At 38.8% G+C, this 975,175-nt stretch overlaps 4 protein-coding genes and 5 pseudogenes across 16 annotated transcripts; 5 read left to right on the top strand and 4 right to left on the bottom strand.

The window, feature by feature from the left end:
- Positions 1 to 100,922: 100,922 nt before the first annotated feature.
- Positions 100,923 to 213,345, bottom strand: CNOT6L (CCR4-NOT transcription complex subunit 6 like). Of its 6 annotated transcripts, none has more exons than XM_074396327.1 (13): positions 212,384 to 212,591; positions 208,893 to 208,993; positions 159,847 to 159,968; positions 158,104 to 158,290; positions 156,398 to 156,483; positions 139,992 to 140,081; positions 131,922 to 131,990; positions 128,403 to 128,560; positions 125,854 to 126,008; positions 115,455 to 115,606; positions 112,927 to 113,154; positions 110,116 to 110,318; positions 100,923 to 104,654 (listed from the first exon to the last, which is right to left on the bottom strand). In XM_074396327.1, the coding sequence occupies exons 3-13, from the start codon at positions 159,956 to 159,958 to the stop codon at positions 104,442 to 104,444; spliced, it is 1,653 nt and encodes a 550-aa protein (XP_074252428.1). In that variant the 5' UTR covers positions 159,959 to 159,968; positions 208,893 to 208,993; positions 212,384 to 212,591; the 3' UTR covers positions 100,923 to 104,441. The 6 variants fall into 6 exon arrangements, with proteins under 6 accessions (XP_074252428.1, XP_074252426.1, XP_039324328.1 ...); XM_074396325.1 differs by having other exon boundaries at positions 194,136 to 208,993; XM_039468394.2 differs by lacking the exons at positions 208,893 to 208,993; positions 212,384 to 212,591 and adding an exon at positions 212,737 to 213,345.
- Positions 213,346 to 266,787: 53,442 nt separating this feature from the next.
- MRPL1 (mitochondrial ribosomal protein L1) lies at positions 266,788 to 363,235 on the top strand. Its single transcript, XM_003923932.4, has 9 exons — positions 266,788 to 266,886; positions 277,558 to 277,669; positions 290,975 to 291,233; positions 295,911 to 295,994; positions 297,839 to 297,910; positions 303,147 to 303,258; positions 320,205 to 320,311; positions 358,727 to 358,808; positions 362,935 to 363,235. The coding sequence occupies exons 1-9, from the start codon at positions 266,856 to 266,858 to the stop codon at positions 363,051 to 363,053; spliced, it is 978 nt and encodes a 325-aa protein (XP_003923981.1). The 5' UTR covers positions 266,788 to 266,855; the 3' UTR covers positions 363,054 to 363,235.
- Positions 291,240 to 295,898, top strand: LOC141584010 (heterogeneous nuclear ribonucleoprotein A1-like; annotated as a pseudogene).
- Positions 359,083 to 359,944, bottom strand: LOC104650715 (G-protein-signaling modulator 3 pseudogene; annotated as a pseudogene).
- Positions 363,236 to 368,661: 5,426 nt separating the features above from the next.
- On the bottom strand, positions 368,662 to 369,513 carry LOC101035335 (uncharacterized; annotated as a pseudogene).
- Positions 369,514 to 447,608: 78,095 nt separating this feature from the next.
- On the top strand, positions 447,609 to 908,011 carry FRAS1 (Fraser extracellular matrix complex subunit 1). 7 transcript variants are annotated; one of them, XM_074396330.1, is made up of 74 exons: positions 447,609 to 448,709; positions 455,995 to 456,026; positions 616,634 to 616,741; positions 624,502 to 624,594; positions 638,139 to 638,298; positions 639,984 to 640,117; positions 647,337 to 647,420; positions 649,153 to 649,254; positions 649,560 to 649,751; positions 654,773 to 654,862; positions 657,539 to 657,574; positions 659,054 to 659,201; positions 660,633 to 660,776; positions 662,476 to 662,610; positions 678,551 to 678,694; positions 686,063 to 686,200; positions 688,162 to 688,302; positions 689,664 to 689,840; positions 703,331 to 703,471; positions 708,000 to 708,143; positions 728,729 to 728,881; positions 729,112 to 729,258; positions 735,419 to 735,565; positions 738,228 to 738,368; positions 739,263 to 739,403; positions 740,972 to 741,112; positions 744,937 to 745,207; positions 749,888 to 749,972; positions 751,658 to 751,984; positions 766,376 to 766,529; positions 771,623 to 771,801; positions 776,854 to 776,970; positions 782,816 to 782,930; positions 785,696 to 785,833; positions 788,215 to 788,247; positions 793,478 to 793,609; positions 794,660 to 794,791; positions 796,726 to 796,973; positions 802,861 to 803,009; positions 803,193 to 803,355; positions 805,099 to 805,234; positions 810,557 to 810,747; positions 811,761 to 811,914; positions 813,086 to 813,349; positions 815,222 to 815,410; positions 817,477 to 817,596; positions 817,879 to 818,058; positions 829,615 to 829,739; positions 830,036 to 830,176; positions 831,781 to 832,008; positions 835,528 to 835,641; positions 837,799 to 837,949; positions 839,071 to 839,230; positions 841,100 to 841,268; positions 844,090 to 844,336; positions 845,682 to 846,026; positions 848,163 to 848,323; positions 848,739 to 848,886; positions 856,086 to 856,291; positions 864,311 to 864,467; positions 866,946 to 867,146; positions 868,725 to 868,912; positions 870,046 to 870,321; positions 872,571 to 872,803; positions 874,705 to 874,865; positions 877,099 to 877,313; positions 880,570 to 880,720; positions 882,781 to 882,888; positions 883,890 to 884,049; positions 888,150 to 888,266; positions 898,601 to 898,767; positions 901,065 to 901,270; positions 903,044 to 903,190; positions 904,284 to 908,011. In XM_074396330.1, exons 1-74 carry the CDS (start codon positions 448,634 to 448,636, stop codon positions 904,875 to 904,877), a joined length of 12,042 nt encoding a protein of 4,013 aa, XP_074252431.1. In that variant the 5' UTR covers positions 447,609 to 448,633; the 3' UTR covers positions 904,878 to 908,011. The 7 variants fall into 7 exon arrangements, with proteins under 7 accessions (XP_074252431.1, XP_074252432.1, XP_074252434.1 ...); XM_074396331.1 differs by lacking the exon at positions 817,477 to 817,596; XM_074396333.1 differs by lacking the exon at positions 708,000 to 708,143.
- On the bottom strand, positions 542,156 to 542,235 carry LOC120363679 (small nucleolar RNA U3; annotated as a pseudogene).
- LOC141584011 (52 kDa repressor of the inhibitor of the protein kinase-like) lies at positions 694,611 to 703,236 on the top strand (annotated as a pseudogene).
- Positions 908,012 to 914,821: 6,810 nt separating the features above from the next.
- On the top strand, positions 914,822 to 974,580 carry ANXA3 (annexin A3). 2 transcript variants are annotated; one of them, XM_039468132.2, is made up of 13 exons: positions 914,822 to 914,971; positions 917,563 to 917,615; positions 937,004 to 937,091; positions 943,222 to 943,316; positions 946,714 to 946,827; positions 950,755 to 950,845; positions 955,683 to 955,762; positions 959,771 to 959,827; positions 960,189 to 960,282; positions 961,716 to 961,811; positions 965,542 to 965,600; positions 967,990 to 968,112; positions 971,488 to 974,185. In XM_039468132.2, the coding sequence occupies exons 2-13, from the start codon at positions 917,601 to 917,603 to the stop codon at positions 971,587 to 971,589; spliced, it is 1,014 nt and encodes a 337-aa protein (XP_039324066.1). In that variant the 5' UTR covers positions 914,822 to 914,971; positions 917,563 to 917,600; the 3' UTR covers positions 971,590 to 974,185. The 2 variants fall into 2 exon arrangements, with proteins under 2 accessions (XP_039324066.1, XP_003923983.1); XM_003923934.4 differs by lacking the exon at positions 971,488 to 974,185 and adding an exon at positions 974,192 to 974,580 and having other exon boundaries at positions 914,832 to 914,971.
- The last annotated feature ends 595 nt before the right edge of the window (positions 974,581 to 975,175 follow it).

A 975,175-nucleotide genomic window follows, 5' to 3' on the forward strand; every position in this document is an offset into this window, starting at 1 on the left:
TTGCTCATGAGACCCCGCCTCTACAAAAAACAGAAAACAAAAAACGACAACCAAAAAAAACCTAGCTAGACATGGTCGTGTGCACCTATACTCCCAGCTACTCAGGAGGCTGAGGAGGGAGGCTTGCTTAAGCCCAGGAGGTTGTGGCTGCAGCGACTAAATGACAGGCCAGCATTAAAATCCAGGCAGTGTGGCACCAGAATCCATGTGTCTAACTACTGTACCGTGCTGACCCCATAGGAGGTTGGGATCATCAGTAGAAACTGAGGCAAGTACTTGCCCCAAATCATATAACTAGCAAAAGGCAAATCAGAATTCAAACTCAGGGCCATCTGACTCCTAAGCAAATGCTCCTCATCACCTCACTAGACTGCCTAAAACTTTATCTTCCCTAAATGTATTTCTTACTTAAACCTCTTTGGCTCCGCTCGTGTTCAGGGCCAATCAGAACCAGGGGAAGAGTGGGGGCTCCAGGACGTTGAGGCCTTTGCTGGGTTGACACGTTCATCCTGTATTGTCCAATCCCAGGGGGGTCTGGGCAGCCGATGGGTGGCGTGAAGGCAGTGGGCCAATGTGGAAAGTGAGAGAAAAGCGGGGCAAGTGAGGGTTTCAAAACTCGCTTTTCTTACCGCACCAGCACCCATTCCTCAAAAGTCAGAGTGGATTTGGGGATATTCAGCCTGATCTGGGACAGGGAGCTGAACTTACAGATGCAGAAAACTTGTGGAGCCAATTCCTGGAGTGTCTGGGGAAAGGTGGGCTTTTGCAGATCTGAGTGGGTATGGCTCTGTAAAGAAAGACTTGTGAAACAGTAAGGCAGAATTCAGGTGATAAATGACTACACACACACACACACACACACACACAAACACACACACAAATTAATCAAAACTCAAAGTAAAATTGAGTTGAAGGGAAAATTCAAGGTAATGTTGACCTAAACAGGATGTTCAACGCTGAGAAATGGAATGAAGGAGCTACACAGGCCAGGTAGCACAAGGATCTCCTAGAAGCAGAATGCAGGGAACCTGTAACAAACCCATCAACAGTGCTGCTCAAACCCGTCCACCAAACCAGCAGAGGCCCAGGAGGAAAAGATTCTGCTTCTCCAACAGGAGGCCTCAGCCCTGGCCTTACTTTGAGGGGAGAAACAAACACCAAAATAACAATACAACAGTTAAAAAAATATACATTCTAAAAATATAGTATAACAACCATTTACATAGAATTCATATTGTAATTTAAAGATGATTAAAGTACAGCATACAGCGGAGTGTGCATAGGTCATATGCAAATACTGTTCTTTCATACAAGGGACTTGAGCATTCTCAAATTTTGGAGTCCACTGGGCTTCTCAGGGAGGGGCTGGAACCAATCCCCTGAGGAAACCAAGAGATGACTGTAAGGGGGAAACCCCGAAAGAGCTGAGGCAAGGACCTGAAGCCTCATCATGTTCTCATATAAACTTAGAATTAGAAAATAATTAGAAATATAGTTACATAGTTATTCCTACATATAATCATATGTAATCACATAGCTATTCATATGTAATCACAAATATATACACATATATAATCATAGAATATTTAATCTTACTAATTAGTCTCAGGTTAAGAAGTATGGGACTGAAGTGGCATTGGAAAAGAGGTGGCCCTAAGGTGAGATGCTCTAAGTCCTCTGTCACGCCCGCAGAAGGGCTGCTGGAGGATGCCTTGGCTGTGTGACAATGTCAGCGCTGTGAAAACGCCTGCTGTTTAGCCAGCTAGGGAAGCACACATCCAAGATGGCCGAGACGTCTCCTTCCCTGGAGGAGTAAGGAGAAAACTCCACTTTCCCAAGCTCTTGTGGCAAGCCTGACAGCTGTCAGGGACACCCACAGACATCCAGGGGCTTAATTGTCTCTGTGTGGTGCTGTGCTTCAGCGGTCACGCTCCATGTCTACTTTCCAGTTCTGCTTCTGCACCCGGTTCCTCTTTTCCTTAGAAGCTAAGAATTAGTAATGGTAACCTAAATCATAGTGACCTTGTTATTTCTTGACAAGTATGAAAAAGTGCTGATGCCTTAGGTTTTCTCCTCGCCTGGGCTTCTTCAAAGTCTTGGGCCCCCATCTCCAAGACAAGTGATTTACCTGATCCTACCACTGACAACCATTACCTCATCCTACCTGCCTTTCCCCCTGCGTTTTGTACTCAATAAAAGTCAGAGTGTCCAGGCACTCCGGGCCACTGCTGGTCTCTGAGCTTTGGGTAGCAGTGGACCCCTGGGCCCAAACTCTCTTTTCTCTATCTCGGTGTATATTGTGTCTTTACTTCTAATTTCTTGTCACCACGATAGCATGGAGAGACTCACTAGACCCTATGGGACTGGACCCTACAGATGGCTATATTTGATCTTTGCCCTAGGTTCCTAGTGCAGAGCTCCTAAAACCCTTGGAATTCTGAGTGATGTGAGTGTCTCGTTATTCACAATGAGCCCCTTTCAACCATATCTGAGTTTGTGCCTCAGATAGGCAATGAGGTGACAATTGGCAGCCCTAGGATAGCTTTAGGATGGGGACTGGCAGGAGAAGAACCAACCATGTGATTAGAGGGTTAAAACTTTTGGCTAACTCTCCCCACCACCTCTAGAGAGAGGAAAGGGCCTAGAGATTGAGTTTATTACCAATGGGCAATGATTTATTCAATCATGGCTATGTAATGAAAACTGATACAAAAACCCCAAAACAATGAAGTTCAGAGAACTTCCAGGTTGGGGAACACATCGAGGTCCAGGGACGACGGTGCACTGGAGCAGACATTGAAGCTCTGTGCCCTCCCCTCACCCTGCACTGTCAGCTCTTCCACTTGACTGCTCCTGGGTTGTATCTTTATAATACCCTAGAAATAGTAAGTACTTTCCTGAGTTCTGTGAGTCATTCCAGCAAATTATCAAACCTGAGGGGGGGTGACCTAAGAACCCTTAAGTTTGTGGTTGGCAGGGCAGAAAGGAAGGTAGCCTGGGCACCCCATGGGTAGCTGGCATCTGAAGTATGGGCAGTCCTGTGAGACTGAGTCTTTAAACTGTGGGGTCTCCACTAAGTACAGATAATATTAGAACTGAATTGAATTGATGGACACCCAGTTGGTGTAAGAGAATCACAGAATTAGAGATGTGGTTGGTGTCAGTAAACACCTAAGGAAAAAAAAAAGTAAAAACCTCTCCCAAAACCTCCAGGTGATTTCAGTGTTCTAAAGTTTGAACACATTGTTCAGCCTGCACAGAACATTAGAGTCACCAAGGGAACTCGGTTTTCTTCTGTCAGGTTAATTAAGTTATAATTTACAGACAGTAAAATTGACCCTGTCTAAGTGTTCGGTTCAGTGAGTTAGCAGGAACAGCCCCAGCCCCTGTTCATTCCTATAGTCTTGCCTTTTCCATCCTGACATATAAATGGTACAGACTTTTGTCTGGCTACTTTCACTTTGCATAATGGTTTTGAGATTCATCATCTTGTTGAATGTATTACTAGCTTCTTCCTTGTTGTTACTATTATTTCATCATATGGATACCACAACTTGTTTATTCATTTGCCAGTTGATGGACCTTTGAGTTGTTTCCAGTTTGGGGATATTATGATTGATTAAAACTGCTGTTAACATTTACTACAAGTCTTTGTGGGAACATATGTTTTGGGTTTTCTTGGATTAGTACCTACAAGTGGACATGCTGGGTTGTGTGGTAGGTGGATGTTTAACTTAATAAGAAGCTGCTAAACTGCTTTCCAAAGTAAATGTACCATTTTGCAGTCCCATCAGCAATATGTGAGAGTTCCAGTTGCTTCACATCTTCACCAGCATTTGGTATTATTGGTCTTTTTTTACATTTTAGCCATCTTAATAGGTGTTTTATCTGTATTTCTCTAATGACTAATGATGCTGAACAATTTTCATGTGCATGTTTAAGATCTGTCTATCTACATTAGAAATCTGCCTTACTTGCCCCCACCTCCTGGGTGGGTGGGGAGGTGCTTTATCCATCCAAATGACTCTGCTATATTTCCACACTGAATTTTGCAAAGGTACCTCCAATTCAAGGTCAAGGACCAAAATTCATGATCCAGTTCCAATCTGGTCCAATTTCAACATTTCCTATATTTGTGAAACCTCCACAATTTGTCTCATTATGCAAGATGGAAAACTAGGACTTGTTTCAAAATTTATTTTCTATCACCACCAGTTTGGTATCCAATCCATAGCAAAACATCGTTGATCCATTTCCCTAAACATCTTCCTAATTCATCCACAATTCTCCATCTTTATTGCCCCCCTGTGCCAACCAAGATGCCATCAAGTCTCAGCTGGACTGATTAAATAGCTTAAAAACTAGCTACCCTCCCCCACCCCTTCTGACATCCCTCCATAAAGCAGCTAAGGTGATCCTTTCAAAATGCAAGTCTGACAATGTCACACCTCTTCCAGTCCCAAGCTCAGTGGTCCCTTCCTCAGGACAGCCTTAGGTGCCTCTCCAACCTAGGTTAATCTCCTTGTGATAAGCTGTCATGTAACTGTTTCTTTTCCTTGAGAGCACCTACCTCAGTCACTAATTATACCAGGCGTCCCCAAACTTTTTACACAGGGGGCCAGTTCACTGTCCCTCAGACCGTTGGAGGGCCGCCACATACTGTGCCCCTCTCACTGGCCACCAATGAAAGAGGTGCCCCTTCCTGAAGTGTGGCGGGGGGGCCGGATAAATGGCCTCAGGGGGCCGCATGCGGCCCTCGGGCCATAGTTTGGGGACGCCTGAATTATACCATTGTTAGTGTGACTATCGGTGGTCTGTCTCCAATTAGGCTGTTAACTTCATGAGGACCAGAACTGTGTCTGGTTTGCTCACCTCGGATCCTTAGTATTGATTACGGCCTGGCACGTGGTGGGAGTTCAAGTCTTTTTTGGATAAATGTATGAGTGAAAAAATGAATATCTTATAACTGTCTCATTTACTACCATTTAAGATACTACAAGAAAGAACTTTTCACATTTGCCTTATTTTCCTAACAGGATTGCAAATTTCTTGGAGACATAAGTCAGACTTTTATTTCTTTGCAACCCACAGGTGTCCCACCTATTCAATAAGCAACTCTTGTGCAAAATGAAAAGCACCTTGTACAGCATGTAATTTGTTTGGAATATTTGGGAATTTTTTTTTACTATATTATCTAAAATACATGACTAGGAAAGAGTAGGGCCTAACCACATTTTTATAACTATTACTGTGCATCTGAGCATGCTGACAGGATTGAATTAATTAATAATTGTCATTGAAATTTAACGTAACATTGAGATCTCCAAGCTAAACTCCACTAACAGTGTGTCATGACATTAGGACACTAGCATGTATTACTGGAAAAATGCTAAATCTATATGAATTCATTCTCACCATAAATTTAAAGTGACTAATATTTATGAAATTCTTGTATGCCAATATCGTTTAGGGTACCAATGGAAAATAGAAGGCACATGCGTAACTGGAGCTTTGAAGAGAATGCAATGAAGGAAACCATTTCAAAGGTGTGGGCAGGGTTAATGGAATATTGAGGTACCTGGGGACCAGTAGCCACTCTGAGGCTTGAAGAAGAAAGGGGAGGAAATGGCTTATAGAAGGCTGTTGGAGACCTGCAGTTTGGAAGCTAGATTGCCTGACAGGAACCATAGTTATTGAATGAGTCATCAGCCAAGATGCCATCAAGTCTCACCTGGACTGATTAAATAGCTTAAACACTATTATAGCATGTAATTTGTTTGGAATATTTAGGAAATACCTTTTTACTATATTATCTAGAATACATGACTAGGAGAAAGCAGGACCTAACCACATTTTTATAACACTATTGTGCGTCTGAGAGTGCTGAAATTATTAAATTCATTATTAGATTGAGCAAGTCATCAGCCGTGACCAGAACTGAGTGTGAACAGGGATCGGAGGAAATAAGTGTCTCTACCTCTATGTCCTCCCACCTTGCAATTTCCTATTCATGCTTTCCATCCCCCTGACCCCCATCATTGGCCAAATCCATTCAGAAGCGGTTAGATGAGGAAACTAAGGTTCAGAGAGGTAAAGGAATTTGCCCAGGATCACCCAGCTAATGAATGTCAGTTCTGATATTTGAATCCTACAGAAGGACTCCAAATACCATGATCTCATTCATTCGTTTACATGTACAACTAATGGCTATGCCAAATACAAATTGTTATAATTTTTAATAGAAGTTAATGAAGGCTAAAGCTATGTATTTTTATCACATATTCTGCTATTGAAAAAAATTGCTTATCTTATGGCAGGCAATCAATGTTATTTTCAAGCATTTAAAAAAAATCTGGATAACAGCCTCTCCATTTGAAATCTAAAGATCAAATACATTTCTAATTATATCCGTTAACTTTAGTGGGGCTGGAAGCTTCAGGGGAAAATCCCTGTTCTAGCCCTTTCTCTCTATTAAGTGGACAACATCCTTAAGTATACTAACACCCTTTGCCCTCAAAGACGGGAGAGAGGAATGAAGATGTCAAATCATGCCTCCTTGGCCTGATTCTTGGGCTTATCTCCCGGTGGTGGTCCCAGTGGAGGCTCCCCTCTGTCTCTAACACATCCTCTGGTCTTGGGGCCCTTCTGTTCCTCATCCACTCCTGAACAAACTGTCCTCCCCACAAACCCCAAGGCCAGCCCAGGACAGGTCTTGTGGGAATAGTCTGGTAACCTCACAGGGCTGGGCTGTGTTTTCAAAGAGGTTCTTTAGTACCCTCTGGTGGCTACTGCAAGAAATACCATGTTCAAATTGAGGGCAGTGAGGGCTGTGACATTAAGGCTCGGACAGGATCCCCTCCTTGCTTTTCCGTTCAGTCAGACCCTGAAGAGTGTCTCCCAGGAAGTGAAGACGAGGAAATCAGGTGACTCTTTTCTATTGGTGCCCAAACTCGGAACTCCGCGGTCTTGCCTCTTAAAGTATGGCCTCTAACCAGCAACATTTGAGAATCGGAATCAGAACCTATATTTCAACAAGATTCCCAGATGATTCATATGCAACTAACACTGAGAAGCTTTTTTGCCAGATATTTTGTGTTTTACATTTCTCCCTACCTCCTCACTGCCAAAAGATAATATATAATCAATTTTCACAGGCAAGCCCTCATTCTTCAAGTGAGGTCTGCCACCAAGCTAAGGAGAAGAAAAAGAAGTAGAAGTTAGAAGACTTTGAACCAAAATTTGATTCTGCTATAATTCATTAACATATTTTTAAAATCTCTGAGTCTCATTTCTAAATATTCAGATGAAAATAACATCTAGCTTTTAGGAAACTAAGGATAAGAACATTTTCAAAGCAACTAACTTAGAGTCATTACTGGGATTCATAAATGCCAGGAAATTAGGATTATTGTTCAATTTCTGATGCCATTCCACTGGCCTTCTAGAATGGTCATGTTCAACCCTTTGACTTTAAGCCACAGTGCTCTACTGGCATCCAACAGTGAATGGTATAATGTGGAAACATCAAATATGGTAATGCAGTATATCCTAGAACTGACCCAGGAAGATGAAACCTAAAACCAGCAAACACAGTTCATCATATGACCTCCAGAAGAGATCAGAGAGGAATCAAAGAAATGTGGCTACCAGCCCAGTGTCAGCTGAAACTAGCAGCAGATAGAGATTTAATTGTTCTGAGCAAGACAATCTATACCAGTTCATTATCAGCTGCCAGGTGCCAAGCTAAAGAAATGTGTGCTGGATTTTCTTTTATGCGTCATCTCAAATTAGATGTAAAAATAATTGCGGAGAGTTCAGTCATGCTGAGACTCATTATTCAGTAATAAAATTAACATTTCTAAAGTACTTTATCACAAATGGCAGGTTAGTTCACTCAGCGTGCTTGCCTGAATCATGCGCCCCAGCTTTGTGTCTTTCTATTTGCTTTATTTGCATGTTCTGCCCTTTCTACTTCCCACCTCCTAGAAAGTAAAAATACCAGTAAGCAAAGAAAGGCACAGTGACTCTTGCTTTCAAAAAAGAAGCTATTTCACGTGCAGTAGTCACTCTGTATCCTTGTAGAATGGTGGATGTCCCTGATAAGCAATCATGGTGTCCATAAGGACAAAGGACATTTTAAATTTTGCTTGACATATGCTTAGTTTTGGAAATGCTTGTATGTTTTATCATTAATTTCAATTTATAAATTCCCTGCCTAGGAGCAACTTCATCAATGAATTCCAGTTTGGAAATATCCAGCAGGTAGTTTTTTCTTTTTAATGAAAGCATCTCCCCACATTCGCCCGCCTAAGATAACTCAAAGGCAGATGTACTTTTCACTGAAGTTAATGAGAATCTGAAAACTGAAATTGCGATGAAGTTGCAAACTGGGGTGAGCAGGAGTCATGTTGCCACAATTCATCTAACCTAGATTTAAGTCTCTGGAGTTATTATTTTTTCCCTCTTTGTTAAAAGCAAACATTTTTACAACTTCCTTATTTATGTCCTGTTTTTATTATCCCACCACCCTTATGAAATTAATTAAAGAGCCGCCGGGCGCGGTGGCTCAAGCCTGTAATCCCAGCACTTTGGGAGACTGAGGCGGGTGGATCACGAGGTCAAGAGATCGAGACCATCCTGGTCAACATGGTGAAACCCTGTCTCTACTAAAAATACAAAAAAATTAGCTAGGCATGGTGGTGCGTGCCTGTAATCCCAGCTACTCAGGAGGCTGAGGCAGGAGAATTGCCTGAACCCAGGAGGCGGAGGTTGCAGTGAGCCGAGATCGCGCCATTGCACTCCAGCCTGGGTAACAAGAGCAAAACTCTGTCTCAAAAAAAAAAAAAAAAAAAAAAAAAAAAAAAAAAAAAAAAAAAAAGAGGCAGATGTGGTGGCTCATGCCTATAATCCCAGCACTTTGGGAGGCCGAGGCGGGCAGATCATGAGGTCAGGAGTTCAAGATCAGCCTGACCAACATAGTGAAACCTCGTCACTACTAAAAATACAAAAATTAGCTGGGCAAGGTGGCATGCACCTGTAATCCCAGCTACTTGGGAGGCTGAGGCAGGAGAATTGCTTGAAGCCAGGAGGCGGAGGTTGCAGTGAGCTGAGATCATGCCACTGCACTCCAGCCTGGGCAACAGAGTGAGACTCTGTCTCAAAAAAAAAAAAAAAAGAAAGAAAAAGAAATTAATGAAAGAGAGATTTTTTTTTTTTTTCCTAAGTACTTCTTACAGAGACTCTTGAATGTGGACCTGCTGATTCCTCAGGGCGCCCACCTGGCAGCTTGGGCTGTGTCCGCCCTGACGTGTGAAAGGCAGGTAGGACAGTTCCACTTTCTACCAAGGCCTGTGATTCCTGGAAACCCTGACCAATTCTAAATCCCACTGACTGGAAGGGAGCTTGAAGTCTCCTCCAAGTCTCTTTTGTCACAAAATAAAGAACGAAGGTATTTTCCTAGCAAAAGCTAAAATTCCAAGGAAGATTAAAAATGAGGAAGTCTCCCAACTCTTTGTTGGCGCCCTCCATTGTCCACACGCTCTGGCTTTGCACGCTGGAGTTTCCTCGAAACAGAACTGCAAACGCAGTGTGGACCTGGGACTAATACAATCATCCAGCCCATTTAACATAAGACATGTGTGTCACTGGGAAATCTTGGCCAAAATCTGAGGGGGTTTTTGGCAATGCAAAAGGCAACATCAATTAATGACAAAAATGCTTCCTTGTGTCCTGCCACCTTGGACAAGCTGTACAATTCTGACATCTGGCCCTGGAAGTTGATGGTGTGCTGGGGTGGCATCTTACTAAAGGCAAAATGATGACTTGTTTGTTGTTCATATTCTGTACCTGCTTGATTTATAAGCTTAGGGTTTTTTTGTTTGTTTGTTTGTTTTTTGAGTTCTTTTCTTGTATCATCTCAGGTTGCAAGCAAAATCTGGAAGCAGTTTTTTTCATTTGTGTTTTCGATTTACTTTTCAGTGTTCCAGTACTGACACATTTCTATTTGTGTTTCCTGTTTGTTTTTTTTTTGTGTTCTAGGACTGGCGAGACAAGAATGATGCCTAGCAGGATCACACTTCATCCTGTCCATTTTTGAGACAGAAATACTAAAAGGAGGTGAATCTAGGAGAAGTGTGGAGTCACTCTCTAGCTATGTGACATCAAAGAAGCTTACTTTATTAAAGGCTTCTTACTGAAAAAGAAATCATGCAATTTCTGCCTCTCAATTCCCTTGTCTTTGGGTGAGAAATGATATGAACAATTGCTAGACATTATCCGGTCCTAAAATTCACATCCTTACCCTTCCCACATCCTTCCCTCCCCTAAATACTCCCTCTCCAGGCAAATTTTGGTGTTACTATCCATTAAAATGAAGCTGTATTGTCATCCTTGACCCCCCCACCCCCACCCCCACCCCCACCACCGCCAACCTCCCACTTTAAATGATTTACCAAGAGTGATTTCCCCACCTCCTTAATATGGGATTCATCCACTTTATTTCCACCACTGTATCTGACCAAGTAAATGACCTCTCCTTATTTGGGGAAGTGACTTTACAAGCCAAGGTCGTTCAGAATTAAATTTACAGATAATGGAATCAGTCAAATCCATGTATTTATAAAGCATAAAAGAAGCTGATCTCTCAGGAAAACATGACTTCAGTTTGAAATGTATAGCTAATTTAACTGTGAGTTTAAACATAAAAATTTAATATAAATTGTAAGCATATTGAAATATTTAAGAAAACTCAATATGAAAAATGCATAATTTTATGTATTTGATTAACAAGATTTTCTTACATGGTCAGGAAGACTTGTTAGGGTTGTAATTTTGTCTTGCTTAAGCATTTGAAATACCTAGCAAAAAAATGTAATAAAGTATTTATTCTAAAATCTTGAAAAAATATATTCAACCAAATTTGTAAATTAGTTTGATTGTTTAAAGAGAGTTTCATTTGTTGGGGTGGAGATGATTTAACATAGATTAAACAGCATGTAAAAGTGATTACTAATATTTATATAAACATTAGAGTAAGATTTGTAGGTTGAACCTGATGAAAATGTAAAACTGAAAAACCTGAACTTTAAAACTGAACATTAATTCTAAACACAAGCAAATATTAACAGTCCCTTCTATACTCACATTCCCCTCAGACCTTAAATTCACTGACAATTATAAAAAGAGCTGTTTGGATCAATGAAATGCTCGTGTTTAGGGACTTGGTCTGGAACATCTTAACATGTGTCTCCTGTCTCTTAATTAAATATGCAAGTGCCAAGTCAAACCAAGTTCTAGAGCATTCCAAATCTTTGATTCCAGTCTAACTTCTTATGATTAATGAAGAGAAAAACCACATGATACCTCTTAGGGTTTGGCTGAAATGCTGTAGGCCAAATGTATTCCCAAAACAGGAAAATGTTTTAGCAACCTGATGTTCTCCAAACTATGATCTAGTCTTTGCTAAAAATTTGTCTCTTGTTCTATGTAACTAGATCTACAGGTACATAACTACATAGCTACATCTTAGCACCCTTTTTATCTGGCTGGGATTTGTTACTGGTTGGGTGGTCTTCCCTGAAACACAGACTTTACAGATTGATACAATCTATAAATATAAACTAAACTACCCTATAAGAAGGAAAATTGCCAGGTCTCAGAGCAGGATAGAGGCTTCTCTGCACTCACTTTGCCGTCTTCACTCTCACCATCAATGTTTATTGTCCTTTTCAATTAATGTGCTTTATTATTTTAAACTCAAATTAAATAAGCAGTGAGAACTGAACAAAGGACTCTTCTACTTTACAGATTATCTCTTCCTTTGCCTTAAGAAATTTTGGAAGAAATACAGTTTGCTACATTCTGACTGATAGCCGTGCATAAGCTTATGGAGTGGGGAAAGTTCGTGGGAAGAGCCAGGTGGTCTTCGTAATGTCCTCTAATTATGTGTAGAACGGAGTATGGAAAAACTAAGCATGTGTTTTGTCCACATAGATAGGCATCCACAATTTGAATTATCTCTAGTTCCTTTTTCTCTTCACATAACCTCCCTCAATAGGTGATTTTATGTACCTATAATGTTTTTCCTTTACAGGAGATGGAAAGTGGAAAGACTCAAGGAATAGCCTCCTGTGGTTTTCCAACAGGACACTATTGGCATTTTTATCCCTGGCATTTGACTCTCCTGCACATTAGAGGATACTTCTCACATCTTTAAGCCAGAGCCACCAAATGCCATCACTCATTGGAAATTTGTGGGGGCATTTTCTTTGTTACTAACATCCCACCTGTGTGGGCAACTCCCTTATCTTCTGCAAAGTTCGCAGGACCTCAGAAGAACAGGGAAGGCAGCTACCACTGTTAACCCCTTAACCTCAGCATAGGGGCCCAGCTCTTCACCAGGTCTCTGCTTTAGTAGAATGAGTGGCCTTTTCAATAACTAGAGCAGCAAAGCTAATCTTTACAAATATTTCCTACCCCATTCTTTGCCAATAGGTGGAAAGCCCCGGGAGCAATAGGAGGTAGGATCTTAGGTTGTAATTTAGGTTTGAACAGAAAAGGAGATTGTAGAACAATATTTGAGTTGGAAGATATCTTCATAGTTGTCTAATCAAACACCCTCAGTTTAGAGGTAAAGAAAATGAGGGTGTGAATCACTACCTGTAAAACACACTGCAAATGTTACCTATCACTGTGAAGATTAGTAATTATTACACTTATTGCCATTACACTTGTCTACTTTAAAATTGCTTAGCCTCCTGGGAGGGTGTTTTAGTTCAGGCTCCTCTAGAAACCAACTTTGATCTAAGGATCTGGGTGAAAGCACTTTATGCTAGAGGTGATCCAGGCAGCACAGTGAAGGTGTGGGGAAGTGATGCAGTGTGATGGAGGCTGTGCTGAGCCATCGGATCCACCTTCAGGAATTAAGCACTTTTCTTTCATCTGCGAAGGCACGAAGCTGGCAGCAGCTGTGGAGCTCTGAAAATTGCCTTCACTCAAGGTTATGTACCCTTCCTGGGAGCAGCCGGCATACAAAGCTGGCTGATGCAAGGGTATAAATATTCTATCCCACCTTCTCACCTCAGGCCAAATCTGACAGCCATCCCAGCTTAAGAACTTCCTGCAGGCTCACTGAAACCTTTGCCGTGGCTGTGCTCAACTTCTCCCTCTGCTTAATCCTGCTTCCTTCCCTTTACCGACAGGTATTAATCCTACAAACACTCCCAGATTGACTTTCTGTTTGCTCATCTCCCTATCAGTATGCTTACAAGGCCTGCAATAGAAGTTGTTCAAGAAAGCAGATAAAAGGGATTCTGAAGCGGAATCACCTGCCAGACAGCTGGCAACGAGAACCACGTTACTGGTCCTACGAGGAGCACACGGAGGCCCTGACACGGGCAGCAGTGCAATTGTTATTATTTTCACCTGTTGTGAACTGGGGTGGATAGTAAATTGGTAAAAGGAAATGTACTCATAGGTGCAATGTATCAGGCATTTGAGAAATACGGGGGAATTGTAATTCTAAAAAAATAGAATTGGAAGACTGCTGCTGGAGGAGCTAGAGAATTTAGAAAAAGATAATAAAAGGCACAAAATAACTAATTAGTCATTGAAGACTAGGCGTGTTATACTCTGAATGTTTGTATCCCCTCAAAATTCCTATGTTGAAATCCTAATCCCCAAGGTGATGGTATTAGCAGGTGAGGCCTTTGGGAGGTGATTAGGTCATGAGGGCAGAACCCTGGTGAAGCAAATTAGTGCTCTTATAAAAGATCCCAGAGAGCACATTGGTCCCTTCCACTCCGTGAAGTTTTGGTGAAAAGACGGCTGTTTATGAGGAAGTGGACACTCTCCAGACACTGAAACTGCGGGTACCTTGCTCATGGATTTCCGAGCCTCCAGAACTGTAAGAAATACTTTTTGTTTGTTTGTTTATAAGCCATTCAGTCTATGGTAGTTTGCTATTGCAGCCTGAAGAGACTAAGACAAAGTGTGAATCCAGGGGTCTCCTTGAGCTTGTTAAGAGAAACTTCTCTCCTGCTGGCAAACAGCAGGGACATCTGACGACAGATTCAGGACTTAATCATAATAATAACATGGCTCCAGAGTAGGTTGGATTTTCAACCTACCCAGGTCCACAGAGCAAGTTTGGGGTCCTGAATCGAAAAGATTGGGATCCTGAAAATTGGGATGGGTCCATCTACGTTAATACCCTTAAATAATGGATCCTCAGACCCTGGAGCCCCTGACCCTGCAGAAGCGAATAGCACTGTTGGAGGCAGCACTCACCCTAGCCTTGCAAGAGAACACATTCCTTTGGGCTCTGCCCCAGCTCTCCTCTTAGACAGGAGATCAGTAAGAAGAGTGAGCTCATGATACAAATGCTGGGCCTACCAAGGGGGGAAAGGGACTGTACCCCAAAGGACGCGCAGAACCTAGTTAACTTGTGCCAGCAAGCCTAGGAGAGAACATGTGAAAGAAAACGCTAAGATTGCCAAATCAAGGGGGCGGCAGGACATAATGGGAAATACGGCAGAGTTTGTTAATATGGGAACACTCCCTTGGAATACAGCGTTTAACAACATGGCTAACATCGCAAGACTAACACATTTCTGGCATGGCTTTCAGTCTGGGCCATCACTTTCTCCAACCTGCTTTTGGTTTTATTTTCATTGATAAATAATAATTATATATATATATGGGATACACTGATGTTTCATTACATGTATACATTGTGGATGAGCAAATCAGGTGATTAGCCTATTCTGTTACCTCAAATACTTAACATTTCTTTTTGGTGAAAACATTTAAAAATTCACTCTTTGAGCAATTTTGAACTATACAATGCATTATTGTTAATAGTCACCTTGCTGGGCAAGAGATCACCAGAACTTTTTCCTCCTGATTGAAACTTTGTACCCTTTGACTAGCCTCTCCCCTTTCCCCACCCACTCTACCCCCTACCTCACCTCTGGTAACCACCATTCTATTCTCTACTTCTATGAGTTCAAATTTTTAGATTTCACAGATAATGAAATATTTGTGTTTCTACGGGTGATTTATTTCACTTAGCTTAATGTCCTCTAAATTCATCCACGTATTATAAATGACAGAATTTCGTTGCCTTTTAAGGCTTAGTATTCTATTGTGTATATATATCACATTTTTTAATCTACTCATCTATTGATAGGCACTTAGGTTATTTCCAAATCTTGGCTATTATGAATAATGCTGAAATAAACATGGGTGTGCAGACATCTCTTCAATATACAGATTTCAATTACTTCGGTTATATACCCAGAAGTGGAATTGTTGGATCATATGGAAATTCTATTTTTAGTTTTTTGAGGAACCTTCATACTGTTTTCCAAAATAGCTGTACTAATTTACATTCCCACCAACAATAAACAAGGGTTCCTTTTCTTCCACATTCTCACCAATACTTGTTATCTTTTACCTATTTGATAAGAGCCATCCTAACAGGTGTTATGTATCTCATTGCGGTTTTAATGTGTATTTCCCTGATGATTAGTAATGTTGAGCGTTTTTTCATGTAGCTGCTGGCCTTTTGTGTATCTTCTTTTGAAAAAGGATCTATTCATGTCCTTTGCCCCCTCCCCACCTTTTTTTGAGACAAGGTCTGCTCTGTCACACAGGTTGGTGTTACAGAGCAGTGATGTGATCATAGCTCACTGCAGCCTCAACCTCCTAGGCTCAAAACATCCTTCTGCTTCAGCATCCCAACTAGCATGAACTACAGGTGTGTGCCACCACACCTACCAACTTTTTTGTTGTTGTTTTTTGTAGAGACAGGGTCTTACTTCATTGTCCAGGCTGTTCTCAAACTCCTAGCCTAAAGCCATCCTCCAACCTCAGCCTCCCAAACTGTTGGGATTACAGACACAAGCCACTATGCCCAGTGTTTGCCCATTTTTTAATAGAGTTATTTGTTTTTTTGTTATTGAGTAGTTGGAGTTCCTTATATGTTTTTGATATGAAACCTTTATCTGAGGCCAGATGCGGTGGCTCACACCTGTAATCTCAGCACTTCAGGAGGCCAAGGTGGGAGTATCACCTGAGGGCAGGAGTTCGAGAACAGTCTGACTAACATGGTGAAACCCCATTTCTACTAAAAAATACAAAAAATTACCCAGGTATGGTGGTGCATGCCTGTAATCCCAGCTACTTGGAAAGCTGAGGCAGAAGAATTGCTTGAACCTGGGAGGTGGAGGTTTCGGTCAGCCAAGATTGCACCATTGCATTCCATCTTGGGAAATAAGAGCGAAACTCTGACTCAAAAAAAAAAAAAAGAAAAGAAAAGAAAAGAAAATTTTATCTGATGTATGGTTTGCAAATGTTTTCTCCCAGTTCATGGGTTGTCTCTTCACTCTGTTTTTTGTTTTTTTTTTTTTCCCTTTGCTGTGCAAAAGCTTTTTAGTTTGATGTAATCCCATTTTTAAAATTTTGCTTTTGTTGCCTGTGCTTTTGGGGTCATATGCAAGAAATGATTGCACATACCAATGTTGTATAGTTTTTACCCATGAGTTCTAGTAATTTTACAGAATTCTTACATTTAAGTCTTTAAGCTATTTTTAGTTGATTATTGTATAAGGAGTAAGAGTCCAATTTCAATCTTCTGCATGTGATATTATGATTTGCAAACATTGTATATTGAAGATATTGTCTTATCCTCATTGTGGTGGATTCTTGGCCCCTTTGTGGAAATCCATTGATGAAGATGTGTGGGTTTATTATAGGGCTTTCTGTCATGTTCTATTGGTTCGTGTGTCTGTCTTTATACCACTATCATGCTGTTTTAATTGCTATAGCTTTGTAACATACAGGCATATGCCAGAGATACTGCAAGTTTGGTAGACCACTGCAAAAAGGCAAATATTACAATAAAGTCAGTCACATAATTTTTTTTTGTTTCCTGGTGCATATAAAAGATATGTCTGTGTATATGTCTTAAAAAACAATGTACCTACCTTATTTTAAAAATGCTGATAATCATCTGAGCCTTCCTCAAGTCATAATCTTTTTGCAGATGTAGGGTCTTGCTTGCCTCAATGTTTATGGCTGCTAACTGATTAGGGTGGTGGTTGCTGAAAGCTGGGAGGCTGTGGCAATTTCTTAAAATAAGTCAACCATGAAGATGTCATTGTTGTAATGTGGCAACAATGACGTTGCTGCATCTATTGACCCTTCCTTTCACGAAAGATTTCTCTGTATCCTATGATACTGCATGATAACATTTTACCCAGAGTAGAACTTTCAAAATTGGAGTGAGCTCTCTCATACACTGCTGCTGCTTTATCAACTAAGTTTATGAAATATTCTAAATTCTTTGTTGTCATTTCAACAGTGTTCACAGCATTTTCACCAAGAGTACATTTGTCTCAAGAAACCACTTTCTTTGCTCATTCATAAGAAGCAACTCTTCACCCATTTAAGTTTTACCAGATTACAGCAATTCAGTCACCACTTCAGACTGCATTTCTAGTTCTAACTCTGCAGTTACTTTCTCCACTGAAGTTTTGAACCCTGCAAAGACATCCTTGAGGGTTAGAGTCAACTTCTTCCAAACTCCTGTAAATGCTGATATTTTGGCCTTCTCCCATGAATCACAAATGGTCTTACTGGCATCCAGAATGCTGTAACCTTACCAGAAGATTTCAATATACTTTGCCCACATCCATCAGAAGAATCACTATCTATGATTTCTGTAGCCTTACAAAATATATTTCTTAAATGATAAGACTTAAAGTCAATTTCTCCTTAATCCATGGACTACAGGATAGATGTATTAACAGGCATAAAAACAACTTTAATCTCCTTGTAAACCTCCATCAGAGCTTTTGGGTGACTAGGTGCACTGTCAATCGGCAGTAATATGTTGAAAAGATTCTTTTTTTTTTTTCTTGAGCTGTACATCAACAGTGGGCTTAAAATATTTGATGAATTATGCTGTAAAGAGATGTGCTGTCATCCAGGCATTTCTAGAGAACAGAAAGAGCAGACTTAGTGTAATTCTAAGGGCCCCAGAATTTCCAGAATCATTTCCAAATAAGCATTGGCTGCAACTTAAAGTCTCCAGCTGCGTTAGTCCCTAACAAGGAGGTCAGCCTGTCCTTTGATGCTTTGAAGACAGGTATTGATTTACCCTCTCTAGCTATGAAAGTCCTAGATGACATCTCCTCCCAATAGGAGACTGTTTTGTCTAGCTTGAAAATCTGCTGTTTAGTGTAGCCACCTTCACTGATTATCTTAGCTAGATCTTCTGGAAAACTTGTTGTAGCTTTTATATCAGCACTTGCTGCTTCACTGTGCACCTTGTGTGTTCCAGAGAAGCCTTCTTAAACCTCATGAACCAACCTCTGCTAGCTTCCAAGTTCTGCTGCTTCCTTACCTCTTTCAGCTATCACAGAATTGAAGAGAGTTGGGACCTTTCTCTGGATTCGGCTTTGGTTTAAGGGACTGTTGTAGCTGATCTTCTATCCAGACCACTAATACTTTCTCCACTTCAATAAGGAAGTTTCCGTTTCTTTTTAGTCATATGTTCATTGGAGTAGCACTTTAAATATCCTTTGAGGTCTTTTTCTTTGCATTCACAGTTTGGCTGTTTGGTGCAAGAGGCCTAGCTTTTGGCCTGTCTTAGCTTTTGACATGTGTTCTTCACTAAGCTTAATAATCATTTCTAGCTTTTGAGTTAAAGTGAGAAAAGTGTGATTCTCCCTTTCAGTTAAACACTTAGAGGCCATTGTAGGGTTATTACTTGGCCTAATTTCAATATTGTTGTGTCTCAGGCAATAGAGATGCCCAAAGAGGGGAGAGATGGGGGAACAGTTGGTCATTGGGACAATCAGAACACACACAACATTTATCTATTAAGCTTTCCATCTTATATGGGTACAGTTTGTGGCACCACAAAGCATTACAATAGTAACATCAAAAATCACTGATCAGAGACCACTATAACAGATAGTGTTTTTGTCATAATAATGACAAAAATGGAAATATTGCAAGAATTACCAAAATGTGACCAAGACATAAAGTGAGGACAAAATGGCACCAATAGGCTTGCTCAACACAGGGTTCCACAAACTTTTAATTTATTTTTGTTTTTGTTTTTAAAAAAATCTGCAAAGTCAAATAAAGCAAATGACAGATTCATGCCCCAGCTGAGGTCCCAGGGGAGTGGGTACATGGGGGAGGGGGGCAGAGAGCTGGAAGAACACTCCAGAGATAGCAGGTAGATAAGACATGGCTTTATTCAGCAGCTTTTTCACAATGTCAGTATTACATTTACACACCTCACAAATGACAGTGGCTGAGAGCCAGGTGATAAGCTTCTCTATGTTATGGCTACATAGCTGTGATTATATAAGGCACAGGATTGTGTGCCTGCACTCCAATCCTGCTGAGTCATGCAGGATGTTTACCTCAGCCTGTGCCTGCCTGGCTGCAGCACAGCCATGTTTCTTACACTCCACCCCCTAGGTTAAGGGGATCCTCTTAGTGGGAACCCATGCACATAGGGTACCACCCTGGACCCTTAAGACACAGCAACAAGACAGAGAGCAACAACCTACGACTAATATTCCTGCTATGCTACCTGTGATTATGAGAGCCCAACATAGGCCAGAGTCCAGAAACGCCCAACATCTCTGTAGAAGGGCATCAGTAAAGTACTCAATCGCCTAAATCTCCTGTGACATGACACACCCTGCAAAGCTGACGTTATGTTCTGGTGGTCGTCAGGGATGAATGTGCAACATTGTATCCCGACATAGGCACAGGTGCCGCCTTGAGCAGCTGTGACTATGTCTAAGGCTATTTGTTTTTGCATCACCACCTTCCTGATCCAATCAACATCATCAGTTAACAAAAGGAGGGCAACTCAGGTGTAATTTAGGACCAATCTGTGTGCTCTGCAAGAGCTGTAACCTGCATTTCTGCAGTGATGACACATGCTAAGGGGTGGAACCACCAGGGAGCTGCTGCACTCACAAAACCAGGAACATAGTGCCTCCTGGTTATGTGGGTGACTAAGCAATGTGGGAAGCACAGTGGCAGGCACAGAAGCCCACCCCCAAGTACAACGTCCAGTCCAATTGGCTGTCAGATATGGCCATCCTGTGTCCCACAGACCCATAAACTCCCAGAGAGCATAAAGTCCATGGAGGCCCAGCCTCAGTAAGGCGCTTGTTCCACCACACCCATGGTGTGGTAGCATGTGTTATGTTTGCACAGACCTCAGTGGTCAACCATCCCATAGTGACCTTACCCCAATGTGGCTCTCTACATCGTGGTGCCTGCAATGGGACCACCAAGTGTTCTCCCATTAGGCAGCCCCATTCATCATGGATGCTACAAGTCAGCCAGGGGGCAGGCTTGCTATGGGTTTTGCAAAGCCCCTGTCCAAAGCTTACCATGTTGCATCCCACCCATTGTTTGTGGGACCCCGAATTTCTAGCTATGTCCAGTTCTTCACAGAAGCTGAATGCACATACCAAGGCAAGTCGTCTGCAGCTGCTGCTGGAAGGGTGGTGCAGATCCAACAGTTGGAGACATTGGTCACCTCAGCGTAGGCGTGTCGTGATGCTGTTGGAGCATGCCAACCTATGGCCAAAACAACAAAGCAGGCACAGATACTAACAGGGATGGATCATGTCCCTCAGGCAGAATACAAGCTAACTTTTCATTCCTAGATAACAATGCAGCTGCCAAGAGCTAATGGTACCACACCTTCTCAGCTCCCCATGATTCTTTTGCGTCTTGTACCCACACCAAAGTCACAGGGGAGGTTATAATAGGCCACACAGACAGTGTTTATGTCCCCTAGAGAAGGGTCCCTTCCCTGGCCATTCCCCTATGAACAGTCAGTTTGGAGGCACACATTAAATATCCAAGGAGTAACATGTAAGTTATACTGCAGACCCTCCCTGCAGGGGGCTGTGATAGCCAATCATCTGCAGTGGGGGGCTTGGAGGGTTCATGGCTAATGTCAGGTTTTCTGCTCCCCTGCCTTCAGGAGTAGTGGGGCTGGCAACAATAGATTATCATTTGTCCCTATAGCTAGTCAGAGGAGTCATCCTTGGTGTGTATCTGTAGCCAGATGGGGGCAGTAGCCCAGTGTAACTGTGCCTCCACCAGGGCCCATCCACGTTTCTGTGGCTGCTTATTCAAGATTTGAAGCACCAGGTCCAACCTGGAACTCCAGCCCTGCAAAGATGGGGGAGTAACATGCAAACGTAACCCATTCTTCAGGAATCCATTATATTGCTCAATCATGCCAGCAGCTTGTGGGTTATGAGGAACATGGAACCCCCAATGTATGTCCATTGGCTGTGCCCACTGTTGTACCTGATGTCCAGTAAAATATGTTCCACTATCACTTTCAATAGCCAGGAGATGGCCATGTAAGTGTTGCAGGTTTCAAATGGTGTGTTACTGGTCAGCCACCTTACAAGGGTAGGTGAACAATAAGCCAGTGGCTGTGCCTACTGCCATCAGTGTACATGTGTAGCCCTGCGATTTTGGCAGTGGCCAAATGTGATCTAATGCCATCTGGTCAAGGGCATCTGCCCTACTCTCACTTGTTGTGTTATACTGGGCAGTTGTCTCTGTCTGGGGTACGCCTGAGAACATGCTGGGCACTTCTGGCAAGTCTCCAAAATGTCCTTCAAGGACAAACACAGACCCCAGAGCTTATGACCTGTTGCATCAGTATACCCCCTGCAAGTCCCAGTTCCTGGTGTAACCACAAGGCCACATCTCATGTAGGTGTCAACTCTAACCATTGGACCTTGGCAAAGGTGTTTGCCTCATAATTACTGGGGTGGCCAAAGGCATATAGCCTTACATATGACAGATAGTTACATCTTTCTCAGAGGTCTTGCCTCATGGTTTGGCCCCAAACGGGCTGATGATATATAAGTGAATTCTGTAACTTCCAGGTAGTCAACCACAAAGTTAAACCTCGATAGACTCCCCAGCTATTGGTGCAAAGTACCATAGGTGAATCCTTCTGGTTATCACCATCCATACCACTCTGAGTTCAGCCCATTGGCTGCTTTGTCCACGCCCAGTCTCAAACCATATGGTGTCAGTGCTGGGCTGGACTGCTACAGTAGTCCAGGCAGCAGTGGCATCCTGGATGGACCCATCTGTATACCATACCCCATCAGGAATGGGAGAAAACCTTTTTTTGAATGGTGATGGCTCAAGATCTGGGGTGCCTCAGGCCCCATGGCCTTATCTTGCATTAGGACTACAGGTCCCAAGACTTCTTGTAATTCTGCTGCTAATGGATTGTACTATGCTGCTTTAAGTAGGCACCCCACTTCGCTAATGTAAATGTCTATCATCCTAGTCCAGGGGGTCATTACCTATGAACGTACCCACCCCATTATTGGGTAAGTCGTCCACACAGTGACTGTAGCCCAACCCATCATGCTCTCACAGGCCTGAAGAACAGCATATGCAGCAGCTAATTGCTTCTCTATTAATTAATACTGGAACTCAGCTCCCAAAAATCTACTGGTGTTCTAAAGTGCTCCGTGCACTGCCATAGGCCCCAACCAAAACCATCTGTGGTTCCATGTACGTCAAGTTCAAATGGATGCCCCGATCAATTATTTGTAAGGCCTGTGGTTGCCAAATGGCCCACTTGTGGTCAGAAAGTGTGTTTCAGCCTCCTCATCCCAATCCCCTTTTTTGTTAACCTGTACAGTGGTTTTATTTGAGTCAAAAGGGGCATGAATGCCTGCCAATACCCCGAGAGGCCCACAGAAGTCTGCAGCTACCTCACTGTGGTGGGTCGGAGGTATGCCTGGATGTTATCAATGACGGCCTCTGAGATGGCCTTTGTCTTACCTGACCAAATAACTTGCAAGAATTTGGCAGACAATTCAGGCTTGGAACTTGGATTCATTGATGGCCCAACTGCAGGCTGCCAAATGCTGCCACAAGAGGGGCACCGCCATGTCTAAATCTGTAAGAGAATTAGAGGTTAACATATCATCAATGTAATGAAACAGACAGACCCCTTTCGGGCATTTCCAGGCAGCTAAATCCATGGCAACAAGACCAAGACAAATGGTAGGGCTGTGCTAACATAGCCCTGTGGTAGCGCAGTGAAAGCCCATTGTCGCCCTTCCCATGTGAAGGTGAACTGTCCCTGGCTCTCTGGAGCAATGTCAATGGAGACTGCATTAGCTAAGTCCACCACAAAGTGCTACTGTCCCAGTTCTGTCGTCAAGCAGTCCATCAAATCCGTGATGGAGGGTACAGCTGCATGCAGAGGCAGTGTTACTTTATTTAGTTCCCAATAATCCACTGTCATCCACCAAGTCCCATTAAGCTTTCTGACTGGCCATACTGGTAAAGTATAGGGACTAAGGATGTCACTCACTATTTGCACCTCCCCTAACTTCTTAATAGGCTCAGTTATCTCTACATGTTCCCCTGGCAAACAGTATTGAGTGGAGGTAACCGGTTGGGGTTGTGGCAGAACTTGGGGCTGGTGATGCCCCAAGTGAAGCCATGCAGCATCGGCTTTACTATACAGACTCGAGGTCTGAATTCTCTGGCCGTGGTGTGTAAGTCCAGACCATGCAATATGTCTGCTCCCAGAATATATTCAGGTATAGGAGAGACATACACAGAGTACAGACGGGGAGCCAAGTGGCCAATGCCAAGATGCAGAGAAACAGGTTTCACCTTCACTGACTGGCCCCCATAACCATCAATGAATGCAGCTTTGCCTGGAAACTTCCTAGGTTCCTATAAACTAGACTGCAACCTGCACCAGTATCTACCAGTGCTAGGACCTGCTGTACATTAGTGGGGGACCAATAGATTGCCAGCTCCGCATATGGCCTTTCATTGTCCACTCCCACTTGCTCCCAAGCAAGTTCCCTTAATCCAACAAGAAAGGCTCCGTATCTCTGCCCTTCTGCAAATAGTCCTTGAGCTGCAGCAACTGGACAGGATTAGATTGAACAACACTGTTTTGCCCCCTCTTGGGCATTTTCCAGAATTTTTGCTCTGGGGACAATTGCCTCCACAGAGTCAAGAGCATTCCATTGGTTTGACTGTCCGTTTTCTCTTGAGCAACCCCAGCTGAAAGTAAATCAAACCACACCTGCTTGCGGGTCACCCACTGGGGCCCCTTGTTATCTTGTGGAGTGGTTACCTGAGGAGGGGGCACCTTCCCCTTTTTTATGGCACAGACCCCCCAGTCCCGCCGATGACCTTCTGCCTCCCTCAGGGCTGCCATAGCAATAGTCACTTCATGTGTGTGGTACCCCACATATGCGGTGAGGACAGCAGCCAGGGAGGCAAAAGCATTTGGGGGTGCTGAGCCCAGCACAAGATCCCTTATGTGGGAAGCAAAGTGTTCATCCTCTGGCCTCCGGGTATTCAGCTCAAACAGCCTTCCGCATACCCATCTCCCGGAGTATCTGCACCAAATTAGTATGTGATTGCTATTTACTCAGTTTCTGATATTTCTCCAGCATCATTCCAGTCTGTATGGCTGCCATCAACCACTCAATTAAAATGTGCTCATCTTGCCCCTCTACTAACCACTGGCACAGCTGCAGCCACTGATGAAGGGAGGGGTGAGTGGTGATAGAAGCCAGCTTCTCCATCTCTGAGGTAGAGCGGGAATGTCAACTCCTTCGTCCCAAAGATGGAGTAACCAGGCAGGGAGGGCCTCCCCCAGACACTGCCAGCACTGTTTACCTAACTCTTGCAACTCATTGGGGGTATAAGCGCTATAAAAGGTGTGTTCCGCCACTGTGAGGGGTCCCTGGGCTCTTCCCCTGAGTCCCATTAGCTGCTCATATTTGACCTTCTGACGAGATCACGGGATGCGCTTGCAGCAGAGAAGCCTCTTCTTCCTCAGCATCAGACTGAATGGAAGTGTCCGGCCAGGAGGATGGGCTCAAGGTTGTGCTGACAGCTGTTGCTAACTCCTTTTCCAGGCTGTTTTTCTGGGCCTCTTTAAGTGTCCAACTTGTACCTGGAGGTCCTTCTTACCTCCAGGTTTTGCTCCAGGCTGTGCATTTGGGCCCCCAGGTGCTCAGCCTGTGCCTGGAGGTCTTTTAACTGCATGTGCCCTGCAAGGACTGAGCACGTACTTCATACAGTGCAGTCAGAAACACCCATCTGACTCTGCCAGCAAAGGTGCATTCCTTCTTGGTGCTGTGTGCCTCCAGCTGCTTCAGTGCCTTCTCCACGCTCACAGAAGACCCATCCACTGCCTCCCATGTTTCCATTGGAGCCCATCCAAACAGCACCTCTGCCACCAGGTACCACTGCCCATGGTGCAGCCACATAGTCAACCTGGGAGCCTCAGAGGCTGAAAATCCACTCACCTCATCTTGACGACTACACCAGTTGTCAGGTTCAAGCCCTAGCTGAGGTCAAAGGGGAGTGGGTGGACAGGGGGCAGGGAGCTAGAAGAACACTCAAGAGACAGCAGACAGAGGAGACATGGCTTTATTCAGCAGCTCTTTCACAGTGTCAGTGTTACATTTATACATCTCACAATTGTGGCTGAGAGCCAGGTGATGAGCTTCTCTATGTTATATCTGTATAGCGATGATTATATAAGGCACTGTGCTCCAATCCTGCCTCTTCATGCAGGATGTTTACTTTAGCCTATGTCTGCCTGGCTGCAGTGCAGCCATGTTCCTTATAGCAAAACACAATAAAATGAAGTACGCCTGTGGTTTGAAGTCAGATGATATGCCCTCATTTTTGTTCTCTTTGCTCAAGATTGCTTTAGTTATTAGGAGTCTTTTGTGGTTTCATATAAATTTTAGGAGCGTTTTTTCTTTTTTGTGAAAAATGACGTTATAATTTTCGTAGGGATTGCATTGACTCTGTAGATGTCTTTGGTTAATATGAACATTTTAACAATATGAAGTCTTTCGATTTATGAACAGGAAATATTTTTCCATTTAGTTGTGTCTTTAATTTCTATCATCAGTGTTTTATAGTTTTCAGTATACAGATCATTCACCTCCTTGGTTAAATTTACTCCTGAGTATTTTTAAATTCTACTGTAAATGTGATTATTTTCTCAATTTCTTTTTCAGATAGTTTATTATTAGTGTATACAAATGCTACAGATTTTTGTGTGTTGATTTTGTAACCTGCAACTTTACTGAATTCATCAATTCTGGAAGGTTTTTTGGTGGGGTCTTTAGGGTTTTCTATATATAAGATCATATCAGCAAACAATTTCACTTGTGCATTTGAGAACAGTATATGCTTTTTCTGTTGAATGCAATGATCTACATATGTCTGTTAACCAGTTTGGTCTAAAGTATTCAAGTCTAATGTTTCCTTATTGATTTTTCTGTCTGGATGATCTATTGTTAAATGGGGGGCAATACTCCCTACCATTATTATATTGCACTCTATTTCTCTTTTCTGATCTTTTAATGTTTGCTTCAGTTAGGGGCTCCAAAGTTAGGTTCATATATACTTAAAATTGTTATACTCTCTTAATGAATTGACACCTTTACCATTTTATACTGACTTTCATCAGCTCTTTTTACAGTTTTTGAGTTAGTTATTTTGTTTGATGTAAGTTTACTCATGCTTTCTTTTGGTTTTTATTTGCATAAATTATTTTTTTCATTTATTTACTTTCAGTCTATGCATATTCTTTAAAGTGAAGTAAATGTTTTGTAGCCAATATATAGTTGGAATTTTTGGTGTTTTCTTTTTTTTTTTTTTTAATCCATTCAGCCACTCCATGCCTTTTGATTGGAGAATTTAACCAATTACATTCAAAGTAATGATTGATAAGGACTAATGCCATTTTGTTCATTGTTTTCTGATTATTTTGTAGGTTATTTATTCTTTTCTTCCTTTCTTTTTTCCATTTGTGGCATAATGTATTCTGAAGCAATATACTTTGAAGCTTCTCTTTTTTATCTTTTATCTACTTTATAGGCTTTGGTTCTTTATAGGGTTTTGCTTTGTGGTTATCTTCATGCTTACATAAAACACTACATACTTATAACAGGCTATAAGTTGACAGCAATATAATTTTGATTGCATACACAACATTCTACTCTTTTGCTTCCCCTCTCCCCCCATATTTTATGCTTTAGATAGCACAATTTATGTTTTTTGATTATTTGTATTGTTTGTATGGACAGGAAATATTTTTTATTTTTTTATTTCAGTAGTTTTTGGAAACCGATGATTTTTTGTTACATGGATAAGCAATGGTGATTTCTGAGATTTTGGTGCACATAACCCAAGTAGGGTACACTATATCCAATGTGTAGTCTTTTATTCCTCACCCTCTTCCTATCCTTCCCCCAAGTCCCCAAAGTATTTGTATTTCTTAATAAGTTTTTGTAACTATGGTTTTTCTAGGTTTGTCTTTTAGCCTTTATACTAGAGATATCCTTAATTTTCCCACCAACATTACATTATTAGAGTGTTTTTGAATTTTACAATGTAGTTGTTTTTACTAGTGAGTTTTAAATTTTCCTGTGTTTTCATGTTACTAATTAGCATTCTTTTCCTTCATCTTGAAGGAACTCCCCTTAGCATATCTTGCAAAGCTGATTTAGTGGTGGAAAACTCCCTCAGTTTTTGTTTGTCTGAGACAGTCTTTATCTCCTCTTCATTTTTGAAATACTGGATAACTGGACATAGTATTCTTGGTTTGCAGGTTTTTATGCTTTCAGGATTTTGACTGTATCATTCCATTCCCATTTGGTCTACAAGATTTCTGCTGAAAAATCTGTGATCATTTCATGGGGGTTCCCTTGTATATAACAATTCACTCATCCCTAGCTGCTTTTAAAATTCTATCTTTAACAATCTGAGACAAGTCTTGGAGTAGGTCTCATTGTATTAATCTCATTTAGTGTCCTTTGGGCTTCCTGGATCTGGATTCCCATTTCCTTCCCCAGGGTTGGGATATTTTCTACTGTTCTTTGAATACGTTTTTTTTTTTTTTTTCCCTCCCGCCTCCTTCTAGCACATTATAATGTGTATATTGTTCAATTTGATGGTCTCTCATGAGTCCCTTAAGCCATCTTCACCGTTTTACACTCATTTTTCTTTTTGGTCCTCAGAACTGATTATTTCAAGTGACTTGTCTTTAGGTTCACTGATTTTTTTTTTTCCTTTTGCTTGCTCCAATCTGCTGTTCAACCCCTCGATTGCATTTTCCAGTTCAGTTCTTCAACTCTATGATTTGTTTGGTACATTTTTGTACTTTCTGTATCTTTGTTGAAATTCTCAGTTTGTTCTTTAGTTATTCTCTTGACCTTGGTGAGCATATTTATGATCTTTAAAAATGTTCTCTATGGGGTAAATAACATTTCTATTTCACTAGGATTGGTTTCTAGGTATTTATCCTGTTCTTTTATTTGGAACATATTTCCCTGTTTCTTCTTTTTTTTTTTTGACTATCTGCTCTGGTTTCTGAGCATTAGATACAGCTTTCTCTTTCAGTGTTGTCAAGACTGGTCTTGTATCAGAGAAGAATCTCACCAACCTAATTGGCCAGAATGTCTAAGGCACCTTTCAGATCTTTGTGTTTGACCAAACTACTATACGTTTTTGTTGGCCACCAGGAAATTAGGATGAGTCATGTCCTATTGGTAACCTCAAAGTAGGTAAAATAGTAGATGTACCCTATAGATAAATCTGGAAATGTTGGGGTGTTACACGCATGTTCCAATCCCTTCTGTCTTCATGCTGTAGCCGAGGGTGGATGTTTATCTTTCACTCTTTCTGCACTAAGCCAAGGAGAGAATCTGAGGCAAGTGTCTTCAGTCACATACAGGGTGCACCTTCTGACCCTGGGGGAGGATGGCCACTGGCAGTGGGTCCATTGTGTGTTCACCTGATCGTTTTCTGTGGTCTATGGAGATTCCTAAATGCAGAGCCCTAACAACTCCTAGAACTAGGCAGTTAAGGAGGCAGTCTCATGGTGGGAGCTATAGAAGTTGTAACACTAGCTCATGGAAAAATTCATTCTGTAAAGAATTAGTAGATCTGGACTTATCACTGGGTAACCAGCAGGGGAATCCTCAGGAGGTGCTGAGCTCCTGTTCAGGCTTTTAGAGGTCTACTGTTTGTCTGCCCCTTTAACTCCCTGATACACATTAGTTAAAAGCCACTCTGTCAGGTAGCTCCCAGCAGGGTGTACAGAAAAATCCTTTCCAGAGAAAAATAGCTGACCTTTTAATGCCTTCTTTGTGCTGCTTGTAGGAGGTATAGCTCCTGGAAATGGTTGCAAACCCATTTAAAATCACCTCTTTGTTCTGTGCTCTAGGAAGACTTGCATATATTCAGTCCTCTCTGCTCCCAGAGTCAGGAAGTCTAGATTGCCATTCCTTGGGTAAGGGCTACAAAAGCTGGGATGACCAAGGCAAACTGCCCTGAGGAGGAGTTGGTGGGCCTGGAGTTAATCCTGGGACAAGTGGGAGAAGTCTTGGCAAGTGCCAAACCCCTGCTCAGACTGCTTGCAGTCTGCTACTTGCCTGTTCCTTTAACTCTCAATGCCAATTTATTAGAAACCAAGCCATTAGGTAGCCTTAGGAAGAGTGTGTAGGGAAATACCTTCCAGGGGAAAACAGAAAACATCCTGCAACATCAAAAGAGGTGTATTTGAAAATAACTCACCCAGATCTACTTCAATCAGATGTAAAGCCATTTACTAGGGAAACTATACCCTGGGGAAAGAAGAATACCCACATATTTTGAGGACTGTTGGATATAGGGACAAATTTGGTGCTGATATCTAGGAATGTAAAACATGATCATGGCTCAGATCTGGCTCATAGTGAGTGCTGTTATTTCACAGACCTACCCAGTGGTTATATTCCCAGTCACTAAATGTGTAATTAAAATGAACATACTGAGAAATTGGTAAAAGCACCACATTGGTTCCTTGGCCTGTGAGATAAGAGCAATGACCACATGGGAGACAAAGGATAAACCTCTGAAGCTGTTTTCCCTCCTCCAACCAGTAAGTCAAAAAGAATATTATATCATGAGGAAAATTGCAAAGAATCATGCCACCCTCAAATACTTAAAGGATGAAGTGGTGCTGGACTTTATTATATCTCTATTTAATTCACCAACATGGCTTATACAAAAATCCAGATGGATCCTGAAAATAACCTATTGCAAACCTAACCAATTATTTGTACTAATTTTATCATTGGAGCAGGTGTGGCATCTTTGATAGAGCAGTGGTATACAGTTAATAACCTGGTGAATATGTTCCTTTCCAATCCCATCAAAAAGGAAGATCAGAAACAGTTTGCATTCACTTGGAACTGACTACAGCATGCTACAAATATTATATTTATAGTGTTGTTCCAGAAGTAGGTTTACTTGCTTGTTCTCTGTTACAATCCAAGATACCCTTAGAATTTCACATTGGTCCACCATATTGATGATATTATGCTAATCTAACTTGATGAGCAACAAGTGGCAAGTATGTTCATGACCTTAGGAAAACACGTGCTCCAGAAGGGGTAAAATAAAAGCTATGAAGATTCAGGTGTCAGCCCTACCCAGGAGCTTTTTTATGATCCAGTGGGATGGAACATGTCAGATCATCCCCTTCAAAGTAAAGGTTAAATGATTGCATTATGCACTTCCTACTATGAAGAAGGAAGCACAATAACTGGTGGACCTCTCAGGTTTCTGGAATAAGAATATACCTATCTGTGAATACAGCTCAGTCAATATATCCAAGTGAATGCAAGGATATAAGCTTAGCATGAGCTTACCTTTAGGTTATGGCAACCCCTGGGAACTTTGGATAGTCATTCCACAGAACAAGCAATCAATGAGTCACTATCTTTGTAGATCATCAAGGGGGAGTCATACTGCCTTTACACATGCAAAATTGTATATAACAACACATTTGGCACCCAAGAAATTTGCTTATGTATATCTTGGCATTCCCTTGCCAATTTTGCCTATAAATGAACAAGTGCAGCAGTCCAAGGTTGACCAGGCTGGGAGGCAGCCCTGAAGAGTGACATAAGCCACCAAGATCAGCAGAAGTGCTAGCTGAGAGTGAGGGAAATCCACAATGGATAGCAAATGAGGCAGATAATGGGTATCAGTTATACCCTTGAGATTAGCACTAGCTCTATACTAGTGCTATACTATAGTTCATCTCTCTGTCTTTCCTTTTATAAGTTTACCACAGGAGAGGAGACCCATCAGAATTCTAGAGCAACTTCTCCAAAACTCAGATGAAGTGAATCTGAATGGAGCAAGGAGTGGACTTCGGTGGATGCCTTTGATGCACTGCCTAGATCCCTCTTTGTGAAGGAGGGTTTATTCTCAAGCTACGGGAGTGTTGGCCAGCACTCATTAGTTGTTGGCCCTCTCCAAAATTTTCCCTCAGCTGAAGAGAACCACCTCACAAGTCTACTCCTTTTCCTGGAGACAGACTGAATATAAAAATCTGAAAATAACTTGTCAATGCAGGCCCATTGTGGCCTGTCCCCTTTACCACAATTCAGACAACTTTAAAGGGCCATCCTAGCTTTGGATCTCCCTACGGAGTCAACTGATGCTTCAAACATTGATACATTCAAACTTCTTTCTCATCCCAACCCTGCTTTCTTCCTTTTCCTGTGCAGGGATTAATCCTGAGAGCACTTTCCAGTAAATGTCTTGAATACTAATGTCCTTCTCAGAGTCAGCTGCCTGGGGATCCTAGACTTCAACAATTAGGCAAGAAAAGGAAGCCAATAAAAATTCCACTGATTTAAATGTTACTACTCTGGACATCTGGGGCTCGATGCTCCTGGAACCCTCTCAAACATGTCTCAGAACTTTCCTACTGGGGGTTGAAGTCAGAGTGTTTATCCACCAATTTCTACACCTTCTTTGGCTGAGCAGTCCCTCTGGGGGTTTTAACATTCTGGCACTTTCTTCCTGCTCTGTATATGGGATGAGGAACCTCCTGAGGATAGAGAACACCATCAAGTAGAAAGACTTAGGAAGCCATTATCAACCTATATGGGGACTGTCCCCAAGGTGAGTATAGGAATTACAAGAGGAACACTGACATCATCTGCAACTGGGGTCATATGGTACCATGTGGTATATTTCCACTGAGAAGGGAAAAAAGCTGAATTAGTTTTGGGGATGATAATAGGAATAGATTCAAGATGATTGCTGTAATAAAGTAGCTTAAGTTAGAGGCTATGCAGAGGATAAACATCTAATGATGCTCTGTTATCACGTATTTTCCACATGGAGTATAAGAGACAGCACTGAGAGTGTGGATGGGTGTGGTAGGGTTGCTCTGGGGGAAAGATACATCATGATCGTATTTTACAAACCAACAAGCATTTCACTGGTTCCTGTCTTGAAGGAAAGGTGAAGCTTTGAGGGCAGGAACTATCTAACTCATTTTTGATGTTGTGGAGTTTCATGGGGTTGGGGTCATTCTGTGTCCCATGCAAGGTGTCGTGATTGAGGTGATAGAAAAATAGGCTCAGATATCAGCTTTGCCATCCACTAAGGTTTTTGCTATATTATTAAAACTCTTTAAATCTCAGTTTCCTTACTTATAAAATGGGGATAATAATACATGTTAAATAAAATTGTTAAGAGAAGTCAAAGGATGCAAAACACCTAGTACAACATCTTGTTGAGCAGTGCTCAACAGATGTCATTGCTACTTCCTCAAAAAAATTGGAGGATGTATGAATTAATATATCTAGACTTACTTGAAAATTTCGGTAATACTACAGAAGTCCAAAAGTTGTTATGGAGTTCATGATTATATTGTTAGAAGCCAAAATAGTGTAATAAGTTTTGATTTCAGTGATGTCATCAGAGAAGGCTTCTCAAAGGCTCCAACACATTCAGTATTTAAATTTGGTTACTACAGTATGTTTGAATGGAAACAAAGTGACAGCCACAATGGTGATTGATTAGATCATTTGAAATCTGTTTATTTTTAATGTGTTTTAAATGCCTTTTTGGACCAATACCATGGTACTCCACTTGATAATTATACAGCAGATTGGGATTTAAGAATATGATCATTTCTCCAGTGCTGTTTAACTTTTAAAAATGTACTATATATCCAGAGTTGGAGAATAAAAAACACTTAGTACTTAATTCCACTAATTTATTTCTTGTTGAGTATTATCCATCTTCCCAACCATTTCCCATAAATTTTACCCACTTGCTGAAATGTGGTGTTGTAAAGAATAAAATTACTTATTCAAGTTTACTTGGTGAGAGAGCTTCAGGATCAGTTTTCACGATTTCCATACATCTTCCTAAAACATTAAATTCCTCCAGCTGTAGGCCATACCTCAAGTCCCTGAATCAGTCATCACCAGATTTTTTTAGGAAGTTATTAAATGGCCTCATGCTTTAAGGCTTGAAAAAAAAATAGTCTCAACAGAGGGAAAGCTTAAGGAAGTTACACGCACATCAAAAGAAATAGAGCCAATCAAGGAAGTCTGTGAGCAGAAAAGGACAAAGGCAAGTAAATGCTATTCAAGGTGAGAAGTACAGGAGGTAGGACTTGGGCTTTGTACTCTGCTAAACACTGTTGCAACTTAATTCTCAGTCAAAGTGGCCCAAAGTCATTCCAATTTATCTTCAGTTGGTAAGAAATAATAATGATAAAAATAATAGCTAATATTTACTAAGTGCCTACTGTGTATTAAACTAGTCTTATTTCCAATTATTCCTTACTCCTACCCAATGAGATAGTTTTTTTAATGACCCTTATTTTACAATAAATAAGAAAAATAGGAATTGCAGAGGTAGGTATCATCAGGGTTCTCGCAGGAAAAATAGTGGCCCCTCAGAGACTTTAAATACAGTGCTTAATGAAGGATCCCTTTAGCTCCCTTTATACAATTGTTGGAAGGGCTAGAAGGAACCAACAAGGGAGCCAGCAAGAGCTGATGCCATGGAAGAGCATCTGTTGCCAAAATCGTGGCCCTGCAGGGAATAATTGAGGACCAATGTCTGCCTTCAGATCGCCTGCCAGTTCCTCCATTGGCTAAGCCATCCAGATACCAGAGGGAAAGGGAGCCTAGTTGCTGCATTTGGTGGAGGTAAGCCTTCCAGGGCACAGAGCAGGGTGAAGAAGAATGGAGAAGGGTTCCAAAAGGACAAATGGAGAATAACTGTATTATATGGCTACATGGCTTGCTGATGATCACTTGATGAGAATGACTCAAAAGCTCATGCTGTGGGGAATATTATAGGTCCAAGGTAAACTGCTTCATTGTTTTTCCCAATACAAGTCCTCAAAATAAAGTAGAATTTCTTACCCATAGTCTATCTATAACAAGTTCGACTTTCATCCTTCTGAGCCTTAAGAAAAAGAGGAGACTAGTGATGGGCAGAGCTAGGAAAGCAGTTCCAGGAGAGCAATTCCAGGAGAGCAGTTCCAGAGCTCTCCCTAGAATACTGGTAGTAGTCTAGCAGCAGACTTCTCTGTGGAAATCTTACAAGCCAGGTTTCCATTGAGAAATAAAATGACATATTTAAAGTGCTGAAGAAAAAAAATAACTTTTACCCTAGAATAGTATTTCTGGCAAAAATATCCTTCAAACATGAGGACAAATAAATATTTTCCCAGACAAACAAAAGCTGAGAAATTTCATCAATACCTGACCTGTCCCATAAGAAATCCAAAGGGAGTATTTCAATCAAAAAGAAAAGGACATTAATGAGCAATAAATAACCACCTGAAGGTACAACTTAGTGGTAATAATAATTACACAGGAAAACACAGAAATTATCAAAAATAGTAACTGCAACTTTTCAAAACATAGTACAGTAAGATAGAAACAGCAAAAAGTTAAAAAGTGGGGTGACAAGGTGTAGAATTTTTATTTGTTTCCTTTTTGCTTGTTTGTTTATGTAAATAGTGTTATCAGATTAAAATAATGGGTAATAAGATAGTATTTGCAAGCTTTGTGGTAACCTCAAACCAAAAAAAAAAAAAAAAAAAAAATACAATGGATACACAAAAAAAATAGAAACAAAATTTGGTGAAGGTAAGCCTTCCAGAGCACAGAAAATCACCTTCACTAGAAGAAGACAGGAAGGAAAGAAAGAAGAAAGAGAAGACCCCCCAAAAAAATAACAAAATGGCAGGAATAAATCCTTACTTATCAATAATAACACTGAATGTAAATGGGCAAAACTCTCCAATCAAAGACCAAGACTAGCTGAATGGATAAAAAAAAATAAGACCCATTGATCTGTTGCTTATGAGAAACATATTTCACATTTCACCTACAAAGACACATATAAACTGAAAATATCAGGGTAGAAAAAGATATTCCATGCCAATGGAAACCAGAAAAGAGCAGGAGTCACTATATTTGTAACAGACAAAATTGATTTCAAGACAAAAACCATGAGTCAATGTCACTATGTAACTATCAAGGAATCAACTTAGCAAGGAGATAGAACAATTTTAAATATATACGCACCCGATACTGGATGATTCATATATATAAAGAAAATATTATTAGAGCTCTAAAGAGAGAGGCCCCAATACAATAATAGCTGGAGATATCAACACTCCACTTTCAGCATTGGACAGATATTCCAGGCAGAAAATCAGCAAAGGAACATCAGACTCCATCTCTACTATAAACTAAATGAAACTAGTATTTACAGAACATTTCATCCCAGAACTGCAGAATATACATTCTTTTCCTCAGCACATGGATCTTTCTCAAGGATAGATCATTTGTTAGATCACAAAACTAGTCTTAACATTCAAAAAAAAAAAAAAAAAATCAAGCATCTTCTCTGATCACAATGGAATAAAACTGGAAATTGATAATGAGGAATTTTGGAAACTATAAAAATACACAGAAATTAATATGCTTTGGAATGACCAGTGGGTCAATGAATAAGAAGAAAATTGAAAATTTTCTTGAAACAAGTGATAATGGAAACACAACATACCACAACCTATGGAATCCAGCAAAAGCAGTACTAAGAGGGAAATTTATAGCTATAAGTGCCTACATCAAAGAAGAGGAAAAACTTCCAGTGAACAATCTAACAATGCTTAAAGAACTAGAAAGGCAAGAGAAACCAAACCCAAAATTTGTAGAAGAAAAGAAATAATAAAGATCAGAGCAGAAATAAATGAAATTGGAATTTTTGAAAAATGCAAAAGATCAATAAAACAAAATGTTGGGTTTTTTGAAAGGTTAAACAAAATTGACAAACTTTTAGTCAGACTAAGAAAAAAGAAAAGATTTGAATAAATAAAATCAGAGATCAAAAAGGAGACAATACAACTAAGACAATACAACTAAGACAATACAACTAAGAAATTCAAAGGATCATTACTGGCTACTATGGGCAACTATATGACAATAATTTGAAAAAAATCTAGAAGAAGGACAAATTCATAGATACATACAATCTACCAAGATTGAACCAGTAAGAAATCCAAAACCTGAACAGCCCAATAACAAGTAATGAGATTGAAGCCGTAATAAGATGTCTCCCAGTAAAGAAAAACCTGGGACCTGATTGGTTCACTGCTGAATTTCACCAAACATTTAAAGAACGAATGCTAATTCGATTCAAACCACTTCAAAAAATAGAGGAGGAAGGAATACTACCAAACTCATTCTACAAGGCCAGTATTATCCTGATACCAAAACCAGACACATCGAAAAAAATAAGACAGGCCAATGTCTCTGATGAATATTAATACAAAAATCCTCAGCAAAATACTAGCAAATTAAATTCAACAATACATTAGAAATAACATTCATTATGACCAAGTGGGATTTATTCCTGAGATGCAAGGATGGTTCAACATATACAAATCAATTAATATGATACATCATATCAACAAAGTGAAGGATAAAAACCATATGATCATTTCAATTGATGCTAGAAAAACATTTGATAAAATTCAACATTGCTTCATGATAAAAACAATTAAAAAAAAACTGGGGATAGAAGGAACACACCTCAACATAATAAAAGCCATATATAATAGACCCACAGTTAGTATCACCCTAAATGGGGAAAAACTGAAAGCCTCTCCTCTAAGATCTGGAACATGACAAGAATGACTACTGTCACCACTGTTATTCAACATATTGCTGGAAGTTCTAGCTAGAGCATTCAGACAAGAGAAAGATATAAAGGGCATCCAAATTGGAAAGGAAGGAGTCAAATTATCCTTGTTTGCAGATGATAAGATCTTATATTTGGAAAAACCTAAAGGCTCCACAAGAAAACTATTAGAACTGATAAACAAATTCAGTAAAGTTGCAGGATACCAAATCAAAATACAAAAATCAGTAGCATTTCTACATGCCAACAGTGAACAATCTGAAAAAGAAATTTAGAAGGTAATTTCATTTACAATAGCCACACAAAATTACCTAGAAATTAACCAAAGAAGTGAAAGATTTCTATAATGAAAGCTATAAAACACTAATGAAATAAACTGAAGCAGATATCAAAAAATGACAAAATATTTCATGTTCATTGATTGGAAGATTAATATTGCTAAAATGTTCATATAGCCTAAAGCAATCCCTATCAAAATACCAATGACATTCTTCACAGAAATAGGAAAGACAACTCTAAAATTTATATGAAGCCACAAATGACCCAGAACAGCCAAACTTATCCTAAGCAAAAAGAACAAAACTGGAGGAATCACATTACCTGACTTCAAATTATACAACAGAGCTATAGTAACCAAAACAGTATGGCACTGGCATAAAAACAGACACGTAGACCAATGAACAGAATCAAGAACCCAGAAACAAATCCATACACCTATAGTGAATTCATTTTTGACAAAGACGCCAAGAACATACACTGGAGAAAAGACAGTCTCTTCAATAAGTGGTGCTGGGAAAACTGGATATCATATGTAGAAGAATGAAACTAGACTCCTATCATCATATACAAAAATCAAATCAAAACAGATTAAAATACTTAAATAGAAGAGATCAAACTATGAAACTATTATAAGAAGACATTAGGGAATATCTCCAGGACATTGGTCTGGGCAAGAAATTGCTGAGCAATACTCTTACAAGCACAGGCAACCAAAGCAAAAAATGGATAAATAGGATCACATCAAGTGTAAAAGCTTCTGCACAGCAAAGTATACAATCAACAAAGTGGAGAAACAATCCATGGAACAGGAGAAAATATTTGCAAACTACCCATCTGACAAAGGATTAATAATCAGAACATATAAGGAGCTCAAACAATTCTGCAGGGAAAAAAATCTAATAATCTGATCGAAAGGGGGCAAAAGATTTGAACGGATTTCTCAAGAGAAGACATACAAATGGCAAACAGAAGTATGAAAAGGAGCTCAACATCATTGATCATCAGAAAAAGGCAAATCAAAACTATAATGAGATGTCATTTCACTCAGGTTAAAATGGTTTATATCCAAGAGACGGGCAATAACTCTGGCGAGGATGTGGAGGAAAGGGAACCCTTCTACACTATTGGTAGGAGTATAAATTAGTACATCCACTAATTGAACAGTTAGGAGGTTCCTCAAAAAAAAAAAAAAAAAACTAACAACTGAGCTGTAGCAGGACACGCTGCAGACAAAACCTCTCAGACACCAGGTTTATGAAGGAAGTGGCTTTTTGTTCAGCCAGGAGTCATGGCAGACGCGTGTTTAAAAACTGAGCTTCCAGCTAGAAAATCCTGGCCTCTTTTAAAGGCTCACAATCTTAGAGGGTACATGTGAGAGGGTTGTGATTGATGAGGTAAGTGAAGGTCTAATCGTGATTAAGCAAGAACAATGCCTTCTGGGGAAGATTCCTCCATACCATGCCTGTGATCTATAGACAGGATAGGAACTAGGGTGGGGAGTTTGATCTTTAACCTCCAGGTCCAGCTAGTGGCACTGGTTTTGTCTCTCCCACTGACCTTGTGCCTTCTATTTTCAATTTTTACTTCTCCTTTTGAAATGCGATGTAGAAGGCTAAAGGTAAGTGGTCTTAGAAGCATAAGAGGAAGGGGTCTCCTTCCTTAGAGCTACCATATGATCCAGCAATGCTACTGCTGGGTATATATGCAAAAGAAAGGAAATCCGTATATCAAAGAGATATCTGCACTCCAGTGTTGGTTGGAGCACTGATTTGGAAGCAACTTAAGGGTCCATCAACAGACGAATGGATGAAGAAAATGTGGTCCATATACACAAGGGAGTACTTACTATTCAGCCGTAAAAAAAGAATAAGATCCAGTTATTTGCAACAACATGGATGGAAATGAAATGTTAATGAAATAAGCCAGGCACAGAAAGACACACATTTCATGTTCTCACTTATTTGTGGGATCTAAAAATCAAAACAATTTAACTTATGGACATAGAAGATAGAAGGATGGTTAACAGAGGCTGGGAAGCATCGTAGAGGGATGTGGGGGATGTGGGGATATTTCATGGGTACCAAAATATATAGTTAGAAAGAATGGACAAGACTTAGTATTTGATAGCACAATAGGGTAACTATAATCAAAAACTACTTAATTATACATTTTAAAATAACTTAGAGTATTTAATTGGATTGTTTGTAACTCAAATGATAAATGCTTAAAGGGATGGATATCCCTTTCTCCATAATGTACTTATTTCACATTGCATACCTGTATCAAAACAACTCATGTACCTCATAAATATATATACATATTATGTACCCACAAAAATTTAAAAAATAAGAGGCTGGGTGCAGTGGCTCACACCTGAAACCCCAGCACTTTGGGAGGCCAAGGCGGGTGGATCACTTGAGGTCAGGGGTTCAAGACCAGCCTGGGCGACATGGTGAAACCTCATCTCTACTAAAAATATTTTTAAAAAAAATTAGCCAGGTATGTTGGCACGTGCTTGTAATCCCATCTACACAGAAGGCTGAAGCAGGAGAATCCCTTGAACCCAAGAGGCAAAGCTTGCAGTGAGCTGAGATCATGCCACTGCACTCTAGCCTGAGCAACAGGGTGAGACTGCATCTCAAGTAAATAAATAAGAATAATAATAGTAAATAGGAAGATCTGGCCTTCTTTAGGGGCTATGACTTTAGAAGCTTGAGAAACTTTCTGCACAAAATAGAAGCAACTACTTCCCTGCTTTTGCTCAAGGCAGTGATACTTCAGTTTCAGTAGATAAGACAGAGTCATTGCAGTAGTTTCATCACTAGTTTAAACCATACTAGTTTAAACTTAGATGCCTCTTGCACTCTCAACACAGATACTGAAGGTAAGGGATGCATATGATTGCTAGCAGGTCCTTTGCACTTGGAAAGTATATTTTGATGATAACATTAAATTTCAGCTAGGCAAAGATTAATGTAACTTTCCTCAACAAACTTTTAAAGCAGTCCTGTAAAGTGGGCAAGACAGATATGATAGGCCCCATTTATAGGTAGTTTTTAAGTGGCAAAGATGGAGTAAGACCTATAAAATCATTGATTATATTACCTGTGATTCTAATACTCATTAAATGTTAAAATCCCCTCTATTCTATCTCTCCAAAATGGCTGCTAGCCTGTAGGTGAATACCATCAGTGTTAGGGAACCCACTATGAGAAAGAGAGGTATATTGAGGGCCCAATCTCAGAACAGTGCTTAAGCTGTATAAATCAACGTTCTTCAAAGAAACACAAACAATAGTGTCTGTCTGTCTGTCTGTCTGTCTCTCTCTCTCTCTCTCAATCTCAATGATATATATATCACTTAGTGATATGGATATATATATATATATATCACTAAGATATTGTGAGGAACTGACTTACATGATAACGGAGGCTGAGAAGTCTCACGATTTCCATCTGTAAGCTAAAGACCCAGGAAAGCTAGTGATGTAATTTCAGTCCAAATCCAAAGGCCTAAATCCCTGTGTCCTCTGGCTTTTTGTTCTATTCAGGTCCCTCAGTGGATTTGACGATGCCCACCCACTTTGGGGAGGGCAAGCTACTTGACTGAGTTAACCAATTTAAATGCTAATCTCATCCAGAAATATCTTCCCATGCATACCCAGAAACAATGTTTAATATGGGCACCACACGGAGCAGTTAAGTTGATACATAAAATTAGCCATCACAGAAGCCATCTCAACTTTAGAACCCCATGGGGTTTCTAGGCCTTTGTTATGACTGCATCCCAGCCTGACTTCTCCCTTAACCTCAAGGCTATATGAAAGACTTTTAGCAATTCATCTGGAGTTACCAGGGTACTGTGAATGCCTATCCCACCCTCTTAGTGGGAGTGAGTGTGATGATTAGTTTTACGTGCCAATATGGCTAGGCCATGGTACCCGATTATTCCATTAAACACCAATCTGGATGTTACTGTGAAGATATTTTGTGGATGTGATTAACATCTATCAGTTGACCTTAAGTAAATAACAAAGATACTATCTTCAATAATCTGGGTGGCCCAGATTAAACCCAATCCGCTGAAAGGCCTTATGAGCAAAATTGAGGTTTCTCTGAGGAAGAAGATATTTAGCTTATGGACTACAGCATCAGCTCCTGCCTAAGAGTTTCAGGCCTGCTACCCTGCTCTACAGATTACAGACCTGTCAGTTCCCACAATCATATAAGCCAATTTCTTGAAATCAATCTCTTTATCATCTCGAAATAAACATAGTGGTGTGGTGGTAGGGCCAGATTGACAGGGTTGAAGAATGAAAGATAATAAGAAAATGGAAACAGAGGACAGAAGTTCACCTTTAAAAAAGTTTTAAATTGACTTTTGAGGGGTTTGGTTGTGATGGTAAGAGATTGGGGGTCAGCTGGAGATGCATGTGAGATCAAGAGAGTTGGAGTATGTGTGTGTGCGTGTGTGTGTGTGTGTGTGTGTGTGTAAGACTAATGGAATGCTATTGAAATGAACTAATGGAGAGGAAAAGGTTGAAGACAGAAAGTAAAAGAGACAAGACATGGCATAAAGTTCTAAAACGGGGAGGGAGGTCCTGAGCATGGGGGAGATATTGGCCTTGGATGCAGAGGGAGGGCAGTTACTCAATAAGAAGAAAACTAGGAAGGAGGAAAGAATGAATATAAATCTGACAGGGAATGGAAATCTGGAAATGGGAAAGTAAAATGGGTTTTCTAGAACAGCTGCAATTTTCTTTATGAAATTAGAAATAATAGTAGAAAATAAAATGATGACTTCTTTTCTCATTGATTAGCTTGCACAGTAACTAGTTGCAGCATATATTTGAGAATCCAATAAAGGAATGAATTTTGACCTTTGTTGTGTTTTTATAATGGTTGATAATGTTTTTAGTAAAATTGCTGAAAAGGTTTTAAAAATTCCAAATGATCACTTCCAGCTAGCTTTAGGGCCACCTATAAATAAATCATTTCACAGCTGCTAAAGTGGAGTTTGGAAATCCCCTACTCAAGTGTAAACAGAACACTCTCCCAATGTACTTTTCCTTTTTTTTTTTAACCTCAGTCAGCAAGACTCAAAACTTCCTTCACTCTCTGTGAAAATTAAAGAGAAGCAGTGACTTTGTGTGGTCTCCATAGATGGAAACCATTTTGCATTTATGGTCTCTAATCGTGACTGAGCCCATAACACTGTTCTCAATCTTTTATCTTTGAAAGGAAAAACATAGGGATACAAAAGACACAGAGATTAAAATAATAAATTCCTATTTGCCCAGCTCCAGAATCCACAAATACCAGCCTTTAGTCATATTTACTTAAAATCTTTTTTCTTTCTACTAAAAGGCATGAAATGTAACCAGTAAAGCTGAAAATTTCTTGAGTGTGGAAAAGTCAATAGAAAAATCTTGGTGACAGGGCATGGTGGCTCACGCCTGTAATTCTAGCACTTTGGGAGGCCAAGACTGGAAGGTCACTTGAGGTCAGGATTTCAAAACCAGCCTGGCCAACATGGTGAAACCACATCTTAACTAAAAATACAAAAATTAGCCGGGTGTGTTTGTGCATGCCCGTAATCCCAGCTACTTGGGAGGCTGAGGCAGGAGAATCACTTGAACCCAGGAGGTGCAGGCTGCAGTGAGCTGAGATCACACCATTTCACTCCAGCCTGGGTAACAAGAACGAAACTCCACCTCAAAAAGAAAGAGCTTGATGATACAGGAGATAGTCAGCTGACCAAGGTCTTTAACCTTCTAAAAGGTTAAATCACCTTCGATTGGTGGTTCACGACAGTTCTGAGAAGAAAAGTATGACAGAATACTGGGGAAAAGATTAGCCTAGGAGAGAGAAGAGGCCTCCTCTTCTCCTAGCAGGAGGGAAGGAGGTAGGTTCTGGCTCAGTAAATTACTTCCTCTGGGACTTTAGTCAAATCTGAATTTCCTCTGCTGCAGTATCTTCTGTCAAAGCATAGAATTTCAACAAATGGTGTCTAAGGTCTTTTCAGGATGTGAATCATAGGGCCTAACTTCAAGTTAACCCAAACCATTGGAAAGCCTTCTCCCAGAATTCTCATTTTAAGAGTGTTTCAAGGCAGGGCCAACCTTTATAATGTGATTCTATTTGATGGGCTGGGAAGCTGGCTGGCTGAAAAATTTCAGTGTATTTCCCTCGTTGTGAGTTGTGACACAGCTCCTCTGTTTTAAAGATGGCACTTTGCCAGGATTAACTAACTGCATTGTTCATGGTAGTTTTGAGGAGGAAATGGTGACAAGCAGTCCAAAGTCTTGAGTACTTTATGCCATGCCAAAATGCTATAAAATCATCAAATATCACCACTTAAAAGAATTTTAGCAATAATTTCATTCAAACACTCACCCAGAACAGGGGGTCACTTAGAAAGAACATTGCACAAATAGCATTGACTGATTTTATTTTCCATCCTCTGTGACTTTGGGGCACAGTATTATGTTCTTGTTCTATGCCAAAATAAACTTTACTATGACAAGTATAAGCTACCAGGAATATTGCGACAGCACAGACACTGTAGTGACATTGTCAGAATGATAGCAGGCAGACTGTTTAGATGCACCTTAGTCCTCATGAACTCCGTTAGCGGCAGCAACGGTAGGAAAAAAGCTGCCTTGACTTTTGCTGGTCCTGCTCCAGCTACCTCTTGGTTAGCTGAAGTTTGCCCTCCAATAGATTTCTTAAGAAGGGGCCTTGGGAGCAGTAATTCATTTGCAAAATTTTCTGTTGCCTTTAACCTTGAATAGCAGTTTGTCTAGACTATCCCTAGAACAAGTGACTAGTCGTAGCTCTCTATCCTTTCCCCGTTGCATCCTTGCTTGCTTTCAAGGAAGGTGCATGACCAATTTTTTGTAAAAATAGTCAGTATTACTTGAAGGGCTATGAGAGTTTTTTAAGTTACCATTCAGTGCAATTATGCTATTTATCCTTTACATTTATGCCTTTGGGGAAAAGGGATGTCTGTTATCTGAGAAATGGTTATGTTAAAGCAGAAGCAAAATGGTCTTGTATTAGAGTTGGCTGGAAATTACATTTCTAACATTTGTTGCCTGTTTAATAAACAAGCTACTCTGAAAAGATTTGATCACTACATATTTGGTGAGTGTTCAACAGTAATTATTAACACTCCACTTCTACTTGCCAATGAGTATTGACTGTATTGTCCTTATGGAGAGTAAAAGAAATCTCAGAAGTCCTCTCTTTGCCATAGAGTGACTTACATGACAATATAGTAATGTTCTCTGTTACTGAGACTGTGGTAATATAGCTTTCTAATCAACCACCTGGGACTTTTTCCTTTAAGTTTCAACATAAGCTAAATGAGCAGCTAACATTTTTGGTTTAAGATAAGGATCTCTTTTACTGGAACCTTATACAGAACAGAATAATGAGAGTAAACAAAACCAGTATGCTCAGAGATATGGACTTCGAACATGCTATTGTCATTGGTCTTGGGCTCACCTTATTCTCAGGAATGTTTTCTTCCCCTTATTAACTTTTCTCATTAGAAATTGAAATATATCTAATCTTAAGTGAGGTGAAGAGAAACACTGCTTCACCTGAGTACAACTCTGAGATCATGAATTCTGAGTTGAAAAAGACAGCAGAAGTCACCTAACCAATTACCTAATTGTCCAAATGAGGAAAAAGTAATCTAAGTTGACTAATAGCATTGCCAAGGTCACACAACTAGTAGACCTAACAGTAAAGCCAGAGCCAAAATGGCTTATACTTCCTCATCCAATGTTCTTTTTGTCACTCAATCCTAATCTTGATATAGAAAAAAAGAAAAAGACAGAACTCCAGAACTAATTGTATTAACAGAATTACAATTTTCAAAGCAAAATGAATTGAGTCAAAGACATATACAAATGAAACATTCCCCTATTCAAAGACATTCTTGACTTCCTGTAGTTTCAAAGTCTATTTGAAATCTTTGACCCCTGCCCTTCACACCATTCCAATAGGTTGGAGACTCATGTCAAGATTTCAAATCCAAAACAAAATGGCAAAGAAAAGCAATTTGGTCTGATTTTTCATACTGAAGTCAATTAAATCTGTGGTCTCCTATAGGAAAACAAGTAGTTTCTTAGATGATCATCATGGAATAAATAAGCTTTGGACTCAAGTCTTTGTAGTGTCTCCATCATTCTTTTGCCCATTGGGATTCTGTTTATTACAAGAGTCATCAAAAGAGACGTTCCAGAAAGCTTAATCCAAAAAACAAACATGAGAATCAATACAGAGAAAATTACATATTTCAGACACTACAGTGAGTACACTCATTGCTAGGAGGCAGGAAAGTTATGAAATTTTTTTTGCATCCCACTTTACTGAATTTTAGAATTAAGTGTCTAAAAAGCTAAACCCTGCAGCATATGCTTGGCACAGTCTAAAGAAAGACCCCAGTCCTCTGACTATCAGCTGTGCCATCTTAGGCAAGTCTCTTAACCTCTCTGTACCTCAGCTTTCTAATCTGTAAAATGAGAGTGATAAGAGTACCACCTTATAAAAACTAAAAGAGCAGATACATACATTCAAAAATAGATCTGTAATCCTAACACTTTGGGAGCTGAGGCAGGAGGATCACTTGAGGCCAGCAGTTCAAGTCCAGCTTGGAAAACAAAGCAACACTCTATCTCTTAATAAAAATAATTATTAAAAAAAATTAGCCAGGCAAGTGTCTGTAGTCCCAGCCACTTGGGAGGCTGAGGCAGGAGGATCACTCCAAGAATTGGAGGCTGCAGTGAGCTATGATCACACCACTGCACTCCAGCCTGGGTAACTGAGTGAGACCATCTCAAAAAACAAAAACAGTGTGTGGTGCACAGTGAAATTAAATAGTTATTTTCTACTCTTCTTAATGTGTCTGAAAAGGTTTATCCAACTTAACTCAATTTGGGGAATGAAAGCATGAAGAGGAAGTCTGAATTACTAATGGAATTAGGAAAAAAATTTCCCCCGTAGTACGGAATTGCACAATTAAGTGGGTCTGAAAGTAGAAAGAGGCTAAGGGAGAAAGACTGGAGTGTGGTTGCAGAGAGGTTGAGGACGCAAACTTTGTCTCCCAAGAGCAATCATCCCAGGCACTAATACTTCCAAGTGATACTACCACCATTTCCTACATGTTGGCCAAGCTGCAACTGAAATTCCTGGGGTGCTAGTTCCACACTGGGCAAATGAACATATTGAACAAGATGCAATCTGAGGTCTCCTCATCTGAATTCTGTGTGAATTACACACTTTATGAGACTTGCCTGAAGCCACACAGCTGATTAGTTTTAATCCAGGGTTAAAACTCATGTTTCCCAACTCGGTCTCTTTTCACATCTTCCCTATTCTTGCTCCTATTACACAATTGTTTTTCATTTCTACTGAGTCACTCTTTTCTCTTTTTAAAATTAAATTTTATTAGATTGGATAATTGTTTTAGACTAGTTCAAAAAAATCCATGCATTCAATTTCAGTCATTTACCTCATCAGTATTTGAGAGGCAACAGGCACTGAACTAAGGGTTAGACCAAGTTCAGATTCTAGTTCTGTCATTTAAGAGTCAAGTGGCTTTGGGCCAGCCGTTATGTTTGCCATTCCTCAGTTTCGTCATCTAGAAAATGGAATAAATAATACCTACTTCTGGGATTTGGAGGACTCAGGATTTTTAGTGGACCTGACACTCTGCATCTTTTCCCTTGTGCTAGTTAATACTCTTAGTTATAAGTAATAAAACTTTCTTAGCTTATAGAAGGAATTTTATTTGTGTCATGTAACTTAAGGATGGAAGGCAAAGGTGCGTGGTACAAGTGGAAGCAAGGCACTGTCAGATCGCTCCTGTGTGAGCTCAGTTGGAGGTCAGGCAGAACCAGAACCAAGCAGACAAGTGAGATTGAGAGGCTCTGAAATGGTGCTTATGAGGTGTGTGATCCAGGTGGTTTCCTAGAGAGATGTTGTATAAACAACATGTGTTCACTCTTTCCTTATTGCAGACCAGCATCATGAGCACTGAGCTGACTTGCGTCACGGGCATCTTGTTGTTAATATTTATCTTAGACTAGGTGTGCAGTATCCAAATCCTAGTTCACTAAAGTAATGGATATTTCCAGTACTATGCTATACCACATCGATGGTCATCATCCTAGACTTCTACTTGACTAGATATAGGCTGCTTCACTCATCTCCAACCGTTCTTCCCTTGTTCAGTATTTTCTGTGTTTCTTCATTGATACGGAGTTCCATTTTGGTGATATAAACTATTTTATCTTGCCTCCAAAGTTTCATTGGCATAAAAAATGTAATTTCTCAGAGTTTTCACACGTTTCTTTTTCACATATAGTTTTCACAACTATATTTACACATAAACCTTTCTGTAATCTTAATAAATCCTCAAAAAACATATCCCATCATTTGGTTGAAGCACATGAAAGTAGCTATAAAAAGTATATTGTTTCTGTGCACTTAAAGCTCAGAGTAGAAGACACATGTTCCGTTTAAGCCGGGCCCTGTAGGCAAACCTCAGGCAACACACCTGAACCTAGCTCCACCCGCTCTCTGTTTCAGATTCACTTTACTCTTCCATTTACACTTAGAACAATTTTAAAAATTCTCACCTGGAAAAAAAAAAATATTGTCACCTGGTCCTGCCCTGGGAAGCTGTGCTTGCATTTGAGGCTTCTTCAAATCTGTGTCTATTCCAAGTGGCTTATCAAAAAAAAATCTACACTAAAGTGCTCTTTATGAAAGATTCCATGTAATTTGTTCCACTTCATTCCAAAGCACTTTCAAATTAACAGAAAAATATAAAGTGTAAAGCTTTATCTTCCAGGTATTGAATATTAATATTTTATTATCAGATACAAATCTATAATGTTAGGCCTTGACAAGAGATGTAGGAAAACTTTCCTCGAAAAATCACACCACTGAGTGAGTAAATTCTGCCTTGATGTAATTACTGTTGGTCCAGAAGTTCCCCTTTATTGTTCTTTTCCTCAGTGCAATGACTTAGCTTTGTCCTGAGTTTCAGATGATGATATTGTTAGAAAGTAAAATATATCTAATACTGAAAAGGTATAATGGTGAGTCAGAAATCTTTCAGGGTTTCATAGTTCCACTGGGGCTGGGATTGAAAATTGGGCAATTTGATGTAATAGGGATGTGTGGTTTAAGCAGACTTAGCTTCCCCTTGACTTCTTCCAACCTTCAACATCTCTGCTTCTTCCAAGGTTTTGAAGGCATTATGCCCACATGTTTGAAGGCACCCAGCCTATTTTTCCTGCCATCTTTCCCCATTAAGGTGTAGAGAGCAAATCTGACTCACCTATACAGAGGCAGCTGAGAGTACATCCCTGGGGATTTGAGAAAGACAGCAAATCACACTCAGGTCTAATACAGAGTTGCCTCAGCACACTGATAGTTTCATCTGAAATCAATGACCTTGGAAATCATATCCAAGCATTACTGAGCTCCTACTTCACTGTAGAGAAGCCAAAAATCAATAAAACACAGTCCCTAGTCATAAACTGATTATCATCTCACTAGGAAGTAATTACAATGCCAGGCAAAATGTATCAAGAACTGTGACACCAGGATTGAGAGGAGGGCTCAACTCTTACTAGGTGGAGAGGGGAATACCTGCTGTGCTTTAAAGATTAAGTCATGTCCATAACTGTAAAATAAGGGAAAATGGCATTTCAAATAGAGAAAAGAACTTGAGCAAAAGCATGAAAATGTGTTGTGTAGAGATAAAGCCCAGAGAGGAGAAAAGCTTGGGATATAATGGGAACTCTCCTACGTAACATGTATATTATACAGCCACAAAATAGGCTTGGTCCCTGTTCATTTCTTCCATGCACTTATCACAATCGGTAACTACATATTTATTCATTGGATTATTATCTAATTCTTTAGAAGTATATGGATTTCTAACATAATTTACATATGTGCTTATGGAAATACATACATATATACATATACCCAAAAACAAACTGTGTGCTGTTGCCATCCCAGGCACCTGCTGTTCACACTGTCATTTCTAGTAAGCAATTCTAGCAATTCTTATATTCGGTATCAGAGGAGACAAGTATTTTAACTGTCATTACTAAAATTTTAGTTGCATATCATGCTTTCCAGTTTTTCTATCTTAATACTTGAAATTACTGTCTTGAATATAATTGTTGCTGGTGAATCAATTCCCTCCAGCTCCCATCTTACCCCTCTCAGAGCTTTTCAGCCAGTGAGCAGAGGACTTCTCACTGATTTCGCTTGTGCAGGGCAAACGGAGTCCACTCATCTTTGCTCATAATATCATAATAAACAGGGGAAGTTGTACTTTTTTACTTTTTTTCTTTTTCTTTTTTTTTTTTTTTTAGACAGAGTCTCACTCTGTCACCCAGACTGGAGTACAGAAGCACTATCCCTGCTAACTGCAACCTCCACCTCCCAGGTTCAAAATATTCTCATGCCTCAGCTATCTAAGTAGCTAGGATTACAGGTGTGCACCACCATGCCTGGAAAATCTTTTGTATTTTTAGTAGAGACAGGGTTTCACCATATTGGCCAGGCTGGCCTTAAACTCCTGACTTCAGGTGATCCACCCAACTTGGCCTCCCAAAGTGCTGGGATTTCAGGCATGAGCCACCACGCCCAGCTGAAGCTGTGTTCTTTGCTGTGAATTTCTTAGAAGTGGCAGAGCAGGAATGATTCAATTCAGGACCATATGAGGCATTTATAAATTTAGTTAAAAATAAATTTCTTTCAAGTTTTTTTTTAATTTCAAAAGAATTTTTTTTTTTTTTGTCCCCAGAGTTGTATGAGTCTGATTTAGTGACTGTACAATGGCATTGCATTTAGGCTTTTCTGCCTTGACTTAAACCTCTAAAATTGGAGCCTTTTGTCCCTGCCTCTTTATCTGTGAAATGAGGTCTATAATGCTGACCTCATGGAAAAATGGTTTAATGACTTGATTGAAATAGTGGCACAGAGAAAACATTTAGTACTCTGTCTCCTGAACTGAAGAAATATACTACCCATGGTAAAATGGGCAATTTTCTAAAAGACCCCTTTCCTAAGAAGAGGTGGAATTATCACCTCAGATACCTATTATTTATCTGTCCTGAACAGTTTTGAACTTCTCAGTATGTGGAAAATCACATCATCATTGAATAACATATGCACATTCAATAAATTATGTGATTAATTATATAATATAAACAATTTTTTTGGATTGCTTCTAAGTATTCAGTTAAGAGTGAAGTTCTCTAAGGAAATTACTGATTATGCCTCCCTCTGTGTGGCTTTTCAAAGTTGGACACAAGTATGCAAGACCTGAAAGTGTCCACTCAAAGAATGAACAAATACTTTATATCATGAAAACATTTTCTACAATGTTAAGTAGGACAGAGGGAGGTTACTTAGTGCCAAGAAAGTCTGATATTTCCAGATTTGAGCAGCAAATAGCCCAGGCAGTCTGAAAGAAATGCAGATGAAGAATTCCGGCTAGTGGGCACCTCTAGCTAAGAGGATGAAGAACCACATGTGGAGAGATGAGTTCGGGCAGAGAGTGGATAGGCAGGGAGGGAAGTCAAGAAGATCAGCAGAGGCCCAGGGATCCAGACCAGGAAACTCATAACAAAGAGACCCAAACCCAGACAAAGGGTCTTAGCTACTAGAATCAAGAGTCAGCCAGGGTTTGAGTCACAGGCACAGAGCCCTGCCAACTGGATGCCAAAATGTCTTGTCAACTATAGTACCAGTTCTCCAGCTTTGCCTAAAACTTGACATCTTTCAAGTTTTTTTTTGGTTGAACAGCAAACTCCCATGGTACCCCTAAATGTATGTAGCATAGGATTCCAGTGAATGCTCTTCTTTCTTTAACAACGGGATGTGACATAGAAAATCCTTCCAGTCTCTACTCCTGCAGCCATGGATCATGAGCACTGGATTCAGGACTAGGCAACTGGATACTCTGCCCAGGACTGTGAATCTCATGAAAGACATGAAGATGAAGAGATACTGACAATTGAGTGTTGGCATAGCCCTGTAGCAGCAGTGGTGACTTCCTGGCCAGTTTTTTTAATACAATATCTCATACTTCCTACTTCCAGTACCTCTATAGCTTCTTTGGCTGCTGCCTCTCCTCTGACTCTTGTTCCCTACACTCCTATAGATTCTGCAAACCACCAAGGTTATGTTAGTAAGTTCCTTATTGGTTTAAGAAAGACCCTGCATCTACTGCTTTCAGCCAAGAACTCCATCTGTTATTCCCGGTAAAAGCCTATTCCAGATCTCAGTTGCACTGACTTTCCACAGCCAATTAGTCCTCGGTTCTCGTATCTGCTCCCCAAGTTCTCATATCTGTACCTGTTCTTCCATTTCTACCACAACTGCCATATCGCTTCTCACTGAAATGACTGCAAGATGACAGGAGACAAATGATACAGCCATAATCTCTACCAGACATTGGAAGACTCTTCTCTTCTCTACACTGGGCTTCTGCTGAGAAGGCTGTGGAAGACAACATTCCAAACTTTCCAGAGGCCATATTACTTGAGATCTGTGAAACGCATCCTTCCTCTCTTTAAAGGGTTCTTTGTAAACCAAATAATTATCTAGTCCTTTGATCTTTCTGAAGTCTTAACAAAATGTTGTACAATGACTTCCTTGGCTTTTTTCTAGACCACCTATTCTTTCTTTTCTTCTTCTTTTTTTTTTTTTTGAGACTAAATTTTGCTCTTGTTGCCCAGGCTGAAGTGCAATGGCATGATTGCGGCTCACTGCAAACTCTGCCTCCCGGGTTCAAGCAATTCTTCTGCCTCAGACTCCTGAGTAGCTGGAATTATAGGCATGTGCCACCATGCCTTGTATTTTTAGTAGAGACAGGGTTTCTCCATGTTGGTCAGGCTGGTCTTAAACTCCTGACCTCAGGTGATCCAGCTGCCTCGGCCTTCCAAAATACTGGGATTACAGGCATGAGCTACCACACCCGGACTTTTTTTTTTTCCTTCGAGACAAGGTCTCTCTCTTCACCCAGAGTGAAGAGAGTGCAGTGGCATGACCTCGGCTCACTGCAACCTTCACCTCTGAGGTTCAAGAAATTCTTCTGCCTCAGCCTCCTGAGTAGCTGGGACTACAGGCACATGCCACACACCTAGACTAATTTTTGTATTTTTAGTAGTTACAGGGTTTCACCATGTTGGCCAGGCTGGTCTCAAACTCCTGGCCTCAAGTGATCCACCCACCTCAGCATCCCAAAGTACCGGGATCATAGGCATGAACCACCATGCCCAGCCTGGACCACCTATTCTTGACAGTACTTGGGAACCATTTTTTAAGCTTCTTTTTTTTTTTTTACTGTCTGGAGAGGATGAGAATTTTTATAATCATCAAGTTCTGGCTGCTTTTTGTTTAACAATTATTCCTTCAATTTATGTCTATTGTGTTTTTATAAGAAGGAAAAATAATCTAGGTAGCACCTTCAACATTCTTCTTAGAGATCATCTTAGCTAGATTGCCAAGTTCATCAGGTACATTTTCTGCTTTCCACACAAGTGCAGATGACAGTAGTCTCTTGATATAGAACAAGGATTCCATTTCCTCCCATTTTCAGTAACATTTTTTTCACCTCCTTTGTGTAAAAATTGTGGTGAAATATACATAACATATATCATCTTAATCATGTTTAAGTGTACAATTCATTGGTATTAAATACACATTCTGAATGTTTTTGCGACCATCACCACCATCCATCTCCACAACCCTTTTCATCTTGTAAAACTGGAACTCTGTATCACTTTATAAATAACTCGGCACAGCCCCCATCCCCAACCCGTGGTAGCCATCATTCTACTTCCCATCTCTGACTGTGACTATTCTAAGTACCTCATATAAGTGAAATCATACAGTATTTGTCTTTTTGTGACCGACTTATTTCACTTAGCATAAGTCCTCAAGTTTTATCCGTGTTTTAGTATATATCAAAATTTCCTTTAAAAAGAAAGGAAAAAACGGCTAATTAACATTTCATTTTATGCATATGTCTTGCTTATCTAGTCATCTCTTGATGGACACTGGGTTGCTTCTATGTTTCAGCTATTGTGAATAATGCTGCTATGAATGTGAGTGTACAAATATTTCTTCAAGACTCCGCTTTTAGTTATTTTGCATGTATACCCAGTCTCACTTCCTTTTGAGCTCTCAGAGGTAGCATTCTCAAGGTCCAGAATTCTACTAACAGTTTTTTGAGGCAATTTAGGCTTTCTTTATTATGTTCCTTAAATTTTTTATAGTGTCCCATGTCCTAAAGGAGCTCCAAAAGTTTTAGGTATTTGTTACAATAGCACCCAATTACTGGTACTAACATATGTATTAGTTATATATTACTATATAATAAATTATTCAAAATGTAGTCAATTAAAATAACATGTCATAGTTTCTGTGGGACAGAAATCCACATGTGACTTAGCTGGATCCTCTGGCCTAGGGGCTCTCACAAGCTCTAATCAAGGTGTCAGAAGGGGCTGCAATCATCTTAAGGCTTGATAGGGAAAAGTCCTCTTTCAAGCTCACTTACGTGATTGTTGGCAGGATTCCGTTCCTTGCAGGCTGTTGGACCGGAGGCTCAGACTGGAGGCCAAGAGAACACCCATAGTTTCTTGCCATTGATACATGAGATAGAAAAAAAGTATTTAGGCACATAGTAGCAGCAACAGAGTCCTCAGCAAAATTTCCCTTTTAATAAAAAGCAGCCCCCAACTTATTTCTTTTCTAACAAAAAGCAGCCTGAAAAATTGAGCTACAAACATAGATAATCAAGTTGGAAGCTTTCACAGGCGAATGCGAGCAGCTGTGTCACTAGAAAAGGGCTACCTAGGAGCCAGGCATGTTCAATATGAAGGCTCCATCTTCCCTTTTCTTTGTCACCAAGTGTACAGTAAAGCAGGCAACATGGCGCCAGCCAGGTAAAGAACCTATCTGCAAAATATAAAAAAAATAGGGTGGAGCCACCAGCATTTTTGCCTGGTATGCAAATGAACACCTGGTCCAACCAATCTCTCATGCCCTCTGTAAATCAGACACTGCCTCCTCAAGCTCATCTATAAAACCTTCTGCATTTCACTGCAGAAGTGACAACCCATTTCTCTGGGACCCCTCTCTGTAGAAGAGAGCTTTTCTCTTTTTTTCACCTATTAAACCTATGCTCTTAACCTCACTTTGGTGTGTCCACATCCTAGTTTTCCATGGCTGTGTATTTACCCAGCCATGAAAATAACGAATCTCGGGCATTTACCCAGACAACAATATCATTTCACCATGGCAAGGAACCCTCTCCAAGGAGCCCTCTTCATAGTAGCTCACAATATGGCCCCTCGCTTTATCAGAGAGCAAGCAAAAAGAGAGAGTACAAGCAAGATGGAAGTCACCATTTTCATAATCCAATCTCGGGAGGGACATCCTGTCACTTTTTCCATAAGCTATTAATTACAAGCAAGTGTTTAGGTCCAGCTCACACTAAGGAAACAAGATTAGACAAAGGTGTAAATACAAAGTGGCAGGAATCACTGGGTCCCATTTTAGAAGCTGCTTACTCCAGCAAGTAATCACTGGAATTTTGTGAAAATGCATGAGTGTGCAACTGTTCAAGTTAATATTTATTCAAAGCTTAACAATGTGCCACTCTATTCTAAGTGCTTTGCATATATTAACTCATTTGATTTCCATAACAATGCAAAGAGGAAAGTACTATTATCATCCCTATTTTACATATGAGTAAGATTACAGACGTGAGCCACTGCACCCAGCCTAGAGCTTGAACTCTTGACCATCCAAATATATAATAAAAAGATAGGATGCTAGGAAGTGTGGTGGCATCTGGACATTGTGGAGTGTCCATTAAGTAAAAAAACTTTATAGCAACTTGCCTCCTTCTGAACTTTTCATGATGATGTTATAAAAGAGGATGATAAATATCTCTACACTGACTTTAAATTTTCATAGACATTATTTTTCATGGGAAAAGTTAAGATTGAAGAGATTTGAGAGACTTAAGTCCCTAGACTGTATGCTGCTTTTTTGATATTATATCATAAATATTTTCTCATATCATTCATCATTCTTTAAAAATAAAATTAATGCCTGTATTTCTTGAGCATGAATTCAATACTCACATCACATTGCTTCATTGACTGAAGTACTTTAAAAGCTAGTTATTTTTATTTTTTCAAGATCAGAAGGTCACAGAGCCATTCTGAATGCTTGAAACATCTGGGTTATGTCCACATAAGTCGCAGTGTGTTGCTATGTGAAATTAGAAATTCTGGAATAAAAATAACATTTTAAAGCACACTGATTGTCAGGCAATGTGGCAGCTAGACACTCGTCTCTTCCACTTTCTTTGAAACCCCCATTGAAATGGAGGAAGGACTTAGTATAAAATTAGAGGAACATAGCAAAAGCTCTGGAACTACTGTTCACATATGAATCTTTGAGGAATTGTTATTAGATACAATAAAATTAAAATGGATTTTTATAGCATTGATTATCTTTTTTAAATAATTATGTAATAACAGTGAAAGTTTACAGGAAAAAGTACTTACTACCAGAATAACCTCTTAAAGATTTACCCATATTTTGGCACAGATACATGGTTTATTTTTTATCGTTGACTGCTATTTAACTAAACGTATAAATCACAATTTGTTTATCTAGTCACCCTGTAGATAGACATGTGTTTCTAGTTCTTAGCTATTAGAAATAATGCTGCTATGAACATTAGTATACAAATCATTTTGTGGACATAGTTTTTATTGCTGCTGGATTAATAGAAACCCAGGAATAGATTCCTAGTCATATGGTAAATGTATATTCAACTTTATAGGACACTGCCAAATTGTTTTTTCAAAGTTTTACATTTACATTCCAACCAGCCATATTTTGAGAGTTCCAGTTTTCCACATCCCAACTCCCCGACTCCTTGGCTTTATCAGTCTTCTTAGTTTTAGCCATTCTAGTGAGTCTGAAATAGTATCCCAATGTGATTTTAACTTGCATTTCTCTGACAAATAATACTAAGTGGTTTTTTTTTCACATGAATATTGGCCATTGTACATCTTTTTTTGCGAAGTTTTTTGAGAAATGTATTACTGTTTTTGAGAAATTTCTAAATAATTTAAAGACATCAGTACACTTTATACTAAGTACTTCTACATGCATAAAATTAAGTAGCATTTACTATTTTTTAACTTCTTTTTTGTTTGTTCTGGGTATTGATAGATGATAGATATGTGGCAAAGCAAGTATAGTAAAATATTAATAGTAGCATCTACATGGTGAGTATACACATATATATTCATTGAAAAACTATTTAACGTCTTAGATGTCCAGAGAGAGATAGTTGCTGCTTATGTAGCAGCTTAATGTTAATCAAAGATTCAGGCTTCTTCCGGCTTCTTCTTTGCCATCTCTAAGCTATTGCCCTCATTCTCATAATCAAATATAGGAACAAATCTGCAGCCAATAGATCCACGTTCCCAACATCAGGAAAGAAGAAAGGGAAAAAAGCATTTGAACACCTTTCAGGTGACTTACCAGAAATTCCATACAACATTTGCATTTACATCTCATAGGCTGGATTTTAGTCATTTCATCACACCTAGCTGCAAATGAATGTTATAGGTAAGTTGCTAAGTGATCAACTAAAAGTTGGGGCTCTATTGAGAAGGAAGGGCGGGTGTGTATGGGAAGTACTTAGTACTCTCCTCAATAGTTCACAACACTGAGCCACTTTTGGAAAAGTGTCTAATCCATCATATCAATTCAACCAGAAATACTTTAATATATGCCACCAACACATAAGGGTATCTTTAGCATAACCGCAAGACCCAACAAATCATACCAAATGAAATTAACAACTCCATAATATACATACAGGTCATGTTCGGTTTTTCTAGATTGTCTCCTAAAATGTTTTCTTACACCTCATTTGTAAAAATCTATATCTAACAAAAATCCAAACACTGTATTTAGTTGGTAGGCCTAGGAGCACTTTTAGTGACAGAGCAATCAATCCTCACACACTGGAGATTGCCATTCCTAGTGTGGTCTTTAATACATTAATCAAAATATGCTCCTATTGGAAGAGTAGACTGAGAGGCAAAGGAGATGGAACCAAAGTGTGGACCTAGTTTAGATCTGAATCCAAATAGACCAGATGTAAAAAGATGTTTGTGAGACAATTGTGTAAATTTAACTAGAGTCTAAATACCAAGAAATTGTTCATTTTATTGGGTGTGATGATCATCCTGTAAGATGTCCCCACTGTTTAGAACTATAGAATGAAATAAGGGTACAATGACTGGATGTCTGGGATGTGTTTAAAAATACTTCAGTGAGGGAAGAAAAATAGATGAAACAAATGGGACAAAATGTTGATAATTATTAAATCTGGGTGACAACTTTGGGAGGTTTGTTTTAGGGAGGTTTAAACCTTTTTCTAAAAATGTTGAAAACTTTTTAAAACTTTTATATTAAAAGAAGTGCCCAACTTTAAATGAAATGTCCCATAAACTTTTCTTCCTGGGAAAGAAATCACATTTGTTTTTCTTCAGTTTTCAATTAATATTTTCTGCTATGTAAAGTCGATTAGAACAAAAGGTCATTTTCCTTATTTGGACATTACTTCTGTCTTTCCTCAGCGAATTAGAAGAAGCTTTAGAAAAAGTTTGACAACTAAACAGCCCTGTGTAGAGAGATGCTATTTATTTAATACACACAAAGAAATGACCCCAGTAAGACCTGAATCTAGGAAAAAAGGCATCTGGGATAATTTTCTATTCTCAATTTTCCCTAAAATAGAGTTTCACAAAATCTTGGAGGAATTAATACCTTGAAGTTATATCGTACTCTAAAGAATATTATAATACATAAATCTTCCTTATTTCACTTTGCTGGGGCGGCTTCTTTTCTTCTTGGACTCTAGAAAACTATTTTAGAATCTCAGCTGCTACTTAAAACTGTTGTCAAAATGATCATAAAAACAACCTGTGGCTGACCAAGTGCAGTGGATCACTCCTGTAATCCCAGCATGTTGGGAGGCTGAGGCGAGCAGATGACCTGTGCTCAGGAGTTTGAGACCAGCCTCTGCACAACATAGTAAAACCCTCTCTCTACTAAAATATAAAAAAAATAGCCAGGAATGGTGGCATGTGCCTGTAGTACTAGCTACTCAGGACACTGAGGCAGGAGAATTTCTTGAACCTGGGAGGCAGAGGTTGCAATGAGCCAAGATCACACCACTGCACTCCAGCCTGGATGATAGATCAAGACTGTGTCTCAAAAAACAAAAACAAAACACCTATGGCAGAGACAGTAATGCTTAGCAAATAATGTTTTAAAGCAAGTGCAGAATGTTAGTTTATTTTTGAAGTGGAAAAATGTACCTGAAAGTCTATTAAAAATGGTAATCAAGTTTTAAAGCTTTACTTTTCTTTATTTGTGAACTCAATAAAATAATGAGAAAGATAAAGGGGACTCTTAAGTGGAAATTATATAAAAATAAAAATTACATAGATAGAATTTGGCAGTGTAGGATATTTGTGTTGTGTAATACCCTGTATAATCAACAGTTTATTCTTTTGTATTCCATGAAGCTAATCCTTCTTCAGGTGAAGCACAGCCATCCAAGTATAGTCAATCTCCAGGTTGTAACTCTGCTAACAACCTTTCATGAAAATTGGCAAGATTTATACCCATTTAGTTCAGTGTCATCATTGACCTAATTCTTGCAGCCAGTAGAGGTCATTCTTTAAATTTTATAATCTTATTACATATGTGTATACACACACACACACACACACACACACACACACACCGAGCAACTTTTATTCAGTTTGTGGTTTGTCTATTCTATTTACATTGTTTTCTCAGTCATTTCTACTGCAGTTGCTTCTTATTATCACAATAACTTAGATCTTTTTTGGATCTTAGTACACAGTTGAGTGATTTTACTTCCCAGTTCATGGTACACAATCATTATGAGCCCCTGAAAGGACTACCTCTTGTTTAATTTTCTAGATCACTTTTCTCCTTGAAAACAAAAAAAAATTGCTCCATTCTCAATTTCTTTCCCTATAGTCACACTCTTTACTTTTAAAATATATTTTATAATGAGACATTTGTACAAAAGAACATATGCTAATATTCTATATGTTTGTGTGTTTTAAAATTGCATAATTGGCATTGTATTATAGGTCTCACTCAGCTCCATTCTTTGTTTTATCCTCATTTGAGACAGTGTCTTGCTGTGTTGCCCAGGGTGGAGTGCAGTGGCATGACCACAGCTCACTGCAGCCTTGACCTGCCAGGCTCAAGTGATCCTCCCACTTCAGCCTTCCAAGTAGATGGGACCATAGGTGTGTGCCATCATGCCTGATTAATGTTTTAATTTTTTTGTAGAGAGAGGGTCCTGCTATATTGCTAGGGCTAGTCTCGAACTTCTGGGCTCAAGCAATCCTCCCACCTCAGCCTTCCAAACTGCTGGGATTACAGACATGAGCCACCACACCTGGCCCCTCTGTTTCTTTTTCACTCAGTTTGGTTTTCAAGATCTACCTATGTAGCCATATACATATATACACATATATACATATACGTATATGTGATATATATATGTCTGTGAATCAAATATTCAATTCACATGGAATTTGATTCACATATATATGTATATATGTCTGTGTGTATATATATACATACACACATATATGTGTATATACATATATATCTAGATAAATAAGTATATGTATGGCTACATAGGTAGATCATAAAAACCAAATTGGGTATGTATGTGTGTGTGTGTAGATATATAGGTAGATATATAGGTGGATATAGCTACGTAGATAGATATATACTTTATCATTTTTAACTGCTACCTCATATTTTTAGTATGCATCACTTAATTTCACCTCTCCATTCTTCATTCATTCTACAAAATGGACATGCACGTTGACTCTAATTCCCTGTATCATGGACAATTCTATAATAAACATTCTATATATATCCCCTTATGGAGCTATGCAAGAGTTTCTCTTGGGTATATCTAAGACCAGAATGTAGATCATTATGCATATTTAATCTCACTAAGAACTGCCAGAATGTTCTGTACTACTTTATATTCCCACAGGGAGCAAGTACCTAAAAGTTCGTTTCTCCACATTGTCATCAACATTTGATGTCATTCTGTTTTCTACTTTTTGCAAATGTAATGGTTATAAAGTGATATCTCATTGTTGAATTCGCATTTTTCTGATCACTAGTGAGGTTGTCTCTTCATTTACTTGTAGGGGATTTCAGAAAAGGAAAAAAACCCAAATGGCTGTTCAAACCCTCTCCCTATTTTCTGTTTGGATTTCTTGTCTTTGTTTTCTTAATTTTCAGGAATTCTTACATGTTTAGATATTAACTCCTTGATGGTTTTGGATATTACAAATATCTTCACCCAATCAGTTGTCTATTAACTTTGTGATGTCCTTCACAGAACAGTTGATAAGTTCAGTTCTATCGACGTTTACCCTACAGTTTGTTTCTGAGCTCCTGTATTAAAAGACCTCTATTCCAAAAATTACAAAAATATTATGCTATGCTTTCAACTATTAGTTCTGCATCAGGACTCAGCTACCTTTATTATTCTATCTTAATTTCTCAACTTCATTGACTTCCCTTCTACTTCTGTAGCTTTTCTGGGGCTGGATTTCAATAAGGAGGCAACTTTTCTAGTTATTTTGCTATCTTTGTTGAAATGGAAAGGGAAAGTCTTTTCTAAGTTTAAATGCAGAATAAAAGCTATTTTATAGATCTGAATCTGGCAAAATTTTGTCAGTATTCCTTGGGAATGGGCTGGTTATCAGACATAAGTCCAGACACAAAGAGTCCTGTTAACACTATTTGCAAAAATAAAGCTACCTTCGAGGACATTCAATATAAGTAGGAATGTTGCCACTAATAGATAAAGCAAACCCATTACTAAAAATGCTCTTCTATAAAGTCTCATAAGAAAACCTTTTTGAATAAATATTAGAAGAGGCTCCCCCTATAACCCTCCATGAAGAGCAAGAGAAACAAGGGAACTGGAGCTTCTGGGTTACACAGTTTCCCCATGTGGTGCAGTGTAGATAGCAGATGGGAGCTGAATTCTGGTTAGTCATTAGCTGGAAGGTGGATCAAAAAAGAGTGAGAGTGAAGAAGAAACTGAACAGGGCTGAGCAGCAAGATGGAGCAAAACATGGATATATAATAGAGCAGGAGAGAGATTTTAGTGACTGAGCAGATGCAGACTTTCAGAGAATGGAAAGAATATTTAGAGAGGCAAAGTGGAAGTCCTCTATTTGGTACATATAAATCCCACAATAAAGGTCTATATTATTCCTCAAGACACTTGTAGTCATATTTGTGTTTTCATTTCCTATGACTCTGTGCAGAGGCTAGGCCACTGTGCCTTGGCTTTTATTCAGAACATGGGTAAATAAATTCTCTGTCCAGATGCAAATTAGTTTTATTCTCTCTGCTTCTCCTACTTATTGAGTCCTGGGTATCTCATGTGTATCTTTTAACACAGCATTTGTAAAAGTGGGGTTAGCAATGATAAGGGTGTTCTATAGTCAAATAGGTTTGGGATATGCAGGATTGTACAGTTTTGTTTTTTCTTTGGTTTTTAAAATTATACTTTAAGCTCTGGGATACATGTGCAGAACATGAAGGTTTGTTACATAGGATTGTACAGTATTAACATGAGTTCTTTGCAGGATTTCTTGGAGCCTTTAATATGCAAGTGTGTGCTATAATTCCCCAAGAAACAGACATGATATTTTCACCAGTGGCAAATCTGCATGTGCCTGCAGCAACTGGATCCTTGCCTCCTTGGGGGAAAGAATTTGGCCGAGGGGCAGAAGTTGGTTTAAGGCAGAGGGGAGAGACTGAGGCAAGTTTTAGAGCAGGAGTAAATGTTTATTAAGTTTTAGAACAGGAACAAAAGGCAACAAAGTACACTTGGAAGAAGATCAAGTGGGTAACTTGAGAGATCCAAGTGCCTTTGACTTGAGGTTTTTTTTATATACATTGGCATGGTTTCTAGGTTTCCGTTTCTCCTCCCTTGATTTTTCCCTTGGGAAGGGCTGTCTGCATGTGCAGTGGCCTGCCAGCTCTTGGGAGGGGCCGCATGCGCAGTGTGTTTACTGAAGTTGTGCACATGCTCACTTGAGGCATTCACCTTACCAGCGGGGCATTCCTAGAGGAAGGTCATATACTGGTTAAACTCTGCCATTTTGACTCAGTGCGCATGCTTGAACCTGCTCGCCCAACTCCTGAGATCTGATCATGAAGCGGCTGATCACCAGCTTCAGGTGTTTTCTATCTATTGGGAGAGGGCCTTTCCCTGGATCCGGCTGCAACCAATTATTATTTTAGAGAGACTGTTAACAACCTCCTGACCATCACCTGATGGTCGCCTGACATTCCTGATGTGGGGGCCCTCTTCTGCTCTGCTCCTGTCTGCCTAACTACCTACTCTAACAGTATGTTACACTTCTCAAATTTGACCACACAATCCTTTTACTTGGGGCATCTCAGGATGCTAATGTTCCAGGGTGCAAACTCTAGGAAATATGCTGATGGATTGCCTAGGTTTGTTTGAGTTAGAATGGAACTTAACAAATATGATCAAGGACAATATTTTTGCAGCTTTTCTGAAACAGCATCTTACAATATGCATTCTTTATAATACAGCAACTGCTTTAACCACGAATGTTATCTGTCATTTCTGTCAATATGCATGAGTATATCCAACTAAGGAGTTTATTCTAAAACCTCTTGAATTGTTCTCTCTTTGTAACAACACTTCACGTGGTTAGTCTTGTTTTCCTAAGAGCATGTATTCTCCACAGGGTAAGAATCATGCTTATACCTTTCCTGAATAATGCCACAACGCATGGTACACTGCTATATCCGAAATCAAGATCCGATAAGTGCCACTTGATTGGAAAAACACAGCAGAAGCAGACTTTTATAAACTTCCCTTTATATTTGAATGTACTTGATAACATCTAAGTATTTTTATGCTTTAATTATCACCCTGTACTCCTTTTTTTTTTCTTTTCTTTTTTAGTACTAAGCATTCCCTGAAGGGAAAATACATCTAAGCAAAGCAGCCCTGAAAAATTTTTAATTTGTTCCAATTTTAAGGATAGGTCATCAACTAATGACTTAAAACTATGTCAACTAGTCTTTTGCTTGATTTCCACCCAGTTTATTCATTAGTTGATCAACATTTTTGCTCCTACTCTTCCATGGCTGTGTTTTTCTTAAAGTACTTTTTTAGAACTCTTCTTTCCTTTTCAAGTGAGGAAAAATTTCCCTACCATCTCATTCCAAAAGCACTTGGCAGGTAAACTCTGTTATAACCTTATGTATGAAGGTCCTTATCTTAGTATAATGGTATTTTGCCAAGTAAACAATTTACAGTCTATTATTTCCACTGGAAAGCCCCTCTTCAAATTGAAGAATTTCACAACTGAAAAAAAGACCACTGGTTAGAGAACCCCCAAGTTCTTCTTAGCATTGGTATTTGGGGTTTGCATCCTAATGGGGTTGCATTCATTTGGTCAGGTTGATACCAGCACACCAAATTTACAATAGAAATTTTAAGACAAAGTAGTTCTGTCAACAGTGCCATTGTTCCCACTTCTCCTCTCTGCCTGCTCCCTCCCAATCGCCTTCATCTCTAAAATTATTGGCCCCTCTGCATGGACCTCTCCAGACCCTACCCTTGTTATTCTCTTAGCTTTATCCACACACCTGAACTTTTATCATTGCTTCTTCTTATCAGCACTGCTTGCTGGTTTCTTTCATGATTTCTTTCCAAACTCCATTAACTGCCACATACTTCTTTCTTCACAAATCTCTCCATTAGTGGATTTCCCTTCTCCCACTGCAACCTAAAACCAAGCCAAGAGATGTGGTTGGCATACTTCTCACTGAAGCTCCCAGACCTTAGCTCCGATGCATCTTAACAAGAAACCCATTTTCTTGGCCCATAAAGGATTCTCCCAACATTCCTACAGTTGCCATCCATTAGCCTTCAGGGCTATTCCTGACCTCCTAAGTGTCAAGCTCACTGTTTTCATTTCGTCGCATTCCCTACCACTCTGTTGATGGAGCACAATTCCAAAGCTGGCCATCCATCCAACATCCTGGCCAGCTTCAGATCTTCCCTCTTCTCTGCTTGCTAAACCACTTCCCCTGAATGCCTTCCCACCACACACACACACACACACACAGTCATGCCTTACAAGATCTTAGACCTATTCGACCCTCAATATAAAGCTATGTGTTTGTATTTTTGATTTGCCTTACCCCCAGTGATATTTATGTTGTCCATATTGAGTGCTTATCCTATGTTGAGTGTTGAATAGGTCTAAGATCTTGTAATGATCAATCAGAAAAACTGGACTCAGTAGTAGTAACACTATAAACTGGCTTAATGTTTAGTTTCATACAACTGCCTTTGACACCATTGAACTTGTTCAGTCTTCCCCAACCATGAATGAAATTTCAGGCAGTTCTCATGGTTTTTGTAATTAATATCAGGTGTTAATGAGTATTTAGCTTTGATTTTGCAAAAATTTACTTATATTAAAACTTCACCATCTCAGTCCATTCAAGCATTCTCTTCCTCCACAGTTTGGGTTACTTCTCACTACCTCCTCTCCTGTTACTGGCTAATTAGCCACTCATCCTGGCCCCCAGGGAAGGTGAAGGGGGTGGAAGGGGAAGATCCAGAGAAAAGCAGAAGTCTCATAACACTAGTGCCAGTGAAATATCTTTGTTGGATGCCCAAATTCTGGCTCTTTTTCTCTTTAGTGCTTCTGTGGATTTGTTGGGGCTCTGTCAACATTCATTTCGTGAAGTCTCCTCCTGATGGCTACACATGGCACAGCTCTCAGTCCCTGGCATCTGGTGGTCTCTGTCTGACTTTCTCACCCTTCCCAGCAGGCCTGTTTTGCAAAGTCCCTTCAAGACAACTAAAGAACAGCTACTACAACTCAACAATAAAATGATAATCCAATTTAAAAAATGGACAAAGGGATTTGAATAAATTTCTCTAAAGATTATGCATAAATGGCCAATAAGCACATGAAAAGATGTTCAACATAAACATCATTGGGGTAATGGAAATCAAAAACACCAGGTATCACTTTATATCCACGAGGATGGCTATCATTTTGAAAAGGCAGTAACAAATGTTGGCAAAGATATGGAGAACTTAGAACTGTCATATGCTGTATTCCTATTGTTGGTGGAAGTGTGTAACAGTGTGGCAGCTTTGGAAATCATCTGGCCGTTTCTCAAAAGGATAAACCTAGAGTTATGTGTGACTGTTTCATTGACCTCCAGCAATTTCACTCCCAGGTATATGCCCAAGAGAAAGGAAACAGATGTTCAAACGAAAATTTGTGACACATATGTTTATAGCAGCATTATTTATAATAGCCAGAAAGTAGAAACAATCCAAATGTCCCCTAGCTGCGTAAACAAAATGTGATATAGCCATACAATGGTATATCCAACACAACGAAATGTTATTGAGCTACAAAGAGTAGAGACACTGTTCTTGTAACATGCACAAACTTTGAAAACATTATGCTATGTGAAAGAAACCAGACCAAAAAAGGCAATATATTTTCTAATTCCATTTATATGAAATGCTCAGAATAGGCAAATCTGTTGAGATAGAAAGTAGATTAGTGGTTACATAAGGCTGAGGAGTGAAAGAAGTAGGAAATGACTAATGGGTGCAGGGTCTCTTTGTGGGAGATGAAAAACCCTACAATTAGGTAATGGTGGTAGTCACACAACTCTGAGTCTACTAAAATCCACTGAAGTATACACTTTCAAAGGGTGAATATCATGGTATAAGTTACATCTCAATAAAGCTGTGAAGAATGAGGAGGGGGAAAAAAGGCAAGGAGGAGGAGGACAGTCACAACATCAGGTCCATGTCACTGCCGCTGAGGCCCTCTCTCCCTACTCTAACCAGGCACTGCTAACGAGGCTTTATTTTTTTCAGAAACCAGTCCTTGTGTCATCCAAATATCAGAAAAGCATACAATATGAACTCAAAGGGATTCAAGTCTTTCTCACTTGACTTCAGTTTGGGGATGGGGAACACATCTCCCTACATTCCCCCATGGAGATGTACCACACTAATTCTTCAAAGGAATCCTTACTGTGTCTGAGAAATCATCGATTCTTAGCCTCCTCTTAAAAGGCTGATGATGAATTCGTAGTGGGGTAACTAGATTAGAAGCACCCTCTTTACAAATCCTTCATAGATGGCATAAAACTTGGCTGAAGCAGGGCTCAGTAAACTTTCTGTATAAAGACACAGATAGTAAAGATTTTAGTCTTTGTAATCTATATCATCTCTGCTGCATACTCGATTCTGCCATTCTAGTATGAAAGCAATCAGAGAGAAAACAAGTGAATAAGCTAGCTGTGGTCCAATAAAACTTTAATTACTAAAAATGTTGCAATTGAATTAGTCAGTGGGCCCCTTTAGCTTGCTCTCTAGAGTCACTTGGAAAAGTTTAGGTAGTGAAGGGGAGGGTAGTTGGCACCTTTCGTTTCAACTGGAAGAGTCCTTTGGACATTCTATTAGAGTATCAGGCAATGAAAATCCTCTCTCCAACCAAACTCTCATGTCCAGCACTCCCAAGGTTCTCACCAACCCTGAGCCTGCTCCTTACTCTCCTTAACCCTCCTGTTCATCTGATTGGGTAACTGCTTTAATTTTAGTCATTTCCTCACACCCTGGACCACAGCTCAGCTTGGCCATGCCTTCTTCCTAGATTCACTTACCTACTGGCCTTCCCAACAATCAGAAAATCCAAGTATATGGGATTTTTTCTGCTCCTGCACTGCCAGGAGGTACCAGGGTAATCTCACAACTATAGTAAGGTGTTTCACCATACAGTTAACCCTCAGCAGGCTTTACACATTGACTTCCTAGCCAACTTTGGCCAATTGAAAGATTTTCATATCCAATCAAGCCTCTAATTATTTTTCTGTAACTCTCAACCGGCACTCTTAACCTCTGTTTTGCAGAGATGGTAAAGACTACTTTTAACAAATTCTCCAATCTAAAAGTGGTCTATATCTTAGTCTATATTTGTACCATCTACTACCGTAGCCACCAGCTACACCTGGCTATTAAGAACTTACAAAATGTCTAGTGTTAACTGAGGAACTAAATTTTTTAATTTTTTACTTAATTTTAGTTCATTTAAATGTAAAAAGCAGAATAAAATACTTTCTGCTAAACACAACTGTTTTATTTTCATTCGATTGCTTCTTAATCATTAACAATTTATTCTCTGAATTAAGATGTGCTTTAAAAGTAAAATATGCACTGAATTTCAAAGATTTAGAGAAAAATAAAATATTTCATTAGTATTTTTATATTGGTTATCTGTCAAAATAATATTTTTAGTATATATTGAAATTTTAATAATATTTTTAATATATATTGAAATTAGTTTCACCTATTTCTTCTTTTTCATGTGGCTACTAGAAAATTTAAAATTACATGTATGGCTGACATTCTATTTCTATTGGACAGTGTTGGTCTCTACTCCCCTCAGTTCTTCCTGTATCAGAATAAGGGACCTTTTTTCTTCCTTCAATGCCAGGCAATTAGAGACCAAGAATAGAAGAGCCCATTCCCAGAGGAAAAATAGAGGAGACTCAATAGATGTGCATTAGCACCACTGCTGGTTTTACAAGTAATGTAAGGAGTTTGATCTGAAATTTAATACAGACTAGGTTCCTAAAAACAGACTAAGATGGTCTGCTAAGTTGGAATTTTGGAAATGAGGCTATGAAAGACTCACCTACTGCCATTTCAGTGAAGACAAACAACAATCCATGTTTTGAGGAGGAGGGGATTTTGCTTTCTGTTGTTGTTAATACTATTTTTTTTTGATTCTGCGTAATCGCTAACAATAAAAAGGAAAGAAGGAATTATAAGTGTGTCTCCTCCTTTAGCAAGATTGGGTGAAAGGAAAGTACGTTTCTCTCTTCCTGAGCCTTACTGGGAGCTAAACCCAGCTTCTAAGTGGAAGTAGAGCCCAATAGTTCAAATCCCTGGAATGTCCGGGAAAAACAAGAACAAAAAAATGCTAACCATTTCAGAGGCCCAGCTTGGTAACTGCAAGTTCTTTATTCCTTGACAAAGAAAGAATAGGCATGAGGAATCCATCTTTTACGATCATTATCTCCATTTTTTCAAAACAAGCACCAGCAACTTATTTCACGTCTGAGTTTCATCTTTGAGTTTCATCATTCAATGTACTTGAGTGAGGAATAATTCCTGTTTTAATCTATGGTTTCAATCTGTAATTACTGATGAACTTTTGGTAGGGGAGAGCTTATTGGTAGCCTGTGTTTAGAATTTGAGATCTCTCTGTGTAGGCCTTTCTTGGTATTCCTGAGTAGAGATGAGATGGAAAAGAGTTTGTGTGGGAACATTTGTGCATCTGTATGACTGGTGCAGAAAGTAATGCCAGAATAAAATTAAAACTCAGAATTTCAGAGTAATTTGAGGTGCTATCCAAAGTGGATGAATCTGACTTTCTTCCAGTATGGAAAAGGAGGAAAGGGGTAACTTTACAGTAAGAAACTCTGATAAGAACTCTTTGAGGCCAGTGGTCAAAGTCAACATCAGTAGTGATAAGTCATGTTCAGAGTATGTACCCATGATGTGATACGATGAAAAAGGCCCACTTTTTCTGTGATCTTCCTTCCAAAAACCCATATTCCCAGGGTAATAATGAGAAAAACTCTAAATGAGGCACATTCTAAACATGCCTAACCTTATTCCTCAAAACTGTAAAGATCGAAAACAAAGTTGGATACATTGTTACAGCCAAAAGGAGCATAAGCAGACATGACAACTAAATATAATGTGGTATCACGAATGGGACCCTGATCCAGAAAAAAGGCATTTTTTTTAAAGGAAATCTGAATACATTGTGGATTTCAGCTAATAATGATGCATCAATTTTGGTTCATCAATTATAACTAATATACTAATATAAGATATTAATAATAGGAAAACTGGGTATGGAGTATATGGGAACTCTCTGTACTGATATTCTTCTAAAATTAAAAGTTTATAAAGAATACGAATATTGCTTGTTGCTCTAGTGCAAACTCTTAATATATTATTAAAGAAAATGATGATAAATGACTTGTTATTAACCAATAATATCCTTGAGTCTATGACATGGAAGTACCTTGAGCATGAAACCCTGGGACATACTGAACTGGAACAGATAATAGCTTCCACCTGGCCCACTGTATTGCCTGTCCATTGTGACACTTGCTGAACCCACTGATATTTAATGCTGCTAACACTTGGATTTTCCTGGAAAAAAAATCTTTTAAAAAAAAATATGTATTTTATTGCACTTTAGGTCCTAGAGTACATGTGAAAAACATGCAGAATTGTTGCATAGGTATATACATAGCAGTGTGGTTTGCTGCCTCCATCCCCATCACCTATAACTGGCATTTCTGCCCATGTTATCCCTCCCCAACTCCCTACCCCCCACTGTCCCTACCCTAGTCCCCCACAACAGACCTCACTGTGTGATGTTCCCCTCCCTGTGTCCATGTGTTCTCATTGTTCAACTCCCACCTATGAATGAGAACATGCAGTGTTTGATTTTCCGTTCTTGTGTCCGTTTGCTGAGAATGATGGTTTTCAGATTCATCCATGTCCCTACAAAGGACATGAACTAATTATATTTTATGGCTGCATGGTATTCTATGGTGTATATGTGCCACATTTTCCCTGTCCAGTCTATCATCGATGGGCATTTGGGTTGGTTCCAAGTCTTTGCTATTGTAAACAGTGCTGCAGTGAACATTCGTATACATGTGTCTTTATAATAGAACGGTTTATAATCCTTTGGATATATACCCAGTAATGGGATTGCTGGGTCAAATGGAATTTCTATTTCTAGGTCCATGAGGAATCACCACACTGTCTTCCACAGTGGTTGAACTAATTTACACTCCAACCAACAGTGTAAAAGTGTTCCTATTTGTCCACATCCTCTCCAGCATCTGTTGTCTCCAGATTTTTTAATGATCGCCATTCTAACTGGCGTGAGATGGTATCTCAATGTAGTTTTGATTTGCATTTCTCTAATGACCAGTAATGATGAGCATTTTTTTATATGTTCGTTGGCCTCATATAAGTATTCTTTTCAAAAGTGTCTCTTAATGTCCTTCACTCACTTTTGAATGGGTTTGTTTGTTTGTTTTCTTGTAAATCTGTTTTAGTTCTTTGTAAATTCTGGATATAAGTCCTTTGTCAGACGAGTAGATTGCAAAAATTTTTTTCCCATCCTGTTGGTTGCCGGTTCACTCTAATGCTTGTTTCTTTTGCTGTACAGAAGCTCTAGAGTTAGATCCCATTTGTCTATTTTGGCTTTTGTTGCCATTGCTTTTGGTGTTTTAGTCATGAAGTTCTTGCTTATGCCTATGTCCTGAATGATTTTGCCTAGGTTTTCTACTAGGATTTTTATGGTGTTAGGTCTTATGCTTAAGGCTTTAATCCATCTGGAGTTAATTTTAGTGTAAGGTGTCAGGAAGGGGTCCAATTTCTGCGTTCTGCACGTGGCTTTTTCCAACACCATTTATTAAACAGGGAATCCTTTCCCAATTGCTTGTTTTTGTCAGGCGATCAGATGGTTGTAAATCTGTGACGTTGCCTCTGAGGTCTCTGTTCTGTTCCATTGGTCTATGTTTTGTTACCAGTACCATGCTGTTTTAATTACTGTAGCCTGCTAGTACAGTTTGAAGTCAGGTAGCATGATGCCTCCAGCTCTATTCTTTTTACTTAGAATTGACTTGGGTATCTGGGCTCTCTTTTGGTCCCATGTGAAGTTTATGGTGGTTTTTTTCCCGTTCTGTGAAGAGGGTCATAGGTGGCTTGATGAGGATAGCATTGAATCTATAAATTACTTTGGGGAGTATGGCCATTTTCAAAATATTGATTCTTCCTAACCATGAACATAGAATGTTTTTCCATCTGTTTGTGTCCTCTCTTATTTCGTTGAGCAGTGGTTTGTAGTTCCCCTTGAAGAGGTCCTTTACATTTTTTGTTAGTTGTATTCCTAGGTATTTTATTCTCTTTGTAGCAATTGTGAATGGCAGTTCATTCTTGATTTGGCTCTCTTTAAGTCTGTTATTAGTGTATAGGAATGCTTGCGATTTTTACACATTGATTTTGTATTCTGAGACTTTCCTGAAGTTGCTTATCAGTTTAAGGAGATTCTGGGCTGAGACAATGGGGTCTTCTAAATATGCAGTCATGTCATCTGCAAATAGAGACAGTTTGACTTCCTCCTTTCTTATTTGAATACCCTTTATTTCTTTTTCTTGCCTGATTGCTCTGGCTAGAACTTCCAATACTATATTGAATAGGAGTGGTGAGAGAGGGCATCCTTGTCTAGTGCCAGATTTAGAAGGGAATGCTTCCAGTTTTTGCCCACTCAGTATGATATTGGCTGTGGGTTTGTCATAAATAGATCTTATTATTTTGAGATACATTCCATTAATACCTACTTTGTTGAGAGTTTTTAACATAAGGGGTTGTTGAATTTTGTTGAAGGCCTTCTCTGTATCTACTGAGATAATCATGTGGCTTTTGTCTTTGTTTCTGTTTATGTGGTGAATTACATTTATAGACTTGCATATGTTGAACCAGCCTTGCATCCCTGAGATGAAGCCTACTTGATCGTGATGGATAAGCTTTTTAATGTGCTATTTCAATCCATTTGCCAGTATTTTATTGAAGATTTTTGCATCTAGGTTCAACATGGATATTGGCCTGAAGTTTTCTTTTCTTGTTGAGTCTCTGCCGGGTTTTGGTAACAGGATGATGTTGGTCTCATAAAATGATTTGGGAAGGATTTCCTCTTTTTGGATTGTTTGGAATAGTTTCAGAAGGAGTGGTACCAGCTCCTCTTTGTATGTCTGGTAGAATTTGGCTGTGAACCCATCTGGACCTGGGCTTTTGGTAGGCTATTAATTGCTACCTTAACTTCAGCCCTTGTTATTGGTCTATTCAGGGTTTCAACTTCTTCCTGGTTTAAGCTTGTGAGGATGCAAGTGTCCAGAAATTTATCTATTTCTTCCAGTTTTATCGGTTTATGTGCATAGAGTTAGTCGTTTGTAGTAATCTCTGATGGTGGTTTGTATTTCTATGGAATCTGTGGTGATATCCCCTTTATCTTTTTTTATTGCATCTATTTGATTATTCTCTCTTTTCTTTTTTATTGATTTGGCTAGTGGTCTATTTTGTTGATCTTTTCAAAAAACCAGCTCCTGGATTTATTGATTTTTTGAAGGGCTTTTTTTGTATCTCTATCTCCTTCAGTTCTGCTCTGATCTTAGTTATTTCTTGTCTTCTGCTAGCTTTTGAGTTGTTGTTGTTGTTGTTTTTTATCTTGCTCCTCTAGCTCTTTCAATTGATGATAGTGTGTCAATTTTAGATCTTTCCTTGCTTCTCATGTGGGTATTTATTACTATATATTTTCTTCTAGACACTGCTTTAAAGGTGTTCCAAAGATTCTGGTACATTGAGTGTTTGTTCTCATTGGTTTTGAAGAACATCTTTATTTCTGCTATCACTTCATTGTTTATCCAGTCAGCATTCAAGGGCCAGTTGTTCAGTTTCCATGAAGCTGTGCAGTTCTGACTTACTTTCTTAACCCTGAGTTCTAAATTGATTGTACTGTGGTCTGAGAGACTGTTCATTATGATTTCCGTTCTTTTGCATTTGCTGAGGAGTGATTTAATTCCTACTATGTGGTCAATTTTAGAGCAGGTGCGATGTGGTGCTGAGAAGAATGTATATTCAGTGTATTTGGGGTGGAGCATTTTTTTTTTTTTTTTTTTTTTTTTTTTTTTTTTTTTTTTTTTTGAGACGGAGTTTTACTCTTGTTACCCAGGCTGGAGTGCAATGGCGCGATCTCGGCTCACCGCAACCTCCGCCTCCTGGGTTCAGGCAATTCTCCTGCCTCAGCCTCCCGAGTAGCTGGGATTACAGGCACATGCCACCATGCCCAGCTAATTTTTTGTATTTTTAGTAGAGACGGGGTTTCACCATGTTGACCAGGATGGTGTCGATCTCTTGACCTCGTGATCCACCCGCCTCGGCCTCCCAAAGTGCTGGGATTACAGGCTTGAGCCACCGCGCCCGGTCTGGATGTGCTTTTTAATTTTCTGTCTTGTTGATCTGTCTAATATAGACAGTGGAGTGTTAAAGTCTCCGACTATTATTGTGTGGGAGTCTAAGTCTCTTTGTAAGTCATTAAGAACTTGCTTTATGTATCTGGGTGCTCCTGTATTGGGCACGTATATATTTAGGATTATTAGCTCTTCTTGTTACATTGATCCTTTTACCATTACATAATGCCCTTCTTTGTCTCTTTTGATCTTTGTTGGTTTAAAGTATATTTTACCGGAGACTAGGATTGCAACTCCTGCTTTTTTTTTTTTTTTTTTTTTTTTTTTTTCTCTCCATTTGCTTGGTAAATATTCCTCCAAAACTTTATTTTGAGCCTATGTGTATCCTTGCATGTGAGATGGGTTTCCTGGATACAGAACACCAATGGATTTTTCAGCCAATTTGCCAGTCTGTGTCTTTTGATTGGGGCATTTAGCCCATTTACATTTAAGGTAAATATTGTTATGTGTGAATTTGATCCTGCCATTTTGATGCTAGCTGGTTGTTTTGCCCATTAGTTTATGCAGTTTCTTCTCGTGTCAATGCTCTTTACCATTTGGTCCATTTTTGGAGTGGCTGGTACTGGTTGTTCCTTTCTGTGTTTAGTGCTTCTTTTGGGAGCTCTTATAAAGCAGGCCTGGTGGTGATAAAATCTCTGAGCAATTGCTTGTTTGTAAAGGATTTATTTCTCCTTCACTTATGAAGCTTTGTTTGGCTGGATATGAAATTCTAGGTTGAAAATTCTTTTCCTTAAGGATGTTGAATACTGCCCCCCACTCTCTTCTGGCTTGTAGGGTTTCTGCCAAGAGATCTGCTGTGAGTCTGATGGGCTTCCCTTTGTGGGTGACCTGACCTTTCTCTCTGGCTGCCCTTAGCAATTTTTTCCTTCTTTTCAAACCTGGTGAATCTGACGATTGTGTGCCTTGGGGTTGCTCTTCTTGAGGAATACCTTTGTGGTGTTCTCTGTCTTTCTTGGACTTGGCATGCCTTGCTAGGTTGGGGAAATTCTCCTGGATAATATGCTGAAGAGTATTTTCCAGCTTGGATTTATTCTCTCCGTCACATTCAGGTACACCTATGAAATGTAGATTAGGTCTTTTCACATAATCCCATATTTCTCGGAGGCTTTATTCATTTTTTTTTTACTCTTTTTTTCTAATCTTACCTTCTTGTTTTATTTCATGGAGTTGATCTTCAATCTCTGATATCCTTTCTTCTGCTAGGTCGATTTGGCTATTCAACTTGTGTATGCTTCATGAAGTTCTCGTGTTGTTTTTTTCAGCTCCATCAATTCATTTATATTCCCTCTATGCTGTTTATTCTTGTTAGCTTTCATAAAACCTTTTTTCAAGGTTCTTAGTTTCTTTGCATTGAGTTAGAACATGATCTTTTAGCTCAGAGATGTTTGTTATTACCCACCTTCTGAAGTCTGTTTCTGTCAATTCATCATACTCATTCTCCATCCAGTGTTGTTCCCTTTCTGGTGAGGAGTTGTGATCCCTTGGAGGAGGAAAGGCATTCTAGTTTTGGGTGTTTTTATCCTTTTTGTACTGGTTTCTTCCCATCTTTGTGGATTTATCTACCTGTGGTCTTTGTAGCTGGTGACTTTCAGATGGTGTCTCTGAGTGGACATCCTTTTTCTTGATGTTGAAGTTATTTCTTTCTGTTTTTTAGTTTTCCTTCTAATAGTCAGTCCCCTCTGCTGTAGGACTGCTGGAGGTCCACTCCAGACCCTGCTTTCCTGGGGATCACCTGCAGTGGCTGCAGAACAGTAGGGGTTGCTGCCAGTTTCTTCTTCTGTTATCTTTGTCCCAGAAGGATACCCGCCAGATGTCAGCCTGAGTTATCCTTTATGAGGTGCTTCTTTGGATATATGGGGTTTGGGGAGCTGCTTGAGGAGACAGTCCCTTATAGGAGGTCAAGTGCTGAGCTGTGAGCTCCGGTCTTCTGTTCAGAGCTGCTGGGCAGGTACATTTAAGTCTGCTGCAGCAGAACTCATAAACACCTTTTTTTCCCAGGTGCTCTGTCCTGGGAAATTGGGGCTTTATTTATAAGTTCCTAATGTGCTGCTGCCTTTTTTCCAGGATGCCCTGCCAGCGAGGTGGTAGCCTAGTCACAGTCTTACAGCAGAGGCGTTGCTGAGCTGCCATGGGCTCTGCCCAGCTGCCATGTGAACTTCCTTGCAGTTTTGTTCATAGAGGTATAGTTAGGTGTAGTTAGAACTGCCTTGGTAATGCAGTCTGGCCAAGCCAGGTCACCTGGCTCCCTGTTTCAGTCCCCTTTTATTCAGTTGAATGGGCGACTCTGTCTCCCCGGCATTCCAGGCACCAGTTGAAATGGTGCCCAGATTTGTGTGAGTTTTTGTGCAGAGACCTGCTGTGCCAGCTGAAACAGCCATGCTGGAGACTTGTGGCACTTTTCTGCCCAGGAATCTCCTGGTCCGTGGGCAGTAAAAATTCATTTGGAAATGTGTTGATTACTCACCCTCTGTGTTTTCACTGGAAACTGCAATCCAGAGCTGTTGCTATTTAGCCATCTTGTATTATCTCCAAAAATCTTTCTCAGTATAATGAAAATACCACAAGATCTCAAACCCTGAGTATCAATAGTCAACTCAGTAACCCAATCTGCTCCCAGTTACAAAGGGAACCCATTTGAAGAGAAGCTCGTAGACATATAAAGTGTCGGTTTAATATGTTATCCACATTTTTCTTTTCATTTTTCCCTCAATGTAGGTAATAAAGTTATAAGTTGATTAATACTAGTTTCCAATTTGAAAGTAAAATTTCTACATTTTGCTTCAATTTCTTCTTTGATTTGAAAGCTAGCTGTTTCAAAATATGTTGCAAATTGAATAATAAGTTAATATGCTTTCACAGACGATTGCCTTCAAGGAGAGTTTAATTATCAATAGGAGCTTGTGCAGTTTTTGGGTTAGAACACAAAAATGTGGTAACAAGACAAACAGATCATTCATGATACCCATTTAATAAATATGGAACTAACATGTGTTTTGTCCCAGGCCTTATGCTTAACACTGGGAATATAGTAGGTGACAAAGTAGATACAGGCTCTGTCCTCTTGATGCAAGATGACATTAATGGAGTGAATTTATGTCAGATTATGTAACCAATTTGACTGAGCAGTCTCAACAACTTGGGAATAAACAGAATTATTGTATCGTTCCAGTAAATGTTTTCGTCTCTGCTCTGTTAATCCTCCATCTCACTGGCTAGCAGGATCCCTAACGTGATCTCAGTCCTAGTCTACAACTTACTATCCCTTTCAGTTATTAAAACATAATGTCCATGCTTATTAAGACTCAGTTCTGTTTATTTTAAAACTTGAATCACTTACTTGATCAAGGCTCCCCTTTCCTCTCATGCAGTTAGACTTAGCTTAGGGGAGTATAAATGGAAAGCAGGTAGCTCTTCCACACCACGTCCTCCTTTCCTTCAGTTTTCCTCCTCCTAATTCCAACCCAGAAGGGTGACAGAAAAAGTTGTCTGGTTATGGGACAGCCCAGGCAATGCTGATGCTCCCTTTCTTGTGGTAATCGCCACTGATGAAGCCATGATAGACACATTAATAGACATAGTGTAGGGAGCACATCCCTAACCGGCTCATTAATGAGGCATTTATCCCAAGTAGCTCTCTAGGATCAGTGGTCTCTTGAGAGACTCAGCCACAACTTCCAGCTTGGTTCCTTATACCATATTCCTCTGATATGCATACCCTTTTGCCCCACACTGGAACAGCAAACCTATGACCCCAAATCTCAGCTGTGCTCTGTGGTTCCAATTCTGTATGAGCATAAGCTAAATGTATCTTCTGTACCTATTTGGAAACACACATTTCCTACCTGGTCTGGCATTGCCACACACTGTCTCAGACCCCTTTCCTAATCTTTCCCCTCCTTAGGTAAAAGCAAATCATCAAGCACAGTGGCAGCAAGTTATCCCACTGGGAAAGGAGATACTAGTCTCTAGAAACATTCTTATTTACCAGTACCTATCTTGCTCACCATGCTTCACTTCTTGGGCTTACCCCTTCTCTATAAAGAAATGAAAGGAGAGAACTAGGTTATGCTGCTGCCCTCAATGGCCACATGCTGTGTTAGCTAATTATGCACTGGCCCATTCCCCAGCCAGTGAGACGCCTGAAACTAGCAGGCCTCCAGATAGGAAACCTGGGAAATTACAGTTGAAATCCATATGAGAAATAAATCTGGATGCATAGTGTCTGTTTGGTGGGATCGATTAAAGCTGAACAATTCTATGACTCAGCAGTTCCTTTTTAAAATTGTAAATTGACAATTTATAATTGTATAAATTTATGTAATTTGTATAATATAACCGATGGAGTACAAAATGATGTTATGATTTATAAAAGTAATTAGAATAATTAAGATAGTTAAATATTTATCACCTTAAATTCTTAATATTTTTGTGGTGAGAACATTTAAAATTTACTCTTAGAAATTTCAAAATAAAAAATACTGTAATTATATTCATCATGCTGTGCAATAGATCTCAAAAAAATCATTCCTGTTGTCTGAGATTTTGTAACCTCTGACCAATATCTCCCCATTCTCCCCATGCTTCAGCCTTTGTACCACAAAAGCAAATTATCATATTCTATTCTCTGCTTCTATTAGTTCAGTTATTTTAGATTCTCCATATAAGTGAGATCATGCACATATCATTCTGTGCCTGGCTTATTTCACTTAGCATAATGGCCTAAAATTATATTCATGTTGTCACAAATCACAGAATTTCCTTCTTTTTAAAGACAATAGTGTATTCCATTATGTGTTTAGACTGCAGTTTCTTTTTTATTTTTTTCTGAGATGAGGTCTCACTCTGTTCTTCAGGCTGGAGTGCAGTGGCATGATCATAGCTCACTGCAGCTTCAAACTGCTGGGCTCAAGCAATTCTCCTGCCTTAGCCTCCCGAATAGCTGGGACTTCAGGTGCCTGCCATGGTGCTGGGCTAATTTTTGTTTTCTAAGTTTTATATAGATTGTGTCTTGTTTTGTAGCCCAGGCTGGTCTCAAACATCTGGCTTCAAGTGATTCCCCACCTTAGCCTCCCAAAGTGCTGATTACAGGCATGAGCTGCCATGCCCATCCTACCATGTTTTCTTCATTCATTCATTGATAGACATTTAGGTTGATTACAAACTTGACTATTGTGAATAGCACTGCAATGAACACTAGAGTGCAGATGTCTCTTTGGCAAACTGATTTCAAACTTTTGGAGCAAATAGTCAGAAGTGGGATTGCTGGATTATACGGTAATTTTGTTTTTAAAATGTTTTAGGAACCTCCACACTTTTTCCAAAATGGCTGTACTAATTTACATTTCCAAGAACAGTAAACAAGTGTTCCCTTTCTCCAAGTCCTTGCCAAAACTTATCTTTCATGCTTTTGATGATAGCCATGCTAGCAGAAGTGAAATAATCTTATTGTGGTTTTAATTTATATTTTCTTAATAATAATAGTGAGCACTTTTTTATGAACAGTCATTCCCAGATATACTCAGGGTATTGGTTCTAGAACCTCTTTCAATGCCAAAATGTGAGCATGCTCAAGTCACACAGTCAGCCCTGTGGAACCCACAAAATTCACATGTAAGACAGAGTATGGTGGCTCATGCCTGTAATCCCAGCACTTTGGGACACTGAAGCGGATGGATCACAAGGTCAGGAGTTTGAGACCAGCCTGGCCAATATGGTGAAACCCTGTCTCTACTAAAAATATAAAAATTAGCTGTGTATGGTGTCGCGTGCAGCTACTCAGGAGTCTGAGGTGTGAGAATTGCTTGAAACCAGGAGGCAGAGAGTGCAATGAGATTGTGCCATTGCATTGCAGCCTGGGCAACAGAGTGACTCCATCTCAAAAAAAAAAAAAAAAAAAAAAAAAAATCACATATAAGTAGACCTGCATAGTTCAAACCAGTATTGTTCAAGGGTCAATTATATCCTGTTGGCCATTTGTATGTCTTCTTTTAAGAAATGTGTGACCAAAAATTCCACTCCTAGGCATATGTTCAACAAAAATGAGTACATATGCACCCCCAAATGGTACACCAGTATTCATAACAGAATTTTTCATAATAGCCCATAACTGGAAATAAATAGTAGAAATGTAGTAGAATGGCTAAATAAATTGTGGCATTCACACAAAGGAATACTTTGTAGCAAAGAAAAGAAACAAACTCCTGTTATGTGCAACATAGGTGAATTTCACAAATATAATATTAAGGAAAAGGAGCCAGAGCAAGAAAAATACATAATGGATGATTCCATTTATATGAAGTTCAAAAGTAGGTAGTGCTACAAGATGGCGCCTGGTAGCAGGATAACAATCCCCCTTGGGGAGGAGGTGTACGTAACAGCAGGAGAATGGATGCCGTCAAATGTTCCATTTTTTGAATCAAGGTTGTTCACTGAGCTCTATACTTACAATTTATGCAGTTTTATATGAAGTAGGTTAATTACACTTCAAAAGAATGTTTACTAAGAAAAAAGACAACGTACTTCTTTCTAAAAAAAAAAAAAGGTAGTAGTTATTATATAAAGACACCATCCAAATAAGCCAATTTAAGACACACAGCTTCAGAATTTAGAGCTAATATATCCCCCAGTGAAACATGACTTTTCATTTAGAGCAAGCTTCTACATTATTTCACTCATTTTCAATTCCAAGTGCTCTTTGCATGTACAAAAATGAAGTGAGAACTGTCGACATGTTGGCTCCATTAGCAGAAGAACTTTTCAAAGTGTTAAATGATGCCACTTTTATATCGAAGTCTTCTGACGCGCCAAAGAGAAAGTCAGTTAGGTTAAGTCCAATAATAGCTCATTGTTTTCACCTGCTACAGCAAATTGAGGTTGGACGTTGACTCTGACAAAAATGAAATAGTTCTCATTATTTTGAATACCATTGTAAATTAAGTTTAAATTGTCAGTATTAAAGATACATTTACTTGGTTTTTGTAGCTATAATATTTTGACTTAATATACCTAAGCATATGACACTTTATTGCAAAGAGAACTACAAGTAGAACTCTAAGATAGTTCTATTACAGACCAATATAACAATGTTATATTGAATGTTGTTATATAGTTATATATAGAATGTTACATAATTAATACATTTGAAACATTATATAATTTTAATTATTTTAACCTTGCTCTTCCAAAGGTGTCCCAGTTAAGTTACATGTTAAATATAAGTTAAGGTATATGGTCTCCCTATCCATGACAAATAGCTGAATCACCCTTCTTTTCTCTAGCAAGCCATCCCAACACTCCTCCCTTACCCACTCCAGGCAGAATGAATCACTCAAAGCTGTATGTTATGGCAAATCTGCCTGAGGTGAGGATGATGGAAAGAACATTCAAATTTCCACAGCTTTTCTTACACGTTTTTCCATTTGAAATGTACACAGCCTATGTGTGGAACTAGTCCATCAGGTGTGCAGGATAATGAAAGGCAAAAGCGTGGGAAGGAGGTGAGGTTGGAAAGCAAAAACTTTCAAAATCTGGCCCCAACCAAAAAGTTGGAAGGTTATCCTCTAGTCAATGGAAAATGTCTAAAAAGTTTCCACCAAAGGGCACGACAAGGTCCCATTTATGCCTTTAGGAAGATCATTCTGACAACTGTAAGGGATAGATTGGCAAGGACAAAGACTAGAAGCAAGATCAGTTGGTTTAGTTCAGCAAGTGTCATCTGTGTTTCTGCAAACAATTCTTAGGAAAGGGTGGAAGGGATAAAGAATTGAGGAAGAGATAAAGAATTGGGGAAGAGATTTTTTGAGGTAGAATTAAGAGGATTTGGTGACAGATAGGTAATGGGATTAATTAAAAGCACATGTAATTCCCTTAGCTTAGGGTCCAAAGCCCATAGTAGACATTCAGAAAATATTCATTTCCCTACCTCTTAAAAGTGCATATATTTTAAAACAAGTGTGTTTTTCTGTTCCTTGGTTGATGGAATAACTGTGATTCATATTCTTATTTTAACTAAATAATACATTTTCTTCTGGGAAAAAAAAACTTAATGAAAATTGGAACACTCACTTTGGAGAATTTTTGGTAATATTTGGCAAAAATGGGCAGTTTGAGTAAAGTCAAAGATACTCAAACTCCAAGACCCTGCAAGTCCTTGTGGCTATAACCCATATTGAAACTCTCACACATATGAGAGTTTAAGCATAAGGATGCACACTGCAGCGTGGTTCATAATTACAGAAACTGGAACCAATGAAAACATCTATTAAAAGGAAAATGAATAAATGAGTTGCAGAATATTCATATAATGTCATAGTATACTGCATTTACCAGCATGGATAAATCTCGATGACATATTAAGCAACACACAAAAAAGAAGTTGCAGAAGGATATAGTATGGCACCATTTAAATAAAGTTTAAAAACCTGTTAAAATAATATCTAATAAGGGAAGAGTACATACAAGAGGGGTACACAGGACGTCTTAATTGTATGTGATGTTTAATTTCTTTTTTTCCTTATCGAAACATTTTTGTTGTATTCTCTTGTTGGAAGGGGAAGATAGATAAGAATAGAATATGACATTGACATTTAATTTCTTTGAAAAAAGAAAGGTATGGAGTAATATTAGGATTTAATAGAGGTGCATTCTCTGGTATTCATTACAAGATTATTATATATAAAACATTTTACAATAAAATAAAAAGAATAATGCAGTAGAATAGTCAGATGTCTGTTGTCTTCTATGCTTCAGAATAATATTGTGCCCAGTATTTGCTAAAGGTTTCAGGATAGACACTGGGTCATATGTTTAACCTTGAATAATCTCCATAGAAACAGCCACCACCTTGGTGCACTAGACAAAGTTCTGAGAAACAGGTGTGGTTGCTCTTTTTGGCTCTAAACTTGAGCAATTCAAAAATTGTTTTTGTAACCTTGTACAATTCATTTCACTCTTGCCCTCAACTCCCTCAAATCCAGAGATCCAGTCAATACAGCTAAGGTGACAGTGTAAATCTTACAGCAAATCTTAAAAATAATAACAGGGGTAGCAACCATGTATCACTGTTCCAGACACTCAGGTAAGCATTTTAATTAGGAGGATTAAATGAGACAATGCATTCAAGTTCTGTTATCCCTAATCTATACATTAGGAAACAGTCTTGAAGAAGTTAACTGACTTGCCAATGACATGCAGATACAGCAGGGATTTTAACCCAGATACACCTGTCACTTTCTGATTCCAAAGCCCATGCATGGTCTTAACTAGACCAGAGGACTCTTGCTAGGTCAGATATTTACCATTCGTGAGTATCCTTCTTAATGTTCTGAGTAGGATGGCCATGTAACTTATCCTGAAAACTGAGATACTTTGAGTGTAAAAGGGGGAACTAATAATAACTCTGGGACCACAGGCATAGACCAGGACTGTCCCTGGCTAACTGGAACATGTGGTCACCATAGTAATGAGACTCTGGCAGACACATTCCAGCAGGCTTTTCAGATACATCATACAAACACAATGGTTTCCTAGTAGTAAACAAGCCAATTGATTTAGATTCCCAGTCTAAGTTTCTGTTGTTCTATTAGCACCAGAAGTCCTCTTAACCCAGCTGGTGGAAACAGACGGCTCAAGGAGTGCCTCCCACAGCATCTGCACCTCGCTGTTGCCCACAGAGGAACACAGCAGCTGCTCGAAGTCCTTCCAGGGCTTAGCCCTTATCACCCTATTCACATTCAGGAGCACAGAGTTTCTATTTCCTCACTTGCTGAAGCATTTAGAAAAATCTGTCTGCAAAGAAGCATTCACTCCTGAAAAACTCTGATACAAGAATTGGATGATGTTGCCCTCTGGCGTTACCAAGGAAGTGGCAAGCAGCTACACAGACTCGGTCAGGGCAAGGATGAAGGCAAGGGAAAGCAGAACACTGGCCCTTACTAGCAAGTGTCAGAACACGTCTTCCTCCTTAATCCTTATAACAACTTTGCAAAGTCCATCCTCATATTTCCCATTTTTATGGATAAGGAAACCGCTCAGAGAGTGAGTGCTGTGTTCAAGGTCACACAGTGAGAAAAAGTACTGAAATTTGAACCTGTATCTATCTAGCATTAAAGCCCATAGTCTTTCCTTGTATCATTCTACAGGGCAATATTACAACTGGGGTCTTCAAATATTTAAAATATATATTTATTCAACACCCATTTATGCCAGAAATTGAATATGAGGGAAGGCTGACTTATTTCATAAAGAAATTTCAGAGTAGGCCAGGAGTGGTGGTTCATTCCTATAATCCCAGCTCTTTGGGAGGCCAAGGCTGGGCAGATCACTTGAGGTCAGGAGTTCAAGACCAGCCTGGTCAACATGGCAAAAATCTCTCTCTACTAAAAATACAAAAATTAGCCAGGAGTGGTGGTGTACACTTAGCAACCTAGGAAGCTGAGACATGATCATTGCGCGAACCCAGGAGGCAAAAGTTGCAGTGAGCAGAGATCATGTCACTGCACTCCAGGCCGGGTGACTCTGTCAGAGAGAAAGAGAGAGAGAGAGAGAGAGAGAGAGAGAGAGAGAGAGAGAGAGAGAGAGACCAAGAGACCTCAGAGTACTTTAAAATGAACATGTATCGGGGAGAGACCAGTCACTCAGTATCTGTGCTTGTTTGATTGCTTTCACTTGTAATGCCCTCCTACATCTTTGGTAATATTTTCCTACGTCCTTTGGAAACATTCACTGTTTTCTTCACCAGTCCTGGTCTCTCACTTGCTTTTGATTCTCCTACCACTTTCTCGGTAGCTTTCTTAGTCACCTTGTATTACAGTCATGGGCTTATCTAATTCCTCTGTCTTATATAATAAACTTCCTGAGAGCTGAGACTGTGTCTCACATTTTTAAATTTCAGACCTCCATAATACCTCTCACAGTGCTTCACTAAGAATAGACCCTCAAGGTGTTTGCAGAATTTGGACTGTATTCAATGTCAGCCACAGTCCTTGATGAGATTTTAATTCCAAGAGGGTTTTTTGTTTTTTCAACTTGGTAACATCCCACTGTGTCCTCTTATAGTGCCAACTAGCCATGTTAGTTGTCTAATAACTGGGCAGGATCAGAGCTCTCCCAACTCACGTCCCTATACTGGTGAATGCGTAAGGCAACAAACCCTGCAGCTGGGAAACGGGCTGGTGGTATGGTCCCTCTCTGCATCTCCAGAGTGGAGGCTGTAGGGACAGTGTTCTGCTATGCTTGTTTCTGTCTCCTTTCATTCCCCCATTCCCCTCTATATTTGGTAGTTATTCTGTTCTACACTAGAACTTTCTACTCTCTCATTCAACTGCTCCCTTAAATAGAACCTTTCTGCTCTTTCCTTTCCCTAAATGGCTTTCACTGATCCTGACTCTGGTGAGTCTTCTGTTTTCAGGGAAATGTGGCTAACCTCCTGACCTCTAATTCTGCTACAGAACAGCTGTCTTCCCACAGGCCATATATTAACCCTGTTTAAGCAACTCTTTAAATTCCTGACATGCTCAGTCAGCAGCAGCATTAGCAGCAGCACCATCTGCTAGGAGTTTAACCCTCTGGCTCCCTGGACTGTAATGGTGGAGGTAGATTAGAAACTCAAGCTTCCATATGTAGCTTGGCTTAAGTCACATAATACCTAAATAATCATCTGTAATTCTACTCATTCTAAACATTAGCAAAGTAAGTTTTGATATTAAAAAGGAAAAATTCTAATGCATTTGTGTATCAGTGATATACAATAGGAAAATATTAAAAACAACTTAAATATCCAATAAATACAAAACTATGCCTTATAATAGCACTACCAAATCATTTTTATCATTTTGAATGGCTTCATAATGCTCTGTGGTTTTGACACATATGTGTTAACCTGGAGAAATACTTAAGTGGGAAAAACAGAATATAAGAATGAATTTACAAGTAGTAACCATCTTGATGTACTTTTATCCAACCATTTTTCTTATATATGTATTTTTTAAAACATAGGAAAACAACTGCTATTAGTTTAGAAAGCATCTTCAGATATTTATAGTAGTAACAAGTCAATGCCAACATGATACTCTGCTCTAGGTACAGCATGTTAACAACATAAATCCACAGACAACAGGGAGCATAAGCTCTTTTATTACTTCCACCAGCTCCTGTAACTCTTTCTCCTATTAGCAATTCTTCAATATCCCCCCTCTATAAAAAATTAACCCTTTTATTTCTCTGTCTTCTGCCCTCCCTTTCTTCCCAAAGTCATCTCAGACCCTCTTCTTGGCACCTCTCTGAGTCACAGATAAGGGGAATAGAACAGCAGAATAGAGCAAATACTTCTCCCATTTTATCTTTTCACCAAGATTCTCCTCCTCATGTCCCTGAAAGGACATTAGTCACTGTCACTAAAGAAAAACTGGTGGCCCATGAGTACAGAATTCCACTGGAAGGTGACAGTCCCACCACTGTAGTTTCAGACAGGCAAGATCAAAACTTTGTATAATAATTGCCTAATTCCCAAAAAAGGGCACAAAAAATATTATTTACTTTCCAAAACCATGATGGAAGGCACTCTCAGGCCTTTGGCATATATGCTTTAAAAAATTTCTTATTTCTTTTTCTGGCATTTGTTTTCAGGATATGGTGATAGTTGCTGAAGACCCACATGACCTAACACTTGTCTCACCAGACAGCTGAGTATTTTTACTGATAGACAATGGCATCTACTTGGAGGAGCCTCTTTAATATGTATTTAGGCAGCAGTTGTTCAAGACACAGTCCAGTGTTGTTATACAAAGTCCAGTCTTGTTATACATTTCCAGTCATTCCAATTGTATTCAGAATGTAATCAGATCAAAGAATAAGTCTAGAAAATATCAGAGAAAAAAGGGAGGACAACTATAGATCCGTAACTCAGCCCATCCATTGTAGCTTGGAACTTGGGGAGGAAGAGTACAGAGGAGAAGCACAGATTCAATTAATTCATTGATAAGTTTTCCATTTTTATGAGTTCCCACACTTGATTATATATCAAAGTGTGGGAACTTTTCCCTTTATAGCACAAATACACACGTATACCACCACCTCACCATGGATTAAGTTCTTGAATATTTACAAGATAAAAGCAGTTGAAGTGGGGAAACTTGAGAGCCTAACGCATAAACAGGACTGAGAGACTGAGTTTAGTGGTGAACTTATGTAAGTTCCATAAAGTTAATAAAATTATAAAAGAGCACAGTAAATACACTGTCGATGGCCTTTTGTATAACTTAGTAATAATGGGTCTGTACTGAATAAAATGGAGATACAAAAGATAGGAGTTCTCAAGTCCTAGTAGTCTTGACTGATCTTCCTTTTCATGGCTCCTCAAACTTTAATCTTGACTGGAATCTTATACTCATCCCAACCTAAGAAACACAAGAGGAACAGGACTAATGATGAATGATTCATTTAGTTTCAAAGATAGTGAAATTAGGTGTGCCCAAGAATTTCCCAAGAGGCAGTTGGAAATAGAGAACTAAAAGAGATTAGGAATGGAGACAGACATTAGGGAGTCTACGTAGGAATAATGGATGGAAAAATGGAAAGAAAACAAATAGCGCTGATGTTTGAAATAACTGAAGACCAGTGGAGAGAGAAAATGAACAAGATAAGATATAAATTCTTTTTCTACCTCATCTTCAAATCTTGGCTCACAGAAGCCAAGAGAACAGAGATTTTCAAAAGAAATGGATGCTAATCATGGCTGAGTACTACAGAAAGGTAGAGGACAATGAGGACCAAGATCATTCATTTGGTATCTAGGAATTGACAGTCCATCTTTGGTTTCTGGATTCATTATTCCACTAAAATGCTTCTCTCCAGGTAAAGAGGGTTTAACGAGTGTATGTGTGAGGAGTGAAATGAAAGACAAGGGTAGATTCCTCCCCTACCTTCTTTATCAGACTATTTCCTTTCTTTCAAGGTGAGAGGGTAACGGAATCAAACTTTCTGCAGAATAAAGGAGGCTTAATTATGTTAAGAGTTGAGCTGTTGTTCAGTTATGCCAAATAAGTAAATTCGTCCAAATAAGAAAATTTCTTCTAGTCCCCATTTATTTATATATATCATACACATATTTGATGAAAACATTTTTTAAACATGAAAGCTTCAAAATAGAATTTCAGAAAACTTCTGTCCATTACTTTTAAACCATCACAGGCCTAACTTTTTTTTTCCTTAATACTACATTATGACCATTTTTCTTTGTCCATAAACACATATTATGCCTGTTTAGGTTTTCCAACATACAGGTATACCTTAACTTACTAAAACAGCCCTGGAGACAGGTCTGTCTCCAAATTCCGTTACATTTTAATTCGTTGATACTTAATCACTTTTGATTAATGAATACAAACATAAGTATCTGAAAAAATGAAAACTGAAGATTCTATAATTCTAAATGGCAGAGTTGGGAGACCAATTAGTGGTTATCTAGCCTGATCATTGACAGAAAACATATTTTCTCTTATTGTTGTCCAGAAGTAATACCAAAAGAAGTCTCTATGTGGTCAATTTTTAAACAATTCCAATAGTTTAGAAACGCTCCTATTTATTATTCTTTGTGACTTTAAAAGAATAAAACTACAAACAAAAAGTGGCTATTACTGAAAGACTTAATAATGCCTATCCCATATAATGATTTTTAAGTATTTGAAGGACTGTCATATTTCTCCTTTAATGAATTTAATGAACATTTATTGAGGACTCTGTGCAAAGACGAACCAAAAAAACAGCTCCATCCTCCAAAAATGAGTAGTTGGAAAACCTTTGGTATCCTCTCAACTCCCTAACTTACCCTATGCATTTCTTGATGGCTCTCTCTATATCTTTTTGCACCCCCTTCTCCCCCAGCAAGTATGCCTAGAGACTGGGCTGCATTAGGATAGTAGATGAAACATTTGTCTTTTACCTTATTCACATTTAATCTAGTATTCAGTGTCATATAGTTTATAAGGGGTGAGTTTGCAGACTCAAATGTTTGTGGTAATTAACCAAAGACATCCCCTCAGTACTAATGGAAGACATTGTCATGTCAAATGGAGAAAGTAGTCACATAGATACCGTTCAAGACTCTTCAGAAACAACTGTTCTGGAGGGTTAAAAGTAGCAGCACATTCTCTTGCTGTCTGCCCCTCTTGCAAACCTTTCTTCCTTCCACTGGGAAAAAAGTGGAAGATGTTCCAGGGATCATTGGATCAATGCCTGAATCTAACTTCCTGGCCACAGGGTAGAGAATTCACACATTCAAAATATTAAATTCTTTTTTCCCCCTTAAAGCGTGGTATAGGATGTAAAATATTCGAACTCTAACCTTCTGGATTTACCTGACTGTCCTTAGGTACGTTCACAAACTATTAAGGGAATAAGTAGAAAGCTGGGCAAGTGTATTTTTGGTTTATAATAGGATTCTTAAAGCAGAAGAAGGGAGTTTCCTCCCCCGCCACCTCCCCACCACCACAAAGAATATTTTATAGATGTGCAAATACTAAGAGATTAAAGTTTCAGCAGAAATAAATATCTCAAAGGAGGCGCCATTACTATTTCCTTTCCATATGTTTAGTACCTCATTTTCACACATCGTTTGTAGTCTCCTAAGTTTAGACAAATCATCTTGGCTATGTAGTTGCAAATCACTAAAGAGAGCCAAGCTCATAGAAGGAAAAATGTATGTTGTTCTTTGGGTTTCTGAATAAGGAAGGTACTTAGGTAGAATCTTATTTAAAAATTTCCTGTTTTAAGTAATTTCATGCGTCTCATAATATGGTATGTAAAATGATTTCACCTACATACTATATAAAAAATACGTAGCTAGCCCTAATCAGAACTAATGCTAGAATTACCCAAGATTTGTCTAGCATTCATGCTGTTAACTACTAACAACATACATAATATATATGACATGGCCATATTATTTACAAGCTTCTCTGAAGTACCATATCGCCTCTAGTACTCTATCCGCAGCACATAGTGTTTACATAACTGAGAATGGGATATGCTTCTTGTGCTGGTCATTTGCCTGCTTGTTCTCAGATTTATTCTCATCCTTCCTCAGTTCTCCTCTATCTCAAGGTCTACATTTCCCAGGCTCCTTTGACAAATGGCTTCTGAGTAGGTTTGGCAAATGGGAAGCTTTACTGGATTACTTAAGACATACCCTGGAGAAGAGAAGCAGCCAGGGTATTTATCCCTTTCTTTCTCTGTTTAGTTGCATCTCTGGAAGTGACTGTTTTTTCCATAACACCAACTCCTATGGGATAATGCTATGTATTTCCAGATCTCACAAGACTGTCACTAAGAAGTTCTAACTCCCACTAGATGGTTCAGTTTCCGAGCTCTGAGAACACTATGTCCTCCCTTCTACCCCATCAGCCAAATTCAATCTCTTATTTGGCTTCACAACTCTTGCATCACCTGTGTAACAAATCCCCTGCACTAAATGTCTTCTGTCTGCTATACCCAAGAGTGAGTTGTGGTTTTCTGAGGGGCTTCTTACTGATACTCCACATAGAAGTCTAAGATTGTGTTGTCATGTTTGATCGTGAATGCAGTGATGACCTCCTTACAGGCAAGAAATGGCATATGTAATTTGTGGCATGCAGTGATATCATACTTAAACTATAAGCTGTGGTTTCTTGAGACATAGTACAAGTTGAAAGTAACACTTCGGTGAAGTAACTATTGCATTTGACCATTACGATAGTAATTATAATTAACAAGGATTATTACATAGGATGAATGTTTCTGACTGCCTTGAAGAGTATGTACAAAGAAAAAGACAAGCCTAATGCCTTAAATTTTTAACCCAAATACCAAGCCATGTAGACACATTCTATACTTCCATCACCATAAGGCAGATGACTGAGAATCAGGCCCAAGGCTTGAAAATGTATCATCAGTTACATGTGTAGTTCTATCAGGCATTTTAGGCTAAGGTAAAGGATCTGGTTAGGAAGGAGTAGTACCCGAGATGCTGAATGGGCAGACAGGGATGAGGTTTTGAATGCTGAATTCCACTAAGCCTTCCTCTCTGGCAAAAGCAGCTCCCCTTTTGTCAGTTTTTCAATTTAACAACCGACCTGAGGCAACTAATCTTCACTTGCATAAAACCATTGCATGACTTCACTAGTGGTAGATGCCCTAGATGAGGAAGCTTATTTTCCCAGAGGCCATTCAAACTACCCTTGTTTCTAGTCTCATAACAAGAGTTTGATCCAACACAGCCCAGATGAAAGTATATGATCTGCTGCCATATGAAATATCAAATACACCAAAGCAGCTGCAAAATGTTGTTAATTTATGTTAAAAGAAATGTAGGGGGCATGTATGAGAAAATACCCTAAGACTATTCTAAAGGATGAAACAAAGATTGGATCAGGCTGAATTTATTAAGATAGATACATATACCTGGATTCAGGATTTCCTGTGTTGGCTCAAGCACCAGCAGCAGTATCAATCACCTGCTAGTTTAGTAGAATAAGGCCAATAAGATATGAAGTAGAGGCTGGGCTCATGCCTGTAATTTCAGCACTTTGGGAAGCTGAGGTGGGCGGATCACCTGAGGTTGGGAGTTCAAGACCATCCTGGCCAATATGGTGGAAACCTCATCTCTACTAAAAATACAAAAAATTAGCCAGGCATGGTGGCAGGCACCTGTAATCCCAGCTACTTGGGAGACTGAGGTGGGAGAATCATTTGAACTCGGGAGGCGGAGGTTGCAGTGAGCTGAGATTGTGCCACTGCACTCCAGCCTGGGTGAGACAGAGCAAGACTCCGTCTCAAAAAAAAAAAAAAAAAAAAAAAAAAGAAAAGAAAAGAAAAAGAAAAAGAAAAAAACATGAAGCAGAGATGGCAGAACTTGCTTGGCACACCGAAGAACACTGCTCTCAGACAGAAATAAAATATGAACCACATATGTAATTTTAAATTTTCTACTACCCACATTTTAATATATTTTTAACAATTATCTCAAGTGTTCAATAGCCACTAACCATGAGGCTAGTGGCTACGGTATTAGATAGCACAGTACAGGCAAAGGAATATAGAGAATCAGAAATCTGGAATGGATTCACAACATGCAAACTGCTTACCCACTGCCAATGATATCCTTGCTGGGAAGGCTTCAGAGGACTCTCCTTTTACCAAATTGTTAAGACATCCATTGGTGAGGGAAGCATGCTCATATAAAGGACAGTTGCATCCTGTTATATAGAAGCATTAGCTTGTGGTCATATCACAGTTTAAAACGGCTACAAGTGTGAGAGTGGATGCTGAGTAGAAAAACAGCATATGTACTAATCGTTTGCTTGCTTTTGTCTTGCATGCGTTCCACACCGTTCTTTTATTCTGAATGTGTCAAGGAAGCAACATTTTCCAGGCTTCTTTACCCATCATTTATGGTTAGGTTCAGCCAACGGGAGACCTGATGGGAAACTGGAGGGAAAGCCAGGGAATTTCTTCTTCTTTTACTTCAGGTAGTATTTCCAGCAGAGCTTGAGCCTTCTCTGATCCCAGCCCTCAAAAGACAGCCTCTCCCTTTCTAATATCACCTCCTATGGACAGCCCTTGCCATGATCCTAACTCCTGACAGGTAAACCCATTTCCTGTATCTGTTAGTGCCATCTCTTCCCATTATCTAGTGTCTTGAAGCTTATAGTGGCTTTTGGATGTTGTTAATTTCTGGCTTGCATCGACATCTATTATTTCATCTTTCCCTTGCCCATTTAACTGATTCACTGCATTATATTTATCTCGATTAACGTAAGATAGCTTCTGTTTATTCAGCTAAACTGTTTAATGCAATTCCTTATTAGAAATATCTCTAATCCATGGGAAGAGATAACAAATCCCCACAAATTGATCTACACTGATCTCTTAAATAAAGCCTACCTGTTTTTTCCTGATGTGTTTTACAGATTCAATATATCCTTACGATATACAAACATGGAACTTATATGCCAAATATTAGTTTTCTGTGGCAAGATTTTCTATAATCTGGGAGTGCTAATATTCTGCCATGCAAAACCTGTTACTTTTTACCACAAGATAGATACTCCAGGAAACAGATTTTGAAGTAGAAACTAGCATTCAAGAAGTTCTTATGACAGGATCAGACTTGGGAAGTGGAAAAAGCAGTGTAGTTACAATAAAGGCCTTTGACATTTGCATAGGGAGCTTTGGAGCTGGCATGCCCCTTCAGAATTGCCAAATATTGATGCAAGAGGCTAAGCTTTAAGAGCTCTACCTTCACCAGTCATTGGCTGCAGACAAGAATGCTCCTCCCTAATGAGGCATGACCTCGGGCAAGATAGGGCTCCCTCCTCGGGGAAGACCTCATCAGAAAGCCCCCAGCTTCCTATATTGTTGAAAAAATGAATATTTGAGTCCTGAAGAAGGCCATCAGAGCAATCACCATAGCTTTACCTTGGGCCACTCAGAGCCACTTGTTTTGTATAACAAATGTATTTCTTTTTTGAGATGGAGTCGTGCTCTGTTGCCCAGACTGGAGTGCAATGGCACGATCTTGGCTCACTGCAACCTCCACCTCCCGGGTTCAAGCAATTCTGCCTCAGCCTCCCAGGTAGCTAAGACTGCAGGCATGCACCACCATGCTCGGCTAATTTTTGTATTTGTAATAAAGATAGGGTTTCACTGTGCTGGCCAGGCTAGTCTCAAACTCCTGACCTCAGGCAATCTGCCTGCCTTGGCCTCCCAAAGTGCTGGAATCACAGGCGTGAGCTGTGGCACCCAGCCTGTAACTTTATTTCAAGAAAAACTTTTATCATTTGCAGTTAATTTTATGTATATCCCTTGGATTTGCTTCAAATGAAGTTCAGAATCCTTCACCATTATCATACCTGAAGACTAAACCTGAATATGGGAGGGAGTTAACATCTAGGCAAGAGACCTTTGACCAATGGGATATAGGAGCCACTGGATATTCTTCTCTTTTATCCCTCCAGTGGACATTCTGAGGTGCATAGCTCCTCAGAACGATCCTGCTAGGATCAAGCTTCAGTTGCCCAGAGCTGATGAGTTCAGTAACTCACCACTAAATTGGCTTTCCTTTCCTCTTTGACCCTTTCAATCCCTACTCTTGTTTCTGAAGATCATATCGCAAAATAAATTACCTACAAGGAAGATCTCTCAGGAGGAACTTAGTCTAGGACAATTAGTACCAGCAGGAGCCCAAGGAAGCAAAGGTTCTAGATGGGATTCCGGACTGTATTACTCTCTAGTCACTTCATTGTTGGTTGAAGTGACTAGAGAGTATACTAGTGCAATTTCCTTAGTAGTGAGTTTGAAGTGCAAGTGGAAAGGAAGCAGTAGCACTTAAACTGTTGGGGACGATGTCAAGGACTGTAAGATTACCTGGTTTTCAAAATGGATTTTAGATACCTTGAAAAAAGAAAATGACAGGCTCAAATTAGCTAACTATAACTCAAGACATACTGTGAAAGTCAGAATGCATCCATGCAGTGTTTACAGACTATCATTTCAGTAGTCACGGGGCAAACAGTGCCAAAGATCAGGCTCAGAATTTGCACAATAATAGCAGAGCCACGAAGAATACAGGCATCATCTTTGAGGTTGTGCAATCAAAGTGAGCCCTAAACCCTAGGCTGGGGATATTTGGGTAGAAAAGCTAGAAAAACTTGAATCCCAAGATATCCTTAGCCCTCAGGCCCCTCTTCCATGCTAGAGGAAAGAAACCTCCCATTGCCTGCATAACTCACAAAAGTTCTCACATATAGCAGGTGCCTCACAAGATAATGCTCGTCCTGCATTAGATCCACTCCTGCCTCCTCTCCTTGATTGTGACCAGTAACTAACATCACAGTACAGTCTGAGCAATGAATATAGTATCTACACCACAAGAATAAAGTGTACACACCCAAATAAGTCTAAGGTCTGGGCTAACATGACTAGGAACTGAAGAAACATGTAAAAGTAGACATTCAAAGTGTGAACCAGGACACCAGATAAGACTGCATTTTATTGACATGGTGGCACTCTCCAGTGGATCAAGCTAGGAGTCCTGGAGGCAGTCCTAATATACTGCTGGCATGTCTCCTTGGAACTCAGTGTTGCAGGTTGTATTCCCTGGGAAGCAGACTCAGATGGAGGGAACTTATCAGTGAGTGCTCTCAGAATCAAAACCTGCAAAACAGAGGAAAAAGAACTGGAATTTGACTGAGAAAAAAGTTGAGGGGGACAATGCAGTTCTAAGAAAGGTGCCCTGGGAACTTTGAAGGTGGGAAGACCCTTCAGAGTCACTGAGGTGGGCTATGACCCAGACTTTATATCCACCCACACCCAGGCATAGGAAATACATTGGCTGCCCCCAGAAAATGGTCATTTGGGGCTCACGATGCTGGTATACAGAGACTCATCAGATTGATAAGGTGAGGTTACCCCCACTATGTGAGGCAGAAAGCAGCATGTTTGAAACCCAAGATTCACTGGGCATCTCTTGGTTCTTTTATGTCCACAAAAGCAACCATCACCCAGCAAAGTGTAATATATCTTGTTGGGACAAAAGTCTGGGCACACAACCTCAGAGTAGCAACCTAGATCCACTGACAGGCTGCTGCAAAGCTGTGTAAAATCTGAAATGTGTAATAGAAGAGGTAAGATGATAATATTAGTAACGGCCTCAGAGCCAGTTGCAGCAGGGGACTATATTCTTTGTCCTACTATTCCTCATCTATATATTTTTTTAAATTGAGATTACAGCCGGCCACAACCTAGGCTGTGATGAAATGTACTTGACCCTGGGCCCAAAGAGATCTCAGTGGTATAAGGGGTTACACTGTAGCAGACTCCACTTATGCTCCACCTCACAATCTCTCAGCTCATTTCCTTATTCTATTACCTTGGCAACCAGATGCACACAGGTATAACTTGATACACTTTGCCTGAGCCACACCAAACATTCTCACTCTCTGCACCACCCACCCCCTCATCCCATTTCTCCATTATCAACAGAAGGAACTTGCTAAGTGTATTTGATACATACACAAACATGGATTGGAAAAGGAATTAACACCCATGGAGTAAACTTTGCCTCATCCCATTCCTCATGAAGACAACTTTTGGGTGCCTTCTATTCAGTTCCACAGAGGGTTCTTGGCATGTTTATGCCCCAATTGCTCACAGAAGTGATCAGCTTTATAATGTGCCCTGGACTTGGCTTTCCCTTCTTCCCAATTTCATTCTTCCTTGTCTCCCATTCATTCGTGAGATCAATTAGCCAAAGAAACTACCTCCATGCAAATGCTTGTCTTGGTCTCTGCTTTTAGGAGAGCCATTTCATGAGATTTAGTTCATCTCCACTTTATCATTGAGCATACATTTTGCCTAAGGCCACATGGTGAAAGGCAAGGACACTTGGTGAATGTCTTCAATGCCTCATCGCAAGGGTATCTTAACAAGGCAGTTATCTTGAAATCTGAACAACTTCAAGATCCACTTCATGTGAGAGTGATTCCACTTTTGGAGGATTTCCTAAAGCCTGGCCTGTTGGCTTTAGGAAATCTTGTGAAGGATTTGTGAATCCTTGTCACTGACCCTGTGAAGACAAGGTCCTCAGGGTCAGTGACAAGCTCACATTGGATCCTTGGTAAAAACAAGTCAATAGGCACTGAGCTGTCAATGTTCACAATTTGTTCCAAAATAATCTACCATTATCTTTTCCAAGCACTTAGCTGCACAGCTGCTTTTTGTTTCACTAAGAATGATCTGTTCTCTATCACATCTTATTTTAAAATAATTTTTCAGCTGAACATCTGTAAACATAGTTTGCAGAATTCCTTATTTCACTGTATGCCTTCTCTCTCCCCCTTTGCAAGATTCTGATTAAGGTATCTTTACTTTGACTAAAACACTTGAATTCATCTTCTGTGTCATAAAAAGTATTTGGTATATAAATTATCAGAGGATAGGCATTATAAAGATGTCTTTCATCTTAACATCCCCACAGCACCTTGTTCATAGAAGATGTCTAAATGTTTGTTGAATGAATTTACTTGAAATCTTAGCAAGTCCAGTTGTTTTCTTCAATACTGATAACTCAGCAGATTTGTCTGGTGGTTGTCTGTCAGATTGGGCTACATTAAGCCCTAATAACAAACCTTCATTGCATAAAGACACTGAGATTTAGCAGTTGTTTCTTACATGTCCAAAGGATAGCAGGGGAGTCCTGTTCATCACTTAAAGATCTGGAATGAGAGGTTTCATCTCAACATACGTTTCTATGATCACACAGGCAAGAAAATGTGGCAAATTAAAGACTGGCCCTTAAAGTTCCACTCAGAAGTACATATGTCCCTTTGCTCTGGTTTCTTCAGACAAAGCAAGTCATACAACTAGCTTCAGAATTTATTTTAAACAATGTACTTAGAAAAAAAAATGCAACATATATTTGTAACTACATATTTTCCCTAATATCTTGGCTCCCTACTTCATTTTAGAAGAGACATACGAACCTAAAAGCAGAAACTTTATACTGCCCAAATAAAGAGTCAAAAACCAAGACAAAGATATACAGTTGCAAAATGGCCATTTATTGCCTACAGGGGAAAGAAAGGGAGGGACAGAGGGGAAGTACACAGGTGCAAGGAAACAAGCATATATTTAGCCCTATACATCATGTGTGAGCAGTAACCAATCTCCAAAATGGAAAAAAAATATTTTGTTATCTGACATAGTAGTTAAGGTTCTTAAGCACCTCCCTTCTGAGCTGCCACAAGATTTAAAAGGCAGGACTGCTTTTTTTAGTCAATGTTCACATTAATGAAAAAATACTACCAACTGTGTCCTTTTGCACGCACACTTTGTACAGTGTCTATTGTGAAAAACATCTCAGCTGAGCAGTTTTGGTCAAGATTCAGACCTCATCAACTGTTTAACTGTAATAAATAGAAAAATAAAGCAGCTGGTGATTTTGTCAGAGAGAATGTGTTCAGTAAGAGAAGAACCACTTTCTCCAGGGATGGCAGAGAGTGTTAAATGGTTAAAACACCTACAGAACCAGTCTATTAAACATTAAACACTAGCAAGCTACAAGTACATGGCACTTCATTAAATATTCTAATTTAAAAAAAAATGCTTTTTAACTCATTACTTAAACACAGTAACAAGTTGATTTAGTGCTTGGCTTTTTCTTAGAACAAAAGCAAAGTAAATATACAACCTAAAACAGCAGAATTTGTTTTGGAATAGTATCAGTAGAAACTACCAAGTATTCAGGGAAAAAGTTAGTAAAACACCTTGCTTGGTTTTACAGTCATGTGCTTTGCTTTCCAATCATTATAATTAGATAGTTACAAAAACACTTTATAGGCCACAAAACGACTCAAACGTATGCAAAATAATGAATTCTTTAACTTAATGCCAAGTAATGAAAATAAATGAACCTTTCCCTACTCAAATGATAAATTGAGTGGAAAAGTAGATTGTCGCATGGACAATTAGTTGGCACTTGTTATATAATTGAAAAAAAATCACAATAGAAGATATAAATTAATCCATGGTGAACTTGACCAACACCCTGGCCCTTACAGAGAGAAAAGCACATAAATGCTCTCTTAATAATAATAAAAAAGCCCTCCATATTTCCCCACTCCAGAGACAACAAAGCCAAAGATGAAACATTCAACTTTCTCAAAATATTCCAAGTATTTCTATTGAATTCTGTATCTCAGCTTCTTCAAGATGAAAAAATTGTTTGCATTTGGACAACTGTACGAATGCCCATAGTGCACTTCTCAGTGCTGCTGGTGTTTAAGAAATTTGCCACTCATAACCCCAACCAATTCCAGATCCAGTGTGCAGTAACACAGCCATTCAAATCCCTCCCCGTGAGAAGTTGGCAGAGCACCGCTCGGGAATTTCACAGGTAAGGGAATATATTTTCAGCAAGTTAAGCACAGAGAAAGGACAGTACAGTTTTTAAGTAAATACAAACCCAGATACTGCATTACTTACTGCATCAAGATTAAAACAAGCAGCAGGATACTAAGTCTGTTTGGTAAGAAGCAAAGCCATTGTTTGGCATCAATGCTGAACCAATTTTGTGACTTCAGATAACTACAAATTAAATAAATGAGGTACATATAACAATTGATAGCTTGAAAGAAAATACATCAGTAATCTGAAATTAGCATGAAACTGAAATGAGCAAGAAAGGACCACTTCTGAGAGGGTTACCATGATTCTTTTGCTTTAGAGTTAAAAGTGACAGACATACAACTGGGAAATTATCGGTTCTAAAAAAAAAATAGCTAGTAATAGACACCAATGTATACCCTCTGAAAGATTCTGAAAGTTGAATGGACCATGCTACCATGCCAAAAGAGTCATATCACTTGGCATTTGTATATCCTTTTCATAATGTGATTTATTTCTGATGACATACTTCTAAATGCAGTTCAATGCTACTCAGTTTATACAATGTACCATAAAAATTTAACATTTAATAAGCACGAATGTCTTTATTTCATATGCTCTGAAAGTGAAAGCTATTTTGCTTAAAAAATATTCCATTACTTCAATGTCATGTCTGTTGAATGAAGAACTCAGCATGCTTATTTTCCTTTGGTTCCAAAAATAACCCAAGTCTAACCAAACTTAAGCCACAAGAAATTGCCAACTAGGTTAATAAAGCTTGGTATTGTCCTGGTATCACCTATTTCTTGGTGTAGGACTTGTGGTTTAATAGAGACATTTACATAAAGAATGTATTTGGTTAAAACAAGAAATAAGCATACTCTTCCTTACCACCTTCCTGGAAAGAACTGCTTTTTTATTTCTTTCTGTGAATCTCGTTCAAGACATCCTGTAGTATAGATACAGGACTGCTGCTTCTTTGTTTTTACCCTCAAACTTCTAGGTGATACTTATAAAGATGAGCACATCATTCTACAAAATGAGAGATGCTCTTGGCATTCTGTTCTTAAACGGATTAGAACTTTGGTAAATAAGCCAGATTAAAGATGGACTAAAATGTTAGAATTTAATTTTGGTGATCATGATGCTATTACAAAATTAGAATCACCCAAAGCAACCATAGCATAGAAGTTCTCCTCTGTCTACAAATTCAAAACTTTAAATTTCTGGCTTTCCGAAGCTGTCTACCTACAATTCAGACAGTTCTTCAAACATGATACAATTCAAAGGGACAGGCGTAAACGAATCTGCTACACATTAGAAAAGTGACCTTTTTCAAAGGATAGGGCAGGTTGGAAAAAGAGTATCTTACCAATGTGAGAATTCACATTTCTGTCAAAATTTAAGTATGTATGAGTGCTATTTTGAAAATGTGCCATAAAGCCTTCGCTTCCTATAAAAACCATTATTGTAGCAAAAACTGATCAGTCAGCATATTTTGCAAAGCTATTAAAATATCTCAAACTCAGAATAAAAAACGCTTAGAAGCAAATAAATACGCATTGGGACACAATCAATTCTTTTATCGTTAGAAAATCTAGCCATGTATTAGGAATGACATAAGGATATGGTTATATGTCTCTGGGTCTTCAAAGAATATATTTAGCCTATTCTTCCTTGTGCTTTCTACACTCTGCTGTTTCATACTAAAAGTATAGATGGTATTAGTGAGTTTTAGAAATGCTTGGAAATGCAAATATAAACTTAAATTTCCCCCCACTTAACAATGTAAACTTAGACAGAATTTTAAAATAGAACACTATATTTGCCCATGTTACAGTTTTAATGTGCCACATCCTCAATTCTAATATAATCTACCATAGAATCAAGTGATATGAGCCTTAGATATCTCCCTTGCTTCTCTGTGATTTAATATATAACTTTTAGACATCAAAAAAATAGGGGCAAATAAAAAACAGAGCTTTTATATTTTTGCCAACTACACTAAAACACAGTGGCTTCTTTAATACATTCACACAGGATGCTAATTAGTAAAATTAAATATTTGCCTATGAATATCAGAAAAGTAATTTGAAAAAAAGAGCTTGGAACAAGGCAAATGGGAGGGGAGGAAAAGCTGGTCTCAGAACCCATTGTGCCATACCTGACTTCAACATGTGATATTCAAACGAACGTTCACACGCCTTACATCAAAGAAACGAAACAAAAATATTCAGCTATGTTATTATACAAAATTTTTTTTTACATAAAACATCATAAATCTGGAACAGATTTACTATATCTGAATTCTAAAAAGTTGCCTATAGAATGGTGCTGGGATTCTGTTCTCTGCTTGCTTTTAGGCAGTGCTGTTGCTTAAAAGTTGACACCAGGCACAATATTTTAAAACAAAATCAACAAGCAAGGAGCAGTAGGTGGATCTGAGCCTTTCCCAGATGTCAGTCCTGAGGATGCTGCAATATTCCCCATCAAAATGTGTAAAGCTATGAGGCGGATACTGATGCCTGAGAGAGTGGGTGACTTGACATGCACTTGTATGACTGTAATAATGGCAAACAGTACAGTTTTCTCTTCCTCAAACAACACTGTTTTAGTAAATTTAAACAACATTCCAGTTCTTAGACAAACATTGAAATAATATTTAAGTTTTTAAAAAAACATGTATCACATTCTAAAAATGCCCAGATTTTCTTTTATCTTCTGATTAAAATATGCAGCAGCCCAATGTCATAAAGCTTATTAAATTATTCTGAGAACTAGAAAGTATATGCGCATATATATTTTACTTTCATTGAATATATATATATTCAATGTATATATATATATATATATTCAGTGTATATATATATATATATATACACACACACACATATATGTCATTCACCTCTTCCTTTTGGCTTCTCACTGTCAAAGTTCCAAATGGCATGCGTTTTAACAAGACAATGCTGAGGAAAGCAGCATTTCTGATCATCTGAATTGGCAGCTCAAAACAGATACCACTCCTTTTACAAAGGGAACAAAGGGTGAAGGGTGTGTGAAATTTGGGCAGTGGGCTAAAGGGAAACCGTGCACATGAAATTTGGGTTACCATGCCCCAAGAGTGTACCACCCAAAACATAATACAATTACCTACTTCAACAGAGCTACTACCAACATTTACTAAAACCACATTAAAAATACACAGGATAATGAATGGTTTGAAAGAGCGCATTTGAAGCAGAGAGAACCCAATTACACACCTTCCTGCAACAGAGTGCCTCAATCATACACAAAATAAACTTAAGCTGTTTACAATGTTTCCCAATTTTTTTTTATTTTTTCCCTCTACATTTAACTATTAAAAAAGGTTTTTTTATTAATAAATGGGCTCCTCTGTGGTTCATATACAATCATAAGTGAACTTTAAATTCCATTTTATACAAACATCTCAAAAAATACTGGGAGTGAAGTATGGTAGGAAATATTGCTCACATTGCTAATTAACATGCGCATATGAAAGGAGGAAAATGTTTTGTTAGTGCATATACCTCCAGAGTGGGAAAATCCACCCAAACAAAACATCTAAAATAAAACATACAGTAGCTGATTACAAAAAAAGGTAATGTCCACAAAATTAAGTTTTTCATGCTATTCTACTTTCCAGTACTATGCTTCATGTAATCAATTTGCATGGCTAGATGTTGGATACTTGAGGTATATAAGAAGGGGAACCTGCATGTTGAGGAAAATCTGTCATCTTAAGGGTCATTTCTTTTTGTTTATTCTGGTACTTTAACATTTTAAAAAGAATATTTACATCAAAATTCACTGAACTACGACGACATTCCAATTATAATAGATGACAACGCCTCTATCACTAGGCACTTTTAAAAGGGAGTTTAGGCTTTACAGAACCCTTCTGATGCAAGCCCATGTATGATATTACATCATCCCACCACCCTCATCCCACTAAAATTACCCTTCTGGGGAAATATTATCTTATATAGCCTGATTAATTTACTATGGAAGAAATTAGCATAAAATGACCAAAGTAAATGCATCATTTAAGACTAATAAAACAGCCTAAGATAAGTTTGAAAGAGGAGACAAATTGTGTATATTTAAAACTAATTAAATAATTTAAATTTGACCTGTACTTTATAAATTAGTGAGACACAAATATAGGCTATTTTCTTTTAAAATTTCATTCACATAATGGAAAATTTCTTGTTTATTAAAAATATCACATTTTGAGACTAGAAACAGTAAAGTGCATGAAAAGTTTAAAATATAAATTTCAGAAAACTCTTATAGCAGCAAAAAAGCAGAATAAAGAAAAACTTAAAAACACAGACACAACCTTTTCCTGTTACTGTGCCATAATTAACATCAAGCAGCCAACCAATTTTTCCCCAGAAAACAGTATTCTGTTTACTGCCTCTTGAGTCACAGATTTTCAACTGGCTCCTCCTAGGCAAAAAAAAAGATTCCAACATATCTAAAGGCATCAACAGTTGGGAATAAACCAGTAGCTCCTTAATTCAACCCTGACAGACAACAGAAACAAAGATTAAAAGCATATGATGGTCATTTGGCAGCTAGAGTCTGGAAAATGACCCAAGGCTTTCATCTACTGCCCCAAATTTGTTCTCTCTCCCCCAAATCCTTTGCACTGTCATCTCAAAAAACCAACAGCCACATAACCTACATTGGAAACACATAAAGTATCTGTATGGTTTTCACCATCTGAAACTTTGATCAAGGCCTTTTTATTCAGCAGATTTTGTTCTTCTTTTTAACGTCTGACTATAATGGCAAAAATGATATAGGTCATATCACATCTGTTTTCCCAGTACAACCAGACAGAAAGAAGGTAGAAGTGGAGTAAGAAAAAATTCATTCTGTGGGCATCCTAAATGTACTGCATTCTATTTTCAAGATGTGTGGCAATATAGAATATTTACTCTTTCTCTATAAATAAACTTGAGAGACAGGCTTAGAATTAATACTTCTAATAAGGTTATAACTAATAGAGGGGACAAAAAAAAAAAGTGATTCCTTAAAAAAACCCCAACCAACCAGCATTTGGCAACAAATTGTCACATGGTGTTACATACTTATGAAAGCATACTGTGCAACCATCTTTAATTTTTCAAAATTGTCTTATAATGCGTAGAAGCTATATCATAGTTATGTAGAGAGTAAGCAAATTTAAGTGCTCTGTTAATGTGCAAATGACTTGCGAATCCAAAAATCGGTTTGTTATAAAGAAAAAATTCAAGAAGGTTTTCCCTGGAAGGCATATCTTCAGTCAGTGTAAAACCTTATATTTATAGTTTTTAAAAAATTGCCTTTATAAAAATGGTTGGGTCACTGAAACCATCCAAAAGAAAGTATTTGTTTTGGAAAAACAAATACACTGTTGTTGGGCCTCAAATTGGTAATTTATCAATTCTGAATGCTGGCTCTTAATATAATATAAAGAAGGTCCAATTTAAAAACATGTTAAATTAAAATTTTGGAAAGAGAGTAATACTCTGGTTCCAGCCCTACTGCCAAATGATACCAATATGCACAAAAATGTACAAAGTCTTACAGCAAACACATAATGAAAGAAACCTGAAGAAGCAGCTTAAGGATGGCCATACTTCACTCCACATACTTTGATTTACAACTGTACAGGTCCATAGCAACAGATCCCCGTCTTGGCGGGGCAGTACTCCACTACCTCCGATTAGGCAAGTGAACACCATTGACAAGAGGCAGGAGTGGAGGGTGGAGTTCAAGTTGTGTTAACAGTGAGAAGTGGTCTGAAGGGATGTGAGGGTGTGGACACCCAGTGATGTTGTTCTCAACCAGCCATTGAGGATCTAAAGGCCCCAGGACACCAAGCACGTTCATATGAGTCTTGGAATAGAAAATGTAGTCAATCACGCCCTGGAAAGAGATTGGGGTAGGAAAAAAGAAAAATTCAAAATATATAAACAATAATCCATTATTTATAAAAACCAAAACACTGAATACCCTTTCTTCTGGCACCTGTTGTCTTGATAGTGGGTCAAATAAGGCTCAAATCTTCAAGGGGTATTACATGAAATAAAGGCTCAATAGGGAAACACAACACCCTATTGGAATTATAAATCCTTCCATTCCTGCGTAAGTGATAATTTGAGAAGCTAAACCCATTAAATTATGTCTAGTCATCTTTAGAATTGGCCTGCTTGGTTTAGTGATATCTAATATATCAGTATAAATACAATGGAACCTGTACTAATCCTATTGGCTAGAAGTAAAGAAGAATATTTATAAAAGCACATACAAAGTTAATAGCATTATCTTTAATTATTTGCATATCAAGATATCTAAACACACCTGACTGAACCTGTAGTAACCATGTTTATGGATTTGCTAATCCTAGTTCAGCTTTCCCAGATTTGCTACATATATACAAAACATTACACAGTTAACTATTCTAAGTTTAAAATACTCATTTTCACAAATATGTGTAAATTCTGAATTTCCTTGCAGCATAAAGATAACTGATTAAAAATCATTCAGCAGGAAGTCTTACATAGCAGTTTTATCTCTCAGAGCTAGATAATTTGATTTGTCTCATCAGTAAGTTTCAAAACCAGAGGGCTATTATTATCCCAGGTTGTGTATGCATGGTAGCAAAATCAAGTATCTTCCTATCTAGATCCTATTCGTATCAAGAGACCCTGAGCCCATGCAGGGAGAAATATTTCCACACCTGTAAAAACCTATTTACAAATACTATTGATGATTTCCAGCCAATACTTTAAATAGTATTATAATGAAATGGGCTACTTAAAAAATAAAAATTTTTAATGAAAACAGATTTTTATGTTGTGAGATTTTAGACACAATTATTTCAGTTTGTTGATTGATTTTTATTTGACCAATATCAAAATACCAAAACTGTTCCTTTGCTAAGGGAGAAGATTCAGGTACAGTTTCTCAAGCCTTTAATCCTAACCATTTGGAAGGTTGAGGTGGGAGGATGGCTTAAAGCCCAGGAGTTTGAGAACAGTGTGGTAAACATAAAGAGACCCAGGTTTTTAAAGAAATATTAAAAATTGGCTAGGCATGGTGGCATGCCCCTATAGTCCAAGCTACTTGGGAAGCTGAGGCAGGAGGCTCACTTGAGGCCAGAAGTTTGAGGCTACATTGACTTATAACTGTGCCACTGCTTTCCAGCCTACGTGACAACAAGACTCTTGTCTCCTAAAAAAAAAAAAAAAGCAGCCCATATCCAACCTTACTTTGCCACAAATTAAGGAATTTACTAGAGTCCAGGGGACTCCAAGTTCAAATAGTCAAAAAATGATAGGATCATAAGGCATTATCTTTTCATTTTGGTTATAATGCCTAGTTTTACAGTGATACTTTAGAAAATGAGTTAATAAGGATCAGGATAGTTTTATTTCTCCCTAAGAAACCATTTTTCAAAAAGTTATGAGACAACTTTTTGCTGCAACTCTAAAATAAAACAAATGAAATAATCTCAATTACTTACGGTGAAGAAAACCTCCTGTAAGGGCAGGCACAGTGGCTCATGCCTATAATCCCAGCACTTTGGGAGGCCGAGACAGGAGGGTCACTTGAGGCCAGGAGTTCATTACCAGCCTGGCCAACGTGGTGAAACTCTATCTCTACTAAAAATACAAAAATAAGCTGGGTGTGGAGTGTGCACCTGTAGTCCCAGTTCCTAGGGAGACCAAGGCACAAGAATCGCTTGAACCTGGGAGGTGGATGTTGCAGTGAACTGAGATGCGCCACCGCACTCCCGCCTGGGCAACAGAGTGAGACTCTGTTTAAACAAAACAAAACAAAGTAAATCCTCCTTTATCTTACAACTTTATTAGACTGCCATCACACACATCGGCTGCCAGAGTTCTTTGCAAAGGTAGGCTCCAAGATAAAAATATTAAACACTCCAGGAAGTAAGATGTTTTTAATTGAACGTATCACTTGTAACTATTTTCTTGGTTTGAAATACCCAGAATAAAAACTCTTATCAAAACCCTTAGCCAGGGTATGTCTGTGAATTCACCCAACATATTTGTACATATGCACAAATTAGAAGGATCCCCAACTTTGATCGTATACACAAAGGAGGTTATAGACTAATGATTTTTAACCTTTTGAGTCAGTTCTTTTTTAAAAGGTATAATACTAATGTGGGAAAATGCACTCTTTACATTAGTAAGGACTACTATTTGTGTAAGTCTATAGAACTATATTTGAGAAAAAAGTCAAAACACAATGAAAATACTGAGTTACCATTACGCTCTTTGTTTTTTAAAAGAATGCCAGAAAATTACAGTATCAATTTCATAATGTAACAGAAAAGTTTACTATTTGCTATAAAAGCTGACCTTCCTCTTTTTTTAATTAAATGATTGGGCCACACCTTCAGATTAGAGGATAAGGGTGGGGTGAGGAGCAGCAGCAGTAGGTTTGAATAAGCTGTTTATTAAACTTACCTGGTCTGAAAGTAAAGTTGAAAAAGGAGTAATTCTTCGAATTGTTTACCCTTCAGTTCATTCCAAATCAGTTTGCAATTAAATGAATCTGAACTCTAAATATCTCTTTTCTACATTTCTATCTTGGTCAAGGACCAAGAAAGTAAACAAATGCTAAGCCAAGCAAACAAAATTTCATACCTCACTGATACAGCGGCCCCTCACTAATACAATTGGTTCTGTATTTAATGCTGATCACATGGCATTTTATATTTGATGTTACCTATTCTTTTTTACTGATCGCTTTCAATATTGGGATAGCATTAATTATGTAAAATATATGTATAAAACTGAAGTTAATTCTCTGTTACTTAGACTAAGAGCTCAATTCTCTCTACTCAAGGTGTGTCCTTAGTTTAGTCTCTAGCTATCCTTCCTTCTGACACTATTCTATCCTCTCAACCCATCCATTTATTCAGCCAGCCTATTGATCTTCCCATATATGCCTCTTTCCCACCAACTTATACCTTTATCTTTCTCTCTGATCCTATCTTATACAACCAAACATCAAACACTCTGAGCCAGGCATTTCTAGTTCTTTAACCGTACTTATTTGAACAATGCAAATGGCTCAGTGGGATTTTTGATTCAATTATTAACACTTGTAAGACCTTTTGAAGGACCATCAATAAATAATTTTAAACCAATTCAGATGACTGAGGAAGGTGGATTAATGTCCCAAATTGTGTTTCTCTGATTTTTGTTTTAAGGACAAGTAAAAAGTAAGCCTTTAAAAAGTCCAGGCTGAGCACAGTGGCTCACACCTATAATCCCAGTACTTTGGGAAACCGAGGTGGATGGATTGCTTGAGCCCAGGAGTTCAAGACCAGCCTGAACAACATGGTGAAACTCTGTCTCTACCAAAAAAAAAAAAAAAAAACCCTCAAAAATACAAAAAATTAGCCAGGTATGGTGGTGCACACTTGTAGTCCCAGCTACTCAGGAGGCTGAGGTGGGAGGATCACTTGAGCCCAGGAGAGTGAAACTGCAGTAAGTCATGACTGTGCCACTCTGGATGACAGGGCAAGACTCTATCTCGAAAAAACAAAGTCTAGGCTGGTCACAGTGGCTCACACCTGTAATCGCCAACACTTTGGGAGGTCACGGCAGGCAGATGGCTTGAATCCAGGAGTTCGAGACCAGCATGGGCAACATGGCCAAACCCTGTCTCCACTAAAAATACAAAAAATTAGCTGGGCATGGTGGTGTGTGCCTATAGTCCCAGCAACCTGGGAGGCAGAGGTAGGAGGATGTCTTGAGCACAGGAGTTTGAGAGTGCAGTTAGCCAAGATCCTGCCACTGCACTCCAGCCTGGGTGGCAAACTGAGATCCTATCTCAAAAAAAAAAAAGACTGTGAAATAGAAAAAAATTTTTTTCTTTTTACCTACACACACACCTAAACAACAATAATAGTTATGGAATTACTAAACACTTATTTTCGGGAACTTTATTACAGGTTTTCTGGGTTAGGCTGCCAGACACGTATCACTATACTTACAAGGATAGGATTTAAGCTATGGTAAACAATGCATCATTAAAAGGTGTTCCTTTTAAGCTTACATAATAGCAATGATGTGCTAGAGTCAGCTAGTACTAGTTTTCTTATCACCTCTTCCCAACTCTGCCTTCAGTGGTATCATGTTGGGAGACTGGATTCTGCTGCAGTAGCAGTACTTAAACTATAGAAATTGGCAAATACCACAAATCAGAGCTTTTCCCAAAAAGCTCATTATTAAATATTTACCAGCACATCACTGCCTACAAGTGACTAGAACAAAATGAATTATCACTGGATTGAATTATCTTTTCTAATAGCAAAAATACTAAATTAGATTCAATTTCTAAGAAATTTTTCTTCACGACATGATCATGAAAGCTGATTAGTAACAACACACGAACTTCCTTTCTTCCTCCCACTATTTGTTTCTTGGAAAGGAGCTAACACACACTAAAAATAGAAAAAGGTTATTGGAGATGCAAGAGAGGCCATTTTGTAAATTTCCTTTGGTATTTTATTAATTCTCTCTAGGCTTTTTATACCAAACCACTTTCTAATACTTGCATTTTTCCAGATAGTATAAGATTCTACTATAGATGTCTGAAATGCCAGAAAGTCAAAGAGAGGTACAATAGCAGAGCTACAAGTAGATTGAGTGATCAGAAAACTAGCACTGGGAAAGAGATTATATAAAACCACCACAATCTGTCTTTCTAAAGAATAGCTGGTCCTGTAGAATCAGCCTTTCTATTTTTTTTCATATTTGTCAAAAAACATTTTTCCTTTTAGAGTGTTGCACTGCCTGGGAATATATTAGTACAAATGCATAGATATAAAATAGACCTCAAGTACAACCTTCTCTAACCCTATCCCCAAAAGAAACCTGAAAAATTTAAAGATACTAAGATATCAATGGAAGGTACAAAGAAAATATTCAGGAAATACTATATACATTATTCAAAGTGAGTTTTGCTATACTCGGTGCTTTTCTGTGGGGGGCCAGGGGACTAGTTACTGCTGAAAGGTAGGAATGGTTTGAATAGGTAAGGGTTAACTATATTAATATATCAAAGTGCTTTGACCAGTGCCTGGTACCTAGTTAGCATTTTAGAAGTTACTGTGATCAATATTATTTGAAATCTAAACAAATGAGAGAGCAAAAATAATTTAAGACAACAATAGCCACAAAACCCAATAAACCTACTTTTATATTTAGTGCATACTTAGCCTAGACATTTTAAGAATCTGAAAATTCCTGAAGATTACACAATTAATCATAAAGAATTTATACCTCTCTTGTTATATAATTGTATCTGAAATAATTTTTACACCTGCCCAAAGGCTGCCACTCACTTTGAAATCAAAGGTGTAATTGGTGTAAGGCATCAAGTTATTTTCATAGGCGCTCTTAAGTTGGAAGCCATGTGTGATTCTCCCTTCTGAGCTTCCATTCTTTCCATTGCAGCTGAAGTTCATAAGACACTCATTGTACCTTAGTTCCTTGAAGTCTTTATGGTTGTCAGCTACTCCTCCATTGCTTAAGTATTCCACAACACCTAGTAGAATAAAGAGGAAACACTTCCATTTAGCATTTAGACCTTACACAAAGCTTCACAGTCAAGTCTTGTTATCAGGTGAATCCACCAGGTTCAGAGTCGTTTTACTAGGTTGAGCCATAAAAACTGCCTTTTGTCGTTGTTTAAAAATTAAAAAATCAAATACCAGCCATTTCATATGATTCAATCAAATGAATTAAAGGGTGTTTGCCTATTTCAGAACAAAATATATCAGCAACACTCAAAAATATCCTTAGTTTTCTTAGTGGTTCTTCAGGCTAAAAATGATTTCCAGGACCCAGGAAGGCACTTGCCAGGAAAATCTTAACTCTAAATGTTTTTGGAAAATTATTCCAAACCACTATCTCTTTAGTCTTTCCCCATTCTATGCAATCAACAACTTTGCAAATATGTAAGTCGAGCATATTAATAAAAAGTCATTTACAACAAAAACAGATCTTACATCTTCATTTCAATGTCTAGTGTCAGCTAGACAATATCATTCTTTATTTTGAGCTAGAGTGAGTTTTCTCAGTCTGACACTATAGAGAACATTACATGCCAGAAGTATATCACTTGGCTAAAAACGCAAGGCTGAAGAGAAGAACAGCATTCAGAAAAGCGCACTGCTTCCACTAAATTAGCAAACATGAAAACAGTATCAAAACATTTATGATGATTAGTGAACACTGTTAGAGTCATCTATTTGTAATAAGGATTGATACTAAGATGTAATGAATATGTGATGAGCACAATATCAGTATTGTAAATAGCTCAGAAGGTTCTATCATTTCTCTAGTATTCACCACATGCCAGGCACTGTTCTAAGTGCTTTACCCATGTAAATCTCACACACAATTCTATAAAGTAGATAACATGATTATCTCCTTGTTAAAAATGAGGAACTAGGCTGGGTGCAGTGGCTCATACCTGTAAACTCACAACACTTTGAGAGGTCAAGGCAGGTGGGTCGCCTGAGGTCAGGAGTTCGAGACCAGCCTGGCCAACATGGCGAAACCCTGTCACCACTAAAAATACAAAAATTAGCCGGGAATGGTGGTGCCGCCTGTAATCCCAGCTTGGGAGGCTGAGGCAGGAGAATCACTTGAACCCAGGAGGTGGAGGTTGCAGTGAACTGAGACCACACCATTGCACTCCAACCTGGGCAACAATAGGAAACTCTGTCTCAGAGGGGGATGGGCGAAGAGGGAGGGAGAGAGGAGAGGGAGGGAGAGAGAGAGAGGAGAGGGAGGGAGAGAGGAGAGGGAGGGAGAGAGAGAGGAGAGGGAGGGAGAGAGAGAGAAGAGGGAGGGAAGAAAGAAGGGAGGGAGGAAAGGAGGGAGGGAGGAGGGGGAGAGAGGGAGAGAGAAACAGTCACAGATTGCACAGTTCATAAGTAGCAGAATCAGGATCCAAGCATGACATTCTGGCACCAGAGTCAGTTCACTATGTTGTGCTACTAGATAACAGCTAACTGGCTTTAACAAATCAAATACAGTAGGAGAAAAACTTGCACTTGAGAGCAATTCAACTTAAGAAAGGAGCATGTCGTTGAAGTGCCAATTAGGCTAGAGGTTAAAGACAAACATTTATGAACAATAATCTCAGCACTTATTTGCTAAGAAGCAAAAGATGTTTTTCAAGTTCAGTGACTTTTTTTGTGTGTTAATATTCCAAGTGTAAGCATTTAGGTTAGATTTATTGTTACTTTAAATAATTTAAAATAGTCTAGTAGTGATAATACATAAAATTTAGCATATACTTTGGTATTAGCAAAAGAGTAATACTTTTAATGTTTTCATTTGATACCTAAAATACAGAAATGATTTTTATAAAAAGTAAAATGATGTAAGTTCAGACATAAAGTAGTTTAGTGGAGCTCAAGAAGTAATATGAAACCGTAGGAGAATTTTTATCATTCTTCTGTACCTACTAATAGCATCCAAATATCATTTAATGAATTCACTTAAAAGTTGCTATTATTATTAAAAACCAGAGAGCTACCTGTAATGAGTACTTTCTGGCTGCCCCTTCAGATCGCCCTTCTCCAGTACACTCTTTGCCTCAGGAAGCTAATCTTTATTGCATCAACTACAAATCCCTCCCTCCTCTAACTTCTATTGGATTTGATCAGTGGGCAGCCTGGCAGGAGATCAGAGGACAGAAGCAGAGTAAGGTAAGAGTATATATTCCCCCTGGCTCCCTTCTTGTTGGTTTGCCAGGGATTGACTGCTTCATGCAATTCAAAGCCATCACTCCTATTATATGGCCCTTTCCTACAACTGTATTTTTTCTAAGTTCTGATGACAGCTCCCACCACTTTTCTTTTAAGTATAGGGGTGATAAAGAGATCAACTACTAAGTCCCCTAGTGGCAGAGTACTGCATCATTTATTGCTTTGTTTCCCTTAAACCAGCCAACACACCTTTGGGAATAGCTTCTTTATTAAACTCTCTTGTATTACCCTGTGTTCCAGCCATGAGATTCTTGCTGATACATTCCCTAATTTAGAAGAGAAATTATCTACTCAAAATTTAAGAGCTAGCTGGCCTCTGAACCAAGAGTAAAAGTGAAATTGAAGGCAGTGAGGAAATGATGTTATAAATACCTGAATCTGGCAATGAGTTAAGATCTGCACATAGCACCAGCGGGATGGAATTAGGATCTGCAGTTGGGCTGCCAGGCCTACTAGAGGCTTTCTCCAGAATGTTTTTAACCTCTGAGACAAACATCATGGTCTGGATGAGCTTCACATCAGAATACTCTGGGTCCCAATGCATGTGGGCATTTGCCACTATAAGCAGCTGTTTGTCTGCAGCATGAATAGGTTTCATACCTAAATTTAAACATTACAAAAAGAAGACAAAGTTATGCTTTATATTTCAAGAAATGTGGCATCCTCGGGTTTTCTCAAAATGATCCATAGCCACTTCTTTACTTTTTCCCATGAATTTATAGCTTCCCTTTTATCTCATAAAGTAATTCTTAGAAGCTAAAGGGCTGACATTCTGATAATCCTACTATAGGATTTACTCTCCTAGATCAAGTTGGCAAACTGTAGCCCATGGGCTAAGTCTGGCCCACAACATGCTTTTGTACAGCCCTTTAAATATCTGTCATTAAATAGCACAATAATGTAGTAAGGCAGGTTTTCGGTTGAGTTACCTAAACCTTAATTTAAATTCTTCCTACTGTCTACTAGTCATTCACCTTGTTTCCCAAGCACAACACAGCACAACAGTGACAGGTCAATAGTAAAAGGCAGTATGTTATATTCACCTATATAAGATAAAATAAGAAAGCGATTTGCTACCTACACAAATTCATACCATATATCAGAATTACAGAGTAGTGTGCTATAAAAGTCTGGACACTTCAGTTTTAGGCTTGCTTTTCTTACTAATTATTTCACGTAGTCTTGGGTCAGTAACTTTACCAGATTCATCTGGGGAATGAAATATTCAACTAGAATATCTCTATGTTTTTTTTTCCCCCTGTAATTCTATACAATTATGTTTTTAATTCTGTTAAAATAAACATTAACATAGTACTTTTCAAATGGTGGATAGGATAATACACTACTATTTTTGAAAATTAAACACAGTTAACATTTACTGACATATCCATAAATTATTCAAGATATAAAACTATTAATATATATACTCACATACTGTATGTTAGTAACTCTATAGAGAAATCAAGGGTTATTTCTAGAGTAGATGAGGAATCTCTCACTTTTTATTTTATATACCTTTATACTATTGAACTATCCATGAACATACAAATTTAATTTTTCTTTTAAAGTTCATATAGAAATGTCTCAAATTTTTCTACTGGAATATAAACCTTGGGGGAAAAGAGCTAATTTTCTAAGTCTACTAGTTTGGTAAAGTTTCCTTCCAGTCCTGCTAAGTTATAATTATCTTCAATGTCGAGAAAGCAAGAAACTGAAGTATCTGTTATACGTGACATAGTCACCTTTAAAGCAATTTGATCATAGTGAACTGGCCCCCTGTGTGAAAAGTCTGGGGATGCCTGTTTTAAGCTATCTTGTTTTCCTAGAAGTTTTAGAGTGTCGCTTTTAGCCACAGATTAAGTATTCACAGTATTAAAAAGTTTTCCCTTCAAAGGAGCCATAAGTACCATATAAATTACCCTTCTAGGAGTATAAGAGATAAATATTTCAGAACGTGAAAGTGTCCACTATTTAGAATTAATCATCTACTCCTTAAAAGAGGAGTAAAACTCCAAAAGAACTTCTCCACAATATTAGGAAAAAAAGCACCAAACTTTTGGGAGGAGCAAGATTGCAAAGGACATAGAAGTAGAGAAAAACGGAGAGGCTAAGAAAAGTAAACAGTTCAAATTTTCATATCAAAGATTATCTGTGATAATGGATAAATTGAAGTATGGTGAGAAAAGAAGGTTTGACATTTATCTATGGTCTGAATAATTCAAATCAATAGTCAAGGCAAAAATAGTATTTTCCACTGCAAAAAGTACAGGGGGAACAAAACCCTGATGTGGTTTCACTCCTTTTTTGCTTAAAATGTACTAGTCAACAATGAAATGCTCCAAGGCAGGCAGTAGGAGGGATTAAAAAGGTCTGTATAATATAAAGTACCTAATGACTTTCTGACTCTGAAGGAAACTATAAATAATCTAAAATGCTAAAGTACCATGTAGATAAAAGATCCTGCTCTTACCCTGACAATGACTGAGATATAACAAAGAAACTAGAGAAAATATGCCAATTCCTTAACCTTAAAGACAAAAGATTCAAACTCAAGAAGCTAAAAATACAGTTCAAAAAGAGGACCAAGTCGTCATAATTTCTAAATTAAGCCTTACCAAAACATTCCCTGTTTCAAAGAACCTTCTGGGATTAATGGCATATTAAAAAAGACTTTACAGATTATGTGGTAAGTAAAAAAGACTGTGATAGAGCACAGAATATCCCAAGAAATATATGATGCTTTACACAGCTGATGTTCTTTTCCTGCCCATCTCCCTTAGATTTCCTCAAAAGAAGATAACATTGCAATAAATCACAGTAAAATTATCTTCACTTGTTTTGAGATGCAAAAACTTGGGATGGTATTTATTCTTAGTAAGAATACTTTACATTGCACTCACCTGCTCCAAATAGTTCTTTGTGGACCTCTAATACCACAGCAACACCAATGTTATCTTTTGTCATCACTCTGTTCAGCATAGCTTCGGATCCATCTGAATTAGCCATTGCCACTTGGTTAAATTCCACTGTATGCTTTTGCACCAATGTAAATCTAAAAGGTACAATGCATTATTATAATAATTTTAGGTACCTGGACTATCATACTAAAAGATGTTAAATGAAGGAAACATGACATTATGCATTGTCTTCCTTGTCATTTTCTAGCTGCAAGAGGTCATGTGATACAGCTCTGGCCACTAAGACACAAGAAGTCTGATTACTGTAAAAAGTTTCTCAGAGACCCCACCTAGCAAAGAAAGCACATATATCGCTTTATGCTTTTAAACCTTGTCCCTTACAGCTAGTGCTTGGAGAAATAATAACCATCTTATGATCATGAATACGAAACAGGAAGGCAAAAGCCAACCTTCTAAAAATGGGGAAGCAGATGAACCAGTTCTGGACTGCCTATTTCTAGACTTCTTGTGTGAGAAAATCACCCTTCCCTCATTTGTTTAAGCTATTGCTAGAATTTTCCGGTATTTAAAGGTGCACACAATCTTAACTGAGTGAGCAAGTTAATGAGAAAAAAATAAAAATAATACAATCCACTACACTGTTTGTAGTTTTATTTCCAGCACATCAAGATTTTTTCAAGAAAATGCAGGGGCACACCTTTACCTCAGCAAAGAAGTAACTGATTTTTTCATCTGGCTTTTACTAGAAAGCTGCAATGGGGTGTAAGTGTTGTGAGAAACCAATTCTGCAAGATGAAGAAATGGCTCTCTCTGTGATTATAGCTTCTGTACTAATAGTATCTTCTTTCCTTCATTAATGCCAGATTATTACTGTAGAGTTGTAGGATTTAATACAATTAGTTTAGTGCTGACATTTAATAGCAGTGGGATCTTGGTCAAGTAATTTAACCTTTTTCAGCCTACTTTTATTAATTTTGTGGACTATTCATAAGTAATCAAAATCTACTAAGTATATTACTTGTACTAGGTGTTCAGTGGAGAGAAGAATCTTTGGTCTCATAACAAATCCCCTCCCCACTTTCCTTCAAGCTTTGAAACAGAAGCTTCTTTCTGTTTCTTCAAAAATATTGACTTCCTATGCCACAGGATGCTGTACTAAATGAAACAGTATTCCCTTCCCTGCTCCAATTCTGAATGTGTTGGATGTCCTGACAAGTGTTAAGGGTCAGTCTATGTGCCTATTTCTAACCCAGAATGCTTAAAGTGACTATATTTTCCACCCTCTACACTAAAGAGGTAATCTATAAGCTTACACATAAAAGATGAAAGTTACTAAGGTGAAGAATGGGGTTAAGAGCATCCCAGGTAGAAGATGTGGAAGGTCCTGAGACAGCAAACAGCTTTGTTAAGTTTATGTGTTAGAAAAGAATGAAAGAGTATAAAATCATACTGAAGAGGAGAGATAAAGGTTCTAAGCTACGACATGATATCATTTGATTTACATTTTTTAAGATCACCTTAGCTGCTCAATTAAAGAACTGACAACTGGGAGGCCGATTAGAAAGTCTGTGAGGTTATCTGAATGAGAAATGATGGTGGCTTGGACAAAGGCAAGAGAAATAAAGAAGAGTAAGCAGATTCAAAATATGTTCTACAGAGAGGATTGACCTTTGTCTATACTAGACTTATTCAAACAATTTTAAGCAGGAGAATACCTTTTACAGTTTCCGGTGAGATTCCCACAGATAAAACAGATAAAAACAGCATGTTAGAATAAATCAATCACTGAAAACAAGCAACCTATTTTGATGAATATAAAAATTTGAAATCAAAGGACAGAGATGATAATTATAGTCTCAGTTTCCAATTAATTTTTGTATTTTGTTTTGGTTACAGATTATTGTTAAAAATCCTGATTTACACAGATATAAGTGGTAAATAAGTGGCCTACACTCAGAAAAACCAAGCAGGCAAGAAGAAATTTGATTCAGAGGTCTGTACCAAAACAAGTTAACTGAGCAGCACTTCATGAACACGTTAATGATTTCCAAAATGTTAAAACTTGTTTTTGAAACATGTGAGTGAACATGTTATTTTCAAATTATAGCTCAATTATTCATATTTAATTTTTGAGATAGCTTCTAAATAGTCACAGAACTTCTAAGATATATATAGGAACCTAGGGTTCTGTACAAAAGTCTTAAAAATTCTGTTAATTGTAATATTTTTAGTACTGGAATAATTTTACTTCTACCAAAGCTAGGCCATTCTTTGGCGAGTAGGGGAGCACAGGACTAATGAAAAGAAATGCCTTAACTAAAATTTGCTTTCCTGTATTCTTCTCCCATTTCTTCCATTAAACCTAGATCTAATCTTTTCTTTAAAATAAATCTAATTTCTCTTTCACATGACACCACTTTAAATATTTCACAATAGATGTCGATGCTCTCCCACCCTCCATGTCTCCTCCCAAAAAGAAATGACCAGTCACTTATAAAATGTGTGATGTTGTTCATTTGAACGATTTGTTTAAATTTGCTCAACAAAATTAAATTGAACTGACAACTGGGTAAGTCTGTCTTTTTGAAAAGTTCATTTGAACAACTCAAGTTTACCCAAAGGTGCAGTACCTACAATTGGGCATAAATGAACTACAGCCTTCATTTGTTCACTATATATTTGTTAATAAAGAGTAAAACTTCACTTTGGGAACAGCCATATTAATTATAAGTCAAACAGGAATTAATATATATCTGAAACGTTTTGGTCTTTTTGCTCTTAAATCAGGTCTTGTCAGTCCTGCATGTATAGGTACTTAAAAATGTGGAAAAAAATAATTTTATTACATTAAATATGTTTGTTGCAGAGATATGAGAACAAAGGAAACTAAGTCACTTATAACCCAATACCTCCATTTAAAAGTCAATCCCCAGACTTTTCTCTACACACACACACACACACACACACACACACACACACACACACACACACTTAGATAAAACTCTTCTATCAGGGACATTCCTGTAACATTTAATATTCTTCCAAATCAGTTGTGATGACTGGATTAGTCCACTATACAGATTCACCATAATTTATTTAACCTGTGTTGGACATTTAGGTTATTTCTTACATGAGCTATTTTAACTAATGCCCTAATAAATACTGCTACATATATATTTCTGTAGTCTCAGCTGACTCTTGTCCCTCTCTCTTTTATTCCTTCCACTAATAATCTAAGAAGAGCAATCTTGTAATCTTTACCTCAGTTAAGTTTCACTTCATGAACTTCTGCTCATTAATTCACCTATTTGGAGATTAAGTGCTCTGAAACTTCATCGTTTTTAACTTTTTTACAGATATATAAGATATTTGTACATATTTATGATACAAGTAATCATTCTGTTTTTCTAACAGAGTAAATATCCCTGCCAGCTTTTGGACATTTATAAATGTTATGAGCAAGCATTCTCTCTTCTCTCAAAATAATTAAATTTCTCAATAGGACAGAATAAAAATAACAATAATAAAAGCTACTATATTGAGGCTCTACTTACGTCTCAAGATTTGTGTTAAGTACTTCACATACGTTAGTCCTAAAATTTGCACATGGAGATATACTGCTCAGATTCCTCATCAGTCTCAGGGACTGCTTCAGTTGCAGAAAGCTGCCTACACATGGTCACATACTTCTAGGAGCACCACCATCCAATTAGAAATCAAAAGCAAAAGTTAAAAGTCCAGGGATTTGGGCCCCATGTGGTTTAACTTTCACAGGCCATACAAGCTCTAAAGCTGCCTGTTGAGTCACCTGAGGGAGTCAGGTCTGCAACACTTCACTTTTTTCTGTATGTCCAATTCTGCTTCCTAAACTTTCTTTCCACAGGTGTTGATTGCTAACAAACTCCTGAACACCAAACTATCTCCGAGTCTTCTTTCTGAACCAAACTGCAGTAGAAGGAATTACTACTGCCATTGCAAAGATGAAGAAAACTGAGGCTAGGGAAGTCTGTCTTTTTGAAAAGTTTGATAGTTCATCCATCCCCCAAATCCTAAAACTTTTTCTCTACTCCAGTATTTGTAACAGATTACCTTTGCCAGTTCTCTAACCACACTTCTGTAAGATCTCCACTACCATGAGATGTAATTACCTTCATTTGGTAACCTAACTAGTTAGGGCAGTTTAGTTACTCTCTTGCCTTACCAATCTCACCTTCTTGGTTTACCAATCTCCTCTTCCCCTGGTCTTAAGTGTTTCTACTTTGAAGAAAATTCTTCTCAATAGAAATCATGAAAGTAAAACATAAATTGTATATAGTTGTTTTTTTGCTGATCATCAATTACCAATTACACAGTCTGCCGTGGGTTGATTCCTTCCTTGTTATTTACAGTGTATAATGTCAGTTAAAATATCCTCTTCATTGCCTTAGCACTTTCACCCAGCCTTCTCTTTTTCTTAAGTTTCTTGGTAATGATCATAGGTTCATAAAACTTTTTTTTAAATACATGACTGGTTATTGATTTTTCTTCATTAAAAAAACAATTCTTTAAACATAAATCTTGAACTGCATTATCAGATGCTTGCAACTACCTTTTCAACTTTCTCTCTCATTGGTATATACTGCCATACTTTTGACTTTTATAACTTCCCAACCTTTTAAAGGTATCTTTTTAGTGTCTTTGTTTTCAAAAGTCCAGAAAAGTAAAGCTAGTCTTCCTAAACAGGATGCATATCTCATTACAACTAACACTCCCTTCCACTGACACTTAGAAACTCTAGGGCACAGATTCTCACTCAAGTTTTACCATGTCAGCTTTACCAAGGGTTGAAGAACCAAAGACAGAGCTGAAAACTAGCTGAACCAAATAAAGGTCCTTCTTTCTAGTAAATAAGAGTATTCATATGTTTCGTGAACTTTAAGGCTTTCTCAGGTATTCTGTTTTTAAAAGAATGAGATTCCTAGCATTAGTGCTGATGGCTGCAATCTTCTACAATTTATCTTATTTCTCTGTTTATAACTGTTATAAATTTATAATATAGTAAGATATAATTACCTATATTCTATCCCTACTACCTTAACAATGCTACTTCTTACATTCCCTTCCCACAGAAACCAGATGCACTCTACTCTGAATCTACTTTCTGTCTCACAAATTTCCATGCAGGTACCATTCTGAAATACAGAGGTTTTCTGCCATTATTTCTATTAGATGTTTCTTCCCAATTAGACAAATTGGTTTATAGTTACTTTCCAATCATTGTTCCAAGCCAGCCAGCCTTGATAATATAGAAAATCTTAAACTTGACTCTTTTGATACATTAGTTTACTGTTCATACGCTGTGGCTGGTATACAGATGCTAAAAGCATTATTCCTGCTGATGTTTTATTCTAAGCATTCTTCTGTATATTCATGTTTTGGAAAAAAAAAAAAAAACTAGATGAAAGGTCAAATGGTTAAAAGAAACAACATATATTAATAAGGACTGCTCTGACCAAAAAAAAAAAAAAACCTTTGATGATCTGAGAAATATTATTAGGTTGATTGTTTCACATGCAAAAAGAACACGTCCAAAGCAGTCCCCCAAATAAAGACATAACTCAATTTCTTACCAACATGTGGTCTAAAAACAACTTTGTGGGCTGTGATGTAATTAATTAATGCTAGAGAGAGGACACTGACTGCCAACTATGAGATACTAAAGCAATCTATAGGATTTAAGTAATATTCCCTCCCTGAATTCATTTACAAGTAAAAAGGAACAATGTAATATACAGTCAAGATGACAGTATAATCACAACAAATAACTCTGACCCTTTCTGGATCACATACTAGCACTGTTAAAACCAAACCAAATAGAAGTTCTTAATATTCAGTATAAACTGCTATAGAATGTGTTCTTGGTCCTTTTAAGTAATCATGAGAGTGCCAGAAGATAATTAACTAGGAAAGGTAAGCTCAGAGACTAGGTTAAATAACAAAGTAGATAAATAACATCCTATTATTTGTACAGCTCTTTTAACCACTGCACATCCACATTATTTTAACCCCATAAAAAACTCTAAAGTGGAATAGTTACTATCTATATTTGAAAGGCATAGGAACTGTAACATAAAGGCATAATTTTATGACCCAGATTGAATAGAAATTAGCATTAGAAAGTAGAAATCAAAATCTCATTTTCAAAAAAATCATATATACAAATTTTAAATGCAACAACCACCTATGACACAGGAAATTAATAACTGAAAGACCACTGAGACAGAGTATCACAACAGTTATGATACTGTGGCATTTTGAAATGATACTGTAACCTCTGAAGGCCCTCATTTCAAGCACAAAACTACCTGTGATAACAGACCGGGGGAAAAGCAAGAACCTGGCCTTATCTGGTACCTCTGAGACTGGAAGCAGATTAGGAAGTACAGCAAGAATGAAGTGCAATGACAACCTAAGTTCCTAATCCTATGATAAGAGACTGCCCACAGTGCAATGACTACACTGTTTTAAATTGCTATTCTCATTTTTCCCTTTCTTGTTGACTTGAAATAAAGCATGATAAAAATGTCAGAACCTAACTTCAGGAACAGCAAGTCTAGTACGTACGTCTGCTTTCATCTTCATTTTTTCCCCCACTATTGATTTTTAGGTTGTGTATCTGGCTCCGAGACTCAATTTCTACTTAATGGTTAAGTCTACAGGACAAAACATGGCAAAAAGAAATTTAAATTATTAATCTAAAAAATTTATCCATAACTCAGTTTCTATATATACATTATATATATACAAAATACATATGTATATGTATTTTATAAAATGCTTTGGAATGTAAATGATACTTGTTAAAGGACAAAGCAAAAGCTGAGATCTGGGATTTTATTACTCAAAGTTCTATTTTCTAGTATCTCTATGCATCTAACTCCAAAAAAATGATGTTCATAGTGATGACCAACAGGTGCTGTCAAATCCTGAAGTAGATTCTGAATCCCCCAAAACTAAACTAGAATAATATGATTTACAGAATACTGTGCACTTTGGGAGGCTGAGGTGGGAGGATCACAAGGTTAGGAGTTCAAAACCAGTCTGACCAACATGGTGAAGCCCCGTCCCTACTAAAAATACAAAAATTAGCCAGTCATGGTGGCACATGCCTATAGTCCCAGCTACTCAAGAGGCTGAGGCAGGAGAATTGCTTGAACCCAGGAGACGGAGGTTGCAGTGAGCAGAGATTGCACCCGTGCATTCCAGCCTGGGCAAGCAAGACTCTGTCTCAGAAAAAAAAAATGTATTATATTCTAATTATTTGAATATCGGTAACTTGTGTCCTAGCCTTTACTAAACAAGACTCTATCCTTTCCTCATGATGGATTAGAGATTTTTATTATAGTGTTTTGCTATAAATGGTAATTATGATAGTTTCCATTTATTGTTGCCTATTCTGTACTAGTGTTTTTCATGTAGGATTAAACAGTCATCAGTGAAGATTAGGAATTATGAGATACTCTGATTATAGAAGAAAGAGACTGAGAATGAGTACAGTGTCAAAGTACTCTTCCACAGTTATCTTTGTTAGTTCTGTAACCTCTGCAAAACTCATCTTACAAGATAAAAATATACAAATGAAGAAACAGGTCCAGAAACAGTAAGTCATTCAAGATTACACAGATAAACAGAAGAAACACCTGGCTTCAAAACTCAGTCTTTTCTTTGCCCTATGTTATTTTTCCAATCTGAAGAAAGAATAAAGACAGGGTAGAATATTTTAAATTCCAAATAGTTGGCACTAGTTAGCTAATAAGACATGGATAAATATTTGGTACTGGGACAGAGGTGGTTTTATTCTACTATAGGAAGTATAGTCCTGTCATTCCAGGAAAGAAGTTGAAAAGAAGTACAATGTACAGATGTATCAGACTCAAAAAGTCTTAATCTGTTTCCAGATCCCTGTTACTATTTAGGAAAAAGGAGTTGAAGAAGAAAAAAACAAGTGACACATCTAAGTGTTTCCTATGTGCTAGTTACTTAACTAATTAAACAGCATTTTTAATAATTAAAGAATCAGTTTGCAAATACCCAGTGTTTAAAGTTTCCTAGGTAACAGTTCTAATTGTTATTTCAAAGCCTCACCTACCTCTAGTAAATTATTAAGGAATTTTAGATTTTTCCTCTCAAAACTGTGAGAATAATAAAAACTTCCATATTATCATGAAAGAAACTGTGGCAAATAGAAAAAAAGCCTGCTGTTAGGTGTCTCAAAGTTACTGGTACATTTTCTTTAACTTATGGCGTTTCAAGGAAATTTGCATATGAACATAGGTAACAAACATTGCCAGGTGCAGTGGCTCATGCTTGTAATCTCAGCACTGTGGGAGGCTGAGGCGGGTGGATTGCTTGATTCCAGGAGTTTGAGACCAGCCTAGGGCAACACAGCAGACCCCATCTCTACAAAAAACACAAAAATTAGTCAGGTGTGATGGCATGCACGTGTAGTCTCAGCTACTCAGGGGGCTGAGGTGACAGAATCACCTGAGCCTGTGGAGGTTGAGGCTGCAGTGAGCCATGATTGCGTCACTGCACTCCAGCCTGGGTGACAGAGTAAGACCCTGCCTAAAAACAAAAACAAATGTCAAATTCAGGGCAATTTTCCTAAATGAGATAATCTTATAAGAGGTATTAGTGATATCAAAAGCTCAAACAAGAAGCCTAAAGATTCAGTTTATTACAGTAGTTATGTATGGATTATGAAATCAGACTACTGCGTAACCTGAGCAAGTTACTGAACTTGTCTGTACCTTGGTTTCCTCATCTATAAAAATACGGAAATAGCTGTACAGCTACCGGTGAGGCTTGCTTTAAAAATTGAGTAAGACAATTAACACAAACAATTAGAAAAAGCCTGACATATGGTAAACACTCTGGAAGTACAGTCATATACCATATAACAAGGTTTCAGTCAAGGAGGGATTACATGCATGATGGTGGTCCCTTAAGACTATAATGGAGCCGAAAAATTCCTATTACCCAGTGATGTTGTAGCTGTCTTAACATGACAGCACAATGCATTACCTTTTCTATGTCTAGATATGTTTAGAATCAAATGCCATTTTGTTTGTCTATTTACTACAGTAACATGCTAAACAGATTTCTAGCCTGGGAACAATAGGCTATACCTCCTAGATGTATAGTAGGCTCTACCATCTAGGTTTGTGTAAGTACATTCTACGATGTTCCCATAACAAAATCACCTAATGACGCATTTCTCAGAACATATCCCCATAGTTAAGAGATACGTCATTTTAATAGAATTATTCTACAATGCATTAAAAAATTACCAAACCATTAGAAGCATTCAGTATATTCTGATCTCAAATATTACAAGGCTTTGTACTAATTATTAACCAAAATAGGAATACCTCTACTAACAAATTAATGGAAAATACAGGAAAGTAAGCATAGATAAATGGGAATTGGACCAAGTATCTTTCAAACTTACTCAATTTATTTACTTAAAGTGGCATGTCATGCTGGTAATATGCCTGTATCAATTAAAAACACTGAATGGCTTTGTTAAAATAGATTTTAAACAGGGAAATACTGGAAAATAGCCATAAGCATGGATCTACTTATCCTGTAAGTAGATGATTCCCTAATTTATCAAATCCAAATTATTAACCATGGGATTCAACCTCTATCAGACATCATGTTCCATTTTCCATTTCCCTGTCTCTCTCTACCTCGTTAAGTTCTGTGACTCTCTAGTCATCCATGTATAGCTCTATCTTATATATACCATATGATATTATAATTGTCTTATATGCCTAGTTTTCCTACTGGATTTGAGCTTTCAGTGAGATTAGGAACTATGTCTTGTCTTTGTGTCTGTTGTGTCTAGCACAGGACTTATCACAAAGCAAATGCTCAGTAAACATTTAGTGAATAAATGATTAGATAATTGTATGAAATGTTAATTGTAAAAGAGAAAAGATTGGTAAAATCAATGATTCTCAAAAAGGACCACTATTAAAGAAAAAAAAATCACAGAAAGAAACCCAGATCACTTATGGCTAACCTTAAAAGATACCACTTTCTTTTTTACAAAAAAAAAACTTCATGAAAATATGTTCTGAAATATGAGACCATTTAAATTTGTATCTCTTCAAATGTTTAGTGTTATTTGGTAATAAAAGCATAAAGAATAATACACTAAATATCCTTATTTCAAATACAAAGTCTGGGAAATGAAACATTAACAATAGTTTTAAGTTGCATAATACTTGTTTTCCAGCTTTTTCTTTATTTCATAGGGCCAAACCAAAGTCAGTTTTAAAGTGTGAGAATTTAAATAAATAAAAGTACACCACTGCACTTTGTTTACTGAACTTACTTTTCTGTTTTGAAGAATATTGCACAACCGTCTACATGCTTTCTCTCCTGCTCAGACATGATTTTGGCACGTGACTTTGGAGAAAAAAATCCATCATATCCACGCTCCTTCAATGCTGGCAGAAAGAGAGTGAAGTATTGCTCTGTTTCCACTTCCTGAGATGAAAGAAAAGTTATCATCTATATGACACAGGGAAAATGCTGATTAAGATACAAAAATGTTCAGCATTATGAGTAAGATGCAACTTAGTAAAAATAATTCACATAGCAAATATTATCTTACTATCTTACCTGACTGCTAGCAGCTGCTACGTGACAATGACAGCTTTTTAAACATAAAAGAACCAGAAAGGTGACATGATTTTCTCATGCTCAGATAGTAACAGGAGTAGGACTACATCCCAAAGTCTCTTGATTCCCACTTTACAGTTCATTCATTATACTGTATTTCCTCAAGACTGGTAATTAAACAAAGCAAGTTGGGTATATGATAGATTTCTGTGATAGGGAACAGTATATTTTATATATAAAAAGAAAAATTTTTTAAATTGCTTATCATTCTGAACTATGGTGGAAAGGAATGATACCCTGGAGTGAGAAGTGTAAAATCTACTCACAAAAAATTCTACTTTAAGAAAATTTTAAGTACCTATATAGCAATCATCCAATGGCCTCTATTAATTTGATAATTATTAATCTGTTCTATCCTTTGACCCATAAAATATTTCAACAGATCTTTCCAAATGAAATAAATATGAAGATAATTTATGTATCTAGATGTTTCTAACAGCATGAGTTTATGACAGCAAAAACCCATAAACAACTAAATGTCTAATGGCAGGGGAAAAGCTAAATCAATATACATTCATATAATTAATTAGTTTTGAAGAGTTTTAGCAACATGGAAAACCCATTAAGTATAATAAATAAGAAACAAAATGTATCTGTAAATATATTTGGTTTATTTAATGTGTAGAAGAAAAATACTCCAGAAGTTTCAACACAACTATCTTATGACATAAAATTAGGTGTTTCCTTCTGCCATGCTTTATATTTTTTCAAAATTTTCAACTTTTCTAGAATGATCTTTTTAATCCAGTGTAGTATTATAGCACTGCTTTTATAATGAGAAGACAATTTTCTCAAATTTTAATGTTTTATCCTTCAAACTGCTATATTTAGGAAGGTGTGAGGCTGTTATCACTACAAATACTAAACCAAGAGGTAGACAAGTAACTGTAACAGCCTAGTTTTGTCTGCCTCCTTTTCTCCCCAGTTCTGTCAGTCTCAATGTTTAGAATAATTGTATTTTAATAAGATTTTTACTTTTTTCCTCAAGCAACATAAAAACAAATTATCAAGCTACTCTGTTACATAAAAAAATTTCAAAATAATTTTTCCTCTCAGGCTATGATGAAAAGAATGTATGAACTTGTACCACACAACATTTTTTTTTCTTTGAGACAGAATCTCACTCTGCCACCCACATTGGAGTGCAGTGGTGTGATCTCTGCTCACTGCAACCTCTGCCTCCTGGGTTCAAGTGATTCTCATGCCTCAACCTCCCAAGTAGCTGGGATTACAGGTGCACGCCACTCCACCCAGCTAATTTTTGCATTTTTAGTAGATATGGGGTTTCACCATGTCGGCCAGGCTGGTCTTGAACTCCTGACCTCAAGTGATTCACCCACCTTGGCCTCCCAAAGTGCTGGGATTATAGGTGTGAGCCACCACACCTGGCCTGTAAGACACAACATTTTTAAACACCTTTAAGAAATACTAAGTTTTTGAGTTGATGAATATGTTAATTAGCCTCATCTGATCATTTTAAAATGTACATATGTATAAAAACATCACATTGTACCTCATAAACATATACAATTATTTGTCAATTAAAATTTAAACCTTTAAGCACTTAATATGCTTTGAAAGTTGCTAAAAATAAAAAGTTACTAAAAACTATTCATACATCTTTTTGGGTAATCATCAACTACATGTTGAAGCAATAAAACACATTTAATGAAAAGATGCTGCTTCTTTAGTAAAGTTGAATTAGTAAAATGCTATAAAACAGGAGAATCTAAATTTCAGAGATGGTTTATAAAGAAAGGTAAGGCAAATATGCATGACTTATAGCACAATATTTTTAAATACGTCTGTTTAAGAAATAGCTGTTGGCAAGCTTTTTTGTTTTTTAAACAGACTCCATTATAAGTTAAATTTTATTCCTAAAAGACTGGCAATCTTCTGTGGTTTTCTCTTTCAGCAATACCAATGATCATGAGGTAAATATTAACATGAATAATGGGTAAGATTATTTCCACTTAATAGTAAATGTAAGTAGATGGTTGTATTCAGTCAGCAAAATAGTTTCACTATGGAAATGTCTTAAATGCTTATTTAAATTGTCAATTTTTTTTAAGAGAAGGAGAGAAAACAATTCTTTTTGAACTTTGGCTTTGAACACAGGATCTTTCCCATTGGTCAGATCTTCTCTTATGTTTAAGTTCACCTTTTAAGTTAAAGACAGTTTAATTTCTATGGTGTTACCTGAAGACTAATGATATCTGCGTCACAGTTAACAATTTCTTCCATAATTCCCTTTTTCCTGTATTCCCAGTTTAATGCCCAGGATGGGCAATAGCCATATAGCTGCCGGGTAGCGTATTTATCACATAACACATTGTAACACATAACCGTGAATGATGCTAAGAAGTGGGAGAAAAAAACAACAGACAAACGGGAGAAAATTAGGCAACTTTTTCTAAAGCAATATCATGTGTACACCTGAACAAGCACACACACATACGCCACAAATCATCATTGTAAAATGCCAAGGCAAGATTAAGATTGCTAATCAACTAAAGCATCATTGGAGTCCATCATACAAAATTTATTTTACTAAGTCTAGAATTAGACTAACAGTTCGTATTTGAGAGTTTCGAGAAAATATATTTTAATAAAAAATTTAAATTTTAAATCTGCTAATTTTTTGCTTATAACTTGCTGAGAAAAGCTTCTTTAAATGAGTGGAACAAAAGTAAACTGTAGTTGGATTCTAATTAAAGAGCTCTAACCTCATTACGTTTTATCAACAAAATATTTCTGGGGGCCTCCTAGTGCTATCACTACTTTGAGGCAGAAGAGTATGGACTAACAAAATTTAGTTATAAGACAATCCTTTTTGTCAACCAAATGTTCATTTCTGAAATAAAATGTTCATTTTTAAATGTCCTTAAACTATAAAAAAACAAGTAAGATAGTTTGTATGCTTGCTACTGAAAAGCGTTCTGTGAAGATCAGCTCCATCAGTAATCAATCACCTGGGAACTTATAAATGCAGAATCTGTGGCCCCAGAAACACCTGTTTTGGACAGGATCTGCAATTTTAACAAAATCCCCAGGTGATTCATATGCATTTGTATGTTAAAGTCTGAAAAGCCCTGATTTTTATCAGTAATTCTCCATCTTTTGCCCAGTAGAATCACTTCGTAGAACTACAAAACTACTTCATAGAATCACAGTAGAACTCTAAAAGAAAAATGCTGATAGTAAGGGTCTGACTCAAAACTAATTTAGTTGGAATATTAAGAGTCTAGCTATTTGTATTTTTAAAAACCATCCCAGCTTCCCAGGTGACTATAACGAACAGACATGATTGAGAATAAAACATGAGGAATCCAAAGTGAAGTCACACTTGATTAAAGTTGGTTCTGTTTCAGATGATGGAAAAGGTATTAAGAGAAACTCAGCTCAGTCCCCTGGGAGTCTGACTGTTGACCATTTTGTACATTGGGAGCTAAATTTCAATTTGAGTTGATTTGTATTTTCTGAATATTTATGTTGAAAATGACCCAAAATCATTTGCAAGCCACTACACTGTGAAGAAAGCACCATGAATTTACCTCACTATGCTTCTCAGGATTTAAAATATCATTTGGAAGTAAGGTGAAAGAGGCAGATTGTCATTTGCTTCATTCAGTTTTTTCCTAAGACTTTGTAAAATGAGATTTCATTAAAAAGATCAGAGATTGCAATTTTTATAATATATCCAAAACTCTTTATATCCCTGCCAGTGCCTGACAATGAACCAGCAATTTTTAAACAGAAGAAAAAACTAGGTAAGTGTTATTATCACTCATCTCTTATAACTATGTGGTACCTTTTTTATTATCTAGGCTTGATTCTCAAACAGTTTATCATTATAGGGTTCTTTTTAGCAATACATCACCCTTAATCACCATAAGGTATTATATACATCCCTCTATGCATCAGAAGTAAAATGCATTTTTAACAATAACTTTTTTTTAGCACTCAGATGCTACTCAGGGAAGCACCATACCTCAAAAGAAAAATCCAAACTAGTTTTTCAGTAAGTAAAATCCAAAAACCTTGAGAATTCAGCAACTAATGAAAATTTGTTTCTACTGTTCCTTTTCTTAATGGAAATGTAGCTATGCAATATTAGAAAATCTTTTCTTCAAGATTATGTTCACTCATTCCATGAAAAATTAAAAAATGATGTTTTTAATATCAAAGGGGAATAATTAATTATTCACTAGGAAAAACCAAGTATAAAATAAATCTGTCTAGCTTTAAGTTTTGTTGAAAGCCTTAGGTATTCCTTTCACTTAAACTACCAATGTGCAACCTGATAGTAAAAATGTTATTCATAACATTGACACAGTGTCTCTTAAAACAAGCTGATATTGCAGCCCTAGAGTATGGTGGTTTTAAAATTATTACCTCTGAAAGACACAAAATGTACTGCATATTATAATATTTTGTAGTGCTATTAAAATGCAAATAGAACCATGAAGAGTCTACATAGCCACATTTCCAAATACTTTAAAAAAGATTCGTTCTGAATCCTCTTAAATTAAAAAAAGCCCAAAACTCCCAAACAAAAGGCCTTAATATTGCTCAAAATATACATAAAGTCTAATTGTGATTTGCCCTTTAACAATTAATTATTTAACTTTTTTTTTTTTTTTTTTTTTTTTTTTTTTTTTTTTTTGAGACAGGGTTTCACTCTGTCTCCTAGGTTGGAGTATAATGGCATGACCTTGGCTCACTGTATGTTACCTCTGCCTCCCAGGTTCAAGTGATTCTCATGCCTCAGCCTTCTGAGTAGCTGGGATTACAGGAGTGTGCTACCAAGACCTGGCTAATTTTTGTGTTTTTAGTAGAGATGCAGTTTCACCATGTTGGCCAAGCTGGTCTCAAACTCCTGGCTTCAAGTGATCTGCTTACCTTGGCCTCACAATGTGCTGGGATTACAGGCATGAGCCACAGTGCCCAGCCAAAATTTATTAATGTACCACTATTCTGTGACTGGGTTAATCTTCATATTGAAATGCTTAAAATTTTCATTTAATTTTAAAATGAAGTTAGATATTATGAAAATTATTACTCTTGTGATTTTAAAAAAGGCATTTGGAAAAACAGTAATTCATGACTTTTAAGTAGAATTCCCATGCCTAAAATATCAAATATGTAGTAAGAAGCTTTATAAATGTCAAACGATTATTGGTCCCCACAAACAGATAAAGGCCTATGTTTTCTACATTATTTCCGTTCTAGAAATGCTAGATTATATCCTTATATTGCTCAAATACCATGTACTATTTCTATACCCCTGAGCTGGTACTATACTTTGTTGCCAGTATAGTAAATATATGCTCAGTCTACATTATTCTTCCATAAATGTTATCTACCTATCAGGAAAGATAAAGTACTTCTCAGTAGTTTAAAATTTTTCACAAGAAAAATCATTGTTACTCATTTTTTCTTAAATTACCCAATAGTCATCTGGGAAGATGTCATTTGGAAAGCTGTACTATAGAAATAATTTTAAAACCAAGGGCTTCATTACTGTGAAAGATATAAGACAGCTATTGACAGCTCTGTCTTAATGTGAACTTTTAAAAAGTCTATCCATCAGTATTTTTAAACTCTTCTACCCATGAGAAGTAAAATGAAGTCTTATTTATTACAGATCATGAAGTCCAAATGACATTTTAAGTATTTCTGAAAAAAAATGAAGGAATAATGAGAAAGACTATTTACCTGATGGCAGAATTTGGTCTCGTTCTTTTAATGTAATCCATGGCCTCGGAGGAAGCTGCTCTGGATGAACTGAAAAAAAAAATTGTAAATACAGGTTAATTTCATGTGTTTCTGAAACTGTTATCAGTTAGTTTATAATGTCAAAACCATTTGTTTTCTATTCTGCTGTAATGGCCTGCAAAGTGACTGAAAAACCTAATGCTGAAATTTAATGAAGATTTAGAAGCCAAAGGAAATTTAAGAAAAGCTATGCAGAGATCACAGAACTAATATAAGAAAACAACATTAGGAAACTCATTAACGGCATTTTCACTTACATGATATTTATGAAAAGTACCTATTTAAAACTCTAAGTAGAATCTTAGGTCTTTAATTATATATGTAAATTGTATAGACTTAGCCTTCTGGGAAATCAAAGCCATCTGAAATTCCAACCCTGATGAATTAAAACACTCAAACATCTTTAATATAGAAAAAAGTACATACAAATGTATTAAAGTTAGTGAATTTTCTAGAGGGGCTTTCATTTCCTGATTTTATTCGCTCTCTTGTATAATGTCAACACAAAACAAGAGATAAAAGATAGAACTACATTATGCAGAAAAAAAGGAAGGCACTTGTTAAACATAAATTGCTCAGATACGGTTATCAATACTATGAAACTAACTGATGTTAACTATCAGATGTTAATATTTAACTATCCCCTTTTCTCTCCCTTTCAAAATCTTTGAAATTGCAGGACAACTTGATGTAAGTTTGCAGATTTGCCCATGGTATTAGCAACTGAGAAATGTACTTCTTTAAAACAAAAAACAATCCATTATTATCTAGCCACAGAAATTTTGACCAAAGTAGCACAGATCTTTAAAAGTGTCACTTTACTAACTAACCATTTTGGTCTTCTCAAAGTATACCTATATAGTATTCTGTTTTAGCAGCCATACTTTTCAGAGTAGAATGAATACATTCCATATATTCCACATCTTGCCAGGAAATAAAAGGAGGTTATAAGGTAACAGACAAATCATCCAGCTTGTTCAACAAACTGAATCCCAGAAAACAATCTTGCTGGCTATGTGAGTGCCATGGCAGAGTCACAGCAAGTGTCTTAAAAATGAAAAATCTAATATAAAAAAGAAAGAATAAACAAAAAAAATTCTAGCTATTGTAATCCTTATCAGCAAAATCTACCTAAGCTGACTCAGTTAAAAATTCAGAAATCAACAAACTTCTAAAATAAAACAGGTAATATATTAATATTCTGGTACTTCCAAATCTTAACTAGTACATCACAATGTAGCAGTGTAAGTAAAATGCACAGTAATCAACAATATCCAAAGAGATAACAACACAGTATGAAAGAATACTCTATCTTGCTACTAACCAGGTAAATTTAAAATATGAGATGGTGTATTTATTACCCAAGTTCATGCAAAATTTTTAAGTTCAAAAACATCCAGGACTGGTGATGGTGATAAACAGCAGTACAACTGGTAGGAATATAAATTAGCACAATTATCTTGAAAATGAACATATCCCTATGACTGAGCAAATTTCTGTTTCTAGGGGGATCAGCCCTATCTACTATCTTCTTTAGACATCCATTATGCCATTGTTTATATTCACAAAAGCAATGGTAAATGGCTAAATAATGTCCATTTTAAGAAAGTCTATGCTATAGTTTAAAAAGAAACAAGATAAATATGTGTTCAAGTGCAAACATATCCATGGAATACTGTTGAGTAAAAATAAGTAGAAAAAAATAATAAAATGTGACATTTTATTAAAAATATTTAAAAGCACACACTAAAATTAATAGTATAAAATTTCTGCGGGTTCAATTTTTGTATGTAAATGCTTACCAGAAAGTAAAAAGATATACACCCAACTTACAAGTGTGATTACTTGCATGGAAGGGACTGTGATTAAAAGTAATGATTAAAAGAAATTTTAATCATAACATGAATTTTAACATATTTTACAAAAGGATAATATATTCATGTCAGACATGCATTTAAAATCAGTTTTTAGAAGATGAAACTACATGGCCAATGATACTACAAAACAAAGAAATAAAGAGTTATACGGGTTACTATTACATAAAATAAATAAATATATTGCTGATGCAATATGTCAAATGCAACCTCTTCAACGGAGCTCAAGAGGTTGAGCTCCCTCCCCACACCTCCCTACACCTCACACTGACTGGCAGCAGTAGGCCTGATCTGCCCACAGTGCAGGTGTCAGCTGAACCTGAAGAGACAACCAAATCTACATGCTAAACCTAAATAAGGTAATTGCCTGATGAAATCAGAGATTTAAAAAGGATCAAAAGTCTCCTAACATAATATCCAAAACATCCAGGGTACAAATAAAAATCATGGGTCATATCAAGAACCAGGAAAATCACAACATAAGTGTTAAAAACCAACAGATAACAACACTGAGCTGAATCAGATTTTGAAATTATCTGATAGATTTTAGAACAGCCATCACAAAACAACAATTACAAATATCCTTGAAAAGAACAGGAAAATCCAGCAAATACAGATAAATTTTTCTTTTAAAAGTATCAAATAGATATTATCAAACTGAAAAATACAATAACCAACATTTTAAAACTCACTGGAAAGGCACAACAGAGATACAAAAAGATAAAAATCAGTGAACTTAAGAATGAATCAAGAGAACCTAGTCTGAAAACATATTGAAACAAATGAACAGAGCCTGAAAAAACTTGTGAAAATATGATTTTTAAAAAATCTAGATTTGTATTATCAGAGTTCCAGAAGGACAGGATAAAGAATGTGGAGCTTAAAAGTATTCTAAGACAGGACAGCTGAAAATGTCCAAATTTATGTGAAAGATTTATACCTAACAAATTTAAGAAGGTGAGCAAACTTCAAATACAAAGAGCACAAAGAAATCCATGCCAAGATAGATCATAACTAAACTTCTGAAAACTAAAGAAAGAACCTTAAAAACACCACATGGAAATAATGTATTACCTATAGGATACCAACTCAAATGACACTAGATTTCCTTTAAGAAACTATGAAACCCTAAGGAAGTGGTACAACATTTTTCAAGGACTGAAAGAAAAGACTGTCAACTGGAAATTCTGTATCCAGAAAACTATCCTTCAGAAATCAAGGGGAAATAATAATGTTAACAGACAAAGGAAAACACTTTAATTGCTAGCAGATATGCCCTTAAAAAATAGCTAAAAGGGGACCAAATGCAGTGGCTTCCACCTGTAATCCCAGCACCTTGGAAGGCTAAGATGGGAGGATCACCTGAGGCCAGGAGTTCAAGACCAGCCTGGCCAACATACTGAGATTCCACCTCTACAAAAATACTTAAAAATTAGCCAGGCATGGTGATGTAAGCCTGTAGTCCTAGCTATGTGGGAGGCTAAGAAAGGAGGATCACTTGATCTCAAGAGTTAGATGCTGTAGTGAGCTAGGGAAACTCTAAATATCAAGAAAAATAGAATTAGAAATGGAACATCAAAAAGGAAAGAACAAGCAATCAGTAAATTTGCAGCAAGATAAAAAGTTTGAATAACCATGAATATAAAACACATGAAAATACACCCTAAGTATATATAATTAAAAAGTTGAAATAACTACAAGAAGACAAACCAACCATTTTGACATAGCTCTACTGGTAATGAATAAAACCAAAGTAATCATTAAGTACATCTAACACATTCAAACAATATAATTAACAAACTAATATACAGGAACTGCATCTAATGAGAAGAGATATTATTTTCAAATGCATACTTAATTACAAACATTAATCATCAGCAGAGGTAATAAATAACATATTTTTAAAATTTAAATAAATCAGGGTATGTTCTCTAACCACATGGAATTAAGCTAGGAACCTATGACAAAGACAACTAGAAGAACTCCCCCGAAAATAAAGAAATGAAAATAAAGAAACAAGTTTCTACATGACTCTTAGGCCAAAGAAGAAATGATAAGGGCTATTACAAAATATACTGAACTGAATGATAATGAAAATAATACAAATTAAAGCTTGTGAGATACAGCTAAAAGCCACTTTAGAGGAATATTTATATACATAAATATATTTGAGAAAAAAGAACTGTAAATTAAGGCATGTTCACTGTAAGTTAGAAAAAGAATAGCAAATGAAATCAGAAGAAAGGAAGAAATAAAGAAATTAATGATATTAAAAATAAGCATAATAAAGAACACCAAGGAAGCTAAAAGTTGGTTCTTCTAAAGAAAATATTAATAAGTAACTGGACAAGATTCTGCATTAAGTAAACAAAGGTAACACAAATGAACTAATATCTGAAATGGAAAAAAGGCGTGACTACACATCCTAAGGCTATTAAGACATCATAAAATATTCTGAACAACTTTCAGCCAGTAAATTTGAAGATTTAGATAAAATGGGCAAATTTCCAGAAAACACAACTTTCAGAAACTCATGGAGAAATGGAAATCAGAATAGTACTATAGTTATTAAAGAAATTAAATCAGTGATTTAAAACTTCCTACAAAAAAAACAAAACAAAAACAAAACAAAAACAAAACAAACAACCTTAAATAAATTCTTCCAAACCACAGTAAATAAGGAAATACTTAAACAAATTTTACAAAGCCAGTATAACTTTAATGTCAAGTTTTCAAAGTACTGGCCAATCTGACTCATAAACACAGATGCAAAAAATCCTACACAAGCTGGACGCACTGAATCACACCTGTAATCTCAACACTTTGGGAAGCCAAGGTGGGCGGATTGCTTGAGGTCAGGAGTTTGATACCAGCCTGGCCAAAATGGTGAAACCCCATCTCTACTAAAAATGCAAAAATTAGCTAGACGTGACAGTGTGTGCCTGTAATGTCAGCTACTCAGAAGACTGAGGCAGGAGAATCACTTAAACCTGGGAAGAGGAGGTTGCAGTGAGCTGAGATTGCACCACTATACTCCAGTCTGGGTGACAGCACAACTCTGTCTCACTAAAAAAAAAAAAAAAAAAAAAACAAACTAAATAAAATATTAGCAAACTGAATCTAGGGTTATATAAAAATGATAATAATTTATCAGAACCTTGTTGGCTTTTTCTAGGAATACAAAGGTTTTTTTTGTATGTTATACATAAAAAACATACAAAAAAAACATCTATACAGGCCGGGCGCGGTGGCTCATGTCTATAATCCCAGCACTTTGGGAGGCTGAGGCGGGTGGATCACGAGGTCAAGAAATCGAGACCATCCTGGTCAACATGGTGAAACCCCGTCTCTACTAAAAATACAAAAACCAGCTGGGCATGGTGGCGCATGCCTATAGTCCCAGCTACTCGGGAGGCTGAAGCAGGAGAATCGCTTGAACCCAGGAGGCGGAAGTTGCGGTGAGCCGAGATCATGGCATTGCCCTCCAGCCTGGGTAACAAAAGCAAAACTCCGTCTCAAAAAAAAAAAAAAAGCTGTCAATATAATTACCATTTTAAAGGCTTAAAATCATGTACTCATCTTAATAAAAAGCATTTGATAGCCGGGCACGGTGGCTCAAGCCTGTAATCCCAGCACTTTGGGAGGCCGAGGCAGGTGGATCACGAGGTCAAGAGATCGAGACCATCCTGGTCAACATGGTGAAACCCCGTCTCTACTAAAAATACAAAAAATTAGCTGGGCATCGTGGCACATGCCTGTAATCCCAGCTACTCAGGAGGCTGAGGCAGGAGAATTGCCTGAACCCAGGAGGCAGAGGTTGCAGTGAGCCGAGATTGTGCCATTGCACTCCAGCCTGGGTAACAAGAGCGAAACTCTGTCTCAAAAAAAAAAAAAAAAAAAAAGCATTTGATAAAATTCAAAATCTAGTCATATTAAAAAAAAAAAAAAAAAAAAAAAAAGACTTACCTAGCAAACTAGGAATAGAAAAAGACTTCCTTCATCAGATGAAGTTTATCTATATAAAAACTACAGTGAATAGGATACTTAACGAAAAATTATGAAATTAGACGATGTCCATTATCACTACTTTAGCTAGTGTAATAAGTGCAGGTTGGCAAGAAAATCAAAAGAATTAGAAATGGAGTAATGCAACTCTCTTTACTTGCAGATGACATAATTGTATAAATTAAAATAAAAATGCATTAGCATTAAAAACTATTTAGTAAAGTGGCTGAATAAAGTTCTTCAGCAAGGCATTTATTAAGTATTTAGGAAGATGACTGAGTACCAAAAAATATACAAAACTCAACTGTATTCCATAAATCTGCCATTAAGATAGTAAGATATAGCTTTAAAATGACTATTTTTAAAGACAATTAAAAAGTCAAAATTTAGAATAAATGTAATATAATATGGGCAAGCCCACTACACAGAAACCTAAAACTCAATATTGAAAGAAATTATAAAAGGCATAACAAATAAAAGAATAGGATCCACTGTTGTAAATATCACTGATTTCCAAAGCAATATATAGATTCAATATAATCCCAAATTAAATCTCTACATTTTAGAGAGGGGAGAGAATTAAAAACCTCATTCCAAAAATTTTAATAAAAATACAAGGTAAAAGAACACAAAGGCCAGAACTAGCCAAGATTCTTTAGAATAGGTCAAGGAGGAAGACTTACTCTACTGGATTACTCTACCCAATCTCAAGACCTTTTTATAAAGCTTTCCATAATTAAACACTGTTACATTGCTATAAAGACTCACGGAACAGAGAATCCAGAAACATACCTAAACATACATTGACACCTGATTTATGACAAAGATAACATTAAAAAACAGTAGTGAAAGGACACATAATCAATAAATGGCTCAGTCAATATAAAATACATATAGAAAAGTCATAAAACCTAATTCTAAACATTATAAGTTAAAAAAAAAAAAACAGTTTGTAGACAATGACATAGGAGAATACACTCATGATCCATGGTATGAAAAAATTCTTAAAGAGGATAAAAGCAGTACCATAACAGAAAAGGTCAACAAATTGGACAGGAGTACATTAAAAATTTTCTGTTTGTCAAAAGACAAATTAAGAGAATGAAAAAGTTAATAATAGCACGTGAGCAAGTATTTGCAACATATTACCAACACAAAGCTTGTATCTAAAACATACTAAGAACTCCTTAAAAATTACACACACACACACACACACACACACACACACGAAATTATACACACACACAGCACACATATATGGCTAGATCGACTAGTTACATCTATACAGACAAAAGAGATATTTCATTTTGGTTTTTTTTTTTTGAGACGGAGTTTCGCTCTTGTTACCCAGGCTGGAGTGCAATGGTGCGATCTCGGCTCACTGCAACCTCCGCCTCCTGGGTTCAGGCAATTCTCCTGCCTCAGCCTCCGGAGAAGCTGGGACTACAGGCGTGAGCCACCATGCCCAGCTAATTTTTGTATTTTTAGTAGAGACGGGGTTTCACCATGTTGACCAGGATGGTGTCGATCTCTTGACCTCGTGATCCACCCGTCTCGGCCTCCCAAGGTGCTGGGATTACAGGCATGAGCCACCGCGCCCAGCCGAGATATTTCGTTTTAAAGTAAGTTAGAAACTGCATACATATGCGACATACATATACAACTTAAATTGCCACATATTCATAATTATTTACTAAGAAGACCTCTGTAACAAATGTGTTAATTTCCATTGATCAACTCTGAATATTTTTATTGAGACAGAGTCTCACTTTGTTGCCAGGCTGGAATGTAGTCTCGGCTGACTGCAACCTATACCTCCCAAGTTCAAGTGATTCTCCTGCCTCAGCCTCCCAAGTAGCTGGGATAACAGGCACATGCCACCACGCCCAGCTAATTTTTGTATTTTTGGTAGAGACAGAATTTCACCATGTTGGCCAGGATGGTCTCGATCTCTTGATCTTGTGATCTGCCCACCTTGGCCTCCCAAAGTGCTAGGATTACAGGCGTGAGCCACCGCACCCAGCCCCCATAAGCAATTATAAAAAACAGATGCTCTTGAGCAACATATGATATGTTAGCTGGTTAATAATACCTGTAGAATTTATTTTACAGCTTTGTCACTAACAGTTACCTGCAAGATTGTCAAGCATGAAGTTCAGTAGCTTTCGGGTTCCATCTGGGTCCTGGTATAAGTTGAGAATATCCTGTGATAAAGGATTGCCTAAAGCAGAAGACAAAAATAAAACCTATAAAACTTATAACTGCAAGACAGAAATGTATACTACAAGATAAAATACTAATTTCCTAAATTTAATTTTACTTTATTTAATCTATTATATACATTTTAAAAATGTAAATACTCTCTTTAAGATAGTCATAAAGAAAAACTTCAAAATCCTCAAACTCTAAAATTTGGGCTTATCCAAAACATATGTACACATATACATAAAAAAGCACATATATTAATGCCAGCCAATTCTGAAGTAATATCACAACCTGGCACCCTGAAGTAACCCCATAGATTCTACATTAATCTTTGAAGATCCACATTTATCTTTTCAGACCTATAGGAGAAAGAATGAGTGATATCTTATAGATGGAACTTCCAAAAGTGGTATCTTAAAGATATCACTTATTCTTTCTCCTATAGGGCTATTTGTCTTTGAGTTAGAATATGGTCTGAAAAGCAAATGTAGGTCTTCGAATATAAATATTCTAAGGGGTCTTCTTACAATATTTATGTTACATCTAGGGAAAACAAATATATTTCAAGTAAAAAGAAAATGTGTTACCAAGATATGTTAGTAAAATGTGAGAAGAAAATAACTTTGTTATATCAATAATTAGGAATGTGTGAGTATTAAGAGTACAGATTTATCATATATCAAAGAACACACTATTGGTAACAGACTATTATAGAGTCCCTTAAAAAATAAAAGAGGTATTCATTAAGACAAGCATGCAACAATAGTCTAACACTCAAATTCGAAAAAATAAAAACCATGGAACTTCCAAAAATGAAGGTTCTAACTGTTAAGTAACAAATCAACCAAACCTTCAATGCAATACATACCTACCAGCACATCTACAAATTTTTTTCAGACAGTCTCACTCTGCTGCCCAGGCTGGAGTACACTGGCACAATCTGGTCTTACTACGACCTCCACCTTCCGGATTGAAGAGATTCTCGTGCCTCAGCCTCCCAAGCAGCTGAGACTAAAAGCACTGGCCACCACACCCACTAATTTTTGTATTTTTAGTAGAGACAGGGTTTCTCCATGTTGGCTAGGCTGCTCTGGAACTCCTGGCCTCAAGTGATCCACCCACCTCAGCTTCCCAAAGTGTTGGGATTACAGGCATGAGCCACTGTGCCTGGCCTAAAAAAAAATTTTTAATGACCAACCAAGTGTTACAAAGAATGTGGAATACCTTGAACTCTTCTACTTCAATTCAATACTAGAAAATGGTATGAATACTTTGGAAGTCTGGTTGGTAGTTCCTAATTGACTGGAAAGTGGGAAGAGGAAACTTCCTGGGGTGACGGAACTATTTCATATCTTGATTTAGGTGCTGGCTATTAAGGTGTATATCTTTGTCAAAGTAAGTGAAGCTGGATTTTAAATATTTGGATATTTTACTGAATTAATTATAACACCAAGTACTGGGGAAAAAACTCTTGATGAATGAGTTAGGCAGCAGATACAGCTGAAAAGAAAATCAGACATCGAGAAAAACAGATTCCAAGAAAATTATCCAAAATGCCTCACTGAGAGTCACAAAGATGGAAAACATAAGACAGCAAAAGACGGAAGTTAGGTTAAGTTAAGAAATTGGAATTCTAGAAAGAGAGAACAAGACTTAAGTTTTGAAGATTTTAAAAGCTGTCATTCCTGTCCTCACGATTGAGGTCATAGGACAAACTGCTGTCCCAAATACAAACAAGCAGATACAGAGAATCACAATTTATGGGCAGCAGAAGTCCACAGCTAGACCTAGTATCAGTAGAACACTTTAAACTCTAATTGACAATTGACAGATTGCTGGAGGCTCCATATAGATTCACTTGAGAGTTAAAAACTCCAAGAGGGCCTACTCTTAAGGGGTTCCCATACTTTCTTAAATTTTACTTCCAGGGGTCCTACCAGGTTCTCACTATAAAAACTGGAGAAAAACCCCCTCATTCTTCCAAAAGGGGGCAGGAGAAAGTGACGTTCTCTTTAATAAGTACTATCTTCAAAGGAAACTATTTTACCAGAATCTAAGTTTTCCCAAAGTTTAACAGACCTAGAGTAAGATAAATGCCCTCTCTAGCCTTTGACATCATGTAGGGAAATACTCAACTCTGACTCACTAAGACAGACCTAATTATAGGACTATAGGACACTTCCTCTCCCTCCACACCTTATGACTACATCAACAGCTACGGCAAACAGTAAATATATCCAACTCCTAGCCAGAAAGAGAGATTAGGGAGAGACGTGAGAAAAGAAAATCTCTGAAGAGTAAAGGCTGCGAATTTTCAAAAGCCAATTTTTTAAATGAATGAACTGATACAACATGCAGAATATATACAAAGAAGTTTATGAAAGGATTTCATTTAAAAATAGATTGTAGTGCAAACTAGAAAATACCAAATGATAGAAGACTTTAAAACAAGATGGGTCAAAAGGACGATCATATCAAAAGAATGAACAGGAGAGTGACAAGTATCAACAGCAAGAACAGGGAATACAATAATATAGCATCTCCAAAGAGATACAAGAATTGTAATTGAGACTTGAAACACTCCGATGTTACTGACAGAAAAAAGTACACAAAAAAATTAGTAAGGACGAAGAACAGAACACTGTCAACAAACTTGACCTATTATTTACATAATACTCCACTCACAAACAGAAAAATATGCATTCTTTTCAAGTGCATATGAATATGCACCAAGTGACACCGTATTCTGAGCCAGAAAACAAACTGTAACAAATTAAAAAAAATAAAATCATACAAATAAACAGTCATGGCCTGACAAAATAAAACTAGATACCAACAGACAAATACCCAGAAAAATTTCCAAATATTCTGAAATTAAACATTACACTTCTAAATATTCCATAAGCTAAAAAGGATGTCACAAGGAGATTTTCAGACGTTTTAATTGGTCTGGGCATGGTGTTTTACAGCTGTAATCCCAGTGTGGGAGGACTTCATGAGGCCAAGAGTTCAGCCTAGGCAACATAGTAAGACCCCGTCTCTACAAAAAAAAAAAAAAAGAAAGAAAGAAAAAAAGAAAAAAAATTTTTTAACTGGGCATGGTGGTATGCACCTGCAGTCTCAGCTACTCACTAACAGGCTCAACAGGGGATTGCTTGCTTGGGTGCAGGAGTTAGACGCTACAGTGAGCTGTGACAAGACCATTGCAGTCTAGCCTGCGTGACAGACTGAGACCCTGTCTCAAAAAATTAAAGTATAAATGTTTTGGGTTAAAACGAAAATATGAGATTATCAAAATTTGTAGGACATGGAAAAATCAGTTTTTAGGAGGAAATTTATAGCTTCAAATGCTGATATTAGAAACAAAAAGATCTAAATTCAATGATAAGAACAAATGAAACCCAAAGCAAGCAGAAGAAACTATTAGCAGAAATCAATAAAATTTTTTAAAAAGACAAAATTACTGGCTGGGCACAGTTGCTCACGCTTATAATCCAAGCACTCTGGGAGGCCGAGGCGGGTGGATTACCTGAGTCAGGAGTTCGCAACCAGTCTAACCTCGTCTCTACTAAAAATACAGAAATCAGCCAGGCGTGGTGCTGCATGCCTGTAGTCCTAGCTACTCGGGAGGCTGGGGCAAGAGAATCCCTTGAACCCGGAGACAGAAGTTGCAGTGAGCTGAGATTGCACCACTGCATTCCAGACTGGGTGACACAGCAAGAATTCGCCTCAAAAAAAGAAAGAAAAAAAAGTACTGAATTCAAAAGGTGGCACTTTGAAAAAGAGTCAATAAAACTGATATAATTCTCTTTGACCGTAATGAAAAGACACAAATTATAAATATCAACAATGAAGGGACAGACACAGAGATAGTAAAAGGAAAAGGAAATACTAAGAAAACCATATGCCTATAAGTTCAACAACTTAGAAAAAATGGACAAATTCACTGAAAGATAGAAGCTACCAAAGCTCACTGGAAATGGATAGAAAATGTCAGCAAAAAGCCAGGCACGGTGGCTAATCCCAGCACTTTGGGAGGCCAAGGCGAGTGGATCATGAGATCAAGAGTTTGAGACCAGCCTAACAAACATGGTGAAACCCTGTCTCTACTAAAAACACAAAAATTAGCTGGGTGTGGTGGTGCATGCCTGTAATCCTAGCTACTCAGGATGCTGAGGCAGGAGAATCGTTTGAACCCAGGAGGCGTTAAGTTGCAGTGAGCCGAAATCGCGCCACTGCAGTCCAGCCTGAGCGACACAGGAAGGGAGGGAGGGAGGGAGGAAGAAAGGAAGGAAGGAAGGGAGGGAGGGAGGGAGGAAGGGAGGAAGGAAAGAAAATGTCAGCAAAAATGGCAGAGTAAAGACCTCTAAAAATTTGCTGCTCTATATAAGCAACAATGACCAAAAAATCCAACCAACCAAGCACAAATAAAACGAAAAACAGGTAAAAATTGTCAGAATCAACTATTTGAGAACTCTGAGAATTAACCAAATGATTGTAGGAGAGAGCTGACATAGCTATAGGGAAAAAAAAGAAAAGGTGGGAGGATAATCTCAATGTCCTATATCTACAAAAGAAATCAAAGTAGAAGTCAAAAATGTTTCCATAAAGAAAATTTCAAGATCATGTGGTTTTACTGGAAAATTCTACCAATCATTTAAGAAAGCAGTAATAGAAGTGTTTTGAGTTCTAAAGGCTTCTGAAAACTCTTCCTGAAAATAGAAGTATTAGCAACATCTTCCAGAGTATTTGACCATATTTAACTTGCCTTGATGATAAAAACTCTCAGCAAATGTAAGAAGGAAAAAAAATTTAACCTGAAAGGATAGCTACTGAAAAACCTACAGTTAATATTAATGGTGAAAGATAGTGCTTTCCCCCTAAAATCAAAAGCAAGGCAAAGATGTGCACCATTGTCCCTTCTATTCAATACAGTACCAGAGATCCTAACTAATGTGATAAAGCAAGAAAAAGAAAATTAAAAACATATATATTGGAAAGGAAGAAATGAAACAAACTATGTTCACAGATCAAGAGTTTATAAAATGCCCCAAGAAAAAGCGAATTTACAAACATCACAAGAGACAAGGCCAATACAATTAAAAATCAATTGTACTGAATTCTATACAACAAATAATTAAAAATTTAAAAAGCAGTAACATTTGCAACAGCATAAAAAAATCAAGTAGATATAAATTTAGCAAAATATTTACAAGATCTATATTGCTAAAAACTACAACACTTTTTAAGAAAATAAAGCAAAGAAGATCTGTGTAAATGAAGAGAAATGCTAGATATTAAGACTCAATATTAAGTTTCAAGATTAAGGTATTGATTATCCCCAAACTGATCTGTATATTCAATATATCTCACAACAAATTCCAGCAAGTTATTCTGCACAAATCATAGGTTCATTCTAAAATGTATATGAAAATGCAAAGCATCTAGAAATGTCAATGCAAGTTTGAAAACTATGAACAAAGTTGGGAAACTCATAATCCCTGCATCATAGCTGATCATAAAGCTAAAACGATCAAACAGTTTGGTATTGGCATACAACAATGGGACAGAATAGTGTGTTCAGCAGTAGATCCACACATAATTGGGCAACTGAATTTTGACAAAGTTGCAAAGAAAATGCCAAGCAGAAACTATAATCTTTTTAACACATAGTGCTAGAATGACTAGATACGCATAAGCAAAAGAATAAACCTTGTGTCATACACAAAAATTAACTCAAAACAGAGTCTCAAGACAAAATCTAAAACTATAAAATTTCAAAAAAAATTTCCTTTATTTCTATTGTTAAGTAGTATTCCATTATATGATGTACCATAGGTTTTATACACACAACATGAATGAACCTCAAATGCATTATGCCAAACCAAAGAATCCAGACTCAAAAGGCGATATACTGTATGTTCCAATATATGACATTCTGGAAAAGTAGTTGCCAAGGGCTGAGAGAAGGTTTTGACTTCAGTAGGCACAAATGAATTTTGGAGAGTGATGAAGCTGTTCTATTTCTTGATTGTGGTGCTGGTTATACAACTACATGTCTGTCAACATTCACTGAATTATACACCAAGAGGTAAGAATTTCACTACATATAAATAGCAGGTCAATTTTTAAAGTTACTTTAAAATTAATCTTTTAAAAAATATATTTAAGGCACCATTTCAAGAATAACAAGGAGTCCAAAAACAGAATATAACAATTTCAAACTAAGAGAAAGTAAACAGAATGAAAAACAAGGCAAAAAACTACTTTTAGAAAGGCAAGAAAGCAGAAAAAAAATCACACACAGAATGGAATCAAAAGTTAGAACAGCAATAACAAAAATATCAATTATTATAGGTAAGGGAACTGGTCCGAACCCACATTAAAAACAAAATAAAGAGTAGAATGGATTAAAAACAAAGTCCAGCTATATACTATTATAAGAGTTATACCTAAGTGTATGTACACAAAAAGTTGAAAGTAAATGGATGAGAGAAGATATATTAGACAAACATTAACCAAAAGAACACTGGCACAGCTAAATTAGAAATGTAGACTATAAGACAAAATCCTATTAAGGAAGAAGCTCAGTACCTAGTATTGGGTTCAATTCACCAGAAGATACTACCAGAAGACATTATCATCAGAAGATATGACAATATTAAGTGGGTACTATCTAATAAAATAAATCCAAGATATGTAAAGCAAAAGCTGACTGAACTATAAGAGAAAATGAAAAATTCCATTTTAATGGAAATTTTAACAAAAATAATTACTGAAAAAGCCAACAGGCAAAAATTTCTAGAGACAGAAAATCTGAGCAATATAACTTACAAATTGAACTAACGGAAAAATATATAATCCTGTGTCCAATAAGTAGAGAAAAATATTCTTTTCAGATACAGGTTAAACATTTACAAAAACCAATCATACACTACGCCACAGGGCAAGAATCAACAAATGTCACAGAACTGGTTCATACAGGTTACCTCATTAGTCTACAATGTAATTAAGGTTAAAGCTAACAATAAAAATAACTAAATGTAAAATCACATGCACAGAAATTTTAAGTAATATTTTAAATAACTGACAAGTCAAGGAAGATATGATAACGTATATTAAAAATACTTAGAACAAAACAGTAATGAAATACTCCATATCAAAATAGTGTATGCAACAAAAAGTACCCAAACAGGCAAAGCAGTAGCCTTAAATGCTTACATTTGAAACTATGTAAATCTATAATCCAGTATAGGTACACATTTATCTCAACTTCCAGAACCAAACAATGCATAGTTGCCACCAACATATATTGATGCCTTTAGCATAGTCAAGTTCTGCTGTCATGTTAGACCCAGAAGAAGCTCCAGGGTGAAGGAGGTATAATAATCTCCACATTTTAAGTATCACAGTCTAATACCAGCTAAAAAATTGGACTATGAATATACAGATAATTATATAGTAACTATATATGAATCACTTTACTAATATACTGCCTGTATTGGATGTCACATTCCAGAGAAAGTTAACAAAATTAGATAAAACAAGTGTGTAAATCTAAATATTAATAAATCATATGTCCAATTTAAAAAGAAAAAAGGGAAACTATCACAGATATGATCCAACAAAACTGACTCATTAACAATTAGAAATTTCTCCACTGCTCTGCCTATGGAGTAGCCATTTTATTTATTTTTTATTCCTTTACTTTCCTAATAAACTTGCTTTCTCTTTACGGTATGATTCGTCCCAAATTCTTTCTTGTATGAGATCCAGGAACTGGAATTGGGATCCCTTTCCAGTAACATCTTTCTAGCAAACCATGGAAGGGATAATATTGAAGAGACCCTTGACCCAAAGGAAAATCATCTGTGCACCAATCGGCCAACTTTAGGTATCACCTTTTGTCAGAACTTGGAGTTATGAATGGCCCTCAATATACTGATGCTTTCTGACTGAGCTCCTCTCTACCCCAAATACAAGAGACCCTAATAGTTAGAAAGGAATATCATTGCCCCTGTTCAGCATGAAGTTACAGAAATAAACTTTCATCCCTCTGAAACTCTTGGGATTAAGGCTTCTCTTATAAAAGCAAGCAGAAAATGCCAGAGGCCTTTGAACCAGAGCAACTCCATCTTGAGTAGGGGCTGGGTAAAATAAGACTGAGACCTACTGGGCTGCATTTCCAGATGGTTAGGCATTCTAAGTCACAGGATGAGACAAGGGGTCAGCACAAGATACAGGTCATAAAGACCTTGCTGGTAAAACAGGTTGCAGTAAAGAAGCTAGCTGAAACCCACCAAAACCAGGATGGCAGTAAGAGTGACCTCTGATTGTCCTCACTACTACACTCCTACCAGCTCCAGGACAATTTACAAATGCCATGGCAATATCAGGAAGTTATATGGTCTAAAAAGGGGAGGCATGAAAAACCCACCCCTTGTTTAATATATAAGCAAGAAATAGCCATAAAAATGAACAACCAGCAGCCCTAAGGGCTGCTCTGCCTATGGAGTAGCTATTCTTTTATTCCTTTACTTTCCTAATAAACTTGCTTTCCCTTAAAAAATAATTTCTCAAAAGTTCTCATACTACAAATATATTGAAATAGTAGTTAATATTTTCATCAAGGAAAACAGAAAACACCAGGCAATGACAGTTTTGCAGGACTGTTTTACCTAGATTTCAAGGAATACATTAATTCAATTTTACACACACTCTTTCAAAGAACTGAAAAATACAGAATTTTCCCCACTCCTTCTATGGTCATTATAAACCTTACATACACACACATGAAAAACATAGGTCTATTTTATTCATGAACATACACAGAAAAATCCTTGAAAAAATTCTTAGGAGAATCAGTTTACCATGGGCCTTGTGCTTCCTGCTGCATTCTTGGTTGGTATGACAGATTCCAAGGGTTATCTGTCTCTTGATACTGCATAGTTTCTGTAATTACTTATATAGGCAACTAAATAGGTCAAGGCAACCCATCATTACTATCATGTGACTTTACCCTGGGGAAGCAAGACTAGTATCTTTTTGTTATTTTGCTACAATATTTGCTGCTTCCTTAAAAAGTGCTGGATCCTGGATCCTGGACCTGGATTACCCAATTGCAATACAAACTGACTGTGTATACAGCATGCATCTGGGCCCATTTTGTAGCCTGAATAATAATGTTCTTTTTCTCTGACCCAGGAATCTCATGTCTTCTACCACCATCCAAGAAACAGTAACTGCCTAACTTATGAGCTTTTAAGTAGGGTAAAATCTCAAAGCCTTTACAGTTCTTGACAGGTATCTATCAAATTAAATCCAGTATTATATAAAAGCATATAACAACATGACCAAGTTGAGTTTATCTCAGCAATGCATATGTGTTTTAAATTGGGGGGGGAAAAAAGTGTGTGTGTGTGTGTGTGTGTGTGTGTGTGTGTATAAACATATATGTATATAATTTATCATATATTTACCTCAACTTTTGATGAGAAAAATAATATAATCATCTCTATAGGAGAAAAGTACTCAATAAAATATCTGAAAATGGACTAACAAAGCAGGAATGGAAGGAAACTTCTAAAATTTAAAAAACTTTTAAACAAAAATAGTATTATTCTTAATAAAAACTATTAGAAGCATTCCCTTTAAAACTGGAAACAACAGAAGTATGCCCAGTATTAATGCTTCTACTCAACATTATATGAAATATCCTAGGGTCAGTACATAAAAATAATAAGAAATTAAATATGTAAGAATTGGAAAAGAAAAAAAAAGCTATAATTTTTAGCACATGAAATGCTTACTGCATGTGAAACTCCAAAAAATTTGCGGACAAGGTTTCAGGAGAATACGAGTTTAGCCAAGAAGGCTTACTATAAGATTAATTTTAAAACAAACAACAAAAAAACCACAAAAAACCAAATGAATTGTATTTCTATATCTAACAGCAAATAGACAAGGGAAAACAAACAAACAAACAAACAAAAAACCAAACCTCAAAAAATAAAACAGTTGGCCAGGCACAGTGGCTCACACCTGTAATCCCAGCACTTTGGGAGGCCAAGGAGGATGGATCACTTGACGTCAGGAGTTCGAGACCAGCCTGGCCAACATGGTAAAACGCTGCCTCTACTAAAAACACAAAAATTATCGGGATACAGTGGCGGAAGCCTGTAATCCCAGCTACTCAGGAAGTTGAGGCAGGAGAATCGTTTAAACCCAGGAGGCAGTGGTTTCAGTGAGCCAAGATTGCTCCACTGCACTTCAGCCTTGGCAGCAGAGCAAAATTCCCTCTCAGAAAGAAAGAAAAAGGAAAAACAACAGTTATGGTTTACAATTAAAAAAAAAAAAAAAAAAGTATAAGGTACCTAGAAATAAGTCTAACAGATGTATTCATTGGTGTAGAAGGCTATAAAATTTTATTAGAAGACATTAAATGGAGGAAGAGCCCAAATTCATGAATAGGATGATTCAATATAATTAGAATGTCAATCCTTCTTAAACTGATCCAGACAGTTAATGCAATTCCAGAGTTCAAACAGGGTTTTTCGTGAAACTTAACAAGCTATTTCTTACGTATGAGGAAGAGCCACTATGTGCAAATTGTCAAGACACTGCTAAAGAAAAATGTGAGGGGACTTCCAAGACCAGATATAAAGTTTTAATATAAAGCCATAATAATTAAGACAGTATACCAACTGGTACAAGGTTAGATGAATTGACTACTAAAAAGGAACTGAGATTCCCAAACTAGACCTAGACATAGTTAATATATAAGAGAAGTGACTTTACTGATCAATGAGAAAAGAAAAAACTATTCACTAATCATGTTTAGACAACTGGTTACTCATAGGGGAAAAACAAAATTAAATCCCTTTCTAAATCAGACTCCAAATTAGACTAAAAATCAATTACAAGGCTGGGCACAGTGGTTCACGCCTGTAATCCCAGCATTTTGGGAGGCCAAGGTGGTAGGATAACCTGAGGTCAGCAGTTCAAGACCAGCCTGACCAAGTTGGTGAAACCCCATCTCTACTAAAAATACAAAAATTGGCCGGGCGCGGTGGCTCAAGCCTGTAATCCCAGCACTTTGGGAGGCTGAGGCGGGTGGATCACGAGGTCAAGAGATCGAGACCATCCTGGTCAACATGGTGAAACCCCGTCTCTACCAAAAATACAAAAAATTAGCTGGGCATGGTGGCGTGTGCCTGTAATCCCAGCTACTCAGGAGGCTGAGGCAGGAGAATTGCCTGAACCCAGGAGGCAGAGGTTGCGGTGAGCCGAGATCGCGCCATTGCACTCCAGCCTGGGTAACAAGAGCGAAACTCCCTCTCATAAATCTCATAAAAAAAAAAAATACAAAAATTACAAAAAAATTACAAAAAAAATACAAAGCTGGGCGTGGTGGCAGGTGCCTGTAATCCCAGCTACTCAGGAGGCTGAGGCAGGAGAATTACTTGAACCCAGGAGGCAGAGGTTGCAGTGAGCCAAGATTGCCCTATTGCACTCCAGCCTGAGTGACAGAACAAGACTTCATCTTAAACAGACAAACAAAAAAGTCAATGACAAATGAATTAAAGAATTCGCTGTGAAAAGCAAAACCTCAAAACTTTTAAAAGATGATACAAGAGAATATATTTCTAATCTGGGAAAGGCAAGATTTCTGCTGTTAACAAGACACAAAATGTACTAATTACAAGAGAAAAGATTTTTTTTTTTTTTTTTTTTTTTTTTTTTTTTTGAGACGGAGTTTCGCCCTTGTTGCCCAGGCTGGAGTGCAATGGCGCGATCTCGGCTCACCGCAACCTCCGCCTCCTGGGTTCAGGCAATTCTCCTGCCTCAGCCTCCTGAGTAGCTGGGATGACAGGCACGTGCCACCATGCCCAGCTAATTTTTTGTATTTTTAGTAGAGACGGGGTTTCACCATGTTGACCCGGATGGTCTCGATCTCTCGACCTCATGATCCACCCGCCTCGGCCTCCCAAAGTGCTGGGATTACAGGCTTGAGCCACCGCGCCCGGCAAGAGAAAAGATTTTAAAACTCATTAAAAATATCAAATCTGGCTGGGCATGGTGGCTCACACCTGTAATCCTAGCACTTTGGGAGGCTGAGAGGGGAGGATCACCTGAGATCAGGAGTTCAAGACCAGCCTGGCCAGCGTGGTGAAACCCCATCTCTACTAAAAATACAAAAATTAGCCAGGCATAGTGGTGCACACCTGTAAATCCCAGCTACTCAGGAGGCTGAGGCAGGAGAATCGCTTGAACCTAGGAGGTAGAGGTTGCAGTGGCTGAGATTGTACCACTGTATTCCAGCCTGGATGACAGAGCAAGATATATATAACAAATCTACTCATTAAAAGGATACCAGAAATAAAAAAGGAAAACCCATAGAGTGGGAGAAGACACTTAAAACACGAAGTAGAAAAAAGAACTCCTGTAATTCAACAAGAAACAATCCAAAAGAAAATAGGCAAAAAACATCAACAGTAATTTCAAAGAAGAAATATAATGGCAGACAGACACATGAAAAGATCCACGATCTTATCAGCAATTAGGAAAATCAAATTAAGAGTACAGTGAGAAACTATTTCATACTAAATAACTGGCAAAACTTAAAAATCTGACAATATTAAGTGTTAGAAGACTGAAAATGAAAACCGTATTATTTTAAGTAGTATCTTTTAGTACAACTACTTTGTAAAACAGTATGGTATTGCCTAAAAAAGCTAAAGATGAACAGACCTCTACAACCCAATTCCATTCCTATGAAGTATATCAGGAGAAATGTATGAGAATCGTCATGGCTGTACTGCTTATAGTAGCCAAAAACAAAAATGGAAGCAACCTAAATATCTACAGCAGAATGAATAAATTATAGCATCTTCACATATCAGAATACAACACAGCAGTAAAACAGAATTGTCATTAGATGTATGCATCAATATGGCTGAATCATAAAAACAACACTGAATAAAAACCACATCACAGAAAATTACATTCAGTGAGGTTCCATTCATAAAAAGGTTAAAACACCTTTAACAGATGCATATGTAACCCCAATATCTAAATTCAGGATAGTAGTAACATCTGGGGGAATGATGTAATCGTGCAAGAAAACGCAGGAAACGTAAAAGGTATAGGGAATTTATACAGACAAGGTGTGATTGTGCCTATTTCCCCATAATCTCACCAACATAGTTATTTTATTAAATTTTTCAAACTCTTTCAATCTGACAGGTGAAAAATGGTAACTGAATATAATTTCAATTTGCACTATTATTATAAGATTGATCAAGTCCAATTTTAGAGTGCTTTGTATATCATCTGGTATGAATTATTAGTATTTTCTCTACTAGGTCATTCTTTTTCTGATTTCTAGCTCACATATAATACAAAAAAAACTATTTTGTCTCCTTTATAAATGACAATTACATTTTCCCAGTGCATTTTTTTTTAAAACGGTATTTAAAATATTGACCAATGGGAGTACAGCTATTCATTTAATTATTTTCTTTAAAATGTATGTTATTACTCTTTTATATTATAAGAATAAAACAAATTTACTCAGTAAAAGAAAGTCTTCCACTGACATGGTCCATAAATGGACTAAGTAATCCTTGGAAGAAAGCCAGAAATTTTCAAAATTAGTGAGGTCCTACATATTTTTATGATCTGGGACATCAATTTTTATTGCTCAAGGACAACTTGTTAGCCCATATGTCGGATAAAGCATTGCCTTATACCTTAGGACATTAATTCTAAATTATTTAAAAATAACTGTATAAGAATTGCTTTTAATTATGCCTTTTCTTCATAAAATTAATATATTTTTATTTTTCTAAATGATTTCACAGAACACTTCCAACTTACTAGATTGGTCATGCCATATCTGTGCCTATAGTTTTAAAATCGGCCTTCTTATCCTAATTCCTCAAATAACCTCGCTCCAAAAATCTCAAAATAAAATTTCTAAAAATTAGCTTGTTGGACCAGCATGACCCAAATCATTACTAAAAAAAAATTTCAGTATCTGAATTTCAAAGGAAGAAAAGGAAATAGAGAAAAAAAAATCTTTTGGTTTTAAAATAAAATGTCTCAAAAGCAGCTCATTCTCATTGTTTCTTTTAATTATATTATAGTGCTATTTAAAATGTTCCATTCCATTTTCTCTTTTTTTGGACACGAAGTACCGTAATATGGCTAATAAGACTGATTTTGAAATTCTTTCAAATTTTACCTTCCCAAGAATATAAAACTAATATTCTTGAGTAACACTGTAGCCCTTCAATTGCTTTAAAAGCCATTCCTACTATTACCATTTAAACTTTTTTTAAAAGGAAGAGATCCGGTTTTCTGGATCACCTTGGAAAGTGGGACTGACAAAAAACTAAAGAGATTCTCAAAGAAATTTAGAGAAGGACTACATATAGGTACCCACCATATAACAAACTGAAGTTTAATAAAAAAGAATTTATCGAAAGGCATGAACAAAGCTAAATTACAGTTGGTAAAGCAGAGCCGCTGTCTGACTTGATAGATTTTAATGAATGTGAATCAGTTAGACAAAAGGCCACTAGCATTGGAGGCAAGCCAAAGACAATAGTTTGGAAAACTACCATTTTAACTAAAAAAAAAAAAAAGAAAGAAAGAAAAAAAAAAGAATGAAGGACTAAGGAGATAATATTCAAAATTACTCACTCAGTTGCTATTTAGTACAAATTTTCTGGAAACATGCTTGTATATGAGAAAATATGAAATAGAGTTATGAAACAGTAAGAAATACTAATAGCTGCTTTTTCAGGAATGTTGACTAATACAAAGGATAAGTCCACTGGGTTCAATAGTAAGTTATTCCTTTGTCATTGACATGGTTTCTATCAATATAAGGAAGAAGAAAATAGGTGCTACTGAGGAACAGATTTGCCCCTACTCCAATTCTAGCTGAATGGCTACTTCAACTACATAAGAATAAGATTGAGCATTAAGAAAATGAGGTGAAATGTCTCAACAGTACAACTTCAAATGCCTTGGGTTAATCCTCAATCCTCAGGAAAATATTTTAGATATAAGTATTCTCCTTCTCTACCTCACATGTGATTTAAAAAAATCAATAAAGTCCTACAGAGAAACTATAAACACAAGATTCAGACCATTCATATAACTATGTAATTTATGAAACAGAATAAGAAACCTAGTATCATTTCTGTTATTTTAACCAATAATATCAGCATTCTTTCTATTCTTATTCAAATTTCATTCTTAATGCTCCACTATATGAGAAGCAAATGCAGGCAGAACATTTTCATGGAGACTAAAATAGTTTTTTAAAAGAAGGAAAATAAAATCTATGAAAATGTATACAAGGCTTTGATTGGTTTATTCCTCATGAACACAGAAGAAAATATTTAATACAATATATTTGTATTTGGTCCTATTAATTCATAAACTCTTATATGCTGTGCCATGAGAGAAAATTATACAAATTTCAATGTTTCTACGATTTGAGTATGCCTTTCAACCCAGATTGAGAAAGGCAGAGAAGCATGCATTTTGGATTAACACATGCAACTTAGAATAATAAAACTTATGAGGTATAGCTAATTTTACTATTGTAATATTTTATCTCCTACAATCACATCAAAGCTATTTTATCTGCTATGTCAAAAGCTAAAGGTAAGACATTGTGGCTGAGGTTTGAATTATTATTATGTAAAGTAATCCACCTTTTTTAAAAATTTGAGACAGAATTTCCCTATTGTTGCCCAGGCTGGAGTGCAATGGCATGATCTCCGCTCACCACAACCTCCGCTTCCTGGGTTCAAGTGATTCTCTTGCCTCAGCCTCCAGAGTAGCTGGGATTACAGGCATGCACCACCACGCCTGGCTAATTTTGTATTTTTAGTAGAGACAGGGTTTCTCCATGTTGGTCAGGCTGTTCTCCAACTCCTGACCTCAATGATCCACCCACCTCGACCTCCCAAATTTCCAGGATCACAGGTGTGAGCCAGTGCACCCAGCCTAGTAATTCCCCCACACTTTTTTTAAAGTGTTAATTTAAAATCTCTTCTAAGAAATTTCAGTTTTATAGAAAATTAAAGGTAAGATACAAAAACAGCCAAAAAATTTTCCCCATACAAGTTTGTTAAAATGATGGCACATACTGAAAATCTTCAAGTTCAATTTGATAAACAAAGAACTACTTCTCTTTCAAGAGTAAGTACACATAGTCACATGCACAAAATCATACTAAAATCTGACCTTTTTAAAGAACAAAATGGTCTTTAAAAGACTCAGACATCTCAAAACTGTTTAAAAATCACTTACCTTTCAAACCTAGAGTTTGTAGCTGGAAGAGCCGACCAAGTTCATAAGGCAAAACCCGTAACAGATTGTTATTTAAAAGCAATTCCCTGTTTAAAACAAAAATTTAGTTTAATATACTAAGCTTTATTAACATCTGTATTTGCCATTCTTAAGGCTCCTTCCAACATAACATGAGTGATTGTTTATATTCAAGGCACATTTCTATGTGATCATCCAAAAACATTGTACAATATTAAAGTACTACAAAATGTGTAATTGCCACAATTGTTAACAATGTTTCTATTTCTATGATTTATTCATTCTCTAGCTCGCATTAAAGTTGGAAGTGTAGGAACTGCGTATCATTCTCAGGCTAAATCTAATCTTTTTCTTTTTTTATATATTTGTCATTTTTATCATTTAATATTGTATTTATTTTATTTTAGGTTCTGGGGTACATGTGCAGGTCATGCAGGGTTGCTGCTTAGGTGCATATTATATCCAGCATTTCTCCCCATGTTATCCCTCCCCAACCTTCCCCCACCACCCACCCCACTATACCTCCCCTAGCCCCCGCCCCAACTGCCCCAAGTGTGTGATGCTCCTCTCCCCAAGTCCACATGTTCTCATTTTTTAACTCAAAATGCCTATCAAATGCAAATGTGACCATATCCTTAGTATTTCAACAACAGATATCCTTGAACCTAGTCTTATCAATAAAGTACAAATTTTTAGACAAATTTCAGGAACAAACTGTAATTAGTAGCCAATCACCTGTATCTTTTTTTTAAGTAACTGAGTACTCTTCTAATTTTATCAAAATACTAAGAAAACAAACCAAAAAATAAAAATAAAGAGATTAATAAGGAAAAACAAGTGGAGTATATTAAAGTAAGACAAAAGAAAATGGAAAAGATAAAAAAATACTATGATGGACAATCACTGACCTGAAACATAAATATTAAAATAAAGCATAGATAGTACAGACAAGAATAGGATAGCATAAATAAGATCTAACTTTATGACTGTGAAATTTTGAGCAGACTATAGAAAAAAATAGCACCCTCATTAATGGATGACCAAAAGTAAAAAAAGCAAGTAAAGGATAGTGAAGAACAAGATTTTAAAACAATATGTTTAATTTCAAACATGTGATAGCCATTTTAAAAATTATTACTTAACAGATAAGATAGAAAACAACTCTTGTTTTCATTGGAAACATTCAGATAAGATCTTAAGATTCTTGCAAAATTTGTTTAGAATTTCTTTAGGGAATTTTTAAAGAATCCCTAAAAATTAGAAATCAAACCATTTCATTGGGCTTTAAGGTTTCCTTAAGGAGTTGTATTATGAAACATAAATATACTTTGACTTATGTAATAAAGACAAGTTCTTAGAAGTTGTACTTATCAGCAAATCATCACTGTTCAATTATTTCTGATTAGTCTTATCAGATTGAATAATGAGACTTACTATTTTAGCCCTACCCCACCTCAAGTCTGTCAAGGAAACTAGTAATAAAAGCACATTCTAATTCAGGAACCTCCAAATTTAAAGAAAGGAAAAGAAATGTTCAAACGGAGGCCAACTCAAGCACTATACTCAGAGAGTCTATATAATTCGATCATTACAATACACAGAAATCCTACTGTAAGATGACTAATATACCTTAATTTTCTTAAATTTAGAAATTTATATAGCGAGTCATGTCTGTATTACTTCCTCACCTGAGAGACACCATGTTTCCTAGTTCTGCTGGTAAACTTCTGAGTTTATTGGATGACAGATCCAGGTAAACCAGATTATGAAGCTTGGCAATATCAGGTGGAATGCGACTAAGGTAATTGTCATTTAGGTGCAGCGCTGTCAAGTGTGTCAACGACCAAAGTGATGTACTTAGGCTCCGCACTCTACCTAAAAGGTAAAATACTGAAGCATAAAACCCAGGCCCAAGATGACACCTAAACTACAAGGACTAAAAAGTGATTAAAGAGAGGCTGCAAATACACACAAATATTGTTATATCTGACATTTTAATTTTCTATTTAATGCCATTTGATTTCTTCCAAACATACCTGGCCCTCCTTTAATTTTGCCACTTTCACCTGACAACCACACTTTCTCATGAACCTTCCAAGTATTAAATGAGAAGTGGCAAAAGGTGGAAACCCTTGGAGTTTAACTGAGTAGTTCTCAACCAGAGGCAATTTTGTTTTCCCAAACGATTTTGGAACACCTGGAGACATTTTTGGTTGCCACAACTAAAGGGGTACTTCTGCTGTCTAGTGAGTAGAGGCCAGGAATGCTACGAAACATCCTACAATGCACACAGCAGCCCTGAACTACTATCTGACTCAAAGTGTCAGTAGTGCCAAGGTTAAGAAACCCTAGATTAACCTAGTAAGATCGGCTCATATTCATTCTTTTGACTACCAATTGCCCATCCACCCAGTTACCTTTTAGGTAAATGTGCAAGTAATTCTTGCCATTGACATTACAATGTGGGGTTTAACTCTTCCAAATGAATGCCTACTGGGGAAACAATGGCATTTTATATATAATCTGTATTATACCGATTCAAAAAAGAAAAATAATACTTATATTCTATTTTTAATAAACTTTTAATTTTGTAATAATTTTAGATTTACAGAAAAGTTACCAAAATAACACACAGAGTTCCTATATACCCCTCCTTCAGTTTCTCTAATATTAGAATCTTACATTACCATGCTACATTTGTCAAAACTAGGAAACCAACACTGGTGCATTACTATTAACTAAATTCTAGACCTTATTTGGATTTCACCAGTTTTTATACCTTTCTGCTTCAGATTCAACACAGGCTACCTTTTTCATTCAGTTATGTCTACTTAGTCTCCTCTGGTCTGTGACAGTTTCAGCCTTAACTTGTTTTACTCATGACAATTTTGAGTATTAATCAAGTCAGTTATGTTGCACAAGGTCCTTCAGTTTGAGTTTGTCTGATGTTTTTCTCATTATTAGACTGGAAGTATGAGTTTTTAGGAATCATATTGTATTTTACCAAATCCTAAACAAGTATTAAGGTGATGTAACGCAGTTATTATATATTTATTAGAATAAATAGATAGCTTCCAGGTTTTCTTCTTTGCCAACACTGAGATAGGAGGATGCAAAGATTTCAATTTGCAAAAATAATTACTCTGAAATAGCCTAAATAAAATCTACTATATCGAAGAACCTGGTTTTATTTAGCAACAACTCCCAATATCCTCAATTCCAGATGCCTGCTCACTGTAATTAATCTCAAAGAGTGGAAACAAAGATATTCAGTCACACATAAAATAGATAAATTAAACACTAGTATCTGAACTTCTTGTAGCTTTTCAACTAGTCCATCAAATTAAGAATGTACAACAAAAATATAGCAATAGTCAACTTTTTTATTATCACTGTTACATGCCAGATTAAATGCTTCAGATTCCACTCACCCGAGATTTCTAATTCTGCCCAGTGAGATTTTTTCCCATTGGCTACCTCCTCTGCTGACATGATGGTATAAATTCTGCGAGGATCTGGAGGATCATATTTTTCCTTTGGCATCCCTATTAGTCTGTTTAAAAAAAAAAAGGTCAACAATTATTATAGTGTTACTTTAAAAAAAGAGAAAACAGGATGGTAAACTTTTTCTCTCCCAATGCCAGTCTAATAAAGTCATTTTATACTACAAATTCTCACAGTAAAGAAAACACACACATTATATGCAGTATGCTAGGATCTTGTAGAACTCATTATCAGATGCCTAAGGGAAAATGCAAATAAGCAACATCACTGGACTCTGCAATGAACACTATGGTTGCTTCCTAACCCCTTCCCTTCGTTTAGCTGTACTGCTTTCCCACACAGCAGCTTCCTGAATGGACTCTGACTAGTCTAAGAGAATCAGGTAATTCTATCCTCCTTTCCTCAGTGACATTCAGATACCCCATGCCTAAGACAATCAGCATGTTCACATTCCCCTTGCCACAGAGATTTAGTTCAGTAGTATCTAATAATCACAAAACCTCAAAACTCATTTTCTACGTTTATGGGAAAGACAGGCTTCTCTCTCCTGCTGGTCATAAACAAAGAAGAATACAGCCCAAATTGCTGTTGGCAGCCATGGAACAACCATGAGGAAAGTCAGCCATGAAAGGAAGAGTCTGGAAAACAGAAAAACAAAGCCAGCATCCTCACTGAATCACACCTGTAGCATATCCAAACACTGGCCTTTTATGATACACAAGCCAATACAGTTCCCTTATTGTTTAAGCTAGTTTTGAGTTGTGTTTTCCGTTACTTGTAATCGAAAGTATCCTAATTAGTCTGAGTACATATCTTAGTTTGCCTGGGTCAGTCTTGGTTTATACCTGCTGTTCTGAAGAAATTATTATCATCCCTTTTCATGCTCAAAAGAGTCCAATGTAGATGAATTACATGGACACCCTAATCAAAACTAGTATAGTCATGGGTCGTTTAACAAAGATACACTTGGACGGGTGGCACGGTGGCTCACGCCTGTAATCCCAGCACTTCAGGAGGCTGAGGCAGGCGGATCGGGGGGTCAGGAGTTCGAGACCATTCTGGCCAATGTGAAACCCCATCTCTAATAAAAATTACAAAAATTAGCCAGGTGTGGCGGTGCAAGCCTATCGTCCCTGGTACTCAGGAGGCTGAGGCAGGAGAATCACTGGAACTCAGGAGGTGGAGGCTGCAGTGAGCCAAGATCATGCCACTGCACTCTAGCCTGCACAACAAAGCAAAGCTCCGCCTCAAAAAAAATAAATAAGACACACTCTGAGAAATGCATTGTTAGGCAATCCAAACGTTGTTATGCATCACATGACTATATTGTGCCATCTTCCTGCTGTAACTGCCAAAATAATTAACTGAACAATCATCAATGATGACTAGCTAGACATAAAACTCATCAAATGTGCTACATATGAAGTAGATGATAAATGTCTCTAAAAGTAACCTTACTGAAGGGGTCCAATATAAGTAGTACTACTTGGTAGTAGTCAGAAAATAAAATCTATTTCATATCTAATAAGAACAGCAAATGACACAACAGTCCTGAGCCTAAATTAAACTCCTGCGTACTTTCAATTAATTGCCACATAGTATTCATATTGGGTTCTTTGTTCATATTTTAACAAATATACACATACCCCAAAACCAAGTGTCTGAATCTGGAACTGTTTCCAAGTAAAGTTCAGAACTTATATTCCAAATGGAAGAGTTGCTTTCAGATCATCTGAAATTTCTTACATATAAAGATTAAAGAAAAAATATATTCTATCATGTATCAAGAAATCTAAAAGCTAGTTTATAAGAATACAATCAAAGTTTCCCATACTATCATTTTTTTTCACATTTCTAATAGTCATTCTTTTCCACTTACTTAAAGGAACAAAGAGAAAGTTTTCCATATCTGTTCATTTGTTAACAGTAATTAGTTTCCAAGTTTCCAGGTTAAGCTCTTCAACTCTAATCTTATCATACAATTTGGGTGATACTAAACCATATTTTATTTTCCATAAATGTCTTAGAACTTCATACAGCACAAAGAATATGACCATTTTCCACAGGAGAAAAATTAGATTTCTACCATATTCAGCCTACATGTAATACTTCTGAAAATAAAGTTTTTAGGTAACAAGGTTTTCAGAATTTCTGCTGTACACCAGAAGGCACATGTGTCTCTGTGGGTACTTTTGCATACTAATGTAAGTCTACAAAAAAATACAAGATTAAGCAAAGCCAAATCAAACTGATTCAGATCCAAAGACACAGACATACTACACGATCCTTTACCTACAATGAGAATGGGTAAAAAAAAAATCCCAAATTTGCAAAACCATAGGTTTCATTAATTTTAGTTTTTTATTATTTTATTTTATTTTTTTGAGACAAAGTCTCTCCTCATCGCCCAGGTTGGAGTACAGTGGAATAATCTCAACTCACTGCAACCTCCACCTCCAAGGTTCAAGTGATTCTCCTGGCTTAGCCTCCTGAGTAGCTGGGATTACCCTAAGCCTGGCTTTCTTTTTCTTTTCTTCCTCTCTTTCTCTCTCTCTCTCTCTCTCTCTCTCTCTCTCTCTCTCTCTCTCTCTCTCTTCTCCTTCTCTCTCTCTTTATTTTTTGTATTCTTAGTAGAGATGAGGTTTTACCATGTTGGTCAGGCTGGTCTCAAACTCCCAACCTAGTGATCCACCTGCTTTGGCCTCCCAAAGTGCTAGGATTACAAGAGTGAGCCACTGTGCCTGGTCCAATTTTAGATCATTTTTATAAAACACAGGGCATAGAATTAGAAGGTAGTTTAATTTGTTTTAATCATGGCTCCCATTAGATGGTATGTTCCATGAGGGGAGTATGTTTCTGTGTGGAGGCATATCCTTTTTATAACTCTATACAGTTCCTGCCACATAGGAAGCACTTAACATGTATTTGTGCAATGATCAATGTTCATATGCTTTGTAATCCTAAAATCTGCCACCTTCCTCCCTCCTACTCATCTCACAGCCAAGTAACACCCAATGCTTTTCTAAGAATTGATATAAAGAAACGGTAATTCATCCACATGTTCAATTTTCCCAAATAGTTTTAAAATCTAGACAAAAGATTAATAATTACCATCTTTTCTGGTGCTCCAATTCTAATCTCCAAAATAGATACCATATAGAACTGTATTTCTATTTTTTAATTAATTCTTCATGTTTCAATCTAAGTCCATTAAAATTACAAAATCTCTTCCTTAATAATAAGCTCCATAAAACGTTTACCAATACCTACAATATGTAAAAACCAAGGTAAGATTAATATTGTCATATTAGGGGTCAGAGGTCTCTTTTGGATTTGATTAGGATGCCAATAAAAATACAAGAAATTTAATTCTTCAAAATGATTGAATCTAAAACATTTCTCATTTGAGTTAACTCAGTAATTTAGCGTAGTTCTGGCCATTACTGCCCCCTAAAAATCAGGCTTTCACTGTGCTATTAAAAGCAAGCAACCTGCCTGGGCATGGTGGCTCATGCCAGTAATTCTAGCACTTTGGGAGGCCGAAGCGGGGCCTCTCTAGCACTTGAGATTAGGAGTTCCAGACCAGCCTAGCCAATATGGTGAAACCACGTTTCCACTAAAAATACAAAAATTAGCCAGGCATGGTGGCCCACGTCTGTAATCCCAGCTACTCAGGAGGCTGAAGCATGGGAATCACTTTAACCCAGGAGTTGAAGGCTGCAGTGAACCGAGATCACCTCACCGTACTCCAACCTGTCTCAATCAGTCAGTCAATCAATAACTTAGAGAACTCAATTTCAGGAAATTAGCATTATTAAATCCTTCTGTTGAGCTTTATTTTCGCCTCTCAGGTCTTGGCATCAACTTTCCACCTTGTAGGCAGACCACAAAAATCTATTTCAAAATAACTTAAAATTATGAAATAAATTACTCAAATGTAACTTAAACCTCTAAATGTGACACTGATCATGTGGTTTCAAATAATCTGATATACAAGTCAGCACAAGGCTTAAATACTGAGTGATGAACATTTTTCAACCAAGAAACAGAAATGTTTTATTTGATGAAACCTAGCGCAGCTAATTTCTTAATTTCAAACTGATGAAGAGGCAGGTTTTTGAATTAGTTTTTCCAAAAGTTTCTAATTTATATAACTTACATAGACTCTCAAAAGATCCTCCCATTACATCAACCAAATTTATATAAGGAATCCTGATTACATAACAAAGTAAACTAAAAGCCTGTTAGCAATACCTTTCCAACTTTGCAGTCTTTAACTCTATTTCGACACTATGAAAAACACTCCACTTAGTTCCCCAAATACCACAGAAGCTGTCTGAGTCTGCCATCCATTCAATATTTCTCAGCATGTCTCCTACAAAGGCCTCAGAGACTCTGAGTAAAATTTCTGAGTAACCATCAGTCCTAGATAAGGAACCAGATTTTCTCCTACTTGTTATATACTCCTTACATTAAAAAGTTTTAATCTTTATCACCAAAGGCTCATTAAACACTACCACAGACTGAAGACTTCAATAAATTTGTCTTCTGTTCTATTAAACAAAAACTTCAGGTAAGTCTGTATAATATTGACTTCATAGAAAATATGTTTCAAAACTGGGCACAGCAGTAGACTCCTGTGGTCCCACTATGTGGGAGGCTGACGTGAAGGGATTGCTTGCAGCTAGGAGTTCAAGGCCATAGTGCACAATAATCACACCTTTGAACAGCCACTGCACTCTAGCCTGAGCAAAATAGCAAGACCTGCCTCTAAAAAACATTTAAAAATATGCAGCCATAAAAAAAGAATGAGTTTGTGTCCTCTGCAGAGACATGGATGAAGCTGAAAGCCATCATTCTCAGCAAACTAACACAGGAACAGAAAACCAAACACCGCATATTCTCACTCATTAAGTTGGAGTTGAACAGTGAGAACACATGGACACAGGGAGGTGAACATAATACACCAGGACCTGTTGGGGATTGAGGGGCAAGGAGAGGAAAAACATTAGGACAAATACCTAATGCTTAAAACCTAGATGGTGAGTTGATAGGTTCAGCAAACCACCATGGTACATGCATACCTATGTAACAAACTTGCAGGTTCTGTACATGTATCCCAGAATGATACTCCTCTAGAAGAGCAACCCCAAGGCACATAATCGTCAGATTCACCAGGGTTAAAACGAAGACAAAATACTAAGGGCAGCCAGAGAGGAAGGTCGGGTCACCCACAAAGGGAAGCATATCAGACTCACAGTGGATCTTTCAGCAGAAACCTTACAAGCCAGAAGAGAGTGGGGGCCAATATTCAACATCCTTAAAGAAAAGAACTTTCAACCCAGAATTTCATATCCAGCCAAACTAAGCTTCATAAGTGAAGGAGAAATAAAATCCTTTATGGACAAGCAATTGCTGAGAGATTTTGTCACAACCAGGACTGCCCTACAAGAGCTCCTGAAGGAAGCACTAAACACAAAAACAAAAAACCAGTACCAGCCATTGCAAAAAAAAAAAAATGGTAAAGACCAATGATGCAATGAAGAAATTACACCAACCAAAGGGCAAAACAACCAACCAGTAATAAAATGGCAGGATCAAATTCACATATAACAATATTAACATTAAATGTAAATGGACTAAATGCCCCAATCAAAAGACACAGACTGACAAACTGGATAAAAAGCTAAGAACCATTGGTGTGCTGTATTCAGGAGACCCATCTCATCTCTTTGTGTGCAAAGACACACAAAGATTCAAAATAAAGGGATTGAAAAAGATTTGCCAAGCAAATGGAGAGCAAAAAAAAAAAAAAAAAAAAAAAAAAAGCAGGGGTGGCAATCCTAGTCGCTGATACAACAAACTTTAAACCAACAAAAATCAAGAGACAAGGAAGGGTATTACATAATGGTAAAAGGATCAATACAACAAGAAGAGCTAACTATTCTAAATATATATGCACCCAATACAGGAGCACCTCTACACATAAAGCAAGTCCTTAATGACCTACAAAGAGACTTAGACTCCCGCAAAATAATAGGGGTAGACTTTAACACTCCATTGTCAGTATTAGAAAGATCAATGAGACAGAAAATTAACAAGGATATCCAAGACTTGAATGCAGATAAAGTGAAATTTAAAAAAAAAAAGGATAAAAAATGTTTAATGTATTTCAGGGTTTTTTTGTATTTCAGTTTTTAAATTTATAAACAATATTACATGTAACATTAGGTCTGTGTTGCACAGAAAAGTTTAATAAGAGTTTCCAAAACTACAAATAAAATATATCTACATAATACGCTATTTCAATGAAAAGTATGTTTAAAAAATACATATGAAATACATCCAAATATACTATTGTTAACCCCAAATCTCAGGTTTTATATCTAGGACTAGGAAAATAAAGCAGCATAATTCCCCCTGAAAAAGCAAGCTGGCCAAATCAGAGCAAACTGGTAAAAGCTAGAACTAAGATTCTGTAAATACTGGTCATCTAGAGTAGCTTACAAAAAAACGAAGCCTCTATAGTATATGTAAAGATGTAAGTCTATAGTGTTAAATTACAGTTTCTGTCTTACCACCCTAAGTTTAAGGTCATTTTATCTCAGTCTGTAGTTTAGCACAATTAATAACATTTCATTTAGGATTCATACTAAAAATGTTACAAGTACCAGAGTGCTTCATAATGAATCAGACTTCTAACTCAATGAAATCTAACCCAAAATCATCTCAACAATAGTTTGCAAAATCAATCATGGACAGAGATACATATGCTGGCAGAGTTCCTAAAATTGGAAGAACACAAAATTAAGCCCATATTAGGCTTAGAGTTTAGTGTAAATATCAATAACTTCTTACATTTTATACATTCTCAGATAAATCTGATATTGGCATTTATTTCCAAAAGTTATGGAAGGGAAAATATGTTGTTTGTGTTTTATTACATACTCATCTTAATAATCTATCCTTCCCATCTGGTCTTAACCACTGTGAGCCCCCTTCCTGAGAAAATGTGTCTGTGTTTATCTTGCTTAACAAAGGAAGTAACTCTTGCACTGTGCCATTTTTGAAGTTTCTATTTCCTTATCAATACCTTTTTTGTTGTTGTTTCTAGACAGGGTCTCGCTCTGTCATCTAGGTTGGAGGACAGTGATGCAATCATAGCTCATTGCAAGCCTGAAATCCTAGGATCAAGTAATCCTCCCTCCTCAGTCTCCCTAGTAGCTGGGACTACAGGCACATGTTATCACACCCAGCTAATTTTATTTATTTTTTTTAGTAGAGATGAGGTTTCACTATATTGCCCAAGCTGGTCTTGAACTCCTGCCCCGGCCTCCCAGTGCTACTAGGATTACAGGCATCAGCCACAGCACCTGGCCTTTTTTTTTTTTTTTTTTTTTTTTTTTAAGGGACAGTATCTACCTATGTTGCTAAGGCTGTCCTCAAACTCCTGGGCTCAAGCAATCCTCCTGCCTCAGCCTCCCAAGTAGCTAGGACTACAGGTGTCACAACTACACCCAACTGTAATATTTATTTTTAACTATATACAACTATTAATTATTACAACTGTCATACTAAATTTGTACTTTACCTGAATGGGATAACCAGCTGCTATTGCAAAAACTGCCCCTAGCAAACTATACTGCATATAGTAAGATCATAATGACAAAATTAAAGACTGATTGTAATCACAAGTGCTTAAATGACACCCTGGAATAAAGAACAATTTTATTAGCAATCCCATTCCATTTCCATACCAAGGGCCTGTGGATGACATCTGTCTTTCCTTAATTATATATTCAACTAAAGTCCACAGATTATAAAACGATGCAAACATTTTTTAAAAAGACTTCGTTCCAAGTGTTCATGACATCTCCAGCTCTGTGACCATTCTAAATAAAAACAAAACTTACATTTTATAATGGCAAAGTCATTCACCATTATTGAAAAAAATACCCTTCAGACTTTCGAAGTCTAACATTAGTTTCTGACCAGTTTAACATTTATTCAAGAAATACTCATTGCATGCCTATTGCTTACTACTGACATTTATTATACCAAGCACTAGGGAGCTTCAAAAGTGAACAAGATGGACACTGTCCTTGCCCTCACGGAGCATATACTGCTTTCACAGCACTATTTGAAAACGAAAAGTTATACAGTATTTTGCTTTTCAGTAATTCTGCAAGGAATTTGGCATTTCTTGTTACTACTTCCTTTTTCTCCCTCATCAGGTAGTTGCACTGTTCTCTACCGTCACTAATCTAAATGACTAGAACAACTAAAAGGAAAATAAAACATCCTTATCACAAAGGATGACAATGATGAATAACAGATAACCTCTGGCATGGTCAAGGGTAAGTAGAGAGAATAGAGTTCCAAAGACAAGAATGGCAAGTTTCAAATGGCCTAAAATTGGAAAATGGAACCTAAGATAACAGGTTAAACACATACAAGTACATTTAACTTAAGATGATAGCAACTGATTTCCTAAATCAGTGATAATATTCTTTTCTACAATACTTGCTAGCAAACCAAAATAATTAGATAACCCAAGGAACAAGGAAATACTTGGACTCAATGTGTTTTGTTTCTAGTCAGTTTATTCTTAGGGCACTATTTATTAAATACATCTCAGGTAAAACACTAGTTACGCAAATAAAATGCATAGGCATATGTGGCAATAAAGCCCCTAGATGAAAATGAGAAAATGTTACTCGTTGTTATACATCTTTGCAAAGGTAATCCAAAGATAACTTTATGGCAATCCAGAGATAACTTACAGGAAGCTTCCGGCTCTGGAAAGCAATGAAGACATAGTCTATTTGTTAGATACAGTACTACCAGGAGGAAATAATGGAGAAATAATTAGAATACAATTTCTTTTCTGCATATTTAGAAACTTTTTCCCATATTTGGAATACAAGACAACAGCAGCAACAACATAAAACATAAATAAATACTAAAATAAAAAAACAGAGACCATACCTGGGGTTATACATGGATCAATCACTTCAAAATTTCAAAAATAATGCTACTACAGACACATTTCATTTTATTTTACTATCAACATGGACAACTTAAGCTTATGATTTTCCTCCCAGAATTCCAAATTAAGTCTTAGTCTTCATGTAACAATTACTTACATGCTTTAATGCCTTGCATTTAATGCCTCCCACTCATCTAAAGATACTGAATATGATCTAATTTTTCTTTTTTTTTTTTTTTTTTTGTTTTTGAGACTGAGTCTCACTTTTCACCCAGGCTGCAGTGCACTGTGTTGCACCTCCTGGGTTCAAGTGATCCTCCCACCTCAGCCTCCTGAGTAGCTGAGACTAGAGATACACACCACCACATCCAGCTAACTTTTGTATTTTTTTGTATACATGGGTTTTGCCATGTTGCCCAGGCTGGTCTTGAACTCCTGGGCTCAAGTCGTCTGCCTGCCTCAGACTTCCAACGTGCTCAAATTGCAGGTGTGAGCCACTGCGTCCAGACTTCTTTCGACTTTTTTTAAACTTATTTTGTTTTTTCTATCTCTTCTGATACATACATTTTCATCTTTTTCAATGGGTATCAACTTCCTATTCATCGTTTTTAGCTTAAGTCACCTTTCACCTCTTCTTCTGTATATTTCCCCCACGTAGAAATCAAGTTAATTCTAAAATTTATATGAGAAGACAAAGAATCTAAAGTAAGCTACATACTTCTGAAAAAGATATAAATATGGATGTGCACACTATCTGATTTCAAGGCTTACTAAAAGCTACAGTAATCCAGAGAGTTTGGTATTAATGAAAAAATCAGACATATACAAGATACAGTTCAATGGAACAGAACTGAGAAACCAGAAACAGACCCACATACATGGTCAATAGATGTACAACAAAAGTGCAAAGGTAACCATAGAAAAGGCACAGATTTTTCAACAAATGGTGCTAGAACAATGGTATATATGGAAAAATAAACAAACATCAATCCATACCTTGTATCACAAAGTAAACTTACAAGGACCATGAGCTTAAAAGTAAAACCAATAACTAAAAAACATCAGAAGAAAACTTAAGAGGTAAGTCTTTGTGATCTTGGATCAGGCAAAGATTTCTTAGACATAACATAAAAACCATGATCCATAAAAAAAAAAAAAAACACTGATAAATTTCAAAAAAAGTTAAGACTTCTGCTCTTTGAAAGCTGAAGGAAAAGACATGTAAGGGTTTAAGAATCAATATTTACAAAACAGATGTCTGAAGAAAGAACATTCCAGAATATATAAAAAATTCTCAAAATAATACAGCAATCTTTTTTTTTTTTTTTTTTTTTTTGAGTCAGAGTCTTGCTCTGTTGCTGGAGAGCAGTGGCATGATCTTGGCTCACTGCAACCTCTTGTCTCCCAGGTTCAAGCAATTACACTATAGATTGAAGTGTCTGTTCAAATATTTTGCCAAAGAAGATACGTGGATAGCAAATAAGTACATGAAAAGATGCACAACATTAGGCATCAGAGAAATACAACTAAAAACTATAATGAGATATCACTACACAACTATTAGGAGGATTAAATTTAATAACTGACTATCTAGTGCCAATGAAGATTTGGTCTGCATTCACACACACAAAACAAAGGGGATTAAAAGAAAACTTGTCTCAAAGTACCATAGTGTTGAAGTAGAAGAGATAATGCAAAGACCTGCAGGAGGAGGTGACACTAAGCTGAATCTTAAAGAATGAACAGGCATCAGTATTTCCCTCAAGGAAAGGGGTTGTAGGTATGGTACAGACAGACAAATCAAAAATAAAAGCATAAGCAAAGACAGGTAGATAAAAAATAACATGGCCAGGCATGGTGGCTCATGCCTGTAATCCCAGCACTTAGAAAGGCCAAAGTGGGTGATCACCCTGAGGTCAGGAGTTTGAGAGCCTGGCCAATATGGTGAAACCCCGTCTCTAATAAAAATACAAAAATTAGCTGGGCATGATGGCAGGCACCTCTAATCCCACCTACTTGGGAGGCTGAGGCAAGAAAATCATTTGAACCTGGGAGGCGGAGTTTGCAATGAGCCAAGATCGCACCATTGCACTCCAGCCTGGTCAACAGGGAGAGACACCCTCTCAAACAAAAAAAAAAAAAAAAGAAAGAAAGAAGAAATAAATAACATGAGGACGCCGAGCACAGTGGTTCACACCTATAATCCCAGCACTTTGGTGGGCCGAAGTGGGAGGATCGCACTTACGTCCAAGAGTTCAAGACCAACTTGAGTGACAGAGTGAGATGCTGTCTGTATTGCTTAAAAAAAAAAAAAAAATAGTAAATTAAAAAAATTTTTGAGACAGGGTCTTACTCTGTTACTCAGGCTGGAGTGCAGTGGCATGATCCTGGTTCACTGGAGTCTTCATCTCCTGGGTGCAAGTGATCCCCCAACTCAACCTCCCAAGTAGCTGGGACTACATGTGCATACCACCCCATGCCCAGCTAATTTTTGTATTTTTTGTAGAAACAGGGTTTCACCATGTACCCCAGGCTCATCTTGAACTCCTGGGCTCAAGTGATCCACCCACCCCAGACTCCCAAAGTACTGTGATTACAGGTGTGAGTCAAAGCCCGGCCTAAATTTTTTTTAAAAAAGAAATAACATGAGAAGAGAGGGTGATGCAACATCTACAAACAGTTCAGGGGTTGCTGAAAAATATCACCAGAGTCATGGAGAGATGGCATTCTGTAGGTAAAAACAGAAAGCTTCAAAAATCAGTTTATGTTTTACTGACTGTTTCCTATAAATCTTTTTCCTCATGTAAACAATTTGCCATCCGTAAGAGTCTAATAATAAAGGAGGATGGGCACCGTGGCTCACACCTGTAAATCCCACCACTTTGGCAGGCCAGCATAGGTGGATCACCTGAGGTCAGGAGTTCAAGACTAGCCTGGCCAAGACGGCAAAACCCCATCTCTATTAAAAACGCCAAACACCAGCCAGGCAAGGTGGCTGGAGTCTGTAATCCCAGCTACTCAGGAGGCTAAGGCAGGAGAATCACTTGAACCAAGAAGGCAGAGATTGCGGTGAGCCAAGATCGTGTCAGTATACTCCAGCCTGAACCACAAATCGAGACTCTGTCTCAAAAATAATAACAATAATAATAATAATAAACTCCACTACCACTTCTAGTTGCCTGCTTCCTTCATTCCCTTTTATTTTCCTCTACTCAACAACATTGCTTCTAGTTACACATCTTAGTGGGCCTATATTCTCTACTAATTTAGTTACCACATTCTTTTTTTTTTTTTTTTTATTGCATTTTAGGTTTTGGGGTATGTGATGAACATGCAAGATTGTTGCATAGGTACACACTTCGCAGTGTGGTTTGCTGCCTTCTGTCCCCTCACCTGTATCTGTCATTTCTCCCCATACTATCTCTTCCCACCTCCCCACCTCCCACCCCTCCCCCATTTCCCCCCAAAGGACCCCAGTGTGTAGTGCTCCCCTCACTGTGTCCATGTGTTCTCATTGTTCAACACCCACCTATGAGTGAGAATATATGGTGTTTGATTTTCTGCTCTTGTGTCAGTTTGCTGAGAATGATGGTTTCCAGGTTCATCCATGTCCCTACAAAGGACGTGAACTCATCGTTTTTGATGGCTGCGTAATATTCCATGGTGTATATGTACCACATTTTCCCTATCCAGTCTATCATCGTTGGGCATTTGGGTTGGTTCCAGGTCTTTGCTATTGTAAACAGTGCTGCAATGAACATTCGTGTGCACGTGTCCTTGTAGTAGAATGATTTATAATCCTTTGTATATATACCCAGTAATGGGATTGCTGGGTCAAATGGGATTTCTATTTTTAGGTCCTTGAGGAATCGCCACACTGTCTTCCACAATGGTTGAATTAATTTACATTCCCACCAACAGTGTAAAAGTGTTCCTATTTCTCCACATCCTCTCCAGCATCTGTTGTTTCCCGATTTTTTAATGATCGCCATTCTAATTGGTGTGAGATGGTATCTCAATGTGGTTTTGATTTGCATTTCTCTGATGACCACTGATGATGAGCATTTTTTCATATGTTTGTTGGCCTCCTGTATGTCTTCTTTTGTAAAGTATCTGTTCATATCCTTCGCCCATTTTTGAATAGGCTTGTTTGTTTTTTTCTTGTAGATCTGCTTTAGTTCTTTGTAAATTCTGGATATCAGCCCCTTGTCAGATGGGTAGGCTGCAAAAATTTTTTCCCATTCTGTTGGTTGCCGATTCACTCTACTGACTGTTTCTTTTGCCGTGCAGAAGCTGTGGAGTTTGATTAGGTCCCATTTGTCTATTTTGGCTTTTGTTGCCATTGCTTTTGGCGTTTTGGTCATGAAGTCCTTGCCTACACCTATGTCCTGAATGGTTTTGCCTAGATTTTCTTCTAAGGTTTTTATGGTATTAGGTCTGATGTTTAAGTCTTTAATCCATCTGGAGTTAATTTTGGTGTAAGGTGTCAGGAAGGGGTCCTGTTTCTGCTTTCTGCACATGGCTAGCCAGTTTTCCCAACACCATTTATTAAACAGGGAGTCCTTTCCCCATTGCTTGTTTTTGTCAGGTTTGTCGAAGATCAGATGGTTGTGGGTATGTTGTATTTCCTCTGAGACCTCTGTTCTGTTCCATTGGTCTATATCTCTGTTTTGGTACCAGTACCATGCTGTTTTGATTACTGTAGCCTTGTAGTATAGTTTGAAGTCCGGTAGTGTGATGCCTCCTGCTTTGTTCTTTTTGCTTAGAATTGACTTGGCTATGCGGGCTCTCTTTTGGTTCCATATGAAGTTTAAGGTGTTTTTTTCCAGTTCTGTGAAGAAGGTCATTGGTAGCTTGATGGGAATAGCATTGAATCTGTAAATTACTTTGGGCAGTATGGCCATTTTCACGATGTTGATTCTTCCTAACCATGAACATAGAATGCTTCTCCATCTGTTTGTATCCTCTCTTATTTCGTTGAGCAATGGTTTGTAGTTCTCCTTGAAGAGGTCCTTTACGTTCCTTGTTAGTTGTAGTCCTAGGTACTTTATTCTCTTTGTAGCAATTGTGAATGGCAGTTCGTTCTTGATTTGGCTCTCTTGAAGTCTATTACTGGTGTATAGGAATGCTTGTGATTTTTGCACGTTGATTTTGTATCCTGAGACTTTGCTGAAGTTGTTTATCAGTTTCAGGAGATTTTGGGCTGAGATGATGGGGTCTTCCAGATATACAATCATGTCATCTGCAAATAGAGACAATTTGATTTCCTCCTTTCCAATTTGGATACCCTTTATTTATTTTTCTTGCCTGATTGCTCTGGCTAGAACTTCCAGTACTATATTGAATAGGAGTGGTGAGAGAGGGCACCCTTGTCTAGTGCCAGATTTCAAAGGGAATGCTTCCAGTTTTTGCCCATTCAGTATGATATTGGCTGTTGGTTTGTCATAAATAGCTTTTATTGTTCTGAGATACATTCCATCAATACCTAGTTTATTGAGGGTTTTTAGCATAAAGCGTTGTTGAATTTTGTCAAAAGCCTTCTCTGCATCAATTGAGATAATCATGTGGTTTTTGTCTTTGGTTCTGTTTATGTGGTGAATTACGTTTATGGACTTGCGTATGCTGAACCAGCCTTGCATCCCCGGGATGAATCCTACTTGATCATGGTGGATGAGGTTTTTGATATGCTGTTGCAATCGGTTTGCCAGTATTTTATTGAAGATTTTTGCATCTATGTTCATCATGGATATTGGCCTGAAATTTTCTTTTCTTGTTGAGTCTCTGCTGGGTTTTGGTATCAGGATGATGTTTGTCTCGTAAAATGATTTGGGAAGAATTCCCTCCTTTTGGATTGTCTGGAATAGTTTCAGAAGGAATGGTATCAGCTCCTCTTTGTATGTCTGGTAGAATTCAGCTGTGAACCCATCTGGACCTGGGCTTTTTTTGGGTGGTAGGCTCTTTACTGCTGCCTCGACTTCAGACCATGTTATTGGTCTATTCAGGGTTTCGGCTTCTTCCAGGTTTAGGCTTGGGAGGATGCAGGTGTCCAGAAATTTATCCATTTCTTCCAGGTTTACTAGTTTATGTGCATAGAGTTGTTTGTAATAATCTCTGATGATGGTTTGGATTTCTGTGGAATCTGTGGTGATATCCCCTTTATCGTTTTTTTTTTTTTTTTTTTTTTTTTTTTTTGAGACGGAGTTTCGCCCTTGTTACCCAGGCTGGAGTGCAATGGCGCGATCTCGGCTCACCGCAACCTCCGCCTCCTGGGCTCAGGCAATTCTCCTGCCTCAGCCTCCTGAGTAGCTGGGATTACAGGCACGTGCCACCATGCCCAGCTAATTTTTTGCACTTTTAGTAGAGACGGGGTTTCACCATGTTGACCAGGATGGTCTCAATCTCTCGACCTCGTGATCCACCCGCCTCGGCCTCCCAAAGTGCTGGGATTACAGGCTTGAGCCACCGCGCCCGGCTCGTTTTTTTATTGCATCAATTTGGTTATTCTCTCTTTTCTTTTTTATTAATCTGGCTAGTGGTCTGTCTATTTTGTTGATCTTTTCAAAGAACCAGCTCCTGGATTTATTGATTTTTTGAAGAGTTTTTTGTGTCTCTATTTCCTTCAGTTCTGCTCTGATCTTAGTTATTTCCTGTCTTCTGCTAGGTTTTGAGTTTTTTTGATCTTGCTCCTCTAGCTCTTTCAATTTTGATGATAGGGTGTCAATTTTAGATCTCTCCTTTCTTCTCATGTGGGCACTCATTGCTATATATTGTCCTCTAGAGACTGCTTTAAATGTGTCCCAGAGATTCTGGTATGTTGTGTCTTCATTCTCATTGGTTTCGAAGAACATCTTTATTTCTGCCTTCATTTCATTGTTTATACAGTCAACATTCAAGAGCAAGTTGTTCAGTTTCCATGAAGCTGTGCGGTTCTGAGTTAGTTTCTGCATTCTGAGTTCTAACTCGATTGCATTGTGGTCTGAGAGACTGTTGGTTATGATTTCTGTTCTTTTGCATTTGCTGAGGAGTGATTTATTGCCAATTATGTGGTCAATTTTAGAGTAGGTGTGATGTGGTGCTGAGAAGAATGTATATTCTGTGGATTTGGGGTGGAGAGTTCTGTAAATGTCTATTAGGTTTGGTTGTTCCAGGTCTGTATTCAGGTCCTGGATATCCTTGTTGATTTTCTGTCTGGATGATCTGTCTAATATTGACAATGGGGTGTTAAAGTCTCCCACTATTATTGTGTGGGCGTCTAAGTCTCTTTGTAAGTCATTAAGAACTTGCCTTATGTATCTGGGTGCTCCTGTATTGGGTGCGTATATATTTAGGATCGTTAGCTCTTCTTGTTGCAGTGATCCTTTTACCATTATGTAATGTCCTTCTTTGTCTCTTTTGATCTTTGTTGCTTTAAAGTCTATTTTATCAGAGATGAGAATTGCAACTCCTGCCTTTTTTTGCTCTCCATTTGCTTGGTAGATCTTCCTCCATCCCTTTATTTGGAGCCTTTGTGTATCCTTGCATGTAAGATGGGTTTCCTGGATACAGCACACTGATGGGTTTTGGCTTTTTATCCAATTTGCCAGTCTGTGTCTTTTGATTGGGGCATTTAGTCCATTGACATTTAGGGATAGTATTGTTATGTGTGAATTTGATGCTGTCATTTTGATGCTACCTGGCTGTTTTGTTGGTTAGTTGATGCAGATTCTTGATTGTGTTGATGCTCTTTTACCATTTGGTGTGTTTTTGGAGTGGCTGGTACTGGTTGTTCCTTTATATGTGTAGAGCCTCTTTCAGGAGTTCTTGTAGAGCAGGTTTGGTGGTGATGAAATCTCTGAGTGCTTGCTTGTTCACAAAGGATTTTATTTTTCCTTCACTTATGAAGCTTAGTTTGGCTGGATAGGAGATTCTGGGTTGAAAGTTCTTTTCTTTTAGGATGTTGAATATTGGCCCCCAATCTCTTCTGGCTTGTAGGGTTTCTGCTGAGAGATCTGCTGTGAGTCTAATGGGCTTCCCTTTGTGGGTAACCCGACCTTTCTCTCTGGCTGCCCTTAGCATTTTCTCTTTCATTTCAACCCTGGTGAATCTGACGATTATGTGCCTTGGGGTTGCTCTTCTTGAGGAATATCTTTGTGGTGTTCTCTGTATTTCCTGGATTTGAATATTGGTCTGCCTTGCTAGGTTGGGGAAGTTTTCCTGGATAGTATCCTGAAGAGTATTTTCCAGCTTGGATTCATTCTCTTCATCACATTCAGGTACACCTATCAGACGTAGATTAGGTCTTTTCACATAGTCCCACATTTCTTGAAGATTTTGTTCATTCCTTTTTATGCTTTTTTCTCTGTTCTTGCCTTCTCTTTTTATTTCATTTAGTTGATCTTCGACCTCTGATATCCTTTCTTCTGCTTGGTCAATTCGGCTGTTGAAGCTTGTGCATGCTTCACGAAGTTCTCGTGTTGCATTTTTCAGCTCCATCAATTCACTTATACTCCTCTCTATGCCGTCCATTCTCGTCAGCAGTTCATCCAATCTTTTTTCAAGGTTCCTATTTTCTTTGCGCTGGGTTAGAACATGTTCTTTCAGCTCATTGTAGTTTCTTACTACCCACCTTCTGAAGTCTGATTCTGTCATTTCATCACCCTCCTTCTCCATCCGGTCTGGTTCCCTTACTGGTGAGGAGTTGTGATCCCTTTTAGGAGAAGAAGTGTTCTGGTTTCGGGAGATTTCATCCTTTTTCCGCTGGTTTCTTCCCATTTTTGTGGGTTTATCCACCTGTTGTCTGTCTCTGTCCCAGGGAGTTGGAGCTTTATGAGTTTCCGTTGCACTACTGCTTTTGATTTTTCTTTCAGGTCTGACCCGCCCAGCTAGCAGCAGGCCTAGCCACTGCCTGCCCGCAGGGGCTTTGCTGAGCTGCTGTGGGCTCCGCCCAGCTGCCCTGAGCTCTTCTCTGTAGTCCTTTTTATATGGGCGTAGTTAGAACTGTCTCGACAACGGTGGCCCTGCCTCTGTTATGGCGGATTCTCTCAGTTGTGGCAGGTTGCCTCGGCAACGGCAGCCTGCCTCCATAGGGGTGGAGAGTCTCAGTAATGGCGGAAGCCCCTCCCCCACGGAGCCGGACCGTCCCGGTTCAGCTGTGCTTGGTTTGGAGGGCTCAACCCAGAGGGTTTCCAATTACTGTTTTTGTTTTCGTTGTTGTTGGGGGTGGAGGGGTGGGACCAACTGAGCCTGATCACCTGGCTCCCTGACTCAGAGTCTTTTCTTTTAAGTTGAACGACCCCGCGTTCAGGTCGCTTGTTGAAAAGGCCCCGGGATCTCCCGTGCTGCGACTCACGGAGTCGGCTCGAACTGTGGCGCCGGCTCCTGGCGGATTTTTTGCCTAGGAATCTCCTGGCCTGACTCACTATTTCAGATGAATGGGCAACTCTGCCGTCTCAGGGCTCTGCTCGCCAGCTAAGAGGGCTCCCAGACCAGTGGCTTTTGTACGGAGAACCGCAGCAACAGGGCGTGATCACAGCAGCTGCGCGGGCGGAATCAGCCCCACAGGGGCCAAAACAGCCGCACCGGCTGGGACCGCGAAGCTGGCGACCCCTCTGCCTGGGTATCTCCTGGTCTGTGGGCAATAAGAGTTCGTCTGGAAATGCGGCATCCACTCACCCTCTGCACTTTCACTGGGAGCTGAAGTCCTGAGCTGTTCTTAGGCGGCCATCTTCCCAGCATTCCCCGACATCAGAACTTTTTTTTTTTTTTTTGAGATGGAGTCTCTCCGTTGCCCAGGCTGGAGTACAGCGGCACCATCTGGGTCACTGCAACCTCCACCTCCCGGGTTCAAGTGATTCTCCTGCCTCAGCCTCCTGAGTAGCTGGAACTACAAGTGCACACCACCACACCCGGCTAATTTTTGTATTTTTAGTAGAGATGGGGTTTCACCATATTAGCGAGGCTGGTCGCGAACTCCCATCTCAGCCTCCCAAAGTGCTGAGATTACAGGTGTGAGCCACTGCGCCTGGCCATTATCACATTCTTAAAACATTACAAATGCCTTAAAATTCCTGTATGTATATTAAATACAAAAATACTCTTATCACTGCCATCATAAAAACAAACTATAGCATGGCATTACATTACACTTACCCCCAGCTTTTCAGCATACACAATTACAATCACTAGTGTAGTGAAGAGATTCATTCAGTTAGCACAAGACTCAAATCTAAAATGTGTACTAAAACTCTTCTCTGAAACTCAGAGAATCCATTTAGAGTAGACCATACTATCTATTTCTAAATTTGGGATTTTTTTTTTTTAAGATGGAGTCTTGCTCTGTCAACCAGGCTGGAGTGCAGTGGTGCAATCTCAGCTCACTGCAACCTCCGCCTCCTGGGTTGAAGCGATTCTTCTGCCTCAGCCTCCTGAGTAGCTGGGTCCACAGGTGCGTGCCACCACACCCGGCTAATTTTTTTGTATTTTTAGTAGAGACGGGGTTTCACGGTGTTGGCCAGGATGGTCTTGATCTCTTGACCTCGTGATCCGCCCACTCTGGCCTCCCAAAGTGCTGGGATTACAGGCGTGAGCCACCACGCCCAGCCTTGGGATTCTTTAGAGGCAGCAAATGATGATGACAATAATCACCAATACTGTAACTACCAACCACTGGCTACTCATATAAGTAATTTACTTAACTTTATTTCACTTAATGCATTTCTCACAACAATCTTGTAAGCAGGTATTACTATTTCAATTCTAGCATTCAAAAAACTGTGCTATAAAGCGGTTTAACAAGCTTGCTGGCAAGCAGAAGGACCGGAATTCCAATCCAATTCTACTATGTTGATCTGCCTCAGATATATGCCTTCAATAAATTATAAATTCCTTGTCTTTAAAGTTTGAGAATCCTCAAAATGATCTCTCACACTAATATCATAAATCTGAAAATCCGTTTTCTTTGACAAAACTTATTTTTTATTCCAATATTAGTGGGAAATCTATATTCCACAAGTGGCAACAGTTATGGCAAAAAATAAGTTAAAATAGCTCCATCACATTCCAAGATTTAATAAATATATTCAAGATTTCATTTTTTTACATATTAAGGTAAAATGCAAGTGAACAGGTTTTTAAAAGCTTGGAGTACAGCTGGGCATGGTGGCTCACACCTGTAATCCCAGCACTTTGGGAGGCCCAGGTGGGCGGATCACAAGGTCAAGGGATCAGGACGATCCTGGCCAACCTGGTGAAACCTCATCTCTACTGAAAATACAAAAATTAGCTGGGCGTGATAGCACGTGCCTGTAGTCCCAGCTACTCAGGAGGCTGAGGCAGGAAAATCACTTGAACCCAGAAGGTGGAGGGTGCAGTGAGTTGAGATCGCACCACTGCACTCCAGCGTGGCGACAAAGTGAGACTCCGTCTCAAAAAATATATGTAAACAAATTGTAGGGGAAAAAAAAAAAGGAGTGGAAAAGATCTCTTTAGGCAGGAATCCAAAAACAGAAACAAAGAAAAAGATATATTTATATGATTACCTAAAAATTCAAACCTCCTCTACATTATATAGGACAAAATGACAAGTAAAATAAGATATTTATGACATGCATAAGGTTAACAGTTTTAAATACACGAAGAGATTGCATACTACCTTTTTAAATGACAGAGAACATATTATAGTAATAGGCAATTCAGCCAGGCACAGTGGCTCATGCCAGTAATCCCAGCACTTTGGGAGGCTCAGGCGGGTAAACTGCCTGAGTTTAGGAGTTCAAGACCAGTCTGGGCAACACAGTGAAATTCTATCTCTACTAAAATACAAAAAATTAGCCAGGTATGGCAGCATGCGCCTCGGAGTCCCAGCTACTCAGGAGGCTGAGACAGAACTGCTTGAACCCGAGAGGCAGAGATTGCAGTGAGCCAAGATCATGCCACTGCATTCCAGCATGGGTGACAGAGAGAGACTCCATATCCAAAATAAAAATAATAGTAATAGGCAATTCATGAAAAAAGTACAAATGTGTAATGCATATATAAAAAATTAACCTCATTCTAAATGAAAAAAAAAAAAAACCCACAAGGCAATAAAATATGATGCCACTTTCAGGAATTCAACCTAAGCCTAAAGACAAGAGTTTATTCTCAACAAGAACGAGGTAGTTAATATAGCCATATCTATATGACAGTATGTCTCCTTTCTCTCTTTTCATAAATAAATCAATTGATTTAAATTTTCTACCAACTCCCCTTCCAAGCATCAGCAGTATTTCACTACAATAAACCTAATGTTTTCAATTTTTAAATTTTAAGTAGCTACAGCATGTATGCTTGAATGGGATGGATTTTAGGCCAAAACAGAATAAGGTCAACATAGAATGATTCAGTGCAGAGTTGTCTCACAGACTGTTAAATTATTTAGCTAATCATATAGCTCTTAGTCAAACTCAGTATCAGTGAGTGATAGCAAACCCTCTAACTGCTTGTTTGCGAAGAAAAACTTAAGATATCCTACAAACTGACTATGCTGAGTACACACTCCCCACCTCCCCCGTCAATGCAAGTTTAGTCAACTCAATTTTCTCATTAACAAAATATTCAGATACAATGCAAAGAACTTCTAGCCAAAGGGGGAAAAAGTCATTTTTTTGTTTAGCACATTGGGAGGCCAAGGTGGGAAGACTATTTGAGGCAAGTATTTCAAGACCAGCCTAAGGAACATGGCAAGACCCTGTCTCTACAAAAACATAAAATTAGCTGGGGTGGTGGTATGTGCCTATAGTCCCAGCTACTCAGGAAGATTCCAGCCTGAGAGGTTGAGGCTGCAGTGATCCATGATCAAGCCCCTGCACTCTAGCCTGGGCAAGAGAGAGAAATCCAGTCTCAAAAAAAAAAGACCAGGCATGGTGGCTAATGCCTGTAATCCCAGCACTTTGGGAGACTGAGACGGGCAGATGGCTTGAGCTCCGGAATTTGAGACCAGCCTGAGCAACATGGCAAAACCCTGTCTCTACAAAAAATACAAAAATTAGCTGGGCATCATTACATGTGCCTGTGTTCTCAACTACTTGGGAAACTGAGGTGGGGGGATTGCTTGAGTCCAAGAAGTGGAAGCTGCAATGACTAGTGACTGTGCCACTGCAGCCTAAGTGACAAAGCAATATCCTGTCTCAAAAAAAAAAAAATAATTATATGTGTGTGTGTGTGATTCCCATGCTAAATACAACTACAAATTTTAAAATATAAAGCATGCCCTAAAAATCCTCTATGCTCTGCCTATTTATCATTCCCTCTCCCCCTCTTTCTGGTAATCACTCATCTTTTTGCTGTCTCCATAGTTTTGCCTTTTCCAGAGTGTCATTTAGTTGGACTCATACAGTGTGTTGTCTTTTCAGACTGGGTTCTTTCACTTGGTATTATGCATTTTAAGTTTCCTCCATGTCTTTTCATAGCTTGATAGCTCATTTCTTTTTAGCACTGAATAACACATCATTGTCTGGATATACCACAGTTTATTTAACCACCCACCTACTGAAGGCCATCTTGGTTGCTTCCAAGTTTGGACAATTATGAATAAAGCTGCTATAAAAATTCATGTGCAGGTTTTTGTGTAGACCTAAGTTTTTTATTCATTTGGGTAAATACCAAAGAGCATGATTGTGGGATCATATGGTAAAAGTATGCTTAGTTTTTTAAGAAACTGCCAAATTATCTTCCAGATTAGCTGTATTATTTTGCATTCTCACCAACAATGAATTTCCATTGCTCCACATCCTCCTCAGCATTTGGTGTTGTCAGTGTTTTGGATTTGGCCATTCTAAGAGGTACACTGCTTTCTCATTGTTGTTTACAAAGGGTTTTTTAAACTAAAAAATAAAAAGGCATTTGGCCATATTTGAAGATATGCATAAAACATTCACATTTTAAAAAATAATGTCAACCAGGTGCAGTGGCTCACACCTGTAATCTCAGCAATTTGGGAGGCTGAGGCGGGTGGATCACTTGAGGTCAAGAGTTCCAGACCAACCTGGCCAACAAAGTGAAACACCATCTATACTGAAAATACAAAAATTAGCCAGGTGTGGTGGCATACACTTGTAATCTCAGCTACTCGGGAAGCTGAGGCAGGAAAATTGTAAACCCAGGAAGTGGGGACTGCAGTGAGCCAAGATCACACCACTGCACTCCAGCCTAGGTGACAGACAGAGCGAGGCTCTGCCTCCAAAAAAAAATAGTAATAATAATCTTTGTCATATTTCTGACAGCCTAGCATGTTATCAATATTGGGAAAGTTATATATTACCTAAAGACAGCTGCAAACTATCAAGATATGTAAAAAACGTGTATGGTTAATAAAACCAAAAAGCAAAGATTAATAAAATGAGAAATAAAATACTGCCAAGTATAGGAAGAAGTTTAAGAATACTTACAGATTCACAAAATAAATGGGTATGTAAAATGTTCAGTGTCCATTTAAACATTCATATTTTCTTTGAGCAAAAGCAGAACATTTACGGTTTTTGTAAAATGCTTTGTTAATACAAGCCTAATATTAACGGCATATAATTTCTCTAAGGCTCATTCTTCTGTTGTACCGATATTTTTCTAAGTTTTTTTCATATTCTGATAGAGAAAAATTAATCTGATTTTGCTTGGTTATTATGTAAATAATAAATGGTAGGTATTTTAGACTGTAAATCACTCACATGCACATAATATTTTTAAAATCATTTGGTATTATGAAAAATATTCCAATAAGGAAAATCTTGCATCTAAAGGAAATACTGCATGTTCTTAATTTATAGATTCAAGACCATATTTTTCCCACACATAAATACACCTAAAGCATATATTCAAAAGCATGTTTAAAAACTTACTACCAAGAATACTTTGCACTGTATTTATTCAACAGCTGTTCAATAATTTTAAATTCAAAGAAAATTACCCAGAGTTACTTTAGTTTGTTTTGAAGCATGTAAAGGTCATTTACAAATGTTCATGGATAACAGATTATCCCCAAGCAGTAATATCCTGTCTTGAGACAGAAAATACTTATTTTCCCAACAACCTCTAGGCATAACATAAGAAGTAAATCATCGGTAAGCTATGTCTCTTCTTTTTGAAACCAAAGTGCAATGACATAGAAAAAAGTTTAGATTTGGTGTTGTTAATCACCAAAATTCCCTAGATGCCTACATCCATGGCACCTATTCAGGCAAAAAATGATATATTTAAAGGCATCAGTTTGAACAATTAGCAAATAAAAATTTAAAAAATTGAGATGCCCTTATTGACCAATCCCAGTGGCAGCAACTAAATCAAGTAGCTGTGCTAAACTGAAAACATGAGAAAAGCATATTAAGCAAAATTAATTGGCCAGACGTGGTAGTTCACACCTGTATTCCCTGTACTTTGCGAGGCCAAATCAAGCAGATACTTGAGGTTAGGAGTTCAAGACCAGCCTGGTCAACATGGTGAAACCCCATCTGTACTATAAATACATAAATTAGCTGGGCGTGGCATCATGCTCCTGTAATCCCAGCTACTCGGGGGACTGAGACAGGAGAAGCACTTGAACCATGGAGGCAAAGGGTGCAATGAGCCGAGATTATGCCATTGCACTGCAGCCTGGGTGACAGAGCAAGACTCCATCTCAAAATAATAATAATAATAATAATAATAATAATAATAGTGATAGTCTAAAAAGAAGTATTGATTAGGAATTTCTCCCCAAGAAATACTAAAATAACAAATCACAGTTTTCCATGGCAGCACATACTCTAAAAAAGTGACTCTCAACCAGATATGATTTTGCCCCTCAGGAGACATTTGGCAATCTTTAGAGATGGTTTTGGTCATCACAACTTGGATGGGTTGGCAAGGGTGCTACCAGCATCTAGTAGGTAAAGGTCATGGATGCTGTAAATATCTACAGTACTCAGGGCAGCCGCCACAAGAAATATCTTGCCCAGAACACCAATGATGGTAAGGTTAAGAATACCTGCACAAATATGACCTAAGCATGAGTCCAGAGTATAGTATCTGTTGAAAAAAGCATTTAGAAAATCAAGTACTACGCAAAGAAATTATGTCTGAGAGAAATGGAAACATCAAAGGTTATGAGTTTTATTTATTCCAAAATTCTTGATGAAAGATGGTGATATTCTGGCCAATCAAAATTGTCTTTAGATGCGGAGAAGCAGAAGGCAATTATACCAAAGGCTGAGCATCCCAGCGATTTCCAAATGGAGACAAATAACAGGATATAGCTATCATTCGATGCACCAAATAGGTGACAAACACTATCTATAGTGTTTTACACATTAGTAATCACAACAACTTTTAAGTTGGAGGTGTTTTAATTATCTTTATTTTAGAGAGGCATAGGGACATTCTGAAATTTGCCTTTGGTCACATGGTTAATGGGAGGCACAGTGGGGGATTTAACCCAGGCTGTCTGGCTCTACAGTCCCAGCAACAAAGACTACATCATGCTGCCCCCATCTCATACACTGAACCTGGAAAACTCTGAGGAAAGAGCAGGAGAACAAAGAAACTTGACAGGAATTCTAGGCATTTCGCTGAGTACTAAGCAGCAGCCACTGATTTCTGGGTGTTGGGTAGGGGAGCTGAGACAGGCATAGCCAACATGGCTACCACAGGATTTGCTCAAGATTAGAAGACAGATAAGCTTTCTACAGAGTAAGAGTGTGCCGGTGTATATGTTATCAATTTTACTAATATGTGTCTCATGAAACTTAAAAATTGTAAAATAAAGTATACAACACTCATCGTAAATTACATATAGCCAGCTGGGCACGGTGGCTCACACCTGTAATCCCAGTACTTTGGGAAACCGAGGCGGGTGGATCAACTGAGGTCAGGAGTTAAAGACCAGCCTGGCCAATGTGGTGAAACCTTGTCTCTACTAAAAATACAAACAATTAGCCAGGCATGGTGGCGGACACCTGTAATCCCAGTTACTTGGGAGGCTGAGGCAGGAGAGTCACTTGAACCCAGGAGGCAGAGGTTTTGTGAGCAAGAATAGCTCCATTTTACTCCAGCCTGGGCAACAAGAGCGAAACCCCGTCTCAAAAAAACAAAAAAACAAAAAAGTTCCATGTAGCCCATTGACACAAAATGTTTTAGTTGATTTGTTGCTGAATTCATTTCTGTAGACAACCTATGGTTGCAACCAATGATAGTAGTTCTAATATAAATGATGGCTGATCACTGCATTTCCATTGAAAAGACAAAATGAAGCAACACAGATTTGTCAGAACTTCACTTGCTTATCAATGACATAAGTAACTTCTTGCTGATAAAGGTTGAGTACTGCTAATCTGAAAATCTGAAATCCAAAATGCTCTAAAATCTGAAACTTTTAGATTTCAGATTTCAGAGTGTGACGCTCAAAGGAAAATGCTGATTGGAGGATTTCAGATTTTCAGATTAGAAATGCTCAACCAGTAAGTGTAACACAAATATTTCAAAATTTAAAAAAATCCAAAATCTGAAATCCAAAACACTTCTGGTCCCAGGCATTTCGAATAAAGGGTACCCAACCTGTAATGGCTTTCTAATACTTAAAGAGTATTTTCTCAACTTTTTGTGCTATTCACAACAGACTCAGAACATATTAACATTTAATTTGGATTAACATTTTCTCCATTGGTTTAAGTTTAAACAACCAACAAATTAATCTCTACATGAAGCATTTGCCCATTTCCACAGTGCAAAGACTCCCACATGCATTTAAGATGCAACATGTCCCACATGAATGGCAGATTTCAAGCTACCAAATAAATACTAATGATTGAGGAGCTAGAAAGAGATGGTAGCATAACATTATATTTTGTATGTAAATAAGCTCAAAAGCACAGATAATGATAGAATACAATGAAATAATTAGGAAGCAATCTTTTTCTAACATATTTATATAACTTTTAATAGGTTGTATTTAATAATTGGCTTGCAAAATTCCTGAAAAATTGATAACTGGACCTCTCCAGCCAGTAGAAACCAACTCTAGCACACCACTCTTAGTATATGAAATCTGACCTTTTCTTCTCCCATAGATCCTCAGTCCCTTGAAGTCAATTCTACTTCAATGAAAAATTTGAATAAAACATTAACTTGCTCTGTGCTGCATATAGCAAAACTTATTTACTTCTCCCACTCCACTTCCAAGGAGGTTAATTTACTAATAAAACCAGAAGTTGTTGTTTATGTATAATAGGATATGTACATTCTTGTATGAAAACAGATTAAAGATTTTAGAAATAGAAGAATAGAGACATTATATATAGTCTGGTAGTTCTCAACCTTGGTTAGCCGTTATGGAAGAAATAATACCACCTCCACACAAACTCTTCCATAAAGCTGAGGCAAACATTACCCTAATACCAAAATGAGACAATCAGAGTACAAGAAAACTATGTACTTCATGAACATAAATGCAAAGAAAGTTTTTTTTTTTTGAAGTTTAGCAAATCAAACCCAGCAATATAAAATGAGTGATCCATCATTATATTAAGTGGTGATTAGCCCAGGAATGGAAGCAAGGTTGATTTAAACATTCAAAACAATAATAACTATCTATTAAGAGACTTAAAAGAATAAACATCATCTTAATAGATGCAAAAAAGCATTTGAAAATCCACGAGTGATTTCTATTTAAAAAGAAAAACCCTCATTTAAAAAGTAAAAGGGAATTTACTTAGGCTGATAAATGGCATCAATGAAAAATCTAGAGCTAACATTAATGGTGAAATTCTGAATGTTTTCCTCCTAAGATCAGAAATGAGGCAAGGATGTTAGTTCTCACTTCTATTCATGTTTACACTAGACATTCTAGCCCATACAATCAAGCAAGAAATAAGATATAAAAGTCATGGAAACTGGAAAGAAGAATTAAACTCATCTTTATTCACAAACGATAAATTATAAATGTAAAAAATCCTATAGAATCTACAAAAAACTACCAGAACTAATGAATAAGTTTAACAGGTAGCAAAATACAAGATTAATATGCCCCCTCCAAAAAAAAAAAAAAAATCAAGTGTATTTATTTCCACACACAAGGAACAAGCAAAAGTAAATCTTGGAGAGGGGATGGAGTTTCGCTTTTGTTGCCCAGGCTGGTGTGCAACGGCGCGACCTTGGCTCACTGTAACCTCCACCTCCTGAGTTCAAGTGATTCTTCTGCCTCAGCCTCCTGAGTAGCAGAGATTAAGGCATGTGCCACCATGTCAGCTAATTTTGTATATTCAGTAGAGACAGGGTGTCTCCATGTTGGTCAGGCTGGTCTCCAACTCCTGACCTCAGGTGATCCACCCACTTTGGCCTCCCAAAGTGCTGGGATTACAGGCATGAGCCACCACACTGGCCAGTAAATTGCTTTAAAGTATCATTTACAATAACATTAAAAAATAGAGATTAATATTTAAAAAGATATGCAAACCAGTTGACATGGTTTGGCTCTGTGTCCTCACCCAAATTTCATGTCCAGTTGTGGTGCCCTGTGTTGGAGGAGGGGACTGGTGGGAGGTGATTGAGTCACATAGACTTCCCCCTTGCTATTCTCATGACAGAATTCTTATGAGATCTGGTTGTTTGAAAAGTGTTTAGGATGTCCCCCTTCATTCCTGTTCTCTCTCTCTCTCTGTCTCCTGCTGGCCTTGTGAGGATGTGCCTGCTTCCCCTTCACTTTCCACCACTGTAAGTCTGTACAAGGCCCACAGAAACATGAGCTGATTAAACCTCTTGTCTTTATAAATTACCCAGTCTCAGGTATGTTTTTATAGCAGTGTAAGAATGGACTAATACACCAGTACACTGGTAACTATAACACATTGCTGAGAAAAATTAAAGAACTAAATAAATGAAGACATACATTATATTCATGGGTCAGAAGAATCAATATTAAGATGTTATTCTCCCTAAACTGAGCTACAAATTTAACACAATCCCAGTGAAACACCTGAGTTTTTTTTTTTTTAATTCATTGAAAGTGATCTTTTTTCTTTTATCTTAAATAATTTCAGCTTTTATTTTAGATTCAGGGGTACACATAAAAGGTTATTACATGGGTATATTGCATAATGCTGAGGTTTAAGGTATGAAAGATCACATCATCCAGGTAGTAAGCACAGTATCTAATAGGTAGTTTTTCAGCCCTACTCCCTCCATGATGTATTTTTTATAAAAATTAACCTGCTTATTCTAAAATATATATGGAAATACAAAGGGCCTAGAAAAGCTAATACTGAAAAGGTTTGTAAAGGAAAACTAAAATTAGAGGATTTACACTACTGATATGGTCTGGTTCTTGGTCCCCACCCAAATCTCATCTCAAATTGTGATCCCCACATGTTGGGGGAGGTGCCTGGTGGGAGGTGATTGAATCATGGTAGTGGACTTCCCCCTTGATTTTTCTTGTGATACTGAATTCTCATGAGAGCTGGTAGTCTGAAGGGGATGTGTGGCACTTTCCCCTTTGCTCTCTCTTTCTCTCTCTCCTGCTCTGCCATGGTAAGACATGCTTGCTTCCCCTTCCCCTTCTGCCATGACTGTAAGTTTCCTGAGGCCTCCCAGTCATGCTTCTTGCCTGCAAAGCAAGAGTCAACTAAACCTCTTCTCTTCATAAATAACCCAGTCTCAGGTATTTCTTTACAGTAGTGTGAGAACAGACTAATACAATATCTAATTTCAAGAGTTTGTAGCTTCAGTAATCATAGCAATACAGTACTGACAAGATAAACATCAAGAGAACAGAGCCTAGAAGCAAACACAAACATATATGGTCAATTAATTTTCAACAAAACTGCCAAAGACGCCAGGTGTGGTGGCTCATGCCTGTAATCCCAGCAATTTGTGAGGCCGAGGCAGGCAGATTGCCTGAGCTCAGGAGTTCAAGACAAGCCTGGGCAACACAGCAAAACCCCATCTCTAACAGAGAAATACAAAAAATTACCTGGGCATGGAGGTGTGCCTATGGTCCTAACTACTTTGAAGTCTGGGGTGAAAGGATCACTTGAGCCTAGGAGGTCAAGGCTGCAGTGAGTTGTGATGGTGCCACTGCACTCCAGCCTGACAGAGGGAGATGCTGTCTCAAAAAAAAAAAAAAAAAAAAAAAAAAAAAAAAAAAAAAAACTGCCAAGGATATTCAAAGGAGAGGATAATCTTTAACTAATAGTGTTAGAGTGATTAGATTACCATATTTAAAACAAATGAACCTCAAACTTTACCTCACACTATATTAAAAAAATAAAATATATAGTAGACCTCCATCCCCACCCCTTATCTATAGTTTCACTGAACTTTGTAACCTGTAGCCAACTGGGTCAGAAGATATTAAATGGAAAATTCCAGAAATAAACAATTTACAAGTTTTAAATTGTGTGCCAGTCTGAGCAGTGTGATGAAATCTCATGCTGCCTCATTCAGTCCTGCTTGGACATGATTCATCCCTTTGTCCAGAATATCCACACTGTTAAGGATACCTGTCCATTAGTCAATCAGTATTTGTCTCAGTTATCAGACTGTCAGTCTCAGAGTGTGTTTAAGAAACCCTTATTTTACTTACTAATGGCCCCAAAGCACAAGGGTAGTAATGCTGGAAATTCAGATATGCTAAAGAGAAACCATAAGGCGCTTCCATTTTAAGTGAAAATTCTCAATTTAATAAGGGAAGAAAAAAATCATATAATGAGGTTGCCAAGATCTATAGTAGGAATTAATCTTCCAACCATGACATTGTGAAAAAAGGCAACAGAAATTCATGCGGTAACTGCAGTTTTAGGCATCCACTGAAGGTCCTGGAATATATATCCCCCACAAATAAGGGTGGGACTACTCTTTGTTCAACATGGATCACATGCCTAAATTTAAGAGCCAAAATTATAAAATATCTGGAAGAAAACACAGGAGAAAACCTTGGTGACTATCAGTTTGGCAAGGATTTCTTCAACACCACAAAAGTATGATCCATAAAACAAAAAACTGATAAATTAGACTTCATCAAAATCAAGAACTTTTGCTCTCTGAAAAAAATTATTAGGAAAATAGACTAGGACATGGTGGCTCCTGTCTGTAATTTCAACAGTTTGGGAGGCCAAGGAGGGAGGAGCACTTAAGACCAGGAGTTCAAGACCAGCCTAGGCAAATATACCATGACCCTATCTCTACAAAACTAACACAAAATCAGCCGGGCACCTACAGTAGTCCTGTAGCCAACTGGGTCAGAAGATATTAAATGGAAAATTTAATCTTTGTCCAGAATATCCAACCTGCTACTGTTAAAAAAAAAAAAAAAAAAAAGTCAAACTACTCAAGAGGCTGAGGCAGTAGGACTGCCTGAGCCCAGACGCTGCGGTGAGCTATGATCATGCCATTGTACTCCAGCCTGGGCAACAGAGTGAGATCTTGCCTCTAAAATAAATAAATAATTTTTTAAAAAAAGAACACACATACCAGGAAAAAATACTTAGAAATCATGTATATGATAAAGAATGTATGTCCAACATGAAGAACTGTCAAAAAACAAAAAAAATTCTAATGGGCAAAACATTTCAATAGACACTTCACCAAAGAAGATATATTGATGATAAAAAAGTACATAAGATGCTTTATGTCATTAGTCATTAGAGAAGTGAAAATTAAAACACAATAAGATTCTACTCTATGCTTCAGCCTATCAGAATGGCTAAAGTTTTTTAAAAAATCAAGCAAAAAAACAACTGGAACTTTTATACACTACAGATGAGAATGCAAAATAGTAAAACTTTGGGAAAAAGTCTGAAGATTTCTTAAAAAGGTAAACAGGCCAGGCATGGTGTCTCACACCTATAATCCCAACACGGTGGGAGGCCAAGGTGGGAGGACTGCTTGAGCCAGGAGTTCAACATGAGCCTGGGCAACATAGTAAGACCCCATCTTAATTAAAAAAAAAAAAAAAATTAGCCAGGCATGGTGGTATGTACCTGTGATCCCAGCTACTAAGGCAGCCAAGGTGGAAGGATTGCTTGTTACACTGTGCCATGACCATACATCCGCACTCCAGCCTGAGTGAAGGAGCAAGACCCTATCTCAAAAAAAAAAAAAAAAAAAAAGCTAAATATCCGGCTACCATATGACCCAGGCATTCCACTCCTAGATATTTACCAAAGAAAAATGAAAACATTCATCCACCCAAAGCTTAAACAAATGTTCTTATAGCTTTATTTATAATAGCCCGAAATTGATAACTGTTAAATAGGCCAAACACAGTGGCTCATGACTGTAATCCCAACACTTTGGGAGGCCAAGGTAAGAGGATTGTTTGAGGCCAGTAGTTCAAGACCAGCCTAGCCAACACATCAAGTCCCTGTCTCTACAAAAAAATAAAATTTGCTGGGCATGATGGCATGCACCTATAGTCCCAGCTACTCAGGAAGATCACTTGAGTCCAGGAGGTGGAGGCTGCAGTGAGCTATGATCATGCTACTGCACTTCAGCCTGCTACTGCAAAAAAAAAAAAAAAAAAAAAAAAAAGTCAAAAGTAGTATGTTCAGACCAGGTGTGATTGCTCAAACCTGTAATCTCAGCACTTCAGGAGGCCAAGGCAGGTGGATCACCTGAGTTTAAGAGTTCAAGACCTGCCTGGCCAACATGGTGAAACCCTGCTTCTACTAAAAATACAAAAATTAGCTGGGCATGGTGGTGGACTAAGACAGGAGAACTGCTTGAACGCGGGAGATGGAGGTTGCAGTGAGCTGAGATTGTGCCATTGGACTCTAGCCTGGATGAGGAGAGTGAAGCTTCGTATCAAAAAAAAAGGTGGTGGGGGAGGGGGGACATGTTCAGACCAAAATTAAGAAGTTGCGAAAGTATCTGTAAAAGGATCACATATCATCTATATAAACCAAGCATATGAGAACTCTTTCATTCAAAGTAACAAATCCTCTAGAGAAAGATTTAGTACGTGTTTAAATGTGAAAAAACTAAAGTAACAATTGAACACTTCATATAAAATCCTTCATCTTTTTCCTTTTCTACCTTGCAATTTCAGGCTCTGCCTCTCTGGTAGTATGTAACAAATCCAATAATTGAGTATTTTTTCAGAAATTTAATATCTGTTTGTTTATATAAACAATCATCTGCATATAAACTAAGAATGCTGAACTACATCAAAAAAAAAAAAAACTAATTCAAAAAATTGGTTTAGAAAACTGAACTTGATAGTATCAAAAACCGAACTAATGAATCCTTTTCACAAAGCTAATTACTTTAGCTTTTTTATTTCTTCAGGAAAGTATTTTAAATTAAGTCTTATACCAAGGCCAGGTGTTATGGCTCACACCTATAATCCCAGCACTTTGGGAGGCCAAGGTAGGAGGGCTGCTTGAGCCCAGGCATTCAAGACCAGCCTAGGCAACATAGTGAGACACTATCCCTACCAAAAAAAAAAAAAAAAAAAAAAAAAAATATATATATATATATATATATATATATACTTTTTTTTTTTTTAATTTTTAATTTTATTTTTTATTTTTTTTAAAGTAGCCAGGCACAGTGGCATGTGTCTGTGAGTGAGCACTAGCTCCACGGGAGGCTTAGGCAGGAGGATCACTTGAGCCTAGGAGGTCAACGAGCCTATAATCATGCCACTGCACTCCAGCCTGGGCGACAAAGCAAGACCCTGTCTCCAATAAAAAAAAGTCTTGTATACAAAGTTTTGAACAATATGAAAGTCTGAGAATAGCTATAACAGCCATCCCTTACTTTTGATCTGAATCAAATTATACCATATTTCAATGTTAGATAAACATAAAAGATGTGTAAAGAGGTGGTAAAACTAGTATGACTATTCTGAGAACCAGGGTTTAGAATGTGTGTAAGCCATATCTAAAATCTACAAGTCTCCATTAAAAACAGTAGAGTAAAACAGAAAAAACTTAGTAACCCAACTGTCTGAGATAAAACTTGATAAAGTATAAAGAAAAGCTCCACCCAGGAAAGGGTTCCAAGGTACCAACATCTTAATTACAAAAGGATTTAAAAGAAAGGTAAGGCCAATGCTGACTCACATTGATGCAAAACACTAGCATTAAACAAAGAGCTAACCCTTAACTTTTTGGCATGAATAAAATGCCTACAAAGGTATCCACTCTACTTATACAAATGACTGCCAAGAAGGTGGCGCTTTGTATTGAGCAGAAAGGTTAGCTCCTAAAATAGTTGATTAAAAGGATAAAGAACAAGAGAACTTACAATTGCTTTGAGTCAAGCTGGGTTCCAGGAAAAGGATACTCTGAGCCTATGTGAAAGCAAAAACCAGCCATTGAAAAATATAGACACCCAGATTTTGCCAGCAGAAGGTAGACTATTGTTCATTATTTCCCACAAAGGTAGCAGAGCCTTTAACTTTGATTCCTAAGTTATCCTGGTAAATAGATAACTCTGCAAGAGCAACAAAGCAAACTAAATATAATGCTCTTCCCAATTTCAATCCTGCAGTCACAATGCCAACTTCACAAACTCATCAGAGGTCACAGAGGAGCTCATTTCCTGTTTTGTTACTTAAAACTCATTACCTTCCTCCTGAGCTAACCAATACAGAAGAATTTCCTCCTCTTTGTTTTGAAGATGACAGAATAATGACAGTATGCATACAACGTACTAAAAAAAATTTTTTTTAGTTAGTTACTAAGAGTCAAGGAATAGAATTTGATATCATTTTCTAAAACCCAATTGAGCACAATCCATGTGTATTATTACTCCACTTGAGGAAGAGTTATTTATCTCTTAACAAATTTTAGAACCTTTATTTTGAAGTTATTTTACTAAAAGACAAAAAAGTAACAGGGCGAGAATGTAACATTTTATAAATATTTATCAAAAACCCATTATAAGTCATGTACTCTGTATGTGCCTGGAGTCCCAACTACTCACAGGCTGAGGCCACAGGACTGCTTGAAGTCAGAAGCCCGAGGCTATAGTTAATTATGGTTGCATTTGTGGATAGCCACTGTACTCCAGCCTGGGCAACACAGCAAAAACTATGTCCCCCTGCCCTAAAGACCTTATAGTACAGGAAACAAGATGAGAAAAATGTAAATAATGGCTACTAGATTTTAAACATTAATTTCCCATTTCTTTCTAAAATGTATTTAAAGTTGTTTCCACAAAAGAAATATAACGCTGTTAATAAATAACTGTAATTTAGTGAAGAATGTGTGTAAATTCTATTAAAGTCCATTAAAAAGCTACTAAGAAGATTCCAATGGAACAACAGCTCTAAATTAGGTTGATAAAAAATTGTAAGGTGTGTTACAAACATTTTAATGTGTAACTATTAATAGTAAAAATTACCTAAATTTATGTACAATTTATACAATATAAATATACGGTATGTCAGCACTCACTATCCTCTTACCAGCATCCCAGCAGTAAGAAAAAAGAGTAGAGTTACAACTATTTCTCCCAGGTATTACAAATCATGATGGATATATGTTGCATGTGCACATATCCTTTATGTATGTTATATAGGTTTTGGTTCTCTTTGTATTAAAATATGGCTATCTCTTATACTACTAAAAAATGTTTTCATTAAACATAAATGACTTCCTAATTACTAAATGAATTTTCAATCTTTTCAGCCAGTACTTATCCCACACGGCTTCTCTGGCTTTGAAAACTAAGGACAACACTATTTCTTGAAACTTTCCTCTCCCTTATCTTCCGGACCAGATTTTACATAAACTGACAGAGAAAAGAAAACATGCGCTGAATGAATATCCAGTATGTGCCCAGATGGTATGCTAGAGAGTTTATCAAAATTATAGATTCTAACTACCAACTATCATTTTACAGATGAGGAAGCTGAGAAATACAGAGAAGTTGTGCAGACATCTAACACCTCACAGCTAGTAAGTGGCTAGACTGGAATTTGAACATAGTTAAGACCAACTACAAAATCCAAGCTTCTACTAAATCACGCCAAATTTTAGACATTCCCATAAGGAAATGCAGAAAAAGTATTTTATAATCTTGGGGTACAGAAAACTTATTCTAAGTAAGGCAGAGGCCTTTTATAAAGAATGATAGGGCCAGGTGCAGTGGCACATGCTAGTAATCCCAGCACTTTGGGGGGTCCGAGGCAGCCGCATCACCTGAGGTCAGGAGTTTGAGACCAGTCTGACCAACATGGAGGAAACCCCATCTCTAACTAAAAATACAAATTAGCCGGGCATGGTGGCACATGCTTGTAATCCCAGCTACTCAGGAGGCTGAGACAGGAGAATTGCTTGAACTCCGGAGGCAGAGGTTGTGGTGAGCCAAGATTGGGCCACTGTACTCCAGCCTGGGCAACAAGAATGAAACTTTGCCTCAAAAAAAAAAAAAAATTAAAAATTAAAAAAAAAACGATAAACTGTTTTAAAAATTTAATGTCTATAAGGCAAAGAACAAAGTCATAAAGTCAAAATATAAACAAGAAACTAGAAAAAAGTCTCTTCAATACTGATGAGAAACAAGGTAATGTTTCTAATATATAAATACCTCTTAGCAAAGTAAGTAATAAGAAAAAAATAGACACCCAATAGAAAAATTTAGGGTGAAGGGCATGATCAGGCAAATCACAAAAGAATGCAGTGGCCAAGGAAAAATGTGAAAAAGAATTACCTCCACTACAGTCAAAAAATTCCAAAATCTAAAATATATATGACTTTTTGTTATCAAAATGACAAAAATTAATAAGTGAATATGAGTTTGGGAAAATAGGCATACATCACCCAATTGTTGGGAGCAAAATCTTATAAAACATTTCTAAAGGGCAATGTGGCAAGATGTATCAAATCTTAAATGTGTAATTATTTTGATTCAGCAATTCCTTTCCTAAAAATTCTTATTTTTAAAAAGTGTGCAAAGGTGTACATAGAAGTTTTTTCACTGAATTAGTATTGATAATCATCAAAAATACAGAAATAAATTGTCAATCAGCCGGGTGTGGTGGCTCATGCCCGTAATCCAAATACTTTGGGAGACCAAGGCAGTTGCATCACAAGGTCAGGAGATCGAAAACATCTTGGCCAACATGGTGAAACCCCATGTCTACTTAAAGAAAAAAAAATTAGCTGGGTGTGGTGGCACACACCTATAGTCCCAGCTACTCAGGAGGCTGAGGCAGGAGAATTGCTTGAACCCGGGAAACTGAGGTTGCGTGAGCCGAGATCACACCATTGCACTCTAGCCTGGGCAATAAGAGCAAAACGCCTTCTCTAAAAAAAAAAAAAAAAAAAAAAAAAAAAAAGCATAAGGTATGTTTCTACTGTGGAAAATCTGTCAGGTCCCCAAAAAGTTAAACACAGAAATACATAAGACCCAGCAATTCCATTCCTATGTATATACCCAAGAAAAATGAAAACATACATCCTCACAAAAACATACACATGAAGAAAAAAAGAAACATAATAATCAAGTATGTATATTGTTTACCCATAAAAAGGAATGTTACATGCTACGACATGAATCTTGAAAATATGCTAAGTAAAAAAAGCATACACAAAAGATCATATATTATATGATTCTATTTATATTAAATCCTAGAAGAAACAAATCCATAGAGAAAAAAGTAGAGTGGAAACTATCAATGGATGGGGGAACTGAAACTAACTGATATTAAGTATGAGGTTTCTTTTGTGGGTTATGGAAATGTTCTGGAATTCACTAGTAGTGGTGGTTCACAACACAGTGAATGTAGTAAAACCACTGAAATACACACTTTAAAATGGTGAACATTTGTTGTTATGTAATACATATCTCAAATTTTTATCCTAATTTTTTAAAGCATGAGGTATATCTATTAATGAAAAAAAGATCATGTTTTCAAATGAAGAAAAGCAAATTTTAAAAAAGTATATACAGTATGAATCATCTCTGTTATGTTTTTGTGGTTATGTATTGCCCAGAAACAGATAACAGTACTACTGCTGAGCCTTGAACAACATGGGTTTGAACTGCAGAGGTTCACTCATATGTGTACTTTTTTCAGCCAAACACAGATGGAAAATACAGCACTCGTGAGATGAGAAACCCACGTATGCAGAGGGCCAATTTTTCTTATGTATACGTGGTAAGACTTCAGTATTATGCATAGACTTAGGCATGCACAAGGGTCATGGAACCAATCCCCTCTATACCGAGAGACTACTGTATATATTATATTACTAACAAGCTTGATCTCCAAGAAGCCGGATAACCAGAAAACTATGTATTTTAGTATCATCTGAATTTTTTTTTTTACAAAAAGCATATATTCAAAACAGACATGATGCAATAAAAATACTACCATCTGCAAAGAAAAGTACATTACTATGACAAAAATATACAGATGAGAGTAAAACAGGAGACAATACAAGCAAAGATAATTAACATGAGTTCCATAAATCGAACCTGTGAATGTATATAGAAAAAAATTACATCACTATTTTTACTAATTTCCAAAATTTTCACACAAACCTCAACAATCTATCATAATAGTATTAACAGTACCTGTGATTTCTGTCACTAACAGAATTACATTGTCATTTCATATTATAGTTGTTACAGAAATCTCAAAATATCTATGTGTACCAGTACTCCAAAATTATGGTAATTAGACTCATTGCTAGATGTTACTTAACCATATTAACAGAGAAGCATATATATTACTGTATCACAAATTAGTTTGTTTTATATATTTTGGCATTTCAATATAACAAGTTCCTTTTAAGTCCTACTAACTTTCTTTCACTCACTTAAAATTGTTATACTACAAAGAATTCACAGCCTTCTCCAGACTGCCAAAAGGTCCACAGCACCAAAGATTAAGAATTCATGAATTAGCAGCAGAAAGGAAAACCAATCATGAGGATATTCTACTTATGCAAGCATGAAGTAAGTAGAGCCCAAATTCAGGCAACAATAGAAATCACTCCAATAAAATTCACAGCAATCAATTTAATTAACACAAAATATACAGTATCTTTCCTTGACCTGCCTCTTCCATTTTTCTTATTTGTCTCTGACTTCCTCATATTCAATCATTAATTTCACTTGAAAGCTTTTTTCCATCCCAACCAACATAGATCTATTTCTTATCACTTTATATTTTAACTTCTTTTAAAAGGCCTCCTTCTTCCCAGTCTCATCTCCCCAGCTGATTCCAAATATCTCAACTAGATTAATCTTCTTAAAAAATTAATTTCAGGCCAGGCACAGTGGCTCATGCCTGTAATCTCAGCACTTTGGGAGGCCAAGGCAGGTGGATCACTTGAGGTCGGCAGTTCAAGACCAGCCTGACCAACATGGAGAAACTCCGTCTATACTAAAAATACAAAATTAGCGAGGCGTGGTGGTGCATGACCATAATCTCAGCTACTCGGGAGGCTGAGGGAGGAGAATCGTTTGAACCCAGGAGGCAGAGGTTGCAGTGAGCCAAGATCGCACCATCGTACTCCAGCCTAGGCATAAGAGTGAAATTCCACCTCAAAAAAAAAAAAAAAAAAGATACTAATTTCAAACTGTCACCTGCCACCAACCTGCTCAAAATCATTCCATGGCCCCCAATGTCTTCTGTAGTAGTATTAATAATTATGATATTCCAGAGCTACATCTGGCAGTATCTATTAATCAAAACAATTATATAGGTAATGAATGTTCTATAAAATATCTAAAGCAATATTACAATATAAAATTTGTGCATTAATAAGAGACCTGAGGTTTTGAATTTAAAAACCACTTGCTGCTCTAGAGTTGAAATATTTGTATAAATGACTCCAGAACAAAATTAAAATTCCTTACCCAGGTATTCAAGCTCCCCTCCATGATCTTGCTTCAATTTGCCTTATTAACCTCATGTTCCCACTCAAGCCCTAGAAGTTAATGGGAAATAACTTACTTTCCCACTCACCACCCTTGAACCTGGACTCATTTTTCTGCAACTATAGATCTGTTGATATTATTTCCATGTCTGTAACGCCATTTAATTATTCATTCATTTAATAAACATTTTCCGATTCCCTACTACACGCCAAACACTGTATTAAGCCCTACTATGTATCAAACACTTAAGCTACAGAGGTGAGGCATGGATCATCTGTGCCCTTAAAAATCTCACAGTTTAAGGCTACAGTGAGAGGATCTGTTGAGCTCAGGAGTTCAAGGCCAGACTGGGCAACATAGCAAGATCTCCAACTCTTAAAAAAAAAAAAAAAAAAAAACCCCTCACAGTCTAATGCAAAGTAGAGACATAAACCAAAGTTAAACACAAGACAATGTGTAAGTGTTATGAATGAAAACGCACAGAATGCTAGAGGAGCACAGAAAAGATCATAAAGCAAAGACTGGAAGTACCAAGTAAGGTTTCCCAGAGTAGGGAGTACCAGAAGTAGATTACTAAAGAAATCAGTGAGGTCATAAAGTATAAAGTATTGTAGGCATATATAGGCTATAAGTCATTCACTACAGCTAAGCCAGGGAATACGTGAGAGAAAGATGTAACAAATATGAAAACTAGAAAAGCAAGCAAAGACAAGATCAACATGGCCCTTACATATACTAAGAAATGCTGAGTGTGGTGACTCACGTCTGTAATCCCAGCACTTTATGGGGTCAAGGTGGGAGAATCACAAGATCAGGGGTTTGAGACCAGTCTGGCCAACATAGTGAAACCTGTCTCTACTAAAAACACAAAAAATTAGCCGGGCATGGTGGCATGTGCCTGTAATCCCAGCTACTTATGAGGCTGAGGCAGGAGAATCACTTGAACCCAGGAGGCAGAGGTTGCAGTGAGCCAAGACTGTGCCTCTGTACTCCAGCCTGGGCAACAGTGCAAGACTTTGTCTCAATAATAATAATAATAATAATAATAATGCTAAGAAATTTGCATCTTATTTAAAAGTAATAGGAAGCAGCAAGATATCCTGGAAAGTACACAAGTTTGGGGATTCCAATGACCTCAATCTGTCACTTACTTGACCTTCATCAAATCTGCCTCTCTAAGCTTCAGTTTCCTCAACTGTAAAGCAGAAATTAATAACATAAATTTTACCAGGATTGTCACAGGAAGAAATGAGTTAGTTCAGGTAAATCTCTTAGCACAGGAGTCAGTCAATAAACCGCATCCAGCCTGATTTGACAGCAATGAATAGTTTTTATATTTTTAAAGAATTATTAAAAAAGAATTACAACAACAAAACATAAAGAATTGTTAAAAAAACAAAAAATTTCAGCAAAAAGAATATGCAACAGAGATAATACATGACCTAAAAAGCCAAAGTATTTACATCTGTTCCTTTACAGAAAAAAGCTCGCTAGGCCTGACATGGTGGCTCATGCCCGTAATCTCAAAAGTTTGGGAGGCCGAGGCAGGTGGATCATTTGAGGTGAGGAGTTCAAGACTAGCTTGACCAACATGGTGAAACCCCAACTCCACTAAAAATACAAAAATTAGCCAGGTGTGGTGGTGTGTGTCTGTAACCTCAGCTTCTCAGGAGCCTGAAGCAGGAGAATCACTTGAACCTGAGAGGCAGAGGTTACACCAAGATTGTACCACTGCACTCCAGCCTGAGTGACAGTGAGACTCCACCACTGAAAGAAGAGAAAAGAGAAAGAAGAGAAAAGCAGAGAAAAAAAAGAAAAAAGAAAAGAAACTTGCTGTCTCCTATCCTAGCCCATAGGTAACCAGAAAATAGAAACTGTTATTATGAAATGATTATAAGTAGAGAATTTAAGCAATGTAGGAAGAATTTTACAAGGATTTCTCTGGTGACAATGTATACAAAGGAAAAGATGTTAAAGGAGATATAATGGAAGTTGCAGACTAGCAAGATATTGAGGTAGTCTATTAATTTTTTCCCTGCCTTTCTTCTCATCATAAAGGTAAGGGCAACATCTATCTCCTCTCTTATTTTTCCCTGTAGATTAAAATCTTTATGTACTCTGTATGCTATAGCACTTAATGTTAGTCACTTGGCATATTCTACCTTCACTTGTTTACGAAATCCAGACTTAAAGGTCTGATAAGCGTAAGCATTACAGTATAAAACTAAGTCTTTTAAAGTCAAACAGATCTGGTTGTAATTTTGGGCATGTTAACTAACTTCTTTCCTAATACGAAACAGTAATAGAGTACATGCATTGTTTTTTAGGTTTTTTTTTTTATTATGAAGGTGCCAGGTAATGTTCTAAACACTTTGCAGTATTACATCATTTAATCCTCACGCAACTCTAAGAGATAAGAAATATTATCTCCCTATTATAGATGAGAAAACTGAAGCATGGAGAAGTTCAATGAGTTTCCAGAGAGCTAGAAAGTGGAGGATTCAAGGCTCATTTTTTTAACCAGCTTCAGGATAAGAATCATACTGCCTCTCTGACAGGATTTTCAGGAAGGCTAATTTAAATTACACATTTAAAGGGAAAGAGGGGAGTGGCTTTTCACATTCCTTGATACTCAGTAGTCAAATAAGTATTAGTTCCATTTCCCGATAGAAAGATTATTCTACATTTCTTTTTAATCCCCAGAACCCTGAATACAATAGTCTATAACAAATAGAAGCTTAATAAACAGTAATTAATAGGTTATACTTTTGATGATTCAGATTCTTATAGTGTTTCAAGGCTACCATTCTATACATAACTGACATTATGTTGTTTCATAAAATTATATGTAGATGTTGCAGAAGAGTGTACCAAATATGAACCTATACAAGAACATACCCTGTAAGTGATTTCTGGGTTTTGCTTTGTTAAATATAATAAACATTATGATCAGAAAGCAATGGATATATGAAATAGCAACAAAGTCTTCGTATAGAGAGACATTAAGGCTGGTATATACTAAATTTAGTTCTATTCTTTTAGCAGTATTTGTAGCTGGTATTATATAACTAATTTATGTTACTCATTCAGGAAAACTAAGTAATATGGGAAAGGGAAAAATAGAGTATACACTTTAAGATTACAGAGGTAGGTTCTCTGCAAAAGATTAATATAAGGAACATAAAGTGTTTACATCTCTATTTTGTGTCAGCAATTTCAATTGTTAATAAATGAAAACAGTATTTGAAAGCCTAAAATTGCCAGGTATTTATTCAGTACAAATGATGAGTCTCTAATAGAGCAAAACAAACTACTTACTTCTTTTAAAATAATTATAAATTTTATCTGTACCAAAATTTTAAAGTGGACTAAAAAGAATTAATGAAAACTAATAATCCTGCTACAAAAAAGAATACAAAACAAAAATTTTGTTAACAGAAATATTCTTAGCTAAACTCAAAGTTATCTTAACTTCTGAGAGAAATATGTGAAGGACAAAAATTAAAATTTTTTCAAATATTTATCTAATCAACATGTGGCTGCATGGGAACACAATTAAAATTTCTAAAAGTAAACAGAGTAATCGCCACATCAAAGTGAAACACAACTTTACCTTTCTGAACAAAGTTTCCTATGAAATTTGTTAAATTTGTTAGAAAATTATAAAGAAAACATATAGAAACAAAGCTACTGATGTGGAAATGTTTAGGGTGGGGGAACATCAACTGAGAGCTAGATTCAAAGTACATTAAACATAAAATTTTTTATTAACCACAACCCCAATATGGCAAGGGTTGTTTACTTTTTAAATTTTTAAAATTGGAACATAATTGTATATATGTATGTGGTACACAGTGATGTTTCTGCACATACAATGTATAGCGATCAGATGAAGGTAATTAACATATCAATCATCTCAAATATTTATCATTTCTTTGCATTTGGAACATTCAGTATTTTCCTTCTATCTATTTGAAACTACCTAATAATATTGTTAACTATAGTAATTCTACAGTGCTATAGAGCACTAGAACTTACTTCCCCATCTAGTTGTAATTTTGTATCCTTTAACAATCTCTCTTTCTAGCCCCCTTTCCCCCTGTCCTTCCCAGCCTCTAGAATCCTCTTTTCTACTTTTTATTTCTATGAGATCAACTTTTTTTGGCTTCTACCTGTAAGTGACAATATGTGGTGTTTTACCTTTATGTTCCCGGCTTATTCCACTTAAGACAGTGTCCTCCAGTTCCATCCAAGTTGCCAAGAATGACAGGATTTCATTTTTTTTGAAGATGGATTTAATTCTTTATGGCTGAAGTAGTCCATTGTGTTCATTTCTTTTTAAGTTCATGGTTAGCACTTCATTATGATTTGGTTTCCTCTCTGATGCCCTCCAAAGCTAGCTATCAAGCTACTCAAGAAGAAATTCTCCACACAATTTTTATTAAATACTTTTCAAAAGAAACAATACTTTCCACTGCTTAAAAAAACCTGAATCATTCAGATCATCAGTAAAAGATTAAGTCCTCTCCAAATGTGCATGTAGAGTGATGGGAAGATGATTAAAGACCAAGAAAGGAGTGGGGAAGGAAGGAAGGAAAAAAGGGAGAAAAGAGGAAGATCAGCCCCTCTTCCTCCAGCAAGTTAAACATCATTATCTGCCACTTATTAACTGACACAGCATCTTTGCTTTTCTAATCCACATTTCATACTTCCCTCAAAACTCAGTCCTAACACACACACACACACACACACACACACACACTCTCTCTCTCTCTCTCTCTCTCTCTCTCTCTCCTCTCTCTCTCTCTCTCTTTCTCTGAACAAACTAGGAAATGAACTTCCTCAACCTGATAAAGGCTATTAATGAAAAATTTACAGCTCACTACCTTCTGCACACTGACTATCTATGGGCTAGCCCTTCTCCACAAGGAGCAGTTAAAAAAACAGTAGCTAACATCATACTTAATGGTAGAAGACTGAATGTTTTCCCCCTAAGATTGGGAACAAGACAAGAATTTGCTGCAAGTCAAGTGTCTTCTCTTGACACTTATTTTCAATAATGTTCTGGAGGTTCTACCCAGGGCAATTAAGCAAGAAAATAAACTAAAATGCATCCATATTGGAAAAACAGAATTGAAAATTCATTTGTTTGCAGGTGACATGTTATCTGTATGTAGAAAATCCTATGGAATCTATTTAAATTAAATTCTTAGAACTAAGAAATTCAGCAAGGATGCAGGGTACAAGATCAACACATATAAATCAAGTGCATTTTTATACACGTGCTATGCAAAAAAAAAACCCCAATTTTTTAAAATTCCATTTACAATATCACCTAAAAGAAAAAGGCCAGGCATGGTGGCTCACATCTGTAATCCCAGCACTCCCCCTGAAGGCCGAGGCAAACAGATCACAAGGTCTGGAGTTCAAGACCAGCCTGGCCAATATGGTGAAACCCCATCTGTAATAAAAATACAAAAATCAGCTGGGTGTGGTGGCAGTCACCTGTAATCCTAGCTACTCGGGAGGATGAGGCAGGGGAATTGCTTGAACCCAGGAGGAGGAAGTTGCAGTAAGCTGAGATCACACAACTGCATTCCAGCCTGGGTGACAGAAAGAGACTATGTCTCAAAAAAATAAAGTAAGATAAAATATTTGGGAAGAAATGCAGCAACAGAAGTATGAAACTTACATTCTGAAAACTATGAAACACTGTTGACACCTGAAGATAAATAAACAGAAAAACATCCCATGTTCATGGACAGGAAGCCTTAATATTTAGATGGTAGTGGTCCCAAAACTGATGTACAGATTTAACACAATCCCTATCAAAATTCCAACGGACTTCTTTGCAGAAGCTGGTCCTAAAATTGATACGGAAATACAAGAGACTCAGCCAAAACAATCTTAAAAAAGAAAAAAAGAGTCTTTCTTTTTTTCTTCTCAAAAAGAAAAAGTTTGAGAGGTTTGAGGACTCAGACTTCTCAATTACAAAGCTACAGCAGTTAAGATCATACATATATGGATAAGGATATACATATAAATCAAGGGCATAAAATTAGAAGCCCAGAAATAAATCCTCACACTTACAGTTAATTAATATTGGACAGGGGTGATGACCCAATTCAATGGAAAAAGAATAGTTTTTTCATAAATAATACTGGGGAAACTGAATATCCACATGTAAAGAAATATTAGACCTCTACAACAGACCATATACAGAAATTAACTCAAAACGGATCAAAGTCTAAATGGAAGAGTTAAGACTATAAGACTGTCAGGACAAAACACAGAGGTAAATCTCTGTGGCCTTAGATTAGGCAATGATTTCTTAGATATGACACCAAAAGCACAGCAAAAATAATAACAATTTCACTTCATCAAGCTAAAAACATTTGTTCCTCAAATGACACCACCAGGAAAATAAAAAGATAACTTACAAAACGGGGGAAAATGTTTGCAAATTATATATAAGGGACACATCTAGAGAATATAAAAGACTCTTACAGCTCGATAATTTTAAAAACTCATTTTAAAAATGGGCAAAGAATTTGAGTCTTTTCACATATTCCTTTGCAAAGAGGATATACAAATGGCCAATAGCACATAAAAAGCATCATTAGCCATCAGTGAAATGCAAATCAAACCCAGGATCAAATCACACCCACCAGGAGAGCTAAGATCAAAAAAGGATGTAATAACAATTACTGGCATGAAGTAGATATATTAGAGCTCTCATACACTGCTGGTAGAAATGTAAAATACTGAGGCTGCTTTGGAAAAACAGTTTAGAAGTTCCTCAAAAGTTTAAACATAAAGTGGCATATGTTCCAGCAATTCCATTCTTAGGTACACACCCAAAAGAATTCAAAACATACATACATAAGAACTTGTACATGAATGTTCACAGTGGCAAGATTTATAAATAGCCGAAAAGTTGGAACAACTCAAATGTCCATCAGCTGATGAATAAATAAATGTATATTCTTACAGTGGCATACTATTCAGCCATTACAAGAATGAAGTACTTGCTATGACACGGATGAACCGTGAAAACATAGTAAGTGAAAGATGCCTACCATAAAAGACCATATTATAATAAGATTGCATTTGTACAAAATGTCCAAAATTGGCCAAATAGAGAAAGGAGATAGTAATTGCCTAGAACTATGGGCATAAGAGAATGAAGGGTGACTCTTAAAAGGATATAGGATTTATATTTTAAGTGATGAAAATGTTCTAAAATCAATTATGCTAACGGTTGCACAATTGTGAATATACTAAAAACTACTGAGTTGTATACTTTAAATGGATTACTTCTAAGGTATCTAAATTATACCTCATAAAAGTGGTCCAAAAAAAACAAGCAACTCTGTAAGTGATTCCTGACCCAACTGACATTCCATTTTGTTACTCCCTCTTAGAACGTCTATAAATTTTATATCATATTGACTTGCACTAGTTCATTTGTTTTGAAATATCTAAATTAGATGCTTTATCTCCCTTATTGACAAACTTTAAGCTTTGCTAGAGTCTCTTCTACTTCTTTTATACTTCTCTTTAGAACTGGGTACAATAATGGGTACGGAATGGGTCATCAGATTAGGTTTTTAATTTTCAAGATGCAAAATATTAGAAGTATTTACCATGGAGAAATTAACCAGACTACTCCAAAATCTTCCTTTTGGGAAATTAAGAGATTATATATAACTCCCAGAGATGCCTAACCAAACTCTTAGAATAAAAATAAATAAAGGTGACACAGAGCTGAGGTTTCACATAATAATAATGCTGGGCAATGAAAGAATAAATTGTGGACAGGCACAGTGGCTTACACCTGTAATCCCAGCACTTTGGGAGGCCAAGACAAGCGGATCGCCAGGTCAGGAGTTCAAGACCAGCCTGACCATCATGGTGAAACCTCGTCTCTATTAAAAAAATTTTTTAAATAAAGAATAAACTGTAATTCAATGAAAATTAAAGTTGTCCGGTTAAAAAATTCCATTTACTGTATTAGAGGTCCAGTGTTAGTGCAGTTAGTAAAAGAAAGTTGTAGTATTTTCATCAGGAAGCATGAGCACAAATTAATAATTAAGCTTTTGTTGTTTACTCGATGATCTTACTGTTTTCTGGTTTAAGGGTCACACATAATTAATTTTAATAACTTTAGAATTACAAAAACTGCAGCAGCAAACAAGAGAATATGGAAGGTCCACCTAAATGAGATTTCCTCAAAGTAGTAGTAGTAGTAGCAGTAGTAGTAGTAGTAATTATCATCATCATCATCATCATCATCATCATCATCTATCCCAATAGCAGAGGAAGAAAATTCAAAAAATGTGTTTCCTATGAAACTATACCCAGAAACTGAAATTCAGAGTTTTGTCCTACTGATCTGAATTGATTTCAAAACACAAAGAGAAATAACTCAAACTGCCAGAACTCATTAAACCACAATGACAATTGATAACTGGATAGTACAGGAGAGACCCACTAAAGGTTATAGAATCCAACTCTAATGTTCTCTGAAAAAATTTGCATCTATAAATAGCTACGGAAATTCACTTATCATTTAAGCCCCTCAACGATGAGAGCTTCCCTCTCCCACTCCTGTGACTCTTACTCTTTTCTCTTTTCTCCTCTCCCTACCACTCTCCACTCACACACAATTTTATTCTTTGAAGATGGAAAGCAAATCTTAAAGATCATAATTCATCTTTTGGATGTAATTTCATAAATACATGCTAACATCTAAAATAACACCATGAAATGCCCCTTGCAGCAGAGATGGCCAAGCTTTCCACCAGCCAGGGACATTTCCCACCCCCCTTGCATTCAAATGAGACTCTGTGACAAATCTTGCCAATGAAATTTAGAGGAATGTTTATCATTTAAGTCTAGAGTTTCTTTTCTTTTCTTTTTTTTTTTTTTTTGAGATGGAGTTTCACTCTTGCTACCCAGTCTGGAGTGCAATGGCACGATCTCAGCTCACCACAACCTCCGCCTCCCGGGTTCAAGCAATTCTCCTACCTCAACCTCCCGAGCAGTTGGGACTACAGGTGTGCGCCACCATGCCCAGCTAATTTTTTTGTATTTTCAGTAGAGATGGGGTTTCGCCATGCTGACGAGAATGGTCTCGATCTCTTGACCTCAGGATCCACCCACCTTGGCCTCCCAAAGTGCTGGGATTATAGGCGTGAGCCACTGCACCCGGCCTAGAGTTTCTCAAGAAATGGTCTTCTGGCAATCGGCAGGACTCCAAGGACCTAAGGAATGGTGGAGTCACAAGATATAAGTTGTATGAGTCCCCAAATTACAACATGGAGGAAAGCCACAACAAACCTGCTAACCAGTGCCACCTGCACTGGAACTGTCATGAAAGCAAGTAAACTTCTTTGTATTATGCCACTGAAATTTTGGAATGTATTTATTACTCTAATTAGCATTACCCAAAGTAATACATGCAGTAATTCCTAAGTATTCCAATTCCCCCTAATTAAAGACATTAATAACAGATACTTTGGAAAGATTGCTTAAAAGCCCATTTAAGTAACATGAAATTTTAAAACCTAAACAACGTTCCACCTTGACTTTGTTGTAACATAATTCCTTTAGTCTAAATAATAGCCTTAGTACTTGCACTTCATATCCAAATACCTTTATAGTTCAGTATCATCTGTTTTCATGATTATTACGAAGAAATGTTCTTCCTAATTCTCCCAAATAAAAAAAAAATGAACTCTTTTAAAATAATTCATAAAGTCCAATGAAAATTACAATACCAAATACGAGCAAATTCATTTCTATTTCATTGTTTCTAAGGTATTAAAAAGTATTTTTTATAAAGGTAAGAATTTTTCCATAAATATAACCACATGGAAGAAGGTTCTATTCAATGTAAATACACACTCCTACAACACACACTTTTAAAAAATCACATTTTGCATTCTAATAAGTTATTTATAAAACTTCAAGCCCCTCAATGATGAGAGCTTCCCTCTCCCGACCCTGTGACTCTTACCCTCACAGAAATTTTTATATATAAATATGCATAAAAGTTATACTAAATGTGTTGAAATTTTAGTTTGAATTTTAAAAAATAAGATTTTTTCTTATCATTATTGATACAAATAAATTACATAAGCCCTACTGGGAAACCTTGTATTTGTAAATAGGGACATGACAAATTTAAACCAATGAAACTCCCACATTCTCTTTGTCCTGTTTTTACCCAAAACAAAAAGAAGCCTTAAATTTACCTTTCTGTTGTATTTACCTTAAATTCCATACCTCTCCATAACATTTTTTGCACACATCACAGTTAAAATTTAATGAACACATTTCCTACTCCAGGCAAAATAATAAAAATGGAAAGTTATTGAAAGTTAAGTTGACAGAGGATTTTAGCTTCTATTCAGAAAAATATTCTAAGAGGTTTTATTTATCAAAATCAGTCAACATGAGCTAGCATTTTTTGTAGCATTTAACTTTGAGTATCTATATAAACTTTGGTTCCTCGATCTTTTTTAATGTTTAACTGTATGGAAACATGTATGTGTTATATAGAGGTTGATTTTTTTTTTAGGGCTACAAAGAAAAAATTATAAAGAATAATGAAACTGAGAGATGATCTATTTGAAAACATGAAAAGATTATTTTTATTTTTAACTAGGCTATTTTAATGACCATTTTTATTTCTAGAAAAAAAGGCTTCCCATATACATTAAAGTTGTTTATATATACCTTTTGTATACTGAAGGACTCTGAAAGATTTTTTAAAATCTTATAGTTACTTAACATTGCTCTAAATAATGAATCCGTATTCGTGCTTTCAAAGGCTCTTCAATGCCCATAGTCAGGGCTGGAGGAGACAGAACTAAATTTAATTAAGCATCTACTATATGCCAAACGTATGTTTTCACATTCTAGTCTCAAAACGACCTTACTATAAAGGTATTAGCGCTCTGTGACTGATAAAACTGTGGCTTACAGATAGTAGATACGTTGCTTAAGGTCAAACAGCTAAGAAAAATGACACAGCTGGGATGCTAACTTAAGTCTGTAAAACAAGTCCTTTTCTCCACTACGTGTCTTAAATGTTTTTCCAGGAGTGGTAATAAGAAAACGGCCCTTTGCCCCTCCTTCTCTTCCCTCCATTTCCCAATGAACAGCATACAGTATTTCTTTGTGAGACCAGGTGCAAAGAGCAATCTCTGGTCATGACACAGAGCACGGCCTACAAGGATAGAATCTGTATTATGATTTTATCCTTAGTAGGATTCTAACTAAATGATCTAACCACATACAAATGTAATGAGGTTGGAGTAGAAACGTACATTAGCAAATAATTATCCAAAGTCCATTTGTAATTGGTTCTGAAATGCACTGTACACCTATTGGCAGCAGGTTCATCTTTACAACTGAATTTTGCTTAGACTGTTCTCAAAATAGCTTTCCAGGAGCACATACTGAGTAGACAACAGAGGCTGCTTGATCTAGTTTTTGGAGACTGAGGAAAACGTGTTTGTCGTGCCTATCTTGATTGACAAGATAAATAGAGGCAATACGGTAAAATGTAACACCGTGCTTCCAATGTGTACAAACGGCTCAGCTAAACTCCTTGTACACAATCCACCTAAACGTTTAGTTTAAGCTCAATACCCGCCGAGTTAAGGAGGATGACAGCACCAGTAACTTCCTCTTCCTCGCCCAGCTCCTCAGCTCGGCGCGTACACGCCTTTCCCCCTAGGAGGCAGGATAAAACAACTTCAAATGCACAAAATCCATCCAATCCCACCAACACCAGAGGCCAGGGAAGCCAGTTTCCCTTTCTTCCTCGGCCCTTCCAAGAAAATGTTTGTCTAATTTAAAAACAGAAATCATACCAACGACAAAGTATTTGCAACAAAAATCCGAAATATTTACTCAGTCCTTCCACAAAGCCTTAGCGGAAAGATGAAAAGAAGGGACCTCGACACCACGGATTCCCAAGACTGACTGTTCCGATTCACTTTCCCTCGGGTCCCACAGCGGCCGGGGGAAGGCTTGCAGTCGGAAAGCCAAAATAAGCCTTCCCGTCTCCTCAGGAGACGCGGAGGCGGCCACGGCGACGGCCATCGGCGCGTCCCGCCTCCGACCCTCACCTGCCCAGGCCGGAGGCAGCGACGTGGGCTCGCGCGGGCTCGGCGTCCCGGGAGGCGTCCGGGGAGGCGGGCGGGCGCCCAGGCGGTTAGGCCGCGCTGCAGGCCGGCGCGCTTCCTGCCGCGGCCCGGGGAACGGCGGCCCCCGGAACGGCGGCGCGGCGCCGACCCGCAGCTCTCCCAGCCCCGCTGCCGTGCGTGTGCCGCACTCACTCCGCCCTCAGCGACCGGCTCCCGCCGAGCAGCTCCCACCTGCGAGGCTCGGGAGCCTCGGCCACTTGGCGGGAGGGACACGCCACTCTGGGGTCCCGGGCCGGGCCACCGTCGACACACACACACACACACACACACACACACACACCGGAACCTTCGCCCTCCTCCGAAGGGACGCGGGTCAGCCCCGCCGCCCCCTCCAGTCACCCGACACACACCCACTCGCCGCGGGTCCTCGGGCCGCCTCCCCGCCCGCCAAAGTCCCAACTCGCACACCCACACGCACATTTGTCCCTCTCCCACCTCATTTCCCCGGGGAAGCGCTCCTCTTCCCAACACTCTCGATCCTACTCCGCGGCACAAGAACACTCTACCTCATGCTCTTCCTCTGGCCCAGAAGAAGCAACAGCAGCCATTTCCCCGCGGCAGGGGAAACACACACACACAAACACGCGCGCGCGCGCGCACCAGGCCCCCACAGATGCTTCCCCTGGAGCCGCGGCCGCAGACGCAAACACAAACACTCACGGCGGGCCTCGCTCCCGCCCGCCCCGAGGGGAAGCCGCGGCGGCACACAGGGCCCGGGTCCGGGGCTCGCAGGCGGGCGCGCAGGGAACCGGGCCCGGGGTCGTGGGGGACCCGCGCCCCCTCCTCACCTGCATTCAGCGCGCCGGGGTCCGGGCGGCGGCGGCGGCGGCGGCGACGGGGCGGCTGGTGCTGGTGCTGCGGCGGCGGAGGAGGCGGCGGCGGCGGTGGCGGCGGGGCTGAGGGCAGCAAAGACATGCAGGCAGCCCGCCGGGGGGAGAGGCACCGGCCGGAGGGGATGCGGGGCGGGCGGGCCGGGCCGGGCCGCCTGACGAACCGCAGAGGCGGCGGCGCGGAGGACGGCTGAAGGGAGCGAGAAGGAGACGGACCGGGGGGCGGGAAGAGGGACTAGGGCCGCGCCGCCGGGCTTCGAGGACAGTGACCCCGGGCGCGCAGGAGAGGCCCCGCGGCCGCGGCCGCTGACGCGAAGGCCCCAGCCGAAGGAAGCTGCGCCCCCGCAGGGCCGGAGCCGCGTCTGTTGCCCCGAAAGCCACGCAGAGCCTGGCCTTGGCCTTGGCCTCCTGGCGCTGGGGCTGCCGCCGCTGCGGGGGTTGCCGCTGCGCCGGGTGCTGCTGGGGCCGAGGTTGAACAGAGACGCCTGCGTTCGGTGCCTCCGCTCTCGCTCACACACGTTCACACCCCCGAAGGCCGGGGGAAAGGCGTCCGGGCGATATCCGTATTGAGATTAATAACAAGGTGCAGAGAGTGCGAGAAGGAGGAGGGTTGATTGACGTGGTGGGGCTGGCGGGAGTCAGTCACTCCCGGGTGCGGAGGGTTGGGGTGAGAGGAAGGAGGCGGGGCGGCGGCGGGGCGGAGCTCCAGCGCCGCGCCTTGGCCCCGCCCCCCCGTGCGCCGCGTTGTGTCGCGGTGCCCGCGCGAAGGCCGGGGTCTTGCTGGTTTCCTTTACCCTTGCTGTTTTCTCACTCTTTTTCTGGCTTGAGCGAGAAGCGGGGTGAGAAGACTCGTAGGGCATCAAAAACCCACATCCACAGAGCCTTGGCGGAAGAGACGGGAAACCGCCTCACCCTGGGTTCTTGTGTGGGCGCTGTTTACTGCGCCCTCCTCGCCCGAGGCGACCGGACGGCGAAGCAGAGCGTAGGTCTAGGTGGCTGAGACGCCAGGTGAGGTGAAGTGACCGAGGGAAGTGTTTCCTGACATCTTGGGTGGATTTTTTTTTTTTTTTAACATGTAACATCTGTAAGTTGTAACGTGAAAGGTAAATAAAAGAACCTGTGACGCTCAGCGATAACCCGGTGCTTCTCCCTTCTCGCGGTAGAATTACGTTTGTTTGGTTGTTTATCCATGCCATCTACAGAATGAAGAGATCCAAATGTAAACTAGAAACAGTGCTGTTTACTTGGTGAACGTGGCTGTGATACTTTTAAGTTTCTGGGTTTTGTTTTTGTTTTTGTTTTTTGTGGGGCAGCTTCAGCTTTACTGCCAGCAGTCCAAAAAGCAAATTACACCGGCTGTAGAAGCAGAATACTGACTGCTGTTGCAGTTTTGCACAATTTTCATCTCTTTCTCAATGCATGCCCGGGCTCGTGTATTTACCAGTGTTAGTCAAGGGTATATTAGCAACGTTCAGTACTTTTTCCACTACAGGAGTGTTGTTTAGCACACTAAGCACGTTGCGTTGGTTGCAATTCATCTTAGGCTTTATTACTGAATGTAAAATGCTTTCATCTCTTTGGGGAAAAGGTGCGGTAAAAATGCAAATCATCTTTAGCTAAAACTGAACAGCTGTTACAAGAGTCCACAATTGCAGAACTATTGCACTACTTTCATCTTGGCACCAGAAAGCGTGAATGAGTGAGTGAGTGAGTGAGTGAATGAATGAAAGAAAAAGCCCCTCAGGATGCAAGACCACAGACTCTTTTCTACCTATGTTAGTTTTCCATTTCCCTCCCCAGCAACACCAGCCCCACACCATCTTCTGTAAAACATGTCAAAATGGCTTTAAGCCTGGAAGAAGTCTCACTCTTTCCCAATTAAGAGTCTAGGCTGACATATAATGAATATATCTTTTGCTTTGTAAGCGGCAAAGCCAAGCAAGTCACTTCAGGAGTCCAAATAGTGGGCCTGCCTCAATGGCATCTTGCCACAGTATTTCTCCTTGGCATACAAACGCTTTCTCCCAAGGAGAAATACTACCAAATATGGAAGGAAAGAGGAAAATAAATACCAGAAAAAATATAAATCAGATAATGTGATAGCCTCACAGATTTAAGTATCTTAAATATCGATAAATTTATATGAATTTTCTATGAGTATTCAATGAATTTTCGTTCATACACAATAAACACATGTGGGGGGCATATTATGTTCCAGACCCTATGTTTAGCATTGGAAACACACAGCCAAGCATATATAGTCCTTTTTCTTTATTATTATTTTTTTTTTTGAGACGGAGTCTTTCTCTGTTGCCAGGCTGGAGTACAGTGGCGCAATGTTGGCTCACTGCAACATTCACATCGCAGGTTCCAGCGATTCTCCTACCCCAGCCTACCAAGTGTCTGGGACTACAAACAGGCATCACCACGCCCTGCTAATTTTTGTATTTTTAGTAGAGACAGGGTTTCACCATGTTCGTCAAGCCGGTCTCGATCTCTCGACCTCGTGATCCACCCACCTGGCCTCCCAAAGTGCTGGGATTACAGGCGTGGGCCACCGGGCTGGGCCATATATTACCTTTTCTTAAGTAACTCACAATCATTGTAGGGGAAACTGACACATAAACAGGAAATTCTCACAGAATAAACCAGAAGTGAAAGCTTGAGAGGCGACAAAAATTAAGTCACAACAATAGGCAGGACAGGCAGAAAGCACTGGCATTTACACGTGAGCCATATGACATCTGCCCACTCTCACAGGCTGCCTAGCAGTAGTGACAGGTGGAGAAAAATGACAGAGTCACTGTGGATGTGAAAGAAGCACTAATAAATGGTGGATTTGGGTGGTCCTGAAGGTCAACATGGGATATTCTTTGTTGGCCTCTAAATTTTAAGTAGTAAATGCATCACAGCCTGTGGTGGGGAGGGATAATTGCAACATTCAGAATTAAAAGAGGACAGTGGATGTTGTCATAATATCATTTATTTGAATGCAGGTTAAGTTTAACATTTACTCTCAAAGATGTCCTCTTTATACCACATCAAATTGACTCACTAAAAAGCAAAGCAATACTTTCATATATTAACTATATTATCCAAAAAATATATTGTTATTTTTCTCATTTGCAATTAAATTGACTCTGGAGAAATAATAGTTTTCAGATAGTTGGCCCTATACAAACGCTAAGAAATTGTCTTCAGTGATATTAAAAAACAAACTATATTGTTCCTCATAAGATTCCAGTTCAAAAGACATTCCAGAAATGACAACAAATGAGTAGCACTTTAACCATTGTTAAGTAGTTTTATAGTGGATCAAAGTTTGCTATAGAGAGTAATCTGTTTTTGATATCTCATTTCTGAGGATTTTTCATGTTTGTTAGATACTGCAGTTTTTAAGATTAGAAATAATGCAATAAGAAAATATCTCAGCTGGGCACAGTGGCTCATGCCTGTAATACCAACATTTTGGGAGGCCGAGGCAGGCTGATCACTTGAAGTCAGGGGTTTGAGACCAGCAGGAAAACTCTTCTCTACCAAAAATACAAAAATTAGCCAGGGTTGGTGGCAGGCACTTGTAATCCCAGCCAATCAGGAGGCTGAGGCAGGAGAATTGCTTGAACCTTGGAGAAGGAGGTTGCAGTGAGCTAAGGTCGCTCCACTTCACGGCCTTTTTGATCAAATTGGTTTAATAGCAGCAGTATATAGGTACAATTTGTTCTGAAACAACAATTATGTTTACTTGTATTATTAGAGAATTGGTTCATTCTTACTCAGGTAAAGAAAAAGGTACTTCATGTTCTAGAGACCACCTGTGTCTTTTCCAAATTAGCAATTAATGTTTGATCTAAATAAATCTTTCTGTCCATGTTTTTTTTGGCAACGCAGGTAGCAGATCCTATAAGATCCTTTATAACTGTTCTTTTGTCTCTTTTCTGAAATTCTTTTGAGCAGCTTATTCAAAAGACAAAGATTTCAATTTTTTATTTAAGAAAATTAGTATTATTTGGCCAAGTGTGGTGGCTCATGGCTGTAATCCCAGCACTTGGGAGGCTGAGGCAGGTGGATCACTTGAGGTCAGGAGTTTGAGACCAGGCCAATATGGTGAAACCCTGTCTCTACTAAAAATACAAAAATTAGTCTGGTGTGGGGGTGTATGCCTTTAGTCTCATCCACTTGGGAGGCTGAGGCAGGAAAATAGCTTGAATCTGGGAGGCAGAGGTTGCAGTGAGCTGAGGACACGCCACTGCACTCCAGCCTGGGCAACAGAGTGAGATTCATCTCAAAAAAAAAAAGAAGAAAATTAATACTACTTGATAATCTATTAAATTTGATTTTATTTAATACGTACATACTTTTATGCTAATAGCCACATAACAATACAAATGTTATATTTAAGTGTATTCAGTAAGGTATAATTAATAACATATATTTTACATCATTTATTAATAAAATAACTTTAAAGCAAGTATTAAGATCATCTTGAATTTTTACTTCCTGGACCTCCTGGCAGGGCCTCCAAATTATATTTCAGTGGCATAGTCTATTACAGTCTTCTCTGTCTTCCTATGTTGGACATATTGATTCCCCTCCCTCCCTCGTTCTCTTACTCTCTCTCCCATCTCCCACTTACCCTTATATTTCTTACCGTCTACAGTGGGCATACTTGTTCAAGACACGTGGCTTTTCTCGTTGCCTCTGCCCCTTTCTGGGCTCATCAACTCTCTCCATTAATCTCCTCCTTGTTTCTTTCTCTGGAGTAGCCGTGGATGACACCAAGGATCATTCCTACTATCTTAGCTAAAGATGAACATTTTTCACCATTATTAATAGTGTGCCATTATTAATATGATACATCAGTTCTCCATAAAATGATAAAGTAAGCAGAGTTCATCTTTGAACTTTGAAGGCAGGTGTCCTACCTCTCCTTTCTACACTCCCCATCTCAAGTTCCCTGATCCCTGAATATTTAGAATCTCCACCTCAGCCTCACCGGTTAACACCACACTTTCCCATATTCCCAAAATTATTTTACCAGGCAACCACCACCACCACCACCAATAAATATCCAGTGCCTCAGTTTGTTTAGAATTTGGAGGTGTCTGGCATGCTTTTTCCAATTAATAAAATCAATTACAGTTAGCCCTCTATATCTGTGGTTTCCACATTTGTGGATTCTATGCCTTTGGTTTTAACCAGCCTAGGATCAAAAATACTCAGAGAAAAAGCAAGTGGATGGTTATGTCACTACTGAACATGTACAGATTTTTATTGTCATTACCCCATAAACAATATAGTATAACAATTCACAACGTTTACATTGGATTAGGTATTGTAAGTAATCTAGAGATGATTTAAAGTATATGGGAGGATACATAGGTTATAGGCAAATACTATGCCATTTTACATAAGGGACTTAAGGATCCATGGGATTATGGTATTAGGGGTCCAGAAACCTAGCCCCCATGTATACTGAGGGTTAACTATTTTAAAGCTATACTCCAAGCATCCTCTTGGGGTTTTCAAAGGTATGTTTAAGAAGCCACCTAGAGTACACGAAAGGAACCAGGTAAATTGGTCCTCAACAAGAAAGCCGTGTTTTATTTTTTAACATATTGACCATCTATTTGTCTGTCCAGTAACCTTCCTTTTTCTTTGAACAATGCTCTTTGTCTTTGTTAGAAATAGAAACTATTTCTACCTGCACTATGAATGCTAATTCTAGTGCAGCTACAGCTCAAAGAATTCCCCAACTTCTTGGCCACAATGGTGGACGTAGGACTCAAGTTAAAGCAAGCAGAGTTCTTCCCCAGGATATTTTCAGGTGGAACTAAGGGAAAAGGGCTATTCCACCATAGCAAAAGAGCCCAGAATGAAGTCAGAATGGCCAATGGCCTTGTGTAGAATGAAGCCACCACTCAAATGAGAAATGTAGACAACGATTCCTGGCGGTTCATCAGTCTCAGGTTCTAGTGATCCCTGAGGTCCCAGCTGCACCTTTTCACATAATGTAACTAAATTAACTGGTAAATTCTCTTCTACATCCAAACTAACTTGAGTTAGACCCCTGCAACCAAAACATCTGAATGCATTGTGTTTCTGCATGAGAGTTATTTCAAAGAAGGCTAACTGCTGCCCAATAAGTTTGAAAATCACTGAGCTAAACTAAGTTGTTATGACTGGTGAAATCATAGCCAACCAAATGTTGAAGATCACTTGGTCCTACTTCTGCATTTTCCAGATGAGGAACCTGAGGCAAAGTGACTTGCTGAATGAACATCACCCAGGCAGTCAATGGCAAAGCAGTGTTAGAAACTGGTCTCTGGATATCTAACTCATTTGTTCTATTTATTAAGCTTCTCTGTTTAATTCCTCCCAAATGTATTTTATGAGGTAATTATTTAGAAATAAACCTTAACCTAAAAGAATAAATCAGGTATCTTCCCACACTGCATAGTGGGAAGATACTTGGTGGCACGGAGGCCATAATTGACCCCTTTTCCTCTTTGAGCCCTTCAAATCATTTTTATATTGGACCCAAACAAAATATTTGAATCTTAGGTGGTCACATCTGCAAGTCTTAACTACCATCTTTGTGCTTACAGCTCCTAAATATACATCTTCAATCCAGAGTTCTCATCACACGTTTAGATCCGTATTGTCAATTTCCTCCTGGATATCTCCACCTGGACAGGCTATACATATTGTAAGATATATATGTCTAAAACTGAGCTTATTTTCTTTCCTCCAAAAATTGATTCTTGGTCTTGCATGACTTTCGCATTAAAAATGGTTCTATCATGCTAAAAATCATGTAATCATATGAATAGTCAGCTAATGTAGAATCCTAGGAGTAATTCTTTTCTCTCCCAGCCTCACCAAGATCTACCAATTCTGCCTACCTAATATTTTCATTAATCTTGCCCCTTCATCCTAATGCACTCCAGAGTTAGAAGTCAGCCTGTCACCTGAGCTTTTTGCATTTTGTCTATTGTTTTAGTATCCCAATTAAGTATAATCCCAACATCCTCCTAAAACATATCCTGTTCATATTAATTACTTTGCTCTTTAAATGACTTTACATAATTTATAAATTAAAGCCGAGCTTCACAAGCATATGTGTTCCTTAATGATTTGCCCCTGTCTTACCACAACCACCTGCAGCCACTTAACCACCAGCTTCTCTCACCCTTGCCTTTAATGAACCACCTGTCACTTCTTAAACAGGATGTGCTCTCTTAGATATCTTTGCACATGCAAAGTATAGTACTTTCCTCAGCATAGTATGCTGTTTCCCATTTTGTAAAAGAAATTGGATATAACAGTAACAAAATAAATGTTACTTTTCCCTCACCTTAGAGAAGCAGTCAATGCAAGGCTGATATGGCACATCCATGGTCAGCAAGGACCAGACTGCTTTTCTCCTTGGCTTTGCTATCTATAGAGCATGACTTTCTTTCCTGCTTCATAGTCCAATATGGCTGTCCAGGCCATCCTATACAGTTGTGCACTTTATTTACTATAAAGACACCTAACCAAGAAGTGAATGGGGGCTGTATCCTCTATCCATAGGAGGCAATTTTTCTAACTCATCTGTAAGGATGGGGAATTCTTTCTATTCTGTTCAAAGGCACCAAAAACACTAACAGAGATGCCATGACTATTGTGATTCCAGCTATCCCACTCATTTTCCTGGCAGGACAAAAATTAACCCCACCCCTAAACACGTTCCTGGAAGGCTTACCCAAAAAATTCTTGCTTAGATGTCACTGGCCAAAAGCAATGAAAGAACATGGGTAGCTGAAAGGGAAGCTGGAAAGCATAGTGTTTTGGTGAGATACACTGCCACCATAAATAAACTACTGGATAGCCTCAGTCTAAGTGCAGCACAGATATGATTCATCACTTCAACACTGAATGGTTGATGAATCCAAAGAAATAGTTAAAGCATTTTATTGAGTTTTATAACTAAGAGTTTTAACTCTAGCAAAGCAATCTTAGAATTATGTTTATCTGAATTAAAGCAAGACACTTTCAAGAAAACTTTCGTGATCTGTTTTTAGAAACTGATGATAATTTCTGTCTCTCTTCCTCTCTCTGAACGTTTGTTTTTGGTACTCCAAAGAACATCAGTATGTAAATTCTGAGATATCAAGTAGAATGATTCCATAACTTTTTATAACTTTTTAAAAGTCTCCTCTTAACAAGAGTTTTTTTTTTTTTTTTTTTTTTTTTTTTTTTTTTTTTGAGATGTCTCACTCTGTCACCCAGGCTGGAGTATAGTGGTGCAATCTTGGCTTACCGCAACATCTGCCTCCCGGGATCAAGCAATTCTCCTGCCTCAGCCTCCCAAGTAGCTGAGATTAAAGCTGCATGCCACCATGCCTGCCTAATTTGTTGTATTTTTAGTAGAGATGGCATTTCCCCATACTGGCCAGGCTGGTCTCGAACTCTTGATCTCATGATTTGCCAGCCTCGGCCTCCCAAAGTGCTGGGATTACAGGCATGAGCCACCACACATGGCCAAGAGTTATTTTTCCTATCCAAGATACCATTGAAAGTTTAGGATTGTGTTTATTATGTTTGTACCTGTGTTTCTAAGCCAATGATAACTAACAAAGCTTCTGCACTTCCTTTCTTTCAAGGATCTTTATAATCTAGATGCAAACATTCACACTAGGTCTCATCCAGACTTGTTTGCTATGCATCCCTTGACTTTCCAACTCTGTATCTTTCTTCATGTTGTCATGGGTTCCACTTCTCAACTTTCCATTTACACACCATCAACCAAGCACATCCTTCAAGCACTTACTCCCATCCTTTTTCATGAAACTGCCCATCCTTTTTCATAAAGTGCTTTGTCACCCAGGCTGGAGTGCAATGAGGTGATCTCAGCTCACTGCAACCCCCGCCTCCTGGGTTCAAGCGATTCTCCTGCTTCAGCCTCCTCAGTAACAAGGATTACAGGCATGCACCATGATGCCCAACTAATTTTTATATTTTTAGTAGAGATGAGATTTCACCATGTTGGTCAGGCTGGTCTCATACTCCTGGCCTAAAGTGATCCACCCGCCTCGGCCTCTCAAAATACTAGGATTATAAGCATGAGCCATCATGCCTGGCCAAAAATTAGTTTTCATACACCATCTTGTGCTGAAAACTGTGGCATGGAAACATACTGTATGGCAGGAAAAATAAACTAGATGTTAAAATTTTACAACAGATATTCCACCCACTAAATAATTTATATTTTGAAATTTGAGATTTATATAATCTGGAATAACTCTTTAAATGTCAAGCATAACATTTTGTTTTTTGTTTTAAACTAATACCAACTGCTGATACACCTACACAAAACAAATTCGGTAAACTTCCACCAGCTGAACTTTAAAATAACCATTAGTTGAAAGAATTATGCCTTTCTGCAACAGGAATAATTTAGTTATTTCCAAAATTATATTCTACTCTTTTGTTTAGCTTGTCTATATTGGTATTCCAATCCCAAAAATAGCTAAGAAAGAAAAACATTTCTAACATTTTAAATCTTCTAACTTCTTCCTATTTATCTTCCATGTGTAATAGTATATTCTTTCTATAACTTCCTTGTGCTATTTGTTTTTAATAAGCAACTTTTAGATTTAGCTGTCTTAAATGAATGGGCCAAATAAGCTTTATTTTTTTTTTGAATTTATGAAATAGAGCAAATCTTTTGATGTGAAGACTGTGCCTCTATTTCACTCTTTGGTTCTGAAATGACTCAAGTTTGTCAATATTTTAATTTGTGTTCTCTAGTTAACCTTTTCAGTTCCTTCTTTATGCAATACAGAACAAGGATTAGTTACGATTCCAATATATGATGTGATTTAACAGAATCACTACATGAAACTATTTTCCCCATTGCATGTTATAATGCCTGAAAATTCAGCATGGAGATTGACTCCTTTGAAAATAAAAACTTCTAGATCCAAGATGGCTGAATAGGAACAGCTCTGGAGTGCAGTTCCCAGCAAGAAGAACAGAGAGGGTGAGTTATCGCCGCATTTCCAAACGAGTTTTTACTGCCCACAGACCAGGAGATTCCCAGGCTGAAAAGCCACACAAGCTTCCAGCACAGCTGTTTCAGCTGGCGCTGTAAGTCTCCGCACAAAAACTTGCACAAATCCAGGCAGCCATTTCAACAGGCACCTGGAATACCTAGGACACAGAGCTGCCCATTCAACTGAAAAAAAAGGGGGGCTGAAACAGGGAGCCAGGTCAGAGGGTCCCACCCTCCACAAAGACCAGCAATCTGAAATGCTCTGGATTGAGAGTTTTACAGCAAGTGCAGCTGGACCCAGGACAGTCCAGCTTGGTGGGGGAAAGGGCATCAGCCATTACCAAGGCAGTCCACCACTACTGAGGCAATCTGCCGTTACCGAGGCAGTCCACCATTACCGAGGCAATCCGCCTTTACTGAGGCAGTCTGCCATTACTAAGGTAGCCCACCATTACCAAGGCAGTTCTAACAGGAAGTTCACACAGCAGCTGGGCACAGCCCACAGCAGCTCAGTAATGCCTCTGCTGGCAGACTGTGCCTAGACTACTACCTTGCTGGGCAGTGCATGTCTGAAAAAAGGCAGCAGCACATCAGGAACTTATAAATAAAGCCCCACCTTTCCAGGACACAGCACCTGGGAAAAAAGGCATTTATAAGTTCCGCTGCAGCAGATTTAAACGTACCTGCCCAGAAGCTCTGAACAGAACAAAGCTCACAGCTCAGCACTTGAGCTCCCATAAGGGACAGACTCTCTCCTCAAGCAGCTCCCTGACCCCTGTATATCCAAAGAGACACCTTGTAAAGGAGAGCTCAGGCTGACATCTGGTGAGTACCCTTCTGGGATGAAGATAACAGAAGAAACTGGCAGCAACCCTTACTGTTCTTAAGCCCCTATGGATGATCCCGAGGCAAGCAGGATCTGGAGAAGACCTCCAGCAGGCCTACAGCAGAGGGGCCTGATGGTTAGAAGGAAAACTAAAAAACAGAAAGAAATAACTTCATCATCAACAAAAAGTACGTCCACTGAGAGCCACCATCCAAAAGTAACCAACTACAAAGAACACAGGTAGATAAATTCACAAAGATGGGAAGAAACTGGTGCAAAAAGGAGTAAAACACCAAAAACCAGAATGCCTCTGCTCCTATAAGCAAGCGATCACAACTCCACACCAGGAAGGGAACAAAGCTGGATGGAAAATGAGTCTGACGAATTAACAGAAACAGACTTCAGAAGGTGGGTAATAACAAACTTCTTTGAGCTAAAAGAACGTGTTCTAACCCAATGCAAAGAAGCTAAGAACCTTGAAAAAAGGTTTGACAAAATGCTAATGAGAATAAACAGCTTAGAGAAGAATATAAATGACCTATGGAGCTGAAAAACACAGGAGAACTTCACGAAGCATACACAAGTTTCAGCAGCCAAATTGACCAAGAAGAAGAAAGGATATAAGAGACTGAAAATCAACTCAATTAAATAAAAAGAGAAGGCAATATTAGAGAAAAAAGAGTGAAAAGAAATGAACAAAGACTTCAGATATATGGGATTATGGGAAAACACCTAATCTACATTTCATAGGTGTACCTGAATGTGATGGAGAGAATGAATCCAAGCTGGAAAACACCCTTCAGGATATTATCCTGGAGAACTTCCCCAAACTAGCAAGGCAGGCTAATATTCAAGTTCAAGAAATACAGAGAACACCACAAAGATAGTCCTCAAGAAGAGCAACACCAAGTCACATAATCATCAGAATCACCAGGGTTGAAATGAAGGAAAAAATGCTAAGGGCAGCCAGAGAGAAAGGTCTGGTTACCCACAAAGGGAAGCCCATAAGACTCATAGCGGATCTCTCCACAGAGACCCTACAAGCCAGAAGAGAGTGGGGGCCAATATTCAATATCCTTAAAGAAAAGAACTTTCAACCTAGAATTGCATATCCAGCCAAACTAAGCTTCATAAGTGAAGGAGAAATAAAATGCTTTACAACAAGCAATTGCTCAGCGATTTTGTCACCACCAGGCCTGCTTTACAACAGCTCCTGAAAGAAACACTAAACATAGAAAGAAACAACCAGTACCAGCCAGTCCAAAAATATACCAAATGATAAAGAGCATTGACACAATGAAGAAACTGCATCAACTAACCGGCAAAACAACCAGCTAGCATTAAAGTGGCAGGGTCAAATTCACACATAACAATATTAACCTTAAATGTAAATGGGCTAAATGCCCCAATCAAAAGACACAGACTGGCAGATTGAATAAAAAGTGAAAACCTATCAGTGTGCTGTATTCAGGAAACCAATCTCATGTGCAAGGACACACACAGGCTCAAAATAAAGGGTTGGGGGAAGATTTACCAAGCAAACGGAGAGCCAAAAAAAAAAACAGGAGTTGCAATCCTAGTCTCTGATAAAATAGACTTTAAAGCAAAGAAGATCAAAAAAGACAAAGAAGGGCACAATGGTAAAAGGATCAATGCAACAAGAAGAGCTAATGATCCTAAATATATATGCACCAATACAGGAGCACCGAGATACATAAAGTAAGTTCTTAATGACCTACAAAGAGACTTAGACTCCCACACAATAATAATGGGAGACTTTAACACTCCATTGTCAATATTAGACAGATCAACAAGACAGAAAATTAACAAGGATATCCAGGACTTGAACTCAGATCTGGAATAAGAAACCTCATAGACATCTACAGAACTCTCCACCCCAAATCCACAGAATATACATTCTTCTCAGCACTACATTGCACCTACTCTAAAATTGACCACATAATTGGAAGTAAATCACTCCTCAGCAAATGCAAAAGAACGAAAATCATAACCAAAGTCTCTCAGACCACAGTGCAATCAAGTTAGAACTCAAGATTAAGAAACTGACTCAGAACCGCACAACTTCATGGAAACTGAACAACTGGCTCTTGAATGTTGACTGCATAAACAATGAAATGAAGGCAGAAATAAAGATGTTTTTCAAAACTAATAAGAAACAAGACACAACATACCAGAATCTCTGGGACATATTTAAAGCAGTATCTAGGGGGAAATTTACAGCAATAAATTCCCACATGAGAAGCAAGGAAAGGTCTAAAATCGACACCCTATCATCAAAATTGAAAGAGCTAGAGGGGAAAGATTAAAAAAAAAAAAAAAACAACAACAACAACTCAAAAACTAGCAGAACACCAGAAATAACTAAGATCAGAGCAGAACTAAAGGAGATAGAGACACAAAAACCCTTCAAAAATCACTAAATCCAGGAGCTGAATTTTTGAAAAGATCCACAAAATAGGCCACTAGCTAGAATAATAAAAAAGAAAAGAGAGAAGAATCAAATAGACGTCATAAAAAACAATAAAGGGGATTTCAACACTGAGTCCACAGAAATACAAACTACGATCAGAGATTACTACAAAGAACTCTATGCACATAAACTAGTAAACCTGGAAGAAATGGATAAGTTCCTGGACACTTGCACCCTCCCAAGCCTAAACCAGGAAGCAGATGAAACCCTGAATAGACCAATAACAAGGGCTGACGTTGAGGCATCAATTAATAGCCTACCAACCAAAAAAAAAAGCCCAGGTACAGATTGGTTCACATCCGAATTCTACTAGACATACAAAGAGGAGCTGATACCACTCCTTCTGAAACTATTCCAAACAATCCAAAAACAGGGAATCCTTCCCAAGTCATTTTGTGAGACCAATAGCATTCTGATACCAAAACTTGGCAGAGACTCAACAAGAAAAGAAAACTTCAGGCCAATATCCATGATGTACATAGATACAAAAATCTTCAATAAAATACTGGCAAACCGATTGTAACAGCACATCAAAAAGCTTCTCTATCACAATCAAGTAGGTTTCATCCTAGGGATGCAAGGCTGGTTCAACATACACAAGTCTATAAACATAATCCACCACATAAACAGAACCAAAGACAAAAACCACATGATCATCTCAATAGATGAAGAGAAGGCCTTTGAGAAAATTCAACAGCCCTTTTTGCTAAAAGCTCTCAATAAACTAGGTATAGATGGAACGTATCTCGAAATAATAAAAGCTATTTACAACAAACCCCCAGCCAGTATTGTACTGAATGGGCAAAAACTGGCAGCATTCCCTTTGAAATCTGGCACTAGACAAGGATGTCCTCTCTCATCACTCCATTCAATAAAGAACTGGAAGTTCTAGCCAGAGCAATCAGGCAAGAAAAAGAAATAAAGGGTATTCAATTAGGAAAGGAGGAAGTGAAATTGTCTCTATTTGCAGACGACATGATTGTGTATCTAGAAGACCCTATCATCTCAGCCCAAAAATTTCCTTAAACTGGTAAGCAACTTCAGCAAAGTCTCAGGATACAAAATCAATGTGCAGAAATCACAGGCATTTCTTTTTTTTTTTTTTTTTTTTTTTTTTTCTTTTTTTTTGAGACGGAGTTTCGCTCTTGTTACTCAGGCTGGAGTGCAATGGCGCGATCTTGGCTCACCGCAACCTCCGCCTCCTGGGTTCAGGCAATTCTCCTGCCTCAGCCTCCCGAGTAGCTGGGACTACAGGCACACGCCACCATGCCCAGCTAATTTTTTGTATTTTTAGTAGAGACAGGGTTTCACCATGTTGACCAGGATGGTCTTGATCTCTTGACCTCGTGATCCACCCGCCTCTGCCTCCCAAAGTGCTGGGATTACAGGCTTGAGCCACCGTGCCCGGCATAATCACAGGCATTTCTATACACCAATAACAGACAAACCGAGAGCCAAATCAAAAGTGAACTCCCATTCACAATTGCTACAAAGAGAATAAAATACCTATGAATACAACTAACAAAGGATGTAAAGAACCTCTTCAAGGAGAACTATGAACTACTGCTCAAGGAAATAAGAGAGGACACAAACAGATGGAAGAATATTTCATGCTCACGGTTAGGAAGAATCAGTATTGTGAAAATGGCCATACTGCCCAAAGTAATTTACAGATTCAATGCTATCCCTATGATCCTCTTCACAGAACCAGAGAAAAACCATGTTAAACTTCCTATGAAACCAAAGGAGAGCCCACATAGCCAAGACAATCCTAAGCAAAAAGAACAAAGCTGGAGGCATCACGCTACCTGACTTCAAACTACACTACAAGGCTACAGTAATCAAAACAGCATGGTACTGGTACCAAAACAGAGATATAGACCAACGGAACAGAACAGAGGCCTCAGAGGCAATGTCACACATCTACAACCATCTGATCTTTGACAAACTTGACAAAAACAAGCAATGGGGAAAGGATTCCCTGTTTAATAAATGGTGTTGGGATAACTGGCTAGCCATGTGCAGAAAGCAGAAATTGGACCCCTTCCTGACACCTTACACTAAAATTAACTCCAGATGGATTAAAGACTTAAACATAAGACCTAACACCATAAAAACGCTAGTAGAAAACCTAGGCAAAACCATTCAGGACCTAGGCATAGGCAAGGACTTCATGACTAAAACACCAAAAGCATAGGCAACAAAAGCCAAAATGTACAAATGGGATCTAATTAAACTCCAGAGCTTCTGTACAGCAAAAGAAACAATCATTAAAGTGAACCAGCAACCAATGGAATGGGAAAAAAATTTTTGGAATCTACCCATCTGACAAAGGGCTAATATCCAGAATCTACAAATAGCTAAAACAGATTTACAAGAAAAAAACAAACAAACCCATTCAAAAGTGGGTGAAGGATATGAACAGACACTTTTCAAAAGAAGACATATATGAGGCCAACAAACATATGAGAAAATGCTCATCATCACTGGTCATTAGAGAAATGCAAATCAAAACCACATTGAGATACTATCTCACACCAGTTACAATGGCGATCATTAAAAAATCAGGAAACAACAGATGCTGGAGAGGATGTGGAGAAATGCGAACACTTTTACACTGTTGGTAGGAGTGTAAATTAGTTCAACCATTGTGGAAGACAGTGTGGCGATTCCTCAAGGACCTAGAAATAGAAATTCCATTTGACCCAGCAATCTCATTACTGGGTATGTACCCAAAGGATTAAAAATAGTTCTGTTATAAAGACACATGCACACATATGTTCATTGTGGCACTGTTTACAATAGCAAAGACCTGGATCCAACCCAAATGCCCACTGATGATAGACTGAGCAAGGAAAATGTGGCACATATATACCATGGAGTACTATGCAGCCATAAAAAACGATGAATTTGTGTCCTTTGTAGGGACATGGATGAACCTGGAAACCATCATTCTCAGCAAACTGACACAAGAACAGAAAATCAAATACCATATGTCCTCACTCATAGGTGGGTGTGGAACAATGAGAACACATGGACACAGGGAGGGGAACATCACACACTGGGGTCTGTTTGGGGGGACTATGGAGGGACAGTGGCGGGTAGAGAGGTTGGAGAGGGACAACATGGGGAGAAATGCCAGGTATAGGTGACAGGGAGATGGAGGCAGCAAACCACATTGCCATGTATGTACCTATGCAACAAATCTGCTTGATCTGCACATGTACCCCATAATTTAAAGTACAATAAAAAAAAATATGAAAAAAGAGAAAAGAAAAACTTCTAAAATACCATACATCATCTTAAATTAGTGTGTTACAATACCTGCTATGTAGAACACACTTTCCCATGAGATTCTCAGGGTATGTGGAAAGGAGAGATTCTATACTCAAATAAATATAGGAAATGCTACACACTACACTTTTTCTCTTGAAAACTCATGATACTCTTAAGTTTACAAATCAGGAAATCTTACCTCAAGAACCATGTTTAACTTTAATAGTGTTTTCTGAAATATATTGTTCATAGAGCTCTACTTAATACCCATAAATGTCCTATCATACCAGTGTTCTATGGAACATGCTTTGTGAAATGCTACCTAAACCTACAATCAGGAAAACCTTGCTTCAGAATTAAATAAACATAAAGCTGGAAATCTTATGTTATTGATAATGTAGCTTAAGTCTCAAGTTTTCCAGATTTTAAAAATGCACCTATAAAAGTTAAATTATGTGGCTTAAATAATAAAGCCAGGATTAGAATTTACCTTTCATTTCCCATCTGATTCCTGGAATCAAAATGCTATAGAATTATAGTGCACATAAGAGGCCTCTTCAGTTGGGTTACTGGCTCTCTTATTTCTGTAATTTTGTAAAATGTTATGAGGGAAAAAAGAGTGAGTTATTGTGGGGTTTGTTTGTTTATAAAACGGAGCCAAGGCTGGGTGCAGTGGCTCATGCCTGTAATCCCAGCACTTTGGGAGGGCAAGGCGGGCGGATCATGAGGTCAAGAGACTGAGACCATCCTGGCCAACATGGTGAAACCCTGTCTCTACTAAAAATACAAAAATTAGCTGGGTGTGGTGGTGCATGCCTGTAATCCCAGCTACTCAGGAGGCTGAGGCAGAAGAATCGCTTGAACCTGGGAGGTAGAGATTACGGTGAGCTAAGATCGCGCCACTGCATTCCTACCTGGTGACGAGCGAGATTCTATCTGAAAATAAACAAACAAAAATGGCGCCAGGCATGGTGGCTCATGCCTGTAATCCCAACACTTTCAGAGGCCAAGATGGGCAGATCACTTGAGATCAGGAGTTCACGACCAGCCAGGGCAACATGGTGAAACCCTATGTCTACTAAAAGTCTAAAAATTAGCTGAGCCTGATGGCACATGCCTGTAATCCCAGCTACTTGGGTGGCTTAGACCCGAGAATCACTTGACCCCAGGAGGCAGAGGTTGCAGTGGGCCAAGATCACGCCACTGCATTCCAACTTGAGCTACAGAGACTCCATCTCAAAAAAAAAAAAAAAAAATCAATAGAATCATAGGTAATATGGCTTATATATTTTCTTGTTGTTACATACAATCCTAGAGCATAGTTCTCAATCCCATCAGATGCCACGCTCCCTTTAATTGCAAATATTTTGTAATGCCTTCTTTATTACTTTCATCTGGAATCCAAAGACATAAACAATTTATTTTGAAAAGCGGAATAATGCCTTGGCTATAATATTTAGGGTAACTAAAAGCAAAATAATTTATAATGAAATAATACGAAATTCTCTGGCTTGACTACATTAGAAGGCATAGTAAGGAAGTTAGGTGCTTGTGTCTATGTGTAGCTTTAATGCAAATCTTATGGCTACAAGAGCCAACTAATATATAGACGTGTTAATTTGTCAAAGGAGTGACGTGATTCTTCTAAAATGGTGAACAGCACTTGGTGAATTCCAAGCAAAACAAAGTGCATACATTGTTTTCTCTATGTGCGTAAGAGCTACATTTCTAGAAAATCCATATTAAAATTATTTCAATTTTGGGAGGCCGAGGCAGGCAGATCACCAGAGATCAGAGTCTGAGACCTGACCAACATGGAGGAACCCTGTCTCTACTAAAAATACAAAATTAGCTGGGCATGGTGGCACGCACCTGTAATCCCAGCTACTTGGGATGCTGAGGCAGGAGAATTGCTTGAACTTGGGAGGCGGAGATTGAGGCGAGCCAAGATGGCACCATTGCACTCCAGCCTGGGCAACTGGAGTGAAACTCTGTCTCAAAAAAAAAAAAAAATTAAACTCTCAAAATTCTTTATATTATCAAGAAAATTGAGTTGGTTCTAGATTATTATCAACAGGTTTTTCCTTTTGTTGAGAGGGACATTTCAAAATCATGCAGAATGCATCCTTCTATATGTAGGACTTTTCCGCAAAGTCTAGGACAGCTAGCATCCCTACTCATTCCAAATATCACTTCCTCACTCCCACCCCTGTGATTGGGATGTCCAAAAACCTTTCCTATCAACTCTCAAAATGCCCACATCCATGAGTTAAGAACCACTGTCGTAGAATATATCTTAAAAATTGCCTAGTATTCTATTGAATTCATGAGACACTAGTGGATTACCAACTATTCACTAAATTCAAGGGTACAACTCCTTAACTCACAGAATAATCTCAATAGGGACAATTTACTGAGAGCTCACAATGCCCAAGATATTTTATTTACATTTACCTGTTTAACGTTAATAACCACCGTATAATGTATTATTATTTTTCCTCATGATGCAAAAAAATGTATGTATATAAGTTCAAATTTTTTCTTGTATCTACGATGTGAATCTCATGGCTGCAAGAACAGACTGATACACAGATGTGTTGATTTGTCATAGGAGTGACAAAATGAGAAAACTGAGGCTCAAAGATGTCAAATAACTTTCTTCAGGAGAGCCAGGATCCAAACAGGTCTTTTTGATGTTTAAATCCATGTGCTCGGCCACTACAATATATTGCCAAATGTAGTTTTTATTACTGAAAGCAGCTGTTCTCTTTCTGTTCATACTTTTCATACCTTCTGATGTAGCTTCCCTTTGTAAATGCCTTTCCTTTTTGATCTTTCTGGAACAATTTTTTTTCTGGAAACATAAGAGGCTGTTCCCTACTTCTTCCCCACCCCCCACCCTTTTAAAGGGCCCTTTTAAAGTAGAGATCTGTGCTAGATTTGGATCTGCTACAATTGATTCTAATTAATGTCCCTACCCGAAGGCTGTCTTTAAATGAATGACTCAATATAACTGAGTAAATTTCATTTTTAAAGGAACTTGAGAATTTTTAACTTGAACCAACATGTCCAGGGAGTATACTGTTACATGTTCATTGCCTTTTTTTCCTCACGAGCCATTCACTTTTTAAACTACTGGATGGTTGCTTCCACTCCCACTATTGTCATCTAAAAATATTATTTCAGTGGTTATGAACAATCTCCTCATTAGTCAAGTGTTTTTCTTCTCCATTACTAGAGTGGAAGTAATTTGAGGTCAGAGAATGCATGCCCCTTTGTTTATGATACATTGTAATACTTATACATAGTAAATTCACAGTAACTCTCCATTGAGTTCATGAAGCTGAATGCAATCTAATTTAGCACAATCCATTGAGTTCATGAAGCTGAGTTCAATCTAATTTAGCGCAATAATTATAAGTAAACATGAAGACTTCTTCACTTAGATCCTTTGTGTTTTGTTTTCTACACCCATAAAATGAGCATAATTGTTCTTAAATCAGAGTTCTTCTGAAGATTCAAGGAAATGATATTTGTGAGTGTTGTGAGAATTTTATCAGCATATGGCAGACATTTTTAAAAAGAGTGGCTTTGGCCCAGCACAGTGTCTGACACATGTAATCCCAGCACTTTGGGAGGCCAAGGTGGGTGGATCACCTGAGGTCAGGAGTTTGAGACCAGCTTGACCGACATGGTGAAACCCCGTCTCTACTAAAAATACAAAAATTAGCTGGGTGAGGTGGCGGATGCCTGTAATCCCAGCTACTCGGGAGGCTGAGGCAGGAGAATTGCTTGAACCTGGGAGGCGGAGGTTGCAGTGATCTGATATCACGTCACTGCACTCCAGCCTGGGTGACAGAGCAAGAGTCTGTCTCAAAAAAAAAAAAAAAAAAAAAAAGTGTGGCATCTCTTTCCCTCTCTATCCTTTGTGTACGCAACTCCCTTCCCTTCATGGAGTACTTTGAGCTGACGTGTGGGTTCACATTTTGGACCTGTGTACACAATCTTTTTTGCCTTTCTGTATGATATGCATATGGAATTTGGTGGGCTATCTAGACAAAATCAACAACTTTTAAGTCTTAAAAAAAAAAAAAAAAACAAAACAAAAACAAAAAACAAAAAACAGGGCCGGGCATGATGGCTCATGCCTGTAATCCTCACGCCTGTAATCCCAGCAGTTTGGGAGGCGGAGGTGGGAGAATCACCTGAGGTCAGGAGTTTGAGACCAGGCTGGCCCACATGGTGAAACCCCATCTCTACTGAAAATACCAAAATTAGCTGGGTGTGGTGGCAAGTGCTTGCAATCGCAGCTAATCAGAAGGCTGAGGGGAGATAATCTCTTGAACCCTGGAAGGCGGAGGTTGCAGTGAACCGAGATTGCACCATTGCACTCCAGCCTGAGCAACAAGAGCAAAACTCCGTATCAAAATGTGTGTGTGTGTGTGTGTGTGTGTGTGTGTGTGTGTGTGTGTGTGTGCAGGTGGATATATTATATATACATTTTTTTCTATATATATTTCCCTAATTAGGACTAAAAGAAGAAATTAGGGAATAGTGCCTTCGTGGTAGGGAACTAACTTTTCCACTTATACTGTCACTGCATGTGAGTATCTTTTGGAGGGATGTTCATCTTACTATGTTGTGAAGCAATTATTCTGAAGGGTTCATAATAGTAAAGCCTCAGATCTGAGAGTACAGTCTTTTCTGAAGGACTAGGCCTTTCTTGTTGACAGTTGCCAAGGAAAGAGGCTAGCCCTTAGACAGAAACATTTTACTAAGTGAGTGGGCTCAAAATTGATGTGAGATGAGATTTAATCTCCAAAGGTCAAGGATTCATGAAGGTTTAGAAGTGTACTCTTAAGTAATTACTGTTAATGATGGCTCTCCTGATCCATCACATAGTAGCAAACAGAGAGCTAAGAAGGAAGGGCACAGATCACGTTTGGTTTTTCATCTTTTTTTCCTCCTCCAGGGTAGCACATGAGCTTTGGAGAGCAAGGAATAATTTTAACCCAGATTATCCAAATTCATACAATTATTCAGGTTTGTTGACATTTTTTAAATCCCCTAATCTATAATAAACTATTTTAATTGTACTACAGGAAACCAGAAGAGGGTCATTTGTCTATGCGTGGGCCAGATGCCAAAAGGGCTAGCCATAATCCTCCTGCCTCTGCTATGTTTGTCTTAAGGGCAATCAGTTCAATGATCCCAATGGCAAGGGAAAGCAAGGGAAAACAGTCAGGACAAAGTGGTCTGTCTCCTGATCATCTGAAAATTCTCCTTCTCATGCTAAATTTGGAGGATCAGGGTTACAGTTCTGTAAAGAAAAACAGAATCCTAACATATTCATTTCTTTATCCACAGAGCCTTCCTAGCACATGGTTCTCCCTAAGAATTTGTAGAATAAATAAATGAGCCACTACATATTTATTGAGATTTGTTTTGCTTTGTCCTTTCACTTTGTTTCATAGCTAGCCTGTAAGCTACAGTGCAGTTATCTTTTATTCATCTTCAACTCAACATCCATTGAGCACCTTCCATGAGCAAGGAACTGAGCTAGCTGCTGCAGGATACATAAGAATGAATAAGATGTGGCACCTTGCTTTACAGGGCTAAAAGTCTAGTGGCTGAGATAGATGTGGACATAAAGAACTCTCTTTAATGTGTAACCACAGGGATGTCTGAAGTTTCCTAGCTTATTACCTCTCTTTTTGTACTTATTTTTCAATTTTTCTGTCCCTTAACAACACTTGTGCATTTGTGCATCTTCCTTGCCTGACTCACTCCCTTGACACCATGCTTACATTCTTTCATATCAACTATTCTTATTACTCTAATAGCTCTTTCCTCTCTCTTTTTAAATAAGCTTTGAGTACATCCTTCTTGACTGGAGAAAAAAACTTCCCTGTAGGCTTTTCTTTGATTATCTTTCAAGTCTGGTTTATTTTCATTTTCCTTCAAGTTGACTGTTATTAACTTTTGGTAGAATAACATTCTCTAGATTTTCCCCAGAAGATATTTAGTATATCTTATTAGTAAAGTGGAAAGTCTGAGCCTAATGTGTTGGGTTTTTTATTTCCTTGAACACATAACAAATTACTGAAGCTGGTTAAAGTTCTTAATGGTGGACATAGGCACACTGTTTGTTTTTTGAGACAAGATCTCTCTCTGTTGCCGAGGCTAGAGTGCAGTGGCACATATACGGCTCACTATAACCTCAACCTCCCAGGCTCAAGCAATTCTCTCATGTTGGCCTCCCAGTTAGCTAGGGACTACAGATGCAGGCCACCATGTCGCCACTTTTTTTTCTGTTAGTGGGGGGGGGGGGTCTCACCATATTGCTCAGGCTGGTCTTGAACTCCTAGGCTCAAGCCATCCTTCCAAAGTGCTGAGATAAGGCTTGAGACACTGTGTCCAGCCTGCATGCTGTCTCCTAGACAATGTAAACAATACCATTTCATTAAAATCAGATCAGACAATAAGTATAGTTACCTGAAATCCAATGATCCAATAAAAAGAATTAAGGCCAAAAATAAATAAATAAATAAATAAATAAATAAATAAATAAATAAATAAAAGCCATTCTATACCTCTTCAACTGAAAAAAAAAAAAAAAGAATACAATAAAAGTTTGCTTTTCTTTTTTTTTTCTGTTACCCAGGGTGGAATACAGTGGCACAATCTCCACTCACTGCAACCTCGCCTCCTGGGTTCAAGCGATTCTTCTGCCTCAGCCTCCTGAGTAGCTGGGATTACAGGCATGCGCCACCACACCCAGCTACTACTTTGTTTTTTTACAAATATTTTATTATGGTATTTCTGATTTTGTATAGCACTTCACAATTTAAAAAGCTTTGTGATGTACAACAGCTCATTTGATCTTCACAATAATGTTGTGAAGAAATCAAAGTCCTATCATAACTGTCATTTTTATCAGATAAGAAATCATAGAGATGCCAAGAGATCTTCAAATTTACAAGATCTATTTGTGTTTGGCAGATCTAGGTCTCAAAAACAGGTATTCTTACCTTTAGGGCATGATCCTTCTACTTCCTCATGCTATACATTATTTCATCAGGCTATTTATAATTACAGTTAAATATAGTTTTACTTCTTTGAACTACAATTTGTATTGTAGAAACACTTTTCACTAAACCCTTGGATAGAAAATTAGTATAGATTATTACTTTGGTGATCCAATAGGACTAAACTTTTCAGCATATAAAATCCAAACCAGTGCTGGGTGCAGTGATTCATTCCTATAGTCCCACATATTAGGGAGGCTGAGACAGGAGGATTGCTGGAACCAAGAATTAAAGCCATGATTGTACCACTGTACTCTAGCCTGAGCAACAGAGCAAGACTGTCTCTGAAAGAAAAAAAAAAAAAAAAAAAGAATCAAAATCCTAGCAACTGCTAATGCAGATATTAAGTAGACTCTATAGATCCGAATCAAAGAACTCTCTATGAGTCTATTTCGAAGACTGAGGCCAGGTACAGTGGCTCACACCTATAATCCCAGCACTTTGGGAGGCTGAGGCAGGCAGATCACCTGAGGTCAGGAGTTGGAGACCAGCCTGGCCAACATAGTGAAACACTGTCTCTACTAAAAATATAAAAACGAGGCTGGGTGTGTGGCATGTGCCTGTAGTCCCAGCTACTCAGGAGGCTGTGGCAGGAGAATTGTTTGAACCCCAGGAGGTGAAGGTTGCAGTGAGCCAAGGTTTTGCCACTGTACTCCAGCCTGGGTAACAGACTGAGACTCTGTCTCAAAAACAAAAACAAAACAAAAAACAAAGACTTCATTACAGTGAGCACTTACCCAATTGTCTATGCCAATGACTTAACAGCAGATATCAAAATACTGGAGAGTTAAGGAGGCTATTATATTATTAAATGAATGTAACAGTTATCTCACTCTTGAATCAAATAAAGTTTTGTGGAATATTTGTCTCAGTGTAGCAACAGAGTGCAGTTTGACAATTTCTTGAATTCAAGGTAAATGAATATAAATCATCAGAGAGTTTTCTAACGGAAGGATTAGATGGAAAAGAAAAGCTAAAAATGAAGTAAAAATAAAAGTATATAATGCATTACCTCCAAAAGTCTTCACTAATTTCATTTATATCTAAGTTACATGAGACTAAGTCTCATAATGCACTTAGCTGAAGCCATGTTGATTAGTAAACTACAAATCAGCCAATAGAAAACTTTTTTTTTCTTTTTTGAAATAGGGTCTCACTCTGTCACCCAGGCTGGAGTGCAGTTGCGCAGTCTCAGCTCACCACAACCTCTACCTTCTGGGCTCAAGTGATCCTCCCACATCAGCTTCCCAAGTATCTGGAACTACAGGCATGCACCACCACACTCGGCTATTTTTTTATTATTATTTATTTTTTGTAGAGACAAGGTTTCACCATGTTGCCCAGACTGGTCTCAAACTCCTAAGCTTAAATAATCAGCCTGCCTTGGCCTCCTAATTTATATTAGACATGAACCACCATGCCCAGCCACAAACAAATTTTTTAAAAACCTTTTCTTTCCCATGTCTTTGACATAAAACTAGACTCCAACTACCAAAAAAGTTTTTTGTCCACAACATTCTAAGATAAAAATATAAAATATAGTATCTCAAACAGAAATACATCAGCATCTTTTTACAAAATAGGGCCTGATCCAAAATGATTAATAAATGCAACAGGCCAGGTGCGGTGGCTCAAGCCTGTAATCCCAGCACTTTGGGAGGCCGAGGTGGGTGGATCATGAGGTCAAGAGATCGAGACCATCCTGGTCAACATGGTGAAACCCCGTCTCTACTAAAAATAACGAAAAATCAGCTGGGTATGGTGGCGTGTGCCTGTAATCCCAGCTACTCAGGAGGCTGAGGCAGGAGAATTGCCTGAACCCAGGAGGCGGAGGTTGCGGTGAGCCGAGACAGGCTCTTCATGTACTTCTAGAATTTAGCACTGGGTTTTGTTCTGGCTGTTGGAAAGTCTTTTGATCTAAAACAGCTTATGAGCAGTTCACATGGAGGATATATCGTGTTTTACTCAGAAATGAAACTAAATTGTTAATCCTGCCTTTGATATTTCTTCTACATTGTTTTTCTATTTTTCTATTCTCAGTAGTAATTTATTGGAAGCCATAAAGGATTGTTAAGCACCTAATCATGTTATATTATATATATTTATCTTAAAAAATTGTCCTTTTTTTTTGTTTAATTTTTTTAAGCTGCTTCTACTTTCTAGAAGCCTCTTTCCCTGCTGTAGAGCCCTAAACCGAATATAGACCCGGTCCTTAGTTAACTCTGCTTAGCCAGTGAGCTGTGTGATTTTGGGAGAGTCTCTTCACTTTCTGGGCCTCAATTTTCTTGTTGATAACAAGGGAAGTTTGGCTTTGATGGCCTCTCAGGGCATTCATTCTTAAATATTCATTGACATAAAGCAGGTTTTCTTGAATGAATAAATATTAACCTGTTTTTTACCTGCATGTCTGGCTAGAATTATGAGGATCTCTCTGACTTCAATAGAATGAGAGGGCTGGGCCCAGTGGCTCACACCTGTAATCCTAGCACCTTGGGAGGCCAAGGTGGGCAGATCACATGTGAGCCTAGGAGTTCAAGATGAGTTTGGACAATATGGCAAAACCCCATCTTTAAAAAAAAAAAAAAACTTAAAATTAGCCAGTCACCGTGACACATGCCTATAGTCCCAGCTACTCTGGTGGCTGAGGTGGATCACCTGAGCCCAGGGAGGTTGAGGCCTTGAGGCCACTGCGCTCCAGCCTGGGCAACAGAGTGAGAAAAACTCTGTATCAAAACAAAACAAAAAAACTGTCAAAATAAACAAAATGGAATGAGAGAACTGTCTGGGAAAGGGGTCATGTTAAACACTTTTCTGCTGGAAATATTCAACACTCAGTGTGTCATAACACTTGAGTTTGAGAATTATTAACAGGATTACACAAAGCCCCATGAAGAATAGTAATGAGGCTTTAACAATTCAGTTGCCTTGAAATCTTTGACTTTTACTTTTAAGGACATCCCTAATACTAAAGAGGGAATTAAGAGATATGCTGTGTACCCAGCTTCTCATACAGCAGTGTGGCACAGAAGCACAACAGACAACTGACCAACTGGGAGAGGCATATACTGATAGCAATCTTTGGGTAACTTAAAATTGATTTAAGCTTTCATAAATTATAGCAGAGGTTTGGCTGTCAAATTTGCCTGTACTTTGGAAATTTCTACTTTCTCAGATCACATATTATAACAGTGCATAGAGAAAAAAATGTACAGATGAATAAACATGTTAACAATGGTTACTACTGAGGAGAGGGATTATGGGGTATTAGAGGAAAGACTTTCATTTTTACTTTACATTCTCCAATTATTCATATTACTTTTATTTTTTTAAAAATTAATGTGTTATATTAAAAGTCCAAAACTGAAAGTAAGCTTATTATCCAGACATTTCAGGTAATGGATATGATTGTCAGACTAAGCAAAAAGAATTATTCTCTACTAGATTTTATTAACATGGCATAAATTTATAGGCATTTAGAAGAAAATTATTTTAATTTGCTTCTATCCTTTCATGAATAATCGATTACCATATTGTGTGCACAGGTTTTGTAGTTCCTAGTTTTTTCAAAGTGTAGACTAGATTCTTGATACGTAGCACATAACCAATATGTGTTTGTTGAATGAATGAATTAAATAAATCTTCATTTTCTATTTTGAAGCCACAGTAACTTTTAGGAGAGAAGGATACCAGTTTGGTCACTGAAACAGGTTTTTTTCTGCTGTTACCTAAAAGGAGGTAACGTAAAAGATTTTACGATATTTATAAAATTCCCTATTTATTTTCTGGAATTAGTTTATATCATAAAAAATCAATCTAACAAATAAGTTGCATATGATATTTCAGTTTTGAAAGAAATTATTAAATAAAGCATTTTCTGTTAACAAAGATCTTTCACATTATTTAATTAGCTGTTCCTTACAACTACTTGTCTGGTGCTGTTACGTGCGTTCAAAGGGAATGATTAAATGAATGAATGGATGGATAATTAAATTCTTTGCTTAAGGTTCCAAAGGCAAGGAATGGCAAGCACAGATTTAGTATTTATTAATGCTGTCTCCCCAACACTGCTTCTTGGCCTCCTGCACCCTGTTGTCACCCCAAAACAAAGAGGTAGCAGTGCAATACTTTTTTCCTCATGGCAGTAAATAAGTGAATCATTTGTTCTAGTAAATGCTTGGCAGGAAGACATGAAAGACTAAGCCAGGTAAGAAATGTCTGCTTACTATAGGTATGGTTGTGTATCTTGGTTTGTAACCTATTTATAGTAAAGTTCATGATTACCATGAACAAGCCTTTGCAGTCTTTAAATGTACAAACTTACGTTTCTTCTCCAGTGCCAAAAAATAATTTCCCCCTATTATATGCCTGGAAAGGGAAAGACATACTTAGAGGGAAAAAAGTAAGATTGAGAGAATGAAATAGATAAAGAAAGAAAGAGCCATTGGGAAAGTGAGAGAAAGAGAGAGGCTGTAAGCAAAGTTTAAATGGATCTGAAATACTGAACTTTCTTGACTATATTTTATTGAGTTTTATATTTTAAAATTGATAGAACGGTCTTTACTAAAAATTATTGGTGTTGATGGATATACTTTATCCTTTGAAGAAAAAAGGGAAAATTAACTTTTTGGCAATAGATCAGCTTTTACTAAATTGATTTTCCTTTCTTTTCTTCCACTTTTTATCTTTTTATTGGATTTTTTCCTCTGGTTTTATGGAATTAAGCTAGTTGCTTTAGGGGAAAAGCTGTTTGTATGCAGAAATAAGTGTCCTGTCTGCCCGCTGCCTCTCACCCCACGCCCCAATTTACTTGATGTTCACATGCATTTTTTTTTTTTTTTTTTTTTTTTTTTGCGACAGAGTTTCGCTCTTGTTACCCAGGCTGGAGTGCAATGGCGCGATCTTGGCTCACTGCAACCTCCGTCTCCTGGGTTCAAGCAATTCTCCTGCCTCAGCCTCCCGAGTAGCTGAGACTACAGGCATGTGCCACCATGCCCAGCTTTTTTTTTTTTTTTTTTTTAGTAGAGACGGGGTTTCACCATGTTGACCAGGATGGTCTCGATCTCTTGACCTTGTGATCCACCCATCTCGATTCACATGAATTTTTAGGATTTTTTTTTTTTTTTTGGCTTTCAATATTTACCTCTTGTGTTCTGAACAGCATTTTTCCTTCCACCTATTGTACATGTGAATCAGGTGCTCACAGTTACATTTACAAACTGTTCTGGAAACTACAAGTTTCCTTTGTAGCATGGAACTCTTAGAACACAAATCAAATCATCCTTAGTAGATTGTGCTTGGTACCTCACCTAGTCTAAGCACCCAGTACAGGTGATTGGCTGATATCAGTATTGAATTACAACTTTTGACTAATAGACACAAAGTCCCTGTTGTGTCATAGTTCCTTTTAGAACATGAATGTTCTTTATTTCTGGATTTTTTTTTTTAATTCCAAACTCTTGTTCTTAGCTTTATCTGCCTATTTGTGCACAAGTATTTACCAGCGTTATGTCTCAGTATAATTACTGATAGTGCACATTATTATTGTTCTGGCTTTAATTCTCTACTAAAATTTAAATATATTGGAGGTGTTATTAGTAAGAATTTACAATGTTCTTTTGATTCTTAATATGGAACAAATTTTGCTGGATAACATTATGTAAACTGGCGATTTGATTTACTGAAAGTAAACCTAAGTAATGAAAATTCCTACCCCTTGGGTTTATGCATTATTTAAGTGTCAAAATCTGTCTAGACAAATTAACCATATTCCCTTCCCAGGTAGGTAGTTACAACTAGAAATGAAGAAAAAATTGAAGTACTCTTATTTAAATACCGTTATGAAATTAAATAAATTTGTCTTGAGTTTCTTATATAAAATGTCTAATAGAAGTCCCTCTGTAGCAAAGATACAGCCTACTATACACTTTTGTCTGGGAAAAGATAATTTAGAAATAATTGCTTTTAGTATTGTTGTACTATTAAGTTCTAGTTTTCTCATTTTTTAAAAGAATGCAGCAGGTATCACTAACTTTTTATGGATGTCAAAGGAGCATTGTGGTAAAACTATTATTGTTTCTCCCTTATTTTGATTAAAATCCTTCAATCCCCAAGGACTGCTGTGATAAGCCAAGGTCCTTAGCCTGGCAGGCAAGGGCTGCTTTTCCTGCTGGGTCTCCCACGAGTCCTCTTTGGTTTCCAAACATCTAAAAACACTTGCTTTTCCAGAACTGTCTTAGATAGTCCCTGCTTTTGTAAATGTTAAACCTTCACCCAGAATCCCCTTCCCCCTTGGCCTTCTATTACAAATTCTTTCCATTACAAACTCAGCTGTGGAGGCCTCCCAAATACCAACTTCCTTTCCACTAACTTTTGATTCCTCTAGGGCCGTGGTTCTCTAAGTGTGGTTCCTTACAGGCAGCATTAGAGTCACCTGGGAGCTTGTTAGAACTCGAAATTCTCTAGTCACACCCCAGACCTACTGAATTAGAAAGTCTAGGAGTAGACCTATTAATATGTTTTTAACAAGTCCTTACAGTGATTCTGACTCACAGCTCTAGGGCAGGGATAACATATTTATCTCAATATCCTCAGACTCTCACTTGTTTTCATAGTAGGTGCTCAATAAGACTTCCATTTGAACAAACAAAACAAAAAGTTGCCTAAAACTGGTTAACTGAAATATAACTAAAATATAAACCATTAAGTAAATAAGCTTAGACAAATTGACTTTTGTCTAAAGCTTATTTACTTAATGGTCCTGCTGTTAATAACCAATTTACCCAAAATTCAGGCTCCTTTGAGTGTTTTTTACATCCTATCAGTTTTCACACCTACATATTCCATACGCCACTAATGAAATCTCAACTCTCATTTGAAACCTGAGATTCTCCTGATCTGGGCCAGGTCATTTTATCTTCGTTCCCATGGTGAGTTAGTTACAGGTTTCTTCCATTACGTGAGTTTTTGTGAGCAAACTACTCTTATTTTTCTTGTTATGTCTTATACAATATCTTTTGTTGCAAAGTAGATATTTGACAAATGCCTGTTGATGTCATTAACACTCTAATATAATAGTTGAGAGTATGAACTAGAGCCAAAACATGTTTAAGTGCCACCTCATTTACTTACGAGTGGTATGATTTTGGGCAAGTTTTTTCTTTCTTTTTTTAAATCATCTATGCCTAATCTCCTTATCTGTAAAATGGACATAATATAATAGTACTCACCTCATTGCATTGTCATAGAATGAAATAAATATATATGTGAAGTGCCTAAAACAGTTTCAGGCATATAGTAAAATACCATAGAAGGGTTTATTATAATTATTTTCTTTAGTTTCCAAATCCTGCTTTGTTTGTTTGTTTTTTAAGACAGGGTCTTACTTTGTCATCCAAGCTGGAGTGCAGTGGTTTGATCACAGCTCACTGACACCTCAATCTCCTAGGCTCAGGTAGTCCTCCTATCAGCCTCCCAAATAGCTAGGACTACAACATGTGTTACCATGCTTGACTAATTTTTGTATTTCTTGTAAAAATGAGGTTTTGCCATGTTGCCCAGTCTCGTCTCAAATTTTGGACTCCCAAAGTCCTAGGATTACAGGTATGAGCCACCACACCTGGCCTCTTTTGTATGTATGTGTGTGAGATGGAGTCTTGCTCTGTTGTCCAGGCTGGAGTGCAGTGGCACAATCTCGGCTCACTGCAACTTGCACCTCCCGGGTTCAAGCAATTCTCCTGCTTCAGCCTCCTGAGCAGCTGGGATTACAGGTGTGTACCACCACACCTGGCTAATTTTTGTATTTTTAGTAGAGACAGGGTTTCACCATGTTGGTCAGGCTGGTCTCGAGCTTCTGACCTCATGATATACTCGCCTCAGCCTCCCAAAGTGCTGGGATTACAGGCATGAGCCACTGTACCTGGCCATTATCTCATTTTTTTAAAGATCAAAAACCTAGCAAAAATTTATGTACAAAAATCCTCATTTTAGTATTATTAACAATAGTGGAGTTATTTACATATTTTGAATACAAGTCTTTTATAAGATATGTGGCTTGCCAATGTTTTCCCCCAAAAGGTGGCTTGTCTTATCATTCTGTTTATACAGAGCAATTTTTAAAAATTTAAATAAAGTCCAGTGTATCCATTTTTTCTTTCATAGGTTTCATGACTTTGGTATTATATCTTTTTTTTTTTTATTTTAAGACAAGGTTTCACCATGTTGGTCAGGCTGGTCTTGAACTACCGACCTCGGGTGATCCACCTGCCTTGGCCTCCAAAGTGCTTGGATTACAGGCATGTAATCCATGCCTGGCCGACTTTCGTGTTATATCTAAAATCTCATTGCGAAACCCAAGGCCACCTAGATTTTCTTCCATGTTTTCTTCTAGAAGTTTTACAGTTCTCTGTTTTACATTTAAGTCTACAATTCATTTTAAATTAACTTTCTGTAAGGTGTGAAGTGTGTGTCAGGGTTAATTTTTCTGCATACAGATATCTGGTCAATTGGCCTGGCACCATTTGTTGAAAACACTATTCTGCCATTTTTAATGTTAAATTCCATCCATCCTCTCGTGAGAAAACACTCTTTTGTATGACCCAGTACTTCTCTTCATGGAGGAAAGCTCTTTATTTAACTCAATTAGAATCAGTGGTTAGTTAGTTATATAAAATGACAACTACATAACTTAAACATTTCTTTTCACTTAAAATGTATAAAACTTGTTCAGGCCGGGCACGGTGGCTCATGCCTGTAATCCCAGCACTCTGGGAGGCTGAGGCAGGTAAATCACGAGGTCAGAAGTTTGAGACCAACCTGGCCAATATGGTGAAACCCCAACTCTACTAAAAACACAAAAGTTAGCCTGGCATGGTGGCATGCACCTGTAGTGCCAGCTATTCAGGAGGCTGAGGCAGGGAGACTCTCTTGAACTCAGGAGCCGGAGGTTACAGTGAGCCAAGATTTCACCACTGCACTATAGCCTGGGTAACAAAGCAAGAATCTGTCTCAAAAAACAAAAACAAAAACAAAACAACAACAGACTTGTTCATTTGCCTAACCATTCTTTGAATATGGATATGGGGAGTCTGCTGATTGGTGTTCTGAATTGTCTTTTTTTTTTTTTTCCTGTACAACTCACCCATAATGCATTGCCTGTGGTATCCAGTGTTTTCAGCTAGAATTCAGACTTTTCAGGTTTAAAATGGGGCTCTACCACATAATTATCTGGAGGCTCTTACTTAACCTCACTAAGCTTTAATTTCCTCATCTGTAAAATGAGAATATTGATCTACCACGTAAGATAATAAAATGAGTAGGCTAAATACTTCAGATAGTCATCTGGCACACAATAAGGGCAATATAAGTATTTGCATTAAAAGTGGAAAAAGAACTGTGGGGCAATCTGAAGGAAGAATCTTTACAGATATTTGTTCTTTTTTCCATGTAATTTAGATTTATGTATATATTTTTAGAGATAGTCTCACACTGTTGCCCAGGCTGGAGTGCAGCTCACAATAACCTGCAATTCCTGGGCTCAAGCAAATCCTCCCACCTCAGCTACCCAAGTAGCTAGGACTACAGATACATGCCATCAGACTGGGCCTTTATTTATTTATGTATTTATTTATTTGACAGGGTCTCACTCTGTCACCACGGCTGGAATGTGGTGGTATGATTATGGCTTACTGCAGCCTTCATCTCCCAGACTCAAGCAATCCTCTTGCCTCAGCCTCCAGAGTAGCTGGGGCCATGCCCAGCTAAATTTTTTTAATTGTTTTTTTTGTAGAGTTGGGGTCTTACTGTGTTACATAGGCTGGTCTTGAATTCCTGGGCTCAAGCAATCCTCCTGCCTCCTCTTCCAAAATGCTGGGATTATAGGCATGAGCCACTGTGCCCAGTCTAATTTTTAATTTTGTTTGTTTGTTTGTTTTGAGACAGAGTCTCACTCTTTTGTCCAGTCTGGAGTGCAGTGGCACGATCTCAGCTCACTATAATCTCCACTACCTAGGTTCAAGCCATTCTCCTGTCTCAGCCTCCCAAGTAGCTGGGATTACAGACCACCATGCCCAGCTAGTTTTTGTATTTTTAGTAGAGATGGGGTTTCACCATTGTTGCCAGGGTGGTCTTGAACTCCTGACCTAAGGTTCACCTGCTTTGGACTCCCAAAGTGCTACCATTAAAGGTTAATGAGCCACTGTCCCTCCACCTAATTTCTTTTTTTAGAGAAAGGATCTTACTACATTGTCCAGGTAGGTCTGCAACTCCTGGCGTCAAAGGATCTTCACACTTTGGCCTTCCAAAGTGCTAGGATTACAGGTGTGAACCACCACACATGGCCCCTTTTTCCATACTTTTATAGTTGTCTTGTTACCCTAAAGTTGGCAGCAATGTTTTTTTGCACTTTGCCTTTATCAAGTCTTTTCAAAGTATTCAAATTAGTTTTCACACTAAAAAAGGCACTCTTCACATTTAAAAAATACTTTTTCTGGCCAGGCGCGGTGGCTCCCACCTGTAATCTCAGGACTTTGGGAGGACGAGGTGGCGCGTCACCTGAGGTAGGGAGTTTGAGACCAGCCTGACCAACATGTAGAAACCTCATCTCTACTACAAATACAAAATTAGTGTGGTGTGGTAGCGCATGCCTATAACCCAGCTACCTGGGAGGCTGAGGCAGGAGAATTGCTTGAAGTTGGGAGGCGGAGGTTGCACCATTACACTCTAGCCTGGGCAACAAGAATGAAACTCCGTGTCAAAACAAAAAAGAAAAGTCTTTTTCTTTCTTGTATACACATTTCATCCGAAAGCATAAACAGGTTTTAAAAATGATGAACTTTTTCATTATTATTTCATTTATTTATTTTGAGACAGGGTCTCACTCTGGTTGCCCAGGTTAGAGTGCAGTGGTGTGATCTTGGCTCTCTGCAGCTTCAGCTTCCCAGGTACAGGTGATTCTCCCACCTCAGCCTCCCCAGTAGCTGGGACTGCAGGTGCACGCCACCAAACCCAAAGAATTTTTTGTATTTTTACTAGAGACAGAGTCTCATCATGTTGCCCAGGCTGGTCTTCCCCAGGCTGGGCTCAAGTGATCTGCCCGCCTCAGCCTCCTAGAGTGCTGGGATTTAGGCGTGAGCCACTACATCCAGCTGAACTCTTAAGTATAAAATTCTACTAGTAGGAGAACTGGTCGGCAGACCGGAGAACAGATTACTAGATGAGTTCGGAGGGTACTGTGGATCAATATGTTTATTGACATGAAATTGTCCCCGCAGGGTTGACAATTGCCTGTCTGGTTCTAGACAGAAATATAGTTATATTTAAGCATTAATCTGGCTGCACATTAACCCACTTCCTTGTTACTCCAAGTCAGTAGATACTGATCATTTGCATCCGCATTGTTCCTATAGATAGGATCTCTGGCATTAGAATCACATGGCTTTTGCTTAAGCATTGCTTAAGATGTTTTTCAGATCCTGATTTCCAGAGAAACAGCTGACCCTCAGAGGGGAATGGAATCAGCATGAGAATACAGCTTATTCATTTCCTTGTCCTATGACTTCTCCCTGCACTCTTTAACCAATCAGTGATCTCCATACTTTGGCCCACTTCAAAACCGTGAAAATCCCTAGCCCCAAAGTTTTCAGTGAGATGGCTTTCAAGTCACCTCTTGTCTCTTTGTTCGGTGGCCTATACTTAAACCACTTTGTCTGATGCAACCCAGTGTCCCAGCATATTGACTTGCCTGGAGCATCAGCAACATACCTATTAAGATTACAAAGGTGCTGGAAAGGGTCAGTGAATTTGGTTAGTTTGTTACTAGAAAGGGATCCCGATCCAGACCCCAAGAGAGGGTCCTCGAACCTCACGCGAGAAGAATTCAGAGTGAGTCCATAGAGTAAAGTGAAAGCAAGTTTAATAGAGAAGTAAAGAAAGAAAAGAATGGCTACTCCATAAAGCAGTGTCATGGACTGCTCAATTGAGTTCACTTACAGTTACTTCTTGATTTTTTTAACTGCATTTTAGGTTTGGGGGTACATGTGAAGAACATGCAATATTGTTGCATAGGTACACACATGGCAGTGTGATTTGCTGCCTTCCTCCCCATCACCTATATCTGGTATTTCTTCCCATGCTATATCTCCCCAACTCCCCACCACCCGCTGTCCTTCCCCTATTTCCCCCCGAACAGACCCCAGTGTGTGATGTTCCCCTCCCTGTGTCCATGTGTTCTCATTGTTCAACTCCCACCTATGAGTGAGAACATGTGGTGTTTGATTTTCTGCTCTTGTGTCAGTTTGCTGAGAATGATGGTTTCCAGGTTCATCCATGTCCCTGCAAAGGACAGGAACTCATCGTTTTTGATGGCTGCATAGTATTCTATGGTGTATATGTGCCACATTTTCCCTGTCCAGTCTATCATCGATGGACATTTGGATTGGTTCCAGGTCTTTGCTATTGTAAACGGTGCTGCAGTGAACATTCGGGTGCATGTGTCCTTATAGTAGAACGATTTATAATCCTTTGGATATATACCCAATAATGGGATTGCTGGGTCAAATGGAATCTCTGTTTCCTTGAGGAATTGCCACACCATCTTCCACAATGGTTGAACTAATTTACACTCCAACAGTGTAAAAGTGTTTCTATTTCTCCACATCCTCTCCAGCATCCATTGTCTCCAGATTTTTTTTTTTTTTTTTTTTTTGAGACGGAGTTTCGCTCTTGTTACCCAGGCTGGAGTGCAACGGTGCAATCTCGGCTCACCGCAACCTCTGCCTCCTGGGTTCAGGCAATTCTCCTGCCCCAGCCTCTTGAGTAGCTGGGATTACAGGCACGTGCCACCATGCCCAGCTAAGTTTTTGTATTTTTAGTAGAGACGGGGTTTCACCATGTTGACCAGGATGGTGTCGATCTCTTGACCTCATGATCCACCCGCCTCAGCCTCCCAAAGTGCTGGGATTACAGGGGTGAGCCACTGTGCCCGGCCTTGTCTCCAGATTTTTTAATGATTGCCATTCTAACTGGCGTGAGATGCTATCTCAATGTAGTTTTGATTTGCATTTCTCTAATGACTAGTGATGACGAGCATTTTTTCATGTGTTTCTTGGCCTCATGTATGTCTTCTTTTGTAAAGTGTCTGTTCATATCCTTTGCCCACTTTTGAACGGGCTTGTTCTTGATTATGGGGGAAAAAAATGGGTAAATTATTCATGAGTTTTCCAGGAAATGGGTGGATATTTCCTGGAACTGAGGATTCTTCCCCTTTATGGACTACATAGTGTAACTTCCAGATCTTGCCATGCCATTTGTAAACTGTCATGGCACTGGTGGGAGTGTCTTTTAGCATGCTAATACATTATAATTTGCATATAAATAGGAGTGAACACTACCAGAGATCACTTTCATTGCCATTTGGTTTTGGTGGGTTTTGTCTGGCTTCTTTACAGCATCCTGTTTTGTTTTGTTTGAGACCAGATCTCACTGTCACCTAGGCTAAAGTGCAATGGCACATCTTGGCTCACTGCAGCCTCAAGCAATCCTTCTGCCTCAGCACCCCAAGAAGCTGGGACTACAGACACGCACCAGCACATCTGACTAATTTTTTTTTTTTTTTAAGATTGCGATGGGGTTTTGCCATGTTGGCCAGACTGGTCTCATCTGCTGAGCTCAAGTGATCCACCCACCTCAGCCTCTCAAAGTGCTGGGATTACAGGTATGAACCATCACGCTCGGCAGCCGCATCCTATTTTATCAGCAAAGTTTTATGGCCTGTATCTTGGTGGACCTCCTATCTCAGCCTGTGAGGAAGAATGCCTAACCAACTGGGAATACAGCCTAGTAGGTCTCAGCCTTATTTTACCCATCCCCTATTAAAGATGGCCTTGCAGCTGGGCGCGGTGGCTTATGCAGATAATCCTGGAACTTTGGGAGGCTGAGGTGGGAGGACAACTTGAGGTCGGGAAATCAAGACCAGCCTGGCCAACACAGTGAAACCCCGTCTCTAATAAAATTCAAAAATTAGCCAGGCATGGTCGCGCACACCTGTAATCCCAGCTACTCCAGAGGCTGAGGCAGGAGAATCGCTCAAACCCCAGGGGCAGAGAGGTTGCAGTGAGACGAGATGGCACTACTGCACTCCATGCTGGGGGACAGAGCGAGACTCCATCCTAGATAGATAGATAAATAGATAGAGAGATAGATGGCATTGGGGTTGTTCTGGTTCAAATGCCTGTTAACAAATTGATTACACTGAAGTTGATTAATAGGGTGTATACTACAATCACAATAAAACCATGTTTTCTTTATCATTTTAGAGTCAGTAGTGACTATAATATGGCTAAGTTTGAATTAACACTGTCTTTTTTTTTTTTTTTTTGATACGAAGTCTCGCTCCATTATCCAGGCTGAAGTGCAGTGGGGCACTGTCGGCTCACTGCAACATCCGTCTCCCAGGTTCAAGCAATTCTTCTGCCTCAGCTTCCTGAGTAACTGGGACTACAGGCACCCACCGCCATGCCCAGCTAATTTTTGTATTTTTAGTAGAAACAGGGTTTCACCATATTGGTCAGGCTGGTCTCGAACTCATGACCTTATGATCTGGCTGCCTCAGCCTCCCAAAGTGCTGGGATTATAGGTTTGAGCCACTTTGCCCAGCCCCCAGCCGAATGAGCACTGAGCACTATCTTAAAAGTTTCAACATTTCTAAATAAAGGTTGTTTAGGCAATGGAGATTCCATTTGGAAAATTACAATTTCAGTACAATATCAATTTAATTAAATAAAGTGTTCCATTATATTTCCAAATGTAGGAGATCAAGTTTAAATAATGGTTGAAATGGTAGTAACTTCAAACAAGAATTTTAGACTAGGGATAAGAAATGTCTGAACTAGGACTATATTACATTCTGTAGTGTATAAAACTAAAACTGGATGAAACACTGCAAGTTTCAAATGGAAAAAGCTTTTACTAATTCATTCAATTAAAAATCATGAATTAAATAGGCTGAGACTAATTTACTGAAAACTAGTTTACCTAACCCAGTTTGACCAAGGGTTTCTAATGTATTCAAATGAATATATATAAAATAGAAAAAGTCACCATCTGAATATGAAACATATCACCACTGACAAAAAGAAGCAAATCATATAAATAATTATTAAACATACAAGGTGGCAGAGCATGGTGGCTCATGCCTGTAATCCCAGCACTTTGGGAGGCCAAGGTGGGCAGATCATGAGGTCAGGAGATCAAGACCATCCTGGCCAACATGGTGAAACCCTGTCTCTACTAAAAATACAAAAAATTAGCCAGGCGTGGTCACCTGCGTCTGTAGTCCCAGCTACTCAGGAGGTTGAAGAAGGGGAATCACTTGAACCGGGAGGTGGAGGTTGCAATGAGCCAATATTGCACCATTGCACTCCGGGCCTGGCTACAGAGCAAAACTCCATCTCAAGAAAAAAAAAAAAAAAAAAGGTTCAGATGGGAAAAAAACTTACATGAATTGCTTAACATATGAAAGACAAATTGATCTTTACCTAAGAATTTAGTCAAACCCTCACAAGTGGTAATTTCAAAGCTTTGGCCTGGTGTTTTTGGCTAATAGAACAACCAATAAGAGGTTTATTCTTTAATAGTAGACCTATTTCTTATTAAACATAATTTAAAAAGGAGTGGGACTATGCTAACTGAAGTGTCTGCAGAGCTTAGGCAGATATTGTGAACGAGTAAAATGCCTACAGACGCAATGCAGTGTGATGAGGACTGTGGTACATGGGAAGTCGATCCCCCATATAAAAATTACAGCAATCCCAGCACTTTGGGAGCCCGAGGCACACAGATAACCTGAGGTCGGGAGTTCGAGACCAGCCTGACAAATGCCTCTACTAAAAATACAAGAATTAGCTGGGTGTGTTGGCACGTGCCTATAGCCTCAGTTACTTGGGAGGCTGAGACAGGAGAATGGCTTGAACCCAGGAGGCAGAGGTTGCAGTGAGCCGAGATCACACCGTTGCACTCCAGCCTGGGCAACAAGAGTGAAACTTCATCTCAAAAAAGAAAAAAAAAAATTGCAATGTCTCTTCAGCTCCAGTGGATCATAGCTATGTAGAAATGTGGCTTAATCTGATTATTTTCAAAATAAGACAGAAATATAGATCTTGAGGTTAATCATCAGCTCCATTAAAAATATTTGTAGGCCAATACTGTGTTAACAAAGTATTGTTAAGTAGCTGTCTCTGAGAATTCGTATTTTTCCTTAGGAGATGTGTGTGTGTGTGTGTGTGTGTGTGTGTGTGTGTGTGTGTATAATCTAATAGTTATCCGCTAGATAACTGAAACAACAAAGAGGCATTTTCTGCAACTCATATTAGAGGGAAAAATTAAAGAGTATTAGACTGTAGTGTCTGTGTCCTCTGGGATTGTTCTGAGTCTTGGAGAATGCTAATGAACATAAAGAATTGTCTTAGGAGTTCATTCGTCTTGACTGAACAACTCTAGATATCGAATATGCACCATGTTAGGACGGGTATAAATCATAAGTTAAGGCCATCCTTTCCATGCAGGGGAAGAGGTTTTGGTAAAGACTGGTGTAGTGTTGCATACTGTAAGTAAGATGAAGTTAGTATTCTTATTGTAAGACACACACTTCGGCATAGCATTAAGAACTAAAATTAACCATAAGAGGACATGTTGAGAATAGTTTGACTTCTTGCCTACATTTCCTATGGACTGTGAAAATTGTTATTATTAGCATAGTGTTAACATTTTTTTTTTTTTTGGCCAACGTAAGTAGTTATCATTGTTTATCCCACCCCTTCAGTTAAAATCTGATTTAGCAATATATTGACTAGGTGTCTGTGATAGCCAGAGACACAGCAGGAAACATGTGGTAGACTCCAATAATTTAACTGAAGCGAGTTTAAAAGGGGAACTATTATCAGAGGTATGGGCAGGGTTAAGGGCCCTGATAAGGAATCTAAATAAATGTGGACAGGCAAGTTTGGGAGCTACAACTGCACCTAGGACACAAGCAACAAAGGGAGACACAGTGTTACTGGAACCAGGTGAGAGCTGGAGCTGTGAAAGAGGAGCTGCCTGACAAAAGGAGTGGCCATTGAAGAATACAGCCACCTTCGGGACTATAGCCAGGCCTGAGGGAACATGGCAATAGCCTGGCTTCTCTTTCTTCCTGCGCTCTGTCTTTGCTGGTGCTTCCTAGGCCAAACCCAATGAGAAGCCAGATGGCAAGGGAGCCCTGGTGGTAGTTTAAAAGGGTCAGTATCTATGGGTACCCAGCAGGGTAGACAAGGGTGAAGAGTGGATATGGCTGGTGGCAAATGGAGTATAACCAGTACAGTGTCTTTTAAAATAAGAAATTACCAGTAATTTACCAAATTATAGCAAGAAGGAAAAAATCTGTTAGGAAAAATGAGTAAAGATAACGAAGCAGGTATAAAAGCAATATATTGCTATTACACAGCAGTATAAGCACAGAATAGTCTTATAAAAATACATAGTTACCTTCTAATCTATTAACTTATTTGCAAGAGGCAGCATTAATGACAAAGGAGGTTTATTCAATGAATGTGGTTTACTTGGATTTTGCAATGAATTCTTATAATAGTTTCTTGCAGTCTATGAATGATACTTAATTCTCATAGAATAAGAATAAGGCAAACAGTCATAGGTAACTTGATAAGATTTAGTAAAAGAGACAATAATTTCATATTAATGTAATTAATAGTCAGTTAAGATACAGGGTACAATAGACAGTGTATCTTCTTTTTTTTTTTTTTTTGAGACAGGGGTCTCACTCTGTCACCTACGCTGGGGTTCAGTGGCACCATCACAGCTCACTGCAGCCTCGATTTCCCGGGTTCAAGTGACCCTTCCACCTCAACCTCTTAAGTAACTAGGACTACAGGCATGTGCCACCATGCCCAACTAATTAATAATTTTTTTTTTTTTTCTTTTTAGAAGCAGGGTCTCACGATGTTGCCCAGGCTGGTCTTGAACTCCTGGGCTCAAGCAATCCTCCTGCCTCAGCCTCCCAAAGTGTTAAGATTACAGATGTGAGCCACTGCATCTCATTTTTTTTTTTTTTTTTGAGATGAAGTCTTACTATTATGCCAAGAGCAGTGGCTATTCATAGGTGTGATCATAGCACACTGCAGCCTCAAACTCCTGGCCTCAAGTGATTCTCCTGCCTTAGCCTTCTGATTAGCTGGGAATACAGGCACGAACCAACATGCCCAGGCTTGTGTGTTATATTTTAATTTGTAACCTGGAATTAGATATTTTTATAAAAAGGTGCATGAAAAAAACCTGTTAATCCTAGACAAAGCAAATTTAGGAAAACTAAACACTGAATAAGACCTATCAAACTTCATAATTGGGCAACATCATTATAAAAAGAAATCATACTTGCTTGTATTACTCTCAGATGGCTCTCCCCATGAAGCCAGTGTTTTGCCAACCAAGGGTGAACTAGGGTCCCTGTATTTCTTTGCCTTTGGGACCCTATCAATAATGATTGGTTCTATACCTCCCTCACAAAGGCTCTCTCGTTCTTGATGGATGTAGCAAGGGAATATCTCATTGAGTGTTCCCAAACACACTTGCTACTGCATGGCATCTGCCCTTTTTGTCCTCTTCTGCTTTTTATTGCCTTCTGTCTGCAGGACAGCTGCCAAGCCATTGAAGCTGCTGCTGTCCAAAGTGTGTCTCAGGCTGTAGCATGTTATATTCAGGAATTCGTCTCCCTGTTACCACCTGGTTCCCATAAACAAGAAGTCTCATGCTCACAGTTTCAGTGAAATGGCTCTTTTACATAGTTTTCTGTTGCCTCCCCTGCCCAGGTTCTAATACTCATCTTTGGAAGATACTGGGTAGAGGCAGGGCTCTGAGCAACACATGCAGAATTGCTTCCCTTTCATACTGGTCCTGTGCCCTTCAAACACTCTTACTGTCCTTAGGATGAACCACTCCTCAGAGCCATGCGAGACTCCCTGAAGAAGTCAGGACATTCTCTGTATATCCAACTTGTATGTGAATCTCGGGGTATACACTGCTTGCATTCAGTTAAGCCCTCCTGTTATACGGTTGCCACTTCCTGAATCCTTTCAGTGTGCAGTACACATGGTGAGTTGTGGTAATGCTGCAAAGCTCCCCACCCTCACCATAAACCACGGAAGGCGTCTGGCCTCTTCCTATAGCAGAACTTTGAGAACTTGGGCATCTTACTCTCCCTAGCCTTCTGTAGCTTTCCTTCTGGGTGGGTTCAGAAGAGCGATGCATTCTCATGTTTTTGTGAAGAATTACATGTCATATACCATTTATGATGGTACAAACTAAGAAAAGATAAGAAGTTACCAGCACATATTTTAGAACATAGATTATTAGAGTTTAAAGACATTTTATTTAGTAACTCTTTTACTCATGTACCTATGCCCAGTTGTTATTTTTTTCCTTTGACCTTTGGAAAAATCTATTTTTTTTCCTCTAAATACAATCTATTTTTCCTAATGGCCCAGGATGCTAATTACTTTTCTTCCTCTCCTTGGACCCTGTGTAGTTCTTTGATATGTTTTTTGCTTAGGCATAGGGCGCCTTCATTTCTCCCAGAGGAGCCAGAAAACCAGCTTTTATTTTTCTATTAAATGTTAACCCTTAACTGTTATTCATAGTTGTTTAGAACGAATTCTCAAGATCTCACTGAAGCTGAGGAACAACAATGAAGACTCATGTGCCACAAAAATACTGTCATACCTATTTTCAGATGGAGAAACTGAGGCACATAACTTGCTAGGGTTGACCATGCCAAGAAACCCTGACCAGAACCTCTGGCCTCCTGATTATTAAAGTCCCCTAAGCTCTGAGTCTCTATTCTCTCCATTCCCTTCCCATCCTACCTTACCCTATTTCCTCCAAGACCACTGCTACCCTACGTCTACCACTTAATAACTACAAGAAGAAGAAAAGTGCTAACCTGGAAGCAACAACAGAAACATCAGTAGATGGAATAAAATAGTTTAGGCAAGATGCAATGCTACCATGCACAGGTGAATATTGGAATATTTGAACTCAATATTGTCCAGATAAAATGACTAAGAAATAATTCCCAAGTTTCTCTGAAAATCCTGGGCTCATTTCCTGAAGCAGTCAACAAGAGATACTGAGCTAGAGAATTCCTTCTTTCTGTGGAGTTTTACCCTCTGCTCCTCTGGTCACCCTCCTGATGAATCTCTGTGATACCAGGCAGGAATGGCCTGCTAGGGGACCCAATGAGCTCCCAGGGTCTTTCTGTTGCTTCCTTTACCCCTGTATTTTGCTTGGCTCTCTATACTGGCTCAGCTCCAGAGTTCACAAGGGCAGGGGCCTTGCCTGTCTGGCCCTGTTTTGAATTCCCAGCTCCTGAATATCTGCTGAATGAACGAATGAACGAATCAAGGAGAGACCCTTTGACACTTTACTATGGTCAATAACAAGTTCACACAGATGCTCCTGCTTAGGAAGCCACTCTTCAAACATTTGCATGCCTATGGCCTAAGCTGACACCATTTTGGAGGCATCTGGAAGCCCTTCGCTGAGAGCAGTGTGGAAACATGCAGTGTCCTCTTAATCCCTGCTTTGGCACACACAGTGCCTGACTCGTAGGGAACCGCTCCATCTTGTCTGCCATATAAAAAGATGCCAGGTATTCTTGTGAGGATAATGAAACAAGCACAGAAGAGGAACTTGTTTTTAAAGCTCTTTAACTTTCCCCAGGGAGCCGGTGTCTATGTCTTTATAAAGTCCCAGAGGAAACATGCAAATCACCCTCATCGTGTCAAGTAAGTGGTCTGAAGGTTTTTGTTTTTGCAAACTTACTTAGAGGTCACAGAGACATTCACAAGGAATGATGTCCGAAGAGTTGCAAACACAAGCAACATTTTAAAAAAGAGAAAAGGAACCCCTGCAAGTTTCTGTAAAAAGTATCCGTGTTTTGCAAGGGTAACCAAAAGTTGTGGTATTTCAGCACCACCAATAGAAAGTGAGTGATTCTCACATACACATGCATGAATAGCTATAAAAAAAATCCAAGAGAAAGATGAATAAGGAAATAAATAAAATATATGAAAAACAAATATACAAAATACTACAATATATGAAAAACCATTCAACTCCATTATAAATCAGATAAACTATTTTGATATTCAAACTGGCAAACATTTTAAAAAATAATACTCAGTGCTGGCAAATATGCAGTGAAATGGCCAATTGCACAGCCGACTGCACACACTGCTAACAGAGTACACAACTGCACAACTTTCTGGAAAGCAGTTTGGATATGTGCATCCAAAATCTCAAAAATGTGCACAGTACCTTTGACTCAGTAGGTTTCTTCTAATAATTTATCAAAAAATATTCATGCATTTATTCAATAAATAATTATTGATTCCCTGCTGTATGCCATTTGCTGGGGTAGATACTAAATATTCATGGAGGAATTTAAAAAACATATTTCCTGCCCCTGTGAACTACCATTTGATCTAACAATACAACTCCTGGATATCTACCCAGAGGAAAATAAATCATTACACGAAAAAGATACTTGCGCACATATGTTTACAGCAGCACAATTCACAATTGCAAAGATATGGAGCCAGACCAAATGGCCATCAATCAACAGGTGGATAAAGAAAATGTGGCATATATATACACCATGCAATACTACTCAGCCATAAAAAGGAATGAAATAATGGCATTTGCTGCAACCTGGATGGAATTAGAGACCATTATTTTAAGTGAAGTAACTCAGGAATGGAAAACCAAACATTGTTATGTTCTCACTCACAAGTGAGAGCTTAGCTATGAGGATACAAAGGCATAAGAATGATACATTGGACTCTGGGGATTCAGGGGAAAGAGTAGGAGGTAGTTGGGGGATAAAAGACTACACATTTGGTACAGTGTACACTGCTCAGGTGATGGGTACACCAAAATCTCAGAAATCACCACTAAAGAACTTGTTCACGTAACCCAACATCACCTGTTCCCCAAAAACCTATTGAACTAAAGTGAATTATAACATTCAAAAATTATATGAGGAGACATACGATAAACAAACAAACAAATAAATAAATAAATAATTTTAAAAAGAGAAAGCTAGAGATAGAGAAAAAGCGTACTAATCTCAGAGGCTGGAACTTGGTGAGGAACTCAGGCTCAGTTTGACCTAATCTAAAAGACAGACAGGATCTGAAAAAAGTGTAAAAACAAAATGTCAAGTTCACTTCTAAGTGAGCAAAACAATAAAGCCACACAGTACAAAAGGGAGGAAGAATGTCATATCCTTCCAATTGCTTACTGCCTCCTCGTGAGTTACGCACACTCTCTATAAAAATAAGTTGTCCTCCTGAGAATTGCTTTGTCAGTATTGTTACTTTTCTCAGGTCTGCAAAGTTTTAAAAATATGTCTATCCGTATTTTATATAAATATCTCAAACAAGTTTTACCTTCTCATGCATTAGAAATAAAAAAATAACTGTAGTGTTTTGTTGGCACTTGTGATTTATATGTGTGGCTTTGCAGATCAAAAAATCGTGCAATGTACTTACATGTTACTTACTTTCTCCTGTACACTCTGATGTTATCTGGCCATTCTCTAATTAAAACATCAGCACCAAATTACTGACTGATGGCTGTATATAAGTGGAAATACCAGAGTTTCTGGGTAGCGGTGAAACAGAAGGAGGGTGCAGTGGTCAGATGCATTGGCTCTGATGTCAGAATCTAACGCCAGCTTATCAACTTTGGCAGGTCACTAATTTCTTAGGGCCTCAGTTTTTTCATCCATAACATGGGAATTAAGCACAATACGCAAAGTTACTAGCACTGTGTCCAGCATGCAATGTGTGTGATACATGTATAACAGTGGTTAAGATCCCAGACTCTTTAGGCAGGCATCCTGGGTTCAGATCCCAACCAACTACTTACGACCGGTAACTTACTTAACTTCTCCATGACACTACTCTTTCATCTGTAAATTGTAAATAATTATAGTGCCTATCTCATAGAGTTGGTGTGAAGATTTAAAGAGTTAAAATAATAAAGCCCTGGCATACAGTAAGTGTTAGCTATTATTATTCTAAAATTGTGCTGTCCAATCTGGTAGCCATATGTGGCTATTGAACTTTTGAAATGTTAGTCCCAACTTTGATGTGCTCCAAGTGTAAAATACACAACAAATTTAAATACTTAATTTAAAAAAGAATGTGAAATATTTTAATAGATATTTTATATCAATTATATGTTAAATTTGTAGATATATTGAGTTAAATAAATTACTATAATTAATTTTACTTGTTTCCATTTTAATATAGCTACTAGAAAATTAAAAAGTACATGTGGGGCTTGCATTACATTTATATTGGACAGTGCTTTTTTTTTAGAATATAGTAATCTTAAAGCAAAAAGTTCACCCAAAAGAACCTTAGCTTTTGGTTTAGTTCAAAATGTGTGATATTCATGGTACACTTTTTGTCATAAAATATTGAAGACAAACAAGGGAATTAAAAAGTAAGTGAAACCTTTAGAACTGCCAAAGAAGTTAATGCAATTTTAGGTTGCATTAATTTTTTCTAGAACCCAATGTTTTTTTCTCCTCTGGAGTGTTTTGTTCAACTGTAGGATTACATTTTAAGAGAGACACAGGTATCTAGAGTATATCCTTTGTAACTCTCCTAGTAAGATGAGAGGTTCTCATCACCACACCATGAAAGGGAGGGACTGTGAGTGGTTAAAAATAGGGACAATATTCAGCCAAGTAAGGAGAAGCCTTAAAGGGAGGCACAATAGCTATTCTCAAGCACCAGAAAAGTTGCTATGTGGAAATGGAATTTACCTGAATGGTTCAATTAGGTCCAGGTTACAGGGACTATTTGGGCTTTCAATACAAACAACTTTTTAACAATTAGAGTTGCCTCCAAATGGAATGAACTACCTTACAGAATATTCAAAACTGGCTGGGCTCAGTGGCTCACTCCTATAATCCTAGCACTTTGGGAGGCCGAGGCAGGCGGATCACGAGGTTAGGAGATGGAGATCATCCTGTTTAACCTGGTGAAATCTCATCTCTACTAAAAATACATAAAATCAGCAGAATGTGGTGGCACATGCCTGTAGTCCCAGCTACTTGTAGTCCCAGCTGCTTGGGAGGCTGAGGCAGGAGGATCTCTGGAACCCGGGAGATGGAAGTTGTGGTGAGCTGAGATTGCGCCATTTCAAAAAGAGGAAAACAATGTCTGAAAAAAAAAAAAGACTGTATCATCAGAAATTTAAATAGATAATTATAGGGAGGTAGGTAGATGGAAGACTTCCAAAAGCTTTTCAAACTCTGAGATTCCAATTCCATGATTAAGGCTTTGCTACCAATTCTGGAATAGACCTGCCAATATAACATTAAAATTGGAATAACTAGAGTCCCACAGTTTTAATTAGTTTTTTTTTTTTTTTAAAGAAAAAGAAGAAATAGGAATTCACTGGTGCTAGCTCAAGAAAGCAGGGACGTTGCAGAGATACATGTGGTAGGCAGGGATGTCACAAGAATGCAGGGAGAGGGACAATAATACATTGAAAACTGTAACAGAAACTGAGGCAGCATTTGTTATCTTCCTCTCATAGGCTGGTCTTTCTTTCTTGTGATATCTCTGCTCTTCTTGGCATCCTTATTCCATTACATTATTGCAACTCGCTAGCCTCCTGTAACTTCAGTCACTCATCATTTCTGTTCCCTGATAGTTTCAGCTTTCCTTTCAAGGGTGTTCTACCATGGAATCTATTCTATGACCCTGCCTGTAACTTCACTCACTCATCATTTCTGTTCCTTGATAGTTTCAGCTTGCCTGTCAAGGCTGTTCTAGCATGGAATCTATTCTGTGATCCTGGAGCTTGAACTCTCCCACCTGAGTATTTCAGTCTTTCATTTTCCCAACTTTGGCTTTGTGAGAGAAACAATTGATCTAGTTGTTCTTTTCAAGCCATGTCACTGGTCATGTATGGGTGGACTTTCCTTGGGTCAAACGGCTTCCACTGATGTAAATATCTTGAGCCGGGAAATTTTATTTATGTGAGAGGGGGACATTCCTACCAGAAACAGATGTGGGTGGGGCAGGAAGCTATTGGTATTTTTAGTATCTCTACTGAAAGATGCTGAAAGATGGGAGGCCATGGAGTTTACTCCCAGAAATTTGTGAATCTACTTAAACTTATTCTATTCCCTGTACTGTATTAGAAGGAGTCTATTCAAAGGGTTCTGGTTTGGGATTAATGATAGGGATGTGAGTTTTGCTCTCAAATATGCTTTAGGACATTGCTATTAAAAGGGTGGTCCATGAACCAGCAGCATCAACATCACTGCTAGGAGCCTGTTAAAAATCAGAATTGCAAGCCCCATTCCAGGCCTACCAAATCAGAATCTACATTTTAATAAGATTTCCAGGTGATCTGAATTTACATTAAAATTTAAGAAACATGGCTCTAAGATGAACTTGTTTTGTTTAGGCCTCCTAAAAGTTACTGAAGACTTATATTAGTAGTATGCTGTAGCTATGCAAGAACCAATTGATAAATTGTCAGAAATTTTGAGTTGGTTGATTTTATGTTTGGTGGCTTGAAGTCACCTACTATGGGAATATTTGCACCATAGAAATTGACAAATGGTACAATTTCATTTCTTTTATACAGGAAAACCAGTTGTTAAACTTTTACCAGCATACCACTGGACAGTTCTAAATCTCCTAAATCAATCTGGAATTAAGCAAATCTGCTAGAGGCTTTTGGACATAGTAATTGCCATGTGTGGGGGACAAGACAAAATGAGTTCCAGTCTGCCATTTACTGAACTTTCAGCGTTGTGACTAAAAGAACATTTTCCTAGATAGTTATTTCTTTATGGGAAAAAAGAAAAAGTCATTTCTGAAGGGGGAAAGGGAATCTAGGAGTTGGTAATACTTAAGACCCAGATAGGCAGACAGACAGGCATTAGAAATTTTCTCAGCTGGCAGGTGGACAATTTTGGAGTTGAAAACCAGGTGTAGAACAGCAGATTGTGTGTAGAGAGGAAGAAAGTAAGAGTGGGTGGATTCTGGCTTTGGAGAAATATGCCACAAAGAATATTTATAGCTTATATTATATTAAGCATAAAAATTTTAAACAAAACAACAGCTTCTCTGAAGTTAATGTTAGATATAAATGCAAATATTTCATGGTATTACATAGGGAGTGGTTTTCAAAGTATGGTCACTGGGCCAATAAATCAGTATCACCTGAGAATTTATTATACTCACAGGCTCTGCCTCAAACTACTGGATCAGAAGTTCTGGGGATGGGGCCCAGCAACCTAAGTTTAAAAAGCCTTCTGAGTGATTCTGATGCACCTTACTGAAATAGGAAATGTCTTGAGGTTCCTCATTTCTGTCCAATAAGAGAATCCATTTTCAACTAGAACCCCAAAGGGAAGTGACACTTTTTGCAAAGAAGTTTCCAGCTCAACTGAAAGATGGCTGAATAAGGCAGAGAACATAGATCAAGAAAGTTACAGGGCTAGACAAATATATATTAGCTTTTCCCAGGGAAATTTGCCAAGCAGGCTGGCAGCTGGCATTTTGTCAAGACTCCTGGAGAATATAAGCCTTCCTAGAAATCAAAAATTGCATTTTAATTTGAATTCTGAAGCGCATAATACTGTTTAAAGACTTTCAGCAAATACTTATAAAAGTTCTAACATAAAGAAAGTGATATCTTTGTACATATGGGAATAAGAACAGCATGGATCATGTTAAGAACTAAGCAGATATTGGAAGGAGTACTAGAACAGCCTATTTATTTTGCCTTTCTGGTTCAGAGCTCTCAATGATTCTTTAATAATGACATTTAATATTTTTTGAGTGCTTACTCTGTGCCAAGTACTTCAGTAAGCACCTCAGTAAATTATCTTTTTATTAGCCCCATATCAGGGAAACCGAGGCCAACAGAGGTATATAAATTTGCCCCAGGTCACACAACTACTAAGTGATAATACTGGAATTCAAGCCTAGGCAGTTTGGCTCCAGAGCACAGCTGCTTAACCAAAACGCTCTATTACAAGCTTATCCAACCTATGGCCTGCCAGCCACATGTGATCCAACATGGCTTTGAATATGGCCCAACACAAATTCATAAACTTTCTTAAAACATCATGAGATTTTTTTTTTTTTTGATTTTTTTCAAAGCTCATCAGCTACCATGAGTGTTAGTGTATTTTATGTGTGGCCCAAGATAATTCTTCCAATGTGGCCCAGGGAAGCCAAAAGATTGGAAAATTCCTGCTCTATTACCTCTTTTTAGTGAGAAGAAACTCATTATGTAATAAATATTTAGAGGCTTGGAGTTCCTATTTCAGAGTATGGATTTTTGTAGTTTTTATAAAGTCCTTTTCTTGTTTCTATAAAGTCTCAGGCTAAGGAATTTCTTTATGTATTGTTATATACAAAACTGGAATCTACCCAGTGCCATCAAGTTCTGGTGATCAGAGTGGGCAGCAGGTAAGCTGAAGCTGTACAGGACATTACTTTAATTAGGCTGCCACTGTAAGCATACATTATGGTATGTAAGCATACTATATTGTAATAGTTTCAATATTGGATGTTTAAACTCTTTTGTTAGAACAGTAGACATAAAGAAGTCCATAAATGGGGCCTGCTACACACCTGTAATTCCAGCACTTTGGAATTGCTTGAAGCCAGGAGTTTGAGACCAGCCTGGGCAACAAAGTAAGACACCCCACACCCTGTCTATAAATAAAAATAAAAATCTTAGCCAGGTGTGGTGGTGCATGCCTGTGGCCCTGGGTACTTGGGAGGCTGAGGCACGAGGATCACTTGAGCCTAGGAGCTGAAGGCTACAAATGAGCTATGATCTTGTCAGTGCACTCCAGCTTGGGTGACAGAGTGAGATCCTATCTTGAGAGAAAAAAACAAGTCCACAGATGGGGGGGCAACTGACCCCAACTGTGGACTGTGGAAAGGAAATGGATATAGGGTCTAAGGACCAGCACCTCTAACCTGAGTGTTTGTTTTTGGCTGAAATTAACTGGGTAAACTTGCTTCAATTCTGGTATTTACTCTCAAATTGAATTAGTTTTTTTCATGTATGCATAGTCAAGTACGCTTGACACATGGCAGACACTCATATATATATTTGTGAAAAGAAGGGAGGATGAGAGGGAGAGAGAGAAGGAAAAAGGTTACAAAGGTAGATTTAAGTTCTTTGAATTTTTTTGCTAAGTCACGAATTGTAGAATCTTTGAAGTAACTGCTTAGGTGTTGACAAGGCAATAAATTAGAAATCTTATTCTTCATGTAGATGAGTACTATGTATAAATACGACATAAGGCATCTGGGAAATGCCTTTGATCCAGTCCATCTTCCTGTGGGCAGCTTCACTGAAGCAAGATAATTTTGCAGGCTTGCCATTCTAATTGAGTCACTAATTCATGTATGCATACATTCATTTATTCAGCAAATATTTATGGAGAGCCTCCTATGGGCCCGGCACTGAAGTATGTGCTGAGGTTACAAAAATGATTAAGACGGTTTCTACCCATAAAAAGCTCAGACTGGTGGCAAGAACTGATACATTGTGGTGATGGCTGCACAACTCTTTGAGTATATTGAAAACTTAATGAATTGTACAGTTTAAATGGGTAGATTGTATGGTATGTAAATTATATCTCAAAACTGTTTAAAACAAACAAACAGCCTGAGGCGAAATCTTTAAAAAAGTTACCTAGGTGATGTGGGGTACATACAGATTCCAAGCTGAGAAGATAGAATTAACCACGTCATGTAGGTGAGAAATGTGTGTGCGTGTGTGTGTGTGTGTGTGTGTGTGTGTGTGTGTTGTGGGGAAGATAAGCTGGGAAGTGATAAAATACATAATCAGATCTGTTTTAGATAAACCGCACTGACAACTGTGACGTAATGGAAAGTACACTCATTTTTTTTTCCTATCAGAATAACCTGTGTGTGGGTCTTGGAGCTGCCGTATTTAAAACTATAAATGTTTTATAAATGTCAAGTATTATTATTCAATTGATCCTAATGGCAAGTCTACTTGCTTGCCAGCAAGGGGTAAATGTAGAGATTAATGTAAGATTTTATGTTAAGCTACAGCAGATCTTGCGCTGAGAGAAAGTTTGACAATTAAAAAAGTTGATCAATGAGTTGGACACCTCCCTTGGGTAGCTAAGAAACGCCTGGAGAATGTTTAAAGAAGTCTTTCCAAGGCCGGAAATGTGACGAAGGAAGCTAGCGGGCTTCAGGGTTTCTGTTTTTCTTTCTTTCTTTTTTTTTTTTTGAGACGGGAGTTTCGCTCTTGTTACCCAGGCACGATCTTGTTACAATGGCGCGATCTCGGCTCACCGCAACCTCCGCCTCCTGGGTGCAGGCAATTCTCCTGCCTCAGCCTCCTGAGTAGCTGGAATTACAGGCACGCACCACCATACCCAGCTAATTTTTTGTATTTTTAGTAGAGACGGGGTTTCACCATGTTGCCCAGGATGGTCTCGATCTCTTGACCTCGTGATCCACCCGCCTCAGCCTCCCAAAGTGCTGGGATTACAGGTCTGAGCCACCGCGCCCGGCCAGGGTTTCTGTTTTTCAAGATTTTACCTTGGGTAGTAAGAACTCCCACAGCCTGTTACAATTGTCCTTCTGGTGCCGGCGCGGTGGCTCACGCCTGTAACACCAGCACTTCGGGAGGCCGAGGCGGGCGCACCACGAGGTCAGGAGTTAAAGACCAGTCTGGCCAACATGGTGAAACCCTGTCTGTACTAAAAATACAAAAATTACCCAGGCGTGGTAGCGCGCCTGTAGCCCCACCTACTCGGGAGGCTGAGGAAGATGAATCGCTTGAACATGGGAGCCGGCGGTTGCAGTGAGCAGAGATCGCGCCACTGCACTCCAGCCTGGGCGACAGAGCAAGACTCCCTCTCAAAAAAAAAAAAAAAAAAAAAAAAATTGTCGCTCTGAGTACCCTTAAAGGATCAAAAAAGAAAAAGAGGAAGAAGAAAGGATTAAAATAATGACGGCATCACCAACGGGATCGCATTTTCCCGAAGGTGGTTAACCAGCCCTACCGGAACCACGAAACACAGGGTCCTGGGTAGCACGGCGGACTAACAGGAACACCGCCACGCCGGCAGCAAAACTCATTTTGGTCCCCGCCCCGTTCCTCTTGCTCCTTCTAACTCCTTCCCCCTTTGCTGATTCTAGAACGGAACCTTTTTCCAATTCGTCCCAGTAGAAAGTAGGACCAATTTCGTGAACGCAATCCGGAGTAGCCAACATGGCGGCAGCCGTAAGGTGCATGGGTAGAGGTAAGACAAGGGGTTGTCTTGCGGGGGGAAGTGGCTCTGGCACCGAGTCTCTGGTTGCAGCAGACTGCAAGGCTGATTCTGCTCTGGGTGCTGAAAATGCCCCCAGTGCTGTTTCTGGTCTCTAGGTTCTTCGAAGCGTAGGTCATTACTACTTAAAAGTGACCTTATGAAGGGGTTCAACTCCATTCTGGAGACGTCCACCCTGAGGGAGGGGGTGGGAGCAGGACGTACATCAAGCGCCCTCCAGCCTTCTATGGGGAAGGCAAGGACTGGGTTGTTGGGTGTGGCAAAGACTGGATGCTAGGGTGTGGGCTTCGGGCAGTGGATTGTGGTAAGTGAGGAGTTCTGGTAAGGGAAAGATGATGTAATTGAGTGGCTTATGTCTGCAAACCAGTTTTCAAAGTGCTTTTTGGTGCTTTCCGAATTTTATCGTTATAGGCGATTCCAGTTTTTAAACTTTCAGAGGTGCTGTAATTTGGATCAAAGTTTATGATTTGAAGGCTAATTCTGTAGTACCTCTTGGTAGCGCCTATTTTCATCTTAATAACTTCAATTTTTAGCTACGATGAAAGCCCGTTTTTTTGGTGCAGTGCTTTTTGCTTTTCTTTTGTGTTTTTGAAGTCAAGTGATGTATGTTGTTTAGGTAATTCTTTAGGTAGAAGCAGCAGGCAGCATTACCCCCGTTTTACAGAGAAAGAAACTGATCTTATTAATGTGGCCAAGTCGTATAACTAGTAAGTGGCAGAGGAAGTACTGAAGCTTGCAATCCTAGGTCAGTGATGTGTATATATTTAACAGACTGCATCACAGTTTTTTTTCTTTTTGAGTTTCTTTGCAGGAAAACTCGCAAGAGAGTTATTGCTCAAAAATTAGGGGCTACAAGAGATAACAAACCCTGATGCCTACTATATGAGCAAACCAAAATGTGTATTATTTCTAAAAGGATATTGAAGGCATTTTCTTCACGTATGACAGAAATTGTTGTATTAGACAAATTCAAAGAAACCAAAAATAATATAATTTTATCTTTTTTAAAATTTTTTTCCTGAGACAGAGTTTCACTCTTGTTGCCCAGGCTGGAGTGCAATGGCGTGATCTCAGCTGACTGCAGCCCCCACCTCCCGAGTTCAAGCGATTCTCCTGTCTCAGCCTCTCCAGTAGCTGGGATTACAGGCATGCACCGCCACGCCCTGCTAATTTTGTATTTTTAGTAGAGACGGGTTTTCTTCATGTTAGTCAGGCCGGTCTTGAACTCCCAACCTCATGCGATCTGCCTGCTTCAGCCTCTCAAAGTGCTGGGATAACAGGTGTGAGCCTCCACACCTGGCTGAATATTACAATTTTCTTGTCACATTTTCTTCTCTTGGCTTCTAGGATATCTCTCTGTTAAATTTCTTCCTATTTCATTTTCATTTTTTCTCACATTACTTGGCTGGTTCATCTTCCTCTCCCCAGTCTCTTTCCTTGGAGTGTTCTAAACGCCAGCATGCTATCCTTCATTCTCATCTCTTCTATATCTAAATTCACTCCTTGGTGAGCTCATCCAAATTCTGTGGCTTTGATTATTTATTGTCTATTTTAAAAAAAATTTTTGTTTACTTATCAAGAGAAACTGTTAGCCCACATTTATGTTTCATAGTTCAAGAACAGAGGTCAGTGACATACTTCTAGGCAATTCAACCCAAAGAAATTATTTATATTCCACAATCACTTTGTGCTCTGAAATATACCAGCCTTCCTCATCTCTTAAAAATCTTTCATGGAATCATCATTTCTGTAGAAGTCTACGTAGGCCTTCTTTCTTGGTTCAGCCACAACAAACATAGCTAAAACCCCCAGGGATACAATGAATGCTTCAACAATATGAAATTGCAAATGCTTTGGCAGAAGGCCACACGTCTGAGGTTTGTTAAAGCACTGGAAGCCACGGTAGTTACTGTCCCTGTTAGGTATGTCAGCCTCAATACTAGTGTTGTTCCTGGCTATTGGAGAAATGGATGATCGATTCTTGTCTATGTCTTTTTTTTCTTTTTTCTTTTGAGATGGAGTCTCACTCTGTCACCCAGGCTGGAGTGGTGCAGTGGCACGATCTTGGCTCACTGCAACCTCTGCCTCCCAGGTTCAAGTGGTTATCGTGCCTCAGCCTCCTGAGTAGCTGGGATTACAGGTGTGCACCGCCACGCCTGGCTAATTTTTATATTTTTATTAGAGGCAGGATTTCACCATGTTGGCCAGGCTGGTCTCGAACTCCTGACCTCAAGTAATCCACTTGCCTCTGCCTCCCAAAGTGCTGGGATTACAGGTGTGATTCACCGTTCCCAGCCGATTATTGTCTAATCTTAATGGTTATCAAATTTATATCTACGGTTGGGATAACTCTTCTGAACTTTAGATTCTTATACTCCTCTGAATATTTTACATCTCCACTTTGATAGCATATCAGCACCTTGCAGTTGTTTAAAATCAAACTAATTGTCATAGCCTGCAGTCTTTTTCTCATTTGAAGGCAATTCCATCCCTCATTTCTCCAGGCCAAAACCTCAGAATATCCTTGACTCTTTTCTTTTTTTTTGAGACAGGATCTCACTGTGTTGGCCAAGTTGGAGTGCAGTGGTCCAGTCATGGCTCACTGTTGCCTTGACCTCTGGGGCCCACTATGACCTCTGGGGCCAAGTTGTTTTTGTTCTTTTTTTGGTAGAGATGAGATCTCACTATGTTGCCCAGGCTGCTCTTGGAGCTCTTGGGCTCAGGAGCTCCTCCAACCTCAGTCTCTGAAGTGCTGGTATTACAGGCTCTGAGCCACCACACCTGGCTTACTCCTTTTGTATCTCACACTTCACGTTAAATAGTTGGCAAATCCTGTTGGCTCTATCCTCAAATAAATCCAGACTCTTGACTTCTCACACTCCACTGTAGCTACCTTGTTTCAACCTGCTACCGTCTCTCACTTGGATTTCTCTACAGTCTACTCTCAGTAAGTGGTGAAATTGGTCCTGTAAGGACAGTCATGTTACTCCTGTGCTCAGAATTCTCCGTTTTTCTAAATCCAAAGCCCTTAGAATGGCCTCCAGTTGTGCTGTTCGTTTTGTTAGCCACTATTGGGCACTTCAGATGTGGCTAATCTGAACTGAGTTTGTCAGATACACATTAGATTTTGAGGGCTTAGCATAAAGAAAAAACAAACAAAAAATAACACCATGTAAAATACCTTAGTAATTTTTTTTTCCTAGAGGGGAGTCTTGCTCTGTCACCCAGACTGAAGTGCAATGGTGCTATCTCAGCTCACGGTAACCTCCGCCTTCCAGGTTCAAGCAATTCTCTAGCTTCAGCTTCCTGAGGAGCTGGGATTATAGGTGCACGCCACTGTGCATGGCTGCTTTTTGTATTTTCAGTAGTGATGGGGTTTTGTCATGTTGGCCAGGCTGGTCTTGAACCCCTGACCTCAGGTGATCCACTTGCCTTGGCTTCCCAAAGTGCTGGGATTACAGGTGTGAGCCACCGCGCCCAGACCAATTTTTTTACATTGATAATGAAATAATACTTTGGGGTGTTAGTGATAATAAAATATTAACTTCACTGTTTCTTTTTACATTATATATTGTAGTTATTAGAAAATTTAAAATTGTGCCTGTGGCTTATGTTACTCTTCTGTTGAGTAGCACTGGTGTACAAGTCTTTCACATCACCTTGTGCTTGCCTTCTCCCACTCCCATCTCACCCAGCCAACCCTTCTGACCTCTTCTCCGACTATCCTTCCTCACACTCACTCTGCTCTAAGCAACTGGCCTTCTAGTATCTTAAACACATTAAGAACACTCTTGCCTTAGGATCTTTGGCCTAGAACACTTTTCTCGGTGTTTGCATGGCTAACTCTCCCATTTCTTTCGAGTCTTTGCTCAGATATCACCCTTTTAATGAGGCTTGTCTTAACCACTTTATTTAAAATTGCAAACCAGTTTCCCCCTGATGCAATCCCTTTTATCCTGCAATGCCTTCATCCCCCAATTATTTTATGGGTATTGTCTTCCCCCTCTACATAAAAGCTCTATGAGGATAGAGATTTTTATTTGTTTTATTCACTGATGTATCCTAAATGCTTCAAGCAGTGCTAGCACATGTTTCATTGGCATATTTGTTGAATGAATGAATGAATGAATAAATAAATGAATTATCAGAAAAATGCCCTACTTTCATTTATTGTAATGCATAATATTTAATTTGAATCCAATTTTTGCTCTCATTTGTTCACATTTCCTTCATTCAACAAATGTTTATTGAGTCTCCACTTGACAAACACGGCTAGGTGCTAGGTATACGATGCTGAACAAGCTGTATACATTTCCTGCCCATGATGCTTACCATCTGTTGAGGAGAGGCATTAATTGGATAATTCTTTCTTTTTTTTTTTTTAAGAGACAGGGTCTCACTGTGTTGCCCAGGCTGGTCTTGAACTCCTGGGCTCAAATTATCCACCCCCCTCAGCCTCCTGAAATGCTGGCATTACATGTGTGAGTGATCCACCCCCCTTGGCTTCCCAAAGTGCTGGGATTACAGGCGTGAGCAACTACACCCAGCCTTGGATAGTTATTTCTTTTCTTTTCTTTCTTTCTTTCTTTCTTTTTTTTTTTTTTTGAGATGGGATCTGACTCTGTTGCCCCGGCCAGAGTGCAGTGGCATGATCTTGGCTCACTGCAACCTCTGCTTCCCAGGTTCAAGTGATTCTCCAGCCTCAGCCTCCCAAGTAGCTGGGACTACAGGCACATGTCACCATGCCCAGCTAATTTGTGTGTGTGTGTTTCTTTGAGATGGAGTCTTGGCTCTGTTGCCTAGGCTGGAGTGCAGTGGCGCAATCTTGGCTCATTGTAACCTGTGTCTCTGGGGTTCTGGCAATTTTCCTGCCTTGGCCTTCTGGGCAATTGGGATTATAGGCGCATGCCACCACACCCAGCTAATGGTTTTTGTATTTTTATTAGAGATGGGGTTTCACCATGTTGGCCAGTCTGGTCTTGAACTCCTGACCTTGTAATCCACCTGTCTTGGCCTTCCAAAGTGCTGGGATTATAGGTGTGTGGCACTGTGCCTGGCCTAATTTTTGTGTTTTCAGTAGAGGTGGGGTTTCACCATGTTGGCCAGGCCGGTCTCGAACTCCTGACCTCAGATCCACCTGTCTCAGCCTCCCAAAGTGCTGGGATTACAGGCATGCACCACCATACTAGATCTGGATAAATATTTCTTTAGTTAAAATTGTCCTGAGCGCTGTGAAAGAAAAGTGTAAGATGCTATACAGATGTATATGAGAGTCCTAATCTATTCAAAGAAGACCATTCTGAAGAAATAATGTTAAGTAGAGTTCCTGAAAGATGTCTGTATTACTATGAACTAGTGGAGTGGAAAGCAATAAAAGAAAATGTCACAGTTGGAAGATTATGAAAATTTTTAGATGGTAAAGAACAGGGTATTTTCAAGTGACTGAAAGAAGGTGAGTGTATTTGAAGCATGGTGAACATGAGGGAGCATGATGCTAGAGAATGCTCACTAGATAGTTTAGTAGTAGCTCATGGAGTACCTTGGTAAAAATTTCCTTTGTTCAGAGAGCCAAGTGCAACCATGTGTGTTAAGGGCATGATGAGATTTTCATTATGAAATGATCCGTCTACTAGGTGAAAAAGAAATGAGAGGGCCAAGTGTAGAAGAAAGAACAGTTTAGAGTCTGTTGCAATAATCCAGATGGTAGGTGATGGTGGCCTAGCCTGTGATAGTTGTGGCAGGAAGGCAAGAATAGATGGATAAGATCCCCTAAGGAGAGTGAGGGTTAGAATTAGGTGAGAAGTCAGTTTAGGACTGACCTCAAGGGAACTCTAACCTTTCACTATCTTAAAAGAGAATAAGAAAGGAGATGGAGTTGTTTCTATCTCATTGCCAAGCAGTGGGAGAGACTTTTGAGCATGAGCACAGGATCAGGGAGACTCAGTAGTTCAGGAAGTTCTGAGGGCTGTTTTCTCTGAAGTAGCAAGTGAGGTTATATGCTAAGAGTGAGTGGAAAAGTGTGTATTAATAAAGGAGATAAAATAATACAGCTGGACAAATTGACTACAAAAGGATTGAAAATACGGATATCATGATCAAACACTGCTATTTAAAAGGCGGTATTTGGTTTCTTTTGGTCTATAGCAGTTTGGTTTCTGTTGAAAACTGTAATTTCTTGTTGTCTTGTCTGTAATTACTGATAGTAATGTTTTTGTTTGCTTGTTTTTTGTTGTTTGTTTTGTTTTGTTTTTTTGATATGGGCTTTCTGTCATCCAGGCTTGAGTGGAGTAGTGAGATTAGCGCTCACTGCAGCATCAGCCTTCCTGGCTCAAGCGATCCTGCCACCTCAAGCAATCCTCCCAACTTAGCTTCCTGAGTAGCTGGAGCTATAGCCGTGCACCACCACACCTGGCTAATTTTTTAATTTTTTGTAGAGATGGGGTCCCGCTCTATTGCTCAGGCTGGGCTTAAGCTCCTGGGCTCCAGGGTTCCTCCTGCCTCAGTCTCCCAAAGTGCTGGGCTTCCAGGCATGAGCCACCATGACTGGCCTTGATTTTTTAATATAGCAAATTGCAGTTGATGTGTTCAAGAGATTTTTTTGTTCATTTCCCCAAGATAATTACTATTTTGGGATTTCCAAGGTTGTTAGGTTCTTGTTTAGTATAGCTAGAATTGCTTGGAAGTGTTTGCCAAGCTTTGAATGGGTAATTTCCTTTTCCTTCAGTTACCATATGTGATTTTTCAAGATAACTGGCTTCTTTAAAAATGTGCAGCATCTTCTTCTAGCTGTTGCAAAACAGCATGGCCCAGTAAATTTGAGATTCTTGAGGACAGGAACTGGACCTGTTAGTCTGTTTCAATTTTTCTTCCTGGCCATTGTAGCCCTTTGTGGCTTTTCTGCTGCAAAGAGTTCTCAATGGTAAGTTGGTCTCTTACACTGCCTCAGCTGTCACTCCTATATATATGTTCACAGAATTCACAGTTTTGGTGATTATCTTGTATTTCAGCTTGGAAGATTAGAGATGAAATTGAGTTGTTAAGCATGTAGCTTTAATGACATTTGAGCTGATATTAAAAGGAGTAGGCTGGGCATGGTGGCTCATGCCTATAATCCCAACACTTTGAGAGGCCAAAGCTGGAGGAACCCTTGAACCCAGGAGTTTGGGCAATATAGTGGGACCCAGTCTCCACAAAAAACTCAAAAGTTAGTTTGGCTTGTGATGCATACCTATAGTCCTGGCTACCTAGGAGGCTGAGGCAGGAGGATTGCTTGAGCCGTGGAGGTCAAGGCTGCAGTGAGTTGTGATCGTCCTTCTGCACTTCATCCTGTGGTGAAGCAGCAATACCCTGTCTCAAAAAGGGGAAAAAAACCAAAAACAAAAACGAGGAGCAGGCCATGGAAAGATTTGGAGATAGTGCATCCTAGACAAATGTAGCATTAAATGCAAATGCCCTGCGGCAGAAATTGTTATACCTGGACAGGTTTAAGGATAAGCAAAAGGGCTCACAGTGAGCAAGTGGGAGAGTACTATTACGTGGTAGGCAGGGGCCAGCTCACATAGAGCCTTTGGACCGTAGTAAGGATTCTGTAATTATTCCGCATGCACAATACTGTACACTCGGAAACTTAACTTCCCAAAATGAATTCACTTGATACATAGACCACATCTTACAATTTCTATACCTTGAATTTTTGTAAGATTTTGTCTAATGGACTGAATTTTAAGCTAATGGAAAAGTCATTTTACATGAAAATCTAGTTGCAGAGTATTCATTTTAAATATTGAGTTCAAGCCAGTTCAACAGAAAATAAAATACAGAGGGCCAAACAGATGAAAACATACTCAGCCTAACTCATTGGAAAAATGCAAATTATGCAACTCTTTCATCTGTTAGGTTGGCAGTAAACAAAACATTTGGTAATGTATTAATACTGTGTTGCTGGGTGCAGTGGCTCACACCTGTAGTCCCAGTACCTTGGGACGCTGAGGCAGGCAGATCACTTGAGGTCAGGAGTTTGAGACCAGCCTGGCTAACATGGTAAAACCTTGTCTCTATGAAAAATGTAAAAAATTAGCCAGATATGGTGGCATGTACCTGTAATCCCAGCTACTTGGGAAGCTGAGACAGGAGAATCGCTTGAACATGGGAGGTGGAGGATGCGGTGAGCTGAGATTGTGCTACTGCACTCCAGCATAGGTGACAGAGTAAGACTCAGTCTCAAAAAAGGCATGACTGCGTGGAAACAAGTGGTCTTTTCATTGCTGGTGGGAAATGTATATAGTGCTGTTACTATAGGATCAGCATTTATCAAAATTACAGATGTTTATATTCTTTGTCAGCAAATTCACTTCTAGAATTTTTTTTTTTTCCTCAATCTCCTACTCCTGGGTTCAAACGATTCTCTTACCTCAGCCTCCTGAGTAGCTGGGATTACAGGCAGTTGCCACCATGCCTGGCTAATTTTTTTGTATTTTTAGTAGAGACAAGTTTTCGCCATGTTGGCAAGGCTGGTCTCGTACTCCTGACCTCAGGTGATCCACCTGCCCTGGCCTCCCAAAGTGCTGGGATTACAGGTATGAGCCACTGCACCTGGCCTAGAAATTCTAGAAATATGCTTGTGCAAAATGACGTTTGTATGTTACTCATATTGCACTGTTGATAATAGCAAAATATTACAGGTTGGTCACTGATTAAGTAAATTGTAATATAGCCACATGGTGGATTACTTTGCTTTTTTTTGAGGCAGGTTTTCACTGTCCTTTATGCTGGAATGCAGTGAGGCAACCACAGCTCAGCTCACTGTAGCCTCAACCACCCGGGCTCAGGTAATCCTCCCACCTCCACCTCCCAAATAGCTGGAACTACAGATGTGTGTCTCCATGCCTGGCTAATATTTTGTATTTTCTTTTTTCTTTTTTTTTTTTTTGTAGAGACAGGGTTTTACCATGATGCCCAGGCTGGTCTCAAATTCTTGGACTCAAGCAATTTGCCTGCCTTGACCTCCCAAAGTGCTGGGATTCCAGGCATGAACCGCCACACCTGGCAATAAAATCTTTATAAATGATATGCAATGGTCTCTCAAATATATGCATGTATATAAACCTTTATGAAAGGCACATATAAAATCTCTTCTACATCTTATATGTATATGTGTGTATATTTGTGAAAATAGGCTCTAATACCTTTATGTGTAAAAACAAGATGGAGTAGTGAGTAGAGTATGCTACCATTTTTATGAAAAAGGAGGGAAATATATTGATACCCATATTTTTTTTTTTGAGGTGGAGTCTTGCTCTGTTACTCAGGCCGGAGTGCAGCGGTGCGATCTCGGATCTTGGCTCATTGCAACCTCTGCCTCCCAGGTTCAAGCAATTCTCCTGCCTCAGCCTCCTGAGTAGCTGGGACTACAGGTGTGTGCCACCATGCTCAGCTAATTTTTTGTGTTTTTAGTAGAGATGGAATTTCACAGTGTTAGCCAGCATGGTCTCGATCTTTTGACCTTGTAATCTGCCCACCTTGGCCTCCCAAGGTGCTGGGATTACAGGAGTGAGCCACTGTACCTGGCTTGGTACCCATAGTTTATATAATGTTTCTAGAAAGATGTGTAAGGTATTGGTAGCATGGCAGAGAAGTTGGGGTCCAGGAGTAGGCAGAAGACTTTACTTTTGTAATCTTTAAATAAAAACATATTTCTAATATTTATACATGCAAAAGAATGTATTTAAGATACACAGAATAAGAATAGCTTGAAATTCTTAATACTTGCTATTAAGCTTAAAAAAATAGAACATTAATAATACCTTTGAAGACTTGTGTACCTTTTTCTTATTTCTGGCAGCTCAAGTGCCCAACTTTGTTTTATCTTCAGAAGTACTTGGGCAACTCTGTTAATGTCTCATCTTTTTAAAAAACAAATAAAATGTAAATTATTATTATTTATTATTACTATTTTTTGAGACAGAGTCTCACTCTGTCTCCCAGGCTGGAGTGCAGTGGCTGATCTCGGCTCACTGCTGCCCAGGTTCCGGCGATTCTCCTGCCTCAGCCTGCTGAGTAGCTGGGATTACAGGTGCCTGCCACCACACGGGGTTTCACCATCTTGGCCAGGCTGGTCTTGAGCTCCTGACCTCATGATCCACTCGCCTCGGCCTCCCAAAGTGCTGGAATTACAGGTGTGAGTCACCATGCCCGGCCATAAAATGTAAATTATTTAAAAAATTTCAGGGTTTATATACATGTTCCCTAGTAATAGAGCTAACATGCTCTGATGAATATGAAATAAATGAAGTTAAAAATAACTGAAAACCCCAGAACCTTGAGAGGCTGAGGAGAGGGGCTCAATTGAGCCCAGGAGTTCAAGGTTATAGTAAGCTATGTTTATGCCACTGCATTCCAGCCTGGGCAACAGAGTGAAACCCTGTCTGTATGTAAAAAAATAAAAAAGACCGTTCAAATATTAGGTGTATTTACCTGCTTTTAGTTTCAAGAACTATGGTTTCTATTGTTAGACTTTTAAAAGAAGGATTAAAAATTACAAAATATTGAATGTGTTTGTTTTGAAAATACTGATTTGTAAAATTAAAAAACTGTGAATATAATGATTGTTTAATGTTAATATTGTACATGTTTTTTCCTTTCAAGCATTGATACATCATCAAAGGCATAGCCTTTTCAAGGTGCTTTATCAGATATCACTTTGTCCTTGTTCGGTAAATGTTCAGGTGCCCAACAGACATTTTGCTGCTGCTGCAAAGTAAGTATTCTTTTAGTTATTATTTCATTTGCTGTCATTTATTTTTTATTTTTTTGAAAAGCATGTTTACTTCCATGAAGATTTACAAGGTCATATAGTTGTAAGTTATTTGTTTCTGCTTCATCGACCTTATAGTTCTGAAGGAAAGATAAGACATATTATAATAGTACTTAACATATATTAAACACTGACGTTCAATAACTAACTTATTCCCAACAGCAACCTAATGAGGAAACAATTGTTATTATGCACATTTTATAGAGAAGAAAATCGAGGCACTGGTAGGTTATATGACTAGCCCAGAGTCAGAGAGCTACTAAATATTAGAGCTAGGATTTGAATCCATAGAGTTATTCCAGAACCAAAGCTTTTTCTAGTATACTATCACTGCCTTTTTAGAACAGAACCCACTGTTGCAATTAATGAATTTTAATTAAGGTTCTCTCTGTGTATGTATTTCTTTCTGTTCTTTAAATTACGTTTTTTTCCTTTTAGGTGCTTTTTTTTTTTTTTTTTTTTTTTGAGATGAAGTCTTGCTCTGTTGCCCAAGCTGGAATGGAGTGCAGTGGTACGATCTCGGCTCACTGCAACCTCTGCCTCCCAAGTTCAAGCAATTCTCCTGTCTCAGCCTCCCCAGTAGCTCGGATTATGGGCTGTAATTTATACTAACCATAAAGAGTGTGATAGTTCTGAAGTCAGACAATTTAGGCTGAGATTTTTTTGCCAACACATTATAATTGTGTAACTTTGAACATATTACCTAGTATCTGGGCTTCCATTCCTTCATCTGTAAAACACTTAACAATAGTGTCTATACTTCACAGACTGTTGTGAAATTTAAATGAACTAATATATGATGTGTGCTTTGTGTAGTTCCCAGCACCAAAGGAAGCATTCTGCAAATTTTAACTATGATTATCCTAGAGCTTTTTAGCAAGAAACCAGTTCCTGCTCTTGGAAATACAAAGTTGAGAGAACAAATTTCATTCCTTTACATTTCTCCATGTTCAAACTTTACATAAAATAATATAAATTTATTTTATTTTATACTCTCTTCTCTTCTGCTGTGCTATGCTGCGCTACTCTTGGGTTCAAACCTGGGATTACAGGCTGTAATCCCAGCACTTTGGGAGGCTCAAGTGGGTGGATCACCTGAGGTCAGGAGTTTGAGACCAGCCTGGCCAACATGGTGAAACCCTGTCGCTACTAAAAATACAAAAAAAAACTAGCCAGGCATGGTGGTGCGTTCCCATAATCCCTTTTAGGTGCTTTTTATACATCATGTGTTAGAGGATTATCCGTACTATGATTACGTAGTAAGATTTCAGATTTGCATCGTATATAAGGGTATAACTTTATATTATTTTTGGCTGGGCATGGTGGCTCATGCCTATAATCCAAGCATTTTGGGAGGAGGCCGAGGCAGGCAGATCACTTGAGGTCAGGAGTTCGAGACCAGCCTAGCTAACATGCTGAAATCCCGTCTCTACCAAAAACACAAAATTAGCTGGCATGGTGGTGTGTGCCTGTAATCCCTGCTACTTGGGAGGCTGAGGTCGGAGAATCACTTGAACCTGGGAGGCAGAGGTTGCAGTGATCCAAGATCATGCCACCGTACTCCAGCCTGGACAACAGAGGAGATTGTGTACCAAAAATAAAATAAAATAAAATACATTTATTTTATGTAGAGTTTGAACATGTAGAAATGTAAAGGAATGAAATTTGTTCTCTCAACTTTGTATTTCAAGAGCAGGAACTGGTTTCTTGTTAAAAAGCTCTGGGATAATAATAGTTAAAACTTACAGAATGCTACCTTTGTGCTAGGCACTATATAAAGCACACATCATGTATTAGTTCATTTAAATTTCACAACACTGATGTATGGATACTATTCTAAGTGTTTTACAAATGAAGGAATGAAAGATAACTTTGAATATGTTCAGTTACACAACTAGAATGTGTTGGAAAAAGGATTTCAGCCTAAATTGTCTGACTTCAGAACTATCACACTCTTCATGGTTAGTATATAATAATAGAATGATTGGCTTTGGAGGATAGGATCTGTAAAGTGGAGATCCATCTACAAAAATCTTACTTTATAATGAAATTTGCTAAAATACAGCCCTTAGGTTATGTGATACCCAAAACAAAAACTAAAGGTTTGAAAGTTTTTACTGACTGTAAATTTTTGCTTAATATATTTTTATTTTTGTAAACTTAATTGAATATCAGGCAACTGTGCGTCAGTTGCCTCTTTTTTTTGTTTCTTTTTTTTGAGGTGGAGTCTTGCCCTGTCACCCAGGCTGGAGTGCAATGGAGCCACCTTGGCTCACTGCAGCCTCTGCCTCCTGTGTTCACACGATTCTCTGGCCTCAGCCTTCTGAGTAGCTGGGATTATAGGCACACACCACCACACTAGGCTTTTTGTATTTTTAGTTAAGATGGCGTTTCACTGTGTTGGCCAGACTGGTCTTGAACTGATCTTGTGATCTGCCCGCCTCGGCTTCCCAAAGTGCTGGAATTACAGGCGTGAGTCACTACGCCTCGTGCAGTTGCCTCTTATTTAGCATACTTTGTTGAGCATCTGCCATAGACCTAGCACTGCAAAATGTTGATGATACGAAGATGAACAGGGCACACATTCTGTTCCTCTGTCTTTGAGATTTTTCACAGTGAACCGACAGCAACATAAACAATTGCTTTTTGTTTTAAATGAATTAATTGAAATGAGCTGGTTAACTCTGTGAGTAGATAAAAGATAATTCATGGTAAAAGATAGAAGATATTTATGCTAAGTATACGTAGTATGTAGTGAAAAGTTGGTCTTCTTCCCATTCGGTCCTTTTGCCATTCATTTGTAATGGTCTGTGCATATGTAAGTACATGGATATATTATTTTTGTTTTACCTCTGTGGTAGTGTACTATACCTACTAATTTTGCATACTGCCTGCTTTTTAGTTAACAGTGTATCTTGGAAATAGTTTTATATAGGGCTGTCTAGTCATTTTAACTGCATTTTATTGTGTGAGATATAGTGCATGATTTATGTAACTATTACTGATGCACATTTTTCTTTCCAGTCTTTTTTTATTACAAATGATCCTGCAGTGAATAATCATGCATATAGATCCTGTCAAATACAATGAATATGCTTGTAGTGTAAACTTTGGAGAAATAGAATTGTTGGCTCAAAGGATGTTTGCATTAATAATTTTGATAGGAAATACCAAATTGTCTTCATAGAAATCTTGCAAGTATTCTTACCAGCAAGTATTATTAGAATGCCTATTTTTTCATGTGTAGTATAGTCAAGTTTTTTCATCTTTGACAATTTTATAGGTAATAGCATCATTATATTTGTCTTTTATTATCAATGAGGTTGTATACCTCTTCATGTGTTTAAGAGCCATTTATATTTTCTTTACTGTGAATTTTCTCTTCATGTCCTATTCTAATTTTTTGTTATTGATATGTAGAAGCTCTCTCTATATTATTATATTACAAATATGATATACATATATTATGAATTAACACATATCTGTGATATAACTTCTGATTGATATGACTGCTTTAACTGTCATATTAGGGGATTGGATCAAGTGCTGTGTGATCACAGATGAAATGTCAATTCTGTCTGGGGAAGATTAAAAAATGTTTTTTTCGTGGCTAGATTTGTTTTTCATCCATATCTGAATGGAGTAGAGGAGCATGTGCTAGCTTCTCTTGTCTGTTTCCTTCTGGCTCTCCCCTCTCCCCTGTGTATGTGCAAGTGCATATCCTCTATTTGCCAGTAGCAGATCCTGATTTTTAAAACACCCATTGGGTTGAGTCTGGTTTTGTTTCTCTCTTGACAGTGGGTTTATTTTCTTGCTTATGTCAGATATCTGAATGCCGTTATCTCTTGTGTAGGGACTGACGTAAATAATATTTACACCTGCAAACAGGTATGCCTCTTCATCTGTCAGAGTGTTGAGTCAATCTAGTCAGGAGTTGAGCTAGGTTTTGGTTTTGTTGTTGCCATGGTTACCACCAGCTTCAAATTTCTGTAGTTATCTTGTTCTTAGGGTGGGGGCTGGGTTGCTGGAGGGTTTTTCTGTGTTCCTGTTCCTTGCTCAGTTTTATGCCTTCCCTGTGCAGCTGTGCCTCAGTGGCAGGGGTGGGTCGGGTCACTCTTTTGCCCCCTTTCCTAGCAGTAGACTTCCATTCCCTGTGCTGGGTGGTAGGAGGGAGTCTTTTTTATAAATCCAGCCCTAATTTTTTTTTTTTTTTTTTTTTTTGAGATGGCTTCTTGCTCTGTTACACAGGCTAGAATGCAGTGGCGTGATCCTGGCTCACTGCAACCTCTGCCTCCTGGGTTCAAGCAATTCTCCTGCCTCAGCCTCTCCAGTAGCTGGGATTACAGGCACCCGCTGCTGCATCTGGCTAATTTTTGCATTTTTAGTAGAGACGGGGTTTTACCATCTTGGCCAGACTGGTCTTGAACTCGTGATCCACTTGCCTCGGCCTCCCAAAGTGCTGGGATTACAGGCATGAGGCCACTATGCCCAGCCTCAGCCCTAGTCTTAAGTAGGCCCAGTGCAGCAGGACCTTAGGGGTTAGGGTTTTCTCAGCATTTCTCTTCCTTCTCTTTATGGCACCACTTGTCTTTTGTATGTCTTATGGGGAAGTTTCCTAGCCTTTCTCTCTGGCTTGATTGGTACAGGATGCTGGGCTTAGGATAGTTCCTGCCCTACTCCCAAAGGAGAGAAGTATTGTAGGTTTCTATCTTCTTCCTCCCTTTTACCACCAGACACAGTGCATGTTTACCTGTGTCTTTTCCTGTGTGTCTGCAACCCTCTGGGAGGGCCTTCCGGTCTTCTGCTTTGCTCCAGTATTTTCTGGGAGCAGCTGGTGGGAGGTATGTGGAAAATGGCCTGTGAATTTAGTGTGAACTCCCCATGTGCCTGGGTCTCCCAGGAGATTTATACTATCACACTGGCCCTAAAATTTTAGCTGATTGTTTCTTACCTGCGTGCATTTCTCTCATGCTCTACCACAAGGAAGACTGTGGTGGGAACTGGAATGAGGGACTGACTCTCCTTGGATTTCAGGTTATTTGCATTCAATCTTGCTCTGTCATGGGTTAAGTTGTGATTTTATCGAGCTCTTTCACATTGTTAGTGGTCTTTGTAGCTTTTACATTTTAAGTGGAAGCAGAACTTCTGCATTTTGTTTAAAAGGTAATGAGTAAACCAGCATTAGAGAAGTTAATAAATGTATTTGTGTGATTACACTAAGAAATAAGAATTCCAAATATTTCCATTCCATGAATATGCCCTAGGTATTTTCTCTTTAGTTCTGTTTAGTTCATTTTAGTTTGACAGAAATTGTATGAATTTCTCCCCACTAATTTCTTAATGTAAAGGATTCTTCAGCCTTGGAAGGATTTGGATTGGTCTCTTGGGGGTTACAGATTTCCAAAGGCCTTGAGGTGAACTTTATTATAGCACTGATTTCTAAAAACCATATTTTATTGAGTATGACCATGAAATTAATGTTTTTGGAATTAGGAGACAGATGAGGCAGGGAAAAAGTTATTGCTTATGTGCAATCTTTTGTTACTCATTTAATCTGTGTGGTTTAGTTACCCAGGTAACTGTAGCTAAGTTTTGTTCTCTGTGATTCAGACTGCCAGGTGTTTGTTCTCTACCTTCTCAAAAACCTTTCTAGTACGATTTATTGTATTCTCTGAGAATCACGGTATTTAAGTGTTCCTGATAGAGCTTTACATAATTGCATGAGCAACAAGATTTTTCTGAATGTGATTATGAATAAAGATAGCCATTTTTTGGAAGGCCATGGAAAACAGGCTGCAGGTTTGTTAGATTAGTTATTCTTGAAGGAATTTGTTAAATTGAATTTCTTTTTTTAAGAATGCATTTTCCTGAGTGTCCTACTTGATCAGCGTTACAATGTTGTTATACTTTTTTTGTGTTTATGCATATTTTCATTCAGCCACTTTAAATATTTTGTGAAACAACGTCCAAAGTATAAATAAATAAATTACAATATACCCAGCTCAGGCTCTTTATGTGTCAAACCTTCATCAGGTTTTGCAAATACTTACTAATTTAAAAAGTCATATTTCAGCCTTGGGGAATGTCAGATTAATTGTAAATTAAATGCATAGGTTCAACTATGATTGAAATTTAGTGGTGAATTCTGCATTTATGTAAAGTAAGTCTGGAGGCTCCAGCTAGAACATTTTGTTTATTTTAAATAGGATAATTTATTCCTAAAACAGGCTCTCCAGAATCCTTATTCTGTTGGCTTCTCTGCTGTTTTGCTAAATATAAAGTAAAAATGTGATTTCTCCAGTTTGGAAGGTTTCAGGATTTTGTGGAGTATTTCCAAGGTAGCTATTGAGATGTGTTGTATCCATTTGCTACGACTTGTCATCAGTCCAGGAGGACACCTGTGCCCCATTAAAAATGAGCATTGTCATTATCTAATATTCTGTTGAATTGCTCATTAACTGGGAGAGTACTGTTATTAGTGATGATAGTAAGGATTTACTGAGTGCTAAAAGTGAGAATAGAATTATACATCTAATTGGGTTTTGAGGTCTTTTTAAAAAAATTATTTTACTGTCATCCATTTCTTTCACATCAGTTTTATAGGACTTCATATTCATTTTCTGCCATAACAAATTACCACAAACTTTGAGGCTTAAAACTACACACAAGTTTTTCTTTTCACAGCTTAGTAGATGAGCAGTCTGACGTGGATCTCATTGGGCTAAAATCAAGGTGTTGGCAGTTTTTTTTTTCTGGGGGCTCTGGGGGTAATCCATTTCCTTGCAATCCCCAGCTTCAAGAGGCCACCCACAATCTTTACCTCATGGCCCTCATCTTTCATCTTTAAAGCAATGGCTGGTAGCTTGAATTTCTCCAGTGTCATTTTCCCATCTCTGTGTGATACAGTTGGGAATGGGAAAAGACTCTCACTTTTTAAAAATATATATTTTTTATTTTTTTATTGCATTTTAGGTTTGGGGGTACATGTGACGAACATGCAAGATTGTTGCATAGGTACACACATGGCAGTGTGATTTGTTGCCTTCCTCCCCATCACCTATATCTGGCATTTCTCCCCATGCTATCTCTTCCCAACTCCCCACCCGCTGCTGTCCCTCCTCTGTGTCCCCCCAACAGACCCCAGTGTGTGATGCTCCCCTCCCTGTGTCCATGTGTTCTCATTGTTCCACACCCATCTATGAGTGAGAACATGCAGTGTTTAATTTTCTGTTCTTGTGTCAGTTTGCTGAGAATGATGGTCTCCAGGTTCATGTCCCTACAAAAGACATGGACTCATCGTTTTTGATGGCTGCCTAGTATTCCATGGTGTATATGTGCCACATTTTCCCTGTCCAGTTTATCAATGATGGGCATTTGGGTTGGCTCCAGGTCTTTGCTATTGTAAACTGTGCTGCAATAAACATTCGTGTTCATGTGTCCTTATAGTAGAACAATTTATAATCCTTTAGATATATACCCAGTAATGGGATCGCTGAGTCAAATGGAATTTCTATTTCTAGGTCCTTGAGGAATCGCCACACTGTCTTCCACAGTGGTTGAACTAATTTACATTCCCACCAACGGTGTAAAAGTGTTCCTATTTCTCCACATCCTCTCCAGCATCTGTTGTCTCCAGATTTTTTTTTTTTTTTTGTATTTCTAAAGCTATTTAAATGAAAACATTTTAAAGGAAAAAATTAGCAATTTTGGATTCATTAACTATGCATATCATCCCTCTTACTGGCATCAGTATGTGCAAATCCCATGATTACTGATTAACCCAGAGGAAATGAAAGAACTACATTTTTTTTTTTTGCAGTAAAAAGGTAATTTTTATATATTTATTTATTTATTTATTTATTTTGAGAAAAAGAATAATAAGAAAAAGAATAAAGAAGAGGAAGAAAGAGAAAGAGGAAGAGGGAGAGAGAATGGGGGTATTGCTTTGTTGCCCGGGCTAGAATGCAGTCTAAATATGGGTATGCCTATAATTGTCCTTAATAATGGAGACATGAAAGAAAATGAGGGAAGAGAGTAACAAACAAGGAGCCAACCAACATTTCGTTTAAACTTCTAAGTTGATATGATGTGGTACTGATAAGAGTGTATATTTTGTGTAAAGTGGAGAGTTCTATAAATGTTAATTACGTTTACTTGTTCCAGATCTGAGTTCAAGTCCTGGATATCGTTGTTAATTTTCTGTCTCATTGATCTGTCTAATATTAATGTTGAAGTCTCCCACTATTATTGTGTGGGAGTCTAAGTCTCTTTATAAGTCTTGTATGTCTGGGTATTCCTGTATTGGGTGCGTGTATATTTAGGACCTTTAACTCTTCTTGTTGTTGCATTGATTCTTTTATCATTATATAATGTCCTTCGTTGCTTCTTTTGATCTTTGTTGCTTTAAATACTATTTTATCAGAGGCAAAAATTGTAACTTCTGCTTTTTATTTATTTATTTTTGCTCTCTGGTTGGTTGGTGAGTCTCTCTCCATCCCTTGTTTTGAGTCTTTGTGTATCCTTGAATGTGAGATGGGTCTGGATGCAGCATACAGTTTTAGTTTTTTGTCCAAATTGCCTGTCTTTGAATTGAGGAATTTAGTCAATTTAAATTTAGAATTAATAATGATGTATGTGAGTTTAATACTGTCATTTATATTAGCTGGCTATTTTGCCCATTAGTTGACGTAAATTCATTATATTCATGTTCTTTACTTTTTGGTATTTTTTAGAAAGGCTAATACTGTTTGTTCCTTTCTATGTGTAGTGGTTCTTTCAGAAGCTCTTGTAAAAGAGGCCTGGTGGTGATGAATTCTCTGAGTGCTTGCTTGTTCACAAAAAACTTTATTTTTCCTTCACTTATGAAGCTTAGTTTGGCTGGATGTGAAATTCTTGGTTGAAAGTTCTTTTCTTTAAGGATGTTGAATATTGGTCCCCACTCTCTTCTGGCTTGTAGGGTTTCTGCTGAGAGATCTGCTGTAAGTCTGATAGGCTTCCCTTTGTGGGTAACCTGACCTTTCTCTCTGGCTGCCCTTAGTATTTTCTCCTTCATTTCAACCCTGGTGAATCTGACGATTATGTGCCTTGGAGTTGCTCTTCTTGAGGAATATCTTTGTGGTGTTCTCTGTATTACCTGGAGTTGAATATTATCCTGCCTTACTAAGTTGGGAAAATTTTCCTGAATAATATCCTGAAGCATATTTTCCAGCTTGGATTCATTCTCTTCGTCACATTCAGGTACACCTCTCAAGCGTAGATTAGGTCTTTTCACATAGTCCCATATTTCTTGGAGACTTTGCTCATTCCTTTTTATCCTTTTTTCTCTAATCTTGTCTTCTTGTTTTATTTCATTGAGTTGGTCTTCGACCTCTGATATCCTTTCTTCTGCTTGATCAATTCGGCTGTTAAAACTTGTGCATACTTCACGTAGTTCTCGTATTGTGTTTTTCAGTTCCATCAATTCACTTATTTTCCTCTCTAAATTTTGTATTCTTGTTGACATTTCGTCAAACCTTTTTTCAAAGTTCTTCGTTTCTTTAGATTGTGTTAGAACAAGTTCTTTTAATTCACAGAAGTTTCTTATTATCCACGTTTTGAAGTCTGCTTCTGTAATTGGAACACACTCGTTCTCCATCAAGCCTTGTTTCGTTGCTGATGAGGAACTGGGATCCCCTGCTGAGGAAGAGGCGTTTTGATCTTGGGTATTCTCAGCCTTTTTTGACTGTTTTCTTCCCTTCGTTGTAGATTTATCCATCTGTGGTCTTTATAATTACCGTCTTTGTAATTGGGTTTCTGAGTGGACGTCCAACTTATTGATTCTCAGCGCCGAAATCTGAGCAACCCACTGCGCCGACCAAATCAGCGGCGTTAAGATTGATGGTGCTTTTCTGACTCTGCACCAAGAACCGACGCTCCGAGGCACCGGCAAAACCGCCTCGCCGGTCACAAGAGTCGCACTGGCGACCCGTGGGGCTCCTCCGCTGGGAATCTCCTGGTGCGTGAGCAGCAAGAATTCATGTGAAGGTGTGGCGTCCTCTCGTTCTTTGCGTTTTCAGTGGGAGCTACAATCCCGAGCTGCTAGTGATCAGCCATCTTGGATCTCTCCCCCGTCTCCAGATTTTTTAATGACCGCCATTCGAACTGGTGTGAGATGGTATCTCGGTGTAGTTTTGATTTGCATTTCTCTAATGACTAGTGATGATGAACATTTTTTCATGTGTTTGTTGGCCTCAGTAATGTCTTCTTTTGAAAAGTGTCTGTTCATATCCTTTGCCCACTTTTGAATGGGTTTGTTTTTTTTCTCGTAAATCTGTTTTAGTTCTTTGTGGATTCTGGATATCAGCCCTTTGTCAGATGGGTAGACTGCAAAAATTTTTCCCCATTCTGTTGGTTGCCGATTCACTTTAATGACTGTTTCCTTTGCCATGCAGAAGCATGGGATTAGATTGGGCCCACATAGATAATCTAGGATAACTCTCCATCTTAACGTCTTTAACCTTATCTTGTTTGCAACGGCTTTTTTTTTTTTTTTTTTTTTGCCTTGTAAGGTAATATATTCACAAGATTTGGGAATTAGGATATGGATCTCTTTGAGGGGTCATTATTCTGCCTACCACAGATCCCAAACCTCTTTCCAGAATACTATTAATGAATTTAAAACTTTTATGGTCAAAAGAATATAGCCATGATTTGAATTCATGCTGGGAAAATTATATCACCTCTAGTTCTGTCTTTTTTCTTCAAACTCTTGTCTGCCATTACCTGTTGAATATATTTTCTTAGATATTTTTGTAAGTACCTTGTTAACTTTTGCTATGTAACAAACTGCTCTGCAGTTATTTATCATTGCCCACATATCTGAGTGTCAGCTGACATAGGCTGGGTTTGATGGATGTCTCTGATGACCTTGGCTGGACTTGTAGTGTATCTGTGAGTTTGCAAGTCAGCTGAGAATTGTCTAATGTATCCTGAGGCTCTGGGGAGGCAGCTCTGTTCTACATGTCTCTTGTTCTCCTACCTTTGAGCTAGCCTAGGCATGTTCTTCTAATGAAAATGGCAGAAATGCAAACATGAAAGTAGAAACATTTGAAACTTCTTTTGGCCTAAGCATAGAGCAAGGAAACTGTCATCTTTGCTTTATTCTGTCAGCCAAAAGTCGTCACATGGCAAAATAAAGGGGCTGGGAAATATACTCCTCCTCTTTAGTGGGAGGAACAGCAGAGTCACTTAGCAAAGGACTTGAATGGAAAGGAGGTAAAGAATTGGGACCAATGGTACTATTGACCCCATACTCAGACTTTGTATACCACAAACTGAACTAATATCTGTGACTACCTCCCTCACCAGAAACCCGTTTTGCATTCTTTATTTCTGATCTTAGTTAATGATTCTATTCTATGCTTAGTCACCCAAGCCAGATACCTAGGAAGTATTTTGGAGTCTTTGTTTTCTCTTTTTCGTATCTTCAGTATTTACTTTTTTTTTTTTTTTGAGACAGGGTCTCACTCTGTCACCTATCTGGAGTGCCCTGGCATAATCATAGCTCACTGCAGTCTCAGACTCCTGAGCTCAGATGATCTTCCCAAATTAGCCTCCTGAGTAGCTGGGACTACAAGCGTATACCATCATGCCTGGCTAATTTTTTTGGTTTGGTAGAGGAAGGGTCTTGCTATTTTGCCGAGGCTGGTTTTGAATTCCTGGCCTGACACAGTCCTCCTGCCTTGGTCTCCCAAAGTGCTGGAATTATAGGCATGAGCCCTCGTGCCTGGCCCAGTATTTAGTTTGACATTCTCTAATCTGTCATCTTTTCCAGTCTTACTACCATTGCCTCTCTGGTTCAGGTTCTCATATCTCTGAGAAGAAAGGGAGGGAGTAGACTTAATTGTTTCCAATCCTACTTTCTTCAGGTCTGTCTCTTATATTGCAGCCAGAATACACTGCCTAAAATACAGATGCCACTCCTATATACTGACTTCTTATTGCCTTTAGAGGATGTCCCCTGTGATCTGTCTTTTCTAACCTCATCTTCCACTCTTGCCTGCCTTCTCTTTTGCCATTTTAGTTCAGAAGTCAGCAAACTTTAGCGAGTGAGCCAATCTTGTTTACTGACTGAATTTGCACTACAGTGGCAGAGTTGAGTCATTGCAACAGATGGCTCACAAAGCTAAAACATTTACTCTCTGGTCCTTTATAGAAAAAGTTTGCCAGCCCTGCTTTCGTCATGTAGAACCTATAATAGCTCTCTGTGTATACCATTTTATTTTATGCCTCAGTGCTTTTTATTGTGTTTTTTCTTTACCTGGCTAAACTCTATTATTTTTTAAATAAAAGCTTTATTAAGGTATAATTACATATCATACAATTCACTTGCTTAAAGTGTACAGTTCATTGGTTTTTAGCATACTCAAAATTGTTCAGCCATCACTGTAATCAGTTTTAGAACATTTTCATTGCCTTCTCAAAAAACCCCATGCCCATGAGCATTCACTCCCTGTACCCCCAACCTTATCTTCTAGCACTGAACAGCAGATAGACTTTTCAGTCTCTATAGATTTGCCCATTCTTAATATTTCGTATAAATGGAATCATATGTGGTCTTTTGTGACTGGCTTCTTTCACTTAGCTTAATGTTTTTAGGGCTCATGCATGTTACAGCATGTATCAGTATTTCATTCTTTCATTAATTACTGATTAATATTTCATTGTGTGAACATACCACATTTTATGTATCCATTCATCAGTTGATAGACATTTAGGTTGTTTCTACTTTTTGGCTATTACGAATAATGTTGCTAATAACATTTGTGTACTAGTTTTTGTGTCGTGTGTTTTCACTTCTTTGGGGTGCTAACTCTTCCTTATCCATTAAGAATTTACTTTGGGGTCATTTCCCCCGTAAGTTTTCCCTAGCCTTCTAGGCTGGGTTAAGTGTCTTTTCTGTCAGGTTCTGATGATGCTCTCGTAATACCACAGTATATTGAAATGATCTGTTAGTATGTCTCTCTCCTCTGCTCCTCTGTAAGATAATGGAGAGCAGCATCAGCACCATAATTCAACTTATTTATAACTTCATACATTAGAAAAGTTCACTTCATGTTTGTTGAATTAGAAAAGCTGTAAAGCAGTTTATACTTTTGAATTAAAATAAAATTTATTCTTTGTTTTTTTCTCTTATGTGCATTGGCTGTGTTTAAAAAAAAAGTCTTTTAGAATATATATTGATATAACTGAACTATATTTTCTTTTAAGGCCTGCAAAGAAAACAAAAAAAGTTGCTAAAGAAAAAACACCAGATGAGAGAAAAGCTGAAATAGAAAAAATAAAGGCATATCCCTATATGGAAGGTGAACCTGAGGATGATGTCTATTTAAAACGCTTATACCCAAGGCAGATATATGAGGTGGAGAAAGCTGTTCACTTACTTAAGAAATTTCAAGTTCTTGACTTTACTCATCCAAAGCAAAGTGTTTTTCTTGACTTGACACTGGATATGACACGGGGAAAGAAGGTATGTTGATTCCATTAAAATAGGTTTATTTCTGAACAGTGACTGTAGGAATTGGTATTTATTTATTTTATTTTATTGTTGTTAACTATTTTTGAAACAGGGTCTTGCTCTGTTGCCCAGGCTGGAGTACAGTGTTATGATCTCAGCTCACTGCAAACTCCATCTTCCAGGCTCAGGTGATCCTCCCACCTCAGCCTCCTGAGTAGCTGGGACTACAGGTGTACCATGCCTAGCTAATTTTTATACTTTTAGTAGAGACAGGAGTTTCCCCATTTTGCCCAGTCTGGTTTGGAACTCTTGGACTGAAACTATCTGCCCTACTTGGCCTCCCAAAGTACTGGGATTACATGCATGAGCCACTGTGCTTGGTCTCTTAATTTTAAAAATTATTGCCTCTTATAATTTGTAGAAAAGTGCATGCTTTTTCTGTACTTTAGCATGAAAAATTTGTTTGTTCATTTAAAAATTTTCCAAATATAAAATTCGTTGAAAACACTCTAGAGAGTTAACATAGAAGAGTCACTAGTATAAATTTCAACAAAAGTAGTGTTAAAAATTAGTTGAGATATCACTGTAACTTTGAAAAGTGACTTAAACTGCTTAGGTGGTGTGTTTCTTCTCTGTAAATGAAGGCTCTCGATTAGCTCAGTGTCCTTCAGATGTGTTCCTTGGGGTCCTAGGTTGAGACTAAGTTTTCTTTCTTTTTTTTTTTTTTAATTGCATTTTAGGTTTTGGGGTACATGTGAAGAACATGCAAGATTGTTGCATAGGTACACACATGGCAGTGTGATTTGTTGCCTTCCTCCCTATCAATATCTGGCCTTTCTCCCCATGGTATCTCTCCCCAACTCCCCACCTCCCGCTGTCCCTCCCCTATTTCCCCCCAACAGACCCCAGTGTGTGATGCTCCCCTCCCTGTGTCCATGTGTTCTCATTGTTCCACACCCGCCTATGAGTGAGAACATTTGGTGTTTGATTTTCTGTTCTTGTGTCAGTTTGCTGAGAATGATGGTTTCCAGGTTCATCCGTGTCCCTTAAAGGACACGAACTCATCGTTTTTGATGGCTGCATAGTATTCCATTGTGTATATGTGCCACATTTTCCCTGTCCAGTCTATCATTGATGGACATTTGGATTGGTTCCAGGTCTTTGCTATTGTAAACAGTGCTGCAATGAACATTCGTGGAGACTAAGTTTTCATAGGTGGGATTCCAAGTTCTTCACTCTTGCTTCAACCACAGCTTCTCTGCTTTATTTGTTTATATATTGGAATTTAACAGAATACTATTGATTATAAAACTCTAAATTAGTAGCAGGAAAAGACACTAGCTTAGTATTAAGGTCTATTTTAGCCCTAAATTTTATAAGCTTCTCGCTTAAGAGTTCTGTTTTTAGAAATGACTTTAATTTTTATTCTAAGGATGTCCTTTTTTTGGACAAGCTAGAATGTATTCGTTTTTGAATGTAATTTAACAACTTCAACAACAACAATAGAGCACCTAGGAGGAGGCAATACAACACAGTGCTTAAGAGCACAGGCTCTAGAGTCCACCTACAGACTGGAAACCTGCTTCACTGCTTTTTGAGATTGGACTTCTTTGCTCCATGACTTTGGGTTTAATATTTAACCTCTTCAAATCTCACTTTTTTCATCGCTTTCTGAAAGGGAATAAAATGTTCCTGTGGTTGTGGAGGATTAAATGAGATAATGCCTCTAAAGGACTTAGTGAGTGCTTAATAATAATAGTCAACATTTACTGAAAACTGTTTACCAGCTACAATGCTAAATGCTTTGCATGTGTTTCCTTGTTTAATTCTATAATAATCTCAGAAGAGGAAACTGAGGTATCGAAAGTGAAATAACTTGCTAAAGGTCATAGAATAGGGGGCAGAGGTAAGATTTGAAGTAAGGCCTGTCTGCCTGTGGATGCCACCGAAGAAGCATTGTTGAAGTCTCTTCTCCCTGCGATTATGTCTAAATCAGAGTCTCCTAAAGAGCCAGAACAGCTGAGGATACTCTTCATTGGAGGGTTGAGCTTTGAAACAACTGATGAGAGCCTGGGGAGCCATTTTGAGCGATGGGGAACACTCACAGACAGTGTGGTAATGAGAGATTGGGTTCATCACGTATGCAACCATGGAGGAGGTGGATGCAGCCTTGAATGCAAGGCCACACAAAGTGGATGGAAGACTTGTGAAACCAAAGAGAGCTGTCTCAAGAGAAGATTCTCAAAGACCAGGTGCCCACTTAACTGTGAAAAAAATATTTGTTGGTGACATTAAAGAAGACACTGCAGAACATCACCTAAGAGATTATTTTGAACAGTATGGAAAAATTAAAGTGATTGAAATCATGACTGACCGAGGCAGTGACAAGAAAAGGGGCTTCGCCTTTGTATCCTTTGACAACCATGACTCCGTGGAGAAGATTGTCATTCAGAAATCCCATATGGTGAATGGCCATGACTGTGATGTTAGGAAAGCCCTGTCAAAGCAAGAGATGGCTAGCGCTTCATCCAGCCAAAGAGGTTGAAGTGGTTCTGGAAACTTTGGTGTTGGTCATGGAGGTGGTTTCGGTGGGAATGATAACTTTGGTCGTGGAGGAAACTTCAGTGGTCATGGTGACTTTGGTGGCAGCCGTGGTGGTGGTGGATATGGTGGCAGTGGGGATGGCTGTAATGGATTTGATAATGATAGAAGCAATTTTGGAGGTGGCGGAAGCTATAATGATTTTGGCAATTACAACAATCAGCCTTCAAATTTTGGACCCAATAAAGGGAGGAAACTTTGGAGGCAAAAGCCCTGGCCTCTAGGGTGGTGGTGGGCAATATTTTGCCAAACCATGAAACCAAGGTGGCTGTGGCGGTTCCAGTAGCAGCAGTAGCTTTGGCAGCAGCAGCAGATTTTAATAAGGAAACAAAGCTTAGCAGGATAGGAGAGCCAGAGAAGTGACAGGGAAGCTACAGGTTACAACAGATTTGTGAACTCAGCCAAGCACAGTGGTGGCAGGGCCTAGGTGCTACTAAGAAGACATGATTTAGACAAATACTCATGTGTATGGGCAAAAAACTGGAGGACTGTATTTATGACTAATTGTGTAACAGGTTATTTTAGTTTCTGTTCTGTGGAAAGTGGAAAGCATTCCAACAAAGGGTTTTAATGTAGATTTTTTCTTCTTTTTTGCACCCATGCTGTTGATTGCTAAATGTAATAGTCTGATCGTGACTCTGAATAAATGTTTTCTTTTTTAATGTGGAAAAAAAAAAAGTTTTGACCCAAGGTCTGTCTCATTTCTTAGTTCTCATTTATTAGAAACAGTTTATAACAGCTGTGTTACAGTTTTGTATTTTGTATCAGAGTGTTACTGTTCTTTTATTTTGGAAATTTTGTGCTGTTGAAGATGATCACTTTCTCTGTCAATCATTAATGTAGATGATAGTGATGTTTTGTAGCACCACAAGCTTCATTTCATATATGGAAACTGCTTGAAAACTAGTGACATTGAAAAGATACTTTTGTCTTCTTAAGGCGGTTTTTTTTTCTTCATACGGTGCTTGTACAACGAGCCAGTATTTCACAGGGGATGCTATTATTGTGACTGCTTACCACTGAGAAATTTGCTGAAACCAGTCGTGACATGTTAATGGCAAAGGAATGCCAGTCCATAAAGCTAAGCTGTATGATTGATATAAAATATTCTTAATAATTTGTCCCTTTTTGTCTGAAAAGAAACTTCCAAAGGATGATTCTACTCAAAATAGGGTTTTATTGATCTTTCAATCAGTTTTATTAGGGGAATGACCACCTTTTCTTTAAACCTTAAGGCTGTAACAAAACTTTGGAGAGCCTTGTTTCTGTGTAGTCTCCCTAAGAGATCTAGGCCTCAGGTCTTAGTATTTCCTGGTCAAAATGACTGAACAGATTAGTTTGAAGGTCCTATAAAATCTCCACTTGTATTGGCATGCCTCAAATGCATGCCATTGCTTAGTTAGGATTTTCCAATTGACTTCCTAAATAAATTTGAAAGTCGTGACGGTCTAGGTTGTTTTGAAAATGGAGTCACTCAGAAGAGCCATTTAGTCTTGGCATATTGTCTTGGGTTTAGGGTTTACAGTTCCTGATAGTTTAGAGCCAGTGATGGCAATTAGGGGTGACCTGCTGCGCAGATCAGCTAGATACTGTCTTGTTCAGTATATACAGCTGTTTTCATCTCTCCCTGATGGTGTCAGAAGATTACATGGTTTTAAAACAGTCAATTGAAGGTAGCAAACATTTATTATTCATCAGATAGAAAGCATTGTAGTAGTGCTGGGGAAGATGTCGATACGCAAACACATTTCATAATATTTGAGAGACTGATGAACGATGTAGAGATAGAAGCCAAGTGGCATGAGATTATGAACCTGGAAAAAGAGATTTTGGTTTTTATTATCAAAAAAGTATAATCTTGAAAAAGTTTCTTGAAAAAGAAATATAATATCTTGTGCTTTAAATTGTAATTGATGAATAGTAAGTAATTCATGATTAGTAATCAATGAATAGTTCTGAATAGTTAATGGGAGAATATGCAGTAGAATCAGAACACTGAAAACATGTCCATTCTTGTGTTATATAGAGTTGTGTGAGAGATAGAAAAGATAAACTTTTCATAATTATTTTTCCCTGTTGCGTATTTAGAAAGCCGTGGAGCCATTTACTAGTGTTGTTAGTTTGCCATACCCATTTGCTTCCGAAATCAAGAAAGTCGCTGTATTTACAGGGGTGAGTAACTTCCGTCAACTATTTATATTATTTAATTTTTTCTAGAGATCACTAATTAATTGTTAATTATTAATCAATGATTAGCATACTGAATAAATGGAGTTAGAGAAAATTCTAGCATTCACCTAGTCTTATTTTCCCCATTTGGAGCTCAAAACAGTTGGATGATTTATTTGAGGTTATATTATTAGCTTGAGAAAGAGCTAAATTCGAACATTAATTTCATCATTACTAGAATGCTACATTATGTTTCTCATAAGAAACTGAAGAAACGAGTGGAATTTTATCCTATTAACTCCTGCTTCCTGTTCAAACTTCCCTTCCCAAACAGCGGTAGGATTTTTTTAAAGCAATGGGGAACCATTTAGTGTTGTGGTGCCTTAGAAATCAACATTTTCTTTTGAAACAGAGTCTCATTCTGTCACTCTGACTGGAGTGCAGTGGGTGTGATCTCAACTCACTTGCAACCTCTGCCTCCCTTGTTCAAGCGATTCCCCTGCCTGAGCCTTCTGAGTAGCTGGGACTACAGATGCACACCACCATGCCCAACTAACTAATTTTTGTATTTTTAGTAGAGACGGGGTTTCACTATGTTGGTCAGGTTGGTCTTGAACTTGTGACCTTGTTATCCACCTGCTTTGGCCTCCTAAAGTGCTGAGATTACAGGCATGAGCCACTGCGCCCAGTCAGAAACCACAATTTTTAGAAGTATCTAGCTTTTATAAAAGTGTCGTATATTTATAAATGTTTGTTTATAATGTGTTTACAAATTTCTTTTTTAATCATCCACAAACTATAATTGTTCTGATTGTAATATCCCTGATGGATTTAATTGAAAATTGATGCATTCAGTTCTGTTTTGAGACAGAGTCTTGCTCCGTTGTCTAGGCTGAAAGTGATGCACAGTCACTATAGCCTCAGACTCCTGGGCTCAAGCAATTCTCTTGCCTCAGCCTCCTGAGTAACTGGAACTGTAGGTGCTGGCCACTATGGCAGGCTAATTTTTAAGATTTTTTTTTTTTTTTTTTTTGTAGAGATGAGTGTCTTACTTGCCCAGGCTGGTCTGGAACGCCTGGCTTCAAGCGATCCTCTTGACTCAGCCTCCTAAAGTGTTGGGATTACATTTTCTTTTCTTTCTTTTTTTTTTTCTTTTTGAGATCGAGTTTTGCTCTGGTTGCCCAGGCTAAAGTGCAATGGTGCCATCTCAGCTCGCTGAAACCTCCACCTCTTGGGTTCAAGCAATTCTCTTGCCTCAGTCTCCTGAGTAGCTGGGATTACAGGCATGCACCACCATGCCCGGCTAATTTTATATCTTTAGTAGAGACGGGGTTTCTCCATGTTGGTCAGGCTGGTCTCAAACTCCTGACCTCAGGGGATCCACCTGCCTTGACCTCCCAAAGTGCTGGGATTACAGGTGTGAGCCACTACACCCAGCTGCATTTTCTCTTTTTTTTTGAGATGGAGTCTCACTCTGCCACCCAGGTTGGAGTGCAGTGGCATGATCTCATCCTCCACCTCCTGGGTCCAAGTGATTCTTCTGCCTCAGCCTCCTGAGTAGCTAGGACTGCAGATGTGTGCCACCGCATCTAGCCAATTTTTGTATTTTTAGTAGAGAAAGAGTTTTGCCATCTTGGCCAGGCTAGTCTTGAACTCCTGACCTCAGGGGAACCACCCAGACTTCTGGGGTTACCAGTGTTAGCCATTGTGCCCAGTGCATTTTCAGTTAAAAATAAAAGCTACAATTTGTGCTTTGAACTGTGATATTATTTCTGACAACATACTTCAAAGCAGACTGAATATATTTAAAATTAAAGATTGATGTTCAAACTATTGTGTTTTGGTAGAATGCATCAGAGGTTGAAATAGCAGAAGAAAATGGAGCTGCATTTGCAGGAGGTACTAATCTGATACAGAAGGTACAGTGTTGTTTTTATGTTCATTAGATATAGAGATGATTCTGTTATCTTTGCCATTCAGTGATTTATTATATGTGGAACACTAGGCTTGTATCTTACAATAGTGGGGCTTTATAAGAACAGGGAAAAATTTTCCAACTTTTTTTCAGTTTCACAATCAAGCTAGGAGAGAACTATCCAGGCAGTCTGTTTTTTTGTGTGTGTGTGAGTTTTGTGTGTGTGTGTGTATGTGTGTTTGTGTGTTTTTTGAGACGGAGTCTTGCTCTGTCGCCTAGGCTGGAGTGCAGTGGCTTGATCTTGGCTCACTGCAACCTCTGCCTCCTGGGTTCAGGTGATTCTCCTGCCTCAGCTTCCCGAGTAGCTGAGACTATAGGCATGCGCCAACATGCCTGGCTAATTTTTGTCTTTTTAGTGGAGATAGGGTTTCACCATATTGGCCAGGCTGATCTTGAACTCTTGACTTCGTGATCCGCCCACCTTGGTCTCCCATTGTGCTGGGATTATACAGGCATGAGCCACCGCACTCAGCCAGTGCGTGTTTTCTTTTTTCTTTCTTTTTATTATACTTTAAGTATATACATGTACAGATCATGCAGGTTTGTTACATAGGTATACACGTGTCATGGTGGTGGTTTGCTGCATCCATCACCCCGTCATCTACATTAGATATTTCTCCCAGTGCTATCCCTCCCCAATCCCTGCCCACCACCCCCCCACCCCACCCCTGAGGTATTCCTCTCCTATTCCCCGACCCCCCAGGCCTTGGTGTGTGTGTTTTCAAGACAAGGTCTTTGTCTGTTGCCCAGACTAGAATATGGTGGTGCCGTTATGGCTCACTGCAGCCTTGAGCTCCTGAGCTCAAACAGTCCTCCTGCCTCAGCCTCCTGAGTAGCTGGGACTAAAGGTGCATGCCACTGCACTCGGCTAACTTTTTGTAGAGATGGGGTTCTCACTTGTTGCCCAGGCTAGTCTTGAACTCTTGACATCAAGCAGTCCTCCTGCCTTGGCCTCCCAAAGTACTGAGATTACAGGTATGAGCCACCACACCCAACCTCAGACAGTCTGATATTGATTATACTTGACTTATATTGTGATATTATTATTATTACTACTTTTTGCTTGCTGCTTTTTTGTCTATGAGAGTTTTATGGATAGGAAAGGGCAATGTGACTCTGGTTTTGAATGTAGGATTTAAAATGAAATCCAAAAGGTCACATGGATTTCATGGCTTCCCATGAACCCCTCTATTCATGTTTGAAGATCAAATATTTGGTTTGTGTTTTGGAGTGAAAGTGTAATTCACTTAGATTATAAAGTATGATATCTGCCCTCTATAATATAGGTGCTTTTGGTTCCTCTTAACTTTTAGCTCCCAATCCTTTCAGAGTGGCATAGGCTCAGTATGGTAGCAACAAATGATTAGGTAGCCTGCCTTTAGAAAGTAACAAAGCTTGGCTGGATGTGCTGGCTCATGCCTGTAATCCCAGTACTTTGGGAGGCTGAGGTGGGCAGATCACTTGAGGCTAGGAGTTTGAGACCAGCCTGGCCAACATGGCGAAAGCCCACCTCTACTAAAAATACAGAAATTAGCCAGGCCTGCTGGCACGTGCCTGTAATCCCACCTGCTTGGGAGGCTGACATGAGAATCCTTTGAACCCGGGAGGCAGAGTTTGCAGTGAGCCTAGATCGCCCCTGCACTCCAGCCTAGGCAACAGAGTGAGACTCTGTCTCCAAAATATGAAGAAGTAAAATAAATAAATAAGAAAATAACAGAGCTGGGGAGCCTCTTTGAAAATTAAAACCTTTTCTTTTTTTGAGACGGAGTCTCACTGTCACATAGGCTGGAGTGCAGCGACTCGATCTTGGCTCACTGCAACCTCCGCCTCCCGGGTTCAAGCGATTCTTCTGCCCCAACCTCCTGAGTAGCTGGGATTACAGGCATGTGCCACCATGCTGTATTTTTAGTAGAGACAGGGTTTCACCATGTTGGGCAGGATGGTCTTGAACTCCTGACCTCATGATTCGCCCACCTCAGCCTCCCAAAGTGCTGGGATTACAGGTGTGAGCCACTGCGCCTGGCTTTTTCTCCTTTTTAAGAGGTAGAAAGAGGCGTGGAGTTATTTCTGAAAATACAAAAGATTTTCTTAGTGTTCTCTCTAAAAGTTCCTCTTCTAAATAAAATAATTTATGTTATGGAATTTTTGGTGGGGAGGAGGAAGGATACAGGAAAAAGTGACTTAAAAATTTATCCTTTGTCCCATGTTCTAATTTTCATTTGAGGAACTTTTAACTGGGCTCATCCTTTGAGATATACAGCAGTGCTTATAGTTTTTTTTTTCCCCCTCTCCTAAAAGTACTCTAAACTTGGTGAGGATTCTGGATTCTTAAAGAGAGTCTTCAGAATGATTTTTGGGAACAGAACTAGTGGGAAGTAGGAAGAGTATGCTTTCATACAGTTTCTAGGCCAAAGAGAGTGCCACCCAGTTTCTTCTGATGTATTATTAATTTTAATTAAAAAGTTATTAAAACTTTTAATTATTAAAAAATAATCACAAATGGTTGGAAATTTGAATACAACTGGGTTTCTGGAATTAGAGAACTAATCTTGAGTTTGTGTATAGCTTTCTTTTTTCTTCTTGCAAGCACAAAAGTTATCTTGTAGGACTGGCATAGCCATTCCTCTGTTTTTTTTTGTTTTTGTTTTTGTTTTTAATTTTTTTTTTTTGAGACAGAGTCTCGTTCTATTATCCAGGCTGGAGTGCAGTGGCACTATCTCAGCTCACTGCAACCTCCACCTCCTGGGTTCAAGTGATTCTTGTGCCTCAGCCTCCCTAGTAGCTGGGATTACAGGTGCCTGCCACCATGCCCAGCTAATTTTTGTATTTTTAGTAGAGATCGGGTTTTGCCATGTTTGCCAGGCTGATCTTGAACTCCTAGCCTCAAGTGATCTGCCCACCTGGGCTCCCAAAGTGTTGGGATTACAGGTGTTAACCACTGCCCCTGGCTAAGCCACCATGACTGACCTCTGGTTCTTAAATGTTAAGCAAGAAGTTACTTTCAAAAAAGAAATGGTAACAGAGCAGGAAGTGTTGTGAAACTGTAAGTTCAGTAAATGAAACATATTTTTTAAAGTAACCCAAATAAGGAAGGCAAAGACATTTTAAAATTCTATAGTATAGAAAATATTAACAGGTACAGAATTTCTTTTTAGGGCCCCAATAGAGGATCTGTTATTAGAGGGAACATGCCACCTGTGTAAGGCATTATAACCAGGATAAGTTGGCAAGGTTCCCCATGGTGTCTTTTAAAGCTAGTCCATGTTATTTTTAGAAGGTATTCAGGTTATGAAGTAAATTCAGTACAGTTTTGTAAATAGTATTATGGCTGCAATTTTTTATACATTCCTGGATTTTTAAATCAGTTTATCATTTTACTTAGCTCTTATAAAATGCTAAGTAGGATAAATTTACTTAGTCATTTCTTAGATAACACATTCATTTATTGTTTATTTTACTTTATTTTGAAACATCACAGATATGCCTGGTTCTGAGAGATTTTAAAGGAACTTCAGATTTTTATTTGTCTCTAAGAGCGTGATTTGCAGCCACAGTTTATTATTCCAAGATACAGTCTGAAGATTATTTATAGCATAACTTCCAAATACAATTTTAATTTAAAGGAACATATCATAGGATTAGGATTGGAAAGTCTTGGAATAGAAATCTCACATACAGTTCTCTGACATTTTGAAATTGCCTCTGCTTTCCTATTTCCAGTGATGAGAGCCCTGGTTCTGGACCCACACTGCCTGCATTTCAATTTTAGCTCTGCCTTCTTAGGTACAGACTGATTTATCTTCCCTGAGCCCTCAGTTTTTTTTATCTGGAATGTGTAGTCAATATTGGTACCTGACTCAAGGTTGTGGTGAAGACCATATGTTCTAAATTATATTAACTATTTAGCAGAATGCTTGGCACATGAGAAGTACCCGTTTAATGTAAGTTGTTGTTAAGGAGAGGGGAGTATGTTATTTAAGGACTAGAGAATTTGTACAAAGAATAGTAACAGAAGGATAAAATTCCATAGTCAATTTTGTTAGAATTCAAGTTTTTAATTTACCATGCACCCCTAAATCAAGGCTTTGAATGGCATATTGTGGTAAGATTTCATATAAAGAGAATTCATTGATAAAATATTTATTGCTCAGGCAGTATCATTCTAAAAATTTGCTTCATTTTATAATCAAGTAACTTTTTTGTTGTTGTTGTTGACCAGGTTGGAGTGCAGTGGCACTGCAACCTCTGCCTTCCTCACTTAAAGCAGTCCTCCCACCTCAGCCTCCCAGTTACCTGGGACTATAAGCGTGTGCCACCACACCTGGCTAATTTTTGTATTTTTGTAGAGATGGGGTATTACCTTGTTGCCCAAGCTAATTTCAAATTCTTGAGCTCAATTAATTCTCCTGCCTTGGCCAGGATCCTAAAGTGCTGGGATTACAGGTGTGGAGTTTAAGTGGAATATATTGTATGTTTAAGTGGGGTATATTAAGTGGAGTTTTTAAGTGGAGTATATTGTAGTGTAGTAATATATTAATTATTCTGGGTGTTTGCCTGAATTAATAAAAATATTTTCTAAAAATTGAATATTAATTCCTTTGTTCTGAGAATGAATACAGAATCTGGATAATAAACTGTAAATGAACTTGTCTATGATCACTCCCTCTTCTTTTATTGTTAGTTAACAGTGGTAAGGAAAATTTTAGTTTCAGTTCTTTGTGAAAATAATTATAAATTCAGTTCTCTGATGCTCTAAATTTAGGGAGCCAGTGGTTGCTAGTGAGTTTAGCACTTAGTGGTTATTAATTTTACATGTGATGTATTGCAAAATTTTCAGCTTTTGTAGGTTTCTTCAGTTTTAATAAATATATGAATTTAACTTAGTACACATTCATTGCTTTATTCTAACTTGTAATACTTTTGCCTAACAATCCCAATGAAGAATTAAAACCATTAATTTTTTTTTAATTGATGTGGCTGTTTTTAAAGTAAAGGAAAATGTTTTGCCTCTGATGGTTTTTATAATTGCAAGTGTATTTGTATGATCCTTGTGTTTGAAGAATAGAATTGTGCTTAATGTCTATTTTCTGAATTATAAAGGAAATGACCGCATTGTACTCTTTCAGAATGATAAAGCTTTTCATGTCATCTAAGGTCACTTTTTTTTTTTTTTTTTTCAGATTTTGGATGATGAAATTATTGTAGACTTTTATGTAGCTGTTCCAGAAATAATGCCTGAACTTAGTCAATTGAAGAAGAAACTGAATAAAAGATTTCCAAAGTTTTCTCAAAGTAAGAGAATTCCTGTTATTTCGATATGCTGTCAACAACTTTCTTGTGAACTTTGCACAGTTAGGAAACAAAGTTGTTTTATGTATGTGTGTGTATATATATATATATATATATGTATATAAATAGTATGTCCTGATATTTGAGTTTGAGTTATTAGAACATATAGATTTGATTTTTTTTTCCCCTTTGGCATTAATACTGGTAATCTAATACGATTTGAAAACCTAGTTAGTTTTTCATACCAGTTTTAAAAATTTAGATCATAGTCTAGCTCCCAATTAGTGGAATGTATTACCTACTCAGTATATTATCATCATACTGTTTTATTGGCTTTTATCCCTATTTATAAATATAATATGTGTGCTCATTTATTTAAAAGTGTTCAACATATATAAATGTTGACCATGTACATGGCTCTGGAGGTAATTTCTCCTAAGAAATTGTCCCCTTATGGATATTTTTTCCTTAAGAAATCTAATAAGAAAGTTAAGGTCACTAGATAAGGAACTATGTTATAAAGTGTGAGGTATTATATAATAAATTCACAAAGTGCTAGGGGTGTTCAGTGGAGGCAGAGTTTACACATAGGTGCGGAATCAGGGAAGGCATTGTAAAAGAGGTGACATTTAAACATAAAGGAGGTAACAGTTGGATGGATTGATTGAGGAGAATATTATTTTAAGTAGAAGGAATTAAACATAGACACTAAAGTACGTCAGAAATTATAGGCCATGTACAAGAAATACTAATTAGCTCTCTTTACCTGTGGGGAATGGTACCCCTACATTGAAATAGAAGAGAATAATGGGAAATGATGTTGGAAAGGTAGATTGATGCCAGATTGAGAAGAACTTTGAATGATGGGCCAATGAGCATGAGCATCTGTATTCTGTATTCAGCAGGACTCCCTTAGAAGTTTTTGAGATGGGAGTGACATAATCTGTTCTTTAGAGCTTTAATCTGGCAAGAGATTTTAGAGAATTGAAACTAGAGTCAGGGAAACCAGTTAGGGTGCAATGGCAAGAGACTAATACATGTAATGTTTAAGCTAAGGTCTTCATAATGAGACTGGAGTGAAGTGTATAAATGTCAAAAGATATTAAGACTTAGCAATTAATTAGGAATGAACAGGTTGAGGGGAGAAAAGGAGAGTCAAATGATACTGAGGTTTTTTTTTTAAGACTAGAGTCTTAAAATAGTGCCATAATTAATGGAAACAGGGAGTGCATTTGGGAGGAAAAACAAGTTCACTAGCTGACACAGTTTGTTTTAGGTAGTGCTGGATGTCTGGTATATTATTATTTCAAATAAAATTTTGTAGTATAAACAGAACAAATATTTTTAAATTGTTTTAGTAGATTTGTCTTCAAATTTTAACTCTAGTTGTGCTAAAAAGTTCTGCTAAAATTTTTATGTATCCTAGCCATTAACACTTGTCTGAATTCTAGATCATGACCTGTAAATTCAAATGGACTCTCCAGTTCTTTGGTTGCATTCGTTTTGCTTTTTTGATTATTTATTTATTTATTTATTTTGAGACAGAGTCTTGCTCTTTTGCCCAGTCTGGAGGGCAGTGGTGTGATCTCAGCTCACTGCAACCTCCGCTTCCTGGGTTCAAGCAGTTCTCTGTCTCAGCCTCCTGAGCAGCTAAGATGACAGGCATCTGCCACCACGCCTAGGTAATTTTTGTATTTTTAGTAGAGACAGAGTTTCACCATCTTGGCCAGGCTGGTCTCAAACTCCCGACCTCGTGATCCATCTGCCTCAGCCTCCCAAAGTGCTGGGATTACACATGTGAGCCACCACACCTGGCCTTGTTTGATTACTTTTGGTAGCATGCATTAAGTCACAAATATTTGTTAGATATTGGACTGATATGTGACACTTTTTATTAGGGATTTTCCTTATAGCAATGCTTGTTATTAGGGAATCCAATTTATATTCTTTCTTAAGACCTAAAACTGAACATATTTTTAAAAAATTAAACCAGAATTACAGTTGAATATGATGAAAATATTTCTCATAATTTTTTTATTCTTAATTAAATTCAAGCTCAACTTAGAGCAAAACATTACTAAGTATAGTCAAAACTAAAAATGAATACTAATATAGTATTCATCTGGCTCCTTGCTTTGCATGGTGAACTGATTTTTAAGAGACATTTATTTTGTCACGTTTGCTACTTTAGCCGTTCTCTGTATATCCCTTTTAGCCTTTTTTTTTTTAGTTTTCAGATAACTTATTTATTCCAGATAATGAGTTTTCTAATAAAATGTTTATTTTTATTAGTGAGCTATACTTTATTTCCCGTTTCATAATGAATTACAACTTATCATGATCAACTACCTAAGTATGTTTTCCCCTCCTATTTGCTTAGACACCTTGAGAAAACACATGAACTTTTTTCCTTCTCTGACACCTTCTTTTCGCCCCAACACGATCTGTTTAACAGCACTGGCAAAACATTTGTGTTCTTTAAACATGAGGACAAATGATTAACTTGTCAAAAATGTTAGACAGAATACATCAAATGTGCATTAGAACAAATGAAGCTTCTATTATGCATTTTCAAAGCCCATTCAGATTCTTGTTTAAGAATGTTTGATTCCCCCTATATCCAACAAAAGTCTTTAGGGTAAAATAGAAATTACATTTTGAGCAAGTGGAGAAAATTAAAAAACAAACAAGCTCCTGCAGCTGAGCTCATTAGTTTCCCATTTCCAGTTTTACTAATGGGAGTGGGTGTGTGTACATTTTGCAGCATGTTTAATGCTGTAGTTTTATTTATTTTAATTGCTTACATAACTGTAGGCAAGTTCTTTATTTTTCAAATGCACATTTGGCATGTATTTTCAATATTTCTTTTTTGTTTTATTTAAAAAAATTAAAACCTGTTTTTTAAAATTTCTTGGAAGAAATTTGGTTTCATTTTGCTTATCTTGTGGCTTCCTCCTCAATAAAAGTGCCCTCTGAAATCCTTTCATCTCTAATATAGATACATTTTGTTAATTAAAACTTAAAAAACATTCTAATTTATAAATTAGCATTTGGAAATCAAAACACTAGTTTAAAAAAATGTCTTTTTTTTTTTGTTTTGAGACAAGAGACTCCCTCTGTTGCCCAGGCTGGCGTGCAGTGGCACAATCTCAGCTTGCTGCCACCTCTGCCTCCTAGGTTCAAGTGATTCTCCTGCCTCAGCTTTCCGAGTAGCTGGGATTACAGGTGCATGGCACCATTACCTGGCTAATTTTTGTATTTTTAATAGAGACAGGGTTTCACCACGTTGGCCAGGCTGGTCTGGAACTCCTGACCTCAGGTGATCTGCCCGCCTTAGCCTCCTAAAGTGCTTGACCTCCCAAAGTGTTGGGATTACAGGTGTGAGCCACCATGCCTGGCCGAAAAAGATTTTGACTTAATGGAATCAGATTTTTTTAAGCATATTTACTTGTGATAGGTATTGTGATATATATGGGAACAGTTGAGTTCTTTTATACCATACTAAATTATTGATAGGTAAGAGAGAAAGGGACATGATTAGAAAATTAGAATTATACTAATATGTATTCTTCTTAACTTCTAACTTCTTAAAATTGAACACTAGTGCTCCACTTGAAGTCTTCGCCAAAGGATATCCCAGCAGACTTGTCCAAAAGATATTCAGATCTACTGAGCAGGATACTGCTTTCTCTAAGGAAGTTGGTGTATCATACATGAGACTCATGGATACTAAAGTTCTTGAAATGTAATGTGAAGTATTTTTAACTCATAGAATAATACCTTCTACATCAGGATATTGTTTGCGTTATTGGAACAATCAGCAGTCTTTGATTCTATGAGGAAAAATACCAAAACAGATAATTTTTGCAAGGTAATAAATTTGAAGTTTTTCTAAATTTCTACCAGTTCTCATATTAGTTTAAAAACTATCTGGCTGAGCATGGTGGCTCACATCTGTAATCCCATCACTTTGAGAGGCAGAGGCAGGTGGATCACAAGGTTGGGAGTTCAAGACCAGCCTGGCCTATATGTTGAAACCACATCTCTACTAAAAATACGAAAAAATTAGCTGAGCATGGTAGTGCGTGCCTGTAGTCCCAGTTACTCGGGAGGCTGAGGCAGGAGAATCACTTGAACCTGGGAGTCAGAGCTTGCAGTGCGCTGAGATTGTGCCACTGCACGCCAGTCTTGGTGACAGGGCAAGACTCCTTTTCTATTTTTTTTTTTTTTTTTTTCTGAGACAGAGTTTCACTCTTGTTACCCAGGCTGGAGTGCAATGGTGTGATCTCGGCTCACCGCAACCTCCGCCTCCTGGGTTCAGGCAATTCTCCTGCCTCAGCCTCCTGAGTAGCTGGGATTACAGGCACACGCCACCATGCCCAGCTAATTTTTTGTATTTTTATTAGAGACGGGGTTTCACCATGTTGACCAGGATGGTCTCGATCTCCTGACCTCGTGATCCTCCCGCCTCGGCCTCCCAAAGTGCTGGGATTACAGGCTTGAGCCACCACGTCCGGCCTAAGACTCCTTTTCAAAACAAAAAAACTAAAACAAAAACCTGTCCATGTGTGAAAGAGTCCATTTGGTTCTGTTACAATTGTTATAGATGAATTGTGGGTCTATTGCAGCTGGTTCTGTTATGCTTTCCTTTGCTTCCTTTACTTCAACCTTGGTGGCCTCCTGTTGCTCTTCCTCATATACACTAAGTGCTGTCCCTCCTCAGGTCTTTGGACTTACTGTTGCATGGGTCTGCAGTGCTCTTTGCTTACTTGCCTTGCTCACTTTCTCATTCGAATATCATCTCATTCGAATATTATTCCTACTTCCTATTATCACTAATATCACTGTTATGCTTTTGTATTCATTTTAAGACATACTACTTTTAGCATCTTTTTTTTTTTTTTTTTTTCTGAATGGTGTTCAGTTCCTCTCATTAAAGCAAGGATGGTTTTGTTTTGTTCAATGCTGCATTCCCATTGCCTAGAATATAGTACCCGGAAAATAGTATGTACTCTACAAATATTTGAATGAATGAATGAATGTTTAATGCAGCATTCATTTAGTTGGTAGAAGATATAGAATTAACTTAAAAATGGGCTATACAATTTTTTTTCTTTTTTTTTTGAGATGGAGTTTCACTTTGTCACCCAGGCTGGAGTGCAATAGTGCAATCTCGGCTCACTGCAGCCTTGCCTCCTGGGTTCATACAGTTCTCCTGCTTCATCCTTCTGAGTAGCTGAGATTACAGCTGTTTGCCACCATGCCCAGCTAATTTTTATTGTATTTTTAGTAGAGAGGGGGTTTCACCATGTTGGCTAGGCTGGTCTCAAACTCCTGACCTCAAATGATCTGTCTGCCTCATCCTCCCAAAGTGCTGGGATTACATGTGTGAGCCGCTGTGCTCTGCTTGGACTATATACAATGTATAGATTTTTAAAATTAGAATAATTGTATTTATAGTAGTTGAGTATCTACTATGTGTCAAGCCTTGGGTGTGATAGCAGTGAACAAGGCAGACAAAGTTCTTACAGTCATAGAACTAACAGTTTTGTTTTCTGCAGTAGACAGACTGGTTTAACTTTAACAGTTACTTATGTTCGGATTTTTTTTTTTTTTTTTTTTTTTTTTTTTTTTTTTTTTTTTTTTTTTTTTGAGACAGTCTCACTCTGTTACCCAAGCTGGAGTGCATAGGTGCGATCTCGGCTCACTGCAACCTTTGCCTCCTGGGTTCAAGTGATTCTCCTGCCTCAGCCACCAGAGTAGCTGGGACTACAGGGGTGTGCCACCATGCCTGGCTAATTTTTTTTTTTTTTTTTTGTATTTTCAGTATAGACAGGGTTTTACCATTGTTGGCCAGGCTGGTCTTGAACTCCTGAGCCTAAGTTATCTGCCTGCTGTGGCCTCCCAAAGTGCTAGGATTACAGGCATGAGCTACTGTGCCTGGCCACTTATGCTCAGATGTTTTTAGTTAAACGAACAAAAAGCAAATCACAACCGCCCCCCCACCTTCATTTGATCAACTCTTTTCTAGCTGTGATCTTATTTTTTTTCTGTTGTTTTATATTAAATGTTTCAAATAATGGTCTTCAGCAATTGGTTTCATTTTCTTACTAAGCCTTAATCTTCCTTACAGTTTATTCTTCCATAATTTAGCTAAAATATTGCTCTCGATTATCACAGGGTTTTCTTTTGCCATATTCAAAGGTCTGTTCCTATTTTTCTCTGTTTCTTGAAACTTCTTTCAGGAGGTAACATATGCAATCCTATCTCACCTCTTTTTTCACTATTTCTTTGTTTTCCTTGATTAAAAAAAGAAAAGAGAAGATATTTTAGGAGGAAATACTTGATCATATAGTTTAGAATAGGCTGCGTTCATTATGGAAATTAAATAGAGAATTAAAGGAAAAGAAAATGAAAGGAAGAAAGAAAATGAAGAAAGATAGAAGAGCCTAAAAACACAGAGAAAAGTGAAAGTGGAGAAAGAGGAAAGCAGTTACATAGCAGTAAGGGATAGCAAAGCCCTAGAAATAGCATTGATGGGCCGGGCACGGTGGCTCAAGCCTGTAATCCCAGCACTTTGGGAGGCCGAGGCGGGTGGATCACGAGGTCAAGAGATCGAGACCATCCTGGTCAACATGGTGAAACCCCATCTCTAATAAAAATACAAAAAATTAGCTGAACATGGTGGCACGTGCCTGTAATCCCAGCTACTCAGGAGGCTGAGGCAGGAGAATTGCCTGAACCCAGGAGGCGGAGGTTGCAGTGAGCCAAGATCGCGCCATTGCACTCCAGCCTGGGTAACAAGAGCGAAACTCCGTCTCAAAAAAAAAAAAAGAAATAGCATTGATGATTTAACATTTGGTTGTATTGAAGAGCAGAGTAGAATAGTGGTTAGCATAGATCCCTCTTTGTCTTGACTTTATCACTTACTGTGACCTTGAGCAAACTTTTTAACATTTTGTGCCTTTATTCATCTAAAAAATGAGTTTCATTATAACACCCATCCCATAATGTTTTTGTGATAATGTATGAAGAGCTTAACACAAGCTGGGTACATAACATACAATGTGTGGGCCACTATGATTATTATTAGCTCTCTATCATGCCTAAGGTAGCTAGTTATTCTCCATAATTACTTAGGAAAAGTTACTCTTTTTCATGTATTTATATATTACCTTTATAACTTATTTGTTGAATAAGCAGATAATTATTTGAGTGCCTACTATGTGCTAGGCACTATACTTAGTACTGAGGATTGAAAAATAAAGTGAAAAGCTATTTTCTGTCTTTAAGAAGATAAACACTGAGAGGAGAGAGAGGATAGCAAACTGCTGCACTAAAATGCAATAAGTGTGTTGGTAGAAAATGTACAAAGCATACAGAGGAATGAGGGACTGCTTTGTAGAATGAGATTATATAAAGAAGATTGCATTTAAGAGGTTAAGAATGAATAGGCATTTGCTTTCCTAACATACATCAGACAGAGGAAATGGCCTTTTTAAATATATAAAAGTATGAGAGAGCCAGTAGTGTTCAGGAAATTATAAGCAGCTTTCTATCATTTGTTATATAAAATGTTATCAGATACCGGTGATCAGTGGGGTTAGACAGTGATAGACAGTGGGCCAGGTCACAGCGGACTTTGTGTGCTATACCATGGAGATTAGATTTTATCCTCTTTGCAAATAGGAGCCATTGAAACCTTTTGCTCAGAAGAATGACGTAAGATTTGCTTATCAGAATGAGTACCGGGAGAACTATATAAATGGTAGGGTAGCCATATGAGGATGGTGAAACTTTAGGAACAGAGACTGGGAGGAGGCGACTGCAGTAATCCAGGTAAAGGATGAAGGAAAGAGTCTGGTAGTGGTAGTGAAGACAGATGAGGAAGGATGTTGTTGGATATTAAGAATTAGAATTAACAGGAGGGAGCTATTGATTAAATGTAGTGGGTAAGGGAGAGGGAGGAATCTAGAATGATTTCCTTATTTTGGTCTTTAGTAGCCTAGTAAATATTCTTTTAAATATAAATACACAAGAAGTAAAGCAGGTTTGGATATGACAATAATATTACATGGTGAAGCGTCAAGGAGGTAGATAAGCTGGTGCAACTTTATTGTGTAGTAACATGAAGTATTAACAGTATTAATATGAAGTAGGTTGTGGTAAATATGCACATTGTACTCCCTAGAGCAAGTAAAGCGTACACACACAAACAAGTAACAGCTTAAAACTATAAATAGGGGAATAAAAATGATATGCTAAATTTTTTTTGTTGAAAGAAAAATAAGTCTGTAAAGGAGGAACCAAAGAACAAGTAAGATGAAACAAATAGGAAACACATATCAAAATAAAGAGGTAAAATCAGCCATATGAATAATTATGATAATTGGAAATGGACTACACACTCCAAAAGGCAGAGATTATACGATTTTAAAAACAACCAACTATATGCTGTCTACAGGAGATACACATTATATTCAAACACACAAAAAGTAAAATGGTGGATAAAGATATACCATAAAAACTGCAAGCATTAGAGTGTTGGATTCTATATTAATATTAGACAAAGTAGACTTTAAGACAAGGATTATTGTTACAGAAAAAGATGGATATTCTTATAAGACATACTCATCTTAAAGCTTCAAAATACATGAAGCAATAATTGAAAGGAGAAATAAACTAATCATCAAGTACAGTTGGAGATTTTAGTAATCTTCTCAGTAACTGATAGAATGTATAGACCGAAAATCAGTAAGGATATGAAAGATTTCAAGAACACTCTTAGTTATATTGGCCTAGCTGATATCTATAAAACACCCAACAACAGCAAATGTTGTTTGGTGTTGAACATTCACCAGGGTAGGCCATTTGCTGAGTTATAATGCAAGTCTTTATTAAGTCTTAAATTTGTAATTGTGAAAGAATTAAAGTCACACGCGTATGTGTTCTAATTGCAACTGAGTTAAATTAGAAATCAGTAACCATGAAAAATCTCCAAATTAAAATGAAAAAACCTACTACTAAATAACTCATTGATCAAAGAAAAATCAAAGAATGTCTTGAATGATATTGAAAACACAACATGTCAAAACTTGTGGGATGCAGCTGAAGCAGTGCTTAGAAGGAAATTTACAGTTTTAAAGGCTAAATTAGCTGAGCATAGTGGCATGTGCCTGTCATTCCAGCTACTTGGGAGACCGAGATGGGGGAGAATCCCTTGTAGCTAGGAGTTCAGGGTAGCAGTGTACTAAGATTATGCCTATGCATAGCCACTGTATTCTAGCCAGGGAAACATAGTGAGACCCCCTTTCTCAAAAAAAAAAAAAAAAAAAAGACTGAGTTAGAAAAGAATGGGTTAAGATCATTGCTCTAAGATTTTTATCTTATAAACCTAGGGAAAAAAAAAAGCAAATTAAACCAAAAGTAAGTACAAGGAAGAAAATAATGAAGAACATAGTGGAAGTCACTGAAATAGAAAAAAAAGCAATAGCAATGAAAGCAAAACTGGTTCTTTAAAAAGATCATAAAGTTGATAAAACTTTAACTGGACTGATAATTTTTTTTTTTTAAAGGGAAAACACACAAGTCATTCCTGATCAAAAGTAAGGAAAGAAGGGCTGGGCGTGGTGGCTTACGCCTGTAATCCCAGCACTTTGGGAGGCCAAGGTGGGTGGATCACAAGGTCAAGAGATTGAGATCATCCTGGCTAACCCCATCTTTACTAAAAATACAAAAAATTAGCTGGGCATGGTGACATGCACCTATAGTCCCAGCTACTTGGGAGCCTGAGGCAGGAAAATCACTTGAACCTGACAGGCGGAGGTTGCAATGAGCCGAGGTTGAGTCACTGTACTCCATCCTGGGTGACAGAGCAAGGCTCCATCTCAAAGAAAAGCATGGGAGAAGACTCAGATTATTAATATCAGGAATGAAAGGGGTGACATGCATACGTATCCCATGAACATTAAATTATAATAAAGCAATATTGAATAAATTTATGCAAATAAATTTGACAATTTATATAAATGACAAGTTCCTTGAAAGACCAAATTATCAAAAGTCTCTGGAAGACATGGAAAATCTGAGTAGATCTGTCTAAAGGAAAGAAATTGAATTAGTAATGTATAAGTTCCCTTATGAAAAGTCCCGGCCCACCTGACTCCCACTAGTGAATTCTATCCAGCAATTTAAGGAAGAAATAATACCAATTTTTCACAACCTCTTTTAGAAAATAGTGAGTAAGAAACATTTACCAACTTATTTTATGAGCTTGGGATTACCTTGGTAACAAAGGTAGACAAGGACATTACAAGAAAACTACAGGATTATTCCTCCATGAGCATAGATGTAAAAAATACTGTTAATGAAGTATTAAGTTGAATCCAGCAATATATATGTATATAAAAATAAAGATTAATATACCTTAACCAATGACATTTATTCCAGGAATTCCAAATTGGCTTAATATCTGAACGTCAATATTATATACAATGTCAATAGAATAAAAGATGAAAACCTTAGGATCATTTCAGTAGATGCAGAGAAAGTATTTTGGCAATAATAGCTCTCAGAATACTAGAAATGTAAGTGAAATTACTCAACTTCACACAGCACATCTCTGAAAAAGCAGCATTCTTAATGATGAGATCATTGAGAAGGAATGCTTTCTCCATAAGATCAGGAACAAGGCTCTCTGCTGTCAGCACTTATATTCAACATTGTACTGGAGGTCAGTGAAATAGAGGGCATACATACGGGAAAGGAAGAAATAAATTTGTTTTTATTCCCAGTTAATACTAAGCTGTTTTACTAAGTGAATTCTGATTAGTGAATTTAATGAGATTATAGGATACAAGGTCCATGCTTGAAAATCAACGGTATTTCTATGTGTAACCAATCTACAATCAAACTGAAATGTATAAAACAGTTCCATTTATGTGAGCATAAATAAATAAAAATACTTAAGGGGAAATTTAAGGGAAGCTGTGCAAGACCTATTCATAGAAAACTGTTAAGCGTTGCTGAAAGTTTAAGAAATACCCAAATAAATAGAGGGATATACCATAGTGGTTTTGGAAAGCATATTATTAAGACAGACTTATTTTTCTGTATATTTATGCAATCCCAACCAAACTCCCAGAAAGCTTAAAAAAAAAAAAAGTCGGCAAGCATATTCTCATATTTAAATAGAAATGCAGAGAACTTAGAATGGAAAAAATGATTTTACGCTGGGCATGCTCACACCTGTAATCCCAGCACTTTGGGAGGCTGAAATGGGAGGATTTCATGAGCTCAGGAATTCAACACTAGCCTGGGCAAAATAGCAAGACCAAATCTCTACTTTAAAAAAAAAAAAAAAATCAACCGTGTGTGGTGGCATGTGCCTGGAGTCCCAGCTAGTTGGGAGGCCAAGGTAGGAGAACTGCTTGAACCCAGGAGATTGAGGCTGCAGAGAGTTGAGGTTGTGTCACTGCAGTCCAACCTGTGACAAAGCAAGACCGTGTCTCAAATTAAAAAAAAAAAAAAAAAATTGGCCAGGTGTGCTGGTTCACGCCTGTAATCCCAGCACTATGGGAGGCTAAGGTGGGTGAATCACTTGAGGTTGGGAGTTCGAGACCAGCCTGGCCAACATGGTGAAACCCTATCTCTACTAAAAGTGCAAAAATTAGCTGGGTGTGATGACACATGCTTGTGATGCCAGTTGCTTGGGAGGCTGAGGCAGGAGGATCACTTGAACCTGGGAGGCAGCAGTTGCAATGAGCTAAACTCACACCACTGCACTCACTCTAGCCTGGATGATGGAGTGAGACTCTGTCTTTCAAAAAAAAAAAAAAAAAAAAAAAAAAAAATTAAGGAGAAAATGATTTTTAAAAGGAAGAACACAGTTTGAGATGTAAGACTTTACCATAGAGCTATAGTAATCAAGACATTGTGGTATAGTGTAAAGGGTAAATGACTGTGGATAAAACACTGAAGGTTCGGAAATGAACCTAAACTTATATGATCAACTGATTTTCAGCAAAGGTATCACGGTTATGTGGAAAAAGGATAATTTTTTCAATGAATTGTGCTGAAATAACTGAATAATTCTTTTCCTTACATAACACAGAAAATAATCCAAAATGGATCATAGCCCTAAATGTAAAAGATAAAGTCATGAAATTCTAGAAGAAAAATTTCTAGGAGAAAATCTTCATGGCCTTGGATTAAGTAAATATTTCTTAGGGCACAAAAAGCATGAGCTATAGAAGAAAAAATTGCTAATTTGGACTTCATCAAAATGAAAAAATTTTGCTCATGAGTGGTTACCCCTAAGAAAATGAAAAGGCAAGTCACAGATTAGGGGAAAATATTTGCCACACATAGCTTTGACCAAGAACCTGTATCCATAATATATAAAGAAGTCATAACTCAGTAAAACTGCCAACCTAATTTTTTTTTAAAGGGGGCAAAAGAGTTGAGTAGGTATTGTACAAAAGAATATATGTGGTCAGGCATGGTGGCTCATGCCTGTAATCCCAGCACTTTGGGAGGCTGAGGCAGGTGGATCACCCGAGGTCAGGAGTTTGAGATCAGCCTGGCCAACATGGTGAAACCCTGTCTCTACTAAAAATACGAAAGTTAGCTGGATGCAGTGGTGTGTTCCTGTAATCTCAGCTGTTTAGGAGGCTGAGGCAGGAGAATTACTTGAACCTAGGAGGCAGAGGTTGCAGTGAGTCGAGATCATGCCACTGCGCTTCAGCCTGGGTGACAGAACGAGACTCCATCTCAAAAAAAAAAAAAAAAAAAATGTAATTGGCCTTTAAACAGATGAATTAATACTAAACATCTTGGTTATTGGGGAGATGCAAATTAGATACAGAAGAAGGAGTATATAAGGTCAAAGGAAGGAAGTTTTATTTGTGTTTGTTTTAGGATGGAACTATCATAAAAACTAAAATCTACATCATCTTCAGTCTCTCACCTTTTCTAGTTCCTTTTTCTAACTACACAAATATATACATTTTTTGATATTCCTTCAGACCTTCACTTAAGTATTTTTTCTTTTTAAGACATAGTTTCAGTCTTGTTACCCAGGCTGGAGTGCAATGGTGTGATCTTGGCTCACTGCAACCTCCACCTCCTGGGTTCAGGCAATCCTCAGCCTCCTGAGTAGCTGGGATTATAGGTGCCTGCCACCACGCCCAGCTAATTTTTTTGTATTTTTAGTAGAGATGGTGTTTCACTGTGTTGGGCAGGCTGATCTCGAACTCTTGACCTCAGGTGATCCACCCACATCAGCCTCCCAAAGTGCTGGGATTATACTTCAGTATGTTTTAATACAGAACGATTTCTCTTTTCTTCTTGAGCCCTGTTCTTTCTCTCTTCATTACCATTACGTCGTCAGTCTGGTATCAGGATCAAAATTATGAAGTCCTTTTTCTTCCAGGAGACATTTGTCAATTTGACTACTTACCAATAACTTGCCTGCATCTAGGTGGAGATACAAAGTTGGTGGTTGGAAATCATGAGAGATTGTGGTTAGAGATATAAATTTAGCATGTATCAGTGGATAGATGGTTTTTAAATCCATGTGTCTGCATGAGGTCAGTTAGGGAGGTGTGCATGGATAGGATAAGAGAAGTCAGATGATTGATCCCTGAAGTAGTTCAGCCTTTGGAAGGCAACTAAGTGAGGGTGGGTGGCTCAGCCCTTAAAATGAGATGAAATAGCCAGTGAGAATCGTGTTTCAGAGGACAAGTCAAGATACTATAGGAAGAAGACAGATTACTCTGTGAACTGCTGCTGATAGGTCAAGTCAGAGGAACATTGAGAAATGACTACTGAATTTGCCAATGTGAAGGTTACTGAAGTAGGTATAAGAAAATAAAAGGAGAGGAAGTAGGGATGACTTTTTTTTTTTTTAAGATCTTATGTTCTTAAGAGAAATGTTGAGTGGTAATTGGAAGGCAACATAGGAGACTTGTTTATTTTATTTTGAAAAGGGAGATTTTGTAGCAAATTTGTAAGCTAATGAAGATTATCTAGGGTAGCAGGGAAAATCAACAATATAGAGGAAAGAAGGGAGGAGCAGTGTCCTTTTATGGTTGAGTAGAAATGAGGTTGATCACATAAATGAAGAGGAATGGCCTTTGTTAGGGGCATAGACAGTTCACCCATAGTGACAGGAAGGCAGGAAGTGTTGTGGGCTTAGATTTAGGTCAGTCACTGAATAATTTTTGAGCTTTTAGTATGTACAAGGTACTGTTCTTATGAAGACAAACTTTAAAAAAAATTAAGAAATTTAAATAGAGATATAGATGGTTTAACCAGCTATTTGTTTTTTGTATACCAATATTAGCATCTTACTGTTTACTAGTATACAATTTTGTCATACTGTTTAGTACTCAGTTACATCAAACTGTGATACTGAAAAAACTTTGTTTCTTTTAGTAATTATTCATTTGTACATTCATTATCTCCCAATTAGATTGTAAACTGCCCATGGGTGGTTGCTTTTACTTATAGCTATAGTGCTCCTGAGCCAACTGAACAACTCCTCAGCTACACCTAGGAATAATATATGCTGAGGGTATGCGGAGCTCTCCACGTAATGAGTTCCTCACATTGGCTCATCTAGGGAAGACTTGCTTGAGCATGGTGGGAGTGGTGTCTCTTCAGTGGCACAGTCTTCATTGTATTTCTTACCCTTTAAATAATTCACATTTTTCTGTGCCTGGAATTAAGTTTTCAAGTTAAGTTATGGCATAGTGAAATATACCATATTTTTTTTTATTAAATTTGTGTTAAAATGGTAATAGTCGACTAAGTCTTAGGAGAGTAATAGTTTATTTTTGTAGTCTCGTGTATGATCCTTTGAAGATTTTTAATTTTTATCCCTATTCCATTTTTTTCCTTACTATATTTAGTTGCATTCCTTTCTCTACCCTAATGGAGGACAAGATGACATTAGAATCCAATAAATGGTTTCAATTTTTAATTATTTTCTCATGCCAGTTTCTTCCGCTTTCCTTCCCCTTCCCTCTTCTTTCCTTTCCCTTCCTTCCCCTTCCCCCTCCCCTTCCCTTTCCCTTTCCCCTTCCTTTCCCTTCCTTCCCCTTCTCCTTCCCCTTCCCCTTGTCTTTCTCTTTTCTTTCCTTTTTTTTTTTTTTTTTTTGATGGAGTCTAGCTCTCTTTCCCAGGCTGGAGTGGAGTGGCGTGATCTTGGCTCACTACAACCTCTGCCTTCTGGATTCAAGCTATCCTTCTGCCTTAGCCACTCAAGTAGCAGGGATTACAGGCATGCATTATCACACCCAGCTAGTTTTTGTATTTTTAGTAGAGATGGGGTTTCGCCGTGTTGGCCATGTCTTGAGCACCCAACCTCAAGTAATCTGCCTGCCTGTGCCTCCCAAAGTGCTGGGATTACAGGCGTGAGCCACCATGCCTGTTCCTTTCTTTATTTTTTTTCTTTTTGAGACAGAGTCTCGCCCTGTCACCCAGGCTGGAGTGCAGTGGCTTGGTCTTGGCTCACTGCAACCTCTGTCTCCTAGGTTCAAGCAATTCTCCTGCCTCAGCCTCTTGAGTAGCTGGGATTACAGGTGCCTGCCACCATGCCTGACTAATTTTTGTATTTTTAGTAGACCGGGTTTTGCCATGTTGTCCAGGCTGATCTTCAACTCCTGATCTCAAGTGATCCACCCGCCTTGACTTCCCAAAATGCTGGTATTAACAGGCATGAGCCACCACACCCGGCCCCAAGCCACTTTTTATAACCATTTGTGTAGGAATGAGCTATCTCCAGACTGTATCATTCTGTATGATACTGTTTCCACTGTTAAATGTTTCTGCTTTCTAGTATTTTTTTTTTCCACTTATGTATGGTGGATAAAAGGTTCCTGAAAGATTTAAGACTGTACTGTCTTTTTTTTTTTTTTTTTTCACATAGTCTCACCCTGCTGCCAATGTTGGAGTACAGTGGCATGATCTCAGCTCACTGCAATCTCTGCCTCCTGGGTTCAAGTGATGCTCTTGCCTCAGCCTCCCAAGTAGCTGGGATTACAGGTGTGCGCCCCCATGCCCAGCTCATTTTTGTATTTTTAGTAGAGACGGGGTTTCACCATGTTGGCCAGGCTTGTCTTGAACTCCTGACCTCAGGTGATCTGTCCACCTTGGCCTCCCAAAGCACTGGGATTACAGGCATGAACCATTGCACCCAACCATTGTTATCTTTTGCCATAGATTATTTTATAGACTTTATATTAATATGTCATCTTTGTTTTTAAGATATACCATATATCATTATTGCATATACTTATGTATTATCCATAATGGTGCAGCAACATTACCACAAACAGTTGCTTGAAACAACACACATTTAATATCTCACCATTTCTGTGTGTCAGGACTGTATGTGTAGCTTAGTTGAGTTTTCTGCTTAATGTCTCACAAAACTCCACTCAAGGTGTTGGCCAGAGAAGTGATTTCATCTGAGACTCGATGGGTGATGGGTTCGCGTCCAGACTTACACACTTGGTAGAATTCAGTTCCTGTAGGGTACTGGACACAGAGTTTCGGTTTCTTGCTGGCTGTTAGCTTGAGACTGCTCTCAGCTTATTGTCCTGTGGCCCTCTCTATATGGCAGTTGATAGCATTGCAGCTTGTTTCTTCAAAGCCAGTAAGGAAGAGAGTCTTCTCCAAGACAGGCATTATAGCTTTATGTAATGTAATTGTGTACACATGATCATTCTATCTCTTGGTTTGAAGCAAGTTGCAACTTTTATTCACACTCAGTGGGAGGAGATCACACAAGAGAATGAATGCCAGGAAATAGAGCTCTTTGGAACTTAAGTCTGTCTGCCACAACTTATTTGCTGTATCTTCACATGAGATATGTGTTTCTTTTATTCAGTAATTTTTACTACTTATTTGGAGTGATAATTGTGGATTTTACTTTTTCTAACTAGATTCCATTGGCCGTGACATCCCCAAAATGATTGAATTTTTTAAAAATGGACTTGAAATTAAGGTAGATGAAGAAAGGGAGAACTTTCTCCAGGCCAGAATAGCAACAGTAAGTTACAATGAAAATCATCAAATAACCCTCTTTTTTTGTTGTTGTTCAAGTAATTCCTTAATAATTTATAATATAAAATACCAGTCATTTGAACTTGTTTTTGACGCTAGCATTAAGAATGGTACTAAACATACACACAGATGCTTTTTTTATTCTGAAAACTAAACTCATATATTTTAATGGTACTTGAGAATTTCTTCCAGAGTTATGTGCTACTCTCACATTTACTTACACTTTGCCTTATTATCTTTTAGGTATACATTTTTGTTTCTGTATTTGTATTTATGTATTATATTTTAAGCTTATTTGGAACACGTCTAGATTTTGTATGCCCTTTAATCAAGATTGCATAACGCTGAACACATAGTAGATGTTCAATTCTACTTTAGTGGAATTGAGTAATTTACTTTATTTTAATGACTTATGTCCAATTTTCTCTGCTAATGTTTTTAAAATTGTTTGCTTTTAGAAGATGCTGGAAATCAGTTTCCAAAGCCATTTTTAGTACACTAATATAGATATGCCACATTTCTAGGACTGTGTTTTTAAATATATTGCCATTAGAAACATTAAAGTTATTTTTACTAAGGAATCTCTAAAGTGCCTATGAAACATATGTAATTTTTTTCTTATTTACTATAGGAATAACAACAATTGATAAATTGATAGCAAAATTTAAACAGGACCTACCAAGTGTCAGGTGCTAGTCTAAACAATTTGTATGTATTCTGTCTTTTAATTGTTAGCTGTATGAGAGGTAAAATGATCACCCCTATCTTATAGATGAAGGCATGAAAACACAGAGAAGTTAAATAAGTTTTGCAAGATCTCACAACTACTGTGAGGCAGATAAGCATTTGAACCTTGGCAATTTCCTTGGGTCCAGGCTCTTTATTCCTATACCATCTTGCCTCATGACTGGAATTATTTGAATAGCAATTATTCTTTCTCTTTACCCTCCCATCTTACTCTTAAGTGGAATTCTGCATTATAGCCAATAGCTAGTGGTCCAAGCTCATTATGCTGTGCCCACTGTAGGTCATCAGAAATATAGAAATGCTGAGAGACACAGCCTGGGCAACATGGCAAAACCCCATCTCTATAAAAAATACAAAAAATTAGCTGAGCATGGTGGCGTGCACCTGTAGTTTAGCTACTTGGGAGGGTGAGGTGATTCCCGGGATCACCATGGTTACAGAGTGAGACCCTGTCTCAAACAAAACAAAACAGAAAGTAAAGAAAAAGCTGGCTGCTATTTTGCCCAGGCTGGCTTCAAACTCCTATGCTCAAATAATCATCCCTTAGCCTCTTGAGTAGATGGGACTACAGATGTATGCCACCATGCCAGTCTTCACAGCTCGTTTTTTAAAAAACAAAAACCAAAAAAAACTTGCTGTAGAAATGAAGCAAAGCAGGTTTAATCTAGTCAGAGATTGGGAAACCCCAGCTTGCCAGCATTACCATCAAAGTTTAGCTCCAGTATATTTGGCACTAAGCTCTGCTCCAGTCTAATGTTGGAATTTCCTAGTTCCCTAAAAGGCCTTTGGCAGCACTTCTTGTTCTTAGGGTTGACAACATTGTAATTGAAAACCAAACAAACGAAACTTAAAATACAAATTTTAAGAATCTATTCTGGAGTTGTAGAGACTTGAGTTTGAATACCTGTTCTGCTACTTCAGAGATGGCAGACTTAAAGCAAGTTTCTTAATGTTGTTGTGTCTCACATTTCCTCTATAAAATATGTATAATAGTGCTTATTTCACTATGTGTTTTGAAGATTACATAAAATTTTAAAATGGTAACATCTATTGTTATTGTTTTGGTTGGCCTTTTGGGACTGTGGAATATCCTTATAAGGCTCTTCAAAGCTGGATTACATCTGTCTTTTCTTAAGTAATGTTTTCAGTATATTCAGTAGTTAATAGTTTATGTAGATCTTGACTCGAAATGTAAGAAACTATGACATCACATTCATTTTTTTTTCAACAGATACCATAGTGATTAAGACATAGGTTTCAGATTAGACTACTTGGATCTTTTAGAGATATAATTTCTTAATGAAAAAAAATTATGTGTTTAAGGAGAATCTTTTTGAATACTGTTTAAGTATTACAAGATAGTAGGAGGTTGAGAGTGGGTTTTAGATTCCTACTGTCTTAATTCAAACCCTTTTTCGAGCTAGAAAGAGCTGTACCCCCTTGTTCTCTGAGCCTCAGTTTCTCCACATTTCCCATTTCTCATTTCTCCTGTATATAAAATGATGGTAATAATATGTACCTTCTAAGCTAGGAAGGAATAGATGTGATAATAACATTTAGCAGAATACTTCTGGCTAAGGTGGAATAACAGGGAACTAATTTACCCTCCAACCTAAAACAACCAGCATTAGCTTGATACCAAAACCGGACAAAGAAACTACAATGCAGTATCATTCGTGAACATAGATGTAACAATTGTAAACTAAATTTTAGCAAATAGAATCCAGCAATATATAAAAAGAGTTAACATATCATGATCAAGTAGAGTTTATTCTAGAAATGCAAGGTTAGTTTAACATTTAATAGTCAATCATTACAATTCACCGTATTAAGAAAGTAAAAAACAAAAGCCATATAAGAGTGGATACAGAGAAAGCCTTTGACAGAATCCAACATCTGTTCCTGATTAAAAAGTCTCAGTAAACTAGGGATAGAAGTCAGTATCCCTGAAAAAGAATGTCTAAGAGAAACCAAAGCTGACATCATATTTAGTGGTGAATGTTAAGTTTCTCCTAAGATCAGAAACAAGACAAGGACATCCCTCTTACCACTGCTTTTCAACATTTATCTGAGGCTTCTAGGCAGCACAATTAGGCAAGAAACAGAGATTAAAAAGTCAACTAGATTAGAAAGGAAGAAGTGAAACTGTCGTTATTCACAGGTCACATATTCTAGCTACTAGAACAAAGAAGTGAGTTAACTAAGGTTGAAGGTGCAAGCTCAATGTACAAAAATAAGTTGTTTCTGTGTAACAGCAAGGAACGATTAGAAATTGAAAAAGCAACAAATGCCATTTGTAGTAATAGCAAATATATTAAATACTTAAGGGGAAATCTGACAAAGATGTGGAAGATCTGTATGCTGAAAACTTTAAAACGTAATTAAGATAAATAAAACTGAAAACTTTAAAACGTAATTAAGATAAATAAAAAATCTTAACTAGGCTGGGTGTGCTGGCTCATGCCTACAATTCCAGCACTTTGGGAGGCCAAGGTAGGTGGATCACAAGGTCAAGAGATTGAGACCATCCTGGCCAACATGGTGAAATCCCGTTTCTACTAAAAATACAAAAAATAGCTGGACATGGTCGTACGTGCCTGTAGTCCGAGCCACGCGGGAGGCTGAGGCAGGAGAATCGCTTGAACCCAGGAGGCGGAGGTTGTAGTGAGCCGAGATTGCACCACCGCACTCTGGCCTGGTGACAGAGTAAGACTCTGCCTCAAAAAAAAAAAAAAAAAAAAGAAATCTAAATAAATGGTGATTGTATATCTTATTTATGGATCAGTAGACTCAATATTGTTAAAAATGTCAATTTTCCCCAAGGTAATCTATAGATTCATAGCATTCGCAAAGTCCCAGTCAGAATTTTTGTAGGAACTGACTAGCTGATTCTAAAATTCGTAGAAAAATTCGATTCTAAAACAGCTTTTTTGAAAAACAACAAAGTTGGAAGTCTACCTGACTTCAAGATTTATAAAGCTGCAGCAATTAAGACAATGTGGTATTGACATCAAAAGAAAACAATTAATGGAATAGAATAGAGACAAAAAAGAAGACAGAACATCCATATATGGACAACTGATTTTTCACAAGGTTAAAATGGCATTTTTGTGTGTGTGGAGAAAGGATTGTCCTTTCAACAAACAGTACTGGAACAGTTGGATATCTATATGCCTTAAAATGAACTTCAACCCATACTTCAAACCGTGTATAATAATTAAGTAAAAATGAATCAAAGACCTAAATGTAAAGCCCAAAATGATAAAACTTTGAGAAGAAAAAGTTGGATTAGGGAATGATTTCTTATATATGACACTAAAAGCATGATCCATAAAAAAAGAAATTGATAAATCACTCTATAAAAATTAAAAGCTTCTGCTCTTTAAAAGACACTGTTAAGAGAATGAAAAGGCAAATCACAGGCTAGGAAAAAAATCTGAAAATGATATCTGATAAATCAAGAATATATAAAGAACTGTCCAAACTTAATAATAAAATACTCAATTTTAAAAATCAGCAAAAGATTCTATCACACCTCACTATGGAAATATATAGATGAAAAACACATGAAAAGATGCTCAGCATCTTTAATTGATAGGAAATGTAAATGAAAACCACAATGGGATAACACATCTGTTTGGAATGAAAAAAGTCAAAAGGACTGGCCATACCAACGGTGGTAAGGATGTGGTGGGACTGGAACACTCTTATACTGTTTGTGGGTATGTTAAATGATGCAGCCTCTTTGCAAACAATTTGATAGTTTTTTATGTTGAACAGCCACCTACTATATGATCCTGCCATCCACTTTTAGATAATTGGATATCTGTATGCCATATGTGCAAAAACATATGTCCATACAAAGACTTGTAAATAAGTGTTCATATCAGATTTCTTTGTGATAGCTCCAAACTGGAAAATTTCCAAATGCTCATTGCAGGTGATATAAATATATAAAAATACTCTTCAGTGGTAAAAAGAAATAAACTTGATACATTCTACAGTATTGATGGATTTCAAAATAATAGTGCTGAGTGAAAGAAGTTAGAAGAAAGGGAGTATGTTCTGTATGATTCTACTTGTATAAAATTCTGGCAAATGCAAACTAATGTATGGTGACAGAAAACAGACCAGTGATTGCCTTGGGGACAGAGGTGGTGAAGAGGGGCAGGAAGGAGGAATTAAAAAGGCACACAGTGAATTTTGGAAGTGATTGGTATGTTATTCTGACTAGTGATTGTTGCATGTGTGTATACATAAGTCAAAGCTTAGTGAATTGTACACATTAAGAATGTACAGCACACGAATGTTCATTGCAGCACTGTTTATAATAGCAAAGACCTGGAACCAACCCAAATGCCCATCGATGATAGACCGGACAGGGAAAATGTGGTACATATACACCATGGAATACTACGCAGCCATCAAAAACGATGAGTTTGTGTCCTTTGTAGGGACATGGATGAAGCTGGAAACCATCATTCTCAGCAAACTGACACAGGAACAGAAAATCAAACACCACATGTTCTCACTCATAGACGGGTGTTGAACAATGAGAACACATGGACACGGGGAGGGGAGCACTACACACTGGGGTCCGTTGGGGGGAAATGGGGGAGGGATGGTGGGATGGGGAGTTAGGGAGAGATAGCATGGGGAGAAATGCCAGATATGGGTGATGGGGAGGAAGGCAGCAAATCACACTGCCATGTGTGTACCTATGCGACAATCTTGCATGTTCTTCACATGTACCCCAAAACCTAAAATGCAATTAAAAAAAAAAAGAATGTGCAGCATATCCAATGAAATACTATTTAGTAACAAAAAGGAATAAACTATGTATACATGTTACAACATGGATAAACCTCAAGAATATGCTCAGTGAAAGAAGCCAGACACAGAAACTACTTGTTGTGTGATACCATTTATATGAAATATTCAGAAATAGCAAAACTATAAAGACAAAAAGTAGATTAGTAGTTGCATAGGAGGGGTAGGAGGAAACAGGCATTAACTCCAAGTGTGCATGAGGGATCATATTGGGCTGATGATGTTTTCAAAGTGATTTATGGTGATGATCGCACAACTTGATCAACTTACTAAGTCATCGAATTTTACATCGGAAAATGGTGAATAATATATGCAGAGTGCCTCAATAACATTAATTAAAAATGTGCACTATGTCAAGTGTAACTCAAAATTGTTTAGCGTAGTAAAAAAACTACCATGGTATTATGCAAAATAATTATTTCATAAATCATTAGAATTATCTGCTAATTAAAAATATGAAAATGATTTCAAAGCAATTTAATGAGGTTTCCTTGAGTGATGTTATTCTTATGCAGCTGCAAATATTGAAGATGTGATATTTTTTATGAGACTGTGTGTGTGGTGTGTGTGTGTAGCCAATATGATGTGACAAATTGATTTGGAATGATTGCAGCAGATAAAAGGCCACTGACAGTATCACATGCCTATTAAGGGTCCTTATTTTGGATAAAAGGAAGATATCTAGAACAGGGGTCAATAATTGACAGCCCAGGGCCAAATCTGTTCATGGCTGTGGATGTTTTATATAGCCTGTGAGCTAACAATGGTCTTTACAGTTTTAAAGGTTGTAAAAAACAAAGAATATGCTGCAGAGATTGGATATGGCCTGCAAAGCCTGAATCATTCACTATCTGGCTCTTTACAGAAAAAAATTGCTGACTTTTGATCTAGAAAGATGTTTTTTGGGAGAGTGAAATGTATTAGGTTTGTGTGTCTACTTACCTGTACAGAAGAGACTCTCACTGTAGTTAAATCATCTTGATGTCCTGTGTTAATGATTCTGCTCTTGAAGATCCATTTCTAGTATTGATGTAATATGAAATTGATCTTGAGTAGTTTATAGTTTTCCTTCTGTATCAACATGCTAAATACAGTCAGTTGAATGATCTTTCTTAATTATTTAACTTGAGGATTAGCATCTCGGATATTAGAACTCAGCCACTAATGCCTTTCTTGTTGTTGTTGTTGAGACAGAGTCTTGCTCTGTTTCCAGGCTGGAGTACAGTGGTGCAATCTCAGCTCGCTGCAATCTCTGCCTCCCCAGTTCAAGCGATTCCCCTGTCTCAGCCTCCCAAGTAGCTGGGACTACAGGTGCACACCACCACGCCCGGCTAATTTTTTTGTACTTTAGTAGAGACAGGCTTTCAGCATGTTGGCCAGGTTGGTCTCGAACTCCTGACCTTGTGATCCACCCTCCTAAGCCTCCCAAAGTGCTGGGATTATAGGCACGAACCACCATGACTGGCCAGAACCACTAATGCCTTTGTATATTAAAACTGTGTAGACTAACCGTCTTATAGCCAGCCAGTATCTAACATTTGTCAGTAGTACTTGTAGGTAAATTGGTTATTTTTTCACTTCTTTTTTTTTTTTTTTAGACAGGGTCTTACTCTGTTGCCCAAGCTGGAGTGCAGTGGCATGATCCCATCTTCCTGCCAGGCTCAAGTGATCCTCCCATCTGAGCTCCTTCACCCAGTAGCTGGGAATACCGGCGTGTGCCATAATGCCCAGCTAATTTTTGTATTTTTTGTAGAGACAGGGTTTTGCCATGTTGCCTAGGCTGGTCCCAAACTCCTGGGCCCAAGTGATCTGCCCACCCCAGCATTGCAAGGTTATGGGATTACAGGCATGAGCCATTGTGCCTGGCCTTAGTTTTGTTCTTAGTATTTCCTACTATTTGAACCCATAACTTACATAGTTGTGAAATCGGTTATATTTTTATGCTATCAAATCAAATGCTTATATCAGTGAAAATGTCATTTTTTAAAAATTAAATTTTAGGTTTTAGGGTACATGTGAACATGTAAGATTGTTGCATGGGTACACACATGGCTGTGTGATTTGCTGCCTTCCTCCCCATCACCTGTATCTGGCATTTCTCCCCACGCTCTCTCTCCCTAATTCCCCAACCCCTCTGTCCCTCCCCTATTTCCCCACAACAGACCCCAGTGTGTGATGCTCCCCTCCCCGTCTCCATGTGTTCTTGTTTTTCAACACCCACCTATGAGTGAGAACATGCGGTGTTTGATTTTCTGTTCTTGTGTCAGTTTGCTGAGAATGATGGTTTCCAGGTTCATCCATGTCTCTACAAAGGACACGAACTCATCGTTTTTGATGGCTGTATAGTATTCCATGGTATATATGTGCCACATTTTCCCTGTCCAGTCTATAAACAACGGGCATTTGGGTTGGTTCCAGGTCTTTGCTGTTGTAAGCAGTGCTGCAATGCACACTTATGTCCATGTGTCCTTATAGTAGAATGATTTATAATCCTTTGGATATATACCCAGTAATGTGATTGCTGGGTCAAATGGAATTTCTATTTCTAGGTCCCTGAGCAATCGCCACACTGTCTTCCACAATGTTTGAACTAATTTACACTCCCACCAACAGTGTAAAAGTGTTCCTATTTCTCTGCATCCTCTTCAGCATCTGTTGTCTCCAGATTTTTTAATGATCGCCATTCTAACTGGTGTGAGATGGTATCTCAATGTAGTTTTGATTTGCATTTCTTTAATGATCAGTGATGATGAGCATTTTTTCATATGTTTGTTGGCCTCATGTAAGTCTTCTTTTGTAAAGTGTCTGTTCATATCCTTCACCCACTTTTGAATGGGCTGGTTTGTTTTCTTCTTGTAAATCTATTTTAGTTCTTTGTAAATTCTGGATATCAGCCCTTTGTCAGATGGGTAGATTCCAAAAATTTTTTCCCATTCTGTTGGTTGCTGATTCTCTCTAATGACTGTTTCATTTGCTGAGCAGAAGCTGTGGAGTTTGATTAGGTCCCATTTGTCTCTTCTGGCTTTTGTTGCCATTGCTTTTGGTGTTTTGGTCATGAAGTCCTTGCCTACGCCTATGTCCTGAATGGTTTTGCCTAGATTTTCTTCTAGTGTTTTTATGGTGTTAGGTCTTATGCTTAAGTCTTTAATCCATCTGGAGTTAATTTTAGTGTAAGGTGTCAGGAAGGGGTCCAGTTTCTGCTTTCTGCACATGGCTAGGCAGTTTTCCCAACACCATTTATTAAACAGGGAATCCTTTTCCCATTGGTTGCTTTTGTCAGGTTTGTCAAATATCAGTTGGTTGTAGATATGTGGTGTTGCCTCCAAGGCCTCTGTTCTGTTCCATTGGTCTATATCTCTGTTTTGGTACCAGTACCATCCTGTTTTGATTATTGTAGCCGTGTAGTATAGCTTGAAGTCCAGGAGTGTGATGCCTCCAGCTTTGTTCTTTTTGCTTAGAATTGACTTGGCTGTGTGGTCTCTTTTGGTTCCATATGAAGTTTAAGCTGTTTTTTTTTCCAGTTCTGTGAAGAAGGTCATTGGTAGCTTGATGGGGATAGTGTTGAATCTGTAAATTACTTTGGGCAGTATGGCCATTTTCATGATATTGATTCTTCCTAACCATGAGCATGGAATGTTTCTCCATCTGTTCGTGTCCTCTCTTATTTTGTTGAGCAGTGGTTTATAGTTCTCCTTGAAGAGGTCCTTTATGTTCCTTGTTAGTTGTATTCCTAGGTGTTTTATTCTCTTTGTAGCAATTGTGTATGGCAGTTCGTTCTTGATTTGGCTCTCTGTCTGTTATTGGTGTATAGGAATGCTTGTGATTTTGCACATTGATTTTGTATCCTGAGACATTGCTGAAGTTGCTTATCAGTTTCAGGATATTTAGAAGACAGTGGGGTCTTCTCAGTATACAATCATGTCATCTGCATATAGAGACAATTTTACTTCCTCCTTTCCTATTTGAATACCCTTTATTTCTTTTTCTTGCCTGATTGCTCTGGCTAGAACTTCCAGTACTATATTGAATAGGAGTAGTGAGAGAGGACATCCTTGTCTAGTGCCAGATTTCAAAGGGAATGCTTCCAGTTTTTACCCATTCAGTATGATGTTTGCTGCTGGTTTGTCATAAATAGCTTTTATTATTTTGAGATACATTCCATCAATACCTAGTTTATTGAGGATTTTTAGCATTAAGGGCTGTTGAATTTTGTCAAAGCCCTTCTCTGCATCAATTGAGATAATCATGTGATTTTTTTCTTTGGTTCTGTTTATGTGGTGAATTATATTTGTAGACTTGTGTATGTTGAACCAGCCTTGCATCCCCGGGATGAAGCCTACTTGATCATAGTGGGTAAACTTTTTGATGTGCTGTTGCAATCGGCTTGCCAGTATTTTATTGAAGATTTTCGCATCTATGTTCATCATGGATATTGGCCTGAAGTTTTCTTTTCTTGCTGGTTCTCTGCCGGGTTTTGGTAACAGGATGATATTGGTCTCATAAAGTGATTTGGGGAGGATTCCTGCTTTTTGGATTGTATGGAATAGTTTAAGAAAGAATGGTACCAGCTCCTTTTTATATGTCTGGTAGAATTCGGCTGTGAACCCATCTGGACCTGGCCTTTTTTTTTGGGTGGTAGGCTCTTAATTCCTGCCTCAACTCCTGCCCTTGTTATTGGTCTATTCAGGGTTTCAACTTCTTCCCAGTCTAGGCTTGGGAGGATACAAATGTCCAGGAATTTATCCATTTCTTCCAGGTTTACTAGTTTATGTGCATAGAGCTGTTTGTGATAATCTCTGATGATGGTTTGTGTTTCTGTGGAATCTGTGGTGATATCCCCTTTGTTTTTTATTGCATCTATTTGATTATTCTCTCTTTTCTTTTTTATTAATCTGGCTAGTGGTCTATTTTGTTGATCTTTTCAAAAAACCAGCTCCTGGATCTATTGATTTTTTGAAGGGTTTTTTTTGTGTCTCTATCTCCTTCAGTTCTGCTCTGATCTTACTTATTTCTTGTCTTCTGCAAGCTTTTGAGTTTTTTTGATCTTGCTCCTCTGGCTCTGTCAATTTTGATGATAGGGTATCGATTTTAGATCTTTCCTTGCTTCTCATGTGGGCATTTTTTCCTATAAATTTTTCTCTAGAGACTGCTTTAAATGTGTCCCAGAGATTCTGGTATGTTGTGTCTTCATTCTCGTTGGTTTCGAAGAACGTCTTTATTTCTGCCTTCATTTCGTTGTTTATCCAGTCAACATTCAAGAGCAAGTTGTTCAGTTTCCATAAAGTTGTGTGGTTCTGAGTTAGTTTCTTAACCTTTAGTTCTAATTTGATTGCATTGTGGTCTGAGAGACTGTTTGTTATGATTTCTGTTCTTTTGCATTTGCCGAGGAGTGATTTACTTCCAATTATGTGGTCGATTTTAGAGTAGGTATGATGTGGTGCTGAGAAGAATATATATTCTGTGGATTTGGGGTGGAAAGTTCTAGAAATGTCTATTATGTTTGCTTGGTTCAGGTCTGAGTTCAAGTCCTGGATATCCTTGTTAATTTTGTCTCATTGATGTGTCTAATGTTGACAATGGGGTGTTAAAGTCTCCCACTATTATTGTGTAGGAGTCTAAGTCTCTTTGTAAGCCATTTAGCACTTGCTTTATGTATCTGGGTGCTCCTGTATTGGGCACGTATATATTTAGGATCATTAGCTCTTCTTGTTGCATTGATCCTTTTACCATTATGTAATGTCCTTCTTTGTCTCTTTTGATCTTTGTTGGTTTAACGTCTATTTTATCAGAGACTAGGATTGCAGCTCCTGCTTTTTTTTTTTTTTTTGCTCTCCGTTTGCTTGGTACATCTTCCTCCATCCCTTTATTTTGATCCTATGTGTATCCTTGTATGTCAGATGGGTTTCCTGGATACAGAACACCGATGGGTTTTGACTTTTATCCAGTTTGCCAATCTGTGTCTTTTGATTGGGGCCATATTTAGCCCATTTACATTTAAGGTTAATATTGTTATATGTGAATTTGACCCTGCCATTTTGATGCTAGCTGGTTGTTTTGCCCATTAGTTGATGCAGTTTCTTCATTGTGTTGATGCTCTTTACCATTTGGTACATTTTTGGAGTGGCTGGTACTGGTTGTTCCTTTGTGTGTTTAATGCTTCTTTCAGGAGGTCTTGTAAAGCAGGCCTGGTGGTGATCAAATCTCTGAGCAATTGCTTGTTCATAAAGGATTTTATTTCTCCTTCGCTTATGAAGCTTAGTTTGGCTGCATATGAAATTCTAGGTTGAATGTTTTTTCTTTAAGGGTGTTGAATATTGGCCCCCACTCTCCTCTGGCTTTTAGGGTTTCTGTGGAGAGATCCCGACCTTTCTCCCTGGGTGCCCTTAGCATTTTTTCCTTCATTTCAACCCTGGTGAATCTGATGATTATGTTCCTTGGGGTTGTTCTTCTTGAGGAATATCTTTGTGGTGGTCTCTGTATTTCCTGGACTTGAATGTTGGTCTGCCATGCTAGGTTGGGGAAGTTCTCCTGGTTAATATCCTGAAGAGTGTTTTCTATCCTGGATTCATTCTCTCTGTTACATTCAGGTACACCTATCAAATATAGATTAGGTCTTTTCACATAATCCCTTATTTCTTGGAGGCTTTATTCGTTTCTTTTTACTGTTGTTTTCTCTAATCTTGCCTTCTCGTTTTATTTCATTGAGTTGATCTTCAATCTCTGATATCCTTTCTTCTGCTTGGTCAATTTGGCTATTGAAACTTGTGCATGCTTTGTGAGGTTCTTGTGTTGTATTTTTCAGCTCCATCAATTCACTTATATTCCTCTCTAAGCTGTTTATTCTCGTTAGCATTTCATCAAGCCTGTTTTCAAGGTTCTTAGTTTCTTTGCATTGGGTGAGAATGTGATCTTTTAGCTCAGAGAAGTTTGTTATTACCCACCTTCTGAAGCCTGTTTCTGTCAATTCGTCATACTCATTCTCCATCCAGCCTTGGTCCCTTGCTGGTTAGGAGTTGTGATCCCTTGAAGGAGGAGAGACGTTCTGGTTTTGGGTATTTTCATCCTTTTTGTGCTGGTTTCTTTCCGTCTTTGTGGATTTTTCTACCTGTGGTCTTTGTGGTTGGTGACTTTCAGATGGTGTCTCTGAGTGGATGTCCTTTTTGTTGCTGATGAAGTTATAGCTTTCTGGTTCTTAGTTTTCTTTCTAACAGTCAGGCCCCCTGCTGTAGGACTGCTGGAGGTCCACTCCAGACCCTGCTTGCCTGGGGATCACCTTTAGCAGCTGCAGAACAGTAAGGGTTGCTGCCAGTTTCTTCTTCTTTTATCTTTGTCCCATAGGGAAACCCGCCTGATGTCAGCCGGAGCTCTCCTTTCTGAGGTGTCTCTGGTTATACAGAGGTTGGAGAGCTGCTTGAGGAGGCAGTCTGTCCCTTATAGGGCTCAAGTGCTGAGCTGTGAGCTCTGTTCTGTTCAGAGCTGCTGGGCATGTATGTTTAAGTCTGCTGCAGCGGAACTCGTAACCACCTTTTTTCCCTATGTGCTCTCTCCTGGGAAGGTGGGGCTTTATTTATAATTTCCTGTCATTCTTTTTTTTTTTTTCCCCAGAGATGACCTGCCCAGTGAGGAGGTAGCCTAGTAACAGTCTGCCAGCAGTGGTGTTGCTAAGCTGCCGTGGCCTCTGCCAAGCTGCTGTGTGAACTTCCTTGCAGTTTTGTTTATAGGGGTATAGTTAGAACTGCCTTGGTAATGGCGGTCTGTCTCAGTAATGGCAGACTGCCTCAGTAATGGCAGACTATATCTCTGTAATGGCGGATTACCTCAGTAATGGGGGACTACCTTGGAAATGGTGACCTGCCTCAGTAATGGTGGACTACCTCGGTAATGGCAGACTGCCTTGGTAATGATGAACTGCCTCGGTAGTGGTGGACTGCCTGAGTAATCCGGACGCCCTTCCCCCCACAGAGCTGGACCATCCCAGGTCCAGCTGTGCTTGTTGTGAAACTCTCATTCCAAAGTGTTTTAGATTTCTGGTCTTTGTAGGGGTGGGACCAGCTGAGCCAGATCACCTGGCTTCCTGTTTCAGCCCCATTTTTTCAGTTGAATGGGCGATTCTGTCTCCCAGTCGTTTCAGTCGCCAGTTGAAATGGCACCTGGATTTGTGTGAGTTTTTGTGTGGAGCCCCACTGTGCTGACTGAAACAGCCATGCTGGAGAGTCATGGTGCTTTTTCGCCTGGGAATCTCCTGATCTGTGGGCAGTAAAAATTCGTTTGGAAATGCGGTGATCACTCGCCCTCTGCGTTCTTGCTGGGAACTGCAATCCAGAGCTGTTCCTTTTTGGCCATCTTCAGTCCTCCTGCCTAGTTTGATACTTCTTAGATTTTTGCATCTATAGTTATTGGTACTATCAATCAATTATGTGTGTGTTTCATGCTGTTCTTATCTGGGTTTGGTGTCAGCATTATGGAATGCAAAGCTTCCCATCTTTTTCTGTGCTCACATAAGTTTATATTACACACATAAAGTACACACATAAGTTTATACTACATGGAAATTATCTTTGTCTTTCGAGTTTGAAAAAATTAATAAAATCAACTTGTGTAAGACTTTCTTTTGGAGAAGAGTCATAATTCTTTGATAATTGCTGTTCCTTATGCCTGGACCCATCTTTCTCTAGATAGTTCTGAATCTCACCACGTCCCTTCATTCAGGACTACATTCAAATACCACACTTTAGAGAAGCCCCTCTTTGAAACCACTTCTCACATAGCAATCCTTACTCCTCTCATTCCTTCGATTACATTTATTTTTTTCATAGTACTTATTGTTACTTGGCATGTTATATATGTATATGTTTATTTATCATGTTCTCTCCTTCTTACTAGACTGTTAGCTCCATGAAGGTAAGAACATAGCCTATCATTTTTACCCATGGTCTACTCATTTTACTCTGTACATCAAGAAAAATTTATGGTAGACATTGGTACTCAGTATTTGTAGAATAAATTAATAACCTTTTAATCATTTTTATAACATTTTAATAACATTTTTATTATTATCTTTCATGACTAATAGTATGTTTTTTTCTTTTAAGTGAATTTTGATAGTTATATATTTAAGAAAACCATCCAAATTTCCTAGCATGAACTCCTGGCCTCAAGTTATCCACCTCCCTTGGCCTCCCAAAGTGTGGGATTACGGGCGTGAGCTGCTACGCTAGCCTATACTTTGTTTTCCATACTTGTTTTCAGATTTCTCTTCTATCTTCCTCTCTCTCTCCCATGTTCTCTTTCCCTTTTTTTCTTTTAATAGCTCTTTGAAGTTTTTCATTTCTGTTTTCTTCTTCCCTTTCTCTCGTTAACTTTTTCCCCCCTTTTTATACTTTCCCCTCCCTCCTTGGTCATCTACTTACATGTCAAAAAGACAGGAAAGATAGAATGAATTTTTTGAGAAATGTGAATTAGTGGGAAGTGTGTCTCACAGAATAATTTTTCAATGACATGCAACCTAATTAATTTTGATTACAGAGGTCTACTAAAAAGTTTTGCCTGGTAGATGTTGCCTGAATTAATGCTGTGTAATTAACAAATGGTTGTTTTGTATTAAAATCTTTTTTAACATACTTTGTTTGTTTTCTAAAGATGTTTAAATGTTTTCTTATAATTTTACTTGCATTATTTATGTTTTCAAAACATATTTGGTGCAGTTTCTGAATTATTATTCCAAGTTAGTGACATCACTAAGTTTATTATGAAACATTGATTCCCCCTGTGAGTGAGTAGAGTCCTACTCTATTTTTTAATATCACAGGACAGATTCCCATTAGGATACTATAAATCAAATTAAGTCAATAAAAACAAGTATTGTAAAGAAACTACATACTTAAAAATATGGATGTTACTTGTTCTGTTCCAGTTTAAAAACTATTACTATATTATTTTTCGTAATATGTAATTCAAATATAAAATCTTGACTATTTGGAATGAGGAAGAATGATAAAAATTTCATTAAATACAATTGAAATTATGAAAAACCTCTTTAAAATACATTATATAAATGCATTTATGTGATAGCCTAGGAGATTAGACATTAAGTTGTAACATTAAAGAAAAAACTATAGCCCTATTACAATCATGTAAATATCCAGATCTTGAGAACTTGTAAATGATAATGCTATTGGCAGACCAAATCTAAGCTTGTTTTCTGGAGAGAAAAAAAGAGTAGGACAACTCATATATATTTATACCAAATCATGCCAAGACCTGATTTAACAAGTATTTCTTGTCTGGGTTTCAAATATATTTGGAGCTTTGACATACTTAATATAAAAGCTGGGCCTTTGATGTGATCTTTTTTCTTCTTCTTTTTAAAGTTGTATACATGGTCCAATCATAGGTGAGTATCGTTTTGTGTGCTTGTGTAATAGGGAATAGTTTTGTGGCAAGCATATTGTCAACCTGGCAGCTGATAAAAGCTGAAGCATATTGTAACAAAAATAAACAAGTTCAGGGCAAGGGACTATAAACAATAGTAAAATCTTATGTTGAAATTAGAGAGCCTTTGGTTTTAATGAACATGTTAGAACAGGAAAAGTGAATGTGCTGGAGCTCAGCCAAACAGCAAGATGTGGATAATATAAGACATGGAAATTAAATGCTTATTTTGAAGCAACTGGGTCCATAGGTTGACAGAGTAGCTAGCCAGGAATATTGCTTAAATCTACAAACAATAACAAACAATAACTGAATAAAAGGAAGCAGCCCAGTGGCTCATGGGTCACTGCTGCTTCCCTTCCTCTTTTTCCTTTATTCCTTCTAGTTAATAATAAATTTTTCTTTTGTTGCATTATTTTTGGTGTGCTATAGTGTGCTGTGTCATGAATAAGGGAATTATGAAGAGAGGAACATAAACCATAGAATGTAAAGTAGAGGACATAGGCTGGCAATAGATCTTAGATCTCCAAGGATATGGAACTAAGAAAGAAAAGAAACTACTATTTGTCCAGAATCCATTCTGTACTAGCTCTGTCTTTGTTGTTTTATCATAAGAGAAATATATTTAGTTGGGATGAATCATCCTTGCAGTGTTTTAGATTACATTCTTTGAATTAATTTTGATCAAGAATTATTTTTTATCAAAAAATAATTTATCATTTTTAGTTTTTTTACCTATAGTATCACGAAATCAGATGTTAATTTCCCAGAACCTTTGGAAATTGAAAGTGTGACTCTCCCCTACTAACAGATTTGAATAATACCATAAGAAAAACCATACCATTTGAGAGAAATAGCTAACTTTTCTCATTAATCCATTGTATTTACAATGGATAACAGAATGACACATGACAAAAAATATAAATGTTGTATAATGTGTATAAAGGGAGTAAACTGATCTGCTTTCCTTTGCCAGTCACTTTGTTGCACAGACAGCTTTCTTTTGATGGCTTTATTTAAAAAACAGTGATAAGCTGGGCATGGTGGCTCATGCCTGTAGTCTCAGCTACTCAGGAGGATGAGCAAGACTATCTCTTGAGCTCGTGAGTTCGAGATTAATCTGGGCAACATAGCAAGACCCCACATCTCTTCAGTACAAATAAAAACAAATTCAAAACCAGTGGATAAATTTGATAGCTTTTACTGAAATACATCTTTATTCAAATGCTGGGAGAAGAAATTAAATGGATCTGATAATTCCTTATGAGTGTTATTAGTATTACATCTAAAAAAAATAACATTTACTAATACAGTATTTACAGTAAATAAGACATCTACAATACCATGTTGTGGATTATTAAATATAAATAAAAGTTAAGCATTTTTCAAACAGCTTTATTATAAATAATGATAAAAGCTGCTTTTGCCTCAGAGCACCCTTCTCCCATTACAGATTTTGGCAAATATTAATTTGTTAAAGTGATGTAAAGCATAGCTTATATCACAGCTTGTCTTTATATGATTTTCATGTATTTGTAGATAAATAATGTCTTCTGAAACAGAGGTTGGTGAACAATGGCTCTATGGTTTGTTTTTGTATGGCCTATAGGCTTAGAATCCACAGGGTTTTATTTTTAAAAAAAAGAAGAAGAAGAATATGGAACAGAAGTTGCCCTTAAATTCTACAATGTTTACCATCTGTCTCTTTACATAAAATGTTTACCAAGGTTAAAATATAAGTAGATATTGTATAAACCTGGGAGACAGCATAATCACACGACACCCTCTCTCTCCCACTGAATGCAGCTGTTATAAAACCTGGACAGAATACATGGAATAACTACTTGAGGATTCTGAAAAGTAGTTATAATAAAATAGTAGTTATAAAATAATAAATGAAATAATAAAAAAGTAGTTATAAAATAATAGCAGGTTGGGAGAGAAGATCAGGTTTTGAAGTACCATCAAACTGGTAGCAAGTTTGCCATTTGGCTCTTGTTGTCACCTGGCCTTCTCTCAACACTGTGTGAAACTAGATAGTAGACCTAAGTGTAGACAGAGAGAGCTCCAGGATAAACCTTCCAGTTGCAGGCTTGAGAAGTGGAAATCATGTCTCCTTGTAGTAACAGTAGGTATAGGGCAGGGGTCCCCAGTCCCTGGGCACTGGTAATGTTGGTGTCCTATTATGAACTGGGCCTCACAACAGACAGTGAGTGGTGGGTGAGCAAGCAAAGCTTCATCTGTATTTACAGCTGTTCCCCGTGGCTCACACTACCACCGGAACTCTGTCTCGTGTCAGATCAGTGGCAGTATTAGATTCTCATCGGAGTGCAAACCCTATTGTGAACTGTGCATACAAGGGATCTAGATTGCGTGCCCCTTATGGGAATCTAATGCCTGATGATCTGAGGTGGAGCCGAGGTAGTGATACTAGTGCTGAGGAGTGACTGCAAATACAGATTAACATTAGCAGAGAGGTTTGACTACACAGAACCCATAAATAAATCAGTTGCTGCAGTCTCATATCAGAACCCTATCAGTGAGTGGCAGGTGACAAGCTGCATCTGGTGGCAGGCTTTATAGTGACAGGTAAGTTGATGTACTTCAATTGTATAGCTGCATCTGGTGTCAAGCTTTTAAGTCAGAATCCAACACTACGTTAGTCAGTGTATGGCCCATCCATTATTGGATTTACCAGTTCCATCTGCACCTTTTCCCACACTGCACACTTATCTTAGTCACAGTTTTGGTAAGGCCACAGGCTAAACCCTAGCCAAAATGAGTAAAAAACAAATGCCACTGGAGAGCTTTGAAAAGGGGGAAAGACTCAATGATGAGACAGCAGAAGACTCTTAAGATGGCCAACAAAAAGAAAGCTGCATTTAAAAGAAATAGCAAGAGCAAGATTCCTTCTTAAATTATGGATTTGTTGCAACAGGTGATTTCACATTCTGCAAGCCCACTTTAATATGTGGCGACTGGCAATCCAGTGAAGCTATGAAACCTTCAAAACTGCTTTGTCACATAGAGGCTACGCACCCTTCACTAAAAGACAAGCCTTTGGAGTTTTCCAAAAGAAAAAAACATGAACTTGAAAAACAGAAGCAATTGTTGAAGGCCACGACTTCATCAAATGCGTCTGCACTGAGAGCATCATTCTTAGTGGCTAACCACATTGCTAAAGCTAAGAAGCCCTTTACTATTGGTGAGGGGTCGATCCTGCTTGCTGCTAAGGACGTTTGTTTTGAAGTTTTAGGAGAAACTGCATTCGAAAGGTGGCACGTGTTCCTCTGTTGGCTAGCACCTTAACTCTATGAATTGATGAAATAACAGAAGATACTGAAGCACAGTTGTTAGAGAGGATTAATGAATCACTGTGACACACAATCCAGGTTGACACATCTACTGATGTTAGCAAGGCGACAATGCTTATTTTTGTGTGATACATTTTTCAGGGGTATGTGTATGAAGATATGTTATGTGCACTTTGGTTGCCAAGCAACACCAGAGCTGCAGAACTATTCAAGTCTTTGAATGATTGCATATGAGGAAAACTGAATTAGTCATCTTGTGTTAGTATATGCACGGACAGAGCGGCTACCATGATTGGACGGCTTTCTGGTTTCACTACTTGGGTGAAAGAGGTCACTTCTGAATGTGAGTCTACGTACTGTGTCATCCATAGAGAGATGCTGGCTAGCTGAAAAACGTCACCTGAACTTAAAAACGTTTTGTAGGATGTGATCAAAATTATCAACCATGTTAAAGTACGTGCCCTTAACTCACGTCTGTTGGTGCAGCTCTGTGAGGAGGTGGATGCAGAGCATAAATGTCTTATCTTATACACAGAAGTGAGATGACTTTCTAAAGGTAGGTCACTGGCTGGAGTTTTTGAGTTATGAGAGTACTTCAGAGATTTCTTTTAAAAAAAACAGTCACACTGGCAACACATTTCGGTGACACAGATTGGGTCAGAAAACTTGCTAACTTGTGTGACATATTCAGCCTTCTCAACAAACTCAATCTGCTACTTCAGGGGAGAAGAACAACTGTGTTCAAGTAGGCAGGTAAAGGGGCTGCATTCGAAGTTAAACTGGAATTATGGGGGCTGATGCGTGAACACTGGGATTTCTAACATGTTTTAAACATTAGCGGAGATTTTGAAAGAGACTGATCCAGGGCCTCCTTTTTGCCAGCTGGTGCATGATCACCTCTCTCAGCTTTCAAAAGAGTTTGAGCATTACTTCCCAACCACAAAAGACCTCTAAACTGGGAAGGAGTAGATCCTTGGCCCATTTGTGAGATCACAAATGACGGTGGCCTTGAAAGTATGTTTGAGACAGCTTTAAATCTCCGTATGTTCTGGATTAAAGCCATTGTGGAGTATCCTGAGATTGCCACAAAAGCACTAGAAAGCCCGCTTCCATTTACAACATCCTTTTCATGAAGCAGGGTTTTCTGCAGTGACAGCAACCAAAATGAAATTACAGAGCAGGCTGGACATAAGCAACACACTTCGGGTGTCACTGCCTCCCATCCTCCCCAGACGGGACCATCTTGTTGCAGGAAAACAAGCTCAGGGCTCCCACTGATTCTACATCATGGTGAGTTATGTAATTATTTCATTACATATTATAATGTAATAATAACAGAAATAGAGTGCACAATAAATATAATGTGCTTAAATCATTCTGAACCTCCCACCCCCACTCTGTTGGAAAAACTGTCTTCCACAAATCCGGTCCCTGGTGCTAAAAAATTTGGGACCACTTGTGTAGGGTAAGGCACAGGTATCTAAAACTTCAAGAGAAGGGCACTTTCCTTTAAAAAAAAAAAATTTTTTTTTTTTTTTTTTTTTGACACAGGTCTTGCTTTGTTGTCAAGATTGGAGTGCAGTGCTGTAAGCATAGCTCACTGTAACTTCAAACTTGGAGTCAAGGGATCCTCCTTTTTTACCCTCTCAAGTAGCTAGGACTACTTGCGCTCCACCACATGTAGCTAGTTTTTATTTTATTTTTTTAGAGATGAGGTCTTGCTATGTTGCCCAGGCTGGCTTCGAACTCCTGTTCTCAAGTGATCCTCCAGCCTCAGCTGCCCAGTGTGCTGGAGTGACAGGTGTGAGCCACAATACCTAGCTAGAACTTTTCTCTGATTAGAGGAATTGTGGTCATTAGAGGGTGAGGCATGCCACCCTTGCTTTTTATCTTTGTCCTCCGAGGGCTAGCTGGCCCTCAGTAAAGAAACGTTTGGTTGCAAAAAGTGTCAGAACTGGGTAAATAAAGCTACAGCTTTCTTGGCAGAACTGAAAAGGTGAGCCCCAGGGAACCCAGAAGTACTGGGGAGATCAAGCAGAGTGTGGAACTTGGAAAAGTGACTCATAAGACTATAAACTCCTGGAGATGAAATAAATGGAGATGACAGAGGAGAGTCAGAGAACTCTAAGATCATAGAAATTTTCCAATCTGAAAAGCAGAGTCAGAAGACTGGGAAAAAATGGAGAGAGCCTTACTGTCCTGTAGGACAGTAACAAAAAAATCTAAATTTCACATTAGTGGAGTTCTGGAAGGAAAGGAGGAAGTATGGTACCAAAAATTCTTAAAGAAATAATGACAGGATTGAGGAGAAACTGCAACTCTCATACGTTTCAAGTAAGAATGCAAAATAGTACAGCTACTGTGTAAAATGGTTGTGTCTTATAAAAGCTCATCGCACATTTACCATATGTCCCAGCAATTCTACTGTGGTTTTTTTAATTCCACAGAATGAAAAATTTAAAGTGAAATGAAAACCTCCATTCACACAGATATCTGAACACAAATGTTTACAGTAACTCTATTGATAATTATCAAAAGCTGGCAAGATCCAATTGTGTTCACAAATACTTTCCTACATGTGAAAAAAGTCTCTGATGCAACATACAGTGGAATGCTACTCAGCAATTAAAAAGGTATGAGCTATTGTATAGACACATCAACTTAGAATCTCAAAAGGTTTCATACTGTAACCTAGGAGAAAGAAGCTAATCTGAAGTGATTACTTACTGACACCAAATGCACAGGCAACAAAAGAAGTAGATAAATTGGACTTCATCCAAATTTAAAACTTTTGCACATTAAAGTATGAATAGAGCACAAAGGCAACCCACTGAATGGGAGAAAATATCTAGAGATCATATATATGATATGAGACTTGAATCTAGAGTACATAAAGAACTTCTACAATTCAATAATAAAAAGATAAATGATTTTAAAATGAGCAAAGAGCCTGAATAGCTCTCCAAAGATGATATACAAATGGCCAATAAACATATAACATTATTAGCTATCAGGAAAATGCAAATTAAAATCACTCTGAGATACCCCTTCATACTCTGTAGGATGGCTATTATTTATAGAAACAAAATAACTAGTGTTGGTGAGGATATAGGGAAATTGGAACTCTTTATTTATTGCTGGTGGGAATGTAAAATACTATAGCTGCTATGAAAAACAATATGGCAGTTCCTCCAAAAATTAAACATAGAATTATATGATCCACCAAATCCACTTCTAGATACCCACAAGAATTCAAAGCTGGGACTTGAACAGATGATGGCATCATTCACAGGAACCAGAAGTACAAGCAACCCATGTGACAATTAACAGATGAATGGATAAATAAAATGCAGCACACACATGGAATGCAATATGATCAGCCTTAAAAAGGAAGGAAATTGATGCATCCTACCACATGCATGAACCTTGAGAACGTTTTGTTAAGTGAAATAAGCCAGTCACAAAAGGACAAATATTGTATGATTCCACTTGTATGAGGTACCTGTAACGGTCAAATTCATAGAGACAGAAAGTAGAATGGAGGTTACCAGGAGCTGGAGGAAGGGTGCAGTGGGAAGTTACTGTTTAATGGGTTATATACTGTTATTCTGTTTATATGGCATTTTCAAAAGGAACACTGGCAAACAAATCAGTGGTTACCAGGAGTCAGGAGTGGATGGTGTTTGTGCCTGAGAGAAATCACATAAGGGAATTTTTTGGATTCTGTATCCTGTATTGGAGTGGTCATTACTTGAATGTATGCATGAATTTAAAAAGATACACCCCCCCAAAAAGTCAATTTTACTACCTTTCAGTTTTAAAAATGTAATTTACAAATATGTAAACATATAGCAACATAATTAGATTAGGAGCTGTGGTGGTGGTTGGGCAGGGGTTTGGGTCTATGCCCCTAGATTAACAGTGAGAACAATTCTTATATTGCTTTATATCTTCATTAAGAAGTAAACTATGTCTTGCATTTTATAGCATCTTAAAGGGCTGGTTTTAATAATTTTAAATGCTAAACTAAAGCTAATTTTTTATTAAGAGGTAATAAATGCACATAATGAAATATTTAGAAAATACTGAATAGCCTAGGTAAGAATATAAAAATTAAAAATTCCTGTAATCGTTCACCATTTAAGTACTTTTTGTTACTGCTCTTTCTGTATGCACATATTTTTTCTTTATATAGTTGTTTTGCTATTATATATTAAGTTTCTTATTCTTTTCCCTTTAACACTGTATCTTGAACACTTTCCCATGTCATTAAAATCCTTGCAAAGTATCTTTTTAATAGCGGTTTCATAGCCTGTTATGTAGATACATCATAATTTATTCAACCTTATTTTTTTGGGCATTTAGATTGTTTCTAATATCTCATTATTATAAATAGCATTCTAATGAACATAAATTCAGAGCTCTCATACACATAGAATATATTCTGTGTCTATATATGAATGTGTAACTCTGTATTAAAAAATCCAAATTTAGACCAGGCACAGTGACTCATGCCTGTAATCCCAGCACTTTGGGAGGCCGAGGTGGGAGAATCGCCTGAGCCAAGGAGTTCAAGAGTATACTGGGCAGCAAGGTGAGACTCCATTTCTACGAAAAAAGTTAAAAATTAGCCAAGCATGGTGGTGCATGGCTGTGGTCCTGGCTACTTGAGAGGCTGAGATGGGAAGATTGCTTGAGGCCAGGAGGCCAGGGGTGTAGTGAGGTGTGTTTGTGTCATTGCACTCCAGTCTGAGTGACAGAACAAAATACTGTCTCAAAAAGCAAGAAGAAGAAAAGTGAACTTAGTGGGGTATAAACATGACATCGTTTTCTTCTTTTTCTTTCACCTGTGCCCTGTACTACTTTCCTTTTCTGTTAGGCGCAGGCATACTAGACAGATCTGATCGTTCCAATGGCTGTGTATAATTGAAAGTGCAGCCTGATCCAGTTCAAAACTCTAATCTCATATCTAAAGATTTCCCTTGCCTAATTTGGAGCCAGGCTTTGATGGCTTGTGTGACCTGAAGTGGGGAGTGTTTATTGCGGTATCAGCCTCCAAGGTTTGACCTTACAATACTCAGTTCTAAATACCTGGCTTCCAGTGCCTTTTCCATGCCTAACTGCTCCGGGATAGGTGCCTAAAGAGGAAATTAAGGGGGGATAACCCAAATGCCTCTGCTTCCCTACCCGTATTTGTGGTCCCTGTTTTGGGTGGCTCTTACCGGTTTGATGTCTTTCATATAGGACATGTTCAATCAGTCAGTCTCTTTCCTGCAAGTACCCTCCAGTCTTTACACATAAGCCTCTTGGAGTCTTGCCTCCTCATTTGTCTTTCTACTTCTACTTGATTTGGGTATTGATTATCATAGGACCTTTTTGGTGGCCTTAATTGTTGGCATCTTTATTTAGAATATAGGGTACTAAAAGCCTTTTTTCCTTTTAGATTTGGGTCTTCGTTGTGAATCTTGAAGAAACTTGTTTCAAGTGCATATATAAAATTTCTATCAGCTACTGAAACCATTGCTGAGCATTTTAAAAATTTTAAATGACAATGTATTTCTTAGCCAGACAACTGCATAGTAGATACATAGTAGGAAACCAGAAGTCTGTCAGCACCCAACAATGCTTTCTTTAAAAACAATACAAAACAAAACAAAAAATGCTTCTGCTCTAGCAAAAACTTATAAAACAAAAATGGTGGCTTTTACTCATTCATTTCCTCAGACATCCTTCAGTCTATCTTCTATACCAGGAATCAGCAAACTTTGAACTGTAGACCAAATGCAGCTCTCTACCTGTTTTTGTAGATAAAGTTTTGTTAGAATACAGCTGTGCTCATTTATGTATTGTCTATGATTTCTTTTGCACCAGAAGAGCCAAAATGGAAGAATTGTGACAGAGGCCATTTGGCCTGCAAAGCGTAAAATATTTACTGCCTTACCATTTACAAAGAAAGTATGCCAATTCCTGTTTCATACTCTTCTTCTAGAATTCTTTCTAAAACATAGATCAGATACACCATTTATCTGTTTAGAAACATTAAATGGCTTCTCACTGCTGACAGGGTATTTCCTAAGATCTTTACCTTTAAATCACCTTGCCACCTAGTTTCAGATCACTACCTCAGGTTCAAATTCAGTATTTCCTGCTGTTTTCAGTTGTGCAACAGGAAGACCAGTTACAAATGGCAGCTTGCAGGCTGAATTTGGCCTCTAGTCTTACTTTGTTGGACCCAATTAGTGGTGGTGGTCTGTTTTGTCTTATTGGATCAGCATTTAAAAACTGGATAGTATCACATAGAAATCCAGATTTTTAGCTGTTCCTGATAAATCAGTTCTGATGACATTGGCCCCACAGCCCTCAGTCTGTTAACCCTTGGTGTAGCAACTCTGCCACCTTGGTGTAGTTGCTCTCCACCTCTGCACAACCTGTATCACACACGTGGTATAAGCATATGCACCGAAACCCAGTCCTCCTCACTTGTACGTGTTTTCTACTTTGACCACTGTAGGCATTTGAGTTTGTAAATACCTACAAAAAAACATTTTTATTTGTTTATTTCAATATGTTTTTGACGAACAGGTGGCGTTTGGTTACATGAATAAGTTCTTTAGTGGTGATTTCTGAGATTTTGATGCACCCATCACCCAAGCAGTGTACACTGTACCCAGTGTGTAGCCTTTTATCCCTCACTCCACTCCCACCCTTTTCCCTGATTTCCCAGATTCCACTATATCATTCTTAAGCCTTTGCATCCTCATAGCTTATCTCCCTCTTATGAGTGAGAACATGCAATGTTTGTTTTTCTATTCCTGAGTTACTTCACTTAGAATAATAGTCTCCAATTCCATCCAGGTTGCTGTGAATGCCATTATTTCAATCCTTTTTATAGCTGAGTTGTATTCCATGGTGTGTGTATGTATATATGGAATATGTGTATACACACACACACACACACACACACACACACATACACACCATGGAATACAACAGAATTATGGTATATATATATAACACAATTTCTTAATCCACTTGTTGATTGATGGGCATTTGGAATGGTTCCATGTTTTTGCAATTGTGAATTGTGCTGCTATAAACATGCATGTGCAAGTATCATTTTCTTTTAATGACTCTTTTCTTCTGGCAGAAACCCAGTAGTGGAATTGCTGGATCAAATGATAGTTCTACTTTAATTTTTAAGGAATCTACACTCTGTTTTCCATAGTGGTTGTACTATTAGTGGTTTACATTCCCACCAGCAGTATAAGAGTGTTCCCTTTTCATCACGTCCATGCCAACATCTATTATTTTTTGATTTTTTTGATTATGGCTATTCTTGTAGGAGTAAGATGATAGCACATTGTGGTTTTGATTTGTGTTTTTTTGATCTTTTGTGATGTTGTTTTTTTCATATGTTTGTTAGCCATTTGTGTATCTTCTTTTGAGAATTGTCTCTCCATGTCCTTAGCCCACTTTTTGTTGGGATTGTTTGTTTTTTTCTTCCTGATTTCTTTGAGTTTCTTATAGATTCTAGATGTTAGTCCTTTGTCTGATGTATAGATTGCAAAGATTTTCTCCCACTCTGTGGGTTGTCTGTTTACTCTGCTAATTGTTTCTTCTGCTGTGCAGAAGCTTTTTATCGTTTAATTAAGTCCCATCTATTTATCTTTGTTTTTGTTGCATTTGCTTTTGGGTTTTTGGACATGAAGTCATTGCCTAAGCCAATGTCTAGAAAGGTTTTTCTGATGTCATCTTCTAGAATTTTTATAGTTTCAGGTCTTAAATTTAAGTCCTTGATCCATCTTGAGTTGATTTTTGTATAAGGTGAGAAATGAGGATCCAGTTTAATTCTCCTACATGTAGCTAGTCAATTATCCTAGCATGTTTGTTGAATTGAGTATCCTTTCCTGACTTTATGTTTTCGTTTGCTTTGTCAAAGATGAGTTGGCTATAAGTATTTGGGTTTACTTGTGGGTTCTCTATTCTGTTCTATTGGTCTATGTGCCTGTTTTTATGCCAGTTCCATGCTGTTTTGATGACTATGGCCTTATAGCATGGTTTGAAGTCAGGTAATCTGATGCCTCCAGATTTGTTCTTTTTGCTTAGGCTTGCTTTGGCTAATTGGGCTCATTTTGGTTTCATTAAAATTTTATGATTTTTTTTTCTAGTTCTGTGAAGAATGATGGTGATGTTTTGAGAGGAATTTCACTGAATTTGTATATTGCTTTTGACAGTATGGTCATTTTCACAATATTAATTCTGCCTATCCATGAGCATCGTATATGTTTCTATTTGTGTGTGTTGTCTATGATTTCTTTCAGTAGTGTTTTTTAGTTTTCCTTGTAGAGGTCTTTTACCTCCTTGGTTGGGCATATTCCTGAGTATTTTATTTTTTGCAACTATTGTAAAGGAGGTTGAGTTCTTGACTTGATTCTCAGCTTGACTGTTAGTGTATAGCAGAGGTACTGATTTGTGTACATTAATTTTGTATCTTGAAACCTTGCTGAATTCATTTATCAGTTCTAGGAGCATTTTAGAGGAGTCTTCAGGGTTTTTAAGGTATATGATCCTATCATTAGCAAATGGTGACAATTTGATTTCCTCTTTATTGATTTCAATGCCCTTTATTTCTTTCTCTTGTCTGATTGCTCTGGCTAGGACATCCAGTACAATGTTGAATAAAAGTGGTGAGAGTGCACATCCCTGTCTTGTTCCAGTTCTTAGGGGAAATGCTTTCAGCTTTTCCCCATTCAGTGTTATCTTGGCTGTGGGTTTGTCATCATGGTTTTTATCACATTAAGGTATATCTCATCTATGCTGATTTTGCTAAGGATTTTAGTCATTAAGTGATGCTGGCTTTTGTCAGAAGGTTTTTGCATCTATTGAAATGATCAAGTGATTTTTGTTTTTAATTCTGTTTATGTGGTATATCACATTTGACTTGCGTATGTTAAATCATCCCCACATCCTGGTATGAAACCCACTTGATCATAGTGGATTATCTTTTTGATATATTTGGTTAGCTGGTATTTTGTGAAGGATTTTTGCATCTATAGGCTGGGAGCGATGGCTCATACCTATAATCCCAGCACTTTGGGAGGCCGAGGTGGGTGGATCACCTGAGGTCAGGAGTTCAAGACCAGCCTGACCAACATAGTGAAACCCCCGTGTCTACTAAAAATACAAAATTAGCTGGGCATGGTGGCACATACCTGTAATCCCAGCTACTTGGGAGGCTGAGGCAGGAGAATCGCTTGAACCCAGGAGGCAGAGGTTGCAGTGAGCTGAGATTGTGCCATTGCACTCCAGCCTGGGCAAAAAGAGCAAAACTCTGTCTCAAAAAAATTTTTTTTGCATCAATATTTATCAGAAATATTGATCTGTAGTTTTCTTTTTGTGTTATGTTCTTTCCTGGTTTTGGTATTAGGGTGATATTGGCTTCATAGAACAATTTAGGGGAAGAGTTCCTATTTCTCTATCTTGTAGAATAGTGTCAGCAGGATTGGTACCAGTTCTTCTTTGAATGTCTGATAGAATTCAGCTGTGAATTCATCATCTTGTTCTGGTATTTTTTGTTGGCAGAGTTTTTTTTTTTTTAAATCATTTCAATATCACTGCTTGTTATTGGTCTGTTCAGAGTTTCTGTGTCTTCCTGGTTTAATCTAGGAGGGTTGTATATTTCCAGGAATTTATCCATTTCCTCTAGGTTTTCTATGTGTGTAAAGGTGTCAGAGTAGCCCTGAATGATCTTTTATATTTCTGTGGTATCAGTTGTAATATCTCCCATTTCATTTCTAATTGAGCTTATTTGGATTTTTTTCCTTTCTTTCCTTGGTTAATCTCACTAATAGTCTATCAATTTTATTTATCTTTTCAAAGAGCCAGCCTTTTGTTTCATTTATCTTTTGTATTTTTGTTTGTTTCCACTGCATTTAGTTCGGCTCTGATCGATCATTTCTTTTCTTCTGCTGGGTTTGGGTTTGGTTTCTTCTTGTTTCTCTAGTTCTTTGAGGTATGACCTTAGATTGTCTGTGCTCTTTAAGATTTTTTCAGTGTAGACATTTAAGGCTACGAACCTTTTCTTAGCACTGCCTTTGCTGAACCCCAGAGGTTTTGATAGGTTTTGTCACTATTATCATTCAGTTCAAAGAATTTTTTAATTTTAATCTTGATTTTATATTAGCCCAATGATCATTGAGGAGCACGTTGTTTAATTTCCATGGTTTTGAGGGTTCTTTTTGGAGTTGACTTCCACTTTTATTCCACTGTGATCTGAGAGAGTATTTGATATAATTTCAGTTTTCTTAAATTTATTGAGACGTGCTTTGTGGCCTGTCACATGGTTTATCTTGGAGAATGTTCCATGTGCTGATGAATGGAGTGTATATTCTGCAGTTGTTGAGTAGAATGTTGTGTAAATATCTGTTAAGTTCATTTGATACAGGGTATATTTAAAATCCATTGTTTCTTTGTTGACTTTCTATCTTGATGACCTGTCTAATGCTGTCAGTGGAGTATTGAAATCTCCCACTATTATTATGTCGCTGTCTACCTTATTTCTTAGGTTTAGTAGTAATTGTTTTATCAATTTGGGAGCTCTAGCGTTGGTGCATATGTATTTAGGATTATAATATTTTCCTGTTGGACAAGTTTTTTTTGTCATTTTGTAATGTCAAAATATAATATCTTTTTTTAAAACTGCTTTTGCTTTAAAGTTTGTTTTGCCTGATATAAGAATAGCTACTCCTGTTCACTTTTGGTGTCCATTGCATGGAATATTTTTTTCCCACCCCTTTACTTAAGTTGACTTGAGTCCTTGTGTGTTAGTTAGTCTCTTGAAGATGGTAGATACTTGGTTGGTTAATCCTTAACCATTCTGCTATTCCATATCTTTTAAGCATTTAGGCCACTTACATTCAACATTGGTATTGAGATGTGAGGTACTGTTCTATTCATTGTGTTGACAGATACTTTTTGAAAAATTTATTTTTTTTAAATTGCATTTTAGGTTTTGGGGTACATGTGAAGAACATGCGAGATTGTTACATAGGTACACATGTGGCAGTGTGATTTGCTGCCTTCCTCCCCTTCACCTATATCTGGCATTTCTCCCGCTGCTATCCCTCCCCAACTCCCCACCCCCAACCGTCCTTCCCCTGTTTCCCCCCCACAGACCCCAGTGTGTAGTGCTCCCCTCCCTGTGTCCATGTGTTCTCATTGCTCAACACCCACCTATGAGTGAGAACATGCAGTGTTTGATTTTCTGCTCTTGCGTCAGTTTCCTGAGAATGATGGTTTCCAGATTCATCCATGTCTCTACAGAGGACACAAATGCATCGTTTTTGATGGCTGCATAATATTCCATGGTGTATATGTGCCACATTTTCGCTGTCCAGTCTATCATCGATGGGCATTTGGGTTGGTTCCAGGTCTTTGCTATTGTAAACAGTGCTGCAGTGAGCATTTGTGTGCATGTGTCTTTATAGTAGAACAATTTATAATCTTTTGGATATATATCCAGTAATGGTATTGCTGGGTCAAAAGGAATTTCTATTTCTAGGTCCTTGAGGAATCACCACACTGTCTTCCACAATGGTTGAACTAATTTACACTCCTACCAATAGTGTAAAAGTGTTCCTATTTCTCCGCATCCTCTCCAGCATCTGTTGTCTCCAGATTTTTTAATGATCGCCATTCTAACTGGTGTGAGATGGTATCTCAATGTAGTTTTGATTTGCATTTCTCTGATGACCAGTGATGATGAGTATTTTTTCATGTGTTTGTTTGCCTCATGTATGTCTTCTTTTGTAAAGTGTCTGTTATATCCTTCACCCACTTTTGAATGGGCTTGTTTTTTCTTGTAAATTTCTTTTAGTTCTTTGTAGATTCTGGATATCAGCCCTTTGTCAGATGGGTAGATTCCAAAAATTTTTTCCCATTCTGTTGGTTGCTGATTCACTCTAATGACTGTTTGTTTTGCCATGCAGAAGCTGTGAAGTTTGATTAGGTCCCATTTGTCTCTTTTGGCTTTTGTCGCCAGTGCTTTTGGTGTTTTGGTCATGAAATCCTTGCCTACACCTATGTCCTGAATGGTTTTGCCTAGATTTTCTTCTAGGATTTTTATGGTGTTAGGTCTTATGTTTATGTCTTTAATCCATCTGGAGTTAATTTTAGTGTAAGGTGTCAGGAAGGGGTCCAGTTTCTGCCCTCTGCACGTGGCTAGCCAGTTTTCCCAACACCATTTATTAAACAGGGAATCCTTTCCCCATTGCTTGTTTTTGTCAGGCCAGATGGTTGTAGATATGTTCTGTTGCCTTTGAGGGCTCTGTTCTGTTCCATTGGTCTATATCTCTGTTTTGGTATCAGTACTATGCTGTTTTGATTACTGTAGCCTTGTAGTATAGTTTGAAGTCCGGTAGTGTGATGCCTCCTGCTTTGTTTTTTTTTGCTTAGAATTGACCTGGTTATGTGGGCTCTCTTTCGGTTCCATATGAAGTTTAAGGTGTTTTGTTTCGAGTTCTGTGAAGAAGGTCATTGGTAGCTTGATGAGGATAGTGTTGAATCTGTAAATTACTTTGGGCAGTAGGGCCATTTTCATGATATTGATTCTTCCTAACCATGAGCATGGAATGTTTCTCCATCTGTTCGTGTCCTCTCTTATTTTGTTGAGTAGTGGTTTATAGTTCTCCTTGAAGAGGTCCTTTATGTTCCTTGTTAGTTGTATTCCTAGGTGTTTTATTCTCTTTGTAGCAATTGTGAATGGCAGTTCGTTCTTGATTTGGCTCTCTTTAAGTCTGTTATTGGTGTATAGGAATGTTCCTAGTTGGCCATCTTTGATCATCCCATGTTTTTGTTTTATAGGTCCGGTGAGATTTATGTTTTAAGGTAGTTCTGTTTTGGTGTATTTCAAGGATTTGTTTCAAGATTTAGAGCTCTTTTTAGCAGTTCTTCTAGTGCTGGTTTGGTGGTGGCAAATTTTGTCAGCATTTGTCTGAAAAAGACTGTATCTTTCCTTCATTTATAAGAAGCTTAGTTTCACTGGATACAAAATTATTGACCTATTTTTTTTTTTTTTTTTTAAGGAGGCTGAAGATGGGGCCCTAATCTCTTCTAGCTTGTAGGGTTTCTGCAGAGAAATCTGCTGTTAATCTGATAGATTTTCCTTTATAGGTTACCTGAGCTTTTTCTTCACAGCTTTTAAGATCCTTTCATCTTGACTTTGGATAACCTGTGACTGTGTGCCTAGGCAATGATCTTTTTGTGATAAATTTCACAGACGTTCTTTGAGCTGCTTTGTATTTATATCTCTAGCAAAGCTGGTAAGTTTTCCTCGATTATTCCCTCAAATATGTTTTTCAAAATTTCAGATTTCTCTTCTTCCTCAGGAATACCAATTACTCTTAATTTTAATGATTTAACATAATCCCAACTTCTTGGAGGCTTTATTTATTTTGATTCTCTTTTCTTTATATTTGTGGATTGAGTTAATTCAAAAATCTTCTCTTCAAACTGTGAAGTTCTTTATTCTGCTTGTTTGATTCTGTTGTTGAGACTTTCCAGTACATTTTGCATTTCTCAAAGTGTGTCTTTTATTTCCAGAAGCTGTGATGATTTTATTTATGCTGCCTAGTTCACTGAAGATTTGTCCCTTCATATCTTCTATTACTGTTTTGATTTCATTAAGTTAGACTTCACCTTTCTCTGGTGCCTCCCTTGATTAGCTTAATAATCAACCTTCTGAATTCTTTTTCTGGCAATTCAGGGATTTCTTCTTGATTTAGATTCATTGTAGTCCTTTGCTGATAAGCTGTGTGTGATCTTTTGGGAGCTGTTTAAGAACCTTCATTTTGTCATATTACCACAGTTGTTTTTCTGGTTCCTTCTTATTTGGGCAGAGTGTGTCAGAGACATGTTCTGAAGCTCAAGCACTGCTGTTCAGATTTTTTGTACCACTGGGCGCTCCCTCGATGTAGTGCTCTCCTCCATCCCCTAGGGATGGGACTTCCTGAGATCCAAACTGTAGTGATTATTATTTCTCTTCTGGATCTGGCCACCCAGCAGAGTTACCAGGCTCCGGGCTGATACTGGGGCATGTCTGCATAGAGTACTCTGATGCGAACTGTCTTCAGGTCTCTCAGCCATGGATAGCAGCAGTTTTTCAGCTGTCTCTGGGGACTGCCAGAGCAATCCACTTCCTTCAAAGGGTCTGTGGGTTTTCCTGATCCACCTTTGTCTCATTACCTGATGCTGGTCCCTCTGCCTAGAAGATCCTCTTTGTCCTTTGAAATTCTTCATCCTTTAAGACTCAGCTTAGATATCACCTTCTTTGGTATAAGTAAAGCCTTCCTTATCAATCAGTTGTGTTTTAGTGTCTAGCTTGTAATCTCCTTAAGGGCAAAGTTTGTACCTTATTCATCTTTCTGTTCCTGGTTCCCTGTGTTGCTTGACAGAGTGGGGCTTAGTAAATGTTGCTAAATTGTATGTGTTAACATCTAAAAATTAGGAAGGTAATAAAGGATTCATTAGGCAGAGAGAAAAATTCTTATTTTTCCCTCTTAAATATATACTCTTTTAGTGTTTCACTTAAGTTTCCCTTTTTTTCTCCCCTTAGTATACAACATGCTCATTTGTGTTTTTCAGACAACTGATACTTCTTTTTCCTTATATAAAGATGAGCAACTTCACTTTGGGAGGCCGAGGTGGGCGGATCACCTGAGGTCAGGAGTTCAAGACCAGCCTGGCCAACATGGTGAAACCCTGTCTCTACTAAAAATACAAAAATTAGCTGGGCATGGTGGCGGGTACTGCAATCCCAGCCACTTGGGAGGCTGAGGCAAGAGAATCTCTTGAATTCAGGTGGCAGAGGTTGCAGTGAGCTGAGATTGTGCCATTTTACTCCAGCCTGGGTGACAACAGAGTAAGACTCTGTCTCAAAGCAAAAAAAATCACCAACTTGTAATAGCTTTGTCCAGAGTCATAAGCTAGTAAGGTGGTGGAAGTGGGGTTTGTTTGTCTTAAGTGCTCAGACATAGTTACTGGGCCACTCCTTACCATGTGTATGCCCATGAATAAGTTACAGAGTTTTCTGAGTCTCAGTTTATAAGTGTAAATAAAGGATAATAATAGCACCTATCTCATAAGGTCTTGGGAGAAATGAATAAGAATATCTGTGTGAACACTTAGAGCCTGGCGCAGAGTAAGTACCCAATAAACAGAGCTACACCATCAATTATTGTCATTATTATTACTACTACTTTATGTTGCATAGGAGACATATAGATAATCATTCTTTTCTTGGTTTAGACTGTTTGGAGTCATGGAAATTATGAGTTTTGGCCCATCTTCAAAAGCCCTTTGCCAAGTCACACTTTATATAGTCTTAGAATATTACATTTGGAAGGGATTTTGGAAGACAAGTGGTCTAACTATTGCTTATTCAAAGCTGCGGTCCTCTCTGCAGTTTTCATTCAAAGGTGATTAGTCATCTAGAGACTGTTGGAACATTTCTAGTAATAGAAGCTGCCACTTTAGAAGGAACATGTGATTGTATAAAAATCATGTATGTGTACTTTGCTTTTTTTTTTTTTTCAGTTCTGTCTTCTGTAAGATTGTAAAAGTCCTTTATTTACACTGTAATTCTTAGTCCTCCAAAATATTTTGAACAGACTAACTTCTGTATTAGTGGTTCTCAAAGTGTGGCCCAGGGATCCTTTTTAACTCAGACACTTTGCCCAGGAATCTTTCTTCTTTTATCCCCTTTCTTTTAAATCAGAGAATCTGTGAAGACCCTAGTAGTACAGACTAAGTTCTTTATGTGCATTTTTTTCTGTAGCAAGATTCAATGACCTAAAAATGTTTAAGAATTACTGGCTTGGACATGCTTGTGATTACATTTTGTCCTGAGATGAATTATGACATGTACCTCTCAAGGGGACAGGAAAAAAAAGGGGGGAGAATTAAGAACCACTGATTTTTAGTTTTCTCATAATGATAAGAAAGTTATTGAATAAAAAGATTAGGAATTACACAAAAAGGGGAATATGTCAGTTAAACAGAGTTAGAGACATAAAGTTTACCTGGATCCACTGAGCCATTACCCTGACATCTTTTGTAGAAGTCTTCCACCTAGTCTGCTTAGGGAATCGTTTCCGATATAATAAGGGATGTTAAGCAGAAAGTAGGATTCAATAAAGTGATGTTATTTGTTTTTTGTTTGTTTGTTTTAAAACATGTATGCTCCAGGATAAGGAATAACTGTTTTGTCTTACAGTAGATATTCACTTTAGTTAAATATAGATAGTATTGTGACTGTTACATATTCAAATACACACAAGTGCACTAGCACAAATATGGTGCTTAACATAGTCCTGTCTCCCCTTCAAGATCAACCCCATCCCTGTTTTTTTTCCCCTTGCTGTGCCAAGTCATATGCTGTGCTATTGGTAATCTAATGGATAATAGTCTCTCCTCAAAATAGTCATCCTGCTTCCTTATGTTAAATAAAATGTGGTTGCATGGGAAAGTACTATCAGAAGTGCAGACTGAGGAGGAGGCAGCAAACCTTGCAAGTGTTGCTTTCCTGAGCTCTCTAGATCATTATCAGCCCAAATGAATTTCCTTTGTGAGTTTTGATACAACTGAGGCACACTTACATTTTATTTTTGTACACAGCTATCTATCTTGTCATCGCTAGCCAATTAAATAATCACAGTAATGCCTATGAGATATGTAACATTTTCATAATTTTGTACAGTATCTAAAATAAAAAGTATTATGGCTATACATATATTTTAAAATTCAGTAGAGGGCACAGTACCATATAATAAAGATTCTAAAATTTGGGCAAAAGCATAAACTATGTTTATATTTATTTATTTATTTTTTTTGAAATGAAATCTCACTCTGTTACCCAGGCTGGAGTGCAGTGGTGCAATCTTGGCTCACTGCAACCTTCACCTCCCAGGTTAAAGAGATTCTCTTGCCTCAGCCTCCTGAGTAGCTGGGATTACAGGTGCCCACCACCACACCCAGCTAAATTTTGTATTTTGGGTAGAGATGGGGTTTCACTGTGTTGGCTAGGCTGGTCTCTATCTTCTGATCTCGTGATCTGCCTGTCTCAGCCTCCCAAAATGCTGGGATTACAGGTGTGAGCCACCGCACCTGGCCTTAAACTGTGTTTTAAAACATTTGTGTGTGTGTGTGTTTTTTTTAAACTTAAATTGATAAAATCATTGAGGGCATCCTAATAATGAAAGTTGCAGGGAACGTAATTGTTTTATATTTTTGAAACATACATTGTCATTTTAGCTTACTATAGGAATGGCAACATAAAGCTGCAGGAGTATAGTTACAAAAATCTGAGAAGTTTAATGTATATAATATATCAATATAGCTCGTAACTGTTTAAAAAGATAGGTTGGAAACCTTGCTTTTCCTTTATCTCTTTTCCAAATTTAAAGTAGGAATAGGTCTTTAGCAAGGGGTGTAGAACTCATTAGAGCTGTGATGGTTACTTCAGTTTATAATAGAAAGAAGGACAATTTGAGGTAAAGTGGAGAATTAAGAGGGAGTTGAAGGCAGGGACACATGCTGATGCCTTTAGCCTTTTCTTTTTAATTTTTCAACATAAAACATTTAAGGTACCTTCTCTGCCAGTGAGCTACTTGCTTCAATGCAAATTAAAGTCTGTATGGTCTATGGACTTAAGGTAGACTATGCATTGCTTTCATTTTACTTCCTTTCAGAACTTCTACTTACGGATTGGCGTAAAGTGAGAATTCCTCCAGTAATGAGAGGAATTCCTAAATGAGAATTCAGCCTTTCTCATTTAGGATTTGGTACTGCATGATGCCCAAGTGGGTGTTGAATCAATGCTGTTTGAGGTTGCTAAAATAATTTTTTTTAGGAGGAATTCTCTTTATGCTTATGTGGGGCACATTTCTCACAGTGCTCTCAGAGACTTTGGAAAACAGAAATCTTGTTTGACTTCAACTGTTGTACTATATGATTTTTGCCCACTAAGCTACTATAATTGTGTGTGTGTGTGTGTGTGTGTGTGTGTGTGTGTGTTTAGACAGAATTTTGCTCTTGTCACTCAGGCTGGAGTGCAGTAGTGGGATCTCAGCTCACTGTAACCTCTGCTTCCTGCGTTGAAATGATTCTTCTGTCTCAGCCTCCCAGCTAGCTTGGATTACAGTCATCCACCACCACAGCTGGCTAATTTATATATTTTTAGTAGAGACGGTGTTTCACCATGTTGTCCAGGCTGGTCTCAAACTCCTGACCTCAGGTGATCCTCCCACCTCCGTCTCCCAAAGTGCTGGAATTAAAGGTGTGAGCCACCGTGCCCGGCCATGAATTTTAAGAAACTGATTAATTTGGCACAGTGCAAAATCTTGTAAACATTTGAATGTAATATAGCAGATTTTAACTGGAATATTTAGGAAAAATAAGAGTCATTGTATTTGAATAATAAGCACAAAGACTTTTCAAGAGTATAAGTTGGGTTTAGGAGTTTTATGAATACGACTCATTCATTGTATATTTACTTACTATTTAATGACAAGGTAATCATTATTACATAGACTGTTTGAAAAATTACAGTGTTAGACAGTATCTTGAAATTGTCTCATGTGAGATGTATTGTCTGAATGCGTGTAGCAAGCAATTTTATTTTGGACTCATGAAAACATTAATTTCTAAACATTTTCTTACTTTCCTTTAAACTGACAGACTTCAAGGGAAAATATCATTGTTTCCTTTGGGGGGTGGGTGTAGGGAATGATGTATTCTGCTCCAAGATATGCTTTGGGGAAATTACTTGGAAGTCAAGGACTCTAAAGTGGAAAATCTTCCACTTCAATTTGTTGTAATGTGTTCCATAAGTCTATTAAATCTTGACATGTGAAGACATGTAAATGTGGCATTTGAAACAAAGAACTATAGAGGTTTTTCCCTTTCACAGTAGGGTCACTTAATGGATAATTTGCATTGGTTGAGTATTTGAGAAATAGTCTAGAATAACTGTATTATCTTCTCGCTTTCTAATCATTAATGTTACATGTATTCTTTTCTTTCAGTTGGATATGTCAAGTGACCAGATAGCTGCCAATCTGCAAGCAGTTATTAATGAAGTTTGTAGGCACAGACCGCTGAGTTTCGGTAAGTGGTTTGCTGAGGGTAGACTTCCCTATGACCCTATGATACTTTTTTTTTTTTTCCAGAGGGGAATTACATTTATTCACGCAATCAAAACATCAGACAGACTCAGAGCAGCAGTGGGGAGGGAGGGTGGGCAGGGCTAAAGGTCCATTCACAGCCTGTAAACCCCTCAGTCTCAGGGATGGGGGCTGCTGGTGGTGGGACTGGGAGAATAGTCTTAATAGGCTTCATCTCTCAGGTGCCCATCTACCTTCCATTCTTACTAAGGGGGAGGGTGGAACTGTCTCTCAGGTTATAACCTCTCAGGTGGAGGCCTGAACCCTCAGACCTTGCCTAGTAGCTTGACAAATAGGTGGTGTCACCACAAGTCAGGGAAGACTCCCAGCCACTCCTTGAGATAGGTGCCTGGGGTCGCCCTTCCTGCCTCAAGCTCCCAAGGACTTGGGGAGGGAGTTAAAATCACCATTCCACCTTGCCTGTTCCCAGAGTTTGAGGACTTTCACCCAGTCTAGTTCCCAGGGAAGGTAATGTGGGCGATGAATATTGAGATTTGTGCTGGGTCTTTCAGTCTCTGGTACCCCTGCCACGTAAGAATTGAGGGCATGTAATGGTCTGCCCAGCTTTGAGCCCCGGGTGAGGAAGGGCTGGCTGGGACTCAAGTCTCAGCAGGTGTGTGTCGGGGGCTGGGACCTTTGCTCCTCCATTCGACCCCCACCCTGAACTCTCAGCAGCAACTCCAGGAGCTCCTGCCCCCCTGGGGGGAGGGGAGGCTCTGACCACTGGGCTTCCATCCGCTGGCACTGGTGACTCAGGATGGTGCTGTAGAGCTGTTCTCTGTCCTCAAGAGGACGGGGTGGGGCAGGGGCTAGGATTGGGGGGTCTTGGGGGGCGTGGAGGGTGGCCCTCTGCTCCTCTAGGCGGCGGGACTGGGCTTCAGCTACCGGGTCCAGAAGGAGCTCAGTCTGTGTTATGGGTCCGTGGAGGAGGAGGGGATGGAGGAGCAGATCGCCAAGGCCGAGTGGTGGAATTTGGAGGGGGCCAGCCTTGCTCATCCTGAGGGGGGTCCTTCTCACCATCCTCTTCTTCCTGTGGTCTCTCAGCCTCCATTCCCTGGAGGGGAGAAACTCCTCTTCTGCTCTGTCAACACAGGAACTAGCTACCGACCCTATGATACTTTAAAAAATGTGAAATATGAAGAAAATAATCAAGTTAACATGCAAGTATAATAGCAAAATGTAAAATATTAAATAAAACATCAAGTTAACATGCATGTTTTATATTTCCAGGGATTACATAAATAAAATAAAATTTAATTATCCAAAGGATTTCTCTAGCATTAATAAGAAATGCACCCTGAAACCTTTGTAGATTCCTACATTATTACTACTAACAAATGTAACAAAGTTTGAAAGAAAACTGTAACTGCTTTAAACTTACAGTGATGTTAGGGACCAGAATTATTTCTAAAATGGCATTTTGAAGCCAGATCATTCACTTTGTCATTGGCACTAGCAATTGGTTTTCTTAATCTTATTTATTACAGGAAAGAAAGAAGATCATTTTATTGTGTCATGAGAGTCACTTATAAATGAGTAGATTCATAGAGAATCACTCAACTCAATCGAGGTTCGGAAGTTTTGTAGTAGGCTAGAACACCAGCTGGTCCAGTTCCTTTATCATTGCATTGTGTGTTCTTCAGGTTCCTTCCGCAGACAAATTTCACGTGTGGATGGTTGAAGCCAAGCAAGGGTCCATTATACTCAATTGACTGTTCATTTGTAGGCTTACCATAATAAGAATTTATCAGGTTTAGTTTGATAACCAAGTTTATAATTAAAGCACAATCTTAAGCTATTTTTCACTTTCTTTGAGAGTTAACCATATTGATGAATAAATACCACACTTGTTAATTCTCTTGTCCTAAATATGGCCATACTTCTAAATAATTGTATATGTATGGATTTTCTTTCTTTCTTTTCTTTCTTTCTTTCTTTTTCTTTCTTTCTTTCTTTCTTTCTTTCTTTCTTTCTTTCTTTCTTTCTTTCTTTCTTTTCTTTCTTTCTTTCTTTTTCTTTCTCTTTGTCTCTCTCTCTGTCTCTCTCTCTCTCTCTCTCGCTCTTTCTCTTTCTCTTCTTTCTTTCATTATACTTCAAGTTCTGGGGTACATGTACAGAACATGCAGGTTTGTTACATAGGTATACACGTGCCATGGTGATTTGCTGCATCCATCCCCCTGTCATCTATATTAGGTATTTCTCCTAATGTTAGCCCTCCTTAATCTCCCATGTATGGATTCTTACATTCCACAGAGAACTTTGATTTTAGTACAACATCCTCCAAGACAATAGTAGGAGTAGATGATGGGCAGCAAATCCTCAAAATGTTGTTATTCTCTTTTTGCTATTTCAAATAAAGCCCCTTAGCATGTTTAAATATTTGGATTCTCTTTTTGCCATTTTATTTTATTTTTTTGAGATGGAGTCTTGCTCTGTCACCCACGCTGGAATGCAGTGGTGTGATGTTAGCTCACTGCAACCTCCACCTCCCAGGTTCAAGTGATTCTCCTGCCTCAGCTTCCTGAGTAGCTGGGATTACAGGTGTCTGCCACCATGCTGGCTAATTTTTGTATTTTTAGTAGAGATGGGGTCTTACCATGTTGGCCAGGGTGGTGACAAACTCTGACCTCAGGTGATCCACCCACCTTGGCCTCCCAAAGTGCTGGGATTACAGGCATGAACCACTGTGCCCGGCTGTGTTTTTGCTGTTTTAAATGAAGCCCCTCAATGTTGTTCTTAAGAAAAGCATTTTAGTTTTTAGGAAATTTTATCAACTGTGTGGTAACATAAAGGTAGCATCTGTGCTGACAGTTTTAAATAAATTATTTATAATATTTTCATCAGATGTAAATATCACCACTTGCTCCCTTCACTGTTGACTTTGCAATAAAATAAATTCTAGGTGATCATCTTTTTGAAGAGAAATGAATTATTAGTGAGTATGTTTCGTTCCAAGGATAAATCTCTAATATTCTAGAGTACAACTAGTTTGTCTTCTATTCTAGAAATGAGACTGTCTTCCCCTTTTAATTCAAAATATTAGTTCAGTAATACAGTACTTTTCATGTGAAAATATGACATGAATTCTACAAGTTTTCCTGTTGTATATTTGTACAGCAGGTCTTTGAATAGCATCCGTTTTTTCAGTGTCATTTCATTATAACATTGATTAAAAAAAAAAAAATAGATTCCTGGCCAGAGCCTCTGTCTGTGTGGAGTGTGCATGTTCTCCTCATGTCTGCATGGGTTCTCCGGGTACCTCAATTTCCACTCACATCCCAAAGATGGGCATGTTAGGCTAATTGGTGTGTCTCTATGGTCCCGGTGTGCGTGTGGGAGGTATGTACGTGTGCCCTGCAGTGAGATGCTGTCTTATCCAGAGATGGTTCCCACCTATGCTCTGACCTGCAGGGATAGGCTCTGGCCACCACAACCCTCAACTGGAATAAGGGAATTGGAAGATGAATGAATGAAAATAAACTGTTGTAAAATAAAAATGTGTCAACTATATGATAATTACACAAATGCAGGATAATGGATGATGTGGTATCAAAGTACTCCGTGGACCAACCGTATTTGTTAGTTTGTTTTTGAACTGCATGGTGGGTGGCAGGAGGTGCTTCTTACAGTTTCACTTTACAAACACTTGTTCTTTGATTTAAGTCGTATTCTTTGACTTAAAGAATAAGTGTTGGCAAAGTGAAAACTGTAGCTATGTTTTTACTATGACTCCTGTTACTTTGATTCACTCAAGTTGGGTAAGTAATTATCTTACTTGTTTTTATTAATCTTAAATGTATGTATAGTTCACATTTATTTCAATGGTTAATATTAGAAGTGTTTGAGGTCTTTATTTAGAAGCTTGGTGATATTTTTGTGACTAGACATATGCTGTAGAAACTTAACTTTATTAATTAGCCTGTGGTAAAACTGGTTTCTTTATAAGTTGTTTTGCTCGAAGTTGCAGTTTCCAAGAACCTAGTTAGAATATTAAGTGAGGACTTACTATATTTGCTCATGCAGTGGTTTTGTGGAATAAAATCAAAGTTGATTCTTGTTTTTGTTTCCAGGTCCCTTTGTGATACGTGCTTTCCTTCGTACTTCAACAAGTGAAGGTTTATTACTGAAGATTGATCCATTGTTGCCTAAAGAAGAAAAAAATGAAGAAAATGAAGAAGAAGATGCCTAAATGTGTTGAACTGTGAAATTATTTTCAGTGGTTTAAGAAGCAATGGAGGAAATTAGAAAACTGCATAATTTTTACATTTGGTATCTCATTATTTCTTGATCGTACTTCAAAGTGAACTTTATCATTGAAAATTCTTACAACCATTTCAAGAATAAGAAAATAAATTTTTCTCTTTGCCTGAATCTGCCTTTTAGACCCTGTGACATTTTATTTTTTAGAATCCAGAGTATACTTACTGGTTATTATAGCAGCAATTTCTAGCTTAATAACTTTCCCTTGGGAGTCATAACCACCTGAGGGAATGGTAACATCCTCAGTTCCCATAAAGCAGAACATGGCAGAATCCTGAACTACATCACAAATATAACTATTTCTTTTTTTAAAAAAGAAGGAAAATGGGGATTCTTAAGAATTCTGAAAACTATTTGATAGCATGAACGTAGAAAATTACTAAGCCACTAAAACATGTGTTGGGTAATCTCTTTTTAGGAATCTGTAAATATATATATATATATATATATATATATATATATATGTATAATTTATATGTGTATGTTATATATATTACATATATAATTATATATATAATTACATATTGATTATATATAAGTAATATATATGTATATGTAATATATATTATATAATTATATATGTAATAATATATATTTGTAATAATACCATATATTTTAATGATGCTTGGCAATCTACAAGGCACTGTGTATAGTGTTTTCATATACTTGACCTCATTTGCTCCTGAATTCTTTTAATAGCATAATAAGTGTTTGGTTAGTATTTGTTGAATGAACATTCCCATGAAGTAGCTAGAACAAATTCATTCATGTAAAGCATCTTGTATTAATTACCAGTTTGTAGACTGATGTTAATCCTTAAATGCTTACTGATTTTTAACAAAATGAAAAAAATAAGGGTAATTTTGGCATGCAATTGTCAACTATCCTTTTTTGGGAATGATGACTTGAAGTATCTTCCACTTTTTTAGAGAGTATTCAAATGAGTTTTCTTTTATGAAATAATAGTGATGGTAAATTTGCTGGTGGGGTTTAAATACCTACTTTGTTTTTGTTTTGTTTTGTTTTGTTTTCATTAATGCGTCTCTCATTTTATTTTAGTTTTGGTGTTGACTTGCTAGCTCTAGCCTTTCAAGGTAAAATCTTTTCTGAAAAAGAGCTGGGTAACACAATTCTCACAAAAATTTATGATTTTAAAACAATTGGATTTCTAATAACACAAATTATTTTGGTTCATTTTGCATTGTTCTCCTCGGGAACCATAAATCTGCCTAGGGCACACGGAGTCTCCACACTCAAATTGGCCAAGGAATAGTCATGTTTCAAGATGAAGTTCATCACTACCCATGAAGTATTTATTCTTGCCAAGGCTGTTCTGCTTAAATCTAATCAAACTTATAGACTACATCTCAGTTTACAGAAGATATAGGAGATGGAGGGACAAATCAGCTGACCTCAAGTGGGAATAATTGGACCAATTTAGAATGTGGGATGTTATGCAGTTCAACCCTCCCAGCCTCCTAGAAACAAGCAGAAGGAGAAACCGTTAAAGAGAATTCAGACATAGCAATTGACTATAAGGTGGGTTAGTGATTATAGTTTGAAAGCATCAGCTATACAAGACATTTGAGGGAAAATTGATTAATACCTACTTTGTAAAGAAAATTTTGACAGCTCCGTATAGGACTCCCAAATTCTTTTTGAAGTTTTAGTGATCTGAGATGTCCAAATAACTGAATAGTCATAGTACCCCACTAGGCTTTTTTTTCCCCCACAGGAAAATTAAAACTTGGAGGTTATTTACCCAAAACAGCAATAACATCACGAGAAAACAGTAATAGCCATTACCTTTTATTGAGTGCTGCTATGGTTTGAATGTGTCCCTCAGAAAGTATGTGTTGGAAACTTAATCCCCAATGCAACAGTGTTGAGAGATGAGGCCTTAATGGGAGACCTTATAAAGCCTTTATGAATGGATTAATGCTGAGTATAGTCATTGGAGACTCAGAAGAGAGGGAGGGTGAGAGGAGGATGATGAGGGTTGAGAGATTACTTAATGAGTACAATGTATACTGTTTGGGTGATGGTTACATGAAAAGGCCCAGGCCACCACTAAGCACTATATCCATGTAAGAGAATTGTACATGTACCCCTTAAATTTACACAAATTGTGAAAAAGTAATAATAAAAGGGCTTAAGACTGCAAGGATCTCTTGGGCACACCCTTGCATGCTTGCTTGCTCTCTCTCCCTTCTTGACTCACCTCCTCTTGCCCTCCCTTGCCCTTCTGCCATGGGCTGACCACAGCATGAAGGTTATCACTAGAAGCCAGCCCCTCAATCATGGTTCTTCAGCCTCCAGACTGCAAGAAATTAATCTCTGTGCTTTATTAATTACCTTCTTGGGGCCAGGCACGGTGGCTCATGCCTGTAATCCCAGCACTTTGGGAGGCCGAACAAGTTCAGAAGTTCAGGATCAGCCTGGCCAACATGGAGAAACCCCATCTCTACTAAAAATACAAAAATTAGCCAGGCATGGTGGTGGGCACCTGTAATCCCAGCAACTCGGGAGGCTGAGGCAGGAGAATCGCTTGAACCCAGGAGACAGAGGTTGCCATTGCACTCCATCCTGGACGACAAGAGCAAGACTTTGTCTCAAAAAAAAAAAAAAAAAAAAATTGCTTCTCAGGTATTCTGCTATAACAACACAAAACAGACTAAGACAAATGCCTACCACCATCTTAGGCCTTAGATGCATCCTCTCATTTCAAACTCACAGCAATTCACTGAGCAGAGTGGTACTCCTATTTCACAGATAAGGAAAGTGCAGCTTGTGTGAGGTCTCGTAAGTGGCAAACTAAGATTCAAACCCACAGCTTATTTTAAAGTTCGGAGGCCCTTTTAACCATTGGGCTATTTTACCTCTTTTTAAACAATATATATTCTAACAACCAGTTAATTGGAACAGTTTAAAAATTTTAAACTATTGAATAATCGCCTTCAGTTTCTTGGTATTTCTAGTTAATGAATTATGGCTGGGCTGATGTGAAGAAAGAAGAGTTAGAGTGGGGTGAAAAAAGAGTAATGCAAGATGGAGAGGAAAAGATACTACTTGTTTCCCACAGTTACCATCTTTTAAGAGCTTACTGATGAATCATTATTTGAAAATCCCAATTTGCAAAGTAGAAGCTCTACTATTTGAAGATTTTCTTTTAATTAATGGAGTAAGTATAGTCATTGAAAAATTTTAAAATACTGATTAGATATTTTAAAAGTCACTCATGCTCTACTACTTAAGGATAACCAGCATTAATATTTTAGTGCTTTGTTTTCAATTGTGGGTATGCATCTGTGTGTGCACATTTTATAAAGTAAGCATTTCCCATATTTGAAATGCCGGATGAAAAGCATCATTTTAATGTTGAACAATGTTCCATCCTGTTGATGTTCTGTTTTGTGGAATAATTCCTCAGTTGTTGTACATTTGACTAACTCCAGGATCCCATTCCCCTCATTATTTTCAGTGCTTTGGAGAAAATCTTGGAGCGTTATTTGTTTTCGAATTTTAGAAGTGGCATTCCTGGGTCATAAGGTCCGATGTGGCTAAAAGGCCTTATAATGTCGTAGAAAGGTAACTTACTGAGCAGAACAAGCCAGAATAAGGAAATGTGGTTGGAAAATTTGCTCTGGGCAGGAACATTCCAGGGTCTTATTAACTGTCCTATGAATAAATTACTCTCTACTCTTCCATTAGAGTGTTTTTCTTATTGGCTAACTAGAGCTTTGTTGAATATATACTTCTGGAAAAAGAGTAAAATTACACTATATTACTCAATTTAAATGTCTATTTTATCTTTTTTTAATAACTGAATCAAATCTTTTTTTCATTTTATTTTTATTATAGCAAAATAAAGGGAAAAATTTTCCTTCATAAAATAATAAAATGTTTTACTATTTCTGTTTGCTTAATTTACAAGCAGAAAATAAGCTAGGTCTGCTTTGATCCAAATATTGATGTCTTAGAGGTTGTACACAATATTTGTTTAAGAGAACTATAAAATGCCCTTGGAAGCTTTTATAATAAAGGAAATACAAAGTTTAGCCCTACAACTTTCCTCTCTGTTGGAACTGCAAACTACTGCTACAGTTTTAAATAGACTTTGTTGTTTATATATCCAGGAAAATCTAAAAAAAAAAAAAGTAAAGAGAAATGCATGTAAGTGATTGCATAGCAGAACAGAACATGAACTGTGAACACTAAAGAAATAAAATAAATATTATTAAATATACAAAGGTCCTACAATCCCTTAAACACATTTCACAAATAATATTTAAAAATCATTGTTTTGTTCTCTACAGACAAAGCCTAGATTACTAAAAACAATTGAAATAAGTAATCCTCTTAAAGGAATTGCTTCTCCATAATTCTTACTTACATCTGCAAGCAAGCAATCTGAGATTTTAAAAGATGCTAACTTTTTATCCAAAATGAGATTGGACATGTTAAGTCACTTTTGTGCCCAAAACAATCTTTCAGAGAAATACTAGAAATTATAAATGGTAAAGGGTAATTATTTCTTTATTTCTAGTCAGATACTACACTGATAGTCAAAAATTCAAAAGATATGACTCTTGCTTAAAATTGACTAATCCTTTTTCCAAAATTGTTTTAAATTTCATGGCACTACAGAGTCACCTAGAATGAGTGTGTTGTTTTTGAACTTGTCTCACATTAAATAAACTGAGGTGCGAAGAGCAAGCCTCCCACATAAAGAAACAGGCAAATTTTGATACACATGCATAGTCCAAGTGCTGTAAGCATCAACATTTCAGTTCTTTCACACTCTACACACACACATACACACAAAGCCTACTTTGAAACAATTCACTTGCTTCTAATTGCAGTAAGAAAATTAAGCAATATTATGGTCAACAGTACTTAAATTTTAGAATAGCTACGTAAGAACATTCTTTTCCCTTCACAATTGTTTCTGACATTATTGACCTCAAATTTTAAGGTGAGTTTTTCTGATGTTGTCTATGTTCCAAATCTGTAGAAACAACAACAACAAAAGCAGTAAAGACTCTGTGTTTCAGTCAAAAACTTAATGTTCCCGAAAATACTACGTAACAGTTGGCATTATTCCCCAAGACAGTGGAATTAACAAAAGAACAATTTGCATCATAAATTATTATCAAGGGCCTAGACATCTTGATAAGACATAAAAGGTCTGCCCTGAACCTAAATGTGTCTGAGTGGTCAGTGTTGTACAGTGGCTACAACTTCACTTTTGTATCATTCTATCTTATTTCTAGGTTAACAGTTCTACCAAATAGGAATATGAAAGTTTATTTTTAGTAAGACAATGTTGCAAATTATGGTCAACCAACATCTTTTCACCAAATACTTCAAGCATAAAAGATGAAAATCTTTACAAAAATATACAGAGACACAAATTGGTAGCTGTTCATAACATTAAACAAACTGGACTCTTAAGAGTGGCTTCTCAAACAGCATGTCATTTTAATATAACCAATCTATAAGCAAATGAATGATACATGCCTAAAAATGATCATAGTTCATACTGTCAGTGGCCACTGGATTTAGGACTAGTCCAAGATCTTGATCTAGATTTTGACCTAGACCTAGACTATGATCTTAACTGGGATTTGGAGCAAGGTGGTTCCCTTTTCCTTGATTCCTTTTTATGTCTTGAGAAAGACTTGTGTTTTGGAATCCGTTTTAGAGGTGCCTCTAGTTTTGGTATGAGATGCAGACCTAGAACGTGATTTAGCCTTCATTTCTTTCTTGGGCTGGGACTTGGACTGTGATCTTGAATTGGATTTAGATCTTGAAAAACACATATCAGTGATTGATTATCATTGTTGGAATGGCTTCTGCTACCCTGTGGTCTTTCAGTCCATCCACTATTTCTAGGACTACAAGGTCTTTTATAGATGTAAGCAAAATACTGACTTCTTGATCTTCTTTCATAACTTTGGCTTCTAGAATATCTGTGTCTGTCATAATCATAGTGCGAAGAACTGTACAAATTCCTCCCTTCCTTTGCTTTCATCTGATTTGTTGTCTTCCAGTCCCCCTGTGCAAACTATTTCAGTTTGACATCCGCAAATCCACTTTCTGTCCAAATTATGTAAAGCATCTTCAGCATCGCTAACATCCTCAAATTGAACATAAGCAACTCCTCTTGGACAGTGAGTGTAGAAATCAAGTGGAACATACACATCAACTAGAGGGTCACAACGACCAAATTCACACCATAAATCGTTGGGCCTGCTGTTCTTGGCGCCATTCCTGATGGGGTACCTTGGGGGATGCAGGTAGCTGGATGTGACTGCTGTGTGAGTCTTAGTGCCAGGGGACACGGGCTCAGCAAACCATCTAGCCCCTGGTGGCCAGTCCTCAGACATGCACAGCCAGAGGACTCTACTACAGCTAAATTAATTCTTGTATATAAGACTAGGAATTTACCAGGTTTGTAGTAAATAATAGTGATTCTCAAACTTTAGCTTGTATCCAAATCACTTGAAGGGCTTGCTAAACGCAAGTTACAACCTCCCACCCAGTGCCCTGGGGCGGACCTTGAACATTTGCATTTCTAACCAGGTGATGATGATGATGATGATGCTTGTCCAGGGACCACACTTTGAGAAACACTGGTATCTACTAATAGTTCTTTTAACTCTGGCTGGATGTAAACATTTCTGGCTTTGGTGCTAGCTTTATTTTAAAAATTCCAAAAGTCATTCTGATGCACTAGAGTGGAGAATCACTGGTGTGTGCAATTAGCCAAGTTATAAAAGATATAAAATTTGCAATATAAGTCAAGATTTTAAAAGACAAATGAAGAAAAGATAATGCACTGAACTTAAGAGCCAGGACTACTCTCTAACTTTCTGGACTATCCCTGTGTGCAAATAATTTAAATTCTGGGTTCTAACCCTATGGGCAAACAATTCAAATTCTGTGACCTTCTGTAAAACAACGACATCATAGGATGATCATCAATGTACTTTCAAACCAAAATTTTATAATATACCTTTTTAGCATGGGCATTTCACACTAGCAGGGGGCATTTCACACTAAGAAGTGATGTAACATAACATTAATTAGCATTACTAATATAAAAATAAATAAAATTGTAAATTTGATGATTTTATTTATACTATTTTGTTAACTAGATGCTTAAGGTGGGATGGGGAACCTATTAAATACTGATTGTTGGTTTTAATTTCTTATAGCAAGTAGTCAACAACAGTGTCCAGTAGGTGGCGATAATAGCCTTTCATACAACTTTAAAATAATTGTGTACTTTCTGGTCAATAATTGTTTTCTCACTTGCCTGTACAAATAGAATAGCACAAAATACTTTGAAGGCCACCTGGAGCTTTATTTCAGAGTGAATCTTTTGTTTGTTTATTTTGTTCTATTTTGGAGCTATAACAAATGTTGCTTTAAGTTTCTGTGATCATGCATATTTAGAGGTTTGTAAAAATTCTTTTTTTTATGTTAAAAATGTAATTTTAATAGTTAATGCTTCATTTTACATAGGAGTACAATAAAATACACTACAATCTGAAGAAACTCCAGAATTACGGGAATAAGAGTGAAGAAAATTCAGATGGGCTACAATATCCATTTTAAACTGCGAGAGACAAAGATCCAACCGGAAGGTTAACGTTTATGTATTTATGACTGGCTACATTTATGACTTAAAGAACAGTTTTGTGAGGGGAAGAACTCTGTCAGTGAAGAAGAAAAATTACTGAATTTCAAATTAAAGAATAAAAGAAGCTCCCATAGCAAATACAAGAGGGATGAAAGTAAGAATCATTAATTGAGGATTTGATGCTCTCAAATGAATCCCTTTCTAATAACACACAGGCTGGATGCTTGAGATCTGCAGGTTTATAAGGAAGATTCACAAATGCCTCAGCAAATCCCAAATGATTATCAGATCAGTATTTCTTTCTTTCTTTTTTCTTTTTCTTTTTTTTTTTTTTTGAGACGGAGTTTCACTCTTGTTACCCAGGCTGGAGTGCAATGGCGCGATCTCGGCTCACCACAACCTCCGCCTCCTGGGTTCAGGCAATTCTCCTGCCTCAGCCTCCTGAAAGATCAGTATTTCTTAATCACACACCAAAGGTTACAGATAAAATTTTCAGACAAGAACCAAGAAAAAGGTCATAACACAAATTTTAGGCAAAAATGTGGCACAGCTGTGAAAGTCCTACATGTCAGTTACAACTGCTTTCTTTGCTGTGACTTTCCTGTACAGTAATATTTAAACACTGTGGCAAGACACCAATGACCATCTAATCCAGCAACACAAACACATTTATTTCAAATTCCCAGGAGGTTAAAAAAGGTCAGATACTGATGCTTTATGCATGCTCAGGGCCAGTTTATAAATACTCCATTCAATACGATCTTAACACAAATCTGCAGCGGTGAAAAGAAACTGGCAAAGTCTACCTCTTGCCGTTCAATTTGTCAGATGGTGAAGACCAGGACAGAATGTTCCATCAGTTTTAATTTTAAAATATGATTGTCGCATTGGAAAAATAAACACAGTAAACTGTACAAAGGCAAAGTAGAATGACAAAAAATATTTTACTAAAACATAAGATTTACAGAAGTTTCCAGACAAGCCATACAAAATGGTCACAAGCTTTTTTTGAAGGGAAGAATCTACACTTGACAGCAAAGTCACAATTATTGGTGAGGACTGTTTTTAAAACTTTTATTATAGAATTTTTCAAATACGAAGAAAATACAATAAAGAATACCCACCCAACTTCAGCAATGATCAGTGTTCTGCTATTGTTCCCATTTTACCTGTCCCTTCCAACCCAGCCCCAAGCTTGCTGTCATCCCTTCTATAGTACTTAGAAGCAAATCCCACATATTGTATCACTGAACCTAAAGAGCTTTAAAAGTTGTCAAGCTCTAATTACAAGAAAGTTGTAGGTGCATTATTTCAGAACCCATTGTTTTTGTGTATTACCCTAGCCATTGAGTACTGTTAGTTTTTGTTTGTTTGGACTATATTTTTCACATAGTAATGAACCAAACACCTATTTCTAGTGCTTTGAGAACTGGAAGTAGGTGGTAGCATAATTGGCTATAAAAGGTTGTATGTAAATATCAATATTTTTAAAATAAAAAATTTTATTCACTTAAATTTTTGTTTTTTACTTTTAAAATTTTATTGTTTTTGAGACAGGGTCTCACTCTGTCACCCAGGCAGGAGTGCAGCAGTGCAATCACAGCTCCCTGCAGCCTTAACTTCCTGGGCTCAAGTGATCCTCAAACCTCAGTCTTCCGAGTAGCTGGGACGACAGGTGCATGCCATGCTGCCCATCATGCCTGGCTGTTTTATTTTTTGTAGAGATGGGTTCTCACTGTGTTGCCCAGGATGATCTCAAATTCATAGGCTCAAGTGTTCTGCCCACATCAGCCTCCCAAAGTGCTGAAATTAGGCACAAGCTACAGTGCTTGGCTTTTTATTTTTGAATAAAAATATAAAATTAGAAATTTATTCTTATTAAGAATAGAAGATATATCTGGATATCTATCCAAGGTATCCATAAGAACAAAAAGTTTTACTGTATGGTTTTTATCTAAAATATGGAGGTATATTAAATTTTGACAAGTAGAGAAATGAATACAATTGAGAATTTAAAGAACTCACTGACTCATAATTCCTAAAACAACCACTTAACATTTTGTTATATCTTCTTTTTCTCCTTCCTATGTGGAGGTCTCCGTCTTCCCTGAAATTACATGTTTATGTCGGATGTGGAGTAGAAGGGAGACATCCTGGCTCTGGAGGTTTTCCACATCCCTGGCTCTTCAGTCACTTTCCATTGATGAAAAGCCACCAAACAAACAAACAAAAGACAATTTGAAGTATTTGCTAAATGAATGAAAGGCCAAACACTTTCTGTATCTCATTATGTGTTATCTAAAATTCTTTCTTTTCTTTTCTTTTTCTTTTTATCTTTTTTTTGGGAGGATAGGGTCTTATCTGTTGCCTAAGCTAGAGTGCAGTAATACAATCACAGTTCACTGCACCTTGGAGTCTTGGGCTCAAGCAATCATTCCACCTCAGCCTTCTGAGTAGCTGGGACTACAGGAGTGTGCCACCATAACTGCCTAATTAAAAAAAAATTTTTTTTGTACAGGTAGAGTCTCACTATGTTGTCCAGGCTGGTCTAAAATTCCTGGTTTCAGGCAATTCTCCTACCTCAGCCTCCCAAAGTACTGGGATTATAGATGTGAGCCATGTGCTTGGCCTGTAAAACTTTATAATACTGCTTCCTTAGTTGGTTATTGCTTTAATGAAAATTATTCTATTCAAAATTTTAAGTTAAAGACAACAACCTGGTGTTTCCCAAAGGTCAATCAATACACATACTCAGAAAACTCTGAGGAGTTGTATCAGTCGTGGTACAAGAAATTAATTTAGATTATAAGTATATCACATTTTCAATTAATAGTTAAGTATATATTTAATGTATTGTAGAATAAGATAACTAACATAAAGACCATGATGTCATGAAATTGTTTCCTACGATGACATTACAACAGGTAATTACATTTATTTTTAAAACCCATTAAAATATTAAGTAAGATTATAAATTATATAAACTTCCAAACTATTTTCCAAAGCAGCTATGCCAATTCCCTCCAGCAATACATGAGTGTTCCAGATTCTCCACATCTTTGTCGATACTTGGAGATGTCTGTCTATATGTTCTTTTAGCTATTTTAGTGGGTGTGTAGTAGTCATATATGTTTTGAGAAAATGAGTTATTTTGCTGAGAAAGCATATGGGGGAAAATGACAGTAGTTTTCAAACATGTGCCATTTAAAGGATGGAGTATATGTATACTATGAAGCCCCAGAAGTAGAGCTAGGCAGGACTAACAGACTTTGTAAAGAAGCAAATTCTGGCACAAATTAAGGCAAAACTTAAGTGCTATGGACTCTCTTGCATAATGGTAGTGATCTTTTTATTGAGCATATTTACATCCAGCTGTATCAGTGTTCTTCAATTACAGTTAATAGAAATTGACTGACTTAATGAGAATCATGTATTATAAGGATATAGAGTGGGTCACAGAGTCAAAGGAAAAACAACACAACTGGAATTTGGAAAGGATAGGAAGCAGAAGGGCATCGTAAGAGATCTATTTCACAGAAACCAATGAACAGCCTCCTCAGAGAGCTACTGTCAAGGTGAATTAGTTCCGTTTTCTGACCTTGTGTCACTCATGATTTAAATTTTAAGGGGAGAGAATCTGCTTGGCCTAGTTTAGTTTACATGCCCACTTCTTGGTTAGAAGAAGGCAGAATTGATAATCTCACCAAAGTGCATGTGGTAGGGGAGAAGAAACTCCCCAAAGAAACAATTAAGTGACTTTACCAAAAAAGGGGCTACTGGGTGCTGGGCAGGCAAAACTAACAGATGCCACTACACTAGGTCACTACCTTTGATGAATATTTAGGAGGAATTAGTAGTAGTGATAGGAGGGGCAACAAAACTCTCTCGAGACCCATTTATTACTTGAATTTTTATTAAATGTCTTCTCCTACAGTTCTATGAAATCAACTACATTGCATTGAATTCAAAATATTAACTTCATTACCCCGAAAATGTTTTACATAAATAGCAAATGTTTTTTGGCTGCAAAAAGATTACTAATTTGTTTTTTAGAGGGGAGAGATGCCAATTTCATTTTATTAAACATAAATACAAACATATATATAATTACACATGAACAAATTCTATGGTAAAAATAGTCCATCGATTGCAGTATACTGAGCTCCATAGAGAAAGTGCTGGGGCAAGTGAGAGCCAGATGGGCACTGGGCAACTCTGCCTTGTTGAGGAAAGATAGCCAAACATGGGCAAAGCAGATCCTAGGAAGCCAAGAGGCAAAAGTCATCATATGTGTTCTTTGTGCCGACTGGTTGGGAGGAGCACAAGAAGGAGCACCCAGATGCCTCAGTCAGCTCCTCAGAGTTTTCAGAGAAGTGCTCCGAGAAGTGAAAGACAACTTCTGCTAAAGCAAAAGGAAAATTGGAAGATATGACAAAGGTGGGCAAAGCCCATTATGAAAGAGAAATGAAAACTTACATCCCTCCTAAAGGGGAGACAAAAAGGAAGTTCAAGGATCCAGTGCACCCCCAGGAGGCTTTCTTCAGCCTTTTTCTTGTTCTGTTCTGAGTATCACCTAAAAATCAAAGGAGAACATCCTGGCCTCAACATTGGTGATGTTGGAAAGATGCCAGGAGAGATGTGGAATGGCGCTGCTGCAGATGACTCAGAGCCTTATAAAAAGAAAGCTGCGAAGCTGAAGAAAAGTGTGAAAAAGATATTGCCGCATACCGAGCTAAAGGAAAGGCTGATGCAGCAAAAAGGGAGTTTTCAAGGCTGAAAAAAGAAAAAGAAACAGGAGTATGAGAAGATAATGAAGAAGATGATGAAGAAGAAGTTAATTTTAGCACAGTTTTTTTTTTTTTTGTCTATAAAGCATTTAGCATCCCTGTACACAACTCACTCCTTTTATAGAAAAAATTGAAGTATAAGTTTGTGTAAGATTTGTTTTTAAACTGTACAGTGTCTCTTTTTGTGTAGTCAACACACTACCAAATGCATCTTTTTTATTTTATTTTTTTTTTTTTTGAGACGGAGTTTTCGCTCTTACCCAGGCTGGAGTGCAATGGCGCAATCTCGGCTCACCGCAACCTCCGCCTCCTGGGTTCAGGCAATTCTCCTGCCTCAGCCTCCTGAGTAGCTGGGATTACAGGCACGTGCCACCATGCCCAGCTAATTTTTTGTATTTTTAGTAGAGACGGGGTTTCACCATGTCACTAGACATTGCCCATAGTGGATAATGTATTAGCTGCTAAGCAAGGGAAATTATTATGCCATCTGTTGCCTCTTATAAGGTGTGTATTCACCCAACTCACTTTCTGAATCAACACACCAAAGGCACCATAAGAAATGTAAATTATGGTAGTTCATACATTTTTCAACTGAAAAAGCAGTTTATAAGAAACAAAAAACCCGCCTTTGTGCCTCTTCTAAATTTTAATAGATGCCTTGGAAAAATTATTTCTATCCTTCAAACTTTGTTTCCATGATATAATCCTTTATTAGACCATCAGATACCCTATATTCAAACTTAAAACAAGAATTAATTATTGTTATGAACTTACAACAGTTCTTTGGCATTCTTAGTAAGTTACTCATAGAAAATCAGATATTTATTTTAATCCAATCATTTAAAATTCTAGAAAGCACTGAAATGCCTACAAATATGCTTAAGCTTGCATAGACGACACTGGACATAGAAAATATATCTATTTGATGGAAATGATAAAGTAATTTCTTTATAAATCTGACCTAATGGCCACATAATTCGATTTGATTTTTGTCCCACTAATGAATTGGATTACCATAGAAAAAATGCTTCTCCAAATATGTTCCTTGGGTATAGTTCCTAAGAAATTAACCAGTAAGGGAGAAGAAAGATTTCTCTAGTTAAATATGATTTTTTAAATGCTTGGTTAAAGAGGTTTCTTCACTATACCATTTCTCAGAGCTGTAACTATATCAATATGTTAGTGTGTATTGTAATCTCTAGTGGGCAATATTCTTCCCAGTCACAGAAAGATTTCTTCTCAGGAATATCTTGTGAGACCAGTGTTCTGGAAAACACAACATGGAAAACACTACCTTAGAGTAAATGTTGGTATTTGCATAATAGCTATGAAGTCTATATATTTATTACAGTTGTTTTTCAGTTCTTTTCTACTACAGCGTACTCTCTCTAGGTACTCTCAATTATACTCAAAGCTTTAAATGCCACTTGTAGTCTGAGGATGCCTGTCTGTGTAACTTCACCAACTCTGTCTCCTGAGCTTTAAATACATATGCACACCTGCCTACCCAATTTTTCCAACTGAGTGTTGAAGACTTCAAACTCAATTATCCAAAACTGAGCTCAATGGCTTCCTCTCAAACCCAATTCTCTTGCTACTTTCCTGTTTTATTATTGGAGCTCACTGATATCCATTCAGCAGCCCAAGCCAGACACCTGGGAGCCATCCTTAACTATTTTTTACTCACTCTCTCTTCTCATACAACCATCAACATAACCTAACTACCCTCATTCTTTATAGCCCTCAAGTAAGTCCACTTCATTCAAATTGGATTTAACTTAAGACTTTATCATCTTACATAGATTGCCAAAGTAACCCATCATTCAATAGAAATATAATGTCAGACACAGCACAAGCCATGTATGTAATCTGAAATTTTTTAATAGACACATTAAAAAACATAAACATAAGCCAGATGCGGTGGCTCACACCTGTAATCCCAGCACTTTGGGAGGTGGAGGTGGGTGGATCACGAGGTCAGAGATTGAGATCATCCTGGTTAACATAGTGAAACCCCGTCTCTACGAAAAATACAAAAAATTAGCTGGGCATGGTGGCGCGTTCCTGTAATCCCAGCTACTCAGGAGGCTGAGGCAGGAGAATCACCTGAACCCAGGATGCGGAGGTTGTGGTGAGCCAAGATCGCGCCATTGCACTCCAGCCTGGGTAAAAAGAGCGAAACTCCGTCTCAAAAAAGAAAAAGAAAAAGAAAAAAAAACCCATAACCATAAAAGATAAAATTAATTTCTAAAACATACTTTATTTAACCCAATATATACAATATATCATCATTACAACATATAATCACTATAAAATTGTGGATATATATAAAGGAATGATATATTTTACATTGTTGTTTTTACACTAAATCTCTGATGACCAATGTGCATTTTCCACTTTAAATTATCTCAATTTGTACCAGTCACATTTGAAGAGCTCAGTAGCCACATGTGGCTGATGGCTGTGATATTGGACAGCATAGCTCTGACCAATTTTCGCCTGCAGACTCTCCCCTTCTAATTCATTCTCCCCCGCTGCAGCCAGTGTAGCATATTTGATTCTGTCACTTCACTGTTGAAGGTTCTTGATTGATTTTGCATTGCATCGGCTTTCAAGACCCAGGATAATAAGCTGTACTTACCTCTGAAGCCTCATCTCACTCAGCCCCACTCTTTATGGTGGTTTCCCAAATATATGATGCTTTCTCTCCTCTAGGCCTTTGTACCTGTTGCCTTCTGCTTAGAACTATCTTCCCCAAACATTTTGCCAAATGAACTCCTATTTAGGTCTCAGTTAATCCAGAAATCTTCCCTCAATGCAAAAGTTTGAATAAACTTCTACTCCTATGAACTCTCATGGTACCATCTGCTTACCTAATATTAGAATTTATTGCAGTGTATCTTATTGTATCCTATGAGGTAAACTCTATTACAGCTTATCTCTCCTGCTGGACTGTGAGCTCTGTGAAGGGAGGTAGCAAACCGTGGTTCATTTTTTTCTCATAGACCATAGATAGTTCATGGCTGGTGCAGGGACTCAAACTTCTCCCATTCAGCCATCCTTACGTGTCAGTTTGTCACCGTATTCTCACAAGAGGGCTACTGTAGCTCTAGGTACTAGACTCAAGTGCAAGACAGGAGAAAGAGGAAAGGGAGCTATAATAGCCACATCTGTCCTTTTCATGAGGAAATCAAAACCTCCACAGAAACCCCCAGTATGCTTCCCTTTAGAGCTCATTGGCTGGTACTCTGTCACATGGTCACACCTGGCTTCAAGGAGGCGGAACAAGGTAAATACTGACTGCACAGTAGAAAGTGGCAAGGAGAAAGGAAATGGGAACACCTAGTGAGCCAGATAAACATACATGTTTGCTTCAAGTACTTCTTTGAGGTCTTTCTGTCTCCTCAACCCCTAAGATTTGGGGAGTGTTTGTGCTTTGTGTGTTTGAGATATTTGAAGTTATATGACAAGGTTGTAGGTGTATATCTGAGATATTTGAAGTTATGTTAGAAGGCTGTAGGTCTATTCTAAAGCCAGAGCTCAACAGTGTAGGGAAAAAGGAAATACATTTCCTTCCTTTTTACTAAGATTGCAAAGTGAATGAAGTGAAAACTGGAAGAATACACTCCAAATTTTACTTTACAAAATACTACTGAAGCAAGAATTTAGTTTTCTTGGATGGACCTCCAATCAGCATGAAGTCAATGACTCCATGGGTAGAGATGAATACTTGAGTCACAGTGCATTAAGTCCTGGCAATTAATGCATAGACAGAGTAACTCACTCTTGGATAAAGAACAGTAAGAATCATTCCCTTGAAGGAGTGAATATCAGCTTACATAATGAAACTCTCATACTAGTATAGTGACAGCTGATTCTGCTAGCTAAGTGATCCCAAATTGCTGAGCCTTGTTTCTTCAACCAGAGATAGCATCAGAAATGAAGACGAATAAAAATTGATCTAGAATGTAATGTAGATGATCCAGCCAGAGCAGACTGCTTCTCAGTGGCAGGAGTGCTGTTCTGGCCATGGTTCTGCTTTACAAGGCAGCCTCTTTGGCAATAAGCATCAAGTAAGAGTATGATGCAAAAAGTATCTATTGATCTTGCCAGCATTTATTGAGCTACCATGATTCATTCGTCAACACTCACTTCCTGATAAATAGAAACAAAGTCAGAAAGATCAAGTGCCTTGAAAGGGTCAGTGTTTCTGGCTCTGGAAATACACTCTGCTCTGCTTCCCCATTTATTTCTCATCAGTGGATTTGCTTCAGATATCATCTAGCAGCAGGAAAACCATTACTGCATGGACATGGTCTATTACAGTGACATTCATTCAATTTCCTAAAGTGAAGCATGGGCCATGGACTGTCTGGATGCCTCTAAAAATATAACACAAGCAGCTTACATTAAATGGTGATTAGACAGTTAAAAATTTGGAAACCTTGAGCTTACGCATAGTTAATGACAGTGATAGCTAGTTTTTCATTCTTTGAGTTAAAAGTCTTGGTAGTATCAAAGACCATTAGAATTCCTGGAAAATTTCCAAACCTTATACTATTATATAGTCTTCAATGTTGTTTCCTACCAAATTCTTTCATCAGAACTGCTGTAGAGTTGCAAAACTGATGATGGACCTCACCTTCCTGCAAATCTACGGGCCCAGAAGAGAGTTCTAGTAAGTAGCAAATCCAGTAGGAGGGGAAAAAAAGAAGAGAAAAAGAAAAATGTCTAAATAATCCCCAAACTCCATAGTCTATCACTTAATTACCTAGGGTTGACTGTTTCCCTAAATCAGAATTTGTAATTGTAAACAGAGCTGCTCATTTGAATCTTTCTTTCTTGGACCAACATCATGCATGATGTGGCATTCTATTATGCAAATAAACGCACTGATTTTTAATTGATGTGGAAGTTGTTTACTGTGAGCTTTTATGAAGAGCAATTATTGCATTGGAAAAAGATCTAAAGAGTAGTTATTCGTCTTTACAAATTTTGATTTAGGTGTAAATGCATCTGATCTCTAGGATTCAATAGTGGGGAATGAATTTACATGTTAGATCTACATTTATATCATTTTTCCAGATCTCAGATTCCTGATGCATTTGTAGTTTTTGCCTAACAAATGTTAACTTCAGGCTTATTTCCTTCTCAATATATTGTAGCTTTTATTCTTCCCTAAATATACTCAAACACATTATCAGAATTTTTTGCTTCCGTGAGTACACTTCACCTTCCTCAAGTTCAGAGATTCTGTCTTCATCACCTTTGTAAGTCTGTGTAACACAGCACAATGCCTAGCTCACAGGAGGCATTCAGATAAAAGCTGAAGGAAATGAATTTCTCCTAAATCAGTGATTTGAAACAAATAAAATCATCTGTTTGTCTACCTTGTCTTATCTGCAAGAGAGGCAAGTATTTTGATTTATATTACAGGTATATTTTGAGAATCAATATACAGTGGTAAGAGTAATCATTCAGAGGGTGATTGTTACACAAAATTCAAGAAAAAAGAAATCACCCTGTGGGCCTCTGCCATTATATGTCAATATAAAATCCTACTCTTCTTGTTTTGCTGATATTGCAAGTACCTGAGCAATTTGCTGCTCCCACCCAGTCCCAATATAAATAGTATTAATGCTTTGCAAGCTTCTCATTTCCATTGAATCACTGCTCTTCAGATTTAGTATAATCTCGAAATTTAATTAGCAATCAGAGCAAAGGTCAATTGGTGTCTCACTACATGGACTGAGAGAAAGAGTGAAGGTGATTACATTTTTGCCTGATGCCCATTGCTCATTTGAAATAACTCAAGTTCTTAAGAACTGAAGCCAGCAATGGTGTGAAGCCAGATGTGTTTACCCATCTGCTGTTCCTGATAACTGAAGCTACTTCATCAACATTGATTACTATGCTCTGGCAGGTGCATGTCTTTAGAGATCAGTTTAAATTTTTAAACTCCTTGCTTACACAGAGGCTTCAAGAATCCACCCCAGCTTTACCTCTTGCCCTTGGTCAGGGATCATGAGGGGACTGGACCATGCTCTTGTGACTTTTTCACTGCCATCAGGATTTGAAGTCTTCGCTTAGAGAATCTCAGCCTGCCTTTAACATGTTCTTACCCTCTGACCCAATACTTCTTCTTCTTCTTTTTTTTTTTTTTCTGGGACAGTCTTGCTCTCTTGCCCAGGCTGGAGTGCAGTGGCACTATCTTGGCTCACTGCAACCTCTGCCTCCTGGGTTCGAGTGATTGTCCTGCCTCAGCCTCTTGAGTAGCTGGGACTACAGGTGCCCACCACTGCACCTGGCTAATTTTTGTATTTTTAGTAGAGATGGGGTTTCGCCATATTGGCCAGGCTGGTCTTGAACTCCTGACCTTAAGTGATACACCCATCTTGGCCTCCCAAAGTGCTAGGATTACAGGTGTGAGTCATCACACCCAGCTTGACCCAATAATTCTACTTCTGGGAATTTAATTGAATAATATTGTCAGAGAGCTATTCAGATATTCATGTATACAACATTTGTAATAATATGGTTATAATATCAAAAACCTGGAAACAGTCAAATTACTTAAGTAGGAGATTACATAATGATACAGCCGCACTATACTATGCAGCTACTAAAAATCATTTAGCAAGATTGGAAAATGCTCATTTTATACTACAAGGTGAAAATAGTAGAATGCAAATACAGATACATAGTATAATTTTGTAAATAAACTATACATATATATGCATATAATTTTGGAAAATGTATTTATATTGGTTAGTAGGATTATAGATATTTGCAAGTTTTTTTTCCTATTTAAGTCAATCTGTATTGTCTAGGTTTCCCATAATTTTATCAAAAACAGTTAATTTTCAATATTAAATTAGTCCAACTTTTTTTTAATAAGTGATAATTAAAAGGCAGTGGTTCACATATAGAAAAGAGCGGGAACATCCTTATGAAGGAACAAATTTAAAGATGAGAAGCAGAGACAACAAGATCAGCAGGGATCAAGGTGCCAGTGCAGGAGAGGGAGCACTTCCAGATTTGGGTCATTCTGGCCTGGGGACCTCTAAGAAAAAGGTGAAAATTTTATGCCAAGTTCAACAAATACAGAGCTCAATACTGATTTCAGATGACAAAGTAATAACACATTGCAGATGATAAGGAATCCGCTACACTGGCTCTGTTTACTGCAGCAGTGTGGCCAGGAAGAGAGATGCTTGGGTCTGAGGTCAAGTCTGGAAGCAGAGATGGCAGAGCAGAGCCTGTTGTAGGTTGTGAGGGAGAGGAAGCAAACCCAGCAGGCAGAGCAAGCATAAAGTTTATTGCCAGGAACACAGCAATGGAAAATGCAAGGGTGGGTAATATTCAGAGATCCAAATCCAGCAGCCAGAGGGAGGCTTTAAAAGTTAAATCTAATATGTCATTCTTCTGCTCAAAATCTTCCAATAGCAACTCATTTTACCCAGAATAAAAGCCATAGTCATAAAATCTGAATTTAAAACATGTGCCCTTGGAAATCAGCTTGAGGTATCATGTTGTTCTTCGACTGCAAAAGGATGGCAGAATCTCCCCAGTTGCTGTCAGCCACACTGGCCTTTGCTTTTTTTTTTTTTTTTTTTTTCCGGTTCCCTAAGGACCTCTGAAGAGCGGTAACAACTAAACCTGGAAGCTTGGAACCTATAGCAGCTTTCATCCACAAGGGGTCCCAGGAGAGAAAGTCTTGATAAACAGAGGCGAGTAGGAATCTAGGTCTGAGGGACTGTGAGGAGTGTAGTGAAACTGACGATTTGGGTCTGGAACATAAAGTGTCATTGTGCCCTTGAGGCAACTGCAGCTGTGCAGGTATCAAATCCTCTGCTTCAAACAAACAAACCACCAATGTCCTCAATGGCTTCAAGCAGCTTTCAGTAATAAGACTATATTTCAGGTTCACCAGCCTGCATTTATATGTACCACCAAGATCTGAAATAATGCCACAGCCATCATGGAAAAGTAGCGTGGGGAGAGAGAGGAATGTGGAAGAGGAGAAAGGCGAAGGTAATCCCTGGAAAGCCTGCGGAACTGGTCAAGATGGTATATGGCTGTACCCTGACCCGTTCCATCAAAGCAGAATCAGTAGTGCTGCTGTGATTTCCAGAAGAGCAAAACCAGTAGGATGCACTCATTCCAACTGTGCACTGAGGAGCCTTTGGTCTAAATCTAACCCAACTTTTCTGAGGTCAAAGACTGAGTCAGTGAGAGAGATGAGAATAGAACCCCTGAGCACCTGATGCCCACCTGTGACCTATCTGTGAAACCATACAGAGCAAGGTGTGTGCACACAAAGCATTTTTTATTATTGTGATGGGAAGTAGGGCTTTCCAAGTTTAGAAACTTCTTTGAAACCAGAGGTTCAGTCTTCGCAACCGGCACATTGACAATGACATAAAACATATATTTCCTTTTCTTCCCAGTGAAAGGGACTTTTTCAAATAATAAATTAGAGGATTCAAAGATGTTTTCCTAGACATGAATGGTTGTTTAAAGCAGCGCTTTTTTCTTATTTAAATGTAAATGAGTCTGAATGGGATGGATTTAAACTGTCACATGCATTTCTAAGTCACATTTTCCTCTACCTGTCTGAGCCAACACAGGGAAACACAGCAGTGAAGGTTTGTGCTCAAACCTCATCATAAACAACAAGCCATGGTGTTCCACACAAGGAGCAACTTCTTGATTCCACCTGCCTGTTTTTGCTAGGCCTTGACTTCGAGAGAAAAAAAAAAAAAAAAGGAAACAAAAAGGTTGCAGTATAGTTTTGCTGCTGCTCCAAGCCATGCGGGTTTCTCAGGTAGGCTAATAATTTTGTGCACCCACAAACTGTTACTAAATACATACTTTTTGGCTGAGTGTGGCAAGGAGTAGGAGGACTTTTGTGGCAGCAGTTGGCTTGGCCTATCCTATGCTATCTAAAATGGTAGCCATTAGACACACGTGGCTCTTTAAATTTAACTGCAAATTAATTAAACCAAAATTCAATTTAAAAATTAGTTCTTTACTGCTACTCATACCAGCTACATTTCAAGCGCTAAATAGCCACCTTTGGACAGTGGCTATTGTATTAGACAGGACTGATACGGACCCTTTCTTTCCATCACTGCAGAAAGCTTTACTGGACAGTACTGTTATGTCCCAAGTAATACAGTTTCCAAATATATGTGCCCCTTGCTGTGCTCATCTACTGACAAGGCGGTTTAACGGTAATCTGTTATATTCTAACATTCATTCATTCAGCATGTATTAATTGAACACCTACTACACTTCCGGGTTTTGTTTGGCTATAGTCCAAGTACGTACCGTGGCTTCAGACTTCAAAGAAGTCCCCGAGGCAGAAAATGGAAAGACCCATGGTAATGTTTGATTTGAGACTGTTAGTAGAAAAAACTCACGTTTTTCTCTTTATTTACACTTTCAATACTCTACTTTTGAAACCGTGTGTGTTTGTGTGTGCCGGTGTGTGTCTGTGTGTAAAGTTTCCCACACCAAGCAAATCTCGAATACTCTGCAGACACCAACCAGGTTTCCTAGAATTCAATTCTATTCGGACACTAATCAGAGTTAGCATCAGATTCCACAGGTCAAGGATTTAATCCCACAAGACTGCTCCCAATTCAGACACCAATCAGTCCAGGTTGTCACTCATGCTTCTGACCAGACAGCTATAAATCAGGCTCTCCATAACCCCCTCCTTAGGTGAGTCATTTGCTAGACTAGCACACAAAATGTATGAACAAAGTTTACTTACTGTATTACTGGTTGATTATAGAAGACACAACTCAGGAACAACCGGATAGAAAGGATGCATAGGGCAAGGGATGGAGAAGGGGTACGGAGCTGCCAAGCCCACTGTGGGCACACCACCCTCCCAGGACCTCCACACGGTCACCTACCCTGAAGCTCTTCAAATCCTGTAGTTTAGAGATTTTTATGCAGGCTTCATTACGTAGAGATGATCAATTATTAACTCAGTCTCTAGCCCCTGTTTCCTTCCCATGGGGCTGAAAGATCCAAGCTTCTAATTCTGGTTTGGTCTTTCTGGTGATCAGCCTCCACCCAGAAGCCCACCAATGTTTGCCTCATTAGAATAAAATACATTCCCATCATCCAGAAAATTCCAAGATATTAAGAGCTCTGTGTTAGGAACCAGGGTGAAGGACCAAATATTAGGGAAAAGATATGCACTTAGGAAAACTATTGTTCAGGAAGTTACTTTTAGGAGCTCTGTGACAGGAACTGGGGGCAGATATCAAATGTGTGTTTTAAATTATGTCATACTGTCCATTGTCACTGGAGATCAGAAATGGGCTTAGGGCAAATGACCCAGGGCACCAAAATCGTGCACTTTATTATTATTGTTATACTTTAAGTTCTGGGGTATAAGTGCAGGTCATGCAAGAGTGTTACATAGGTACACACATGCCTTGGTGGTTTGCTGCATCTATTTCCCCATCACCTACATTAGGTATTTCTCATAATGTTATCCCTCCCCAATTCCCCAACACCCTGCTATCCCTCCCCTAGCCTTCCCACCCTCCAACAGGCCCTGGTGTGTGATGTTCCCCTCCCTGTGTCCATGTATTCTCATTGTTCAACACCCACTTATGAGTGAGGACATGCAGTATTTGGTTTTCTGTTCTTTTGTCAGTTTGCTGAGAATGATGGTTTTCAGTTTCATCCATGTACCTGCAAAGGACATGAATTCATCCTTTTTTATGGCCGCATAGAATTCCATGGTGTATATGTGCCCCAATTTCTTTATCCAGTCTATCACTGGTGAGCATTTGGGTTGGTTCCGGGTCTTTACTATTGTAAACAGTGCCACAATGAACATACAGGTGCATGTGTCTTTATAATGGAAAGATTTAAAATCCTTTGGATATACCTAGTAATGGGATTGCTGGGTCAAATGGAAATTCTATTTCTAGATCCTTGAGGAATTGCCTCACTGTCTTCCACAATGGTTGAACTAATTTGCACTCCCACCAACAGTGTAAAAGTGTTCCTATTTCTTCACATCCTCTCCAGCATCTGTTGTTTCCTATTTTTTTAATGATCACCATTCTAACTGGCGTGAGATGGTATCTTAATGTGGTTTTGATTTGCATTTCTCTAATGACTAGTGACACTGAGCATTTTTCCATATGTTTGTTGGCTGCATAAATGTCTTCTTTTGAAAAGTGTCAATTCATATCCTTTGTCCACTTTTCGATGGGTTTTTTTTTTCTTGCAAATTTGTTTAAGTTCTTTGTAGATTCTGGATATTAGCCCTTTGTTGGATGGGTAGATTGCAAAAATTTTTTCCCATTTTCTTGGTTGTCAGTTCACTTTAGTGATTGTTTCTTTTGCTGTGCAGAAGCTCTTAAGTTTAATTAGATCCCATTTGTCTATTTTGGCTTTTGTTGCCATTGCCTTTGGTGTTATAGTCATGAAGTCCTTGCCTGTGCCTACTTCCTGAATGGTTTTGCCTAGGTTTTCTTCTAGGGTTTTTATGGTGTTAGGTCTTGTGTTTAAGTCTTTAATCCATCTGGAGTTAATTTAAGTGTAAGGTGTCAGGAAGGGGTCCCATTTCTGCTTTCTGTACATGGCTAGCTAGTTATCCCAACACCTTTTATTAAACAGGGACTCCTTTCCCCCTTGCTTGTTTTTGTCAGGTTTATCAAAGATCAGATGGTTGTAGATGTGTGACATTGCCTCTGAGGCCTCTGTTCTGTTCCATTGGTCTATATCTCTGTTTTGGTACCAGTACCATGCTGTTTTGATTACTGTAGCCTTGTAGTATAGTTTGAAGTCAGGTAGGGTGATGCCTCTAGCTTTGTTCTTTTTGCTTAGGATTGTCTTGGCTATGTGGGCTCTTTTTTGGTCTCATATGAAGTTTAAGGTGTTTTTTTCCAGTTCTGTGAAGAAGGTCAATGGTAGCTTGATGGGGATAGCATGGAATCTATAAATTACTTTGGGCAGTATAGCCATTTTCATGATATTGATTCTTTCTAAGCATGAGCATGGAATGTTTTCCCATCTGTGTCCTCTCTTACTCCCTTGAGCAGTGGTTTGTAGTTCTTCTTGAAGAGGTCCTTTACATCCCTTGTTACTTGTATTCCTAGTATTTTATTCTTTTTATAGCTACTGTGATTTGGCTCTCTGTCTGTTATTGGAGTATAGGAATGCTTTCGATTTCTGCACATTGATTTTGTATCCTGAGACTGCTGAATTTGCTTATCAGCTTAAGGAGATTTGGGGCTTAGAGGATGGGTCTTCTAAACATACAATCATGTCATCTGCAAATAGAGACAATTTGACTTCTTTTCCTCATTGAATACATTTATTTCTTTTTCTTGCCTGGCCAGAACTTCCAATGCTAAGTTGAATAGAAGTGGTGAGGGAGGGCATCCTTGTCTAGTGCCACTCTTCAAGGGAATGCTTCCAGTTTTTGCCCATTCTGTGTGATATTGGCTGTGGGTTTGTCATAAATAGTTCTTATTATTTTGAGATACGTTCCATCAATACCTAGTTTATTGAGAGTTTTTAGCATAAAACGCTGTTGAGTTTTGTCAAAGGCCTTCTCTGAATCTATTGAGATAATTGGTTTTTGTCTTCGGTTCTGTTTATGTGATGGATTACATTTATGGATTTGCAAATGTTGAACCAGCCTTGTATCCCCGGAATGAAGCTGACTTTATCATGATGGATAAGCTTTTTGATGTGCTGTTGGATTTGGTTTGCCAGTATTTTGTTGAAATTTTTTGCATCAATGTTCATCATGGATATTGGCCTGAATTTTTCTTTTTTGCTTGCCTCTCTGCCAGGTTTTGGTATCAGGATGATGTTGGTCTCATAAAATGAGTTAGGGAGGATTCCTTCTTTTTGTATTGTTTGGAATAGTTTCATAAGGAATGGTACCAGCTCCTCTTTGTATGTCTGGTAGAATTCAGCTGTGAACCCATCTGGTCCTGGACTTTTTTTGGTTGGTTAGCTATTAATTGCTGCCTCAATGTCAGACCTTGTTAGTGGTGTATTAAGGGAATCCATTTCTTACTGGTTTAGTCTTGGGAGGGTGTAAGTGTCCAGGAATTTATTCATTTCTTCTAGATTTACTGGTTTATGTGCATAGAGATGTTTTCGGTAATCTCTGATGGGAGTTTGTATTTCTGTGGAATCCATGGTGATATCCCCTTTATCATTTTTTATTGCATTTACTCAATTCTTCTCTCTCTTTTTTTTTAATTAGTCTGGCTAGTGGTCTATCTACTTTGTTGATATTTTCAAACCAGCTCCTGGATGTATTGATTTTTTTGAAGGGTTTTTTTGTGTCTCTATCTCCCTCAGTTCTGCTCTGATCTTAGTTATTTCTTGTCTTCTGATAGCTTTTGAATTTGTGTGATCTTGCTCCTCTAGTTCTTTTAATTGTGACAATGGGGTGATGATTTTAGATATTTCCTCACTTCTCATGTGGGCAATTAATGCTGTAAATTTCCCTGTAGACACTGCTTTAAATGTGTCCCAGAGATTCTGGTATGTTGCGTCTTCATTTTCATTGGTTTTGAATAATATCTTTACTTCTGCCTTCATTTTATTATTTATCCAGTAGTCATTCAGGAGCAGGTTGTTCTCTTTCCCTGTTGTGCAATTTTGAGTGAGCTTCTTAATCCTGTGTTCTATTTTTTGCACTGTGGTCCGAAAGACTTTTGTTATGATTTCTGTTCTTTTGCATTTGCTGAGGAATGATTTACTTCTAATTATGTGGTCAATTTTAGAATAAGTGCAATGTTGTCTGAGAAGAATGTATATTCTGTGGATTTGGGGTGGAGAGTTCTGTAGATGTCTATTAGATCGTCTTGGTCCAGATCTGAATTCAAGTCCTGCATATCCTTGTTAATTTTCTGTCTGTTTATCTTTCTAATATTGACTGTGGAGGGTTCAAGTCTTCCACTATTATTGTGTGAGAGTCTAGGTCTCTTTGTAGGTCATTAAAAACTTGCTTTACGTATCTGGGTGCTCCTGTATTGGGTACATATATGTATTTAGAATAGTTAGCATTTCTTGCTGCATTGATCCCTTTACCATTATGTAATGCCCTTCCTTGTCTCTTTAAATCTTTGTTGGTTTAAAGTCTGTTTTATCAGAGACTAGGATTGCAACCCCTGCATTTTTTGCCTTCTACTTGCTTGGTAAATCTTCCTCCAACCCTTTATTTTGAGCCTACATGTGTCTTTGCCCATGAGATGGGTCTCCTGAATACAGCACACCAATGGATCTTGACTCTTTATCCAATTTGCCAGTCTGTATCTTTTAATTGGGGTATTTAGCCCATTTACATTTAAGGTTAATATTGTTATGTATGAATCTATTTTGATACTAGCTGGTCGTTTTGCACATTAGTTGATGCAGTTTCTTCATGTGTTGATGGCCTTTAATATTTGGTATGTTTTTGGAGTGGCTGGTACTAGTTGTTCCTTTCTATGTTTAGTGCTTCTTTCAGGAGCTCTTGTAAAGCAGGCCTGGTGGTGACAAAATCTCTCAGCAATTGCTTGTCCATAAAGGATTTTATTTCTTCTTCATTTATGAAGCTTAGTTTGGCTGGATATGAAATTATGGGTTGAAAGTTTTTGTCTTAAAGATGTTGAATATTGGCCCCCACTCTCTTCTGGCTTGTAGAGTTTCTGCCTAGAAATCCTCTGTGAGTCAGATGGGCTTCCCTTTGTGGGTAACTCAACCTTTCTCTCTGGCTGCTCTTAGCATTATTTCCTTCATTTCAACTCTGGTGAATCTGATGATTATGTGCATTGGGGTTGCTTTTCTTGAGGAATATCTTTGTGATATTCTCTGTATTTCCTGAATTTCAATGTTGGCCTGCCTTGCTAGGTTGGGAAAGTTCTCTTGGATATATCCTGAAGAGTGTTTTCCAACTTGGTTTCATTCTCCCCATCATATTCAGGTACACCTATCAAACGTAGATTAGGTCTTTTCACATAATCCCATATTTCTTGGAGGCTTTGTTCATTTCTTTTCATTCTTTTTTGTCTAGTCTTGCTTCTCATTTTATTTGATTGAGTCGATCTTCAGTCTCTGATATCCTTTCTTCTGCTTGATTGATTTGGCTATTGAAACTTGTGTATGCTTTGCAAAATTCTTAGGCTTTGTTTTTCAGCTCCATCAAGTTGTTTATATTCTTCTCTAAGCTGGTTATTCTAGTTGGCATTTTGTCTAACCTTTTTTCAAGGTTCTTAGTTTCTTTGCATTGAATTTAAACATGCCCCTTTAGCTCATCAAAGTTTGTTGTTACCCACCTTCTGATGCCTGCTTCTGTCAATTCATCAAACTAATTTTCCATCCAGTTTTGTTCCCTTGCTGGTGAGGGGTTGTGATCCCTTGTAGGAGGAGAGGCATTCTGGTCTTTGATGATTTCATCCTTTTTTCACTGGTGTCTTCCTATCTTCATTGATATATCTACCTTTGGTCTTTGAAGTTGGTGACTTTTGGATGGGGTCTCTGAGTGGATGTCCTTTCTGTCAATGTTGAAGCTATTTCTTTCTGTTTTTTTTAGTTTTCCTTCTAATAGTCAGGCCCCTCTACTACAGGACTGCTGTGGATCCACTCCAGACCTTGCTTGCCTGGGAATCACCTGCGGGGGCTGCAGAAAAGCAGGGATTACTGCCTATTCCTTCCCCTAGTAGCTTCGTCCCTGAAGGGTAACCTGCCAGATGTCAGCCAGAGCTCTCCTGTATGAGGTGACTCTTAGGATGTATGGGGGTCAGGGAGCCACTTGAGGAGGCAGTCTGTCCCTTTTCAGAGCTCAAGTGCTATTCTGGTTGTTCTGTTGCTCTCTTCAGAGCTGCTGGCCAGGAATGTTTAAGTCTGCTGAAGTAGGACTCACAACCGTCCCTTTTTCTAGGTGCTCTAACCCAGGAAGGTGGAGCTTTATTTATAAGTCCCTGATGGGCTGCTGCCTTTTTTCAGAGATGCCCTGCCCAGCAAGGAGGGAGTCTAGTCATAGTCTGCATGCAGAGGCCTTGCTGAGCTGCTGTGGGCTCTGCTCAGCTGCTGAGTGAACGTCCTTGTGATTTTGTTTACACAGGCAAGGTTAGAACTGCCTGATAATGGTGGACACCTCTCCCCACACTGAGCTCGACCATCAGGGGTCGAGCTCAAACGACTGTGCTGGCTGCAGAAATCTCAAGCCAGTGGGTGCTGGAAACACAAGGCACTGGCTAAAATGGCCCAATTTTGTGCTGGAAACCCAGCCGCACCAGTGTTTTGGGCATCAGTGGGAATCTCCTGGTCTCTGGGCTGTAAAGACTGTGGGAAAAGTGCAGTATCTGAGCTGGAGTGCTGGCTTGTCTGGAAAAGTCCCTGATGGCCTCCTTTGGGTAGAAGGGGAAGTTCTCTGGTCTTTTGCACTTCCCAGGTGAGGCACACTCCACCCTGCCTCCGTTTGCCCTCCTTGGGCTACACCCATGTCCAACCAGTCCCATTGAGATCAACCTGGTACCTTGGTTGGAAATATGGAGATCACTTGCCTTCTCCATAGCTCTCACTTTGTAATATAACTGTTTTGACTTTATTTTGACAATCACTATTATTACAATTTAAAGTATTTTTGGTATCCAGCAGTAATGCCATCTAAGCATTCATTTGAAGGTGGTCCAAATGATAGTGCCAAGAAAATGGTCCTGAAAATCAGTATCTTTGGAATAGAAGTTAGACAAGCTAAAGTAAGATCAAACACCCTAACACACTGGGCTGTAAATTTTGAAGAAAGCATGCTATAAAATATTACAAAGAATCTTGAAAAAATATAAAACAACTATTAAAGTGAAAATAGACAAAAATTGTAGTAGATGCATGTGCTATGAGAACTCATGCCTCTCTAGTTTCCATTTATGCCTGTGGAAAAATTAGGCTGGAATTATGCAACATTAAAGGAACACAACCATCACCTGAGATATCCCAGAATAACTTTTTTCATCAAGGTACTTTTCCAGTGAAAACTCTGTATAGATTGGTAGCCAAGAAATTGGTCAGCTAATCCATCCTGTTTAGCTTCAGTTTGGTACATGGTAGTTAAAAATATTGTGGTTGCTCACACAACGTCCATTTCAACCTCTTACTCTGGGTAGAAACCATGTGGCTGACTGGGGTTCATTTCTTCCCTAACTCTAGAGGTGGGTTCTCACTAATCCAGCCCTGGCTGTCATTGCTTTACATGGGCTCATTTCCCAGGTCTAAATTACTGTGACTTCCTCAGCCATACTCATTTTTTCAGAGGTGAGAAAGTCCAGTCAGCAGGAAGCTTAAAAATTTGGGATTATCTTTGGAAGGAAAGGAACTCCTTCTTGCCCCCAGTGCAAATGAGAAAGCATTTAGCCCTAGGAGCAGTGGCTACCATACGGAAAGGCAGCCTCAACAAAAAGCCAATGCAAGAAAGAGAGCATAACCAAGGGAACTGAAAGTTTGAAAAAAAAGGAGCGATGACACTGATGATATTATAAACCTTTGGCTCAAACTGACCCTGAAGTTTGCTCTCTAGTCTTTCTAGTTATGTGAGTCAATAAATTCCCTTATTTTCTGAGTTATTATTATTATTATTTTTGGAGCTGGAACTTCCCTCTTGCTACCCAGTCTGGAGGGCAGGGTGCAATCTTGGCTCACTGCAATCTCTGCCTCCCGGGTTCAAGTGATTCTCCTGCCTCAGCTTCCTGAGTAGCTGGGATTACAGGCACACCACCACAGCTGGCTAATTTTTGTATATATACAAAAATTATATACAAAAATTTATTTATTATATACAAAAATTTCTTTTATATATATTAGAAATCAGGTTTCACCATGTTGGCCAGGCTGATCTTGAACTCCTGACCTCAAGTGATCCACTAGCCTCAGCTTCCCAAAGTGCTGGGATTATAGGTGTGAGCCACTGGAACTGGCCCTCTGCACCAGTTTTAATTGTGTTTGTGCTACAGAAAGCTTTTTAATTGATAACAGACACTTAGAAATAAATATTTCTTTCCCTTCTCAATCATCAGTAGTTTCATTAAAACAATCAATATTTAAAATAGAAAGTCAAATATGAAGACAATAGAAGATACTATGTTTTTTTCATGACCTGAATCGAATTCATTTTTTTCTACTCAAACTTTTTTTTAGGATAACCTTATTATTTTATTATTAATCCCTAATCTCTGGCAATTCACTTCTAAATTGATTTGTATTGCTTATAAAGTAAAACACCATCTACTACTCACTTTAATTACTAAATTCTGATTGCTTACATAAATAAACAGCTCTCTGCATGTGACAGTCTGGACACTGCTGACCTCAGATTGGTCGAATTCACTTGTGGTCCCAATAGTGGTCAGTGATGTTTCTGTGAAGGGGTTCTGATTGTAATAATGCTTTGGTGCAACAAAGTAATGTTTCATAGTTTCATTTTTTACAAAGTACATTATTACTTCCATTTGTCCTAGATATATATCTAACAATGCCCAGTTCAACAAATTCTGCAAGTTATCTCCCAATAGAAATGGCTAAAAGTATGAAAACAGTTTACACAAAGACATCTGTGTAAATGAAATGTGTATCACTTTGGACTCTTTCTATTCCCAGTGATAGAAGACTCGACTCAAATTGGTTTCATTACAGAAGGGGAATTCATTGACCTATGAACTGAGAAATCCAGAGACTTCATTTGGGGCAGAATTTGAAGCTCAAACAATAGTATCAGAACTCACCTTCTCTTTGTCTTCATCTCTGAGCTCTATTCTAGCTCCATGCACAGCTCCAGGTTACCCCATGTCTCCAAGTCCAACAGAAGGGACAGTCCTCTTCCTTAAAAAACTCAAAGAGAGACCCTAGATCTTAGGATTATTTGTACTGATTGGCCTAACCAATTATTGTGATCAAGGGATAGAACACATAGATTGGCTTAGACTAGGTCCTATCCTCAAGTCCTGCATGCAGCAGCAGACATAGTTCACTGGGACCATAGGCAAACCTACTGAAGGTAAGAGAAATCCTAAATATGTATACATTGTATAGTTGATTTTCGAACAATGAAAGGTTAGAGGAGCTTACCCCCTGCACAGTCAGAAATCCACATGTAATTTTTGACTCCCCCAAAGCTTAACTACTTAATAGCCTACTATTGACCAGAAGCCTTATCAATAACATAAATAGTCATTTAGAACACATTTTGTATGTTATAGGTATTATATACTGTATTTTAACAATAAAGTATATAATAATAAAGTATAGAATAACTAAATTTTAACAATACACAGAAAAGAAAATGTTATTAAGAAAGTCATAAGGAAGAGAAAATATATTTACTATTGATTTCTTGAAAGTGGATTATCATAAAAGTCTTCATCCTCATCATCTTCATGTTGAGTAGGCTGAGAAGGAGAAGGAAGAGGAGGGATTGGTCTTGCTGTCTAAGGGGTAGCAGCAGAGGCAGGAGATAATCTGCCTATAAGTGGACGCACACAATTCAAACTTGTGTTGTTCAAGGGTCAACTGTACATTCTTATCTAAAAAAAACGGGGATGTGGGTGGTGGGAGGTGAAATGACAACAAACCATCAGAAAGTGAGGCCATATACCATTCTTGCCTTTGGTCTCCAGGAATCTGTGGTGACCTGGCTGAGGCCTTTCCCACTTACTCTGACTTTTCTCGTTCAGATTCCTATGTAGTCACCAAGTTTAACTTTTGGAGGGCTTCTTTGCCTTTCTTCCTGACCCTATTCAGGTCCCATCTAAGCATTAATTTCTCTTTGAGCTCAATTCTTGTTTTGCCAGCCAGAGTTAATGGTTGTACAAGGCATTGTTAAAACCACATGAGCAGCAGCTCATGTTGTAATCCAAGTACTTTGGGAGGCCGAGGTGGGTGGATCTCTTGAGGTCAAGAGTTCGAGACCAGCCTGGCCAACATGATGAAACCCCATCTCTATTAAAAACACAAAAGTTAGCCAGGTATGATGGTGCACATCAGTAGTCCCAGCTACTCGGGGGACTGAGGCAGGAGAACCACTTGAACCTGGTGGGTGGAGGTTGCAGTGAGCTGAAATCTCATTTCTGTACTCCAGCCTGGGCAACAGAGCTAGACTCTGTCTCAAAACACGAACAACAACAACAAAACCTACTGGCTGGGCTGGGTGCAGTGACTATTGCCTGTAATCCTAGCACTTTGGGAGACTGAAGCAGGAAGATTGCTTGAGTCCAGGAGTTCAAGACCAGCTGGGCAATACAGTGAGACCCCATCTCTACAAAAAATTAAAACATTGCCAGGCGTTTTGGCTCACGCCTTTAATCCCAGCACTTTGAAAGGCTGAAATGCGCAGATCACTTGAGATCAGGAGTTCGAGACCGGCTTGGCCAACAAGATGAAACCCTGTCTCTCCTAAAACCTCATTTCCCTTGTTTTCCCTCCTAATTCATTCTCATTAGCTACACAATATGATTTATGGACACAAACAATGGCTAGGAAAAGAAGGGATATTCTGGGATAGGTTTCGAGGCAGCTGGTAATTTTGATGGATAGAAAATAACTAACTTAGCTGACTAATTTTGATAAATAGAAAATAAGTAACCTAAAAGAGGAGGGAGAACATATTGGGAGCATTCAATATGAAGCACAGACTTAGTTTTTTTCCCCTAGAAATAGTTGAAGTGGTTCCAATCTATTTGGAGGTCTTTGGGTACTTCTAGATGATCTGTCTTGGGACCAGTGTCCTGAAGAGGGGTAGGTTTTAAAGAGGGTAGTGGAAATGCAAGGACATTCTTGGAAAGTTAAAATTGTCCACTAAGAAATTCGCTGAGCTTCTAATTTGTCTGTTAATCAAACAATCTAAAAATAAAGGCTGCTTTAAATAAAAGACCAAAATAAGTAACTCGTGTTTTCCATCTCTGTTCCTGTCCAGCAGTCCAATTATATCATGTAGTCACTTATTCCCCTTTTAAACTAACATGATTGCACTTGCTCTTTTCACTTAATAAATATGGGCTCCCATTTTTAAGTTATTTGAAGAAAAATTTGTCACCCTTTTTGCCTATTAAGCACATTTTGTTATTTTTATTTTTATTTTTTTGCCAAGGGAGATGCTATGTAGGGTGAATTAAAGGAGTCCCAAGGAAGAATCTGAAATAATGAGTCAACTGAGAGATGTCGAGAAAAAGTATTAAACATGCATTTAAATAGCTGGAGTTTAAATGTAGTGCAGCCATTACTGTGTTACCTTGGCCAATTTACCTAACCTCTCTGAGCATGATTTTCTAAAGAAAACTGAGAACAAGAGGATCCAAAGCAACATAGCAATGAGACCCTATGGTAAGTGGGAAGGAGTCTTAGATGGATGTCAAGTCTACTCTCTAATACTTAAACCATTGGGGGGATAGACGGATGTTTATTTAAAATTATAATTGGAATGCCCTTGATTTATGTAAATTTTACTTGAAGAATTTTTCTAAAAAAGAAATAATTTATTTTAAGATATTCAATATGACTAAAATAAATGACATGTCTTTATATCTGCTGGTGTTTTATTATCAAATGTTACAATGGTAACCATTAAGTTCTGAGAATTGGATATAAGCCACGTACTGCTAAGATCATTGGTTCTCATAGGTACAAATCTAAGTCTAGTTTGGATCATATCCAGGAATTGATGAACCTTCCACTCAGCCTTAACATGAAGATAGAGAAAGGAATGTGATGGGCTAGGGAGGAGAAAGTGATCAAAGTGCTAAGTTGAGATGTTTTGCATTCCGGGTCCCAAACTCAAAATTAGCCTCTCTATTTTAAAGAGCAGGGATTTTCTGACTCCATTCTATGGTTCTTGGTCTTTCTTATTTCTTCAAATTTCATATCATCCATTGGGGTTTACATGAGAAAAGATAATATTTGGTAAATATTAATTTCCCCAAAGATAATTTTCTTTTCTTTTTTTTTTTTTTTTTTTTTGCCTTTCCAAATTTAACCCAAGCCAATCTAAATTTCAAACCTGAATCAAACAAAAAGGAGAAAAACAAAAGAAAACCTCAAAAACATTTTTTTCAAGCTAGCTTTCCTTTCATTAAAAAAGTAAGTCCTCCAATTCCATGATACCATTCCAGGTACCCATTATGACTGTGCCTTTATTGCAGCAGGAATTTGATTCAACATTGCTTTACAGGATGTGTGGTCATTTTTCACCCTGTTGTTGTTGTTTACCCAGTTTATGGAGGTTGTAATATTTATCTCACTCCTAGGATGATGCCCCGGCTGGCTTTGAACTCCTGGGATCAAGTGATCCTCCTGCCTCAGCCTCTGAAGTAGTTGGGACTACAGGCCCACTCCCTAGTGCTGGGGTGGACATGTAAATTTGGAGTGAATGATTAAACATGAAGCCAGTTGAAAACATAGCAGGCCAGTAACAAAAAAGCTACATTGTGTTTTTGAAACTATAAAGTGAATGGTTTCTTGGGAAAAATTGTGATTTTGTGTATCTGTTGTTGAAATCAGAATAAACTACATTTCACTTGCATATTCTTAAATGAATTTTTAAATTTTTCAGAAGTCAATGTTTTACAGAAATACCATTTTGCAATGTTAATCTGTTTGAATCTTTGGAGAAAATGGTTTTATTATAGGTGCATAATGCACTCTCAATATTTTATAACGAACTGTTCACTCTTCCATTTAAGGTATAATAACAGTTTCTTGTATAAAATGGCTGGATGTGTATAAAGGAATTATGTTGTCTCGTGCCTTTAACTCAACTTCAGTAATTACTATAATCTCATGTTTACAATATTTTTGTTAGGTGAGAGGACCAAATGAAAGTATTTTATGTATTCTCATCACTTTAGATTTTATCATTGTGTAAATTTTTGAGTTTTAGCATTTCCTAACATGAACTTTAATCATTTTTAAGTATAAATGATTTCTTCTGTACCATTTAAATAAAATATTTTTATAACTTAAGAAAAGTAAGTTCTGAGTTTGTTGAAACCTTCCCATGCCACTTTTTGATACAATCCTTGCTTCTCCTTATGATCCAAATTAAAACAATAATTTCTAAGCCTGTTGGAATTTTAACAAGTAATCATGATTAATTTTGCAAGCCTTCATTTCTCCTTGTTTCCTTCCTTCCTTATACCTGCTTTTTATCACACCTCACATACATAATATTATTATGTAACTTACTTTATTCTTAAAGTTAAATGTATTTTATAACAGTTTTATTGAGATGTAATTTACATATCATACAATTCACTCTTTTAAAGTACACAATTCAGTGGTTTTTAATAGATTCACAGTTGTTCAGTCATCACCATTATCTGATTCCAAAACATTTATATCACCCCAAAAAAGAACTCTGTATCCATTAGCAGTTACTCACCATTTCTTGCTTTTCCCAGCCCCTGACAACCACTAACCTACTTTCTGTCTCTATGGATTTACCTATCCTGAACATTTCACATAAATGAAATCATACGATACGTGATCTTTTGTGTCTGGCTTCTTTGATTTAGTAGAAAGTTTTCAAGATCCATCTATGTTGTACCATGCATCAGTACTTTGTTTCTTTTTATTGCTTAATAATATTCCATTGTGTGTGTTTGCTACTTTCATTTGTTCATTCATCAGTTGACCAAACTTAGGTTATACCCAGTAGTAGGCTATTATAAATAATGCTGCTATGAATATTTGTGTATGAGTTTATTGTGTGAGCCTATGTTTCCATTTCTCTTTGGTATATACCAAGTGTGAGGTTACTACGTCTATGTTTAATTTTTGAGGAACTGCCACCCTGTTTTCCAAAGCGGTTGCTCCATTTTATATTCTCATGAGTATTAAATAAGGGTTTCAATTTCTCCACATCTTTGCCCAAACTTGTTATGCACTTTTTGATTATAGCTGACCCAGCAGGTATAAAGTGGTAACTCATTGTAATTTTTGGTTTAAATGTATTTTGATTTGTGATCATTTTTCAGAATTTTTTTTTTTTTTTTTTTTTGAGACGGAGTTTCGCTCTTGTTGCCCAGGCTGGAGTGCAATGGCACGATCTCGGCTCACCGCAACCTCCGCCTCCTGGGTTCAGGCAATTCTCCTGCCTCAGCCTCCTGAGTAGCTGGGATTACAGGCACACGCCACCATGCCCAGCTAATTTTTAGTATTTTTAGTAGAGACGGGGTTTCACCATGTTGACCAGGATGGTCTCGATCTCTTGACCTCGTGATCCACCCGCCTCGGCCTCCCAAAGTGCTGGGATTACAGGCTTGAGCCACCGCGCCCGGCCATTTTTCAGAATTTTTAAAATGTACTTTGCGATTAACAGCCACAGTAACAATTTATCAAACACTTTTCTAAACAACATCTAATTTCCTGGGTATAATGATCACCATTCTACAAAGAAACCAAAGTTAGGAAGGTCAAATGCTATTCATGGTTCTAGTTAATGGTGGAGCCAGTGTTTGTACCCAGGTCTGTCTGACATTCAGGTCCTTATTGTTGTACAAATTCATTACATTGCCATGGAGACACACTCCCAATCTAGTAGTCCACAAACTCGTAGCCTATAATTTCTAATTTGAGATACCAAAGCCCAATGACCTCTTCATTTCACTAGAGAGACTAAGGTCTTTGGGAACACCTCACAGCATCCTGGCCCTGAATTTTGGCAGAAGACCAAAAAGGGCCTCAATTGAGGGGCAATCATATCAATTCTTTTCTCTTTTCCTGACCCAGTCATATTTATTCTGACATTTTGAATATTCAGCTGCATGATGTAGCCCTGACTTTGTCATCGATACTAAAAGTTGTTGTGTGCTACTGCACACCTTTTAGAATGCCAACAATTCAGAACACTGACAACACCATGTGCTGGCGAGAATGTGGAGCAACAGAAACTCTCTCTCATTGCTGGTAAGAGTGCAAAGTTGGCCAGGTGCAGTGGCTCATGCCTATAATCCCAGCACTTTGGAAGGCCAAGGCGGGTGGATCATGAGGTCAAGAGATTGAGACCATCCTGGTCAACAAGGTGAAACTCCGTCTCTACTAAAAATACAAAAATAAGCTGGGCATGGTGGTGCATGCCTGTAGTCCCAGCTACTCTGGGAGGCTGAGGCAAGAGAATTGCTTGAACACAGGAGGTGGAGGTTGCAGTGAGCTGAGATCATGCCATTGCACTCCAGCCTGGGTAACAAGAGTGAAACTCCATCTCAAAAAAAAAAAAAAAAAAAAAAGAGTGCAAAGTGGTACAGCCACTTTGTGAAACAGCTTGGTGGCTTCTTACAAAACTAAATATATTTTTACTGTATGATCTAGCAATCATACTGTTTGGTGTTTACCCAAAGGAGCTGAAAACTTATGTCCAGGCAAAAACCTGCACACAGATATTTATTGATTTATTTGTTGCCAAAACTTGGAAGCAACCCAGATGTCCTCCAGTAGGTGAATGGAAAAATAAACTGTGGTACATCCAAATGATGGAATACTACTCTACACTAAAAAGAAATGAACTATTGTGTCATGAAAACACATGAAAAAAACATAAAATGCACATTTCTAAGTGAAAGAGTAAGCTGCGTACTGAAAAGGCTATATACTGTATGATTTTAACTATATGACACTTTGAAAAAGGCAAAACTACAAAATTATAGAGACAGGAAAAAGATCAGTGGTTTCTAGGTCTTGGGGAAGAGAAGGGATGAATAGATGAAACACAGAATTTTTAGGGTAGCGAAACTACTCTGTATGATACTATAGTGATATATACACGTCATCATAAATTTGTCCAAACTCACAGAATGTACAACACGAAGAGTGAACCCTAATGTAAATTATGGACTTTGGGTGATAAAGATGTAACAATGCAGGGTCACCAATTGTAACAAATACACTGCTCTGGAGTGGGGTGTTGATAATGGGAAGGATATGCATTAGTGGGAACAAGGAATATGTGGAAAATCTCTGTGACTTCCAGCTCAATTTTGGTGTGAACTTAAAACTGCTATTAAAAATAGTCTATTTCTCCTTCTTATTTTTTTGACAAGTATGAGATAGTAAAAAATAGTCTATTTTTTAAAAAGTTCTTATACTGGTGTAAATAATTTAGGTGATTGATTTAATTATCTGGTTGATGGTTCTTGAGAACCAGAAAATCTTGCACTGTGGGAGGAGTAGATCGAATACCTTAGAGGGAGAGAGCTAGAGATCCTAGAGAGCATTTGCCTTCAAGATATTGCCCTTGTTTCTACGACTTCCTCCCTTTAGGAGTAATTTGACCTTGTAGGCACATTGACTGACTATGCCTTAAAAAATAAGTTCATTCAATCAAACACTTTGCTGTTTGTCTTTCAATCTATTATTTTATCTCCCTACATATAATTTTTCTTCACTTTATAGTCTTTCACCCTACCCATTCCACCTTCACCTCATTCTCTAGAGTCAAATCCTTAAAACACATTTTTGGTATTACTTCTGTGTCTTTAGATATGCTGCTTCTATCATTCTCGATTTATTAATTTTAGACACTATCTGAATTTTTATCCTCTGTAATAAAGGAGAAGTAAGATATCCATTCAGTGATATCATCCACTACTTCCCTGGTAACTCTAAGAGATATTATCACAGCTTCATTTCTCATTTTATTAACGATAGGCATTATCCTCGATTGCCCAGCTTGCAAGATGAGGATATTAATGCTTCTATCTTTCCATTTACTTTTTCTGCACTTTTTTTCTTCCTAACTTCTAACCTCTATACTTTCTCATTTGCATCTTCAAAATTGATAACATTTTATAATTTATTCTACAATCAAAATGTAGTGTTGCATACATTAACTATAGGTTGAGTTTAAAAGTTGAGAAGCAGGGCCAAGTACAGTGGCTCACACCTGTAATCCCAGCACTTTGGAAGGCTCAGGTGGGTGGATCACCTGAGGTCAGGAGTTTGAGACCAGCCTGGCCAAATGGTGAAACCCCATCTTTACTAAAAATACAAAAACTAGCTGATGTGGTGGTACAAGTCTGTAATCCCACCTATTTCATAGGCCAAAGAACAAAAATAGCTTGAACCCGGGAGGTGGAGGTTGCAATGAGACGAGATTGCACCATTGCACTCCAGCCTGGGGAACAAAAGCAAAATGCTATCTCAAAAAAAAAAAAAAAGTTGAAAAGCAGTAAAATACTAATATTGTGACTTCATAAAAATGATAAATTGACACAATATTAGCCTATGGTTATGTGTTCTCTTGTGTAGCTTTTTTTCCCCATAAAGTTTTTAAAAGTTCCCTTTTTGTTTCACTATTTGCCTTTAGTATAGTCCTGATTATTATTTTCATACTTTACAGAATTTCAGATATGCTATTGGGTATTTCCTTTTCCCATCAACTAAGGTCATCCATCTGTCTCTTCCAATTTGAACTGCTCTCAAGGCCTGATACACAGCTGTCATTCTGGGGTCTCCCTTCACCTTCTTGATTTTTTTTTTCAAATTTTACCAGAACACATCTTTAAGAAGTTTCTTAGGACATAGATGAAAGAGAAATTTTCTAAGTTGATGCATATGAGAATGAGTTTAGTTTACACCATATTTGATTGATATCATTTTATCATATTTGATTGATATTACCAAATTTGATTGATTTGGGTGGGGTACAGAATTCCAGGTTCAAAATCATTTTCCTTTAGAACTTTAAAAATACTATTCCACTGTTTTCTGGCAACTCATATTATCATAGAGAAGTGGAATGCTGTTTGATAACATTGCTCTATAGTTTGTTTTTAGGGAAGATTTCAGCATCTTTTTATTCTTCATGTTCACAGTTATCTGTATGTATATAGGTGTTTTCATTCCATTGTCCTGAGGAGTTGGGAATATCTTAATATGAAGATATTATCCTTCATCTCTAGAAAATGTATTTATTTGAAAATGCCCTTATCTCTGCTTTTTCTGTATTTCCTTCCTGAAACTCTTATTAATTGATATTGGATCTCTTAGATTGATCTTACTCCATTTCTTTAGAAAATAACGATTTTCTTTTAAGATAAATGCTAAGGATTCTTCAAAAGGTCTAGAGAGTTGAACTTTTCTGAATATATGTTAAATAATCCCTTTGTTTTTATAGCTTAATGCCACCATTTGCTGTACTTGGTGTATCTGTGTCCTGTGCCTCTTTTGCATTCTTCAGATTGTTTTTGTCCTTAGATGCAAATGTCCTGCCCCTTGTTTAATACAAACACACACTCTCTCTCCCTCTCCCTCTCCCTCCCTCTCTCTCTCTCTCTCTCTCTCTTTTTCTCTCTCTTTAGAATGAGGCTTCTTCCTTCTTATTTCACCAATAGCTATATCAGCTTTCAGTTTTGAGAAATTTGGTATAATCTATTATTCACAATGAAGCCCTTCTTTTTTGCTTTTTTTGTATTAAAATTATTACTTTTATATTCTTTTTCTGTTATTTTAATTGAATCAGGAGGAAGAGGTGTGATTGTTCCACAGTACTGATTGCTGTGGTTTAAATGTTTGTGTCCTTCTAAAATTCATAAGCAATGAATCCCCAATGTAATAGTAGTAAGCAATGAGGCCTTTCGAGGTGATTAGGTCATGAGGGCTCCACAGTCATGAATGGGATTAGTGCCCATATAAAAGGGCTTGAAGTAGCCTGTTTGTTCCTTTTGCCATTCCTTCATGTGGGGATGCAGCAAAGAGATGCCATCATGGAAGCACAAAATAAGCCTTTGCCAGAGCCTGAATCTGTTGGCACCTAGATCCTGGACTTACCAGACTCCAGATATAATAATACATTTCTGTTACTTAAAAATTATTCAGCCTAAGGTATTTTGTTATAGTAGCCCAACTGACTGAGACATTGTCCCCTCAAACAAATCAAGCTCTTCATCTGAACCTGTCTGACTGCTCTGCCCTGTTTCCTATCGTCCTGATATGGTTTGGCTGTGTCCCCACCCAAATCTGACCTTGAATTGTAATAATCCTCATGTGTCAAGGGTGGAGCCAGGTAGAGATAATCGAATCATGGGGATGGTTTCTCCCACACTGTTCTCATGGTAGTTAATTAGTCTCACAAGATCTGATGGTTTTATAAATGGAAGTTACCCTGCACAAACTCTCTTTCCTGCCACCATGTAAGACCTGACTTTGCTTCTCCTTTGCCTTCTGCCGTGACTCTGAGACTTCCCTAGCCACATTGAACTGTATGTGCATTAAACCTCTTTCCTTGATAAATTACCCAGTCTTGGGTATGTCTTTATTAGCAGTGTGAAAACAGACTAATCCAGTAACTTGGTGCTAGGAGTGATGTGCTGCTGTAAAGATACCCAAAAATGTAAAAGCCACTTTGCAACTGGGTAACAGGCAGAGGCTGAAACAGTTTGGAGAGCTCAGAAGAGGACAAAAAAATGTGGAAAATTTGGAGCTTCCTAGAGACTTGTTGAATGGCTTTGACCAAAATGCTGATAATGATATGGACAATGAAGTCTAGGTTGAGGTGGTCTCAGATGGAGATGAGAAACTTGTGGGGAACTGGAATAAAGGTGATTCTTGCTATGTTTTAGCAAAAAGACTGGTGGCATTTTGCCCCTGCTGTAGAGATTTGTGTAACTTTGAACTTGAGAGAGACGACTTAGGGCATCTAGCAGAAGAAATTTCTAAGTAGTAAAGCATTTAAGAGGTAATTTGAGTGACACACACACACACACACACAAGTGGATTTTTGTTCTTGATGCCCTAGCTGAAGTGCAATGGCATGGTCTTGGCTCACTGCAACCTCTGCCTCCTGGGTTCAAGCAATTTTCCTGCCTCAACCTCCCAAGTAGCTGGGATTACAGGCACCTGCCACCATGCTGAGCTAATTTTGTATTTTTAGTAGAGATAGGATTTCTCCATGTTGGTCAGGCTGGTCTCAAATTCCCGACCTCAGGTGATCCACCCGCCTTGGTTTCCCAAAGTGCTGGGAATACAGGTGTAAGCCACCGTGCCCAGCTAACTTGAGTGCAAGTAAAAGCATTCAGTTTTATGTATTCACAAATATATGCTTTGGAATGGCAACTTATGTTTAAAAGGGAAGCAGAGCAAAAAGTTCAGAAAATTTGCAGTCTGGTGATGCAATAGAAAAGAAAAACCCATTTTATGAGGAGAAATTCAAGCTTGCTGCAGAAATTTACGTAAGTAATGAGTAGCTAAATTCTAATCTCCAACACAATGGGGAAATGTCTCCAGGGAATGTCAGAGATCTTCATGGCAGTCCCTCTCATCACAGGCCCCAAGGCCTAGGAGGAAAATTTTCCCCGAGACCTGGTTTTATGAGCCAGGCCCAGGGACTTGCTGCTTGGTGCAGTCTCAGGACATGGTGCCCTGCATCCCAGCCATGGCAAAAATGGGTCAACATAGAGCTCAGACCATTGCTTCAGAAGGCCATTGCAAGCCCCAAGCCTTGGCGTCTTCCACCTGGTATTGGGCCTGGGTGTGCACTGAAGTCAAGAATTGAGGTTTGGGAGCCTCTGCCTAGATTTCAGAGGATATATAGAAACATCTTGATGTCCAGGCAGAAGTCTGCTGCAGGGGCAGAGCCCTTACGGAGAACCTCTGCTAGGGCAGTGTGGAAGAGAAATGTGGGGTTCGAGTCCCCACATAGAGTCCCCAAAGGGGCACTGCTTAGTGGAGCTGTGAGAAGACGACCACCATCCTCCAGAGCCCAGAATGATAGATCCACTGACAGCTTGCACCATGCACCTGGAAAAGCTGCAGACACTGAATGCTAACCCTTGAAAGCAGTCAGGAGGGGTGCTATAACCTCCAAAGCCACAGGGGTGGAGCTGCCCAAGGCCATGGGAGCCCACTTCTTGCATCAGTGTGACCTGGATGTGGGACATGGAGTCAAAGGAGATCATTTTGGAGCTTTAAGATTTGACTGCCCTATTGGATTTTAGACTTGGATGTGGTCTGTAGCCCCTTCATTTTGGCCAGTGTCTCCCATTTGGAACAGGTGTACTTACTTGACTCAATGGCTCACCTTTGCCATCATTCATCTTGGTATAGAGCCATTCCTCAATATACTACAAGAGAATCACTGCCTAATGGTTGGGATTTGTAATTTTTTTCATCCTGTGAACTATAATCTAATATCAGTAAGATTATTATTTCCTCTCAGAGAAGTGAAAGCAATAAAGTAATTATCTCTGTGTTTGAGGTGGGGCATAGAAGAAAGGGAAAGAGAGAGAAGTACTGTCAGAATTTTCTTCAAGTACAGTCTCTAGAAGGTTAATAAAGAGGGTGTGAAACTGTTTTACATCTTCAGTAAAGTTAGCCAATAAGAAATTGTCTTAAGTTGCAATATGAGAGGTTTTTCAAAAAACTAGAAAACATTTATGAATGAGAAAGAATTCCTGTAAGAAATTGTGTACTTTTCTTCCTCAAGTATTCTTAAAATCAGGAAAGGGACTTATTTTGTTTTCTCTAACTAATTAGAAGTGGAAGGATGGACTGGAAAACCTGCCTAGCTCATTTTGTTCTAGGGACTAGGATGATGAGGATAAATAATAATAATGAGAATACCTATCATTTATTGAGTGCTTTTGATGTGCCAGCTTCTAGGCCAAATACTTCATTTATCTATCTCATTTAATTTCTACAACCAGTCTGTGAGGTAAGAAATGTTAACATTTCTACTTCACAGATGAAGAAACTCATTGTTCCAGAGCCTTAAGTTAACAGATTCAGATCTGGATTTGTTTGACAATTAGATCCATACTTTGAATTATTATGCTAATATACCTCTTCTATGATGCCATAATTTATATCTTCAGAAACAATATCTTTACTTAGGACCACTATGCCTTCCCTTTTCTAGGTAATATTTGTGATAATTGTTGGTTTGGGGTGATTTATTGTTTGCCCTGCACCACAGCATCTAGTCAGAGTGAGGTGATGCCTCATTATTTCTAGGACTTAATCTAGTTTTCCAATGTTTTAAAAATGTGCAACTGCCAAGATGTCTTTCAAAGTCAGATTACCTTTTACTATCCACACAGAAGACCCTTCAAATTCCTTATCCAGTCTGAAGTTTAGCAGCTGCCATGAAGGGACTATTTCAGAATATGGCAGAGTAGCCCAGCCCCATGGCAGCTTGCCACCTCGATGCTGGCAGGCTCCTAACCAGAGCACATGAGTATCTATTTCCTTCTAAGAACTATCTTCACCTTTGTCTTTTAAAATTGTGACTGCTTCAGGTAGGGTGAAAAGTTGCTGGTTAAAAGAAAATTTTTCTTCCCACAGTATGACAGTTAATTTTATATGTCATTTTGACTAGGTGAAGGGATGCCTCTATAGCTGGTAAAACATTATGTCTGGGTGTGTCTGTGAGGGTGTTTCCAAAAGGGAGTAGCATTCGAATAAATGAATGGAGTTAAAAAGATCACCCTTTCCAATGTGGGTGAGCATCATCCAATTCACTGGGGGCTTGAATAGGACAAAAAGGTGGGGAGGGGCAAATTGGATCTCTCAGACTGAGACATCCATCTCATGTTGCCCTAAAACTCTGGAGCTTCTGGTTGACTTGGGCTGAATTACCCTGGCTTTCCTGGTTCTACAGCTAGCAGACAGCAGATAGTGGGATATCTTGGCCTCTGATACAGTTTGAATGTGTGTCCCTGCCCAAATCTCATGTGGAAATATAGTCTCCAATGCTGGAGGTGGGCTCTGGTGGGAGGTGGTTGGATCATGGGGGCTGATTTCTCATGAATGATTTAGCATCATCCTCTTAGTGCTATCCTCGCAATAGTGAGTGAGTTCTCATAAGATCTGGTCATTTAGAAGTGTGTGGCATCTCCTCCCAACTCTTGCTTCTGCTTTGGCCATGTGATGTGTCTGCTACCCCTTCACCTTACGCCATGATTTTAAGTTTCCTGATGCCTCCTTAGACACTGAGCAGATGCCAACATCATGCTTCCTGTACAGCCTGCAGAACTATAAGCCAATTAAACCTCTTTTCTTATGAGTTACCTGATCTAAGGTATTTCTTTATAGCAATGTGAGAATGGCCTCCAGAATCATGTGAGCCAACTCCCATATTAAATCTTATGTATCTACTATATCCCATTGTTTTGGTTTCTCTGGAGAACCCTGGCTAATAACACAGAATCTTCAGGTAGTCTATTTCACTTTACAGGATGAGCTACGTGTGTGATCCTGTTCTGGTTTGCTCTATTGATCATGAAAGAGTTGTTTGTCCTTTTGCTATTTATCCATCTGAGTGAATGAAAAGGTGCATGCTTGTTTAAAACCCATTTAAAAGGCACCAAAGGATTCGATGAAAAAAATAAGGAGGGGAAAAAAAGAACTTTTGTCTGTCTCTCTTTCCATAGAGGTAAAGAGAAATCCAGTTGCAACAGACACCTAAGATAACATAAAGAGTTAATTATACTCTAAATGAAATTGCAACAACTAAAACACATTCACACAATTGCAGTTAGCCTTAGTAGATGATTGTTATTACGAAGGAATTCTGCAGTCCTATAAGTGTTTATACCTTCTTTTTGGGGTTTGTTTTTTGTTTTTCCTTAGTGGCATTCATCCTGGGGATGACTGAGTATGACTCCTCCAGCAGCTGCTGGCTGACATCTTCTGTCTACTGCTATCCCTGTCGGTTCCCTTTCCTCGCTCCTACTGAACTCAGTTTGGCCAGGATTGTTGAAAACATGGTGGTGGAGGCAATAGAAGTGACTAAACACGTTTTGTCCACAATCTTCTGTTTCTAGTCACTTTCCTGCCCATATTTATTGACTACCTCCTTCATCCAAGAACAGATGATGCTGTTGGTCACACCTTCACCATGAAACTTTGCTTCATGTCACTGCAAAGCACACATTGCTGTGCCTTTGGATGTCACTGTCACATTCTGGACCTCAGACTCTTAACTTGAAAATAGGATAAAACTGACAGGGACCTACACAAGGTAAAGAGGTCATTCTAATCACATTTATATTATGTTTTAAACAGCTCTGTTTCGGAAATGAGTTTCTTCTTTTTTATGGAGAAGCATTATGAGATTTCTCTATATTATCATCATCACCACAAGCCTCAGCAATAACAAATTTCCCAATCATAGGCAAGAAGACATACGAAGTGACCCCTATATAAAAACGATCTAAAGTGCTATAACTGCATTTTGGAAAAAATACAAAAGCCTAAGAAGTTTACTGATTGAGGCTTAACATAGCAGATATTAAAACTGATAATAAAACTACTATAATTTAGCAAGTACAGAGCAAAAAGACAAATAAATTAATGTAACAGGAAAAGAACCCAGCTTACATAATAAATGCTATTGGAAGACATGACAAAATAATAAAAAAGGGCAAGATTTTCCACTAAATGGTCTGGAGAGATGTGGTTATTCAGAAAAAAAATCACTTTAGATTTTCCTCTCACACCATGTGTGGAAATTTATTCTAGATGTACTAAATATAAACCCTTAACAAATAAAGAGAGACTAAAGTGACCCTGATCTCTGAAAGAGAAGGTACTTCTTCACATTAGAGCAAAAATAAAAATTACAAAGTGATTTATCAGTATTTGACCACCTAATAATGTAATACTTCTATACATCAAACAACAATTATGACATAAAGGGCTAATATCTTTTCCATGTAAAGAGCTTATACAAGCAGACTAATAAAACAATAATACCCCAGCAGGAAAAATGGGCAAGGAATGTCACAGACGGAATTTCAGAGCCTAATAAAGATACGAAATAAACATTCGACCACATCTGCAATCAAAGAAATGCAACTAGAATAATGAAATATCTTCTTTCCCTTTTCAGATTAGCAGAGTTTCCATATTGGTTGGGTCCTCTGGGAAGCAGATGCTGAGGTGGAGTTAGGAATACAAAGGTTCATTTGGGAGAAATGTCTCTGACAGATAAAAGAGGGAGGAAGCAGGGTCTGACGAAGACCTAGATACGTTATGAATATTCTATTATACTACATGACAATCTTTCCAGGAAAATAGAGAGATAATTACTGCTAATTACACTCAAATATGAATGCCTTTAATTCTCACAACACCCTAAGGCATGTACTTTCTTGATCCTTATATTAGAGATGAGGAAACTAAGGACCGAGAGGATGAGGAAAATGTCCAAGGCAGAGCTGGAACTTGAATCCAGGCAACCTGGCTCCCAAGTCTCTCGTCTTAAGTCTTGTATTGCAACTATTCCTTAAGTAAAATGTGGACTTTTAAGCAGTTTTAAAGATGGCATCAAGAAAGAATTTTTACCAAAAAGAAGAAAAGAATTTTAATCATATGGGAAAATGTTTATGGCATAAAAATAATTGGAAAAAGCTGAATTCAAAATTGTCTATACAATAAAATCTATGTATAATATGCATAAAATAAAAGATGAGAAGAGAATAAATTATTAATAGTAAATTTCGAGTGAAAGGTGAAGGGTAGAGTAACCAACTCATCCCAGCTTTTTCCAGGACTTTTCTGGTTTTAGTACTCCAAGTTCCATGATCTGGAAATTCTTTCAAGTCTTGCACAAGTAGATGATTGGTCACCCCTAGTAATTTTAATTATCTTTTGACATGACTTAGATTTTCTTTCCAAATTCTCTAAAATGAGCATGTATTAACTGAGTAATCAGGGGAAAAACATGCCCCAACAACAACAAAACAGTAAACTCCTGGGAGAAGTAAAGGAAGCACATTGGTTGTCTTTTGGATGAAGAGAGATCTGGAATAGAGGGGAGCCATCCAAAGGGACTGAACAGGTAGCAGGAAATTGCAGTTCATTTTCTCATTCATTTAACTCAATGCAAGGCCCTTGGGATACAGAAATGATGAAGGTAATAAGTCACTTGCTCTCAGGAATTTACACTCTAGTAGGTTAAGACATTCAATAAATATATTATAATATGCACTATGATGAGTGTTACGCAGAAAGGAACTGGAGTGATGTAATAGAGAGTAATGGTAATGGGGATACTCCAGAGAGGACGACTAGGGAAGGCCTGTGTGGACTGGTGACATTTGATGTGGAATTGAATGAGAAGTGGCATTATAAACATTATTAATGCAACTCTAAAACTATACCACAAGGAAAAAACATTTTTAGCAACTCATTTATTCACAGGCCTGGGATTAAGACCCACATTTCTAGAGACAGAATTCCTTGGCACTATACATCCTACTCACATTAATTATAGCTAAAACATTATGTTTATATTATTTCCAGTCTGTGGGAAATTGGACAAGTTTTTGCAAAAATGGAAATTTTTAAGGAGAAATTCTAGTTATCAGAGACCTTTTCTAAGTATATTCTGAAGAAGTAGTAAGACATCTTCAATCCATAATCATTCACAAAAATAAAGTCCTTTAAAAATTAGACCATGTCTATTTCTGAATGATCTTTTAGCGTGATACTGCTTAGAAGTAATACAAATGTTGAATGAATGAAGAGTAGCTTAGGGGAAGCTGCAGTCTCCTTGTCTTCATTTAGCAACTGCCCAAGTCCTTAAAATGAAGACTGAGCATATAGTTTACTGGGAAGAAAAATTAAAAACACCCAGCATTGCCAAAGTCAACAAAATTTTGTTGGAGTCACCAGACTACCAAAAGTAATGTCTTCTTACACATAGACAGCCTGTTATGTAGAGTGCTAATACAACAGAGTGCCAGTGAGTTCACAGGACCTTCTTGCCTTCTCATCAACGTAGAATGACAAGAAGCAGAAGAAATTATCCAGTAAAAACAAAGAAGGGTCACACTGGAACAGGGAAGGAAATGCTAGGAACAAGAGAGTTTTTTGTTTTGCTTTTAAACTAGAAAAGCTTCATACATTCCTAAAGTCTAGCCAGGTAAAAAATTACAAGCCGAGGGTCAGTATAGATGATTTTAGATCACAGTGCTTATAAAACTAGTCTTAAAAGGACTGTAGCATTTTTTCTTTTTTTTAAATCTCACATTCCTCTCATTTCTTTCTCCCTTCTGAAAATGTTCTTTAGGAAAAAATTGTGAAAAATGCTTATTAAACAATTTTTATGCTTTAAGCTGATTATGAGTTTGGACTTTAAGGAGGGAAATAAACAGTAGAATGGATTTTTTAAATCCTTAGAAAAATGTCTATGGAAAAGATGCTTTTGGGGGGTGGCAGTCCAGGCTGGGTATCAGTGTCTGCTGGTAGGCTTATCGTAACTGAGAACACTGAGCTGTTCTTTAAAAAAATTCCTTAGCTAAACGAATAACTGAAAATGCTGAGCCATTAGAACTTCAAAGATTAATTTCTCCATTAAAGGCACAAGGTGATAGAGAAAAACAATCAGGCTAAAGAAGCATAATCAAGCTAACCCAACTGGGGCATTTCATCTGATATTCAAAGTCACTGGGCCAAAACTTTGATCTCCTTCAATTTTGTTTGAGAGAGTTTTAGGTCATTTAAAACGGCAGGAAACTTCTGTCTGTGGAACTCAGAACTGTATTCTGATATATATAGTTTTCTTTTAATCCCTTCAGGTAATAGGATACAAAATGCTATTTCTGGGTACTGTGAGCTGCGGGGTGGTTAGTTAATGACCAATGTCAGACAGTCCCAAAAGGCCTTGTGTATATTTTCAATGTGCTTACTTGATACCTACAAGTCCATTCAGTTATATTAAACTTGGAGGCACACCATCTTACTTTGCTAAAGAAAGAACAGTGATGCAATAAGAAGTCACATGGTAAAGACTAGGCATGTGTGTTCCAAGACAAACCAAATAAGGCAGAGCCACTACAATTAGGATTCGAATAACAAAGATGGGGTGGATTTAGCTTAAAAATTTCCTTTTAGTAATCCATTCTGTTGGTAATGGATATATTCTCCAGGTGTATAGCTAAGAATAAAGAGCTTAGCTTATAATAATGCTGGATAAAATACATTATCTTTGCCTGTGAAATTTTCACACAAGTCTAGTTTTATACTAACTTCATGCATGCTCATCAGGATTATTCCATGGTGTGGGATTTTCTGCATTAGAGACTAAATCAGGTAATTACAACTACTGTTGTCACCAGTGTCATTGGCAAAGACGGCACCATAATGTGAAGATGTACATATATGTTATATAGAGATCTGCCCACAATTATTTAGTTCCTGTTATATTATATCTGAGGCATTGTTTTAGGCCCATTTAAAGCATCATCTCTATTCCTTACAACAGTCCCTGCAAATTAAGTACAGTTGTGTTTGTGAGTTTTGCATCCACTAATTCAGCCAACCATAGATTGAACATTAAAAAAAAAAAAAACAAAAAAATATAAATTAAAAAAATACAACTATTCACATAGCATTTACATTATACTAGGTATTATAAGTAATCTAGAGATGATTTAAAGTATGCAAGGGGATGTGCATTAGTTATAAGCAAATACTATGCCATTTTAGATAAGAGACTTGAGCATCCTTGAATTTTGTAACTGCTGGAGGTCCTGGAACCAATCCTCCATAAATACCTAGAAACAGTTGTGTTATTAGTCACGTTTAATGCTTGAGCAACAAAGTTGCCCTAACTTACCCAAGAGTTACAAATGTATAACTGGTAGAACCAAGACTCCAATAACACCTTCTTTGACTTCAAAACTTAAATTCCATCACAATCACTGTTTTTCCAAATTTTGTACTGCTTTTCCTTCAGAATTAATGAATGGAGTGTTTTTTTCTTTCCAATGTCACTTACTTGAAAGCAAACCTCCTCTTCCTCTCTTTGCAGTAAGACTGTATCTACTGAATATTTACCATTCTTTAGCTCCATGGCCTTCTAACTAGGGAGGGTAAAAGAGACAAATAATGGTAGAGGAACCCAAAGCATCTTCACTGTTGAAGATAACAAACCAGGCACACGCCATACCTTTAACCCTAGTACTTGGAACTCTAGTGAGATTAGCTCCATGCACAAGTGCCATCTAAGTTTTCACATCTGGATCTGCAGAACTGTTAACATGGAACAGGGATCTGGGTATGTTACAACAGCTAGCTCTCTCCAGGTATGAGGCACTTCACATTGATTACCTTGTTTAGTCAACACATTAACTCACCAGTTTAGTACTGTTGTTATTATCCTCCTCATATTACAGATAAGTGACTCACTCAGGGTCATTCACGTTTATTGGTAAAACAGGGATTAGAACTCCTGACATCAAAATACTGTAATTGTATATATGATTCTTAGTAAATCTTTAGGTTAGTTTTTTCAAGTGTTTTGACACTGTGATATAATTCTCATCCTAAGTAATTTGCAATTAACACAGATAAAATTTGACATTTTGAAATAGTTTGCCTTTTTTTTGTTGACCGGAGAACATGCAACGATTTCTTTTAAATACCATCACTCTCTACTGTTTGCATTCAAATACATCTTCTTTGGTATGAGAGAAATGTGTGAGTAGCCACCAACATGCACGAAATTGAACATGAGAATAACCTTGTTTGTTATTCACTGGGCTGTTTTGTCTGTTTCCTGGCTTATCTGGCTAAAAACCCATTCTGGTTCTTCAAAGCTGTCTAGAGACTTCCCATCAACTAGAGGACCTAACACAAGTCTGTCATCACACAAAGCAGAGTGCAGTAAAGTTTTGCTAAAAGCATAGGAGTAAGAAACAGAATGGTTGAAAGCAGAGATCTCTAGGGTTGAATTCAGGCCTCTACCACTTATCAGCTCTGCCATATTAGGTGGTTATTTACCCTCTCCAAGCCTTGATTTTCTCATTAAAGAAATAGGGGTGATAGTATCTAACTCATAGGCTTGTTGTGAGGATTAAATAAGATAAAGTAGAAGTATTTAGCACACTGCCTAGCTTGCAGGAGGTGTTCAGTAATGTTACTTGATGTTATCTGCTATTCTGAAATTGTTCTTATTCCCTTCCACCTGGACTCAGTAAGGTCTAGTTAGATGGTAACCTCATAAAACAAGGGGCTGTACCTTTGCCTTCAGGGTGAGCAAAGTAAATCTGGGCCATATAAATGGATATGTAACATTTGATTTATTTTATTAGCAATGCCGCCTTATAAGGAGAAGAGGGAAATAGAGTCAATAAGTAATTCTGGGAGGCTTAATGAAATATTTATTCTTTTACACATGATCCTGTAAACTAGTGAGCATGATTTTTAAGTCTTGTTAAAAACAAGACTGCAATCAGACATGATAAAGAATTTGTATGTTGAGAGGCCTTTAATCATTCCTTGCTAGTTATTGATTTTTAAAAAATAATCAGTATCATACAGAAATTAGTGCAGTTTGAGTTCTTACAGAATTTGTTTTCTTCTTATATGTGACTTGAAAATAGCTTAGGCAATGTGCACAGAGAGATAAGAAAAAAAATCCACACAGATGCTGACACACTGGGGGTTAGCACCAAGTAAAAGAAACTGAGTGGACTTGTAGACTGCGTAGTAGGATGTATTGAGACTACATCAAGGACCTGATTCAGAGGGAATTTTCCATGAAGATGCTGTTAGATATAACTTGCTGTGATATGGCAGTCAGCTCTACAGACTCTCTCATTTTCTTGATATGTTGTTCTGTAGTATGATAAAAATATTGATAATATATCTAGGTTAAGTTCTGTCTTCAACAAGTGCTACACAGGTTGCTCAATTTATAATATTCTACAAGTATTTTTGTCTCAGAGTCACATACCATTTACATGCTACCGTAGAACAGTGAAGATTTCTCGTCTCACAGATGAAGAGTAGAGTTCCAGAGTGTGCCCTATGTGTTATTTATGTACAATCTTCTCTCCCCAATTTCTTTTGTGCCTACCACTTTGCCATTTGAATGTCCAGTGCAGCTCTCTTTGTCTAATGAATTAGCTGAATGCCTAATTTCTCGCCTGCTGTTATTGTTTCCAGCGGAGGAGTATAATGATTAAGCTGGCATAAGCCGTCCTTCTTTGACTTGTTAAAAGCAAAAAGGACTTTAGAAACAATAAAAAGATGTGAAAATTTGGAAATAATAAAATTGGAGAAAGTAATTTTGTTTCTGTCATTCTAAAAAAATTAGAGAAGGCAAATAAAGTGAATGGGAAAGGCTATTACACAGTTTGTTTCTGAAAAGAAAGACAGTGTGATGAAGTAAAGCAAACAAACAGGAAACAAAAACTGAATTTAGGTGGAAAAATTTGGGTTCTGGTTTTAATCTTGCCAACTGCTAGCTAGATAATTTGAGATAAGTTATTGAACTTTCATAGAAGGTAATTTTCTTATGAGCAAAATTAGAGGATTCTTACACATATTGTAAAAGGCCTCTTGTAAATCTTTGTTGTTGTAAGATGAATAAAAGCCAACATTCCCCAGTGGACAATTTACCAAGAGATAATCATGAACCTATCTCTGTAAATCAGTTCTTTAGTGTTAAAAAACAGTTTAATTCTACCTAGAGGATTTTAAGATGAATGGACACGAAATAAATGGAGGTATTTTAGATGAAAAAAAGGCAAGAGTGTGTTCTAAATTATTATAAAAATCTAGATAAGTAACCTATCAATAAAAGCAAGCAACAGAACAAAAATTAAATATTTAAAACCCAAACAACTATTGGCAAAACTTCTTTGAATTCTTACAGAAAATTTTATTTATATTAATTTTTAACACTGGAAGTTTTCCTTTATAAAAAATAATACTGACTTTAACTTTTGGACTTAGGGGGGTAGTTGTTACCAGACTTTTTCTTCTGCTGTAAATAGCTTACAAATTCAACAGAAAACATGACATAGCTGTTGTTAAACCTTGGACAACAGGCAGTACACTAACATGGTCTCTGAGAGAAGGGAAACAAATGGATTCCTACAATCACATTATATGAACTTACGACTAAAAACTGTGAAATATACTTACTTTTCAAGATTATATGAAAAATCACCAATATAGACAATATGTTGGTGAAAAAATAATTTTAATAAATTGCGAAGGATAGAAATCACATATAGTCTGTTTGCTGGTCAGAATAGAACTATGTTAGAAATTAATAGCAAAAGATATCTAAAATATCACCAAATCTTGGTAAATTAAGTAACACGTTTCTAAACAATCCATGGATTAAAGAAGAAATCATGATAGAAATGAAAAGTATTTTGATATCATATCAAAATTTATGCTGTAAAATTTAGATGGCTGGACAATATTTTGAAGATACAGATCACCAATACTGGACACAAGAAGAAACAGAAAATCTAAATGTCTTAATATCTGTTACAAAAGTTGAATCCATAATTAAAAGCCTCTCCAAGGAAAAAACTTCAGGCTGGTGAATTCTACTGGACAATAAAGTTCAACTCCTTTTTGTATGTTTATTGGCTATTTGAATATTCTTTTTTTAAACTGCACTTTAGGTTCTGGGGTACATGTGAAGAACATGCAGGATTGTTGCATAGATACATACATGGCAATGTGGTTTGCTGCCTCCATCCCCATCTGGCATTTCTCCCCATTTTATCCCTCCCCAACTCCCAACCTGCTGTTGTCCCTTCCCTGGTGCTCCCCAACAGACCCCAGTGTGTGATGCTCCCCTCCCTGTGTCCACATGTTTCATTGTTCAACGCCTGCCTATGAGTCAGAACATGCAGTCCTTTGCAGGGACCTGGAAAAACTGGAAACCATCATTCTCAGAAAACTAACACAAGAACAGAAAACCAAACACCGCATGTTCTCACTCATAAATGGGGGTTGAACAATGAGAACACGTGGACACAGGGAGGGGAACGTCACAAACTGGGGCCTGTCAGAGGGTTGGTGGGCTAGGGGAGGGGTAGCAGGGGATGGGAGGATAGGAGAGGGATAGCATTAGGAGAAATACCTAATGCAGATGATGGGGTGATGAATGCAGGAGACCACCATGGCATGTGTATAAATATGTAACAAACCTACACATTCTGCATAAGTACCCTAGAACTTAAAGTATGAAAAATACTCTAGTTATGGGCCTTTTTTCAGGTGTGTGTTTTGTGAATAGCATCTCCCACTGTGTTAGCACAATATATTTTGAATAAAATATCATCTTATAACTGAGGAAGGAGATCCAAGCATCAAGGATCACCTCCTCTTTGGCTTCCACACTGCATTTCAATAGGAGAAAAGGCTGTCCAACTGGTGCCTCCTAAATCACCTTCCTATAGATAGCAAGCATAGTGTGGGGAATTTCTCTGAAAGGCATTGTTTTTACTTAAGCAAGATCAAACTCCTACCCCACTCTTTCTCCATTGACCAAGACCCTTTCAAATGTAATTTCTAAAACTGTAAACCCAAGACCCTTTCACATGTAATTTCTGAGACTGTAAACTCAAGATCCTTTTACTTGTAATATCTAGAGTTGTAAGCCTGTATAAAGGCAGAGCTTCTCTTTGTTACACGAGCTTGGCTGTTAGACAAACATGTTGCCTTGCTCCCAGCCGAAATAAACCACCTCTTCCTTTCTAGTTCGTCATCTGAAAGGTTTCTCGCAGCTGCTTCTGCTTCATAACCATATGCATATGTGCTACATGGCCTTAATACCTAATTTACAAAAGCGAATGCGTTAAGTATATTATAAAGAGAAATGCATCATTTATTTTATTTGTCCAGTTATATAACCTTTTCCAGAGAAAACAGCATGTCATCTTGACTGAAACAGGAAGCCCACACTGGGGAAACAAAGCTTTTCCTAAAAAGTTGCTCTCTACGATGAAGCACACCAAAACTAAAGGCATATTCATTTAAAAGAGCTTCCACATTTGTAGGCTTTCTCAGCATGGATAGGAAAAGAGTACTGAAGTTTTTTTAATTTTTTTTTTTTCTGATTCCCATTCTTCATATTGCTACTGACAAAACAGCTAAATCTGAGATGACTCACTGAACTTTCTGATTTGTTTCCTCTTTGGTGAAAAGAAGTTATGAAAAATGAAATAAGCATTTTGTAAATTGTTGTCTTCAAGATCTAGAGAAGTAGTTTATGAAAAATATCAGTACTCAGCTGGGCACAATGGCTCATGCCTATAGTCTTAGTACTTTGTGAGGTTGAGGTGAGTGGATCACACAAGGTCAGGTGTTCAAGACTAGCCTGGCCAACATGGTGAAACTCTGTTTTTACTAAAAATACAAAAATTAATTCAGCATGTTGACATGTCCCTGTAGTCTCAGCTACTTGGGAGGCTGAGCACAACAATCGCTTGAACCTGGGAGGCGGAGGTTGCAGTGAGCCAAGATGGTACCACTGCACTCCAGCCTGGGTGACAGAGTGAGATTCTTGTCTAAAAAACAAAAGAAAGAAAGAAAGAAAGAAAAATAGTACTAGCAAATTTGTTTTCTCTAGTATGTAATTAAGAAAACATGACAACATAAATATTCAAATTCTGTAAAATATTTGAAGAGATTTATTCTGAGCCAAATATGAGTGACCCTGACCCATGACACAGCCCTCAGGAGATCCTGAGTACATGTGCCGAAGGTGGTTGGCCTTCAACTTGGCTTTATACATTTTAGGGAGACATCACTCAATATGCGTAAGATATACATGGGTTCAGTCCAGGAAGGCAAGACAACTGGAAGTGGGGAGGCTTCCAGGTCCTAGCTAGATTAAAAGATTTCCTGATTGGCAATTGGCTGAAAGAGTTAAGTTGTTGTCTAAAGACTTAGAATCAATAGAAGGGAGTGTCTGGATTAAGATAAGGGGTGGTGGAGACCAAGATGTTATCATGCAGATGAAGCCTCCAGGTAGCAGACTTCAGAGAGAATAGATTGTAAATGTTTCTTATCAGACTTAAAGAGTGGTTCTGTCAGCCTTAGAGTCTGTGTTGATTTAATGCCAGCCAACTTTTCCTGAATTTCAAAAGGTAGGAGGATATAATGTGGGAGGTCTGACTCATCCCCTCATCCCCTCATTATGGCCTAAAGTAGTTTTTCAGGTTAACTTTGGAATGCCCTTGGATGAGAAGAGGGGTCCATTCAAATGGTCAGGGGGACCTAGAATTTTATTTTTGATTTACATATGGAAGAAGACAACTAACAACACTTAAAAATTATTCCTATTATCATAAGATAATCTGTTGTTTAGAAATGATAAGACTTGAAAGATAACACAGTAAGGCTCACTGGAAGCCTGGGCACATAATGTTGACCTTGCACAGTTATGCAGATGTAGAATTTGTCAAATATTCATTATGTTGATATTTGACATTTATTAGTGATTGCTTGTCTGAGTTATATATACCTGCTTTGATAATTTCAACACATATTTCTGTTATATTGCTCAATTTAGCCTTTAGAAAATAAAATTACTTAATTTCATATTTTTAGGTTCTATGTTGTTTCTTTTTGACCACATTTAGCAGTAATTATTCTGAGATTTTAAAATTTTTATTCTTTATTTTCATCTGAGTGTGCACAGTGCTGCACATGTGCCATCAATATATTACACTTCTATAGAGTGTTATGTGAACAAAGAAATTTTAGAGGCTTAAGTTATATGCATACTATAGTTCATTCCAATTCTAAAAAGTTATCTTTCTTTGATTGAAAGCAAGGGTCTACATGGAGATGCTCTTTTTAAATTTTCATCTGATAAGTTTATCTGAAAATTCTGAAAAGCTGAGTGATGCATGGTACAGATATGTAAAATTATTTTTACCTTTGCTTATTGCTTTTTTCTTATGTCTTTGTAATGTCAAATGGGGCCTTCCTTGTTGTTGTTCTGTTACAAATATGTCACTTCAGTGTCTGTGGGAAGGAAATAATATCCAGAGAAACCATGAGCATTTCTGGTTTAAAAACACTGGAAAAATTGGGGATTAGATAGGGAGCTTGATTCTCCAACATTTTATTTCATTCTCTCAATAATTTATCCTTCGTCCAATGTACAGGACTCAACTTTTGACTTTTGGGTTTGAGTTCTGCTTGCTTTAAAAAGGCAAATGTCAGATAACAAAGCTCAAATAACCAGATGATTGTCACTGCTGATTTTTGTGTGATTTCCCACATTTTTCTTCCCTTCTCCATACCAAGAATGGCAGATCAAATCTCTTAATCATGTTTTGGTAGAGTTATAAGAGTTGGTGGACAAACTTTAAGGTTCTGGGTAAAAAAGGAAAAAGGTATACAACTGTGAATGTTGTTGCCTCCTGCACTTTGTGCTATATTGTTGTGTATATGTTTCTTATTCTTATCAAGGTTTCTAAGTTCTATTTGACAGTCTCAATTAATTAACCCTTAATTCCTGTAAGAGTCTCTTAAGAATTAATTCAAAGCACATTTCTGCATGCAGGTATCAGTCATTACTTGAATGATCAGGCGTGATTCTTGTATGAAACACTTTACTATTTGAGATATTGTCCAGTTCCTTCCTCCCTGCCATCCTGGGCTTCTGTGAGCTCTTTTTTTGTTTTTGGTTTTTGAGATGGGGTCTTACTCTGTCTCCCAGGCTGGAGTGTAGTGGCATGATCTTGGCTCACTGCAGCCTCGGCCTCCTGGATTAAAGTGATTCTTGTGCCTTGGCCTCCCAAGCAGCTGGGAACTGCAGGTGTGCACCAACATGCCTGGCTAAGTTTTGTATTTTCAGTAGAGATGGGGTTTTGCCATGTTGGCCAGGCTGATCTCGAACTCCTGACCTCAAGGGATCCACCTGCTCTACCTCCCAAAGTTCTGGGATTACAGGCCTAAGCCACCACTCCTGGCCCCTGTGCACTGTTATTACTCCTCACGGAACTCCTTTTCACTGGTTTGCTGACTAGCCTAGCTGAGGTAAATCACTTGTCCCTTACTGTGTCAAACTCTCCCTATTTCTATGGTGACTGTCTGAAGATACACTATTGCTTCTGAATCGTTCCATGTTTTGCTGCTGAGCTGCAGGATGACTTTAACAGTCTCGGAGAGGGAGTGCAATGTGGCAGAAGTTTAGATTGGAAGTGCACTACCACACAGACAGAATAAACTGTTGAGGTTTATGTAAAGGTGACCCTCATCAGACTGCCACAAAAAGTATTAAGGCATTTTTCAATTCATTCTCATTTGTCAGTGAATTCATACTACTCAGGATATTAATAGTACTTACATGTTATATGGTTTTAAAACAACTTCTAGTTATTTCTCTGTAAGAGAATTTTATATCTATGTTGTGATTCCTATAAATGGTATTGTTTCTACATGATACATTGAAATGTATAATTTCTTCTCCACAGCACATATTGTGTTGTATATGTTAGGTTAAAAATGTAATTTACTTTTGCACCAACCTAATAAATCATACATGGGGCAGGTGCGGTGGCTCATGCCTGTAATCCCAACACTTTGGGAGGCTGAGGGGGCAGACCACTTGAGCCCAGGAGTTTAAGACCAGCCTGGGCAACATGGCAAAACCCTGTCTCTACAAAAAATACAAAGTTAGGGCCGGGCGTGGTGGCTCACACCTGTAATCCCAGCACTTTGGGAGGCCGAGGTCAGGAGTTCAAGACCAGCCTGACCAACATGGTAAAACTGTCTCTTCTAAAAATATAAAAATTAGCCGGGCATGGTGCTGCGTGCCTGCAATCCCAGCTACATGGGAGGCTGAGGCAGGAGAATCGCTTGATGCTAGGAGGTAGAGGTTGCAGTGAGCTGAGAGTGCACCATTGCACTCCACTCCAGCCTGGGCAACAGAGTGAAACTCCATCTCAAAAAAAAAAAAAAAAGAGTTAGATAGGCATAGTGTTATGCGCCTGTAGTCCCAGCTACTTGGGAGGCTGACGTGGGAGAATCGCTTGAGCCTGGGAGTTCAAGGCTGACTCTTAATCATGCCACTACTTTTTCTACTTGAATTTCTGTATAATTATAAATAGAAAATAGTAACTATAAATTTATGAAACTGAAATTATTTTTCAGTTGAGTTCCTTAATTTTTAAAAACTATGTGAAATTTTGTGAATTTCACATCAAAGATTCTGGATTCACACACATTTTAGGTCCTCATACCTTTATTACGGGTAATATATATATTTCACAGTTTTCTTCTACTTGATCTAGTCATATCTAGGAGAGGTATGTTGAAATCACTCAGTAGGATGTAGTTTGTGTCAATTGCTCTTTTTATTCCTCACACTTTCTTTTTCATCAAACAAGCTGACACTTAATATTCACACTTTTTGCTTTATACATTTTGATGTTATGTTGTTTGGTCCACAGATTGAGAGCATAAATCTTTTTGATGGATTGTAACTTTTTATCACATAAAATATTTCTTTTGTTTAGTTAACACTTTATCCACTTGAATTCTATGTTGTATCTTTATTATCGCCACTTTTATTTTTTTCTTGGCAGTATTCTGTTATATCTATTTCTTTATTTTGAACCTTTTGGTGTCATTTTGAACAGATGCAACCTCTTATAAATAGGATATAGATAAGTCCCATTCCATAAAAGGAACCCTTATCCATTCATATTTATTGTGATTACTAATATTTTAATTTTCTTCTTGCCACTTTAAACATGCTTTTCATTTATTATGTTCATTTTTTTCCCCCCATCATCTTTTCTAGTATTTGTAGATTTGGTTTCTTTTGTTTATTTATTCTGCCTTTAGTGACTTGGTAAGTGTCATTTGTGCTGGTCTGTGGTACTTCTAGATTGGTGCCCCTTCTTTGGATTCTTAAGGAAAATTCTTCCTTCATTCCTTGTGGTGCTGTCAGTCCAACACCGCAAACATCACAGAGATGGGCAGGTGAGTCAAACTGGCTGGTCAGGGCAGCTCACTTGTCTGGTCATAGAGATTGGGTAAAGAATGAGGTCATCACTGACCAGAACCTTCTCTGAGATCTAAGTGCCCATAACCTACTCTATAATAAGATATAACCTTTGATGTATTTTTAGTCCCCTAAAATCCCATGTTTTGTTGAAATCCTTTTGAATTTAAATTACATTTTTGAGGTTTTTCTATTAGGCTTATTTTATTACAATGATATTTAAACAATTCCTTATTAAGCTTTACTCATATTTACTCATATTAACTATTACATATATGCACTATATATATTTGTATGTATCAGTATTACTGGGTTTTTTGCTCAATATTATTTTTATATTTTATATCTTCTATATTTTAGATTTTATTTGTAGGATTATCTTACAGTTTGTCAGAAAGATTGAATTAAGCAATAAAGTTTCTGAATACTTAGCTGAGTAAAAAGTTCTCATGTGTTTTCATGTTGTAATGATGATTTGTCTTTTATGAAATTTTAGGTTTGAAATCTGTTTCTTTTATAATTTTGTAGAATTTATTCCATTGTCTTTTGCATCTCACAATAAAGATAAAAAGTATAACTCTATCTGAATCTTGATCATTTAGGGCTTTTTTTAAAAAAATAGTAGACTTATTTCTGAAGCTGGGAAATCTTACCTGAATATTCGTGTGTTCTTTTCCATTATTCCTGCTTTGTATTAAATCTAAAGACTCTGTTATCCAATGGCTCAAAGAAAATGTCTTTATATTTATTTTTTATGATTCTAAAAACTATTTTAAATAATTGAAATTATACATGAATACATATTTACCATAAAAATTTAAATACGGTAGTATATAGAATAAGAGCTTATAGCCCCTCCATGTTTCCTTTAATCTCCCAGTGGTCAGGCAGAGATGTGCCACCCAGATCCCTTTTTAAGGAATATTGCCCAAGTAGTCAGCAAGCAACCTTCAGTTTCAGCGTTTGTCTCAGTGTCACACAGCAGCCTCACCCAAGGGAAAGCCTTCCCAGAATGACTCACATTTAGTAACTTGAGGTGGGGGTATAAGGGTCCAACCATGTCTACACAGTGTAGGTCTCCTGTGGACATCAGTATGTTGCAGAAGTTCCCATTGCATTGACCAAGGCTTTGTAGGGTCCCCATCATGGCTTAACTTCTCTGCCCAGTCCTATTTTCTCCTCCTGAAATGATTCTTAAAATATACCGTGTCTACCAAGCTCAGGCTTGACATCTCTTGCCTGTAATCCCAGCACTTTGGGAGGCCAAGGTGAGCAGATCAGCTGAGGTCAGGAGTTTGAGACCAGTGGCCAACGTGGCAAAACCCCTCCTCTCTACTAAAAATACAAAAAAAAAAAAAAATTAGCTGGGCATGGTGGTGCACACCTGTAATTCCACCTACTCAGGAGGCTGAGGCAGGAGAGTTACTTGAACTTGAGAGGTGGAGGTTGCAGTGAGCTGAGATCACACTACTGCACTCCAGCCTGGGTGAAAAAAAAAAAAAAGAAAAAAAAAGAGAACCCAATTTAGGAGGGTTGGTGCCAGCTGTGGTATGAGAAATCAGGCAATATGATGGGGCTTTGAAGATGGATAGCTCACTGGCCAACTGATAAAGACCCTATCATTGGCTGTAGGTGAAGTCCTTGGTGCAAGTTACAGTTGTTAAAACTCTCATTGATGGTGAATTGGAATGGTATACACAGAAGAATGGAATATACTAGATAGTGTTAATTATCAGGCATTTGAGAAATACAAGATAAATGGTAACTACTCTAAGGACAGTTGTATTGGATGGCTACTGCTAAAAGCCATTGACAGCCTAGATTAATGCTTTCCAAAGAACAGCAGATACTGGGAAGTTGTGAAAAATGCAAATTCTGGAGCCCAGCTATAGACCCAAAGAATATGAAACTATGAAGATGGGGCCCAGCAAGCTACATTTCAGTTAAGTACTGTCACGTGATTCTCATGTTAAAGTTCTAGAACAGATGTCATAGAAAAAGATAAGGAAAAGCTGCAGGCAATTTACAGGTAATTGGAAATCAAGTATGAGAGCCAGAGGGTCCTCCCTCTTAGCTTACAAAGAGGCCCCATCTCCTGCAGTGGTTGTGTAGAGAAGGCTGTGGACCTGGTCCAGGGATAGATAAGGAGCTCAGCTCCTGAGATGCATTGATTGATTGATTGGCAGTTGCCAATCAAGGTAGATCTGTTATGCCAAGGTCATGGCCTTGGGATGGGGATTTCTGAAAAGGTATCACCCCAGATTTTGAACCCCTGAATCCTCTGATTTTGCAGAAGTAGCTTACCCCACCACTTTTAAAGTTAATACTTCTCCCTTGCCTAAAGACAATTTAGAGCCCACTCTGAGGCCAGACAACATATTCCCTTGGGATTTGCTTTCCTATCCCTTCCTGGTCATTAGGTTTATATCTTGAATTAAGTCATCCACAGTTGGGCCTGATATGGGAGGAGAGAGACAATATCCCAAAGGAGCTATAAATCTGACCAGCATAAACTCGCAGGAGTTGCTACTCATGGAATTAGATCTAAGGGTGCTGGATCACGGGGTAGAAACATAAGATTGAATAGTGGGGAGTTTACTGAGAGTACGCACCTAAGACACAGGATTTAATAGGGCAATGTCCCTCAGGGATGATATGGACTTGCTACCAGGATGGCTTCTGGAAGCATAAAAAAAGTGATGGTCCACCCACAAATGATGTGAACTTGAAATGCCAGAATTGCTGTGGGAGACAGTGGAGGAGGGAATGCAATTACCCAGGGAAATGGGTGTGAGAAAGTGGATATATACGATATGAGGACAGAATACCCTCTACGGGATCATGTTCCTCAGGCTCACCCAGAAGACAACCCCCACAACCAAGGCTGTGGAGCACATGCTGGTGTGAGGTCACCAACAACACTAAAATCTTTCAGTGGTGCCTCTCTCGTGTAAACCAGGCCTGACGGGCAGAGAGACTATTACAGAACTAGGCTGACAAGAACCCAAAACAATAGAGGCCAGGTGGCAGCACTTAACTGCTAGAAGCCAGGTGGATGCAATTATTGTAATGAGCCACAGGGTTGGAATGACAGCTAAGGGGACCTGACCTGAAGAGGGTTAGGTAGATGGTTAATTGAACAGGGGCCCTAGGGGCAAAATAGATGAGAGCCAACTGGGTACTTAGTTTGTACCATCATAAAAAATCGAGAATGAATGACCAGAAGGCTGAGAGGAATTGCCACAATAAAAAGCCATAATACTTTGTCCAAATCCAGACAGACCTAACCAGTCATTAAGCCTGGAGCACACTGACTGAAGAGGAGGCTGGGTTCACAGGAAGAAGGCCCCTGCAACACCATGACAATTATCCTAGTAAAAAGTCTACTAGTCCTCCAAAGGGATGTAGCCATTTACTCAAGTAACTATATTCTTGGGAGAGAGGAGTTGTGGTAGGTAAAATAATAGTCCTAGTGAACACCTAGTATTAGAATAGTCCTAATCGCTGGAACCTTAATGTTATATCAGAGAGCAAGGGAGAATTAAGTTTGCAGATGGAATTAAAGCTGTGTCTCAGTCTGTTTGTGCTGGCATAACAAAATGCCACAAACAGGGTAATTTATAAATAATAAAAATTTATTTCTCACAGTTTTAGAAGCTGGAAAATCCAAGATGAAGGCACCAGCAGGTTTGGAGTCTGGTGAGGGCTGCTGTCTGCTTCCAAGATGGCATGTTCTTGCTATATCCTCACATGGCAGAAGGGGACAAAAAGTGACAAACACTATGTCTTCACATGACAGAGAGATGGAAGAGCATCTAGGGTGCTCCCTTCAATGTGAGGCTGCTAATCTTACTCATGGGGACCACATCCTCATGACTTGATTACCTCCTAAAGGTTCAACAAATTCTGAGGGACACGTTCAGATAATAGCACGTGGCTATCAGCCAACTCAAAAATAAGGAGATTATCTTGGATCGCTCATGTAAGCCCAACGTATCACAAGGAGTTTTTAAATGTAGAAGAAACAGAAGAGAGTGTAGCAGACTGGTGCAACATGAGGTAGACTTGACCATTGCTAGTTACTTCCACGGCTTTGAAGATGGGAGGAGACCATGAGCCATGCGACTGTCGGCAGCCTCTAGAACAGGCGTCCCCAAACTATGGCCCGCGGGCCGCATGTGGCCCCCTGAGGCCATTTATCTGGCCCCCCTGCTGCCCTTCAGGAAGGGGCACCTCTTTCATTGGTGGTCAGTGAGAGGAGCACAGTATGTGGCGGCCCTCCAATGGTCTGAGGGACAGTTAACTGGCTCCTTGTGTAAAAAGTTTGAGGACGCCTGCTCTAGAAGCTGGAAAAGGCAAGGAAATGGATTCTCCCCTAGAGTCTCCAGAACGAATGCTAACATTTTTAACCCAGTGAGACCCATTTCAGACTCCAACTTCCAAAACTGTAAAATAATAAATTTCTGTTGTTTAAGTCACCAGGTGTGTGGTACTTAGTTACAGGAGATAGGAAATGAACACACATCCACTAATACTGATACATTTAATATACAAGTCTGGCCATCAAAGATAGCAGATAAGTCCTAGAGGATTCCAGTAGATGATTGCAAACTCAGGTAGTAGCCCCATTTGCAGCTGCTGTGCCAAATGTTAATTTCCTAGCATATTAACATGATCTTAGGTGCATGGAATGTGGCCACTGAGTGGGTGAGCCCATTCTTTTCTATTTCAACAGGGAAAAAAGGATTAGAATCAGTTAACATTCACATGGAATGGGCAACAATATATATTTACAGCTTTACCCAAGGCTTTTAAAAATCTGCTGCATTCTGTAATACTGTAGTCTGTCATAATACAGCCGGAAGAGACCTGAAACCTGTGGCTATTCCCCCTGGAGTAACATACTGATCCTACATTAAAGATATTATGCTAAGAAGGTTAGACGAACAAAAAGTGGTTAGTGTACTGGAGGCCTTGACAAGACACCTACGTGTCTGATGGTGAAACATAAATGCTACAAAGATTCAAACGTTTATCATATTTTAAAATATTTTAGGAGCTCAGTAGTCATGGGTATAGCAAGATATTCCCTGAGAGGGAAAGACAATCATTGCATCTTGCACTTTCCACCATCAAGAAGGAAATCTAATGCCTAGAGACCTCTTTGGGATCAGGAGGCAGCATATTCCACACCTGGGGCTATTGTTCCAGTCCATATTTGGGTACCACAGAAGGATGCCATCATTGAGTGGGGTCCAGAGCAAGAAAGAACTTGACAGCAGGTGGCAACAAAAAGATGTTGCCTCCATGGGAGTGGGCACAAAGTGTTAAGATCTTTATATCATATGCAAACACCCATCAGAGATGGGTGGGGTGGGGATGGTTTTGGGATGCTGTTCCAACTCAGATCATCAGGCATTCGATTCTCGTAAGAAGTGTGCAACCTAGATCCCTCACATGCACAGTTCACAATAGGGTTCATGGTCCTATGAGAATCTAATGCTGCAGCTGATCTGACAGGAGGTGGAGCTCAGGCGGTAATGATCACTGGCCTGCCCCTCACCTCCTGTGCTGCTCAATTCCTAACAGGCCACAGATCAGTACTGGTCTGTGGCCCAGGGGCTGGGGACCCAGGTTCTAGAGAATCCAAGCTTTGGTAGCTCCCAATCTTGCTTCTTTTTCCAGAGATAACTTGGTGTATATTTTGCTAGGTTTTTCTATAAATACATAGATACTTTAAAGTTTAAAATTTTTCTTCACATAAATGGGCTCATAACGTATATGCGTTTTTCTGTGACTAGACATATTTCAAAGGCAGTTTTACTGACATGTAATTTACATGTAGTAAAATTTATACTTTCAAAGTATGTATTTCAGTGACTTTTAACACATAATTAAAATGTAGTATATTTTCATCACCCCAGCACATTCTTTCATGCTCCTTTACAATCAGTCCCCTTCTCCTACCCCTAGCTCCTGATCTGACTGCTGGTCTCTGTAGATTTGCTTTTCCAGAATATCAAATAAATGGAACCATACACACAGTATGTAGCCTTTGTGTGTGGACTCATTCTTTTAGCATACTGCTTTTTTGATTTATTCACATTGTTGAATTTATCAATGGTTTATTCTTTTTATTGTTCAGTAGTCTTCTATTGTATGGGTGTATGACAATTTGTTTATCTATCAGTTAAATAATATTTGAGTGTTTCCAACTTAGGGTTTATATCTTTTTTCAAATCATTATAAATGATTATAATGCTGCTGTAAACATCATTATGAAGTCTTTGTGTGGATATATAATTTTTATTCTCTTGGAAAACTACTGGAAGTGGGATTGGTGGGTTATATGTTAAGGTTATGTTTAACTTTAAAAGAAACTGTGAAACATTCCAAAGTGGCAGAAACATTTTGCATTCTCACATGCAATGTGTGAGGGTTCCTATAACACCACATTCTTTTCAGCACTTGGTATTTTCAGGCTTTACTTTTAGCTATTTTAGTAGGTGTGTAATGGTATTTAATTATGGTTTAATTTGGATTTCCCTAGTGAAAATGATGTTAAGCATAATTTTATGTGCTTATGATAGCCTTAAACCATTTTTTTATGAAGTGTCTGTTCAAATCTCTTTCTTGTTTTAAAATTAGATGTATATGTTTCTTAATATTGAGTGATGAGATTTCTTTATATAGTTGGATACAATTTCTTACGCAGATAAGCATTTTACAAGCATTTTCTCCCGAGCTGCCATTTCATTTTTTAAATAAGGATCTTCCAAAAAGCAGAAGTCTTTAATTGGATGACATCCAATTAATCAATTTTAAAAATGGTTTGTATTTTTATAAACCATTTTTAAACTTTCTCAAAATTCCTTGCCTAACCCAGTTAAAAAAGTGTTCTACGGCATTTAGAATTCTTACAATATATTAACTTTTAAGTTCAGAGGTCTACAGATAGAGGGGAATTTTTCCCCAAAGCAGATTATTCTCAGATTTCACTGGTACTTGATTTAGATGATGAGATTTGGGACTTTTGAGCTGATGATATTTAGATATCATAAAATTTGGACCTGTAATGAATTGCAACTTTGGGGGATCTTAGGGTGGGGTGGAGTAACATATCTTCCTCGACTGAGGTAGTTTAGTCTTCTCTTGCCTGAGAACCTGTGCAATGGCTTCATTTGGGGTAGTTACTTTGCAGGAGAATGATGATGTCCTTTAGGACCGCCTCCCACTCCCTCTCTTTGCTTTTAGACCTGTGACCAGACTTGAGACCCACCATCCGCTAGAGGATGAGATACAATGACCTATGAGGAGACACCATGTACTCCAAAATAATTACAGCATAAACCTTGAAAATATTTATCCAACTGAATTCTAACTGTGTTGTATCAAGATTCCGGAAATCCTCAAATTATAATTAAGTTCCTTCCCTCATGTACAATCTCCTGGCTAAATGACACTACATTTCTATGGGAATCTAGAGGTATGATTTATCCTATACATTTTTTACAGGACAGGTATGATTTATCCCATACATTTTTTACAGGGCCCCTCCTCAAGAGAATACTAGCCTTTCCTTTCAAGGGGCTCTGGGTCTGGGAACTGGTTGAGGGGTCACAATTCTCTGTGGTGATTCAAGTCAGACTTCTTTCATTAGATTTAGAGCTTTTCCACTTCCACAAATCAAGTAAGCCTTTAGTACACTGCCCATCTATTTCAGTCCTGAGGGCACTGTGATCAATTAGCCGACACCACAGATCTCTTCAGGTGTAAGCATTCTGATGACTACATTGGTTCTGCTTGCATGACAGTAACCACAGCTGCTTTGTCTCTGACAATTAGCTGCTGTCACTTTCTTCCTGCGTACCCTGGCATCTGATCACCCTCACTGAATTCATGGAGCTCAGTTAGATGGCAGCTTTTCCCATCCTGGCCTGCAAACAGTAACTACCACAGACGCTTCAAGGATACCAGCGCTCACCTCACCTTCTTAATGTCTTGGAGAAGGCAGTTACATTTGTATCTTTTCTCTTTTTCTCTAAGTTGTCAAATCTCGGCCATTTTATTGTTTCTCCCCCCAAAATATGCTTTTGGTTTTACTGCTATATACTTAGTTGTTTTGCATTTAATTAATTTATGTTTATGTTTATTGCTTCATTCCGTTGAATTTCTCTGGACTTACTACATTTTTAATTCTAGAGTTATAATTTTAACTATTTTGCTTTCAACCCTTCTTAAATTTAATAAATTCTTTTAAGCTATAATTATTCTTCATTTCTTTCTTCAGATACAATATTGAATTGTTTCATATACTATTTGATAAGCAATTTTCTTTGTCATTAATTTTTTTATAGTTTGAAACTTTGATTTTGATTTTTCTCTTTAAACCAAGAGTTATTTAAAGGAGTACTTCCACATTTTGAAGTGTATATATTTAATGTAAAACCTATTCAAATCTTTTTAAGGCCTATTTTATTGTTGCTGTTAGCAAATGTGTTCTGCATGGTATTTTCCTTCCTGAATTTATTGAGATTTTATTAATGGTCTAATATATAGACAATATTTACAGCTGTTTCCTGTATGCCTGAAAAGCAGATGAATTCTTTACTTTCTTAGGCCAAGATGAAGGCCCAATTCTGCCCTGCTCCTTCCAACATCCACGGTCTTTCTCCTTTCTGTTCCCATTCCCAATACCAATTTCAAAAGTCTGCTCTTGGTCTCTATTTTGACATGTTAGAACTAAAACGCAGCAATAACTTTCACATTTTATTTCACTACTTCCTCTTTCCTTCTCCCCATCTTCAAATAAACTTTTATTTCAAAATTTCTTCTTCTTTAGTTCTTTCAGGAATTTTTAAAGTTTTAATTCTCAATTACTGCTCTTCCTGGAATTGTGCCTTTTAAAAAATGATTCTTAGCAACACTTATTTTATATTTCAAAAATTGCACTATTATGAAGTTTTGATTTTAACAACTTTTTTTCAGTTTTTAAAAACAAGTAGTTTTTTGCTCACCATTTTTTCATGTATACTCAGTCTTTTGCTATTGTGAGATATTTGTCCTGAATTAATTTTCTCTTTGCCTCTTTGTTTTCTCAGAAAAGACACACAGGTAATATATTTTGTTATCATATAAATTTATTAACTTGTCTTTCCATAGGGATGATATCTAAGCTGGTAAAGAATTCTTGAATCTTACTCTTTTTTCTTGTAAAGCACGTAAATATGTTTTTCTGTGTCTCCCACACTTTCAGGTGAGAAATCCATTGTGATTTTCTTTCTTGTGTAGGTTAGTATCTTGTGTAAGTGAATCTCTTTCTGTGTGTGTGTGTGTGTGTGTGTGTGTGTGTGACAGAGAGAGAGAGAGAAAAAAAGAGAGAGAGAGAGAGGGAAAGAGAGAGAGAGAGAGAGAAAGAGAGAGAGAGAGAGAGAGAGAGAGAGAGAGAGAGAGAGAGAGAAAGAGATTTCCTGGAAGCATGAGGTTTTATTATTTTTTTTATCTTTGGCATTCATGGATTTTATCAGATTTTGTTAAAATGTGTATCATTTAAAAAATTAATTAGACCTGGCCCATTTCCTTCCCTTCCTCCTCCTCCCTCTATCTCTCCCTCTCCCTCTTTTCTTTCTTTCTCTTTCTTTCTTTCTTTCTTTCTTTCTTTTCTTTCTTTTTCTTTCTTTTCTTCCTTTCTCTTTTTTTCTTTCTTTCTTTCTTCCTTCCTCCTTCCTTCTTTCCTTCTTTCTTTTCCTCCTTCCTTTCCCCTTCCCTTCCCTTTTTTCTTTTCTCACAGTTTGACTGTGTAGTCCAGGCTAGAGTGAAGTGGCATGATCTTGGCTCACTGCAATGTCTTACTCCTGGATTCAAGCGATTCTCATGCCTCAGTCTCCCAAATAGCTGAGATGACAGGCACGCACCACCATGCCTGGCTAATTTTTTTTGTATTTTTAGTAGAGATGAGGTTTCACCATGTTGTCCAGGCTGGTTACAAACTCCTGACCTCAAGTGATCTGCCTGCCTTAGCTTCCCAAAATGCTAGGATTACAGGTATGAGTCACCACATGCCTGGCACATTTCTATCTGAAAAGCAGAGTCTTTTTTCTGTTGTCTTTTTAAATTTCTCCTTTGTATGACCCCTTTTTACCTCTAGGAATGACCTTTTTTTATTTGTTTGTTTCAGCTCTTCTGAATCTGTCCTCCATGCCTTGTGACTTTCAACTTTGATATTTTGGGGTTCGTTGTCATGGTTTCTCTATTTGGTCTTACGTATTTTAAATTTTGTTTCCAGAAGTATCCACTCTATTTTGGTGTTTCTCTAGTGAAACTTTAGATTCAAGTACAATGGTTTTAGTTTTTTTTTTTTTTCAAACAAATATTTTTGGTGTTTTGAGCCTTCATTTACCAATATCTTCTTGTATGTCATTAATTTCTTTCTTTTTATTAAGTTATCTTTTTTTTTCATGAGTGTCTAACCTCTTAACTTCCCTGGGCCATATTGGAAGAAGAATTGTCCTGGGCCACACATAAAATACTAACACTAACACAATATCTGATGAACTAAAAATAAGGTCCATGCATAATTTTCGTGATATCCACCACCACAGATAAGCAAAAATGTCCTCATGTTCAAAGGATTGGACATTAACTACCTAAATGGAAGGCTGTTGTCCTGGTTTTCGGTCTGATCTTCTTCCTTCAAGCTACTTAACCCCTTAAATAATACCTGGGATATTTTTTTACTCTTCTTTAATAGTAGCTGTGGAAGTCAGGTCACTGGAATCTTTCCGTTTGTGGTGGATGGGCAAGAGATGGAATTTAAAAAAATACAACTTTTCTGGTGTGCCAGCAGTGAGCAGAAACTTGACACAGTATCAGCTTTCTTGAGTGTGCTTGAGAGAGAGTGTGTGTGTATGTGTGTGTGTGTGTGTGTGTGTGTGTGTTTGGGGAAGTGGGGAGAGTTGCTTCTTCTTCTGAGGCATCACAAAAAGGGGGCATTGCAGCTTGATGGTACAATTCCTCCTGAGCATGGCCAGTAATGGTGGAATTAGAGGGTTTTCTTGCATTGGGGGCATTTATTAGGCTGAAACAGCCAGTCCCTATTTTAGTAGATGCAAAATCAATACACTTCACTTCAGTTGCTGTTAGAGTGATGGGCCTTCTCCTTGGACGCCTGGCCTTTGATCCTTCCTACTTTATAAATGATGCTGTACAGAAACTGCCCTAACCAGGCCAAGTAAACTGTCCCTGTAGGACACTAAATTCTAAGTAGGCCACACTTTCTTCATTTCCCTCTCCATTCCCAAGGGCTTCTCCACATTAGCTGTTTATCCCACCAATCAGTTGGGAGACAGGGGGATGTGTGCCCAGGCCTTCATCATCTCAGCATGAATTACCACTCTTTCTCTGACTGCTTCTTTCTCTGTGTTTTCTCTATGTCCTCCATTGAGAGCTCTTCGTAGACAGATATTGCATCTCCTGAATTTATCTCGTTTCTTTTTTATTGCTCTAAGTTTTGAAAGTGTTCTTGGTTTTATCTTTCAGGTTACTGAAAGTCTTCAGCTGTTTGTTTCATTATTCAGAACTCCTATTACGTTTTTCTTATTTTGGCAATTGTATACTTATTTTCCAAAACATCTTTTATGTTTTTATCTGTCTTTTAAAAATAGCTGCCAGTGCTTGCTTTGCAGAAATACCGTCGTTTCAAATAACTCTGAAGATATTAATTCAATCTTTTCAAAAATTTCCTTCTGTTTCTTCCATGATTTTTCTTTTTCTTTTGGGATCAGTTATATTGTTTGTTAATCTTTACATTTTAATTTAAACTGTGTTTTACTTCTTAACTGTGTTTTGATGATGGTTGTCTATTTCTGTTTACAAAGCACTAGGTTGACTCTTACAGGTAGCTGATGTGTGTTTCTTCAGTAACTGTAAACTGTGGTTGCTTCTTCCCTGAATGATGAGTATATATGTTTGGAGATGCCAGAGATGGGCCAAGTAAAATGTTCGATGGGTAAATGCACATAGGCTTCCTTCCAATCACATGGGCACTGGGAAGACAGGCTAGCTGGATAGATAGTAGTGCCTATCTATCAAGTTAGATAGGCATTACTCTGGGTAAAGTGCTTTATGCCATTAAAATGCTAATTAATGTGTCTGTTAATTAAGATGTATAAAAAATTTAACTGGTATAGATAGCCACCTATGGAATCTGCATATTTATACTGAAAATAAAAATAACAAGTTATTTTTGCTGATTAGGTAAAGTAGCACCTTATGAACAACTTTCCAGTTCACTTCAAAGCTTAAGTCTTTTAATGTATTCTGACTGTAAGAGGATTTAAAAGTACAGTTGTGGATGAAAACAATTATCTTTCTTTTTAAAAAAGAAATTAAAAAAAGAGTATATGCTTAGTTGTATTTTTTTAATGGAGAGGTGAGCACAGAAGAATCATGATGTTGGATATGTACCTAGATCATGTAGGTACATATATACATAAATTTGTTCTGTTCTTCGCTAGTTATGAAATTAATTTCATTTTCATACAAATTCTTCCCTTTTACTTATTGGAGTGAGCTCTCCTGTTTATAGCAAATCTTTTCCTGATTAGAATACCATATGCAAATTAAGGCAGTGCACATCTATACTTTATAAAAAGCTTTGGCCTTAGTTCAATGCAAGTTAGATTTTATATACCACTGCCACGTTTGATGCATGTTGATTCAAATTCACACTGCTGCGCTTTGGAGAGGAGAAGCTGAAAGGGAGATACTGAAGAGGGATGGGGAAGCTGACATGTTGGGATCCAACTTAAGGAAATGGAAACATTTCTCCAGGCTCGGAGGCAGTTTCACATTCCAGATACTTTTCGGTTCTAAACAAGATGTGAAGGGACACAGGGCCATGGCTCTTCACTGTCTGCTTTCCCACCTTCTTTTTGTCTTGTACCCACCGGGGAAATATTTCTCAACTCTATAACCTCCTAAAAATGACAGCAGGTTTAGGACTGCCTGTCTGCCAGGGGACTCCCATGAGAAACTATGGCCGGTTTTTCCCCATCTTTTCAAAGTCTACAATCATTTTAAGATTGAGTCACTCCAGGGGCACCAAAGTCAAACTTATTGCAACTTGGCTGTTACTACTAGATATTCATAAAATAAGAGAGAAAAATAGCAAAATTAAAAGGTAATGGATTAGGGAAAATAAGAGAGAAAAATAGCAAAATTAAAAAGTAATGGATTAGGGCAAGCAAATGTATCAGACTCATCTTGATTGTAAAAGTATCGGCTCTGGTTTTATTACTACTGAAAATGTTAAAAACAATAAAGACACTAAGAGGTACTCAGCCTTCTTGCATGGGTCCAAGTATGATATAATCTATCCTTGCTTCCTGCTTCTCATTCATGACTAGAGAAATATCATCATCATCATCATCAACATCATCATCAGTTTTGAACTATCAGAATAGATGACTGAAATAGACCTCTGGGAGCATTTACATATCTAATTACAACAGGATGATTATTCATACCGTTAAAACTGCCTTGCACATAAAAAATACCTGACCTAGCTGAAAGTTCCTAATAATAATGCTTTACACTTGCCTAGTGCTCTTAATGTTTAAAAACATTTTCATATCCATTTTCCTAATTTGAGCCTCAACACAACCCACTTTGGTAAGTAGGTTCTAAATATTATTTCTCTTTTACAGATGATGACTTATCTGAATTCAGTCAACCAGTCTTAGACTTAGACTGCATCCGAGGTGTTTCTTCTTGGGCTCAGTAAGATAACACCGTCTCTTTTTTTCTCGATTTGTGGAGGCCAGTATCTTTAGATTGCAATAAACATAATCTCAAAGCCTCAAGTTTACTTCTGCGAAGATGGAATATGTTGTTCTTTCTTATTCCTGCTCCAAGTTCTCTATAAAACCTTGGCGATGGAGCATGGGAAGGCCCAGGACACATCAGGAGGCTTAAGTTCACCAATGCTGATTCCTCACTGTGTTGTTACATTCGAAAGAATATCTTGGAAACAAGGTGGCTTCTGGAGCAAGCTTGGCACTCTACTCAGTTTTCCCTCATAGATAATATATTTGGTAACAAGTACCCCCACGACCTCTTTGTTTTCTTTACGGATGTGTGGTTAAAAATGTTTTTTCAGAATGATTATTGTGGTTGTTTCCTCAGTACCCATTATCTGCTCTTAGTAACCGCCAATTTTCATTCAGTTATCCACAACTCCCCCAGGAAGGCAGGTGCCTTTGGGAGTCCCGATTTGCATTTTCGTTATTTTGACATAATTACTAACAGCATTCTCTATTGCTCTCAGAAGTGTCTTGTTTGGACAACAAATTAGTCACCTTAATTTGTGGGGAAGTTTTCTCTTCACTGTAGGGTTGGGGCATCTGATATAATTCAAGCCTCCAGCCTTAGCTAGTAGTGAAATCTCAAATCTGGTCAAACACGTTGATTCAGGAATGAACCTGGGAGTGAATGTGGACCAATGAAACAAAAAACAAATGTTTGCCGGGGGTTCACAAGAAAATAGTTTCCTTGCTTTTCTTTGATAGCTTTGGATTAACCCTCTGTAAAATGGAACAAACAAAACAAAACAAAATACATGTAGTGCTGGGAGTTGCTGACAACTAGTTTGTATCTAAAAGTGGGATCCAAGTGGAAGATGAAGCTGACAGTGGCAGGCAGCGTTTGCCAAGATAGACTAGGTTATGCCAAAGTAACAGCTCCAAAATCCCTATTGCTTAGCCATACCAAGTTTATTTCTCACACTAGCTCTCCAGCAAGTGTTGGCAGAGGCCTTTCCACATAGCTATTCGAGGACTTGGGCTGACTGAGGCTTCATCATCTCATGATGCCGCCATCATCAGTTTCAGGCTGCACTGAGGCGGAGGAAGTGAGTGTTGCTGCAGAGCTTTGGGCCCAAAGTAGCACAGAAAGTAACACTTTGCTATTGCCTAAGAAAGTGCTGTCTGGTGGAAATTTAATGCAAACCGAATATGTATTAATTTGGCCATATTATTATATTCATTGTTGATTGTCGTTGTTATAAAAACAATTTTTTGGAGGGGATGGGGTCTTGCTCTATTACCTAGGCTGGTGTGAGGTGGTGCAATCATAGCACACCACAGCTTCCAACTTTTGGGTTCAGGCCACCCTCTTACCTCAGCCTCCTGAATAGCTGGGGCTATAGGAATGTCCCAGGAATGGACCACCACATCTGGCTAATTTCCTATTATTATTATTATTATTTTTTTGTAAAGGCAGGGTGTCACTATGTTGCCCAGGCTGGTCTCAAACTCCTGGGTTCAAGTGATCTTCCAAGTTCACTCCTAAAGTGCTGGGATTACAGGCATGAACCACTGCACCAGTCTGTTATTATCAAATTTGAAGGTGGCTCTTATTTGCTAAGGTTTCTTTATTGTTGTTGTTGTTTTATGTCTAAGTTAGGGCATAATTTACCTACAGTAAAATTTATCCTTTTTGTAAGTTTGTGAGTTTTGACAAACACATTCAGTCCTGTGACTACCATTACAATCAAGATTTAGGATGGTTCCATCACCCCTCATAGTCACCTTGTGCACTATACTTTGTAGTTAATCAGGTATGCCCAATCTCACTATCTGGCAATTGCTAATCTGTTTTCTGATCCTATTGTTTTGCCTTTCAAGGTCACACAAATGGAATAATAGAATATGTCATTTTTTGTCTGGCTTGCTTCATTTAGCACCATGCATGTGAGATTCATCCATGTTATGATGTGTATGAATAGTTTATTCTTTTTTTTATTGCTAAATAGTATTCTACTTACAGATGTACTGCAGTTTATTTATTCATTTCCCAGGTGAGGGACATTTGGGTATTTTTCATGACTAATAAAGCCACTATAAACAGTCATGTACAGGTTTTTGTGTAAACATGGACTTTCATTTCTCTTGGGTAAGTAGTTAGGAGTGGAATAGCCATATAAGTTCATGTTTGACTTTATAAGGAACTGCCAAATAGTTTTCCAAAGTGACTGTATCACTTTGCATTAATACCAGAAATACATGAGAGTTCCAGTTGTTCCACACCCTTGCCAGTGGTTGATATTATCAGTATTTTTTTTTTAACCATTCTCCTAGGTGTGTATGGACATATAATAACCAGTTTTCTAGTAGCCATTTTTATGTTAAAAAGTAAAAATAAACAAGCGAAATTAGTTTTAATAATATATTTTACTTAGAACAATACATGCAAAATAATATCAACTGTAATTAATATAAAATTAATGAGATATAAAATAAAATAATTATTAAATTAATAAATTATTTTATTTATTGAATTAAAAATTAATGAGATATTTTATGTTCTTTTTTTCTGTGTCAAGTCTTTGAAACCTGGTGTGTATTTTATACTTGCAGTATATCTCGATGTGCAGTAACCACCTCTCAGGAGTTCAATAGCCACATGTGGACAGTGTAGGTCTAGTTTTAATCATGTGGCCCTACCTAATTGTGAGTCGGCTAGCAAAATCTAATATCCTACGTATTCCAGAAATGTTGGTGAAAACTAGTAATGTCTGTCCCAAAGACATAGTGAGAAGAAAGAAGGAATTAAGTCATTTATGATTATTATTAAATTATGAAACTGAACCAAATCTGAAAGTTTTCTAAGATAAGTCTTAGTTTCTACTTATGACAGACAGTAAATGCCACATATAGTTTAAGTCTGTTTGAATTGGCTTATTCTATTATTTGAAAATTGCTCTAATATAACTTTTCATTGCACAAGTAAGTTATATGCTCAATGTAGAAAAATGGAAAAAATCCAGATAAACTGAAAAGAGAAATTAAAGATCTGGAATCTCAAAGATAATATTTTCATGTATATCATTTGAGATATGTGTATGCAAGCATGTGAAAGTACAAGTGTATAATGAAAACATGGAAACTGCTATGGACTGAACTGTGTCCCCGCCAAATTCATGTGTTGAAGCCCTGACCCTCAATATGATTGAATTTGAAGACAGAGCTTCTGAAAGATAATTAAGATTAAATTAGGTTATAACAGTGGAGTCCTACTTCAGTAGGACTCTAGCCTTACAAAAGGAGAGGGATTTCCGTCTCTCTTTCCCTCCCTACCCTCTTTGCCAGCTGGGGATTCAGTAAGAAGGCAGCTGTCTACAAGCTAGGATGAAAGTCCTCACCAGAAACTGAATTGGCCAGCACCTTGATCTTGGACTTCCCTGCCTGCAGAATGATGAGAAATAAATTTCTGTTGCTTAAGCCATTCAGTAGATGGTATTTTGTTATGGTAGTTGGGGCTGACTAATACAGGAACATTCTCCATATTATTATTTTTATCACCTTTTTTTTTTTTACTCAATAGTTTAAAAACATCTTTCCATGTCAATAAATAGAATTCTAAGGTATCATTTTAAATTGCTGTATGTAATATTCGATTTTATGGAGGTCTTGCAGTTTGCTCAACACATTCTATTATAGGTTGTCCAGAATAATTTATTGTATAAATTGGTGTGGGAGCAGAGGTAGTATCTATTTTGGAATACCTTCTTATTTGAAGCAAAAGCAGAGTATTTGGAAATTCTGCTTTCTTTTTCACCTCTTGTTTTTACTTCTGAGCACCTCTCCGTTCTTTCAGTCAAACAGGTAAGAATATACAGCTCAGCATGTATCTGGGTGATTGGTAAAAAAAAAAAAAAAAAAAAAAAAAAAAAATAGTTTTATATAAAGTTTTTAAAAATCTTTTTCTCCTTGCCTTGATTGTCTTGTATTTATTACCAGTAATGATTAGGTAAGTAGGTTATTCAAGGTGTTCTAGGTACAATTAGAAGGTAAATAGTGACATAGAGAATAACAAATAAAGTTTAAAAAATCTGCAAATAAGGATGTCATAGTAAAGTGCAAGATGAATCAGGTCCAGTCTTGTAGGACTTTTATTTAAAAACAAAAGCCAGTGTAAAATGGAGAGAAACTGATTAAATGTGCTGAGATGATCTATCTGCTTTTCCTTTATTGGCTGCTGTGACCATTTGGCATTTTCAGTGGCCTCTGATGCTTGGCTATCTGCTGTGTGGCTGTGGTAGGCACAGGGGTGATATTAAAAATATTTAACAACTGGTGAAGCAGTGACCTACCAATCAGAAAAGACCCTAGCCTGAGACAACAGCTTCCACCAAACCAGTGTGTAAGGGCTGGGTAGCTGCTCTGAGTGGGGAAAATAAACAAAGAAACATATTTAAAAAACAGCAACAACAAAAATCCTTGGACCTTTTGTTCATTTTATTCCAGGAAATAAGTTTTAGGTATAAAGCCTTCTTCTTGGTTTTAATCTTTCATGTGCTTGCAGTGACACTGCTGAGAAAATGAGCATTTCCTACAAAAATAAACAGCAAATAGCTACTCCCTTTCAGTAAGGGATTATTCAAATTCAGAGAAAGGGATTAATATCCTGAATATATGAAGAACTCTTACAGTTCTATGTAGAAACAAAAAACCCACCAAAAAAGAACCCACTATAAACAGGCCATTCACACACAAAGACGTACAATAAGTACATGAAAGGTATGTCAGCTCACATTATCTGCTCATTAGAGCAGAGAAATGCAGATTTAAAAAATACCTGTATTTTACTTGGCTAACATCTGTTAAGTGGATAACTTGAGTCAGGTACTTTTGTCTTATTTAATGCAAACAAAATTCCTGTGAGGTGGGCACTATTATAATGTCCATTTTATAGACAGAGAATCTGAGGCTCAGAAGGTTAAAAGGCCTGAGAACACAGCTAGTAAGTGGTGTTCAGAAAAGCGCTATTTTATCTTTTGTGATTTAAAGATTTAATGATATATATCAAAATGAAAAATAAGCATTCTTTGACCCATCAATCTCACTTACAAAAGTTTTATTCATGCTTTGACATAGCAACTTCACCTACAAAAGTTTATTCCAGGGAAATAAATCGGATAAGTACATAAAGGGCTTTTATAAGGATGTTTAGTGTTGTATTGTTTATAATGGTAACAAATTGGAAACAACCTAAATGTTCTTCAAAAGGGGACTGGTGAAATATATAAAGACATCAATACAATGTTAACCAGAGAAACTCTTAAAAATAATGACATAGATCAATATGATTTGCCTTGGAAACTTGTGGCTTGCCTACAGTACAGTATATTGTTAAGAGGCAGAGGCAGTTTATAAAATGGCATGTAAATTATAATCCCATTTTTGTAAAAGGAATATCTTTAGTTAAGCAGGGGAAAATGTCTGAATGTATATGCTGTGGTTATCCTTGTGGAGGGGCTAGATTATAACAGAGACAATCAGTTTATATTTCTGCATTATTGGAAGGTTCTTTTTTGGAATAACTGTTTGAAGCAGAAAAAAGCAACAAATATTGTCACATATTGGAATGCACAAAGCAGAACAAATGTACCATGACTGCAAGAACGCTCCCAGCGCAAGTGAGAGGAGATCAGAGATGGCATGTACAGGAGAAAGACGTGATAGAAGATTCAACACACAGAGTGGGGTTATGCAGAAGAAAGACAGTGAGAAGCAGAGGAAAGGGAGATGGGAGGCAGAAAGGAAAAGGAGCGCAAAGCAGATGCGCAGGAAAGCAGAGCAAAAGCAGACTGCAGAAACTGTAGAGCAGTTGTAGCAAAGGTCAGCAGAGCCCTGGTGGCAGCAGGGAAGGTGCAATTGAGACTTTGCTAAGAACAGTTAAGGACAATTAAGATACTTAACTGTAGGTAGGTAGTAGGTAGGTAGATAGATAGATAGATAGACAGATAGATAGATAGACAGATAAGGACAGCATGGGTGCTAGGGTAAAGCCGTACAGTTAGTGCTCACTGAATATATATGTGTGCCCATAAGTGTCCCATCCTCCCTTGTAATTAGGTAGGGGTCATGAGTCTCATTCTTATGATTGGACTATAAGAGAAAGGGCTGAGGCCCTTAAAGTTTGCAATGCCTCATTCCTTACCCCATGGAGAAGCCGTGGTGTCATATGTTTCATGATGGCCTGACTAGAAGGAGTCACCAATTCCCAGGGGCCAAGATGGAATCAAGAAATAAACTTTGGTTGTGTTAAGATACTGTGATTTGGGAATTTGCCTGTTACGATATCTAGAATTGCTTGTTCTAATATGCTTTGTCATGTACTAGCTGTCTGACTTTGGATAATTTAATTCTCTGAATATGTTATTTCACTTGCAAATGAAATAATAATAGCACCTACCTCACATGGTTATTGAAGGATTACATGGGAGAGTGTACAGTGTTAGGCACAAAATATTCAATATGTGTTATTGTTGTTATTATTTACGGCAGGAGTTGATAAATAAATTCCCAAAAATGGGCAGCAACAAGAACAGGGAGCTGTGAAGAGATGACAGCAGGGCTGATCCAGGGAGATATTGTGGGACATATTAACAAAAAGTGTGGAATCTGGACTTGTAACGAAAGAGGACTAAAAATTTAGACCCAAATATCTCTGGCTAGTGAACTGCCAACTTCCTATGAGGAAGCATGAAGTAGTCATTTGTGGAGGTTAACTTACAGAGATAAGCTCGTTTTGATTAGGTACATCTCCATAAACATGCTTACTAAATTTTCATCATAATAAAATATGTTCATATAATTTCTTTTTCCAACATTTCAGTTGAAGTGGCCACAGAAGGTGTTAGACATACCTAATATTACAGAAATATTGGTTGACCCTTTGGTTATCCAAGTGATCTTAGGGCAAGGACGTGGGCTGCTTTCTCCCTTGACTACTTAGGGCAGAGGAAGGGCTATGTGAGTGGGCCAGCATGTGCCCCTGTGGTGCACTGGTGGTCTTGGGGGATGTTATATATAAATCCAAGAAATACAGCATATGATGAATTCAGGGTAAATTGATAGTGCTATTCTCCCTTTTCTTTATTTGTTGCTTTTCCTTTTTAAAAAGTAGCATATTTGCAATTAGCAAGTATAACAGTTGTCTTACTGAGACCTGTTTGAATGCTCTAATTGTATGATTTTTGGAGTGCAGTGGCTAATCATGGTCTAATGATCATCACAGGCCTAATCATGGTCTGTGGACCATGGCCTCCAACTCCCAAGGTCAAGTGATCCTCCTGCCTCAGCCTCTTGAGTAGCTGAGACTACAGGTGCACTCCACTGCACCCAGCTTGATTTTTAAAATAAAGTCAAATTGTTGATTTTTGAGAGAACAAATTATTCCCATTCAGTAGTGGCTGCAAAATTAGGAGTGGTTTAAGGTTGACAATCTGGCTGTCAGAATGTGTTAGGAGCTGAGTTTGAATTTGCACATCGCTTTACATAAATTGAGAAGATGTCTCCCCATCCCCCTCCTTTATTTTTGAGACAGAGTCTTGATGTGTTACCCAGGCTGGAGTGCAGTGGTGAGATCTCTGCTCACTGCAACCTCAGCCTCCCGGGTTCAAGTGATTCTGGTGCCAGAGCCTCCAGCGTAGCTGGGATTACAGACATGTACCACCACACCTGGCTAAGTTTTGTAGTTTTAGTAGAGTTAGGGCTTCATCATGTTGGCCAGGGTGATCTTGAACTGGCCTCAAGTGATCTGCCTGCTTCAGTCTCCCAAAGTGCTGGGATTACAGGCATGAGTCATCTTGCCCAGCCCCATTTTCTTTCTTCCTTTGTTCTTCATTTCCTCACTTTTTTTTTTTTTCTTGAGATGGAGTTTTGCTCTTGTTGCTCAAGCTGGAGAACAATGTCGCAATCTCAGCTCACCGCAACCTCCACCTCCCCGGTTCAGGCTATTCTCCTGCCTCAGCCTCCCCAGTAGCTGGGATTACAGGTGCTCACCACCACGCCTGGCTAATTTTTTGTATTTTTAGTAGAAACAGGGTTTCACCATGTTAGGCAGGCTGTTCTCAAACTCCAAGTGAGCTGCCTGCTTCAGCCTCCCAAAGGGCTGGGATTACAGGTGTGAGCCACCGTGCCTGGCCTCACTTTCTAAATAAAAAGGGGAGGGGTCGTTTTGGGAGGAGGTTAAGGCCCAAAACTCCCCTTGATATGGCCGCTGCTCTAAGGGATGTGATATTTTGCTCAATCCATTCTTTCAACAAATGTTTAAAGAGCACCTACTATGTGCTTCAGATATTGTACAAAGATGATATAACCTCTGTTCTTTGAATGACCACAGCCTAATAGAGAGACTGAGGGCGAATTGTGCAAACCCTGGGTCCTCCAAATACTTAACATCAGAGCCAGGTTGTCAAAGGTTCTCCTTTGTTCTGGCTGAATGGTAACTATCACAGAGACCTGCCAGTTTCAACTTATTCTAGTTATTCCAAAAAGTGAATTGTTCCAAGTGGCATCAGTGCACATTAAAACGTGGGCCTGAGTTATAGTGCTCGTGAAGACTGGAAACAAGTGAGATCCCCCGCCAGCACAGCTCATGCAACTGCTTCTGCAAATTCCCCTCCAACACTTTCACCCATCCCGGCTCAACTGAGGCACCCGAGACGTTTCTTCTCTGGGCCAATCAGAACTCACTTAGCATCTCTTTGATGCAACCGTTCCCTTATAAAAAGATTAAACGTGGACCAGCTATTTTTATTCGGTCCTATAAAAATAGCTGCCGTCAGTCAGTCCTGGCGGGGAATCAAGGCCTCTGCTCTTCAAGTGCGGCCCCAGTCGGCCGTGCCCTGATGTTGCTTTCCCAGCCACTGGCATTTGGGGGCGCAGCTGGACCCACAGCTCCCACACCGCGCTGTGTTACACTGAGAGAGTTTTTTAGGGAAAGGTAAAGGTGCATTTGCTATGGGAGACTCCGCTTAGGACACACACGCCAAAATCTTCCCAGGCTGCTGGTAAAAGCCAGGATGCGACAGCCTGAGGTTCCCAGAGCGAGTAAAAAGGATCAATCAGGTCCACCGGATGCACTTAGTTCAGCAGGAGTGGCGGGCTGTAGGGGTGGGAGGTAGCCCCAGGGCCTTTGATGTGGGTACACGCTTCTTCCCTCTCAAGCCCCCGGAATCGGTTCCTCCCCTAACGAGGGGTATGGACACGGTTCATCTGCCCTCAGCTGTGCCTAAGCAAGGACTGCGCCACCTATCTCCACCCCCTCCTCTCCGGTGTGACCACTTTTGATCCCTCCCCAGACAAAGCCAATCTGAACTCCAGCAGAATGAATAAAGGGATCAGGTTGCTCTCTCGGCCTCCCCTCACCCCCCTCCTCGCTTCTCCCCCTTCCCCACGTGACTCTCTGGAATCTTTGCCAAAGCTCAGAGTCTCTGGGTCCATTTTCTCACCGAGCAAAGCAGAGTGGAAGGTGGCAAGGAAGGCTAGAAGAAGGCTGAACGTGTGTCCTGTAAACGCGGGGTCCAGACCCGGCGTATTTTGGGCGTTTCCAGGCTCTCTCGCCCTGGTGGCCTTGAATTCGGGGGTCTTTTCCAGTCTCGCTAGCTTTTTCCTTCGTGCAATTAAAATTATGGCTCTGCTTCCACTCCCGTAATCATTGCACCTCTACCCTGCAGACCAGCTCCGGGGTGTTCGGCGCGGAGGTGGGCGTTGGTGTGCAGCAAGCCGCGCCCCCGCAGCCTTGCACACCCAGGCGAGGGGCGGGGACGAGAAAGTAGCAGCAGCGCCCCCCAGTCTTTCCTGGGAAGCTTCTGAACAGTCTGCTGCAGGGAGCGCAGCCCCAGGCGGCGCGGTGCGGCTGCATCGCGGGCGAGTCCCAGGAGCTGCCCGCAGCGCTGCACAAAGTTTCCAGCGAGCGGCCCCCGGCGAATGAGGTCTGCCGAGTGGGGTGGCCCGACCAAGGAGTGACTGTGGGTGGGTCTTTCGGGGCTGCCGGCGACCCGCCGTGCCGACGCAGCGCCGACGTCTGGTGTCAAGTGAACTTTAAAAAGCTGCTTCGGACAAACCAGAGCCAGGATCTCCACTGTCGGGGACCCGGGAGCGGAAGGGTCTAGCCCGAGGGAAATGCTGGAAGATCCGATCAGCCCGTGACCAGGAACTTTCAGACGAGACTTTGCCGCGGATAACTGCGCTCTGCCTCCTCTTTTTCTCCCAAAGCTCAGCCCACGTTGGCGTCCTGCCTTGCGGGGGAGCTCGGCGCGCTCTCCTCCCGGGCTGCGAGTCAGTTGAACCCCCAGCCTGCGCCGGCACCTCCGAGCGGATGCGTGTCGCTCTCGGCCGGTCCGTCTCACTTTCCCGGAGGTAAAGGCCCGCTGTCCCCCACCCTCGGTGCGCCGGGGTTCTCGGCGCCGGAGCCAGCGTTTTGGCCGAGCACTTCTTGGATGCTGAAGGCTGGGCTCCTCCATCACGGGTGCCGAGGCGGCGATGGGTGTACTCAAAGTGTGGCTTGGTCTGGCCCTAGCGCTGGTGGAATTTGCAGTATTGCCTCATCATTCCGAAGGTGAGAGAGCGGTGCCTTGTGTGTGTCTGTGAACGTGCAGTTTCAAAGGCTCTGTAGGTTTTATGGTATGTGGGTCGCGTGGAAGTTTTTCTGGGGAGTGTGGGGTGGAAGTGGAACTCGAACAGGCTTTTTGCCGACAAGTTTCCTACTCCTGACTGTTTTGTATTAGGATTACAACCCCCGACACGGCCTCCCTCTCTGCCCTAAGTGCTTTTGGGTGGGTGGGTGGCCGATGGAGGTGACATCTCTGAAGCGGATTCTTTTACTTTCCACCACCTACCTTTTCCCGAAGAGAAAGCAACTGCATGGGGCACAGGTGAGGAGTGAACAATTGCTCTTACCTGTTTAGAAATACTTGTGTTTCGAAGAAACACACAGACTTTCTCCTTAAAGCCCCATCGCTCTCCCGCCCTCCTTATCTCAATCTCCCCCTAAAAACCAGTTAGGATTTTATAACTAACTGGTTGGAGCGTGTTCTGGACGTAGATAGTTCAGCTGCAATGAAAGGAATCTCTCCAGTAAGGAGAAACACGAACCTGCTTGCTTCCCAGAACAAAAGTGGTTAATAAGAGTTTAGGTTCATCATTCTTTTACTTCACCCTCCACCTCCTGGTTTTCCTCCGAGGCCCCGAGCTACGTGTAAAACCCCAGAGCTTCGGGAGAAAAAAGGAAGCCGTGAGAGTAGTTGTCGCCATGATATCAAAAGCAATCCAGGCTCAACCAAATAAATGAGTCAATAAGTAAATCAAGAGTTTGGGGTCCTGGGATGCCGGGCCCGAGGGCGCGAGGCACTCTGAGCTCCCACCTGCTCGGAGGAGCCGGGTAAGTTGCCCAGCCAGTGCTTAGGGAGGGGGAAGGGAGCCGGCGGGCAGGGAGGAAGACGGGTTAATCCACAGCGCCTGGCTCTCGGCTTCCCCTCCCGGTTCCATTCATTATTCATCCAGCTGCGGGAAGAAGAGTTCACCTGCCCAGCCTCAAATCAGAGCCGCGGCTGGTGCGGGGCGGGCCGCCTTCTCCGCCCTGGTGTCCCGGGAAGGGGCGCGGGGCGCTCCGGGGCCGAGCTCCGGCGCAGGACTGGGGGCTGCTCGAGGCCCGGAGAGGAAAAAGCTCTGCCTCGGGTCGACCTCCAGTCACCGGAGCAGCTGCCTTTTCTTTTCTGGCTTCCCAAGAGAAAGTGGGAGGCCTTGGGAATCCATGAACAGTAGTGGGGGACTTTCCCATGGGTACAGGTGCTGCTTTCTGCCCTCTTCCGGGATGTGTGTCAAGTGTGTATAATCTTCGGGAAAGGCACATCTGGGACCTGTGCAGCCTTCTCTCAACAATGCATGTCCTGTAGAAATACAGCTTTATTGTCCATGTGTGGGTGCGTACTTTGGGGGAAGGAAAAAAAACTTGTAGGGCTTCATTATAATAAAGCAGATGAGAGAGTCACCCCAGGCCATCCAAACCTAAACTTGGTACTTAGAAAAATTAATTTCACTTGGTTGCAGTTTTTTATTTAGAGTCCTATTCCAGCAACGCAGAAAAGGTGGTTAGCACTCCCGGGATAGCTCACCAGGGGGCAGTTGGAATAATTCAGCTTCTCAGAACCAAATCTCTGGAATCGACAAAGGGCATTATTACCAAGAGCCTACAGGGTGCGCTCTTTGGAAGACTGCTTGATCCAGTGAGCAACGTTTAAGAATTGCCAAAGCTATTGATTGGGAGGTGGGGATGGGGGGACGCGAAGCACAGAAAGCCGGGGTGAGGGCCAGGTTGGGGGGTGAACATCACTCCAAAGAGTCTTTGGAAACTTTGCTTCTTATTGTTTTACCTGTCAGAGCATTCTATAGCCATTTCACAAATCGGATTGATAAACTGATCGATGTCTGAGAGTTTCCACCCACATCATGATGGTGCTTATCTAATAAAGAATGAACACGGCCATTTATTGAGCAGGTATTGCCGGACACTGTGCTAAGCACTTTACACATCTCATTTAATTAGTTTAATTAAGTGATATCATTCCCACAGACAAAAAAAAACCACTTGTCATCTGATGAGACCTCTTATTTGGTCCTCTCGAGCTTTTCTTTTTCTTTAAAAAATAAGAGCATTGAGACCAAGGAGGGAAAACGGCAAGGATCTTAGAAATCTCAAGGTTTTATTACTAGCCCAGAGAATACTTTTTTAAAATGGAAAAGAAACATTCACATGTACAATATACTTCTTTTGAGGGGATGTACCCTGTGACACCTCTGCTGACCAGCTCATGGCAAAATTTATCATTTTCTTCTCAGTGGACAGAGAGGACAATTTTTTTTGGTATGGGTTTGGTCTTCCTCACTTAGCTGTGTGCTTATTGAGGGGTTAGGATGCTTCTATTCTTGTATCTTCAGTTTAGCTCCTAGCATACAATAAGTGCTCAAAAAATTGGTCAGATGAACAAATATTGGCAAATTACATTCTTTTAAATTAAGCTTAACTGGTAAACTGGCCTCTGGTTAGCTGACTAACCTTGAATGAACCACCTAACTTCTTTGATCTAGTCTGTCATTTAGTAAATGAAGTCAATTAGGTGATAGCTCTAAGATACTTTGGCTAATCATCAAACATAGAAGAGAAAAGATCAGCATTTGCTGCCTTATTTGTGGTCAATTGCAACTTTCTGGCTCTAAATTTCATTTTTTTGAGACAGAGTCTTGCTCTGTCACCCAGGCTGGAGTGCAGTGCTGCAATCTCAGCTCTCTGCTGCCTCCACCCCCTGGACTCAAGTGATTCTCATGCCTCAACAGCCTGAGTAGCTGGGATTACAGATGTGCGCCACCATGCCCGGCTAATTTTCATATCTGTAATAGACAAGGGTTTCACCATGTTGGCCAGGCTGGTCTTGAACTCCTGACCTCAAGTAAACTGCCTGCCTTGGCCTTCCAAAGTGCTAGGATTACAGGCATGAGCTACCATGACCGACCTCTAAATTTTATTTTAATTCTCAAAAGCAAAGTAAATTTTTACAAGCAAATTATTGGCAGTGTTATTTTATATTGCCTTATATTGCTAAACAGATAAACTATTAATGCTATGATATGAGAACTTAATAAAATCAAGAAGTCACAAAGAAGCTTCTAACATGGCTGCTTTCTGAATCAGAGAAACTCTGCCATTAGCATTTTCTGGAGAAATATCTTGAGTTCTGTTGACATGAAAGTCCTGTGAAGTTACACTAGATAAGAAAGTTGCCTTGGGATAGGGAAAGATCATTGAATTGCAGACTAAGAAAATTGAGTTTTAGTCTGTATCCCATCACTCTCCGTGTGATTTTAGGCATTCCCCAAATCCCAGGCTTTTCCTATAAATGCCATTGAACAGATTTCATTGAAGAGGATCATTTGATAGACAATATGTTTTATTTATGGGTAGGTTAGGGTAGTTGGTTCCGCTCTGGGCTGAAGAGTTGTTTCGTTGAGAGACTCTAGGCTTAAAACTCAGTGTTAGGGAAGAGGAGGCATTGGCTGGAAACAAGTAACCTAATTCTTTCATTCTGCAAGCCTTTATTGAGAGTTTATGTGTCAGGTTATGTCTGGTAGGTGGGTACAAACATCAAAACCAAAGCCAAAATAATTCCTGCACTCAAGGAGTTTGCATATCTAGAAATTGTTAATAACAGTTTAATAGCAGTAGGGATATGGGAACATTTGGTCCTGGCTGGGTTTCTCAGTATGGAAATGTTAGATGATGGTTGTAACTTTGCATCTTTTGGCTTTTGTAATTACCTGGCAATGGAAATAAGGAGGTATTGTGGACTCTTATTTTCATCAATTATATTCCATTGCTCTCTGAAGATTGGATTCTGGGCATTACTCTCCTTATGTAGTATACATCCTTTAGTAAGGACCCAGCCATCCATATTCACTGTTACGGACTTGGGTGGCAATATCACCCAACTGTAGTCACACAAGTAGTCATAAAATATTCTTTAACACATGGCTCGGAGCAGGGGAGGGGACTACCGCATGTCAAAGTTGGAGCCTCATACCAAATCTTACTGTAGTTCCAAAACAGTTGGCCCACTTCCATTTTAACTACTCTATTAATTGATCTAAATCCTAGCTGACAATAATCAGGACATTAGCTGTCCTGTCAGTTCAGAAAATGATTCTATTTTAAGTATTCCACAGTGTACACAGCCATATGCTGAATTATAGCACAACATAAAGCCTGAACATTTAAATGCTAACTTGTGGCTGCTTGTTCCTAATGAGTCATGTTTTTGTCGTACCATGATCTCCAAATCTTTTCGTATCTTAATGGTTGTATCTGCCACTATTTCTTTGAACTAATGGGTCTGACATTTTGTGGTGCTTGGATTTAACTTCTCTGATTTACTCAGTTTACTAATGGATTCAGGATATATGCAAATTATATCTCAAAATTTCTCCAAAAATATTAGATTTTATACAGTCATCGCATAATGGAGTATATTATAATATGCAAAAGGGATTAAAAACAGACATTTACTTGTTTAAATTTTATGCAGTAACATTTTGTCTATGTGACCTGCAAGAAATGAGCCAGTCACACAGGAAAAGAGCCCAGGTCTCAGGATCTGGGCTTCCCTCTTGATGCTATAAAATTGCTTCACCCTGCAAAACTTCATGCATTTTCTCACAGACTGTGAGGTGTCAGAACTTAAATTACCTGGCATCTCAGCTGCATTCTGTGCCCTGAACTGGTATTGTTCTTGGTTAAAGAACTCTACTCCTGTTGTCTTGTGTTTTTCGTCGGTTTTCCTTTGAATGAGGCTCATTTCTCCTAGATCAGCACCATCTCACAGAATTCACCTTGAGCTGGGCTTTTCTTTAAAGTTCAACCAAAGCCTTAAATATGAACATCAAATAGAGCTGCAATCATTCTTGTACTTCTTAATAAAAAAATAATGAGTGGAGAGAGTAATTTTTTTTCTCATATTATGTGAACTGATGGATTAGTGAAAAGACCTCCACTGTAGCTATCAACCAGAAGCCACACCGAGTACCCATGTCAACAAACTCCTCAACTTCATCTGCTGATGGGTGTGTGACAGAAATATGTTTGGTTTGGATGCTGCATCTGGTATTGGGTGATTATAAATGTTTGATAGGACTGGGCATCACACTGGAATGCTTATTTTCTCAAGAGAGTAGAAATGATGTTTTAGAAGCTGTGTTAATGGAGGCTCATTCATGCAGCTGCCTTCCGGGTAGAACTGTTCTGTTTTAGGAAAGCTCTCAGAGAGCAAAGCTGATTTCTTTTGGAATTGTACAATACAGAGCAAACCAAACTGAATTAATTCACCTTCCTTATGATATAATTTTTTAGCAACTGTATACCATTTTGACTTAAGTCTCCAGCAGATGCTTTGCTTGCTCAGGTATAGATGTGCCACACTCAGTGCTGCTTTATTTTTTCATACTGCAGTGAGTTCATAATGGCTTTCTAAACTTCCAAAAATGGGTTTTGATATAGGTTCTCAGAGACTTCTTAAGGTGCTTGATTTCCTTTGGAGCTATGAAAAGAATTGACTTTGGAAGGTAATGCTGTGGAGGAGAGCAATAAAATTATTTGAGGATAGTCTTATTTTAAAGATTAAATTTTGTGTTTTTTTTCTAAAAGTTAAATTTTGTTTGTTTATTCTAAAGTTTAAATTTTGTTAAATTTTACCCTAAGTGGTGATGATCTAAATTTTCTAAAACCAGAAGTAATTAAATACATCCATATAAGTAATTTAGAAAGTGAATTGGGTTTATATATATTTATTTGAGATATATGGGATTATTTTATATACACACATCACACACAAACATGTACATACACACACATATATATATGTGTGTGTGTGTGTGTGTGTGTGTATATATATATATATATATATATATATATATATATCTCCTTTCTTATGACATAGCATAGACTGAAATACTAAGTCTTTGAAACAAGATTTCTTAAGGAAAAATTAGACAATTAGGAAGAATTTCCCCCCAAGGTTTTATCTCGAGTTACTCTTATTAGAATGTCAGGGACCTAAAATTTATTTCAGTAAATTTGCCCACAGAGATCTTTGATTAAAACCAAAGTGTAAATAGTCATCTCAGTTTTTTTAAAGCTTGTTCTCAATTCCATTATTGGAAGAGAAGGTAGACCAGTTCTTTCCTGAGAAGTTAATATTTTTGAGATTTCATAAATGACATTAGAGGTAAGTGCTGTGGTAAAGTTACGTCCTTCTCTCTTTAGAAACCAACTGTGGCAGATTGTTAAGATATGCTTCACCTTGGTGTGTACATACTGTTCAAATCTGTTTTACAGACTCAGTTTCTGAGAGAGTAGGTGATAGCACACTGCCCATCTCTTTCTAAGTTAAATCAAGACCTTTGGTACAGCTCAAAAATTGGTTGGTAATGTGTGTATATTTTTTTAAATTAAGATTTCTGTTTTATAGTATATATATATATATTTATATATATATACTATAAATACTATATATACTATTTATACTGTATATAATATATACATACTATATATAGTATATAGTGGGTATATATGAATATATACTACACATGTAATAGTACATATTTAATAGTATATATAGTGTATATATTCTTTCACTATGTATAATACACACACACATATATTATGTAGTGGGATAGATGCAACATTTCAACATTTTTAGAAAGGAAGTACCCAAGAATAAATTCACAAATGGAGGATGTAGGCACAAAGTGCTAGGAGCTCCAAGGAACATAATCTGATGGGCAGGAGAAGTTTCACAAAGGAGATGGGATCAAGTTCAAGGGCCTTGACTACACAAAGTACATCTGTAGGCAATGCAAATGAGCAGAGGCATTGAGACATGTAAATATATCACAGGATTCTATGTTGGCCTCTTGGGTTGGACTGGAGACTTAGTGTAAGCAGAGAGTCACAGGGAAGCCTGGATAAATAAACGGGAATGGATTATGGAGGCTTTGCTGACTTATCACAAAGAAAAATATATACTGTGTTTATAGCATGCCGTTATAAATACATTTATCTTAAAATTCAAGTGATAAGTTTTAATGATGCTTTTTCTAATGTGTGTCCAAGGAATGTTGTTTTGGTGGATGGGGTTATTTCCCCAGGGGAAGAATGCTCAAACTTTTAAGATTTTGGAAGAAGCACATTTTACTGATTATGATGCGTGTAGATGCAGTTTTAGCAGTAAGCTTGCTGAGGAAGTGCCTGTTGGTTTGTTATGCATCTCTTGTAATTCTTGTTTTGTTTTTCCCCACAGGTGCTTGTGTCTATCAGGGTTCCTTGTTGGCGGTAAGTCATTCTTTACATACTTGCTTTCTTTCTTTTGAATGTAAAATGCTTGGTTGAGGTTCCTGAGTGAGTGAGTTGACCCTGTCATTGTAGAATATGTTTATTTTTCTTCACAGTTTGAGTATTAGCCCTCATTCAGGCACAATGACGCTCAATAATTTTAATACCTTTTCCAGAGTGAATTAGTTCCATTTGGATACTCAGGTATTGGAAGAGAAATTCAAACACTCAACACACAATTTGCATTCTGTGGCTGTTCTTTGTGTTCTTTTAATCAGAGAGAAAATTAGATCCCATCCCTTTGTCAGATACAAACAGGGACATGATTTGTTTATCTTCCTGTTGCATTTGCTTCTTCCTTTGAACCGTTCTCCAAAAAAAAGTATGATTATCAAATTAAGCAGAATAGGAAGGATTTCTGTTTTTGATTGAATTATAAACTTAAGTTTTGGTGAAGAGTAAACAAATTAACATTTATCCCTGAACTCTTGCCATATAGGGTAAAATTGATTTTGAATTTAATGTCAGAATGACTTGGGGGAAAAGCTGATGTAAGTCTCATGCATTTCTTTTCATTACTAATGCACTATGGTGCATAACTGTGTGTTAAAGCCTTATTGAGAAGACTATCTACAGTCCATCAACTCTAATAAATGGTGTGACAAGTCATTCTTCACCACTTTTTTATTTTGGTTTAATAAATGCTATAATAAAAGTGAACTGAGATGGTTGGAAAGAGTTTGCTTATTTATATCACAACCTGCTATTGACATGTGTGTTATTAATAAGTCATCTTGGATTATCCTTGTGGTATTGAAATAGATGAGGACTATCTGAAGTATCTAAGAGTCTAGATAATTGTAGATATTCACAGTAATATTCTTGAATCTGTACTTTATATACTGTAGTTGCTGCTTGGTAATAAATAAATAAATAATACTAATTTTTGTATTTTTAGTAGAGACAAAGTTTCACCATATTGGCTAGGCTGGTCTCAAATGCCTGACCTTGTGATCTTCCTGCCTCGGCCTCCCAAAGTGCTGAGATTACAGGTGTGAGCCAGTGTGTCCAGCCTTGTTTATTCTTTAATATGTTTTAGGAGTCATTTGCTCCAAAATATATTATCACTTTTGGGGATCTATAGTAGATATTTAGACAAGTCAGTTATCCACGCTAATAGAAAGAGAATTCTTTATTGTGTAGAGTGCTCCATAACTTTTCATTATATTTTCATAAGCATTTATATGTCTGATACTTATAGTAGACCAATGAAATAGGCAGGCCATGTATTATTTCATACTCTTCCCTCTTTTAATAGAAAGGGTGAGAGAGAGAGAGAGATGAAGAGATTTGCTAGAGGTAATTGACCGTTAGGGGTGGCCCAGAACAAGACATCCTGTCTTCCTCTGTTGTTCTGCCTCTATATGAAAAAAGGTGACTAGACCATCTTCTGTATTTAATTTTGGTATGTGTTATTGTTCATTTGAATATGAAAGCATCAAGTAATTAGAGAGGTCAGTTTGATCAAGTTAAAAGGAGAAACTGCCCAGCCAACTTGAATTTATTGGATGACCTTGCTTCCTTCTCTGCCATGCCCTGGCTGATCCTAGGGCTCATGGCTGCTCAAGGTTAGTGGGCTGCACCCTCCCACACCAGCATGCTCCTCATTCCTCCAGGTGACTTCTTTGCTTATCAAGGATCTGCTACATTTGTTTCTTTTTCTTTCTTTCCTTCTTTGTTGTTGCTGTTGTTGTTGTTGTTGTTATGAAACAGAGTCTCGCTCTGTCACCCAGGCTAGAATGCAGGGATCTTGGCTCACTGCAACCTCTGACTCCAGGATTTAATCAATTCTCCTGCCTCAGCCTCCCAAGTATCTGGGACTACAGGTGCACACCACCACACACAGCTAATTTTTTTGTAGTTTTAGTGAAGACTGGGTTTCAGCATGTGGGCCAGGCTGGTCTTGAACTCCTGACCTCAAAGTGCTGGATTACAGGCATGAGCCACCAAGCTCAATCTGCTACATTTGTTTCTAAACCTCTTCAAACTTGAGATACTTATTATTGTAGTTATGTAATTCAGTCTGAAAGACAATATATTTATTACAATAATAAAATCATTAAACAAATATTTATTGAATGACAATTGCAGGCCTGCCCTGGACTGCATCCGTGAACAGTTGAAAATTCCTGCCCTCATGAAGCTTGAATTCTAACATGTAAAATATATAGAATGTCAGATAGGTGGGCTATGGGGAAAAACATTGTGGAGGTGGGAGGGATAGAAAAGGCTCAATAGGGGATGAAGGTGGCTGCGTTAGATAGGGTGATAGGGAAGGCTTCACTGAGAAGGTGACATTTGAACAAAGACATACTGAAAGATATAATGATAAGAGCTAGCCTGGTGGATACCCAAGGGGAGAGAATTCCAGAGATGGGGAGCAGAAACTGAAGTCTGAAGCAAGAGCGCCTATGGGCATTCAAGGCAGTGCATGGAGGATGACAGGAGATGGGTCAGGGAGGAGTGCAGGGGTCAGAGCATGCTGAGCCTTGTGCAGGCGTTAGCTTGTCCTTTCAGGCAGGTGGGTGAACTCTTGAGATGCTAGAAAGGAAGAATGGCAACATCAGACTTATCATTTAATTAAACTGCTGAAATGAGAATGTGAAAAGAAGTACTGCTCTTGTTTCTAGGGAAACTTCGTTGAATACTTTAAAAATATTTTACAGAGGCAGGTCACTAAAAAATTGTCATCAAATTAAGTGTAGAAAAAACAGCTATAAAAAATTGAGAAAATATTTCAAAATCTAGAGAGATCTTCGTTCAGGGTTATTTGTACCAATTTTCAGTTCTCTTTCCGTTTTAAGGACGATGAAACTGGAAATGGTAGTTGATGCGTTGTGGACTTAGTTTATTGTCTACATAATTCACATCTGCTGTCTCTCCACATGCCCTAGTGTTAAAGAAAGGCATTGTATCTACATCAGTGAAATTGGAGAGTGCATGTATGTTCATGTATTTTGAATTAAAGAGTTCAAGAACATTACTATAGGATTCTAGGATTCCCCGATTATACAACTTTTTGGGTGACAAAGACTTCTATTGTAAGAGGCATCATTTTCAAGAGCTGGCTCTGAGAATAGTGGTTGGTGTCTCTGTTCCAAACTTTGTAATTCTACCCACATATTCACTGTTTTAGAGGTAGAAGTGACTTGAGAAATCTCTTATTCCAGACTGTCCATTTTATAGATGAGGCAACTAGGGCAGGGATGTGACATTCTTGAGGTATGTTCACGACCCAGTTAAGTAACCAGAAGTAGAAGGTTGTTCTGGTTGAAAATGGCAAAGCCTCAGCTTTACCTAGAGTTCATAAAACCTATCAAGGAAAAGAGAACATGGATTTAGGCACTTGCTGCTAGTATAGTGCTAACTCTCTGCCTCTCTTGTGAGGATTCCTCTCCGTGATACGTTTCAATCTCATCACTTGTTGCTTAGGAAGCTGCTAGATATAGTGGAACATTCATGGCCCTGGCAGTCAGACACACCTGGTTTTGATTCTTCCTCTTCTATTACAAACCAGCTCTGTGACGTAGGGCAAGTTACATCACCTCTGGAACCTCTTATTGCCCCTGAGTGAAATGAGGACAAAGAAAGCCCCTCCTGAAGGGCTGTTGTAAAGAAGATAATGTGGAAAAGACACCCAGGTGCAATGCCTGGCATGTGCTTTTCTGCCATAACACATTTTCTCTTAACCAACCAAGAAGAACAAGAGGAAGACACAGTTACTAAGCACCTACTATGTATTTAATACTCAACAAACCCAGGAAATAGTTTCTAGGTTTTGGTTTTTTTTTTTTCATTTTTTTTCTTTTCTTTTCTTTTTTTTTTTTTTCACTTTACAGATAAGGAAGCTGAGGCTCAGGAAGTAGTCACTTGTCCAAAGTTACACAGTAAGTGCTAGTGGAAAAGAGAGTTCAAATCTGGTTCTGATTCTTAAGTCATTGATCAAGCATTCTATTTCTCACAACCGAGACAGTCGTTTGTTGTCTCTAAACACAACTATCTTATTTCACCGCCTTCAGTCCTATATGCCCACCCCCTCCCTGCCACAACTGCCATGCAGTTGTCTCTGCCAATCTCTGTCCCTGACCTCCCGCAAAAGCCAGCTGTCCCTGGCTAACCCCTTCCCATTTAACTGAGGCTGTCCTGCACTGGTGTAGGATGAGCATACAAATTCACCACGTGATGTGAAACATGTTGAGACAGGCACACCATCTTAAAAACACCTTAAAAACATGTCATCTTGAAAACAAAAGCCAGCTGTCCCTGGCTAACTCCTTCCCATTTAACTGAGGCCATCCTGCACTGGTAAAGGATGAGCATATAGATTCACTATGTGATGCGAAACGTGTTTAGACAGGCATGTCATCTTAAAAAAAATACAATGTACAGTGTATTATGTACTACATATGTGCATATGTGTGTATATGTATGTAAGTGTGCATGTATAGATCTCCCTCACCTTGTATTGCATTGTGTCTCCCAGTTTTCGACAGCTGTCTGGACTTGCAGTGAGTGACATCCTGGGGTGATTAAGTCCTAAACATATGTAGCCGTCTCTCACTTATGGACTGACTTCAGCTCTCTCCCTTCTCTTTTCTTTCAACTCTTCTGTAACTTTCTCTTCTTTTTATTCCTCAGGTAAGAAATGACCAGAAGGGACTAAAAATAACTTGAAAAACATTGAATTAATCTATTTTGGAGTGTGTTTCTTACCCCATAATACCCATGCACTCCTGGGCTCACAAGACTTTCTCTCAAGTCAGCCCTTGTGGAAGACAGTGTGACTGTGTTAAATCGGGAATCCATCAGAGGGAAACTATCTAGGTTTAACTGTGACATCCAGTGTGAGGAAGAAAATTAATTTTTTATTTCAAAGTATTCACATACCTTCTGTCTTTTCCAACTATATCAAGTATTAAAAAAAAAAAAAAAACAACTTTCCTTTTGTGTCACCACAAGCAAACACACATCCTTTTTAAAGTTCTTCCTCGGATGAATGACTTAACTCTTCACTTCAATTTTTCTGTCTGTGTAATGGAGATGAACTGTTTTACTTCTCAGGATTGTTGTGACGCTTAAAGGAGACGAACATGAAGCACTTCATCCAGTGCTGTGACTTACAGTGCTCAGTAAAGGTTGGCTGCTATCGTTCTAAAGCAGTGATGACTGGCAAGGGTGGATAAACTACCCATCTTCCCCAGATCAGAAGTGTTAAGTGTTGGGATTTTCCTACTTGGGATACTTTTGCTGAGAAATGCTGAGAAAGCGAATCACAAGGCACTAATTTTTAGCAAATCTGGAAGAGTAGTTTTCAAGGATAATACAAAATTGTGGACTGTTGACTATGTATAACACTGCAGGAATATCCAGGCTTTCCACTTTGAATTTTGGCACCACTACATACATGCCGTGTGGTCTCAGATGTAATACTTTATACAGCCAAGTGTCACTTTTATTATCTACATAATGGGGATTATATTTCTTCTAGCATTGATGTGACAGTTAACTGAGAGCGTACTTGTGAAAGAACCCAGAACTGTCCCTGTCCCTGCAAGGAACAGGTATTCACATCATCCAGGTGGTAACAAGATGTTGGAGTGGAAATGAGTGAGTTATAGAGTCCAGGGTCTTGGTTCAGGTTCTGGCTCTGTAATTACTAGCTGTGTAGCATGGAGTAAGTCACTTGAATGAAATGATGTCGCAGTTTCTAAATTGGTAAATTCAGAGAGTTGGATTAGATTCTCTCCAAGATTCCTTAGCACGATGTTGTGCAGTAGAGCTTTCTGTGATGGTGGGAATGTTCCATAGCTGTGCTGTCCAGTGTGGTAGCTGTGAGTCACATGTGGTTACTGAGCACTTGAAATGTGGCTGACGATACTGAGAAACTGAATTTTAAATTTCATTTAATTTCAATGAATTAAAGTTTAAATTTGAGTAGCCACACATAGACAGTGGCTACTATATTGGACAGTGCAGCATTAGGGTTTTAAAATTCTTAACATACTCTAGTACTTAAAATAGAGCTTTGTGGTTGGTTTCTACCCTGGGTGGAAGCTTACTGGAGTATTTTCAGCAGTTGTGAGAAAAGTAACATGAAATTTGTTGTAGCACCTAAGTTTGCTGTTTTTGTTTGCTTATGTAATTTAAACAGTTTTGAGGTCAACACAGTTATAACACTACTCTCCCCATATCGCTTGATATGTTTTCTTTTTTGTTGTTGTCGTGATTTTTTTTTAAACCAAGCAATTGTTATGGATCAATGTTTTCTTGAATAAAAGAAAAGGGGTAGAATTACAGTCAATTTACATATTCCATTAAAAATTTTATGAATTTTTAAACTCATGGGAGTGTTATCCATTATTTATATTAGAACAGAAAAAAATTGAGAACCTCTGGTCTAATCTGAAGACCTTGTTTATTAGGGCTAAGGAGCTTTAAGGGAGACCATTAGAGCTCTTCAATGCTAGAGTCTTTTTAAAAATTGGTTTGCTATAGTGTTAATTTAAAAAATTTGAAACAGTAACACAAAAGACACAGCCCTGTAGAAATGAAAATGTCTCAGAATTGCTTTGTCCTTGTATTCATCAACATACTCAAGAGATTTTGCGGAAAAGAGAAATGAAATTTTGGAAGTTTTCACTATTCAGTGCTTGAAATCTCCCCACAAACAGTGAATGATGGCCACTGGCTGCTATTGAAATACCTTGAACTTCTCAGCAGTGGGGAGAATACTTGGTGTCCTGAGGATGTACTTAGAGGAGAAGCAATACAATCAGCCGTTCCTTAATTTCCCTAAAAGTATTGGGTAATTTCTTAATACCTTTTAATTAAGTATTATAGGATATCACCATTTTAAGTTATAGTTTAGCAAAAATTCATCATTTTTTATGACTCGTGTTTATTTTAAAATGTGGAGTAATATACTTTGAAGTGGGGGATGCCACTCTTTATTAAAATGTACTTATTTTATGATTAAAAACTTATTTTTTCAACACATCATTACTGTGCTAGGTGTTGTCACAAATTTAGAGAGATAATGAGCTCCTTTAACTAGAGATGTTCAGGTTGAGACTAGACAAACAGAATTAGGAGTGAGATAGCAGAGGCAGGCTTTTCTGACTTGAGTTCTCACCTGTGGATGGAAGGTTAGAGCTGCGTGCTTCTGCCTAAGGCAAGAAGCCCTTGCAGAGGGTGAAAAACTCTCCTGGCACCAGAGTGTGCAGTGAAGAGTTTCTTCCCCTTTATTTCCTCAAAGGGAGTAACTTTGTATCCTTAGGTCTCAGGTAGTGAGGACTGGGCCCTAGCTGCCTCAGGATTTTTTATGCTTCCTGGGTTTTTATAAATCGTCCATCATAATTAGATGTGATGGTTTCTTATTTGGGAATTTATATGTTCTTAGAATAATTGTGTGAGAGGAATAACACAAGAGATTTTGTACTTTTATTGATGAATAATCCATATGCATTTTTATTCTTATTTATATTCATGTGGTAGGAACAGATGTTTTAAGTTAACAAACACATTTCTTATGCTTTGTTTTGAATTTAGAAGATGAAATTGCGCTTGGAAGCCATATTAATTTGCTCAAACTATGCTATGTTTTATCATATATTTCAATATTCTGTTCAGACCATACACTTCCCTCACTATTTTTAAGTGTGTGCCATTTTTGCACCAGATTGCTTACAACTTGAGATCTCATTTTTATTTTATTCTATTTCTGTTTATAACTACAAAGTATATACATATGTTTATTTTCTACATGGTACATTTATATATGCGTGGGTATATATGTATAAATCCCCTATAATAGAACTGTCACTCATTTATGACACCTTATGATATTATCATGTTATAGTTTAGTTACTTTTAATAGTTCTTTGCTTACCAAGGGAAAGAGAATATATAAATATCAAATGGCAATTGAGTTAAGCAAGCTTTTATTTTTCTGAAATTTGAATTACAAATGTCTAAAGAAAAGTTGACTTTGAAAATTTTATATGGATGGCATTTTGCTTCTGTGACACTTAAACATAAAATTGGCACAAAATAAAATTTAAAAAATTACTCAGCAGTTTTATGTAAGACAGGCATATAGCTTCTGATGTCCCAGCTAAGTTCTTTTAGCAACAATTTCTTAGGTTCCCAGCATTTATAAGCTAAATGAAAGGAAGGAAGGGGACAAGCTTTCATAGTAAGAAATGGTTTATTGTTAGTACCCAGGAGGCTCTTGAGTTTGGGCCATGACCTGTGAGTTCTTTCCTGACAGCTCCCAAGATTGGTTATTTATTAAAGTTATGTCATTTCTTTCCTCCAAAGGGAAACTGAATGGGTGGGGGAGGGATCAGGGAGGTGAGGGTGTGTACACTGGAGAGCAGATTTCATTGTTCTTTGTACCTTACATTCTTGAAATGGTTCAGTAACAGTGAGCAGGAGAGAATTATTAGCAGAAATAGACATTCATCCTTTGGTGTTCTTCCTGTGTTGAGTTTCCCTATAATCTAGAATGAACTTGATCTAAGTGATGAGAAATCAGGAACAGAAGAAATATGAAACTATTGACTAAAAAGAAGCCTTTCCATATTTGCTGTAGCTATGGGTGGTACTAATGATCCAACTAGATTCCAAAGACATTTATTGATCAAATTCTATGTGTTAGACGCTGTGATTAGATCTATGGAGAGTACCAAGATTAATAGGATATTAGTTGTAACCCAGGAACATGCTACTTAGCCAGTAGTCCCTTTTCTTTTCTGTGTGGGCAGAGTCCTGATTTTGTTGCAGTTTCCCTCCCTTTCCTAGTTGTGAGCTAATCAGAAAGTTTATATCCCTTTGCCAGGGATTGGTTTAGGATTGAGTGTGACTTACTTTTGGCCAATAAGATATGCATGGAACTCTGCTAACATTGTTGGGTGTTTGAAAGGACTCCATTAATTGCACCTTTGTTCCCCCAGTTCTGAACAAGTTGAGAAATACAACAAAGAATATAGAAGTCAAAATATCATCCTTTTATGTTTTAACCAACGAAGCTAAGTTGAAGGATATAGCTTCAGTTTTCTTAGCCAACTGGGTTGCTGGTTCTGACCCTTCAGAATCGGGAAGACTTAGGCATTCACAGAGCCTTGCTGAGGCAGGTTTCCCATGCAGAAGGGCTGATAAAGCAAGAATTACTGCTTGTGGAAACAGAGGAAAACATACTGTCTTGGTTGACAGGCTTGCTCCCTAGAAGAGGAAAGACGACAGAACTGAGTTAAGCATGCCTAGTTGCTCTTTCAAATTTACCGAGTAGATAAATCATGCCACCTTCCTGGGTATAAGAAAGGCCTAGAATTGTGTGTTGATACACTGCACCTCAAGAGTGGGGAAAAAAGAATTCTCTATTGATAGAAGATTTTGAAACTTAGTCTTTAAACTTTGGCACATGGATACATGATCTCTGGAGGTGCTACAGTCATTAGAATATGTAGCTGGCACACAGAAGTTGACAGAGGAGAAAGATGGGATATTTTGATTCCTTGAGGAGTTGATTATTTGATCTGTTGACTTAACCAGCACAGGAACTGAACTTCCTGGGAAATTATTGTATGAGCTAAGAAGTTCCCTCATTGTTTAAACAAATACAAACTGCATTTTATGTTACTGCAGCCAACAGCAGTCGACCCAATACCCTATAATCAGATAATGAACTCAGTACAAAGCAGTTTGAGATCAGTGTCAGTAGGTAGAAGTGCAGCACCATGGTTAAGGGGCAGAGCTCCAGATTCTTGGGTTTAAGTCTGAGCTCTTCACTACTGTGTGACCCTGGGCAAGTTACTTACCTTGTCTTTAAAATAGAGTTAATAGTTGTGCCTATATTACAGGATTAATATCCTGCTGCAAGGATAAATGAGCAGTATGCTGCTGCAAGGATAAATGAGTAACACGTGAACGTACTTGGGATATAGTAAATACATGCTTGCAATTAGAATACTCTTATTCAGGAGGAAATCATTTTTGATCTTGGCCTTGAAACATGGGCCACTCTAGAATGGGGAGAGATGAGAGAAAGGCTCTTAGGATATAGGTATGAGTGAAAGCATAAGTGGCAAAGCGAGTCCAGTTTGATCGAAGCAAGAGAAGTGATGTGATGAAACACTGAGAAGGGATTTTTAAACTCCAGATCACACAGGGCCTGGAATAAGGCATTTGAATTACATTCTGCAGGCAGTGGGGATGCTTTGAAATGGAAATCATTTGCTCTTGAATTCAGAGTTTGTCAGTGCAATCTGATTAGTGTATTGTTGGAGATGAGATATTGGAGCACCATCCTCTGCTGTGTTCCTTCTTCTTTTCCTTTTCACCCATGTCCAGATGCAATTGCTCTGTAGAGCTTTGGAGAGGGTGTGAGTAGCTCCATTTGTGATCATCTTCTTGAAAAAGAGAGATCAGTTTGCAGACATATTCCAACAGTGAGTCAGTACTAAGCTCATTACTAGTTCAGCAATAATGGGTTCATCTGGCATTATATGAAGTAGAACTCCCTATTAATAGGCATTAATCTACTTTAATATTGATGTTCATAATGATCTTCCCCACCACCCAGAGGTGATGATATAATTTTTTTTTTCTCTTTATTCTAGTGAGCATTTCTCACAATTTGCAAAGATTAAATTATGCTCCAGATAGTATTAGGATAAAGTCCATTTTGTTGTATTAAAATTTTTTTATCAAAATGGAAGCCTAATTATTTTGTATATACTACCCTAGGTGTTGGAAAACATCGTTTTTCTCTCATGCTGGACAACAGAACTATATTATTGTTTGCTTCTAGAATTTTATCAGCTTTCTCAATTTTTACATCTAAAATATATTTTTAAAAAGAAAAATCAAGTATGGTCAGATGATTTAAGGAATAATAGGACTTCTTGAAAAACATGAACTGCTAGAAAAGATTCTTAATAGCCTGAGGTCTTCGAGGAGAAGAGAGGAAAATTTTATAGGAATAAGGTAACTAAAGTGCATAGGAAAAGGAGGGAAACTCATGTTAAACAGCTGCTTTGGTTGCCACTCTAGAGGAATTAAACTGTTGAAGAAAAATAAGTGTCTTTTTGTATTTCTTATTCTGTTCGCTTATGATTAGGAGGAAAAAATTCTCAATAACACCAATCAAAAGATGAATATAAAGTAAAATAAAAGAAATACTGTGAGCATCAAGGCATGTGTATTCCTGTAAGCTGTTTTTATCCAAACTTATTAAGGTCAAGGATATGTATTCAGTAAGGGAGACTGTATCTTTAAAACTATAAATTTGGCCTTGTATGGTGTCTCACACCTGTAATGCCAGCATTTTGGAAGGCTGAGGCAGGAGGGTTGCTTGAGCCCAGGAGTTCAAGACCAACCTGGTTGACATAGTAAGATTCCATCTACATGTGCGCGCGCGTGCACACACACACACACACACACACACACACACACACACACTAGCCGATACTCCCAGCTACTTGGGAGGCTGAGGTGGTAGGATTGCTTAAGTCTGGGAAGTCAAGACTTCAGTGAGCCATGCTCACACCACTGCACTCCAGCCTGGGTGACAGAGGGAGACCCTGTCTCAAAAAACAAAACCAAAAACAAACAACTATGAATTTAATCTTCTGTTTTATAGATAAATTATTATCTTGAATTTTATTTGTATGAATTTATGGGGTACAAGTATAATTTTGTTGCATGGCTATATTGCATAGTGGTGAAGTCAGGACTTTTAGTGTATTTATCAATAGAATAATGTACATTGCACCTATTAAGTAATTTCTCATCATCCACCCACCTCCTATCTCCACACCCTTCCTAGTCTCCATTGTCTGTCATCCTACTCTCTACATCCATGTGTACATGTTATTTAGCTCCCACTTGTAAATGAGATGTGATATTTGTCTATCTGTGTCTGTTATTTCACTTATAAACAGAAAACAATTAGAAAAGGGCAAACAGTAGTGTTTTTCAAAAACCAAACCACAAAACACAGAAACAATATCATTCCAACTTTTTTGTTTTGTTTTTTTCTAAGAGAAAATGGCCATGTTGCTTTATTTATTATATTAAAAGGAATATAGGCTTGTTCTAAAAAACCTAGCAAACATAAAATATAGAGAATGGGAAGAAAACTCCATGAATCCAAGCAATTCCACAAACAAAAATAATTAATACTAAATATTAGATGAGTTCATTGCAGAACCTTTTCTGTGTATGTATGTATTTAACAAAATAGGCACTGCAATATGCACTGTTTGGCCGGCTTTTTTTTTTTTTTTTTTTTTTAAACCAAATACTGTATAATGGATATCTTTCTATGCCAATACACAGATCTATACCATTATTCATTATGGAAAGACTATAAGTTATTTTACACATTCCCGTTGATTGGTATTCATATTAATTCGATATTTTGGTGGTGTAAGCAACACTGTGATGAATATTCTTGTGCACTTTTCAATTCTTTCCTTTGGACACATTCCTTAGCAATACAACTTCTGAGTCACCTGGTATACATTTTTTAAAAGTCTGTTTGTGTATACATTTAATACACATTATTACATTGCCCTTTGGGGAAGTCATACCTATTTAAACTGCCATTAGTTAGTGTATTCTCTGACTGTAAGATAAAGATAAAACCTTGGTAAGAATAAACCAACATTCAATTTGAGAATGATGGATTTTTAAAAGTTGATGGAATAGAAGATGGTCTTAACAAATTTGGTAACATTTAAAAATATCTAATAGTATAAAAATTAAAAGAAAACATGAAGTATAGATTTTCAAAGATTTAGTGTTATAAAGAATTACATGGTAGAACTTATAAAGAATTCACTCAATAATAATTAAAAACAAAAAAATTTAAAAATGTAAATCTAACCAAAAAGAATTCATGTAAATATTTAAGAATACCACTAAATGTTAGGAATTAAAGTGGCTGAGAATAAGAATAGAGAGTTTACATAAGAGAAAATATAAGTGACAAATATATTAAGAAGAATTGTTGTTAATAATGAGGTAAAAACTAAATCAGTAATGGGATATCACCTTATACCTGTTTAAAAAATTTAAATTATTAAACCCAGCTTTGATGAGACTTCTGGGAATTTGCCCTAAAAAATTAATTTAGAAGAAAGAAAAGTTATATTTAAAGAAGTTGCTTTCTGGGAATTTCTATTTATGTTATAAAATAAGAAGTTACCTAAATGTCTCTATTAGAGGAGTGGTGAAGTAAATCATCATAGATTAACTTGACATAGAACATTGTGTAGCCATTAAGATAATATATGAGAAGAGCATGTGACCATAAAGGCACATTTCTGAGGTAATGTTAAGTGAAAAAGGCTGAGTTCTTAGTGCAAATCTTGTGACCAAAACTAATTTTTAAAATGTGCCTTTCTGTGATTGAAGTCTCATAAGGGGGAAGAACCCCATTTGTTTTGTCAACAAGAGGGAGAGAACTTGTAAGTAGAGGGTAAGGAACCAGTGGAGAGAAGGACAGAAGTTGAAAGAGTGAAGAGAAAATGGTTGGAGAAAATCAAGAAGTGACCAAGTAGGTGGGGTGGAATCAAACCGCAAATGGCAAGGACAACCTGGACAAAGTTCTTTTTCAAAGATAGGAGCAAAGCAAGAGGAAGGCTATGAAAATTATATTATTTAAGACTTTTAATGTGAGTGATGGAAACTCAACTCAAACTAGCTTAAGGAGAGTCTGTAATGTTTTGCTCCTTCAACCAGAAGTCCTAGGGAATAAAATTAGCTTGAGACTGAGCTGTATATTCATTCACATGATGGCAATATGTGTTTTTCATGCCACCTCTCTTGGCTACACTTTCTTTTGGGTTGACAGCCTCCTTGTGATGGCAACATTGATTGATACAGTTCAAATGGCTCATATTCCAGGAGAAAAGAGAGTCCCCTTCAGAGATGCCATCTCCATCAAAAGTTCCAGAAAACATTCTGATTGTTCTGGCTCTAGTCAAGGACCATACCCCCAGGTAAAATCACTCCCTCAGTGGGGAAGAAGAAACCTTATGATTTACCATACCATCAAGTGGAGGAGGGAAGTTCTGAATGTGAAAGCGCGCTGGCCGAAGAGAAAGGAGCAGATGCTCTCTACAAGGTTAAATAGACATTTGGAGTCAGCATGGCTTGTTTACGAAGTCTTAAGTGAGAGCGACCATCTGCTTTGTTGGCCTAATGAACGCTGCTGGAGAAAGCATCATCAGAACCAGGTCTTCTATCTCTTAACTCCCCTTTGGCCCCAAACCCAACCTTGCACTTTAGATTTTAGACTTCTGACTCTTCCATGGAATGGCTCTGCCAATTTCTACATACGGATCCCTGTGCCTTGGGCCCCCCTGAATCACATTTCATATATTCCAGCTACCTGTCATTGTACCCCTAGACTGACATCCATGTTCACTTGCTTTTATCTGAAGTTGAGAAGGAAAGTTAGCTGGACATATTTCACTCTATAATAAACCTTCACTTGTTTGAAGGTAATAGCAAAACATGGGCACATTTGATGAGTTAGGGCCACATTGATGTTCTTTTTGGTAGTTTGGATGGGTAGGTAGTGAAGTAAATGGGTGGTAGGTTAGATGTTAATATGTTTTGAAATGGAATGTTTCATTGTTTTCTTGAAATGACTATTTGGAACATTTCTCGGGTCTTTGTTTCATTTATTTTCCTTTGATAAATGACTAGCAGAAAGGAGAAACAGTCTGTAATGGAGACTAAAAATGTATCGACTAGAAAGATAGAGCTCAAAGTATACAGGGCTGAACATTTTTCCATTTGTCTGAAATGAGTTTATGACTTGACGTACAGCTTCCATGGCAAAATCATTGTCCCTCCATGAGGAGCGACAGCAGGGTAAGAGGGCTTCAGAAGCTTCAGGCTATTATCAGAAAGAGCTATCATTTCTAGCCTTTTTGGAGTTACAACATCCTTTTTCCCTTTGATTCCTGAAAGCGTGAAAGAGAGACAAGAGTTTTATGATAGAAGTTCAGAAGTTTGATTATTTTTCTCTTATTAGTAGCTTGTAGTGACTATAAATTAAGTTTTTTTCCCTAATATAAAGGAAACTTTCTTTAGGATATTTAATTTACTTGTCGATTCATTGAGACCTTCAAGGACTGCTTTTAGGGAGTGGAAATCAAGACTCAACTTAGTTATCTTGATGTGGTTTGGCTTTGTGTCTCCACCCAGGTCTCATCTCAAATTATAATCCCCAGGTGTTGAGAGAGGGATCTGGTGGGAGGTGACTAGATTATGGGAGTAATTTCCCCCATGCTGTTCTCCTATAGTGAGTTCTCACGATCTGATGGTTTTATGAGGGGGTCTTCTACGTTTGCTCTCCTCTCTCTCTCCTGCCACCTTGTGAAGAAGTTGCCTACTTCCCCTTCTGCCATGATTGTTAAGTTTCCTGAGGCCTCCCTAGCCATGTAGAACTGTGAGTCAATTAAACCTCTTTCATTTATACATTTTCCAGTCTCAGATATTTCTTTATAGCAGTGTGAGAATGGACTAATATATCTCTGTAGAAGATAGAAAGTTAGCAACTCATTGTTTGGATGTGAGGTAAGTTGTGTCTCATGCTGGTGGTGATATTCTCAACATGGGTTTTCTATAGTTGAAGAAAATTCTTTTTTAACTTTTTATTATTATTATTATTTTGTCCATGCTAGCCAGACTTCCCCTTACCACTCCCTACTGAAACCCATCTGTCCTGTGCCCTGTTACTGCGAAAACCTACTAAATTACTGCCTAGGATGATAGATAAATGGGCATAGCTGATATGTGCTCTTGGGAGACTCCTAGGCTGACTCTGATGGTTTCATAAAGGGCAGATCATGGCTCAGGGCTTATGGATGCCACTAAGATAAAAAAAAAATAGAAGCTAGATGTACTTTAGGCAAAAGAATGTAGGTGGAATAGGGCAAGAAAGAATAGGATCATGAGAATGTCCTGTATGGAAGGGCTCTATAATTTATGTTCAGTGGGAGTCCAAAATGTTTATGAACATTCATGTAAGAGAATTGTGTGGGACCTTTGGGGGATATTCTGGAGAGAGCAAAGAAGCAGAAACATGAATTAAAGGGGTCTTTTTGAAAAAATCTTTAGGAGCCACCATCACAGCTTGGCTTTTATTAGCTAGAACAATTCTTGGAAAATGTGGCTTTGTGGTTTGTTTTATTTATTATTGCTATATCTCAAGGATTTTGCATATAGATGTCAGAAGTAGCTGGAGTGTTGGTGTAGATGTCATCCTGTGTCTTTGCTTTTAGACGTGTTCTCTAACCTCAGTATTTCTTCTTTTTTTTCTCAGATTTTCTCCTCAACATTCCTCTGCACTATTATCTCAAATTCTACCCCAAAGTGATGGGGTAATAAAACAGAAAGAGAAATCAGGAACTAGAACTAAGAACCTTCATTTTCAATATTGACAATCATCTCCTTACGACACATGATTTTTATGGGGTTTTTTTGGTAGAATAATGAAAGTTATTCAGTCACTATTTCTGTCTTGAAAACTGCTGGCTTCTGGATCTCTGAGTGGGCCCACGCTTTAATAGGTGTAATATTATGCACAACTTACACTGCAGGTGGACTGGCATTTCACCTTTTGGTAAATCAGCTCTCTGGCAAACTCACTTGTTTGGAACACAGCTAGGAAACAGGAACTAACAACAAAAGGCCTATCAAGAGCCAAAAGGGATACCACAGTGCCTGTGCCTCCAAGAGCCTGATTGATTGATTCCCCTAGGGAACAGAAAGCAGACTGCTTGCTGTCCGCACTACCTTGGGCTAAAAGAGGAGGCATAATTGCAGTATTCAGAAGTATCCATTAGAGAAGAGGCTGGTATGCTCAGGTGTTCAGGAGAAACAGTTGAATGTATAGGAAAGCACTTTGGCCAAATATTTTGAGGCTTGTTTCTTTGGAACTGTATAGATTTAAAATCATTTTTAAAAATCATAGGCAAGAAGTTGACTGAAGTATCAAATCTTTGGTAAGTGGAATAGTTTTTTTTTTTTTTTTTTTTTTTTGAGATGGAGTTTCGCTCTTGTTACCCAGGCTGGAGTGCAACGGCGCGATCTCGGCTCACCGCAACCTCCGCCTCCTGGGTTCAGGCAATTCTCCTGCCTCAGCCTCCTGAGTAGCTGGGATTACAGGCATGCACCACCATGCCCAGCTAATTTTTTGTATTTTTAGTAGAGACGGGGTTTCACCATGTTGACCAGGTTGGTCTCGATCTCTCGACCTCGTGATCCACCCACCTCGGCCTCCCAAATTGCTGGGATTACAGGCTTGAGCCACCGCGCCCGGCCCATGGAATAGTTTTTATCATAATTGGATACATTCTTTGGTCCAGAGTTTGCACATGTGAACAGTTGGTATGTATCTGCTTTGGAAAATACTGTGTGAAATAATGTTTTCTATGCTCAGTTCTGCTTTTGCCATGAAGACATAGTTTAAACTTCATACATCAGTTGTACAAGCAGATACATGTAAGCATTCTGTAACTGCATATTAGGATGTGTTAATTTTGGGCTCACAAACGCTTTACCACTCAAAATTCCTTTATAGTTTTGGAATATTTATTTTCTCTTTTCATTTTCCATTTCTGTGGCAAGACTATTTTCTTTCTCTTTTAAATCCTTCATAGTTACATTACCTTTTACATCTGTCCCAGGATGTCTTACGGAATCGGACTTGAAACTGGGATATGCAGGCAGGTGGAGGTGGGGTATGCATCCCTAAGATCTGTCTTCTTTGCTCCAGTGCTGGAGGAACACAATCTGTCACAGAAAGCTTGGGTAAATGTTAAACCAGAGTTTAGCTACATACCTTGATTTGTTTGGGGCCTAGGATTCCCATGGAAAAGAGCTTCAACCTTGAAAGCAACTAGAATTCAGACACCTAAGGTCATGTCTTAAAGACCGTGAGCATGGAGGTTGTGTGTTGCTGCAGACAGAAAAGCTAGACTGGAAAGGGCGAAACAGGTTCCCTGAGAGAAAAGTCCCCACAGCGGAGGATATTGGCCTTGTAGAAATCTAGACAAAAGAACTTTCCGCCACAATGAAAATGCTCCCTATCTGTGTCGTTTGCCACTCACATGTGGCTACTGAGCATTGAAAATGTGGCTAGTGTGAAAGAGGATCTGGATTATAAATTTTACTTATTTTTAATTAAATCTAAATAGTTATACATGGCTAGTGGCTCTCGTGCTGGGCAGTGCTGGTATAGATTTTGTAGCAAAACTGTAATGCCCAGAGAAAGCAATGATTCTAGTTGGTTCGGGCTACATGTGTACTACTCCCACCCAGCTCTCAGAGCCATTGTTTACCTGGAAACGAGAAGAATAAGGGGGTGAAACCAAAATAAACATATTAATTGAGATTCAGACTTTCTGAGAAATCTGGGCAATAAATTGGCAAGAACCTTATCACTAGCTTTCCCAGCCCCTCTGTGGCAGGTCCCTGCTTACCTGTTTGTCTTGGCTAGAGACAGAATCTGGGAGCCTCAGAGTCAGGAGGTAGACAGTTAAAGAAGTCCAGGTCCGGGGAGCTGCCTCAGGGCATGGTAGCTCCTGGATGGATGGACAAAGCTCTCCTTACCTAAGAAGGCTTCTTTCCTCTTTCTTCTTTCCTCCTTCCTCAAAGAATCCTGGTTTGTTTTTAGGTATTCTCCTTGCTGATGGCCATATCCTTTAGAAAAGGTGGGCTCCTGCTCTGGCTTAGTGATTAATTTTCTTTGGTTTAAGTCTGTGCTCTTCTTGTTTAAATTATTTTTTCCCCACATCTTACTTATATCACCCTCAAATAGTTTTGAAAACCATGTATCTCCTTACACATTTAAAATATTATATCTAACATTTTTTATGAAAAGATGCATGGGTTACAATGTATACGTTTTTGATATAAAAAATGACACTTTAGGCTAGAACTGTTACATCCCTCTCTAATGTTTCTAATAGAATCTGAATACAGCAATTTGATTCCCACAGGCACCCATAAAAAATAGACAAACTCATCTTCATTGAAAATATACATCCTTTCTTTTTCTCCTTACACTTTCACTTTTAAATTCCCATGGAATTCATCCTAATGTAACGTACCTTTATGCTTGAAAGTCTTTTATTGATCACCCTATTATACTTCTCTGCAACAAAATATGTATATAAATTTAAATTTAAAGCATTTGTAATGTTTCTTGTGAACATAAGGCTCAAAGTGTTAAGTAATTTCTTTTGGATTGAGTTATTACTGTTGCGTAAAACAACATAAGTACATTAAAATTTTTGATAAATACTTGTTAAATGTTAGAAAGTACAGTTTCATTGGAAATGCATCTCTTAATGAGATGAATGGGGCTTTTGTTTTTCTTTTAGTTCATGCAGGATGCATATTATTTATTGCTAGAGGAGACAGGATTCAGCATCAGTTCTATTCTTGTTTTTCGCTTGTCTAGATGTAAACTTTGTAGAATTCATTCACATAATAAATAGACGGGAAATGAAGGGCTTTGTTATAGTCTCTTTGAACTCCTTCTGAATTATAGGCCAAAATCAATTTTGATTGATCCTTAAAAATTATTTTTAATCATCAGCTGAAAATTAGGTCTCTTTTCAATTTGTTTAAAAGCAAAAATTGGTAGCCATTTGGTTTGCAGAAGGATTGGTTGTGAGTTATTATGGTAATTTACTTTCTCAATAACTACATTGATATTTCACAATGCTCTTGTGTTTGGTGACCCTGAGATGCTAACGTACCAGAACATTAGACTACATAGAGTCAGCACAGATGGGACCTAGGCTTTTCTTTTAAAGATTGAGAAGGAAGACAGCAAAAGGGTCAGCCTATTCTTAGGAAAGAATAAATGTGGTACTAGGGATCTGGAAATTACTTTAGATTACCTATTCTCACTATACCCTTGAGGAGGCTTCATGCTGCAGGGGTACAGTGCTCCAGTACCCTCAGTTTGAAGGCTGCTGCTCTAGGGCCAGTTCCCATGGTTCCCATCCCCCGGCTTATGACTGGTTGAGGCATGGCATGTGATGCGGTTCTGGACATTGAGAGGTGAAAAGAAGTCCGCTGCAGGACTTTTGGGAAAATGTTTTCTCATTCTCAAAAACAGATCCAGAAAAGAGTCAGTCTCTTGTTCTTCTGGGTGTAGTTTTATCTGGTGTTGTGGAATTGCTGCAGAAGTACTTTATCAGGAGAACTGGCTTAAGGACAGTGTTACCCTTAGCATGTCAGAACAGAAAGAAAGAGCAGAATTAGATTTTTCAATGTTCTGTTGACCCATGGAACTAAAAAACCTGGAAACACCCTACCCCTGAACTTCTTAGTTAAGAAATATTTCCTTATTGTTGAAGCCAACTTATTTTTTGGCCACTATTCTATCATCATCTTCATCATCATCACAACTTGATTGTGGTAGAATTGGCATGCTGTACAATTTACTCATTTGCTCTTTACAACTTCATGGTTTTCTATATAATCCAGAGTTGTGCACCCATTTCCACAGTCCATTTTAAGACATTTTCATCATCCCAAGAGAGAAAGCCCATACCCTGTAGCAGTCAAACCTCATCACATTTTTCTCCAAGTCCTACCTCCTAATCCCTATGCAACCACTGCTCTGTTTTCTGAAGCTACAGATTTGCCTGTTCTGGACTTTCTATATAAATAAAATACTTTGTTCTGTGGTAATTTTGGCTGGCTTCTTTCACTTAGCATAATCTTTTCAAGGTTCAAGTTTCATCCATGTTGTAGCATGTATCAGTACTTCATTTTTTTATTGCTGAATAATATTCCATTGGAGAAATAACCATATTTTATTTGTCCACCCATCAAATGATGCAGATTTGGGATGTTCCCACTTTTTTTTTTTTTTTTTGCTATTTTGAATAATGCTGCTATAAATATTCATATACAAGTTTGCGTGTAGATATAGGTTTTTAATTCTCAGTATATGCCTAAGAATAGAATATCTGGTCGTGTAGTAACTCTATAGTTAATCATTGGATGAACTGCTAGACTGTTTTCCAAAGTGGCTACATAATTTTACAATGTCACCTAAAATGTATGAATGTTCTAGTTTTTTTACATCCTTTCTCTTTTCTGAGTTGTTCACTGTAGCTGTCATAGTGGATATAAAGTGGAAGCTCATTGTGGTTTTGATCGTATTTCTGTGCGACCCGCAGAGACCCTTCCCAAAGCAAATGAGAGCGAGGATGGGTTTTTCTACCAAACAATTTCCTTGTTGGCTAATGATATTGAGCATTTTTTATGTGCTTAATTGGCCAGTTGAATATCTTCTTTGGTATTGCATTTTTAAAAATTTTATTTATTGATTGATTCATTTATGTATTTATTTATGAGACAGAGTCTCTCTCTGTCACCCAGGCTGAAGTACACTAGCACAATCACAGCTCACTGAAACCTCCAGCTCCTGGGTAGAAGTGATCTTCCTGCCTTAACTCCTGAGTAGCTAGGACTTCAGGTATGTACCACCATCCCTGGCTGATAGTTTAAATTTTTTGTAGAGACAGTGTTTCAGTATGTTGCTCACGTTGGTCTCAAACTCCTGGCCTCAAGTGATCTTCCTGCCTCAGCCTCCCAAAGTGCTGAGATTACAGGCATAAGCTACCTCTCCTGGCTGGGCATTCTATTTTACACTTTTTTTAAATTTGTTTTTTTTTTTTTTTTTTTTTTTTTTTTTTACTTTAGAAATATACATAAAGGAAGAAAAAAACAGTATAATCAGCTCTCATGTATCTGTAACACATCTTTGATAATTATCAATTCATGGCCAAGCTTATCTTATTTACTTTCCCCTCTGCTATTTACTCATCCAATGGATCATTTTGGTTATAAATATGTTGTATGTTTCACTAAATGGCACAGGTTTTAAAACAAACACAAGTACAATACTGTTATTATTCTTAAAAATTGGACAATATTTCTTAATGCTGTCCGTGTTTAAATTTTTCTAATTTTGTTACGTTTAAATATAGATTGTTTAAATCATCATGCAAATATAACTACACATCTCTTTTAATCTTTAAGTTTCTTCATCTTTTTTTCCTCCCTTGTAATTTATTTGTTAAAGATACCTGCTCACTTGTCTGGTAGGATTTCCGATATTCTAGATTTTTCTGATTGTATTCCTATGGTGTCATTTAACATGTTTTTCTGTCCTAGTTATTTTCTATAAACTAGTAGTTAGACCTTTATTAGATGCAAGTTCTATTTTTTTTTTTTTTTGGCAAGAATCTAACATAGATCACAAAACTACTTTGATCAAGGGGTACATGATTGTCTTTTTTGTGATGTTAAGAGTCATAAGTAGGGCCAGGTGTTGTCAGTTTGAGACTTACATTGTAGAGTTATCCATTAGCTTCTCAGCTAATATTGTTAGCACCATCAGGGAACATTACCTGGATCACTAATTTCATTAGAGGCTGGCAAAATGTTGATACTCTATCATTGCTTCTTTATTTCTAATCCATCATTTAGATGAAGCTATAATCTATCTAAAAGATAAAACTTTCCCTTATCAACTCTCTGGTTGGCCTAAGGCACAATTCAAATAGGAAAGACAGTTCCCCCACTCCACCTTTATTTACCAGTTTTCAGAATAATGATTTGATTTTCTAGCATACACCAAAAGGGATCAGTGAGGTTTTCTGTTTTTGCTTTTAAAAACAGTATTACCGTAGTTCCTCCTTATTCACAATTTGAATTTCTGTGAGGTTCCCAATAGGTGAGTACGGTACAATCAAATATTTTTTGGGGGGACCATGTTCACATAGCTTTTATTACAATTTGTTATATAATTATTCTATTTTATTATGAGTTATTAATCTCTTACTGTAATTTATAAATTAAACTTTATTATAGATATGAATGTATAGGAGAAAACATAGTACAGGTATATATAGGGTTCTGTACTATCTGCTGTTACTATTGATTGATTCCTTGGGCTGCAAGTTGGTGATTTTGACTTATTTATCAGGATGCCTTCTTCAAATGTAAATAACAAAAAGACCACTTGGGGTCTTGTAATATATCCCCTATGGATAAAGGGGAAATAGTTTATTTTAGATTCATACATTTTAACATATTTGAGCTTTGTCAATTCATTCCTGGTAATATTCTTTGCTGCTCAGTTTGTCCCATCTTTGTGTAGTAAGAACCTTTTTAAGTTTGCTGTTGAGTCCTTTAAACATGATCTCAGTAGACTCTGATAGATTCGTTGATTTCTAGAATAAAAGATGTTCCATCCTCATCATACATTTCCTGCTCTAGTCCTAGGTTCAGCTGGTTTTCAATGAGCTGTGGTTCGTGGAAGTAGGAATGGTATTTGGAGACCAAAGTCTAGGTGCCTAAAGTTAATTATTGTTCTGGATTGGTCATTGTTTCTTGGCCCTTTCAGTAGACAGAGCTAAGAGATACATATTTTCTTTTAAAGAGAAAATAAAGCATGAGCTTATGGCTATATTTCCATTACAAATTTAGAATTATTTTTGATTTTAGGGCCTTTTCTCTTATTCCGAAAAACTTATTTCCCAATGACACTAATATAATTACATATACACACTGTGCTACTACATGACTGTGATAATTTCAGAGAATAGGACTGATATTGAACTATCGATATGATACTTAAAATCATTGAAAATATTTTGGGGAGTATATTTTTGTTTTTAGAATGTCTTTCGTCTAAGGATAGTCAAATTTCTGTGCTTTAAGGACACTTGAAATGATTCTTCTCTATGTGATTAATTCTGTTGTCAGACTTTTGGATTTAACAGATAAGAAATGATGTCTCAGCACAGTTTTAGTTGCATTTCTGTGTTCGTATGTTTAAGGGCCACTGACATTTCTTTTATGCATTGTCTGTTTACACCACCTGCCTATTATTGTTGGTCTTTTTATTCTTGATTTTTCGAAAAGTTTTAATCAGTGAAACATGGTCTTTTTGTAATTTACATTTGAAGGCATCCTGATAAATAAGTCAAAACCACCAACTTGCAGCCTAAGGAATCAATCAATAGTAACATTAAAACTCAGATAGCGACGGTCACCCAGTGATGACAGAGCTGTAGGCAGCAGTTTTGGATATCTAAAAGTTTTTTTCCTTTGTGTCCTCAACCCTGCCTTCTGGGGACTCTTAGACATGAGACAAAGGAAGGAGACTTGCCTGGAATGAGTCAGGCAAGAATTGTTGATCCAGCCTCTTGGTTAATAATAGTATGTTAATAAATGTCATAGATGGGTGGAGACCAAGGGGTCTTTGTATTTCCCTTGAATTACATGTGAATCCTTTATTTAGACTGTTTTGAATTGTTTTCCCTTTGCACATTCCAAGTTTTTAATTTTTCTCTGACTCTGGTATTTAAACTCCAGGTCCCCTTGACTTCTCATTTTGTTTACCTGAAGAATAGGTAATATGAAACTTGTCAATTGTTCAGACTCCTTACAAAGGAATAGAAATAAGTAAGAGGAAATAGAAATTGGATATAGCTCTTCCAACTTTACTTTTTTCTTTTCTTTAACTTTTATTTTAGGTTCAAGGGTACATGTGCAAATTTTTTTGTTATATAGGTAAATTATATCTTGGGAGTTTATTGTACAGATTATTTCATCACCCAGGTACTAAACCTAGTACCCAATAGTTACTTTTTCTGCTCCTCTCCCTTCTCCCACCTCCCTCCTCAAGTGGGCTCCAGCATCTGTTGTTCCCTTCTTTGTGACCATGAGTTCTCATCATTTAGCTCCCACTTAAAAGTGACAACATACCTTATCTGGTCTTCTGTTCCTATGTTACAATCTTAGCCTTTTCAAAATTTATCTGAAATGGGTTATGTTGACAACATGTAACAAATGACAGTGAAGATCATGGCATTGCAAACGTGTGACTCAGAATCCACTGACCCTACCTAAACCTGTGCTTCCTTGCTGTTTCAGTAATTGTGAATGTGCATAGGCTGGAAAGAGCTTAAGTACAAAAGAACAGCATAGTTCTTTAGCAAAATGTGTAAATGATGCATTTATGACCATGCAAGAGTCATGAGCCATCAAGTTCTAGATTGGAGGGGAACTATTTCACATGGTGTAGAGAAAATTTTAAGTGTTTTGAACAGTGTCTAGCTATATGCTAATGTAGAAAGTTTTGAACACCTTTGGACTTTGAGAGCCAGCTGATTCTTCAAGATTATGAGGAAGATAAAAAGAGTGGTCTGGGAATTATACTAAATTTAAAGCTGTTTTTTCTATGGAATTGTTTTTGCCTTATTTTCAGAACCTAACTTACAAATTGGCAAATTGTCAGATCTGGTTAAGTCTAAAATTGGGCTTTGTAAGTCAAAGAGGCCTCTGTCACTTTTAAACTTAATCTTTGAATTTGGCTGTTGCTGTTCCTGAGGCCCCCAAACCATTAACTCATCTGTGCCCGAGATCACTGAAGCTATAAAACCATGCTATTCCTAAAGCACAGCTGTGTGTTGTGAAAAATGATTTTCTCATTGTCATTAAGAGAACAAATACCATAGAATTTTTTTTTTCTGCAAGTCGACAACTGAAGAAAGGCATTTCTCCCTAGTTGATATAAAGGCTGTCATTGCACAGAATGGCCTCTCTTATCCGTTTGTGCATTAACTCAGCATAATTTTCAAATGTAAAACTTCCAAGAGGAGCATAATTCTAGAAATGGCAAAATTATAATTATGTGCAGCATAAAGGATAAATTTGTAGTTTATAAATCATGGATATTAATATTCAGCAGGAGCCCAATTCACGGTAAAACTTGAAATAACTACATTGTTAAAAATAATTGAATTGGGGTTTTAGAAGAAATTTTAGCAGTTAAAGATTATTTTTGTAGGGAGGCCTTTTGGCTGTCTGGGGTTCAAATTTACATTTAGGTAGTTAGTTTCACTGCTGTTTGAAACAGTGACATACATTTAAATTAGTTTTGATGCTTTTTTTTTTTTCATTTCTACTACCTGTTCTTACCCCCACCATATAGTCTGTCACAAAATCTTGGTTATGTAGCTTTTTGTATATTTAGAAATATCCCTGTCTTGGTGTCTCTTCTGCCACTCCCTTGGGTCATGCCGCCATTGCTTTTACTTGATTTCTGCAGCGGCCTCCAACGTGTCCTCTCCCTCCTGTCCTGTGCCGCTCAAATCCATGTTATGCAGCATCAAGAGAAATCTAGTTAATAGGTGATTCTCATGTTATACCTTTGCTTAAAACTCTATGCCACCTTAGTATCTACAGAGATGGAACCTACTGTGCCATAAAAGGCCCTCGTTGCTCTAGGGTGTAATGAATGGGCCAAAATGTACTTTGAGGAAATCACTGGGCCTTGGTTGTTGATTTTCCAAAGGGCATTGCTTTCAAACAAATATATTTATATACATACATACATGTGTGTGTGTGTGAATATATACATATATATATATATATATATATACACACACACACACACATATATTTTAGAGATGGCATCTTGCTTTATTGCCCAGGCTGGAATGCTGTGGCTATTTACAGGCAATGTCATAGTGCCCTGTAGCCTGGAGCTCCTGGACACAAGTGATCTTCCTGTCTCAGCCTCTTGAGTAACTGTTACTACAGGTGCATACCACCACATCTGACCAAATGAATATATTTTTAAAAATAAAACATGCCTTAATTTTGAGACTGGGTATAGTATTTGCCTATAATCACAGCTACTTGGAAGGATAAGGTAGGAGGACTGGTTGAGTGCAGAAGTTCAAGACCAACCTGGGAAACATAGTAAGGCTGTCTCAAAACAAAAAAGGAAAAAAGAAAACAAACTTGAAGTAAATTTTGAGATCTTGCAGTATGGTGGCTTGGAGGTAAGACCTTCTCTGACTGGTGTTTCTGGAGCTATTGACTCTTCACATTCCCTCAGTGTTTTGATGGTGAAAAGTGTAGAGTAGTGGAAAAATAGACTGTTGGGTAGACCTGAGATCAAATCCCACTTTACTGCTTTCTTAGGAAGTGATTTTCTGTGTGTTATTTAGGCTGTGCACATCTCAAGTCTCTGTTCTGTAGGCTGGATTGTTGTGAGGACTGTGCTAATAGGGTGTACTAGTCCATTTTCATGCTGCTGATAAAGAAATACCTGAGACTGGGTAATTTACCAAAGAAGGAGGTTTATTGGACTTACAGTTCCACATGTCTGAGGAAGCCTCATAATTGTGGTGGAAAGGCAAGGAGGAGCAAGTGACATTTTACGTGGATGGCAGTAGGCAAAGAGAGCTTGTGCAGAGAAACTCCCATTTTTAAAACCCTCATATCTCTTGATACTCAGTCACTGTCACAGATGTGAACAGCATGGGAAAGACCCACCACCCCCATGATTCTATCATCTCCCACCAAGTCCCTCCCACAACACGTGGAAATTATGGGAGCTATGAGATGAGATTTGGGTGGGGACACAGAGCCAAACCATGTCATAGGCATTTCATAAATGGGAGTGGTGCTGTTCTTTGAGCTTTTCCATGGTCCTAGGGGGAGGTGAGCTTCAAGGACCTCTTAGGACAAATGCTCCATAAGGAATGTTTTTCCATGAAGCAAAACTTGGCACTTTTGCCACCCCAGATGCTTCCGGAGAGCCTGGGTTAAAAGGTATTTGAAGACTTTAGAGTAACTCCTGCAAATCCTCATAAAGCTAGCAAAAGCTCTTTCTTTTCTATGTAACCCAGGTGGTCTGTGAGCAGAGTAGAAGCTCCAAATTTTGAAAGGTACTTTATTATGAGTGATGGTTGGGAAGTAGACAAACTCAGCAGGCTTTAACCTTTCCTTTTTGTGTAGCTGGGTGTCCACCAAGGATCACAGTGAGGATGTGTGATTTTCATGCAAATTTACCTTTTGTTTGGCAACACTGGTTCACCACAGGAAAATTCTGAACCCAAGTCTGTGCTCACATTCCTGTCTTGATTCAGGAACAGCCAAAAGGAGGAAGTCGCTTTCAAACCAGAACAATTAGATATGCATTGAGGAGAATTCAGGATATGTTAAAGTATTCCAAAATGGAAAAACACTGCAAGTACCAGCTTAAAACTGGTAGAGCCAAAACGGTGCAGGTGCCATGACAAAATAAATATTTCAGTAATGGAAAGGAGTCAACCAGGGTTTCTAGAGCTAAGATAGAAAGTGCTAAATATAAATTGAAGTGAATTTCTATTTTTACAGCTGCTATGATTAAGGCATGTTGCTTACATTGAGAAAAAAAAACAGTATTCATACCACTATGACAACTGATTATATTTAATATCTAGTCTCATAAAAACCTTATTAAGATTTCAGGAGAGCAGAATATTTAGTTGCTAGGATTAAAATTATTTTTATCTGAAGAAAAATAACAGGTATTCAAAATCTGAACTACCAGATCTGATACATCTGGCCAGATGCTCTCCAACTTTTTATTTTTATTTTTTTCATAAGAAACCATCTGCTGTAAGTAGAGGTACCTATTAACTTTTCTAGCAGCAAAAGAAATTAAGATCTGAAGACACAAAGCCAGTGAATGGTGAAAGAACATAATTATGAAGACAAAATTAAAAAATCCTCTCACTCCCTCGAGGACCAATTTAAAAGTGTTCTATTTAGAGAATTTCTGTTTGCAAAGCATATATTTTTGGTTATTTCTGTTAAGGTTACTACTTAGCAGCAATTTCAGAAGTTGGTTTTAATAGATTCTATATTATGTTATACTTAATGAGAATGAGCTCTGGATCACAACTCATCAGTTTATGAAGCCCAGCCCCCTCCCCTTCCCACTTCCATCAAGTCTTGATGGCCATTTTGGGGTATTACAACAGGCTACCTGGAAATAATTGTGCAGTTAGCAGCAGAACATCAGAACATCAGTGTTGAAAGAGTAGGTAAAATTATTTTTGGAAAACCAATTTTTTTTTTTATACAACTGTAGAACTGAAATTAGGAAAGCCTGTAGTAGTCCATCTTTATATTATCTATATATTTTCAAAGAACTCTAGGTCACACAACATCTCTTATATTAGGGAAAAGATGAAAAGTGAGGTCAATGGATTTCAGATAAATTTTGAAAAAATGAAAACGTTGGCAAATGCTCAAATTTAAATATTTCAGTTGTTTGAAGCAGCATAGCTTTCCCCTGAGGCAAACTGAGTTAAAGCCATAGGCAGCATTCTTTTTTTTCCCTCTACGTTATAGTAAATGTATTTTTGGATTTTAGGAGAATTTTAACTTACTAAGTTCTAAAATTAGAATGTTTCTGATTTTTATCTATAATAGAATTTTAATAACGTAGAGTGTTCTAATATATACTGTGTTGTAGAAACTCCATTTTTGGTGAAAATTTTGCTGAGTTGAGAGCTGACTTTTCATTAAGAAAAAATGTGTAATTAATTATTATATAGTCAATGCTTAACTTATTAAAACAGACTGCTTTCAAGAACTTTATAGAATATTTTTATATGCTGGCAATTGATCACTTAATTCAGTATAAAATACCATGAGTAGTACCTTATACTTTGGAGCCATCTGATCTGAGTTTAGATCCTTGTTCTTCTATTTAGTAGCTGTTGGACCTTGGGCAAGTTAAAATTTCTATGCCTTGATTTCCTCATCTGTAAAATGGGGTGATAAATAGTGCTTAACTCAGAGGGCAGTGTGGAGTTAAATGAGTTAATATATATTATTTAATCTGTCAAACCAGAAAGAATAAAGTTAACACTTCAGTCTGTACCCTGCAGGAGAAACCTGATATAAGTTTATTACTCTTCCCAGGACTGGCCCCTGCACTGGGAAAGATTTTTAAAAATCACAATCATAAAAGCAATGTAATATCTGTAAGTAAAAAATGCTTAAAACTTGTCTAGTTAGCCGGGCACGGTGGCCCAAGCCTGTAATCCCAGCACTTTGGGAGGCTGAGGCGGGTGGATCACGAGGTCAAGAGATCGAGACCATCCTGGTCAACATGGTGAAACCCTGTCTCTACTAAAAATACAAAAAATTAGCTGGGCATCGTGGCGCGTGCCTGTAATCCCAGCTACTCAGGAGGCTGAGGCAGGAGAATTGCCTGAACCCAGGAGGCAGAGGTTGCGGTGAGCCGAGATTGCGCCATTGCACTCCAGCCTGGGTAACAAGAGCGAAACTCCGTCTCAAAAAAAAAAAAACAAAAAAAACAAAAAAAACTTGTCTAGTTGACTGGGTAAATCTTTATTTTGTATTTAAAAATGTTGAAATTTTTCCAAGGGAAGAAATTCTGTGCTCAAGTACAGTAGCTATATCCTGCTCAGTTAGGTTTCATTCAACCAGTAGAAGTCTCCTTGTAGAAAAAAAAGACTGTTTCCAGATAGGTTACTATATTGACAGCTATAAAAGTTTATTTTTAATTTGTTTATTTGGAAGTTGGAGCATATTTTCCCCACTTAGTTCATAAAAGCTGGCTGTATCTATTTAATTACTGGTTGGTAGAATCTCACTATTATGTTATCTTGGTTCTGATCATGGGAGCAGAGGATTATTATGGGCTTTACTGTATCCCTCCAAGCCCCAAATTCATGTTTTGAAGTCCTGTATTAGTCCATTTTCATGCTGCAGATAAAGACTTACTCACGACTGGGAAGAAGAAGAGGTTTTAATGGATGCACAGTTGTGTGTGGTTTGGAGGAAGCCTCACAGTCATGGCAGAAGACAAGGAGGAACAAGTCATGTCTTACATGGATGGCAGCAGGCAAAAAGAGAGCTTGTGCAGGGAAAAACTCCTGTTTTGAAAACCCTCAGATCTTTTGAGACTTATTCACTATCACAAGAATAGCACAGGAAGGACCTGCCCCATGATCCAGTTATCTCCACTCAGTCCCTCCCCTAACATGTGGGAATTCTGGAAGCTGCAAGATGAGATTTGGGTAGAAACACAGAGCAAAACCATATAATTCCACCCCTGACCCCTCCCAAATCTCATGTCTTCACATTTCAAAACCAATGATGTCTTCCCAACAGTCCCCCAAAGTCTTACCGCATTCCAGGATTAATCCAAAAGTCCACAGTCCAAAGTCTCATCTGAGACAAGGCAAGTCCCTTCTGTCTATGGGCCTGTAAAATCAAAAGCAAGCTAGTTACTTCTTAGGTACATTGCTGATATTAGCATTGGGTGAATGCAGCCATTCCAAATGGGAGAAATTGGCCAAAACAAAGGGTCCAGCAGGGCAGTCAAATTTTAAAGCTCCAAAATGATCTCCTTTGACTCCATGTCTCGCATCTGTCACGCTGATGCAAGAGGTGAATTTCCATGGTCTTGAGCTGCTCCACCCTGTGGATTTGCAAGGTACAACCTCCGTCCTGGCTGTTTTCATGGGCTGGCATTGAGAGTTTGCAGCTTTTCTAGGCAAACTGTGCAAACTGTTGATGGGTCTGGGGTCTGGAAGATGATGGCCCTCTTCTCACAGCTCCACTGGGAGGTGCCCCAGTAGGGACACTGTGTGGGGGCTCCAACCCCACATTTCCCTTCCACATTGCATTAGCAGAGGTTCTCCCCATGAGGGTCCTGCCCCACTGCAAGCTTCTTCCAGGGAATCCAGGCTTTTCCATACATCCTCTGACATCTAGGTGGGGTTCCCAAACCCCAATTCTTGACTTCTATGCACCTGCAGCCTCAACACCATGTGAAAGCTGCCAAGGCCTGGGGCTTGCACCCTCTGAAGCCATCGTCCAAGCTCTACCTTGGCCCCTTTCAGCCATGGCTGGTGTGGCTTGGATGCAGGGCATCAAATTTCTAGGCTTCACCCAGCACAGGGACCCTGGGCACAGTCCTCAAAACCACTTTTTCTTCCTAGGCCTCCAAGTCTGGAAGGGAAGGGGCTGCTGTGAATACCTTGGACATGCCCTGGGGACATTTCCCCCATTGTCTTGGGAATTAACATTTGGCTCCTCATTACTTATGCAAATTTCTGCAGCCAGCTTGATTAAGCTGGCTGCAGATAGAAAGGGATTTTCTTTCCTATCCCATTTTCAGGCTGCAAATTTTCTGAACGTTTATGCTCTACTTCCTTTATAAAACTGAATGCCTTTAACCACTGAACTCACCTCTTTAATGTTTTGGTGGTTAGATACCCTAAATCGTCTGTCTCAAGTTCAAGATTTCACAAATCTCTAGGGCAGGGGCAAATGCCACCAGTCTCTTTGCTAAAACATAACAAGAGTCACCTTTGCTCCAGTTCCCAGCAAGTTTCTCATCTCTATCTGAGACCATCTCAGCTTGGATTTCATTGTCCATATCGTTATCAGCATTTTGCTCAAAACCATTCAACAAGTTTCTAGGGGGTTCCATACTTTCCCACATTTACTGTATTCATTTATTTTCATGCTGCTGATAAAGACAAACCTGAGACTGGGTAATTTACAAAAGAGAGAGGTTTAACACACTTACAGTTCCATGTGGCTTGCCTTCCACCTCACAAGCACGGTGGAAGGCAAGGAGGAGCAAGTCATATCTTACATGGATGACAGAAGGGATAGTCCCATTTTTAAAACCATCAGATGTGTGAGACTTATTCACTATCATGAGAACAACACAGAAAGACCTGCCCCCACAATTCAGTTATCTCCACTGGGTTCCTCCTGCAACACATGGGAATTACAGGAGCTACTAGATGAGATTTGGACAGGGAATATAAAGCCAAGCCATACCAAGTCCTAACCCCAGTACCTTAGAATGTGACTGCATTTGGAGATAGGGCCTTTAAAGAGGTAATTAAGGTAAAATGAGGTTTTATGGGTGGGTCCTAATCCAATATGACTAGTGTGCTTATAAGAAGAGGGGATTAAGACACAGACGTGCAAAGAGGGAAGACCACTGAAGGCACTGGAAGATGGTCTTCTACAAGCCAAAGAAGGAGCTACTCAGAAGAAACCATCTCTGCCAAGACCTTGATCATGGACTTCCAGCCTCCAGAACTGTGAGAAAATAAATTTCTGTTTAATCCACTCAGGCTGTGGTACTTTGTTATGGCAGCCCTGGCAAACAAATATAAGGATCATGTAGTGCGGAAAAAGTAGAGCTGACTTTATGTTAAAAATGCCAAAATAGGAGAAGCTTATCTAGGATCTTCTTTTGCCTTTTTCCCCCATCTCTCTCCTCCCACTGGGTTCCTCCTGTTACCCTCCTCTTTAATATGTGGGTTAGGATAGATTTTTTTTTTTTGGATGGAATCTCTCACTCTTGTTGCCCAGGCTGGAGTGCAGTGGTGTGATCTTGGCTCCCTCCCAGGCTCCAGCAATTCTCCTGCCTTAGCCTCCTGAATACCTGAGACTACAGGTGTGCACTAGCACACCTGGCTAATTTTTGTGTTTTTAGTAGAGATGAGATTTCACCATGTTGGCCAGGCTGGTCTCGAAGTCCTGACCTCAAGTGATCCACCCATCTTGGCCCCCAAAAGTGTTGGGATTACAGGTGTGAGCCACCACTCCTCGCAAGATTGATCTTGATTCTCTCCAAGGCACCAGATCCACCAAGGTGCTCCCTGCTACTTTTGCACCAGAGGAAGTTAGGAAATATGTAATATAAATGGCTTTGATGACATTCACTAACCTGTGAAAGGTCAATGCCCCTTAATTCCCTAAACAGGAGCTACATGAAGGCATGGACTTTGGCAACCAGTATGTTCTCAGAGCCAAGAATAAATAGAGTCAGTCAAGTAATATTAGCTATTTCAATTAATATTCCTGAGTAATATCCTGTTTTAAAAGCCATAGCTAAGCCCATATGAATCTCTTTTGGAGGGAATTATTGGCAGTATAAGCAAGTAGAGTGAGATGTCGCCAGCACTTGGAAACATGCTTTCTTTTTGTGGGTGGGAAGGGAGGGGAGGGGTAACAGCAGAGCCTCCTGCTCCCAGGATTAGCCTGTTGTACCTTTTACAACTTCCTCTCTGTTTCCAATTCTGCACTGACAGATTCTTAAAAATCTCTTTATTGCTTTAGTTTATAAAGGCTCCCCTGGTATTGCCAAGCCTAGGTTTTAGCTTTTGAGAGGAGAGGGGAGGCCGTAGGGTGATCAGGGAAGAGCTGGGTGGCCTGTGCATCATGCTGATTAGTAAGTTCAAAGTGACCTCTGTTACTTATTTTTATCTCACACTTGTGTACGCAGTACTTGAAGTGGATGAGTGAACTTTGGGAAACAGAATAGCTAAATTTGGAATGCTTCTGTAAGTGGTACTTCTAGACAGAAGTGATGGCTGTGATGGTAGGCATGCCATTAGGGAGTGACAACAGGTTCTCCGCATGCCTCTGTCCCTGCCGCGTGTTCCAGCCCTCCTCTCAGCCTGCAGAATCCTTTTTTGTCAACCATTTACAGATGGGGGTGAAAGGGCATGTGAAATGGAGTAAATAAAAGGTGTGTTTATTTAATATATCTATTGAATAAATTCTTATAAACACTGTGTTCCTGGCACTGTTCCAGGTGCTTCACAATTATTCATTCATTCATAATGTTAATCATAATCCTCTGAGAAAACTCTGGCCAGAGAGTTTCTTGAACCAGGTCCACACAGTGAAAACACAGCAGAGCGGGTATTCACACTCAGGGAGTGTGGTTTCAGAGTAGTTTGTAGAGGGGAATTTTGGGTTTAGAAGAGGTACGTTGAATATAAATGAGGCTCAATTTGGGTAGAAGTTGAGGAAAATAGCTTATCATATTCAATGGAACTCAAATTTATCCTGTTTTATTACAGTCATCTTTCCTTGTCCACTGAAGTGGAGCATTGTAGTCATCTTAGAGGGGGCTGGATTCCTTGAGGATCCAGAAAAGAAATTTTTTTCTTCTGGAGGCCACAGAGGAGAGAGGCAGCCCAAGAAGGAAACTGGTGTCAGGATGGGGAAGGCGGGTTTGCCTACTGACATATCTAGACGTTGTTACCTTCTCTTATGTTCTTTAACAAATGGAGAAGGTAATATCCATCCTAATTTCAAGGTTATAGTGAAGATAAAAAAGAAATAGAGCCTAGAACTTAAAATTGGAGACTGCAGGCTCAGCAAATACAGTAACTTTCACTTACTGTTATGTGGAAGGAATCAGGCATAGTCACTCTGTTCCAAGTAAAAATGACCTGGTTGACCCCTCCCCTCTGTATCTGCACTTTCTGATTCTTGAGGGCACTCCAAGGATTCTTCAGGGCACATTTTAAAACTTTAGTTAGATAATCACCACTTGTGTTGTGCATATGAAGAAATTCAGGCCAAGAGACAGTCAGTGGCTTTACTGCAGTTGCTTTATGATTTTTCCACTCTCTGAGGGCTGTGCCCTCACTGGAGAAACCATCTCTCCCTGGGAAAACACTGAAAAGTTAAAAGTTCATATTAAAGTGAGCTCTTTTGCTTTAACACTACCTATAATTTATTAAATATGTACAAATCCTCCTGAGCTGGGACAGCTTCATAAGTGTGTGACCCATGCAGCTACACAGGCCCTGCACTCAAAAGGACCCTTTTTTATTCTCTGCCGCTATGACCTTGACATTCTCAGTAGCTTTTGAACAAGGCATTCTGTGCTTTTTTTCACTGGAAAATTATATGGCTGATCCTGGCTCTTTGTGTTTTACATATGTATGTGTGTGTGTGTGTGTGTGTGTGTGTGTGTGTGTGTGTGTATTGTATCTATCTATATAGCTCTATCATCTGTATATCTATCTATCTATCTATTGCTTGCAAACATCTTGGTGATATGGATGTAATTATCCTGATTGTACAATCAAGGATTACAAGGCTAAGGCAATTTCCTGGAGAGCACACGTGTTGTGAAGGGCAGAACGGGAACTATCATTGAGAAACCTTGGACTCAAAGCCCACTGTCTTTCTACCTTATGCTAGTGCAAGTCTAAGAGTGTACTGGGAAAGAAAAAAGAAGCTAATGGTAAATCTTTATTTTGTGGGGTGGAATGGGTACAGGAATGTAGGAGTTGCTAAAGGGATTGGCTTCTGGCAACCATTTAACATGTACTCGCCTGTTAATTTTTAAAGTTGGTTAATACATTTTTTTTTTAAAAGACAGCTTGGCATAAGACTTAATTATAAGGACCTTATCACAGACCTGTTGACTGACCCAGCAAGTGTGATTTTGTATTCTTCATAAAAGTAAATCTAAAAAAACAATTGTGAAGTGACAAGTTTTAGTTCAGACCATGAATTGGAGGCAATCTTAGGATTAGAACATTTTTGTGCTTGCTTTTGCTTCACATTTAGTTCATGTTCTTCTTTATTTTTTTCACATCTAGGCATGAAACAACATAGTGGGTTTGGACTTGTTTTGATGATAAAAGTTGCAGCAGTGGAAAATGCAACTACTTGACATTCCTGTGTTCACAGCAACAAAAACCCAAACTTTATGTTTGCTTTCCTTCTCCCACCTCCATTTTCCCCACTTTTTCCAAGTGAGAGTATATATATATTTTTAACATTTTTCATCTAAAGTGTTGCTAGTGAATTTTTTTATTAGTTACCTATGGCGGAAAATAGGAATTTTGTGTCTAGAGAAAGTTCTCAATGAACTGAGAATTTCCAGGCCTGATATTCTTGGACAATGTTATGGCCCAATTTCTAATAACATATTTTGGAGTGCTTTTAGTCTGTAATGTGCTTTCAGATTTGTTGTAGAAAGATGGATAAGATGGCAGAATGAGGAGAAGAAAGAATTTTGACCTGACATTCTGGCAGAGCATGAGGAGCACCAAATGAGGGTTCTGTAACAAGAGCAGAGCAAGTATATCCATAGAGGCAGGGTGCTGACTGCCAAGAAGTACAGGTTTTCATTCCGCTAGTGTGTGTCTGTTCACTACATTTATTCAGCAAATAGTCTTTGAAACTCAAAATAACAAAAGCCATTCCCCCTTAATACCCCCATATTATACTACAGAGGCCCTAACAAGATGTAAAATTATAGATTTATATCAATATCATTTTCTAATTCAATTGGTGTACTTCCAAAATGTTCTAACCAATTGTATTTTGATCCAGGTTGAATATGGTGATTTTTAAAAGGAAACAAAAGGATCAGAAAAATTGGCACAACTTTCCTTGTGTCTAAACTGTTGAACATGTTTCCTTAGAGATTTCCCAGAAAAGGAACCATTTCCAAAGGACCACCAGAAGCACTTCTATAGAAGAAAGAGAGCACAGAAAACATCCTCATTTCTAATCCTCACCTAAGTCCTTGAAAACTCAATTAGTGAAGTTCATGCCCAGAATCTGTCAGACAGGTTGTAACCAGAGAGTGCTAATGGCTCAATTCTTTAGTTATCAAAATGTCACTTCATATTAAATGAATGAACTCTAAGTACCCATATGCTCATTGAATTTATTCCTTACATGTTGGCTGTGATCATTGTCACACGGGGTATGAACTTTACTGAATGACTCTACAAATTCCCCTTAATTCTCCAACTTAGGATGACACTGGGGATCATCGTTCCCGAGAGTATTTGAACTTTCAGCTAAATAGTGTATTTAAAGTAGAAACTGAAAATTAAAGAACACTTGAGAAGTTGAAGAATTTGTCCCCGATAAATATATAGTGAGGGCTACTATAAAGATTTTAAGTAATAAAATTGAGATTGAAGCTATCCCATTGCTATAGGTTTTTCTCTGTCAGATACACCTAAATTTATTGCGATAAAATGAGTGCACTGATCCCTGCTTCAGATCTGTGGGAAGAAGAAAGAAGGTAAAATAGCGTCCTCTAGAGTAGAGATAAGAACAGAAGTTAAACATTGAGCAACTCTCCTATTGTTTAAGTGAAAACACATCTAGATTTGTATTTCATTCACAGACAGTAAAACCCTTTTGGAAATGGTATGGGGTGTATATGGCTTCCCCTTCCACTTCTGGAGTATATCAGTACCTACCTCTGCTCATTCTGGAGCCTGAAGAGAGGCAAAGGAAAGAGCTCATTGCTTTCTAGTAAACTGCTTTCTCTGTCTTTCCCACTATAGCATAGAAAGGCAAGTAAGAGAGAAAAAACAAGGCAAGTAAGAGGATCTTGGCTTCTGGGAGTGGTTTCAGGAAACTCAGGAAATCCTCAGAACCCAGCCTCAAAACCATGAATGGACTGATATTTAGACTTTTAATATTATCTTTGATAGCCACTAACTAGTGGAAACACTTATGGTATTGGAAGAAGACCTTTTTTAAAAACAATTTTAATTGTTAAATAAAACATTTGGCATTCTTAGTACTTTCTTTTTCAATTTTTAAAACATGCCTGGAATCTCAAAAACTGAAAGTGATTTAGTTTTCTCTTTCCCTCTGAGAGGTCACCCTGGACAGGTGTCTTTCTGGGTCTCCATGTGTAGCTCACAACTGTTCCTCATAGTTTTCTTCCTCCCCAGAGATGAGGTGCGGTGGTGATAGAAATCTGGGGAGAGAATAGAAAGGTGGACCTAGCAGGGATGTGCATTTATGAAGGCTAATGTATTATAGTTTGCTATGGTTTAAATGCTGTGTCCCTCCAGAATTTAGATGTTGAAATCCTAACCCCCAAATTAATGGTATTAGAAAGTAGGGTCTATGGGATGTAATTAGATGATGAGGGAAGAGCCCTCATGATTGAGGTCAGTGCCTGTGTCAAAGAGAGCCCAGAGACCCAGCTAGCCCCTTTTGCCATGTGAGGACACAGTGAAAAGGCATTGTCTGTGAGAAAGTGGGTCCTCACGGACACTGAACCAGCTGGCACCTTGGTCTGGGACTACCGGCCTCCAGAACTGTGAGAAATAAATTTCTATTGTTTATAAGCTACCCAGTGTAAGGTATTTTGCTCTAACAGCCTAAATGGCTGTTATTTACATTAGCTTTGCAAATCAGTAGTGCTGGTGGAACTAAGCTCTATGCTCAGTTGTGCCAGATAGCAGCACCTTCCTGAACTCAACTTGTGTTGGGACCAGCTACAATGCAACATTCACTTGTAGAAAGTAGCCTCCTGCATGCTTATAGCTCACTTAGCTCGGGGCTTAGCTAGTACCTCCTGCATCACTAAGAAAATGTGACTGTGTTTTAATATTTTACTACAACTTCTTCCAGGAATGTTTGTGGCATAAATTTGACATTCAACAAAAGGCAAAAATAAGATGTTTTGAAACTAAATCTGAACAGGAAATCCTTGAGGTACTCTTGTTAATTTCATATGAACCAAGTTACCACCAGAATCATTACTTTCATTACAGTTCTTTTGGTCATTATAATGTTAACATGTTTGCTCTATAATATGCAAATAATTTAAAAATAACATAAATCTATCAAAGGGCCAAAGATAGGGAGAAGTTAGAAAACCCAACCTTGGCAGATGTGTGGGGAAGAGGGAGATCTCATGCCACCCACTGAGATTTTTCTTCCTTTGAACTACTGAGGCACATACACAGTTGATCTTATCTGTGTACAACTTAGACCATTGTCTTATTCGTTTGAATAAATACTTCTGATCCTGCTAGCAAGATTAAATGGTTCACCATATGTGCTTTTTTGCTTGCTTTCATGTTGCCTGTTAACTAATTCACTCTACTATACACTCTTTCAGGAAAGGAGAAAAGTTGGTATAAATTTGTTTATTCATTCAGTCAATTAAGCAGAAACTTATTGCAGAGCTGGTATGTTTTCCATGCCAGGTGTTGGTGGTATGGAAACGAGACGTGAAGGGCTTGTCTTCAAAGAACAGTCATCTTAGAAGAACTTCCAACTGAATGGGGAGAAGGTAGATAGTTAATATATACTTCAGAGCCCTATTCTAGAATTGTACCCTTATTCTGTATTTCAGGTCCTGCAACACTTTTCTATTACGATTTTGGAATGTTTTATATTGTTATAATTAATTTTGTAATAAAATTGAACTAATCCTGACTCTCAGACAAGGTGTTCAGCCTAACCTAGCTTGATAACCTTGCTTCCTCCATTGGTGATTTTTCTGATTTAGATTTATCATATTCATTTGTCTTATCAGCTGTGATTTGGTGTCCTTTCCAGGTTTTTCTTCCTTTAGTTCCAAATTGCTTAGGAAGCCTGCTGTTCTCCCAGTGACTCCTTCTGGCATCAGCTGGCTCCCTGTGGATATGCCCACCAGTCTGAAAGAATCCTTACCTGTGTTCGGAAGCCAGAATTTAGGCTTAGCTTGGCAGAGTCCTCCGAAGAGCAAATGTTTAATTGGAATATTTATCTTCCACATCTGCTCTGGACTGTTGGTTTTCCCTGACATAATCTGTTTTTATAAGGTTATATATTGTTCATCCACAATCTTCATTTTGAAGGAGGTTAAGAGGGATGGAGTGGTTGACAGTCATAGGGAAGTTCTAGAAATTTGGTTATTCAAAGCACCATAGATGTGCTTTTCTGTTTTTTTCTCTCAATGTAACTAACAGCACAACAGAAGGAGAGATACTGATGTCCTAAACCATGACCTCTTTATTTGCTCCTCTCAAAGAGCCTGGGGAAGATATAAGGAAAGATAACAGGAGGGAGACTCTTTGGTACTTACAGAGACACATGTGAATTCTCTTTTGGGTATGTTTGACAAGAGATAGGGGAGAGGATGTGTGTTCCTCACCATTGTTTTTCCAATACATTGGTCTTAACATCATAGGAGAAATGAGCAACTGTTGAAAATAGGATAAAATAAGAAACATGATAATATATAACATCAGTGAATAAATTGTGAAATGTAAGATAAAGTTCTGTCTGTTTGGCAACAATGTGAAAGTCATGAAGAGTTCACTGAGATAGAAAAGAAAAACAGAAAATAAGAGGAGAATAAAACACGTAGGAGAATAATATGAAAAATGCAAGCATACTGCAGCCATATTATACACTTCTGATAGCATTGCTGCTGAGAGGTAGGCAAAGATCCCAAATTAGAAAAACTTTTAGGAATGTATGTTTTAAGTCTGGGTGTGGTTGCTCATGCGTGTAATCCCAGCACTTTGGGAGGCTGAGGCAGGTAGATCACAAGGTCAGGAGATTGAGACCATCCTGGCTAACCCAGTGAAACCCCGTCTCTACTAAAAATACAAAAACTTAGCCGGGCGTGGTGGCACACACCTGTAGTCCCAGCTACTCAGGAGGCTGAGGCAGGAGAATCTCTTAAACCCAGGAGGCAGAGGTTGCAGTGAGCCAAGATGGCTCCACTGCACTCCAGACTGGCAACAGAGCAAGACTCTTGTCTCAGAACACACACACACACACACACACACACACACACACACACACACACACACACACATATATATATACGTTTAAAAAAATCCAGAAAAAGCAGTAGTTTTTGGACTCTTTGACATATCAGTTTTGCATTGTATTGACAATTTCTTTGATAATCTCCTTCACCTTAGTGAATGTGTTGCCCTTTTTGATATATTTTTCATGTCATGAATCTAAATTTTAGACAAGAATTCTCCAAAGGAGAAATGAAAACTAATTGCATGTGGTTAGCATATTTTTGTGCTTGATAAAAAGTAATAATATAATTTTACAATAAGGTAGAGAAAAGTCATGTCAAAAGCTAGCTGAATGAATGAATGATCAATCAATCAACAAATACATATTAGGAACCTGGCTTTTTAAGATTCACCAATCACTTCATACACATATTTACATTTAGACTTAACCTCTATAAAATCCACAGATCCGGAGATTCATGGGTTTATGATTTATTTTATTATTATTTTTTATCTTAGCAGTTTGTGTGAGCTTTTCTGTTAGATGACTTGTTTTTCTAAGTTTTTTTTTGAGGTATCTGGCTTGTGAATGGGCTTTAAAAACGTTAACATGCTGCACAAACAATTAATGCAAATCATTAATATTTTGTATCCCAGAAATAGCTTGTGAAACACTTTTAAAAGATTGGTATTATGTACGTAGTACTTGTTCTTGCCAAACAGATTTTGTACATGGCTACTTACTTCTTATTTAATGCAGTTATGAAACGGCCAAACCAAAACAATCAAATGGCTGTACTCGAGGTATACATTTTTCTTTTAATATTTTTATTATATTTCTTTTTTCTTCTTCTTCTTTTTTTTTTTTTTGATAGAGTCTTGCTCTGTTGCTCAGGCTAGAGTGCAGTGGAGTGATCTCGGGTCACTGCAACCTCCACCTCCCAGGTTCAAGCAATATCTTGCTTCAGCCTCCTGGATAGCTGGGATTATAGGCATCTGCCACCTTGCCAGGCTAATTTTTGTATTTTTAGTACAGATGGGGTTTCACCATCTGGCCAGGCTGGTCTTGAATTCCTGAAATCATGATCCACTCCCCTCAGCCTCCCAAACTGCTGGGATTACAGGTGTGAGCCACTGCGCCTGGTCATATAATTATATTTCTTTTTTAAAAAAATTTTTATACCACTATTTTATTTTTTGGTAGAAAAGTTTTATTTTATCATTAACTATTTTAATGATAAGGTATTAATGATGATACTGAAATCAAAAGTAATTATAATGCCTAATATGTACAAAGCTTTATGTGTACTATATATATATATATATATATATATATATATATATATATATTTTTTTTTTTTTTTTGCACTTTAGCTTCTGGGGTACATGTGCAGATCATGCAGGATTGTTGCATAGGTACATACATGGCAATGTGGTTTGCTGCCTACATCCCCCCATCACCTATATCTGGCATTTCTCCCCATGTTTTCCCTCCCCAACCTCCCTACCCACCACGGTTCCTCTCCTAGTCCCCCTCAACAGACCCCAATGTGTGATAATCCCCTCCCTGTGTCCATGTGTTCTCATTGTTCAACACCTGCCTATGAGTGAGAACATGTGGTGTTTGATTTTCTGTTCTTCTGTCAGTTTGCTGAGAATGATGGTTTCCAGATTCATCCACATCCCTACAAAGGACACACACTCATTGTTTTTTATGGCTGCATAATATTCCATAGTGTATATGTGCCACATTTTCCTTGTCCAGTCTATCATCGATGGGCATTTGGGTTGGCTCCAAGTCTTTACTATTGTAAGCAGTGCTGCAATGAACATTTGTGTACATGTGTCTTTATAATAGAATGATTTATAATCCTTTGGATATATACTCAGTAATGGGATTATTTGGTCAAATGGAATTTCTATTTCTAGGTCCTTGAGGAATCATCACACTGTCTTCCACAATGGTTGAACTAATTTACACTCCCACCAACAGTGTAAAAGTGTTCCTATTTCTCCACATCCTCTACAGCATTTGTTGTCTCCAGATTTTTTAATGATCGCCATTCTACCTGGCATGAGATGGTATCTCAATGTAGTTTTGATTTGCATTTCTCTAAAGACCAGTGATGATGAGCCTTTTTCATGTGTGTGTTGGCCTCATGTATGTCTTCTTTTGTAAAGTGTCTGTTCATATCCTTCACTCACTTTTGAATGGGTTTGTTTGTTTTTTTCTTGTAACTCTGTTTTAGTTCTTTATAGATTCTGAATATTAGCCCTTTGTCAGATGGGAAGACTGCAAAAAATTTTTCCCCATTGTGTTGGTTGCTGGTTCACTCTAATAATTGTTTCTTTGGCTGCACAGAAGCTTTAAAGTTTAATTAGATCCAACTTGTCAATTATGGCTTTTCTTGCCAATGCTTTTGGTGTTTTAGTCATGAAGTCCTTGCCTATGCCTATGTCCTGAATGGTTTTGCCTAGGTTTTCTTCTAGGGTTTTTATGGTGTTAGGTCTTATGTTTAAGTCTTTAATCCATCTGGAGTTAATTTTAGTGTAAGGTGTCAGGAAGGGGTCCAGTTTCTGCTTTCTGCACATGGCTAGCCAGTTTTCCCAACACCATTTATTAAACAGAGAATCATTTCCCCATTGCTTGTTTTTATCAGGTTTGTCAAAGATCAGATGGTTGTAGATGTGTGGCATTGCCTCGAAGGCCTCTGTTCTGTTCCGTTGGTCTATACCTCTGTTTTGGTATCAGTACCATGCTGTTTTGATTACTGTAGCCTTGTAGTATAGATTGAAGTCAGGTAGTGTGATGCCTCCAGCTTTGTTTGTTTGTTTTTTTTTTTTTGCTTAGAAATGACTTGGCTATGCTGGCTGTCTTTTGGTTCCATATGAATTTTAAGGTGTTTTTTTCCAGTTCAGTGAAGAGGGTCATAGGTAGCTTGATGGGTATAGTGCTGAATCTATAAATTACTTTGGGCAGTATGACCATTTTCACAATATTGATTCTTCCTAACCATGAGCATGGAATGTTTCTTCATCTGTTTGTGTTCTCTCTTATTTCATTGAGCAGTGGTTTGTAGTTCTCCTTGAAGAGGTCCTTTACATCCATTGTTAGTTGTATTCCTAGGTATTTTATTCTTTTTGTAGCAATTGTGAATGGCAGTTCATTGTTGATTTGGGTCTCTTTCAGTCTGTTATTGGTGTATAGGAATGCTTGTGATTTTTGCACATTGATTTTGTATCCTGAGACTTTGCTGAAGTTGCTTATCAGTTTCAGGAGATTTTGGGCTGAGATAATGTGGTCTTCTAAATATACAATTGTGTTGTCTGCAAATAGAGACAATTTCACTTCTTCCTTTCCTGATTGAATACCCTTTATTTCTTTTTCTTGCCTGATTGCTCTGGCAAGAACTTCCAATACTATATTAAATAGAAGTGGTGAGAGAGGGCATTGTTTTCTAGTACCAGATATCAAAGGGAATGCTTCCAGTTTTTGCCCATTCAGTATAATGTTGGCTGTTGGTTTGTCATAAATAGCTTTTATTATTTTCAGATACATTCCATCGATACCTAGTTTATTGAGAGTTTTTAGCATAAAGGGCTGTTGAATTTTGTCAAAGGCCTTCTCTGCATCTATTGAGATAATCATATGGTTTTTGTCTTTGGTTCTGTTTATGTGGTGGATTACATTTATAGACTTGCTATGCTGAACCATCCTTACATCCCCAGGATGAAGCCTACTTGATCATGATGGATAAGATTTTGATATGCTGTTGCAATGAGTTTGCCATATTTTATTGAAGATTTTTGCATTTATGTTCTTCATGGATATTGGCCTGAAGTTTTCTTTTTTTGTTGTCTATTCAGAGTTTTGACTTCTTCCTGGTTTAGGCTTGGGAGGGTGCAAGTGTCCAGGAATTTATACATTTCTTCCAGGTTTACTGGTTTATATTCATAAAGTTTTTTGTAGTAATCTCTGATGGTAGCTTGTATTTCTGTGGAATCAGTGCTGATATCCCCTTTATCAATTTGTATTGCATCTATTTGATTATTCTCTTTTCTTTTTTGTTAATCTGGCTAGCAGTCTGTCTATTTTGTTGATATTTTCAAAAAACTAGCTCCTGGATTTATTGATTTTTCGAAGGATATTTTTTGTGTCTCTCTCCTTCAGTTCTGCTCTGATCTTAGTTATTTCTTGTCTTTTGCTAGCTTCTGAGTTTTTTTGATCTTGCTCCTTTAGCTCTTTCATTTTTGATGATAGGGTGTTAATTTTAGATCTTTCCTTGCTTCTCATGTGGGCATTTATTGCTATAAATTTTCCTTTAGACACTGCTTTAAATGTGTCCCAGAGATTCTGGTACATTGTATCTTTGTTCTCATTGGTTTTGAAGAACATCTTTATTTCTGCCTTCATTTCATTGTTTATCTAGTCAACATTCAGGAGCCAGTTGTTCAGTTTCCATGAAGTTGTGTAGTTCTGAGTGAGTTTCTTAATCCTCAGTTCTAATTTGATTGCACTGTAGTCTGAGAGACTTTTTGTTATGATTTCCATTCTTTGGCATTTGCTGAGGAGTGATTTACTTCCAATTATGTGGTCAATTTTAGAGTAGGTGTGATGTGGTGCTGAGAAGAATGTATATTCTGTGGATTTGGGGTGGAGAGTTCTGTAAATGTCTATTAGGTTTGCTTGGTTCAGGTCTGAGTTCAAGTCCTGTATGTCTTTGTTAATTTTCTGTCTCGCTGAACTGTCTAATATTGACAGTGGAGCATTAAAGACTCCCACTATTATTGTGTGGGAGTCTAAGTCTCTTTGTAGGTCATTTAGAACTTGCCTTATGTATCTGAGTGTTCCTGTATTGGGTGCATATATATTTAGGATCGTTAGTTCTTCTTGTTGCATTGATCCTTTTACTATTATGTAATGTTTTTCTTTGTCTCTTTTGATCTTTGTTGGTTTAAAGTCTATTTCATCAGAGACTAGGATTGCAACTCCTCCTTTTTTTTTTCTCTCCATTTGCTTGGTAAACCTTTCTCAATCCCTTTATTTTGAGCCTATTGTATCTTTGCATGTTAGATGGGTTTTCTGGATACAGCACACTGATGGGTTTTTACTTTTTATCTCATTTACCAGTCTGTGTCTTTTGATTGGGGCATTTAGCCCATTTACATTTAAGGTTAATATTGTTTCGTGTGAATTTGATCCTGCCATTTTGATGCTAGCTGGTTGTTTTGCCCATTAGCTGATGCAGTTTCTTCATTGTGTCAATGCTCTTTACCATTTGGTACGTCTTTGGAGTGGCTGGGACTGGTTGTTCCTTTGTATGTTTAGTGCTTCTTTCAGGAGTTCTTGTAAGGCCGGCCTGGTGGTGACAAAATCTGTTAGCATTTGCTTGTTTGTAAAGGATTTTATTTCTCCTTTGCTTATGAAGCTTAGTTTAGCTGGATATGAAATTCTAGGTTGAAAGTTCTTTTGTTTATGGTTGTTGAATATTGCCCCCCCGTCTCTTCTGGCTTGTAGGGTTTCTGCTGAGACATCTGCTGTGAGTCTGGTAGACCTTCCTTTGTGGGTAACTCAACCTTTCTCTCTAGTTGCCCTTAGCGTTCTTTCCTTTATTTCAACCCTGGTGAATCTGATGATTATGTGCCTTGGGGTTGCTCTTCTTGAGGAATATCTTTGTGGTGTTCTCTGTATTTCCTGGACTTGAATATTGGCCTCTCTTGCTAGGTTGGGGAAGTTCTCCTGGATAATACCCTGAAGAGTATTTTCCAGCTTGGATTCATTCTGTCACATTCAGGTACACCTGTCAAACATAGATTAGGTCTTTTCACATAATCCCATATTTCTTGGAGGCTTTGTTCATTTCTTTTCACTGTCTTTTCTCTAATCTTGCCTTCTTGTTTTATTTCATGGAGTTGATCTTCAATCTCTGATATCCTTTATTCTGCTTGGTCAATTCAGCTATTGAAACTTGTGTATGCTTTGCGAAGTTCTCATGTTCTGTTTTTCAGCTCCATCAATTCTTTTATATTCCTCTCTAAGCTGTTTATTCTCATTAGCATTTCCTTGAACCTTTTTTTAAGGTTCTTAGTTTTTTTGCACTGTGTTAGAACATGTTCTTTTAGCTCACAGAAGTTTGTTATTACCCACCTTCTGAAGCCTGTTTCTGTCAATTCAGCACACTTATTCTCAATCCTGTTCCCTTGTTGTTGAGGAGTTGTGATCCCTTAGAACTGGAGAGGCATTCTGGTTTTGGGTGTTTTCATCCTTTTTGCACTGGTGATTTCCTGTTTTCATGTATTTATCTACCTGTGGTCTTTGTAGTTGGTGACTTTCAGATGGGTTCTTTGAGTGGATGTCCTTTTTGTTGATGATGAAGTTATTTCTGTTTTTTAGTTTTCCTTCTAACAGGCCCCTCTGCTGTAGGCCTGCTGGAGGTCCACTCCAGACCTTGCTTGCCTGGGGATGACTTGTGGCAGCTGCAGAACAGTAAGGGTTGCTGACAGTTTCTTCTTCTGTTATCTTATCCTAGAAGGATATCCACCAGATGTAAGCCTGAGCTGTCCTTTATGAGGTGTCTCGTTGGATATACAGGGCTAGGGCAGCTGCTGGAGGAGACAGTCTGCCCTTTATAGGAGCTCAATTGCTGAGCTGTGAGCTCTGTGGTTTGATTCAGAGCTGCTGGGCAGGTATGTTTAAGTCTGCTGCAGTGGAACTCATAATCGCCTTTTTTCCCAGGTGCTCTGTCCTGGGAAGGTGGGGCTTTATTTGTAAGTTCCTGATGTGCTGCTGCCTTTTTTCAGAGCTGTCCTGCCCACCTACTCATAGTCTGCCAGCAGAGGTGTTGCTGAGCTGCCATAGGCTCTGCCTAGCTGCTGTGTGAACTTCCTTGCAGTTTTTTTATGTAGAGGTATAGTTAGAACTGCCTCAGTAATGCAGTCTGGCTCAGTGATGGCAGATTACCTCAGTAATGGCAGACTGTCTCTGCAGTGGTGGATTTCCTCCGTAATGGCAGACGCCCTTCTCCCCACAGAGTTGGACCATCCTGGGTCCAGCTGTGCTTGCAGTGAAACTCTCAATCCAGAGCTTTTCGGATTGCTGGTCTTTGTCAGGGGTGGGACCTGCTGAGCCAGATCACCTGGCTCCCTGTTTCAGCCCCCTGTTTTTAGTTGAATGGGCTACTTTGTCTCCCAGGGATTCTAGGTGCCAGTTGAAATGGCCACCCAGATTTGTGTGAATTTTTGTGCCAAGACCCACTGCACTGGCTGAAACAGCTGTGCTGGAAACTCATGACACTTTTCAGCCTGGGAATCTCCTGGTCTGTGGGCAGTAATAACTTGTTTGGAAGTGCGGTAATCACTGACCCTCTGTGTTGTTCTCACTGGGAACTGCACTCCAGAGCTGTTCCTATTTGACCATCTTGGAACCTCTTTCCCATTTAATTATATTTCTAATAGTGCCTGACAAAGCTACATCAGCAAGTTAAGGTTGGGCATTTTATTTTTAAAAATTTTTATTGTGTATGCAACTCTTACAGAATATGTGAGTTGCAAATATTTTCTCCCAATATATACATGATCTTTTCATGTTCTTAAAAAAAATTATAGCTATTAATGAGGTATGAAATGGTGTTTTAAAACATATAATGTGAAGTGATTGGATCATGGTAATTAGAATATCCATCATCTCAAACATTCATCATTTCTTTGTGTTGGGAACATTGAATATCCTCCTTCTAGCTTTTTAAAAATATATATTATTGCTAACTATAGTCATCCTACAGTGATAGAACATACTAGAACTTCCTTCTCCTATCTAGGTCTAATTTTATATCCTTTAACAAATCTCTCCCTGTGTTTTCCTTCCCTTACCTTTCCCAGACACTAGTATTCTTTATCCTACTTGTGATCTCTATGAGATCAACTTATTCCCCCCACATATGAGTGAGACTATGAGGTGTTTAACTTTCTGTTCCTGGCTTATTTCATTTCACATAGTGTCCTCTAGTTCCATCTATTTTGCTGTGGATGACAGGATTTAATTCTTTTTATGCCTTAATATTAATAGTATTCCATGGTGTACATATATCACATTTTCTTTATGCATTTACCTGTTGTTGAACACTTAGGTTGATTCTATAGCTTGGCTATTGTGCATAGTGCTGCCAAAAACATGGGGTAATAGTGCCTAATCCTAACTTTACCTTATAGTTCATTAGGGAATTTATTAAAAAGTCAGACATGGAACACAGTTCTGAGAATGCTAATTCAGTGAGATGAGAGTGGGTTCTTGAATTTTACTTTTAAAAAGACTCCCAGGTGATTCTGATACTGGTTCACAGACCAATGTATGGAAAACTCCACTCTGGAGAACATTACTTAGCAAGCAAAACCTCTTGACTGACAACTGGTGTAATTGCATGGTTCAGATCATGCCTTCCAGAAGCCACAAATGTTACTACATGGAGACAAGGGGAACTCCTTCTCTCTGTGTTTTTCCTGCTTGTCTATGGAAGTGAAACAGAATTGTAAAATATGTCTCTTTTTTTGCTTCTTGTTCTTTTGTCTTAATCAGATCTATGGGGGAGAATCTTTTAAAGTTATGAATGGATGTATCTCAGACTCTTAACTCTTTTGTGCCTAGAGCATATTTGAACAAGTTACAGTATCCTGATTAATTTGTCCCATTGTTCTGAAAACTGTTTATTTTGGAATTGGCAGCATGTTTGGTTTCTTTAAAATGCACACTAGCCGGGCGCGGTGGCTCAAGCCTGTAATCCCAGCACTTTGGGAGGCCGAGGCGGGTGGATCACGAGGTCAAGAGATCGAGACCATCCTGGTCAACATGGTGAAACCCCGTCTCTACTAAAATTACAAAAAATTAGCTGGGCATGGTGGCGCATGCCTGTAATCCCAACTACTCAGGAGGCTGAGGCAGGAGAATCGCCTGAACCCAGGAGGCGGAGGTTGCAGTGAGCCGAGATCGCGCCATTGCACTCCAGCCTGGGTAACAAGAGCGAAACTCTGTCTCAAAAAAAATAAAAAATAAAAAATAAAAAAATAAAATAAAATGCACACTGATTTCTTCTGACCAACATATGTGCCAAATATCTTGAATGTGAACAAATAGTTTTCCCCATAAATAACAAAACAACAACAAACCTTGTTTATGTGAGTTCAAATAACAAAATAACTCCTCTGGAATGGTGGCAGCAGGGTGAGAATCATTCTTACCTGTGCCAGGTCATGGGCTTATTCCATATTTGGGCTTAAGTCTGAGGCTTAACTTAGAGTTGTCCAAGAAGTAGTATGTGTTCTAAATAAGGCTTATTTCTTAGATTATCAAAATACCTTTCATATTTTTCTTGGGTCTAGCAAATCTCCATCAGTTCTCTATACAGGCATGACAGTCCTGTGGTAAGAAGTTGTAAGGAGGAGAAGACCCTCTTAGCTCTGACTTGTTCTTCATTGTAGTCTAGGCCAGCCAGGCTCTGGGGATAAGGGGCCTGTGTGGAGAACCACAGCACAGACCAATCTTGTTCAAGAGGAGGCCATTTGGTAGTGTAGCTGACCACAGTAATGTCAGGATTATGTCAGTGAAGGATTGAGCACACTCTTAGGGGTTGCAGACTTTAGGGGTCTATCCCATAATGATTCAGTGCCTGTAAGTCTTAGAGTCTTAGGACACGTAAGCCCAGTTCCTAGGCTTTCTCTCAGGTAGTCTCAACTGAATTAAAATCTTGCTACAGATGGGCTTGAAACCTAGGTTTGGACCAAATCTAGGGTGGTGATACAAGTGGAAGTTACAGTGGGTCTGGCATTGGCTTGATGGCTTTGCCACTTCGTGGGAAATTGAAACGTAGCTTCTTAACCCCAACACATATCAAGGAAGAGATCGAGGCAGACAGCCAGAGAGCTTTAGATAGAATGGTCCTTTGATGCTTTAGCACTTTACCTCTCATGGCTACCAGATCTCTGTGAGAATGCAATGACAGTTCAGAAACCTCTCAGCCAGTCTTACTGTCAAATCAACCTTCTCAGGAACCTGAGTATTCCAGTGGTGAGCCTGATGGGATCTTTCTCCTTGAGGCCATAAGCCATGTATATACTTTTTCCTATCATTTTAAGGATAGAAAGAGATCTGGTTAAAATTCCTGCTTAATACGGTAGGTTAAAGTAAAACAAGTTTCTTTGAAGTATTTGGTCCCTGACTAATTGTAGATACTTAATCTTTTCTGGAGTTTAAATTTCTTGAAACAAGCCCCCCACATACTGAGAGTACTCGTTGGCACTAAGAGGGGCCTTTGTAACCCAGTGGGAACCCTGATTAGGGTGAGGGGTGTTGGCACAGTGCTGGGCTGCATTTCTTCCTTTGATGAGTCCACAGGGCCTCAAACAACAAATAGTGTAATCAAGCACATTCTGTCTATGTGCCTCTTGGCATGGCCTGGAAAAGCACTTAATATAGTGCAGGGATTAGCCAGCCTGACCTGGGAGATTTAACCCCGTGCTAAGTTGTGGGCAAGGGGTGTTTTATCTGACTCCTTGCTACTCTTCAGATGTATTATATAAACAAGGACTTCTTTGGTTATGCTTGAGCTTTATTTTAGACTAGACCGTGTGTGTTTTACAGTACAGCAGCTATGGTGTGCCTATTTAAAGCAGTGCAGAAGACTTGGCTATCTCTTTTTGTCTCATAGCACACATGGTGAATTTCATACAGAATAGTCTCCTATTGGCAGTTGGTATAGGAATAGCTCTTGGATGGTAAGTCTTCGGGGCCCAAATATAAAGACATTGATGTGGCCTGTGTATATGTTTGTTTTAGACTCTACAGTCAAGACTCTAGATCCATAAAGGACAAGAACTACATCTGTGTATAGCAACTGTTTTGGCAGAATAATAGGTATATGGTACAGGACATTTTTGATATTCTTTGTGTTGAAAATTCTTGGTTTTTGTCTATGAGTGCTAGACCAGCCCACCCTCCCTTTCCCAAATCTCATCCTAATCTTTTGTTTTATTTCTTAATTCAGCACATTGTACAATTTAAGTGTTTGTACTTTTAATCATGTCACTTGTCTAATCATAGATCATGTAATAAGTGAGAGGACAAAGGAAGAAAGTGTTATTGATATAGAGTGCCACTAACCGACTTTACATGTATATGTGTACCTCTAGAATAGATTTATTTTGTTTTAGTCAAAGTTTTTGTTTCAATTACAAGCAAATCAATGGAATCTTGACGTGATAGCCTGAAGATAACAAAGTCACTCAGAGTGAACCCCAACCATTTATTCATTTGTGAATTCAGAAAATATTTGTTAAGCCTCTAATATGTGCCCAGTATTATACCAGGCACCAGGACAGCACTTTGATGTTCTTGTTCTTTAGTCTAGTGAACCAGACATACATAATGCTGTGTTCATGGAACCGAGAATCTTGATGGAGACATGATTCCAAAAACAATTATTAAAGACAATGGATAAGGAATGGGTGGGGGTGGAGTGAGCGGGAGAGAGAAAGAGAGGAATGAATAACATATTGGAGGAATTGGAAGGATTTCAGAATGGCCTGAATGTGGAATGGGAGAGGGAAATGGTCAGAGATGAGCCTAAAGCGATAATCCTGGGCTTTCTAATGAGGGATTGAAGCTCTTTTAAGGGCTTTGGACTCTATCTCTGGGAAACAGAAATAATTAAGAGTTTTGCTCTGGGGAGAGATGTCATTAGATTTTTGGCTTTATAAAGATATCAGTGTTCTGGCCATAGCCTGGATAACATATTGGATGGAGCAAGAGTGAATGATAGTGGTATTAACCAGGAGGTAGCACCAGGGTGGAGAAGATGACAGATTTGAGAGATATTTAGGAAATAAGGTCAGTAAGACTTGGTAATTGAAGAGGAATTGAGGATGACTTTCAGGTTTCTGGACTTGGACCAACTGGGTGAATAGTAATACCATTTACAAAAAAAAAAAAAAAGGAACACAGGAAGAGGAGTGGGTTTAGAGGAAGGATGATGAAGTAAGTTTTTGAAAAGCTGCCTTTGTGGGAATATGTTGATTACGCAATTGCATTTTAGGGTATAGAATTGAGGAGAAAGGTCTTAGATGCAGGTACTGAATTGGGCATATTGTAATAAATCCATGGGCAATACAGAAATGATTTGAGAAGTGGCCATGGCCCCCTGGTGTGTGAAATTTAATTAGGGAATTAAGACTTGCACATATACAGAACAAGGTAGCTCAGAGCCAGGTTGACTGATACAGTAAAGACTTTCAGAGTCTGGAGAAGGAAAATTCAGAACCCTGGGCAATCAAGAGTATTTTCAACCAATATGACCCTTCTAAAATTGACCTCTTTACCTTCTCTTGCCTAAAACTCTCAGTGGTCCCTCATTGATCTGAGGCTGAGCCCCAAATACCTTAGCTTGTTTGTCAAGACTCATCCTAATCTAGTTTCTTCCCAACTCTCCATTTTCTCAGCTTTCACTTCCCACTCTTTTCTCTCTCTAATTTTCCGGTCTGGCACCTTCTTGTTGCTGCTGCCCCCTGCCCCAATTTGGGGCTGCTTCTTACTCAGTGTCTCTTGCTGCTCGGCTCACGGACTGGATTGCTGACCTGCTCATCCACACAGTGTCTCACTGGCAGCTCTGATTGATCTTCAAACAAAACGTTGCCCAGGTTGTTTTCCATACAGTGCTTTCCCCCCACCCTTAAAGATAGCATCAATCCCTCCTTGCTCTTCTTCTCTCCCTTGTACTTCTATGAATGAATGTAGTGTGGGTTTTTGTTTCCATTTCTGTCATACCTTCCAGTTTTAAGCTCCTTATTAACAGTGGTTTTTTAAAAATCATGTACTCAGTATCTGGTATAGCATTTAGCACATACACAATGTTCAGTAAATTCTGAACTGGAATTACTGCTTTAAGCTTCAGGTAGAAATATAGGGTAGATTATAGGAATATAGGAACTAACAACTTCATTTGTGTATGTTTAATGATTTTAGTAGTACTGATCATAAAGTTAGCTCCACATACTTATTGCTAGCAGTAATGGTATTAATTGAGTCTGGTCAGATCAGAACTTACACATTTTTTGGGCTCCCCTGCTTTCAGAATCAACTTTTTTCCCCCTCATTTTTTCTGTCTCAAAAAGTTGAAATTGTGAGAGTTGTAACCGCCTCCAAAAGCCTGATCAACTTTATATTCAATTATTCTTTAACCCCATTTATGCATAGTTAATTACTGAATGTCTACCCCAATCCAGGCACTAAGGATTTGGAGACAGACTTTTTCCTATTTTCAGGAAGCTTACAGAGTAACACTCTAAGATTCTAAGAAGAGTTATTAGAGAGAGAAGGGTAAACTTGTGGAAGTAACAGTTGAAAGGTAAGAAGTTTCAAAGATAAATCAGTGTTCTTAGGTCTTCTACAAATTGCTCTTTTACTTAACTATAGCTAAAAAGTCATAACGTGTAGGAGAGAAAGCCCAAATATAAAATTGGAGAAAGAGCAAACTTGAGAAAGTTTGCTTGAGGCTTTAGTGTTAATAGCTATTATTTCCACTAGCCATCAAGCTGGAATACCAAATAAATCAAGTCCTTGGTTCTGATATTTTCTGACTTCTTCCAGATATTATTAACACATGAACTAAAAATTATATATTTTCTTAAGATATGCACATCTTGAAAGATTTGCCACATTCTCATCCACTTTCATTGTGCCTTGGGGGAAATATTTTTTCAAAGGAAAATAATTCATTTCAGCATCAGAATTCTGATTCTGAGATATATATATATATATATATATATATATATATATATATACACACATACATACACACACATATGTATATATACATATATATATCGAGACACACATATATATTTAATCACATATGATTTGAGAGTTGATATAGAAGTTTAAATCTACAGAAACCTCTTGTCAGCTAGATCTATTTGATCCAGGCAGGCACAGCTCTACAATATCAGCCTTTTCCTTTCAGCATAGCATTCCTTGAGACTCCTCTACCCCATCCAAACTCTTTATTTTTCTTTTTCCCTCTACCTCTCCATTCTTACCCATACCTATAAAGTTGTACTATGTTTTTAGATAGAAAATGAGGAATGTGTTTGCATCTTTATGATTATAGAGGAATTATGTAGTCTGCTGGGAGGAATGACTGTTGCATTAAAAATGTGTGTGCTAAGTCTTTATAATAAAAGCAGCATGAGCAGAAGTCAAAACTACTCCACTTTATTGAAACCTCAATTTGTGCCACTTGGAGAAGAAGATGATATGTTACTATTAGGAGGATGTGTGTCCCTCCAAGCGATTTTACAGGGCTGAAATGTATGTGCAAAGAACACTGGAGCATTTGAGTGTCGTGCCAGGCAGCCCAGTGGTGTTAAGTGACTGTAGCATAGAATCAAGTGGGAAGAAAAAAGAAGTCAATTATTAATGAATTATTCAGGCATGTATCCTACAAGAATGGGAAAATCTGAAATTATTTTTCCAGTATTAACTAGAGTTCTAAATCAAGAACTGGGTAATAGCTTCTGCATGGATTTAAATAGCTTCTGATAAATAGGTACCTGGGACCATCTCCGTGGGAATAGTTTATTTTATTAAATGTACTCAGTAAATAAGCCATTAAAATCCTGCTTTATTTCAGTATGGCTCCAATCTTAGCCTGTAAAGGTTAAAATTCCTTTGTTCTTGCTTACCGTGTATGGTTGAGGTCTGTAAGGCTGGAGTCCTGTCAATGCTGATTCATGTTTTTTTTTTTTTTTTTTTTTTTTTGGCCAAAAACACATTATTAAGTGTTTTTGTACAGACAAGGACCTCCCCTGCAGAAGACATAGAAGCCAGGAAGGGCAGCCAGTACTATTGACTTTTACTTCAGGTTTGGCTAAGAAAATAACTACATACCTGTATCAGTTGAGAATTAGGTTAGTGTTTATACATGAAATCAGGTCACTGTTTGGTGGCCCATAGTCTGCCCTTTCTTAAAACAAAAAGCAAAAGCAAAACCCAAGAACTATCTCTAGCAATTTAAACAATAGCACCACATATTCAGAGCTTTCAGTCCAGCAATGCAGTGCTCATGATAAGCCCATAGTGAATGTTTATGAAATGAATGACATCTCAATTTAAACATTACAAAATTGTAAGCACCTTTTTTGACTAAGTCAAGCAGACAAACAACAGGAGGAAAAGGAGTGTTGGGAGATGCAAGAGAGAGGAGTTGTAGATTGACTCTGATTTTTCCGGAGACAGGAGGGCATAGATGGAGAGCAGATGCAGAGAGATTTTCCTGGGACAGAAGGAGGAATGTCCTTTTCACCAAGAAAGAACAAGGAAGATATGGGGGTAGGTTCAGAAGAGTTTGGGCAGTTTTCACATGATGCTGAAAAGTTTGTAGAGGGTTATTGGAGATGGGAAGAGTCACTGAGTGGAGTGGGAGGGTTTCTACAGTGGTTTGGTTCATCCCCAAAAGAGATGCTGGGCCTGCATGGAAGGAATGGTTCTGTGTGTTTACACATTTAGAGGAGTTGTCTGCTGGCCTATACCATATTTGGTTCTCTCTAACGTCTCAGTTTCTGACTTCTCAGGCCTCTTTTATATGTAAGTTCAGCTGAAACCCCTCCAGTTAGGTGTATAATCAACTTCTCTACCTCTTGAAACACCATGCTAGCTGGTGTTCCTGACTCTAGCTCTCATCTTTCCACAGCTCAATAGTTTTGCAAATATGTTTTTTGGTAAGAAATTCATGGCAGGATCCAGCCCTCAAAACCTCTTTCTTTCTAACTTTGAATAGGCAGCCCCAACTGTTTCACATTGAAGGTAGAACTCAGGCAGAGGGAGAAGACCAAAGACAAATAAAAGGATGAGTGACCTGATCAGGAATCCAACTGGGATGGAAAGTCACAAATCTGAAGTGCAGTCCATCATAAGGGTATGTGGGGTGTGCCTAATAGTGTGCAGCACCTCCGAGAGATCAGAATTTGGGTTGATCCAGAGCTAGTGGCTTGTGGGGAGCTGTGCAGCAAGTACCTGGATGAGGAAGATGATGGTGTTAGCAGGAATGTCACTGAATTAACTTTACAGGGGCCCACAGTTTGTATGCAGAGATGTCAGCACTAGACAGGCTGATAGACTGAGAGCAGAAGCAGATGAACACAAATACAGATAAGATTCAAAACAGTGGGAGGAAACAGAGTTGGCCTTCTCACACCCATTTTATGTTTTTGTAGACTACTGCTAATAACCTGTCTCAGCTCCCTTACCACAGATATATACTGAGGATTCACAGTGAAGTAAAAAGTTTTTATTAGGTGAAGATCCTTTCAAGGCCTGTGATTCCATTGTGCTTTAAAAGAAAGAGCAATATTAAGCGACTCACTTGATCAGTGATGACAACAGAAACATATGTATCTTCAGACCTTTAGTCCTGGATTGGCTTCTTATCATTTTTTTTTACCTTGCTCATCTCACACAGGCATATTTTTAAAGAAAATGTGCAGTAAAAATTTTGTGGATATATAATAGGTGTATATATTTATGGGGTACATGAGATGTTTTGATACACGCAGGCAATGTGTAATAATTACATCATAGGAAATGGGTTATTCATTCCCTCAAACATTTATGCTTTGTGTTACACACAATCTAATTATATATTTTTTAGTTATTTTGAGATGCATAATTAAATTATTATAAACCATAGTGACTCTATTGTGCTGATAAATACTAGGTCTTATTTATTCATTCTATCTTTTTGTACTCATTAACTATCCCCACTTCCTTCCTACCTTTCCCAGCCTCTGGTAACCATCATTCTATTTTCTATCTCCATGAGTTCAATTGTTTTGAGTTTTTGGTCCCAGAAGTAAGTGAGAACATGCAATGTTTGTCTTTCTGTGCCTGGAGTATTTTACACAGCATGATGACCTCCAGTTCCATCCATGTTGTTGCAAATGACTGAATCTCATTCTTCTTTATGGCCAAATAGTTAGTATTCCACTTGTATAATTACCAGTGTTATTTATCCATTCATCTGTTGATGGACAATCAGGTTGCTTCCAAATCTGGGCATACTTTTTGTTTTTTTGTGTGTGTTTTTTTTTGAGACAGAGTATTGCTCTCTCACCCAGGCTGGAGTGCAGTGGTGTGATCTCGGCTCACTGTAGCCTCTACCTCCCAGGTTTAAGCAATTCTTGTTCCTCAGCCTCTGAATAACTGGAATTACAGGTGCGTGCCACCATGCCCAGCTAAGTTTTGTATTTTTAGTAGAGATAGGGTTTTGCTGTGTTGGCCAGTCTGGTCTGAAACTCCCGACCTCAAGGGATCTTCCTGCCTCAGCTTCCCAAAATGCTGGGATTACAGGCATGAGCCACTGTGCCCAGCCTGCACACACATTTTTAATATTTGACGTGAAGGATTTCTGAACCACACCTCTGGGAGGACACGGTATTCTCTAACATGCTGATACAAGTATTTGTTTCTTTTTTCCCCCTTTTTTAAAATAAATATTTTATTATTCCCATTTTCAGAAATAATGAATTCAGAAGTCAAGATTTCATTATAGATGTTCACGTAGTGAAGATGACTTGACTGGTTCCTACAGCATATAGCTAACAAGATTACCTTTTAGGCCTGTGTTGTGATGTGTATTCTGTGGTCTTAAAGCTGCTGGAAACTCTAGCAGTAGCATCATCTCTTTAAATGTGCCTGAGGACCTTCCCTTGGTGTAGATTTTGGTCTTACAGATTTTTTTCTTCATCTGCTGTCCATTTACTCAGGTTTATTTTCCTGTCACTTGTCTCTTCTCACATCAATAAGATATCACTATGGCTTCTAAGTGCTGGGCCTGTAATCACATCATTTTTAATTGTGGGATTAGTTTTGGTCTCTGGAATGTCATTGATCCATTACCTGGCAATGAGAGAAGAAAAGTGGGAAGCCTGAGAAACCCAAAAGAAAATTGCTGTTCTCTTTTCTTTCTCCTGCCTGAATCACTCCTTTCATGATAGATAACCCAAAAAGTGTTTCTGTGAGATGTGTTCTGTGCTGTGATTTTACCTATGAATTTAAAGCTTCTGGTAACCTAGATCTGTGTGTGATTTATCAATTATAATATCATATTGGCAAATAAGAATTTTAATATCCTAGATATGGTATTAGGTACTATAGATGCATTATCTCATTTAATTTTCAAACAGCCCAATGCAGTTGGTGCTGTTATGTATTCCCACTTTACAAACAAAAATCTGAGGTTTGTAAGCTAAACTACTTACTGGCAGCCATCTAGTTAAGTGGTGTAAGATTTAAACCCTGATGCCTGACTGAGTTCAGAAGTCTAAAAACAGGTCGACCCAAGATGGCCATTTAAGAACAGCTCAGGATTGCAGCTCCCAGTGAATGCACGAAGGGCGAGTGGACACCACATTTCCAGATGGATTTTTATTGCCCACAGACCAGGAGATTCTCAGGCAGAGGAGCCCCATGGGTTGCCAATGCAGGTGTGGCATGGCCGTTTTGGTCCTCGCGGCTCTTTTGGCCCCCCTCAGCTGCTTTGCGGCGCCCGGCACAGCAGTGCTCCATACAAAAATACACTGGTCCAGGTGCCCTTTTAGCTGGTGATTGGAGCCCTGGGAAGGCACAGTCGCCCATTCATCTGACTAAAAAGGGGGTCTGAAACAGGGAGCCAGGCCAGGAGATTCCTGGGAAAAAATAAACAAACAAACAAAAAAGCCCCATGAATCTCAGCACCGCTGTTTGAGCCGGCACAGTGAGTCACCACAGGGGAAATCACATAGACCCCGATGCCTTTTCAACAGGCGACTGAAACACCTGGGAGAGACTTGACCATTCAACTAAAAAACAAAAGGCTCTGAGGCAGGGAGCCAGGTGATCAGGCTTGGCTGGTCCCATCCCCACAAAAGAACAGCAATCAGAAACTCTTTGTATTGAGAGTTTCACAGCAAGCATAGCTGAACCTGGGACGGTCCAGCTCTGTGAGGGAGGGGCATCTGCTGTTGCCAAGGCAACCCGCCATTGCCAAGGCAACCTGCCATTACAGCCAGAGTCTGCCATTACAGAGGTGGGCCACCAATGCTGAGATAGTTCTAACTACATCCGTATAAACAGGACTGAGGGGAAGTTCACAGGACAGCTGGGTGGAGCCCACAGCGGCTCAGCAAAGCCTCTGCAGGCAGACAGTGACTAGGCTGCCTCAATGCTGTGCTGGGCAGCCCTGGGGGAAAAAAAAGGCAGCAGCACAACGGAGACTCATAAATAAAGCCCTAAATCCAAGGGACAGAGCACCTGGGAAAAAAAGAGATGTTTATGAGTTCTGCAGCAGCAGACCTAAACATACCTGCCCAGCAACCCTGAATGAAAAACGCTCACAACTCAGCACTAGAGCTCCTATAAAGGACAGACTGTCTCCTCAAGCAGCTCCCTGACCCCTGTATATCCAAAGAGTCACCTCATAAAGGAGAGATCAGACTGACATTTAGCGGATATTCTTCTGGGACAAAGATAGCAGAAAAAGAAACTGGTAGCCACCGTTACTGCTCTGCAGCTGCTGCAGGTGATTCCCAGGCAAGCAGTGCCTGGAGTGGACCTCAGCAGTCCTACAGCAGAGGGGCCAGACTGTTAGAAGGAAAACTAAGAAACAGAAATAACTTCATTATCAACAAATTGGACGTCCACTCAGAGACCCAATCTGAAAGTCAGCAACTACAAAGATGACAGGTGGATAAATCCACAAAAATGGGAAGAAATCAGTGCAAAAAGGATGAAAACATCTGAAACCAGAACACCTCTCCTCCTACAAGGGTTCACAACTCCTCACCAGCAAGGGAACAAGATTGGATGGAGAATGAATGTGATGAAATGACAGAATCACACTTCAGAAGGTGGGTAATAAGGAATTTCTGTGAGCTAAAAGAACATGTTCTAACCCAATGCAAAGAAACTAAGAACATTGAAAAAAGATTTGACGAAATGCTAATGAGAATGGACAAATTATAGAGGAATATAAGTGAATTGATGGAGCTGAAAAACACAACACGAGAACTTCACGAAGGATGCACAAGTTTCAACAGCCGAATTGACCAAGCAGACAAAAGGATATCAGAGGTCGAAGATCAACTCCATGAAATAAAATGAGAAGGCAAGGTTAGACAAAATGGGGTAAAAAGGAATAAACAAAGTCTCCAAGAAATGTGGGACTACGTGAAAAGACCTACTCTACGTTTGATAGGTGTACCTGAATGTGATGAAGAGAAAGAATCCAAGCTGGAAAATACTCTTCAGGATATTATCCAGGAAAACTTCCCCGACCTAGCAAGGCAGGCCAATATTCAAGGCCAGGAAATACAGAGAACACCACAAAGATATTTCTCAAGAAGAGCAACCCTAAGGCACATAATCGTCAGATTCACCAGGGTTGAAATGAAGGAGAAAATGCTAAGGGCAGCCAGAGAGAAGAGTCGGGTTACACACAAAGGGAAGCCCATCAGACTCACAGCAGATCTCTCAGCAGAAACCCTACAAGCCAGAAGAGAGTGGGGGCCAATATTCAACATCCTAAAAGAAAAGAACTTTTAACCCAGAATTACATATCCAGCCAAACTAAGCTTCATAAGTGAAGGAAAAATAAAATCCTTTGCTAACGAGCAAGTACTCGGAGATTTCATCACCACCAGACCTGCTTTATAGGAGCTCCTGAAAGAGGCTCTACACATAGAAAGGAACAACCAATACCAGCCGCTCCAAAAATAAACCAAAGGGTAAAGAGCATCACACAATGAAGAATCTATATCAACTAATGGGCAAAACAGGCAGCTAGCATCAAAATGGCAGTATGAAATTCACACATAAAAATATTGACCCTAAATGTAAATGGACTAAATGCCCCAATCAAAAGACACAGACTGGCAAATTGGATAAAAAGCCAAAACCCATCAGTGTGCTGTTTCCAGGAAACCCATCTCACATGCAAGGATACACAAAGGCTCAAAGTAAAGGGATGGAGAAAGATTTACCAAGCAAATGGAGAGAAAAAAAAAAAAATAAAAAAAAAAAATAAAAAAGCAGGAGTTGCAATTCTCATCTCTGATAAAAGAGACTTTAAAGCAACAAAGATCAAAAGAGACAAAGAAAAACATTACATAATGGTAAAAGGATCAATGCAACAAGAAGAGCTAATGATCCTAAATATGTACGCACCCAATACAGGAGCACTCAGATACATAAGGCAAGTTCTTAATGACTTACAAAGAGACTTAGACTCCCACACAATAATAGTGGGAGACTTTAACACCCTACTGTCAATATTAGACAGATCAACCAAACAGAAAATTAACACCCTATTGTCAATATTAGACAGATCAACCAAACAGAAAATTAACAAGGTTCCAGGACTTGAACTCAGACCTGGAACAAGCAAACCTAATAGACATTTACAGAACTTTCCACCACAAATACACAGAATATACATTCTTCTCAGCACCATATCACACCTACTCTAAAATTGACCACATAATTGGAAGCAAATCACTCCTCAGAAAATGCAAAAGAACAGAAATCATAACAAACAGTCTCTCAGACCACAGTGCAATCAAGTTAGAGCTTAGAATTCAGAAACTAACTCAGAACCGCACAGCCTCATGGAAACTGAACAACTTGCTCTTGAATGTTGACTGGATAAACAATGAAATGAAGGCAGAAATAAAGATGTTCTTCGAAACCAATGAGAATGAAGACACAACATGCCAGAATCTCTGGGACACATTTAAAGCAGTCTCCAGAGGAAAATATACAGCAATGAATGCCCACATGAGAAGAAAGGAGAGATCTAAAATTGACACCCTATCATCAAAATTAAAAGAGCTAGAGGAGCAAGATCAAAAAAACTCAAAACCTAGCAGAAGACAGGAAATAACTAAGATCAGAGCAGAACTGAAGGAGATAGAGGCAGAAACAACTCTTCAAAACAATCAATAAATCCAGGAGCTGGTTTTTCGAAAAGATCAACAAAATAGACAGACTACTAGCCACATTAATAAAAAAGAAAAGAGAGAATAACCAAATTGATGCAATAAAAAATGATAAAGGGGATATCACCACAGATTCCACAGAAATTCAAACCATCATCAGAGATTATTAGAAATAACTCTATGCACATAAACTAGTAAACCTGGAAGAAATTGATAAATTCCTGGACACTTGCATCCTCCCAAGCCTAGACTGGGAAGAAGTCCAAACCCTGAATAGACCAATAACAAGGTCTGAAGTGGAGGCAGCAATTAAGAGTCTACCACACAAAAAAAGGCCAGGTCCAGATGGGTTCACAGCCAAATTCAACCAGACATACAAAAAGGAGCCGGTACCATTCCTTCTGAAACTATTCCAAATAATCCAAAAAGAGGGAATCCTTCACAAATCATTTTATGAGACCAACATCATCCTGATACCAAAACCGGCAGAGACTCAACAAGAAAAGAAAACTTCAGGCCAGTATCCATAAAGAACATAGATGCAAAAATTTCAATAAAATACTGGCAAGCCGATTGCAACAGCACATCAAAAAGCCTATCCACCATGATCAAGTAGGAGTCATCCCAGGGATGCAAGGCTGGTTCAACATATGCAAGTCCATAAATGTAATCCACCACATAAACAGAACCAAAGACAAAAACCACATGATTATCTCAATCGATGCAGAGAAGGCCTTTGACAAAATTCAACAGCCCTTTATGCTAAAAACCCTCAATAAACTATGTATTGATGGAATGTATCTGAAAAAAATAAAAGCTATTTATGACACACCAACAGGCAATATAATACTGAATTGACAAAAACTGGAAGCATTCCCTTTGAAATCTGGCACTAGGCAAGGATGCCCTCTCTCACCACTCGTATTCAATATAGTACTGGAAGTTCTAGCTAGAGCAATCAGGCAAGAAAAAGAAGTAAAGGGTATTCAAATAGGAAAGGAGGAAGTAAAATTGTCTCTATTTGCAGATGACATGATTGTATATCTAGAAGACCCCCATCGTCTCAGCCCAAAGTCTCCTGAAACTGATAAACAACTTCAGCAAAGTCTCAGGATACAAAATCAATGTGCAAAAATCACAAGCATTCCTATACACCAATAACAGACTTAAAGAGAGCCAAATCAAGAATGAACTGCCATTCACAATTGATACAAAGAGAATAAAATACCTAGGAATACAGCTAACAAGAAACGTAAAGGATCTCTTCAAGGAGAACTACAAACCACTGCTCACTGAAATAAGAGATGACACAAACATTTGGAGAAACATTCCATGTTCATGGTTAGGAAGAATCAATATTGTGAAAATGGCCATACTGCCCAAAGTAATTTACAGATTCAACACTATCCCCATCAAGCTACCAATGACCTTCTTCACGGAACTCAAAAAAACCACTGTCAGCTTCATATGGAACCAAAAGAGAGCCTGCATAGCCAAGTCAATTCTAAGCAAAAAGAACAAAGTGGGAGGCATCACACTACCAGACCTCAAACTATTCTACAAGGCTACAGTAAACAAAACAGCATGGTACTGGTATCAAAACAGAGACATAGACCAATGGAACAGAACAGAGGCCTTGGAGGCAGCACAACATATCTACAAGCATCTGATCTTTGACAAACCTGATAAAAACAAGCAATGGGGAAAGGATTCCCTGTTTAATAAATGGTGTTGGGAAAACTGGCTAGCCATGTGCAGAAAGCAGACACTGGACCCCTTCCTTACTCCTTACACTAAAATTAACTCCAGATGGATTAAAGACTTAAACATAAGACCTAACACCATAAAAACCCTAGAAGAAAATCTAGGCAAGACCATACAGGACAGGCGTAGGCAAGGACTTCATGACCAAAACACCAAAAGCATTAGCAACAAAAGCCCAAATAGACAAATGGGACCTAATCAAACTCCAGAGCTTCTGCATAGCAAAAGAAACAGTCATTAGAGTGAATTGGCAATCAACAGAATGGGAAAAATTTTTTGCAGTTTACCTATCTGGCAAAGGGCTGATATCCAGAATTTACAAAGAACTAAAACAGATTTACAAGAAAAAAACAAACAAGCCCATTCAAAAGTGGGCAAAGGGTATGAACAGACACTTTACAAAAGAAGACATACGTGAGGCCAACAAACATACGAAAAAATGCTCATCATCCCTGGTCATTAGAGAAATGCAAATCAAAACTACATTGAGATACTATCTCACGCCAGTTAGAATGGTGATCATTAAAAAATCTGGAGACAACAGATGCTGGAGAGGATACAGAGAAATAGGAACACTTTTACACTGTTGGTAGGAGTGTAAATTAGTTCAACCATTGTGGAAGACAGTGTGGCAATTCCTCAAGGACCTAGAAATAGAAATTCCATTTGACCCAGCAATCCCATTACTGAGTATATATCCAAAGGATTATAAATCGTTCTGCTATAAGGACACATGCACATAAATGTTCATTGCAGCAAAGTTTACAATAGCAAAGACCTAGAACCAACCCAAATGCCCATCGATGATAGACTGGACAGTGAAAATGTGGCACATATACACCATGGAATATTATGCAGCCATCAAAAACGATGAGTTTGTGTCCTTTGTAGGGACATGGATGAACCTGGAAACCATCATTCTCAGCAAACTGACAAAGGAGCAGAAAATCAAACACCGCATGTTCTCACTCATAGGCGGATGTTGAACAATGAGAACACATGGACACAGGGAGGGGAGCACTACACACTTGGGCCTGTTGGAGGGAAATAGGGGAGGGACAGTGGGGGATGGGGAGTTGGGGGAGGATGGCATGGGGAGAAATGCCAGATATAGGTAAGGGTGAGGAAGGCAGCAAATCACACTGCCACATCTGTACCTATGCAACAATCTTGCATGTTCTTTACATGTACCCGAAAACCTAAAATGCAATTAAAAAAAGATAAAAAGAAAGAAGTGTAAAAATAATATTCTTTTTTATTTTTAATCCAAGTCCTAACAGCTTCAAAGGACAATTGCGTGTTAGTGGGGTTTAATTGTATAAAATTTTTATATCTTCAATGATGTGATGGGGCTGACTGTATATTTGAGACATACAGTAGCAAACCATATTACAAAAGAGAGATAAGCTCAAAACTTCCCTGTGCATTTGCAAATTCAAAAAAAAAATCTTGATTGGCCTTGCTTATACCTTTTTGAAGTTGCATTTATTTCTAAAACTCTGGCCATCATAGTTAATCTTTCTCTTTCATTCTTTCCTCTTTTCTTTTTTTTCCTGTTTTTTTTTCTTTTTCTTTTAATGTTCTCTTTTTCCTGCCTCTGTGTTCCTTCTCCTTTCAGAAAATCTCCCAGTATATCTTCCTAGTAGGACTTTCAGGTGCATGCATGAATTATTTATTGTTACTGGCCTGTGTTTCTGCAGTGGATTGTGGAGAACTTTCTCATGGGGGCATCATTTGAAATTATTAATGACAGTTACAAACTGATCTGCAGAGAAAGCATGGAAATACTTGGACTGTTTCTTGCAAAATTCAGAATACTTATGTAAGCATAAGAGGGATACAGGAAACACATTTCGGGAGGCACCCAGGTTCCTAAATGGGTTCACTCATGTCAGGAGTCTAGGTCATGTGAAATAATTTCATCACGAGTGCTAGAAGAGTTTTTTTAACTTGAGATATGCTAAGGATAGATATTTCCATTTTGTTTTTCTCTCTATTGTCCATTCCAACAAGATCATATATCAAGTACATCACTACTGCATATGATTGGGCAGATTGTTTAGGGCACAACTCTTGGGAGTGTCATTTACATTTCCACACAATTGTATGAGGAGGTCTGGACTGAAGGCATACTCTTTATTTGCAGTAGTCTCATTATTTGCAATAGTCATGTTCTATGAAGTTGCCACGAACACTGAATTAACAAATACTGAACTGTTGCTCCTAGGGGAAATATAAGCTTAAAATTCTCCTGTGAGCCTCTAATCTCAACATTCCCAACAGCTGATCAATACCTAACTGTGTTTTATGTGTGCCTCTGTTTTAAGACACCTTACTTAATATATATTGTTGATTCACACCATTGAACTCATTCATGGCTAACAGCACTGTAACTCATGGCTGAGTGATGCATATCTAACATATGTGTTTTTTCTGTAAGACGTATCACAGCCTTATTGCACTTAGGATGGGCCATTTTAAGAGTGAAGTCACACAAAAAGCACAACAATGTGAAAAACAGGGTACTGAATAGTTTGTGAAAAGGACACTTGCTTACAGTATGGGAGCTGAAACTGGAGAACAGAGTATAGTGCCTCGTTTGACCTCCGCTGGGAATGTGTGCATTTGGGTGACAACAATTTTGCTGCTCTGTGCATGTCCTTCAATGACCATGAATGTATTATAAATATTAATTGAGGGGTTACAAACACATTTCAGCCACTAGGAGAATTCCCAATTACAGAATCCATGTGTAATGAGGATCAACTGTATAGTTTTTAAACTAATAAAACTTGCAGCATGCAAAGGGAGATATTGGCCTGAGACTAATGGTAAGAGAAGTAGGATTATAGCACTTTAGAATTGGAAGCAACTTTAGGCAGCTCGCAGTCTAATCTCTCCAGTTCTTGAATGAGGAAGAGGCTCAAAGAGATTATGGGACATGTCAAAGGCCACACAGTTAATGAATGGCAGAGGAGATGTTTGAGCCGGAGTTCAGAAGAACCCAAGTCTTGAACATATACTACCCTGATGTCCTGCCCTTTTGTGTACCATTGAGAGAGTTCCCACAGGACTTCTTAGAGCTTTTATGCTGACAGTGAAGCGCAGCGGAGACGATGACACTAAATAGCTCTTCCAGTGTGAGCTTCCCCACCCTATCCGTTTAATTCCTCATGCCATAAGTGCTTTTGGGATACCTACTGTGTGCCAGCACTGTGCTCGGTTTTGGGATACAGGGGTGAATGAGACTCCATGAGAAGCCTTCACAGAGGATTGGGCACCAGCACATACAGGGCCAGAGACCACTGGCACTGTGCCATCTGAAACAAGTCCTTCAGCAAGGAAAGCTCTGGAAGGGAAATAGACTTAATGCTATATCTCAAAATCCTGACCTAAGAATCACCCACCTGGTTGTGTTTTTTACTGAACCTAAACAGGGCTGAATGATACATGGCTTTCATAGTCCTTTGATTCATTTTTTTTCCCTCAGGTAAAGAAAAGATGTGAAACTTAGGATGGTCTAAGGCCACCTCCTACGCTCTTTATAGACCCTGTTGGTTCCAGGGGATAATTTGAATATTTCTTGTTAAATGTTAAGTAAAATAACTTCCTTGATTATATATGTATACTTCTGTGTTGGTGTGTGTATATAAATATATGTACATATATATTTTTTCTCTTAGATATAATGAATAGAAGAGAATGATTGTATAGCTTTTCTTAGGAAGATTATATATTTTTTATTTTTAAAAAATAATTACCATCTTAATTATGTTAATAATGTCATAACTATTGATTTATGAGTGATAATAGTGCCCTCTCTCAGAAATGGAGGTGATTGACAAGGGAAACTTCAAGCACTGTCTGAGGAGGCTGCATTGAGCCCCAGAAGAAAGTGCCCCACATCTGGTGTGTTGTCTTGGCATTGTTGGGTGTCTCTTCACTTACTCTGTGAAGGAGAGATGAACTTCAGCATCTGAATTTAGGTGTGTGTGTGCGGCAATGTGAGTCATGGTTAATAGCATGTGCTTTGGAGTTAGGATACATTGAGTTCTAAGCCTGTCTCTGTGTCACCTTGGACACATTACTAAGGCTCTCTATGCTTCTGAATTCTTATCTGTTAAATGGAGATAAGTATTGCTTTAAGAGTTAATACAGGCAATAGTATAAAATGCTTAATGAAGTACCTGGTACATACAGAAGGCTGGATGAATTGTATTTGTTGGTAGTAGTAAGTGGGCAATAAGTTCATGTTATTAGTGGTTGGGTGCACACAGTGTGCACTGGTTTAATCTAAGATGGAAGCTTCCCACTGGACTCCCCTACCAGGAGCTTGCCTTTCTTCTACAGGTGGTTTTAGGCCGAGGGTTGGATCTGCCTCTAATTTCTTGCCTGCATAAAGCTTCATATCCGGTGGCATTGGAGGTTCTGGTGCCAGATTGAGCATCACTTGATTTTCGCAATTGCTCTCATTTTGAGTAGTGATAATGATCAGCACATCTAGTAAAGAGCACTTTAGTTCATAGTCCTATTTTACCCAAATGTGGAACTTAGCTAAGAAAAGTAAGGATGGCCATAGAGAGCATTTAGGTCCAGGGTAAGAACTCAGTTGTTTCTGGAGGGCTGGGCCTAATGCCAATATCTGGTGAGGATACAGTCAGAAGATCAGGGAAAAGTAACCCAGGGATCAGCAATATTACTGATAAGCCTGGACTTTCATCCGGGATCTGTGTAGAGAAATATATCCAGAGGGTTATGTAATTTCTCTTAATTGTATGTTATTGCTACCTGTTTTCATAATCATGACTGGTTTTCAAGCCTTGATAAGAAGATCACAACTATTACATAATAATTCCCTGCAACTTACCATTGTGTGTTCCTGGACAAGTGACTTAATCTCTCTGAGTCTCAGTTTCTGTCTTTATAAATGATAGGTACTTCGGTATCTCTCTTCTACAGTTCTGAGACTTAAATGAGATAAATCTGTGCATGAGAACATGAATGCATATAAGATAAGGTGGGTTCCTCACTTAGCACAATGCTTGCCTTGTATCAGAGTATGCATTTGACAAGTGTTAGCTGATATTACGTAAGCTGCTATTATATTGTAGCTTTATTTATTTTTTTTTAAGTTGATCTTTCTTAGTCTTAAATTAGTGAACACTTAGTGAATCCTGAGGATCTCTCTAACTTCCGGTACCTGGGATTAATAAGCACTGTTCTTTGTGTGTGTGCGTGTACCTGTGCTCACATGCATGTGCACTGCAGATATGCACATCTGTGTATTTAAATGAGAATGATCCAGCTTATTTAAATGAGAATGATCCAGCTTACTGAGAGCTCACAATTTTGGGCTTACAGACTTGCCTCATTTGGGAATATCCTACCTCATTATTTGGAGGTAAGTTTCTAGCCCCTTCTGAAATAATGTGCTGCCTTCTGCAGGCAGTCACTGATGGTGGAGTAGTGCAGTGCCAGCCTCGGGCAGGCTGGCAGACAGCTCTTGACACTATGGGCTGAGAATCAGGACTTTGGGTTGTGACAGTATGACAAGCAAGGATACAGAGGAATGAAGAAACTGGGGCATAGCCAATAAATGAACACTTAACAGACTATTGATTGAGGAGGGAAATTTGATGGTGTATATGATAAAATCATTCTCCAGAGTTTTTCTCCAGTGTTATATTTGGGCTTTCCCTCCTACAAATTAGGACTTTTTAGCTGTTGTTAAGTATAAAAGGGCAATTTGCAGGAGACCTAAGAACTTTGATTTGTTTTTATCTTTGGGACTTCTTTTTACCTTTCAACTCTTACTTCTACCAGTTTACCCTTTTCTTTCTAATAATTCTTTCTTAGAATCTGAAATACTCCAAATACAGCCAGTATTCCACAGTGGGGTGCATCATTAGTGGAAAAGAGTCTGGGTTATAGAATGTTGAGAATGTGCTAAGCACGAATGTTGCATTAGCACAAATAAGATAATTTCTTTAAGATTTAAAAAAAGACTCTGTGAACAATAGTATTAGTATTTGTGAGACAAAATATAAAACAGGATATTGAATTATGCTTAATAATGCATCAATCCTCCTATCTCCACTTAGCTTACCTAGTTGTCAGAAGTTATTACTTAAATTATTTGGGCTTTTGGGTGAGATTTTTTCAATTTAGAGACATTGGTGAACTATATTGTTATAACTGAATTTGGCCTTTAGCACCCTTTAATTCATTCATTTGGTAACTTTTTTATTTGATTAGGAGAAAAGGCCCAACTGAGTTGAACTTTTTATGCATTACATTTTCTTTTTAAATGTTTCCTTTTTATTATGGGAAATTTCAAACAAATATAAAAGAATAGTGTAATGGACCCCCATGTATTATCACTATCTATTAATTCATGAACTATTTATTTAATCTGTACACCTTCCTTCTTTCTTTGAAATAAATCCTAATAATATCACTTCCTCAGTAAATATTTTAGTATGTATATATAAATAATAGTGACTTTAAAAAATATACCCGAGAGAATATTATCATACCTAACAAATAATTAGTTTTTCTTTAATAACCACATGTATTTAGTCACACTCAAATTTCTAACTGTCCTCGTTTTTTTCCTTAGTTTGTTTGTAAGGATTGGTTCCATTTTATTTATGTCTTTAATAAACTTCTTTCTGAAGTTGCACTTTTATTTTAGATCTCTAGATCAGATGCCCGGAATGTGAACTGGATTAGTTTTCTGGTTCCTTCAGGAACTTGTATGACCATGTGCAAATTATTTCACCTCTGAACCACAATTTCTTAATTTGTAAAATGATAATGCTGAGCTAGAAGATGTTTAAAATCATCTACAGTTCCCAAATTTTATAATGTTATAAACTACTAGCAAAAAAATAAAGAATATTTTGACATTTTTCTTTTGAGAGAGAAAATGGCTTTTAGAATAGTTACAAGTCAGAGCCAATGATAAAAGGTGGGTGATGGGTTGGGAGATTCTGAGTTTTTTTTTTTTGAAGACATTCTACTCTTATAGAAGTTGAAATTTGGCTTATTCTTTTTTTAAATTATACTTTAAGTTCTGGGATACATGTGCAGAATGTGCAGGTTTGTTACATAGGTATACACTTGCCATGGTGGTTTGCTGCATCCATCAGCCCACCATCTACATTAGGTATTTCTCCTAATGCTACCCCTCCCCTAGCTCCCTACTCCCCAACAGGCACAAGTGTGTGATGTTTCCCTCCCTGTGTCCATGTGTTCTCATTGTTCAACTCTGGCTTATTACTTCTAGTGTACACAAACTATCTTTGTCACCTTTATTTTAACTGAGTATGGTCCGTGGATAAATTGAAGTGGGTTATGAAAAGAATGTTTATTTGTGATTTCATTTTAAATAGTTGTTAAGTGGGAGAGTTCTCTTTTTTTTTTTTTTTTTTGAGATGGTGTTTCGGTCTTGTCACCTAGACTGGAGTGCAATGGCACAATCTTGGCTCACTGCAACCTCTGCTCCTGGGTTTAAGTGATTCCTCTGCCTCAGCCTCCTGAGTAGCTGGAATTATAGGTGCCTACCACCACCAATTTAGTAAATATTTATATCTACTAAAAATACAAAAATTAGCTTTATCCAACGAGTAGATATAGTGGATATCATATACCAGTGGATATAATATACCCCATCCAACTAGCGGATAAAGCTAATTTTTGTAATTTTAGAGAGATGGGGTTTCACCACGTTGGCCGGGCTAGTCTGAAACTCCTGACCTCAGGTGATCCACCTGCCTCAGCCTCCCAAACTGTTAAGATTACAGGTGTGAGCCATTGTGCCCAGCCAGGAGTTCTCTTTTGACAATGACAGACTATGTTATTTTAACCAAGTCTCCCACTCAAAACAACTAGAAAATACGGATACAATTTGAACAATCTTCTGCTTAAAGGCATAAGAAAGCTATTAATATAGTAAGAAATTATTGGACCAAGATCCAGGATAGGAAAGGCCCAAAAGCAGTAATTGAGAGGCTCAGAAACTGAGCATAGCTTTTAATGCAATCATGGGGCTGATGGAGAATCAAAATTGGATGAGGCATTATTCAGAAAAGATACCTGTACACTCATGTTTATGGCAGCACAGTTCACAATTGCAAAATCGTGGAATCAACCCAAGTGCCCATCAATCAATGAGTGGATAAAGAAACTGTGTTATATATACACAGTAAAATACTACTTAGCCATAAAAAGGAATAAATTAATAGCATTTTCAGTGGCCTGGATGAGACTGGAGACTATTATTCTAGGTGAAGTAACTCAGGAATGGAAAATCAAATGTTGTATGTTCTTACTCATGTGTGGAGCTAAGCTATGAGGATGCAAAGGCCTAAGAATGACACAATGGACTTTGGGCACTTGAGGGGAAGTATGGGAGTGGGGCGAGGGATAAAACACTACAAATATGATGCAGTTTATACTGCTTGGGTGACGGATGCACCAAAATCTCACAAATCACCACTAAAGAACTTACTCATGTAACCAAATACTACCTGTACCCCAATAACCTATGGAAAAATAAAATTAAAAAATAAGACTGGGCCTACTTGGGAGAGGGGCTGGTAAATGCTCTAGACATACTTTCATATGAGAACTTGAAGGGCTGCATCCTTTGAGTAAGAGTGAGCAGGAGATAGACTAGTTCCGTAAAGACTGAAGCTGAGCTATCAATTAGGTCAATCTAGTTGGATTAAGAGAGTTTGAAATTACTGGCGCCCTTCAACTGATCACCTGCCAGAAGCAAAATTATTCCTCTCTGGAGGAAAATAGCATCATCCAGAGCCTTCAGTTATCTCTGATACCTTTTCATTTAAAATATTCTGTACTCAAGCAGAAATAACCAGGCATATGAATAGATAAGATGTAACTGAAAGCTAAAAGAAAAAAACAGATGATACAAAAAGATCCACCAGGAATTCAGGTAATGAATAGGGTCATCAGATATAATCTTTAAAATAATTATGATTAATATGTTTAAGCTCCCAGTTGGAGGCTCAGAGATATAGGAAAGAATGAAGAGCAATAAAAAAGGGCAAATATGTAGGTAAAGCTAAATGATTCTTGACTATCCAAAAAATTGGATATATAATTTGGGAAGAGGTTAAATGGAGAAAAAGTGTTCTATGGTCTATGCATAGTCGAAGAAGTAGTAAAAATATGAATTTAGATTAGATTTACATAGGTCAAAGATGCATGTTTTAATGGTTGAAGTAATAACTAAAAAAAATAGTTAAGTGCAACTAACAAGCAAATAAAGGGGAAACAGAATAATAAATATTAGTGATAAATCCAAAATAAGACAAAAAGAGAAAAAGAAACAAGTATAAAGCAAATAGTAACATAGAAGATTTAAACTTGAATACATCTTAATTATATTACATATAAAATAGTCAAGCTTCCTTTCAAAAGACAAAGATATCAGATTGGAAAACAAACAAAACCTAACTATATGGTGCTTAAAAGAAACATATATTAAAAATAAGGATTCAGAAATGATGAAAATAAAAGGTTGGGAAATGAGATATCATGCAAACACTAACCAAAAGAAAGCCAATGTAGCTAGGATGTCTTAAGGCAAGAAGAATTATTAAGAGTGTATTTCACAATGATATAAGGGTCAATCCACTAGGAAGATGTACTGCTTTTAAATATGCATACACCTAATAACAGGGTTTTAAAATATATAAAGCAAAAAGTAACAGAACTACAAGGAGAAATAAACAAACTCACAACCACAATGTGGATTTTAATATATATTTCTCAGTTATTTATAGATAAGTAGACAATCAGAAGATGTAGAAAATTTGAACGAATTAATTAACTTGACCTAATTGATACATAGTATATAAAATAGTGCATTCAACAACTGCAAAACACACATTCTTTTAAAGTGCATGTTGTACAGTTGCCAAAATTGAATATGCCAGGTATAAAGCAAGTTTTAATTTCCAAATAATTAAACCCTAGCTGGGTGCAGTGGCTCAGGCCTATGATCCCAGTACTTTGGGAGACCGAGGCTGGCAGATCACAGGAGTTAGAGACCATCCTGGGCAATGTGGTAAGACCCTGTCTTTACTTTAAAAAACAAACAAACAAACAAAATAGCCAGGTATGATGTTGTGGGCCTGTGGTCCCAGCTACTTGGGAGGCTGAGGTAGGAGGATTGCTTGAGCTCAGGGCATGAAGGTTGCAGTAAGCCAAGATAGGACCACTGAACTCCAGCCTAGGTGACACAGTGATACCTTGTCTCAAAAACAAACAAACAAAAAAAACCCAAAAAATTAAAATCTAAGAAGTATACCTCTCAACACTGAGAAATTAAGCTAGAACTCAATCACAAAAATGTACTTTAAAATTTCCCAAATATTTTAGAAAAAAGTCAGTATTTTTTCTTAATCATTGAAAAAGAAATCACAAGAGAAACAATTTGAGCAGAATGAAAAAAATACTATAAACTATAGCTAAAGCATTGAATAGAGGGACATTTATAACTTTAAAATATACATATAAATAAAAAATAAAGACAAAAATCTCAAGAAGAAAAAGAATAATATATACAACTCAAAGAAAAAGGAACATATATTGATTGAATAAAAACATATAATACAGAGCATCAATGTAAAAAGTTAATGTTTTTAGAAACATTCATTTGATTAACCTTTGATGATACTGTACTATATGACTTTAGAGAATTATTGTTCGGACCAAAAAACATATTCAAGTCAATGTTGCTGTTTAACAACCATCTTTTCTTTTTCTGTGTGTTTTGTTTGTGTTAATTTTGATGTTTTTAAAAAGATAGAAGTACTTTTGTAGCTCCTGTATTTATTTACGTTTTTTCATTGTAAAGTGATGCATATTTATTGAAGAAAATATAAATATACAAAAAGAAGAAAATGATTCACTTGAAAAAATTAAATCCCAGATAACCATTGTTATTGATCTATATTTTTTGAACCTCTTTCTTTGCTTATAGATTCACATATATTTATAAAAATTTGATCAGTGTGTATTATGTTCAGTAATTATTGTTCACTTAACACATGAGTATTTTTCCTTGTCATTGAATATCTTTCTACAGAATTATTTTAATCACATAGTATTTTGTTGTATGCATGTTTCATAATTTATTCCAGTGTACCAATCACCAAGCGAATATTTAGGTTTTTGTGATTTTTTTGCAATTATAAATAGTGCTATGATAAACATAACTAAATCTTTGTGCAAATCACTAATTTATTTTCTTAGGATAAATACCTGGAAATGAAATTTCTGGAAGAAAACAATATTTATTTATTTATTTATTTATTTATTTATTTATTTATTTATTGAGACAGAGTTTCGCTTTTGTTACCCAGGCTGGAGTGCAATGGCGCGATCTCGGCTCACCGCAACCTCCGCCTCCTGGGTTCAGGCAATTCTCCTGCCTCAGCTTCCTGAGTAGCTGGGATTACAGGCACGCGCCACCACGCCCAGCTAATTTTTTGTATTTTTAGTAGAGACGGGGTTTCACCATGTTGACCAGGATGGTCTCGATCTCTCGACCTCGTGATCCACCCGCCTCGGCCTCCCAAAGTGCTGGGATTACAGGCTTGAGCCACCGCGCCCGGCCAAAAACAATATTCATTTTTAATGCTTCCTATATTATTGTTAAATCACCCTCTAGAAATATTATGCCAGGTTATAGTCTCATCATCAACAAAAGTGTATGAGAGTGTTCATTTCCAATACTTCCTCCAACATTAGAAATAATCTTTTAAAATAAGTTTCATCTAAATCATCTTAACCAGTTCTGAAAGTGCTGAGTCAGTTTACAACAGGATGATAATTGTGGGTTTTGAAATGACAGAAGGGGCAGCTTTTGGAGTAATGGGGTTCATATTCAGTGATTCCCAGAGTTAATTTCTCAGATGCTTTCATGGCCAGAAGTTATGTGTGTGTGTGTGTGTGTGTGTGTATACACATAATATACATATATATACTATATATACATGTGTATGTATATGTATACACACATACACATACATACATATACAAGCCAAGAGAGGTGGAAGTGTGGTTGCTTTTTATTTACCACTTTTCTTATTTTTATTATTTTATCATGATTATTATTTTTATTTAATTTTATTGTTTATGTTCACATAGATATCTCAAAATCATTTATGTGAGAGAACAACTCTGAGGTGAGTGCATTGAAGGAAGCGTTTGAGAACCTAACTGAGCTATGAGAAGCTTTTAATACCCACTGTGGCTACATGCACACAGCCTCAATGAGCTCAGCAAACACAATTTATAAAATACTTTCAAGTTTACAAAACTTTTAATATTTTTCTTATTGAAAAAGCTATATAAGAATTACATTAAAAGAAATTCTTAAAAAGTACTAGTATGGTTTGGCTGTGTCTCCACTGAAATCTCATCTTGAACTATAATCTCTCTAATCTCCATGTGTTGTGGGAGGCGCCCAGTAGGAGGTCACTGAATCATGGGGGCAATTTCCCCCATTCTGTTCTTGTGAAAGTTAGCCAGTTCTCACGAGGTCTGATGATTTTATGAACATCTGGATTTTCCCCTGCTGGTGCTCATTCTCTCTCCTGCCACCCTGTGAAAAGGTGCCCTCCGCCATGATTGTAAGTTTCCTGAGGCCTCCCCAGACATGCGGAACTGTGAGTCAATTAAACTTCTTTTCTTTATAAGTTACCCAGTTTCAGGTATTTCTTTATAGCAGTGTCAGAATAGACTACTCAAGTATCCAGAACCCAAAAGCTGTAGCATACTGTTTTTTTTTAATTGCTATGTTCATTTTTTTAAAATTAAAGAAATAATGTACAAAGTCTTAAATTTCAAATAGTTAAACAAGCTTTGTAGTAAAAAAACAGCAGTTCCCTACACAAGTTCTCCCACTCTCCAGAAGCAACTACTTTGAATACTTTCAGCACTTTCTCTTCCACATTGCAAAATAACATGTTATTTATACTGCTGTGTTTCTTGATCTTTTTAGTTACAGATATATACTGATTTTCATAGATGATATAGTCCTTGTATAAACTGTATGCACGTACCCTATGCATCTTTTTCTGGTCTCTTCCTTTATATTCCATAACACTTTCCTCCTTCCTCTTCCTATCTTCCCAAGATTATTTTTAAAGCTTTTTATTATTGAAAATTATACCCCCAAACATAGCTAGAACAGTGTAGTAAACCCCAGTGTATCTATTCTCTAGCTTTAACAATGTCTTAGGTCGTGATCAAACTTGTTTTATCCATATCTACTACCTTCTGATCCCTCACATTCCCCTATACTAGATATTCTGAAGTGAATCCCACACATTCTATCATTTTCTCTATAAATATTTCACTAAGCAAATGTTCCCCATATAGTTATATCATAGTTGTCTGTTAAATCAGTTTTTAGTATTGACTTTATTATGACCATATAAATATTGATCATAGATGTATCACATCGTACATTATAATTTCATTGATTTCTTGTGTCACTTTTAGGGTTTTTTTGGAAATTGGTGATTCATGTTTTTTGTTTGTTTAGTTTTTTATGTGTTTTCACAATTTATTCTTAAACACCCTGACAAGACTCTAATGTTGATCCCATACTTTAATGTTGACATCAATATGATTAAAAGCATTAGGTAATCTGTCTGTTTCTTTTCTTTTCTCTTCTTTTCTTTCTTTCTTTCTTTTTAACCTACTAGGAGACATCTATACGGCAGTTATCCAAACCCTGCCTTTTTCTTGGATGTTTTCTAGGCTAATGACACAGCTGTTGCCCTGTCTTAACTTATGAGCTCTCCTGTATTAAATTCCCAGAGTCTGGAATCTTTTGTTTTCAGCTTTTTTTGTTTGCTCTCTAATTTTAGTGGAGCCATATTTTCTACTTGCCTTCTGAATAAAGGTGCATTAGAAATGACTCATTTTAAAAAATGAGATGGCTAATCTAAAATTTTTAGACTGTATGTATTTAAAACATCTTGATCCTACCTTAATTCTTATTTAATATTAAGGATGGATATGGACTTCTAGGTTGCAAGTGATTTCCCCTTGGTGTTTGAAGGTTTAGTTCCCTTATCTTCTACCTTCTAGTGTTACTGAGAAGATGTAAGCCATTATAATTCACAGTCATTTGTGCCTGGATTTTTACTCACTTCTGGAATATTTTGGGACCTCTCCTTATCTCTAGTGTTCTCAAATTTCATGATGATATATCATGATATATTTTTTGTTTTTGTTTTTTTTAGTCCATTGTGCAAAGTATATAGGAGAGGCTTTCAATATGGACTCTCATGACTTCCAGTTCTGGAAATTATTCTTAAATTATTATGTTGATGATTTCTTTCTATTCTCCATTTTCTCTATTTTCTTCTTCAGGAGAACAAACATCTACATTGTCTTCTCTTTTATCTTATCCTCCCCACCCTGCTGCAGTAGATGAGTCATCTCATGTTATTTTATTTTTTAAAAGGCCTTTGCTTTTTCAATTTCAAAGTCTTTGACTTTTTGTTTATTTTCTGGGAAGTTTCTTTATCTTCTGATCTTCTACTGAGATTTTAATCTACCATTAAAACTTAATGGTAGATTAAAACTACCATTAAGTTTTTAAAAATAGGATTCTTTCTCATTCTCTCATTGTTCCTTCTTTCTTTTTCTTTTCTTTTCTCTCTCTCTCTCCTTTTTTTTTTTTTTTTTTTGAGATGGAGTCTGGCTCTGTTACTTTCCCAGGCTGGAGTGCAGTGGCACCATTCTGGCTCACTGCAACCTCTGCCTCCCAGGTTCAAGTGATTCTCCTGCCTCAGCCTCCTGAGTAGCAGAATTACAGGCACCCAATACCACACCTGGCTAATTTATGTAATTTTAGTAGAGATGGGATTTCTCCATGTTGGCTGGGCTAGTCTTGAACTGCTCAGTCCTAGTGATCTGCCTGCCTTGGCCTCCCAAAATGTTAGTATTACAGTCTTTTGTTTCATGACTGCAGTATTTTTTCTGACCTCCAAAAATTTTCCATATAATTTTTTTTTGAGTTTTCTTCTGTCCCTTGTTTCCTCTGTTTCCTATAGCTTTCTTTCATATGGTCTCTATCTTTTATGTTGAATGTTTGGCCATCTTTGATTATCCATTTATATTTATTAGCAAAATATTAAAAAAGTGGTTGGAAGCTCTGTATGAATGGGCAGCATTTGTCAATGGATGAGCCTCTTAGTTGGGTGATCTGATTAGGTGGGGACTCTACCACATCATTGGAGAAATCCTCAAATGTCAACCTTTATGTCCTTAATCTTGTACCATCAGTTTTATTAGAGTAGAAAAATCTTTAGTTTTCTTCAAAGGGAGACAAAAAGCCAGTATTTTTGAGACAAGCTGGTGGTCTTCCTATTGAGTAAGCAATCAGATTTTCACTTATTCCCTCCTTTTCAGTAAAATGTTTCACTCCCACCCATGAACTGTGCTTGGTCATCCCTAGGTCAGAGGTCTTCTGGTTCAGTGTCCTCAGAGGCAGAATTTTCAGTCTTTCATCGGGTTTGGAAGGAGGAGGTCAGAAGTACCTGATTGCTCTACTTTTTCAGTTTTTCAAGGGTTCTGCAATATTGGTCCCCCTTTGAAGGTATTTAATAAAGCAGAGCAAACTGAAATGTCAGTCACTGTTTGTCTGTCTACTTTCTATATTTAAAAATGATGTTATCTGTCACCTGCAGTCGTTACCTCCTCTATGCATTTGTATACTCTTACCCCTTTCCTCTTCCTTCAGTGAGGCTTCAGGAAAAGATAGAGATGATAATCTCTGTTTCATCCACAGTGTTTCACTGAAAGTCTTAGCACAACAATCTTTATTTCTGCAGGTTTTAATTAATTAATTAATTTTATTTTTATTTATATCACCTTCTAAAGTACTTGGTGCACAAGGAGGCAAAATAATAAAGCAACTGAAAGGAAAAAAAGGAAAGAAGGGGAGGTGGAAAGGAGAGGGAATGGTTTTTGTTGAGGGAGTGCTGCTTGTCTTTGTGCCATAGATTTTCCATGGGGACTGAAACCAGAAACTGAGTCAGGGCTTTTCTTTTATCCCAAGGACCTCCGGTAATGTGTGGTCTAAGTGGGTCTGGAAACCACCGATATTTGCCAAAAAAGACATTGGTGATTTTTTGGCTCAATTCAGCAAATATTTATTATAAAATAAATTCCCAATGTAATTTTTCATCTTTTAACCAGATTTAGCTCAACCATTTGGTCTTGTTGTATCAAATAAGGGATTAGATTTCTTTTGAACTCAGTGGAAAGGAGAATGAAAGTATTTTCATTTCCATTACGGTTTATTCTGTCCTTCTAATAGGTTTTCATTCAATCATCAACTAAAATTTGGGTCCTACAAAATATTTCATTTGTTCACTTATTCTTCCTTTCTTTTAATTTCCATATTAGGAAATTTCTAGTAGAAGATTGTGACTTAGGGATTAAGGTGGTACAAGTTTGTTTTCATCCTTAGCTAATGATTTCAGCGAAGATTAATGGACCACTATTATGTGGCAATGTTCTGGTTCCTTTGAATTCAAAGTCGAACAACGTATGATTTTTGTCAGCTTAAAGAGTTTACAATTCTAGGGTATGCTAGCTCATTCCTATAATCCCAGTACTTTGGGAGGCTGAAGCAGGAGGATCAGTTTAAAAAGAGTTTGAGACCAGCTTGGGCAACATGGGGAATCCTCGTCTCTGCAAAAAGTGAGAAAAATCATCAGATGTGATGGTAAGTGCCTGTGGTCACAGCTGCTTGTGAGGCTGAGGTAGGAGAATCACGAGTCCCAGAATTCAAGGTTTCAGTGAGCCATGATAGCACCAGCCTGGGTAACAGAGTGAGACTCTGTCCTGCCTGCCCCACCCCACCCCACCAAAAAACAAACCAACAAACAAAACCAAAAGAATTTACAGTCTCACGGATTCCCACTTTAAAGAAAGAAAAGTATGATGCATTGACAAAGCAATTTTGCATGTACAGGGAATGAACAGTTATGAAGCTGAGTTCCTGGAAGGGAGGTCATCTTCCATAATGAAATCATACAGGCTTCAGAATCAGTTAAACTTGGCTTTAATTCTAGCTTTGCTGTTAGTAGTCTCTGAGGGGAAGCCATGTTTCTTCTCTGAGTCTCAATTTCCCCGTCTTTAAAATAGACATAATTATAGGACTTATCACATACTGGTTTAAATGTGATGACACATGTAAAAGGCCTTAGCCTTAGACCTGACCCTGAGGAAGGGGCCAATTAAGGGCAAGTGAAACCTGTAAGGAGAGTGGAGACTGTCCAACAAGGAAATGAGCTATCTTCCAGTTCTGCACTTTCTAATTATGCTTTCTTACATTTGAAACTAGGACATTATGTCTGTCCTATTGAGTTGCTGCAAGGATTGTGTGGAATGGGATAATGTGAGCAACTCTTGTCACTAGATATGTTTTAGGTAAGTGTTATTAGGAAGATGTTAGGGATATCGTGGGGACTAGATTGCGTGGTGACAGTATGTCCAAGAAAGGCTGAGCATTAGTTGGAACATTTGTGCTCAGTAACCTGATTATTGTGGTGCTTTCTGGGTTGGGGGTTTCTGGAAAACTTTAATCTAATTGCTTGTCGTAAGAATTTTTCTGACATGTGGAGGTAGTTTAATCTGGAAGTGACCTTGGAAATAATTAAAAATTAAAAGAGCGTTGTTGTCTGGAATAGTATGTGAAGAAAATGTCACTTGTTCACTACAAATCTCAGTCTTCCCCTCTACAGAACATGAGAACAGCTTCTAGAAATGAGGAGCTATTTGGGATTGTTATTTTTGTTTTTTGTTTTGTTTTTTTTTTTTGGAGTAAAGAAATGACTGCTTTTTACAATGGTGAGTAATATGCTACAGAGACTCATAAAATCATACACTTTAGGAGCTGAAAAGTAGCTGAAGGACCATCTGATTGAAATTTTAAATTTTATTGATGAAGAAATTAAGCTCAAGGAAGGCTGTTAGTTGTCCAGGACCACAGAGTTAACTATTGAACTTAAGAAAACAGCCAGTTCTCTGCTCAAATTTCAGCTGAAACCACATTGTATAATGAGAGAACTCAACGTAACATTACAACTGAATACTTTAAATTCTTTCTAGTCAGTGGCAACTTAGGGTAGAGAAAATCCAAAGGGATTTTTAAACAAGTTTGTTACAATTATGTAAGAAAATTAAAAAATTTAATTTTAGCAGTGAATTGAGATTTTGTAAGCATTCTTGAGCTTCTAAATTAACACTTCAATTTTTATATACTACAGAGCTATTAATTATGTATCTGATCTTAATTACTTATGTCAAAATATATCTAAAGCATCAAGTTCCCCTGTTTTAAGAATCTGAGCAATCACTGCTTCTTATTGTGGACCGAGTCATAGATGTTCAATAACCTGACTCACTACTCAAGGTCTTTTAGTAGGTACCATTTTTAAGTGGATCCATCCTACTTTTCTCAGTAGTATTTATTATTGTGAATTATAGTGACTGTGAATATACAAGGTTTCTGAAAGTACTGTGAAGTTGCAGAGAGGCATACATCAGCAAAATCCATGTGACTTCTGTTTTATCAAGTGAAAATGAGGCATTTTCCTGATTGGCAGCAGAAGGACCCCAACCCTCCTGTGAATAATACTTTCTTAGTTTGAAACATGGGCTTGAGAAATAGTCTTCTTTTAAAAACTTTTGAACAAAGACTGTAATTCATAGTCTTTCTTTGGGGAGAGCTATTTCAATATTACTGTTTCTTTATGTGCTGAATAAAGCACCAGACTTGGAACTGTATTGCCCTTTTTTTGTATTTTGGCTTTCCCCTCAATCCCTTTAGGAGACAGTCACTGGTAATAGCATGATCCTGGAAATGGCAGAGCTGGGGCCGTACCCACAGAGTGAAAGGCCCACAGTGAGTGCCATGTTTTGGTTACTAGACCCGGGACGAGAGCATTCTTGGCAGTGAATGTGCAGTTGGCTTTTGAATATCTGGCTTTTGTATGTGTGTTTATTGGTTCTTTCTTCATGTTAAGCTCTATTTGCTGAGGACTTTGCTTTTCTCAATCTCTGGTTGTATTACAAAAATTATTTTAGGCCAATACATACTCATAGTAAATTATTCCAGCAGAACAAAAACTTATACCGTGCACTGCAGACTGTCCCACCAGCATCAGTCTCACTCTTCACAGGAAACACCACCTACTGATTCTTGAGTCTCCCTCTAGACATTTTCCATGTGAACACATCCATGTATATATACATGGATATCTTTTTTCCTTGAATGGGCATATAGTATATGTATATTTTAGCCTTTTCACTTGATAATATGTTTTGGAGATCTTTTTGCATCACTACACACAGTTAACTCATTCCTTTAAATGGCTAAGTGATGATCCATCTTAGGGATATAACATTCTTCACTGATTTTCTCATACACTTTCCTCTCTTTCTCAGACAACATTCCTCAAGACAGGCATTTAGTCAGTCTCACACTTCAGCTAGTGTTACCTGGAGGAGGCTCAGTTTTGCAACCTTGAGAAAGCAAGCTGGTGAGAGCCTGGGAATAACAGTTGCCTGTCATCGTCGGCACCTCCCTTCAACCTCTTGGCTATGAGGGGTGATATGTATTTTTGTGTTCACCAAAGTCAGAGATGCAGTGGTGGCTTCAAGAGGCAGTGGAGCGTGGACAAGTAAGTGGGAGGTTGGGTACATCAGTGGCAAATCCTTAGATTGGACATAATGAAGCAGAAAATCAAGATAACTGCACCGTGAGAATTTTCAAGGTCAATAATGCTGCTCGCTCTCTTTTTATGTTGTTAGCACAGGGGCTGGTTCGAGCAGCTTTGCCTGTTTTCTCAGGCAGGAGGAAGGCCCCAGAGCTTGTAAAGCCCATCTCAGGAAGAGCTTGCATACTCCCAAAGGAAGCTGAAATGTCAGTTTTAGCCTGCCTTTAAGCAAGAGTGCAAAACTTTGGACAAGATAAGTAGTTTTCAAACTTCTTTTAGAAGAGGAACTTATTTTTCCAGTGAAATCTCTTACTATTCCCCTAAAGTAGATAAAAGCAGAGCTTTTTGGTCCACTTTTGGTCTTTCCCCAACACATTGAATTGTTTGGCATCTTCCCAGAACACAGATTGGAAAACAACAGTCTAGACAGCATATCTTTTCAACTGCGATGTTACGATGTTATCTTTCTTTGTCTTTAAATAGAATTTAGACATTATGAAGGGTTTCTCCTTGGCATATAATATCGAAGTGGAAATACCTTCCATTTGTCCTTTTTAAAAGGGCCTGTTTTTACTTTACTAAATCACAGGGCAGCCTGTTGGTTGAAGATAGGATGGATCACTTTGGTTAACTTTTAGCTACAGAGGGAAAAGTTAAAAGTATCCAGATTGGGGGAAACTAGCTTGTAAAGACAGCAAGTCTTTATACAAATTCCAAAGCCTGTGAGATTGATTGCTTTTAGTGTTTGCTACAGCCGAATGATTAACTAGAACCCTGACACTAAGCCCATATGAGAAGTGATTTATGCTCTGAGTGCAGAAAGATGTTTGCATGTAACCATTGGATTTCTTATTGAGGTCTTTTAAACATTGTTGATCTTGGGGATACCCACTCCTTACAGAATTTTTATTTCATTTTGCATTTTATTGTCTTATGCCAGAGGCCAAGGCCAACCTTATAATATTTACTAAGTTTGATTGGTCAGGACTTTTTAGGGGATTCCACTGAGTCTGGGGAAGAGAAGAATACTTCAAGTTATCTAAAGTGAAGATTGCACTAAAAGTTTTTACCACCACTAATGAGATAGTTGGTTTTATGATTAATCACTTTTTCTAACTAAAGATGTACCATGCTCACAAACATTGAACTATACTATATTTATTTGGGATTTCAAAAATGACATGTTTGTTGATCAACACCAGAGCCAACTTTCATGGAGGCTTTTTTTTCTTTTTTTAAATTGTAGATGAAAAGCTCCCATTTCCCTAAGTTGAAATAGGATATTTTGTTTCCATGCTCTACGTATTCAGAGAAACTTCTCTAGTAACAAACTGTAGAAATGATCCCTGAAAGTATAGTCTTAGGATATTTTGTTTCAAAATGTTTATTGAGCATCTACCATGTGCCAGTCACGGTTCTTGGTCATTGAGATATTGATAGCAAACAGAGAAGACAGTTCCTGCCTTCAGTGGACCTGCTGTCTCATCATTAGTAGCTAGTTGTTAATCTGGCAAAAAGTCACTTGCCTCACTATCCACAAAAGATGTTGTCTGAGGGAGGCAGTATGCTTCAGGGTAGTGAAACCTGTCATTTTGGTAGGCAACTTAATTTTCTGTGCATTCAAGGTAAGGCTAATGGAAGTCAAAGATCATGGTCTTGCCCTGAGTGTAAGATAGTAATACGTAAGTTCTCAAAATGTGCTATTACCTACCTGCAGGTGGAAAAGTAAAACATTTTCCTAACTATATGCATTCCTCCAGGTGTAATGCAGACTTACAAAACAAAAAGCATTCAGTTGCAGTTCTCTCATAATAGAGAATATCAAGAAATCGGAAGAGTAGCTGATGAGGAGATGCTTTCCCTGGCTCCTTAGAGCTGTGTGTATCTAGAGCCCTCATCTTTTGTATCTTTCTATTATAACCATCAGAGTGCTAAGGCCTAAAAGCTGACTTGAGTAGTCAAGAATTCTTACTTTTTCTTGGGGAGATATTTTAATTTTTAAGATGGTGAATGCTTTTGCTTTCTGTTGCAGTAATTATCTTAGACTGTAGATGTAAGGAATCAGACTTGGTCAACTACTGTCCTGGACGGGGACTGATTCTAAGTGACAGCTCAGATGCAAAGTCATATTTGTCTTGTTCTATTCTGTGCCACGTCATGCTATAAGTTGTCATATTATTATGCTGTATTTTAGGAAAGTAAATGTCTGTGTTGCCATTAAGAAAGGTTGTTTGTTCTTTTCTTGTAGATCTGCTTTAGTTCTTTGTAAATTCTGGATATCAGCCCCTTGTCAGATGGGTAGGCTGCAAAAAATTTTTCCCATTCTGTTGGTTGCCGATTCACTCTACTGACTGTTGCATGGGGAGAAATGACAGATACAGGTGAGGGGATGGAAGGCAGCAAACCACACTGCTATGTGTGTACCTATGCAACAATCTTGCATGTTCATCACATGTACCCCAAAACCTAAAATGCAATAAAAAAAAAAGAAAAAAGAAAAAGACAAAAACAAATAAACAAAGGAAGTTAAAAAAAAAAAAAGAAAAAGAAAGGTTGACGTCTGTGAATAAATTTGCCTTTCCTTGTGTCTTTCTTTGTGTATTAATGTATTTGGAAATACAGTTTACTGCCTAAATGTAGCACAAAGCTCTCCCTTTTTTCCTATCCTCAGTGGCCTGGCCTGCACTCGAGCTTTTGTGATTGCCTGTCTAGATTGTCACTATGATGTAACAGCTCTCTTTATATCAATTTGTGTTCCTGTCCCACCCCTACCCATCTTTTAGGCTCCTCCACACTGATGCTGCAATGATCTTTCTAACTTAAAGACTGATCTTATCCCTAGAGGATTTTGTTCATAGCATACAAGACTTTTTGATGGCCTTCCAGCCTCCACTCCCTGCACTCTCTACCCTCTGCCTACTTTGTGTCTGGGAGTATCCAGTGTCAGTATCTATCAGACTATGAGCTTGATGAGGACAGGGTCCATTTATGCATGTACCTCTTTGAAACTCTGGGATCCAGAATGGGTCCGTGAATATGGTGGGGTTGCAAAAGCTTTTGTGGAATTAAATTGAATTTCGTACACTGTCTGAAACTAACAAGATTTTGGCTTGTTAACAAACCAGGTTACATCGCCTTCTGTCTAAACACTTAATTCTTATTTGATGGACTCAACATTGTCAAAGCTCTCTGAAAGGGAGAATAGACAGTTCTTTCCTCTGACTGCTCAACAAACCTTCAGAAGTATATTTAGAACATTTAGCACTTGAAGAGTGTTAAAGACTGTCTGTATATTTCATAAGGCTGTCCTCCTCCTCATCTGATATGAGGAGGTGATATTAATTTCTAAAAATAATAGAAAGGCAGAGTAAAGCAATCCAAGAGGTCTTCTACACTGTGTTCTTCAAAGTATCTTTTGCCTTTAGGCTAGCTTGAGAACAGAACATGAAAAAATTTAGCAGATTTTTCATTGTTTCTTGAATCTGCTTTACATTTTTATAATTTTTACCTTGTTATATTCTGTGCCTTTTTTTTATATTCCTTATAACATTGATTTTAGCATTTACCCAGGGATGTTTAACCAAAGTGTATGAATTCAGTGTTATTTCAGGATGTCTCCTGCGTACTAGATCAAATTCTTTCTCTGCAAATTTTTCAGTCTTTTGTTCAGCAGAAATTTTTTTCTATCAAAAATTTCTGTTCAGCAGAAAGTTTTATTTGGATTGCAGATTATTCGCTATGATTTGCAGTCTTTACAGCCACTTGTAATTTATTGCTTTTTTTTTGGTTTTTCCTATTTCATGAGGCTAAGAGACTGCATGCAGATGAGAAGCTAATATATGGCATGCTCTTTAAATTCAGAAATGACCCTACTCACTATCAGGGTTGGTGTCTTGAGTTGTGTTTCATGGACCCACACAGATAATTTGTTACCTACAGTCTCTGTTGATCTCATTCTCTTGGAACTAATGGTGCACACTTTGGAGGTAATTATACTGTCTCTGTGTAAAGAATAGGACATTGAGGTTTAATGGATTTAAGTTACTTGCTCAGAATAACCTGATTTATTTGTCTAAAACCCATTTAAAATTTTTTTTATCATAAAATTTTGTTCTTAAAAGGAAAAATGACAATTTAAGGAACTGCCATATACCCACCACCCTTTTAAAGGTATCAATATTTGCATGTTTTAAGGCCCAGTCTTCATCACTGTACTTGCTTTACACCTAAATGTAATATTTTCTGATCTTCCCAGTGTCAACTGAGTTTTCTAAAGAAAACAGAAAACTGAGTTTTCTAAAGAAAACAGTTGACACTGGGAAGATCAGAAAATATTACATTTCTTTTTAGGCTCATTTAAATCGGATTCATGTAATGATTTAAAATTATTCTTATTGTGATTATTTTAAAACCCACAAAGCTAAGAAAATCCATTTTAAATCACTGGAGGGAAAAAATGCAAAAATAAGCAAACTGGAAATCTTAGCAGATGGGTAATTAAAAGCAAACAAAGCAGAATTATCTGAGAGTTAGTATGCATAGTTCTATATACTAAAAATGGGAGATTAAGTATTCCCAGTCCTTGACAATCTAGCAGCAGATAACTGATTTTGTCTCCAGACATTCTCCACTCTGTGGTCTCCTGTACTTTCTTCTACCATTTTCCTGGCCCAGCGAGGAATAGAGGCAGTGGAGTAGCATGAATGACTCCAAGTGACAGTGTCCTTTAATGATTTGCATTATTTTTGGGTTAGGCATAGGATTGCTTTTGGTTATTCACACCACCTCTCTGTTATCGTCCCACAGATAAAATATTGATTCAGATAGCTGCTTTAAACTATAAAATTCTAGGGCCATAGCTTGGCCATCTTTGTAGTCCTAGCACCTAGGACAGGGCCTGACTTCCAATAGGTTTTCACTGGATATTTGTTGGCTAGAACAGAACCACTCTAAAATGATGTGTTATTGTTAAGAGCCTACATGAGAACTGCTTAATTTTTAAGCTGGATTAACATAATCTAAACAATAAATTTTTGGCGTGCATTTAATGTAAGATAAAAGATTGTTGTTATTTTGAAAACAAATTGAAAACTGAAAAAATTAAACTGATCTAATTTTGCTCCAAACACATTACCAAGAATAAAGCAAATAGTATAAATTATGCTGAAATGGGAAGGAAAGGAGACAAAATCTAAAGGGAGGGAAAGATTATAGCTAGAAAGCAAAGTTATTTTTCAGAACTATTATTTCTGTTGTGACCTTTTCTTCAAGTTAACTGGTAATACATACAGTGGTTTGCTTTTTCTAATACAGAAACCCATGGCATTCTAGGAGCTTATTTATAATTCCCTGCGAAGAGCTGGCAGTAAAGAAGAAAGCTTAATTATACATTTTAACCACTGTGCTTCGTGTGGTCAGATGAAATGTTATTCTGATTGTACTGTCGTATCTTTTACGTCTGAGCAAACATACCTGGCTTACTTTCCCCAACTTCCCCCTGTCCTTTTTCTCTGTTCAGGAAAATCAATTTGGTTGAATTTCTTGTGTAGGGTGAAACCCATGGACTCGTACAGAGTTGGTGAGTGGGCCATCAATGGGATCTCTGTTAGCTCATTTTTCATCAGGGAGATACATTTCTTTCCCAAAGCTGAGATCTAGGAGAGTTGCCAAGTAGCTAGAGTTTAAAAAAAAAAAATACACAAAAACAGCAAACAACGTAATTCTTTCATGTGGCGATCTCTCCATTGTGCTCCTTATGCTTGCTGCTTGCTGACCATTTCTAAAATAGAGTCAATGGGTTGTTTTGCCTTTGGCTGTTTCTGGGCTCTTAGACACTTAGTCTCACAGCTTGGTTCTGAATAATTGTTCACTGACAGTATTCAAAGAGCGGAAATGCAAGGCTTTCTTTTTGTAAGGTGGAACTAAATTGGAAAACTATTGAAATTCATGAAAGATTTCTCAGGTTTACTATTTTGTGAGTTTAGCACATGTAAAACATTGACAAAACTTTAATGTCCGTATCTGAGCATGTTTGTTCTTTTAATCCAAAGTCCTCATTGTTTATTTTTTTTATAGCCCTGTCTATCTCTTTCACAGGATCTATATAGTAGTAGCATAAAACCCAAATGTGGTCTTTCTTTTTTGCTCTCCAGATCTTTGGAAGTGATAGTATGAAACAAGCCAATTAACACAACTTGTTTTCATCTGCTTTTTTATGACTGTCTCTTGGTGGCCCTCCGCCCCAGAGAAAGCAATGATGTCTACCTGGCTTATGGTGGTTATTTTAGTTGTGAGTACTCAAAGTTGTCTTGTGTGTAGATTCCTTAAAGAAGTTGTTGTTTTTCCATGACCTAAATAGGACACTGTTCCCAGGTAACTTTGGCAGTCTAAAAAATGACCTCTTCCTTGGGGCCTCTCAGAGATTGAATTGAATTGACTGATTCTAAGTATTATGCCATTAGCAAAATATGTCTAACAATCACTTTGAGGACGTGGGACAAATGTGGTCTCAGTTCAACTGTGTTCCTCTCAGAATAGCCCTGTGGTGACTCTCTCCTACTACGCCGGTTCCATAAGGGTGGGGTGGAAGACCCCTGCTGCAGCCAGCAGTGCTGTTCCATGTCCTTTCAAGTGCACTGTCCCTCTGCTGCTCAGGGTCAGGATGCCCACGCACTCCCCCGCCCAGCCTTGGAGTCCCAGCTGCCCCTTCTAGGTTGCCTTTGAAGCTGCACTCTCTGCTTGCTCTGTGGAAGTTCCTCCTTTAAGCTCTGCTGAGTGAAAAGAATGATCACTAGTTATGGTGCTCAAGAAACATTTGATAAATTAAATTCTCCTGACTATGTTGTAGTCAAGAAACAAAATATTTCTATTTCACCTTGAAATTATAGTGTGTGTTATACAGTTAGGCTTGCTGCAGTAATAGGCTCCAAGAAAATGGCACTTGGGTTCTTTTGATTTCAGTTCTTCGTAGCAACACTAAGTTTTCATTTATTGTATATCCTACGACTGCTTTTCCCAAAGTAGGCTAATACTGGATTCTGCAGTCAATTTAACTATGCCACCTGCTGTTGCAGTCTTTACATCTCCTGTTGGAACATGGCTGTTACATTGACATGGTGATAAAGTTATGATCACAGTGTTTTTGGTGTGGGTGTCCAGTAGTGATGAAGAGTAGCCACGCACCATGATTGGAATCAATAGACATTGCCTAAGATCATTACTGTACCTCACTTTCAGTTAGACTGTAGCAGGAAATCTTTGACATCAAGGGCAGCCCTCTCAATCATGTTTCATAGCATTCAGGCAGCAGTGCCATGTGTCACACATAGTTGATGCTTGTGTGATAGGGCAGAACTCATTAGTATGTGTCTGTGCACAGACTCGCTGGGCCCTCCACTCTCTGAAGAAAGAAAGTACAACAATCAATGGATGAATTCTTCAGAGAAAAGCTATCAAATTGGAATACAAACTAACTCCTTTGAAGCTCCATTGGAGGGGAACTTGTGTATGAGGATGGGCATGGAAAATACAGAGGAAGTGGCCAAGGAAAGCAGATAGAAAAAGTGGGCTGGTGTGGATAAATGAGTGAGTCTTCCTGGAGTAGAAAAATGAGTGGCTTCAGTACATTGTGTGTTGTTTGAGAATAATATAAAATAGGGCTTTCATGTTGCTATGCACTCTATTCTGGAATTCCTTGAGACAATGGTAGGAGATGCTAGAGAAAATGGAAATTCTTCTAATTGTGACATTGTTCTGGACCATGTGAGTCGTGACTTTGTAAAGTTTGCAGTAATGATTCCAAAAGCTTGATATGATTTACCTTTAAAAATAACCTAGAGCTCGCCAGGTTCAGTGGCTCATGCCTGTAATCCCAGCACTTTGGGAGGCTGAGACGGGTGGATCACTTGAGGTCGGGGATTCGAGACCAGCCTGGCCAACATGGTGAAACCTCATTTCTACTAAAAATACAAAAATTAGCCGGGCATGGTAGTGTGTGCCTGTAATCCCAGCTACCTGGGCTACTTGGTAGGCTAAGGCATGAGAATCACTTGAACCCAGGAGGTGGAGGTTGCGCTGAGTCGAGATCGTGCCACTGCATTCCAGCCTAGGTGAAAGACAGTCCATCTCAAAAAAGCAAAACAAAACAAAAACAACCCAAAACCTAGAACTAATTTCATGATTATTGCTATATCTTATTACTCTCATTCATAAAGATTTAGAGTGTTTTCCCTCCATGGGAGAGAAAGGATGTTCCAGGGAATGCACATCATCTCCAAGCTCTTATCTTTGCTACAAGTCAGAGTGGGGATCTATTGCTATTAATCAATGTGGCAATTATCATTTATTTATAGTGCATGTGATTTGTGATTTTATGTTTTTAATTTACCCATAAGTAAATTTTTAATAAGGAAAAAGGCAAGAATAGATGAAAAAAGCCTAAGTAATGTGTTTATAGATCCATAGAACATGAGAAAGAAATACTTTTTAAATGTTTCTCTCAGTAAGAATGCAACATATTCCATAAGTTACAAACTAGAGGACTATAGGTCAAGCATGTCAAATACAGCCTGCAGTCAGGTTTAATATTGTTTAGAAAATTTTGAATCTATTGCCAACATATCAAATACGCAGATTTCACAGGAAAATCTGACTTCCAGCCATCGAAAAAAGAAAACAAAAGAAAAAAAAATCTGCCTTCTTGATTTCTCTTGAATAGTTGGAACCTTTGGAAATGTTAGGCCTGTATTCCCATCAACTGGATGTGTTTAGTAGTTTTGCTTATTGGATGAGGCATATGCACTTTTGTTTGCTGTTGCTGCCAAGATGTTGCGTTTGTAAGTACTGGCTGCTTTGTTTATGTAGGCATTGGAGTGTGTTATTTCTAACTAGATCACTAAATCAAAGGTACACAAAGTGATAGAATTTTAATGTTTATAATAATCTTGTTAATAATAATGTTAAACACCTGTACATGCTATGTATTATAATTTTAAAAAACAGAAAGGCAGATTATATTTCCATGATTAGAATATTTTGTTTTCTTATAAAGCCTCATTTTTGAGGTCTTTCGATGGCTTATTTTGCTACCCACATGCAAGCATAAAATGACATAAGCCATTTAAAGATCTATAAAAAGATGAGCTGGGTGCAATGACTCATGCCTGTAATCTCAGCACTTTGGGAGGCTGAAGTGGTTGGATCACTGAATGAAGGTTAGGGGTTTGAGACCAGCCTGGCCAACATGGTGAAACTCCATCTCTACTAAAAATACAAAATTAGCTAGACAGGGTGGTGGATGCCTGTAATCCCAGCTACTTGGGAAGCTAAGGCAGATGAATCACTAGAACCCAGGAAACAGAGGATACAGTGAGCCAAGATCATGCCGCTGCACTCCAGCCTGGGAGACAGAGAGAGAATCATTCTCAAAAAAAAAAAAAAAAAAAATCTATAAAAAGGAGCTTTATAAGAAAAGAAAAGAAATAGGATTATTTTAATTAAAAGAAATAATCACATTATTTAAAATGAGAATTTATCTTTTTCAGATCTCGAATCCATAAATTATATTAGTAGTGTGAGCTAGTTTATGTATATAAACCCTACTTTATTGTTTTATATGACAATACAGAGAATTTTAAGTCATGGTGAAGACCTTTGTCACATACAAGCTGTGTGTGCAGTCAGAGCTTCTCTATGCCTTGATTTTCTCACCTGTGATGTGAGAATCATTACAGCACCTCCCTTAGAGGGTTGTTTTGGGGATTAAATGGAATAATCTAGATAGGACAATTGATTCAGAATAAGAATTCAGTAAATATTCAGTATTATTATTTCTAGATAAAGTATTATTATTTCTAGATAAAGTCTTCAATGTTATCTACTGCATTACAATTTTTAATATTATTTGCCAAAATCTTGGTGCTATATTGGGAGTGTATTGGGCATGTCTTCATCTTCTGTCAGCAGCAAGGGTGTAAAACTGTGCTTTAGAAAGTTACTTCCTGCAAAAATCCTAACTTCTAAAATTTCATCTAGTGCCTTATGCCTTCATCTGCAAAATGAGGAGACTTCTCTTCACCATCCACCTTGTAGCATAAGGCAAAGTAGAAATTTTGTAGTGATAATTGAGGCTATTCATAGAAAGCTGCTATAAAGACTTTGCCTTCCATAAATAAGTTTGATGAAGATGAATTTCGTCACCCATTTTCCAATTTCCGACTCCATGAATTTTTCAAGCTTTGGTAATCAAATATAGAAAAGCATAAGTATAAAGTTGTGGCCGAAAGTTATGCAAACTACTAATTTATTGATATGAAAATATACTTTGTCCTTGATGTGTGTCTTGTCTTGCAATTTTAACATTATTTTTCCTTGTGTTGATGTTGACTTCTTGCTGGAAGCAGGGAGGAAACATAGATTTTACTCCCGTGCCTTAAATTATCCACAAGGAAAAGGTTTTTTAATCAGTGTACATGGGTATAGCACTAACTTGGGGAAGATACTGTTCATCAACAGAAATTTATGATTATGTGTTTTCGTCTTGTTGTTCAGTCTCCCCAAAAAATTTGGTTTTAAGTGGGAAGAGGTACAAATGGTACCACAAGAACTATTTCTTGGATTTGAAATTGTTGTTTTCTTGTACTACAGGAATCCCACATTGCTGAGCAACCACTGTCCTTTCTGAGGAAACAGAAAGCAGTAATTCACTGTTGTAAATGAAGATTGAGTGTGATGAGTTACATTTGAGGAAAATGTCCTTTTAAATGATTGCAAAAACACAAACCTATCTCAGCTGTAGGGTTTTCAGTGTAGAGACTCTTGTGAATTTTGTCTGGCTGCCATTGTCATTGTTGTTACATTTATGCCATTTCTGTCACTGCCTGTTAGGTGAATGTTTTGCTTTTATCTGATAACTTTGGAAACGGGAGTTATTTCTCCTGAGGCTGTAAGGCAGGAATGTCTTTCAGGATCTGGTTCATTCTGAAGTATGGAGCTGTTTTTCCTGAAGAGAAGGTAAGTTGTTAGACATGGTTTTAGTTCCCTGCTGTGTCAGTAAAAACCACCCTGTATTGCGGAAAACAGTAAAATGGAATTATCTAAGACAAGAAAGTTCAGAAAGGCATTCCAGTTGTTTTTATTGCTAACTGCTAGAAAACAATTTGTGGGATGAGCCTGTTTCTTTCTCTCTAACCTTTTATACACCTGAGCATGCGGGGCTAGAAGCCGCCAGGGTTTGAAGTGGTATTAAACAAGATGCAACAGGCAGATGACACACGGTTGTCACCATTTCACGTATTGCTGGTCTCTAGAAAAATACACCCAAACCACAGGTGACAAAAGAGACAGTAAAGACACTGGTGTTTTGGTAGAGACTGGTGGAACATTGCCAAATTCTTATCAAAAGCATTTTATTGCACGTTTTCACATTCCATATTTATTCACCCTTTTATAAGTAAATTTACATGCATAGATTGTAGATACACAACTCTTCTTTCTCATTCTTTGAAAATTTTGACTTTTCTTATTGTTAGAAAAGTCTCTGTAGTATTTTTCACTGTTAAAGACAAAAATTATCTGTTTTAATTACGTTGGGGGTCAAAGATTTTATATTCTTGAGACCAGTTAATTGAATTACCTAATTATTCCAAGAGTGGGTAATATTTAAAATGGTTTTATTAGTGGAGATCCATAACTTAGAGACGGTTTTCCTTCTAAGTTATGAGCACTTCCTAAAAGTTGTTTGGGGCTCATAATGCCACCCCCTACCGCATCCCACAAAGAAAACAATATTTTAAATTATGATAAATAAATATTAGTTTTCCATCCTAATCCACAAATCTTTGTAACCCATACTGGGGCTGATCTATACTGCTGTGGTTTCTTTTTGCTCCTCTGGAAAAATTAATGCCAAGTCACAATGTGACATATGACTTCATATCTCCAGTATTGACAAAAGTAATATTTTGTTTTCCCTTTGCACTTGGACTGTTAGAAGGTTTTTCTCCCCTCCTCCAACAGAAGCAGTGTAAGGAGGTCTAATTCATTTTTCTCTCTTCAGTGTAGGGACATGAAAGGAGTTGGGCATAGCCACATCTGACAAAGATTGCAGCAGAAAGAGATTTTTTGCTCTGCTTGTCCAACCTCCCCCGCCCACCTCCCCCAACCCCTGGCCCTCATAGTAAGGATTATATTGACTACCTGGCCCAAACAAGTCTTGGGTTCAAGAAGCTGGTGATAGCTAGGTTCCTGTGTTAGGCACAGAAAGCAAGAGGGCAGGTCAAGTCAGAGTCCCTGAGGACAAGCATGAAGTCAAATGGCCTGTGATAGATGTTGCAGAGCAAATAGCTTGGTATTGGGCAGAAATGGGGTCCCACGGTGAGCAGGTAGAAAACCCTTTGTGTGGGGATGAGGATCCAAGATGGCCAAATAGGAACAGCTCTGGATTGCAGTTCCCAGCAAAAACGCAGAGGCTGAGTAATCACTGCATTTCCAAACGATTTTTTACTGCCCACAGACCAGGAGCTTCCCAGGCTGAAAAGCGCCATGAGTCTCCAGTGTGGCAATTTCAGCCAGTGCAGCAGGTCTCCATGCAAAAACTCACACAAATCCGGATGCTGTTTCAACTAGTGATTGGAACACCTGGGAGACAGAGTCACCTGTTTAACTGAATAAAACAGGGCTGAAACAGGGAGCCAAGTGATCTGGCTTGGCTGATCCCATCCCCAAAAAGACCAGCAATCTGAAACGCTCTGGATTGAGAGTTCCACAGCAAGCACAGCTGGACCCGGGACAGTACAGCTCTGTGGGGGGAAGGGCATCTGCCATTACTGAGGTAGTCCATCACTACTGAGGCAGTCTGCCATTACTGGGGCAGTCTACCATTATTGAGGCAGTCCGTCATTACAGACACAGTCTACATTTACTAAGGCAATCTGCCATTACTGAGGCAGTCCACCATTACAGGGGCAGACTGTCATTACTGAGGCAGTTCTAACTATACATCTATAAACAAAACTGCAAGGAAGTTCACACAGCAGCTGGGCAGAGCCCACGGCAGCTCAGCAACACCAATGCTGCAAGACTGTCTAGTCAAGACTGACTAGGCTACCTCCTCTCTGGGCAAGGCATCTCTGAAAAAAGGCAGCAGAATGACAGGAACTTATAAATAAAGCCCCACCTTCTTGGGGCAGAGCCCCTGGGGAAAAAAAGGCAGTTATGAGTTCTGCTGCAGCAGACTTAGATGTACCTGCCCAGCAGCTCTGAACAGAACAACGGAGCTCACAGCTCAGAACTTGAGCTCCTATAAGGTATAGACTGTCTCCTCAAGCAGCTTCCCAACCCCTGTATAACCAAAGAGACACATCATAAAGGAGAGCTCCGGCTGACATCTGGCAGGTATCCTTCCGGGACAAAGATAACAGAAGAAGAAACTGGCAGCAACCCTGACTGTTCTGCAGCCACTGCAGGTGATCCCCAGGCAAGCAAGCTCTGGAGTGGACCTCCAGCAGTCCTACCGCAAGGGTACTTGACTGTTACAAGGAAAACTAAGAAACAGAAGAAAAAACTCCATCAGCAACAAAAGGATGTCCACTCAGAGCACCCATGTGAAAGTCACCAAACACAAAGACCACAGGTAGATAAATCCACAAAGATGGGAAGAAACCAGTGCAAAAAGGATGGAAATACCCAAAACCAGAATGCATCTCCTCCTCCAAGGGATCACAGCTCTTCACCAGCAAGGGAACAAGGCTGGATTGAGAATGAGTCTGATGAACTGACAGACAGGCTTCAGAAGGTGGGTAATAACAAACATCTCTGAGCTAAAAGATCATGTTCTAACTCCATGCAAAGAAACTAAGAACCTTGAAAAAAGGTTTGATGAAATGCTAACAAGAATAAATAGCATAGAGAGGAATATAAATGAACTGATGGAGCTGAAAAACACAAAACGAGAACTTCATGAAGCATACACAAGTTTCAGTAGCCGAATTGACCAAGCAGAAGAAAGGATATCAGAGATTGAAGATCAACTCCATGAAATAAAATGAGAAGGCAAGATCTGAGAAAAGAGAGTGAAAAGAAAAGAATAAAGCCTCCAAGAAATATGGGATTATGTGAAAAAAGCTAATCTGTGTTTGATAGGTGTACCTGAATGTGACAGAGAGAATGAATCCAAGCTGGAAAACACTATTCAGGATATATCCAGGAGAACTTCCTCAACCTAGCAAGAGAGGCCAACATTCAAGTCCAGGAAATACAGAGAACACCACAAAGTTATTCCTCAAGAAGAGCAACCTCAAGGCACATAATCATCAGATTCACCAGGGTTAAAATGAAGGAAAAAATGCTAAGGGTAGCCAGAGAGAAAGGTTGAGTTACCCACAAAGGGAAGCCCATCAGACTCACAGCAGATCTCTCAGTAGAAACCCTACAAGCCAGGAGAGAGTGGGGGCCAATATTCAACATCCTTAAAGAAAAGAACTTTCAACCTAAAATTTCATATCCAGCCAAACTAAGCTCCATAAGCAAAAGGTTCCTTTCCCTCAGCTGCTCCTTGAAGAAGGCTGGATTTACAAGAGAGGACAAAAAGTGTGTGTGTGTGTGTGTGTGTGTGTGTGCGTGTGTGTGTGTGTGTGTTTTTCTACATAGCGTTTTTGCTTCTCCCCTGTACCCCTGTAATAGTCACATAGGATGGTGGCTTGGCAAATATAAACCTAATCTAAAACTTAAATTTTTTTTTCCTTGAGTAGGCACAGTCAGAATGTGGGAAATGTCATTTTTATTACTGTCTACTATATTTTCACCTTTTACCAGAGCATCGGATCCTATGTCTGAGGCTTACACCATGTAAGTTTTGTAGTGGGGATAATTTTAGTTTTTCTTAAAAGATTGTGACTGTTGTCCTACTTTTCTCCCTCACCTAGTTTTTCTCCTGTCATAGTTTTTCTCCTATAGAGAAGAAAAATTAAAAGGTGGTAGAAACATTCTATCAGTTGTATGTGGAATGCCTCTGAATTTTGAGCCAGCCCTTTAATAAAGAGGCAAAGCAGGTGCTAAAAGATTCTTGGAGACGCTTTTTTTCTTGGGGCCACCGCGTCTGGTTAATTCTCAGTTTTGTTGCATTGTATGAGGGTGCTTTGTGTGCAACATGTCTGACAAGACAGAAGAAAAGAAGGAACTGGGCAGTGTCAATTTGCTGGAGTTGGCAACTCTTCACTGGGAAATTTAGGTGTAGGTTATGATCCAGGCTGGGACTGCTGCATCCAGTACAAGCAAGTTTTAAGACTCCAACAGGCCAAACAAGGGGGAGCTGTAAATTGCAGGCTGCCTTCTTGTTTGTTGAGTACAATTGACTTGAGTCATTCAGGAATGAGTTAAGCAATTTTTTCAGTCATCAGACATTCATCATATTTGCTCCAACAATGTTCCCGAGGTCCGGTAGTAAATGGGGAGCAGGAATTTCAATTTCCCTGACTGGGTCTACTTTTCATTAACAATATTACTTCTGGCAAATTGTTTTACCTCTGTTCTCTCTCCCTGCAACAAAGCTAATTATGACTCATGAAGTTCCTGGGCTGGTGCAGGGGACAGGATTGTTAGTGTAGTGTAATGGAGTTTGAATCTTGACTCTGCTACTTACCTGGTGTCGCTTTTGTCAAGTTGGTTAACCTCTCTCAGCTTTAGATGCCATTACTCAAGTGGAGACAGTAACATGCACTTCACAGGGTTTTTGCAAGGATTAAATAAGGTAACGCATGAATATCACTAACCACAATATCTAGCACATAGTAAGTGCTCATTAAATTATAATTATTATTGTATTTTATTATTATTAGTTATTATCAAGCCCTCAAACTGGATGAGATGCTAGCAAAATATCAGCAGAGGTGCAAGGAACATTCTTTTGTGAAAAGATCTTGACCATCGCTATTTAATAGCACTATTTTTCAATGCAGTAGTAATTGTTATATTAGCATAAAAATGTTTTCTTCAGAGGATTATTTTCACAACTAAAACAAGAACTTGGGACACCATCTGAGTTGACAGTATAGCATCGTGGAAAGGGTATAGGTTTGGGAGTTACACAGATGTAGCTTTGAATTCTGGTGCTTCCATTTACTAACTATGCTCTTGAAAAGTTAGTTAACTTCTCCAAGCCTCAGTTTACTTGTCCCTAAAATGGGGATGAGTTAGTAATATTGATCTAAGTAAGGCTTATTTTGAGAATTAGAGCCAATATATAAAGTTAATAGAGTCTTGCACATAATATGTGATTAACCAATAGAACATGACAAAATGTTGCCATGTGCTTTCTGAAGGTGCTTTTAAATATCATTTTGAGTTTCCAAGATCCCTTAATTGGGTCTCCTTTTATTCTGTTTTTAAAGCATCTCATTCTTTTCTTTCTAGCACTTAGTCACAATTTGCATTCATACACTTATTTGTATGTTTGTTTACTATTTATCTTCCCCCCCAGGCTGAAGGCTGAGTTTGTATCTGTTTTGTTCACCATTGTATAAACAACTACAAAGTGTCTGACATATAGTTGGTGCTTAATAAATCTTTGCTAAATGACAGTATGAAAGGTTAGCCAACTAGTGATATTTCTCCTCTGTAAGCAGATATAATTTATTTGTCACTTCATTTCATATTGCATTTTAACATCACCTGTTGTCTTGTTAATTAGCTCGTGTAAAATGGCTAATTATTTTCATATATCCTCCAATAGGTTGTAAGCCCCTTAAGTGCTGCAGCCATAGATGAGATCTGCATCCCTCACAGATTGAACAGTGCTTTGCATAGTAATTATTTGTTGAATAAATGAACCAATAAAGGAAAGGAAGGAAATGCATCCTGGGGATTTCACCAAGGATTAAACTTTGAGGAAATGCCTGAATGCATTCAGAACACTCTCATTGTTGTTTTCATCTATTATGTTGTAATAGTGATAGCTGATGATCAGAGAGATGAGATGGAAGGTTGTGATCACCTCTGATACTATCCTCATTATACTTTATGTGCCATCTCAGTAGCTCAGGCTTCATGCCATGGGTGGCCCCATGGTCAAACTGCATCCTCGGGTGAAATTGCTCTGCCTTTGAATTCCTTTCTCAGACCACCTCCCTCCTCTCTCATGCAAGCTGCTCTTTTGTCTTCCTTTGGCTTTCGGTATCCCATCCACTCTCTCTCTCTCAGCTCTCAATTTCATTTTCAATGTCTGTCTTTATTGAACAGGCTTAGGCACAGTCAAGTTCACAATGAACCAGTAACTTTAGGGCTTATGAATCTCTTTGTGGACCTTCCTTACGTATGAGGTAACTTGTCTGTGATTGGTCCTCTTTCTGCTCTGAATTGATACCTAGAAAACTATAAACTCTAACCTCAGCTGGACCTTCACTGCTGGTAAGCAATCTTTTGTTAATTAAAAAACAACAACAACAACAACAACATAACTGCAATTCCACATCAATTCTGCTTTCTTCAAGCTCTCCCTCCCTTCCGCTGTCAGGATGGTTCAGTAATTTACCTAAGGCCATAGACCTGTTTGCCAGAATGGAGATTTGAACCTGTAGCCTGTAGCTCCAGAGTCCCTTAATCACTATTCTCTACCTCTTTGTGTATTTTGCATGCCCTCCCTCGCTCCCTCCTTCCTTCCTTCCTTCCATCCTTCCTTCCTTCCTTCCTTCTTTCCTCTTGCTCTGTCACCCAGTCTGGAGTGCAGTGGCACGATCTTGGCTCACTGCAACCTCCACCTCCTGGGTTCAAGTGATTCTCCTGCCTCAGCCTCCAGAGTAGCTGGGATTACACTCACGCACCACCACTCCTGGGTAATTTTTGTATTTTTAGTAGAGATGGGGTTTCACCATGTTGGCCAGGCTGGCCTCAAACTCCTGACCCTGTGATCTGCCCACCTTGGCCTCCCAAAGTGCTGGGATTATAGGCATGAGCCACCAAGCCCAACCACTATAGCCTTTTCTCAGAGTATGACTTCAGCCCTCCTTCCTCCCTCCTCACATACTGCCATAGCTCCCTGTTTCCTATCAAGTTCAATATAGGCTCATTGACCTGGCCCTTAAGACCATTATCATGTAGCCCCATCCCGTCTTGCTAGCTGTATCTACACTTACCCTAAAAACTTCTCCATGCTTTTGCATGACCATTCCTTTCCTCATGTCCTTTCCCAAGTCAAGAATAGCTTCCTTCCAATCTTTACCTTAAATGCCTTTTCCACCATTTAAGACAGGCCTTGACTTCTGACCTCTCATTTAGGTGCTCTTCTGCTCTCTCCGTCCTTCTCTCTCCCCTTCCACCTAATCCTCCCTTCATTTCCTCACTGTTTCCCTGCCATGTCTGCGTCTGCCTGGCTGTATTAGGCATTGCAGACTGCACATTCCTTGTCCTTCTCATTACAGATTTCGTCTCCTGGCTTAGTGCACCAACAATAGTGAAAGCTCTGTGCATAGTTATTGGCTCTAATGAAATAGCATTATCCAAGAAAAGTTGTTCTATTTAACGTATGTTATTTACCAAGATGGGAAAAAAACATAAAAATACATTTTTAGAAACATTTGCAGTAAGGTATGGTATGAACAGTGTTTGTGTTTAACCAAAAATTTTCATTTAATGAAACAGCATAGGCTTTATAATTTCTGGCTAATTAATGAAACAGCATAGGCTTTATGACTTCTGGCTAATTGACTGATAAACACTTTTTTTTCATACCTGTTAATGCTTTGGAAACTCATTTTTAGTTAGTTTCTAATCTTGGTAGATAAGCTGAATTTTGAAAACTAAAATATAACAGTGTCAGGATCCAAAGAAGATGGATTGTCATATTTCACTCTGACACTGAACAACCAATTTTAAAAAGTTTTTTTTAAAGTGTAGGAATAAATTAGTTTTCTTTCAGTTTCGTTTTTTGACATTATTGTTCGATAATACTAAGCTTATCTAATTTTTAAAAGTCACCTTTTTTAATATTACCTCTTTCCATTAATTTTATTAGCCTGAAGAACATTAGTCTATTGAGATTTTTTTGTGGAGTTCTTGATTGAAAAGCTCTTTGGGGTCCCTTTATATTTTAAAACTGCACCTTTCCTCAAAGTCTCATTATTTTGGGTTGAATTTAGAGGTGACTGTATGATAAAAACAATGTCCTTTTGGTCTCTGGGTTGGCAGGAGTATTTTATCCATGACACCCAACAAAGAGAAACACACTGTGAAATGTGATTTTAGAAGATGGGTGTGAACCTTAGTCCACAGCTCATATGTGCTGAAAAGGCTGACTTTGGTTTTACAACTCTGCTCCTTTTCTGACTTTGCTTCCCCATGCTGTCAGCTGCACAGAACAATGCCCTTGGTCTTTCTGATGTATCCCTTATTCTTCCTGGGGTTTTGTCACAATCTGAGGTCTCACACAGAGTGAGGTCTTCTAGGTCTTTAAGGAGGTGGCTCATCTCTATCTTAGTCCAAGCCAGTTCCCAGCAGATATCTTTGTCCCCTACCCCAGGCCTCTTGGGTTTAGGAATCTGCTATTTGTGCTCCACCCTTGAAACATGGGAATCTATCTTGACACTGTTGTCTCCTGACACTGTTGTTCCCTCTCTGGGGTGCTATGAACGTGAAATGGAGGAGTCTTGTCACCGCCTGGAGAGGCTGTGGTGAAGCAGGACCCAGACGCCCTTTACTCTTGGGACTCCCTCACTTGCATCTCCTCCCCCTTTATTTTATTTTATTTTATTTTATTTTATTTTATTTTATTTTATTTTTTGAGATGGAGTTTCGCTCGTTACCCAGGCTGGAGTGCAATGGCGCGATCTCGGCTCACTGCAACCTCCGCCTCCTGGGTTCAGGCAATTCTCCTGCCTCAGCCTCCTCAGTAGCTGGGATTACAGCTGGGCACCACCATGCCCAGCTAATTTTTTGTATTTTTAGTAGAGATAGGGTTTCACCATATTGACCAGGATGGTCTCGATCTCTTGACCTCGTGATCCACTCGCCTCGGCCTCCCAAAGTGCTGGGATTACAGGTTTGAGCCACCGCACCCGGCCCGGTCCTCCCCCTTTATAATTACTGGGAAGCTCCCCCATTCCCAGTCCCATTCCCAAGAGGCATCGTGCCTTCCACACATGAGAGGCATCTTGGAATTGAAACTGAAAAGCAAAATATCTTTTCCAATTATTTCATAAATGTATTTTGACTTCAGTTGAGTGCTTCACTCATTCTTACTCAACTCACGTCTTTATATATAAGGTGCATAAATTTGAGATTGTGTTTACTGATTAGTGCTAAGAACTAACAAATCTTAATGGGGGCACTATGTGATTTTTCAAGATATTCTCATTTCTTATTGGGAAGCTATGGAAAAGTGCTCCTCATTTCAAACACAATTTTAGAAAACCATCATGGGTAAAAACGACAAGCCTGGTTGAAGTAATCGAAAACATTTCTATTTGCATTACACTGTTATTCCCAAGGTGCATAATACTTCTTACTAATGCTTATCATCAGTTACTGTGTGCATTCAGCTTCACTGTACAGATGGTCTAACTGGGTGCTACGTGACTAACTCTTGATTACCACGTCCTTTGGTGTCTCTGGTGTCTCCCGTGTTTCAGCGGAACACACAACTGCATCTGGGAGATCAGAATAGCAGCTTCTTTTATTTTTAGAATCAATCTCTGATGCTTTGACTCTCTGAATGAGCCTTGTGTTTCCCAGGAGCTCTCTGTAAATTAAATGTTGCTGTGTTCACTGCTTCAACTTGGAAATGTGTTGGCTCATGTTCTTGACTACAAGAAATCACAGTCCACTTTAGGTCACATAAAAAACCTTACTATTAATTTAGGGCTTGGCAAACATACCTATGTCCATGTATCTCTTCCATATTTGGTAAGATTATGAAACCTGCTTAATGAACACTTGAATGTCATTTGAATATACAAGAGGATTATGTGTCTGAGAAGAAGATAATGAGACATAACAGTTTTTTTACCCATGATGGCAGCTCAAACACAAGCTTCAAACTCCCATCTAACTCCACCAGATTCTTTGTTTCCCAGTAACCAGGAGTAGTTCTCTATCTGGGATATAACCAGTATGGAAGGGAGAGAAAAGATAGAAGGGGTGTACTCACTCAGCAGTCTCAAAAATGCTGAGCATACCAGTTATCTAACAATTAAGATAAGCTAAGTATTTGGCTGACTAGCACTGATCATCTTCATGCATTAAAGTCACCTGGAATATAATTTGTCTTGGGGATAAAATGACAGTATTATAAATCTTTAACCAGGCTCTTTTAAATCCAATAAGATGGGAAGCTGGATTAGGTCAGAAGTCTTAGGGAAGAGAACACAGTCTAAATCTTGAGCCATTTGCTTGCAGTGGGAATACCTGTATAGGAATAGTTGTTGGCATAAATGTTTTCATTTGGAAACAAAACATAAACCCTAAATGTAAATCACTGAATTTTCTTCTAGCAGCATTAGAATAATGCATTACATTCATGCACAGGCTGCCGTATTATTGAGGCAGAAAGGCATTACTGTATTCAGTAATGTGCTGTGAAGATTTTCATTATTGCATCTCAGCAGGCTTGGTTCTAGGCAGAAAGATGAAGTGGGTGAAATCAGCCTTTGCTACTTCCTGCAAATGCAGGCTGGCTGCTCTCCACCAGCCCCATCCTGACACTGCCCAGCAGGCTCCTGGCTTCTTGTCCCATGGCCTGGAGGCTGTTTTTTGGGGGAGGGCAAGGTTTACATTTGGGCTCTTTCAGTACTTATACTCCTGGTTCCCATTAATTAACACATTTTCTAATGAATTGACTGTGGTCTCCTGCTACTGTCTAATTGCCTTTACTGTTCTTTTCTTGATCCAGCATTACTGGAGAGACTTCCAGGAGTTTCCCTGGGTGGCAGTGTCTCCCACCTGTGTGCCCCAGTGAGGAGGTACACACTCTGCCATTGAACCCACTCTTCAGTGTATTGGCTTTGACTCTGGTCTGGCTGTGTCAGTTAACCTCCAGCAGGAAACAATCTGCACACCTGAATTGGGTAATTTGAGGAAAGTTCAATAAAAGGATTGTTTTCAGAGATAAGGGCAGGGCATTGTATAGGGAAACCAAAGGAATAGTGTAGTATCCCAGGAGTAATTACAGCAGGGAGCCAATATTAATTCTACATCCAAAAGAGAAAGGAAGAAGAGCATTTATGGGAACCTGGAAGCAGAGCCAGCTCTGTGGAGAGGGTCACCTTATAGGCACTGTGGCTTCAGATGAAAGAATGAAAGACCTGGCCAGATCACGATGCACAGAAGGACGGGAGGCACGGAGGAAATGGCCACTCTTTCCACCCTCCCTCTGATCTTCTGCCAGTCCTCCTTTGTGGCTAAATCCTTCTGGAAGCCTGCTGATGTGGTTCATGCAGGCCAACATGCCTTGGCTGAGAGCACGGGTAAATGAAAATGTCCAGCACAAGGGCTCTCAAGCACATGACACCGTTATACCCCTAAGAAATGCTAGGCTCCTGTCTCTTGGTGAGTGTCATTTTGCAAATCAATTCAATTAAGATGTCAGCTGCTCAGACGTTAGTGACTTGACTGTCAAATGCTACATTGACTATTGGGGTATTTTTATGGTAATGCCCACCAAATTAAGGGTAATACCTGTGGTTGGTTATACCCTAGTTTAGAAATAAGGTAATTTTTCTTTTGCAGGTAGCTTTCTATTATATATGAGATATCATTACTTCATGTATCAACATCTATGCAAATTGATAATTTATGAAAAGGAACTGAAAACTAGGAAGCCTAAAATGTCATAGAATCTTGGACTTGGAATACAGTATCCCATTTGTTCTCATACTCAGAGCAGAAATCCCTTTTAAAATGCCCCTAGTAATAATTGTGCCCCTCCCATTGTGAGTGGGAGGACTCACAATTCCACCCATTCCCATTGCCATCAGGTGTAAATGTTAGAAAGAGTTCCCTTAGTCTGGGCAGAAATCAACCTACTGTTCTTTTCACCAGTTGTTCTAATTTTTCCCTGAAGAGCTACATTGCTTAAATCTCATCATCCTTCAAATATGTGAAGATAGCCATCATTTCTCCCTGACACCTTCTCTCCAGGCAGAACATTCCCATTTTCTGCAATCTGTCCTCATAAGACACAATTTAATTCAACAAACATTTTTTGAGCCCCCAGCTATCGGCAAGACTCCAGGCAGGCACACCCATGAAGCTTACAGTGTGGTTGGGGAGAGGAATGTAAACACTTATTGCATTACAAAATAGAATGGAATGTGTCGAGTAGAAGTTTAACTTTCATACTTCTAAGTTTTCATACAAGTCATTGGTAAAAATGTTAATAGGAAAGAAACAAGGAAGGGGCCTTGTAGCATGTCAATAAAGAGGCTTCTTTACACCGAGACCAATTGGTTAACTCACATCAATGGGTACTGTCATTCAACCTACTCTTGGCTGTGGTCATTTTATCTGTCCCATCATGACATCACAGGAACCTTTGCCATGCTTTGCTGAAACCAAGGTTCATTACATCTGTCCCAACAATTGTCAATAAGTGGGCTACGCACCTCCATGATGGGAGTGTGTTAGAACCTCAAAGGGAGGGAGAGACAGAGTGATGTGAAATGTTTTATATTCACCAGAAGAGGGGACATGGCTTGAAATATAGTTGAGAAACAAATAATTATACTTAAGTGTTAAGAAAGCTAAATGGTAGTACATAGGTATTCTTTATGTTCTAAATGGTATTTTTGAAATACCTCAATGTTTATGAAAGGAAGAAATAAACGCTGCCTTGTTCTATAGTAGAACCTTAATAGTGTAGTATGGCCATGGGCAACTCATGAGCTGTTGGGACAAGTGGTTGGGGACACTGGTCTATTATTCTCTGTTGCACCTGTTTCGTTGTTCAAATTTTTCTCTCATTGAGTTAAAGCAAAATAAACAGCCATCTCTAGGTGAGGTCAGTTGGGGGTGTCTCTGGGTCCTGAATCACTGCTGGTGGGTGAGGCACTGCAAGGGCAGCCATGGGGAAGGCGGATCTGCCAGCTCTACTAGAGATTATGCTTCCAGCACCTGTAACTCCTGGTCCATCATCATCATCACTAGGGCTGAAAATTGCAGCCCTGTCTCTATCTCTTACACCTTCTTCCTTTCAGGTACCTCTCCACCTTTTACCTTCCCTCCCATACATATGGATATGGATTGAACATTGTGTATTACTCCTTGAAAGTGTCTGAATGCCGTTGATCCTCAGTTTCTGTGTCAGTACAATGGCAGTAATGATACCTAACCTTTTAGAATTTATATTAGTTTCTTGGGCTGCCATACAAATTTCCACAAACTGGGTGGCTTAAAAAACAGAAATGCATTCTCTCAAAAAATGTTTTTCTGTCTCTGGAGGCCAGAGTTGGAAATTAAGGTGCTGTCTGGACCATGCTCCCTCCCATGGCTCTAAGGGAGACTACTTCCTCACCTCTTCCAGTTTCAGGCAGCTCCTGGCCTCCTAGGCTTGTGGCAGTATCACGTTAATCTCTGTCTCTGTCTTCTTGTGGCTGTTTTCTTTCTATGTGTCTGAGTGTTCACTCTCATTCTCTCTCTCTCTCTCTCTCTCTCTCTCTCTCTCTCTCTCTCTCTCTCTTTCTCTGTCTGTCTCTCTTTTTTAACAAAGATTGGGTAAAGGCACTTTACCCAATGACTGACATTTTTATCGAAATAATGGTTACTGCAGGCACCTTAAAAGGGATTTCTGCTCTAAGTAGGAGAATAAGTGGGATGTTGTATTCCAAGTCCAAGATTCTATGACATTCGAGGCTTCCTAGTTTTCAGTACTTTTTCTTATATTACCAATGTGTATAGATGTTGATACATAAAGTAGTGATATCTCACATATAATAGGAAGCTAACTGCAAAAGAAAAATTACTTCATTTCTGAACCAGGGTATAACCAATTACAAGTATTAATTTTGTGGGGATCAACATAAAAATTCCCCTGATAGTCATTGTAGTATTTGCCATTCAATTCACTAATGTCTGAGCAGCTAGGATCTTAATTGAATTGATTTGCAAAATGACATTCACCAAGAGACAGCAACCTAGTATCTCTTAGGGATGTAATGGTGCCATGTGCTTGAGAGCCCTTGTGCTGGACATTTTCATTTACCACTGTTCTCAGCCAATGACTGGTCATTAACTAATTACCTTTACAAAGACCCTATTTCCAAATGAGGTCACATTCTGAGGTTCCAGGTGCACATAAAATTTGGGGAGACACTATTAAACCCACTACAGGATTATTTTGGGCTTTAAATACGATACTTTATGTGGAGTACCTACATAGGGTGAGGCATACAGTAGGTATTCAATAAAGAGTAGTTCCCACCCACTAACTACCGCTGACACACATACAGGAAGCAGAGGGGGCAGCCTTGACTATACATTCCTCTTGGAATTGCCTGTGGTTTGATCTTCAGGACTCTTCAGTATCTCACTGTTCCCATCTATACAATAGGTCTAATCACTTATCAAGAAAGAATATAGAAATACAGAAATATAGAAATAATTCTCATAGACATAGCAAAGGAAAACTTCTTGAGAATGTAACTTAGAACCAGAAAATGGAATGGGATGGGAAAATGCAGTTGTTCTCACCAACTGGAAGTGTATCTTCAGTTGAGACCCTGTTGGATCATTTACATTCTTCTCCTTCTTTCAGCCTTGAGGCCTTTTCTTGACATCTGGCTCTCTACAGAAAAAGCACCTGTGGTGGCCTCTTCTTTTTAATATCACACGCCAGCAGGTAGGCAGGCAAGTTAGCTGAGACATGGCTCACAATCTCCTCAGGCTTTGGATGAAAGAAAGCGGAATTCCCCCGAATGAGCAGGAAGCATTTCATTAAAAATCTGAGTTGTATAAAACTCTCTAAAATGTGGAGCTTTGGAAAAGCATTCCTTTCCTGCTCCAGAAAATATATTCAAAATGATATCTCTATAAAGTTTGAACGTGTCGTATGCACAGAAATCCAAAGAAGGTGAAAAAAGGAGGTATTCCGGGTACTTCTTTCATCCAAATAACTTGTCTAAAGGAATTGACTTTCATCTGGAGGTGAAATAAAACCTGATGTGATTAAGAGACACCTGTTGTATGTCTCTAAGCATTTAAGGTATGGCACTGACATCCACTTGTGAGACAAACGAATATGACTGTCCCCACCAGGCTCTGTGCATAGTGGCTACCCAGGGAAAAGTAGGGAGTTGGGCAGCTGGTGCAAGGATGCTGTGGCAATTGGTGAGAGACATGGAGAGAAGTGGCTGAAAGGTCTGGTTAACACTCTTGTATATACGAAGCTTGCTTTCTGAATTCTGATGATACCACTATACTTACGTTAACTTATTCAACCAACCAATACTTAGCATGCTCTTACTGTGTACTAGGCACTAGGATATAGAAATAAAAGTCAGTTCCTACTCTTAGGAGGTTCCAGTCTAGTGGAAGAGATACACAGGTAAACATTCATTCATTCAACAACCAACTGAACATATACAGTGTCTTAGGCTCTGGGTGTGCTGGATGTGGTGAACAGGATAGATGGTGCCTAAAGGCATGAAAACTTTGATCTAATGGGGGAGACAGTGTGAAATTTAATAATTTCACAAATGACCATGGAATTATATTTGTAAGAAATGCTGTAAAGCAAAAGCTCAGGATGCCATGAGAGAATAGAACAGGGGCAATTGCATTGTGGTTGCATAGTGATACCATGTGATATGTGCTGCAGTGGAAATGCACACCAGGAGCTCCTGGGGGCTTGAAAGGGCAGCTTTGCCCAGACTGAAGCCAGGTAAGGAAGGATTCCTAAGAGAAGCAGAGTCTGGATCTTGGGTAACCAGGCAAGAAGAAGGCTGGGCTCCCAGGTTTCCACTATTTTCCTGGGGTGATGATGATGACATTCAGCAAAACAGTGCAGGAGAAAAGTAGGTTTCGGGAGAGTGACAGTGACTTTGATTTGGGTCACTTTAAGTCTGAGATACTTGAGGAAATCTAAGCTAAAATGCCCACAGGGGCCGGGTGTGGTGGCTCATGCCTGTAATCCCAGCACTTTGGGAGGCTGAGGTGGGCGGATCATTTGAGGTCAGGAGTTCGAGGCCAACCTGGCCAACGTGGTGAAAACCCGTCTCTACTAAAAATACAAAAAATTAACCCCGAACATGGTGGCACGCACTTGTAATCCCAGTTACTTAAGAGGTTAAGGCATGAGAATCGCTTGAACCCAAGAGGTGGAGGTTGCAGTGAGCCAAGATTGTGCCACTGTACTCCAGCCTGAGTGACAGAGTGAGACCCTGTCTCAAAAAACAAACAAACAAACAAACAAACCAAAAAATACGCCCAGAGGACAGAGAACTATGTGGATATGGAGCTCAGCACAAAGGTAACAATGGATGAGAGAGGAAGAAAAACAGGAACTCAGGCTAAGCGGTACACAGAAGAACTGGAAAAAGAGATAGAAGGAGTAGCTCAAGACAGGAGGAAAACCAGGAGAGAGCAATGCCGCAGAAGTCTCTGATGTTGATATAGGGTCTAGCGTGTCCAGAGTTGCAGCAGGTCAAGCCAGATATGTACTTGCATAATTCTTGGGTTGGCATGGGGAGGTTTTTGATATCTTCCGTAGGTGCAGTTTCATGGGTGGATGAGAGCAGTAGGTGGGATGATGGGTGTGGACATGGAAACAAACACCCCAGTTTCTGAAGTCTACATCTCTAGGGAAGGTATTTTAATTTCCAAGAAAGCAAAGTCTTCAGCCACAGAACAAAGCCATTACATGAAATATTAACAGTCACCAGGTAAGGCAGAGTGGGGATTGCTGGTCTCTTCACAGCAATTGTTTTAGCCTTCTCTGAAACCACACCACCTATGCAGATAATGGTCCATCTTCCAGCAGCCCTGCTCAGGAATGTGCTCCCAGTGCCCAGGAAATGTACTGTATTGTTTCTGTGTTGGCATTTGACTCTGTTTGTTTGGAACATAATAAAGAGTGATCTTGCCTTACTTTACTGTCAAATTATCTCTTTAATCTTTGTTTAAAAGTATGTCTTCTACCAACTGGGCTGTAAGAAGTGCGGGCTTCTGTGAGTAGTCCTTAGTTCTGGGCATGAGGTATGGGAGGGCACTATTTAGGACTGATCTTTTTTTCTCCCTGTTTTCATTCTTCGTGTATGTGTGTGTTTTTAAATATATTCTAGCCATCCAGATTCTAGAAGGTGGTCAGCACATTATACATTTAATTAATTAATTGAAAAGTTAAAAACAACAAGAGAAAACTGAAAACTTTAAGGGCAAAGAGAGTGTTAGGGAAAGGGAAGTAGCATTTATTTAGTGCCTACTATGCTCTGAGACAGCTCTTCCTGGTCAAACTATGTCCATTGACCAGTGATGTTAGTGTCAACTGGGAGCTGGTCAGAAATGTACACTCTAAGCCCCACTCAGAGCCAGCTACTCAGAATCTATGGCCCATGCGATTGTGTACACACTAGACTTTGAGAAGCACTGCTCTGGATCTATTATAAATTGTCCCATTTAGTCCTCATAGCAAAGCTGTGAAGTACAGATAATTATTCCCTGGATCAGTCAGGGTCATTGGAGGAACAGAACCAGTGGGAGATAATGTTAAAGTATTTATTACAAGGAATTGGCTTACCTAATTGTGAGGGTTCGCTAAGCAAGTTCATAGCTATAGAACTGGCAGCAAGGAAGATTGTGGGCAGTCTGCAACCCCTGGGCATGAGCTCAAGCTGTTCTCCACACGGAAGTCAGGAAGGGATGATTCAGTGAAAGGAAAGCAATTGTAGACCCAGGTGCTGTTTGGAGTCTCATTGACAAGGAAGAGCCCAACCCCTTATAAAGGCCCACCTGATTAGGTCAAGTCCATCGAAGATGATGAGTCTAGCTTGAAGTCAACTGATAAGGGATTTTAACAACATCTTCGAAATCCCCTCACAGCAGCATCTAGACTAAATAACTGGGGAAAAGTATTTGTATGCTACAAATGACTCGGCCCTTCCTTCTGTGCTCATAGGTTAGCCTGGCCATGTTGACATGAAAAACCATCACATCTTCATTTTTCAGCAGAGGTCATGTAAGTTATCTTGGGTCACAGGCCTGGTAAGTGGTGCCCTGGCGTTCAACCCCAAGACTGTCTACCATGATGCTTTTCAAAATGTGTTGACGAGACCAGTACCTGTAGAATTAATGCTGCATGTCAGTTGATCAGCAATCATTTGCAGAGTTCTTGTATCTTGTATAGAAGCCTGTCATAGGTAGAACTGTGTGAGTGTCATTTAGTTGAGTGCAAATAGAGTGAAAGGCGAGTCAACTGACTGAAAGGGTTTATGGCCTGTACCTGTTTTATTGGCTTGAGCTTTGTTAAAGTAAACTTGATATATCAAGATTATTGTCTTGCAGAATTTAGATGGAATGTATTTGTGACAGAGTTTATAGATTGCAAGTTAGTTGTTAGACTTTTCAGATAAAACTACAGATGGTGTTTGAATCCCTATGTTCATGGTTTTGTTTTTCACTTTAGAGGCTCCTTTTAAATCTCAGGTTATTAGCTTTAGGGAAGACTTGCATATGAGTATGTGGGTTTTTTTTTAATCTAATAAAGTTATTTGCTTTTCTTGATTATTGGAAAATAAGCTCCAGCAAGTTGTGACCAGACACCTTGTATTACCGAGTTGATTGTCATACAGTTTTATTTTTAGAACATGCAGTATTTTGGTTAGCATGTAAAAATAACTATACTTGATGCAGATCAGAACAAGCAAAATCTTTGAACCATAGACAGCTAATAAGTACAATTTGCCTACTTCTTGAAAATTGTCAACCTTGGCTTTGACTCTTGTCTGTTTATCATTTCTGTGTCTTTGTTCTCAGACTGTCTTGTCCTGCCCCAACAACCTATGTTTCAATCAAGACTTAATTTGGCATTTTCTATTCAGAATGTTTCTGTGGTTCTTTCTGAGGCTATCCTCTTTGCTGACCCTTTCCTGTAAACTTTTTGCTTTCTTATACCTCATGACTCCAAAAAAGACTTAACCTTAAAGTTGAATATTCCACAGTCATCATGGGAAAAGTACTGTGTGTAAGACATATAGCTCTTTGATAACATAAGAAACCTGGGGTTTTCAACATACGTAGGTCAAGAAATTGGTAAGGTTGAACTTGGAGAAGATTCATGTTTTACGTTTCCCACAAACAGCTTTGATGATTGTCTGATTTTTTTTTTAGAGAGGTGAGAAACAGCTGTTTGACAGACTGCTTGGGAAATTAAGATCTTGCTCATCCTTTTTTTTTTTCCCCCTCTAAGAATCATGAAACCTTGATAGGAGCCTGGATTAGAGAATACTAAATGGTGATCAGTTATCAGGGATATCTATTATAAATGCCATCTATTCAAGGCTTCACATATATTTAATAGCATTTTTGCTGAAGTACTCTATTTATCATAAAGCCTGTCACTTGTGAACTGTGTGGAAGTCTATATTAATTTGGAGCCACCATATTAAGTTTGAATCACATGAGGCTTATTAGCATTTTCCAGGTCAGGAATTGCTTGGATTCTCACCCTGTTGTTTTATGTAGATATAGTTTTAAGACAAACTTACTGGTTTTTTTCATGTAAAGCTTGTCACCCAGACCACAGCAACAATATGCAACATAACACAATCACTATACAAACAGTTGCAGCCATATTCTTCAGTGATTTCCCAGTAGACAATATCAAAATTGTGTTCTGATTAGTTATTTTCTAGTGGCAACTGAATATGTAAATAACAAGTAGATCTTAGTGTGATGGGAGTTTCCCGGGGGTAAAGATCCTCAATGGGTCACGCCATTGCTTTTCTGTTTTTTGTCTTCTTTTCATTCTGCATTCTGCTGCTCTGCTATGTCTATGTCTAAACTCCTGTAGAATTTTTATTTGTGTATTTTATACCAACATGTATTATAGTAATATATATACTTAGCTTCTCTCCAAGTCTTTGCGCCTAAAATCTGGTCTGATTTACTTTAGTTTCTTCCAAAGCACTCAATAAATATTTTTGAGGGAATGCGTGCCTGAATGAGAATGAAAGTTTTGCTTCATTTAAAGTGAAACTGTGGTCAGCTCTCTTTACAAATGGTAGAGAGGACAGCTGGAAGGGAGATATTTTAGAGTCCAGCCTCCTTTTTTGCTGTTTGGAGGTTTAAGCAGAGCTGCAAAGTTACTTGTATGTTCTTCACTGTGTTACTCTGTTGGAAAAAACGAATCTTTTAATCAAGTGTGATGTTTTAGAAGACGCACCCATGGAGTGATGAAAGGGGAGAGGGCCCTTAGCCTTGTCCTCATCACCTGGGCAAGCAGAAGGATGACATCAACCTCACACTTGCCCTTCTTATTGTGAGAGATAATGATTCATAGATCTCATTTATAAAGGAGGGGTGATAGTGGACCTTTGCTTTTTGTAGAAGGAATTCCTCAAACTTTGTCCTGATAGTTTGCAGCCCCAGATGTCCTACTCTCTGCCCAGGCATTTCTGGGGGAGAGGTCAAGGAACTAAACTCTTAGAACTAAAATTAAGATTATTGTCCCTTGAAAAGATATTTGTTCTCATGGTGAGATATAGCCTATAAATTCTGTTGCTATTCTTAAAGACAGCATCAACATTCGATTTTATGCCTCTATTTTGATAGGTCCAGATCAACTGAGTTGCTGTTGGCAATGCAATTAAACAAGAACCTAAGAATCTGGTACTAAAGTTTAAATTTACCAAGTGTAGGGTACATATGATTAATGAGAGGTAGAATTTGTCTGAGTGGGGTCCTGGTCACCTCTCAACAGTTGTCTGCCCTTTGCCTTTCCCCTTTCCTTCTATGGAGACAAATACTGTAGCTGTAGTAGTATTCATTTACATAAACTTGATTTCTTCCTCTATGGAGAAAAGGAAGGTGTCTTATCAGCCAGCGTTTCACCAGAGAAACAGAACCAGTAGGATATTCTATCTATCTATCTATCTATGCATCCATCCATCCATCCATCCATCCCATCAATCAATCAATCATCTATCTGCTATGTACTATCTACATTTACATTGGTGCAAAGGTAATTGAGGTTTTGACCATTACTTTTAATGGCAAAAACTGCAATTACTTTTGCATCAACCTAATATTTCAGGGAATTGGCTTATCTGATGATGGGGACTGGCTAGGATACTGGACTTCTCAGTCCACAGGTGAAATGTCTTCCTCCTCAGGGAAACCAGCTCTACTCATAAGGCCTCTCAACTATTTGGATCAGGCCCAATCAGGATATAAAGGAACGTTGATTTTACTTAAAGTCAACTGATTGTCGATGTTGATCATATCTATAAAATACCTTCACAGTAATGCCTAGATTAGCATTTGATTGAATAACTGGGGACTATAGCTTAGCCAAGTTGACACATAAAACTGGCCATCACAGAAAGGTTTTGCACATTGAGCTCCAGATATTATATGGATTTCATAAAGTGGAACTTTCTGTATTCGTTTAATGAAGAGTCGCCAATACTGCAATCACTGGTTTAGTCCTTACATGGACAGTTGGCAGTACTCTGCCCCCGTCCTCGTGCTGTAAATGGCCATAAAAGGGCAGCGGTATGGATGGACAGTCATAAAAGCACCATCATGGGTGTGAAAACAGCTCAAAGTATGCAATATGCAGATGTGGTTTTATTTCCAGCTATTATCTAATTAATTGTGTCCAAGTGAAGAGGCATGTGGCATTACTGCTGAATTGTAACTGAGACCCAGAGTAACGCAGAAGGTTTGCCCATGTGAAAGGATACAGTAAGTCACTGGAAGACTTGCCTGGGGATATAAATCATCTGCTTCTAGTTCTGACGTATTTACCTGTAAGCTTTGCTTCTCCTGATTTATCTGCTCACATGTATAATTACATCATGTCTCATTAGAATGTGCAATTGTGGATAATATTTTCACTAAACTTAGTTTTGATTTCTTAAAACTGGAGGATGAAAAGAATACTCCCCGCTTAGTTGTGCTGGAGATGAGTGGAGGAGTTAGTACATCCCTCTTGGTTTCCTTCAGTTCAGACTGGACTGCCATAATCATTTTCTCTGATATTCCTGTAATGGGTTTCCACTCTCTTGATCACTTTCATTGAACTTCTCTGTATCTTCTTGCATTGTTCTTAGAATACTGAGCCTGGAAACATGTGCTCAGTTCTCCAGGTTCAGAACATGAAGTTAACAGAAGATAAGGATGTGGTTCTATCATCCCAAGGATGTTTTTGCTGGCTCCTTCTCCTTTAAAAGTTGGTGTGTCCCAACTTTTAGGGATGTAGGACTTCTTTTCTTGCTATAATCTCTTTCCAAGTGTTCTCATTCAGCTCCATGGTTCAGATATGTCTGTACTGACTTGAAAATTCTTCCCTCTAGTCCTGACCTCTCCCTTGGCAGACACAGATGGCAAGTTTCTGTTTTACTTCCCTATTTGCATCTATAATAGATCCTCGGATTTCACAAGCTCAGAAAAGAACTCTTTATTCCGTATTTCCTTCCCAACCAATTTCTTCCCATTTCCTTTTACCTCATATAATTTTTGGCCAAAGCCAAGTATCTCGTAGTTGTTTTTAATTCTACCCTCCACATCCAATGCATGACCATCTCCTATGTATTCAACTTCCTAAAATAGAACCTCAAACCATTCCAGAAATTTGTTATCTTTTCCCTACACTGATGCATTAGCCTTCTAACCTGGTTTTGTTGTTTCTACTGTTGCTCAGCTACATCCTTTCCTGGCCACAGAAAACCTCAGCTAAATATAGTGAATTCAGATCATGTCCCTTCTTTTGTTTAATTTCTTCTGATGCTTTTCTGGTGCATTCAGTCTAAAGTGCACACTCTTTGCCTTGGTCTGCATCTTCCTGCCTCCTCCTCAGACCTCAGCTCAGATTCTTCACGTTTTGACCCACTACAGTTCAGCTGCTGTGATTTCTTTTCCTCACACGTCAATCAAGCTCGTTACCAGCCCAAACTTTTGTACTGTTTAATCTTTCTCCCTGGAATACTTCCTCAGAAACCCCACATGACTGGCTCCTTCTCCTTCTTCAGATCTCAATGTAAAATCGCTTCCTCAGAGAGGCCTTCCCTGTCTATGCTGTCTAAACTGGTCACTTGCCTCCCCTCCTTTCCTCATCTCCCCCATTCCTTGATTTTTTTCCCCCCTCTTTCATTGTTTGGTTGTTTACTGTTTATCATCATCTGCTAGAATGTACTGTTGTGAAGGCAAAGTATTTAGCCTTTCCCACCCACACACCCTCCTTCCCTCCTTCTCTCCCTTTTTTCCTTCTTTCTTTCCCTCCTTCCATCCCCCACCCCCACCCCATCCTTCCCTTCTCTTCCCTTCCTACTTTACCACAGTACAAGATAGTACCTAACACAGAGAATTTGCTTAGTATACGTTATTTGAATGGTTACACAAACAGTTATTATTTTATTATGCTTCTGGTGTGTAGCAATGTATTAGGCTGACAGTTTCAAGGGGTTCCATGGACTGAATTATTTACCCTGCCAAGTTCATATGTTTAAGAGCTAACACCCAATGTGAGTATATTTGGAGATAGGGCCTTTACAGAAATAATTAAGATAAAATAACAAAAGATGTCATTAGGGTTAAATGAGGTCATAAGAGTGGGATCTTGATCCCATAGGATTAGTATCCTTATGAGAAGAGGAGGAGAGACCAGAACTCACTTGCTGTCTCCATACATGCACACTGAAAAATGCTCAGTGAGAAGGTGGCCATCTGCAAGCCAGGAATAGAGGCCTCAATAAAAAGAAATTGGCCAGAAGCTTTCTCTTGGACTTTCCGGCCTCCAGAACTATGAGAAGAAATTTCTATTGCTTAAGCCACCCAGTCTATGTATATTGTTATGGCACCCTGAGCAGACTAAGACAAGGAGTGATCTACAGTGACTGTGAGGTTGCTTTTGTAGGTCTTAGCATATGTCTGGATCTTCTCATCTTTCACATGTAATTTAGATGGAATTCATCTAAATGTGGTAACATTTAAACATTAAAAAAAAAAATCGACCAATTGTTGACCTTGTCATCCAGCTTCTTGGATCCTCATTTAATCTGGCATTTTATTACTCTAGGCCAGGCATCCCCAAACTATGGCCCGTGGGCCACATGCGGCCCCCGAGGCCATTTATCCGCCCCCCCCCGCTGCACTTCAGGAAGGGGCACCTCCTTCACTGGTGGTCAGTGAGAGGAGCACAGTATGTGGCGCCCCTCCAACGGTCTGAGGGACAGTGAACTGGCCCCCTGTGTAAAAAGTCTGGGGACGCCTGCTCTAGGCAGTTAGTGTTATTTGATGAACTAGAAATTTACCAATATGTTAAAATAACATGAAAAAGTATTTAAAGAAAATTGTTCCCACTACTAGATCCTGGGGATTTGTTTGCATTATTTTTATCTAGAGAAAGTCTCATATCTTCTTCTTCTTCTTTTTTTTTTTTTTTTTTTGAGACAGAGTCTTGCTATGTCACCCAGGCTGGATTACGTGATCATGTACTCATGCAACCTCAGTGGAGTGATCATGGCTCACTGCAACCTCAGTCTCCTGAGTTCAAGTGATCCTCCTCCGTCAGCCTTCCAAGTAGCTGAGACCACAAGCACATACCACTATGGCCAGCTATTTTTTAATTTTTTGTAGAGATGTTTGGTTATTTACTGTTTCCCATTGTTTGGTTACTTACTGTTTATCATCTGCTAGAATGCACTCTTGTGAAGGAAAGTCTGGAGCTCTTCCCTTCCCATCCACGACCCCACCCAACAAGGGATCTTGCCATGTTGCTCAGGCTGGTCTTCAGCTCCTTGGCTCAAGCAATCCTTTTGCCTTGTCCTCTGAAAGGCTGGGATTACAGGTATGAGCCACTGTACCTGGCCTATGATTCTTCTTATTATTATTTTTAATCTGAAGGCAGATTTCTTATTTACAACAAGATTGCATCTTATTGATTGTAGTATCTCTAGCATCTGGTACAGTAAAGCATCTATTCTAGAACATAGTATTGGCCTAAAAATTTTACTGGGTAAATAATGAATTTTTTTCTGAACCCATGCTAATTTGTTCTTAAGTCTTTGGTATAAAACCTTATTAGGGTTCTTTAGAAAGATTAAATTATATACTTTAGAATAATCCATATTTACTCTTATTATGCCTATTTTTTATCCTCCATCTTGGTGTTCAAAATTAAAGGCATGAGCTAAATTTAGAGAACTTATTTTTTTCCCCCCTGAATTGGTTTCTCTAACTCAATTGTAATGATGTCTGTGGGCATATATTCCACAGTATTTCTGACAGTGATTACATATTGTTTTCATTCTGAGATTTCATATATTCTCTGTTCCTCAGAAGTATTAAAAAGTAAAATTATGTCAAGGATTTTGAATAATGGCCTCTTTATCATATAAGAGACTTGAGAATCTCCAACTGCAATTTGTGGGGCTTGAATGAGATTTTTTTTCCTCTGTAGAATTTAAATGAAAGTCATGGGATTCCATAAGTGTTGTTGTTTATAGACATTTTGAAACTGAAGTCGGGAATGAACAAAAATTTGTTGCAATGGAGGGAGGTATGAAAAACAAGAAAGAGAAGCGGAGGGGGGATTGGGACAAAGTAGAGCAGAAATGTGGGTGAGATTCCAGGGATAGTATATGCTGGATGCTTGAGATGAAAGTTTTCCAAACATTTGCAAAAATTCCTTTCATCTTTTTGCTTGTCCAGGCAATTCATTTTTTTTAAATACCTCAGCAATGATGCTTATTATTTAACTATAGTTATTTTGTGTCTACTCTTACCCCACACTTCCTGCAAAATTAGTCTGAGCTCTGAAGTCACACCACCTGGGTTCAAATCCTGTTTCTGTCACTTAATATTTCTGTGACTTGGGTAAATTAGCTGAATTTCTCTATGTCTCCACAAAGTAAAGACACATCTGTAAAGTGGGACAAATAATTCAAAGGATTGTCATGGGGATTAAATGAGTTTATACATGTAAATGACTGGCATATAATTAAGATGTCACAATTAGTTGTTTTAATCATCATCTTCATCCTCATCATCTTTGTTTCTCAGACAGAGCCTAACCTGTCAATAATTTATTAATTGAATTATCTTATCAAGGGATGCATGGCCTTATGAAAGGATTTTAATGTAGAAAAGCTCAAAAGTCAGGCAATTATTGGATAAAAATGTAACTCGTTTCAAATACAAAGAGAAGGTTGGGCAAGAAAAAAGTAATGAGACAAGGGAAAGAGGTGAGAGTAAAGAGTGGACTGAATGCAACGCTTTTAGAGCAGGACTATGTAGCAGGTGCTTTTGATGCTTTACATCATATTTCCTCCACCCACCTCTGATTTCAGCTCCTTATTTTTGGGGTTGCAGGAGAGTGACAGTTCCATGGGAGGCCAGACTCTCTCTGACAGTGCCCCAACCTTAACCACAAGGTGGCCTCTTTTCACTTTCAATCTCAGAACCTCCTCAGACACCACTGAAGTCAGATTGGCCAGTGGGCAAGCATGGCTTACAAGCGTAGGGGGAGTGAATCCTCCCACAAGACAGCCTTCAGCCAGTAACTCCAGCCTTCAGCCCTGCAGAAGGGAAGTATTCTGGGAAGTATTCTCTTTTCCTTTCAGAGGTCCCATGGGCATACAGCCCAGTTGACTATGATTTTTTTTTTTATGAGAAACCTTCATATTAGCATTTCCTCTCTCTTGGTCTCATTCTTCTCCTCCACTTACTCATGCTTTCTGAGACATCTTTCCAAATGAATTAAGTCTTCGACCTTGTCTCAGGCTCTGCTTTGAGAGGAACATAAACAAAAAGAAAAAGAAGAAAGAAAGAGCATAGGAACATGATAGGTCAGCATTTAATTGTAACACTTTGCTGTTCTCTCTGGTTCGTAGCTTGCTGCTGAAATACCTTGGAGATATTGTAGCATCTTAACTTGTTTCGACTACAGTTGACCCTTGAACAACATGGGTTTCAACTGTGTGGTTCTATTTTATCATGGATTCTCTTCCACCTTCGCTGTCCCTGAGACAACAAGGCCAACCCTCCTCTTCCTTCTCCTCTTCCTCGCCTATTCAACATGAAGATGATGAGGATAAACACCTTAATCACAATCCATTTCCACTCAGTGAATAGTAAATATACTTTCTCTTCCTTGTGATTTTCCTAATACCATTTTATTTTCTCTAGCTTATTCTAAATATACAGTATATTATGTATATAACATACAAAATATGTGTTAGTTGACTTTTTATATTATCGGTAAGGTGTCCAGTCAACAGTAGGCAATTAGTAGTTAAATTTTGGGAGAATCAAGAATTATACATGGATTTTTTACTGTGTAGGGGATGTCATCCCTAACTGCTGTGTTGTTCAAGGGTCAACTGTATATTGACGCTTTATTGAGGGCAGGAACAATTTTTACATGTATTTTATGTTCCCTACCTCCTGAAACTCAGGGGTATGGATATCTGTTGATAGATGGGTTTTCTAGTTGAATCTCACAATTCCTCTTGGGACTGTAGTTCAGTGTAATCTAGTTTTACCAGCAGAGAGACAGTGGAAAATGAAAAATGAGTTCTATTAGTTTGGGGATTTGAGTTTTTAAGAACAGTGACTCAAGTAATATTTGTGGTTGAAGAACAACTGTGGCCTCTGCAAGTAATTAATTATCTCACCAGAGATAATCAGCTCTGTGGGCTGCCACTTATCTTGATGCTCCTTCATGTAAGAGTAAAGTTTTTTGGCTTTCTGTTTTCGATTCATTTTTATGAGAAAGAAATTAATTCTTTGGGGGTGAGGGGGTACTAATGTAAGGCATTCGTCTACAGAGCATGAAAGCAATTTTTCCAAATTAGTAATTAAACAAATCAGTAAAAATGGTAAAAATAAAACCAATCAGTATTTTGAAACAATTAGTATTTCTAAAATGTCAATTTATCTTTTTTGGCCTTAACTCATATTCTCTCAAAAGAGATTCATGAGAAGACCTGCAGACTGGCATGATGTTGAGACTTCCACCTCCTGGAATTAGGCTAACATTAATTTGATTAAGAAAATAACTAGTGCATTAGGATCAATGATGGGTCATGTGTAACCAGGCCCATGAGGTAGTAAACATGGGGACTGTTTTAATAATTTGTTGCATGTAAAGTGCTTAGAATTGTGCCTTGGAACATTTTAAGTTCCAAGTGCTCAGTAAATTTACTGAGTTAGCCCTGATGATGATGGATGAATAAAAACCATAAAAATAGTGGGGGAATAGCTCTAATACTTTAAACTTGTAAGTTCTCCTTGTGATTTGGGATTATAGGGTAGGATGCCATAAGGATGGCAAAGGTAGTTTGCTGCCTTTGTGAAATACGATTCCTGTACAGAAATAGTTATAGGTAATAAGAACCACCACCACCCTAGCTGCCTGCTCATTCAATGTGAAGCAACTGAACACAGGTCTTGTCTAATGGCTGGGGTAATGTGAATCTGACTCTGGGTGATGAAATGTTACTGTTGAAAGTAGGTTTCTAGCCCTTGTCAGAACCTTATTTTTGCTGTAGCTGTTACTACTGTAAATAGACGTCAAGTTAACCAAAAATGAAAAAATCTCTTTTCCTGATCACAGCATGTGTTTAACCACAAATAGTTCCTGGTAAGCTTCTGGGAGACATGAGCCTGTACAAGACATGGAGCTCCTGACAGATAAGGCCACACCCCTGTCCTGTGTTACTGCTGTCATATTTCTCCCAAAGTAGCACTGCTGATTGTTATGAAAGCAGGGCAGGCTTGAGTGAAGAAAGGATATGCTTCAGTTGAAAGAAAATAGAGAGCAACTTCTAACATGTGCTTGGAGACTGTCTTTCACCTTTTCCCTATGTTATTTTGAGGGAAGTAAAGGGACTGATGTAATACTGATGTGATCAATCTATTTAAGAAAGTAAAATATCCAAGTTTGTTCTGGGCCCTGAATTACAGGTTTTTTTGTTTTGTTTTGTTTTGTTTGTTTGTTTGTTTGTTTGTTTTTCCAGACAAGTAGCTGCCAAAGAAGTCAGCGTGGTATCAATTTAATGAAATGTCTACTAGTAAACTGTCATTCATGATTATTCAGTATATTTACCTCCATAGTTATATCTTTTATCACTCAAAGTAGCCGTACTTCAAGGGAGATGTTTCTGCTTATGAAGAAAGTGATGAGAATGTTGTAACTTGGTTTTTGCCATGATTTGAATCTATACCTATATCTATCTATCTGTATATACCTATATATTTGTCTTCAAGTCTGGAAGGCCAAAGTGAAAATCTTTTTCTATATTCCCCAAATGTTCTGTTTTCAACCATTTCTTTTTCTCAAACATAATGAGTTCTCAGTAATGATTTGAACTTTGCTTATACTTTTCTGGCCCCAGATGTATTCTTTTTTTTTTTTTTTTTGAGACGGAGTTTCGCTCTTGTTACCCAGGCTGGAGTGCAATGGCGCGATCTCGGCTCACCGCAACCTCCGCCTCCTGGGTTCAAGCAATTCTCCTGCCTCAGCCTCCTGAGTAGCTGGGATTACAGGCACGCGCCACCATGCCCAGCTAATTTTTTGTATTTTTAGTAGAGATGGGGTTTCACCATGTTGACCAGGATGGTCTCGATCTCTCGACCTCGTGATCCACCCGCCTCAGCCTCCGAAAGTGCTGGGATTACAGGCTTGAGCCACCGCGCCCGGCCCCCAGATGTATTCTTATTGCATTTGCACAGGGCACGTATTTCATTGTGGCTTTTATTATTTGCCTTTGTGTCTGCCTCTCCTCCCTGGGGTCAGGGAACATGTCTTATTCTTTCCTAAAGTTGGTGGGAAGTCTGGTGCTTTTCATAAAGTTGACGCTCAAGAACTGTTACTTTGATGAAATGTTTATTTAGTAAATATGAGGATACTATAGTTATTTTATTAAGTACCAATTCTAAAAGCATGATGTTTTTGATAAATTGGAAGTTAGGTAAAAACAAAATATTAGTTCATTGGAATCATAAGATCTCAAAAAGTGTATGAAATTTTAAAGAAACTAGAGACTTTAGCCCAATCTTTTTGTTTTGCAGATGGGGAATCTTGACTTGCTTTGGATAAGAAACCCACGGGTCATGCCCTCCCATCTTTCAGTGCTTTGACTAGAGCGCTGAGGAATTGGCCTATGAGAGACCTGTTGTCAAATTAATTCTCAGAGGTTTATAAAGGCTCTGAGCTCTCACCCTATATCCACCCCTCTACATATGATGTGCATGAATTCTGACATTTCAACTCAACCAATTGCTTCTGAGAATTGTTATATTAAGGACAAAATAAAGTTAGGTTTGTAGCCTAATGCCTGCTCATTTTAACTGACTACAAAGCCAGAATTTAAGGCATCACTGATGAGGAAAAAAGATGTCAAAACGCAAACAGCATTGGAGGTATTTTTGCAAACTTCTGGGGCCTCTCTTCTGAGGATTCAGTGTTAGTTGACAGAAAAAGGGAAAGAAGCAAGTAAAAGAAATATTTATTGATAGGTCATGGTAGGGGGCATGACCACATGTTTAAACCAGTGGGTCTCAAACAGGGATAACTTTGCCCAATAATCCTTCAAACAAGTGGGTCTCGAAAAGGGGTGGACTGTCCATCCCACCCTTTAGCCTCCAAGGCTTTTGGGCAATGTCTGCAAACATTTTTGGTTGTCACAACTGGCATGTTACTTTTGGCATCTAGCGAGTAGAGGCTGTGGATGCTGCCATACATACTGCCATGCATAGGACAGCCCCTACCACAGTTATCCAGCCCAAAATGTCAATAGTATGGTAGATTAACCCTGTAAACTAAGTATCATACTGTCTTCATATTTATAGATGAGAAAATGGAGGTCTGGCATTAGATGGCTCATGAGTGGATTGAAGTTTGAACCCTTGATTTCTCAACTTTTCACTTGTGCCCCCTCACTAAGCCCACTCTCTGGATGGAGCAGTGACTTCCAAAACTGGGTTTGCATAAGCATCGACTGGGAGCTTCTTAAAATTCAGTTCTTTAAAATTCAGTTTTCTGGGCTGGGTGCCATGGCTTACACCTGAAATCCCAGCACTTCAGGAGGCTGAGGTGGGTGGATCACTTGAGGTCAGGAGTTTGAGACCAGCCTGGGCAATGTTGTAAAATCCCGTCTCTACTAAAAATACAAAAATTATCTGAGCAAGGTGGCGCATACTTCTAATCCCAGCTACTCAGAAGGCTGAGGCAGGAAAATCTTGTGAACCTGGAAGGCAGAGGTTGCAGTTAGCCAAGATGGCACCACTGCACTTCAGCCTGGGTGACAGAGCAATACTCCGTCTCAAAAGAAAAGAAAGTCAGTTTTCCGGATCCACCTCTGGGATTCTGTTTTATTTGGTCTAGTGTAGAACATGGAGCCCACATATTTTATCAAGCTCCCAAGCTCCCATTCCCATGTATTAAGCACCACCTCAGGCAAGATGTTCACTGACTATGCACAGAGTGGCCCCATGGCGGGGATCTAGGATTTGGCTACTTCTGCTTTGCTCTGGTTTCCCTCCTCTTGACCATCACATCTCCCACTCTTCTGACTGTGCCTGGGGTAGTGAGCTGGGCTTTCTTACTTGTGGATGTGAATGTTCCAGAACATAATGGGTGAACCCAGCTATCGTTAAAAAAAAAAAAAGTGTTTCTTGGTACTTCAGGTATTGAAAATAATAATAGAACCATTTCATAGTGCTAATTTTGGGAGTAATGACTAAAACTTCCTGTAGGGTCGGTCAGACTGGTTTGATTTATTTAACAAACATTAATTGAGTGCTTCTCCTGTAGCCATTGGGAATTTCATTACACTATTCCCAGGCAATAATGTGTGATAAAATGGGGTAAGTGTGGGTGGATGCTAGGGACTGGGAGCCCTCTCAATGAATGAGGCAGGGACTTAAAGGTAACTGAGGGATAAGAGATTGTACAGCCAGTGTTCATTATTTGTGGCTTCTGTATTTGCAAATTTACCTACTCAACTAAAGTTTGTTTGTAACATCCAAATCAACACTCATGGCACTTTTGTGACCATTTGTGGACATATTCAGCATGGTGAAAAATTTGAGTCTCCTGAAACACACGTTCCCAACTGAGGTCTAACAAGGTGACATTGTCTCTTCTTATTTCATACTGTAGAAAGATATCCTTTTTGTGATCCATTTTGTGTTCTAACTTTTCACATCTTCGTTAGCAATCTTACTGTTTAAAATTGTCCCCAAACATAATGCTAAAGGGCTGTCTAGTGTTCCTGAGTGCAAAAAGGTTGTAATATGCCTTACGAACACTTGTGTTAGGTAAGCTTTATTGAGGCATGATTTATAGTGCTGTTGGTCATGAGTTCAAAGTGAATTAATTAACAATATATATTAAATAAGTTTCTGTAAATAGAAACACACATAAAACAAGGTTATATATTGATCAGTTGATGAAAATGTTGTGATCAGAGGCTCATGGAATCCCAAGCCTATATTTCCCCAGAAAACAGTGGTTCAGTATTTGTTAATTCAGTGTTTGTGGTGACATTTTAGAAAAAAACTACCATGAATGACAAGAATCAGCTCTATATGGACTAGCTAAACATCTGTACAATGGAGTACAATGCAGTCATGTTATAGAACTGTCAGGGAAAGACTTTCATTTTGCCTGAGATAAAATGAGTGGTGCTTTTCCAAAGTAAATGTAGCTAATCTTCATTCATACAGAGATTGCAATTATAGAGTAAGATTACTGCTAACTAAAGGAATAAATTACAGTAGAACTTTCTCTTTTAAAGGCCTAATTGTCAAAGAGATTTATGGGCTATTTGGTTCATTTTCAAGAACCAATGTGAGTGTCTGGGCTGATTTTTGGGATCATTATCACTACGCTTTATAAATCTTGCCCTGGTTTTTAGCACCAATTTATTCCCCCTTTTCATAGTCCACAAAGTGCACCATATGGAGAGGACCATTTACATTGACTAACTCTGAACTATTTAGATTGTGTATTCTTTAAAATTCAAAATGTTGTGTGTGATTTAGAGTTTCTAAGTGAAAAGAATCAGTCATCTTTACAATGAAAGCAAATTATGGAAACCTTCTAAGCACAACTTGATATGTTTTGAACCATGTCTTCTTCCTTACATTTTTCACTTTTTTTCCTGTAGTTTTGGGGATCAGTGATGGATACTAGTTTCTGGCAGGGCATAGGTGCTAAGGAGGCTCTGCTTAGGAAGTCCCCAAATATATGGTGAAGGGCATTTGCATTGTGCTCTGTTTCCTAAGCTCCAGGGGACTTACTGGGTGGTGGCGCTTGTGGTAATAGGAGTCCCTGATAATAGTTAGATGTAATGTCGAGTCTCTGAGTGACAAGAGGCTAGGCGCCACTGAAAAGAGAAGAGCATTTAAAAGGACGGTCATCCCAGACAGATTCTTCTTCTTTCTTTTTTCTTTTCTTTTCTTTCTTTCTTTCTTTCTTTCTTTCTCTCTTTCTTTCTTTCTTTCCTTCTTTCTTTTTTTTTGAGACAGGGTCTTTCTCTGTTGCCCAGGCTGGAGCACAGTGGTGCTATCTCGGCTCACTGCAACCTGGACCTCATGGCCTCAAGCAATCCTCCCACTTCAGCCTCCTATGTAACTGGGACCACAGGCACGTGCCACTATAAGCAGCTAATGTTTTGTAGAGAAAGGATCTCACTTTGTTGCCAAGGCTCCTCTTGAACTCCTGGGCTCTAGTGACCCGCTCGCCTCGGCCCCCCAAAATGCTGAGATTATAGGCGTGAGCTACCACATCCAGCCTAGACTCTGTCAGTGTGATAAAACGTCTCTCTGAAAGAGAAATGTTCTTTCAAATCTGTATGCGAATTACTTGAATCAGCAACTCTAACCAATGTGTAATCTAGTTACTGCTGAACTGTCAGGTTGGGAGTAGAAAAGAGAAATTTTAAAATAATGGAGAAGCCTGGCCCAGTGGCCTGGAGAACTTGTGATGATTAGAACCTAAGCTTCCTCTCCAAGAGCGAGCTCTGGGAGTAGCAGCAGGAAGAGGAGAGGGGAGAGAACAAAGGTGCATTTTGCTGCCTTTACTATGGCAGGTCCAGATCAGACTGCTAAGACTGCATCACAGCAGTCTGGCCTCTTGCTGTAACCGAATGATGCCTGTTTCCCCAGGGCAGTCCCTGCCCCTCCTGCTCAAGAGGGAGCCTGGGGAAGGAAGAGGAAAAGGGCCTGTTGGGTTCTTGGACAGAACTTTCATCCACTATATACAGAATTCTAAAGGCAGTAGTTAGCAGGCAGCTTACTGTTTTCAAACTGAAAATCACAAACATGCTACCTGTGACAAGCCAATGGCTCCAAGTTGTTCATATCTCAATCACATATAACCGTGTATAATTCTTATGGGGCAAAAGGGACTTTGCAGATGGGATTAAGATAAGGTTCTTGAGATGGGAGTTAGAGTATCCTGGATAGTCAGATGGGCCCAGTCATGTAATCACCAGGGTCCTTTTAGGAGGAAGGCAGGGGGAGTTATACTACCGAGGAGAAGATGATGTGATGATAGAAGCGGCGACTGGAATGATGTGCCATGAAGATGGAGGAAGGGGCCGTGAGCCAAGGAATAGAGGGGGCCACTTGGAGCTGGAAGGGCAAGGAGACAGGTTCTACCCTTGGAGCCTTAGGAAAGAACCGGCCCAGCTGATACCTTGACTTTAGCCCACCTAAACCAATTTCAGACTTCTCACTTCCAGGAACATAAAATAATGCCTGTTTTGTGTTTTCAGTCACTAAATTTGTGATAATGTATTACAACAGCCTTAGGAAACAACTATACCATCTCTAAGGGTGTTTTTATAATACTGTTATTATATTATTTCCTTTTAGAAAAATTAGTTCACATAATATTTGTAGAAATACACTTCTTGTGCAAATATTCCCTCATATTTTATCTTTTCTTTATCAGGGTAACTAAACAATGAACTTATTTAAGCATTTTAAGAGAAATGACTGGGAGGAATTCTAAAATTGTGCCATTTGAGGGGATCTGGGGAAATTTTAGTTGATCCCATTTTACAGATTACTTAACTGGGTGCAAAGTCTTGGCCCCCTGACTTCTAGCCTAATGGGGTAGAAGACAAAGCCTGGGACCTGCTGTCCCTCTTTCTGCTCATGGGAATCTCCTGCTTCCTTTGTGGAAATGGTTCCACCTTTATCGGTTGCTGCTGAGTAAAGGCAACATTGTCTGGCAGTTGTCAAGGAGGAACAGGTGATCGTGACCTTTCTGAAAGCTTCTGGCTGGTGGCAATAGGGCCTAGTTATCCGGAGGTGTGCTCAGGTGGAGCTCTTTTTAAAATAGGCACCAGGTGAGATAAAGCTATTTTTAAAAATTATGCCGAATGCATAGTTATCACCAAAGGACTGCAGTGAATACTGTGATGTTTAAAGCCTTCATTAAGAAATTGAAGGACTTTTCTCTGAAGCCACACATTAAACCTTGTAATCCAATCCTTGCAAAGTCTGGAAATGAAATGGAATGTCCTACAATACCTCAATTAAAACTTTTTCTTCTTCTTTTGTTGTATTCTTTTGGAGACTAATCCAAGGAGAATAAGAAGGCAGCAGAAGTCAGGCTTGCCAAAGTGACTGTAATACTTCCAAATCTGAGACTAAATTAGAACCTGTGATTACTTTTAAATTGCCGTCTCAGATAAATTAAAGTTTATAAGGAGTATTTAGGGCTACAGATACAGGGAAGCTTTTAAAACAAAGTACTTTTTTCCATTTAGATGGGAAAAGTATAATCATGGTACTCTACATATTTCAAAGATAATGTAGAAATACTGATTTAAAATTTCTTGCTTTTAAAGAGGAAGAGGGAAATGTAGTAATGATAGATACTTGCTTCTGGTAGGTTCCATAATCCTCCCAGCCATCTGTGAGGCAAATGTTATTATTTTATTTTGCTTGTCAAGAAACTGTAGTTCAGTGAGCTAAGTAATTTGCAAAGTTACAGGGAGCAATTTGAAAAGAATCCAGGTCTCAGGACTACAGATTGAGAGACTCAACTCTTACAACTTCTTCCAATCTGATGTTCTTTCCTCTGGATTCAAGGTCCTTTGCAGGGAGAGCAAATACGTGAGGCAAAATGCGCCGTCAAACCTTCCCAATTCAGGTCTTTGAGAATGAAGAGATGACGTTGTTGATAAATTTTTGATCACGGCAGACGGCAGGCAGGACAAGCTTGCAGCTCCCACCCGGACAGACACAGCAGTACATGGGACTCGCACTGTGAACTTTTGCTCCAAAACTACTGTAAGAATAAACCAGGAAAGCCGAGAGAACCCACATACCCTCTGAAGGAAGTGGATAGCTTTCTAGGACCTGGGAGACACCCCAAATACTGTGCTGGTATCCACAGGTGAGAGACCTACAGACAGTTTATATCACAGGATTCTGTTCAGATAACCCCTAGTACCAGCCTGGAGCCTTGTAGACCAGTGGGGTGGCTAGATCCAGGAGAGAGATAACAATTACTACAGCTAGTCTCTCAGGAAACCATATCCCTAGGAGAAGGGGGAGAGTACTACATCAGGGGAACTCCTCATGGAACAAAAGAATCTGACCTGCAGCCTTGAGCCCTAGATCTTCCCTCTGACGTAGCCAACCCAAATAGGAAGGAACCAGAAAAACAAATCTGTTAATATGACAAAGCAAGGTGCTTTAACACTCACCAAAAATCACACTAGCTCACCAGCAATGGATCCAAACCAAGAAGAAATCTGTGAATCGCCAGAAAAAGAATTCAGAAGGTCAGTTATCGAGCAGGCACCAGAGAAAGGTGAAGTCCAATTTAAGGAAATCAAAAAGATGATTCAAGAAATGAAGGGAGAAATCTTCAGTGAAATAGCCTAAATGAAAACTTCAGGAAATAAAGGATGCATTTGGAGAAATGTAAAATGTTCTGGAAAGTCTCAGCAATGATAAATTTTTATTTGTAGGGCTGTTTTCAAAACTTTTTGTTTACTTATATTGAACTTTTTCTACATTATAATTTCTCACCACATGCTTATTGTAACAAGTATTCAAGATGATATTAAAACTTTGTATATTCTTCCATAACTTTTCCTAAATTCATACAATATAGAATTCTAGGGGTTGGGTGTATCAGATCACACCTGTAATCCCAGCACTTTGAGAGACCAAAGAGAGAGGATCACTTGAGCTCAGGAGTTTGAGACCAGTCTGGGCCACAAAGTGAGATCCTGTCTCTACAAAAAAATAGAAATAAAAATAAAAAAATTAGCCAGGTGTAGTGGCACATGCCTGTGGTTGCATCTACACGAGAGGCTAAGGTGAGAGGATTTCTTGAGTCAGGGAGGTCAAGGTTGCAGTGAGCTGTGATCATGCCACAACACTCCAGCCTGGGCAACAGAGCAAGACCCCATCTCAAAATCAAACAAACCAACGAACAAACCCAAAGTATAATTCTTTTTACAGAAAAGCCATACCTAGTTTAGGTCATACTGAACAGACAAAAATGAATTGTAATTTTTATACCCATTATATATGTAAGTCCATGCTCCAAAAGCACATGATAGAGTTTGCTGTCTTCAGTAGTTAACCCTGGAGGTTGCATGCACTGGTGGGCCCCTTCCTCTCTGGCTTCCAGTTGGGTGTAAACAATGGAAGACACCACAGGAGATCAGGTGTGGGGTGGAGCATGAAGTAGGGATATTTATGTCTCCAGCTTCCTCCCTCCAGTTGGGTGGCTTCCTCTGTCCCCAAAAGGCCACAACTCTTCTGGGTTCTGGAACTGCTCTCCTTTACGTCTGTTTAGACCTGGTAGTGCTAATGGCTATCTCTGTTTGCCTGGGGCTTCCTTTACCCTACCTACACCTCTGTCAACAGCTTTATATCTTACACTTTCCTTGAGTCCCCATTTGGAGTGAGCCATCTATTTTTTATCCTTTTCTCTGAGGTTTGTGCATTTCTGCAGTTCTGAGGACAGAACCTTAAACTGCCAGAATCTCCCTGGCTAAATTATCTGTTACTGCAAGGGTCATAGAAGCGGGATTACATTGAAACTGACCTTTGAAAATAACTGCTCTTAATTAAGAGGAGTATTTGATTCTGAATAAGTTGTCAAGGAGGCTAATTTCATTTATCTTCTTTCCTGTTGACCTGCCTCACAAATGAACTGACAAAGCCAGAACAGCCCATTGACTTTTTAGCTCCCTGTGCCAGAGTTCCTGCTGTTCTCAGGCTGTGTCCTGTCTGGAGTTCACGTAGCCGAGTCGCCTCAGCTCTTTACCTGTCTTGACCCAGCCTGTGCTGAGCTCATCTCTTGCTAGTCCTCCTCACCCTTTATGCAATGGTAGCACACAGCACACTGTGCCATTCCACTTAGCTCCCCAGGACCTCTGTTCCTGCACTTCCTCTTCCTGGAACAGTTGCTTCTCTCTCTTTTCCTTTTCCCTAGCCCTCACAGCTCTCTCTTATTTAATCTGTCTAATAGCTTCCAAGACTTTATCTGGGACTACCTCCCGGAAGCCTGTTTCCCCAAAACTGAGCTGAAGGCCCTGGTCTCTGTGTTCTCATTCTCAGCCACTCATACCTCGGTCATAGCGTGGATCATTTTGCATATAAATTAGCCATTGTGATAAGCTTTGCATTTGCATGTACTATTTATTCTCCCACCAGAATCTATCAGGGTTAAGTCTATATCACTTTGGAGTCTTCAGCACCAAATGCACAGTTTCTGGTACATAGTGAGTAGACACACAACTCTTATGAAGGTGCCCTGATTTGTAAGAAACAACAGTTGCCGTGCGCGGTGGCTCACGCCTGTAATCCCAACACTTTGGGAGGCCGAGGCGGGTGGATCACGAGGTCAAGAGATCAAGACCATCCTGGTCAACATGGTGAAACCCCGTCTCTACTAAAAATACAAAAAATTAGCTGGGCATGGTGGTGCCTGTAGTCCCAGCTACTCAGGAGGCTGAGGCAGGAGAATTGCCTGAACCCAGGAGGCAGAGGTTGCGGTGAGCCGAGATTGCACCATTGCACTCCAGCCTGGGCAACAAGAGCAAAACTCCGTCTCAAAAAAAAAAAAAAAAAAAAAAAAAAAGAAAGGAAGAAAGAACAGCTATATTTTTGGGCTTTCCTGACTTCCACAGAGCGTCAGCTCTTGCTTTGCCTTCCTCTGCCCCAAGCTTTTCACATCTTAGGGACATTTGTACACTCTGAGAAGTTGGGGCCATAGGGGTGGCTCATGTGTCATTGTCCTGTCTGTGCCTGTGAGAAAGATGATGCAATTATGGAAAACAGGTCTGCCTGGTATGGCAGCATCTGAGACAGAGAAGTTAAGTGAATTACCTATGTCTATACAATCATTACAGAGCAGGGGAATTGTAGGTATTGGAGCTCCTGGCAGAAATCAATGATTGGTAGGTTATAAAATCACAGGTCCTGTTAGGTGGCAGTGCCTCCAGAGAAGCAGTAAGCTGCCTTCTTTCTGGCTGCACATGTGGGGAGTTTATGGGCACCCCATGTCCACACCCTCTGGGGCTTCATTTCCTTTTGCTGAAGTGGGAGCATTATCCCCTCTGTGTGCATATGCTGTTGGCCATCATGGCCTCCCACAGGGAGAGTTGGTAATTATTGCCAAAGAAAGGCAGTGTGGATGTCTAAGTGCTTAAATTATAGTGAGAAGTTTCATCCTGAAAGTAATTGCCTGACATAACTAATAGATATTTATAGAAGTAGGGAAGGGGTTATTTGAGGATGGGATGGGTTATAGACAGGGAAAGGACGTGAAGGAAACTTCTCAGTGTTGGAAAGTTTATCTGTGGAAACCTGTGTGGTGGTTGCATTACTGTCTGAATGTGTAAAATATTGTTGAGCCATGCACTGAAGACAGGTTCACCTATCCGCCCTATGGAGAAATGTCATCCTTCAATATATTTTTAAAAAGAAATCAACTTGTGAAAGTTTATATACTGTCATTGAAAAAGCAGGGAGGCAGGAGGCTGATTCTGACAGCTAATAAAAGGAGCTATGACTAAAATACTGTCTTTGAACTTGTCTGCTCATTAGGCTAACACAGGATCCATGGAGAAGGCATGGGGAAAGCTGTGTTGTGGCAAGCATTTGTCTAAGCCCCTGTCCCCTCTAGTTGCCTTCCAAGGGCTCTTCACCTAGACCACCCAGCATGGGTCCAGGGGCTTGGGAAGTTGTTTCACTTCATCAAATTGTTCCTTAGACTTGGACTCAAGTAAAGTTCTGATATGCAGTAATGCCATCTTTTAAAAAAATTGTGGTAATACATGTACAACATAAAATTTGCCATTTTAACATTTCAGCTGTACAATTCAATGGCATTAATCACATTCGTGATATTGTGCAACCATCACCATTATATGTTTCCCAATTTTTAAAATTATCGCAAACAGAATCCCTGTACCCATTAAGCAGTAACTTTCCATTCTCCCCTCTCTCTGCCTCTGGTAACCCCTTATCTACTTTCTCTCTCTCAAAATTTGCCTGTTATAGATATTTCATAAATGGAATTATACAAGATCGGCCATTTTGTGTCTCGCTTATCTCACGTAGTATGTTTTCAAGGTTCATCCATGTTGTAGCATGTATCAGAGCTTCATTACTTTTTATGGCTAATATTCCATCGGATGTATATGTGTGTGTGTATATATACATATGTATGTATATGTGTATATATATGTATGTATGTATACATATATATACATACATATATATATAGGAATATATACGCATTCATTCATCTTTCATGTGTTAAAGACACTTGAGTTATTTCCACATTTTGGCCATTGTGAATAATTTTGCAGTGAATACTGGCTAAGTAATACTTTTAAAAGGTATGTAAAACTAGAAAATTGCCACCTTTGCAAATTCTTATGTGTCCTTCAAATCTCATCTAAAATGTTGCCCTCTCTGTGGAGCCTTCTGTGACCTCCTTCCTCTTACACTTGCTGCATTTCATGCTTCGCCTTCTTTCTTCCTGTAGGCCTGGGGTACTAGTGACTCTTGTCTGGAGATGTGGACTATGCATGTACCCCCAAAACCAAGTCAAAGGAGCTTAAGAAAGGGAGAGGCTGGTAAATCAAAGAAGTCAGTCTGAACAGATAATCTGTACAAAGGCAATAAAGGTCTGTCCTAAGGGAACCAGAGAGTAAGAATGCAAGGATATTAGGACTTGCAAGCAAGCCTGACTTTTACTTCTTTGAAAGTGGTGTGGAGTAAACCTAGTGGGTTTTACAAGACCAGGAATAGGAAATTCTCTGTAAATGCATTTATTTATTCCTTATTTATTTTCATGCCTTTTACTATACCACATTTCACACACTCACAGGGTCAAACGTGTGATATCAACTTAGAATTTCCAACACTGAGCTAAGCACATAATAAGTACTTGAATTCATTGAAATATAGATTCTATTTGCTGTGACTGAGCAAATAACAGTAGCTTATGGGCTAAGGTTGAATTCCCTGAGAAATAAGTTCTGGAATGGAAATTGGTATATAAGTGTTTTATTGGAGAATGTTCTTGGGGAAAACACTATGAGTGTTAGGGAAGCAAAGTTGAGCAGAGAGAGAAGGTGCATTGTGACACAGTCACAACAGCGGCTTCAGCTGATCCTATGGGAGCTCTGGAGTTGGGATGGTGATTCTCAGTTGGCAGTGTCTTGAGGCAAAGGAGCCAGGGTTTTGCACCTCTTTAATAGTCTCTGGATGCAGGCTGATGGCAGGGAGAAACACTATTGTGAGACACAGATCTCTTCAGCCAAGAGCAATTCCTACCCCACAATCCTGGTAGCTGGGAGAAGAAGGAGTGTTTCCATCCTAAAGGGAAATATCTAAGTGGCCTACCGTGATTAGAATGTGGCTCTACAATTTTGTACACCCACATTCCTTCTGTCTTGTTGAACCATACATCCCTCAAGGTTGTACGATCAATAAGATTTGTCCTCATATTTGCATTGTAAGGGAGAGGGCAGAACGTGAACATATTTCTCCTCCTTCTATAACTCCTTCAAGTGCGTTTCACTCAGGCATGACTCAAAAGTTACACATGCATTTTTCATTAACTTGACCATTGGCTGAAATGCAGTCAGGTGTACACACCTGTAGCAAAAGAGGCTGGGACATCATTTCTTTATTGTCTGCCTCTGTAAGACACGAGTGAAGGAAACCAAATTATAACAGTAGTTATTGGGGTCTTTTTTCATGTCTTATTTTCCAAGTTTTCTGGAGTAAGCACATAGAGCTTTTGTAATCAGGATAAATATTATTAAAATGTATTACAGATATACTTGACTGCTAGGAGAATATGGACATTTAAAGGGTGATTTTTTTTTTTTTACCAGAATGTGTGTCAAATATGGAGACTATAGAGAGGAGAAATTTGGTTGACAGTTCCCCAAAATGTCTTTAAATAATTTTTAAAATTCATTACCTCCTCAAACACTGACTGAGCATTCTTCTTGGGCAGGGAACCATTTCCTCTATGGCTTTAGTTCAGTTTTCATTGGTCATCACCTCTGTGACTTCTCAAGGTCGAAAGTTAGTCACCTACAAGTGGGGTGCTTTTTCAAGTTAGAAACACTCATGTATATAATTCCTGGGTCTCAAATGTGCACAGATAACTTTAATAGGTGGTGGGTTCATTATTTATGGTTGCCACTGATTTTAGCATGGAGGTGGAACTCAAACAGTAAGGTCTGCGCATCTTCAGGAATGTAGTTGGCTCTGGGGAATTTGGTAGGAGGAGCTGAGTTTTCTGCTGTGGCTCCCTTTGTAGACTGGATTGATGTAGCTGAAAACAGCAGAGGAGTAAAAGGCTAAAAACGTCTCCTTTCTTAAATCTTGCTCCATCTCCTAGCCAGTACACTTGTGTTCTATGTCTTGTTTAGGCAAAAGTACTGTTAGTTTCTATCAGTCATAAATCTTCTTGCTCAACTTGATAGTATCTTGTTGGGTTAGGAATAATCTAAATTCTGTATCTGTCTTGAAGTTGTCCACAAGCCTGTCATAAATTGTTTTGCCACATACACATTTAACATATAAATCAACTTTTGAGAAATGTTTTAAGCAAACATAGAAGTTGAGAGAATGGTATAATGAACCTCATGTATGCTTCATCTGGCTTCAAGAATTAACATTTGCCAATCCTGTTTCATTTGACTTTCCCATTTTTAATTTTTTACCTGGAAAGTTTTAAAGGAAATCCTTCATTGTATCTGTACATCTCACATATATCTTGATAAAAGCAGTACACTTTGTGGGTACCTTTCAGATTTCCTTGAGAGCTGCCAGTGAAAAGCATTTTTGATTTTAAAGCAGAAATTTCTCTCAGGCCAATAGGTTGCTTGTGTCAAAGCCAGTTAATTTATTCATTCACAACTGAGAAACAGCCCTGTACTTTGTGCAAGTGAGTTGTGCAGCTTTACTTGGCTGTTTATTTTAATTTGTCTGCATGCATAGGACATTGCTAGCCAGTCCTATCTTGACAACCTTGAATGAACTGAGGGGCCCTTGTCACAGAAGTAGGGGACAAAAACCAGGCTTTTCTGCACAAAGGCTGTCCTCCCAGTTGTTATGATCTAGGACCATAGTCTGTGTTCCTTGAGATTAATGACTGTGTCAAACGTGCCTCCCCCCTGCACCCCCGCCATCTCTAAAGCCGTCAATCAGGAGCCAGTTGGTAAGTGTCAAGGTGCAGAGAGAAGTGAGGTTTGGGGGACACCTGATGGCTATCTCAGCCATACTTTGTAACTTCACCCTGGTCTATACAATTTTGTTTGTTTTTAAAAAAAATGTCAATTGTGGTAAAATACATATAAAATAAAATTTACTACCTTAATTATTTTTCACTGCATAGTTAGTAGTGTTAAGTGTATTCACGTTGTTGTACAATCAATCCACAAAACTCTTCCTCTTGCAAAATGGAAACTGTATGTCCATTAGACAACTCCCGATTTCCTTCTTCCCCAACACCCTGGCAACCCCCATTCTATTCTCTCTTTATGAATTTGACGACTTTGGGTATCTCATATAAGTGGAACCACGCAGCATTTGTCATTTTGTGACTGGCTTATTTAACTCAGCTTAATATCCTCAAGGTTCATCCAATTTGGAGCATGTATCAGCATTCTCCTTCCTAAGCTGATTGATATTCCATTGTATGTATAGACTACATTTTATTTATCCATTCATCTGTTGACAGACACTTGGGTTACTTCCACCTTTTGGCTATTGTGAGTAATGCTGCTATGAATGTGGGTGTGTATAAAACATTTTTTTTAATTGAAAACTTCTTTTCTTATTCTGGAATTTAGTGCTTCTTATTTTTGGTGTCTTTCATTGCTTGAGTTTTCTCTTAGCCTGTTATTGTAGAACCTGAAATACCATGTCATTTCTTACAGATCCTGGGCTTTTTCTTTCCCTGACATGTGTGCCCACCACGTGGCACAGTACTTGGGACATCAAATGTGCTTGGTAGATACTTATTAATCAGTGAATGAATGAATGAACACAGTAAAATTAAATGGAAGGGAAATAAAAAGTTGTTCTTTCCCATTGAAGTGGTTTAGACTTTAGCCTTGTCTAGATTTGTCCCAGAATGCTTCTCTTGCAACTATCTGGCCCATGTTCCCACTTAAATGAACTCAGTATAGATTTTTATAACTCTTATTATTTGTATTTTTGGTCAAGATGCACAAACACAATCTATACCTCTTTTGCTGCATTCCTTTCCATAGTTTGAACTTAGTAGGTGCTCGACATATATTCACTATAAATGATTAAATCAGTGCATAAATACATGCATAAGGAAATGATTTCATGAATGAGCCAACTAAGAATATATTCTTTGGTGAGTGATCTATTTCTTGGAAACCGTCACTGTTATAAATAATAGGAAGGGAAGGAGAGGGGAATGGGCCATTGTTTATTCTCTCATTTCACAAATATTTGCAGTTCTGGGCCCTGGGGGGTTGAGCGTAAACTGTTCTTACTCTTAGGGCCTTATCTTTCAGGGAGTAAAGCAGACATAAACAGAATGATTTCCGGTTGTTTTCGGTGCCATGAAGCGAAATGGGAAGCCACGAAGGAGAATAATATGGACCTACCTTGGATGGAGCAGTCAGGGAAGACTTGGATGAGGAGGTGGAATCTTAAGAGTGAGAGAAGCTGGATCAGAAGAAGAAGGGAGAGACTGTGTCAGAGAAAAGAAACCTTCATGGCCACAGGAGAGTATTTTCAAGGAGATGATAGAAGACCAATATGACTAAGGATGCATAGGGAATGAGGCTGAAGAAATGTTAGGGATCTGGCAGACCCGATGAGAAATTTGGGTTTTTTTAGTCCGTGAGATTGCACTGATGTGTTTTTAGGATGATGTGTTAGTCAGGGTTCTCCAGAGAAACAGAACCAATAATAGATAGATAGATAGATAGATAGATGGATGGATGGATGGATGGATGGATGGATGGATGGATGGATAGATAGATAGATGGATGGATAGATAGACAGACAGATAGGAGATTTATTATGGAGATGGTTGGTGTGGGCAGAAGCTGGATGTCCCAGCTCAAGGAGAGAGAGAGAGAGAGAGAGAGAGAGAGAGAGAGAGAGAGAGAGAAAGAATTTGCCCTTCCTCTGGCTTTTTGCTCTATTCAGGCCCTCCATGGATTGGAGGATACCCTTCCCTATTGATGAGGGCAGATCTTGTTTACTGTCTACTCATTCAAATGCTAATCTCCTCTGGAAACATCCTCACAGATACACCCCCAAATAATACTTTCAAGGTTATCTGGGCATCCCTTAGCCAAGCCACACTGACACATAAAATTAACTATCACATATGAGAATGGTATGATCTGGTTGCTGTAGGCAAAATTGTTATGGGGTATGTCTGGAAGAGGACTGTTCTGTAGGGGGCTGCCAGAGATGCAGCCCAGGTAAGAGGTGAGAGTGGCCTGGACCAGAGGTGGCAGAGGAGCCTGGGAGATGACAGGTTGAAGATTCATTTTGGATATAAAAGCTTGCTTTCCTCATCTCCCATGTTTAGTCTGCTTATACCTATATTTATTTTGTTAGCTCTTAAGGCACCTCCTGCAGGTCTGCAAAATCTGTTGTTGGCTGTTGTCATCACTCACTGCACTTTTTATGAATAATTTTACCCGGTACTGTGCCAGATTTTCAGCATTCATTCAATGGACAGTAGCTATGGCCAGCTCCTATTCCTTCTAACTCATGAACCTACAAAATATGTCATCTCTCCTCTCCTCCCCTCCCCTCCCCTCTCCTTTTTTCCTCTCTTCCTCTCTCCCTTCTCTCTCTCTCTCTCTCTCTCTCTCTGTCTGTCTGTCTCTCTCTCTCTCTCTCTCTCTCTCACACACACACACACACACTAGTTGTATTTATGTTAATATTTTATCAAATGAAATATGATAATTCTGTCCATCCTGGTCTCTCCTCACCTGGACTCTTAAGAAATTTGATTGAATTTGGAGGATACACACACAGGGAGAGGGGAACTATCTTAGAAGGATCTATGCTTAAAATACAGCACACTAGGCTACCTCACAGCTCTCTTTTTGTGCATAGAGGGTGATAAGTTTGGCATATATCTGGAAATATGCTCACATATGCTGTGATGTGTTCAACTTATTCTGAATTGGAGAAGAGTAGACTATGCATTTCCCAAGTGCAATACAGTTCATTAGGTGAGCATTGCAGCACCAAGCCAGGAATGGACAGTTGCAGATTGTGTGGCAATGGATCGTCAAGTGCATACTGTTTGTCTTATTATATCTGATTGAAACCTAGGTTCTGACCTGGCTCTTGAATCTTGTCTATGGCAGATCTAAGAGAATCACTCTGTAGAATGTTTGGATCCACTGTCATTCTGGCCCTACTCTTGAAACTGAAGAGAGTTAGCCCCAGAATCAGTTAAAGCAGTGTTCCCAGAGGCATTGAAACAAATGATGATTCAGCATCATTCCAAACCTAGAGCCACCCACTTGTCACCTTTGGGAGGGGACAACCAACCAATTGGCTTGGGAGATTAGTGAGAAGGTGACACATGCAGGTTGCTTGCATCCAACTATTCTGAGCTTGCCTTTTCTGTGTGATTCTAAAATTTGATATTTCTTAGGAGATGAACATTAAAACAAATTCTTTATGTATGCTTTCAATTCACAAAAAATGAAGTTTACAAAAGACACATTTTTTTCTAGACTTATAGAGGGAACATTGTCTATTTTAGGATTCATTTTCCCTAATATGGGATTTCAGCTCTAATATAATTCAAGAAGTGCTTCTATGGTAATTACATTCTATTGCTGGTTTTTCTCTTTCTCATCTTGGAGATGATTTCATTTTTTCATGCTATAAACCAAATGCTCTTTAATGTTCTTATTAGGGAAGATCTATTAATATATCTGTGAATTACAGCCCTACTTATACATCTATTATCCGAGTGAATTATTTGTTTGCTTAAGAATGAAGTTCTACCTCATTTAAAGCCATTTTTATCTTTTAGCAAATGAATTCTATTTGAATTTTCATGAGTATGTTTTATTTCACACCAAAAACCTATTATTTTAGAAAATCAAAATATTAAAACTTTTTTGAGCAAACAAGAAATGTATTGTCTGCTTATAAACAGTGGAAGTAGAACCACAAATAATATATTTCCTAATTGCTTGTTCTTTTACACATACCAACAATTGATGATGTGAAATGTAGATATCAGCCAGTTTCTAGGACAGATAATATATATTACTAAACAAAAGTGTATTTTAAGAAAGCTTTGAAAAGAGCCACCTGCCAGATCAGATTGATTAAGCATCTAACTAACATGTTGAATTTAAAATATATTTGTGTGAGATACGTGTTTCATTCTTGAGAAATAATAATAAACTTTGTTGAGAAGGTTGAGCTTTCTCCAGAGTTTACCTGAGATGTCAGGATAAGTAATTGCCTTGCTGCTTCAAATTTGGAACTTAACATTTTGTTGGGCCTATTTTTGCTGCCACTCCATAGATAATACATTTCATGAAGGATCTTTTCATTGGCAGAAGTTAGTTCCTTTTGTTTTCTCTGCAGAAAATAACTTGCTTTGCCCTGTCATAGGCAGGTATCTAAGTACTAATACTTTTCTTTTCAGTTTAGAATCAGGTAATGAAGGCCCGTCATTCTCACTGACAGCGGGGATGGCAGTCTTGCTCGTCCTTATCCTCTAGTACAGCTCAAGGACAAGAATGGGAGCTGGAATTTTATCAGCAGGCTCAAGAGTCAGAGGGCAGGAGTGATGTGAATTGGAGCAGATGATTAACTCTTTGAAGCCTCCTCTCGTTTTATCACCTCCAAATTGACCAGTATCCTTAACACTGTTCCCTCATTTATCCCTTTGAATGTTACGATCTATTCTATTGATTCACACATCCTTCTCCTTTTGTTTTAATGAAGTAGATCAGATGTTTGCAGACTATAGCTTGGGGGTCAAATTCAGTCTATGGCAGGTCAAATTCAGCCAAGAATGGGTTTTACATTTTTAAATGGTTGAAAAAGTCAGAAAAGTATTTTGTGACACATGAAAATGATATGTCAGTACCCCTAAGTAAAGGTTTATTGGAACCTAGCCATTACTGATTTATTTACATATTGTCTGTGACTTTTTATCTACAATGCTGACAAAGTTGAGTTGACATAGTTGAGTAGTTACAACAGATACCAAGTGGCCGACAAGGTCTAGGCTGAAACAAGTCCAGGCAGTTCTCAAAAAATATGTTGCCTACTATAAGTACAGCTACGATCTTGTTCATACCTGTAGTCGTAATTTTTCTGTGTTGTGGAAAGGAACCAAATGTGGAAAATTCTAGCACGTTTCTCATGTTCTATATAATCTAATTTCATTAGCAGAACAATCAAAGCAATAAAATATTACAGTCTATTCAGGCAGCAAATCTTCTAATTTGAAGGTGTGAGACTAGTGCAACCTTTGCTTGTACCTATTCTCTCTCTAGCATTGTATTTCGCAGCTCATTTCAAAAATATGGACATTTCTTATGAATGTTACTATGAAAATTTCAAGAATACTAGTAGCATTTGTTTCTTTTTCTTTCTTTTTAAAGAAATTAACACGTTTATTAAAAAATAATACAGGCTGGGAGTAGTGGCTCATAACTAACTTTGGGAGGCCAAGGTGGGCAGTTGGCTTGAGCTCAGGAGTTTGAGACCAGTCTGTGTGACATGGCAAAACCCCATCTCTACAAAAGATACAAAAATTAGCCAGATGTGGTGGTGTGCACCTGCAGTTCCAGCTGCTTGGGAGGCTGGAGTGGGGAGGATGGCTTGAACCCAGGAGATGAAGGTTGCGGTGAGCTGAGATCACACCACTGCACTCCAATCTGGGTGACAGAGTCAGACTCTCTCAAAATAATAATAATAATAACAATAATAATATATAGCCAGCTATGTTTTCTAACTGAAGAAATGGGAAAGTAGAATTTATTATAAAGGCTAAATATATCAAATTTCTTTCATGTTTTCCATTAATATTTTAAGATTTTTTCCCCTCTGTAGAAAGTCTTTACTTATTATAAATACTGTATGTACACAAAGCTAACTTGACGGTAAACAACTTCTGGGCTGATTAATTGATAGTTGAAGTAAAATTACCTGAGGGTTTTTTTTTACATATGTATTAGAAGCTTTTGCATATCTTCTGTCCTTATTTATGAAGATCAGCTAAGTAAGATGCCATTTTCTGTATTTATAAGAGCTATCTGCTAGCTCAGAAATAAACCTGTTGGTATGCCTTAGAAGGGACCTTCATTTCCCCAATACTGTTGTTTTCCACAAATATACATGTATCCTTGCCAAGCCCCATTTCATTCTTTGTATTGTATGGCTCACCATCCTCCCATTTTTAGATGGGGCTCTTATTAAACCACCCTGTGTGTGTGGAAGAATATGGTTCAGGGACATATTGTTCTACACAGAGTTTTGCAGCAAACCCTGCTTAGCTAATGAATACTTCCTCTTTCCTACATTTGACATGAGGCTTTAGGACAAGGTCATAACACCCCTTAAGTCCCATATTGTATGTCGGTCATGGGCCAAATATGAATGAAGACTGATATAGTGTATTTTGGATGAAGCCCAGGAAACAAATTACAGTGTTCACTCTGTCTTTAGCAGAATCATTCCTCAACAGTACTGGAAATGTCAGGTTTATCCTCAGCGTTGCCAGATAGCATTCTCCCTGACTGTTAAGAGTGGGTGTCAGCCTCCTATAAGGTCAGGAAGAATATGTGTGAGCAGGGCAGAGCCGTGTACTATGTATTACTGGGCCCAAGGCCCTGGTTGATTCTGCTCAGCTCTGGAAGTGTTACAGAGTTATCAAGCCAGAACGTGGGTGGACTGACTCTGTTGGAACACCACAGTGGGATTCACTAGGATTCTGGCACTGGTCAGCAAGTTTTAATGGGCCAGTTATTCAGAGTTGCTGGCTGCCCCCTCTTCCCTTGCTGTCCGCTGTGTGGTCTCCTGCTTATTTCATGCCTGTGCACTTCATGTCACTGATGAGGCCATGAGCAAACGACTAGTGGGACTTTGCACACAGTGACTTTTCTGTAAATGTTGGCTGTGGGGCAGAAAGAAAGGCTAGAAGTTCTCAGGAGAATGTTTGTCTTTGCATATGTATGCTGGTGATGCTAATAAGTCCCAGCTAGACCTGGCAGTAAGTTCAGGGGCAATTTAACTTTCTTGCTATTAGTAAAACAAACAGTAGGTGGGATGGGTGGTAAGCTTACATATCTCTGGCGCACCATTTAAACCATCCATCCCACCTGTGGGCTGTCCGCAGCCTGCCCTTTTGTTGCAGTGGGTCTCCTAATTCGCTTTTCAGTCCCTTTTATCTCATCATTGTTCTTGAAGGCACAGCTCTGCAAACCACATAGAGGCCTTTCAACTTCCCCTGCATTTTGTTTTATTCAGCCAATTGACTAGTACCTTCAGCTAATTGGAGTGGAAATGTAAAATGAAAGCTGTATTATTCAGCTGCCAAGCCTCCTCACTTGGCAGAGAGTGGGTGATGCTGGTAATTGTACCAGAAGTGTAATTGCTCTGGGTTCTGCCTCTGGATTTAACAATGAACCCTGCGAGGGTCTTCCTCTGAAACACTTGATACCTGCTTCTCTTCAGTGGCTTCCTGGCAAACAGTGAGGCTTGAAGCAAATCAAATGAAGCATTTTTGTGTTGTTAGAGAATACAGCCAGTGTGTAGTTTGCTGACTGCGGGAGTGGATTGCTTGGTCTGAGTACTGAGTCAGTATGTCATTCCCATCAGAACTGGCAGTTAATTTCCTCTTGGTTTGGAATGGGGATGGGATTCACATCCCTGGGGTGAAGATGCTGAATTCACATGCCAAATATAGTCCATCGTGCCAGGGTGTTCTTGGGAAAAATAGCTGTTGCAGAACAGCAGCTCATTTTGTAAACTGGTTATGAATGAGGACAGGTTTACATGTCTGGAAAGAGTTGAATAGCTTAATGGAAAAATAAGGAAAGTAAAATGTTGATGATTAATTTATCATTAAAGTTGATCATCTCGGTGATTTTGGCCCAGCCAGCTTTCTTTTCTTTCTACTTTAATTCATTAATCTAATGACGGTAGTGAACAATACTTTAGGGTAGATTATGTTGGCTTAGTACATGGGAACGTATGGTATAGGTACTTCCATTCCCCTTCTCAGCTTAACCCTGAGCCTGCGGCAGACAATAGTAATCTTTCCCACTTGATTTGCCTAAACAGAGCCTCAGAATCTTCCTCAGCATAGCACTTTAGATAATTGTTTCCAGGGCTGGCATGTGTGATGAAACCTATTTATTACCTCTGACTTGGAAATTATATTTCTATAATATTACATTTAATATTATATTTCTATAATATTTCTACTTTGAACCCAAGAAATGGAAATAGTAGCAGCTAAGCAATTCTCACACTCTTCTTATTTGCCAAGATGAAGGAGGTTGATTTGAACAATGTTGTATAGTACAATTTTGTTACCATATTATTATTATTATTTTATGTCATGTGGCTTTATGGAAAGCTTCCTCAAACATTTCCAGCAGAGAAACTCTTTATTTCCTTAGAAGCTTAAGATCTTAGTGAGACATTGAGAGTCAGGTTGCTGAGACAGGGCTGGCTGCCCTTGTGGATCCCTGGTTCCCTCCCTCCCAGAAATCCTTACCAGCTGAAAACAGACAGTGTATAGGTGGTAGTGGCAGCCAAAGTCGATTAGATGTGTAGATCAGTGAGGCTCACACCTGGTGAAAGCTGTTCTTTCTGGAACAAATACCACTTTTCATTTGGAAGAAATGGGAAACGACTAGTCGAAAAGAGCGTGGTCCTTGAAGCCAGTTAGTCCTATGTTCAAATCTTGGCTTCACCAGTTGTGAAATAACTGACCAGACTTTCTTTTTATGTTTCTTGTTTTATAAAACAGAAGTGGTAATAACAACTTCATAATATTTTTGTGAGGATTCAATGTCACAAATACACACACATATTTATGTATGTATGTGATATGTCTATGTATGTAATATATGTTACACCTATAATATACGTGTATATATATGTATGTAATAATTGATCAGTAAATAGTGCTATGAGGATGTGATCATATAACTTTTGTTTTTTGAGGCAGAGTCCCTCCCTGTTGCCCAGACTGGAGTGCAGTAGTGTGATCATGGCTCACTGCAGCCTTGACTTCCCAGTCTCAAGCAATCCCTCCACCTCAACCTTCCGAGTAGCTGGGACTACAGGTGTGAACCACTGCACCCAACTTTTATTTTTTAGTGAGATAGGGTCTCACTATGTTGGTTGATCTCAAATTTCTGGCTGGTCTCAAACTCCTGGGCCCAAATGATCCTCCTGCCTTGGCATCCCAAAGTGCTGAGATTACAGGCACGAGCCACTGTGCCTGGCTGGCATATAAATTGTAATGACATTTTAAAATGTGGCTTGGGAGATTTTTGTGTTTGATTTTTTAAAAGGCAATGTCTTTATGGGTATCATATTTTGAAAAGTATTCGTTCTAATTTGTTTGTACATTAGTAGTGGTCGTATACTGAAATACACATAAAAGAAGAAATCCATGACAGGATAAATAGCTTTACAAATTCTATGCAAGTGTGTACATTGATGATCTCTCTGAGAAACAGGTCATATCAAATGTGTCTGGAGCAGAGGAAAGATCTGAGAATGGATGTCTGAGAGCCTCTGTTCTACCCTGTGAGTACTGAGCATGGTGCTAAGGAATCTCAGATGTATTATCTGATACATCCCCCTGACATTCCCCTAGGATTTATTTTGTTATTTTTGTTCTTTTTAAGAAAAAGAAAATGGAGGCTTGGTCAAGATGCTCATCTTGCCTATGGTTCTAGAATTGTTAAGTTAGGAAACTACATTTGAACTCAAGAGTTACCTGACTTTGCAATCCATCTATCTCAAGATTATGAACCATGTGACCTGATCTCTAAATTTCATGGAGGAGGAACCTGAGGCCCAGGGAAGTGATTTATCTGTTTTACCCAGCTTGGTAAAGGCAGAGCCTGGCCCAGAATCCAGATTCTGATGCCCAGTCCATGACTCTTTTTCTATGCTATGTTCCCTCTCTAATTATTTATTTTGCTTTGTTCCATAATTGTTTTGGAAGTCTTGCTTCTTTAACTACATTCCCAGCTGTAGAGCAGATATAAAGGATCAGGTTGTAGTCTTCCATATCTGGGTTAGATTATATTCATCTTCTGCATTTGGGTTAGATTATATTTGTCTATATCTTCCACATTGTTTACCATGTGATAGAGCCTCAGTAAATTCTTAATGCCTTGAATTGTTGAAGAATTTAGTGTCTAAGAATCTATTTTGAATGAGGCATAAATTTATACAAATACACATACTGGGGTTTATCCTTTAAGACATTCAGTTCATACTTGATAATAAATGCTCTCCATGTTATTGGATCTACTGCTTTGCTTTTATCCAGTCTCACAATTTTCATCTCTTAATATGTTCCTGCATTATAATTATTAATTAGGTTTATATCTGCCTTATGATTTGCTTTCTGTTTGTTACTCCTGTTCTGTATATTTTGTCTTTGAGTCAATTCATTATTTTTTAAATATTTCAGTTCATTGTTCTTTGCTTGTTAAACATACTTTTACTATTCCTTTAGTGGTTACCCTAGATATTACAACATGTATTAATCATTTTATTTACCTCTTCTCAGCCAGTACTATAACCTTTGAATTTTCCATTTTTTAAATCTATCTCCTATCTTGTGTGTTTTTGTGCATTTTATATTTACACATATGTTAAATCCCACCAGATGTTATTTTTGTTTTGTATAGTTATTATTTAGATCTACCTATGTATTTACTCTATCTATAATTCTAAATTTCTTCCTGCATTACTGTGTTTCTATTTAGAATCATTTTCTTTTGCCTGGAGAACTTTCTTTAGTATTGTTTTAGTTTAGGTCTGCAGGTGACAAATTCTCACTGGTTTTATTAGTTTAAAACATCTTTCTTTCATTTTCATTTTTGAAAGGTATTGTTGCTGGGTATCAAATTCTTAGTAATTGTTTTTGTTCAGCAATTTAAAGATTTGTCTTGTGACTTCCATCTTTTCTTTTTAATGTGTGGAGAAGTTAGATATGTTTTGACATTTTTATTTGAAGATAATTTTCTGCCCCTCTGTGGCTTTAAAGATTTTTCTCTTTGCTGTTTGTTTTTAGCAGTCTTATTCTAAGGTACTTAGGTGTTGTTTTCTTTATTATTCTGATTGATATTCATAGCACATCTTGAATTTATGGCTTGATATCTTCAGTTTTAGAAAATTCTTGGCCATATTCTTAAAAAATTTTTGTTTCCACCCTCATTTCTGTCATTTTGTCTTTAGAACTCAAGCACCCATTTGTTAAACTTTGTAATGTGTTCCATGTGTCACTAATGCTCTTTTCTGTATTTTTTATCCTTTTTTTTTCTGCTTCAGTTTAGATATTTTGTATTGACTTATATTCTTGTTTTCTTTAGGTATAGCCAGTCTGCCATTAAGCAAAAGTAATTTTATTTGTTTGACTTTTTGTGTTCTAGAATTTCCATTTAATTGTGTTTGTAGATACTAGTTATCTGTGAAAATATTAGTAGTTATTTAACATTTTTCAGGATATGTATCTATTGTCTTTCATTATCTTCATTAAGTTCTGAATAAAATACAGTCTTTCCTTGACTAGTTTCCTGGATAATTCAGTGTATATTATTAAATCATAATAAAGTATTTTGGGTTTGTATGTAAACCAGAGTTAAGGTATATAATCAGATTTTTCACTGACATGAATATCTGGACATTAGAAAGTCATGTGAAAGTGGGACAGTTTTTCTTTGTGCAGGTATGTCTTACTTACCATATGACATCTAGAATTTAAGACCCCTGTTCATTAAATGCCAGAAGCACCTCTAAACCAGCAGTCATCAAAGCAAATTTAAAAATGCCTCCTGATATATATAGCCTCATGTAGGCGACCTGGTTAACATTACAGCATGAGGCCATCACTGGCAATGAAGCCTTGGACTCAGGGCCTCTGCCAGGTTTAGAAACACACATAGGAGGATGTGGCTTTACCTAGTTGAATGTGAGTGTTGGTATGACTCAACCATTTAGTGGAGTCATAGGGGCTGGCTAGAGGAAGAGTTAGGAATTGAGAACACGCAGCAGAGCTTCAAATGATGACATAGTGGTGGCATGCCGGATCACAAGTCTTGATTGAGACATACGTCTAGAAGACGAGATCTCAAACAGCATAGATTGAAGATGGCTGCTGCAGCAGCAAGGATTTTCAAGAGCAGCATGTTGATCTTGATGCTGTTGTCTGTGTATCCAACTTTTCAGCAATGATTTCACAAGATAGTTAGCAGTTCTCTAAATTAGAGAATATTTGTTCATCCATCCATCAACTCATTCAAAAACATTAAGTGCCTGCTACGTTTTAGTCACTACAAGAATACAAAGCTACCTATATATAAAGAAATTGTCCCTACTCTTGGGAAGAGAGAGAGAGAGACAAGTCAAAAACTAATTATAAAATGAATGATAATTATCCAGTGGAGGAAGATGACAAGAAAATAAATAATTTTAATATGAGAGATAACGGTATAGCTATAATTTAATTTCATGTGCAAACATTTTGAATGTTTATTTTTTTCCATTTGCCTGAGGAATATGAAATGAAGTCTCCGGGAGCTGAATTAATAGAGAAAGAAAAAAAAAATAAGCTTAAGCTATGGTAAATTCTCCCTAATATCTGGATTACTTAAAGTGAAAAGATGAGGCAGATGTTTTACTCATAATGGAACTTCTGTGGTTAACATCTCTAGGAATTTATAATGGTTATTCTGCCATTGAGGTTCTCTTAGATCTGGCTCTTACTATTATAGGATTGTTTTAGAACAAGTGGAAAGCTGGATGTAAATAATAGAACAGTGACAGAATTGAGCCTGTATCTGCATTGCTTCAGAATTTGGAAGGAAGAGGAGCATATTTTTTGCATATTTTATTTTATTCTATATTTGAAGATATTCTATTTTGTGTGTGTGTATGTGTGTGTACTACTCTAGAAGCATAGTTTCTATAGCACTCAATAGTGGAATATATACAAAAATGTAAGCAATGGAAAAGTTAACTACTCCTTATCTTGGAAGCCGGAGATTCCAGCAGGGATTTTCTGTAGCTCTAAATGCTACACCTGCTCCCTCTGTCACAGAAAATACCATGATCAACAGGTTAAGATTGTGGCAAGTGACCAAACTCATAGCTAACATTTATTAAGTACTTCCTATGGACAAGTCACTGTGCTAATACAAGTACCTTAACTTATTTCATCTTCACTGTCACCTGATTGGGTCCAATCTTATTCTTAGTTTGCATATTAGGAAACAGAGACTCAGAAAAGCTAAGAGAATTGTGCAAAGTCCCAAAGCTAAGAAATAAATGAACTTGCATTTGAAATCAAGTTTACCTGTTCTGCCATTTTAGCATCACTACCTGACTTAGTGTGGTATATAACCTATGTTCATAGACCAAGCCTGTGGGTATGCAGGTGGGTTTGGTGCGAAAAACATAAGTTTTAAAATCAAATGGACACTGATTGAAATATAGGTATTAATACCATCAGTTACAAGCTTTGGAGTATTACTTAACCTCTCTGAACTTTTGGTTTCCTTGTCTGTAAAATGGAGATGATAAAATCTATCTCAAAAGGTTTGAGGAAGAAATAAAAATGTGAAAATGCCAAAGAATCTGGAACCCAGAAGGTGCCCTCTTTGTCCCTGTTCTTCTTTTTTTTTTTTTCTCCTGTGTAAAACAAACTTAGAGGACTAAGCCTGGCTTTGTGGAAGCAGTGGAGCTTTAAGACATGAGGTAGAGGAATATTTATTTCGTTAAGGAGGCAGAAAAGGCCATCTTGAGGAAGTGATATTTAAACTGAGACCTGGAGGATGTGTGGAAGCTAGATTAAGAAGGGTGGGAGTATGCTGTTGCAGGCATGTGAACATTTTGGGCAAGTAAGTCACTTAAGAATCATGGTCCCTTTATCTGTAAATGTAGGCAGCACTGCCTTAGTGTGTCCCATCTGGGTAGTCTGTTAAGGAGTAGAAGTAAGAGAGATTTGAAATGGTAAGACTGCTATATAATATAAGGCATTGTTATTGGTAATATATGATAACAGCATAGAATTTTAAGGATGGATTTGAATCCCAGATCTAGCTAATCCTGTTAATAGCTGAGCTCTGGACAATTCACTCAGCCTTTTCACACTGATTCCCTCATTTATAAAATCAGAATCATGATGTCAGCTTCACAGGACGCTGTAAGAAGTTGTACCATCATGAGTATGTGGAGGACTGGGAATTACTTTGAAGTAGCTTGTCCCTTTCCTTCCATCTCCCTGCTCCACCCTTGGCACCACACTCTTCTAATGTATTTATGTACAAAAGCATTTTGTACACTTATGTACACAAGCATGATGCTAACTTACTATGTTGTTCAGGGTCTCTTGAACAAAGACATTTTTAGCTTCAAATAGCAGCAATCTTTTCATCTGTGATTCATTCTGTTGTTTCTGTATACAAGTTGATACTCACAGCTATGCCTTCAGGTTTATCATTTCAAGACAGCTAGAGGAGGAGATCAGGTATAATCTAATCATGCCAGGATGCTGAAATGGGAAACTACTCAGGTTTTTGATGTGTAAAACAAGAAACTCCTTATGGGGGTATTATATGAAACAAGCGTTTGAAATAGGTCTCAAACAGGAAGTGGTTCACAATTTTGTTTTTGAATTAACCTGTATTTGCTCCTCCTGAAAGGAGAGAATTTAATGTAAATACAAAGTCTCACATCTTTTCTTAACAATAAGTGTCCTCTGCTCCTTTTTATTTGGGACAGGATGAGGAGCTTTACATGAACTTTAAATTGAGGACAAATAGAAAAGGTATTGTTTATCTAAGCTGCCTGAAGAAGGGCACTTGGGGAAAGAATTGCACTCTAAAATAACCTTATGAAAGTTATTGATTTGTTTCTTTATGGTTCCCTGACAAACAAGGACCATTATTTCTGTGCCCGAATGGGAGCTGGGTCAAAGAACCCTTTTTTATAGATAGTCTTTCCTGAAAACCAGACTTGTCAGGAAAATGAACTTGCAGAAATGAAGACATGAGACTCAGTTGAATATTGCGTCCTGTTTGCTGCTTTGAAGGGCAAGTAGGAAACACTGTTAATTTTTAAAAATTTTACTGAGTACAAGAAGGTTTAGGGATAGCTCCAGAAATTTAGATAAATGGCTACTGTTATGTATTTGCTAAGTGGTTTTTATTTGAATTCCCTTCCCCAGGACAGTTGAACTCTGTAGTCCAGGGTTTGTCTACCTATAGTAGGCTAGGGAAAAAAGCATAACATTTTTTGTTGTTTTCACCTTATATTTTAAGATTAACTTCAAAAGATCACATAAATTATATATCTTTGTTATTGAAAAATGGAAAATACAGATAAGTATAAAAGAAAACAAAAAATTATCTGAAACTCACACGCAGGATTATCTACTCCTCACTTATTAGTTTATATAATTCCACAATTTGTTCCTATGCACATAGATACATTTTTAATCATAAAATATTATATTTTACATACTGTTTTATAAATTGAAAATACAGCTTTTGGAGAGCTTTATTCCATCTTTCTCACTTTTGGTCTAAGAAGCCAAGGGAATTTAAAATGAGATTGATCAATCAATAATTAAAGTAGGGTTACTATACCATTTAGATGAAAGAAAATTTATGTTGCCTGTTGATATACTGCTCTTTAGAATTCTATAACAACCCCCCAACAGAAATTTGAGTACTGATTAGGGATACATTTATTGTTTATTTTTAGCACTAATCAAATATTCAATAAATATACAAGTAAAACAAGTTTTTTTTTTGTTTTTGTTTTTTAAAGCACCTTGCTATTACTTTGAAGTATTTGGGGATGGAGGTATTATATTACCTGCAAGAGCATTTTATTCATATATTATTTAAAATATTAAAAGCTTTTTACAAAGATATTTTGATTGCTTTTTAGGCTTGTCATAATCTAATCCTTTATCTTCTAGTGAAAAGCTATTTTAAGAATATTTCTTTTGCTTGAGTGTCTTAGATTGGAAGAGATGATTTTAAAGTGTTGGAATTGCAATAGTAACATGGAAAATCAGTAAAACTTAGTTTACAATGTTATTTCTTTGGATTTTATAGCTTTATCCAAGGTTCTAGCTGTTGAGGAACTCTAGCATCCCTGCTTTCATAAAGCAACTTTATGTGACCATATAATTGATTCGTAAAGATTTAGACCTGAAAAACACGGCCATCTGTGCAGGCCTTGGTAAATGGCTCATTTTACTTAAAATTAACCATAATAAATTATTTAGTTCCATAGAGATATTAATATAAGGAAGATTTTTGATATGTCCAATACCTAGATGAAGAAAATTTTTCTTTAATTTTAATGACATTCAACATTATGAAGATTTTGTAGTGACATTATTTAAACATTGTTCTCTCAATCTCTCACAACCTAACTGGAATATCTCAATTCTTATGGATGGATATTTTTGTGGGGGTAAACAAACTCAGGGTTGATTACTAATTAATTCAGCCAACACTCAGAAACTGTGCTGAGTGGATTTTGAGATATACAAAGAGGAATCAAATGAGATCTCCTTGCTTGAAGAGTTATAGTCTGCTGAGAAGACAGATATGTAAACATATCAGGAAGGCTTCCTAAACCCAGATACATTTAAACTTTGAATTAACATGAAGAAAAACTATGATTTCGTGAATGAAAGTGAAAAATCTGCACCATGTTCTTAGAAGATTCCGTTTACAGTTTAGTAAGCCAAGTCCAGTGACTAGGGGCTGCTTAAAAGTATAATGGACTGCTTTCAAGTTTGAGGGTCACTGTCAAAATAATTGAAGTGCAGAGAAGAATTTCATCTCAAGAAGTAAGAATGTTGTATGTGGAGACGATAAACATGGCTGGCACTTAGAGCCATACCAAGCTTAAGGGAGTACATATAAGCTGGTGTGGTCAACCAATGTCTGGGTCAAAGACATGGCTCATGATTATGCCAGCTTAGTGAGATAGAGACATTTTGAATTTCCCAAGTAGTCTTGCAAACTCAACCTATAGATTCATTTCTCCCTTCGGCAATGTCGTGGATCCTCTAAGTGCTAATTAAGGTCCTAATTAAGGAATAATTTCACTCTGTTAGGTTTTACTTGTGTAGACTGGAATGAGAAGATGGGAAAGTCAAAGAACTTATGGGACTATTTTCCCTTCGAGAAAATGAAATAGACGATATTTGCTGAATGCCTGTGACATAATAGAAAACATTTAGATTAAAAATAAATTATATTTAATGGTCCCTTAATCAGTGCCAGATACTGTTAACATATCTTTACATACAGCATCTCCTTTGATGCTTTCAATAACGCTATTGAATAAGCACTTTCTCGTCTCTGTTTCCCAGATGAGGAACCTGGACATGGACATGTTAACTCAGTAACAGACTCCATTAATAAATGGTGTCACCAGGATTCAAACCTAGGCAGTCTGTCTCCAGAGACTGAGTCCTTAGGCTTCAGAACTCTGTGAACTTGGGCAACTCGTTCAATCTCTCTCATCCTGTTTTCTTATCTGTAAAATCAGAATCATAATAATAATGCCAGCTTCATAGGGTTGGCATGTATATAAGGCTTTGTGTAGCATTGACTACAGATACTTTCTCTGGCCTTGCAGGATGATGGCAGAGGTGGGGAAATCCACCCTCCCCTATTCCGCAATTGTCCCTGTGATCATCACTTCCTGCTCCCAGAGTGGGAAGCATAAGTAAGTGATCAATAAATAGTAGCTGCTGGCTTTGTGAAGTTGTCATTTTTATTTAATCTGTATCCTGAAACCAAGATGGTTTTCTTGAAATCAGCAGGAAACATACTACATTGTGGCTTAGGAATAAAATTTGTTTTTTCTCACCTTCTTATCATTGCTCTTTGGGTTAAGAGTATACTGTAGTTGTCACACTATTGCCAATTTTGAAGAATGTGCTATAGCAATATAACAGAAAGAAATTCAGAGGTATTCTAAGCTGAGTTCTGGTGCTCTTCTACTTTGATCTCAGTATTTTTGTAAATCAGACATTGGGAATGTAATCTCACCTCAGATATAGACCTTATACTTCCTGAGTGACTCTGGAGAGGCCCCAGTGTTTGAAGCACATTCCCCTATAAGTTATGAATTTAGCATTTCTTGACATTAAAGGATGATTTCATTTTTCACTTGGAAATGTTGTGTATACCCATGTAAATCTATATCAATGTTGGTATATTAGTCTTGGTTCTCCAGAGAATCAATAATATATACATACATATCCTATTTGGATATATCTCTAAGATAGAGGAAGAGAGATTTATTTTAAGGAACTGACTCATGCAGTTGTTGGGACTGGCAAGTCCAAACTGTAAACAGCACATCAGCAGGCTGGGAACTTGGGCAGAAATGCTGTATTTCAGTCTTGAGGCTGAATTCCCTTTCCTGCAGGAAGCCTCAGTTTTTGTGGTTGAGGTCCCTAACTGATTGGATGAGTCCACCATATTATGGAGGGTCAGCTCCTTTGAAAAGTCAATGGATTGTTCATGGTACTCTCCTCTACAAAATACCTTCACAGCAACATTGAGACTAGTATTTGACCAAACAAATGGGCACCAAAGCCTAGCTAAGTTGGCCCATGAAAGTAACCATCACACTTGGTTTCTGCCATTTTGTGAAAACATCCGTTGCTAGCATCCACCAGTTTCCTAGCTCATCTCAGCTCTAACTGAATGCTGGTGTTCTGAGGACTCCATCAGGAGCTTAGAAATTTATTTTACTTTTTCCTAAAGTATTTTATTAGGACTTCAACTACTGGTTGACTGAGGAAAACAGGGTGAGAAAGTTTAGAAAGGAGGGAAAAGGCCTTCACTAAGCAACTTAGGAACAACAAACTCTTGCTTCCTAAGGATCTAGTGTGCCAGGTCAAGGATAGTTCTTACTTGAGAAACGCACAGTCTGGTCCAGCAAGGCTAACCAGAATATAAATGAGTACAATAAAGTGTGACAGGGGTTGGCGCAGTGGGGTGCAGGCTCAGCAATTTGGGAGGTTGAGGCAGGCAGATTGCTTGAGCCTAGGAGTTCTTCAACAGCCTGGGCAACATGGTGGAACCCTGTCTTTACAAAAAATACAAAAATTAGCTGGGTATGGTGGTGCATGCCTGTAGTCCCAGCTACTGAGAGGATGAGGTGGGAGGACCACTTAAGCCTGGGAAGTGGAGGCTGCAGTGAGCTGTAATCATGCCACTGCACTTCAGCCTGGGTGACACAGTGAGATCCTGTTGCAAAACAAAACAAAACAACAGTGTAATAGTGGGTGCAGAAAAAAGTGAGGTCACAGAGGGATAGTGAAGAGCCATACCTGAATGGTGGTTAAGGATTAGGAGTGATTCATCTCTGAGGTGTTGAGACTTAAAACTTCTTGTTTGCAAACCCTTCTCAGGAAAAGTCAGGGACGAGTAGGAATCCAGAGGGAGAATGAGATATGAGACCAGGAAAGAGGAGGCTGGGGTTGTCCAATAGTGTTGACCAAGTTGTCAAGACCAGGAAGATAGGTGAGGATCAGATTATGGGGTCTGCATTTTATCTCATCAGAGGTAAAGATGAGCCATGAAATAGTTGTATTTGTTTATTTATTGGATTTGAGTTTCTTTTTAATTATTTTTTTATTATAATAAGTTTTTTTGGGAACAGGTGGTATTTGGTTACATAAATAAGTACTTTAGTGATGATTTCTGAGATTTTGGTGCACCCATCACCTGAGCAGTGTACACTTTTAAACCAGAGAATAACATGGACAGTACTCTTCAAAAAGATTTAGTGTTTGAAACTTAGCCAAACAGTATGTCTGCTTTCAACTCATGTAGGAATTTGGGTTAGGAAATCTCTGGGAAAACGAATCTCTGTATAGTCCATGGGATGCTTAGTGTTTCAATCTGAAGTCATCAGAGCAGCCTGTCAATGGCCACAAACAGGTTTCTGTAGAATCTATGAGATAGCTGGTTTCAAAGTTACTTCAAAATGGGCACAACTGAAATGTGGATTCAGCATGAGGGAAGGTGAGAAATAGAGAAGGAATTTCTGAAACGCTTAACTGATCCAGGGTTCGCTTTTCTGTTTGTGACCATTGTTTTCCTTTCTAATTTGTGGAGTAATAACATAGCAACATTAATTTATGTTTGTTTAATTCTCTCATGTTCATGACCCCAAATAATTTGTGAGATCCTCAGGGATACTGCCCACACTTATGCTTCATTTATACCTCAATATGCCCAGCACCCAGCCAGGCATAAAGCAGTCACTCATACATGTGTTGGTGCATCTGTCTTTAAAAATCCAACTACTTACTCAAATCCTTCTTGTTTCTCATGAATGTTAGATGATGAAGTAGCAAAGAGCTGAAAAACGCAGCCTGTGGTACTTATAGTATCTAGTGGCAACTACTGCTTTTAGGATGCTGGTTAGTGCTAGTCAAAAGTGTCGTTTTCCCTTAAACATGCTCTAATGGTTTTTGCTAGTTAACAGCAAAGCGAAACTTCAAGTCAGGGAGCAACTTGTCCTCCTGTGACTTCAGGCCAATCGATGATTTTTACTCCGGGTATCGACAGCTCTCTGCCGCATCCCCTTGTCTTTGGCTACGTGGGTTGACTGTTGTGAAATAGATTATACTGATTATATTGCCCCATGGGGTTTAATCAGTGCCCAGCAAATACTGTGTGTGGTGTGCCTGTGAATTTCCTTTGTCTTTTAATTGTTCAGGATGTGGGACTATTGATGGTGCTGCTTTTGTGTGCTCATACCTTGACTGATCAGTTTTTAAATCAGAGCTTATGCCTCTTTGCAGGATGCCACAATTTGGAAGCCCGATTCATGCCAGAACTGCCGTTGCCATGGTGATATCGTTATCTGCAAACCTGCTGTTTGCAGAAACCCTCAATGTGCCTTTGAAAAGGTATGGTATCCTAATTGTGTCCTAAATGTATTGGCAAAGTCAGTGAAGGGTCAGGTTTTTGGATCATTTCAGACATCTGTTTTTGACATTTATTCTAATCTCTAATTGGAAGCTATATGAAATGCAGAAGAGAATTTTAACATGTTATGTCTAAGAATATCCTAATTTCCAGAATTTTAATTTATCATATCTAAGAACATCTTAATTTTCATTTATTGGGCATTTACTCCGGACGAGGCACTTGGTTTAAGGTCTTAAAAATGATATCCATTTAATATTATGTGGGGCAGGTATCTTTATTCCTACTTTATAGATGATGAAAGTGAAGCCTGTAGATTTTAACCAACTTAACCATGATCATGCAATTAACAAACCACTGCCCAGAGATTTTACCTCAAGTCTGACCGATGCCAAAGCTACTGACATTAACTGCAACATGCATGAACCATTGAATGAACTGAAAGTCAGAACTGACTTATTGAAAAAGATTTTCTAAAAATATCATTTGGATCTGCCACTGATTGTATTATTGTGCTACCATTGGGCTCCCTAGGAACATGAGCAAGTCTTTGATTCAATAAATATCCTTATATTTGACCAAGTCTATGATTGGTATTTCCTCCCTTTTCTTCTGTTAAAAATTTTCAGTTTTTTTCTGAATACACATCTATTCTGTTAGAATAATACTTTTTCTGGATGCTGACTCTTTTCTTTTTAAAGTGAATCTATTTGTCAAAAAAGCTTAAGCTTTAAATTTGAACTTTTGAAACTCCCTGGACAAGACCAATTATTTTATTCATAAAGCATTCTGTCAATTTTCAGTTTATTTTTCTACATTTTGGCTCCCTCCAATAATTAATCTTGAGTCTTTATGCCATCCAATGCTAATAAGGTTCTGTTTGTACCTGATGTTGGAGTGAAGGCATGCCTTTAAGAGTATTCCTTTGTTTCTGCATGAGTGTATTCCTGAGAGGCCAGGAGTACTTTAAATGTTGGCAAATTTGATAATATTTTGTTGTATATTATGGAGCTTTCTATTTGTAGGGCAAATACTCCTAAAAAAAATCACTATTTGGCTTGCTAAGTAAGTCACATCAGAATTTGAGCTGGTGGTGAAAATGCCGTGAAAAATGCCCTCCCACACTTCATGTGAAGAATTGTGTTGTCATGAAGGAAGCCCTGAATTACATGTTAGAAGACATGCATTGCATTGTTGAAATCTAAACATGTTCTATATTAGGGATTAGCAGACTCAGTCTGGCTCACTGCCTGTTTTTATACAGCTTTTTAACTAAGAATGCCTTTTACATTTTTAAAATGATTGAAAAAAATTGAAAACAATGCTTTTAATGTGAAATTATGTGAAATCAAATTTCACCATTGGTAAATAAAGTTTTATGGAAACACGGGTTCACTCATTTGTTTATATATTGTCCTTGGCTGCTTTTGCACTATAACAATAGCATTGCATAGTTGCCATGTAGACCATGTGTGACTCTCAAAAGCTAAATATTTACTATCTGGCCCTTCATGGAGAAAGTCTCCCATCTTTGTTCGATACCAAACTTGTAATTTTATCTCTTCCTAATTTGCTCTTGTAATTTTTCTCATCTTGGTAAATGGCAACCTCATTCTCCCAGTTGCCAGAAAACTCAGTGTCACCTTTGACTCTCCACTTTCTCTCACATCCCATATCTAGTACATCAGCAACCTCCTCCCAGCTCTTCCTTCACGAAACAATAAATTCCAAATGTGACTTCTCTGCTGTCAGTCTAGTTCCATTATTATCATCCTTTTGCCTGGATTCTCACAGCAGCCTCTTAACTGGTTTCACTGTTTCTATACTTACCCTTTTCACTGTAATCTTGATATAGTAGCCAGAGTGATCCTAATGAAATTGAAGTCAATTAATGTTGCTTCTCTCTTTAAACCCCTCCAGTGGCTTCCAGTGGCTTCTCTTCTCACTCAAAGTAACATCTCACAATGTCCTTTAAGATACTACTGTTCCCCTCTCATTCATCTTCCATTGTTCTCTTCCTTGCTCACTGCTTCAGAAACCAAACCTCCTTGCTGTTTTCTGAATACATAGGCATATAGCTAAGAAAGAACAATTTCAGAAGGAACAGCAAAGTCCAAAGGCCCTATGGCAGAAGTGTGTCTGGTATTCACATATATATGTATTTGTGTATTATATATATATATATATATACACACACACACACACACACACACATGCAGAGAGAGAGGTGTGTTTATATATATATATATATGTATATGTTATTGTTTGATCTTTTACTTCAAGTCTTACCTGAGTGCCATTATGTTTAAAATTGCTAATCTCTACCCCTACCACACATTTTGTATCCCTCTTCCAGACTTTATTTTCCTTTTTGATACTAACTACTATTTTACTGATGTTTTTGTTTAATGTCTCTTTTATTCTCTGTATATCCACAATACCTACAGTAACACCTGACACATGGTAGGCACTCAATAATTTTTTTTTACTGACTGAATGAATGAATGAGAGATGAGGCTAGAGAGTTGGTAAGTTCAAAGTTATGCAGAGCCTTGTATAGTGTAGTATGGAGTTTGGAATTTTATTTTTCAGGTGATAGAATACTAACAAAGGTTTTAGGCATAAGGGTGGAGTGGCCAGCTTTTTTAGAAAAAAAGTCTCTCTGGTTTTTCAGAGATAATGCACAATATTAGAAATGATGAGATCAGTTTAGAGGCTGAGAGAATCATCCAGAGCAGATGAATAGTAGAATTAGAGCACTGGTGGTGTAGGAATCAAGAGAAAAGGGCAGAGTTGACAAATATTTAGGGGATAAATCAGCAGAACCGGCTGAAGGTAGGAGGGTGAGAGAAAGAAAAAGGAGAAATGACTGTGATATTCTCACTTTGAGTGAGAAGAAAAGCCACTGGAAGCTGCTGGAGAAGTTTAAGGAGAGAAGCAACATGATCTGACTTCAATTTCATTAGGATCACTCTGGCTACTATATAAAGATTACAGTGAAAAATCAAGTATAGAAACAGTTTTAAGAGGCTACTGTGAGAATCCAGGCGAAAGGATGATAATAATGGAACCAGACTGACAGCAGAGAAGTCACATTTGGAATTTATTATTTCATGAAGGAAGAGCTTGGAAGGGGTTGCTAATGTACTAGATGTGGGATGTGGGAGAAGGGCTTAATGACTAGTTGCTTAGCTGAGTCACCAACTGATACTGAGAATACAGGAGAATGAGGAAAAGCAGCCCATCTGGGAAAAATGAGAATTTCAGTTTGGGTGGCATTGGGTTTGAAATGTCTGGGAAAAGAGCCAGGTAGCTATGTCAGAATGGTAGCTGGATATGTAAGTCTAAGGTTCAGAGGAGAAGACGGGGCTGGGGATATAACGTAGCTGTCATCAGCACATAGATAGCAGTGCAAACGTGTAGAACGAATGAACTCAGCCACAGAGATTGTGTGAGAAAAGGGTACAAGATGAAGAATGGGATTTGGGGAGCACAGTCATTTAAGGCGAGGTAAGCATAAGAAAAAGTGCTTAAGAAGATTGAGAAGCTGTGGTCAGAGAGGTGAAAGGAAAGAAATGGCCAAAGAAGAGAGTAATATCATCACCAGGAGAATAGAAGATGCTCAGAAAGTTTCTGTTAACCATATTGAGCACAGTTGAAGGAGTCAGTGGGAGGAGAACTTAATATGGTCCTTAAGGTCTGGCAGCATGTAGGCCACCGGGAGCCGCACTGAGGTTTGTATCAGTGGAGTGAGGGGGGTGGAAACTGTACTGCAGAGGAATGAAGAATGAATGGGAAGCAAAGAAAGAAAGGCTGGATAAAGGCCATCCTTTCAGGAGCTTGACTGAGGCTAGAAGGAGAGAAGTGGGGCTTTAGATAGGCAGCATTACATCTAAGAGGTTTCTCTAAATCTCCCATCCCCAACCATCAAGTCCTTCAGTGTGATTCCGTGGTGCTTTGTGCTTGCCCTATTCATACCTCTTGACCAGACTGCAAAGCCTGTTTACTTATCAGCTTCTTCCTCCAGACACTCAGCTCCCTGAGAGCAGGAATCTTGCCTTCTTCCTATTGCAGCCCATCAAACAGCATAGTACGCAGCACACAGAAGGCACGTAGTCAACATTTTTTGGAAGGATTGCACAAGGGAAGGGAAAGGGTTTTGTTGTGTTTTACTTTCTAGTTTTTTATATTAGTATGAAAGATATAGAATCACCTTAGGAGGGAAAGGGTAATAGCCAGACTTGAGAGAGAAGTTGAAGAGATGGGAGTTAGAGGGGAGGAGAGGCAGAGTAAGTGAATTAGAAGGAGTGGTTTCTGGACATTGAGGCTTACATGAATAGGAGAATGGGAGGCCAGCTATGGGTTGAATGACTGGAAGGAAAAGAAGTGCTCAAGGATCTCCCTGGAGGAAATGAGAAGATGAGTGACAGTAAGGGTGAAAGAGTGCTAAAGACTAGGAGGCCCAGGTTCATTGGAGTGTGGACAGACTTTAAGGTTGGCCATAGCTTTGTCAAATAGAGATGAAAATCACTTGAATTGAGGTGGTTAGGAGTGTACAAAGATAAAATATCATTTTAATGGGCATTGAAGGTGTCCAGAATCACCTAGACACAGGCGGAAAAAAGCCAGAGATCCAGGTGTCAGGTCTTTACTGAGTGATCAGTAAATCTGTGGATCAAGGCAATATAGGAATCAGAGAGCATGAACTCTAAGGAAGGAGATTCCCTATCTGTAAAATGAGAGGCTTGAACCAGATGATCCAACCATAAGAAACTTCACCTCTAAGATCATGGAAATATTCTGCAGAGCTTTTGGGCTCTTTATTTCAAGTAATGAAATAGGATCATAGAATGGAAGAACTAGAAAGGACCTTTAGAAATCATTTAGTCAGATATCCTCAGTCTGTAAATGAAGAAACTGATTTTTAGTGGTTGAGTCACTTACCCAGAGCTAGGAGGTGGCATGGCCATGCCGACAACCTTAGGCTTTGGCTCATGTCCCAGTGAGATTTTCACTCTACTGTGTTGCTTTTGAGTTTTCTTTTGTGCTTTCAGCAGCATGTGTTGCTGTTACTCGTATCTGCTGTGGTACTCTTACATTAGTATGTGGGACAAGTTCAGGAATCACTGCTGTAACTAAATTATTATTTTATTTGAGACAAAGTTTCATTCTGTGGCCCAGGCTGGAGTGCAATGGCATGATCTCTGCTCACTGTAACCTCTGCCTCTTTGGTTCAAGTGATTCTGCTGCTTCAGCCTCCCAAGTAGCTGGGATTACAGGCATGTGGCACCATACCCAGCTACTTTTTGTATTTTTGTAGAGATCAGGTTTCACCATGTTGGCCAGGCTGGTCTCTAACTCCTGACCTCAAGTGATCCAACTGCCTCAGCCTCCCAAAGTGCAGAAGATTGAGAGAAAGAACACAAAGGTATTTAGAACCTTGAATAGTTAACCCAGTTCTGTCAGAAGCTATCCTGTCTAAGCATTTCTGAAGAACATGTCTGCACAAAGAACAATACCATGCAAAGAAACATGGCATTACACGGTGAGGTTTTGGCTGCAAACCTCAATGCAGATAATGACAGTTACCTAATAAAGTTGTTGTGAAAATTAAATTAACTTTCTCTCTCTATATATATGTATATGTCTATACATGCATATATGTACATACCCATATCCATATAAATTCATAGAGGAGTACCCTGCTATTGTAAGCACTCAACAGGTGTTAGCTATAATGATCAAACTATCATCATTGTCAGTGGTTCTTCTAGGTCCTAAGCAAATAATCTTGTCCCCGACAATCTTCACTGATGTTTTTTGCCCCTGCAACCACTTTCTAAAGCAGGACACTGAAAAGCCTGCAGAAGGAGTCCTTTGTGTTCCATGCAGTCCACAGTTCACCAAGCCATTCAGGGTTACAGGGTTAGGTGGCAGGAACTTTCTGCTTCTCATTCTTTAAGCACCCGCATGCAAAAATTTTTGTTCCTCCTTTAACTTACCTCTTTCATGTTCCACCAGAAGTTCAACAGACAGACCAAGTTGGGAACCATCCTCTCCCCTCTCCTTACTGCCACTAGCAAAATAAACAAACAAATAAATAAATACACACACATTCAAACACACATACATATCATATTTATAAAATGAGCTTTGAGGGCTAAATTTGAAAATCAGCTTTTACGTAAAACAAAGAAAACTCATTTAGGTGCATGAAACATTCCTTGAAGTCTTCCATTCTACCTGCCTTTTCCCCTTGCTCCTGGCTTCTGTGTTAGAATATCGACAACACTTAGATCATGTTATTTTCTATCTGTATAAAATTCTTAGGGGAAATCGGGCTAAATTAGTTTCTCTAATTTTCTTAGTAAAAATCAGACACGTACAGTTTTATATTGGGGTTTAGAGGGTACTTTTCTGAAAAGTGATTAATGTTGCACAGTATGTATAATTTCATAAAATCCAATGTCATATAACTTTTATCCTTTATAAAAAAAATAGGAATTTGATGGTCACTGTTACTGATATATTTATCTGTTTTGTGAATTAGTGGTTATAAAAACTTAGTCCTTTTTCCCATCCACTCCTATAGATATAATTAATAATGTTAGAATTCTCTCATAGGTAAAATTCTTTTTTAAATGGAAGCTGCCAAGAATAAATAATAAACATTAATAATATTAATACACACTCATGCATGTGTGCATGCACACACACACACGCGCGCACACACACACACACACACACACACAATTTTTTTTTATTCTACTGGTGGAATTCTTGGTAGACTTTTATCCTGTGGATAAGTCATGACTTACTGGCTAATGTAGGGTCTCCTACCATTTTTGATCAAAATCACTCATTGCTTATTCTGACACATCGCTAGACTTGAGAAAAATCCTAAGTAAAAGAACAGCATGAGTAAAAAGATCTAACATGAGAGTCGTGGGCCTCAAAGACAAGCTAATGCTCTTCACTCCATATTTTTAATAACTCTTAAACAGATTCTTTACAGTGGTGAATGGATGGTTGACATGTGACACCTCCCCAATAAATCCTGGGGTATCAGGTGGTGGCCTATTCTCTTGATAGTATCAAGAAACACAATTACAACAATAAAAGCCCTGAAAACAATACAGATCTTTACTAGAGCCTAGGAATTCTACTCAGCTTCCCACAGTGTGTATATATGATACCTCTGCAGAGATATTACTTACTCTCAGAACTCTGTCCTCCAATCTCATATCTCCAGTAAAAGTTACCCATGAAAACTTCAGTTGCTGCACTGATTGAAGTTCTCATGGGTAACTTTTACTTGAGACAGGAGATTGGAGCTTAGACTACCCTAGGCTGTCTAAGACATAGATAGCTGGAAGACCTGCCAGCTCTGTGGCCACCCTCCACCTGAGTCTTCTTCCTCTTCCCAGCAGGTAGAAACTGCTTGCCTCGTGTGAAACTCCAAGCATTTCTAGTGAAAAAAGTCTCAACTTCACCACATGTGAAAAGGTGTAGACTTTTTTTTTTTTAAGGAAATTACTTTTACAAAGGGATTCATTTTATCTTTGAGTGAAGCTCTTCTGGGCACATAACCTTTTTTTCAGTCTGGTCATTTTATCTTTTCTGTTGTCACCTCAGAAATTCATGAAATTTGGTGAATGTAAGATGACTTGGGGTCTGATGAACTATTGTGACTCAGTGTGTGCTGCCTCTGTTTTAATTTGAGCTGCTTTTAAATGCTCAGGGAGAAGTGCTTCAAATAGCTGCCAACCAATGCTGCCCTGAATGTGTTTTGAGGACTCCAGGATCTTGCCATCATGAAAAGAAAATCCACGAGGTAAGTGTTTTCTGACCCAAGGTTGATTCTATGTCTGCAAATCTCTGACAAGGGAAAGCTGAATGTTAACCTTGTGTTGATGAGTTTTGCTTTTTATTTTCTTTGCCCAGGCAATGGAGGATCTGAAGCCCATTTGACTTTCTGTGAGCATTTAGGTTTCCTGTAGCATAGGAGTAAAACATTGTGTAGGCACTACGTACATATTTGTAGATTGAATTTGTGTCTGAGAATGTTGATGTTGAAGAAGTTGTGATACTGAATAATAAAAGTACTTTCTTCCTTTTGCGTACTACATACATATTTACTTTGATAGTTACGAATAACCCTTAGCTGGTGAGAATAGCAGATGTTATTACTCTCATGGTAAATATTTTTTAAAAAATTTTTAAAATATATATTATATTGCACTTTAGGATCTGGGGTACATGTGCAGAACATGCAGGACTGTTGCATAGGTGATAAACAGCAATGTGGTTTGTTGCCTTGATCCCCCTGTCACCTATATCTGGCATTTCACCACATGTTATCCCTCCCCAACCTCCCTACCCCTGTTGTCCCTCCCCTATTCTCCCCCAATAGACCTCAGTGTGTGATGCTCCCCTCCCTGTGTCCATGTGTTCTCATTGTTAAACATCTGCCTATAAGTGAGAGCATGTGGTGTTTGATTTTCTGTTCTTGTGTCAGTTTGCTGAGAATGATGGTTTCCAGGTTCATCCATGTCCCTACAAAGGACACGAACTCATCATTTTTGATGGCTGTATAGTATTCCATGGTGTATATGTGCCACATTTTCCCTGTCCAGTATGTCATCGATGGGCATTTGGGTTGGTTCCAAGTCTTTGCTCCTGTAAACAGTGCTGCAATGAATATGTGTGTGCATGTGTCTTTATAATAAAACGATTTATAATCCTTTGGATACATACCCAGTAATGGGATTACTGGGTCAAATGGAATTTCTATTTCTAGGTCCTTGAGGAATCACCACACTGTCTTCCACAATGGTTGAACTAGTTTACACTCCCACCAACAGTGTAAAAGTGTTCCTATTTCTCCACATCCTCTCCAGCATCTGTTGGCTCCAGATTTTTTAATGATTGCCGTTCTAACTGGTGTGAGATAGTATCTCAATGTAGTTTTGATTTGCATTTCTCTGATGACCAGTGCTGATGAACATTTTCTCATATGTTTGTTGGCCTCAATAATGTCTTCTTTTGAAAAGTGTCTGTTCATATCCTTCATCCACTTGCAAAAATGTTTTCCCATTCTGTGGGTTGCTGGTTCATTTTAATGATTGTTTCTTTTGCTATGCAGGAGCTCTGGAGTTTCATTAGATCTCATTTGCCTATTTTGGCTTTTGTTGCAATGCTTTTGGTGTTTTAGTCATGAAGTCCTTTCCTATGTCTATGTCCTGAATGGTTTTGCCTAGATTTTCTTCTAGGGTTTTTATGGTGTTAGGTCTTATGTTTAAGTCTTTAATCCATCTGGAGTTAATTTTAGTGTAATGTGTCAGGAAGGGGTCCAGTTTCTACTTTCTGCACATGGCTAGCCAGTTTTCCCAACACCATTTATTAAACAGGGAATTTTTTTCCCATTGGTTGTTTTTGTCAGGTTTGTCAAAGATCAGATGTGTGTAGATGTGTGGTGTTGCTTCCGAGGCCTCTGTTCTGTTCTATTGGTCTATATCTCTGTTTTGGTGCCAGTGCCATGATGTTTCGATTACTATAGCCTTGTAGTATAGTTTGAAGTCAAGTAGGGCGATGCCTTCAGCTTTGTTCTTCTTACTTAGAACTGACATGGCTATGTGGGCCTTTTTTTTTTTTTGTTCCATACGAAGTTTAAGGTGGTTTTTTCCAGTTCTGTGAAGAGGGTCATTGGTAGCTTGATGGGAATGGCATTGAATCTATAAATTACTTTGGGCAGTATGGCCATTTTCACAACATTGATTCTTCCTATCCATGAGCATGGAATGTTTTTTCATCAATTTGTGTCCTCACTTATTTCCTTGAACAGTGGTTTGTAGTTCTCCTTGAAGAGGTCCTTTACATCCTTTGTTTACAGTCCTAGGTGTTTTATTCTCTTTGTAGCAATTGTGAATGGCAGTTCGTTCTTGATTTGGCTCTCTTTCAGTCTGTTATTGGTGTATAGGAATGCTTGTGATTTCTGCACATTGATTTTGTATCCTGAGACTTTGCTGAAGTTGCTCATCAGTTTTGGGAGATTTTGGCTGAGACGATGGAGTCTTCTGCAAATAGAAACAATTTGACTTCCTCCTTTCCTATTTGAATACCCTTTATTTCTTTTTCTTGCCTGATTGCTCTGGCTAGAACTTCCAATACTATATTGAATCAGAGTGGTGAGTGAGGGCATCCTTGCCTAGTGCCAGATTTCAAAGGGAATGCTTCCAGTTTTTGCCCATTCGGTATGATATTGGCTGTGGGTTTGCTGTACCTTTTATTATTTTGAGATACATTCCATTGATACCTAGTTTATTGGGAGTTTTTAGCATAAAGCTCTGTTGAATTTTGTTGAAGGCCTTCTCTGCATCTATTGAGATACTCATGTGGCTTTTGTCTTTGGTTCTGTTTATGTGGTGAATTACATTTACAGACTTGCATATGTTGAACCAGTCTTGCATCCCCGGGATGAAGCCTACTTGATCATGGTCGATAAGCTTTTTGATGTGCTGTTGCAATCGGTTTGCCAGTATTTTATGGAAGATTTTTGCATCTATGTTCATCATGGATATTGGCCTGAAGTTTTCTTTTCTTTTTGAGTCTCTGCTGGGTTTTGGTATCAGGATGATGTTGGTCTCATAAAATGATTTGGGAAGGATTCCCTCTTTTTGGATTGTTTGGAATAGTTTCAGAAGGAGTGGTATCAACTCCTCTTTGTATGTCTGGTAGAATTTGGCTGTGAACTCATCTGGATCTGGGCTTTTTTTGGTTGGTAGGCTATTAATTGCTGCCTCAACATCAGCCCTTGTTATTGGTTTATTCAGGGTTTTGACTTCTTCCTGGTTTAGGCTTGGGAGGGTGTAAGTGTCCAGGAATTTATCCATTTATTCCTGGTTTACTGATTTATGTGTGTAGAGCTGTTTGTAGTAATCTCTGATGGTAGTTTGTATTTCTGTGGAATCTGTGGTGATATCCCCTTTATCGTTTTTTATTGCATTGATTTGGTTATTCTCTCTTTTCTTTTTTATTAATCTTGGTAGTGGTCTATTTTGTTGATCTTTTCATAGAATCAGCTCCTGTATTTATCGATTTTTTTTAACGCATTTTTGTCTCTAACTCCTTCAGTTCTGCTCTGATCTTAGTTATTTCTTGTCTTCTGCTAGCTTTTGAGTATTTGGATCTGCTCTAGCTCTTTCAATTTTGATGATAGTGTTGATTTTAGATTTTTTCTTGCTTCTCATGTGAGCACTTATTGCTATAAATTTTCTTCTAGATACTGCTTTAAATGTGTCCCAGCAATTCTGGTACATTGTGTCTTCATTCTCATTGGTTTCGAAGGACATCTTTGTTTTTGCCTTTATTTCATTATTTATCCAGTAACATTTAAGAGCCAGTTGTTCAGTTTACATGAAGTTGTGCAGTTCTGAGTTAAGTTCTGAATTCTGAGTTCCAATTTGATTGAATTGTGGTCTGAGAGCCCATTTGTTATGATTTCCGTTCTTTTGCATTTGCTGAGGAGTGATTTACTTCCAATTATGTGGTCAGTTTTAGAGTAGGTGTGAGGTGGTGCTGAGAAAAATGTATATTCTGTGGATTTGGGGTGGAGAGTTCTGTAAATGTCTGTTAGGTTTGCTTAGTCCAGATCTGAGTTCAAATCTTAGATATCCTTGTTAATTTTCTGTCTCATTAATCTGTCTAAACTGGTTTCACAGTAGATTTCTTTTGTCTCCATTTTAACAGTGCTTTTGAAGTTTATACAGAAAGCTTTAAAAGTTAGTTTGTGCCCTTGATTGTTATTCTTACAACTGCTAAAATACCTCTGTAAGCCTTATCCTTTATTCTTTCATATGTTGTATAATTAATGTATAGATTTCATTGACCAACTAAAATGTTGGGTGTCTGTAAATGAGACCAAAACATGGGTTGCTTTTTTCATAAAATAATTTCTATTGGGGGTTACTGTTAAATGACAGCAGCTAACCTATAACTGTGAATGCTTCGTGTCATCAGTATTTGCATTACATTCATAAAAGTGTGCAAGTCCTGTGACTCCCAGCTTAACTGAAATACTGTTATGCCACCTAACTTGAGTACAGCAAACTGGTTTTAGGTTTCAATGAAATTGATGTAAAATGATATCCCATAAATAAAGAGTATTTGTGTTTGGTTTCAGAAAAAAAAAATTTCTGTCTCATTCATCTGGGTTTTTGTTGTGGGATGTCTGTTTCATCAACGGAAACTTTGCTCTTGCCAACCAGACAATCTGGGCCCAGATAGTGCAACTTTGGTTCCCTAATTCATGTTGATACAGCCCCCTTCTGCACAGCCCACCACGTTAGCTCTGAAATATTCAGGCCCCCAGAAGGCAGGACCTGGCTGTGTTTCTCGGAGGGAGGTCCACTGAAGGATGCAGGGGGCTGACGTCTAACACCTCCAGCTTCCTGATTGAGTACCTGAAAGAATCTATCCAGTTCCCCGGTCGAATCTCAGGGGGACCTTGGCATAACCGGCAGACCTCCAAACCTACCCCCAGCCACACCTGACCCTGTCTAGTGTCTAATATTGACAGTGGAGAGTTAAATTCTCCCACTATTATTGTGTGGGAGTCTAAGTCTCTTTGTAGGTCATTAAGAACTTGCTTTACGTATCTGGGTGCCCCTGTATTGGGTGCATATATATATTTAGGATCATTAGCTCTTCTTGTTGCATCGATCATTTTACCCTTATGTAATGGTCTTCTTTGTCTCTTTTGATCTTTGCTGGTTTAAAGTGTATTTTATGACAGACCAGGTTTGCAACTCCTGCTTTTTTTTTTCTTTTTGCTCTCCATTTGCTTGTTAAATCTTCCCCCATCCCTTTATTTTGATCCCATGTGTATCCTTGCATGTGAGATGTGTTTCCTGGATAAAAAGTCAAAAACTGATTGGTTTTGACTTTTTATCCATTTTGCCAGTCTGTGTCTTTTCACTGGGGCATTTAGCCCATTTATATTTAAGGTTAATATTGTCGTGTGTGAATTTGATTCTGCCATTTTAATGCTAGCTCATTGTTTTGCCCGTTAGTTGGTGCAGTTTCTTCATTGAATTGATGGTCTTTACCATTTGGTACGTTTTGGAGTGGCTGGTATTGGTTGTTCCTTTGTATGTTTAGTGCTTCTTTCAAGGACTCTTGTAAAGCAAGCCTGGTGGTGATGAAATCTCTGAGCAATTGCTTGTTCATAAAGGATTTTATTTCTCTTTTGCTTATGGAGCTTAGTTTGGCTGGGTATGAAATTTTAGGTTGAAAGTTCTTCCCTTTAAGGATATTGAATATTGGTCCCTACTCTCTTCTGGCTTGTGGGGTTTCTGCTGAGAGACCCTCTGTAAGTCTGAGGGACTTCCCTTTGTGAGTAACCCGACCTTTCTTTCTGGCTGTGCTTAGCATTTTTTCCTTCATTTTAACCTTGGTGAATCTGACGATCATGTGCCTTGGTGTTGCTCTTCTTGAGGAATATCTTTGTGGTGTTCTCTGATTTCCTGGATTTGAATATTGGCCTACCTTGCTAGGTTGGGGAAGTTCTCCTGTATGGTACCCTAGAGAGTGTTTTCCAGCTTGGATTCATTCTCTCCATCACATTCAGGGACACCTATCAAACATAGATTAGGTCTTTCCACATAATCCCATATTTCTTGGAGGCTTTGTTCATTTCTTTTCACTCTGTTTTCTCTAAACTTGCCTTCTCATTTTATTTCATTGAGTTGATCTGCAGTTTCTGATATCCTTTCTTCTGGGTGTTCAATTCGGCTATTGAAACTTGTGTATGCTTTGCAAAGTTCTCATGTTGTGTTTTTCAGCTCCATCAAGTCATTTATATTATTGTCTAATCTGTTTATTCTTGTTAGCATTTCATCAAACCTTGTTTTAAGGTTCTTATTTTCTTTGTACTGTGTTAGAACATGTTCTTTTAACTCAGAGAAGTTTGTTATTACCCACCTTCTGAAGCCTGTTTCTGTGAATTCATTGGACTCATTCTTCAACCAACTTTGTTCCTTTGTTGGTGAGGAGTTGTGATCCCTTGGAGGAGGTGAGGCATTATGGTTTTGGGTGTTTTCATCCTTTTTGCACTGGTTTCTTCCCATTTTGTGGATTTATCTATCTTTGATCTTTGTAGCTGGTGACTTTCAGTTGGGATCTCTGAGTGTACAACCTTTTTGTTGATGATGAAATTCTTTCTTTCTTTTTTTTAGATCTCCTTCTAACAGTCAGGTCCCTGCCCTCCTTGCTCTAGGACTGCTGGAGGTCTACTCCAGACCCTGCTTGCCTGGGGATCACTTGCAGCAGCTGTAGAACAGCAGCTGCTGCCAGTTTCTTCTTCTGTTATCTTCTTTCCAGAAGGATACTCACCAAATGTCAGCCTAAGCTCTCCTTTATGAATTGTCTCTTTGAATATACGGGAGTCAGGAGCTGACTGAGCTCGAGGAGACAGTCTGTCCCTTGTAGGAGCTGAAGTGCTGAGCTGTGAGCTCCATTGTTTTGTTCAGAGCTGCTGGGCAGGTACCTTTAAGTTTGCTCCAGCAGAACTCATATCTGCTTTTTTTCCCAGATGCTCTGTCCTGGGAAGGTGAGGCTTTATTTATAAGTTCCTGACATGCTGCTGCCATTTTTAAGAGCTGTCCTGCCCAGCAAGGAGGTGGCCTAGTCACAGTCTTGCAGCATTGGTGTTGCTGAGCTGCTGTGGGCTCTGCCCAGCTGCTGTGTGAACTTCCTTGCAGTTTTGTTTAGGGAAGTAGAGTTAGGACTTCCTCGGCAATGGCAGTCTGCCTCAGTAATGGTGGACTGCTTCGGTAATGGTGGATTGCCTCAGAAATGGCACACTGCCTCAGTAATGGTGGACTGCCTTGGTAGTGGTGGACTTTCTTCCCCCCCCCTCAGAGCTGAACCATCTCAGGTCCAGCTGTGCTTACTGGGAAACTCTCAATTCAGAGCATTTCAGATTCCTGGTCTTTGTGGGGGTGGGACCCACGGAGTGAGATCACCTGGCTCCCTGTTTCAGCCCCCTTGTTTTCAGTTGAATGGGCAGCTCTCTCTCCCAGGCATTCCAGGCACCAGTTGAAATGGCATCTCAGATTTGTGTGAGTTTTTGTGTGGAGACCCACTGTGCCAGCTGAAACAGCCATGCTGGAAACTCGTGGCACTTCTCAGCCTGGGAATCTCCTGGTCTGTGGGCAGTAATAACTCATTTGGGAATGTGTTGGGCTGCTATTCAGTGTGGGGACTTAAAACTCAGAAAGTATCATGCTCATTTCCCTGTGGGGCAGGATTTTCTTACTCAAGTCACTGTTTCTGAATTATACAAAGAAGCCACTCTTTCACTTCCACATAATGTGTTACTGAAAGACACCCAAGTATGATTGACACTGAGAATGTCTTCATACCACATATCACCATGTGCTGCTTGATTCAGCCTGTGTTACGTAGGGTGATCTTGTCTTTAAATGTCACAGAAGAAGATCCCTATAAACTGAAAAGTGCTGCAGGGCAGAGTGGTGATGGAAACAATGCCAGTTCGGAATGATTCGGATAAATGCATGGTTCAAGATGAAAAACACCAACTTGAATCTTTCAAGTGAAGGAGTTATTAGGAACCAAAATAAGGCCAGGATCTAGAGGGTGGAAAAAAAACAGACATATCAAATAAGAGGTGGTATCAGGGACATGGAAATCAGAATTCAGTAAATCTTTGCATGGACCACTCTAATGACATCATATGCATTCTCATGTCACGTGTGTGCACATATGCAATCTTCTTTTCTTAGTTTAAGATGCCTGAGAATATTGACAATATTTTCTAAATATTTACAATGATCTTCCCTGCCTCTCACCTACCTGGCACTTGGCACTGATCTTTTCCCAGAGCAGGTGCTCAATAAACATGAGTGAATAAAAGAATTTAAAAAAATAGTAAATATTTTCTCCAACTTCTCTATGACCTCATGTTAAGGGCATGTTGGTCAGTAACCAGTGTGGCTGGGTAGCTCTAGGACCACACAGATCTGCCATGGGTTAGTTAGAAATCCTCTTAGCCTGCCACTTTTGCTGGGACAGTTCAGAAAGTTCTCCCTCTGGTCTTTCTTTTCCCCACCTCCCTTGTGGTTCATCACTCTGCAAAAATACACCATGCAGAAAGTGCTAAACTGGGTAAGAACATAACCATGTGTTGCTTTGTAAATGTGACTTTCAAAATTTACTCCCTCTGAAAATGTTATATTTCTGGTACTTAATGTAACTGAGTAAAAGGCTGAATTTCAAAAGTATCGTATTTGGGGAAAAAAATCTCTAGTGGGTTGCTTCTTCAAATAGAGCTAGAGGATGGATTTTTTTAAGGCAAGACAAATCTTCTACTTTTAGTCTTAATAAAGTTAAAATAATTCTATTTCTTGTTTTTCTGTCCTTCCTCCCTTTCTTTCTTCACTTCCCCTATGTTCTTACCAAACACTCCATAGTGTATTAATTTTCTTGAGTGGGTTAAACGCTTGTCTGGTCTGAGTCTCATCTCATCATTTGCATCACTAGTTTTGTTTGTTTGTTCATTTTTGACTCTTGTAGCATTTCCTTTCTTGCTTGTTTGGGGAGCAGTTTTCAGAGTACTTTTCCCTCCTGCTGAATAGCAGTGACCCTTTCTCTCTGGCCACTGGCTTGCCTCCCATAGGGGAGGTAATGGAGTCTCCCAATAGCTATAAAATAGTCTGGTGTTTTGCAAACTTTGGAATGGTGATCTGAAGTGGAAGCTTTCCCCTAAGAGAGATTGAGAAGATGATTTAGGATAGACTGGGTGTGGCAGGAGGGAAGCTGTTGAAATAATACTGTTTCCGAGGAACATGGTTCAAACAAAGGAAAGTGAAGGACTGGCTGAGCTAAGGGCTGCATGAGAAGACTACCCCTTAATAAAACAGTGGAGCCTCGGGAGAGGACCTCCTTTGCTTGCAGAGGAGGCAGCATCTTATACAACTGGCATTTCAGCAAGTCAAGACAAGTCTGAGGATCTTTCCTGGAGTGAGGAAAACACTTGAACCTTTTGGATGATTCCAGATTATTTGAGAGTATTGCATGGGTTTATTATAGCCAAGATTTAGGGGATCATTTCATCTATGACCTTCACAAAGCTATACTTTGAAATTAACTTTTGGATCTGTGCCTCACCATGCCAACCAGCCAGGGAGGCAAGCCTCAAATGTGTTTTAGAGTTGTTTGAGTATTTTTTTCCTGTGCTTTCCCCACAAATTACCTTGTGAAAGGGGGGGGGGAAGGACCATGAATCCCCCTTCTCTTCCTCTTTACTAATCTAATCTTAGCACCAGATAATGTCAAATCTGAGTAGATGAGTCTTGAAGGTTTACTGAAAAATGAAATGGCAGGTGGTAATGCCCTAGTGCCCAATTCGATTGAACAGAGGAGTGGGGAGGGACAGCCCTGCTCACTTTTTCTGTGAGGCTAAAAGGAGAACTAATTTATATCTGTAAGGCAAGAAATAAGTATTGAATTCTTGAGCCTTGTTCTCCTCAAAGTAGAGGATGTAATTATAATATGCACTGAACATTCCTAGATATTTAGTATTCTGGATCTTTAACTCCATAACAGGAACAAATTATATGAAGGAAAATTATATTTTTGTTTTGTCAGTAAGCCAGGCAAATGCTTTATGACCTTATCTTTCTTTTGGACTTATGTCAACAGCCAAACCAACTTGTTAGTTGACTACGCAGAATTTTTTAAGATGTCTGCAGAGGTTGTTTCTGCCCAGTGTCAAAATGTCATGTTTTCAAAAAGATATTAATGAGGTTAAGATGGCACAGGTAAAACTGGGTCCTGTGGGAGCATTGCTTTGTGCATCTATTATTCCTTCATTTTACAGAGCTCTCTTTGCTGCTACAGTGTCTATAAGAAATAATGCTTTCATAAATGTATATGGAGAAAACTATCTGTGTGTGTGTGTGTGTGTGTGTGTGTGTGTGTGTGTGTGTGTGTGTGTGTGCAGGTGCTGATGCCTTGATCTCTAGGCTGGGTGTATTACATGCATTATCAATCCTCAGAACACTCACTCTGGGGAAGGAGGTAACACTGTTTCAGGGACAGGCGTAAGAGATAAAAGCGGAGTGAACTTAGGTGACTTGTCTCCTCCAAAGATGTGAGAGTGATTTCTTTTCATCATGATGCATACTTTGGATCACAGTCTGGACTTTCTTCCATAGCTTTGACATCAAACAGTGGAGCCTTTTGTGTGTGCGTGTGTGTGTGTGCGTGTGTGTGTGTATGTGATGGAGTCTCACTCTGTCACCGAGGCTGGAGTGCAGTGGCCTCCACATCTTGAATTCAAGCACTTCACCCACCTTAGCCTCTCAAGTAGCTGGGACTAATTTTTGTATTTTTAGTAGAGATGGAGTTTCACCATGTTGGCCAGGCTGGTCTCAAACTCCTGACCTCAAGTGATCCACCCACTTCAGTCCCCCAAAGTGCTGGGATTACAGGCGTGAGCCACTGCACCTGGCCTGAATGTTTTTTTTTAATTTCCACAATTCTCAAGCTTATTGGGAAGGGAGAACCTATTGCTTAATTTTATATCTCTTGGGTTACATAATAAATTTACATGATCAGGGAGAGCGAGTACTGAAGAGATCAGCTAATATAGCCATCTAATTTTACAGATGAACAACTCTGGTGATTGGCAGGCTGTTTTTACAATTAATTTTTCTGCTGTCTGTCTGAAAGGTCATGTGACTGCAATGTTTTGGAAACAACAGAGATGTTTCTTGGTGGTAACTAAAGGTCTTGTTTTATGAAGTGAAATGTCTAGATGTTTAAGCAGTCTTCTAATTTTTAATAAAAAGAAGTTTACTTCAAGTTGTTCTATACAGTCTTTAAATTAAGACATTAAGATTTGACTTTAAATATATAGTCAAATATATATAATTTAAAGACTATGCAGTTGCACAAACCAAGGATTTACTTGGCCACATGCACAAGTCTTTAGGACTTTAATTTTGACTTTAAGATATATAAATAATTCATTAGATACTTTAAACAATAATTTGCTTTCTGATGACAAAAATATATTTTCTTGGGGAAAATCTGGAAAAGATAAAAGTATGCAAGAAGAAAAAATATCACCAGTAATCCTAATACTCTGAAAACCACTGTTAATGTTCATTCAGCTTTGGTGGAGAGGTTGACAGTAGAGATAGATAGATAATACATACAGATCTGTATTTTAACATAATTGGAATTATGCTGTGTTTTATGTCTTGCCTTTTTACAAACATTATATTGTAAATAGTTCCTTAATGTACTCTTGGAGAACATGATTCCCTATTGTTAGATATTTGTGTACCTTCCAGTTTTTACTAAAATGTTTCCAATTTCACTGTAAAGAGCAGTAGATGGAGTTTCTTGTATTTAAGGCTTTTGTGTGTCATTAATCATTTTCTCCAGATAACTTATAAAAAGTGAAATGAGTAGGTCAAAGCATCTAAAGAGTTTGAGTATTGAAGCTGTGACATCTTTAGTCATTAAAATTTCAGTCTTCTGTGTTTAATGATAAGCCCAGGGGAAACACCACAGATAGTGCATCCTCTTTTCAAGTGTGATTATCCTGCATAGGCCTCTCCTGGTTAAGTGATTCCAGGTGTTATTGTGAGAGAAGGCTTTGTATATGAGAGAATTTCTTTTACTTTACTGCAGCTTCGGCTATGCTAGGTACTGCAAATTTTAAAGTCTTTTCATATCAGATATTTAAAATGTTATCCAAGTTTTATTTTATAATTAGTATTTTTTTACAGTTAATAAATTTGAACATTCTATAAGTTTGTTGCTATTTTAAAAATTTGAAATGTCTTTTTCTTACCCCTTATAAGTGCTTTTCTATATTAGAGTTTAGTTCTAATTAATGTAATTTGCAGTTTTTAAAATTAGTTTGTCCTTTGCCTTTTACTTTTATTTTATAAATTTGATAATGTATTTTTGGAAGATTTAAAAATTTTAACTCATTAACACCTATCAATTTTCTTTTAAGTTCTTTCTTTGCTTTCATGTGTAGGCCTTTTCAAGCATAAAGTTCAATTGCCCTGTCTTTTCTTAGCCCACAGTTTGTGGACTTACCCATTGCTATGCTGTACTAAATTTGAAATTTATATATAATTGTAGCAGAAGTAAGAATGGATGGGAGAGGACTTGACCTTCGTATCTGTGTCCATTCCTACTACTTACAGTCAACACAAAGTGTGGAAGAAGGGAGGAAGGTCAGGAACTCATGCACTAGAAATGAGAGAAAATTGAGCAGCTTTTTAATTTTAAGATGTTTAATTGACAGATGAAGATCAAATATAGTCAAGGTGTACAACACAATTGGATATGCATATATATTGTATAATTATTATCACAATCGAATTAATTAACTCATCCATCACTCCTCATGCTGTACCTTAGATCCCCAGAACTTGTTTCTCCAATAGCTGGAAGTTTGTAGCCTTTGGCCTACATCTCCCCAGCTCTGGGTAACACTGTTTTATTCTGGATTGAATGCCGGTGTGCCACACACCTGTGTGGTTCTTTAGCAGGCCACCTATAGAATGAAATGGTATGACAACATCCCCTTCACCAGTGGACTCTTCCAAGGGTTAAATGAGGTAGCCTGCTAAAGAGAAGAAACTGAGAAGAAAAAGATTAAGAAGAAACTGAGAATTGAAAAAGATTCACCAGACAAAGAAACGGAGATTGAAAAAGATTAAGTCACTTACCTATAGTTTCCGAGGCAGGAAGAGCTGATCTGGGATCTGAGAACATGCATGTGGCCAAGTAAATCCTTGGTTTATGCAACTCAGGTATATTGCCTGCTTGTGCTCCCTGTCGCCTATCACAGTTTCCCCAGGACCATGAGATCACTGCGCAGTTCAGTTCAGAGCGAGGGGGCGGGGGGATATAGGAACTAATCAGGATGAAAAATAAAGTCAAAGAAAGGAAATAGGATCAGAGAGAGCTATTGAAAAGAATATAATCATTATGAAGAATGCAGTAAATATGTGTATATTTGAATTTGGGCTTTATCAAATGTTTTAAATGATAGGAGACTGGGGTTCTTTTCTTTTCTTTTTGTATTTACAAATTTTCTGAATTTTGTAAATAAAGAATCTTAGGGGTAATAGAAAGAGAAGTCCATATGTAAACTGGTCTTTGACTTGGAACATTGCAAATTCTGCTCTCAACCTTGCAAGCTCATAGCTTTCTTTCACCTTTCCTGAGTTCCATCCTTAGTTTGTGTAAGAGAAGACTTGTTTCTGTTTGCCTGAATGAAAGCCTATATTTTAGAACTAACCTTTGTTTTTTCTCCCTGACACACAGCATGGGACAGAGTGGGTCTCCTCTCCATGTACCGTGTGCTCTTGCAATCATGGGGAAGTCCGATGCACCCTCCAGCCATGTCCCCCACTGTCATGTGGACACCAGGAGCTGGCATTCATCCCTGAAGGAAGCTGCTGCCCAATTTGTGTGGGCCCTGGGAGTGAGTATGAGCTTGTAGAAGGGGACCTTCTTTGCCTGTCACATGGTGACACCCCAACTCTTCTCTTTCTTAATCAGTGTGGCTCAAAAATTTCCTAACCCCATTGCTTACTGGAACCAAGTACAAAACCTTGCATGTGGCAGGGCGCAATGGCCCAGAGAGTGAGATTGGAACAAGTCCTTAAGCGCCATTCCAAATTTGAGATTCTGCGAGTTTCTGATATTTATCCCTCTTCATTCGCAGTTCCTGAAAGGCAAGGGATAGGGAAAAGATCCTTTCATATGATTCCATAAGGCCAAGGTGGTTCCTTCTACCTCCTTAGTGGACAGAAAAAGGAATAAATCAGTTCTCTGAATAGTATTGCCAACACCAATTCTGTTGGCTTGTCTTTGAGATGACATAACATCTTTTTCCAAGACACACACGACAGGAAGCATGACTTTTATTTATCTTTATTTCATCCTCACTAAAGAAAGTATGCCTGCCTGGAAACCAAGACACCCAGATTTTGTTCAGCAAGCCAGGTTCAGACTTTTAGGCCCTCCCCTTGGAATCCACACTTGTCCCCATACTCCTCTGATTACATTTTGAGGATCTATGTCCCCTTCCGTTTTTATAGCTAGATAGTGTATACTGTATAATGAATAAGATAATAAATAGGAATTATTGTCATTGATGTATCATGTTCTCTCTTGACATAACAGCTAAAATATTTTTATTTAATAGCACCTGGAAGGCACACTGTATTCTTGCTTTTTCTCATCAAAAAGATACCTCATTTCTTTTTAATCCCTACTTACTCCATTTCTGGCAATCCTTTATTCTGGAGAATTCCAGGGATAAAAAAATATGCCCAAGAATTGATGAAAGTAGAATGTTTGCCTCATGCATTTCAGATGTCACCCACCAGAAAAAGACTGACAGACGTTTTGGGCTAAATAACCAACCCTACGAGTAAAAATACCTGGAACAACAGAGTTGGGAGTGGTGTGGGGAGTAGGTTGTCAGAGTTTGTGGGATTCTTTGTTAGGTCATAAGAGGCTTTCTCCTTGACTCTCTGTGAGAAGGACTATGGAAATAAATTTCCTGGAAAGATTGGAGGATCAACTGGGGCCAATAACATAATTTGCAAAAATGTAGGGTCCCTTGTTCAAAAAGCAAGAAGGGCAAAAGCTTTTTTGTTGTTGTTCTTTTGTTTGCCTCTGTGACCTCTCTCTCTCAACCTGTCATATTTGTCATGTCTTTTAGTTGCTATTTAATGATTTCCTCCCTTGGGCCTAGGAACGAAAGGTGGGAGGAGATCTTCACAGATTCCCCAGGCTCCACCCTGTGACTTGGTGCATAGGGCACATGCAACCTCCTGGCACCAGCCCCAAGAGGGTTAGGGATGATAGCATTCACTGGGATGGGGTGGAGGAGCTGGTAGCTGAGAACTCATCTCAAAGCCAGCAGCAGGTGGGACCATGCATGAGCTGAGCCTCAAAGCTTCACCTATAAAACACAAATTCAGAGATTTCAAGATAGTGACTGTAGAGCACCACACACCAAACACAAGACCTCCTTCTGTGCACTGGGCTTCTGACAGGTCGGCCCTGTGCAACTGCACTGGCTGAATACCCATGCAGTCAGCCCTGGGATCAACAAATTCTGTTCCCCTAGTAATCCCTGTTTCTTTGACCTTCCAGAACCCTGTTCCTATGAAGGCCGTGTGTTTCAGGATGGGGAGGACTGGCAGCTGAGCCGGTGTGCCAAATGTCTGTGTAGAAATGGGGTTGCCCAGTGCTTCACAGCTCAGTGCCAGCCTCTATTTTGTAACCAGGTAAGGAAGACAATCTCAGAATGGAGGCTTCACAGGCTATTGAAGAACTTGGAATCTCTTCAGAGATTATGGCAGGCAGGCCTTAGAAGCACTAGAAACGAGAAGCAAAAGGCCTTTTTGTTTTCCTTGTACTTCTGAAGACCACCTCTGAGACATTTCTTTTACCCTTAGAAACTACATATAGGTCTAATTACCAGCCATTTAGGCTAATTGTTACATAATGCAACTGAGCCTTGAGGATTCACACAAGGAAGCCTCCAGCTCTAATGGCAGATGCTCCAAAATGTCAAGCTAAACATCTGGAAAATTTAATAATGCGATTAGGTTTGTTATTGTTTTTCAATGCATAGGTATAGTCTGCTTTTTAAAGACATAATGCATATATTTGAACATGATTATCCAGATATACACAATTTAATTCTTATAGGATAATGATTCAAATTATCAAAGGATTTTCTCTGGGGATGTTTAAGATAGTGGGATTTTGTTGTTCATTTAAAGCTGATCTGACTTGCAAAACATTAGACTCCTCACACAAATTTAGAAGAGAAAATCAATTACAAATAAATGTGGCATTCATGGTATTTTATATTATAGTTTTTTTACTCTTCCAGAGGCTCCAATGGATGTTCCATGGCAGCTGATAGATAACCACAAAAGGAGTTTGCCTCCAGTTGAAAAATAGCTCATTTTTTGATCTAAGGAAAAGCTGGAAGCCAACATTCAGTTGATACAAAGCAGTACTTTGTGTCAAATAAAACAAAATCAATAACATAGCATATTGGTGACAATTGGGCAATATTTTTAACGGCGACAAAAGGCAATTAGATAAGAAATGCTAAATGCCAAATAAAGGAGAAATGTATCTAATTGAAAGACTAGATTGTATTATCCACAACATGCCAACTACTGTGCTTATGTCTCATCCAATTCATCACAGAGCTATGTCCTTGCTTTGAGATTGCAGATGAGTTTGTTGATAGAGTTGCACAGTGCCTTGCTCTAATGCTTTTACATTTGGAGGACACTTTAGTGTTGAGGCATTTTGATTAAGCCCATTTTGGGGCTTGGTCCTCTTGGGTAGGAAGGATAATTAAGCAGTTTGCCACCCTAACAATAAGGGAGATGTGAAGGAGGAATGGAGAGAAGACTCCACTGGAAACCTTCTGCTTTAAATCTTCAAAAACATCACCTCAGACTGCGTGTTGCGGAACCAGATATTTGAATAATTGAAAGTCCTATTTCTTATCTTAAAAATCACAAAACATAAACTCTAGCTTCTTGTGCAATATTCACTTACAGTTTGCATTGATATACATAATGTAAAAACATGAAATTTGGTGCCATACTTTAGAGCTAATTAATATGCAAGCCATTCTGAAGACTTGGAAACAGATTGATTTTAATCACCGTTGTGTCATTAAGTCTATATTTTTACCATTACATACATTAAAAAAATTCAACTGTCAAATCATTTAGAACCATTTTTCTCAATTTAATATCGCTATTAAATTTTGGATGTTTACCATACCTAATGATACAGTTTGTTAATAAATATATATTGGATGTTCTGATGTTGCAAAGGGGTACTATCAAATTAGTGCTATTGTTGGAAAATATATTCCCACCTCTACCATACCTACCACCACCACCACCATTACTACCACCATCACTGCCACCATTTTGGGTGTTTACTATGTGTCAGTCGTTAATTATAAGAGCTTCTAAATTCTTATAACAGCCCTACAAAGTAGGAGCTATTATTATTATTTCTATTCTATAGGTGATAAAATTGAGGTGCAGAGTATAAGTAACCTGCTTAAGGTATCAGCACTTTTAACCTAAACAGTTCTACATTGCAGTCTCAGAAGAATATATGTGACATGTTTTTAAACAATACCCTACTACTCCCAAAATAATGAATTACACATTTATGTATAATATTGGCTGGTGCAAAAGTAATTGCGGTCTTTGTAATGGTAAACAAAGACCATTTGCCATTACAAAGACTGTGATTACTTTTGCACCAGCCTAATGATAATCACAATAATGATGTTTGCTAACATCAAACCCTTTCAAGAATTGTATATATATTACATCATTAGATATAAGGAAAACACAAGTGTATCAGTAGAAATGCATTTTCAGAGCTTGAACTCTGCAAAAATTTATAACCTGTCTTCAAGGATTTTCATAATTTTTAAAGGTTTTTATTTTTATTTTTTAAATTTCAAAAGAAATTTTGTAATAATTAAGGGAACTTTGGAAAGGGTGGACAAGCAGAAAGGGAAAAAAATCACCCATATTTCTACCATTCAAAAAGACCAAGATAGATTTGGTGGTGGAAGGGGGGAAAGAATTCATTTCAGTCCTTTGGTAAGAAAATGTAGATATGTTTGTTAGCATAGTTATAATTACATTTTAGAAGTTGGTGATAATCCCTGACAAAAGGAAAAATTCTTTATGTTCATATAAGGGATTATTCTTCTAATGAAGGATATAAATTCATACTGAAATTGCCTGCTTTCAACTTTTGTCCAGATGCCTTGTGAACAGAGCCATAACCATAACCCTTCCACATTTTTGTAGGTTCACTGAAATTGTTTGTGTAGCCTGATAAGAGTTCTCAAGAGATTTTTAATACTATAATTTTACCAAATCTAACATTAATTAATCTGAGTAGTTTGAACTTCATCTTTGTATGTTTTTTCAAGAAAGATAGATGGGCCAGGTGTGGTGGTTCATGCTTGTGATCCCAGCACTTTGGGAGGCTGATGGGGGTGGATTGCTTGAGCCCAGGAGTTCGAGACCATCCTGGGCAATGTGGCAAAACCCTGTGTCTACAAATAATACAAAAATTAGCTGGGCCTCATGGTGTATGTTTGTAGTCCCAGCTACTTGGGAGGCTGAGGCGGGAGGATCTCTTGAGCCTAGGAGGTTGAGGCTGCAGTGAGCTGTGATTGTGCCACTGCACTCCAGCTTGGGTGACAGAGCAAACCTGTCTAAAAAAAGAAAGGAAAAAAGAAGATAGAAAAAAACAAAGATAGATGATTGGTAAGTCTTCTGAGCCTTTACATATTTGAGTATGATTTTCTTGTTGCATTCACATATGAAAGACGATTTGGAGGGATCTAAAATTTGGAAGGAGTTAATCTGTTCCCATCCTGATCCTATGGACTCCTGTCCATTGCATTTTGAAATTTAGTGCCATGAAGGAGAAATCTGAGGTTTGTCTGCTTTCTATTCTACTATAAGCAGCTAATTTTACACTGTTGCATTCTTGTAGGATGTTTCTTTACCTTTATAATTCAAACATCTTTCAAAATATTTCTAGGTGAGGTATCTTTTTATAAATTTTGCATAGAATATTATGGAGCTTTAATTATTTGCTTTAATTAAGTCTCCTTTTTATTGGTTCATATACTTTTTATCCTGTTTATTCTTTATTGCTTCCTGCTTCTGTTTGATAAAGTCTGCATATTCTTGCATCTTATTGAACTTACAAAACGGTTTTTAAATATTTTTTTTTTTAGATCCTGTAGTAAATAGTTTTCAGAAGTCTGCTGTTTCTCTGAATCTTCAGAATGTTACTCCTTTGTCTTTGATGAGATTCTGGACATTGCTATTCCCAAATATAGCATGTTGGCACAGTGAACATTTTAAGCAGAAGGAATCTGAGTAAACAGCAGTAGCAGGAAAGTCACTTTGACCTTCCCCCTACCCTTCTATCCTGAAGCAGGTCATGAAACCTAGGAAGCATTTTCAGATCTTTCCCTAAATTAGGTTTTAAGACTCTCACATGAGAGGTCCTATCCTTATACGTTATACAAAAGGAATACCCTTATCGCCAAAGATACAAGGGCACAGAAAAAAATCTGAACAAATAGGCCTTGCAAATTTTTCCATTATGTTATGATTAGATCATACTTTCTGCCCAATGGAATGACTATCCATTCTGTGTCACAGCTGCCCTAAAAAAAACACAGGTTTAATTGTTTCTTTGGGTCTCTATTCCTTATGAAGGTTTCTGTGTCACATAAAACGTAAATACATCTTTAGGCTTTTCTCTTGTTAATCTGTCTTTTGTTATAGGGGCCTCAGCTATGAACTTAGGATAGGTAGAAGATATTTTTCCTTTTCTACTGATCATTCTTCAGGGGTTTTTCCCAAGTTCCCTTCTTTCTATTTACTCATCCTTCATCAAGAAAAATCAGTCTATTGTCATTGCTTGAAAGCTGCAACGGTAAGTGGATTTATAACCAGATGCTAGGAAATAAGCATGTCTCCTAATCCAAGGATCTGGCAAGTTTTTACTTGGTGTAGCTACACTGATGGAGATCATGTCTTTTCCTTTCTCCACTGCCCAGCCCTCTTACATGCTGAACACATGGAACAAAAACTCAGATCCTCAGCCTGCACTGCTATGAAGGCTCTTTCCATGTCTCCCTCTGACTGTGGTTCTTTATACTGGGGCACTCTCCTTCCTCACTGCTTTTCACCACTCTCTCAACTTCCCCAGCATACATGCTTCCCACTCATGTTTTATTGTTTGACATCATGGGCTCCGACTATATGCAGAAAGAAAGATATTAAGGGAGGTGAAGGGCTAGGGCTAGCTCTTTGCATCAAACAGCAGTGACCACACTTTAGAGGGAGGAAGGTCATATTCTGTTCAATCTAGGAAGGTGGAAAGTTGGGAAGAGATGGTGGTTCTTACTTCTATTTAGGCTTGACACAGCAATGGCAGGTCATAGGATGTCTTAGAGTCAGTGGGACTTCCTCCTGGCAATGGCAAGAGGTAGACTGTTTGTTTTACTCTTTGGTGGTGGAGTTTTTGTCTCCTTCTGTATTTTCAAGAGTATCGTGCTGGGGAGAAATTTTGTCAAGAACTTTCAGCCGTAATACACTATAAACTTCTTTATCTGAAATATTTTAACTTAAGGAATACTGAAAACCATAATTGAATATATCTTTAGTGATAGTCCTACCCCAAATTATAGTTGGATTTAGTAATATGTCTTAGCACTAAACCCATGTTTACTGAGGGCAGCATGTTAGACCTAGGACTGGCAAACTTTTTCCATAAAGAACCAGATGAACGTTTTTAGTTGTGTTTGCCACACAGTTGGAACAACTACTCAGCTATACCATTGTAGCACAAAACAAGCCATAGACAATATATAAATGAATGGGCATAGCTATGTTCCAGTAAAGCTTTATTTACCAAAACAGCAGTGGGCCGGATTTAGCCCATGGCCCATTGTTTGTTGGCCCCCATATTAGACTCTATGGTTAGAAGGGCATGTATATGGAGGTCAGAATGATAGAATTTGGGTGTATGGTAGCAACAGAAGTGTACTGTCAAAAAGCCTTTCAAATCTCCGCTCCACCTCCCTACTCAGCTTCTTCTTACTTCCTCTCCCGTCCTGGCTGTAAAGCACCAGCCCAGATGGATCTCAGCTCTCATGTAGTTCTCTTGTTTCCTGAAAATTTTCTCTTTAATGCTTTTCCTTCCTGCTCTTGTTGGTTTATATTTTTGAAGAAAGATTCTGTTTTGGTTGACATCATGTATAATTAGATATTGCCAATAAGATTTGGAAAGCACAATTTGCTGTATACCAACCACCATACAGGTAATACCTCCCTCCCTGCATATACTCATGGGGACTCTGCTACAGTTCTTGGGTCTACTCCATGTTGGTTAAGATAGATTGATACTAACTCTATGCCTGTTCAAGATGTGTGAGTTGGATACTTGTTCCCTGTTTGTCTGACATTGTGTAAGGCTTAGTTCATTTGTTTATTATAATAAAGTTGTTGAATAGTGTGACATCAGCTAACCTTTATTTTGTCACTGAAATTTTATTAAGCTGAAGAGGTCTGTCTGAAGTCAAGAAACGCTACACAATTTCAGTGCAAGTTCAATTTCCACGTATTCCATTAAACATCAATTGTTATAACACTTTGCATATAAAAAAAAAAACAACCTAAAACAGAAAAAAACAGTTATCCATTTAATTCCAGTGGTTCAGGCATTTAATATAAATCCCAGTTAGGTAGTAATACATGAATACAACTCATCATATATAATGAGGTTAAAGAACTGCTGAGGTATGACAGGGATTTTCCACAAAAATTAAAGTCTGCAACTCCACCCCTCCCAAGTAGACTGGTCTTCTTCTTGCAGAATGAATACCAGTGTAACAATGACAATAAAATTATGTTTTGTACTCCTCATAAGAGAAAGTGAAGACAACTGTTCTAGATGTATCTTCTGTATAAGATCTACCACTTCTTAGTTATTGAGACTTGGTTTGTTCTTACTCCTTCTTCTGACTTTCATTTGTCTCCCTTCCCGACACTGAAGAAAGCTGTAGTGCTAAGTCAAAGTGAGAGGCTGACTCTTTGGCATTAATAAAAATCAAAGAAAGAAAATTATTCTTAGTGCAGCAGAGACAAATAGTCTGATATTTAGAGGGTGGTATTTGTGGTAGGGGTGAGAATGCAGGGATAGGGCAGTTGGGAAAGTGTTCTTTGGACATTTAATCTGTCACCCATATTTCTCTGCACTGACTTATTCCTAGGTAGCTAGAGATATGACATTTTCATGTGACAGACTTCTCCAATGTACATATAAAAATGTATACATTTATTTACATTAATGTACACATTTACATATGAAAAAAAAGTGAAGTAGCTTATCAAAGGAAGGATGCCTTCACTTTTGAGTTTCAGAATGACCCAGCAGGAGTATGAATGTTCTTAAGTATTAGTATGGTTCATACTTAGAAGTTCTGCTGCCAGCCAGTTACCATTACCAAGTTAGCTGTGTGACCTTGGGCAAGTTACACAACTCTCTGGTCTTTACTATTCTTGTTTGTAAAGCAAGGATAAGAGCATCTACTCATAGGGTCATGTGAAGCACTTAGAACAATGCTTGGGAGACACCAAGAACCATTATTGTTGTTAATTGTGCTTTTCTTTGTTTTTAAAAGAAGACAGGATTTGAGACATGTGCACACTTGTTAAGGGCACCCTGACCTTGGAAGTGTTCATTCTTATCAGAGCCCCAGTTGACTAAGAAATGTTAAATGAGAAGCAAGTGCTGTTATAGATCCTTGGGATGCATGATTTAGTTGTCTATGAATGAAATTTTCCTGCTGTTGTGGATCTAATTAATATCTCTCTGTGATGGATTATTCCTATTCTGGGTGTTAAGGATGAGACTGTAGTCCGAGTCCCTGGAAAATGTTGCCCACAGTGCTCTGCACGATCCTGCTCTGCAGCTGGTCAAGTACACGAGGTAAGCTTTCACACTCTCCATGTAGGTGTTTTGACATCTGTCCTTACACATCTGCCCTCCACCCCCTCCAGCCACCATAAGTGCCACCGTCATGTCCGACTCCACCAGGATTAGTTACTCAGTACATAAACAGCTTTTCTCTTCTTTTCCTGGAAAACTTGTATGAAAAAATTAAGTTGAAGGGGATTAGAAATATAAAGGAATGTGCTGGCAAGCAGCACCTGGTTCATGAACCTTGGTGAACTTACTGTTCACACGTCTTGAAGGGGAAAAAAGGGCTATTATTGGTTACCATCAGTTTACACTTAGCTTTGAGACTCTGGGGGTATCTATCTGGTTTGATTGGATTTTATGCATTGATATCCAGAGACAGTCCCCTCACACCCCTGCCACCTCACACTGGGGAAAACCTGGGGGTGGTAGAAGAGAGAGGGAAGGAAGGTGAGAGGGTGTGGGTGGTAGAACCTGCAAACTCAAAAGTACTATTGGGTATTCTGGATAACTATGTGCCTAACACGCAGTAGGCATCAAATAAAGGTGAGTTCAACAAATTGAATGAATGGATGAATGAACGAGTGAATATTCTGTCTTGGGAGTGCCCAACTGGTCCAGAAAAATGTTACATTATTCAAAAGCAAATAACACATAAATAATAAACTCAATTACTTCCCTTACTTGCTAGCCACTCTAAAAAGGACTAAATAGCAATTGGGATCATGACTCTCAGTAGAAAATCTGAAACTAAGTATTAGGGGATGGGTGCCTCACAAATTCTAGACAGGTCGCTTGAAATCTGAATGCAAATAACTAATTTGGAAAGGATTTTGACCTGCACTAGATCTGCGCTGTCTTACGCAGTGGCCACATATGTGGCTTGCATTGTATTTTTATTGGACAGGATTATGTTGGACTGATTTCTTCTTTAAAGAGACAGGCTTTGTATCTCTGATGGCATTTTTGACTGCCAGGAACAGAAATCTCACTCTAAAAGTGGCTAAAATGCTAACATTAATCATGTCGTCCAACACAAAGTATAGAGGTGGAGATGGGCAGCTGCAGGGTTTATCAATTCGGGTCTCAATAATGCCTTCAAGGATCTAAGCTCTTTTGATCTTTCCACCTGCCACCTTTAACACGTTGGCATTTGCCCTTCATCTTGTCCCCTCCCATCTCCAAAGAGACTCTTCAGTCCTAGGCAACTCATCCTCACACAGCTATTACTAAAGGTTGGAAGAAAAAAGGGGTGGGATTTTTTTTCATGTGGGAGGAGAGTCTTCACTGTGACCTCCACCACCCTAGCAAATATCCCCTTAGGTCCCCTCTGGTTGGACAGTGTCCATGCCCTAGCTGCAAGGAAAGCTGGCATAGTGAGTATATGGCAGTGAGGGCTGGTCTCCTGGCAAAGGCAAGAGCTAAAGAATGCCACAGATGAGCCAGTCAACAAGGTCTTTCTGCCCATCTCAGTGCCCTGAGTCTCTCTGCCTGGCACAGAGCAGGCCCTCAACACCTGTCGAATGAATATAGGTGAATGAAAATCTAAAGTCCCCTTGTGCATTTATTGACTGTTTTCATAGAGGCTATTTCCTATCTAAATGTTATCTTTTCTCAAGAGTATATTCAATGTGGTTCAGCTTGCAAGTGTAATAAAAATTGGGTGTTTTATGTGTCAGTGCTTCTATCTGATGTATGGGACATTTGATTTTCCAAATTCTTCTTTCCTGTCTTCATGCAGCATGGTGAGCAGTGGAGCGAAAATGCCTGTACCACGTGTATATGTGACCGGGGTGAGGTCAGGTGTCACAAGCAGGTCTGCCCACCCCTGAGATGTGGAAAGGTATTTGAGAATGTGTACCTTACTTGTCTAAGCTCTATTCTGGGTCATTTAAGAAATGTACTTCTTAATCCAGCATGTCTTTTGGGGGAAGCAAAAGTTTTACAATGTTCAGAAAGTTACATAAAGATATGAGAGCTCTGCTTCCTGGGAAGAAGGGTCGAGGCTCAGGGGAACCTGCCCATCATGTGTCAGGCTGGGAAGAGAGCCATGCGGAGCTTTGGTGTTTTGGGTCCTCCTGCCTCTGTTGGCTTGGGTGTTTCACTGTCTCCTGAGGACCATCCCTCACCCTGCTCCCTGTGTCCTAGGGTCAGAGCAGGGCTCGGCGTCACGAGCAATGCTGTGAGGAATGTGTGTCTCCTGCCGGGAGCTGCTCCCACGATGGGGTTGTGCGGTACCAGGACGAAATGTGGAAGGGATTGGCCTGTGAGTTCTGCATCTGTGATCATGGCCAAGTGACCTGCCAGACTGGAGAGTGTGCCAAAGTGGAGTGTGCCCGGGTAAGAAGCAGAGGCGTTTCCATTCGGACCGTTGCAGCTCTTTCCAACGGATAGTAAGGGGCCCTGCCTGTTCCTTACTTCTTGGCAGCAGCAGGGATGTCCACATTGACTGTTCATGTTTCCCGGGACCTTCTAGCATAAAGATTCTGTGGTTTAAAATGAATGTAACTGTTTGTTCAGACTAGCTTAGAACAGCACCCTGGAGCTTTTAGCTATCAGTGCATCTGGTCAAATTGGAAGCCCTGAGCTAGACACATGAAAGGGAAGGACGTGATATGGGACATTAGCCTATCAGGCAGCGCAGCTGGATCTCATTGCTGATGGCTTGCCCAGCTTGCCCCAGCTGCGAAACAGGGTCCACAGGTGTGCTGGTGAATGGGCTCTTGCCGTAGGCCCCACTGACAACATTTAGCAGAATGAGAGCCAGCAGAGAGGTGCTGCTTCTGTGGATCAGGAAAAACAACATGGTTTTTGTTTTTAAGAGAGTAAAGGGAACCTTATAAACAATTAACTCCATTGACCTCTGTTAACCTCTGCTGTCTGCAGAATTTCTAGAAGCTTCTAACAAAGCAGCTTCTGTTTGGACTATAGATGTACTGCATATTGGAGGGAAATGACTTTTTTTTTTTTCTCTCTTTGAACTTGATTTTGACCCATTACAAAACAAATTGCTTTTAAAGTTGTCTCCTTCTCCCTCACCGCTCCCTTCCGCCCCACCAATTTCCCCCTGGGCCATGAACTTGACTAGATGGGGGAAATCAGAAAGGTCTGGAGCCCTGGGTTTCTGTGAAGACATTTTTCTTTCTAGTTCTTCTTCCTCACTTCTCAGCTCCTCCTGAGCCTAAGGAGGAACAACCTTTCAGACAAAGCTGTCATTGACAGGGTTAGTTTTCAGTCTCCTACTTGTAAGTCTTGACAGAGTTGAGACATATGTAGGTAAAGAGGGTCTTTTTGCAGATTTATTTCCCCCTACATGACTTTTCATTTCTTTTCTTTATGTTAGGGGATTCAGGATGGTTGGATGAGGATGAGAAGAACGCATAATCATGGCCCTTCTGTTTCCTCTGTCTCTGGCTGAGGCTGGGCTTCCCTGCCTCGGCAGTCCGCCCAAAGGATCTCAGTTTATTTTCTAAGGCCTTAATTTCGCTAACCTCCTAGGGTTTATGAAAAATGTGTGAGAGGGGATCCTGGTAGGGTGGGTCCTTTAACCGCCTAACTTCGGTCAGATCTGAACAGAGTCTCAGTCACAGAAAATCGTTTAATCCATATCCCCGGTGTTTCTACATGTCCACATGCCTGCCTGCCTGCTGCTGTCAGCTGTGACACCTGACCCTGGTGGCATGAACCAGGCACTTTTGGCTATTCTTAAGGAATATGAGGATTAGCTGCCAAAGTGGAGAGCACTTCAGTATTCCTCAAGTCACCCCATAACACTGTCTCATCCCTTTCTAGTTACTTCCACCCCGCTGCCATCTTTTCTTTTCTTTTTTTTGAGGTGGAGTTTCGCTCTTTCACCCAGGCGAGAATGTAGTGGCATGATCTTGGCTCACTGCAACCTCCAATGCCTGGGTTCAAGTGATTCTCCTGCCTCCGCCTCCTGAGTAGCTGGGATTACAGGCATCTGCCACCATGCGTGGCTAATTTTTGTAGTTTTAGTAGAGATGGGGTTTCACCATGTTGGCCAGGCTGGTCTTGAACTCCTGACCTCGTAATCCACTGGCCTCAGCCTTCCAAAGTGTTGGGATTACAGGCGTGAGCCTTTTCTTTTATGAATTGAGGAGTTCTGATGCCTCTAGCCTATTTCTCCAGATTGTTAGCTAGCCAAATTGTTTTTTTCCATATCACTCCATGTTTCCCAAGTTTTGCTTAAAGCCCTGGGTTCTAAACCAGAAACTCTACCAGAAGTGCAATTTTAACTCACATGGAATCTGATGAACAATATCTTTTAGGCTTCTTTCATTGCCATGCTTCTGTAAATAGCTCTGGTTAATATCCATGTTAAAGCCTGGATGTACTAACTTCCTAATTTCTGCTTAGCTTGTATCACTGGTGATAAAAAGATGAATAAGGCACGTATGACCTTAAGAGTTCCTAGGCTTTTCAGGAAGTCAGCTATGTAAATAAAAATTATAACACAGTGTGGGCACCAATGGAAATATGAGTTAAATATATTAGGAGTTCCCGAAGGAAATGACTATGTCTGCCAATGAATGCAGTGGAAGTGCCCTATTGATACTTTTTTTCAGTTCTACCCCACTTTCTGCCTTCCACCTTCTCTAAAATATCAAGGTCATTTTGATTTCTGATCTTGGATACCAAGGGTGGATTAAGTGTAAGTGCAAAGCACCTCAGAAAGTACAGTTAAGTAAGTTTTTAAAAGAGGCAAAGTTGTGCAGCTTCACTGTTGTCTTCATTATCACATTGGTTATCAACAGCAATGTTCCGAATAGCATTGAAATAAGCATACAGTTTTTTGTTGTTGTTAAAAAAGAAGGAAGTGGCCTGATCTTTGTCTTTGCTATATTCCGCTAAATCTCTAAACATTGAAGCATAAACAAATCAGTAGTAGGCTAGCACAATATAACGATTTACATATTTCTAGATTTGATGATGTCTTTGAACATGAATTCAGGTGAAGAAGTCAAATTACCTTTTGAAGAAGGGGACCTAGCATTCACATCTGAAGCATAAAATGGAATGGGGAGAATTGAAGCTTGGAGAAAATGTATGGGAGAGGTTAGGCACATGGTAAATGTGAGCTGCCTTTCCCTGCCCCAGTGGAGGCAGGTTCCCTCAAAAGAGTGTCTCCTTTTCTGATGAGCAGGTTAGTCCAATCTCAGTCACTGGTCTGGTGGCTACAGTTTTGATTAGGTGGGGAAAGGGTAGAGATTCTGTCAGGCCTATGGGACAGAATCCTCTTAGAAAGGAAAGAATATGTTTGTTTCTGAAAGCAATTTTACTCAAAAGCCAAATGCTAATTGGAGTGAACTCCCCACTGCAGTGAACTGATGTGGTTTGGGGGGCACTCAGGCTGCTTCTATAAATAGCAAATCTATTTGGAACTTTCTACCTCACCAAAACTGAATCCTTGTGCCCCAGGGGCAGGGCTTGCTGTTACAGCGGTGTTTGAATGTCAAGAACAGCCTTTCTGTTTCTATTCCTTCCCTACCAAATCATAACTACCTCCATCAGTACAAAGACTGAGATTGGACTAACTAACCTGCTCATCCCAGAAAAGGAAACTCGCTTTTGAGGGAATTCGCCTCCAGTGGAGCCGGGGAAGCCAGCTCACATTTATGGAATACCTATCCTCTTCTGCCCATTTTGCTACAAGTTTTAATTCCCTCGCCTTCAATTTCTTCAATTCCTGCCCTCCCCCGCTACCCCCACCCCCCGCCCAACACCAGCCACTTTCTTTGCCTCATTTAGGTGATAGGAAGTCACTTTTCAGTTTTGTCTGTATGTATTTTAGTGGACACTCAAGAATCTCTCATGCGTTTTGTCTTTTACAGAAGTATGCATAGTCGGTCTTGTTTCAAAACATTGTTTTCAGTGACTTAGATTACATGCATATAAACTCTTTTATATGCTTTGAAAGCAAATTTCAGTATTTCTGGGTTATGCCTTCACTACCAACTGATTTGTCATGTTTCTGCAAAACAATTTATATGTAAATACATCTGCTCTCTGTAGCACCTGCTGCTTCCTATGGGCCTCTGTTTGACATGAAATTTTAATGGATAGTCTTCTGTATAACTCCAAAATCATTATAATCATTTATGTATTTTTGTGTTTCTTCTAAACATTTAATTTGCTCTCGTTAAAAATAATACATATTCATTCTAGAAAATTTTGAATGCTCAAGAAAATTAGAAAAGAGACTTAAAAATCCATCTGTATAATGCTACCAAAGACATCCAGTGCATCCAGAGACAACCAATTCTTTTATAATATTTGTCATTCGTACAGTGTTTTTAGACAAAATATCATTATAATTATTCTGTTTATGCAAATTTATTTTATTCATTTTCCTTTAACATGGTTTCTACATACTTTTAAATAAAATGCAGGCCCCAAATTAAATATTAAATAGTTGGGGAAACATTACCATTCTTTAGAAAGAATATATATCTTTTGAAAGTGAAGAGTGCTTTAAAGAATACTCTTTAGACTACAGATATTATATGTTAGTGTAGAATACTAATATATAGATCAGATGTTAGTGTATACACATGACAAATTGTAAACAGAGATTGTTTTTAACAGATTTTCTGGGAGATGGGACTTCAGTGGAATTACGCTTTCTAAATTGTAGAATTCCAGATTATTTACATTTTTATAGCAAGTATTTATTATTTTGTAAAAAAAAATAAAATTTTTAAAATTATTGAAATTGAAAAATGAAAGTGATAGACTTGGAAAGTTAAATATCTACCCTGCAAATGTGCCAGGGTAGATAAATTAAAATTATTCCTCTTATAATTTTAAGAATACTTTTGATATGATCTGGCTAACAGTAAGAGTTTCAGAATATTGAGTAAAATTTAGCTTTCTATTGCTTAATTTATGCCTAAGACTACATCTATGCATAAAGGGATGCATCTGATTTTGTATTCAGGGAAAAGTGGTGGTTTGATTTGAGCTCTGTTAATGAAACTAAAGTCACAAATTGTATGTTTAAGGAATCCTTTTCTGAAACTGATAACTTTCCTAGACTATAACATTAACCTTGGCCATCCTTCTTACTCACATGAACTCCTGGTCATGGGTAGAAAATTATGGAGGGATCAGAGCCTAAGTATTCATCGTAACAGGAAGGCAAAAGCACGCGGAGGCATGTGCTGTGTGGACTAGACTTCCCTTGGGAAGACAGCACAGGGGAAGATGAAGTAGGGAGAGGGCTAGAGCCAACAGTGTGCCAGTTTCTCATTCCAGTCAGGAAACCCAGCTGCTTCGCAATTTAGCCCTTCTACCTGGAGATGTTAATTTGATATGTGCCACTGCAACCCTTGTTTCTACAGGGTGAAGAATTAATTCACTTAGATGGAAAGTGTTGTCCTGAATGCATTTCAAGGAATGGTTACTGTGTTTATGAAGAAAATGGAGAATTTGTGAGTATCAGTCTGATAACCAAAGACTATTTAAAATTAATTCAAAATTAATCTCATGAGAGGACATTACTTTCTTATTTCTTTTATCCATTCATTTGTTCAACAAATGTTATTGTGTACCTACTATGCACCAGGCGCTGGGGCACAGAAGGGAATACAACAGGCAGAGTTCCTGCTCTCATGGTGGGGCATACTTTGTAGTTCAGGGACACAGAAAACACACACACACACCCCACATACTACATGTCAGGTACTGAGGAGCACTACCTAGAAGAATAAAGCAGTGTAAGTGGACTAGACAGTAGCTGTGTAGGAGGGTGGGGTGGGGGGAATGTGTTCCTTTATGTAAAATGAACCAGGAGGTTTCACTTACAGAAAACTTTGAGCAGGACCTGAAGGGAGGGAGCCACATGGGTGCCTAGAAGAAAACATACCAGAAAGAGGGATCAGGAAATGCAAAGGCTCTGAGATGCAGGTGTGTTTGGCATGTTCGAAGAAATCCGAGTCTGGCGGGAACTTAGTGAATGAGGGAGAAAAGCACTGGCCTTAAGGTCTAGTAAGTAGCCTGGAGGACACAGTTTTTTAGCCTGAGGCAGTTAGGAGCTGATGGAGAGCTTTCAGCAGAAGAGCGCTGGACTCTCACTTAACTCATGAAAGGACCATTTTGGCTGCTGCGTGGGTGAATGGCAGAAGGAAATGAGACTGCAGGTAGGCGACCTGGTTAGTGGGTTTTGTAATGGTCCAGGCAAAGGGCAATGGTGGCTTGGTCTAGGCAGGAAGTGGTGAATTTGGTAACAAGTGATTGGTTTCTAGATTTATTTTGTAGGCAGCATTGACAGAATTTTATTCAATTAGATGTGGGGTAAAACTCTATTTACAAAAGTTTTGTTTTTGTTTTTTTTCCTGTGTCTGGACTTTTTTATTACCCAAAGGAAATATATTTATTTTAATCTTTTCAAATTTTCCCTATTTATGTAGTCCGTATTTTTCATCTTGGGTATTGGAATGTTGATAAATTCATTGTGCTTTAAAAAATATGCCAGTTGATCATAAAAACAACTGCTTCATTGACCAGTCAGAACAGGATTACAGAGCTCCCCACTTACCACAGAAAATACGTGCCAAGGTCCCCAGTAGATACTTGAAACTGTGAATAGTAGTGATCCTGATTGCTGTCAGTTGAAAAACATTTCTGTTCACGTTTTCCACCAACACAGTCATTGCCTTCTCTGTCTTCACTAAGCATTTATCACACGCTATGGCTCTAACTTTTGCAGTTTGAGGTGCAACAGCGCAACTAGCACACATTTGTTTTTACTTCTTCACAATTGCATAGATAGAAGATTTGTTCTTACCTTTGACCTTAGCAACCTCATCATAATTTTTTTTTTCTTTCCTTGTTAAGGAAACTTTCATCTCTTCACTTAAAGGAAGCACTTTGCAGCTTCTCTTTGGTATATCCAAGTTGCCAGCATCACTACCCTTGGACTTTGGGGCATTATTAAGTAAAATAAGAGTTACTTGAACGTAAGCACTGTGATACTGAGATAGTGGCTCTGATAACCCAGATGGATACTAAATAATGGGCAGGTGGCATCTACAGCTTGGATATGTTGGGCAAAGGAAGGGCTCAAGTCCTGGGTAAGATGGAGCAGGACAACTTGAAATTTTATTGCACCACTCAGAACGGCATCCAATTTAAAACTGATGAATTTTATATTTCTTGAATTTTCCATTTAGCGTTTTCCCACCATAGTTGACCAGGGTTAACTAAAACAGCGAGAAGTGAAACTGTGGATAACGGGGAATTACTGTATGTAAATTAGGAATAAGGGATTTGGTGAACTGATTCCTCCACACTTGTGTGGGTGTATGTCTGTGTGTGTGATTCGGGTATATTACATCTGTCAACCTACCAGTGTTCCTGTACATTCTGGGGAGGGAGTATTGTGTCGTGTTAACAGTGCGAGCTCTAGGTTTCAATCTCTACTTTGCTGTATACAGCGATCTTGGGCCAGTTAGTTATTCCTCAGCGTAAACTAGAGATAACAATAGCACTTACCTCATGGGTCTGTAGAGATATGTGTGAAGCACTTAGAACAGTGCTCGGTTGGCGCATTTTTTAAAAAACTAAAAACATCGGCAGTATTATTATTTTGCTGTTGACATTGTTTCATAGTGGTATACCACACATCCTCATTTAAGAATTTAGGAGGTTTAAAAGCTTCCTTATAAATGTCGAATTTGTATTTTCTCAATCATAGTATCAATTTTCCTACTCATTTTTGGTGATAAACTCAGTGAAATGAAAGAAAACCAAGTTATTTTAAATAAGTGCAAATCTCCATGATGTTCTGGTACCATGTAAAACTCAAGAATTTGCGCTTGCAAGTTTAGGTCCCTTGACCAGAAAGTGCTTTGTATTGAGGAGAATTGAAACCAAATACTCAAGCATAAAGTGAGAAGAATTCAGAAATATTTCCTAGGCATGTTGTTTTCACCTCAGATTAGTATGCTTTTCTTGTTTTTGATAAGACACATTTAATTTCTATTCATAACCAATGGATAAAGTTGCACATTACTTGGGAAAAATGGATAACTCCTAATGAAAAAATAAATAGATCAGCCTAATGGTGTTTTTAGTGGCATAATAAAGACATTTCTCTTTGTTCCTAGATGTCCTCAAATGCTAGTGAAGTTAAACGTATTCCAGTAAGTATAGATTTTTAACTTGCACATAGATCACTATAAAATTGTTTTATGTAACGATCTGCATGAAATATCACAGGAAAACTTAGTCCCTTAGTTTTTTTAACAGCCATATGTGATGGCACTGTGATCAGGAATTAAGAATCTTAATGATAACTCAGGTTTTGATCCATTGAACTTTTACTCTTTTCTTTAGCCTGTTTTGTGCAGTTGATAATTAGCTTCTCTAACCACAAGCTCCTACATAGATTCTTTCCCTTTCTTGTGATATTTTTCTCTCCCTAATTTTTTTCTGGCCTAGAAAACTCAGTTTAACCATCAGTAGAGTTTTATACACTGCAAAGTACTGAAGAAAGAGCTTCTTGGGTTTACAAGTATTAATTCCTGAAACAATCCAAGTTTATTCTCTCGAGGCTGAATACAGGACAATGTTATATGGTTTCTTTTAAAGGGAAAATACAAGCGTTTAACACAGCAATCTTGCAATAAGGGGTCTGGTCTGGAGACAGATCTGCCTTCATATGGAAGAAAAACACTTCTGCATTCTCAAGATAGTCTTGCTCAGTTTTCTAACATTTAATGTTCATTCTTCCAAATAGTGTCACATTGTTTAGAATGTTTAATGTCTGTTGGCTTAATAAGCATTTTATAGAGTTGTTACTTTAAAATCTGCTCTCCTGTTTTCTACTGTTTCACCTCCCTTATCACCCCAATACCTTCTGATAAGAACCTCTGTCTCTTTCCTGTGAGCAAAAATGAGTTGTTCTTTACAATTCAATTTGGATTCTCTACTGACTACTAATGTTTATTTTCATAATTTGCTTGGCTGAAAAGAGTATTTTAGTGTGTGAAAGCTTAGGGCACATCTACAGCCCATTAAAAGTAGGCCTGCAAAAGTTTTAAATTTTAGAATATAATGACTCAGCTGTTAACTCTTACTGTGGTAACCATAAGCAAATTCAGGTTTTTAACCAAGTGCCCCACTGTTATTTTAAAGATTGTATTGTACTGTATTGAACTTACCTGCTAATCACTAGGTACATAGTAATCTTCTTTGATGTTTTTGGAGAAAGAGGTTGAGAAACAAGTTTTTTTTTTAGAGAGATAAAATTGCCTTAAATTTTTATTTACTTTTTTTTTTTTTTTTTTTTTTTTTTTTTTTTTTACTGAGAAACAAGTTTTAAATGCCTTTTACATGTTCTGTTTGTCCTAGAATACTTTCACAGCTTCTCTTTGACTGTGCCTACAATCTTTCATCTGGTGTTCTAGATTGAAATAAACTCATTATAAACAAAGAAAGAGAAATTCTGTCCTTTTACATTTAGTACTCTTCTGCTATTCTTCTATTTCAGAGTTAGATCTGGCAGAGTACTGATAGCTGCTTTCACTTTGTCCTTATGGAAATTGTAACTTTTTCAGTGCAAACCCTTTTCTGAATTACTGCACCCTGATGACAGTGCTGTTCTTTACATTTTTACGTAGGAGGGAGAGAAGTGGGAAGATGGCCCTTGCAAGGTGTGTGAGTGCCGAGGGGCTCAGGTAACTTGCTACGAGCCCTCTTGTCCACCATGTCCAGTGGGCACACTGGCCGTAGAGGTGAAGGGACAGTGCTGTCCAGACTGCACATCAGGTAGGTCCATGTCTCCTCTGTTTTTACTGAGATAGTTTTACTGCCAAACAGCTCAGAGATCCTCTTCCCCACCTCCTTGCTTTGTTTTCTTTAGTTAGCCAGTGGGTTTGTTCATTTCTTCATAATTTTTCTAACAAATGGTGCTAATTAATCTTTGTCTGTGTGCTTGCCAAACTCAACAAATTATACCTTGGGCAAGTCATTGACCCTCTTAAACCTTAATTTTCTTGTTAATAAAATATGCCTTATGTATCTTGCAAAATTATTGCAACAACCAAACACAATGTTTGAAGACTTCTAAAGGTAAGTCTGTCTTCCATTGTTGAAAAGTATAAGAATAATTTCTCAAAGTTTGTTATGGATGATCTTTTTTCTTAAGGTGAGCTATTAAACAGATGGTTTCTTTTGGAGTTCTCAAGTGAGTTTTTAAAGTTTAAGGACTCATTAATTTTTTCCAAAAGATAATTTTATTGACTTGTTCTGCAGTTCTGCTTTCAAATCACCTGGGGTTGAATTAGTTCCAGTTAATAATTGTTGGCAGGCACTGGAGTTGCTCTGGTTGACTAGTAATTTGCCTGTAAGCTTAGGTTCTCTTGGAGAAGTGGCATTTTCTTCCATTCATATTTCATAATTAATTGTTTTCATTCACAGACCACAATTTTTCATATTGGCAGTTGCTCTTGTTGCACTCAATTTATTTTGACTAATCACAATGTTTTTCTGAAGAGTTTATCAAGGAAAAAGCAAAGCAACTTTATGGCTTAATTATGTTACCTTCACCTAAGTGGCTCTCTGGGCTTTCCAAAACAAAGATTTAGCATATTATTATGCAATATATATATATTGAAAATCAGGTCCTTGACAACTTCAAAGCCTGAAAAAAGAATTCTTTTGCTGATAATTACCACTAAATTCGTTGATAACCCCAATTACTGAAAATGAGATTTTAAATTTTGGAGAAAAAGAAGAAAACTAGTTGTATTTTTTCTTAGATAAAAATAACTAGTTTCAAACATTGTAGGTTTTATGTCTGAACTGTTTGTACGTGCCAAAGCTTAAGAAAAATATCTGAGGTACCATAAATTATTGAATCTGTTTAAATCATATATTATGGAAGTAGTCATCCCTATTTCTTGAGGCATTCCCGCAGGTAGAGGCATTAATGTAGCTGTTCTTTTGGTATCTTCATTTTGGGGCTATGGGAGATGGTGATGATATTTCAGACAAAGAACACTTTCTTGCAATCTTGTATTAAAGTTCAGTTTTTGGTTTTTTGTAATTTAGGAGGCTGTTTCATATCTAAGTCCCATAGTTTTCTGTTCTTCATGTTCTATGTAATGCTACACACCTTGTGTATTCTTTTCTGAAGGATGTAAGAGAAATAATTGATGGAGTTCACTGAGTTCTCCCCTTCTTTGTCCTTGGTTTCAGTTCACTGTCACCCAGATTGTTTGACCTGCTCTCAATCTCCAGACCACTGTGACTTCTGCCAAGATCCTACTAAGTTACTGCAGAATGGACAGTGTGTGCATAGCTGTGGGCTGGGATTTTACCAAGCTGGCAGTCTCTGTTTAGGTATGGTTCCAAGTGGACAGTCCAGAGGTGGTGGTGTGTGGGAGGTAGACTCACCAAATGTTGCAATTCTGAAACCGAAGCTCAATATTGTCAAGGAGGGGGTCATGCATGAAGCATATTTTTGAGATGCACAACATCTAAAAACCTCTAAAAGGTAGTAATGTCATCTATAGGTTACTTGCCCTTTCTACCTGCAGGTCTCTTTTTCTGACATTTTATAGATATTTGGTTCTTATTGGGAGATAGGTGATGTGGAGGTTGTTAAGTAGTCATAGTTGAAATTTTTTTTTTTTTTGGAAAGACTTTCAAGGATGGTAATATCATCAGGATACCTGGGCTTATTTATTAAAACACTCAATTAATCCATGATGGAAACTTAAAATTGACACTTCAAGATTATTTACTACAACTTTCTAATTTTGCAAATTAGAAATTTTGCAAATTTCTCTGTGGGCTAGAGAAATTAACTAACTTGCTCAATATCACACAGATAGTGGATAATAGAGCTTATCTCTTCTGGGCTATCAGAGGATCCAGAGTAGGTTTATGTACATTTCATGATGCTACATCTGAGAAGGAGACCTTACTTGGGAGAGCTGACTTGGTTGATATCAAATCTTAGTTGCTAGTCCCCTTATTTCTGAATTGTAATGTTAATTATCCATTTAAAAGTATATAGGTTTATACCTCACTGTGAATAGTTGTGAATATTTAATCTCTCTCTGGTTCCATATTCTCTTTCTATTTTTCTTCAGATGGAGTCTCACTCTGTCACCCAGGCTGGAGTGCAGTGGCGTGATCTCAGCTCACTGCAACCTCTGCCTCCTAGGTTCAAGCAAGTCTCCCTGCCTCAGCCTCCCAAGTAGCTGAGATTACAGGCATCTGCCACCACACCCAGCTAATTTCTATATTTTTAGTAGAGATGGGGTTTGCCATGTTGGCCAGGCTGGTCTTGAACTCCTGGACTCAAGTGATTCACCCACCTAGGCCTCCCAAAGTGCTGGGATTACAGGTGTGAGCCATTGCGCCCAGCATCTTTCATATTCTTATCTGTAAAGTGAGGGTAATCCCACTACCTTCTTCAAGGCGTGGTTATAAGGATCAAGTGTTTTAATACATGTTAAGTGCCTAGATCAATGTCTAGGATACAACCAAGGATTAATTAGAGCTGCTTTTATTATTTTTGTAATTATTCACTCCTCCATACTTTCTTTCCTAATTCATATAATCGTCAACCTTTCTGAAAGTTATTTATATCTCTTTCATACAGTATTGGTAGAAAAAGGGCAAGAGATCTTGCTTAAAGGTTGGGTGACAGAGGTACTGGGGGCTATTGGATAAGAAGAAAAAAACAGAGACTCCACAGCCAAACTGCCTGGTTTCAAATGCCAGCCTCATGTGACCGTGGGCAAGTTGTTTAACCTACCTGAGTCTGTTGCTCATCTGTAAAGTTGAGATTAATAATATCTACCTCCTAGGGTTGTGAGAAATAAATGCATTCACATATGTAAAGCACTTCAAACAGCAGCTGACATGAACTGTGTGCTTTACAGATAACGACTGTTAAAATTATTTTTCTGTATTTTCTGTTTGGGACCCAGAGCCTCAGGATTGGGCTGTGTAAGCATTGACATGGGGGTGGTGTCTTTTAGCTAATCAGACAATCCCTTTCTCTTTCTTCAACATTATCTGGAGCCAGCCTGCCAACCCCAGTGCTCCACGTGTACCAGTGGGCTGGAGTGCTCATCCTGCCAGCCTCCCCTGCTGATGCGACACGGGCAGTGTGTGTCTACCTGTGGGGACGGCTTCTACCGAGATCACCATTCCTGTGCAGGTAATCTCCAGCTGGGCCACAGCTGGGTCAGCTATCAAAATAGCTCCCAACTCTGACCCCACCAAGTGATATGGGGCCACCAGGAGCTATAAGCATTTTCAAATGAGAGAAGAAACTCTGAACAAGACTCTGATGGCATAAGGAGAACAGTGGATTAGAGAAATGACACATGTTGTTTTAATAACATTATTAGGTTACTTTCTTATTGATATGCTTTAGTAGACTTACATGCCTACTTTTATTTTTTATTGCAATCTAGTTGAAATACTTAATATCATAATAGTCTCTTGAGGTGGGAGCAGTCATAATATAATTTAATTTGTTGTTTATACTTGGCCATTTTTTCAATAGATATTATAATTATGAGTGTAAGTTTATAAAGTAAGTGTATAAAAATGTTTTAAATGCAGAAATGGGAGATAGGGTTTGTAGTAGTCTGTTTTTGCACTGCTATGAAGAACTACCTGAGACTAGATAATTAATTTATGAAGAAAATAGGTTTAATTGGCTCACAGTTCTTTATGGCTGGAGAAGCCTCAGGAAACTTAGAATCATGGCAGAAGGCGAAAGGGAAGCAAGACACATTATACATGGTGTCAGGAGAGAGAGAGTGAAGGGGGAAGTGCCACTTGTAAACCCTCAGATCTTGTGAGAACTCGTTCATTATCCGAAGAAGAGCATGGGGGAAACTGTCCCCATGATCCAATCACTTCCCACCAGGCCCCTCCCTCCACACGTGGGGATTACAATTTGAGACGAGATTTGAGTGGGGACACAGAGTCAAACCATATCAGAGTTAATGGTGAAAACAAAGACAAGGGGCAGAGATGTGAGTTTGTCTTCAGGAGAACAGATCATTAGATGTGCCCAGAAACTAAAGCAGGTTGTGTGGTGGCAGGAAAACCTGAAAAAGCCAACAGACCAAAGGAAGTTCTTGGACATCGTACCAGGGAGCTGTAATAGCTACTCTGCAGCTGAACGTAAGGGTGGATCAGTGATGAGAATCAGAAAGCGGGCCAATCTGAGGGGCAGCGGATATGCTCCTCTCTTTCACACCCTTGGTTAGATTGTCAGGAAAATCATTTGCAGGAAAATGATTGAAGTTAAAGAGACTAAGTGCATGGTATGAATCAGTTGTGCAATTAATCAAATGAGTGTTTGAGTCATGTACAGGTCCTGTGTGGAGGAGGTTGACAGTCCCCTCCTCCATTCCAGGTCACGGTTAGAAGTGGAGCTCATGGGGCTGTGAAAACCATATTGAAAGGAAACACTAACACTGTTTATGCCACAGAGGTATGAGTGTAGCAGGGCCTGTTTGTGGTCAGTCATATTATAGAATATGGTAGGCAGAATAGCTTCTGAGTTTGATTTGGTGGCCCTTTAATAAAAGAATATCCTTTGCATGTTTGTATCCTTAGCAGCAAAGGCTGCACAAAGTTCTCAGCATTGTTGAACAAGTGAATGAGGAATGAATGAATGACCATACTACCACTTGGTGGTCCTTCAAAGACCAGTGTTCCAACAGAAGTATCAGCCATAAAAGAGAAAAGAACCATTAGTGTTTGTAGCTTATCATGTTTTATTTACCTATTATTTTAAAACAGGTTCAAAGTGGACACATACAAATACCTTTATGTGTCTAATGGTTGGGCAATTTCGGTAAACAGCTGAAATTTTAATTTGATGAAATTATTGAATGTCTCTACTCTTTTCTTTTCTTTCTTTCTTTCTTTATTTTTGCGACAGAGTTTTGCTCTTGTCACCCAGGCTGGAGTGCAGTGGTATGATGTCAGTTCACTGCAACCTTCACCTCTGGAGTTCAAGTGATTCTCCTGCCTCAGCCTCCCTAGCAGCTGGGATTATAAGCGCCCACCACCAGACCCGGCTAATTTTTGTATTTTTAGTAGAGATGGGGTTTCACATGTTGGCCAGGCTTGTCTTGAACTCTTGACAGGTGATCCATCACCTCGGTCTCCCAAAGTACTGGGATTACAGGCGTGAGCCACCACGCCTGGCCACTCCTTTCTTTTATCCCATCAAAGAGACCTCCTACTAGCACTTGTGACAGATTTGCCTTTAAAAGGGAATTAATTCCCCCTAGATTTTACTCCTCCATCCCCTGAAATATGCACATACCACATACGTATGCCTTTTCTTGGGGAAGGGGCATTTTCCTTTCTCCCATGTGCATTGTTTTAATTGGTGATGCTAATGCTAGTTTAGGGCATTTTGAACTGGGTAATGTTTCATTTGATTACTGGTTTACATAGCTCTCTGCTTCACATTCCAACCACATATTCACACACAAATGCCTCTAGTAGAAAGTTGCTAGGAAAATTTGTTCAGGCTCCCTCCAGGGAATTAAACCAATTTGCTTTAGTTCAGGCTGGTTGCATTTTTATGCATAAAATAAGGAGGAAAAAAAAAACAGAGCAAAAGGAGAGAGAGAGAAAGATAGAGAGGATCTTAAAAATTAAAAACAAAGTTGTGATCAATTTCCATATACCATCTTGGTGCTGAAATCATCTTTCCAGATAAGCTTTCCCAGCATTGGATTTTTTTGCAATATTCATGCTTGTACCCCTTTTGGTGACTTTTCACCACTAACCTTGGCAGTCAGTCACTCAGCTGGTGCTCTTCTAATACGTGCTAAACTTTTCAAAAAGAAGCTTGCCATTTTACCATAGCAACAGGCTTTTCTGGATTGATTCCTCTTGGCAGGATCATTTATGTGATGATTGGGATAAGTTGCCACCTTATTGACCCATCAAAACCCAAAGAAAGTGAATGCTGTGCATAGGAAACTAATTACCAGAAATCAACTGATTAATATTCATGTTCACTATGTTGAGTATAGGGCAGAGTGGAAAAAAATAGCAGATAAGCATGGCTCTTCAACAAAAGAGTACAAGCAGGCAAACCAGAGGAAGTAAAGGAAAACACTCCTGCCCGAGAATCTTACCCATAGGGGCCCTTATTTTCTCCTTTCTCTTGAGTTTAGCGGTATATGCACAAACACACATGCATATAAACACGTGTGCAGATATTAATACGATTGTTACATATTTTACATGAGGAAACTGAATAATGGTGCAATTATAGGCCACATGATGCACTCCATACCAGTCCCTGCTTCATTTCCTCTGCCCTCACCAACTCTGGAGTTTCATGCTTTGATCACTGTACGTTAATGCTTAGCACTACCTAGCTTTTATATGAACCTAAACAGAAGAGAGGTGCAGGTTGCCTTTTTTCACAGCAAGTACGGCCATAGAGTGATCACCCTGTTAGTACCCAAAGCTCACATTTTAGTCCTGGCACTCAGACTTCTGCTTTAACCCCTACGTGTCCTTCCTTTGCCAACAGCTGGATCTGGTTAACATCCTCTCTTGCCCATCCCACCCTACTCTTCTTTACTCTGTAGTCCTAGGACTGGGCTTGTACTTCGGTTCCTGCCACTTGCCCTGCTCTGACTCATTTCCAGGAATTAATAGCCCACTGCTTAATCACCTGAAGGCTGATGGCCAGGCTTTACCCATGTATGGATACTCCTTGTTTCCCCCTTCCCACCTTTCCCACCTTCCCCACCACAATACTGGACCTTACATTCTTACTACCTGGCTCTTTGGTACCATTTGCCTTGAATTTATTCTATCCCCTCTACCAAAACAGTGGTTCCACTGACTCATCTTAAAAACTCAGGTATTGAGTCTAAACTGAATCCAAGTGGAGCTCTCCAGGTCCTGAGAACATTCTTCCTTGCTTGTCTTGCCCCTCTTTTCAGCCTCTGTTCCATTCTGGTGGGACCACTGAACTGTGCACAGAAATCTTAGATATGAGAGTCTGTAAGCGGGAAAGCTAACACAACCAACAACACACCATGTAAGATTATGTTAAAATGAGTAGCTCATAAGGTTGTAATCACTGAAAAGAGAAAGAGTAGAATGTAGCCCATTTTTATATGTGTATCAATGTTTTGTTTGTCTGCTTAAAATTTATATTATTCCCAAAGGCCTGATGATAGAACCATGTGTAACTCAGGGCAAATGCTGCCCTCATTTTGCAGGCACAGATGTCGTGGGGAGCTGGCCCACTGGTTAAGACCTTGGGCCCTGGAGCTAAACCACCTGGTTTCTTTCCCCTTCCTCCCTTCCCTTTTTTCTTTTTTCTTTTCTTTTCTTTTTTTCTTTTTTTTTTTCTTTTTTTGAGAGGGAGTCTTGCTCTGTCATCCAGGCTGGAGTACAGTGGCACAATCTTAGCTCACTGCAACCTCTGCCACCCAGGTTCAAGCAATTCTCCTTCCTCCTGAGTAGCTGGGATTCAGGCACTTACCACCGTGCCCAGCTAATTTTTGTATTTTAATAGAGACGAGGTTTCACCATGTTGGCCAGGCTGGCCTCGAACTCCTGACCTCGAGTGGTCCACCCACTTGGCCTGCCAAAGTGCTGGTATTACAGGCATCAGCCACTGTGCCCAGCCTTTTTTTAAAAATCGGTTTATTATTTTTATTATTTTATTTACTTCTTTTTCTTAAGATGGAGTTTTGCTCTTGTCATGATCTTGTCTCAATGCAGCCTCTTCCTCCTGGATTCAAGCAATTCTCCTGGCTCAGTCTCCCAAGTAGCTGAGATTAGAGGCATGTGCCACCATGCCTGGCTAATTTTGTATTTCTACTAGAGATGGGATTTCACCATGTTGGCCAGGCTGGTCTCAAACTCCTGACCTCAGGTGATCCACATGCCTCGGCCTCCCAAAGTGCTGGGATTATAGGCATGAGCCACTGTGTCCAACCTAAACCACCTGGTTTCTAATCTTGCCTCTGTCACTTACCTATTCTTTAACTCCACTCTTCAATTGCCTTATGGGTAAAACAGGGACAGTAATATCTGCCACGTTGTAGTGTAATGAAGATTGAATGAGTGAATTCGCATACTCCATTTAGGACAGCAGTCCCAGCCTTTTTGGCACCAGGGACTGGTCTCACGGAAGACAATTTTTCCATGGATCAGGGAGCAGGGGATGGCTTCGGATTACAACTATTGCACCTCAGATCTTCAGGCATTAGTTAGATTCTCATAAGGAGCTGCAACCTAGATCCCTGGCATATGCAGTTCACAGTAGGGTTTGCACTTGCTCCTGTGAGGCAGAGCTCAGCTACAATGCTCCCTCATCTGCTGCTTGCCTCCTGCTGTGTGGCCCGGTTCCTAACAGGCCACAGACTGAATCTCATCTGTGCCTGAGGGTTGGGGACCCGTGGTTTAGGAAGTGGTAGCTGGTGTCTAGAAAGCCCTTCATATAAGTTTAGAGATTAGGGTTCTGCTTTCCATTGTTTTTCTTTCTTGTTCCTTTTATCTCATTTCCCCTTTCATTCTTTTTTGACCATTGCTCTTAGGTCCTGAATACATGAAGTATTTAAAGTAATTAAAATTCACTCTTTGCATATAGGGAGCTCACAGCCAGGGCAGGTTAGTTCTTTCTTATAGAGATGTAAAATTAAACAAAACAAACAGAAACAAAAAACCAAAAGCCTTTGAAGTTTATTCTATGTCTGAGTGCTGTATGGTCTTAGATTTTGAAATGTAAAGAATCAAGCAACTGAACGTTTTACAGAATTATAAGGGATAGGATTATTTTGAATGGCACCTTTACAACTTGCTGCAACAGGGCTTTGGCGAGCCATTTAACCTCTGTAAAATGGGGATGATATTACCTACTTTAAACCATTATTATGAAGGTTAGAAAAGATGTTGGAAATGTATAATTACTTTATGCCTGACCATAGTATGTGGACAATAAAAGGCAGCTATTGATATTAATGAAACCATTCCTTTAATTTTCAATCTTTAGAGATAAAAAACCAAATAGCTTACATTAAGCAACAAAGGGTTTTCTGCCATTACTGTCTCATCTAACATAAAATCTGCTTTTATATATTATGGAGAAGTAAATATATAGAGAACAGTATACTGTATTCTTTACAACAAATTAACATCCCTTTTTCTTTCAAAAGGAAAAAAAATTTTCTTTAAGTGCTCAGATTAAATAATGAGAATCTTTAATTATATGTTTCTTAGCCAATATTGTGACATATTTAGAGGACAAGTTTATAATAAAAAAAAACTTATAATATTTGCATCTAGGATGTTGACCTAGTTGAGACTTAAAAGCTGTGGCCTGAGCGGAGAAAATTCTAAAGTTAATTATTTATTGGACCTATGGTTGACTGGAGCAGCCAGTCATTTGCAGAAATGAGGCACTGACCCTGCAAAGCCAGGTTCGAAGCAGCAGAGATTTAATGGATCTTGGTGTTGTGTTCCAACGTATGACTTATCCCAGCCTGGCTGTGTCCTGGGTGGACCTCTTGACAATGGCACCTGTGAAACTGCTGTTCTGAAATCCGGGAGTCCTCCTCGCAAGTCAAGGACCCTCTGTGCTCTGTTGGGATTGTCAGTGTCAAGCTGGTGTCACTTCCATGGCCCTTGCAACATACCCCAGGATTGGAGGGTCCGTTTAAGTTTCATTGCCGGATCACATACTGTTTAGGCGCCCAGCACGTTTCTACCACTGCCTTCACTCATTTGGTTCTACTCTTTAAATCCTATGCATTGTTCAGTGCTTCTTTGGCCTTCTACAGCAATTATGGTTTCTTACTAAATTGCTGACGATCTCATAAAGGTGACTTATTGCTTCAAGTGATGTCTCCTGTCTTTTCCATTCTGTTCTTGCATAAGTATTTGTGGAGCCTCTTCAGTGTACCAGGCCTTGTCCCAGACACCACAGATACAGAGTGAAGCAGACAGACAACTTCCTTCTGGTTAAGGAATTTAAATTCCTCAATGGGAGGAGAAGCCTCTAAATAAATAAACAAGATAATTTTAAATACTTAGATAGTTATCATTATATGAAATTGTTATTATCAGTACTATAAAGATACTTTAGAAGGGAATATCATAGGAAATGATCAGTCATTGAGGCAGGGACATGTCTTATACTTCTGAATTTCACATGGTGCTAAGTACATCTAGACCCTCTGGAATAATTTTTGATAGAAAAAAATGTGATAAACCATTGTATGGAGAGGAATGAACAGAAATGTACAGGCATGACTAAACTTTGGCTTACACATGGCCTGTCTTTCATTTGGCTTCTACTATCTGCTTCTTCTCAGCAATTTCTGGCTAGTTGCAGCCTCAGGAAAATTGCCTACTCTATTTTTCTTACTCCTCTTTTTCTTCTCTTTTCCTCGTGTTTAACATAGTTCGTGCTTTATCAGAGTTGGGAAGGTGACTCATAAAATAAACTGTCTTTGAAACTTGGGTAGTGCCCATGGAGTATTTCAGGCCATTCAGAAAGGAAGGCAATAGGATTGTCTTCCTAGAATATAAGTTTTCTGAGTAAGCAAGACTCAGTGAGGCAGGTGGCAACAGTGTTCCAAGGCCCCTCTCTCTTTGGATACTATATGCATGTACAGAATACATGGAATGAAGAGGAGAGAACAGCTGGTGGTGTTGTGTCTGGGACCTTTGCTTTGGCGGGAAGCTGGCTGTGTTTGGCATTCATCTGTGCCACTTCTACACCCTTGCTATGTATGCCAGAAGACAAATGACAAAACAGAAGTATCACGTATCAGCAGAGAAAGCCTGCCACAGATGCCACAGAGTTTATCTTTCAGACAGATCCCATTCTTCCTGACAAATCTGAACCCCAAACTATTTCAGCTATGGATTACAAACTAATGACATGCCTCCTGGCTTTCTGCCCAGTTTCAAAGGGTCTCAGTTATTTTAGCTAGACTGTATGGTATACGTTCTTTCTCTCTTCCCCATTCCCCACCCAAGCGCTGTCCCCGTTCTGCCTTTCCCTGCTTCCATGCTGCCCACAGAGCTAACAGCACCTCCCTGTTAGTGCTACTGAGATCTGAGCAGCTGCGTTAGTGCAGCCAGGAGGTCTGAGAACTCTCCCCAACAAAGGGTTTGTTTTGGTTGATGGTCCTGTCCTGCCTTTGGCTCTTCAGTTTCAGTAGACATCACTGGAGTAGACAATAGTCATTTAATTATTGTGAGCTGTAGGACTGGGGAGGGAACATAAGGAGTCCTAGCAGCTGTGGATTTCCAATGGTCACAGAGGATGAGTAGAAGGTGAGAAGCTGGTTGTCTGAAAACCCTTGGGTTATACCTGTGTTGTTGACTTAAGAGTATAGGTAGAGGGGCAGGAGATAGAAGAGATAACTTTACCAGATACTCCTGATGAGCTGAATGTCTGCCTTTGTCCTCTGACTTACAAACCAATGAAAGTCCACGTGGACCTGCCAAAGCATTCATTGGCTGGGACGTAATTTCCTTTGATTCAAGTTCTGTGTCTACCAAAGACCTTGCTGACACTTCAATATGTTACCCAAGATGCGTAAATCATTTAGCCGTATCACAATCGTGGTTAATAAGTTAACAAGCTATTTATCTAGCATGCACCTTAGGGAAAAGGACTACAGCTTTCCTTCCTCCACCATTAGTAATTTTCCCCCCAAGTACCAAATGAATTTATGTTTATTCCAAAAAATAATTAAAGTCAATAAAATACAAGGTACAATTAAAAGTCAACTGAAATTCCTAACTCAAATTCCCCCAAATCACTACTGTTAGTATTTTGTTGTATGTCTTCTTATTATATAAATCTGTCTTTCTCTGTGTCTATACACATACACACATTTTTTTTTCCAAAACTAAAATTGCACTCTACAGTTTTATTGCTTGCTTGCTTTATGTTATTACTTATCCTCCTACAACATCTTTTTAAAGCTATTATATAATTTTCCATCTCTGGCTGTGCATCATTTATTTAGCCAGTCCTCTATGGTTTGATATTTGTTCCTAATTTTTTAAATTATATGTAACCATGATGTAAACATTTTTGATAGAAATTGTGGTAAATATTTTTTAATCAATTTTTAGACATGTGACTGCCAGGTCCAAAGGTTTATGTATAGTTTTTAAGCTTTTTGACACATAGTAACATATTATACTGTTTTAAGAAAGTTATACTAATTTGTACTCTGACCAGAAATATAGAATGGTGCCTACTTGCCAGTACTCTTGTCAACATTAGGTATTACAAGCCTTCTTAAATTGTCCCTTTGATTGATGTCAAATGGAATCATGTTTAATTTTTTTATTTTACTTATTTTTGGGATTCATATGAAGCATGTGGATTTAATCATGCCTGTCAGTTGATGGCCCATTTTCGTCATTGGCCTGAGCCACGCTATTTCTCTTGCTCATCTGTCTGTCCATCCATCTGCCTGTCTATTCCTTTTATCATGCCCTATTCCCATTCCCCTTCTTCCCAGCTCCCCTTTTAAGTAACTATACTAATATAATTTAGTGTGTACTTTTTGCATGCATATGCTCTTATTGTTTTGTATGCCTGGGTAGATATTTCCTTCTTTTTTTTTTTTCTTGAGATGGAGTCTTGTTTTGTTGACCAGGCTAGAGTACAGTGGTGTGATCTTGGCTCACTGCAACCTCCACCTCCAAGGATTGAACGATTCTCCTACCTCAGCCTCCTGAGTAGCTGGGACTACAGGCATGTGCCACCACACCCAGATAACTTAATTATTTTGTATTTTTAGTAGAGACAGGGTTTTACCATGTTGGGCTGGCTGGTCTTGAATTCCTGACCTCTGGTGATCTGCCTGCCTCAGCCTCCCAAAGTGCTGGGGTTACAGGCATGAGCCACTGCACTTGGACAGATATTTCCTTCTTTCTTGACTTTTTTTTCTCACTAAGCACTGTTTTTAGGATGCATACATGTCATTAGGTAGGTGCAAAAGTAATTGCGGTTTAAAAACATAATGTGCATGTCTCATCCAATGAATCCAGTTGCTGCCTTCCTGTTTAGTTTGCATATCTCTGGCTTTTGATGATAATGAATATTTTTTACATGTTTCTATTTTTTTCTATGATGAACTTCCTCAAGTACTTACGAGTTTTTAGAATATGTGGAGACCAGGCATTCCCATTTCAGGTATAAAGCCTTTGATCGGCAGAGGGAAGCAATAGAGGGTAGAGGCCCAGCCTGGGAAGGTACAGAAGATTGGAGTAAAGGGATCAAAAATGGTGTTGACTCAGATCTCTTATGAACTTCTTTTAAATTAGCCTGGCATTTTAACTTCTCAGGCAACCAGCCTTGACCTCCTATGGGACTGTGATTGGGGAGCGGGTAGTAGTCTTTCAGGTATCAGAGCCTCACCAAGCTATTTCCAATCACTTTCAAAGGGCTTTTGCTGTTTTTTGCAGAGGTTGCAAGGAAAGAGCTTCTAAGTCGGAAGCCGCTGAGAGAAGCTGGAGCCCCTTGGTATAGCTGCTGGCCTAATCCCTGCAGACTGTAGTTCTTCCCTTCTCTTCCTTTCTAAGTGAGCCAACCTTTCCTGTAGTCTTTCCATCCTTCCCCCTTCTGTCTTGTGTTGCATTTTAATTTGCTCCCTTTAAAATTACTTTGCTTCTAACAGAAGTTGAGACAAACTGCAGATCTCCCCATGCCATTCATATGATCACACACAACATTCTCTGCTTTTCCAAACTTGTCATCTCTCCATGACCTCGTGAATTAGGCATGACAAATATTATTATTTTTATTTTACAGATTAGGAAACCAAGAAACAGTGAAGTTGAGTTCAAGTCAGAAAAAATTTTTTATCCAACAAGAGCTTCTTATTGAAAATTTACCCACTGTCTCCTGATAATACTTCAAAACTTGGCAAGTACTGCCTAGTCATTTGTGAGATGAGAATGAAAGCTGGCAGTTGCCACAAACAGGATAAGAAACAGAATTAAGGAATTTGATATTTGTATATCACACCTGCTTGTGTCTGAAGTTTGGGCTTTTTCTGTGCACTTGTGAGTAAAAACATTTTAGCAGTTTGAAAATATGAACTGCAGCCTCACTGATGAATCTCAGAGGATCTACAGATCAGTTGTGCTAATTCTCTGGAAGCTTACTCCAAAAGGCCACAGCAAAGAGCACATGGGTATCTGTATCTACTGCTCTGGGTCTGGGAAGGCTTTGCAGAAAATAAGGTGCTTATAGGAAATGCTTTTAATGTTTCCCTGGAAAAGGGCTGCATTTTATTTTTAGAGAGGCAGACCCAGAGCTTAAAATTTTTTTAAAGCAATCTTCTATTTCAAATATCAAATACAAAAAGAAGTGTTTTATTTTTAGAGTAGGGTTTCAGTAAAGAATTGCCAGAAGAAATTTGTTCCTTTTCATTTTGAAATAAATTGCTTAAGAAGCCAACACATGTCTTGTTATGCTCCAGAAAAGTCAGGGACCTTACCAAATAAATTATCTGCTACATGTAAGATAAAAAGATAGCTTTCTCTTATTCACCATCTTTTAAAATTTATTGCCACAATTTTCACAGTATTTAATTCAAACAACCCTGTGCCATCTGAAATGTGGTACTAAGAGGAATCATGGTGAAAAGTCAGGGAGTGACCTCTTATTTTTTATAATAACTCAAATATAATAAAAGCAAGTCACATATAAGAGATAATCTGTGATAGCATATGTTCAGTGTTAGAAATTAGAAATCTATTGCAAAACACGTGTGATTTTCAATAAATCAGTAGATTATAGCTGCTCTTGCCACACAGGGGAAAATGGGAAACTATATGAGATGATGGATATGTTAATTTGTTCTTGTCTCTCTCTCTCTCTATATATACTAATCCCCTTTATATATACGTATATATTTTAAAGGTATATGACATGATATTAAAGGTATATGACATGATAAGGTGTGTGTATATTTAAGATATATATTATAAGGTATATATATACCTTCTATAAAACATAAAGTTTATTAAATATAAATTCATATTACTAAATATATATAAGGTACATATTTAAGGTATATAATGTAATATACAAAAGAAGCATGAACACCTCTTTTTGTATTTGATATTTTGAATATCATGTTGTGTACCTTAAATATACACGATACAGTTTATTTTAAGGAAACCACAGTGGAAGTATGTCATTATAAGAAATGACAGCTCAGCATATTCCTGTGTTGAAATAAAAATTCCTTCTGCTGTTGTGTGTGGCCATGGAACATGTCTTTTGTGTAACATGTAAAAAAAAAAGTAGGACCACTGTCATATTTGGTACTCTATATAGAAGCAGCATCAGTATTTATCATCATAAGCAGATCTGCAATTCAGCATTTATTAAGTACATATTACAGCTTCAAGTTTCTCTCTCTTAAGTTCTATCTTAAGACTATGAGCTTGTGGTTAGTTGTTTCCATGTAGCAGGTAACTGAAAGGATGAATTCCCCATAATCAATTTTAAAATCTACTGTGCATTCACTTAGCCTACATTTAATGAGTTCTGACTAGGTATCAGGCATCAGTGAGGATACTGGGGGTTTACAATGACTAAAATGTGGTCTGCATTTGGAAGGGTGTGAATTCCATTGAAGGAGAATAATTTAAAACTGAATAAGTACACTAGGATAAATATAAGAGAGGCATATGCAGCATGCTGCAGGAACATAGAGAAAGGTTATTAGACAAGTTTAGCAAAGCTTCACAGAAGTAGTGACAACTTAGGAAATATAAATAGAAAATTAAATATAAACAGGATTTTAGGGGCAAGAAGGAGCCAGAGACATTGTGGGCCAGGTGAATCTTGTATGGAACATCCAGAACTCACAGACGAGCATGTGGCACATGTAGGATGCCCTGCTTCATGGAATTGGTGTGTGGGAGGAGACAGTTAAAGATGGAGCTGGAAAGTTAAGCAGAGCTCAGTTTTGGGGGCCCGGAATGCTGTCCCTAATTCTGTTGATAGAGACCATCCTACTCATCCTTTTGTCCCTGTCCTGATTGGCAACACCAAGGGTGTAGTAAAAGTATTTAACAAGCAGTATGGCACAGATGCACATCAGAAAGAAGGAGGGGAACCCCAGACCTTCTTCTGTGCCAGACCTTTGTTTGGGGAGCATGGTGTTGGGTGGGGATTCCAGAGATGAAGCTCAGAGTCACAGCCATTTGTCAAACTAGTTTGAAAGTATTTCCATATTTTAACAACCAGTAAAACTGCATGTCAGCACTGCTCTTCAGCCAGAGAGAAATAGTGACTGGCTGAATAGAGATAGTGACTGGCTGAATAGCAGTGCCAACATGCTTTAATTTCTTATCTCTTCTGTACCTCTGGACAAAGATGATTTCATCCCCTACAGATGTCTTGAGTTAATTACTTTCTTTTCTCCCCACTGCTAGAATGAACTCTCTAAAAAACAGAAGTGATCATTCCACTGCCCTGATTAAAAATTTCCATGGCAGGCCGGGCGCGGTGGCTCAAGCCTGTAATCCCAGCACTTTGGGAGGCCGAGGCGGTGGTCTCCCGAGGCGGATCACGAGGTCAAGAGATCGAGACCATCCTGGTCAACATGGTGAAACCCCGTCTCTACTAAAAATACAAAAAATTAGCTGGGCATGGTGGCGCATGCCTGTAATCCCAGCTACTCAGGAGGCTGAGGCAGGAGAATTGCCTGAACCCAGGAGGTGGAGGTTGCGGTGAGCCGAGTTCATGCTATTGCACTCCAGCCTGGGTAACAAGAGCGAAACTCCGTCTCAAAAAAAAAAAAAAACAAAAAACAAAAAAACTCCATGACATGAAGTCCAAGGTCCGTACCCTGGCCTATCTGAACTTGGAAGTCTGGCCCCTGTTGTCTTTTCAGCCTCACTTTCGATTCGTCTTTTCCTTGGCACTGACACGCCGTGTAGTTTGCACAGTGTCACCAGTGCATGTAAGCGACAGAGTGTTCTACGTGTTGCTGCAGACCTCAGATAATGTGGCTTATCTGTGGCCAGCTGGGAACATGGCTTACATGTGTCCTTGTGTGCTTCTGTTGAATGTTGATATATTAGCTTGTCATAACTTTTTAGAAGTGAAAGCGGATTTTGTTTGTTTGTTTGTTTTGGTAATGACTTTAGATCAACTCCAGAGTGAGTGAGGCAAAGGCATGAACAGTCATTGACACTTCAGATGATTACTATAGTCAGTAATCAAAGGGTGGTGTAATACATAAATGCCAGGCAGATTTCATGCGTGTTAAGGGTAGAATTTGTTACTGAGATCTTTGCATCCACGTCCTTAACTATAATTTAATACCAACTAAATTATAACTAAAACTTATCCTAAGCGTAAGGATGAGTTTATCCTTAAACTTATCCTGCATATGAACAGTATTCTCATGTAACATTTATAAAATATAAATAAAGAGTTAAATATAAATGAAGTCACTCAAGAGACATTTGTAAAGCCCAAGCGGTGTGCTTGGTACAGAGGTAAAATAGAAATGGCCCTTGCCCTCATGGAGCTTATGGTCTCACAAGGAAACCAGATAATAAATAAGGAAACTTTCCTTTGTTTCTGCTTTCTGCTCCACTAGTCCAAGTTCCCTCTCACCTGGGTCATGCAGTAGACTTCGTGCTGATCTCCTGCTTGCCACCAGGTCTTTAAACCCTCACTATATGGCAGCCAGAGAGTGGTTTGAAACATCTTAATCAGATCTGTCTGTCTTGCGTGAGCCCATTTATGACTTCACATGATAATTAGCATAAAATTCCTAATTTCTTTCCTTGGTCTCCAAGATCTGGTTTGACCAGGCCTCTGCCTATGGTTGTAGCCATGAATCATGCCAATGGTGCCTCACCAACTCCAGCCACAAGGGCAGCCCTCAGTTTCCCCAAGCACCCCTCCTCCTTCCCTTCTCAAGAGCTGCTCATGATGGTCCGAATCTCCTCTCATCCTTTTGATCTGCAGTTGGTCCCCACCACCCACACCACTGTTACTCTTTATTGCAGAGCTCTTTTCTAGCACTTAATGCAATTCTTAATCATCCCTACCTTTGTTGGGGAGAAAAAGTGTCTAAAATTAGGACTTGCTTGTGCCATTTAAAACTGAGAAGAGAGAATTGGATCTTGAGGTTTGCAAGGCAGATGTCCTTCCCTCTGCCTTCAAAGGGATGCCTACTTGAATTACTAATGTAGGTTTACCAAGCTGCTTGCAAGCAGCAAGGCATTCATTCTACTTACCAATTTTGGTCAGAATCTATGCCTCTGCAAACTAGTTGGTGCTCCATTGTGAAGGAAACATTTTAAGAAGTAGGGTGTATTAACAAAAGCATAGGTAGGGGTTAGCCATACAGACAGTTAGCCAAATTTGAAAATATTCCATTTTTCAGAATAGGTCCCTCTGCATAAGTGCTAAGGTAAAGAGCAAGCTTGAAGAGTAATAAAAAAAAAATCAAATGCTTAAGCGGAGAACATTTAAAAATCTTAAAGGAGCAACTTATAGTCAGAAATTGAAGGTATAAGAGAAAAGCAAGCTTTGTGAGTTCTAAGACACATCCGTAGGATAGATAATACCAGGGGAAAAGAGACAGAAAGGCAAAGTATAATAGATTTCAAGTAGGACTGATGATTCTCAGAAGGTTGAATCCTGGGCTTGAGTCCCAGGTAACCCTCCTCAGCTGATTCTGATGGTGCTGCAGGTGGGAGGTGGAGATCCCGTGGACACTTTGTATGTTTACAAAAAGCAAGGGGGTGAAGGACCATCTGATTTCGTTTACCAGCCCATCTTTCTCTAGAAAGTTATGATTCCTTTCTCTGTAAATCCCATTCCTCAAAGGCCTCTGACTTCCTCTTTTGAATCTCTTAGCAATACTTTACTGAAGTTGTACTTCTGGCCAACAGAAACAGTTTTTTGGAGAAGAGTGCGTTGTGTTTGTCTTGAGGTATACATATGTCAACAGCAGATTAGGAACTAAGGAACCAACTAATATCCTCCTTGTGATTTCTAAAACATTTAAAAGAAAAACGATGACCAATCCTTTCTGCTGTAGGCTCCTCCTGATTTTGCTGTTTTTCTATAGTCTGCCATGAGTCCTGTGCAGGTTGTTGGGGCCCAACGGAGAAGCACTGCTTGGCCTGCAGAGATCCCCTCCACGTGCTAAGAGATGGTGGCTGTGAGAGCAACTGTGGAAAAGGCTTCTACAACAGGCAGGGCACCTGTAGCGGTGAGTGCTGGGCTGCAATGCTAATGTATCCTATCTTTTTTCTCTTTCAACATCCCTGTTGTATTCAAATCACAGCACATTACCAATATTTCTTTTACTCAACATATATGTCAATAGCTGCTAAGATTAATCGTTGATTACTTTTCACCAGTGGGATTCCTCTTAATTGCCCTGCCAGTCTGCTAGGGTTGGGGTGCTCATTCTAGCCTTTTCCTGCAGATGAAAACACGGTGGCCTGCTCATGACCCACAGCTGGAGGGAGAGGAGCTGGGCTCCGACCCAGGCTTTCCTTTCCCCAAATCCCAAACTCTCTATCAACACCAGACTGTTTTCCAAATGTACATGGAGACAAAGAGACTCAGGCCAGCTGAAGACTAGACCATTTGAGGGCAGACCCACCTTTGGTGTTGGTGCCACTGACTTAAAGCTGAGTGGTTACTATCCATTCTACCTTAGCACCCATGGCCATAACAATGAGAGTTAACCCAGCTTAATGCTTCCTTGAACCAGCATGGTTCCAAATGCTTTATAAACATTAACCCACCGAGAGGCAGGAAAGTCAGGAGGAAAAGCATGACTTTCGGCACATTAGTCAATCTCTCTGCATGTCAATTTCCACTTGTGAAACAGGGATAATAAGAGCACCTGCAGTAGACACAATAATGGGCTCCCAATGATGTCCTTGTTCTAATCCATGGAACTGCGGTATGTTCCCTGAATGGCAAAGAGGACTCCGCAGGTGTGATTAAGTTAAGGATCTTGACATGAGGATATTATCCTGGATTATCTGGGCGAGCCCCATGCAACCAATCACAAGGGTCCTTATATGAGGGAGGCAACAGAGTTGAGTCAGAAAAGTAGAGTCGAGGATGGTACCAGAGGCCGGAGTGATGGAGTAAAGCAAAAGAAATTGCCATGAGCATGCAGGTGACTTTTAGAATCTGGGAAAAGGTGGGGAAACAGATTTCACCCCTAGAGCTTCCAGAAGGAATGCTTGGAATTTATTTCACCCCTAGAGCTTCCAGGCAAGGAACATATTCCACCCCTAAAGATTCCAGAAGGAGTTTTGATTCTAGGACTTGTAACCGCTAGAACTATAAGGTGATAAATTTGTATTGTTTTAAGTCAAAGAGTTTGTGGTAATTTGTTAACAGCAGCAATAGAAAGTGAATACACCCCCAACTCAGAAGACCATTCAGAGGATTGAGTTAACATACACAAAACACTTAGGATAGTGCCTGGCACGTAGTAGTAACAGTTCTATCAGTGTTTGGTGTTTAATCCTCACAATTTCATGAGGCAGATAGGACCACTTCATTTTCCAGATAGGAAACAAACAGGGTAAGAAACTTGCTTAAGGTCACACAGCTAATAAGGGGCAGACTTGGAATTCAAGCTTAGGCCTTCTGGCTCTGGGTCTTAACTGCCCGGGAACTACTCTAGTAATCACTGTAGTGTGATATTTTCTTATATACCTCTGCATATTTTTTCTTTTCCTTTTCATTAATCCTTTCCCTCTTTCTACTTCTGCACCTTCTTCCATGTCTTCTCTCAGTCTTTAAATGAGCTGGCTGCCCCTGTGGACATTGCCAGGTCTGCAGGCATTCTGACAGTAAATGAAAGGTTTGAATTGAGTTTACTTTGATGGTCATACCTATAGAGAGGCCAGGAGGACTTTTTTTCATAACTAAGTCCACCAAATCAATAAAAATATGCAGCTCATAAAACTTTCTTGAATTATTGTCCTCATTTTGTTCACTGAGCAGGGTAACAGCAAAAATGAGATGATTTTAGGGACTTGACAAATCCACTTGTCTCAGGGAAGAGAGCTAGCCCTTGGCAGCTGCTTGCTTAAAGCTGTGCAGGGATCCATCAGTATTGCCAATGTGAAAAATCCCACTTGGTATTGATGAGTCACAGGTAGCTTTTGTGTAGATTCAGGAGAGCACAAGGAAAGAAAGGCCAGGCTGCCATTAGCCTGAGCATGTTAATCTTTTTCTGTCAGCATCACTTTCCTGCTCAATTAAGCCAGATGTATTCTCTAAAGGTTGACAGATGTCAAATTTGCACTAATCCAAGGCCCTAAAGGCATTTACCCTTTAAGTCCCCTGGGATGCTGGTTACTGTCACTGATGGAGGAATGGTGACACTGACCTGCCACTGAGACTCTACATTATCTGGATTGAGAAGGCAACTTTTTCTGGAGAAGCCATGTGTTTAAAAAGAGGAATAGTTAATGCAGGCCTTGAGGCTGTGAGAGGTGGGAATCTGCTTTTTCTGTATACATTTTAAAAAGCATCTGAAGAACACTTCCAGGTAGGAGGATGGATCATAGCTGACATTAGTCAGTCAGTGAATCAATGGATCTACAAGTAATTACTAAACATACGTCATGTGCTTAGCCCAATGCAAGAGTTTGTGATGCCACTGGTGTTGACCAACAGGCCTATTAATACACAAAACTGGAGCTTATACTTTTTATAAAATTGTTACCATTATCCAACTTTGTGTCAAAATGATTTCAGAAATGCTCACGGAAATATTTTCTAAAACAACGGTGACCCAACTCACTGATTGGTATCGGAATGTTAATTAAGACATCGGATGCTGATAATGCTGACTTATTTCCATTTCAGATTAGTGCTATTCAAGATAAAGACCGGCTGGTGCAGGTTTAATAATTTATAACCTACCAGCCCGTATCTGTAGAACTATCAAAGTCAAGTGCTTAAAAAAATCCAGCATAGCCTGTTATGAAGAGTGGTATGCTCTGGCTGAAAGATCTTAAACTAACCAGGTTGGCCTGTGGTACGAACATGCATTGCATTCTGCAAATATTAGATATAAAGGGTGGGGCAATTCAAAGGAGGAAACCTCCTCATTCTTTTATCTTTTAAGTCTTTATGCCATTACGAAGAGCTTTTCTGACTATAGCTAATATAATAAATCAAAGCAAGTTCAGAGTTCTCTGTTAGTCATTCCCTCTCTTTATTTTCCTTCTTTCTTCCCTCCTTTTCTCTTTCTTCCTTTTCTTTTTTTATCTTCATTTCTCTTTTGCACCCATGCAACCATTTTTTAAAAAAAATCTTTGCATTTTTGTGAGCTTATCTGTGTATTCTGTGTATTTTTATTTTGAGTGCATATGTATTAATTTTCTTAAGTGAGATGTTACAAAGTGCATGCTGTTTCCTTCTTTTCACACTCAGCACTACATTTTTAAGATGCACCATGTTGTTCTCTCCCCTAGCCCTTCACTTCTCACTGCTGTGTAGTGCTCCCTTGTGTGCCCCCCTCTTATTACTCATCCTTGCTCCCAGTGATGAACTCCCTCCATTCTCTCCATCTGCATCACTAGAGAGTACCAGTAAACAGCCTCAAGTGTGATCCTTTGTAAAGCTCTAGAGGGAATTTCCTGGGATGTATACTCAGGAGCTGAATGTCTGGGTTTTTGACTCTGCATATTCTTTATTTGACCAAGTAGTGCTGGGTTACTTGCCAGAATGGCTGTGCAATCTGCATTCCCAAGCACGAGGGTTCTCTCGTCTCCACATCCTTGCCACCACTTGGCATTATCAAGATTCTGATTTTTTCTAGTCAAGTGGTATAAAGAGTCATCCCATTTCATTGCATGTTTCTGATGATTAATGAGTTTGAGCATATCTTCAACTCCTGTTGGTCTTGAAGTTTCCTATTCTATAAATTACTTTTTGAACGTGCTTTTCTCAGTGTTCTATTGGCCTTGCCTGCTTTTATGGAGTTCATCTTATGGAATTTCCTTGTATGTTATAGGTAGTAGCCTTTTTTTCAGTTTTATATATGCAAATTTTCTCACTCTGTTGTTTTTTAACTTTGAATGTAATGCTTTTGTTAAACAATAATCTTTGATTTATGATTTTTTGCTTTAAGGTTTTTCTCTTGAATTTTTAATAAGACCTACTCTGCTAAGGTTCAAAAGTAAATTATTCTGTATTTACTTCTATTAATTTGATGTTTTATCTTAACTTAGGTTGTCAATCCATCTGAAGTCTACTTATATATGTAGGGGTTTAAGTAGGAGTCCAATTTGATTTTTTTCCATTTCATAATCCAGTTTTCCCAACATTACTAGTAATTCAGTCCAGTCTTCCTTATTTCTCTTTGTTGTATGTTAAATTTCCACATACATAGGTCTGTCTGAGCTGTAAAATATGGAAATTTCTAAATTTTCGTAGTCTAAATTTCTGTTCTTGTATCTCTATTAAACTGTTTTGTTCACTAATTTCTATGGCTTCGTAATATGTCTCAGTATCTGATTGGGAAAATTTTCTTTCTTTCCTCTTCAAAGTTGACTTAGCTATTTATAAACTTTAGAGTACATTTATTGAATTCTTAAGAAAACTCAACCGGGGCTGGGTATGGTGGCTCACATCTGTAATCCCAGCACTTTGGGAGGCCAAGGCGGGAGGATTTCTTGAGCTCAGGAGTTCAAGACCAGGATGGGCAACATAGTGAGATCTCATCTCTACTAAAAATAGAAGAAAATAATTAGCCAAGTGTGGTGGTGTATGCCTATAGTGCTAGCTCCTCTGGAGGCTGAGGCAGGAAAATCACTTGAGCCTGGGAGATTGAAGCTGCAGTGAACTGTGATCGTGCTGCTGCACTCCAGCTTGGTGACAGAGTGAGACCCTGTCTTAAAAAAAGAAAGAGAAAAAGAAAACTCAACTGGAATTTTTATTGATATTGTATTGAAGTTATAGATTAGTTTGGGGGGAAATTATATCTTCCTAGTAATTTTATTTAGATTTACAAATTTCCCTCTAGTTATAACTTTGGGTGTTTGTTAAAATGTCTGCTATGCAATGCTTTGATTGTAGATCAATTTCTAATTTCTAAAATGTCCTACAGTTTTTCATTTCTGGGAAATTGCATTTAGCTTTCAGATTACTCAGTTCTGTTGAGATGTTAGTTCTAGAATTAGAAGCCTCAGAGGTTATATGTCATGTGGGAGGGAAGAACACTTTTCAGATTCATTTTCATTTCCTTTTTCCATACTGAGTTGAGGGGTGATTTTCTTTTATACCGATATTAAGGCCATTGCCATAGCCCATTCTCTTATACTACACATTTGCCTGCGGACAGATGCTGAATTCTCCAGGATGCAAGATGGGACATTTGGCCCCATCATTTAGTGTCTGTTTTTCTCATGTTCTCAAAATATTTTTCAGGAGGTTAGCAGGGTGTAGATGGATTAAGGGAACAGGCAGAGTAAATCTCAGCAGTTCTCTATTTTTGAAACATTGATTCTCTGTAGCAGGAAGGTTTGCTTTGTTTATTATTAAAGACATTAGCCAACCAGCATAGAAAAGATTGAGTCACAGACTTGCCTGCAATTGTACTCTCCCTTACTGCCTTTGACCCTTGATAAGGAGGTCTTTCTCTGCTCTGTTCAAAGTCAGTCTCTCAACTGTACTTTTGAGTATGCACTCTGCTTTTCTCCTAGGTATTCTTTCACCAATCCTTCAAATTCTCCTTTTTAAAAAATCCTTTCCAGGATCTATACTTGCCTTGAATTTTTACAATATGGTAAAGACAAAACAACCTTTTCCCCTTTCAATTATTTGTTTCACTGTCCCCTTCCATTCTCAGCATGGGTCCTTTATAGGAACGTTTATAATCATGGCCTTCACTTTCATTTGGTCTGATGACTCCACTGAAATGTGTGACATAGAACACCCACAGCCCACTTCATAAGTGTAGTGAAACTTTTCAGATGTTAGTTTTCAGATGTTATTTGTCCTCTCTGCACCTTTTATGACTTTCTTTTGGAAACCTCTTTCCTCCTCGGCTTCTCACTCACCATGTTCTTTTTCCTCCCCTATCTTTGGATCATTTCTTCTTGGTTACCTGTACTAGTTTTTTTTTTTTTTCTTTTCTTAAATGTTGATGCTACCCAGGTCCTGCCTACCTGTCTTATCCTGCATGCTTTTCCTGAATCACTCAACTAATTTTAGTTTCAACAATTGCTTGTATATGATGACCCTGCACCTCTCCCCGAGCTCCAGAAGCGTAAGTCTCATTGCTCCCTGGACTGTGCAAGTTCCAAACTGAGCTCATGCACTCCCCCACACCTATTCTCCTTCTTGTACTCTGTAAGCAACATCACTCATCCCCAGACCCCTGGAACCCACGTGACATGATTTTTTCTTCACTGCTCTCAAATCTCTCACCACCTCCATAGTCCTAGTTCAATCCCTAATCATCTTGCTCCACGCTCACTGCCATGGTCTTCCAATGAGCCTCCCAATTCTCCTCTTCATCCTCTAAACTGAGGCCAAAATGATCTTTCTTAGACACAAATAACATGTTTCTATTGGGTTTAGAACTGCAGGGGTTTGAACTCATTGTCTTCCATAGGATGAAAATCTAGACAACAGAGTTGGGCCATAGGTTTCTATAATCTGGTGTTCCCACTTTTCTAGCCAAATGAAACTGCTGGTTTCCTGGGCAGACTAGTCTCCTCCCAGGTTCTGAACCTTGGCTTACTTTGCTGACTGAGCCTGGAGTACATTTCCATCAGCCTGGCATGGTCCCACTGATTCCTAAGACAGTGCTCAAGGGTCACTTCTCTATAAATGCTTTCTTGACTATTCTACCTCTTACCCTCACCCTGACATTTTTTAAAATTTTTATTGTGCCTATATAGATTGCTCTGAATGACATTTTAAATATTTATGATATTGTCTATTTCTTTTCCTGTATTAGACTACTGAGCTATTTAAAGTGAAAACTAAGTTGATTTGATTTTTGTTTCTACCACCTGGCACAAGACCTGACACAGACATTAACAGATGTTTTAGGGTGTAAATGAAAAAGTGGGTGGGATCCAGACAGACTGTGAAGTTCAGCAATTTTAATATAATTTTAGTAGCATGACCTTTCTTAGTAGAATCTTAACTTTCTGAATTCTCTCTCCAAGTAGGGTAGAATAAGGGATAAAATATTTGGTACATTCGTATGCTAAAAAATTTTATTATTTATCTGAAATTCAAATTTTATGGAGCATCTGGTATTTTTATTTGATAAACATGGCAATCACACCCACCAGTGTAACCAACTTAAATCTCATATTAAGTTGGTTACACTGGTGGGTGTGCCTGAGAGTTTTTGCTATGCTTAGTTCAATGAATAATTCTTCAATTCTCTTTCAACTGTGAAAACAAAAAGCAGAGAGTCCAATGAAATGTTATAATCAAGGAAACAGAATTCTGCTGAGCAACCAGAAAATGAGATTATAATATTTATACTCATTGTGGATATTGTAAAGAATAGACTTCACTGCTTCTTTTGCTCACTGTTGCCTTTCTCTGATGGGTTTTTGCCTCCCCTTAGCTTGTGACCCATCCTGTGAGAGTTGTGGCCCCAGTAGCCCCAGGTGTCTTACCTGTACTAAGACTGTCCTGCATGACGGGAAGTGCATGTCTGAATGCCCTGGCGGGTACTATGCTGATGCTACTGGCAGGTGCAAAGGTAAGAGATTTGTTATCATCATCACCATCAAAAAGTGCTGAGTGTGTGTTTGACTATACTTGGTGCTACATGTTGCTCACTGGGGAACTTAGGTGTATGATGGGAAAGCATTACTTTAAAAGGGATAGCTTTCTCATTATGGAGCCAATGTATATTTGGTGTGGGAGTGGGAGATATGGGTGGATGCTGGGGCACTAGAGTGCTTTCATGAAGGACTTATGCATATATATATTTTTTGAGATGGAGTTTTGCTTTTGTTGCCCAGGTTAGAGTGCAGTGATGTGATATCGGCTCACTGCAACCTCGGCCTCCCAGGTTCAAGTAATTCTCCTGCCTCAGCCTCCTGTGTAGCTGGGATTACAGGCACGCACTACCACGCCAGGCTAATTTTATATTTTTAGTAGAGACAGGGTTTCTTCATGTTTGTGAGGCTGGTCTTGAACTCCCGACCTCAGTTGATCTGCCTGCTTAGCCCTCCCAAAGTGCTGGGATTCCAGGCATAAGCCATCTTGCCTAGCCTAGGACTTATGAATATTAATCATCATTAGAATTTATTTGGTCCTTTTGAAATGCCAAAGGCATCTTTAACATACAGCCCTTGTTTACTTGTGAACCTTCACTAACTTAAGTTGCAGAAGTAACAGAATCATTTCTTATATGACATGTATGCTGCAGGTTATATATTGGCAACTACAACACACCACAAAAATAAAATTAAAAAGTTAAACCAAATTTGATAGCTAATAAAGCTAAAGTCTGTATCCATTGAAAACTTGTTTTTGTGTGCTACTTATATATTGTTTCTTTCAGACTTATACAACCTAAACTGTGAAACATTCTCATTTGAGATTTAATAAATGTTTACCTTCTGTATGCCTGACTTGTGCTTTTCTCACAGGTAACTCTGAGAACTTCTTGTTGCCTGGGACATCTTGATTGCCCCTCCTCTCTGAAACATACACCACGTCCTCACGTCTGCCTACTATCTGTTAGTGCAGGGTGTTTAGACCCATCCCAACACCTCTCCTTAGCAGGCTCCCCTTTGTCTACAAACCTCTTTACTCATCCAGTGTTCATCCCCTTTCCTCTGTGTCCTGCTACCAAGTTCTCATCCCATCTCTACTCCCCCACCCCCAGCTCCTGACCATGGTCCTATAGAGCCTTCTTCCCATCTCTCACCCCGGACCCCAGCTCTGCTAGAGGCTCAGCCAGGCCATGCCATCAGCACCTGCCCTTAGAGTCAGAAATATCTCTGTTAACACCAGGGCCAAAGCAGGGGACATGTGTTCCTGATATTGTCATATGTTACGGTCAGAGTCATTACTGTAATTGTTACTTAAAATCCTAGAATGTCAAAGCTGGAAGTGTCTTAAATGATCATTTAGTCCAACCTTTCACTGGGCTCATGCAAAGAAAACTAGGCTAGGAGAGACCCAGGCTTGACTGAGAGCACTGCTGAATTCCTGGAGAAACCAGTCAAAATGCCAGTGCTTCCAACACTCTGACCCACGGCCTTTCCACTCTAATCCCTTTAGGCAGTGTGGGGTTTAGGTCCAGAAAGACCTAGGGTTAAATCCCAGCCCCGCTATGAATAAAGAGTGTAATCTTGGGTAAAATTTTTAACTTCCAAGAACTCAGTCTCCTCATCTATAAAATGTAGTTAATAATGCTTACCTTGTAATGTTGTTAGGAAAATTAAAAGCGAAAAAAATGTAGAAAGTGCTTAAAACAAACACAAATAAACGGTAGCTAATAAGCAATAGGTAGAGCACGGCTAAATGATGGATAAAGGGGTATGCGGGCAGTTCTGACAGTTTAACTACCTCCTAACGTGTTTTCCCCTTGCTTTGGTGTGACGTCTGCAGGGAATCAAGAGTTCCAGCGTTACGAAGCCCAGCCAGGAAGTGGGCACTTTATTCATCCCTGTCCCACAGCGTTCTCCTTCTTATTCTCTTCCTCAGTTTGTCATAACTCGTGTGCCAGCTGCTCTGGGCCCACAGCCTCTCACTGTACAGCCTGCAGCCCCCCCAAGGCTCTGCGTCAAGGCCACTGTCTGCCCCGCTGTGGAGAGGGCTTCTACTCTGATCACGGGGTCTGCAAAGGTATTGCTGGTGTCACTGTTATTCTTGAGAGGTTATCCTACAAGAACATAGATTTAGTTTTTTTCAATAATATGACTTTCCAGTGTAACTTTTCTTCTAGTGTCATGGCTATGCATACATTGTACGCATTTTTCATTACAATAGTTTTGTGAAGAATTAATCTGAAGAAATTTCATTTGAAAATTTGTGAAGACACTCAAAAGATTATGATTTTTTTCCTGGATGTCCTTCGGGGAATGCTATTTTCTTTACTGTCCATGAAAACAAAATAGAACTCTTATTTCCTCCTTTCTCTACTCTCCTACATTTGCTAATGTTTTTCTTAGACTTCACTTTGTTTTTCCCTAAAGAATTTCTTTTTGGTAATGATACTGCTGAGCAAAGTGAGAGTCACTAGCGATGCCTCTGGGATGAGTGAAATGGAAGAATCTTAAATAGCTGTTTGCCAAAAAGGCTCTGGGTTCCTTGGGAGGGCAATATCATTTAAACATTTTGAAACTAGAACATTGGGAGCAAACACTTTAATTAAGTGAAATTAATGTAAATTTATTTGCATATCAGAATTAAGTGAAATCAATGTTTATTTATTTGTACATTGGCACCTTATAACAGAATTTGAGAGTAGTTACAAGAAGAACATATTTAAAACAGGAAAGCTGCAACAACTATTTTGGAAGAGAAAATTTAGAGAATCTTTTAAAGAACAGCAGAGTTAATTGTATTTAAATGTGGGTACCAGAGAGTTTGGCTTCCTTATTTGGCTTTGCTTTTCACCCGTAGCCAGGGCAAGCAAAATATTGTAATAGGTTATGAAACATTCATTGCTGCTCAAAGAGGGCCTCTTTCTTGTCTAGAAAAGCAGCCTTTCCCCAGATAAGTTCTAAGAGGAATTTGTTGTCTGGACCCCTATGTAGTGGGTGATGGATGACTCATGGGTAATAACACAACCACCGTTTTTGTAAAAGATACAGTAATGGCCTCCATATGAATGGGTCTAAAAATCCACAATAAAAACCAAGGGCATAATGTTAAATCATTTAGTGAATGTGTTTCTCTGGAGAACCAAGCCAATATTTGCTTTTTTTTTTTTTTTTTTTTTTTTTTTTTTTTTTGTTGTTGTTGTTGTTGTTGTTTTCTGTCCCAACAGCTCTTATGAGACCTGGGAGATGTGACTGGTGTACACACCCCTCACTGTTCCTTTCACAACCATTATCACTCTGTGCTTTGTGTAGAACACTAGAAAAATAACATGCCGAAAGGCTGCATTTGGTGAACTTTTCTAAGTGGGGTTGATTTAATGAGAGGTTTGCAACATATATTTGATCTTTGGATTATTTTCTGCATTTTATTCCCATTTGCAGCCTGTCACTCCTCCTGCCTGGCTTGTGTGGGTCCCACGCCCTCTCACTGTACTGGGTGTAAGAATCCAGAGGAAGGACTGCAAGTAGAGCAGCTGTCTGAGATGGGCATCCCCTCTGGCGAGTGCCTAGCCCAGTGTAGAGCCCATTTTTACTTGGAGAGCACTGGGCTATGTGAAGGTAAGCATGATTTGAGAAAGTGTTAGGTAGCCTCTTGAGAGATCCTGCAAAGTGGGACCAAAGCCAGGAATACCTATGTTTCATGTTAGAATGGTTCCAAGATGCTTATGAATAAAGCAGGAGAGCAACGTGCAAAAGAGTAGCCACCAACAATAGCCTCCCACACTTTGTGAACCATAGATGAGCTTAAAGAGCTAATCCCTCCCACTCCACCCTTTCCAAAGTTCCATTCTCAGAAGTTCCAGACAGAAATTCTTTCAGGGAGTACTAAGTATAGTACAAAAGACTCAGAGCTCATCATAGAATTTCATTTATTATTTCTTCTAATTTGCTACTTGGAATATGAATCGATCCCTTGAGGGCAAACCCAAGGTCCCTAGCCCTGTTTGATGTGAGGAAAGTGCAAGGAGAAGAAACAGAAAGCACGACTTATCTCTCCCTCCCTCCCTCCTTCTCTCTCTCTCTCTCTCTCTGTCTCTTTGACTCACATTGCTACAAAGTGATTTTTGATTTGTTGGAATCTGTGAAACTACTCTGCATAGTTTTACACAGCCTTGAACTGTGAACCCTGAGGTTTTTAGTGGAAACCACAGAGGAATTAGACCTCCAGGAACAGAGAAATGCTAAATGAGACCCCTGGCTTTTGTGGCACATAGGTTAAAAATAGAGAAGCTAGAAAAGCCCACAGGAAATTCATTACTGTAGCCTAATGATTTTGGTTTTCCCCTTGCTACAGTAATCCCATGAAAAATCAAAATGACATCTTCCTAGACCACTCAGCACACTTAGGTGCTTCTTACAATTTTGAGCACCACATTAAACATTCAAAAATGGGGACTTTGGAGTGGGTTCCAAAATAGTTAAAATTGTTAAGAAATAAAAATTAAGGGCAACCAGCGTTTTTTAGCCCAGAGAATAATATGACCATTTATTCGATACCCACCATGAGCCAGGCACTGTGAGAAATGGCTTACTAGTTTTGCTTACTTAGTCTCAATGCCAACCTCATAGGGTCAGTGGGACAACTATTGTGCAGGAGTAGAAACTGAGGCTTGAGGCAGTTGAGGTTGTAATGTGCTCAAAGTCATGTAGGCACCGCAGAATATAATCCAGTGCGAACCTCAGTCCTGTATCCAGTATCTGTGCTATAAACCATCACGCTACTGTATTTCAGCAGCTGAAGAGTTCATGTGACCACCCGTTCAAGGTGGTATAACTCCTAGAATCCTTTCCATATGGGGAGAAAGGCACAGCATACTAATGCTTCAGGATTAGAGCATCTTAAATTTAAGAAAACATCTTTGACAAAGGGGAGGTTTCTGGGAAGCTCTTTATACAGGCACCTTTAAAAAGATTAGAATCGAATCCTGCTAGAATGCTTTAATTGTGGTCCCATGTGAAAGGACTGAGTTGACCTCTCGAGTGCCTTGCAGCCCTGTGACTTTATGCTCGTTAACATAATATTATTAGATATCAAATATATAGCTGTCTCCTCCCATTTATTAGCAAATCCCTGTGCAATCTCCACTAGGTAGGTTGTTGTACTCAATTTACAAGTGATGAGAATGTGGCAGAAAGAGGTTAATTGAGTTGCCTAAAATTCCACTGGGAAACTGAGCACAACCACCAATTGTTTCCAACCTTACCTGAGTGTTATGTGTGCTGATTGATGTATTTCCTGTCACTCATCCTATATCTCTGGAAACCTTTCTGCCTTCTCATAATCTGTTCCATTTTCAATTCCGCTGAAGTGTTGTCTGTGAATCAGGCCTGGGAGTCCTATGAGATTGCGCTGGGCTGTTCTTCCCATATCTTCCCAGAAATATCCTTGCCTCTCTGCAGAATAATAAAAAGGTTGGATGGGTATGTGTGTGCGTGTGTGAACATGTGTGTGTGAGTGTGTGCACACATCCACACCATTGAGAGTTTCTTTTATAGCACCTTTAGTTTCAAATATTTTCTCTCAGGAAGAGAAAAACAACTGTTTCTCTAGAACTCTCTCTCTTCCTTTTTTGAGACTACAGCACAGAGTGATTAGAATATTACTGCAGCTAATAAAAGTGAGAGCCAGATTCGTTATAAGAAGACACAATTTACTTATACACTGAAGTGGTGTCAGAAATTATCATAAAAGTTTTTACTTTGAGCTACACAACAAACCCTAGCGCAGGTTGAAAAAGCAATACTAAAGATATTTGACTAAAATCTGAGTCTGTGATGAGAGGACAAAAAAAATTTAAATGAACAAACAGTGATCAAAGATAACACTACTTTTTGGAAGCCAGAGGACAGTGTCTATTCATTCATTCTGCAAATGTTTATTGAGTGTCTCCTGGGTGCCAGGCATAGTGAATATACTAGAGAATAGATCCAATGAAAAGTCATTTTCTCATGGAACTTATATTTTAGTGAGAGAAACAGATAATAAATAAATAATGAATGAATGAATAACAGCAGCAGCAAGACCCATGGATGCTAGTGTGTGCCCAGAAGCTCCCAGCAAGGTAATGGAGGAGACAGGAATGGGCTGATGGCTGATGTGGCTCAAAAGCAGAAGAGCTCTGGAAAGATGGGGAGGGCCACTTGCATGCATTTGTCCTGTGCTTTGGCTCATTCAAAAAAAATGAACTGAGTGCTTCAGAAGGCAGAACTCTGGCTTCATGTTTCTTTTGCACAGAGCCTCTGTTTCCAAAGCATGGCTAGAATTGCTGGCATAAAAGAGGGTTTGTTGCTAATTGTAAAAGATTGGAGACATTTTCAATAATCAATCTTAATTGTGCACATTTATTAAATATTTCCATTGAAAATTAGCTGAAAGAAGAATTGTAGCAATTGTAGTAATTTCATCAAGTTGATCTCACCTGTTTAGCTGAGTGTTCACCAGCACTGATAGATTCAAGTGACTTAATAAAAAAAGCGAACCCAACCCCAAAAATACACGTTAGCCCCTTGCACAAAAAACTTAACAAATTACAGGCAAATTAACAAAAACTTGTATCCTCCAGAACAATATGAGGAAAGCATTTTTACTTTTTTATCAGTCTTCCCTCACTGGTTCCCATGCCTCTGTGAGTATGAATCTAGATGAGGTCTGCAGGGTGAGGGTTTACTCTGCTGCACGACCCCAAGGGTGCTATTCTCATAGCAACCTTTGTGCCTGGCTCCTTCTGGAGTCACTAGTGACAACCAATGTGGCAGTACATGGCAGTCCAGGGATGGAGAGACAGAGCAAAGGACAGAGAGCTCTATGTCTCTTGGAGGCCTTTGCTACTGATGTTCCTTCAATCCAAATTGCTCAGCTCAGTCTCTGATTCTCCTTCCACTGTGGTTGAAGGATTTTTTTTTTCTTTTAAAAGATTCAATTATTTTGAAGAATTAGCTTTTGTTTGAGGACTCTCTGGAACAGAATTTCTCATGGGACTTTCCTCGAAATCTTGTTAAAATGTAGATTGAAATTCAGTAGGGCGGGGGTCAGGTCTGAGTTGCTGCGTTTATAACATGCTCTGAGGTGAGGCTGATGCTGTTGATTCCTGGACCACAGTTTGGAGAAGCAAAGTTTCTAATCAAAGAAGAAGTAGCATATCACTGGTATGCTTCTTTCTCTCTTAAACAGTTAGTAAAACATCCCTGTTTTTGTTTTCTCTCACTGCATGTATTATACATATTACAGAAACTTTAAAAAATATAAATAAGGGAAAAAAAGCGAAAAAAATACCTATTACTAGATCAAATAGAAATTCAGGATTTAGCAAGTTTTAAAAAAAGAATGATTTTTTTAATATAAGCATATCCCTAATATTGTGTAAGATATTCTAAAACATTATTTATCACTTAACTAAAATGTAAATTTAACTGAGTGTCTTGTGTTTATCTGGTAACACTACCTGTAACCCTTTCATCTTGAGATTACTACTTTTAATCTTATAGCATAAATTCTTAATGTTGTTTATGTAACACACACATGCGCACACACACGTATGTGAATATGTACCCCTTTATACTTTAGAAAGTCCTTACAACCAATAATTTTGTTGAAAATCTTGAGAGTTTTCACGTATCTACTTTATAGATGAAAAATTCTACTTTATAGATGGAAAAAGTTATGCTTAGAAGGAACCATGTAAAGAATGATTTAGCAATGAGGGATCCTGGGTTCTACTACAGGACATATTTGCCCAGCACTTCTTTTCTTCTCTTTCTTTCTTTTCTTTTTTTTTTTTTTGGTACGTGTGCTACACTAGAGCTTTACAATTTAATTTCAAGTCAGGCCATCCGATTAATAATGCAGCTCAGTTGCCGTTAAACAATTTGGCAGTGGTGACTGAGACTGGATATGAACATGGTCAGGATGATTAGATTAGCCATGTAATTGCCCCAATTCTGTGGCAAATTAATAATGGAGTCTTTCAGTTTCCGTGCAATTCAGCATGATTCAAGATGATATAATTTTGAAGAAATTATACATTTTTATTTTTAAAATGGACTCTACAATAATAATGAGTGTTACTTACACATTGTCTAATTTATTATCTCAGAAGAAACACGGTGTTTTTTTTTTCTTTTTATTTATTCATTTATTTATTTATTTATTTTTATTGCATTTTAGGTTTTGGGGTACATGTGATGAACATGCAAGATTGTTACATAGGTGCACACATGGACACAGGGAGGGGAGCACTACACACTGGGGTCCGTTGGGGGGAAATGGGGGCAGGGCGGGGGGGAGGGTGGGGAGGTGGGACACGGTGTTTTTTAAAAAATGCAGAGATAATAAACATCCCAGCAGTCCCATCCCTGCCTTTTCATTGTACTTAGATTGGTGATGGAACTTTGGTCAGGGATTTATCAGGGGAATTTCTGCAACTAAATGTTTCCAGTCTCCTAGGGCTGGGTCTTATTGTACAGAGCAAAATTGCACAAAATTGCTACAGATTTAGTATCTTTTTTTTTTTAATTTACCAGTATTTTGGTCAATTAATTAACTTGGTTTAGGTGAACGGGAAGAAGTAAAGCATGCTGTGTGTATTTTGATCATTTAGTTGTTGCCAAGACTCACCAAAGGCCTCAAGGCAAAGAGTTTTAATTAAAGAAATATGTGGGCAGGAATCTGCCTGCACAGCTTAAGACTATGTTACCATTTATGAAGTTGGAATTACCTAACATTAATTGGATCAAGCATATGGAATCTATGTTAAGCAATGCCCTTTAAAGTGGTCCCTAGAATGCTGACATGCACTATACAAATAGGTGCCTTCTGGTAACGTTCAGTCTTCTTCACTTTCCCCTTCTTGCTTTTATAGCATGGGTGTGCCAGGCTTTGGAGATAGGTAGATGAAAAAGCTATGGACCATGCCTGAAGGAAACCATGATCAAGTAGGAGAGACTGATATCTAAGCAAGTAATTAAAAGAGGATGACACATGCCATAATAGCAGTAGTCACAAGGGACAGAAATAGCACAAAGGAGATGGGCCCTGTCTAGGAGAGAAGATAGTGAGGAAAGATTTGTAGAGGGAAAACTTTCCATGATTAAGCCTTTGAAGGATTAATGGGAGTTCACCAGGCGAAGAAGGTGAGAAAGGGCATTCTAGGCCAAGGAAACAGTAAGTGCCAAGGTGTATTTGGAGAAGTACAATGTGTTTGATATTCTTGTAGTATAAAGTCCAAAGAGGAGAATTGTTCAGAATGACGTTGGAGATGTGGGGTGTGTGTGGGACATTACACGAAGTGCTTCATGTTCTGTGCTAAGGAGTTTAGAGTTCACACTGTTGGTACTGGTAAACTACCAAAAGGTTTTAATAGGGAAATAATTTGGTCAATTCATATTTTATAAAGCACTATCTGGTGGATGTGTGGCAGACAAATAGGTAGAAACAGGGTAGGGTTTGTTAGGAAGCACTGTACTAACCCAAGTCATGAATGATGTTGAAGGTCTGTGCTAAGGGGCCATGGGAAGGTGGGATAGATTTGACAGAGATTTAGAAAGTAAAATCAACACAGATTAAATGGTTGTGGTGAGGGAAAAGTAAAAGGGTGGGATAATGCCAAGGTTTCAGCATGAGTAATTTGGTGAATGGTGGAGCTACCAAGCGAGATAGAGAATACAAAAGAAATATCAGGTAGAGGAGTAGAATGTGGGGTTGGGGATGGAGAGTGAGTAAAGTTTTGGACTGATGTCCACAGTTTACGTTAAGTGGATATGGGCTGAGCTTAGAAGTAGATGCAGGGTAATATTTTGGAAGTAAAGAATATGAGATACTTTTGAAACACCAAGAAGTGATATCTCCTAGGTAGTAGATTTATGTGATCAGAGTTCAGGATAAAGGCCAAAGCTGTACACAGAAATTTAGGACTTACTATGGAAAAGTTTGCCCAAGGGTAAGAAAAGGAAGAGCAAAGGGTAGAATTGGGGGAAGCGCCAATGTTTAGAGAAATACTAGAGAATGAGGCTGAAAGAAATTTTCAAAGAGAGAACTAAATAAGTATGATGCCTATGCTTCCATCCATCTATCCACCCACACACACACCTACCTGGCCACTTATTTAGTGAACAGAAATTCGTTTACTGAGAATTTATGGTATATCGGGGACACGGACTGTGATAGGCACTGCAGGGATCACGGAGATTTAAAAAATGTGATTTTTACTCTTAAAGAGTTTCTAATCTAGTCAGAGTAAGAGATTTGGGATGTTAAATCATGTTCATTTAAATAAAGAAAATTTAAAAAGACTGAGCACAGTGGCCGGCACCTGCAATCTCAGTAGTTTGAGATGCTGAGGCAGGAGGATTGCTGGAGGCCTGAAGTCTGAGGCTTCAGTGAGCTGTGATCATGCTGCTGAACTCCAGCCTGGGTGACGGAGCAAGGCCCTTTCACCAAGAAAAAACAAAACCCAAAAAGTAATGAGAAGAAGGAAAACAAGGGGAAGGGCAAGGGGTAGATCAATTTTGATTTACTTTACTCATTTCAATTTTTAGACCTTATCGCAGTACTCCCATTGTGAGTCTAGAGGATTTTGTTATCTACGTATTTTGAGAGAAGCCCTCCTCAAAATTTGTTTTTGACATGAAAAGCCAGGACCTTTTATTGTATCACTAAAAAGAAAAAAAAATAGTAGTATCAGTTGTTTGAAATATATATTGATAATAGAATGAATAAAAATCAATATGTTTAATTATTTTAGGTATAGTTTTTGCTGAAGTCAGGTTGACTGGACTTTATAGTCATCTAAGAATGCTTTTTAGTGCTTAAGAAGCTCACTTATGCTTTTTCAGAAATATACATACTTAGCCATCAACTGGAAAGCCAGTCTTTAAAAATGTAATATTGCATGGAGGAATTATTCATGGAACTTATTTCAGATATCTCCTATATATGCTCTGTAATGGGTTCAGTCTTCCTTGAAGGATCTTATACTTCAGATAGAACTCCTGCTATGAAATCAGCTTCCATAGAATGATTAAACCTCATATAAGTCACTGAAATAGTGTCGATATTTCTAAAACCAGCATGGAATTGAAGTTTCATGACTTTTTTTTTTTAAAGGATGCAGATGTTAATGCCTGTACTTGTGGAAACAGAGCATTATAGAGAAAAAGATATTTTAAGAGGATCGTCACCCAGCATATTCTTTTCCCTCTCGACCCGCAGCAACTAACTGTTCATTATTTAGTTAGTTCTTAAATATTTCCAATGAAGTCTTCTGAAGACTGTCATGGAAACGTTCTTTGGAGCTTATTTCTAAAATCTAGTGGATGCAAAGGGACTTTCTTCTGGACCTTTTGGCCCACGAGCCTTTCAACTCTTTACTTTCCTGTTGTATGTAGTTAAAAAATAACCTTTATGCACATTGAGACAGGCTATTACATTTATTTTGTGACCAAATGAAATAAAATGTTTGTACTCATAATGCATTAATTAAGCTTTCTCTAATTTTCAATTCCACAGTGATACACTTTCATTTCCTCTTTATTAGAAAGGTAGAACAGGAAGAGCTAAGGATTTTAGCAATCTTGTAAAGTCTGATACAAACCTAATTGTATCATCAGACATACATTTAGGTGTGCAAAAATGTGTTACTCAAGATGCTTTCCCTAGTCCCGTGCACCAGCCCTACCAAGCCGGCTGGGCAGCCTGGCTCCCCTCTCCAGCGTGGAAGGGCAGATGGACTGCCCTGAGGAGGTGGGGAAGGGAGGGCTGGGCCTGCCAGCTGGCGGGCAGGTCACTATGTTGAACTTCTGCGCTGCCCCCACCTGCAAGCGAAGGAGCTCCCAGTCCGACCTGGCTTTCTTCAGGTTCCCCAGGGACCTGGCCAGATGCCACGAGTGGGTGGAGAATTGTAGGAGAGCAGACTTAGAAGATAAAACACTTGATTAGCTAAATAAACATTATTTATTATGTGCCAAATATTTTGAGACCTCTATGATCTGTAGAAATATACATTTTGCAGAGGAATTGGAAAACTAAAGAATGATTGGGTTATTTTATTTTTTAAAGTTAATTGAAGCAGATACTTGTGAAGTCATGGGGCGAGTCCTTATAGGACAGTTCTTCGAGGCAATGCAATACCAATAACATTTGATCTTGCCAGTCATTTGGACAACCCACATAGTAGACACAGAAAACGAATAAAAGAACTGAGTGAACTCGAAATCAGGACACTGAAACAGAAAAAAACTGATGAAACTTCTGAACAGGAACAAAAACATAAAGAAACCAACAATAGCAATGCTCAGAACCCCAGTGAAGAAGTGGATGAAGGGCAAGATGAGACATTTTACCTCTAACCCTTGAAGAGAAGGAAAACAAAGACTACCTAAAATCTCTATTTGAAATCTTGTTCTTATGGGAAAGCAAAACATACTTCTGGATGGACATGAGACTGATGAAATCCCAGAAGGTCTCTTTACTCCAGATAACTTTCATGCGCTGCTGGAGTGCCGGATAAATTCTGGTGAAGAGATCCTGAGAAAGCACTTTGAGACAACAGCAGTTAACATGTTGTGTTCAAAAACACAGCAGAGGCAGTTGCTAGAAATCTGTGAGAGCTATATTTGAGAAGAAACTCTCAGGGAAGTAAGAGACTCACCCTTCTTTTCCACTATCACTGACGATGTAGTGGACCTAGCAGGGGAAGGGCACCTGCCTGTGTTGGTGAGGTTTGTCTGAGAATCTCATAACCTAAAAGGAATTTGCAGGCTTCCTGCCTTATGAAGCTGATGCAGAAATTTCGGCTGTGAAATATCACATTGCAATAACTGAGAAGTGGGGATTAAATGTGGAGTATTGTCGTGGACAGGCTTATGTTGTGTCTAGTGGATTTTCTTCCAAAATGAAAGTTGTTGCTTCTGGACTTTTAGAGAAATATCTCCAAGCTATCTTCACAGTATGCTCTTCTGTGCTTTAAATATGTGGTTGGTAAAATCAGTACCTGTTATGGGAGTATCTGTTGCATTAGGAACAATGGAAAAAGTTTGTTCTTTTTTCCATCAATCACCACAACTGCTTTTAGAACTTGACAATGTCATTTCTGTTCTTTTTTCAGAAAAGTAAAGAAAGGGGTGAAGAACTGAAGGAAATCTGCCATTCTCAGTGGACAGGCAGGGATGATGTTTTTGAAATTTTAGTAGAATTCCTGCGAGCAATTGTTTTATGTTTACATGATATCAGTAGTGACATAAATATTAGATGGAATAACTGTATAATTGGCCAAGGATTTGTACTCTGCAGTGCAGTAGCAGATTTTGATTTCATTGTTACTACTGTTGTTCTTAAAAATGTCCAATCTTTTCCGAGAGCCTTTGAGAAAAATCTCCAGGGGCAAACCTCTGATGTCGTCTTTGCAGCCTGTAGCTTGACTGCAGTACTGCATTCACTCAATGATGTGATGGAAAATATTGAAATTTATTATGAACTTTGATTTAAAGAAGCCACAAATTTGGCAACCAAACTTAATATTCAAATGAAACTCCCTGGGAAATTCCACAGAGCTACCAGGGTAACTTGGAATCTCAGCTAACCTCTGAGAGTTACTATAAAAGAAACCCTAAGTGTCCCAACAATGGAGCACATTATCCAAGAACTTAAAGATACATTCTCAGAACAGCACCTCACAGCTCTTACTTTCAGGCACGGAACAACTCAAATTCAACACGTTGGAGGAAAACTATGCTGATTATAGAAGTGACTTACTCAATCCTATTACGCCCTCAGCCAAGTTTCATTGTTGGAGAATCAAATGGAAACACAGGGAGAAAGATATAGAGCTTCCATTCACCATCTGTGAAGCCCTCCACCTGCCTGACATCAAGTTTTTTCCTGATGTGCCTGCATTGCTGAAGGTCCTGTGTATTCTTCCTGTGATGAAGGTTGACAACGAGAGGTATGGAAATGGTTGAAAGCGTCTTAAAGCATATGTGAGGAACACTTTGGCAGACCAAAGGTCGAGTAACTTGGCTTTGCTTAACATAAATTTTGATATAAACCATGACTTGTATTTAATGGTGGACCCATATATTAAGCTTTATACAAGTAAGTCAGTGCTTCCCACAGATAATTCAAAAACCATGGAAAATACCTAAGACACTTATAAAAATAGGCTTTCTTATATTTGATATTTGGAAGAAAAACCGTAAAGTGTATGTAGGCCACTTAATCACTAAATATCTTTGCCTGCAGGACTCCATTGAAAACATTAGTCATTGATAATCTACCTGTTTATATGGTCCCTGTTTGAACTCTCATGCTTTGAAGACCTATCTGTCTTCCAGAAGAGAACATTGAAAGGACTGCGTTTCCTTCTGTGTGATCTCTGCTGGTGACACTCTGGAATTGTTTCAGTTAAGTCATTTTAGACACAGCCTTTATTATCTCTGTGGATCTCTACTTGTTGGGTGTTATGAATTCTTTGAAGAAATATATTTTGAAGAGGTTTAGGAGGAAGGAATACATTTTATAAAATGTTGTAGTGAAGCCCACACTTGACCTTTGACTAATAGGAGTTGTAAGCAGGTTAAAAATCTATACTGCGCAGTTACAGGAAATTACTGGAGAAAAGCTTGTGAGCTTGCCAAACAAGCATTTCAGTGTAGATTTTGTCTTTCTCAAATGAACATTAAGGAGCAAACTTTTGTTCCACATCTCGTTGCTGTTCACATTCCTTTGTGGAACCCACATCTTCCTGAGCTTTTTAGCAGGTATATGTTGAACACTTCTTTTCATGGCTAAGATGGAATCAGGGTCATGGATACTGACAACTGATTTGTCTAGTTTTTTTTTTTTTTTTTTCTTTTTCCGTGACTCTATTCTACTGCCTCATCTTGATTTTTAAGCAAAATCTGGAAAACCTACAAAAATAAGTGTTGTTGTTTATCTAGAAAAATATGGAAAATATTGCTATTATTTTTGGTGAAGAAAATCAATTTTGTATAGTTTATTTCAATCTAAATAAAATGTGGCTTTTGTTTAACATTCAGGCACATTATTTTTGGTGGGGTCAAAACTTTCTTGTGTAAATTCTCTTAAAAAACATTTCATAAACAGCTTCACAATTTTAAAAAAAAAGATGCTTTCCCTATATTATCCTTCAAAGCTTTGTGTTAACAATATTATTTAGCTGTGTTTTAAAGTATTGCCACCTCACTTTCCTTTACAGACTGTTTCACTTTGTTTTAAACATGTCTTAAATAAGATGCTAATATATAATCTTTCCTTTATAATAATATTTTCTTAAACATCAATTTACTTATTCCTTTTTTTAAGAGGAGTCTAAAAATACTTGGGAAAAAATTCCTAACTGTGACTTATGCTAATAGGGCTGTTATATAATTTTTAAAAATAAACTTTAATTTAAGAAAAATAACATTAATTAAAATATATATGTCTCTAGGTTCTGTTTATCATATAGTAAAAAAAAATACACTTGAATAAAGCTCTATAGTATATCCAGGGATGATGATTAAAATATTTATTAACCAGTAAGGCATGGGCACTGCACAGAGAGAATGGCATTGACCTCAGTTCAATCTGTGGAGCAGAGTCCTGGGAATCTTCTGGTATGGGTATTAGTCTGTACGTGCCGGGCTATGAGTGGGGCAGGGTGCTTGGTGTGGGGCCAAGGCTACAGCAGAGCACTGGCAGGCTTAGGGCAACAGCCATATCAAATCTGCATGGAAGTAGTTCAATACTTTAACCAGGAGGCAGAGGTGGAGGTGGGGAACATGGGCAAGAGACTATTCTAGCATCAGTAGAAAAGGATGGGTGAAGCAGGGTTGGGATTGGGTAGTTGGGATAATTACAGTGGTCTGTGAGGTATAGAGACTGTCTTTATTTGTCTAGTACCTGGCTCTGAGGCAGGAGAATGGTAGGCTGGAATGTAAGAGTAGGATAAGGGAGGTGGTGGCAGTGTGAGTTCTGGATGATCAGTGTGCATTTATTTCAAAGGTGTGCTCCCAAGCGAATCATTTACTATCTCCAGGAATATAGCCCCAGGAGGATCAGTCTCTCCAAAATCTGCATTTTTTCAGATGTCAAAGAATAAAAAATATAGAACATAAAAAGGCATGATTAAAACAGTGGCTACCCTTGAGAAGTCACTCAAGTATCACCTTTATCATTAAAGTTCTGATGAACGCAAGCAGAGATGTTTTCTTTCTCTTTGCCTTTACTCTCTTTTCACCAAGTGGGTATTTCTAAGGTAGCACTCAATGTTAACGATTGTAGCCAAGATTTATCAAGCCCCTGCTATGTGTCCAACACTATGCTAAGAATTCACATGCATTAGGCCAGTAAGTGTCCACAACACCCCATGCAATATGTTGTGTTTTCATCCTTGTTTTATAGATGAGGAAGCAGGAGCCTTGAGAAACGAGTTAATCAAAGTCACATAGAGCTATGATGTGAGCTATATGTGCTCTTACCCTCTGTGCTGTACTCTGTCTTTCATTCATTCTATTTTAGTAGCTTGCTTGTGTGTCTGTTGTCACAACTAGTTTGAGCAGCTCAACATGTTGGGCAGTTCTCATCTGTGTATGTCCAGTCTTCATCATGGAGTAGGCACTTTATAAACCTATGTGGAATCAGTAAGTGAAGCTTCCACCTGCTTTTCTCTTTGATTTGAGCAACCCGATAAGCAGCAGAGTTTCTAGTAATAGTGAGAGAGCTGTCTCCAGAGTAAGAACTGTTTTCCGGCTTCCTGTTTTTTATGACATTCTCTGAGAATGGGAATTTGGGAAGAAAGAAATGTTTGACTCTGCAAATGCTTATTTCTGTTTTGTGGCACTTGTGGTTTACATAATATGGGTTACACAAATGCTTGCTTTGCAGGTGACTGCCTTTAAAGACAAGTATGTGACATGTACGGCCTGTCGCTGGGAAAACCAAACGAATGTACAGAACATACACCAACCTGGGAATGTTAATGAGAGAGAGAGAGTTACTGTCTATGTCACATGGGGCTTTCCTGATTGTCTCCTTTGCTTAATCTTTCCCCCAGCTTGCCATCAGTCCTGTTTCAGATGTGCAGGGAAAAGCCCACATAACTGCACAGACTGTGGGCCATCCCATGTGCTGTTGGATGGGCAGTGCCTCTCCCAGTGCCCAGATGGCTACTTTCACTGGGAAAGTAGTTGCACAGGTGAGTATGTAACGTGCTGGGGCACATTGCCTATGCCCATGTTTTGTCTTCATAGCATAGACAGACACTGTAATTAAGAACCTTTTCATACCAGGGGCTAAGATTCAGCTGTAAGTCCTTGTCTTGAACTTGCAGGTTCAAAGTATAAAGGGAGGGGAACAAGTGAAATTTAGTTCTTCCAATAAGGAAGCATTGAAATAAAACATTAGAATCAGCTTTATCCTAGACACTATAATATTTGAGTCAACTCTGAACTTGGTTTTCTCTTGCCTGGAAGACAATGATCTGAATAAATAACTCTTGTCATGGACTAAAAAATAACCTTTATTTCCTATAAGAACTAGAACTTAGTTCAGCATAACTCTTTGTTGCTATGCTCAGGTTGTGGGGGTCCTACTGTCGCCCAAGCTGGAGTGCAGTGGTGTGATCACAGCTCACTGCAACCTTACCTCAGCCTCCTGGGCTCAAGCAATCATCCCACCTCCGCCTCTTGAGTAGCTGAAACCATACGCATGTGCCACCATGTCTAGCCAAGTTTTTATTTTTGTTTGTAGAAAAAAAGTGTTGCCCATGTTAGATATGAACTCCTGGGCTCAAGTGATTCTCCCACCTTGGCCTCCCAAAGTGCTGAGATTACAGATGTGAGCTACTGCACCCAGCCTGTGGCTCTTTTTAAAAGTTTAAAGGTTTATGTTTATGATTTTTAAAGGGATATGTACTCATCGTAGGATTGAAAGTTCAGAATAGGAAAAATAAATGGGGGTTTGGGGATAAAGATCACTGAAGATGCCACATCTTAGAAGCAATAAGTCTTATCCTGGTAATAGATTCCTTTTGATGTACTTTTTATGCATGTTACTACATAATTGAGAACACATTTGAGTTATGCTTTTTTATATTTTTTCAAAACATAAAGTCATAAACAATTTTCTGTGATAAAAGTTATATGTACAGATATGTGTGTATATTTATCATTTTCATGGCTGCATACTAGTCCATTTCTTTTTCTTTTTTTTTAAGAGATGGATTCTCACTCTGTCACTCAGACTGGAGTGCAGTAGTGTGATCATAGCTCACTTCTGCCTTGAACACCTGGGCTTTAGTGATCCTCCTGGAACTATAGGCATACAACACCATGCCCAGTAAATTGTTTTTTTGTTTTTTTGTTTTTTTTTTTTTGAGACGGAGTTTCGCTCTTGTTACCCAGGCTGGAGTGCAATGGCACGACCTTGGATCACCGCAACCTCCGCCTCCTGAGTTCAGGCAATTCTCCTGCCTCAGCCTCCTGAGTAGCTGGGATTACAGGCACGCACCACCATGCCCAGCTAACTTTTTGTATTTTTAGTAGAGACGGGGTTTCACCATGTTCACCAGGATGGTCTCTATCTCTTGACCTCATGATCCACCCGCCTTGGCCTCCCAAAGTTCTGGGATTACAGGCTTGAGCCACCGCGCGCAGCCAATTGTTTAAAGATTCTTTTGTAGAGACAGGGTTTCAGTTTGTTCCCGGGCTTGTTCTGAACTCCTGGCCTCAAGCAATCCTCCCACTTCAGCATCCCAAAGTCCTGGCTGCATTTCTTTTCACATAAGAAATGGAGAAAAGGGCCAGGTGTGGTGGCTCAAGTCTGTAATCCCAGTACTTTGGGAGGCCGAGGCGGGTGGATCACGAGGTCGAGAGGTCGAGACCATCCTGGTCAACATGGTGAAACCCCGTTTCTACTAAAAATACAAAACATTAGCTGGGCATGGTGGCTCGTGCCTGTAATCCCAGCTACTCAGGAGGCTGAGGCAGGAGAATTGCCTGAACCCAGGAGGAGGAGGTTGCGGTGAGCCGAGATCGCGCCATTGCACTCCAGCCTGTGTAACAAGAGTGAAACTCCGTCTCAAAAAAAAAAAAAAAAAAAAAAAAAAAATGGAGAAAGGATTTGAAATTTGGCAACTCAGACACCTGAAGACACTAGGGAGATCCTTTACTTTCTCTCTCTTAATGAGGTACTGCTCTGGTTATCAATTGTTGCCTAATAAACCACCCAAAATTTGTGGCTTAAGACAACAATTATGTTTCCCAGTTTTGAGGATTGCTGGGCAGCTCTTTCTTCAGGTCCTGCAGGTGGGCTCTTCGCTGACATGTTCATCACCTGGGTTGGTCAACAATCTCTTACCCTATGAGGCCTCTTCTCTTGGCTAATTGTACTTCCTCACAACATGGCAATCTCAGCTAGTCAGTCTTTTTATGTGTCAGCTGTCTTCTCCCGGAATGAGTATTCCAAAAGACCTAAGCAGAAACTGCAAGCTGCATATCGCCTAACCTCAGAAGCTTCACTGTCACTTCTGCTATATTCTGCTGGTCAAAGCAAGATAACCTGTACTTGAGTGGGCGAAGGAATAGCATACACCTCTCAGTGGGGAATGGCTTATGTACACAGTAAGGGATAGATTCGATAATCTTCATGATGGAGACAAACTACCATGGTGCTAATGCATTTGTATGGAATCAGGAATTTAGCACAGGTAACTGCACTTCCCAGCCCCACTTCCCCTGACTACGGCAGAATAGAACAAAAGGAGATAGAGGTATTTGCTTCTTTCTTTAACATGTCAGTCCAGTATGTTTTTAAGAGCACCTTTATGTTTCAGTGACAGAGATTCTGAAAATACTGTTTGGGATTAGTACAGAATTTTGTTGGAATTGACAAAATACTAAAATTTAAGGACTTTATTACAGAGCTGTGTGGGAGTTTTGTTTTTTTTTTTTTTTTTTTTTTTTTTTTTTTTTGTTTTTTTTTTTGTATGCACAGGAAAAAACCATTCTGTCATGATTTCTGTTTTATTTCTAAAAATAGACTGTTGGGGCCAGCTGATAGGAAAAAGCCCACTAATATGAAATTATATTACAAACATTTCTGGAGTCAGAAAACATAATAAATTTGTGAAATATTTTAAAAATAAATTAACATACGTTAGATCCATCTAGTCTTAAATTTCAAAGAAGCAATTTAGAATGAACATAAATTTAGATGATTGAAGATCAATATTATTTTTGTTCTAGAATTTTTTGCCTTTTTCTAAGTGCCTTTTTCATCTCTGCAGTCCCCTGGTGAGTTGCTTTACTTTAAATACTCTGTCAAGCTCAGTGGGGGAATGTTCCTGGTTTCTTTGTCATTACAGTTGCCCTTGAAAGCTGTTTCTATCCTTAGGTACTTTCATCTTAGCCCAGCTAGTTTTTGTATGTAAAAAATTGTTTAAGGGAGGAAAGTCTGGGTAACTCTCGCTCTTCTCTGTCCATGCTTCTGTCTGTTCGAAGCCAGCAGATGGATGGTACCATGAACAGCAGTGCACCCAGGTCACTGGAAATATTCTGGTAGGGAGGAAGAACTGGGTGTTGGAAATCATCCAGAGAACAGTGTGTCGTTTGGAGAGGTACTTTCAACATTGAGAGCCTCAGGAATGTAGAAGGGGTGAGAGTGCTATCCTTCTAATCAGCAGTTCATTTTCTTGCCTGCTTTTTTAAAAAATAATCCTTATCTTTTCTTGGCTTCTTGCCAGAATTGAGAGGCAGTTGACTTGATATCTGTGCCTTTGCTTCCCACCGGCCGCATGCCAGGAGGGAGTTCATCAGTTCTTGCAAGATCTACCCAGCTCCAGCCCATCACATCCCCTCCTCTTGCACTCAGACCTGCTTAGACCTCCTTGTCCTTGGCAGAGAAGTCCTTAAATCTGCTTCCATGGGCTTGCTCCTGCTGCTCCCTTGGCAGCATCAGTGCAGCTGCAGCTGCAGCCACCTTTGATTCTTTGCTATTCTTATCTTTATTGCTTACACCTCACTGTGACTCACTTGGTTTGTTTCAGTGTCATACCTTTGGTTAATTTGGTGGTTTTTCTGGAGAAGACATAGCTTTGACATAACTTTGTCTCTAAGTAATTGAACTTCAGAGGCAGCTCACGATAACCCCCAGAAAGAGGACTTTTTCTGTCCTTTGGATTTTAGTTAAGTATTGCTGATAAGATAAGCATCCCAGTGGTGGCTTGAAGGGAGACCCTGGCTGGCCCCTGACTCTAGAGAGAAATTGCAGTATCTTTTGCTATGTATGGATTCCTCCCTCATCTGCTAGAAATTTCTGAGAAGTAAGATGTCCCCTTCTTCTTCCTGTCCCACTCATTCTTTGAGTCATGGTATGTTAGGGTCAGGGAGTCTTACCACTCACATTTCTGCTCTGTGACTGTGATTTGAGCTTCCTTACTTACACAGATGGGGATGATCATGCTGGCCTTTCTGGAATGGGTGACCGATCGCTCACATATGTATAGTTCAAGATTTCTTAATGTGTTCATGGACAGTAATCCCTTTGACATCAGAAATGCAGTCTCTGGGTCAGGTACAAGGGTGTGCCAGACTTGCTCAGGAATCTTCTAAAGATGATTAGAGTTGGAGATCTGCTCTTAATGTAATTTGTGGAGTGCATTAAATACTTCATACCTATACATACTGAGCTGCTAATTCCAATCCTGGTTTTCATTCCCCTGCCAGAGTGTCACCCGACCTGCAGGCAGTGTCATGGGCCATTGGAGTCTGACTGCATCTCCTGTTACCCTCATGTCTCTCTTACCAATGGGAACTGCAGGACCAGCTGCAGGGAAGAGCAGTTCCTCAACCTCATGGGATACTGTGCTGGTGAGTGAAATTCCCATGGACTCTTCAGAAATCACTAGGCAGCTGCTGGGGCTCGTCATACCACGCTTAAGGGGGCTCTTGTACTGTCCTTCGTCCACACATTATGAGCTCTTTTATAGAAGACATTTGTCTCGTGTTTGGAAACTCATGACACTGCTTCCCCTGGGGCATTTAGTAAAAACTTGTGAATTTCAATGGAACATCTAGTAATACTCTTGCAAATCCTGAAAATCTCAGACCCTCATATTAACGAAGAGTGAAGTGATGATAATAGTACCTTTATATGCATTGAGAACTTCTTCTTAAGACAGCAAAAAGTGTTCTGCAAACAAGTCACTCCAAGACTTAACCTTTCTCTTGTCTGCATTTTGTCCTGCTTTTTTGCTATGGGGATGCTTTGCCATCAGCCTCAGACACAAAATTTTAGAGAGATTAGCTTTTTTTTTTTTCTCTCTCTGTCTCTTTCTTTCTTTCTATCTTTCTCTCTCTCTCTCTCTCTCTCTCTCTCTCTCTCTCTCTCCCCCTCTCTCTCTCTCTCTTTCTTTTGAAAGAAACCAAAGAAAGAAAAAAACTTAAAAGTAGATCAGTTGCCTTAGGAGTTGGGATTTTTTTTCTTCTTTATTTGAGAACTCAGATCTAAAAAAAAAAAAAAAAAAAAATTAGGGAAGCAGCCTGAAATTTGAATAGTGTTGAAACCAGACATTATTTATGTTCCTCTATCCATTCAGACAACAAATATGTATTTTTGAGTGCCTACTAATGGTCAAATACTCAGAATACAGAAGCAGATGAAGGAGACAATGACTCTCCCACCAAACATCCTATAGACTGGGGAGAAGAATTTACTGAGCAATGGGTTATTGTATATTTTTTGACCCACTTCTTCAAACTGTGGGATAAACTTACAGAGCTTTGCCTTTTAGCAGCTGTTGTCTCAGTTCTGAAGGGGTGAACTGGGGGCATTCTGGAATGCTATTGAGCAAATGGGAAGGGTGAGAAAGCATGCTGAGGGGTTGACCTGGCCATCAGGCTTGTCCTAGGGCAGGAAGGAGGCATGGCCAGTTGTCTAGATCTCAGTATCCAGCAGGCATATTCAGTCTGGGATGAGGCTGACATCTCACCTGTTCAATCTGGTGGATTGAGGGTGGGCAGGGCACAGCAAGTCAGTTGCTGTGCTCCCTGTGGCTGGTGGTACCATGGTCCAGATGAGCCACTCATTTTTGCATATGACATTAAAGACTAGACATTTGGTATTAAGGTCTATATTCTAAGAAAACCAAATGGCCAAGCACAGGGCTCCAACCCAGAATGCTGGATTCAGAGCAGAAGCCCAAGCGTAGAGACTGTGCAAACATTTTTAGGTCCAACAAAAAGTGGAAATTCAGAGTCCAGGATGAAGACTAATCAGAATCCCTATCAGCTACAGGATGTGTCTATTGCTAGTGATGTCAGTTGTAGGCAGGATGGTCTTGGAAAGTGTGAAAAATGGGAGACAGTAGTGCCCACCCCCAAAAGAGAATCTGGGATGGCAGGGGCTATTACAGTTTATATGTTTGAGTTTAGCTGCTTATTATCACTTTAGGACCTGGAAGAGCTGCTACTCTGAGAATTAAATGGCTCCTTACATGGCTAAAGCATATTGGTGGATATTTACTGAGAACTCACTGAGCACAAGGTGCCGAGCTGACATTTGAGGGGATACAGAGGTCTTCCAGACTATTTAAGGAGGTGAACCGAAGACACAAATGTAGTTAACGAATGGTACAAAGCAATTTAAGGACAGTAACACCAACTGGTAATAAGGGTGGTAGGAGTTCAAGGTAGGGAGAAATAGCAAGATATGGAAGGCATTATAGAGGAGCTGGAATGCAAAATACTTCCAGAAGAATAACTAGGATCCTGTGAGACAGAGAGAGGTCTGATCTAATGGGTTTTCTGAGCATGGTTTCATCAGGAGACAGGCCCAGCAGGTATAGCACGTGGGCTATTCATGACTAGCAAGTCATCTAACATGGGCAAAAAACATGGTTGATATTAAAGCATATTAGATAAAATGGTTGGGAAATTTAAATTCTAACCAGAGTATAAAGAACCCAGAGTTTCAGGCCAAAAGTTTTGACTGGATCTTGTGAGCAATAGGGCCATGAGAGTTTTGGAGAGGCCTGTAACTTGACTAAGGGTGTGTGTTAAGGCAAAGAATCTGCAAGCTGCATAGAGAATGGACTAACACAAAGAGAGATTAGAGTCAGGGAGAAGAGTCAGAAGGTAGGACCTGAATTATATCCTTCATGATGGCTTTTTATTTTTTAATCTAACTCGGAATGTGGACCCTAAAAAATTTTATACTGGGGCATATTTTAAAAATACATGTTTATACAAGAAGATTGGAAAAATTTAATTTTTAATGAGCTCTGTTCTCTCTAATGTCCAGAGTGTTCCTTGATAGTAAATTAGGTGATTAGGAGTTGCATTAATTTTTTAAGGCTTATAGGGAACCTTTAGAATGAGAATCATGAGACTGAGCCACTCTGAAAGTCCCCAATCCTAGAAGATCATATCCTACTAAAATGAGCTGAAAAGGAAAATCTTGGCTGTTCTGGGAATTAGGTGTATTAAGTAATGGTTTTAAATGAGGTAACCATTGTCTGGTGCTTAGAAATCCTTTGTTGATTAAAGACTGGGGTAAAAGTATTTATTATAGAAAAGTTTGATCAGTAATTTTAGTTATTGAACTTTCAGAGAACTGTGCTGACCCCAAAGTTTACTTTTCCACTACATGTCTGACTTTTCTAAACACTTCCACTTCTCTCTGTAGCCTTGCAATGCATTCATGCATGTATGGATCCATCAACCATTTATGAAGCCCTTGTGCCATCCAGGCACTGTGCTGGGCTCTGGGGATGTAAAGATGAATCAGATACGGTACTTGCAACCAAGAAATGTACACTTTAGTGAATGAAAATGTTAGTTTGCTTGGGCGGCCATAGCAAAATACCACAGACTGGATGACTCAAACAATGGAAATTTATTTTCTCCAAGTTTTGGAGGCTGGAAGTCCAAGATGAAGGTGCCCACAGGGTTGGCTTTTTCGGAAGCCGCTCTCCTTAGATTGTAGATGGCGGCCCTCTTGCTGCCTCCTCTGTGCACATGCACCCCTGGTGTCTCTCTGCATGTCCTAATCTTCTCTTCTTATAGCTATATTGGTCACATTGGATCAGGACCCATCCCTTAAGATGTTTATTTTAACTTTATTACCTTTTTAGAGGCCCTATATTCAACTACAGACATTCTGAGGTACTGGGGATAGGCCCTCAACCTATGAATTTTGGGAGGGACTAATTCAGCACATAACAGAAAGGGGTGTGTGTTTAGCATGATATTGCTGTGGAATTCCATGCACAGCACAGGATATGAGATGAGCCCATGGGACAGGACCGTGACCTACACTGGAGGGTGTGTATGTGAGTGTGTGGAGTGGCTATGAAAGCTTTCTGGAGGATGTCACAACTGAGATGATTTTAAAGGTGAATGAGAATTAGAGTTTGGGGTTTGCAGGTAGAATATTTCAGAAAATGGGCCAAAGAGGATTATCTATTGAGACACCCATAAAGAGTTGAGTCCTATGGGACAAGTGGGACTTGAATTGAATGGGGCGGCAGGACTGGTCATGAGGGCCTTGGTACACCTGTGGGGATCCCTCGAAGGTTCTGGGAAGCATCACGATTGCATTTCCGTGAAGAGAAGCATCTGTGGAAGATAGCTTAGAAGAAAAGACTGAGGGAGAAAGTTCTTTAGGAGACAGCTGCAGAAATCCAGATGAAAGAAATCCTTTAATGAAAACATTCCTGAGGGAATAAAGAGAAGGGGACATGATTTCACCGGGTATTAATAGTATGTGAGATTGACTCATGTAAGATTGCTGTTTTGTTGCAAAAATGGTCCAAGTGGAAATTTCATATGATTTAACATAATAGAAGCAACAGAGGTTGGTGCTCCCTCAGCCCTGGGGGTGAGGGAGAAGGAACTTTGCAGATAGTTTCCAGGTTTCTGGTCACAGAAATTCGAGGGACGGGAGTACCATCTACCAAGGGTAGGAGTAGATCTAAGAGGCAGTAGGAAAATGGTTGAATTTGGCCAAGCTGAATTGGGGGTGACGGTTGGACATCCCAGAATGTCTCTCCAGGAGGAGTGGACAGGCTTCTTACTGTAGCTACTAGGAGCTTGTCTCCTCTCTTAGTGTTGCCCTGAACCTAAAGTCTTGGAATTTTTTTTTTTTTGACTAAAGTATTGCCTTGATTGGGTCATAGTTACCTCACAGAATGTTTAGGTGATTTTTGTCTAAACTCAGGAAGGTGTTAGGAGAAACCATGTGATGACAGACAAAGCCAAAGATAATCTACCACTGTGTGGGGCCGTCAGTGGAATGTCCCCTCTGTGTCCTTGGGAAGTCCTAGCTTACAGGAAGTCCCAGAGAAGGGCCCTCTCTGCCCACTCCTTTGTGTATGTCCGAGTGCTTCCAGGGTGGTAGGGTTTCCTCTCAGGATGTATTCTCTATTTGACCCATAACTGAGATTATCATCAGTGACCTGTTTAAAATAGAAAATTTCATCAATCTAGCACACCGACAAAGTAAATCCATCCTGGGAGCAGGTCCAGTAACCTCAGTGTGTCTCACATATGGAGATGTCATATGTATGGGGTTTCTTCCTCCAACTTATCAAAGCAAATATAAAGTATGTGAGATTTAGGCCAGAGCTGAAAGTTTTCAACAAAGATAAATGAACTGGGGTGAGAGGCAGCTGTGCATAATTGTGGGTGACACAGTTGTGTGCTAAGGAAAGCCAGGTTTTCTTTTTTCATAAATTAAAACAATTTTTTTGGCCCATATCTCAATAACATTAACAGAAAATTCCAAAGCCTGAGGTGCTTTTTTCATTTCTCTTTCTCAGCTAAAAGCTTCCTATTGTTCATAGAATAGGGTAAGAATTAAAAGACAACCAGATAAAAACCTAGCGGGGAAATGTTCACCTGCAGATGCATTTTTTAAAACATGCTTTGAGTTTTGTGGACTGCCTGATGGGATGGCTATGTTTTTGAGTTCTTATGTAGAAAGAAGATAATATCAAAAGTAATATTGCAGAGGGGAAGACCTAAAATATTAAAACAGTTGATTTTTTTAGGGTAGTAAAAATCTAGGGGATTAAAAATGTGTTATTGTTTATGAAGTAATTTTTTAATGCGGGTTCACTCTTTCCACAAATCTGTGTGAGAATATAAGCAAAAGAAGACAAGTGTGAGTAAAGAAATATTACTTCAAGTATTTTTGTACTGTATTCCTATTCTACAGAATTCAAATTCTAAGCAATGGTTAATAGGTGTTACATGCAAAACAAAAACAAAAACAAAAAACCTCCTGGCCAAATAAATTTGGAATTGACTTGGTTACATAAAAGTAAGCAACTTTCTTTATTGCAAGATTTCTGAGAACCTTAAAAATGCATATTCATGCTGTGAATCTTTAAGATGAAGATGGCTGAACATCATTTCCTAAGCATTGAATGAAAGACCCCCTCCCTTTATTATAGCCTCTTTCAGGGCTAGCCAGTGGTATGAAGAACAGTATTTGGGAAGTCCTGAACTAACTGTTATTAATGCTTTGAACAATTGGTTTACACTCCCTAAAGGTAAAAGGAAATTATAAACCTGTACGCAGGTTGTAGACCAACTGACTTCCCTCCCCACTCCCTCTCTCTCACCTTCTCTCCCTTGTGCTCTTCCTACTTTATTTTCTCTGTGGGCAGGCAGAGGGGTCACCCAAGGAGGTACGTGTTTGCCACCCTTTTGCCTGCTGAAGAGCATTGCGGTTAACATTTTTCTTCCACATCATAAATAAACACTTTTGAGTCCCTTCCATGATTTTTCCCATTTATTGTCACCATTTCTGAAAGAAGGGCCCTAAAAATGTGGTGAAAAAGTAAAATTGCTCAAATTTAAAGAGCAACACATCTGTATTTTGGAATAAGCTGATACAACTGCAGCATTGAATAATGGGGGAAAAGCCCAGTTCAAGTTGGGCATAATTAAGAACCCGGGAGGGAGCCCTGTGCCAGCCAGGACACCAGCTCTCTCCCTCCCTCCAGATACAGTGACTAGAAGCCAGAGAAGCGAGAGCCAGTTCTGTTTTAAAGCAGCTTCTACGGTGCGGGGGAGGTGAGTTGGCACCACCCTACATCTTGCTGTGGCTGCTTCTGCGGTTATAAATGGAAAGGAAGAAAAGAAGCATAAACTTTAAACATGTAGCAGTTCTTGCCTTATTTTGATCACCAAATCCTACCCATTCATCCCTCAATGCCTGGCTCAGATTCCTTTCCCTCCAGGACCAGCTTCTTCTTGGCATCTCCCCTGTTAGAATTTCTAGTATGCTGATTATTTCTACCACTTTACCTAGCACTTGGGCTTTGAGCAGCTCACATTCTCTATGAGTGATCTTTTCATGGGTATCTAATAATAGGTGCCGGTTCTGAGGGCTTATCATGTGAAAGTGCTGTGCTAATTGCTTTGAATGCATTTTGCCATTTAACATTCACAATAATCCTCCAAGGTAGGTACTAATTTTATCCCCGTTTTTACATATAAGGAAACTGAAACTGGCTAAGAGAGGTTAAGTACTGACTCCAAATGATAAAAGTCAAGAATGATTGAGCCAAGATAGGAACCCAGAGAACATGATTCCAGAGTCCACATACTTAACCATTTTGTACTCCATGGTGCAAGTACAATTGCTTGCACGCAATCGGGGCTGAAGAATGAAATTTTTTTTTTTTTTTGGTTGGTGAATTGAAAAGTGGATTAGTAGGCGGATTACTTGATTGGTGGTTTAAAGGTCACTGTGTTAAATAGAGTGGCTGGAGAGGCGTTGTTGGGAAACATTGCAAAAACTTGCTAGTCTGTTTTAAATGCTAAGAAAGCTGATTTAGACTGCCATGTGTACCTGCATTCCCATTGTATTTGATCCTTACTAAATGAATAAACTTCAAAGAAAAACATTAATGTATACTAAATTTTAATAATTTACTTCACTCCACATTTAATCTTTTTCAATATATTCGTATGTGTATTGTTTTCAGTTGTAGTGAACAGCTATTGTATTTCTTTGTTCTGTTCTCTAAAACATCACTTTAAATGACATATTTCCATATGTTAGCAAATATTGGAAGAATCCACATAATTGTCATTTTTAATGCTAAGTCATATTCCGTTGTGTTTGGGTAACTTAATTTTGTCATTTTCATGTTGTGGAACAGGGCTGTAAAAGGCAGGAGATAGATTTACTGGTTGGTCCATGGCAGGTTAAATATGATTTCTAAGGCTACAGCTGTGACTAGATATGTGTTTCATCTCATTATTAATAGTAGTAATGGTGTGTTTGTGAAGTTTTATAATTTTCAAAGCATTTTCTCATGGATCTTCCCCTTTAATCATACCCAGAAACCCCCCTGCAGAATTGAAAATGCTAGTAATTTCCATTTTGTTGACTGGTGAATTAAGACTCAGTACAGTGCCAAGCTAGCACTTGGATGGTCCTCAAGAACTGTTGGGAAGAATTAAGGACTTGAATCAGCTGTCCTCATGTCTAATTCTCTTCTAATGTCTCATATTATAATTATGACAGGGATCTTTCTTCTTGGTGTGAGTCATATTTTGGTTCTTATCTTTTCTTTTTCACCTTCCTCTGTATTCCATCTAGTCTTGTTCTTCTATCTCTATATTTTTTCAATTTGCTTGTGTCTTCTATTTTTTTCAACACTTGCTTATTTTCTTTATCTTCTTTTTTTGTAATGCACTTTCTTATTTCTCATCATGTCACCCTATCTCTTATTGCTTGAACCATGAATTGCATATCTACCCTCTGTACAGAACTTTCAGTGATTGTCTCTTCCTTGTTCTCCCAAATTTTCTTTTATTTAAGAGATCAATCTGTCTGCAAAGGGATGATTGAATTTTTTGAGCTTTTCCTTTCAGGAAAAAAGAACATGACCTATGCTTAAACTGAGTCCTTCCTAAATTAAAAAAGAAAAAAAATCTTGTATTTTCTCCTTCATGTGACTTTTACCAAACAATACCTTACCTAGCTTTCATAATGAGAGAAGGACCTTACTTGTAAGCTTCCAACTTGTAAAAGTTCCCAACAAAGTCAGGATTGCTGTTGCTTCCTAATAACTATAGGATAGGGCCTGAATTGCAGAGACAGTTTTTGTGGGTGTATGTTAAAAGAACACAGCTGAACTGAGACTTACAGGTTATCTTCTTCAGCACTAAAGGTAGCATATACCTCTACTAAGGCTACATATACCTGCTTTTACATACCTGTGAATTTCTGTGGCTTACTGTTAATAGGCAAAACCAGTGAATTGGTTGCAAACATGAGCATCAGCATCAATATCAATTATGATTGGGCCCATTACAGATAAAGAATCATAACTCATGCTTATTGAACACTCATTGTGTGCCAGCTCGTCACATATATTATGTCATTTAATTCTGGCTGCAAGCACAGGAAGTTGGTACTGTGATTAGTACCATCTGCATTTTACAGGACAAGGTAAGATTAGAAATGAGATTAGAGATGTTAACACATTTGCCCAAAGTATCACAGCTAGCCAGCTCTGGAGCTGTGCTTTGAATCCAAGGAGTGCCACTTCAGAAGGCACATATGTGATCACTGTTATCATCAGCCTTCATCATTGATCAAGTTTCCATAAGAGCCTCTCTCCTTCTCAACATCATTTTATTCACTTCTTTTTGATGTTCTGTGGTTTTGACCCTCATGATCTTCCCACACACTTCCTGCTTCCCGACTTCATTTAATTCACTTGTCTTTGATGCTCTGTGCATCATGGCCTCATGACCTTCCAACACATTTCCTACACTCTCTCTTCACTCTCTGTCTACAACTCTGCTTTCTTTTTTGTTTAGAAGATTTATATTATCTGATAACATAAAACAAACCTCATCTTTTCTCCTCAAGTGTCTGTCTCTTCTACTTACCTTTTTTTTTTTTTTCTTTTGAGGAAGGAGCTCCCTCATTCTGCCCCAGGTAGCTCCTCCCGCTGTGTCCCAGAGTCCATCTGCTCATAACGTTCCTGAGCTGATCTCTTCAGTCAGGTATTTCCTCTTCTGCATACACATTCATCTTCCTCCTTCTCTCTTCATTTTTCCTGCTCCTCTCCCCTATCTTCTTTCCTCCAGGGCCCTTGCATCTTTCACAGTTTAAATCTTCATTTCTATTTTCTCCTTAGATTTCATTCCAAGTGCATGTGATAATTCCCTCCCAATCCTCATTTCTCTCTTCCTGCTGGATATCCAATCACAGGAAAACTCCAAAGAAAACACTTCATCTTCATCCCTCCCACCTCCACAGTGCTTTCTTCCTTCTCCTTACTTCCTTGTTCACCCACTACTGATTTTTCAATTAGCACAACTCAAAACCATTGAGTTACCTTTTCTTCTTAACAACCCCTCTTTTATATTGGAATCACTGCCATATCCCGTAGATTCTATGTGTGCAAACTGTTTAAGGATATATTCCCTTCTCTCTGTTTCTGCTGCAAAAACCCCAAGCTCTTCTTTCTCAGATGACAGCTTCATTTTTCTCTTTCTGCTAGAGGCTCTACCTCACTAAAGCTCTCCTAGTCCTTCCCAAGAGGAGGAAGAGAACTTTTCTTGAATATCAGATTTGGTTTACAAAATACTCTTTGACACTCAAAACTTGTTGATGCCTTTCCATTGCCTATTGCATTAGCTGTAAATCCTTCACTCTGATTTTCAAGGTCCCTGCTTTCCTTGGTTCCCAAGTGAACATACAGAACTCCAGCCATGCTGGTTCTCTTCACATGCCACACTGCTCTGCTCCTGTGTGTGCTGTTACATATTCTTCCCTTCTAACAAGGATGTCCTCAGCTGGCACCATCTGCAAACATCAAATAAGCATTCAGGTTCAAGTTCCTCTTATTCACTTTGGATAAAATATTCTCTGATTCTTCTTTGACACCTGTTGTGTTTTGGATGTGTTTTTTGGTCATCCCTTCATAAGCATTTGAGAGAAGGTTTCAAGTCTGATTCAGTCCCATAGTACCTTCCACAGTGCCTCATACTCAGCTGACTTGCCTTAAATGTTAATTGAAGTGAACTGTTTTCTTTGGAGGGCAGTGGCGCGACCTCCGCTCATTGCGATGTCTGCCTCCAGGTTCAAGTTTCTCCTGCCTCGGCTTCCCAAGTAGCTGGGACTACAAGCACACACCACCACACCTGGCTATTTTTGCATTTTAGTAAAGACAGGGTTTCACCATATTGACTAAGATGGTGTCCATCTCTTGACCTCGTAATCTGCTTACCTCGGCCTCCCAAAGGGCTGAGATTACAGGCGTGAGCCACCGCACCTGGCCATGAACTGTTTTCTATTTTGGAGCTACACTGAGTAAAACATAAATTGAATACAAAGCTTCAAGATACATGGTAAGAGTGATACTCATGATAGCTTCTTAGCAGGGCAAGGTGGCACCAAACCCTAGAGTTTTTCTTTTAAATTTTGACACTGCCACTCACCACCTCCCTTTACTGTCCCCTCTTCTAGCTGTTTCCTTGGCTTCTACGGCAGCTCTCCCAGCACATTGGTGAATTTGTCAACGCTGCGCAGAAATCTGTTGTCATGTTTTATTTGGTTAGGTTTTTTCAGAGTAAAACAATAGCCACAGACACTGAAGAAAGAAGTCTCATTTGGTTGGTTGGTTTTGTTTAATGTTGTAGCTTTTGTACTAATTCAAAGCCTCTAAAAAGAGTACGTGATTTCTAAGAGCTTATGGGTGGGCTAAGCACTAACTAATAATCAAAAGGAAAAGAGATAGGATTCTTTCTCTTCTGCCATGTGTGTTATTTTCTGGATTCCTGCCGTACTTATCTCACAAGCAGAAACCCATCAATTTTAAAAAGTGGCATTAGAATTCAAATTCTATGCCCTTTAAAGGCCCTGAGTTTTGGCATGAAATCATTTATTTTTCACCTGACAGAGAACAGCTACAAGTGCTGATTATTTTAACCACTTCCAAATGCACTTAATGTGGTTGCATTAAGAACCTAATCGACTGACAGGACATTATTAAAAATCTCACTGTGTGTCTAAATTTGTCTTTATAGGTCATTATTTATCAGCTACGGAGTCACTGCTCCATAAAACCTACATCCAAAGCCATTGCGTCGACAGTACACATTTACTTTAATATCTTCAAGCTTTTTTGATTTTGCTCCAACGACACGAAATAAATTATCTCACTGCCATGTGCTTCCATCTATCATGATTGTGGGTAATCTTCACTGATCCTTGAAGCAGAGACTTTGTGATTTGAAGAAAGCATCACATAGTGATGACCACATGCAATTTCCTCACAGCTGCAGGGTGACATATTAGAGGATTCTACTGCTGCTGAGTCAAAATATTAATTTTTTAATCTGTTTAAATTTCTAGCATGTGTACATGCTGTGCATATTTAGAAAACAAATGGAATCTTCTGCTTGCTTAAAAACTATAAAATGCGTTTATTTCAGCTGGAGCTAGTACTCCATTTTTAGGCTACCTTGTAGTGTATTTATTCATTTGCTTGTTTACAGTTCTAATTCACTGCATGTATTAGCAAGGAGCTACATCTACAAACAACTGGAATTCCATCGGTCCTCCCCCACCCCACCCCCACACACTTATTATACATCAGTAATCTGAAACAGGCTAAGTATAAATGTATTCTGGGCCTCTCTTCTTTCCTTGTGACTCTTAATGGCTCTTATATTTAAAGACTCTTTAATTGTAATAGTGACAAACAAGAATTTACTTGCGGAGTAGTAGTGGGAGAAATCTGAGAGACAGGCTCCAGAATAGGCACTGCTTTTAAGCAATTAACGGATGCATGCTCCCTATTTAAACATGTTTGAGGTCAGCCTTCCTTTTCTTGATTACAGGCAGGAAGGTCAGATGCAGATACCTTGCTGCACAGATGGGGCTTTTTGGATGGAACATTCATCCTTGCAGAAGCTGCTAGAGTGGTGGGTTGGAAATTCAATTCCCTTATTTTAGTAACTGCAGTCTGGTGCAAGTTAGGCAGTGAGAGTATACACTTCCTCTAGTGCAGGCGTCCCCAAACTTTTTACACAGGGGGCCAGTTCACTGCCCCTCAGACTGTTGGAGGGCCACCACATACTGGTGCTCCTCTCACTGACCACCAATGAAAGAGGTGCCCCTTCCTGAAGTGTGGTGGGGGGCCGGATAAATGGCCTCAGGGGGCCGCATGCAGCCCGCGGGCCGTAGTTTGGGGACGCCTGCTGTAGTGTATCCTGTGAAATTGTTCTCAATATCACCTGTGGTCAGGAACAGGCATGGAAGGCAGACTGGAGTATTTTAGGGGGAATTCATGCTGGAATTTGTTGGTCTCTCTGAGGATGCTACCATTTTAAGGACGCAGTTTCTGATAGAGGTGCTCCTATGGTGTGGGCCCATTAAAGATCTGAATTAAAGGGTTCATCAGACAGTCACCACCAAATGAGAAGAATTCAAGAGTTCCCTCCAGATCAGATTAGTTTGTAGAAAATATGCCCATGGACTTTACTGTGAATAAAGTGACTGGTGTCGTAGTAGTTTATTGGGTCACATAGTTACCTCTCACGGTGCCTGGAGGTGGGGCTCATACCACCTCTTAATTATGTTTAGATTGTATAATTAATACATTTGGCTGGCCATAGGGGTAGTTTTCCCTCTTTATTATCTCTAGTTGTAACTGACAAGGCAGTTGGAAATTGTCACACATGCAGCCAAGGAGTGACCTTTTTTTCCTGGCCTGAAGTGGACTTTGAAAACCAGGTAATGCAACCCATATTGATGTTTTTCATGGGCTTCTAAATTCTCCATAATTTCCTAGTCTTTTTACTCCAATAATTTTTTTCCCTTTAACAACTGTGTAGGAGCTACCTACTAGGTATCGCTGATTTGGCCAAATTCCACTTTGTTTTCCTTTTAAAAGAAGTTTTGAGAACTGACTATGAGTGAAAAGGTCTTCCCCAGGCATGCAAAGACAAACCAAGTGTGTTTTTCTTCTTTCTCAAGTGTCTCCATTCCGTGTCACAATAGTTTTCATGTATTTGCATAATAATCTTAATATGCCTACTCCAGCATATCTAGCCCCTTGAAAACAAGCAGAGGGATGTTTTTGACAGAAAAGGGGCTTCTGCAGATGTAATGGAGGGGAGGAGGGGAGGGAACAGTAAGGAGCCTGCTTTCCTTCCCCAGCAAGGGTTTTATGGCAAGAGCTGCTGTGTGTCAGAGTTTTCTTAGACTGTTAGTTTTCCGCTTTGGTTTGATGTCTTCTCCTAATATGAGCTGCCTTTCATATTAAAAAAAATTCTAATTTAAATCTCTAACAAAAACACAGAGACCTCGGTAAATAAACGGAAAAAAAGACACACACACACACACACACACACACACACACACACACACACACACAGAGGAGAGAGAGAGAGAGAGAGAGAGAGAGAGAGAGAGAGAGAGAGATTGATTCCCAATTGCCTTTACCATAAAATCCAGACTCCTTTTTTTGACTTACAACATCTTCCAAAACTGGCCTGCCCAGGTCCTGAGTGACTCTTTTGTGTGTTAAGATCCAGCCATGTTGAACTTTTCTTGGTTCCTTGAAGACATCCTGTTCTATTGAACTGCTGGGTTGCCTAAGCTTCCCTCCTCCTGGAACCCTTTCCAAACCTTCTCCCTCTGCCCTGCTCCTCTTGCAGCTAACTGCTACCAGTGTTCTTGTCTCAGCCTCTTCTGGGAGGTCTTCTCTGCTCCCTGGACTGATTTGGTACCCCTGTTATGTACTTGCATGGCACCCTGTCATTATCCCTGCAGCATTCTACAGGATGCTTGTAATAGTCTCATGCCAGTCCTGCACAGTGTCCACTGTGTTTTCATGTTGCTCAGCGCACTGTGCCCCCATGACAAAACTTGGGAGACAGCCCTCTTTAAGGCAAGAAACATAGCCCAAGCCCACTGTACCATTGGGACTCTTGAACATTCTACTGGGTTACTTCCAACCTGTTCCATAAGAGGAGCAGGCAGGAGCAAAGGGAATGGTCTCTGCATTTTCTTCCTCTTCAACTTGAAGGTTTTTTAGGTTGGGGTAAGGAGATGGAAATTGTAGGGGTTGTGTTGATGGGCAAGGGTGTGGCTCTGTTAGTTCCAATGCACATTCAAGAACTTTTTTGGCCAGGTAGATGGCTCATACCTGTAATCCCTGCACTTTGGGAAGCCAAGGAGGGAAGATTGCTAGAGGCCAGGAGTTTGACACCAGCCTGGACAATATAGTGAGACACCTGGCTATATGAAAAATAAAAGAATTAGGTGGGCCTCATGGTTTATGCCTATAGGTCCAGCTACTCAAGAGACTGAAATAGGAGGATCCTGAAGCCCTGAGTTTGAGGTTTCAGTAAGCTATGATTTTGCCACTGGACTCCAGTGTGGGCAACAGAGGGATACCCTGTCTTAAAAAAACAATTTTTTTTTCTTTCTATCTCCTGTGCCCTGGGTATAAGTATAGTGTCTTTGTAGGTCTGATTTTGATAACTTTGGGAACACATGATGACCCCATGTTTCCTGGTCCAATGGGGGACGGTAGCAGTGGATGAGGAAGGAACTCACTGATTGATACCTCAGTTTATTATTAGGTTATGTATATTAAGTACTCAATTAAAATGATATATCCAAAGTCATTTTTCCCCACCATGCTGAAAGTTGTAGTAGTACAGTAGCAATTTGAATGTTTTGTTGTTTCAATGAAAATAATTTTTTTTTTTTTTTTTTTTTTGAGACAGAGTTTCGCCCTTGTTACCCAGGCGGGAGTGCAATGGCGCGATCTCGGCTCACCGCAACCTCTGCCTCCTGGGTTCAGGCAATTCTCCTGCCTCAGCCTCCTGAGTAGCTGGGATTACAGGCACGTGCCACCATGCCCAGCTAATGTTTTGTATTTTTAGTAGAGACGGGGTTTCACCATGTTGACCAGGATGGTCTCGATCTCTCGACCTCGTGATCCACCCGCCTCGGCCTCCCAAAGTGCTGGGATTACAGGCTTGAGCCACCGCGCCCGGCCGAAAATAAATTTTTAATAGTCAACGGCACTTATAATAAACAAAATACAAAGTAAAACAATGACTAACCCCAATTTTCAGCAACCAAATTAGACAAGATTGGTTTACTATTTTTAAATCTCTTAGTACTGGCAAAATTATGATGAGTCTCAGAAATGGCTCTTGAAATACAAATTGATGGAAACTTTCTTGAATGAAATTTATAATATCAATTAAGAATTTTACATTTTTTTCATGCCTTTGGTGGTTAAAAGTGTATGCTCTGGACTTAGTCTGTATGTGATATGTGTAAGCAAATGACTTAAGCTGTCAGAGTCTCAGTTTTCTCATTTATAAAATGGGGATAATAACATTGCCTACTTTTTCTCTTCAAATGAAATTATGTGTTTATAATAATTAATGCTTTGCCCAATGTATACTCAGAGCTCAATAAATCCAAACTATAAGATAATATGAATTGTACCCTTTTGACATTGTCCTTTAGGAAATAATCTGAGATGCAGACAAAGATTTGTGCACAAAAATGTTATCATAGCCTTAGTTATAAAAGTGAAGACAAATTGTAAGTAAATGTTCAAACCATAAGAAAAATGCAGTTTTTTTATTTGCTTACTTAGTACTGGAATATGAAGCTGCTAAAAATGATGTTTACAGAGTCCCTAATGACATGTGGGAATACTGATGATATTGAGTAAAAAAGGTACTATAATGCCCACATTTAATATAATATAATTTATGTAAAAAGCTCTATATGTAAAATTGTATAGAAAAAGAACTAAATGAAGAAATGTCGATGTTAGCAGTTATTGACCCTAAAAAACCATGCTTAGTGTGATTTTTATGCTTATTTATACTCTGTAAAAATATTTTTCGTGTTTTCTCTTCCATGGTTTACTTTGTAGTCAGAAAAATAAAACCTCTAGATTCCTGTCTGAACCTGCTCAGCCCTTCTGTGTAGATTACAGCAGCCCCAGGCTTGTACCTGAAGCCTGCTCGCAGGTGTTGCCCTGTGGGACCGGCTACTTGTAGCCTGTCTTGCCTGAGTTTTGTAGTCTGCCCTAGGGAACTATACTTTTCTAGTTGTAAGACAGAACATTGATATTAATCCTCAAGCACTTGTTGCTCTGATTTCTGGCTTCTTTCTGGGCAGATCATTACTTATTTTGAAGTCTCCCAAGAAACTCTCTCCTACAAAGAGATTTGACTTCAAGCCTCTGAAGACAAAAGTGTTTCATAGGTTTTAGGGATTTATTATTCTTTTCAGAGTGATTTAATAAAAATCAGCCAGCCAACCCTGAGAGCCTAATTATATAATTGGTCCTCTGTTGGGGGCTTCTCATATGACAGAACTGGGAAGGAAATTTTGCATGAGTGGATTAACATGGGTGCCACTCAGATTGTTGCTTTGGAATGAGTCTGTTCATAGGATTGGGTGTTCAGCATGACTTTTTAAACCATAGAATGAATATAGGTAGTGAACAAAAAGAGTCATTTGATTTTCCACACTCGAGTGTTTATAATCTCCTGTGTGAGGCAGAACTATAAACTAACCTGGATAAATGTGATGCATTGGGCAACTTGGAGCTGATCTTTTTATATTTTCAAGTGTCATGTATGGATTTCTCCTTTGACTCTGGGCACTCCATCACGCAATATATGTTTGGGGACTGATCTGATGCTTTCTTATGGCTTAACATGGAGCTGTGGAAGGAAGCAGAGTGAGGCCCTGAGTAATTTCAGAGTCTCTCCCACTCTTGAGACCTTTCCATTGACTTCTGGCATTTGTGTACTCAAATCTGCCAGACAGCCATGTCTGGTTTAAGATCTCCAGAGACTTGATTAGGAGGGTAGAAAAACTTAAAGGCTATGAGGAACCCCTACATTTATAAGTTGGTTGGAGGTGGCTTAAAAATGTAGGGGTTCCTCATAGCCTTTAACTTTTAGGCACAGAAATAGACCACAGCCTAGAAGGGCACTTGTGTGACTCATGCTGAGAGGAGAGAGTTTTGAGGAGGAGGACTGGTCAGCAGTGCCTTGTGTTGCAGAGATTTCTGGTAGGATAAGGAATTAGAGGAGGCCATTAGATATGGTCCTTAAGAGACCATCAGAGACCTTTTCAAGAGCAATACCACAGTAAAATGTGTTGAAGACAGATTACAATGAAATGAGGAGTTAGAGAGGCGAGGAAGTTGGACGGTGAAGGGATGGCAAGAGATGAGGTATTTGTAGATAAATGTTTTTAGGATGGTAGGCAGTGGAGAGCATGTTTGGAAGTTGAGGTTGAGGAGAGAGTGAAGAGAGATAGAGGAAAGCAGGTGCAATAATACTGAAAATCGGATCAAGAATATAGACGAGTAGACATATATATAGAACGGGAGTAGATAGATGTTTTGAGGTTGAAAGAAATAAATCCAGGATGCTCTGCTTAATGATGTAGATGAGATCACCTGGGAAGACATGAATGAGTGGGCAGAGTGGCGTGGTGACTTGCGAAGAGTAATAAGGGTTTAAAAGCACTGCTGGGTGATGCGGAAGGAACCTGCTCCAGATTCCTTTAGAATAATTAACACACGTTACGCTCCTTATTTAAACAGAGATCCAAAGATCAAATAAATCCGTAAATACTTACTCGTTGTACCCACAAAATACTACAGGGGTCTGCTGACTTTTTCTTGAAAGCATCCCCTGGGTGATTATTCTTTTATGTTTCTCTAATTGCATGCTGGAGAAAGCATCTGTTAGATGCAACTAGTCTTTAGACCACTGAACACCTGCAGATCTTGTTGATGCATGCCCAAGTTCAGAAAGCTCTGGAAGAAATTGCTTTAAAGAGCAGAGGCCCTGGCTTTTCAAATAATGGAGCCTTAAATCTGTAGTGTTTCCTAGGTTTCCAATACTAACATTTACCCACTTGTTAAGATAATCATAAAACACTATCACCTTCATTTGCTCTTACAACTTTTGAAGTCTTAAAAATTTCCCTTTGCACAGCTGGGGGGTTGTGCTCCTGGCACTGTGAGGAAGGCACAGGGAAGAGAGAACAAAGTACTTGGCATCATGTGGAAACCATACACCAAATCTGGGGAAAGTAGCCTCCTTCTCATACTTCCCTCAATTCAGTCATAATTTCCTTTGTAATTTACTGGAGGACTGAAATGAGGATTAAATTGGCTCTCAGGATGTCATGAATTGTTCCTGATATTGGCAAAAGGCTACTTGTAATTTGTAACTCCCAATGTTCAGAGAAAGGTCGGTGACTATTAGTTTGTATGCTGCCAGAAGAATCAGCATTTTTGAGGCAGACTTTCCTGGCTTAACTTCTGGGATGGCTATGAAGGCCTCTGAAGGCTTTTCATGTGGATGAGTGGGCACTGGACATGGAAGGCAGCTTTGCTTTGTGTATGGGGAACACATCCAGATGATCAACTATTAGGAAAGTATCACCAGCAGTGTACAGAGAAAGACCTGTTTTAAGAGATTTTAGGGGCAGGCAATCTGTTTCACTAACATGGATTTTTCTAGAAATCACAATCTCTACTACAGCCTTGAGATGAAACAAGATATTTTGGCGCCGTGGGTGGTGCATTAACAAGTACAAACGAGTGCTTTGAATCCTACAGGGGAAGATGGAACAGCCACATAACCAGAACTCTTTCTTCTATTTTCTTTTTTCTAGATCTTACTCCTTTTTCATTTTAGGTGGGTAAATTGAGATTTGTGGGTTTTCTCCTGCCTTTGGGATAAAGGATGATAAATGGAACTTAAAGGGTAATTACCACTTGAAAGCAGGAAGTTTTCACCTACAAAGGAAGCTGAACACAATCAAGTTCTTTATTAAAGGATGACCATTATATGAGTGAGAACAAGAGACAGTGTTGTCTGGACAAAATAATTTTTTTGATATCTTTAATCCCAACTGGTATTACGAAGCTACTATGTACTATGTATTGGTTCATAAAAATGACTTTCCAACTCACAACAATTCTCATAACTTTATCTCTTGTTAAAGACTAAAATTTTCCAGCAACTCAATCCAATTATTTACTAACCCCAGTCCATTCATGCTGAAGGCTGAGACTGGCATAGACTCCGGAAGGCCAAATCTGTGAGAAGGAGCCTTGCGGAGGGCTTAGGAACCCTGTTGATGCAGGATTTTTATCAGATCCTCTGCTGGACTCACAGCAGTGGTGTCTCATCTGCTCAGCCTGCTGTGCTTGACTCCTTGTGGAAGAGAGCATGTGAGTTAGTGAACACAAGACCTGGCTGGCCACTCCAGGCACTGACACAGGAGCAAGCTCCATGTGAGGCCTGCAGCCAAACGAGGTAGGTCGCCTCAGGGGAAACATGGTGGCACTCAGGTGAGGGTGCCTATGACCCTGAAGCCCCAGAGTGGATGTTAGAGTGCTCTTTTATTTTCCCTGTCTGCAGTCTGACAGATGGTGGTGTGTTAGCTGCTCAGTTGGCCTCATGCCTTGTTGCCTGGGGCAGCTGCCCTCTGCTGGTGAGGGCAAAGGGCTGGTGTGATAGCTTTTGCTGGGTACCAGAACTTGGTGGGTCCCAAGCTCTTGTCCAGTGCCCACAAAAAATGAGGTCACACAGACAATTCAATGACGGTGAAAGTGGAGAATTTTACTGAGTGATGAAAACATTTCTCAGCAGAGAGTGGAGCTGGAGAGGAGACAAGAAGGACAGGTTGTCTTCCTCCAAAATCAGGTTGAATCTTCTTCAGAGTCAGGCTATCTTCCCTCTACTGACTGAATCTGGGGTCTGTATAGGTATAGAATGGGGGCGGGGCAGGCTATAGGTAGTTTTGGAAAAGGCAACATTCAGTTGGTAGAAAGGCATGATTCAGAAAGAACCAGTTGGGAGACGGCGAGCAAACAGGAATAGAAATTCATTCTTTGAACTTTGTGCCATGTGTTTCAGACTTTTTTTTTGTTTTTGATGGTGAAGGTGGGGTTTCACCAGGGACCCACCCCTGTCTTCCTAGAATTTCTCTGCCTCCTGCCTCTATTACTGTGAAGGAAGGGGATGGGTGAAGCTGTACTCCAGTCTCAGACCCCCAGGGGAAATGTTGATAGTGTCGATCGATCTTACTGCTTCTGTTAGCCTGGAAGTTCTCTCTATACTCCCAGCAAGTATCTATCACGTGACACCCTCGTATTTAAAGTTCATTCCATTGGAAAGGGATGAAAACTCTCAGCCTGGCCATTTGCTATAAACTTCAAACACACAATTTGTACAGGTCCCAAGCTTCTACTTTACTGAAATACACTGCCTTTGGGCTACTCTTCAGCTGTCAGCTGCAGTGTTGGTAATTGAAATCCCTTCTACCCTTTGGTGCAGTGATGAGACTTTGTGCTCATGAGCACCCGTGCTTTCTCTCTGCTCCTCTTCCCCTCCAGACTGCCACCCCCTGTGCCAGCACTGTGCAGCTGATCTTCACAACACCGGGAGCATCTGCCTGAGGTGCCAGAATGCCCACTACCTGCTGCTTGGGGACCACTGTGTTCCTGACTGCCCTTCAGGATACTATGCAGAGAGAGGAGCTTGTAAAAGTGAGTAAGTGCTGGACTCAGGAGCTGGAGCTGCCGCCTGAGGTTCTCTTCAGGGGAATAGCTGAGAAGGCTTGAAATTCCCCGTGAGTGGAGGCAGGAGGCATGCCATGGAACTGTAAACCAGACCTGCCAATGTTCTCAATGTTGGGACTTTATTACCCACACTTGGGATGCTGCTTTGGAAGAGAATCTGACATCATGGTTTCTGTTGTGTCTTTTTTCCTCTGCAGAATGCCACTCCTCCTGCAGAACCTGCCAGGGCAGAGGACCTTTGTCCTGCTCCTCATGTGACACCAACCTCGTGCTGTCCCACACTGGCACCTGCAGCACCACCTGCTTCCCTGGGTACTATCCTGATGACAATCATGTTTGCCAGGGTAGGTTTTTCCAATGAACGAACTTTCCTGCCTTTCTGGAGCCAATGAAAGAAATGTGAGGTTCTTACTTCCATCTTCTCAACTAGTAGCCTTCATTTTTATAAAAGGAAGAAAGCTAATCTACAAAGGCAATAAGGCTGCCATTAGCAGATTATAGCTCAGATATCAGCCTAATTGAAAGTACTGGCCTGGGGTCAGTACAGTGGGGTCTCCTCTGTAAGTGCCAGCTGTGTGATCTTGGGCAAGTTATTTAACTTCTCTATTCAGGTTATCTCATTTAAAAAATAGAAGTGTTAGTTTGTTTTATCTTTATAGTTTTTCTCAGCAATCCCATTTATGACCCTAGGCAGAGAGTGGAGCTTGCTCTAGTATGCACTATACTAATCACTTCTTTGGATTTAATTTTTTTTCTATATGTATTTGTGAATATTGACAGTGTACAAGTCTTTGCATGCTGTAGATATTCCATTTCTGCCCAAACAGTAGTTATTTGGACTTACATGAGAGTTACTTATATAGATGTCTTATTTCTCAAATAAGTCAGAATATGATTAATTACCTTGGGTCAGGCACAAACAAAGAGGATAAATTAGGGAAAGGGTAAATCTGCCTGAAAAAAATTAAGAAATCCTTCACAGATGAAGGAATATTTATGATAGGCTGATGCCACTCTTTTTTATCTCAGTTACCAAGTGTCATTTTAAAAAAAATTATTGGCTGGGTGTGGTGGCTCACGCCTGTAATCCCAGCACTTTGGGAGGCCGAGGCAGGTGGATCACGAGGTCAAGAGATCGAGACCATCCTGGTCAACATGGTGAAACCCCGTCTCTACTAAAGATTCAAAAAATTAGCTGGGCGTGGTGGTGCACACCTATAATCCCAGCTACTAAGGAGACTGAGGCAGGAGAATTGCTTGAACCCAGGAGGCAGAGGTTGCGGTGAGCTGAGATCGTGCCATTGCACTCCAGCCTGGGTAACAAGAGCGAAACTCCACCTCAAAAAAAAAAAAAAATTATTGTACATTTGAAAATGACAGTTAACAAAAATAGTGATGATATTTCAGTTGTGTGTTCTAGGGAAGGAATTGTGGAATAGGGGTTAGGAGAGTGGGCTCTAGACTCAGAGAAGTTCAAATTCTACCTGCTGCTTAGTGCTTTATGACCTTGAGCAAGTCAGCTAAGCACTAGGCCTCAGTTTCTTTTTCTTTTTTTCTTTTTTCTTTTTTTTTTTTTTTTTTTTTGTGAAAGGAAGATTATGACCATACCTACATCTTAATGTTGTTGTTACATTTAACATAGATGATAGTGGAGAGTAAGCTGTCAATATTAATTAACCATTGTTTTGTTTTTATCATCATCATCTAAAATGAGAGGCAAATAAAGTTGTAAAAATATTTCTATTTTATAGATAGGAAGATAGATATTACTGTTAGTTTATTGAGATCCTGGCAAAAATTTTCATTCGTTATATGGAGCTCACCCTTTTGCATCATCTGTGGAGGTACTGGAGATCTAAAAACAAACTTTTTTGGACCGGTAGGAAGATTGCTTTTGTAACAAAACTTTTGCTTTGTATATATCTACTGTCTGCCAGAATCTGTAGATTCTGTAATACAAGAGACAGGAATGAAATACTTCCATGTTCTATTCAAGAGCAAGAGAGTGTTGGTGGAGAAACAGTGACTTAGATTTATGAAGCTCTTCACAGCAGTGGAATCACAGAAATAAAAGTTCAAAAGAAAAAAATAGAATCCCTTATATGAAGTATAGGTGACAAAAATACATTGCATTGAAATATTTCTCTTCTGGGAAGTTTTTGTCTTAGGGCAGGGTGGCCTCTGCATGAACACATTTGCTACGCTCCCATGTAAATAGAATGTCATAGAATATTTTAGTTGGACTAAGAATTTCCTGAGTTTAGTCCTTAAATTTCATTCTTTCTAAGATTGGAAAATATGCTCTTAAGTTGGGATATTTGAGTTTCTAGTATGTTTAAAAATATATTTATATAAAAAGCCTGGCCACCATGTGAAACTCCATGTCTACTAAAAATACAAAAAAGCTAGCCAGGCCTGGTGGTGCATACCTATAATTCTAGCTACTCAGGGGAAGCTGAGGCAGGAGAATCACTTGAACCTGGGAGACAGAGGCTGCAGTGAGCCAAGATCACACCCCTGTACTTCAGCCTGGGTGACAGAGTGAGTCTCTGACTCAAAAAACAAAACAAACCAAAAAATGCTTTATTTTAATACTCATAATTATAGACAATTATTGGCTTGCCAATTTTAGAAATTTTATAATAAGGGCATTTGGGGAAATGTAATCAGTATTAAGGAATAAACAAAGTATTGAAGGAAGTAAGGACTGGAGAGCTTTCTAGATATGCTGGTTATAGGAATCTTTTGAGAGGATGAACTACTAAGTGAATTCAAAAATCTAAGTGTCACCGGCTGAGACAGGAACTTTAAAAAAGAGATGGTAGGTAAGGATCTGAGTACTTGAAACCATAGTGCTTTGGAATTGGAGGCGAATTCCAGAATTACTCAAGCCAACCTTGCACCAGTGCAGAGACTCTCACTCACCCACACAGAATTCCACAGCAGGGAAACAGTTCTACTGCTAGGGAGCTGGAGTTGTTGGACAGTTATTTTTAATTGGCCCTAGAACTTGCCTCCAAAGTAACATAGAATAAGCCTCCTCCTTCCTTCACATGATTACTCTCCAGAGTTTGAAACTAACTGTCATTCCCCACTTGGACATCTCTGTTCTATGTAGACCTATAACCAATGGAGTATTGAAGCAGGAGAGTGGATGACCATTTCTTAGACCTACAGCAGAAAATAGGTCTGTTTAAGAAGGTGATTGAATCCCCACACTGTGAGGGTCCTTGCTCCTTACAACACATCACAGATGTGATGGTTATAGCACATCCCAGTTTCCCCCATTGCCATCACTTCCTCCACTCTGCCACCTTTTTCACTGTCCATCTACACTTGCCATGGGGGTCACTGACCTCAAAGAACTGCCCCTGCTACTCCAGGTGTGGCCACACCAACATGACTGCATCAGGACTAGTACTTTGTGGGGTCTGAATGTAATACCGTAGAAGCAGAGAATTCAAGGGACGTTGGTACCTACGGAACTGTTCCGTGTCAGACAGGGTCAGCTATTTACTGATTACATCGGAAAGGGGTAAGAGTAAGAAGTCATGGAAGCCAACTGTTCCTCAGTGTGACACCACTGTGTCCCTCCAAATCCTCCATCAAGTCTTCCAACAATTCAGAATACTCAGCATGATCCATTTCTTTTAGAAGTAAGTGAAGGAACTGAGATATATATCAAGGTTCCAAGGGGGAATAAGTACTTTCTAGAAAGATTCAGGCCAGGCACAGTGGCTCACACCTTTAATCCCAGCACTTTGGGAGGGTGAGGTAGGAAGGTCACTTGAGGCCAGGAGTTTGAGATCAACCTAGGTAACAAAGTAAGATCCTGTCTCTAGAAAAAATTAAAAAATAAGCTGGGCATGGTGGTATGTGCCTGTGGACCCAGCTATATTGTTTGAAGCAGGAAGATTCACTTGAGCCCAGGAGGTGGAGGCTGTAAGTGAGCTGTGTTCATGCCACTACACTCCAGCCTGGGTGACAGGGTGACAGAGTGAGACCTGTCTCCAAACAAAACAAAAAACAAAACAAAAAACAAAAAAAGATTCAGGAACACAGAGGCACAGCGGCAGGTAGAAGTAAATCATAAGAGAAACCTTCAGACACTAAAGCAAGGAATTGGCCTTGACCCCTGGTCAGGGAACTGGCATTCAGGGGCCTCATTTTGCAGCTCTATGTCAAGAAGGGAGGACCAGCTGACCCTTACATTATTACATGGAGACTCTTCAGCTTAAGATGTCGTTAGTATCTTCAGTAACCATATCATGTTTTTAGTTACTATCAAGGCTGTTATTGACTAAAAGTCTTAGATTTTTTTTTTTAATAGGAACTGCTGTCTAAACAGATCTTCTTCTTCCTGTATTTGTACACTTGGTTTTGGAACATAAATGTGGGACTTTATTCTTGGAGTTCTGCTTATTTCACTTGATTACTGTAGATTCATTATTTCAATTAGTTAAGGTAACTGAACAGTTGTTCTTCCAGCTAGTGAAACTTAACTATGTATGTTTCCTATATAGGTGCATGCGGCATATTTAAATGTCATTAGCTTGGTTTCTTGTTTCTGTTAAAGTCATGAATAAAAATATTGATCAAGCAAGAAATTAAGGCTTGATCAATGCTATATTCTACTGTGGATATTATTTTTATCAATTGTAAAGATTTGCTGGTCACATTTTGAGTATGCTTTTCAACCACTTTCAAATCCACTTACAACCACTAGGTCTCACTTCATTTTTGTATTCACAATTTTATTTTTGGAATCTCTATTAAACGCTTTGCCAAAATTAAGATGCACCGTGCATAGAAATTCTAGCAAAAATGAAAAGGATAAAAATTTATTCCCATCTAAGCTGACAATAGTTAAAATATTCTTTTCTATTGTTGAAAATAATTAGAACTGAAAATACAGTCTAGAACTTACCCATGACCTTAAATTACCAATATACCTATTCTAATGAATGTTTTATAGCAATGTCTTTCTTTTTAGGTGAAACAATACCATGTGATTTCTTTTTATTTTTCAGGGAAGTGTTTTTCCTGCCCTATGCCACATACTTTAATATTATATAGATCTAAAGCTCACTGGGTTTCTCTCTGAACTTTTCCTCTGACACATACTTAGAGAAGATTTCAGAATGAGGCAGAGATACTGGTGCTTGTATATATTTTGTGCGATATCTGTCTTTATTTCATTTATGTAGCAAGTGTTTATTGAACACCTACAATGTGACAGAGAACCAGCTGGTGTTGGAGAACATTATAAGGAACACAACAGACCTGTTGTTTGATTTCATGAAGTTTGCAGCTTAAAAGATACAAATGTTAATCAAATAATCACTTAAATGAAAATTGCTGTACACAGCATAAAAAACATGTATACGGTGCTATAATGGAAGGCCTGTTTTAGAATAGAAAGTTAACAAAGGTCCCAGAAAAAAGAGACTGAAGAATGAGTAAGAGTTAAAGACTCAGACATTATATTAAGAGGATTCCAATATGCATGTTATAATAGGATTTCCAGGTGGAGAGAATGGAAAGAATGGTAGGAGAGCAATATTTGCCGAAATGATAGCTGGAAATTTTCCAGGATTGAAAAACAACATTGAGTTTGAAGGCAAAAGTGTACTCTGAAACCTGAGCTGTATGAATTTTAAAAGCCACTCTGGTGGATGCATGGAAAATAGATTGCAAGTGGGTCAAAGCAGAGTTGGGGAAACCATTGAGGAGGCTGTGATAGTAGTTCAGCAGGGGATGATGATGGCTTTGAAATATTGGCATTTGTGGAAATGGAAAAACGCAAAAAGTTCTGAGAATTATATTGTAGAGTTTGAATAAATAGGATCCAGTGAGTAATTGGATTAGGAGTCAGGGAATGAGAGGCATCAAGATAGAGTCCAAGGTTTCTGGCATGAATGACTGTGTAGATGGAGAAATGCCAGTTGTTAAATGAGGGAAGATGGAAGCATGACCATATTGGGAGATCATCCCTGAATGTCAGCTTCTAAGAGTTGTAACTAGGCAAATCAATAAACCAGTTCACCTTCAAGTGCTTTGTATCTTAAAGTATGGATTTTCCCAAGCTCCCCAATGAAGTTGGTACCTAATTTTAATGTTGGCATCATACAAGAATCTGAATCTACATTATAAACTAAAGGGGGCTTGATTCCTGAAGAAGTAAGGTTTAAGTTCTGAACTGTAATTCAAGAGATTTTAGAGGAAGCATGAATTCTGTTGCTGAATCACAGAGCAATTTGGATATGGGATTTTCATTCTTGGATTTGCAATTTATATTCTTTGTAAAATAATATTACCCTTTTCTATTTTGAAAACTAATATTTTCTGTTTTTGCTGATCACAGGGGAGGGTGATGAGCCATAATAAAATGTGGAGCAGGTTGGAGCAAGGCTTTGTTCCTATGCAGCATCTGTCTAGGTTTAGTCAGTGCTTCTGTATTTGCAATTATAATCATCTGGTCATTTTCTTTTCCTATTGGCTTAGCATGCAACACACACTGTGGAAGCTGTGATTCACAGGCCAGCTGTACCTCCTGCCGAGATCCAAACAAGGTTCTGCTCTTTGGGGAATGTCAATATGAGAGCTGTGCCCCACAGTACTATCTTGACTTCTCCACCAACATGTGCAGAGGTAAAGCTCTTCCTGAATTGTGGAAAGATTCTTTTACTCAGTGATACCCCTTTACTACTGATGTCTAGTTTTCCATATTGGGAAAATAGCAGTCATCACACATTTTGACTTTCTCTGATGGTAGCAAGAATTATGTATGTATGTATGTATGTAGTCATTTAGTCACTCCTTTATTTACTTATTAAGCATGTATTTTTGAGCACCTACTTGTGTCAGACAGTGTGCTACATTTTGGTAATAAGATCAGAGGTGGCAAATTGTAAATCCTCAGGTTTGGCCCATAGACATGTTTTGCTTGATCTAAATCATGTTTCAATGCTTTAAAATCTTTAATTATTTGCCTTTTGAAAATCTGAAGATTTCACATGTAAAATTGAGATTTTCAAGTGTGTGTGTGTGTGTGTGTGTTGTTTTTAACCAGAAGCTCTAGTAATGTTGGATATGCATCCCAACAGTGCAACTGTAGGTTGGAATGGTGTCGCTGTTGTCCCCGCTGGATGGAGCAGGATCTCTTCACTCCAGCAGTCCTCACCATTCCCTTTCTATCACACAAGGCCTATTCTGAAGATACTTTACTTTTATGGGCTGTAGGTGTTTGCATTTACAAGTCTAGATTGCTGCCTCTAAGCTTAATGAGGTCAGGAGTCATGTCTGATGTGTTCAGCTCTGCTTAATATACTTAAATGAGTGAAGACGTAGTCCCTGTCTTCAAGGAAATTTATAAGGAGATAATGTCAAAAGTCAAATGCCTTTTCCTTGCTCTCCAGTAGCTGGAATTCTTGGGGCTTATGTTCCTTGAATGGTAGTGCTCAGCGAGAGGAAAAGCAGAGATAAAGAACAGGTTTTACTTGCTCCTGTCGGTTTCCTCATTCCTGCATCCTTCCACAGCTCTCTCTATCCCTCTGGTTCTGGCAGAGAAGCTAGAGCTTGGATATGGAGGTCAAACATCTGTCAGGTAAACTTAGGTTGCTTTAAGGCTCTACAAAATTACACACTTTGCATTCCAAGAAATTCTACTTGGTTGTCAACTTAGGTGGTCTGCTGTGCTCAAGACCACAGAAATTTTTTTTCCATTTTTTGCCTTCTAACCAGTAGCTGTCGGTTGTGGTGAAAAACAAGATGATCACAAATCCACCCCATTATAAATGATTTCATAACTATGCTGGCAGTTTTCAAGGCTCTGTTTTAGTCATTTTCCCTCAGGACTGATTCAGCCAAAATAAATGAATAGGATTAACTTTGTGAATCTTCTTGGAAGCATGTGTACTGTCTTGCACATTTACCTGATTTCTTTGGGACTTACAAATATTGTATCAAGGAAGAGAAAGGGTAACTAATGAGAGGTTTCTCCAGCTTCTCAGAAGGAATGGAAGATGAGATTGAGGGTGGCCCTGAATGGACATATGTTCTCTAAGACAAAGAGTTCAGTAGCAAATGTTTATTGAGTTGTTACTATATGCCAGGTGCTATGCTAAATTCTTTAAATTCATTATGTCATTTTATTCTTCACAATAACACAATGAAATGTGTACTATTCTCACCCTTGTTTTACAAATGAGAAACCAAGGATAATATAGATGAACACATTATTGTAGGATAATAAAGATAAAAAGTAGTAAGGCCACAACTTGAATACAGACTTACCTTTCTTCATAACCCATGTACTTAACTGTGCTGTCCCACCCCGTCTTCCATGCATGTAGCACTTCCCTTACCAGCTACAACACTGGCTTTCAAACATGAGTTTTCTGACTGCATCAGAGTTTCCTGGGTCGTTAAAAACAGCAACAGCCACGGCAACAACTATAATAATCAGAATAACAAGTACAGCAGCAAATACTTTCCCGTGCCCAACCCAACCTCTGAGACTCTGATTTCATAATTCTGATGTTGAACCTAATCCATATTTTTAGCAACCCCTCTGGATTATTTGTGTGCACATCCAAGGTTAGACCCCTCTAGAACATAAGCTCCTGGATGACAGGTTCTACACTTACCACCTTTATATTGCCCCCTTCTGCTGTTCAGTGACCATCCCACAGGTGCTTATGGAGCAAATTACCATATAAATGTGTCCATTCCAATGCCTAAATGAGATCTATTGTTTTACCAACCTCTTTCTTTCTGGACAACACCTTTATGCTCCATATAATTCTGGTATCATTGGTTCTTCCTGTCACTTTGGTCAATGCCTGGTTTTCAGAGATAGAAACTCATGCAGCTGGTGGCAACAGATGCATTCTTAGCTGAGTCTCCGACATCTCTTTACCTATTGAGGATTGAGTATTTGGAAGAAGTGAGGGTTAGGTTTGTGGGGCAAGTTGGCCACTCCCTGAGGCATGTTTTGCATAAAGACTTGCTGTGGCACAGGGATAAAGAACTGAGACCAAAGTGATCTGGTTTCTCAGCAGCCCTTCCAACAAGCAGGCTTGGCATGACCATGGAGTGCCCCTTGTACATGTCCATGTCTGACATAATTAGGGAACACTTAAACCTCAGAGAAGCATTCAGGCTACTACAAGCAGAAACCTTGTTTGAGCCTACTTATCTGGCATCTCTTAGGTGGTCCTTATTTTACTCCTTGCAGCTGCAAACATAAATGAGTTGCTGGGTCTGAGGGTGGAGACAGAGGAAGATAATCTAGTACAGACTTTCTTTTTAGAGTGTGATTGGAGCTGCAGTGCATGCAGCGGGCCTCTGAGAACAGACTGCCTGCAGTGCATGGATGGCTACGTTCTCCAGGATGGGGCTTGCGTGGAGCAGTGCTCGTCGTCATTTTACCAGGATTCAGGCCGCTGCAAAAGTAAGTGTGTGGAGGCCCTGCTCTGTGCTCAACCACACCTTGGCCACCTCTGATTTGTACTGATCTCAGAAGGAGCCTGCAGCAAGTTTCCCCTTCTGCTTTTTACCCAGTCTGGTTTCTTTCCTAAGAGCTATCTTTGTTATCATGAAAATTTCCCATTTTTTTCTTCCATGCCCTAAGAAAACATTTGCTAAAATTTGAGGCCAGTATGGGAATCTTGGCTGTATAGGACCACACGAACAAGTATGTGTTAGCCATTACTTTTTTCTTAAAAATCGAACAGTCATATCCTCCAGGTGAGAAGGTGTTTGTACCCTAGACATCTGAGCACATGGGAAGATCTGATTATTTCACAATCTGCCCCCTTCAACCCTCTGAATACCATATAGCTCACAATCACCTTTCTCTGGCTGAGTATCCCTTTTAGCCTCAGTTGAACACTACGCAATTCTCAGACCCAGAAAATCCCATCAAAAGGGCACAGAGAGCATTCCTAGGAGAATTCCTGGGGGAACAAGAACTGATTTGATGAACCAGGAAAGGTCAACACTTCAGCAAAACGTACTGAGAGCCAAGGACTAATAATAATTATAGTTGCTGATACCTGTCATTTACTTTATAGTTAATGTAGCATTTTCCATGGGTGGGTAGGACAATATATCAACCCCCATTTTATAGAGAAGAACTCTGAGGCTTAGTGAGGTAGAGTGACTAATCCTAAGTTTCCCAGCTGGTAAGTATCACAGTAACAACCAGAACCCAGACTCCTTGGCTCTTCCTATGGTCCTTTGCCTGGTACACTAGGCTGCAATGCTGCTGGACATCTCATGCTGCCTTCTGACAAGGACCTGGAAAGCCACACAGATTCCTGATGACTTGACTTTTGTGTTTCAGACTGTGACAGCTACTGTCTCCAGTGCCAAGGTCCCCATGAGTGTACCCGTTGTGAAGGGCCATTTCTCCTCTTGGAAGCCCAATGTGTCCAGGAATGTGGGAAGGGATACTTTGCAGATTATGCAAAACAGAAATGCACAGGTAACTTAAAGACTGTGCTGAGTATTCTGTAACGAAGTGAGGGCAGCAAGTAAGCCATATGTGCTGACTCTCAGGTATCCAAGAATACTTGAATTGGAAGCAGAATGAAAGCCCAGGGAGCTTAGCCTAAGTAATTGATGGCTTCCCATGCATATCTGCCATATGTTGGTTAAATAGGATATAGGAGTGTAAGCCAATATTCTCTTACACAAATCAATATTGTTCCCAAAGTTCTTCTGGAAACAAAGCCAGTGTTTTATGGAATGTAAAGCTTACATTGATCTACAGTTAGGGATCCATTAATAGTGGATCAGCCCTGTTGATATAGACATAATTTTTTCAGTGTTTAGACAAAATCACCTATGACTATGATATTGGCATAATATCCTTAAAGAATAGGATTTTCGGGAACAGTCCAGTGAAACACACTGGAGCTTTTATGAAACTAAAGTTGAACCCCAAGTCTTAATCTCCTTGTCCACTGCATTAGCTAAGAGAATTTTATCAGTTTGTTCTCATCGTACCTAGCAAAGCTTGGTTCATGTGCCCCACTGTAATACCTGGCATTTAATAATAATGCTGTTAACCAGGCATAGCATTTACATATCGCTAAATTTCCCCCATCTGCATTATCTAATTTAATATTCACAATGACATGATAAAATATGACAGACATTATGAACCTGTTTTACAAGTGAAAGAAAAATAAGAAACTTAGAAGTGTTAATCATGGCAACTTAAGATCAGATGATAAGCCCAAGTTTTCTGATTCCAATCCAGGGCCCTTTAAACTATACTGTGTAGCCTCTCTACTGCAAAAATCTCAACTAAGAAAACAGGAAAATTAGGCAGTAAAAACTCTTCATAGAAGATTGTTAACTTGACTCAGATAAGTAATCCTATGGTCCTATTAATAGCTCCTCTCCTCCAGTATTTAAAATACTATTAAATACTACTGCTGCTGCTGCTGCTGCTACTACTACTACTACTACTACTACTACTACTACTACGACTACCAACAACAACAACAATAGTAAGAGATACAGTGAGAGATTACAGTGGTGGCAGTAATAGAACAATTGAGCCCTTCCTGTGTGCCAGGCACTGTTTTAGTCATTGCACGTTTTAACACATGTAATCCTCCCAACAACTATTTGCATTAGGTGCTACTAATGTCCCCATTTTTAAGACAAGATAATTATGGCACCAGTTGTTATACAGAACTTGCCCAAGGTCACAGCTGGGAAGGTTAGAGGAGGAAGGGTACCTAGAAAGAGTCTGTGCTCTTAATCACTACAAAGGTCTTTTCTTACAAGTCAATACAGTTAACTTTTTAAACAATTCATTTATGTGTGACATTTTTAGATCTCACTGTGTAAAGTGAGGAGTATTCCTCTCTGTAGATCAGCTCCCTATACATTCTATGGGGAAACTGTCAGTATTCTCTTTTGTTACACTTGGGGATCATTTGTTGCATGTGCTGTGACTCTTCCGGTTGCAATCCCTTTATTTTTCTACCCCAGGTGGTTCCTTGATTGAGCCTCATTTAGTGTTTCCTTTTTTAATAGCCTGCCCTCAGGGGTGCTTGCAGTGCAGTGACAAGGACCTCTGTCACCTCTGTGACAATGGGTTCTTTCTGAAGAGTGGCCTCTGTGTTCACAATTGTGTTCCTGGCTTTTCTGCCCACTCCTCTAATGAAACATGTTCTGGTAAGTGCTTCTCCTCTGATGGTCTGGTGAATTTACCAGTAATTTCTCTATGTGAAGGCTGAGTTTGCAGACATAATTGACTCATGTGATATAAAATGCAGCATTCCCAATCTGGGAAAACTCATGACGCTATGAAGGAGTAAGGGACTCTTTATAGAATACGGAAAATTGAGGAATCTCAACTTTATATAATCTTTGGAAAGGAAAAGAAGCAATCTGTGCCTTAAAAGTCATAGCTATCAGATAAGAAATTGGCATAAAACTTACCTATGTCCCTGAACTACATCCATGTTATAGAAAATTTTATATATATACAGTCACACATTGCTTAATGATGGGGATACATTCTGAGAAATGCATCATTCAGCAGTTTCATCATTGTTTGAACTTTATAGAGTGTACTTACACAAACCTAGATGGTATAGACTATTATACACCAAGGCTTTATAATATAGGTTACAAACCTGTACAGCATGTGAGTGTACTGAATACTGAAGGCAATTGTAACACAATAGTATTTGTTTATCTAAACACACTTAAAATAGAAAAGATACAGTATAATCTTACGGGACCACCATCACATAAGTGGTCTGCTATTGACTGAAATGTTATATAGCACATAACTATATTTACATGTAATTTATATTTATATAAGTCAGCAGAGCTAATTATGACAAAGTGCAATTGTGCACCCTTTTCCACACACTGGAGATAAATTACAAATAAATAACAAATAGTACAGGGAGTCTGCTTCATGAGGTTCACGTTTCAGGTGGATTGATTTCAAGCTCCCCTGTTTGTAATCAATGTAAAATATGTAATATTGGCCAGGCATAGTTGTTCACACCTGTAATCCCAGCACTTTGGGAGGCAGAGGTGGGTGGATCACGTGAAGTCAGGAGTTCAAGACCAGCCTGGCCAACATGGTGAAACCCCATCTCTACTAAAAATACAAAAATTAGCCAGACACAGTAATATGTGCCTGTAACTCCAGCTACTCAGGAGGCTGAGACAGGAGAATTGCTTAAACCCGAGAAGTGGAGGTTGTGATGAGCCAAGATTATGCCACTGGACTTCAGCCTGGTCAACAGAGTGAGACTTTGTCTAAAATAAATAAATAAATAAAAGTAACAAGAATTGAAGCCAGTCTCTTCTAACAAATTAATTGACACATTAAATAACAAAGAGAAGTGAATTTAAATTCAGTCTTAATTTTGAACTTCAAAATCTTTATAGGTGAGTAAAGCTTTGGAAGTATATTAAGTACATTACTCTTGAGTGTTTGTTGGCTTTTGAGAGTCATTCATTTATAACACAAAGCATTTTTTAACACCTATAGTCAATCATATTTTCTGTCTCTATATTTCTGGCCTTTAAAGATATTAAGACTTCCCCATGGGAAAAAATACTTTTGGCTTATTTTGGGGAAATCTTTCTGGAAATCCTAAGTACTTGAGAGCCAACTTACTTCTCTCTAGGATATAAGTTAACTTGTGAAAATGAAATTTCTTTAGAGAAATCTTACAGTTGAAGTAGTCCCACTGAAACTTGGCATTTCCAAACTGTCCTGTCTGACCTGTTGTTAAAAGGAGCACTACCAATTAAAGTCCAGCCAAAAACAACTTAGAGGAGACAGGATAAATTCTACATCATGTTAAAAAATCCTTTTTTATCTATTATCTGTTTCATGTGGACAGAGATTATAAAATTGTAAGACAAAGAAGTATGTGTATTTCACATGAATTCTAAGTAGGAGCCACTGATAATCCTACTCTACTGCAAACTAACTGGTGCTGTTCTAGGAAATGGTAGCAAACACCGGCGTCTTTATTTGCCCTCCGCAGGTCTGATATGGCAGATGCCTCAGGATAGGACTGTGGTTATCAAAACCAGCAGCTTACTAGGATTACCTGTGGAGTTTATAAAATTCCCGAGATCCTACCCCAGAACATCCAAATCAGAAGCTCTGGCAATGGAGCCCAGCTGTCAGTATTGTTTTAAAAGATCCCTATATGATTCTTCTTATTATTAAAATATAATTAACTTACCATAAAATTCATGCTTTAAAGTATACAATTCAGTGGTTTTTAGTGTACAAAGTTGTATAACTATCACAACTATTTAATTCCAAAACATTTTCATCACCCTAAAAGGAAACCCCATAATATTAGCCACTTCTCCCCATTCCTATCTCAACCCAGTCCCTGGTAGCCACTAATCTACTTCTGTGTCCAGGTATTTGCCTATTCTAGACATCTTATATAAATGGAACTTACAGTATGTGGCCTTTCATGTCTGGCTGCTTTTACTTAGCATAATACTTTTGAGGTTCATCCATATGATATCAAAAATCAGCACATCATTCCTTTTTCTTTTATAGATGAGTAATACTACATTTTATGACATACCACATTTTCTTTATCCATTAAATAATGAGTGCACATTTGAGTTGATTTCACTTTTTGATTATTATGAGTAACGCTGCTATGAACATTTATGTACAAGTTTTTATGTGAACAAACATATTCAATTCTCTTGGATTTATATACATAGGAGTGGAATTGCTGCATCCTATGGTAACTGTATTTAATTGAGAAACTGTCCAAATATTTTCCCAAGTGACTACACCATCTTACACTCCCATCAGCAATCTATGAGGTTTTGATTTTTCTATACCCTAACAATTTTTATTGTCTTTCCTAGTGGAAGTGAAGTGATATCTTACTGTGGCTATGATTTTGCACCTGCTCATGTGCCTATTGGCCTTTTGCATATCTTCTTTGAAGAAATGCTCATTCAAATTCTTTACTCATTTTAAAAATTGGGTTATTTACTTTCCATTGTTGAGTTATAGTTCTTTATATATTCTTGATACAAATCCCTTTGTAGATATATGATTTAAATGTTTACTCCCACTCTGTGGATTGTCTTTTCACTTTCTCAGGGTGCCCTTTGAATACAAAAGTTACATTTTGATAATGTCCATTTGTTTTTTCTTTTGTCACATATGCTTTTTGTGTCTTATTTAAGAAAGCATTGTCTAATTCAAAATCATAAAAATGTACTCCTATATTTTCTTCTAAGGGTTTTATAGTGTAATGATTACATTGAAGTCCTGTGTTCTTCGCATGTGCATCCAGGGTGGCAACCACTGGAAGGCTTATTGTGTGTCATAGTCCAGAATCTCATCTGTGCAGCTCTGAATTAAGAACATTAAAAGCTGATTTAAAATTTTTTTTAAAAGGTGGGCACATGGTGGACAGCTGAAAGGAAAGCTGGAGCTGCCTGTAAGAGGGGAACATATCTGAGTCAGAGCCAGAGCTCAGCAGGAAGTGAGAGTGGTGTGTGGCAGATGCAGTCATAAAGATAGGTACTGGTTTGGAATTAGGAATTGTTATCTCATCTAAAGTTCTTTACAAGGACAAAGTAGCCATTAGCTTTTAGTTCTGGCATGGAATTGGGAATGGCCTTCTCCAGCCATTGGCATGGTTTCCAGGCTCCATGTTTTCTGTATGAAACCTATGTCAAAGAACAGGAGCAGTGACTTACACTTCATGACATCCCCTTGGGAGGCAAAGAGAAATGATGTGTATTCCTCAGGAATACTGAAGTGCCCTAGAGTGAGCTGACACTCTTCTGTAACAATATAACGCTGTAAACTCCAGCATACTATTAATGCAGTGAAATCAACTCTGTTTCTTATTTTGTGTTTATTCTCTGGAAATTGTAAGGAAGTAGTCTGAAAAACATAAACAAAAATAGGGGGAAAGTGACATAATTAGTGAATGTATCAGGCTTGACTTTTGAATTTATATGTTTTCCAGGCAAAATACACACCCCTAGTCTTCATGTGAATGGTTCCCTGATCCTCCCAATTGGTTCAATAAAGCCACTGGATTTTTCCCTCCTGAATGTCCAACACCAGGAGGGTAAGGTCGAAGATCTCCTGTTTCATCTTGTGAGCACTCCCACCAATGGTCAGCTAGTGCTCTCAAGAAATGGAAAGGAGGTTCAGCTGGACAAGGCTGGCCGTTTTGGCTGGAAAGATGTGAACGAGAAGAAAGTGCGTTTTGTGCACAGCAAAGAAAAACTCAGGTGACTCTGTGTTCTGTTGTTGTCTTCCTGCCTGCTTTCCATCATTGCTTTTCCACTCCTCCACCCTCTCCCGGCCTCTTCTTCTCAATAGCTAACCCTTCTCATCTGGAGAAAATCAATACGTACTCCACAAGCCTAAATGCTCTCAGCTGCCTGTCATCATTTCCCCATGATTGCTCAGAGAGCATGCTTCTGTTAGAGACATTTTCCTTTTCTCTCATAATTATGGGTAATTCTCTGATGGGACAGAAAAATCCCCGGTACCAGATTTTTGGCAGAGCAGAAACAAAGTGGTGATATACCTAGATGCTACAGCTGCTTCCTCAACACTGGGGCAATACACTGGGAGTGGGTGGCGGAGAGAGAGGATGGAGCACATGCTTTTCAGGGTGTTGTATGGTCTCTTAAAATTTCAGAGTTGGAAAGAAACTTAGTATCACAGTGAAGTTTTTATTATCCACATTATGGGATTAATTGTGGTTAATTTTTAAGCCTGATCCAGTTTTCCCCTGATGCGTAGCACACTTCTGGCTGCCTTCCCCACCCCAGCTGACATATGCTTCAGGAATGCAATTGAATGTTAACACCTACCAAAGCAAATATAGCTATATAATTAGCAGAGTAAATCTCCGCAAGAAGTCAGAGGTTGCCCCCCAAAGATTAGCCTCCTGGATTACCCTTCACCCTGCTCTGCTTCATTAGTGCAGATAATTCAGACTCTGTGTATAAACAAGGAGTTGAAACCCATGGAACAGTGACAAGGACACAGCGAGTATTTTCTGCTGTCAACACTAACCTTGAGGATTGGTCATTTTTGACGTTTGGGCTGGGAGACAGGTGAGGAGAAAAGTGGATGGCACTTTCTCTATTGTAATTCAAAGGTGACGATGTCAGTGACCTTGGAAGATCATATCATAGGAATAAGAACAACTAATATTTATGGAGTGCTAACTTTGAGCCAGGCGTCATGTTAAGCACTTTACAAGAACTATGTATCTCATGTTCCTAGTCTATGGATGAGGAAACTGAGATCTTGAGAGTGTAGGTCAGGGGTCCCCAAACTATGGCCCACGGGCCGCATGTGGCCCCCTGAGGCCATTTATCCGGCCCCCACTGAACTTCAGGAAGGGGCACCTCTTTCATTGGTGGTCAGTGAGAGGAGCACAGTACCTGGTGGCGCTGCAAAGCGCGGTGTTGCTCACGTACAGTACTACTTCTGGTGACACAGGACGCATGCGTCACGGCTCCAGAAGTGCATCATATGACACACATCCGGTCTGCTGCTGCAGTCCCCTGCATCATCGGAAGCAGTGTGAAATAACAGCAGAAGTAGGAAGAAAGGCAAAGCACTATAACCATTACTACACAGTACAATGACCCCCATACTCCCCCAAATGTACAACAACATAACGGCCCCTATAACCTCCCTTTGCCCAAAAGTCTCCCCCCACATTACTACACACTGTATTTCCCCTATTATAAGACCCTGTCTTATATTAATTTTACTCCCAAAAGACGGGGGCTGTCTTATTTTTAGGTGTCTTATAATAAGGGAAACAGGCAGCAGTGGGCTTCCCACAGAAGAGGCCCACTGCTGCTGCAGATGTCCAGGATGCTGTATACACAGTGTCACAGGCTGATCACTGCCATCCCTGTATACAGCACTGGAGGCGGTGCTGGGCCTGTGACACTGTATACCGCTGTCTGGGATAGTGGACGCAGTAGCGCTGGCTGTGAAGAGTGTCACACCTTGCATGGTCCAGCCCTCCAACGGTCTGAGGGACAGTGAACTGGCCCCCTGTGTAAAAAGTTTGGGGACCCCTGGTATAGGTTATCTTGCCCAAGGCCTCTCAACATGTGTATGCAGAGCTGAGACTCCAAGCCAAGACTGATTCCACAACACATGACTTTAGCCACAATTTCTGCCTCCCTAACATCCTAGAAACAATAGGCAGGCTTCCATCCTCAAAAGACAAAAGATCACTTTATAAAGAAGTATTGCTACAAAGATGGAGCTTAAAACTCTGGTGTTTGATGCCATAGACTCTTTAAATTCCTACTCTATCTTCTGCAGTCATTTTTACTGTAAGTATTGTTGTTATTATCATTATTATTATTTGAGACAGAGTCTCACTCTGTCACCAATGCTGGAGTACAGTGGCATGATCTTGGCTCACTGCAACCTCTGCCTCCTGGGTTCAAGTGATTCTCATGCCTCAACTTCCTAAGTAGCTGGGACTACAGGCATGTGCCACCATACCCAGCTAATTTTTGTATTTTGGAAAAGATAGGGTTTTGCTACATTGGCCAGACTGGTCTTGAACTCTGACCTCAAATGATCTGCCTGCCTTGGCCTCCCAAAGTGCTGCAATTACAGGCATGAGCTGCCATGCCTGGCCTATTCTTAAGTACCTCTATCACACACATACAAACACAGAGCTATAGAACTCTGTGTCTGTAGTCACTTACGAAAAGCATAAAGCTTTATAAACAACTAAGGTCAACTCTCTTGTCTATTTATCTTCTTTAACCTCTCATCACCTGCTTTCTTGTGGAATCATAGCTTTGTACCCTGAAATGGGTACAAAGAGTGGCAGTTTAGAAAATCCTCACAGTTCTGTTTTGGGGTACCCATTTTAATACTGGATTTTCTTGATCTAACAACTGAAAGAATGAGAGGTATAGTAAATTTTTAACAAAAGAAAGAATAAGAAGAATAGTAAAATGAGGTTGGTAGAAACCCATGAAAAATAAAATTATTAACGTCTCTGAATAATACAAAATGAAAGGACAACCTGCCACATAAGTGTGTGTTTTGTTAACATGGTTAACATGAAGACACTGACCATGATTCTTTAGAATTGGATTCCTTTGGAATTAGAATGCTCCTGGGGAGGTAAAGACAACCTGTAAGTGTAGTTGCTGTCACTGGCATAAAATGGCATTGCCGATATACTGAACACTGTTATTGGAACCTCAGTACCACCAGAAATCACTTTACCCTATTTAATTGGAAGTACCACCTTTTCTTTGTTCAGGGGTAATACTTCTGTCAGATAATAAAGTAAGGTATTATCTAATAAAACAAAATAATTTTTAAAAATGATAAATAATATATTTATAATACCTTATTTTATGAGATAGAGTTGGGACAGAAAATGAAGAGAAGATAGAAGAGAAGGGAAGATGAGAATAGTTTTTTTTTAAAGCAATCAGATTTATTGAGGTATAGTTTGCATTCAATAAAATCTCCCATTTTGAGGTGTATTGTTCTGTAAATATTAATAACTGTAAACAGTATTATAGTCTTGTGATCGCAACCATAGTCAATATGTAAAATAGTTCCATTACCCCAAAAGTCTCCTTTTTATAGCTGCTCCTTTACCCCCAGTCACTGGTGACCACTGATCCGTCTTTACTGCTATAGTTTTCTGCTTTTAAAATTGTTAGGTGATGGGAATCAAATATGTAGCCTTTTGTTTTGGTCTTTTGCCGTAATGATTTTGAGATCCATTCGCATTCTTTCATGTATAAATAGTAGTTCCAAGAATAACTTTTAAAGAACTTTTAAAACAATGGTCCCTATAGTTGACTAGAATTCAAAAATCCCCATAATGCAGAAAGTGATTTTTTTGGTTGGCACTGAGATTCCAATAACTGTTCAGTATATCAGCAATGCCATTTTATGTCCTACATCTTACCAGCCAGCAGTGAGTTCTGTGCTTGGTTTGGCTTTGAAGGTGTGTAAGTCTTCCCTTCCCTTTTAGCAGTCTCTGAAGCTGCTGGAACAATGCCTTATTTTACTATTAGTTGGGACTCTAGTTGCAAGTAAATGGAAGTAAACTTGAATTAGATTGTACAAAAATGTAAGGCCTGTTATAACATTGCAGGCGTGGCTCAGACCTCAAAGGCACTGAGGGCAATTGTGCTCCAGGACAGTCTGGAAGCTAGGACTGGGAGGGGGAAGCAGAAATCAACTCTTCTCTCACCCATGTGCCTCTTTGCTTATAGGCGTCATTCACTCCTCTCTTACAGTCAGGTTTGATCCACATAGTAGACTCTGGTTGTCTCATAGTCAAATGCTGAGACTGACTGCTGACTCTCAGGCCAGTTGCAAATTGCCAGGGAAGAATCAGCCATCCTTCCCTAGTCTGTCCACAATGAGTATGTGTAGGGTGGTGGGGAGCGAGGGGAGATGAACAGCCATGTAATGCAGACATTGCAAACCTCGTTACCGGGGGCCCACTCACATGGATTGGGTGGGGGTTAGGGAGAACATTTGCTAGGAAGAGGGAATCATGGAGAACTGGTCAGAGACTGTAAAAGACTTCTTTCAATTCTTCAATTTAACCATTAGGCTACAATATTACTAATCTGCCTTGGCCTGACAACTAATTTTTCAGCCTTTTCCTTATTCAGTTTAGAAGAAAGGAAACAAAATGGTTACATAATAATTATTATTGTTATAAAAATATTTAAGAACACACAGTATTTTTACCTGAGTCTTACTATGTTCATCTTTATCTGGTAGTTTTTCCTTATAGTATGAGTATTATATTGCTACAGTGGTTTCATCCAAATTCTTGCCTCCATGTAACCTGAAAATGTTTTTAAGCCTTATCTGTCTAAAGTCTAATGTAATGATTTTATTTTCTCTTTGTTTCTTTGGGACTTCTTTAGGAAAGGTTACTTTTTCCTGAAAATTAGTGACCAGCAGTTCTTCTCTGAGCCACAGCTGATCAACATACAAGCATTTTCAACACAGGTAATAAAATGGCCAAGTAATTAATAATTTTCATGCCTATTCGTTCTCAAGAACAAACTCCAGGTTTTCTGTGGATTTAGTGGAAATGATTGCATGCAATTAGTCTAGTCTTGGTTTCCTCGTGAAATGCCACTGGAGTAATATTTAGGATTTTTGGGTAATAACAAAAACAGCAACCAAAATTACTAATACTTCTCTAGTACTTAGTGTTATAGTCTTAGTGTTTCACGTAAGTTAGTTAATACATATGCCAATATTATGGAGTAGTATTGTCTCCAACTTACAGACAAGTAAACAAAGTCACAAGAAGGTTACATAACTTGTCTATGGTAATATAGCTAATAAATAGGGAGTCAATGTTTGTGCCCAGTAAATCTGGTTACAGAGGTAGTGTTCTTAACTGTTACATTATGACACCTAACTTTACCATACTGAATCTACTAGCAGCCCTTCTGAATAATTTGCAGGGTGCAGTGGCTCATGCCTGTAATCTCAGCACTTTGGGAGGCTGAGGCAGGTGGATTTCTTGGGCCCAGGAGTTTGAAGCCAGCCTGGGCAACATGAGAAAACCCCATCTATACCGAAACAAACAAACAAACAAACAAACATAAAAAATCAGCTGGGCCTGGTGATGCATTTTCTATAGTCCCAGCTACTTGGGAAGCTGAGGTTACAGCATCACTTGAGCTCAGGGAGGTTGAAGCTGCAATAAACGATGATCATGCCACCATGATTACTTGGGAATTCTGAAGAGTAACTATCATCTAATTTTCCACTATGTGACTGTGATAATGATGCATTAGACATTTCTTTAATAGAGATTGTAATTTCCAGGAGGCTGGAGGGTGCTTGGGTAGTTTTAAAAGAAAGCCATTTGGATTAAAGAAGGCAGTGTGTTGCGAAAAGTCCTAGATGGTTCTACTTCAAATGATATATTTTGAAAACTGAAATACAGTAATATTTTCTTTGGCTTCTGGCCTCAATATTTTTGTTTTTGTTTTTGTTTTTCTCTGTTGTGGTTCATTAGCTTTTATCTTTATGAAAGAACATTTTATCTGCTTACTCAAGTTAGTGGGAGGTAACCTGACAATCCTAAGAAAAACACATTAAATTTTACTATAATAAATTAGCAGTGTCACATTAATTAGTCAGGTGGTTGTCTTACTCACCTAGACCATAATCTTGGCAGGCTTTGTAACCTGAGTTGGGGTGGGGCTCTATCAGGAATTGGATGAGAGAACTGAAGAAAATTACTGGGAAGGACTAGAAATAGCATGAGCTCAGGATGCCGAAGTAGCCTCCTGTGAGTCAGTATACTACAACATGGCCTGGAGTGAAGTGTGTCCTCCCAAAGGCGAGTCCAAAAATTCTATACCTTTTGTTAGTCTCTCTTGGGATATAATGTAAGTCAGTATAGCAGAGAAATTAGAGATTTAGAAGCTAGCAGCTCTCAAGTCTTGAGGGGGCTTGATAAACCTCTAGAACCCAGAGGTGTGAAGTAATGTCAGTTGTTGTGTTATTATGACTGACCATGTCTCTGACAAATGCCATGGAAAAGTTTGGTGCTTTGCTAGAACACCTAGAGTTTCTCAAAAAGCATACACATAACAATCAGGTATTTAGTCCACTGGATTGTCCTTTCTTTCCCTATTAACTGACTCTGCTCCTTCCTTTCAACTCCACAGGCCCCCTATATGCTGAGAAATGAGGTGCTCCACATTAGCAGAGGAGAGAGGGCAACCATCACCACTCAGCTGCTTGACATCCGAGATGATGACAACCCACAGGATGTGGTCGTTGAAGTAATCGATCCTCCACTTCATGGCCAATTGCTCCAAACACTTCAGTCCCCGGCAGCCCCTATCTATCAATTCCAGCTGGATGAACTCTCTAGAGGCCTTCTCCACTATGCTCATGATGGCTCAGACAGTATATCCGACATTGCAGTCTTTCAGGCCAATGATGGACACTCCTTCCGTAATATACTGTTCCACGTGAAGACCGTGCCTCAGGTAGGTGTCATTCCTAGAGTGACAGTTTTCTTGCACCTAGACATGAACTTCTGCTGATAATATTAGTTTATGATACAAAGATATGGGTAGTCATACATTTATTCAAATATAACCTATTATGTAGAGGGCACTGTGTATTTTGTTAGGAGCACCCTTGATCTGTCCTCATATTCTCCACAAATTGGGACACTTTTGAGCCTTTTTTGTCGAGGTACCACCATAAGAACTTGTTATTATCCACTAATCCTTTTGTCTCCTGCCTGAGCATAACCATAAGAATCAAGGTATTCCTGTTTTTATCTGCCCTTCAAAAACAGCTCATGAAATGTGAAGTTCATAGTCAGATAATCTGAATGAATCAAAAAATGTTGAATTCAGCCATTCCGTTAGCTCAACTAAAGTAGAATGAGCAAACTCATTTGGTAAGCCTAGGGATCTTTGCCCTAGGGAGTAGGAGCCAATAAACAGCATTGGGTCAGGTGCAGTGACTCACACCTATAATCTCAGCACTTTGGGAAGTTGAGGTAAGAGGATCACTTGAGCTCAGGAGTTTGAGATCAGCCTGAGCAACATAGATAAATCTTGTCTCTATGAAAGCTTTTTTTAGAAAAAATTAGCCAGGTGCGATGGCATGCACCTGTAGTCCCATCTACTCAGGAGGCTGAGGTGGGAGGATCACTTTAACCCAGAAGGTTGAGGCTGCAGTGAGCCATGATCACACTACTGCACTCCAGCCTGGGTGGCAGAGCAAGATCGTATCTCAAATTGAATAAATAAATAAATAAATAAATAGCATAGTTGCTCAGCCTGAGTCATTGACATGCCACCTTTTTATGTTTTTGCCATATCCACAGGCACCTGTACTATTATTTACTTAATATTTTTCTTTGTATCAACTTTTTATTGTGGCCTCATCCTAATAAATAATACTTATTAAATCATGGACTTAATGTAGAATTATACTTTTTTCTAAAATATTAAAATTAATATATAACCATTCTACAACATTTTGTCCATATACTACTGAAAATGTTCTTGGATGCTGAAAATGAGATGGTTCTCACACTTTAGGACATACTGGCTGATCCATTGCTAGACCAAAGGGACCTGAAAAACATTTTCAAAACTAGACAATATTTCATTGAATGCCCCTTTCTTAATTGCATCAAGAATGGCTCTTTCTCATGGTAGTAGATTGGGAAATATAATTCTTAAACAACGTTTTATTTCAAATATCACTGCTTACTGAAATGTCATTAATGATTAGCTGGAGAGACTGATTTGCTGAGTACAGTTTAAAATCACTTGTCACTTTCTTATCAATGATCACTCAAAATTTGCAATGGATCCAATTGAGCCTGTGAAGGTGAACAGCTGAATCTAATATGGCCTGCTAGGTAATTTCTCAGTTTCCTGTCTTGTTACTTGCAGCTGCTGAAATCACCGAAGGTGGCATGAGAAAGATGGGAGCGAGTGAAGGCTGATGACGAGATGGAGTTGGCAGATAGCCACCTTGTAGCTCATCTTAATTATTACACTCTTGCAATTGCCCTGGGAGATGATAGTTCTGGAGAGATGAAGTCTAGACAGACACAAAAGTTTTCGTTTCTTCCTTCTTGGTTTCTTTCCAAAAGTTGTTAGAGGATTTCAGTGTCACCCTAGCAGCTGCCTTTCCGATTGTGGCTTCCATCTCCAGTTTGGAGCTCAGTTCAGTGTATTGTATAATCATTTTGTGTGGAATGGCTCAAGATGGAAGGGCCTTTCTAGGATTTTAGCTGCTTTGACTACCCAAACAAAACCAAGAAATATGAAAATTTAATTCATAAATACACCACAAGGCACAGAGTTTTGGAATCTTTGTGACTTGTGAGTCATGTAGGTATTTGCTGTGTCTGTCTGTGATTCCTGAAAAGTGAGTTTAAGTTCTGCCCTGTGCCCCTTTTCATCCTTCTCTCCTATATTGCTGTGGTTACCTGCCCATGGATTGGAATAAGGAAACCTGTGACCGGAGCCTCAGCATTCATCAGGAAGTACTAATAATACATTTTACAGCAATATTGGCAATCTTATACAAATATGTGCTATTTTTCCTTTTAGAAATTCAATTTTTTCTCATTATCTCTTATTTTCTTATCTCTTCTGCTGATCTTTATAATATCTTGGTGAAGGAGGCTAGAATAGAGGCTATGGGACCTTAATTTTTCTAATGGAAACTCTATTATGGGTAGACGTTTTTTGGTTTTGTTTTTGATATTAGACACGAAAGCTTGGATAGGAATTGGTCCATTTGATCTCATGATCACTCTGTGATGTTTGCCCAATTATTATCTCTAATTTTCCAAAAGAGGAAATGGAATCACAAAGAGGTTGAAAAACATTCATTTTCATAAAGGTACTTAGTGCTGGAATTATGATTTCATCTCGTGCGTCTGCCTCCTACACTTAACCATGAGACTCTTCATTCTAGCTAGTATTTTTCAGTGTGTTGGTCATATATATGCTTATCCCTTTAATGGATAGAATGGAGACAGTTATTTAGTCATTTTCTCAATGTTCTATCCAAGCTGGGCCCCAAGCCTCTGTAATCTTTCCTCTGAAATCACTGCATCTGGTTACAAGTGAGAGTATTTATAACCATTAAGTCTTCTGGGCCCAAGAAGAAAAACCTGCTCAATTCTTATGGCTTCTTGTAGATACATTGTCAGACATGACTGATTTCATTCTAACAACCACTATTGAGGATGGGCATGTAAGTTCTTACCCTGTGGCTGCTGAGTTATTAAATCTGGAGTGAGGCTGATTATTGGCTGATGTCTAGCTGATAGTTTAAGTGGAATGGCTTGTGTTTAATTCCTAGTGAATGAATTACAAATTAATCCTAATATTATTCAACAGAAAATGCAGCCTGTCAAGGTAACTAGGAAGGGATTATTTCAGTCTTAATCTCTTGAGCAGAGCACGTTGTAGGAGTTCAGCACTTTTTTTTTTTTTGGATTGATGGATAAGGGATGGTTGCAATGGCTTGAGTGAGGCTGATGCCTGTGTTTCTGCCTTCCAATCCATCTCTTGCATCAGACGAGAAGCCCTCAGGGCACTTCTGTGGTAGCCCATCTGGGACTGAGTAGAGGAGCTGTCAGTTCAACCCTTGTTTTTCAAGTTCTACATCACTTCCCCCAAACTTATGTTTTTATCTTTGGCCTGGCAGTGATGAAACCTGACTGCCACCTCCAGACTTATACTGAGTTGCTGAGGAGAAAATATAACCAGGACATGTTGAAACATGCTCTGTTGGGGAAAGGAGGCAAAAGAAATAAAACAGATTAAAAAGTAATAAAGAATGCTCTGCTGAATAGGCTTTCATTGATTGGGGGGATTACTAAACTCAAGCCTGCTACAGATATGATTCTAAAGCAATATGACATCTAATAAGGGCTAAAATGCGGACAGGGAAATGTCATACTTATTGGTGGGCTTCTTTCTACTGCTGGGGTTTCAAGGAATTGCCCTCTTTTTCATTACCTAAGATACTTCTGGAAATCATGTTTTTTTTCCCACTCTGGCAATACATCTGATGATTTTTCTGAACTTCTTTGTTATTCTTTGAACAGCATGTTCTTCAACTGGGTAACACTTTCATGTTGAAAGTCCCCAACTCTCATGCTAGGAAGTAAATGGAAAATTCTATTGCTGAGAATCCTCTCTGGCTGTTTATCTGTGGTAAGGCCCATGTATAGATAAATAGCCCTGTGGTGTTTTCCCTCAATGTCATTAATGCCTACCTCTCATTTGTTGTCTTGCAAGGACACAGTTAGTTTGATAATAATGACATTTATGAGAATTACAGATATCAGTGGCATAAAAATGTTTATTTCTTATGAGTAACAGTCTGTATCATAAATAACTAAATCCTTGGCATATAGGAGGGGTTCACCTTTTGGGGGGTTTGATTAGCTTGTTCAATTCAGTGTCTATAAGGCGCATAATTAGAAAATGTTTTCTTAAATATACATATACTGGTTTAAATCTACATGGAACAAAGGTTCTATATTCTTGACTTGAAATAGCAAGCTTTTGGGGCTCATACACACATTGAGAAACAGAAACAGTCCAATTATCTTTCCCTCTTTCTTTATGCTGCTAAATTCACCACCACACCCCATCCCACATGATCTTTTCCACAGTGTCCTATGAGATTAAATTTTAATTTTAATATAAATGAGCCCATGCAAATTAAGGTATATTTTTACAGAACATGTAAAATTATAAGGTCACTGTTACATTCAACTTTAGTCATCTTCTATTTAGTGAGGTTTAAAACTTTTATCTTGAATATTTTGGTCTGGGGTTAGAGTAAATTATCATTTCAGCTAACATTTTTCATTATGACTCAACCTTTAATTTTGGGGGTAAGTCTTCATTTTGTTTGTGAGAGTTTTTTTCTCCAAAAGATGGAGGCTTATGCCATTATTTCTGTTTTATAACATTAATATTTTTATTTGTAATATGATATGCAATGGTTAAACTTTACTACCATTTCTACATGCCTATTGTTCTATGAAATGAATTAGAAGAACCATTTAATTTAAAGCACTGTTTTAATTATGCCCCCAGTTTTACTTGTTGGGATTTTATTGCCTGCTAATGTAGTCCTCTGGAGGATCTATAAAATATTACTGGGCAGATTATTCAGCTGATAATATAACTAATTTCTTGAGCTGGCAGGGATATATATACCATGTGCAGAAAAAAATACGAGGAAATAAAGAAAATTCTAAAATGTCAGAACCATTGGGGAAATTAAGTTAAAATTTGGTTTTTTGGACACCTTAAATGTAGAACAGATGATATGTACTCTTCCATCTATCTCTTCTTGAATATTTCCTGAACCCTCTCCAAAAGAAAACAATAATAAGAAACAGATATGTTCATCATGATTAGTGGGAAGATTCATGCTTCTTCTTCTTTAAAACACACACACACACGCAAACCATTTTACCGAGGAATGATTGACATATAAAAAGCTTTACATATTTAATGTATATAACTTCAGTTTGAGGATAAGTATATAGGCATGCAACCATCACCACTATCCAGGTCTCAGACATATTTCTAACCTCATAAAGTTTTCTCCTGCCTTGTTTACTGATTTTATTTATGTATTTGCTTATTTCTGTGGTAACATAAGATCTACTCTCTTAGCACATTTTTTATATACCAGTTTCTTCCATGTTGTTGCAAATAGCAGGATTCCCCTCATTTTTAAGTCTGAATAATATTCCATTATATATCAATTTATCCATTGATTGACATTTAGGTCGGTTCTGTATCTTGTCTATTGTGAATAATACCACAGTGAATGTGAAAGTGCAGATATCTCTTCAACATACTGATTTCATTTCCTTGGATGTATATCCAGAAGTGTGATTGCAGATCATATGGTAGTTTGTTTTTTAAGGTTTTGAGGAGCCTGCCTAGTGGCTGTACCAATATATTTTTCTTCCAGCGGTGTACCAGGATTCCCTTTTCTCCAAATCCACTCTAACATTTACCTTTTTAAAAAATAGCCATCCTGACAAACGTGAGGTAATTTTGCTTTGCCTTTTCCTCATGATTATTTATGCTTTTCATATACCTGTTAGCCATTATGTCTTCTTTGGAGAAATGCCTATTTAACTTTTTTTCTCATTTTTTAATTATTTGAATTTTTTTTGCTTTTGAGTTGTAGGAGGTTCTTGTATATGGTAGATATTAACCTCTTAGCAGATACTGGTTTTACACTTATTTTCTCCCATTCCATAGGTTGCCGTTTTGTTTGATTGTTTCCCTTGCCTTGCAGATGCTTTTTAGTTTGACATAATCCCACTTATTTTTGCTTTTACTTCCCATGCTTTTAGTGCTATATTCAAAAAAATAGTTGCCAAGACCTATATCAAGGAGCTATTCCCCTACGTTTTCTTCTAGGTCTTTTACAGTTTCAGGTTTTCTGTTTAAGCTTATAATCCATTCTGAGTTGGTTTTTGTGTATGGTGTAATTTTATTTCTTTGCATGAGACTATCCAATCCCAACGCTATTTATTGAAGAAACTGTTCTTTTCTCCTTTCCTTTTATTATATTCTTTGCACTCTTGTTGAAGATTAGTTGGTCACAAATGTGTGGATTTGTTTCTGGGCTCTTTATTCTGTTCCACTGATCTATGTATTTGTTTTTATTCCAGTACCATAGTGTTTTAATTACTGTAACATTGTAATGTAATTTGGAGTTAGAAAGTCTGAGGCCACCAGCTTTGTTCTTTTTGTTCAAGATTGCTTTGGCTATTTGGGGACTTTTGTGGTTCCACATGAATTTTAGGATTTGTTTTTCTGTTTCTGTGTAAAATGCCATTGGAATTTTGACAGGGATGGCATGAAAACTGTGGATTGCTTTGGGTTGTATGGACATTTTAATAAAATTAATTCTTTCAATTCATAAGCATGGGATATCTTTGCATTTATTTGTGTCTTATTCAGTTTCTTTCACCAGTATTTTATGGTTTTCAATGGCATATCTTTTACCGTCTTTGTTAAATTTATTTCAAATTATATATTCTTTTGATGCTATTATAAGTAAGGTGATTTTCTTTAATTTCTTTTTCAAAGAATTTATTGCTAGTATATGGAAACACAGCCAATTTTGCATGTTGGTTTTATTTTACTGAATGTGTTTATTAGTCATAACAGCCTTTTGGTGGAATCTTTGGATTTCTCTCTATATATAGGATCATGGTATCTGTAAATATAGACAATTTAACTTCTTCTAATTTCGATATATTTTGACATATTTCGATATATTTTGTTTCTTTCTCTTGCCTCATTGCTCTGACTAGGACTGCCAAATAAGATACTTGGTATAATTTCAGTCTTCTTAAACTTTTTAAGACATCTTTTGTGGCTTAACATTTGTTCTAACCTGTGTTAGACATCTGTTCCATATGTGCTTCAGAAGAATGTAAATTCTGCTGCTGTTGTATGTTATATTCTGTATATGTCTGTTAGGTCTATTTGTTTCATAGTGCTATTCAAGTCCTCTATTTCTTTATTGATTTTCTATCTGGATGATCTCTCTATTGTTGAAAGTGGGGTATTGAAAACCCCTGCCATTATTGTATTGCTCTTTATTTTTTCATTTAGTTCTGTCAATATTTGCTTTATATATCTAGGTGTACTAATGTTATATACATATATATTTATAATTATTATGTCTGCTAGATGGCTTGACCTCTTTATATACCTTCTTTGTCTCTTGTGATGTTTTTTTACTTCAAAGCTGTTTTGCCTGATACAAATATAGGTATCTCTGTTCTATTTTGGTTTTCATTTGCATGGTATATTTTTTTCCATCCCTTCACTTTCAGCCTATGTGTATCCCTAAAGTTAAAGTGAATCTCTTTATAGGCAGTTTACAGTTGGATCCTGCTTTCTGTCCATTCAGCCACTCTTCGTTTTTTGATTGGATAGTTTAATCCATTTACATTTAATTGTTGATAGGTAAGGACTTACCTATTGCCATTTTATTGTTTTCTGTTTTGTAGTTCCTCTCTTCCTTTCTCTCTCTTGCTGTTCTCCTTTGTTATTTGATGATTTTTTTTTTTGTAGAGGTCTGTTTTGTTTTGATTTACTTCTCTTTATTTTTTGTGTATCTACTGCAGGTTTTTCTTCATGATTACCATGAGGATTACATAAAATATCTTATAATAGTCCATTTTAAGATGACTAACTTACCTACAATTACATACAAAACTATATACTTCTCCCTGACCATCACCATTTTATGTTACTGATGTCACAATTTATATCTTTTTATATCATGTATCCATTAAAATATTTATAGTTATATTAACTTTCAATACTTTTTTCTTCTAACTTATATACTAGAGTTAAAATTGATTTACATATCACCATTACAGAATTATTCTCCCTTTGATTATATTCTTAGCTTTTCCAGTGGTTTTATACTTTTATGTGTTTTCATGTTGCTAATTAGTGTCCTTTCATCTCAACTTGAAGAATTTCCTTTAACATTTCTTATAAGACAGGACTCTAGTGGTAACAAACTTCCCCAGGCTTTGTCTGGGAAAGGCTTTCTCTCTACTTCATTTCTGAATGACAGCTTTGCCTGGTAAATTATTCTTGATTGGCAGTTTTTTCTTTAAGTGTTTTCAATATATCACCTCATTCTGTCAGAAAACTACAAGGTTTCTGCTGAGTAATCTACTGATAGTCTTATAAAATTCCCTTATATGTGACAAGTCACTTTTCTCTTGCAGCTTTCAAAATTATTTGTGATTAATTTTTGAGAATTTTGCTGTGCAGCTCTGTAGTTTAATTAGTTCCCATTTGCCAATTTTGGCTTTTGTTGCCATTGCTTTTGATGTTTTAGTCATGAAGTCTTTGCCCATGCCTATGTCCTAAATAGTATTTCCTAGGTTTTCTTCTAGGGTTTTTATGGTTTCACATCTTATGTTTAAGTCTTTAATCTATCTTGAGTTAATTTTTGTATAAAGTGTAAGGAAGGGGTCCAGGTTCATTTTTCTGCATACGGCTAGCCAGTTTTCTCAACACTGTTAATTAAATAAGAATCCTTTCCCTTTTGCTTGTTTTTGTCAGGTTTGTCAAAGATCAGATGGTTGTAGATAGATAGCATTATTTCTGAGGCCTCTCTTCTTTTCCATTGGTCTATATATCTGTTTTGGTGCCAGTACCATGCTGTTTTTGTTACTGTAGCCTTGTAGTATAGTTTAAAGTCAGGTAGCGTGATGCCTCCAGCTTTGTTCTTTTTGCTTAGGATAGTCTTGGCTATATGGGCTCTTATTTGGTTCCATATGAAATTTAAAGTAGTTTTTTTTTTTTAATTCTGTGAAGAAAGTCAATGGTAGCTTGATGGGCTTAGCATTGAATCTATAAATTACTTTGGGCAGTATGGCCATTTTCACAGTACTGATTCTTCCTACCCATGAGCATGAAATGTTTTTTCATTTGTGTCCTCTCATATTTCGTTGAGCAGTGGTTTGTAATTCTCCTTGAAGAGGTCCTTCACATCCCTTGTTAGTTGTATTTCTAGGTATTTTATTCTCTTTGTAGCAATTGTGAATGGAAGTTCACTCATGATTTGGTTCTCTATTTTTGGTGTGTAGGAATGCTTATGATTTCTGCATATTGATTTTGTATTCTGAGACTTTGTAGAAGTTGCTTATCAGCTCAAGGAGATTTTGGGCTGAGACAATGGGGTTTTCTGAATATACAATCATGTCATCTGCAAACAGAGACAATTTGACTTCCTTTCTTTTTATTTGAATATCATTTATTTATTTCTCTTGCCTGATCGTCCTGGGCAGAACTTTCAGTACTGTGTTGAATAAGAGTGGTGAGAGAGGACATCCTTGCTGGTTTTCAAAGGGAATGCATCCATCTTTTGCCCATTCAGTATGATATTGGCTGTAGGTTTGTCATAGCTAGTTTCTTGAGAGTTTTTAGCATGAAGCAGTGTTGAATTTTATCAAAGGCCTTTTCTGCATCTATTGAGATAATCATGTGGTTTTTGTCATTGGTTCTGTTTATGTGATGGATTACATTTATTGATTTGTGTATTTTGAACCAGCCTTGCATCTTAGGAATGAAGCTGACTTGATCATTGTAGATAAGTTTTTGATATGCTGCTAGATTCAGTTTGCCAGTATTTTATAGAGAATTTTCTCATTGATGTTTGTCAGGGATATTGGCCTGAAATTTTCTTTTTTTGTTGTGTCTCTGCCAGGTTTTGATATGAGGATGATGCTTGCCTCATAAAATGAGTTAGGGAGGAGTCTTTCTTTTTCTAATGTTTGGAATAGTTTTAGAAGGAATGGTACTAGCCCCTCTTTGCGCCTCTGGTAGACTTTGGCTGATGATAATTTGTCTTGGTGATGACTTCTTTATGTTCAATCTATTTGGAGTTCTCTGGGCTTCATGGATATGAAAGCTTCTTTCCCTTTAGAGATTTGGGAAGTTTTCTGTCATTATTTTTTTAAATAAGCTTTTTGCCCTTTTGTCTTTCTCAGCTTAATTTGGAATTTCCTTAATAGGTTATGTTCATTTATTGGATAGTGTCCCATTAGTTCTGTAAGCTCATTCTTTTTTATTTTTGTTGTTATTATTCCTCTGACTGGATAGTTTCTTTTTTTTTTTTTTTGAAGAAACCTGTTTATTACTGATAACACTTCATTTGGCTAAAACCACAGGAAATCCACACATGGATACATAAAGTGCAAATTCTCACAGGCAGTACTTATAATACACCCTGGTGTTTTATAGGGAAAAACAAGATGTTGACAGGAACTGTTAAAACAAGGGCACAATTTGAACTACTGCTACACACTTTAGTCAGAAAAAGAATTCATTCTTAACTGCATATATCTTATCTGGCATATTTAATGAGGCATACAAAGAGTTTATTCTAGCCTAGAACAACAAGGCCTCACCATACACAGAAGCAGACTCTTGCTTGAGTGTCTCTTGTAAGACACATGATGAATCACAACAATGGACAAAAACATATCAAATAGGATCAAATTAGTTGCGACTCACTTGGAAGGTAGTGCTACTAGGCTCAAAATGGCCACTTAGAGCAGGGATATTAAGTCTACATAGACACCATTGCTTTACCTTCCTGGTCAACACCTTGCTTTGAGTGTAAAATAAATTCCTCTGACTGGATAGTTTCTAATGATCTTTGAGTTTATGGATTCATTCCTCCTTTTGATGGAGTTTGCTACTGAAGTGTTCTATTGAATTTTTCAGTTCAGTCGTTACGTTCTTCAGCTCTGGAATTTGATTTGTTCTTTTTATGGTTTCTATCTTTTGTCAAACCTTTAGTTTTATGTGTTGTTTTCTTGACTTTGTTTAGTAATCTACTGAAGATTGTTGTACTTCTTTAAGATGTCCACTGTGCTTCTTTAAGATTATTATTTTGAATTATTTGTCAGGCAGTTCATAAATCTTTATTTCTTTGGGGTCAGCCGCTGGAGCTTTATTTTGTTCCTTTGGTGGTATCACGTTTTTGTAGTTTCTTTTATGTGTTCTTTGAAGGCTTGCATTGCTGTGTTTGCATTTGAAAAAGTGGTCACTTACTCCAGTCTTTACTGCCTGGCTTCAGAAGAGAAAGACCTTCACTAGTCAGCCAAACTAAAGATTTGAAGCTTTTCTCAAACTTTTTCTCTGGATGTGCCTGTTTCACTCCTCTTGTTCCCTCTTTAGGGGAAGTCTTATGATTGTATGACTTCTCTTGATCCTGTACCATCAAGCAGGGTGCTGAGAGCCTTTGTTTATTTTCCTCATGTCAGTTTCCTGAAATATTCAAGGTTGCATGCCTTCTACCCAGTTCAGCAGAGTCAGGTGACTGTTGATGTGTGTGTTTGCTGTCTACATGGGTTAATATGCACCATCTGAAGAGACTGTATGTACTCCCTTCACGGGAGTATGGGGTGCTGGCTATGGGAGGGGGTGCATGGAGTCTTGGAGTACTTGTTAGCTCATTTGTATATCTGCAGGTGAGGTATCTTACAGGGTTTGTGCGCATGGCTCTTGATGGAGCCCATTAGCCAGTTGGTAGAATCTGCAGCTGTTTGTTGAAATCTACACAGTGGTTGCTGTAAGCCTCTGCCCCTATTCCCTGCTCCTTGCTGTCCCCAGACAGCTGAGGAGACATATTAGTCCCCTCAGTGTTCTGGATGGGGTAAGACAGAAGTGGATCTCTTAAGCAGGATCTCATGAGGCTGGGGAAGCTGGACACTCACTTCAATCTTACTTTCCTCTGTAGGAGAAATTGTGGGCTGAAGGGGTCTCTCTTAGCCTTGAGTCGTGCCTACTTAGAGGAGGGTATTAGGTTAAAATGAAACTATTTTTCTTTGTTTCATTGCCATTTATTTTTTTTCTTTTACTCCATTGGGCTCCTGGAAACTTTCAGCTAGACCGCAGGCTCCTATGAAGGCATTGTCATCTGCAGGTTGTTGTGAAAATTAGTGTACTCTGGGGGGTTTAGAGCTGGAATCTCTTATTCTGCCATCTTGCTGATTTCCAAGAATTATACTTTTTTTTCTTAGACAGTATTATCTCTTTCTCCTTATGTACTATTAAAAAAATCATTCAAAAATGGAGGCATATGTATTACCCTGTTATAGACATAAATAGTCTAAAAGGTCCAGCTGTGAACCTTCAGGAGAACCACTCTAGAACCATTGCAATCTCTACCTTGGACCATGCTTTTCATGCTTTAGTATGTCTGGGCAAAGTGCAGATTCTGATTCAGACAATCGTGATGAGACATGAGATACTGAACATTTTAATGAGCTTCCAGCTGCTACTAGTCTCTGCACACTGAGTCACAAGGTGTACTGTCTAAAAAGTTACACTCACACAGGAATTATAGAGAATCATATTGATAAGTATAGCCAAGGTGGAGATATAGTGGGAAAGCCTTTGGGGAACATGTATTTGGGTCATACTTGCTTAGAATCTGAAAAACCGCATTGCCTACTCAGCCTAATAATGTGGTTGTTGGCATATGACTGGTCTCTATAACCAAAATCAAAGTTGAGTAGGCTTCTGCTATTAGAAAGATTTCTAATAATTAAGAAACCTGAACACAAATATCTCATGGTATGCATGTAGGACTGCTGGAGTTAATAGAACCTTTTCCCTCAGAATTCTAGTGGATTATATACAAAGTTTTTAATACATTTTTGATGTTTTATAAATAATATGCTATGTCAATTGAGAAAGGAGACTGTTCTCTGGGATCTTGCCCCAAGCACCAATTAGGATAGAAAGTGCCTTTGCTGCTGTTCTCACGGGCACTGTTTGACTCAGCTTCCTGGTGTATATATGATGACAGTCACCATCACTGCCTCCTGAGAGGGGAGATGCTCAAGTGCCAAGTGAGCAAAAAAATACTCATTGTTTTCTCTTCAAAGTGTTCTTCTCTTGGGAGTGGTGTTTGCTCTGTTCTGTTTATTGGCATATTTGAAAGTAATAATAATTTAGAAAACCATCCCTTCTAAAATATCCTATTTTAAAATATCAGACTTGTTAATTTTTGAATTCTGAAAACTGAACACTGGCAGCCTCCCTCATCTCATTCAGTGGAAAATGTCAATTATGAGGCTTTGGAAGAGGGTGTGTGCCTTGCAAAGCAGAAATGGCATCACTTTTAATGATATTAGCTTTGGCAATTAGAATGATTACCTTCTCAGAAGTGCTAAATAGATTATTTCTTCCAGACAGCTGCACCTGACTGTTGTTGCTTCACCTTCTATTGGCCATCAGGTCCTGTCAGTTCTGCTTCTGTGATGCTTCTAGAATCCATTTATGTCTACAATGAATTGCCATTGGATTTGCCACTGCAATGACTCTCTCATAGGCTCTCATTTTCTCTCCCCTGAGCCATTAAATGGTATCTTCAGTTCTAGATTTATCTCAGTGCTAGTCACTTCCATCTCCTGCCATTGGAGCCTATCTTTCTAAAACCTAGATCTGATCATCCCATTTTCTTCCTTGGAGACTCGTGTTGACTTTCCAGTGCTCATGAGATAAGTTGAGATGTTTAGCCTAGCTTCTATCTTCTACTAACCTTCCATTAGACAGTGTCAAACTTTTTACCCACTCCTCTACCTGGCTCCCTGGGCCCTTCTGGCCCCAGACACTTGGACATTTTGTGAAATATATAGTGCATTGTCTTACATCTTTGCTTTCGCTTAAGCTAGGCCCTCTGTCTGGAATATGTTTCACCATGTCTTTACTTAGAAATCCTGTTTTTTTGTTATTCGAGAATAAAATTATTTTTCTTAGGAAAATCTTCCTGGGGATTCCTTCCTTTATTCTCCCACCGCTCCCTAATTAAGCTTCTTATAGAGCATTACTAGTGAAACATCCTAATTATTTTGTGTCTGTCTCTCCACTAGACTGTAAGTTCTGACGCTGAGGTTTTGCTGTAGACATCTTGTATATACCAGGCCTCTATCCATGGAACTGGCATATAATAGGTTCTTAATGAATAATTCTTAAATATGGGTGGGTGGAGAGAATAAAAAGACATGTAGATGGACAGATGAAAGAAAGAAATGGAGAGACTTAGTCTTTCTAAATATGTTGTTCATGATAAACTGAAAGAAAAAGCAGGATATATACATGTGTAAATATATAGATAAACGCACATATGTCTACATATAATACAAAGTCTGTAGAGTGACTCTAAAGCTGTGAATCAGTCTCTCTCTTATTAGCTGAACTTTAACAACAATCAAACTGGATAACTTATGTGTTTAAGAACTGATATATTCTTATTTTGCTTGGACCTAATTCTACATTTTATTTTTATTTCAGAATGATAGAGGTCTTCAGCTTGTGGCTAATTCGATGGTATGGGTTCCAGAAGGGGGCATGCTACAGATTACCAACAGAATCTTACAGGCTGAGGCTCCTGGTGCCAGTGCTGAAGAAATCATCTACGAGATTACACGAGACCACCCCCAATTTGGTAACTAGTTTTTCCTTTGGCATGGTTTCATTGTTGCATTCAGCAGTCTAGGGTTTGCTATTGGAGAGTATCAAGTGGCAAGGTTGCAATTCCAATGAACTGAGCTTTCTAATACCTTACAAATCTCCTTTAAAAACAATAATTGCGATAGCTATCACACTGTACACATTACTAGGTATCGTAATAAATTTTATAAACACATTATACATAACACCTAAAATTTAAGTTTTAAATCAACTTCATTTTACGAGTAAAAACCTGGGGTAAAGTCACTTTGCTGAAAGTCACTTAGCTAATATATGTCAGCTTAATTTCAAAGGTCAGGCTCTCAAACTCCACCTTATATGTCTTTTAGACTATGACTAGAATTCTTCTTGATGAGACTTTAAAAAAATACATGAAACATTTTTCAGTGTTCTCCAGTGTTAATTCTACTTCCAGTAAGATAGCCAAGTATGAAAACCTGAGAAATTTACCATTATCATCACCCAGAAATGCTGGATAAAATATAACAAAAATTATAAGGTGTTCATAGCTGACTTCCCAAAGGTAGAGACAAATCTCGGGGTGCCAGCAACAAAGAAGGCACTGAAAGCCAGTCATTGCGTGAACTAATAGCATAGTTTCTCCAAAAGGGGTTATGCATGTCTCAATAACCTGGGGGTATGGAACTTGCTGTCCATGCAGAGACAGAGCATTGGAATTAAGATGCTGCATAAAACCAGGACTCTGGAAAGACATGTCTTCAATTACAGGGACAGAGTAGAAACAAGAAGCTCATCAGCACAGAGAGATGGCAGAGAAATTTGCCTCTTTCTTGGAGTCAGAGTAGAAAAAAAAGCCTGATGAAAAATCAGAAATATAGGCCTATTTTTTCCTCTAAATCTCAGGTTAAATTAGAGTATATATCTTGTCTAAGAAACCTGAAGCTCGGGTATTTTATGAAAATTAATCTCAGGCCTATGATATGTCTTGGATTCTTTATTGAAACTAGTAGAAATTACAGAAGGCCTACCCTCTGCTAGGCCACATGGGATTCTCAGAAGAAACCAATGAAGCTCAGCATTTAAAATTATGGAATATGGGAGGAAACAATGTAGTGCCATAACCAAAATAAACAAGAAGGTTAAAATCCCAAGAATTTCAAATAAAGTAACAGTCTTATAAAAACTATGAAATAAGCATATGTAAAATGATTTAAAGACATAAAAGAAGGAATTTAAACTGTGTGGAAACAACAACATGTCATAAAAAATTTTTAAATGTAGATTTTTAAAAATAACTACATTGATCATTGGAAAATGAAAATTATATTCATTAAAAGTAAAAACTCATTTGGCATATTAAATAGCAGAGGAAGAATAATCTGTTTTTCCTTTGGGCTACCAGGTTTTTTTAATTATATATTTTCTGTAGGGAGGGAAAGAATTAACTTTAATTTAAAAATAATTCCAATGTCTACAAAGACGTTGAAAAGCCATCTAATTGGGAATTGGTATTATAATTATAAAATGGTCAGTCTAGTTGAGATGTAATTTAATTTAGCTATGTAACCTTGAAAAAGGCAGGTATATGGTCTTGTGCCATAGGTTTCTTTGAGAAGATAGGCTAAATCATTAAAACATTGAAAAAAATTTAGACTAAAAAGTTGCAAAAACAGTACAAAAGCTGTTGAATATGTTTTAGTTGTCTTCCCCTAATGTTAATATCTTATAACCATAGAACAATTATTGAAACCAGGAAATTAACCTTGATATGATACTATTAATTAATCCTTAGGCCTTATTCAAATTTTGCCATTTTTCCCACCAATGCCCTTTCTGTGACCCAATCCAGGATCTCAAATTACACTTATTTATCATGTCTCCTTGGGCTCCTCCAATCTGTTACACACACTTCCTCAGTCTTTGTCTTTTATGACACTGACTTTTTTGAAGAGTACTGGTCAGATATTTTTAGACTGTCACTGAATTTGCATTTGTCTGAGGATCATTTCTTATGATTGGGTTAAGGTTGTGTTTTTTTCCCGTTTCTCAATGCATCGTCAGGAGGTACATCATCTCGCTACGTCTTAAAATAGGTGATACTAACTTTGATCACTTGGTTAAAATTGTGTCTATTAGATTTTTCCACTCTAAAGTTAGTATTTTTCCATTTGTAATTAGTAAGTTTCCTGTTCTCATTGTACTTTTCAACTACTGATTCTAAGCTAGGTATTTTTAAAGTCCTTTTCCATCTCTAAAAATCTGACTCTTGGTGTATTAAATTCTCTACCTTTATTTTTGTCAGTAAAAGACAAAAAATTAAGCCCCCAAATTTCCTAGAAACAGTCCAATATTCCATTAAGTCTTAAACAAAACAATGCTGAATTAAATGGTTTTTAAGCAGATAAGAGTTCGCCATTTCAGTTTGATGAATATTATGTAGTCTTTATTGTGGTGCTTTCCTGCTGTAACTCATTTAATTAATTTCTTCCTTTTAACATGATCTTTCAAGTAGCCAGAGCCCCCTATCAGTAATAATCAAATCACTTACCTAGAAACCATTCAAGAGTGAAATTGGTGGTTAAGAAGCCCACTTAACACAAATTTGCTTGCACCTATCAATCTTAATTATCTAAATTTGTGGAGTCTTTACCTTGTACTCCCTCATCACTTAAGAAAGTTCAAGTTGGATTTTGGGCATTTTGTGAAGAGCTGACCCCTTGAAATAGAACCAAATGTAAATTGCTTGTGTAGTGTGTGCATAAAGGACTTGAGTTCAACCACTTGCAGACTTAACTGCATCTTAGGAACAGAAGTTGAACCAAGGAGAGATACATAATGGACTTTAGTTTTACTTGAGTACAAATAAGTTATAATACAAGAAAGAAAACTACAGTGAGCTGATACTACCTATGAATATATAAAAAGTAGTATAGTCATGTTTCTCTCTTATTTTGGTATTTCATTACCATCTAGGGTATTATGCTTGTTTTAAAACCTGAATTTAGTACATGTAAATATTAGAATGAGTGTCTTCACTAAGATAGCAAATTTCTCTGGAGTAATCAAAATGTGTCATCAATTGCCCAGTATGTCTAGTGTCTAGTGTATGAAGATTCGAGTATTATCCTATAGACTATTTAAAAAATAGACACTCTATCCATCTCTCTTTCTCGCTCCCTCTTCCTCACCCTCTCCCTCCCACTATCAGAGTGTTAGAGTGGCTTCCTTCAGATATATTGTTAGATACTTTTTCATGAGACTCTAGCTTCTGCTTGTAGCAGTTCATCCATTCTTCTGTTTGGTCTTCAATTGAAGGCATAGTCTTTCCGTGAAATTTTAATTGTTTCTGTAACACCTCTGTATTTTTAGTCTCACTTTAAGAAGATAGTAGGTGAAGGTGAAGGCACTTTAGGTGAAGAACAAGCAGTACAAACAAATTGCTGATGATAGTGGTGTTTATATGTAGATTTCCTTGTTTCACTTCTAGTACAGTTTAAAGAATGGAGGAGGAGAAAACATGATAATGTATTTAGCAGTCTAAATACTGGTAAATGTTCATAAAATAATGATGATTGGTAGCAGAACTTTGTGACCAGGAATGTAAGTTTCAGATTGAAATCCCAGCTCATCAACTTAACATTTGTGTAACTTCTAACAGTTATTGAACTCTGAACCTAAAGACTTTCATCTATAAAATGAAGATGATAATGGCATCATTCAGAATAATTTAATAAAATTAATTAGAAATGTATTACTCTGTTTTCATTGCTGCTGAGAAAGACATACCTAAGACTGGGGGAAAAAAGGTTTAATTGGACTTATAGTTACACATGTTTGAGGAGGCCTCAGAATCATGGCAGGAGGTGAAAGGCACTTCTTACATGGTGGCAGCAAGAAAAAATGAGGAAGAGGCAAAAGTGGAAACTCCTGATAAACCCATCCAATCTCGTGAGACTTATTTACTATCACAAGAATAGCACAGGAAAAATCAGCCTCCCTGATTCAATTATCTCCCCCTGGGTCCTTCCCACAACATGTGGGAATTCTGGGAGATATAATTCAAGTTGAGATTTGCGTGGAGCCACAGCCAAACTATGTCAAGAAGGATGACTAACATTCTTTTTAAGCACCTGTAAAGTATATACTGCTATTTTTCTTTTACGAATGAGCAACAAAGGCTTTTGGAGCATAAAGAAGCTCACTCAGCTGGAAGCAATGGAGCTGGGTTTGAATCACCACATAGAATATAACGCAGTACCTGTCATATGTCTTCCACTGTTAGCTCTTAGAAGTTGAGCATCCCTAATCCAAAATTCTGAAATATGAAATGCTCCAAAATCCATAACCTGGTAAATACTGACTTGATGCCACAAGTGGAAAATTCTACCCCTGACTTCATGTAAAAGGTTACAGTCAAAACTTTGCATGCACAAAATTTATTTTTAAATGTTATGTAAAATTACCTTCAGGCTATGTGTGCAAGGGGCATATAAAACATAAATGAGTTTCATGTTTAGACTTGGGTTCTGATTCCAAGATATCTCATTATGTATATGCAAATATTCCAAAATCTGAAATCTGAAATACTCTGGTCCTAAGAATTTCAGATAAGGGATATTGAACCTGTCTTACTATCATTGGACAGAATTCTCTCATGAAAAACTTCCACTGAATTGTTTCTAATTTCCCATTATATTTTGACCAAAAACTTCTTGGCTGGAAGACATTTTCTGTTACATAGAAAGTCATGCATAGAAATGAATCCATTCAATTCCCAGTATTTGAGTATTTGTTCATAGTATTCACTACTATCTTAATCTCCTTATGTAATTTTTAGTAGATATAAGTCAGTAACTTCATACATGAATTGCCCTTGAATGACTTTTAGTTCTTTTAGCAGAAAGCTTGAGAATTCTGTCTAATGGTGAATTCAATACTGTCTACTGAATTATGTGTTAACATCCTTTCCTTCATCTTAGATAAAAATAAATAAGTACATCATTTATTTTTAGTTAAAAAGAAAAAAAAAAGATTAGTAGAAAAGGAGGTAAGGGCTCTGACTTTTCCTAAGCACCCTTACTAACTGTGTGATCTTTGCCTTCCTAGGGGACGTGGTCCTTCTGGTGAATATGCCTGCAGACAGCCCTGCAGATGAAGGACAACACCTGCCTGATGGGAGGACAGCTACCCCCACCAGCACCTTCACTCAGCAGGACATCAATGAAGGCATTGTATGGTACAGGCACTCAGGAGCCCCAGCCCAGAGTGACTCCTTCCGCTTCCAGGTACTCTCTACTTCCTGACTTTTCTGAAATCTGATGAATCCAATCACTCTTATTTATAATCAACTTGAGTAATTTCCTACAGTTGACAGGAAATCACGTTTGGGGGATGTATTAGTCCCTTTTCATGCTGCTAATAAAGACATACCCGAGATTGGGTAATTTATAAAGAAAAAGAGGTTTAATGGACTTACAGTTCCATGTGGTGGGGGAAGTTTCACAATCATGGTGGAAGGTGAAAGGCATGTCTTACATGGAGGCAGTCAAGAGATAATGAGAGCCAAGTGAAAAGGGAAACCCCTTATAAAACCATAAGCTGTTGTGAGATTTACTACCATGAGAACAGCATGGGGGAAACCTCCCCTATGATTCAATTATCTCCTTCTGGGTCCTGATTCAAGACAAGAACTGGGTGGGGACACAGCCAAACCATATCAGGGGAATTTGCTACAAAATACAACTCATAGCGTTAGGATATTTTTTTAATTTGTCAGTTCAGATATATGTATATCTTTATAAGCAGCGTTATCCACAATCAAGATGTTTAGGTTAGATAATGGCCAAAGTGTTCAGGAAAAAAAAAATCATTTTAAAATATAAAAATACTATTTGGAGAAAAAAAATCTTATCTTCTAGTTTTGAATGTTCTGGAACACTTACTATCTTGTGATAAGATCATGGGCCTATAGCCAAACTCAACAGGCTTAGCTGTCAGTTCTGCCACTTACTAGCTATACAACTTTGGGCAAATTACTTGAGCAAAAGTTCTATGCTTCATTTTCTTTGTCTGTCAAATAGGATTATTGTGAGGATTTAATGAGTTAATACATATAGAGCACTTTAATACTGCCTATCACATAGCTAGCATTATACAAGGGTTTGTTACTACCATTTGTAAAAAACTGGTCAAATACCAGACCATAAGGAGACCTTCGGTAGATTAAAGAACAAGAATTGTACTGCATAGGCTGGGTGCAGTGACTCATGCCTGTAATCTCAGCACCTTGGGAGGCCAAGACAGTCAGATTACTTCAGTCCAGGAGTTTGAGACCAGCTTGGGCAACACGATAAAACCCTGTCTCTACAAAAAATGTGAAATTAGCTCTGCGTAATGGCAGTTAGGTGAGAGTATCACTTGAGCCTGGGAGGTGGAGGCTGCTCTGAGCCATGATCATGTCACTACACTCCAGCCTGGATGAGAGAGCGAGTCTCTTATCTCAAAAAAAAAAAAAAAAAAAAAAAAAAAGTTATACTGCATATGTTCTCTAGCTATTATAAGTATAATTATAAATTAATAATAAAAGGATAAAAATTTAGGCCACTTGCAATATTTTAAATGATCTCTTAAATAATTACTAGAAAATTCCTCAAAAAAAATCAGAACAGCAAACTCTTAAGAAATATTGATAAGGAGGAAATAAACTATCAAAACTTAAATCATATGGACAAAATTGTACTCAGAAGAAAATTGATGGCCTTAAGCTCTTATTATTGAGCAAGAAAGCATTAAAATACATGGACAAAATATTTAACTTAAGCCAGAGAACCACAAGGGAAACCTAAGGAAAGCCAAAGGAAGGATTTAGTAGACATAAGCAGAGGAATTGGTTAATTATATAATGCTAGAAATGATAAACAAATACAAAACCTGATTTTGAAGATCAATAAAATTAGGCAAACCTCTGGCAAGCACAATTTGGCAATAAAGAACCGTACAGAAATACAAAGGAATAAGGAATTATGAATGAGAAAGAGTATTTAAGCACATATGCAGAGAATTTGGTAAATTGTCAGAGAAAATATCTGTGTTTATGGGGATCAACCAAAGCAATGTCAGCATCTCTCAAAATCTGAGTCTTTTCCTTTGTCTGGGATTCCAGCTGGGGCTGAACTCACCCAGCTCACCTTGTTAAAATGATCATCCATTCTGCTTCTGATGCCTGGCATGTACATCTTCATCACCTGACTAATTTACATTGTGTAAAAGATGTGCTTTTCCACAGAGCAGGTTGAGATAAATTTGGAAACCATTAAAATGAGATTATCCTGAGCACATTGAATGTCCAGTGAGTGAGCAAACATTGGGTGCTCTTTGCCCAAGTTAACTTTTCATTTTTAGCACCTGGGGACTGCAGCAGTCACCAAAGAGTAAGTCAGAATGAAGGCAAAGACCTCAATCAAAAGAAGTCACCTCAAACTAGAATCCTCAGATCTGCCTTTGCTTCATGGGGTCAGGAAGGAGAATGTTATCAATATGGATCACTTTCCTGGAAGAAGATTCAAAGTAGCTGCTCAAAATAGTATTTGATTGCTTTTGCAATTTGGTTACTGAGTAAATAAATAATGTTTTAAAATAATAAAAATAAAATAAAAATTAGTGATTGAAAAAATTCACTGGATGAAGATATCCAGTTGAATGAACATTATCACTTAGAAAGCAGTTCCCTTTGGAGAGCCTTCACACGTTTTGCTCAAAATGTGTTTAGAACTCCTATGTGAAACTGCCTTCAAAGTGTGTGGGATATTCTTTAGAATATCCTCAACCGTGACAGTGTATCATCTTTTGGAAGTGGATTTTAAAAATATAGCTAAATAGCCAAAAGTCAGACTAAGATCTGGTGAGAAAAAGATGGTAATTATTTTGGGTTCAAATGGGGAGTAATTATGAAGTAATGGGCTCAGAGTTTCTTACATGATTTGTAAACTTTGTCTGAAGGCATTCCCCAAAATGCATTTTGAACACTGACAGCATCTTTGTTGCAAATATGAAACAATTTTCTGGTCTGGGATTATGTTCTCCTGATGTCAAAGTTTTGGCTTGTTTATTCTAAAAGCCTCATTGTTTTATAAGCATATTTCATATATTGATATAAAATGAGTTAGACACTATAGATGGGTGCTAACATAAGTAGTTAGCAACTTTTCCCATTCGTCATTTTAGTGTCTCTAAAGGATTTCAAACTTTAAACAAAAAACAATCCTGTTGTAATAATTTTTTCTTTTTTTTAAAGCAGAAAATACAGTATAATGAGTTGCATGAATTTTTTTTTTTCTTTTGAGATGGAGTTTCACTCAGTCACCCAGGCTGTAGTGCAGTGGCGTGATCTCTGCTCACTGCAACCTCTGCCTCCCAGGTTCAAGCAATTCTCCTGCCTCAGCCTCCCAAGTAGCTGGGATTATAGGCGCCCGCCACCATGCCTGGCTAAGTTTTTTGTATTTTTAGTAGAGGTGGGTTTTCACCATGTTGGCTAGGCTGGTCTCAAACTCCTGACCTCAAGTGATCTGCCCACCTCGGCCTCCCAAAGTGCTGGGATTACAGGCATGAGCCACTGCACCTGGCAGAATTGCATGGATTTAATGCCATTTTAATGTTGATGTGCTATCATGAGCCATCAATGCATCCCATCTGTTACTTTGCATCTAAGAGTTGGGACATATGTAATGTGAGTGGGATTAGAAAATGGACCATGGCATGGGGGCCTAGGGGAGGAATAGCATTAATGTAGATGACAGGTTGATGGGTGCAGCAAACTACCATGACATGTGTAAACCTGTGTAACAAACCTGCACATTCTGTGCATGTACCCGAGAACTTAAAGTATAATAAAAAGAAAAAAAAGAAAGAAGAAAATACACCTGGCATAGTGCAAAGAAAGCTTGCACATTCAGAGTCATTTTTGACGTGAGAAGGAGTCCTGGTTTGGGTGTATTCAAGTCACTTTGACACAGTCTTAGGAAATGTGGTTCGAAAAAGACCAACACATTTCTCATGAGTGTCTTTACCAGACTGATTCACTTGCTCAGTAATATGACTGCATTTCACTGCCTATTCAATGTGATTCTTTTTCTTCAAAAGATAGAATGTATTCCCACTCTCTCCCCTCCTTATCTAATTTTCTAAAGCTACCAAAGTGAGTCATCTCGGTCAGTGGAATGATCCTGAAGCTGACTGATCTGGTTAAATACTGCCACTTGTTGGCTTTGTGACTTTAACACATTGCTTAAATTTTTTGACTTTCAGTTTCCTCACCTGTAAAAAGGAGGATAATATATCTACTCTGTGACTTTAACACATTGCTTAAATTTTTTGACTTTCAGTTTCCTCACCTGTAAAAAGGAGGATAATATATCTACTCTGTGGATAAGTAACATAACCCTTGAAAAATAGCGAATGCAGGGCTGATCCCATAATAGATAATGAGTGAATTATAGTTATTGTCAATAAGATCATTTACAGTGACACTGTATCTCCTTAAAAACATATGTCTTGAAACTCGATCCCAGGCATCTGATGTGGTCAGGTTGAAGACAGAGAAGACAGGCTTTCGGTTGGAGTAACTTTTAAAGACATAGAGAACGGGCTGCTGTCTCTGCCTCTTTTTCTCAGAATTGTTAGAACCCTGCCAACAGATGCAACTCCACATGTCACACAGGGCTTGGCAAATGATGGAGAGCAGGAGTGTTTAAGAGGGCAGTTCAGTAACTGATGAGGAGGGCGAAGCTGCATAGAAAAAGCAACATTCTTCAGGTTTTTGAAGCAGGAAAAAGTTGATTTTGTGACTGCTACCCTAATTGTGAATGTTACTAATCTTGCCCTGCAATGATGAGGCTGAGATTTGTTACTTAACTAACATTTACCTGTGCTGGTTAAAAATGAAAGAAATGGAATACAAATCATATGACATACTCATAACAAGACATTACATAGTCCTCAAAAATTATATTTTCTAGCATGTTTAATGATATAGCAAACTATCATAGTGTTAAGTAAAAAATTGTATGCAATTGACATGTGTGCATATAAAATAAATATTCTAGCTGATTTTTTATTTATTATTTATACTTTCCTGCATTTTCAGCTTTGCCTAAAATGATTATATATCTTTTCATAATTAGTAAAAGATCAATATTAAAATATGAAGGGCAGAATGAGAATTGTAATGTAGGAGAATATAGAATTCAAAGACGGCTGGCTTAAATGAGGGAAAAAACCACATACTGACATGCTCTGCCCAGTAGAAGATAAGAGGCTCACCAGGATGACCTTCTTTTCAGGTGTCCAGTGCCTCTGATGCCCAGACCCGCCTGGAGAGCCGCATGTTCAACATCGCGATCTTACCACAGGCACCTGAAGCACCTAAGCTGTCTCTGGAAGCATCTCTCCATATGACTGTGAGTTGAGTGGTAGACCTGTGGTTTCCACTTAAAAGAAGCATGCTGATGAGATTTGATAGAGTATCCTGGTTTTGTATGCAGTAAGTGCCTGGCCTAGATCACAGACTCGGGGGCCAAAAAGCCTAGTGATCACATTTCTCATTGACTTGAAAAAGAAACTTAAAATTCCCAGAGTGAAAGGAAGTTTATGCAGAATCCATATTGACCTCCCATCCATCGCTGATGTCCTCTCTACGGTATCCCAGATGTTCCAGGGGTTCTCCTTGAAAATTTGGAGGAAATTTCAGGCTTATGTCCATGAAATCAATATTTGGGTGTCATTGGTCCCCCAGATAGAGCACTACCTAGTGGAGAAACTTTTATTCTATCTTCTAGAAGCCCTATGAGAAACTTTCCATTGTAAAAGCTTCCTAGAGAATGTGTGTCAATGCTGAATCCAGAAAGATAAATAGCAATTATCCAAGTGAAAATCTGGGGGTGCATTGGGAGGAATGGAGAGGTGATGACAAAGGGCACTGCCACAAGTGAAGAGAGCACATGCAAAGACCCACAGGCAAGAGAGAATAGAATGGTTGCAAAATTGCAAACAGTTCAAGAATATTGGAGAATTAGGAAGGCAGCAAGGAGCTGTGATGAGGATAAGGAGATCATCAAGCTATCACAGAAAGCCTCATGTGCTAGTGGGAAGAAGTGTGTGGCATGGGAAGATGTGAAGCAAGGTGTCAACTAAATTAGTACATGAAGCTTAGTTTAGACAATTAGCAACTCCCCCATGATCCTTAGTCTCTGTTGGGGGGGACTGTAATGCCAAAACCCCTCTTCCAGACATAGCTGCAAGCATGTAAGACCTTATAAATTAATCATCATGGGTCCACATTTTAGTTAGTACCCACACAATTATGCTCCAAAGTAGTGTATCAGCCTTGAGCCACAACAAAGAAAACAGGTATAGTTTTTAGAAATTATGGGTCTGGGACATGACAGAGACATAAAGGGAAAAGAGAAAGTTTTTAATGAATAGCTGGTATTGGCATTTCCACCGTAAACCGTAATTTAAAGAAATCATAATTCAGCAGCACTATAAAGTCTATAATTCATCATTCTGACTGGAGGAACTTGGATCAGAATTTTCTCTAAACTGTTAAGAAAAATGTGCACACACAGGTCTTGCCAAATGCTAATGCAGTGTTATTTTGGGTTTGGAGGAAAAAATGGGCCAGGAGCCAGGAAGACAGAGCTGTTTCCGGCTCTGTCACTGTGGAGCTCTGAAGAGACTTTTCAAGTCAGTTAGCCTTTAGGGGCTTAGGTTGCATACTTGCAAATTAGGTCTGTCCAGTTAAAACTTAGGATAGTTTACTGTAAAGTATAATTTGCCTACTTTTATGTTACTTAAATATATGGTTTACATATTTTTTGACACTACTTAGGGCCATTACTTTAGAACATACTTGTGATCTGTAACAAAAATGCATTCTCAATTTAGTCATTTAGTCTCATCTAAGCACACAAGTTTTGGAGCTATTTGGTAAATATATTGTGAATGCATATGGTAAATACCTATATGATATATTTAGTACACTTGTATATGTGATTAAAGGTAGGAATCTACTTCTCCATTCATTCAGTCTCTCATTCATGAACACTTTTGAGCTCCTAATGTATGCCAAGTGCTGTGAAAGACATTGGTCAGTCAGTGACCATAAAACACAATATTCTCAAGGAACTTTAAGTCTAGAAGAGGAGACAGGCAAATAAATAAGCACAGATAATACGATGATAAATGCTATGACACAGCAATGATATGGGAGCAAATGGGATGGCACCAAATCCAGCAGAGCGAGAGAAAGGGTCACAGAGGCTTCCTCTGGGGTGAACAGAGCTCGGTGAGTGTAAATTATCTAGAGACCAGGATTCTCAAACTTAATCCTATATTAGAATCACTATAGAGTTAATGAAAACACAGATTGCTCTCACCTCCTTCCCTCTGAGTCCCCAAAGTCCATTGTGTCATTCTTATGCCTTTGCATCCTCATAGCTTAGCTCCCACTTGTGAGTGAGAATATATGATGTCTGGTTTTCCATTCCTGAATTACTTCACTTAGAATAATAGGTGAGGGATAAAAGACTACTAATTGGGTTCAGTGCATTCTGCTTGGGTAATGAGTGCACCAAAATCTCACACATCACTACTAAGGAACTTACTTACTTAAGCAAATACTATCTGTTCCCCCCACCAAAAAAACCTATGGAAATAAAAAAAATTAAAATATTAAAAATTTAAAAAACATAACACAGATTACTGGAACCCACCGCAGCGTTTTCTAATTCAGTGGATCTGGTGTAGAGTCAAGAATTTGCATTTCTAACAAGTTTCCAGGTGATGCTGTTTGATGCTGCCAAGATCACCGCACTTGAAGAACCACTGATCTTCAATTGGGGGGAATGTATCCCAGGCTTGAGGAGCGGCAGCTGAGAAAAGGTGGAGACATAGGAGATCATGACATATTTGGGACATTACAGGTAGTTCAGTTAGCTGGAGCATAAAATCCCTGAGTGAAAAGGCAATAAGAAATAAGAGTCAGATCATGGAAGACCTTAAGCATAAGATAGAGTTTCGATTTTGTACTGAAAGGCTGTTGGGGCAAGTAAGGTGTTGAGGGATTTGTAGCAGACAAGTGCCATAATCAGATTTTTAATGATCAATTTAGGAAGATCATTCTGGCTACAGGGTAGAAAACATCCTAGATGGGGGCCAGTCAGAAAACAAACAGGCTATTGCAGTCATCTAGAGAAAGAACAATTAGTGGCATGAGCCCATGGTTAAGAGTTCAGGAGATCTTGAAGAGATCTGCACACACATATTCATTTTTAGCATTATTCAGAATAGCTGAGAGGTGGAAGAAATCTAAATGTCTATCATCAGAGAAATGGATAAAGAAAATATCATACACACACACACACACACGAACACACACACACACGAATATTATTCAACCTTAAAAAAGAAGGAAATCCTGTCACAGGCTACAACATAGATGAATGTTTAAGACATTATGATAAGTAAAATAATCCAGTCACAAAAGAACAAAAACTGCATAATTCTGCTTATACAAGATATAAAGTAGAATGTAGTCAAAAGAAGTAGAAAGTAGAATAGTAGTTACCAGGGGTAGAGTGTTTGACATGATGAGAGGGGGAGAAAGGAGGAGTTGTTCAATGGATATAGAGTTTCAGCTTTTCAAGGTGGGAGAGTTCTAGAGATACATTGCACAACAGTATGCATATAATCAACACTTCAGAACTTTACACTGAAAAATGGCTAAGATGATTAAAAAAAAAAAAGAGGGAGAGATTAAGAGAGACTTAGAGACACAGAGGCTTCCTAGATGTGGGAGGAGGGCAAAACATCCAATGTCTGAGGATTTAGAGGTACCTTTCATCAAGATCAGGAATGTACAAGGACTTTTGGTGGGAAGCATGACAAGTTCAATCTGAGATGCACTCATGAAGGGTGTGCTGGAGCAGAGTGAGTGAATTCACAGATGTGATAAGTATGTGGACTGGGGCAGGTCTGCTGGGTTTCACAGCTCATTGTAGGAACTTGGCTTTTCTTCTGATTAAAATGGGGAGCCATTGCAGGGTGTTAAGCAGAGGTCTCATGTCCTTGTGAAAGGATCACACTGGCTGCTGTGCTGAAAGGAAGTGTTGGAGAGGCAAGAGAGCAATTGGGAGGCCACTGGGGTAATCCTGGGGAGAGACTGTATCCTTGAGCAGAGTGGTGGCAGTGGGGTGGGAGAAGCAGCTGGACTCTGGATATATACAGAGGTAACATGGCCATTATGAAAAGAATTATTCTGTAATCTTCTTTTGTTGACAGATATATTATTTTTAAAATGTCTTTTGCAATGATTTCTATGATGTGTAATCTCTCATTTCTTACTATATTTAGTTGATAAATATTGAACATTCTAAGCAGCCAATATTAAAATTGATTATACTTTGATATATCTCAAACTCAATACTGCTTTCCTCACAGAATCAAGTCCTTTTTCTATGTAGTGTCTATTTCTATTAGGAGAAAAATAGTATCAATAAATTTCAAAATAGACTCTTATCTTGGCTGGGACGTATTTCCCTTTCCACAGTCCCATGTCTGCAATAATTCCCTCTTTTTATCACTTTATTATTTAGGGGTATCTAGACTTTCAGAATATCCCATAGTACTCTGAGAATGTTCAGTTGTTAGGATAGTTTTGATATTAAAAGGTAGCAAACAGCACCAAGCAATGCACAGAGCCTATACGTTTTTGTTCATTAGTTGTACCTACATGTGTACATGTTTATAGGTGTGTTTAAACATGTATGGGCTAGTAACAGCTTATATAGGGCATATATCTTTAATTTGTTGTCCTTACTTGTTTTATTTTAGGGTGAGAGACCAGCTGCTATTCACAATTCTAATTTTCCTTGCTCATTACATTCCAGACCTGAGCAAGGGCCTGAAATATGACTCTTTACTATAGGGGGATTGTTCTAACCTGCAAATTCTGCCTCTCCCTAGGATAAATATGCCTTGGGGACGATTACAAAGCAACTGCAACCTTCAATCTTTTCATGGTTAAAGGAAGAACACCACACCCTCCTCTATGAGCATTACTGAGCCATACTTAATCCTTTTTTAAATGAGTAGATTCCATCTGAAAGAAGCAGGGTTTCAAAGAGCAGGAGAGCACATCACACTGTAACCCACCTTCCGGGGTCAGTTAGGAAGAGCCATGATGAGCCGGATGTTTTTGTTCTGTTTTAGAACAGCACCCCTGACCCAGGAGAGGGCCCCCTGCTCGGGCTAGTTTCGCTTTTCACCTCTCCACATTGCATTTTTGCTGCTGTCCCTAACCGACCACCATGCCTAGTGATAGATGTCTGAAGCTCTCCTTTCTTGTTTTTAGAGTGTTGCCACTGTTAGTGGGTTATGGATGCATACAGGGGAAGGGATAGTAAAAGCTACATATGCATCAGCCCTCTGACTAATATTGCCTCACTCACTCACTGGATTCTGAAAGCTGGAAGAGAAAAGGCAATATCTAGTTCTTTTTAACAGTAGAAGGAAGAAAAAGGGAAATATTGGCTATGCTATGTTCTTTAATAAACAAATACCTCTTAAATATGTGAATGCAAATAGCTTTTTGTGTTTGAGGTGGGTTCACTTTTAGCCCTTTGTTACCAGAAGGCATCACAGTTTCCATTATCAAAACTGAGGACCCGGGGGGCAATGCTTTGAAGAACTTCTTGGGGCCAAGACTTAAATATCTCAGCTGAGTCCTCAGAACTTCTGGCCAGATTCAACTTAGCCCATTAAGTCAGAGGAGCAGCAGTGAGCTATGACCACTGCACTCCAGCCTGAGACAGAGCCAGACCCTGTCTCTTAAAGAAAACAAAAGTTAGAGGAGAGGGACAGTGAGCCAGCTGTGTGTAGCAAGATAGTAGAATAGCCAGCTGGGACGCCTCTTTTGCAAACATGTTCCACCTAAGAAAAAAGTAACAATAACCCCACCACATGCACTGGTGCAACCCTGGGAGGCAGCGGCGGGGAGAGAAGACTAGGGTACAAGAAAACCTGAAAAGAACTCTCTAAACCTAGGAGGGACCTGAGGCTTGGTAAAAAAAATCTGTAATGCAAGAGACCAGATCTTTCTTTTGAACTCTTGAAAATTTTACTAAGTGTAACTAATTTAAAAGCCCAGAGCAAATGTGTTTTTGTTTTCTTCATAAGGTCTGTTTTTGCTTCTGGCTTTTGTTTTTTCATGCCACATTTTCCTCTTTCTTCCTAAACTTTGTTTAGGCTCGAGAAGATGGCCTAACTGTCATCCAGCCTCATTCCCTCTCCTTTATAAACTCTGAGAGGCCAAGTGAAAAGATTGTCTATAATATCACTCTACCTCTGCATCCAAATCAAGGTAAGATGTGCAGTAAATGATCTTTTGAGTGATGCTATTGTCTTCTAGTTTTTGACCAGTCGTAGTATCTTTGGAGTTTTGTCTGCTTGTATACATAGAGATACTTGTCAAGGTTTCAAGGGATAATAATTATTCATATTCCTTGCTCCTGTCTTCTAGTTTAGAACTAATTGAGAGAAAAAAAACACTGTGTTCAGAAGGAGATGAATGTGATGGCTTTGGCACTGACAGAGCATGCTAGATGGAGAACGTACATGCTACTGGGTTGAGCTCCCCTCCCATGTACTGGCAGAACTGGACACGTAGCCATTATCTCTGTAGAACTAGGGCCTGCCCTAGTGAGATTATAATGGGAGAATGGACCACAATGAGCATGTGTTCAGGATAAGGAGGTCCGCCAGGGAGCCCAAAGCAGGCTGAGCCACACATATTCAGTTCCTTCCCCAGTTGGATACATTACTCATCTTCCTATCCAGGAACATGGGAATGTAGAACTATAGTCAGAAGAGATGTGGGACCCTACCATCAGTCCCCAGCCTTTAGATCTTGTGACTTTCATCTTAACAAATAAGCCTATGCCTGTGTTAGTCCATTTTCATATTGCTGTAAAGAAATAACTGAAATTGGGTAATTTATAAGGAAAAGACATTTAACTGGCTCATGGTTTCACAGGCTATATAGGAAGCATGGATGGGGAGGCCTCAGGAAATTTACATTCATGGCAGAAGGTGAAGGAGAAGCAGGCACATCTTACATGGGTGGAGCAGGAGCAAAGGCGGTAGGGGAGATATTATACACTTTTTAAAATCTCATCACTCACTCACTTACTCACTCACTCACTCTCACCAGAAACTGCACCCATGATCCAGTCACCTCCCACCAGACCCTGCCTCTAATACTGAGGATTACAATTAAACATGAGATTTGGGTGGGGACACAGAGCCAAACAACATAAAGGTCAGTAGAGGTGCAGCTGCTCCTCACAACAATATCACCTCTCTTAAGATAATTCTGCTCCCACATCTGGAACTGTTCTCCCAAGACCAGCCACTGCCCCAAATGTAAGACTCTCACGTTATGAAATTTCCAAGGTGAGAGAAAAGTCAGAAATTAAATTCCATTACCCTTTTTATAAAGTCCAAAGAAATTAAAAGTCTAAAAGTCATTCCTCTCCTTTGTAATCTGCTAAGTCATAGCTAATGGTTCTTCCTACATTGCCAGAGTAGAGATGGAGCCCTTTCAAACCAGCAGCCTGGGCTGTCTTCTGGAGAATGGCTGGCTCCCTCTCAGCCCCACAGAAGGTGAATTGGTTCAATGCCAAGCATCATATGTTCTTTCCTTTTAAGGAATGAATAGGACATGAAAAATGATCACAGCATTAGATCTGTACCTAATCACAAAAAATTTTAGAAACAATGGCAAATCTTCAGCCTCGAAAGCATTTATCACAAGCAGTGATAATTGCAAAATCAGTTCTTAGAATAATCAAGATCCATATTACTGTAGCCAAAGATTATTTCAGAGTCTAAGGAGTTTCTGAGGAAAGAGGTTAGATTTTAAAAAGTCTTTTCACAGCCTTACCTGGAGATCAGTCTGTGCCAGTTTCTCAAGGACCTTTGAATTGAAACTCAATTGAGAGAATCTCATAATTACGTGATCATGTCTATGATTTCTGGAAAATTACCTGGTCTAGGCTATGGCAGGGCAGTAGTTTGCATCTTACTATGTATATTAGGGTTCTCTAGAGGGACAGAACTAATAGGATAGGCAAATAGATAGATAGATAGATAGATAGATAGATAGATAGATAGATATCTATATATATATATCCATATATATATATGAAGGGGATTTATTAAGTATTAACTCATGCAATCACAAAGTTCCACAATAGGCTGTCTGTAAGCTGAGGAGCAAGGACAACCAGTCAGATCCCCAAAACTGAAGAACTTGGAATCTGATGTTCAAGGGCAGGAAGCATCCAGCACGAGAGAAAGATGTAGGCTTGGACGCTAGGCCAGTCTAGTCTTTTCATGTTTTTCTAATGCTTTGTTTTTTAATGTTATTTATTAGTTTTTGAGATGGACTTCCTTTCTTGTTGCCCAGGCTTCAATGCAGTGGCACAATCTCAGCTCACTGCAACCTTTGCCTCCTGGTTTAAGTGATTCTCCTGCCTCAACCTCCCAGATAGCTGGGATTACAGGCATGTGCCACCATACCCAACTAAATTTGTATTTTTAGTAGAGACAGGTTTTCATCATGTTGGCTAGGCTGGTCTTGAACTCCTGACCTCAGGTGATCCACCTACCTCAGCCTCCCAAAGTGCTGGGATTACAGGCATGAGGCACCACACCCCGCCTGCCTGCTTTACATTCTAGCCTTGTGGTAGCTGATTAGATGGTGTCCCCCCAGACTGAGGGTTAGTCTATCTTTTCCAGCCCACTGACTAAAATATTCATCTCCTTTGGCAACACCCTCACAGATGCACTCAGGATCAATACTTTGCATCATTCAATCCAATCAAATTGACACTGAGTATTGACCATCACACTGTGGTTTATGTTTCATGAATCCCAGTCAAAACTCATTTGGTTTTCTGATTTTCCCTTTTCTTTAATAACCAGAGAATAGCATACCAACAGCAACCTGAGAACAGTCAGGTTCTGAAGGATGAAAGACTCCCACCAACAAGAAGAGTGGGCTCTAGTCATTCAGTCAGTGATGAGAATTACTGTTGATGCTCATGCCAAATCTCTTCCTCCCAGGTATCATCGAGCACCGGGACCACCCTCACTCTCCTATTCAGTATTTCACGCAAGAGGATATTAACCAGGGCAAAGTCATGTACCGCCCTCCCCCAGCAGCCCCCCACCTCCAGGAGCTCATGGCCTTCTCCTTTGCTGGTAATGCTCTCCTCTCTGCTTTCAGGCACCCAATGGCTCTTTGTGGCTCTGCATCATAGGCTCGCCCTAACTATCCCTGCAGTCTTCTGGTACATTTGGTGCCCCTGCTTTCTAGCTATTCAAAATAGCTTGAGACCTGTCAGCCAATATGTAGCTTGGGCTCAGTTCCATCTTTCTTTTTTCATGTTGTCATGCATGCAGGCATATTTTTAATAAATCAATATTTTGTGCCTCCTGTGTGCCAATCACTGAATGAGGTCTTAGAGCTATAGTGGCAGGCAAAAAGAGGCATGGATTCTGCTCTTGGTGATTGGAGGATGTATAAAGACAGAATTTGATAAATAACCCCAGGAATTAATGTTTAATTGCAAACTGAGATAAGAGCTCTGAGAAGGAGGGAGAAAGTTCAGTGGTGGAATTACTCATAACCAGACTGGCATAGACTGAGAAGTCAGTGAAGATACTAGCAGTGGAGGAATGGGTAGGAGCTGATGAGGCAAACTGTGTGTATTTTGGATGGTCAGGAAAATGTTCCTGAAGGAAGGGCACCAGCCCCACATACAGAGGCCTGGAGAAGGAGAGAACGTGGTGTCTGTGTGTCTGAAATGTGAAGGGTCAGGCAGAACAGGGATGCTTCTGGTGGAAGAGACAGAAGCCACACATGACAGACCCCAGGAGCCTGTAAGGATTTGGGTTGTTATTCTAACATCGAAAGGAACCCAGTGGAAATTTTCAGATATAGGGAACAGCTTTTCATAAGAAACTCTTTAACAGCAGTGGTATCAGTAGACTTGATGAGGAGGCCAGAGTGGATGGCATGAGGGTAAGGGAAGGCCAGCAAGGGTCCTGCAGTACCTCAGGGGAGGTTTCATGTAGACACGGGGCATGCAGGTAACCTTTTGGGATAAAACTAGAATTTGGTATAAGACACCTTTTTAATGGAAGAGAAGACTGAATAGAAGAATAACGAAGTTTCTCATTAAAGCCAGTGTGTGCTCTTCCACAAAGCCTGACATACCTTTAATCTCTGCCACCCTATCTCTTCCCTTGATCCAGAGGTCAGGTGTTTTAAGTTTCTGCCCTTACATATTTTTATGTCTTGGACTATTCCAAATATATTAGTGCCTGTTTTTCTTTTCTTTTCTTTTCTTTCTTTCTTTCTTTCTTTCTTTTTTTTTTTTTTTTTAGTTGGAGTCTCACTCTTTTACCCAGGCTGGAGTGCAGTGGTGCAATCTTGGCTCACTTGCAACCTCTACCTCCTGGGTTCAAGTGATTACCTTGCCTCAGCCTCCCAAGTAGCTGGGACTACAGACACATACCACCACACCCACTCATTTTTGTATTTTTAGTAGAGATGGGGTTTTACCATATTGGTCAAGCTGTTCTTGATCTCCTGACCTCATGATCCACTCGCCTCAGCCTCCCAAAGTGCTGGGATTACAAGCTTGAGACACCATGCCCAGCCATTAGTACCTATTTCTTTCCGATCTTTAAGGTGTATGTACTACATAACACCACGAATATAGGATATTCTTTTTATACAGTAGCTTTATTCATACATAAAAGTGGTGGTTTCTTATTGTCAGCTGAACATGGTTTAAGTATTTAGACTTTTTTGATTATGGTAAACATTTAAAGTGATTTTTGCCATTATTTAATGTAAGTTTAATCTCCCAGAAAACAGTTAACTCTTCAATTAGATTGAAAACCTCAAATAGTGGGTATAGGCTTCCTCTTTAGTATCTGTAGTGTTTAGTAACTGGATAACTAATAGCCCTTGAAAATGTTTATGAGTCTGTAACCCCTATGTTACAAGACCTACTTTATAAGAAACACAGGACATCCTGAGATTAGAGGGAAAGAAAACATGTCAGCTGTGGTTGAAGGCATCCACTAAACTTGCCTAAGTTCCTAGAGCCTCTTCAGAGAGAGCAGAGTCCTGTGCTGTATAATCTATGGGATAAATGCTGTGAGATAAATCTCTCACATGGTTACAGTGTGTAAATCAATGTCTCGGAATCACTCAGTTCTACAATGGAATTGACCCACCTGAGAGCCCTGTCAGTGATATACAACTCACCCACATGCACTGATTTGTAGGATTTTATGTACTGATAAAATGAGTTCTGAATGAATGTATTATAAATCACATTAACTGCTGTGATATAAAATTACTCCACTGTGTGGTTCTTTTTGCTATTTAAAATTAATGTTGGTACCATTAAATTCAACATAACATTAGCAAATGACCTGGTGATCTTTCCTTAAATAAGACTAATTTAGATTAAAACATCCTTTACCTTCCTAACCTTTTGTGCTTTCCCTATCTCTCTCTGACCCCAAAGTGTTTAATATACTGATTGTCTCTCTTACTCTTTCAGGCCTCCCAGAATCAGTGAAATTCCACTTCACAGGTAAAGATTCATCTAAATTGTATTAGAAAGTCAAATTATTTATTTCCTTATTAGTTCCTTCTTTTTGTTCCATCATCATTATTTATAGCTATTTTCTAAGAACTACTTAAAAAGTTATGTAATTTTTCTTCTAAAACAAGTTTCTTCTAAAATAAACAAATGGTTAGTTAAATAGTAATAGCTTAACTTTATAGTCTTAGGAAAAAAATCTACCAAAGATCCTAAAAGTTAATGTTTAAGAGCCAGGCACGGTGGCTGACACCTGTAGTCCAGCACTTTGGAAGGCTGAGGGGGAACAGCACTTACACCCAGATGTTTAAGACCAGCCTGGACAACAATGCAATGCTTTGTCTCCACACACACACAAAAAGATAGCTGGATGAAGGTGGCACATGCCTGTAGTCCTACCTACTCAGGAGGATTCCTTGAGCCCAGGAGGTCAAGGCTGCAGTGAGAGCTATGATTGCACTACTACACTGAAGTTTGGACAATAGTGAGACCCTGTCTCAAGAAAAAAAGAAGAGAAATTAATGTTTAAGCCCAATTTCAATGTGTCCTAATATCCATTAAAGAGTTAATAGTAATTAAGATTCTAAACCCTGCATCCAGATAACCTGGAGTTCAGTTTGCCCCGGGAAAGTTTCTTACACCTCTGTGTCTGGATGCCTCATTCATAAATGGGGATCATAATAATAAAGGTAAAGCTCCAAGAACGATTATTGCTACATAATCATTCCTATTTTATACTCAGCTAATAAACAATGGTTGTATAAAAGTCTTGAATAGAGTCATTCACAGAATGCCCTGTTACTGGAGGGAAAAGGCTTACCACCCAGAGGTTTGCTGAGAAACTTGTGTATGGAAGGAAGACCTCTGAAATCTAGTTTTAGCTCATAGTGCAATAGAAGCAGGGTGCCAATCAGCAAAAGCAGAGTCAGACCTTGTATATATGCTGGGCCACCACAGGATAAGCTGCTTTCTTGTATAAGTCTTAAGTGAGTATGATTGACCATAAATAGCATCATTAAATTGCTGTTTAGATGGGATTGACTATTCCATTAGAATCTACCATCCATGACCCCTGTTACATTTCATGGAGGGAAGAATGTTGGCAGTAGAGTCGTCTCTCTGTAACTCCCAGCTCTTTCTTTCTTTGAGGATTAAAAATCACACTTGAATCAATAGTAAATTTCAGTTTTGTGCTACTGTTGATCTGAACCCAGTATCAGCTCATTTCTAGTCACAGGCCTCTATGTATTTCATACAATCAGTAATGACATATAGCAGATTTTTATATTTTATAAAACAATTTACAATAAGAATTATTTAATTCTTAGAACAATATTTTAAGGATGGATATTTTTATTCAGCATTCTAAACCTGAGGATACCAAAAGTAGATAATCTGGTTGGGCACAGTGCTCACACCTGTAATCCCAGCATTTTGGGAGGCATGAGGAGGGAGGATTGATTGAGCCCAGGAGTTCAAGACCAGCCCAGGCACATAGTAATACTCCCTGTAGTCTCAGCTACTCAGGAGGCCAAGGTGGGAGGATTGCTTGAACTGGGGTAGTTGAGGCTGCAGTGAGCCATGATTGTGCCACTGCACTCCAGCTGGGTGACAGAGTGAGACCCTATTTTAAAAAAACAGTAGATGATCTTCTCAGATTTCCATGGCTGGTAGACAGTAAAACCAGGATTTTAATACAAGTTTCTGACTTACAGCATGAGCATGGAATGGCTAGTTTAGTCTGAAATGCATGTGTGTTGGTTATGAAAAGTGAGTGTCACAGTAGTGTACCAGTTTGGTTTCCAAGCCTCAACTCTTACCTGGAAGCTTGAGTAGGTAAAGGGCTAACAATTAACTTGTATAGGACTTTAAGTTAAACGATCCTTGAGCCTATTATTTAGCCCCATGGGATTAGACCTTGAACTGACCTTAAATTATCTTGCTTCTGCCAGAGGTTCCTTTTTTGTTGATTTTAAAGAAAAAAAACTCTTAGTATCTAGTAGAAAGCCATGCCCTTTAGCAGAGTTTTGTGAGAAAGAATTTTAAATTGGACAATTAATGAATAAGCCAGGAAAAAGCGCAAGAGCTGATATTAATTCATAGAATGAGAGGCAACAGCCATTTTGGTAAATCAGCTAAAGTGAGAAGGAAAGCTGATGTTCCTGAGACCTGACTATCTTTAAGACAAGTGCAGAAGCTCTGGAGAGCAGATCTGAGCAAGGTGCACACTTAGGGCAAGTGGTGTTCGCAGGGGACATTTAGCCCAAAAAGGCATTTGACTGTTTCTCAAAGAAATCAGAGACATTTTTTAAAGAGAGGGCTAAACGTACAATTGCTGACATTTCGATTGGAAGTTTATATGATTGCTTGCAGAACCCTGTGCCCAAGTGATAGCTTGTTATGCAATATGCACCAGAAAATAGCTTTCTTCCACTTACTTACAGAAGCAAGCATATGCTTTGGTCACACTGAACAGCTGTATGATATGACCAAAGCTCTTTAATTTTGTGCCTTTTCTCTCCTCCTGTAAAATAAGGATGTTGAAAGCTTGCTGGACTTCCTTCCTGCTATGGTTTGAATGTTCCTCCCAAAACTCATGTTGAAACTTAATCCTCAGTGTGGCAGTATTGAGAGGTGGAGCCTTTACAAGGTGATTGAAACCTGAGGGCTCTGCCCTCATGAATGGTTTAATCATTAATGGATTAGTGGATTAATGGTTAATCACTGGAGCGGAGCCGGTGGCTTTCTAAGAAGAAAAAGACTTAAGATAGCACACTCAGCCTTCTTACCGTGTGACTCCCTACACTGCCTTGGGACCCTTCACAGAGTCCCCACCAGCCAGAGGGCTCTCACCAGATGTATCCCCTCAACCTTGGACTTCTCAGCCTTCATATGTGAAAGAAATAAATTCCTCCTCTATAAATTACTCAGTTTTAGATTTTCTGTTACAAACAACAGAAAATGAACCAAGACATTCTCACTTAAAAATAAAATATAAAGTAAAATAAGGTTGCATTTTGCAATTATTTCTTAACTTAGATTACAGGGACCTCAGAGAATCCTGAATCCACTAAAATTAATAAAAAAGTTTGCATGCTTGTCACCAAATCCCCAATAGTTATGAGCCATCTGTCCCTATTTTTGAAGATCCAGAGAGGAGACTGAACTTAAAGAAGTAGTGACAATAATTCTGACACTTGTCTGAATGACCAGAACCATAAAACCTTCATTCACACATGGATAATGCCATCTCACCTACAGTAGGGCTGTTTCTGGACATCTCCAAGACATGGAGTATACCTTATAAAATTTAACCATATCCTTCAGATCTGTCTCAAGGAAAAGACAAATCTAAAATTTGAATAGAGTAATTATTACAAGTCACTGAGCATTGCTCAACTTTGCTTATGCAAGATTCTTGCTGGCTTGTTACTAATTCCAGAAGAAAGAGAGGGATGAAACCAGTTTCTCATAACCAACACATAGGCAAGCTTATCACACATTTAAAATAGTTGACAGTACAGTTTTCTTAAAGACCACACAGATAAACACATTGATGAGTCAGTGATGCAGATATTCCCCCAAAACTGGCATTTAGGGAAAAGATAGGGTATTCAGTTATGGAAAAGTGGAAATAAGCATCAAAGTTCAGGCAATTCTTCTCTCACATTTCCTTCAGGGATGAGTGTTCACTTGGATGTCAAAAAGTCCAGGGAAATAAAATCTTAAGGTCACTGTTTTGTTCATGATTTACGGCATTGTGTATCATGACCAGGTAAAAATGGATCTGTTTACTTCCAAAATAATGCCATTAGAGACATTGGTATGGGTATTGATATCCTTTTAAAAAATATTCTCTTTTTAAAAATGTTATTTTTTAAATTATTATTATACTTTAAGTTCTGGGGTACATGTGCAGAAGATGCAGGTTTGTTACATAGGTATACCTGTGCTTGCTGTATCCATCCCCTCGTCATCTACACATTAGGTATTTTTCCTAATGTTAGCCCTCCCCAATCCCCCAACTCCATGCTATCACTCCCCTACCTCCCCCATCCCCAACAGGCCCTGGTGTGTGATGTTCCCCTCCCTGTGTCCATTGGTTCTCATCGTTCAACTCCCACTTATGAGTGAGAACATGCAGTGTTTGGTTTTCTGTTCTTGTGTCAGTTTGCTGAAAATGATAGTTTTCAGCTTCATCCATGTCCCTGCAAAGGACATGAACTCGTCCTTTTTTGTGGCTGTATAGTATTTCATGATATATATGTGTCACATTTTCTTTATCCAGTCTGTCTTTGATGGGCATTTGGGTTGGTTCCAAGTCTTTGCTATTGTGAACAATGCTGTAATAAACACACATGTGCATGTGTTTTTATAGTTGAATATCTTATAATGCTTTGGGTATATACCCAGTAATGGGATTGCTGGGTCAAATGGTATTTCTAGTTCTAGATCCTTAAGGAATTACCACACTGTCTTCTACAATGGTTGAACTAACTCGCGTGAGATGGTATCTCAATGTGGTTTTGATTTGCATTTCTCTAATGACAGTGGTGCTGAGCTTTTTTTAAAATATATGTTTGTTGGCTGCATAAATGTCTTCTTTTGAGAAGTGTCTGTTCATATCCTTTGCCCACTTTTTGATGGGGTTGTTTTTTTCTTGTAAATTTGTTTAAGTTATTTGTAGATTCTGGTTATTAGCCCTTTGTCAGATGGGTAGATTGGTTTCTCTTCAGATCATATAAATCTTTTGGTTTCTCTTCAGATCATATAAATCTTTTGCCTTTTACTAAAAATATTCTTTTCTAATGAGACATAGACATGCCATTTCTTAAAAAGTACATGAAAGAACACATTTATCTGGAACACTAAGGGAATGAATTGAATCAAGAAATATTTTCATAAACAAAAGCCTATACCAGTAGCATATAAGGGTACAGATTTTGTATTACCTTCCTTTCCATTAACATATATCAAGATCACCTTTGTTGTGAAAGTAGCTTCTTAGAATGATTTTGTTATTATGATTATCTTTTTTTCTTATCCATAGAAAAGAAAGTTCACAGCATCTTGCTTGCTTATTTTTTTCATTTGTAAACATCTCTTCAAAGTTTTAAAGTAATGTAAAAAAGTTTCTACCTACATATTTGTGGAAATGCCTGAAGATGACCAGACTGCAAATTGATTTGTGTGGGGGTGTGTGTGTGTTTATCCTTCCTAGTTTCGGACGGAGAACACACAAGTCCGGAGATGGTCCTCACCATTCACTTACTTCCCAGTGATCGGCAACTACCAGTGTTCCAGGTCACAGCTCCACGGCTGGAGGTCAGCCCAGGAGGCAGCACTCCTGTAGGTAAGAACTGGGAGCCTGATAGAAACATGGCTTTCGAAATGGGACCAGACCGCTGCCCTTCTTCAAACCTCTTGCCTTGATGGTTGCCAGAAAAAGCAAATTCCTCTTTCAGAAGTTGCCTGTGTTCTCACCTGTATCCTTCCTCCTGCCCATTTCCATGCAAACAGAAGCCACACAGAGAGAAGGAAATGAAGCCTTCAGAGGCCAGTGCTCAGTGATGGAACACAACACAAAACTTTTTTTCTAGGAGTTTGCTTTGTTGCCATCACTAAAATATAAAGTAACAGGGAAACAAGGAGAACGTAGAGGGGAGTGGGATTTCAATGACAGCTCTTGTTTCTATTTAGAAAGTGAAGAGTAGTAGGAGAAATGGCAGGTCACAAGAACCTTCAGAAGTTTGAGTTGGCCCTGTCGTTTTGTATATAATTATGTGTACTAATTAATGTATAGAAATTTATTGTTTTATCAAGAACATTTTACTAATAAACAGTAGGTATTGTGATTTTTGTTAGGTGTGTTCTACAGATCGTTATCCAGTTTCTACACATGGGTTTTTGCCTGAAATCGGTTATTATCAAACTTGCAAATAAGCTGTGTGTACCCAGACGACTGTCACTTTAACCCAACACCTCACCTTTGTGATCATTGCTCAATTTGGCTTTTTGTAGCTTTAGAAAAATAAGAAGGGATGAAACAATGAAATGCCCAACAGATTATAGGAGGATTTTCCAGAAGAAAATCTAACCCAGCTGGTTAGGGATGACCTACCTATGGGCTTCCTCTGTGCATGCTCTCATTTGTATGGAAGAAAAAAGGTGTTCTAAATTCAGAACTACCTTACGTGAACTTTTGGAAGAACCTACTTGCAGTTTGGAAATTGACTGTATTGCCTGTTTTCACTCTTCTGTGCCTGATTGGAATGAAGCAGTGCTTTCTGATAACAATCAGATGACTCACAATGTGACTCCTAGCCTGGCCTGTGGCTTTAATATATACAGAGTCTACCGTCTTTAATGTACCCTTTCTCTCTCCCCATACTTCCTTCTCCAGCTGCAGGACTTGAAGTGGTAGTAAGAGACGCAGGGACAGTGCCCGAAGAACTCTTCTTTGAGCTTCGGAGACCTCCACAGCATGGTGTGCTCCTGAAACACACAGCTGAGTTCCACAGGCCAATGGCCACAGGTAGGTACACACTCTGTCACTGACCTGCTTGGAAGCATTTTTGCTCTACAGTCATTTTTATGTGTTTCAGACAAGAGCAAAGTATCTTTGCAATATAGACTATGAGGAGCTATTTCATTTTGTGTATAGTTTCATTGGCTTTGATATTTGAGACTTCTTCCTGTTCCCACTTCCACCTCTGCCCCACACCTGCCCCTGGCCCTACCTTGAACATTGTGAAGCTGGTTCCTTAAACTATAGGTGAAATTGGATGATTTCTGAAACTTGGAGTAAATGCGTTCAAAATGACACCATATGAGGGATCAGCTGCTGCTTTCCTAGCACTGTTTGTGGAGATAAATCTGTCTTAATTTGGTATGTGAATCTTCACAATATTTTTAGCACTGTGACTTTGATAGTGTTAACTATATCTATCTTCATCTATTTTAAAAAGGAACACAGTTTTTGAAGTATTATCTATGCGATGTAACAGTATGGTAATGTGATTGGCTTTCCAAAATAATTCTTATTGTGCTTCCTCTGATTATAAAAAATAATGTATCTTCATTATTTACAAGGTACAGAAAAAATACAAAAAAATAAGTAAATCTAATTTTTTAATGGTCAGCCCTTATGCATTGAAGTCAATATTATCCTTTTCAAAGTATTCACCTCTGGATGCTATATCTTCTTCCAACAGTCTCTACTTTCTCAGAAACTTTATATGATTCTTTTTAGAGATGCAGTCATGCATCCTTCTGAATATTACTGGTGGGCTAATCTTTGTCATTGATAGTAGATGGAATTTTAAAGACCAACCACTAAGCATTTGGGAGTCACAAAGGTAGACTCAAAAATTTACTGAACTAAAGAAATGTCATTAGAATAGATTTGAAACATTCCAGGGAGTTACTTTAGGAATGTAACAATCATTGTCTAGTTTCTTTAACATTGCATTTAATCTGTATTTGTGCAGTTAACATATAAAATCTAAAGGTGTTTGTAAAAAGTTAGTTTTATTACCTTTTTATAGGCATAATGCCACTAGCACCAATAAAATACAGCAACACAGTGTTCAGATTGAAGGCTTAGAAGATGAATACAGAGAATGAGCAAATTCTTCAATCTCATTACATAGCACTAATTATGAGAACTAATAAGCTATCAAAACATAGAGTTGAATATAAGAAGAGTGATTTCACAACTGTGTTCTGTGAAATCATTAGGCTCATGGTACTAACAGACATTTCTCATGAAAAGGGTTCCATGACAAGTTTGAGAAGCTTTAATATTTATATACTAAAATGAATCCTGCAGTATTAAAATATTTTAAATTTTATTTATTCACATTTTCCCCAAAGGTATGTGAATTTGAAACTTTTTTTATGTAACACCTATCAAATTTATCATGAATTAGTACTCCAGACTGCACAGTTTAGGTTTCTAACTTCAAGTATTTTTTTTTTCATTTTTAATTTTAAAAGCTTCAAATAATGTAGACTTCTTAAAGGTTTATCAAGCATAATTTATTTTCTTAAGTTTTTCAAAATATTTTCTGTATCAAGAAAAGATTCCAAAAGAGCTGTCATAAAGAACAGAGGCTTGTCCTTTATTTTTCTAGAACTAGAAGTAATGACTGGATATTATAGAGGCAGATTTTAGCTCAATATGATTAAGAACTTAAAAAACAAACCTAAAGCTATCTCCAGTGGAATTAGCTACCTTGGAAAACAGTGAGCCTCCCACCTTGAAAGTATTAAAGGAGACACCAATTACCCTTTCTCAAGGGTGGTGTAAAGGGAATCCTAGATTAAGTGAGCAGTTGGATTAGCTTGTAACTCCCTGAGTATTATGATCCTATATGAACCTTAAAATCCTGAAAACAAAGGTGCTATATAAATGAAAAGCATTATTCCCAGAAGCAACTAGTTTGCGATTTGTTTTATTCCTGGAAGGTGACACTTTCACCTATAAGGATATTGAGAAAAATGCTCTGCAGTATATACATGATGGTTCCTCTGCCTGGGAAGACAGCATGGAGATCTCAGTCACAGATGGCCTCACGGTGACAATGCTGGAAGTGCGAGTAGAGGTGTCACTATCAGAAGACCGAGGGCCTCGACTGGCTGCTGGCTCCTCTCTGAGCATTACTGTTGCTAGTAAAAGCACAGCCATAATCACTAGGTCACACCTTGCTTACGTGGTAAGTTCTTACATTTGCTCTATTTGTTTCCCACCACCCTTCTTATGAGACAGATTGGACAGTGATGCTATGGCTGAATATTTGGGGCAGCAGGTATATGGTCACAAAAGAACTTTTTCTCAGCTACTCTTAGGAGTAGTTACACTGTTTATCCTGCTTCTCTTAGTGTCTCATGAGCAGAGAGGTGAATGGGCAAAATTTTGATGGAAACACAATGAGTATGTGTAGGGATGGATGATTGTCAACAGGAAAGGGGGCCAGTGTCATAAAAGCCCAAGTCCCCATTGTTTAAACTCCATCCATTATATTCCAATGGGAAGTTTAAGAAAAAAACATTTTAGCGCTTATGTGGTCAGTGACTAGTAGGTAATGATGTTTCATGGCCCCTGAGAGAAAGCCCACTTGCCATCAGTTTCTGTCTCAGGTCTAGTCTAGATGGAATGCTGAAAAATCCCTGGGGCAATGCCTCTCTGTCAGATTTCCCAGCCAGATCACTGACTCACCCTCCTTCTCATGCCCCACAAGAAGCAGTGTGGTTAGGGTGCCAAGGAGAGGATCAAGGACTTGGGCTTGTTCCCCCTTCTGGCCCTAACTTTATAAGTGATCCTGAGTAATTAAACTCATCTTCTTCGTTTGATTCTACCTTAGGAGCTAAGGATAATGAGGATAATTAATTTTATTTTGCAGTTACGTATGTTGTAAGCAGATATGTGCTCTCTATGTAAACATAATAATGACTAGTTTTTACAATGCCTTGAAAGGAAGAATGATTATCTGAATGCTAATCATATTGATTTTTTTCTTTACTAATCTTGAAGTTCCAACTAATGGCCTAGACTTTTATTTTTTTTAATACCATATACTTTTAAGTAACCCTTTTCTGGGCTGAAGACTCTCAGTATAAAATCTAGTCCTGAATAGCAGCATGTAAGATAAAGCACTGATCTGGGAACAATTACTTTTACACAGATTTTCCCCTCAAATGGTGCTTTCTTCAATTATAGGAAACTGCATTCCACCCTAATTCTTCTCACAGGTCTACTATAATTTCAGAACAGCTTTGACTTTGTTTTTTTGTTTTTAATTGACAGGTGATTTTTACCATAAGTTATGGTCTTTTGAATCTTATGAAATTCGTGAATTCATAAAAATGTATGAATTCAGATTTAATCACTAGATCACCAAGGCTTGAAAAATATTTCACAGTCCAAAATAGCGCTCCAGGAGCAGTTTCTGCCCATTAACTGCATATTATAAGCTGCACATCAAAATGCAAGCCCATTGGCAACTGATCATGTATTTTCAGAAATTGATTGAATGTGAATTTACCTACCAGAGCAGAAAAACTCCAAAAGAACTATTCTAGCCTGTTGAAAGCGTAGCATACATTTTAAAGACTTAGGTAGGTTATACACCAACTTTCTCTGAGGGTTGTAGAAGAATCTTGTACTTAGATTCATGGAAAAACTTTTCCAGATATGCAGAGTTAGAAAGCTTTCAGTGAACATCTAGAAGGACTGGAAAGTCATCCAAAATCCTCATCACAAATGGGGCAGAGTATAAAGGCTTAAGAATAGATGGGCCTGTTTTTAGTTTAAGTGTTATTAACTGGGAGAGAGTGATACAACGTTGGAGGAGACAAAAAGGCAAAAGTTGGATTTTGTGTGATTTACTTCTTAGCGGTGGTTTTATATGCACAGTTTGCTATGCATTGCAGTAGACAAGTAAGAAAAGAACAGTATAGGTTCTAGAGTTGCAACTGGTTGGATTTTAATCCAAATCCACCACTTACTAGCGTCGTGACACTTAGCAAGTTATTTAAACTCTCTAGGCCTCATATGTAATGTGGGGAAGATAAACTCTCACATGTAATGTGGGAAGGATAAAATTAATCTTAAAAAGGTAATAGCATTTCTATGCACCAGCCAAAAAATTATTCAAAATATGATTCTGTGTATAGTAACATTACATATTACATAAGAGTAAATGTAACAAAAGATATGTGACTTCTAGGGAAAATTGATGCTATGACTGACTATGTAGAAAAGAATCTCTTGACAAAAAGTATTAGAAAAAAGGGGAATTTATCAATGGGCCAGATATAAGATCAACAGACAGCAATAGGATTTCTATATATAAGCAAAGAAAGAAAAAAGCCAGTAAATGTAACTAAAAAGATCTTACCATAATAGCACTAAGAAAAAAGGATGTCTCTTAGTCTAATCCTAACAAAAACCAGCCAGTTATTTCTACATGGAAAATTATAACCCTTACTTGACAGACATTAAAAAGTATTAAATAAATGAAGAGACATGTCATATTCATGAGTAATAACATTTAATATTGAAAAGGCATCAGTTCCCTCGCCAAATGATCTTTCAATTCAATTCAGTTCCAATCAAAAGCCTAATGAACATTTTATGGATCTTAATAAGTCAATTCTAAAATATGTAAGAAAGAATACCAGACTGGACAACATGGCAAGATCCTGTCTCTACAAAAATACAAAAATTATCCAGTCATGGTAGCTCATCCCTATAGTCTCAGCTACTTGGGGGCTGAGGTAGGAGGATGAGCCTGGGAGCTTGAGGCTGCTTTGAGCCTTGATGGTACCACTACATTCTGCACTCGCTCCAGGGTGGATGACAGAGTAAGCCCCCATCTCAAAAACAAAAGCAAACGATGAACTTTTTGAAAAAGAATAGTAGGAGAGCAAGGGGACTTACCTTACCAGATACCAAAATATATTAAATATACAGCTCATTTAAAATAGTGTAGCAGAGGAATATATTAGAGAATCCAAAAACAGACTCACACATGGAACTCTAACATAAAACAGAGATGGCACAGTGGCTCACACCTGTAATCCCAGCACTTTGAGATGCCGAGGCATGTAGCTCATTTGAAGTTAGGAGTTTGAGATCAGCCTGGCCAACGTGGTGAAACCCTATCTCTACTAAAAATACAAAAATTAGCCCAGGGTGGTAGTGTGTGACTGTAACCCCAGTATTCAGGAGGCTGGGGCATGAGAATCACTTTAACCCAAAAGGTGGAGGTTGCAGTGAGCCAAGATCACTAGATCACACCCCTGCACTCCAGCCTGGGCAAGAGAGTGAGACTCCGTTTCAATTAAAAAAAAAATCCCCAAAAACCAGAGATAGCAAGCCAGAGCAGTAGAAATAGGAGAAACTCTTTAAAACATGGATCTGCACAAAATGATTATATGTATGTCAAAAAATGAATTTGTACAGTGCCTCATACCCTATGCAGATATTAACTCCAGACAGATCAAAAACTGAAACACCTTAAGTAAAATTGTGCAAATCTTTGTAGGATATAAGTGATTATTTTTTATGCTACTGAGGAAGGGCAAAATTTATTAAGCCAGAAATAAAAAATTCTAACTATAAAAGATTGGCAAATTTGACTTTGCCAATTAAAAAGGAAATTTATGTTCATCAAAACACACCATAAAGGCAGCAAACAGGCCAGTTACAAATGGGAAAAGGTATTTGCAACAAGGTAATATATGCAACAATCTTGCATGTTCTTCACATGTACCCCCAAACCTAAAATGCAATAATAAATAAATAAATAAATAAATAAATAAATAAATAAATAAAACCATAGACCATTTTATACCAAGTGTGGGGAAGGCAGTGGATCCACTGGATGTTCTTTACTTTGCTGGTGGGAGTGTGAACTTTTGGGAAAGAATTTGGCATTGCCACTTGAAGATAAATATTCATATACCTTAACAATTCTATTCCTAGATTACTACCCAAGAGAAGTTTTCACATACACAGCAAAGAACTTGTGCAAGAATGTTCATAGCACTACTGTTTGTAACAGTGAAAATATTGAAACAAACCAAATGTCCACCACAAGATAATGGATAACTTATGGTCTACTAACTTGACAGAATATTAACAACCTCAAAACAGATGAATTATAGCAACATCCAACAATATGGATGGAACTTAGCAGTCTAATATTAAGTAAACAAATAAATAAATTGCAAAAGAGTAAAGTCAACTTCATATTTCTAAGTTAAAAGAAACTAAAAATATATATTCTGTAGTAATATATCAAGCTATTTTTTAAAATTCAAGAAAGTAAGAAACATGATTCAGGGTTATAGGATGCCCAGAGACAGGAAGAAGGACCTCATACATAAATGTTAGTTATTCTCAAAGCTTTAGTCCTTGTGTCGAATGATGGGTTCATTGATGTAAAAATAATAAAAGAAAAATAATGAATTAATACAAAAGGTATAAGAAGGTCTTTGAGCAGAAAGGTTGCATGAGAACAAGGTCTATATTCTTAAGCATTTTTGTACCCCCAATACCTAGGATATCTTAAAATAGTGATTTTCTTTAAATCATGACAGTACTTTCAGGAAAAGAATCTAGCTGATTTCTCACTTTTTTCAAACCTAGCCGTCATATGAGATTTGAAATATATACTAAGATATGCCTGCCATAAAATAAGCAGTGTTTTGGTCAAATTTGTGTGAAATTTAGAAGTTATCTATTCCAACTAGGAGCCAGGAGCTCTGTCCTTATAGTTTATCAGCAATTCAGAAGACAATACCTTAAAACTCTCAGCTCTCTTTTTAAAAGTCTCTCTCAGGGGGAATGCACAGTAATATTAGGAAGCAGTCTTTTGGAAGCCTACATACTGTATTTGATAACCCATGTGGAGAAACTTTAAAGGAACATAAATTTAGGGAAAACTTTCTGAGAAGTCTTGCATCTTCAATGAATTAGAGATTCCTTTCTTGCTAGTGTCAAGTGATATGAGGAAATATGGAAAATTCAGTGATCTTGAATTGAGACTCTGCACTACTAACTTTAAAAGGTTCCTTGGGACAGAAATGAGAACAGACTGAAACCTGTTGACCCCACCCTCTTGGCATCTGTGTTCACATTCCTGATCCCATACCTCAACTAACTGTACAACATAGCATGAAAATTTGCTTTTGAAAGTAAAAGTGACCGTGCAACATTAATTTTCATTGTTGCTGTGGTAAAGCATAGAGTGCCCCCATTTTCACAATTAACAGCTCTAAAAATGAATGACTCAGGGAAACTTTATAAGAAGATGTTGCCTGCCTCCCAGATATTTCCAAAAACATCCCTGAAGAAAGAGAAAATTGTTCATTAAGACATTGTTATTGTCCATGTTGGAACAGAGAAAGTTCTTTTTATTTCTCAACAAACAATGTAGAAGGAAAGAGTAATGGTCTTTGTTAACATTAGGCATCTTGGGAAGTGAACATTCATAGATTCAGTGCAGATAAAATCAAATCCATAAGACTTCAGCCATTCTTTAGTTAATCTAAAATTTTATCATATTGAATATTGCTTAAAGCGAGCCATTGGCTAAGCTAAATTACTTTTTTTCTGTTTTATGGAATTTTATCATTGTATTATATATTATAAAGAAATTGTGCCTGTTTCTTAAAATCAAACCATCCTTAGAAACTCAAGAAAAATCCTACATCTCTGTTTACAGAATGATGACTTACAGCTGATCAAGTTTTATTTTTTTTTTACAAAATGCTTATAATAAAAATAAAATCTTGTATGGCTTTTATGGTATTGATAACAATAAGGCATCCCATTGTTTTATGCCCCATACCTAAAGTGCATTTCCCTTCTCTTACCTTGAGCTATCCTTAGAAAAAAGATGTTATCAAAGAGGAATTTGGGGGAGAATAAACACTAGGATTTTTTACTGTAGTTTGAAGTAATGTTGCTTTATGACAAACCGAAAGAGACTTTTCCAATTAGCAGAGAGAGAAACACCCGTAGATCTTTAGCTACTGGAAGTGTTTATTCCCGCAAATGTGCATTCATGTCCTGCCTCATATTTACCTCATTAGGATGATTCTTCCCCCGACCCAGAGATCTGGATTCAGTTAAATTATCTGCCCACATATGGTACCCTTTTAAGAATCTCAGGGTCTGAGGTAGAAGAACTCTCAGAAGTTTCCAATTTCACAATGGAAGACATCAACAACAAGAAAATCAGGTACATAATCATTTTGTATTATTTGACAGATTCTTTAAAAATTGTATGAAAATATTTCAGCAACTGGTTGTAGCTCTGTTGAAAGAATATATTGCTTTGGCCCCATTTTTAAACAAAGATGTAGCCGTCTTACCTGGCTTGTCATCGTGGCTTATTCGTTTGATTCTTTTTGGCTTTTTATAGATACTCAGCTGTGTTTGAAACGGATGGTCATCTGGTTACTGATAGCTTCTATTTCTCTGTCTCTGACATGGACCACAACCATCTGGACAATCAGATGTTTACCATCATGATCACTCCTGCTGAAGACCCACCTCCAGTCATTGCTTTTGCTGATCTTATCACGGTAAACAATTCTTACATCAGTAAACAGTGAGTACTATAGAGAGCTGGAATCCATAGAAATATCATCGCAGGATTTCTGCCTAAATTGCTGCCAAGTATTTCCCCCAAAATATCCAGGCAGTGGTATCAAGATATGCATGGTTTTCAATCACAAGGTTTTATTAAGTTTGAAAATAAATATGCAAAAGATCAAATCATTATATCTACATTATTTAGCCACCATGCTAGCTGTTGTTAGTACTGGGAATAAAAATAGAAAAAGAAAGAAAGAAAAAAAATAGAAAAAGAATATATCTTTGAGGAGTTTATAATCTAATTTTGGCAGTAACTAAAACCTGGACAATGCCCCTGAATCACTCCTTAAATCAAGTCAGTATTTAGCACTGTAAACAATATTGACAGTTCCTTTCTGAGCAGAGCAATACAAATGCATTCTGATCATTCAGTACCCAGACATGAGTTCAAATTCCAGTTCTGTCACTTATCAGCTGAGTGACCTTGTACCATACACTTAATCTTTCTTTGCCTCGGTTTCCTTGTCTTTTTAAATTTTTATTTATTTTACATTTTGTTTCCTTGTCTTTTTAATTTTTTAATATATTTGTAAGAGAGGAGGTGTCACTATGTTGCCCAGGCTGAGCTTGAACTCTTTGGCTCAAGCAATCCTCCCACTTCAGCCTCCCTAGTAAGTGAGACTATGGACTTGTAGCCTCATACCTGGCTCCCTTCTTTAAAATATTATCATTTTCTACTACATAAAGAATTTCTCTAATGATTAATAAAATAGTATGGAAACCCCCTAGCACAGTACCCAGTTCATGGTAGGGAGTCCACAAAAGTTAATTCACTTTCCTCCCTGCTCCACGGACATACCATTATGCCAGAAGCTCAGGAGTTTTTCTGGTTTTGTTGAGCAACTGAAAGTTCATAAAACTGAGTTATTTCTAAGTGGTTCTGATATTCCTCCCATTTTTCCATTTTTACACCTTTGGGAAGCCATTTGGACTGTCCACATTCCCAGAGTCAGAGTGACCTTCCCCTTCATAATCTTCCTGCAGTTAGCTAAGAGTTGTTCAGGTGAAATGGCTGGACCATCTCCAGCAGGCTAGTAAAAAACACCAGGCTCAGGTTGCAGGGTTAGCATATAAAATAGAGCCCTAAAGGAAAAATTTAGTTTGAGCAACTGCTTTTACTTATAATGATTTATTTTCTTCCTTGACATTAAGATAAGCACTAGCTTTCAGATATGGTGAACCTTTCTTGCTACACACCTATAAATATATAATATAAGAGAATAAATGGGACTTTTATTCTGGTTGAGAATGCCTATAGGACACAGTCACCCTCACAGTATCTGCAGGAGAACTGGATCTATCATTCTCTAGCTGTGGGCTTTTGAATGTTGATGCAGAAGGAAGGTGGCCATCCTGGCAGGCAGCTGAAGTGAGGCGGGTGATTAGAATGGGCCAGAGCTGCTTTATAACCAGATCCATCACTGAATGAAGTACAGCTTTGAAGGGAGATACAGAAGTCATCACGTCTGAGTGTAGCATTGAGAGGCGCTGAAAGATTGCCTGGCTTCAGCAGCATACACATTCCTCATCTCGTCTGTAGAGGGTCTGCCTCCTCAAAGAAGTGGAACTAGTGCTGGAAGGTCACCCGAGCAGCACTTTGCAATCCAGCTCTTTTTTAACTGTGGTTATGTGAAATCACCAAGGACTATCTACGTTCTTTTCTTCCTTAGGTTGACGAGGGAGGGAGAGCCCCACTCTCATTTCACCATTTCTTTGCTACTGATGATGATGACAACCTCCACGGAGATGCCATCATTAAACTAAGTGCTCTGCCCAAATATGGCTGCATTGAGAACACAGGAACAGGTACCACTTCCTGTAGAACTGTTCAGGACCTTGAGAGAAGGGAGGATCGAGGGAGGAGGACCTTGGTTCCAACTAAACATGGAGATGGAGAACTATAGAGGAGTAGAACCGTTTCGAAGAAATGGAAGGAAAGTTTCCTTAATTCAACAAAAATGTATTGGGCATTTTCTGTGTGCTGGGCACTTACTTAAGCACTAGAGAGATATATCAATAAACAAAACAGACAAACCCCCTCCCTTCACAGTGCCTTCAATCCTGGTGGGGTGGGGGAGACAAATAAAAACCTAATAAATGAGAAGATTGTATAAGATGTTAGAAGGTGAATAAATTCTATGGAAAAAATAGAGCAGGGGAAGGGGATTTGGAATGCCAGCAATGGGGCAGAAGGGCTTGTGGATTACACTCAGAACAGAGTGTCCAGGAAATAAAAGTTCCTGTGCTTTTATTGTGAGGCAGCTGCAGTTTAGCTGAACCACAGCTTCTGTCTCAGCTCCTTCTACAGATATGACATGAATTGAAATGCAAGCTTGTCTATCTGTGACACCCTCTTCCACAGCCCTCCCCTCCACCATCTGCCCTGGGCTCTCTGGTGGTTATCACAGAGATGGGGAGGCAAGAAGGCATGTACTGTCCACAGGTCCCCTGAGACCTGCTGTGACTGGCAGTTGAGACAGCTCCTGGCAGGTTGCCGTGCTGCTTTCCCTGCACGAAGCTGCCTGAGAGCCAGTGCTGGGTTCTAATTGGCATGCAGCTAGCAGCTCCCATGGAGAGGCCACTGACTGCAGGTGTCTGGGGCCAGCATGGGGCCTGGGATTTGAGCCTGGTTACCAGAAACTCATTTAGCAGTGTTTTCTTATACAAGTCATGAGTCTTTTTTCCCCCTTGCCTTTCAATGTGTGCCTCAGATCTGTTTATTGAAGAATTAGGTTTATTTCAACAAATGTTTGTGCTAGATTCAGTGGATGTAAAGATAAGACACAAACCCATGTGCCTCGAGTGAGAGACAGATAGGAAGACTGATAAATTACAATAAATGAAAAATGCTAGGACAGGGAAAGGAACAAAGCGCTGAGAGAGTAAGTAGGACAAAGCAATGGCTTTTTCCTGGGAAGTAAAAAAGGCTGAGAAAGTGGCATTTGAGTTGGAACCCAAAGAGCTAGTGGGAATGGTGCTGGACAGAGGGAAAGTGGCATTTCCTGCAGAAGGAAGCGCATAGGCAAAGGTGAGAAACAATGAAAGGGTATCTACCCCCCACACCTTCTCTCCATGTGGTTTCTTATTAAGCCTTCCGAGCATGGTTTTGTATCAACCTGAAATTCACGGAGGTGCAGAGATATTCCATGTAGAGGACTAGCCATTGGCTAAGAAGTCAAATTTCTGGCAAGCTTCAACCTCTCTAAAAAGTGGTTCTCAAACTTTAAGGTGCAATAGAATCACCTCAAGGGTTGAATCTGCTGTGAAACAGATTCCTGGGGAGGCAACCCGAGTTCCTGTTTTAGGAGGTTGATGTGGCCCTGTGAATTTGTGTTTCTGACTAACTCACAAGTGATGCTATTGCTGCTGGCCCAAGAACCACACTTAGAGAACTGCTGCTCTACAATAATATTGGCAGAAATGTGAGAAGAACAAACAAGCATTTAAAAGGGCAACATAATTGCCACAAGGTATATTGACTAAAGACCCCATCCCTTGCCCCATGGGAGAGGCTTCTCTGCCTCTGTTTAGAGCTGAGTCTGTCTTCTGCATAGGAAACTAGCTGCTGGTCACCGTGGCTCAAGCCTGTCAGTTCAGCACTTTAGGAGAACAAGGTGGGAGGATTGTTTGAGCCCAGGTATTTGAGACCAATCTGGGCAACACAGCAAGACTTCATCTCTACTAAAAAAGAATAAAAATTTAAAAATTAGCTTGACGTGGTGGCGCATGCCTGCAGTCTCGGCTACTTGGGGTGCCGAGGCAGGAAAATCAGTTGAGCCCAGGAATTTGAGGCTGTGGTGAGCTATGATCACGCCACTGCCCTGTAGCCTGGGTGGCAGAGGGAGACTCTGCCTCAAAAAACAAAAGAAACTAGCTACCTAAATTTAGAACCCAGCTGATCAGAAAAACATCTTTTTAAAAACTGTTAAAAGAAGCAGCTTTTACTTTTTACCAAGAAAAGAAAGAGAATAATTGTTTTGTTAGATATGAAATCTAATGGCATGGAGTCTGAATTCATTCAGGACTGGCACAAACAAGACAGGACCTACCTGGATTCCCTCTGGGTATTGCTGTGTTCCAGTGCTATGCGGTAATGGATGTTCACAATGAGCGCCTGCGTCTTCAACACCTATTTAATTTGCACATCATATGTTCTGTTTAAGAAAGCAGGTAGCACATTAATAAGAAAGATTTATGTCAGAAATAGAAGGTACAGTTTTTTAAATGGAAAGGATTGGAGCTTAAAGGTTCAGTGACAGATTCACTTGTTGAACAGTTTGTTCTTCAACGATTTAAAATAAGACATTATTATACTTGTGTATATTTATAGGCATCATTTACGTAGGCTTTTTGTTTTTTTGAGACAGGATCTCACTCTGTCACCCAGCCTGGAGTGCAGTGGCAAGATCACGACTCACTGTGTAGCCTCAACCTCCCAGCCTCGAGTAATTCTCCTACCTCAGCCTCCTAAGTACCTGGGATAGAGGCATGCACCATCAGGCCTGGCAAATTTTGGGGGAGTATTTTTTGTAGAGACAGGGTCTCACTATGTTCCCTGGTCTGGTCTTGAAGTCCTGGGCTCAAGCAATCCTCCTGCCTTGGCCTCCCAAAGTGTTGGGATTGAAGACATGAACCGCTGTGCCCAGTCACTACTTAGGCTATTTTTGACACAAAAACACCACTTCCCTGTTTAAAGTGATAAATGGAAGGAAAAATTAAAAATTGGAAGGAATATTAGCTGTTCCTTCTGGAAACCCTGAACTATATGTCCTAGTGATTATTGGGTCACTGGCCACTTGGACCTCACTCAGCCTCTAGTGCCTAGAGGAATAAAAGCTGAGGGGTAAAATTTAAGAACATTTATGTAATTAAAGAAAAATATTGTGTAGAGGTCTTCTCTCAAATGAATTCTAATAAATGTGACACTGTCTAGAATTCAGGAAGTAAATAGCCTTTTAATTTATGATCTGATTTTTGCAAAGGATCCTGGAGAAGGAAAGAGGAAAGCCTCTGGCCTTCAGATCTGCTAGCTGTACTTTTCTGTGTTGATGTATATCCAGGAAATGTTTGAAGACTAGGAGTTTTCTTTTTCTCCTCTCTCTAGAATAACATTGTAATGACAATTTCAAATGAATCGATTAGACTCAAACTAAAATCAAGCAAAAGACAAGACATCTATCATTTAGATATTGCTTACTCTTCCCCTGGGCCTTTTGCAGTGTTTGGGGTTGGGGTGAGAGGAGTAATGTGAGCCAGCATTTTCTGTGGAGCTCTGAATGGTAACCGGGCATCTCAGTACCTGAATGGTGGTAACCAAGCACCTCAGTGCCCGAATCCTACCTGAACGTCATAGTATCTGAATCGTACCTGAGCTCTGAATGGTTCCAGAGCATCACAATAGCCCTGGTGCACTATCCCAGTGGCTGGGCTCTGACCCATGCAGAGGTTCCCTTAAGAAATTGGGAGGTCCCTTGGGATCTAATCAAACTCCACAGCTTCTGCACGGCAAAAGAAACAAGTCAGTAGAGTGAATCGGCAACCAACAGAATGGGAAAAAATTTTTGCAGTCTACCCATCTGACAAGGGGCTGATATCCAGAATTTACAAAGAACTAAAACAGATCTACAAGAAAAAAAACAAACAAGCCCATTCAAAAATGGGTAAAGGATATGAACAGACACTTTACAAAAGAAGACATACAGGAGGCCAACAAACATATGAAAAAATGCTCGGCATCACTGGTCATTAGAGAAATGCAAATCAAAACCACATTGAGATACCATCTCACACCAGTTAGAATGGCGATCATTAAAAAATCTGGAGGCAACAGATGCTGGAGAGGATGTGGAGAAATAGGAACACTTTTACACTGTTGGTGGGAGTGTAAATTAATTCAATTATTGTGGAAGACAGTGTGGCAATTCCTCAATGACCTAAAAATAGAAATCCCATTTGACCCAGCAATCCCATTACTGGGTATATATCCAAAGGATTATAAATCATTCTACTATAAGGACACATGCACACGAATGTTCATTGCAGTACTGTTGACAATAGCAAAGACCTGGAACCAACCCAAATGCCCATCGATGATAGACTGGATAGGGAAAATGTGGTGCATATACACCATGGAATATTACGCAGCCATCAAAAACGATGAGTTCACGTCCTTTGTAGGGACATAGATGAACCTGGAAACCATCATTCTCAGCAAACTGACACAAGAGCAGAAAATCAAACACCGCATGTTCTCACTCATAGGTGGGTGCTGAACAATGAGAACACATGGACACAGGGAGGGGAGCACTACACACTGGGGTCCATTGGGGGAAAATGGGGGATGGGGGTTGGGAGGTGGGAAGAGATAGCATGGGGAGAAATGACAGATACAGGCGAGGGGACGGAAGGCAGCAAACCACACTGCCATGTGTGTACCTATGCAACAATCTTGTATGTTCTTCACATGTACCCCCAAACCTAAAATGAAATTAAAAAACAACAACAACAATAACAACAATCTGGTTGGAAAAAAAAAAAGAAAAAGAAATTGGGAGGTCCAATGAAAACATGCTGCAGATGTTTCTTATATAAAAAGATATACAGTTAACACTACAGATGTTTCTTAGACTAAAAGATATGCATTTAACATTTTCTTATGTAGTGAAAGAGGGTTCCTTATGCAGGATGTGCCAGATAGAATGGTTTTGAAACTGGCTGGAGCATAAGGTAAAATGTCTGCTTCTGTATTGTCACTTGCCCTAGTAACATTTTCTGATCAGAGACTCCTAATAAAACAACCAATGGTTCTGTGTTATATACATTATTATGAGAGAGAGAGAGAGAGTGTGTGTGTGTGTGTGTGTGTGTGTGTTTGCATATTATCTCATTTGATTCCTTGTGGAAATGGCAGGGCAAATATATCCATTTACAGATGAGAAATGATCAGAGAGGAAACTGGGATCTGACTCAGGCCTTTCAATTCCTGATCTTGTGTTTATCCCACTCTCCCACCTTTATCCTCAAACACATTTTCATTTTTTGCTGAAAATGATACCTCGTTTTCTAGTTCAGCCTAGTAAGCAGAAATTGATAGATCAAAGTAAAAATGCTCTCTTGATGTTGATGCAGGTGATCGCTTTGGCCCTGAAACTACCAGTGACCTAGAGGCATCATTCCCTATTCAAGACGTCCTGGAAAACTACATTTACTACTTTCAGAGTGTTCATGAAAGCATTGAGCCAACCCATGATATTTTTAGTTTTTATGTGAGTGATGGAACCAGTCGTTCAGAAATTCACAGCATCAATATCACCATTGAGGTAAAGACTTTAGAAGTTGGAAAGGTTGAGCCCTTGACCACAATATTTCACACCATTAAACAGCTTTCTTTATAGGGACTCAAAAGCAAAAAAGATTGGATTTGACCTTCAAAGTTGAAGGTCATTTAAAAAATATAGCCTTCAGGAAATTTGTAGAATTAAGCTTGGCATTTGGGGAAGGTTTGAGTTAGAAATACGAATTTCCATTTCGAGATAAAGTTTATTTGTTCGGTGTGAAAAACAGTTTGTGAAGGTCAGACAGAGATGCCTTGCCAGTTAGATATTTAAATGAAAACTTATATATGTCTATTTTTGTCTGAAATTTTGTTTGGTTCTACAGGCATATTTGCCTTTTCTTATTTTACTGCGTTTATTTAATTGTAACATCAAAGAAATATGTTACTTGATATTGTATTTATTCTTATTTGAGCAACCACACAGCGTTGCTGTACCAAGAGAGAGATGGGGAAGGGGGAAGATAAACCTCAGAATGAAGTACCCACTACCTTGGGAAAATAAAATATAAAGAACCCTTGGCACTCTAAAGGATCAATGGTGGAAACGGGTTGGCACCAGGACAGGGAGACAGCTTTAGAAACCCACACTTTCAAATATGGTGTCCTCCTACAGGTACTGTCATATGCTTAGCATTTTCTAAGACAGTTCTGAGTTCAATTAGTGTGGTCTTTTATCTCCAAAATATATTAATACTTGTACTTGTCAAATCACATGTCCATATTTCTGGTCTAGAAAATATGGTCATTGTATTTATGGAAGATATCTGAGAATACTTTTATGAAATGTCCATCAGCTTCTTTTGAAGGGGACATTTTATTTCCTTTACTTGCTCGATTTTCAAACTAATCGTTTTGCTTGAGAAGTAAAGATGGTGACACATTAAATGCTATTTTAATAGTGAAAGTTTCTGTAGCAATGATACTGTCTCTGAATAATGTGCATTTTCTTTCTTCTTAAATATCTGTGTGAGATCTAATAGTTTATACTTTAATCAGAGGAAGAACGATGAGCCTCCCAGGATGACCTTGCAGCCCCTCAGAGTGCAGCTGAGCTTGGGAGTGGTGATAAGCAATTCTTCTTTGAGCCTGCAAGACCTGGACACCCCAGATAATGAGCTCATTTTTATATTGACAAAAAAGCCTGACCACGGTAGGGCACAAACTGCTATGAAAAGCTTCTTAATTGAGATGGCCGATGGGCTATTAGAAAAAACACATGTATTTCAGTTGATTATTTCTTTTCTTTTTCTGTATATGGTGCTTTCTTTGCATCAAAGTATAATCAAATTCACAGCTGGCTAATATTTTTTGGAGTCATGGTAGACATTGGTTGTTTAAGAAGTCTCAATCCCAGTTAATTAGTGTCTCTGAAGTTTAATTTCAGCTGTTTTTTTTCTTTTCTATGTAACTTTAAGCAAAAAAGATTTCAGAGTTTGCCTCTTCTCTTCTCAGAGTCTCTCTATCCTCTTCTCAAGGTAGACATCAGTGTTTGATAATCCTGAGCCATTTCATGCACCCTTGTAAATGCATATTAGACGTCTTTATGAACTTGTTTCTTTTGCAAAGAAAGCACTTTTCCTCATTTAAACCAGATGCAAAAACCACTGTTGGGATCTTCAACCTACTTCTTTTTTTAAGAGCCATCTCCCCAGTTATTGGCTAAAGTTCTGGAATGCAAGTGGGTGTCTCAATTCATTGTATTGCCCGTTGGTCTTTTAAAGATTAAGTTGTTGCTGTAGCTGAAGGGTTAATAGAAGATTATTGGGCATTGTAATTCACCTTGCTTCCATTCACTTTCACTTTCTTGAAAGAAGCACTTTGACTGTCCTGTTGTGGTACATGACCCTTGAAAATAGAAATATATGCTTCAATCTAAAAGATGCTTATTTTCTCCTTTAATTGAAAAGGAATTTAAAGCATATTCCTATCTCTCACTCTTGATGCCTTAAGAGAAGGACAGTGAGTAAAGAGAGTGCTATTTTCATTTTGCAGAAGGAAAAAATAAGATTTAGATAATGAAGTGAATTTGAATTCTTGGATGAAGATGTAATTTGTAAGTCACTGTATTACCGTATCCATCTGTGTCTCCTTAAGAGACTTTTTAACTAGGATAAGTGAGACTTTGTCTTCTTTATTTGTAGATGAGGCCACAGAGCAGCACCCTGTGCTTCTATGTAAAATGCTAAGCTGTTGGCACCAAGAGCCTCTGAGGCACTTGACATTCTACTCAGACTCATACTACTTGGCAAAATTAGACAATGTTTTGATTTTGTATGTATGTATTCTACCATTGTTTTGCTTTTCTTTACCTCCTTCCTCAGGTCATCTACTCCAGAAGCAAACTGCTTCAGAGCCTCTGAAGAATGGAATGGTTTTAGCCCAGGGCTCTTCCTTCACATACCAGGACATCCTAGCTGGGCTGATTGGGTACATTCCTGGTGTCCCTGGCATGGCAGTGGATGAGTTCCAGTTCTCCCTCACTGATGGCCTCCACATGGACACAGGGAGGATGGAGATCTACATAGAACTGCCTACAACTGACACACCCCACTTGGCTATAAACCAAGGCCTACGGCTCTCAGCAGGTACCACAAAAATCAAGGAGAGTGGCTATGGTTTTTATATCTTCATTTCTTCTTTGTCCAGTATGTAGTTCTTTCTTCCAGGTTAGTGATGTGGGTGGATCTTAAAGTAGCTGTTCTGTACTTGGGGAGATTAGAGTTTTGGAAAACTGTTTAGGGATACTAAGAATTGTTAGTGACAAATGTGAACCTCCAAAATTCTTTGGACCAGATGCCTATGTATGTGAATTTGGGAAAAGGTTGAGAAGAGTTTATAGTATTCCCAGGGCCCTCAAAAATCTTAATTTATTTAACTACTCATAGGCACAGGTTTCCTTTAACATTACTCCCATTCAACAAATCCTATGGAAACACGTAACAAAAGAAATACAGCAGAATTTTTAAGATGCTTATTTAAAAAAATCCAGGGAGGGGCAGCTGGGAACCCATCATGCATTAAAAATGATTATGCAAATAATTGAGAATTATCAGATACGATATTCTAGGATTTAACATTCACAATTTTGTTCATGTTTAAGCAACATTGGAGGACCTGTGACAAGTGTTAGTCTAGAACAGTTTGCAGTTGGAAGTTACTTAATTAAGAAGTGGACCTTTTGCCCAGGGTGTCTGCATCTTACTAGGGTTCTGTTCTTTGTTTGTTCTTAGTTTTATGTGTATTTTGCAGTGAAAAATATATGGTATAATAATATTGAAAAACTTGGTAGTTCTCAAAGGTCTTAGGTATCAAGTCTAAGATTTGACTTTATCCTACTTATAAGCTAGTAAACTAACCTGTTACTCTTTCATGGATGCTGGTAGAAGATAGAAGATTCCCCCATCAGAGACACAGCACTCTTGTTACTCATAGCACAGTAGGCAGCATGGGCATCTGCAGGTTTGCATCAGTTCCCTCTGCCATCCTAGTCCCATAAGGGTGAAGTAGGGGACCAAGATAGACACTTTCACATGCAGTAGGATGCATTACAGAAGAGAATACTGAGCTTGGGAAATTCTCCATGTTATAGCAGCAGAACACAAGTCTTATTTTTGTCTGAGAGGAAGACATTACCTCATCCCTCAAGGTTGCTCCCTGAGAGATAGCCTGGGTAAAGCATGGTCAGGGCCTTTGTGTTCTTGGTATTACCCACTAAGAACATGCAGGAGTGTTCACAGCCCATGGTAGATTGTCACTCCAAACACCAGGATGTATTACGCATGAATGACTAGGCTCTACTTTACCGGAATTTACTATTTTTAACATGATAAAGTGGCTGAAGAATAAAGCAAGTGGCAAGATCCTGAGGAGTTTGCCATTAGCCAGTGCCTTATCTTCATCCCCAACACGTGTGCAGTGCCCAGGGCCCAGAGGCTCAGCTCTCCTTGCTACTAACAGTCCGCACATCCTCTGTTCTGAGGGATGCTGATTTTCACTACTTGGTCTGAGATGGCAACTGAGATGGCAACAAGATATGTTTGAGTTTATGTAAAGCTATTTTTTTCTGATTTGGTGATCCTCAAGACAGTAAATAAACTAAACCCAAGCAGATTTCATCATAGATCTAGGAGTTATTTGCATCACAGACCTGGGAGTTATTCTATAGATCTAGGTACTAACTGATAGGTCACTGAGTAAGAGGAGCATAGAATGAAAATGGACCAGTAGGAAAAAAGTGCTTAGTTGTAAACTCAAGGGATAATTAGCAAATCGAAACATTGGGACTCTTTCACTAGGGAAACTATAATGTATTCAGCTGCAAACTGAGAAGGGCAAGTGCCTGGTTCCTAGACCCAGTGAAAATGTGGTAATTTGTTCTCCAGTCGCCTAAAATCATTTGATATCCCATTCAAAGGAAATGTTGGGGAATAACATACTCTCTTTCATTCTCTCCCAAGGGTCTGTAGCACACATCACAGAACAGCACTTGAAAGTGACAGATATTGATTCAAATGACCATCAGGTTATGTACATCATGAAGGAAGATCCTGGGGCAGGGCGCCTGCAGATGGTGAAGCATGGCAACCTAGAGCAAATTTCTACGAAAGGCCCCATCCAGAGTTTCACCCAGGCAGACATTAGCCAAGGTCAGCAAGTTCTCTTCTGCCCAATCAGGCTTCCATAGACTGCACCTACAGTAGTAAAATGGGAGTTAAATGTCTGGTAGCCTATGGCAATAAACTATGCACTCTTTGTTTTGAATAGCTTCATTTGTTCTCTTCTTTGTTTCCTCATTTATTTTTTGTTTTATTTTGTTTTGTTTTTTAAAAAGCCCTAGGCCAGGCATGGTGGCTCATGCCTGTAATCCCAGCACTTTGGGAGGCTGAGGCAGATAAATCACCTGAGGGCAGGAGTTCAAGACCAGCCTGGTCAGCATGGTGAAACCCCATCTCTACAAAAACACAAAAATTAACTGGGTGTGGTGGCACACACCTGTAATCTCAGCTACTCAGGAGGCTGAGGCAGGAAAATTGCTTGAATGCAGAGGGGTTAGTGAGCCGAGATGGCGCCACTGCACTCCAGCCTGGGCAACAGAGTGAGACTCCATCTCAAAAAAAAAAAAAAAAAAAAAAAAAGGCCCTATCTTTTTTGGGTAAAATGTATTCATGCTTTGACTTAGCATTGATGGCATTTGCAGATATTATGGAGAGAAAAAGTCATTTTGACTTGCTGTGATGCTAAAAAGTGTATATGAGAGAGAAGGAAAAAATAAGTGAGTTGGGATGGATTAAGGTGAAAATTACGCTTTCCTTAGGTGAGCAATTTATATCTCTTTTCAGCTCCCCAGAGAGCACAAGTTAATGAACTAAGCAAAATGGAAGGGCATAAATCGGAGCTGCCTAGGGGAAATTACATGGCTCATCCCTCCTGCAGGAAATGCTGATGTAATGTAAAGGCGTAAATGTTAAATGCTACGTAGTTACTGTACAGTGCTTTCAGGGGCACTAAAAGGAAAAAAATAGTTATATATTGGGGAAGAAGTAATCTAAAGTCATGTGATGATGTGCAATTTTGTTTAGAAGTGGAAATATACCCCTGCAGACTATAAATAAGGGTCCTGCTCACACACTGACACCTAAAATTAACAACAGCTGAATTCTCATTGGACCTGGCTGCACTTTGGTGAAGGCCAGGGGGAGAGGCAAAAGGAGAATGATTCCTTAATTATTCCATGTGTCAGTGTCTACTTTTAAAAGATAAGACCCAGCTGAACATGGTAGCTCACGCTTGTAATCCCAACACTTTGGGAGACCAAGGCAGGCAGATCACGAGGTCAGGAGATCGAGGCCGTCCTTGCTAACATGGTGAAAACCCATCTCTGCTAAAAATACAAAGATTAGCTGGGTGTGGTGGTACGTGCCTATAATCCCAGCTACTTGGGAGGCTGAGACAGGAGAATCACTTGACCCCTGGAGGCAGAGGTTACAGTGAGCCAAGATGGTGCCACTGCATCCAGCCTGGCAACAGAGTAAGAATCTGTGTCAATCAGTCAATCAATCCATCAATAAGACCAGCCTTCTCTTCCCAGAAATTTGGTTATATTTATATTGCCAAACTGATAGATGCTTTTAAATGATGCTGTAGGTTAACAAAAATGTAATACCTTTTCATTGAACTTCTCCCTTTAGATCCTTTTGAGTTCTATGTGGAGTTTATTTGTTGGTTGGCTATAGCCCATGTTGCTCGATGAATTGGGCAATTTTTGAAAAGCGAAGAGTTCTGGGAGAATGTGAGGTACAGCTCTGTGTCTTTTTGCCCCGTGATACAGGCATATAATAGGGTCACTCCAGGTGATGTGAGTGTGGTCAGTGCACATTTACACATGGGCAGTTTCGTGGATCTAGTTTTTATGAGATATCCTTAGAGGATGAGCTGATCTTTCAAAAAGGCTCAGCCTCAACCATGAGAAATGTCATTTAGGGTGATTTTGTTATGAGAAGGTCTTTGGTTATGAGAAAGTAGATGGTGGGAGAGGAAAAGGAGGAAATGAAAACATTAGATTAAAATGTCAAAAGCAATGACAAAGCAAGGAAGGTGTGAATTGATTCTTCAGTGTGAATACCAATTGAATTCCCACCTCTTGCTTCAGAAATAAGGGCAGAAAGCACAATAGCAAATCTTGACTTTTTTTTTTTTTTTTACCTTTTTATAGGCCACATAGAATATAGTCATGGAACAGGAGAACCTGGTGGGATCTTTGCTTTTAAATTTGATGTGGTTGATGGAGAAGGCAACAGATTGACTGACCAGTCATTTTCCATCAGCGTTCTAGGTAAAGGGACATTTGGTTTTCTGATATATAACTACTTTAGCAGTTCTCAGGTTATATAGTTTATACTTTGTTCACCTCGAGGCTCGAGTTCTTCCCTTTACCTAGTTGGTGTAGAAATGGAAAATCATACCCCCTTTACTGCACAAAGCCCTGGCTCCTTGGTGTGCTCTCTAACACACAGGCCTAGAGGTGACTCAGATCTTACTTTTTGGCACCAGCCTAGAGTTAAACAAAGGAGGCTGAGACGATCTCATTTCAAAACACTATTTCTGATATTTTCAGAAGACAAATCCCCACCAGTCATCATCACCAATAAAGGACTGGTCTTGGATGAAAACTCAGTGAAGAAAATCACCACCCTGCAGCTGTCTGCCACTGACCAGGACAGTGGGCCTGCAGAATTGATCTACAGAATCACCGGACAGCCACAGCTGGGCCACCTGGAACATGCAACATCACCAGGTAAGTCTATCATCGCTTGATTCATTGAACCAAAACTTGGGCCTTAGTAAGTGTTGAGGGCAGCCACATCATGTATCATGTATACCTAGAATCTGCTTTAATTTGTATTTATTTTCTGCCTCACTAATTTTGACCATTTTACACTGGCTTGTATTATACTTAGCACACAGCAGGCGCTTAATGATTACTCACTGAAGGTAAATTAAAATTACATGTAAAAATTTTCTGTATGCAATCTTGTCTCCATAACTAGATTGTAAATTCCTTTAGGGCAAACACTGCATCCAGCTTTTCATCTATACTCGCTTGAGCACATGGCATTATGCAAGGCACTCTGCATGGCTTAAAAATTCAATCCAATGAATAGTGAGTGAGCATGTGTACTGAGCAAGATTCAGGAAATGAAGATGAATGAGATATAATCCTTGCCCTCCAGAGTTCTCTGTTGGGTAAGATTTGGAACCTCTGCACATAACCATAACTCAGGAGAAAATATGGCAGGTGTTTTAAGAAAGGTATAAACATGGTGTTATAGGAGTTTAAAAGTGGGAGAGGTTACATTGGGTGAGAAAGTGCACAGGGATGGCATTTAAGAGTGCCCTTGGAAAACAGAGTTTGGGGATACAGAATTTGTATTCTTTCCAGAGATGGGAGTAGCATGGGAGGCACATTGAAAAAACAATAAGTAGGCCAATTTAACTGAAGCACATATTCTAAAAATAGTAGGAGATGGGGGCTCATGGGTAGATTGAGAAAAGGAGGAAATGAAAACATTAGATTAAAATGTCCTTATGGAGGATCTTCAAAGCTGGGATAAGTAATGGCTATTCAGTAGGCAACAGTGAGTCACTGTGGAATTTTGAGCGAGGAGGAAAAGTGAAATTCAACAGGTAGTGTCTAACAGGATGAACTGAAGGAAAGAAAAAGGAGGCAGTGGCAGGGGTTAAAAAGTTTTCATATTTGGCCAGGTAGAAAGCAGTGGGGTTTCACCTAGAGCAGCAGCCATGAGAATAGGAAGGTGAAAATAATGTGTGAGAGAATTCCTATACCTAGTGAGTATTCAGTAGACATTTGTTGGTTGAATGAGGAAGGAAGAAAGGAAGGAATTTCAGGGAAGAACCTATACAAGTTGGCAGCTGAATGAATGTGAGTGACAGGAGATATTTGCTGAATAAAAATCTAGATCCAGGCACAGTGGCTTATACCTGTAATCCTAATCCCAGCACTTAGGGAGGCTCAGGTGAGAGGATCTCACTTGAGCCCAGGAGTTTGAGACCAGCCTGGGCAACATAGTGAGACATCATTTCTTTTTTCTTTCTTTCTTTTTTTTTTTTTAAAGACTAGATATGGTGGTACACATTTGTAGTCATAGCTACTTGGGAAGCTGAGACTGGAGAATTGTTTGAGCCTGGGATTTGAGGCTGCAGTGATCTGTGATTGCACCACTGCCCTGCAGCTTGGTGACAGAGCAAGACCCTGTCTAAAAAAAAAAAAAAAAAAAAAAAAAAAAAAAAAAAAAAAAGACAATCTAAGGGTAGAATTATCTTTATTTCTTAGAACATAGTGGCAGTGACAGCATGTTGGGGATTTAGATCTTCATGGATTCTTTTCAGATTTTAGGTTATAAGAGTCTTCATTAATTCAACCAGGGAAACCGAAAAACACAGGAAGTTCCTGCCCTGATTGTACCCACTTTCTAATGCGAGGATTCTGACAACAAGCAAGCAAGCACATATATGCTGTGTCAGAGGGTGATGAGTGTCCAAGAGAAGTAAGGCTATTCCAGGGGGGAACACAGGGAGCAAGCAGGTGAGGGAAGTCCTCTGTAATAATATGACAGTTGAACAGACATCTGAAGAAGGCGAGGGAGCTGGCCAGGCTGAGGCATTTAAAAATAAAAAAGGACATTCCAGACAGAGGGATCAGCAAATGTCAACATCCTGAGGTGAGTTCCATCAGGCAAATCACGATGCAGCAAGGAGACCAGGGTGGCTGCAGCAGAGTGAATGAAGGGGGGAGCTGGGAGCGATGAGCTTTAAAAGGTGGAGGGTGATCAGATGGAGGAAGTGAGGAAGGAAGACTGCATCTGGGTCCACAGTGATGGTGGAGGAGGGCATGTTGTACATGTCTGGCAAGAGGGCGTACACAGGGATGGAAAGATTGGCTAAAATCCCTAGTGGGAATTAGAGCAGGTCACCTACCATTTTGTCTGTAAGTTCCTGGGGGAACTATGCAGAGCAGCGCCCCCAAGACCTTGGCTGCTGAGATATTAGATAATGAATTCACAGCTAATTGCCTCTGCCAGAATTCTGTCAGGTTGCTGATTGTATCTCTCCTAAGATGAAAGAGCAGACTTGGCTGTTGTGTTAGGTGACGAGGGCATCCACACCGTGCAGAGCCTTCAAAAGCTCCAAGCTCCCTGCAAGGCACTGCAGTTGCCTCCCTGCTGGTCAGTAGCAGCCCCAGCTCTTCCCTGACCCCAGCTGTGTTGAGTCCTGTTGGGGAGGGGAGGGGGCAGGCTCCAAATTTGCTTTTTCTGTTTTCACAGCTCTCAGCCTTTCCTGGGCTTAAAATCTGGTTTCCGAGACCAAGCCAGCTCTGGTTCAGGAGAGGCCAGTAGGTGATCATGCTTCCCGCTCCTCCGAACAGCGCCCTCTGAAATGGAGGAATGCTCTGTACCTGGGACGGTTCTTTCACGTGCCCTTTTCTGATGGGCTTGACTTCCTAATTCACATCTTTCCCCAGTTCCTACTAGTTTTTCTCAATCTGCCTGTTTTCAGTAACTCTTGAGTAGAGCAGATACAAGGCTGCAGCCCTCTTCTCTTTACACTGGGGGCCCTCCCCTTGGCTAATGGAACAAGTCTTCCTTGCCCTCCTCACCACTGACCCCACACTGAGCTCCTTCTGTTGCAGTTAGCCAGGATTGTCTCCTTCCCTACCTCCCCCGCATGAAAAAATGTCCATGGGTTTGATTGTTTTTACATGTCAAAAGCCACCCTTTGGAGGAAGTACATGTTGATTACTTACTAGCCTCCCTGAAGACAGATGGCTACAGCTTAGCAAAAAGCAGCAGCACCTCCCTACTTGTCTCAATGGGTGAGGATGGGTTTACCAGAAGTTGGGGTTGGTGGGGGGTTTCAGTTCCTTCCAAGAAGAGCAGAGCAACTTCTAGGCCAGTGTCTGTAGTACAGGGCACCAAAGTATTTATTTGGGGACCAGAGTCCTCCTGTAATTATTAATCACAGGTGCTGCAGACACCCTCCTGATGGTTAACTGGATAATAGACTTACTTTCATGCTGTCTTGCTTGGTCAGCTGATTATAATTGATTGTCCTCTGTAAAAAGAAAAGGTGGGGAAATCTCTTCTTCACCATAGGAGATGTAGGGAGCCATCTGCCTATGCGAAGTGTGCAGAAGACAGACCTGAGCCTTCTGTCACTGGAGAGAGTCCAGTCCCTGTATATGCTGTCTTTTCAAGATTGAGCAGGCCACACCCTCATATCAGGGTTTCTATCTATCAGTAGACCCCAAAGACCCTGTTTTTCTTGGGATATTAGAGTAAGGAGTTATATTAACTAGGATAGAAGCTAGGCTGCTGGACCTAGGAGACTCTAAAATATAATGACTTCAACAAGACATTCGTTTCCTTTCAGAGTAATCCAAAGGCAGGTGATTCCAGGGTGTGAGGTGGCTCAGTGATCCTCAGCGTGAGGCTTCTACCTCTGGCTCAAGGTGAATGCTGCAGTTGTGGTCATCCCCCAGCCAGCAGGGAGGAACACATGACACATTTTTTTTTTTTTTCAGTGGAGTGCAGTGGTGCGATCATGGCTCATTGCAACCTCCACCTCCCAGGTTCAAATGATTCTTGTGCCTCAGCTTCCCAAATGGCTGCGATTATCAGTGCACACCACCACACCCAGATAATTTTTGTATTTTTATTAGAGACAAGGTTTTGCCATGTTGGCCAGGCTGGTCTTGAACTTTTGACCTGAAGTGATCTACCCACCTTGGCCTCTCAAAGTGCTGTGTTTACAGACATGAGCCACCGCGCCAGGCCTCAAAGAATGCATATCACTTTTGATCACCTTCCAGTGGCAAGAGTGTATGTACACAAAGCTGTGAGATGGCTGGAAAATGTAGAATCTAACTGGTCGTCTAATTATTTAACTAATAGGAGTCATATCTTTTGCAAGCAGGAGAGGAGTAATACTGGAATACAGCAATTTCTTGGACAGCACTGGTTCTCAAGGGGTAGGGCATTTGGTTGTCACCCCTAGGGTACAAGTTGTTGCACTGCTTCAAATGGGGATGAAGGGTAATGGTGGCTAAACAAGCATTTGGAGGATAGAGACAGGGATGCTCTTAATAAATGGCCAGCAATGAATGCGATAAGCCCTGAACCACGTAACTGTTCTGTCTAAAAGGCCAGTAGTGGCTTAATTAGAAATAATAGGCTATGGTATCTAATCCGACGTCTGAATCCTTGTTCTTAGTTTTAGCTTTGTTCCCAGTAGAGCATATTGAAGTCAGCATAGCTCCAAGAGACAGCCCTCAGCACAACACAACTCACAACACCTTACTTATTTCCATCGCACCCCATGTGCTTCATTCAGGACTTAGGCAGTTGCTGCTTCTGCAATACTTCAAGGAGGGCTACCTCATGCTGGATTCCCCTCACCAGTTACAACACACCTTCCTCAAAGCCTGAAGTGACATAATGACTGCTTGGGCAGATGAAGAAAAGATCCTCTCCGATCTGTCAGAATTCCTAAAAGCATTGAGATAGCCATTAAAAGGCTCTTTGCTGATGGACAACCGGGGGCTCCTTCTTGCATCCATGAGTGAGACAGCCACCGTTGCTTTCCTCCCGCTGTGGAGTCCACTGGAAGCTGAACACGAGCCCAAAATAAACTTTTCAAATGAAGTTAGTGTTTAGCAAAGGCAAGCAGAGGAGGACCCTTGTACAATAGGAGGACAGCACCAAGGGGTACCCGAGGTCGGTCTCCTCGCCTGTCAGCCCACAAAGCTTCTTGATTCTGTAAGCGATGCTGCTGGAAGAAAAGCATTGTGTACAGTGCTCAGCTTCATGCAGCCTCTGTGAATCAGAGGCTACAAGGAATATTTCCCTACCCTTCTGGGAATATGGAACCAACCCCTGTGGTGATGTTGTTTTAACCATTCTCAGGTTTCTATCTTGCTCTTAAATCTTAAAATCAGGCAGATGAAGAGCTTTACCCTCATCAAATTGAAAGTCCTTTCATCAGCTATTTACTAATCACTGACGTACCCATGAAAATGAGTATCCTCAAGGATGAGTCTAGACATCTTAAATCCTTAAATCCTTTGGCTATGACAAAACTCTGCGGGGAACTTTCTTGCTAAGAGTTAACTTATCAAGGTGTCGCCCACAAATTTTCCACTTTCTGCTTTGTACTCACTGCCAAGTTCTCATCTCTTGAAGGAGCTAAATTAAAGCTCCAAAAAAGGTAAACGCCCTTTCAAACAAGCATCTCTTCTCTTCCCTACCTCAATTGGCCCTTTAAGTTCACTTCTGAAAGTTCTAAGGGAAGTGGACATTTTGTCCAGAAGCCATAATATCATCTCGACCAGATTTCAAAATGGAGGGATAGCATCATGAGAGCCTGTGTGGCTTGGATAGATAATACTGTCCTTAGGAAATGCACAGAGAGAGGTCAAAGTAAGGACTTCCATGTAATGTCTTGGGCTTTGACTCAGCCACCTCCATAAATCAGAACCCCCTAGAGTCCAGGCTGCCTCCTAGAGTGTGTGAACTGTGGATAGTTAAACCTGTTCAGTTGTGTGTGCAGCCTCAGCCCGTTCATAATCCTCATTCCTCACTAGTTTTCTGTCTTTGTGAAGGTTAGCCTGTATCACATCCTCATGTATGGAGAAATTGCAGTATGGAGCCCTCTTTAGGCAACCTAGTCATGACTGAGCTTTAAGTGCCACCTCTTATCAGTTACCAGTTTAGTGACAGTCATATGAAGCATAATTTTTATTCACCAGATATAAATAGTTCTGTCAGTAAACTCACACAATTTCTCTTATTAAAAATATTGCAGAAATTGAAACAGAAAACCAAATATCGTGTGTTCTCATTTATAAGTGAGAGCTTAACATTGGGTACACCTGGACATAGAGATAGGCAACTTAGGCACTGGGGAGGGAAGGAGTGGGGGAAAGGCTGAAAAACTTACCATTGGACACTGTGTTCACTATATAGGTGACAGGATCAACAGAAGCCCAAACTTCAGCATCACACAATATACCCTGTAACAAAACTGCACATGTATCCCTGAATCTAAAATAATTTTTTTAAACCTGCAGAATCTTCAGACATAACCAACACCCCACCACTGCACAGATCAAGTAAGATCAAATACTTGATCTTGTTGTCATCCACCATTTTATCTGCTACCTCTGAGGGGGCTATGACTGTTCCAGCTACAAGAGATGACAAAAAAATACAATGAAATAAGGCAATGTGTTGCACTAGCCTATGTGACTCATATAGTGCAGAAAGAAAGCATTGAAGACACAAAGAAAGAAACCAAAGCAGGTTTTCTGATTGTTCTTTTACTTTTCTGTTACATCAGGGGTTCTCAGCTTTGTTTGGACATTACAATCACCTGAGTGCTTAGAATGTTACACAGGCTAATGTTACACATTGCAATCACCTGAGTGAGTGGCATGTGTTTAAAAATAATGATGCCTGGGCCCTACCTGAACCAATAAATAAAGTCTCCTAGAGATGGAGCTTAGAATATGACAGTCTTTTAAAAGCGCCTCAATGAAATTCTATTTATAGGCTGAGTTGTAATTACTTACATATGGTACTTGTCATATTAGAAAGGCTTCCTTCCTTCCTTTTCTCCCTGCCTTCCTTTCTCCGTTCAACGAACACTTACCGAGTAGCTGCTACAAGAGAAAACTTATTTTTGGAGGTCGAGGGCATTAGACAAATATGTGCACATGTGTTTCAGTAGCCGGGACAGCAACATGGCAGAGGACAGGGGAGCCCAAACCAGAGCAGCTTCCACCTAAGAGAGGAGGGGTGGGGGTTAGTTGGGAAACACCTCTCAGAGGTGATACTTTAGCAAAGGTGTTCTTTTGTTCCTCTTTATTCCAACCTCTCTCAGTATTGTGAGACCATTCAAAATAAGATGCACCCATTTTCTTAGTTTGAGTTATCCCTAAGAGCAGAGGCATATTAGCTTGCTGGGGCTGCCAATAACAAGTTCCACAGAATATGTAGTTTAAACAACAGAAATGTATTGCCTCACAGTTCTGGAGGGTGCAAGTTTGAGATCGAGGTGTTGGTAGGATTGGCTCCTCCTGAGGGCTGTGAAGGAAGGATCTGGCCCAGGTCCCTCTCCTTGGCATGAAGATGGCCATCTTCTTGTTTGTGTGGTATTCTCCCTGTCTAGATACGTTTGTATCCAAGTTTCCCTTTTTTATGACATCAGTCCTATTTGATTAGAGCCCACCCCAGTGACCTCATGTGATTAAATTACATCTACAATGACACAATTGACACAATTTCCAGATAAGTCACGTTCTGAAATACTGGGGGTTGGGACTTCAACATATGAATTTGGGGTGGGGAAAGGGTTCAATGCAACCCGTCGCAAGAGGCTTTGCAAAAATCCTAAAGCAAGAAGGGCGAGAGTCTCTCATAGAAGGAGCTTGAGATAGGACACGGGTAACATGCATAGAACTGCCCATAGCTGTGCTGCAGACGGGAGGACCGAGGTGTCCTCTAACACGCTGTTTCTTCAGAGATGCTTTATTTCCACGCCATTTCCCTGACCTGGACTGTGCTTTCTTTAGCGTGCTAGCCCTCCAGGGGAATTGAAAAACTGGCAGGGTTAATGTGGGTCTCCAAAATACTGCCAGATACATAGTTTAGCCAGCAGGTTAGTGATTGAAAACACCTTCAATGGGATGAAAACCCTTCAAGATATTTCAAATAGCAACTACTTGCTGTGACAGCGGTAGGGGCAATATGTTATTAGAAACATCTCCTTGCTGGCAAATGAGCAGAGGAAGTCTTCCAAAACCCGATTAGGAAAGACTAAAAGTTTAAAAATAAAAAGTGGATGAGGATTAAAAATACAGTCATGTATTGCTTAACAATGAGGATATATTCTGAGAGATGCATTGTCAAGTGATTTCATTATTTTGTGACCGTCACAGAGTACACTTACACAAACCTAGATGACATAGCCAGCTACACCTGGGCTAAATGCATAGCCTGTTGCTCCTCAGCAATAAACCTGTGCAACATATTACTCCACTGAATACTGTAGGCAATTATAACACGATGGTATTTGTGTATCTGCACATATCCACACATAAAAAAGTACAGTATTATAACTTATGGGATCACCATTATATGCAGTCTGTTGTTGACTGAAACTGAAATGTCATTATGTGGTGTGTGACTGTATGTGCTCAATAGAACCTCTTAGGTATAGATTATAGTGAGTAAAATAAACTAATTCACCAAATATGGTTTAAGCACCTACTGCATCCAGGGATTATTCTAGGTGCACATCAGTGAAGAAACAAGAAAAATCCTTGTCCTCTTAAAGCTCAAGTTCTAGATGCAACTTGTTACCCCTGACACATATTTATGGGTGTCATTTAAATGATAATATTAAAGCCCATTAAAATCAATATTTCAGACAAGAAAGAGGGTATAGCCAATAAAGTATTTTAGAAGGAACAATTCAAAAATACTGCTTCTTTTCCAGGGTAAGTCTATGAACGATTCTTCTTTCCTACTTGTCTAGGTTTTTCACATTATCTTTAGTAAGTATATATTATTTTTATATTAAAAAAAACTTTAAAGACAAAGGGTGAAATCCAAGAGGTTTCTTGTCTACATGGGTTTTATCAAAAGTGCTCCTAGCAGGAGTAAACTTTGAAATTAGACTGCCTTGCATTCCAATTTCAGCACTGCCCCTTTATTAGCCATGTGACATTGGATAGATCACATAACTTTTTAATTATATAAACTACAGTGTCATGATCTACAAAATGGGGGTAATATGTGAACCTCAACCTCCCAGAGTTGTTAAAAGGTAAGATTCACCATCTATAAGCAATCCTCAAACTGTGTTCTACCCTTAGTAGGTGCTCAGTGTTTGCTGGGTTGAATTGTGAAAGTCCCACTAAGATCAAGCCTAGCACTCTCATGCAGTGTAGTGAGAATATAAAATGGTACTACCACCTTGGAAAAGCAGTTTAGCAGTTTCCTAAAAAATTAAGCATACACCTATCATATATTCCAGGCATTTCACAGCTAGAGATTTACCAAGAAGAATGAAAACTTATGTCCATACAAAGATTTGGATGCTAATAATCACAGCAGCTTTATATGTGTAGCATGCTAAATGAAAGAAACTAGACATGGAATAGTATATACTATATAATTCTATTCATTAAAAAGTAGAGAAAATGCCAACTAATCTGTAGTGTCAGAAAGCAATTTATTGGTTGCTTTGGGATGGGATAGGCAGTGGGAAAGGGAAGGATGGAAGGATTATAAAGCCTAAGTTGGAAACTTGGGGTGATGAATCGGTTCACTATTTTGAATGAGGTGATGGTTTCTGGGTGTGCCAAAGTTTATGAAATTGCACACTTTATGCCAGGTACAGTGGCTCACACCTGTAATTCCAGCACTTTGGGAAGTCAAGGATCACCTGAGGTCAGGAGTTAGAGACCAGCCTGGCCAACATGGTGAAACCCAGTCTCCACTAAAGATACAAAAACTCGGCAGGCATGGTGACGTGTGCCTGTAATTCTAGATACTCAGGAGGCTGACACAGCAGAATCACTTGAACCCAGGAGGCAGAGGTTGCAGTAAGCTGATACTGTGCCACTGCACTCCAGCCTGGGTGACAAAGCAAGACCCTGTCTCAAAAAAGAAAGAAAAAAGAAAAAGAAATTTCACACTCTATGTATGTGTAATTTATTATATGTCCATTTTACCTCAATAAAAAATGATTTAAAAAAATCAATCTCAAGAGGAAGGCAATATCTATCACCTTTCTTAATCAGCCTTAGATATCTATAAAGGGAACAGTCAATTAGGTGACCAGTTAATGGTGAGAATTCAGATGAGATTTTCCTGTGAGCTGTGGGAATGGATTCACAGCAGAAGGAAGAGATTTAAATTTCTCAGTGTAACCAGTCTGAAATTAATACATTTTTAAAGAATGATATGGATTTCTGTCCAGAACCAGAAGGCAAAGCTATAAGACAGGGTGCTACATTTCTTGCCTGTCAAGAACTGATGTAGCAAGCACACAAATATAAAATGCCTCATCAAAAAAGTAATGCCCCTATATTCGGGAGGCTATTGTATCTGGGTGACAAATTTCAGATGATAAGGAGAGATGCAAATGTAAACCATGTGGGTTGATTTTTTTTTGTTCTTCTTAAAGATAAAGCAGTGATACAGATGTCACCCTTGAATATATGAGTCAATGTAGAATCTTTGTTTTCTTTGTAGGTTAACAATGACAAATCATAAAACCCAGAAAACAGCAAATGAAATTCAGGGCCAAATTAAAGGAATAGATTAAATGGATTAATAGCTCAAAACCCAGAATCAGAAAGAGAGATTTGTGCTGGAGGACTAAAAGATGTGATTTTCATTTCAGTCTTGACTGGCACAGGGTATGACCCTAAGATAGAAGCAGGAATTCCGAGTTGTTTTGCTAAATGTTGTGAGGCATTTGAAACAGAGACATTGCACATTTGTGGGATAGTTAACCATTATTTAAAATTTCTTTCCATTTTTTTGTTTTAAAAATGACTGGGAAAAAAATCGAACATGATTCTTTTTCTCTTATTATGTTATTAAAGGATACTGTTTTTTCAAGGTTATTTTTTACTTGGTATGGAATAATTGCTCATGCCCCAAAGTCATGTGGTAAGTTTTGTTGCTGTCTAACAGGCTCAAGTGGGATGGGAGAAGCAAAAGTCATAGACCTGGGAGCTGAAAGGAACCTTGAATATCCAATAAAATTATAGCTGCCAAGGATGGCTTACCAGTCACAGAAATAAGGCCATGTATAGCCAAGCCCTGTAGCGTTAGCTTAAAAACTAAACCATCACACAATATTTAAAATGAAGATAGGTCTTCAGAAAGGACTGTGAGGCTTGGGGGAATACAAAACTGAAGAGAGAGGGGTTTGGAGAATAAGACAATGGGTCTATCTTTCACAGATTTTACCTACAGAAACCCCAAGAGAAAGGAGAGTAACATTTATTAAACACCTGCTGTTGGCTTGGCACATAGAAGCCACTATAATTAAGTTAACATATGCTCCCACAGAATATATGCTGTTGTAGAAAAAAGAATCAACAAACAACTCTAACACAAGGTCCTCAAGTGCAGGACATAAATGCTATACGAAAAACACAAAGGACTCTCTATCTAGTGAGAATGATGCTTCCCTAACCTTAGATGAATGGCTAGCATTTTAACATCCTATATTTGTTTCTCTCTTCCCCTTTTTCTAGGTATCCAGATTAGTTCCTTTACTCAAGCTGACCTGACTTCACGAAATGTTCAGTATGTCCATTCTAGTGAGGCTGAGAAACATTCAGATGCCTTCAGCTTTACATTGTCTGATGGAGTCAATGAGGTAGGTGAGGCACTGGACTCCATCCTTGAAAGGTATTGATTCCTCACCGTCTTCTTTGAATGGATTAGGCAGAGTGACTGATGAGAGGAAAGCTTCATTTTCCTCTGCTCTCAGTCAAGAGGTAGGGGCAGCCTTTGCAGCCCTTGGCTCTTGCCCAAGAGAACTCCTTCTGGAGCTCCTAATTATTGACTTGTGCCAGAAATGGTGTGAAAGGGAAAGTAGAGAGCACCTACCTTTGGACCTGTTGGGTAGGTGCTAGGGACAGATGTCCCACCTGCACTTTCCTGCCATTCTAGGTGACTCAGACTTTCCATATCACTCTTCACCCTGTTGATGATTCGCTGCCCATCGTACAGAACTCAGGGATGCGGGTGCAGGAGGGCGTGAGGAAGACCATCACGGAGTTTGAGCTTAAGGCGGTAGATGCTGACACAGAGGTAAGAGCACTTCCTCTCCTGGGTTTCCTGGCTAAATGAGAGACTGACCTGGTAGCAGTTATTGCTTTGCAGCTGGGCATCCTGATGGTAGGGAGGAGCTGTGAGGTGAGTGAAAGCGTCCTTGAAGAATTAAAAAAACAGAAGATACCATGGGCTTCTGGGAAAGGGAAACAAATGTGTTTGAGATCAAATTGTTTTTAAACCCTCTCTCAAACCCTAAATGCATTCATCCTTTCCCTTGATTACATGAAACAATCCTTTTAACCTGCTGATTTTATATTGATTTACAGAAAATCAACTAGATGACATCTTACCTCATGTTATTATTTCCTATTAGCGTGAAGAGGGATTTTCTATGCCTATATACCCTTTTCTCCATTTCACCTCCTTCATCCAGACTTCTCTGATGGCAACTAATTATTAAAATTTGAGCCTCCTCAAAGACTAGGCTTTGTACAGTAAAACAGGGCATGTGGAGACTAAGCTCTTATTCCCACACTTCTAGTTTAAAGCATCTCACATTCTCTCGCATAAACTCATACTGCCACTCTTATTAATTAGTTCTATGTATCTGCTTCTCTGTGCCAGCACCCATTGATTGATTGATTGATTCTTTTATAAAATATTAATTCCCTATGAGGTTGTAGGCTTTGCTGTAGATGCTAAAGACAGAGTTATAACAAAACAGATAAAGTTGCAGGCTTAGAGAGTTTACTACCTTTGGTTGGGGGAAAGACAGTAAAGAAACAGATTATATCAGATACAATAAGTGCTATGAAGAAAAATAAAGGGAGATGAGGGATATAGAGATTGACAGATGTGCTACTTTAGAGTGTCCAGAGAAGGCCTCTCTGAGGAGGTCATATTTTAGCAAAGACATTGCTAAGCAAAAGAGCAAGCTATGCAGTTGTTTAGAATGATTCACCCACCAGATAGAGGAAGCAGAAGTGCAAAGGCACTGCCATCAAGTGCACCTGGACTCTGGGAACAACTGCAGCAAAGGTGGCAAGAAGTCAAGAGGCTGGAACCCACCAAACAGGCAGGAGAAAAGAATGAGGCCGGGCAGAATGCTGGGACTAGGTCACAGAGGACCGTGCAGGCCCAGGTTAGGCCTTGGCATTTTGTTCTAAGTTGGTAGGAAATTCTTGGAGAGCCTTGGGTAGGATTTTACGTTTCTTTTTCCTTCTATGTGTTACCGTAGAAACAGTAATTAAAAATAAAAAGTTAGCTTCTGTTGTGGTGTATACAGGACTCTGTATATAAGCATTCTGGGGAAACATACGGGAAGGAAATGAACAGTTTAAAAAGGTCTATTTCCTATCATCTTGGTAGAGGTTAAAAATTCAGGCTTTCCCCTATGACCTGAAGAGAAGAAATTTAAATATCTTAGTATTACAACTGAAGGTACCAGAATATAAGCCCAGTCGTAGCAGTCAGTGTGGTCGTTCTCTTTAGCCCTATTTTTGGTGTCTCTAAAGAAAATGCAGTCCTATTTTATCCATGTCTTCGGGTTCTGCTACCCTTGACCAGCAATTGGGCATCACTCCCTCTTCTGGTTTCTGTTATGAGCTTCCCTCCCCTCTGATATTTTGCCTCTCGGACAGGCCGAGTCTGTCACATTCACCATCGTGCAGCCTCCACGCCATGGCACCATCGAGCGAACCAGCAATGGGCAGCATTTCCACCTCACCTCCACCTTCACCGTGGAAGACATCTACCAGAACCGGGTCAGCTACAGCCATGACGGCAGTAACTCCCTCAAAGACTGGTTCACCTTCACCGTTTCTGACGGGACAAACCCCTTCTTTATCATTGAGGAAGGGGGAAAAGAGGTGAGGGGTGAGGACACTGGAGGAGGTAGCCCAGCACTACACGCCAGAGGCAGAACATGGATTTTTACGTCAAGCATGCCATTGTTTGAGTTCTTGTTTTATCACTATCTAGTAAATTGGCCTTGGGCAAATTACATTTCTAAGCCTCGGCTTTTCCTCTGTAAAATGGGCCTGAATTATCTGCTTGAAATAGTTGGTTTAAGGAGCCAAGGAGGTAATCCATGTAAAATGCTTAACACTGTAGACCACTAGTGAGTGCTCAATATATGGTGATAGTTCTTGTTGTTCGTATTACTGTTATTTTCTTTTTTCTTTTTTGCCCATCCTTTACTCCTTAATTTTTCTTTCATTTGGGTTTTAAATAATATCATATGTCTGTAGATTGTTTTTCTCTTTTCGGACTGGGTCCCCTCAGTCCAACCAGAGTTTCTTAGTTTTTGAGAAATAGCAGTGGCTAAGAATGTAGTTTTTGCATCCAAAATATGTTGATATTTTTTGAAATGATTTTTTATTTTTAATTTTTGTGGGTACATAGGTATATATACTTATGGGGTACATGAGATGTTTTGATATGGGCATGCAATGCGTAATACTCATATCATGGAAAACAGAGTATCCATTCCCTCAAGCATTTATTCTTTGTGTTACAAACAATCTAGTTATTCTCTTTTAGTTATTTTAAAATACATAATTAAAGTATTTTTGACAGTAGTCACCTGTCATGCTAGCAAATACTATGCCTTATATATTCCTTCTAACTGGTTTTGGTACCCATTAACCATACCTGCCCCCTTACTACCCTTCCCAGCCTCTAGTAACCATTCTTCTTCTCTCCATCTCCATGGGTTCAGTTGTTTTAATTTTTAGATCCCATGTATAAGTGAGAAAATATGATGTTTGATTGTGCCTGGCTTATTTCACTTAATGAATGGCCTCCAGTTCTATCCATGTTGTTGCAAATGACCGAATCTCATTTTTTATGGCTGAATAGTATTCCATTGTGTATATGTACCACATTTTCTTTATCCATTCATCTGCTGATGGACACTTAAGTTGCTTCCAAATCTAGGCTATGGTGAACAGTGCTGCAACAAATGTGGGAGTACAGATATCTCTTCAATATACCAATTTCCCTTCTTTTGGGAAAATACCCAGCAGTGGGATTGCTGGATTGTATGGCAGCCCTATTTTTAGTTTTTTGAGGAACCTCCAAACCGTTCTCCTTAGGGATTGTACTAATTTACATTCCCACCTACAGTGTATGAGAGTTCTCTTTTCTCCACATTCTCACTAGCATTTTTTATTGCCTGTCTTTTGGATAAAAGCCATTTTAAGTTAAAATGAGTGAGATGATATCCATTGTAATTTTGGTTTGCATTTCTCTGATGATCAGTGATGTCGAACACCTTTTCATGTCTCTTTTCCATTTGTATATCTTCTTTTGACAAAGTTCTATTCAAATCTTTTGCCTATTTTAAAATTCGATTATTAGATTTTTTTCTTATAGAGTTATTTGAGCTCCAAATATATTCTACTTATTAATCCCTTGCAGATGAGTAGAAGGCAGGTATTTTCACCCATTCCATGGGTTGTCCCTTCACTGTTGATTGTTTCCTTTGCTGTGCAGAAGACTTTTAACCTAAGGAGATCCCATTTGTCCAATTTTGCTTTGTTTGCCTGTGCTTATGGGGTAATACTCAAGAAATCTTTGCTCAGACTAACATTCTAAAGTGTTTCCTCAATACTTTCTTATAGTAGTTTCATAGTTTGAGGTCTCAAGTTTAATTCTTTAGTCCATTTTGATTTGATTTTTGTATGTGGTGAGAGATAGGGGTCTAGTTTCATTCTTCTGCATATATATATCCGAAAAGATATTGATTTAATTTCCAGCTCTGTCATGTACAAACTGAATGTACTTGTAAATCATTTAAACTTTCTAAGCCTCAGTTCCCCTATCTGTAAAGTGGGAGTGATACATATTCTCCTGATACACATAAAGCACATAGCCCAGTGCCTGACACACACAAAACATCAGATAAACTGAAGCTGTAATCATCATCATCATCATCATCATTTTAGCAGCTTATGAAACCAGTAAAATGCTTTTCTCTTGAGGCCATGCAACTGACAAGCTTTACTTCCTAAAGGAATTGCTGCCTTCTAACATCCAGATATCGAGAAGAAATGTTGATTCCCCCTCCTCTCCCGTCCTGCCACTTTTACTCATTCCTTTATTTGTTAACTAGCTCTCCTGCAGTTCGTAAACCTACCCTGGGAAAAACTGGTGAAAGGTGGGCCTGGGGGCACCTCTACATCTTTGTCTGACCCAAGAGAGGCAGTTTTAGTGAGCATCATGTGTGAACCTTCCTATACCTCCAAGATAGCAAAAGGATCCACTTCTCAGGCGTGCACCATTCCTTTGCTACTTGGACGATGAGGGATTATTTTCCTGGAAAAAGATCCTCTGTGTCCTTTAGAGACAAACAGTCTGTGGGAAGGTCATTCTCAGTTAGCTGGTATGTTGGTGGGATGGCTCTTGGGATTTTCCTGCCATTTCGGTGTCTGCACAGCATCACCACCTGGCAAGTCATCACTCTTGTTTTTTTCTCTCCCAAACTGTAGCTGCCCCTCCCCAGTTAGTTTGACTTTCAGAAGAGAAAAATGATTTCAGGATGTATCAGCAAGAGGGCTACCACTCTTATAAACAAAATGTTACAGCAGGTCTCTGGTGGAACCGTGTCATTTAAAAAAATGGAAATTACTTAGAAGGTGGGTTGTGAGAGATTAAAAAGCCAATGTCTTGTTGCCCTGTGTCCCAGCTTGCTGTATCCACTCAGGAACAGTGAGGTGCTAGATCCAATTTACAATGTGTGTGTTGCATGGATCTGTGTTTGTATCTGTGAGAATGGAATTATAAACGAAATTTCCTTTTCACTATTCCCACAAATACTTTTATTCCTGATTTCTTCTATCCCTCGCCCTCATATAGGGAGCTCGCCCTTAAAGCAGACAACAACAATGGGAAAAGAAAAAGAAAGAAAATACCTTCCCATGAAAACCTCTTTCACATCTGGCATAATCCCACGTAGAAATTTTAACATTAACAATTGAATGATTATTTTTATCAGTCTTTCATGAAAATTTTAACAAGGTTTGTTGAAAGGAAAAATGCTGTTTATCGTTTTATCCCAAGGCAATATTTAACGCAACAAAAGAAGACATAGGTATGTGAAAATCAACTTCCATAGCAGGTGAAATTCCAGCAAGGATGCCACCTGTTTTTGTTTCTGTTTTTTGTGGGTTTTTTTGCTTTTCTTCCTACATTGTTCTCACTCTGTCATTCAGCTTTCTCCCTTAGGCCTTGTGCCAAGATGATAAGGGATGGGAACAGGCTCAGTTGCATATCCCTTATCTCTGAAGTATCAGCAGGTATCAGGGATTCCAGCTGTGTAGGCCTTGGACCTGACATACTTCAGGTGCTTGTGAATGATGAGTTTTCTTTTTTGCCCTCCCTTACAGATTATGACAGCAGCACCTCAGCCGTTCCGAGTAGACATCCTCCCAGTAGATGATGGCACACCTAGAATTGTCACCAACCTGGGACTCCAGTGGCTGGAATACATGGATGGCAAGGTAAGGCCTGACCTCTGTCATGCTTACCCCACCCAACTTGGGCTGCATCCTTATTCATGGCAATGAGTTTATGAATAGAACTCCAGTTCAGCTCACCTGTTTATCCCTTCCTAAATAAACTGATTTTCCCAAGATTGGTAAACTCCATGAGTTTGGTTAGGATTGTTTGTTAATTTGTTCTATTCGTAGGATTTCTTAAAATTGCATATAGTTTAAGATGCTCTTACAAATAGGTCAAACTAGATAGAAGTTTATTTATTTTCATCTCACATATAGGGTGGAAGTACATAAGCAGTCCAAGGCTCTACATGAGCACTTAAAAGTGCAGATTCCCTCCACCATATTGTTCTGCCATCACTAGGTGATTGCTATTGACTACCTGGCCAGACTTCTTCAGAAATTCATCAATATACAATTGGCCCTCAGTATCCACAGGTTCCACATCTATGGATTCTACCAACTGTGGCTTAAAAATATTTGAAGGAAAAAAAATAAGAAATAATACAAATTTATAAAATACAGTATAACAACCATTTATATACCATTTATGCCATGGTAGGTATTATAAGTAATCTTGAAATGACTCAAAGTATACAGGAGAATGTATGTAGGTCATATGCAAGTACTATGCCATTTTATATTAGGGACTTCAGCATCCTTGGATTTTGTAATCATCAAGGAAGCCTAGAACCAATCCCCATAGATATTGAGGGACTACTGTACCAGCCTATGAGAAGGAGAAAACAGAAAGAGAAGGGCAAGGAACTCCATGTTAAGCAAGTGATACAGAAATTGAATGCATCCCTTGCACTTATATTTATTGGCAAGAAATTGTTCATATGGCCCAAATGTTGCATGGGAGGCTGGAAAATAGCATCTCTAGCTGGGCAGGCAGAGGCTCCGCTAAAACATTGTTCACTAGAAAAGAAGGGAAGGTGGATTTTGGAAAATATATAGTGTCTGCCATAAATGAGAAAGAATCGGAGCATTTTTGTAGGTAAATGTGTGCAGATGAATTGTACTTTAGATATTTCTTTCTCTTTCTCTTAAATTCCAAATTGGTGATTTTAAGATCTATGCCATAATTTTCATCTGGTAATCATGTCAAGCACTAAATCCACATCCCCACTCAAACACAGTTCTTCAGTTGAGAACTGGGTTCTTGCATTGGTGAGTGGTATTCTTTCTAGGATATGGCTTGTTTTCCGTCTCCATGGAGCTGATTAGTTCATTGTATGTGTAGCTGTTGCACTATAGCTTCTCACTAAACTGGTTGATTAAAAACAAACAAACAAACAAACAAAAAACAAGTAAACAAATAAACAAAAACAACCATGAATTTAAGTTAGTGCAAATTCCTCCTATGTCCTATTTGATCTTTATTTCCAACATATTCAGAGCAATTCCATTCTCTCAGTGCTCTCCAATTGGGTTTCTACCCCCTATTCCTACTCTATTGCGGTAACTATTATTAAAGTAACCAATGACCTCTATTTTCCCAAATCCAGAGGCCAATTATGTCTTTACGTTACTAGACCTAAAAAATATTCAATACTGTTGACCACCGCCTTTCTTCACTCAAACCTTGGCTCTCACGAACAACTTCAGTGAATGAATGAATGAATGAATGAATGAAAGTTCAGCTGGTATTCTTGGCCAATATCAGGGTACAGTCTGTTTATCTTATTCTATTTCAAGCACCATAATTGACACCTAGAAAGTGGCCACCTTACCTGCACTGAATTACCCTTTCAAAGTTCCAACTTTGTTTCAAGGCCCAACTGAAATTCCACTACCTCCAATCTGTCCTCTTTCAAGTCCAGATGAAATTAATCTCTCTCTCTCTCTCTCTCTCTCTCTCTCTCTCTCTCTCTCTCTCTCTCAAAAAGTGTACAGCCCTCCTTTTATGACTGCTATTATAGCTCTTGCCACATTGACCTTGTGCATGAGCCTTTCTTTCCCAATAAAGTATGAATACCTTGAGGGCAGAAGCTGGGATAGTTTTCATCCTCATAGCCTCTCCAATCCTGACAGAGTCTTCCATGCAGTAAATACACTCAGTAAATCATTGTTGAGCTGAATTAAATCTGAGTCAGAGGGTCTTGTTCCTGCTTTATTCCCACCTCAGGAATTAAATTTAATGACTTTCTATTCTAGGCAACCAATCTGATCACCAAGAAGGAGCTGCTGACCGTGGATCCAGACACCGAGGACGCACAGCTTGTCTATGAGATAACGACAGGCCCCAAGCATGGCTTTGTGGAGAACAAGCTGCAGCCTGGCAGAGCCGCTGCCACTTTCACCCAGGGTGGGGAATCTCCGGGGACTTAGAAATGGGAGAAATCTGTGCTAATGTCTCTCTCCCTGTCTCCCAGATTCTTCTCACGGCCACGTCCAGCTACTTATGCCCAAGTAACCTCTTTGCAAACAGAGATCTTCTAGTGTCCAACCACTCAACTTGTGAATTTTATTTCTCCTGATTTTTTTCCCTGTGACGATAAACTATGGCAAAGAAAAATTCATCTTCACTGTGCTTCCTCAACTCCTAAATTCCTCTAAGTATTGGCCAGGTTTTCTGGAAAAGGATGCATGATACTGCTTGGTTTTCTTTAAAAACAATAACAACCACAAAGCAAAAAATAACAAGCAGATATTATGAATGATCTGTGATCCTCTGTGGCTTACTTTTTGTTCTCTAAGGATTATAGACTTTAAGTCCTCAGCCAAGAAATTAAAATCAACATGTACAAGTTGCTCAACAAATATTTTCCCTGTTTTGAATCACCTCAAGCAGGCCATGTTGTATTTTTGTTTTTTATAAGTGTGTCAGCCTTCTCTAGAATTTTTTGAGGATGGACTTGACTAGGAGCAGTCATTGCAAAACTGTATCTCAAAATTCATGCTCCATGAATTTTGTTGTTGTTGTTGTTACTCCCTGTCCTCAATTCTATGTTCTCTCCTCACACCTTTTTTAGCTGTGCTTTGTGTATGGGATGTTTAAACCCAACCCCAGCTATTCTTGTGAGTACATACCTTCCAAAGAACCTTTATTAGAAGACATTAGGTCTGAGAGTGAGGATTGGGTCTGAGGCTTTTCTCTGCCAACTCTAGGATTTGCCATCAATATTCACAGACATTTATTGAAGTGTTTTTTGTCAGGACCCTGGGAGTCTCATTTTATAACAGCATAAGAGATATTTATAACATCTCTGTACATAAAGACAGATCTTTTGTTTCACAGAACTTCAGGATTTTATTTTAAAATCTGACAGAAACATTTATTTTAAAGACTACTACACTTTTGGTGCTTGGGAAAATAAGTTTTGTCTGTAACCCATTCAAAGAATAAACTAGGTATGTTCGTGTGGTAATCTGTGAAGTTGTCATCATATGCCTGGGTTAATTCACAGTAAGTTTTTTTTCTCGCAGAGGATGTGAACTTGGGGTTGATTCGTTATGTGTTGCACAAGGAGAAGATCCATGAGATGATGGATAGTTTTCAGTTTCTGGTGAGAGACAGTAAACCCAATGTGGTCAGCGACAATGTCTTCCATATCCAGTGGTCCCTCATCAGCTTTAAATATACCAGGTACAAATGTTACTGTGCTTTCCTTCTTGAGAAATAAATCAGGCAAGGAGAGGGAGTCAGGATGAAGCATGCTGGGGGGCAGCTCTAGTCACCTGTTGATGGTGGTGATGGAGATGATGGCAGTGATAAAAATAATAATTGCACCAAATATTTATTGAGTACTGTATATATTAGGTACTGCACTAGGACTTAACATGCATCATCTTGTTTAATACTTGCAGTTCTGAGATGAATTTTATTCCTGTCCCCACAGCGGCAAAGTAATAGAGACAGAAACTTGTTTATGTAACTTGTCGACAGTCACATAGCTAATAAGCAGTAAAACCAAGACGTAAGCCCAGTGATCTTACCCATGTGCTCTACTGCCTCTCAGACAAATGTTTTTGCCTCTGTCTTCAAGTTTCAGAAGAGAGTCTGGTAGAACTGATAGGAAAAATGAAAATAAGCATTCAAGTTTGGAAAATAGTTATTGGCCCACACTATCAGTATCTTCATCTTCCATCTGTATTCTCCCTGTTCTCAAGCCTGTTTTCTCCCCTGGCTTATTGGCTTATTTGGGTTTTGTAGGAATGTATATCTTTAGGGCTAACTGCATGGCTTAATGCAGACAGCTCTTTAAGATGCCTTTCTAATCTGTTGCGGAGTTAGAAAGGCAAACAGAGATACTGATTGGTAAAGGTAGTGTGCAAGCATGGTGCTGATTTTATAGGTTAGATTTTAACTAGGATTATAATTTGTGTGGGGGGAAATATTCTTTAAGTCTACACTTCAGAGACTCACTATCCAAGAAATTAACTTCATAAAAATTCAGATAAAAACTGGAACTTGTGGGGGTGGGGAAGGAGGGTGGTAAAAAAGAAAGACTTAAAAGCTTGATTTTGCATGCCCCAGATTCAGGCTATTCTACTCTTACACACATTTGAAGAATTAAAGGAAAATTAGTATCAACTTTTGTGTACATAATGTTTCGCTATTATTTACCTCTTGATTATATTGCCCTCAAAATTTAATAAATTCAATAAAATTCATCCCTTTTTCTGAACAACCCTCTAGCATTTAGTCAACTAAGTGGCATAGAGGGTCCCAAAGCTGGCAATGAGGCCTGGGGTCTCAGAGGCACTTTCCCTTCTGTCCTCATAGCAACAAGACATCCACCCAGGTCCAGGGGCCATCCTCAGTGGTGAAAAACAAAGCCCAGCTCATGCCCAACTTTATGTGGCGCTTCCAAACCTAGATACTTATTGTGAATCAATAGCACATGAATAGTTGGCCTTCTGCTTTACAAAAGCAATAGAGATTCTGAGCAGCGAGCTAAATTAATCCTGTCCTTCCTCCATTGTCTTAAAGTTCCATGTGTCTAAACACCTGTTATCTAGGTTGAACCCACATTTTCTTACTTCTGCTTCTGCCCTGACTCCATTACACAGTTCCTGGAGATCTGGTCCAGTCAGTTCCCACCTAAGTCATTGATTGCCTTCCGAGCAGCTTTCTTCCCTAAGAACCCTAAGAACCTACTGACCTGTTTTGATTATTCAACCACGGTAGGAAGAGATTGTCCTTTCTCCATGCCCTGAAATCTGAAGTTCATAGCTCCTGTGTACTGTCCATCTCCCAGATTGACTCTCAACTTGCTTTCAAAGCAGGGCAGAAGACATTCTGCATCCACAGCTTCCTTGTTTATATTTGGTGCTCTGATTGTTCAGGTGAATACATTCCCTCAGTTTACAGCCTGGATTCTTAAAGGAAACAAACTTCCTCTTCTCTGATTACCTAATGCCAAGAACCAAATGGAAGAGATGAGCATTAAACAAGTTGTTTCTTCATAATCATGGGGCATATTTTAAGACATGCCTTTTTGTGTGCTTCCAGCTACAATGTCAGTGAGAAGGCAGGGTCTGTCAGTGTCACGGTGCAGAGGACTGGGAACCTGAACCAATATGCCATCGTCCTGTGTCGCACTGAGCAAGGCACCGCTAGCTCCAGCTCCAGGGTCAGCTCCCAGCCTGGGCAACAGGACTATGTAGAGTATGCTGGCCAGGTAGGTGGGGCCATGGGGTTTGAGAGAGGCTCCAGCAAGGGCTGTAACATGGTTACAGGCAATTGTGGCACTTTCCCACTTCTTAGCCAACTTTCTTTTTCATTAGTGTCCTTCCTCAAGTATTAAATAGTTTTCCTGTGTTCTCCTCCCATTGTACTTTGTTATTCAGAATCTCTCTATCTTCCATTGAAGTTGTTGTTGTTTGTGTGTGTGTGTTGTTTTGTTTTGTTTTTTTGAGACAAACTCTTGTTCTGTCATCAGGCTGGAGTGCAATGGCATGACCGTGGCTCACTGCAACCTCCGACTCTCTGGTTCAAACAATTCTTCTGCCTCAGCCTTCCTTGTAGCTGGGATTACAGGCATGCATCACCATGCCCAGCTAATTTTTGTATTTTTAGTAGAAACAGGGTATCATCATGTTGGCCAGGATGGTCTCGATCTCCTGACCTTGTGATCTGCCTGCTTCAGTCTCCCAAAGTGCTGAGATTACAGGCGTGAGCCACTGCACCCAGCCTACCCTTCATTGAAGTTTTAACAGCCAAAGCTGAAGTTGTTGTCTAGCTTCTCAGTCTTTACATTTTGCTTCACGACAAAAAGAAGTCTCTAAGCATCATGTTCTACACTTAGCTTTGATATCTCAACCCTTCCTCTCCCCTCTTCTTTACCTGAAGGAAGAGAAGAGAGTGTGTAGGAGATGGATTGGGAAGCCCTTGCAATAGGCTGGCTAAGATGATGGAAGCTTGGGCTTTGATTATGAAGTGAAGTTAGAAAGAAGTGGATGCATTCAACAGATGGGTGAGAATTGATAGGATTTGGCAGTGGATTGGTTAGGCAATGGGGCCAAAGGGAGAGATGGATGGTGATGCCTCTTTCTAGGAGGGGACATGTAAGAGGAGCCAGTTTGGCAAGATTTGGTGCTTATGACTTTGCTTTGGTCTTGTTGAGTATAAATTGCCTTAGAAACAGCAGGTTGACCACTGTATTGATGGGTAGGGAGTGCAGAGAGGAGTTGGGGGTCCAGAAAGAAATTTGGAGATCATCTACATATCAGTGGTAATTAGCGCCAGGGTGGTAATGAGAAAGAAAAAGGAGAGATTGAAAGCAGAAGAGAAAGGAGGACTTAAGTAGTCAACTTAGTCAACAAATACAGGACCCCATGTATTTGTCATCTTTTATGAAGGGTACAGTGCCTGGCACTTAATGCTTTTTCAAAGTAATTTCATTATTATTATGGCAACATAGATCTCTGTAAAGAGAAGAGGCTCTGTTGTTTCTTTTTCTTTCTTTCTTTTTTTTTTTTTTTTTTTTTTTTTTGGAGATGGAGTTTCGCTCTTGTTGCCCAGCCTGGAGTGCAATGGCATGATCTCGGCTCACTGCAACCTCCGCCTCCTGGGTTCAAGTGATCCTTCTGCCTCAGCCTTCCTGGTAGCTGGGATTACAGGCATGTACCACCACACCCAGCTAATTTTTTGTATTTTTAGTATGGACGAGGTTTCACTATGTTGGCCAGGCTAGTCTCGAACTCCTGACCTCAGGCAATCCACCGCCTCAGCCTCCCAAAGTGCTGGGATTACGGCTAGACTAAGCTCATGCCTCTTATATAAAATGTAAGTGAGGAATTAGGAAAAAACAGATAAGCTAATATCTTTTAGTTAAATGATAAGACAGGGGATATTGTGTTTTTCAAGGAAAGACAAAAGGCTGTTGGTGTATTCTCGATCTTACATAAAGATCTGTTGAGTGTTTCATTTCACTGGGAGTGTTTTAAAATATGGAGCTTAATAAAACTTAATTTGAATAGTTGATTAGGTAAATACTAATAATTTTCTGTTTGATTAAAATTTTTACAGATTTGCGTGTCCCTAAACATTTATGACTGTCGTTTGCACGTTTCAATTGTCTCTGTTCACACAGAGCATAGACCAGGTTCATTTCCTGCACTTTCAGTTTTGGGCAAGTCCATAGTTGTGGCTTCATTTGAAGGGTTTTAATTTCTTCCCTTCTTCTTTTTTTAAACAAAGTAAAACCAGAATAAATCCCTTTAAGTTCACAATTGTGTGCATATAAAATAATTTCTCTGTTTTGTACTGGGCTAAATTCATTCACATTTTTATGGCAAAGCGTGTAGTTGAAATATCAAGTTAAAATTAGTCTACCTTGTTTATAATGTAATTTTCTATGAATTTAAATTCCATTATTCAGTATACTAGAGTTCTATGTCAATTTTAATTGTATAAGTAATATGGTGACAGTAATGATAATGTTTTATGTTTGGTGCTTTAAAATATACTTAGCACTTTCATATACAAGACCTCTTTTAGCCCTCCCAAGAAGTGTGTGAGGTAGGAAAATTGCTATTTTTATTTAGTTGATGAGGAATTTGATGTTTGTAAAGTTTCATAACCTAATACAGCTGGGAAGTAACAGAACCAGACTTGAGATCAGAAGTTCATATTCCAAGGCCAGAGATCTTCCAGAAAGGGAACTGAGTCATCAAAGGATGACTGTTGCTGCCCCACATGAGTTAATAAGACAGGCTCTGAAGAGTTACTACATTTTTTTGTCTGGTCACCAACGGTAAAAAGAGATTTGGCTCTTCCATTTCCTATATAATGAAGCAGCCCTCCTTTACAGATTAAGAATGGGAGGAGGTTGCTGGGTGTTCCCAGTGATGCAGCAGGGCACTGGGGCTGGAAGAACCAGCTGTCTCAGTCAGTGCTCTGCCCACTGGACTTGGATGCTCTTTTTCTATGATGCCCTGGGGGGCAGAGCAGGGGAAGCTGAGGAACAACTTAACTTCTTGTTGGTTCCTTTGTGACAGGTGCAGTTTGATGAGCGAGAGGACACCAAGTCCTGCACCATTGTCATCAACGATGATGACGTGTTTGAAAATGTTGAGAGTTTCACTGTGGAACTCAGCATGCCAGCTTATGCCCTGTTAGGGGAATTCACCCAGGCAAGGGTCATTATCAACGACACTGAGGATGAACCCACATTAGAGTTTGACAAGAAGATTTACCGAGTCAACGAGAGTGCTGGTTTTCTGTTTGCACCTATTGAAAGAAAAGGTCTGTTGGCGCCATAGGTGACAAAGAGCTATAATAACTGCTAACATTTATTGAGTGCCTATTATGTGCTAAGGGCTCATCTCATGCATTATATTAACTTATATATGTACTTTCCACATATTAACTCGTCTAGTCCCCACAACAACCCTAATGATGACTCTATCCGTAGTGAGTACCATCAGAGAGCCTCTTTTCTTAGTTCAAGTTGTTAGAGCTCCCATTTATTCTTAAATTGGACTAGAAGACTGGTTATATTTAGCCTTTCAAATTATGAATCAATATTCTTAATCAATCATCCGATCCATAAAATATTTAGTAACCTTGGTTAAGGAGGGAAGTTACAGTTTGTAAGGACTGGCTTTCCATCTTATACTTGGAAGACAGAAAAATGCTGAAAATTTCCCTATGTGACAGTCACATGAAGAGCTCAGATGAGAAATAAACTGTGTGTAAAAAAATCAAGGGCATTTCTTGTTTTGTTTTGTTTTAGTTTTAATTGATACATAATAATTGTGCATGTGGATAAAAGGACAATTTTTGAGGAGCTGCAAATCAAAATGGAGATCATATGGAATTATGATTGTGTAAGATTGAGCCTTTAAAATCCATGGAAACTGAACCCTCATTCAAAGGCACAACAAAACTGTAAATGATGATGTTGGGTTTCTTTATTGAATCTGCTGACTGGGTATTAGTGTAACAAATACTGTAGATAGCAAAAACCCTTGGTAACGCCACTTGGAAAACAAGCAAGCCTCATTGATTGCTCTGGGACACCAAGCCAGGCCCAGAACAGGCTGTCACCAAGGGAAGTGGCAGCCCTAATAAGTAAAGTCATTTGTATAAAGTGGCAGGTTTTATTTTGTTTTGTCTTTCTTTTTTTGAATAAGCCTGCTTCTCTCTGGGAATTAAAGTATAGAAGTTTATTCAGAAAGGCAGTGAACTATGTTCATAGTACTACCTTCAGGACACAATTACTTTGCTACTTAAAGTACCAAATATGTGTCTTATCTTTCCACCGCTGTGTTCTTAGATGGTGGGCAATGAGTCTTGTGAATTAACAGAGCACAAAATTCACGGAATAGGAAATCCATTTAAGTTGTTTGGTGAAGTATCTGGGGTACATTAAATCCTCAAGTGGTTTATACCAGAGGCTCAAAAGAAACTGCAGTTCAGGAATGTTTAATACCAGAGTTTGAACAGAAGTAGTGATAGACTATGTCGAAGGGACCAAGCTTAACTTACCAGAGATTTTAAAATGTGAGAAGCACTCATTCAAATGCTTTGTTTTTTTTTTTTTTGTTTTTGTTTTTTTTTTTTTTTTTTTTTGCCATTTGTATTTCAGGAGATGCAAGCAGCATTGTATCTGTAATTTGCTACACGGTCCCTAAGTCAGCTATGGGAAGTAGCCTCTATGCTCTAGAATCAGGCTCTGATTTTAAATCTAGAGGGATGTCTGCTGCGAGTCGTGTGATATTTGGGCCTGGCGTGACCATGTCCACCTGTGATGTCATGCTTATTGATGACAGCGAGTATGAAGAGGAAGAAGAGTTTGAGATTGCCTTGGCAGATGCCTCTGACAATGCTCGTGTTGGAAGGGTGGCAACAGCCAAGGTGCTCATTGGTGGTCCCAACGATGCCTCCACTGTGTCCCTGGGCAACACAGCTTTCACTGTCAGTGAGGACGCAGGTAATGGAGGGTGTCTCCGAGGTTCCTTCATCTGTCTCCTGATTCCTTTCTTGAACAGTTTTCTCCTTAGGTTTCAGAATATCCTCCTGACATTGAGAATGCCATTCCTCAGTGAAACAATTGTTGATATCACTGAGGAATGGTTATACAATGTTTGGCTGAGACCAAGCATGGAAGTTAGTATAGAGAGTTCCATTCACTTTTCTTACTCTGATTCTTTTTTTAATAAATTTTTATGGGTATAAGTAAGTGTATATATTTATGGATTACATAACATATTTTGATATAGGCATGTAATACATAATAATCACATCAGGATAAATGGGGTATTCATCACCTCAAGCATTTATCCTTTGTGTTACATACAATCCAATTATACTTTTTTAGTTACTTAAAAATGTACAATTAAATTATTTTAACTATAGTCACCCTGCTGTGGTAGGAAATACTGGGTCTTCTTTCTAACTATTTTCTGTACCCATTAACCATGCCCCCCCTCCACTTCCCACCCCTACTACCCTTCCCATCCTCTGATAACCATCCTTCTACAACATGGGTAAAACTGGGAGGTCCTTATGCTAACTAAGTGAAATAAGCCAGGCACAGAAAGACAAACTTCACATGTTCTCACTTATTTGTGGGAGCTAAAGGTTAAAATCATTGAGGTCATGTAGATAAGAGTATAGCAACCTTGCTCTGATTGTTGATGGCAGGCAGGGCTGTGGCTTTGAGCTTCATGGGCTGACCTCTGTGGTCCAGAGGGAGGGCCTGGTGCTGAGCACCTGGGCATGTGAAAGAGGGGAATGTGATCTGTTGAGGATGGAAGTGAAGTATTTAGTGTACTGCTAGCTCCTGGAACACTCTCCAAAATTTTAGTGTCTTAATACAGTGGAACTTTATCATTCATGTAACAGCCCAAAGTGATCAGTGGGCAGGTCACTTTCACATGGTAGGTCAGAAACCCAGGCTCCTTTCCTGCTTGTGGCTCTACAAAGGTCTTGAAATCTTCTGGATGCTGCAGGCAGATGTACTGCTGGCAGAAGGGCAAGAGCTGTGCTTAGTGTCTCCTGATCTGAGCCAGATCAAGGCCTTTCACCTCTATGAAGGGATTTGGAGTACTGGGAACAGATCTTTTTTAGCACTTACCAAATGCCAGGCATAGTACCACCACCTATGTTCCATGCATTCTCACCTAATCTCCTGTGGATGAGAGAACATTATATAGAGGAGCAAATGGAGGCCTGGAGAGGTTAAGTCGGTCATCAGTGATTAAGCAACTAATATAATGGCAAGGCTAGATTCAAACCCAGACCTTTCTACTGTATCATGTTTCTTTCCCCATACATTAAATGCCCAGCCATAACTACATGTCACCTCACAGCATGTTGGCTAGAAAATGTGGTGATTGAAAATTGTAGGGTTTTCATGAAGCTTTTCTCTGCCCTTGATTGTGAAAATAGCTAAATATCTTTAGGACACTACAAAGTATGACGTCACCGTGGACAGGAAGATGAGCTTCATTCCTAAGATGAGTAATAAGCATGTGCAGTTTAAGTCCTGACATGTGTGCTCGGGTAAAAGAGATAAATCAACCCAGTTAGAAACATTTAATTAGAAATATTCAGCTTCAGGCTCCATAGTGTCCCCTAGCTGGGTCCTCCTTAATTGCCTATTTTCTGACTCATCCCTGAGGCCCTAGGCTCTAAGTTTCTTCTCTTCTAATCTAATCTTTTAATTCTTCTGTCTTCTTATCTTGTCTATCTTCTAATTCTTATCTTCTGAATAGGCTTGAGATGTTTTTCAATGGACCCTGCTCTCCTTAAGTGCATCTTCTCCTGTGAGCAGTCTCCCCTGTGAAGCCACAATAGCTTTCTCCCCTAAGGGCTCCCTCCAGCACCACCTCTCTGAAGCCCTTCTCTAGGTCTCCTCTTGATCCTAGTGTCAGTGAAAAGATGGTAGTGACACCTCTAGGCCTTCATCTCAGATAGGGCATAGGAGCATCACTGAAGCTGGGTTAGACAAGCTGAAAGGGATAAAAGCTGCCACTATTGCAGTGAGGGAGAACATCGTTCTGAAAACCTCACTGATTTTCTGACTCAAAGTTGACTGTTAAAATCTCTATTAATCTTTATTCAGGCATAGTAAAGATTCCAGTTATCCGCCACGGTACTGACCTTTCTACTTTCACATCTGTCTGGTGTGCAACGCGGCCCTCAGACCCAGCCTCTGCCACACCAGGAGTTGACTACGTTCCCAGTTCTCGGAAGGTGGAATTTGGGCCCGGTGTCACTGAACAGGTGCGTTTACAGCCGTCCAGACTCCACAGAGTCAACAGGCCGGTTCGTGAATATTGTTTTTAGTTTGCTTCCCAAGATCTCTCAACTCCCCTGGCAATATTCCTATCTTTCCTCTCTTTAAAAACACACACATACACACAAGAGAGTAAACTTAGGAGGATCTTCTAAAAACTCTCCTAGTGACATTTTTAGCATCAAATATCCAGCCTTACAGATTCAGGATAGAAACTATACTTGTATGATATCTAAAAACAAACTCCTAGTGGCATGTAATAAAGAGATCATCATGTTATGGATTAGAAAATCTCACTTTAAAACCACCGAAGAAAGGCAAGCTGTGACCTTTGCCCTAGTCAAGACAAATGGGTATTAGGTGGTGAGCCCTCTGTAAAGTTTGCTTTGATTTCTCTTCTAGTATTGTACCTTGACTATCTTGGATGATACTCAGTATCCAGTAATTGAAGGACTGGAGACATTTGTGGTTTTCCTCAGCTCAGCACAAGGAGCCGAACTGACCAAACCCTTCCAGGCAGTCATTGCAATTAATGACACATTCCAAGATGGTAAGAGACTGGGGATGCCAGCTGGTAGTTCAAAATATATTTCTATATTTTCTTTAACATCCACATATGTAACATTGGAATTCATTTACATTTTCATTCAAGAATATGTGTGTGTCTATGTGTACACGTGAGCATTTGCCGTTTTACGTAGCAGTGCAAGAGGGAACCATTGATGCCTCCAGCACTCTCGCAGGCACAAAGAAATGTATAAGCCTTGGGCCCTGTCCTCAAGAAGCTCAATGTCTCATTGTGGAATTAGACCCTTAAAGAGAAAAATAGGAATAAATTATGATAAATTAACTAATAATACTGTACATCCAGTGCTATGAGAGCAGAGGGTGAACAGGAACTACAAATGGGGGAAATTATAGATTTCACCAAGGAGATATTTAAGCAAAGTCTTCAGGTGTGAGTCTGTCTAGTGGATAATAAAGGAAAGTCTATTTCAAACGGAGAGATATAGTAAATACAATGTTTAATGTGTTGAAAGATGCATATTTGTTTAATTAGAAACATTCAGCTTCAGGCTCCATAGAGTCCCCTAGCTGGGTCCTCCTTAATTGCCTATTTTCTGACTCATCCCTGAGGCCCTAGGCTCTAAGTTTCTTCTCCCTATATAGGCTTGAGATGTTTTTCAATGGACCCTGCTCTCCTTAAGTGCATTGTTCTCCTGTGAGCAGTCTCCCTTGTGAAGCCACAACAGCTTTCTCCCCTAAGGGCTCTCTCCAGCACCACCTCCAGGTTTCCTCTTGATCCTAGTGTCAGTGAAAAGATGAGTAGTGACCCCTCTAGGCCTTTACCTCAGATGGGGCTTAGGGGCATCACTGAAGGTGATGACAGATGTTCACTTTTACTTTGAGCATAGCAGGAGGTAAATAGAATGGAATGGAAAGGCAGATTGGAGTCAAGTTCTGAGAAGACTTATGATCCAGCCAAAGGACTTTATAAACAAAGGGTAGCAGTAGATGCTTATAAGCAGAGGAGTGGTGTGTTTTTTATTTTAGAAAACGAATATTGGCAATGTTGTAGATGATGTGCAGGAATGAATTGAGGCAGGTATATGAAGAAAATATCAGTCACTGCTAAAGATATAACCTAAGCAACATGAGGAAGAACAGGTAAGGATGGTTGCTTCTCAGAATTGACAAAATTAGAATTGTCAGAACTTCAAAATCCACTATGTGGATTCTAGGGTTGGGTGGAGAAGATGAAGTCGAACCTTCCACCTAAAGTAGCAGGACCCTCATATTAGCACACCCAGAGATTGACCATAGAGTCCATGATAAAACTCTTGTTGGCTGAGAAGTCCTCAAAAGAGGATGAAGAAGCCAAGTAGTATAATTTTTGATGTTTTTATTTATTCTTAAACCATTTATATCATGTGTATAGTAGTAAACAATTCAAATGGGTATACTATACAAAAAGGGTATACTACGAAAATTAAATCTTCTTTCTATCTCTATCTCCTAGTCCTCCAGTTCTCCTCACTGGAGATAACCATTTTAACTAGTTTTTTGTGTGTTTATCCTTCAGGAGAAAAACATATATAAGCTCATAATTATGTACATGTGTGTGTATACACACACATATATATACATACATACATACACACACACACACATGCATGCATCCAAAATGATGGATGGTAATTTGCTTTAGAGCCGGGTTTATGACGGTACAACTTACATAAATGAAAGTCCGTCCTCCTTAGTGTACAGCTCTATGAGTTTTGACAAATGCATGCAGTGATATGCCCACTACCACAATCAAGATGTTGAACAGTTCCAACACTCTACAAACTTCTCTCATGTCCCTTTGTAGTCAGTGTCCCCTCGGTCACCAGCCCTGATGACCACTGATCTGTTTTCAGGCTCTAAAGTTGTGCCTTTTCTAAAATTCCATATAAATGGAATCATATAATATCTACCATTTTATGTCTGGTTTCTTTCACTAGAAAATGCATTAAGACTCATTCATCTTATTGCATATGTGAGTAGTTCATTCCATTTATTGCTGAGTAGCTTTCCATTGTATGGATATACCATAGTTTGTTTACTCACCTGTTGAATGACATTTGGGTTGTTCAAGGTTTTGATGTTAAAATTGCATTTTTTTCCTACCTTTGTTGCATTGTTGTAGATTCTGGAGAAATATTTATATTTCGCAAATATTTCATCCAAGTCTGTGGCTTGTCTTTTTGTTCTGTAAACAAATGTCCTAAGAGTAATCATATTTCATTTTTCTATTATGGATCATATTTTTAGTGTTGTATCTAAGAAATCTTTGCCTAACCCAAGGTTACCAAGATGTTCTCCTGTTTTCTTACAGAAGTTTTATAGCTTTAAGGTTTACGTATAGGTTTGTGATTCACTAAATGGCAACTTTCACACTATGAACAAGATTATGACACTTATCTTATGTTGCATGCTACTTCAAAGTTCACAAAGTGATCCATTAAGCCTTATCTCACTTGCTCATAACCCATGGTCTTTCTTCTGTTTCTATTTAGTGGATAAGAAAACTGAGACTCAGAGGAAATAGGTCACCCAATGGCTAGTATCTAGAGGAACCAGCATGCATTCTCAGACTTTTGACTCCAAGTCCATCCTCCTTGCATTATACTATATGTTTTTATTTGGGGCAAAGTAGAATCAGTGGGAATTTTATTTCTTAGTAAAGCAGAAAGTAAAACAGAAGAAAGTTCAGCCATAATTTTTATTCTTAAAATGGTTTCTTATTCTTTTGCGTGAAATGACCATTAATTTCCCCCTGATGAAGTGCAAAGTGAATACAAGGTCCGAAGTCCTGAAATATAATCCTAGCCCCACCACTTCCTAGGTCTTTGGCCTTAGGCCAGAAGCTTAAGGTTACTGAGCCTAATTTTGTTCATCTATAAATAATGAAAATAACTACCTGAAAAGATTGTTGTGAGGATTAAATTAAATGAAATATGTGAAAATACCTACTGTAGTACCTGTGGATTTCATTACACAGTGGATTTTATTACATGTTAATTTCTTTTCTTCCTGACATACCTGTGATTTTTCACACTTTTCTTCCTGACACACCTGTCTTTTATCACACTTTTCTTCCTGACACACCTGTCATTTATCACACCAATGAGACTCCAGTAACACATAGTGTCCTCATTGATTAACGCAGAAAATTCTATTTAAATGCTTTTCACTGTTTTATTGATGAGCATTGGGGTTGTCAACTTAGGAAACTGATATGTTAAGCAAAAATTTCCTCATCTTTCAGAGAAACTTCAGCAATATGTATTTAATCAATAATTTATGCCAGAGAAAGAAATCCCCAGAGCTATTTCAGTAACCCAGTGTAGTATTCAGTATTTACTTCTTCTGATGATCTTTCTTCCACATAATAACAAACTTTTGTTGAGTCCATTCAGTGTGAACATTCTAGGGTAGAAAAGATCTTACATATTCTCTCTAATCCTTAAAACAGCGTTTTAACTTGTGAAACTGAGTTTGGATAATTTGAGTAGGATTAGACAGAGAGGAGGTGATGAAGCTGGAGTTAGAACCCAAGTCTGCTCTATCCCAGTCCAATCTTCTGGTTTCATATCTTATTATGCTGACTCTTTACATTTCAGTTTCAGCAGGCCACTGTCCTCTGTATAACAATGCTAACCATCACTCAAGAGTCTTATAAAGTCAGCCTTCTGAGTGATCTTAGCTCCTTTCTTTCTTTTCCCATCAGGCTTATTTCAGGATCTTAAATCATCTAAGTAGCTCATTTTATAACATTTACCTGTTCTCACCTACCTTACTGCTCTGGTACTTGGAATTAGACTCGGTTTGGGCATGAGTAATGCTAACTGGGCAACATTAGAAAGTCCTGTAACTGCTATGGCACCACACTCCTTTGCGTGCATCTGTGGCAAACATACTCATTAACTTAAGAAACAGCGGCAGGATTTCTCCTAAATGTCTGACTTAACTTTTGCCAGTAAAGAGACTATTCCATTCCAGGCACTGACGTTTACATTCACTTTATCAGTTACTAAGAAGATTAGCAAGGTAACGGTGTTTATAGGGCATTTTCTATATCTAGCACTGGTACTCAACATGGTGTGGGCTACAGAATAGTGGAGGGCAGTCCCATAATCTATTTCAGGATACAAGACTTCCATAAATAGAAAGATAACTGCAGATTGGTCATGCACAGTAAGTGTTCTCTGAGGAGTGCTGACAGAAAGTGCGTTATACCCAATGAGAGCCCATGAGCCATCAGCAGGTAACCTCCATTTCATATTGATGCAGCCCATCAGGGTGGGAAAAAAGGGACTCTGCAGTCAGGGGAAGTTGATTCTCAGGGCCAGTGCTACCACGTCCTAGGGATTATACTGCCTTATGGGGTTGTTGAGAGAATGACATTAAATAATATGTATAAAAACATTTAACACAATGCCTGGCCTACAACATGAATATCTTCCTAAAACTCCCCTTGTTGTCTTATATATTTCTTGCCTCAGTCTTCCACTGGACTGGAGTCTTCTAAAAGGGAGAGATTGTTTCTGGGAAGGCAATCATAAAAAGTATCCACTTCCTTTTCTCTTTCTCTCTTTCTCTCTCTCTCTATCTTTTTTTTTTTTTTTTTTTTTTTTTTTTTTTTTTTTTTTTTTTTTGGCAGACAGGATAGAAATGAGGGTGAATGTCTTGTTAAAGAGGAAAAGAAGAGTCTTTTATAGTTCAAGAGGAATTTGGAATTGATTGATTAATGTATGGCAAAACCTAAGCATAACCACTTTTTAAGTCTTTAACTTTCTCATCTGACTTGAGGCTTGTCAGTCCAGAAAGAAAAACCGTCCTAAAGCTTCAGATGTCTGCCGGGAGCAGAAAAGCTTCCCTGCTTGCATTGCTTTTTTCCTGGCAACAATCTTACTTCTTGTCCTCCTATGCTGGGAGATGTCATTGCCACCCACCTTTTAATAGCATAGGCCATTTCACTGGGTTATGGAGCCCTAACTGGTTAGGCCTAAAGTTTTTTAACCACCCTGATCTAAGAAGGATCCTGACAGATTATGGCTTCGAGGGACATCCTTTCCGGAAAGACTTCCCTCTATCTGGCTATGTTGAGTTAACGCTATGACGATGAGGTGAAGCGAGTGGTGGCAGAGCCAGTGGAGTTGGCCCAAGAGTTCCGCAAATTTGACTTGAACAGCCCCTGGGAGGCTTTCCCAATCTATCATCAACCCCTGGAGAGTCTCAAGCTTGAAGCAGGAGACAAGAAGCCTGAAGCCAAGTAGCTCCAGGGAAGGCGTGTGGATCCTAGAAAGCCCCTTACCTATAATTTAGTGTCCATGTAAATAAATTCCTACTTAGACTCAAAAAAAAAAAAATTTAATTTTTTTACCTTGTTAATTTTACCTTAGGCGCGGTGTTTTTTTAAGCGGTGTTGTTGAACTTTTCATTTAGTGATGATTAGTAACTATTATTAAGCTTAGTTCATATGAAGAGATGGTTTTATTTTTGCCAGGGCCAACAGTTCTGGAGTCACAGAGAGCTTTCTACACATTGACTTGGAGAATGCTTGGGTGCTTATCACCCCTTCTCTCATTCCCCTACCTCCCCCTATCCCCAAACACATACCTTTCCTTCCTTTCTGGATTGGTGGGGTGTGGCGAAGAGGCAGCCAGGAACTTGGTGATTACGTCTATAGCCCAAAGACTAATTGTGACTCAAGAGGCTTTTTCATATGATTCTTTGCATTGCAGATGAAGAAATTAATAACTAGCAGTCAACAAAATGATCTCAGAAGAAGAAATGCCTTAATACAGAGCATTACAATAGGTATAGTAGGAAGAAAAAAAATGATTCTTCATATTGAGAATTCTGGAGTTAGGAGAAAAAAACAAACCATACTATATTAATTCCTACCAAACTTTGAGTGCTTGATCTAAACCAGATACTATATTAAATACCATGCATTTATTCTCTCATAAATTCAATTCTACCAACAATTATATATTAGAGATATATTTCCAATTTATATATAAAAAATATTCCAAAATTTTGAAAGTCTAAGTAACATGCCCTGTGTCACACAGCTGGTGAGTAGAAGGGACTGGGATGGAAATCCAGCTCTGTTTCCTCCTAAGTCCATGTTTTTAACCATGATTTGACTATGGTCTCACACTTAAGTCAAAGGAGGATTCGAGTTATGAAAGAAGAGTCCACTATAGCAGTGGTCACTATATAGAAATAGTTTTGGCTTACACAAAATTTCTTTTCACTATTTTATTTATTTGCTATTTTTAAATTTAGGAGCTATGTCATAAAAAGCCATGTCTCTGGCTTCATTTGAAAATAAGATCTGGGCCAGGTGCAGTGGCTCACGCCTGTAATCCCACCACTTTGGGAAGCTGAGGCAGGTGGATCACCTGAGGTAAAGAGTTGGAGACCAACATGGAGAAACCCCATCTCTACTAAAAATACAAAATTAGCCTGGGAGTGGTGGTGCATGCCTATAATCCCAGCTGCTTGGGAGGCTGAGGCAGGAGAATTACTTGAACCCAGGAGATGGAGGTTGTGGTGAGCCAAGATCGTGCCACTGCACTCCAGCCTGGACAACAAGAGCAAAACCCCATCTAAAAAAAAAAAAAAAAAAAAAAAAAAAAAGAAAGAAAGAAAGATCTGGAAACAAAAGACTGAAGCTTTTTAAACCGGACCTGCTCTCTCCTTTTTACCCATGTCCCTACTCTTCCCTGTTTTCTCTTTGGCTCCAAGACCAATGTGAGTGGCCATTTAGCACCAGACTCACACAGATGTTTTCCTTACTGTAGCCCTAGGAGGACAGTGAATTCTTTTGAGTACTCAAGTCATAATCAAAATTTTTCTTACACCATCATAATTTTTCTTACAATTATCTGATTTATTAACTTGAATTACCTGCTCATATTTAAGATCGTGACTGCATTTTGAAATTGTACAAAGGGAGGTAAAAAATTCATCTGTTCTATTTCACTGGACTCACACTTATAGTAGAAGCAGTTCCCTGGTTCTGACAGCAACAGCCATGCTTTGGAACCCACTTACCACTTGTGATTTGTCAGCCTACGTTAGGCTTTGGTGGAGCTCTCCTGCCAAGTAGCTGCTGGAGGCTGACAAGGACCATGGCCACTCCCTCCCTGTCTTCTACTAATGGTGCCTGTGTCTTCCTGTCTGTCCACCCAGTGCCCAGCATGCAGTTTGCCAAGGATTTGCTCCTAGTGAAGGAGAAGGAGGGTGTCCTGCATGTCCCTATCACTCGGAGTGGAGACCTCAGCTATGAGTCATCAGTGAGGTGCTATACTCAGAGCCTTTCCGCTCAGGTCATGGAGGACTTTGAGGAGAGACAAAATGCAGACTCTTCACGGATTACATTTCTCAAAGGGGACAAAGTAAGTGGATTCGTGGTGGCTGAAAGATGGGATTCTCTTCTTGTCCTTATTTGTCTGTAATGAAGTCATTCATATACAGTCCAAAAATTCTCAGAATTTTTATACTACAGTTGACCATTGAACAGTTCAGGAGTTAGGGGTGCCAACTCCCCACAGAGTTGAAAATTTGTTTATAACTTTTGACTTGTACAAAACTTGACTTCTAATAACCTACTATTGACTGAAAGCCTTACCAATAACATAAATGGTTGATTATTACATATTTTATATGTCATATGTGTTATATACTGTATTCTTACAAAAAATAAACTAAAGAAAAAATGTTATTAAGAAGAGAACATTAGGAAGAGAAAATATATTTACTGCTCATTAAGTGGAATAGTGGATCATCATAAAGGTCTTCATCCTCATTGACTTCATATTGACTAAGCTGAAGACAAGGAGGGAGAAGAGGATCTTATTGTCTCAGGAGTAGAGAGATGGAAAAAAAAATCCATGTCTGAGTGCACCCATGCAGTTCAAACCTGTGTCATTTAAGGGTCATCCATAATTGATAATATTTTTAATGATGTCATCTATTCCTTCTTTAGCTTCCACTTACAATCAAATACACATATCATTGGTTGATGTGGGAAGTTTAGCTAATGTGTGACTTATTTGGAACTTAGCAGAATCAAATGAGTTCTGCTCTTAATATCATCTCTTAATCTGAAACTATGTTAGAGATTAATATACTCCACTAATGTTACTTTGAGAGCAGGAGACAGACCTCTAATACCTGGACCCCTGTTCCAGGGAAACATACATCCCAGTATAGGACATGTTGAGAAAATTCAAGTCAGCAGAGTATTCTCTTGGCAATCATGAACTCTCATGCATATGCACCTAGAAACTCACCACTAAAGCAAATAGAAAGCAAAAAAAAATTAAAAAGTAGGGGTTGCAATCCTAGTCTCTGATAAAACAGACTTTAAACCAACAAAGATCAAAACACACAAAGAAGGGCATTACATAATGGGATCAATGCAACAAGAAGAGCTAACTATCCTAAATATATATGCAGCCATACAGGACCACCCTGTTTCATAAAGCAAGTTCTTAGAGACCTACAAAAAGACTTCGACTCCCATACAATAATAGTGGGAGACTTTAACACCCCACTGTTAATATTAGACAGATCAATGAGACAAAAAATTAACAAGGGTATTTAGGACTTGAACTCAATTCTGGACCAAGAGGACCTAATAGACATCTACAGAGCTCTCCACCCTAAATCAACAGAATATACATTCTTCTCAGTGCCATATCACACTTATTCTAAAATTGACCGTGTAATTGGAAGTAAAACACTCCTTAGCAAATGCAAAAGAGTGAAAATCGTAACAAACAGTCTCTCAGACCACAGCGCAATCAAATTAGGACTCAGGATTAAGAAACTCACTCAAAACCACACAACTACATGGAAACCAAGCAACCTGCTCCTGAATGACTACTGGGTAAATAACAAAATTAAGACAGAAATAAAGAAGTTATTTGAAATCAATGAGAACAAAGAGACAACATACCAAAATCTCTGAGACACAGCTAAGGCAGTGTTTAGAGGGAAATTTACAGCACTAAATGCCTACAGGAAAAAGCAGGAGAGGTCTAAAATCAAAGTCCTAACATCACAATTAAAAGAACTAGAGAAGTGAGAGCAAATAAATTCAAAAGCCAGCAGAAGGCAAGAAATAACTAAGATCAGAGCAGAACTGAAGGACATAGAGATATGAAAAATTCTTCAAAAAATCAATGAATCCAGGAGCTGTTTTTTTTTAAGTTTAACAAAATAGATAAACTGTTAGCCAGACCAATAAAGAGGAAAAGAGAGAAGAATCAAATAGCCACAATAAAAAACCATAAAAGGGATATCACCACTGATCCCACAGAAATACAAACTACCATCAGAGAATACTATAAACACCTCTACACAAATAAACTAGGAAATCTAGAAGAAATGGATAAATTCCTGGATACATACACCCTCCCAAGACAAAACCAGGAAGATATGGAATCCTTGAATAGACCAATAACAAGTTCTGAAATTGAGGCAGTGATTAATAGCCTACCAACCAAGAAAAGTCCAAGACTTTCTTTTTTCGATTCAGAGGTTTTCACAGCTGAATTCTACTAGAGGTACAAAGAGGAGCCGGACTCATTCCTTCTGAAACTATTACAAATAATAGAAAAAGAGGGAATCCTCCCTAACTCATTTTATGAGGCTGGCATCATCCTGATACCTAAACTTGGCAGAGATACAACAAAAAAAAAGAGCATTTCAGGCCAATATCCCTGACGAACATCGAAGAGAAAATCCTCAATAAAATACTGACAAACCAAATCTAATAGCACATAAAAAAACCTTATCCACCATGATCAAGTCAGTTTCATCTCTGGTATGCAAGCCTGGTTCAACATATGCAAATCAATAAATGTAATCGATTATATAAACAGAACCAATGACGATAACCACATGATTATCACAATAGATGCAGAAAAGGCCTTTGATAAAATGTAACACCCCTTCATCTAAAAACTCTCAATAAACTAGGTATTCCTGGGATGTATCTCAAAATAATAAAAGCTATTTATGACAAACTCACAGCCAATATCATACTGAATGGGCAAAAGCTGGAAGCATTCCCACTGAAAACAGGCACAAGACAAGGATGCCTTCTCTCACCACTCCTATTCAACATAGTATTGGAAGTACTGGCCAGGGCAACCAGGCAAGAGAAAGAAATAAAGCCCATTCAAATAGAAAGAGAGGAAGTCAAATTGTCTCTATTTGCAGATGACATGATCATATATTTAGAAGACCCCATCATCTCAACCCAAAATCTCCTTGAGCTGATAAGTGACTTCAGCAGAGTTTCAGGATACAAAACCAATGTACAAAAATCACAAGCATTCCTATACACCAATAATAGAGAGCCAAATCATGAGTGAACTCTCATTCACAATTGTTACAGAGAGAATAAAATACCTAGGAATACAGCTTATGAGGAATGTGAAGGACCTCTTCAAGGAGAACTACAAACCACTGCTCAAGGAAATAAGAGAGGACACAAACAAATTGAAAAACATTCCATGCTCATGGATAGGAAGAATCAGTATTGTGAAAATGGCCATACTGCCCAAAGTAATTTATAGATTTGATGCTATCCCCATCAAGCTACCATTGGCTTTCTTCACAGAATTAGAAAAAATGACTTTAAATTTCATATAGAACAAAAAAAAAAAAAAAGAGCCCGTATAGCCAAGACAATCCTAACCAAAAAGAACAAAGCTGAAAGCATCACACTAGCTGACTTCAAACTATACTACAAGGCTACAGTAACCAAAACAGCATGGTACTGGTTGCAAACAAAGCTTGAGGCATCACGCTACCTGACTTCAAACTATACTGCTAGGCTACAGTAACCAATACAGCATGGTACTGGTCCAAAACAGATATATAGGCCAATGGAACAGAACAGAGGCCTCAGAAATAGTGCCACACATCTACAACCATCTGCTCTTTGATAAACCTGACAAAAACAAGCAATGGGGAAAGGATTCTCTATTTAATAAATTGTATTGGGAAAACTGGCTAGCCATGTGCAGAAAACGGAAACTGGACCCCTTCCTTACACCTTATATGAAAATTAACTCAAGATGGGTTAAAGACTTAAACATAAGGCCTAACACCATAAAAACCCTAAAAGAAAACCTAGGCAATACCATTTAAGACATAGGCATGGTCAAAGACTTTATGACTAAAACACCAAAAGCAATGGCAACAAAAACCAAAATTGACAAACGGGATCTAATTAAACTAAAGAGCTTCTGCATAGCAAAAGAAACTATCATCAAGACTGAACAGGCAACCTACAGAATAGGAGAAATTTTTTGTAATCTATCCATCTGACAAAGGGCTAATATCCAGAAGCCACAAGGAACTTAAACAAATTTACAAGAAAAAAACAACCCCATCAAAAAGTGGATGAAGGATATGAACAGACAATTCTCAAAAGAAGACATTTATGCAGCCAACAAACATCTGAAAAAAAAAGCTCATTTTTGTAGAATAACAGGAACACTTTTACACTGTTGGTGGGAGTGTAACTATTGTGGAAGGCAGTGTGGTGATTCCTCAAGGATCTAGAACCAGAAATACCATTTGGCCTAGCAATCCCATTACTGGATATATACACAAAGGATTATAAATCATTCTACCATAAAGACACATGCATACATATGCTTATTGCAGCACTGTTCACAAGAGCAAAGACTTGGAACCAACCCAAATGCCCATCAATGATAGACTGAATAAAGAAAATGTGGCACATATACACCATGGAATACTATGCAGCCATAAAAACAGGATGAGTTCATGTCCTTTGGAGGGACATGTATGAAGCTGGAAACCATCATCCTCAGCAAACTAACACAGGAACAGAAAACCAAACACCACATATTCTCACTTTTAAGTGAGAGTTAAACAGTGAGAACACATGGCCGCATACCAGGGGAATATCACACACCAGGGCCTGTTGGGTGGTGGGAGACTAGGGAAGGGAGAGCATTACGAGTAATACTTAATGTACATGATGGTTTGATGAGTGCAAGCAAACCACCATGGCACATGTATACCTATGAAACAAACCTGCACATTCTGCACATGTGTCCCAGAACTTAAAGTGTAATAATCATAAAATAAAGAAACCACTGGCCGGGCGCGGTGGCTCAAGCCTGTAATCCCAGCACTTTGGGAGGCCGAGGCAGGTGGATCACGAGGTCAAGAGATCGAGACCATCCTGGTCAACATGGTGAAACCCCGTCTCTACTAAAAATACAAAAATTAGCTGGGCATGGTGGCATGTGCCTGTAATCCCAGCTACTCAGGAGGCTGAGGCAGGAGAATTGCCTGAACCCAGGAGGCAGAGGTTGCGGTGAGCCGATATCGCACCATTGCACTCCAGCCTGGGTAACAAGAGCGAAACTCCGTCTCAAAAAAAAAAAAAAAAAAAAAAGAAAAGAAAAGAAAAGAAACCACTAAACATGGCTACACCAGAATCAAAGCCTGCAACCTCAGTGTATGTCAAAAGTGTGTATTGAATCAGAATCACATTTTCCCCATTTGAAAATCTTAGTTTCAGATGATTGAGTCAATTGTATCATTTGGTTTAGGGCACGCATCCTCATTGGTCAATACTAAGACCCTTCTCTTATTTTTTTTTTTTATTCATTTTATTTTACCCCCACTCTCCAGCCATATTCTTTTCCCTGCTCATCAATCTATTGTGTTTAACATGTATCTCTTAACTTGCATTTCTTTTTAAGAAATGCTTGTTGTTTTATGCATATAGTTTTAATTTCTAAAAATGCTAGCATGTTCTCTTCTCATCTTTTACTGTTTTTACTCAGTGATGTTTTGAGATCTGTCTCTGTTGTTTAGGTGTACATGAAATCTGTTGCTTCTAACTGTTGCATAATATTTTATGGTATAAGTGTTAGTCCATTTGCATTGTTATAAAGGGATAACTGAGGCTGAGTAGTTCATAAAGAAAAGGGGTTTATCTGGTTCACAGTTCTTTAGGCTATACAAGAAACACGGTGCCAGCATCTGCTTCTGGTGAGGGCTTCAGGAAGCTACCACTCAAGGCAGAAGAGAAAGGGAAGCAGGCATCATCACATGGTGAGAGAGGAGGAGAGAGGGTAGGGAGGTCAGACTCATTAATGTATCTCATGGGAATTAAGAGTGAGAATTCACTCAATCCTGTGGGAATGGCACCAAGCCATTCATAAGAGAACTGTCCCCCATGACCCAAACATCTCCTACCAAGCCTCACTTCCAACAACTGGGGATCAAATTTCAACAGGAGATATGAGGGGACAAATATTTAAACTCTATCAGTATGCATCTCCTATATTTCACCCATGCATTCTCAATAAGAGACAGTGAGGAACCTCAGTGATCACACCCACTAGCTTCCTCATACCCTGTCACCACAAATAATGCTTCAATGCACATCCTCATATATATCCTCTTACGGACTTGAATGAGAATTTTCTTGGATACATTATTAGGAAGAAAAATGATACATGCATATAGTTAAGTTGAAAAACTTGTGTTGGAATACTTTCCAGAATGTCACTAGAAGTCCATGAGTGTTGCTATAACCCTGTATTCTCTCCAAAGCATAGCATTATTCATGTTTTGAATTTTTACTAATTTAATATGTAGAAAGTTATATCTCATTTTAATTTGTATTTCTCTAATTATATGCTTGTTAGTTTATTGAGTTTCTAATAAGCATATAACCTTATATTTATCCTTTGTTTCTTATTTTATTGTATTGTCTTTTACTCACTGACTTGCAGTACTTTTGAATATAATGCAAATATTAATTCCTTGCCAGTTTTTGACATTTTAGGTATTAATAACACCTTTTCTTTTCTGTCACTTCTTTATTACCTTTGAGTATAGTGTTCTTTGTTGAACAGAAGTCTTCCATTTTGAAATAATCAAATGTATCTAGTTTTTGCCTTATGATTAGTCCTTTTGAAGTTTAGCATAAAAAGACATTACCCATCACAGATTACCCTAGATTCTTTCTCTGTTCATCTTTACTACCAAAATAAAAGTGATAGCTTCCTTCGTTGGGGCACTTATGACATTTATACATTTATGATTCATAAAGACCTGTCTTAGTTATATGTTTTATGGGAATTTTACTGGTGACAGGTTGAAATGTGTTCTAAAATGCGTATAAATACTACAGATACCATCTTCAGCTTTGAGTCTACATGTCTGTATCTGTTTTAAGTTCAAAAGAGAATTTTCTACTTATCCAAGAAGTAGTTTTTAATTTAATAAAATTATAAAGAAAATACAGTCTAGTAGTCTGTGTTACCCTGTGTTACCCACATGACAATCTATCATTATTCTTAAGCACATTTTAGAACCTTTATTAGTATTATTTTTTGCTTGATAAGCATATGCTTTGAAACTTGTTCACAATTTTTTTTTTTAAGATCTAAAGAGTCACTGCTAAATTCATGCTTCCTATAAGGAATTCTTATACGAAATACGTGGTAGAGAAAAAAACCACAACCTTCTTCAGGGATTTAAAATCAGGTTAGCAAGTCACTTATAAATGTTCACAGGGATATTCTCTCACCATTTAGTGAGACTTAGTGTGAGTGAAACTTCTCTGCACTCATATCCTTTGCAATGTGTTAGAATAGTGAATTTAAAATTATCTGACTAAAAGTATCCCCCTTTGCATCACATGACTCTACTATTGAGGCTGCTGTATTATCTGAAATGTTTTGACCATATTTTACATTTCTCAAAAATACAATAATCAGTAGAGAATATTCTGTTGAGAAACACTTGGTTTCTTTCCATCAAACAGGGATTTGAATTGCAGTCTCAGACTTTCTGTACTCAGCAGTTTTCAGATGAGATATCATTTGGCAGCAGATTTGAGAATTCTTTGGCATTTAAAGGTATCTTTAACTTAACATAAAGCCTTTCTGCTTTCCTTATTAGACTATTCGTTTTTACAAAGGAAAAGAAGTATTACTCAGCACTCCAGGAAGTTTAATCAGTATGTTAAAACCCCATCATCAGAAATCTACCTATTTTAATACATGAAAATGTATTAAGCAGCCCAGAAAAAATGTGGGAAAGTACACGGATATTCTACATACACTTTTTAGTGGGTTGTTTTGTCGATCTTGTTTTTCATAATTCACTAGTAATTAAAAATGGTTTGGCATGTTCTAATACAAGTCTCCGCATATAGGTAAGTCCCACTCAGGCATGAACTGTTAAATTTGAACATTTTATTTTACCAATGAAAGTGGATCCTTTTAAATTCATGTTGACTCTTTGATGCAATAAAGAAGAAAAATCATTTTTTAGGAAAACCAAGCAAGTCACTGATACCTTGCTGCAAATTTTAATGTGTCTTGTGCCATTGGCTCTAGGCGAAGAACTGTACGGTCTATATCCACGATGACTCCATGTTTGAACCAGAGGAACAGTTCAGGGTCTACCTCAGCCTCCCTCTTGGAAGCCACTGGAGTGGAGCTAGAATTGGAAAGAATAACATGGCCACCATCACCATATCCAATGATGAAGATGGTAACAGAAGAAATTATCTTTAGTTACTCTTAGGTTAAGGGGACATAAACTGATGTTTAACCATTAGTGTTTTGAAAAATGAAAGTGCTTTAAGAATGCCTACTGATAACATTCTCTGAATATTTGTGTAAAATATTGGTAGCAAATGATCACCATCTACAGAAGTCCAACAAATTTATAGATATTTTAAATATTGTTATTCCCTACCATATTGCTAAGAGAAATGGAATGATTGTGGCTAAAAGCTGGGACAGAAAAACTAAGACAGAGAATAAAAACCATTTAAGTCATTGCAGTGCAGGAGCAGGATGGAAATACAGTTGGAATCAGTGGAATCCAATGAACTGATTTAAAACACTGCCACCTTTGTAGAACAGTCTAATTTCTCAGTTGTCTTCTCTCTAAGTGATTTGACCTACTAACCTAAAAAAACTTAAGCTCTATAGTCAGGTGTTAGCCAAGAATGATCCAGGCCCCAGGGAAGACAAAACCTGTCTCAAACTGAGATATAATTGTTTCACTAAAATAGATACTTTAATGAGTGAATGGATAATATTACAGGTAGTAATAGCTGTTTTTATTGAGTATTTACTGTTTACCAAGAACTATGCTAAACATATTATCTTATTTAATACTGGCAGGTTGGTGAGCATCCTTGAGGTTGGTACTATTATTTCTATATGATGAATAAAGAAACTGAACCTCAGCAAAACTACATAATTTTCACTCTTAGTTACACAGCTGCAAGCGCAATCCTGGATGTGAACTTCATTCTGTCTGATTCTAGAATCTACACTCTTAAATACCTAAGAGTCTCAGTGACTCTTAGGATTTCTAGTGAAAATTCAGTAACTAACTTGGACATTGAGTAAAATAAGAAATGCCAGCCTTGCCAGGCGTGGTGGCTCAAGCCTGTAATCCCAGCACTTTGGGAGGCCGAGGCGGGTGGATCACAAGGTCAAGAGATCGAGACCATCCTAGTCAACATGGTGAAACCCCGTCTCTACTAAAAATACAAAAAGATTAGCTGGGCATGGTGGCGCGTGCCTGTAATCCCAGCTACTCAGGAGGCTGAGGCAGGAGAATTGCCTGAACCCAGGAGGCAGAGGTTGCGGTGAGCCGAGATCGTGCCATTGCACTCCAGCCTGGGTAACAAGAGTGAAACTAGGTCTCAAAAAAAAAAAAAAAAAAAAAAAAAAAAAAAAAAAAAAAAGAAATGCCAGCCTTGAAGTTGAATTAGTCCTTGACTTCAGGAGACTCAAGTTCAGATCCCAAAGTGAACCTCTCCCAGGTACACAGAAAACCCATCACTGAGGCTCAGGGAAGTAAGATTTATGCTGTGCTACAGTGACCCTCGTAGGTTTCAAAGAGCATTCTTATTAAAAAAGATAAAACCTCAAATGAGACATATCTACAGTTAGGAAGATTTGACTTTCTAAGAGGGAAATAAACACAGAAAGTAGAAATTTCTGCCATATTCTATGATATACTCAAAATGGTATGAAAGTTATCATTACTTTCCATTTTTCCATCTTTTTGTCTCCCTCTCCTATCACCCGACCCTTCCCCATGAGATATAATAGAAAAGAAGGCATGGTTTGAAATTTTTGGTAAAAATTAATATGTCATTTTATTTACTTGTTTGAAATGGAGTCTTGCCCTGTTGCCCAGGCTGCAGTACAGTGGTACTCACTAGCCTCAACCACCAGGGCTCAAGTGATTCTCCCACCTCAGCCTCTTGAGTAGCTGTGGCCACCATGCCTGGATAATTTTTTAATTATCTGTAGAGATAAGGTCTCACTATGTTGCCTAGGTTGAACATATTATTAATCATTTCCTAGCAACAGGATTCCATTAGGAAATCTGATATTCCTGAATTATCCTTGTAGCCAGTCACTGAAAGCATCCATACTTACCTATACGGCTTGTGACAAATTAGAAAAAGCTGAGGGTGGGGAGGTGAGAGCACTAAGAAGAGGGGATCCAAAGGACCAGAGGTGAGGGATGGACTTGGTAAATTTAAGTATTATATAAACGAGATAAATTATAAACCTTAGAAATTTGTATCTCATAAATGAAAAGTTGACTTATGCAATAGATATTTATCTAGGGCCTACTATGTCTCAGTCGCTTGATAAACTGTTCAAATTTATTTTAAAACGTTCTGTGAGCTGTAGAGCTGAGATGGAAACTTGGACATCATGAATTTCAAAGTCTCTACAAATAATTCACCCATTATATTGTTTTTAACAAGGAACATGTGAGACACACCTCCTGCAGAATCACAAATAATTATCTTTTTCCAAAGCCTTGTTTAGCAGTAAATATTGATTCAGTTTTATGAATGAAAGCCATTTTGCTTCATATTGTTAACTAAGGTGAACAGTTTCTTCTTGTCCTTGTAAGGTGTTTTCCTGGGAGTCTGAATCCTTTGTGCTATTCTAACTGGCTCATGTTTTCCTAACCATATTTCCTTAGCTCCCACCATTGAGTTTGAAGAAGCTGCATACCAAGTCCGGGAACCCGCAGGGCCAGATGCCATTGCGATTCTGAACATCAAGGTGATCCGCAGAGGGGATCAGAACAGGACCTCCAAGGTTCGCTGTAGCACTCGGGATGGCTCTGCCCAGTCTGGTGTGGATTATTACCCAAAGAGCCGAGTCTTGAAGTTCAGTCCTGGTAATTGAATGCCAACCTGAATCTGTGGGTTTTACTTAATAGAGGGGCAAAAACCTTGTATTTGAAGAAAAAAAGAAACAGATAAATGAAAAAGGAAAACAGTAGTTCCAATAGCGTAAAGCATTTCTAAGCACACATTTGAGATTGCAGGTAAAATTTCTAATTCATAAAAATAACGTGGGAGAAAAAGAAATAGGTCTTTTACCTTAGAACATGCTGGGCATTTTGGTTGATTTAAAAGGATTTTTTGTTAGCCTAAGATTTGGTTGAATGATAGGAGAACTTGGTTAAAAAAAATACACACATAATTGACACCATCAAATATTCCTGCAAAGTACTGTGATGGATCATTCAGGGATTACTACATTTGAAAGGCACAATCCCTGTGTTCAAGTGGCTTAACATTTGCTAGGAAACAGGATACCCTGTTTTGGACTTTCCAAAATAAGATTTATTCCAGAGAGGTTATGGAGATTAGTTTGGGAAAAGAGAAAGATGGAGTTCAGGTCATAGGTCACAGCTTAAAAGTCTGTGATCTTCCACTCTCCCCCTTCCAACGGAAATTTAAGTATTAATCTGTTGGGGGAAATGAGACAGGAAAGGGATTGAACTGTATGCTAGGTTTTTTCATAGAACTTTCTGAAACCTAACTGGTATAGAGCCTAACACTATTTGTGATGTAGCCAGAGGAGGGCAGCAGTGCTAGGAGAACTTCTCAGAGCAATCTTGGCACGTGGAGGGAGAAAATGGTGCCCTCAGAGATGATGGGGGTTTAGGGGAGAGGGTCTCTATTTTCTCTCCCCTCACCAGAGCTTTAAAGAGCTTCTGGCTCCATTCCCTCTGTGTCTGATTGATGTTTCCTGGAAAGCTAGATGCCCTTCTTCCATATCTACACATGGACCTGTCTTTAGCTTTTTGCTTTTCTGCATAAAGATCTAGGGAAAGGATGTGTCTAGAAGCAACTTAGCCCAGGTGTCTGTAGGAGAGGAGGAAAGGGGCTTTAACTTCACTGAGGTATTTGTACCTTCAGAAAATCACCTTACGAAAAAAGAAATGGGTCTGTAAGGCTGGAACCCTCACCCTTTCCAGACTACTCACCCTCCATGTTGCCATCTTTGTGGAGGCTGGCTTGGTAGATAACCCTGAGCCACTGCTTCTCAGGAGACAGCTTTGAAGGGTATCTGTCTGTGCAAGCCCTCACAGCCAAACAGGGGCTCATGCATAAGTGTAAGGGGGAAAGAAAAATTAAGCAAAAAAACTCGTAACCAGGGTGAAGTGTATTTTGGATCATAGATTTTTATTACTGCCAGCAAGTGTCAGGCAGGGGCCATTAATCCTCATATGGTGTTGAACAGTAAATCTGCAATACTGAGCCTCTACCACAGGTAGAATTTGGTCTGTAAAAAAGATTCCTCATTTGAGATGGAGCTACAGTGATTAGCAGCCACTGCATTTATAGAACATTGCTAAAAAGAAAGAACATATTTTAACATGATGTCTCAGCAGTGCCAAGCAGCACTCTCTTGGGTATGTTTCCTCATGAAGGCTTTTCTTTCTTTTTTTCTGTCCTCGGCAAAGGTGTGGATCATATCTTTTTTAAAGTTGAGATCCTGTCCAATGAAGACCGGGAATGGCATGAATCTTTCTCACTAGTCCTTGGCCCCGATGACCCAGTGGAAGCAGTTCTTGGAGATGTAACTACTGCCACGGTGACGATTGTAGACCAGGAGGCAGCAGGGAGCCTCATATTGCCAGCACCACCCATTGTGAGTTGCTCGACCCAAAGGATTGCTGCTTCTACGTGTCAGTGACTAGTAGATGAGAACTTGAGAGAAGTACTCTACTTCTTTCTTCTTCGAACACAGTGGTTCCCAACCAGGAGCCATTTTGCCTTCCATTCTCCCCCTTCCAGAGGACATTTAAGTAATGTCTGGAGACATTTTTGTTTGTCACAGTCATCACACCTGGTGCTGCTAGTATCTCCTAGTACTAGTGATAGAAGCCAGGGATACTCCTAAACATCCCATAATGAACAGGGCAGCCCCCAACAACAAAAGGAATTATTTGGCACAAATGTCAACAGTGTCAAGGGTAAGAAACCCTGTTCTGATCTAAAAGTGAGACCAAATCCTATTGGTATCTTAGTCTGATAAAGAGAGAAAATACAATACAATTGATCTTCTTGTTTCTTTGATGGGACCTAGAAGAGTAAGAAGGTAATACTACCTCATTTCTATTATCCCACATACTCACCACACTTAACAGAATTAAGTACCTATGGGAAGGTAGTACCACATTTCCCAACTTGATTAGAATGAATGCACTATCCTTACAATTAAGAGGAAAATGCCTAGAGGTTGCAAAGGAAAATTTAACACCTAATTGTGAAGCAGACAGAAGAAGCCTTCTAACTTCTGCTAACTGGTCTCATATAATATATTAGAAAAGAATGATGATGATTTCAAAATGTGTCTCTTATTCGACCATGGAAGAAATATATGCTACCTCTATTTACTCTTATTTTGCCAAATGTTCTACTGTATGTCATCAACTCTTTGATGCAACTTTAAACTAGCAACCACCATTCATGATACAGCTTTGGTTCCAATGTGCAGGAAAATCAAAGTGTTTTTTCACATGAGTGATGGGGCTCTGATTTAGGAATAACATTAAAAGAAAAATAAAATTCTAGCCCAACCAGCAACAGGATCTTCTCCACCACTAAAGATTTGCAGTATCTTTTAAGGATGCCTGGAAAAGAATTTTTAAAAACTTCTCTTCTTATATTTTAAATAATCCCTAGACACTAAGAGATCTTGTAGATCTCTAAAGAAGGGAGCTTAGTTCTCTGATTGTGCCGATACCCAACCTGATCTGAAGCTTTGTTGCTGTTTCTCAGGTAGTCACACTTGCTGACTATGACCATGTGGGAGAAGTTACCAAGGAAGGAGTCAAGAAATCCCCCTCCCCAGGCTACCCGCTGGTCTGTGTCACCCCCTGTGACCCTCATTTCCCCAGATATGCTGTCATGAAGGAACGCTGCAGCGAGGCTGGCATCAACCAGACATCTGTGCAGTTCAGCTGGGAAGTGGCTGCCCCCACTGATGGCAATGGGGCCCGGTCTCCCTTTGAAACCATCACTGACAACACACCATTCACCAGTGTCAACCACATGGTAAGTCTGGAGGTCTCGGCCTGGTTCTCCCTCCCTGGGAGAGGACTGGCATTGTTCTTTCTTACTCAGATAATCAAATTCCTTATGGTCCATGCATAGCATTTGCAATAAAATAAATAAGGAGGTGCACCTAGTCTTTTTACTCTTATACCTAAGAAAAGGTTATATGCTGTAATAGAAAACTAAGCTAGTCAGAAGACCTGTTTGAAAATCCTGATTCTGCCTGTTTAAGTAATGTTACGTGGTTACATAACCTCTCTGAATCTCAGTCTCCTGATCTGCAAAGTAATACTTCTTCTGCTTAGCTACTTGACAAGGTAATTGAAAAATGTGACCTATAAATGACAAAGTCAATGAAAAAATTCAGGTAGGCACTATTGATTACTATTAACACATCTTCAGTCATCATATTAGCACAAAAACTCCTTCTGGACATGAACCAAAATTTTTACCACATTCCTATAATGTGGTAGAAGTGTGGCCCAAAATGGCCAGCATATCGATGGCACATAGAAGGGACCAGTTATTAAATAAAAGAATAGAATGTTTGGTGAGTGATCAGCACTTTACAAAGCTGTATGGGAGGCCATGAAAAGACATTCCTGCAGCAGTTGCTGTCTTCAAAAAGCTTAGAGACCAACAACCCTGACACTATCAGAGAACAGTGAACAAAATGATGTTTTCCCAAACTTAACCAACAGTCCACCACAGTGATTCTACACTTCACACTGATGAAGCTGGTTCTCTTCCAAAAGTAAGCTGAAAACAGTTGAGATTCGGGCTTAGTATAGTACCTGGCATGTAGTAAGCATTCAACAATTCTTGCCTAAAATTATATCACTGAATGATTTTAGACATCAGAGATTTCTTCAGACCAGATTTCTCTAGATTTTCCTGCTCATTCCACAGTTTATCCCCACTGTAATAAGAGCTTCACTGGGATGGGATAATAGTAGAGGAAAGTCATTAGATATAGATGGGAGGCTTTGGATAATGCAGGGTCATTCATACCCACTCTCTTTGGCACAGCTTATTCAGAAAGGCTTGAAGAGCAAATCTTCTGCAACATAACCAGCTCAAATTTAAATTGTCTTCTCTGTTATTAAAAAATCAACATGGCAAGGCTTACCAGCTTATTGTTTCTTAAGTATCTATTTCTGTCTTCAACAAAACCATAAAGGGAGTTTGGTCTGGTTTGAGCCAATTGTATATTTTTAACAGATAAATTTATGACTTTATGCTTCAGATTTTTGCAATGGATTTGTCACTACTACCCTTTACCCTCGTTTCCTTTGCTTTATCATTGTTTCTTCAATTATTTATTTAATATCATTCTATTATATGCATTCTTGTAGGATGCCTCAAATCCCTTCTGTACAAAGTTCATGTATATATAAATAAGTAAAACATTGACAGCTAATCAAAAAAATTTAATGAAAACGTCTTCTTTAATTTTTCATGGACTTCAGCAAAAATTGTTTTCATGGGTAAAATTTATACGTTTGTGTGATTGCTTTGTGGGAGGTCTGTGATACACAGAACTACTTATTAATTTTTCTTGTTATATACTTTTCTATGTAAATGCATGCATAACTAAAAAGTCCTGGTGATGCACATTACCTCTGCATAGATGGAGTTAAGCACTCTTAGGGCTTCTGTATGTTTGGGGCTTGGAGGAATCTGTGGAAAGATCTTCAAAGGCTGGAAGATGTCAGAGGCCAAGTTCTGAGCTTCAAGCCTGCATGTTATTATAACCCTTGCAGTGTGTGTTCACTGGGTAGGGAGATGGAATGGAGGGAGGATAACAGTAGGATAAAGAGGCATGAGAATTCCCAGGAAGGAAGTATCTTTTCTCTGTCTCCTGACATCATGCTCTCAACAACTGTGACTTGGAGGCCAACCGGTCTTGCTAGAAGCCTGAATAACAGTTGGGTTGTCCTTGTGCTGAACCTAGTATGTAAAAAGAACAATACTATTAATGGTAATCAGTCATCCATGGGCTTGTGCTCCACATCTGTCTACTTGCTCATTGACTATCTTGCCCACTTAGGCTATAAGTACTCACTGATCTGTCTTGAGTGTCTGGTTCATAGTTAAAAATCAATACTTAAGTGATGAATGAATGAATAGATGGAACAATCAATGGATGGGTGGATGGATGACCTTTACAGATTACCTTGAACCAGATCATATAAGAAGCTATTTAAGTAGGGATACTCACATTGGAGATGATTTATTCTTCCTGGTAGGTCCTGGACAGCATTTACTTCAGCCGGAGGTTCCATGTGCGTTGTGTGGCCAAGGCTGTGGACAAGGTGGGCCATGTGGGGACCCCCTTGAGGAGCAACATTGTTACCATTGGAACGGACAGTGCTATCTGCCACACACCAGTGGTGGCTGGGACATCCAGAGGCTTCCAGGCTCAGTCCTTCATCGCAACCTTGAAATACCTGGATGTCAAACACAAGGAGCATCCAAACAGGTCAGGCAGGTGGCGCCTTCCACCAAGGGGGTGTTGAGGTGAATCTCAAGTCTCCTTCGTGTGTTTCCCAGGATGGTCAATAAGTGATGCTTCTGCAAAATAAAAATGTGATGATGACTGTGTCAGTAAAAGTTTAAATCTGTCAAGGTCCCTCAAGCTAGGGTCCCCTGCCTATCTTCCTAGCCTTTCCTTCTCCGTGTCGTTTTCACCTGCCAGTCCAAGCACAGGGAATCACGAGTAACTTCCCAAGAGCTACAGACTCTTATGGGTTGCATACCTCTGCCATGCTGTTACTCCAGTTCTCCCCAGCCCCTTCCACTGGCTAGAGTTAAACCCTACTATCCTATAGTACCTAGCTCATGGCATCTCTTCTAGAGACATTGCCATCATCTCCCCTAATTAAATTTGGAGGCCTCCCCTCCTGGCTTCTCTGGCACCTGTATATGCTTCTTTTAGAAGATTATTAGCATTCACTCTCTCTGCCCTTCAGTAGATGGTAAGACCTGAAGGACAGAGACCATGAGCATGTAGTTTGAGTATCCTTTGCCCAGTATAGTGCTTCTAAGAAGCATCTAAGAAGCACTCCTAAATATCTACTGCACAAATGAATCATAACACTGCAGAAATTAGGAGACATTGGACTTAATTGTTTCTGTGCCACCATGATTTTGATGGGAAATGGATATTTTCATTTTGCGTAGCAAAAAAGAATTTGTGTATACTATGTATATTTATTAAACACTACAGTATTTAAATGTGTGCCTTTATGAACAACTCAGTTGCTTATAAACTCAGAAAAAATGAGTTCTTTTGCATGAAAACACCAGGTTTGAATGAATATGCATACCCTTCTTTCTTTCCTAACAGAATAAAATGTATCTTAGTGACACCTTCCTAGAAAAGGCCCTCCTCTTCACATCTAAGGGTCTGATTCCTCTTAAAAATGTAGCTCTTTGCTCAGAGAGACAAGCTGTATAAACTCAAAACACACTTTCAGTAAACATGGTCAAAATTTAAACTGGAACAAAGAAAAAAATTACAACCCATAAGTATAGTTCTATTGTGTTGCAGTCTTAACCAATATTTACCAAGCTAATTTTTTATTTAGAATTATACACTATGTGCTCTGAAGAAACAAAAGAAGTTAAGGAAATGCTCCTTGTCCTTATAGTGGGGAGGCAAGATAAACAGAGTCTGAAAACATTTGAGAAATAGCAGCCAATATAAATAAGTTTCAGATTTCCTAGTCCAAAGGCTGGCTAAGAGCTGAGGATGTAGGTCAAGGAATAGCACACTGCAGACTGAGGCTGGTGGGGCCGGACACGTGGTCCTGATGGGACTTACAGGGAGACAGGAGAGGGAAGGCTGTTTTCAGTCAGGAGAGACAGTATGAGTAGCTAGATGTTGTAATTTCTCAGATTCGGCTGGGTGGAGAAATTGGCTTTAGAGTTTAAAAGCTCAAAGATATCTTTTTGACTCAAATACTTAAAGAAATGTGAATGTCAACCTTACCTAACTTCCATAGACATTCACTGTGACAGAACAAGGGAGCAGCCCCTCCATAGTCACTCAGCTTTTGCTCCTGAAAAAAAGTTTCCACTGAAAGCAAAGGAAAGCTTTAAAGTAATTTGTGGTTGTGATGTTATCTTTTCCTATAGAGAAAAAAGTCTATAATTCTAGATTGCTATCAGTCCTGTGTCTGGAGGGTCTCTTAAAGGGAAGCAATGATACTATGTGTATATCTGTACCCTCTGTTCAGATAGAAAACCTACGTGGAAAGCTTCAGGAAGAAAAAAATGGCAACTCATTGGTCAAGACAGATTAGATGATGAGAAAGAAATACCTTATTGACCATTTATAGCAGTCAGCTAAACATTTATTTCTGCCCTTTTTCCCCCTAGAATCCACATTTCGGTGCAGATCCCACACCAGGATGGAATGCTGCCCCTTATCTCCACCATGCCATTGCACAACTTGCATTTTCTACTGTCTGAGTCCATCTACAGACACCAGCACGTCTGCTCCAATTTAGTTACCACCTATGACCTGAGAGGCATCTCAGGTGAGATTGACAAGTTCAGGACTGGTCTTTCCATGCTAGCTGAGTTCAGCAACTTTCAGGATATGGCAGAGTGAGGAGTACTGTTTTTCAAGTCTTCCGGTCCTCAGAATCCACATATTAGTGATTTTCCTTCCTAGCACACATGCAAATGCAGTTAGCTCAGACAACGAAGAAGACAGGAGAAAACAAGGACTTTGTAATCACACTGATGGGTTCAAATCCTTATTCCACTGAACAAGTGTAGTTTGACCTTTCGGAGGGACTGTAATCTATAACATGGGAATAACAATTGTTCCCAATCAAGATAAGGATTAAATGCATTGACATTTTTAAAGCACCTACTATGACATACATATTTTAGTGTCTTTGTTCCCTTAGAATGAGTGTGTTTAGATTGGTGCTCCAAAAACCTGTCACAGAAACCTAAAGTGAAGGTGTTACAGGATGGGTTCTCCAGAAGGAGGAGCTGAGATGGAGTTTGGGCTTACAAGATGTTTGTTAGGGATCAATACCTATGAAACAGAAGAAGAAAACAGGATTGGACAGAGGGAGAAGTCAAACTGCAATGCAGGCTGAAAAAGCCATCTTGGCCATGGCAGGGAGCTCTGGAGAGGCTTGTCCTACTTCCAGCTGACACAGCCAGACCTTTATAGCCTACCTAGCTCAATCACTAGAGGCAGGCTGCCCCGCAAGGGCATGACCTTGGGCTGAGCCAGTCTGCAGCTGACACAGAGCTGAAGAAGCTGACAGCTGAGGCAGCGCATCTCCGTGTTCACCACAGCAGACATTTGACTTTACAAAGAATTCTGTCCATTTTCATTCACCTTAACAAGTGCACATTAAATGCATATTTTCTCCTTTCACAAATGATGAATCATTTAACAGTGTTTTTGAAGACAAAAATGCATTCATATTCTCTTTCATATTCATTAAGCATCGTTTTTGGTCGTGATGGTCTTTATGCAGTAGAAATTAGCTGAGTACAAATTATTTGTAAATCATTGAGCTACATATGAAAGTTTAATTGGTCCACATCTACTGCTAGTGGAAGAGACATACTATGTTTAAATACTAAACTTTGCATCTCTTCTTACTTAAAAGCAACTAAATTCAAGACGTTAATTGAGTAAGTAGTCATCGTGGGGCAGAGGGCTGGGTGCTGGGTGTCAAGCATTCTAAGAAATGTATCATCACTTTTAAAATACTATAGTCGCTTTTAGTACTAAAATAATTTTAACCCAGCTGGGCGCAGTGTCTCACATCTGTAATCCTAGCACTTTGGGAGGTTGAGGTGGGTAGATTGCCTGAGCTCAGGAGTGTGAGACCAGCCTGGGGAACACAGTGAAACCCATCTCTACTAAAAATACAAAAAAATTAGCCAGGCTTGGCCTCGTGCGCCTGTAATCTCAGCTACTCAGGAAGCTGAGTCAGGAGAATCACTTGAACCCAGGAGGCGGAGACTGCAGTGAGCCGAGATTGCACTATTGCACTCTAGCCTAAGTTTAACCTTAATATTCTAAAATTGTATCGTATTCAGCTCCCTACTACATAATAGTCTCCCTTAATTTAGAGCCATTCATGTACTTGGCAGCATTTGATTCAATAATTGTAAGTTTTCCCTGTCGTAGGTGAGAGTTAGTCAGGCATCATTAGCAAGCTATTTACTCATTAACAAAAAATTAAGACTTTTTCCCTCAAGAGCTCGGAAACTGTATGAGTGAGAAGAAGTTGTCAGATGTACATGTGCTGGCTTTTTTTGTTTGTTTGTTTTTTTGAAATAGAGTCTCAAAAAAGATATTTTAAAAATCAGTCTTAAAATAGTAATTCACCAATGAATGAGCCATACAGTAAATCCATTTCTTCAGGACTGGTGGGGACATATGTGAAGCACAGGACCAGACTTGCCAGGTATAACAGGCAGAGCTTGAGAGTGTTTTCCTTTCCGAGTTCTATCACCTTCATTCATGGAATCATTTGCTCACCTTTTCTTCCCTGGTTCCTGTGGTCTCTTAGAGGTGGAGTCCCCCATTCAACACCTGGCAACAGCAGTTAGCAAGCACTTTCCAAGCTTCCTCACATTTTCCCAGTGCATTGGGAGCTCTGGGTTGCTTTGTTAGTAGAGTCTCGTGTGACTGAAAGTGCTCTTAGTGTAAAAGGGTAAGCTCTTCACTCTACCCTACTCCTTGGTTTCTGTGAACCAAGTTACAGTTCCTTATTCTTTCCTCTCTGGCAGAGGCAGGGTTCCTGGATGACGTGGTCTATGACAGCACCTCTCTGGGGCCTGGTTATGACCGCCCCTTCCAGTTTGACCCCAGCGTGAGAGAGCCAAAGACCATCCAGCTCTACAAACACCTGAACCTGAAGAGCTGCGTGTGGACCTTTGACGCTTATTATGACATGACTGAGCTTATTGACATCTGTGGAGGGTCTGTAACTGCTGACTTCCAGGTGGGTGCCCCAGAGTTTGTCTGAGGACTCTGCACATCAGTGCCTTGGCCAACCGTATTTGTTCTTGAAGCACTTCAGTTAGCACTTTGCCTCCAGAACTGGGCCAACCAACTGAGACATCTTCTTAATAAGTCCCTCAAGCAAGATCTTGGCAGCACTGAAGCTAGAGAAGGGCCCCAAAGTCCTCTAAATCAAGTTAATGTGGAAAAAACTTATGTCTGGCATACTCACTTATATAAAAATCCAATATTTACTTCTCTGGGTATATATGTTTTTATATTTATAATGCATATATTTTGGAAAGCCAAAAAAATTTACATTTGGTGCTAGGATTATTACTACATTGGTGTATTCTCTTCCCTACCTGGCAAAATGAGTCAGAATGGCAGGTGGTGCAATCTATCTTTCAAAAGACAGGAAGAGCACTGTTGTCCTATGCATTGTGGTGAGATAATTGCTTAAAACATTTTGATTTCGTAACTATTCCAAACTTCCAGTCCCCACGAAAATAGACACTTTCTAAAATATATATTGCCATTAAACATTAGCATATTAGTCTATTCTCATACTGTTATAAAGACATACCAGAGACTAGGTAATCTATAAAGAAAAGTGGTTTAATTGAGTCACAGTTCCACATGGCTGGAGAGGCCTCAGGAAACTTACAATCATAGTGGAAGGGGAAGCAGACACATCTTACCTGGTGCCAGGTGAGAGAAAGCAAGCAAGAGCAGGGAAAACTGCCTTATGAAACCATTAGATAGCATGAGAACTCACTCACTATCACAAGAATAGCATGAGGGAAACGCCCCTCATGATCCAATCACCTTGCACCTGGTTTCTCCCTTGACATGATTACAATTCAAGATGAGATTTGGGTGAGGACATAGAGCCAAACCATATCAATTAGTGACAACAGAAAAATTTATAGCAAGAAGCTAGAGTCAGAGAAGAGCAGTTATATCAAAGGGCCAGTGAGACTAGGCTGATCCGTTCTCATGGGAAAATTAATTCTAAAACAGGTTCTATCCAATTTTGAGCAGTTATCTCAATTAGCTAAGAACTGGTTAGATGTTTGTTCTTCATTTCAAATCAGGTTTAACCTCACTGAAGGAGAGAACTTGTAGAGGGATTTAGAGTAATCATTTAGAGAAAGTATCTGATTAAAATTTGTCGTTTTCTTTGTGGTGCCTCTCATCCTGGTTTCCTCTCATTTTATATGCACTACTGCCATCTACTGAATAGAATTTTAAGGCATTTGTAGGTGTTCTGTTTCTGCAGTTGCATAACCTTTTACTTTGGAAAATGCAAAACTAAGTGATTTGTTTCTTTCCTGGCCTCTCAAAAATTAGTGTTCTCTTTTCTTTATGATTTTGCTTTAATTACATTTTTGAATATTTTTTCAGAATATGCTTAAAAACCTCAAAGACAAGGATTTCTTATATATATCCTACTTTTTAAACCAACACAGAAAAAATATGCAGAAGTATTTTGTTGTCTGTTTCTTCAAAAATAATTGAAATTACTGATATATGGTAGAAAGAATATAAAACTTAGAACTAAGGCCTAATTGGTACTGTTCACTATCAAATCAGTAGACTTGGACAAGACATAACCTCTCTGAACCTCATCTGAAATTGTACTAATAATCTCAACATGAGAAGGTGCCTCACATAATGTGTCTGGCATAGGATGGGCATGCAGTAAATATTTGTTGGGCTTTCTCTGTTTTAAAAGATTAGTAAATAATATCATGAGGACTAAAGGAGGATAAACAAAAACAAATGAGGGAAAATTAATTTTCCCAATCAGCTAGAGTTTATTGAAGTTCCGATAGTGTGATTGAGGCAGGTGTATTTAGCAAAACCTGTGTATTAAGGGACAGAACATGGTACCAGGTCCAAATAAAATCTGGAAGTTTTCTTAAAAAGGAAAAAAAAGAGCTGGGAATACTGACTCACACCTGTAATCTCAGCACTTTAGGAGGCTGAGGCTGGAGGATCACTTGAGCCCAGGAGGTTGAAGCTGCAGTGAACCACGATAGAGCCACTGCACTCCAGCCTGGGTTACAGAGTGAGACCCCATCTCTTGAAAAACAAAACAAAACAAAGTAAGGCATGTCAAAATAGAATTTTTAAGTGACTGTGGAATTAGTGGAGTCTTTTGAGAAAGTTGGCATCAAATTTTAAATCCTTGATAACTTTGAATATTTTTTTTTAATTTTAGAAAAATATTAAAGCATTTGGTTCTTTTTCTTAATTACCCATAGAAATACTTTATACTGTATTTTCAAACAAAAGAAAAATATAAGTTCCATGGTATATTGTAGTAATTAGCCAATAATAAAATTGTTTTAAACTGTTTTTTGTTATATATATATATATATATATATATATATATATATGGAAGAAAGTGTGAAAATATTTAAAAATGTGTAAACCAACTCCTCATTCACACATATATATACAGTTAGCTTCACCACAAAAGCTTTGCTAGCATTTTGTTATCTTTTCATCCAGTTTTGTTCATTACATAGTGAAATAAAAATGATTGGGCCAAATTAAAAGCAGAAACGTAAAACTCCTTTGAAGAAATGTTCTCTTGGAAGTATGATATGCTGCCTTTTCCAAATTCTTTCCAAAGCAATGTATGGGTCAGGAAATTATTGAAGTACATGCAGCTCTAAGCTGTCCATTGGTGAGCTCCCTAAATATGATTTCAACACTTGGGCCCTTTGTTCCTGGAGCAGGAGATGAGAGCACTGACTAAAACATCCTGAGTTTCGCACAGGCTCCTCCCAGGCGTCCGGATGTAGCCATCTTCCTGATGATGGTTGACTTGGGCTCTCCTGCGGGACACTGGCAATAGTCAACACAGGGAGTTTGTACTGAATACTAGATCCCACATCCACTAGGCTGATCCCTTGAAAATAATTGTGATATTCTAAAATGTCAGCCAAGTCTTCGAGCAGCTGAACAGAGCTCATTCTCCCACTTCAAAAGTATATTTGTTCAAGTGTCATCTCCTTAGAAAAGCCTTTGTACATGACCCTGTCTAAAGATGCATCCTGACCACTTTCTATTCCATTACTTCATTTATTATTTTTAAGTTAGTACAATCATGGGCACTTGATTAATAATTATTGAGTAAGTGTGTGGCTGCATGTGTGATTGAAAATGGAACAAAGATATGGTGATAGTATGTCTTTTCATCCCAGGGAAGAGATAACTCTGTGTGCATACTGCTTCCCTGGCAGGTGAGAGACTCTGCCCAGTCCTTCTTGACAGTGCATGTACCTCTGTATGTGTCCTACATCTACGTGACCGCCCCCAGGGGCTGGGCCTCCTTGGAGCACCACACCGAGATGGAGTTTTCTTTCTTCTATGACACTGTTCTCTGGAGAACAGGTATGCCCTTTGACATCTTAACTATCCCTTTAATTAGGCCTTCACTCAAGCAAGATTAAAAGACGAGTAGTGACTTTTAACAGTAGCTACATTCCTCATCCTGTTATCCCATAAACAAAGTGTGGCCACCTCAAGTCTGAAAGTGCAGATCTGTGATTCCTGAAAAAAATGATGTCCTTCTGTCCTGATGCTGGAAGGTCTCAGCCCGATTAGCTAAGGTACCAGAATAGAGGATGGCAAGTGATGGATGAGTCCTCTACTGCCCATTAGGGATTCAGAGGGGTGTGTGTTCTTTTGGAGTATAACCTAAATAATCTTCATTTTCTCCTAGTTAAAAATGGTGTGGTTCATGTTTTTTACAAAGCAAAAGGATCTTCAAATAAGATGCATGGAAATGCAGAAATATGTCAAGAGCACTTGAAATATTTATGTCAAGTGGCCCACTTTATTCAATTGGCATAGAGTCTGCTCTTTAATTGCATCCTCCAAAGAAGGGATTTTAACCTTCTAAAGGCAAGGGCTGTGATGCTAAAGGTTGAAAATAACCTTTCCCTCAGGCTCATCCCCATTACTGTCCTCTTTGAGAAGAGCCCCCAAGGACTAAATGGAAGGCAGCCCTTCAACTGGGATCCCACACCTCACCCCTCTCAGTTTCCCCACCCACCTCCTCCTACTGCTTCCACATAGATGCCCCTTAAAACTCCCCAGTTTTCTCCTCCATTCATTCCAATGGTTCTTGGTTATTTTTTGGGTTTTTTTGTTTGTTTGTTTTTGGTTTGTTTGTTTTCTCATTTTTAGTGTCCTGTACTTTACACATTACCCTGAATCTATTTCCCCAAACCCATTTCCCTAAATTCTACTGCTCCCATCCTCCCTCTTTTCCTCTCCAGGGCTGATGTGCTTTATCTGAGGCAAACATACTTTAAAAAGTACAAGAGTTTTCTTTCGAGAAAGCTTCATCTCTACTCATTGAAAGTACATTCATCCATCATATTCATTAGGATTTTGTTCCAGGACCTCCCACAGACACCAAGATCCAAGGACGCTCAAGTCCCTCATATAAAATGGTGTAGTATTTACATATAACCTATACATATACTCCCATATGCTTTAAATAATCTCTGGATTGCTTGTAATACCTAAAACAATGCATATGCTATATAAATTGTTGTTATAGTATATTGTTTAGAAAATAATGACAAGAAAAACAAATCTGTATATGTTTAGCTCAGATGCATTTTCAGCTCAGATGCAGTATTTTTATTTGAGGTTGGGTGAATCCACAAATGCAGAACCCACAGATACAAAGGACTGATGGTGTAGTCCTTTCTTCTATGAAATGGCTTACGTTCAAATCATTTATTTGCTTTATATTTCTCATGGGAAAATAACTTCAGGCAGCTTTCCCACTCTGGGTCAGATAATTCCTTGAGCTCTTGTTTTTGTTTTGTTTTGTTCAACTTTATGTTTCTCCTCCTTAGGTTACCCTTTGTTTTTGATCATTCTGAACTCACTGGGGACTATGACTGCAATTTCCCATATTAAAGCCACAGCTTTCTTGTGTCATGCTGGCCTTCTACAAGCTTCCCTTTAACTCTTCATTGGTTTGAGTACTAAATATAGCCACCAGGACTTTGTTTATAGTTCTATTAAGTCTGAAAAGGTATCTTGGCAAGGAAAATAAAATATAGTATGAAGCAGATGTGCTGTAACCATACCCTGGTATAAGGTTTGACTGTAAGAAGTTTTAAGATTAATTTTTTTGCTGAACCTTGCATCTGGGCTAAGTGGAACTTAGGTTTGAAGAGTCTTTGTCAAGAACAGTGGAACTATTACCAAAAAAAATAACAACAACAATTTAAAGAAAAAAAACCCAAGTGAAATTAGCTGTCATATAATTTTAATCAGCATATTTTTCTATAGGCATATAATTATTGTCTTGTTACATTCAAATAAATGTGCAACCCTACTTAGAGGGGTCCTTGAGATAACTTATATGTGGTTGCTGTCAGGGAAGTATTTTCCATGCCCTAATGTTTTCTCACTGGTTTCCTGCCCAGGAATCCAAACAGACAGTGTGCTGTCTGCAAGGCTTCAGATAGTAAGAATCTACATTCGAGAGGATGGCCGTCTTGTCATTGAATTCAAGACCCATGCCAAATTTAGAGGTAATATCAATGCCGATTTTTTGTCTCCAGCTTTTTATTAAGAAACATTTCACACATACAGAAAGTTGAAAGAATAGAACAGTAAAAAACACTCAATGGTGATTAACATTTTGCTATACATGCATGTGCACATACATGCATACATACTCTTTTTTTTGTTCACATCATTTGGAAACAAGTTTCAGACTTCATGTCAAGTTACTCAAAATACTTCAGTTGATATCTCCTCAGAATAAGGACACTCTCTTACACAATCCCAGCATCATTGTTACTTCTAAGATATTTAACATTGAGTCAATAATATCCAGTCTCTTTTCATATTTCCTTTATTGTTCCACAAATGTCTTTTCCACTTATTTTTATATTATTTTATAACTGCTTACATAAAAAGAAAGAAGTTCCAATTATGATTCACATGTTACATTTTGATTGTGGTTGCTCTTTAGTTTCTTTTAATCTAAAATATTCTCTCTACTTTTATTTATCATGACACTATTTCAGTGCAGTTTTAGAGTGGAGATATCTTGCTGATAACATTTACCCTTTTAATGATGTTTATGATTGTCCCCTTCTATCAAGGACTTGGATGGCGCTAAATATGACTTTTATCTGACACTGATATTTCTATTTATAAACTACTGAGACCTTTCTACCTCCAAGAAACATGTTAGTTAGAATTTAAAGCTAGTATATTCAGTGTTCGTTGTCACGTAAAGACCCCTATTATTGTGAATATACTCATTAGCACTGTTTCCACAAGGAATATTCCTATTGTTTATAAATAAATACATATGACTGTGATGACCATCACAAGCAGGATGATGGACTGGGGTGAGATGCCATGCTATCCCCACCAGTGTGGAATATATTCTAAGGGGCAAAATGGACTAACCTTAGTTGTTTGATAGAAGAATATTAATTCACTTCTCAGGCTTTTGTGGGGCTCCACCACAAGTACAACAAAACTCACAAATAAGTGCATGTGTTTCCCCTTCAAATAGGACAGTTTGTGATGGAGCACCACACTCTCCCAGATGTGAAATCTTTCATATTGACTCCAGACCACCTAGGAGGAATTGAATTTGACTTGCAGCTATTATGGAGTGCTCAGACTTTTGATTCTCCACACCAACTCTGGAGAGCCACAAGCTCTTATAACAGGTAAATACAGTGATGGAGGGTTCCATGGGTAAAGCTGAATGGTTTTCCATTTCTTTCAAGAACTTGAGAAACAGCACTTTTCTCTGAAGGTGAGACTTTTATTTTAAAAGGGTAATTGAAAGAATAACCCTCAGCTGGGATTGGTGGTGCTAGCTGGTAGCCCAGCTACTCAGGAGGATCACTTGAGCTCTGGAGTGCAAGGCTGCAGTGAGCCATGATCGCACCTGTGAATAGCCACTGCACTCTAGCCTGGGCAACAGAAATAGATCCTGTCTCTTAAAAAAACAAAAAAAGGTCTTTGGTTGTGTGTGTGTGTGTGTGTGTGTGTGTGTGTGTGTGTGTGTGTTTTAATTAAAAGAAATGACACTATAGCAAATAGATCAGCTTCTGATATATAAATAGGAAATGTTCACACTTATTCCAAGAGTGAGACCAGAAGGGGCACACACCACTTCCACCCACATCCTATGATGAGGAACTTAGTCACATGGCACACCTACTTACAAGGGAAGCAAGGAAATGTGTCTGACTAAAACCTTTATCAAAGAAATTTCATTTCAGTTACAACAACCAGTGCAAATACAGTATCTCTGGTTAAGTTCATGTGTCGTTTACAAGATTTATTCTTCTCCCACACTGAATATAGAGATGGAGTAGGAATTTAACAAATACAGCAAAATATCCCCCATCTGTAAAAAGGAAGAATGGAAAAAACAAAATTAAAACCACTGTGAAAATGATAAGTGGGCAACCAGGAATCTGTCATAAATATGTTACCCCCATTTTATAGATAATGAGATTAAGAGCTCATTATTTAGCATTAAAATCTTATTTCAGATTGTCTTGAGAATAATTTTCAAAAAAATTTTTCTTAAAGTTTTTGATCTTATATCAGATATTTTTATTGCATAGTTATTCCTTTGAAATTGATATATAGGCCGGGCATGGTGGCTCACGCCTGTAATCCCAGCATTTTGGGAAGCCAAGGCAGGTGGATCACTTGAGGTCAGGAGTTCGAAACCAGCCTGTCCAACATGGCGAAACCCCATCTCTACTAAAAATACAAAATTAGCCGTGCATGGTGGTGCATGCCTATAATCCCAGCTGCTTAGGAGGCTGAGGCAGGAGAATTGCTTGAACCTGGGAGGCAGAGGTTGTAGTGAGCCAAGATCGTGCCACTGCACTCCAGCCTAGGCAACAAGAGCAAAACTCCATCTCAAAAAAAGAAAGAAAGAAAGAAAGAAATTGATACACAGTAACCTTCAAGGACTGTGCTTTCATGTACTTTGTCCCAGTTTACAGGCAGGGAAACTGCCCTTCTTTAAGTGTTCTGCTGACATCTTCATTGCCATTGGATGAAGCCCACCCTCCTTCTGTAGCATACAAGGCCCAGCCTCCCCTCTGGTTTCATCTCAGATCCAGCCTTCTTCCACATTAAATATCTTACCAATCCCTGAACCCATCAGCCCAGCCATACCATGCTTTTGCAATTCCCTCGGCCCTTCCTGCTCTTCTCCTTTTCCTCCTGCAAAACTAACTCCTCTGAGACCCAGCCCAGCTCAAATACTAACCCCTTTGTGACAGCTTCCCTAATGTCCCATATGGTGCTATCAGCTCCCTCCTCCTGGTTCCTATTCTGTTCTAGCTTCTCTGCTGTAACACAGCTCATTATCTTGTGATAGTCTATGTGCTGTCCCAAGTTTTCACTAGACCATAAGCTTCTCCAGAGTAGACGGCACATCTGATTCATCTTAAATCCCCAGAACCACAGGTTTTAGCATGTGGTAGGTTCTAAGAAAGCATCTTTTAGGAGCTTATCTTTGAGGTGAAGAGGTAAAATACATAGGTAAGTGACAAAATGGAGAACTCCCACCAAGCACTCCCTGCTATGCACACTGTGAGAAATACAGAATAATATCAAGACTGTAGTTGTTCAAGGAAGAGAGAGCCAGAGGCTGGGAAGTTATATAAGGATTCCTGAAAGGTAAGACCACTTATGACCCATATTGTGATATGGGAAATGCTTAGTTTTGCAAAAGAGGTGAAAAGAACTACAGGATTAAAGACGTGTACCTAAAACTGTGCTTGGCATGTTTGAAGGGGTAGTGAGGAAATTGACATAAGTAGTATTTAGGAATGGGGAAAAGCAGGACTCAAGGTGTGAGAGGCTATGCTATTTGTCTTACATTCATTTCTTTAACAAGTATTTATGGAATGTTTACTTTGTGTCAGAGGAGGTTCTGGGTACCTTCAATATATCGGTAAACAAAATAAAGATCCCTAAGTATAGGACTTCAAGTAAGAAGACACAAAACGGTAGACATAATAAGCAAAGTATAACGTGTGCCAGAAGGTGATATGTGCTATGGGAAAGTAAAAGGTATGGAGCAGGGTAAGGGGAAGCAGGAATGGGAAAACATTATAATTTATAATTAGAATGTTCCCAGTAGACCTTATTTGAGCAAAGGCTTGAAGGAGGTGAAGCAGTTGGCTATGCAGAAACATGGGGAACAGGGTTCCTGGTAAAGTTCCTGAGATGGTAGCATTTTGGCATTTTTGGAGAACATCAAAGTGGCCCATATGGCTGGCATGGAGTGAGCAAGGAAGAGGGTAATAGACAGTAATACTGAAGAAGTAAGGAGTTGGGGTAGGGCCACAGAGCGGGGCCCTGTAAAGCAGTATGTGTCCTCTGGCTTTTACTGTCTACTGCAAGGAGAACCCCTATAGGGTTTGAGTAGAGCTAGATATGATCTGGCCAGGCATGGATTGTTCTGCCTATTTGAATATTTCTATTAATGTGGGGTTACTATTCACATTATATGTGTCAGTCAGTTTCCATGTAATTTAAGCATGTTATACAAAGTCTCGTTTCCTGCTGATCCAAGCTTTGTAGGAAACTGCAGACATACAGACATACAGGCTTTTAGAGTAGGGAGATTCAAAACAATGGCCCTGAAAGTCTGCATGGTTTGTTAAAATCATACAGCCGTGGCTGAGGCAAAGCCAAACTGGGGTTCCACAGTTCCCAGTTTCCAGCCTGTGCCAGTCCACTACACTGACCCCAGGATATGGCATAAAAGTTTTGGATATGACATAAAAGTTTTATTATTGTTTTTAACCAAATCTTTGCTGTCACTTTACTAATAAATAGATACATACCCCAAAATGGTCAAAACAAGCAGAGCATTTGCGAGAACTGTTCACAGATCCCTCACAAACAGTTATAATGAAGATTCATAGCCCTGCTCTCTCCATTCAATGCATGACAGACTCCAAAGCCTCTTGAAGAAGGTTCCTGAAGCTTCTGAATGCTTGGCTGCCTTCCAGGCCATCTGACAGGGTTGGAGGGGCTACCCAGTGAGAAGTGTGGGAGATGAAGTAAGAGAGAGGTCCAAAAGCTTCCTGCTCACAGAATCATGACCTGGAGAATCCTGGGCCCCTCATAAACAGGGAAGTCCCCAAATTCCCATGAGTGGTTTCTAGTGAGAAGTGATCTTGTTCTTCTGCTTTGTAAAGGAATGAGGCTGGAGAGTTTGAAAGGGGAACCTGAAAATTGAGTGTGAGTGAAATGGGTGCAGGAGCATCCTGCAGGGTGCTGCTTCCATGTGCTCTGGAATGGTGTCCTGGATTCCTGAGGCATTTGCTACCGTCTCTGTAGGAGCAGCACCTGACACTGTCACATCTTCAGAAATAAAAGCTTTTTGTCCCTTTGGGAATGCATTGATTAGGGTATTAGTTAACAAGAAACACTAAACAGAAATTGCAAAGAAGTCTCAAGAGAGCCAAAGGAAATGGCTGATTCTGTTCTGTCATCACCAGAGCCTTCTAGGTTTTCCTATGCAGTGTGCCTTTCTCAGCTTTCCTCATGAGAAGGACCTGAATACATGAAAGTAGCTCTGTTTAACACCTCTGGATAATACTCTGAAGCTTAGGAGAATTGGAGATGAGTTCCCAAAACGGTGTTTGCAGACTTGTAAGGTTCTTAGATGCTGGATACAAATACCACCTGAAAATTGTTTAGTGAAATCCGTGTCTTTCTGGGTAAGCCAGAAAACTATCAGTTGTTCTCTATGATCACAGTCTGCTCTCAATGTTTCCAGGAAGGACTACTCGGGAGAGTACACCATCTACCTGATCCCTTGCACGGTGCAGCCCACTCAGCCATGGGTTGACCCAGGAGAAAAGCCTTTGACCTGCACTGCACATGCTCCAGAAAGGTAGGACAATACAGTCAATCCTCGTTATTTGCTGAATTCCTTATTTGTGAATTCTCCTACTCACTGAAGTTTATTTTTAACCCCCAAATCAATACGATGCTTTCATAGTCATTCACTGACATGCACTGCAGAGTGGCAAAACCTCTGAGTCACCTTACACACACATCCCCAGCTGAGGTCAGACCTGGTGATACTCTGGCTTCTTGTTGCAGCTCTCATGCTATAAACAAGCGTCCTGTGCAGTCTATTTAGTGCCATGGTTTTTTCATTTTTGTGGCTTGTTTCGATGATTCCTCCATTTAGAACGGCTCCCAAGCATATTGCCAAAGTGCTTTCTAGTGTTTCTAAGCATGAGAAGGCTGTAATGTGCCTTATGATAACCGTGAGTTCAATGTAAATGAATCAACAATATATATTAAATAAGGAATCTTTACACAAAACAGACATAAAACATGGTTATATATTGATTGGTTGATATAAATGTTTTGACCAGAGGCTCATAGGAACCTAATCCTATATTTCTTCTAGTAGCAATGGCTCAATATCCACTAATTCATTGTTTGTGGAGACTTTATAGAGCATAACAACTGTGAATAATGAGAATCAAGCATACATCAGCCCATATCCACCTCAGACCTGAGACTGTGTTGTGCTTTATGTGCATTCATTTTTATGTTTATTCAGTTCTTCTCATGTGCTTTGCTCTGGCGAAGGCATTGACATGATAGCACCACATTAGAGCAGGATTAAAAATAATCTGTGCTCTCAGGCAGTTTATAGTCTAAGGTTACCTTTCTAGGAGCTGAGCAAAGTATATAGGAAACATTTCTGAGATAAAATGCCCAAGACAGAATCTGACATTAACATTAAGAGAAGACTATTTGAAATGTGGCTTTTAAATAAAAGACTGAGAACTGGCTATTGGATTGGCAATACTGAGGTCAATGGTGAACTCAGCCAACAGCAGGTTTGGTGGACTAAAGGGGATAGAAGCCTGATTGGAGTGAGTTTGAGAGAGAGGTGAAAAAGTAGAGACAGCAGGGATAAACAGTGCTTGAGGAGTTGCTATAGAGGATGCTAGAGAAAAGGGGAAGTAAGTAGAAACAGATGAGGAGTCAAATAAAAAGCAGGTTTTATTTGCTTTATTTCATGATGCTTGTATGCTGGTGGGAATAATCTAATAGAGGGAAAATTTGATGATATTGGGGATAGAGAGAAAACTTGCAGAGCCAGGTCCTTGAGTAGGGCAAGGGAGTAGAACCAGGGTATGAGAGAAGGGCTGGCCATAACTAGAAGCACAGAGAGTTCATCCACTGAAGAGGCCGGCAGTAAACCGATGGAAGCAGGTGAAAGGAGAATGAGAAGAGTGGGAGGGTAAGGACGACAAAGTGGATATCTGATTGAATCTATGCTCTCTGTGAAATGAAAAGCCATGCATTTGCTGTAAGTGAGGAATGTCGAGGTTTGAGAAGAAAGGAGGAAAGAAACAGGGCCATCGCAGACAGTGGAAAAGTAAATATACTAGAGGGTTACAGCTAGCAACAGATCAGGCGGTGTGAAACTGCTCTTATATTATCATATTATAGACATAAAACCGCACATATTTAAACCATACAACTTGATAAATTTTTACCGATGTATACACTTGTGAAGAATCACCATAGTCAAGAGAGTGACAAGACAGTGAACATATCCATCTCCAAAAAGATTCCTTGTGTGCCTTTGTCATTGCTCCCTCACACCATCTCTTCCCTTTCCACAGATTACCACCGATCTGCTTTCTGTCACTATAGATGAGTTTGCATTTTCTAGAGGTTTTATAAACGACATCATACAGCGTGAATTCTCTCTCTGGCTCATCTCACTCAGCATAATTATTTTGATTCATCTGTGTTGGGTGTATCAGTATTTGTTCCTGTTATTGCTGGGTTGTATTTCATGGCATAGATGTACTTCAGTTTATCAGAGATCAACGGATGAACACTGCAATTGTTTCCAGCTTGGGGCTATGATAAATAAAGCTTCTATGGACCTCCATGTACAAGCTTTATATGAACATGTGTTTTCTGTTTTCTTATGTAAATACCTAAAAATGGAGTGACTGGATCATATGACAGATGTATGTTTTAACTTTTAAAGAAACTGCCAAAGAGTATTCCAGTGTGTTTGTGAATATGTAACTACGTATGTCCATTCCCACCGAGAGACTGCACGTGCTCCCATTCCCTGACATTCTGCTCATGTGGTTGGGAGGTCATGCTGTGGTTGAACAATTAAGGAGTGGGAGGAAAATAAGAGAGGAGCTGGAAAGACATAAAGTGGTAGAGAACAAGGTGTTGGAAATGAGATTTTTGGTGATGGTGCCTAATGGAACTATGAAGAGCAGGTAGCTGTAGCAGAGTGGTGAACAAGCTGTTTGGAGGTGAGGAAGTCAAGGATCTGGGAGTCTGGGGTAGTCGATAGTTCATCTGAGTGGATGTTTAAGTCACAAACATTCATGGTGGGAACAATGCCAGGAAGCACCATAGTTAGCCAAAAGAAGGCAGGAAGGTAACCAGGAGAATGGTAGTTGGCTGCAGTAAGGAAGAACAATGGGAAAATAATCTGAGGGGATATGCTGGGGAATTTGAATTCATTTATTAATTTTTTAAAAATTATGCAATAGTTCAGATATTCAGAAGACTATATATATCATAGCAGATCCACCACCCACAATAAGAAACTGAAGAAACAGAACATTACCAGTACCCCTTCAATACGCTCAAGGCCTCTATCCAATCATACTCTCTCTCTTCCCCAATAGGGTCACCATTAACCCTATTATATTTGTATTTATCATTCATTGTTTTGGTTTATGGTTATATCTCATGTATACTTCTACATGATTTTGCAAGTTTTTGAACCCTATGTAGTAGCTCCCCCTTATCCTTGGAGTATATGTTCCAAGACCCCCAGTGGATGCCTGAAAAACGCATAATACGAAACCCTATATGTACAATGTTTTTCCCATCCGCTAACCAAGACAGCTACTAAATGACTAACAGATGGGTAGCGTATACAATGTGGAGATGCTGGACAAAGGGATGATTTCTGTTCTAGATAGGATAGAGAAGAAAGGCACAAGATTTCATCATGCTAGTCAAAATGGCGCATGATTTAAAACTTACAAATTGTTTATTTCTGGAATTTTTTTTGTTTAATATTTATGGACCATGGTAGACCTTGGGTAACTGAATCTGAGGAAAGCAAACCCATGGGTGAGGGGGGAACTACTGTATATAAGTTTCATACAACATGAATTTTCTCTGCTACTTTTTTTTTTTAGCTCAGTGCATCATTTGTTGATTTATTTGTGTTGATTCATGTAGCTGTAGTTTGTTGCTTACTGCATTAAGGTATTCATTGTAGGAAAATTCCACTATGTATTCGATGACTTCCTTTAGCTTATTAATTTAAGATTCTCTCTATTACAAAGAAAATTCTTATTTATGTATTTCTTGGTACACATATGTAAGAAGAGTTTATCCAGGGTAGGTTCTGTATTTGTGTGTGTGTGTGTGTGAGAGAGAGAGAGAGTTTTGCTCTTGTAGCCCAGGCTGGAGTGCAATGGCGTGATCTCGGCTCACCCACAACCTCCACCTCCTGGGTTCAAGCAATTCTCCTGCCTCAGCCTCCCAAGTAGCTGGGATTACAAGCATATGCCACCATTCCCAGCTTATTTTTGTATTTTTAGTACAAAAACATTGGTCGGGCTGGTCTCAAACTCCTGACCTCAGGTGATCCGACCACTTTGATCTCCCAAAGTGCTGGGATTACAGGTGTGAGCCACTGCGCCCAGGCCAGTTCTGGATTCTTAAAGGTGAGAGATAATCAATGGTTTGAAACTGGCAAAAAGGATCAAAGAAGACACCAGCACTGTCCTCAGGCCTTGTGTGGCACAAATATGGGAGACGGCAGAGGAAGAACGTGGCTGAGGATACTGAGGCTTCAGAAGTGGGGGTCCTTGCCTTACATCAAGGAGATTATTACTTGTAGGTGCCCCATTATTCCCAGGGTGACTTTCCCCCGGGTCTAACCTTGCTTTAGATCCTGTATATGGTTCCATATGGATCCAATAGAACTACAACACACACCCTAAATCAAGACTGACACAGGAAGTTCGGACTTAATACGAAAGAATTGTGTCTCATATTGTGACTATTTGGGGGAGGTCTGTCATATATTTTAAACTTATAAAAAATAATCTCAGATTTATTATTTATTTCTTTAACCAATACTGAATATTTTCTCATGTGCCTGGAACTATGGTGAATTCTAGTAATATTAGTGTCAACAAGAAAAATCTGTTTCCCTGAGTCAGGTAAATGAGCATGTAATGCAGCTAGTGGTTATCTCAAAGCCATTGAAGCAGGGTTGTGAGGGCTCCAAGTTCTTCCTATCAGTCCAACCCTCTCAAATCTACCACTGGGGTACCTTCAACAGAAAGCAGGGAATGGGCAGATGGACTCTGCTGGAAAGGTAAAAAATTGAAAGGTCATTCATTCACTATTCTTTGACATATATATGTGTCAGGAACTTAGCTAGCACTGGGTACACAATGGTGAGATGGACTATAGAACTTGTAGTGGGTAAAGCAGCCTTCAATCAGTCAGTCACACATTTAAATAAAATTTCAGACCATGATAAGCACTGTGAGAGAAAAGCACAAAGTGTAATAGGAAGAGATGATGAGGGGCCTAACTATCCTAGGAGGTAAGATAAAGAGGGAAAGTTTTCTAGAGAAAGTGGTGATTGAGTTGAAACCTAAGAGAAAAGTGAGAATTAACTAGGCAAAGGGGGAGAGAAAAAAAAGGAGAGGGTGTTCTGGCAGAATGTGCAGGAATGCCAAGGCCAGAAAGCTGTAGAATTTATTATCACTCATCTCAAATTGGTCTTTAGGGCTTCCAAGCAAAGTATAATGCAATGGTTCCCTCATCTATTCTCATTCTTCTCACCTATTTTTTTATGCTTTAAAAACAAAAACAAACTTTATTATGTTTTAAGTGCTGGGATACATGTGCAGAATGTGCAGGTTTGTTACATAGGCATACACGTGCCATAATGGTTTGCTGCACCCATTGACCCATCATCTATATTAGGTATTTCTCCTAATGCTATCCCTCCCCTAGCCATCCACTCGCCAAACAGGTCCCAGTGTGTGATGTTCCCCTCCCTGTGTCCATGTGTTCTCATTGTTCAACTCCCACTTATGAGTGAGAACATGCAGTGTTTGGTTTTCTGTTCCTGTGTTAGTTTGCTGAGAATGATGTTTCCAGCTTCATCCATGTCCCTGCAAAGGACATGAACTCATCCTGTTTTTATGGCTACATAGCATTCCATGGTGTATATGTGCCACATTTTCTCTATCCAGTCTTATCATTGATGGCCATTTGGGTTGGTTCCAATTCTTTGCTGTTGCGAATAGTGCTCCAATAAACATACATGCACATGTGTCTTTATAGTAGAATGATTTCTAATCCTTTAGGTATATACCCAACAATGGGATTACTGGGCCAAATGGTATTTATGATTCTAGATCCTTGAGGAATCACCACACTGTCTTCCACAATGGTTGAACTAATTTACACTCCCACCAACAGTGTAAAAGTGTTCCTATTTCTCCACATCCTCTCCAGCATCTGTTGTTTCCTGACTTTTTAATGATTGCTATTCTAACTGGCATGAGATGGTATCTCATTTTGGTTTTGATTTGCACTTTTCTAATTACTAGTGATGATGAGCTTTTTTTTATGTTTCTTGGCCACATAGATGCCTTCTTTTGAGAAGTGTCTATTTATGTCCTTTGCCCACTTTTTGATGAAGTTTTTTTTTTCTTGTAAATTTGTTTAAGTTCCTTGTAGATTTTGGATATTAGCACTTTGTCAGATAGAAAGATTGCAAAATTTTTCTTCCTTTCTATAGGTTGCCTGTTTACTCTGATGACAGTTTCTTTTGCTGTGCAGAAGCTCTTAAGTTTAATTAGATCCCATCTATCAATTTTGGCTTTTGTTGCCACTGCTTTTGGTGTGTTAGTCATGAAGTCTTTACCCATGCCTATGTCCTGAATGGTATTGCCTAGGTAGGTTTTCTTCTAGGGTTTTTATGGTTTTAGGTCTTACATTTAAGTCTTTAATCCATCTTGAGTTAATTTTAGTTTAAGGTGTAAGGAAGGGGTCCAGTTTCAGTTTTCTGCATACAGCTAGCCAGTTTTCCCAACACCGTTTATTAAACAGGGACTCCTTTCCCCATTGTTTGTTTTTGCCAGGTTTGTCAAAGATCAAATGATTGTAGATGTGTGACATTATTTCTGAGGCCTCTGTTCTCTTCCATTGGTCTATATATCTGTTTTGGTACCAGTACCATGCTGTTTTGTTTCTGTAGCCTTGTAGTATAGTTTGAAGTTGGGTAGTGTGATGCCTCCAGCTTTGTTCTTTTTGCTTAGGATTGTCTTGGCTATACAGGCTCTTTTTTGGTTTCAGATGAAATCTGCAGTAGTTTTTTCTAATTCTGTGGAGAAAGTCAATGGTAGCTTGGTGGAGATAGCATTGAATCTATAAATTACTTTGGGCAGTATGGCCATTTTCATGATATTGATTCTTCCTATCCATAAGCATGGAATGTTTTTCCATTTGTTTGTGTCCTCTCTTGTTTCCTTGAGCAGTGGGTTTTAGTTCTTTTTGAAGAGGTCCTTCACATCCTTGTAAGCTGTATTCCTACGTATTTTATTCTCTTTGTAGCAATTGTGAATGAGTTCACTCATGATTTGGCTCTGTTTGTCTATTATTAATGTATAGGAATGCTTGTGACTTTTGCACATTGGTTTTATATCCTGAGACTTTGCTGAAGTTGCTTATCAGCTCAAGGAGATTTGGGGCTGAGATGATGGGGTTTTCTTTTTTTTTTTTTTTTTTTTTTTTTTTTTTTGAGGCAGAGTTTCGCTCTGGTTACCCAGTCTGGAGTGCAATGGCGCAATCTCGGCTCACTGCAACCTCCGCCTCCGGGGTTCAGGCAATTCTCCTGCCTCAGCCTCCTGAGTAGCTGGGATTACAGGCACGTGCCACCATGCCCGGCTAATTTTTTGTATTTTTAGTAGAGACAGGGTTTCACCATGTTGACCAGGATGGTCTCGATCTCTCGACCTCATGATCCACCCGCCTCCATGTCATCTGCAAACAGAGACAATTTGACCTCCTCCCTTCCTATTTGAATGGCCTTTATTTCTGTCTCTTGCCTGACTTCCCTGGCCAGAACTTCCAATACTGTGTTGAATAGGAGTGCTGAGAGAGGACATCCTTGTCTCGTGCCAGTTTTCAAATGGAATGCTTTCAGTTTTGCCTATTCATTATGATATTGGCTGTAGGTTTGTCACAAATAGCTCTTAGTACTTTGAGATACGTTCCATCAATACCTGGTTTACTGAGAGTTTTTAGCATGAAGAGGTGTTAATTTTATCTAAAGCCTTTCTTTCTCTCACCTGTTTTATTCCTTCCTACAAACTTGCTGCTTCTCCCCTATTGTCACCTTCAACTGGTGACCTTTTTGTCCTGTTGGAGTGAGGAAGCAGAAGAAATCAGAAGAGAACTCGTACAAGCTCCTATTATCGTACCTACATCTGTGCATCAGAGCTACCAGCATATATCTGTGCATGTACCCCATGTGGCCCACACAATCTAAAATATTTACCGTCTGGCTGTTTACAGAAAAAAAATTGTCAACCTCTCTGTTCTAGGTGCTTATACCCAAATCTTAAGTATATCCTTGAGACTTCTCCTATTCTGGCACTGTCAGCAATGCTTTTAGGCTGCCCCTTTAAAATATATTTAAAATTCAATTATTTTAACTGTCCTCCTGGCAATAACCCTGGTCAGAACAATAATCATCCCTTATCTAAATTATTGAAATAGCCTCTTAACAAAGTCCCCTACAGCCACCCTGCAGTCTCTTCTTAGCACAGCAAACCCCACTCACTTTCTCAAAACACTCCACAGTTTTAATAAAACCCAAAGTCCTGACAGTACAGGTAAGATTTAATGGGATTTGGTACCAAGTTACCTCTCTGATCTTACCTCCCTCACTGTATTCCAGCCACCCTGGCCAACTGGCCATTCCTCTAATGTAGTGTATACACCCTTACCCCAGAACTTTTACCCTGCCATTTCCTCTTCCTGAGGGCTTCCTCTCCACGTAGCCACATGCCTTATTCCAGTGCCTGCTTCAAGCCTTTGCGTGAATGTGTTCCTCTCACTGAGGCCTTCCATTACTGAGTTTCTCCTTTCTCTCTCCTTATTGTGTATATTTAAGGTGAAAAACATTATATTTCATACACAGTGAAATGATTACTACAAACAAATTAACGTATCCTTCTCCTCACATAGTTACCCTCATGCACGTGTGTGTGTGATAAGAGCACCTGAAATCTACTCTCTTAGGAAATTTTCAGTACACAGTATTATTGCAACTTTGCACCTTTCAACTTACATTTCCCCACATCCCCCTCCTCCTCACCCCTGGTAACCACTGTTCTCTATGTTTCTATGTATCTGGCTTTTGGAGTTTTTTTTTGCCCCTGCCCGAACCCAGCTTTTTTTGATTCCATATACAAGTAAAATTGTGCAGTATTTTTCTGGTCTGGCTTATTTCATATAGTATAATGTCCTCCAGGTTCATCCATGTGGTCACAAATGGCAGGATCCGTTTATTTTTTAAGACTGAATATTTCATTGTGTTTATATACATCACATTTTCTTCCTCGATTAATCCATTGATGGACACTGGTTGTTTCCACCTTAACTATTGCAGATAATGTCACAATGAACATAGGAGTGCAGATATCTCTACAAGATGCTCATTTCACCTTCTTTGGGTGTATACAAGGAATGGGGATTGCTGGGTCATGTAATAGCTCTAGTTTTAATTTTTTGAGCATGCTCCGTACTGTTTTCCATAGTGGCTGCGCCAGTTTACACTCATGTCCACATTATTTCGAATTTTCAGCGGAACCTCCTTCTATCATTACCCTTCCTCTGCCTAATTTTCCTCCTTATCACCTGTTACCTTTTAGCATGCTGTATTATTTTTTATTTATTTTGCTTTCTATCTCCTCTTAGAGGGAAATTTCCCCAAGATCGTGTTTTTCTGTTTTGTCCACAGATGAATTCCTAGTACTAGAACGATGTCTAATGTTTAATATATGCTCAGTGAATATTTGCTGAACAAATCAGTCCTGAGGCACTAGAGATCATGGAATAGAGAATTGGTCAAGAAATCGAAAAAAGGCCAGTCTGGCTAGATCCCAGAAAGGGAGGGAAGAGGAAGAGAAGCAGGAGAGGAGGCTGAAGAAATAGGCAAAGGCCAGAGCTTTACAGGTCATGGCAAAAATGTTGCTCTTGCCTCCAAAGGATTTGGGAAACCACTGAAGGATCTTACGAAAATTTGAGTTTTTGAAAATGACACTGGCTTATCCACTGCAGCATGGAGAATAGCCTAGAGGGAAATAATAGTGACTCCAGAGAGACCAGTTAAGGGCCTGCCACCTCTTTTGTTGCCTTTCACTGAGATACTTACACTAGAAGGAAGAGCAAGTTTGCAAGAGAAGAGCATATTGAGATTGGGTCATCTGACAGCCATATAGAGATCCATTCAGCAGCCAGATATGTGTTTCTGGAGCTTAGAGGAAAAATCGGGATTAGAGAGTTAAATTTGGCATCACTACCTTTGAGATGGCAAATGCACTCAATGATGAGGCTGAGATCATCTCAGGTGAAATTATTGAGGGAGAAATTATTGAGGGTCTCAGAACTGAGCCTTTGGGAGCCCTTGGCTCAGGAAGAAGGCTGGGAGGAAAGCACACAGAGCATTGCAAGAGAGTATCACCTAGCAACGTCCTGAAAGTGGGACATGCAATAAAGTTTTGATCAGGTCGAAGAGTCAAAGCCTCTGAGCATGCAGCTCTGGAGAGAAATACAGCTGGGCTCCAAAGCAGAGACCATTTTAGAAATCAAAGAGCAACTTTGAGAGCTCACAGAGTGAAAGGGCCAAAAAAACCCACAAAGGATACCAAACAGTCTAAAGACTAATTAATTATTTTTTAAGATTAATTTATTATTTCTGTTCAAAAGCAATAACAACTAAATAAAGTCCTTTTATTACCTTACACATCCCTTTATTCAGTAAATAGTGCCCACAACAATGTTTTGTGTACAATCCTGAGGAAGGTAGGGAAGGGAGGGCAACTCAAATGACATATGCAAAGCTGACACTGCTCTCAGAGAGCTCTTGTTTCTTCTTGCGTTTAGATTCCTGATACCCATTGCATTCCAGCAGACCAATCGCCCCGTGCCAGTCGTGTATTCACTCAACACTGAATTTCAGCTCTGCAATAACGAGAAGGTGTTCCTAATGGATCCCAACACATCTGATATGTCATTGGCAGAAATGGATTACAAAGGAGCCTTTTCAAAAGGTAGGTTGCTTCCTCCACCTGCAGAAGGAGGCTCTGCCTGGATAAGAGAAGCTTACATCTCTGCTCATAAGCTCTCAGTCAGTTTTCCAGTAAAGATCCCCCAGGGTTGGTTCCAGGACAGCCAGGATTGAATCAAGGAACAGGTCAATTTCATGCTGTTTCAAAATCAAATCACACACTTGGCAGTATAATGATTGGCAGTGTGATGCCACGGAAAAGCACTGGTCTGAGTAGTAAGAGGACTGGAGTTTCTGACCAGATTTTAGCACATTGTCTAACTCTGAGTCAATTATTTTCTCAGTTCTCCAACCCCATTGCCTGCCAGTCTCAAAGGGATGCCAAGCATGTGTGTTCTCCATCCTGCTTTCTCTAATGGAAATGGCTCACTTCATGGTCACTTCTCCATCTGTCTGCTGCAGGCTGGATTCTAACCTATCTTTCCCTTGTCAGTGACACCAAATCGATGTATTCTGCCACTGTTTTCCTGTTTGGTTTTCTTTGAATCAGCCTCACTGAACACCACCTGGCCTCTCAGATGACTCCTTCTCACTCTCACTCTCCTGTCCCTGGTCTCCAGCCTCTGCCCCTTCTGTGTTAGTGTCCCCAGGTTCCATGCTTAGCTCATTCTATTCTGGCTCTGAGTGCTGCCTCTGGTCATCCCCGTGGCTTGGGCCATTGCTTTACTCTGAACTTCTTATACTCCTACTGCTCTGTGGCCATTCTATAGGATTTGACATCATCCTGGATCTCTCCAAGCTTCATTTCTATGTTTCCACATGCAGAGATGAAACTACCAAAGCTCTCCAAGCAGCATGACTTTCAGACACCTAGAGATGCCTAGGACTGGACTTGTCTCCTTCCAAGCATGCTTCTCTCCATGCCTGCTACTCTACTGACTGCATCACCAGCCTCTATGTGCCTTAACCAAAAATCTCAGGGTTATTTTCAACTTCTCATCATGCCCTACATCCCATCTATCTTTAAGATGAGTGGAATCTGATTCCTAGACATTTCTGGAGTTTATCCTCTTGCCTTACAGCTATATTTTAGGTGCCTGTCCCTTACTAAAGGATTAAAATATCCCCTAGCAGGTCTCTGTGACTCAAGTCTCTGTCCATGACCCATTCTCCATGTTTCTAAGGTACAAGTGTGTTATTAGCTTTCTGGTTAAAACCCTCCAGTGTTTCTTATTACTTACATATTCAAGTCCAGCCTCCTCAGCACTGTTTACCTACCCAGGAGCCTCTCCTGCCAGAGCCCCTACACACCCTCCACTCTTATCACACTGACTTAGCACCACATAGTAAATGTTTGGGATGAGCATTTGGAATTAGCTGGATTTGTACTAATTCCAAAATCCTCCTCCCACTACATCATTGCTGTGGAAGCTTGAATAAGTTACTTAAACAGGGAATAATAACTGAAGCTATCTTTTGGGCTCTTGGGAGGATTAAGTAAGACGGTTGCATGTAAAGAGCTCGGTGTCATAGCAGACACACAGGAAACAGTGCCTACACCAGGACTTAAACCCTTGAACCGTTCAGTATTTTGTACATGGACTTTTTTTTTTTTGGCCTAGAATGTTCTCTTCTGCCTATCACTCCCACCCCAAATGCACTGTCTGACAAATGCCTACTTGTGTTTCAGGATACTGCTCAAATATCATCTCTCTTGAAATCCTTCCATACCATTCCCCAGTCAGATTTCTGTAGTTGGCTTCATGCTCTCTTAACATGACATACCTTCCTCTATTGTGGTATGTAACAATATAGCATTTGGGTGATTAATAGAGTATTGTGGTGGTTTGGTTTGAGAGCAGCGTAGTACCTTGACTTGGAATCCTACCCTCACCATTTGCTTGCTTTGTGACCTTCAGCAAATCACTTAGCCCCACTCAGTACCTCAAGTTTCTCAAATGCAAAATTGTGAGCACTACATGAGTTATTACATGAGAAGGACCTGGTACAGTGTCTGGCAAATAGTATGAGTTTGATAAATGTGAGCTATTTTAATCAATCACTGTGTATTTATTTCCATCCTTTCAACTGCATCTCACACACCATTGTAGCCCCTGTGCATAACAGATTACTTTGCTTCCCTCAAATGCTTAATTAATGCTTATTGAAAAAAAGAAGCAATAAATTAATAAGTACTTTAGGGGCACATGGAACCATAGAGCTCTCCATAGAAAGTTGCTTTTTACTCTAAAGGAGCATGTTTAAACCCTTTCAACCCTTGACATTTGTTTCGCTTTCATCTTAAAGTCTGACCTAATTAATGCCTTTCAATCTTTTCAGGTCAAATCCTGTATGGCCGAGTACTTTGGAATCCAGAACAAAATCTTAACTCTGCTTACAAACTCCAGCTGGAGAAAGTCTATCTTTGTACGGGCAAGGATGGCTATGTGCCTTTCTTTGATCCCACAGGGACAATCTACAATGAAGGGCCGCAGTACGGATGCATTCAGCCAAACAGACACCTAAAACACAGATTCCTTCTGTTGGTATGCTGAGTGTTCTCACTATTGTGCTAAAGAGCAGACACTTGGACAGATTTCCTTAGCTATGACTTCTGCTTAAAGTAGATAAGAGGTCCACTCTTGTTGGTGTCCTCTCTGTGTTTGTGTTGTTTCCCTCAGATCAGCTAAATACTAGCACATATGTGGTGGTTATGGTGGGTAACAAGACAAGCTTCTATTGATATCCCAGGAAGAGGAAACTCTAGGCCGATATTTCTCAAAATATGGTTCGGAGACCTGGAGTGTCCCCACACTCTTTCAGGGAGTCTACAGAGTCAAAATTACTTTCATAATAATATGATGATGACTCTTTTTTTTATACTTATTCTCTCATGATTTTAGAGGGTATGAAAAGTTTATCAATAAAATTTCAGATTTTACATTGTAACAGCTATTTAAAAAATAACCACTCACCAGGTTTTGATTTAGTATCAAAAAAGAGGCAGGGCATGATGGCTCATGCCTGTAATCCCAACACTTTGGGAGGCCAAGGTGGGAAGATCATTTAAGCTTAGGAGTTTGAGACCAGCCTGAGAAACATAGGAAGACCCCATATCTACAAAAAAAGATTTGAAAACTAGCTGGGCTTGGTGGCATGCACTTGTAGTTATAGCTACTTAGGGAGCTGAGGTGAGAAAGTCACTTGAGCCTGGGAGGTCAAGGCTGCAGTGAGTCAAGATAGCACCACTCTACTCCAGGCCTGGGGATAGTCTGAGACCCTGTGTCAAACAAAAGGCATAATTATTTGAAAAAGCTATTAACTACATAGCTTTAGAGGCCAGATTTTCTTCACACACTTTAGCCAAAACAGCATATCACAACTGATTGAATTCAGAAGCAGTTATGAAAATCTAGTCCTTTTCCTAAGATTATAAAAATGTAAAATGCCGCCAGCTCTCTTTTTGGGGAGAATGGATGAATTTAGGTATTTTTACCAAAAAATATCTTACCTAGGTTAACATGTAATGAGTTTCTTACTGTCAGTTTAAAATGAATAAGTTAGCACTCTTAGAATTTTTTCAGGTTTAATTTTTAACAGAGTAAATGTTGATAGATATAAATCACATAAATACAAACTCTCTGGGGTTCCTGATTTTTAAGTGTGTAAAGAGTCTTGAGACCAAATAGCTTGAGAATTATTGGGCTAGAATATCCCACTTTTTGCATTTTGAGATCACAAAAGTCACTACATGTCTTTTTTGGAAAGGACAATGGGTTCCTAGAGGAAGTGTATTAGTCTGTTTTCATGCTGCTAACAAAGACATACCTGAAACTGGGTAGTTTATAAAAGAAAGAGGTTAAGTGACTCACAGTTCAGCATGGCTAGGGAGGCCTCAGGAAATTTACAATCATAGCAGAAGGGGAAGCAAATATGTCCTCCTTCATGTGGCAGCAGCAAGAAGTGCCAAGCAAAGGGGAAAAACCTCTTAAAAACCATGAGATTTCATGAGAACTCACACCCTATCACAAGAACAGAATGGAGATAACCACCCCCGTGATTCAATTACTTCCCACTGGGTCCCTTTGATGACACATGGAAATTATGGGAACTATAATTCAAGATGACATTTGGTGGGGACACAGCCAAAATATGTGAGGCAGCCACTGACTTAAGGAGAGGGCTTTGCAGCACATACTCTTCCCAACCCAAGCTAACGCCAGGAGTGATAAGCACTTTTCTCCTCACAGTCACTGCCACCTACCAGTACAGAGGAACCATATTTCTAAATCTCGCGTTTCTTTTTTCTGAAATCCTAGGACCGCAGTCAGCCAGAGGTAACTGATAAGTACTTCCATGATGTGCCTTTTGAGGCTCACTTTGCCTCCGAGTTACCTGATTTCCATGTGATCAGTAGCATGCCAGGTGTGGATGGATTTACTCTAAAAGTAGATGCACTCTATAAGGTGAGTTTGGTGAGAAGAACAGATGCTTAAGACCAAGTCTACTTAAAAACTTGCGGGGAAAAAAAAGGAGGAGGACTGAAACACCTCTGGATTCTTCATCATCCTGCCATTCTTGCTGGCAGATCTTTTTTTATTGTTGTTAAGCTTATTATCCACCCAAAATGTTCATATGTATCCCCAGTAGACCAAAACAATAACACAGTTCTTTAATTTGCATATAGTCATTTGTCACTGTGCACATCATGGCTGCATATGATACTCCAGTTTTTCCTAAGTTCTTTTATGTGGCATCCACTTTTGGTTCAATGCTAAACCAGCTGATTTTCATGGACATATGGAAAACATTTCACAAAATCATAATACACTACAACAATTTAGAGGTGCAAGAATTACTACTATTTGGTAAACAAAAATACCTTAAGTTTCAGCAATGAACATGAACTTTCAAAATCAAATTTCACTTCTTTTCCATCTCCAAATAGTAATCTATGACCCTTCAGAACTATTATCATGCTTTAGAAGTTATTTCAAAACCATTAAGTGTTTTAATGAAGGAAGATGTGGGGGAGATAAAAACTTGATGATTCAGCCTGATCCAGAAAGTGTTTAGAAAATGTTTGTCAAGTATCTGTGTATTATGCACAGAGTACATATTTAGTGAATATTTTGTTGAATGACTTCACTTTTGCTGAGGTTCACCAATAAATAGTAAATTGACATAACACACAATTGAAGGTCACTATAAACAAATGTGTTTTTTAATGGTATTATTTCACTGCTATCAATAAAGAGAGGCAAATCATAAGCATTCACTTAGCTAAAGAGACCATGAAAGGTAATTTCTTAGGCTATTCCATGTACACATAGGGAAACAAATAAAGAATGTGAATAGCTGACTCAAGATCATCTTAATCTGGAAAAAAATAGAACCTATATTTGGTTCAATTCTCTATGTATTAGTAGACATCAACCATTGTTAATGCTTTTCTGGAAATCAGTTCTCTATCAAGGGTTATAGTGGCCATTATCTGTCCATTTCCTTTCTTCAGAGGTGGTCTTTGGGCAACGACATGTTCACTTTGCCTCCCTGCAGGTGGAGGCAGGACACCAGTGGTATCTCCAGGTGATCTACATCATTGGCCCTGACACCTTCTCAGGGCCCCGTGTGCAGCGCTCTCTCACAGCTCCTCTCAGACGCAATCGAAGGGACCTGGTGGACCCCAGTGGCCGGCTGACCCTTGATGATTCCCTTATCTATGATAATGAAGGAGACCAAGTCAAGAATGGCACCAATATGAAGTCCCTGAATCTGGAGATGCAAGAGCCGGCGGTAGCTGCATCTCTGTCACAGACTGGGGCATCCATTGGCAGCGCCCTGGCTGCGATCATGCTTCTACTTCTGGTGTTTTTGGTGGCTTGTTTCATCAACAGGAAATGCCAGAAACAGAGGAAGAAGAAACCCACAGAGGACATTTTGGAAGAATATCCTCTGAATACCAAGGTAGACGTGCCCAAGAGGCACCCAGACCAGGTAGAGAAGAATGTGAACAGACAGTACTGCACTGTGAGGAATGTCAACATTCTGAGCGAGCCTGAGGCGGCTTACATGTTCAAAGGTGCTAAAGTAAAAAGACTGAACCTGGAAGTCAGAGTTCACAACAATTTACAAGATGGAACAGAAGTTTAATGGAGGAGACCTATGTGTATTTTTTTTCTAAAATCATTTTTATAAAATGGGGGGAAATACTGGTATTTTTATAATCTCGCAGATAAAAAAGGGAAAACTATAGCTTTGAGTGGCAGACGGCACACATCACATGCACCAACTCACAACTGAGCTACCTCACTCAACAAAGAACCACTGAGACCCCCAGAGTATTAGAGTTATTTCCATAGATCCCTTTAATCGTGTCAGCAACTGTACAGAGCTCCTTCTGTAACGCTGGTCTTAGAAAACAGTACTTTAGTATCAGGACAGAAGTCGAACAATCAGATTAGCAGATGGAGATGAGAGGACTGGGTAGTGTACCATGACAGATCCCAGAGAGGAGCAGGTACAGGGCCTTTGGTTTCCTCTCCCAGCCCCAGCTTTCTCCCACAGGGCTTTTCCTGAGCTCCCAGACAGCAGAGTATGAACTGCCGACACCCAGATTCCATTAAAAATTCTGCTAATCAACACAACACATATATTTGCTTATGGTTTCCACTTGACAGCCTATGCTCCATGGCCTCTAATTGTACTTTGCTTTTCCAGAGCCCTTTTCACCTGGGGATTTCAATGTGCTTAGGACTACTGTAGAATCCTCTGAAAACCATGGGAGTCTCCCCTGGCTGACTTCTGGCGCAAAGAACTCCCTCCTAGAAAGTGGGAGACGAAACCCCAGTTAAGGAGGGGCCTGGCAGGCATATCAGAGCAAACTAGTGATGCGCTTCACCCCAGGGAGGTGTCTTTCTTCCCAACTGGTTTACTGGGCACTGAGACATCCCACCCTGACCAATGATGCTGCAAAACAGGATCAATGCACTATGACCTTTTAATTCAACATTGCCATAAATGCTTTAAAGAAAACCCACCACACTTTCCTGCTATTCCAGGAATAGATAATCCTGTGTACTTGGCTAGTTGTGGGATTTTATATTATGTTAATGCTTTGGGAAAGTAAGTGATTCATTTGAATATGGCAAATCAGGAGAAAGCCCAGGTTGGGGTGAAATCAGACTTAACAAGTACAGGCTTGTTCTCCTTGCTGTGTGTGACACAGCAGACAGAGGCACTGTTCCTGATGCAGTATTTCAGGGATTTCTCTTTGAGGGGTTCTTTTCTGGTAGCTCAGGCAATTATTTTTACCATATCAGCACATGACAAGGCCATAAACACATGGCTCTAAAATAATTTAGTGTTCAAGTATCAGCTTAACTATTTTGTGTAGGGTACACACAGCTTGCTCTTGTTTATTCTTTGTTTCTGACTTATTGGCAAAAACATAAGCATGTGTGCCATGCTGTTTTGAAATGGAGGCACAGTTTCATTATTCAAGAGTAAAAGACATATCCTCTTCTGATGTGTGGCACACCATACTCAGCAAGCAAATAACAGACCCTTCACATTGTGTAATATTTATATGAGAATAACTCGAGCTCTTTGAGAACATTTCAAACTAGTAACACTTTGGAACTAAAAGTTAGAAAGAATAAACTGTGAAAGGTTCTAGGCAGCTCTGTGAGACTCCAAGCTCCTTGACAGTAGGACCTTTGTGAGCCACGCCTTTCATTCTTCAGCAGTGCCTTGCATGTAACAAGCACTCCAGAAATGTTGTTGAATGAATGAATGGTGTCATGGGTGAGTGATAGGGAAATAAATTTAGGAAGGGAAAGTGAGAGGGTATGGTGGCAATATCACAAAGGAAGAGAGAGGAAAACAATTATCTTCTCTAATTGGATTATGATAGTCTTTTACTTGAAGCAAAGAAACACCACTTTACAAAGGCATGATTCTGGTGGTGGTTCTAAGGAAGCATGAATGAAACATTCATAATAATGTATCAGCAGGAGGTAAGACTATGAACTGGCATCCAGAATAGATTTAGAGGAAAGTCTGATTTAGCTTTCTGAGATGAGTGTCAAGTTTTCAGGAAAGAATGAATTGGGGTGAGCCCAGAGTCTGAAATGCCTGACTGGTCAGGTGGTACTTAAAACCAGCTTAGGCAATTCAGGCAAGAACTCCTGTTTCAGCCTCATGGACACCCAGAATTGGTATCTCATGGCTAGAGAGCTGATCAGCCAGGCACAGAATCTCCAGAACAACCTAGAGAGTGAATGCTAATTTGTAGAAGAAATTTTCATTTGGCCCATTATTTGTAACTGTGTAATTGCTCCAAGTGCCAGAATGCTTACACATTAAAGCAGCACCTTTCCATTTGCCCAGATATTCTTCTTGCACACCCCTTCCATGACTGCTGAATAGGACATTGTATGGGAAGAGTGCAGAGGTGGCAGAATGAAGCTAGAGCAGGAAGGACTAAAGACTGAACCCCAGAGTGCTCCCAGCCAACCTCCATGGACAAGGTCTGAAATGACAAGGGCAAGAGTAAAACTGGAAACTGTGTGTGAAAGGAAGGCCCTTGCAGTATTTCTGCCTCCCTTTCTTTCTGCCCCTTACCCAACTACATGTACATTATTGAATGCCAGTACTTCTCTAGTGGATGCACACTTGTTAAATAGTGTTAAGAGATGTGGAAATGAGATATATATACCCTTTGATGTAGAATTATTCACTTGGTTTGTTTCATACTTCATTCTAGGAGTCAGATAATTTGATAACTAATGTGGATTATATTTCAGTCAAAGCTCTGCTTTCAATTTCTCTGATTTGCTCACTAATGCTTGTGTGTGTTTTACTAACCTTTTTATATCTTGCCTTCAAGTGAGAAGGAAAAAACAGCTCTCAGTGGTTGCTACTTGCTATTATATGCTGGTTGTGAAGGTTAAAAGAAAGAATGATCTGCACCATTTTTTCTGCCTTGCTGCCCTTTTATTGTACCCCAGGCCTCCTAGAGGACTCCTGCAGATTCTGTTGTTGGGGGATGGATATAATGTTGGAATGTGTTTGCACAGTCTTATGATATTCAATCTCAGTCTCCTATAGATATTTGTTATTCTTGGATACTACACACCTGCTCAGACTGAGTAAAACATTTGTGGTGCTGTCAACCTGATTTCTTGACTCTCAAATGATTTTTGTATTTCCAATATGAATTTGTGTGTTATGAATTTCTGATTTCTCCAATAGCATATGCCACTATATAAATTTGTATTAAGAAATGACAGTCTGGTTGTTTTTGTTTGTTTTCCTGTGTTTTTTTTAGATTATGTCTCTTATTAATATAGACACTGCCTTTAAGATGGCAACATTCATTCTAAAATTTGAGGTAGTCCTTTGGAGAAAAGGGTGAATCTGAGACACACATAAACTGTGTGAAGAGTAAGATGCTGAATAAATTATATATTCCCAGATTATCCTGGGTCTTCTTTGGCAATAAGTTGAAATTCTGAGACCAAGAGGAATAATTAAAATCTCTCTGTGCCATATAATGAGATGATTTTTGTATTTATTATCATCAAAACTTCTAAAGAGATGTGATACAGTATGAGAGTGGCTATGTCCTTCTGTGCGCATGCAAATATTTGAGCATCCATCACTGACCCTGAAAAAAATCAAAGCTCCAAACAAGAGTTTATTGCTCTTGAAGGGAAAAATCAGAGTCAAAATGGAACTGAACCCAGTTGGTCCCTGCATTCTGCAAGCCTGTGCATTTGTGTGCCTTTCCCTTCCGATTAAACAAAAAACTGCCAGTAACAGTGACCAGCAGGGCTCTGTTGGCACATTTGCAAACTCAGCAAGACTTGAGAAAACATGTTTATAGAAAATCTGGGGAAGGGATGCCACAGCCAATCCGGAAGTTGCTGAGATACTGCCAGAAGCTTAATGTAAACTTCCCATCCTCACAATTTCCTGTGATTATCTGTTGCCTTAGAGCACACTCTCCACTCTGGAGTGAATGTTTCTAGGGTGCAGAGAAGCTGTATCAGGAACCAGTCTAAGAATTGTTAGCATTGTCTGTGAAAATGCTTCTGAGACTGGAAATATGGTCATAAAATTTAGGGATCTTGAGGAATAGTGGCAGAAAATGAGTTCCCATTTAGAATTTAAAATGTCTCATAGACTGGTTTTGAAGAAATGTACTGGGAGTGGTGGATGGAGACTATATTTGGAATAGGTTATTAGGTTCAACTACATGAAATTGATGATTTGATAGGTTAAAAATAGTCCAATATCAATAGTTCTGTGTGTCTCAACATAATATTAAGATACCACAATATGAAATACAGGTTCTGTCCCAAATGAGCCACAGAGAACTATTAAATAGAACCCTGTGCACTGAGAGTAGCAAATGCACCAGGACTGTTCCAGGAATTATATGAAATGACATATTGAGCATATCTGGCAATGGTCCAATCAAGAACAATGACTCCCTTATATTCTGTACCTCATTCAGTCTTCATAACAACCCCATAAGACATAGTTGTCCTGGATAATTTTCTTTGAAAATTTCATATGAATGTCAGAATTTCAAATCTTTGAAGGCCTTCACAAACACAACTTGATGTTACTTTAAAATGGTCCCAAGCTCCTATAATTTAAATTTAACGCTTGTCATGAAAAATTACATCATTTGATTGATACAACAAAATAGACCTATGCTGCAACCCTCTCTAAAAAAGCTAGCAAAATTTTATCCCTAGGCTCATTTTGGTTTAAGGCTAAGCTCCAAGACTACTCAGCAAGTTACAAAAGTTATTAGAATCTCAGTCTCTAAGATAATTTTCATAAATCGTTAAAAAACAGTATCAAGATAGCTCTCTTAAACATCCCACTAAGGAATGCTTTAAAAATGAACCAGTACTGGCTACTAGCAACTCCCAGGAGTCCCTGTGCTGCTGATTCTATTTGCTCCACATTGACTCTGCCCTGCTATGTGCTCCAGGAAACCTACTTTTCATCAACTGCTTCTACAAGGCTCCCTTGCCTCTTGGCTTCTGGTTGAGGTTGGCCACGTGCAACCACTGATGAGAGGCTGGTGCGTGTTTAGCCTCCTCCCTGCTTCCTCCTGCCTTGTGATTCTGGGGTAGATGGCCATCACTCTCCCTGGCCACAGGTCCTGATTCATAGCCTCCCTTCCACAGTTCCAGTGTTCACCGGTTCTGATGAAACCCCTTCCCTCCCTTGCCCATGAAAGGCTAGAGACAATGATTTCATGCCGTCCCTAGTCCTTGGGTACTACATCATCCCTGTGGATACCTGACTGAACTTTGCCCACGCATTTGTAAATAGCCCCTTTATTTGACTCTTTATTCAGAACCTTTGAGTATGCTATCTCTTTCTGTCCAAACTCTTATACAGTCCTTAAATTCAATGCCAATTTCTTCTCTAATGTAAATCACAATTAACTACTTGAACTCAAATCTTGTCTCAATTTTAAATTTGCTTGTTATTATAAAGAATGATGTGCTGATAAATGCTTTACAACTAGATTTTGGGATAAAGGGAAGATCAATTTATAGTATTTGCTAGTGTTTGTGTTGTAAATACTCCCACCATGGCTGAATTCAGCCCACTAGCATAATTTCACTGAATGTGGAATAGGGAAGAGACACACGGTAGTACAACTTTATGCACTATTTTCACCACAAGTATACAATAAACACAACCTGGAAAGCATCAATAATAATAAAATGCAGTAAAATAATTTGGGAGTGGTTAATTCTGAGTAGCTATTACCATTGTTTTTAACATAATTTATTTCATTGTATTTATTTAACTTGTAATAATGTCTACATTTAACACTGGCTGTGAAATGCCTGAAAATTTAGGAATGGACTTTCACACGCTAGTGTAACCCAGCTCCAACACATCACTGTAACAGCAAATATGTATTTAACAGCCACAATCACTTAGTCAATTCATTTTTCCCTCACATTTTACCATATGTGCTAAACATATCTCAATAACTTTTCTTTAAAATTTTGTATTTGGCTGTTAAATCATTCTTTTGAGCAGGGTGCTATAGGAAAATTAGCCTTTTACAAACCTGTAAAGTTCTATGTATTCAGAATAATGAAAATTTTATTAAATAATCTTTTCTGAATTCTTTTTCTGGATAAGTATAAACCTGGATCCTAACAGAATCATCTAATATTTCCTTCTAACAAAACTCATCGTTTGGGGGAAAAATAGTTTTATAGTATTCCATAGCATGTTTCTAGTCTAAATGGTAGTAACTGAGCTGTTGATACAACTAGAAAAACTCAGAAAACGATAAAAGTGAATGTTAAAGTTACCATCCTGAAATCAAAGAAGTAAAACATCACCTGTTACTCATATTCTTCTGGCTACAAATCTAGCCCTATTACTTCCTGGTTGTCTGGAATGCAACTAGTAGAACTTACTGAGCCTGTGTCTGTATCTGCAAAATAGAGGCCAACATACCTAATTCACAAGTTGGTAAGCATAACATAGATCATTTATGTCAAGTGCATTACCCAATGTCTGGCATGAATAATAATAAATATTTTCCACCCATTTCATACTAATCTCAAAATTTTTTGAGATAACATGGGATTTAGTTTATTGTGGCAAAGTCTGAATGGGAGTCAGGAATTACTATGCAGAACAGAATGCAGAACACCATTCTACCTTCTCTGCTGCAGAAAGATCAGTTTGGATTTGTAAATCTGAGAGGGCTCCCAGGTCACTGGCCTTTTTAATCTTGAACATCTCTGCCTTCTCCATTGTTGCTCCTCTTAAACCAGTGGTTCTTAAACTTTAGGGTGCATCAGAATCACTTGATGGAGTAGGGTTTCAGGGAATTTGCATTTCTAATTAGTTTTTAGGTCCCAGGACTCAGCTTTAAGGACCAAAACCGTAATCTCTTCAACTCACACTCAACAGCTCCAGTCATGCTTATCCTCTGAGTCAAGCAGCTCCTGCATGGGTTAAAGGGCCAGCATGCATAACACTGCTGGAAGTCTAGATAGAGAGAGAGAAAAAAGTATTCAGCCAGGCGCGGTGGCTCATGCCTGTAATCTCAACACTTTGGGAGGCCGAAGTGGGTGGATCACCTGAGGTCAGGAGTTCAAGACCAGGCTGGCCAACATAATAAAAACCCATCTCTACTAAAAATACAAAAAAAAAAAAAAAAAAAAAAAATTAGCCAGGTTTGGTGGTGAGCCCCTGTAAGCCCAGCTACTTTGGAAGCTGAGGCGGGAGAATTGCTTGAACCCGGGAGGCAAAGGTTGCAGAGAGCTGAGATTGCACCACCGTACTCCAGCAGCCTGGGCAACAGAGCAAGACTCCATCTCAGGAAAAAAATAAATAAAGTATTCACAGAGTTTAACTTTCTGTTAATATACAAACACCTAAATGGCAATTTGTTAGTCCTAATTATGTCTCCAAATTAATACTTTCACTAAAAAATTTTTCCAGAGTGAATAAAAAAATAGGGGCTGGGTGTAGTGGCTTATGCCTGTTATCCCATCACTTTGGAAGGCTGAGGCAGGCAGATCACTTGAGGTTAGGAGTTTGAGACCAACCTGGGCAACAAGGTGAAACCCTGTCTACTAAAAATAAAAAATAATAATAACTGGACATGGTGGCAAGTGCCTATAGTCCCAGCTGCTTGGGAGGTTGAGGTGGGAGAATCACTTGAACCCAGGCAGCAGAGGTTGCAGTGAGATCGTGCCACTGCACTCCAGCCTGGGCGACAGAGTGAGACACTGTCAAGAAAGAAAGAAGGAAAGAAAGGAAGAAAGAAAGAAAGAGAGAAAGAAGGAAGAGGAAGGAAGGAAGAAGGAAGGAAGGAGGAAAGGAGGGAAGGAAGGGGAAAAGAAATAGGGCAATTTATACATTGACTGGGAAATATAGAGCACACCAATTTAAATTTGGAGCACTTCAATTTTTCTACCCTGCAAGATAAAGAGGTAGTGGAAAGTAAGAATTCTTTCAAATGACAATGTGTGCCATCAAGTCAAATTGTGTTGCCTCCTTCCCTGACTGTCTTGGTCTTCTTAATGTTCTTTTCCTGCTAAAGCCTACTATGTTTTTTCTTTCCTCATAGTTTAACGCAATATATAAAATAATAAGATATGCATTTTAAATGGCTTTCCTTTTTAGAACAGTTTTTAGGTTACTTCTTTTGATCTGATATTAGCATTTTGTGTCCTTTAGGTTCCAAGCAAAATTGAGTAGAAAGTACAGAGATTTCATAAATCTCCTCTGGCCACATGCATGCATAGCCTCCTCTGTTACCAACACCTTCCACCAGAGTAGTGTATTTACAGTCGATGAACCTACACTGACATATCATTATCAGTGAAGTTCATAGCTTACATTATGGTTCACTCTTGGTGTACATTCTATGGATTTTGACAAATGTATAATGACATATATCCACCATGATCATATCATACAGTGTTTTCACTCTAAAAATCCTCTGGTGCTCCACCTATTCACCCTACCTTCTTTTAGGAACCAGTGATTTTTTTTTTTACTGTCTCCATAGTGTTGTCTTTTCTGGAGTGTCATATATTTGGAATCATTTCAAATTACCTTCTTCCTCTTAGTCATATGCATTTCTTCGACGTGTTTTTATAGCTTGATAGCTAATTTCTTTTCAGTGCTGAATAAAATTATACTGTATAGATGTATCACAGTTTATCCATTCACCTACAAATTGCCTCTTGGTTGCTTCCAAGTTTTGATACTTATGAGTAAAGCTACTATAAACGGCCTGGCATGGTGGCTCACGCCTGTAATCCCAGCACTTTGGGAGGGCGAGGGAGGGCGGATCACAAGGTCAAGAGTTAGAGACCAGCCTGGCCAACATGAGGAAACCCTGTTTCTACTAAAAGAAATACAAAAAATACCCCCCCCAAAAACTAGCCGGGCGTGGTGGCGCGCGCCTGTAATCCCAGCTACTTGGGAGGCTGAGACAGGAGAATCGCTTGAACCCAGGAAGCGGAAGTTGCAGTGAGCCGAGATCGTGCCACTGCACTCCAGCCTGGGCGACAGAGAGAGACTCCGTCTCAAAAAAAAAAAAAAAAAAAAAAAAGCTACTACAAACATCCATGTATGTGCAGGTGTTTGTGGCAAATAAGTCTTCAGCTTCTTTGGGTAAATACACAGCAGTGACGACTGAGCGCAACCAATGTTTTTTACTTAAGCGGTCTTCAATAAATCACTTCACTTTACTGAGCTTCAGTTTCTTCTTCTGCAAATTCTAATAAAAATAGCACCTCCGAGAGTTCCCTTGAAGATAAAAGAGGTAACGTATTCAAGCACTTCAATGCCTGATAACTAATACATGATTATCTTCTACATCCTTCAACGCGCAACTGCTCAAAATTCCCTCATACAGGTTGGGCTTTGATTTTTAGCTTCGATAATTTGTTTTGCTCTTCCAGATGTCCAGAATGCCCTTTCATGTTACCATCTCGCTGAGCCTTTGGTTGGAATCCTCATACTAGAGGATCAGTACGTTTAACAGAGGAACTACCGAAATAGTTGGGTTCCAAACACTGGCTGTAGCATTTACTTTCCGTGTAAATTTGCTGAAGTTATCTAACGTCTCTGTATCTCAATTTCCTCATGTATAAAATGGGGATAATATATCTACCTCATAGAGTTGTCGTCGGAGCCATTTTAATGGCAAAAACCATAATTACTTGTGTACCAGCCTAATAAACCAGTGTATATTCGTAAATAAGTTGGAACAATACCTGCCACAAAGTACATGCCAGATACACGTTACTGACTGTTATTAATGTTAGGTGTCCGCCACCTACACCACGCGGTGAGTTCCTTGGGTGTGGGGACAGTCTAATCTCCGAGTCCACACTGCCTAGAACAAAATAAGCATCGCAGTACATTTGAGAAAGAGAAGGTGAGTGGAAACCGAGGGCGAAACGAGGGCGTAGGGAGAAAGGGTGGGGAAGCTTAGAGACCGGTGAGGGAGCAGAGCTGGAGCTCCGCAGGCGCAGGGCGCGGCTTCCCTCTCCCCGGGCCTGGGGCCGCAGGCAGGTGGAGCCGAGAGGCCGGAGGAGGGGCAGGAGGAAAGGGTGCGGCCGCGATCCAGGCCCGGAGCCAGCGCGGAGTACCAGCGCCCGGGGCGCACACCTTCGCTCGCAGTTCGCAGGCAAGCTAGTTTCCCGCCACCGCGCTTCAGGGTAAGTTCAGCTTCCAGGCGCGTCCCCGGAGCCTCGCTCACCGCCGGCAGCTGTCTGGTGTCTTGGGGAGATCGCGGCGCCTCTCCCAGTTCCCCCGCGAGCGCAGCTCCGTCCGGGGCAGGGCGGGCGGCTGGCGACCTCGCCGGGTCCAAACCCAGCCGCGTGGGTGCGGAGCTGGACGCAGCTCAGTCCCGCATTTCAGAGTCGAGGAGGCTGGAACCCAGGAGAGGAAAAGGGCCGTGCCCTTGGGTGGGGTGGGGGGGGGGTCACCCAGATCTTGGTGGGGCCCAAGCTGATACTCAGCTGTCCTCGCTCCCTGAAAACTTCGCTGATCACAGCTAGCAGCTTAGGGGATCCACTTAGCCATCTTGGCCTCCCCAGTACTAAAGGACTAGGAGAGAGAAAAAAGCTGGGAGTCGGAAGGTTCCTCGGGTCCCCGGCATCGCAGACGGGGCTGGCTCAGAGGTCTGCTCTGTGGACTTGGAATCCCATCCCGTGAGCACGTTCTCCTCTTCACGTAGCCAATATATTCTCTTTTTTACTTATTTTTTTAGAAGGTAGAAAAAAGTGGATTTGCATATTGAGGGTTGGAAGTTCAGAAGTTTGCTCTTTCCTGAAAAGACTCACCGTTTTCTTTGCAACAGAATCCTATTCACTAGATATGAATCATTCCCTCGGCATTTAAGTCTCCAGGTGGAAGATTTAGATACTTGATTGCAAATGACCATATATAGGAAATTATGCAGGTGCTGGGAGGTTCTGGGTCTCTGGAGGCCCCTCTGGCTGCTGGTAAGAAATTGCACAGCCAGGGCTGAATTCTTTCCAAGGATTTGTGTTCGGCACTGACAGCAAGACTCTCCCCTCCAGGAGAGATACATTTACATACTACGTTCATCAACATCATATTTTAAAATGTAACCAATTAATACATTATTCCATGAAGATATCACTTTTGTTTTTCACGATGTCAGAAAACTTCAGACTGACCAGAAAGGGAATTTTTAAATGTAAAGAAGACCAAAATCTTGTTCTCCGAACTGTGGTTGTGTACAGAGACCTGTTTAGAAATAACTATAGTGGAGGAAGTAAAAGGAAATGATGCAATCCCTTTCAGGAAAGGGATTGAAGTTCTGTGTAAGTCATTTGGCCTTCGCTGTGGAGTAATTCTGTACTTCTTAAAAGTTAAATGACAGATTAGTAATAATTCTAAATAATTTTCAAATTCTACTGGATCAACGCGTATCTAGTGTCAGCTTTAGTCAGGGGTGGGCCAGACAGTGGGGTAAGGCAGAAGGATGGGGGTTAGTTTCATACCTTTAGAGTCTAGCTGCCTCAATGCCGTAGGGGACCACTCACTAGCTGTGTGACTATGGGACATTGCCATCCCTCTCTGGGCCCCAGCTTCTTCATATGCAAAATGGAGCTGTACTATCTAACTCACTGGATGATTTTGAGGCTTGTCTTAAATCATTCATTCATTCAATAAGTTTTTGTTTTAAATATCTACTGTGCCCCAGTGAACACAGATAAGAAGAATCCCCAGCCTTGTAAAATTGAACTCATTCAATGCTAGCAACACCCCCTTCTTCACTTTTTACAGGTGAGGAAATTGAGCCACAAAGAAATTGTGTTTAAGAGGCAAAACTAGAACTAATAATAATTTGTTTCCACTGTATAGGGTGGTTTGACTTCTGATTTTTAGACTTCCTAATAGTTTATCTGGCTGTAACCCCTCTTAAGTCAAAGAGCATCTATTTATAGAGATGCAGTGTTAGACTCTAACTAGAGAGCTGACTGCCCTAGGCCACAGAGAGCCTGAAAAAAACCAGGGCTAAATATTTCCAGAGGCTGATAGTGTTATTTCCCATTGAACTTTGCTCTGGGGGTATCAGGGAATTTTTAGAATATTTTGTTCCCAGGAAGGGTGGGAACAACTTGCATTTCTAAATCAACACTGGAGATATGCCAACATGTTTGAATACTATCTATGTAAGAAAAGTGTGTCTGGCTTCCCAATCAAAGAACTGCCCCTCTCACCTCTACACCCTACCAAGGACTGGACCACCTCCTCAAAGAGCAGACATGTCTTTATAACAGACTATAGGCTTGGAACCTTGTAAAATGTACATGGAGGTTTCACAATCAGGCACAAGGAATCCAGTTGAAGGCAGCAAAAATTTGTACTGATTTGGTGAGAAGGAGCAAAGTTCTATGTTTATGTTGTTATTGATCCTTGTCGTGGTAGCCTGACAGTAATCAGCATGGTTCTGCTAGACTTTAAATAAGTCAAAAATTGGCTTTTCGGAAGCATATTTGTTAGCATCATTTAAGTACAAAGATTTTTTTCTCTCTCTTATCTTGAAATCCTCACAGGTCTAGCACGGTCCCTTGTACATGGTAGATACTCAGTAAATGTTTGTTTAGCAAATGGGATACCCAATGTCAGATACATCCTCTTCCTGAAAAGAGAAAGTTTTTCTGTGAAGGTTGACTTCTGTTTTCTGGATTCAAGATTAAGAGTTCGACTGAGATTATTGTGCTCTGAATCACATATTGATAGCATTTACTATTTTTTTTTTTTCTTTTAATAGATTAGTGGGATCTCAGCTCACGGCAAAAGTGGGACATCATGGCATCTATGTGGGTAAGTAAAAATTAAGCCTTCACATCATAGTAACATATATAAGTCAAACCAAAACACAGAAAGTCAAGATAGCAAGAAAAATTTTGTGAAAGTTGATAAGTTTATCTGACAAAATTAACATGCCAGAAAAGCCAGAGGATGTTAAAAATAATAAAATATTTTTAAGTGCATTATAAAGTTACATAGTTAAAATAATATATGATGACACCAAAACAGATAATAAATGTAGTATATAATTTGGGAATTTATTGTATGATAAAGATGACATATTGGAGAAGAGATGAATTATTCAGTACATGTTAGGAAAACATATAGATGTTTGGGGAAAAAGTAAATCTGTATTCCTTTCTCTGCCTTACAATAAAATAAATTCTACGTGTATAAAACACAGAAATGAAGAAGATGAAATATGAATGGGCTGGGTGCAGTGGCTCATGCCTGTAATCCTAGCACTTTGAGAGGCCAAGGCGGGTGGATAACCTGAGGTCAGGAGTTGGAGACCAGCCTGGCCAACATGGTGAAAACCCTTCTCTATCAAAAATACAAAAATAGGGCCAGGCGTGGTGGCTCACGCTTGTAATCTGAGCTCTTTGGGAGACCAAGGCAGGTGGATCATGATGTCAGGAGCTCAAAACCAGCCTGGCCAACATGGTGAAACCCCATCTCTACTAAAGATACAAAAAATTTTCTGGGCATGGTGGCGTACGCCTGTAATCCCACCTTCTTTTTTTTTTTTTTTTTTTTTTTTTTTTTTTTTTTTTTTAATAGGTTGTTACTTGATTTTTTTCTTTTTTTTTTATTGCATTTTAGGTTTTGGGGTACATGTGATGAACATGCAAGATGGTTGCATAGGTACACACTTGGCAGTGTGGTTTGCTGCCTTCCGTCCCCCCACCTTCTTAAGAATCCCTTGAATCCAAAAGGTGGAGGTTGCAATGAGCCAAGATTGTGCCATTGCATTGCAGCCTGGGCAACAGGGAGAGACTCCATCTCAAAAACAAAACAAAACAAACAAACAAAAATAGTCAGGTGTGGTGGCACACGCCTGTAATCCCAGCTATTCAGGAGGCTGAGGCAGGAGAATCACTTTGAACCTGGGAGGTGGAGGTTGCAGTGAGATTGAGATTGCGCCACTGCACTTCAGCCTGGGCAACAGAGTGAAACTCCATCTCAAAAAAAAAAAGAAAAAGAAATGTGAATGGATTGAAAAATTATCTTGGAGTGGGGAAGGCACTTAAAGCTATAACATAAAAGCAAAGGCCTAAAAGAAAAATATTGATCTATTTTAACTACATACAAATTAATTATGACAGCCAACAATGTCATTAGTAGAGGCAGAAGACAGCTCACAGGGGGAAAATATTTGCAGCACATTAGACAAAAGGCTTACTTCCTTACCATAAAAAAAAATTGAATAAATCAATTTAAGAAATCAGCTTGATGGAAAAAGTTGCAAGGGACATAAATAGAACATAAAAAGAATTCTAAATGTCCAATAAACATCAGAAGGTACTACAAGGTCGGACACAGTGGCTGACACTGTAATCTCAGCATTTTGGGAGGCCAAGGCAGGAGGATCATACTTGAGCCTGGAAGTTCGAGACCAGCATGGGTAACATGGCAACACCCATTCTCTAAAACAAAACAAAACCTTCAAAAATTAGTTGAACATGGTGGGGCGGTCCTAGCTGCTTGGGAGGTTCAGGTGGGAGGATCGCTTAAGCCCAAGAAGTGGAGGCTGCAGTGAGCCTTGTTCATGCCACTGTACTGCAGTTTGGGTGACAGAATGAGACCCTATTTATTGAAAAAAAATCCTGCACCTCACTCAGAATTGAAGAAACACAAATATGATGAGAAACTATTTTCTACCTAAGAAATTGGTGAAGGTTAAAAAAAAAGAAATGTTGCAGAAGATGTGGGCAAGATGATAGTTTCATTGTCTGTTTACAGGAGAGTAAATTTGGTACACTTCTGCATGGTATTTTGGCAATACCCTCAGTGCTTAAATGCACATGTCCTTTAAACCCAATAATTCCACTTGTGGATATGTATCTTATAAAAACTTGCATAAAATTGAAAAAACAGGGGCCCAGGGATATTTGTTTATGTTAATAAAAACATGCAGACAGCATAAATGTCCATCCATAGGGTAGGAATAAGTAAATTACTCATTTACAACTTACAGGCATTTTTATGTGATGGTTAAAAAGAATGAGGCTGGGCTCAGTGGCTCACACCTGTAATCCCAGCACTATGGGAGGCTGAGGCAGGTGGATCACCTGAGGTTAGGAGTTGGAGACCAGTTTGCTCAATATGACAAAACCCCGTCTTTACTAAACATACAGAAAATTAGCTGGACATGGTGGTAGGTGCCTGTAATCTCAGCTACTCAGGAGGCTGAGGCAGGAAAATCACTTGAACATGGAAGGCAAACATTGCAGTGAGCTGAGATCATGCCACTGCACTCCGCCGGCCTGGGCGACAAGCACGAAACTCCATCTCAAAAAAAAAAAAAAAAAAAAAGGAAAACAATGGATCAGCTGTATGTGAACTGACATTAAAAAAAAGTCCCGAGATATATTAATCAATTAAAAAAATCAACTTACAGAATAATATGTACCAAGGGATTCTGTTTAAAAGAAAGAACAAAGAAAAGAAAAAAATATACAGAAAGACCATTACATGAAAACTTTATGGAAAGGTGGAATTATGTAAAAGGGCACTCTTCAAGGTATCACCTTTTGTACTGTTTGAATTTTTTTTTTTTAATCATGAGCATACATTATATTTTATAAGTAAGGGACAGGGCAAATTTAAAGAAAAGCCTGTGCAGGGATGTGACCATCCCTTGGCTTGGGCAGTATGGATGGAAGGTGTGCTGTTGGAAGGCTTTATTTGGCTCAGATTACTCCCGTCCCACTGGCTAGGAGGCTAATCTCTCATCTTTCATCTGAAATCCCTGCTGCTTTTATGGACATCTCAGAGTCAGATGAAAAAAGCATCTCTCCAAAATGCTGGTGTTAAAAAACAAAACAAACAAACAAAAAAACCTCCCTCTGGCCCTTGCCCATGAGTAAATTGACAAGGAATTAGTTGGGCAGGCTCTCCCGCTGACACCTTCAAAGTCATGGCACATTTCTGAAGGGCTAGGAGAGACCCATGTGAGTGTAATCAAGGGTGTATTCTTTTCCTATTGCAGCTGTAACAAATGACCACAAATTTAGCAATTTAAAACAACACCCATTTGTTCTCTTACAGTTCCCTATGTTAGAAGCCTAAAGTGGAGTCTCACAGCACTAAAACAAAGGCATTGTTTGGACTGCATGCCTTTCTGTAGACTTTGGGAAGAAGCCTCTTTCAAGCCCATTTAGGTTGTCGGCAGAATTTAGTTCCTTGTAGTTGTAGAATTGGGTTCTTAGTCCTTGCTGGCTGCCGGCAGAGGCCGTCTTCGACTCCTGGAGGCCTCTGCCTGTCCTTGTATGTGGCCTTCACATCTCAGAACCAGCAATGGTCCATCAAATCTTTCTTATGCATGGAATTGCTTTGGCTTTTCTTCCTGGAGTATCTCTATTCTGCCTTTCTCTTCTTCCTCCAGCTGAAGACATTTCTCTGCTTTTAAGGGCGCATGTGATTAAATTGGGACCACCTGGATAACATGGGCTAATCCCTGTATTTTAAGGTCTGAAGACTTAATTATGTTTGCAAAGTCCTTTTCATCATTTATCACAATATGTTGACAATTTCCAAGGATTGTAGTGTAGACGTTTTAGAAGGCTGTTGTTCTGCCTACCAGAGGGGCTAGGAGTATGGTTCCATCAGGGATGATAGCATTTGGCATCAGATGGCAGGAAAGAGAGGCGGGGAAGGACCAGAAAGAGAAGGCTGACCTAAGCCTGGAGGGCAGACCCTCACATGGAGAATAAGGCCCTAGCCAGAGAAGTGATCCTACTGTCTCTGCGTTTTTGTTTCGCCTTTTTTCCTATTTTCCTCCTCTCCTTCAATTAAAGAACTAATATTTATGAGTGAGATCTCAGAGAGCAAAGATTAAGAACAACTCAGAACCACTATGGAAAGCAAGATAGCAGTTCTCCAAAAAATTAAAACTAGAACTACCACATGCTCCAGCAATCCCACTTCTGGGCATATATCCAAATGAAATGAAAACAGGGTCTTGAGGAAAGAGATCTGTACACCCATGTTCACTGCAGTACTTTTCATAATAGCTAAGAGGTGGAAGCAGCCCCACTTTCCATTCACGGAAGAATGAAGAAACAAAATATGGTACATACACACAATGGAATATTATTCAGTCTTTAAAAACACATGCTGTGTGACAGGAAGAAAACCCTGTCACATATGGATGAGCCTTGAGCCCATTATGTTAAGTAAAATAAGCCAGTCTCAAAGAGACAAAATACTGTATGATTCCATTTATATGAAGTATCCAAAGCAGTCAAATTCATAGGAACAGAAGGCTGACTGGTGGTTAGGACTGAATAAGGAAAGAAAAAAAGAGGAGTTGTTGTTTAATGTGGATAGAGTTTCAGTTCTGAAAGATGAAAAAGTTCCAAAGATCTGTTTCAAAACAATGTGAATATTCTAACCACAACTGAACTGTACACTTAGAAACGGTTAAGATGGTAAAACCCCTCAGATTTCCGATTGCAAATATTCTTATCACAAAGTTTTATGTGCTCTTTTGTTCTCTCTCCCACACAAAAGCACATACACACTCAAACATAAATAAGCAATCAAGTCCTTGCATTTCTATGAAACAGTAGACATGGTTATGTGTCTGATTAGCTTATTACAGTGGTATGATCAAGGGAGAAGTCATTAGTTGCAATTTCAATGCATTACCATTGAAGATGAAAGAACGGCTGATTTCTTAGGTCATTTATATTCTATCTAGAGGTGTTGCAATCCTACCATTGTTTCCGATGAATAAGCAATCTATGTTGCATTAGTATTTCCTTTGTTTGCAAATTTTTAATATCCCTGTTCAGACATATGTTCTATCACTTCACCCTTGATGAAAGGATCTGATACCTTATTGGTCTGTACTCTTAGGATTTGGGGTCCCTTGTCATATATTGCCTATAGGTCCATAGCAAGCACTTAGGAAGCCCACAAATTAGAATATCTTATAACATGGCTTTTTATTAAACTACCACAGCAGTATTTTTTCGGTGTGTACCTTCTGTTGTACAACACTGGCTTTCCTCTGTAAATATTCTGAGCTCTTTTCTCCTTAATAAATTTCTAACTTACATTTACAGAATAATAATAAATGTAATTCCTATTTGTTTGAACTCTCAAATTAGAATTGTTATGATACTAGAATTTTTCTTTCCCTTTCTTTCTTTTTCTTTCTTTATATCTTTCTTTCTTGTTTTTGACAGAGCTTCACGCTGTCATTCAGACTGGAGTGCAGTGGTACAATAATGGCTTGCTGCAGCCTCAACCTCCTGGGCTCAAGCGATACTCCTGCCTCAGTCTCCTGACTAGCTGGGAGCACAGGCATGCCCCACCATGCCCAGCTAATTTTAAAATTTTTTATAGAGATGGGGACTCACTATGTTGCCAAGCTAGTCTCGAACTCCTGAGCTCAACTTTGAAAGTGCTGAGATTACAGGTATGAGCCACCACACCGAGTGATGCTAGAATTTTTCTAAATTAACTCACAATTGTTGTAATCACCATGAACTGTTATTAACATCCTAAATTGATATACATTCTCCTTGCACCACTCCAAACTCTAACTTATAAAATGAGGAAAGGGAATGTAAAGCCCCTCTGCAACCAAGGGATAAAGGAAGTTTTATAAAAATATATTACCTGAATGCAATGCCTATGAACTTTGTTTTGAAGTTCATTCAAAACAGTTAAACAATTAAAGCAGCAAGTACCTAGCGTGAAAGGCTCTGCTGGGAACAGAATGAAGACAGTCTAACCACAATCCCAACTCTCCCTTTCAGAACTCCCTAATTGTTGAAAAGGCAGGCTCTTGAGCAAATTTCTAGTCTTTCTCTACCTCAGTTTCCTTATCTATAAAACAGGCATAGTGATAGTACCTATGACATCTAGGGTTTGCAATCATTAAGCCGGTTCATGTAAAATGTATTAGCAGTGCCTAGCATGGAGTGATCACACAATAAATGTTAGTTTTAATCAGCATGATTTCAATATGTTAATTTTATTCTAAAACATATTTCTTGCTAAATAATATCACTGCAACTGTTTTTGTACAGGGATTCTGCCTATTTTCTGGGCCTGATTTTATTACACATCAATAGTCCCCTCTCTCCACTGGAATGGTTCTTTCAGCCATCTAAAAGAGATGGCTTAGCCCCAAACAGATTCTTCCTGACCACTCTCATTTTCAATATTTCATAATATTTTAAACACATATATATTTCTAAAGACATAAAATACTTCCTTTCAACTTCTCACTACAAGTGGGCCTACTGGAATACATTTCTGACACTATCCAGCATTAGCGTCAGATTCTACAGTTTTAAGGGCTCAGTCTTCCAAAAAGCTGCCCTCACTTCAGAAGTCAATTGCAAGTCTCAGGAATCACCTGCACTTCTGGCCAACTAGCTATAAATTTGGGGTTTTCTTTGATGCTCTGAAGTTAAAGCATTCCATAGAACGACTCACAGAACTCACTGAAAGTGTTATCCTTATGACTGGAAGTTTATTATGAAGAGTAGAATCTCTGGAAGGATCCTGGACCCAGAGCCTCCATGCTGTCTCCCTATGGAGTCAGGGCACCTCACCTTCCCTTCGTGTCAGTGTGTTCAACAACCAGGAAGCTCCTCTAAGCCTCAGTGTCCAGAATTGCAATTGGAATTCCATTATGTAGGCACCATTGATTGATTAAATTATTTGCTACATTATTGAACTCAATCTCCAGCCCTTCTTTACTCCTCACAGGTCTGGCTGACCCAGAGTTGCAACCCTGTGATCAAAGGGCTGATCTTTCTGGAGACCAGCCATCATTCTAAAGCTATCTAGGGGCCTGCCATGAGTCACCCCAATTGCATCACAAAGTCACTCCTATCACTCAGGAAATTCCAAGGGTTTTTGAAGCTTTGTGCCAAGAACCAGTACAAAGACCAGATACATTCCTAATTATGCTACACATATATAACTCACATTAAGACACACAGTTTCTAACATATATTCTTTTATTTTTGATGAAAGTTATATTAAAAATAAAGTTATATTAATACCATTGGCACTGGCTATCTTATGCTGATCAGAAGCTCTGATTGTTAGCTGTATTTTTCATATATGGGAAAATGAATTAATTTTTGGTCATAAATATAAATTGGCAAGACACAGTCATTCAAAAACATGGGATCCATATAGGAGATAATGAAAAAGGATCCGCAGTGGTAGAAATGTTTGGGAAGGCTGCCAAGATGGACACTTGCAGATAGGAAAAGCTGATCCATGATCATGTGCTCATGGTGGGAGTTAAAAGGCACAGCCTCCCTTCCCTACTCAATCCTTTCTCTCTGCAGGGAACAAGATTGGTACAGTTTGACATCTGAGGACACAGCGGTCTCATTTCTACTGTTAACCCAGAGGAATGACAGTAGTGATAGGGCTCTTAGGAAAGGTGCAATGTGCTAACATGAGAGAGAATTTTGGGAAGATAATGCCTTTCAAATTCTGTCCCATGGAAGACACCTGCTCTGGGCATTTGGATGCTGTTGTTCCTGGGTTCCAAGAGTTTGTGAGTGTCCTGCCCAGTCTCATACTTCTTGCTTTGACACGGACATCCCACTAGACCTTTCTTTCCTGGTGTGGTTGCTCGTTTGCCATGCAAATTTAAAACATGTGTGAGGAGAAACTTGTGTTCATGCATGTGGATGTCATGAACTCCTCTGGTCTCCCTCCCATCTGCCACATTCAGGAATGAAAGGTCAAGCTTGGTGACTATTTTCACTGAAAGAGACTTTTCACATCCCGAGAAGAATAGGTGTCTTTCCTGGTTAGGTGCTGTTCAAGTCTGCTGTGTGTTTTAAACCATGTTTCCTGAAGCTGCTTTAGGTAAATATTGGCACTCAGACAAGTACACAAATGGTCTTTTGCAGAAAATTGATTTAAAACAGGTTAGACCTGGATTTCAAATCAAAACATTTAAGCTTTGTTTCGGGACGAAGCCTGGAAAGCAATACATACCATCTGAGTGAGAAGAGAGAGGCTTCCTAGGAATGAGTGGAATGAACATGAAAAAGCTGTTCTTTGCCACTCCCCAATCTTAACCCAGCTGTGAAGAAGGGAGGGTCCCTCTTTTGTATTTAATCATGATAAAACTATAGAATGCAAAGGTAATGTTTAGCCATTTAAAAAGTCTGGTAAGTCAGAGATAACAAGGGAAAGAAAAGGTTTTAGATCAAAGAGCAAGGAATGTAAAGTGGAGAAGGTATGATTTGTTCTCTTGAAAGTCTATTGTCCCTGTGGATGTAAAGCAGTTAGAAAAAAAAAGAGGTATATAGAGTACTGAGCAATAAAATGAATACAGAGGTCTCACATGAATTAAAAGAGAATAAGTCAAAGGAGGAGACATTTCTCAAGTCTATCTCTTCATTATCAGATCTTTGCTCCTTTCATTTGTAACTATTTGTGTTTGATTCTACTGAAATCTCACATAGGTTCTGGAGCCATGTTTAAATAGGAGTAGTGACAGCTCCATGTGAACAGGGTTTAAGAAAGGTGAGAATTACATTTGTAGGATTTTTTATATATGGCATGGAGCTCTGAAAAGTCTGACAGTGGCATTTGAGAATTATTGAACCAGATGTAGAACAAGAAAACATTTTTTATTCATTTATTTGCTCAACTAATATTTACTAAATATCTTTTATATGGCAGATATTGGCTTTGGTAGCAGAGCAGAGAAAGAGGAATAAAAAAGCATTGTATTGGGGAAGACAGACAATAAATGAAGAAATAAATGTACAGTATAAAAAGACAGTTTTAAGTGCTCTCAGGAAAAGCAAAGTGGATAATAAGAATGATGGGGAATGCGATTTTCTGCTCAGATACACGAAGAGAAGTCAACATGGCATGAGAGAGTGAGCTGAGAGAGGAACTTGGGAAGGAGCAGCCAGGCAGAGGGAACGGCACGTGTAAGCTCTGAGGCGAATGGGCAAGATGCATTTGAATGCAGCAGGAAGATTCCCACCAAGCAATACAGGGGGATTGGGGGAGGTATTACAGTTCTCTTTTATGACACTTCCTTATCCTCCAAGGACCACAGAGAGTTCCGAAAAGTCTTCACATGGACTGTTCAAGAAGTTTCCAATCTCTAGGTTTGCTTTACATTAGGAAGCATTCTTAAATCTGCAGCAACTTGTTAGGATTATCACTTCCCCCGAAAAAGTCATAAATACCCATAAAATAATGCATTTGCCATCATGTCTGGTAGACATCATTGACCTTGGCCATTTATGTAAGAAATATTCTTCCCAGAATGTTACAAACAGGAGACGTCCCTGATCGCAGGCCCTCACTGGTTTCTCATCCTCACAGGAGTGAGGTGGATAGAGTAAGTGTCCCCAAATCCTGCAAAGCCAGTGCTATTGTCTAAATGTCTGTGTTGCTTCCCCGCCCCCACCACCATGCCCCTTATTCATAGGTTGAAATCCTGATAACCTTCAGGATGATTGTGTTGGGAGATGGGATCTTTGGGGGTGATTAGGTTAGGTGGGGATTATTGCCCTTTTAAAAGAAGTCTGAGGGAGCTTGGTCAGGTCTTCTGCCATGTGAGAACACAGCCAGAGGAGGCTGTATATGAACCATAAAGTGAGCCTTCACTAGATACCAAATCTGCTGGCACCTTGATCTTGGATTTTTAGCCTCCAGAACTGTGAGAAATCAATATTTGTTATTTATAAGACACCCAGTTTGTGGCATTTTATTATATCAGCCTGGAATGCTAAGACAGCCAGCCACCATTCTCCAGCCAAGGGCCGTTTCAGAAGATGTGGATTCTGCACTTCAGTGAGCCAAATTCCCTGTATTTCTCTATATATCCAGGAAGACATAAATTTTCTATATATTCCTATTAGATTGCAGGATCCTTAGACAGAGGTGTCGTCCCCCAGAAGTTAGACATGCACAGAGCTGACTATGTGGCCAAAATAGCCACATTAGTCTTCACTCTTTGTGACCCTTGGCCAAGAGGAGTGGTCAAGAACTCTTATCTAAGTTAAGCACTTTGCTTTGATTGTGTAACAAAAAGATAATCTATAAATACCAGTGCTAAATGACTCAAAAGAAGATCAATATAAATTATTTATAATTTGCATCAAACAAATACATGAAAAGTATTCTGAGAAAGAAGTTTGTGTTGATAAGGATTTTGGGGAGGCCCAAGTGTTTCAAACTCGATCCACATTGTTGGGTGTGCTACCTTTGTCAGAGAAACTCTGAGCACCTGGAGAGACAGGAAGGAGGATATAATAGAATCATCAGACACAGCCACGCATTTCATGTCTCTGGTGTACTAGAGAACACCCAGCTTCTGAAGTACCTCCCAAATCTCCCAGGATACAGTGGATACTTTGATTTCTATGCTATTGACATTTGAAGGAAGCAACTCATCAGGCAGCCAACTATCTAGTGTAGAGCTTGGAGAAATTCCACACTGTGAGATGTCATTGTCTTGCTTTCACATTCTTACTTAGCAAACTAATTCACAGTTATGCATTAAGCCCCTATCTGGGGACCGAGCACTGGCTCCCAGCTGGATAAATAGGAGTGAGTAAAACAAATGTCTCTGCCTTCTGGAACTTCATTTTAGAGGCAGATGTAAACAGTGAGAGGTATTACTCAATTCTGAGTGCCCTGAAAATTGGGAGGTTGCTAAGATGGAGAGTAACAGTAGAATACCTACTCAGATCAAGAGCTAAAAAGGCCTGTTAGAGAAGATGGTCTTTAAGGAGAGGCCTAAAGGTAAAAATAATTCCAGGTAGAGAGAATAGCATAAACCAAGGCATTAAGGTGGGAAAGGGTTCATTCTACGCAAGCATGACTTTCAAAGAACAGGAGTATGGTGAGGACTCCACCTCTCATCTGGAGAGAGTGGCTCCAGATAAGAGCCATGAGGAAGGTTGGGCCAAACCATGCAGGGCCCTATGGACCAGTGTAACGAGCTTGAACTCTATTCAGTGTGAACTCTATTCAGAGTAACAGGATCTGATTTAGATTTTTATTTATTTATTTATTTATTTTTGAGGTGGAGTTTTGCTCTGTTGCCCAGGCTGCAGTGCAGTGGTGCAATCTCAGGTCACTACAACCTCCGCCTCCTGAGTCCAAGTGATTCTCCTGCCTCAGCCTCCCAAGTAGCTGGGATTACTGCCTTCACACCTGGCTAATTTTTTGTAATTTTAGTAGAAATGAAGTTTCACCATATTGGCCAGGCTGGTCTTGAACTCCTGACCTCAGGTGATCCATCTGCTTTGGTCTCCCAAAGTGCAGAGATTATAGGAGCTAGCCACTGTGCTTGGCCTGACTTAGATCTTTAACAGATTCCTTGGCTGTTTTGTGGGAAATGGCTGGAGATGGGCAGTAGGAAGAAGAAAGTGATGCTACCCAAATGTTCAAGTCCAGGAGAGTGATGATGGTGACTTGGACAAGAACAGGAGCAAAAATGCTAGAGAGGAGTGCACATGAGATTGTCTTCTTAAAACAGTCTCAGCAGGCCTTGGTCGTGGGTGGAATTCAGAAGGAAAGGCAGGTGAAGGAATCAAAGGGGACTCTCAGGTTTCCGGTGGCTGATGGTTGGTCCTTTTACAGGGATGGGGAAGATTGAGGAAGCCCAGCAAATCAAGGATGAGCATAGAAACTGGAGCCAGATTGCCTAGGTTCAAATCCTGGCTGTGCCACAAACTGGCTATGTGACCGTGGCTAGTGTCTTAACCTCTCTGGACCTCTTTTTTCTCCTCTATAAAATCAGGGTAATAATTGTACCTACCTCATAGGGTGGTTTTGAGGATTAAATTATCAGGTATATGTAAAATACAAGTAAATACTATGTAAGTATCAGATGGAGCAAAAAATAACTTGGGAGAAAACAATGAGTTGATATAAGAGATGTCAGAACAAATGCAAGGAGGAGATATTGAATATATAAGCCCAGTGCCCAGAACTGAAGTCTGGGCTAGAGATTATAAAGTGGGATTTGTCTGTATACAGCAGGGGGAGTAAAAGAAAGAACACACAGCAGGATTAGAGGGAAAGAAAAGAGAGAGCCAGTTTCCACTTCAGAAGTGCCTACTTGATAGAGGTCAGACAAAGGTGAGTGCATCCTGGAGAGGCCGGAAAAAAACTCGGAGGTGAGGCATAGGAGCCAACAGAAGGCAGGGCTCAGGAGGCTAGCCATGAATGGCACACGTTCCGAGGGGTCGAGGCTTCTTGTTATAACTCATGTTTCACAGCAAATAGGACATAATGGCTTATTTGTCCCTGTCTCCCCTAATTTCTGAATCACATTCATTTTTCTACTCCCGCCCACACCCTCCTCTGTTCTCACATTCCAGTCCTCTTGCTCTGACACTGCCCCTGATGAAATAACTGTGTTTAAAAAAGAAAAGCTGAACTAGTCACAATAGCAAAAATATGGAATCAACTTAAAGTTTACCAACAGAGGATTGAATTAAGAAAATGTGGTCTCTGTGTGTATATATACACCACAGAATACTACTCAGCCATAAAAAAGAATGAAATAATGTCTTTTGCAGGAACATGAATGGAATTGGAGGCCATTATTCTGAGTGAAATGACTCAGAAGCAGAAAGTCAAATACCACATGTTCTCACTTACAAGTGGGAGCTAAACAATGGGTACTCATTGACAAAGAGAGTAGAATAATAGACATTGAAGACTTCAAAAGGTGGGAGGGTGGGAGGGGCTAAGGATTGAAAATTACCTGCTGAGCACAGTGCTCACTATTCAGGTGACGGGTACACTATCAAAAGCCCAGGCTTCACCACTGTGCACCATCTGCATGTAAGAAATCTGTACTTGCACCCCTTAAATGTTTAAAAAAAATTTTTTAAAGAAAAGCTGAAAAGCATGAATATTTTTCCTTTGAGTGAGTACAAGAACAAATATAAACGTTTTCTCAGACCTTTGGACACATTACAAACAAAACCATGATGTCAACCTGGCATCTCCCAGGCATCCCAGCGGCTGCCAGTCCTGCCTGCTGTGGACATTGAGCACCTCCTGCTCCTCCTACTGCCCTGTGGGCTATAGAGCAAGCCTGAGGTGGTGATGGGAACCTCCTATTTGTGCATCATTTCCATAGGCAGTGATCATGGACTTCTCAAATCTTAGGGGAGGCCCCTAGCATTTGCCCTGTGGGAACCGGTTGGTTACCAGTATTTTTCCCTGGCCTTTACCTGCTGTAGTAGTTTCCTAGGGCTGCTGTCATAAAGTACCACAAGCTGCTGCTTCGAACAACAGAAATGTATTGTCTCACAGTTCTAGAGGCTAGAAGTTCTAACATCAAGGTATGGGCAGGGCCATCCTCCCTCTGAAACCTGTAGGGAAGTCCTTCTTAGCCTCTTCCTGGTTTCTAGCAGTTACTGGCACAGGGGAGTAACAGTAACTCCCATAGGTTCTTAGTTGGAAAGGACCCTTGTTACAAAAGACAGATTAACAAGAGACAACCAAACAGAAGTTTATTAACATGCGTATTTTAAATCCACATGACAACATCCAGAGAATGAGTAGTTTTCAGAGGTGGCTTTGAATTTCAGTTTATATATCATCTTCAACCATTAACAGTACATTTTTAGTAACAAGACAATAGAAAAGGACCTTCAAATCTCTATGGGCAGCAACTTGCAGGTGGAGCAGTGAAGAAGGGCAAATAACTTGCAGATAAATGTTAGTTAATATAGCTTGCTAATATAAATTCTTCTAATACCTTTGTCAGGCTGACTAGGGTCTCAAACTGTCTTCAGTCTTTAACCTTTATTCTCCCTGATAGACAGGAAAGCAGAATACCATTTTTTTTTCCATAAATCTTTGTCCTGCTTTTAGGCAAATGGAGGAAAGAAATCTCTTGAATATCTGTTTCTTCTTGTCTTCAATGATCCTTCGTATTTTGAAGAGGTACATTCTAGTCTTATATACAGGCAGCTACATAACTCCAGTCTCTGCCTTCATCATCACATCACATTCTTTCTGTGTCTCTACCTTTACATGGCTATCTTATAAGGACATCAGTCATAATGGAGTGGGGACCTGCCAATATGACCTCATCTTAATTAATTACATGTGCAATAACTTGGTCCCCAGGTAAGGTCACATTTTGTGATACTGTGGGTTAGGACTTTAATCTATTTTTTGAGGGGACACAATTCAACCCATAACACCTGCCTCACTTGATTGCATTTTATTTCAGGGCCTTTTACAGTAAACTTTCTTCAGTTTTAAAAAAATGTTTTTCGCTTGAAAAATTGAACAGGAAGTCTTACAAAGTTTGATTGCTTTGTTTTTTGTGCTCGCCTCCATTTTTCTCTGTATCATAGAGCTTCAGGACGCAACACAGCATCTTGACATTAAGCAGAGAGCCGTCCTTTCTCCCTGGCTCTTTGAAAGTCCTGGAGTTTTCTCTGAGGTTTTGATTTGAAGCCTCAATTTTTGGATGTGGCCTTTCCAGGGCTTTCTGAAGTGCTGAGTGATCTGGCTTCACTGCGTCTTCAAAATGTCCCTGCCACAGCTACTATTCTTGCTCTGTAGCATTTGGCTTTAAATATGTTTCATATCAACAGGGTTGACACCCTCTGTTTTTCTCTTCCACTCATCCTTCTGAATACAGATGAACTTCTTGCAAACCCAGTACACTTTGCATGAAGAAATAGGTACAACTGGCTTTTGTGAGTCAAAAACAGACTGGCCCCTCCCAAGGGTGACAGCAAACAGCTCCCCAGGCCCAGCTTGGCCATGTATCATGTGCTAAGGCAGACCTCCAAAGGATGATTTTAGAAGATCAAGGGAGATTATATTGGCTTGAAAAAGATGATTTAAATGAGATGCAGCCTAGTCTAGTTTAGGAGTAAAGACTGTCGGGACAGACCACTTACTGGCTGTGGCAACTTACACAAGTTACTTAAGCATTAGTTTTATCATCTGTGAAAAGGATTTATTGTATCTACTTTATAAGTTTATTGTGAGGACTGAATAACCTAATGCAGGAAACATGCTTAGCACAGTACTTGGCGCACAGTGATTAGCGGCAATTGTTCTTAGTATAAAGAGCTGCTGTTATTTCCCCCTTTATTTAGACATTCTTTGCTTTAATTTATTTTCCAACTGGCTTCAGCAGCATTTTTCTTTTTGAGGCATCTGAAGGTCAAGTTTCAGAAAAGGAAAGCAACTAAATGTTGAAATGATATAGATGGAAATCTGATCAAAGGCAATTTAAAAAAAAAAATACACTTTGCCAAGTATTCAGGTGATGTTCTACACTTAGCACTATGATAGGACGCTAGGGTTACTGGAAATAAACTCAGCAAACTATTGATTAGTAATATAAGTGTCAAGGAATTAAGCTTGCAATGAAGCAGGCAATGGATACAGCCTTGTTTGGCTGTAAAAATGCCGACATTCCTGAAACAATGAGCTCATCATTAAATTCTTCATCTTCTGCACCCATAAGAGAATTCATGGCTTGTTTGCTCATTTTTGCTTTGCTTTCTAGGCAGCTAAGAAGAAAATAAAGCAGTGGTTCTTAAACTTTATTGTGCACTAGAATCACCTGGAAGGCTTGTTAAACAGCAGATTCTGCACCCTAGCCCTGCAGTTGCTGGTTCAGGAACACGGGTTGGACCTGAGAATTTGCATTTCTGTCACAATCCCGGGTGATGCTGTCACATTCCTGATGCTGCTGTTTCAGGAAACATACTTTGAGAACCACTGAGATGAAGTCCCCTGAGGCACACTGTGATGTGGTCTACAGCAGGGGGCATTAGTCATAAAAAGATGAGTTTGAGTCCTGGGGCTGTCCTTACTAGCAGAGCTTTTTTAAGCCAATAATAGCAAATAATCTCTCTGAGACTAGGTTTCTTCCATATTCAATAAGAAATAATAAAATTCACCTCATGAAGGCCCCTTGTAAGGGTTAAACGTTTGTAAAGCACTTTGTTCATGTATTAGTTTCAGAAGATTTCATTAATCTTTTATTATATGATTTTGTGAAAGTCATGTAATATTTCTGAATGATTTGGGCAACCAAGTCTATCAAATGAATAATGCCGTTCATTTAAATGACAGAAGCAGTTTTAAATATTTCACTAAAATTCCACTTCAGAATTCTCATGCCCTTTTTCAGTCTGGGCTGTGTGTATGTTAATTCCCCCATTGTAATTAATCAAGTTGTCCTTCCCTCATTTAATTCTTACTAGGTACTAAATTGTATAATAAATTAGGAATTTCCTCCTTCTCTAATTCTGTGCATTGGCATTTTAGCATATTTTGATGCGTAGGTGGTAGAGAGCAGTGAAAAAGTCACAGCTAGAGTGCAAACCCTGAGTTTTCATGATTCATGAACAACCGGGATCTGACCACAGTTTTGCTTTTTTATATTTAGAATCAGCCATGTCAATGGCCGCATGGCACAGAATCACCTGGGAGCTTCTTAAACATATAGAGTTTAGCACCCCATCTCTAAAAAATATGATTCAGTATCTAGATGTTGGATCCTGGTCATATACATTTAAAGTATGACCCCAGGTGGTACAGAGACTACATTTCATGAAACACCAGGAATGGTCTGGAATACTCCAGTTTGCTTTTAAATTCAAACTCTGCCTGCAACTAGCTATGTAGACTCAATCAAATTCTTTGGTCTTCTTAAATCTGGGTGCTGTTTATGCAAAATTGCTCATTCTCACTTGGGGCTGCTATGCAGATTACAATTATCATATGTAAAGTGCCTAGAACAGTGCTAGGCATGAAGCTCTCAAACACTCTAACATTGGAGTCGTTCTTTTAAAATGCAGACACTGGAAGGCAAACAGATAAGATCAACACAAAAGTTCCTAGGAGGATAGAAGCGAAATGAAGCCAGTTGGCTCTGTGAATCCATACAATATTTAGTAAGCCTTAGGAAAGGGAATTCATCAAAGATTACATTAAAGTGACTAATTTCTTTCCTTTTTTTTTCTTGAGAGAGAGGGTCTCACTCTGTCACCCAGACTGTAGTGCAGTGACACAATCACAGCTCATTTCAGCCTTGACCTTCTGGTCTCAAGTGGTCCACCTCAGCCTCCCAAGTAGCTGGGACCACACCTGCAGACCCCCATACCTGGCTAAATTTTTAATATTTTGTAGAGATGGGGATCTCACTGTGTTTCCCAGGCTTGCCTTGAACTCCTGAGCTCAAGTGATCCTCCATCCTTGGCCCCCAAAAGTCCTGGGAATACAGGAGTGAACCACCATGCCCAGACTAAAGTGACTGAGTTCTTATAGGTATCTTCAGGTCAGGAACATTCACAACTAGTTTCTAACTTGTTGTAATTATTGTCTAGGTTCTAAAGTTCTTATTTTGGATGCTATATGATTAAACAGTGTTTGAGAGTCTTGAAATGAATTATTCAATCGAATCTATTGAATCAGCAGACTATCACTTTTTACTGTTCCAGAACAATAATTTTTCATTCACTTTAATGTGACAGATAATGTCCTTTCATGAAAATACTCAACCCTTCAAGAGAGCCGAAATAAAGCCTTATTAATACAAGAAAACAGAGCCAATATTATTCAGTAACAGAATAGAAAAATGCTGTTTAAAAAGAAAACATTATTACTACAAAGACAGATTTTTATTCACGAAGTTAGGAACTACCATATAAATCTACATTTACTTTGATTTTTCCCAGCATCTTTGTGGCTGTCCTTCTTTAGTCTCGTAAGCAGTATTTTTTTTTCTGTTCCATGGCCTTTCCCAGCTTACTGACACGCCTGTAATTTACATGCCTAAAATTCGTAGTGTGGCATCTTTTTACTTCCATGCAGTTCCTGAAGATCTATGATGTCAGTAAAGCTTTTAGAAGGGAATTTATCAGCCACGATCGCACACTCATTAAACAAAGCTTAAGAACAGACAGTCCTAAGGGGGTTTTCATTTATGGATCATTTAGTGTGGGGTTTCCCAAGGACAATGGTCAACATTAATTAAAACATCTTGAAGTCTGTAAAGCACAGTTATTTCTGTGTGAGATGCCATGAAGAGCTTTGAATTATCAATTGAAAAACAAGAAGATTTAGAAAATTTCAGCTTTCTTGTTGCTCTCCTGCAGATGCCACTTTAAAATAAATTTTTTTCAGCATCACCAAGATTAACACAACGTATTGCTCGAGAGAGCCAGTGTTTTATACTTGTAATTTGTTACACAAGAAAAAAAGAGGACTCCTGAGACATGGGGTAGGTATTATATTGCCTACATGTCTTGGGGATAGACCATCACTTGAACTGTAATTGCCAGATGGGTTCTTCCTGCTCACTGCACAGACAAAAATCAGTCCACTGAGACTGTGGCATGCAGTAAAGAAAGAGTTTAATTGATGCCAGGCTGGTCACAACATGTGGGAGACAGAGTTATTACTCAAGTCAATCTCCCTGAAGGCTCAGAAGTTAGGGGTTTTACAAGGATAAAAGGGTGGACAGGGGGCGAAGGAAGAGGGCATGCTGACTGGCATGGGAAGAGGGCAAGCTCCTATGATTGGGATGCAATCACAGGAGTGTGGAAAACAGTCCTTGTAGGCTGAGTCTACTTCTAAGTGGGGGCCACCAGAGGAGTTGCTGGTCTGGGTGGGGCTGTCCGGTAGTCAGAAATGAAAAAGCATGAAAAGACATCTCAAAAGGCCAATTGTAGGTTCTATAATAGTGATGTTATCTGCAGGAGTAATCGGGGAGGTTGCAAATATTGTGACCTCCAGAATAATGGCTGGTAATTATTTAACTATGACTAAATCTTAGTAAAATTCAATCCCCTCTCATCCTCCTAACTTGGAAGACTTTCATTAATTTTACAGGGGCAGTTTAGCTTTTTGGAAGAGCTAGTATCATTTAAACTATAAACTAAATTCCTCCCAAAGTTAGTTCGGCCCTCACCCAGGAATGAGTGAAAAACAGCCAGCCTGTGAGGCTAGAAGCAAGATGGAGTCAACCATGTCAGATTTCTCTTACTGTCATAATTTTGCAAAGGCAGTTTCAGAGCCACTCCCGAAGTGGTAGGAAGGTGTGCAAATTATGGGTTTGTCATATGCTTCTCATATTCATGAAGAAATATGCATATGTAATACAAGAAAGATGTAATTTTGAACCAATGGGACTTTTAAATATTTCCTCCTAGGTTGGACACCGAGGAACAATAAAAGATTATCCAGGCTTTAGCGCATCTGTGGATGCTGAAGCTATTCGGAAGGCAATCAGAGGAATTGGTGAGTGATATTTTACAATTCCTTTCTTAATGTTGAAGCAAATCAGGCAAGTTACAATCTAAAAGTTCGGTTTGCTCAGGTTGGCTTACTCAATTAGATAAATTGTCAGGGATTTTCTAAAATTGTGAAACAATGAGGAAATATATAGAAAACCCAGTTTTATTAAATTTTAACATTTATCATACTTACTTAATGATATTGGTGGTCTAGGGGAGGTCCCCACATGCCGGTGGGATCTCGACCCTGGCTGGTATCCAGGCTCTTGACATCATCTAGAGAAAAAAATCAAGAATGGGTCAGAAAATAGTGAAAGTACAGAGATTTATCACAAAGTGAAAAGTACACACTCAAGAAAGGGGAGTGTGAGTGTACTCAAGAGAGAGTTGTGCATAAGCAGGTTTGGGGCTGTTGCCTTTATGGGTTTCTTTAACCAGGGGGTGGAATAGTCATGAAGATTCCTGGAAAAAGATGAAGATTTCTCAGAGCTGTGGTGCCACCCTTTTTTACACCAAATGTCGGTATTCCAGGAAGTGCCCCGGCACTGGTGGGTGTGTGATTGAGTATGTTAATTAGTATATTATGAAATCCTAGGAGAAACCTAAGTCAAATCTAGTGCCATGTTGGATCCAGTAGGTCTTAGCCAGCTTTATCTACACTGTGGGTTTTCAGGGTCATATCAGTCCCTAGCCTCTAACTATTTCAACAGTTTCCTTTTGCTAGTCATGCGAAACTGCTGCCTGGAATTTTCTATTCTCCTGTGACCACCCTGTATTAGTCCTGTCTAACCACCACTGCTACAAACAACAATAATCACCATCATCATAAATCATTACAAATATGGCCCCCTTGGCCAGGCATGGTGGCTCATGCCTGTAATCCCAGCACTTTGGGAGGGCAAGACAGGAGAATCCCTAGAATCCAGGAGTTCAACACCAGCCTAGGCAATATAAGGAGACCCCTTCTCTACAAAAAAATTTAAAAATTAGCTGGCTCTAGTGGCTTGGGCTTTTGATCCCACATATTGGGAGGCTGAGGTAGGGGACTACTTTGAGCCAGGGAGGTTGAGGCTGCAGTGATCTGTGATTGTGCCACTGCATTTCAGCTGGGATGACAAAGTGACAGTCTATCTCAAAAACAAAACAAAACAAAACAAAAAACAACAACAACAAAAATACAATCTTGTCAGTTCTTCCTGGATTTCTTCACTCTTGCCCCTTTTCCAAGAGATAAACATCATCCCAAATTAGAGTTCATTCCCATGAAACTTTTAATACCATAACTACATATATATGTACATACTGTTTTGCATGGTTTCAAACAGTATAAAATGAAATCATACTTATACATTCTTCTGCAACATTTTTTATCCCTTAACATTATATTTTTGAGATTTATCCATGTTGATATGTTTAGCTCTAGTGCATTAATTTTAACTGCGTGAAAGTCTATTGCATCACTATATCAGAAGATGGGATTATTGATGGGACATTTAAGTTGCCTACAATTCTTTTATATTGCAATATAAAAATGCTACAATGAATATTCCTCTTTTGTCTCATTGTGCGTATTTGCTAGCATTTCTCTAGAATATGACAGGAACTGGAATTTTCACATTGACAGGGATGCTTATCTTCAAATTAACTGGAAATTGTGCCATACTTCTCTCTAAAATGAATGTAGAAATTAGCATTTCCTCCAGCATTGTACAAGACTTTCTTTTGCTCTATATTCCCCCCAATACTTGCTACCATAAGACTATTCCATTTTTCCTAATTAAGCGGGCCTAAATGGTATCTTATTCTGCATGTGTGTTTATTTCCTCTCTTTACCCCGATGACTAATGCAGTTAGGCATCCTTATTTGTATATCTGCTTCCACTTTCATGCATCAATAAAATATAAAATATATTTTATCTATTTTTTTCAGTTGGTTTGTCTTCTTTATGATTGGCAAGAGCTTTTTAAAAATTTCTCAATACAAACTTTTAAAAAAAGATTACAAGCCATGAAAATATTTCCTATAAATGTATGGTTTTCTTTTAACATTGGTGACATGGTTTGGCTCTGTGTCCCCACCCAAATCTCATCTTGTACCTCCCATAATTCCCACATGTTACAGGAGGGACCTGGTGGGAGATGATTGAATCATGGGGACAGGTCTTTCCTGTGCTGTTCTCATGATAGTGAATAAGTATCACAAGATCTAATTGCTTTATAAAGTGGAGTTTCCTTGCACAAGCTCTCTCTTTGCCTGCAACCATCCATGTAAGATGTGACTTGCTCCTCCTTCCCTTCTGTCATGATTGTGAGGCTTCCCCAGCCATGTGGAACTGTGCATTCTCCATTAAAACTCTTTCCTTCATAAATTGCCCACTCTAGGGTATGTCTTTATCAGCAGCATGAAAATGGACTAACACAATAGGTTACAGTAATTTTTATTGCATAGAAGTTTTAAATTTTAGTGAGATCAAGTTTACCAATATTTTAGTCCAGGATTTATGCTTATTGAATCTTTTCTGTAATGAAGTCATAAAGATAGACATTCTCTTACATTTTTTCTTCAAAGTTTTGAAATTTTATTTTTCACATTATGATGTTTAATCTATATGGAATTAATGTTTGTGGATGATATTTAAAGGTGTCTCATTTTATTCTATTTCATGTGGATGTTTAATTTCCCCAGAACAGTGTATTGAAGAGTTTATTCTTTTCACACTGATTTATATGTAATATCACCTGTTTCATGTTTTCCTGTTTTTCTCTTCTGTTATGTTGCACTTATCTATTTGCCTTTCCTGACACCACATTGTCACAATTATTAGGATTATATAATGACACTAAATTTCTACCGGGCAAGGTTTTTCTTGGCTCTTTGTCCTCCTCTATGAATTTTTAAATCAGCTTGTCAAATTCCATAAGATACACTATGTTAGAACTTTATATCAATATAATATTATCTTATTTCTGCCTGTTTGAGTTTTATTTTTTGCATTGTTCAATGTAGGTTATTTCTTAATTTACCTCTTGATTGCCCTATTTCTTTTTTTTAAGAGAGAGGGTCTTGCTCTGTCACCTAGGCTTCAGTACAGTGTTATGATTATAGCCTACTGAAGCCTCAAACTCCTGAGCTCAAGGGACCCTACAGCCTCAGCCTCTGGTGTTGCTAGGACTACAGGTGCTCATCACATTGTGTGGCTAATTTTTAAATTTTTTTGTAGTGACAGGGTCTTGCTATGTTGCCCAGGCTAGTCTTGGACTCCCGGACTCAAGCAATCCTTCTGCCTTGTCCTCCCAAAGTGCTGGGATTATAGATGTAATCCACTGCACCCAGCCTGATTGCCCTATTTACATCTATTGTTAAGCAGACTGTTCCATGAGATTAGTGCCAAACTGAATGAATTCATAGTCTTTAAATTGTGTTGCCTCTTTTTTAACATTATGTTTCTTCATGAATTTGCACTTTGACCTATAGGCCTTCTTTAAGAAGGAGGTTATTTTTTGTGAGCACCACTTCTGATACATTCTGAGTCCAGAACCAGGTGTCATAATGAGATTTGCATTAGGGATATATCAGACCCAGTCTCTGAACCTGGGGCATCTTGGTTTGGTTGCTGATCTTGAGCATGTTTAAGAATAAGAGATGAGAACTGCCAGGCATACAAGCTACACATAACTGCAGGTAGCTTGGTATATTTCTAGTCTAGGTGCATAGGTTATAGCGATGCAGAGAGCGGGTAGAAGATGAGAACAGAGACATAATGCAGGAGAGATCATAAAGAGCTGATATATGAGCTAAGGGGCTTAAACTACATCCTGAAGATTACAAAGAGCCGTTAGAATTTTGGCCAAGGAGATGACATGATCAGACTGTATTTTTAAACGTTTACTTAGGCAGTAGAATACAGGAAGAATTATATGGGGGTCATGTTAGGAGGTGATTTAGGTTATCCAGGTAAAATATGATAAAGGCACAGTGGCAGAGGGCATGCAGAGGAGATGACAAATTTAAGAGATGTAGATACTTGCTATAATATAGGGAATAAGATAAGGAAAGGAATCTGAGATGATTTCTGGGATTTTTGCCTGGATGACTATATCCATAGTTGTGGACGAGGGAGCATAGAAAGAAAGACAAGTCAGAAAGGAAATGGAATAAATTCCACCCAGAACATGCTGAGTCTGAGGTATTTGTGTAGTTGAGGTGGCTGGTACTGTACTGACACGAATGCTGTGATGGGTCCAAGTTGGCACTCAGCCCCACAGAGCACAAATTCATTTTAATCTGATTCGGTATTTACTTAACTATGTACAAGAATACAAAACCAAAGACATAGAAGGGCAGCAACCTTCATTGGGAGGCCCAGCAGCTAATCAAGTACACAGAAGCTTTTGCCTCATCATTGATGTAAGTTAGGCACCACTGCCGTGGAAGCATGTAGATGAGGTCTGTGAGGGTCACCTTGACACAAAGAAATTGAGTGTTGAGTTTCTGGTGCTTTTTTTTTTTTTTTTTTTTTTTTGAGATGGAGTTTCGCTCTTGTTACCCAGGCTGGAGTGCAATGGCATCATCTCGGCTCACCGCAACCTCCGCCTCCTGGGTTCAGGCAATTCTCCTGCCTCAGCCTCCTGAGTAGCTGGGACTATAGGCACGTGCCACCATGCCCAGCTAATTTTTTGTATTTTTAGTAGAGATGGGGTTTCACCATGTTGACCAAGGATGGTCTCGATCTCTTGACCTCGTGATCCACCTGCCTCAGCCTCCCAAAGTGCTGGGATTACAGGCTTGAGCCACCGTGCCCGGCTCTGGTGCTCTTTTATACCTCTCTAGTCATGTGTGCTCTAGGCCTGCAAGCCAATTCACAGCTTCCCCACCCAGGTATTGTCCTGGGTTGGGAAATTCATTAGATACAACTTTCCACATTTATCTTAATACTATAGTCACCAAGATAAGAGTGACCTTGAGGTCATTCTCAGGCAGGCCAGCATCAGCTCTGGCCTGATGTTACCTTTCACTTACAAAAAGCTGATTTTGTATATGGGTTTGAAATTCATGAGAGAGGCCAGGCATGGTGGCTCACCTGTGTAATCCCAGCACCTTAGGAGGCTGAGGCGGGTGGGTCACCTGAGGTCAGGAGTTCAAGACCAGCCTGACCAACACGGTTAAACTCTATTTCTACTAAATATAAAAAATTAGCTGGGTGTGGTGGCACACACCTGTAATCCCAGCTACTTGGGAGGCTGAGGCAGGAGTATCACTTGAACCTGAGAGGTGGAGGTTGCAGTGAGCCGAGATCCTGCCAGTACACTCCAGCCTGGGCAAGAAGAGTGAAATGAGAAGGAAGAAAGAAAGAGAGAGAGAGAGAGAGAGAGAGAGAGAGAGAGAGAGAAAGAAGGAAAGAAGAAAAGAAAGAAAGAAGAAAGAAAAAGAAAGAAAGAAGAAAGAAAGAAGAAAGAAAGAAAAGAAAGAAAGAAAGAAAGAAAGAAAGAGAAAGAAAGAAGAGGAGGGAAGGGGAGGGGAGGGGGAGATGTGAAGTGAACCAGAGATATATGTTTTGTTGGAGGTCAGAGTTTTGGGTTCAACTTCTTGCTGCACCACTCAGGAGTTGTGTGACTTTGGATAGGAAGATAAGTTTGTGCTTCATTTTTAGTACAGCTTAATCCTATCTACCACACAGAGCCCCTGTGCATATTAACTATGACAATGAATAAAAGGGTGCTTCGTGCAGGGCAGGTTCTCAATAAGTGTTGGTTCCTGTTTTCCAGAGGAAGAAAGATTTTCATATCAAGTATGGGATAGAGATAAAAGCAGTAAGACAGTAACCAAAGCTTGTAAAGGTAAACAAGTCAAGTTCAAAAGTAGTAGATTCTTTGTACTATTCCCTCTGTCTGATGTACCGATAGGAGTATTTAGACAATGATTGTTTTCTTCTCCTAAAACTATCCAAATAAAGTTAACTTTCTTTTTCAAAACTTAGGCATACAAAAAAATAAACAAGATTCCAACCAGGTAAGAAGCTGGAAATTAAAATGCCTTACTCTCTGCACTTGTCTCAGGCCATTGATCATTTTGCTTTTGTTCAAGGCAAACATTGAGCATAAATATTGAGTAAAATAATTTTTGTTTCATTTAGGAACTGATGAGAAAATGCTCATCAGCATTCTGACTGAGAGGTCAAATGCGCAGCGGCAGCTGATTGTTAAGGAATATCAAGCATCGTACGGAAAGGTAAGATCATGTTGACATGACAGGCAGTAAGGAGGTCATCATTACAGTGCCATGGTCGCTCCCACGTGGTTGTGCCCACAGTCTTCTGTTTCAGGCTGAGTGTAGCAGAAGATGCCCTGTGCATCCAGTCAGGAGCCTAGAATGCGAGTCCTGGTTTTGCCTTGAACTGGCTGACTGGCTTTGGGCATGTTACTTGGTCTTTCTGAGCCTCAGTTCCTTCACCTGCAGAATAAGGAGGTTTGCCTTAGCTCAGTGGGTTATAAATCAGAAGTGATTTTGCTCCCCAGGGGACACTTGGCATGAATGGAGACGTTCTGATGATCACAATGGGATGGTGGGGTATACTTCCAGCATGTAGTAGGCATAGGACAGGGATGCTACAAGTATCCGAGAATGCACAAGGCAGCCCTCCACAACAAAGAATTACCAGGCCAACTATCTGACTAATTCTAGCTTAGATAACCTTTTATCTCTCTTTTAATTTTAAAATAGTTATGTAGTTATAGGTCTAATTCATTCAGCAAATGAAAATTTAGTAAGTAGTAGAAACTGTATAAGAACAAGTAACTTTGAGAGGCCAAGGCGGGTGAATCACCTGAGATCAGGAGTTCAAGACCAGCCTGGCCAACATGGTGAAACCCCATTTCTACTAAAAATACAAAAATTTGCCTGGCATGATGGCACGCCCCTGTAATCCCAGCTACTTGGGAGGCTGAGGCCTGAGGCAGAAGAATCACTTGAACCTGGGAGGCAGAGGCTGCAGTAAGCTGAGATTGATGATTATTCCAACCTGGCTGACAGAAAGAGACTCCGTCTCAAAAAAAGAAAAAGAAAAAGAAATGTAAGACTTGGTCTTTGCCACATGGTTGATTGTCCAACACCTATTTTTGGGTACTACTTTGTGTCAGGAGATATCCTAGACATTGGAGATATACTGGTATAAAAAGCAGATCCTTCCTTCTTTCATTGAACTAACATTCTCTAGAATACAATAAACAAGTAAGTAAAAATAAGACGTTCAGATGTGATAAGTGATATGAGAGAACTAAAATGGTTGATACAATAAACAATGGCCGATGACTGGCTCTTGCAGATAGGGGGATGAAGGACTGTCAGTGAGGGTTTGGTACCTTACTCCCCACTCAGCCTGAACGATAATAGGGGGTTCTGCTCTGCTTGATCAGTGGGAGATAGTATTTAAGATACAGCAGTCCGGGCGCTGTGGCTCAAGCCTGTAATCCCAGCACTTTGGGAGGTCGAGGCAGGCGGATCACGAGGTCAAGAGATCGAGACCATCCTGGTCAACATGGTGAAACCCCATCTCTACTAAAAATACAAAAAGTTAGCTGGGCATGGCGGTGCGTGCCTGTAATCCCAGCTACTCAGGAGGCTGAGGCAGGAGAATTGCCTGAACCCAGGAGGCGGAGGTTGCGGTGAGCCGAGATCGCGCCATTGCACTCCAGCCTGGGTAACAAGAGCGAAACTCCGTCTCAAAAAAAAAAAAAAAAAAAAAAATACAGCAAATACAAAAGCCCTGAAGCAAAAACAAGCTGGGAATTTATGTGAGAAATAAAGAATTCCAATATGGCAGGAATGTAGATAGTGAAGGGGGCAGAAGAAGAAAGAGATGAGGCCAGAGAGAGGTTGAGAACATACTAAGCCTTGGGTCTTGGTAGAGTTTAGATTTTATCCTAAGGGCTACAGGGAACCACTGGAGGTTTGTAAGCAGAGGAATAATATAATGCAGTTTTTATTTTTAAAGGATTATTTTGGCTGCTATGGATAATGAACTGTGGAGGGAAAAGGTAGAAATGGACTGGGCTGACTGTTGAGAGGGTCTAGTGACCATCCACAGGCAGCTCAGGAATTACCTCCTAGGAGTGTTCTCCAGGCCCCCAGACTCCATTAAGACACCCTTCTCTGAGGTCCCATTATCAGAAACTTAACGTATTATATTGAAATTTTATCTTTGAATATTTCTGCTTTTCCCATTAGGGCAGGATGTCTTGGGATAAGGACCTTGTATAACTTACCTTTAAAGTTCTAGCACAGAGCAGATGCCCAGAAAACAACTGTTGAATTGAATTAATTGCCTAGCTTCTGGGCAAGACAGCACTTTCACATATAGAGAAGGTGAATTATCTATTGGCCTTTCAGTGTTTCCAAAATCTGGAAGGAAGATAGAGGTGGAGGGAACAACCATTTCTCACAGTGAAATAGAATGAGATCTGTGAAATAATAAGATTCAGCTGCAGTGGCTTGGATTGAGGACAGATGGTAGTGAACTTTACCATTTAGAGAGAAAAAAAGAAACCTGTGGCAATTAAAGCAGCGCTGATAACACTGAACGCCATCCTATTTGTTTCAGCAGGAACATGCCCCTGCTGCACCCCCAGGGGTGTGGTAGTGTTGGTCTGTGCCCACAGCGGTGCAGCAGGCTCAGAGGCTACCAGCCTCTGTTTCAGAGCTGAAAATAATCAGGAGCAGGAACAAACATTACTCAGTATTATGCTTGTGAATATTGAAAAGAGAAACCTTGTTACCTTCCTTTAAGCAGGGGAGATGGACTGTACTTATGTGTGAAAACAGTGCTGTAAACAATGTTAACAGGTAACACCCATAAAAGACTAAGTTCTAGAGTGCCATCACCCTGTAGGATGACTATAGTTAACAATAATATAGTTTCAAATAGCTAGAAGGAGGATATTCAATGTTCCTAACACACACAAAAAAAAGGTTAAATGTTTGAGATGCTGGGTATGCATTTACCTTGATCTGATTACCATACATTATGTGTATCGAAACATCGCTATGTACCTTATGAATATATACAATGATTATTTGTCAAAACAAATAAGTCTAACATATTGCCACACTTAGGGTTTCTTTTTCTTTACTTGTTGCCAGAAAATTGCTTCTGATGCCACCTAGTTACATGTTCTCACCCGAGACAAATGACTGGCTACTGTCATCTTTGCCCCTTCCTCTTGGAGCTCTTTGGGGGTCACTGAGAAGCAAGACACCTAGGAATAGAGCACCTTCCAGTGAAGCTGGGTGTGCATTTATAAGGGTTCCTCTTCCTCTTCCCTCACCCCAACCCAAGCATTGAAAGCATGGAGGACCTGGGAAATGCATTTTAATGTAGTTCCTCACTGTGACCCTCATGGAATCCTATTTGGCTCTCCTTCAAAAAACCTCTACAAAATAGAACAATTTGGGAGTAATTATAAAATGTAGATTAATATCCATAGAAATATTTTCAATACTTCTGTTTATTCCCTGTGGATGGACATGTTTTGTCTGATTTTGTTACATATGTTCATCTTTCACTAGGTGACTTCAGAAAATGAAAATGGAAAAGTATTTCACATTTTTCTCCTTGTCTTTTTCATTTTAGGAGCTGAAAGATGACTTGAAAGGTGATCTCTCTGGCCACTTTGAGCACCTCATGGTGGCCCTAGTGACTCCACCAGCAGTCTTTGATGCAAAACAGCTAAAGAAATCCATGAAGGTATGAGCCCCCTACAAGCCATTTCTGCTCAGGGTTTGACCAAATCATCAAAAATAGTGACTTTCTTACAGTGCACACTTGTGTTGGGGGGACTTGGATGCCATTTTGGTCTGCACTCTCCCAGTGGTAGAATGACTCTGAAATAGGAAACAGTTGTAGAACCTTAAGCCCAAATGTTCCTGGGCTGGAAGAATTTTGTCATATCCTTTGTTTGACATGAAGAATCAAGTTCTCTAGTTTGTCATCATTGAAAGTAAATGGCACTGTCATTAACCCCATCACTCAAGCTAAAAACCTAGCATTATCCTTGAGCTCTCGTTTTTTCTTACCATTCCAAGCTCCCAAATCTATCAGGAAGTTTATTAATTTTATTTCAAAGTCCATTGCTACTGTTCTAGTCTGACCACCATCATCTCTTGACTGGATCATATCAATAGCCTTCTAATTGGTCCTTTTGCCTCCATTTTTGCCCACCTCAAATTCATTTGACACAGAATAGCCAAAATTATTTTTATTAATTTATTTTAAAAATCAGATTATGCTATTTACATGCATAAATTTCCAATAGCTTTGAACACTTAAATTCAAGCTTCTTATCATGACCTTCATCACCCAACATAGCGCAGCTCCTGTGTAACTCTGGGATTTTTAAAAATTCTATCTATATCAGTGAGGGTTCCCCAGAGAAGTAGAACCTATAGGCAGGACATAGTTGTTAAAAGATTTATTGTAAGGCCAGGTGCAGTGGCTCATGGCTGTAATCTCAATACTTTGGGAGGCCAAGGTGGGTAGAGTGCTTGAGCTCAGGAGTTGGAGGTCAGCCCGGGCAACTTGGAGAAACTCTGTCTCTACAAAAAATTTAAAAAAAAAAATAATAACTAGGCATAGTAGTGCATGCCCTATAGTCCCAGCTACTTGGGAGACTATGGTGGGAGGATCCCTGAGCCCAGAAGGTTAAGGCTGCAGTGAGCTGTGATTGTGCTGCTGCAGTTTGGTCCAGGTGACAGTAAGATCCTATCTCAAAAACAAACAAACAAAAAAAATGTATTAGAAAGAACTGGAGGCCATGGTGGGAGGATCATTTGAGCACAGGAGTTTGAGACCAGCCTCAAACTGAGCAACATAGTGAGAACTCATCTCTACAAAAAAATTTTTTAAACCAGGCATGGTGGTTCATGCCTGTAGTCCCAGCTATTTGAGAGGCTGAGGTGGGAGAATCACTTAAGCCCAGCAGGTCTAGGCTGCAATGAGCCACGACTGTGCCACTGCACTCCAGCCTGGGCAACAGAGTGAGACCCTGTCTAAAAAAAAAAGAAGAAGAAGAAAGAATTGGTTACATGATTATGGGACTGGTTAGGCAAGTTCAAAATCTGTAGGACAGGCTGTCAGGAAAGGCAGGCTGGAATTCTTGGGCACCAGTCGAAGCTGCTGTCCACAGAAATAATTGTCTTCACAGAAGCCTCACCTCTGCTCTTAAGACCTTTCAACTGATTGGATCAGGCCTGACTAGAAAAGGTAATCTCCCTTACTTAAAGTGAATCAGTAATAAACTTAAATTTTATCTACAAAATACCTTCACAGCAACACCTAGATTCGTGTTTGATTAAGTGGCACTATAGCCTGGCCAAGTTGGCACATAAAACTGACTTTCATACCCCCTCCTCCTCATTCATTAATGATGTAGCTACACAAGCCTTTCCTCTGCTCCTCGAACATCATAAGCTTATTCTTGTTTGAGATCTTTATACATGATGTTTCTTCCATCTGGAATGCTTTTCCTCCAGATATTTTCCATTATTTCACTCAAATATATTTTCTTAGCTGCATTTGCTACTGTCTAAAAGTATCTTGTCTATTTATTTATTTTTGAGACAAGGTCCCTCTTCATTGCCCAGGCTGGAGAACAGAGGTGAAATTGTGGATCACTGCGGCCTCGACCTCCCGGGCAAGCAATCCTCCCACTTCGGCCTCCTAAGCAGCTGGAACTACAGGGACACATTATCACACCTGGCTAATTAAACATTTTTTTTTTTAGAGACAGGGTCTCACTATGTTGCTCAGGCTGGTCTCAAACTCCTGAGCTCAAGCAATCCTCCCTCCTTGGCCTCTCAAAGTACTGGGATTACAGGTGTAAGCCACTACACCTGGTTTTGTCTATTTTTAAAATCCATTTGTTTATTATCTTTTCATCTAACTAAAAGGCAAACCTCCACCCTGGCAGGGAACCTGGTGGGTCTTGGCCTGTATCTTCTGTTCCTAGAGCAACTCCTGAAATGAAGTGGGTGCTCAACATATTAACTAATAGGAAGGAGGAACAAGAAGAGACCCTAGATCTGATTCTGCCTTGCTCTCAGGGAATTGAGTTACCTCTTTCTGTGGAGGACATATGGGCATCTGAGAAGCAGATGCAAAATGGAATTTGATGTACAAAAGATTTATCGTGAGAAATGCCTGTGAAGGATAAAGGGGAAGAGAGCAGGGTAGGTGGGGTGAACCTTCAGACTGCAGTGCAGTCCTGACCTTTAAGAGGAGAGGGGAGAGGAAGTAGGCTGAGATAGGAGGAGCCTCAGTGCATAGTGCAGCTCCCAGAAAGCTTTGGCAGGCTGTGGGGGAGCCCCTGAGCAAAAACTGCCCTTTGGGGGAGTTCTGTGTGGACACAAGTGGCCCAGCTCTGGTACCCCTGCTGATTGCAGTCGTTGGCTGATGGTCCCCTGGAGAGAGCATGACCTCAGTGTGAACTCTGGTAGATCCAAAGTTGTGGCAGTTGGAAGCTGTTTTTGCAATTGTTTCTATTGAAGTGAAATCTGAGCATTATATATCTATGGCATCCCATGAGGAGGGTTTAGCAGGTGTAATTGTAAGGATTAGGTTCACCAATTAGTGTTAAAACAGTTTCTCTTTTACACAAAAGAAATCCAGAGTAAGCAGCCCTGAACAGGCTGTGGTGGCACCACCATTATCAGAGACTCAGGCTCCTATCTTGGGGCTATGCCATCTTTAACCCATGGTTTTCACTTTCTGGTTAAAGATGGCAGCTCAAGACTCAGCCATTATATCTTCATTCCAGTCAACTCAAAAGAGCAAAGGACAAGGAAGGGTTCACTCTTTCACTCTAAAGATACTTCCTGAGCATGCATATGATACTTCTGCCTATATCCCATTGGTCAGAGTTTAGTTACATTCACTGTAAAGGAAGCTGAGAAACATAGCCTTTATTTGGGTAGCTTTGTACCAAGTTAAAAATTGGGGGTTCTATTACTAAGCAAGAAAGACAAAAGAGATATTGTGGGAAACTAGGAATCTCTGCCACAGAGAGACAGAATTCAGTCTCTGTTCATATGCTGCACTGGCCTTATTTGATCAAGTCTTAATGTACATGACTTTTCTTGGAGTCACAGTGTGATTCAGTAACCTTGATAAAAAAGGGCTGAGAGGTAATTAGTCCCCATGCAAGCCGGGCGCCTGACACACATTACTGAGGATTTGAAAAGCTCTCTGTATGAAGAGGATGATACATGCTGATAGACCCAGTACAGTGATACAAGGATAAACTCATTCAAAAGTATTGTAGAGCCTTTTATAAACATAGTGGTATGTTTGAATGTTGGTAGGGTTAATCCTGTTAGACTATCACTTCTGATCTTGAATGACACAGGCTTTTTCCTTTATGCTATTTCTTCCTAGAATTATTTAACTGATTTTTACACTAGAGTGAAAAATTTGATGTCACTTTATTCCAAATGATTTATGTTATTTTAATACTAAAATATATGGAAAAATGAAAACTACTTTAAAGCAATAGAGAACCTTGTATTGGTTTACTCAAAAGTATCTTTCATCTATATAAAACAAGATATTAAAGACCAAAAGGCATGAGATTTAAGTTTTTTAATTGCTCTAAAAATCTGATTTTCTTTTCATTTTTAGGGCACTGGAACAAACGAAGATGCCTTGATTGAAATCTTAACTACCAGGACAGGCAGGCAAATGAAGGAGATCTCTCAAGCCTATTACACAGGTATCTTATTTCCTGTTTACCTTCACCACCGTTCACACATACTCGAACCAATGTTCTTTTCCCAGAATCCCCCCAATCTCTTCATGAGGCATTTTGAGAAGACAAGACTTATAAAGAGGAGAACACCTAAAATCAACTAAAAACTATTGGATTCCAGGAAAAATTGAAATGTGATCTGAGCTAGAGACTGCTACATAATAATGTCATTAATGCTTTACATTTATAATATTATAGCTGCAGCAGATTTTGCTCTCAGCAATCTCTCATTAATTGAATTAACCATTTTCATCAATGTAAGAGACTCAAATCATATTTTATTATTAGGTGTTAAAAACCAGTCAGATTAGATCCATGATTTTTTGGTGTGGGAAATTAGATTAATTTAGAGGATGTGTTGAGCATAAGAATTCAGTAGAATTAGCTGAAGACCTAATAGTCTGCTGGTTGTATAAAATTAGAAAGTCTCTGCAATGCAGTTCTGACTCTTAACTACCCAGGTTTAGTGCAGACTTCACTGGTTAAGGTCACAGTCCCCACAAGACTACCTTTACCTCAAACACCAGCCCACAAGCTCAGGTGTTCCCAGGCTATGCATGCTTTTAACCAACTGGCTCCAAATTCAGGGTTCTCACTACCCTCTCAGGTTCAAAAGCACACTAGAATGACACAGAACTCAAATATTGGTAAATGCAGTATTACTATAAAGGAAACAAATCAGGGTCTGTGTAGGGAGAGATTTAGAAGGGTCCAGTGGGAGCTTCCACCCTTCTGAAATATTGATGTATCATTATCAATCAGCAAGCTCACTTGATATTGATAGTCTTAGTTTTTATTAGGGTTTCATTATAGAAGCATGATTGATTGAACCATTTTTCATGTGATTAAATTCAATCTCCAGTCCCCCTACACTCCCCAGAGGTCAGACTGATATCGTAGCTCAAAGCCTCAACCCTTTAATCACATGGTTAGTCTTTCTGATGTGACCAGCCTTTATTGTGAGTCATCTTTTTAGCATAACTGAGCTGTAGTCCAGGGGACCCACCATGAATAGTAAAGACACTCCTATGACTTGGGAAATACAAAGGATTTAGAGTTTATCTCCCAGGAACCAGGAACAAGACCAGCCTAATTCTTTACTATTCAACAGCCCCGTAGAACCCTCTCCAACCCTCTTTAAGGGAGCCACAGTTTCTGTATTTGTGTCTCACGGAGGTCAGTTGTGTCACGACAGCTTTTGCAGTGGGAAAGGCCCAAAGAAGGAGTACATATTGGTCCTCAGATGGGTGTTAAAGAGAGTGCTTTGGAAAATTCTTGTTAAAAGGTAAATACCTCAATAACAAGTGACTCTTTTGTTATTGATGTATTAATTGGGTTCTAATCAGAAAAACAGAAACAGCCCTAGGTATTTTAACAGAGAGAATGTAGCATAAAGCGTTGCTTAAATTGGGCACAGTGGCTCACGCCTGTAATTCTAGCATTTTGGGAGGCTGAGGTGGGCAGATTGCATGAGTGAAGGAGTTTAAGACCAGCCCAGGCAACATGACAAAACCCTGTCTCTTAAAAAACATATACCAAAAATTAGCCAGGTGGTCCCAGCTCCTCAGGAGGTTGAATTGGGAGGATCACTTGAGTCTAGGAGATTGAGGCCACAGTGAGCCTTGATCATGCCACTACACTACAGCCTGTATTGGAAGAAGAAGAAGAAAAAAAAAAAAAGAATTGCTAAACACCTTTCAGAGGACTGAAAAAGCAAAAAGGGAACACAGGGATTCATGCAGAGTACAACTCCCCGGAGCTGGGAAAACAACAGAAAGTGTTTGAAGTTGTCAGAAACTAGAAGTTAGAAGAGGGACATACCTGGCTGATGTCAGTACCTCAGGGGCTCAGAGCAGAGGCTTAAGGAGCAGGAATTGAGACCTATTAAAAGAGGGCTCCATCTGGCTGAAGCTGGTACCTCCATGGGGGCCAAAGTGACTTGTTCTAAGAGCCTGGAGCCAGTTGCTGGTGTCAGGGTGAAAGGCCTTCCCTGGGTTGACACTGACATGAATAGCCACTGACTACCTCGCACTTCGTTCCACCCCCTGCCTTCCCATCCTCCTCTCCTCCCCACTGCTGGCGGAACCTCATGGGAAGCGGGTACAGAAAGAAGTAGACAAGAGAATTGCTTAATCATTAATGCACCAAAGGGCATGTTGTAGGTGTTTAAAGTATTTCAGTTCAACAAGGTTTGCATATTTTACAAAACCCATCAGAGCCAGGCACTGTATCTCAAGGTGGCTTGGTATTTTCTGGTGTTTCTTAGAAGAGCTGCTGCTCCCCAAGTGGACCTGCCCTATGACAGATCCCTGGAGCCCGGCATTTAGGTACAAACAGTCCCAGGATGTACGCTTTATGAGGATGAAGGTTTTTGTCTATGTTGTTCACTGCTGTGTTCTCAGTTCCAAGAACAGTGGGGGAGATAAGTGTAAATATTTATTAAATGAGTGTCTTCAAAATTGAGGTTAAGGTCTTAAGAGCCAAATGAAACTTCTAGCATCCAGGATAGTGTTTTGCAGTTATGACAAATGATAATAGCACAAAGTTACCAGAGCCACAATTTCCATGTGAGCAACACTGGCTAAGGTTATAAGGGATACTACTGCATCAGGGTTACCTTGGTTACCAGAGATTAATGATACACAAGAAAATCAAGAAGGAAATTGTCTCAATCATGCATAGCCAAGCTTTACAGAGATTCCAGTCACAGCACTACCTGAGGGACCCAGGTATCTTGTCAGTCTCTTGGCAGCTGGCGTCCACTGCCACCTGTGCTAATGTTTTCCATGACAGTAACTGTTCCTCTTCCTTTTTGCTGCCAATGTTCTTGACACCAGAAAGTAACATCTCCTCCCTTACCACATGGTGTTTGTCTACCCAAGCCTTCTAAGTATTGTGCATAGTTTTTGGTTATTTTTGGCTACTGTTTTCGTCATTATTTCTAGGAGTCTTATATTTCTTTGTTAGTCTACTATCTTTGTCTCCTTTTCTGTGTAACTCGCTCCCTAAGAGAGAAGATACAATGGGTTCAGGAAGTCACTGTCAAGTTGGCCCTCGTAACAAGACCAGACACCTTGTATAGCGTATCCAGTGCAGTGGCACAACAGAGTCTAAATAAATAGAGATCTAAATTCTTAACTTTTTCAGTATTCTAAAGTAAATGGTGTGTGAGAGAAACACCGAAACAGGGATCGGGAACTCAAAGTTCTAGTTCTGGCACCTATACCATTAGCATATGATGTTTTTTATTATACTCTACTGTGCCTCAAAATGCATAAAGTCATTGTCGACTTAGATTGAAATAATTTTTTAGTCTAATTTCCCACAAAATATTTGAAGTAAAGGGAGAGGCTGTGTGAAATGACTTATAAAGTCTCATCTAAATAATTTCTAAATTATAAAATACTTCCTCAAGTTCTAACAAATGGGAGCTTCATTCTTTTACTTGATGTTTTCAAATTTAAAGTTTTTTTCTAACTAGAATGAAAGATAGATGTAACAATATCATAACCATTAGGTTTAATGATGCCTACTAAATATTATTATCATTTAGAAAAATAACATTTTTGGTACATTTTACTTAGATGAATTGCTTTGAAAAATTACAGATTTTATTAAAAACAGGTTGAAACTAAAATCATGCTGGGGAAGTTTCCATCTCAACGCAGTTCTTGCTATTGGATAATCTCAGACCACTTTCTATAACTTTCATTGATTTAAAGAATAAGGATTCTCATGACAGATTTTAGAGTTCTTGAGAATGATGCAGACAGATATCCAACAGCCACATGGTGTCGCCTGCAACCAGGTATATAGGGATTCTCCATGAGAATCACCACCCTGTGGATGGGCAGACAGAGATTTAAGACTGATGGGCACTGCACATCACAGGCCATGCAAAAGGGGCTGCAGATAGTCAGTACTAAAATATATGAACACACAGTTGACATTTGTGGAAATGGCATGCTTTGGGGTAGGTTTCTCACTTTTGGGAGATACTAAAAAAATATGGTTTAGTTATATGCATTAAGATTAGGGCTAGATTCAATAAAACAGAAAAATTAAAGTGGCTTACAAAGATAGAAGTTTATTTTTATCATATGTAAAAGTCTAGACATTGGCAATTCTAAGACTAGTATGATAGCAACATAAAGCTTTTAGGAACTCAGGCTTCTTCTTGGTTACTTTCATTCCATCACTAGGAAGTGGTCCTTATCTTCACAGTCCAAGACAGCTGTTGAAGATCCAGATGTGAGTTCACATGCAAGGCAGTCAGATGGAAGATGGACATGGCCTCATCACTTTAGGGAGATTTCCCAGCAAAGTTATATTTGTCTGCTTTTGATTTATTGTGAAGAACTAAGTTATAGAACTGTACTAGCTAAGAGGAAAGCAGAGAATATAGTTTTTAAGCTGTGCACATTGTATCTTGCTTAAGGTTAGTATTCTCTTAGCATGGAAGATGGTCAGAATGGAAATTGAAAGGCAAACTAGTAGCTCATCCACCCCAGCTTTTCCGCTATGCATCCCTTAATGCCATTGTCAGATGAAATAAAGCATGATTTGCTCCAGAATGACAACTCTTTCTATTCTTTCGCATCTACCGTAACACAGTGCAGTAATACTTACAAGAAGAATGTACGATCTCACAACAGAAGAGCATGAAGAAATTCAGTAAAAGGGCAAGATTTATCTTATCACATATCCAGTCTTTGCCAGTATTGGCATTTTAACTTTTCTCTGTTTTATAATCATATTTTTCAGTTTGTCAAGGCTTAATTTCATTCTGATTTGGTTTCAGTATACAAGAAGAGTCTTGGAGACGACATTAGTTCAGAAACATCTGGTGACTTCCGGAAAGCTCTGTTGACTTTGGCAGATGTAAGGTTTTACTTTGTTAACTCCCCAGTAAGCTGAATGCTCAATAATAATTTTTAGAGAGTTTAAAAATAACCCAACTGAAACAATGAGTTCACAGTTTTCCTTATGAAATGTTTGTTCATTTTACATTTTTATTGTTACCAAGCAATATAATGTTTAACCAAGATCATAAAAGCATACATAATAATATAACAACAAAGAAAACTTACCTGAGTCAGTAAATGGAGGTGTTTTGGTCAGGGTTCACAATTTTGACATTAGAAGACATTCTGATACATCATCTGACATAAAATAGTTATTTCCATGATAAGTGTCTCCATTTTAAAGAACAGGTTTATTTTCTTTTGGGCTCCAAAGAATAAATATTTCCTTTTTTTTTTTTTTTTTTTTTTTGAGTGGAGTTTCGCTCTTGTTACCCAGGCTGGAGTACAATGGCGTGATCTCAGCTCACCACAACCTCTGCCTCCTGGGTTCAGACAATTCTCCTGCCTCAGCCTCCTGAGTAGCTGGGATTACAGGCACGCGCCACCATGCCCAGCTAATTTTTTGTATTTTTAGTAGAGACGGGGTTTCACCATGTTGACCAGGATGGTCTCGATCTCTTGACCTTGTGATCCACCCACCTCGGCCTCCCAAAGTGCTGGGATTACAGGTTTGAGCCACCGCGGCCGGCCAGAATAAGTATTTCTTTTGTTAGCTTCTAAATTAAATAGGAAGCATGATATGGAAGAATTATTTTTAGAGATGGAAATTAAGAAATGAGTATCAGTCTCAGGATTTTTAAAAAAAGGAAAATGATTGCTGCAACTTCAGCCTTGCGACCTTGGAAGAGCTGCCAAACCATTAATCATTCTGTGACCTAATGAGGCCACATCTTACTTTCTCTTTTTAGAAGGCTCATGACTTTTATCATAAAGATGGTAAGGTCAAGGATGAGATGTATTCACAGCTGTGTGTAAGAGAGGAAGTGATTTAAGCCACATCTCACCAATTTTCTTTCAGCTGATTTACATAACACCTAGAGTGTGAGAAAATCCCAACAATGGTCTCAGCCTCATGGTTCAAACAGCACTTGTCAAAGTGAGGCAATATGCCATTAGGGAACAATTGATCTAAATTATGGTTTCAGTTACTTTAAATGTGAAAACCTTATGAAGGCTGAACCCACAACCCCAAATATATGAAGCATTGCTGCAAACATGCTCTCAGAGATACGTCTCTGTAAGTGCATCTGTTTGTGTATAGACATGAACACACCCACCCACAGGAGGCAGTATAGAGTAGGGTTCCAGGGCAAGGTTCTAGAATCAAACAGGGCTGGAATCTTATGCTGCCTACTAGCTTTGTGTATTTGGGCAAGTTCTTTAAGTCTCAAAGCATTTATTTTTGTATCTGTAAAACTAAAATACTAATAGGATGTTATGAAGATTAAGAGAAAGAGAAAGTATGTGAAGTACTTAGTGATCAACACATGGTAGTGGTGGTTTGTAAGTATTACATTAAGACCAATGATAATCAGCATTTTTATTATTGGAGCAGAGTGTACAGAACAATAAGAAAGCAAACAGCAACAGAGTATTGGCAGCACAGAAAAGAAACCAGGCAAAAATCAGACAGGCCTACAAGGACCTAATGTTTGAAAATAAGAACAAATTCATTTTTAAACTATTGTAGCTAAATGTTTCATTCATCTGTAATTTGCTAAATAATTCAGGCAATCCTTGTTTCCTTTCTGTCTCCTGTCTTTCTATAATGTGCTTAAGTATTTGTACACAACCACACACACCCACACACATTTAAACAATATATTACAGTTGGTATTGGGATCTTTGAGATTTTTTGTTTGTTTGTTTTTTGGACAGAGTCTTACTCTGTCACCCAGACTGGAGTGCAGTAGAGCGATCTTGGCTCACTGCAACCTCCGCCTGCTGGGTTCAAGTAATTCTCCTACCTCAGCCTCCCTAGTAGCTGGGAATATAGGTGCCCGCCACCTCACCCAGCTAATTTTTGTACTTTAGTAGAAACAGGGTTTCACCATGTTGTCCAGGCTGGTCTCAAACTCCTGACCTTAAGCAATCCACCTGCCTCTTCCTCCCAATGTGCTGAGATTACAAACATGAACCACTCTGCCTGGCCTTTGAATTTTTTTTTTCCAATAAACTTTACTTTTTAGAGCAACTTCAGATTTATAGAAAAATGGAGCAGAAAATGCAGAGAGCTCCCATATGCCCCTTTTACACTCTCTCCTTTCCCCTATTATTATTATCATTGTTATTTTGAGACAGGATCTTGCTCTGTTGCCCCGGCTAGAGTACTGTGGTATGATCCTGGCTCACTGTAGTGTCGACCTCCTGGGCCCAATTAATCCTCCCACTTCAGCCTCCTGAGTAGCTGGGACCACAGGTGCACACCACCACACTCGGCTAATTTTTTTTTTTTTTTTAAGGGAGAGAGAAGGTCTCACTCTTGCATTAATGTGTGTATTTATTATAGTCCAATGAATATTGATACATTATTATTAACTGAAGTTTACAGTTTACATTAGGGTTCACTCCGTCATATGGATTTTAATAAATGTATAATGTTATATGTCTACCATTACACTATAATAGAGTAGTTTCACTGTCCTAAAAATCCTCTGTGCTCTGCCAATTCACCCTCCCTCCCCACCAACAACTGATCTTACTGTCTCTATAGTTTTGCCCTCTCTAGAATGTCCTATAGTTGTAATCATATTGTATGTAGCCATTTCAGACTGGCTTCTTTCATTTAGCTATATGCTTTATTTAAGGTTCTGCTATATCTTTTCATGGCTTGATAGCTCACTTATTTTTAGTACTAATATTCCATTGTAAAGAATATTAATTTCACCTGCTGAAAGGCATCCTGGTTGCTTCCAAGTTTTGGCAAGCATTATTTATAAATAAAACTTCTGTAAACATTCATGTGCAGGTTTTTGTGTGGACATGTTTTCAAATCCTTTGGGTAAACACCAAGGGGTGTAATTGCTAGATTATATTGTAAGAGGATATTTAGCTTTATAAAAAACTGCAGAACTGTCTTCTAAAGCGGCTGTACCATTTTGCTTTTCCATCAGCAGTGAATGAGAGTTCCTGTTGCCCCACATTCTCACCACTATTTGGTTTTGTCAGTGTTTTGGATTTGAGCCATTCTAATAGGTTGTGTAGTGGCACGTTATTGTTTTAATTTGCAATTCTCTAATGACATATAACATTGAGCATCTTTTCATGTGCTTTCTTGATACTCGTGTGTCTTCTTTGGTGAGATGTCTGTTGAGATCTTTCAACCATTTTTTAATTGGGTCGTTATTTTCATAGTGAGTTTTAAGAGTTTTTTATATATTTTGGATACAAGTTCTTTATCAGCTACGTGTTACAAATACATTGTCCCAGTTCGTATCTTGTCTTTTCTTCCATGTAAGACCTCTGTGTTGGGTTGGGCATGGTGGTTCACACTTGTATTCCCAGAGATTTGGGAGGCTGAGGTGGGAGGATAGCTTGAGGCCAGGAGTTTGAGCCCAACCTGGGCAACATAGCAAGATCCCATCTCTAAGAAAATTTAAAAATTAGCTGTGTGTGGTGGTGCTGGTGGTGTGCACCTGTAGTCGTATTAGCTACTCAGGAGACAGTAGTGGGGAGATAACTTGAGCCTTGGAGTTCAAGGTTATGGTAAGCTATGATTGCAGCATTGCACTCTAGGCTGACCAACAGAGAGCAAGACCCTGTTTCTAAAAAAAAAAAAAAAAAGAAAAAAAAATGCATATGTATATAGACCTCTGAATTTTTAAAGGAGGGAACTGAGGCCCCCAAAATTGCGTGATTTGCTAAAAAATTTCATGACTAGTCAATGCAGAACCAGAACTGGAGCCCAGAGTACCTGATTTTTCTGTACAACTTGTAACACTAAGATGCCCTGCTGTTTGAAGTACTGTGTGTTAGAGTCTTCTGTCTTTAAAGGATAGCCCTTGTTTTCGTCATCCCTGTTTAGGGCAGAAGAGATGAAAGTCTGAAAGTGGATGAGCATCTGGCCAAAAAAGATGCCCAGGTCAGTAACAAAGCGGGAAAACATTTCCTTTACCTGTTCTTCTATGTGGCTGCCTTTGCATTTATATGAAAAGGGAGAAAAACAGCACCAAGGGGGCTTTTCTTTTTCTTTTTCTTTTTCCTGTTTGAAAGGGAAGCTTGAAGCTTTGGGTCCCAACCCTAACATTTTACCTGCCCCAGTGGTAGTTATCATTCTCCTTGGCTCCTACCAGCCCAATTTTTAGATTTCTAGTCTGCTGAAAGTAAGAGACTTAGATAGTAGATGATTGCACTGACCTCTAAAATACACATCCCACTCTTCTCATGTCACCTCTCAAAAAAAGAAAAGACTTGTGTCTGTATTAACATTCTTTTGTGAATAGATTCTCTATAATGCTGGCGAGAACAGATGGGGCACGGATGAAGACAAATTCACTGAGATCCTGTGTTTAAGGAGCTTTCCTCAACTAAAACTAAGTATGGACTCATATTACAATTTTTTCTGTCACTTGTTGTTTTTACAAATGTTTTTGCATTTAGTATACAAAGACCTAGAAAAATGAAGTTTAAAATTGCAAAGTCTATTTCAGTTTTATTTATTAACACTTCAGGAAGCAAAATGGGAAGCTGTATTGTAACTCAAGGAAGTACTAACACCACACTTTTGTTTTTCTGTACAGGCTGAGTAGATTACCTAGTGAGTGATGGGTAATACATGGGGGAGGGAAGTAGCAGGAAGAAAAAAAAGAGGCCACCCTCTAGGGTGGGAGCAGAAGGACTTTTTCCTTCGGGATGAAGGAACCTAACTGCTTCCGCTCCACCTAACAGTTCTCCCTAGTTAGCCACTTCCAGAAAAGCCAGACGTCGCAGGTGAGTCTCTGCTGACACATCGATACGATTAACCTTCAGCTCTTTTTGATATGAAGGTAAGTAGTAGAATGGACCAACTCTTATTGTCAGACCAGCCATTACATGGAACTGCGGGCACCCACCCTCTCGCTCATGGCATCTCCCAGAGTTGTTCTGGAAGCAACAGCACCTAGAAAACTAAAACTCCATTTACTGTGAACATCTTCTGACTATGGCTTCCAGGTGCTAGTTTACGGAACAACCACACAGCAAGACCAGGCTTATGCCGAGTTGACAGAACAATGAGTAAACATAGGACGTTTCTGTGACTTTGAAATTCTGAAATTGTTCTTTCTTATCTTTTGTACTAAAATCACATTTATTTTATAAAATAATGATCACAGTATGTGATCATTGCTTTATTAATCTCTTTGTTTGTAAAACAAAAATCAAAAAGCCCTAGGTCTCTCTCCAAAATTTCTTTTTAAAAAAAATTTATTTGGTAAAAATTTACTTGGCTTACAAAATATGCCTGTATACTTGGTGACATATGTACAGGTTTTGCTTGGGACAAATACTGATCAAGAAATTCAAATGCCTTCCGGGAGGTGTGAAGTGCAGACTATGCCGCCCTAGGAAATGATTTATTCAGCACAAGGAATTCTTCATAATTAAGATTTCTTTAGCAGAGAAAACATATTTAACTAGTGATTACAGTCTCATTTCCCAGGTGCTGCTATAAATAAAATTTAAAATAACCCACCTTACTAGATAAATTATTTATTATTTAACTATTTAAATTATTTAAAATGCTTACCACTTGAGAAAAGGGGAAAGAGAGAGAGAGCTCACTGAAGAAAATTATCTAGGGAGTTTGGGTTTTATTGTGGATGATTTTCTTTAAAAGGAACAAAAAGAAAAACAAAAACTTCTGTGCCCAAATTTTTGAGGGAGTTTTTTAGGTTGCTACTTGATCTTCTGCATGTCAAAAAAAAAACTAGAATATATTCAATTGTGGTCAACTGCGTTGCTTTAAATAATTCTGTGGTGTTTCTTTTTAGCATTTGATGAGTACAGAACTATCAGCCAAAAGGACATTGCAGACAGCATAAAAGGAGAATTATCTGGGCATTTTGAAGACTTACTGTTGGCCATAGGTAAGCCTTTGAGTGCTAATAAACCAAGTTACTTTGCGCTTGTTTTAACTCAATGTCAAGGTCTGCTCCTTTTGGTCAAGAATCCTGACTAATCCATCTTTTTATGCTCTCTACAGCCCCCAGCATGGTCCAGGGTACACACAGTATACTTAACAAATATTGTTAAATTAATGCATGAAGAAATTATTTTTTTGAGCCTTTATTTCTTTTCTTTCTTTTTTTTTTTTTTTTGAAATAGGATCTCACTCTGTCACCCAAGCTGGAGTGCAGTGGCACAATCTTGGCTCACTGTTAAGTCTAACTGAATTGCTATAAGATAGGTAAAGGAAGCTAAGAAAGGGAAAACCTTCTTCTTCAATTAAAAAAGTGGAATTGAGATCAGTATCCATGATTAGTTCTCGGACTGTGCCAGTGGCAATGACACAACCAGTTAATTTTTTTTCCATTTTATATTGTTGATCTTTTTTTTTTTTTTTTTTTGAGACTGAGTCTCTGTTGCCCCAGCTGGAATGCAGTGGCTCAATCTCAGCTCACTGCAACCTCCACCTTCCAGGTTCAAGTGATTCTTGTGCCTTAGCCTCCCAAGCAGCTGGGTTTACAGGCACGTGTTACCACGTCTGGCTAATGTTTATATTTTTAGAAGAAACAGGGCTTCATCATGTTGGCCAGGCTGATTTTGAACTCTTGACCTCAAGTAATCTGCCCGCCTCAGCCTCCTAAAGTGCTGGGATTACTGGCTTGAGCTATCACGCCCGGCCTATATTGTTAATCTTTATATTAATTCTGCTTGTTGTTTTTCATTTGGTGTTCTTTTTAATCCATAATGTTTGAAAAACTTTATTGACATGTACAAGCTCTCATTCATTGAGCTAAGGAGCATTCTTGGAAATATATATTGAGTTATGTATTACATTTGGGCTATAATGCACATTATTTTATCATGTAAAAGAACAGCTTATAATTCAACTTATAATTTAAAGTTCAAAGTATGTCACACTTTGATTTTCTGTTTCAGTCTACCTTTGGGATAAACCAGTTTAAAAAATTTTTTTTATTGAGATATAACTCACATACCATAAAATTCACCCATTCAAAGTGCAATTCAATGCTTTTTAATATAGTCACAAAGTTTTGCAACCATCACCACAATCTAAGTTTAGGACATTTTTTTTTTTTTTTTTTTTTTTTTTTTTTTTGAGACGGAGTTTCACTCTTGTTGCCCAGGCTGGAGTGCAATGGCGCGATCTCGGCTCACCGCAACCTCTGCCTCCTGGGTTCAGGCAATTCTCCTGCCTCAGCCTCCTGAGTAGCTGGGATTACAGGCACACGCCACCATGCCCAGCTAATTTTTAGTATTTTTAGTAGAGACGGGGTTTCACCATGTTGACCAGGATGGTCTCGATCTCTTGACCTCGTGATCCACCCGCCTCGGCCTCCCAAAGTGCTGGGATTACAGGCTTGAGCCACCGTGCCTGGCCAGTTTAGGACATTTTAATCAGCCCCGCAATAAATCCTATGTTATTGGCAGTCACTCTCCAATCCTCCCCACCCCCTGGCTCCTGGTAATCATTAATCTACTTTCTGCCTCTATAGATTGGCCTTTTCTGCATATTTCATATACAAGGAATCCAATATAATGGTCAACACATAGTTTTTCACAGGAAAAACCATCTGAGCTGTGTCCTCTTAGAATTCTGTAATAGAAGCCTATTTGCTGCCAAATAAAAACAAATCCAGACTTAAGTAAGGAGAGGCTTTATTCGGAAAGACTATTATGGTAGAGAGAGCACACTGATTTTAGAAACATGCAAGACTGGACTGGGTGTGGTGCTCACACATGTAATCCCATTACTTTGAGAGAAGAGGAACACTTAAGGCCAGGAGTTCAAGACCAGCCTGGGCAACGTAGTGAGAGCAACATTCTGAGACTGTTTCAGTGGCAATGATATAACTGGTTAATATTTTTCCATTGTATATTGTTAATTTGTATATTAAAGATTCTATAAAAAATAAAAAATGAGCTGGGTGGGTTGAGTAGTGTCAGCTATTCAAGGGGCTGAGGTAGGAGGAGCACTTGAGCCCAGGAGGTTGAGGCTCCAGTGAGCCATGATGGTGCCACTACACCCGACCCTGAGTGACAGAGGGAAGACCTCATCTCTAAAAGACATGGGGGAAAATGTGCAAAAGTTTCCAAATCTAAAATAAAAGTCTTAGCAGCAGCTTGCATGAGGGCATGGTAATTGGGGATTGACAAGAAATGCCTCTAGCGGTGGACAGCTGGATTAGCAAGATAAACTGCAAAAGAAGTATGTTCTGCGTTTTAGGGCTTGCTCAGGATTGAGGGCAAGCCAGAGTTTAGAGACATGTGGCAAGAGAAAGCCCTGATGGGAATTTGGTCAAGACAATGAAGAAGGTAGGGAATGGGCAATTATGAACTCCTGGTCATGGCAATTAACTCTAACGGATTTCCAAGCTTCCCTGCCTATGATACTAGGTGGGAAAGCCTCCTTACCACTAAAACATACTGCCACCTTCCAAAACTTTTATGCATGAAGAACAAATCTGGTAGTTAAGAACATAAAGCAGAAGGCAAGCTAAAGGGAGGAAAGGATCATGAAAAGAAGGGATTGCACAAATCCAGTTGGCAGGGAGGTGACTGAAAGCTTAATAGGATGAAAGTGGCCATAATTATTTTTTTTTTTATCAAACTACTAAGGCTTAATGTGAGTTTATTGGTTTGAATGGATAGTTTCTTGTCAGAGAACTTCACATAACAGCTTTATTCTAAATGCTGTGTTTGGGTTTCTACACATTTCTCCTTCTATTTCCCTTAAATTACTTACAAAAGCCGAAAGTCCTTTATCTTTCCTTAAGAGAGTTTATAAGCCATGATGAGAAAGTCACTTATTCTTGTTCTGAGCTCCAGAATTCATTATAAAATCCATTCACTTTTGGTTGGATTCCTAACTAGAGATCAGGTTTAAGATTATAAAAATAATTGTGTTGCTGTAAATAGGTTTATTCCCTACAGTGCTTTCTATTCCTATTTTCATTTTATTTAAAAGATAATCGACTCTCATGTTTTTGTCAATTTCCTTTTTCTTGTTTTATTTCTGCTTTACTTATTATTTCAAATAAAGAATTGAAAGATTGTATCTTTTTTTTTTAAGCAACTGAATTTAGATGGCAGGTACTTGTTCTAATGGAGTCACTCTGACCAGTCTATAAATTCTAATCCAGTCATTTAAAAGAAAATTCTTTCCATTGGAAAAATTGCTTTTAAATGGAACTCCAGTGCCCCTTCATGCCTAATGAGTTATTTGGAGCAACATTGCTGCAGTCGCTAGGCCCAAGTTGTTCATCAGTAGCCCGAGATGTTAGCAGCTGAGCCATGGTGCACCCTAGGGAGTTATCAGTGAAAGCGTAGGTGTTCAGTGTGTCTGGGATCCAGAGATGAGTCAGACGCTGTGGGAGTTTCTTTGGCAGGTAATTTTATTTTCCCCATGGCTGGAGATAATTACTGTGCTAAAGTTCTGTGCAAATATGACGTTAAAAGGCTTTGAAAATCAGGGTAAGCAGGCTTTCTTTCATTCCAAGTAAAAGCCAGTTGTGGGGAGGAGGTAAAGTGGTATGACAGGCCAAAGAATCTTTTTTAAAATGGTATTACTTACTATAGATTAATCCAATTTCTATTCCATGAAGCTGAACGTTACTTTGCTTTTTATAACAGTTCATTGTGTGAGGAACACGCCAGCCTTTTTAGCTGAAAGACTGCATCGAGCTTTGAAGGTTGGTCTGGAAAGTTCATGTGCATTCTTAGTGTCCCTTAATTCCTTTGGGGAGTTATGCAAATAGTAGAACAAATATTTAAGAATTACTTCTTTTAATGTAATTTAAACATTTTAAGATAAATTATATTATAGCAAATCAAGGTATGATACAATACACTCTTTACATAGACACCTGATTTTTCTCTTCAAAATAAACAGAGCTGGGTTTATGAAATATTTTTTTTCTAAGTAGGTATAGCTTGATTTCTATTTAATTAAAACATTCTTATTTTTTCTAATATGATGAGTTTAAGTAAATGCTAGTATTCCACTTGTATGAAAGGTAAAAATTTATGTATAATTTAAACATTTTTAAGTTCATCCTCTATTTTAAATAGAAAATGAGAAGGTAAAACTATGGCTTAATGTTGATGGAGTGTCATATTTCTTTTCCACTTGGTTTTCTACAGTAACTAATTTGTCTACTAATTTGTCTAATAGGTTGATAGTATTCTGGTCCATGTAGAGATAGGTACAGAGAAGTATTGACTACATTGTTTTCTCTACTTCACAGTAAGTGCAGGCAGTAGAACGTGTTTTAGAAAGCCAAACTTCAAACTTGAGACTCAGCAGATCCCATGGCCTCCCAAGCTGCCTTGCTTAAAATGAACCAAGCTGAGTTGGCAGCCTTTAACGATGCTGTAACTCTGTGTTTGCTTGTGTGTCTTTACTGCCAGATGATGAGCTCCATGAGTACAGTCTTTTGTTTATCCTCACACCCGAGGCCAGGGCCTTGTGCATAGAAGATGCTTACCTCGATCTCTTTACCAGTCATTTCCTGCAGTTCCACATGTACCTTCAAAGTTATAACCCAAGTGAGCACATCCTTTCCCTCACTTCTCCCAGCCCCACATCTACTCCCCTTCCCCTGTTTATCCCAGAGAATGGCCCCAACAGGAACTTGCCCAACTCTCTTTAGCCATACCATCCCTTCCCAGCCTTGTTCACTATGTTTCAGCCACCCCAGGCTTCTTTCCATTCCACAGCTGTGGCAAGTCTATTCTCACATCACAATCTTTGCATCCATTGCCCTCTCTGGAATGCTCATCCTCTAGATCGATCTCTAGCTGACTCTGTCTCATCTTTCAGGTCTCAGCTCTCCTCCTAAGAGAAGTCTGCCTTGACTATACCAGGCCAATTCGTTCCCCTTCAGTCACTCTCCATGCCATTTCCAGCTGTATTTTCTTCATAGATCTTATCATGATTTACTTAAGCAATAGTCAACTTACTTTACTGTCTGTCTCCAACTACTAGAACATAAGCTCCATGCAAACAGCAATATAATCTGTTCTGTTAACCGCCATGTGCACAGTACATGGAACAATGCCTAGCTATAGTAGATGCTCTTAAGCATTTGCTGGGTGAATTACATAGATGAATGGAATATCATTTAGTATGTTACCATCATTAATTAGGTCAAAATCTACCTATCGGCTCAGCTAGAAATTTTACATTCTCTCTTTTTCATTATCCTATAGTGATACATCACTATGTTTTGTCTATCCATGTACATAAGCAAATCTCAAATCTTCCCATTTTCTCCATCCCTACTGCCTTTATTCTAGGGATGGCCATTGTCATCTCTTAATTACTTCAGCCTCCTTGAGATGAGTCTCAAAGCCTCTAGTCTTACTCCCTTAACTTCATTCTACTCCTACCTTTCAATCTGTTTGGATTCTCATGCTGTGAAGTGATTTTCTGAAACCATGAATTTGATCTGGTCTCAAGATTCTCGTGTTTAAAATATTACAATAATTCTCCACACCTAGGATAAAGTAGAATTTCATTTCATGGTTAACAAGGTCTGTCCTTTCCAGACAAATGTCTTGTTATTCCCCTGATTACTTACGTATCCTTGAACGTGGCATTCTTTCTTGCCCTAAACCTTCATACCTGCTATTTCCTCTGTAAGAACCTTCTCTCCTTCCTATATGAACCTACTCCTTCCCATTGTTGACTATTTAGTCCTCACTTAGATGTCACTTTCTCTGACCTTTCCTAATCCCTAATCTTTCATAGGTCCTGAAGTATGCTCCAATGGTACCCAATATTTTCAACATATCAGACTGTTTTGCAATGGCTTACTTTCTTGCCTGTATTCTTTACAAAGTTGGAAGCTTAACACAGGTATCTCACCTCTGTTTTGCAGCATTTAGCATGATGCTGGCACAGAGTAGGTGCCCAACAAATATTTCTTGAGTAATGAATGATGAGTCTGATGATAAATGAAAAAGAATCATTGTGGCTGAATATTTTGCACACCATGATCTGGTTCTTATAAATATAGATCTCTGTGTTGCTTTGTGACCAATGACATTTGTATTGTGAACTCCTGAATTTCTTAACAGGGTGCTGGAACTGATGAGTTTACTCTGAACAGAATAATGGTGTCCAGATCCGAAATTGACCTACTGGACATTCGAACAGAGTTCAAGAAGCATTATGGCTACTCCCTATATTCAGCCATTAAAGTAAGTCTCTTTTTAAAAATAGCAAAACATATTTTGCCGTTCTCTACTCATCTTCTTACTCTTATATTCCTTAAAATATAAAGGTACATGACTTATATTTCTCTCTCCTTGTCAATGCATAAATGTATTGTCTGAGTTTAAAATAGTAGCAGCAAAATGTCCCTTATTTTCAGCTGTAAACCCCCCAGCATATAATAGACACTCAATATATTTTTTAGGTGTACTAGCCGCTAATTTTTCTTCTTTTGTGACTTACGTATGCAAGTTGTTTACCTGTTTTTATATAGCACTTTTTATTTATTTCAGTCTTTACGACAGTGTAAGAAAAGAAAAAAATATATTTTAAATTTCCTCTTTGTTTTACATGAGACAGCATGGTTCTGCAGCTTAGAGTCCTTTTCATTTAAGTATGTAGGAAACTTTCTCATTTTATTTAACAGCTGTATATCATTCCATTGTTCGTGTATTTGTGCCCACCACAGCAATAGAGGCTTCCAGTTTATTGCTATTACAAACAATGTTGTATAAGGCACACACAGCTTCATGAGGTACAAGTGTATCTGTGGGATGAATTCTCAGAAATAGGATTGCTGAGACAGATATGAATGTATTTTAAATTTTGACAAGTATTACCAATTGAACTCCATTTTGCACTTCCATGAAAAATATATGAGTCCCTCTTTGTCCATAGCCTTGGCACAGAGGGTATTTTCAAACTTTTGGATTTTTTAAACATTTTTTTTTAGAAATGGGGTATTGCTGTGTTGCCCAGGCTAAAGTGCAGTGGCTGTTCACAGGTGCAATCATGGTACATTGTAGCCTAGAACTCCTGGGCTCAAGCAATCCTCTTGCCTTAGCCTCCAAGTAGCTGGGACTATAGGTGTACCCCACTAAATTTTTGGGTTTTGTAATCTGATAGGTAAGGAATTGTGTCTCAGTGTAGTTGTAATGTACATATTTCTTAGCAGAACTGAGGTTGAATATATTTTGATGTTTTAAATAACATTTGTATTTCTCTTTCTGTGATGTGCCTTTTTAAATTCTTTGTCCATATTCTTTGGGATTTTGGTTCTTTTTGGTCTAAGTTTCTTTTTCACATAAGGTGATTAGTTTTTTTTGTCCGGTCATAGTTTCCCAGTCTGTTCTTGGTCCTTTGACTTGGCCGAAAGTATTTTTTTTTTTTTTCCGAACAGAGGTTGCACATCTTGTTTAATTAATCAATCTTTTACAGTTTTTTTTTTAAATTATTTTTAAGAAAATCTGGTCCCTTCTCTTTCTTTCATTCTGGATGAGAATCTTCCTAAAATGAGCTCCTTCCTTTCTGTTTTAATGTATGAAACCAAGTTTCCTTATTTTCAGATCTCAATTAATATTTTATACATAGACACTTTGGATAAATTACAAATTATTTGAATTAATAAGGCAGTAAGGCTGACAACAATTGTACAAGAGGGCTTCTGTACCTTAAGCTCATGGCTCAAAAGTCACAGTTCCAATGGGAAGATGGCAATTAGTTAGTGGTGAACTAAGGGGCTGGCCCCAGACCTGCTCAGCAGCCTTCCACTGATTTACTTTTCTACCTTGGTGCTCCAGACCACATATGAAAGTCTCTAGTAAATGAGTGATAGAGAATGTTAGTCCAAGCTGGTTCCCTGGAACAAAGTGGAAGCTGAGGTTGGTGAGTGGGGCAATCCACCTTCCTTGCCTTCAGGGCCACACCGACTAGAGGAAAAGATAGAGTCAGGGCTGCCTTTGCAGAGGACTTGCAGGCTATGCGACCTCTCCACCTCCATCTACTTGGCTGCTACTCCATCTGCCCTTGAATGTCTTGAGGAAATCAGCACTGAAGAGTGTTGGATGCAGGTGGATTCTCTGAGATCTAAGCTGAGAGCTGGGGCCTGGAGGGCAATCCAGGATGAAGAGGGAAGCAGCAGCCAAGCGGAGAGTGTTTGCTCTGAGCACTGAGGGTCCAAAACTAGGGGTAGAGTCCACGCTGTTTAGACACCCTAGGCCATGGATCATTTATTCACTGTGCAGATCCTGATCCTGGGTAGCTCCCCAGCAGCACCCTCTCTCAAGCCCCTACAAGGCTGGAGCCCTACCTCTCTGAGAGAACTTACACCGAGTGATGGCCCCTGGGGACACCTGGCTTAGACCACATTCCAATGTCACTGCCAGCAGCTGGGGTCTTAGGTCCAATCTTCACTATGGCCCTACCCACAATAGCCATCCTTGACCAGGCACAAAGATTAGCCTGGATCTTTCTGCAGCCATCTTGGGAAGGTTCCTATCTCTAACTTTACCAATGGCTTTTGAATGAATGAATGAATGAACATCAATCAGGTAACTAGATTCATTCACTAAAATTTCTCTTTCTCTTTTTTTTTTTTTTTTTTTTTTTTTAGACAGAGTCTCACACTGTCACCTGGGCTGAAGGGCAATGGTGTGATCTCTGCTCACTGCAACCTCTGTCTCCTAGGTTCAAGCAATTCTCCTGCCTCAGCCTCCTGAGTAGCTGGGATTACAGGTGCCCACCACCACGCCCAGCTAATTTTTTGCATTTTTAGTAGAGATGGGATTTCACTATGTTGGCCAGGCTGGTCTCAAACTCTGACCTCGTAATCCACCCACCTCGGTCTCCCAAAGTGCCGGGATTATGGGCATGAGCCACCACACCTGGCCACTGTCTCTCTTTTTTTAATCAAGGCTTTTGTTTTTGCACTAATCTTTTACAGAAAGAGATGCAGAGATGCATGAATAAGTTGAAATCAGGAACTTACTCAAAAAGGCAATTCTCAGACTGTGCCTGGGGCTTAGCACAAATTGCATCAACTGCTCACACTCAATTCTATTTGAATCAGTCCTGACACATCACAATAGTTTCAATCATCAGAGGAAGATTCAATAACGTTAACCATATTGTAGTTACTAAGGCAGAAAAATAGACTCACACATTTTCTAAAGACTGTCAGTAACAAGGCTGAGACATAAAGAGGGCTTTCAGTTCACCCTCAGCAAACCAGAAAATTAAATTAACCAGTGGCTCTCCATTCCCTAATGGTCTGGGTAATTGAGGATTATTGTATTAGAAAACACTTAAACTATTTGTAGTTTGATAGAAAAGAAAAATCCATCATTGAAAACTTCAGTTTGCAATTTGAAATAATACAAGATTCCTTTGTTCCTACCACCTCACCTTTATTATTAAGTAATCTCATTACATTTTTGCCATTGATGAATAGGATCATTTTAGATGGTTGTTTTTGAAATTCATGGGGTAGAGTTCCATTTTGTATATCATCTCAGCCTGTCATCCCATCTTCTTTCTTTCAAGTATCATTTAGACATTTCTCTGTCCATTGACACCTTTCTCAGGTGGTGACTAGTGGGAAGAAGAAGGCAAGGAATGACAGAGGTGAAAAATCAACGTGTACCTCTTATTACTTATTAAGAAGATATTATGGAAAATTTAGATGAAATTATGTTTTTTGGTAGTTTTCCTTGGTCAACAAATCCTGTATTTATTTAATAAATAGCACAATGCCAAGATTTTTATGGGAAAATATAGCAGCCACTCACAATAAACTCATAATCTATGAGGAGGTTTGAGGTAGTTATTTAAAAATTATAAGATAATAATTGAAACAACATATAATTAAATACTATATTGTTAGGTTTAGAACTAGTAACATAGGAATTGAGAAGAAAAGAAGTTTGGGCTTAGAGAAATGGGTCTTGAGCCTTCCTTTCAGGTCAACAAGCATCTGTTAAGTGTCTCCTATGGGCCAGGTGCTCTGCTAGTCAATGGGGTCTTAAAGGTAAATGCTCTAGAAACAGGTATAGGAAGAGGCAAGAAGGAAAGAAGTAATAAGGCACTTGTTTGATTAGAAGGTCTACCTTGGGGAATATTGTGAAATAAAATCCAAGTAGCAAAATGAGTTCACTTGAAAGAGAGCTTTGAGATCAGGGAATTGTACTTTATTCATTCAACTAAAAATATTAATCAAATGCATATTATGTGCTAGGCTCAGAGTTACAATTATAAGCAAAGGTGGTGGAATGAGGGAAGACATTTTATGCCCTTATAGAATTACAACTGTGTTAAATGTAAAGGAAAGTGACATTATGATAAACGATTCTATAATAGGAGGACTTGACTTATGGGAAAGGCTTCTATGAAAAATCATGATTCAGATCTGGAAAATCAGTAGATATTAACAAGGCAAAAGTTATGGAGGTAAGGGAGCCAGTAGAACATTCTAATAAAAGAAATGACAAGTAGAGAGGCCTCAGAGTGGAAGAAGCATAATGAAAAATAAGGATGGAAGGACCAGATCATGCAGGACCTTTTTAGCAATGTTTAAGGAATTTTGCCTTTAGCTTATGAGTAAGAGGAAGCTATTGAAGAGTTCTGGGCATGAACTCTTGAAGAGTTAGTATTATGATCATGAAAAGATCCCTGTGAGATCTCTTCATTCTGGAGAATGAATTGGACATAGGATAGAAGAGCCAGAGGGTGGTGGTTTAGGAGGCTATTACGGTAGTCATGTTAGAGTAGCTGTGACTGGGTTGCTGGCAATGCAAAGAGAAGAAAGAGCAAGCAGAGCTCAAAAGATATTTAGGAGTTGAAACTTAAGGGATTTGGTGTGATATCTTGGTGTGAGGAAAGGAAGGTAGCAAGCATGACACTCAATTTCCTAACGTGAAAAACAGATAGTAGTGCCATTCCTAGCAAGAAGATGAGGTTTTAGCTTTTTTGTTGTTGTTGTTGGGGGGAGGGTGGAGGGAAGTTTATGAGTTTGGTTTTACATGTGTTGAGTTTGAAATGTCTTTGAACTATGTAATACATGTGGAGAGGTCAAGTAGGCCATTAGTGGTGTGAAGTATACTTTGAGCTATTTGGATGTATTTTCTTGACTACTTGGTAGAACCCCTAACAATTGTTTACAACTCTGATCAGAGATGTCTAGAAGGAGGTGTTTTAATACAAAACGGGAGCATTGTTGACTTGTCAGCTCTGCTATGGCAGAGCATTACAGGAAAACTAATAGCACAAGAACTAAATTCTATATAAAACAGAAGAATATTGAGTCATGTATTTTGTGAAACAGACAAATGAACAAAAAATAAAGAAAACAGAACAATATATATACGTGCCTATCGTGTCTTACTGTGAAAGTAGTGCTTAACTTCACTAAATGAGCCTACCACTTACCCTAATATTTACCCCACTGACAGCTGTTTCCAATGTCAAACTTAAGGGATAAGACGTGCTCACTGGTTGGGTTGCCTCAAATAAAATAAAAATATTGTAAGCATCTTACACAATCCAGATTAAAAGCCAAGTTTCACCTCCTATGAGGTATTTTGCATTATAAACTTGGTGTCTTTGCCCATTAAGCCTTAACCTCACATAGTATCTTTTCTGAACAATGATCTATTTTTGGTTGGCCTTGGGAAAAGGAACTGATAAACATATTCTTTGAAAATGTGGTTCATTTCACTTTCCTAAGTCAGGCAGTGTAGCAGGTTATTAAAGAGCCAGGATATAGGGACTCAAATCCTGCTTTTGTCACTTATTCTTGATAAGATTTGGGGCAAGTTTCCTAATCTGTTTTTCTCATTTTACTTATCTGTTAAATGGGGATACATATAGTACCTGTTGCAGAGAACTTTTAAAAGGGTTAAAGTAGTTAATACACATTAAGCCTTCTGAATAGCAAGTGTTTGATAAATATTATTAAAACTATAATCTTTTGAAGTTTTAGAAATTAAAATTATGTAACTGATGCAATCTTATTTTATTAAACCCAAATTGAAATTTAATTGGAATATATCAGGAAGAATCCAAATATTATTTACTGTGAAGAAGATGCTGGCCAAATCATAATTACACTCAGGCATGAATGAATGATGGAATTGCAGGTACATTTTACTAACTGGCATAGCTCATGAATCTCACACCCAGGTGAATTCCCTAGTGTTAAAGGTTTTCAATTCATTTATGATCTCTCATTATTTATATTGTATTTTGTTCTTTGCAGTCAGATACTTCTTAATCCATTTTTGTTCTTTGCAGTCAGATACTTCTGGACACTATGAAATCACACTCTTAAAAATATGTGGTGGAGATGACTGAACCAAGAAGATAATCTCCAAAGGTCCACGATGAGCTTTCCCAACAGCTCCACTTACTTCTTTCTTGAAATATTTAGGAGAACAATTAAATGTAAACAGCAGCCTGTATTTCTAACAGGACTTTTCATTGTTCTATAACAACAACAAAAGTTATTATTCTTTTGGAGCATCTCATTCATAATGTAGTAGCTCGTAAATGAAATTTAAAATGGTATTAAGGATCTGCAAATACTATCCAACTTATGTTTCTGCTTACAAAGTCAGAATCTTTTTACAGTTCTAACTCATTAAATATAAAGCAAGATAATAAAAATTGTTGCTTTGCTAAAAGTAATTTGTTTGTTTGCTTTCAGAATTTGCCAACATTGTTTGATGCCTGGTGCCAACAACTAATATTTTAAAACACGATCCGCCTGCCTTGGCCTCCCAAAGTCTTGGGATTATGGACATGAGCCACTGCACCTGGCCACTCCTCATCTTTAAAATAGGACAACTGTTACTGCTTCAGTTTATCACATTGTTCATCACATTTTCTTTAAGAAAGGAATAAGATGGCTGGGCACAGTGGCTCACACCTGTAATTCCAGCAGTTTGGGAAGCAGAGGTAAGTGGATCGCGAGGTCAGGAGTTCAAGATCCGTCTGGTCAAGATGGTGAAAACCCATCTCTACTAATAATACAAAAATTAGCCAGGCACAGTGGCGGGAGCCTGTAATTCCAGGTACTGGGGAGGCTGAGGCAGGATAATTGCTTGAAATCAGGAGGCAGAGGTTGCAGTGAGCTGAGATCGCACCACTGTACTCTAGCCTAGGCAACAGAGCAAGAATCCATCTGAAAAAAAAAGAAAGGAATAAGATGAAGACTTACGCGACTCTGCCCTACCCCTTATAGTTGTGATCAAGCTATGCTAGTGTCAATGTATGATA

The sequence above is a fragment of the Saimiri boliviensis genome, chromosome 3, assembly GCF_048565385.1.
Source record: "Saimiri boliviensis isolate mSaiBol1 chromosome 3, mSaiBol1.pri, whole genome shotgun sequence".
NCBI lineage: Eukaryota > Metazoa > Chordata > Mammalia > Primates > Cebidae > Saimiri > Saimiri boliviensis.

Excerpts from the sequence above, each read along its gene's own strand:
- CNOT6L (XM_074396325.1), bottom strand. The coding sequence starts at position 194,206 with ATGGCTGGTTTTTGCTTTCACATAGGCTCAGAGTATCCTTTTCCTGGA. Across the intron at positions 113,155-115,454 it reads CAAAGAACTATTTGGAGCAG|GTATGAAACCTATTCATGCT; the intron begins GTGAGTGCAATG and ends GTTTAAATTTAG. Across the intron at positions 110,319-112,926 it reads TAACTCATTGCCAGATTCAG|GTGTTGTGGAATACTTAAGC; the intron begins GTATTTATAACA and ends TTATTCTACTAG.
- MRPL1 (XM_003923932.4), top strand. The coding sequence starts at position 266,856 with ATGGCGGCAGCCGTAAGGTGCATGGGTAGAG. Across the intron at positions 297,911-303,146 it reads GTACTAATCTGATACAGAAG|ATTTTGGATGATGAAATTAT; the intron begins GTACAGTGTTGT and ends TTTTTTTTTCAG. Across the intron at positions 303,259-320,204 it reads ATTTCCAAAGTTTTCTCAAA|ATTCCATTGGCCGTGACATC; the intron begins GTAAGAGAATTC and ends TTTTCTAACTAG.
- FRAS1 (XM_074396330.1), top strand. The coding sequence starts at position 448,634 with ATGGGTGTACTCAAAGTGTGGCTTGGTCTGGCCCTAGCGCTGGTGGAA. Across the intron at positions 456,027-616,633 it reads ATCAGGGTTCCTTGTTGGCG|GATGCCACAATTTGGAAGCC; the intron begins GTAAGTCATTCT and ends GCCTCTTTGCAG. Across the intron at positions 766,530-771,622 it reads ACGAGACCACCCCCAATTTG|GGGACGTGGTCCTTCTGGTG; the intron begins GTAACTAGTTTT and ends TTGCCTTCCTAG.
- ANXA3 (XM_039468132.2), top strand. Across the intron at positions 955,763-959,770 it reads CTCTGTTGACTTTGGCAGAT|GGCAGAAGAGATGAAAGTCT; the intron begins GTAAGGTTTTAC and ends ATCCCTGTTTAG. Across the intron at positions 968,113-971,487 it reads CCCTATATTCAGCCATTAAA|GTGGTGACTAGTGGGAAGAA; the intron begins GTAAGTCTCTTT and ends CACCTTTCTCAG.